Source organism: Homo sapiens, chromosome 1 (assembly GCF_000001405.40).
Source record: "Homo sapiens chromosome 1, GRCh38.p14 Primary Assembly".
NCBI classification, from domain to species: domain Eukaryota; kingdom Metazoa; phylum Chordata; class Mammalia; order Primates; family Hominidae; genus Homo; species Homo sapiens.
The window spans coordinates 174,099,581-175,253,013 of record NC_000001.11 but is presented as its reverse complement, the minus strand read 5'-3'; the positions used below and the strand labels follow the sequence as shown (position 1 = coordinate 175,253,013).

At 39.2% G+C, this 1,153,433-nt stretch overlaps 6 protein-coding genes, 3 long non-coding RNA genes, 1 other non-coding gene and 6 pseudogenes across 52 annotated transcripts, besides 47 other annotated features; 11 read left to right on the top strand and 5 right to left on the bottom strand.

Annotated features, from left to right (window-relative positions):
- Positions 27,214-27,263: an enhancer, noted in NCBI's record as "active region_2134". NCBI's record gives its function as "activates an Ori minimal core promoter by ATAC-STARR-seq in GM12878 lymphoblastoid cells {active_cell/tissue: GM12878}" and the evidence as "EXISTENCE:reporter gene assay evidence [ECO:0000049][PMID:35858748]".
- Positions 27,474-27,553: an enhancer, noted in NCBI's record as "active region_2133". NCBI's record gives its function as "activates an Ori minimal core promoter by ATAC-STARR-seq in GM12878 lymphoblastoid cells {active_cell/tissue: GM12878}" and the evidence as "EXISTENCE:reporter gene assay evidence [ECO:0000049][PMID:35858748]".
- Positions 51,587-51,881: a silencer, noted in NCBI's record as "tiled region #6447; HepG2 Repressive non-DNase unmatched - State 24:Quies". NCBI's record gives its function as "represses a minimal TATA promoter and a strong SV40 promoter by Sharpr-MPRA in HepG2 cells {active_cell/tissue: HepG2}" and the evidence as "EXISTENCE:reporter gene assay evidence [ECO:0000049][PMID:27701403]".
- Positions 59,576-59,685: an enhancer, noted in NCBI's record as "active region_2132". NCBI's record gives its function as "activates an Ori minimal core promoter by ATAC-STARR-seq in GM12878 lymphoblastoid cells {active_cell/tissue: GM12878}" and the evidence as "EXISTENCE:reporter gene assay evidence [ECO:0000049][PMID:35858748]".
- On the top strand, positions 60,027-96,028 carry KIAA0040. Of its 9 annotated transcripts, none has more exons than NM_001162893.2 (5): positions 60,027-60,154; positions 60,298-60,374; positions 75,330-75,403; positions 86,277-86,452; positions 91,868-96,028. In NM_001162893.2, the coding sequence occupies exon 5, from the start codon at positions 92,001-92,003 to the stop codon at positions 92,298-92,300; it is 300 nt and encodes a 99-aa protein (NP_001156365.1). In that variant the 5' UTR covers positions 60,027-60,154; positions 60,298-60,374; positions 75,330-75,403; positions 86,277-86,452; positions 91,868-92,000; the 3' UTR covers positions 92,301-96,028. The 9 variants fall into 7 exon arrangements, with proteins under 9 accessions (NP_001156365.1, NP_001156366.1, XP_047291067.1 ...); NM_001319231.2 differs by lacking the exon at positions 60,027-60,154 and adding an exon at positions 76,540-76,614 and having other exon boundaries at positions 60,238-60,374; NM_001162894.2 differs by lacking the exon at positions 60,298-60,374.
- Positions 60,406-60,555: an enhancer, noted in NCBI's record as "active region_2131". NCBI's record gives its function as "activates an Ori minimal core promoter by ATAC-STARR-seq in GM12878 lymphoblastoid cells {active_cell/tissue: GM12878}" and the evidence as "EXISTENCE:reporter gene assay evidence [ECO:0000049][PMID:35858748]".
- Positions 60,796-60,845: an enhancer, noted in NCBI's record as "active region_2130". NCBI's record gives its function as "activates an Ori minimal core promoter by ATAC-STARR-seq in GM12878 lymphoblastoid cells {active_cell/tissue: GM12878}" and the evidence as "EXISTENCE:reporter gene assay evidence [ECO:0000049][PMID:35858748]".
- Positions 60,986-61,035: an enhancer, noted in NCBI's record as "active region_2129". NCBI's record gives its function as "activates an Ori minimal core promoter by ATAC-STARR-seq in GM12878 lymphoblastoid cells {active_cell/tissue: GM12878}" and the evidence as "EXISTENCE:reporter gene assay evidence [ECO:0000049][PMID:35858748]".
- Positions 98,568-99,067: an enhancer, noted in NCBI's record as "H3K27ac hESC enhancer chr1:175123083-175123582 (GRCh37/hg19 assembly coordinates)". NCBI's record gives its function as "activates a minimal SCP1, AML or CMV promoter by ChIP-STARR-seq in naive H9 embryonic stem cells {active_cell/tissue: H9 hESC(naive)}" and the evidence as "EXISTENCE:reporter gene assay evidence [ECO:0000049][PMID:30033119]".
- Positions 100,667-100,961: a silencer, noted in NCBI's record as "tiled region #15603; K562 Repressive DNase unmatched - State 12:CtcfO". NCBI's record gives its function as "represses a minimal TATA promoter and a strong SV40 promoter by Sharpr-MPRA in K562 cells {active_cell/tissue: K562}" and the evidence as "EXISTENCE:reporter gene assay evidence [ECO:0000049][PMID:27701403]".
- On the bottom strand, positions 104,939-185,181 carry TNN (tenascin N). Of its 3 annotated transcripts, none has more exons than NM_022093.2 (19): positions 185,079-185,181; positions 175,187-175,630; positions 173,307-173,681; positions 172,588-172,851; positions 169,079-169,264; positions 167,520-167,609; positions 158,761-159,024; positions 155,331-155,597; positions 154,419-154,682; positions 135,809-136,075; positions 134,190-134,453; positions 129,351-129,614; positions 125,929-126,059; positions 124,850-124,982; positions 124,268-124,419; positions 117,073-117,169; positions 116,026-116,193; positions 108,464-108,627; positions 104,939-106,083 (listed from the first exon to the last, which is right to left on the bottom strand). In NM_022093.2, the coding sequence occupies exons 2-19, from the start codon at positions 175,593-175,595 to the stop codon at positions 105,943-105,945; spliced, it is 3,900 nt and encodes a 1,299-aa protein (NP_071376.1). In that variant the 5' UTR covers positions 175,596-175,630; positions 185,079-185,181; the 3' UTR covers positions 104,939-105,942. The 3 variants fall into 3 exon arrangements, with proteins under 3 accessions (NP_071376.1, XP_016857537.1, XP_016857538.1); XM_017002048.2 differs by lacking the exon at positions 185,079-185,181 and adding an exon at positions 179,894-180,499; XM_017002049.2 differs by lacking the exons at positions 134,190-134,453; positions 185,079-185,181 and adding an exon at positions 179,894-179,977.
- Positions 121,923-122,829: an enhancer, noted in NCBI's record as "OCT4-NANOG-H3K27ac-H3K4me1 hESC enhancer chr1:175099321-175100227 (GRCh37/hg19 assembly coordinates)". NCBI's record gives its function as "activates a minimal SCP1, AML or CMV promoter by ChIP-STARR-seq in naive and primed H9 embryonic stem cells {active_cell/tissue: H9 hESC(naive and primed)}" and the evidence as "EXISTENCE:reporter gene assay evidence [ECO:0000049][PMID:30033119]".
- Positions 122,830-123,738: an enhancer, noted in NCBI's record as "OCT4-NANOG-H3K27ac-H3K4me1 hESC enhancer chr1:175098412-175099320 (GRCh37/hg19 assembly coordinates)". NCBI's record gives its function as "activates a minimal SCP1, AML or CMV promoter by ChIP-STARR-seq in naive H9 embryonic stem cells {active_cell/tissue: H9 hESC(naive)}" and the evidence as "EXISTENCE:reporter gene assay evidence [ECO:0000049][PMID:30033119]".
- Positions 152,835-153,035: a silencer, noted in NCBI's record as "peak471 fragment used in MPRA reporter construct". NCBI's record gives its function as "represses an SCP1 promoter by STARR-seq MPRAs in K562 erythroleukemia cells {active_cell/tissue: K562}" and the evidence as "EXISTENCE:reporter gene assay evidence [ECO:0000049][PMID:32103011]".
- Positions 184,661-185,860: an enhancer, noted in NCBI's record as "BRD4-independent group 4 enhancer chr1:175036290-175037489 (GRCh37/hg19 assembly coordinates)". NCBI's record gives its function as "activates an origin of replication core promoter dependent on BRD2, P300/CBP, MED14 and CDK7 cofactors, and independent of BRD4, by STARR-seq in HCT116 cells {active_cell/tissue: HCT116}" and the evidence as "EXISTENCE:reporter gene assay evidence [ECO:0000049][PMID:35650434]".
- Positions 197,355-198,554: an enhancer, noted in NCBI's record as "P300/CBP strongly-dependent group 1 enhancer chr1:175023596-175024795 (GRCh37/hg19 assembly coordinates)". NCBI's record gives its function as "activates an origin of replication core promoter dependent on BRD2, BRD4, P300/CBP, MED14 and CDK7 cofactors, with strong dependence on P300/CBP, by STARR-seq in HCT116 cells {active_cell/tissue: HCT116}" and the evidence as "EXISTENCE:reporter gene assay evidence [ECO:0000049][PMID:35650434]".
- ENTR1P2 (ENTR1 pseudogene 2) lies at positions 207,166-208,585 on the top strand (annotated as a pseudogene).
- Positions 208,384-208,919: an enhancer, noted in NCBI's record as "H3K27ac-H3K4me1 hESC enhancer chr1:175013231-175013766 (GRCh37/hg19 assembly coordinates)". NCBI's record gives its function as "activates a minimal SCP1, AML or CMV promoter by ChIP-STARR-seq in primed H9 embryonic stem cells {active_cell/tissue: H9 hESC(primed)}" and the evidence as "EXISTENCE:reporter gene assay evidence [ECO:0000049][PMID:30033119]".
- Positions 208,920-209,455: an enhancer, noted in NCBI's record as "H3K27ac-H3K4me1 hESC enhancer chr1:175012695-175013230 (GRCh37/hg19 assembly coordinates)". NCBI's record gives its function as "activates a minimal SCP1, AML or CMV promoter by ChIP-STARR-seq in primed H9 embryonic stem cells {active_cell/tissue: H9 hESC(primed)}" and the evidence as "EXISTENCE:reporter gene assay evidence [ECO:0000049][PMID:30033119]".
- Positions 229,589-240,056, top strand: MRPS14 (mitochondrial ribosomal protein S14). 2 transcript variants are annotated; one of them, NR_037606.2, is made up of 3 exons: positions 229,589-229,742; positions 234,438-234,596; positions 238,163-240,056. NR_037606.2 is itself a non-coding variant. In NM_022100.3 (3 exons), exons 1-3 carry the CDS (start codon positions 229,606-229,608, stop codon positions 238,343-238,345), a joined length of 387 nt encoding a protein of 128 aa, NP_071383.1. In that variant the 5' UTR covers positions 229,589-229,605; the 3' UTR covers positions 238,346-240,056. The 2 variants fall into 2 exon arrangements, 1 of the variants encoding a protein (NP_071383.1); NM_022100.3 differs by having other exon boundaries at positions 229,589-229,650.
- Positions 229,609-229,858: an enhancer, noted in NCBI's record as "active region_2128". NCBI's record gives its function as "activates an Ori minimal core promoter by ATAC-STARR-seq in GM12878 lymphoblastoid cells {active_cell/tissue: GM12878}" and the evidence as "EXISTENCE:reporter gene assay evidence [ECO:0000049][PMID:35858748]".
- Positions 240,155-240,355: a silencer, noted in NCBI's record as "peak469 fragment used in MPRA reporter construct". NCBI's record gives its function as "represses an SCP1 promoter by STARR-seq MPRAs in K562 erythroleukemia cells {active_cell/tissue: K562}" and the evidence as "EXISTENCE:reporter gene assay evidence [ECO:0000049][PMID:32103011]".
- CACYBP (calcyclin binding protein) lies at positions 240,987-253,579 on the bottom strand. 2 transcript variants are annotated; one of them, NM_001007214.1, is made up of 6 exons: positions 253,325-253,579; positions 248,181-248,400; positions 246,173-246,269; positions 245,817-245,916; positions 244,308-244,405; positions 240,987-243,091 (listed from the first exon to the last, which is right to left on the bottom strand). In NM_001007214.1, exons 2-6 carry the CDS (start codon positions 248,284-248,286, stop codon positions 242,935-242,937), a joined length of 558 nt encoding a protein of 185 aa, NP_001007215.1. In that variant the 5' UTR covers positions 248,287-248,400; positions 253,325-253,579; the 3' UTR covers positions 240,987-242,934. The 2 variants fall into 2 exon arrangements, with proteins under 2 accessions (NP_001007215.1, NP_055227.1); NM_014412.3 differs by lacking the exon at positions 253,325-253,579 and adding an exon at positions 252,819-253,067.
- Positions 253,047-253,166: a silencer, noted in NCBI's record as "silent region_1566". NCBI's record gives its function as "represses an Ori minimal core promoter by ATAC-STARR-seq in GM12878 lymphoblastoid cells {active_cell/tissue: GM12878}" and the evidence as "EXISTENCE:reporter gene assay evidence [ECO:0000049][PMID:35858748]".
- Positions 253,197-253,706: an enhancer, noted in NCBI's record as "active region_2127". NCBI's record gives its function as "activates an Ori minimal core promoter by ATAC-STARR-seq in GM12878 lymphoblastoid cells {active_cell/tissue: GM12878}" and the evidence as "EXISTENCE:reporter gene assay evidence [ECO:0000049][PMID:35858748]".
- Positions 253,197-253,946: a biological region, named in NCBI's record as "H3K27ac hESC enhancer GRCh37_chr1:174968357-174968892".
- Positions 253,258-253,794: an enhancer, noted in NCBI's record as "H3K27ac hESC enhancer chr1:174968357-174968892 (GRCh37/hg19 assembly coordinates)". NCBI's record gives its function as "activates a minimal SCP1, AML or CMV promoter by ChIP-STARR-seq in primed H9 embryonic stem cells {active_cell/tissue: H9 hESC(primed)}" and the evidence as "EXISTENCE:reporter gene assay evidence [ECO:0000049][PMID:30033119]".
- Positions 253,368-255,535, top strand: LOC105371622 (uncharacterized). 2 transcript variants are annotated; one of them, NR_188647.1, is made up of 2 exons: positions 253,368-253,419; positions 255,281-255,535. It is a non-coding gene; the product is annotated as an uncharacterized LOC105371622 (long non-coding RNA). The 2 variants fall into 2 exon arrangements; NR_188648.1 differs by lacking the exon at positions 253,368-253,419 and adding an exon at positions 253,712-254,369.
- Positions 253,737-253,946: an enhancer, noted in NCBI's record as "active region_2126". NCBI's record gives its function as "activates an Ori minimal core promoter by ATAC-STARR-seq in GM12878 lymphoblastoid cells {active_cell/tissue: GM12878}" and the evidence as "EXISTENCE:reporter gene assay evidence [ECO:0000049][PMID:35858748]".
- On the bottom strand, positions 256,385-256,490 carry RNU6-307P (RNA, U6 small nuclear 307, pseudogene; annotated as a pseudogene).
- Positions 257,706-1,093,494, bottom strand: RABGAP1L (RAB GTPase activating protein 1 like). 30 transcript variants are annotated; one of them, NR_158982.1, is made up of 27 exons: positions 1,093,357-1,093,494; positions 1,033,719-1,033,889; positions 1,031,850-1,032,042; positions 1,021,659-1,021,869; positions 1,011,357-1,011,531; positions 1,002,382-1,002,539; positions 1,000,424-1,000,534; positions 980,534-980,600; positions 977,079-977,181; positions 974,235-974,401; positions 947,887-948,028; positions 881,942-882,035; positions 858,869-859,019; positions 615,526-615,639; positions 569,418-569,492; positions 553,364-553,489; positions 550,758-550,901; positions 500,660-500,701; positions 441,054-441,182; positions 375,409-375,622; positions 295,465-295,557; positions 283,627-283,737; positions 276,832-276,936; positions 274,124-274,207; positions 270,109-270,180; positions 264,176-264,373; positions 257,706-263,165 (listed from the first exon to the last, which is right to left on the bottom strand). NR_158982.1 is itself a non-coding variant. In XM_011510223.3 (27 exons), exons 3-27 carry the CDS (start codon positions 1,033,854-1,033,856, stop codon positions 263,013-263,015), a joined length of 3,156 nt encoding a protein of 1,051 aa, XP_011508525.1. In that variant the 5' UTR covers positions 1,033,857-1,033,889; positions 1,059,330-1,059,416; positions 1,093,357-1,093,494; the 3' UTR covers positions 257,706-263,012. The 30 variants fall into 30 exon arrangements, 28 of the variants coding, with proteins under 28 accessions (XP_011508525.1, XP_047291984.1, NP_001353375.1 ...); XM_011510223.3 differs by lacking the exon at positions 375,409-375,622 and adding an exon at positions 1,059,330-1,059,416; XM_047436028.1 differs by lacking the exon at positions 375,409-375,622 and adding an exon at positions 1,059,330-1,059,416 and having other exon boundaries at positions 1,033,830-1,033,889.
- Positions 298,753-318,067, top strand: RABGAP1L-AS1 (RABGAP1L antisense RNA 1). Its single transcript, NR_121196.1, has 6 exons — positions 298,753-298,857; positions 304,138-304,291; positions 307,120-307,190; positions 314,490-314,567; positions 317,508-317,615; positions 317,914-318,067. It is a non-coding gene; the product is annotated as an RABGAP1L antisense RNA 1 (long non-coding RNA).
- Positions 330,580-330,913, top strand: RPS26P12 (ribosomal protein S26 pseudogene 12; annotated as a pseudogene).
- Positions 336,136-336,215: an enhancer, noted in NCBI's record as "active region_2125". NCBI's record gives its function as "activates an Ori minimal core promoter by ATAC-STARR-seq in GM12878 lymphoblastoid cells {active_cell/tissue: GM12878}" and the evidence as "EXISTENCE:reporter gene assay evidence [ECO:0000049][PMID:35858748]".
- Positions 350,617-351,118: an enhancer, noted in NCBI's record as "H3K27ac hESC enhancer chr1:174871033-174871534 (GRCh37/hg19 assembly coordinates)". NCBI's record gives its function as "activates a minimal SCP1, AML or CMV promoter by ChIP-STARR-seq in naive and primed H9 embryonic stem cells {active_cell/tissue: H9 hESC(naive and primed)}" and the evidence as "EXISTENCE:reporter gene assay evidence [ECO:0000049][PMID:30033119]".
- Positions 402,773-403,540, top strand: NDUFAF4P4 (NADH:ubiquinone oxidoreductase complex assembly factor 4 pseudogene 4; annotated as a pseudogene).
- Positions 403,065-404,264: an enhancer, noted in NCBI's record as "MED14-independent group 3 enhancer chr1:174817888-174819087 (GRCh37/hg19 assembly coordinates)". NCBI's record gives its function as "activates an origin of replication core promoter dependent on BRD2, BRD4, P300/CBP and CDK7 cofactors, and independent of MED14, by STARR-seq in HCT116 cells {active_cell/tissue: HCT116}" and the evidence as "EXISTENCE:reporter gene assay evidence [ECO:0000049][PMID:35650434]".
- Positions 403,065-404,576: a biological region, named in NCBI's record as "MED14-independent group 3 enhancer GRCh37_chr1:174817888-174819087".
- Positions 403,395-403,985: an enhancer, noted in NCBI's record as "NANOG-H3K27ac-H3K4me1 hESC enhancer chr1:174818167-174818757 (GRCh37/hg19 assembly coordinates)". NCBI's record gives its function as "activates a minimal SCP1, AML or CMV promoter by ChIP-STARR-seq in naive and primed H9 embryonic stem cells {active_cell/tissue: H9 hESC(naive and primed)}" and the evidence as "EXISTENCE:reporter gene assay evidence [ECO:0000049][PMID:30033119]".
- Positions 403,986-404,576: an enhancer, noted in NCBI's record as "NANOG-H3K27ac-H3K4me1 hESC enhancer chr1:174817576-174818166 (GRCh37/hg19 assembly coordinates)". NCBI's record gives its function as "activates a minimal SCP1, AML or CMV promoter by ChIP-STARR-seq in primed H9 embryonic stem cells {active_cell/tissue: H9 hESC(primed)}" and the evidence as "EXISTENCE:reporter gene assay evidence [ECO:0000049][PMID:30033119]".
- Positions 463,460-463,519: an enhancer, noted in NCBI's record as "active region_2124". NCBI's record gives its function as "activates an Ori minimal core promoter by ATAC-STARR-seq in GM12878 lymphoblastoid cells {active_cell/tissue: GM12878}" and the evidence as "EXISTENCE:reporter gene assay evidence [ECO:0000049][PMID:35858748]".
- Positions 465,895-465,954: a silencer, noted in NCBI's record as "silent region_1565". NCBI's record gives its function as "represses an Ori minimal core promoter by ATAC-STARR-seq in GM12878 lymphoblastoid cells {active_cell/tissue: GM12878}" and the evidence as "EXISTENCE:reporter gene assay evidence [ECO:0000049][PMID:35858748]".
- BANF1P4 (BANF1 pseudogene 4) lies at positions 495,811-496,536 on the top strand (annotated as a pseudogene).
- Positions 540,509-540,618: an enhancer, noted in NCBI's record as "active region_2123". NCBI's record gives its function as "activates an Ori minimal core promoter by ATAC-STARR-seq in GM12878 lymphoblastoid cells {active_cell/tissue: GM12878}" and the evidence as "EXISTENCE:reporter gene assay evidence [ECO:0000049][PMID:35858748]".
- Positions 563,129-563,423: an enhancer, noted in NCBI's record as "tiled region #10542; HepG2 Activating DNase matched - State 5:Enh". NCBI's record gives its function as "activates a minimal TATA promoter and a strong SV40 promoter by Sharpr-MPRA in HepG2 cells {active_cell/tissue: HepG2}" and the evidence as "EXISTENCE:reporter gene assay evidence [ECO:0000049][PMID:27701403]".
- Positions 656,930-657,531: an enhancer, noted in NCBI's record as "NANOG-H3K27ac-H3K4me1 hESC enhancer chr1:174564621-174565222 (GRCh37/hg19 assembly coordinates)". NCBI's record gives its function as "activates a minimal SCP1, AML or CMV promoter by ChIP-STARR-seq in primed H9 embryonic stem cells {active_cell/tissue: H9 hESC(primed)}" and the evidence as "EXISTENCE:reporter gene assay evidence [ECO:0000049][PMID:30033119]".
- Positions 749,275-749,464: a silencer, noted in NCBI's record as "fragment chr1:174472688-174472877 (GRCh37/hg19 assembly coordinates)". NCBI's record gives its function as "represses an EF-1alpha promoter that drives an FKBP-Casp9 reporter gene in an ReSE screen in K562 erythroleukemia cells {active_cell/tissue: K562}" and the evidence as "EXISTENCE:reporter gene assay evidence [ECO:0000049][PMID:32094911]".
- On the bottom strand, positions 803,469-805,050 carry GPR52 (G protein-coupled receptor 52). The gene has a single exon (NM_005684.5). It carries the CDS (start codon positions 804,900-804,902, stop codon positions 803,817-803,819), a length of 1,086 nt encoding a protein of 361 aa, NP_005675.3. The 5' UTR covers positions 804,903-805,050; the 3' UTR covers positions 803,469-803,816.
- Positions 869,500-870,064: an enhancer, noted in NCBI's record as "NANOG-H3K27ac-H3K4me1 hESC enhancer chr1:174352088-174352652 (GRCh37/hg19 assembly coordinates)". NCBI's record gives its function as "activates a minimal SCP1, AML or CMV promoter by ChIP-STARR-seq in primed H9 embryonic stem cells {active_cell/tissue: H9 hESC(primed)}" and the evidence as "EXISTENCE:reporter gene assay evidence [ECO:0000049][PMID:30033119]".
- Positions 885,049-892,537, top strand: LOC100302291 (forty-two-three domain containing 1 pseudogene; annotated as a pseudogene).
- Positions 950,417-950,617: a silencer, noted in NCBI's record as "peak467 fragment used in MPRA reporter construct". NCBI's record gives its function as "represses an SCP1 promoter by STARR-seq MPRAs in K562 erythroleukemia cells {active_cell/tissue: K562}" and the evidence as "EXISTENCE:reporter gene assay evidence [ECO:0000049][PMID:32103011]".
- Positions 1,013,995-1,014,624: an enhancer, noted in NCBI's record as "NANOG-H3K27ac-H3K4me1 hESC enhancer chr1:174207528-174208157 (GRCh37/hg19 assembly coordinates)". NCBI's record gives its function as "activates a minimal SCP1, AML or CMV promoter by ChIP-STARR-seq in naive H9 embryonic stem cells {active_cell/tissue: H9 hESC(naive)}" and the evidence as "EXISTENCE:reporter gene assay evidence [ECO:0000049][PMID:30033119]".
- Positions 1,026,970-1,027,109: a silencer, noted in NCBI's record as "silent region_1564". NCBI's record gives its function as "represses an Ori minimal core promoter by ATAC-STARR-seq in GM12878 lymphoblastoid cells {active_cell/tissue: GM12878}" and the evidence as "EXISTENCE:reporter gene assay evidence [ECO:0000049][PMID:35858748]".
- Positions 1,032,410-1,032,529: a silencer, noted in NCBI's record as "silent region_1563". NCBI's record gives its function as "represses an Ori minimal core promoter by ATAC-STARR-seq in GM12878 lymphoblastoid cells {active_cell/tissue: GM12878}" and the evidence as "EXISTENCE:reporter gene assay evidence [ECO:0000049][PMID:35858748]".
- Positions 1,043,335-1,043,474: an enhancer, noted in NCBI's record as "active region_2122". NCBI's record gives its function as "activates an Ori minimal core promoter by ATAC-STARR-seq in GM12878 lymphoblastoid cells {active_cell/tissue: GM12878}" and the evidence as "EXISTENCE:reporter gene assay evidence [ECO:0000049][PMID:35858748]".
- Positions 1,048,027-1,048,076: an enhancer, noted in NCBI's record as "active region_2121". NCBI's record gives its function as "activates an Ori minimal core promoter by ATAC-STARR-seq in GM12878 lymphoblastoid cells {active_cell/tissue: GM12878}" and the evidence as "EXISTENCE:reporter gene assay evidence [ECO:0000049][PMID:35858748]".
- LOC124904825 (small nucleolar RNA U13) lies at positions 1,052,784-1,052,885 on the top strand. The gene has a single exon (XR_007067421.1). It is a non-coding gene; the product is annotated as a small nucleolar RNA U13 (small nucleolar RNA).
- Positions 1,093,089-1,093,268: a silencer, noted in NCBI's record as "silent region_1562". NCBI's record gives its function as "represses an Ori minimal core promoter by ATAC-STARR-seq in GM12878 lymphoblastoid cells {active_cell/tissue: GM12878}" and the evidence as "EXISTENCE:reporter gene assay evidence [ECO:0000049][PMID:35858748]".
- Positions 1,093,389-1,093,788: a silencer, noted in NCBI's record as "silent region_1561". NCBI's record gives its function as "represses an Ori minimal core promoter by ATAC-STARR-seq in GM12878 lymphoblastoid cells {active_cell/tissue: GM12878}" and the evidence as "EXISTENCE:reporter gene assay evidence [ECO:0000049][PMID:35858748]".
- RABGAP1L-DT (RABGAP1L divergent transcript) lies at positions 1,093,727-1,131,376 on the top strand. Its single transcript, NR_121197.1, has 4 exons — positions 1,093,727-1,093,850; positions 1,094,024-1,094,127; positions 1,097,317-1,097,387; positions 1,131,228-1,131,376. It is a non-coding gene; the product is annotated as an RABGAP1L divergent transcript (long non-coding RNA).
- Positions 1,099,149-1,099,258: an enhancer, noted in NCBI's record as "active region_2120". NCBI's record gives its function as "activates an Ori minimal core promoter by ATAC-STARR-seq in GM12878 lymphoblastoid cells {active_cell/tissue: GM12878}" and the evidence as "EXISTENCE:reporter gene assay evidence [ECO:0000049][PMID:35858748]".
- Positions 1,121,429-1,121,723: a silencer, noted in NCBI's record as "tiled region #797; K562 Repressive non-DNase unmatched - State 20:ReprD". NCBI's record gives its function as "represses a minimal TATA promoter and a strong SV40 promoter by Sharpr-MPRA in K562 cells {active_cell/tissue: K562}" and the evidence as "EXISTENCE:reporter gene assay evidence [ECO:0000049][PMID:27701403]".
- Positions 1,137,999-1,138,058: a silencer, noted in NCBI's record as "silent region_1560". NCBI's record gives its function as "represses an Ori minimal core promoter by ATAC-STARR-seq in GM12878 lymphoblastoid cells {active_cell/tissue: GM12878}" and the evidence as "EXISTENCE:reporter gene assay evidence [ECO:0000049][PMID:35858748]".

Here is a 1,153,433-nt window from a genome sequence, read left to right as displayed (position 1 = left end):
GAAGAGCAGTCCTGCATTTGGTTGATTCGGTGCCTCAGTAACATCATCAAGAACCCAGGTCCTTTCCCTTTTTCTTCTCTACTATTCACATTGTATTAAATATATTCTCATGGTTCCAAGTTCCAGGCATCACCTGTAGTAGGCAAAGTCCAGAGGAAGAAAAGGGAATATCTCTGTAATGTGTGCCTTTTTGAAAGCATAAGCAACCTCCTTTCATGACTGATTGGCCACAGTTTCACCATATGCTCTCAGTTCAACAGTCATTTGGCAAGTGAAACTATATTAACTAGCTTAGATCAATTAAGATTCAGTGCCCTAAGGCTAAGAAGATCTCAGCCCCTGCTGAAGAAAGCAGATTCTCAGAGGAAGACAAATAAAATGTGTCAGCGAAGAAGAAAGAGTAAATGTTCTGGGATTGACAACCAACAACGACTGTCACTCCCACCAATATGGGAAACCATTTACTTGTTACAACATTTTGCTATCAAATAATGAAACAAAGCATCTTGTAAATGTATAATCATAATGAATACAAAAGGTTAGTGGAGTATTTGAGAAAAGTCAAAGTCCAATATATTTAAATACATGTGGTGCTAGGTACATAACACTGTAGAGGGAGCCCCACTGATGGGATGAAGAGACATGAGATCTCTTCCAACACTAGCTGGCTGAGTTCTACCTCCAACACTAACTAGCTGGATGGTCTCAACCTGCCTAATATTGATTTCTTCCTTTTTTACATTGAATCACAATGCTGCCTTTATAAACCCCATAGAATTTTTACTTAATATCCAATGATTACTAAATATTATTGCCATGAACCTGAAGTCAATGTTTCAATGAATAAATGCAATAGGGAAGATTTCTGGTTTTGAAGGCATTTAGAGTGTTTATCTTTCTGTGTCCTCCTCACGTTTTTCTTCCCCTCCCAGGTTCTCAGACAAGCCTGAGACCTGTGTTGTGGATCCTCTACTCCTGGTGCCTGGCCTTAAACCAAAGACTAGGATGTCTATAAGTCAACATCTGAATGGCTTTTCAGAACGCTCTATAATGGGTTTACAAATGAACTCCTTTTCTGTCTTTGCATTTTAGAGAAACTAAGTGACTAAGGAGGAATGTCAAGGATCATAGTGACAATATGTTCTTCAAACGAAGCTAGGAGACTGAGAGGGAACTGATGGAGGGCTGACAGGGCTCTGACTCCTTCTGTTCCTTTGTAGTATAAGGGATGCTTCATTAAGGACTTTCAGTCACACAGGATTCCTAAGTAATCCATTGATCTTCCCTCTCTCTGGTCACATTCTTTGGACTGAGATTCTTTCCCTGATTTTAACTTGGCTCTGCTTCTCTTACTCACTGAGTCACTGAGTCAAACTTAACTGCTAGGTCCATCCTATTGAGAGCCCGCATCTCTTGATTTTTTTCTTATTTAGTACAGTAGTTCTTCTCATTATTTTACCTTCGTTCTTATAATACAAAGTTTTTAGCTGATTGCTTGCGAAAGACTATGTTATAAAGCCATGTTTAATTGAACTGGAAGAGACATGGAGATCATCTAGATCCTTACTATTCAGAGTGTGGTCCACAGAACAGTAGCACTGGCCTCACCTCATTAGAATCTCAGACCAGTCCCAGACCCTACTGAGCCAAAATCCACATTTTTAACAAAAATCTTCAGATGACTCATATGCATATTAAAGTTTGGGAAGTGCTGAACTAGAATAGCCACCCCATTTCACAGAGAAGCTAAGTGACTTCTCCATGGTCCCAAAGCAAATAGGCTGTCCCCAAGTCTCCTGATTATTTAAACTGCATTCACTACCTCTTAAATACCATTGATTGATTTTTATACTTAGCTAGTTTATCCAACTTTATTTCCAAATAAGGTATTGGGCACTGACATAAGGTATGCTAGTATTTGGCATTCAAATTGACTTATCTGACCCACTGTCACCTATTATTCTAATAACATAGCTTGATAGTTGTCTGCAACCTTCTTCTCTTTCATTTCTTGATTTAATTATCTCACCAGGGCATGCTCCGGTCCAAACAATTGAGTAGAGCTTGTCTTTAATGTCTTTTTACTCACCTCTTTATTCCCACCTCTTTTTTGATTTCCTTACCTGATTATAAAGTGGCCCTCCATCTGCTAATATTTTATTTACAATCCCTATACCTCTATCTATAAAAGAAAATAATCTAAAGTTTTCTTTTTATTTTAGTTCTTGGTTAAAACCTGAGGTTAAAATTACGGTTGCTTCATAAAATGGATAGGGGAGTTCGATCATTGATTTTAAAACCTACAGACCTTCTCAGTGAGGGATTAATTTTGTGGGTCATAATCCGTGACTTATCTATATTGTTAACACTTTTACAAGATTATCACGGTTACAGAATCGCAACTTCCGAAAATCAAAGCAGAATGTTTTCTTAGACAAAATATGCTGCCATGTTTGCACCATTGAGATTTCTGGTACCTCTTAAGAAGATTTTGTCAAGAAAGGGTGCAGAAGGGGAAATATGCCCCTCAGATCTCCAACTCTACCTCTCCCTCACTGCCCCAGTCCTGAAGAATACAGCCCCACGTATCTGTAACTCTGTTCCTCTAACCACAGCCTGCATATACAATGCCTCCATTGGCATTCTTCTAATCCCTTTTATTTAACACCAAACAGCTAAGTACACCAGGATTAGGAGCCCTAGAACCCACTGCAATGCATTCTTGGGATTTTCCATCTCAATGCTCTAAAAGTAGGGAAAGAACATTTAGACAGCTCACAGACACACTCAGGACATCTGACAGGGCACATCTGGGAGCATCTTGGGGTGACTCTGAGGCCTTCCCTGATCTGGAAAGGTTTGGTCATGACTCATGTTTCTGCAGCAAATGACAAGAGGAAGAATAGAGTCTGCCACTTATTGGCAAGTATCCTTGCTGTTCTTGTCCTCACAAACTGTCTTTCCTAGTTTAGAATTGTTTCTTAACCTCAGGAACAGCCTGTGTGTGTAAGTACTTGCATAACAAAAAAAAAAAATCTGTAATTTTATCAATACCACCCCAGCCCCTCAGTTTGCTTTAAGAAGTCTTTGTAATTGGAAGAAGTTAAGGAATTTACAGGAAGTCTTAAGAATCTTAAAACTTATTGGCCAAAGATAAATGTTACCCTATTCTGATTAACAGGTCAAATAGGCAATGGCCTCTGTAATGTGGCCTGAAGACATGAATCAACAAAAGGCCTGCCTACCCCATATATTTCCATCTCTCTGGCCTGAAGTTCTGCCTCTGATTCACTGATGAAGGTCCCTTCTTTTCTCTCTGTGTTGCAGGGAGGAAAGGGACATGAGACAGTGCATTTAAATCCACGTATTCCACAGTGTGCCCAGGGCTAACCTTCTTCTACATTTTTCATATATGGCCAGCTGAGTACAGAGGCTTCCAGGTGGGTATTTGGGAAACAGCATTTCCCAGATGGATGGTGGAGGGAGAGTAGCATTCACGGAGAAAGGAGCATTTCTAAACTGGAAAAGACTTTTATGCAGTAGGCTATAAAATCCAGGAAGAGGAAAAGTTCTCAGGGACCACTGCTTTGTTTCTCAGCCTCCTCCAGCTCTAAGATTTTCCTTCTTTTGACAGGGGATCTCTTCATCCAGCAGTTCTGAGGTTATGAGAGTGGGAGAATAAGGAGGAGAAGGAAAAAAAAGAATTAGAAAACAACATCCTCTATGGTAGCTTGAAAATGGACCAAACAGTTTATTTATGCATATGTTCGTTTTATACAAATAATCCCAGAATCATAAGTTGTTTTTACTATTTCTTGCATGTGGACCCATAGAGAAATCTTTCTACATTCCAACACCAGAACAGTGACAAAACAATCTAAGAATTACAATAGGATGGGATATATGGGAACTATGACAAGGTAATCTCAGAGGTATCTGTAGGCACAGTTCTTAGTTCACTCTACAGGCTCTGAGTTGAAGGAACAGAGAGGCCCAATCTATAGTCAAATCCAGGAAACTGAACCCCCTAGAGGATATATTTATTCATCCATTTATTCATTCAACAAATATGGAATCCCTGCTCTGGGCTAATCACTGGCAACCCAGATAGTAATAAGACTCCTCTCAAATGACAGAGTCCTGTGATAGGATTGTAAAATGGCATCCAACTTAGAGAATGAGATAGGCAAAGTGGTGTGTGTGTGTGTGTGTGTGTGTGTGTGTGTGTGTGTTCATGTTTTGTGAAATAATACGTTATTCATGGCATATTAGTCAGGGTTCCCTAGAGGGACAGGACTAATAGGATATATATATATCAGATATATATATATACCAGATTAAGGATGGGTCTGCCTTCCCCACCCCACTGACTCAAATGTTAATCTCCTTTGGCAACACCCTCACAGAAACACCCAGGGTCAATACTTTGCATCCTTCAATCCAATCAAGTTGACACTCTGTATTAACCATCACAAGTTCACCCCTTGTCAACTTGAACCCATACACATCTCCTGAGATCATACATAATCTTCAAATAAAGACAATAAGAAGGTCATAATTATGCCTAACATAATAAAACTATCCTATGTACAACCTGAAATGCACCAATCCCCAACCCAAATACTATTACATAAAGTTAACAATACTTAAACGCTGATATTAAGTCAATAAATCTTATGTCACATGATAAAGGAAGAGGAAATAGAATGAAGATATTTTCTTAGTACAAGTGTATACATGCACTTTTGTTTTTAGCAAAAGAAGGAGGAAATACTCATGACAGTTACAGTCCTCGTGTCTGCAGCTCTTCACGTGGTCATAGCTGGTATTGATGACTACCTTCTTCTACTACCCATTCTGAATTCCCTTTGCCTTCAGCAAGCACCTCAGCAAGTCATGGTTTTTTCCTGGTGGAGTGACCCAAACCTTCATTCCTGAGGGGTCTAGACCATTTATAGTTCTGCCTGGATTGGGCTGTTGTAGTATCCCACTGACCTTAATCACAGGGCACGGTAATACTAAGAGATGTGCTAATGGATCTCCTGTATTCCATGCATACTCTTCCTTACCTCTGTTATGGAGTAGTAGACTGATTTCATCTTGATAGTCTGGGTCAATCACCCCAGCCAACACTGTAACTCCCTTCTTAGCTTGTTGACTTAAAAGTAGCAGGAGCCCAAAGTGTCCAGTTGGCAACCTTAACTTCCAGTTTAATGGAATCATTGTCATGTCTCCTGGTGGCAGGGTTCCTTCCTCTGGAACTAAGACCTCTAGGCCAGCAGAACGTAATGTCATGGGAACAGGAAGCAAAAATTTTGCTAATGGATCACTAGGGGTGACGGTGAGTGGTGCCACTTCCACCCCTTGATTCCTGGACCTGTGAATCCTGGCTATGGGAGAAAGAGTACCATATATTGGATGCTGATTCAGAGCATGCACAGCTTTCTGGAGAACTTTGTCCCAGGCTGGCAAAGTATTGTCACCTAGTTGGCATTGTAATTGTGACTTCAAAAAGCCATTCCACCATTCTATCAATCCAACTGCTTCAGGATGACAGGGAACATGGTTAAGACCCAGTGAATTCCATGAGCATGAGCCCACTGCCACACTGCTTTAGCCGTAAAGTGAGTGCCTTAGTCAGAGGCAATGTTGTGTGAAATACCATGACGGTGGATAAGGCATTTTGTGAGTTCACAGATGGTAGTCTTGGCAATAGCATTATGTGCAGGATAGGCAAACCCATATCCGGAGTAAGTGTCTATTCCAGTGAGAACAAAACTCTGCCCTTTCCATGATGGAAGATATCCAATATAATCAACTTGCCACCAGGTAGCTGGCTGACCACCCCAAGGAACGGTGCCATATGGAGGGCTCAGTGTTGGTCTCCGCTGCTGGCAAATTGGGCACTCAGCAGTGGCCATAGCCAGGTCAGCCTTGGTGAGTAGAAGTCCATGTTGCTAAGTCCATGTGTAACCTCCATTCCTGTCACCATGGCCACTTTGTTCACGGGCCCATTGGGCCATGACAGGGGCGGCTGGGGAAAGAGGCTGAGTGGTGACTGCAAAACAGGTCATCCTATCCACTTCATTATTAAAATCCTCCTCTGCTGAGGTCACCCATTGGTGAGCACTCACAGGGTATAAAAATATCTTCACAGTTTTTGACCACTCAGAGAGGTCCATCCATATACCTCTTCCCCACATTTCTTTGTCACCAATTTTCCAATCATGCTTCTTCCAAGTCCCTGAACATGCAGCCAAACCATTGGCTACAGCCCATGACTCAGTATATAATCACACATCTGGCCATTTCTCCTTCCATGCAAAGTGCACAACGAGGTGCACTGCTCGAAGTTCTGTCCACTGGGAAGATTTCCCTTCATTGCTGTCCTTCAGGGATGTCCTAGAAAGGGTTTGTAGTGCTGCAGCTGTCCACTTTCAGGTGGTGCCTGCATATCGTGCAGATCCATCTGTGAACCAGGTCCTAATCTTCTCTTCCTGTGTCAACTGATCCTAGGGAACTCCCCATGAGTGCAGGCTGGGAAAGAGAAGGCAGGGTGGCAGGAATGAAGACCATGGGCATTTGAGCCACTTCCTCATGTAACTGACTTGTGCCTTCAGGACCTGCTTGAACGCGATCACATATATACCACTTCCATTTGATGATGGAATGCTACTGTACATGACCCACTTTACGGCTAGACGGGTCAGAAAGCACCCAGTTCATGATAGGCTGTTCAGGTCACATGGTGACTTTCAGTTTCCACCAAAGCCCAGTAACAGGCCAAGAGCTGTCTCTCAAAAGGAGAGTAGTTATCTACAGATGACAGGGCCTTGCTCCAAAATCCTAGAGGCCTCCACCGTGAATCACCTATGGGAGTCTACCAAAGGCTCCAAACAGCATCCCTATCTGCCACTGATACCTCAAGAACCATTGGATCTGCTGGGTCATATCGCTCAAGTGGCACAGCAGCTTGCACAGCAGCCTGCGCCTGTTGCAGAGCCTTCTCTTGTTCTGGACCACACTCTAAACTGGCAGCCTTTCAGGTCACTCGACAAATGCGCCGGAGTAACACACCCAAATGAGGAATGCACTGCCTTCGAAATCCAAATAGGGATGCCTTTTTCTTGGTTGTAGGAGGGAACAAATGCAGTAACTTATCCTTCATCTTAGAAGGAATATCTTGACAGGCCCCACACCACTGGACCCGTAGAAATTTTACTGAGGTAGAAGCTTCCTGAATTTCAGTCAGATTTATTTCCCATCCTTTGGCACACAAACGTCTCACCAGTAAGTCCAGTGTGTATGCTAATTCTTGCTCACTGGATCCAATCAGCATAATGTCATCAATGTAATGGACCAGTGTGATATTTTGCAGAAGCAAAGAGATCAGGGTCTCTCGGAATAAGATTATAACACAAAGACAGAGAGTTGATATATCCCTGAGGTAGGCCTGTAAAGGTATATTGCTGGCCTTGCCAGCTGAAGGCAAATTGCTTCTGTGGGCCTTATAAACAGAAATGGAGAAAAAGGCATTTGCCAAGTCAATGGTTGCATAGCAAGTACCAGGAGACATGTTAATTTGCTCAGCAATGAAACCACATTTTGTACAGCAGCTGCAATTGGAGTTACCCCTTGTTAAGCTTATGATAATTCACTGTCATTCCCCAAGATCCATCTGTCTTCTGCACAGCCCAAGTGGAAGAGTTGAACTGGGGTGTGGTGGGAATCATTACCCCTGTCCTTGATGGTGGCACTAATCTCTGCAATCCCTCCAGGGATGCAATATTGTTTTTGATTTACTGTTTTTCTAGGTAGAGTAAGCTCTAATGGCTTCTGTTTGGCCTTTTCCACCATAATAGCACTCACCCTACCAGTCAGGGAGCCAATGTGAGGGTTCTGCCAGCTGCTAAGTATGTCTATGCCAATTATGCATTCTGGCACTGGGAAAAGGACCACAGGATGAGTCTGGGGACCCACTGTAAGTCAGATCTGAGCTAAAACTCCACTAATTACCTGACCTCTATAAGCCCCTACTTTAACTGGAGGACCACAATGACGTTTTGGGTCCCCTGGAATCAATGTCAGCTCAGAGAGCCAGTGTCCAGTAGTTCCTGAAATGTCTGATCATTTCCTTTTCCCCAATGCAGTTACCCGGGTACAAGGCTGGAGGTCTCCTCGGGGAAGGACGGGAGAAAGATTCACTGCATAAATTGTCAGTAATGTAGTGGGGTCCTTCCTCAAGGGGACCTGGTCTCCCCTTCATTCAAGGGGTTCTGGGTCTGTTAACTGACTCAAGTCTGGAAATTGATTGAGGGGCTGTGATTCTCTGTTTTTATAATTCAAATTAGTCTTTTGTCTATTTGACCTAGAATTTTTCTGTTTGTATAATTTAAGTAGGAATGCAGTATGTTTCCTATCAATTTCACTTCTAGGAACCCTGTGATTAATTAACCAATGCCAGAGCTCTACATGAGTCATACTATTCTGATTTCCACTTTGCCTCTGTTGTCCATTACATAGCTATGCCCACCTTACCTTTGACAGTTGAGTGCTGCCACTTGGCCCATGCCACCTCAGGATCCAATTATTCCCATTGTACGTACATTTTGTAGTTGAGTGACTGCTGTTCCCACCATTAGATCTGACATACAGAGAAGAGCAATTATAGGGCTCTTCAAAGATGCAGGTGCTGCCCTCAAAAATCCACTTCACAAGGCATTGGTCAAGAGTATATATTCTGGATCCTCCCAGCTGGAATGAGTAGTTTTAAAGTGACTAATCTACTCCACCATCCCAATCTCCCTAAGCCTTCAGATACCTTCCTCTACATTAAACTAAGGGAGATCAGGTATTTCCAGCTTGCTCACAGTGGGCCATTTTTTAATCCATATTTCAGCTAACCAACCAAATAAATTATTAGAACTTTTTTAATTCCCCTAACTGCAACATTAAATGCAGAGTTCCTACTTAGTGGGCCCAAATCAATAAATTCACCCTGATCCAACTATATGTTCTTTCCCCCATTATCCCATACCCTTAATATCCATTCCCATGCATGTTCTCCAGATTTCTGTTTATGTAAATTAGAGAACTCAAGCACTTCTTTTCCAGTGTAGTGCACTTCCTCATGAATCACACTATCAACCTCACCTCTAGATGCCCACCAGGACTTTAGTCTAGTTATAGGTCTAGAAGCAAACAGGGGTGTTGGGGGTGGCTCCTGAGGAGAATCAACATTATTTTGCCTGGCAACTGCCTCAGGTGAGGCTATCACTGTTGTCTCAAGCAGCACTGGGTTTATCTCCTCAGACAAAGGTAGAAAGGCTAATGGCAGCATGGATCAGGGAGAGGGTGTTGCCACTACTGAGGATGGGGAAGCTGTTCTTTGTGGCAAAAAAGTTTCATCAGAGTTTAAAAACTCAGTGTCCCCAGCTTCATCAGGGCCCTCCCACACATCCCCATTCTAAGTTGCAGGGTCCCATTTTTTTCCGATCAATGCCCTCACTTTAACAGTAGACATCTGGAGAGGCTGTGCATGCACCTTTCATTATAGATCAGCCACTCACATGATAAGAGCTTGTGTCTGCTTTTCAACAATTTCAGCTCTTTCTCTACAGGAGATAAGACTCTCACTCAGGGCAATCTTAGCAGATTTGAGGCTCAGTATCTGCTTCTGAAGCTTGGAGAAAGAATCCCTGAGTTCATCATTTTCTTTCATCACTTTGTCCACTGAACTTAGGAGCAACCAACCAGCTTCATTATGTTCCTTGATTCTCCACATATGGTCAAAGGTATTATGTATAGAATAGCTAAACTTCTTGCCTCTCATGAGCAGTGAATCAAGAGTGTCAAATGCATTTATTTTGCATATCTCTCACAGTTTATGCCAAGGACTATCAATGTTCTCCATACTATTAAAAGTAGAATCCTTAGCATTTTGGGGTCTAATCATATTAAGCAATCCGCTCCAGAAACTCCCAAATCAACAAAAGAACCCCATTGTTAATATTCTGTTCCTCTAGAACCACTCCTGGTACCAAAATCTATATTAGTCAGGGTTCCCTAGAGGGACAGAACTAATAGGAGATATATATATATGTGTGTGTGTGTGTATATATACATACATATATATGTATAAATATGTAGATATATATATATCTACCCTTTATATGTATATAGTTTATATATATCTACATATATGTAGGTATATATAAACTAACCTTTATATGTATGTGTGTGTATATATATCTCTCTACATATATATGTGTATATATATCTACATATATACACATACATATGTAGAGAGATATATATATACATATACCTATATATGTAGATATATATATATGCACACACATACATATAAAGCATAGTTTATTGTTTATTAAGTATTAACTTACACAATCACAAGATCCCACAATAGGATCTCTGCAAGCTTGAGGAGCAAAGAGAGCCAATCTGAGTCTCAAAACTAAAGAATTTGCAGTCAGATATTTGAGGGCAGGAAGCATCCAGCATGGGAGAAAGATGTAGGCTGGGGGGCTAGGCCAGTCTCTCCTCTTCACATTTTTTTGCCTGCTTTATATTCATTGGCAGCTGATTAGATTGTGCCCACCAGATTAAGGGTGGGTCTGCTTTCCCCAGCCCACTGGCTCAACTGTTAATCTCCTTTGGCAACACCCTCACAGACACACCCAGGGTCAATACTTTGCATCCTTCAATCCAATCAAGTTGACACTCAGTATTAACCATCACACATAGGGAGCAAAAGAAACTTCTGGTTGCTAAAGAATAAGTTGTGAGGCAAGATGCCAGGAAATAAACCTGGGAAAGCAAGCAGAGGTTGCTCATAAAAAAATTTGTATGCCATATTAATGCAAGTTCACTTCACTTCACTCTATATATAATAACTGAGAAGCCATGGACAGAATTCAATCAAGGGTATATCATAGTCAAACTTGATTGTGAAGATGTAACTTTCTGCTGGCTGTATGGAGAATGAGTTGGAGAAGGTAAAGAGCATCATTGTGGTTAGGAGGGAGGTGATGGGAGCCTGAACCGGAGGAGTGGCTGTGGGAATGAAGTGGCAGGAACAAAACTGAGAGCTCCATGGGGGGCAAAACTACCTTTGGTAGTACATTGAATGAGGAGAGGGGAATAAAAGGAAATGTTCAGGGTAGCCCTCAAGTGTCTTACACAGATTAGTAGATGGTGGGGCCACAAACATAGCTGGAGAATACAGGGTGGTGGAAGTTTTGAGGGGAAGATGATGAGTTCAGCCTAGCCACATTAGGTTGAAGGGGCTGAGTGGCAGTCCGGTGCAGATTTTTAGCAAATCGTTTAACAGAAGGATCCGAACATCAGGCAAAAGATTTGAGATTTGGAAGTCATCAGCAGCAAGGTGGGGACAATTTAAACCATAAAAGTGGATGCACTGATCCAGAAGGAATAAGTGGAATGAGAAGAAAGAATGGCATAACCATGAGGAATACCAAAATATAAGAGGCAAGAGGAGAGAGACATGTCTATATACAAGAGACCTAAAGAAGTGTTATAGAGCTAGGACAGTGGCTCCATGGAAGCCAAAATAGTAAAGAAATTCAACAGCTTGCATCAAAGGCAGCAGAGGTACAGCAAAACATAAAATCTTAAATCATGGTGGTTAAGAAATCATTAATAACTTTTTTTTGGGGGGGGAAGGAAGATCATCTTTATTTTATTTTTTTTAGAATGCTGGGGAGGTTTTTTGTTTGTTTGTTTGTTTCCATAAGTTATTGGGATACAGGTGGTATCTGGTTACATGAGTAAGTTCTTTAGTGGTGACTTGTGAGATCCTGGTGCACCCATCACCCAAGCAGTATACGCTGCACCATATTTGCTGTCTTTTATCCCTCGGCCCCCTTTCCACTCTTTCTCTCAAGTCCCCACAGTCTACTGTCTTGCTCTGTTGCCCAGGCTGGAGTGCAGTGGCGTGATCTCGGCTCACTGCACCCTCTGTCTCCTGGGTTCAAGCGATTCTTCTGCCTCAGCCTCCTAAGTAGCTGGGACCACAGGCATGTACCACCACCTCTTGGCTAATTTTTTGTGTTTTTAGTAGAGACGCGGTTTCTCCATGTTAGCCAGGATGGTCTCGATCTCCTGACCTTGTGATCTGCCCACCTTGGCCTCCCAAAGTGCTAGGATTATGGGCATGAACCACCGCGCCTGGCCTACTGTATCATTCTTATGCCTTTGCGTCCTCATAGCTTAGCTCCCACATGTCAGAGAGAAAATACAATGTTTGGTTTTCCATTCCTGAGTTACTTCACTTAGAAGAATAGTCTCTAATCGCATCCAGGTCATTGAAAATACTGTTAATTCATTCCTTTTTATGACTGAGTAGTATTTCATTGTATATACCATATATATGAGATATATGGTATATATATATATACATATATGAGATATATATGGTGTATATATATATACCATATATATGAGATATATATGGTATATATATATACACCATATATATGAGATATATATGGTATATATATATACCATATATATCTCATATATATATACCATATATATGAGATATATATGGTGTATATATATATACACACACACACCAGAGTTTCTCATATATATATATATATATATATACACGTTTTCCATCATATATACATATATATGATATAAATGGGGCATGTGTGTGTGTGTGTGTGTGTGTGTGTATACTATATACATATAGAGTATATATATACACCACAGTTTCTCTGCTTGTTGATTGATGGGCATTTGGGTTGGTTCCACTATTTTGCTATTGGGAATTGTGCTGCTATAAACATGCATGTGCCAGTATCTTTTTTGAATAATGACTTCTTTTCCTCTGGTTAGATACCCAGTACTGAGATTGCTGGATTAGATGGTAGTTCTACTTTTAGTTCTTTAAGAAATCTCCACACTGTTTTCCACAGTGGCTATACCAGTTTATATTCCCACCAGCAGTGTAGAAGTGTTCCCTGATCACTGCATCCACGCCAGCATCTACTGTTTTTTGATTGTTTTATTATGGCCATTCTTACAGGAGTAAGGTGGTATCACATTGTGGTTTTGATTTGCGTTTTCCTGATCATTAGTGATTTTTGAGCATTTTTCCATGTTTGTTGGCCATTTGTATATCTTCTTTTGAGAATTGTCTATTCATGTCTTTAGCCCATTTTTGATTGGATTAATTGGTTTTTTTCTTACTTATTTGAGTTTGTTGTAGATTCTGGATATTAGTCCTTTGTCAGATGTATAGATTATGAAGATTTTCTCCCACTCTGTGGATTGTCTGTTTACTCTGCTAACTGTTCCTTTTGCCATGCAAAAGCTCTTCAGTTTAATTAGGTCCCAGCTATTTATCTTTGTTTTTATTGCAATTACTTTTGGGTTTTTGGTCATGAAATCCTTGCCTAAGGCCATGTCTAGAAGGGTTTTTCTAATGTTATCTTCTAGAATTTTTATAGTTTCAGATCTTAGGTTTAAGTCCTTTATCCACCTTGAGTTGATTTTTGTATTAGGTGAGAGATGAGGATTCAGTTTCATTCTCCTACACGTGGCTTTCCAATTATCCTAGCACCATTTGTTGAAAAGGGTGTGCTTTCCCCACTTTATATTTTTGTTTGCTTTGTTGAAGATTGGTTGTCTGTAAATATTTGGGTTTATTTCTGGTTTCTCTATTCTGTTCCATTGGTCTAGGTGCCTATTTTTATACCAGTACCACACTGTTTTGGTGACTATGGCCTTATAGTATAGTTTGAAATCAGGTAGTGTGATGCCTCCAGATTTATTCTTTTTGCTTAGTTTTGCTTTGGCTATGCAGGCTCTTTTTTGGTTCCATATGATTTTTAGAATTGTTTTTTCCAACTCTGTGAAGAATGATGGTGGATTTTGATGGGGATTGTGTGAATTTGTAGATTGCTTTTGGCAGTATGATCATTTTCACAATATTGATTCTACCCATCCATGAGCATGGGATGTGTTTCCATTTGTTTGTGTCATCTATGATTTCTTTCAGCAGTGTGTTGTAGTTTTCTTTGTAGAGGTCTTTCAGCTTCTTTGTTAGGTATATTCCTAAGTATTTTATTTATTTATTTATTTTTGTGGCTATTGTAAAAGGGATTGAGTTCTTGATTTGATTCTCTGCTTGGTCACTGTTGGTGTATAGAAGAAGTACTGATTTGTGTACATTAATCTTGTATCCAGAAACTTTGCTGAATTCTTTTATCAGTTCTAGGAGGTTTCTGGGGGATTCCTTAGGGTTTTCAAGGTAAATGATCATATCGTCAGCAAACAGGGACAGTTTGACTTCCTCTACCAATTTGAATGCCCTTTATTTCTTTCTCTTGTCTGATTGCTCTGGCTAAGACTTCCAGTACTATGTTGAAAAGGAGTGGTGAGAGTGGGCATCCTTATCTTGTTCCCGTTCTCAGGGAATGCTTTCAACTTTTCCCCATTCAATATTATGTTGGCTGTGGGTTTGTCATAGAAGGCTTTTATTAAATTAAGGCATGACCCTTCTATGCCAGTTTTGCTGAGGATTTTAATCATAAAACATTGCTGGATTTTGTTGAATACTTTTGCTGCATCTATTGAGATGGTCATGTAATTTTTGTTTTTAATTCTATTTATGTGGTGAATCACATTTATTAACTTGCATATGTTGAACCATCCCTGCATCCCTGGTATGAAACCCACTTGATCATGGTGGATTATCTTTTTGACATATTGTTGGATTTGGTTAGCTAGTATTTTGTTAAGGATTTTAGCATCTATGTTCATCAAGGTTATCAGTCTGTAGTTTTCTTTTCTGGTTGTGTCCTTTCCTGGTTTTGGTATTAGGGTGATATTGGCTTCATAGAATGAATTAGGGAAGGTTCCTTCTTTCTCTATCTTGTGTAATAATGTCAAAAGGATTGGTACCAATTCTTCTTTGAATGTCTTGTAGAATTCTGCCGTGAATTCATCTGGTCCTGGACTTTTTTGTTGTTGGTAATTTTTTAATTTAATTTTTAAATTTTTTTAATAAAAAATTAATTTAATTTTTAGTTTCAATCTCATTGCTTGTTATTGGTTTATTCAGGGTATCTAATTCTTCCTGATTTAAGCTAGGAGGGTTGTATTTTTCCAGGAATTTATCCATCTCTTCTAGGTTTTCTAGTTTATGTGCATAAAGGTGTTCATAGTAGCCTTGGACGATCTTTTGTATTTCAGTGATGTCCATTGTAATATCTCCTGTTTCATTCCTCAATGGGGTTATTTGGATTTTCTCTCTTCTTTTCTTGGTTAATCTTGCTAATGGTCTTTCAATTTTATTTATCTTTTCAAAGAACCAGGTTTTTGTTTCATTTCTCTTTTGTACTGTTTTTTGTTTGCTTGTTTCAATTTCATTTAGTTCTGCTCTGATCTTAGTTATTTCTTCTTTTGCTGGGTTTCAGTTTCTTGTTTCTCTAGTTACTTGAGGTGCTTAGATTGTCTGTTTGTGCTCTTTCAGACTTTTTGATATAGGTATTTAGGGCTATGAACTTTCCTCTTAGCAGCACCTTAGTTAACCCAGAGGTTTTGATAGGTTTTGTCATTATTGTCATTTAGTTTGAAGAATTTTTAAATTTCATCTTAATTTCGTTATTGGCCCAATGCTCATTCAAGAGCAGGTTATTTAATTTCCATGTATTTGCAAGGTTTTGGTGTTCCTTTTGGAGTTGATTTCCAGTTTTATTCCACTGTGGTCTGAGAGAGTGCTTGATATAATTTCAATTTTCTGAACTGTATTGAGACTCATTTTACGGCCTATCATGTGGTCTATCTTGGAGAAAGTTTCATGCACTGTTAAATAGAATATATATTCAGCAGTTGTCGGATGAAATGTTCTGTATATATCTGTTAAGTCCATTTGTTCCAAGGTATAGTTTAAATCCATTGTTTCTTTTTTGACTTTCTGTCTTCATGACCTGTCTAGTGCTGTCAGTAGAGTAATGAAGTCCCCCACTATTATTGTGTTGCTGTCTATCTCATTTCTTAGATCTATTAGCAATTGTTTAATAAATTTGGGAGCTCCAGTGTTAGGTGCATATATGTTTAGGATTGTGATATTTTCCTGTTGTACAAGGCCTTTTACCATTATATAATGTCCTTCTTTGTCTCTTTTAACCACTGTTGCATTAAAGTTTGTTTTGTCTGATATAAGAATAGATACCCCTGCTTGCTTTTGATGTGCATTTGCATGAAATGCCTCTTTCCACCCCTATACTTTAAGTTTATGTGAGTCCTTATGTGTTAGGTGAGTCTCCTGAAGGCAGCAGATAAGTTGGTTGGTGAGTTCTCATCAATTCTGCAGTTTTGTATATTTTAAATGGAATATTTAGGCCATTTACGTTCAATGCTAGTATTGAAATGTGAGGTACTTTTGCATTCATCATGCTCTTTGTTGCCTGCATCCTTCGAGTTATTTGTTTTTTGTTTTTGATTTTTAACCTGTATTTTTGTTTTATAGGTCCTGTATGCTTTAAAGAGATTCTGTTTTGATGTGTTTCCAGGATTTGTTTCAAGATTTAGAGCTCCTCTTATTGGTTCCTGTAGTGATGGCTTGGTAATGGCGAATTCTCTCACCATTTGTTTGTCTGAAAATGATTGTATCTTCCTTCATGTATGATGCTTAGTTTCACTTGATACAAAATTCTTGGCTGATGATTGTTTTGCTTTGTTTTGCTTGAGGAGGTTGAAGATAGGGCCCCAATCCCTTCTAACTTGTAGGGCTTCTTCTGAGAAGTCTGCTGTTAATATGATAGGTTTTCCTTTGTAGGTTACCTGGTGCTTCTGTCTCACAACTCAAGATTCTTTCCTTCACCTTAACTTTGGATAACCTGAAAACAATGTGCCTAGGCAAAGATCTTTTTGCAAGGAATCTCCCAGGTATTCTTTGTGCTTCTTGTATTTGCATGTCTAGGACTCCAGCAAGGCTGGGAAAGTTTTCCTCGATTATTCCCCCAAATATGTTTTCCAAGCTTTTAGAATTGTCTTCTTCCTCAGGAACACTGATTATTCTTAGGTTTGGTAGTTTAACATAATCCCAGAATTCTTGGAGGCTTTGTTCCTATTTTCTTAATCTTTTTTCTTTGTTTCTGTTGGATTTGGTTAGTTCAAAGACCTTGTCTTGGAGCTCTGAATTTCTTTCTTCTACTTGTTCAATTCTATTGCTGAGACTTTCCAGAGCATTTCACATTTCTAAAAGTGTGTTCAAAGTTTCCTGAATTTTTTTATTGTTTTTTCTTTAAGCTATCTATTCCCTTGAATATTTCTCCCTTCAATTCTTGTATCATTTTTTGGGTTTCCTTGCTTTGGGCTTCACCTTTCTCTGGTCTCTCCCTGATTAGCTTAATAACTAAACTCCTGAATTCTTTTTCAGGTAAATCAGGTATTTCTTCTTGGTTTGGATTCATTGCTGGTGAAGTAGTGTGATTTGAGGGGCATGTTGATGAGCCTTGTTTTGTCATATTACCAGGATTGGTTTTCTGGTTCCTTCCCATTTGGGTAGACTGTGTCAGAAGGAAGGTCTAGGGCTGAAGGCTGTTGTTCAGATTTTTTTGTCCCACGAGGTGCTCTCTTGAAGTAGTACTCTCCCCCTTTTCCTGCAGTTGTGGCTTCCTGTGAGCCAAACTGCAGTGATTGTTGCCTCTCTTCTGGGTCTAGCCACCCGGCAAGTCTACCCAGCTCCAGGCTGGTACTGGGGATTTCTGCACAGAGCCCTGTGATGTGAACCATCTATGGGTCTCTCAGCTGTGGATACCAGTGCCTGTTCCAGTGGAGGTGGCAGAGGGTGTTAGTGGACTCTGTGAAGGTTCTTAGCTTTGGTGGTTTAATGCTCTATTTTTGTGCTGGTTGGCCTTCTGTCAGGAGGTGGCATTTTGCAGAGGGCATCAGCTGTAGTAGTGTGGAGAGGGACTGGCAGTAGGCGGGGCCCAAGAACTCCCAAGATTATAGGTCCTTTGTCTTCCTCTACCAGGATAGGTAGGGAAGGACCATCAGGTGCGTGCAGGGGTAGGTGTGTCTGATCTCAGACTCTTCTAGGACAGGCCTTGCTGCAGCTACTGTGGGGGATGGAATGAGATTCCCAGGTCACTAGAGTTTTGTACCTAGGAGGATTATTGCTGCCTCTGCTGAGTCATGCAGGTTTTCATGGAAGTGGGGGAAGGCCAGCAGTCACAGGCCTCACCCAGCTCCCACACAAACCAAAGGGCTGGTCTCACTCCCAACATGCCCCCCACCACAGCCTCGAATCTGTTTCCAGGCAGAGGGCACACTTGAAAACTTGCCCCAGACTTTCTGCCTCCCATTTGTGAAAGAAAAGGGCTTTAGTTCTTCCTCAGTCTGTGAAGTCTGCAAGCAGGATTTGCACCCTCCCCCAAGTTCTGGCCAGATTGTTACAAAGTTCAGCTAGGGAAGTCCTTCTCCTTGTGAGGTTTTACCCCCTGCCCTTCTGGCCTCCCTCCTGATGGATCCCTGTAGTGTCAGGCAGGAATGGGCTGCTTGGGGATTCAGTGAGCTCTCAGGGCCTCCCTGCTGCCTCCTCCACCCCTGTATTTTGCTAGGCTCAGCTCTCTAACTTGACTCAGTTCCAAGTAAAGTCAGGGACATCTCCTGCAAACAGACCTTCAAATTCTCCAGTGGGTGTGTGTGTGTTTGGGAGAGGAGGGTCTCCCTTTCCCACTTCTGCAGTTGGGGCACTCACAGTATTTGGGGTCTCTCCCAAGTCCTGCAGTAGCAGTCCGCTTCCTTCAGAGGGTCTGTGGGTCCTCTCAGGATTGCTGGTTTGTTCTTGCAGTCGATCTGGAGCTAAAATGTACAATGCAAGCCTCCGCATGCTGCTGTCTCCGGAGCTGCAATCTAGTCCTACCTCCCGTCTGCCATGATCTTCTCAAGTCCTCATTAATAACTATAACTTGACCATTTTGATGGAATGATGGAACCAGAAGCCAAATTCAGTGAATTGAGAAGAAATGGGAAGTGAAGAAGTAGAGATGAGAATTACAATGGACTCCAAAAAATTTGTATGACAAGGGGAGAAGAGAGGTTTGTTGAGAACTAGAAGATGTGATTCAAGGGAAGCTTTTAACATTGGAGAACATAAGTAAGTCAACAGACTTAGAGAAGGAAAGGTAGAAGATACAGGATGGAAGGGGGATGAATGATGTAAAAAGTCCTTTTAAAAAACAATAAGCAACAGGATTAAGAGCACAGGTGAAGAGATTGACCTTTAAAAGAGGAGAGTGACTTTAGGGACTGGAAAAAAGGGGCAGTGTAATATTTAGAATGATTTTGCTTGCAAGCAATAGAAAATCCAACCAACCACATAAAGTTTAAAGAATAAGACAACTTTATTATTTTATTTATCAAAAAGTCAAAGAGTGGGAGGGTTACAGGTAGGGTTGGCTAATTTGATGGCTTAACAATATCATCAAGGACTCAGTTTCTTTCCTTGTTTCTATCCAGCACTCTCAACACATCAGCTACTCCCGTCATGGTAAACAGACCACTGCAGTAGCTCCAGTCTACATTCAGAACAAAACAGGGATAAAGAGCTCTTTTTTGGGCTCCATTTTTTGAGAGAGAAAAACACTCCCAGCATCCCTCAACAGACTTCCATTCAATGGCCAGAATTTTTTCACATGTCTAAACCAAGTGCTGGCAAGGGAAATGAAGTAATCATAGTTTTGGGCTAGGCTAATTATGATCAATCCACTGGGGCTAGGCAAGAGACTGGTCTCCCTGAAGAACATGAGTACCAGATACCTAAACCAAATCAAGGTTCTGTTATCAAGGAAAAAGGGTGGGCATAACTATGGGTAAATATCTATCACAGTTGAGGTAAATGTGGAAAAGTTTATATTCAGGGGTAGAAATTATGCTTAATTTCATTGATTTTTCTTGATTTTCTGCTGAGAGTGAAGAAATAGGGGTTGAGTATGAGGATTGAAAAAATGAAGATATGAAAGTCATTGAAGGAAATGAGAGAAAGTGTTAATTAAAGATGAAAGATTGAGAGGCAGGGCTAAGGGACAAGCTAAAATGGGAGACCATGAAATTTTTAGCACATCAACGCCAACCCGTACGACTACACAATTATTTTTCCAGTATATTCCTCTCTCTCTTCACAGGTACAGAACAAAGGAGACAGGGAGTAATAGTACTATTGATTCTAGTTTGGAATTTTACTAGGTGGTATAACAGAAGCAAAAGGATGAAAAAGAATCAAAGATGCTTGCAGAAGAGTGATTCAGATATCTGTATAACCCATGGGATCTAGGTTGCATACAGAAAAAAAGTAGTCAGAAAGGTGTTAATAAAATGTGAGGAAAATGGAGTGATCAAGGGACAGGAAGTGCATATGAGGTCAAAGTGTAATGGAAGAATATTTTAAGGACTGGACATTGGGATCAGACGGCAGGATCCTGGAGTACTGCCCAAGCAGACGTTGGTTGATGAGGAAAGAAATATAATACACTTGAGTCAACAATGTCTAGCAGTTTGGAGACTGGGTTGTTGGATTGTCTGACAAATGTTAAAATATCCTGGGACTGTGTCCAAAATAAATGGGGACAATGACTGACAGACATCCCAAAATCATCAATTAAGGAAGGGAACTGTGATAGTTAATACTGAGTGTGAACTTGATTGGACTGAAGGATACAAAGTATTGATCCTGGGTGTGTCTGTGAGGGTGTTGCCAAAAGATATTAACATTCATGTCAGTGGGCTACGGAAGGCAGACCCACCCTTAATCTGGTGGGCCCAATCTAATCAGCTGCCAGCAAATATAAAGTAGACAGAAAAACGTGAAAAGGAGAGACAGGCCTAGCCTCCCAGCCTACATCTTTCTCTGTGCTGGATGCTTCCTGCCCTCGAACATTGGACTCCAGGTTCTTCAGTTTTGGGACTTGGACTGGCTCTCCTTGCTCCTCAGCTTACAGACGGCCTATTGTGGGTCCTTGTTCCTCAGCTTGCAGACAGCCTATTGTGGGACCTTGTGATCGTGTAAGTTAATACTTAATAAACTCCCATATATGTATATAGATGTACATGTACATGTGTATGTATATGTGTGTATGTGTATATATATACACATATATGTATATATACATATGTGTGTATATACACACATGTATATATACATATATGTGTATATATACACATATGTATATATACACATACATGTATATATACATGTGTGTGTATATATACACATACATGTATATATACATGTGTGTATATATACACATACATGTGTATATACATGTGTGTATATACACATACATGTGTATATATACATGTGTGTATATACACATACATGTATATATACATGTGTGTATATACACATACATATATACGTGTGTATATATACACATACATATATATACATGTGTGTATATATACATGTGTGTATATATACATACATGTATATATGTGTATATACATACATATATGTGTATATATACATACATATATGTATATACATACATACATATATGTATACATACATATATGTGTATATACATACATATATGTGTATATATACACGCATATATGTGTATGTACATACATATATGTGTGTATACATACATACATATATGTGTATACATACATACATGTGTGTATACATATATGTGTATACATACATACATGTGTGTATACATACATATATGTGTATACATACATATGTGTGTATACATACATATGTGTGTATACATACATATGTGTGTATACATACATATATGTGTATATATACACAAACACACACACATATACATACACATGTATATGTGTGTGTGTATATATATGTGTGTGAATATGTGTGTTTATATAGGGAAGTTCATTATATATACTCTATTATACATATATGTGTGTGTGTATATATATATAAAGGGGAGTTTATTAAGTATATATATATATATATATATATATATATATATATATATATATGTCCTATTAGTTCTGTCCCTCTAAAAAAACCCTGACTAATACAGGAACTAACCAGGACATAGGCTGATGTCAGTGACCAGGAGGAAAGAACACGATATGAGTGAGTGATAAGACTTAGAAGAAAAAAAAGCTTCCATCAGAAGATTAATGAGTGCTGATCTGGAGGTGGAGGTGTGAGTTAGGAAAACAGCAACTTTTTCAGGGGTGGAGGATGCATGGAATGTACAATGAGTAGCCTCTATTGGTGGAGGCTGCAGAGGAAGTCGGGTCTTCAAGAAGATCTAGGTCTCAATTAAGAAAAAGGGGTTGTGAAACCCTGTCTCTACTAAAAATACAAAAATTAGCCAGGCTTGATGGTGCGTGCCTGTAATCCCAGCTACTCCAGAGGCTGAGGCAGGAGAATCGTTTGAACCCAGGGGACGGAGGTTGCAGTGAGCCGAGATTGCGCCACCTCACTCCACCCTGGCTAAAGATGAAACTCCATCTCAAAAATTAAAAAAAAGAAAAAAGGGTTGAAGAGTCTCACTTTTGGGGGACATAGAGGAGAGTATTTTAACAATGGAAGGAGGGCTAAAGGTCACCAACACCACTGAAGAATTCTCAGGTCCTTGGTAGGGGTAAATGACAGTCTGACTCAAACTCAGTATATTTTTCAATAAAAATAAGAATCCTCCATCTACCGAAGGAGGATTTCAATGTGACCATGACCTCTACACCCTATAAAACATTAACAGTATCAATACTAATGCAAGGAAAGCTTTTTATGCCAGGATAAATAAAAATAAATGTGTGAGTTTACGTAGGAGACAATGTGGCTCTCAGCAGGAATTTGTAAGTTTCATCTAAACTTGCTCCGGCTCACTCACACTCTTTGTCTCCTTTCATTTGCGTTTCTGGTTGCTTTTCTCATTATCAAAACTATTTACTTGACAGATGATAGAACCCCAGCTGAAGGTGGAGTACAATTAGCATATAAACAAGATTTTTAAAGTGCTGGAACAGAGATGGACTTTAGGGCCTTATGCTCTCTGGAGACTTGACCCCAAAATAATCAAGAGAGATTGTGCTTGGGCGATCCCCAGCCAGTTCTAAAAATGCCCCTGCCTTGCCTTAGGTGATGTAGGGTGCATCATCATATAACTTGGCTGCAAGTTGCCACTAGGTCTTTCATTTGGCTTTAATACTCTAAATAAAGACTTAGTACCAAGTACATAGTCCTTGAAATAAATGTGGTAGAGTGGAAAAAATGAAGATATTAAGACTCAGATAAGCCTGGTTCTGAATGCCAATTGCCATGCCAAACTTTACTTCCCTTGGCAAGTTATTTCAACTCTGAATAATAATAGCAGAAGTCACCATGTAAGATAAGTCAGTAATGGGCCAAGTATTTTATGTGCAAAATCAGAATATCCGCTACTCTACTAATATCCTGGGGTCAGCCTCCCCTAAAAAAATAGCCTGAGCCCCTAGGTAACATGCTATGTCAGAGAAGTCTAATATTTTCTCCAGTGTTTCTAATATGGGTTCAAATGTTCTTCAAATTCCTATTGTCAGCTCACCTCTTACCTCCTCTCTCCCTCTTCCTCCTGAGATGTTGTCCTCTCTCCTCTCCTCTTTCATTGAAGGTTAGATATGGCTCCTTCTCCTTAGGCCTCCACATAATACCAACACAAAGTTTTCCTGATAGTTTGGTGATAATGGAAGCAATTACAGAAAAGGAAACAGGCTGGAGTTTAATATCACAGTCTCACCAACCCCCCCTCTTCTAGAGCCTAGGCCTAAGGCTGCCATGTACCTGGGATCTCAACCTCCCACTGCGAGCTTTCTCTCATTCTCTCTTTTCTCTCGGCTCCAGGGCTAGAAAATAGAAATTTTCTGTTACTTTGTTAAGCAGGGCACTTTTAGATCCCCTTAGTCTTACTTCATGCCCCTGGGCTTTGCCTTCAATAACCACGAACGACCCTTTAATGTGAGTTTTCTAGGCTGAATGATATGAAGCTTTGAAATAGCAATTTTCTTGCACTTCTGGTCAGAAACCCCTCTCTTATCAATAGTTCTTGTAAGTGGAAAGGAAGTGAATAGAAAAGTAATTCTCACCCTGTCCCTACCATAGGCGTCATGAAGTTCTAGGATTCCATTCTCCTCTTATACAGATATCACTTTAAACCTATGAGGAAGTTTAAGCCTAGAGAATTGAAATAATTTTTCCAGTGTCATAAAGCTAGTAGGTAATATTTTAGAACTCAGTGCGTGGACTGCTGCTCCCTCTTGGAAGTCAGTTGCTATGTAAAAAGTCCAACCACCTTGAGACCACCATGATGTAACAAAGCCCAGTTAGCCATATGGAGAAAAAAAGGCCTTGTAGAGAGCATCAAGGAACCAGACATATGAATGAAGCCTTCTTGGATCTCCCAGCCCATGTTAGGCACCAGCTGAATGCAGATGAATGAATGACAACAGCCAGTGTCACATGAAACAGAACTATCTGGCCAAACCCTATCCAAATTGCTAACTATTCCTGTTTATAAACCCAAAAGATTAAAGAAACAATAGATTAAAGACTATTTGATTTGATAAACAATCTCATTCCTTCATTTATTCATGTACAACACATTCATTAAGCATCTACTATGTGCAGGGCACTGCTCTAGGACCATTGGACTCCACCACGGAAAGGGTAAACATGGCCTTTTCTCAAGGAACTTCAATTCTAATGCTAGGAAGACAGACAACACATAAAGAAACAAATCAATAAAGTATAAAATGTGGGGGGATAGGCCGGGCACAGTGGCTAACACCTGTAATCCCAGCACTTGGGGAGGCCAAGTGGGCGGATCATGAGGTCAGGAGATCGAGACCATCCTGGCTAACATGGTGAAACCCCATCTCTACTAAAAATACAAAAAAAATTAGCTAGGCATGGTTGCAGGCGCCTGTAGTCCCAGCTACTCGGGAGGCTGAGGCAGGAGAATGGCGTGAACCCAGGAGGCAGAGCTTGCAGTGAGCCAAGATCACGCCACTGCACTCCAGCCTGGGCGACTGAGCAAGACTCTGTCTCAAAAAAAAAAAAAATGTGGGGGGTAATGGTAAAAATTATGAAGAAAAATAGTGTGATCCAGGGATACAGGTGGGAGCAGGGAAGGACGTTGGTCAGGAAGCAGTGTCTATTTTTAAAGTCCTCTCTGAAAAAGTGACTTTTGAGCAGCTTTGAATGAATCAAGAAGGTGAACTATGTGAAGGAATGAAGGAAGCACATTCTATGAAAAAGGAAAAACAAATAAAAGCCCTAGGGAAGAAACAGGCTTGGTTACTCAAGGAAGAGCAAGAAGGGCAGTGTGGCTGGAGTGACAAGAGAAAGGGGTAAGATTGGAGAGACTCACAGGGGTCACACACTGGAGGGTCCACATGCCTCAGTGGGGAGTGTGGATTTTATTCTAGTGTGCTCTCGGAAGGCACTGGAGGTCCTTGAGCCATCTATCCTGGCTGCTGTGTGAAGCACAGACAACAGAGGGGAAAGCATGTAAGCAGAAAAACTGGTAGGTTATTGTAATTGTCCAGATGAGTGATGATAGTGGCATGAACCTGGGCGGTAAGAAGTGATAAGACGTGGGATTTAGTCTGAACAGAGTACCTCAATTTCACATAAAATTATTATTCAGAGTGAATCCTCAGCTCTGAGGTTTGGAAGCATTTCCATTTTTTTAAACTGATGATTGAAAGAGCTGAGCTGAGTATTTCATCAATGCCCTGGGAGGCAATGTTTGGCATTCCAAGCCTGCCCATTGAGTGCAGAGAGGCCCAAATCACCAGGACAGCACTCAGGTGGGCAGAGCAGTAGATTTTATTGGATCCAAAGGGAAAGCCCTATGTAAGCATGCATCAAAGCGGCCCCTGCTTCTCTTCCTAGGTGAGAGATCAGCTAACTTTTCAGTCAGTCATACAACTATCTATTGTGGCTATCCTCTCTGACACCTTAGAGGAGATCTTAGTTGTTTGGCACATTCCTTGGAGAACAATGGAATTAAATCTTTTGTAGCCTAACAAATATTCCTCAACATGCAGAGCTGATTTCTGGGGAAAAGAAGGACCAATTGGCATATGGCATTCGGAATCTTTTGGAAAGGAAGTAACCTAGACTCCTACACCTTTCTATCCAAGATTTAAAATTACAGAAGCAGGAGTGGCCTGACCATGTTTTGTTGGCAGGAGAGGATCCTAAAGGCCCCAAAGACAAGAGGAGTGAAGGGATGCCATGCTGGGGACTCAGACTTATCACTGGGGCCTGAGGCTTATGGGTATGAATCAACTCTGGGAGAGTGTGTGGCTGAGGCAGAAAGAGGCTCATAGTGCAGCCATCAGAACTCATGGTAGTCCTTTGGGAGCAATGTTTGAGAGTGACAGTGTGAACTTAGGGAGCTGTACCCTTGCAGCCTAAGTGTGGGTTCAACAGTACTGACAATAGCCTAGAACTTTGAAGATGCCATGGGATTGGCAAATAGTTTTCAACAGGGATACCATGTGGCAGCAGGAAAAATAAGCTGCATTGGATCAGACCCTGCTTTGTCACCTACTGTGTTTGAGCCAAAAGTCTGGCTCACTTTGGATTGAGTGACCCCCTGGTGTTCAGAACAATGGAAGAGAAAAGGGCTTCTCATGAGATCCTGGACTTCCTACAAATAAGGATAAAAGTGCACCCTGGTGATTAACTGAAAAAATGAAAAGCACCATCTACTTGGAAGTGGCCATATATGCAGTATGGTATATGGTACGCCATATATATGACAAATAATATATATACCTGATATGTATGGAAAAGACATGCTGCTTTACAATCATGAAAATTTGGCTAAAGCTGTCTTTTCTGGGAGGACAATGGGTGTTTTTATTTATCTTTTTAATTGTATGGACTTTCAAATACTCTAAAAATTTTCTACATGCATTACTTTTTCTAAAAAAAGTAAATCAAATATAAAAGAAGAGAATGTTTAGCCCTCATCCTGCCAGACAGATGCCCCTGCAGGTGACCCCGGGAACTTATCACCAATGATAACTTCCACATCCTTTTGTGGCTCCTGTGATGTCCATAGGTGGTGATTCCTAGGCCAGTGAGTGGCCAGGACCTGTGCTCCCCTCAAGCAGGAATCCTGGCCCACCTGTCTTCCCCAGCCCAGAATAGGATGAATAGGAGGACCTTCCTGGCCTCCTGTTACTGATCAGGCTCCCTCCCTCTACCATTCTGGGGATGCTAATGAGGTGACCGCTCATGGGTGTCAAGAAGGGATTTCCCACACAGGCTCCTCTGTACCACACGTGTGCTTTGCAGATTTTCACTTCAGGTGCCAGGTGGCACGCCCACACAGAGACAAACAGACCCTCTCCCATGTGATTTGCATGCCCCGGCCTATCCTCCTGGGGTCACTTCATCGTTACTAACATTTATATATGGCACTCACCTGGCCAGAGCTCTGTGCTGAAGGCTGAGGGGCACGCAAAGATGAAAGCTCTGACTGTCTTTAACGAACCTTCAATCTAGATGGGACCTGGGGGACATAGAAGAAAGAGTCGCTTCAAAGTAGAACATGCTGAGTGTTAAAATAGGGATAATCTCCTGATTGACTTCCTCCCATGCCAACCAAAATTACTCCTATCTGTTATCAGGTTCTGCCTTCCAAACCTCTCCAATGAGTGCCCTTGTATCCATTCCCACTGCCTCTGCAATGGTTCAGTCCTCATCCAGCTGTTACCAAGGCTCTTATACTGGCCTCTGACCACCATTCTTCCTTCATGCATTTGCATTGCCGGAAGGCAATCCTTCATTGCTGTGTTAGTCAGCATTCTTCAGGGAAACCGAACCAATGGGCTATATAGGGTGAGTGTGTGTGTGTGTGTGTGTGTGTGTGTGTGTGTGTGTGTCCTGTCCTAAAAACAGTGAATAGCCCCCCATTACCTTCAGAAGGAAGTCTTAACTCCTTAGCACAACACTCAACGCCTTTCCCAATGTAACTGTAACCTATCTTTTCCACCTGAGCTCTGTCTTTAAATTTTTTCTTCTCACACTCCAGCCCCAAGAAGAAGGCCCCTATAGCCATCCACCTCCCCACTTTATTCCCCACAAATACAGCACTTTGGGAAACCAAGGCAGGTGGATCACCTGAGGTCAGGAGTTTGAGACCAGCCTGGCCAACATGGCAAAATCTCATCTCTCCTAAAATACAAAAATTAGCCAGGTGTGGTGGTGGGCTCCTGTAATCCTAGTTACTCGGGAGGCTGAGGCATGAGAATTGCTTGAACCCAGGAGGCGGAGGTTGCAGTGAGCCGAGATCGCGCCACTGCACTCCAGTCTTGGTGACAGAGCGAGACTCTGTCTTGAAAACAAACAACAACAACAACAACAAAAATACTCTAATAAGACCAGATTTATCAACATTCCTCAAATTCGACACAGCCTGGAATATCCTTTTCTTTAACTTCTGCTTTTCTTTTTTCTTTTTCTGTTTTCTTTTTTGCGATGGAGTCTCATTCTGTTGCCCAGGCTGGAGTGCAGTGGTGTGATCTCAGCTCGCTATAACCTCTGCCTCCTGAGTTCAAGCAATTCTCCTTCCTTAGCCTTCCGAGTAGCTGGAATTACAGGCACACGCCACCACACTCAGCTGATTTTTGAATATTTAGTAGAGACGGGGTTTCACCATGTTTACAGGCTGGTCTCGAACTCCTGACCTCAAGCGATCTGCCCTCCTCAGCCTCCCAAAGTGCTAGGATTACAGGCTGAGCCACCATACTCGGCCTAAATTCTGCTTTTCAAAATTCTGTTCACTCTTCAGGCTACAATTTAAATGTTTTCTTTTCCACAGAGCCTTTTTCAGACTCCAGCTGGGAATTAATCCCACCTCAGACCACAACACTTGGCTTATATCTTCTTAAACGCACTCATTATGTTATGCTTTGCCATCATCAACTTAACCTTGAGTTCCCAGAAAACAAATACCATATATCATTCCCCTTTGTGTCCTCTACAACACAGGGCACATAGCAGACACTTCTCCTCCTCATTGAATCAAGTAGCAAGTTATTCTTATCTTGTTTTCAATACAAAAAAATATTTAAGAAGCCCCATGACTCAGGGCATGGTCCACAGATGCCAGATGACTGAGAGGTACCAATTGATCCAAGGATGGATATCAATCTTCATAATTTAATTTTGTTCAGTGAATTTGCTTATATTGGTGTCTCTTTCCCTCCCCAATACTCCCCCTCTCTCTGTACACACACACACACACACACACACACTCACACACACATCTCCTATATATCCCATTGGTTCTGTTTCCCTGGAGAATCCTAATATGGCTGTGAACACTTAATGGGCCAAAAAACTAAGCCACTCCTGCCAGTATAGAGGGTCTGGCCCCAACAGAAGTTGCATGTCAATACAATACAGTTGTTCATATAGGAACATGTTTTCCCTAGCTCTGACGTTTCTCCCACGTGGAGGGACGTCCATTCATTGACATTCCTGGCCCTTCCCACCCTTCACCTGTTGATGAGTTGGAGGGAAGCACCAGAAAGAGTCATCCAGCCCCTTCCTCTATTTCTTCTTATTCCCTTCTGCCTTCTTATGTTCAAAGTCTTACCTGGAAAAATGTCCCCTGCTGGGACAGGGTAGGCAGGTCTGCCCAATCCTGTGCTTAAATAGCAGGGTCATTTTTTTCTCACTGTAAGTTGCTTCTTCCCACTTAGGCTCTAGCATTAATAAAGATAATATTTTTTCTCCCTCTTTAGTGTTGTGTCTCCTGTTCAGAACCCCAGGCAGGGAGGAGGCCCCCAGGCAATGCATGTGTCTTGACTTCACAGCTGCTAAAGTGTGCCTACTTAATGAATAGCCCAAGGTGGGCCCTTGGACAATGCCCAAGAACCGTGGAGTGATGGAGCTGAAGTGGTCTCAAAGGTGTCGAGTCCAGCCCCGCTTGGTACTGAGGAAGATTATTACACTTGCTTCTACTACATGGGAGGTCATGAGGAGCAAATAAGAACATATATGTGAAAATTTCTGTAAAGCCCATTCTGGTATAAAATGCAAGGCGGAATTACTATTGTGGCTGCCGTAATCCTGTTGATGTGAGATCCCAGATACCCACCCCACCAAGCTCCACCCGAGTTGTTCCAGGAGTCCTCAGAACTGACCTGCATGTGCCCTCCACCATTTAGATCAGTGATGATTTGGCTCCCACAAAGACTTCCCATAATAGCCTCATCACCCACCAGATACTAGCTATCTATGGCACCATATGGAGGAGAATGCCTCCCTCCACATGTGCAGTTAGGAAGTGTTTCAGGACTACCAAAGCAGAGATGCTCCTGCCCCACGTCTTGGGAGTTTACACTCGCAGCTAGTTCTCTCTCTCGCTAGGGCATGGAGCCAGGACTGGGACAGGCGTGCCTGACAGACACTGGGCTCACACCGTCACTCCTCCCCTCAGAAGTCTAAGGCCCTGTTATGTGGCTGAGATCGTGGTGCTTGGTTTCTGCCCCCATAGGATGAGGAGTCTTCCAGTAGATTCCTGAGTCCCTGCCTGTCTCACTGGACCAATTCGCCAGAGATGCCCAGACATGTCTGAATTCCAGTGGTGGCTACAGCACACCCTGCATTATAAATGGTGATTGACATGAGCAGGCCTCAAGTCCCCCTAAGGCCATTACATTCATGCCCTCAATAAAGACAGTTTTCCCAATCTTATACTCGGTTCCTGGCCAAACCACTTTCAAACCTGACTTTGTGGCTTCCCTCCCTCTCCTTCCTTCTCCTCTCTTCCATCACCTCCCTCTCCTTCCTTCCCTCCTTCACTTATCCAGGACAAGGAGGTGGGGTTAGAGGGGTGAGATGTGGAGAAAGGCAAAAGCATGACTCAACCTGAGGATATTTTTCCTCCACTGCTCAAGCAGATAAGTATTTTATAGTTTGCCAGTCCTCAGAGAAAGTTGGGAGCTTTTTGGTTTTATCCCATACTTGTGTGCACTCACCTCCTTTGGGGAAAAGGAAAACATTCTAGCAGCACAAAGCAGTCCCGCCCCCACGGAAAGTCCTGCAGACTTAATTCACAAGCCCTTGGAATTCCTGTAGGTGGGGCCAGGAGACTGGTGAGTCTGCAAAAGGAACGGTGCACCTTGCTGCTGCCCGCTTAAGCTCTCTGCCGGAGAGCAACTCTGCTTCCGAGATGGCAGCAGCAATCCCATCTCTAGCTTCCAGCTCCCATTTGGTGGAAAACTCTCTGCACAAAAATCTCACCCTGAGCCAGCTGGTTTCCTTCTTTCCAGGTCGTTCTCTAGAGAGAGGGGTGAGGGAAGAGGACCGAGGAGGAGACGGGTATTTAGAACATGAAAAGGGTCAAGAAGGGTTTTGTTTTCTTCCCAGAAGGACTGAGCTCGCAGAGCCTAGGAATTCCTCTTTACAAGCTGGGAGGATTGAGGCCACAGCCGACCAAGGGATGCTATGCATTTGGCACTGATCATCCCTCATCTGGACCATAAGAGGCCTGTGATGCCTCAACCTCACCCCTGTTGCCGGAACATATGTGGCAAATGCTGTGACTGCAAATTCCTAAGGAACAGGGCGTTGGAGCAAGTGAGGCCTTACTCTGGGTGGGAGTTCAAACCAGGAGACACATCCGGGAGGACACGGTCCAAGGGTGATCTGGAAGGTGCCCAAGGGAGTTCAAGAGGACCCTGGGACTAGGAGCCTGTGTTGGGGCACAGTTTGATGTTATACTTTCTCCCTTCCCAGCTGTCTTCCCCACTTTGACAGAAACAAAATATGAAGCACTGTGAATGAGTATTAGTCCACAAACTTGGTTGTACAAGAAATGTCCTACAGCTTTATTTACTTTCATTTTAATGTGCCTCTGAGTCCCATTCCCTCCAGTCTGGTGGGAAATCCAGTCCGGTCATTACTGCAGCCCCCACCTACCCACTAGGGTTATGCAAGGGGCCCGGGGATGCTTAGGCTACCCAAAATATTTGGCAGGTCCCCGCCTGCCTTATAACTGGTGACTGCATTGTGCCCGCCTCGTGATCCCTTGGAATTTGACCTCCCCACCACTTTCATGTAAACCTAGAGAGGGACTGTGAGCCCCAATCCTCCTGGGGCCTACGGTCCTGCCCCCTTCTGAAATCTCACCACCTCCCCAAAGACATTGTCAGGGAGAAGAGCAGGGGTCCCCACTCTTTGTGGGACCCTCTGATCATTGAGAAAAGGAGTCTTCCCCTGTCTCCTCTCTTACCTCTTTCCCCTAAAAATTCCCAACCTCTCTCTCTCCTCCCTCCAAAATACTTAGCATAGTATCTGCAATGAATTTAGGGCAATGACTCCAAACCAGAAGCTGGCAGGACAAATAATCCTGCAGATGTGATTTATTTGACTAACACAGTATTTGAACAATTTTAAATAAATTGCCACATCAGGAGAGAATACCTAACATATGAATTTCTGGCTTTTCTTGAAAAATAAGAAAATATGAAAAACTAGGTACTTTTGATGAGGTCTGAGTTTTCCGTTCATTCAGCAAATATTTATTGAGCACCTATTTTATGTGCCATGTGACAATCTTCTAGGCCCTGGAGCTATCACAGTGAACAAGACAGATGAGATTCTAGTTTTCACGGAGTTTACATTCCATTTTATGTTGGAGCGACAGAAGCAGGGGTGTGTGTGTGTGTGTGTGTGTGTGTGTGTGTGTGTGTGTGTAGCATCTTGAAGGATAATTAGAACTAGATGGATGAGCAAAATTTAGATCACATTTGGGAGACTAGAATTGAATCTCTAAATGAAAGACAAAATCCTTCTTCCAAAAACTTCCTTTGCTGAGTTATCACAAAGCCATGATAATTAAGTTCCTAAAAACATTTCCCAGAGTGACATTGTGTCCCCTCTTCTACTTGGTTGCATTGCTTTTCCTGCAGGCTCCACAGGAAGGAAGTTCCTCATGCAGCCAAGCTTGCTTAGAGAACCTGAAAGATCTTCCCTGATACAGTTGCTAAGGGTGAGATTCAAGAAAAGGGCAGGAGAGCTGAACTCAAGTAAAGCCCTGAAAAGGCCTGACCTAGAAAGGGGAGGGGCAGGATGACTTCCCGAAACCCCCACTATAGTCTATTAATTCATTCAACAGACGCTCTTCTAGGTGCAGGGGATGCATCAGCAATGCCTGCTTTCATGAAGCTCATATTCTAGCAGGTGATGACAGAAAATAAATAATAAAGCATAATAAATCAACTGGATGGTATGGTAGAAGGAGATAAATGCTTTAGAAAGAAAATATAGAACAAAATAAGAGAGATCAGCAGTATTGGCAAGAGAACCAGTCACACTTTTAATAGGGAGATCAGACAGTTGAGTAAACACCGAAAGAGCTGAGGGAGATGAACAACCTAGACAGAGGTAACAGTCAGTGCAAAGACCCTGAAGTGGGAGTGTGCCTGGGTGTTCTAAGAACAGCAAAGAGGCCAGTGTGTCTGGGGCTGTCAGAGGGAACACAGGATAAAGTAGGGGGAGTTGGAGTGGATAAGTAACAGGATCCAAGTCAGATAGGGTCTTGTAAGCCTTTGTCCAAATTTGTAATCCACCACCTGGAATAGGAATTGCCATAAGTTCCACTTTCATTTCTGCATCCCCAACCCCTGGCATATTACCTGTCCCCAGTAAATACTTGTCAAGTGGATCATTGCAGGTGAAATGCACTTATGATGTCCTAGTGTATGCATCAGTGCTGAGTCATCACTGCCAACCAACAAGGGATGCCCTTTCCCCTCCCCAACACTTCCATGTCCCCCTCCAGCCCTGCAAGCATCCCTGATGCAATATAAGACTTAGTATTGTCACAGCTCGTGTCCCCACCCACTCTGAAGGGGAACACCCCAGGTCTCCAGAAACCATTTTATATTAGACTCTTGTAGAAAAGGGCTGAGAATGCAGGTCATGTGACCAAAGAAACAGGCCAGCGTTCTTAATTATCGTAAGTTAACTTATCTTCAGGCCCTGCACTTGCACCTTTTATGGCTCTGCATCAGCGTCCCCCTTCCTCCCTCCCTCTTCCAGAGAACGTTCAAAGAGCACTAAAGGTTTCCCCAGGAAGGAATTCCTGTGCAGAGTCAGAGCATGTATAAGGCACACTAATAAGCAAGGGAGATGAGGTGTACTTATTCTATTTTCACTTGAGACAGCACAAGTCAGCATACCAAATTTGTCCTAGGGCCTAGCCCTGTCAGTCAACAATTGAAAGAAGAAAGGAATTATCATGGCCCACCCCACTTCTACTTTACCTCACAACCTGACAAGACCTTGCTTCTTGCCCCACAAAAGTCAGGGCTCTACATTTCTGGGAGAGACCAGGGGTCAGATCAGGTCAGCATATTCTTACAGGACATTTCCTTCCAGAAAAAAACTAAAGTGGCACCTCTGGGCGCCAGGGCTGTCACACCTGGAAATTAGATATGATAAAACTAGGCACCTTTTAATAAAGTTTTGAAATGCTTTTAAAATTTTCAGGTCCCACCAACGTTTTTATTTGACTCTAAGAGCAGCATTAATCTCTTCTCTCCCTACACGTTCTAAAAGCGCTCTTGCATTCTCTCTCAGTCACTGCTTCCTGGGGCAGGTGCCACCTCACAAGACTAAGAAGGCAGGCCCCTGCCAGGGCTGCTGCCTGTGCAGACAAAGGAGAACAACGGGAATGAGTATAAAGGTGCTCTAGAACGGTAAAAGCTTTAGACAAATGTTACTCAGAGGTCAGTGCAGGTCTCTAGGCTCTTTAAAATACACATCTGTTTGGCTCAAACCCCCATATTATGTCCGAGGGAAAAATCTAATGCCTCCCTTGAGATTTCTGCAAATTGCAAGGGAGCTTATACTATCCTCTCACCTCTGGCCCCAATTTTCTGCCCTTGCAGAATTCTTATTCTCTGTTCTCCATAATTCTGCACCTTCTTCACCCAACCTTATCCTCTCACCTAAAAGCAATCATTTTTACAAGCGTTGCACGTTAGCAGAATTTTTATTGATGGTTTGTAGGTCATGAGGGTTGGGTTACATTTTCTCACCACACAGCAAACAACCTAACATCTGATACTAGATGTCCCATTTCTTGAACATTCTCCGGGGATTTCTCACTGGCCGTGCCTTAATGTGCAACACCACAGCTCCTCTCTCCCTCTCTCCCCTGAGAATTCTTGCTACTTCTGACTGAGAGCATGGTAGCTCTCTCCCCTGCTTTGCATGTTTGAAGCCCATCTAGGTGTGCAATGGAACCAAAATCCTTTGGCTCCTTTAGAAGCATCAGCTTGCAAAGACAGCTGCTTTCAATGTTGATCCTTTTTCTTCATTTTGCCAATATAATGACGACTTTAATTCTAATTCATTAGAAAACAGAGGAGTCTTTCATTTCATTTATAAGCCCACTCTCTGATTTGTAGCATTCTCTGCCCTACTATCCATTAGGCACTGAGCCTCTAATTACATTCATGGCTAATAAAATGAACTTTCTACCTCAATTTACCTGCCAAACAGCATCAGCAAGCTGCATCTTGTAAGTAATCCAAGACATTACTATGTTATAACTGCTGCAAATGCTTCTGCCACCAAGTGGTCTTAACCTGGGGTCATGGAAACCCTAAGGAAGATAGGCACAACTTCAGGATGTCTGTGACTCTCCTAAAACTGTAGGCATTTAAATGCATTTTTTTAAGGACAGGGCTTGTAATTTTAATAAGATATTTACAAGTATCTCCAACCTAATAAGATATTTATAGGCATCTCCAACCCCCTCTCCACCCTAAAAAGGCTTTATCCACTATCGATAGCCAGTGAGCAGGACCATGTCGAGCTCTGCATGAACATTACAGCCTAAGGTGGTAACGTAGCCTTAAACCAGGTTGTTATTTAATTGGCGATCTGGGAAAAAAGAAGTCATTATGAAAAGATCTAAATTTTCAAAAATATCTGCTATGGAAGTTGTGAAAAATCAACAGGAGTTAAAAGCAGGGAAAATAAAAATATTAAAAAAAATTTTAAGACAGAGCTTTTAAGAAATGTAATTCAATAAGCTAATGCCCAAGAGCTAATGCCTTTTCTCAGACATCAACAGAGTAATTCTGGAATGCAGAGACTTACTCCTGTATTTCACATTCTGAAGACTCTGGTTTTATAACTTAAAAATATTAACCATAAAAACAAAGATTAACCAGATACAAAGGTTTATTGTATCCATTGGAGATGGGCTTAGCTCATGTAAAACAATCGACACAAAGGTAAGGATAGATGGAAGCCTAGAGCCAATTAGAACTAAATGGGAAGGACATTTAAGTCTGAAAATTGGAGATAAGGGCTGGCAATTATCCTGTCATCTAGCCAAACACACAACTGCTACTATTCTGGGTGAGTTGATGTATTTTTAATTATCATATCATGCATTTGAATCTAGTTTTTAAAAATTGACTGTTAAAAAATATTAAGCTCTTTTCCCAGTCAATCGGGGGGAGAAATATTCCTCTCTGTCCACATGGTTTCTCTACACAGAGACACAGTGGTGCAGTGCCATTAAAACTGTATCATAAATTACAGAAAAAGAACTCTCACCATCTCCTGATCTGTGTTTACCTAATATTAACTCTTGGTTCAATGTGGAAATGGTTAGTTTTGCCTCATTTACCCTATTAATAGTCTTACACCAGATTACAAGAAAATAGATGAGAAAGAAGGCCCTTAAAATAATGTGAGTAGCTTAAAAGTCTTAACCAAACTTGCCCAGTGGGATACAGCACTACCTTTATGTTCTGGGCAAGAGGGTCCCTGTCCCAGGCCTACGTGTTAGAGGGTCTCCCATTTCTCATATTATACACACATACACTTATTGAAGATAATATGAACACCTCTGTCACTTGGGGTCTGGTGCTTGGCTCTGATGCAGAGCAACCCACAACCCCAAACATTCAGTCTTGTTTCTAGGACTCTTTGGGCCTCAGGGAAACATTTCCCATCTCTTGCCCATATCCTTGAAACAGAAGGCAGCTACATCTGAATGCCATGAAGGTTTGTGGGGTTTGTCCTGCAGTGAACCATGGGGACAGTTTGAGCAGCAGGAGCATGTAGATGTAAGAGAAAAGACAGATTAACTTGTCAAATTCTTCCTTTCAGCTTAAATGCAATACTTCTTGCATGCCGAATAATTGTTTCCTAATAGTGCCATATGTCTATTTTCTTCCTTCTCTTTGTATTCTAATTTGAGGTTCCAGAAATATTCACAAATTAACACAGTATTTGCAACAGATGCAGGTAGCAGCTGAGGTGTATTTTGCAATATTAAACAAATCATATTGCCCTTAAATTTGTATGTAGGAGTGACCTATATGCTACCAATATTTTTATTGTCAACTAAACAGATTTTGAATACTAAAACTATAAATTGCTTTATTTCTATAAAAGCACTTAAAATGTATAATTAAATTGTTTAAAGTTAAGTTAAAATTCAGCTTTATACAAAATTTGTATTTAAAGTATTTGCATTCAATACTTCTACTTCCAGGAAGATGGAATAGACATACATAGACATATCTATTTCTCCCATTAAGTACAACTAAAAACCTTGGATATTATGTATAAAATGAAGATAAGAAGATACTGAAAAGTACAGTGAGGAAAGCAGACTGGCTAAAGACTCCAAAGCCCAAGGAATAACAGAGCAGTGAGTTCTCTGGATTTTCTTTTTGCCTCATATATCTCAGATTTGGAGCTAAACAAAGCAACAATCCAGAAACATCAAAAGGCACAGACCAAAAAAAATCCCACAAAAGGAGCAGCGTAGCATGACAGGAAAATTCTACACAATAACCATTCCTCTCTCACCAAACACCACAGAAAACAAACAAATAAACAAACAAAAGCCTGTGGCCCACTCCTACCCATGACAGCAAAGTCCAAGTAGGAGCCATTTCTCTACCTTTGAGAGACTGTAATGAGGTGTCTAACACATCTGCTGGAGTGATGTCGGAGAACGTCACTTAGGGAGCTGAGACTTCCATCTCTACTGGCCAGTAACAAGCTTCCCAACCCATCTCTCACCATGGTGTCTGTGGTGACAACATTGGAAGCCTGAACTTCTACCCCCTCATCCAGCAGTTACCAGGAAGCTCTTTTCCTCTCCTCTGGGGTGGTGCTGGTGGAGGCCACATAAAGAGTCCAAACTTTCATGACTACCCAGCAGTAAAAAAAGCACCTTTACTGCAGAGTCAATGGAGATGACATGCGGAGACAGAACTCCAATTCTCACCTCACAGTAATGAGAAGCAGCCCCCTCAGGTGTCAGTTGTCAACAGAGGACAAAGTAAAGAACATGGTTTTTACCTTCACTTTGCAATAATAAGGTGGTGACCCCCACCCCTGTCCCCTGCCACAGTAGTACCAAAAAGGCCAACAAAACCAGAAAGTTTAAATGAAATAAAGTCTCAGACCATGATATGAAAATATTCAGGTTTCTATTGAAAATCATTCCTCATACCAAGAGCCAGGAATATCTCATACTGACTGAAGAAAGACAATCAATAAATGCCAATGCTGAGATGAAAGAGATATTAGAATGGTCCTACAAAGATTTTAGAGCAGCTACCCAAATTGAAAAGGAAGAAATTAAATTATCCTTGTTTGCAGACGATAAGATCTTATATTTGGAAAAACCTAGACTCCACAAGAAAACTATTATAACTGATAAACAAATTCAGTTTACAAAACCAGGATACAAAATCAACATATACAAATCAGTAGCATTTCTATATGCCAACAGTGAACAATGTGAAAAATAAATTTAAAAAGTAATCCCATTTATAATATCCACACATAAAATTAAATACCTAGGGATTAACCAAACAAGCGAAAGATCTCTATAACGAAAACTATAAAACACTGATGAAAGAAATTGAACAAGACACCAAAAAGAGAAAGATATTCCATGTTCATGAATTGGAAGAATTGATATTGTTAAAATGTTCATACTACCCAAAGCAATCTACAGATTCAATGCAATCCCTATCAAAATACCAATGACAGTCTACACAGAAATAGAAAAAACAATCTGAAAATTTATATGGAACCAGAAAAGACCCAGAATAGCCAAAATTATACCAAGAAAAAAAAAAAAACTTGTAGAAACCGCATTACCTGACTTAAAATTATGGTACAGAACTATAGTAACCAAAACAGTATGGCACTGGCATAAAAATCAACACATAGACCAATGGAACAGAATAGAGAACCCAGAAACAAATCCACACACCCACAATGAACTAATTTTCAACAAAGGAGCCAAGAATATACGCTGGGGAAAAGACAGTCTCTTCAATAAATGGTGCTGGGAAAACTGGATATCCATATGCAGAAGTTGAAACTAGACCCCTATCTCTCACCATATACAAAAATCAAATCAAAATGGATTAAAGACTTAAGTTGATGACCTCAAACTATGAAACTACTACGAGAAAACATTGAGGAAAATCTCCAGGATGTTGATCTGGGCAAAAATCTCTTGAGCAATACTCCATAAACATAGGCAACTAAAGCAAAAATAAACAAATGGGATTGCACCAAGTTAAAAAGCTTCTGCTCAGAAAAGGATACAATCAACAAAGTAAAGAGACAACCCACAGAATTGGAGAAAATATTTGTAAACTACACATCTGACAAGGGACTAATAACCAGAATACATAAGGAGCTCAAACGACCCTGTAGGAAAAAAAATCTAATAATTAGATTTACAAATGGGGAAAAGATTTGAATAGACATATATCAAAAGAAGACATACAGATGGCAGACAGGCATATAAAAAGGTGCTCAACATCATTGATCATCAGAGAACTGGAAATTAAAAACTACAATGAGATATCATCTCACCCCAGTTAAAATGACTTATATCCAAAAGACAGGCAACAACAAATGCCAGTGAGGATGTGGAGAAAAGGGAACTCTTGTACGTGGTTGGTGGGAATGTAAGTTAGTACAACCACTATGGATAAAGGTTTGGAGGTTCCTCAATAAACTAAAAATTGAGCTACCATTTGATCCAGCAATCTCACTACTGGGTATATACTCAAAAGAAAGGAAATCAGTATATACAAGAGATATCTCCACTCATGTTTGTTGTAGCATTGTTCACAATACCTAAGATTCAGAAGCAACCTAAATGACCATCAACATAATTTGTATGTATTTTCAAATTTTAATATAGAATTGTAAATGCTTTAGAAGAAAACTTTTCAATAATATACCTAAAATATAATGTAAACTCTGTCCTGTAACCTGTACATTGATCTTGGTACCTAACAGTTGCTTCTGTGTCTTTCTTCCTCTTCAAATCTGCAAATGACTTAGGGGTTATTATTCATCTGTGTATTATCCATCTTTGCATTGCCAGTACTTTAAATATTGCCTGGCACGTATTAGGTAGTTAATAAATATTTGTGGAATGGCTGAATATCCAGCTTAAATGATTCTTCCAGTCTGTTGATTTCCTTGGTCTCCCCTTTTCTCATCCTTCCTCCTATATAACTTCTTACTCTCCTGAAGTCCCTTAGACTTTGTTCACAGAACTAATATGGAATTAATATAACATCTTGCAGTCAGCTCTGTGCATACTTGCCTAAGAGTTCCTCAAAGGTGAGTAGTGTGCATTTTTCAGGCACTTTCTAGACACATCAAAGGGCTCAAAATTGATTGACAAATGAATTAACAAATGAATGAATGACCATGCAATACCTTATATATTATACAGTATTGATAATTTTTTTGCTTTATTCCAGGAACTTTTATATATGCACACACATACAAAGAGAGACACAGTAAGACAAATAAAAACCACATAACCCACAAGGAAGAGCCGTGTCTAAGCAAGAGCACAAACAAAAAAGAATGAATATACAGTTGGAATCATTGCACAGCTTTTGAGTTTGGGGTTAGTTCCTGCAGATTATTCTTTGGGACTGATGGAAGGAGGGAGGGTGTGAAATCTTCACATCATTTCTAGCTGCTTAGAGAGAAATCCCAGTATGAGTCCTATTTTTCACATACCAGGAAAAAAAGAGACACAAACATATGTTAAAATCACCAAATGACACATTTTAGTTTTATTCACAGTCTCAGTCTTGACAAATTTACAATCTACTTTCAGCTGTAATCATTCCAAACATTTGCCTTTAATAAAATTTGGCTAGTTTAATGTAATAAGAAAATAATACATGGGAAAGAGTGTGAGCTTTGCTTCAGATGGGCCTGAATTCAAGCCCCGGGTGATCCTTTCTAGTTAGTTATAGGAATCTGCCATCTCTGAATCTGTTTTCTTAGCTGTAAAATGTAATATTAGAGCATCAACCTGTGGGATGGGTGTGAGAATTAAATAAGATAATGTATGTAAATTGTGAAGCATAATGCCTGGCACATAGTAGGCCAATAAATTATAACTGTCCCTTTCCCTGTCAAAGGCACCAATCTCTGGATTATGAATTCCAAAACACCTTCACATGAAATATTTTTCTCATTTAAACCATATTAGAAACCAAAGTTATAACACCAGGAAAATACTTAAGAAAAGTATAATATGCTTTAAAAATGTTATCTTAGATACCCCATAGGGCTCTCAGTAAATACTTGTTGACTGACAAATGTGTAGTCGGAGCATAAAATCACATAGATAGAAAGAGATAACAACATAAAGAAATTTGGAATCTGCACAGGATAATGATTATACTTCAACAAGTATTTGATTTTTTTAAAGCAAAAGTAAAGGAAATGGAAAATCATTTTTTTAAAAATCAGGTTTTCTTTTATAGCCACAAGTTTATATAAACACCTATAGGCACAGTACCGAAAATACTGGCACCTTATTGGAAAAAAACTGCTGCATTGGAAGCAAAAGTGTTCCAAATATAGAGGGACATGTGTATTCATGACATGTGACCACCTCTTTCCAAACGATCCTGGAAGCACCATCCTATGCACCCATGACTAAAGAGTCTGCTAGAACATTTCCTAGAACATCATTGCCCTGAAGACAGGGTTTACCTAACAAATAGTTGTTAAGATTCCAGGTACCATGCTAGGCTCTGGAACACCATGATGGACAGATCATGATCCCTGTCCTCAGAGAGATAGTCCTACAAACAAATAATTGACAACAGAGTGTGATTAGCTGTTCTGAAGGCATGTATGACGACACATGGCGGCACAAAGAAAAGAGTGGCCTGTTTTACCTGAAGGATTAAGAAATATTTCTCAAACATAGTAACAATTGAGCTGGACCTTCTTAAAAGATAAGAAGCTTGCCATGCCAATAGAAGGAAAGGGCAGTTCATGCAGGGAGAATCTCTTGGAAAAGGCTGAAATTATGGGGTAAAATCGGGGAACTGTGGATAGCTCCATAAAAATTGGGACATTTATAAGGCATACATTATGTATGTGTATATAGTGTCTAACATGTATAGTATAAACATATCTCAATATACTTGTGCACTCAACAGCAAATAATTATTCCCATTTTGTTGATGCATGCAACATACCCTTTCCCTCCCTATTCTGTGATTCACCTAATCACTCATCAGATTCACCTTATAATGTCAATTTTAACACCTGAAATGTAACCATTTATAGATCATTAAATGGTCCTCAGTCATCGATACCTTGCTTTTCATAGGTTCTTAAATTCTTATGGGACAGATCACCCACAATTATGATGACCATGGGAAGGGATGGGAAGGAAGGGAGCTGAAAGATAAAGGGATACAACTTCCCAGTTTGTGCATCTCCATGGCCCAAGAAAGCAACCCAACATCCTAAAAGAATACAGATTTTGGAATTGTTAGTAATATGATAGAGCTATGAGTAGTACATAAATCAGCTATGTACAAAGTGAAACCTAAGACATAGGTTGTTTATTCCACAAAACAAAAATGGAAAAATTTCCTCTAAGATTAAAAATAAAGACAGTATATGACAATTTGTGGGGAGAGCCAAAACACCCTAGGGTTTTGTGCTACTATGGATTATCTGGCTTATGCTGCAGGAACAGCCAATGTGTTACACATGGGCCTCCACTGTGGAAGACATCACTAGATGATCTCAGTTGTTTCCCCACTGAACCTGAGAGAAGGGGATAAGCAAGATCAAAGAAGAGTGAAACTATTCATTGTGCTCTTAAAAATAGTGCTTTTTAGGTGTCAACCTAGGCCCTGTGGTTGTGTTTAAATTACCACTTCAAAATATCATCTACTCAATTTTATGTCCCACACCTACCACAAAGTGGCTGTGTGACCTTTCCCAAGGTCACATAATTTATCTGGGCTTCTAATCCCTCTTCTGCAAAAGGAAGAAATGAACCAGATAACCTTGAAAGTCAGCTCCCTTTTTGACAGTTTGCCATTCTTTCCTCTTTTCCTTTATATCTAGTTATCTCAAGCCTCCGTCTGTATTAAGAATCAATTGTCTTGGGCAACAGAAACCCAACTCTATGTGAGTGGATTTTTGGCCCAAACTGTATAGTTCAGCTGAAGTGCCCCATGAGCCTAGATGGTCCGTGCCTTTGCCCCCGACCTTGGGCAAACGTGTGCTGGATGTACAGCTGCCAAAATACTGACTGCTGCCCCAAAGTGGTAACTTGAAAATCAATACCTCACTTGTACTCTGTGGTTTCATTTCCTGCCCGGAAATGCAGCTCAGTGTTGCAGATGGGGCCTTAGATGATAAAAACTTCTAAGATAGGTTCTGCATTCAGCATGGTTTCCTTTGCTGGGAGATATTGGTAAACGTTCACAGAGCCTCTTTTTTTCATGGGGTCAGGCAGAAAGTACAATTTCAGTGACTCTCACCTTGGATTCCCTACTTCTGGATGAATGAAATGAATGTGAAACACACCCTGGAATGTGAAGAGCACCCTGGTGTTGTGGTGTTGGCTGGGGATCCCTCAACAGTGGTTTCAGGATCTGGATGGGGAAAAGAGCCCTTTAAGTGTTCCAGCCAGCAGGCAACAGGTGCAAGGAGCACAGCTGCACTGAGTGCCCCTCCAGGAGGACCACAGGGTTGCCCTGGGCAGAGAACTTCCCAGCTCAGCAGCACCGGGGCATGGCCTTCCAGGGCAGTGAACTCTGCAAGTTTGTAAGAACATATACAGCAGTGTTTAAAAGCATGAATTATAAAGCCAGAGACCTGAATGCAAGTCCTGCCACTTACAACCTCTAAGATTTGAGCTTTCCAAGCCTCAGTTTCCTCATCCACTAATAGTAGAATCTAATCACAAGAATCATTGTGAGGATTAAATAAGACAATGAACATAAACCAGCAAGGTATAGTCTCCAGCACACAGTGCTATGCTGAGCCTTACTGGACCCTGAGACAAAAGGAAAAATCCATAATAATGATCAAATCTTTCTTTAAGATTTTGATATTTAGTTCAGCATGAAATTTTTGCATTAATTTTTATTTTTTAAAATATTGCATTAAAATGTTACTTACCTTGATTACTGAGGGGGTTTTTTACACTCCTTAAATTTTGCACACTTGCCTAAGCAAGTAAGGTAGTAAATGTCAGTTGTTACCATTCTACGATCACCACACAATAATTACATGACACAGTTTAGCATTTAATTATCTAATGTCTTGTGTTAGCTATTGTTCCAAATTCTTAGGTCTTGTTTTCCCAACTAATTTGTACACTGATTAATGGCAGAAATTATGACACATGTCTTTTATCCCTAAAACTGCTGAGCACGTAAGAGGCTCAAGTGAGTACTTATCCAGTGATTGCTTATAGCACATGGTGGACAATTTAAGACTCTACTGTTCTCTAATTGCTTCATGTGTTTGAAGGTTTTGGATTATGATCCTTGAGGGCGGGAATGACATCTGATCTGGCATTTTTCCTGTGCCATGTTTGACACAAAGCTGGGGGCACAGAATCAAAGAACTGGCAGGGACCTTTTTGTTCATCTAATCCCACCAACTCATTTTACAGATAAATCATCTAATGCTTAAAGAGGTTGCATCATGTGGCCAAACCAATCAGTGAATGAGCTGGAATGAGAAATTAGCTCTCCCAGGATCTTTCTCTTTCAGTATTTTGTTAATTTTCTTGATTTCTCTATACTCTTGAGTACCAAGCACAGGGTTCTGCATGTAGAAAAAGTTTTTTTAATGACGTAGATTATTGATTTCTGGAACTTAAGTAATCTTTGCATAAAAGGGGTATAGGGAGTCATTGCTTGGAAAAGTGTATGTATATTTACCAACTATCCATATATCCTGGTTCAGTGACAAGGTGGTTAAGAGAATACTGGGTTTGGAGTTGTTAGAGGGCTCTATGTTCAAGTCCTGGCTTCCCTATTTCCTATTTATCTGACCTTGGATGAAATTAAGTTTTTAATTTAATTTTCCTCATCCAAAGCATGAACATAATAATGGTACCTACCACACAGAGTTATGAAAAAGTGTGCAAAATAAAAACGTGTAAATAATATAGTAGACCACCTAACACATAGTAAAATCTCAACAAACATTAGCAAGTATCACTATTCTAAAAGTAAGCCCTAAGAGTTAGGTGGACTACAAGGCAGATGGATAGATTTATACGTATGGTTCTACAATATGTCCACATTTTGGCATTATTATGTACGGTTCTATAATATGCTCACACCTTTTGATAATGGTTGGGAGTGGAGAGTTAAATTATCAGTCAAGCAAGCACTTTCGAATTATGCTATATCTATTTCTTGAAGTCTCATAAATAACTCTTATTAGAGTTATTCTGTGGGATCTCAGTTCCTCATAACTGGGGACCTCCAGCCACCTAGCTCCTGAAATTTTTCAGATTTCCAAAAGCACCAAGAGTCCAGGTCAGTAGAATATAAAGAGGGACCTGCCATAGACTCAAGAATATCTAACAATAATTTCATTTTTAAATCCCTCTCAAGAGAATATAAACTATGTTAGCAAGAATGCCTACTGAATAAGCAGAAGCCCAGACAAATATAATAAGACATTTCATGACCTGGAATATTGCCAGTGCAAAGCCAGGGCTATGAACAATGGATTGGGTAACTCAGAGAAACCAATTGCACAAATGAGATCACCCAACACCTCACCTGCTTTAATTCTTTTTTGGCCTCAGCACAAAGCAAGAGTCCTAGCCTAAACTTATATGACTCCACAGGAAGATGTAAGGAGGAAGTCTGTGTGAAAAGTATCCTGTTGTTTAAGACTTGGAACTTGAGGAGAAGAAATAGACCTGGATATACCAAATTTCCAAAGACCACAATATTTTGCACCTTTGCAGCATCTTGATTCCAAAGTCTTCAAATCACTTCAATCTTGTCTGGTGTTAACATGTCAATGAAGCAGCTAAGAGCCCATTGGGGTCACAAAACTTTAAAAAGCACTTAATATTCAAAGCTCTTTGGTAAAGAAAACAAGAGAATATTATAAATAAAACCCGTTTTTCATCCTGAGTCAAACCCTCCAGTGGCAATCTGAATGTTCTCTTAAAATGCAAACTGTCCCAAAAGCAATGTGGTATCCTAAATTGGATCCTAAAACATTGAAAAAGGATATAAATGGATAAATTGATTAAATCTAAAAAACAACCACGTTTAGATCATAGTTTAGTTAAGTGTTATACCATGCTAATTTCTTAGTTTTGACAAAAGCACCATTGGCTACATTGGATGGTAATATTAGGGGAAGCTGAATGAAAGGTAGACAGGATCTCTGCACCCATCTTTGCAACTTTTCTATAAATCTACAATTATTCCAAAGTTTAATTGTTTATTTTTAAAATCACACAAAAATAGTAAGTTGAGGTTTCTTTGCTGAAGAACTTTTATTTGATGAGTGGGAGGGATGGGAATTATAATTCTTTCTCCATAGAGAAAAGTGTATTAAAAGGACAACTAGTTCCAGCTTTTTACCAGATGTTAAAAAAAAGATGGTGGCCAACTTCTTTTCCCATCCAGATACTATGTTGAGAATGTAAACAGAATTGAGAATTGGGCTCCCCAGTCTGTAAAATGGGGATAGTAATACCTCTCACCAGCGCTACTGTAGAGAATCAAGGAGAGAGTGAACACAGAGCACTCCACACATCTGGAGCTAGGTAAGAGGCCTTTCCCTTTGCTCCTTCTCAGGCCAACCCCACAGGTCCTCCTGCCAGCCTCTCAAAGGAGTTCTATAACTCAAAAATAAAATTATATACCCCCCAGTCATCTGAACAGACCCCTCCTCTCAGCCAAGGGTATTCCAAAGTTAATCTGAAAAACTAGTTCAGGCCTTAATGGGAAGGAGGAGCTGGACATACCTCATTATACCCTCCTCCCTTTTGAAATTACTGATAGAACGAACTCTTTAATTCCAATAAGAAACATTTATAATTTATTCTCTCTGAAGCCTGCTACCTGGAGGCTTCATCTGCATGATAAAACTTCGGTCTCCACAACCCCGTATCATAACCCAGATATCCCTTTCTATTGATAATAACTTTCTTTTTTTGTTTTTGAGAAGGAGTTTCGCTCTTGTTGCCCAGGCTGGAGTGCAGTGGTGCAATCTCGGCTCACTACAACCTCCATCTCCCAGGTTCAAGCGATTCTCCTGCTTCAGTCTCCTGAGTAGCTGGGCATGTACCACCATGCCTGGCTAATTTTTTGTATTTAGTAGAGATAAGGTTTCACCATGTTGGTCAGGCTGGTCTCGAACTCCTGACCTCAGGTGATCCACCCTCCTCAGTCTCCCAAAGTGCTGGGATTACAGGCTTGAACTACCGTGCTTGGGCAATAATAACTCTTTCAACCAATTGCCAATCAGAAAATCTCTGAATCTGCCTATGACCTGGAAGCCTACTTTCCCCACCCCCATTTCCAGTTGTCCCATCTTTCCAGATCAAACCAAATGTACATCTTATGTGTATTAAGTGATGTCTTATGTCTCCATAAAATGTATAAAACCAAGTTGTGGCCCAACCACCTTGGATGCATGTTCTCAGGATCTCCTGAGGGCTGTGTCACAGACCATTGGTAAATCATATTTGGCTTGGGATAAATCTCTTCAAATGTTTTACAGAGTTTGACTCTTTTCATTGACAGCTCTCATAGGTAGGCCCTCTGGGCGCAGCAACTGCTCCTCTGTCTCATCAGGCAGTGTCCCCTGTGTTCCTGACCTCCTGAGGAGCTGCTGGATGGCTTAGCCCCTTGACAGTGAGTAGTGGCCTCTCAACTCCACTTCTAGGGAGCAGCTTGCACTCTGCTGGCTCCTGCCAAGCCTACTGGCAGCAGCCCTGTCCTTGCACCACTTTTTAAAGAACAGCCCACCCACCATTCTGTTGAGAAAGGGAGACAGAAAAACCTACCACATACTTGCTCATTTACTTTTCAGTTGAAAGTGAGAAGGAAAGCAATGAGCCATGAGCTGAGGCTAGGGCCCAGCCCCTGCTCACTGAGTGTTACTTTCTCTACAATACTACACAGTGGCTCATTTCCAGAACAACACTTGCTCCCCTTGGCTCGGCACAACGTTAAGTGCCTCCACATTGACTCACTGTCCTTTGCTTCAAGGAAACTCTTAAATTAATTAGGCCTTGTCATTCTGTGACAGTGTAGAGCTCATCTGCTCTTCTTGGCTTTGTCTGGTCTTGTGGATAGAGAATGTTTAGTGAAAGTGCCAAGTTTCTTTGTCCTACCTCCATACGGTGTGAATTTTCTTGAATAATCTCTATTCCAAATATTCTTCCTTATTGTTACTAGAAACAATCCAAATGTCCCCAAAATTAAAAATATTTCAGCATGTAAAGTATGGTCTCCCAGACAGTCTCATCTACCTAATGGTGGCCACGTATTCTATACTAGCCCACAGGCATTTTCAAAAATGCTCAAGATATCCATTGGGTCCGTGGGTTCTGTCGAGAACGTTTGTCATGCTTTTGGCCACTTGGCATCTGAACCCCCTTCCTATGTCTGGGGAGTCCCTCTCCCTGTTAGACAGAGCTGATCTCCCTCTATGGAGGCTAGCAATCACAGATATTTGTTTCACCACCTTCTCTTGCAGCTGGAGGGCTGACCATGAGCTAGGCACCACCAATCAAATGCACATAATCAAGACTTTAAATTGGAAACTAGTGATACATCAAAGCAGAAGTCACTCGCAATGGGAACAACTCCATCCAGCTTGCTGATGCATCAGTGGCAGCAGATTCAAGGGTGGTTTCCAGCATCTACTGTCAGTGTGGCATGAGGACAAGCTTCAGTATCTGCACCCAGCAGGAGCAGCACTGGATTTTCACCAGGCCAGTTCTCCAGCACAATTTGCATATTGTTCCTGGCTTCGTAGCCCCTGAGCCTGGCCCCTGGACCTTTCTGGAAATTCTGTGAGCCAGGGCCAGCTTCATAGCTATGCAACCTGTGCCATCACACAGGACCCCAGGTTCAGCACGGCCCTGTGCTTGGTTTAATGCTCTGCTGTTGCCATCTTGCAATTCTTACAGTTCTTTTAACAAGAGGCCTCACCTTTCCATTTTGCTTGGATCTTGAAAATTATGTAACCAATCCTGCTACGAGCTAGCTAATATGCTTTAGGTCAGGGAGTTCTTAACCTCTTATGCTCATGAGCCCTTGGTAGTCTGGTGAAACCTATAAAGCTTAGGAGGAATGTTTTTAAATGAAATGCACAAAATGAAATACATAGGAAACCAATTATATTAAAATATAGTTTAAAATTTAAAAAAACAAATATAGCATCATGTGTGTGCTTTTTGTGTTAATGCTTTAAAGAAATCTAATGGCAGATTTAACAACTTCTGTTACTGAAAAGTAGTAATGAGCATAAACAATATTGGGAATGTCTGCAACAAGTGAAATATGACTTGAAAATATCTGTGATTTACAAAGATGACAAAGTCACAGGTACCTGGTTTGTTGTATACATTCATAACTTAAGGAAATGTTAAATACAGTGAAAGACTATTGAGACAAAAAAAAGGGATCCATCCAAGTCACAGAGACCCTACATTTTAAGCAAGAAAAGCAAGAGCCCTGATTCAAATAAATTTCTTTTCCATTTATATCATCCAAAGCTGTTATTTTGTGACTTACAATCAAGAACCCTGTCGGATACAGGGCACCAGGCACCAGGACCAGCCTAGATATGGCCTGATTCTCCATGCAAACACAATAGTGATAGGGGGCTCCAGGTGACTTAAAGACATAGCCAACACAGCCCTGCCCTCAGCTGTTAGGATCTTAGAGGGGAAAGTAAGTGTCAATGATGGCACTCCAAGATGATGTCTGGAAAACATGTCATAGGCACTACATGTGTGGTATGAACCAAGTGATCTAGAAGGCTGAGCAAATGGAAGTCCCTTCTGGCTGGGAAAATCAACTATTAATAATGGCTGTACACAATGAGGTGGGAAATAAGACACACAGCAATATAACTGTTACTCCAAAGCCCACAGCAAGCTAACAGAATGTTGAATATTTCCCCTGCTGTCATCCAGGATCATTTATTAAAGCCTTGATCACCTCTCAGGTATTTCTCTTTTCTGGGGGGAGGCTTGCTTTTTTTGTTTTTTTGGGTTTTTTTTTTTTTAAGATACAGAGTCTCGCTCTGTTGCTCAGGCTGGAGTGCAGTGGCCCGATCTTGGCTCACTATAACTTCCTTCTCCTGGGCTCAAGCAATTCTCCTGCCTCAGCCTCTCGAGTAGCTGGGATTACAGGTGTGCACCACCACACCCAGCCAATTTTTGTATTTTTAGTAGAGATGGGGTTTTGCCATGTTGCCTGGCTGGTCTCAAATTCCTGACCTCAAATGATCCACCTGCCTTGGCCTCCCAAAGTGCTGGGATTATAGGCATGAGCCACTGTGCCCGACCACCTCTCAGGTGTTTCAACATGAGTTTGTTTCTAGCATATTTCATAGGAAATATCAAAATATGCTCCCCCAGGTACTATTTTCTTCTCCCCCTTCTACTCCTCCTTTTGGGAGAGAGGGAGTGAAGAGCCCTCTGGGGCAAAGGAAATATCTATCTTTTGGACACACTTGAGAAACTCGGGTTTAGTAAAACTAGACAATAATCCATCTATTGATATCTTGAACATCTCAAAGTTGTTTCATATCCATTATCACACTTGTGTTCTAGGCATATGTTGTTATCTCTATTTTATAGATGAGGAAACTGAGGTTCGAAGAAGTTGTGACTTGCTCAAGGTCACAAAGCCAGGTAACAAAACTGGACGAAAAACTGAGGCTTCTTGCCTGTTAGCTCAGTGCTGCTTCCTCTGGCTATGCCTCCCCTGTGAATACATCATAAGTAAAGGGAAGGTCGCATCTGAAAGGGAAGTATATCCAAGCAGATCCTCTAAAAACCAAGAAACACACACCCGGCTTTCTGGACAGCAGGTATCAGCTAGGAAAGGACAGGTTCAAAAAAGAAACAGATCACCAAATCCCCTGACCCCTAATGGCTCTATTAGATCCCTCAACATAGGATAGAACTCACTTGGCCGGAGACCAGTGCAGTCAATCCCCTTCCTGCCTGGGAGTTACACTCATAACAACAGCAACAGCAGGAAAAGGGCTTCATGAACATAAAATAAATAAACTTTCTATTTTTAGCAGAGCGTGCAGCTGGGAGAGCTTCATTCTTTGCTCTTTAGCTGCAGCATTCTAAGGGAGGCAAGGGTTGAGGGGTTGGGGGATGAGGAAAAGTAGGGGCAGTCACGCTGGGAGCCACATTTTCCATTGCCAAACTAATTACATGCAGGCCACAGAAACCAATGTCCAGCCTGGAAGTCTCTGGAGTCTGCAGGTCTGGAAAAACTGGACAGCGTCAACCAGGAAGGCAGCCCCGTGATTGGGCTATTTTCTGGCCATATATAGGAATAAATAACCTTTTGCCCACATGGTTTTTAGAACCACTGAAAACTGTGTTGCCTAATGACTCTGTTGGAGTGGTGGAAAATAAGCTTGTAGATTTTTTCCCCTCTTCACTTAGGCTGTAGTTGGAACCTGTGTGATTCTCACAGGAACTCAGATCCAGCATCTTTCAGACTTACATTCTGTGTCCAGAATTCCTGATGAGCCTGCAGCAATTTTTCCCTGCCCAGCCCTTGTCAACAGCTGGCAACATCAGGAGCCCGAGAAAGAACACTGTAATGCTGGAAGTGGGGAATAATAGCAGCTGCAGTGTGTTCTTTCTGTTGGTCTGGAACAGGATTGGATGTTTCGAGAAGGGAGTTCCAAGGCAAAGGAGTAGCAGAGAGGTTCTTTCCTAGAACTGGCACAGTGGCTTTAGGAAAAGTGTGCACCTGATCTGGTTTCAGAAGGGCCTCTTAGCCTTGCCCTTGCCATACTCTGAGCCCATGTCACCTTTTATTATGTACTTTCCCCTCTCATGATTTTTTTTCATGCATAATTCCAGTTATACTTTCTGTCTTTCATGAGGACACAGAACTGCAGACCCCAGAGCCATACTGAGGAAGGAAAGAACCCAATGCTTTGGGCACTCACAAGGAGGTAAGTGCACAAGGAAGAGCATCATGCTCATCCCTGCTCAGAGAAAGCTTCTAAAGCTCCCAGATCTGGCCTTGTGGCCGAGGGTCTTCATTCACTAACAAATGTTGACCAACAACTTACCATTTGCCAGACACTTCCTGCTCACAAGAGCTCACAGTGCAGTGTGGGAGACAGAGAAACAGGTAATTTCATTACTGCGGGGCAGGCTTCATGCTGGGTCAGCATGGAGTCCTGTGAGAATACAAAGGAGAGGCTTCTACCTCCGTCTTGGGGAGTCAAGGAGGTGGTGACTGAGCTGGGACCCAGGCAGGTAGAGATTGGGTAGAGGTAAGAGTTTCTCCTTAAATGTTTCCCATGTAAAGGCAGCTCCCAAATAATAACACAGCAGTGCTAAAATCCATATGAGCTTAACCCAAGCCCCTCAAAGTTAGTTGATTTCTTGTGCCCAATAACATTTACTATGTTACCCAATAATATGCACTAAGCAAAGCAATTGCTGTCAAAACATAAGAAATAGGAGAGAACTCATAATTTATTTGAATGTGAAATTTCCACAGCTAACAATGTAAGCCCTGGAATCTTGGGATTGAAAGAGGTCATATGGACTACTAAATCCTCTCTCCAGGTATGGCAGTCCCCTCCACAGCACCCCTCCAGGTGGTCATCCAGTCTCTGTGTGAATTGCTTCAGTGATGGAGAAACTCATCATTGATCAAGGCAACTAGTGAGTTAGCTAGTTAGTTTTAAAGGCAGGAGCTAGAGTATATGGTGGCCTTTTACTAGGTTGGAGTTTCTGACTTCAGTCTCCCAGTCTCTCCCCACTCTAATAAATCCTGCAAAAGTCCACCAGATTAACTGTCTTTCAGATTGGTCAGCCCACTGTTCAAAATCTGCAGTGGCCACAATTACCTACATACAAACTCTATTTCTAAAAGACAAAAATAGCCCATACCAAAATGTTACATTTTGGTTACCAGAATTATGGATATTTTGTTTTTCTCCATTGTTTTGAGTCTTTCCCTAGTTTTCTGCATTGACAAGAAAGAGGTGGGTGGAGGGGAGAGAGATAGAGAGAGAGAGAGAAAGAATCATCAAATAATTAACATTACTTACCAAAAAAGTCCTACCATGTTTATCCCTTCTCCACACCTTTGTTCAGACTGTGGACAACTAGAAACCATTCTGTCTTTCCCTATCTTCAAATGCTTCTGCACCTCCCACATTCTGGTCAACCCACCTCCATCAGGAAGGTTTCCATGAGTGCTCCAGCCCTCACTGCCCTCAAATCCAAATTACAAAATTTAGCACTTCATTATAAGTAGTTTCTACTACTGCTAATCATTTCAATGGTCAGTTCCGCATTAGAGTGTAAATTCCTCGGGAGCTTCTATATGCTATCATATCATATCATAGTGCCTACCCAGCACAGTGCCGAGGTTATGGCAGGTTCTTCATAAAAATTTTTCAGTGGATGGATGGATGGATGGATGGATGGATGGATGGATGGATGGATGGAAGAAATTCTATTGCTGTATTTATTAGTTCAGTTGGTTAGGGCACAGTTCTAATGCAGTTTCATAGGTCATCTGATACTATGCTTCTCAAACTGTGGTGCATACATCCGCAAAGGTGTATGAAAATGTGTGTCAAGTGTATGTGAAGCCACAAGATATTAAATAATGTCTTCCTAAAGCAACAATTTCCTATCTTTTAGAGATACTTCAGTGCAGAAATTTGAAGCACTTTTATAGCCATTTTATAGCTTTCCCAAGTGCAAGAATTCCCTCCAAGGCTGATATCCATATTCTGCATGAGTTCATCAGTCTGGGCTTTGATTCCAGTTACTTCCTGATGACCACTTCAGTATGCTACCAAGAGATATTCCTGGAATGTGTCTCTCCAGATACATTCTTGCATTCTGCAAGTAGAGATTTTTGGACTACAAGCCAGACCCCCTGGTTTTAGTCCAGTCATGCAACTACCATGGGCAGCAGCCTCTTCAGTCCCCAGCTCCTCATTGAGCTTGCTCCCTTAACAAAGGTTGGATCAAAGTAAATAATCTACATGAAACATCACTGAAAACTTACAAAGCTCCAGGTTTTATTATTGTCATCATAATAATATGTCATTATTATTGTTATCATCCCAGAATCAGTAATTTAATTCTGCCCCACGGATATCCCACACCTGTCCAGCTGATTAAGGTGAGTAGCAATCGGGCTCTGAATTCAGAAAATTCTGGGTTGAAACTTTAGTTTCACTAGACCAGAGTCTCATTCATTTTTGCAAATCTAATATTTTGCATGACGCTGGGAACATATCTGTGCTGAATAAAAGTATTTCTCACTACTATTTATTGAAATCTCTGTCTGCCACTTACTGATCTTTAACAAATTTTTAAATTTTCCAAATCTTAGTTTCCACACCTATTAGATTGGTATTATAACAGTACCTCACAGTGTTGTTAGAAATTTAAAGGCAATATGTATAAGCAGTTTAGCACAGTGCCTGGCACAGAGAAAGTCAATAGTAATTAAAACACAGTGAGTGAGTGTACTTTTGCAACTTGATAAATGAAGGCTATCCCATTGTTCTGTGATGTTTTTGTCAGCCCTTCCTTTTACCTGTTATGAATGAGCCAGCCTTGGGAGAGGAAGTTTGTTTGTGGCAACATTGATGTTCTGAGTCACTGAACTAGTTAAGGAAGTAAATTTCAAAGCCATATTACTTTGTGGGCCCTCAGGGCAAGAGGAATGAACAATTTCAGCCTTGACAGAAACATCTGCCAGAATGAATGCACTGGGCAGGGCAAGCTGGGGTTTCCCAGGAATCTCTCTGACAAAGTGACAAGAAGTGTTCTACCCAGACCATGTAAATGCTACTTCATGAAACCCACACGATGGGCTCGCTCAATAAATTGATATGTAAACCCATCCCCAAGGGAAGAACAGATGACAAGGGAAACCACAAAGAGAGGCAAAATGAGAACTCTGTGGGGCTCTCTCCCCACACCGAGACCCCTGCCACAAAATGGAATTCAGAGGCCTGTTTTTTACATCTGAACAAAGCCAATGCTGAATCCCAGCAAAGGGTCTGAAGAATAGCCCTGGCCAGTTTATGACTGCCAGTGATAGTGCTGTAAAAATAGCTTTCAAGACACAACTCAGGGTGGGGGGCTGTGAGCCAGAAACAGAAAATGGAAACTGAGCCCTTTTGTGCCCCAGAAGTATAAACAAAGGGCTTTCTAAGCCACCAGCCCACCTTGACCTCCATACTGGAAGAGGTGGGGCATGATGTACTATCTCTAGAACTTACAGGAGTACTCAAGAAAGCACAAAGTGGGCTGGGCGCGGTGGCTCAAGCCTGTAATCCCAGCACTTTGGGAGGCCGAGGCGGGCGGATCACGAGGTCAGGAGATCGAGACCATCCTGGCTAGTACGCTGAAATCCAGTCTCTATTAAATATACAAAAAAGTTAGCTAGGTGTGGTGGCGGGCACCTGTAGTCCCAGCTGTTCAGGAGGCTGAGGCATGAGAATGGCATGAACCCGGGAGGCGGAGCTTGCAGTGAGCCGAGATCGCACCACTGCACTCCAGCCTGGGCGACAGAGCAAGACTCCATCTAAAAAAAAAAAAAAGGCACAAAGTGCATGGAGCAGAGGGGCATGTGTGTGGTGGGAGACAGGTAGATTATTAGAGGAGACATCCAAGAGCTTCCTAAACCTCCTCCAGGGCCAAGATTTGGAGCTATAGCTGTAAAAGCAACATTTTGCCAGGCATCCTGGATGTAGCAATGAAGACATTTTGGATGCCGCATTAAAAAAAAAGCTCCCAAGGAAAGTATATTGTTAACTCCTGTTTTTTGTTTTTTGTTTTTTTAAAAAGCTTTCATAATTAGAGTAACTTATGTCAGAATTAGATAATTTAGGAGGAAGACCTGAACAGAAATCTAATTGCAAGAGCTAAATATGGTAACCAGTATGGAAGCAGACACTCAAATCTGTTCAGAAGTCGAAAGTCAAAATAAAGAAGCAATGCATTTTAAATGGGCTGTAAGTCTCAGGTAAAAAGAACATGGTTTTGCTGCCTTCATAAAGCAAAGGCCACAGAGGCTGAAGAATTAGGGAGGTAGTGTTGGTGCTGCCAGTCAGCTCCAATCCAAGCCCTATGGAGGCCAGGACTCTTTGACCACAAAGACCCCCAGGTACACACTGTGTAAGGCCTCATTGGGCCACCCTGAACTCCCCACCACATGGAGTATATCTCTGCTTCCTGCAGCTCTCTTTATGCCTCTGCCATTCACTCTTCTGGAATCCATTTATGTTGCCAGTTTGTACCACCTCTGGGAGATAATTCATTCCATAAATTTATTACCTGCTGCATGAAGTAGTATTTCCGCTGACTTGTCCTGAACTTGCCCCACTCGTGGTTCCAAAGCACTGCTATATTTCAGGATCTGATGAACAAGTCTGTGCTCATCATATCCACACCATTTATAGTCTGATCATTTCCTCCTAACAGCCTTCTCCTTGTCAGCAGCCCTGTGACTTCTACTCAGTTCCTCAGAACATCCATGTTGCTATTTGGGGACTTTCCCTATCCCCGTTTTAACCTTCTAGACCCTCTCACAGTGTTGCAGGCAAGAATACACCACAGTTATTGGTAAGAGTAAAATGATGTTCTCAATTTAAAATTTCCCACACCTGAAAAATGTGTCCAATTTTGTGCAGCACTGTCCTGGATGCAACCACATTATAAAAGACACAGCTTCTAGACTCTGGGTTTGCAAACTCATGGGAAACTGTCTCCAGGCAGCACGGGTGGATCAGTACTGGCCAATACTGCAAGTTAACCTGTCTGAAATAGGGCATTGCCAAGAAAGAAATCCAAGTGTAGTCAGTCTTAGCTTCAAAGCAGACTAAGTTCAATACTTAGCACTCCACTGATTTTTACAGTATCTGAGAGGGAGGCAACCCCTGTTTTCTGCAACATACTGATGTGAAACCAGAGATCAGCAGGTGCTAAAGCTAGTGAGGAGTGGTCAAAAAGGGGTTCCAATTTCCAGTCTCAGTGCACAAATCTGCTTTATTTTGGCTTCTTTTTTTAAAAAAAAAAAAAGTTAATATTTTGTTCTACTCCATTTAGTGCCCACTAAGCTCTTGACCAACTTCAAATATCCTTACTGAAAACAAGAAAAATAATAAGGATTAAGCAAAACGTAGTAGCCCTGTTGCTGCCTGGGGCTGTTCATGAGTTCATAGGAGTTAGGATTTTACTGCCAAGGAATAAAATAGTAGGTGGGTGTTCCAACCTGCTTTTTCATAAGGAACACATCATTCATCCAGGGTGAAAACATCCTTGCCAGATGCCCACTTCTTTTCTTCTGCATAATTGCATCTTCTAGTAGTGTCAATACAGCAACAGACTTTGCAGCCTTGGCAGTCTAGTGTGAGTAAATCCACCATCCAGCCCACCTATAAGTCCCTGATTTCTCTGCCACAGAATTTTCTGGTTTTCAGCATTAGACTTTTCTCCTTATGAATTGAGATAGCTAGAGATACCATCTTATGGATGGCCCTGGTTTCCTTTCTACGATCAGACAACCATGTCCATGAAGCCCTGAGCTCAATTCGATTGCCCCTGTTTTTCTCATTTAGTTTCTTCCTCTTTTCTCTTAAAAGCAACCCTACATACCCATCACCCTGGCCAGAACCAATCTGTAATGTTGCTCCAGACTTTCAGGAAAGTATTTTCTATGGCCTCCCCGCAATAGGCGTCATTCAAGACCTGTACATGATCCCTGCTCAAGTGTGGAATTCCTTCACAGAAGGCAAGTTCCTCCTCTACTAGATGATATGGTGGTAAAAGGATGCACTGGGTCAGGGGGAGCGGCGGTTGGAAACACTTGGATTCAAACCTGGCTCTACCATTTATTAGCTATGTGACCTTGAGGAACTTCCTTAGCTTCCTCTCAACCACAATTTCCTCACCTGTACAATGAGGATAATACTACCTCTCATAAATGTGTTGTGAAAGGTTGAATGATACACTGTGTGTAAACCTCCAGGCAGGAGATCCCCATTCCCAAATTTTCAGGCCAGCATTCAAGGCCTTACTATCATCCATCCCAGGCCTGTCTTCCTCATGGCCCTGTTAGACTCTATACTCTGGCCTTAGGCTCCAGGAGTTTTAGAGGAACCTACATAGGTACATAGGTACATTGTACATAGGTAGACAACTGCAGGCTCAAAGTGTCATTACAGATTTGAGCTTCTCCCGGCTTGTGAATCTAGTCTTCCTCTGTAAAAAATAAATAAATAAATAAATAAATAACTTATTTTCCTCTTTTTCTAGCCATTTTTGGCGTTTCAGGCTGGATGGTGGGTTTTCTCTTTGGCCTTTCAACTCAGAGCCACGTGGTTTCTCCTGAATAAACAGAAAGGAATCTCTTGAATCTCAGTTGTGACAGTTGGTTGCAGCAGTCATTTTAATGCCCACTTGGAGAAGCCAAAGGACACCCATACTCAGGCACAGTCGATGGAGGGCAAGTCCTGGTTCAGCACCTGGCACCTGGTACCTGTGTACCTGGCAAATACAGTCGAGGGAACAGCATTTCAGGCCCTTGTCAGGGAGGACCTCCCAGGATGACACTGAGGAGGCCCCTGAAATGATCCACAGCCAGGTCCTGGCATCCCCCTCTTTTCCCACCCACAGTATCCCTGGAGGCACTGAACAAGCTCTGAATCATCAGAGCTTTGTGTCTGGAGTCCCCTATTCAAAGGGGCGCAGGTCTTTTCATTTCCTAGCATCCCATGTGCTCGGAACTAGAGCCAAGAGATCTGAATAGAAAGTAGATGGAGAGCAGCTGAGGATGAGAGGGAAGAACCCCTGAGAACTTTTTGAAGTCAGCTTTCCCCTCCGTCATTTGCTTGTGACAGACAGCTCCTGGGGCGCAGTTTTCCTTAGCGCCTCCAGGCAGCAGAGACAAAGACTCTTCTGAGATGTCACCTGCACCCCTTGGAGCAACCGGCGTTGGCTAGAGGGGACTGTCATGCTCATTTGTCCCGATAAGACATCGGAGCCTTCACCCAACCTGCCGCATGGTATCCCTCTCCAACGCCTCCCACCCCTTCCAGGAAGGCCCTCTATTTAGGCAGCTGTTTTCCCTGAAGCCGGGTTTGCCCGGAGTTCTGTGTCCCATTCCTGGAACACTGGTGCGTCTGTGAGAGACACCGGGGCTGGCTCCGCAGCCGCTGTGTCCTGAAGGAGGCGTGTTCCGGGACTGAGGGGGCAAGGACACGTAATGGCGGGGGGCGGGGAGTGGGGAGCCACCGGCGGGAAGACGGGGAGGGAGGGCGCGTCTGGGGCGTGTGCGCCCAAGGCCAGAGGCACCCGAGGTGGGCTGGCCCAGGGTGGAAAGCCTGGGCCGAGCCCCTGGAGCGGGCGGAACGGCGAGCCAGATTCAGGAAGTTGTGCCTGTGACATCAGGGGCAGGACAGAGTTGGAGCGAAACCTCAACTATGCCAGGCGTCGGCCCGTAGGAAGGCAGGGAACACAGAGGGCGCTGCCCTCGGCGGCAGCGGCAGGTACGCGCGGGGGTGGAGCGGGGCGGGGCGGGGCGGGGCGGGCGGCTCCCACGACCTTGGCCGGCGCCGGGGCCCTACACGCCAGACCTGGCTCGGGGTGGGAGTGCAGAGGCAACCAAAAAGGAACCCACACCTCCCTCCAGGGCCCGGGGCGCTGTCAGACGGGGCAGCAACCAGGAGATTCCCTGGGCCTGCAGGAAGCCCTTCCGCGGACCGAAAGGTGAGTTTCAGGACTTTCTGTTATGTTTTTTAAAAATACATTTTTAAGCGCCCTCTGTTTGGAAGAAGACGCCCAGTCACTCCTGTCTTTAGAAGGATGAGACCTGCCCCAGAGATACAAGGAATTATTCCTAAGTAGCCTCTTGCGCCTTCACAACTTTAGTTCTGGTGTGTTTCCCTCCTTCGCGAGGACTCTCAGGAGTCTTCCTCTCTGCGCCTGGGCTGAGTCCACATGAACTCCTCGGAGGTCGGCGGTGGAGTTACCTTACTCCAGCTGCCGGTAGGAGCGCTTTGAAGGGGACACATGGAAATTCTGTTTTTTACTGAGAAAGCTAAGGCCTGAGACCCTCCGGAAAGCATCGCGGGCTTAGGTGTTTCTAAACCATTCTAGGTGAAGCCAGATTTTCTCTGGAGCTAAGGAACTAGCCAAAACGAAAATATGGCGTGGAGCCAGGGGCGGAGAGGAAACCTGTTTGCTATTCTGAGAGTTTCCAGGGAGCTTGCTGTGACACAGATTACTTCCTAACTTCTTTGACTCTCAGTGGTCCCACCCCCAGACCCCCCATCCCACCCATGAAGGTAGAGTGGGGGACATAATAGGACCTGTTTCCCTAACATTCTGAAGAGCTTTACGGGATTCATCATATGATAATAGAGTTAAGTAAACTATAGATGATAGCTAGTGGGAAGACCAGTCCTGCCTAACCGAAAGGGAAACTGAAGCACAGACAAGCACTCACCCTAATTTAACAGAACACCGGCAGCCAGCATGCCATGCTACTTAGCGGGATTGTGCCACCGATTGCGTTATACGAGGAAGGGAAGGAAAAGACCACTGGAGCATCTTGGAAGCTCCTCCCTTCTAAAGCAGTTGCATTTCATTTGCTCAGCTACAGCTCATAAGGACCTGAAGCTAATTTTAAGGAACCCTCATTCTGAAGTTCTGTTAGATAATGGGAGAGCCTTGAGTTACAAAGAGCAGGACTTAAACATAGCATTGATGCAACCTGTTCCTAACCCTTTTGCAAATGGTTTGCAAGTTCTATCTAAAGACTTCTGCAAGCGTCTTACCAGCCTTTAAACTGGTTCAGTTGCATCAACCACTTAGTCTGATGTGCCTGCCCTTCACCCAGTGCTGGGCTGGAGAGGCAGCTGTACAGGAAAATCTGACCAAGTCTTTCCTTTTGTCTGAAATTCTGCCTCTCTGTCCCCATCCCAGATACAATTTTAGGAAAGAGATGCGTTGTAAAACAAAAGTTTCTTTGGCCTCCATGCATTGTCAATATTTGGCCTGTGAAATGAGTATGACTTCTGTCCTCTTCCCTAAAGACTAAACCCAAGAGAATAATAAACACTCAACAAACTAAGTTATTGATTTCACCAAAGAGGGAGATGCATCCATTCCATACATTCATTCAACATTTGCCAAACCTACCGTGTGCAGGCCAGTATACCAGGGCCTTGGAGTCCAAAGATAATGAGATGGTTTCTGTTTTTGAGGAGCTTCAGTCTGGTAAGTGAGACAGATACAGAAATAAACTGCAGTTCAGGATAATATACATTGTAATAGCAGTAGCTACAGGGCACTGACTAATCCAGGGGAGAGGGCAGGAGATCCTTCCCCAGAATTATCTGTGAAGTCCACACCACAGAAGTGATGGATGAGCAGGGTCTTGGAAATGACTAGGAGTTCCTAGGGAAAGTGTGTTTTGAACAAAGGAAAGAGGGTATGCAAAGTCAATGGCAGGTAGGGAATAGCGTGTAATAGGAATTACACTGCTAGACTGAGAAGGGTGAACTCCCTCCTATAGGAAGCCATTTTTGAGTTTTTAAGCAGAGGAAGGATCCGGTCAGATTTGTGTTTGGAAAAAGAATTATTGGCCAGATGGGGGCTGGCTTAGAGAGATGGGAAGCAGAGATAATTAAGACCTCAGCTAAGACAATGGCAGTGGGAACTGAGGAAAAGGAATGGATTTTAGGAAGTAGAATCAGAAGTACTTGGTGACCAAGTGAATGTGGTAAAGGAGGAATGAGTGAATAGAGAGTGATTATAAGGTGTTGAGTGGGATAGGCAGGGGAAGGTACCTTGTAGAGCCATTAATAAAAATCATGTAAGCTAGAGAAGGAGTGGGCTTGGGAAGCAGATTGTGGAGAAGGCAGTGATGAACACTTTAGGCATATTAAAGTTGAATATGCCCAGGAAATGTCCAGATGGAGATAAGCAGTTGGGTATACAGGTCTGGAACATAGGTGGAGGTGGAAGGCAGCTAAAGAGGCCTGTGGTAGCACCACATTGGTGCTGAAGAGTCTTGTATTTGTCAATAGTGGCCTATAGATATTTTCATATCATATGTTGACTTCCAGATGACTTTCTCCGAACGCTCAAGGCTTTCTCAGGATACCTTGGAGGATAATTCCTAAAATAAAGAAGAGAATTCTGGGTTCATGGCACATAGATAGTAAAGATGCATTTAATTATCACTCCTCCATGTGAAAAATTAATACTTAGTTCAGTTGTAAGATCTGTGAAGACCTTTCCAGAACTCACACTCCAAGTCTTTAGTTACCTACCCCTGTGTGGGAGAGTCCTGACTTCATAAAAACAAGAAGGATGACCTACTCTGACTAATTTCAGACCCCTACAGAGTAGTTATTTAGGTCTGGCTGCCAGTGCTCGGCTCAGGATCTTGTGTGACCTGCATGGAAGAAAAAACCTTGAGCTTGGAGCTAGAGATACATGGGTTCAGTTCCTGGCTTAACTGCTTATTAGCTGACCTTGAACAAGTTCTTGAAAGCTTCATTTCCCTTATATTTAAAATGGGGATAATTATTACTCACCAGGGCAATGGTTAGAATCAGAATCAAATTGAAAAGGAAAGTACATTTAATGTGCTACATAAATTGTAAGACTCTATAAAAATGTAAGGGGTTTTATTGTTATTTCTAATCTTGCCTCTTGAAACTACCAAAATTAGACGGACTGTGTAGGTGTAAGCTCTGGGCAGCATCTTCAGCCCAGACTTGCAGCTTTCCTATTGTATGACATATTTTAAGGCAGTAATGATAAGTCTCCTTCCATGATATCAATCACATGCATCTACTCTGGCCTCTTTTGTCCTCCTTAGCTAAAATGGTCAGAGCCCAAAGAAGTCAATGCTCTGCTATTGCTTGTGCAGGTTGTGTACTGCACAAGGACTCCTGGGAGTCTTTGGAGCTGAAAGCACCAATATTCCACCTGCTAGGCCTTAGACCCACCCCACTTGCAGCTGAGTCCACATGGAGGGGATGCTTTTTTCTAATTCTCACCAAGGTGCTGGTTTAACCCATTTAATCCAATGGCCCTGAATCTGAGCATTAGTCAATGACTTGGGTATATTTGTGATTTTTCCCTGTCCCAACCAGGGAATCCTGACTTATTCCAACCCCATGAAGTTGGAATGTTATGCCAACGTCAAAAACCTTCAAGTAAACAGAGTTCTAATAGAGGCTAAGCTGTTGATGAAAAAGAGGAAGTAACCACAGATTCAGAGACTTCAAATGGAAAAACACTTCCGAGAAGAGCCAGCCCCACCCCTTCACTTCACAGATGAGCAAACTACAGTTCAGGGAGGGGAAGTGTGGGCCCAGTCACAGAGCTGGTTAATGGAGGGACCAGAATCCAAGTTCCATCTGCCTCTGCCCAGGAATACCCAATACTATCCAGGGTCTCTATCACCTTTTGTATCTCACACACAAGGACACAGCTAGGCATTCAAATGCCTGTGGAAAGGTGAAATGAAAATTGTACCTCAAGTTCCAATCCTCCCCAAGTGGCCTCCAGGACAAACTAGGGGCAGACCCTCAAGGGATGCAGGTAGTTCTCAACTTTTAAGGCAACCTCCATACCACCCTCGTCTCTTCTGTTTCCTCAGTTTCAATCCTTAAAGTTTTCTCAGGAGTTCCCAAAGACCCCTCAAGAAGAGAAACAACATTGGGTGCCTTAATTAACTAAAATCCTTTTAGTGTTTCCTCAAACTTGTCAGGAAGAGTGTTTCACCTCAGAGATAAGAATGAGCTAGAGACCAGTGGATTAGTTGAAATTACATATCCAATATCGATATGTAACTTACCATTCAGTGAGAAGGGTTCCAGGTGAATAATGGGCTTTCAGGAGACTCGTCACAGACACAGTAAGGGAGATAAAGACAGTAGCATGATAGACTTTTTCCCTCCCTGGACAGCAAAAGGAAAATCGAGTGCAAATTCTTTGAAAGACAATCCCCAGGGCCAGAGCCCAGGCCAGGTTTCTAGCTTTTCCGCCACATCAGTCTGAGCCATCTGAACAGAGCATCATCTGGGGACATGAGTGGACATTTAATGGAGACCAGGAAAGGGCAGCTAAGTTCCAAAACGAACCTCACACAAACACAAAATTTCTTTCTCAGAGGCAACTCCCAAGGGACATGGCGGCATCCAAACCCAATCCCCACCCCTGGGAAGAGACTTGCTCCCACGATTGTGAGCAAGCCGCTCCATGGAGTTTGTCACTAAGAAATAAAACAAAACCTAACCATTGCTGTAGTTCTTGGTCAAAATTGAAGAGATGATTGTATTTAGAAGCCACTGCAGACATGCCCTTGCTCTTGACTATAGCTTTCTCCCGATGGGATGTTTTTCAGTTACATTTTATTCTCCTCAAATACAACCCTAATTTCAAGCTGGATAGTCTTCAGAAAAGCCCATCAGCATTTTTTTTTTAGTTTCCCAGGCAAGTCATAAAAAGAAAATTGGCAGAAGAGAGGAAAATAACATACAAATAATAACAATAAGGATAGTCGCATGTGATAGTATGTTTAGTCTTCACATTGTCCTGACAGGGAAAAGAGCTGTGGGCCACAGGTTCAGAGGTGGTGTAGGGGCAGGGAAAGAGGGTCAAGGGCAGGGGAAGGGAAAAAGGCCGTGGGAACAGGGAAGACCCATGAGCTTAGTGTTATGGGAACAGAATAGTATAGTGGATATGCTGTGTATTAACTTAAATGACATGTGACAGTGGCCACCATAAATAAGAGAAAAGAATGCTGCACTCTGAGTCAAGAGCTTCTTGTTCCTCCCCAACTCAAGTAAGATATTAAATGTGCATCCATCTGCTCATGGTTTCTAACCTGTGATTCCTCTGCAGCCCCATGGGCCAAAGTGCCAGCTTTCAAAAGCCCCTCTGCATGTGATTATCATGTACCAAAGCCCTGGCTGTAGCCTGCAAGTTCCAGACAGCCACTCATGCACACTGGCCTGAAACCACCCAGAAACTAATGCTGGGGTCAAAGTGACCTTCCGAGTGATTTGGAACCCACAGTAAACAAACGTCCATCCAAACTTTCTTGGCTCCCACAGATTTTCAGTGTGCATGCTAGGCTCTCAGTAACCGCTTGTTGAATGGTGGTGCTAAGAATTTAAGGCATACAATCCTGCCCACCCCTACCAGAAACATATGTAGTTTCTTCAACATTATGTTAGGGAGATGTGTCAATAACAAAAGAGAATAAGTTACTCTTAAGGCCAGTCCTGCAGACTTAGCTTATCTATGAAACCCCTTTCTTGTAAATGACTGATGGCTTCCACCCTCCTTTCTCTCTCCCTACCTTCCACTCCTGACCTGAAACTTCCCTCCTGCCCAAGGCCCACAATCTGCTGAGTAGCAGTTGCCAGCACAGCATAACAGTGGCCTAGATAAAAGCTTCCCATCTCATTACATGGGTGACCCACATCATTCCATAATGAAACTCCACTGGGAAAGGGGAACACACTTGCATACCACCCCACCAGATGCAGCCTGCTCAGAGCTTTCCTAGTTTCCAAATTAGAAACTCAGATCTTGCCCTGCAAGACACTTGGACCAAAGCCTTCACAAGTACAGGAAGAAAGCAGTACTTTACTGGGTGCCTTGCCGATTTCCAAAGACTGTGCTTTTCTTGGTTTTGCATAAGGACATCATTGACCTCTTTGAGGAAAGAGCTGGGTTTTGACTATTTTCAGTGGGTGGATAGCACAGCTTCCCAAAGCTGGCCATGGAAAGAACACCTCATTTCCAGACAGAGGCACTGCAGTCCTCCACACTGTCTGGAACAAGGGAGGAGACACAGTCACAGAGCATGTGCCACAGAGGAAGAAGTTCGGATGCTCCTGACTGACATTTTCCAGGAATAAGATTTTGGTGGTTTATAAAATATTATTCCTTCAAGGTAGGGCCTGAGGGTAAAAGGGGAAAAGTACTTAAACTACTGGGCATGTGGTCATTCAACACTTGGCATTGGAATTAATGAATAAATACACAGTAAAGAGATCACAGACAACATTTTATATTTCTCAAACAATTAATAAGGGAAACTCTGCCATTCTTTTCCATGTGACATCTATTAGTTTTCAAGAAATTTTGTTATTTCCTCTTGCATTTTTTTAATTGAGGTGAAATTTATGTTACATAAAATTAACCATTTTAAAGTGAATAGCTTAGTGGCATTTAGTACATTCAGAATATTGTGCAATCACCCCTCCATCTAGTTTCAAAACATTTTCATCACCCCAAAATAAAAACCCATAACCATTAAGCAATTTCTTCTTCTTGTTCCCTCTTCCCGGTCCCCAGCAACCACCAATCTGCATCCTACCTCTATGGAGTTGCTTATTCTAGATATTTCATATTAATGGAATTATACAATATGTGACCTTTTGCTACTGGCCTTTTCCACTTAATGTGTTTTCAGGGTTGATGTATGTTGTAGCATGTATTGGTACTTCATTCCTTTTTATGGCTGAATCATATTCCATTGTGTGCATATACCATAAGAGTTTATCTGTTTATTCGTTGACCGACATCTGTGTTGTTTCCACCTTGTGGCTATTGTGAATAGTGTGCTGTGAACAAGGATTTGTTTGAATACCTGTTTTCAGTTCTTTTGGGCATAAACCTAGGAATGGAATTGCTGGATCATATGGTAATTCTACCTTTACCTTTTTTGAGGAGTTGCCAAACTGCTTTCCTTTCCCCTCATTTTTATCAACATACTTATAAAGTCATTTTCCTTTCTTGAAGATAATACACATATTAAGTGGCATACCTTTTCCTGTCTGGTCTCTTATTTGATGCATTTGATCTTATGCTTTTATAAAAGATATTAAATACTACCTCTCGTTGCCCTAGAGATTCGGGATTATTTGGATGCTTGAGATAGAAAATATTTGGGGGTAAACTAAAGCCCCTTCTTGGTATAACTGAGTAGGAAGCAACAGCTAACAACAGCAACATTTATGGTGCTCTATCTGTGCTGGGGATAACATTAAGCACTTTACCTATTTTCCCTTACCTAACCCTCATGTCAACTGAACAAAATAGGTACTACTACAGGTTGAGTATTTCTTATCCAAAATACTTGGGATTAGACATGTTTTGGATTTCAGATTTTTTTTTTCAGATTTTAGAATATTTTTATTATACTGGAATTACCAGTTCAGCATCCCTAATTTAAAATCCAATGTGCATTTCAGTGTCCTATCAGCACTCAAAAACTTTTAGATTTTGGAGCATTTGGGTTTTGGATTTTCAGATTAGGGATATTCAACCTGTAACATCCCTATTTTATAGAAGAAGAAATTGAGGTCTCCACGAAGAGCTAAGTGCTCTTCACCAGCTCCTGCAAAGGAAATCTGCAGCTGCCACCACTGATGAATAAGAAGCCATTCTGTTTCTCAGGGGATTGCAGTCATTTTGGCAGACAGATAGGTCAAGAGGCAGTTATAACACAGTGTTATAAAAGCTATGATAGGTGTCATGACAGGGACACAGAGATAGAGCACTTATCCTGGCCCTAGGCTGTAGACTTTTCAAAGGAGATGAAATCTAAGTCTCTTATTTTCTTGATAACCCTGTGGGGCCCTTGGTAATGTTTGACCCTCCCCAGGCACTCTTTGACTTCACTATTCCATCATTGCATTTCCAGTGCACAGTGTCTGGCACACAGTTGCCACTTATTAAACATAGGTTCATAAACATGTGTGCTTCTGTAGAAGGAATGCCCAGCCCTGTCACACTGACATGGAACTCCTATGCCTGGGTCCTATGTTTCAACTCATAGACTTTCTCAAAACAGTTGTGCCCTGGGATGGGGAAAGGAGATGAGAAAAGGCCTCCAATGGCTTTGGCTGTCCTCTGTCTCTGAACAGACACTGTGTATGTGAGAAGAAGACAAGGGAAGAGGGAGAAGAAGGGTAGGGAGTGGGGCAGGAGGCCTTCCAGTGGCACCGTGTGAGGTCGGCCAATGCCCAGGGAGGAGACCCTGTAATGTGACGTGAGACCCCAGAGAAGAAATGAACTGGGAAATCTCTTTCCTAAACTCTGATTTCTCATTTCAGTTAAGGTTTGTTATTGCTTCAAAGACTCCTAGCGTATGGCTATACAGTATCTTTGCCAATTCATCTCAGTTGGCAGGTACAAGAAGCAGTAGCTTCATGGAAGGTCTAGACTCTCTCCAGTTGGTAATTCTCACTCCTGTCTCCCAGGCACTGTCAGGGTGTATCACTTACTTTCGGTCAGTCATCTGCAACTCCTCTTTGCATAAAGAGAATTTTGAGGACTCCTAGGAGGCCTGGCGGCTTTGCTTTACATGGCAGAAGCTGCCCGGACATGACTCTGGCTGCTTCCATTTTTTTCCATACACAGTTCTCAAGCTCTTCTATGTGTACCTGACACTACACTAGAGGCTTTGGGGAATTTTCCAAAAACAAAACAATATGCAGGCACAGATTCCACCCTCAAGGACCTACCACCTACCACCCAGGAGCCTGCAAGCACCTAGCTGCAAGCCCCGCCCCTCTCATTGAGAGCTGTGAGAAAAGCCCATTCCTGGGATTAGTCTGTGCTGGGATCTCTGCTCGCTAGTGCGGCCATCTCTTCACCCACTGCTCAGGCTGTGGCTGTGCCATTCTGGAATCCCTGAGTCCTGCTTCACCCTTGTTCGGCTGGCTCCCCAGATGTCCGACCAACTTACCTGAGCCATAAGCTGCTGCTTTGAGCTGCAACCCCAATTGTGAAAGCTCAGCCCATTGCAAGGCCTTCCTGCTCTGCCCAGGCCCGGGTCCTGGTCCCCTCACCCTGCTGGAGACCTACCCTGCTATCCCAACCCATCACCTGGCTCTGCAGGGGCCTACAAGAAGCTTGCATAAGTATGAGAGCTTGGGGTGCCAGAAGTGAATGTGGGCTTCCTGGCCCATGGACATAGCATAGCCCTCACAGAGATACTCTTCACTCTGGTTCTTTCTCATCTCCCCAGATCATAACCAGTCAATTACTTAATCAAAAAGCATTTATTGTACATCTAATATGTGCCAGCACTGAACCAGACCCTGGGGATACCCAGAGGAGAAAGCTCTGTAATAGCTTAATGTCAAGTGGGAAAGCAGACAGGAGCAGCCTCTGTACTATCAGTGAGCAAGCATTGTCAGGGAGGTGAGGTGGTAGAGAAGGAAAGAAATTTTCAACTATGATATCTCCGCGCTACAGATGATTCCAGAAAATGGCCCCTGGGCTAACAAATCCTCCTTTTCCCACCTATTTAGAGGGCGCTTTGCGTCAGTTTTACAGGCCTGAGCATTCCTCACTTGCTCTGAAATAATGGAACAGTGGCGTCTTTCCATCATGCACACAGGATTCATCACTGTCTTCCCTTTTGCATACTCGAGCTCCTCAGCATTGGGCCCCAGCAGAGGTCACAAGCTCAGATGCCTACAGGGTGCCTGACAGGTGAAGCCAACATGCACTGAAGATGTGCTCTGTGCCAGGCACTGTTTCACCCACATCACACAGAGTATTTAACTCATCTGGTTCCCACAATAATCCTACGACAGAGGTTCTATTCTTATCCCCCTTTTATAGTTGAGGAAACTAAGGCACAGAGAGGGAAGGGGACTTTCCATATTCAGAAGCCAGTGTGTGGTGGGACCAGGCTTTGACCCAGGCTGGTCCATCTGAGAGGGTCACACAAGCTGGGTGAGAGCGTAGACTGAAAGCTGCAGATCAAACACAATCCACTCTCTGGTGGCAGCTGCCTCCTGGGCTTCCACTGTGCAGCCTCTGACCACGGACCGATCTAGGCTTGACTCTTAGGATAGAATGTCATTTGGTTTCCACAAACTTTGTGCTAAATGTTGGCAGGCTGATTGTGGGTGAGGGGGCAGGGAAAGAGGGATCCCTTTGAACGTGAGCCAGGTGGAACTGGCTTTGGTTACCCAGGGCCTTGTGACACCCAGTTTGAAGTCAGAATTATCATCAAATGTAAGGATATGCTGCACAAAGAGATAAAATGTAGTTGGGGTGAGGGTGAGGGACAGGGAGGAGGCAGAAAATTCACTATACACTCAAGTTCCCTTAACACAGTAATCTGCCTTCATAGTCAAATGTGAAAACAATTTGAAATTGTAGCCCCCAATGTCCTTAAGCCCAATATGTCATCAGTCACTCCTGCCTATGGCCCTATCCCCGGACACTCAAGTCATAACATGTTATGATGTATGGAGGGAGAGAACATCAGGAGCAGCCTCCTCCTACGGCCAGAACCTTGAAAAATCCCCATCAGGGGCTGGAGTGGTCCCTGGAATGCCATGGCAATTAAAGCAGTGGCTGCAAGAAGGCCCTGGGAGAGGGGGTCGGGTGGAGCAAGCTGTTTTAGTGTTGAAGCCTTAACATCGGGAGGTTGGAGGCCTCTAGAGCTGAGTTGGAGCACGGGCCACTTTGACTGGATTCTTTCTCTGAGCCAGCTGGGTTTCTTGAGCAGCCTGGAATCACCTTTCTTTCCCGTCCCTGCTGCCTTTAAACATTCTATGCACCTTGCAGGTGCCAACTCAAATCACACCCTCATCGAAGTCTGCCCTGGATTCCTCACTGGAATTAACGTCTCCCTCCTTGCTACTTCCATAAGCATTTGTTTGAATTTCCCTTGGGACACTGAACTAATCATGCCTTATGGTACTTCGCCTGTGCTTGTCCAGTTCCCCAACAACAAAAAAGTAAATTCCTTGACTTTATTCCTAAAGTGTCTATCAAAAGAAGAAAAGTTCAATTTTGATTTCCTTACCCAGATAGCTGGCAAGTTTTCTACTTCTCACTAGGCAGCATTATCTGGGAAAGCGTTAGAAGAGAGAGAAGTTCTTCATGCACATAGTAGGTACTCAACAAATGTGAGTTGAATTGAATAATTTGCTGCTGTACAGCAGAGAATGGAAATGGAAGTTCCTGGCTTCCTTGGCCACAATGGTGTCAACAACCCAGAATCAGTGAAGGAAGAAAAAGCCAGCAAAGGAAGTTCCTCCCTCCAGAAAAAAGCAGGGAGGTCTTTTTACAGTAATAGCAGTGAGGTAGTGAGCCAGCCCCCCGCCCCCCACAAATACACACATACTCTACTCAGTTGACTTTGCAGGCAGAAGTTACCAAATAAAATCATATCAATTGAAGAGCACAAAGAGGCCAAGCACAGTGTCTCATGCCTGTACTCTCAGCACTTTGGGAAGCTGAGGCAGGAGGATAACTTCAGGCCAGGAGTTCAAGACCAGCCTGGGCAACATAGGAAGACCCTGTCTCTACTAAAGTAATAATAATAATAAATTAGGCAGATGTGGTGGTGCATGCCTGTAGTCCCAGCTATTTGGGAAGCTGAGGCAGGAGGATTGCCTGCGCCCAAGAAATCAAGGTTACAGTGATTGTGCCACTGCACACTAGCCTGGGTGACAGAGTGAGACCCTGTATATTTTTTAAAAATTAAAAATCAAGAACACCAAGAAGTCAGAAACACAGCCAATCAGGGCTTTCCAACAAGGGTAGTCTCACTTCCAAGTGATGTAATCTTGATATTCAACATGGCACCCCATGAAAACAAAGCTTGATGTCCATTTGAGACTGGTGTTCCTTGGAAGTCGAGCCTCAGCTGCTCTCATCTCTGTTTCTTAGTCCTGACAGCCTCACTGGAGATTAAAAAGTAGCCAGTCTCCAAAAGAGATCTACTCAGGAGCACCCAAGAATACCTGGTATTTGAGCATACTGCCCAAGCTGAAAGAGCTCTCCAAACCCAAAATATTGACATTTCAACTGGCAGACTTTATTTTCCTGGATATCTCTTTCCAGCTGACCAACATGATCTGTGTGAACCTAAAGTAGTGTGGCAGAGCAGAAGGAAAACTGGCTATTTAGAGATAGAGGAATTGGCACATGATCTTTTATTAGGTATGAGACCTTAGATGAGTCATTTAATTTCAGTGAGCCTCAGAGCTTCTTCATCTATAAACATGTTCATTTGTTAATTCAGCACATATTTCCCAAGGGCAAAATATGTCCCAGATGCAGAGGATGCCATGATGGGAATAGATTCCATCTAGAAAGGAAGAACAATGATTAAACAATTACCCTACTGCAGATTATGGGTTGTGGTGACAATGTAGGTATGGTGAAGGGCACAGAGCAGGGGCTCTGACCTGTAATGAGGTCAAGGAAGGTTTCCCCAGGGCAACAATGTTGAATAGAGGCCAGGAGATGGGGTAGGGAGCAGTGGATGGGGGTGGGGTGAGAGAGAGCTACAGTTGTATAAGGATCCAAAGCTGGAGGGGAACCCCATACCTCACAGAGTTTGAGAAATGGGAGGCTTTGTAAACTGCGAAGGGGATTGGTTGCCACTGCTTGCTGCCCTCATTGTTGCATTTTAGGAGTAACTTTAGCGCAGAAAGCATCTCACTGGGGAAGTGGAAAACTAGAGCCCTGTGTGCCATTGGCCACTAACCAGCTTTACAATTTTGAACAAATTTGGAACAAACTTTTACTATGAAAAGATTATTCATCTGTGAAATAGGGCAAGAAATCCCTCCCCTCTACAAATTACAGTAGATTGAAGGAAGAAATGTTTTCAGAAGCCTTTAAAAAACTAAACTGAGTTGTAAGTGTAGGATATTCATTGGACTTTCACCAATCATAAATAAACCCAAGCCCATCTGGGTGCCAGTTCGAAGGAGGGAGAACTGATTGCATCCTGTTTTTATCCCTCACCCCCTATTCCCAAGGGATCAAGAGATAAATAGCCATTTCTTTCTGATTGGTTTGGTGATATTTCATTTCAGTTTATAATTAGATTTTTGTCTAAGGGAGAACGGATGCTATTAATAAAAGTTTTTTTAATTGTGGTATCTGTGATTGCTCTGCCTGACCGGTTGGGGCAGATTACCAGTGAGCCCATGGGTGGGAGCTTAATCCTGCGTAATCCCGAGCTCTGGTAGGGTGTACTTTCCATCACAAGCAAGATCAGGTAAAAGAATGTGGCCACTGAAAGAGTGAGGCTGTCAGGTCTCCTCTGCTCACAACTTTCAGGGCCTCCTTGAGGCTGTTACACCAACCCCATGTTAGGCTTTCAAAGCCCCCTGTGATCTCACTAATCTTTCCTGTGCCACCTCAGTTCCCACTCTTCCTTAGAAGCCTTCTTCGCTGCCATACCCATCTCGAACTCTGTACCTGTTGGCCTCTGTACCTCTGCTCTGGCTTTTCCAACCTATGTAGCTCACCCCAACTTGCCCTTTTCCCCACCAGAATGTCCAGCCCTCCATGTAATCACACACAGCCCAGGAGCTGGCACAGCCTCTATCTCCTCCATGATATCCCCCCCCCCGCCCCGTCCCCCACTCTGATAAAACATAACCAGCATTGATCTCTCTCCTTTCTAATAGTACCTGCATTTTGTCACTTTCTGGTTTTCAGTTTAGCATTTAATTACTATTATTTTTGAAAATTCAACTTTGCAGGACATTTTCAGTTTACAAAGAACTCTCATATATATTAGTATTTGACTTTCACAACCACACTGAATGGTGAGGGCAGTTGATGTTATCATCATTGTCTTCCCGTCTTAGAGACCAGGATCCTGAGGCTCATGAAGCTCTGTGACTTGCCCTGCCACTTGGCTAAGCAGAGCAGGACTTCAGTGCTCTAAGGTTCGTGAAGAAACTCTTTTAGGATAAGAACCAGTTGGTACACTTCTTTTTCCCCTCCAGCACTATGTCGGTTACATAGTAAATACTTAACTAATGCTTCTTGACATGAAATCCACATGCAACTACAGGAAAAATCCTTCAAATGGCATATTTTATTGATGCAAACAATTGTTATTAGTGCTATTGGCCTCTTCATGTATAAAGAACAATATGTTTGCAGCATTATTTTTATTATAGGGACTCAGTAAACAACTAAGGGAGACTCACACACATTTTATACAAAGCTCTTCCCAGCCCCAGAGGCCAAGAAAAGGCAGCCACAAATGTAGGTACCATTCCTTCTGCTCACACTGAAGGTGCTGCCCCCCTGCCTCCTGGCAGTGGATGGAATGTGCTTGTCAGAACTTGCTCAGCAGAGTGGACATGGCCCGCTAGCCCTTGGAAACCTGGGGTCATTTGTACACATGGAGGATTCAAGTTACCCAGCAGCAGCCTCAGCTCCACTACACAAGTAGGTGAAGGGGCTGGCCTGGTTGTAGAGGGGATTTAGGAGTGGTCTCCATCCAGCCATTCTGGGTTGGAGGCAGGAAGACCTCCCAACATTGGAGCAAATTTCCCAAGAATTTCAGGCCACTTTGACTACCAGGCAGAATTGAGGAGTGACTTTTGTTTTTTGCCACATCCCTGCAACTGCTGGGAATAATACCAATTATGACTCTAAATATTTGTACAGTTCCTAACAGCCCAGACACACATTACATTCACTATGTGCTTTTACCTAAGGACCCTGTGAGCAGGTACTCACTTCCAGTTGTTGGTTTAATTTAGAAAGTGTATGCATGTGATCAGTCATTCAGAATGGTACCAAAGGAATGAGAGAAAAGCCAGTCTCCCTTCCTGCACTGCCCCCAATTTCCCTCCAAAGGGGCAGTACATGCTATCATTTTCTTGTGTATTCTTCTAGATTGTTCCCCATTTTGGAGATGAAGAAACTGAGACTCAAAGCAGCTGAGTGACCTTCCCAAGGACACACACTGAGTGAGTTGTAACTTCTTCTCATTCCTCAATCTATTAGCTTCCTCTGCACTCAAACTACCCTTTAGCCAAGAATTTGGCTCCTAGGGCAAGTTATGAGAATGTAAATAAGTAAAATCAGGTAAAAGTCAAAGCCAGAACAGGGGGCCTAGGCCCCACAGATTCTTGAGAAGAATCTGCCTACCCCTATTAGGCACTTCAAGGACATCTACTTTCTTCTCTGGCTGCTCTAGGCCAACTGCCATCCCTATGGCATCTTCTGCCTTCTAACTGTCATGGGCAGGGTCTAACATTCAGAATGTCTTGCTCTATCAAAGCATTCCCACCTAATGTGTTATTTCTTCAAGACCCTGATACTTTGAGGGTTGGTCTGATAAAAAATGTATCTGGGCTGCTAATGGGAGATAAAGCCTAAAGTCTGGTGGTCGGCCTGCAGACAGCTCAGCCCTGAGGCCACATCATGGAGAGCCCAGAGACAAGGGCTGAGTTCCCTGGCCTCTCCCACCATCCCCCCTACCTCCCAGTGGCCTTAAGTGCTTTCCAGAGGGTCTCCCACAAAGCCTTGAGGTCTCCAGGCATGGATGGAGCAGAGGTGGTGGATGGGAAAGAATGAGGGGATGAGGCTAAGGGAACCCTGTGTCGAGGGGGGTGAATATGGGATACCCCCCTGCAATCCCCAGCTTAAGCAGTTTCTTCCATACATACTCCCGATTCAGGAATTTGCAATACTTGCCATCTCTTTTGGGAAGGGCATTTCAAGGATGGGGAGGAAAATGTTTGGGCATGCTGAGGGCATCAGGGAAGAGATGACGGCTATTCCTAGGGACAAGAATATCTGCATGGAGGCAACTAAAACTGCACATGATGAGGCTAAGCATATGTCATCTATATCAAAGAAAGAAGGTGCTGAAGCAAAAAAAAAAAAAAAAAAAAAAAAAAAAAAAGCATGCTACTTAACCTGACACTGGATGTGTACTCAATAAGTATTTTAGCTCACTCATATATGTTCTCTGCATTCATCAACCATTATTTATCAAAACCATAAAAAAACACTCCCTGCAACATTAGGAATGCAGATTTAAGCCCATGCAGAAAGGAAGTAAAGGTTTATCCTCAGACATATGAACTCCTCTGCACAGACTGCCCTCTGGGGTGGAAGCTGCCATCCAAAGCCTGGCAAATCTGAAGTCCACCACACTGAACATTCCACAGAGGTGAGTTATTATTGGAATGAGAATATTTATGCTCACTCCCTCTATGATTTGATCTTTGCATTTTAAGACTTAATATTGCAGTAAGGTAGCTTTTGGCTTTTAATTGCCCCGAAATTTTGTTAACATTAAATGAAAGGACAAAATGGAAAGGAAAATAGAACCATATCTGTATCACTTTTGAGTTGCATAATTTACATTTTTGCCACTTCATTAGTTTTCAGCTATTCCAGCCTGTAAATGTCTCCCCCACCACCACTAACAAAAAGAAATATGTCAGTCATTCTGTTATTGCCCCAAAGTTTGCAGAACTCTTAAGTTCCTGTCTCTAGTATTAAAGAGAATTATGCAAGTTTTATTTTTTTATTTTTATTTTTTATTATACTTTAAGTTCTAGGGTACATGTGCACAACGTGCAGGTTTGTTACATATGTATACATGTGCCATGTTGATGTGCTGCACCCATTAACTCGTCATTACATTAAGTATATCTCCTAATGCTATCCCTTCCCCCTCCCCTGACCCCACGATGGGCCCCAGTGTGTGATGTTCCCCTTCCTGTGTCCAAGTGTTCTCATTGTTCAATTCCCACCTATGAGTGAGAACATGAGGTGTTTGGTTTTTTGTCCTTGCAATAGTCTGCTGAGAATGATGGTTTCCAGCTTCATCCATGTCCCTGTAAAGGACATGAACTCATCCTTTTTTATGGCTGCATAGTATTCCATGGTATATATGTGCCACATTTTCTTAATCTAGTCTATCATTGATGGACATTTGGGTTAGTTCCAAGTCTTTGCTATTGTGAATAGTGCCACAATGAACATACATGTGCATGTGTCTTTATAGCAGCATGATTTATAATCCTTTCGGTATATACCCAGTAATGGGATGGCTGGGTCAAATGGTATTTCTAGTTCTAGATCCCTGAGGAATCGCCACACTGACTTCCACAATGGTTGAACTAGTTTACAGTCCCACCAACAGTGTAAAAGTGTTCCTATTTCTCCACATCCTCTCCAGCACCTGTTGTTTCCTGACTTTTTAATGATTGCCATTCTAACTGGTGTGAGATGGTATCTCATTGTGGTTTTGATTTGCATTTCTCTGATGGCCAGTGATGATGAGCATTTTTTCATGTGTCTGTTGGCTGCATAGAATTATGCAACTTTTAATTACTACCTGTGTGGGAGACCCTGAATGACACAAGTGTTTGGTCGTTCTCATGCTTTTTCAAAAAACATTTTTTCCCTCCAAGAGGATATGACATTTGAACACTTAAGCATCAGTTATTGGAGTCGGCCAGAAGCAGAGGTTTCCCTTTATTTGTGGAACAGAAAAGGCAACGCCCCACTCAACCGCTCCTAACTCACAGATGACCTCAGAGCCTCGGCTTCTGGCTCTCCAAAAACAAAACTTCACCTAAACACTTTACCACACCCACAAACATTGGCTCCAAAATCCTTTACCAAACTATTTTGAAAAGTGAAAATGAGAACTATATAACCAAGATAGTTCACTGTAACCATGGCTACAGGTTTTATTAGCACTAATACCAGGATGTGGTCAGATCATGTATGTATGTGTATATATATATATATATGTATATACAGATGACGAATAGAAGTGTAAGTGGTATTAGAGTTCCCCTATGAATTCTCCACTTTGGAAATGTAGCTCCTAATAACCACAGACTAGGGGAAAGGCGGGGGATAGGAGGGTGGAGGACTGCATCAGTAAGAGAAGCTCAGTGTTCTACTTTGAGCTTTAATTCAGCCTTTTAATATAATCCCCTAAAATACCACTACTTTGCATTGAGATTGCAATTTTCCCTGCTCAGTGTTCTTCCACATGTCTTGTCTGTTCTTCACAGTAATCTTGAGAGATATCCAGGATGAGTAATAACCTCATTTCTCAGATGAGGAAAGGGCTCAGAAAGCTTAACTGATTTTGCCCAAGGTCAAAGGCCTGGAGGACAACTGAACTGGGACTAGGAGAGGGTCCTCTGACTCCTTGCTTAATTGCACCCTTGGGCCAGCTGTTTGTATTGTGCCCAGGGGCATTTTGATATGCATTAATTCCTCTTGCAAACATCCCTCATCCTTATCATTTGTCTGATTAACCACAGATCAGGATCAGTCCATCAAACTGGAGGTTAAAGCTGCTATGTGAGGCTTGCCTTTTGTCCTCATTTATATTTTTTAAGCCCCCTGCATGGCTCTTCTCTACATAGATGACAGCACAGAGAACATGTACCATAGTTCCTACTCCTGAGTGAGTTTATAATCCAGGGGAGGTGAGCTTAAAATGCTTCCAGGGACCAGGTGGGTGAACAGGACTGGGTGAAGCAGGCAGGATGGGGACTGGGGTGTGGGGTCGGGGAATGGGGAGAACACAGGCCCTTTTAAAGCTCCAGCAGATTGTGGCCATGTGGGAGGTTAGTGTGGCCAAATCTTAGGACTAGCTGAAGATTGAGAATTTGATACGAAACCAAAGGAAGCAGAAAAATAATACAAAGTAAAAGTGCCTGTGGGTTGGACATAGCTCCCAGACTGCCAGTGAGTTTCATGCCTTGGGGCCCCAGCATATATGGAGTTATACATGTTATCAGTGATGCTGTATTGCACTTCTCTTCAACGTGTTTGGTCCTATTAAAACATGAGCTCCTTGAGGTCACAGAAGGCATCGTAATCAAGAGTGCACCCACAGGGTGTGACGCACGTGGCAGGCTTTTACATGTTGATAGATGAATAGTTGGATGAACACCCCATCATCTTAGAAGATCCAGAAATTAAAGTCCTCAGCATTCTGAGAATGGTGGTTACAGTAGGATCTCTGGACTCAGAGAGGACTAGAGTCAAACGTCTTTCTGCGCTTGAGTAGCTCCATGTCTTTGGGCGAATCACTTAAATCTCTCATAGCCTCAGTTTCCTCATCTGTAGGATGGGCATAGAAAAAAAGCCTATCTCTTGAGTTGTTGAATGAGACCATGTCTGTAAACCCTTGATTCCACACACAGAGTTGCACACTTAGTAAGAACTCAGCAAATGATGGCTTTTTGATTCAACAGATCATTCCTTGTTCCTGTGAAAGGTGATAAGACTTTTGCCAACCCTCTGTTTTGAGATTTTGGCCTCCTGAAGTATCTAAATCAAAAGAGGACTGTCAAAAGAAAACAAATGAGCATTCTAGCTGAAGTGAAGAGGAGAAAATTGATAGTGATGGACAACACAAGGCTCCCCTAAGAAATGCGATCCTGGAGGTCAGGAGGGCCGAGAGAGGGAGAAGCACCTGGGAGTGAATGGAAATAAAGTTAGCAGGAAGGCAGGGGAGAGGCTAAGGTGGCTGCCCTGATTCACTAGGGGCTGGTTAACTCACTTTCTACACCAATTCAGTGAAAAGCTGATCAAACTCTAATTAGAGCAAAATAATTATTTCACAAATGGATGTTTTCACCTTTCACACAATGTGAATAGTATAATAATAAATATAGTGCTTTACAGTTGGCAAGGCAATTTTAAGGCACCCACTGTGTGAAATATACTTACACAACATGCTTCACACACATTATCTCATTTACTCTGCCCAGCGATGCATTAATTCATTCATCCATTCAGCAAGTACTTACTGCCAGTCCACTTTCTACCAGGCCCTGTGCCAGATACTGAGAGTAAAATGATGTAACGCAGTGAATAAAACACCTAGCCCTCTGAGAAAGATGGCAATATCTTTGTTTACAGAAGAATAAATGGAAAAAGCACTTAAGTGAATGTTCCCCAAACCCCACACCATGTTAGTGGTGGAGACAGGTTTTTTTGTTTGTTTTTTATTTTAGAGACAAAGTCTCACCCTGTCACCTGGACTGGAGTGCAGTGGTGCAGTCACTGTAACCTCAAACTCCCGGGCTCAAGCAATCCTCCTGCCTCAGCCTCCTGAGTAGCTGGAACTACAGGCATGTGCTACCACACTTGGCTAATTTTTTTAATTTTTATTTTTGTAGAGATAGGATCTTGCTATGTTGCCCAGGCTGGCAAAATTCTTGGCTACAAGTTTTCTGGCATATAAGAAGAAAAATTAGGAAATTTCCTTGACCTTGAGGAGGTAAATATGAGGAAGTTGACTTGCTAACAGACTGGAGAAATTGTATTCACTCACATTTAGTACAGCTGGAATTTTCAGGGAATCAGACATAATTTCTCATGATTAATCCTGAGGGTAACATGAGGAGAACTAACTATTCTTAGAGTGTATAGTCTGGACCCTCTGGAGAAAAGATAATTAGGGATGAAAAGAGAGAAAAGGAAGGAAAGAAGAAAGGGAAAAGAGTAAAGAAGAATAAAGGAACTGGAGATTCCAGACCTTCCATAATAGAAAATCAAAGAAAGTCCACATGAAGGCTTTTTAAAATTCTTTTCATTGTTCTTAAATCATTCTCTAATTATTTCCCTGGTATCATCCTTGAGACAAGAGAGGATGTCTTTTACCTCCCCCATATTTCCTAGCACGTCTTAATTAATACTTGATTGACTGAAAGATTGACTCATTTGAACCCACAGTGAAATGGAGCTTTTTAATTTTCTTTTCTGCTGAACCTGAAATAGAGCATATAGTAATTAGGAAAGAATCCCTTGTTATCAGAAAGTCCCAGCTACAATGGGCTCTTTGTAACTGAGCAAAAGGAAGGTAGGTGATTATTTAGGAGCTGATAAAACACTCACCCCTGCCCCCACTTTCTATTGCTCTCAGTGATAGGCGGTTTTCTTGATCATTATTTCTCCCTCCAGTGAGTTTTCGTGGCTGGAAGATCTGGCTGGAGAGTGCAGTCTGCGGGTGGATAATTATCATTAAAGTCCAGCCACAGTGTGACTGATGGTCACTTTTCTATGCCCTTTGGTTCTTCTACTCTTTCTCCCCAGTGACCTGGTTTGCCTGACAGATGATTATTCAAGATCTCATTTTTTTAGAACCCTTGAATTAACTTCACTCATTCATTCATTCATTCAGCTACATGCCAGACTCTGGGCATCCAAACAGAATAGGACAGGCAGGGCCCTGCTCTCATGGAGCTTATGTTCTAATGGAGGAAGACAGGCAGTAAAGGTGGAAACCAGCGTGACAGCAGCATTGTAAGTGACTGAGAAATTTCAAAGTGAGGAGTATCACCAAGCCAGTAGGGCAGGATGGTGAGATAGGGGTTGGCTGGGGGTTGGGCGACATTAGATAACCATACTCCATTAGAAAAAGGCCTCCTGATAAGGTAACACGGGAGGAAATTTGTATGAAAATGTATTTGAGCTGACGCAAATGTTGTGAAGCAATCACGCCAAGATCTGAGGAAAACCATACCAGGCAAAGGGACAAATAGGGTCCTGAGCGAGTGGACGGTCCAGTAGTAGGCGCGGCTAGGCCACAGTGAATGGGAGAGAAGAGAGTACCAGACAAGGTCCAGAAGGAGGCAGGGGCCAGACGATGGCAGGGCCTGGGGATGTAAGAAAGAGTTTAGATGTCATACTTCTAGTTTAGATGTCATACTTCTAGTGACGGGAAGCCATGAGGCGTGAGCAGGGCCTGGGGGTGATATGATCTGGCTCTGGTGGGGAGAACAGGCCGGAGGGAGGGAGGAGCAGAACCAGAGAGATTGGTTAGGAAGCTGCTGCAGTAACCCAGGTGAGAGACAGCAAAGGCCTGGCCATGGAAATGGTGGGAAGTGGATGGAGTCAGGACATAGTCAGAGAGAGAGCAGGTAGGACCAGCTGATGAGGTAGGGGTGGGGAGGTAAAGCCCAGGAGAGAAGCTTAGTCCGAGTGTTGAAGGAATTCATTTATTTGTCCCATATTTATTAGCACCTATTATGTGATAAACAGCTAGGGCGGTGGGGGTGGTGGAGGAAGGTGAGGCTGGGGTAATAGGAGAGTTGGATTACCAGCCAGTCCTCCTTGCTAAGGAGGTGTGATCATACAGGTGGTGAGCAGCCAAGCGAGGGTTGCGCAGGGAGTGCGCGTTACATTCAGATTTTAGAAAGACGAATTGAAAGAAGGAAAAACTAGAGGCCATTTGAAGGCCTGGACAAATGAGGTAACAATGGGGATAAAGGGGAAGGCACCTTTCTGTGCCTTTCCATACCCACAGGGCCCAAGTGCCCCTAGCTCAAGCCCTGCTTTACTTACGATGCTCACCACGGTCCAGCCACACTTGGCTGCCCTCTCTCATGGATGTGCCATGCGCTTTCCCACTTCAGAGCCCTCACCCTTAATGTTGCTGCTACCGGAGGTCCTGCCCTTAGCGCTGTGCACGCTTGGTCCTTAGCACCCCGAGATCTCAGTTCAGAGTCACCTTTTCAGAGGCCACTCCAATTATTTCCTTTATTGCACTAACATGTATACTTTCTACCTGGAGAAGAGAGATAATAAGTGCACAAACAAAATGTCTGTCTTATGCATGACTATACCCATGGTGCCAGGACCGGAACTGACACATCCTAGGAGCTCATTAAATACATTGAGGGAGGGAAAAAAGGGAAAGTAGGAAAAGACAAAAGGGCAGTTTGTCGTCGGGGTGAGGAAGGAAGGAGGCTTCTATGTCCTACTCCACACAATCTTGGGAGAGCCCTGCAGAGAGGGGAAGGAAGTGTATCTAAACCCTTATGATTCAGCTCCTGAGTGGTGCTTATCCATATTTTCATTCTGAAATGGTCGCTTTGAAAGAGAATGATGAATGAACTAATTTAGTCTACCACAGGAAAACTAGAGAAAAGAGAAAATGCCTTGTAAAGGAGACCTACATAATCAAAGTCATGACTCCAGAACCATCTCACATTTGAAAAAGACAAACAAAACCATCATTAGCTAAGGAGTCAAGGGCTGTTTACTTTGGCCAGCCTATTTGTTTGGGATCAAACAATCAGGACTAACTTTTATTGCTAGGCAAGGCTCTGAGGCACTCTACTTCTACTGACTCATTTCATTCTCACATCCTGTTATTATCCATGCCATTCTACAAATGAGAAAACAGAGCGCCAGAGAGAGAGGTTAACCTGCCCAATGTGATACAGCTAGTGAGTGGGAGAGCCAGAATTCAGACCCAGGATATCTGGTTCCCGAACCACTGCTCAAAAGCACTAAGGTAAACCCCTCTTTGGCCAAAGCTGCCCTATAGGAGAGTTGTTGAACACATTGCACATTTGTTATAAGCAAATCATTCTAGGGATTATATATGCAATGGTAATTAATAATCATTACCAACATTAGCTTTTTTGTCACTTGTATTAGGCAGGATAGGCTAACTGCTGTAGCAGAAAATCCCCAAATCTCAGTGGCTTCACCCAACAAAAGTTTATTCTAACTCATTTCATTTTTCACTGTGGTCAGCAGGGGTGCTCTGCTCCACACAGTCATTCAGGAACACCTCCCATCTCTGCCATCCCCAGGGCTCTTGGAGTCCTCCCCTGGATGCTCTGCATCTGGCCAGCCAATGAGCAAGCAGAGAGAGAACAGGGAGGGCCCGGGAGAAGATTTCAGGAGCCACGTTTCCTTGGCTGGAACTCAGTCACATAGCCCCACAGAGACGTAAGGGGCTGAGAAGTATGGTCTCACTCGTGCTCAGAAAGAGAATATGGTGGGCATCTTGCAAAGCACTGTGGAAGAGTTTGTGGAAGAGACCTGGCAGGAGGGTAACCTGGGCCTCAGAAGACATTGGTTCTGGCCCTGGCTCTATTAGTCACCAGCTGGGTGATCTCCCGCAAGATGCAGTCTCTTTGGTCCCAGATTTCCCATCAATAAAGTAAGGTAATCAACCAGATGGCCCATTTCAGGAGTCTTCTAATCCAGAATGTTTACATGATAAAGCATCATTTTATTAAATAACCATGGTGCCTTAATCATTTTTCTATTGATGCTCTATTTGTGCTTTTGTTCAAAATTGCAACCATAATTATAACATCAATTCTGGGGGAAAATACTATCTATTTTCCTTTAATACTGAATATCTAGTTATGCATCATATATACTCTGGGGGGAAAAGAGAGCTTCCGACTTTGTATTAGGACTAGTTATTTGAAGCAATTCATTAAATTGGGGAAAATGTAGATACCTATTTCAGAATGCCTAGAGCTGGGTCTAAGTAATAAATGTAATGTTCTACAAGCAGATCATTTACTGTGATCAGACCATTTTTGTACAAAACAGTACTTACCTCTATTAGAGGGCACCTGAGCATGCCAGGTTAGCAAGGTGAGAACCATCAAGAAAATATATATCCAGAATAGCCAAGTTAATAACTACTGACTGAGGTTCCACTCTGTGCCCTCGCTGCCAGAGAGCCTTGGTTTCTGAAGTGTGTGATATTATCGTAACCACAGGGATTTTGTAAGGCAGTGTGGTTTGAGAGCTGGGGCAAGGTTTGGACAGGCAGGGTGGAGAGGCCTGGGGTTGAATAAGGTGTTTTAACCCCCCAAGAGAGATGGTGAGGAGTCAGGTAGAGACTGATGATTTTCCTGTTTTGGAAAGGAAAAAAAAAAAGAATATACATATACATTCCAGACTGAGAGCCCTCATAGGAGACTAGGGTTAGAAGAAGGAAAGTTGGGCACACCCAGGGACACCTCCTCTCATGTCCCTCTGCCTGAGAGTTCTCCCACCCATATCTGCTGGAAAACACCTGAGCCACGCCATCATCCCGCCCTTTCCGACCACCATCACCCTTGGCCCAGCTGCCACTTTCTGGACAACTGTGATCATTTCCTCCCCCTACACCCTCTCCCATCTGTCCTCTCACACGTCAGAGAGAGTGTTCTTTATGAAATCCACATCAATTATGTCCCCTCCTTGCTTAAAACCCCGTGGCTCTCACAGCAAACTCTAGCCCTCCACGTGGCTTACAAGGTCCTGTGGTGTGGGGCTGCCATTCATGGGCCCTGCCATCCACCCTCACCCCACCACTGCTGCTGTCAGCTACCCTGTCCCTTCAGGTCCTTTTCAGGGACAGCAATGGGTCTAATTTGTTCATCTAATAAAAAGCACAATACAGGTATTGTTTGCCTATGTTTCCAGACTTTGGGGGGACACTTTACAGTGTATTAACAATTGAACTCATTCTTTAAATGTAGAGAACTTCACCTGAAAAGGTCTTGGAGGGTTGAAGAAAAGCCTATCAAGCATATTACTTGGAAATGCTTTAAAATAAGTTTATTTTGTGTTTCAAAACTTTTCAGACACCCTAGCCATGTGTTTGCTGTTTTTGTCATTCAGATCTTCTCTCAGTCATCCCTCATCAGAGCCTTCCTAACCTCCCTGTTTCCCCTTTCATAGCATCGTGGGGTCTTGTTCGTGGCACTCACCATAATTACACTTTCACACCTGCCTATATGGTTCTTTGATGAATGTTTGGTTTGGTTCCCACACTAGACTTGGAGCACAGAAAGGACAGGGATCTGGTTTGCTTGTCCTGGGTACAAAGTTCCCAGCAGGAGTAGGTTCTCTGTAATTAGTCACTGCACGATGCCTGCTCAGACACCAGTCATGATGGTCGTTTCTTTTCATTGCCTTCCCTCAACCTTCTCCAGGCAGGACCGCTGGCTGCTTCTGCCATGCTGCTCCCATGTCCCCCAACACAGAACTTGACCACAGAACTCATCACACTATACTTCTATTTTTATTTCTCCCCCTTGCTAGACTGGGCGGTGATCAGGATCTGAATGCACAGGGCGGGTGTTCAGCGATTGTTTACTACGTTGAACGTGACCTCCAGGAAAGCAGTTCTGGCCGAGATCCCCTGACAACGCAAAGCAAGAAGTAACGTGGAAGGAGGCTCCCCAAGCTGGCTGGCCATTTTGCTGCTGTGTGTGGAGGTAAACTTCATCCCCCGTCTCCTCACCCATGATTCTTCCCCTCATTTAGCACATGGCTCCTGTGCTCATAAATGAAGGTCGGCTGCTCAGCTTGCTTATTCAATTATTCCCAAACCTGACAATTGTCCAGAAACACTCTGGCTGCTTGCTACAAACATAAATTCCTGGGCCCATCCTAGACCCGACTGAATCAGAGTCTCCAGGAGCAGGCTGCAGGAATCTGTATTTTTAACTCCTTAAATGACTCTTCGTAGCCAACAGTCCATCCTGCTGTCACCTGGGATCCTGGGCAGAGGAGCTAAAGCAAGCACAGTGATCAGCGCACCCAAGGTAGAAAGCTCAATGGAGCTGTTTGAGCAAAGGCCCAAGGGGAGGTCTTTGCTCCCAACTGTCAGTTATAAAATGGCCCCCCACACAAATCCAGGAGTCAGCAGTCGCAGAAGAGGGGTCTCTTAAGGTTCTCATAGAGAACTGAACCTCCCACCTCCCCCTACAAGAAGGGTGGTGATTTGTACCATTTGGAGGTCACTCTGGAGTTGGTCTCAGGGATTCTAATTGGGTGCCATTGTGATCCTTATTATTAACCTTTCCAGAAAGTATTTACTGTCTCACAGACACTGTTCTAGAGCTTTACATTTATTATTTTGTCTAAAAAACAAGAACAATGAGAGGCTGATGCAGAATAGAACGCCCTGCTCCCTTCTTGGAGAGCACCGGAAGGAACAGCAGTGTCAGGGCCAGCCCTGGACACAGCCTGCAGTAGCTTTTGGCTCTCAGAGATTGAAGCAGACCTCCCTGTGGAATGACCCACCCCTGTAACACTTCCAAGGGTCCCAAAGCCTGGGAGGGAGGCTGGGGCCTGTAGATGGCTAGCTGCTCTCCTCCACCTCACCTATGAACTCAGCAATCCTCCAGGCACCTTCAGATGTTCCCCAAGCGACCGCTCTCCATCTGATTTCTGGATGCCAGAGTCTAGAGCAACAGCCACAGACCTACAGACCAACCATATTAGGGAGATTATTTCTGAAGACCTTTTCATTTCAATGCGGTGGGGACCCATGGTTCTTTGGCAATAGGGATTGGCTTGGAGGTGAGGAAGGAGGAAGAAAAGCCCAGCACTGGAATTAGTCCATTGTTATTTCAAGATAACTCACTATTTTATGGATTATATTTGTGTAAGTATTTTACAGTTACAGAATGCATTAAATATATTGAATCATTTTGATCCCCACAATGTCATTATGAGGGAAGATCATTAGCTTCATTTTGTAGCTGAGGTCTGGTTAACTTGCCAAGGTCATGCAGGTTGACCCAAGGCTCAAAACCAGGCCTTCTGGCTCTGGGATCACTGTTTCCCATCGTCACCTCATACATGGGTGGATAGAAGTTTGCGACAGAAAGAGTGAATGAATGATTCTGTCTCCCTAGCTAGATACTACAGAGGATATGGAGGTAAATAATATTTGGTTTCAAAAAAATTGAAAGAAAGTTTTCCCCTCTTCTCTGTCCTCTCGTCCACCCCCACAGCCACAATCAGACAGATGAGGTTGGTTGGCACCTATTGTTGGTCTTACAAAAATAGATGAATTACTTTTCAAGCATTGTCAGTGCTATTCAAAAGCTAACAAAAGGCTAGAGTGTACTTCCAGGGGCCGAAGTGTGTCTTCTTTTGCATTCCATGGAAGTTCTCACTTTTAATTCATGCCACTAAGGAGATATTTGATTGTTTTCTGGAAATGCTAATAATGCAAGACTCATAAATACTAATGAAACACTATAGATTAGCAGAGCTCAGCAAGTAACCTGGGGGGTGCCTAGAAAAGAATTCTTAGATTAAAAAATATAAAGAATACCTTTTAATCGAATTTTCCCCAGACTGGCTTCCCAAATGTTAATGAATACTCTTTGGCTGTATGGGGAGCAGCCTCAAATAAGTCCCTTTAGGAATCCAGAAGAGAATTATTGACTTAGCTTTAGCTTGAAAAGAAATCTATTTATTCAAAGGCCATTTTAGGTGCCAAGGGATGGATGAGTTTAAGACAAAGGTTGGGAGGGGTGGGAGGGCCCTAGATGTTGAGATAAACATATAATTCAAATGCATGCTTCTACTTCAGCCAACTAAGCAATCTAGTTTGGAATTTGCTTATTGTACTTGGCTTTTATGACTTGATCTATCAATAGTAATAACTCCCCTGGAATGGACGAGGCTTCCCGATGTCAGAAACCATATCTTTGTCATTCACTATTGAATTCTCAACACCCAACAGTGCATGAAACATATTAGGTGCTCAGTGAATGTTTGATAAACGGATAAGGAGATTTAAAGAACTTTCTTAACACATTTTCCAGAGTTCTTCAGATCTTGTTATCTTTTCCTGAAAGGCAGCTCTGATCACAACATTCTCCTGTTGTAAAGCCTCCAAATAAACGCAAACCCTATGACGGCCCCTCTACCATGGCCATGCCTACCTCCTAGTGTCCCTTCTCATCCTCTCTTCTCCCACCCTGAGCTCCAGGCTCACCAGAAGACCCCCTGTTCTCCTGCTCATGTTCTAGAAGTTTCTCTGCCTGGAATGTTTGAACATCCTTTTCACCTATATTTCTCTGTCAAAATACTACGCATCTTCAAGGTCGTCCCCCAGGTGGCTCCACCTTCATGAAAACTGACCTGATCTCCATGAGCTCGCCCTCCTTCCTTGCTGGCTGAACCCAGAGGGGCCCCTGTTACCCATCTGCTCCCTGTAGGAACAGCATAACCCCTGGCACAAAATAGTTGGTGAACATTTGTGGTGGTGGTGTTATCTAACGTGAATCAGGAAAGCTGTGAGTAGAATCAAATTAAAGAAAAGCACCCAAAGCCTTTCCACAACAGAGCAGAAAGATCCCAACAGACAGGGGCACAGACCCACTCAAGACTGAGGTAAAAGCAAAGGTCATTGCAGAGGGAGAAGGAAAATCCAGAAGAGAGATGAGTGGCCTGAGATACAGCATCACCGGGGCTTAGAAGCATGCCAAAGGCTGCTTTTCTCTACAGAGAGCCTGGCAGCTTGATGGTGTGTGGGCAGATCCATGGCATGGGCTGTTCCCAGGCCTCAGAGGGGCTTGAGCAGAGCCTTGGATGAGAGGACATGACTCCTCAGGATACTTTTCTTTGTTGCATGTTGAGTTTAAGTTCAGGCAGCCATATGCTTTCTATAAACCTGCACTTGGGCAGAACTTTGTTTTTATTTTATGTATCTTCATGCATTTGGGAAGGATCTAACAATGAGAAATAAATCTCTTTGCAGTCTTTCCTACAATAGACTGGGATAAGCATTTAAGTTAATCTGGGGAATAGCCAAATATTGTAAGATTCTGTAAATCCTGGGCTGCTTGCCAAAAATGGGTTAATTCCACACAAAGGAATAGGAGGCCACAGAGCAACGCCTGTGAACAGATCACTCCTTGCGGATCTGGAGCCAAACTCTCCAGAATGAGTGAGACCGGCTCTGGCACTCACTCACCGTGTGGCCTGAGCCTCCATCTCTTCAGCTGCAGGATGGGGGAACCACAGTACCTACTTCATAAGGGTGTCATGAAGATGAATGAGTTAATAGAGTGCCTAGAAAAGTGCCTGGTATATAATTACTGCTTACTAAAAGTTGGCTACAATTATTATTGTCATCCTATAACATTTCTTTGGGCTCCATGGACCAAAAGGCTCAGTAGTAGGTGCCAATTTGTACGCTTGCAAAATCTATGTAAATAATGCCATGAGAGGGTGGGATTACATGCCAGCAGACTAGGACTGAGGACAGCTGGGGCTTAGATAGGCACATGGGCACTGGGATCATGAGACATTGATAGAGCATGCTATCCAAGGAATTAGACTTCTGAGGACAATTGCTGGGGCATCATGTAGAAAACATCACCCAGGAGGGCTGCACATGTATGCAATGAAGCCTGAGCTGATCTTGAATTCCAGGCCCAGGTCCCCAGTGTTCCCATCCGTAGACACAGCTCACTCAAAAGATTAAATGCAGATGAAAATGATTAGAAAAGTATGAAGTGAAATGCAAGTATAAAGTGACATCATTGTCATCCTTAGTTCCTCTGCTTGCCTGGCAGCCTGCGGAGAGTGCTGAACCCATTGTCCAGAGGTCTGGGTGGGTCTGGGTGGGCCTGTGTGGCCTGGGTGGGTCTCTATGGCCTCAGACATGTCACCTCACTGCTCTGGACCCCAGATTCTTTATCCTTAAGTGAGAGAGTTCATTGGGATGATCTCTGGAGTGTCCATCCTGAAAATCAACCACTCCTTAATATTTGGGTCCTGGAGAATGTCTTACACCAACAGGCCTCTTAAATTTCCTTGAATCATGCCTGTCCTTGAAGTCTTGTTTGTACACAAGAACCTGTAATTCCAGAATGGAAGGCAGCCTCTAAGACCTTATACTTGAGAGCTGAGCTTTAAGATATATGTGGAGGGGTGACCAGGGAAGAGGGGCAGCTCTGTACAAGCAACCAGGAGAATGGCCCCAGCTGTATGCTGAGTTCAGAACAGGAACAGGGAGGCACCCAGGAACCTCACTCTGGTTTCCAAGCACCATCACTAAGCAGCCTGCAAGGACTCCTCTCCCATAGAGAAGAAAGAGAGCAGGAGACTTTGGAGTATTTGGTCAAGGAATAGAAAACATAGAGAAGGGTAATGAGGAAGAGGAAGGTAGAAGGTAGAAAGTGGAAAGCCAGCAAATGGTCACCCCTGGTTCTCTCAGCCTTGGGAGGAGAGGACTTCTCAGGCACAGGAATGTGATATAAGGAGGGGAGGAGACATGGAGCAGGGAAGAGATCATGAGGGGACAGCACGGAAAGCAGGCATGGGGCAGGATGAGGACTGATGACCTCTTAGCCCAGAGGAGACCCAGGTTCCCTACTACAGACAGCAAGAAGTAGACATCTCACTTTGTGCTTAAGCTTCAATAAGCTTTGAAAATGGCAAGTTATGTTAATAAAAGGTTACATACAGACCTGTCCTGTGGGGAGTGTGTGTTCAACATCTGTCAGGTGAGCTACAGTGGAAAAAAGATTGAGAACTGCTGTTGCAGAAGGGTCCAGGGAAGCAACCCCTTATCAGAACACTGAACACACACATTGATTCATTTATCCAACAACTACTGAGAACTTCCTACGTGCCAGACCTGATATACTATTCATTTTTATATCCTAAGCCCAATATAATGTGTGTACATAGCAAGAATTAGTTGATGCTTATTGATTACATGCATGCATTTATCTTGTTTATTGAGTCAATACAAGTTTACTGAACCCTGGAAATCTTCAATTCCTTCCCCTTTCCTAAGCCTAAAATCTATGACACTATTAAAATTGTAGACCAGTCCCCCTGCATTTCTCTTCAGTTGTCTGTTTTAATCTCTTCAGGTGCTGCCAGTGGCATGCCCAAACCCAAAGCTGGAAGAGGAATAAATTACAAGTGGTCAAGGTTGCATCCTTTTGAGCCCAGGACCTGCTTGTAAGCCGAGAGGGTTCTCTGGCCCTAATCTAGCCAAGCACCATGGAGAGAATCAGTGCCTTCTTCAGCTCTATCTGGGACACCATCTTGACCAAACACCAAGAAGGCATCTACAACACCATCTGCCTGGGAGTCCTCCTGGGCCTGCCACTCTTGGTGATCATCACACTCCTCTTCATCTGTTGCCATTGCTGCTGGAGCCCACCAGGCAAGAGGGGCCAGCAGCCAGAGAAGAACAAGAAGAAGAAGAAGAAGAAGAAGAAGAAGGATGAAGAAGACCTCTGGATCTCTGCTCAACCCAAGCTTCTCCAGATGGAGAAGAGACCATCACTGCCTGTTTAGTTAGGCAGGAAGCAGAGGTGTTTCCTTTCTGGGGCTAAGCCTCCTTCTGACCACACACAGACATTTCAGGAACCCCTGAAATAATGCACTATGTCCATGTCCACAGAGTAACTACTCAACCAAGGAACAAACCTCAGACTAAGTGTCCCAGTGGAGGGCAGTCCCAGGGACCACGTGGACAATTCTTGGATACTGTCTTGGCAGCTATGTGTCCAATAGCAATGCTCCTTACTGCAGACCCAGGCATGCCTCCCACCTGTCTCTGGCATACCCCACATGCAAAGCACAAAGAACATTTATCCATACATCTCAATATGGTTCCCAAGTGTGTGCACATGCACGTAACACACACACACACAAATTCAGGTAGCAGGTACGTGGGCAAGTATATTCTGCTCATCAAATGGTCATTGGCTATGTACTTTGTGCAGGGAAGTACATTATCTACAGTCACAAAAATGTCTCATGGGAAAGCCTTGCCAGATTCAGACACATATATACAATTTCCTAACCAGCAAGGCCCCCATACACCATCTATTCCATAAACCACTCAGGTTACAGATGCATGCTTTCCTATTTCTAACTCTACACATAAACTTTTACTGGAAGTACTCATAATTGGACATTCCAGCAACCTGCTACAGTCCCCACCCTTGTGTGTCTTGATACAGACACACCAAGTTTCTGTGCCTCTGACCCCTCACCTGTGCCAAGATGTTTAAAGTGTGATGGTTCAAAATTCATTGAAAGCTCTTTTCTTGTAACTCATGACAAAGTCCGTCCTCATTGCCACTGAGAGGTGTTTAATGTGATCCAAGACCTCTCTGTGAAACATTACCCCCGCAAACCACTCAGCAAAGTGCCTTTCTCCAAGCAAGAACAAAGAGCTCTTGGTGGTGACTGCTAGAAAATTATGGAAGCCCACTCATTTATGTCAGTGGACTGCAACTGTGTACCTGTGCAATGTTTACAGATGGAAAGGGTGAGGAGATGCTACACCTGAGCTAGGTATCTCCTATATAACCAAAGTTTCCAGCAGGGAAGGAACTAGACAATCATCAGTGCAGTCTCACAGAAGGCAACACTGGAAGTGATGTCATAAGGTTGTGATGTGTGCACGGTATGGCACAGGTGGGATGCAGAGGTAACAGAGTTTAAATGAAAGTAGGATGAAGCTATAAAGAGGTTTATTTATATTTATATTGAAGCTCAGGCAAGTGCCTTGCACACAGTAGGTACTTATAACTAACTGTGGTTACTGTTGGATATGTGATGTTGTTAAGGGTAAGCTTGTAATACCTCACCAGTTCTCCCCGAGTGATCTTCTCTTCTAAGTGAGCCCACTAATTGCTGCAATGGATGAAATTGGGTGTTTAATGCTGGAGAGCACATGTAGGTGACACATGTGCCTTGAGGTATGTGAGGACATGTAAATTAGATCCACAGTGAGCTGAGGAGGGCTTTCCCCGCCAGAGTGAGGTTGGGAAGCAGAGTTAATCCACTTATAGGATGAACTGCTTGGTATTTTTATTGTATTGTGACTGTATTACAAAGATGGACAATTCACTCCTTGGGAGCAAGTTATGCTCTAGAAGTTTATTTACAAATATGCTGGGCAGCTCTCTTGAAATATTTTCCCAAGGAAGCTATTCTACACAGTGGCAAAATTGCTATCTAATTAATAATGTAGCTAAACTATGATATTTATAGTAGCAAAAAACTAAATTCTATAAGATTGCATTAAAGGAAAGATATATTCTATTTGCTCACTTGGGCTGCTTGGTACTCACCTGCCCTCCAGGTGTACTTTAGGCCTGTGGAGGGTGGGCATTTAGTGGTGACCCTTGCACCAGGGTTTTCTAACAGATGACCCTGTGAATCATAATTTAAACCTGCATATATTTTATAGCCAGTCACATTTGCCCTCTCACCCTATATGGCCATAAACTGCCTAAGCACTCAGGCCTCCCACTCATCAACCCCTTTGACCAGAGAAAGAAGCACTCTGGTTCTCTATCCCCTTGTCACATAGAGAGTTTGTCATGGGGCCTCTGGCTGTGCCCTTCACATAACAGAATGACTTGCCATCTGCCTGCACCAAACCCAGGGATGTGGAAGACATCTCCCCACAACTGCCACTGCTCACCAGGACAAGCTGCCCTTCCTGTCTCCACCTCTCAGTCCCCCTAGAATGGATGGCTGGGGAGAGGTGGAGGCTGACAGCTGAGACGTAGTGTCAGATATGATCTAGGAGGGCGGATCACCGGGATCCGGGACCATACAAGTAACATGGTTTCCATGGCAACTGCTTGCTCCTTTGAATTAAGACAGCAGTCAGTTGTCATTGCCATGACAAGGCCTCTATCTCCAGGCACAATGTCCCTGCTGTCTCCTAATCCAATGGACTTGCTCTCACCCCAGGGATGAAACACCCAGAAACTCACTTCTCAGTCACTTCCACAGCCGATGACTCAGAAGAGCCAAACCCAGAATGGGGCCTCTCTTTTCCCCATCACAGACTCCCCTGACAACCTTTCCTGGCGTAACTAGAGGAGTCCCAGTGCAGGATAGGCCCTAAACGTTTTGTTAAATAAACAGGTGCATGAAAGGAGCCTAAGGCCATTGTTGATATCCACTCTCTTCTTTCCACTTCCTTCTCATCTTTTTCTCCATGTTTTATGCTTCTCTGATTCCCTCTTCTGCCTGCACCAGACCAGCCCCAGCCCTTTATTCCTCTCCATTTTCACTCCTTCCAGCCTCTGTCCCTGAACTGCCACTGGCAACCCATGGGACCTCAGGACCAGAGACTGCTTGACTCATCTGGGGAGGGTAAGTTCACGGGGGACAAAAAAATGATTCCTAAAGAAGAGGCTTCCTAGACCAGCACAGGCTCGAGAAAGACATCCCCTAGGCCTGGACTTCTGAGCAGCTTTAGCCAGGCTCCGGACGGCAGCCAGAGGAGGCCTTTCCCCATTGCTCCTTTCCCCATTGCTCAATGGATTCCATGTTTCTTTTTCTTGGGGGGAGCAGGGAGGGAGAAAGGTAGAAAAATGGCAGCCACCTTTCCAAGAAAAATATAAAGGGTCCAAGCTGTATAGTATTTGTCAGTATTTTTTTCTGTAAAATTCAAACACACACAAAAGAAAAATTTATTTAAATAAAATACTTTGAAAATGAAAAGTCTTGATGTAGTCAGATGGTTACTCTCTTAACATTAGGTATTACCCCCACTCAGACATCACTCAGAAATGATCAATGCAGGGACTCTTTCTGTGACACAAATGTCCCAGCCCTCCCTGGTCACCGCCTTCGCCATGGTAGAGTCATAGGTCTGAGGATGAGGAATGTGGCTGTCTCACCCTTGCTTGCAAAACAGATGGCCTTGGAGACCAGACTCCCTCAAAGGTGCCAGCTACAGGAAAAATATACTGATGTTCCTTGGCAACACTTACAGAACTTTCCATCAATGAGGTCCATCAATGGCTTCTTAAAGGAAAAGGGGGGAAATAGCAAAAACCTAAGGAAGAATGGACCTTTGAGTTAAATCCAGTGTTTGTTGGGAAAGGAGGGATCAAAAACCTCTATAGTAGCCACTAGGGCAAAAACTGTGTGTATGTGTGTGTGTAAGTGTGTGTACACTGTTCAATATGGTTCAATATGGTACCAATAGCCACATGTGACTATTTAAATTCATTGCAATGAAATAAAATTAAAGGTATACTAGCTCAGCTATGTCTGCCATATTTCTTTTTTCTTTTTTTTTTTTTTTTTTTTTTGAGATGGAGTCTTGCTCTGTCATCCAGGCTGGAATACAGTGGTATGATCTTGGCTCACTGCAACTTACACCTCCCGAGTTCAAGTAATTCTCATGCTTCAGCCACCTGAGTAGCTGGGATGACAGGCATGTGCCACCATGCCCAGCTAATTTTTTTTATATTTTAGTAAAGATGGGGTTTCACCATACTGGCCAGGCTGGTCTTGAACTCCTGGCCTCAAGTGACCCGCCAGCTTCCCAAAGTGCTGGGATTATAGGCATGGGCAACTGCGCTTGGCCATGCCAGCCACGATTCAAGTGCTCAGTAGCTACACGTGGCTAGCGGCTGCCATCCTGGACAGCATAGGTCTATGATCTTGGGGGCAGGGTCAGACACCTGGGAAAAACAGCCATGCTGACTGGATTTCAAGGAGGGCTTAAGAAGGAAGGCCTAGAGCACAGGTGGACTCTTTGCCTTATCTCGCCCAAGGCAGGTTATGTCTGTAGTTCAGATGAGTTCATTCCTGGGCTCCCTTCCCCATCACCACACACTCATGACAACCAGAGAACAGAGACTCTTCATTCAGCTCCTTGTTCATCCACCCAGGACATTGCTAAACATTCTGGTGCAGAGGAGGAACTGATGCTCAGAAACCATCTGGGAGGGGAGCAGCTGCTGCACCCCTGAGGGGATGCCAGTGCTCAATGCCTGCAGCCGCACCTGCCCCGGCTCCATCCTGGCCTTGGGGTATAATATGGATTTGGACAATGAATGCCATCACGTCCTTAGCATTCTCAGTTTATCACAGCACTCTGCACTGGCCCCTTGCCCGTTGACCTTAGTAGTATTTCCCAATTCAAAGTCACAGGTTTACTGGACTGGAAAAAAATCCCTTCAACCCGCTTTCTGTCTTAGACTCAAAGGGTTGTTTTCAAACACCTGTGTGGGCAATGTCACACTATATTTCTTCAGGAATGGCTGTGACTGTGTACCTCCAGCCCTCTTTTGAGGCTGTTCATCCCATTAACATTTCTGACTGTTTACTATATGCCAAGCACGCTAGGTGCCAGTGATACTAAGTTGTCCTAGAGGGGCTCAGAACCTGGTAGGGGGGCACAGACAAGCAAACCATGACAAGACAGTGTGGCCATTGCTTCCTTAGAGGGAAGCTCCCAGGCTGGCTTCAGGACAGGCCGGGGGAGATCGCCTAGGAGGTGTCTAGAGACTTGCACAGGAAGAAACTGAGAAAGGAGGGCCCCAGCTGCACAGTCTACAAAGGCAAGTGCACCCTGGAGTAGTGATGCAGGCAGACAGGATGATGGGGACGATTCAGAAACCATCAGGGCTCTCTGGAAGCCATAAGTGCAGTGAGCTAGGACTCATGACTAGGGTTGTCCCAACCCTGATGCTAACTCCGACTCTCACTAGTTATGTAATTTGGACCCATGGCTTAATCTCTCTGTAAGACTTACCTGCTAAATAAAGCTAATGAGAGTAGCTACCTCATAGGGAGCATTAAATGATCGTGTGTACAAAGCATTTAGCACAGGACGTGGCTTATATTAAGTGCCCAATAAATGTTACTTATTATTATTAAGGGTTGAAGGAAAACCGTGAGAGAGCTGTGTCCTAGGAACCAAAGGAAAAGAAATTTCCAAGAAGAAAGTGATGGTCCATAGAGTCAAATGATGCAGGCAAATCGAATGAGATAGGGATTGAAAATAATTAGCATTTTCTATTCCCCATGGTGTGATGTGTTCCCTAATTTCACCACATACTGCACTATCTACAGGATTACCAATACTCCATGGATTAAGGTCTGCAGATTTGCAGATTAGGCAAGGCTGCCTAATTATCTGTCCCGCCTCTGCCCACAACGAAGTCGCCCCAGCTTGTCAGTGCCACCTGGTGGCCAGATCAGGAGAAAGCGTGAGTCAACATCTTTTTCACCTTAGAAGTGTTTCCTGGAGAACATCCATCTAGCTAGTTCACCTGTTCTCAAATTAAATGTGCAAAAGAGTCACCGGGTTTTATGTGAAATTCACAAATCTGTCAGGGTCCGGAATGCCGTGCTCATGTGACATATGGGGGATTTCCATAAATCATAGGTCTCAACTGTTGTTACAAACATATTTTGGTGAAGTGTTCTATATATAGCCTCACTACAGTAAAGCTTCCCTAACCACACAAGTCTTGCCCATTGCAGTAAGACTAGACCACATTGCAATTGTGTGTTGCTTCTATTCCCAGCACCCCACCCCTATTTTGACCCCCATTAGAATTAGCTTTATGAGATTAGAATTAGAACTGTCTTATTCACTAGTATATCTTCAACACCTAGCATGGAGCCTGGCACATACTATATGCTAAATAAATGTGTTGATTGGGGGAAATAAACACTGAGGTGTTTCTTAAAAATGCAAATTCCCTGTCTCTCCCTGCCCTTCTGGCTGATTATTAAGTCTAGGGTGATGCCAGACAACCTGCTCTAATAAACACCAGGTCAATGCAGGTGGTCCCTGAACCACACCTTGAGAAATACTATCAAAACAACAAAAGAACTGTGTACGGTCAAATAAGTTTGCAAACACTGCATAGTATAACTTTCCCACTTCACCCCCTTGGGATCTGCAACGCATTTATCACATTAAAGTTTCTAGCAGGTGCTGTAATAAAGAATTTGGTTTAACTCCCCTTAAAATTTTCCCAAATTTATTTAACCACAAGCCTCTTTTTCTTTTAGCACATCTGGAGGAACAAAGATTCAGGGGCCACCATTTGGGAAATGCTGCCATGGAGGGCTAGTACGCACTCCACACATCCTTTGCTCCTGACTTCCATGGAGGGCTGGTGCGCACTCCACGCATCCTCTGCTCCCGTCTTCCATGAAGGGCTAGTGCGCACTCCGGCGTCCTCTGCGCCTGTCTTCCATGGAGGGCTAGTGCGCACTGCGGCGTCCTCTGCTCCCGACTTCCAAGGAGGGCTAGTGCGCACTCCACGCGTCCTCTGCTCCCATCTTCTATGGAGGGCTAGTGCACACTCCTGGCATTCTCTCCTCCCATCTACCATGGAGGGCTAGTACACACTCCAGGCATTCTCTGCTCCTGTCTACCACGGAGGACTGGTGCGCACTCCACCGTCCTCTGCTCCCGTCTTCCATGGAGGGCTAGTGCGCACTTCGACGTCCTCTGCTCCTGTCTTCTATGGAGGGCTAGTGCGCCCTCCAGGCATTCTCTGCTCCTGACTTCCATGGACTGCTAGTGCGCACTCCGATGTCCTCTGCTCCCGTCTTCCACGGAGGGCTAGTGCGCACTCCGGCGTCCTCTGCTCCTGTCTTCTATGGAAGGATAGTGCGCATTCCAGGCATTCTCTGCTCCTGACTTCCATGGAGGACTAGTGCACGCTCCACGCGTCCCCTGCTCCCGTCTTCCATAGAGAGCTAGTGCGCACTCCACGCTTCCTCTGCTCCTGACTTCCACTACAGACTCAGTCAATGTCATCTCCAGAGGAAACTGTTTCTGCAGTGTATACAGATTCTCACTAACCTTTATGAACCTTTCTCTTTTACTCTTCCCTTTCTCTTTTACTCTTCCCTTTCTCTTTCTTCCATTTGCAACCCATAATAATCCTGTTGGTGGCTATTCATAGCAAATATGTTTTAGAGCTGCTAAAGAGACATCTCTATCAAAAGAAAAAAAAGAAAAAAAGAAAAAGTTTTAAATGAAAATATGAAGACTGAAGATCCAAGCCCACTATTTTACCATTCCAGAGTGCCTTCGTACATAAAAACCACTTTCATTATTTCACTTGATTCTCACTTTATAAATGAAGAAAATGAGGCCCAGAGAAGGTAAGCCAGTTTACCCAAAACTGGAATAGAAACCCAAGTCTTCAGACTCCTACCCCAGTGTTCCTTCTGCACACCAGGCATCGAGATCCAGGCCAATCTGATCTTGGCTCCTCAAAGACTGTTGAACTTGTAGACGCCCCTCCCTTGAGTTGGAAACTTACAGAACACAATCAAGGGTCTTCCCATAAGCCTTTAAAGTGCCCAAATGCCTCCTTTATATGTCCCACAGCAAGCCTCATCTGCCTCCTTCTCCTTCTCTAATTCAACCTAATTTTCTTCACTTACCAAAATAAAGAACTGTTTCCATTCCATTTTGTTTCTTTCTTTTATTTAAATTACAGTACCGCAATACTGTTGTTTCCTATTTTTCATTATACATACACTGCAACTCATCTATATTGTAGAGTAAACAGAGTTTTATGGGCTAACCTGAGAACCTACCTTCTTTATATAACATTATAATTGGAACTCAAATAATTTCACCCACAGAAACAGCCAACTGACAGAAGGAATTGGAGAAGTGAATTCATTTGCAAATTAGGAGCTGCCTGAAATCTCTCCCAGGGGTGCCCCCCTTCACCTTTCATCAGGCTGACAACCTCTATCCGCCTTTCCTCCCCAGCAGCCCAGTGCGCCGGGTCTGGGGATAGAGTCCAATCTCACCAAGCAATCTCCTCAAGGTTGTTCCCAGTTATTTTTTGCGCATTTGTCCAGCAAGAACGCTGCCTAAGAAACCACCAAGTGCAGGCCCAATGTTAAGCTGGGCCTCACCGACTGACTCTCCAGATAGCATCACCCAGGAAAAGAGAAAAGTGGGGACCTAGCCCCCAGAACTCCCCTTTATAGAAGAGAGAAGTGGCGCTGAAATGAGAGGCTCCCGACAGGACAACACTGCCATCTCCTGGCCAGGCTGAATATAGCAAACCTCTTGCACTAAGCTGCGGTCCCAACCGTATTGATCAGCTCCGTATTGACATGAACTCCCTCCTGATCCCCTCCACCACCCTAGCGAAGCGCTTGAGGTAATGACTTGGAATTTCTTTTTTTTTTTTTTTTTTTTTGAGACGGAGCTTCGCTCTTGTTGCCCAGGCTGGAGTGCAATGGCTCAATCTCGGCTCACTGCAACCTCTGCCTCCTGGGTTCAAGCATTCTCCTGCCTCAGCCTCCGGCGTAGCTGGGATTAGTGGAGGGCCTTTTCCATCAACTGGCTAAATTTCACCAAGAGTTTCTCGCTGTTATACTTGTTTTTCCTTCTGCCATGCCATCCCTTCATCTGCATGTCCCCTGTCCACATCTCCTCACACACCACACCTGGCCTTTTTCCTTCCTCAATCACAATTTCTGGAGGCATTTTCTATCTTTCTCCTCAGCTCCTTCAGCATTTCCTGGCTTTAATCATCTTTAAATCCCTGAGAATTCAAATTTTAAACGCAGAGCTTTTGATCTCATTTGACAAACATAAACTCTGGGACCCTATTCCCAGAGGAAGCCACTGTCAGGAACAACCAGCTCTAAGCTCTGACATGAAACGACCCATCTCTTGCCTGTACCACCCATCCTCCTCAAAGCCCACCATTCCTTCTTCCTGGATATCTCACTAATCTAGACCCTCCTCCCCTTCTCCACCATTTCTGCCACAGGCCAAGGAAGTTATGACCGCTTGCCTGAACTATCACAATAGCACTCAACTTGCCTGTGAGTCCCTATCCTTCCTCCAAAACTTCCCTCAACACCCCCAGCCCTGTTGTCTATCCTATCACCAGACTGATATTTCCGAAATATACATCTGACCTTGTCACTCTCAGGTTTAAAAACCTGTGTGTTCCCCACTTTCCACATGCTTTCATCTGAGCAGTGGCTCTCAAGCGTGGTCTATGTTGGAATCCTTGGGGGCACTTTAGGAAGCTCAGGTGCACAGAACTCACCTGATACCCACTGGAGCAGAGCCCGTTGAGGGGAGTGGAGCTTCTGTACCCATGGAGGCCCCCTGCCGCCGCCGACAGGTAGTGAGCGCTGAGAACCTCAGTACTGGCCTGGCAAAGGAAGAATCCCCACTCATCTCACCAGCCTGGCTCCCCACCAAGCTCTCCTCACCCCAGTAAGAAACCACTTTGCCCCCCTCAGACATGCCACACTCCACACTTTCTCTTCCTTGCTGCCAAGTCTCCTGTACCCGATGGGCCCCACCCCTCTTGGGCCTCTTTTTTCTCCCCCCAGAACTCATCCTTCCAGACTTAAAGCCGACATCACATCCCCGTGAAGCTCTCTCCCTTGGCACCCCTGGCAGGATGAGTCACCCTGACTCTGCCCACAGTGTTCAGTCCACCTCCCTGTGGACTCACTCTCCCCAGTTTGTTTCCATGGCTGCCTCTGCCACCACTCCAAGAGCTGCTGGAAGGCCACATTTGTGTTCTGTTTATCACTGTCTTGCTCATGTCCTGCATAAAAGGCAACACTTTGGAAACTTTACCAAGACTTCTGTCTTTGCATCTACCCTAGTGCCTGGCTTGCAGCCTGTGCCTTCTATGAGAGCTTTTGTTTGCTTTAGTTTGTTCTAAAGGGTAGAAATCGTCCCTGTAAGCTTCAAAACCTTGATGGCTCATAACCTGGTTCTAAGAAAATTGACTCTCTCTAAAAAGCAGGTCTATCCAGAAACCCATTCCACGGGCCCATATTCAGCTACCAGATTGGAAGTTGTGAGCACTGGTCACGTTAAAATGAGGTTAGGCATGGAAGTTTCAAGTTGGAATGTTTTCCTCAGTCAGACAGAGGCCCTTTGAAAATGAGTTTCTCTCAACTTCCTTCCTGGTCCCCAGTAGAACCTTTGAAGGGTCAGCTGAGGTTTTCTTCACCCGCTCCTTTGTGCACCATGGGTCCTACAGGCAAAATAATGTAAGAAATAGCTCCTGTTTCCCAAAAGTCCTCCTCTTGCCCAGTGGTGGAGAAACCCTGGGGTCAATGAACACAGGGGTGTGTGTTTTGTAATTTGCTACCATCACAGGCTCCTCCAGAGCAAAAAGACCACCGGCGGCTCCCCCACACCACAGCTACTCAGAGTGGACACCACTCCAGCAGCAGCCCTCGGCCCAGACCTACTTAACTAGAGCGTCTGGGGAAGGGACCCCGTGATCTCTGTGTTAACAAGCATGTTCAAAGTTGAGAAGCATTGCCAACAATCACCATCCTTGGCTCGAAGTCAATTTCTGGGATTTAATCCATTTTGCAAAGGAGGCACTTTTCTAAAAACCCTGGATCACTGTGATGAGCCCAAAGCTTCATAATTACGAAGCTGAGTACCCCACATGCAAACGGGGTCACGGAGCAGCAGAAGGGAATTCCAGCCAGGTGCGGCGGCTAGCACCCGTAGTCCCATCTACTTCCCGAGTCAAGGCTGGAGGATCATTTGAAGCCAGGAGTTCAAGACCAGCCTGAGCAATATAGCAAGAGCCTGCTATATATCTATAGATATAGACATAGATATAGATATAGATGATATACATATAGATACAGATATAGATATAGATGATATAGATATAGATAAAGATATAGATATAGATGTATAGTTGGGCATGGTGGCACTCGCCTGCAGTCCCAGCTACTCAGGAGGCTGAGACGGGAGGATTGCTGAGTCCAGGAATTCAAGGCTACAATGAGCTGTGGTCACACATTGCACTCGCCTTTTTTTATTCCCTATATTCTTCCTCACAACACCAGAAATTAAAAGGGAGAGATTTACACTGTTTTCCTCACACAGCCTGGGTGACAATAAGACTCCATTTCTATTAAATAAAACAATTAAAAAACTACAAAAATGTTTTTAAAAGAAGAGAATTTGAGGAGAAGACTTGGAACTGGGAAGTTGTGCAGACAGACCTTTAAGACAGATGAGACCAGCCTGGGTAAGATAGCAAGACTCCATCTCTACAAAAAAGTAAAAAATTAGCTGGGCACAGTAGCATGTGCCTGTAGTCCCAGCTACTCAGGAGGCTGAGGCGGAAGGATTGCTGGAGCCCAGGAGTTCAAGGCTGGAGTTCAAGTCTGCAGTGAGCCTTGATCATGTGAATATACAGCAGCCTGCAAGACAGAGAGAGACCCCATTCAAAAAAAAAAAAAAAGGCAGACAAAGAAATTAGCTCAGGCTCAGGCCCTGATAAAGTTAGATCAAGACTAGGAGAAATTTGGTCAATTTCTGTAAACATCTCCTCCTCAGAGAGGCTTCATAGTCCAACACCATGCAACACCTTCATCTTCTCATCCTACCTTTTCTTCCACGGCATTTCCCACTTCTTGTAACCACACATTTATTTGTTGCTTAATGTCAGCCTCCACCATGAGAATATTAGCACAAGGACAGGAATATGATGTTATGTCCTTGATTAACACCAATGCTTAGAATGGAACTTGGCACATAATAGGGCTTCATCTCTATTCGTTGAATGAGTGAATGTAAACGAATGAATGAATGACAGCACACAAGCTCCATCAATACAAGGATAGTGTCTATCTTGCTCACCTTTGTTTCCCCAGTGCCCAGCACACTGCTTGATACAAAGCAAACAACAAACTCTTGTTGAATCAATTAATAACATGCAAGCACATTTTTTCATCGTCAGCATCAACACTAAAACTGTATTTCACTGAGACCACTCATTATCAGAGCGAGCAGTTACCATGGCATTGCTCAATGTGTGTGTCTGGGGAAGGAAGGCACCAGAGGGGGATGCTGAAGACTTTAAAGGTTGACAGAAACGGTTTCAGGGGTATGGTTTGACATTCACCCAGAGGTTAAAACCTGGAGACATCTAGGCAATAGACTACACCCTCGTCCTGGAGGGGTACGGCAGCTTTTGGAGCATTCGCCTTACTTCCCATTCACTCACTTCTGCATTCTAAATACCATTATTTCCCATCATGCAAATCAGAGTCCACAGCCAACCAAATTCCATTACAATGCACGAATTGTACCTTCACTTGCATGTAGGTTAAATTTAGAATTCAAGTGCACTTACGTGGAGGAAAATAACACATGGCAATTTTTTTTTAAATCAAGTGGTTTATTATTTTTTTTCTTCAATAGGAATTTAAGTTACTTCATTGGTCACTGATTTTGCTACAGAAAACCCTCCAAAGTGATAGAAAATAAGCAAAAAGGATCTGATCTTGCTAACTGTCCGATCAAACAGTAAGACTCACGGTGCTGAGCACTCCCACAAAACCCAGGGCTCCAATAGTGCAGGGCGGGGAAAAGAGGGAGTCTGAGGCCTGGTGGGCATGAATGGGAGTTGCAGAAGAGTCTTTGGGAGGAACCAATTATCAAGACAGTCAAATTATTCAAAGTTGAAATGAGTGAGAATTTATTCACAACATATGCAGCTCTATGGACGCAATTATGCAAATGACTGAAAAGAGGGCACTTAAAAATAGCAGTAAGGCGGCAGCTTTGGTCTCCAGCATGCTGGATACAAGTCAGAACTTAGCTAAACATGAGTCCATCTTAGCCCCTTTTATCCCCTTTATTCTTCCTCATAACACCAGAAATTAAAAGGGGGAGGTTCACACTGTTTTCCTAAAAACCCAATGGGAAAGGAGGTGACAAACGTCCGGTTGTCTCAGCCCTAACCCCTGGGTCATCAGAACTCCTCCTCTGTGCTTCTTTCCAGAGAAAAGATTTGCATTAGCAGAACTTTAAATACATAGATGTAAATTTCCAGAGATTTCCAACTGGTGAAGTGCTGGGTGATTCCTTCTCTTGCCCTAATCCAGTATATATGTTGCTGAAGATAAGCTGAGAAACCTTGCCGTTCCAGTACTGTCTTTCCTACACATACTGTGCAACTACTATTTTGATTTTCAAGACCCTCATAAAGACGGGCAAAAATGCAGGTGAGAGGGAAGGAACCTCCATGGCTTGAAGCTTGGTGACATGATTTGTTCTGCGGGCTATCTGAGCACTCCCAGACCGCAGTGACCACTACCCACCCCGCCCCAAGCTGCCACAGCTGGTGGTGTCTCCTGCGAGGACTGCTCACACGGGCCATCAGAACGTTCGCAGCCTTCCTCTCAGCGTCCGCTTCTTTCTGCCCAGGACAGGCTCCCTGCTGTAGCCATGAGGGCGGATTTTCAACTCCACGTAAGGAATGGAGAATTCATGTCCTTTCCAAGGCTCCCAGTTCACCCCCTACCAAAAAAAAAAAAAAAGCCACATCAAGAAGAGGCTCTTAGGAGGAGGGCAGGGTGGGTTATGGTACAAAGGAATTAATTAATTAATTAATTACCAGTGAAACCACTCCCTCTCTGCTCAGGAGAGAGAAAGAGACGGGGTGATGAGAAGGGAGGGGAGGGCAGGATCCGGACACACGCGCCCTCTGCTGGGCAGCTGGGGTTAGACGGGCTGAGAGGACTTGGACGATTTGGAAGCTGGCGGTCTCTATGGTGGGAGCAAGGGGGTGTGAGCCCGGGAGCTGGGTGAGGCCAGAGCAGCCACAGAGACAACACAGGGGTCAACCGGGCCGGCAATGGGCAAATTATCTTTCCTTCACTCTTTTCCTTTCCAAAAAATTAAAGGCAAAAATAAACATATTAATTGGCCAGTTGTGTAAAATCATTTTCAATTTAGACTGTTTAGATATTAGCTCTGGGGTAACAAATAGCCTGCTGAAAACTAAATTTCATTTTATTTCTTTTGACTGGTGAGCGCAATAATATTTAATTCACTTAATAACCCTGCAACCTGGCCAATAAAAAGCCCAAGTGACCAATTTTATGTATTTTAATTTGTGAGGTAAATAATAAACAAGAAGCTAAATGCCTTGCAGACTGTGAAAAGCGCATTAAACAGATGAATGTCTTTTATTAGCAAATATGGGATGGTTCAGGGCATCCTGGCTGCTCGTTTCCAATATTTGATCTCCTATCCCTGGCTTCCCTGAGTCAGCCCACACGCTGCCACCATGATTCATGGGCCCACCCTCCCCAGCTTCCCTGGGGGCAAATTTCTTCTTCCCTTTGAAAAATCACATAAAGATTGGGAGTCCCGAAGACTGGTCAGGGCCAAAGTAATCAAAATGTACCTGGACTTCGGATGTGCTAATATTTACAGTAATATTGGTACAAGGTGAGTTCTGAAGAGGTGGCTTCCTGGAGGCTTAGGATCAGGGCTGCAGATGGGAAATTAGAAACCTAGGATGGGGACTCAGCGTTTGTGGAGGGGAGAGGATTAATGACGAGCAGAGACAAAGATGCAATTTTCAAGAAACTGTGAGGGAGCAGGTGGGAAGTGCCCCGCAGCTGTCAAAGAGTCAGGATGATGCACTGGGGCAGAGGAGGCTTGAGAAATAGCGGGTGGGACAGTTTCAGGGCAATGTGGGAAGAGGAGCCCTCCTGGACCCCTGGGCCCTGGGCGCACACTCCCAATGTGGAGAGACTGGTCTAGCTCAATGTTCTGGGAAGGTTTTGGGTGAAGTGGATCCAAGAGTAGGTCTGACCTAAGGCACAAAAGACTGTTTTCCTGGTGATCAAAGGACTTGAGACAGCTTTTTTTTTTTTTTTTTTTTTTTGAGACAGGGTCTTGCTCTGCCACCCAGGCTGGAGTGCAGTGGCTTGATCATGGCTCACTGCAGTCTCAACCTCCCAGGCTCAAGTGATCTTCCTGCCTCAGCTTCCCTAGAGGCAGGGACTACAAGTGCACGCCATAATGCCCAGCTAATTTTTGTATCTTTTGTAGAGACAGGGTTTCACGATGTTACCCAGGCTGGTCTCAAATTCCTGGGCACGAGCAATCAGCTCACCTCAGCCTCCCAGAGTGCTGGGATTACAGGCATGAACCACCATGCTCAGCCTAAAGAAATAGCTCTTGTTCAACTAGGAGAACAACTAGAAAGTAGGCAGTGTTTGTTATAAACTGAATGTTTGTGTCTCTTCAAAATTCATGTAGTAAAGCCCTAACCACCCCCCACCAACATGATGGTATGTAGAGGGGGCCTCTGGAAGGTAATTAGGTTTACATGAGACCATGAGGTGGAGCCCTCATGATGGGACATATGCCCCTATATGAAGAAGAGATCAGAGCTCCTTTCTGTCCGCCATGTGAGGACGCACAGCCACAAGCCAGCAAGGTCCACCACCAAGAACCAAATCTGCCAGCAGTCTGATCTTGGACTTCCCAGCCTCCAGAACTGTGAGAAATAAATGTCTGTTGTTTGAGCCACCTGGTCTGTGTTATTTTGTTACAGCAGCTAGAGCTGACAGTGTGTGAACTAGTAAAATGAGACAGCGTGCAGAGCACATCATCTGTCATTACATGGCAGTGGGCAGCCCAAGCTTTTCCCGCACCTTCCCCTAGGCAAGTGTGCAGCTCTGGGAATGCAAAACAAGCAGGGCCATGGCCATCAGGAAGGGAGGCCACGACCTCAAGGCCATGGAGCCTGGAGGAGAAGCTCTACTGCTTTGACTGGAAGCTTCAGAAGGAGAGGGGCTGCCAGACTGGCCTGGAGGGTGTCCATTTGGAAGCTGAATATGGACATACCCTGGGACAGAAAAGACATTCACCTGTCACCTACCTCACTGTGCTTGGTCTCCCCATATCTGCCATTAGGGTTGGCCAAGTGGCAGTTCTTATACCACCAGCCACCATGATGTGTCAGGGCACAGTTGCTGAGTGCGATATCATTGTCTCTGTCAAAAGTTGTAAACTTCCATCCATTGTGGTAAGTAAGAGCATCCCCTGCAGGAGAGAAGAGACGGAGGCGAGAGCCCAGGGTTAGCCACCGAGGAGATGATCAAAAGAGGACCCAGCAGGAAGATCTCTAGGCATGAAAATGCCAAAGATGCAGCCAGTCATGTCACAGGTAGTCACCGCTCTCTCAAAACAGCCCAAATGGGAACATGACACATGGGAACAAGCTGTCTTTCCTGGCCTGTACCCCAACTTCAGGCCTGTTTCTCCAACAGTTCTCATAGCATTTTCACTTGGAAGCTCCACAGTCAGATCAAATATCCAAACATAACAACTCTCCCCAAGTCCCTGACCACACCACACACAAGAGCACCACTCTCCACTCTACCCACTCTGCCTTGGGTCCACCCTTCTCCACACCACCCAGACCTGGAACCTGGAGCCATGTTTGGAAATCCCTTCATACCTCTTCTCAAGCCCTCCCTCTGCAGGTCACTCACATACACCCCTATGTCTCTGCTCCCATGACAGCCACCCTCGGCCTTCTCTCATCCTGGGTCTGTGTTAACAAAACAGCCTTCTCTCTGGCTTCTTGCCTGCCAGCCCCTCTGGAGTTTAGACGTCCATTTTCATCATCTCAGGCCTAACAGTCTACTTCATACCACGTGGAGGTGAATTCCTCTTCCATGCCTTGCAGGCCTGTAGGTTGGTTGTGCCCTATGCACAGTCTTGCATCCCACCATCTCCACCACACACCCTCCACTGTGGACCAGCCCACCTTCCAGGAGATTTCTCTCTGCCCTCATCTGTCCAAATCCCAACCATCCCTTCAAAGCCTAGCTCAAGGCCACTTCTAAAGAAGATTCTCTTTATTGGTCTTCCCATGCACCCTCCTAACACACACACACACACACACCTACACACAAACACTCCTGAACTTCCAGAGCCCTTCTGGAGACACATGTAAAATTCAGTCCTTCATTACATCCCATCTGGAAAACTGCTTTAATTATTTTGCTTATGTATCTCCTGTTTCCCTATCATATTTTTCATCCTTTTACAAGCTTTCTTTTTCTGCTCATAAAAGGCAATAAGGGCCCATATCAATCACAAGCTTCATCAAGCTCTGTTCCTGCAATAAAGATTCTTACATTTATATCTCAGCTCTAAGTTTAGCGATCTTCTTCGCATGTGCATTCTCATCTCACTCTCACAGCAACCCTGTGAAGTGAGCAGGGCAGCTCTTAGTCCCGTGGGGAAACAAATTCAAAAAGGTTAGACTCTAGGAACTTCTTAAGGTCCCACCGTCCACAAACAGCAGAGCTGGGACTCAAATCTCTGTCCTGAGATTCCAAGTCCAGGGTTCTTTCTGAGACACCAATCCACCTATGCCTTCCTTGTTTCAATGGGGGGCTTCTTGCACGCTAGCAAGAGAGAGCTATCTATCAATGGCTCTTCAAGTGGGGTTCCCAGACCAGCAGCATCCACATCCCCTGAGAACTTGTTAGAAATGCAAATGGGCCAGGCACGGTGGCTCACACCTGTAATCCCAGCACTTTGAGAGGCCGAGGCAGGCAGATCATGAGGTCAGGAGTTCAAGACCAGCCTGGCCAATATGGTGAAACGCCGTCTCTACTGAAAATACAAAAATTGGCCTGGCATGGTGGTGCACACCTGTAGTCCCAGCTACTCTGGAGGCTGAGGCAGAAGAATTGCTTGAATCCGGGAGGTGGAGGTTGCAGTGAGCCAAGATCGTGCCACTGCACTCCAGCCTGGGTGACAGAGTGAGTCTCCATCTCAAAAAAAAAAAGAAAAGAAAAAAGAAATGCAAATTATTTGGCCCCAGCCCAGACCTACAGAACCGGAAACTACAGGTTGGGCCCCGGCAACCTATGCCTTGACAAGCCCTTCCGATGATCTGACGCAGGCTACAGTGTGAGAACCTCTGGTCTACAACTTCACTTGTTTTTTAGGGAACATTTACTGAATACCTGCTGTGGAGCAGCACATGCTTGGCTCTGTGAACACAAAAATAAGAAGGTCCTTGCTCTCAAAAACGTTTTTGGAGTGGGTGGGGTGAATATGCAGAGTTGGTAGCATATGTTAAAAGGGAAGGTCCTAATTTGCCCCCTCCAAGTCTGCAATCTCACCAGCAGCTCGTTTATGCCTCACCCAGAAAAAGCAGGAGGATTCTGGGGCCACGGAGGCCACTTCCACGCAAACACAGCAGACAGGTCTGTCTCCAGTAGTTTTCTCCAATCCAAGAAAGGTATATTGTCATGCTAGTCATACACATTTCCGCCTCCCTCTAGACTTTGTACAGAAAGTTAACCACAGCTTGAAATAACGTGCAGTGTCTCCCTTAGTAACCTTCTTTAAATGAGCACAGCTTAGCTAATTTACATAGAAGGTTCCCAGGGCTGCTTTCTAAGAATCTGTGCAGAGGCTCTCTTAAAGACATGTTTGTGATGATCTAAACCTGGGCACTGGGATAAAGAAAGGTAAAGCAGGTTTTCACCCAAATGTGGGAGGTCTTTTTCTGCAGAAGGATTTTCTACCTTCTAGAAACTGAAGCCATCCTAATGTTCAGAGTGTAGAGAGTGAGAATGAGGACTGGAGGGGTTCATGGCAGGCCCATGAAAGGTCTGTGCCCAAACTCAGAGGGGATCAAGTTGGTCACCATCCATCTCATCAAAATGTCCCTCTGAGGCCCACTCTCCCCCTCTAGGATTCACCAGGTTGGGAAAGATGGCCCAGGCAGCTGAACCTTCAAAGATCAGGAGAAGCCATTAACATCGCATCCCCTGTCAGTCACACACAGACACAGTAGTGTGTGTCAGAACCTTGAATGTCTTTTATTTCAGGATTAGGAATGGATGATTACAAATGATTTGTGCCATTTCTAGCTCTCCCTTTCATCCAGGTACCCATTAATTTTTTTTTTCTTTTTCAGGTGCCAGCATTTAAAAATCCATCCCTGGTCCCAACCCACTAAATGCTTCCAGAGCTCCCCAGTCACATTTCCAAATGCCCCCAGGTTGGGATCCATCCCTGGTTGTGTCCCCACTGTGGCCCATGCAGGTGGGACTCGAAATCAGCTGTAAATCATTGGTTAGCCCTAGAATTCATTCTGCACCATTCTGAATGCCTAGCTCTTTATGTTTGCATTATGATCTCTAAATAGATGAATAACATCTTAATGGTGGAGCTCATAAGATAGCCTCCCTGCCCCCACTAGAAGACTCAGAATCAGAAACTAAATTTACACATCATTACCTTGCTGGAATTTGCTTCATGAAGGGAAAATGGACTTTCTGATATAACTTGAGTGGAAGTCAAAAGTTGAGGGCCCACCTGGACAGTCTGAGTGGGGAGCAAGCCTTAAGCCACACATTCCTGCCAGGCTGCATGCATGCCAGTTCTAATCAGAGCTAAAATGAAGATAGAGGCTGGGGAGAGCTGGTGCGTGCAGGGAGGTATCAAAATATTCACCTTCCATTTGAATGCCGTGTCCTCTAAACAGTGCCTCAGCATTCAAGACATGAGTAGCCAGGAGCTTTCTAAATTCTGAAACCCTCCTCATGGACAAATCAGTGTACATAAGGAACGCTAAAACTCCACTAACCCTACCATTGTAATTCAGAATTTAAAAGCGGGAATGATAGTACACATGGGAAGACTAGATCGCTGCCTAAATGCTGTGTGAAAGTCTCCTATTAAAAAATAATTCTATTAAAAAATACATCCTCTACTTGCTGGCACTGTTGGCCTGAACAACCTTAGAACAGGAATTATCCCCTCATTGCAGTTAACATGCAAACAGAGTACCTGGGAGGAGAATTAAATAATTCACCAAACATGTTGACTCCCTTTCAGTCTCTTTCCCATTGGCATCAGTTCATTTGCTGGATCACTTTAACACAGGCTTCAGAAAAGGCAAATGGTAATGGCCAAGGGAAAGGAAATGTGCAGCCCGGGAGGACAGGCCTGAGTGAGGTTCCTGACCAGGAGGCCAGGGAGGGCACTGGGTTTCAGGGAGAGATGTGGGGCACACGGGCCAAAGAAAAACACCCACTTCATATTGTGTCCAGGGAGGGTCCCACGCATGGAGCTTATGTAGACTTCTTTAACCTGAGAAGGAAAGGCTGAGGCTAACCGATGGCCATGATCAAGAGCAGACAACAGGGTACTGGAAACCAAAGAAATGATCAGATGGACTCCATGTGGACTGAAGAGGCCCAAGGGCTCTGGGACAGACTGGAATGTGTGTACTGTATTATACCAAAGGGTTGGAAGAACCTGGAATAAGCTGTCAGGAACATAGTCTGATCTCATTTAGAGATGGGGTGGGAGGATATGGACAGTGTGCTTAGTCACACAAAATAGCATCTTTAAATCCCCTCTTATTCAGTTAATATCCTCATAATCATATGAATGTCCATCTATGTTTCCCAACTGTATTATAACTGCCTTTTTCTATATCTGACTTTCATGTTTTATACAGTCATGCCCTGCATAAGAACATTTCAGTTAACAAGGGACTGCATATACGACAGTGGTCTCATAAGATCACAATAAACCTGAAAATTACCTAGTGACATCACAGCTGTCGTAAGGTTGCAGACCAATGCATCACTCATGTGTTTGTGGTGATTTGGTGTAAACAAACCTACCAGTTATACAAAAGTCTTGCACATACAATTACATACAGTAAATAATACTTGATAATGATAATAAATAATTATGTTACTGGTTTGTGTGAATAATACTATGCTTTTTATTGCTATTTTAGAGTGTATGAGTACTTTACAAAAAAAAATCCTGTAAAACAGCCTCAGGCAGGTCCTTTGGGACGTATTCAAGAAGAAGGCATTGTTATCACAGGAGATGACAGCTCCATGTGTGCTATTGCTCCTGAAGACCTTCCAGCGGGACAAGATGCGGAGGTGGAAGACAGTGATATTGATGATCCTGACCCTGTGCAGGCCTAGGCTAATGTGTGTATTTGTGTCTTAGTTTTTAACACAAAGGTTTAAAAAGTAAAAAATAAAAATAAAAAATGTTTAAATAGAAAAAAAAACTTACAGAATATGGATATAAAGAAAGAAAATATGTTTGTACAGCTGCACAATGTGCTTATGTTTTAAGCGAAGTGTTACTCCAAAGGAGTCAAAAAAATTGAAAAAGATGTTAAAGTTTATAAAGTAAAACAGTTACAATAAGATAAGGTTAATTTTTATTAACGAAGAAAGAACATTTTTAAATAAATTTAGTGTGGCCGAAGGGCAGTGTGCCTAAAGTCTACAGGAGTGCACAGTCCTGTCCTGGGCCTTCACATTCGCTCACCACTCACTGACTCACCCAGAGCAACTTCCAGTCCTGCAAGCTCCATTCATAGTAAGTACCCTTACAGATTGGCCATTTTTTATCTTTTATACCATATTCTCACTGTGCCTTTTCTATGTTTACATATATTTAGATCCATAAGTACTTACCATGGTGTTACAATTGCCTACAATATTTAGTAACATGCCATACAGGTTTGTAGCCTAGTAGCAATAGGCTACACCATATACCTTGGTCTATAGCAGGCTCTGCCATCTAGATTTGTGTAAGTGCATTCTATGATGTTTGCACAATGATGAAATGCTTAACAATGCAGTTCTCAGAATGTATCCCTGTCGTTAAGCAATGCATGACTATGTTATACTTCAAGTACATGTAGCACAGCCTGTCTTCAGCCCGTGGAGACCCAGGACTACTTAGGAAAGAAGTGACAGTATCCAAAGGCAGTGAGGATCTTCTAGCTGCAATGCTTTTTTTTCAAGGATTGTCTTTTCCCTGAAATAATTCTTTGCATACTTTTTCTCACCCAACTCCTACTCAGAATCCTGGAACAGTTTCCCCGTGTCTGTAGCCCAAATGCCTCATACTCTGGTAGGTGCCTACCCCTCCCTCTTTGTCCCCTCCCATGTCACCATGTCACCAAACTCACCTTTCATTCACCCCTATGGAACTTATTTGGGTCTCAGGGACTATAATGTAAGATACTAAACATCCCTAAGATTATGTATATAGAAAAGTCCTGCTAGCAATTTCATTTTTTAAACTCTCCTACTCTGTACCAGGCTCTGAGATAGGCACTGGGAAACAAGAACAAATGCAAAATTCATGTGACTATTTTTTAAATGAAATTATAAGATCTCAAAGAAGGTTTGCATTCATAGTTGGCCACCCAGATCATGGCCCCAGACACTCAGAAGTTCTGTTCACAGTCTTCTGCCATCAGGGGTCCTTGAGTACATGATCTTGAGAAGTCCAGCAAGGCTGTGAGATAAACTCCAGCATTCTTGCCTCTGCTCAGTCCCTACTCACCCTAAAGCCCCCAGGCCTGGAGAGCCCTCTATTTCCTCCCACTTGAGTTTGCCCCTTTTTGCAGATCCAGCTCCCTCCAGTTGCTTCGTACTCCATGTGCCCACCTTCTCCACACTCCTGTAACTGTTTATGTTTCTCACCCCTTATTTGACTCTCTGCAAAAGTTACCTTCTATTTGTATTCACCTATTTACATTTAAGTCTAAGGAGAGAGACCGCCATGTCTTATACAGTCGGTCAGTCTGGCTGGTAACACATTCCTGTGTAAATACACCAAAGTCAAAAACGCAAATGTCAAAACACAGGCAAATGTCAAAACACTTGTTATGGTTTAAAAACCATAAATACCGCTTTTAAAATATTGGTATTAAAACAATGACCACACCTCCCCCTCTTACATAATGTATTTAATTTACTGGTATCATTCCAGCATTTCAGTCATGTTGCTTAATTTTGCTCTTTTCCCTCACAACCAAACACACCAGCAACTGGCTTAGCTCCAATGAGCAGCTACTAGAGGCTAAAGGTTCCTTCACTTTCCACTGAACTGCTCATTTCTGTGTTGTCACAGTTGAATTAAATTAATGAGACCTATACTTCTTATTATTTGAATCAGCACTTTCCTTATTCTGTTTTTATAGCAAAGTGCCACCAAAAGCTCAAATAATCACACACACACACACACACACACACACACTACTGTGCAGACAAAGATGACAGCCACACTGCTAAAGCCGAATGAAAGACTGACAAGCATCAAGAAATTGTTCAGAATATGGGCTCATCAGCTAATGTACAACAGCCTGAATAAGAGGAGTACAAGGGGAGGGTTTTTATTGGGGTGGGGGGATGACATATAACATACAAAATTCCAATTTTATGGTGGTCAAGGATTGCTTCAACTATTTGTTCACTCCTGACCCCCTGCAGAGAGTAGGACCTCCACTGTCAATGAGAACAATTCACCTCCACAGAATAATATTCCATCCCCCAGATCAGTGGCACACGGCAAACCAATCCTTACACAACAGACAGCAAGAGACCTTCGCAGTAAGAAAACATTTTTTCTCACCTGCCGTGCCTCTGTATTTCCCAACTGTCAGCTTATACCGCTCCTTGCTGGAGGCCACTTGGAAGAAATCATATATAGCATAGGCAGATTCATTGGCAGTCTGTAAATCCACTCTCACCTCATACCGCGCTGGAGTGCCGGTGGTGAGGTTGTGTAGCTTGTCAAGTCCTAAAAATAAAAAACGGAATTCCAATAATCAATCAACCCATGTGTGCGAGTAAGCACTCAACATGTGTGTCTGAGGCTTTCAGAACCTAAAGTCACTTTAGTCTTTACCTTCTCTGCTAATAAGGGGCAGTCTCAGCACTTTCTCTTTTGGGGGCTCATAGTCACACTAAGGAGTGCGAAGACCACATTCTATGGAAGGGAGCAGTGAAGGGGGCAGGGTAACCCCAGAAGGAATCTGCCTCCATTGGCTCCATCCTTCTAAAACAGAAGCAGTTGTATTTATCATCCATTTATCTCACCAAGTAGGAGAGCAGGTCAACGACTCATCCTAAGATCCCCAAAGAGATTTTACACTGAGCAAACCACAAATATCATCTACTTTATTAGACACTGGGTATCTGAACTATGACTTTTTAATTCTTCATTTCCCAATTCATGCTTTTGGCTATTTCACTGTCTGTGAACATCTGCTCCAGAGGAGAGCAGAGGGAAAAGGGGGAAAAAATTGCTCATAATGCCTGGCATCACGAACAGAATTTTAGAGACTGCTAGAGTGACCTCCCAGTAATGGACCAGCATCCCAATCACTGAACTTTTTTTCTACTACTGTGGCTTCTAAGATCTTCAGGCTGCAGGCAGATCCTGCAGAGCTTAAATCAGCATAAAACCCCTGTGACCACCCTACCTTTCAACAAGTTCAGAGTGCAAGACAGCCTTCCCATCAACATGCCCACCAACACCCTGCTCGGCACAGTCCTCTGTCTCCCTGCCACTGGGGCCTCTCTGTGAAGGTGGTGAGCTTCCCTAAGCCTCCTAGCTAGCTTGTCCTGGGAGAAATCACCCCCCACAGCCCCAGCCTCCTGGATTCTGAGATCATACCAAGCCAGAACTCCTTCATGGGGTCCCCAAAGCCTTCCACATAGCTCCTCCATCGCTTGAAGAAATCCAGCTGCCCAGTGTTCCGCCTCTGGAAGACCTGAGAAGGAAGATGAATACTTCACTCTGACCCTCCAAACAGACATAGGTGCTGGGAGACAAGAGAAGACCAAGAGCTTGCTCATACACTGCCTTCCTCCAGCTAGCAAGCCTTTCATTCTAGAGAGGCTTTTTATTTATATGTCAGTAGATTCACTATATTAATAAGCATTCTTTATATGTACCGTAGTATGCCAGGTACTAAGACATGTAGAGCAAAAGCAGAGAAGGTTCCTGCCCTCAAGAAATTTCAATTCTTTCCATTAGTTGTGTGATTCAGTTGCTAGTGTGGGTTGTCTAGGGCAAGATATTCCAGACCTCTGCTAACTCTCACATGTAACTTTCAACACCCATTCAACTCAATTGGGGCACATCATGTTTATGGCATCTTTTTTCCCCTTTTCTGAAATAGTTTGAGGGTAGGAATTATTTTTTAATTCACCTGATTCTTAATATAGCGATTATTTAATACTTATGGAGAAAAAAGTTCACACAACAAATATTTACTGAGCATCTACTATGTACTAGGCAATATGCAAGATAGTGTGCAAAGTGAATAAATCAGAAATAGTCCCTGCCCTCCTGGAACTAATAGTTCAGTAAATAAAATTACTAAATTAAATAATTTTTAAATGCAGTTAAAACTGTGATAAGGGCTATGAGGGAAAGATGCAACAGAACTGTAAGAGCATAAAACAGGAGGACCTGACCAAGGAGCCAAGAAACCACCCCCAGGACATGGCTGAGCTGCAGGATGAGTAGGAGTGGTCAGGCAAGAGCACGGGGGTGAATGTTGGGGCTTCTGGGGGCTGAGGAAGGGATGGAAAGGGAGGCTGAGAAGATGGCAAGAGTCAGTCCTGGTGAGCCTTTAAAAGGGATTGTTGAAGACGTTGGTCCAGGTAAGAGCGCTGGAAATTATTGCAGAGTTTTAAGCAGGAAATGAGATCCAATCAGATTCGTCTCTAGCTTGTAGTGTATGGAATGGACTGGTCAGGGGCAAGAGTGGAAGTGAGATGACCAATTAGGAGACCACTGTAGAGTGCAGATGAAGGGGGACAGTAGCTTGGATGAGGAATGCCCTGAGAATAGATGGAAGTGCATAGAAGGTAAAGTTGACAGAGGTGGTGACAGAATGTGGAACTGAAAGAGGAGGAAGTCAAGGTAAGATAAGTTTCTTATAGTATGGGCTTGCAGATGACTCTTCTCTCAGCTATTCACTGAGATGGGGGATTCAGAGAGGACAGGTGGTAGTTTATTGTTATTTATTTATTTTTGTTGTTGTTGTTGTTTGTTTGTTTTTTGAGATGGAGTCTCACTCTGTTGCCCAGGCTGGAGTGCAGTGGTGTGATCTTGGCTTACTGCAACCTCCGCCTCCCGGGTTCAAGCGACTCTCCTGCCTCAGCCTCCCAAGTAGCTGGGATTACAGGCACACACCACCATGCCCGGCTAATTTTTGTATTTTCAGTAGAGACGGGGTTTCACCATATTGGCCAGACTGGTCTTGAACTCCTGACTTCGTGATCCACCCACCTCAGCCTCCCAAAGTGCAGGTGTGAGCCACTGCGCCTGGCCAAGTACAGGTTTTATGAATGGGTCATGAGCTCATTTGGGGATGTGGTTAAGTGTGAGTTATTTCTGAGGTGTGCTAGTGAATGAAAATACCACAGAGCAATTGGATGTAAGGGCTGGAGTTCTAAAGAGAGGTCTATGCTAGACTTATTAAGGTAGAGTGTGTCTCAGGCAATGCTAGGAGTTCACTGAGTCTCAGTTCACTTTCCTCTTCCCAGGAACACAGGAGGAGGATGTCCATTTACAGCTTCCCTTGCATTTAAGTTGGAGCCATGTGACTGTTTGCAGCCAAAAGGCTGTAGGTGGGAGCCTTTTGTGTGTGGGTGGGTTCTCCACACTCTCTCTTCTACTGCCATGCACCATGGGGCCATGGGAAAGGCCACACACTGAAACAGCAGAACTACAAGCTGGAAACAGCCTGAATCCCTGAGTCACACTTATATCTGGCTGCCAAACCTGCACAACACATTGCACATATAAGAAAAATACACTGTGTTTGTTCAGTCGCTGGAATTTGGAGCCCATTCTATCCTAATTAGTACAGAGAAGCATGGGACCCAGAGGAGGGTAAAATGAAGTCATGGGAAAAGCTGAGATCACGTAGGAAGAAAATGGGAACTGAAAAGATAAAGTGGCCTAGAATCAAGCCTTGAGGACATCCAATATGTATAATGAAGAAGGACGAATCCATTAAGGAGAGAGAAGGGGCAACAGAAGTGGAGAAAAAGAAACTAGAAAAATATGGAATCACAAAAGCCACAAAGAGAAAGGTGTGGTCAATAGTGTCAAGTACTGATGAGAGCTCAAGGAACAGGAGGCCAAAACCATCCCTAGAATTTAGTGGCACAGAAATCACTGGTGATTTTAGCAAGGGCTGTGTCAGTGTGAGATATGGACAGAAGCCAAACTGGAACGGGCCAAAGAATGAGTGAGAAGCAAGAAAATGGAGGCAGAGTTGGGTGCCATTCACCAAAGTGTGGACTGCCTTCTTTTCAAAAATTCCACTGTTTGGAGAAGGAAGGCAGTTCCAGTCACAGTAAATTGGATTCTTTTATAGGAAGTAAATCTGAAAAGTACCCACACACACCTGTATACACTATTGGAATTGATAATACATCTAATTCCACATGACCTTGAGAGCCAAGCTGAATGCCATCCTAGCTAACCTCAGGAATGATTCCCACTAACCAAAGGCTAGAATTGCATTTCTCTCTCTGCCTATTTTTCTTTGCATTCATTCAGATGCAGAAGCCCCAACACAAAATCTAATCTCCCTCCTTTCCACTAGACTTCACAGCATGTGCCTTGAAGTAAAACACATTATCTTGAATTTATAAGGTAAACCACCTGATATTTGTGCCTTCTTTATATTTTTCTCCGGGAAGAGAGAGTAGGTTACCCTGCAGCAATGCTGAAAGCTCCACATGGGAGTGCATATTTAACTCCTTCCAAAGCACCCATTCATGTCTGCTGGCCAAGGAGTGGGGCACCATGGATGCAGAAGGCTCCAGACTCCAAGTCAGACCACAGCCACTTCCTGGGCAGGGGATGGGTGGGGATTGCTGAGGCAGCCTCTTCTATTGCTGACCCTCAGCCAGCTCATGGTAAAACAGGAATGGAAGGGAAGAGAAGAGCCTACTTCATAAGACTTCTGGGAGGACTAAATGAGACACCACATAAAAATGTTCTATAAATAGGCAAGAGCTACTGAACAGAATGTAGGAAATATCACGGCAAACAGCTAACACCACATTAACATTGTTGTTCTCTTTCCCCTTTGCTCAAGTATCCATCTTTTAAAAATGCCCTATTTCCTTCTTGGCTTCCCTCACTTTTCTTCACTCATTTATTCACTTAGACGACAATCATTTCGTGAGTGCTGGCCCTGGAGCAAGTATTTATGATGCCATTTGACAGATGTGAAAGTCCAGAAAAGCGAGTATCCAGAGTCCTACAGCTAATCACTGATACAAAGACCACGCATAAATCTTATCTTTCTGTCAGAAAGTTTGAAAATACCAGCCCTACTGAATCTGTTTCCCAAATCGAATTTTCAAAGACTCTGAGAACTTGCTAATTTCCTAGCAAGGTGCCTGGTCCAACCCCTTCCTTGGGACTCTTGTTGTACCAAGGACAGTGGAATTTTAGGATACATGTAGCACCGATGTATGGCTCCACATACATCGTGTCAAATCACGTTCCCACCACAAGGTCAGGCTCAAATCCAACCCTGCCCCCCTAGAATGCATTACAAAGGTATTTGGTCTCTATCTCCTATCAGTGAACCCAGTGCCCAAGCTTGATAGGAGCTTTCCAGCGATGTGTGTGTGTGTGTGTGTGTGTGTGTGTGTGTGTGTGTAATAATACTTCATCTGGGCCAGGGAAGCTTCCAAAAATGATTCTGGTGCTCTTTGCATCACTGTTTTGAACCAGAACCAGTTCTATACTTACTAGTTGTGTCTTTGGGCAACCTTGACAAGCCTCACTTTTCTAAACTGTTAGATTAAGATGTTAACAGCCTCTCCGTCACGATCTTAAATCAAGGCTTCGGCAAGATCATTAATCATAGTAAATCATAAAGTAGTTAAGCCAGACCCTGGCATATATAGATATAATAAGTTATTATGATCTCTCAATAAATGTTAGTTTGCATTTTATTATATCAGTTTCCAAATGAACTGACCCACAGGGATCATTTATACATCTTGATCAGGCAGCCTTAATTGACTCACTCAGAGTCTAATCCACTCCCATTCTATGAGATGAAAACACCCTATAATGAACTATTTGGGTATCACAAAACCCCCTTACCAAATAAGTTTCAAAGGGAGAAAAACAAACAAACAAAAGAAACCTCTTTGTGTCTGGTTCTATACTAGAGTTGTCATTGCATTCTAGAACTTACTCAATGCCCTGAATGACTAAATACAGAGAAAAAAAGTCAAACTTGCATTGAAATGTCTGTGGAAAGAGCCTCTAATGCATTAAGACTTTCAAGATGGAAAACAAAGATGGAAATATTTGAAACATTAAGTGTTCCCTGATGTTCTTTCCAGCCTCCCACCAGCGGCAGAGTTTACCTCAGGGCACAGTTCTTCTGGCCTATTCTTCAGATTGAGTTCCTGTTGCTTGGGATGGAAGAATTACCATAAAAGGATTTTGAAAGCTCAATAAAACAGAGAAACAGACCATGGGTCATCCTTCAGTGACAAAGGACTCTTGAACCCCCCCAAAAAAACTGTAACAACTGTCAGTAAAATGTTTTGTGGGGAAGTTTTCAGGACTCCATGTTTTCTGGAGCATGGTGGCTTTAAGTAAAACCCTGCAGAACCTCAGTTCATGCATGACCCCCAGGAGTCTGGCTCAGAAAACAAGACTTGGGGTGGGGTTGGGGCTGGGGAGGGTGAGAATGCACAGTGGTTTTATTATTTTTGGAACCGATCTCTGTGTTTGAGGAGGGGTCATTTGCATGAGCAGGATGTAAATGGCAAGCTCCTTGGGGGCAGGGATTTCTGTTGGTTTGGTTCACTGCTGGATCTTGAGTACATGAAGCAGTGCCGACACATAGTAGGCACTCAATAAATATATGTGCAATAAGTCATGACTATTCCAGGGCAGACAGACTGACAGATCTCTTTCTAAATGTTGCCCCAGATAACTCCTTCTGTGTGGGAGCTTGGCTTACAAAAAGGCCACACTAGACAATACAAACGTCCTGCCAAAAGTCAATTACAGGCACAAAGGCAGGAAATTGGGCTGCAGGCCTGAAGGGACAGAATGCTTAGCCTTACAATGGTGCTGATGAAAAGCAGCAGGTACAGCCCTATGGGTCTGGTCAGGTGGAAGACCTCCCATGTTACATTCTGCTCTGTTGTTTTTATAAATCAATCGGGAATTTCCCCCAGCCAATCCAATTACTGCCTTTCAACCGTCAGATGTCGCTGTGCAGATAATAAGTTTTCTTCATTGCTGCTCATCAGATGGTATCTTTTTATTCATGGCTGCTCAAGTGTCTTTGGTTTCCCAGGCCCCTGAGTGAATGTGTAAATGAATAAGGTTTGAGCACTATGAGATCATGCTCTCTCTTTCCCACAGTGAGTTGCGGATGCACAGCAGGTTAAGGCTGCATGCTGGCTTGGAGCAGTGAGAGTCTTTATCATTCAGGCACAGGGAGAAAAGGGGCAAGGGGAGATGGAAGGATCAGATTGCAACCCTCAAAAACAGCTTATCATATAATTGGATCAGGCTGATGCAATCAAAGAAGCTGCCATGTGGTTTAGGCAGACAATGGCCCAAGAGAATAAAACATCTACACAGAAGAGGGACAATTAGAGCATTGCCCAAGTTTCCGTCTTTCAGACTTTAGTCTTTCCAATCAAAACCTCAAAGGCCTTGTTGCTGTACTGTGGAGACAGGGTACAGAACTTGGACAATGGACTCCAGTTCAGAGGTCTGAACTCCCCAGTCAGGCTATGCATTCGCATCTTGGATGACCTGAGATGAACTCACTGAGAAGACCAATGATTAGGAGGCTGGAGTTTTGAAATCTGGTCCCAGCTTTGTCATTCTTGTATGACTTAGGCCAGGCACTTCTTTCTGTGGGACTCACTGTCCCTATCTGTAAAATAAGAAAAACAATCCTCTCTCACTTACTCTAAAGCTGTTGTGTGAGGGTCATGTGTACAGAAGTGCTTTGAAGAAGGTAAAATATAGGTAATACATACATATAAGGCATTACTAGATGATGATCAACTCACAAGCCTTCATAGTCATCAGCCTTAGTCTAACCAAGCCTGTTCTAGGACAGTGGTTAAGTACTAGGCTCTATCCTTACAGTTGATTGGTGTCAGAGGCATTTGAACCAGAGCCATCTTGAGTGAGTGCTAAGACAATGAGGCTGGGACTTGCTGGGCTGCATTCCCAGAAAGTTAGGTATTCCTAGCCTCCAGATGTTTATGGTTAAGGGAACAGATTGACAGTGTTTACTAAACAGACCCAGACTTAGGAATGTCCTGATATCTTGAGAACAGAAGCACTCCTAATGTTGCTTTAAATATAATAATATTGATTCTCGCAAAATATAGTAATTAAGAAAATTAATCCTTTATCACGAACCATTGTAATAGAGCACATCCCCTCATGATCTTTTTTTATCCTATATATAAACAAGTCTTGTACATAGGGTGCATGCATTCCTCCTTACTTTCAGAAACGCCCTACTCTGTCTATGGAGTAGCTGTACTTTCACCACTTTACTTTCTTAATAAACTTGCTTTTGCTTTGCATTGTGGACTCACCCTGAATTCTTTCTTACATGAGATCCAAGAACCTTCTCTTGGGATCTGGATGGGGACCCCTTTCCTGTAACATTGGGATCTCTCTAAAAACAGCTACAAGCCACCAAAACTCCTCTCTTCCATGGGTGGAGAAGAAATAGGGCTCCAAACACTCTATGGAGCATCCATGACCGGCATCCTGGGCTGAGAAGGAAGGCCCTACACAGAGCTCCCCAGGGTTCTGCGTGACTCACAATCCAGCCACCTCCGTCCGTTTCCATGTCACAGTACACCTGCAGGGGCCGGCTGGCATCGCCATGCAGGTAGATGGTGTACAGACCACTGGCGGCATTGCTGTTCTGCTGAACCTGACTGCAGTCCGAAGGGTGTGGGAAACGGGCACCAACTGGGAGCCAAGCAGAGAGAGTGTTGTTAGGACAAGGGCAAGGAGGAAAGAGGTGGAGTTTCTTCCTATTTTAAGGCAATTTATTTTGTTTGGAAATTATTTCATAACTTCCTACTTCAGCTTCTTCCAACTCTTCACTCATATCTTATTTTTCTCATCAACTCCCCAAATGCACCAGGAAAAGGTCAAGTTCACATCACTTCCTCCCCCAACTCAGCTCCCTCACAAAGTAACACTCTATTTCACTCCTCTCTTTAGCCTCCCCACTGTGGGGTGGATTTCTTTTGAACACACAACCCCATTTCCACTTCCCCATGCCTAGAGAAATCAATAGTTCTGCATCCACTTGCTCCTCCCTGGACTCCTTTGCTAGGCTTTCCGGTGCTGGTTCTCATTGCACGGTCGTTCAGAGTACAGGATTCCATATTACCTGTGGAGAGGGTGGTGGATACATTTCTGCTCCGGCGACCACCCTTAAAGGCAACAAGGGAGACAGGGTAGGTGGCGCCTTGCTCAAGGCCTTGCAACGCAAACCTCTGGTCTTCCCGTCCCAGCTGCATCTCCTACCAAACAAGGGAGAGATTAGACAGCCAGTGACTCAGTTTATCACCCACTAGCACCCTAGGTGTCAACAGCGTTCCCTGGTGCTAATGACAGAAGCTCTCTGAGAGCACAGTGTTTTGTCTCTCCGAAGCCTCAGTGGCAGCCCAGAATCGCAGTGGGTCCCAGCCACTTCTCTGGAGAGCCATGCCATGGAGAGTCAGCACTACTGGGAGCATCAGCTGAGAACCAGCACCCAGGACTGCAGCTTCAGGATCACCGGCCAAGTTTCTGGGAGACTTTGGCCTTCAGATACACACAGGGGCTCTAACTATAGTGGCTACATTGCCAGCAGGAACAGGCTGGCAATGCCGCGCTAAGGAGAAATTAATAGGGGAGGTGAAACTGGCCACTGATATCTGAGACAAGGAGATAGTTGATATTTCAATAAACTTCCTTCTGAACCAGTCTTACTTCCTCTATAAACATAGGGCTAACCTTCCTAGCTGTGCTGTCATAAGCACTAATTAAGGTAACACATAAACCTAAGTGTCCTTCCTGTTTTTATTTCCTCCCTTCTTTCTTCATTGGCAAGGAGGGAGAATAATAATTTTCCATTGGGACAGGTTTTGAAAATTTGCTGGCCTTCAGATTCTAAGGGGAGGTATAACCCTTGAAATAAGGGTTAATCAATTTGTTCAATAAATATATATCGAACACCTACCATGTGCTAAGCACTGTCCTATGCACTTTAGATATGGTGATAAATGAAACAGACAAACATAGAGCTTACATTTATTGGGGAAGACTAACAATAAACAAAATAACCCGGGGCAGATGTACAACCAGCAATGTGATCAGTAAAGATCAGCAAGTTGCCGTGAGGCCAGCAAATGAGCTGATTGGCCCAAGTTAGTTGCTTCACACAGAAGAGAAGGCACCAGGAGAAAAGACAAGGAATCCCCGTACCTTAACTGTGCCATCTGGGAACTGGTAAGTCAGAATGTAGCCGTGGATCTGAGCAGAGGGGGGCGTCCAGGTCAATATGCCACCAGACTGCGTTACAGCAGATGGACGAAGGTTTCTGGGAGGGTCGAGTTCTGTACGTAGAAAGTCAGGTAATTGTTATTACTAAGATACAACTGAGGCAAGGTAATTTTTGAGACATCAGTTTATATTTTCCCCTTTTCAAACCCTCCCATTTCTCCTCCTTCTTTCAAGCAGTTTGCAGGCTCTCTTCCTCCCTGCCACAGGGCCTTTCTGACCTTTGTTTCTACAAGTACAGACCCATTAGAGACAAGAAGAACAGGGCGTTGGGTGGGTCCCAGAGGAAAGGAATCTGGGCCCCCATTTCCCAGGCAGGTTCCCACAAAGTGGTGGATATTAACAGCCTAGATTGGCAGATAGATCCTCAGAGATGGCAGGGCTCCCAAAAGGATGTGGAAAGATAAGAGGGCCACAGATCTGAAAGGGCCATGCACAAAGAAACCAGGGTGACTTGGCCCGCCTGGAAAGTTGCCTGAAATGCTGGATGGGCCCCAATGCCTGTCACTGGGAAACTACCCAAGACTTACATACAGCCCTGAGGAAGGAGCTTACCCTAAGTAGAATATGGGCTTATGATTGAAATTAAGTTGGCATAGAAACAAAAAGTTGGCCAGGCACGGTGGCTCATGCCTGTAATCCCAGCACTTCGGGAGGCCAAGGCAGGCGGATCACAAGGTCAAGAGTTCGACACCAGCCTGGCCAATATGATGAAATCCTATCTCTACCAAACATACAAAAATTAGCCGGGTATGGTGGTGGTCGCCTGTCATCCCAGCTACTCGGGAGGCTGAGGCAGGAGAATTGCTTGAACTCGGGAGGCGGAGGTTGCAGTAAGCCAAGATCACGTCACTGCACTCCAGCCTGGGTGACAGAGCAAGACTCTGTCTTAAAAAAAAAAAAAAAGAAAGAAACAAAAAGTTATGTTTCTTACATACTGTTACATATTGAAGTGTGTGGCCTTAGATGCATACCCAGTAGAGAAAGAAGAGAAGGAGAAGGCAAGGGAACAGGTGCTTGTATAGAGGAGAGAGAGAGAGAGAGAGAAGGAAAGAAAGAAAGGGAGAGAAGCGAGAGAAAGAAAGAAAGAGAAGAGAGAGAGAGCGGGAGAGAGAAAGAAAGAAAAAAAGAAAAGAAAGAAAGAAAAAGAAAAAAGAAAGAAAGAAAAAGAAAAAAGAAAGAAAGAAAGGAGGGAGGGAGGGAAGGAAGGAAGGAGAGAGAGAAAAGAAGAGAGAAAGGGAGGGAGAGAGAGAGAAAGAAAGAAAGAAAGAAAGAAAGAAAGAAAGAAAGAAAGAAAGAAAGAAAGAGAGAAAAAAGAGAGAAAGAAAGGAGGGAGGGAGGGAGAGAAGGAAGGAAGGAAGGAGAGAGAGAAAAGAAGAGAGAAAGGGAGAGAGAGAGAGAAAGAAAGAAAGAGAAAGAAAGAGGGAGAGAGAGAGAAGGAAGGAAAAGAGAAGAAAGGAAGAGGTGGGGGAGGGAAGAGGGAAAGAGAAGGGATATAGGAAAAGCAGAGCTCTTCTTCTATGTACTTCCTCACCCAAACACTAGAGGGAACGCGTGGGTAAGCAAGTGTGCACTGTAGACCAGGAAAACAGAAGCTCAGCAAAAATACTGGTCAACATCACTGGTCAGAAGGCTCTTTTTTTTTTTAACCAAAGAAGATATGAATGGAAATTTCTCTTTTGAAAAAGCATTATCATAGAAGGTTATTTTAATTTATAACTTCCCAAAAAGACGTCTCCAGGCTATTTTCTACCCAGTAGCATTTCAGCTGAGAGCTGAATTGCAGTATTTTAATAGAAATCAGACAGCTGTTGTTTTGAATTAGGATGTTTTGACAAATTTTGAGTTTCTGTAATATCAACTTGGTTTGATTTTCTAAAGCATAACATCTGGCATGGATTTTATTCTATTCGTCTCACAGAAAAACTGAATTTCCTGATTTCACAATCAAGGCAAAACTGTGGCTATTTTAACATCTTAAGCAATCTCCTGCCACCTCTTTGACTGCCCACCACTCCCTGGTTATGGACTTGAGATGTCTGTCTTAGTTACTTTCACATTTCTATGAAGCAGGAAAATGAGAATCTTTTTATTGCTGTCTTCAAAAATGGAGAAGGTGAACCCAAGAGAAGATAAACAAGGAAGAGGAGAAGAAAGGAATAAGAGAGAAAGGAACAGAGAAAGGAAGGGGAGAAGGAGGTAGGAAGTGGGAAAGAGGGAAGAAGGGAGAACTGGCTACTGGTTGCATCTGGAGAGCAACCCTGCATACTAGGGAGTCCAGGACAGAGAGAGGAGTTTGTTTGTTTGTTTGTTTGTTTGTTTGCTTTTGAGATGGAGTCTCGCTCTTTGTTGCCCAGGCTGGAGTGCAATGGCGCAATCTTGGCTCACTGCAACCTCCTCCTCCTGGGTTCAAGCAATTCTCCTGTCTCAGCCTCCCAAGTAGCTGGGATTACAGGCACCTGCCACCACACCCAGCTAATTTTTGTATTTTTAGTAGAGACGGGGTTTCTCCATGTTGGTCAGGCTGGTCTCAAACTCCTGACCTCAGGTGATCCACCAGCCTTGACCTCCCAAAGGGCTGGGATTACAGGCATGAGCCACCGCGCCTGGCCGTTTTTGTTTTGTTTTGTTTTGTTTTAACACGTCTCTATTTAGTTTGAAAATATTTACTATAAGCATATATTACTTTTTAGATTAAAAATGCAAGCTAATTTTAACTAATAAAAACCATAGAGAAATTCAAGCCATCTCTAGGTCCCGTGGCAACACTTGGTGCGCTCAGCCATGGATGGAATGGACAGACCTTGCCCGTACTGCCAGAAGAGGCTCATAGACCTCAGGGTGGGCACAGTGCTCTCTTCCAAGTGCCTCTGGGTTCTGACCTCAGTGATGCTCTGCCAAGATCAGAGGCCCCATCACACACACAAAATACATGCAATTCAGGCACCTTTCATCATCAACTGAGGATGGAATGGAGAAAGATGCATCCCCATTGCCTCCATTCTGGAAGATGGAAACAGAAGAGGCTCCTGCCTCTGTCTTCTCCCAACTGCAGCTGAGGCCCAACCATTTTCTCCATAGCAAGTGTGGAGATTCTGAGCGCTGGGCCGGGTGGAGGGGTGAGGGAGGCCACCTTTGACACCAGCACTCACTCCCTCTATACTCTCTCATCTTATCTGAGCTGTTGTGTCAACTTAATTAGCTCAAAGACGTAAAAAAGGAACCACTTTGAAGAATGTCCTCGGGTAAAGCAACCACCCTCCTGCTCCCCTCCCCAGCCCACTGATGGAGGAAGGTTCTCTCCTGATAAGTGTGAGGTGTTCCCCTGGCCTGGTCCCTCTCAGTACCTGTCTGGGCCTTGGTGTCAGCCTTCTTGCTCTCCTGGGCCCCCTTCTGGGCCCACACGTGCACCATGTACTCCATGCCTGGTCTCAGGCCCGTCAGGACAGTGCTGCTGTGCTCCTTCCCCACCGGAACCTCCCTGGTCTCTCCGTCAGCAGAGGTGTAGCGCACCATGTACTTGTCAATGGTGGCCTGAACCGGGTCCCAGGAGACAGTGGCCATATTCTCCGTCACCCAGTCAGTCACTAGGTTTTTGGGGCCGTCAATTTCTTTTTAAAAAGATTTAGAAAAGGCTGAACTTTAGAACAAAGGAAGACATCGCATCTTACCACCTCATCACCAGGAGCTCTCCATCATGTTATCATTAATAATGGTAGAATTCCACTTAAAACACGAGTCAAAGGCCCCTGGTCTCCATTTCCAAGGAAACAAACCACTGGATATAAAACTGGAAGGAATCAGATCATCTCCCACTTTTTAATATAAAAAATTTCTGTCCTTGTAATTCTCATCAAAATAACAATAAAACTTCCTGAGCAACAAGATAAGCCACCAAAACTGCTGTGGATATAACCTCTTTTCTGATCTCCCTGGTATCTAGTTATTTTGTTTCACAGAATTTGAGAGCCAAGAAGTCATATCCTCCAACCTTTCCGACTTATAAAAGGGGAGGAGAATGGAGGCCCAGGGAAATGGAAGGTCTAGGCCAAGTTCCTGTTGACATCTTATGTTAAAGCCAAGACTCTTCGCTCTGAATTTTAGGCCTTCCCACCCTCTCAAGGACTTTGCTGCAGATCTGCCCTTTCTCTCCTGTGTCATCAATCTCTTCTTCTCTGTCATCAGTCCCAGACAAGCAAGGTCTAGAATCCCCCATCCTCTCCCGTATCATTCCATTTCTCTGCAACCTTAAACTGACAGATTGTCTCAAGAGAAATGTCTACATACCTTAACTTCACTGCTCACTCTCCAATCAATCCTGTTTGCATCTTTCTATGCCACACAACTAAATCTGCTAGTCTAAGTCACCAACAACATCCGTGTTGCCACATCTAATGCATACTTGCCATTCTCAACTTTACACTGCTTCTGGGTGGCATTTGGCAGAGCTGATCCACTCCTTCCTTCTTGAAACACTCTCAACCCTTGGCTTCCATGACTACATACTCCCTTGATTTTCCTAACTCACTGGCTCTTCTTCAGTCCTTTGTTAGCAACCTTCAAACACTGGAGCACCCAAAGCTCCCTTTCTCTGTTATTTGTTGTGTTTTGTTTTGTTTTGTTGATACAGAGTCTCGGTCTTTCACCCAAGCTGGAGAGCAGTGGTGCCATCATAGGTCACTGCAGCCTTGACCTCCCAGGCTCAAGCAATCCTCCCACCTCAGCCTCCAGAGTAGCTGGGAATACAGGTGCATGCCACCACACTCAGCCAATTTTTGTATTTTTTTTTTTTGTAAAGACAGGATTTCACCAGGCTGGTCTTGAACTCCTGAGCTCAAGCAATTCACCTACCTCAGCCTCCAAAAGTTCTGGGATTACAGGTGAGAGTCACTGCACCTGTCCCAAAGCTCCCTCTTTTCCTCTCTGTACTTTTCCACCTAGGTGATCTCACTCATGCCCATGGCTTTAAATACCAACTGGATGCTAATCGCTCCACAATATCTATTAATTCTGAGCCCCTGACTAGTTTATACAACTGCATCTCCACCACGGTGCCTGGCCTGTATTAGACACTCAATAAATATTTATGTAATCAATAAATGAATCACTCAATTAACCAAGGAATCTCACAAGTATCTTGAACTTAAATATTTAAAAGTCTTGATGCTTCTCCCCAAACTTTTTATTTCTCAGTCTCCCCTCTCAAGAAATGGTAGTCCAATCTCCCATGTTGCTCAAATAAAAAACACAGGTCATACTTGAGTCCTCATTTTCTTCCTACCCCACATCTATCAACAGGTATTATCATCCATACCTCAAAAATATATTCCAGACATCCCCTCTTCTCTGTCCCTTTTGCCATCATGCTTACCTAGACAAGCAGCATTTTGCACCCAGACTTTTCTAGCAGCTTCCCTACGAACCTCCCAACTTCTATCCTTGTCATTTTCTCCATTTATTCTCCTCACTGTGGCCTGGAAAATGTTTTTTAAATGAACACTGCATCATATCACTCTTCTAGTATTAATAAGTATAGCCCATTTTGTCCTCTAAGTACCACATGGTCCTGGCTGATCTGCCCCTGCTCCTCCCGCCTCATCTCAGGCCACTTGCTCTTCCACCCTCTATGCTCCAGCAAAACTGGCCTCTTTTCATTCTCCAACCATCCCAGGTACTATTCCAGCTGGGGGACATCACACATACTCTTCCGTTTGCCAGAAATGGCTAGTTTTTGCCAAAATCCATTCTCCCCCTTCTTCTGTAAGCACACTTACTGTCCAACAGATCTCTCTGCAATGATGAAAGTATTCTATAATCGGCACAGTCCGATACCGTAGCCATTAGTCACATGTGGCTACTGACCATTTGAAATGTGGCTAATCCAAATGAGAAAATATTTTTATTTTATTTTTAATTAATTAAAATTTAGGCTGGGCATAGTGACCCATGCCTGTAATCCCAGCACTTTGGGAAGCCGAGGCAGGAGGATCACTTGAGCCCAGGAGTTCAACACAGTGAGACCCCATCTCTAAAAGAAATAAAAAATTACAGGTTTAGTGGCACGTGCCTATGGTCCCAGCTACTTGGGAAGCTAAGGTGGGAGGATGGCTTGAGCCCGGGAGGTCAAGCCTGCAGTGAACTGTGATCATACCACTGTACTCCAGCCTAGCTAACAGAATGAGACCCTGTCTCTGAAAATAAAATAAAAATAAAAATAATTTTAATAGCTACATGTAGCTAGCAGCTGCTGTGTTGGTCAGGACAGCATAACCAAAGTAAAGCTGGGCACAGGGCCATCCAGCTAAAGACCTCATTTCCTAGCCTTTTTTGCAGTGAGGTCTGTCTGGGACCTGGCAATGGAACATGAGAAGGGCTGATATGTGCAATGTCCCAGTGATGCCCTGACTTTCATCATGCCTCTTCCCACTGGCTACAATGCAGACAGGGTGGTGACCAGGTAAAGGAGGGCAAATTGCTAGGGATGACTAAGCAACAATCACAGAAGAAGCCTGGGTCTCCTGGACGAGGAGCTACCGTATCAGCCCTGGACATTCTACAGAGAGGAATACACTCCATTCCTGCTGATGCAACTGTTATTTGAGTGTTTCTGTCTATGTATATCCTATTACTACTCACCCTTCCCATCTGCAAGACATCCTTACCCTGTAATTCTCTATACCTACACCATGTTCATCTCCTTCACAGAATTTAGCATAATTTACGGTTTTAAATGTGTTTTCTTATTTATTGTCTATCTTCACTCTAGACTTCAAGAGAGTAGAGATATTTGTTTTGTTCACCACTGTGTTCCCCAGGCCTGGCACTTAGATGATGCTCATTAAAAGTCAGCTGCCTACTGCAAGGAAACAGGGCTCCAGCCACCCAGGTGAATACTTGCTCCTTTCTATCACACAGCGTCTATTCGGTCAAACCTATACAAAATAGCTTGCCACAAAACAGGTTTTTAATCAGTGGTTTTAAGAATTTTATATTGGTTTTACATTATTTCCTATAGCTGAGAGACACAATGATTAAAAACACAGGCTTTGGAAAGAGTTTTAAGACATTCATGGGCCCAGGCGCAGTGGCTCATGCCTGTAATCCCAGCACTTTGGGAGGCCATGGTAGGCGGATCACGAGGTCAGGAGATTGAGACCATCCTGGCTAACACGGTGAAACCCCGTCTCTACTAAAAATACAAAAACAAAATTAGCCGGGCATGGTGGCGGGCGCTTGTAATCCCAGCTACTTGGGAGGCTGAGGCAGGAGAATGGCATGAACCCGGGAGGCGGAGCTTGCAGTGAGCCGAGATAGCGCCACTGCACTCCAGCCTGGGCGACAGGGCAAGACTGTCTCAAAAAAAAAAAAAAAAGAAAAAAAAGGCATTCATGGGACTGCTCCCACTGGGTCCATTACTATAGTTTTGTCAGACATGCTTGAACCAGAGAAACTCCATCTTGAATAGGAACTGGGTCAAATAAGGGTGAAACCTACTGGGCTGCATTCCCAGATGGTTAAGGCATTCTAAGTCACAGGATAAGATAGGAGGTCAGCACAAGATACAGGTCATAAAGACCGTGCTGTTAAAACAGCCTGCAGTAAAGAAGCCGGCCAAGACCCACCAAAACGAAGATGGCAATGAGAGTGACCTCTGGTCATCCTCACTACTACACTCCCACCAGTGCCATGACAGTTTACAAATGCCAAGGCAATGTCAGGAAGTCACCCTATATGGTCTAAAAAGGGGAGGTATGAATAATCCACCTCTTGTTTAGCATATCTTCAAGAAATAACCATAAAAATGGACAACCACAAGCCCTCAGGGCTGCTCTGCCCATGGCTAGTAGCCATTCTTTTATTCCTTTACTTTCCTAATAAACTTGCTTTCACTTTACTCTATGGGCTCACCCTGAACTCTTTCTTGCACAAGATCCAAGAACCCTTTCTAAGGGTCTGGATCGGGACGCCTTTCCTATAACACGTTGTTCTTTCTTTGGGTGAATGAAAGTTTTTTGTTTCTTTGTTTGTTTTTTGTTTTTGTTTTGTTTTGTTTTTACAGCAAACTCTCCTAAAACAGTCTGCAGCCCTGAGGTTACAGATGCCAAAAGCAGCTGCATCATCACTCAGCTGCAATAGATCAACCTGCAGCTACTACCCGGGTTTGCTCTTCTCTTCACTTCTATTACCTGTCTGGGCCTTGGTGTCAGCCTTCTTGCTCTCCTGGTTCCCCTTCTGGGCCCACACGTGCACCGTGTACTCCATGCCCGGCCTCAGGCCCGTCAGGACAGTGCTGCTCTGCTCCTTCCCCACTGGAACCTCCCTGGTCTCTCCGTTGGCAGACGTGTAGTGCACCACATACCTGTCAATGGTGGCCTGCACCGGGTCCCAGGAGACAGTGGCTGTATTCTCTGTCACCCAGTCAGTGACCAGGTTTTGGGGGCTGTCAATGTCTGAAAAAAAAAATGCTGACCAATATGCACTATGAACAGGTGCCAGAGTGCAGAAACTGGTGGTCATTTTGCGTGGGGTGAAACCCTTTCATGTTGTGTGGGGTTTCCGCCTCATATGCTCTTGTTTCATTTTTAGCTGTTTCATGGACATCATCTTCTCCCCCAAGATATACCTGGCTCCTCAAGTAGAAAGCACAATAGATCAGAACCTGAGAATCCAGGCTGTTACCTCTACCAAGTCTTTAGCAAAACAAATCTTTTATTCATCTAGTAAGGGTATATCAAGCCCCAACTCTGTCCATGAAATGTTCTAGACAGTGTGCAGAATCCAGAATTGGAAAAGACATGGTCTCTGCTCACCAGGAACTAACAATTTTGTGTCTCACATCATGTCAGTAAAGACCTCCCATTTCATACTAGAAGATTCTAAAAGCCACTTCTAAATGTAAGCCCCTGGAGGAAGAGGGCAGCATCCTATTCTCCTGTGTTCCCAGTGCCTAGTAGTGGGCAGGGCACGTGGAAAATGCTCACTATATATTACTAAAGGAATCCGCAAAAAGTAAAACCCTGGTTGAATATTCTCTAGCATATCATAGATTCACTCATCATGCTGGTTTGCTGATTAAATCACTGTACAAAATATGGTTAGATATCGCTTCCACTAAAATAAGAATATAACGTAGGAGCTATCCTTATCCTCAAAACTCTGGCCAACGTACACTCTGCTATTCAACAAGAGGAATACGCTCCTTTCTTGTTTAAGCAACTGTTATTTGGTTGTTTTGGCCATGTGTATCCTATTACTATTTCCCCTTCCTATCTGAGAAACATCACTACTTCATTATTCTCTATACCTACACCATGTCATCTCCTTCATAGAACTTATCATAATTTCTAGTTATAAATATGTTTTATAGTTATAATGTGATTCATTTGTCATAAAGCAAATGATATACATCTCCTTGCTATGGCAGATGTGACATCTACGTTCTTAAAGTCAAATTTTCAATATACTATTATTATTAACAAAATTTGATTTTCATTTTCTGTTCCCACTCACAAACTCACTAAGAGACCCTCGATACTGTCTACAGCAAAAGATCCATGCAATCAGAAGAGGAGTTGATGGACATGACCATGTAATCATAGCTTGGAGACTGCCTTGTGGCCCTGACTTGCAAGGAAACTAGTTAAAGGAAAATGAGGGATGGTGTGTGCAATCTGTTATGAAGGGATGCCATCCCACTCTTCCATTAATCATTGACTTCTGCCAATGTCAGAGAAGGAAAACAAAACTTGTCATCCACTGACTTAGCATGAAAGCTCTTATATTCCCAAAGAACAATGCTCCTTACCTGTCTGGGCCTTGGTGTCAGCCTTCTTGCTCTCCTGGGCCCCCTTCTGGGCCCACACGTGCACCGTGTACTCCACACCCGGCCTCAGGCCCGTCAGGACAGTGCTACTCTGCTCCTTCCCCACCGGAACCTCCCTGGTCTCTCCGTCCTTGGCAGAGGTGTAGCGCACCACATACCTGTCAATGGTGGCCCGCACCGGGTCCCAGGAGACAGTGGCCATATTCTCTGTCACCCGGTCGGTCACCAGGTTTTGGGGGCTGTCAATGTCTGAAAAAAAAAATTGCTGATCAATGAACACTATGAACTGGTACCAAAGAGTGAGATCTGGGCATTTTACTTGTGGTAAGGCAGTTTCCTGTTCTTATGGTTTCTCCATATCATATGCTGGTTTTCAGTTGTTTCATGGATATAGACCTTATCCCCACAGCTGGATTCTTGGATTTTCAACAAGGCAGCACAGGAGAGTGGTATGAGAACTAAATCCAAAGTCAGAAGCACTGGGTTCTAGTTCCAGCCCAGAGAGGCAGAGCAGAGGTGCAGGTTGGAGCCAGGTTACTAGCAATCTAATCCCAGCTCTGCCATCTGCCAGTTGTGGCTCCGGACAGTTCAGCTGTTCCTGGCTGGGCCTCAGCTTCTTCATCTGTAAAATCTGAGGTTTGGGTTAGATAAACTTTTAAGGTTCATTCAAGCATGAATATTCCATGCATGTAACTAATTTCATAACTTACTAACTTGTTTTTGTGACTTGGGGCAAGTTGCTTTACTTCTGTATTTGTAACAAGGGGTTGTTAATGATTATTGCACTTATCACTCTGAGTAGCTCTGTAAACCAAGAGAAAAAAATGATATGTAGCAAAGGGGCTTTGAAAATGTTAAAGTATTACAGTGTTTACCACTCTGAAGCCACAGAATATTTACTCTATAATTTAAAATATAATTAAGGGCAAACCTACCTCTCTGCCTCAATTTTCTCCACAAGAAAAAAAAGGCAGGGAAAAATAATATTAGTACATATTCTACAGAGTTATTGTGAATATTATATGAGCTAATAACATGTCTCCTAGTGTGACATCAGCAAGATGGCCAGTTAGAAATCCCTGACACTCATCTTCTGCACAAAAACAACTAAAAGAATAAACAACGACATTTAAAAAAAAAATAACTAAAGGAGAGTGCAGAATTCTGTCAAAGGAGAAACAGAAACTCTGGTGAGCACAGAAACTCAGGATGGCCACATAGAGAACAGAAGGAAACACTGGGACCCCACCACCCCATTGCCCAGGTAAGAGCAGCTGGAAACCAGGAAGAACTTCTCCCTACAGCAAAACGTAAGCAAGAAGATCCCAGTAGCCCCTATCAGCACCTTGTACACCTACAGTCCTCACCACTGGGATCTCCTACAGCTCTCAGAGGCACTAAGCCCAGCTGAGGGAGCTGCCTACAGGTACACAACTGTGCTCCCTCAGAAATGGAGCCAACACTGTGCCCCACCCCCTGTGGCCTGCATGGCTATTGTACTACACCGTCTTGGTGTCTTGGAACTGGAGCTACTGTTGGAATGTGTCTTGCTCTCGGGGTGAGTAGCCATTCACCCCTTCATCCCTAAGGGTAAACTGCTGCTGAGACACCACCACCCAGTGACCTGACATCTCCAAGCGGAGCTGTGAGCAACTGTTACACCTTTCCCCATGGGGCCAAGCAGCAGTGGAACGACTCCACATCCCCCTCCCCTACCCACTCATTCCAGAGCTGAAACTGCACGCTCTTTCGTGGAGAATCATTACTTTGGTAAAACAGCTCCATCCACTTCTGTCACACTAGGCAGCACTCTACTCGTAGGGGCCTGAGCTGAAACTGCACTAGTTTCAGCTCCTCAGGGAAGCTCCCCAGGGAACAATGCTTTTGGCAGAGCCCTATATCCCAGGAAAATGGTGTTGAGGCCATCCAGCATAGTCACATCCCTCAGGACTGAGCTGGAGTGGCACATTGCCCACTGGGGAATCAGTGCCTCAACCAAGCTGAGCAGCTGCACGTCCTAGGGCTGTGCTGACATAGTACCCTAGGTCCCAGGGAAATACAGCAGTGGTTGGCTAAGACACCCCACCCTACTGGCCAGACAACTCTAGTATTATTCTTCCCTAGAGCTGGACTAGGCCCCCTGAGTCTGAGCTCCTGAGACACTCTTCTCCCAGGGAGTAGAGTCATTGTTGTGCTGCTCCCTGCCCTGGTACAGCCCAAAAAACAGTGTGCTTGATTATTTTGGGATGCTTGCTGCTGCTGCATCTGGCCTTACAGAGACTGGGATACTGCCAAGTCCCACCATTGTAGAGTTTAGAATCCCCACTACACAATTCCTCACCCCTAGGGATCCAAGTTGCCACTGAGCTCTATTGGTGCAGGTTTCCAAATTACAGCAATTACAGCCATATCCTGCAACCTGGTCTCACACTTCCAGAGCACTTCTTCTTCCTCCAAGTTAAACCACGGCTGCACCCTGCCCATCAGGGGTAGAATTACAGTTACAAACTGACCCCCTGAAGCCAAGCTGCTAGGCACTATAGGCATCCTATATCCAGCCCTGACACAGAGATCACTCTGCATCCCAAGACTCAAGTGCCACTATAGGTTCACAAGACCTTGAGCCTAAGTAAGACCTTGCCCCACAGTTGCTTTGAGCACCTGTACTTGAAACCCAGTGTCATGGCAACTGCTTCTATGCCATGTCAGACCTGACCCCAAGAGGGAGACTTTCAGCTAAGTCTTCCCATTATGGAGAAAATAAGAATAGAATAGCCCTTGCTACCAAGGACATTAACAACCTATACTGCCACCACCACTACCACAAACTTCTGTAGTCTAGGCCACTGATATGCCCATAGTTATTGCTGATGTCAAACACAGCCAAAGAAGCTGCACAAAGACTATACCACCGAACCTACGTGAACCACCCTTCCCAACTGGCACATTAAAATTCAACTGAGGTAAAAGTATTTCTCTAAGAAAGCCACTCTAGAAAGTTTAGAAGAGGCAATTGTTCCACCAGATACACAGACCTCAATGCAAGGACACAAGGAACATGAAGAAAGCAAGAAAACATGACACCACCAAAGGAACATAATAACTCTCTAGAAACAGACCCCAATTAAAAAGAAATCGATACATTGTCAGAAAAGGAATTCAAAATAATGATCTTAAGGAAACTTAATGAAATTCAAAAAATACAGATAGACTATTTGATGAAATCAGAAAAATAATACATGATATGAATGAGAAATTCAGTGAAGAGATAGATATCACAAAAAAGAAACACAGCTAATGAATTCAATGAATGGAATTTAAAAATATAATGAAGAGCTTCCACAGCAGACTTGATCAAGCAGAAAAAAGGATCTCTGAACTTGAAGATAAATTGTTTGACATTACCCAGTGAGAGAAAGAAAAGAAATAAAAATGAAAAAGAGTAAAGAAAGCCTACAAAACCTAAGGGATACTATTAAGTGAATAAATATTCATATTACAGGAGTTCCAGAAAGAAAAGAGATGTAAAAAGGTATAGAAAACCTACTTAATGAAATAATAGCTGAAAATGTCCCAAGTCTGGGGAGAGATATGAATATTCAGATCTAGGAAGCTCAAGTCCCTAAATAGATTCAACCCCAAAAAGGTCCTTCCTGAAGTATATTATAGTCAAGTTGTCAATAGTCAAAGACAAAGAGAAAATTCTAAAAACAGTAAAAGAAAAGTGTTAGGTCACATATAAGGGAATCCCATTAGACAAACAGCAAAATTCTCAGCAGAAATCTTACAGGCCAGGAGAGAAAGGGATGATATAGCCCAAGATCTGAAAGGGGTGGAAAAAAAGCTGTCAACTGAGAATACCACACCCAGCAAGTCTATTCTTCAGAAATGAGGGAGAAACAAAGTCTTTCCCAGAAAAGGAAAAACTGAGGGAATCCATCACCACTAAACTGGCTCTACAAGAAATGCTCAAGGGAGTCCTACGTTTGGAAGCAAAAAGATGATAATCACAATCATGAGAACATAGAAAAGTATAAACTCACTGGCAGAGCAGATACACAAAGGAGAAAGAAAAGGATCAAGCCTCAGTACTACAAAAACCTACCAAATCACAATAAGAAACAATAATAGAAGAAGAAATTAACAAAGGATATACAAAATAATCTAGAAAACAATTTACAAATGACAGGAGTCACTCCTCTCCTATCAATAATAACCTTGGATGTAAATGGATTAAATTCCCCACTTAAAAGATAGACTTGCTGAGGCCGGGCATAGGGCTCATGCCTGTAATCCCAGCACTTTGGGAGGTCGAGGCAGGCAGATCACTTGAAGGTCAGGAGTTTGAGACCAGCCTAGCCAACATGGTGAAACCCTGTCTCTACTAAAAATACAAAAAAAAATTAGCCAGACATGGTGGCACATGCCTATAGTCCCAGCTACTTGGAGGGTTGAGGTGGGAGAATCACTTGAACCTGAGAAGCAGAGGTTGCAGTGAGCCGAGATTACACCACTGCATTCCAGCCTGGACAACAGAGTGAGGCTTTGCCTCAAAAAAAAAAAAAAAAAAAAAAAAAAAAAAAAAAAAAGATCGGCCGGCTGAATGGATCTTTAAAAAAATGACCCACTTATGTGCTACCTACAAGAATCTTCCTTCACCTGTGGAAACACATATAGATGCAAAGTGAAAGGATGGAAAAAGATATTCCATGTAAACAGAAACCAAAAGCAAACAGGAGTAGCTATGCTTATATGAGATTAAACAGATTTTTTAAGTCAAAAGTATAAAAAGAGGCAAAGGAGGTTATTATGTAAAGAAAAAGAGATCAATTCAGCAAGAGGATACAAGTGAGATTTATCACAGGGATGCAAGAATAGTTAACATACACAAATCAATAAATGTGACACATCACATAAACACAATGAAGAATAAAAAAAAATATCATCTCAATAGATGCAAAAAGCATTTGATAACATTCAACAACGTTTCATGATAAAAACCCTAAACAAGCTAGATATAAAAAAAGCATACCTCAACACTCTAAAGGCCATATAAGACAAACCCATATTTAACAATACACTGATTGGGGAAAAACTGAAAGCTTTTCTCTAAGAACCAGAACAAGACAAGGATGACCACTCTTACCACTCTTATTCAACATAGTACTGGAAGTCCTAGCCAGAGCAATTAGGCAACAGAAAGGAATAAAGAGCATCCAAATTGAAAAAGAGGAAGCCAAATTGTCCCTGTTTGCAGATAACATGATCTCATATATAGAAAACCCTAACAAGCTCCACCAAGACACTCTTAGAGCTGATAAATTCAATAAAGTTTCACGATACAAAATTAGCATATAAAAATCAGTAGTGTTTCTATATACCAGCAATGAACTAGCATAAAAAAAAAAATCAAGGAAGCAATCCCTTTTACAATAGCTACTTTTAAAAACACACCCATAAATAAATTTAACCAAAGAGGTGAAAGATCGCTGCAAGGAAAAACCATAAAACACTGATGAAAGAAATTGAAGATGTCACCAAAAAATGGAAATATATCCTATGTCTATGAATGGGAAGAATATTGTAAAAAAAATTGTACTCCCAAAAGCAATCTATAGATTCAATGCAATCTGTATCAAAATATCAATGACATTCTTTAGAAAAACAATTCTTTTTTTTTTTTTTTTTTTTTTTTTTTTTTGAGACAGAGTCTCGCTCTGTTTCCCAGGCTGGAGTGCAGTGGCATGATCTCAGCTCACTGCGACCTCCATCTCCTGGGTTCAAGTGATTCTCCTGCCTCAGCCTCCCCAGTAGCTGGGATTACAGGCGTGCACCATCATGCCCAGCTAATTATTTTTGCTTTTGTTTTGAGACGGAGTTTCACTCTTGTTGCCCAGGCTGGAGTGCAATGGTGTGATCTTGGCTCACTGCAACCTCTGCCTCCCAGGTTCAAGCGATTCTCCTGCCTCAGCCTCCCAAGTAACTGGGATTACAGGCACCTGCCACCACATTCAGCTAATTTTTGTATTTATAGTAGAGACGGAGTTTCACCGTGTTGGCCAGGCTGGTCTCGAACTTCTGTCCTCAGGTGATCCACCTGCCTTGGCCTCCCAAAGTACTGGGATTACAGGCGTGAGCTACCGCACCCAGCCCTTTTTTTTTTTCTTGTATTTTTAGTAGAAACAGGGTTTCACCATGTTGGCCAGGCTGGTCTTGAACTCCTGACCTCAAATGATCCACCCGCCTTGACCTCCCAAAGTGCTGGGATTACAGGCATGAGCCACTGCACCCAGCCTAGAAAAAAAAATTCTAAAATTCATATGGAACCACAGAAGACCCCAAATAGCCAAAGAAATCCTGAGCAAAAATAACAAAGCTGGAGGCATCACATGAGCTGACTCTAATATGTACTACAAAGCTACAGTAACCAAAACAGCTTGGACCTGGCATAAAAACGGACACATAGGCACAATGGAACAGAATAGAGAACCCAGAAATAAATCCACATATTTACTGCCAACTGATTTTTGACAAGTAACCAAGAACATTCAATGGGGAAAGAACAGGCTCATCAATAAATAGTTCTAGGAAAATTGAATATCCATATGCAGAAGAATAAAACTAGACCTCTATTTCTCACCGTATTCAAAAATTAAATTAAAGTGGATTAAAGAATTAAATGTAAGACCTGAAACTATGAAACTACAGAAGAAAACATTGGTGAAACACTTTAGAACATTGGTCTAGGCAGATATTTTGGGTAAGACTGCAAAAGCACAGGCAACAAAAGCAAAAATAGACAAATGGAAATACATCAAGCTGAAAAGCTTTTGCACAGCAAAGGAAATAATCGACAGAATGCAGAGACAACCTACATAATGGGAGAAACTATTTGCAAGCTGTCTATGTGATAAAGTATTAATAAACAGAATACATAAGGAGTTCAAACTCAATAGCAAAATAATAATAACAATCATCATCATCATCTTATTTTAAAATGGGCAAATGATCTAAATAGACATTTCTCAAAAGAAGACATACAAATGACCAACAAACATTTACGAAAAAATGTTCAACATCACTAATCATCAGGGAAATGCAAATCAAAATCACATTGAGATATCATCTCATCCCTGTTAAAACTGCTATTATCAAAAAGACAAACAATAACAGGTACTGGTGAGGATGTGGAGAAAGGGGAATACTAGTTCACTGCTGGTGGGAATGGCAATTAGTACAGCCACTATGAGTAAAAGCATGGAGTTTCCTCAAAAAACTAAAAATAGATGTACCATATGATCCAGCAACCTCACTGCTGAGTATACATCCAAAAAAAAGGAAATCAGTATATCAAAGAGATAGCTGCATGCCCATGTTTACTGCAGCACTATTCATAATAACCAAAATACTGAATTAACCTAACTGTCCACTAGTGGATGGATAAGGAAATTTTGATATATATATATGTATGTGTGTATATATATAATACATATGTATGTGTATATATATATATAATATATATATACACATATACATACACAACAGAATACCATTCAGCCATAAAAAGGAATAAAATCCTTTCCTTTGCAGCAACACAGATCAAACTGGAGGTTATTATGTTAAGTGAAATAAGCCAGGCACAGAAACACAAACATTGCATGTTCTTACTCATATGTGGGAGCTAAAAAAATTGATCTCCTGGAAGTTGCGAATAAAATGATGGTTGCCAGAGGCTAGGAAGTGTAGGAGTAAGGGGAATGAACACAGGTTGGCTTAAGGGTTTAAAAATACAGTTAGATAGGCCGGGCCCGGTGGCTCACGCCTGTAATCCCAGCACTTTGGGAGGCCGAGGCGGGTGCATCATGAGGTCAGGAGATCGAGACCATCCTGGCTAACAAGGTGAAACCCCGTCTCTACTAAAAATACAAAAAATTAGCCGGGCGCGGTGGCGGGCGCCTGTAGTCCCAGCTACTCGGGAGGCTGAGGCAGGAGAATGGCGTGAACCCGGGAAGCGGAGCTTGCAGTGAGCCGAGATTGCGCCACTGCAGTCCGCAGTCCGGCCTGGGCGACAGAGCGAGACTCCGTCTCAAAAAAAAAAAAAAAAAAAAAAAAAAATACAGTTAGATAGAAGAAATACATTCTAGTGTTTGATAGCACAGTAGGATTAAGAGGTGACAGCGTGCTGGCAGTCCTCAGAGCCCTCACTTGCTCTTGGCACCTCCTCTGCCTGGGCTCCCACTTTGGCAGCATTTGAGGAGCCCTTCAGCCCACCACTACACTGTGGGAGCCCCTTTCTGGGCTGGCCAAGGCTGGAGCCCACTCCCTCAGCTTGCGGGGAGGTGTGGAGGGAGAGGCGTGAGCGGGAACCAGGGCTGCACATGGTGCTTGCGGGCCAGCTGGAGTTCTAGGTGGGCATGGGCTTGGAGGGCCCCGCACTCAGAGCAGCCGGCCAGCCCTGCTGGCCCCGGGCAGTGAGGGGCTTAGCACCCGGGCCAGCAGCTGCGGAGGGTGTACTGGGTCCCCCAGCAGTGCCAGCCCACCGGCGCTACGCTCGATTTCTCGCTGAGCCTTAGCTGCCTTCCCACGGGGCAGGGCTCGAGACCTGCAGCCCGCCATGCCTAAGCCTTCCCCTGCCTCCGTGGGTTCCTGTGCAGCCCGAGCCTCCCCAACGAATACCATCCCCTGCTCCACGGCGCCCAGTCCCATCGACCACCCAAGGGCTGACGAGTACGAGCTCATGGCATGGGACTGGCAGGCAGCTCCACCTGCAGCCCCAGTGCGGGATCCACTCGGTGAAGCCAGCTGGGCTCCTGGTCTGGTGGGGACGTGGAGAGTCTTTATATCTAGCTCAGAGATTGTAAACACACCAATCAGCACCCTGTGTCTAGCTCAAGGTTTGTGAGTGCACCAATCAACACTCTGTATCTAGCTGCTCTGGTGGGGCCTTGGAGAACCTTTATGTCTAGCTCAGGGATTGTAAATACCCCAACCAGCACCCTGTGTTTAGCTCAAGGTTTGTGAGTGCACCAATCAACACTCCGTATCTAGCTGCTCTGGTGAGGATGTGGAGAACCTTTATGTCTAGCTCAAGGATTGTAAATACACCAATCGGCACTCTGTATCTAGCTCAAGGTTTGTAAATACACCAATCAGCACCCTCTGTTTAGCTCAAGGTTTGTGAGTGCACCAATCGACACTGTGTATCTAGCTGCTCTGGCGGGGCCTTGGTGAACCTTTATGTCTAGCTCAGGGATTGTAAATACCCCAATCAGCACCCTGTGTTTAGCTCAAGGTTTGTGAGTGCACCAATCGACACTCTGTATCTAGCTGCTCTGGTGGGGCCCTGGAGAACCTGTGTGTAGAAACTCTGTATCTAACTAATCTGATGGGGACGTGGAGAACCTTTGTATCTAGCTCAGGGATTGTAAACGCACCAATCAGCGCCCTGACAAAACAGGCCACTCGGCTCTACCAATCAGCAGGATGTGGGTGGGGCCAGAAAAGACAATAAAAGCAGGCTGCCCGAGCCAGCATTGGCAACCTTCTCGGGTCCCCTTCCACACTGTGGAAGCTTTGTTCTTTCGCTCTTTGCAATAAATCTTGCTACTGCTCACTCTTTGGGTCCACGCTGCTTTTATGAGCTGTAACACTCACCGCGAAGATCTGCAGCTTCACTCCTGAGCCCAGCAAGACCATGAGCCCACTGGGAGGAACGAACAACTCCAGACGTGCTGCCTTAAGAGCTGTAACACTCACCACGAAGGTCTGCAGCTTCACTCCTGAGCCAGCGAGACCACGAACCCACCAGAAGGAAGAAACTCCGAACACATCAGAACATCAGAAGGGACAGACTCCAGATGCGCCACCTTAAGAGCTGTAACACTCACCACGAAGGTCTGCAGCTTCACTCCTGAGCCAGCAAGACCACGAACCCACCAGAAGGAAGAAACTCCAAACACATCTGAACATCAGAAGGGACAGACTCCAGATGCGCCACCTTAAGAGCTGTAACACTCACCACGAGGGTTTGCGGCTTCATCCTTGAAGTCAGTGAGACCAAGAACCCACCAATTCCGGACACATTTTGGCGACCACGAAGGGACTTTCGCATATCGCCAAGCGGTGAGACAATAGCCGAGCGGTGAGACCTTTCCCAATCGCCAAGCAGTGAGTACCATCGGACCCCTTTCACTTGCTATTCTGTCCTATCTTTCTTTAGAATTCGGGGGCTAAATACCGGGCATCTGTCAGCCATTTAAAAGTGACTAGCGGGCCGCCGGACTAAAGACACGGGTGTCAAGCTTTCTGGGAAAGGGCTCTCTAACAACCCCCAACTCTTTGGAGTTGGGACCGTTGGTTTGCCTAGAACCAGCTTCCGCTTTTCCTGTACTTCTGGGCTGAGCCGTGGGTTGACAGTGAGGAAAGCCATGCATCTCCGGGGTCCCGACAACATGTTGGTTGACCCTGCGGCCATGAGTGGAACTCTCAAAAGCATGTCGCCCAAGCGACACTCGCCTATCTATCCTATCTATCCTGACCCTTGCCCTCTGGGTCCTAATGCCTGCCAGACAAACTTCCTCTCGCCTCTCTTCTCTGAGGCTAGACCCGCTTCTAAAAATTGCTACCTGTCTCTGGTGCTTTTCTAGTTTCTCCTATAAGAATGATTTCTAGTATAAACTCCAGGACTCTGTTACCTTCTTTAGGCACCCGGGCTCACCAATCAGAAAGACACAGTTTTTGCCCAAGGCCCCATCGTAGTGGGGACTACCTGGAATTTTAGGATCCCTCCTCAGACTAACAGGCCTAACAAAAGTTATTCCTGAAGCTAGGATATGGGGAGCCTCAGAAATTGTATCCTTCCTATTCATATAAGTGAGAACAAAAGGTGTCACTCTTCCAACCCTGAAGATCCCCTCCCTCCCTCAGGGTATGGCCCTCCATTTCATTTTTGTGGCATAACATCTTTATAGGATGGGGTAAAGTCCCAATACTAACAGGAGAATGCTTAGGACTCTAACAGGTTTTTGAGAATGCGTCAGTAAGGGCCACTAAATCTGATTTTTCTCAGTCGGTCCTCCTTGTGGTCTAGGAGGACAGGCAAGGGTGCAGGTTTTCGAGAATGCGTCAGTAAGGACCACTAAATCCGACCTTCCTCGGTCCTCCATGTGGTCTGGGAGGAAAACTAGTGTTTCTGCTGCTGCGTCGGTGAGCGCAACTATTCAAGTCAGCAGGGTCCAGGGACCGTTGCAGGTTCTTGGGCAGGGGTTGTTTCTGCTGCTGCATTGGTGAATGCAACTATTCTGATCAGCAGGGTCCCAGGACCATTGCAGGTCCTTGGGCAGGGAGAGAAACAAAACAAACCAAAACTGTGGGCGGTTTTGTCTTTCATATGGGAAACACTCAGGCATCAACAGGTTCACCCTTGAAATGCATCCTAAGCCATTGGGACCAATTTGACCCACAAACCCTGAAAAAGAGGAGGCTCATTTTTTCCTGCACTACGGCTTGGCCCCAATATTCTCTTTCTGATGGGGAAAAATGGCCACCTGAGGGAAGCACAAATTACAATACTATCCTGCAGCTTGATCTTTTCTGTAAGAGGGAAGGCAAATGGAGTGAAATACCTTATGTCCAAGCTTTCTTTTCATTGAGGGAGAATACACAACTATGCAAAGCTTGCAATTTACATCCCACAGGAGGACCCCTCAGCTTACCCCCATATCCTAGCCTCCCTATAGCTTCCCTTCCTATTGATGATACTCCTCCTCTAATCTCCCCTGCCCAGAAGGAAATAAGCAAAGAAATCTCCAAAGGTCCACAAAAACCCCCGGGCTATCGGTTATGTCCCCTTCAAGCTGTAGGGGGAGGGGAATTTGGCCCAACCCGGGTGCATGTCCCCTTCTCCCTCTCTGATTTAAAGCAGATCAAGGCAGACCTGGGGAAGTTTTCAGATGATCCTGATAGGTACATAGATGTCCTACAGGGTCTAGGGCAAACCTTTGACCTCACTTGGAGAGACGTCATGCTACTGTTAGATCAAACCCTGGCCTTTAATGAAAAGAATGCGGCTTTAGCTGCAGCCTGAGAGTTTGGAGATACCTGGTATCCTAGTCAAGTAAATGAAAGAATGACAGCCGAAGAAAGGGACAACTTCCCTACTGGTCAGCAAGCCATCCCCAGTATGGATCCCCACTGGGACTTTGACTCAGATCATGGGGACTGGAGTCGTAAACATCTGTTGATCTGTGTTCTGGAAGGACTAAGGAGAATTGGGAAAAAGCCCATGAATTATTCAATGATATCCACCATAACCCAGGGAAAGGAAGAAAATCCTTCTGCCTTCCTCGAGCGGCTACAAGAGGCCTTAAGAAAATATACTCCCCTGTCACCCGAATCACTCGAGGGTCAATTGATTCTAAAAGATAAGTTTATTACCCAATCAGCCACAGATATCAGGAGAAAGCTCCAAAAGCAAGCCCTGAGCCCTGAACAAAATCTAGAGACATTATTAAACCTGGCAACCTTGGTGTTCTATAATAGGGACCAAGAGGAACAGGCCCAAAAGGAAAAGCGAGATCAGAGAAAGGCCGCAGCCTTAGTCATGGCCCTCAGACAAACAAACCTTGGTGGTTCAGAGAGGTCAGAAAATGGAGCAGGCCAATCACCTGGTACGGCTTGTTATCAGTGCGGTTTACTAGGACACTTTAAAAAAGATTGTCCAATAAGAAACAAGCTGCCCCCTCATCCGTGTCCACTATGCCGAGGCAATCACTGGAAGGTGCACTGCCCCAGAGGATGAAGGTTCCCTGGGTTAGAAGCCCCCAACCAGATGATCCAACAACAGGACTGAGGGTGCCCGGGGCAAGCACCAGCTCATGTCATCACCCTCACTGAGCCCTGGGTATGTTTAACTATTGAGGGCCAGGAAATTGACTTCCTCCTGGATACTGGCGCGGCCTTCTCAGTGTTAATCTCCTGTCCTAGACAACTGTCCTCAAGGTCTGTTACCATCCGAGGAATCCTGGGACAGCCTGTAATCAGGTATTTCTCCCACCTCCTCAGTTGTAATTGGGAGACTTTGCTCTTTTCACATGGCTTTCTTGTTATGTCTGAAAGTCCCACACCCTTATTAGGGAGGGATATATTAGCCAAGGCTGGAGCTATTATCTACATAAATATGGGGAACAAGTTACCCATTTGTTGTCCCCTACTTGAGGAGGGAATCAACACTGAAGTCTGGGCATTGGAAGGACAATTTAGAAGGGCAAAAAAATGCCCGCACAGTCACGTAATGCAAAAAAACACAAAGAGGTAGGAATCTTACACTGACAAAGCCATCAAAATGGGAAGGAGAGAGGAGAACAGCAGCATAAGCGGCTGGCAGAGGTAGGGAAAGACCAGCAAGAAGAAAAGAGAGAAAGAGAAAGTCAGAGAAAGAGACAGAGAGAGGAAGAGACAAAGAGACAGAAAGTCAAAGAGGTAGTCAGAAACAGAGACAAAAAAAAGGAGTCAGAAAGAGGGACAGACACAGAAAGTCAAAAAAAAAGTTAAGAAGAAAGGAAAAGACAAAGAAGAAGTCGAAGAGAGAAAGAGAGAGATAGAAGTAGTAAAGAAAAAAACAGCATATCCCATTCCTTTAAAAGCCAGGGTAAATTTCTATCTACCCAGCCAAGGCATATTCTACTTATGTGGATCTTCAACCCATATCTGCCTCTCAGACAGTTTGCAAGAAATAATGAAATCTATCCTTACTTTACAATCCCAAATAGACTCTTTGGCAGCAGTGACTCTCCAAAACTGCAGAGGCCTAGACCTCCTCACTGCTGAAAAAGGAGGACACTACACCTTCTTAGGGGAAGAATGTTGTTTTTACACTAACCAGTCGGGGATAGTATGAGATGCTGCCCGGAGTTTACAGGAAAAGGCTTCTGAAATCAGACAACGCCTTTCAAATTCTTATACCAACTTCTGGAGTTAGGCAACATGGCTTCTCCCCTTTCTAGGTCCTGTGGCAGCCATCTTGCTGTTACTCGCCTTTGGGCCCTGTATTTTTAACCTTCTTGTCAAATTTGTTTCCTCTAGAATCGAGGCCATCAAGCTACAGATGGTCTTACAAATGGAACCCCAAAAGAGTTCAACTAACAACTTCTACCGAGGACCCCTGGATCAACCCACTGGCACTTCCCCTGGCCTAGAGAGTTCCCCTCTGAAGGACACCGCAACTGCAGGGCCCCTTCTTTGCCCCATCCAGCAGGAAGTAGCTAGAGTGGTCATCGGCCAAATTGCCAACAGCAGTTGGGGTGTCCTGTTTAGAGGGGGGATTGAGAGGTGACAGCATGCTGGCAGTCCTCAGAGCCCTCACTTGCTCTTGGCACCTCCTCTGCCTGGGCTCCCACTTTGGCAGCATTTGAGGAGCCCTTCAGTCCACCACTACACTGTGGGAGCCCCTTTCTGGGCTGGCCAAGGCTGGAGCCCACTCCCTCAGCTTGCGGGGAGGTGTGGAGGGAGAGGCGCGAGTGGGAACCAGGGCTGCGCATGGTGCTTGCGGGCCAGCTGGAGTTCTAGGTGGGCATGGGCTTGGAGGGCCCCGCACTCAGAGCAGCCGGCCAGCCCTGCTGGCCCCGGGCAGTGAGGGGCTTAGCACCCGGGCCAGCAGCTGCGGAGGGTGTACTGGGTCCCCCAGCAGTGCCAGCCCACCGGCACTGCGCTCGATTTCTCGCCGAGCCTTAGCTGCCTTCCCGCCGGGCAGGACTCGGGACCTGCAGCCCGCCATGCCTAAGCCTTCCCCAACCTCTGTGGGTTCCTGTGCAGCCCGAGCCTCCCCGACGAATACCATCCCCTGCTCCATGGCACCCAGTCCCGTCGACTACCCAAGGGCTGAGGAGTACAAGTTCATGGCGCGGGACTGGCAGACAGCTCCACCTGCAGCCCCAGTGCGGGATCCACTGGGTGAAGCCAGCTGGGCTCCTGAGTCTGGTGGGGACGTGGAGAGTCTTTATATCTAGCTCAGGGATTGTAAACACACCAATCAGCACCCTGTGTCTAGCTCAAGGTTTGTGAGTGCACCAATCAACACTCTGTATCTAGCTGCTCTGGTGGGGCCTTGGAGAACTTTTATGTCTAGCTCAGGGATTGTAAATACCCCAACCAGCACCCTGTGTTTAGCTCAAGGTTTGTGAGTGCACCAATCGACACTCTGTATCTAGCTGCTCTGATGAGGACGTGGAGGACCTTTATGTCTAGCTCAAGGATTGTTAATACATCAATCGGCACTCTGTATCTAGCTCAAGGTTTGTAAATACACCAATCAGCACCCTCTGTTTAGCTCAAGGTTTGTGAGTGCACCAATCGACACTGTGTATCTAGCTGCTCTGGTGGGGCCTTGGTGAACCTTTATGTCTAGCTCAGGGATTGTAAATACCCCAATCAGCACCCTGTGTTTAGCTCAAGGTTTGTGAGTGCACCAATCGACACTCTGTATCTAGCTGCTCTGGTGGGGCCCTGGAGAACCTGTGTGTAGAAACTCTGTATCTAACTAATCTGATGGGGACGTGGAGAACCTTTGTATCTAGCTCAGGGATTGTAAACGCACCAATCAGCGCCCTGACAAAACAGGCCACTCGGCTCTACCAATCAGCAGGATGTGGGTGGGGCCAGAAAAGACAATAAAAGCAGGCTGCCCGAGCCAGCATTGGCAACCTTCTCGGGTCCCCTTCCACACTGTGGAAGCTTTGTTCTTTCGCTCTTTGCAATAAATCTTGCTACTGCTCACTCTTTGGGTCCACGCTGCTTTTATGAGCTGTAACACCGCGAAGATCTGCAGCTTCACTCCTGAGCCCAGCGAGACCACGAGCCCACCGGGAGGAACCAACAACTCCAGACGCGCTGCCTTAAGAGCTGTAACACTCACCGCGAAGGTCTGCAGCTTCACTCCTGATCCAGCGAGACCAGAGACCACGAACCCACCAGAAGGAAGAAACTCCGAACACATCTGAACATCACAAGGGACAGACTCCAGATGCGCCACCTTAAGAGCTGTAACACTCACCGCGAGGGTCCGCAGCTTCATTCTTGAAGTCAGTGAGACCAAGAACCCACCAATTCCGGACACAGGATGACTACAGTTAACAATGATTTATTGTACATTTCAAAATAGCTAGAAGAGAAGATTTGACATGTTTCTAACTCAAAGAAATGCCAAATGTTGAGCTGATGGATATCCTGATTACCCTGATTTGATCATCACACATTGCATGCATGTATTAGAACATCACATGTACCTATAAATATGTATATTATTATGTATCAATTTTTTTAAAAAAGAAACAAATGTCTATTATGAGTTCTTAGCACTGAGTAGATGCCCAATGACCATAAGCTATCATTATTAACACCAGTTTGTTGATACATTATAAATACAAGAAATTATGTTCCTCCATACCACATACATAGAAGATACTTAAAAATACATTCACCAAAAAAAAAAACTAGCATTTCTTTGTCCTAAATAATTCATTGCAAAAGCCGTTTTCCCAAAGTCACTTGCTCATACGTCCTATTACACATGTTGCTTTAGGCTGTAACCCCAAGAAAATGGATATCTACATTCCAACCTGAGGAACCACAGTCAAGGCAAGATCAACAACAGTTTTGTGACCCTTGGCTGACCAATCATTTTCGCCCTATAAAAGACATTGGAGAAGCCAGTGAGGTGGGACTTGAAGAAGGGATTTATTTGGAAAAAGATACACTGTGAGTCCCATGGGTGAGGCCCAAGCCTTGAATAAGCAGTTTTCAATGGAATCCCTTACAGACTTTGTTTTGCATACCCTAGAGCAGCAGTTCTCAACCAGGGGCAGTCAGCAATGTCTGGAGACACTTTTGGTTGTCACAACTCAGTGTGGGATAGGGGGAGACATCAGGGATGCTGCTAAACATCTTACAATGCACAAGATAGACCTCTGCAGCAAAGAATTATCCACCCCAAGATAGCAATAGTGCCAAGGGTGAGAAAGCCCAAAGCTTGGGGAATCATACGGGCTGGTGTCTGACATATGCTAAAATATCTAAGAGATAAGAAAATAGCTGGTTGCTCTGACACAGAGCAAAGACAGGCTGTAGCATTGCAAAAGAGCTGTGCATCTGGTTGAATGGACAAAGGATGCATGCAGGTTCTCCATGGACCAGACTTGGGCCTAGCACAGCAAGGTAGGCCTGGGAAGCTGTCCAAGAGGACCACCTAGAGGGGCAAGGCAACCCCACCAGAGAGGCGCTGGGGGAACCCCTGATGTATTGGCAGAGGAAGGGGAGTAAGAGACCAGTGGAAGACAGGCATTTGCCTACAGTGAGAGACCCAAGTAGAAGAGGAGCACAGAAGTGCTTCATGACCGAGTCAGCTTTAGCACTCGTCAGGCTCCAGGGCAGGCCCAAACACCTGTTACAGTCAAGCATGACTTTCCACGACCCCCAGCTCCCTCCTCCCTAACCCCTGGGCTCTATTCTCTCTTGACCCTTCACTTCGCTTCCTCCTGACCCCTCACCTCTCCTCCTCCTGACCCCTCACCTCTCCTCCTCCTGACCCCTCACCTCTCCTCCTCCTGAGCCCTCATCTCTCCTCTTCCAGGACCCTTACCTCTCCTCTTACTGACGCCTCACCTCTCCTCTTCCCAACCCCTCACTTGTCCTCCTCCTGATGCCTCATCTCTCCTCTTCCTGACCCCTCACCTTTCCTCCTTACTGACCCCTCACTTCTCCTCCTCTGACCCCTTACCTCTTCTCCTCCTGACCCCTCACCTCTCCTTCCCCTTGACCCTTCACCTCTCCTCCTTCCTGACCCTTCACTTCTGCCCGTCCTCACCCCTCACCTCTCATCAGTTTACCTCTCCCAGCAACGCCAAAGATAAATGGGTGAGAAACTGCATACAGCAAGCTAGAAGAGCAGTGCTTGAGGTACACAGCAGAAAATACAAGAGAAATTGTGCATGTCCCCTGCCTGGAGCAGGCAGCTGGCCCACAGGTGGCCCAAGTCGAGAGAGAGGAGAAGATTTCATGTAGGGAAGTAGGGACTATTACATGAAAATAGACATAATTACATCTGGGGGACTAAAAATGACTAGATATTTTATTTTTAGCTAATGGAAACACTGTTATTATTTCTGCCTAAAACATTCATTCAGATGGCAGGAACAAAAACAAACAAGCTTGCAAAGGGTTTAAACAGGTGAGGAATTTTTTTTAAGGGATTGATCACAATCCCTAAGTCTGGCTCCCTCAGCATGATAGTTACTTCTTAATATTTACTCCTTGTCAAGGAGAAGCAGTTAGTGTGTTAATGACAAAGGTACTCAGGCAAAGAAAGAACAAAGAACTATGTGCAGTGATCAGCCATCTTTAAAGACCAGAGTTTGGAGACCACCACTTAGGCATTCTAAGAGAGGCCAGTAAAAGGAAGTGAGGGGGACACAATGTATTATGGGAGGATACCAACCTGCTCTTCCATAAAGTCCCCCTTTATGCCAAGGTCAGAGAAGAAAACCCCATGTAGACAGACCCTGAGCATGGCATCGGCACAGCAATAATGCACACTCCTTACCTGTCTGGGCCTTGGTGTCGGCCTTCTTGCTCTCCTGGTCCCCCTTCTGGGCCCACACGTGCACCATGTACTCCATACCCGGTCTCAGGCCTGTCAGGACTGTGCTGCTCTGCTCCTTCCCCACCGGAACCTCCCTGGTCTCTCCACCAGCAGAGGTGTAGCGCACCACGTACTTGTCAATGGCGGCCTGCACCGGGTCCCAGGAGACCGTGGCCATATTCTCTGTCACCCGGTCAGTCACCAGGTTTTTGGGGCTGTCAATATCTGGAAGGAAAATGTTTGGAAAGGTTTAAGCTCTGAAGCCATGGAAGACATATCCTTACCCCCATCTTCATCATTTTCATCTTCCAGAGCTCTTTTAGAACAAGGCAATGGCATTCTCATCCTGAGTCTCCGCTGGGAGTCTAAGGAGAAAGTAGCCCTTGGTTCTGAACTTCAAAGGAGGAATCATTATAAATGAGGCATTCTTTCTTGGCTTTCAGTTCCCTAAAATGTTGGAGGAACGATGTCTTCTCAGCAGCATATGGCACATCACAACCTCCAATTAAACAGCTGCCATGACATTTAGGGTTCCTAACATAACATTTTATCAAGGGCTACTTCACTGATGAGCACTCTAAAAATATTATCACAAGCACTGCAATGACCAGATCCTGTACCCATCTTCTGCTAAAAGCATTGTTACTATAAGACTTTACTTCTCTCTTTCAGTGGGCCAAGTGGTCTCATGAACAGCTCATCACTGTCAGGAAAGAGCAGCCCACCGCCATCACCACGAGAGCTCAGTCTTTCTTTCATCTTTAAGACTTCTAATTGCAAAGTCTTTCTGCTCAGGCCACATCCTTTGATACCATACCTATTCAAATCCACAAGCTAAAACTCAATTCCAATTGACCATCTCTCTTTTGTTACCTGTCGGGGCGTTGGTGTCAGCCTTCTTGCTCTCTCGGTCCCCCTTCTGGGCCCAGACATGCACTGTGTACTCCACACCTGGCCTCAGGCCTGTCAGGACAGTGCTGCTCTGCTCCTTCCCCACCAGAACCTCTCTGGTCTCTTGGTCGTCAGCAGAGGTGTAGCGCACCACGTACTTGTCAATGGTGGCCTGTACCGGGTCCCAGGAGATGGTGGCGGTATTCTCAGTCACCCGGTCAGTCACCAGGTTTGCTGGGCTGTCAATTTCTTTAAGAGAGAGATGAAAGAAGAATGTAGCCTTTACCACCCTCTAATTCCATAAAGACAGCACGAACACAGTCAAAGTGATAACCTCAACAAATGTCAGAGTCTCTAATATGTCAATGATTGAGTTAATGTAAAGGTCTAATTAAGCAAATGGTCTGAAATTCCAGTAATAAGCTAATAACATTTAATAAGAAGTGGAGTTTTCAGACAAAGCCAGCATCTTTATCAACTCTATAAACTTTTCCCGGAAGTCGCTTTGGGATAAAAATAATTGGTCTTCACATTCAAATTTCTCCTTTACCCTGGATTTATATAACATATTCTTCTAGTTCCTGACTCCTTGTACTAGAAAGCAATTATACTGAATAAACCTCTGCATCTGCTCTAATATGTTCTTTGAGAAGAAAAATATCCTAGAAGTAGTAGCCATCAGTTCTTTCCATATAAAACATTACATCTGTGGCCAGGGAACCAGGAGACTTTTTAATTGATAGTATCTGAGGTCTGGTCTAATAAAAAGAATCAAACTTGTAGAATCTGTCTGGGTTTCTCTGTGATTAAAGTGGGTTAGAACCTGGGCTCCATCTCTTCCTGGTGGCTAACTTTGGACAAGCCGTGTAATTTAAGTGTCTGTCTCCTCAACTCTATGAAGAAAGAAATACCACTACCTACCTCATAGGTTATGGTGATAGTAAATGAGATATTGCATAGCAAATGCTTAAATATAAGTTGTTATTATTAATGGCATTTGAGGCATGAAATACCACTTTCTCCTCAAAATGTACATCCTTAGGGAGTCAAAAATCCAAGCAATTGTGTGTATGGTTAGCATGACTTTATTATCCTCTTTTAGAAACTACCTCCTCAAAAAAGGCTGTACTTTTTGTGACAGCACCTGCATTTCATACCTGCACAGGACCACTTGCCAAGGGGGACAGGCCAGCATGGTGGAATGCACAGCCACATGCAGTGACTCACCCTAGGGAGCAAAGTTCAGCATGCACCACAGACATCTGACATGAGGACAAATGATTTAGCACCCAGGATTCTGAGCTGGCTTATCCTTCACTAGTGCACCAAACACACAGACCGGCCCTCCATTAAAACCCCTTGAGATGACCTAACCTGTCATATTCTCACAACTTAGCCTCTGCATATGCTGCCTCCACTGCTAACTCCCACCCGTCCTTCCAGGCTTTGTTCAGGTGTCACCTCCTCCCACAGCCTGCATGACCCCTATCCTGTCCTAGTCTGTGGTAGGTCCCCTTTCTTCAGTTTCCCATAGCTCCAGGGACATTTGTTTGCTCTAGAACATAACTCACTGTCCTTTATCTTTTTAACTTGTCTTCTCTACCCAGAGGATTGTGAATGCCATACAGGCGTGAATCACTTCCTTCATGTTTGTGCCCCCAGAGCTCAGCTCTGGTCTGACCCCTTCCCAGTGGCAATGCCACCCTCCAGAGGCTCCCTGCTGCTCACACCACCACCGCCTAAGAAAAGGGAAGGTTCTTCTCTATTCCAACTTCCTTTGTTTTAAAAATGGGCCGGGCGTGGTGGCTCACGCCTGTATTTCCCAGCACTTTGGGAGGCCGAGGAGGGTGGATTGCTTGAGCTCAGGAGTTCGAGACCAGCCTGGGGAACACAGTGAAAACCCGTCTCTATTAAAAATACAAAAATTAGCTGGGCGTGGTGGCGGGTGCCTGAAATCCCAGCTACTTGGGAGGCTGAGGCAGGAGAATCGCTTGAACCCGGGAGATGGAGGTTGCAGTGAGCCCAGATTGCGCCATTGCACTCCAGCCTGGGCAAGAGAGCGAGACTCTGTCTCAAACAAAACAAAACAAACAAACAAACAAAAATGCTGACCCAAATGCTCTTTCTTTTCACGACACTCAAAATCCTAGTAAACAGAGAGTCACGTGTAATGTAAACCAGGAGGGGCAATCTACAACCCACAGGCCAAATCTGATCCACTGTCAATCTTTATCAATAAAGTCTTATCGGAACACAGTCACACCAGTCCATTTACACATCATTGTCTGTGGCTGTTTTCATGCTCCAATGGCAGAGTTAAGTAATTGCAATAGAAACTGTTGGACCCCCAAAGCCAAAAATATTTACTATCTGGTCCTTTACAGAAATTTGCTGACTTTGACTTTAAACAGATTTAGATATCACCATCCTTACTGTCAATGTCTTCTCTGCTCCCCTGAAGAAGAGGTCAACTATTGAGGCCCACATGGATCTAGGAGGCTGTGCACCACGAAATCTTTCAAGAGCCAAATACTGATTAACATTCTAAAAAATCATTGCTCTCACTTGTGCCATAAGAAACAGGAACGGAAGTAAAGTAACTTGCTCAAAGCCACTCAGCTAGTCAATGGCAGAGCTGGGGTTAAAACCTGGACAGTCAATTTTCTGAAACCATATTCCTAACCATCTCTCTGCTTCTCTGAGAGTCTCTATACTCAGTAACTGTCCAGAATAGAATGCAAACAATAAGCGAAGCCTTTCCCTCTGATTTCCTGCCAGGTGTTTTGGAACCTCATGCGGGCACCAGGATCAGGCTGCTCTAAATTCAGAGAAGCACCAGGAGAGGATTTAAGCAGAAAGAATGGCTGGGCTATGTCCCAGTATAGTCCCAGGACCCCTGCAGGCGCAAACTGAGCAGAATGACTGGGTGAAGTATGAGAACCCTCATGGCTTCTGAAAGCTTAAAGGAAGAATTGGTCCATTTAGTAAATGTTGACTTAGGATGCAAACTATTTCCACGGTCTAAAAGAGAGCTCCAGATTATATGCAAAGTGCCTGCACAGCCACTGCAAACTGAGATAAGCATTCAAATTCACTGTCAGCCCAATGTTTTGAGTTTTCACATCTAAAAAATGAAAATTAGGAAGTGTTACTCTATTCTGAGGGGGTTGCATACGGAATTCCAACTCAAATAAGTATGACCTTCTGCATCAAGTGAAAAAGCTGATCTCTTTTGTTTGATGTTAAAAAGGAAAAATATATATAATTATGAAAATCAAAATTGGTTTTGCAACCTCCTCCCCACTCCTGCAAACAAAAGAGCTGATGCCAGGTGAGCAATGACCTCCTGATTCAAAAATCAACCTTCTCCCTGCCATGAGGAAACCTATTTATGCTCCCGTCCTTCTGTTACCTGTGAGGGCATTGGTGTCAGCTTTCTTGCTCCCCTGGTTGCCCCTTTCAGCCCACACGTAGACCTTGTATGCCTCTCCTGGCTTCAGGCCCGTCAGGACAGTGCTGCTCTCATCCTTGTGCACTGCCATTTCCTTGGTGTCCCCATCAGCAGAAGTGTAGCGCACTACATACTTGTCTATGACAGCCTGCACTGGGTCCCAGGAGACAGTTGCTGTGTCTTCAGTCACTCGATCAGTGACAACATTGGTTGGACTGTCAATTTCTTCATAAAAACACATGAGAAAGAAAAATCAGAGAAACCAGTTGGTTAGTCAAGATCATAGATTGTTAAAGATCTAGTTCACCTGGGTGACCTAGTTCAATAGTTTATGCAATACAAGGGGGTCTCTCCATCATCAGTGACAAGTGGACAACTGGCTTCTGCTTGAACCCTAAACTAAGAAAGGACTCTCCAATAGACAACACAATCCATTCCATTTTCCATTTGCAGACTACTGAACATATTAGAGAAAACTCCTTCAAATGTAACTCCTTCTAATTGTCTACCCTAGGTAGACAGAGAGAATACATCTAATTCCCCTTCCAGAAGACCAACCAGCAAGTATTCAAGAAGAGTCATCATTCCCCTCCCTAGTTCTCCTCAAATCAAAACAACATCACCTCCCCTGTTCATTGCTTCCAAATCACAGTTTCCAGGCCTGGCACTTTTATCTACACATGCTCTTCTCTCTCTTTTCAAATACAAATCTCCAAAACTCACTTCATTCATTCAACAGCACTTCACTGAACATCCATTATGTGTCAGGGAATGTAATGACATTTAAGAGTTATCAATGAGCAAAACAGTCAAAAATCCCCACCAATGTGGAGCTTATATTCAAAAAGAACTAACCCAGAACAATATGCCAGCTGTGTCCTAGAGACTGTGCTTCCCAAGAACATATCCTGAGCCCATGACCTTAGAAAATCTCTCATTTTTTCTTTGACACATGTCCCTGCTAACCCAAGGTCCTGCTTCATGTGTTCAAGCAACAGCAAGGAGGCCAGTGCATCTAGACAGAGTTAAGTCAAGCGGCTGGAGGGGAGGCCAGGGAAGTGAGAGGGACAGTGGACTATGGATGGCCTTGAAGGCCATTGTAATGACATTGTCTTTTACACTAAGTAACAAGAGAAGTCTCTGGGGGCTTTGAAAAGAGGAATGACCTGATCTGACTTGGGCTATCAAAGGATCCCTCTGGCTTCTGAGGAGAATACTCACTCTAGTGAACCAAGAGTGAAGGTCACACAGGAGGCTGCTTCAGTGGTGTATATGCAAGATGGTGGGGGTGCAGGCCACTGCAGCAGTAATGAGGGTCATGGGGAAGGCTGGCTTTGGAGCTTTCAAAGGTAAGGCTGTCATAATCTGCTGATGGATTCAACATGGGATACAATGAATGATTTGTTGGCTTGGGGCCCAAGTAATTTGCAAAATGGAGTGGCCATTTATAGAGACAGGGATATCTGAGGGAGGGAAGCATTTGCAGTAGGGAGTGGGGAGAGGAAGAGGACCAAGCGTTTGCTTTTGGATACATTAAGTGGTAGAGCCAAGATTTGAACTCATTCTTATCTAACAAAGACTATACATTTCCACTTTATATGTCTATGTCCTAAGCAGCACTATCAATAGCATTTTCCTTTGCAACTAATAATAATAATAAATTATAAATAAAGTAAAGTGTGAACTGAAAGGTTACTGTGACATGAAATCCAGCAGCAGTAATAGACAGTAACTAGAGAGAGAAACTCGTTCTTGAACTATTGCCTTGTGAGACAATAGTCTCACTGTGACTGGCACTGTGAGCTCAGAGCCAATAGTCTGCCACTTGTGGGCCTCCAGGAATGACAGAGTGGACAATTAGGATGCAGGCACCCACTGTCTGACCCCATGGCCAGGGCCTCTGGAGGCTCCAGCAGGCTGTAAGAGGACAGTCAAGGAAAAGAGTGCAACGATAGAGAGAACTCTCTCCCCATCCTGTAACAACTTTCTGTGCAAGACATGATCCTGCATGTCATAGGGAAGAGATGACAAGAGCCATCCAAAACCAATATCTCAATCTGGGGAAATTAGTGACAAAGTGGAAATGGAAAACTAAGGAGGCAGGAAGAAGCGAGCAAGAACACCCTAGCAGTCCTGCTCGTGAAGTTCATGGCCCTCACCTTCTCAAAAGCATCCACATCTGTACAACCCCAGGTCCCAGCAGTGCCTCCCACCCCATCTCCCTGCCCCAGATTGGTGCTTGCTACCATTGCTTCCAGGACCCACAGCAGAGGCCTGTGGCTTTGTGGGGTTGGTGCTGCCTGTGTGTATTGAAAAATATATCATAGCCAGGCACAACAGCTCATACCTGTAATTCCAGCACTTTGGGAGGTGAAGCTGGGTGGATCACTTGAGGCCAGGAGTTCGAGACTAGCCTGGCCAACATGGCAAAACCGTGTCTCTACTAAAAACACAAAAAATTAGCCGGGCAGGGTGGTACATGCCTGTAATCCCAGCTACTCGGGAGGCTGAGGCACGAGAATGGCTTGAACCTGGAAGGCAGAGGTTGCAGTAAGCTGAGATCATGCACCACACTCCAGCCTAGGTGACATAGCAAGACTCAGTCTCAAAATAAATAAATAAATAAATAAATAAATAAATAAATAAATAAATAAAAATAATAAATAAAAGTAAATAAATAAAGGAAAGATCCATCATGTCCACATGGGTGGAAAGAGGAAGCAGCAGCCAGCTCTGTAGCTCCTTTCTCTCCCACCAGTCCCAGAGCACTCAAGGGATGGAGAAGAGCCAGGAAACAGCATCTTGGGTATGAAGAGTAGGAAGGTAAAACTGAATCATATTATGCCCAGGGTTATAGGAGACCTGGAGGTTTAAAGAAGTTTAAGAGAGGAGATGTGACTTCTCCAAGCTCACAGTGCCAGTCACAGCTCTTGGCCCCCTGCCTTCCCTTTTCTCTCAGTTCTCTAACCACAGCAACTCAACTCAGAAGGGGCTCTTCACAGAGCTTGCTCTCCTTGACCATTCCCCCGATGGGGATCAGGTGCTGAGACACAGGAATGGGAGGAAGGCCTCAGAGATGGGACCTCCATGATAGGCCACATTGCTGGAAGAGGCCAGCTTTGCAGGACTGAAACCTCTTTCTACCAAAAAGGGATCTGGAGATTATGAAATAGTTTTTCCATGCAAGGAAGCCTTTCAGCAGCTGCAGCAGCTGGCTAAATCACAGATTAGCCACAGCTGTAGCCTCTACTACAAGACAGGCTCTCCCCACCCTGGCCCCAACATCCTCCCCAGGCTGGAACTTCCCAACTGCTGGACACTAGCAGCCCTGGTGGGACCTTTCTTAGGGACATTCAAGGTCAATGAGATGTAAAGTAAGGTTTGTAAAACTGGATAGGTGGGACTCGCCTGTGAGTACATACGTTAGTTAGAATAAAGGTGCACTTCACTTCAAAGAGATCTAATTTGCAAAACCTGAACACAGTATATGGAGGAGGTTAATTAGAAGCTCTGTTCACATCAGGAAAGCTTATTCCACTTTATAACAAGATTTGCCACAGAGTTGGGTAGGGAACATCTGTCTTCACACTAGGCTGTAACATCCGAAAGCTCCTGTCCACACTTGAGCACATAGTCACAGGCATTAGGAACAGGTTTCTCCACTCACAATTTCCACCTGTGAATCTCCCAGTTGGTGCAGTAGAAGATGGCACTGACGGGATGAAAAATCTATGAGAAATGATCTTGGGGGAGGAAGACACGGGGGGCAGGACCTGTGTCATTGATTTGAAGGTGGGTTCCTGGAAGAGGTGCCTTGAGACCACAATACCTACACGTTCTGTACTCTTGTTTTCACAGACCTCCTCTAATGTCTTTCAATTGTGGCAACAAAATTATCCAAAAGGCATCGTTTGTAGAAAATGCACTCAGAGAGGTCAGCCCTTCTTCCTGTTGTCCTCCAGCTTTGCTTCTAAAAAGGTTATTGACTTTGATTTCAAGCGAACCTAAGTTGTACCAGCTAGCTGTTCACTAGCTCACCCTGAGTCTCCTAAACTTTGTAGGCCTCAGTGTTCTCATATGTAAAATGGAAATAATAATGCTTACAATCCTATTGATATTATAAGGACCAGAGATAATATTTACAAAGTCTCACAATATACAGAAGCCCACTAGAATACAGTGATCGCGCAAATGATAGAGATTGTTGCTGTTGTCCAGATGCTAAATGTGTGTGTTGGTGGCTGTGTATGAGACAGGAGTTCTCAATGGTGACAGGAGCTCAGCCTAGGACATGAAGGAGTTTCCAAAGTTTTAGGGGCTAAGCCATTTCAAATGGAACATTGTGTTTGGAAATCAGTAAAAAGTGAAAAAGATATTAAGAAAAGCAAAACTGCTATTTCACAGCATAGTCTAAGGAGGAAAGTTCTGAGAAAATTGATGACAAGTGAATATTCTAGGCTATAACCTTTGCTGTGCATGGGAGCTTGTGAAATTATAACAAAGCAAGCATGCTTTGTTTTATACACACCAGGGAAAAGCATGAAGCTATTAACAGAATACCATCATCATAAGAAAAGAGAAAGGACTTTAAACTCATTTAGTCCAACTCTTCATTTTATAGATAGAGGACAAAAGAATGACATCACCTCTCAGTTAGTAGCCTCCCTTTCTTTTCATTGAATGGGAAGCATAGCTGTCAGGGTATGATGCAGAAGTCCAGGGACATTCCCCTCGCCAATCCCCCAGAGACACTGGCCTGGCGTATGCTTGCTGCTCCTTAAGCTGACCTGCTTCTGAGGCTGGCCTTTCTGGAAGGTGTTCCAGCGCACTTTGAGCATGTTGGGTAACAGGGTGAGGAATTTCAGTCAACCATTTCCCTGTCATGGTGTTAGTTACACTGGGTGCCTCGTTACATGAAAAATCCCTGAACGGTGTCATTTCCTCGTTTCCTCCTGCACATGCTTAGGCTGTTCTTAAGTTCCAGCATCCTTTTCCACCTGGTGGGATGCAAAACGTTTGGAGAAAACAGAGATTCTTCTTTTCCCTTAAATTAATTAACAGTCTAGCCAGGTTTAAGAGTGTTTCCTGACCCTATAAATTACAGTGTCTTTTTCTTTTTGATGCTGGTAAAACACATGACACAAATTTATTTGCAATCCAATAAAATATTCTATCCTGGTTTTAGGATATAATTGACAATAAAAACACTTTTGAGTAACAACATTCCAGTATAGGTGGAAGGCTAACTAGCAATTCAAGGCCATATGTGATTAAATGCTCTCAGACCTCAGAAACAAATCTGGCTGACATTTAATGCGGTCATAGAAGGCTGCAGTGGAGAAACTGTTTGAGCACAGCCTGGAAGGATACGTCACATTATTGCTGTGATCCCCTGAAGGAAAAGGACCATGGCTTATCAGCTCTGGAAATTTCTAAAGGGACCAGGTCTCTTTGGCCCAGATACATCCTGCAATAAATGTTTGTTGAATTAAATTAATTTGTGGCTAGAAATAATGGCAAGGGTTTTCCAGGCTAAGTAACAACAGAAACCCACTTGCAGAGATAAGCTTTCTGTTAGGAAACCCCACAAACAGTCTGGCTACAGGAAGGCTTTCCCTGGGGAAGTAATGAGAATAACAGTGGCCCAGGCTGGGTGGGCCACGGAGGCCAAGATAAAAGCATTATGCTTCCTCCTCAGTCAGTGAGGAATCATAGAAAATTTTTCAGTTAGGAAGCAAACAGTATGAAAATTAACCAGAAATAATGGGCAAGAAGGAGGGGAGGTGTGATGTTATGATTTATAACAAGAAACACATGTTTGGTTTTGGGTCCCTGATTCCTGGCACACAGCTCCTAAAACCCTTGGAATCTCCAAAGTGAGGTGTCTTCTGTATGTTAATGAGATGACTGCTGTAAGGGGTTGAGGGGTGCTCCTGGGTAGCCTCAGAAAGGGGGTGGTTTCCAGGGAACCAACATTGTGATTAGAGGATTGGAACTACCAGCCCCACCTACCCACCCCCCTAACAAGGGGAAGGAGAGAGGCGCTCACAGTTGCTAAAGGTTGAGTTAATCACCAGTGGCCAATGATGTAATCAATCATTCCTATATAATGAGGTCTCCATGAGAACCCAAAAGGACTGGGTTCAGAGTGCTTCCTGGTTGCTGAACAAGTGGAGGTTTGGGGAGGGTGGCACACCCACAGAGGCCATGGAAGCACGTACCTTGACCTATGCATCTCTTCCATCTGGTTCTTCACCTGGATCTTTGTAATATTCTTTATTATACTAAATAGGTAAACGTAAGTAAAGTGTTTCCCTGCGTTCTGTGAGCTGCTCTAGCAAATTAATGGAACTCAAGGAGGGGAGTCATAAGAACCCCCAATTTCTAGCTGATTGGTCAGAAGTACAGGTCCTAACCTGGGGACTGTGACAGGCATCTGAAGTGAGGAAAGTCTTGTGGGACTGGGCCTTTAACTTGTGGGATCTGAGGCTATTTCCAGGGAGACAATGTCAGATATGAATTGAATTATAGAACATCCAGTTTGTGTCCGATGGAAAACTCCCTGGTGTATGGGGAAAAATCACTTCCAGAGGTGAAATGTTCTGTGTTGTGTTGACTGTGTAAGAGAAGAAAAAGTGTTTATCTCTTACAGGAAGGTAAAAGTGGGAAGCACTTTAGCTTTGTAGTTTGAAATGAAAATAAAAAACTCGGGACCCCAATTCACTCTGCCAAAAGGAAAAAATAAAGCTGAAAGCTGAGTTATGCAAGAAGCTGCCTTTCCTTTTGTTCCTACGCCGGATAAAAGGTTAAATATCTCCACAGGTAGCTACTCCACGTTCACCTTATCCTGAGAAAAGTGCAAATGTACTCAACACGTAATTGACTATCCCGCTACCTGCTCCTTTCTCTTCCAACATGGGAATTATACCCTCCCTATTTCCTCTTCAGCCCACTTTTCCCATTTAAATATTGAAGTCCTCAAAATCATCTTTGGAGAAAGGTACAGACCACAGATTGTTTCTGTGATTCCATGTTTCTTTCTCCCAGGCATGTCCTTAACCTTGGAAAAATAAACTTCTAAGTTGATTAAGGCCTATCTCAGATACTTTTTGGTTTGCAGTAGCTAAGCCCAAAGGTTTAGACTTGGGTATCCTGGGTTCAAATCCCAGCTCTGTCCTTTCCTGGCTGGGCAATCTTGAGCTTAACTTCTCCAGTTTTCTTATATGTGGCAGAGAAATAATAATAGTATCTACTTCATTGGATTGCTGTGAGAACTAAATGAGATATTCATAAAAAGTGCTTAGTGATTATAATGCCTGGCACTCAGTAAGCTCTCAATTAATTCACAGCTACAGGGAATGCCACTGGAAGCACAGAAGTACTTACCATTTTCTAACCCATTAAAACAGTTCCCTAGTCCACTATTCAGGCAGACTGTACAGTCTACCTTGTCTAGTTTGTAAATTAAGTTATATGTTCTCCATTATAAATGCCCAACTATAACTGTTTCATACTGCAGATAAGCAATCTGTTAGGCAGCTGAAATAGTGAATTCAATTCTCACAACATCTCACCTCTTATTCTCACCACCATAACCAGCTATTTCCAGGACTGAATTGGAAAGAACTAAAAAACTTTTCAACGAAGACTCAAAACTCAAAGACTCCTTCTTTACCAGCTCCAAGGATTAGTCTCCCCGAATGGCACTATGTTCTAGATCACAGGTTTCCAGCATGGGGAAGGCAGGAGCACAGAGTTAATGAGGAAGTTCACAATTCAATATGGGCTCAAGCATGGTTTAAAAACTAAAAGTTACCTAGGATGTCTCGTATGTATGCCTACCATGTTTTCCAATTCTGTTCTGATTAATAAATTACAAACTTATTGTCAAATATGACTGATTTGTAACCTTTTATCATTATATATTTTCTCAATACACAGATGACAACATACCACTACTCCCATGTGAGGGTTTTTAATATCTTTTGACATTTTAGAGGAGTCTACTGAATGTGGGCATCAGGAAAAAACACAGGTGTGGCAAGAAGAAAATTATAGATCACTTGTCTTTAGGGAATAAGGAGCTATGTGCCTATGTCCTAGATAATAAATGCCTTAAAAACAACGCGGTGATAGAAGCTATTAAAATAAGCAGAACGGTGTCAGACAGTCTTGTCCCTTGACTCCAAGACCCTGGGAGAGATTTTCAATGGCAAGAAAAATTTGAAATAGGAAAAGTTTGCTTCCCTTTCCCTGCCCAAAAATAGACATCAGTACATAAAGGGATAGACTCTCTCTACATGTAAATCCCAGAATTCTCTTTTTTTTTTTTTTTTTTTTGAGATGGAGTTTCACTCTTGTTGCCCAGGCTGGAGTGCAATGGCACGATCTCGGCTCACCACAACCTCCACCTCCCGGGCTCAAGCAATTCTCTTGCCTCAGTCTCCCGAGTAGCTGGGATTACAGGCATGCGCCACCACGCCCAGCTTATTTTGTATTTTTAGTAGAGACAGGGTTTCTCCATGTTGGTCAGGCTGGTCTCGAACTCCCGACATCAGGTGATCCGCCTGCCTTGGCCTCCCAAAGTGCTGGGATTACAGGCGTGAGCCACCCCGTCTGTCTGCAAATCCCAGAATTCTTATCCAGAGAGGAGTCAGCCAAGAAAAATATGAGAATGCAAACATGATTAAATGCCCATAGTGCCTCCAAGTAGCTCTCACCTGTCCTGCCATTCAGGAGGATCGGCTTGCCCTCCAGCTCTCCTCTCATGGGCACCACCGTGATCTTATACTCAGTCCCCGGGTGCAGACCTGGAAACAAGCAGGCAGCGCAGGATGTGAGTGCAGGCTCCAGACCCCTCTCCCCAGCACTACTCCTCCCTGGGATTTCTCCCGTGAGGGAAGATGAGAGGTGATGCTTCCTCCTCCAAAGATGAATCTGTATTTGCAGGCAAATAAAGCCCCGCAGGTGCAATAGAACATGAGGTGTCACTGAGGGGGCTTATAGGCTGGGGATGGGAGTAGGGCATCACAGCAAATGAGATGACAGCAATTGAAATGCATTTCAAATGTTCTCTGGTTCTTCACTGGGCCACCTAGCACTTATTTCCCAATTTTATTTATAGACCCAAATGTGTTTCTGCTCCCAGCAACCCTTTTCCTTCCAAAGCATCTCTCCTTCTCATTGTGACATTTAGCCTAATTTTTTCCTATTTATTTTATTAGAGACAGGATCTCACTGTGTCACTCAGGCTAGAGTGCAGTGGTGCAATCACGGCTCATGGTAGCCTCAACCTCCTGGGCTCAAGGGATCCTCCCGCCTCAGCCTCTTAAGTAGCTGGGACCACAGGCATGAGCCATTATGCCCAGCCCTTTTTTTAAAAAAAAGTTATTTCTCTGTAGAAGCAACTAGAATTATTTTTCCTTGGGCACAAATATTCAGACTGTGGTGGTAAAATGCAGACAAACAGAAGCTTGTGTGAGGCACACACCCTCATTCTGCACTCCACAAACACTAAGAACCCCAAAATGTCCTGTCAAGACAGAACTCAAGGAGTGGACAGCAGAACAAGGCTCCAGGAGGGAATTTACCATGAAGCTAATAAGCCCCACACTTTCACGGGCCCATTCCAAGGCCTTGTACCTGATTGGGTATTCATGATTGCGTATTACTTTTCTTAAAAAAGAGCCCTGGAATTGTACAGACTTCAAGCACTGCCAAACTTGATCCATCCCTGCAGCCTTGTTTCCTTAGCAGCCATTTGAGCTCTAGCTCTTGGCAGCATTAGCTCAGAAATCAGAGACAGAGAGCCACCCCTGCTCACTGCACCCTGCCCCCCTCCACATCCCCCAACACAACCCCTTCCATGCATCATGCTCAACAAACCAATCTCAATCTCTCTCTCTCTCTTTCTGTTCCCTCCTGTCCCCAACACCCAAATACTAAAGTTCCTCCAAAAGGAATATCTATACACCATCAAATCCATTCTGAGACACAGACAGGGTCTTCAAGAGAGTTTGCTGACTTGGAGAACATCTCACAAATATAATCTGTTAACAAGGTGCCCTGGGATCGAGCTCTGGAATGCTGGGGCAGAGTCTACAGGCCTCCCAGGTGGGCTTATGTCTGGCAGATTCAAGGGTCAGATTCAAGTGTGATTCCTAAGGCCCCTGGGCTGTCTGTGCACACTTGAGCAGTGCAGATGCCAGTGCCCTCTGCACACACTATCCCCACCTCTGCATCCACAGCATACATCTCACATTCCAGTGATGGCTCTTACCAGTGATGTCATATCGGCTCTTGGGGTCACTGCTCTTGGGCACAGTGACCTCAGCTACCTCCTGTCCTGTCATGGGGCCATATCGCAGCTTGTAGTAGTCCACCTCAGTTGAGGGGTTTTCCCACTCCACGTCAAGGGAGTTCTCAGTCTCATCTGTCACCCAGGCAGTGCCAAGCACAGCAAGGTCTAGGGCAGGGGTGACGGAGGCAAGAGAAAGTGGTGAAGAGCAGAGGTTCCAAGGTTCTGTGACAGGCTGTTGGTTATCAGGTCAGCTCCCTTTCTTGACATCTCAAGAGCTGGCTTCAGCCCCAGGACACAGTTCTTAGCAGGTGTCTTTGAGCTACCAAAGTAGCAACTAAGCTGCTGGTTTTCACATATTCCATGGGCAGACTGTCTTTTGGGAAAGCCTCCACTTCCCCATCCCATCAGAGGCCATGTGGTCTTCCCTGTCCACACTGACTTTGGCCAAGCCCAAACTGTACCTCTCAGGTTGGCCACCCAAACCACTCAGTCCAGAGCTCTGACAGCTACAGCCCTGAACTAAAGGCCCACTCTTCAGCTGCAGAGCCCCTGCCCTCTAAGACGACCTCAGGATAAGCAGCTCAGGCACTTCCACGGAAAGTGGAGAGAATCTATTTCAAACTTTCTCAAGGACAACATTGGTAATCCAACAAGCTCCTTCCTCCATCTCCCAAATTGCAGCCCTTGCCTCTCAAATTCTCCTCTAAGGATGAACCCTAGGCAAAACTATAAAGTAGGTGAATTTTAACTTGGTCCATCTGAGTGTACTTCCTGCTATTTTTACCAATTTTAGCACTTCCATCTGGTACCTGGTATTCTCATGCTGCCCAATCTGTCTGTCCTGTGAAGGAAGAGAGTTATTGTATACATTTATTCATAGTAAAGTATTAACGGCTAAATGTTTACTCTTCTACTCAGAAAAAAAAAAAAACATGAAGTTACAGTGATTAATACAAAGGAATGGATCATTGCTACAGCTCTAAGGGGAGAACTTTTCTAGGGATGGGAGGACTAGGGTCTTTGAGAAGCACTTCAAATTCCAACAGCCATATCCCAGGCTGAGGGAGCCTGGCCTTCTAAGTTTTTGACAGGAAAGCCAAGGCCCTCCAATTCTCAGGCTTCCCCTCTTCATCAGTCACGCCCCCACCTTCACCTCCCTGGAGGTGTCTCCACCCAGGCCTACTGACCACTGACGGATGATGAAGGATCGAGAATTAGTGTCAGGCCAGGTGTGAACTCAGTGATCTCAAGGTCCCTGGGCTCTGAACGTCCCCGATTCAATCAGTTATGGATAAAGAGCCTCACAGAGCCTTTTCTCTGAAGCTTTTCCTCTCACCCACTGGCTTCCATCTGCCAGGTGCTGTTTTTAGACTCCCATTAAAGATGGAATTCCCTGAAGGCCAGGTCAAGAGGTGAGTAATAAATGTGACTTGAGGCTTATATAAGAGTTCCTACATGGTGTAAAAGAATTGGGAGGGAATCACAAATGAAAAAGCAAGGACTTAATGAGAATGTTCACGATTATGGTGGGGATGAGTACCTCTTGTCTTAGGCTCCCCTGAGGAGCAAATAAGAATGTGTTTAACCTGAATCAGATTAGAAAGAAAGAGAAACTTCACACTTGCAGAATTTTACAAATCCCGAGAGCAAGATGGATGAGGGGTTGCTAGGACTTTCAGAATAGGCATCTCTGTGCTGCACTGGGAGGCTTTGGACACAGTGCTAGCTGTACCAGAGGCAGCCACAGACAAAATGGGGAAAAAGAGAAAAGCAGACTCTGCCAGCCAGAATGGGCCTGGCTCCCACAGTGAGGACTTGGTGTCTCCTATTGAACATAAACCATTTCACAGGACATCAATGTCAGGTCACTCTGTGACCGCATAGATCAAGACAAAAACAAGACACTTCCATGATCAACTCTGAACACAGACAAAAACATGACCATTGTCCAAACCACACAAATAGCTGAACACCCACTCTCCTGACTACTATGAGTGATGGCCACTTCTGTTACAATCACCAACTTCAGCCTCTCAGAGGGGAGAGGCTCTCCCCACTTCTTGACAGCACCCAATCCCTGCTTCCTTACACCTTCCCCCAAATTACCTAACACAGGCCCAGATTCTCTAACCAGTCCTTTCTAACGCTGTCTTACTGAGATACCTCTATGGTCCCCCATAGTGTGCAGTCACCCATGCTAGAACAATCAAGACACCCAAGTTGTTCAACTACAGGGGTGCTCCTGGGGGTCTTTAGCTTGAGGGCACTGACAAAGGTAATCACATATGGTGACCTCATGATGGCCAAGTCTCTCACAGCCCTTTCCAACACTGACCCATCCCCACCTCCACCCTAGTCCCACCACCATAAAGGACAGGCAGCTTGATGTCTCTGCAAAGACAACTGCATGCCAAAGTTCCATCCATCTGTATCTTCCTAGATCTTTCCCTAGAAGTTTAGGGCAGGATGGAGGCAGTGCATTTTTAGCACCGAGAACAGTGCCTGACAAATGGTAAGTGCTCAATAAAAATGTACTGTGTGAAGGAATGAGTTAGTCATTCAACCAACTACGTTTCTCCAAATCCTTGAAGATCTAAGCTGCTTTAAGAATGTTCACGAGGAGACAAGAATGTTTAAAGAGTAAGCAGTGATGCTAATCCTTCTAAACATTTTGGTGGCATTTGCTGGTGCACAGGAGATTCTGTTTCTCCAGATCAAGCCTCCACCATCCTCCATCTTGTTCTGTACCCCAGGCTGTGATCTCTGTGAATTGAGTCTGCCTGTTTACCTGACCCTTTGGCTTCCAGGTTCAGCTAGCAGGAATCACCAGCAGATCAGAGGGCAGGAGACAGAATTCTTTGGAGACACGGTGGACTGCCTGCATCCCTCTACCAAAACAACCCTACCAGGCAGCTCTTTTCTACAGCTCTCTCTGGGTCCAAGTACCAACATCTATCCCTTGCCCCTTCAGGCAGGAGAGTATCCTTATTGATGCAGGTCTTAGTGTGTCACCATCCAACCCCTACCCACACCTTTGTGAACAATCTGTTAGTTAAACTTTGAAATTTCATTTACCCCATTTGTGTCCTGTCTTTCCCACGAAGATGAATCTAACTGATACAGGTGGCTTCAGCAGCCTCTCACCCATACCTATCTGAACTTTCTGAATGGCTTTGGGGGTTCAGTAAGAGACTGGGGATTCATGTCTACACTTTGACTGCTTATGAGAAGGTGCAGACCCAAATAATCTCAGGGACAGAGAAGACCCCATGAGCCCCCATCTAGCAGGTCTTCATGGGCTTGGAGAACCCAGTAATCAGGGAGCAAGGAAAGAAGAGAGAGAACTGGGACTCTTCAGAACCTAGGATTGTGGCAGGTGTGTTTTTCAAACCCCTAATCAAGGCAACTGCCTACAGGTGTTTAATGAAAGAAACCATTTAGAATGGGGCCTCTCCTGGGAACCCTGGGGCATCAGGTGGCTTCCTCACCTGTGGTGGCAAGTAGATGCTGTGGGCTGCTAGAAACTTCATTCTTGACGTTACGCAGGGTGACTATGTACTTGGTTCCAGGCAGCAAACCAAGAATCTCATAGCTGTGCTGCTCCTTGGGCACTTGGATCTGCTTCCCAGAGAGCTCCTTCCCCAGGGGGTAGTAGCTGAGGAGGTAGTGATCCACCTGGCTGGAGGGCTCCCAGCTCACCAGCAGAGAATCCTCCGTGTTCTTGAGCAGCTGCAGGCCCTGTGGGGTGACCACTGCAGGCAGAACAGGAACAGGGCAGAGAGGGTGAGCAAGGGAGGCGATCCAGACCCAGTGAGTATTCCCTGAGCACTATAAGGGTGGGTGTGCAGGATGCAGACCTGTGTAAGGCGCCATTCCCGACCCCTAGAAGTTATTATCCGAACGACAGGTAATTAATACTGACCCCCTCACCACACACACACACACACTCACACACAGCCATTAGATCACAAGACCAGTGGTCCTCAAGGTTAGGGCCTCTAACCAGCAGCATCAGCATCACCTGGGAACTTGTTAGAAATGCAAATTCTTAGGCCCCATCGCAGAATCAGAAACTCTGGGGTTGGGACTCAGCAATCTGGCGTAGGCTAAAGGAAGAGACCCCCAAAGATGACAACGTGTAATTGAGGGTTAAATGGTGCATTGGAAAGAAGAGTCCGGCGGCCCGAGGGCACATCTCCGCTCTCACCCTGGGCACAGTCCAGGCCTGTGAAGCCCTCCTCGCAGTAGCACTCGCCCGTGTCACAGAAGCCGTGGCCGCTGCAGTCGCCGGGACAGCGCTTCTCGCTGCAGTCCTCCGACATGAAGTCTTCGTGGCACTGGCACACGCCGCGCACGCACTCGCCGTGTCCGCTGCAGTTCTCAGGGCAGGCCGGGTAGCCGCAGTCGGCACCCACGTAGGGCTCATGGCACAGGCAGCGCCCGTCCACGCAACGCCCGTGGCCGCTGCACGCCCCGGGGCAGGCCAGCCGCTCGCAGGCGGGGCCCTCCCTGCCCTCTTCGCAGTGGCAGCTGCAGGTCTCCAGGGAGAAGGTCCCGTGGCCGCTGCAGTGGCGGCTTAGATCTGGGAGGGAGAGGAGAAACAGTAGGTTGGGTTGAAGGGTTGTGCGTGGGGATCTCCTTCCTCTGAGATCAGCCATGCAAGACCCAGAAATCATTAGCCCCACTCTTAAGGGTCTGGTGATTTCTGGGTCTTGCACGGCTATTTTTTGGAGGATGGTGGAGCTCCACAAGGGAGAAAAGGTGTTGGCCCTTTCCAGCCTGGGCCAGGCTTTCTAATCTGTGACATCTGCAAACGTCTCCTTCTTTCTCTGCCTGAAAAGGCTGCAGGACCCACCCTTCTTTCCTTTCCCTTCCCGTGTGAATTCCCCGGTTCCTTCCTCTCTACCTGGTGGTCATTATTTAGTGCCTTCCTATGGAGGGGCCTTAAATGCTCCACCCTGGCCAGCTGACACTGCAGGGCAGGACTCCTGGGGGGAAAGTGAGATCCAGGGAGGTTGGAGTTTGCTGGAACTAGCAAGGCTGGGACCTTGTGAAATGAGCCCAGATTGAAGTCTGGAAAAAACGGAACTGCAGAAGCTACAAAATAGCCTACTCTCAACTATGGGTACAGTGGAGAAGGGATTTAACCAGGCTCCCCTCTCTGACCCTACACAGCAAGAGGCAGCTGGAGGGCAGACTGGTTAGTGCAGTCTCCTCTGTGGCCCAGCTTCTGCTTTTCAGAACACCTTCTTTCCTTCCTAAAAACGCTTCCAAAGTGGGAGCTCCTCAGAAGCAAGTCCATGCTGGTTATTCATGGCAGTGTCCCTGGTGCCGAGTTCTGTATCTGGATCTGATGGTTAAGGTGCTCTTTACCATAGCAATTCCTTCAGGCATGAAATCCTATGCCAAAGTACTGTTCATTATCATTGGATCAGCCTGGGCAGTTTATGTTTAAAAGTGACGGGGTTGCGTTGGGGGAGAACCTTCATTATTTGTAAAATTAAATTGTAATTATTTTACAATTATAATTGTAATTTTTACTAATAAAATAATTATAATTTACTGATTTGTAAATTCCTCTAAGGGCCAGGAATCTTCTACACATCATCTCTAGTTCTCAGAACTATACTAGCTGATAGAATCATCCCTGTTGGACAGTTGAGGAAACATAAGGGATTTACCCAAAGTCACACAGCTAAAAAGTGGTAGAACTGGGATTTGTAACCTGTCTTGTCTAGCTCCAAGGCCCTATCTTTCCTGTGTATCCCATTGCTTCCTCTCTGAGTAGCGCTTTGATTCACAGGTATGACGGCTCCTGGAAGCATTCCCATCTGGAAGCAATAGGCCAGGAGTCTAGACTCTCTGCAAGAGCTGCTGGTCCCTCCCTGCTCAGCTTCCAGATGCCCCCTGGAGCTAGTACCAGTGAATAAATGAATAAATAGCAGGGATGGGCCCCCTAGAGAAAACCCAGAATGAGAAGTAGGAGCACACCAGAGTCACAAAGTGCTCATGAGGCTAGTGGAAACCCTGGCACATAATAGGTGCTCATCAAATGTTTGTTGAATGAATACCAGGTGGTGAGCTCACCAGTGACTCCCTGGCAGCAGCGCTGGGCACTACACTGTTCCTTCATCTCCACCATCTCTTCCTCCAGCTTCTTCACCCGGGCCAGGAGGTCCTGGACACTGCCTGCCAACTCGCAGTCCTTCTGTGGCGTCTGAAGGCGGATGTTGTGCCTGAAGATGATGTTCTGTTCCTCCCTGGCCTCCCCCAGGGCCAAGAGCGAAGCCCCATCGTCACTGAGGGGCTGAGGGTCAGCGTCAACCTGAACCAAGGCAGACTTGGGCACATCGATCTTGTAGGTGTGGCTGACAGTGACCTGTTGCTCCTTGTTGCTGCAGCCGGGAGGCTCCAGAGTGGCTGGGGCCGAAGCCACCAGGAGCACAGAGCCAAGCAGGAGCCCCATAGGGAAGCGGAACATCTCCTGGAGACTCATCCTTGGAAAGACAGGGAGCAGACCCTCCAGGATGCCTGTATTCAGAAACATTGCAAAAGAAAGCCACGGAGATGTGCTGAGGGAAGCTGGCTTTTTTTTTACCAGATTCTAAGAGCCCAAGGAAGCTGGGAAACCAGCAGAAAGAACTCATTCTATTTCTCCCAAGGATCCGAACCAAATTACTTTCTGTTCCTGCCTCACAGATTGCATATTCCTGCCTCCTCTCTTTGCTTACTGTTCACACTGCCCAGGATGCCCTTCTCTTCACCTCTCATTCTAGGCTCACCTGCACTTATTAATAATAAGAAGAGCAGCTCTCTTGTGTTGACAGCCTATTGTGTGCCACGCTTTGATCCCCCTAATTCTGGATCTTTACAGCAACGCTAATATTATCCTCCCTTTTAACAACATCAACAATATGAGCTGCACATAGAGCACTTGCTATGTGACAGGCACTATTCTAAATGTTCTAAGTGTTTCACATTTATTAACTCATTCCATTCTCACAATTGTTTGTTGGAATATACTATGATGACCCCCATCTTATAGATATGGAAACTGAAGCACTACTACTTTAAATGACTTGCCAACCAGCACCCAGCTCAGAGTGGCAGGATTTGAACCCAGGCAATCTGACCCCAGAGTCCATGCTCATCCCCACAATGCCATGCTGCTTTGCACAGATGAGAAAGCTGAGCAAGTTGTCCTGAGTCCCACGGCCAGGAAGAGCAGAACCTGTACTCAGACCCAAGTCCACTGACTGCAGGGCCAGCATCCTGCTCACGAAACTCACTTGTGAACCAGTAAAACATAAGAATTTCTAATAAAATTACCTGCTCCACAAAGTCTTCTCTCCTGTCCCCCTGCCTTACCCAGCTGGAGACTAGCTTCACTTCTGCTAAGCATTCAGAGAAATGGACCTGTCCCTCACTGCTGGTCTCTTGAGCGTTGACCTGGTGTTACAGTTACTCTTGTATGCAGCTTGTCTTAGGCCGTGAGCCTGTTAAGGACAGGACTGGGCTGATTCATCTTGGGGCCCTCCTGTGGCAGGAGCACTGTCACACATGCGGAGAGGTTTGGTCACTGTTTCTCAAATCCATCCGTGCATGGGTGGCCTGGTTTGTCAGTCAAGCCAGGCGACCTGAGATGGGGCAGGTGGTTAGGTTTTTCCTCCTCCTTCACCAGGAGGTGGTGTCTTCACCACTGTCAATGAGCAGAATTACTCTCTCCAGCCATTTCCCCTTGTGCCCCCAACCCCCATCTAGGACGGCCCATTCTTTGCACACTAACAAGCTGAGGCAGGACAGACCACAAGAGACCCAGCTTTCACCTCACATTTTGCTCACAGGAACCTCAGTCACAAGATACATCCCAGTTGGGCTTGCATAGCAGCAGTTATCTAGAAAGTGATCTGCAGAGCTGTCTCTTGACAATGGGTTTCTGTAACTAACCCAAGACCTGCAATTATTTATGCCAAAATTTGAAGTCAGGAAACACAGTCCTCTCCTGTGGTCTGTGTTTTGCTTGAGCACAGGCTCTCCCTGCCCGTGGTGAGAGGCAGTTGGGATATGGTGGAAAGGCACCTCAGACAGGCTGTAGGATGTGCATCCCTAAAAATGCTCCTCATCCTGAGCCTCCGCCTCCTTGTCTGTAACGTGGGAATGACAGCGCGTCACCCCTCTTAGATGTGAACAGCAGTGAGCACTATGTCTGGTATGTGAGCAAGGATTAGTCAAAATTTTGAGGTTTATTTTATTTTCAATCGATTTACTGAATGTGACTTCCTTTTCTTCCTCATCTGTTCTGCTATAAAGAATAATGCTGGCCGGGCACGGTGGCTCACATCTGTAATCCCAACACTTTGGGAGGCCATGGCAGGAGGATCACTTGAGGCCAGGAGTTCGAGACCAGTCTGGCCAACATGGTGAAACCTTTCTCTACTAAAAGCACAAAAATTAGCCAGGTGTGGCGGTGCACTCCTCTAATCCCAGCTTCTTGGGAGGCTGAGATAGAGAACTGCTGGAACCCGGGAGGCGGAGGCTGCAGTGAGCCGAGACCATGCCACTGCACTCCAGCCTGGGCGACAGAGCAAGACTCGATCTCAAATAATAATAATAACGCCTAGGTTGAAAGGCATCTTTCAACTATATTGATTATAAAAGGAAGAAATATTTCTAGCCACTAAGCCAAATTCTAGTAATATGTAAAATGTTTAATTTTAATAGTCATCATTCATTTAGTATCAGGAAGTTGAGGAAACAGGGGGTGAAGAGCCCTGGAAGAATAAAAGAAGAAGAAGAATCACAATAGCATGAAATGCTAAATGTTATTTACTGAGTTGCTGCTACGCACTAGGCATTGGCTGGGTGCATTATTCCTCGTAATTAATCCCCAGAGCTGCCATGTAAGGTCAGTGTTCCTCTCCTCACTCAAAAGGTAAGGAAACCAGATCTGAGAGGTAAAGTCATTTGCCAGGGTTGCCCAACAACGAAGTGGCAGAGCCAGGATTCAAACGCAGACCCATCTGATTGCAAGCCTATGCTTGCTCTGTGCCAATATGACATTCTGATACAAATGACAAATGAGCGCAGTTAGATACATGTCCCTATGCAATGCTTTCATCCATTATACATGTTGTACCCAAGGGATGTGACACCACTGTGAATTAAGCAGAATGGTACCTATGAAGGGTTTTTCTTTGTGTTACCCCTTTGCCCTCCCACTCCTTCATGGCTCTTCCTATCACCAAAAGCATGTATTGTTGATAATAATAAAAGCTCACTTCTTCTGAGAACTGACTGCATTTCAGGCACTGGACTCAACACCCGGCAGATGGAATGGAATAGTCAATGGGACACTTCTTGTTGTCTTGTGACTTGGACCATGGGTAATAAGTGCCTGCACACTTCTTTTTTTTTTTTTTTTTTTTTTTTTCAGACAGGATCCCATTCTGTCGCCCAGGCTGGAGTGCATTGGCACAATCACGGCTCACTGCAATGTCCACCTCCTGGGCTCCAGTGATCCTCCCACCTCAGCCTCCTGAGTAGCCGGGACTACAGGTATATGTCACAGTGCCTGGCTAATTTTTGTATTTTTTTTGTGGAGATGGGGTTTCACCATCTTGCCCAACCTGGTCTCGAATTCCTGGGTTCAAGCAGCCTGTCCACCTCAGCTCCCCAAAGTGCTAGGATTACAGCCATGAGCCACTACACCTGGCCGTGCCCACACATTTCAAAGACAGTGTGCCACTGGAGGTTTGGGGGTTGGGGGTGGGGTCACGGTGAATTAGTGGGGGTGGCAGGCAAAGAGACTGGTGCCTGATTCTGGCCCGGAGGAATTCACAGGTGGAAGCTTGGCTGGAACAGGCTGCATGGCAGAGAGAGGAAGGGGGCTGCAGTGTGAGAGGACTGAAACTCAGACTTTGGCGAGGCCAAGTTGATGTCACAGAAATGAGGCATGTTAGAGCTACCAAGAGGGCAGTTCAGGGCCCGAGCTGAGGTGCAGGTCCACCGTTCAGCAGGAGTGTGCCACCCCAAGGGGGCGACTGCAGCAGGACATGCCCAGTGGGTGGGAAGGGGAATATCTAAAGATCCCACAGAAGCTCCCCACAAAGGAGGGGTGGCCCAGCACTGGAAGCATTCACCATAACAAGGGCATCCAACAGAGGGAACCACAACAGCCCCAGTAAAGTAAAAGTGCCCTCTCCCTTCTTTTCTAACCCTCACCTCGCCCCAGGCAGCAGCAAACTGGTGAAGCCAGAAGCAGCCATGCATGTTAAGGAGAGAGAAGTGGAGGGAGGAAAGCCCCAAGCCCCTTCCCTCCAGCTTCTCTGCAGGTTCCAGCATCAGGTCTGAGCTGAGAAAGAAGAAAAGATGTGGCCTGGATGAGAGACTGAGGCTCAATACTGAAATGGACTTGCTTTCACAAAAGCAATTCTCTTCTAAGACCAAAAGCCACCAGAAAAGCTCTGGAATCTGCTTGAGATTTTTGTCAGAAGATGGGGGGAGTGGGAAGCCAGGAAAATGAGTTGGAAGGCAGGTGTAGGATAAAAATAATGATATTTCACAACGGCCATCCTTAGACGTTCATCACAAAGATAAAAGCCACACGCTATTCTCCACTTGATCCCCAGGATAGGAACTGAGGCTCAGTGGCATTGAGCAACTGATTATGCAATTGATGAGCACACGGCCACAGATGCAATCCCAGATGCACAGTGTCCAGCAATGGAGCCACTAATCCCTATACACTTCTGCCGTTCACCAGTAACAACGCATATTGATCTCTAAAGCACCTACTGTGTTCATGGCAGCACATGAGTTTCCACTGTCCAAAAATCTTCTTCCTGGGCAAAAATAGGGCTGAAAAAGCAGACTTCTCTGCCCGTGCTTTCCATCCGACCCCCCACCCCCAGCCTGAGACATAAATGAAGTGCAGATGGTTTTCTGAAGAAGTTCTCAACGAAAGCAAAAAAAAAAAAAAAAAAAAAAAAGCCGTGGACTCTTGCCATCAACCACAGTAAGGCTGCCCAGAGCCCAGGTCTACAGCATTTGTTTTTGTAGCCTGGAATATGAGAACTCCCACAAGTCCCTGTTGGAGCCCTTGGTGTTGCCTGTCCTTCTGATTTGTAACAAGATGTCCTCATTAATTACTGCCTCTCAGATTCCACAAGTTGCGCTCAGATTTTCCTGGGTAGGTTGATTGTTCGAAAGAAGATGAGAGCAAGGGAAATCCTCAACCTAACATTCTGTCAAGTGTAATGAGCAAGAAGAGAAGCCTGCTGGCTCTCACTCCAACACGTGGCAGGAAAGAGACTCCTTGTTTAACAGCAGAAGGGAAGGATGACTTCATCGACTCTTTCAGTATGCACAGCAAACCACAGGCTGAGCTCCGCGAGGGTGGGGAGGGGGCAGACAGGGCAGAAGATTTTTCTGAGCAAAACGCAGGATGATACATTTCCAAATAGGGAGGATTATTCTGCTGAGGGGTATTTTCCCATGGAAAGTTGGGTAAATTCTGCAGGGATGCATGAAGCGAAGGGCATTTACATGCAGGAAATGTGTATGCAGGAACCACAGGAAACCAGTTGTCCCCAAGAATCATTGTCTTACAGAGGCTGGTCATGTCTTTAATTCTGACTGCAGAAGGGGTGTTGGGTGGTGTGGGAAGGTGGGAGGGAGGGATACATTAGACTCAGGAACAAATGCTGCCTTGTGTTGCTTTTACCAGAAAGGCTCTTTGAGGAGTACACGACTGACCATGGGCTGCATGGATGGTCCCCCTACTTCTGCCTTCAGATGTTGCAGGGCTCTATGCTTCTGCTGTGTTCTCTCTTGGTATCTGCATCTACCCCTGTGGCTTTAATTTCCAGCCAAATGTTGACAGTTGCCAAATCTGTATGCGTGTTTCTAGCCCAGGTATCCTTGTGAGCTCAGAGATGACAGAGAGGGCCATGACTGTGTTGATCCCCTCTGTATCACCAGCCTCATAGCACAGTCCTGCCAAAGTAATATTTTGTGAAGTAAGTAGTAATAGCCACTGGATTTGTGTGTGTCTGTGTATGTGTGCTTATTAGATAATGGACATTGTGCCAAACGCTATAAAAATTATCCTCATTTAATCCTCAAAGTCCTGGGAGTCAGTTGATATCATTCTTTGTGACAGGTCCTCAGAGAAGTTAAGTAATTTGCCAAAGGACACACAGCTAAAAAGCAGCAGAGCTGGGATCACACACCAGGTCTGTCCACTGCCTGCGTCTGTGTTCTTCATCTGTCTGTTATATGTCCTGTATATACAAAACAAAAACAAAAACAAAAAAAACACCAGATGTCCTCCGTTCTGCCATGTGTTTTTAAGAGAGGGTTACTTCCTCTGAGTGGTGCCAAGGATGATCCACTGGGGACATGAATTGCATTTCCCTCACATAGAGGTTAAGTCCCAGTCAATTCTCATGAGAAGCTGGAGAATTCCCTTCCTAGGAAACACCAAAGTGCACAGATACTTCTGTCTGCAGGGGCAGATGGCATCCAAGCCTTGGCCAAGGGAGGAGGATGGCCCCTGAATCCTGATGGTCCTCTTGGACCCCAGGGGTGGATGGTTTCTGTGTCACCTCATTTTCCCCAAAGAAGGACACACACCCTGGGTCAGGAAAAAAAAAATACTACTTACGCCAAAGAAGAGAGGTAGCCAATTTCTAGCCACTGTTACAGACCTTTATACTTAAATTCAGGGCTTTCTCTGGTTCCCTTATTATCTCATCCTGCCTTGACAGTTAACCACAGGAAAATGAAAGCACTGCTTTGGGTTTTAGAAAAAGTGTATCATCATGGATTTCCAACAGAGTCACTTAAGAAGATATTCTGTCCCCAAATGACAGGGTGGATATCATTAAACTATGAAGGAAAATGAGGGAGATGAGTGGCTAGGGATGCATCAATGTCACAAATGTCACTGGCAAACTTGTCACTCCTTCCTTAACTCTCTTTGGCATATATTGCTAATGATCTGCAGCTTGGGCCCTGGGTGACTCAGGGGCCTTCCCTGTACTTCCCAAGTAACCTGGTCCAGGACAGCAAGTTCTCAGCTGGCTGAGGAATCTACCCTGGCTCAACTCACCTTGAACTAGAGGCTTAGGGGACCGATTTCACCTCTGTATCTCTTTCTCCTTCAGATCCAAGAAAATGGATATACAAGGGAGGTCTGTCTCTCCTAGGTTAAACTCCAGTAGAAGCAAGTACATACAAACATTTTTATTTCTAGTCTCTGTGATGTTGAATATAGGATTGCATATAGGATACAAGACAGCTAAGTATGGAAGAGAATGGAAATTTGGTTTTATGTGATAGGGCTTAGTATGGTCACATTCTGGGTATCACTCTGTCCCCCCATTCTCCTAGTTCTGTGGGATACCCAGGGAGTGTCCAGGAAGTCCTTGGAGATGACTCTCACACCACCGTGCTAGAACCCTTTTCCTGGAGAGCCATCCCATCAAGTCTGCCCACCCGCCTGAGGCTTGAAAAGATCAAGGATGGTGTCCTGACCCAGCCTCAGCACTCAATCACTTTTTCAGGGGTGACCACAGGCTCATTTTGTTTTGTTTTGACAACTGACTCTTAATCTGCCTTGCAAAGGCTCAAATGAGTGATGATAATGGTAGCTACCATTTTCTATGCATTTATTACATGCCAGGCTCTGTGCAAAGCACTTTAAAATCTCCTCTTGGACATCAGGCAAAGATGTTCATTTACCCCCAGAGAATGAATCACTTTCTCACAGCAAGAACTTCCTTTAGCTTTTGTGGGACCAAGCTCATGCACAATAACAAGATAAAATAGACACGGGACCTAAATTCAGGAACCTTCCTCTCCCTTATTCAACCAAACAGCCAGTCCCCAGAATGACTAAATATTACTTTGTATACAATTAGCCCTAATATCCATGGGTGTGAGGGGCGTCAGATTAAAACAAAACAAAACAAAAAACTCTGCAATTTCTTTCTTTAGCTAACGTGTTGTTTTCCACATATTGAAGTAACTTTAAAGTTCCAGTCTTCTAGCAAGGAGGAGAGCGTTTGCTAATTTCCAAGCATTTGCACTGTTCCACTCACACTCGCTGGGTACAGATTCAAATGGTGGCTGGGCAGCATTAGCAGTGAGTCCACTGTGGCAGAAGCAGCAAAGTCCCTGTCCATCCAGAGATCAGGCCTGAGATCTTAGCAACTTCTGCTCACAGACTGGTGGCTCCAGATGTGGCTACAGGACCTAAACCATGATCTCATGTCTGTATCCAGATCCTATAGGAGCCAAGGCTCTGGAATGAGCAGTGAATGGACAAAAGTTTCCACTGGGCCTGGGCACAATTTCCTCAGGCATCTTCTCAGAAAGAGAGCTCTGCCCACCCTACATTTCAAACCACAGAGCAGCACTGGACTGGAAAACCAGAAGCCACGGGATGATTTGAAATCATTTGTTCTATTTTCCCTCCTTCGGGAGTCAGCTGCAGCCTATAAACTGGGGACAAAGCAGTACTTAGAGTTGTATGAAAGAATGCCAGGTGCCTTCTTCCCTTCTCTCCTGGAAAAATGATACCAGTATTGATACTCTATTTTTTCCTGTGTCTGACACTGTCACCTTGATTCTGAGTCTGCAACAAATGTCTGAATGTCAAGAGGCCAGCTGCCAATACGTAGCCCTGACCGAGCAAGGTATCATCTGATGCCTTGGTGACACCTCAGCTTTTCCAAGAACCAGTGGATTTTAGGCACTGTGGCTAACCTGTGTCCCAATGTGGGCAGTTTGTTACTTTTATGTTGGAACTTGTTCTTTTTTTTAATGCTTATATAAGCAACACAGGTTTCATGCTTTTAAGTGAAGCCCTGCCTGTTCTCATTCATTCTTTCTCCATCCTTCCCCCAGATCTCTCCCAAGCACAAAAATTAATAAATAAGTAAAAAGTAAGACCTCCAAAAACTAGTTTTTTTTGTTTGTTTGCTTTGTTTTGTTTTTGTTTTTTAGATGGAGTTTTGCTCTTGTTGCCCAGGCTGGAGTGCAATGGTTCAATCTCGGCTCACCGCAACCTCCACCTCCCAGGTTCAAGCAATTCTCCTGCCTCAGCCTCCCAAGTAGCTGGGATTATAGGCATGCGCCACCACGCCCGGCTAATTTTTTGTATTTTTAGTAGAGACGGAGTTTCTCCATGTTGGTCAGGCTGGTCTCGAACTCTCGACCTCAGGTGATCCACCTGCCTCAGCCTCTCAAAGTGCTGGGATTACAGGCATGAGCCACCATGCCCGGCCAACCACATCATTTTTTTAGATGTCTTGAAATGTTTTCTTTGAGGTATTGTGAGGGTAATAGTATGGGGATTTCGAGAGAAGTTGTCGTCTTAACAAATAATAATTAAAACCTGTAAAATTAAATGTCTGGAGATACTTCAAAGCTGTTCAAATGTGTTTGCAAACATCCCCTTAACTGATTCACACAAAATCCAGACAAAGGGAAAGTTATCATAGCTTCCTAATCATAACTAAAATAACAATTCTGTTTTAGGATTTAAAAGAATAATGAAATACAACAATACTAAATTATCCAAAAAAAGACAGAGAGAGAGAAAGCTTTGACATTGTAAGTAAGTTAAAAAGAAAAAAAAATGAGAAGGAACATCTTAAAGGAAACATTTTATACAAAAATGTGTTACGCCAGGTAGAAGCTGATACAACACAGACGCATCTGTGTTGCAGGAAAGAGGATAACTATGCTTAGCCCTGTCTGAGACTGGAGTATAATACTAAGGATGCAGTACACGGGTCCTGAGAGGTACTTCCCAATTCATTTTAACTCTTCATGGAGGTGATAGGAGACTAATTACACTGCCCGGATTTTCAGGCTCGGGAACGGAGGCACCTGAGCCACCACTTTTGAGCTCATCTGCATTGGCCACCTCCCTCCCTCCAGTAAGTAAAGCTTGGGCAACTGGCACTCTTACCTGGGAGGCTGCTGGGTGCCTCTTCCAATGCTGCTGCTCCTGTGAGCCGGTCTCCTCCTGCCGCAGACCTTGGTACTTGCTGGTCGTCCCTGGTTCTCGTCTCTCCTTGGCTTCCCTTCCTGGGTTTAAATCCTGTCTAGGCCAGAGGAGGAGCAAATGGAGACTCCTGGTGTTTTCCTCCCTTCCTAGCAGGGACTCTGCTAAAAGATAATGAGCAATTCCTTCTCTTATTCTAACTAGGAAAGAAAAATATATACATTTCCTTCTTCTTTTTCACTTTGATTACACAGCAGCTAAAAATACTGGAGGCTGTTTCCATTTAAGTGAATCCAGAATAAGGATATTAAAAGAGTTTGCCTGTCTCCTGGCCAGGAGCTGGGTCTCGGGGTTCAAAAGTGCATTTATAAAGTTTCTTTCTCTTTTTCCTGTTTCAGGCATTCTGGGACTTCCTGCCTACTGCTTTTAAAATGGGAAAAAGCCTTTAGCACAGAAAGAAATGAGCAGAGACCCTCAGGGACAGAAGCTCTTCTGACTTCCCTCCTCCTTCATCCATCGTCTCACACTTGTGAGTGGCAGGACTCTGAAGTGGGGGCAGGAATAACAGACTGGGGACATTCGGTCCCACAAGCCCACTCTGACCCTCACCCCATCCCAAATGCCTCCCACACGCCAACAGTACAAGAGCTCCAAAATCAGGAAAGAATAGTCGTGCCCCTTTCTGGCTGCCCTTCCTCTTTTGCCCTCAGATGGACAGGCCTTCATCCTTCCTATGAACCAGAGTCATTTCAATAGGGCATGGGCTGACACCTGCCACCCTTCCTTACACCCCATCCCTCTCCTGCTCTGTGGGAAGTAGATTCTGGAGTGCAGATCCACAACAAAATGAAGGAGACCATATGTTTCCAGTTCACCTATGTCAGCATCAAATGCTGCTGGAGGGAAAGGAGAAGGAGAGACGGGGGACCAAAAAGTGGCCCCCAGAAATTGGAGGGGGGTTCCCAGAGGCAGCTTGCCTGGATCTGAAGCTTGTGTCTGCTACTTGCAAATGACCTTTGACAACTTCTTTGTGGCTCAGCTTACTCGTCTGTAAAATAGGAATAGTGTCTTATGGTTATTGTGAGGTTCAAATGAGTAGATGGGGTAAAGAACTTAGACTAGTCCCAAGACACAATGAGGACTTGGTAAAGATTACCTGCTACCATGATTATTATAACTTTTTAATTCTCCTTATGTATCCCACTAAATCATATTTGATCCTCTCCACCTCAGTCCAGGTAGGTTCATAGTTCTCTGCCCTTCACTTACAACCACAAATAATCCTGCTATCTGGCCCTGGAATCTGGGCCAGCCATATACAGAGGTGACCAGTGCAGTAGGAACCAGGGTCACCAGAAAATTTCCCAACTCCCAAACATCTCTTTTCTCCCTTGGACTATTTTCTCTGCTTCTTAAAAGGGAAAATCTCTCCCAGAGGATCCTAAGACTCTATTGCGCCCTCAAGTTGCTCTCCTATTCTTAATTTCCTTTCACTAACTCTCCCCAAATGAGTGGTCTTCACCAACTCTCTCCGTGACCCCATTTTCCATGCCCTCAATAGGAATAACTAAACCAGTGCACCAGGCTCCTAAGAAGCCACCTTCCTCCAATCTCTCCTTATTACAGCTGGTATTAGTTAGTTGCAGGACATGGAGCTGTAGCAAAGAGACCCTCCAATGCAGTGACTTAACAACATAGATGATTTCTCCCCAAACAGTAGAAGACAGTGGCCCAGGGCTGGTAGGGCAGTGCCACCATCCACAGCACACACCCACCACTCTCTAGGGTCATCATCTCCCAGCCAACAGGAAGGGTAAAGGGATGAGGGCAGATGGAAGTGCGTGCTCATTCCTTACAAACACAAAAACAAAAACTTTTTATTTTATAATTATTTCAGACTTGCAGAAAAATTGCAAAAATATTAAAAGAATCCCTGTATACCCTTCACTCATATTCTCCAAGTGTTAACATTTTGTCATATTTGCCAATCATTCATTCTCTCTTAATAGTTTTCCCTGAAAACATTTGAGAGCAAATTAAAGACATGATTTATCTCTTTACCCATTTATGTCTAAAAACTTTAGTATAGGGTGTTTCCCAACAACAAGGGCATACTCTCTCATAACCTCAATACAATGATCAAAATCAGAAATTGACATTGACATAATACTATTGTCTAATTTACAGACGATATTCAAATTCCATTGATTGTTTCTCTAATGTCTTTTATAGCAAAAGAAAAATAATTTACAGACCCAGGATTCAATTCAGGATAATTAATTGCATTTAGTTGTCCTGTCTTTAAAATTTCCTTAAGTTGGAATAGTTCTTCAATCTTTATCTTTCATGACCTTAACATTTTTGAAGAGAAAACGTCAGTTATTTTAAAGAATGTCCTCAGTTTGCATTTGTGTGGTATTTTTTCATGCCTAGATTTAGGCCATACGTTTTTGGCAGGCAGCGGCAGAAGCGGCGTGTCTTTGGTCCATCACATCAGGAGACACTTGATGGCAGTCTGTCCCAGTGTTGGTGATGTTACCTTGGACCACTTGGTTAGGGTGATATCTGCCAGGTTTCTCCACAGTAAATATTTGCCCTTTTTTATTTAACAGGTATATTGTGGGATGATGTTTTTAAACCATGTAAATATTCTGCTTCTTTTTATATTTTCACTCACTAGTTTTAACACCCATTGTTGATTCTTGCCTGGAACAATTACTACTATGCTGGCTGCCAAATGGCGATTTTCCTAATTTCATCTTTCTTTTTATGTTTACTAGATAGAATTCTATTATAAAAAGTAATTTTTCTTCCCCCACCTTTATTTTATTAATCACCTTATATTCAAAGTGACTCATATTCTTTTTTTCATTCTATGGGTTATATTCCTGTACTATCATTATTTTGTTGCTCAAATTGCCCCAGATTTGGCCAGGGTGAACCCTTCAGGCTGGTTACTGTGTGCTTTTAACACACTTCCATCATTCTTTGAGTGTTTCCTTACTTTTGGCACAGCAAGATATTCCAGACTGATCTTGCACTTCTCCTACCCAGTCCTTTAGAAGCAGCCATTTCTCCAAATATCTTTATTTCTTTCTATTGGAGAATGATGCACATTTTGGATAACGCTAGAAAAGGAACACATCACTTCTTCTGCATCCCATTGGCCAGAATTTAGCCAATGTGCACATACAGCTGCCGGAGAGGCTGGCACAGTGGTTGTGTTCAACTAAACCTCAGGAGCTCTGTGAGTAAAGAAAGGAAGAAAGAATAGGGGTTGATGGGCAGCTTGAAGTCTGCCACAGAGCCTACCCAATCACTACCGGTATAGTGTTCTCCCTGAATTCTAAAATCTAATCATATCTTTTCCCTGCCCCAAATCCTCCAGAAACTCTCATTACTTACAGGATTACGCTTCTAAAGTTCTCTGTAATGCCCCATCATGCCCCTTCCTATGCACCTCCATATCCAAATTATTCCCCTGCTATTTATAAATACAAACCATCAGGTTTTTTTTATTTTTTACTTATTTTTTGAGACAGAGTCTCACTCTGTTGCCCAGGCTGGAGTGCAGTGGTGAGATCTCGGCTCACTGCAACCTCCAACTCCGGGGTTCAAGTGATTCTCCTGTCTCAGCCTCCCGAGTAGCTGGGATTACAGGCACCCACCACCACGGCCGGCTAATTTTTATTTTTTTAGTAGAGGCAGGGTTTCCTCACGTTGCCCAGGCTGGCCTCAAACTCCTGACCTCAGGTGATCCACCTGCCTCAGCCTTCCAAAGTGCTAGGAGTACAGGCGTGAGCCACCACACCCGGCCCAAACCATCAGTTTCAACCAACTCAGCCTCCTCTCAGTCCCTGGTAAACATGATGCTCCTCCTTGTCTCCAGACACTGGTGATGCAGCCCCCACTTCTTGAAGTCAATCCCATCTCCACATCCAAGAGATCTGCTCAGATTTCCCTACTATAATAGCCTGAATCAATGTGAAATGTTTTTTTAACACCTGGCTTCAGAGTTTTTCTTAGAGAGATAACTCTCTTTGTTCAGGAAAATACTTAGGATCCTTAGGACAAGTTTGCAATGAAACAAAGAAACAAACAAACCAAAAAAAAAAAAATGCAAAACTGCTCTGCATGAAATAAATAGGAACTGGCAGTAGGAAAACAGAAAAGATTGTTAAGATTATGAAGGTCATGAGGCTAAGGCCTGGGGAGGAGTGGGGCAGGTGAAATAGGAAAATCACTTTTAAGAGCAAGAATGTCTACTCTATATTACATTGTTTGCTTTGCCTTTTTTTTTTTTTTTTTTTTGAGACAGTCTCACTTTGTGGCCTAGGCTGGAGTGCAGTGACACAATCTTGGCTCACTGCAACTTCTGCCTCCCAGGTTCAAGTGATACTCCTGCCTCAGCCTTCCAAGTAGCTGGGACCACAAGTGCCCACCACCACGCCTGACAAATTTTTGTACATTTAGTAGAGATGGGTTTCACCATGTTGGCCAGGCTGGTCTCAAACTCCTGGCCTCAAGTGATTCACCCTCCTTGGCCTCTCAAAGTGTCGGGATTATAGGTGTGAGCCACCAACCCTGGCTTGTTTGCTTTGTTTTCTATAAATCCCTCTTCCTGGTCCCAAACCTTAAGTTAAGTCTTCCACCCACACAAATGCTTTTTTTTAACTCATGTGATGGGGAAAGATAAACCAAAAGACAGGAGCTACATCACACATCTGGGTCAGCACTGCACAAGGAAATGTCTGTAAGATGTGAGGCATAGTGCAACAGACTTCAGAGGAAGCAGAAATTCGGGTCCAGGCATGACCCCTGGGATGTAAGCCCTTCACACTGCCCAGGACAGAATCCAGAGGAGTTGGTCATGGATGTGGGAATGGGGAGATCTCAGATTTCTCACAAGATGTAGGATCGAGATTGGAGCCAATTTTATTTAACTCCCTAAGAAAGCTGATCTTGGCTGACACCTGAGCTATAGGATTTCTTCTCAGAATTCTTCATTTAGAGACTTTCAGTAGTGGCTAGCTGTTAGTTGTGTCCACGAAGAGGCTCCTTAACTTCAGTATGAGCTCATGGAGAATGAGGACTGTTTTCTTTTATTGCCTTCACTACCTATGGTATTGTAAAGTAAATAATAAGCTATCTGAAATTCCATCATGACAGATTTATGCCTTAAGATGCCCAAGAACAAGGCAAATTCCCCAAACATATGAGGCCTACACCGTGGTAGCAGGCCCTATTTTGCCTGCCTCCCTGAGAGCCTTGCCCTTCTTCTTCACCAAGAACCCTAATTTTATTTTGATGTCTACTCACCACCTCCTGATCTTGGTTGGGCTCAGGGAAGGGCTCTGACTGATCTAAGCCAACCAGGGTAATTTCATCACCCTTGCCAGTGACTAATTTAGGCAAGAACATGCAGTGAATTTGAGGGTGGGTGAGACATAAAGGAGAGGACACAGATGGAGATTCAAGGAAAGGTTCCTTCACTCAAAAAAAAAAAAAAAAAAAAAAAAAGACCAGGTGTGGTGGCTCACACCTACCATCCCAGCACTTTGGGAGGCCAAGGCAGGCAGATTGCTTGAGCCCATGATTTTGAGACCAGCCTGGGCAACATGACGAGGCCCTGTCTTAAAAAAAAAAAAAACAACAATGAAAAAAAAAAACCCACAGCAACAAACACAAAACACATACACAAAAATTAGCTGGGCATAGTGGTGTGAACCTGTAGTCGCAGCTACTCTCAAGGCTGAAGTAGGAAGATCACCTGAGTTCAGGAGGTCAAGGCTGCAGGGTGCTGTGATCATGCCCTTGGACTCCAGCCTGGGCAACAGAGTGAGACCCTGTCTCAAAACAAAACAAAACAAAACAAATTCAAAAGAATTGGATATTGTCACATCTACAAAGAACACCTAGAACTGTGGCAGACACCTTACAACCAACCATAAGGGGTGCTAGCCAAAGACAAAGAAAACACACCAAGGATGTCGGAACAGAAAATGGAAGAAATCCTGTGTTTTTATGATGTTGCTATCCTGCTGAATTAACCACCTCTCAAGTTTTCCTACTTCAGAACTTTCTTGAATCAGGAGTTTGTTTCTTAGAGCTGCTAGCATTCTAAGGGATTCAGTTTTTTTTTTCTTAGTAACATGTAAATGGAAAAATGATACAAGAGCCTATATTCAAACTAGGGGAATAGTTTAATATGAAACTAATTTCAACTCATTTTGTCCAAATAGTATAACCCATTCCAGAACAACCCGGAAAAAAGTCACTGATTCAAATGATGGTTCAACCAACATGTTATTATGTCTTATTTTATTTGAGAAAAATGTAGGAGAAAGCATTCCAACGTCAGTCATCTGTGGTCGTCTCTAATTGTATTCATCCTAAGAAATCTCCCAAAACCCAGTAGGCCAATGTGCTGGCTCTAAGGGAGCCTGAATCAGTTGTCTAGTTTGGAGACCTAGAGCTGCTCTCAGCTGGTTTTGATCTGTTTGAGCTGGCTGGAAGATATGTCTTCATATCTTTAATTAGGATTCTGCTGAATCTAAAAGAACTGAAACCAAAGCTGAACAGACCTCTAGGGTCAATATCTTGTGTTGGCGCTCTCTCTCTCTGTGTGTGTGTGTGTGTGTGTGTGTGTGTGTGTGTGTGTGTGTGCGCGCGCGCGCACGCTGTCACGCTCCATAAATTATATTTATTCTGTACCCATTTTCTTCTTATTCATCCCTTGTAATAGTTACTGAGTTCAAGTCTCTAATAGTGCTTACAGAGATGCACCATCTTTGACATTAGATGTGTGTGCCTATAAAAACAGAGAAGAGAATGTGGGATTCAGCTAAGAAGGTTTATTACTCCCTTCAAGGCAATGAAAGACCTTGATTCTTTTCCCATCAATATTTCCTTCTCTTGAGTCAATATGTTTTGATATCCATCTCAGTAGAAGTCAGTATCTTCTCATTAACCTCTTTTAGCAATAGCAGTTGCTATGAGCCAATGACCTGGTGTGTGAAATTAGAAATCTGCATTTGCAGCTAGGGACCCAGAACCTAGGGGCTGACAGTTCGATCCTTAGAAGGCTCTTGATGCATTACTTGACCATAGGTTGCTATTTTGTAAATATCATTATTTTCATGACAAAAGTAACTTATTATTGTAGACTAACTAGAAAATGTATAAAAATATAAAAAAGAAAATTAACATTTTCTGTAATTTTCACAACCAGAAATAACCAGTAATTTTTTTCTACGAATGTTTTCATATGTAGAGAGACATATAATATCTGTGCATATACATAAAAACAAGATTAAACAATTAAGATTATATTATATAGGGAATTTTTTCTGTTTGCTCCTTATATAGTAACTTTTTTCTCCATTTTCTTACATTTATTTAAAAAGACATGCTTTTTAATGTTGCACAGCATTCTAGTATGTACATCAAATATACGGGGGAAGGGATTGGTTGCAGAGGGACACAAAGTAATTTAGGGGAGTACTGGAAATGTTGTATATCTTGATGGTGGTGGTTGTCAAATACTTTGCCAAAACTCATTGAACTGTACATTTTACAAGTATAAATTTTAATATATATATATATTATATCTCAATAAACCTGACTTAAGAAGAGAAAAATGAAAAGACTTGCTGAAGGATCCCCACATAATCTGACTCAGTGTTGCCCAGGTCTTGGTCTACCCTATAATTCTCTCAGTCTTGGCAGCACATGGTAATCGCTTGGGAAGTTTTAATAAAAGAAATTGGCAGTGTTGGGGTGGGGAAGAGAACCAGAGACTCTGATTTAATTGGCCATGGGTCAAACCCAAGAACTGTATTTTGTAAACGTTCCCCTGGTGGTTCTAAAATGTGCAAGTGTGTAGCCAGAGTTGAGAACTACTGATCTACACTGTAAGTCATTTAGATCAGGGAGGCAGGAGGATAAAAAATGGAGTAAGTAAATTTCACAACCATAATATCATTTTATATAATAAATGTCATAAACTAAACATTTATTAGTACACTGATTTTCTTTGTCTTATTTTCCCCAAAGCCCTGAGATAGTCATATATATATATATGCGCATATATATATGTGTATATATATATGTGTATATATATGCGCATATATATATGTGTATATATATGCGCATATATATATATACATATATATATATATATATGTGTGTATATATATATATATATATATATTTGAGACAGAGTTTTGCTCTTGGCTCTTGTTTCCCAAGTTTGAGTACAATGGCGCAATCTTGGCTCCCTGCAACCTCCGCCTCCCATGTTCAAGCGATTCTCCTGCCTCAGCCTCCCAAGTAGCTGGGGTTACAGGCACATGCCACCACGCCCGGCTAATTTTTTGTACTTTTAGTAGAAACGGGGTTTCACCATGTTAGCCAGGCTGATCTCGAACTCCTGACCTCAAGTGATCCATCCACCTCGGCCTCTCAAAGTGCTGGGATTACAGGCATGAGCCACTGTGCCCGGCCATTATATATTTTTTGAGATTTAATTCACATACCATAAAAGTATGCTTTTAATATTTTGATCTAATGGTTCTTAGTGTGCTCACAAGGTTGAACAGCCATCACCATTATCTAATTTGCGAACATTTTTATCAACTCAAAAAGAAACCCCACACCTATTAGCAGTCACTTCCCACTTCCCCCTCCCCCAGTCCATGACAACCACTCATCTACTTTCTGTCTCTATGGATTTGTCTGTTCTGGACATTTCATATAAACTGAATCATGCAATATGTGGCCTTTTGTGTCTGGCTTCTCTCACTGAGCATAATGTTTTCAAGATTTATACATGCTGTAGCATATCTAAGAATTTCATTCCTTTTTATGGCTAAATAATATTTTATCATATGGATATACCACATTTTGTTTATCTATTCATCAGTTGATGAAGATTTGAGTTGTTTCAACTTTTTGGCTTTTATGAATAATGCTGCTAAGAACATTTGTGTCCAAGTTTTTATGCAGATAAATGCTTTTGTCTTTGATATTTGGATATTTGACTAGGAGTGCAGTTAATTTCCGGGGCATATGGTCTCTCTATATTTAATTTTTTGAGGAACTGCCAAATGGTTTTCCAAAGTGGCTGCACCATTTTATATTCCCACCAACAATGTATAAAAATTCCAATTTTTCTGTGTCCCCACTTGTTATTATTTGTCTTTTTTTATAGCAGGTCTGAAATGCTATGTTACAGTTTTTATTTTCCTTTCTCTAATGATTAATGATGTTGAACATCTTTTCATGTGCTTATTGAACATTTGTATATCTTCTTTGGACAATTCTTTGCCCATTGTTTCATTTGTTTTTTTTTTGGTTTTTATTGTTGAGTTGTAAGAGTTCTTTATATATTCAGGATACTAGACCTTTAATAGATAGATGGTTTGCAAACATTTTCTCCCCTTCTTGGATTATCTTTTCACTTTCTTGATAATGTCTTTTGAAGCACCATAATTTTTAATTTAATAAGGTCAAAATTTTTTTCCTTTGTTTCTTGTGCTTTAGGTGTCATATATAAGAAACCATTGACTAATCCAGGGTTATGAGATTTACAAGTTTGTTATAGTTTTAGCTTTAACACTTAAGCCAGTGATCCACTTTGAGTTAATTTTTGCATATGACATGAGACAAGAATCCAACTCTATCCTTTTGCATGTGGATATCCAATTGTCCCAGGAGCATTTTTGGGGAGGACTCTTCTTTCCACATTAAATTGTCCTGGCATTCTTTCCTGTTGAAAATCATAGTCACATGCACTTTTTTAAGTATTTAATTTACACTCCCATCAATAGTGTAAAAGCATCCCTATTTCTCTACATCCTCTCCAGTATCTGCTGTTTCCTGACTTTTTAATGATAGCCATTCTAACTGGCATGAGATGGTATCTCATTGTGGTTTCGATTTGCATTTCTCTGATGACCAGTGATGATAAGCTTTTTTCATATGTTTTTTGGCCACATAAATGTCTTCTTTTGAGAAGTACCTGTTCATATCCTTCACCCACTTTTTGATGGGGTTGTTTGTTTTTTCTTGTAAATTTGTTTAAGTTCCTTGTAGATTCTGGATATTAATACTTTGTCAGATGGATGGATTGCAAAATTTTTCTCCCATTCTGTAGGTTGCCTGTTCACTATGATGCTAGTTTCTTTTGCTCTGCAGAAGCTCTTTAGTTTAATAACATCCCATTTGTTAGTTTTGGCTTTTGTAGCAATTGCTTTTGGTGTTTTAGTCATGAAGTCTTTGCCCATGCCTATGTCCTGAATGGTATTGCCTAGGTTTTCTTCTAGGGATTTTATGGTTTTAGGTCTTACATTTAAGTCTTCAATCCATCTTGAGTTAATTTTTGTATAAGGTGTAAGGAACAGGTTCAGTTTCAGTTTTCTGAATATAGCTATCCAGTTTTCCCAACACCATTTATTAAATAGGGAATTCTTTCCCCATTGCTTGCTTTTGTCAGGTTTGTCAGAGATCAGATGGTTGTAGATGTGTGGTGTTATTTCTGAGGCCTATGTTCTGTTCCATTGGTCTATATATCTGTTTTGGTACCAGTACCATGCTATTTTGGTTACTGTGGCCTTGTAGTATAGTTTGAAGTCAGGTAGCATGATGCCTCCAGCTTTGTTCTTTTTGCTAAGATAGTGTGGTGATTCCTCAAGGATCTAGAACTAGAAATACCATTTGACCCAGCAATCCCATTACTGGGTATATACCCAAAGGATTATAAATCATTCTACTATAAAGACACAAGCACACATATGTTTATTGCAGCACTATTCACAATAGCAAAGACTTGGAACCAAGCCAAATGCCCATCAACAATAGACAGGATAAAGAAAATGTGGCACATACACACCATGGAATACTATGCAGCCATAAAAAAGAATGAGTTCATGTCCTTTGCATGGATATGGATGAAGCTGGAAACCATCATTCTCAGCAAACTAACACAGGAAGAGAAAACCAAACACCGTATGTTCTCACTCATAAGTGGGAGTTTAACAATGAGAATATATGGACACAGGGAAGGGAACATCACACACCAGGGCCTGTCAGCAGGTGGGGGGCAAGGGAACGGATAGCATTAGAAGAAATACCTAATGTAGATGACGGGTTGACGGGTGCAGCAAACCACCATGGCACGTGTATACCTATGTAACAAACCTGCACGTTCTGCACATATATCTCAGAACTTAAAGTATAATAAAAAATAAAAATAAAAAAATTAAACTATTTACCTCTACTCACCTGGAAGAAATGTTAATGTATTCTGTCTGTTGATTAGGAGCTCTAAGTCCAATTATTTATGTCTACATACCGGTGGGCCTGGTGCCTACTAGTTGTGGCTTCTGAGTGCCAAGTTCCCATAGCTCCTGAATAAGTGCTTTTTAAATAAATTGATCTTGAGGTTAATCAATTTAGTAAACATAGCATAATTTATTTCTGATCATGTTGATTATTCTGATTCAAGTGGATCTCTATAATCAGCCAAAAGGACCAAACCAACTTGTCAAGTTGACAGCCTTAGAGTTGAAATAGTGGAAGAATTCTTGGGAGGACAGTTGCCTACCAAGCATGACCACAATTTTGTCTGGTTGTTTACACCTCTTCCATGTGACTCGTATTAAATCCTGATCTATTCTAAGACAATCATAGTAATTCTAGTCTCCCTGACATTGTTTCATGTAGAAAAGAATGTTTGACCCAATTCTGTCAAATGAGGCTTCTGGAACAGTTTTCCAATATAGTAAGAGTTGGTCCTTCTCCTTCCAATGGTGGTTGTCACCCTTGCCTGGAATATGGCAGCCATTTTACTACTATGAGGGGAGCTGAACATGACAAAGGATGACAGAGAAGAAATATGGGAGGAATCTGGGTCCTCAATGACATTCTTGATCCCCTAAGTTAATCAATCTTGGTGCTTTCTTACCTTGGGATTTTTCATTCTCTGAGTATTTATTTCTTCATCATTTAAGCAAATTGGGTAAGGGTGCTGTCTTACTTGTGCTCAAATCATTCTAACCAACATAGACCCCCTAAGTTTTCACAGAAAATGCCCTTCAGACTGCAAAACTTCAAGAGGATGGTAAAACTGGACACAGTACATGGAAATTTGAAATTCTCCAAGAGTAGAGTTTCCAAACTAAGCCCCAGATGAAGCTTCCCTGAGATCTGCAAACAGTCCTGCCTTCTAGGCTGGGGATGATGGGAGAAGTATCATACATAGGTTGAATTTTTTGCACTGAGAAGGAGCTGAGAGAGTCCATAGATATAGGGGTCTCCTCCCTGACAGTGACCATCCTCCCTGAGGCTGCGACCTCCAGCTGGAGTGCTCACCATCCTGTAATGAAGGAAACTCCAGCAGTATGTTGCAGCCAGCATGTATGGCTTTCCAAAGATGATTATGCTCCGTGACATCACATTGGTAGCTTAAAAATCGGCCATTGTGGGAGTATTCATGCCATGGAAATCAGCAAATGGATTTTCCCCCTGGAAAGCCGGCTGTTAAATGTTACCAACACACCACTGGAAATTCCCTCTACATCGCTTCTGGGGATCAGAGGTTTCCTTATACAACCAAGGCATCCTAACATCTCCCAAATTTCATGGGTGTAAATCAAAAAGATGAAAGACCCCACTGTCCCTCCCTGAAGATGACTAACTGCTTAAAAATGATGGGAAAATCCACTTACTTTCCTTTCCTACTGAGTGGTAGTGGTACTGTCCTGTCTCAGATTTTCCTCCTAAGGCCATGCTGTTCAGGCTTTAAAAAACAAAACAAAACACAAGTTTGATTCCCCCTAATAGCCTAACTGCCAATGTTTGGGCTTTATTTTTCAGTCTTCTTAATTGTTTTCTCAGAGGATGGTATTACAGCAAGTCTGCTGTGTGGGCGATTGTTCCATTCCATGCAAGGGCAAAGCCACGGGTAATGACGAGGTCCTCTTGTGGAAGTGCTGAGGTCACCCATTTAAGGCCATCTGGTCCCTGAAAAATGAGTGTATAGGCAGCTTAGAGTGACTGGGGAACAGGATTCCCACAGGCACCTCTGCAGACCACCATCCCTCTGCCTCCTGCCTTCCCATCTCCCTCCAGCTCTACTCCCCTGTGGCCATTCCTAGCTTGGCCTCACAGGCTCTTCTTCTTCCCATGCTCTTGCCAAGTACAGGGCTGGAAAATGTTGGGAAGGGGGCAAAATTCATTATCAACACAGCATCATCCCCACTGGAGCTTAAAGCTCGAGACAGACATTTTTTTAAATTATGGAATATTTCAGGCAAACAAAAAGATATACGGAAGAGTGTTATAAACCCTCTTGTATCTTGTAAGCTGGGTAGGGTCCCAGCTTAGGAAAGAAAAGACATTACAAACACTTCCTGTGTATGTATCTCTGATACTTCCCTCTCTCCAAGAAAGAAACACTTTCCTGAAATTGGGATTATCATTCCAGTACATATCTTTATATTTTTATCACGTATGTCTATAGGTAGGTTTAAACAGTATATAGAATTGGTCCAAGTGTTTTTAAGCTTTATGTAAATAGTATCATTGTATGTCTCTTGATGCAACTTGCTTTATTTCTGTCAATATTATAGAGTTTTTTGTTTTGTTTTGGTTTGGTTTTTGGTTTTGTGTTTTTGTTTTTTGTTGTTGTCTGTTTGTTTGTTTGTTTGTTTGAGACAAAGTCTCACTCTTTTGCCCAGGCTAGAGTGCCGTGTTGTGATCATGGCTACTGCATCCTCAACCTCCCTTGCTCAAGCGATTCTCTCACCTCATCCTCCTGAGTAACTGAGACCACAGGCATGCACCACCATACCCAGCTAATTTTTTTAAGTTTTTTTGTACAGACGGGTCTCCCCGTGTTACCCAGGCTGGTCTCAAACTCTTGGCCTCAAGTGATCCTCCTGCCTTGGCCTCCCAAAGTGTTGGGATTACAGGCATGAACCATTGCACCTGGCCCAATATTATGTTTTTATCCATGTTTGTGTTTATTTCTTATTGCTGCATAACAAACTGCTACAAATGTGGTGGCTGAAAACAACACATATTTATTGTTTCACAGTTTGTGTGGCTCAGAAGCCCAGGTGTGGCTTAGCTGGGTCCCCTGCTCAGGATCTCACAGTTGCAGTCAAGGTGCTGCCTGGGCTCCAATCTCATCTAGAGAAGCTGGCTGGAGAAGAACTCACTTCCAAGCCCTTCAAGGTTTTGGCATAACTCATTTCCTTGATTCTATGTGGCCGAGGGTCTCAGCTTCTAAAAGTTGCTCACAGTTCCTTGCCATGTGGCCCTCTTTCTGGGCAGTTCATGTCACAGCAGCATGCTTTTTCAAGGCCATAAGAAGTCTCTCGCTCTAGTCTGCTACAACGGAGTCTTACATAGTATAAAGACCTATCCCATCACTTTTGTCATATTCTATGGATTAGCATCAAGTTACAGGTTCTTCCCATGCTCAAAGGGAGGGGATTACAAAAAGGATGGACACCAGCAGGTAGGAGTCATTGGGATCTGTCTATCTGCCTGGATCTGTCTGTCTGCCTAAGATCTGTCTGCCATACTATTGATACATGTGACTCAAGTCCATTTATTCCTGTTGCTATGTTCTAAGCATGGAGGAAAGACCAGGTGAGGACAAAGAAAGCAGCTGGCCATCTACATGCCAAAGAGTAAGCCTTCCAAGGGAATCAACCCTACTGACACCTTTATCTCAGACTTCCAGCCTCCAGAAGTGCAAGAAAATAAATTTCTGTTGTTTAAGCCACACAACCTCTGGTACTTTGTTATGGCCACTCATGCAAACAAATATAGGAAACACTGGTGTACCAGTCAGAACATTAAGTTTTCTTATCTGCAAATGTGGGCTATCTCTCCATTTATTCTTCATTATCTCTCCATTTAATATTATTGGTTTATTTTCTACTGGCAAGGTTCTATAGGTTTCTCCATAAGCATCTTAATATATCTTTTGTTAGATTTATTCTAAGTTACTTTATATTTTTGGTTTTATTCCCTTACTAATTCTAATAACTTTTTCGTAGATTTTCACAAGTTTCTCTAAAAAATATCATGTGAAAATGACAGTTTGATTCCCTTCCTTTCTATTCTTATATTTTTGCACAAAATTGAATAGGAGTACTGAAAGCTGCTATCCTTGTTTTAATCTTGATCTTCAAGGGTATACTTCTAAAGTTTCAAGGTCACATGTTTTTCTGAAGGGACTTTTGCCCCCTAACATCCTGCAGCAGATGCTGAGTAAATCAACCCCTATTGCTCCCTTTCTCTTACCCCTTCTCTCTCCTTGCCCTCCATTACAATCTATCTGTTCTGAGCTACACATCTTGAAAATAAAGTGAATTGATGCGGCAATTCACACTAAGATGCTTCTGGCTGATCAATGATCAAATGACACATACCCATTTGCGGGGGGGATGTCTAGACCCAAGAGATAACTGTGACTGCTGGGGCCTGAGTATAAACATCTCAGATCACAGCAGTCATGGAAAACACCCACAGGCCCACTTTACAACTACCTCTTAAAATTATCATTTCTTTGGCACTTGCTCTCTGGGTAGCCAGATCAGACTAGCTCAGATGAACCAAGAGAAATTCCAGAAGATGGAAACTTAATTTCTCCCCTAATTTTGATCAAACTACCCAGACTCACACTTCAGTCCCACCATTTATTGATGTGGCCTTGGGCAAGGTTCTTCTCTCCTGCCCCAGTAGCCTGACCTGTCAAATGGGGATCATAGTAGCACATTCCTACCCACAGGTTTTGTGAGGATTAAATGAATATTAATATAACTCACTTGGAACAGTGCTGGGCACACAGTAAACCCTCAGTAAACGTTAGCTAAACCCATGGGATGGCCACCACTGCACCTCTTCAGTTACTTAGTAGATTTTATATTTCTTTCCTTTTTCCTTAAAATCTCAAAATACAGTATTTAAATGTTATTCTATCCCCTATATGTTCTACCCTGCAGCCTGGCATAGAATACTGCTCTAGTCTGTTTGTAAAAGTTCATCCAACCCCACCTTTCAACAGTCACATTACCACTCTCCTTTTCTTTTTTTTTCCCTAATATTTAAGGTCAGATGCCATGAGCTTCTAGGCCAGGTTTCTGCAGTAAATGAAGTGCTGAGCAAGAAGAAAGCAATCCTGAAAGGACCATGCTGACCTTGACAATAGTCAAGGAGGCTATAAATGCTGGCATGCTGGAGAGAACCCCAGACAGGGCCTGGTTCACAGCCCTGTCTTCTAGAAACTCTAGGGGCCTCAGTAGACATGGTGACTTCGATGATATCTGGGCCAGGGTCACAGAGAGTAACGGTGGAATGGGGAATGTCCAGCCTTACTTCTTTTCAGTAAGACCCATCAGGCATTGAACTTACTAGGCTGTAACCTCTTGGAGGGCAGAGAGCTGCCATGCTCATTGACCACATTATCTCAACATCTAGCACCATGCGTGGTACCTACTAGGCACTAGCAGATGGACACAAGTTTATAGTAATTTCCCCCGGCATCCAACCCCATCAAAGCCTAATGCAGTTCTAGCTACACAATAGATGGTTAATAAATACTGGTGAATTCTTCAAGTGGTGGTTGGTTGTGCTGCAAAATTAGTGTTATCACTTCGGTGAGCTGAGTTACTGGTAGGTATTCACCTGTCTTGCAACATTCTTCTGTTATATTACACAAGTACACACATCCTCAGTAAACCACTGTAGAGGAGAAGGTTAAGTCACTAGAAAGATACAGCTCTGTCCACTAAGATAGGCATTTTTTCAACAGTAATGAAGTATTGGATGTTACTGTCTTTCTCAGCAGCAGCAGATATGTATTGAGGAACTAAGCCAGGCAAAGCACTGTGCCACATAAGGAGATACAAAGAGGCATAGGACATAGCTCTAGCCCATGAGGGAGTTCAGGTGAGGCATCAAGAGAAAGAAGCACTAACACAGAATGAGCTAGAAAGGAACAAAGGCACAATGGTCAGAACTCAAGTTTGCCTCTTTTAGAAAATCCAGAGCTTCTGGAACTGCAGAAAGCCACCATTGATAATTCCAGCTGCCGACAACAGCAAAGCAGGAAAATTTCAGAGGAAACCTCTGCCACACATGTGCCTCCTCAACCAGAAGAGCGACGAAATGCTTCTGCTGCCTTTCTTACTCCAGATCTCAGGTGAATGCCTCTCATTGGTGGAATCTAACTGGGAACACTGCCAGCAAAGTATTCAGGGACATGTGGTTCTCCGGCTTTCAACCCCTGAGATGAGGGTGGAGTGCAGAAGGAATGGCATGATGTTGTCCACAGACAATTAAGCACAAAAGATTTCTAAGTGTAACTATAGAAAAATAAATTCTAAGGCAGTTAACCTTTGCTGAGGACCTCAAGAGCAATACAATCTGTGCTTAAAGATAGGTGTTATCATGAGAGCTGGGGCCTTTGAAGAAGGCTTTGGGTAGAGTCAGAACCTAAGACAAGGCTTTGTTGAGTAGGGAAGGAAAAAGAAGAAGAGTGCATGGAGATGAATACTCAAGCATTTATTCTGTTGCTCACTCATGCAATTAGCCTTACATTCAGCAAACATTTATTGCTAAGCATTAGGCTAGGTAACTGGAATCCTAGACAGTGAGAAGCCACTGAGGCTTTTTAAGAAAGGAAATAATTTGATGAGATTTTTAGTGTAGAAAGATCATTTCGAAAACATATATGGGCTTAGACAAAGCTGAAAGGACGTGCACCTCAATGTTACAATGCTTGTCTCTGAATGGGAAAAACGTGATTAAATGTTACTTTCTTTCCTGCATGTCTCATATTTTTTAAATATCATACAATGAGTATGGATTACTTTCTAACAGAAAAAAATTTTTCAAGTAAGAAGATAGAAATATCAAACTTTTCACAGCGTGGAGGAGGCTCATCACACATTTTGTCATCCGACGGTTCCAAAGACTAGGATACCCTACACTTCCCCTCACCTTCTCCTTCTCCTAATTGCCTCTTACTCATTCCCCAGTTTTCAACTGAAACTTTGCTTCACTGAAAAGCTTTGCTTGACACCTAAGGCTAAGTTAGCTCTCCAAGTTTTTACACTCTTGTTCCCTAGGGTTCTCGCACCATTTGTGATACTTAGAAGTATGGAATGTCTGTCTTTCCCACCAGAACATAAGCCCCATGAGGGCAGGATCACAGATGTTTCCCAAGCACAGTGGTCCCTCCATTAAATATCATTGGAATTAATCAATATGGCTTTACAGGGTATAAGACTGGAGACAGACAGACCAGTAGGAAGGCAGTTATGGTCATCTTGACAAGGGACGGAGAGTACCTATACTGAATAAAGGGCAGAGCAATGGAGGGGAGGAAGAGCTATGGAGATGTTACAGAAAAGAATCTGCAGAACCTAGTGACTACTTGGATTCATTCAACAAGAAACAGAGGCTTGGGGAAAATTTTGGAGATAGAACCGATAGGACTTGCTGAAGGATTAGATACTGGAATGATGGAAAGAGAGAGAGAGATCAGGGAGACTTCAAGAGTTTTGTCTTGAGCAGCTGGATGTATGGTGATAAAATTTTCTGAGATGGAGATGGCAATTGTTAGAGGGAGGGATAAGAGTTGCAATTTCAGATGAGAAGTAAGGAGTGGGAAGAAACGCAGGGTGAATCCCAGATTTTGGCTTGTGGGTCATTCTTTTAGACTAAAAATACAGTAAGTGAACTAAGCTCAAGGAAAAAAACTGAATTTGGTTTTGGACAAGTTGAGTTTGAAGTGCCCATTGAGACATCAAAAATATATGCAATTATCCAGGTCTAGAATTCAGGAGAGATTTCTAGATGTAGACAAACATATGGACTTGGTGATTATAGTAAAGCCATCCAGGTAAATAAGAACGTACATAAGATGAAAAGGGCAGAAAAAGACCAACATCAAAACTTTTGGGAAACTGATATTTATGAGGAAAAGGTGCCCTAAAAGGAAATTGAAAAGGAATTGTCAGAAAGGTGAGAATATCAGGAAATTATATGAAACAAGGAGCATCATTTTAATCAAGGCAAGAGTTATAAGAAGTGAGCAATACATTGAGTGACAAGTAGGAGCCAGATGCTGGAGATCCTTAAATGCCAGGGAACACACATCCACTGAAAATAAAGGGATGAAAAAAGATATTCCATGCCAATGGAAACAAAAAAAAAAAGAGCAGGAGTTGCTATACTTCTATCAGACAAAATAGATTTCAAAAAAAAAAACAACTATAAGAAGAGACAAACAAGGTCACTATACAATGATTAAGGGGTCTTAGGAGGTGGAGTTTGCAATCAGCTGAGATTGCACCACTGCACTCCAGCCTGGGCAACAGAATGAGACTCCGCTCAAAAAAAAAATGATAAATAAGTCAATTCAGCAAGAGGAGATAACAATTTTGAATAAATGTGCACCCAACACTGGAGCACCCAGATATATAAAGTAAATATTGTTAGAGCTAAAGAGAGAGATAGGCCCTGATACAATAATAGCTGGAGACTTCAACACCTCACTTTCAGCATTGGACAGATCTTCCAGACAGAAAATAAACAAAGAAACAAACATTAATCGGCACTATAGACCAAATGGTTCTCATAGATATTTACAGAATACTTCATCCAACGGCTGCAGGATACATATTCTCCTCAGCACGTGGATCATTCTCAAGGATAGATCACATGTTAGGTCACAAAACAAGTCTTAAAACATTAAAAAAATTGAAATAATATCAAGCATCTTCTCTGACCACAATGGAATAAAACTAGAAATCAATAACAAGAATAATTTTGGAAACTATACAAATACATGCAAATTAAACAATATGCTCCTGAATGACCAGTCAATGAAGAAATTAAGAAGGAATTTGAAAATTTCTTGAAACAAATGATAATGAAAACACAACATACCAAAACTATGGGATATAGTAAAAGCACTACTAAGAGGGAATTTTATAGTTAAAAGTGCCTACATTGAAAAAGAAGAAAAACTTCAAATAAACAACCTAACAATGCATCTTAAAGAACTAGAAAAGCAAGAGCAAAACAAACCCAAAATTAGTAGCAGAAATGAAATAATAAAGATCAGAGAAGAAATAAATAAAATTAAAATGAAGAAAACAATACAAAAGATAAAAGAAACAAAAAGTTGGTTTTTTAAAAAGTTAAACAAAATAGAGGCTGGGTGTGGTGGCTCATGCCTGTAATCCCAGCACTTTGGGAGCCCAGGGCAGGAGGATCACTTGAGGTCAGGAGTTTGAGGCAAGCTTGGGCAACATGGTGAAACCCTGTCTCTATAAAATATACAAAAATCAGCTGGGCGGGGTGTCCATGCCTGTAATCCCAGCTACTTGGGAGGCTAAGGCAAGAGATTCACTTGAACCTGGGAGGCAGAGGTTGTAGCAAGCCGAGATCATGCCACTGCACTTCAGCCTGGGTGACAGAACAAGACTCTGTCTCAAAAAAAAAAAAAAAAAAAAAAAAAAAAAAAAAAAAAAAAAAAAGACAAACCTTTAGCCAGATTAAGAAAAAGAAGATAAACAAACAAATAAAATCAGAAATGAAAAAGGAGGCATTACAACTGATACCACAGAAATTCAACAGATTATTAGTGGCTACTATGAACAACCATATGCCAATAAATTGGAAAATCTAGAAGAAATGGACAAATTCCTAGACACATAAAACCTCCCCAGGTTGAACCATGAAGAAATCCAAAACCTGAACAGATCAATAACAAGCAACAAGATCGAAACCATAATAAAAAGTCTCCCAGTAATGAAAAGCGCAGGACTTAACTTCACTGTTGAATTCTATCAAACATTTAAAGAAGAAATAATACCAATCCTATTCAAACTATTCCAAAAATAGACGAGTAGGGAATACTTACAAACTCATTCTGAGGTTAGCATGATACCAAAACCAAACAAAGACACATCAAAAAAAAAAGAAAACTACATGCCAATATCTGATTAATATTGGTGCAATAATCCTCAACAAACTACTACCATACCAAATTCAACAATACATTAAAAAGATCATTCATCAGGTGGGCGTGGTGGCTCACGCCTGTAATCCCAGCACTTTGGGAGGCCAAGGCGGGCGAATCACGAGGTCAGGAGATCAAGACCATCCTGGCTAACACGGTGAAACCCCGTCTCTACTAATAATACACAAAATTAGCCGGGTGTGGTCGCAGGCACCTGTAGTCTCAGCCACTCGGGAGGCTGAGGCAGGAGAATGGCGTGAACCCGGGAGGCGGAGCTTACAGTGAGCCGAGATCGCGCCACTACACTCCAGCCTGGGTGACAGAGAGAGACTCCGTCTCAAAAAAAAAAAAAAAAATCATTTATCATGACCAAGTGGAATTTATCCCTGGGATGCAAGAATAGTTCAACATACACACATCAATCAGTGTGATACATCATATCAACAGAATGAAGGACAAAAATGATATGATCATTTTAATTGATGCTGAAAAAGCATTTGATAAAATTCGACGTCCCTTCATGATAAAAACCCTCAAAAAACCAGATATAGAAGGAACATACCTCAACATAATAAAAGCCATGTATGACAGACCCACAGCTAGTATCATACTGAATGGGGAAAAACAAAAAGCCTTTCCTGTAAGACCTGGAGAATGACATGGATGCCCACTGTCATCACTGTTATTCAACATAGTACTGGAAGTCCTAGCTACAGCAATCAGACAAGAGAAAGAAATAAAAGGCATCCAAATTGGAAAGGAAGAAGTCAAATTACCTTTGCTTGCAGATGATATGATCTCACATTTGGAAAAACCTGAAAACTTCACCAAAAAACTATTAGAACTGATAAATTCAGTAAAGCTGCAGAACAGAAAATCAATATACAAAAATTAGCATTTTTAGTAGCATTTCTATATGCCAACAGTGAAATCTGAGAAAGAAATTTAAAAAGTAATCCCATCTAATAATAGCTACAAATAAAATCAAATACCTAAGAAATGGAGAGGCTCGGAGGAGCGGGGGCGGCCGAGCAGTGGGCGACTGGGGCGGCTACACTGGCCGCGGCACTGGCGGAGCCCGGGCCATGGAGCCGCCGCTGCCGGGCTAGGCAGGTCCTGCCCCGCCGGGCCCGCGGCGATGTCGGGCTACCCGCGCCGCCCGGGCGCCACCCCGCTGTCCCGAGCCCGGAGCCTCGCCATTCCCGACGATGACAAATTTGAAGATCTTGAAGAGGCAAATCCATTCTTCTTTAAAGAGTTTCTGAAGACCAAGAACCTCCGCCTGTCAAAAGAGGACCCAGCCAGCAGAATTTATGCAAAGGAAGCCTCGAGGCATTCACTGGGACTTGACCACAACTCCTCACCCTCCCAAACCGGGGAGTATGGCCTAGAGTATCAGCAGCCATTTTTCGAGGACCCGACAGGGGCCAGTGACCTCCTGGATAAGGAGGAGGATGAGGACACCAGATGGAGTGGGGCCTACCTGCCGTCCGCCATCAAGCAGACTCACCCCGAGAGGGTCCCTGCCGCCACGTTGCCCTGCAGCACATACCTTTCCTTTTTCTCCACCCCGTCGGAGCTGGCAGGGCTTCAGTCTCTGCCCCCGTGGGCGTTGAGTGGCACTGATTCTCGTGCCTCCGGCCTCTCCGGCAGGGAGTCCTAGCGCAGACTTTGCGGCTCATGGAGAGTCTCTGGGAGACAGGCACCTGCGGACGCTGCAGATAAGTTATGAAGCATTGAAAGATGAAAATTCTAAGCTGAGGAGAAAGCTGAATGAGGTTCAGAGCTTCTCTGAAGCTCAAACAGAAATGGTGAGGACACTTGAGCGGAAATTAGAAGCAAAAATGATCAAGGAGGAAAGCGACTACCACGACTTGGAGTCGGTGGTTCAGCAGGTGGAGCAGAACCTGGAGCTGATGACCAAACGGGCTGTAAAGGCAGAAAACCACGTCGTGAAACTGAAACAGGAAATCAATTTGCTCCAGGCGCAGGTCTCCAACTTCCAGCGAGAGAATGACGCCCTGCAGTGCGGCCAGGGCGCCAGCCTGACAGTGGTGAAGCAGAACGCCGACGTGGCCTTGCAGAACCTCCGGGTGGTCATGAACAGCGCACAGGCTTCCATTAAGCAACTGGTTTCCGGAGCTGAGACAGTGAATCTGGTTGCTGAAATCCTTAAATCTATAAACAGAATTTCTGAAATTAAAGACGAGGAGGAAGACTCTTGAGGACCCCTGGGTGTTCTCAGCATGAAGCTCCTTGTATGCCCTGAAATCACCACCGCTTGATCTAAATGTGCAGTTGCGTCCTTAAATATGCAGTCTTTACCCAGAGTAAAGTGTTTATCGCAAGGGTCCAGTGTCGTGACCTCAGCCAGTTCTTGGCCACTGCAATGGGAGCAGCCCTGGCCGAGTTGCCTCTGTGGTTTCTATGCAGCCCTTCTTGGCGAAATTCCTGCGATCTTACAGATTCTAATGAGGAAGACACTGTCATAAAAGCCAAAGATTTTAAGAAAAAGAGCGGTTCTGGAATCAGTGTTTTCCAGTCCCATCCCAGAACATCAGTTGTAAGATAAGTACAATTGATTGTCCTTGATTTCATAAGTAGAACAAACACTAAATGTGCCTCTGAGACGGCGATCCTGGGCAGGGACCTGTGCCTTACGCCGACACTCAGGGCTCCCTCTGGCTCCCAGGTCACTCCTGTGGCCCCAGAGGGCGGTCCGTGCGGTCATGGCCCGAGTGCGCAGGGGCCACCGCGTGGCTGCTGCTGTCCTCCCCCAGGACCCACGGGGACCAAGGTCACACATTCTGTGCTGTGAAGCTGTCCAGATGCGCGTCTTTGGCTGGGGGTTCTGGTGGACGTTTCAAGTGGCATTTTGTACAATGCAGTTTAGAATTCAGGAATTTCAAGTATGTGCAGAGCCCACCCGGGTCTGTGAGGTCCCAGCTGCCTTTCTGACGGCCTCCCGCAGAGGGAAGGCCACGAGTACTAAATGCCTTTTTTCCTATAGATTTTTTTTTAAACTTTTTTTCCCTCCTGTTCCAATTGATAGCCTTCTTATTTAATAAATTCTGTAGTTCACAAAAAAAACCTAGGAATTAACCAAAGAAGTGAAAGACATCCATAATAAAAACTATAAAACACCGATTAAAGAAATTGAAGAAGACACCAAAAAATGGAAAGATATTCCATGTTCATTAATGGGAAAAATCAACGTTGTTAAAATGTCCATACTACCCAAAGCAATCTACAGATTCAATACAATCCCTATCAAAAAACCAGAGACATTCATCACAGAAATAGAAAAAACAATCGCACAATTTATAAGCAACCACAAAAGACCCAGAATAGCGAAACTATCCAAAATAAAAGGAACAAATCTGGAGGAATCACATTACCCGACTAAAAATTATACTACAAAGCTAAAGTAACAAAAACAACATGGTATTGGCATAAAAACAGACACATAGACGAATGGAGCAGAATAGAGAACCCAGAAACAGATTGATGCACCCACAGTGAACTTATTTTTTACAAAGGTGCAAAGAACACACTGGGGAAAAGACAGCCTCTTCAATAAATGGTGCTGGGAAAACTGGATATCTATATACAGAAGAATGAAACTAGACCTCTATCTCTTGCCATACACAAAAATCAATTCCAAATAGTTTAAAGACTTAAATCTAAGACCTCAAACTATGAAACTACTAAAAAAAACATTGGGGAAAATGTCCAGGACATTGGTCTGGGAAAAGACTTCTTGAGTAATATCCCACAAGCACAGACAATCAAAGCAAACATGGACAAATGGGATCACATCAAGTTAAAAAGCTTCTGTGCAGCAAAGGAAGCAATCCATAAAGTAAAGAGACAACCCAACAAATGGGAGAAAACATTTGCAAACGACCCATCTGACAAGGGATTAATACCTGGAATATATAAGGAGCTCAGACAACTCTATAGGAAAAGATCTAATAATCCAATTTTTAAAAGGGCAAAAAGCTGAATAGACATTTCTCAGAAGAAGACATAAAAACGGCAAACAGACATATGAAAAGGTGCTCAACATCATTGATCATCAGAGAAATGCGAATCAAGACTATAATGAAATATCATCTCACCCCAGTTAAAATGGCTAATATCCAAAAGACAGGCAATAACAAATGCTGGCAAGGATATAGAAAGAAGAGAACCCTTGTACATGGTTGGTGAGAATGTAATTTAGTACAACCACTATGGATAACAGTTTGGAGTTTTCTCAAAAAACTAAAAATAGAGCTACCATATGATCCAGCAATCCCACTGCTGGGTAGATGCCCTAAAGAAAGGAAATCAGTATTTCAAAAAGGCATCTGCACTCCTATATTTACTACAGCACTGTTGACAATACCTAAGATTAGGAAGCAACCTAAGTGTCCGTCAACAGAATGAATAAAGAAAATATGGTACATATATGGAGTACTTCAGCCATAATAAAAGAATGAAATTCTGTTATCTGCAACAACGTGGATGGAACTGGAGGTCATTATATTAAGAGAAGTAAGCCAGGTACAGAAAAACAGACATTGCATGTTCTCACTTATTTCTGGGATCTAAAAATCAGAGGATGATTAATGGGTACAAAAAAGTTAGAAAGAATGAATAAAGTTGAGTGCAGTGGCTCATGCCTGTAATTCCAGCACTTTGGGAGGCCGAGGTGGGCAGATCACTTGAGGCCAGGAGTTCGAGACCAGCTTAGCCAACATGGCGAAACCCCGTCTCTACTAAAAATACAAAAATTAGCCAAAGGTAGTGGTACACACCTATAATCCCAACTACTATGGAGGCTGAAACACGAGAATTGCTTGAACCCAGGAGGCAGAGGTTGCAGTGAGCCAAAATCACACCACGGCACTCCAGCCTGGGCGACAGAGAAAAAAAAAAAGAATAAGACCTAGTATTCAATAGCACAACAGGGTGACTACAGTCAATAACAATTTAATTGTACATTTTAATATAACTGAAAGAGTATAATTGGATTGTTTGTAACACAAAGGATAAATGCATGAGGGGATGGATGCCCCATTTTTCATGATGTGACTATTATGTATTGTATGCCTGTATCAAAATATTTTATGTACCCTATAAATATATATGCCTACTAAAACCCACAAAAAGTAAAATAAAAATATTTTTAAAATAAAAAAATAAAATAAAATAAATCCCAGGGAAGAGGTTGACTCTTTACCCAGCTCCTCCATGATGAGTAGTGATGATGGGTGTATTGGATGTGCTGGCTATTGCCGGCTGAGCCTCCCAGCCCTGCAGGGGAATTAAAAAACAATGTGGGCCAAGGGTCCAGAATCTGAGATTTGGAGGAAGGAAGTAGAGAATGACTTTTTAAGAATATATTTCTCGTCAAAAAATATGTCATATAAACCAAATCACCACTGACTTGGATAAGCTGAAAAGTAAAACCCAGAATTTCAAGAGCTGTCATTATTTTGCTTGGTTCTTCTAATCAGACCTTCAGCAATGACAGAGGACAAAAAAACATCCCCCAGGAATCCTGCTGGTCTAGCCAAGTCCAAAACTAACCACGGCTCATCCAATAGCCTCTACCATGAGCCTCTGTTGTAGAGCTCTGGCGCCACATGGACCATGGAACTTTTTGTTTATGTTCCAGAAGGAGCCGTCAGGCAAGTGCAGAAAAAGATCCGTGCACCTTTCCATTACAATGTTCCATAAGAAGAAGATGGCCTGAGGCAAGGGGAAAGCAGACATCATGACTCTTTTAAACTTTGGCAGCCTTACCTTCTACCATGCCACTGTGGTTTTGGGAGAGGTTTAAAACTAAGCTTCAAAAACAATTACAAAGGAAGGATCTGGATAAACATAACCACACAGGGAGACAGAGATGAGGCGGGTCTGTGCAGAAGACATTGGGGTGCATGGAGAGTGTGTGAGCATGAACGTGGGGGAAGGCACCTCAGCTGACGTCTTAGTGGATAGCGTGTATTAGGGAATCTGTATGTCACCAGAGTATGTGCCTCTCTGTTTGAACTGGAAAAGCAAATAGCAATTCAGACTGACAGAAAGATGGTTAGTAACTGGCAGCGTGTTTATGAACATCTGCATGAAACTGTGCTTGGCATAAACACGTTGCAGACACACAATGTGTGGTTGCTTTCAAATAGTCCCAAAGTTCTGAACACTGACAGAAGCCAGAAGCTGCAGAGACTCAACTGAGGGATGAACTAGATCCATCTGCTGCCCCAGGAATGGCTGGCCTGAGAACTCTGTGCTTGAGAACCTGGCTGGGGAGACAGAGAACAAAGAGCAAGGTAAACACAGCTGATGGGGAAGCTCTTTGATCAAAGCTTTGGCCAACCTTCCCCCTAGCCCCCAGTTTCACTCCACACTGGGTTCCTCTTCCCAGTGGAAGGTGAGTGAATAGGCAGAGAAATCTTAAAGAGAGAGACCACCTCCAGGGATGCAAAAGCCAGAGCCTGCACAGCCTTGATCTCCTGAAGCTCAAGAAGCTGTGGGTGAGCTGAGCCCTCTACACTTCCTTCCCAGTGAGAGAAGACAGGCCCTTTCTTTCTCTTGGCTTTGTGGTGAGGCCTAGTGTCTCCAGTGGGATCAAAGAGGCAAAGAAAGAAGCTCACAGGTGAAGAGGAACCAAGAAGGGGTCAAGGATAACAATTAGTCCTAAAAGTAAGGTAGGTCTAAGGCTAAAGTTATGGCACCAAAGCCAATGGAAGAAGAGGAAGATCTACACCAAAGAGACAACCTCTACCAGCTCTGTCCAGTCCTGCCCTGTCCAGCGAACTACTTCTGGGTGCTACAAAAGCCAAGAAGACATGATTTGTAAGCTCCTGAAGCTCACTGGTTTCTAGACAGCAGGCGATTACAAAGCCCAATAATACATGAGTGCCGGAGGTGAGTGCAGGGTGCTAGGAGCAAACAGAGGAGCAATCCTAACCTTGCTTGGAGTCCCGAGGAAAGCCTCCTGGAGGAGACGGGTATAGGTTCTTTGAGGGCAGGAACAATACTGTGTACATGCATGCACACGCATGTACACGTGTGTGATATGCACCCTCCACATCCCTGCACAATATTTTGCATATGGTAGATACTTAATAAAGGTGAATCCTAATTCTTGAGTGAATTCAAGAATTAATTATTTTTTCTACTATGTCTGTGAACACTCCTCTGCTTTCTTCCTAAATCTTCTTCCTCTTCTTTTCCTTTGCTGGAAATATCCAAAGAGCTTCATTTGGGGGTAAAATCCAGCAATCTGAATGTCAATAAGTTATAGAAACGGCCATTTTATGACATTAGACAAAATGAGAGAAAAGTATACTTGTAGCCCCAGTTAGAATGAGAAATCACCATCGTTATGCTCATCATAGAGCATTTGTTCAATACTCACTGTGTGCTAGTTGCTATTTTAAGTGCTTTAAGTATGAATTTTGCTAAATCCTTTAATCCCCACAGCAGCCCAGTGAGGTGAGGAGTATTGCAGGTTTAGACTCTTACACACAGAGGGGTCGTGTAACTTGCTCAAGGTCCCAGGGCAAGCAGATGGTCGAGCCAACACAGTCTGGCTCCAGAGTCTGTAACTCATACTACATCCCACCCTCAGGACTGAAAACTTGAAAATTCAAGCATCTGGAATTTACACTGTAATGTATAGACCAGAGATCGCTCATTATTTAAAAACCTTTTGAGGCTGCATAATCTCCACCGGTTCATTTTTCTCTGACACCCTCTGTTTCCCTGTAGGGACTGACAAGTACTAAATTCAAAGAGCTTTATAGTTGGTATCTTTTGCCCAGGCTTTTATTCCAGTGATAATAAATGTACAGCATAAAAAAAAGATACTGTTAGAACCATGGGACTCATCCTTTTCTCCATCAGATAGTAGGGACAAGTCAAAATCCTACTGCATTCTGGCAATACGAGGTCAAGAAGGCCTGGGCACCAGGATAAAAGACCATAATAGCAGAACAGGCTTTCTTGGCCCCAGGTAAGTGTTTGTGCTTTGGTCTCACCATCTGAAAAATGGAGCTGATGATCTTTCAGCCTCATTAGTGCACTGCAAGGTTAACAAACCCATGTCTATATCTGAGAGGTCTATATGTTCTCAGAGGAAACAAAGATGACTAAGATGTAGTAACCCAAAAAACATCATTAACAGTGACTAGTGTCAATCTTCTTTGATTCTTTCTAAGTATTAAAATCAACATGGGCCAGGCACAGTGGCTCACACCTGCAATCCCAGCACTTTGGGAGGCTGAGGTGGGCAGATGACTTGAGCCCAGGTGTTCGAGACCAGCCTGGGCAACATGGAGAAATCCTGTCTCTACAAAAAAATACAAAAGTTAGCCAGGCATGTCCCAGCCACTTGGGAGACTGAGGTGGGAGGATCACCTGAGCCTAGGGAGGTTGAGGCTGCAGTGAGCCATGATCATGCCATTGCACTTTAGCCTGGGTGACACCGTGAGACTCTGTCAATAAATAAAATCAACATGAATCAAAACTCAAACTATTACTATAGAGGGGTAAAGAATAACCAAGTGAGGCAAAGGGGAGAAAGAGGACACTGTGAACGGCCTCTGTGGTAGCTATGGACATCCACATACACAAATGTATTCAGTAGGGAAGTATCCACGTGTGGGTCTGTTCCCTCATCTCCATTACATCAGCTTTTCCTATGGGTCACCATTTCCCTTCATTACTGAAACACTTCTTCTCTTCCAGAAGCAGACCCTGTGGTTACCTAAAGCATGGGGCTGAGGTTTTGTACAGAATCCCAACTCAAACCCAAGTGGGAGTCACAGCCTGATGTCAAACCCCAAGGACAGATTTCAGACATATGAGATGAGTCTAATTTCTACTTTGCTGATTACCATAATCTGTAAGATTATACCACACATAACATAAATCCTATTCAGTCTTTCCACAAATATTTATTGTGTGTGCATACCATTGTGCTAGGGATTGTTCTATGAACTGGGGATACAGAATTGAACAAAATAGCATAGACTCTTCATCATCGTCCCTGCCCTTATGGAGTTTACATTTCTAGAGGGAGAGAAAAATTAGCACTCCCTGTAATAGAACGTAATATGGTTTGGCTGCATCCCCACCCAAATCTCATTTTGAACTGTAGTTCCCATAATCCTCATGTGTCATGAGAGTGACCCGGTGGGAGGTAATTGAATCACGGGGGTGATTACCCTCATGCTGTTTTCGTGATAGTGAGTGAGTTCTCATGAGATCTGATGATTTTATTAGGGGCTTTTCCCCCTTTTGCTCGGCACTTCTCCTTCTTGCCATCATGTGAAGGAGGATGTGTTTGCTTCCCCTTCCACCATGATTCTAAGTTTCCTGAGGCCTCCCCAGCCCTGCAGTACTACGAGTCAATTAAAGCTCTTTCCTTTATAATTACCCAGTCTCGGGCAGTCCTTTATAGCAGCGTGAGAATGGACTAATACAGAAGGAAGTCAATATTAACAAAGTATTGATCTGTAGTCCTATGAGAGGAGTAAATGCATTCATGATAGTTTCTTCTTCATGTATCATTTAAGAAATTAACACTAGATTTCTCAGTGCTGTACAGGATTCTAATGAACATTAAAACATGACCCCGCAGCTTGTGTCGTATGGAAATTGAGTGATTTAGGTAGTTACCATCATATTTTTTTTCTCTCTTCTTCTCCTCATATAGAACAGAGATACCAAGGGTATCAATTCACTATGAATTATATCCAAGGGAGAGGAAAAAAAAAACCCAAATGGAATACCGAAAGCAGAGGTCCAGCAAGTAGAACTCAATCCTGTAAACCATTTGATCAAAAAGGGGTTTACTGAATGCTGAATGCCTACGATGTGCCTCAGGCTTGTGCTGTGTGCTGTGAGAAACCCCAGAAAGTATTATGGCATGAATTCCACCCTCAGAGACAAAACAGGAAACAATTAGTGAATAACACAGAAAAATTATTTTAGCTCTTTATTGACAACACAAAGCAAAGGATACAAAAATGCATCTAGAGATAGTTTTCATTTTCTTTTCTAAAGTAAATCGGGACAAAATGCTAATTCACCTGATTTGACTGACAAGTGATACTCCCAGCAGGAGACGAGGCACATTCAGGGACATTTTTCTTACTCTAGCAGCAGTTAGCCTGAAGGCAAGGGATGGGTGGAACTTAAGGATCTCTGGGTTTTCTAGATCAGGCCCTGGGAGAAAGCTGTGGAGAGGGTCTTTTTGGCAAACATGGAATGTAAAGGGAACATGCTGTCTCTGGCTCCTTCCCAGGCCCCAGCATGGACTACAGACATAATAACATGATACATACTTCTACTGCTCTAGGGCTGCCGGGTGACCTGCAGGCTCACCTGTACTGTGTATCTTCTGCAGAAAAGGGACATCAGCTTTGTGCTGGTATCATCAGGATGTGCCCTGTAGCTTTGCAGAAGTTTTCTACTCTTGAATCCTATTAACTTATGGCTCTTTGATATTTTTGTCCCCATGGCTACTAAAAGCAATGCACTTAAGCTAAATTGCTATTAGTAACATTTTCCCTTTTCATTAGATGGCGTTGGAATTTAGAAAAACCAGGAAGACGAAAAAGAAAAGAGAATAAGGAGAAATGATGTGAAAGAAAAGGCTGCTTTCCTATCTACTCTTTATTTCCCGCAAATGAAAATTTGTTAAGGATATTGCAAAGAAAATGGGTGTGACCTCATCCCTGAAACCACATGAAACATTGTGTTTCAGCCTGGGCCACAGGCAGCTGGGAGGGAGTGCCTTGAAGGTCACTGAGAGAGATTCAAAACCTCAAAGTGTAGGCTTTCCTTGGGCAAGGGATGAGAGAGGCACCCACACAATGGTAAGTGAGCAACAGAATCAGCTGGACACTCAAAAAGACCATCATCTTGAGCACCGAGGCAGCAGGAAAAGAGAGCGCTGCTGGGGCTCTCCTGGAGCTCGGCTGATGCAGGAGGTCTGGAATCCACAAAGGCCAGGTAGCTCCGGAGGTCCTCATCTATTCAGGTAGCAGGCAAGGGCTCTCTTGGGCCTTCCAGAGGACTGCAGAGTGACCATGTCTGCTTGGCTTTCAGCCCGCTGTTGAAGATGTTGGTGAACATCACCTTATTGACATCATCCAAAGTTTGCTGGGTGTTGGTCCTGGGCAGGGCAGCATCCTTGATGTTAGAAACACAGAGGTCGGGCTTCACCTCTGGCCTCTGGACTTGGCTTTCTTATTAGAGGGACAAGACATATGCTTTACAACTGTGTTTTATTGACTTTTATTTATTTATTTTTTTGAGACAGAGTCTCACTCTGTCGCCCAGGCTGGAGTGCAGTGGCGCAATCTCGGCTCACTGCAACCTCTGCCTCCTGGGTTCAAGCGATTCTCCTGCCTCAGCCTCTCCAGTAGCCGGGACTACAGGTGTGTGCCACAACACCCGGCTAAATTTTTTTTTGTATTTTTAGTAGAGACAGAGTTTCACCATGTTGGCCAAGCTGGTCTTGTACTCCTGACCTCAAGTGATCCACCTGCCTCGGTCTCCCATAGTGCTGGGATTACAGGCATAAGCCGTCGCGCCCAGCCACAACTGTGTTTTAGAGAGGCTCATGAAAGCCCTTCATGCCCCCTATTGTCCTCTTGAGGATACTTTTGCTCCTCTCCTCTGAAAGACAGAAAAAGTTATCCCCATCATCACTCTAAGTGTGGTCTTTGCTATGCTGGAGAAAAGTGAGATCAAAGTGCATTTTCTTCTACAATACTAGACTAGCAGGTTGTATCCATAGAGGCTGGACTTGAGGGGCAAGTCCATGAGCAACGAAGAGAGAATTTTGTGCCTGTCCAGTCCTTTCCCATTTAGTTTGGCAATGTTTGGTTAGGACACGGCCAAAGGTAAGAAGTTGACTCATCTCATTCTAATTTATGAGCACCTACTACATACCAGACACTCTGCTAGGAACTTGCATATTAAGTTGAAAACCACACATTTCCTTAGGGAACTTTCAAATGGGTTGAGGAAATTAATACAAATATAATACTAAAAGAATTGTATATGAATAGATCAGTCCCTCCTTTCCTGACTCTGACTTCCCTCTGATTCTATATGAAATTCTAATAAATATGTGCTTACCTTTGTACATCTCTTCAGAAATGCAGAATTGTCAAATCTTGTGCACACAAATTATAAGTCATTCTTAAAGGGGTAAATGAGGAAAAAAGGAATGGGGAGTTGAAAATAGGAAAAGGAGGTAAAACAGGGGGTATAAGAAGTAGATGTGTTTGCATTGAAGTCTTGACAAAGATAAAGTAGATGAGTATGGTGGAGTGAATGACGTCCACTCCAAAGTCATGTCACTCACAGCCTTAGAATGTGACCCTATTTGAAAGTCAGGTCATTAAAACATGATGAGGGTAAAGATTGAAATACAATCATGCTGGATTAGGATGGGCCCTAAATGAGAAGGTTCTATTCAGAGACAGAAAAGAACACAGAGTCACACACAGGAAAGCAGGCTGGGTGAGGACAGAAGCACAGATTGGATGCTGCTGCCACAAGCAAAGGAACATCAGCAGTCACCAGAGGCTGGAGGAGGAAGAGGCAAGACAGCGTTCTCCCCTAGAGCCTTTGGAGGGAGCGCAGCCCTGCTGCCAGCCTGGCTTTGGACTTCTGACCTCCAGAAATGTGAGAGGATAATGTTTCGTGACAATTTGTTATTGTAGCTGCTGGAAACACAAGGAGGAAGGGTAACCAGGTTCTTAGCACTGGGAATTGGCCTGAGAGGAAGGAGGTTGCTAAGATGGGAAAGAGGAGTTGACAGGTGTGCTTCTGCACACAGATACCAGGGCCATGCCTGAGGCGATAAACCCCAGGAGCTGGGTAGAAGGGCTGACAATTACCCACTGAGCTGGGCCTCATTGGTTAAATAAGATTGTCCTAAACCTTTCTATCTCAAGCACCAACTTACTTAACATCTCTGAATCATGACAGAATTATAAAAATGTAATGCAGCCACAAGCCAGGGAGCCCAACCTGGCAAACCTCATGGGCTGAGAGTCAGGCCCATGTGCCCCCTGGGCCAGTCACAGTCCTATGATCCCAACCTGCACACTGTAGCCAGTGGCCCGGCAGGCAGAACTAGAGGGGTGGAAAATCAACAATCCTAAGTCTGCAAGGCAAGAAGACATTGAATATGTGGATGGAAAATGAGACTCAGAAAAGGAAAACCTCTCTGCATGCATATTATCTGCAACAAATCAAAACAAATAAGCAAGCATCTCGAGATTGCAGGAAAGAAAATTTAACACTTCTTTTTTTGAAGTCAGGAATAGTAAGTGAAAATTGAGTGCTATATCCACTACTACTAATTTAAAATGTGCAAAATGTCAATCGCATTGTCTTTATTTAGACATCAGCTTTGATAATTAATGTAAAGATGACTTTCCATAAATTTACCCCCCCTCAGAGCCATATTTTTCCACGTGATCTCAAGTTCTGCAAAAGAAAAATGTCCTTTCTCCTTACCAAAACCCCTGCAGTGATTCCAGCCTGACGAAAAAGCGCACTCAGGTCCCTAAACTCAGGCAAGCTAACTAAAACATTTACATGGGACTGTGTTGACATGTGACATATTCTGCAACACTACCTCCCCTATCTTGTCACCTGCTCCTCACCTCCTTGGGTGACAGGAACTGGTATGTGCCTGTGTTCAATTAAGCATTTGATGAACTAAAGGGGACTGAATGGAAAGGCTGGCAGAAAGAAAGGCTTCGAGAGGAAGAACCACTGAAGGGGAAACAGATGAACAATCCAAGGTGGTCAGAGGTGTTTATGGGGAGAGATGGAAAATCACGGTGCTGCAGGCATTGACAGCAATCATAACATCATGTTAAGGGGTTTAAACTTTATTTTGTAGGTGATAAGTAGCTACCAGAAATGAGTAGTTGTAGTCCTAGAAACTTCACTTTGGCAGCAGAAAAGGATGAATGCTTTTGTGGGAGAGATGATGGGTTAAGTTTAAAAAAAAAGAAAAGGGAGAGGCAAAACAGCAGGTAAGAGTCCAGTTGGTCCTAGTACAGAGAAGAGATGAAGAGGGTCTGAACTAGGGGAGTGGGAGCAGGAATGGGAAAAATTAAATAAACAATTTGAAGTAGAATCAACAAGATTTGGATGATCGGTGGGAAGGGATATTTTTTATCTGAGCCTGAATTCTTCCCACCACCCACAAAAGAAGAATCGCACGGTGGCTCACGCCTGTAATCCCAGCACTTTGGGAGGCCAAGGCGGGCAGATCACGAGGTCAGGAGATCGAGACCATCCTGGCTAACACGGTGAAACCCCATCTCTACTATAAATACGAAAAATTAGCCGGGCGTGGTGGCGGGCGCCTGCAGTCCCAGCTACTCGGGAGGCTGAGGCAGGAGAATGGTATGAACCCAGGAGGCGGAGCTTGCAGTGAGCCAAGATCGTGCCACTGCACTCCAGCCTGGACGACACAGCGAGACTCCATCTCAGAAAATAAATAAATAAATAAAATAAAATAAGAAGAATCCAGGACAGAGGTGTGTGTGCCATTTGTTTATTTGGGAGCAAGAGTGAGGGATCAGGGCAGTGGAACAAGAACGAATGAAAAAGAGAAACAAGGACGCCACTAAGTGACTACTAAGTTAGCAACTGCTGCGGCTGACTGGAGCTTGATGTCTCGCTAAGGCCTTCCAAGGAGCCTTATGAAATGTGTTATCCCTTGGCTTCCATCTCCATTGGTTTAGGGTGTCCCCATGGGCATCACTCCCCCTGCACTTGAAGCTATGCATACATGACAGCTGAGCAGGCTCCTGGCTCCTCAGGTGTCCATACCAACACCAAAGAAGCCCCAGGGCAAGGCATGAGAGGTTCCTGATGTGAACCCAAGGTGAGTGTCACTGCAGCTGGACTAAGCTGGTAGCAGCCTGCTTGGAAGTGGTCAGCCAGGCAGTAGCTGGAGCAAGAGGTCTGGCTAAAGACATGAGAGAAAAGGAGCCAAAGGTGACTCCTATTCCCAGTGAGGCCATTCGTCAAGACATAAGGCCTTTAGAACAAAGGAGGCAATCTGGAGGAGACAGTTTTTACTGAAGTTTATGTGGGAACGCAAGGCCTTACATGGGCTCCCCCTGTGCCCCCAGTGTTCTCACCTCACCTACCTTCTTCCTCTCACTCACTTGGCTCCAGCTGCTGCCTCCCTGTTCCCCCTCAGACACACCATGCACACACCCCACTCAGCCTCCACAGCTGCCATTCCTTTTGCCTGGATGTCCTTCCCCCAGAGCCTCCTAGCTCACTCCCTCACACCCTTAAGGTCTCTGTTCAAATGCTGGCTCATCAGAGAGCCCTTCTCTGACCACATTAGGTAACAGTATCTCCTACCATAATGCTCTTTTTACTCTGCTTTTCTCTTCATAGCATGTCTCCATTTGACACATAATTATTGATTTGTGAATGGCTCTTCCCCTTTCTCCACTACAGTGTAAGCTCCATGAGGGCAGGGACTGTGTATCCTGCTGTATCCCCAGCTCCTAGAACAGTATCTGACATGTAACAGGAACGTTCAATAAATGTTTGCTGAAGGAATGGATGCTTACTAGCTCAGATTGGTACACGTGGAGTTGAAGGAGCTCTGGCACCTGGGCGAAAAGGCTCATTGGAGATATAAGTGTGGACTGGGAAAATGCAAGTGGCTGAGATCATGAGAGCCTGTGACCTGGGCTGGCTTTGCAGGTATGTCACTCATGTGTCACACAGCCCCTGCCGTTCTTGTGTGTTTGTGTGTGTCTGTGCATGTATCCCCATGCCTTCAGGAGAGCCCTGTGCTTGGTTTAATGTTCTACTGTCACTATCTTGAAATTCTGAATCATTATGTTTTTGAATTTGTGTCTTGTAAGTGAGGTCCAGTGGGACAATGGAACATCTGCATGAGCAGAGGGGACACATGTGCCCATCGTTCCTTGCTGCTCCCTTTGTATGATGCCCCATCCACATGGAATTCTGGTGGCCCCATGATGTATGGGAGATTAATGGGACTCAAAGCGAGTCCAAGGTAAGAGTACTATGTCTATGACTGAGTCAGCTGGGGCACTGGCAACCCCAAGAGGCCACTAGAACTTGCTTCCTATACATGAAGGTGTTGACATTCTAAAAGGACAATAGTTCCTTTTCCTTTCAGTCCTCTCTTACTCATGAGTAAGCCAAAGTCAGAAGGTGCTGGTAGAATGCACGTGGATCAAGAAGTAAAATAAAAGCAACTGAGTTAGTTTTATGCAATATTTTCACTGTTCTGGTAAGAACAAAACACAAAGGCATATACAAGCAACAAAATAAAAATTGTATAATTTCACTGATTCTGCCTATGAGTTAAATGCTCTTACATTTGCACGGTGAACTGGCATTCCCCAATATGACGATGAGTGGTAAAATTGATGCTAATGATTTAAAAGTACATTTAATGATTTTGTTTTTCTTTACTTAGAACATTAATAGAAAATTTAAAAATCCCATAACAAGTCCAGAGTCCAGGAAAGAAAGGAAGAGGCTTCATATTTTACTACCTTTAGCAGCACTTTTTTCCCTGCTTTTTGAACAAGAGGCCCTACATTTTCCTTTTGCACTGGGCCCTACAAATCACATAGCCTGTCCTGCCTTTGACTCCCACGGAGGCGGCAAACTCAGTCTCAAACACAGGTCCCACTTGACGATAGGCGAAGTGTCATTATTTTATTTGGGGGACAGCTGTGTGTGTGTGTGTGTGTGTGGTGTGTGTGTGGTGTGTGTGTGTGTGGTGTGTGTGTGGTGTGTGTGTGTTCAGTTTGCATCAGGCCCTGTGTGTGGGAACCGAGGATGGCTGTGTGTTGGAACGCAGATGTAGTAATACTGCCATCTCGTGTTCAGCGTGGTGCACAGCACATAGCTCCAGGGAAGGCTCACAGGCATGGGACCTGTGGCTGCTTCCGGAAGTGCTAAGGCCATCCACACTCTAAGGCCAAACCGGTAAACCAATAGGATTGCTATTCCGCTGGTAGCCTTTAATGAAGGCAGATGTGTAATGAGAACAGAGGTTTCACCCACTATCCATCACACCATTTCAGAGCCACGGTTGAAATGCGTGTGTGTGTGTGTGTGTGTGTGTGTGTGTGTGTGTGTGTGTGTGGTGCATGTGTCCCCGTGCCTTTCGCTCTCCTTCCACAGGTTCTTTTCCTTTATTATCGCTTTCTTCCTCTTTGTAGTTCCCTCTCATAGCCCAAGAAATCTGGTTCTTTTGAGCCATATCCAGCTCTCACGTGGAAGGCCCATGATGAAGCACCAGGGGAGTGCATTGGGGCAGGTGTTCAGGCCCAAGGTTGCTGGTGACTCAGCTGAGGCCAGCTAAGAACAAGCACACACCAAGTAAACATTCTTACTGTGTGGCACCAGAAGCTGCAGTCAAGTTAGTTTTGTAACTTGCCAGTTATAAAATAATGAAAAGGAATAATTAATTAGTCCTCTCAGAAAACAGAGAAGTTAAGGAAATGATCATTCCTGTATTAGGTAAAGATTAGACACCAAAAGGACAGTTTACTTGATGGCATACACAGAAGCCAGAGAAATGAAGACGAAGGGAAGAGTGAATGGCTTGGTACTAAATATGAACGAAGCAAGCATCCCTGAATTCTTAATTTCTTGCTGCTTTGGTCAGGGTTCGGCCTGTGCCTGTCCCCAAGAATAAGCCAAGGATATTGATGGGGACCAGGAATGACCCCTTCCTATATGCACCTTGAAAAACAGATTTTTCAAATACTTTGGGTGAAATAATATAAATATAAAAAGACAAGAACAGGTTAATATTTTTAAATCAACTTCAACACATATGTGAATCTAATAGTATAAATTATAGAGAAATTGGAAAATTTTAAAGACCATAAGAATAACCAGTAATCTGCTCACTCATCTCTACTCTTAATATTTAAGAGTAGCCTTTTTTAATCTGTCTATTCTATACCTACACCTGTATCTGTAAATATATATATATATATTTTAAATTAGAAACCCATCAGATTTTTAAATTTAGGATTATAACTTGATTTCTTCATTTAACCCTCCACTTACTGTTAAGTTATTTATTTGTTGTTATAGATAAGACAATGATAAATGTCCTTTTATATAAAATTTAGAGTTTCTCAGTATTTCCTTGGAATAAATTCCTCAAAGTGGCATAATTGGATCAATAGTTACAAACTTTGAAAAGACTTGCCAAATTGCTTTGCAGACAAGTTATGCCAATTTATATTCTTATCACTCGACTATGAAATTACCTATTTCCTCACACCTCTGACAATGCCGAATTTTTTTTAACCTTTGCTAATCTGCTAGCTTAAATAGATCTCATTATTTTAATTTGCATTTCCTTGGAAACTAGTGAGGTTGAACACATCTAATGTTATTAGACAGTCTGAAAATTGTCTACTAAGATTTAAAAGTGTAAAAAATATATTCAGCTAGGCATGGTGACTCACATCTGTAATCCCAGCACTTTGGGAGGCCAAGGCAGGTGAAATGCTTGAGCTCAGGAGTTCAAGACCAGCCTGGGCAACACGGTGAAACCCCGTCACTACAAAAAATACAAAAATTACCCAGGTGTGGTAGCCCACACCTGTAGTCCTAGCTACTTAGGAGGCTGAGGTGGAATCACCTGGAGCCCATGAAGCAGACTGAGGTGAGCTGAGATCGCACCACTGTACTCCACCATGGGTGACAGAGTGAGACCCCATCTCAAAAAATAAAAATAAAATAAAACAATAAAAATTAAAAATATATTCATTTTTATTTTCTTCTGTTTTTTAAGCCTTTGTTAGTATTTACCTTTTTATCTAAAATTTGATATGTGGTAAGAGATGAAGATATAATTTTTCCCAAATCTTTACCCAGTTGTTCTAGCACTAGTTGTTTAACAATTTTTATGCTTCCTTTAATACATAACCAAATTCTAATTGCACTGGAGTTTCTATCAGGCCTATCTATTCTATTTCACGTAACTGTCTGTTGATTTTGGCGCCAGTACCACATAAGCTCAATAACTACGGCTCTATAATGTATGGTATATTAATATCTGGTAGGGTAAGACTATTCAGTACTTTTTTGTTTTCAAAAATGTCATGGGGTGTGGTGGGTCACACCTGTAATCCCAGCAATTTGGGAGGCCGAGGCAGGAGGATCTCTTGAGCTCAAGGAGTTTAAGACCAGCCTGAGCAATATGGCAAGATGAGACCCCATCTCTACAAAAAAAATACAAAAAATTAGCTGGGTGTGGTGGCGCCAACCTGTAGTCCCAGCTACTCTGGAGGCTGAGATGGGAGGATTGCTTGCACCTGGGAGGTTGAGGGTGCAGTGAGCTGTGAACCAGCCATTAAATTCAGCCTCGGTGACAGAGCCAGACCCTGTCTCAAAAAATAAAATAAAATTCATGGTTTTCTATAAGGGAGTTTCTACCTCTCTTCCATCCACTCATCTTATATATATTTAATAAATATATAAATATTCAATATAAATATATATTAAATATATAAATATTCAATATAAATATATATTAAATATATATTCAATATATATAGAATATATATATTCAATATATATATTAAATATAAATATTCAATATATATTCAATATAAATATTCAATATATATTAAATATATAAATATTCAATATAAAGATATATTAAATATATAAATAATGTGAATATATAATATATAAATATCTAATATGAATATATAATAAATATTTAAATATCTAATATGAATATATAATAAATATATAAATATCTAATATGAATATATAATAAATATATAAATATCTAATATGTATATAATATATAAATATCTAATATGAATATACAATAAATATATATTTAATATGAATATATAATATATAAATATTTAATATGAATATATAATATATAAGTATTTAATACAAATATATAATAAATATATAAATATTTAATATGAATATATAATAAATACATAAATATTGAATACGAATATATAATAAATATATAAATATTGAATATGAATATATAATAAATATATAGATATTGAATGTGAATATATAATATATATTTAATATGAATATATAATAAATATATAAGAATATATATAGATTAAAATAGATATATATTTATCTATTTCAGTATTTCCTTGGAAAAATTCCTCAAAGTGGCACAACTGGGTAAATATATATCCTTATTAAATATAGATAAGGATATACATTTAATATATATTTATGAATATAATATATACATATATTTATATAGATATATTAATAGATTATATGTAATAAATATATTTAATATATAGTATATTTAGAGTAACATATATTATATACTATATATTTATAAAATGTTTATTAATATATATTAATATATTATATAAACACATATTTCTATATTACAGTATATATTATGTATTTATATATTTATATATTTATAAATACATAATATATATTTATATTTAACCTATATAACCTAAATATATACATTTATTATAAATATATATTTATATAATATATAGGAGTATTATATATATTGAAGTATTGACTAAAATGGCATGAAATCCATACATTAATCAATTGATACATTTTATAAGTAAGAATTCTGTGACAACAGTCAGGCCTTTATCCTGAGCCATCGCTCCTCCAGAGGACAACATGGAGAGAGGATTAAGAGCATCTGCCTTAATATAGACCAAGGCAGGCAGATCACGAGGTCAGGAGATCAAGACCATCCTGGCTAAAATGGTGAAACCCCGTCTCTACTAAAAACTACAAAAAAATTAGCTGGGCATGGTGGCGGGCGCCTGTAGTCCCAGTTACTCAGGAGGCTGAGGCAGGAGAATGGCGTGAACCCGGGAGGCCGAGCTTGCAGTGAGCCGAGATTGCACCACTGCATTCCAGCCTGGGCAACAGAGCCAGACTCCATCTCAAAAAAAAAAAAAAAAAAAAAAAGCATCTGTCTTAACGTTCTTAGCTCAGCTGGCTTGGCCTCTCTATGCCTCAATTTCATTATCTATACAATGATTCTTATAATTTAATCAGGCCCAGAATAAATATAGCAACATAACCATCTCTCACAATCAAATTTAAAAATAATTAACTCTTAAATTTTATTTTATCCACCCAAAAAGTATTTTTAAGCCTTCAAAGGAAAGAATATAAGGAAAAAGCAAAGGTAATATAACCATCCTTGGTAGATAGCTCCACTTCTGTCTAAATCTATAATCCCCAGTGGAATTACAAGTATCAGAAGGGCTGGGATTTTTTTTCAGTCTCCGATCTGACACATACTTACACATTCATATATAACAGGCATTTAGTAAATATTTTCTGAATGATTAAATGAATTATGATGGTTCTCCTGATTCTAATATTCCAGGACAGTAAAGACAACAGCCTTTCCCACATTCTGTTAAGTAGCCAGAGAATTAGAGACTCCTTGGGAAAATTCAAGGTAAACCGAGACTTCTTTAGGCCCTGCCAAGTGGCCCACACACTAAGGGGGGAGTGCACACTGGGGGTCTGGGGGGAAATCTTAGGCTGTTTTAAAAAACCAATACAATTAATTAAAGAAGACCCTGGAGTCTTGTCTCAGTACTTCAGAGTTTCCTGCCTCACTCACACCATTAGGTTGCTTTACTCTCTTCTTAAAGCAAAAAATGGCCTAACAAGATCCTAATGCTGTTTAAGATATTTGTACACACATGTTCATAGCATTATTCACAACAGCTAAAAGGTGTAAGCAAAGCAAGTGTTAATGACAGATAAATAGAGAAACAAAATGTAGTGTAGCCAAACAATGGAATATTACTGAGCCATAAAAAAGAACGAAGTGCTGAGACATGGTGCAGCATGGATAAACCCTGAGGATGTTATAAGTGAAAGAAGCCAGTCACAAAGACAAAACACTGCATGATTCCACTTAGATGAGCTACGTAGAGTAGTTGAATTCATAGGGACAAAAAGTAGAATGGTGGTTGCCAGGAGCTGAAAGGAAGGGGGAATGGGGACTTATTGTTTAATGGTAGAGTATTTTAGTTTTGGAAGACACAAAGTTCTGGAGATGGGCAATGATGACAGTTGCACAGCAGTGTAAAGGTACTTAATGCCCCTGAACTGTACACTTAAAATGGTGAGGATGGGAAAATTTATGTTATGTATATTGTATCACAATTTTTAGAAAAAAGTTACTAATGCTGTTTAAAGATGCTTTCACAAGTTGCCAGATAGCTGAATATGTGGAGGTTTCTGGAAGATGGCCCCACCAGGAAAGGGCATGGAAGCTCCAAGCCCCATCCACCGTGCCTTGTCCCACACATCTCTTCCAACCGACTGTTCATCTGTATCCTTTTCAGTATCTTTTTTTTTTTGTCTTGCTGTGTTGCCAAGGCTGGAGTGCAGGGATGCAATCTCGGCTCACTACAACCTCTACCTCCTGGGTTCAAGAAATTCTCCTGCCTCAGCCTCCCGAGTACGTGGGATTACAGGCACCTGCCACCGCACCTGGCTGATTTTTGTATTTTCAGTAGAGACTGGGTTTCACCCATATTGGTCAGGCTGGTCTTGAACTCCTGACCTCAAGTGATCCACCTGCCTCAGCCTCCCAAAGTGCTGGAATTACAGGTGTGAGCCACCATGCCCAGCCTTTTTTTAATATCCTTCATAAAATCAGTAAAAAGCCAGCAGGGCTGCACTAGCAGCTTCCAGGGTATGAACATCTCCACCACCCATAAGAGTTCTGGATCCTGGGCTACCTCTTCATCCAACAGTATTTTGCCATCTTTGAAAGGGCAAACGATCAGCTTGGCCTAACTCCCGTGGCTTAAGTCTAAGTCTTTCTGACCACTTTCCAGGAAGATCTGGCCTAAGTCCTGTGCCCGCTGTAGATGTATATAATTCTCCTGACTGTTCTTCCTATGGGATTGTAGAGGTGGACTCTTGCCCTGTTCCTGGTCACACCAATAAGGTAGAATTAAATCATAACCTACAACAGCAACAAAAAAGATGCTTTCAGAACTAGTTTTCCAGAAAGGAAGAAAAGAGTGCACAGAGCTAGCTCGCCTATTTCATGACCCGCTTATAGAAGATGACCCCAACTGTGGGTAGGGAGAGAAGGGTATTACACGGGCTGCAACACACGGGGCGGGTCTGGCTGCGCCATCAGCATCAACGCGGCGCCTTCAGATTTGTCATTTGCCCAAGTTCCGTGAAATATCGCGAGAGCTCCGATCCCAAAACTAACCCCGCTTTCCTGTAGGCCACATTCCCACCCACCTCCCAGCTCCGCCCCAGGCGGCCCAGGCCCCGCCCCTCGTGTCCTGCGCTATTCGGCAGTGTCAATAAAGTTTCAGCGGTTTGTAGTTTGTAGCGGACAACATGGCGGCCTTCATGCTGGGCTCGCTGCTGCGGACGTTCAAGCAGGTCAGGCCTCTACTTTTATCCACACCGCTACCCCTCACCGCTGAATCTCATAACCCACGGGTCCCCCACGGCTCTGCCACCTGTAGTGCTCGGTGAGGACCAGTCCAGGGGTTCTCCTTCCGCCCTCTTCCGCGCTTGGGCTTGGTTCAGGGGAGGTCCGAGCTGCAGATGTCAATTTGGTTTTCGTAAGCATATGACTAACTGGTATTGGAAGATGTGAGATTGACTCCGATTTGTAAGGGAGTAAGCAGATAGGAGACGAGTTCCGAGGATTGAGCTCTCAGAGACTTGTAACGTTAAGAGATGAGAACCGTGCAAGGGAGACTGAAAGGAGTTGTCAGCTAGGGAGATGGAAAACTAGGAGAGTGGGATGGCCGGGAAGCAAAGGATGACAGAATTTCAAAGTGTGAGGAGTGGGCAACTCTGCTCAAAGTTGATAAATCAATTAAAAAGAAGTGCTGAGAATTGAAGAGTTTAGCAGTGTGAAGGTTGTTGGGACCTTAATCACAGCTGTTCTGATGGTGTTATGGGGACGAAAGCGTTCAAGAGAATAGGAGGAAATAAAGTGGAGTATAGATAAGCCTTTAAAGGAGCTTTGCTGTAAAGGAGAGCAAAAAAAATGGGTCAATAACGGGGGCGGGGAGGGGGGTTGTTTTCTTTTAACATGGCAGGGAAAACAGCATGTTTGTGTATGAAAGGGAAAGATCCTGTAGTAAAAATTGATGATGTAGAAGAGGGAAGAATTGCTAGAGCTGTACCTTTATGTAGGCAAGAGGCAATGGAGGCTGGTTCGAGTGCAGTGGTGTTTACAACTAATTGATCACAACCAGTTACAGATTTATTTGTTCCTTCTCCACTCCCACTTTTTCACTTGACTAGCCCTAAAAAAACCAAAAACATTTAAAAAAAAAAAAAAAAAAGAGAGAGAGGCTATGGGGTCTTGTGCATGAAGTTTGGTCTTAGGAACCTGGACAGTTAATCTGTAGCAGTGTTGTTCATAGAAATATAATGTGAACCACATGTGTAATTTAAAATTTTTCTAGTAGCCACATTTAAAAAATAAGAAATAGATGAAATTAAGTTTAATATAATATTTTATTTAACCAGGTATATCCAAAATACTGTGGTTTTAACATAGAATCAATATAACAATGACTTATGAAATAGTTACATTCTTTTTTTTCATACTAGATTTTCAAACACTTAAAGCATATCTCAGTTTGGGTGCTAAATTTCCCATCATTAAAATGGGAAATATAGTTCTACCAAAATAATAAAGTTGTTTAATGTTTACAATGCTTTGGTTTTGAATTTTAATTAAAATAAAGAATTACATTCCCCAGTTGCACTAGTTATATTACAAATGTTTAATACCCCTATGTGGTTAGTGGTTACTCTGTTGGACAGAGTGGATCTCTGATAACAGGAGGGAATGTAGAACATATGATACAGATGCTAGTAAGTGAGCCACTATGTTGGTGAGCATTTATAGAAATGCTCTTTTGATTTCTTCTAATTTTATAATTAAGGAGAAAGTGAAGTCATCAGCTGAGTGTGAGGATGTGGGAGCAAGTGTCAGAGATTTAAGGGGAGAAAGACCCTGTAAGAGAGTTGGAAATGGACAGAAGGAATGGTCAGGAGAATTGGAGTAAGTACAGAGAAGTGAGAGAGGGGCCAGAGAGTTGATGGTGTATTCAAGAGAACGTTGTATTTATAGAACAATGGAATTCAGGCTAGGTGAGAGAGGAAGACAGTAAATCAAAAGCTGAGTGAAAAAAGTGAAAAATGGTAGGATCAATGGATTGAAAGTCCCAGAAGGATTGTTATTGGGGTGTTAGAAGGAGCAAGCTAGAAAGAAGTGATAATGAGTTGAGATATACAAAGTGAGATAATAGCTTGCACTTATTAATAATAAAATACCCACAACATGGGCATGGAATTGAATAGTTAAACAAGAGTGGAGGACAAAAGTCATTGAAGGAGAGGTGTTAAGAAATCAGAGTGATCAGGGTGTAATTTCATGTATATTGAAATAACCAGGAATTAAGATAGGAACAATATTGGAGAGAGTGACAATAAGCCAGGATCCAAAATCGTGGAAAAATGAAAGGGAGTGGCAGGGGCTTTGGTAGATGACTGCAACAATGAGAGGGAGTGGAAGGTAGTAAGCCCAATGGCATGAGTCAAAGCCAGGAGCTTTCAGGAAGGAAGGAGAACTCGAAGCTGCAATGAAGAGCAAGGAAGACACTTACCTATCCCACCTCTAGGCCCAGTTATGGAAGAAAAAGGAGCTACAGGAAAAGCTGTGAGGAGGGATTTAAAATTCGGCCAGAGCAAAAGGTGAAGGAGATGTCAAGAGAAATTGAGAATTTAAAAGATTTTGATGATAGACCATGGATTGAGAGGGCCCAGTGGAAAGGTTTTAGGAGCTGAAGAGGGGTGAGAGATGGGGGCAGGATAAGATGTGTACAGAGCAGAATAGAGTGTGGCCTTAATCTATAAAGCACCATTATAAGCTGGTAAGGAAATACACCACAGTAGAAATGCAGACAAAGCACATAAAAATGTTCACAGAAGAAATAATATAATAGGCCAATAAATATTTTATTTTAAAAGTGTATTACTTTGGGATTTCAAGACCAGCCTGACCAACATGGAGAAACCACATCTCTACTAAAAATAACAAAATTAGCCGGGTGTTGTGGCACATGCCTGTAATCCCAGCTACTCGGGAGGCTGAGGCAGGAGAATCGCTTGAACCTGGGAGGCAAAGGTTGCGGTGAGCCACGATCGCGTCATTGCACTCCAGCCTGGGCAACAAGAGCAAAACTCCGTCTCAAAAAAAGGGGGAAAAAATGGATATTACTTTTCTAGTAAGAAAAAAAGGTATGCAAAATAGAGTGAAAGACTATTTTTAAAAACTAATAGAAGTCTTCTAGGAGAATTTGATTAGGAATACTTTGAAAAAGAATTCAAAGAAGAAATGCTTAATCTTGTTTTCTAAATCTCCTGTACCCTCAATTTCACAGGTAAAAGCAAACCTCACATTGCCCCTCAATGTGAACGGTTTCTTTGATTTCTCCTTGATCTTATGAATATATCTTGTTCTTTTCCATGTTTTGTTTGGACAGACTACCTTTTCTCCCCTCCCCTGTCCCCACTTTAGTCAAAATTCTGTCAGCATTTCAATGTTGAATTGCTGTCAAGATTTCAAAGCCCCTCTTTCTGTGACAAGCATGTCCATCCATGGTTACCAAGGCATTCACTGGACTCAGTCATATGCCACATCAATATTTAAATTCTATTCCTGCTTATCTTTTTTTCAAAAGGTGATTGCAGAATTGTTATATTTCCCCAAGGAACTTTTGTTTAGTAATGTGAGCACTGAAGATGTTCAGTTTATCTTTTGTTAATAGATTGAAAAAATGGTGGCTTTCTATTTATAGTATTCTTATTTTCAATTTTATATTCTGCTATACATATATTTCATTTATAAACATCAGTTATCAGAAGCCATCATTTTTCTATAGGGGCAGCTTAATTAACATGTAATATTTCCTCTGGTTTGAGAGAGACTTATCGTTTCTTGTGATCTATACTCCCTTTGCCTGTCCTGTCAGTCAGAACTGTAAATTATCACCGTGAAAATGTGAGACAACAAGGAATATACTGTCTTATTACTGGACAACTAGTGCTGAGAAGTCTTAGGTCAGTGATAGTTTTAAAGTACCCTTTGACCTAGCAGTTTTGCTCCCAATAATCTATCCTCATCAGGCACAGTGGCTCATGCCTATAATCTCAGCACTTTGGGAGGCCAAGACGGATGGATCACTTGAGGTCAGGAGTTCAAGACCAGCGTGGCCAACATGGTGAAACCCCATCTCTACTAAAAATACAAAAAACAAAACAAAAAAAACAGCCAGGTGTGGTGGCGGGCACCTGTAGTCTGAGCTACTCAGGAGGCTGAGGCATGAGAATTGCTTGAACCCGGGAGGTATAGGTTGCAGTGAGCCAAGATTGCGCCACTGCACTCCACCCTGGGTGACAGAGCTAGATTCCATCTCAAAAAAGTAAAATAAATAAATAATAATATATCTTCAAGATATATAGGAATACATATGAAATGATTTCCAAGACATTATTCACTGCAGCATTGTTTATAATAATAAATAGTGAGATCTGTCCAGCAATACGTGGCAGGTTAAATTATGATGCTTCTATATAGCAGATTATGCAATATGAAGAAAATGGGGAAGCTTTTTACATTCAGTTATTGAAAGATCTCTAAGGTATATTGTAAACTGAAAAGAGGGAACGAAAAATGGGAGGGGAGTGTATACAGACAAAAATCTCTGAAGGATATACAAGAAACTAGAAACAGTGGATACCTGTGGGGCAAGGGAGTCATTGGGCAGGTGAGGAATGAGGTGGGGGGAGACTTTTCACTGTGTGTCTTCTTATACCTTTTTGATTTTTGAACCATGTGACTATTGGCCTAAGTACAGGTCAAACAGAATAATAAAAATTTCTGAAAATCTGTCTTTCACCTTCCAATACATATGTTATTGCATTATATTATTATGATTTTGACTTAATATACATCCATAAAAGTTATTTATTCTGAATAAATTAGGAAGTCTATTATCTTAAACTATTAAACTGATCTAAAACAACTCTTAAAAGAATACTAAATGATAAATAGTGGCAGAAAGAGAATTGCAGGGTTGAGGAACACTCAGAATGTTGTCCTGGCTATCCTTCACTTGTCCCTTGTCTCTGTCTTTCAGATGGTTCCTTCATCAGCTTCAGGCCAAGTTCGAAGTCACTATGTAGACTGGAGAATGTGGCGCGATGTGAAGAGACGAAAAATGGCCTATGAATACGCAGATGAGAGGCTACGTATTAATTCACTCAGGAAGAATACCATTTTGCCAAAAATTCTTCAGGTTAGCTAATTAAGATGAGTCCCTTTGTACCACAAGATCATTAACTCAACATCAGATCACTTTTGATACTGTTTGTTGTGACTTGGTATCAATATAATTTCTGGAGAATAAGATCCACATCAATATAAACAAATAGTCTTGAAACTGATTTTGTTGAGTTTCAAATTAAAGACTATTCACTCCTAACTAGCCTTACAACTGTTTCATTATGCCAGCCTTAGAAAGTACTGGTAAATTGGGTGGTTATTTTCACCTAAGGTCTCTCCCTGACTTCATCCCAATTTTTTTTTTTTTGAGATGGAGTCTCGCTCTGTTCCCCAGGCTGGAGTGCAATGGCTCAGTCTCGGCTCACCACAACCTCCGCCTCCCAGGTTAAAGCAATTCTCCTGCCTCAGTCTCCTGAGTAACTGGGATTACAGGCACATGCCACCATGCCTGGCTAATTTTTGTATTTTTAGTAGAGACAGGGTTTCACCATGTTGGCTGGGCTGGTCTCGAACTCCTGATCTTGTGATCCACCCATCTGGGCCTCCCAAAGTGCTGGGATTACAGGTGTGAGCCACTGTGTCCAGCCGCATCCCAATCTTTTAACTGGCAAGGCATTGGGAGGCATTGCTGATGTTGAAGTCTGTGTGCCTGGTACGCGGCCTAAACTGTTCCTTACCTAGCACCATTCTGAGCCTGTCTTCCTGAACTCCCTTGCCCACCCTCTGTGTGCTGAAGTGCCTTTCCATTAAGGCTTACTTCCTTGTCACCCTGCTTGGCTTTCTGAAGCATAAAGTCCTGCACCTAAGTGGTGATGTAGCATATCTGCGTTCAAAAGGCTCATCAGGGAGATATAAATTAAACTCAAGGCCTCTCAAGTTATTGAGAACTCAGATTTTTAAAAAACTACATTTAGAGAAGTTGGCAGAATGATATACATCCTATTTATTACTATGGTTTCTTTTTAGTCTTGTCTGGATTAAGCCAGATGAGCAGAAAACTGAGAGCCTTGGACCACTGGGTTATGGCTTACACTAAAGTGGCATTAAGCTACTTTCCTACATTTAGGGAGTAATAAGAAGTGGCAGGCCAGGCACAGTGGCTCACGCCTGTAATCCCAGCACTTTGGGAGGCCGAGGCAGGCAGATCACCTGAGGTCAGGAGTTCAAGACCAACCTGGCCAAACCCCATCTCTACTAAAAATACAAAACTTAGATGGGTGCAAGTGGCACACCCTGTAATCCCAGCTACTCGGGAGGCTGAGGCAGGAGAATTGCTTGAACTCGGGAGGCAGAGGTTACAGTGAACCGAGATCACGCCAGTACGCTCCAGCCTAGGTGACAGAGCAAGACTGTGTCTCAAAACAAAAAAAAAAGGGCAGGGGGCCCCCAAGAAACTGAGCTCAAGACATTGATCATAGAGGCAGGGAAGCAGGATGATGGTTGCTTGGAGCTAGGAGGACTAGGGGGTATGGCGGGCAGGGGGAAATCAGGAGATACTGGTCAAAGGGTATACTTCCTGTTGTAAGATGAATAAATTCTGTGGAGCTAACGCACAACACCGTAACTATAGTCAATAGTACTGTATTGTGTACTTGAAATTGGTAAGAGAGTAGATCTGAAGTGTTCTTACCACACATACACAAACGGTAATTTTGTGAGGTGAAGGATGCATTCATTAACTTCATTGTGGTAATCATTTCACAATGTATATGTTTAGCAAATCATGACATTGTATGCCTTAAATATATGCAATTTTTATTTGTCAACTATACATTAATACAGCTGGGGGTGTGTTGTTTGAGTACCTTTATGAAGATACCCAGAAGACATGTCTCTGGTATGACTAGCAGCAATAACTGTGCAGAGTCTGTGAATCATGTAAACTGATCATGGTTCTCTGCTGCCTGCCAAGTAGCTTACAAGTCAAATTTATGTCCCAGTTCTAATTTCACAGCATGCACTTTTGTGTCCTGAGGCTTTTATCTTTCCTACTCTCATTTCTCTTTGCCCCAGTTTCCTCATTTGTAAACTGCCTTAAATCTTTCGGGGAACAAGAAGGAAGGGGTATGTATCAATCAATCAATCCATAATTTCTAGCCATTCTTTAAGGTCCACCTCCATGAAACTTGGCTTCAATCTTCTTGCCCAGTCATTTCTCCTCTCCAGTTCCTTGTATAGCATTTATTGTTTACTACTCAATGGCTCAATCATGGTTTTTTTTTGTTTTTTTTTTTTTGAGATGGGGTTTTGCTCTTGTTGCCCAGGCTGGAGTGCAGTGGCACAATCTGGGCTCACCACATCTGCCTCCTGGGTTCAAGCGATTCTGCTGCCTTAGCCTCCCGGCCAGATGGGATTACAGGCATGTGCCACCACACCCAGCTAATTTTGTATTTTTAGTAGAGATGGGGTTTCCCTATGTTGGTCAGGCTGGTCGCGAACTCTTGACCTCAGATGATCCGCCTGCCTCGGCGTCCCAAAGTGCTGGGATTATAGGCGTGAGCCACTGTGCCTGGCAATCATGTTGTTTTATGTAATTCTGTTAGTTCATAATGGTAACACATGCATAAGCTTTTGTTAATTTTTGGCTTTTATATACTTTCATTTAATTTGTGTTATTTTAATGTGTTATTTTGCTTGCACCGCAGTCTAGCACAGGGTCCATCTACTTGTTAGCACACTTATCAGATTAAAGTGAATATTATGAACACTCACACTCTTGAACACATACATAAGAAGAAATCTCTACTGACAAAACCTGAGCCCTAGCTACTGCTGTAATCCCTACTTTTCTCCCCTCAACCACTTTGCCCTTACCTGATTCATCCTCTACCTTGCAAATGATTTTTTTTAAATATAAACCTCATCTGATCTCTCCCCTTTACTTCTCTAGCTGTCAGAATCTTTACCATAGACATCAGGGCTCCATGTGATACTCTCCTTCCTCCTTCTCTAGTCTTATCTCAAGCCACATTCCCTCCTATTTGATCATCATTCCAGAGGTTTCACTTTCGTGATTCAAAAAACATGAGGCGGCAACAGAAATACATTCACATACTTTACAAATGAGTTAAACAAGAGTATGTAGCTGCACTATTTATATTCGCCCAAATCGTAAGATGACCATCAAATGTAGGATGGATAAATGAATTATGGTACTCATGCAATGAACATTACCTGCCAGTGGCCAGGCGCTGTGGCTCACACCTGTAATCCTAGCACTTTGGGAGGCAGAGATGGGCGGATTGCCAGAGCTCAGGAGTTTGAGACCAGCCTGGGCAACGTGGTGAAACCCCGTTTCTACTAATAATACAAAAAATTAGCTGAGTGTGGTAGTGCACACCTGTAATCTCAGCTACTCGGGAGGCTGAGGCAGGAGAATCACTTGAACCCAGGAGGCGGAGGTTGCAGTGAGCTGAGATTGTGACATTGCACAATCTAACACCCACAGCCTGGGTGACAGAGCGAGACTCTGTCTCAAAAAAAAAAAAAAAAGAAAAGAAAATTACCTGCAAGTGAGAAGGAGCAAAATACATGTGCAACAATGTAATGTGATCTGTGTAATAATGTGATTTCCCTTAGGATGTGGCTGATGAAGAAATTGCTGCCCTCCCCCGGGATAGCTGTCCTGTTAGAATCAGAAATCGGTGTGTTATGACGTCCCGTCCGCGTGGTGTGAAGCGGCGCTGGAGGCTTAGTCGTATAGTCTTCCGTCACTTAGCTGACCATGGGCAACTTTCTGGGATCCAGCGAGCGACATGGTAAATGAGCTCCAGAACCTATTGAGCTTGCAGGGAAGCCAAGCTTGCAGTTCCAGCAAGCAAAGATTTTTTTTAATAGACCAAACCCTAATCTCTACAGGGGCCCAGTACAGTTGTTTGGCCTACCTGATGCTATCTCTAAACTACTTTTAAAATGAAGACATTTGGGTGTTTCATGTCAGTGAATTATCTTTTCTCTTGGACTTAACAAACATACTGTTCCCATACATAGTACAAAGAGTAGCATAATAAATATTTTCTGTGAATGTTTTTTATACCCTCCTTTTAAGTTTAATCTTTTAGTAACATATAGGGGTTTTTGTATTAAGAGCATTATTTCATAAAATGCTATCTTATACATAATCCAACTAATTGACATGTAGCTCATGTATGGCAGTTTGTAATCCTGGACTAGCTTTGCTGACCTGCAGAGCTCCCCTTAACTATTATTGTTAGATAAACAGATTGGATAGCAAGGCTGCTGTTCTGGATTATCTAATGCTCCACTTCTTCTTGTGATGGCTGAACAAAAGAACCACTAAGTGTTTTCTTGTCCATCCTTAAGGGACTTTAAAACAAATTATGCCTCTTTAAGTCCTTGAAAGTCTCCATCTAAAGAGGAAAAGTTTGTTGGAACAGTATATATTCCCTATTTTTATGTTTATTTAATCCATAACAGAAATGAGTAAGGGTAGCACAAAGTTCTCATTCAGTAACTCAACAGTGTGATCATCAGCCCAGTGATAAAAATATACATACTGAATGGAAGTACCTACTTAACATCAGGAAAATATTCCTGGAGAACTTAATAAATCAGGAGGTGAGGGGTGAGATTTTTTTCTGCACACAGAGGGAACAAAAGCACAAAGAAGCAAAGGCACTCTGTAGCATCAGAGAACCACAGTCACTTCAGTAGATCAGAAATATGAAGCACAAGACAAGGCCCGTATTGTGGAGGATCTCACAAATCATGTGAAGGAATTAAGACTGACATACCAGGTATTACAGAGTTTTAAGCACAGGAATGACATCATCAGTTTGTAATACAGGTAAGTGACAGCTGTGTGGCAGATGGCCATGAGAGGAAAAAGCTACAGGCAAGACAACCAGTTAGGAGGATGTCTTAGTTGTTGAGGAAGATGAAGGCCTGAACTAACATTGTGGTATTAGTAGAGGAGAGAGGACAGATTTTTAAAGTTTTAGGAAAGAAAATTGGGCAAGACTTACAAGACTGATTATATCTAAGAGGTAAAGATGGTTCTCTGGGTTCCTGATAAAAGTGTCTAGATAGATGGTAGAGGGCAATTCCAAGAGGGCAACTCCAAGATAGAAAATTTGGAAAAAGAACAAATTTAGGGGAAACAGAAGATAAGCGAGTTCAGGTTCCAGTCATGCGGTGTTGGAGATGCCTGTGTCATCTGATGAAGACTAGTACGCAGCTGGATAGCAGAGTCCGAAACTCAGGTGGAGGTGAAGTTATGAGGGAATTATCACAATCTAGTTTGGATTCATATTTCTTAAATATGTATGACAACTTACCAACTGGAATGTTCTAGCTAATATCTCAACTTAGAATCCATCTCACTACCAATGGGCAAACACTTGTGTTCTAAAGTTACTTGCAAGTAGTTTATACTGCCAACTTGATATATATACATGCTATAGTTTGAACATTTTGTGTACTTCCAAAATTCACATTAAAATCTAATCCACAATGCGTTGGTATTATTAAGAGGTGGGGCCCTTAGGGGTGATTAGGCCAGGAGGGCTCCACACTCATGGATGGGATCAGTGCCTTTCTAAGAGGGCTTGAGGGAGAGAGTTTGTCCCTTTTACCCTTCTGATACTGCGAGAAGGCACCGTACTGGAAGCAGAAAGCAAGCCCTTACCAAACACCAATCTGCTGGTGCCAAATCTTAGACTTCTCCAGCCTCCAGAAGTGCAAGAAGTAAATATTATTTATAAATTCTTAGTCTATGGCATTTTGTTACAGCAGCAGGAATAGACTAAGACAATGTGTTGATAGGTTTAGGGTCATGTTTTACTTTTTCAGTCATGTTAAATTTTAGATGGTTCTAAAGTCAAAACTCTAGAAAAAGTTAAATTCACAGAATAGCTTCCATCCTCATCTCCTTCCTTCCCCTGCTAACAATTTTTATTAGCTTTGGGTTTACTCGTTTCTTTTTGAAACATAAGCAAATACACCTATGTGCATACATTCACATTTCTCACCCTTTCTTACACAAATGTAGTGGGTATACCATAAATGTTCTGCACTTTGCTTTTCCACTTACTCTATCCTGGAGACCATTTTACGTTATATAGAACTCTTCATTGTTTTGTGACTTAAGTACTCCCTCATGTGGATGCACCATAATACATTCCTGTTAAATAGACACGAGTATTTTTAATCTTTTGCATATAGCATTCCAAATTTTTCTAAATGTACCTTTCAGAGCCCAGAAAGAAGTTAAAATTCTGGGTCAAAGGATAAATGAATATGTCATTCTGATGGTTATTACCAAATACTCTTTCTGAGACAAGAGTCTTACTCTGTCACCCAGGCTGGAGTGCAGTGGCACAATCTCAGCTCACTGCAACCTCTGCCTCCCGGGTTCCAGTGATTCTCGTCCCTCGGCTTCCCAGGTTCAAGTGATTCTTGTCCTTCAGTCTCCCGAGTAGCTGGAGTTACAGGCATCTGCCACCATGCCCAGCTAGTTTTTTTTATTTTCAGTAGAGACAGGGTTTCACCATGTTGGCCAGATGGTCTTGAACTCCTGACCTCAAGTGATCCGCCCACCTTGGCCTCCCAAGGTGTTGGGATTACAGGTGTGAGCCACTGCACCTGCCCAAATATTCTTGTTAACCAAAGTTTAACTTTTGCATTCCATTCCCATATATGTGTCCTTATTTCTCCACAGCCTCAACTCAATACAGTTGTTTTTATACTTCTTTTTCAAGTGAAAGGTAAAAACACTGGTTTATTCTCTTCTGAACAAGGTGAGCATCTTTACATGTTAAAGGTCATTTACATTTCTTTTTGTATGAAGTATTCTTAATTATTGGAATCCTGTCAATACATTGTTTGCCTTGGGTTATGGTGGGGTTTTTCTTGTCCTATAAACATTTTTATGTAGTTAAAATTGATCAATAGTTTTATTTATTTCTTCTAGGTTTTAAGTCACATATAATGTCGTTTTCCTCCATTTTCTTCTAGTATTTGTATGCTTTACTTTTTACAATTAGATCGTCAGGCGGCTTGGAATATATCTATATGCCTATTTTCAGTTATCTTAGTATCATTAAAAACCCATCTTTACCCCACTTTTACCATATTCTGTAACTTTCATATGCATTGTGTCTGCTATTCTGTTCATGTGTCAACCCCAATTACAGAGGCATAATGTGTTTCAGTATTTACTTATAGCTATCCTATACATAAACTGTTTCTGTATTTTAAATCCTACCACTTCTTCCAAATTCCCATATTAATTGTAGCTTTAGTTTAGTTTACCCTTCTGGATTTTTCCTGTGTGTCTAACGGCTTTTTTTTTTTTTTTTTTTTTAATGAGACAGGTTCTCAATCTGTTACCCAAGCTGCAGTACAGTGGCATCATCATAGCTCACTGCAGCCTTAAACTCCTGGGCTGAAGTGATCCTCCAGCCTTAGTAGCTGGGATTACGGGCGCCAGCCTTCATGCCTGGCTTCAATTGCTTTCTCTGATCTAACTGTGTTGGCTAATACCTCCAGGAAAATAAAGTAATGGAGATCACAGGCACTGGTCCTGACTTCAGGGGGAATAGGAGTAATTCCTACTAAAAGCCTGATTTTTCTGACATACTCCTAGACAAATAAATCATAAAACTGTTCTAATGAAGAAAAACTTAACTTTATTGAGCATAGGAATAGACGGGCTTTCAAATTATTTTTTGCTTTATGGTTATTACTTTTATAAACCATCTGATCCACGGCAAAACTAACTGGTACCATACAAAGATATGTCTATTATTGTCATGTTTAGATTTTCTATTCCACATTCATTGACAAATATATTTAAATCTAGATAGAAACACCTGTGATTGAATTAGTGCATGGTAATGCATGGCATATACATTGCTTAAGGTGGTAATAAGGGGTCAGATGCTCTACAGCAACCTTCAAGCACAGGCACCGATTTGCATTTTATGCAAAACTTCAGGTTTTACTCAATTTTTACACTGGTGGAAGCTGATGTCAGTAACTTAAAAGGCAAGCAAATACTTTTCCAATTCTTAGCTGAACAAAAAATACACACAATGTAGCGTTTTTATTGGGCAAGACTTGCTTTTTATATTTCACGTGAGAATGCAATATAACCCTTCCTTGAACAAAATGACCAGGGTACTAATAAAACCATCTTTGCAGGAGTGTTTAATAAGCATATTTTATTTAAATAAATCCTCCAGTAGGAAATGGAGAATTCATTGCCTTTACTTAGAAGGCTATGTAAATAGCTATCTGTCAAATTTATATATGCAGCTCACCAATATTCCCTTACTGGAAACATCAGTATTTCCACATCACATCACAGTTCCCAAAACGACTTTAAAGTCTCAAAATTCCGTGTCTCCTTTGGCTTGCTTCTCTCTTGATTCCACCCAGGCTTTATTAATGGTTCGCTTCATATCATCGTCTCCATCTTCATAAATTTTCTTTAGAACATTCATCAATCCCTCACTAGGATCTGTTTCAGTGTCATAGGAGGGCTTCCTTTAAAAAGAAAACATATACAACAATGGGGAAACGAAAGCACCGGAAGATACTATCATTCAGGTTGTTAACACTGGCAGGAAGTAGAGGGATAAGAAGGAAGACAGAGTACCCAAAGATATTTACAATCAAAACGGCACGCACAAATTCATCTTAATGAAAACAACACACACGTATCAAGCATGCACACACTTGGTGCACGAAAGAGGTCATCAAAATAGTTAGGGGCTATTTTTAGGCACAGGGATTTCCCATGATTTTTTTTTTTTTTTTTTTTTTGAGACAGTCCTGCTCTGTTGCCCAGGCTGGAGTGCAGTGGCGCATCTCGGTTCACTGCAACCTCCGCCTCCCAGGTTCAAACAATTCTGTCTGCCTCAGCCTCCCGAGTAGCTGGGATTACAGGCACATGCCACCATGCCCGGCTAATTTTTGTATTTTTAGTAGAGACAGAGTTTCACCATGTTGGCCAGGCTGGTCTCAAACTCCTGACCTCAGGTGATCCGCCCGCCTCAGCCTCCCAAAGTGCTAGGATTACAGGCGTGAGCCACCCCACCTGGCCTCCTGTGATTTTTGACAGGTAAAATAAGAATTTGATTTTCTAACTTGTTTTCATTTTTTAAAAGCATGTTTCCTCATAATTTGAAAAAAAACACTTGAGGGAAAATCATAAACATTACACATGGATGTACCCTGAAGCTCATGTATTTTTTAATTAGAAAAACTCTCCTCTTAAGCCTGAGATACACAGATCTGGGCCTGGGTCTTGAATTAATTTAGTCAGTACCTTTAGAAGATGAACTGACCTAGAACGCAAGTATCATTGAATACACATTTTTAAAAGGTCATTATTAAGAAGGATAAAAATATTTTATCTTTTTCACTATAAACCAGTGACAATGAAAACTACGCATCAGAAGCATCTGAGAAATTTAAAACATACAGGGGTACCTAAGCCCCTCTCAAACTACCGAAACAGAGTATCTGGGAATGGGCACAGTTATTTGTATAGAAGCACAACTGCGCCTAGGGTTAAGAACCACACTAAAGAGCCAACCCTTAACTACAAAGACCTTAAAAAGCAACTTGCTGGACGTGCCCTCTTCAGGTAGTTTGACAGTTGAAAGCAGAAATACATTATCCATAAAGACAAACTATTAAAAATCCATGATCTCAAACAATACACTAAAATTCTTTAAAAAAATGGAAGTAGACTCACTCTTTTTCTTTGCACTCCTTTTCAACCTGGGTCAGGTAATCCCACCTTGTGTTTTCCACTTTCTTTCTACACAATATAAGAACTGTATCAGTCTTGACCTGGAAGAAAAGCAGGAAAACAAATACAGCTTAGAAGACATGGAGATAAGCATGAATATTTATAAAACAATTATCTATTCAATTGATCAAGTCCCTAGTATGTATAGACTTATTTTGGGTGCCAGTAATACTTGTATGAATAGGCCAAAATCTGAACATTCATGGTGTGAAAAGACCATAAATAAGTAAAACTTGAATACCCTGATATCCTGGAAAGTGCTATCAAGACAAAGCGGGTGTTAATGGGGGGTGGGGGCAGGAACTTCATTAGGAAGGCCTCTCTGAGGCAAATCTGAGCCGAAGCCTAAGGTCAGGAGAAGGCAGTTGGCAGAGCATGCAGAATGGCTCCAAGATGGGATCATCTTGGTGTGTTTGAGGAGCAGGAGGAGTGGCTGGATTTTAGTGACTGAAAAAGACAGTAATATAATAAGAGGGGTCGGGGATAGGCAAGAAACCAAGTCGTATAAGGCAGTATGGGGCAAGGTGAGGCATTTGAAAGTGAGAAAGAAGGGCAATGTACAGGTCTTTTAAACAATGATCAATACTAGGGATCTTTTGGTACTCTACCTATGGGACTAGCGGATGCAGAAGGGTGCAGTAAGACAGCGAATCCAACTATATTTGAGTATCACCTGTAAGCTGTTAAGTAATTATGTATTATAAAAACAGATGGCAGAATGTCATGTCTATATACCTAACGCATTAAACTTCATTTATTCACATTAGGCAGAAAACAGGGACTATCTGATTTAGTAAAAATTACAAAGAGTAGTTTTTAAAAGACAGTTTCCTTATTTTTATAGCTGCTTCTAACTCCAAGGAGGCTAAGTGCTTAAGACCTCCTTTTATGTATACGAGTATTATGCACAATGCTAACACTAGCATTAATTTAAGCACTTTACATAATGGTATTGCACTTCAGTGTATCATTTCAACTTTGTGAAATAAATTATTACTATCGCATAAATGCAGAAACTGAGGCACAGAGTGATTAAGCTGCCAAAGGTCACAAACAATAAGCTGTAAACCTGGCATAAAACTCAAGTCTCACTCTTAACTACCTTCAAACGTTTACTTCCTCCCTGATTTTAATGGAATATTCTTACAATAGCCTATTCTACAAAAGGAGTTGGCAAATGTTCTCTGTCGAGGGCCGCATAGTAAATATTTTAGGTTTCATTTAGGGCCATATGGTCTGCTGTAGCCACTTAACTCTGCCATTGTAGCACAAAAGCATCCACAAACAACACATGAACAAATAAGCCTGGCTATGTCCCAATAAAACATTCACAAAACAGGCGGTGGTCCCTGTTACAGAGGACAAATTCATTCCAGTTCATCTCAGTTCTAAATCAGCCAGGTTCAATTTGGTAAGGTTTCACAATATTACAATCAAAAAAAGCACACTCACTTTTTTTGAACTGCCTTCCACAGAGATGGGTTTCAAGAGATTGTTCACAATCATGGAGTAACTCTTCCCATTTAGATTCTTTACCAAAAGATCAAATGACCTGCAACACAATGGTGAATACATCATCTTTCTAGTTCTATGAAAGGTACCCTTACTCCATAGTTCTTGTGGGAAAAAAGCTGCTGGCTTTATTTCAGGGTGTGCATTTGGCCAGTTAACGCTCACCTCTTCAAAGTAGTTGTAAAGGATAATTAATTCTAAATTTAAGAATTTTAAAAACTGCAAAGAAGAGAGTCTCAAGATAAGGCAATGTTGACTGTTAATTCACTGTCTTTCCCATTATAATGAGAACTCACCTCTCTGTGAAATGCACCTGCACATTCTCAGTGGGAACTTGATGAACTCCAGTTAAGGTAATGTAGATTTTCACAAACTTATCTGACTGATCCCATCCTGGCAACGACAACAAAAGATGGGACGTAAGTAAGCCTCTGAAACTATCTTTAGAACAGCAAATGCACATGGCTCATAAGTCAGGAAAGTAAAATTATGAAAATCCAGTCATATAAACATGAAAAAATTTGAAATATAAGAAATTTTCTAGGTTGAGAAATGGAGCCTCAAAGCAGTTAAGTACTCTACCCAAAGCTAGGCATCTAACAAGTGGTAGAATTCAGATTCAAATCCAGGTTTCTGAATACAAAACCTATGCTCTTTTTATCCCTCAGAATAAAAATATGATCACTAAATACATTCTTTAAGATTAGTTCATTTACAGCTTTTATGGAAACAATTTTGTCCGACATCTAAATATTGGTAGTTCTCCACTAAGCTGGATGGCTAAGTATCAATACTAATTCCATAACCATTTCTACTTCTGTAAGTAGTCAAACAAATGGAATCCTAGCTCTCTTAATTCCTTTCCAGGGCAAAGTAGAATGTAAAAGACTCCAATTCTTCATCCAAATCTGACAAACCTACTGGTATCTGTTAAATGCCATTTCAGTATGTATTATCAAACTACCAGCACGTCTCTGACCTAGAAGAACTCTGTCAACATAAAAGACATATATATAAATACTTCACAAAATACCATCACATTTGTAGAAAATAAAAAACTTCACAAAAAAGCATCTTCTGTTTATCAAGAATATATACATACATATCCCTGACTATTGCTCACTTAGTCCTATAGAATAGAAACATGCCCCATCCTCCATGACGTTTTTCACATTGCATGCCTATATCAAACATCTCATGTACCCCATAAATATATACACCTACTATGTACCCTCGAAAATTAAAAAGAAACAGTGTTGATGAAAAAATGCCCTAGTGGGGTCCAGAGAACTTCATTTATTAATAGTTTCTTCCCATTCAGTCAGTCCATCCTCCGGATTGACAAGTTTCTCCCTCAACACAAATCTATGTTCCTGGTTAAAATACCATAATCCTCAACACCTTCAGACCAGTTTCCTATACTCAACTGAGTACACGGTGCAATTTCCTATATTACTATATAGTACATCTCTTAAGCACGACATACACATGCTTTTCACTATTAACAATATTCAAAATAGATCATGCCTTCCAACTCTCTATTCACATTCTCTGCTCATGCTGTTCCCCTCCTTTTTGACTTGCTGAATGTACGACTCACCCTTCACACTCAAATCTCTCTAATTCTCCCTGTTCCTCACCTCCAGAATTATTTCTTCAGCTATGTTACCTATTATGTGCTAGACATTATTAGCACAAAGAAAAACAAGACTGTCCTTGCTCCAATGAGAGCTCATCATTCATATTCAAGTTGCGCTGCCGCCAAAACAAAAAACTGTATACACCATTGAAGGAAAACAGTATTACTACATTGTTATACTACGAGTTATACGTCAATGTCCCAACCACAACATGAGCAAGGACTGGGTCTTAGTCACTGTTGTGTATCCGTAAGTCAAAGCACAATAGTGATACACATTAGGTGCTCAAAAATATTTCCTGAATTTAACTGGATTCCTCTCCTCAGTTAATTGTGGTGGTTGGCAGAGTGAAACATAAAACATGATTAAAAACCACCACCACCACCACCACCACCAAAGCTGTGTCTTATACTGAACAATTTCAGAATAAGTTCCTTCCTTGTTGTTACATTTTGTAGTGAATCACCTTACTCTTGTTAACAGCTTCTAGAACGCATCCTTTCCTATTTATATCTTAAAAAAGTTTTATTAAATAAAAACTGATGGGTCTTGCTCCAAACCACCAAAAACACAGACTCAAAACTCATTGGGGATGAATTTGTTAGACCACTATGAGGAATAGGTTGCTCGGAGGCAGAACTGGCTATAGGGAAGCAAGTCATACCATAATTACTGATTTTCACCGTATAGCCCGTTGTAATGGGAGCAACCACAGCAGCTGGTTTTTCATTATCAAGAAGTTCTGCTTTCTTCTGTGATTTCTGTTGCATCTTGTTCTTGATTTCTGTCTCAATCTTGGATTTTTCAGCTGTAAGGGCATCACGTACTCTTTTCCTAGTAGCCTTTTCCAGCAACACCTTTACCTCTTCTAGATCTTTCTGTAGCTGTGTTAAGACAAAAAATAAGTTAGCTATGATAAATAAGGAAATGGCTTGATATTGTGCGTATCACTCATTTCAACTTACTGAAATAAGCACTAAGAATTAAGAAGTTCATCTAAATTTTCTAGGATTGAGTTGCAACTTCAATTCTTCCATCTGGCTTATTAACTGTAATTAACTCAAGCTTCCTTTTTTTCAAAAGGAAAACTTTGAACAATCTTGAACAAACAATAAATAGGTCTTCAAACCTAAATTTTCCAGTTTATGTTTTAAAATATTTACAAGAAACGTCTGCGACCTAAAAAGTAAAACAAAGAACTTTTTTTTGACAAAGGATTCATAGATTTCCTTGTAACATCTAATCCGAGTGTCATTAGATGTTAGACACTTTTAAAATATTTAAGAGATGAGAGAACATGCAGTGACCATGGTAAAATGCTTTTATAGCAAACTTAACTGAGGTAATGAATGCTCCACTTTCTGTCACTGATTGGTCTTCATTATCTTCCCACCTCAAATACCTCACATAAAAAAAGTCTTAATTTTTAAGACAAAAGATAAAAAAAAAAATTTCTGCTTTTGAGGAAAAGTCTTGCTCTGAAGCTGGGTCAGTCTTACACTCAGAAGTGTAGGAGTTGGTTGCACAGAAGGTGACAAAAGACCGAAAATGCAACATACTCTTGGAAATTATCTTTTGAAAAAGCCACCACGTTCTCATTTTCTTCTCTTGCCAATCCATCATCTATTAAAGTCTACTACTTTCTACTTTCTAGAGATAGAGGCAACATTTTATGAAATTCAAGAGTTAAAGACAATGTTAGAAAATTATTGAGCCTAAGTTTTTTTTCCCCCAATTACCCTCTGACATACTGCAAATACACAAGATCTTTCCAAACAGCTGTTTCACTTTTCTTACAATAACTTTACACTCTGGCTTGACACTACCAACTTGACCAAAAAAATCTTGTGTCACAGCTTGATATCAAAAGCTCAATTTAAAAAAGTCTTTTAGTGCTTTATAACTCAGAATATCAGACGCACAACAGAGTTTGAAAGCCTGTTTCTTAATAGTCTTATAAAATGCAATAACAGAACTAATTCTTTTCTTTTACTACAAGTCTTTTGTTATCTCATTTAACTCAGATGCCCTAGTTTTGCCTATCTATAACAGATGACATGGTATAAAAAGTTCAACTCTGGCCAGGTGCAGTGGCTCACACCTGTAATCCCAGTACTTTGGGAGGCCAAAGCGGGTGGATCACTTGAGGTTAGGGGTTCGAGACCAACATGACCAACACGGCGAAAGCCCGTCTCTACTTAAAATTCAAAAATTTGCCGGGTGTGGTGGCACGTGCCTGTAATCCCAGCTACTCGGGAAGCTGAGGCAGAAGAATCGCTTGAACCCGGGAGGCAAAGGTTGCAGTGACCCGAGATCGCGCCATTGCACTCCAGCCCGGGCAACAAGAGCAAAACTCGGTCTCCCAAAAAAAAAAAAAAATCAACTCTGCCCAACCCTCTTGTCCACACTCTCGACCCTTCCAAGAACAGCTCATATTACTATGACAAAAAATCTTGCAAACTCATCTTTTGAGCATAGAACCAAAATGTTTCAGTTCAAAGTAATATTTTTATTGTAATGGTTTCAAAAAAACGCTGATTCTACAACTCCTAATTCATAATAAAAATATTGAAATGTAAAATGAAATATATTAAGTCTAAGCAAGAGGTTTTGCTTTTTGACTGAAATAGGAATACTTTATCTAGCAGAATGAGAAAGGTACTTCGAATTAGGCAAGGGATTCCCCCAATGGCTGAATTCCCAAGCCCTCTTTATTGCCAGTTTTGACTCTAAAGTACTCTTTTTATTATGAAGTATCCACTGAAAAAACTTAAAACTGAGACAGTTCCTCAGTTCTGTTATTGGCAGACTTGAAACCAACAAAGGTGATTCCTTTGATGCTTTTTCTGCACAAATACTTTAAGATGTCCTAGTTTCCTATCTAATTTATCATGTAATTTTCCTTGCCTTCTTGGCATGTGTTTGTTTTACGTATATAAAAATTTTATTTCTCTTTTATCCCTACCCATAAGGCATTCAAGCTTTATCTTCCTATTTCCTAATTTTTCACTAGGAGGCATTAACACCAATGTGCCTCAAAAATGGGCAAAGGAATTCAACACACATTTCTCCAAAGACACAGAAATGGACACCAAGAACATTAAAGATGCTCAACATCTTCATCATTGGGTAAACGCATATCAAATTCCCAAGATGCCACTTCACACCCAGTAGGATGGTATCATAAACCGAAAAAGAAAAATAAAACACCCCAGAAAATAACAAATGTTGATAATGATGTGGAGAAACTTTCAGAAGCTTCAAACATTTCTTACAGGAATATGATGCAACCACTCTGGAAACAGTCTAACAGTTTCTCAGAAAGTTACCATATGAACCAGTAATTCCACTCCTAGGTATATACCCCAGAGAACTGAAAACACATCCACACAAAAAACTTGGATACAGTACTCGCAGCAGCATTATTTATGCTAGTCACGAAGTGGAAATAAGGCCAGGCGCCATGGCTCACACCTGTAATCCCAGCACTTTCAGAGGCCGAGGCGGGCGGGCGGATCACTTGAGATCAGGAGTTCGAGACCAGCCTGGCCAACGTGGTGAAACCCCGTCGCTACTAAAAATACAAAAATTAGCCGGGCATGGTGGCGCGCGCCTGTAATCCCAGCTTCTCAGGAGGCTAAGGCAGGAGAATCCTTTGAACCCGGGAGACGGAGATTGCAGTGAGCCGAGATTGCGCCATTGCACTCCAGCCTGGGCGACAGAGCGAGACTCCGTCTCAAACAAAGAAGTGGAAATAAATGTCCATAAACGGATGAAAGGATAAACACAATGTGCCACATGCATATAATAGAATATTATTTAGCCATAAAGAGCATGTGTACTGATACACGCTACACCATGGATGAACTTGAAAATGTTAGTGCTAAGTTGAAGGAGCCAAAAAACAAAAGGCCACATACAGCGTGACTCCATTTATATGAAATGCCTACAATAGGCAAATTCACAGAAAGTACAAGATGAGTAGTTGTCAGGGGCTGAGGGAGGAATGGGAAGCAATTGTTTAAAACACACTACATGGTTTCTTTCTGGAGTGATGAAAATGTCCTGAAACTAGACAGTGGTGATGGCTGCACTACACTGTGAATATATTTAAACAAAAAACAAATACCTGAATTGTACACTTTAAAATGGTTAAAAACTTGAATTTTATCTCAAACAAAACAAAAATCAAGTGCCCTCAAATGTATATTTCTAAGTGCCTAAACTGAGAACGATCTCTACTTTCAAGAGGACTAACACTGAGCTATCCACCTGCAAGACTGTGAAGTTATCTCCTAGGGGCACATAGTACCCAAGACCTACCTTAAAAGACTTGTCACAAGATACCCAGATTAATACTGGAACACACAAACCTCATAGTTTTTCTTCATTTAAAGAAAAGATTTTGAGTTTAAAAAACAAAAACAAAACAAAACAAAAGCTTGGGACTCCCCAGTACTTGTTTTCATAAAGCAAATCTAGTTAATACACACCCAACACTTAACTGTGAATAACTGTCCCGTCTTCACCTCCCACTTACGCCAGGAAATGAGCAATACAAGTACTATCATTCCCATTTTCTAACTGAGCAAACTAAGTCTCCACAAAATTTAATTCTCCAACGTTCAGAGTTTACAGAGCTTTAACACAGGCCATTCGCTTTCTTACTATTAATTACAACTAACTTTCCAAGTTATTTATTTTAAAAATCACATACAGCAGATTGCTGTTTGCCAATCACTGACTTAAACACCTAGAAATCATATTTTTTAACAACCCTATGAAATGGATGCTACTGCGACACAGAGAAGCTAAACAACTTGCCCAGAGTAACACAGCTCCTCGTGTGTAGAGAAAACCTGACTAGGAGAATTCAAGTGCTAGCACTGAGAACTCACCTTCCAACCGCCCTCTACCAAGAACGACACTCATGTTTGCACCCAGCTTTGCTTGAATGAAGCTTCCTGTCCACTGGCTGGGAAACCAGGGCAGAAAGGGCCTGAGGAACACGCGCAAAGGGCCGCTCTCCCAGACCCACTCCCCGCACCGCCTGCACGGATAATCGCCGCACACCCCCGCTCGAGCCCAGCAGGCGAGTGGGGTGCGAGGTCGAGTGGAAGCGCTGGGGAGCCGACGGCGCAGCAAGGGGCGAGTGAGGTGTCCCCCGGGAAGGCGGCGCACTGACTGGCGCGGGACCGGGTGGCCGCAGGGCGGCTCAGCCCACGGAAACGGCGGTAGGGCGGGAGGCTGGCGCTGCAGCTCCAGCCGGGGGGCATAAGGAATATGGGGCCGGACCACTTACCTCTTCTGAAGCCATGGGGGCTGGGTCAGGCCGAAGTCCCGAGCTGCAGCCGCGCAGAAGGAGGAACAGGAAACCCCGCGCCGAGCCCTCAAACCGAGCGCAGACGCCTACCCGCACGAGTCGCGGCGCTGCAGCCTGCGCCCACACCGACCCTGCGCAAGATCGCGGCCCGCCTCCCGCACGCGACGGATCTCGAACCTTCGCGAGGCAGCCGCCGCCACCGCCCACCGCGAGCACGCACAGCCCGCCAAGCCTGGCTCCACCCACCCTTCCTCGCCTCGCCGAGCCTAGCCCCACCCCTCCCCGCCCCGCCGAGTCTGGCTCCGCCCGCCTGCCGAATCTCCTAGCAACGCTCAAGTCTCGCGAGCGAACCGGCAATCCGAGAAGAGTAATGTCTTGCTCTCCGCCCTGACAACTTTTATGTATTATAATTTGACCGCGCTGGGCCACGCTGCGCAGTCGCAGCTCGGAACCGCTGCGTTAACCCAGCCCCGGAAATAACGTACCGATCTTCGGAGTCCAAGTCGGAAGTTGACTAGAGAGTCACCTGCTTTCGTCCGCTCTAGGACACCAGACACACCAGGCCGCCATGTTGTGTAAGGTTAGTCTCTCAGCCTCCGCGAGAAGAAGGCGAAAAATGGGGAGGAGCAGCCTGGTTACTTTCAAACGAGAAAGAACGGATATGTTAAGCGTGGAGGGCTCCTAATGGTAGCGGTTTGATTTTCAGTGAGTTTGGCGCGGTGGAGACGTCACCGCGGTCTAACAGTTCCGACGTGGTGGCGTCATCACTGGCCGCCGTAGGAGGTGGAGCTACGTTGGCCTCGTGACCGGGCCCTGTAGCGGAAGCCCAGGTCAAGGCCCTAACAAAAGGGCCCGCCTATGGCCACAGTTTCAGGCCCTCCTTTCAGTCATGGACTGTTGAAGCACGATTTCCTGGTGCTTTCGCCCCTTTCACCGACCATTTCAAGAGTCCGTAGTTCTCGCCTGGGTTTGGATTCGGTATAAGTGAGCCTGTTTACCATCAAAGAAAATGGTGAAATGTCTTCTGGAGACGATGTTCTCTTCTGGTTCTAACCCTGTCACTCAGTGAGACCCCCAGAGAAGCCTAGTTTTCAGATTATTCTAGTCCTTGGCAGGCTCAAGATGTCAACAACACGGTTGGAAACAACCCCTGAGAGGTCACATAGCGCGCACTCAGCTTTACAGATCGTCCAAGGCAGCGACCCCTGAGAGGTCACATAGCGCGCACTCAGCTTTATAGATCGTCCAAGGCAGCAATTAGAATCAGCAACTCGGAGAGGAAAAAAAGCTGTTAGCGGAATGGAGGCTGACCATTATCTGTAGTAAAGAATCGGAAGTACAGTACAAAAATAAATTACCGAAACGCAACATGCGTGAATTTCACACAAAAAAATGAAGTTGAGGGAAAGAAGCCAGACATGGAAGAGTTCATATTGCGTGGTTCCATTTAAAAACTAGCCCATGGTGTTAATGAGCATAGTGGGGAGGACAATGACATGAAAGAGCCACCAGGGGGCTTTTGAGGTTCAGGTAATGTTTCTTGATTTGGACACTGATTATAGATAGGTGGGTTCACTTTAGAAATCTCATTGAGTTGTAAACGTATATTTATGTACGTAGTTTTTTCTGTAGATTATGCTTAAGGCCCGGCGAAGGGGAATTTGCCCAGGTAATGGAAATATTACACCGATACATAGAATTGTCAAAGTTCATGGGATGAACTCCTAAGAGCTGTGTATTTTATCGTATAAATTTTTTTAAGTGTCCAACCAATAGCCTGGAATTATTAAGTACATAATTAAATAAAAACAAATATCCCATGGACCTAATGCAGTGAACAGTTACCTCGTTCTCTTAATTGCTCAGGCTAAGGACTCATACCTGAGTCTTCTATCTCAGGCCTTACATCTTATATAACAAGCCTTACTGGCTTAATCTTCAAAATATGTAGCGAATTTAACGAGTTCTCACAACCTCTGCTTCTACCACCTGACGGGGTTTGGGACATGCTACCCAAAAATATGGCACCTAGACATATTGAATACTTTGAACTGAAGGAATTTGAGAAAGAACATATGCAGGAATGTCTCTAACTTTCTTGCACCTTTCTGCTCTGAAGCAGGACGTAATACCCTCATGTGAGAATTGCCCTGTCTATACCTGGAATAAAAGTAACATCTTTATCTCTGAAAACACAGGGACGTAGAGACGAATATGAACATCAGGCCTTGCTAAGTTTCCCCCAGTTTATTACCCTTAGATCACAGTCTTTTAGCCCCATCACATTTTCCCACAATTCTCCATTCTTCTTCAAACCTACTCTAAACAACACTAAGGTTAACTATTTATTCGGGTCTTCATTTCTTTATGAAGTTTCCATGTTATGTAAAACTAACATTAATATTTATGCTTTTCTCTTGTTAATTTGTCTTTTGTTACAGGATCCCCAGCCAGTGAGCCTAAAATGGGTAGAAGGAAAAGATATTTCTTACCCTACGCACCCAGGTCCAAGTCATCATTATTTTGTCTGAAATTTATCTTCCTAACTGATTTCTCTGCTTCCCCATTGTGCCTTAAGAGTTAGTTTTCCACAGAGCAGCTCGAGATATCTTTTCAGATCATTATATCCCTTTGCTTAAAAACCTCTAACAGCTTCCTATTAGGCTTAGAATAAAGTACAAACTCCTTAATGTGAACTTGAGTGTTTTACGTATCTTATCTCACCTTTATGAGCTTCATGTCAGAACCCATCTCTCACCACTCTTCCTTCCCCGCTCCCTGATTTAAACAGTCTGGCACTTTACTTATTCATTGAACCCACTGGGTTTGCTCTTGCCTCCAAGTCTGTACCCAGCTTTCTCTCTACCTGTAATCCTCTTCCTCTAGGTCATCACACAGATCGTTTCTTCACTCTATTTAGGTCTTTCAGAAGTAACACTAAGGGAGGCTTTTCCAGACAATATTATGCAAATATAAATGGACATGTGACAAATACTTTATTCGACTTATTAGTTACTGAGAGTGTATTTGAGTAGCCAGGTATTTATAGGCAATTTAACAATGTAATGTTAGTATAAGGTGGCAAGGTTAGATATAAACCTGTTAATGTCTCACAGGGTAATAAACTATAACTTTTGGTGTTATCTGTTCCACTGGAAAGGAAGTAGGGATTTGCATTCTTACTGGACAAAAATCTACAAGTTAATGTATAGATTCAGTATAGGACTTTTAAATCAATAGTGAACGATGAAATGAACAAAGTACAATCCCCTAGTCCTTGGTTTGACACTGAAAGGACATGCCACTCACCTTTTTGCCTTGTTTCCAAAGTTTGGAATAATTTTCCTTTCAAAATGAAATTATTTCTCATTCAGTTGTCCTATTGCAGGCAGCCTTTACTGCTTCCCCCAGTTAATGTACCTGTCAAGCTTACTCATGATTTCCTAACTGCCAAATTCAATGGATATTTTTAATTTTTTTTTTGCTATGACTCATACTGTTCCCTTCGGGCTTGTCAGCAGATAAATGACCTTCTGGGGACTGTGCAAAATATGGAATGCTTAATGAATTTGTGTGTTATTCTTGTGCAGGGGACACAACAGTCTTCTCTGTAGATTACAGTTTTAGTGTATGTGCTGTTGAAGTGAGCACTTCTGAGTAATTTTGATTGTTTTACTTTTTATGTAAAATTTCACATTGTTTAAAACACCAGATGGGGGCCAGGCATGGTGGCTCATGCCTGCAATCCCAGCACTTTGGGAGGCTGAGGCGAGTGGATTGCTTGGGCTCAGGAGTTTGAGACCAGCCTTGCCATGTGGCAAAACCTTGTCTCTATAAAAAATAGAAATATCAGCCAGGCATGGTGGTGTATGCCTGTAGTCCCAGCTACTTGGGAGGCTGAGGTGGGAGGCACTTGAGCCTGGGAGGTGGAGGTTGAAGTGAGCTGAGATCACGCCACTGCACTCCAGCCTGGGTGACAGAGCAAGACCATCTCAGAAAACAAACAAACAAAAAATACCACATGGCCAAATGAAAGATGTCTGTGGTCTGAATTTGGGCCAAAAGCTGTAATCTTACAGTCTTTGATTATTTTTTAATACATGCTGAATTCCAAGAGGAGCTGACAAATCTCTTGAGATTTCACTTGGGTTCCATGGATTCCCAGCACAAAATGCAAATGCAAATGAGATATGATTGGGATTCTCTGCACACTATCTCCACTTTCATAAGTGCCTCTGAAGTTTAGTTTGAATTTTATAGTATCTCCTACCTTGCTGTACCTTAAAGGACTAACAGCAGCTACCTGACCCAGGATTAGCCAGTCATATTTTTTCCAGAATTTGTAATTGGAACAATTGAGATGGTAGTCTTCTGCTGGTAGTTTGAAGAGAGGATATGTAAACTTGGTAGCTGTGTACTTAGAAGCAGAGAAAGCCTGTTTTCAGAGAGAAGAATGAAGCAGGTAAGTCATCTGGAAGGACAAGCAGAAGCACAATTTTGGGAACAGTTGCTTTCAGAGTCCTGATGGCATTCCAGCCCCTTGTCCTAGTGCCAGTTCAGGCCCAAGTGTTTGGCCTTTGGGACCTATGATACAGATATCCTATTTCCTTTTAATTAATTGCCTCTTAAAATTACTATTATTAAGCTAGCTTGCAAGGGTTTCTGTTACGTGGAATCAAGGAACCTCAGTAGAGAGGAAAATGAAGCACTTTGTGGTGGTGCTGCACAGGGTATCATTTTGCAGGGTATATACTGTGTGTTTTCTACGTTGACTGGAGTCTGGGGTCAGGTGTAAGAAGTGTTACATAAACATTGGGTTCAAATGAGTCAGAATAAAGTCAACTAAAAAAATAAAAAAGACATACATGGACTTCAGAACAAATGTTTATTACTGCTTAATGGGGCCAAAGGGGCAACACAAAGCATTGAAAACATCACTGGCTCACAAAAACAGTCACCTTGTTACCTTCTCAGTTGCATTTGTTTATTTCACAAGGCTTCATTCACACATAAAAACAAGATACTAATCCAATTCAAGTTCATAACGATTATAAAAGTAAACATTTGTTGGGACAATGTACAATAAATTGCACTTTTTAGACAAGCATTACATTTACATTTATAGAGTGTACTATACATAATACATGGAATTACGGAAACGTCTAATTGGTCATTGTTTATAGAGGAAGAGGCTGATCACTAACGTTTATTTTGTAGTTAATTAGTACTGTTCAGACTAATCAACTCCTTTATTCTAGAACCTGTTTTCATTAGAGATGCCATGGACAAAATAATGGAATTCATAAAAATAGACAATTCCAGAATCTCTACTACCTCCTCTGCAAGGGAAAGGTAGGAGTTAGAAAGAAAGGAAGTGGGGCTGACTGAGAAACTTTGTCCCTCATTTGAACTAAGGATCCATGCATTATGCAAAATACCAAAAATAGAGAAACTGATACAAAAGGCTTTTGGGACATCTTGGATCTGGGACCATCTCCAGCCTTATTCTTGTGCTTTCATGACACCAGAGTCTTTCGATGCATTTATATTCTCACAATTCAGTCCATATATTTTATCCCATATATAATATATAGTTATTAAAAGTTATACAGTTTAATGGAAAAGATTTTACATGTTAACTAATTGCCAATGAAAAAGGAAAATAACTTAAAATGTTCACTTTCTACTCAATGATTCTTTTTTCTTAAGCTTTTCAGAATACCACTAATGACAAACCAGAGATGGAGGTAGGAAGAATGGGATATATTAATGAAATGTTTTTATAGCAGGCAGCAAATTCAGGTGGAGATAAGCTTGACATATGTAGTCTTTTAGATGCAAACTGAGAAAGGAATGCCAGACAGCTGACTGCAGTCACTAAAATCTCCTATATGCCCACTTTTCTCATTACAACTCAAGATCAGCATCTCCTATTGAGGTGCAGCCAAGGTTGAAGTCCTCATTTTGGTCACTTTTGAAAGATAAAGAATTTGCTAAGGTAAAGGGCTTTGCCTGTATTAAATGGAAGCCATTATGAGAGAGGAAGAATGTGTTGGGACAGTTCTAGTTCAGTGTGACTATCAGCATGGCGACGAGAAAGAGTTTTATATCTGGTTGTAGGAAACAGGCTGCAGAGCTGTGGTCTGGCCTTCTGGCTTTCATCATCATTTCTTGAAATCTCAATGTGTATTTGGTTGTGTGGTACCCAGGTAAACAAAAGCAGCAGAGATACTCTATATAAAATTCTTCCAATTAAACACACATACAAACCTAATAGTGTTCAAATCATACAACAGAATTTCTTCACACTCATTTGTAATTGGAGAAAAGGAGTCAGTATTTTGGAGTGTTTTTAAGGGCAAGTTATATAATATAATCATCTTGCTAATCAAGTAAAAGTGTTCTTTCCCAGAAGATAAAACAAAACCAAGGCATTTAATTTTTTAAAAGTTTTTTCCCTTAAAGGGGCCCCCCTAATCAGGCAGGTACCTAAGTGTTTGATGCAAAGGTTGGTGGGAGAGTTAGTAGACAGATTTTAGTGAAAGTATGAAGACTTAAACCCCTACATCAGTTACACATGTGATTCTCCTGGGTGACTGGCTCACTCCTTTAAAGATGTAACTCTATCTCCTCTGCCCAAATCTGTATTGTTTTCCGTTGGTTTTCTCACTTCAGCTAGGAAATAAAGCAACTAGTTATTAACTGGAAAATATTTTAAGAAAATGGAGCAGGGGTTGGAGAAAAATAAATATTAATACATCATAGGAAAAAAATGAAACAAGATACATACTATTAAATATCCCCACATCCATACAAAGGTTGCTTTTCTACTTTACTCAGGACATTTCAGAAAGCCAATGAAGAAGTACTAATTTAACAGCTGGGAGAGGGGCAGAAGACACTGGTTGAATGGCATTCCTATTAGTGTTCCTGATAGGCACTCATAAATAAACAGAACATTAAGTAACAGAATTTCTTTGCATTAAATTATATGTAACTAAATAAAACCAAATTTTGACATGGTTCAGGATGTGGGAAGCTAGCAAACATATGCACTGCAAAATCCAGCTTGGTTTCTTTCAGATTTAAAGACGTGTTTAGATTCTCAAGATACAAAAGCTGATGAACTGAATTATGAAGTTGAATTTCATTCATTTAATTTTTTCCACAGAATTTAATGAAAATAGAAATGATCAATTCTTAGATACTGCAAATATTAGATTTTCAGAGGAATGTTTTGTACAGAGTGCATCCTAGCAAAGGATGAAAAACACTAGAATGTTTTGAAACTTTCCTGGATATTTGGCTGGTTAATCTCTTCTAAGTGAAATTCAAGAGAAGAGATGCAATTCTCAAATATATCTCAAAATAACTAAAATTAAAACTAGGAGTTACTTCATGCTGGGATGCATGAGTTTTCCAACAATAGACAGTGAAGGACATATTGTTTGGAATATTGCTATTATAACATATTGTATGAACAATCATATCACATACCAAATTCTGAATTTTCTTTGTTTCTAGTCTTTACTATTGCTACTGACTCAAAGGCATTGCAGTGAAGGAGAGTTTAGGCTTATGGTACCAACAGGCATACCCAAGTATGATATGGGGCTGGAGAATAAAAAAAAAAAAAATATGTATTGCCCTCGTAATCTTTTGAAAGAGCTAAAAGAAAACTCAAAAGATGGACTTATCAAACTTGAGAGGTATGTACCTGGTGATTTTTCGAGACGGAATTTTGCTCTTGTCGCCCAGGCTGGATGGAATGTAATGCCGTAATCTTGGCCCACTGCAACCTCTGCCTCCTGGGTTCAAGTGATTCTCCTGCCTCAACCTCCCGAGTAGCTGGGATTACAGGCACCCGCCACCAAGCCCGGCTAATTTTTGTATTTTGCAGTAGAGATAGGGTTTCACCATGTTGGCCAGGCTGGTCTCAAACTCCTGACCTTAGGTGATCCACCCACCTCAGCCTCCCAAAGTGCTGGGATTACAGATGTGAGCCACCATGCCTGGCCAGGGGGGATTTTTCTCTTCTCCTCTTTAAAAGGAAAGGGACTATGAAGTTGAACAAGGTCTTTAGATAAGGGATTGACCTAGAGCCATTATGTTTCTCCCTCACCTACTATTATTTAAAGAAAATTACACACTTTAGGCATTCTGTGGAATGTACTTATTTTTGTAAATTGAAACAAGCTCTGTACAGAACTATGAAATTCACAACACAAAAGAGCATCTTTAATTTAGCTGGCCATTTGATAAGGCAACTGCACAAGGCTTCTTGGAATCAAAGCGTAAAGTACCAGTAAAGCTAACAGCCTATACTAAATGATTTACAAAAACAAGCGCCAAGATAACATTTTCTAGCTATTACATTTTACAAAAAAAAAAAAAAAAAAATTAGCTTATCTAGACCACCATGTAGAGAATGTTAAAGCCAACACAGACACTTGGAATGCTGGGTTATGTTCCTTTTTGTTAAGAAAATAAATTTTGTAATGAAAGATGTCAGAACAACAATGAAAGATTTATGTAAGAAAAGTATTATCTGATGAGTATAACATAACAATCACATCAGTTTTATGGGCTGTAGAGAATATAAACACAGATAAAGGGGATTTCACTTTTTAGAACATAAAAGATCATTTTAGAGGAAAAGATCCACTGTGAGCAACTTGGTGCATCCTCCTGGGATGTAGATGGCTCTTATTTGATTCTTCTAAGGGTGTGTTACTTTTAATTGCAAAATATGGCACAGATGAGAATCATTCTGGCACTACAGAGTTTAAGATTCTTTGCAAATAATATGTTCAACAATGAGGCCAATGATTAATATCAACAAATGTTATTGTACATATCTAATAGTAGTTTGGTTGGTTTGAAAGGATCAGAGGCCTCCAAAATAGTTTATAAAATAAAAATAGTTTTGCTCTTATCAAATAATTTCCTGCAAGGACTATTTTTATAGGCATGTTAAATATAATTGAAAAAATATTTCCACTAATTTTTAAACAATAGCTTTACCTTTCCATGAGATAAGTATTTCTGTAAAGGTTTTATATTCAATCAAAAATGTTACAAATGCATTTGTATCTCTTTATGGGTACGAAGGACACATTTTCAGGGAACTACAGAAATCAGAAAAAGTTGCCCAGCATTAAACTAAGATGATGTGAGCCTGACCTCTATTTCCCATTTCAATACTATGTCCTTTAACAAAGTTACAGTATTGTTAGTGTTTCCTTAGCAAGTATATATCAACGTTAAATGAAATACTCTGTCCCTGGTTCTATATTCCACTCTATTCAGCACAATGGCTGAACCTGGGGCTTTTTAGGCGTCTCTGGTAAAGGCTCCCTAAGTCTGTAAGGTGCAATATCCACCTTTAACTTTATAATTGCCAGAAGTCACATCTGTGTCCATACTTTGGTGTACTTAGGAACTCACAAGTCCTATGTGGCATTCTTAAAAGGATCTGTTAGAATACCACAGCCCAAATGATCCTGACCTACACTTATTAAAATTTCAGTTCCTTTTACCTAGCGTATAATCTGAACAGCCCGTCTATTCCTGGCACTTCATTTCCAGATGTACCGAACAGAAAATGAAAGTAAACCAATGATCGCTGATTGGTTCTTTCCTTTGGACAGGATTAACACTTCCCTGGGAATCAGGCTCAGGAGGAAACCTGAGAGTGGTCATGCCTGGCCCCACAGTGTGCTTTATCTGAATAAATCCTGAAAACTTAAGATGTTTAGGTTTCAATTTTTTTTTTCCTGTGACAAAGATCTTCTTATCACTTCAACCTTGGAATAACAGATGTCTCCATTTTTATGTAAGATAAAAATAATTATGAATAATTCTAAATAAAAAAGCATTTAGTTCTGAATTACTTATTTCCAACTAAACATCAGGCAAACAAAATAATGTGTAATACTATGATGGATCTGAACATGGCCTTCCAGAAGCTGGAAAATAGGTATTCAACATAGAACAGGTCAGTTTAAATAGCATCCCTTTGAAAAGTGTCATACAAGAAAGAGTGAGAGCTACTGAAAAATTCTGGCTTGTTTTCTGGCCTCCTTGACTTTCCTTCAAAGGGACACCAGGAAGAATCCTCCCAGATTTCCATTGGTTTGAACATTGTGCTCTTGTGCTTGGGTAAGGCTGGAACTATGTGCTCTCCTTGGGTGGCTGGGTGACCGGTGCTGGCTGCAATGGCTGGGTGCCCGTGGCCGTTTTGATAGAGTTCAGGGTTTTGCTAAACCAAGAGTTTTTCGCAGCTTGGATTTCATTCATAAGGGCTCCTCTCTGATGTTCAAGTTCCTAATTAAAGCAAGAAAATCATCTGAGTTAAATAAATGTTTTCTCTTTGCCAATAAATAAATAAAAGTGTGCAGCTTTTTGGAGTCTCAAGGTATGTGCTGCCAATTTTCCTCCCACAAAACCCAGGAGAGATTGAATTGGCTTCTTAGTACAAGGATAAAGTTAAGAGCTAAAAGACTTATCAAAAATCTAGAATCTGTGCTTTCTTTAAACAGTGAAAGAAAAGCTCATTTTATTCTTTTTTTCCCTGCAAGTTAGGTCCAAATTTAGGTTTAGGTTGCAATCCGATATAACAGGTTTAAAAACCACAAATAAATGTAAACATATGGATGAATTTTTACTGATAGTAGAAGCATGAATGAATTCCAGTTCCAAAGAAATAGGCTTTGCCCTAAGAATGTCCAAGGTCAGAGCAGACACATGGTGGAAGCTGGCTGGTGTGGTGGAGGCTGGTGACATGGCAGCCATGGTGCTGGTAGGGATCACTGGGAAAATGAAATGAAGAAGAGTCCATCAGAAGCCAGGACTATTTCTAATTATATTATGCGCCAATATGGAGAAAGATAATGGGGAAAGAGGTTTGACAAAATGAGCTAAAGATAAAAAGAAGCTCTAAAGGAAAGAACGGGTGTCAGCCAATGTGTGACTCTCAGGGTAGACACAGCAGAGGGGGTTTGGTTTTTCATTTTCAGGATCAGCCACTGAAGTGACCACATTCTGTGAGAAAGGATGTAAGCAAAAAATCTCAGGGTAAAAAAAACAAGCATATGCTTAATTAAATTCCCATAAGATATAATTTTAATTATTAAAATTTCATTTAAAATTATATATTTGTTTATATCAGCGTTAAGAATACATGATATAAAATGTGATTATGCAGGACACATTAGCAGACAGAAAATGTATTCATCATACAATTCTGACCTAGATAGGTGTATTCTGAAGTACTAGAGTATCCTGGACCATTAATTGTTTATTCTTTCTTCTTGTTCTTTTATCAAATCACCAACCTGAATTTTACACTTGGCCTCCACCAACTGCAGTTTGGTTTGTGCCAGTTCCAGTTCCATCTCTCTCAGCTGCTTCTTAAGTGAGTCCTTCTCATCATCTGTTTCAATTCCCTGGTCCTCTCTGCCTGTGGCTGCTAGTTTCAAAGCACCCTCCTTGCTGAAAATGTCACTGCAGTGTTTGCATGCCATCATCTTACCCTAAAGTATCCAAAAGAGATAACCAACATCAAACTATTCCATAGGCTAAATCACCTTCTGAAACAATTTATGACTTTTTTAGATGCTGCTTATTGTCATAGATGCAGGCCCATTTCTGAAGGTTAATTATTTTTCTTGTGCTGCAATCAAAATCATTAGCCCGAACCCAACTATCCAAGACGGGTGCTCCTTTTTCCTGAAGTATCTCTAGAAATACCCTAGAAATAGAAGGTATTGTAGCATCTCTTTGAAATCTGTTCTAGAAATTTTATGCTATCATTATTCTTACTAGATGCCAAGCCCCACACCAAATGCTTTACTTGTAGTATTTCACTTAATCCTAGAGCAACTGTATAAGTAAGCACTATCATCATCCTCATTTCATAAAGAAACTCAGAGTTTAAAGAACTTGCCTGTAGTAGACTGAGGAAGGTCATCATGACTAACCTAAATCTACCCTTGCAACAAAGCACATGTCCTGTTGTTGAATTTTAAGCAAAGAGGACCCCTGTTGCTTAATAAAAGTAACTCCGGCCGGGCCTGGTGGCTCACGCCTGTAATCCCAGCACTTTGGGAGTCCAAGGCAGGCAGATCACAAGGTCAGGAGATTGAGACCAGCCTGGCTAACACGGTGAAACCTCGTCTCTACTAAAAATACAAAAAATTAGCCAGGCATGGTGGCACACGCCTATAGTCCCAGCTACTCGGGAGGCTGAGGCAGGAGAATCGCTTGAACCCGGGAGGCGGAGCTTGCAGTGAGCCGAGATCGCGCCACTGCACTCCAGCCTGGGCGAGAGAATGAGACTCCATCTCAAAAAATAAAAATAAAATAAAATAACTCTACCACATGCCCGCATTGCCAATCGGGCACACAGCACTAAACAACAGCAACTGTTTTCCAGACAATAGTACTGTTGTTTACTTATTTTCAAAAATAATTCAATAGAGATAAAAGATATTACATGCTATTTCTACTTTGATGCCCTACTGCTACAAGCTCAATGTGTCCATCACCGTGCCCATCCTCCTCTCTTCACACACACAAAAAGCAACTCTCCACCACACTTTTGTGCCACTGGGCATGTCTCCACCATTTGGGCCTGACGACTTTGGATCATCTTTTCATTAGCTCCTCTTTCATCCCATGTCCAGCTGACCATTAATTTCTTCCTCTTGGGCCAGGTGCAGTGGCTCATGCCTGTAATACCACAACTTTGGGAGGCTAAGGTGGGTGGATCACGAGGTCAAGAGAGCGAGACCATCCTGGCCAACATGGTGAAACCCCGTCTCTAGTAAAAATACAAAAATTAGCTGGGCATGGTGGCGGGCACCTATAGTCCCAGCTACTCAGGCGGCTGAGGCAGAAGAATGGCGTGAACCCGGGAGGCGGAGCTTGCAGTGTGCCGAGATCGCGCCACTGCACTCCAGCCTGGCGACAGAGCAAGACTCCGTCTCAAAAAAAAAAAAATTTCTTCCTCTGACATGTCTGAGCTCTTGCCATTCCAGGCCAAATCCCTAGGGGTCACCTTCTCAGTACTCACTGGCTTCCTTCTCATCCCATCCATAAACCACTCTTCGTATTCCTTTTCATTAATATTAATTAGACATGTAAAAACAAAACTTGTCACTCTCTTAAGAACCTCTGAGAATAATTAGCCCAGTATAGGCATATTGTAAATATTTGTTGTGTATTTACTGTTGACTAAAAATGTTAAAGAAATAGTTTTGATCTGAGTCTTAAATGATTAAAAGTTTACCAAGCTGGCTAAGTAATTTTATTAGGTTGAACCACCTGAAGAAATAGATTGATCACTTAAGAGGGAGGATGACATTTCAGCAAAGAGAACACCACCATGTGCAAAGACATAGCACCTTCAGATAACTTCAAAGAATTTAAAATGGCTTAAGCAGAAAGCGATTCAACAATGAGCGAGATGAGAGATCCCTGTGGCCAGGTCATAAAGGTCCTTAAATACCATGTTGCTGAATTCTGATTTTATCCTACAGAAAATGTATTCATTTACTCTACCGAGCCTCGTGCTACATGTCAAAGATAGAGCAATAAGTTTGACAGAGCTGCAGTCTGGCAGACCTGCTAAAATGTGGTGGATACTGCTGATTCTCACCCAATATCCATTTCTCCTTCTTCCTTACTAACAGACCCTGAGTTTATTTCAGCTGGCAGTGTGTCTAGATAAAAGGTGACACTCCCTAAATTCCCTCAAAGCTGCTATGTAAGCAGAAGTTTAGAGGGGAGCTTCTAAAAAGGCTGCTTAGAAAGAGCTCACCCAGGAGAATGAGGCCTTTATATCCTGCATCTCCTTTTGGACTAAAATTCTGCCATAGAGTATGGGTGTGATGGTGGGAGCTCTAGTTGAAAGGATTGGTTTTGTGCTGGGCACGGCGGCTCATGCCCGTTAATCCCAGCACTTTGGGAGGCCGAGGTGGGTAGAACATGAGGTCAGGAGTTCGAGACCAGCCTGGCCAACATGGTGAAACCATGTATTTTGTATTTTTCTACTAAAAATACAAAAATTAGCCGGGTGTGGAGGCGCGTGACTGTAATCCCATGTACTTGGGAGGCTGAGGCAGGAGAATAGCTTGAATTTGGGAGGCAGAAGTTGCAGTGAGCCAAGATTGTGCCATTGCACTCCAGCCTGGGCGACAGGGCGAGACCCCGTCTCAAAAAAAAAAGAAAAAAAGAAAGGAAGGATTGGTTTTTAGGTGACCTTGAGGATAGAAGTCCACATGACGATGTAGGTCACTAATGACTGATTAGCTTGGGTTACTAATGACACCAAAGATATACCTTTCTAGTCCTAGGCTGCTTTTATGTAAAATAATCAACACCTTTTATGTTTAAGCCAATGCTATTTTGGGTTCCCTATATGTGGCCAATCTAATTCTGCATTGATACACAGAGTGATAGTCAAATATCACTTTATATTTGGGAACACTCATTCTGATTATAGTGTAAAGGATGAACTGGGGGGTGATCATGACAAAAGAAGGTTATTACAGGAAACTGAAAAAACCAAAAGCTATTTATCATACCAAATGAGATAGGAGGAAGCACTAGAGAAAGGGGAGGTAGTATAGTCTAACAGCTAATGTTATTGACTTTAGAGTCTGACTTCCAGGCTTAAATCCTGGTTCTACTAGCTGTGTAACCTTGATCAAATGAATTACCTGTTTGCGACCTTATCATCAATAAAAAAGAAGCTTTACTGTCTTTTTCTTTTTTAATTTTGTACCAGGCTCTTACTGTCACCCAGGCTGGAGTGCCATGGCATGCTCACAGTTCACTGCAGCTTCAGCCTCCTGGGCTCAAGCGATCCTCCCACTTCAGCCTCCTGAGGAGCTGGGACTACAGGTGCATGCCACCACATCCGGCTAATTTTTGTATTTTTTGTAGAGACAGGGTTTCACCAAGTTTCCCAGTCCAGGAGTTTCACCAAGTTGAACTCCTGGACTCAAGTGATCCGCCCACCTCAGCCTCCCCAAAGTGTTGGAATGACAGGCGTGAGCCTAGTTGTTCTTCTTTATTCTGGCTAAGACAAGTTTACATTCCTCTTCCTGAATGTCATGGCCTTTCATTAGGTAGTCTCACCTACTTAGCCAATATTTTCCTCTGTTCCTTAATACATATTCTAATCACATCAGTCTCTGTAATGAGACACTGAAATACTCATTCCTGTGTTTGCGTCTTCACTCACATCATTTCTTCTATAATGTTCTGTTTAAACACTTCTCTCTAACTAATTTCTATCCACCCTGCTTTAGTCCAATCTCCATAAAGCCTTTTTTGGTCTATAGTTCTCATGATTTTGTTTTCTCTACAATGCTGATTGTCATTGTGATCCAACTTAGCACTTTTTTTGTTTGTTTTTTGTTTTTTTGAGATGGAATCTCACTCTGCTGCTCAGGCTGGAGTACAGTGGCACAATGTCGGCTCACTGCAACCTCTGCCTCCTGGGTTCAAGTGATTCTTGTGCCTCAGCCTCCAGAGTAGCTGAGATTACAGGTGTGAGCCACTATGCCTGGCTAATTTTTGTTATTTTTAGCAGAGACAGGGTTTCACCATGATGGCCAGGCTGGTCTTGAACGCCTGACCTCAGGTGATCTGCCCACCTCAGCCTCCCAAAGTGTTGGGATTACAGGCGTGAGCCACCACACCTGGCCCAACTTAGCTCCCTTGAACTGCTTCCGAAGTTCTTAATTTGCATGTATACATAACTTGTCCTACAGGAAAATTTTAAGCTCCTTTTCATGTGTAATTTCTATAACAAAATGGCAGTCTAATAGCTATGCACATAGTATATGCTCAATAAAACCTTTGCTGAATAATCAATATAAATTCTCATTTTGTTATTTCCATAAAGATTTCAGTTTAGCACTGAGAACACATGGACACAGAAGAGGGGAACAACACTCACCAGGGCCTGTTGTTGGGGGTGGGGACTGAGGGGAGGGAACTTAGAGGATGGGTTAACAGGCACAGCAAACCACCATGGCACACGTATACCTATGTAACAAACCTGCACCTTCTGCACATGTATCCCTTTTTTTTTTTTTTTTTTTTTGTTAGAAGAAATACAAAAAAAATTCACTTCAGGAGAGTTAACCCCTTTATGCCATTCAACTTCATCAACTGAATCTTGGTCAGTATGCCTATAATGTACAAAGAGTGGTAAGTGCTAACTAGAAAGAAGTGCAAAAGTAGACCAGAAAGGGAAGATACAAACATCAAATTTTAGCACATCAGAGAGGGAGAACACCAAACCTTATACTCACTAAATCTCTCATTGACATTTTGTAACATGAGTAAGAAGAAAATACTTTTGGAATACAAGGTCTTGTATGTCAGGTACTAATATAAGCACTTTATATACACTATGTACTTTATATTCATTATCTTATTTAACATTCAGAATGATTTTTTGAGGCAGGTAATGTTATCTCCATTTTATAGAACACAAAATGAAGCTTAAAAAGGTTAAATCACTTTTCAAGATTGCTAAATTACTTACTACACATTTATTTACTAGTATGAAACCTGAACATATTCAAATAAGATGATGTCAGGTTTCTGTAACACTGGTCCCAAAAGTTGACTATGACAATATTGCCTCTTAAGAATACCAATCCATTGGTTTACTGTTGTTTCTATGGAATAAGCAATCTGTTTTTTTCAAATAGAGCATCAACATAATGCATTTTACCACCAGGGGGCAGCAAGTAAACAAATGCCACAGGTTTTCTTTAAAAATAAACCTCTAAAAACTTAGTGCAAGAATCAGTTACCCAACACATGTTTTTCCAGCTAAGTTCTATATTGCCCATGGTGTTTACTTATAAAGAGAGTGATGGGATGATCCTACTGAGTCCCATACTGAAGCCACATCAATGCAGGCTCAGTCAGATGTGGGCTGCTGAGGGTTCTCAGGTTCATACCACTCTCATCTCAAGCTCTGGGGCTTCTTGTGACAATGTCAAATCCTACTTCCTTTCATGTTAGCTGCCTCTGACAGTCCATATGATTTATGGGAGCATCATAACCTTTCACCTGGTAGGGAAGACAATCACACCTGGTCAGAAGAGAGGTATCCTAGTCTCCATAATTCCTATTAATAAATCCTTTAATACAAAATGGTGGTGTTTGGGGTTCTTTCAGGTACTTACAAGCCTGTGTGACTTTGAAATAAATTTTATCACAGCACGATTTCACTCCTTACCTTTACCACTTCCAGCTCCTCCTTGCTGGCTGCTTGCTGTTTCTCCAGCCTGGTACTCAACTGCGAACAGATCTAAGGATGAGAAAAGAGTCTTTTACTAGAAAACAGAACAACTCTTGCAGCATGTACACATAACTACTTATCAATTCATGTGTTATGCTAGCACATCTGATCCTAGAAGGAATTTTACAAATGAATAGCACTGCAAATGCCAGTCATTTCGGAAATGAGCAGCAGAAAGCTGGAGCGTTCCATATGTAAAGCACACTCTACCTTAATTAGTAGAAACATACGGAGAGTAGATTTGGTTTCTTTCTGTCACTAGCCTTCTGTGACTGGTTCAAGTGAATTCCTGGCCTCACTTTTGGAATTAACCTATAGAATCTTTGCTGAGTATTCACTTTGTACAAGTTAGTATGCTGAGAAAATCTTGATGAAAAGAATTCTAGACAGAAATATCTCCTTTCTACTGTCACAGAAAGAACCTGTTTTCAATCACAAAAGTTTCCTTAAGAAGTGGCAGAGTGATGTTCTCACTCATAAGTGGGAATTGAACAATGAGAACACATGGTCATAGGGAGGGGAACATCACACACCGCGGCCTGGTGGAGGGGTAGGGGACTAGGGGAGGCATAACATTAGGAGAAATACCTAATGTAGGTGACGGGTTGATGGGTTCAGCAAACCACCACGGCACGTGTATACCTATGTAACAAAACTGCATGTTCTGCATGTGTACCCCAGAATTTAAGGTATTAAAAAAAGGTGGCAGAGTGGATAAAACAAAGTTAAAATGACCAGAAAATAATACAGACTAAAACTCTTATTAAGTAGGTTTGGCAACATAGCATAGAAATTAAAAACTTAGCTGCTGGAGTTAAATGTGAGTTTAAGGCAGGCCAGCTCCATTTCTTTATAGCTTTGTGAGCTTGGGCAAAGTCATTAATCTTTCTAAGACTCAGTTTCCTCATGATTGAAAAGTGCTGTGCTATAGCAATCAAGTGGAAAAAAAAGTATGCAAAGGGGTTAGCATAGCACTTGGCCAATAGTAAGTGTACATTAAATAAAATATATTCTTCTTATTGATTCTGAAATAAGGTGCTAACAAGTATTAGAAATGGTAGAAATAGGTGCTTTCAAAGGAAAAAATCTAGATAAATAAGTATTGGATGTTCAAATCCATTGTCTGAAATAAGAATCTTTTATTTTAGAAAAGTGGATGAAAGGTGGGAGGATCGCTTGAGCCCAGGAGGTCAAGGCTGCAGTGAGCTGTGTTCAGACCACTGCATTCCAGCCTGGGTGACAGAGCAAGACCTTGCCTCACAAAAAAAAAAAAAAAAAAAAAAAAAAAAAAAGATGGAAAAACAGGGGATGTGAAATTTTAAAGTATAATTTTGGATAAAAACATATATGGTCTACCTCTATTATCAAAACAGACATTTAAAAAATCCCACCCAGTCTACTCAAAAATAGCTCTGGTGATGAGGGCTTGCTTGCTGAGTTTAGTTTGTTGAGTTTCATTCCAATTTCTCCAGATCCAAGCCTGAGGAACCATTAGTAGGACGGTATTGACTGATGTTAAAAAGAAGAGATCACCATGGTAGATTCTGCAAACCTTAAACCCTTTTAAATAAGCCAAAACATTATGCATAGAGCCAGTAATAGCCAATTCCAACTATAGAATGCATTTAGATTGTGTCTTATATCCTTATCTTCAAACAGATGGGTCTGTTGCCTTTTGCATTATTTCAAGGGCTTGCCAGATAATATTCAAGAATAGTCCCCAGGATTACTATTTGAAGAGTGCTGCATTTGGTGGCCACCCATGGCATAATCTGGCAATGAAAAACATGCATTTGTAGCAATGGGAAATTCCACAGCACATAGTCTTTAATGTTCCTTGTATTGGTTAATGTCTACCACCTCTTCTCCTAGATGCCCACATTCGGCATCTCAGATCACCTTCAAGGTTTTCTCGTCTAGCAAAAAAAAAAAACAAAAAAAACTGTCTTTTGTGTCTCCCTTTTCTCTATTTTCGTTAGTTATTTAGTTCAGGGACCTGGTTCTTCTTACAGTTGGACTCTGGTATTCGCGGTCTGTCTCCTTGGTTCCACATTTCTTACTGGGACAGATTAGTGCCAATAATATGTCTTTGATTATGCCACTTTCCTGCTCAAAAAGATCCTACCACAAACAAAATAAAATCCAAGGTCCCAAGCCTAGCCCTGAAGACTTTCCTTGATCTGGACCCTAACGTCCCTTTGCTTCTCTTTTGTACCGGAATCTCTTACCAAATGAATTATTTTTCTCTTCACTAATCTACTTCCATGCCTTTGCACATCCTGTTCTCTCTTTTCTACCATTTCCATCCTCTTCTTTATCTTCTTTATCTCTACAGATCCAAGTCTTACATCGCCTTTGAAGCACAGCTCAAAAGGTTTCATTTCCCACATGTAATAAGTTTCCTTTCCTCTTATTTCTACGTAGGTATTACCTCCACATTATATGATAAGCTTCTAGAGAAGAAAACTTGAATTCATTCATCTTTTTGTCTGTCAAAGTATTAAGCCTCACAGAGAGCAGGCATTAAATAAACATATGTTGATTATCATAGAAGAGTAAAATAGCTCTAAAGTTTTATTTATCAATCGTCCGTGAATATGCGGATTCCTTATGGAAAGATGTTCATAATGTATTAGTGAACTAAAGCTAGTTACAAAAAAAAAGGATAAACAATACAATTCATCCTGTTTATATATATTTTAAATTTATTTATAAAGCATTTGTATAGCAACAATGCATATTCAATATATTACAATGATTAGCTAGAAAGACTGAGGGAGATTTGTTTTCTTTGTGCTTCTCTGCACTATTCTAATTTTCCACAAGAACACAAATTTAATTTATAAGCAAAAAAACACATTTTTTTAAAAAGTAAGTATCAGACTTCAGAGTCCTATGTGAAGTAGAAGACCCCAGGGAAATCTTTAGATCAAAAGATGGCATATGGTACTTTAATTAATTCTAGAAACCTGGAATTTGAACAGATAACTCAGGGTCTCAGCAATGAGAGGAGTCCTTGCCATGTCCAGCCAACAGGAAGGACAGGAAGATACCAGTAGATACCAGGAAAGAGGGCTTTCTGAGACCACTATGGTGATGGGGCCAGAAACATCCTCAAGAAGATGAGCCCTTTGTTAAAAGCATTTTAAGGTTCACAATAGAAAGCTTCCTGCTAGCATTGGCCTGCAGAGGGGAAGGCCACATAGCCATGTAGGAAAAAGAGTGCCTACCACATTCTGTACCATGGTAGCAAAGGGCACACTGATCCCCTAGCTACTGCCATTTAATACAATAACTAAACTTCACAAAGAGGCAAATGTTCCAAGTGTGATCTACTGGAAATTAGCTTCTGACTAAGGCAGAAACAGGATCTCAGTAGTCATCAAAAGGTTTTTCTATTCCTCTAAATCTACCCAACACTGTAAACAACCAATAGATTGTTTTGGTCAGTTAGACCTCCCAAGTTATCAGTTATAAGTAATAAGCTATAAGTAATAAGTTATAAGTATGTCCAACCAGTGTCTGCTTCAAAGGAGACAGTGAGTCACCAAATTTAATAAATCTGGAAAACTATTCTGGAAACTTTAAAAACAAAAATATTTCTTCCCCCAAAGAAAAACAACAACAAAATAATTACTTTTTTATTTTTATTTTTTTAGAGACAGGGTCTTGCTCTGTTGCCCAGGCTGGAGTACAGTGGTGCAATCATAGTTCACTGCAGCCTCAAACTCCTGGGTACAACTGATCCTCCTGCCTCAGCCTCCCGGGTAGCTGGGACTACCGGCACATGCCACTGTGCCTGGCTAACTAAAAAATTTTTTTTCCTTGTAGATATGGGGTCCTGCTATGTTGCTCAGGCTAGTCTCAAACTCCTGGCCTCAAGCAAAAAAAAAAAAATTACTTTTATAGCAGCAAACTATAACTAGCTCTATGTGCCACAGAAGTACATTACCTGTTTATACTCAGCAATGATAGCTGTAGTCTTCTTTATTTCATATTCTGCCTTCTCTAGCTGTTTCCTGAAGACTTCTTTTAGCTAGAAAGAATAGAATGAGAAATATCAGGATTTAGCCAAAATCTTAAATTTTCACAAACATCTATATTCAAGTCTGTCTGATTCATAGTCAGTAACAATGGTAACAATGTTAACTATATAAATTATCTTCATGGAAGCTGCATCTTGATAATCTGAAAAAGTCAATCATCTCCAGAGATGCAGAAACCTTACTTTCTTTTCTGTAAAATATGAGACATATGAACAACACCATTATAAAATTGCTTATGCTTGCTACTTCTAAACATATTGCTAAATAAGTATCCATTCAGAAGCTATCTTTATCCTTATAAGAGTCTAAAACAAAACATCAAGGCAATACTGCATGCTAAATTTGTTACTCTTGATGTTATAAATTACTGAAAAAAATCATTGTAGGCCTCCTTATTTATAGTCTACCTTTACTGCTGTTACCTCTCTGGAGGCAGAAACAAGAGGCTTTGGGGACTAGAGTTAGAAAAGACGGGGGAAGATAAGAGTTTTGAGAAGGACAGGAGATTCAGGGACTAAAGAAACTGACTTTAGAAGGAGCTAAAGTGACACATAATGGCAGGTACCTGTTACAGTCACTGAAATGTTAAATTATGAATGCTATAGTTATAACCACAGTTATTTTTGTGGCCCAGCAGCTCTAGAATTCTAGGTATAGGGGAAAATTAAGGTGATGGAAAAGCTCAGGTGCTACCAGATACAAAGGAAAGAATTAAATTCTGCAAGTTGTTGAACAAACAAGTAATGAAACAAACAAAAAACAACTCTGCTTAAACTTTAAGTACATAATCAGAATAAAGAGATGCGTTCTGCACTAAAGCATCCCAAATTATTAATGGCGTATACTCTGTAATTGCTAGTTCATAAATTATTGCAATTTATAATAGCACTCATTAGATTTCTGAATTTCTTCATATCTGTTAGATTCTAAAATTCTAAAAGCAATTGGTAAGTTATAGTGATCTACACTCAGTTGTTTATATTGATCTTTATTCTCTATCTGACATAATTTAAGGACATAAACAATAACCTTCTCGCCTTCCACGATAAGGCCCCATAGATGTTAGGACAGACTTGGCTGGCTGAGAGTCTTTGAGCAAGGGTCACTAAATTTATCTAAGCCATAGTTTCCTCATCTGAAAATGAGAATAATCCCTATTTTACAAGGGTACCATAATGATTAAAACAGTTACACACACACAGATGCACATGGAGGGGAGGAAGGGTGCAAAGCATCTTGCATTGTTCTTGCAACATACTAGGTGAGTATTCAAGTGTCATATTCCTTCCCATTTTAGGTATCAATTGCTTACAGGCTAGTATATATGTCTATGGAACCACGGAGCAGGTAGAACCTGGGTTAAATTTACTTGCCAAGAGCCTTATGCCTCATCTAGAGTAGCTTAAGTGGCCCAAAGATGGCAGGAAGTAAAGAAAAAACAAAACCCATTAAGGAGCCTAAATAATCTAAAACTGGGTAATCAGCCCCTGAAAATTTTTGAGTAGGTAAGAAATATATATCCTGGGCCGCTGTAAATGCCAAAGACTCATTAAATCAGATTCCAAGGAAAAAGAAACCATGGAACACTTTTTATAAAGTCTGGAAGGTGCTAAATGACACATTCCTCCACATGTAACTTTAGTGGAACTTTTTTTCTGGTTGCTTGGATGTAGATCCTTGAAATGCTTTATGCTGTGCTTTAAGTTTAGTATTACTGATGTCTCAGAATGAAACTCATTAAAATAAGCTAATCACGATTTGAGATGCTTCCTCACTTTATAAGTTAGCTACATTAGTAAAATTCAAACACACTCTTGGCAGAAGACTTCAATTGTTTGTGATGAAACTCTGACTCATAATCTAATCTGTGTCAGGCCCCTGGCTGGGACTGACAGGGGTAGAAAACACTGATGAAGCAGCATGTTCTTCCTTGGGGAAGCGGAAAGCTCCAATTCCTTGGGCCCATAGGCCTCTCTGCCCCTATCCTATACTGCTTTGCACTGGTGGCATTTTCTGGCTAATTAGCCTTACAGCTCCCATGAAGAGTGTAGGGTGCTAACTTCAAGGCTGGTTCCCAAAATGTTTCTTTATATTCCCCCAGGAAATAGGTTTGAAAGCTTAGCCAGGAATACTGATGCTGCTTAAGGTGTGAATCAGGAAAATGAAGTGTGACTGATTGCGGCAGGGGCTGTGTGGCAACTCCCAGCAGAGATCTCTGTAGGCTTTCGGTTTAACAATGCTCATAAACTACTTCAGAGAAGTCAATTATCTTGGAGATACAACACAAAATTTGCAGATTTGTCAAAGCTCTTGGATCATAATTCCAAGTTACTAAACTTAGAGAAAACTCAACACTCTTGCTAAATATCTCAGTAAAGGCAAATTCCTAAAAGCTGTTCAAGGGTAGAAATACTGCCTCCTCTTTTAACACCCTTCAAAAAAAAAATGTCAGAAATGTTGAACAAAAATGTTGAGTAAGTACACTCAACTACTTACATTACTGCTTTAACATCACCTTTGATTTAGAAGAAATTTAATTTTCCTTCTTTTTTATAGTGTTAATTCCCTACCAACATACCTTTGTAAAGAAAAGCCTACATATTATTCCTTTTACCTGGGCAGTCTCTTCCTCTTGCTTCCTCTTCTCCTCTTCAGTCTCCACCAGCCTCTGTTTGGTCAAAAGGAGCTCTTTATTCAACACATCTGCCTTGTCTTCTGCCTGCAAATCATGGTGCATCACAGTCATACATCACAGTCATACAGAGGGTAAAGAAAGTGTGTGGAAATCTTCTCCAAACCCAATCTTCAGTTGCTGTTCCAAAATTATTGCAAGTCATTATTTTCCCTCCTAGCTCAACCAAGCGATGGCTGCTTTCACTGAATGCCAACTATGTGCCATCTAGTTGGCACACATTATTTCTAATCCACACACCAACAATAATTTTACAGATTATGACAGTGAGGTTTGGAAAGATCCAACAAACTGTCTGGGGTCACACATCTAATAGAGTCATGATCTGAATTCAGATTTGAATAACATCAAAGTCCATCCTCCTTCTAAATGCTTCTTACAGATTTTTAGATGTTACAGCAGCACTCACTCTGTGTAGATGGATCTGATGAAGGGGTAGAGCCTCACACAGAAACTTCCAACTGGTGGAGAATGGGGGTTGACTCAGAGAGGGGAGCAGACAGGGTGGTCTGAGGACAACAGTTAGGTGGCAAATTCAAAGACTAGCTGAGGTAAACCTGCCCACATGGCCACTCACACAGGGCAGTGAGTCTAGTAAGGAGAAATCAAGACCAAAAACCCATGATAGAGAGAGCCATGAAGAAAATGGAAATATGGACCAGGAACCCAGGAAGAAAAGATCATATTTCTAGAATGATGATGTCTATTTAACACGTCAGGCTCTCACCTTTTAGGCCTCGGCTTCAAGTTCACATGGCAATGAAGCATGCCCTCAGCCCTGGCCCACTCACCCTCATCTAAGTTAGCTCCCCTATCTAAATCTCTCATATTTCCCTTAATAGGACTGTAATGACAACTTACACATGGGATTTATTTGTCTTGCCCACTAGGCTTTAAGCTCCAGGAGACAAGAACTATATCTCTTTTGCTCATCACTCTATCCCAAGCACCAAGCCCAATGCCAAGTACAGAATAGGTGCTCCCTAAGTACTTGGTGAATGAAGAGGTGTGGCTAAATCATTGCAGATGCAGACTGCATGCAGTGGAGATGGCAGAAGGCCACAGGATGAGTTCAGCAGAGAGAACCCAGACACAGAGGAGAGGTGATTATGTGAAGAAGCTATCCCTGGCTGACAGCAGCAAAATGTTATCCAAATAATGGTGAAAACTGGCCAGGTGGCCTTCTGTCCGTCTTCTGCCATATCTCCCACATGTCCAGATGGGCCAGGCCAGCCCAGTCTGCTGAGGACTGGCCAAGCGGCCTTCTGTCTGTTTTCTGCCATATCTCCTGCATGTCCAGATGGCCAGGCCAGCACAGTCTGCTGGTGACTGTAGAGAAACTGCATTCCAGCTGCTCTGCTTGCCCTGTCTTCTGGCTCCTGATGGCTCATAGCCCAGTGGTTAGAGCTTTGTTTGCAGATCATTTGAAACCGTTGGGTAGTTAAGGCGAAAAAGTCCCTTAAAAGTCTTTAAGACTCTAAAAATTGCTCTGATGCATTAGATTTTAGGGGGGAAAATCTAACAGCAAATTAACAACTAAAATGAGAGGTAGACCTTGAGAATGCAATATGAACACTGCAAGTCAAGTTTTCATAAGTTGTAAGTCACCTGATGTACATCATGAAAGGATGTGGCATAAAGTACGGCATTTTAAAAGAAAACAAAAAGAGAAAAATAAATAAACCATGGAAGCACAAAGCTTCCATTCTAGAGCCCCAAGCCAGATGACTGACTGAGGTTACTCACAAAGCAGGGAGACCCTCCCCAAAGTCTCTGACAGATAGGCACAGAGTGGCACTTTGAGAGCAGCTGTACAGCCGGGTGCGGTGGCTCACATCTGTAATCCCAGCACCCTGGGAGGCCGAGGCAGGCTGATCACGAGGTCAGGAGATCGAGGCCATCCTGGCTAACACGGTGAAACCCTGTCTCTACTAAAAATACAAAAAAAATTAGCCGGGCATGGTGGCAGGTGCCTGTAGTCCCAGCTACTCAGGAGGCTGAGGCAGGAGAATGGCGTGAAACCAGGAGGCGGAGCTTGCAGTGAGCCGAGATCTTGCCACTGCATTCCAGCCTGGGCGACAGAGCGAGACTCCGTCTCAAAAAAAAAAAAAAAAAAAAAAAAAAACAAAAAACAATTGTACTGCTCATTTCAGTGTTCTTAAAAACTGAACCAACTCTCTCCCTGTAACTGCAGCCCACTGGTTCAAGTTCTACCCCAGAATGTTTGAGCCCTGCTAATAAAGAAGACTGCAACTAAGCCTTCCTCTTACAGGACCCACAGCAATTTCCACTTTGTGAACAGACTGATCCTTTCATAATGTTCATCATGATACTGAAATAAATGTTTTTTTTTCAGTTTGGTCTCTTGGAGAGCCATCTAAAATTTTAACATTTTATGAAAATGTTTTAAAGTAAATGCTGGCCAGGCGCGGTGGCTCACGCCTGTAATCCCAGCACTTTGGGAGGCTGAGGTGGGTGGGTCACCTGAAGCCAGGAGTTCGGGATCAGCCTGGCCAACATGGTGAAACCCCGTCTCTATTAAAAATACAAAAATCAGCCAGGCATGGTTTTGGGCACCTGTAATTCCAGCTACTCAGGAGACAGAGGCAGGAGAATTGCTCGAAACCAGGAGATAGAGGTTGCAGTGAGCCAAGATCGCACTATTGCACTCCAGCCTGGACTACAGGGCTAGACTGTCTCAAAGAAAAAAAAAAAAAAAAGAAATGAAAGAAAAAGAAAAGAAAAGGGGGAAAAACACTTCCCCGAGGAATTTTTTTCAAAAACACCTAAATGTTTATGCTAAGAAGACCTATTATTTTTATTTGCACATTTTCTGCTGAACAGTCTTCATTAGGTCAAGATTAAGGCAACTTCACTTATTTCTACTGTTACCATATACAACATCTGCAGCAATTGTTGTGGGTCCTATAGGGAAGAGTCCAGTTTTCCAGGAAGCTTAATTCACAGTTTCTCCTCTTATGTTAAACAGAAAAGTAGGAGCAATTGTTCTGTTCATCAAAGTAGGGCCAGATCTGAAATAACTTGAGTATCCCTCTAACAGTGGTCTTTTGAATTTTTGTACAGCCAACCACTATACCTCACTTAAGTAGGAATTAATTTTAATGTTAATGAATGAAATGCTAAACACAAATTCTACCTTTGAGCCCAAATTATAAAGCCTTTCAAATTCTACCTTTGAGCCCAAATTATAAAGCCTTCACCATAATTTTTTTTTTTTTTTTTTTTTTTTTGAGACAGAGTCTCGCTCTGTCACCCAGGCTGGAGTACAATGGTGCGATCTTGGCTCACTGCAACCTCCACCTCCCAGGTTCAAGAGATTCTCCTGTCTCAGCCTCCCTAGTAGCTGGGATTACGGGCGCATGCCGCCACACCTGGCTAATTTTTTGTATTTTTAATAGAGACTCGGTTTCACCGTGTTCCCCAGGCTGGTCTCGAACTCCTAAGCTCAGGCAATCCACCTGCCTCGGCCTCCCAAAGTGCTAGGATTACAGGCGTGAGCCACTGCACCAGACAGCCTTCACCATAATTTGATAAGATTGAAACACTGTCATTATCAAGTCTAAATACTTAACAATATCTTATAATGTCTCATTGATACTGAAAGTTCTAATTGCAATCTAAGGCTTCTGCTATATATGTATGAGAGAAACAAGCATTGCAATGTGTGATTTAATCATGAATCAACCAATAACCTCAGAAAAGACTCAGCCCTAATATCAGAAATGAGGATCTCTGATAAATGATTTCTGAAAGAACTAACCAGGCCAGTTGTTCAACTTAAAATAAAACAAAATAATTTTCCACTTAGTCCATGTAGCTTCTGGTCTAACAGAACTTGCTATGGTGAGAGGGAACCTAGACCCCTGGTCCTCAGCAGGACAGTACTAATCATGTCTCTTCTCTTTTGTTCCTTGCAAATAGGGAAGGACAGGAAAGGCCTGAAAGCAGATAGCAAACAGAAACTGAAATGGAGATGTTGCACCTTTTTTTCACTTCTAATCACTGAGAAATCTTTATTTAAGGAATCCGAGAGAGGGCGAGTTCTCAAGAGAGGAAGGCTCTGCCAGAGGGAAAAGCTGAAGAGCCTTTGGTGCCCAGGAAGCCTGAAATTAGCACTAAAATGGTCAGAGTAAGAAATGATTTATTTTTGCAAAGAACCTAATTTCCTAATTAGTGTTTGTTTGCTTACATATTGTCTTAAATACAATCTACTTTTATATTTGTTTAAAGTTTGCCAGTGTTTTGCTATTTTAATTAAGAGATCTGATTTTCATGAACTGGGAATGGGAAAGTACTGGGCAAACTAGGTGAAGGCCTGCAAAGCCAGTACTTTTCACTCTCAGGCTAGGGCCCTTCCTAGAAGACTGGTGGGGCAGGTCACTTCAACTGCAGGGACAGCTTTTTGGTAAGCAAATAAACCCCAATGAGGAGGAAACTGCAAAATCAGAAGTTAGGAGGAAATATGCATGAAACAGCAGTTTTTATTCTTTCATCTAGATTCTTTCATCTAGATAAAAAGCTCCCAAAGGGAGGGTCCAGGTCATATTTACTTTTCTTAAAAGAGAGGGAAAGAGAGTCAAGGAGGGAAGAGAGAAGGCAGAGGAAGAATGAAGGTCTGATGGAACCTTTTCTTCAGGGGCTGTTCTAGCACTCACATCATGAGCTACCCTGGTACTCAATAATCAATTACTTCAGGAATACCTATAATGGCAGTCACTCCAGACTGACTCACATAAAGGGTTCTCTTGGTGAAGAAATGATTTTTAAGATAATAATTTTTTTCTGATTATTAAAGTTATATATATTATTTAGTATTATATTCATATATAATATGCATATTATAATGTTCATTATTTTTCTGATTTTTAAAAGTTCCAATGCTCATTTTTAGTTAACCTATGGTGGTTAAGTAATTTAGGGTCTTTCTATAAATTCTAAATGGGAAAAAACTATAAAGATGAATATAAAAATTATATTTAATCTTATCACCCAGAGATACCTAGCAGTAACATTTTGATGTATTTCCTTGTGGGCTTCTTCCCTATCTAGGTATACTATGGTCCCCTTCCCTATAGGATGACCCAATGCCAGCCAGTAGCCCTTGAAATTTAGATGCAAACATTATAAATGTTTACTGTTTACAGAAAAAAAAAAGTATTTTTTAAAAAAATACTTTATCATTATTTTCCCATTAACAAAAATTATTCCAGAAAGACATTTTACAGTCAAACTGTCATTCTCCCCTACTAGTGAACATAGATAAAATAATATTTCTATTTTTCATTCTTATAAGTAACACTGCAGTAAACAACCTTGTATATACATTTTTTTTAAACAGATCTTTTTTTTTTAGGATAGCTTTACAAGTCAGAGGATCTCTAGTTTCCTCATCTATATAGTTTCCTCATTCATGAAATGGAGGATTAAAATAATAACTGCTTCCTGGAGTCATTAGGGAGATTAAATGAGATGATGTTTATAAATTGCTTTATTTAGTGCTTGGCACATAGTGGGTACATAGTAAAATTTAATTTTATTATTGCTTAAACCTTTTAACGTCTTAACACATATTACCAACTACATTTGCCAAACAACTTTGAAACTCTCCTTAGCTCATTTCACTGCATCCCCACTGAATCCAACTGTTTAAAAATTGTTTCATTTAGTCAGCCATCATAAGAAAATTATTAATGGATAAAAGATTCAAAATGGCAGAATCAAGTGTGAATCAAGACCATTTGGAAAGTTAACATAGAACCAAGACTTTCATTATAGCACTGACTTATCTCAACAGTCTCATGAATACAAAAATATGACCACTGAGGTAAGGCTGAATTGACCCTGATTGAATGGAGATCCGGCTACCTTCTTTGGTTCTGACTCTCCTAGTCACATATTTCTCATACCACTTCTCACAGCTTCCAAATGGGTGGGCTGAATGAGGTTTGTGGTTAACAGGGCCACAACTTTTTAAAAAACCATTCTCTGGGCAGCTTTTTCTACCTTCCATATCCTGTGTCCCAAACAACACAGTTTTTGTTTTTGTTTTTGAATTCCCTTTAGTGCCAGCTCTCTCAGCTACATCTAACATTTAATGAACACATACTATCGAAGTGTTTTACTTATTTAATTGTTATATCATCTCTATGAGATAGACACCTTTTTATACCTATAGACAGCTTAAGAACTGTCCAGGGTCATATGGTTCACAGTGGTGGTGCCAGCATTCACAATCAGGCAGTCTGGCTCTCAGCCACTCAGATGCCTATCAATCTAACAATCCAACTCTTAATGTAGGTACTTCATGTAAAAGTTCACATTTATTATGGAGAATAATTCTTACTGGAACAAAAAGTAAGGCATCTACTGTTAGAGTGGCATTAGTACAGGCATATTCTTGGTGACTGATGTTCTCAGATAATTATGCTGACAGCCATTGGTTCAGGAAAGGTATCAACAAAGACATAACAGAGTTTAGAGGTATAAAGAAAGTATGTCACACATGCTATTTAGAAATGACCCAAACCTTTCTCAAAGGCTTATGTTTTCCATGGTCTCCAATTAACAGACTGTCCCTGCCACTTGTCCATTCCTCAAGAACAAAGTCAAGAACAAAGCAAGTTTGTGGGGGCGGTGATGAGGGCAAATCGGTCTTTGCCCTGAGGAAGTCATCACAGTCTCATTTCTAAGGATTACCTGATCCAAGTCATTCCGTAGAGCAATTTTGCTTGTTACTAGTTCATGGGCAAGGTCATCATTCTCTTGTTCCAACCTCATGCTGGCCTCCTGTAATCTTCGGTTCTCCCTCTGCAGAAGAACAATAGCCAGAGGTGGGCATTAGTGTCTGGACATACAGAAACGAACAGAACTGGTGAGGAAAAACAAGCAACAAAGTGAACTTTCAAAGGTGTAAAAAGGAGAAGGCGCAAGTGGCACAGGAAGGCAGGATTGCTGTCTGGGAAACAACAGTGAGTTTAGCTAGCAATGCAGATGCGGTTCTCTACCCGGTGAAACTGGTCCCTTAAACTCTCAAGATGGAACTTCATTATAAAAAATGTGCCACAAAGAACAAACTTTCTGAGCATATCCCCCCCAATCCTGTGAGGTTTTTACATAGATCTAGAACACAGACACAAACAATTCTTTATTTGAAACATGCACGGTAGTCTCACCCTTGACCTCAAGAGAAACCACAAGACACAGTAGGAATGAAACAGGGGAAAACCACCAGACATTTCTTCAAATTGTTTTTCTAAGACAGGGTTCATATTGAGTATATTTAAGAGCTCTAAATCAAGAATCATGACACATGGGTTCATGACTTTGCTAACAGCTGACATTTTTATTCTTTGAGTAAGAATATATTTACTTTTCTGAACACCTATTTTTGTGTGAGAGCAACAGTCATAAGATATCTAGTTTTTTTGTTTTTTAAAAAATTTCAGATTAAAACATTCTGGGTAAAATAAATTACTGAGGATTTCTGCTCCCAACCTTGAAAAATCTGAAACAAAGTTACATGATAAAAAAACAAACAAAAAAACGAAACAAACAAACAAACAAAAAGAAAGAAAAAAAAAAAACCAAGTCACTAATTCTTATGAAGCAAGGCCTTTCCTTAACTAAACACTATGAACTTGGTATGTTCACAACTATTTTCAGAATAGCTATTTCATGTCTTCCATTCCAAAGTATCAAAATTGCTTTCTTTGCTACTGTTAACAGTTATAGGAGATTCAAAAGAGAGCTGACAGGAAAGACTAATGTCATGAGACCTTCCTGTTTTTCAGATTTACACGTCTAACAGTGTTTTCTGCAAAGGTGGCAAAAACTCAGACAAAGCAGTGACAAAAAACTAGAAGACAAATATATGTTTTGGAAGATAGTTTATCATAGCATACCAGGTAATGTGAAGTTAATTGTATCTTCTATATAACAACCTGGTGTTTGTTATATTGAAAGAGAAGACAATTTCTTTCTTTTTCCTGTTTTTTAAAACAAGGGCTAAGAAACACATGGTAAGGGCAAAGTCTGAGGCTTTCACAGAGGCAGAGGATCCATAAACAGGGAAGGCTGTCAGAGAAGTTAAAGGACAAAACCGCACCTTGATTATACCAGCCACCAGGGCCCATTTCTGTCTTTTTTTTTTTTTTTGGAAAAAAATAAGAATAGTTGGAGAATGTTAAAACATTATTGAAAAACATATCGACTAAAAAAGATAAAAACAATCCCAAATCACTTTAATACTTTAAATAAATTCACAATAGAATTCTACTCAGTGTTAAAATACTGGAGAAGGCTGGGTGCAGTGGCTCATGACTGTAATCTCAATACTTTGGGAGCCTGAGACCGGAGGATTGCTTGAGCCCAGGAATTCAAGACCAGCCTCAGCAACATGGCAATACCCCATCTCTACAAAAAAATTTTTAAAAATTAGCTGGGTACAGCTGGGCACAGTGGCTCATGTCTGTAATCCCAGCACTTTGGGTGGCTGAGGTGGGTGGACCACTTGAGGTCAGTTCAAGACCAGCCTGGCCAACATGGTGAAACCTCATCTCCACTAAAACAAAACACAAAAATTAGATGGGTGTGGTGATACACACCTGTAATCTCAGCTACTCGGGAGGCTGAGGCAGGAGAATTGCTTGAACCTGAAAGGCAGAGCTTGCAGTGAGCCAGAATTGCACCACTGCACTTCAGCCTAGGTGACAGAGTTAGTGAGACTCCATCTCAAAAAAAAAAAAAAAAAAAAATTAGCTGGGTGGTGTGGTGTGCACACATGATCCCAGCTACTGGGGAGGCTGAGGTTGGAGAATCACTTGAACCCAGGAAGTCAAGGCTGCAGTGAACTATGATCATGCCACTGCACTCTAGCCTGGGTGACAGAGTGAGAACCTGTGTCAAAAAAAAAAAAAAGAAAGAAAGAAAATATAATAACAGGAAATGCTTACGCTGCCTTCCTTGTAGGGGGGAAAAAAACCCCAATAAATAATTGGAGAATCTCATTGTAACAATATAAACAACCAATATTAACTGTAGGTAGTGAATTTTCTTTATTGTTGTCCTTGTTCTTTTAAAAATGTTTTCAAGTTTTCTACAATGAATATATATTTGTAATAGGATTTAAAAAATAGTTTTATTAAGAAAAAAAGGAATTCAGAATTTTAATTCCATTGGAAGGGATAAGATGCCAAAATGAGAAAAAAAAATTTAAGTCCACTTCTGTTAGAAGGTCATATTCTACACAAAACCATATTGGATCCTCCTTTTTGACCAAGATATAATGTAACCCCTCAGAAGTGGTGCCTTGTGAGGAACTCTTTCCCTAGATGTTCCTGAGAAGACTGTGAATGCTCTTGTAGAGGCAACTTGTACTCATCAGATTCTGTCTGTTCCCCTCAATCTACAGAAGTTACACCCTCCCACAGAAGCATAATAAATGTGGAGACTAAAAAACAAATTTCTAAAAAGCCAGAGCTTCTACAATGAAATCTTTGAATCTTTGCCTAAGCAACACAATTTCTAGCAGGGGCTGGAGAGTTAGCCTTTATTTCTGATATATCTATTACTCCTTTTCATGGAAAAAAAACATATAGGAAACTTAGATTAAAAAAAAAGATTTGAGAAGCTTTTTCAATAAATTTCCTCCCAGCCAGGAAAGAGTAACAATACCAGCACAATTTCAACATGACATATTTCACAATGCAGGCTGCTTAGCCAGGGAAGAGATTTTTCTCATTTCTTGATAAATATCTTCAAGAAACTAAGATAAGACTACTTCAATAGGTATTCCTGAGTTAAGTATCCTATTGCTATTGAAATTGTACTTGTATAACCCCAAAGTACAAAAAGCTCCCTCGACTATTATGTACATTACATTCATTTGGCACAAGTGAAAATGTTGCCACTACCAGTTTTTCAGGTTACAATTACATGCTTAGAATTGAGTTAAAGTAACCTCCAAGTAAAGTCATAGGATGTTCATGGAAAAGTACTTTGTTCAAGTATTTAGAAATCATACCAGGTAGCTACTTCACTGTTGATTAGAGATAAATGTCTGATGGATTATCTGTTATATAAGAAAGAGGTGTGAGTTCAGCTGAAATTCTGACTAGTAACTTCTCATTACAATGACTGTTGCAACTGAAACCCTTCCTTACAGACACACAGCTAAAGGGGCAAGGGCAAGGGTGGGAAAAGATTTGGGAGAAACTGAGTGTCTCAGAGTCCCTGCAAAGCAAAATAGCCTAGAGGGCACGCCTACTGGCTTTTGCTTTAGCAAGAAGCTTCAATTTAGTGTCTGCAAAGCAAGCAGCACAGTGGGAAGTGTCAGACTCCTGCTCTGCACTCACAGACAAGTGGGAAAGCAAGCTACGGGGCCAAAAATGCAGTATCATCCTCCAAAGTATGAACCCAGGGTGAGTGCTACTGAGCACTACAGTGAGACCCTGCTACTGAGATGGAGATTTTCTACAAAGAACTTGCCCACACTTACCTACTGAGGGCTAAACAGAGCTTATATTAACGTGGCTGTCTTTTACAGTTCTTCTCAAGGAGCCAAAACTGTTTTCAATACTGACCAATTCTAGAAAAAGTTTGCCTGTATACTAGAATGGAGAAGAGAGTTTGGTTTTGATGGTCTTGGAAAAGGCAGTAACCCTGCTTGGTTCATTTTGAAATGTTGACAAGGGTTGCCCATGGAAGACAGACTTAAAGTCAGCCCCAATAACCTCAGTCAGCCCAGAGAAATTCACATGCTGTAAGTTTGCACAAGCAGATGTGCTAAATGCTCAAAGCCTGTAAACAAAACAGGCAAACTGGCTCCCTCTTGCCTTTCAGAAAAGATTACAGGAGACACTGCTTACATAACTCTTAAAACTCACATCACACTGTCTGAAACATATACTCCCCATCTCACACAACTGACACCGTTTGAACAAAAAGCAGATAACAACTGTCCTCATAGTTTCACCCCTTATGGATAGGAGATGTACAGCTGGGAAAGTTTGGTTAGTAACTTTTGGGAGGAGGATACTGCATTTTTCAAAGAGACAGACACTGATGTTACAGACATACATAGATTAAAAAAAAAACTTACCTCCTCAAAAGTCATAGACCAACTACTGTTTTCAATCATAGGTACAAAGACAATTAAAAAAAAAGAATATCCAATGAAATTGAACACCTACTAAAATATTTATGAAATGGCAATAACAAAAACAGACACTTCTTAATGCTCTTTTGCTTTTCCTTTGAGTGTCATATAACTCTAAGTTCTCTCTGTGACCGCAAACATTCAATGGAACAAAGATACTTGAGGTAGCCAGTGGGCAAGTCTCAACTCAGGAAGACTCATATCTTCAAACTCCTCCCTCTCCACATTGCTGTTTACAGTTTGCATGAATGACTAAAATGCTGTATGTGGGACTATTAAGGAACTACGGTGTGAGGTGTTGATACTGTGTTGTTAAAGCTGGGTGGAAGGAACTTCCTTATATGACAAGGTCAGAAATCTTGCAAAATAGTTCATCTTCAGACAAAAGAATGAAATTGCTGGGCAGGGCAATGCAAAAGAAAAATGGATCCTGGATCTCATGTGTACCTGGGGGCTGAAGTCTGGGTGAAGCGGTTCAAGGGATTGTGAACGTCATTTATTTCAAGATGAGAAACCAGAGAAATGTGAACTGTTAATTAAAAGTAAAGAAACTAAGCTTTAAAGGAAAAAATGACGAGGAGGGAGGCGGCTTTATAAACCCTAGCTCAATATTTTGGGTGTTGTCTGCTGCTATGATGAATTCTTGGCACATGCTTTTAAAGACTTTTAAGGGTCAGGAGAAAATGTTTTCCTAAAAGACTCAGTGCAAATTTATTAGCAACAACACACTCAACTCTCACATATTTTCTTTTGGATACCTCTTTTAAAAGAGTTGACAGCTATCATATTCAAGTTTTCAAATGCCTACAGATAAAATGTTTAAATATCTATGTTGTCCATAATGAAGATCTGAGAAAGAAAATATGGATATTTGAAGGTTTTGTGCTTCCCTCCTTTACTCATCACATCCAATTTTATCTTTGTAGTGGAAAATTTCAAATTTTTAAATGTCAAACTAAAAACAAAATCTTGTCAGTGATAAATGACAGCTGGCCAAACAGACTGCATTTCTTTCAGCGCTTAAAAAACTATCTTAGGTTATACTCTTGCACAGGGGTCAGCAAACTTCTAGTGTAAATTGCCAGAAAGTAACTATATTAGGCTTTGCAGGTCGCATGGTCTATGTTGAAATTTCTCAACTCTACAAATGTCATACAAAACCAGCCATACACTATAAATAAATAAACAGGTGTGGTTGTGTTCCAATAAAACTTGGTTTACAAAAACTGGCAGTGAGCCAGATTTGGCCTATAAACCACAGTCTGCAGATCCTTGCTCTACTCTAGTACACAAATCAAATTTTCAAAAAGCAGATGCATTCTAGATGATATAGAAACATATTAGTGTCAGGTAATTTTCTCAGTAATACTTAAACAGAAAAGAAAACTTTCTAAAAATTAATGAAAGTTTCTTGAAAACTCTGAAGATCACCAGTAAACATACTAGAAATTCTTAGTGTTCCTAAAGCATATTCTTCCCCCAAGGGTTAAGTATAAGGGACTCTAGCAGACCAGCATTGTTAGAAATCGCCCACTCCTTATTAGCTATATTGCTTGAGAAGCCAAAAGGATTTAGTTTTGCATCTTCACCATCCTATAACAATGAACTCTCTGGATTATCCAAGCTCAAAGAGAAAGTGGAAGACTTCTGAAGTTTATCATTAAGTTATCATAGGCATATATAAACCATCCTTGTGTCTATTACTATTCCTTAAAAGCACATTATTTCATAACATACTATTTCCAAAAGCCAACACAGTTTTTGGGATATGAAAAAATAATAAAATGTAAGTTTATTTGCTATGGCAGAAAAAAAATTTTTTTTTTTTTTGAGACGGAGTCTTGCTCTGTCACCCAGGCAGGAGTCCAGTGGCACGATCTCTGCCCACTGCAACCTCTGCCTCCCAGGTTCAAGAGGTTCTCCTGCCTCAGCCTACTGAGTAGCTGGGACTACAGGTTATGTGCCACCACACCCAGCTAATTTTTGTATTTTTAGTAGAGACAGGGTTTTACCATGTTGGCCAGGTTGGTCTTGAACTCCTGACCTCAAGTGATCCACCTGCCTTGGCCTCCCAAAGTGCTGGGATTACAGGTGTGAGCCACCACACCCAGCCAGAAAAACATTTTTCAAAGATGGATTCACTTATCTTGACTCCCCTGAGTAAGAAAGGGTCCAACAGTTTTTTTAAAAAGTCTACTCCCTCTTTTTTATAGGTAAGAAATGTATACTAATTTAAACTTTTATTTGTCAAGTTTAAAAGAAATGTGAAAATTACTCTAAACTATTGCATTAGATATTTAAGGATGGCAAAAAAGTACAATTAAGCTTTATTTCAAATATTTCATTTGTATTATTTTTACTATGCATAATAGCTTAATTTGAAATTACATGTAGGAGCAATTGCTCTACAAAAACCAGTATGTGCAAGAAAAAACTCTGTGGAAACATAGAGGAATCATTTTCTTTGTTTAAATTACATTTTGATTTTAAAAATTACTTTGTTTAATCTCAAGAATGAGGTTAAACATTCTAAATTTAATTGTACTGAACATGGATAAGACACTTCAATTAGAAATTATGTATTTATAATAATGTCTGTGTCCCAAACCCAAGAGAGTTTAAGCATTCCAGATTCTTTTAGTATTTTCCCATCTAGAACAGGTAACCTTTATTATGCTTTGGGAGATTCACTGAATTTAATTAACTAGCTGTGTGTGTGTGTGGGGGGGGGGTGTATTTTTATTTTTATTTTTTGAGACGGAGTCTCACTCTGTCGCCCAGGCTGGAGCGCAGTGGCGTGATCCTGGCTCACTGTAAACTCCGCCTCTTGGGTTCACACCATTCTCCTGCCTCAGCCTCCCAAGTAGCTGGGACTACAGGTGCCCACCACCACGCCTGGCTAATTTTTTTTTATATTTTTATTTATTTATTTTTTAGTAGAGATGGGGTTTCACCATGTTAGCCAGGATGGTCTCGATTCTCCTGACCTTGTGATCTGCCCACCTCTGCCTCCCAAAGTGCTGGGATTACAGGCGTGAGCTGCTGCACCTGGTCGTTTCTTTTTTTTTTTTTTTTTTTTTTTTGAGACAGAGTCTGGCTCTATTGCCCACGCTGGAGTGCAGTGGCATGATCTTGGCTCACTGCAACCTCCCCCTCCCAGGCTCAAGCGATTCTCATGCCTCAGCCTCTCGAGTAGCTGGGACTACAGGTGCTTGCCAGCACACCCAGCTAATTTTTATATTTTTTAGTAGAAGCAGCATTTCACCATGTTGGCCAGGCTGGTCTGGAACTCCTGACCTCAAGTGATCCACCCACCTCGGCCTCCCAAAGTGCTGGGATTACAGGCAAGAGCCACCATGCCCGGCCAATTAGCTGTGTTTTTAAGCCTTAACTCACATTTGTGCAAATAGTTATTTAATTAAACCAGAAAAGCATATCGTTCTCCAAAGGTAGATGAAGGCTACAGATCTCCAAAAAGTACCAGCAACTGATACCATCACTAGAAAACTTTCCTCACAACAGAAACAATTCATCTCTTTAAGATAGAAAGTATTTTAATTTCTGAAATTGGTAACTTTGCTTATTAAGGGCTTAGTTACTAGTTTCTAAAATATACTAAAACAGCTACACATATTGATAAATGTGTGTCTTCTGGGAACCTGTATAAAAATGAAAACATGCTTATTCTACAGTCAAATCTTTATCCTAATTTCACTTCATTAGAAATCAATCACTAAATTTACAAACCAAAATGTTAGAGTAGACAAAGAATTTTACACAAACCTGGTCAGGTGCAAGTTAAGAAAGAGGATAAAAGAGATTTGAAATAAACATTCTACATTGTTCTTTCAAAAAAGTTTCCTTTCTGTCTCTTGGAATCTAGTCATGAAGAAAAACAGAAAGAGTAAAGGCTATAAAGCAGTCATTATGGTGTTCACTGAGTTTAAAATATAAACTGATGCCAAGACCAGGTAGCACAGGCAGTGCATATATGTGTGTGTATTACCTACTTATATATGTTTATATGTGTGTATACATATAATGTACAACATATGTTCTACCTGGAAATTAATGGGCATCACTAAAAATTAATGTACCACCCACTGTGTTGGCTTTTATTCTGCAAATATGGACACATATAAGATCAATAGTCACTAATTAGCTCTAATTTCAACAGGAAGCTCTCCCTCCTGCTTCTAAACAGGTACCTCTGGTGTGATTTAGGGTTCATGAAAGGAAAAGGGTAGGCTAAATGACAATCCTCCTGGAATATTCTGCTTTTTTTTTTCTTTGGAGATGTAATTCACATACCATAAAATTCATGTTTTTAAAATGTGCAATGTAATGATTTTAGTATATTCACAAAGTTGTGCAATCATCACTACTTCCTAATTCCAGAAGATTTTCAAGATATGTCGAGTTTTAAAATTTAAATTTATACTAACATTATTTCATCTCTTTGTGGTTGAGATTTAAGTGTTGAATAAAGGTGACTACAGCGATATAACCTAACCATGAAGATATCTGCATATGTCATAAAAATAGACATAAAACACATGTTTACATAGATGTAGCAAGAAGTATGACTGTTGAGAGCTACCTCACATTGCTGGATCTGTATTCCCACCTCTAGGTTCCCTGTGATAGCCCTTTTACATATGCCACCATGTCCAAAAGAAATAGCACTGAACTGAAATACCTCTTAAAATATCTTATTATATAACATATGTGGGCTTTAAAAAATAAATTTCCCACAACCTTCTAACTCTCTTGTCATATGGCAAGCTAGGGTGTGGAAATGACTTTTTAAGCAATATAGATTCTAATGTTGAGGAGGGGTTGTTACTGAACTGGTGCAAGTTCTCACTCAATGCCCTCAAAGATCTTCCCAAGTCAGTCTTTTAAGAGTTTACATTAACTGGGTTCCCAGTCCAAGATCTATGAATTACAAAGTGCTCATTCCCAGGACAGAGATCTTATTCTTCATAGGATTAAATTTAGAAGATGTAAAAGGTATTTTCTAACTTTGCTACTTTAATTAAGATAATTATAATATGGCTTCTTAAACTGCATATTGATCATCTTACAAACCAAATATGTTGATGGTTAGAAACTTATGTTGTTGACTGCCACCTTGAAGATGTAATTATAATCTAAGAACTATAAATTCACCAAGTGTATTACCAGGACAAATGCCTAGACATTATTAAGAGTATAGAGACATTAGATGAATGTACTGACAAGTTATCACAATAATCTAAAAGAAATAGCAATAGAGGGTATCCGATATGTGTAAATAAGAATCAACAATACTTGAACTTAAAAAGTAATGCCTGCTTTCAAAACAAGAAGTTTAATCCTACTTTGATCTCTCAATAAAAACTATACATATTGATAATCTTACATGTTATAAGTACTTTAAAAATAATGTACATCTTACTATTAATGTATACATACCTGCTTTGGCACAAAAAAGGATTTAAGACACAATAACAAGTTCAATTCCAGCCTGATTTTAAATGTACAAGTTTGGTCTTCCATTTCTCTCTTATTTTAAAGCACTCTTCACAGAATTTATTCATAATAATTGTAGTAATAAGAAAATCTGAATGATATTAGCAAAAGGAGACCTTCATTTTGGATGCTTAATAATAGTTTATAATTACTACCTTCAAGCCTTTCTAAAGCAGCATGCTATGTGATTTACATTAAAAGCTGGTTTTATTGAGGGGATGTTGGTGGTGAAAATTAGCTTCAAACATTATCTGTTAATAGTTATCTGCTATAGAAGTATGTGGGATTTTATAATCAGATCTTGAACCACTTCTATAAGCAAGGGGAGATTATTGGTTGGCAATACTTGAGAGAAATAAGAACAATCAATAAGGGACTAGAGGGGAAGACCCACATAAGGTGGCATTATTCTAGTAATAATTGCATAATCTGTAGTAGTAGGCTTCATAAAATAACAGCCATTTATTGAACACAACTATGAGCTGAGTCCTTAACATACAGCATCCCTCATCCTTGTAACAATCCATCAAGGAATCAGAAACACTATATCTTTTATAGATGAGGAAGAGGTTCAATAACTAGTCGAAGATGCTGAATGGTGGCATGGGGATTAAAACCCTCAATTTGGAGTCCAAATCCTGTGCTCTAAAAAATGAGCAAGATTTGAGTTCAGGTCTGTCTGACTACAAAACCTACATACTCCCACCATGTTCCTCTGCACACATCCCATGCTATTCAATTCAGCAACAGAGATAAGATGTTCTGTGTGACTATGCTGCCTATGTCCAGCTCTGACCACATAAAGATAACTCTAGTTACAAAAGTGGAAGTCATCCCAATGTGGGTGATTTAATTAATAATGCCACACAGTCCATTTCTTGGCAGGAGATTTTGGCACTGCTGCTCAGTGCTGAAAATACAGTATTCTTTTATCTTAGTGTATTGATATGGAGGGAGAAGGAGCTGTTACGTATCTGTGTGAGTCTGAAAAGTTAAAGCATGTTGAAGAGAGATAATATTTTACTTGGAAAAAAATAAGTTGGAAATAAGTGTTTCCCAACTTTGCATCCTGGGAACAGTGTTGCTAATTACCATTGAAGAGATTCACAATTAACGAACGTATTAAAATGAAATTATTTTGATTCTGAAACTTCATACTTTAACTCAAATATCACTGTTGTTCATAAATTCATTTGTGGAAATAAATGTTGCAACAAACACCACTACTGTGCTCAATATACCTTTGTGATTTTTATTTTTCCTTCCAAGTGAGTTGGTATTTTTAACATTTTCTACAGACAGAGGCAAGTTTGAAACATCCTTGTGTCAGTCTTGGAACAGTTCACCTGCTAAAAGTCTTTGTGGATATGACATGCACAGCTAAAACAGTACTTTGCCATTTTTCCTTTTTGTTTCATTTTTGAAAGTAGAAAGCCACTTTCTTTTTCCCCTCTCTTTCTCTCAGCTTCTTATGAAGATTCCCAGTATAAATGCAACAGCTGGAGTTACCTACAAATATACAAACTGAAAGAAAAGAAATATTATGGTTGGCTATTTGGGAGTCTCCTGAAATGAAAACATACCTGGACAGTTAGCATGATCAGAGAGCATCTAAATCAATCAAGGAAGAACAGAGGGAATTGAACTTGCCACAACTGCTGCTTTAAGAAAAAAAAAAAAAAAAAAAAAAAGGTACTTTGCTGGGAATGGTGGCTCGTGCCTGTAATCCCAGCTACTTGGGAGACTGGAGTGGGAGGATTGCTTGAGGCCAGGTGTTCAAGACCAGCCTGGGCAACACGGCAAGACTCAGTCTCATTTAAAACAAAAAAGAAGGTACTTTGATAGGTGCAACATATTTCTCATACCTTGTATCTATCCATTGGGTCTTCCTGTTGCAGCTGACTCTCTCGCATTGTCTGATATTCTTTCTCATATTTCTTCAGCTTCTTGGTTGGTACCTGCAGGGATTTGAGGAAAACCATGTTAGACAAGGACACCATTTATGAAAAAAAATTCAGGTGTGTTTGCTAGTTAAATTTCTGGCATTCTAAGGGAACATGCTCAACTCAAAGTTAGGAGAAAAATAGAGATTCCAGAGTAGAGGTTGGCAAACTTTTCCTGTAAAGGTCCAGACAGTATATATTTTAGGCCTTGTGGGCCATATAGTCTAAGTTGCAAAGATTCAACTCTGTCATTATTATACAAAACCTGCCATGGGTGATACCTAAACAAATGAGCCTGGCTGTGTTCCAAGAAAACTTAATTTACAGAAACAGGCTACAGTTTGTCCACCTCTGTTATAAATAATATTGCTGATGTCACAACCTTCTCTTGTTAATGTATTTAATAGTGCTATTAATTTTAACTTTCTTAAATATAATTCACTCATATCCTTCTATTATGTTGAAAATGAAAATTATTATTTTATATAAGTAAAAAATTGAGCTACAAGAAATATTCTAAAATGGCCTGGGCGTGGTGGCTCATGCCTGTAATCCCAGCACTTTGGGAGGCTGAGGTGGGCGGATCACTTGAGGTCAGGAGTTCGAGACCAGCCTGGCCAACATGGTGAAACCCGGTCTCTACTAAAATTACAAAAATTAGCGGGGCATGGTGGTGGGCATCTGTAATCCCAGCTACTCTGGAGGCTGAGGCATGAGCCTGGCTTGAACCTGGGAAGCTGAGGTTGCGGTGAACCAAGATTGTACCACTGCACTCCAGCCTGGGTGATAGAGCGAGACTCAGTCTCAAAAAAAAAAAAAAAGAAGAGAAGAGAAAAATATTCTAAAATGGAGTTAGTACACTGAAAACAAAGGAGGTTTTAGTGTTTGACAATGAAAACTCAAATATAGAATCATTATGCTGTATGAGATAATAGAAAGTCATCTAAACAACCCATTTATTTCTTGCTAAAATTATGTCATCCACAAAAGACAGTAGTTTACTATTTTCTGAAAAAAGACTAGATTCCTATGGACTCTTAGAATTTTAAAAATAAACAAATAAGCACAGCGTAGTATAAAAGCCCTCAGTAAACAGATATTTAACCTCTCTTAGGGGACAGTGGTGCACATCTATAGTCCCAGCTACTTGGAGGTTGAGACAGAAGAATTGCTTGAGCGCACAAGTTCCAGGCTGCAGTGCACTATGACGGCCACTTACTCCAGCCTGGGCAACAGAATGAGACCCTGTCTTTTAAAACAAACAAACAAAAAAACTCTCTTAGCCTCAGTTTCTTCATCTATAAAATAGCAGGTAAACAAAATTTCTACCTCATAATGGTGTCAGGAGAATTAAATGAGTTAACAGAGAGGTATCTAAAACAATGCCTGGTTTATGGACATTTTTAAAATTTTTTTTAAAATAAGTATTCAATCAAAATTAACGTATTAGAACTTATTCTGTTCCATAATACATATTAAATCTACTTTTAGCCTTTCTTTGGACAATCAAAGTTATAGAATTCCCTTACTTATATTATTTTATTTTAACTTTTGTAGAGATGGGGTCTGGCTATGTTGCCTAGGCTGGTCTCAAACTCCTGGGCTGAAGCGATCCTCCTTCCTCAGCCTCCCAAAGCATTGGGATTACAGGCCTGAGCCACTGTGCCTAGCCTATGATTCCTTTACACAGCAACACCTTTCCTTAATGTTTTTGTTTGGTTTAAGATTACAAACGTGCTATGTTGCAAACTTCTTGCGTACTCTGAGAAGGCAAGGATGATGTGTTGCCCTCAGTATCTGCCATAATACCTAGCAGTATTTGGCTCATACTAGGCCCTCAACAGATTGTTCCTTGTTGAGTTTAAAATATGGTATTTAGAAAACATATACATATGAGTGAGAGAGCAAAAGAGAATGGAAAGCATCTAGCATGAATATAAAATTATCTCACAATTTCCTTATTTTCATTAAAATGAGGACAGTACTAATTCTCTGGCATCTGGCCAGATAATTTGTTACATAAAAAACAAAGACTCCAGGTGTCATTCCCCATCTTATTCTAATTACTTTGTTCTTCTTATCCAGGAACACTATGAAGTACTAGAATTATCTGCTTCTCACCACAATTGGGAAGTTTCACAAACTCAGTCCAAACCTGATAGATGATAGAAACCAGTCAACAACCACATTATGAGAATATTCATCTGGCTGATGGGGGAATGTCTCCCCAGCCAAACAAGGAGTGAGGACATTTTCCAGGGTGTAACTGAATTGCAAAGCCACTGCTGAATATTGTTATGAGAAACACGAATCCTTTATTACTCCATCTCCAGAGACCTCTAACAAGTATACTGTGACCAACTAGAGTGCAATAGAAAGGAAAGCACCACCTGCCAACTGTGTAGCCTCACAGATCATTAGATAAACAAGGGAAATATACACAATCATGTGTTAACAAAACGACAACATTATTTTTCTTGGCTTTGATAGCAGTCTCAATTTCTTTTATTTTCTCTATATACATTAATCATACACTGAGAAAACCAAAAATAGACTCTGAAGATGAAGTTGCAAATCACTAGCACTAAAATAGCCCTGGAGCTATAGAAAAAGGGGAAGCTTCAGGGTTTTAAGCAGTAACAAGGTGTCTCCAATGTTTCCCTAGGAGCAGAAACAAGGGCCAAGGGGAGCAGCTAAAGGTATTGTGAGGAGAGAGCCTACTCCAGGAGCCATTTTCCCACCAGATCGGAAGTATTTCAGTATTTTTACAGCAGGAATACCATACCACTGGACACCAGGCTGAGAATTAGTTCCATGTGGAAGTATTTTCTACATGGTTCTAAAATGGATCCACTCACCAGTGACTGAATTACATACTGGAAGCTTGTGCCTAGAGAATTCTGAAACCATATTTTTAAACTTCAAACTATTATCAATTTTTTTTTACATGTAAGAGAAAAAAATGTCCTTTTAAAGGGATATTTTTACATGTCCTTTTAAAAGTCACTTTTGCTACTTATATTAAGAGGTTCATTTCAAAGTGAAACATTTTTTTAAAAAAGGCAATAACACTCTCAATAAGCTAATCCTTTCCCATCTGGCTGAGATTCTAGGATATTTGGCTTCATCTTGTTCAGGGAAACAGAGCAGGTTCCCAGAACAATATGTTGCTAGGAAACCTTCCAAGCTTATTTATCTTGTGCTGTGGGGTGATACTGAGCATCCACCTGTGTGATTGGCACAATGTGAAAGAGGGGAAAAGAGTGGAGGAGGAAGAGACAGGAGAGCTGATATGAAACTCTTGTTATTTATGAGGTAATCAAAGAAAATAGATTTTCAGTTTTTAAACCATCTTTCAGGACAAACTTGATTTTATTTTAGAGAATACTGAATGGGATTCAGACGCTTGAAATTTTTCTTTCTGGAGAAAGAAATTTAAAAACCTCTTAGGTAATTAACATTTATTGTTCCCCTTTCAGGGGGACCGTCCCCACGGATGATCAAAGGTCAGTTCCTGGTCAACATAAGTAAACAAGTTTGTTTAAGATAAATTCCCCTACACTGCCTTGTACCTACTCCTTGCCCAATGCCTCAGGGTTACAGAACAGCTGCCTTCAGCTATTCTCCCCTGGGGCTCTGCAGAACCTTCTGACCTTTCAGAAGGTTTGCGTCCTTTCCCTATAGTTTTTCCCCACCGCTCTGACCGATCTCCCACAGTGTCTGCTGATACTTTCTATTACGTTTCATCGTATTCCACAGTGATTTCACAGACCCTCTAAAATGATTTCATAACCAGCAGTTTGAAGGACACTGCACAAAATGAAATGGGCTTTTTCATCTATTCCCCTGATGATAATACTCAGAGCGTTATAATTCTAAATCACTGGAGAAGCTTTATTAACTCTACTTATCATCAATACCCTCACCTGTCATTACAGATGAGAGTGGGTCCTTGTCAGCTGTTATCAGGAAATACAAAGAATACAGCTTAATGAATTTAAGGCAAAGGGGAGTGGTTAGGGGAATGGCGAGGGAGTGTTAAACAGTGACCTTCAATAACAGTAAAAGACAGAGCACAATAATTACTCATTTGCCTTACTCTTTCTCAATATTAGCCATGCTGGCCTCAGACGGAGATATGGGAGGGGAAGACTGAAAAGAATACACCCAACTTTCTTCATTCTCCATGTTTTCTCTCTTCTTCTCATTTGAGGTGTTTATTTCATATTTGTATATATGACTCTTTCAGACTGAATATATATTAATCATGTTGTATAACAATAATTATCGGAAGAATTTGCCTTAATAATGTTCATCTCACTAATCATATCAACCAGTGATATCACCCTATTTTGTATTCTTACTTTCATATCTTATTTTGAATACTTACTAATATTTGAATTTCACATGCATTAGTTCTTTTTTTTTTTTTTTTTGCATGCCACCCATGCCTAGCTAATTTTTGTATTTTATTTGAGATGGAGTTTCCCCATGTTGGCCAGGCTGCTCTTGAACTCCTAACCTCAAGTGATCTGCCCTCCTCAGCCTCCCAAAGTGAGTTATTTCTAATAAAACTTATTTTGGCCAGGTGTGGTGGCTCATGCCTATAATCCCAGCCCTGTGGGAAGTCAAGGTGGGTGGATCACTTGAGTTCAGGAGTTCAAGACCAGCCTGGACAAAATGGTGAAAACCTGTGTTTACAAAACATACAAAAATTAGCTGAGCATCGTGGCACATGCCTGTAGACCCAGCTACTTGGGAGGCTGAGGTGGGAGGATCACCTGAGCCTGGGAGGCTGGGTTGCAATGAGGTAAAATCATGCCACTGCACTCCAGCCTAGGTGACAGAGTGAGACCCTGTCTCAAAATAAAACAAACAAATAAAAACATATTTATTTGCTTACATATAAGATTTGGTTAAGTTTCCTGATTATCAAACTCAATCATCATTTTTTTTTTTAAGAGACAGGGTCTTGTTCTGTTGCTCAGGCTGGAGTGCAGTGGCGCAATCACAGCACACTGCAGCCCCAAATTCCTGGACTCAGGTGATCCTCCCACCTTAGCTTCCTGAGTAGCTGGGACTATAGGGGCACACCACCATGCCTAGCTTTTTTTTTTTTTTTTTTTTTTTTTGGTAGAGCCAGGGTCTCACTATGTTGCCCAGGCTGGTCTCAAAATCCAAGGCTCAAGCAATCTTCCCACCTCAGCCTCCCAAAGTGCTGGGATTACAGGTGTGAGCCACCAGGCCTGGCCCAAACAAGATCTTTGTACATTTAGGAGTTCAAGGGCTTTGTTTATTTAGGAGTTCAAGGGCTTTGTATATTTAGGAGTGCTTTTCAACACCGCAGATCTTAAACTTCGGATCATAATGAACAGAATAATAGAACTCTTAAATAACAAATTTGAAACTCACTGTAGTAACTTGAAAAGAACTTACACACAGAAAAGAGAAATAACAGAATACATACGTAAAGATTTTTCAAGTTGATCTATGCTCTGTAATATATATGGCATGATCTTTGGCATATTCTGACTTTATGAAATAGTATATTAATTTTGTGAAAAGTTGGTTTTGCATTTTAGTAGAGAAAAGACCCTGGGCACTACCAGTGTTTCTCAAGGTAAGATATTATTGGCATTTTGGGTGGAATAATTTTTGGTGTAGACTCCGCTCTCCATTTCTGAGCCCATGGCATCCCTGGGCCCATTTATGATTTCACCTATTAAATGTCAGTAGCGGCTGCCTGTCACTGTGACAAACAGGATGCCTACAAACCTTTCTAAACCAGGTGTGGATGTTGGGGGCTGGTAGGTTTGAGGGGTACATGCTTGAGAAGATGTGGGATTCATACTAAAAGCCTCTGAGCTAAACTATCAATAAAGACAAGAAGAGAGGCCTGGACCAGTGTGCAAGGTTTTTAGCACTGCATTGATGTATTCAGATGTCCACTTCCCTCTGCTTTGTTATTGGTTAGCAGTAATTGCCACTAAGTATGTAATTCCTTCAAGTCAAAAAATTTCCTAACAGTTTTAAGCCTATTAATTTAGAAAAATCTATATTTAATCCTGCCAGCAACTCCATGAGGGAAGTATTATTTGGATTTTACAAATAAGTTGAGGATAGGTAACTTGCCCAAGATCATACAGAAATGAAATCCAGTTGGCCTCCAGAGCCTGCCCTCTTTAACCACTTTGCTCTACTGCCTGGGACCAGATGATTAAAGTAAAGCTGCTCAAGAAGCTGACAGTCTAGACGTAGTGCCAAATATGTGTCTAGTTATCATCTAGTTTCATAAGCGCAATAACAGATATTTATAAAAGGTACAAAGATGATCAAGAAGAAATTTGTGGGACAGAGGGTTGGAGAGGGAGAAGCACCTCAGTGAGGAGGATTTTCATGATGACTGGTTTATGCAAGCTTCCTTGCCCAGTTAAAACACAGAGCATTTCTCCTGTGCTCAGTTTTAACATTGGGCCAGTCACTTGTAAGAGCTATCATTCAGGGTTTGATGAATCTGCTTCTGTAATTCAGAAATGAAAGATACAAAAATATTAATTTATGGATGCAAATACTGGTAAAGTACATCACTGTGTTTTTCTTTTTTAAAGGCTGATATGACCCAAGTTAACATTTTCAGAAGTGAAGATTCCTGGTGCTCAGTTCAGGTGCCTAGAAAATTAATAGGCCAAAGGTGCTAGCCATTATGTGCTACTCTTGCTCACTTCAGACAGTTTCTTAGGATGAATATAAATTATCTCATTTAATATATTAATCAATGGACAGAGAAAAAATAGAAATGTAATATAGTATCACTTTCCTTGGAAATTTGGGGGTTACTGAGAGTTTCCAAGTCAGAGTCACAGTTATTTTTGCAAGGACTTATCAAGATCTGGACATAAAGTGGATCAGTGGCAACCAAAATTCTAACAGTTTGCAGTAGTATAATGCACTCGAGAAGAAACAGATGAAAAGGAATCAGGAGAAGGCATCCATCAAGAGGAGGAACACGCCCTATAGGCTTCACTTAATCCTCTTCATAGTGGTCAGCAAAAGAAGTCACTTTGACTCCTTTTAAGCTTTTAGCACTAGGAGGAGAGGGAACATATTAAACAATGATATTTTGCCCCATGTGTCTTGGGTGCAGGAGGAAACCTTCAGAGAATGTTAGAGCCTGTAAATGATTATTAGTTGTATTCTAATACTTAAGGAACATAATGGTTTAAGGGGGTGGGGACAAAGGACATACTTCTCTCTTGCAACTCTAACATAATTTCCAAGGCTTCTTACAGACATCAAATTCCCAGGCATTCTCCTCCTGAATTCATACTAACATACAATCTATGGTGCTGTACTTGTTTTAATCTCATCTGACATGTCTAGCTTTCCCAATTACTCAATCCTAGTGGTGTGCACACTTGTGACATGTACCTGGACCTTTATTCATGAATACTTATATGACATGAGCCACTTTCCAATGTTTGTGGCTTACTCCAGAATGTAGCATGCTCATCAAAGTATCTTTGAGAGCTTCTGAAATACTGATTTGTACTTTATTTGCCACATTCTAGTATAAGCTGTGGTCCCAATGCTGTAGCAATTTTGGGAGACTTGCATTTTATAGAATCTGCTTACCTGTTCATTTTTAATTCCTCATCTTCAGTCCTGTAAGTCTAATCTTGTATAATATTTTTGTGGAACTCCTTGGCACTTCTGCTTTAGATATTTCCTATCAATAAATAATATCTGGAGGTAGAGGAATTTCTGTACTATGTGTTGACAACTCCTAAATTTATAGTTTTCTGCCCAGAACTTCTACTAAGCTTAGCCTGCATATCCAATTGTGAACTTCCTATCATCATTTGGATGGTTAACATTCAAGATATTTAAACCTGGACTAATACCCCACCTTCTACCCCCAATTTGTTCTTCTCCCACTGTTCATCTTCCATCCAGAAGCTCAAGCCAGAAACCCACAAGTCACCATTGTCTGCTCCCCCAACCAATGCTCAGGCAATCCATCACTAGATTCTATACTGTACGCCTCAAAAATATCTATCTTGTTTTTCTTTTAAACTTCACTGGCAATGCCCAATTCAAGGCATAATCACCTTTCATCAGAACTAGTGCCATAAATTCCAAAGTGGACTCCCCATGTTCATAGTTGCTGTACTAAATCTTTTTGCTATTGGGCAGCCAAAGTAATTTTTTCCAGGATGCAAATCTGACATCATTTTCCTTCCTAACATTTTCCAATTGCTTCCTATTGCACTTAGGATAGAGAAATACTTGGCTCTGCTGGTCCTACAGAATCTAGTCTCTATCTACCTTCCCTTCACTCTCTTTGCCTATATTTTGCAAAAGTGTGGTTTGTCCATCCCAGAAAGTACATAAAACTATCCAAATAGGTACAGAAAGCAAAAGGTGATTATTAGAATTTCATGTTCTGTTTTTAGAATATGAAAATAGTCAGGAAGGACTATTTTTATTTCATCTTTTAAAAAATATTTGTGCTTATTGTAGTACAGGTGGCTAATTTATTTAAAAATGAATATACATATATTGGTGGTATCGGCTCATATGACTTTCATTCACAAGGATCACAATCAAGAGTTTAAAGACAACCGGTCTCTGCTCCAGCCACACAGGACTTCTTCTAGTACCTTTACTACATCATGCCTCCCCTGCCTCAGGCTTCTGCTGGGATGGATCGAGCACATTCACCCTAAAATTCTGATTCAGAAGATCTGAGGTATGATCAGTCACCTTTATCTTTTTTTTAATCTTAATATTTGTGGATACATAGTAATTTAATCTATATATGGGGTACAAGAGATAGTTTGAAACTGGCATGTAATGTGTCATAATCAAATCAGGTAAAATGGGGTAGCGATCCCCTCAAGCATTGATCCTTTGTGTTACAAAGAATCCAGTTACACTCCTTTTTTTTTTTTTTTTTTTTTTTGAGGCAGGGTCTCGCTCTGTGGCTGCGGCTGAAGTGCAGTGCCGCTCACTGTAGCCTCGACCTCCTGGGCTCAAGTGATAGTCCCACCTCTTAGCCTGTAGCTGGGACTACAAGCACCCGCCACCATACCTGGCTAATTTTTTGTATTTTTTGTAAAGACAGGGTCTCGCTATGTTGACCAGGCTGGTCTTGAAACCCTGGGCTCAAGTGATCTGACCTCCTCAGCCTCCCAAAGTGCTGGGATTACAGATGTGAGCCACTGCACCCAGCCCAATTATACTCTTTTAGTTATTTTTAAATGTACAATTAATTATTATTGACTATAGTCATCCTGCTGCGCTATCATACACGAGGTCTTACTCATTCTTTCTCATTTTTTTTTTGTTCAAGTACCTTTATCTTTACAAAGCTACTCAGGCAGTTTTGATATACTGTCCATCTGAAAACCACTGAACTAAACATTAAGCACTAGAAAGGGAGAAGAGACAGGCTAGAGAAGCTTTTATGAATTGGCCTGAGAACACAACCACCACTTCCTAAGGGAATATCCATTCTGAGTTTCAAACAACCAATTTATACATAAATTTTAGGAGAGAAGAAATTTGTAAGATCAGGAAGGACTATTTTAGTGTCCCAAAATATTTCAAGAATCTATTTATATAAGCAGCTTGGATATAAGAATAAAATCAAGTTTTAAAGAAGAGAAAAACCATATTCTTCGAGCACAATTATTTGAACAGCAGTTTCTCTTTGATACTTTATTTGAGGTGGTTTAGAAATTAAACAGGCTGGCTGGGTGCGGTGGCTTACACCTGTAATCCCAGCACTTTGGGAAGCTGAGGCAAGTAGGTCACCTGAGGTCGGGAGTTTGAGACCAGCCTGGCCAACATGGTGGAACCCCATCTCTACTAAAAATACAAAAACATTAGCCAGGCACAGTGGCTCATGCCTATAATCCCAGCTACTCGGGAGGCTGAGGCAGGAGAATCGCTTGAACCCAGGAGGCTGAGGCTGCAGTGAGCCAAGATCGCGGCATTGTACTCCAGCCTGGGTGACAGGAGCGAAACTCCATCTCAACAAAAAAACGAAAGAAAGAAAGAAATTAAACAGGCTTGGCTGGGCATGGTAGCTCACGCCTGTAATCCCATAATCCCAGCACTTTGGGAGGCTGAGGCAGGTGGATCACCTGAGGTCAGGAGTTTGAGAGTTTGAGACCAGCCTGATCAACATGGTGAAACCCTGTCTCTACTAAAAATACAAAAATTAGCTCAGTGAAACTGTCTGAAAAAAAAAAAAAGAAAAAAATTAAACACGCTTGCATTTGAAAACTTTCTCTGCCAAATACTAGCTATATAATTTTATGAGCAATTTACTTAAACCTCTTACTCAGAACTTGAATTGTTTATGTTTTGTAATAGGGTAACACAAACAACTACGATGACCATCTCCTTTAATTGAGCACAAAATGCATGCTGCAGCACTGACCTAAGCACTGAACACATACATACATATATATATACATATATATACACACACACACACACACACACACACACACACACACACACATATATATATATATATATATATATTTTTTTTTTTTTTTTTTGAGATGGAGTCTCGCTCTTTTGCCCAGGCTGGAGTGAAGTGGCATGATCTCGGCTCACTGCAACCTCTGCCCACTGAGTTCAAGCGATTCTCCTGCCTCAGCCTCCCGAGTAACTGGGATTACAAGCGCCTGCCACCACACTTGGCTAATTTTTGTATTTTTAGTAGAGATGGGGTTTTACCATGTTGGCTAGGCTGGTCTCAAACTCCTGACCTCAGGTGATCCACCTGCCTCGGCCTCTCAAAGTGCTAGGATGACAGGCGTGAGCCACAGTGCCCAGCCATCATTTAGCATTTTTTATATTTCTTAAGCCTCACAAAGAAACTGGGTGTTACTATATCCGTTTTATAAATTGAGTAAACCAAGAAAGACTAAGTAACACACACAGGCCCTATAATAATGACAGACCCTATAGGCTTTTGTTTTAAGAGATTGGGTCTCACTATGTTGCCAGGCTGGCTATGAACTCCTGGGCTCAAGAAGTCCTCCTGACTCAACCTCCCAAGTAGCTGGGACTACAGGAACATGCCCCTGCACCCAGCTACCCAAAAGGTCTTTTTGACACCAAAGTTAAAGCCTTAGTCATACACTATGTTACATGACTATCATCTACATTGCCTGTCATCTAGCCAACATGCATAGCTCTCAAACCTAGGACCTTTGATAAGCCTCGTCAGTAGCCTGCAGCAGTTAACTGAGCTAATCAGCTCAAGGATGGAGGTGCTGTTAATGCATAACTGAGAGGTAATGAACCTAAGATATCTGCCACATTACCAGGCATAACGTAGGAGATTAAAAAGAAAAAAGAAAAAGAAAGAATACCTTTACTTTAATCTTTCTGGGCAAGCTAGGAAAAAAAAAAAAGAGAGAGAGAGAGAGACAGATAGCCAAATAGACTCTGGGGTGGTTGAATCAGGAATTTAACTCTAGGAGAAGCCTGCTTAAAATTCCATAAAGTCTTAAGAGGGGGCAGACTGAAAATAATATATTTTTCCTCCTCTCACAGCCTTCTGAAAAAAAAGCATTGAGAGCATAAACCACTCAGAAGATTTATAGCTTAAAGCAGATCACCTTAAGGTACTGGAATCAGTCAGTGCTTAGATGGAACATTTTTTGAGGCCTACATCTTCACTGAGTGCCCTTCTTCTCTATTTCCTATACTTCCTTGTTTCTTTCTGTTCCCACTGCATCCCTTATGGATTTGTACAAATAATGCTGGGTTCTTTTCTTCACCCACATGCAGCAGTTGCTGCTGGATCATAACCATTCCTTCTATTGGTTTTAAAATCTGTTTTTCTCAGATTCCTTACACTTGAAGGAAAAAAAAAAAGGACATTTAGCCTGTTTTTCTTTTAAGCAATAAAAATTCTTCTCTCACTGTATTGATTATTCTCAATGTGGGGCTAAATTATGCAAATTCTGATTCTTTTCCTCTTTGCAAAAATTAAGAAGCAATAATATCAAGTTAGTATACCATGTTGGATGTTTTTTATTTCTTTTGGGGGAGGTGCTCAAAATCCATTGTAAATCTCAAGTAGAAATCCATTTGTAAATAAGTTTTTGGTTAGAAATTTATCACTTAAAAATTTTAGTACAGTATTTGGAGAGTAATGGAATGACTACCAAGCACTAAAAATTGAGACAGTAAGATGGCAAGCATTAAATCTGGTTACATGTTGAATTGTATTGGTGTGATTCCAGGGAGTAGAATAAACAGATATAGTTCCAAAATTGGACCACAGAAAGCTGATACAGCTGTGCATTCAGAGTGAGTTAATTAAACTATTTGAACACAGACAATAAGAGAGGAGAGAAAGAATGATGGGAAAACCAAGTAGGACACTGTTCTCTATTATTATCAAGTGTTAACTTCATTATCATAGTACTGGCCTTTCCACCATAAAATGCTAAGAAACCTGAAGCATTACTTTTATGTCAATTGTCGCTGGCAATTAGATCAAAAGTAAATACATGTCGCTTGCTAAAAATACAAGAGACAGAAGGCTGTAGACATTTATGCTCTAAGAAATTTAATTTGAAACTAATGTATAAGACAACCTGAGTAAATCTGACTTTAGAGAGATTCAACTTTACTATACCAGATTATATGAGAAGAACAAACAGTGGAAAAGAAAAATGGGGAATTTTACTGTATTCATCCATCTATAAAGACAGTAAGTAGAACTGGTTAAAAGTCATCACTAGCAATATTAAATTGCATGAAGATTGCACTGACTTTTTTTTTTTTTTTTTTTTAATTTTTTGAGACAGGGTCTCACTCTGTTGCTCAGGCTGGAGTGCAGTGGTGCAATCACAGCTCACTTCAGCCTTGACTTTCCAGGCTCAAGAAATCCTCTCACCTCAGCCTCCTGAGTAGTTGGGACCACAGGTGTAAGTCACCAAGCCTGGCTGATTTCTTTGTAGAGGTGGGGTTTCACTGTGTTGCCCCAGCTGGTCTTGAACTCCTGGGCTCAAGTGATCTGTACACTTTGGCCTCCCAAAGTGCTGGCATTACAGGTGTAAGCCACTACACCTGGCCTTGAATTGCTATTTTTATACATCAACTTTTTAGCTTGGGAAGAAAAGCTTATCCATACAACTTTGCTTTTTTTTTTTTTTTTTTTTTGAGACAGTCTTGTTCTGTTGCCCAGGCTGGAATGCAGTGGAGTAATCTTGGCTCACTGCAAGCTCCACCTCCTGGGTTCAAGCGATTCTCCGGCCTCAGCCTCCCGAGTAAGTAGCTAGGATTACAGGTGCACACCACCACACCTGGCTAATTTTTTTATACTTTTAGTAGAGACAGGGTTTCGCCATGTTGGCCAGGCTGGTCTTGAACTCTTGACCCCAAGTGATCCGCCCACCTAAGCCTTCCATAGTGCTGGGATTATAGGCGTGAGCCATTGCATCTGGCCACAACTTGGCATTTCTAAAAATGATTTATTCATTCACTCACTCAACAAATATTTATTTACTATTTACTATGTAGCAGGTAAAGCCGTCCTGGAACAAAGGCACAGTCTATCCCCTGGAGGAGTTTACAGTCTGGTGGGGAGAAAGTCTTTTTTTTTGAGATGGAGTCTCGCACTGTCGCGCCGGCTGGAGTGCAGTGGCGTGATCTCGGCTCACTGCAACCTCCACCTCCTGGGTTCAAGGGTTTCTCCTGTCTCAGCCTCCTGAGCAGCTGGGATTACAGGTGCCCGCCACCACATCTGGCTAATTTTGTATTTTTAGTAGAGACCAGGTTTCACCATGTTGGCCAGGCTGGTCTCGAACTCCTGACCTCGTGATCCGCCTACCTCAGCCTCCCAAAGTGCTGGGATTACAGGCATGAGCCACCGCACCCAGCCTGGGATAAAGTCTTAAAAGAAATAATCACAATATAAATAAATACTGTATTTACAAAGTAAGTTAAGTGCTCTGAGGGAGAAGAAAATGTGGAGGGATACTAATACATGGCTCTAATTTTTATTGCTTCTCTGAGGAATGACAATGAAGCTGAGCCTTGAAGAGTAGGTTAGCCAGTGAGGATTAGGGAGAAAGGGTGTTCCAGGCACAGGGAACAATGAGCACAGGATGACCAAGAGCAAGACCGGCTACATAATTTGCAGGCTCAGTGCAAGATAAAAATTGAACACAAAAACTAAGAATTTCAAGCTAGTGATAGAGCATTCAACCAAGTATGAGGACCTATGTGACTGCACAGGTCACACACACATCAAGCCAGTTTTGGAAAAGGATGCATGTTTAAGGGACTTAAGGCCAGTTGCTGGAGCACAGTGAGGAGAGGGATTGCTAGCTGAAGAGTACGAGAGGTACACAGGAACCAGTCCAAGGTGCAGGGCCTCCAGGGACCAACCTCACAGAGGTTCATAGTTTCCCCAAATAGTTAGCAAAGAGCTATTGTGTAAGCAAGGCTGTTATGTAATCATTCTGCTGGGTGCTGAGAGGAAGACAAAGAAGATAGTTTCTGCTTTTAAGGAGCTTACAAATAATTATATAATTTAGGGTAGAATGTGACAGGTTCCACAAGAAAGGTATAAGCACCAATATTTGGGGGCTTCAAGGCATTAAGATTACTCAGTTGGAGGCGGAGAACTGCAAAGCACACAGACAGAAGGACTGCACACTGACTGAAATTAGCATACTTCTGCCTTTGGAGCTATGATTTAACCATATCACTGCAGGAACAGCAAACACATCCAGCACTTCCTATGTGCCAGGCACTGAGTGCTATATGCTTTACATGTATGAATTCATTTTAGCCTCACATCTCTGAAGTAGGTGCTGTTCTATCATCTTCATTTTACAGAAGAAGAACAAAGGCACAGAAAGGTTAAATAGCTTGCCCAAGGCCACACAGCTAGTAAAGTGGGGATTAATTTGAACCCAGGCAGTCTGGGTTTAATATCCTTGCTTTGAACTATTATACTATACTATCATCTTACTAACATTAAATGTTTTATTTTGCTTTGTTTTTTAAATCTGTGTGCTATAATTGCACCTCCTTTACTTTTCTCCTGGTGTACTTGGTTAGTTATATATACTGCTTCAAATTGGCTAGGAAATATAGAACAAGAGAAATAACTGCCCTAAATATTTGTCCTTCTTTATTATCTAGAGCCAGATTTGGCCGAACAGCAGTATGAAATACATTTAGGTATGAGTTTCTGAAAGAAGACAACATAGACAGCACTACTTTCCTCTGCTGTTGACATCAGTCCCAGTGTGTCTTTGCACTAATGGCTAACTAGAGCCATGTAGTTATGGACAATTACTCCTGACTCCCTTAGAACTATGAACAGTGAATTAATGGAACTCTAAGAACTCACACATTGGCTCCCAGTGTCCCTATGACCCAAAGCTGGATCTGTTCCTTACAGAATTGGTAAGTACATGCATGTGCTCATTATAATAAATATCTACTGTGTACAAGACACTATGCCACATGCTATGTGGGATACAAAGAAAGTTATGACACAGTCCTTTCATCAAGAAACTTACAATAAATTTTAAAATTTTATTAATGCCATAACAGAAATATAAGCCTCATTCTATGATGGTGTAGAGGAGAATGAGTTCACAAATCCATCAGGAAATTTAGGATAGACTTTAAGGAAGAGATAGCATGTAAGCATCGTCCTGGAGGGAGGTTTTGCTATTGACCATTCCGAAGTGTCAGGGTTTTGTTTTGTTTTGTTTTGTTTTGTTTTGTTTCGTTTTGGTGGGGGAGGAGGAGGGTATATATCAGTGCCTCCAAAGACTGAAGACAGGCATGGCCATAGGTCTCCTCACTACCTTTCTACCAGGTAGGAAGCATCTTCTGTTAGGTGATAGTCAACAGGCCCGAACAGTGCTCTGCCTCGGGTGACACTGTGCAGGCATTAGGCTACCTGGCTTGCCAGAATCTTATGAGCAATTCATGTGCCAGAGGAACCTGTATGGTATTTCTAATCAATCCAATTTGAAATTATTTCTGACATCCTTTATGCTAACTAGAAAACTCTCTGGTGTAGATTTAAAGATAAGCAGGTTAAATTTACAGTAGTTATCTCCTCATTAGGGTATTTCCAATGCCAAACAACTACCCTTACACTATGTATTCCCTTATCAGTGTTTCAAATGTTAATCACTCACATCCAAGGTGTAGACTAACTAACACGCTGTGTAGACTGGGGTGTTTTAATGTAAATTACAGATTGTATTACAGTAGGATAGGGCTATGAGAGGGGTATAGGGAGGGACAAGAAGTTCCAGATGGAAGGAACAACTTGTTATTGCTTCTATCTTTCCTCATACCTAAAGGAAACTTCTGTAAGCAAAGGCATGGAGCTACAAAATGTGGGCCTACTGAATGTGCTAAGCAGTTCTGTTTGGGTGAGGAGCTAGATGACCTGGCATAAGGTACCTGCAGAGCAGGCCGGAAGGAATACACTGAAGCCAGAATGAAGACTGTCTAGGTTGCTGCCAATCGCTGAAAGCATGAACCTATTTTGGTAGTTGCTAGCTCAGTGACCATATTTTCTGAAATAAAAACCAGGCAGATGGTCTTAACAGATGTTTGCATCCATTCTGGATATGAGAAGCAATTTGGAATATGAAAGAACCTAAAATAATAAAAGTTTTTGGATTGTTTTGGTAGCCAGGCTTATGAGGCAGAATATCTGACGTTAGAACTGTCTTTTAAAAGAAAAATCTTGTCACAATGATGTGAAGAGATCACTGAGGTTTTAAAATAGTAAAAGGATCAAGACTGGTTTTACAAATATGAATCTGGAAATCATGTATATGCTAAAGTAGAAGGGAAGATAAAGAAAAGAAGAAAGGGTTAGGTGCAGTGGCTCACGCTTGTGATTCTAGTATTTTGGGAGGCTGAGATGAAAGGATCACTTGAGCTCAAGAGTTCAAGACCAGCCTGGGCAACAAAGCGAGACCCCATCTCTACAAAAAATTTTAAAAAAAAATTAGCCAGGCATGGTCAGTGGTATGTGCCTGTAGTCCCAGCTACTCCAGAGGCTGAGGCAGAAGAATCCCTTAAGCCCATAAGTTTGAGGTTGCAGTGAGCTATGATTGATCGTGCAACTGCATTCCAGCCTGGGTGACAGAGCAGGATCCTGTCTCAGAAAAAAAAAAAAAAGAAACAAACAAACAAACAAAAGGAGAAAGGTAGCAATTGAAAGGACATTTAGGAAGTTATGAAAATAAATCAGGAGAAAGGGACTTTGTGAAAAAGGTGACAGTAGAAAGGGAAAGGAAACAAGTTTTCCTAGTCATGGGAATCAGTCTATGTCACTCATGTAATAATCACATATGGCTGTTATGAGCTATTCCTGGGGTATGAATTTTCCAAACTCCATTGGGATGCCTTAAGGAAAAAATTCTGCCTTACTTACAGTTGGTATCTACTGCAACCTAACATAAAGCTGAATACTTAGTAGATGCCTAAAGCAGATTTACTCAATTACACATATTCTTACTGTCTCATGATTCAAATGGAATTTGTTAATTAGTTAAATGTTGGAATAAAAGAAACAGATAAAGACTATGCCCATACATTTTCCTCAAGTACGGGTGTTACAGGAAATATGTGATGACACAGAGCTGATAAGTGGAAAAACATAGAAATGCATTTAACATAGGATATTCTTGTTACCTAAATGAGAAAATTGTGATAACCAATTAAATTTGGAAGTTTTCTCTGATATGTTTGACAGAGCCAATAATTACCTCTGTTCTGTGGGGCAATTTCTAAAATAATGCATAAGAATAAGACTATTTGAGAAGACCTTTTATACTATGCAATTGGAGCATTCCCTAAATCAAAACTCATTTCTTTTTTTCTTTTTTTTTTTTTTTGTGAGACAGAGTCTCGCTGTATCACCCAGGCTGGCGCAATCTCAGCTTACTGCAACCTCCGCTTCTTGGGTTCAAGCAATTCTTCTGCCTCAGCCTCCCAAGTAGATGGTAACAGGCACGCACCACCACACCCAGCTAATTTTTGTACTTTTTTAGTAGAGACGGGGTTTCGCCATGTTGGCCAGGCTGGTCTCAAATTCCTCATCTGAAGTGATTTGCCTGCCTCAGTCTCCCAAAGTGCTGGGATTACAGGCATGAGCCACTACACCTGGCCCAAAATTCATTTCTTTAATCTTGGATAGAACAAACATGAGAGGAAAGTTAGAACACCAAGCTTGCTAGATTTTTAACACATAAACAACAGATATATACCTATCAATCAAAGTATGTTCAAGATAATTCTCATTTCAGAAAAAAAGGTAATATCAAACTTTCTAAAAATTGATTTAAAAAAATCGAATCATTTTTTAAGTACAGAGTAAATCAAATGAGAATCTATCTGAAATTAGGCTTGGCCAAACACAAGTAAAGGAAAGACCCTAAGATTAGCTTATTTTGTGTGCCTCTTTAAGGTCCATCTACTGCAGTTTACACATAAACGATTGCTCTTCAAAGTCTGGGGTGGGGTGTTATTTATGTTCCCATTTCTATGGAAACTGTGGGGAGGCATGAAAAATATGGTATGGGAAAATGTGTATTTCAACCCTCACTTCCCTTCTATGCGTCCAGCCCAGCCCTCCTCATTTCCAGGGGAACAGGAGTTGAAAGACCTCTGGCAGCTGAAAGTAAAAGCTCACTAACAGATTGCAGCTGTTTGACTGTCAGCTGAGAACTGCAAATGACAGTTTATCACGGCCGTTAAAATTTTTAAATGATGTTTTCCCTAATAAATCCCCCACTGTAATAATTTACAAGGGGGAAACTGACTATATAACTAGCGCAAGGAAAAACACTCAATGGGATCTTCTGAAGCCGAGTCTGTTGCTGTCTTTCATAATTCCAATGTCTTTGATCATTTTTCAGAGAATGACTGCAATAGGAAACACAGTGAAATCAAAAGTACCCTCATCAACTCACTCTGTCACAAACTTCCTCCAAATGGTGGGTGTGGAAAAAGTACTGGGTAACTAATTAAACTGAGGATGGATGGAGAAAGGGAAAGAGAGGGAGGAAGAATCTAATTTAACATTTAAACACTATTTAATTATATTTTATTACAAGAAACTATGTGAAGATGTCAGCTACCCACAGGGTGGGAACACTAAGCCTGGTGAATGTGGTAAAATCTAGACATAAGCCTTAGCAGAGAAATCTACAGACATACAGTATTGCTATCCAAATCACCTGAATTCAAGTAGTGAGGTATACCTGTATTTCTTTAGTAATTGAAAAGGACAGGCTGGAATTTGCTAAATATTACCCATTTCCCCTCTACATCCAAGGGCTTTGGAATACATATGTAAAATTATTTATAGATGGAAATCTGTGTTATATGCTTTTAGCTCAAGGGAAATATACTCATTAATAACCTGAAATGTGACAGGCACGGTGGCTCATGCCTGTAATCCTAGCACTTTGGGAGGCTGAGGCGGGCAGATCACGAGGTCAGGAGTTTGAGACCAGCCTGACCAACATGATGAAACCCCATCTCTACTAAAATACAAAAAAAAGAAAGAAAAAAAAATTAGCTGGGCTTGGTGGCGGGCGCCTGTAATCCCAGCTACTTGGGAGGCTGAGGCAGGAGAATCACTTGAACCCGGGAGGTGAAGGTTGCAGGGAGCTGAGATCGTGCCACTGCACTCCAGCCTGGGTGATAAAGCAAGACTCCATCTCAAACAAACAAACAAACAACAAAACAAAACAAACCAGCACCAAGCACTGTAATACATTTATGACAGTTTCTAACTGCAAGATATATATATATATATTTAATGAAGTATTGCTATTTAAAAATTAATCTTGGGCTGGATGCGGTGGCTCATGCCTGTAATCCCAGCACTTTGGGAGGCCGAGGCAGGTGGATCGCCTGAGGTTAGGAGTTTGAGACCAGCCTGGCCAACATGGTGAAACCCCATCTCTACTAAAAATGAAAAAAATCAGCGGGGTGTGGTGGCGGGCACCTATTATCCCAGCTACTTGTGAGGCTGAGGCAAGGAAATTGCCTGAACCAGGGAGGCAGAGGTTGCAGTGAGTCGAGATCACACCATTGCACTCCAGCCTGGGCAACAAGAGCAAAACTCTGTCTCAAAAAGAAAAAAAAATTAATCTTGGCTGGGCTTGGTAGCTCACGCCTGTAATCCCAGCACTTTGGGAGGCCGAAGCGGGTAGATCACCTGAGGTCAGGAGTTTGAGGCCAGCCTGGCCAACACGGTGAAACCCTATCTCTACTAAAAATACAAAAATTACCCGGGCGTGGTGGCAGGAGCCTGTAGTCACAGCTGCTCAGGAGGCTGAGGCAGAAGAATCGCTTGAACTCAGAGGTGGAGGTTGCAGTGAGCCGAGATCATACCACTGCACTCCAGCCTGGGCAACAGAGCAAGGCTCCATCTCACAAAAAAAAAAAAAAAAAAAAAAAATTAATCTTATAAAAATTATGGTCCTTCCTCATTCTCACTACAGACCTTGATGTATATGACAGTTGTCCTAAGACAATTTTTTCAAATGTCACTTATAGTGTAACATGTAATTATATAATTGAAGCTATAAAATGCAAATTAATAATTAAAAAAAGAAAGTGATTTATATAAACATGGGATCAAAGTAATAAGCTCTGCTACTTTCTAATTCTTAGTAAAGTTTCATCTTTTCATAAGCAAATATTTACTGGCTAACATCTTGATTAAGTTAGTGTTAGGGAGCACTTTGTTGTCTCTATAAGGTGTCCAGTCATTTAGGTTCAAAACATATATCTGCCAATTCAAAGAATGCTTCAATGTATTTATTTATTTTTTGAGAAAGGGTCTTGCTCTGTTGCCCAGGCTGGAGTGCTACAGTGACATGCTCATGGCTCACTGCAGCCTTGACCTCCCAGGCTCAGGTGATCCTCCCACCACAGGAGCTGGGACTACAGACATGTGCCACCATACCAAGCTAATTTTTGTATTTTTTGTGGAGACAGGGTTTCGCCATGTTGCCCAGGCTGGTCTTGAATTCCTGGGCTCAAGCAATCTGCCTGCCTCAGCCTTCTGTGTAGCTGGCACCACAGGTCTATGCCAGCACTCCCAGCTAATTTTCTTATTTTTAGTAGAGACCAGGTCTTGCCACATTGCCCAGGCTGGTCTCGAACTACTAAGAGAATCAAGTGATTCTCTTACCTCAGCCTTTCAAAGTTGTGAGATTACCAGCGTGAGCTACTACACCCAGCAGAAGCTGCTCTTTCCTTGGTAAATATCATCATGTCCTTGGACTTTGTGTTCTCATCAATTCTAATATCAGCACTAGTGGTTGGCTTTTTTTCTGGATATATTTTCTACCCAGAAACAAAGTTAAATTTAAATCTACATACTGCAAAAACAAGTGTGCTTATCAAGACTTACTCTTTTTTTTTTTTTTTTTTTTTTTTTGGTGAGATGGAGGTTTACTCTTGTTGTCCAGGCTGGAGTGCAATGGTGCAATCTTGGCTCACCACCTCCTCTGCCTTCCAGGTTCAAGCGATTCTCCTGCCTCAGCCTTCTGAGTAGCTGGGATTACAGGCATGTGCCACCACGCTCAGCTAATTTTTTATTTTTAGTAGAGACGGGGTTTCACTGTGTTGCCCAGGCTGATCTCGAACTCCTGATCTCAGGTGATCCGCCCGCCTCGGCCTCCCAAAGTGCTGGGATTACAGGCGTGAGCCACTGTGCCTGGCCAAGATTTATTCTTTACCAACCCTCACTGGGCATATATTGACAATCAGGACTTTTACAAAATTACAAAGTGTTACAGTGTCATGGCTCTTAAGGTAATCCCACAAAAATGTTGAAATCACAAATGATAATAAATTAAAAAGTCTACTATGTTATAATTTTCAGAATTCTAAGTCTTTCATATTTCCTTTTTCAGTGTTAATGATTTTCTGAGACACATTTTCAAAGGATTATTTATAAGAACGAGACAAAATTAAGCCAAAGTCCATATTACGTGAAACTTCATCTCCTAGGCTTTGTAAATGTGAGTGGGTATATGTTTATATGTCTTGTTTCTTGTCTGGAAAAAGTCAGAAGTACTATATCTAGATATTCTCAAAACCTTAATCACATAAACTCAGAAAAAACAGAACTCAAAGATATTTACAAAAATTTTGCAGTAAGACAATAAAAGTCTCCTTGAGAACAAAGACAATGAAAAATCATAAATATCAATCACCTTTAAGAAGGGAATCAGCTTTAATTCAAGGGAATCTTTAATTTAAACTGAAACCATTTTAAAATTCAGGTTCTGTGTCCTAATTATCCCTTTTTGCTGACAGAAAAGCTAAAGGATACAGGACACATCTGACCCAGGAATCTAAGCAAGTAACATACTACCTGGCTAATCCAGTTGAGGTGAAGGTCACAATACTGAATTTGAATATGCTGTGTTCTCTACTGTAAATAAAGTATTTTGTTTATCTTTTCATGCCACTCAAGAAAAAGAGATAAAACTTTCTTATTCTCAAATTGCTTTATACGGAGCCTATCTTATTTACCTGAAATGTAAGCCTCTATGTCTATATATAAGTAAAATTTGTGAAGCATATATATGTGTATACACACACATACACACACACATATATGAATGAGATAGGGTATCACTCTGGTGCCTAGGCTGGCGTGCAGTGGTATTATCTCAGTTTACTGAAGGCATGACCTCCTGGGCTCAAGCCATTCTACCATCTTACCCTCCTGAGTAGCTGGGACCACAGGTGCATGCCACCACTAGCAGCTATTTTTTGTATTTTTTTGGGGAGATGAGGTTTTGCTGTGCTGCCCAACTGGTCTCAAACTCCTGGGCTCAAGCAACTGATCCACCTGCCTCAGCCTCCCAAAGTGCTGGGATTACACACGCGAGCCACCATGCCTGGCCTTGAAGTATATTTTTGATACTGTAGAAAACACAGCCAGTACGGGAGAGTAACAGTTCATTAACTGTACATTCTTACATCAGATGTGAGCTTAAAATAAGTAAAAACTGTACAACTTTCGGCCGGGCGTGGTGGCTCATGCCTGTAATCCCAGCACCTGGGAGGCCGAGGCAGGTGGATCACCTGAGGTCAGGAGTTCGAGACCAGCCTGACCTACATGGTGAAACCCCGTCTCTACTAAAAATACAAAATTAGCTGGGTGTGGTGGTGCATGCCTGTAACCCCAGCTACTTGGGAGGCTGAGGCAGGAGAATTGCTTGAACCCAGGAGGTGGAGGTTGCAGTGAGCTGAGATTGTGCCATTGTACTCCAGCCTGGGCAACAGAGTGAGACTCCATCTCAAAATAACAACAACAACAACAAAAAAACAAAAATGAAAACTGCAAAACTTTTATTTCTTTGATACTAATTTCTGGTCCTTCCTTTAAATATTTATTAACTGTAAGGCTTTAATTAAAATGTTTCTATACCAAAAAGACAAAGCACAGTTTAATTCGAGTATAATTCCTTGATTTTCCCTAGAGGATTGGGTTTTCCACGGATGGTGGGTTGAACTGGATAATTATTCCAGTCTTGATCCATATGGGAGGACTTCATTTCTAGGATGGCTCCAAAGCCCTAAAAAATTGTACCAAGACCTTGACAACCAGGGAGTCTTCATTATGCCAGAGATAACCTAGATGCAGGATAGAATACTAAGTTGAGACTCTATCTCTCCTTTGGATAGAGGGTCTCAAACACTAGTATGTGCCAGAATTCCCTAGAAAGCTTGTTAAAGCACAAATTGCTGGGCCCCATAACCAGAGTTTCTGATTCAGATCTGAGATGGAGCCTAAGAATCTGCATTTCCAAGAAGTTCCCAGGGGGTGCTGATGTTCTGAGTCTAGAGATCACATTTGGAGAACTTCTGCTCTAGTTTCCTCCCTTTAAGGTAAACTCTTCAGTACTTTTCAGTCATTCAATTTTCTTTGGTATCCAAACCCACGAAAACAGTGCAGTTTTTCATGTGCTTGGGGAGACCTGGCCCAAGCATCGTAATAAGGGCATTTATGAAGAGTGGCAGCCTGACACAGATGTGTTGGAGCCCAAGCAGAATGTCAGAAAGGCATCCATGGAAGGGTGCAATCTGGCATGCAGCATTTTAACAGGGTGAAGAGGGTAACCACACAATTAAAGAGGTGGCTACTTGGCAAATACTGGGGGATTTATCAGGAAGTTCAGGATCCAGAAAGATGAAAAACTAGAATGAGCTCTGTGGGGTTGAAGAAATACAGGTGCAAATGCATATAAATGTATGTATGTTTGTATGTATGTATGTATGTATGTATAAATGTATGTATGTATGTATGTATGCATGTATGTATGTAAGTGTGTGTGTGTTTAGTCCCTAGTTCTGTCTGCTGAGAAGATATAGAAGCAACAATACATATCCAGAAACAATGAGCAAATCTACTGCACAGATCTTGGTTGCTATATATCAGTGTCTACCAAAAAGAACCAGGGCTACTTGGAGAAATACCTGATTCTAGGGCTAGTGCCAGCAAAGTACAAAAAGAGCCTGGAATATCTTGCTTTTCCAAAAGCAAGTTACGCTTGAAGAATAATGGAAACATGTCAAAAGGACACAAAAGCCATCCTGAAGGAGCTCCCAGTGGCCAAGTAGGGGATAATTTCAGCATTAAAATAAATAATGGTAGAATAAGATATAATACTGAATAAACAGGAAATCATGATTCTATATATAAATGAAATAAATTGAAAGTTTTATTAGGAATTGGATATTTATATAATTTCAAAGTACTTCGCCACAAAATTCTTATTTGTCAGGAAGGGGAATAGAGCAACTTTACATAAAGAACCTTGCAGAAATCACCTTGGTCAAATGATCAGAGTAAGCATCACCAGCCAATGAGACAAATTAAAATCATACTCCATCTGATAGAATGAATGGGATGAGAAAAACAGCATCACTTCTATAATATTCTTGCTCATGATACATATCCTAAATCTAATCTTAAGGAACCACCAGACAAACTCAAATGGAGAAACATTCTACTAAATAACTAGCTTGTCATCTTCAAAAGTATCAACATTATAAAAGTCAAAGACTGAGAAACTATTCCAGGCTGAGGGTGACTAAGGAGAGAGTTAAACACAGCATCAGGCTCAGCATTCTTCTTTTAAAAAAAAAAAAACAAAGAAGTATTAAATAAATGAATAAACATCCCTCTTTGAAAACCTTAGAGAAAAGGATCACTTCCTGGAGCGGTTTCCTTCATCCTATATGAAGGAAAAGTACCAGATGATTCCTCTGGGTCCTTTCTAATTTACCAATTCTACTCTGTTTACTATCTAACTGCTTATCTATCATTCAGAGCTCAAGGTATAGTCAGTGTTTTGAGCAAGTATAGCTCAAAACTTCACTGGACAGGCAAAAAAAAAAAAAAAAAAAAAAAACCAAAAAAGCAGTCTAAAGAAATTTTATAATTTAAATCTTATTTTAATGGTAAGCAGGCAAGCCTCAAAAATCTACCCCTAGGTACAAAATGGAAGGCAAACAATGTCTTCTACCAGAGAAGCCAACATGTACAATCTTTCACATGGTATTTCTCCACTTGATTGTAGGTTCAAACAGGAAGTAATAAAAGGCAATATATTTAATTTTTTTAGGTGAAATATTAACAAAGACCTCTGGTATAAAATATAAGTCATCTTTTGCTTTCTTTAGTGCACAGAAGACCGATGGCAAGTGGTAAATGCACATCTAAAGTACCATCAGTTTATTTTATAACTGAACTTGAGATGGCTACAGCTTACAAATTAATTAAAATTTTTAATACCTTTAGGCAAAGAGCAAAATAGAACTACGTGGCTGAGATGACTAATATAGCCTAGTAAAACATATGACAATAACTGTTTCTTCCCTAGTCTCTTTTTAAAAAAACATGCAAGTCTTTCCAGGGCTGAAGCAAGGTTTAATTTGGCTCAGAAGTACTGGCTTCTATTTAGCTTGAAAAGCCTCACAAAGAAAATCCCTGAAAGAGGATCAGTGAAACAAAGCATTATCTATTGGAAGTCATAAGGAATGACTTCCCTTATTCAAAGCATTCAAAGCTAGGCTTAGAACTAGGGTATTAGAATATCAGTCTCACCATTAGCAGCAGGGATTCTGATTTTTATTTTCAGAATATAATGCAAAGAATATCCCATCAGCTTTGCCTTTTAAATAAAATGGGAAATATTCATCATATAAGAAAATATCAAGTTTTGCTGGACACATATTCATTCCCATCACCCACAGTATATTGTAAAATACCCTGAAAATAAAATTATAAATTAAGAGCATTCACTCTGCTTACTTTGTTACTCTGTTTTAAAAGAGGGGACAATGATGGGATGATTTTTAAATGTTTCTGGCTAAAATAACAAAAAAAAATCCCACTACATTTGGGGTTAAAAGCCAAACTATCCCCTACTTGGTAAATTAGAACATGGTATAAGTTCCTTTACTTGGACTCTGGTTGTTTCATATTCATTTGAATTTTAAAAATGCACCCACTATTAGAATATTAATTTCAGTGGGTCTGATATCAATATTATGGTTATGATTTTAAAGTCCTTATGTGTTAAGATATATACTTAAATATTTATGAGTAAAATGATATGTCTGAAATTTTTACCTAATACTCTTGCAAAAAAAGATGGGGGAGATATAAAACAAGAAAAGCATGAGGCTGAAGGTTACTGAAGCTGGGTGATGACTACGTGGATGTTCACGGTGCTCTTCTCTCTACTTTTGTGTATGTTTGACAACTTAAAAATGGGTTCGTATGCTGGGCGCAGTGGCTCATGCCTATAATCCCAGCACTTTGGAAGGCCAAGGTGGGAGGATTGCTGGAGTCCAGGAGTTTAATACCAGCCTGGAGAACACAGTGAAACCCTATCTCTACAAAAAATAAAAAATTAGCCAGGCATGGTGGCATGTGACTGCAGGCACAGCTACCAGAGAGACTGAGGTAGGAGGACTGCTTGAGCCCAGGAAGCCAAGATCCTGCCATCTGACACTGTACTCCAGCCTGGGTAACACAGCAAGATCCTGTCTCAAAAAAAAAAAAAAGAAGTTTGATCTAGGTGTGGTGGTATATACACTTGTAATCCCAGCTACTTGAGAGGCTGAGGCAGGAGGATTGCTAGAGGCCAGGAGTTCAAGGCCAGTCTGGTCAACAAACTGAGTCCCCATCTCATAAGTAAATACATAAAATAAAAATTTTTAAAGGAGTTAAAGAAATTACTTTTAGCAGCCAGCCATGGTAGTTCACACCTGTAATCCCAACACTTTGGGAGCACAAGGTGAGTGGATTGCATGAGCCCAGGAGTTTGAGACCAGCCAGAGCAACATGGCAAAACTCTGTCTTTACAAAAAAAAAAAAAAAATCTGGCATGGTGGCACTTGTCTGTAGTCCCAGGTACTCAGGAGGCTGAGGTGGGAGGATCACTTGAGCCCAGGAGGCTGAGGCTGCAGTGAGCTGAGATTGCATCACTGCACTCCAGCCTGGGAGACAGAGCAAGACCCTATCTCAAAAAAAAAAAAAAAAAAAATTAAATTTTGCTTTAAAATCAGTAGAGATGAATATACTTCCTAAATTTCTTATTTATTTATTTATTTATTTATTTATTTATTTATTTATTTATTTTTTGTAGAGACAGTGTCTCCCTCTGTCACCCAGGCTGGAATATAGCGCAGTGATATGATCATAGCTCACTGTAGCCTCGACCTCTTGGGCTCAAGCCATAATCCTGCCTCAGCTGCCTCGTAGTTGGGACTACAGGCGCATGCCACTACACCTGGCTGATTTTTAAAATTTGCTTCTGGAGATAGGATCTCGTTATGTTGCCCAGGCTGGTCTCAAACTCTGGCCTCAAGTGATCCTCCCAGCTTGGCCTCCCAAAGTGCTGGGATTACAGGCATGAGCCACTGTGTCTGGCCCCTAAATTTCTAATTTCTAACTAATTAAAGCAGATAAATTGGTCATATTTTTTACCTAACTGAGGAATACAATCCTTCAATGCTGACAGTTGAAAGTGAGGAAGACAGTAGTAAATAAACCAGGAGAGTGGCATCTCAGACAATTTCCTTCCAGCATCCTATTCTCAGTTACTTCCAGTTATTCTTTTGTTTGCCAAATACAACTGTTAAAACCCCAATAAACAGCCAATCTTCTTTTTTATTATTATTGTATTTTAAGTTCTAGGGTACATGTGCACAGTGTTCAGGTTTGTTACATATGTATACATTTGCCATGTTGGTGTGCTGCACCCATTAACTCGTCATTTACATTAGGTATATCTCCTAATGCTATCCCTCCCCCCAGCCCCACCCCACGACAGGCCCCAGTGTGTGATGTTCCCCTTCCTGTGTCCAAGTGTTATCATTGTTCAATTCCCACCTATGAGTGAGAACATAACAGCCAATCTTCTTTACAAGGTGGGTTTCATGGTGGAAAAACATGACAAGACAATTAGGAAAGATATTTGAAAATCACTGCTATATTTGTTTGTTTACATGTTTGTACCCCAGCCAGCCAGAGAGATACTCCAGGGTAGAGACAGGCTCTATCTAACTAGTTCCCAGCACTAGCACTGAGCCTGGTATATAGCAAGTAATCAATAAATATTAACTGACTAAATGAATTCAAAAGAAAGAAAATCCCCAAAGAGAGGAAAATAGAAAAAGCTTCTTCATAAAGAGAGAAAAAAAGGCAACAAATTTGCAAAAGATTGCAGGTCAGGGAATCTTTTCCCTCAATCAGTAGACAATCATTAGAATCATTTCCCGAGTTCCCTAAGGCTCCACCCAGGACTCAATGTAGATAATGAAATTAACAGTTAACAAGGCTTTTGCTTTCATTATTTTCCTTTTGGAATAATCCCTTTCTCTTTTATCTCAATCATTGCCTGTCTGCTTGTTCTTTTGTTTATTCATCATTATACGTGAACTGAATACCTTCACTGTGTTAGGAATACAATGGTGAATAAAATAGTCACAAACTTCAAGATACTAGATACAAGTCTAGTAGATGAAATAAATACATAAATGAATAAAGACCATACACAATTTCAAAAGATTAAGGTTTGTATGGCATAGGAGGATGTACAAAGATTCAACGGTCTACTCTATCTGGAAGTTAGGACATATATTATGGAGGTAGATAAGGCTTGGCTGGGCCTGGAAAAATGAGTAACTGCTAGACAGCTAGACAAAGAGAGGAATGCTAAATAAAGGCCCCAAGGAATGACTGATTTGCTGGCGAATCAGTGGGAAGTAGAGTGCAACAAGAAGGGCCTGCAAGGCTGGAGAAGGAAGGGCCAGATCTTGAAGGGCCTTATAGGGCACAGTAAGGAGTTCAAATTTGTGAAGGCTACAGATTAGGGAATCACTGAAAGATTTTAATCAAAGGAATTTTCTGCTCTTGCAGGTACATGGAGAATAATTAGGCAACAAAGAAAGAATAGAGAGGCAACGACAATATTGAAAATGACAGGATCTGGTCACCAAGCAGCTGTGAGCAATGCCTAGATTAGCTCCTAAGATTTTAGGCTGAATGGTACTGTTCTTTGAAACAGGGAAGTGAAATGAAAGAGTAGCTTTAGAGGGGTTCAAATTTACATTTCAGATTTTTTAACAGCTTCATTTTTACTATTTAAAATATTATTTTAAAAGAAGAAACATCATCCAGCTGTGGTGGTGTGCACCTATAGTCCTAGCTACTCGGGATGCCAAGGCAGGAAAATCGCTTGAACCTAGGATTTCAGTGCTATAGTGCACTATGATCACACCTGTGACTAGCCATTGCACTCCAGTCTGATCAACATAGCAAAACCATGTCTCTAAAACGTCTTTAAAAAGAGAGGAAATATGGCTTGGTGTGTTGTCTCATTCCTGTAATCACAGCACTTTGGGAGACCAAGGCAGGAGGACTGCATGAGCTCAGGAGTTCGAGACCAGCCTGGGCAATGCAGCGAGACCCTATCTCTAATTTAAAAAAAGAAGAAGAAATATTACTATAATTCACATATTACAGGATAAAAATCACAAATTCATCAACAGATATACAAACAACACTTAATAAAATTAAATACCTATTAATACTAGGTTGGTGCAAAAGTAATTGCAGTTTTAATAATTAAAAATCTTGGCAAATTAGAATTTGAACAGAATAGAATAGACTATTAACTATTAACCCAACATAAATGATCAATCTGAACCTAAAGCACACAAAATCTTTAACAGTGAAATCTTAAAAATGTTCCCTTTAAAATCAGGAACAACATAAGGATGCTTATTGTCATGGCCCCCCCACTTTTTTTTTTTTTTGAGACGGAGTCTTATTCTGTCACCCAGGCTGGAGTGCAGTGGTGCAATCTCAGCTCACTGCAACCTCTGCCTCCTGGGTTCAAGCAATTCTTCTGCCTCAGCCTCTGGAGTAACTGGAATTACAGGTGTGTGCCACCACGCCTGGCTAATTTTTGTATTTTTAGTAGAGACAGGGTTTCACCATATTGGCCAGGCTGGTCTCAAACTCCTGACCTTGTGATCCACCTGCCTAGGCCTCCCAAAGTGCTGGGATTACAGGTGTGAGCCACCATGTCCAGCTGTCATGGCCCTTTTAACAGAGAAGTTACTGTTGATGCCGTAAGATGATGTAATAAATATAAAGTTAAAAATTAGAAAAGGCAAAAATCTTCATTTTTTACAGACGATTGTAGTCATTTAATTAGAAAAATCTAAAACAACATATTGATAAAACAATAAAACCACTTAGAAAGACATTAACAAGTTTGTTACATACGAGATTAATTTACAAAGTTAATAGTATGTCTATACACTAGCAACAACCAATTTAAAATGTAATAAAAACAGAGCCCATTCATTCTTACTACAAAAACTTAAGGTCTTTGGAAATAAATCTAATGATAAAACCTCTATGCAGAATTTTCTAAAAACTTTTGTTAACATAAAAGAGGGTTTAAATAAAACGGATGGGGAGACTGAACTATATGAAGATATCAATTCTTCCATAATCAATTCATAAATGTAACACACTTCTATTCAATATCTCAAAGGATTTTTAAAATATGAGCCTTGACAAAGTGATCAAAAAATTCTTACTGAAGAGAAAAGGACCAAGAATAGTGAAACAATAATAAAGGAAAAGGCATTTGCTCTACTAGACATCAAAGATTTATAATAAGTTTTACTAATTGAAACTGTGACATACTAGCTCAGGAACAGATCAACAAATCAGTATTAAAGAGCCCAGACACAAAATTAAGGCAGTATTATTACAAATAGGTGGGGAAAAGATAAGTTATTTAATAAATGTTGGTCAGACAACTGGCGATCAAAATGAGAAAAATAGGCAGGGTATGGTGGCGCACACCTGTAGACCCAGCTACTTGGGAGGCTGAGGCATGAGAATCACTTGAACCTGGGAGGAGAGGTTGCAGTCAGCCAAGATCACACCACTGCAGCCTGGTATCAAAAAAAAAAAAAAAAACACAAAAAAAAAACAAAAACAAAAAAAAAACCAACAACAAACCCAAAAAACCAAAATAACAAAATGAGAAAAATCAGGTTCTCTATCTCACATTATATTTTTTTAATTGCACAAAAAACTAAAAACTGAAAAAAGAAAAACAAATATTCAAAAAAATTTACATATAGAACATTTTCATCTTTATGAAAATCTATAAATTCCGTTTTTAAAAAGAGGATAATTAACAATTCTTCTTTTCCTCCTCTAAGTCCTCATCATCTATGATTCATAAGGAAGAAATCAAGACCAAAAGCACAAATCATAAAAGAATTACAGACCAAATGCCTTGCCATGGCCTACAAAGCCCTCCCCTACCTGGCTCGCTTTCTCCCCGGCTATTCTACGTCTGGTCTCCTCCACTCTCCTCTTATCTCATCATGCTCTAGCCTCCTTGTGGTTCCTCCGGTACACCAGACATGCTCCTGCCAAGGTTTTTTCACCAGCTGTTTTTTTTGTTGTTGTTTTTTGCTGTTTTTTTTTTTTTTTTTTTTTTTTTGAGACGGAGTCTCGAGTCTCGCTCTGTCTCCCAGGCTGGAGTGCAGTGGCGTGATCTCGGCTCACTGCAAGCTCCGCCTCCTGGGTTCACGCCATTCTCCTGCCTCAACCTCCAGGCGCCCGCCACCACGCCCGGCTAATTTTTTGTATTTTTAGTAGAGACGGGGTTTCACCGTGTTAGCCAGGATGGTCTCAATCTACTGACCTTGTGATACGCCCGCCTCAGCCTCCCAAAGTGCTGGGATTACAGGCATGAGCCACCAGGCCCGGCCCACCCGCTGTCTTTTCTCTTTTGAAAATTCTTCCCTCTATCTAGCCATGTGGATGGATCACTCCCTTGCTTCAGTCAAGTCCTTGCGCAAATGTACCTTTTCAGTGAAATCTACCCTTACTACCCTATTTAACACTGCACTCTTCCAGCACTACTGATCTTCCTGACCTTGTCCTATTTTTTCCACATTAGTTATCTTCTAATATACAGTACTATGGATTTTTACTTAGGTATTGTGTTTATTGCCTGTCTCTACTTAAACTTAAGCTCTACTAAGTAGGGAATTCTCGGGGTCTGTAATAGTGACTGATTTTTCTTAATTCGAGAGTTAACATGTTCCAGGCTTAAGGAAGGTCATCATAAGTTGCCACCATCGTGCCCGTTGAGATTATCCTTCCATGCAAGGCTCTGAGGAAGATGGGAAGGACCAGATCTAAAGCAAGGTTGAATAGATTAATGTTGAATAGCAGGGGGACAAAATCTTTTCTGGGCCTGGGGAAAAGTAATACATCTGAGCAGAATCCAATTACCCTAAATGCTCTGCGAAGTAGGAAGCAAAGTCATCCTTTAGAGTTCTCCATAAATGCCATTTATTTCATGAAGTCCTCCCTTCTGATTCTGCAGTAAGAGATGCTCTTTCCCCTTTTCTAGATTTCAGTAGTACTTTGTATCTCTCTCTTTTTTTTTTTTTTTTTTTTTGAGACAGAGTCTTGCTCTGTCACCACATTGGAGTGCAGTGGCGCAATCTCGGCTCACTTCAACCTCTGCCTCCCGGGTTCAAGAGATTCTCCTGCCTCAGCCTCCCAAGTAGCTGGGACTACAGGCATACACTATCATGCCCGGCTGATTTTTGTATTTTTAGTAAAGATGTGGTTTCACCATGTTGGCCAGGATAGTCTCAATCTCTCGACCTCGTGATCCACACACCTTGCCCTCCCAAAGTGCTGGGATTACAGGTGTGAGCCACTGTGCCCAGTCAGTACTTTGTATCTTTCTTATGAAGCTTTCTAGACTGTCCAGTAGTTTGAAAGTGAATGCTTACAAGCCCTGAACCAGGTGTAATAGCTTAGTCATATTTGCATCTCCTAATGAAACTACTCAGCAGTGTAAGTTTTGACTAAATACTTTCCTGATTAAATCTTAGAGGTGACAAAAGCTACAATTAAACAAACCGACTTTTTCTTTTTTCTTTTTTTTTTTTTTTTTGAGACAGTCTCGCTCAGTCGCCCAGGCTGGAATGCAGTGGCACAATCTCAGCTCACTGCAACCTCCACCTCCCAGGTTGACGCGATTCTCCTGCCTCAGCCTCCCAAGTAGCTGGGATTACAGGCACGTGCCACCACACTCAGCTAATTTTTGTATTTTTAGTAGAGATGGGGTTTCAACATGTTGGCCAGGCTGTCTCAAACTCCTGACCTCAAGTGATCCACCCGCCTGGGCTCCCAAAGTGCTGGGATTACAGGCATAAGCCTCCGTACTTGGTCAGCAAACTGACTTCTAAATGTTTGTTTATATACAATATCCTCAAATAATTAACATTATTATATAATTTGGCTATGTGTCACTCATCCAGACAGGGCACTAGGGTAAGGCTTTGAGCTCCAGTTCATTGAGGAGGTGCTGAAATAAACTGTTTAAAACCTTTCATTGTTTTTGAAAAATGGTAATCTATTCAATAAAGCCTCCATATACACTTGACATGTCTTTATTACCCAATAAACATTCACTGAATACTTACTGTGCTTTACACAAATCAGTCTTAAGGTCGATTTCAGTTTTCTCCAATATCTGGATAGCCAATAAATAATGGTAATGATAATAATGACTAACATTTACTGAAGATTTCCTATGTCCCATGTGCTATTATAAGCATATAACACACCTTACCTTATTTATTTCTACAACTCTATAGATATGCTCTACTTTTTTTTTTTTTTCTGAGATAGGGTCTTGTTCTGTCACACAATCTGGAGTACAGTGATGTGTCCGTAGTTCTGCAGCCTCAATCTCCTTGACCCCCCAAGTAGCTGGGACCACAGGCATGTGCCACCATACTTGGCTGTTTGATATTTCTGTAGAGACAAGGTCTCCCTCTGTTGCCCGGGCTGGTCTCAAATTCCTGGGCTCAAGTGATCCTTCTACCTGGGCCTCCCAAAGTGCTGGGATTCTAGGCATGAGCCACTGTGCCTGGCCTATCCTCTATAATTGGCTACATTTTATAGAACAGGAAATCAAGGTTCAACAAGATTAAGTTGATTTGCCTAAAATCACACAGCTGGTAGTTGGCACAGAAGGGATTTGAACTAAGACAGAGCCCACACTTTTAACCACTACATTGAATTTCTTCACCAGAAAATGAAAAGTTTTAGTATACTTGAGATGTGAATATGCATGAGTTCCAGTTTTGGAAATAATGTTATCATTGCTCTTTCAGATAGAGGAGACCATGAATATCTCACAAAATGATCAAAGGCCTGGTCCTTATTCAGAAACATTTCTCTTCCAATACATTGATAGGTTATGTTCTTAAGCCCCAGGGTGAGAAAACAGTGCTGCGAGAGAGAGCCACTGTCTAAGGAACATGTCAGGAAAGAAGACTGTGGTTTTAAAAATTGAAAGGCAGCTCTTCAGTCCTTGCTTCCAAGATGACAAATAAAGAAGGAACAATGGTCATGCCAAAAAGAGCTGCAGCCACATGCTGTCTATTTGCTGCATAAACTGCGCCTGATGCGTGCCCAAGGACAAGGCCATTTTAAGAAGTTCATCATTTGAAACATAGTAGAGGCTACAGCTGTCAGGGATTATTTCTGGAGTGTCTTTGATGTCTATGCGCTTCCCAAGATGTATGTAAAACTGCGTTACTGTGTGAGTGGTGCCACCCATAGCAAGGTAGACAGGAATTGTTCTTATGAAGCTGGGAATGACTAAACACCCATTTTTAGGCCTCCGGGTGCTGCCCTACAACCACTACCAAGCCTGTGTAAGAAGCTGAGTTTTTAAGGACTGAAGAAAAGCTATCTTCTGGAGAAAAATAAAATGGAAATTATACTTAAAAAAATTGAAGGGCAGAGTGAATGTATCAAAACAGCATCCCCCATATTGATTTCAATAGTGTTTCAAAAGTGGAGTTTAGAGGGAAACTGTACACAAAATACCTAAATCTGAAAATTACAATTCAGTTTAATAGCATTTAGTGCTCACCTACAAATGCATTCATTACATTTTACTAACTAAAGAGGATTCAAAAATGTGCATCTTTAGGAAGCTCATTATTAGGGAGGCAAGATTTATATATATAACACAAGACAAAAAATTCAAACATGACAGACCATAATAAATAAATACATGGTTCAGAAGGTAAATGCTACATGATAAAGTTCAATTTTTGGCATATTTAGACAGTTCGTTAGCAGCTGATAACTAGCTTTATAAAACCAGAGATTTCCACATTGATTTCCGGATTACTTTGAAACAATTGTAATTAATCTTGATCTTTGCAGAAAATAAACTCCTTAGGGGCTATTAATTGATGCTCACATCTCAAAAGAGGGAAGAACTCTAATTTTATCCTATAGGAAAGAGTATGCCCATGTGGAGGTATTTTTACCTTGAAGAATTGTACACCTTTATTATATGTCTCAGCATGTGATAATGGTAAGAAAGTTTGTAGGTCTATAAAAAACAAATGTATCTGTCCACAATATCTTTGTAAGAGAGAGGGCAATGGGAAGGACAGCACTAAAGTAGGCTGATTAAAACAGGTTTAAAAAAACAAAACAAAACCCAGGTATGCACATTAGTAATGTGCTATTAGTGACGTTATTAGTTCGCTAGGGCTGCCATAACAAAGTACCACAGACTGGGCCGGGCGCAGTGGCTCATGCCTGTAATCCCAGCACACTGGGAGGCCGCGGCAGGTGGATCACAAGGTCAGGAGTTTGAGACCAGCCTGGCCAACATGGTAAAACCCCGTTTCTACTAAAAAAATACAAAAATTAGCTGGGCATGGTGGCATGTGCCTGTAATCCCAGCCACTTAGGAAGCTGAGGCAGGAGAATTGCTTGAACCCGGGAGGCGGAGGCTGCAGTGAGCCAAGATCGCTCCACTGTACTCCAGCCTGGGCGACAGAGCAAGACTCCGTCTCAAACAACAACAAAAAAACAAAGTACCACAGACTGAAGGGCTTAACCAATAGAAATTTCTTTCCTAACAGTTTTGGAGGCTAGAAATCCAAGATAAAGGTTGTTGGCAATGGTTGTATCTTCTGAGGGCTCAATTCGTGGCTTGTAGATGGCCATCTTCTCCCTGTATCCTCACATGATCTTTCCTTTGTGTGTGTCTGTGTCCAAATTTCCTCTTCTTACAAGGACACTAATCATATTGGATTAGAACCTTCCCCAATGACCTCCTTTTACCTTAATTACCACTTTAAAGACCCTACCTCTAAATATAGTCATATTCTGAGATGCTGACTATACTCCAAATATAGTCATATTCAACATATGAATTAGGGATGCGGTAAAGACAATTCAACTCGTAACAGTAGTTGATATGGTTTGGCTGCATCCCCATCCAAGTCTCATCTTCAGTTGTAACTCCCACTTGAATTGTAATTCCCATGTGTTGTGAGAGGAACCTGGTCAGAGGTGACTGAATTATGGAGGTGAATCTTTCCTGCACTGTTCTCCTGATAGTGAATGAGTCTTACAAGTTCTAATGGTTTTAAAAATGGGAGTTTCCCTGCACCAGCTCTCTCTTTGCCTGCTGCCATCCATGTAAGACATGACTTGCTCCTCCTTGCCTTCTGCCACGATTGTGAGGCTTCCCCAGCCAGGTAGAACTGTGACTTCTCCATTAAACCTCTTGCCTTTGCAAACTGCCCAGTCTCAGGTATGTCTTTATTAGCATGTGAAAATGGACTAATACAGTAGTTAGGCCACTAACATTGGAGTTAGATCTGTTTTGAGTCACAGTTCAGCCACTTAGCATTATGACCTGGACAAGATGCTTAACTTCTCTAAGCCTTGGTTTCTGCATAAGGCTGTTGTGAAGAATAAATCACATTATAATCCACAAAAGTGCTTATGGTCCAATGCCAAGCATATAGTATACACCCAATAAATGCCAGTTTTAAGTTCCTGGTGACCCCAAATAAACTTTTATAACTCTACTTACCTAATACTTAACACTTTTCATCAATTTGGTTTGAATAATTCTTTTTTTGTTTTGTTTTGAGACAAGGTCTATGTTGTCCAGGCTGGAGTGCAGTGGCATGATCATAGCTCACTGCAGCCTGAAACTCCTGGGCTCAAGTGATCCTCCTGCCTCAACCTCCCAAGTAGCTGGGACTACAGGCATAACCACTGTGCCCAGATAATTTTTTAATTTTTTTTTGTAGAAACACTGTGTTGCTTTGTTTCTCAGGCTGGTCTTGAATTCCTGGATTCAAGCAATCCTCCCACCTTGGCCTCCCAAAGTACTGAGATTACAGGAGTGAGCCACCATGCCTGGCTTAAAAATAATTCTTAATTTTTTTATTACACTAAAATATTTTTAATTATTTTATAAGACAAAAACTTTCCCTTGGAGAACACCAGTTCTGAGAACCCTGAGCTGCCATGTAAGACATTCAGGGCACTATGCTGTGAAGAAGCTCAAGACATACGGAGAAGCCGAAGTAGGTGTTTCAGTTAATGGTCCCAGCTGAGCCCTGTCTTTGAAACATCCCACTTCAGGTGGCTGACACAAGAGTAAAGAACCACGGATTGGCCAGGCGCAGTGGCTCACGCCTGTAATCCCAGCACTTTGGGAGGTCAAGGCGGGCGGATCGCCTGAGGTCGGGAGTTCGAGACCAGCCTGACCAACATGGAGAAACCCCGTCTCTACTAAAAATACAAAATTAGCTGGACATGGCGGCGCATGTCTGTAATCCCAGCTACTCGGAAGGCTGAGGCGGGAGAATCACTTGAACCTGGGAGGCGGAGGTTGCAGTGAGCCGAGATCGTGCCATTGCACCCCAGCCTGGGTGAAAGAGCAAGACTCTGTCTCAAAAAAAAAAAAAAAAAGAAAAAAGACAAGGTCTTGCTCTGTCGCTTAGGCAGATGCAGTGGCACGATCAGAGCTCACTGCAGCCTCTAACTCCTAGGCTTAAGCAATTCTCCCACCTCAAGCCTCCTGAATAGCCGAGACTACAAGCACATGCCACTGTACGAGACAAATTTTTAAATTTTAATTTTGAATTTTGTGTAGAGATCGGGGGGGTGGGTCTCACTTTGTTGCCCAGGCTCTGAATTCTTTTCTTCTTTTTTGAAAAAAGATCTTGCTCTGTCTCCCAGGATGAAGCGCAGTGGCACAATTTTGGCTCACTATAGCCATGACCTCCTGGGCTCAAGCAACCTCAGCCTCCCAGGTAGCTGGGACTACAGGTGCACAGCAGTATGCCTGGCTAATTTTTAAACTTTTTTTCTAGAGACGAGGTTTCACTATGTTGCCCAGGCTGATCTCTAACTCCTGAGCTCAAGCAATTCTCCTACTTTGGCCACCCAAAATGCTGGGATTGCAGGCGTGAGCCACCATGCCTGGCCCTGTGTGAATTCTTGCTCCGCAGATTCTGTGAGCATAACTGCCATTGTTTTATGACACTGTTTTGAGGTGGTTTGCAATAAATACTCTAGGACTACAGATTAAAGATAACTGGAGCTATGGAATCATAGAAATGTACAGATTATAGATAATAAAGTATATTTCACATAAATATATACATTATAGATAATTAGAGCTACAGAATCATAGAAACAAAGGAGACTGTAGAAACTAAAATATATAATAAACTCCTTCAATTTAAACCTGAGGAAACAGGTCAGCCCACAGTTGCCCGATGAGTGACAGAACTGGGACATACACTTAAGTCTCTTTGCATCCAGTCCTGGGATTTTTCCAAAACATAATTACTTCATAATAGTTCTAAATTATAAAGGCCTCTTATATTATTATTAAAACTGCAATATTTCAGGATGAGAAGACTCTGCTTTCTGTTTGAGGCCAAACATAATTGTATTTCTGGTTACAGACAACTTACCCCTGTATCCCTGACACATGACAGGCACTCAATACACGTATACATGTTTTTTGGGCTTTTTTTTTTTTTTTTTTAAGACAGAGTCTCACTCTGTCACCCAGGCTGGAGTGCTAGTGGCACGATCTCAGCACACTGCAACTCTGCCTCCCAGGTTCCAGCAATTCTCCTGCCTCAGCCTCCTGCATAGCTGGGATCACGGGTAATCGCCAGCATGCCTGGCTACTTTTTGTATTTTTAGTAGAGATGGGGTTTTGTCATGTTGGCCAGGCTGGTCTTGAACTCCTGACCTCAGGTGATCAACCCACCTCAGCCTCCCAAAGTGCTGGGGTTACAGGCGTGAGCCACCACGCCCAGCCTCAATACATATTTTTTGAAGTGAAGAATTACTATATCAAGGTAGCTACAAAAACTGTAAATAGTGCAGCTTAGATCTGCAGTGATTGTGTTTGGAAAATTAAAATGGCATTTTCAGTTTAGAAATAACATTTATAAAGTTATAACACTATAACTGCCTCCCCTTCCACCAGCTGTTAAATTCTGGAAATCTCACTAAAGGCAGTCTTTGCAATCGCCATAACAGTGTCTCCAATGTAAGTCCTCAATGTTTGTCTTCTGATGTATACATAATATCAACACATACATACATTATATATTCTGATGTATACATAATATCAACACATATTTATAAATCTGTAATACTGATGTAATTGGAAGCATAACCTGCCAATTTCCTCTAAGTGTGCATTTTCCCTGATATGAACCGAATGTTTATGTCCTCCCCAACCCACTCCCACACTGAGATACTGAAGCCCTAACAGCCAATGTGATGGCATTTGGAGGTGCAGCCTTTGAGAGGTAACTAGGTTTTGATAAAGTCATGAGGGTGGAGCCCCCATGATTATTAGTGTCCTTACAAGAAGAGGAAGAGAAACCAAAACTCTCCCTCTCTGCCATGTGAGAATACAACAAAAAGGTGGCTATCTGCAAGCCAGGAAAAGAGTTCTCACCAGGAACCAAATCTACTGGAACACTGATCTTGTATTTCCCAGCCTCCAAAACTGCAGACATAAATATTCATTGTTTAAGTGATATTGTATACGGTGTTTGGTTATGGCAGTCCGAGTTGACTAAGACACCTGCTTGTTATTTAGTAATGTAAGTCTTAGTTGGGCACACGGCCTTCAGCTAAAGATTATGCTTCCAAGTGCTGTTTGCATCTAGGTATGGCCAGTGACAAGTTTTCACCAATGGAATGAATAAAATTAATGTGTGAAACTTCCTTCAAAGGACGAGATATGCTCTCCTTTGAGATAGTAGAGCGAGTCTGATTTCCTGACTTCAACGCAGCCACCACATCAAATTTGGATTGTGTATACTGAAACTGACACTAAAAGACAAAAATGAAGATCTTTCTTGTTTAAGCAACTATCTGGTTAGATCTCTTCGTTAACCTGTATTTTAATACAAAAAAACTTCATATTTGTGACTATCATATTTTCCCTTTTGGCCCTTTTCCCCTCTGGGTTGACATGCTTCTTATCTTGTATTTATTTATCTGGCTTATGAATATAAAACTTTGTTCAGCTTCTGGATCACTCTTTTCAGCGATATTTAAGTGTTGTGAGGTCATTTCAGGTCCCATCATTGACAAGATTGCATGTAAAAGCAAGAAGGTGAATTCAGAAACATTACTGTGAAAGTCTTAAAAATCTAGCCAGGTAAAGAGAGACATATAGATTAACAGAACAGAATTGAGAGTTCAGACATAAACCCTTATGGTCATCTGACTTTCAACAAAGTTGCCAGGGAAATTCAATAGGGGAAAGAATAATCTTTTCAACAAATAGTGCTGGGATAATTGGATAGCCCTATACAAAAAAAAAATGTACATAGACCCTTACCTCATACCATACCAAAAAAAAAAAAAAAACTAAAGAAAAATTTATTATAGACTTAAATATAACAGTGAAAACTATAAAACATTTAGAAGAAAACATAAGAGAAAGTCTTTGCAGTCTTGGATTAGGCCAAGATTTATTAGATGACACCAAAAGCATAATCCATAAAAGAAAAAAATGGCTAAGTTATTAAAACCTTTGCTTTTCAAAACACACCATTAATTTTTAAAAAGCCACAGATTGGGAAAAAATATTTATAAATCATATATGTCATAAAGGACTTATTTCTATAATATATAAAGAACTCTCATGACTCAATAGGAAGACAAATAACCCAATTTAAAAATGGGCAAAGGCTGGGAGTGGTGGCTCACGCCTATAATCCCAGCACTTTGGGAGGCCGAGGTGGGCGGATCATGAGGTCGAGAGATTGAGATGATCCTGGCCAACATGGTGAAACCCCATCTCTACTAAAAATACAAAAATTAGCTGGACGTGGTGGCGTGTGCCTGCAGTCCTAGCTACTCGGGAGGCTGAGGCAGGAGAATCGCTTGAACCTGCGAGGCAGAGGTTGCAGTGAGCTGAGATCACGCCACTGCATTCCAGCCTGGTGACAGAGCAAGACTGTCTAAAAAACAAAAGAAAAAAGGGCAAAAACTCTGAACAGACATTTTACCAAAGAAAATATATAAAGGGCATGAAAAGGGGCTCAACACCATTAGAAAATATAAATAAAAACCTCAAATGAGATACTACTACAAAAATGATTGACATCAAGTGTTGTTGAGGATATGGAGAAACTGGAATCCTTATACATAACTGGTGGGAATATAAAATGTTATAGCCACTTTGGAAAATAGTATGGCAATTTCTTAAAAGTTAAACATAAACTTACTATACTCAGCAATTTCACTCCTAGGCATCAACCCAAGAGAAATGAAAACACATGTTCACAGAAAAACTTGTGGGGAACATTCATAGGAGCATTATTCATAGTAGCCAAAAACTAGAAACAAGCAAAAAGTCCATCAACTGGTAAATGGATAAACAAAATGTGGGCTATCCATACAATGCACTATGCAACGAAAAGGAACAAGCTACTATTATGCAACAAAAAAGAAGAAATAACTGTTATTTACTATAGCAGAGATTAACCTCAAAATCATTATGCCAAGTAAAAGAAGCCAAGTACAAAAGACTAAATACTGTATGGTTCCATTTATACATACATTCCATTTATATAAAAGCAGATTAGGGGTGAATGGATCTGGGGGGTAGGATGAGGGCTGACTGCAAATGAGCATGAAGGAATTTTAGGGAGGTGTTCAAAATACTCTGAAACTGGATGTGATGATGGATGCATAACTCTGTGAACTCTCTGCTAAATTGCACAAACAGGTGAATTTTATACTATATAACTTATACCTTTATAAGGCTGTTGAAAAAGTTTAAAAAAAAAATCTAGCCAGAATCTTTCTGCAGACAGTAAAGAAAGGGAAACCACTATATATTAATATAAAGCTTCACCAGTCCTTTGTAGGACTGTTCCTACAGACTCATATGTATGCATTTAGAGGTATTACTGTGGCAGAGACTACTAAAGTTGTACTTCAGTATCCACTCTGCTTCTTCCTTTAGTAATAATCCTTCCTGTCAATTGGGCTTGTGGTTATCTATCTAAAGATGATCATTCCCAGCCATCCCTGCAGCTTGGTATGGCCATATGATTAGGTCTGGTTGGTAAATAAAAGTGATATATGTCATTTGATACTTGTGCCCCTAAAACGGAAGGGATGTATTCTCTCTTCCTTTCCCCTGTTGGCAGGGAGATGGTAAAAGCTCTAACAAATCCCTGAACCCATCAATGGAAGCAGCTTGAGAGGAGGCAGAGGCACCCTACTGGCCTTGGACCTCTCAATCCTAGACTGTATGTGAGAAAAACCACTGGATTTTAGGATAATGCAATCACAGTTTAGAAAATAAAGAATGGAGTTCATCCCTTAACTCTAAGTATGATAGGCAGCAACTATCTTTACGGACTGTTTGCAGACCAGCCATAAAAATGTTCTTATCTAATTGCAGAAAAATTTATGCAACAACTTCTGTTAGTTTTCAATATTTAAGATCTGTTGTAGATAAATATGCTGGGAAATCTATCCTGGACAATAGTATGTATCTAAAGTCTAGGTATTTAAAGAGTGTTCCTCAAAGTTATTAAAGTTTTAGAATTTGTTTCTTTTGAGTGTTAAGATCTATTTTCTGAAACAATGAGTGGCCAGTCATTTTTATTGCATACAAACACTGGCATTAACACAGCACTAAGTAAAAATCTGTTCTTTTTCTTTTCCTATAATTACTCCATTGAAACTTTACAACAGTCATATAGTACAAAGAAACCCTTTGCAGACAGCTCATTTATAGAGAGAAGCTAAGTATTTATTTACTTGCTACTCAATTTAAAATACGACCATGGCAGGCAACCAACCAGGAGAAGAGCTAAAAGTTTGAAAGCACTGCCCTTTTCTCTACTATAGAAGTTACAGGGTCAAGCCTTGGAAAATTTCCACAAAATAAGGCTTTGCTAAACATATTTACCTTATCAGAAAGATTGTATCTCAAAAAAGTTACGTTTTTCTTCAGGCAAGACAAGAAAAACTGCCTGTCCTAATCGACAGTACACAGGGACAAACTTCTATCTCTAGAAACACAAGGTTTAGTGCTGCTACCCTTCTCACACAGCAATGATAAGCAAGGCAAAGGCTCTGGAGGAAACCATCAAAATCTGTATAGTTATATTGTTTTATTATATAGCTCTTAGAAATAAGCATGTAGAGGTCGGGCGCAGTGGCTCACACCTGTAATCCTAGCACTTTGGGAGGCCAAGGTGGGCAGATCACTTGAGGTCAGGAGTTCGAGACCAGTCTGGCCAATGTGGTGAAACCCTGTCTCTACTAAAAATACAAAAATTAGCCAGGCGTGGTGGCATACACTTGTAATCCCAGCTACTCGGGAGGCAGAGGTGGAAGAATTGCTTGAACCTTGGAGGCGGAGGCTGCAGTGAGCTGAGATTGTGCCATTGCACTCTAACCTGGGCGACAGAGTGAGACTTCATCTCAAAAAAAAAAAAAGCTAAAGAAATAAGCATGTAGACAGTAAACTATGCTGGATATCCCTACTTACAACCAAGAGTACTGTCTGTGCCATATATGATAAAGAGACAAAAGCTTTCACACAGTGCTACACAATAATTAAACTCTGGTTACTGGTGCTGCTTAATGAGGAGTATATCACATGATGATGGAATAAAAGCAATCAGAAGCTGATACTATTAAAATGGCACATATTTCAATAATTTTCAGGGTTTAAAAAGTTTAAAAACATATGACTACATATATCTGGATTAAATTTTACTGTTAAATGAATCCCTTTCTGACAATCTAAAAGAGACCAGAATTCAGTTATTTTCAACAAATTAGCCTCATCTAAGATTGACACACATTTTCCATATGAAATAAACTTATCAGATTAGACACAGCTGGCACTCTACCAGATTCACTTTGTGCCCTATTAATATGCACATGGTTATACTTTGCTTTTTAAGTCATAAGACATTTCTAGATATGAGTATGTTCTTTTCTGAGAATACTGAAACTTTGTGAAATTGGCTGGGTGCAGTGGCTCATCTGGCCTGCAATCCCAGCACTTTAGGAGGCCAAGGTGAGAGGATCACATGAGGCCAGGAGTTCAAGAACAGCCTGAGCAACAAAGTGAGGCCCCATTTCTACAAAAAAATGAAAAAGTTAGCTGGGCATGGTGGCATGCACTGGTAGTCCCAGCTACTCAGAAGGCTGAGGCAGGAGGATTGCTTCAGCCAAGAGTTCAAGGCTGCAGTGAGATATGTTAGCACCACCACTGCACTCCAGCCTGGGTGACAGAGAGAGACCCTGTGTCCAAAAATAAACAAACAAACAAACAAACAAAGGAATTTAATGAAATCAAAGACTATATATTTTTTTTCTGCTATTTCTTGTGATAAGGCATGATACATCCTAGCCACTTATAGACAGTTCCAGCTTATCCAATGATGAAACAAGTATCCAATTCTTTGGGCATATCTTTGAGTTACTTTAACAGGGCAATAGATGTGAGCTGATCTGTCCAGATTCTCTTGCTTGGTTCCTATTGCGTGACAAATGTGAGAGGCTACTGGCAGAGAAAAGTAGTAAAATCTACAGAACAGAACACAGTCATCTGTTTCATTTGGATATGGAGCATATCCAAAACTCTGAGAAGAGTTTAGAAATCACTGTTTCCACAGTCATCTTTATGGCCATTCTACGCCATCAAGGCAAGCATAGTGCAACTCTGGAAGCAATAAGCACCTCCTACTGCTCAGTCATGTGTCTCTATGTTCAGCAGCTTAGAAGAATCATAGGTTCAGCAAGGGAGCTTTAACTTCTATAACAATAATAATTAGATTACATATACGAGTATTTGAATGGGCTATATTTAACACCTTGAAATTTAATAAGATGGTGTCATTACTAACTAGATAATAGGCTCACAAAATTTATCTCCAGTCTCCTAAGCACATTCTCAGATTTTATAAGTTTTAGTGAAAAATCCCAAAATATCCTTTATAGGTGAATGGGACCCTATTTCATAGAAAGATAAAGCTTAGAAAATGTAACAAAGTTATTCAATTCACACAAATTTGCATTAAATTTAGCTATTATTTCTGTAAGTGTCAACAAAGCCGTTTGCACTCATTATTACATAAAGGTTTGCTTTCTTTAAAAAAAGCAAAAATAGTGAGACTTCAAGCAAGTTTAAAACTTTTTTAACAAAAACACTTTCTTGAAAGTGAAAAGACAACCTGCAAAACGGAAGAAAATATCTGTGTCATATAGCTGATAAGGATTTGCTGTCCATAATATATAAAAAAGTTTACTTGACAATAAAAATAAAAAAATTTAAAAATAGGTAAAAAATCTGAATAGATATTTCTCCAAAGAAGATATACAAATGGCTAATAAGCACGAGAAAAGATACTCAACATAATTAGTCATTAAGGAAATGCAATCAGAATCACAATGAGATGCCACTTTACACAAACTAGGATGGCTAGAATCAAAAAATGGAAAATAACATATGTTAGTGAAGAGTGGAGAAATTAGAACCTTCTGCATTGCTGGTGATAATGTAAAATGGTTGAGCTGCTGTGAAAACAGTATGGTGGTTCCTTAATAGTTAAATATAGAATTATGATTTAAGCAAGCAATTCCACTCCTAGGTATATACCCAAAATAACTGAAAACAGGGACTCAAACAGATACTTGCACAGATCGTCTCTGACTTACAATTATGATTTTTGTATGTTGATTTTGTATGCTGCAAGTTTACTGAATTTGTTTATCAGTTCTATCAGTTTTGTGGTGGTGTCTTTAGGTTTTTCTATGAGTAAGATCATGTCATCTACAAACAAGGCTAATTTGACTTCTTCCTTTCCAATTTGGATGTCCTTTATTTCTTTCCTTTGCCTAATTGCTGTGGCCAGGACTTCCACTGTTACGTTGAAAAAAAGTGGTATAAGTGGGCATCCTTGTCTTGTTCTGGTCCTAGGAGGAAAGGCTTCAACTTTTCCCAGTCAGTACAATGTTACCTGTGGGTTTGTCATTTATGGTCTTTATTATTGAGGTATAATAATTCCATTATTATTAAGGTACATAATCATTTCTTCTACTTCCATTTTGATGAGGGGCTTTATCATAAAGGGATGCTGAATTTTACCAAATGCTTTTTTGGCATCTATTGAAATAATCAAATGGTTCTTGTTATTGGTTCTGTCCATGTGATGTACCACACTTATTTATTTGCATATACTGAGCCCTCCTTGCATCTCCATCTCTTTGATGGGAGACTTTAAACTACAGCTTTGATCTCATTACTTGTTTGTTTGTGTTTTTTTTTGAGACAGACTCTCACTCTGTCACCCAGGTTGGAGTGCAGTCGCGAAATCTCAGCTCACTGCAAGCTCCGCATCCCAGGTTTACGCCATTCTCCTGCCTCAGCCTCCCAAGTAGCTGGGACTACAGACACCCGCCACCATGCCCAGCTAATATTTTGTATTTTTAGTACAGACGGGGTTTCACCGTGTTAGCTAGGATGGTTTCGATCTCCTGACCTCGTGATCTGCCCACCTCAGCCTCCCAAAGTGCTGGGATTACAGGCATGAGCCACCACACCCGGCTGATCTCACTACTTGTTATTGGTTTGTTGAAGTTTTCTATTTCTTATGGTTCAGTCTTGGTAGGTTGTATGTGTTCAGGAATTCCTCCACTTCTAGGTTTTCCAGGTTGTTCATAACAGTCTCTAACGATGCTTTGTATTTCTGAGGTTTCAATTGTTATATTTCCTTTTTTGTTTCTGATTTTATTGGGTCTTCTCTATTTTTTTCTCAGTCTAGCTAAAGTTTCGATTTTAACTTTCCATAAAAACCACTTTCACTTTGTTGATCTTTTCTATTGTTCTCATAGTTTTAATTTATTTTATTCCATTTCCATTTGTTTCAAAAAATTTTTAGGATGGGCACAGTGGCTCATGCCTATAATCCTAGCATTTTGGGAAGCCAAAGTGAGAGGATAGCTTGAGCTCAGCAGTTCAAGACCATCCTGAGCAACACAGTGATACTTCATCTCCACAAATATTTAAAAAAATCAGTCAGGTGTATGGTGGCACATACCTATAGTCCCAGCTACTTGGGAGGCTGAAGTGGGAGGATCACTTGAGCCTGGGAGGTAGAGCTTGCAGTGAGCTGAGATCATGACACTGCACTCAAGCCTGGGTGACAGAGTAAGACCTTCTCTCAAAAACAAACAAAAAAAAACCTTTTAAAAAATTTCCTTTTTAGTACTTTTTTTTTTTTTTTTTGAGATAGAGTCTCACTCTGTTGCCCAGGTTGGAGTAGAGTGGCGCGATCTTGGCTCACTGCAACCTCTGCTTCCTGGGTTTAAGAGATTCTCCTGCCTCAGCCTCCCAATTAGCTGGGACTACAGGCGCATACCACCATACCTGGTTAATGGTTTTTTTTTGTATTTTTAGTAGAGATGGGGTTTCACCATGTTAGCCAGGATGGTCTCGATCTCCTGACCTCGTGATCTGCCCGCCTCGGCCTCCCAAAGTGCTGGGATTACAGGTGTGAGCCACTGTGCCCGGCCCCTTTTTAGTACTTTCATTGACCCATTGGTTGTTCAAGAATATCTCGTGGCCAGGCGCAGTGGCTGACGTCTGTAATCCCAGCACTTGGGGAGGCCGAGGTGGGCAGATCACCTGAGGTTCGGGAGTTTGAGACCAGCCTGACCAACATGGTGAAACCCCATCTCTACAAAAAATACAAAAATTAGCCGGGTGTAGTGGTGGGCACCTGTAATCCCAGCCACTCAGGAGGCTGAGGCAGGAGAATTGCTTGAACCCAGGAGGCAGAGGTTGCAGTGAGCCAAGATCGCACCATTGTACTCCAGCCTGGGCAACAAAGTGAGACTCCCTCTCAAAAAAAAAAAAAAAAAAAAAAAGAATATGTTGTTTAACTTACTTATTTAATGTGTTTGTGTATTTTTGATGTTACAGATTTCTAGTTTTATTCCATTGTGGTTGGAAAAGATACTTGATATGATTTCTTTTTTAAAAAATATGTTCAGATTTGTTTTGTGGTCTAAGATATGGTCTATTCTGGGGAATATTCCATGTGCTGATGAAGAGAATGTGTATTCTGCAGCAGTTGGGTGAAATGTACTATAAATGTCAGGTAGGTCTATTAGATTTAGTGTGTAGTTTAACTCTACTGTTTCTTTGCTAATTTTCTGTCTGGATCATCTGTTACTGAGAGTGGGGCTTAAAATCCCCTACTATTACTGTATTGCAGTTTACCTCTCCTTTTAGATTTAACATCTGCTTTACATACTTGGGAACTCTGGTGCTGAGTGCAAAAATATACAATTGTTATATTCTCTTGCTTAATTGACCCTTTTATCATTATATAGTGACCTTGTCTCTTTTTACATTCTTTGATTAGTGTACTATTTTATCTGATATAATTGTAGCTATTCCTGCTCATTTCCAGTTGCATAGAATATATTTTCCCAACCCCTTCACATTAAGTCTATGTGTGTCTTGATAGGTGAAATGGGTTTCTTGAAGGCAGCATATAGCTGGGTCTTGTTTCTTTACCCATTCAGCCACTGTATGGCTTTTAATTGGAGAACTGAGACCATTTATACTCAGTGTTATTATTGATAAGTAAGGATTTACTAATGCCACTTGTTGCCTGTCTTGTGGTTGTTTTGAGACTCCTTTCTTTCTTCCTACCTAATAGGTAGTAAATTTGTTGCTTTTATTTTTAGTGAATCTATTATAGGTTTTTTGCACTGTGCTTATCATGAGAAAAAAAAGCATCTTATAGATATAACAAATTATTTTTAAAAGATGACAACATAGGGGCCAGGTGTTGTGGCTCATGTCTGTAATCCCAGCACTTTGGGAGGCCGAGGTGGGTGGATCATTTGAGTCCAGGAGTTTGTGACCAGCCTGGGCAACATGGCAAAACCATGTCTCTACAAAAAATACAAAAAAATGAGCCAGGTGTGGTGGCACACACCTGCAGTCCCAGCTACTTGGGAGGCTGAGGTGGGAGGATAACCTGAGCCCAGAAGGTCAAGGCTGCAGTGAACCATAATCATGCCACTGCAGTCCAGTCTGGGTGACAGATGAGACCCAATCTTAAAAAAAAATTAAAAAGACAACTTATCTTGGATCACAAATAAAAGAACAGAAACAGGCAAAATAAAAAAACATGACAAAATTCTACTCTGCCTCCCCCTTTTGACTTTCAGTTGTCTGATTTTATATATTTTTCATTATCTATCTCTTAACAGGCTGCTGTAGCTATTGTTACATGACAGTAACAGAGTATTTTGGGTTTATCCGTATACTTAATTTTACAAGTGGGTTTTATATCTTGAAAACTTTTTTTTTTTAACCCATTAGTGCTTTCTTCTTTCAAATGGGAAAGCTCCCTTTATTTCTTGTAAGATAAGCCCGGTGGTGGTGAATGATTCAGTTTTTACTTGTCTGGTAAAGATTTTATATCTCCTTCATATGTGAAGGATAGTTTTTCTGGGTACAGTATTCTTGAATGCAAGTTTTTTTTTTTCTTTGAGCACTTTGAAAATGTCACTTCATCCCCTCATGGCCTATATGGTTTTCCATTCAGAAGTCTATTGCCAGCCAAACTGGAGATCTTTCATATGTTATTTACTTCTTTTCTCTTGCTGCTTTTCAAATCCTCTCCTTATCTTTGATCTTTGAGAGTTTACTATATCCCTTGGGATATCTTATTTGGGTTGAATCTGTTTAGTGATCTCAGGCTTTCTTGTACCTGGAAAGTTTTCTATTACTATTATTATTATATTAATTTTTATTTTTTGAGATGGAATCTCATTCTGTCACCCAGGCTAGAGTGCAGTGGCGCCATCTCAGCTCACTGCAACCTCTGCCTCCCAGATTCCAGCAATTTTCCTGCCTCACCCTCCCCAGTAGCTGGGATTATAGGCATCTGCCACCACACCCCGCTAATTTTTGTATTTTTAGTAGAGATGGGGTTTCACCTTGTTGGTCAGGCTAGTCTCGAACTCCTGACCTCATGTGATCCGCCTGCCTTGGTCTCCCAAAATGCTGGGATTACAGGCATGAGCCAATGCACCCAGCCTATTATTATTTTTTGAATAAGCTTTCTAGGCTAGGCATGGTGGACACACCTATATTCCCAGCCCTTTGGGAGGTTGAATTGGGTGGATCACTTGAAGTCAGGAGTTCGAGACCAGCCTGGCTAACATGGTGAAACCCCGTCTCTACCAAAAAATAAAAAAATTAGCCAGGCGAGTTGGCACATGCCTACAGTCCTAGCTACTTAGGAGGCTGAGGTGGAAGAATGGCTCAAACCTGGGAGGCAGAGGTTGCAGTGAGTGGAGATGGGGCCACTGCACTCCGACCTGGGTGATAGAGTGAGATCCTGTCTCAAAGGAAATGAATAAGCTTTCTTCCCCTTCCTTGTTCTGCTTAGCTCCCTCTTGAACACCAGTAATTCTAAGATTTGGTCTTTTGAGGCAATTTTCTATATATTGTAGGCTATCTTTATTCCTTTTCATTCTTTTTCTTTATTCTCCTCCATGTATTTTCTTTTTTCTTTTTCTTTTTCTTTTTTTAGACAGAGTCTCACTCTGTTACCCAGGCTAGAGTACAGTGGCGCGATCTCAGCTCACTACAACCTCCACCTTGTGGGGTCAAGTGATTCTCCTGCCTCAGCCTCCTGAGTAGCTGGGATTTCAGGCACCCGGCACCATGTCCAGCTAATTTTGGTATTTTTAGTAGAGATGAGGTTTCATCACGTTGGCCACGCTGGTCTCGAACTCCTGACCTCAAGTGATCCACCCACCTTGGCCTCCTAAAGTGCTGGGATTACAGGCATGAGCCACCACACCCAGACTTCTCTGTGTATTTTCAGACAGTCTTTGAACTCACTGATTTTTTTTTTCCTCTGTTTAGTCCATTCTACTGTTGAGAGCCTTTAATGAAGTCTTCTGTTCAGGAAAGGTATTCTTTAGTTCTAAAATTTCCATTTAATTTTTTGTTATTTCAATCTTTGCTAAACTTCTCTGATAAATTTCTGAATTGCTCTTCTTTGTTATGATGGTGATCACTGAGTTTCCTTAAAATTGCCATTTTGAATGCTAGGTCACAGATCTTACAAATCATCACTTAAGGCTAGTGACTGAATTGTTGCTCTGTCTCTTTGGAAAGGTCATGGTTTTTGCACTGAAGGATTAGTTATTTATTCTAGTATTTGCATTGAAGAATTAGTTATTTATTTCAGTATTTTCTGTCTGGCTTGTTTTGTTTTTTATTAGATATAGTTCCTTAGCAAATCTTTACTACTAGGTCACTTCCTCCTTTTTGGCTCTTGTGGCACCTTAAAGCCCAGGTTCACCTTGACGCTAGTGCATGATTGGAGTGCTGCCTGTCCCAAACTAGGGAGTTCCCAAAGAGATTATCCCAGCAGTGTGAGAAGGCTGGCTAGAGGTTCCTGTCCAAGGAACCTATGAAATATACCACTCTCTTCTCATGCCTGTCATCCCAGCAAGTTGAGAGGCTGAGGTAGGAGGATACCTTGTGCCCAGGAGTTTGAGACCAGCCTTGGCAACATGGTGAGACCCCCGTCTCTACAAACAAATTTTAAAAATTAGCTGGGCATGGTGGCACCCACCTGTAGTCCCAATACTCAGGAGGCTGAGGTAGGAGGACTGCTTGAACCCAGGGAGTTGAGGCTGCAGTGAGCTGTGTTCACGCCACTGCATTCCAGCCTGGGTGACAGAGGAAGACACCCCTCCTCCCTAAAAAAAAAGAAAAGAAAAAAAGAAAGAAAGAAATGTACCTCCTATAGAATAGAGCTACTGAACAGCCACTTTTATGTGGCATCTCCTTTGGCCTAGTTACAAAGCAGAGTTTTCAGAGCTAGGGATGATAGTCCCATTTCTCCCCTTTGTCTGCCTGTCCTTGGGGGAATATTCCTCCCTTTAGGCAGTCATGATGCTTCCTGTGGGTTAAGGCAAGAACAGGTCTCCTGCCAGGTAACCCAGTATGGTGCGAAAAGATGGTTGATGGTCTCAATCTCTCTTTTTGTTTTAGAGACATAGTCTTGTTCAGTCACCCAGGCTGGAGTGCAGTGGTACAACCATAGTTCACTGGAACCTTGAACCCCCAGGCTCAAGTGATCCTCTCACCTTAGCCACCAAAGTACAGGGATTATAGGCATGAGCCACCACACCTGGCCTCAATCTCAGTTTTTCTAGTGTAGAAACTCTAAGTTGGGGAAAGATTTTCCTCAAGCTTATTGCCAGGCAGAATGGGGGAGAGAGCAGAACCTTGGATATGGAAGTTCAGTTCTCCTACTGACTGCTCAGAGTTGTTGCTAGCAAAAATCTTGGCGCTATATATTTGTTTTTGGTTTTCTGTGGGGGGAGGGGAGAGTGGAGGCAGCTTGCTTCCATGTCACCATTTTAAAATCAGAAATCTCCCTAGGAATTTTTTTTTTTTTTTTTTCTTTTGAGACAGAGTTTCGCTCTTGTTGCCCAGGCTGGAGTGCAATGGCGCGATCTCAGCTCACCAAAACCTCCACCTCACGGCTTCAAGCGATTCTCCTGCCTCAGCCTCCCAAGTAGCTGGGATTACAAGCATGCGCTACCATGTCCAGCTAATTTTGTATTTTTAGTAGGGATGATGTTTCTCCATGTTGGTCAGGCTGGTCTCAAATTCCCGACCTCAGGTGATCCACCCGCCTCAGCCTCCCAAAGTGCTGGGATTACAGGCGTTAGTACCGCACTCAGCCATGAAATTTTTTTATCCACTTCTTAACCACCTATATCCAGTGTTATATGGCTTTATATGATTTTATATTCAAATCCTAATGCTATACTGCTTTATATTATAATTCCAATTCATTTGCTGAGAATTCTCTTTCCCCATACCCCACATGAACATTTTATTTTCCCATATGCACTGTCATACATTACAAAGTCCATTGTCAAATACCCAAATAGAACAGCAGAATTTGTGGAAGGTCTGTGATAAAGAAAAATGCATTATCTGTATTAAAAGAAGTTTCTCTTTATATTATCACATTCCACTCATAATCTGAAGACAAAGGCTCATGTATTTCACCAGATGCACATTTCATAAACCCAGAGTTGTAATGGGACAACTCCAGCTACAGAATGATCTGTATTTCTATGGCATATCTGGGCATTGAAGCTTTAGGCACCCAGGTGAAGGCAAATGGCTTTGGAAGGATATTTACACTTATGGTACTTGTGTGTCTTGGAATTCTAGGAAGTTTCCCAAACTCTCCAGGAAACAAGAATTGGTCTGTTGCCTCTATATCTCTAATATACAGGATTATTTATTTTAGAAGATGCACACAATGGAAAAAAAATTACAGCTGCTGAATTTGAAATATAAATCCCAGCTTTGTCACTGAGTCCTGATGTCTTAGCCAGTTTCCTTAACTTCCCATAACCTTAGTTTCCTCACCTTTTAGATTAGCTTCAGAGATCAATCCAAGATGGCCGATTAGAAACAGCTGTGGTCCATTACACTCATGGAGACGAATGAAAAAGGAAGAGTGAATTCAGCACCGAAATATCCAGGTGGTTACACTGGGACTGACTAGGCAAACCACCTGACCCAGAGAGAACAAAGAAAAGTAGTGTGGGGCAGGCAGGGCAGTGACAGCCCACCCAGGAGTGGCATAGAGCCAAAAGAAACTCCACCCCCAGCCAAGGGAAACAGTGATTGTGCAACCCCACCTGGGAAACCACACTTCTCCCACAGATCTTTGCAACTCACCTATCAGGAGAGTCCCCTCATGAGACCATGCCAACAGGGCCTTGGGTCTGATACACAGAGCTATGTGGAGTCACGGCAGAGTAGCCACTTAGGTACATGCAGAGACCCAGGAGTTTTAAATACACCAGCCCCAGGATTCCCAGAAAGGTGGGAAATCCATCTGTATATATCCCTAGGAAGGGAGCTGAATCCAGGGAGTCAAGCAGCGACGTTCTGTGGGCCCCACTTCCACAGCACCTCACAAGTTAAGACCGACTGGCGTGGAATCCCAGCCAGCCAATGGCAGTGGATTAGAGTCCATCAGAGACAACTCTGAGTTCCTGGGGGGGAGAGGCAGCCACCACCTCTATGGTTCAGTCAAGTCAGCTGCTCTAGTCTGCCAGCTATGGAGAATATAGGTGGTCCAAACAAGGAAGGGACCTCCTCCAACACAGCATACCTGCTCTACCAAAAAGCAGCCAGACTGCTTCTTTGGGTGGGTCCCTCATCCCGTTCCTCCTGACTGGGTGACAATTCCCAATGTGGGTCTTCAGCCACCTCCTACAGGTGTGTGTGGGCTGGCAAAAGGTCAGTATCCCCCTAGGATGGAGCTTCCAGTGGAAGGAGCTAGCTGCCACCTTTGCTTTTTCTCAGCCTACACTGGTGATACCTCCAGGTACAGGAAAAACTGAGGCAACTGGGGTCTGGATTGGACCCCCAGCAAACCACAGCAGTCCTACGATAGATAGAGTGGCCTGATTGTTAAAAAGAAAAACAAACAGAAAACTACAACAATATCAACAAAAAAGACCCCACAAAAACCTCACTCAAAGGTCAGCAACCTCAAAAATCAAAGGTAGATAAGCCCACAAAGATGAGAAACGATCAATGCAAAAATGCTAAAACCTCAAAAAAGCCAGAGAGTCTGTTCTCTTCCAAATGACCGTTAACACTTCTCCAGCAAGAACACAGAACTAGGTTGAGGCTGAGATGGCTGAAATGACAGAAGTAGGCTTCAGAAGGTGGGTGGTAATGAACTTCACTAAGCTAAAGGAGCATGTTGTAACCTGATATGGTTTGGCTGTGTCCCCACCCAAATCTCATCTTGAATTGTAGTTCTCATAATCCCCAGGTGTCATGGGAGGGCTCAGGTGGAGATAACTGAATCATGGGGGTAGTTTCCCTCATCCTGTTCTCATGACAGACAGTTCTCATGAGATCTGATGGTTTTATAAGGGGGGCTTCTCCCTTTACCGGGCACTCATTCTCTCTCCTACCACCATGTGAAGAAGAACGTGTCTGCTTCCCCTTCTGCCATTATTGTAAGTTTCCTGAGGCCTCCCCAGCCATTCTGAACTGTGAGTCAATTAAACTTCTTTCCTTTATCAATTCTCTAGTCTCGAGTATGTCTTTATTAGCAGTGTGAGAACGAATTAATACATAACCCAATGCAACAAAGCTAAGAATCATGATAAAACAATACAGGAGCTGATAGCCAGAATAGCCAGGTTAGAGAGGAACATAACTAACTAATGGAGCTGTAAAACACAACATGAGAACTTCACAATGCAATCACAAGTATAAATAGCAGAATAGACCAAAGAGGGGAAAGAATTTCAGAGCTTGAAGACTATCTTTCGGAAATAAGACAGGCAAACAAGAATAGAGAAAAAAGAATAAAAAGGAATGAACAAAACCTCCGAGAAATATGGGATTATGTAAAGAGAACAAACCTATGACTGACTGGGGTACCTGAAAGAGATGGGGAGAAAATAACCAGGTTGGAAAACATCCTTCAGGATATCATCCAGGAGAACTTCGTCAACCTAGCAAGACAGGTCAACATTCAAATTCAGCCTGGGCACAGTGGCTCACACCTGTAACCCCAGCACTTTGGGAGGCCAATGCAGGTGGATCACTTGAGGCAAGGAGTACAAGACTAGCCTGGCCAACATGGTGAAACCCTGTCTCTACTAAAAATAGAAAAATTAGCTGGGTGTAGTGGCTCACACCTGTAATCCCAGCTACTCAGGAGGCTGAGGCAGGAGAATAGGGCCTGGAGGCAGGGAACACAAGCCCGATCCACACTAATGTCCTAAAATTATATCAAGTGAAAGCACTTCAGTAATGACAGGAATGTGAATGGCTTTGCAACTCCACTTCATCCTCTCCACAACATTTACACTTTGTAACTTCACATTCATCCTCTCCATTTACATAGACCACACACACCAAGCAACATCCTCTCCATTTAAAATAGGGCGCAGTCTGAGTAAATGACTCTGTGACTTCATTCTCTTCATTTACATAGAATATACGCCAAGTAACCAATGGGAAACCTCTACAGTATTGAAACTCCAGAAAATTCTGTAAGCGGGGCTCTTATGATCAGGCCCGCTCCCACACTGTGGAGTGTACTTTTGTTTTCAGTAAATCCGTGCTTTGGTTTCCTCACGTTGTGTGTGCATTTTGTCTAATTCTTTGTTCGAGATGCCAAGAACCTGAACACCTTCTACTGGCAACCTTGAAGTACATGTAGTAATTTACTAGAATACCTATGGGCATTCAGAGGAATTCACTAATTTTCTGGTGGACAGTTGCAATTGCTAGTTTTGTTTTTCCCAAATTGAGTTAAAATCTGTATCTCTAGTAGCTTCTACTCATTAACCATAATTCTGTCTTCTATTCCAACTTCTGCACTATAGTCCTTCAGGAATCTGAAGATTATTCTACCCCCCCAAACATTCCCCTCTCCCAGTAATCACTCTCTCCTCTCATGGGATTTGCTTTACCAGCCTGACTTCCATTCTAGTTATATCCCAAGGGTTTCAGTAGCATGACATCCATGATTATGATTGCTTTCTTCTTCATTTTCTATGCTTAAAAAATTTTCTATATTACCTTTATAATGACAAAATGAATTTTATTTCAAAAAAATAGACATAGGAGTCATTAGAATGCCTTCTCCAAAATACTGACTAAAATACGCCTCATGAGAAAATTGATATTGAAATCTGAAAGGAAAAGGAAAAGAACAGAGAGCAGGATGGATGAGGATACTCTGTTACTTCTTTCTAGACATGATCCTCTCAGGGTGCATAAACTCACATTAGGGATCTTTGATCTGAAAGGGCTAATCCAAGTCCCCTACTCTAAAAATGAGAAAATTTAGAACTAGGAAGATCAAATGAATTGCCCAAGTTTAAATAATTGGCCTAATGTTTTTGATAGAGCCACAAAATTAATGACTGCCCTGCTTAAAATCTTTTGAACAGTTTTCCACTGCCCTTTGCATAAAGCCCAATTCCTTATCATAAATAGCAGGGTTCTTTATAATTTAGTTCCTAACGTCTTCTCCAGCCTAATTTTAAGCCCCTCCTGAGCTCCTGAGCTCTCCTCACCTTGCACTCTACGATCCATTTATTTAATTTCTTTAAGCATTTTTTTTGTCTGCTCGGTTTTTTTGTTTGTTTGTTTTCTCCCGAAAGTCTCTGCAGTTTAAGTTCTTTTTTGCACATCTCTGAGGCTGAATATATTTCTCCTCTTCCTAGAACACGCTTCCCCATAGCCTCATTCTCTTCAGCTGACTAAATCCTACTCATTCTTCACATCTTCTCTGACCCCTAACTTGGATTAGTTCTTGCTATAGATTCCCAGAGAACCTAGGGTTTCAAATTTAGATGAGATCAGAGGATGTTCCCAGAGGATTTAGCACTACCTCTCTTTAAAAAACTCATACCCTTTTTTTGAATATGTGTTTAATATCAATCTTGCCTGCTAGACTGTAAGCACTCTGAAGGCAGGAATGGCATTTGCTTTGCTCTTTTAGTCTTAGCACTAACACATTACTAGGCACAAAGTAAATAATAAATATTCCATTTTAAAAAGGCTTAAGTTAGCTCATAATTGCTAAAAATATTTATTAAAACATTGTTAACATGCTATACAGTCACTGTTTAGTATCCTTGCAATAGACCAAGGCCCTCTTTCCATGTATAAAGCACAAAGCCCAACAGAGAACTGCTGTTATTCAGGCAAGCATCATTACTTTATTATCCAAATAGTTAAAAGAAAGTAAATAAAAATCTGATAAGAATGTCAATCATCGTTAATCATTCACTTTCAAAATCCATGCTCCAAAAGTAAAAGAAACTCTAATTATAGATTTGTCGTCTAACTTATCACCTTCCTAAGAAACTGTTACAGTTTAGAAAAGTTCAGATTCTGATCATCAAAGGGATATATAAACAAAAGAATATTGTATGTAACATCTAATAAGGGAGTACAAAGCACAAACGCCATGCATTTGGAATAATTATTAAGAGCACAGCCCTAGAGCCAGAAAGCCTGTGCTCAAATCCTGACTTTACCATTTTCCAGCACTGTGACCTTGAACAAGTAACTTAATCTGTGCTTCAGATTTACCACCTGTAAGACAGGCCTGAAAAACTGTACTTACCTCATCAAACTATCATTTTATTTTGTGTCTGTATTAGTGCTATTAAGATGAAACCTAGGCTACCATACTGCAAGATTTATGGACTCTGCTTTTTATGTTCTTCTTATGTCAGTTCTGTTTCGTCTCAACTTGTTCGTATACTAATTTTCTTTTCCTATTCTAAATCTCCTCATTGAAGTCAGTGAGAATGAAGAAATGAAATTAATTATCTCCCTTTTCTTTTTTTTTTTTTTTTTTGAGATGGAGTCTCACTCTGTCATCCAGGCTGGAGTCCAGTGATGTGATCTCAGCTCACGGCAACCTCAACTTCCCGGGTTCGAGATTCTCCTGCCTCAGCCTCCCGAGTAGCTGGGATTACAGGCACCTGCAACCAAACTGGCTAATTTTTACTAGAGACAGGGTTTCACTATGTTGTCCAGGCTGGTCTCAAACTTCTTACCTCAGGTGATCTGCCTGCCTCGGCCTCCCAAAGTGCTGGGATTACAGGTGTGAGCCACCATGCCAGGCCAATTCTCTCCCTTTGAAGAATATCAAACATACTAACAGGCAAGTACATTTTAGTGTTATATGGGAAAGTCTCTAAAAGCAGAGTAAGACTGAATCTACAGAAGCAGATGTGCCATGGAGACACTTACAGCAATGTGGTCAGTACAATGTCAGCAACACTGTTGCCACAGTCATCATGGCTTTTATCTTAGCATAGGTGGGTCCAGGCTCCTGAGGTCAGAAACAGGCTGAAACCTATTAGCTTGGCTTAAATAGATCAGAGGTAAGTGAATATTTCAGTATGAATTAACAATGATTTCATACGATTTTCACACGTTTAATATATAAGCAACTACTACATAGATTAAAGAATTAGAGTAGGCTCGTCTTAGCCCAAAATCTCCTCAAGCTAATAAGCAACTTCAGCAAAGTCTCAGGATACAAAATCAATATGCAAAAATCACAAGCATTCTTATACACCAATAACAGACAAACAGAGAGCCAAATCATGAGTGAACTCCCATTCACAATTGCTTCAAAGAGAATAAAATACCTAGGAATCCAACTTACAAGGGATGTGAAGGACCTCTTCAAGAACTACAAATCACTGCTCAACAAAATAAAAGAGGACACAAACAAATGGAAGAACATTCCATGCTCATGGATAGGAAGAATCAATATCATGAAAATGGCCATACTGCCCAAGGTAATTTACAGATTCAATGCCATCCCCATCAAGCTACCAATGACTTTCTTCACAGAATTGGAAAAAACTATTTTAAAGTTCATACAGAACCAAAAAAGAGCTTGCATCGCCAAGTCAATCCTAAGCCAAAAGAACAAAGCTGGAGGCATCATGCTACCTGACTTCAAACTATACTACAAGGCTACAGTAACCAAAACAGCACGGTACTGGTACCAAAACAGAGATATAGACCAATGGAACAGAACAGAGCCCTCAGAAATAATACCACACATCTACAACCATCTGATCTTTGACAAACCTGACAAAAACAAGAAATGGGGAAAGGATTCCCTATTTAATAAGTGGTGCTGGGAAAACTGGCTAGCCATACATAGAAAGCTAAAACTGGATCCCTTCCTTATACCTTATACAAAAATTAATTCAAGATGGATTAAAGACTTAAATGTTAGACATAAAACCATAAAAACCCTAGAAGAAAACCTAGGCAATACCATTCAGGACATAGGCATGGGCAACGACTTCATGTCTAAAACACCAAAAGCAATGGCAACAAAAGCCAAAATTGACAAATGGGATCTAATTAAACTAAAGAGCTTCTGCACAGCAGAAGAAACTATCATCAGAGTGAATAGGCAACCCACAGAATGGGAGAAAATTTTTACAATCTACTCATCTGACAAAGGACTAATATCCAGAATCTACAAAGAACTCAAACAAATTTACAAGAAAAAAACAACCCCATCAAAAAGTGGGTGAAGGATATGAACAGACACTTCTCAAAAGAAGACATTTATGCAGCCAACAGACACATGAAAAAATGCTCATCATCACTGGCCATCAGAGAAATGCAAACCAAAACCACAATGAGATACCATCTCACACCAGTTAGAATGGCGATCATTAAAAAGTCAGGAAACAACAGGTGCTAGAGAGGATGTGGAGAAATAGGAACACTTTTACATTGTTGGTGGGACTGGAAACTAGTTCACCCACTGTGGAAGACAATGAGGCGATTCCTCAAGGATCTAGAACTAGAAATACCATTTGACCCAGACATCCCATTACTGGGTATATACCCAAAGGATTAGAAATTATGCTGCTATCAAGACACATGCACACATATGTTTACTGTGGCACTATTCACAATAGCAAAGACCTGGAACCAACCCAAATGTCCAGCAATGAAAGACTGGATTAAGAAAATGTGGCACATATATACCATGGAATACTATGCAGCCACAAAAAAGGATGAGTTCATGTCCTTTATAGGGACATGGATGAAGCTGGAAACCATCATTCTCAGCAAACTATCACAAGGACAAAAAACCAAACACCGCATGTTCTCACTCATAGGTGGGAACTGAACAATGAGAACACTTGGACCCAGGAAGGGGAACATCACATACTGGGGCCCGTCATGGGGTGGGGGGAGTGGGGAGGGATAGCATTAGGAGATATACCTAATGTAAACGACAAGTTAATGGTTGCAGCACATCAACATGGCACATGTATACATATGTAACAAACCTGCACGTTGTGCACATGTACCCTAGAACTTAAAGTATAATAATAAAAAAAAACTTCCAAAAGCAAAAAAAAAAAAAAAGAATTAGAATAGGCTGAATGCCATTTCACCCTGGGTGGAATTATTACTTTTGTCTTAAATTATTTTTATTTGTTTGCCCCTTCTAGATTATCTAGGGGAATGTAACAAGTGGCACTTAATAGTGGGATACTAATAGCACTTCAAATTTGTACAGCCTATAAATATTTTAAACACTTTATTCTCAAGTTGAATGGTTTCCATTATTTTCTCCAAACAAACTTGAAAGAATGAATAATTTTCATTCATTTATTTCATTTACTTATTTGACCAATTTTAGTAGAATATCTACCATGTTTTGACCTGATAAGGGTTCAGAGGAAGTCCTCGTCTTTTGGCAGGTGTCTGTTAACAAACAACTTGGGGCCAGGCACGGTGGCTCACGCCTGTAATCCCAGCACTTTAAGAGGCCGAGGTGGGCAGATCACTTGAGGTCAGGAGTTTGAGACCAGCGTGGCCAACATGGTGAAATCTCGTCTCTACTAAAAATACAAAAATTATCTGGGCATGGTGGTGAGCACCTGTAATCTCAGCTACTCGGGAGGCTGAGGCAGGAGAATGGCTTGAACCTGGGAGGCGGAGGTTGCAGTGAGTCAAGATCGTGTCACTGCACTACAGCCAGGGCGACAGAGCAACTGTCTCAAAAACACACACACAAAACAAAACAAAACAAAACAAACAAACAAAAACAACAAAAAACCCAACTTGGTTCTAGTCTCGACAGTCCTCTCCTGCACCAAATGTAGTGCTCCAAGCTCCATTTCGATCCATAATCAGGAAATGTGAGCACACATTGTAACATAATAGGTGAAAGTCTTTCCTAAGAGAAAAATGAAATTGAAAGCTTAGCCAACTCAGTCATGCCCTCTTAGATAAAATATATTTATTTTCCAGCCTTCTCTTTCCTTTTTGCACCCTTCCCAACACTACAAAAGGTAGTCATTGAAAACATTTAATTCTTGTGTAACAATCTTGAGTGCTAAAGTTAAACCTTGTTTCTCAAATCTTTGAAGAGTTCAAGTCAATAACAAATTGGACTACACATTTATAGATGCCATTAACACTTTAAATGGAAGATATATTTCCTGTCTCTTTAGTAAGAAGGAAGCTGAGCAGCCTACACCCAAGCAATTTGTACCTTTCAGGCAGCAGCAATAAAAATGATTCTTTTACATGAAGGAATAAATTAATGTGTGACTGTTAGGTTGGAGAGCACTGTAGAGCTTCTGGTTAAATGTTAACTATTTAGAGGAATTATCCTCATTCTAGCATTTATCAGGTATTGTGTAGTTTTAACACTGCCTTGCAGATATGGAATCCGAAATTATCAAAATTGTGGTCACAATCTACTAGCTTGGTGGACTTTGACAGATAGCTCAGTAAATGCACCTGGGACCTTCCCTCCACCCCAGCCCACCCTCCAGTGTAATTTTTAGGATGTAATTACAGAGGAAAAAAGGTTTTGAAGGTACCTTAATGCACTTCCCTAGCAGCAGGATGCATGTGCTCAGAGTATCAGTGACTTGGAGATATTAATTTGTATACTCAAAGAACAGTCTGGGAAGGATTTGTCACAAACTGTTCCAACAGGCCCTACAAGTGGAAGACTTGCTATTAATAATATTAGGATTCTTCCAGAAGAGAGCTTTTGAGTATGAAAAGTTAACCTCCTTCCAAGTATTCTATGTGGCTGATAGTTGTCAAGATCCTGATTAGGAAGTACCTGCTAGCGAAGTGTTGCAAAGAGGGAAAGTAGAACATGTTATCTGGATCTATCTAAAAGGCTTGTAGTGAGGCCCTCAAAGAAAATAAAACAGTTCTTTCTGTCTTTAAAAGACATTCGTATATTTAAAGAGAAGATATTTGTTGTACAGCTCTACATTAACAATTATGCTGTAATTTATGCAGGTATATGCATCACTTTTGTTTTTTTCTTTCTTCCTAGGAGGAATCACAAGAATCTCTTAACAAGTGATTGTCTTTGGAAACCACTTTGTATTTTCTATTTTATTTTATTTTATTTTAAAGGCATAAAAGTCCAAAGAGAAAATAATAGTCACCCCACATAATTAAACATTCAGCTTGCCAATCCACGCACAGCCAGGCTAAGCCTGTGATTTCAGTGGCCAAGAGAACTGAAGCAGTTTTTAAAACATTTATAATTATTTATATCGTGATTCCAAATGGGTGGTCTGGAGAGATGTTTCGATATATCTGATTCTTGAAGAAATTATGCCAAATTAAACTTCTTATTCACTAATATCAGTATAAAGCAGTATGCACACAGGGCCGCACAATGATGTATTATAAAAAATTTGTCACCAATCACTTTCCAATACAAAATGATAATGGACAAATCAGAAATGAGGTAGCCTGGCTGGGCGTGGTGGCTCATGCCTGTAACCCCAGCACTTTGGGAGGCTGAGGCTGGCAGACCACATGAGGTCAAGAGTTCGGGGCCAGGACAATATGGTGAAACCCTGTCTCTACTAAAAATACAAAAAAAAAAAAAAAAAAAAAAAAATTAGCTGGGTGAGGTGGCGGGCGCCTGTAATCCCAGCTACTCGAGAGGTTGAGGCAGGAGAATCGCTTGAACCTGGGAGGCGGAGGTTGCAGTGAGTCAAGATCATGCCATTGCACTCCAGCCTGGGCGACAAGAGCAAAACTCCATCACAAAAAAAAAAAAAAGAAAGAAAACAAAGAAATGAGGTAGCCTGAAGCAATAGCAATATTCACGTTTGCAAGTGATGGACCATCCCAAAGTGGATCAGCTTTAGCAGCCTCATCAAATAAGAAAATGTACAGGCCAAGAACACCAACCACCAAAGAATGGCATGTAAATACCACCCTTGAGTTCCATTCAATCTTCTTTTCAAAGCTAAGACTATTGAAACTTGGAGAAACTTTTGTGAAAACCAGTAACTTACAAAGTAGAAAAGAAGCTGGAAGGTGAAAAAGCTGGCACAAATAACGCTGATGAACAATTTCGTGTTGATATTCATATTTCTTCAACCAGGGATTATAGTGGTGGAGCTGGAAATAGAAACTAATTTCTCCCTCTGACTCTCCAGTTGGTTCCTTCCCACTAGACTTTTCAGCAATGGCTGAAATAGCAAGTGGCTAAAAATGGGACCCACTTGATAAGTGTGCTGTGTCCCGGGCTGAGTTCGCTCACGGGTGGCGGCTGAGCCCAGGCGGGAGAGGGCAGCTGGTAGCTACAGGCCTCTGGTCATCCGGCCCAACCCGAGTGCTGGAGCTGGCCAGAGCCACCACGCGAGATGCTTGCAGGAGCCAGGGAAGCCACGGGCTCCAGGCCGGTTGGAGGTGTAGTCGCAGAGGCTCCAGCTACCGCTGCGGCCACCATGCCCACCCGGACTGTGGCCCACTTTGTATTTTCTAACCCACCTAATACATATATTGATTTTCTTTTATTGTTTTATAGACAACAGGAATTATTTGGATAGGGAGATTACCTCAGAGTAGTAAACTTATGAGTAACTTCTGTATTTTCTTTCTGTGTTTCAGTTTTTATTTCTATGTGTTTTCAAAATTTTCTATAGTCAACATATTATTTGAATCCTTAGTAAAAAGAAAACCTCATTTAAATCCAAGAAAAGGCTGAGTGTGGTGGCTCACACCTATAATCCCAGCACTTTGGGAGGCTGAGGCTGGAGGATTGCTTGAAGCCAGGCGTTCAAGACCAGCCTGAGCAACATAGCGAGACCCTATCTCTACAAAAAATGTTTTAAAAATTAGCCAGGCATGGTGGCATGTGCCTGTAGTACCAGCTACTTGGGAGGGTGAGGTGGGAGGATCAAACCTGGAATTTCAAGGCTGCAGTGAGCTATGATCTGATCACCACTGCACACGAGCCTGGGCAACAGAGTAAGACCCTGTCTCCAAATAAACAAACAAAAAAAGCAAGAAAAATCTTTAGGGACTACACCTTTTTGGCAAACTTCAATTTAAATAAATACACACAAATAGCTATTCTTTTAATAAAATACATTAATCAACCTTATTATATCATTTCCCTACTCAAAACCTTCATTTATAGAATTTAAAATATCAGTTACTCAGCATTACATACACAACCTATCATGATCAACTCCCACTCTCTATTTCCTGGCCTACCCCCTACATTTTAGCCAGATGGAATAAGTTAAAAATCCTCTTGTGCCATCTTTCTATCCCGTGCCTCTCAAAGTGCTATTCCTTCTGCCTGGAACATCTTTCCCGTCCCCTGACAATCTGATAAATTCCTATTTTTTCTTAGATTCCTGTTCAAAAGTTTCCACCTTTAAATAGGCACAGATATACACTGCTGGTAGTTATATTAACTAATATAACCTTTAAGGAAAACAATTTGGCCTTATCTATCAAAATTACAAATGAATGTATCCTTCAACCCAGCAGTTCCACTCCTAGGAATTTAATCTACAGATATACTCACACACTTTTGTGAAATGTTATATAAGATTACTCACTGCAGTATTGTAGGAGCAAAATATTGAAAACAACCTACACACTCACAGAGTGGGAGGGAGTTGGTTACACATATTATAGAAATCTATACAGTGAAATACTATGTAGCTTTCAAATGAACAAGGACACCCTTCATGAACTGACATAGAAAAATCAACACATACTGTTAAGTGAGAAAAGCAAAGTACAGAACATAAAAGGGCCACCAAGAGCTCTGAAAAAAGAGAACACATATAAATTTGTTTGCATGTATAAAAATATTTATAGAAGGATACTTCTAAAAAAAACTACTAAAACTGCTGGGAAAACAGGAATGGGTAGGTAACTTCACTGGATATCATTTCATATTTGTTGAAATTCTGATACTGTGTGCATGTATTATTTATAAAGTAAAATTGTAAGAGCTTAAAAATCAAAACCTGTACTTTAAAAAGTGTCTACATCTTTATGAAAATATCTCTAATTATCTCCACCATTCCTTTATTCAATAATTAGAACCTTACTGGCTGCTGACACTATGTGCCAGGTACTATGGTAGGGAGAGAGAGAAGAAATAAAACAACCCACAAGGAAAATGAACTTCAGTGTACAACTCAGAAAAGCAGATAGAATATCCCATTTCAGTTAGTTCACAGGGTGCAAGGTGTGACAGGAGCATATAGGACAAACAGCACCTACACATTTCTAACAGTGCTCACATCACTGACTCATACACGGCTGTTTACATGGCTGTCTCCCAAACTGGACTGTTATCTCTTTGACGATGTCTCAAAGCTTAACACAGTGCTATGCACGTAGGAGGTATACATGTTAAATGAACCACTAAATAAAAGTATAACAGAAATAATCACTGCATTTTTTTGTTCGTTTGTTTGATTTTTGAAACAGTTAAGAGCTAATTAAGGCTGGGAGTGGTGGCTCACACCTGTAATCTTTGGGAAGTCAAGGCAGGAGGATCACTTGAGCCCAGCAGTTCAAAACCAGCCAAAGCAACATAGTGAGGCTCCCTCTCTACAAAAAGAAAAAGAAAAGGAAAAAATTAGCTGGGCATGGTGGTATGTGCCTGCAGTCCTAGCTACTTGGGAGCCTGAGGAGGGAGAATCACTTGGACTCAAGCATTTGAGGCCGCAGTGAGCCGTGATTGCACCACTGTACTCCAGCCTGGGTGACAGAGTAAGAGACACTATCTCAAAAAAGAATAGAAAGGCTGGTCACAGTGGTTCATGCCTGCAACCCCAGCACTATGAGAGGCTGAGGTGGGAGGATTGCTTGAAGCCAGAAGTTCAAGACCAACCTAAGCAACAATGTGAGACACCCCCATCTCTACAAAAAAAAACAAACAAAAAAATTAGCCAGGTATGGTGACATGCACCTATAATCCCAACTACTTGAGAGGTTGAAGCAGGAGGATCATTTGAGCCCAGGAGTTCGAGGCTGCAGTGAGCCATTATCACGCCACTGCACTCCAGACTGGGTAACAGAGAGAGAACCTGTCTCAAATAAAAATAAAACAGGGCCGGACGCGGTGGCTCACGCCTGTAATCCCAGCACTTTGGGAGGCTGAGGCGGGCGGACCACAAGGTCAACAGTTCGAGACCAGCCTGCCCAATATGGTGAAACCCTGTCTCTACTAAACATACAAAAATTAGCCTGGTGTGGTGGCAGGCATCTGTAGTCCCAGCTACCCAGGAGGCTGAGGCAGAAGAATGGCTTGAACCCCGGAGGCGGAGGTTGAAGTGAGCCGAGATCATGCTACTGCCCTCCAGCCTGGGTGACAGAGCGAGACTCCATCTCAAAAAAAAAAAAAGTTAAAATTAAAATTAAAAAATAAAACAAAAATTCAAAAAAAGAAAACAAAAGAGCTAATTAAGTACTCAGCTAGACTCTAACCTGATTCCACAATCATAAGAACTTAGTATATGGGTCTAAGGATAAAAAGATTTAAAAATAAATTCCATATCTTATGCATACACACACACATGAATGTATTTAATTGTCACAAACATATTGAAGATTATGATTGTAACTATGTGGGATTTCATCTTCCCCCAATATATTCATTAAATATGTACAGAGTGTGTATAATTCCCCCAGGCACAATGCTGGGCTGGAAATACAATGGTAAAAACAGAAATAGCTGGCCGGGCATGGTGGCTCACGTCTGTAATCCCAGCACTTTGGGAGGCAAGGTGGGTGGATCACTTGAGGTCAGGAGTTTGAGACCAGTCTGGCCAACATGGGGAAACCTCATCTCTACTAAAAAAATACAAAAATTAGCTGGGCGTGGTGGTGCACACCTGTAATCCCAGCTACTTGGGAGGCTGAGGCATGAGAATCACTTGAACTCCAGCCTGGGCGACACAGTGAGATTCTGTTTCCAAAATAAAAAAAGCTGACATAGGGAAGTTATAGGTTAATGAGAGATTCATTAAATAATCACACAAGTAATTTTCTATACCATTAAGAGGAAGAGAGAAAGTGGAAGGCATGATCAAGATTTCTCCTAGCCCACTGTAAGGAAAGAAAAGACTTGTAAAAATCTTTGTGTCTCAGACAGTATCAGATAAAGGTTATATTAGGGGTATGTGGAGGGAGTTCATTGAATTGAACTTAGATGGAAAAAAACTATTTTCCTGAACCTCTAACTGAAATTTATCAATTCCTTCCATTATAAATGTAGCCAATAATCCACTGTGTTATTTGTGATTTTGCCACCTATAGATACCACAGATATTTTCATTCACATTATATGTATTACATATATCTCAAAATTATTTTGCATTTATAGTAGCCTCACTACCATTTCTTGCTATTTAATGTGTTTAATAAAGAAGTACTTATTACCATATCATAAATCTGATTTCTGTCTATTTTTGTAATCGTATTTTTTTTTTCTTTTGATATGAAGTCTCGCTCTGTCCCCCAGGCTGGAGTGCAGTGGCGTGATCTCAGCTCACTGCAACCTCTGCCTCCCAGGTTCAAGCAATTCTCTTGCCTCAGCCTCCCGAGTAGCTGGAATTACAGGCGCATGCCACCACACCCAGCTAATTTTTGTATTTTTTTGGTAGAGATTGGGTTTTGCTATGTTGGCCAGGCTGGTCTTGAACCCCTGACTTCAAGTGATCAGCCCACCTCAGCCTTCCAAAGTGCTGGGATTACAGTGTGAGCCTCCGCACCTGGCCTATTTTAGTAATTGTATTTAAATACAATTGATTTCCTTTGTAGTCTTATCTATTTTATGTTACACATTTAAAAACATTTTTTTCTGATAAGGGGTCCATGGACTTAACTACACTGCCAAAGGAATCCATGACCCCCCCCCCAAGTTTTTGCAAATCCCTGGGCTATAAATATGGATCAGGTTGAGATAACAATGTTGGCATACCCTAGAAACATTGGCAAGAGATTTCTGTTTCTTAATTACCTTTGGAAGGGATGGGGAAAAAAGAGTGCCAATTCACTTTAAAGTTTCCAGTAAAATGAATAATGGTAAAAGACTGGTAAGTCTGAATTTTCAATTTTATCTCATTTTTCAATGAGTATATGTCATTTTTTGATGATGAATCTGTGCATGTGCAATTTTTGTGAATATTATATAAGTGTACTATTGAGAAACACAGTGCTTATATATTTTACACAGCTAACCTAACCATGGTGATCATATGAAGGGTCAGTTAGGTCAATTATATATGTGGTAGACTATTGTTCAGCAAATACTCACTTTCCCCTCCCACAACTCCTATTGTGGAGTACCCTTTTCTTCTCCAGGATGTTGGAAGTGGCCTTTTGATTTGTTTGGTCAATGGAACATGGACAAAAGCCAAAGCGTGAGGCCAGGCGTGGTGGCTCGCGCCTATAATCCCAGCACTTTGGGAGGCCAAGGTGGGCAGATCACTTGAGGTCAGGAGTTTGAAACCAGCTTGGCCAATGGTGAAATCCCATCTCTACTAAAAATACAAAAATTAGCTGGGCGTGGTGGCACATGCCTGAAATCCCAGCTAATCAGGAGGCTGAGGCAAGAGGATTGCTTGAACCTGGAAGGCGAAGGTTACAGTAAGCCGAGATTGCGCCATTGCACGCCAGACAGAATGAGACCCTGTCTCAAAAAAAAAGAAAAAAAAAAGAATTAAATGGTGGCAATGCTGCCATAAAAAATGTAAAGAAAAAAGTTATGAAAATCTCTATCAAATTTGCCCTTAGACTGCTTGACACATTTATTAATTTACTGCCCCTCTTAAGGAAACTGAAACTAGAAGGCATATGGATTTCAGAATTCCGAAGCAAACAAAGAGCATTAAAGGCCTTAAAGCAAAATTGATAATGGAAGTTTTAAGTAAAAACAAATGTTTAAGTTAGTATGTAGCAATTTTTATCCTTCTTCTCCTGAACCAACTTTTTCTATAAACCAACTACAGCCCTGACTGTGTCGGATAAGAGGGCTTCTGTATTTCAGCCTGCCAGAAATCCTATTGTGGGCATTACAATTACAGGGCTACACTGTTTTGTTTGCTGTAAATCCTGTTTGTAAATAAGCTTGAAGTCCTTGCAATGAGTTTGAGTACTACAATTTGATTACACGTTCAGCTTGCGCACTGTGGTGAGTTTTGATGTAATATTGGTTTCTCGCCAGGCGCGGTGGCTTACGCCTGTAATCTGAGCACTTTGGGAGGTCAAGGCGGGAAGACCACCTAAGATCGGGAGGTCGAGACCAGCCTGACCAACAGGGAGAAACCCTCTCTCTACTAAAATTTCAAAATTACCCAGGCGTGGTGGTGCATGCCTGTAATCCCAGCTACCCATAGGCTGAGGTAGGAGAACTGCTTGAACCTGGGAGGCACAGGTTGCAGTGAGCTGAGGTCATGCCATTGTACTCCAGCGTGGGCAACAAGAGCAAAACTCTGTCTCAAAAAAAAAAAAAAAAAATTGGTTTCTCTAATAATTTAATCATCGTTTTGTTTTTATTTTTTTTGAGATGGAGTCCTGCTCTGTCGCCCAGGCTGGAGTGCAGTGGTGCGATCTCGGCTCACTGCAAGCTCCGCCTCCCAGGTTCACGCCATTCTCCTGCCTCAGCCTCCCGAGTAGCTGGGACTACAGGCGCCCGCCACCATGCCCGGCTAATTTTTTGTATTTTTAGTGGAGACGGGGTTTCACTGTGTTAGCCAAGATGGTCTCGATCTCCTGACCTCGTGATCCACTCGCCTCAGCCTCCCAAAGTGCTGGGATTACAGGCGTGAGCAACTACGCCTGGTCTTAATCATCATTTTAAATTTCTGTTAACCAGGCCAGGTGTGGTAGCTCACGCTTGTAATCTCAGCACTTTGGGAGGCCGAGGGGGGAGGATCACTTGAGCTCAGGAGTTCCAGATTAGCCTGGTCAACACAGTGAAACCCCATCTCTACAAAAATAAAAAATTAGCCAGGCACGGTGACATGCACCTGTACACCTAGCTACTTGGAAGGCTAAGGAGAGAGGATCACCTGATCCTAGGAGGTTGAGGCAGCAGTGAGCGACAGACCTTGTCTCATTCATTCATAAATAATAAAAGAATCAATTTGGAATAATAACTAACATACACATGCCACTTTCTATGTGCTAGGTATCCAGTGCTTTACATATATTGACAATTAATTTTCTTAAGTGCTTTACATATATTACTGATTTAATTTAAATTTAAACTTAATTTTGATTTAATCTTACAGGTACTACTAACATGATTCTGTAAGAGTTAAAGAAAGAGGAAAGAAACACGAAACACAGCTTGGCAGTTAAAGATAGGTTTACTTTAGATATAACATGAGAGGGACTTCTGGCCGATTTCAGTCCGGACTACTTTCTCTTGCAGACTCCAATTTTACAGATGAGAAAAATGAGGTTTGAGATTAAGTAATCTGCCCAAAGTCATAGAGCTAATTGCAAGTGAGGTAGGATTGGACCCAGGCAGTTTAGTTTGAGTGTGTGCTCAGGGGCTCTGCTCTATACTATCACAAAACTCACCTAACATTACTCGGTCAGATTCTCACCAAAGAAATATGGAGTTGTGATTCAGATGGTAGAACTATAAATCTGGATGCTGTGTAGCAGCAATATTCTGCCATAGAAATAAAGAAGCCAAGAAGTTGGAGACAGAGAAATAAAGTAGATGTCAAGAGAGAAGTTTTAATTAGATGGCAAGAGATAGGGAGAATGGTTGCCAGCATCAGTCCAGTACCAGCTCTGTTGCCTAGATGAACTGCCCTTGCATTTAAAGGAACACACTTTGCTGTCCACGTGATAAAATCCCTTTCTTATTTAAGATAGCACAAGATTTTATTACTTGCAACTATAAGAACCTTAACTCATTAGAACTGATCAACCAAATGATTGGTTGGATGCTTGAACTGAACTGAAATTGATATAGTGCCAAAATGTGCACTTGCTATGTAACAATGAGAATAAAAAATATTCAGATAACATTTTTAAAAAATATGGATGAATCTTAATTGTTATGTTTATTCTAATCAATATTTGAAATGTATATCTAGTAAAGATTTAGAAATAACAGTATTGATTTTATTGTTTTCTCCATCTCTGACATATGGAATTGCTCTGAATTTTGTTTTTTAATTTGGCATGCTTGATGAAATCTGTGCCAATCCGATAAGGAGGAAGTAATTACAGAATGCTTACCCTCGTCTCCCATTTATAGAAAGAGAAACTGTAGCTCCAAGAAAGAGCTCCCTTCCTTTGCTGGCACAGTGCTGCTATTTTGGTTTCTGTCAGTGAAGAATATCTATCCAGTGCCAATATAGTATAGCCATGTGTTAGTCTGATTAAATGGCTTTTGTTAAAGGGCAGTGTTCTAACCACTGGACAATCAATTCTCTTACCGTGATACTGTGACCTTGAATTTCTAGATGTGGAACATGGTAAAGCCAGAATGGGTCATTTTTCCTCCATTCTATTCTTGATAACCTAACTTTCCCATTCCCAAAGACTTTTGACACTATAGCAATCTCCACTTTTGTATGGCTGGAAGCTTAATTTTCAACTTATCTCAATCATTTACTCTTCTCATAACATCAGTTGCTGCTTCTTCCTAAATAATATTAATGTATATTCCCTTTGTGAGAACTAACCAACATGTGTAGACTAATCTCTATTTACACTCCCACTGTCAAGTGTCTAAGTCCAGACACTTGTCATCTCTTTTTACTTGCATTGCTCTAATGTCCTTTACAATTTTTTTCCTTGGTCAATGTGGGCCCTGCCAGTTCATTACTGCAAGATTCCTGCTGCAGTAATTTGATCTCATCTACTCATCAGAAGGTTTGGCCTATATATACTCCCTTCTATTGGTTCTACATTGCCTTCCCACCCTTCTGAGCTCAAACCTAAGATCTTCAGCACCATCTTCAGGGCAGAAGGCTTCAAGTTTCCTGTAGGACTGGTATCCTGATAGTGATTCCCTAATCAAGCAAAGTAATTCTCCAGGGTAACCCAACTAGTTCATTTTCTCCTTTTGTCCTCCCAACTCCTCCTGCGTCTCCAGGGTGCCTTATCTATTCATCCCACTTCTTCCTTTAGACCTTCTTCAAATAGTCTGATTAGTTCCTCCCTTATTAGAAAAGGAGACAATTAGTTACAGCTTTCACTGTGCTAAATACTTTACAAGTGCTCTCAAATAACCTCATGGTATTCCAATGAGGTAATACTATTATGTCTCTCAGTTTTCAGATGAGAAAACCAAGGCTTAGAGAAGTTACTTAGCTCACTGGTAAGTAGCGAATCTAAAACTTGAACTGAGAACTGTGTAACTTTAAAACCCCCAGTAGAGGCCAGGCGTGGTGGCTCACACCTGTAATCCCAACACTTTGGGAGGCCGAGGCAGGTGGATCACCTGAGGTCAGGAGTTCAAGACCAGCTTGGCCAACATGGTGAAAGCCCCATCTCTACTAAAGATACAAAAATTAGCCAGGCATGGTGGTGTGTGCCTGTAGTCCCAGTTACTCAAAAGGACGAGGCAGAATTGTTTGAACCTGGGAGGCGGAGGTTGCAGTGAGCAGAGATCAAGCCACTGCACTCCAGCCTGGGTGGCAGAGCCACACTCTGTCTCCAAAAAAAAAAAAGCTCTTATGTTCTGCTAGTAGTGACTAGGCTTTTGTTTAGGTTATCACAGTAAACAATATTGGTCTAGGTAATTTCTTAGTTTGCTCATGTGTGTATGATATGGAAGACATAAGAAGTTATGCTTGGCTTCCTTATTGTTTTTTCTTATCTGTAATTTATGTAAAGGGGTCTGTGATTTTCTTGCATCAACATTTACTTTTAAGGACTCAATAGGATATAATCATATTTTCCAAAGTGTGGATAGAGAGATTTCTGAATTCAATTTAGTGGGTCATAAACAATTAAAGCCTTTAAACGATTGAATAAAACAGAAAAATCCCCTTCATACATAACATGTGGCAACAGCAGGTATTGTTTAGTCAAATTTTCTTTCAGTTTTGTGTATGTAACAGCTTGCAAGGTATATTTTACTACAGATTCCTACCAAAAACATAAGAAAGACACAGGGTTACTTATGAATAAGAAAAAAATGCAGTATCCACACCTGAGAACCACTGTATTTAATCGGATTTTTACCATTCAAGGAATCAAAACACCTCCCATTATGCAACAAAGTCCAATTACAGAAAGATATTTAATTAAGCCTGTACTAAGAAAGTTTCTAAATACCCTTAATAATGAACCCAAACCTAAGGAGGATTTTATAAGTTAGCAAGAGTGTAATTTGCTTCACAGTGCAGTTATCAGATTGATGTAATCTCAGCACTCTGGGAGGCCGAGGTGGGCAGATCAACTGAAGTCAGGAGTTCGAGACCAGCCTGACCAACATGGAGAAACCCCGTCTCTATTAAAAATACAAAATTAGCCAGGCATGGTGGCGCATGCCTATAATCCCAGATACTCAGGAGGCTGAGGCAAGAGAATCTCTTGGACCCGGGAGGCAGAGATAGCGGTGAGCTGAGATCATGCCATTGCACTCCAGCCTGGGCAACAAGTGCGAAACTGCATCTCAAAACAAAAAAACAAAATGTTTGATGAAAAAATGTTCATCTCAAAGCAAAAAATTCAACATGGAATTAAAAGCAAATGAGGCCAGGTATGGTGGCTCACACCTATAATCCCAGCACTTTGGGGGGCTGAGGCGGGCGGGTCACTTGAGGTCAGAAGTTCAAGACCAGCCTGGCCAACATAGTGAAATCCTGTCTCCACTAAAAATACAAAAATTAGCTGGGCATGGTGGCTAGCACCTGCAATCCTAGCTATTGGGGAGGCTTAAGCAGAAGAATTGCTTGAACCCAGGAGGCGAAGGTTGCAATGATCCCAAATCGTGCCACTGTACTCCAGCCTAGGTGACAGAGCGAGACTCCATATTTAAAAAAAAAAAAAAAAAAAAAAAAGCAAATGATATATATTTTTATCTTGCACAATTTTAGAATAACTTTTCCAGATGAACCAAACCCAAATATTACCTCCAAAAGACGATTTTAAATTTCAAATCTGATAAAACTAAATATCTTCAGAAAGTTTTATAATACCCCAAGATCTGCATTATTTAAAAGTTTGATATATAAAACAATATTATGTGTTTCTATCAGAACTCCAAGGCTTTTCCATATTAGTCAACAAATTCTATTTAAAAATGAGCTACAGGGTTAGGAGTGGGAATTCCCTTTGGTGCAGCTAGGGTTGCATTGAGCCATAATATACACACAATCTACAAATGGAAGAGTGTTTCCTGATAAGCACATTTATATTAATTCATTCATTTTTTTCTCCCTCCCAGTCTCTTATGTGCCTGCGTCCATACACATACAAACACACAACGTCCTATACTTATTGAGCATAGGATGTTCCCTATGACTTGGTCACTGTCCACCTCTTCAGCCATCACTGTCCTCTATACTCTGCTGCTTCACATCTCTGTATTTGTTTCTTTTCTCCTTTGGCCTAGAAAACTCCTGTTAGTTTTTGAAGACTCAGCTCAGACCTCTTAAGAGGCTCTTGGCTGGGTGTGATGGTTCATACATGTAATCCCACCACTCTGGGAGGCTGAGGTGGGAGGATTGCTGGAGCCCAAGAGTTCAAAACCAGCTTGGGCAACATAGCAAGACCCTACCTCTTTAAAAAAAAATTAGCCGGGGGCAGTGATGTGCACTTGTAGTCCCAGCTACTCAGGAGAGGCTGAGGTGGGAAGACTGCTTGAGCCCAGGACTTTGAGGCTGCAGTGAGCTATGATCACACCACTGCACTCAGGCCTTGGTGACATGGTGAGACCTTGTCTCAAAAAAGGAAGAGAGGCAGGGAGGAAGGAAGAGAGGGAGGGAGGGAGGGAGAAAGAAGGAAAGAAAGAAAAGAAAAAAAAAGAGAATTCTGTTTATTTATGATGGTCCTCTCAAGATCCTCTTTTTTTTTTCTGTAGAGATGAGGTCTCTCTATGTTGCCTACGCTGGTCTTGAATTCCTGGGTTCAAGGAATCCTCTTCCTCTTGCATTGGCCTCCCAAAGTGTTGAGATTACAGGCATGAGTCACAGCACGTGGCCATATTCTGAATTCTCTGGATAAGCTTTCATGTTGGAATATTGTAAAATCAATGACTAAAATAAAATTTAAAGATTATCTACAACCGTGGATTATCCTATCCTGATTCAGTTATAGTGTATATTGTAGTTAACTAGGGGGTTGGCAATAATCTTCATATAATATATGTAATTATAAAAACATAAATTATGTATATTATACAAGGAAAGCATGCAACAGGTCAGATGTTTCTCTATTAACACTTCCAGAAAGATATTATGGTGTTTTTTTTTCCTTTTTTTTTTTTTGAGACAGAGTCTTGCTCTGTCTCAGCTCACCGTGACATCCACCTCCTGGGTTCAAGCATTTCTCATGCCTCAGTCTCCTGAGTAGCTGAGATTATGGGCATGCGCCACTATGCCTGGCTGATCTTTGTTATTTTTAGTAGAGACAAGGTTTCACCATGTTGGCCAGGTTGGTCTTGAACTCCTGGCCTCAAGTGATCTGCCTGCTTCAGCCTCCCGAAGTGCTGGGACTACAGGAGTGGTCCACCACACCTGGCTGAGTATATTACAGTTTTATTGATTATATTACAGTTTTATATCTGTTTTGCTTTTTGCAAATCTTTTTGCTTTTTTTTGTCTTCCAGCTGATTCTTTTAAACTGCATCTCTACAAAAGTGGAGAGAATATAATGAATCACTATGTATTAATACTTATCACCCAGTTTCAATAATTATCAACACATAATCTACTGGTTCATTTTGAATCTCTGCAGACATTTCATCCAAAACTATTCAATATATATCTCTAAATGACCATTTAAAAAAATCATAGTATCAGCCGGGTGCAGTGGCTCACACCTGCAATCCCAGCACTTTGGGAGGCCAAGGTGGGTGGATCATGAGGTCAGAAGTTTGAGACCATCCTGGCCAACATGATGAAATACCGTCTCTACTAAAAATACAAAAAAAAAGGCTGTGCACCGTGACTCACGCCTGTAATCCCAGCACTTTGGGAGGCCGAGGCGGGTAGATCACAAGATCAAGAGCTTGAGCCCACCCTGGCCAACATGGTGAAACCCTGTCTCTACTAAAATACAAAAATTAGCTGGGCATGGTGGTGTGCACCTGTAGTCCCAGCTACTTGGGAGGCTGAAGCAGGAGAATCACTTGAACATGGGAGGCGGAGGTTGCAGTGATCTGAGATCGTGCCATTGCACTCCAGCCTGGGAAACAGAGCGAGACTCCATCTTAAAAAAAAAAAAAAAAAACAGCCAGGCGTGTTGGCAGGTGCCTGTAGTCCCAGCTACTCAGGAGGCTGAGGCAGGAGAATCACTTGAACCTGAGAAGGCGGAGGTTGCAGTGAGCTGAAATCGTGTCACTGTACTCCAGCTTGGGCAACAAGAGGGAGACTCCATGTCAAAAAAAAAAAAAAAAAAAAAAAAACAATGCACAAAAAATTACATAATTCTCTTAATATCATTATTAAATACCTAATGAGTGGTCAAATTCAAATTTTTCTCAATTATCTTACAGTTCTTTTTATACTTTGTTCAAATTAGCATTTAAACAACGTTGATTTATTGCATCTGGTTGATATAACCCTTAAGTCTTTTAAAATCAATCTATAGCTTTCTCCTTTATTTTTTTATTTTTATTTTTTGTAATTTGTTGTTTCAAGAAATAGCCATGTTTTTAAGGTTCCTGTGCCTTAAAATAGAGAAGTAGGTCTTCATATTAGTTAGGTTTAAATGTTATGATATACTCTTTCATTCTGTTGTTTGTGATGAGTCATATTAAATATAATAAGAAGTTACTACAATTGTAGTTAAAAAGTTGATTTTGGGGGCCGGGCGTGGTGGCTTATGCCTGTAATCCCAGCACTTTGGGAGGTGAGGCAGGCGGATCACCTGAGGTCAGGAGTTTGAGACCAGCCTGACCAACATGGAGAAACCCCATCTCTACTAAAAATACAAAATTAGCCAGGCATGGTGGCGCATGCCTGTAATCCCAGCTACTAGGGAGGCTGAGACAGGAGAGTTGCTTGAACCCAGGAGGCAACGGCTGCGGTGAGCCAAGAACATGCCATTGCACTCCAACCTGGGCAATAGGAGCGAAACTCCATCTCAAAAAAAAGTTGGTTTCAGAGGTATAGATCGTTGATATCTTAAACTCAATAGCCATTATAATGATGACATCTAAGAGAAGAAACAATAAACACTTGCAAGAACTTCCGTTTTTGATTATGCCAGGACATGCACACACACTAAGATCCTGAGAGAATGGCAAATTTTTTTTACAAATATTAAAGCCAAACTAAAATTGTACTGTTATTTTCCTAATAGTTCTTCTTAGTAATAATTTAAGACCCTGAAAGTTACCTGATGTTTAGGTAGCTCAATTCTCAGATGATGTTATTACTCACTGGTAGAAACGTTACACTTCTATGAGCCTCAATTGTATGCTATGTAAATATAACTAGCCCCTACCTGATAATTATATACATATTTACAAGGCAGAAACTTAAGACAAAGTGATATTTGGCACTCTAAAATTCCTCTCAACCTCATTATATATGAAAGCATCAGCCTAACATTTTAAGTGTGCTACTGTTATATGAGTGTTTAATTATGTAAATAAATCTTTGAAAACCTGTAGACATAACACAAAGCCAACAGCAAGTTATGCCTCAGTTGCTACAGGAGTATAGATATCATGTTAGAAAAGAAAATACAGAACCAGAGTAGTGTGCAAGGCACCACCTACCATAGACCTGGGCTTGCTGATGGCCACCAGACTAGTGAGGAAGTCTTCATCGTGCAGCTGGCTGAAAACATGGGCGTCATAGGCTACCATAATGGAGATTTCTTCCATCATCTTGCCAGCTGGCCTTTCCACAGCAGCAGCTGCTGTCCCAGCTCCAGACCAGACTATCCAAGGAAAAATCCTACTGCAGCTCAGTGCCAGTGTACACACCCACCTGAGTTCGAGGGGGTGGAGTGTCAAAAATCCAGAAAGAAAGAAAGAGAAAGAAAAAAAAAGCGGCTGCTATCACAGGCTTGGCTAGCAATTCACCCCCAGTAGGAAACTAAAAGAGGTTTCTTATCTATGCAGGAAGTATACACTATAAACACCTTCTGCATTTATAACAGAGAAGCTGGAAAATTCAATTTTTGGAAACCTTTAAACTTCAAAAAAGAAATAAAGTTTCCTAACTAGAAATATCCTATAGCAATAACAACAACAAAAAAAACTGATTTGTGTTATGTTCTTGGTAATTAAAAATTTTCATAATAGCTCATCTTCTTACTGCAGTATTATTACATGAAGATTGTTCTTGGAGAAGAAGTAAATTTTCTTAGTGTTCTTAACGCTTATTTTTTCGTAATCTTAGAAAATAAACAGATGAAAACCATTTTAATTTCTCAGAATTTAAAGAATTCATAGTACAAGTGATCTCCTGAAGTCTGAAAAAAAAAATTTTCCCCTCTGAGTATTTCTGTTAAAGAAAAAAATGCCAAAACATAAAAATGAAACAGGGACAGCGATATCAATTAATAATCATTACTCCCTTTTCCTACTAAAAAAAATAAGTATTTTAAGCATAGTTTTGTGTTGTTATTCAGAAAGCAATACAAGAGTCTCATTTATAAACTGGTTGTTTTGCTCCCATAGATAAAAGTTCTCTTCATCTTTTATCTTTAAGGCTAGGGGTTTCTTTTAATTATTCAAATCAGTAGATAGCCATTAACTGTTGGTAGCTTAACCACCAGTAGTGCTTTTTAAATTACAGCTGGAGACCATAAATGAACTGCCATATTTCCAGATGAAAAGTTTGAAAGTTGCCCATAATCACCATTACAAAGTTGCTTGATCAGGAAATATAATGTATACTAATTTCATGGAAAAAGGATTAAGCAAATAAAAATAAGGGGAAGACAGATAAGGCTTCTCTGAAGTTGTTTTTCAATATTCCTAATTAAGCTAGTATCTTCCCTGCTTTTTCTAGATCATGACACTGCAGTACTTACTATGAGAAATATTCTTTGTTAGAACTAGAAATTAATTTGGCAAGTTCGTCTAAAATCAAAAGAAATAAGTTGAAATAAAACATTTCAACCAGTTGAAATGTTTAGTCTTCATTACCAATAGCAGGATTATGTTACCTAAATTTGTTTGCTTTTCAGAAAACAAAACTCAGAATGAGATCTATAGTGTTATTTTCCCATGTTTTCCAAAAGTATTTTTTTCATCTACATTAACATGATTACTTGTATAACACCTTGTCCCATTTAAATGTAATTAGTAGAGTTTTACAACTGCTATAGCATTCTAGCTTATAAGAGCGAGCACAAGGAAGGAGGGAAAAGCACCTGATTGCTAGGAAACAAGCAAATCTAATAAGCTTATTTAAACAAAAAAATGCAATATTTTAAATAAATCCACAAGATTAAAACAGCTTCAAACTGTGTTTGACCCTTGTTGGAGTCAGTAAAGCATTTTTACTTCATTTTTGTTCTACAGTGCTGCTTTGTCTGTTAAGCATTATTTTCGTTAACATTTTTTTCCTGCACATTTATCCTGACTCTGACTAACCAGGTAAAAATTAAATGATAATCAGGAGACAAGGCATTATAAGGTGTCCAGGCAGTTCATACCTTTTAAACTCCTTATCTTTTCAGAAGTACTTTAAAAGATACTGTGAACCTCTTCATGCATTCACCAGCACCAGAAGATTTCAGATTATCTTGCAACATTTTCTAGATGTGAAAGCAATTCCTCTTGCTTTCATATTTTTCTTTGCTATTCAGTGACTCAGAGCTTCCACACATGGATATCTGAATAAGGTGCACTGACAAAGACACCTGTTGTGGAAGGTAAAGAAAGTACTTCCCACAATGCCTTACTCCCTGCTGGCAACCACCCAGGGGCAAACAAGAGTTATAACCGCAGTTCAGCAGCGCCTATGCACCCTGGGAGAGTGCATTCAGCGTAACCATAGGTAATCTTCTTGGTTACGAAGAACCCTTATAACCCAAAAGAAAAGGACCAGAAAAAACAATTTTAAATAGCACCTAGAGGTGCTGTACATTAAACTCATAAAACATTTACGGCATCAGGCTATAAGCATGCAAAAACATTTTTAGAAAAATAATCAAAGGCTTTAAAAATAGTTTAAGTTTACATACACAGAAACTAATAACTTCAAATAATTCAGTCCTTTTAGAATTCTACACAGGTTCTTAGATAAATGTTTTAAAAAGCTTCTATAATTTATAACCTTCAACAGATTGTTCTAATTAGCCACAGTGACTAGAATTATTAATAACATGTCATTTCTAAACCCAAGTGGTCCTCTATTGTAGCTGCAGTGCACAGATTTTCTTGAGCAGGGACACTCTAAGTTTGATTTGCAATCTTCACCTTTTGTCACCCTTAAAATGTTCCTTAAAGTTTACTTTACTTTTCAGAGTCTGGGAAGGAAAAATTCAAGGTTTCGTTTCCCCTTATTAAGTGTACTATATTTGTGGTTCCAACGAAAAACATACTCTTTGAAAACTGATGATTAGAGAAACTGTCACTCTACCGTCATTTTCTCCGGTCTCAGAAATAACAGCTACACCAATACCCTCCAAAACTTCAGAAGCTATTGTACACAGTCCTGTCTACGAACTCCTGTTTTACCATCCCCCCAACCCATTGATTCCCTGGGTTGTTTACACCTGAGTGTCTGCAGTTATCGCCTTCACACCACGCAACTGCATTGGAAAAAAAAAAAAAAAAAAAAAAAAAGGCAGTGGTGTGGAGAATTACCTGAGATCAAGGGCTGTGGTGTGGACAATACCATTTGAAGCTAAAACTTACCAGGAGAAGAGTATCAAAACAGGCAACAGAAACCAGCCACACTCCCGGTAACCAAATAGATGGTCCTCAGTTCAAGCAGGAACTAGCTAGCTGTCCGTCCCCGGGCAAGTCATTTAACTTCGCTAGGTTTCAGTTTCCTCATGGTCATGTAAATTGAGAGGGAGAGAATAGATTCCTGGTTTCCACATGGGTATAGAAAGTCAAAAGCAATGTGTCCTATTCCTATTTCCTCCTATCAAATAGGTTTATTTGATAGAAGATATCAAATAGGTTTATTTGATAGAAATAGGTTTATTTGATAGAACCTATCGAATAGGTTTATTAGGTTTATAAACCCTTTCTGGATCTTATTAAGAAAATGTTTATGAATAAAATATCTCCAATGATTTTTAAATGTTGTTCTGAGATTTTACACTGAAAGAGTATTCCATACTAGTAGCTAATTTTGTCCCAACAGTCATCCTCCTAGAACTGTTCTTTTTAACAAAAGCATACCTGGGTCATACTATGAGTCAAATAAACCATCTATTCTCAAGTGTCAAATTTAGAGACAGCCGAAACAAAAATCAAGAAAAGCTTGAATAAGAAGTGGCTATTTTTCTATTGTGTTCTCTCCAATGCAGCAAAGTAGTTGCATTATGGGAGTAGCATTTTTTTATACATCAGTCAAAGCAGCAAGTATAAAAATTATCTCACCTCACCGGGCGCAGTGGCTCACACCTGTAATCCCAGCACTTTAGGAGGACGAGGTGCGTGGATCACAAGGTCAGGAGTTCGAGACCAGCCTGGCCAATATGGTGAAACCCCACCTCTACTAAAAATACAAAAATTAGCCAGGCGTGGTGGCGCGCGCCTGTAGACCCAGCTACTCAGGAGGCTGAAGCAGAATCACTTGAACCCGGGAGGCAGGGGTTGCAGTGAGCCAAGATTGTGCCACTGCACTCCAGCCTGGGCGACAGAGGGAGAATTCCATCTCGGAAAAAAAAAAAAAAAAAATTATCTCAACTCAGGAGAGTAGCAGTCAAGACCTTTTTCCTATATCTCATATTCTACTTGTTGAATATTCTCATCACGTCACCCATAAAATCAAGATCAGACAGAAAGAAAGACAAAACAACTACAAGAGAAATATGGCTTAGGCCAGGCACGGTGGCTCATGCCTGTAATCCCAGCACTTTTGGAGGCCGAGGCGGGTGGATCACGAGGTCAGGAGTTGGAGACCAGCCTGGCCAACATGGTGAAACCCCGTCTCTAATAAAAATACAAAAAAATTAGCCGGGCATGGTGGTGTGTGCCTGTAGTCCCAGCTACCCTGGAGGCTGAGGCAGGAGAATCGCTTGAACCCAGGAGGCAGAGGTTGCAGTGAGCCGAGATTGCACCACTGCACTCCAGCCTGGGCGACAGAGCAAAACTCTGTCTCAAAGAAATAAAAAAAGGAAATATGGTTTAGAGGGCAGAAAGGTCTTCTGCAACCCCCATATAGATGGGTAGCACCCTGGAGAAACTGTTCCTCCTGCATGACTGGCCCTCCTCTAATCTTTCATGAACATTCTTCCAGATGTTCCTAGGTAACTCTATGCAAACATTCACAAAGTATACATGACTCAATGTTAAGGATCTCCAAAATGACAAAATGTTCACAGTGTTCACAGTGAGATAAATAACTATAAGAAAGGCTGGTTGTGGTGGCTCACACTCATAATCCCGGGAGGCTGAGGGAGGAGGACTGCTTGAGCCCAGTATTATAAAACCAGCCTGGGCAACATAGTGAGACTACATCTTTACAAAAAATTGAAAAATCAGCCAGGCATGGTAGCAAGTTCCTGTAGTCTCAGCTATTTGCGGGGAACCCAGGAGGTTCAGGCTACAGTGAACTGCAATTGTGCCACTACACTCCAGCCTGGGTGACAGAATAAGATGCTGCCTCTTAAAAAAAAAAAAAATAGAACTATAAGAAAGATAAAATTCTATAAATACATTCTTAATTACAGAAAATCAATATTCCAAGCAGGTTTCTATCTACTCTTAGCAGTGTACATTACAAAGCCCATGTGCTCTAAGTGAGGTAACAAAAGAGAAAATATGAATGAGAAACCATAGAAATATCAGAAGAAAGCTTTTCAGAATTTGTATTTCAGAATAGTCTAGTAACACCTACTGAGTTTTTACAATGGGAAAAGAACAAGTAAAAGATAAGTAAACTTGTTCTCTTTAAAATTATGCAAAGGTAAATAAAGAACACCATTATTCTTGTGTTGAATACCAGCCATTCAGCTCATTATCCTTCCTATCTCTCCTAGCAGTTGCTAGGAAAATTCAAAACCTCAGAAAACAGATTGTTCAAAAAAAGAAAAAAAAAACCTAGCATTAAACTAAAAAAAGAAAAACCAGTGGGACATAAATACTTGCTTAACAGGTATGCTGGGTATCTTGCTGCCTCATTTGCAACTCACCACAAAGAATGAGGGTGAGGTAGATTCCAGACTATGAAAGAATAGATGCAACTCTTTAACAATTCAGCTTTTTACCTCATTTGAAACTAAAATCCACCGCCATCACATTCACATTAAATTTTACCTAACCAAAAGTAAATGTTTCAAGTGCTTGTAAGCATTCACCGATATTTGTTATCACTCAAAATGAAGAGTTTCATACTTACCTGAAAACATGAGTAATGCTTCACTTTGTCTCATTTTGAGCAGAGTGCACAACTGAATTCTAATTACAAATAACGATACATTAATTTCTAAAGCATTCAAATAATTATTTAAAACATTTCACTAACAATCAAATGAAATGAAATCATTTCACATGATATTCGTTTTTTCATAAGATCAGAGGGTAGGTTTAGGGAACAGCAATAGGATTTCATGCAAGTGCCCATTTCTCTCAAGTTTTTCTCCCAGCCTGGATAACTCCCTTTCCAATGGGACCTCACATGCCTGCATTATGTTATATACTGGCAGTTTACAGCAGGGCACTTGGTTAAATCCTGCAGTTAAAACCTGCAGTTAAAACTTGACAAGTTTGATGGTATGTGAATTAAATCTTTATTTATTTTAAAAAAGCAACTCAGGCCAGGTGTGGTGGCTCATGCCTGTAATCTCAGCACTTTGGGAGGCCAAGGCAGGCAGATCACGCTGTCAGGAGTTCGAGACCAGCTTGGCCAACGTGGTGAAACCCCGTCCCTACTAAAAGTATAAAAATTATCTAGGCGTGGTGGCATATGCCTGTAATCCCAGCTACTCAGCAGCCTGAGGCAGGAGAATCAGCTGAGATCGCGCCACTGCACTCCAGCCTAGGTGACACAGCAAGACTCTGTTTCAAAACAAAAAACAAACAAACAAACAAACAAAAAACTCAACATTTACTAAATGCTTATAATGTGCATAAGGGGGATTACAGATTTTGTAATCTAGTAATACAAATAATCTATAACAATGAATATTTACTAAAAATGTTATAATAGGCCGGGCGTGGTGGCTCATGCCTGTAATCCCAGCACTTTGGGAGGCCGAGGTGGGTGGATCACGAGGTCAGGAGATCGAGACCATCCTGGCTAACACGGTGAAACCCCATCTCTACTAAAAATATAAAAAAAATTAGCCGGGTGTTGTGGCAGGCGCCTGTAGTCCCAGCTACTCAGGAGGCTGAGGCAGGAGAATGGCGTGAGCCTGGAAGGTGGAGCTTGCAGTAAGCTAAGATCGCACCACTGCACTCCAGCCTGGGCAACAGAGCGAGACTCCATCTCAAAAAAAAAAAAAAAGAAGTTATAATAGTGGCAGCTAATATTTAATAAGTATTCACTATGTCCTAAACACAAAATCTCATTTCATCTTCACTGTAAATCAATAAACTAGATACCATAATTATTCCTTTTTTGTAGATAATTAAAATATGGAGAAGTTTTGTGATTTGACTCGATACCTACAGCTAGAAATAGAGCTGCTAGGATTAAAAAACAGGTGTGTCTGTTTCTAGTGTGCAAGCTAAAGGATAAGGAAGTAGGCAAACATATACCAGAATTAGCCATGTGCCAAACACTGCTGTTTCTCAAACACTGATGTCTCCTTCACACACATACATAGGTTACAGACTATAAAAAAAGCTATGTCTGTCATGTAATACAATAATTAGTGATATAGGACTGTAATAGAATGAAGTCCCTCTGCAGATGGGGAAGCCTTCATGGAAAAGATGGATTGAATTTAGATAGGCAAAGTGAAATAATTTTTTACAGGGAAAAAATAATTTAGAATGACCAGAGTGGTAAACTGATACTGGACACAGCAGAAGTTACAAAGGCAGATTTAAATTAGCCTATGGTAATTTGCAAATATCAGGTCAACAAATTAGGCCAAAGCCAGTCATTGAAGATTACTAAATTCCTGCCTTTCTAGCTTCCATTTATGCCATTAGAGAAAGGAAGTGTGGGCTCCAGAATTTAGAATAACCTGGTTTGATACTGGGCTCCACCACTCACTGGCTATGTGACTGTCTTAGTCTGTTTGGGCTGCTACTAGAATAAAATACCATAGACTGGATAACTTATACACAACAGAAATTTATTTATCACATTTCTGGAGTGTGGAAGATGAAGGTGCTGGCAGATTTGGTGTCTGGTGGGAGCGTGTTTTCTAGTCACAGGCAGAGGTCTTCTCTCTGTGTCCTTACATGGTAGAATGAGGAAGGGGTCTCCTTGGAGTTTTTTTTATAAGGGCACTAATCTCATTCAAGAGAACTTAACCCGCATGATCTAATCACCAGTCAAAGATCCCGTCTCTTAATATCGTCACATTTGGGTATTTCAACATGTGAATTTTGGGGGGACACAAACATTCAGTCTATAGCAGTGACAATGAGCAAATTACATAAGTTGTCTCACTCCTTGGTTTTCTCATCTGTATTAGTCCGTTTTCACACTGCTACGAAGAAAAACCCCAAGACTGGGTAATTCATAAAGGAAAGAGTTTTAATTGACTCACAGTTCTACATGGCTGGAGAGGCCTTGGGAAACTTACAATCATGGCGGAAGGTGAAGGGGAAGCAAGGACCTTCTTCACATGGCGGCAGGAGAGAGAAGGGAAAGCAGGGGAAATGCCAGATGCTTATAAAACCATCAGATCTTGTGAGAACTCACTCAGGATCACAAGAACAGCATGGTGGATGCTGTTCCACTCACCTCCCATGATCCACTCCCCCATGATCCACTCACCTCCCTCCCTGGACATGTGGGGATTACAATTTGAGATGATATTTGGGCAGGGACACAGAGCCAAACCATGTCATCATCCACAAAACGAGAAAATAGTAACAATGCAGTGAGGTACCTGACTCTGGAAAGCATTTGATTGATGTTGGTTGTTATTATCAATATTAATAAAAATGATGTACAGGGGGCAAAACTATTTGATGAAAACTAAAGAGAAGATGGAATTGTAACCTTTAGAAATGGGGCAGGGAGTGAGGTTCTCAGTATACGAGAACACAACCAATGCCTCCATTTTTTTTTTTCGTATTTCCTTGTCCAGGAGAGATGAATAACAGTGTCATACAATTTCAATCCTCTACCAATTTTCCATAAACAACTAAATCTTTCTGGACACTGATTTATTTGGGAGTAATTTGGTAATTTACATGAGTCCTTCTGTTAGAAATGACTGAGACAGGTTAGTGGAGGTGAAGTCTTGATAGGGAGGCCTGGGTGGGGCGTTGGGGCACAATCTCCTACAGTTTGCTGCCCTCTCCGGTTTCCTGACTACAATGCAAACAGAATTTAATCAATTACCTCTCATTAAATTGAACAACTATGAAAAGAACAGGGAAAAAAGAGCATTTGTTATATAATGATATTAATCTATTGTAACCTGATCAACAAAACACCATTACTATGGGCTATCATGTGAAAATAAATAATCCTTCTTCATAACTATATTATAATAAGGTTTTCCACAGTTCATTTTTATCTTGAGTCAAAAGAAATACCCTGTGCAATGGCTTAGAGTAGCAGCTAACTCAGAAACTAAGAACTGACCAACAAACCACTTCACTTCAAAGATGTCAACTAAGTTTCCATCAGAGGTAAATGGGGAAGGGGGAGAGAAATAACACATATTTAAAACCTACTGTGCTAGGGAGGAGCCATAATTTCATTATCTCTTTTAGTTCTTACACAATACTTTGTAGCAGATTTAATTATCCCAATTTTACAGAAGAGATACTTGCTCTAAGAGTTTAAGCAATTTAGGCTGGGTGCCATGGAAATCATGCCTGTAATCCCAGCACTTTGGCAGGCTAAGGTGGGTGAATCGCCTGAGGTCAGGAGTTCGAGACCAGCCTGGCCAACATGGTGAAACCTCATCTCTAATAAAAATACAAAAAAAAATTAGCTGGTCATGGTGGTGGGTGCCTACAGTTCTAGCTACTCGGGAGGCTGAGGCTTAACCCCAGGCGGCGGAGGCTGCGGTGAGCAGAGATCGTGCCACTGCACTCCACCCTGGGCGACGGAGCAAGACTCCATCAAAAAAAAAAGAGTTTAAGCAATTTAAAGTCACACTACTTTGGCTGGGCTCAGTGGCTCATGCCTGTAATCCCAGCACTTTGGGAGGCCGAGATGGGAGGATCACCTGAGATCAGGAGTTTGAGACCAGCCTGAACAACATGGTGAAACCCCATCTCTACTAAAAATACAAAAATTAGTCAGCCTGGTGGCATGCACCTGTAATCCCAGCTACTTGGGAGGCTAAGGCAGGAGAATTGCTTGAACTCAGGAGGTGGAGGTTGCAGTGAGCTGAGATCACGTCACTGCAGTCCAGCCTGGGTGACAGAGCAAGACTCTGTCTCAGATAAATAAATAAGTCACACTACTACTAAATGAGAGTTATGATTAAACCCAAACATGTGATTACAAAGGCTCAGGTTTTTTCCCACCTACATCAGGTTTGTCACAAATGAAAGCAAGAGAAAAGACAGGAGATTCAATTCACTTTTGAATAGCCCATTTAGAAATCCTGAAATAGAAGTTTTAAAATTTCTAATGGTAGACTCTATATTTCTCTTATCTTAGTATTTTGCTCTTAATGTTGTATCCTTATATAACGAAAATATGGGCTGAAAACTTATATTGCATCCAACAGTATCTATCTATCTATCTATCTTTTTTTTTTGGCGCGATCTCGGCCCACTGCAACCTCCACCTCCCGGGTTCAAGCATTTCTCCTGCCTCATCTTCCCAAGCAGCTGGGACTATAAGCGCACACCACCACACCCGGCTAATTTTTGTATTTTTAGTAAAAACAAGGTTTCACCATGTTGGCCAGGCTGATCTTGAACTCCTGACCTCGTGATCCGGCCGCCTCAGCCTCCCAACATGCTGGGATTACAGGCGTGAGCCACCATGGCTGGCTATCTATCATTTTTGAGACAGGGTTTCTCTCTGTTGCCCAGGCTGGAGTGCAGTGATGCATTTACAGCTCACTGCAGCCTCAACCTCCTGGGTTCAAGTGATCCTCCCACCTCAGTTTCCACAGTAATTGGGACTACAAGCGCCACCACTCCCAGCTAATTTTTAAATTTAAAAAAAAAAATTTTTTTTTTGAGACAGGGTCTCACTATTGTCCAGGGTGGAGTGCAGTGGCACGATCACAGCTCACTGTGGCCTCAACCTTCCAGGCTCAGGTAATCCTCCTCTCTCAGTCTCCCAAGTAGCTGGAACTACAGGCATGCACTACCAAGCCTGGCTCATTTTTTATATTTTTAGTAGAGAAGGGGTTTCACCATGTTGCCCAGGCTGGTCTCGAACTCACAAACTCAAGCCATTCACCCACCTCAGCTTCCCAAAGTGCTGGGATTACAGGTGTGAGCCACCATGCCTGGCCTGTAGTAGTATTTATTATATAAGGCATTCGCAAATATGAGGAGAAAGAAGACTGAAGGCAATTTATCAATTCCTCCTCAAGTTACTGATGAATGCAATACACATTAACAGACTGCTATAATAGAAAATATCATGTGAATTGAGGCAACATTCTTGTCAGCGATGGCTTCCATGATGTTAAAAATTGGCTTTATGTATGCTTTAAGAGCAATAGTAAATTGCTTAATGGTCTAAAATAAAATAATAAAAAGATTTTCATAATTCTAAAACAGCTGTCATAGTGGTGGCAGTGGCAATGCCCAGAACATTCTAATTTCATTCATTTGAATGACAGTTAATTTTTTATGTTAAATCTAAAATATGTTTTTATATTTCTATAGATAGATATAGAGGGAAAGATGAGAGAAGGAGAAAAAATAAACGTTATGGTTGAAGTTTAAACTCTTTGAATATTGGCAGGCTGGCATCTCTCTCTCTCTCTCTCTCTCTCTCTCTCTCTCTCTCTCTCTCTCTCTCTCTCCCCCTCCCTCCCTCTCCCCTCCTCTCCTTCACTCTCTCTCAAAGATACATATCTCTTAAAAATCATTTTTGTCCTAAACTATTTGGCAGATATTGTCTTTGTATCAGATAACTTACTAAGTATGAATCTTTAAACTTCACTCTAGTTATCCTACATTGTTCTCTTTGTACAGTGGTTGACAATGCAAATGAGATATGAGCACAGTTGAGATGTGAACATGATACATACAGTCTTACAGATTGCAGTTTATAAATAAGCTCTATATTAGTCAATTGTAGATGAAATGTTCTATTATTTATAGTTACTATAGCTACTAATAATCTAATATTTCCTTTTTTAAAAAGTTACAGGTTCTTGCTATGTTGCCCAGGCCAGACTTGAATTCCTGGGCTAAGCAATCTTCTCACCGCAGCTCCCGAGTGGGTGGGACCACAGGCACAAGTTACTGTGCCTGGCAATATTGCTTTAAATACACTTTATTTTATGATAGGGTAATGTCTTACTGAAGATACTCCATTAAAACAAAAAAAAATCTCTGATATCTATAGAGGATAATTAATCATTACACAAAATGATATCTTAGGAGTTCTTGCCTGTGAAAGAAAATATGCTATAAATTTGCCCAAAGCCTCTCTGCAAGATAGAATTCTAAAGCAGCCATTTTGTAAAGGAGCTTCATTCTGAGACAAAAGTAACTCTTTGAAAGCACAGTTTCTCTTTAATGTAGACTCGCTTAACACTATTAATATAAGTTGCCTGTGTTCTTTTTTGAGAGGGAGTCTTGTTCTGTCACCCACGCTGGAATGCAGTGGCACCATCTCGGCTCACTGCAACCTCCACCTCCTGGGTTCAAATAATCCCCTGCCTCAGCCTCCCAAGTAGCTGGGATTACAGGCATGTGCCATCATGCCCAACTATGTGTTCTTTTTACTGCTAATATATTTGTGCAAGTGGCACGTGGTCTTCTTTTATTTATTTATTTACTTTTTTTGAGACAGGGTCTCACTCTGTCACCCAGGCTGGAGTGCAGTGGCGCAATCTCTTGGCTTACGGCAGCCTCAAACTTCCCGGGCTTCGGTGATCCTCCCACCTCAGCCTCCCAAGTAGCTGGGACCACAGGTGTGTGCCACCACATCCAGCTAATTTTTGTAGGTTTTGTAGAGACAGGGTTTGGCAATGTTGTCCGGGCTGGTCTCAAACCCTTGAGCTCTGGGTGATCCTCTCCCCAGGCTTCCCAAAGTGCTGAGATTACAGGAGTGAGCCACCACACTAGCCTGATGCAAATGGTCTTTAATGTCTCAACACCACAGAATGCAAAGGGTGCAGTAAGAAAATTTGCTGGTATTTTGTTTTTACTTCAGGGCAGTTGAACAGAAACACAGTTGATATGGTTTGGCTGTGTCCCCAGACAAAGTCTCATATTGAATTGTAATCCAAATTGTAATTCCCATATGTTGGGGGAGGGACCTCATGGGAGGTGACCAGATCATGGGGGTGGTTCCCCCATGCTGTTCTTGTGATAGTGAGTGAATTCTCATGAGATCTGATGGTTTTAGAAGGGGCTTTTCCCCATTTTGCTCGCATTCTTCTCCTTCCTGCCACCATGTGAAGAAGAACATGTTTGCTTCCCCTTCTGCAGTAACTGTAAGTTTCCTGAGGCCTCCCCAGCCATGCTGAACTGTGAGTCAATTAAACAACTTTCCTTTATAAATTAACCAGTCTCTGGTATGTCTTTATTAGCAGCGTGAGAATGAACTAATATAAGAGTGAAGAAAATAGGTCTGAGATTTGGATAATAATACAGCTTTATATGTCATAGTGGGGAGACTTAACCTCAGACAAGTAAACACACCAAGGCTAAATTAAGTATAACAGGACATTGCAAAATGACAGCACCACTCATACCCTCAAACCTTAGAAAACCCTTAGCTCAGATGAGCTTCTGAGATACTTCTGGGTCAAACAACCAAAAGTAAAACCATCATGTATAGGTAATAGCAACGACTTCAATTTAATTTCTAAATTCCTTCTCCTAAAACCTTAATGTATTTCCTCTAAAATAATTAGCTTACCATTAAAAAGAAATATTATAGAATTCTGTATCCAGTGAATTAGAAAACTTTTTTTTTCTGTGACAGAGTCTTGCTTTGTTGCCAAGGCTGGAGTGCAGTGGCACGATCTTGGCTCACTGCAACCTCTGCCTCCTGGGTTCAAGCAATTCTCCTGCCTCAGCCTCCCGAGTAGCTAGGATTATAGGCACACACCACCACTCCCGGCTAATTTTTGTATTCTTAGTAGCAACAGGGTTTCACCATGTTGGCCAGGCTGGTCTCGAACTCTTGACCTCATGATCTGCCTGCCTTGGCCTCCTAAAGTGCTGGGATTACAGGTGTGAGCCACTGTGCCTGGCCAGAAAACATTCCTTTTTTTTTTTTTTTAAGACGGAGTCTCGCTCTGTCACCCAGACTGGAGTGCAGTGGCATGATCTCGGCTCACTGCAAGCTCCGCCTCCCGGGTTCACACCATTCTCCTGCCTCAGCCTCCCGAGTAGCTGGGACTACAGGCGTCCGCCACCATGCCCGGCTAATTTTTTGTCTTTTTAGTAGAGACGGGGTTTCACCATGTTAGCCAGGATGGTCTCGATCTCCTGACCTCGTGATCCACCCGCCTCGGCCTCCAAAAGTGCTGGGATTACAGGCATGAGCCACTGCGCCCGGCCCAGAAAACATTTCTTAACTCAGCAAATATCATTGATAGGGTATTCTGTTAGAAAAGATTAACTAAAGTAAATGACAAATACAGCAATGTTACTAAGAGGTTGAAGGGAGAAAAAAGAAGTTCCCATTAAATATACTGTTTTTCTTTTTTTTTTTTTTTGCTACAAACAACTCATGTACAAATTAATTATAAAAATGCAGGCCAGGCACAGTGGCTCACCCCTGTAATCCCAGCACTTTGGGACGCCGAGGTGGGTGGAACATTTGAGGTCAGGAATTCGAGATCAGCCTGGCCAAGATGGTGAAACCCCGTCTCTACTAAAAATACAAAAATTTGCCAGGCATGGTAGGTGCGCCTGTAGTCCCAGCTACCTGGGAGGCTGAGGCAGGAGAATCACTTGAATCCAGGTGGCAGAGGTTGCAGTGAGCCAAGATCGAGCTACTGCACTCCAACCTGGGCGACACAGCAAGACTCCATTTAAAAAAAAAAGAAAAGAATTAATCATAAAAATGCAGAAATCCGAAGAAATACCAAAGTGAAACAACTTCCTCTTGGATTTGATGGTTAATACACAAATATATAAATTTAAAATAAGTAAATCCTTCAAGCCTTTACTAGATACCTAGGTCTATTAGTTATTTAGGCAGTTGCTAAGCAACGTCCTCTTCCGTAGGGCTAAAGTGCATGAAATTAGCAGGTTTTCAGGAAAAGATAAATTGAATGAAAAATTAGGGAACAGCCAAAAGGAAAAAGCATTAACTTGCTAATTAGGCTGTAAGAGAGGTTTAGTGACTTTTAGCAATAGTTTTTATGCATTTCGTTTTCTACTAGCACCAAATGAGATGGGTACTTTAACACATTAATATTTTAATTTTATCAAAACAGTGATCATTACACCCACTTCTACACTTAAAAACTTAATTATATAATTAAGGTATTGGATCAGGATAACTGGGGTATCCTGATCCAATGCCCCAATTACTACTACTAACAATGATCTCCATAGATCCCTTTCTCTAACAGTACTGTTTTTCAAATCACCAGTTTCAGGGTATGTCACACCCCTGGGTTTGTGCTTAAAAAAATTTTGTTGTAACATGAAATCAGTAAAGATACAGCTTCATGATGCTGCTTAGAAACTACTAGATCTCTCTTTGACAAGGGCACCAAGGAGAATACACAATGGGGAAAGGATAGTCCCTCCAATAAACGGTGCTGGAAAAACTGGATCTCCACATGCAAGAGAATGAAACTGGACCCTTATCTTATACCATAACAAACATTAACGTGAAATATTTAAAGACTTAAATTTAAGACCTGAAATCACAAAACTCCTAGAAGAAAACTTAAGGGAAAAACTCCTTTACACTCATTTTGGCAATGATTTTTTGACACAAGCACAGGCAATAAAAGCAAAAATAAACACGTAGGACTACATCAAACTAAAAAGCTCTGCACAGCAAAGGAAACAGTCAACAAAATGGAAATGCAACCTAGAAAATGGAAGAAAATATTTCCAAACTATATATCTCATGAGGGATTAATATCCAAAATATTTAAAGAATTCATATAACTCAACAGCAAAACACCAAATAACCCAATTTAAAAATGGCCAAAGGACCTGAATAGATATTTTCCCAAAGAAGTCATAAATACAGCCAGCAAGTATATGAAAAGGTGCTCAACATCATTAATCATTAGGGAAATACAAATCAAAACCATGAAATATTACCTCATACCTGTTAGGATGGCCATTATTTAAAAAAAAAGAGATAACAATTGTTAGTGAGGATATGGAGAAAAGAGAACTTTTATACACTTTTGGTGGAAATGTAAATTGGCCCAGTTACTATGAAGAATAGTACAGAGGATCTTCAAATATAAAAAATGGAACTACTGCAGCAATCCAACTTCTGGATATGTAACCAAAGGTAATGAAATCAGCATAGTATCTCGAAGAGATATTTGCACTCCTACATTCGCTGCAGAATTATTCATAATGACCAAGATATAGAAATAACCTAAGCATCTGTTGATGGATGAATGGATACAAAAAAGGTGGTATATATATTTACATTTATAGATATACATAATAGAATATTATTCAGTCATAAAAAAGAAGGAAATCTTGCCCTTCATGACAACATGGATGAAGCTGGAAGACATTATGCTAAGTGAAATAAGCCAGACACAGAAAGACAAATATTATATGACTTCAGTTACAGATGGAATCTAAAAATGTCAAACTCACAGAAGCAGAGAGTAGAATGGTGGTTGCTCCTTGTCGGGGGATAAGATAGAGAGATGTTGCTCAAAGGGCCCAAATTTCAGTTATAAGATGACAAAGTTCTGAGGATCTAATATACAGTATGGTGACTACAAGTTCATGATACTCTACTGTATATTGAAGTTTGGTAAGGGAGATGTAGATTTGCTAGATCATAAGTGTTCCCACCACACACATACACACACACACACACATTAACTATATGGGGTATTGGATGTGTTAATTAGCTTGACTGTGGTAATTATTTCACAATGTATGCATCATGTTATACACCTTAAATATAAATAATTTTTATTTGTCATTTATATCTCAATAAGGTTGGGAAGGAAAGAAACTATTAGATCCCTAAAAACTTTGTTCTTTACTATAAGCATTTTGGAATAACTTTTTTTTGCAGATCTTACTATATCAATTCAATAAGTAAAGAAGAATGTTGTTTAATCTACTGGGTATAACAATGGAAACCATTAAAAAGGAAATAGGCAAATAACCGAAGGGAAAATTACTGTGGAATTTCAAATGTTGTGAAGGAAGGAGATAAAAAGTGGAATATACAGTTTTATTATTTTGAGGATTCAAGGGAAAATTCCCCACCCTACCTCTCTACTTGTCCTTTTCTTCATTTTTAAAAAATCACTTGATTTTTAATTTTTTTTTAAACAGGGTCTTGCTCTGTTATCCAGATTGGAGTGTAGTGGCATGATCACAGCTCACTGCAACCTCAACTTATCTTGCCTCAGCCTCCCAAGTACCTGGGACAGTAGGTGTGTACCACTGGGCATGGCTAAGATTTATATAAATAAAATATCCTTCCACCTCCGTCTCCCTAGTCATTTTTTAATATTGTGTTGCGAGTTGTGTAAATGGTGCCAGGATACAATTTCTAATCCCCTTACTCACTAAATCATCTCCTTCCTGATTTTCGTAAAGTCCACACTGAGCAAACCTTGATGCAAAAGCTAGTGAGGGCCATATAAGAACCACATAAAGAACCTACATTTGTGATGAATTTTGTCATGAAGGAGGTGACTTGTGTCTGGATTGTGATCATGTAATCATGCCTCCTTGTATTAATCCTGCAACCAATATACCATGTGAGCTTAGATAGTGAGGCTCTTACTTTATTTGGAAAAAAAAAAAAAAAAAAAAAAAGCATTGGACTAAATGATTGGTCAAGTCTACTGAAGTTTAACAGTCCATGACATCATTTTAAAGCATACTGCTATATAAAAATTGTTATTTCTAATTTTTTTTTAACTTTTAAGTTCAGGGGTACATGTGTAGGATGTGCAGGTTTGTTACACAGGCAAACGTGTGCCATGGGGTTTTTTTGTACAGATTATTTCATCACCCAGGTATTAAGCTTAGTATCCATTAGTTATTTTTCCTGATCCTCTCCCTCCTACCCTCTGCCCTCTGGTAGTCCCCGGTGTGTGTTGCTCCCCTCTGTGTGACCATCATTTAGCACCCACTTGTAAGTGAGAACACACAGTATTCGGTGTTAGTTTGTTAAGGATAATGGCCTCCAGCTCCATCCATGTCCCTGCAAAGGACACAATCTCATTCTTTTTTATGGCTGTATAGCATTCCATGGTATATATGTACCACATTTTCTTTTTTTTTGAGATGGAGTCTCGCTCTGTCTCCCAGGCTGGAGTGCAGTAGCACAATCTCCGCTCACTGCAACCTCTGCCTCCTGGGTTCATGCCATTCTCCTGCCTCAGCCTCCCGAGTAGCTGGGACTACAGGCACCCGCCACCACGCCTGGCTAATTTTTTTTGTATTTTTAGTAGAGATGGCGTTTCACCATGTTAGGCAAGATGGTCTCGATCTCCTGACCTCATGATCCACCCGTCTTGGCCTCCCAAAGTGCTGGGATTAAAGGCGTGAGCCACCACGCTCGGCCTCACATTTTCTTTAAACAGTCTATCACTGATGGGCATTTAAGTTGATTCCATGTCTTTGCTATTGTGAATAGTGTTGCAATGAATATACGCATGCATGTGTCTTTATAACAGAATGATTTATATTCCTTTTGTTATATAACCACTAAAGGGATTGCTGGGTCAAATGGTATTTCTGTCATTAGGTCTTTGAGGAATCGCCACACTATCTTTTCCACAATGGTTGAACTAATTTACACTCCCATCAACAGTGTAAAATATTCCTTTTTCTCAACAACCTCACCAGCATCTGTTATTTTTTGACTTTTTAATAATAGCCAGAATTGTTATTTTTCAAAGATTATTTGATCTTTAAACCTGCTCAGATGAGACATTTATTACCAGATAGTAGGATCTTTTGCTTTCTTTTTTGTTTTCCTGTAGTAATAATAAGTGTCTCAGGCCAGACTTAAGAATCCATTGTGAAGGTCTAATAGTCTAGGTAAGGATAAAAGGCCAAGAGTCAGCAAGCAGTTGGTAATGGTACACATGGCTGAACTATGACATTATAATGACCTTCATTTTATTTTCACAACCTCTAGAATTAAATATGAAAAGACTCTCCAAATCATAGAACTCAGTTGAGTCACACAGTCACATACGGAAGAGTTTTTCAATCTTGGCACTATTAGTGTTTTGGAATGGCTGACTCTTTGTTGTGGGGAGCTATCCTGTGCATTTAAAGATGCTTTGCACAATCATTGGCCTCTGCACACCAGATACCAGTAGCATCTCACAACCCAAGGTTATGGCAACCAAAATATCTTCCAGACATTGCTAAATGTCCCCTCAAGGCAAAATCACTCCCTGTTGAGGACCATGGATATACAGTATATTAAAATTACTGGTCTAGTGTGTGGCTTATGCCTGTAATTCCAATACTTTGAGAAGCCAAGGGCAGGAGGATCACTTGAGCCCAGGAGTTCAAGACCAGTATAAGTAACGTAGTGAGACCCCATCTCTACAAAAAAGTTTTAAAAAAATTAGCCAGGCATGGTGGCACATGCCTGTAATCCCAACTACTTGGGAAGCTGAGGTAGGAGGATCATCTGAGCCTGGGAGGTCAAGACTGCAATGAGTGCCACTGCATCCCAGCCTGGGTTACAAAGTGAGACCCTGCCTAAAAATACACAATAAAATAATTAAACAATAAAACAATAAAATAAAATACAATTATAGAGAGGAGTTGTTTTTCACCCCAAATTAACTTTTAACTATTAGACTCTTAAAAATATTTTTTATAATTTCAGACCAATCTGATATTGTTTCTGACCCTACTGAAAATTGTCAGTAAATGAGTCACTGAATTAGTATCTGTGAAAAACTTTCTTTTATTTTGAGAAGGTTCTTGCTCTCATAGATTACAACAAGAATACACACACTCTTAAAATTAGGAAATCACAAATCAGTTACTGACAAGTCACCTGTGGGTGTCTCATTGTTATCAATATTATTAATACATATCATTATTAATTATATGTTGGTGTAGATATTATTGAAATTCATCAATCAGTTCTATATAGCAGTATCTGTGAATTTCAGAGATAGGAGGGTTATAAAGGGTTTTCAGATTCTTATGTATTCCAATCCATGGTTTATTGATGAATTTATTATCAAAAAGATGATAACTATATTTACTCATAAATATAAGATACAATGACTTCACAGAGTATTGGAATTGGCTTTAGAGATTATTATCTAATGCCTGATTTACAGCTGGGGAAATGAAAGCCTAAGTCTTAGACAAATGAAAAAGCAAAAATAAATTTCATTTTTAAAAATTAGGAAAATAGGAAATGGAGAGGGTAGCAACAGAAGGAAGCAGATACAAAGCCAAGAGAGAAAAATGTCTCTAATGGTGTGTGCAGGGTGTGACAAACCAAAGCGTCATAAATGGCGGCTCTCAGGCCCTGGGACTCATATAGAACAAGAACAAGGGAGGTTCTGGGTATAATTTTACAGCTCTGAACAAAGTCAGTACTTCCTATCAAGGGAAGTTGTTTCTAGTGTAGACCTGTAAAAGCAGACGACAGTGGGCAGACAGAACTTCCCTGGGGCAGTGGTAGAATTCTAGGTTGACATTTTATACCACTTGATTTAACTTGAGATGTTGTTGTTTGGTTGGGTGGGAAGAAGGATGTACTGAGCATATTTTACACTTGTAAATTTTGAAAGTTTTTTTCATGTGTTTATCCTGGGGCTTTTAAACCCAAAGGTCTAACTTTTTTTTTTTTTGGAGACGGAGTCTTGCTCTGTCTCCCAGGCTGGAATGCAGTGGGGTGATCTTGACTCACTGCAACCTCCGCCTCCCAGGTTCAAGTGATTCTCCTGCTTCAGCCTCCTGAGTAGCTGGGATTACAGGTGCGCACCAGCACGCCCGGCTAATTTTAGTATTTTTAGTACAGATGGGTTTTCTCCATGTTGGCCAGTCTGGTTTCAAACTCCTGTCCTCAGGTGATCTGCCCACCTCAGCCTCCCAAAGTGCTGGGATTACAGGTGTGAGCCACTGCACCTGGCCTCAAAGGTCTAACTTTAATATAAAATACATAAAATAGCAAAGTAAAAGGTATGTCCAGTAAAACAGTGGTTGACCTTTGGATGCTTCTGTTCAGTTTTAGTTGTATTTTAAAACTGTCCAGGTATTCCAATGTGTAATTGGTTAGTCTAATCTGAGAATATTTGTATGGGGCTAGAAGTATATAATATTTTAAAAATAAGAGCACAAGTTGTCTTACTTTCTTTTCTTTTCTTTTTTTTTTTTTTTTATTGAGAGGGAGTCTTGTTCTGTCACCCAGGCTGGAGTGCAGTGGCACGATCTTGGTTCACTGCAACTTCCGCCTCCTGTGTTCAAGCAATTCTCTGCCTCAGCCTCCCGAGTAGCTGGGACTACAGGTGCCCGCCACCACACCCGGCTAATTTTTTGTAGTTTTAGTAGAGATGGGGTTTCACCATCTTGGCCAGGCTGGTCTTGAACTCCTGACCTTGTGATCCACTCGCCTTGGCCTCCCAAAGTGCTGGGATTACAGGCGTGAGCCACTGCGTCCAGCTTGTCTTTCCATTTTAACTGGCCAACTGAAAAAGCTACGCTCTGCCAGTACAAACAAAAATAAGTCATTGCATGAACACCAAGCCATCATTAAAAATAGGCTTAAAGAAACTTCAAATACTAAAAAGTAGTTTATATAACTTTACCTTTTCAAGTGGGACTTCAGTTAAATTCAAGAGAACACACAAGTTGCTAAGTGCTTTCTATGTACAAAGCAGAGTGCTACACATCTGGGGTAGCAGAATGAAAAACTCAAGAACTCATATTTCTGTAAATAGTCTATAGTAACAAACTGAAATTTCTATACATAATAAAAATAAGTGAGTTAATCCCACATTCTCCACACACACAAAAATACCTTTTAATCTAAATCCATTTCAAAATTTCTTTGACTTGAGACTTTCTTTTCAAAAACCTGCTTTAAACAGGCTCTCAAGAGCCATGTCTTTGTTTAATAGGGGCAGAAAATGAGGCCCATAGAAGTGGAATGCTTACTTAAGGATCCTATGAAATCACAGGTGGAATTTAGACTTATGTAAGAGCTGGACAGGCCCTCTGGAGTCCTCTAACTTAACTGCTTATGTCAAAGGCCTGGTATCACATAGCTATTCAGTGGCAAAATTAAGATGTGTAGCAGCCCTTCTGACTCTTAAGCAAAGGCCCTCATGGAAACTAAAACCATGTCTTGCCCTTGGTTTATGTCTAGGATACAGTTATTCCTAGTGTTCCACAGAGCACAACTGAACTCTTGGAGCTAAATAAGGTGGGAAGAAGCTTCCTCCAGTGTCTTTCAGACTGGGGAAGCTCTAAGCTTGAATGGGGCCATCAGAGTGGTGGTCTACCTGGCTGCCTGGTTCAGATTTGCTATGACCCTCCAGAACAAGGCAGAAAATAGATTGGTCTCTACTACTAGAATATATGACCTACGCTCAATGGTAATTTGACTTCCTACACTTAATATAAAATCAGGTTCCTGATTTTATGTAATTTGTTCTTTATTGAGAATATCATAGGGAAAATCTAACTTGAAAAGGGTTTACATAGGAAAGAAAGAGGGAGCACTAAAAAAGGCATTTATGGGCTGGGTGTGGTGGCTCACTCCTGTAATCCCAGCACTTTGGGAAGCCGAGGCGGGTGGATCACTTGAGGTCAGGAGTTCGAGACCAGCCTGGCCAACATGGCGAAACCCTGTCTCTACTAAAAATACAAAAACTAGCCAGATGCGGTGGTACGTGCCTGTAATCCCAGCTACTCAGGAGGCTGAGGCAAGAGAATCACTTGAATCCTGGGGGCAGAGGTTACAGTGAGCCAAGATCACTGCGCTCCAGCCTGGGTGACAGAGTGAGACAACGTCTCAAAAAAAAAAAAAAAAAAAAAAAAAAAAAAAAAAAAAAAAAAAAAGCATTTATATTGAGTCTATTGCAGTTATAATTTAAAAGGTAAAAGTTTTTTTTTCAAATTCACTGGTGGAATCTATAAATCTATCACTCATTTCCTGCTTGCTTAGGCCCTTAAGGGTCTAATTGATTTCCTGAGCTGAAACTAGGTAATGGAAAATACTTAGAATAATAATCATCCAGTGAGATGGGCATTTGGCATCTATGAACCCAAAATATATTCTTGCTCATAATTCCCTTCAGTAATTTATATGGTTTCTAAAGGAATAATCTCACCTTTACAATGAAAGGTCTTCGCTTAATAAAACACAGTAAGGCATTTCCCCTAGTGTTTTATGAATAAGGGCACGCCTCTGTGACATTCTCTAGCCTCAACACCTATGTAATATAAGGCCTGGAAGTGTATTACCTGCTTTCCTGCCAAACTATTCATTCATGAAGTCAATGAACAAAAAATAAAAACAAAAACATGAGGTCAATATTATTACTGTGACAAATCTGAGATTTTCATATTTAAGTGATGGAAATCTGTTATTTAAGCTTATTATACCACCTATTTGCAATACTGTCCCAAAGCTGCAGAGGCCCAAATTAGTTAAGGCAAACTACAGTGTGCTGATGCTGGATGTACTATGGGCAGCCTGCAATCTGACATTCATTATACTTCTCAAAGTCTCATTCCCACCAATTTCTTTATCACTGTGGACTGTACATCATTATTGACCATAAGCATTCCTCTGTCACATCTGTTGTAAGATGCAGGGTCCAAACTGTATTTAGCCTAGGAGAAGCATTATTCAGAATATAAACATGCCAGAGGAAAACTCCAAATGCAGAGAGAGCCAAACATGACTTTGAGGTGATCTGTACCATACTTCCCTTTCCTTTAGCAAAGCTCATCAAGAGATAGCTTAGAAAATAGTCTACCAGAGCCAGGTTTGGGCTTTGGAACAAAGCTAGCCTTTTTGTTTTTTTTGTTTTTTTGAGATGGAGTGGAGTCTCGCTCTGTCGCCCAGGCTGGAGTGCAGTGGCGCCATCTCGGCTCACCGCAACCTCCACCTCCCAGGTTCAAGCAATTCTCCTGTCTCAGCCTCCCGAGTAGCTGGGACTACAGGTGTGCGCCACCATGCCTGGCTAATTTTTTGTATTTTTAGTAGAGACAGGGTTTCACCGTGTTAGCCAGGATAGTCTTGATCTCCTGACCTTGTGATCCACCTGCCTCAGCCTCCCAAAGTGCTGGGATTACAGGCGTGAGCCACTGCAACCAGCCCAAAGCTAGCCTTTGAAATGAGACCTAGGTTTAAGGAACTCAGCTCACACAGCTCACTTATGAGTTATATATAACTCTGAAACCTAAGCCCAGAAGATTTCAATTTCTTTTAAAATAATATCTGTAAAATATGGTTTATACAGAAAATAAAGCTCAGTATAATATATAATTTGACTAGATGATGTCAATCATGTTTTACTGGATGTTAAAAAAAAAAAAAACAACCCAGCCTCCTTTCTTTCAAGTGGCATTCTTATCATATTATGCAAATTATTACCTTTTTATAATTGAGACACCAATCAGTGATAAAGCCATTTTATGTGTTTTGGCACAGAGCATTAATATAATTTTTGCTACTCTAAATGCCTCAATCCACAACAGAATCAGCAATAATGCAGTTTCATTCCTTTTAGAAACATTAAAAACAAAACAAAGCAAAATATTTAATTTCATTTCCTAAAGATAAATAACAAACTTCTGCTAAAAATGATCAATATTATCTTTAAAGAAACTTGATTATCCTAACAATATAGAAACATTTTTCTACTAGTGATACTCCTTTACAGTCATTAAAATCAGTTGTTTAAATTTTTCTTCATGGGTTCTACTTTTTTTTGTTTTTATTTTTTTTTTTGAGACCAAATCTTGCTCTGTCACCCAGGCTGGAGTGCAGTGGCATGATCTCAGCTCACTGCAGCCTCTGTCTCCTGGGTTCAAGTGATTCTCTTGCCTCAGCCTCCTGAGTAGCTGGGATTACAGGCCCATGCCAACACGCCCAGCTAATTTTTTTGTATTTTTAGTAGCGATGGGGTTTCACTATGTTGGCCAGGCTGGTCTCGAACTCCTGGCCTCAAGTGATCAGCCCGCCTCAGCCTCCCAAATTGCTGGGATTACAGGTGTGAGCCACCATGCCCAGCCGAGTTCCACTTTTATCACAGATAAATCTTTTTATAATACACTGCACATAAGGCAGAAGCATTCCTTGACCTCAGCAGGCTTACAACAAGTCCCTGAAGTCATCTAAGAAAGAAAAAACTGGACCATGTAACTTACTGGCAAAAAGAAAAAGCATCACAACTCAGTAACAGAGAGTCACAGTCTTATTGCACTTGATGATGGATGCTATGGACTCCTGATGCTGACTTGCAGCATTTCTGTTGTGTGCTTTTCTACTCAGAATGTGAAGTGATGGGAATCACAGAAGCAATTCCCCACACTCTTGAATCCTCCGACACTCTTCAGAAACCTTAACCAATATGTTTCTTCTCTGTGGTTCTCAAAGTTACTTTTTTCAGGTAAAAGTTTACAAAAGTACTATCAATTAAATAAAAAGTAAATAATAGCTTTCCACACTGTTAAATTAAAAGAATTAATTGAAAGGTAAGTTCTAGTGTATAGCAACTTAAAAGGTAAACTACCTTTATTCAGTCTTGGATAAAACTGCCAATGGAACAAAATTGGGTTAATTTAAGTGAAACTCTAGAAAAACTAAGGTAGTCAAAGAATTCCAGTGTTACTTGATTGCACTATCATATCAGAAATTTCTCTCATGACCATTTAAATCCAGGTCACATAAACCCAGGAATTTTTAGAAAGGTAGGAGTTAATTTCCTAAGACATCCAAAGAAAAGGCCAGGTGTTGTGGCACACATTGTAATCCCAACACTTTGGGAAGCTGAGGTGGGAGGACTGCTAGAGCCCAGGAGTTCGAGACCAGCCTGGGCAACCACAGAGAGACTCTGTCTCTATCAAAAAAAATTAAAAAAAAAAAAAGCTGTGCATGGTGGTGCGTGTCTGTAGCCAAGCTACTCAGGAGACTGAGATGGGAAGATTGCTTGAGCCTGGAAGGTCAAGGTTGCAGTAAGTGGTGATTGTACTCCAGCATGGGCGACAGAGCAAGGCCCTGTCTCAAAAAAAAAGAAAGAAATGGCAACTTCTTCATTGAAAATACAAGATTATTTAAAACAGAAATGCTAAAAAATTGCTTCTAAAGACTGAGACAGATATAAAAAATTCATTCTCTGCACAATTGGAGAAAGTAATGAAAAGACAGCAGAGCATATTCTACTTATGGCACCAATGGAAACGATGCAGCCTCTGGCTGACACATGACACTGTTCCACCGGCTCTGCAGCTTCTTTGGCACTACCCATCACACCCAGACTGGAGGGAATATGGCTCCCATCTCTAAAGCCTCTGAAAGCCCACATGTATTAAAGTTTTAGAACATAATTTTGCTCTATTAGTTTCTACTCCTATATAACATATTTAGCAGCTGAAAACAATATCCATTTATTATCTCACATCCCCATAGGTCAGGAGTCCCAAGTGGGCTCTGCTCAGGGTATCACAAAGCTGAAATCAAGATGCCTGTTGGGCTGGACTCTCATCTGGAGACTGGGGAAGAATCCACTCTCAACCTCTTTCAGGTTTTTGACAGAGCTAGTAGTTCCTTGAGGTTGCAAGGATTTGGCCAGTTCCCTTGCTAGCTGTCAGCTGGGAGCTGCCCTCAGCTCCTCAAAACTACTTGCCTTCTTTCTCAAGTGGTCTCCTCCACTTTCAAAGCAGCTATTGCACACTGAGTCCTTCTCATACTTCCAATCTCTTTGACTTTCCTTCCTGCCATTAGCCAAAGAAAGCTCTCTGCTTTCAAGGCTCATATGATTCGATTAGGCCCACTCAGATAATGTAGGCTTGAATTTCCTATTTTAATGTCAACTGTGCCATATGGCAAAACATAATCACAGAATCAGTAATAGAGCATCATATTCATCATGATTCCAGGAATTACGGTGGGACATCTTTGGGGAAGGGAGGTATTTAAGAAATTATGCCTACTACATTTACTGAAAACGTAAGGTAAACATAATAACAAAAGCCAAACAGTGTTGTCAACTTGTTCAAATGTAAAACAAAGATGTTCTAAATTCCTCATACTTGGATGAGTACCATATGCAAATGGTACAAAACACAAAAGGTATAAAAGATATACAGGAAAAAGCAAGACTTCTTTCTAATAATGTCCCTCAGTCCCAGTTCTGTTCCCTGGGAATAATAACTGTTTACTAGTTTCTCATGTGTCCTTCCAGAGATATCCACATTTATTAAAGCATATGTATTTGGGAAGACTGAGTTGATTTATTCCTGAAAGGTTTGGTAGAATTCTCCTGTTAAATCACCAAGGCCTCAGTAGAAGAAAGTTATTCTAGGGTACCCCGGAGGTTTCCTGCACTGGTGTTCCCACGTGTGGCGTAAACCTGAGGGCATCATGTTATGAGGAGATGGGGGCTGCAGTGACTCGCAGGATCAGGAATTTCAACCTAGAGAACTGAGAGGAATGGGAAATCAACAAGATGAAGCCCCCTCCCAATCCCAGACACCCCTCTACCAACAGCCTCCTGCAAGAGCAGATTAGTTTCTATCCAGAAATTAAGGGAGAGATTGCTCATAAAGATGACAAGCTGCTGTCATTTCTAAAAGATGTGTATGTTGATTCCAAAGATCCTGTGTCTTCCATGCAGGTAAAAGCTGCTGAAAGATGTCAAGAGCTGAAAGAATTCAGATTGCCTTTTGGCCATCACTTTAATATGATAAATATTAAGATCATTCCCAAAGGCAAAATTTCCATTGTAGAAGCATTGACACTTCTCAATAATCATAAACTTTATCCAGAAACATGAACTGCTGAGAAAATAGCCCAAGAATACCATTTAGAACAGAAAGATGCGAATTCAGAAGTCGAAATCTCCTGAAGACAAGAAAGCAATACAATCAAAATGAAGAAAATCACAACAAATTCCTAAGTGTACTTCTCATCCTGTATATTTTCTCATTTTTCACATATTAAATTGTGTTAATTACCATGTGTTTAATGCTAATTGTGAGAGCATACTCTTAATATTTATTGACCTCCCTGACTTTTCAGGATTGCCATAGAATGTATTTTGTTTTCTTTTAATTTGGCATAGGCATATTTTATATGTACATGTCAGCATGACTAATCACTACATCTGTACCTTTATTATAAGTAAAAGAGCGTGTTATTTTAGGCACATCATACCAACTTTTAAATTCGTCATATGGCCCCTTGGGAAATATCCTGAATCCCTCATTTAAGTTTTACTGTCCAGTTTAGGTGTTTAGTTCATTCTTCATATGTGATAGTGAAAGTAAAAGCTTTCCTGACTCTTAAGACTGTGACATTTTCAAGATGGCCGAATAGGAACAGCTCCGGTCTACAGCTCCCAGCGTGAGCCACGCAGAAGACGGGTGATTTCTGCATTTCCATCTGAGGTACCGGGTTCATCTCACTAGGGAGTGCCAGACAGTGGGCGCAGGCCAGTGGGTGCACGCACCGTGCGCGAGCCGAAGCAGGGCGAGGCATTGCCTCACCTGGGAAGCGCAAGGGGTCAGGGAGTTCCCTTTCTGAGTCAAAGAAAGCGGTGACGGACGCACCTGGAAAATCGGGTCACTCCCACCCGAATATTGCGCTTTTCAGACCGGCTTAAAAAACGGCGCACCACGAGACTATATCCCACACCTGGCTCGGAGGGTCCTACGCCCACGGAATCTCGCTGATTGCTAGCACAGCAGTCTGAGATCAAACTGCAAGGCGGCAGCGAAGCTGGGGGAGGGGCGCCCGCCATTGCCCAGGCTTGCTTAGGTAAACAAAGCAGCCGGGAAGCTCGAACTGGGTGGAGCCCACCACAGCTCAAGGAGGCCTGCCTGCCTCTGTAGGCTCCACCTCTGGGGGCAGGGCACAGACAAACAAAAAGACAGCAGTAACCTCTGCAGACTTAAATGTCCCTGTCTGACAGCTTTGAAGAGAGCAGTGGTTCTCCCAGCAAGCAGCTGGAGATCTGAGAACGGGCAGACTGCCTCCTCAAGTGGGTCCCTGACCCCTGACCCCCGAGCAGCCTAACTGGGAGGCACCCCCCAGCAGGGGCAAACTGACACCTCACACTGCAGGGTATTCCAACAGACCTGCAGCTGAGGGTCCTGTCTGTTAGAAGGAAAACTAACAAACAGAAAGGACATCCACACCAAAAACCCATCTGTACATCACCATCATCAAAGACCAAAAGTAGATAAAACCACAAAGATGGGGAAAAAACAGAACAGAAAAACTGGAAACTCTAAAACGCAGAGCGCCTCTCCTCCTCCAAAGGAACGCAGTTCCTCACCAGCAACGGAACAAAGCTGGATGGAGAATGATTTTGACGAGCTGAGAGAAGAAGTCTTCAGACGATCAAATTACTCTGAGCTACGGGAGGACATTCAAACCAAAGGCAAAGAAGTTGAAAACTTTGAAAAAAATTTAGAAGAATGTATAACTAGAATAACCAATACAGAGAAGTGCTTAAAGGAGCTGATGGAGCTGAAAACCAAGGCTCGAGAACTACGTGAAGAATGCAGAAGCCTCAGGAGCCGATGCGATCAACTGGAAGAAAGGGTATCAGCAATGGAAGATGAAATGAATGAAATGAAGCGAGAAGGGAAGTTTAGAGAAAAAAGAATAAAAAGAAATGAGCAAAGCCTCCAAGAAATATGGGACTATGTGAAAAGACCAAATCTACGTCTGATTGGTGTACCTCAAAGTGATGTGGAGAATGGAACCAAGTTGGAAAACACTCTGCAGGATATTACCCAGGAGAACTTCCCCAATCTAGCAAGGCAGGCCAACGTTCAGACTCAGGAAATACAGAGAACGCCACAAAGATAATCCTCGAGAAGAGCAACTCCAAGACACATAATTGTCAGATTCACCAAAGTTGAAATGAAGGAAAAAATGTTAAGGGCAGCCAGAGAGAAAGGTCGGGTTACCCTCAAAGGGAAGCCCATCAGACTAACAGCAGATCTCTCGGCAGAAACCCTACAAGCCAGAAGAGAGTGGGGGCCAATATTCAACATTCTTAAAGAAAAGAATTTTCAACCCAGAATTTCATATCCAGCCAAACTAAGCTTCAAAAGTGAAGGAGAAATAAAATACTTTACAGACAAGCAAATGCTGAGAGATTTTGTCACCACCAGGCCTGCCCTAAAAGAGCTCCTGAAGGAAGCACTAAACATGGAAAGGAACAACCGGTACCAGCCGCTGCAAAATCATGCCAAAATGTAAAGACCATCTATGCTGAGAAGAAACTGCATCAACTAACGAGCAAAATCACCAGCTAACATCATAATGACAGGATCAAATTCACACATAACAATATTAACTTTAAATGTAAATGGACTCAATTCTCCAATTAAAAGACACAGACTGGCAAGTTGGATAAAGAGTCAAGACCCAACAGTGTGCTGTATTCAGGAAACCCATCTCACGTGCAGAGACACACATAGGCTCAAAATAAAAGGATGGAGGAAGATCTACCAAGCAAATGGAAAACAAAAAAAGGCAGGGGTTGCAATCCTAGTCTCTGATAAAACAGACTTTAAACCAACAAAGATCAAAAGAGACAAAGAAGGCCATTACATAATGGTAAAGGGATCAATTCAACAAGAGGAACTAACTATCCTAAATATATATGCACCCAATACAGGAGCACCCAGATTCATAAAGCAAGTCCTGAGTGACCTACAAAGAGACTTAGACTCCCACACATTAATAATGGGAGACTTTAACACCCCACTGTCAACATTAGACAGATCAATGAGACAGAAAGTCAACAAGGATACCCAGGAATTGAACTCAGCTCTGCACCAAGCGGACCTAACAGACATCTACAGAACTCTCCACCCCAAATCAACAGAATATACATTTTTTTCAGCACCACACCACACCTATTCCAAAATTGACCACATAGTTGGAAGTAAAACTCTCCTCAGCAAATGTAAAAGAACAGAAATTATAACAAACTATCTCTCAGACCACAGTGCAATCAAACTAGAACTCAGGATTAAGAATCTCACTCAAAGCCACTCAACTACATGGAAACTGAACAACCTGCTCCTGAATGACTACTGGGTACGTAACGAAATGAAGGCAGAAATAAAGATGTTCTTTGAAACCAACGAGAACAAAGACACAACATACCAGAATCTCTGGGAGGCATTCAAAGCAGTGTGTAGAGGGAAATTTATAGCACTAAATGCCCACAAGAGAAAGCGGGAAAGATCCAAAATTGACACCCTAACATCACAATTAAAAGAACTAGAAAAGCAAGAGCAAACACATTCAAAAGCTAGCAGAAGGCAAGAAATAACTAAAATCAGAGCAGAACTGAAGGAAATAGAGACACAAAAAACCCTTCAAAAAATCAATGAATCCAGGAGCTGGTTTTTTGAAAGGATCAACAAAATTGATAGACCGCTAGCAAGACTAATAAAGAAGAAAAGAGAGAAGAATCAAATAGACACAATAAAAAATAATAAAGGGGATATCACCACCGATCCCACAGAAATACAAACTACCATCAGAGAATACTACAAACACCTCTACACAAATAAACTAGAAAATCTAGAAGAAATGGATACATTCCTCGACACATACACTCTCCCAAGACTAAACCAGGAAGAAGTTGAATCTCTGAATAGACCAATAACAGGAGCTGAAATTGTGGCAATAATCAGTAGTTTACCAACCAAAAAGAGTCCAGGACCAGATGGATTCACAGCTGAATTCTACCAGAGGTACAAGGAGGAACTGGTACCATTCCTTCTGAAACTATTCCAATCAATAGAAAAAGAGGGAATCCTCCCTAACTCATTTTATGAGGCCAGCATCATTCTGATACCAAAGCCGGGCAGAGACACAACCAAAAAAGAGAATTTTAGACCAATATCCTTGATGAACATTGATGCAAAAATCCTCAATAAAATACTGGCAAACCGAATCCAGCAGCACATCAAAAAGCTTATCCACCATGATCAAGTGGGCTTCATCCCTGGGATGCAAGGCTGGTTCAATATACGCAAATCAATAAATGTAATCCAGCATATAAACAGAGCCAAAGACAAAAACCACATGATTATCTCAATAGATGCAGAAAAAGCCTTTGACAAAATTCAACAACCCTTCATGCTAAAAACTCTCAATAAATTAGGTATTGATGGGATGTATTTCAAAATAATAAGAGCTATCTATGACAAACCCACAGCCAATATCATACTGAATGGGCAAAAACTGGAAGCACTCCCTTTGAAAACTGGCACAAGACAGGGATGCCCTCTCTCACCGCTCCTATTCAACATAGTGTTGGAAGTTCTGGCCAGGGCAATCAGGCAGGAGAAGGAAATAAAAGGTATTCAATTAGGAAAAGAGGAAGTCAAATTGTCCCTGTTTGCAGACGACATGATTGTTTATCTAGAAAACTCCATCATCTCAGCCCAAAATCTCCTTAAGCTGATAAGCAACTTCAGCAAAGTCTCAGGATACAAAATCAATGTACAAAAATCACAAGCATTCTTATACACCAATAACAGACAAACAGAGAGCCAAATCATGAGTGATCTCCCATTCACAATTGCTTCAAAGAGAATAAAATACCTAGGAATCCAACTTACAAGGGATGTGAAGGACCTCTTCAAGGAGAACTACAAACCACTGCTCAAGGAAATAAAAGAGGATACAAACAAATGGAAGAACATTCCATGCTCATGGGTAGGAAGAATCAATATCGTGAAAATGGCCATACTGCCCAAGGTAATTTACAGATTCAATGCCATCCCCATCAAGCTACCAATGACTTTCTTCACAGAATTGGAAAAAACTACTTTAAAGTTCATATGGAACCAAAAAAGAGCCCGCATCGCCAAGTCAATCCTAAGCCAAAAGAACAAAGCTGGAGGCATCACGCTACCTGACTTCAAACTATACTTCAAGGCTACAGTAACCAAAACAGCATGGTACTGGTACCAAAACAGAGATATAGATCAATGGAACAGAACAGAGCCCTCAGAAATAACGCCGCATACCTACAACTATCTGATCTTTGACAAACCTGAGAAAAACAAGCAATGGGGAAAGGATTCCCTATTTAATAAATGGTGCTGGGAAAACTGGCTAGCCATATGTAGAAAGCTGAAACTGGATCCCTTCCTTACACCTTATACAAAAATCAATTCAAGATGGATTAAAGATTTAAACGTTAGACCTAAAACCATAAAAACCCTAGAAGAAAACCTAGGCATTACCATTCAGGACATAGGTGTGGGCAAGGACTTCATGTCCAAAACACCAAAAGCAATGGCAACAAAAGCCAAAATTGACAAATGGGATCTAATTAAACTAAAGAGCTTCTGCACAGCAAAAGAAACTACCATCAGAGTGAACAGGCAACCTACAACATGGGAGAAAATTTTCGCAACCTACTCATCTGACAAAGGGCTAATATCCAGAATCTACAATGAACTCGAACAAATTTACAAGAAAAAAACAACCCCATCAAAAAGTGGGCGAAGGACATGAACAGACACTTCTCAAAAGAAGACATTTATGCAGCCAAAAAACACATGAAAAAATGCTCATCATCACTGGCCATCAGAGAAATGCAAATCAAAACCACTATGAGATATCATCTCACACCAGTTAGAATGGCGATCATTAAAAAGTCAGGAAACAACAGGTGCTGGAGAGGATGTGGAGAAATAGGAACACTTTTACACTGTTGGTGGGACTGTAAACCAGTTCAACCATTGTGGAAGTCAGTGTGGCGATTCCTCAGGGATCTAGAACTAGAAATACCATTTGACCCAGCCATCCCATTACTGGGTATATACCCAAATGACTATAAATCATGCTGCTATAAAGACACATGCACACGTATGTTTATTGCGGCATTATTCACAATAGCAAAGACTTGGAACCAACCCAAATGTCCAACAATGATAGACTGGATTAAGAAAATGTGGCACATATACACCATGGAATACTATGCAGCCATAAAAAATGATGAGTTCATGTCCTTTGTAGGGACATGGATGAAACTGGAAACCATCATTCTCAGTAAACTATCGCAAGAACAAAAAACCAAACACCGCATATTCTCCCTCATAGGTGGGAATTGAACAATGAGATCACATGGACACAGGAAGGGGAATATCACACTCTGGGGACTGTTGTGGGGTGGGGGGAGAGGGGAGGGATAGCATTGGGAGATATACCTAATGCTAGATGACGAGTTAGTGGGTGCAGCACACCAGCATGGCACATGTATACATATGTAACTAACCTGCACAATGTGCACATGTACCCTAAAACTTAAAGTATAAAAAAAAAAAAAAAAAAGACTGTGACATTTTCTTGTTAGGGAAAGAGACTTGATAGTGAGGTAGACTAACAGTATTTCCCAAATAAAGGCACAGAGGAAAAAATTACGAATCAGTAGAATCTAATTAAAATTACTACTCCAGGGAGTAAGAAGTATCGAGGATTTATTTTATTTTGAATTGGTTTTAAGTATGGAATAATTGTTTTTACAGTTATAAAAAGTAATTAGTGGTGTTTACAAAATGTTGGGAATTTTTGCTTTGACAAACAAATAGGTAAGTCCCATGGCCTTCAGAGAGGCAGGCAGCAGTAGAAACTTTCGAAAAAGTAACATTTCTCTGGATTTAACATGGAAATAGAAAAATTTAAAGAATAATTAAATAAGAAAATGATGGTAAATGAAATTTAGTGATTATATATAGTTTTGGATGTTAATGCTAGTTGAGAGACGAGAGAAAAAACATCAAGTGGAAGCAGAGAACAGGATCACTGAAAGGGACCTGAGAAACTGCTGCTTCATCCATTTTAGCAAACTTATGAGCATACCATGTACCAGCACTAGGATCTTGAGTAAGATTGTGTGAGTTTAGCTCTGCCTAATATATTACTATTGTGGGATCTTTGGGAGACTGTGTATCCTCTTTGAGACTGAATTTCTTCTATAAAATGAGCATACTGCTACCTTACTTAAATTTAAGGGTTATCATGAAGATAAATGAAACAGTAAAGGACTACAAAGGGCCAAGCAAATATGAATTATTTATGCAGTGGAGAAACAGGCTCCTGGGGAGAATATATGATCTATGGTTCTGTAGTTTATGACCTAACCAGGCCCAGAATTTAGGTTTTCAAATCCTAGTAATGAGTTTTTTCTGTTGTGCCAAAAAGTAGCACACCTCAGGAGAGGGAAAATGTGTGTACTGTGGGTATATTGGGGTTATCAGTGCTTCTGAAGGAAGACAGGCATCACTACTTCCCAGAGATGCCCCTGGAAATGATATAGAAGATGCTGAAGAATTCAACATGATGACGGAAGGAGGCATTTGTAGTAATGCTAAGAACAGAAAAATGGACTAAGTGGAAAATTTGTAAGCATGTCTTTGAATGTAGATTTGTTATATGAACAAACTATATACCTAGTTTATTTTTGGTTTAACATAATAATTCTTTTGAGAAAACATGAAATAACTACTCAATATAAAACGCATTTTAAAACTGCTATAAATCAGTCAAAACTTTATTCCTTTTATCATAATGGTCACTATTTGAGTCACTAGTGCTATTTCTGAGCCATCTCCTATTGGCATCTACATTGTGGTTAGGCAGCTGTTATATGGTTTCACATGACAAAATAAAGGACTTCCTATATCAAAAAAAAAAAAGAAAGTTATTCTGTGCTAATAGTTTAGATTTTCTAGTTATCTAAAGTTAGTATTTATTTTTTCAATTTTCCTAGAAAATCATCCATTTCTTCTAGGTTCTCAAATTAATTTGCACAGGATTGAACAAAATATTTTCTTAGGATTCTCTTCTTTTCTATTTTTATCATTTCCCCATTATTTCTTGGTTTATGCCCTTTCCTGTCTACTTTTTGATTTTATAAACTTAATATCATATTTTTAAAAAATCAGCTCTTTTATTTAGCTGATCAATTTTTGTCTAATTTATAACTTTTATTCCCTTCTTCTGCTTTTTTATGTTTATTGATAATTTTTCTAACTTTGAGTTAGATATTTAATGGAGTTATTTTCTTTCTTCATTAAGATAAGTGCCTCTGAACTCTATTTTAGCTCCATCTCACAAGTTCTGATATGTATTGTTTTCATTATGCTTTTGTTTTAGATTTTCTATAACTTGTTTGGTTTCTTCTGATCTAAGAATTATTTTAGTAGGAAATTTAAAATGTCCAGGTGATGATATTCTTTTTCCTAAGTTCTACTTTTATTGCAATGAGATCACAGAATGCTGTATATATTTACTTTGCCTTTTGAAATTCTTTGAAATTTTCTTTATGGTCTATTTTTGTGAATGTTTTATTTGACATTCTTAGTTTTCAGGATACAAAGCTTGACAATCTCAAATATTGACTTCATTATTTTATTTGGGTTTTCTTTCTCTTAGTTGTTGTCCACTTGATCTCTTATGAACTAAGAGAAGTGAATAAACATTCTTATCACTACTATGTAACTATTATTCTTTATATTTTCTGTAGTTTCTGCTTTATGGATGTTTAATGCTATACTGTTGCTTTGAATTATTCCTCATTGCCTTATTTAAAACTTTTCCACTAAATTCAATCTTGTCTGACAGTAAAGATATAATCTCTACTTTTTTCTTTGTGTTTCCCATGTTTTCCATCTTGTCTGTGTGATTCCTCATTGAGTCTATTACCCTTCTTCTTCTTTTTTTTTTTTTATTTTTTTTTTTGAGACAGATTCTCACTCTGTCACCCAGGCTGGAATGCAATGGCTCAATCTCAGCTCACTGCAACCTCCACCTCCCAGGTTCAAGCAATTCTCCTGCCTCAGTCTCCCAAGTAGCTGGGATTACAGGTGCCTGCCACCACGCCCAGCTAAATTTTTTTCTTTTTTTTTGTTTTTTTTTTTTTGTATTTTTAGTAGAGACAGGGTTTTGAGCTCCTGACCTCAGGTGATCCGCACGCCTCAGCCTCCCAAAGTGCTGGGATTACAGGCGTGAGTCACCGTGCCCAGCACCCCCGCTTTCTTCTTTATACCCTAGGAAGGCCAAGAAAGCTCCTGCTGCTAGTACACAAATCCTATCCCATAAACTGGGCATTATTGGTTTTGCCCCCTAGAAAGTTCTGCCAGCTTTGTGTGAGATCTGCAGCTGTGGGCATTTTTAACTGCATTTATCATTCTTCATCACATTTTGTAGTCTGGAGTTGTGCATATATCTTTCTTTGAAGATAGGGTTCATGTTTCTACCATGTTGCTCTCCCAGTGCAGTTGGATAATTTGTAAGGGAGAAGGAAAATAATGCTGTAATCTTTGTTCTGTCATTTTAAAAATCAGAATCTAGAATTTATTTTTTGCCAATTCTCCTCCTCTATCCCATACTCTATGTCATGCTTTCTGGCCAAATGCTATGCTGTTCTGTGCTCTGCAGATGTTCTGATGTTCTAGATAACAGTATGTTCTGGTCCTTAGTCCCCTAAATGTGAATGGCCTATCTAATATAGTATAATAGTTCAGCTTTCCTTAGTTCTGATGACCAACATTATGCATATATTATCTGGTTCCTTGAAATTCCTCCCATAGTTTCTTGGCTGTTCTACACTGTCTATATCTATCTCTCCCAGAAATTTCTGGAAATCCGACTCTTGTCTCTAACTTGTATCTCTCTCTTCAGTTCAGTTTAGTCTGCCTGAAAAAATATTTTTACCAGGCAGTTCAAAGCTGCTGCTAAACCTTAAGACAGAACCATAGCTGGGCCACATTATGTACTCAATAGTGTTTCACCTATTATATACAGAGCCCTCTCCTGGGAATTGGTGAGGCACACCAAGATGAGTGCTTCAGGAACTCAAAATCTAATAGGGGAGAAAGAAAAAATATTGTTCTGAAGCTATTTTGCTAAATGCACATTTCCACGTAGTCTCCTCAATGCCAACATGTGCTATTAGTGTTAGCCATCTTTCTCTGAGCCCTCCCTGTAATGCATCACCTCTCTTAAACAATTAGGATTATATACGTTACTTTTTCCTATTCAAGGTCAATATATTCTTGGGTGGCCACAAAACTGCTATTGTTCATCAGTCCTTGCCTTGGTTACAGAGCTAAAATAATAAACACTGAACTCATAGAACAGCTGTATAAATTAGGATCCTTTGACCACAAAGAATAGAGACTCAGTAAAGTTGTCTCAAGTATCTGTGTGTGGATGTGCATGTGAGAGGGGTAACTGGGAACAGCTATTGTAAGGTTTCACATGAAAATAAGGAACAAAGGTATGTTTTGTGGCTAGGCCTTATGGGAACTCATGGAAAGTAGTTTAACCAGGTCTCATGAAAAGTATAGGAACACAGATGGAGAATTTCAAGTTGTTCAGAATCCAATAGATAAGTAATGATGTAATTAGTTCTTTATCCCCTTGGCAGCAATTTGTTGACCATCCTCTTCCCCCACAGATACAATTTAAATATATGTATCTACCCCCACCCCTACCAACACACACACACACACACACACACACACGTAAAAAAGTTCATGACTTAGCTCATACTTACTTGTCACTCTTGCTTATTCATGGCTTCTACTGACTCATGTCATTTTTTTTTTTTTTTTTTTTTTTTTTTTTTTTTTTTTGAGACGGAGTCTCGCTTTGTCGCCCAGGCTGGAGTGCAGTGGTGCGATCTCGGCTCACTACAAGCTCCGCCTCCCGGGTTCACGCCATTCTCCCGCCTCAGCCTCTCCGAGTAGCTGGGACTACAGGCGCCCGCCAGCAAGCCCGGCTAATTTTTTGTATTTTTAGTAGAGACGGGGTTTCACTGTGGTCTCGATCCCCTGACCTCGTGATCCGCCCGCCTCGGCCTCCCAAAGTGCTGGGATTACAAGCGTGAGCCACAGCGCCCGGCCCATGTCATTTTTGTCTGCCTCTTTTTCTGGTTAAGCAGTTGGTGTTTGCTCCTATCAAATAATACTCTCTATTTCAAATTAAAAATTTCCTAAGAAAGAACATCTGATCAGTCCACTATGTCACTATCATCAGTTAGATAAAACACTTGTACTAGGTCGTTAAATCTGTCAGCCTTCAAGCTACCTGAATGCTTTAGGTCAAATGTTCTGAGATGTGGTCAAGATGGTAAAGTCATGCAATATAGAACATGGCCATCTATATGTATCTAGCTAGAGTTGGTATCCTTAGCAAGAGGCTACAGGTAGGACCCCTTAGGAAAGGACTCTGGGTATACAGAAACTCCTAGATTTCACCTATCCAATATAGTATAATTGTTAAGCTTTCCTCAGTTCCAATGATCAACATTATGCATTTTATCCTAGGTTCTCTATGATTAGCAAGAAACATTAGTCTTGTGAAACAGATATGCTCATTTTATTGCATTTTAAGTATTTCTTTTATACTTACACGTAATCACTGCCAAGATAAATGTCCATATGCTATACCACCAAAGGCATGAGAACTTAGCCTGGCCAGCTAGAAACTTTTTGGAAAGAGGTATATCAAATAGCTACTACTACTAGTTTTCAAGGGGTTAAAGGGATTAATATATCTACTTCTATAAAGAGACTATCCATTCACTAGGGTCAAGCACTAGTATACCTAGCAGAAATTAGGGCTTACTTATAATTACATTTCTGCCACCTAAGACCACACAGACAAAAGATTTTTTTATTTCACTTTTGACAAATCAGCACTGAATTTAGGTCTGCTCATAACAATTCCTATGAGAATAGCTTTTATTATCATCATATAAAATGGGAAAGAAAATAATTCTAGATGCTAACAATGCCATCATTCTAGATTAGGGGTACACTAGATTAAAAGAATAAACTCCTTTTGTTTTAGAATTTCAACCAGGACACAGCTGTAAACTTCAGCCTGGCCTGGCATCTGAACTGAGGCAATAAATGCCATATTTGGCATAGCATTTGTTTGCCCAAATCTAACCATATGCCACTGGAATTGAAGAGGAGGCAATTCTCCACAGGGCCAGAATGTATTCCTTTAAAGCTCTCATGGGGGCATGCTCTTCCACCTGTCCCTGTGTGTGAGATTTGCCCAATTCTTGCAAAACTATAAACTCTACCAATCATAAAAATAATCTGATAATTTTTTAGAGTACACAAGTAGAAGATACATTCATCAAACAAAGGTGATAACAACTTAAGATCCTTACACAATAAACATCATAATGAGAAGTTTCTCATAAAAATATTTTCAATTTCCAGGTAATGACCTATATCTTATAGACATATTATTGATGTGGTTAAAAATAAATTCTTTATAGTGAATAATACAGAAAATTCATTCTACAAGGAACATTTTTTTTTTTTTTTGAGACCGAGTTTTGCTCTTGTTGCCCAGGCAGGAGTGCAATGGCACGATCTCGGCTCAGTGCAACCTCTCCCTCCCGGGTTCAAGTGATTCTCCCACCTCAGCCCCCCAAGTAACTGGAATTACAGGCATGCGCCACCACGCCCAGCTAATTTTTGTATTTTCAGTAGAGATGGGGTTTCATCATGTTGGCCAGGCTGGTCTTGAACTCCTGACCTCAGGTGATTTGCCCACCTTGGCCTCCCAAAGTGCTGGGATTACAGGCATGAGCCACTGCGCCCCGCCTGGAACATATTTTTATTAGTCAGATACATACCACACTACTTTCAGCATTCATTTGGTTTTCATCCAAGGAGTTACAAAGCACTTATAATATCATTTTGCCAGGAATCATGCTGGGTGTTCAGCATAGGGAACTGAATTTACCTCATACCTTCCCTCAAGAGAAGGAGCGATGAAGCCAACAATGCAAAAAGACTGATAAGTAAATATAACAGAGAACAATGTCAGAGTATGTCTAGCTGGCTAATCCATTGGCCAAAGATACAGAGGGCACATTCTGGCTTCAGCAAGTCCTATCAGAGATATGTCACACTTTGCATACTCTCAAAAGCGTTTACCTCAAGAGATACTATGAAATCTACTATCAGATGTACAAAGGAAGAAAACATATTTCTCAACTTTGATTTATGATTATTTTGTATCCCAGTGTAAAAACTTGATTATTAAACTGGGCAAGAAGAGAGAGATCAAGATTGTCATCAAGTCTCTGTTTTACAATGAGGGTGCTATTAGCAGGTGGAAAGAAATAGCTACAGAAGAATACATCTTTGAAATGAATTACTGGGTCAGACAGAGGGAGAGAGAAAAACAGATTATCTGATATGGAGCATAGAAAGAAAGTATATCCTTCAACTCCTCTCTCATACCTCAAACATCTTAGCTTCCCTCACTCCCTGTACAAACCTCCTAACATCCTAATCTACTCAATTTGCCTGGTCATGTATGACAGAAAATACATGTTGAAAAAAAAGAGAAAAGAAATGAATGGGAATAAAATTATGTTCTTGATACCACCTTGAAATCAAATTAACATCTTTTAATATATGCTAGCTGCTGAAGCAGTTGAATTACAGAATCTCAATGATTTAAAATAATAGTTTATTTTTTTGTTTATGCAAAGTTCAGATGGCAGAAAAGTAGGCATGGGGATTCTGAACCATGCAGTCATTTTAGGAATTTCAACTGAAGGTGGTTCTTTCACCCTCAATGTGTGGCTTCCGAGGTCACTTTGGGTGCCAATATCCAGTTGACACAAGGGATAGACAGCATGAAAGCTGCATAAGGAATTTTTTTTTTACATAACCAGACCAAAGGAAGAAATATACATCACTTTTATTCCCATTCCTTGGCCCAGTCTCAGTCACATGCCTATACTAATAAAAATGAATTTTTATTTCACGTTTGACAATTCAGAACTGATTTTAGTTTGCTCATCACAATCCCTATGAGAACAGAGTTTTATTATCATCTTATAAAACAGAAAAGAAAATAATTTTAGAAGCCAGAGGAGGCTGGGAAATATAGTCCAGCTGTGTCAGCAGAAAGAAAAGAAAATAGATTTGGTGAACAGTTAGCCAATCTCTGCCACAGCGTCTCTCTCCGAATATTTTACTTTATCTGCAAATTCATCCAGCTCTTCTGTCCCAGGAATGTGAATTTAAATGAATGGTGTATTTATTGCATTGAAATTCTACTTTAAAAAATTTGCCTCTCAGTGAAATTTACTATAAATTGAATTGCCTATAAAAGGTAAATTTTCATTATCATTACATCCTGACTTGTTCGATTACGAGTTCAACTAACTAAGAATATTTTAAAAACCTCTTTAGTTTTATTATATCAGTGGTACCATCTCCATTAGCATTCTTTATTTATCAAACTTAATATTTCTAAAACTGAACTCTTGATCATTCCCCCCTCCAAATTTCCTCCTGACTTCCTCAGCTCAGAAAAAAAGACTTTTGGACAAGCAGTTTTTCAAGTCAGGTGCTTAGGAATAACCCTTTATATTTTACTCACTCTCAAGTCTTTCATCTAATTTATCAGCAGGTTAGACACATTTTACCTTCAAAATGTATCTTTAATCCATTCATTTCTTCCAGTTTCCTCTAATCCAAGTCATATCTCCCTCTCACCTGGAATACTGCTACAGTTTCCTCTCTCCTTCCATCTTTAGAGAGGAACCCTTCAAAAGATTTGCAGGATACAATTCAAACTCTTAACCAAGGCCTTCAAGGACCTGCATGAATCTGGTCCCTGGCTTCATCTCCAACCTCATTTTCCAGCACTTATTTTGTTCTATGTGTACCAGCCTTTTACTTTTTTGAAAAAGGCTAAATACCTTTCTTACTGAGGGCCTTGCAATATAGTATTGCTTGTCTAGAGAGTTTTATGCTTTTCTTTTTATGATGAAATGTATTTGCATATAAAAATATAATTGATATATATGACTCCCACCCATTCAAGCACTAAGGTTAAGACAGGCAATTATCCCAACAGCATGTCTGTGGGAAGAACAGGTTAATGGGGGGCGGCGGGGGGGGCGGGGATGGGCTTTTTCTCCTAGTTCACTTACTGAGAGAGAAGTCTTTGAGAGTCCTGGCTTTGCCTTTTGTCTCCTGCACAAGATCTATTAAAGCCCATGGTTTTGGCCACGAGGGATTGGCAAATGCCCAGAGAAAAAAAACACAGGTTTAGAATTTACTTTTTTTTTTTTTTTTCAGACGGAGTTTCACTCTTGTTGCCCAGGCTGGAGTGCAATGGTGCCATCTTGGCTCACTGCAACCTCCGCCTCCCAGGTTCAAGCGATTCTCCTGCCTCAGCCTCCCAAGTAGCTGGGATTACATGCGTGTGCCACCACACCCTGCTAATTTTGTATTTTTAGTAGAGAGAGGGTTTCCCCATGTTGGTCAGGCTGGTCTTGAACTCCCAACCTCAGGTGATCTTCCCGCCTTGGCCTCCCAAAGTGCAGGGATTACAGGTGTGAGCCACCGTGCCTGGCCTAGAATTTACTTCTATATCAGGATTCAGACTTTCTCATAATTCCTGGCTTCTAAAAATGCTCCTTATTTTCCTACTAAGCCACACATTAAAAATTTTTAATTATTTTAGGCAGAACTTATATTGACATCTAGTCTACTATTTTTCCAGAAATACAAGCTCCTCTAAAAGCATACTTAATTATTCCTCTTTAGCTGGTTAGCTCCTATTGGTCTGTTAGGGCCTCAACTTACAATGTCACTTCCTCAGAAAAGTTCTCCTTGATCATCATTCCTCAATCTAAGTTAGCTTCCTACTATTTTCTGTCTTAAAACAACTTTCTGTTTCCTTTTGTAACATTTATCACAACTTGCGATTTTATATTATTTTTGTGTTATCTGTCCCTTCCATTATCCTGAAAGCTTCAGGAGGATAGGAATATTTTCTGTTATGATCATAACTGAATGGAGTGCCTACTGCAGTACTAGGACCTAGTGGGTACATAATAAGTGGTAAAGATTAAGTGAAAGAATGAGTGGATGCCATGTAAATGATCATACTGCACTAGAGTAGTCTTAAATTCTGTTACTGGGCTGGGTGTGATGGCTCATGCCTGTAATCCTAGCACTTTGGGAGGCTGATGCAGGTGGATCACTTGAGCCCAGGAGTTTGGGCAACATGACAGAACCCTGTCTCTACTATATATATATATATATATCTCTACACACACACACATATATATATACACACACACACATACACACATACACACACACACACACACACACACACACACACAAATTAGCTGGTTGTGGTGGCATGCGCCTGTAGTCCCAGCTACTCCAGTAGCTGTGATGAGAGGATCTCTTGAACCTAGGAGGTTGAAGCTGCAGTGAGCTGTGATCACACCACTACACTCTAGCCTAGGTGATGGAGTGACACCCTGTCTCAGAAAATAAAAATAAATACATTATGCGACTGATAAATACTGGCAGTAATAATCAACTTTTAAATTTTGACTGCCTTCAGAAAATATGTAGTAAAGTGTAAGATTAGTACAAAAATAGTGAGTAAAAGAGGTAGTAAAGCAAAGACTCTGAAACCATACTGCCTGGATTCAAAATTTGGCTTTGTCATTTATTAGCCAAGTAGCCTTCATTAGGGACTTACACATTCTAGGCCTGTTTTCTGATCTATAGAATTGGGTCAATAAGAGTATTTACTTCATGGTGTTGTGATGATTAAATGATAAACATGCCAGGCATACAAGGAAGCAGGACATTATTGCTATGGTGGTTGCTATCACTACAAAGTTATTGTTAACCAATGCACTGCTTTCAAACAAAAATGGCAAACAGCATAGAATCATAAGGGAAAAATATGTAGGAGTGGCAAGCTGGAGAAAGGGACCTGGGGCTACAGATGTGCCAGCAAAAGTCATGAACACACAGAGACAGCCAGGAGGAAGGTAGCCAGTAGTGGCTGTGGGTGTGCCCACTGTCAGCACATGGATGTAACTGACATAGAGGTCATGGGAGAAGGGGCTGCTGGAGGGAGCCTGAACTGGGTCTGTGATCTCCTTTTGCAACATGCTCATAGCACTTAGTTCCTAAGATCCATCACCAACTCTCTGTGGGGAAGGATATCTTTGGATCTGTTTTTGGGCGCAGTTCATCTAGAATAGTGGGGAACATCAGCCAAAGAGGCAAAATTAAGTTGTGCACCTTTTGACAGCAGCAAGTATCTCCAGGCATTAAAGGCAAGTTTTGTCTAATGTAGTAGTTTTCCTGACAAATGCAGTACTCTACTCATGGACCTCTTTTTTCTTTTCCTTTTCTTTTTCTTTTTTCTTTTTCTTTTTCTTTTTTCTTTTTTGAGATAGAGTCTTGCTCTATCGCCCAGGCTGGAATGTAGTGGCACGATCTCGGCTCACTGCAACCTCCACCTCCCGGGTTCAAGCGATTCTCCTGCCTCAGCCTCCTGAGTAGCTGGGATTACAGGTGCCTGACACCACACCTGGCTAATTTTTGCATTTTTTGTAGAGACAGGGTTTCACTATGATGGCCAGGCTAGTCTCGAACTCCTGGCCTCAGGTGATCCGTCTGCCTTGGCCTCCCAAAGTGCTAGGATTATAGGCATGAACCACCGCACCTAGCCTGGATCTTATTTTTCAAAAGACAAAATACTAGATCTTTTGAATTTTCTTTTGTATTCTTTCTTGTTTCCACCGCATTGTTCTCCAAATACTGAGAATGTATTACATGATCTCCTCTCCTTTGCTTACCCCCAACTCCACTCTCCTACCTTAGGTGTTAGATCAATCTAAAGTTAAGTCACTAGAATTTGGATCTTGTGATATTTCACTGACTATACAGGTCTGATTATTTTATAAGGAACAAAGTTGTAGCGTTTTATCTAGACATAAAGCTAGTTTTTTTTTAGTCACCTAGAGGTTCTACCCATGAACCTCCATGAAAAATTTACATTAAGATGAGTCTAAATATATTATCCATAGAAAGAATCTAAGGTTATATCTGTTGGGATAAAATGACTAATGCTGAACCTTGAGATGAATTAAAACAAGAACAGATTAACTAGGGCCAATCAAAGAGTCTGTCTATAGCAAAACACTGAATAGTTAGGTTGATATTATATGGAAAGCTTTTGTTTGGTTCTCTCATATTTTCAATTGGTCAGTGTCAGAGAAAGAATTGCCAGTTGTCCTTTCTTTAAGACAAGGTGGACTCATCCTCAGGAAAAAAGGGCAACATTTACCCTGAAAAACCAATTGTAATATTCAACTTTAACTTCCTATTTAAATTGGAATATATGAATTTAAAGGTCAGCTGCTGCTGTATCTTGGCTAAGAATGTAGGTACTTTGGGAGACTCGGAGTACTCTCTTAGTCTTTAATTGCAATATTCTCAAGTGCTATTTTCTTAAGAAAGTGTTCATGTTAATTTTGGCAAATGTATTCTCTTCCTCCATTGATTTATGTTGTCTAAAACGTTCTTTTTAGAGTTAGCATTGTTCAACAGAACAATGAACCAGCACAACCAAAAGATACCAAAGTATTGTCAAATTAAAATAAAATTAAATAAACAAAATTGAAAATTTCCCTCAAATCTCCTATAAATTATTAATAACCATGAGGTAGACAACTGAAACAATTCTGAGCCTCCTCCGAACTCTGGAAACCCACCTTTCTGATGTATGATAGAATCAGTATCATAGGTTAGATGCTCCTTGTAATCAGAGTATCTCTACTCAAATGTTATTACCAATTCATAATCATCTACTGTTTCTGCTATCAGAGACCCTAAACTGATGCCAGGTTCACTCATTCATTGGTTTTGTGAAGTATTTTTGTTTTGTTTGAAAAATAACAGCTCACCAGGTGCGGTAGCTCATGCCTGTAATCCCAGCACTTTGGGATGCCGAGGTGGGCAGATCACCTGAGGTCAGGAGTTCGAGACCAGCCTGGCCAACATGATGAAACCTTGTCTCTACTAAAAATACAAAAATTGGCCAGGCATGGTGGCACATGCCTGTAGTCCCAGCTAGTTGGGAGGCTAAGGAAGGAGAATCGCTTGAACCTGGGAGGCAGAGGTTGCAGTGAGCCGACATCGTGCCACTGCACTCCAGCCTGGGAGATAGAGTGAGACTCTGCCTCAAAAGAAAAAAAAGAAAAATAACACCTCATGGCAAAAAAAAACCAAATTATATAAAAGGAAATTATTAAATCACATTATAAATAAAAATAAATAGATTAAATTAAACAAAAAGTATTAACGAGTAAAAGCAAATTTTATTGAATGGGAAGGAAGTCTCCTTTCCACACCAGACTTTCAGCTCTCTCCTCAGAAACTAAGCTAGTTTTTTTTTTTGTACTGAAACACAAATTTTCCATGCATGAATGTGGCAGATTGTTACAGGAATGGCTTCTAATCAGTCATGACTCCTGGTATCCCTTTCCCTTGTGGTATGTTTGAAACAGCTTGATAAAGTGTTTGTGCACTGGATCTTGCCTTCTTGAGAACATGGATCACAGTATTGTGAAGATGCTGAGCATGAGTAAGCATGGGGAAAGAGGGGCCCTGTTCTAAGCTGTTCCAACAGTTGAATGCTACCACATGAGTGAATCCAGGAGATACCAACAGAAGAACCACCTAGCCAACTCACAGAATCACGAAAAATATTGTTGTTTTAAACCTGTAAGTTTTGGGATGGTTTGTTATACAGCAATAGATAATTGATACAATGGGCAACCATAAATATGCAGATATACTCATGACAGTCTTTGAATTTATGAAGAAAATAAATGGATAATTATGAAATGCATAAAAAATTGTACATCAAAATATAAAATGTGATTATAACTTCATACATAAAGATGGAAATAACTAGTCTATCATTTGTGATCTATTAGTAATTATATTACATTAGTAATTACATTAGCAATCTTTTGACTATAAACTCTTTTAATCTGACATTCTACTCTGTTTTAAAGTCTGTGGCATATACATCTTAGCCTCAATTCTTTCAACACAGTTATTTTGATCACACACGACTAAGAAACTTATGCAAATGAAACTTGAAAAAACTTTTAGTATCCTAAAATCACTGTATAATAATCCAAAAAAATCTAATAGGGATGAGGGAGGGCATCTGGTTATCCACAACATCAAGGAAGAATGATGACCTTCTATCTAAGTCTTAACGGTCTGGAATGGTGGAAAATTCACAAATTTATATTGCATGAGCCCTCTAAGCTACACAGTATAATAAACACCACTCTTAAAAGCAAAATTCAGACAGATTTCACTTTTTATTTCATTTTTCTATAGGAATAAACCTGGAATACCACTCAGTGTAACATTTGAGGATTTTCCTGTTTATTACCAGAAGTATTTTCAGGGAAAATGCAAAGCCCAATATTCTTCATCTTTTATAAACAGGGTTTGTTACCTCAATAAATATAAATAAATAGTAGATGGACTCCTTGATTCATCTACTATGCTAGGTGTTGGTTCAGGCATCTAGGGAGGGGCAAGGAAGAGTCACAGCCTTGAGGACCTCACAATGAGAGAAACTAGAGTCATAATGACTATCTTGGTTGTACACTAATTATGGACTACATTGTGCCAAGTTTCTTATTTATATTATCCTATTTATAATCTTGATAGCAATCCTATTTCATAGAAAATAGGATCTCCATTTTACAGAAGAGATAACTGAGGTACAATAAGTAACTTGCCAGAGATCAAACAGCTACTAATTAAATGGAAAAGGCTAAATTTAAACTCCAACAATGTGGCTTCAGAAAACCACGTTCTTAACGCCAACAGTGGTGCTCTAGTGTAGGAATTGCCAGAGTCAGAATAAATAACAGCCTAGGTTTCCAGAGCAGGTGATGTTTGACCTGCAACCTAAAGGGTAAATAGGAGTTTGCTTGACTACATAGCTACAACAAGGAATTAATTTAGCCAATGCTTCACACATGTGTTTAATTTAATTAATTCTTACAACATCTCTGTGCAGTAGGTATTAGCCTTGTTTCACGATGAGGAAACTCATACTCGAAGGAGATCAAGTAACTTTCTCAGGATCACTCAGTAAGAACTGGAGCCAGAATTCAAACCTAGACTTGTCCACTCCCAAAGCCTCTGCCTTCTCCAGGCACTCCACAGACAGAAAGCAACCTAGGCAGCAGAAACAGGATGTGACAAGGCCATGGCATATTGGTATGAGTGAAAGGGAAGTGTGCCAACCTGAGGTGTGTGGGATTGTCTTGCAGGTAACAGGGAGCTTCAGTGTCCTCTGAGGAGTGATAAACTGAGGTTAGTTTTCCAGACAGACAACTCAAATGGTCGCATGCAGAGGAAACTAGAGGGGACAGAAACCAAAGCCGGAGAGACCAGTTATGAGACAGTTATAGCACTCCAGACAAGCAATGTCAGGAACCTGAAACTGCAAATTCTGATGGCTCTAAGAAGATCCTACTATGTCAGACAATCTTCAAAATGTTTCCTTCACAGAAGCAATGTCTGCCATCTGGCTTCTTAAATAATGGCCATCCTAAAATTGGGTCAAAATTTAGGGACAAAAGTTTTTATGTAAATAATTCTAGAAAGTAAACTAAGTACCTGTGTCCTATATAGTATTCAACATATGTTGTTGCTTAAAATACTCTATTATAATACAATATAGACTTTCTTCTACCACTGGACATTGTGCAAAGATACAACTTACTTGCACAATTCACTGCCTCTCTTTCAGGAAAAGAGAGGAATAAGGCAGGTTATGGTCTGCATAACATAGGATACAATATAAAAGCAGGATTATAAGAAAGTTAATGCAACAAGACCATACTAGAACAGGGTATGTAAGGTAAATTAGAACTTCTAACAAGCTATCATGCATGCCAGAGAAAATTCCTTGCCAACCAAGTGGGCTGATAGAAGTGGAGGGTGGAGCTGTAAAAAAAAATAGGATCTTTTAGATCATCTGAGAGTTTAGGAGAAAATGGGTGATGTTGGGTATGCTGACAAAAATAGGAAACTGTCACGTGTTATAAGATATTGGAGGTATAGCTCAGAGCTGCCAAGCAAGATTCACGTTCAGAAGAGAATGTTTTCAGAGAAATTGAGAAGAAATGCGCACTCAGTTACTATGAGAACAACACTGTTATGGGGTGAATTGTGCCCCCCCAATTAATATGTTGAAATCCTAACTCCCAGTACCTCCAGTATCTGTATTGGGAGATAAGGCCTTTAAAGAGACAATTAAGTTAAAATGGGTCCTTAGGGTGGGCTCTAATCCAATATGACTGGTGTCCTTATAAAAAGAGATTAGAGCTGGGCACAGTGGCACATGCCTATAGTCCTTGCTACTCAGTAGGAGGCTAAGCCATGAGGATCGTTTGAGCCCAGTAGTTCAAGATTGCAGTGAGCTATAATCACACCTGTGACTAGCCACTGCACACCAGTCTGGGCAACATGGTGAGACACCATCTCTTAAAAAAAAACAAAGACAGAGAGAGATTAGGACACAGATAATATAGACAGAGGAATAATCATGTGAGGATACAATGAGATGGTGACCATCCCATGTGGAAACCAAGAAGAGAGGCCTCAAAAGAAATCAACCCTGCCAACATCTTGATCTTGGACTTCTAACCTTCAGAACTGTGAGAAAGCAAATTTCTGTTGTTTAAGCCTCCCAGTCTATGCATCCAACCAGCCTAAACACATATGAAGAAATGCTCATCATCACTAATCATCAGAGAAATGCAAATCAAAACCACAATGAGATACCATGTCACACCAGTCAGAATGGCTTTTGTTAAAATGTCAAAAAATAAGATGTTGGCGAGGCCGCAGAGAAAAGGGAATGCTTATACATTGTTGGTGGGAATGTAAATTACTCTAGCCACTGCGGTGAACAGATTAGAGATTTATCAAAGAAATGTTGAATTACTATTTGAACCAGCAATCCCATTACTGGGTATACACGCAGAGGAAAATAAATTGTTCTACCAAAAAGACACATGTACCTGTATGTTCACCACAAAGCTATTCATAACAGCAAAGACTTAGAATCAAGCAGGTGCCTATCAACGGTGGACTGGATAAAGAAAATGTGGTGGCCGGGCGTGGTGGCTCACGCTTGTAATCTCAGCACTTTCAGAGGCCGAGGCAGGTGGATTACCTGAGGTCAGGAGTTCAAGAGCAGCCTGGCCAACATGGTGAAACCCCATCTCTACTAATAATACAAAAATTAGCTGAGGATGGTGGCACACACCTGTATTCCCAGCTATTCAGGAGGCTGAGGCAGGAGAATCACTTGAACCCGAGAGGCGTGAGGGAAGATCGCACCATTGCACTCCAGCCTGGGCAATGAGAGTGAAACTCTGTCTCCAAAAAAAGAAAAAAAGAAAACTGAAATCACCTTTTCTGCAGCAACGTGGATGCAACTGGAGGTCATTATCCTAAGCAAACTAATGCACAAACAGAAAACCAAATACTGCATGTTTTACTTATAAGTGGGAGCTAAACATTGAGTACACCTGGACATAGAGATGGGAACAACAGATACTCAGGACTATTTGAGGGAGGCAGGAAGTAGCCAAGAGCTGAAAAACCACCTGTTGCGCACCAAGCTCACTATCTGGGTGAGAGATTCCTTTGTACTCCAAGCCTCAGCATCTCGCAATATATTCATGTGACAAACCTGCACCTGTACCCTTGATTCTTTTTTTGTTTGTTTGTTTGTTTTGAGACAGAGTTTTGCTCTGTCGCCCAGGCTGGAGAGCAGCGGCACCATCTCCAGTCACTGTAACCTCTGCCTCCTGGGTTCAAGCGATTCTCCTGCCTCAGCCTCCCGAGTTGGGATTACAGCTGGGATTACAGGCATGCGCCACCACACCCAGCTAATTTTGTATCTTTAGTAGAGATGGGGTTTTGCCATTTTGGCCAGGCTGGTCTCAAACTCCTGGCCTCAAGTGATCCACCACCTTGGCCTCCCAAAGTGCTGGGATTACAGGTGTGAGCCACCATGCCTGGCCACACCCTCGATTCTAAAATAAAAGTTGAGTAAAGAATCCTTCCAGTGTGTATTTATTTTGTTAGGGCATCCCTAGAAAATGAATGCAGATGTAAAACAGCAGACATGAGAAACAGAAACAAAAGTATGACCTCTTCAGGAACCAATTTTGTAAGAAACTTCAGCTAAAACTTTTCAGGATAAAAGTAGCAAGAGTTAGTAGAAAGTATGGTGACTCTACGGGTTAGGGATAACAGAATAAGGCAGTGCCTGGAAAGGCTAACACACTGATAAATCTGTTGAACTTGTGCCACAATGAGAACGTGACGCTTCTCCTAGCCTAAACTACTATCAGAACACTGTTTTACCACCTCTTTATGTCGTTTGTACTCCAAGATTCCTTCACATTATAAAAATCAAAAAAGCAAAACCAATAATGAGTATTTAAAAGAGACTATATTAACTACATATACAGTAATGATTTGGGTAGGAAGTGCCTCAGGCTAAGAAAAAAGGCAAAAGGTAGATGTTCTAGATGAAAGCAATAGCTCTGTTCCTCTCACAGGTTGAAGTAACAAAATCCCCAAGTCAGAGGGTTTGGCAATGAGAAAAGAATGCCCATTTGATCACAACTATTAACTACAGCAAGGAATATAATTTTCTCCTCAGTAGTTTGTTGTCTTTAAGTGGAACTTCAGAAGGCTTGACAAACAACAGTTGGAGATATGTGAACAACATTTAAAATATTTCGCTTTTTTTGGTTGCTATGGTCATTTACATGTTGCTGCCACCATTTCAAAAAAAAAATTTTTTTTTAGGAACAGTAGGGGAGAGAGGAGGAGAGAAAAAGGCCCAAGAGTGAAATAAGCAATTTCTCCAGAATATTAATTAGATTTAGTTATTTGCAAGGTAAATGGATCTGAGTTGGAGAAATGAAAATATGAAAAATTACTCAGTAAATCTAATATAATTATATTTTATATTCCCCAGAGTACAGGCATTGGTATCTAAAACAGTTGTGCTTTAAGTGTTTAGAACACTAAACCCTCAGGATCCAATGGCCCAACCTTCCTAATGTAACTTATCTGAAACACCTAAGTTTCATTTAAGTTTATTTCTTATTTATTTAGAGACAGAGTCTTGCTCTGTCGCCCAGGCCAGAGTGCAGTGGCACGATCTCAGCTCACTGAAACCTCCCCCTCCTGGGTTCAAGTGACTCTCCTGCCTCAGCCTCCCAAGTAGCTGGGACTATAGGCGTGTGTCACCATGCCCAGCTAATTTTTGTACTAATATATATATAGATATGTATATATCTATATCTATATATTTTTTTTGAGATGGAGTTTTACTCTTTCGCCCAGGCTGGAGGGAAGTGGAGCGAACTCAGCTCACTGCAACCTCTGCCTTCCTGGTTCAAGAGACTCTCTTGCCCCAGCCTCCCTAGTAGCTGGGATTACAGGCACGTGTCACCACACCTGGCTAAGTTTTGTATTTTTAGTAGAGACGGGGTTTCACCCTGTTGGCCAAGCTGGTCTCGAACTCCTGACCTTAGGTGATCCACCCACCTTGGCTTCCCGAAGTGCTATGATTACAGGTGTGAGCCACTGCGCCTGGCCTAAATTTTGTATTTTTAGTAGAGACAGGATTTCACCATGTTGGTAAAGCTGGTTTCAAATTCCTGACCTCAAGTGATCGGCAAAGTATCCCAAAGTATTGGGAGGCAAAGGCAAGTATTACAGGCATGAGCCACTTACCCAGCCAATTTCTAATTTATTTTTACTGATACATAATAATTGTACATATTTATGGAGAACATGCGATATTTTGCTCCCTGAATGCTATGTGTAATGATTACATCAGAGTACTAGGATATCGATCACCTCAAACATGTGTCAATTCTTTTTGTTGGGAACCTTTTGAATCTTCTATTTTGAAGTACACAATAAATTATTAACTATAGTCACCCTGATGTGCTACTGAATACTATAACTTATTCCTTCTATCAAAGTGTATGCTTGTGTGCTCATTAACCAACCTCTCTTCATTTATTTTTATTGTTGCCTAACATAATGAAATTATTTCCAGTGAGAAGCAACAAGGGTTCAGAGGAATGTTTTCTTTTCTTCTGTAAATCGGATCCCCAAATACAAATCATGAAGCACACTTTAAACATAATGTTAATATGAATTCAAGTGATAATAAATAAATAAAATAATTCAAAGAAATGTAGAATCACGGTAAATGGTTGCGGGAAAATTATTGATTACTGCTGTTCCCAATAGTGAAGACAAGTTCTAACGTTATGGCAACTCTGATAGATATAAATCACAACTACTGGATAAAAGGTAATTGGCAAAACACTTCAGAAAGGTAAACAAAATATGGAAACTCTTATTTAAGAGCATAATCATTAGGTTTTGATCCATTATAAGACTGCTGGGCGTGAATTAGGTGCAGGGAAAAAAAGAAAACTTAAAGTTTTTGAAGAAAAATAAACTACTAGGTGAGATAGCAATTCTGATGTTCTTTTTGTTGTTAATTATGCATGGAATGCACATAGTTCCAATTTTGGAACGTCTATAAAGGCATAATGCTCTATTCCTATGGTTTACTATTTGTTTTTCTAAGAAAAGAGTTGCCCAAATATAAATCAATTTTTATATCCATTAGTTTACCCATCAGGTTAATTTTAAAATGTATGTATGGCTTTCTTTTTAATGAACTGCCAGAAAATGACTGGCAGAAGTAGGTACAGGGTAGAAACAAAATGGCAGAAGCAAATAAAGAAGACAAATGTGTTCTAGCTCAGGGGTCCCTACCACCAGGCAGCGGACCAGTACCGGTCATTAGGAACCGGGCCACACAGAAAGAGGTGCCTCGTGGGAGAGCAAGCATTATGGCCTGAGCTCTGCCTCCTGTCTGATCAGCAGTAGCATTAGATTTTCATAGGAGCGTGAACCCTATTGTGAACTGCACATGCAAGGGATCTAGACTGCTCTGTCTATGAGAATCTAATGCCCTCCCCCTCCACCATGGAAAAATTGTCTTCCATGAAAATGATCCCTGGTAGGAGACCACTGTTCTAGCTGATTAGGAAGGGCCACAAAAGCTGAGTTTTTTAAATGTGGAAGGTGCCTGATGCCTAAGCATCTGGAGCTCTGACCTGTTTCCTCTGCCTGTTATCAACTGTTTCAGAACATGTCCAACATTAACATGTTCCCTGCTCACTGGGAATAAAACAAAACAATACCCCAATCTAAGGTGCACTGAAGACTATGAGTGTTAATAGAAGTCTCAAAGGCAAACAGTGGCAAATGCTTTGATATAGAAACTACTTCATTATCAATTTTTTTTGTTTGTTTGAGACACAGTCTTGTTCCATTGCCCAGGCTTGCAGTGCAGCGGTGCAATCTCCGCTCACCACAACTTCCGCCTCCCAGGTTCAAGTGATTCTCCTGCCTCAGCCTCTCGAGTAGCTGGGACTACAGGCGTGCGCCACCATGCCCGGCTAATTTTTGTATTTTTAGTAGAGACAGGGTTTCACTGTGTTGGCCAGGTTGGTCTCCAACTCCTGACCTCGTGATCCACCCGCCTCGGCCTCCCAAAGGGCTGGGATTACAGGCGTGAGCCACCGCACCCAGCTTTATTATCAATGTGTTAATTATCACATCTGTATCCTATAACATGATAACATTTCTCCAGCAGAAGATTATGACACTAAACCTAACAACTCAAATGTGGTTGTCAACATATAGAGGTCTTTATAGAAAAGGAACACAAGATGTGTTTTAATCAAAAGTGAATCTTTTCAATGGTGTACATAAAAGCACACATTTTAGATCCATGAAGTTGACAAAAACTTCTGTAGGACCTCAGTGCTAATTCAAAGAAAGCCTCTATTTCAGAGAGTACATTCTTGTTCACGTACAGCAACAACAGCCAGGAATAAATAGCAAACAGCATGAAGAAATTAGAGGTAAATTGCTTTTAATGCAATTGTTCTTTACAGTTTTGCTCTACTGTGAAAGTTATTTTCAAAAACATTCAAATCCAGTTATGAATATGGAGGTCTTCGGAGAAAAAAAATTAAATTCTAGATAAAGGAATCTACCACTGTCTCATTAAAAACATGATTTGTGAGGGGTAAGATCAAATTGTATTTGCAACTTTGGGAGAGTAGAAAATAGTCCAGCACAATATATAGGTAATTGAGCTGGAGCAGAGCTTAGAATTTTCTGAGGCAAGTAGGTGATAAGTAACATCTTATCATTGGTAGCTACCTCTTTAGCACGGGGTAGGAAGACAATTTTGGTGTGTGAGAAGATGCTGGGTCAGGATTCTGTTTTTAACCATGAGTGCCCTTCCTCATTCCCTCATTCCCGCTACCTGCACTGCCTCTGCCATCTTTGTCTATTCCTCCCACAATGCATTTCCAACTCTTAATCATGTGATCAGAGTAAAATGGTAGTGATGGTGGCAGAATTATTAGGACAAAGAGAAGTAAATCATAGGAGGTGGCCATGAATGCCAAAATAGTAATTGGCATGGTTTTGCTGCGATCACTGGAAATTATGAGCACAGGGCAGTTTTTTTTTTTTTTTCTTTTTGAGATGGAGTCTCACTCTGTCGCCCAGGCTGGAGTGCAGTGGTGCAATGTCAGTTCACTGCAACCTCCACCTCCCGGACTCCAGCAATTCCCACGCCTCAGCCTCCTGAGTAGCTAGGATTATAGGCACGTGCCACCATGCCTAGGGAAATTTTTGTATTTTAGTAGATACGGGTTTTCACCATGTTGGCCAGGCTCATCTTGAAGCCCTGAGCTCAGGCGATCTGCCCGCCTCAGCCTCCCAAGGTGCTAAGATTACAGGGGCGAGCCCAGGGCAATATTACTTTCTAGTATCAGAAAGTTCTCTTTAAAATATATGAATTTTTGAGAAAAAGATGCTTTTTATCTTGGGTAACCCCCAATAAGGGAATTAATCTCCTCTTCCGCCATTCTTCCTGAGTCCAATAATTCTTTGTTCCCTTCTCCCAGGCCCTTTTCTTGTAGTCTTTCAGTCCCATCTATCTTCACTCTCTTTTCTATTAATTAGACTCCATTTCCCATCATGTCAACCACTCTCCTGCTATTAGCCTCATCTCCTCAACCCTGTGGTGTACCAGTGTCAGAAACTACCAGCTCAAAAGTGGCTCTTAATATTCAGAAATTGAGTGGGGCGGTTAAGTCATTGGTAGCTTGAAATTTGGCCATGGTGGGAGTATTCATACCATGGAAATGGGCAAACGCTACAAATCAGGGATACCTCTTTCTCTACTCCCTCTTACTCCCCAACCCAATATACAGTTTATTAGCACAACTGCCCTGGCCCCATGTCCTTCCTTTGCCTCATATTGGCAAACCTCAACTGTGGTTAAAATAACCTTCTGTCTTCTTCATATATACATTTGGACTACTAAATGTTTCTAAAGAAAATTACAAAACACTGTAGATTTTTGCCACTATGAACTCATAGTCTACAACAATATAGACTAGCTGTTCTTTTGAGTTTTTCCAGTCTAAAAGCTCTTCCATGTTTCTCAAAGCTGTCACTTTACTGCATTCCCTTCATCCTAGATCCTGTTTAACAGAAACAATAGAAAACTTCAAATGAAATATCCTCAATTTCTTCCTCACCAAACTACACATTCACCATTTTCCCCATCCTTCCCTTGCCTATTCCCTCCAGCTTGTAATGAAAGGTCCATTCTTTTGAGGTTAATCCCTTACCTCCTCAGAGTCCTTTTCCTGTTAATATATTTCCCTTTCTTTATTTAATCTTTAACTTTTCTCTTTCTGTGGGCTTTTCCTTCTTATTGGTAGATGAAGTGGTTTGGTCCCTGGATATCAACTGTCATCATTCTCTGAAGTACAGTCAAACTGGCCTTCTCCTAGTTTCTACAACTTACTATATTCTCTCCCTCTTCACAGGCTTTGCATATGCTGCTTTTCAGTCTGGAATACCTTGTAATCTCAGTTCAAGAATGCTTTCTCTAGATCATTGAGTCAAGGTCAGGTTCCTTTGCTCTTTGCTCTCATATATCTTTATTATATCTCTTCTGAACATTTATCTCACTCTGTAAGTATACATTTATTAAGGTGATTAAATTAACACTGTGAATTCCATGAGCTCTGAGAGCATATGTGCTTTTGCTCAATCTCATATTCCCTGGGTCTATCTGGTACAATGCCTGGCATATAGTAGGTGCTCAAAGAAGAAATTAAGAGTCATTGGAAATTTTTTTAGCATTAAAGACTCATCTTTCCCATCCTCCAAAAATCCATCTTAGTCTCAACATCCTCTTATCTCTCTCTCTTGTACTTACTCATCTCTCTCTCTCCCATACTTACTCTCAGGCTTGCTGACTATCTCTTTTTTTTTTTTTTTTTTTTTTTTTTAGAGACAGGCAGAGTCTTGCTCTGTCACCTGGGCTGGAATGCAATGACACAGTCATAGCTCACTGCAGCCTCCAACTCCTGGGCTCAAGCCAACCTTCCACTTCAGCCAATCAAGTAGCTAGGACTCCCGGCATGTGCCACCATGCCCAGATAATTTTTGGAGTTTTTTTGAGACAGGGTCTCACTCTTGTCACCCAGGCTGGAGTGCAGTGGCATGATCTTAGCTCACTGCAACCCATGCCTCCCAAGCTCAAAAAATCCTCCCATCTCAGCCTCCTGAGTAGCTGAAACTACAGACACATGTCACCATGCCTGGCTAATTTTTTTTTTTCTTTTTTACTGGTAGAGACGGGGTTTCACCATGTTGCCCAGGCTGGTCTTAAACTCCTGGGCTCAAGTGATCCACCTGTCTCAGCCTCCCAAAGTGCTGGGATTACAGGTGTGAGCCATCACACCCAGCCTTTTCAAATATTTTGTAGAGATGGGGTCTCACTTCGTTGCCCAGGCTGCTCTCAAACTCCTGACTTCAGGTGATCCTCCTACCTCCGCCTCCCAAAGTGTTGGGATTACAGGTGTGAGCCACCATGCTCAGTCCAATTACCGGCTATCTCTTCCATTTTCCATCCTCTCCCCATACTAACCTTCTTAGAAAAACAGTCTCATCTTCATTTCTCTATTTACTCACCTGCTATTTATTCCTTGAATCATTGGCTTTTATTTGTCATAACTTAACTGAAACTACTTTCATTAAGACCATTAAGGATGTCTTTTCGTTAAATATTGCACAATAGCTACTTTCCACTTCTCAGTACCTTATACATGACCTCTAGGTACCACTGACACTTGTTCAACTCCTTCCTTCTTGAAAACAAACACCTTTTCCCTTAGTGTTCACAGTCATACTCTTCTGGGTTTCTTCCTGCCTTCTAGTCTCACCAGCTTCTATTCCCTCATCTGTATTTTACATGTGAATGCATCTATCCTCCACCCTTCTCTCTGCTCATTGTATATACTCCGCTATAAGAATTCACCCACTCCCATGGTTTCAATGCTGATGACTCCCAAATGTCTACTTTTAGCTCAGATCTCACTTCAGTATCCACCTGCCTATTGGATATTTATATCTACTTGGATATGAGTTGTGGATATGTACCACGAACAACATATTCAAAAGTTAACTCATTATCTTTAGTGCTTATAATTTGTTCTCTTGTTTGTTTCCTTTCTCAGTGTGATTTCCACCAAGTTGCTTAAGTAAGAATCCTAAGTGCTATCGCTGGCTCTCTTTATCTGCCCTGAGGCTCACATGTAATCACTAAAATCTGTTAATTTTATGTCTTGAATGTCTCTGGAATTCATCCATAATTTCTTCAGCCTATTACAAAAACTCTGGTCTCTTCTCACCTAGATGACTGCAACAGCTCCTGAAATGGTCTGTCACCAATACCGAATCTTAACCCTTTCAATCCATTCCCACACAGCAACCAGAATGACCTTCCTAACAATAACCTGATAATTTATGTCTCCTATTTTAAATCCTTCAGTGCTTATCACTCCCCTCAGGATAAAATCCAAATTGCTTACCGTGGTTTACAAGGCTCTGCACAAGCTGGCTGGCTCCTGCTTACCTCTCTAGTCTTTTCTCTATCTACTCCCCTAACTGCCTCTCCCTCCTTGCAACCTACTCTCCAGTCATGACCTACATTCAGGTCTTGGGCAACTCCATATTTTTTTTACCTATGGGCTTCTGCATATTGTCTGCATGAAACATCCTTCTCCCTGCCTTGATACACTCCTTAACTCCTAATAATCTTTCAGATTTCATTTTAACTCTTACTTCCTCTGAAAAGTCCTCTTGGCATAGTTCCTGGGACACAACAGGCACTCAATAAATAACTTTTCTTTCCTAATTTTCTTCCTTTAGGTTAATGTCAGATTTTGCCTTTTAATTTTGCTCAAATTATTTTACTAATGAAATACAAGTGAAATAAACTAACATATTTTAAAAAGCTCTATTATAAAGCTCTACCAACAGAAAATTTTGGATGATTGTGCTTATGAACTTTGCTACTACTGAAGTCCATCGTAAATATGGTACTTGGAACATTATTCCAAATAAAAATCAACTTAAAAACAAAACAAAACAAAAAAAAAGGACTGACCGAGTGCAGTGGCTCACGCCTGTAATCCCAGTACTTTGGGAAGCCAAGGTGGGTGGATCATGAGATCAGGAGATCGAGACTATCCTGGCCAACATGGTGAAACCCTGAATCTACTAAAACACAAAAAATTAGCCAGGCATGGTGGCGCACGCCTGTAGTCCCAGCTACTCGGAAGGCTGGGCAGGGGAACTGCTTGAACCAGGGAGGCGAAGGTTGCAGGAGGCAGGGATCGCGCCATTGCATTCCAGCCTGGTGACAGAGCAAGACTCCATCTCAAAAAAAAAAAAAAAAGACTTGTTTCTTAGCCTTTGGAGAATAATTCTCAGGAAAAGTTTACATGGCCATAGAGCTAAGCTACATATGCACCTATTTGAGCTGTAAGGAGGCATAAAATACTGAATCATAAATCATAAACCAATCAAATACCTGACAGTTTCTGACCAACAGGAATGGTAATTTCATCAATTCAACCTGATACAATATAAATGGTATTGAATAAAAATATGTAGAAAAACAGGTAATCAGATCAAGAATTATAAAGATTATGTGTATATGCACTTAATAAAGCTATATATTACGAGGCCTGGTGTGGTGGCTCACGCCTGTAATCCTAACACTTTGGGTGGCCAAGGGGGGTGGATAACCTGAGGTCGGGAGTATGAGACTAGCCTGATGGAGAAACCCCATCTCTACTAAAAATAGAACATTATCTGGGCGTGGTGGTGCATGCCTATAATCCCAGCTACTCGGGAGGCTGAAGCAGGAGAATTGCTTGAATCCGGGAGGCGGAGGTTGCAGTGAGCTGAGATGGCACCATTGCACTCCAGCCTGGGCAACAAGAGCAAAACTCTATCTCAAAAAAAAAAAAAAAAAAAAAAGCTATGTATTATGTTACTAAGAAAAACAAAATGCTCATATGTTCATACAAAGAAATTCAAATTTCTGGTAATTCAGAGTCTCTGAAGCCAAAATCCAAGTTTAAGAAGCTCTGCAATGGCAGCATTTTTAACTATAAGGCAAAAATCAAAGTATGATATTTAATAAAAACTGACTCCCTGGGAAAATACAGGATATTCATATTAGGCACTTTAAACATCTTTTATTTAGGTCTTGATTTCAATATTAAAAGTAACCAAATGACTGTTCAAAGTAAAGCCTGATGGGTCAATATGTTTTCTGATTTTGGCCTAGTTGAAACCATAGGAACAGAAGGGTATTAGAATAACTTGGAGTCACATTAGTTAAATTACCAGTTTAGAAGCTATTGAAAATGTTCCTGATATTTAATGTCATACAAGTTTTGGAAAAATAAAATTATTTATCCAATCTAATGTGCTTTATTAACAAATCTTGTTGGTACACTCACAGAAATAAACCACATACAGAGCTAACAAGTTATTTTTTGCTTGCAACTGCTGCATCTATTTTAAAGCCAGTTTCAGTTTCACTGAAATCACTGGTTACAGTTCCTTAAAATTAAAGGAAAGTGATTATTTTGGGGGGTAATTAAATGGGAACATGTCCATTCAAAAAAGACACAACTATATACAACACCAACTTTGAAAATAATTTAAAAATGTTTAAAACTTGATTACTTTTGGCAGAAATTCTATCTTTAATCTTAAATAGGCTATGGATAAGGAGTTAAACTTTCTTGCCTATTCCATGCCTGCAGTCACCTTTGTCCATGAATGCTTTGTCTAACACATAAGTCTCAGTCTATAAGTCCATCATCTCCTAAAATTTCCAACTGCCAGCACAAGCTGCTGTAATGATGGCATGATGACTCACATCCTTACCTACACATGCACTTCCATTATTCATTGTAACACCTCGTCATCTACAGCCTCTCATGGGTTGTGGCAGATCAGAGTGGGGAACGGGGAGGTGGTAGGAACAGTGGGATAGGTCTTAGTGTTTTTTCAAAACTACAAGCTATTGTAAAATCGATTTAGTGGGTTGTGGTCAGCCTTTTGGTTTGGGGATTTTCTTGGGATCCGGGGAGAAGTTTAAAATACAATACAATACAATACAATAGGTTGGGCAATGGTGGCTCACACCTGTAATCCCAGCACTTTGGGAAGCTGAGACGGACGGATTACTTGGGGTCAGGAGTTCGAGACCAGCCTGGCCAACATGGTGAAACCCTGTCTCTACTAAAAATACAAAAATAGCCAGGCGTGGTGGCACATGACTGTAGTCCCAGCTACTCAGGAGGCTGAGGCAGGAGAATTGCTTGAACCTGGGAGGTTGCAGTGAGCAGAGATTGTGCCACTGCACTCCAGCCTGGGCAACAGAATGAGACTCCATTTCAAAAAAAAAAAAGGAAATACAATACAATAGAACAAAAAACATCAGAGTGCCTCAGTGTAAGGGTAAGTATCTCTTCAGTTATGTGTATGTAAGTACGTACATATAGTCATGGTCTTGACATAAAAGCAACCAAAATATAGGTCTTGGTTTAAAAACAATTTTAGACCTTTGGATTGGAGACCTACATTCTAGTCCCAGCACAATCCCAGCCCAATACTGGATGACTTATGTCTTCCTTCTTTCAGTTTCACCTCACATCTGCCTCACAATCATTCACTCTACAATTATATGTTATAAATGAAATGGTGTCCCGTGGATACCGTCTTAAATATCCAAGAAAAAGGCATTCTCCTTAGATAATGCAAAGAAAACCCCACAAAAAACTATTAAAACTTTACAAATTATTAAATTATTAAAAATTTTAAATTATTGAAATCTTATTAAAAGCTTTAAAAATATTCATATTTACCTATTCATGTCCAAAAAATTTATTCTGGTTGTACCCAGCACTTCCCTTCCAGGAGCAGTCCATTTGGATTATATTTTGAACTTGTTTTCTAACATTTTACGCTTCTCCATCTCTCAGATCCCATGTTTCTGGATTGATAATAACTAGCCACCTCCAGGAACTTCATAAATTATATTGGAGAAAAAAATTTTCCCTATACATTTCATGTTTTTCAATTGTTTTCCTGGGTTTCTTTTGTCCTCAGTGACTTGGCAATCCTCTGAGATTTCCCTTGAAAACCTTTAACTTTTCACCTTACCTGTACCTCTTATTTCTCTACTCTTTTATTCTTAGAAATAAATATTTTATTTTAAAGGATGCCTACAACATTGACCCAATTTACAATACTTCTCTCTGGCATCTCCGAAACAATCAGTTGGCTGAAGCCTACCTTTCAAACTCACCACCCACAAAATTCAGTCAAAGGCATCATGCCCACTAGAGTATACTTTCAAAGTTACAAATAAATGTGGCTTACACTTTGGCCAAATAAAACAATCAGTCGTGAAGGCTTTAAAGAGTTTGCATTTCAGAATGAAAACTTCAGAAATCCATCTTTCTTATGATAGCTTTGGAAAATGATCTCTTTGAATATAAAGCTCACTTGAAAGACAAAATAATTTTTTTCTGCCCAGTTACTTACTTTCAGTGTACTTTTTAACTGTACTTTTTAACATTTATAATTTGATTTAAATTTAAAAAGATTGTGTTATACCAAAAAATGTTACAGTGGCTCTGGTGCCTAAAAGAAGTCTGTGTCAAAGTACCTTTTAAGTAATATGCTTAATAAGTTGATGGTGACTCTTATCTCCTAGTTGCGTAGTTCAAAATCAGTGCAATCATTTTAACTCTTCTTTTCTCCTCACACTCACATTTAATATATCAGGAAATCTTATTGGTTCTCTTTCAAAAATACTCAGGTTCCAACCATCTCCATCTCCACTCCATCTCTATCTCCACTGTTAACACCCTGGTTCAGTCTATCATCATCTCTCAAGAGGATTACTCCAAAATCTCCTGTTTGATGTCCCTACTTCTCTTACCTTCCTATGGTTGTTTTTAACAAAATAGCCATTGTGATCCTTTAAAAACCTCAGACAGATCATATCATTGCTCCACTAAAAACCCTGCAAGAGCTCCCTGCTTCACTCAAAGTAAAGCCTAAATGCTTACAATGGCCTACATTTTCTGGCTCTTTGTGAGCATTCCTACTACTCCCATTTCATTCACTTCACTCCAGCTGCACTGGCCTTCCTGTTTCTCAAGCCCACCCAGGCATGAGGCAGTCTCTGGACCTTTGAACTGGCTATTGACTCTGCCTAGAAAGCTTTTCCCCAGGACATCTCCATGACTAATCTCTCATCTCCTTCATTGACTCAGTGAGGTCCACATTGACTATCTAATAACAATCATAACCTTTGCTCCCCCACTAATCCAACCTCCCTTTATCTTCCCCTACTCTCTTTTTTTTCACAGCTATTTATCACTTTCTAACATGTTAAATAAATAATGTATTTATTATGTTGCTTATTGTCTGTTTCCTTCTGCAAGAATGTAAAGTCCCTAAGACCAGGATCTCTGTTTGTTTAGGAAAACAATTTATATTTACGTTATGGTTAGGTAAAAAGATACCCTGGTATATTGTAGAGGTATAAGAATTAACATCAGTAAATTGGTTCCAAATATTTTAAGAGTGCTCTCTCACCTTAATACTACAACTTTCTGGAAAGAGTTTTCAATTTCAAATTGATTTATAAAATGTGTTTAGCTTTATCAGACATGTGACATGGACCAATGTATCCACAGATATTTGGCAGGTGTGGGATGGGAATGGGCAGATCAAGACTCAAACTTTCCAAGTCACTTAGAGAAATGAAAGCATTGCCTAAGCAAGCTTTTCTTGCTTTGTCCTAAATAATCTTAAAACAGATGGCAAAAGCTAAATACTAAGTCTGCTTCCATGGAAACCACTATCACAGCAGCCCACTCTAGAGCCCCACCTATGAGATAAATGTTTATCTTCCTATTGTTATAATCTGAGCCTGCCAACTTTAAGTCCTACTAGAAGGTACAGCTACTATACACACATTAGCCTGACAAACACATCTGGGAGAAATCAGTTCATACACAATCTAATCTTAAACATAATCAAACCTTGCAACATATAAAAAAATTTTTACATAATTTGTCATATTATTCTGCACTCATATTTTACCTTTATTATATAAAAACTCATGTTCTTACTTTAATATTGCAAGCCTGCTCCATCAGTCTTCTTGCATTTTCCTCTGCCCTGTATCTCTTTGGAAGCTGAACTCTAAAGAACTTTAAAGCACCTTCAAAATCAGCCTGCAGAAGGTCTTCCTTTGAGGTCTGCAAAATAATCATCAAGAATCGTCATTACATTTCAGCCTGCTTTGAGGACAAATATATTTCAAAAAGAATTTATATTTTCTTGAATATACTTTTATAGCTAAGATCTAAGTTAGTTCCAAACATTTTAAGAAGATATTTCTAACATTTCAATATTTAGATGATGTTACTATAAGCTGAAATAAATCACCATAAATCACAGAAGCAATCTAAGAGTTAATGAACAAACTAACATACTGAATTCATATTACCTGAAAATTAGAATGATGGTTCCTGGCAAAGCTTACCAAGTTACAGCTCTGAGAAAAGAATAAGGCTAAAAAAGGAAAAGAAACTGGACTCTAGGACTAATCTGTGACTTCAGCTCAATGAACATTTTAAGGATATTATTAAAAAGCTGGCTGAAGACATAGAAAATGCAACCAAAATACATCAGTTACACAATAAACACCTAATGGGAAGATGGCTTTTCAACTAATGACAGCAGCAGTTCAAGTGAAAAGAATAGGAAATTGATCCCATACCTTGAAGAATGCTATGAAAAAGTAAATGAAACAAACCACCTAACTACTGATCTCTTCTGAAAACTATTGTTTACCAAATTTACTTCTTCAAAAACTAAAAAACCATTTGGAAATAAATATATCTGTGCACAGAAAAAAGACTAAAAAGAAAACAAAATGTTTATCTGTATAGTGGAATCATGGGTTATACCACTTATTTTTACTTTTTTTGAGACAAGGTCTCCTGTTGCCCAGGCGGGAGTGCATAGTGCAATCATGGCTCCCTGCAACCTCAACCTCCCAGGCTCAAGTGATCCTCCCGCCTCAGCCTCCTGAGTAGATGGAACTACAGGCACACACCACCACACCCAGCTACTTATAATTTTTTTTTTTTTAAATAGAGATGGGAGTCTCACTCTGTTGCCCAAGCTGATAACTCCTGGGCTCAGGGTATCTTCCCACCTCAGCCTCCCAAAGTGCTGGGATTACAGGCATGGGTCACTGTAACCTGAAGGTTATTTTTTTCATTACATTTTGTTATACTTTCTGTATAACGCTTTTATAATAAGAAAGACAATAAATATTTTAATAAACAGCTATAAACAACTTTGGCAAACACTGTGATACATATTATAGATTTAGGAAGATGAGTACACAGAAGCCAAAAACAAATTAGATGTTTTACAGTCAGTACTTAATAGTCAAAAACTTCAACAATTAAAAAAGCACCCAGAAATCACATAACTACATGCTGTGTCAAAATATTACTTTATTTAAATTAAAATGTAAAGCTGATTAAAGACTGCACTGAAAAAGTAGGCAGGAAGCCAGAGAAATTCCTGCTTGTAACAGGGTCTCAGTTTTCGTCATCACCACCCTGGTCCAAGTCATTATCATGACTAGCAAGACATGTAGTCCAATCCTAGCAACATCTTGTAATCTAGATTTTAGCTCAATATAAGATCTGAGTGAGACCTTCTCTGAGCACTTAAATTCTTCCTCCTAGCCCATTCCCCACCAATTCACTTTCCAGTTTTATATCTGCTCCCCTTCTTCCCCTCTTTGTCTGTCTTTCACACTGCTACATCCACAGCAACAAGAACAATGCCCAGAATATAGGAGGCACTCAAATTTCTAACAGAATAAATGAATGAAATCTACTTTCATCTCTCTTTTGCTAGAGTTTGCTTCCCTTTTCCCCTGCCCTTTAAACAGAAATGTGAAAGAAAAGAACATATTCATACCAGGCAGTTTCACAAAGGTCCACAAATTAGTAATCAAAAAATGGAGCTAGGCTAACAGTGGTAATGAAAAAACAAAAAACTCCAGTACATCTCAGATTTCTCTTTCCTCATAAACATACAGATGCAATAGCAACAAGTGGTGGAGAATGCTTAGCATGCTCTCAACTCACCTTAACTTAGCTGGAAAAGGCAGTTACTGGAAACAACTTCAGTCTGAGAGAGAGCCTCTCTAACTAAAATATCAACGGCTGAATTATGGGGGAAAGCATCCAGCTACCAATTCTACCAGATGTACCACACATCCCTAGGCTTCGTTTTTCACATGTAATACCAGTTCTGATGATTAGCTCTCTGGTAGTGGTTTGGACAATTCCAGACAAACTGCTTCCAGGGTTTGTGGAGAAACAGGATTAACCCTTTCCTCACTACCGAAAGTCCTCTGAAGGCACCTCTTCTATTTTCAATGCAATTAACCTCTAGTTACCTGGAAACAGATGCCCCAAAATGGTGATGGGCGATCTCTTCTCTGCAGACAGTAGCATAGTTATCTAATTTTCTAATATTGCCAAGGCCTAATTTCAAATCCAGCCTTTTAGCACATACAAAAGCAGATAGATTGGTATCAAGAATGAGGAATCCTACATTCTCACACACCGGACCTCTAGTCAAGCAGGGATGGCCATGTAGGCAGAGATGCTGCTTAAGAGAGGCTAATAGCCTCAGGGAGGGTACAGCAATGGGGTTCCCACCAGGGTGGGGCTGAAGCCTAACTCAGGTTAAGTCTCTGGACACGAGAAGCCAGAGTTCCCTGTGGCTGTCCTTTCCTAGACATTGTTGGTGTTGATATTGCTGCAAATCACATGGATTGCCCAGCTCAGTTAAGCTCAAGAAGAGAAGAGATCTGGCAACCATGGGGCAGGGAGGCTCAAGTATACAAAGGTGTGAAAACTGCATCTTATTCAATTTGCTAACCTCAGCCTCTGGAGTACTTGACACATTAAAGGTACTCAGGGTTGCAAAGGATGTAATAAATTCATTTTAACTTCAACTTTGGCAAACTTGTAGTGCTATGTAAGTTTTCCCATTTAAAAAATGGGAATATCTTTAATCACAAGTATTTGAGAATGAGGCCGTGCTTGGTGGCTCATACCTGTATTCCCAGTACTTTGGGAGGCCGAGGCGGGTGGATCACTTGAGGTCAGGGGTTCCAGATCAGCCTGACCAACACGGTGAAACTCCATCTCTACTAAAAATATAAAAAAAATTAGCCAGGCGTGGTGGCGCATGCCTGTAATCCCAGCTACTTGGGAGGCTGAGGCAGGAGAATCGCTTGAATCCAGGAGGTGGAGGTTGCAGAGAGCCGAGACTGCACCATTGCACTCCAGCCTGGGCAACAAGAGTGAAACTCTGTCTCAAAAAAAAAAAAGAAAGAAAGAAAAACCAACACACACACACACCAAAAAAACAAGTATTTGAGAATGAAATAATTTAAGGTATAAGAGTGCATTTTTTGAATTCCAAAAGAAATATAAGGGGTGATAGCATCTGTGTTGCTCAAATATGCTCAAAAATAGATATCTTAGTGGCTAAAAGCAGTACCTTGCTCTCACTGAATTTTTTGTTTGTTTTTTGAGACAGGGCCTCAATTTGTTGCCCAGGCTGGAGTACGATGGTGCAATCATAGCTCACTGCAGCCTCGAACTCCTGGGCTCAAGAAACCTTCCCATCTTAGGCTCCCGAGTAGCCAGGACTACATGCGTGTGCCACCATGCCAGCTACGTTTTAAGAATTCTTTTTTGGCTGGGCACGGTAGCTCATGCCTGTAATCCCAGTACTTTGGGAGGCTGAGACGGGCAGATCACGAGATCAGGAGATTGAGACCATCCTGGCTAACACGGTGAAACCCCATCTCTACTAAAAATACAAAAAAAATTTTAGCCGGGCATGGTGATGGGTGCCTGTAGTCCCAGCTACTGGGGAGGCTGAGGCAGGAGAATGGCATGAACCCAGGAGGCGGAGCTTGCAGTGGGCCGAGATCGCGCCACTGCACTGCACTCCAGCCTGGGCAATACAGTGAGACTCCATCTCAAAAAAAAAAAAAAAAAAGAATTTGTTGTTGTTGTTGTTGTTGTTGTTTTGTTTTGTTTTTGGTAGAGATGGGGGTCTCGCTACGTTGCACAGGCTGGTCTCAAACTCCTGGCCTTAAGCAGTCCTCCCACCCAGGCCTCCCAAAGTGTTGGGATTACAGATGTGAACCACTGTGCCTGGCCTCACTGATATTTTTAATTCCATAAAGTGGGCAGTCTAAGTTGGAAGAACTTATATTTTTCTTATGGGCTGCAATACAGCTAATTTCATTGTGAACGAAAACAAAAATGCCAGTAAGCACAAAACACATAAAACAAAAACCTTGCTGCCAGTATTCTAGAAGACAACCTGTAGTTAGTCCTACTTTGATTCTGATGGGTTTTTTCCTCCAATTTTCTATCTTCGAGAGACTTCCATAATCATTAAGTATTACCTCAAATGCCTTTGTAATGCCATAAGCAGATTATAAGCTTACAGAGATAACTCTTCATTTGCTGACAACTGTATCTAAGAGGTTTTTCCCTCTACAATCAAGGGATAGACACTTCTTGCTCGGCAAAGATTGGATGTTTTCTTGTTCTGCAAAGATTTGGATGTTTCACTAAGAATTTATCAAAAGTTGTTTGGCTTTTTTTTTAAAAGAATACTTTTTCAATCATAATTCGTACATATGTATGTGTATTGTCTACATGGTGGGGTCATAAACTTTTTCTTGATTACATATTCATGGCCCAAAATAAAAAATTTTTTAAAAGCCTAATATAAGGTCTGACTACAGAGATAAACATAATTAATATTTTATTACATTATTTATAGTCCTTTACCCCATCATTACATACATATCTTACACATATTTAACAAAATTTGAATCACCTATACATATTATTTTGTTAAATATATATGCTTTACAGGCCAGGCATGGTGGCTTACACCTGTAATCTCAGCATTTTGGGAGGCCAAGGTGGGCGGATCACTTTGAGGTCAGGAGTTCGAGACCAGCCTGGTCAACATGGTGAAACCCTGTATCTACTAAAAATACAAAAATTAGCCGGGCGTAGTGGCACACGCCTGTAATCCCAGATATTCTGGAGGCTGAGGCAGGAGAATTGCTTGAACCTGGGACATGGAGGCTGCAGTGAGCTGATATTGCACCACTGTACTCCAGCCTAGGTGACAGAGTGAGACCTTGTCTCAAAATAAATAAATAAATAAGCTTTATGAATGTCAAGCATTAATGTAATGTAATTAGTCTAAAATACAAGTAGTAGTGCTGTTTATGAAAATAAAACATGGTGTCAACCAGGGCTCCAGAACCAGTTCTCACCATCCTAGTGCTACTATCTCACCATCCTAGCACTAATTATTGTTATTATTGTTGTTACTTTTTTAGAGGCAGGGTCTTGCTCTGTCATCCAGTCTGAAGTGCGGTAGCACAATCATAGCTCACTAGAGCCTCAAACTCCTGGGCTTAAGCAATCCTCCTGTCTCAGCCTTCCTAGTAGCTTGGACTACAGGCATGCACCACCACACCTGGCAAATTTGTTTTTTTGTTTGTTTCTTTTACAGATGGGGTTTTGCTATGTTGCCCAGATTGGTTTTTAACTCCTGGCCTCAAGCCATTCTCCTGCCTCAGTCTTCCTAGTAGCTAAGATTACAGGAGTGAGCTACCATGCCTGCACACATACTAATTATTAATGAGCTGGCTCTGCAGATAATTAGTGCTCATAATTGAGTTTATAATTGTATGAATACTAAACCCTTACCCTGACAATGAAGAGGCTTAACGAATGATCTTGCGATCATAAGATCTATGCTTTAAAAATGTACCCCTAAAAGGCAGACTAACACTTCAAAAACCAAACCAAGTACCCAAAATAGGTTGTGCTGGCTTCTGGTTTACAATTATACATCTGTGCTCACTGAACAAAATCCCTTCAGGCTAGAAAAACTGATTTAAACTGGAAAGGCTGTTCTTCAACTGGGAAATTGTTAGAGCTTTTCTATATTGCTTTCAGAACAATGGCGAGGGAAGAGTAAAATAATGAAAATGCAACTCCTTTCCCAACATTAGTTAAGTAATGTTAGCCAGAAGATAATACGAATAAGATTTCGACAATTTCAATAAGCAGAGGCATGTTTCCTTCCCTTGGAAAATAAAGAAAATAACTCTACCAGCTTTTAAATAAGAACTAATAGGCCGGGCGCAGTGGCTTACACCTGTAATCCCAGCACTTTGGGAAGCCGAGGAGAGTGAATCACTTGAGGTCAGGTGTTCAAAACCAGCCTAACCAACATGGCAAAACCCCATCTCTACTAAAAATACAAAAATTAGCTGGGCGTGGTGGCACGCACCTGTAGTCTCAGCTACTTGGGAGGCTGAGGCAGGAGAATTGCAAGAACCCAGGAGATGGAGGTTGCAGTGAACCGAGATCATGCCACTGCACTCCAGCCTGGGCAACAGAACGAGACTTTGTCTCCAAAAATAAAATAAAATAAGAACTAATAAAGGATAACTTTTTGAAATTAGTGGCTCTACTACACAACCGTCTTTTGCTCCCTGAGCTTTCTGACAAATCCTTTTAAATAATATGAACCATGTTTACCAATTACATTTCAAAGGTGACATTACTTCTTTCTTCATTTGCATAGAACTATATAAAAAGATAAAAGTAAAGTCATTTAAACAAGTCCTACTTCTTTTCCCTTTCAAGTAGGTAGGAAGAAATATCCAGAGGGAAAGGTAAGTAGAATGTTAATGTAAGTATCCTTTGCACTTACCCCAGTGATATGAATTAAGCAAATTGCCTGACACATAATAGATATCGACATAAATTTGTTCCATGAATTTATTAAGGCTCCACTTCAAGCATATCCAATATTCAAAAGTTAAGATGTATACAATGGAAATTATGGAGTGTATTTAGGACTTATTTTCATATAAAAATTGATTTTTAGATTTTTTGGGGGGTATCAGAAGTATACATGGCAACTTCTGCATTTGGGTTTTTAACTTCTGTTATAAGTTGTAACCTCTCTTTAAAGAGCAATCCTTGCAGCTGTTAACAACAGAGGTAAAAAGGGAAGACATATTCTCCTCTGCTCTTTCATCCTTCCTTAAACTTAATGTTTAAGAAAGTCTACAAAGTTAAAAACAAACAAGATTAGGATGCAATTTATCAGCATAAGTACTTTGACCAAAATGAAACCTTAAAATGGCTACGAAAAGGGACAGCTAGATCATTTGTGTATGTATAATCAACCCTCCTTCGATTCACTGTGGAAAATGAGTAGCTGTATTCAAACTCCAGATAACACTAATTTTAACATAAAATGATCTGATAACTTCTTATGGCATATAGTAGCAAAATTAAAAATCCCGAGGGAGGCCGGGCACGGTGGTTCACACCTGTAATCCCAACACTTTGGAAGGCCAAGCTGGAGAGATCGCTTGAGCTCAGGAGTTTTAGACCAGCGTTGGCAAGAATTTCCCAGGTGAAGAACAGCCTTTCCAGTTTTGTAGAGATGAGATGAAACCTCAGTTCTACAAAAAATACAAAAATAAGCCAGGCATGGTGGTGGGCGCCTGTAGTCCCAGCTGCTCAGGAGGATGAGGTGGGAGGATTGCCTGAGCCTGGGAGGCGGAGGTTGCAGTGAGCCAAAATCACACCACTGCACTCCAGCCTGGGTAACTGAAACCCTATCTCAAAAAAAAAAACAAAAAACAAAACAAAACAAAACAAACAAAAAAAAAACATCCGCAGGGAAAAGGGGAGATTTTGAATATAAGCAAAGTCAAAGTTTCTCCTCCTTCTCCAAATATCACACACTTACAGAGTATGGACTCTGGCCACATGCCACCACTGATACCATTTTCAATGTGTTTTTCCCACTGAAAAATTCAGTGCAAGAGTATCATATTTTAAGGTGAATTTTTTTTTTTTTAGACGGAATCTCATTCTGTCACCTAGGCTGGAGTGCAGTGGTGCATCCCACCTTCTGGGTTCAAGTGATTCTCCTGCCTCAGCCTCCCAGAGTAGCTGGGATTACAGGCGCCCACCCCCACACCTGACTAATTTTTGTATTTTTAGGAGAGATGGGATTTTGCCATGTGGGCCAGGCTGGTCTTGAACTCCTGACCTCAGGTGATCCGCCTGCCTCAGCCTCCCAACATGCTGGGATTACAGGCGTGAGCCACTGCGCTTGGCCTGATTTTTTTTTTGAAAGAGGTAGGGTGGGTGGAAATATTTCCACTGTTTGAGTATTAGCTCCAGATGCTTCTATTCCAAACTTCTCACTATTCTTGAATAAATATTTCTTTAAGGGCCTCTAATAAGCAGCAGATTCTATGTTTGATTCTTTTAGGGGACTATTTGAAAAAAAAAAAATCTAAATGTGATTCTCTTTCTTATCTTCACTATTTTTATCCTAAATGGCTTCTTTTTCCTTTAGTTATGGTATCTAACAGAATTTTTATTCAGCTAAAAATTTCTGGAGGTCTGAGAATCATTTGAAAGCACAGGCTTTAGAAAAGGGAAATACCAGTTAGCTGATGTCTAGGATGTTTGCATCTCCTGTTTCAGTATTTTAATTTCACAAAAGAAAAACATGTTTGGTGAATGTACACATAGAATTTAGGCCTTGTGGTAATATCTAAAATGACATGCTTGCACCTGATTTATTAAAGGAAAATTGTCCTTAACTGGGTGTACCTTTGAAGGGTAACAAGCAAAAATTCCAAATGTGCATCCTCTATTATATCAGTAACCTCCTTCCAACTGAAGGTTAAAGAAACCTAGAGTTCTAGTAGTTTGACGATCCCTCTGTGAATCAGGGAACAATAAGTAATAAGGCTCAGAGACCAAATCCACAACACTATCTTGGTAAATCTTCATTTATTTGATTTTTTTGAAAAATGACTGGTTTTATGATGAAAAAAAAATAATGGGATCTTAAAAGTAAAATAAAGTACTTGTATGTGCTTAACCCACAAGCATTCATGTTTGAAACATGACTAAAAAGGTAAAGAGATGTTTTACACTTTAGTACTTCCTCTTGACTAGAAATGAAAAGATTGCAATACTGCATGTGGCAGGATTCCTCTTAGGAGTGTCCTGTGCAGATTAGCCATTGATCCCACATCATTAGCCAGTTCAATAACACAAGGCTGAACAATTTCCCCCTGGTACACATGCTAAACTTTGAGCAGTAACTTACTGAATAGCAGAGCCCAACTAACAGCCATATTGCTAATTAAAGAACTTGTAATTTCCCAAAATGTAGAGTACCCTCGTATTACCAATAATTTTTCAAGTGCAACTGTGTAAAACAAAGCCAGAGATTTTCAAGTGGCCCCCAAGATAAATCAGCGTATGCTTTTCTTTTTCTTTTTGAGATGGAGTTTAGCTCTTATTGCCCAGGCTGGAGTGCAATGGCACGATCTCAGCTCACCGCAATCTCTGCCTCCCGGATTCAAGCAATTCTCCTGTCTCAGCCTCCCAAATAACTGGGATTAAAGGCACGTGCCACCACGCCCGGCTAATTTTGTATTTTTAGTAGAGATGGGGTTTCTCCATTGTTGGTCAGGCTGGTCTCAAACTCCCAACCTCAGGTGATCTGCCCGCCTCAGCCTCCCAAAGTGCTGGGTATACAGGCTTGAGCCACTGCATCTGGCCTAGCATATGCTTTTCACACATAATGCAGGTGGCATTATTACTTAGGCTCTAACTGATAGAGCCTAAGTAAGGTCTCAAGACCACCTGAGAGATGCACTACTTCAGATGCCTAATTTGGCAACCAACCAGAGTTGGTACAATTGCAATACACAGATATACATGACCTCCAAAGAGCTCAAGCTTGAGAACCCAACTCCCTGTGGATTTTATTGCTAATTAATTTTTTCAGACTAGAGGCAGTTTAAATTCATCCCTAATGCAGAGTTGAGTATGCAAAATATTCTTAATTACCAATTTATGTTTTCCTTCAAAACACTGAAAATGTAAATGCCAAAGAGAGGTGGCACCAAATTACTGGAAAGTTACCATTGGAAGCCTTTGAGTCACAAAGTTGAGTAGTCTTTAGGATGCAGAAATATATTAGACCAAGCCTGATTCCTCAGAGATGTAGAGAATTTGTTGAAATATAGTTTAGCACTTCACAATATCAAAACTCCTGAAATAAAATGCTTCTCATTTCACTTACAAAACAAAACAAAACAAAACAAAACTCCTTTCTAAATAGAATCATGAATCCTTAGTTTTCTCCTTTAAGAAAAAGATGAGGTTCAGGGAAGTAATGACTTCACCTGGACATTAAAACACATGTCTTCAGCTCTTTTTATTTCTTCTTTAAATGACAAAGGAACTACATTTCTCAAAAATATCCCCCCTATAATTGTATGCTAGTCACTGCATCAAACTTTGTTTTGGAATGACAAATAGACTTTCCTTAGGATGGGAAATTTCTTATTTACATGGCTATCTAACATGTCTGTTATGATTGTACAGAAGAGATTATATTTGCATGTAAATACATACATAAAGACTGAACTAGTAATTGTAAAGATAAGTATAAATAGAGATGAATTATAGTGAAGGGAGATATAGGAGAGAAAAGAGTTAAATTCAGTCATGTAAATACTGTACTGAAAAGACTCTAATATGAGAGAACCATAGTGAGGAAATAGTCTAAAATGGTATTAAACTCCATTCTATAAAACAGACAAGGCTAAATTATTCTTATTCCATTACCACATAATGGTATAGGACTACTGTAAACCAATTACCTTATAGAATAGTTGCTAGGTATAGTTCTCAAGCCTGCAACAGCGATTGTGGGTATTTAATTTTAACCCTTGGTAGGAAATGAGGAAGGGTGATTTTTCTCTTATTCAGGAAATCAAATAACAAGCAAGTCAGACTTCCCAGATTCACAGCACAGAAGCCAGCAGCTTTAAGCTGTTTCACAGATAAACAGTTCAATCATTCTAGGAGAGAAACCTAAAATTTCCTACCAAAGTATTTTTAGGTGGTAAAATTCTCTATCAAAAAACAAAACAAAACAACAATCAAATTGGCAATCTAATGGGGAGGTTAGAAAGCAAACCACACACAGTCTAGATAAGTTGCTATGTCTGTTGTAAAATTTAACCCTTTGGAGATATACATAACAGAATGCCTACATCAAGCACTTGGGTATTCTGCTTTATTGCTGAGCCTAGCCAGGCAGAAAACCATTTTTTTGCTGCCACAGAGATAATGCCACTAATGTGACCCTGGGCTCTGAGAAAAGAGCCATGATCTCCTCTAACCAATTAAGGGGTGGTGTGGACCAGGCTCCAAATGAGCTGCACAACAGTGGCCACTCAGCATTTCCTTCTCGGCAGAATGGGGAGAAGGAGAAGAAAACCAGAGACAACAAGCCTCTTTCAGAGATACAAGGAATTTTCACAGAGGATAGCAGATTCCCTACAAATGAAGTTCAATGAAAAACAATCTCACCGCCAGAAGCCGAGGCACAAACAGACGATGCCCCATCCCCAGAAGTTCCAGCACTCGACACGCATACTCATTCACCAGCTTGCTCCTCTCGTCGTGCATGTCCTGGGACTTTTTGACAGGAGGTGTGAGCTTAGCAGCTGGGGCTGGGCAGGGCACCCCTTCTTCCATGAGCACTAAGTAGGTATCCAGAATGAGAAAGATGGATCTCTTATCCACAATATTAAGAACTGCGGTGGGAGGGGAGCCAGGTTTAGGTCTCCCTGGGAGGACGTACAAGCCAGTCTGTGGTGGGAATTGTCAGCTAATGTCTCCACAAGAAAAACATTTTGGCTAAATTATCCACTGCGAGAACCCCAAAGTAGACTGGAAAATGAAAATGAAATCAAGTACTGATCTAAATAAAAAACGGCAAAAGCAATCGAATGCGAGAAAATGGCCAAGAGTGATGCAGGAGAGTTCAGATACATGTGTAAAAACGGACAAGCTGCTTAGAAGGGTCTAGCATGTGAGAATGTGTGAGAGTGTGTGTGTGTGTGTGTGTGTGTGTGTGTGTGTGTGTGTGTGTGTGTGCGAGAAAGGGTGTGTGTGCGTGTCTATGTGTGAGAAGACAGCAGCAGCAGTAGCCAGGAAGCCAGGGCAGTTGTGAAGCTGCAAGGAGAAAACGATGAGCTCATTGCAATCCTCGATTCGTGACAAGCAGCGCTGTTGTTGCTGCTGCTGCTGCTACTGCTGCTGCTGCTGCCTCTCGCTGTGAATCAGTAATGAAGGGGTAGGGAAGGAAGGGGAGGGAAGAGGAGGAGGTAGGTGAATGAGCATGCAGAGTGTGTCTCAGGGGAGAATGCTGTAATAAGAAGCCAATGGCGAGCCATTGGACAGATGCGCTTCCCCCTCCCAGTCTACCTTCAATCAGTGTTAGTCTGACAGCTTATGCTGTTGAATCCTAAGCCACAGAGAGATGAACTAGCTTTTCCTAACATGTGACGCTCACAGAAAAAAATCAGACAGCCAGTCATCTGAACAGCTGACCTTTATTCACTCTTGCTTTCTAACAACGAGAATAGATCTTATACTTGGATTTAAAGTGGGATGTTCCAATCCTTATTAGATGACTGAAACCGCTACAGAAGAGAGGTATTAGGGTAAAATGATAGAGTATGGACAGAAGAGCCAAAGACCAAGCAACCAAGAAATGACACACCCTCAAGTTGAAGTGTTTATGCAATAATAATGACTCTTTGCAATGCAAATACAAGAAGCATTTCAGGATTCTGGGAAGGCTGGCCATGATTAAAAGGAAGATTTTTGTAAACAAGCAATATGATAAATAATAAAAACCTAACACGTATTAAGAGTATACATTTAAAGAACTATTAGAATTGAAATTCTCAAAGCAAAAATAACTTTTGTATGCCACAGACCTTGATAAACACTCAGCTAATAGTTGAAAACATTGTTCTGATAAATCTCTGGTCAAATTAATCCTTCCCCAGTAATATAAAAATTATCCATAGTTCAAAATTTTACAATCTTAGTGCTAATGTGTTATATTAGTTTACTTGTTGTGAATAAATAATCAGTTGTAGCCAAATGAAGGCAAAATGACCAAATCACCATAGGGACAGTCTCTTAACTTTATCCTAACAATTAACTAATCCATATTCAGCATCTTGATTCTGTGGTTCTGTAGTTGCTCTCTTAAGTACCAGGCTGGTTTCTCCATACAAATTATAGCATGGTACAAAGAGAAACAAGGCTAAGAGAGCCAGAGCATGTATTTTGTGAGTCTTAGTTTTCTACTCTGACAAATAAGAGTTACATATCTACAAATAACCAAATAGAAACATATTTATTGATGTATGTCTGTAGGCCTAAATAAATAGATTAATTATGAAAATGAGCTTAAAGAAATAGGAAGGGAGATTCTGCCTCCCTTAACAATATATTATTTGGTTTTGTTTTTCCAAAATCTCAGAAAAACAAGAATTTTAAGAAATTTAACATTTAAGTATTATTTAACAAGTTATTTTAAATGAAATATTTATATATTGCTGTCAAGCCTTTTATCTCTTCCAAAAATGATTTCTTTTTTTTTTTGTTTGAAACGGATTGTCGCTCTGTCACCCAGGCTGGAGTGCAGTGGCAGCATCTCAGCTGCAAGCTCTGCCTCCCGGGTTCACATCATTCTCCTGTCTCAGCCTCCCGAGTAGCTGGGACTACAAGCGCCCGCCACCACACCCAGCTATTTTTTTTTTTTTTTTTTGTATTTTTAGTAGAGATGGGGTTTCACCGTGTTAGCCAGGATGGTCTCGATCTCCTGACCTTGTGATCCGCCTGCCTCGGCCTCCCAAAGTGCTAAAATGATTTCTTAACAAACTAAATAAAGTAGAGCTAGGAACAGTAGTGTGTGCCTGTATTCCCAGCTACTCCAGAGGCTGAGGTGGGAGGATCCTTTGAGCTCAGGAGTTCCAGGCTCTAATGTGCTACGTTCCTGCCTGTGAACAGCCACTACACTCTAACCTGGGCAACATAGTGGAACCCCATCTCTAAAAACAAAAACAAAAAACTATGCAAAGTAAAGATCTTAATGTAAAATGATCATAAGCATAGAATATTACGTATATACAAATAAATTTCAGGTCCTAAAGTTCTGGAGTAAATGTTTGATGTACTGCCTAGGATGAGGATAGGTTCAGCTGGAAGAGGGAGGCCATAAGAAGGAAAAGGTTCTGGGCCTTTCATACTGTATCCCTAAACACACACACACACCCACACCCACACACCACACACCACACCCCACACACACACACACATCCCCCCACACCTCCCCATACCCCACACCACACACACACTCCCCACACACCCCCCCACACACCCACACTCCCACTCCACACTACACGCCCACACACCACCACATACACCCCCACACATCACACCCCCCACACCCTCCTGCACACACCCACAGACACACCACACACACACCCCCTACACACACATCCCACACACCACACACACACACCCCCCCAACACCACGCACATTTAGACACACACACACTCCCCTCAGCTCCATTTTTACCTTGTATATATACTGGTGTTCTGCATTAAATTTTGTTTGATAGGACTGTGCTACTGCTATGTACAGCACTGCCATAGACATTTCACATTTAAGAACAAGGGAACATCCTGAATTGCTCTTAAATGTGAATGAAGAATTCAGTGACTTCTTAGGTTATAGGATTTTTTTCTAGTTGACTTTTTAAAGGGTAGGGAAGATGTTTCCACTCAACTAACTTGGTCTTGAAAAGTACTAGCTGAAGCATTTTTTCTTACATAAACCAGAAACAGGACTTGCCCAAAAAGATTCCAGTAAAAATAAGTAAAAATTAATCAAAATGATTTTGGAACTGTATGGTTTGGCTCTGATGCTCACAAAAAGAAGTTAAAATCATATATACTATGTATTAAATGTAATAATTAAAATATGATTTTTTTTTTTTGAGACAGAGTCTCGCTCTGTTGCCCAGGCTGGAATGCAGTGGCGTGATCTCAGCTCATTGCAACCTCCGCCTCCCAGGTTCAAGCCATTCTGCTGCCTCAGCCCCACGAGTAGCTGGAATTACAAGCATGTGCCACCATGCCCGGCTAACTTTTGTATTTTGAGTAGAGATGGGGTTTCACCATGTTGGCCAGGCTGGTCTTCAACTCCTGACCTCATGATCTACCCGTCTCGGCCTCCCAAAGTGCTGGGATTACAGGTGTGAGCCACCGTGCCCAGCAAAATATGTTATCTTAATGAGCAAACCAAGTTTCACTTAAAACAGTTAGGTATGTTTAACAAAATGCTGTGTACAAGGCACTACAACAAGTGGTCATGTACTTCAGTTTCCCCATCAAAAATCCCTCATGTTTCCTTCATGCTTCCCCTCAAAAATCCTTGCATTCAAAATTTCCATCATTTCTGCCCTGGTCCTTTTTTCAGGATATTCTTTCAGAATAGAATGTTCATCAATATCAGGTAAAATGATTCTTCTAGAACACTACTTGGTGAAATGAAAAAAGAGATTCTAGGGATTTTTGAAGCCCTAAAAGCATCACTCATTTCAGTGAGCTTTTCCTCCTCTTCCTCCCCAAATCCCAAATACTTTTTTTATTGTTGTTGCGATTCAGTAATAAATCACAGAACAATCACAGAACATTCTTCTTTTGAAATGGCGTCTTGCTGTGTTACCCAGGCTGATCTTGAACTCCTGGGCTCAAGGGATCTCCTACCTCAGCCTACTGAGTAGCTGGGATTATAAGCATGTACCCAACAGAACACTTCACAGAAAACATTTCTGAGTTATAAAGTAGTCCATAAAATGGAATAAGAGAAAAGAAACTCTTCCGATTTAACTAGTTAATAATGCATGATTTCTCACATTTCTTTTGGATGAATCACCCATAGAGAAGAAAAACTTATTCCCTCTATCCTCCTAGGTTCTCTGCCTGGGGCCCTGCAAATAAGTCTGAGACAATACAGGTTAGCAAGATAAACATAAACAGAACTTTATTAACACATGTAGTATGCACACACATGGGAGAAACTCAGTAATGACTAACTCAAAGGAGTGGTTAGTACTTGGGGCTGAGGCCAGGCACAGTAGCTCACACCTATAATCCCAGGACTTTGGGACGCCAAGGCAGGCAGATGGCTTGAGCCCAGGAGTTCAAGACCAGCCTGAGCAACATGGCAAAAACCTTGTCTCTATAAATAATTATAATAATAACAACAATAATTAATCATGGTGGCACACACCTGTAGTCTGAGCTAACCAGGAGGCTGAAGTGGGAGGATCACTTGAGCCTGGAAAGCCAAGGCTGCAATGAGCCACTATTGTGCCACTACACTCCAGCCTTGGTGAGAAAGTGAGACCCTGTCTCAGAAAAACAAAAACTTGGGACTTGGGGTTTATTAGCATGTTAATAAGGAACAATACTTCTGTAGAGAAGTGATAAAACAAAGGAAAAGGACTTTGAGCTCCTAGGGTGACAAATTGTAGGAAGGCAAATATATGGGGAAACTTATGACAGATAAAGACTAGTTAATAAGGTTTGTTTGTATAGACTCTTTCTTGGTGCCATCTCCTCTCCATTTATAAGGTTGCTATCCCTTTGCTGGTATGGAAAGTGAGTGGCGAGGCACCTTCACAAGAGGAATTTATGCTTGACTTTCAGGCATACGGGGGATGGCAGAGAGCTTGTCCTATGTCTGCTTTTCCTTAATCGCCTTTACCTCAAAATAATCCTTATGCCACAGTGATATACTGGGGGGGAGGGGTGACATATTCTGAATCCTTTCATACCCAATAAGAGAGAGTAAGAGAAAAAACCAGGCAATGGTCCCAAAGCCATGGTCTAATGACTAGAAGTGTCATTCTCTGGAGTACTGGAAGCAGGTGGTCAGTGCTGCAATCCCAGTTAGAGCCTTGCACTTGAGAATGCTCTTCCTGAACCACTCCACTGTGTCATGGTTATCAGACATATTCAGGACACATATAGATTTCCATTGTAAAATGAAAAGCACATTTGACTTAATTCATGGACCTATAATTAAGAAAACTGAATGTAACAAAACATGCTAGGTAGTTATTTCAGTAGTTACAAAAATGAAAAAGGAAACACCTTCTGACCTGCAGGAGCTTAAAATCAGGGAGGTATCCAAATACAAAGATAAAGTAGGGTGTGATGGACACTATAAAAGGGGTGACACACTGTGTGCTATGAGGTAGGTATGTCTTTGTTGTCCACAGTAGATGCAGACAAAAGTGGGTTTATACTACTGGGATGGGCCTAGACAAAAATCCAAGAGTAATGATAATTAAATATATCTCTAAGACCAAAACAGGGCATTGCTTATTACATCATCTTTTAGTCACATTTACTAGCTGTATGACATGAATAAGTTACTTAGCCCTCTGAGCTTCTGTATGGCAACATCACCTAGCTGGCAAAGCTGCTCTGAAAATTTAATAAATTAATGCATATAAAGGAACCTCTCGTAGAGCCTAGCACATGGTAGGTGCTCAACAACTAGTAGTTTTTTTCATTCTTTCCAGGAAATCACATAGAAGAAAAGAAAATGTGTAAAAATACATTGCGTTTATCTGGGTTAGGGTTTAGAAAGACAAAAAGAACTTTGGATATATTCACAATAGAAAGAGAGTTAGTCAAACACTGAAAAGACATTCCTGTCAGATCACCTGCCTCTTCGGTTCACTAAGACACAGACACATCAATAAGTAGCAAAGGATCCATGCCCTTCTTGACTAGGAGAGCAAAACCTAATTCTCTAGCTATTCTTTGCCTGATTGACAATTTTTAAAAAGATGAACCTTCAATGATTTTGCAAGTTCCTAAGATCCAGCAAACAGGTCAAAATACAGATGACACAGTGAGTAGTGGTGCCATCGTGGTAGTGTAAAATCCTGCACAAATCACACTCTTTCTTTCATTCAAGTCTTGATTCTGGGCCGGGCATGGTGGCTCACACCTGTAATCGCAGCACTTTGGGAGGCCGAGGTGGGCGGATCGCTTGAGGTCAGGAGTTTGAGACCAACCTGGCCAACATATCATAAACCTGTCTCTACTAAAAATACAAAAATTAGCTGGGTGTGGTGGTTGCATACCTGTAATCCCAGCTACTGGAGAGGCTGAAGCAGGAGAATCACTTGAACCTGGGAGGCAGAGGTTGCAGTGAGCCAAGATCATGACACTGCACTCCAGCCTGGGTGACACAGTGAAAATCCATCTCAAAAAAAAAAAAGTCTTGATTTTGCTCAACACTGTACTATATGCTTCTGGATATAGAAAGACAGATCAGATGCTGCTTTCTAACTTTAAGGATTATTCAAGCTACTTAAAAGCTAAAATGAAATGTAATGAGACTGAGCTTACAAGTTGTATCACAGGGAAATGAGTCTCATTATTTTATAGTTGGAACTCAAACATCGAAGAATTAGAGTACAATATAGAAGATACTGTGCAGTTACCTGACATTTTGGTAGGTGGTTGAGGTCACATGTTTATAGCATCTCTGTAAAATATTGTAGACTTACCTAGCTTTTTAGGAATGCTCTAACCTTGTAAAATTTAAGGCATAACTGTTAAAGAAGGTTTTTTGTTTTTAAATAGAAAGGAGAACTTTCCCCTACCAAAAGCAATTTAATAACATTCTGAATAGTCTTGGTAGCATCACTAATACCTATTGCCAATCCTTGTGATCAGATTCTACTGTAATGCCTTTATTAATGTAAGAATGTCTTATGGTCTGTAGAGAGTCATTTTGTTTCTACTTGGTTTTTCTTTATCTTTTTCTTTTTTTCTTTTTTTTTGGAGATGGAGTTTCGCTCTTGTTAACCAGGCTGGAGTGCAGTGGCATAATCTTGGCTCACTGCAACCTCTGCCTCCTGAGTTCAAGTGATTCTCCTGCCTCAGCCTCCCAAGTAGCCGGGATTACAGGTGCTCGCCACCACACCCTGCTAATTTTGTATTTTCAGTAGAGACGGGGTTTCACCATGTTGGTCAGGCTGGTCTCGAACTCCTGACCTCAGATGATCCACCCGCCTTGGCTTCCCAAAGTGCTAGGATTATAGGCGTGAGCCACCGCACTGGCCTGTTTCTACTTCTGTGTCATTATTGACATGTAGCTCAATAGGCTGCTTATCTTATTACTGGACATTTAGGAAAGGGCTATACTGTACATAGTAAGCCAGACATCTGAAACTTCTAGTAACTAGGCTCAGTTATATATAGTTTTAGTTGCTTTATTGAGTATGGCTGACATACAGAAAGTTGTAGATATTTTATATGTATAATTTGATGTACTTTGCCATAAGTATACACTTGTGAAACCATTATCACTATCAGTGCCGTAAACTTATCCATCATCTCTAAAAATTTCCTCCTGTTCCCTTTGTTTTGTTTTTCCTTTTGTGGTTAGAGCACTTCCTATAAGAGTCACCTCAATTAAATATTTTACAGCAACACAGACTAAGTCTACTTCTTTTTTTCCACGTGACGTTAATTAAAATATTCAAAGACAGTCTTAATTTTCTTTTCTCTAAGCTAATCATCCCTGCTGCAAACTGGGTCTCCTATGAGGTGGTTTCTGGACCATTCTAGACTATTCACAATCATGCTTGCTACTTCAAGAACACACTTTGGACAGTATCTCTCATAGGGCTGCCCAAACTGAAACAGATACTCTAGATATAACAGAATAATAAAGTAATGAAACCTTGTTGGACCCTAGAAAACACCAAGGTCTAACATGTTTATCCTGTTGAAAAGACTGAGGCAGTAGATAAGTGACTGCTCATCATCATAAAACTTGTCAGAGGCAGAGTCAGGAAGCCAAGATATTCAGAGCACAGATGCACGGCAGGGAACCTAGCATTTCCTGCACTGTAATCTGGTCTTTCAAGTAATGTATCCCATAAAGAACCTATCTTATTAGAAAGATTATGCTTCACCACTTTATTCCACGTGGAACTGGTCAGGAACCTGAGCCTGCCATCTGGTAAGAAAGAATCTAAGATTCTTAGGTTGAGTTGAGAAGGGGTATCCACAAGTCTGCCCTGAGAACTGTCACTTCTAAACACACAGTTGTTATAATAAAGCACATCTGCCTTCTCAATTTTTAACTGATAAGCACTTTCTTTTCCAGATGAACAGTTCAAGGAGCTACATCCTTGGCAGCTCAGCCACAGCGTCTCTGTAAGAGCTGCTTTCTTGAAGCCATGTTAGTGGCACAGGCTTGAAAATGGAATGCTATCTCAGTTCGTTCATCCCCTTTCCTGGACAGTGTGGATAAAGCTCATATTTATTTTCAAGCTTAAGCAGAAGGTATAAACATATGTTAGCAGAAGCCTGTTTTTAAATTTTGAATTGATCAGATTAAAATTATCGTGTATAGAATCTAGACTATTCCCTGATCCTCTCAAGCTAGACCAGCATTTTTTTATCTTTATGTGTGTGTATTGTCATTGCTGTTAAAAAATAATGAGGTGTTGTACTCATCCTAGTAAGTTGTGAATTGTCTCTACCTTCTTCCTATGGTCCATCTCCAATTCCCTATTAAATTTGCAATCTCTAACATCTTCATCTTCATATTACATAGAATGTTAGGTATATGTTTAACAGCTGTCACTGTAAAAAATAATATTTTCAATGGAGGAGTTATATGGGCCAACCCATGTATTAGCAAGTGAATTTATTTCTACAAAATTAATATGTCAAGATAGGGACATTCATTTTTTTTTCTTTTTTTTTTTTTGAGATGGAGTCTCTCTTCTTCACCCAGGCTGGAGTGCAATGGCACGATCTTGGCTCACTGCAACCTCTGCCTCCTGGGTTCAAGCAATTCTCCTGTCTCAGCCTCCCAAGTAGCTGAGATTACAGGCACGTGCCAGCACGCCAGGCTAATTTTTGTATTTTTAGTAGAGACGGGGTTTCACCATGTTGGCCAGGCTGGTCTCGAACTCCTGACCTCAAGTGATCCACCCACCTCAGCCTCCCAAAGTGCTGGGATTACAGGTGTAAGCCACCACGCTCAGCCTCATTTTTTTTTTCTTGAAATGGACAAGTCCATGTTGTGAAACAAAGGTGGTAATAGATTGCACAGCCTCCTCCCACTCTAGCTCTCCCACCATACATAAACACATACCCCCCGCCCCCTGCCCACACACACACACACACACTCATGGCTTCAAATAGATGCAGCAGAATTTCAGAAGGGCCTCTGCACCGTTTTTGCCGCCAATCTTCATATGGCTAGCTCTACTGCATCATTCAATTCCAATGTCATTTTGCTCACAGAGGCTTTCTCTTTTCTTTTTTTTTTTCACTTTTGTCGCCCAGGCTAGAGTGCAATAGCGCAATCTTGGCTCACTGCAACCTCTGCCTCCTGGGTTCAAGCGATTCTCCTGACTCCGCCTACTGAGTAGCTAGGATTACTGGCATTCAAAAATAGCCAGCCATCATGCCTGGCTAATTTTGTATTTTTAGTAGAGACGGGGTTTCACCATGTTGGTCAGGCTGGTCTCGAACTCCTGACCTCAGGTGATCTACCCACCTTGGCCTCCCAAAGTGCTAGGATTACAGGCATTAGCCACCGTGCCCGGCCCAGAGGCCTTCTCTCTTACTATCTTTATCTAATGAAGGGCAGTAAAAAATTTGTATTATTTCTTTTATGACATTTATCACCACTTGAAATTGTTTTCTTACTTCTTTGTTACGTATTCTCTTTTTTTTTTTTGAGACAAAGTCTTGCTCTGTCTCCCAGACTGGAATGCAGTGGCATGATCTCGGCTCACTGCAACCTCTGCTTCCCAGGTTTCAGTTATCCTCGTGTCTCAGCCTCCTGTGCAGCTGGAACCACAGGTGTGAGCCACCACAGCCAGCTAATTTTTTTGTATTTTTAGTAGAGATGGGGTTTCACTATGTTGGCCAGGCTGGTCTTGAACTCCTGGCCTCCAGTGCTCTGCACACCTCAGCCTCCCAAAGTGCCAAGATTACTGTCATGAGCCACCACACCTGGCCAGTTATGTATTATCTCTGTATCCAATTAGAAAATATCAGGGCAGGCTTACAGTGGAGAAGAGCAAGAGATTCAAAAAATGTTAATTGGCAAGGGTATTGAGAGGAAAACAAACACAAAATAAGATCCTTGTCTCAGCTTCTTCTATTAATTCATTCATTTTCACTTTGAAATATTATAATTTTACAGGGCCTTAGAACCTCTGTTTCCTTTAGCAACCAAGAGTCAACCACAGTGACCCCTTGACACATTTACAGATTTAACATTTATTGTTTCTGTTCTCCCCAGGAGACCCCACAGAGACACAACACAGTAACTTGTGGGTTTGCTGAGCAATGAACTGAGTCACTCCCATGTAGCAGATGCTGAGTAAATTTAGCTTACAGTCTTTGCCCTTCTCAGTTATTATACATTCTTATGACAAGGCAGTTATTTTATATCAATTTCATAAGTAAAGAAACTCTGTAAAAAAAAATCGTAGCAGTATTGAAAAATCAGGGAATGTAAGAGCATCTGAAAATATATTCTTCATGAATGTTGAGTTGTTTTAATCCCCTGAACCCATGTTTTTACATACTAAAAAAACAGACCACGGTCCAACTAAATTGGTCTACCTGGTTAATTGCAGTGATTCCTTAAGAATGCCATGATTAATACATAATATTATGCTTCCAAAAAGGCTATTACTGATCTATAACCATCATAAAGACTAGCCACAGAAAAATGCAGAGACCATTTTAGACATGCAAGTAGCTGAGTCACTGTGGTTTTTGGTAAGAGGAGAAAGGTTTCTATATTTAAAAATAAGGATATCATAATATTGGTATTTAGAGTATCCTGTGAACTTTGGATAATACATGTTATGTAACAGTCAACTACTTCAGGAAAGAGAAGAAACTTAAAAGCATAAAACAGGCTGACTGCAGTGGCTCACACCTGAACCCCCAGCACTTTGGGTGGCTGAAGAGAGAGGATGGCCTGAGCTCAGGAGTTCGAGAACAGCCTAGGCAACATGGTGAAACCCTATCTCTACTAAAAATACAAAAAAATTAGCCAGTTGTGGTGGTGCACGCCTGTGATTCCAGCTACACAGGAGGCTGAGGCACGAGGATCACTGGAACCTGGGAGATGGAGGTTCCAGTAAGCCGAGATCATGCCATTGCACTCCAGCCTGGGCAACAGAACAAGACTTCATCCCAATGTGTCCAATAGGTACATTTGAGGCCAGTAAGTACATCTGAGGCCAAATTATGATGAAAATGGAATTCCAAAAAGATGGGTACTGGACAACAAGTAGGTGAGGAATGCTACGAAGATTACCTTTTAGAAAGATTAATCTAATAGCAGAGGGCAGGACAGCTTAAGAGAGGAAGAGACTGAAGGTAGACAAGTCAGAAAGCTCTTGTAGTCAATCGAATGTGAGAAAATGAGAGCCTGGACTGGTGTGCTACGGAAATAGAGCCAAGCTTGAATATAAGAAGTACCACAAAGAAGAAATACCTCTTCAGTGTTTCTGTGTTAACTTTCTAAAGTACAGGTGGTTTGCTATGACCTCCTTTGTATAACTCACTAATACAAAACTGCCAGAGAGACAATATTCTTTACCAAGTCAGGGAATGGCACACCACAGAGGAAGCAGAATGCCTCCTGATAAATGAACACAGTGGCTCTCTCAAAGTTCCAGGTGCTGAGGCACAAAGTTGATTATAAGATCACTTGAACTGGTTACTTTCGTCGCAAGTCTAATTATTAATGAAGTTCAAACAATAATACATTAAAGCTGTACCATGCAGAAGCTGGTCTGGTATCACTATTCAATTGCTTAGGGACACCCTGGTTATCACTAAATGCCATAAGTGAGAACATGTAAGGTCTAGTAAGCTTCTTTCTCTATAAAGCACACATTTTAGCAGCTCTTTTCCTTAAAATTAAAGAGAGACCAGGACAGGGAAGTTTTTAAAAGGAAGATAAAAGAAAAGTGGAGGATAGTAATGACTCACTATTCGTTGTCTCACATATCCAACTGTACCCAAGTTCCCTACAGTACCTGGGAAATGCTGCTCAGTTTGCCCCTCTACACCCCTATTGTTGCAGCCTTGGTTAAAGAAGCCTTCATTATTTCTCCCCCAGACTATTCTAATAGTATCCTAACTATTCTCCATATGTATTACCAGTACCTTCACATTTCAGTCTTTTCGCCTCCAAATTATCTTCCTAAAACAAAACATTTGATCATGCAATTGTCTGAAAGTATCCATATCCTCTGGTCCACAGGTTCAAAGCACAAGACATCCTTCAGACAAGCTAGATCTATCCTACCTTTCCAATTGCATCTGTCACCTTGACCCCTCATGCCCAATGTCCTCATGAAACTTCTCATTATTTCCCAAATATGCTTTTTAAAAATTATGCTTTTCTTATCTACATATATTGTTCTTGTTGCCTAAAACATCATTCCTTGTTTTGTCTTGCTAATCTTTCAAGAGTCAGATGTCACTTTCTCTTATTTTTTTTTTTTTTTTTTTGACACAGAGTCTTGCTCTGTCACCCAGGCCAGAGTGCAATGGTGCAATGTCAGCTCACTGCAATCTCCACCTCCCAGGTTCAAGCGATTCTCCTGCCTCAGCCTCCCAAGTAGCTGGGATTACAGGCACACACCACCACGCCCGGTTCATTTTTGTTTTTTTAGTAGAGACAGGGTTTCACCATGTTGGCCAGGCTGGTCTGGAACTCCTGACCTCAGGTGATCCACCCACCTCGGCCTCCCAAAGTGCTGGGATTACAGGTGTGAGCCACTATGTCCAGCCTCACTTTCTCTTTCAAGTCATCCCTGTCATTACTTCCCTCCTCTGCCTTTGCATCCTGTCCCATTTATGACCCTACAATAACAACTCTTCTACGACAATTATTTGTAGGCACGTCTGTCTCCCCTACTTCCCAGTGAAACTCTGAGATTAACCACACAACATATTCATTTTCGCACCTCTAGTACCCAACAGTTTTTAGTCACTGTGGTCAGAGATCATTTAAATACATATTGAGTAAATGAACAAATGAATAAATGATGCTCACGTGAAGAAATAAAATTAAAATATCAGCTTAACTTTTTAAAATATATATATTAAACTAGGGGATAATAAGCATATATGTCTCTTTTATTTAATGTCTAAATTAGTAAGAAGAAAGTTCAAAATGAAAGCAAGTGCAATGTTTATGGATTTCTAAAAGAAGGGAGGGATACTGACACATAGTAAAGCAGCATAAAATCCATAAGAAAATAAATAAAGGTCAACGTTATTTAGCAAAGTACTCATTACCATTTGGTGTTCCTTCAAGAACATGTAAATTTGATTTGGGGAATGTGGGGGTTCTCATGATGATGACCTAGTTCTCTGGAAGTGAATCAGTGAACAAACCCATATGCTTTACAGGATGGACACAATTAGAGTTCAGAAGTTATTGGCTTCCGTTTGGATTTTACTGTGTACAATATAATAAGGAGGAGAGTGTCAAATAAAACAATATTTTTCATTTCACAAAGAAACAGAGTATGGGTGTTGATGGAAGTAGTAACATAGTTGGCTATAACTAATAAAGTGTTATAAAATCCAATCATTAAAGTTCCCAAAGCTTTTTAAACAATGTCCACATGAACCTAAACTAATATTAACAAAAAATATCCCCTTTAGAAAATATCTGATTGACAAGTTTATTTGCTCAAAAGGGCAGATACTTAGAATTTACCAGTCACAAGACTGAAATCAAACTCAAGAAAATGACACAGAAATCACTTTGGTAAATGGAAGACTCTTCCACACTCCTCCTCTACAAGTTATTATATTTAGAGAAGATAAAAACTACAAGTAAATGCATAAGGTGTTTGAAATGGAGTTAGCCAGATGGTATACACACATTAGTCAAATAACTGAGTTCAAATTTCCATTTATGTTTACATTTACATATTTACATACTTTTTTTTACTATTTCTTTCCTATCAGTGATACTCCAGGTTATAATGCTCTGATCATGGGATGTTACAACATTTAAATGAAAGTTGAAATATCTAGCCAAAATTCAAGAACTAAAAGTCTAATATATAAGCATTCTACTGTATTTAAGGCAAAGGGGCCTAAAAGCAGCTGTCACCACTGTAGGGCTTATGGTCTGCACATAACGGTGGAGAAGCAGCGTGGGTTATAGACATGAGAGTGAGCAGTTGAATACGCATGCTCAAAAGCTCCTACAGGGCTCGAATGGTCCCGTTCTTAAAAGAAGTTTCACTCCTTTAGCTCTCCAAATACCAGAGTCAGCTTTGCTGTCTTTGCTCTGAAATGAGAACGCATTATTTTCCAACAAGAATGCCTAAGCAGCAAGTGTGCTAAGCAAGAGCTTTTGATTTCTTCTCTTTACTCTAAAATTGCCTAACCATAGCATAATATACCAAGCCAAGATAACTACAATTATCGTTCCTTTACTGGAATTATTTATTTTACTGAAACAGTAGCTGAACGATAAGCTAACCTTAATCTCAGAACAAGACAATTCTCTATTTTAAAATCACTCAGGGTGAGTGCAGTGGCTCACGCCTGTAATCCCAGCACTTTGGGAGGCTGAAATGGGTGGATCATCTGAGGTCAGGAGTTTGAGACCAGCCTGGCCAACACAGTGAAACCCTGTCTCTACTAAAAATACAAAATTAGTTGTGATTGGCGGCGCATGCCTGTAATCCCAGCTACTCAGGAGGCTGAGGCAGGAGAATTGCTTGAACCCGGCAGGCAGAGGTTGCAGTGAGCCGAGATTGCGCCATTGTACTCCAGCCTGGGCAACAAGAGTGAAACTCTGTCTCAAAAATAAAAACAAAAATAAAAAAATAAAATAAAATCACTCATATGGAAATATTGTATTGTGAAATACTGTAGTATATTCTCACCCCCAAAACATACCTTTTCATTTAAATGCTACTGAGAATACAATGGGTCCTATTTAAAATATGCCATCTTTCATTACTTTTTATTTAAGGAGGAGTTGCTTATGATTTAATAATCAAGAAGAAACTGACTGGTGGCTTCTGCTCCAATACTGATTCTTCAAAATGGAGCTTCCTCAACCATGCAAGGGCTTGTAGAACATGTAAAAGCCTAGTACCAGGTAAACACCCACGTTGCTCTCCACACACTACCCTTACCCCCATTTCTAGGCTGCCTTCCTTTACACTCATTTTGATTTTGCTTTTGCTTTCCTGCAGTTTGGTCTATTCTTGGCTTTGAACTCCGATTCCTGACATGCCCCTCAGGCCAGTCTTGCTTGATGGCCCACACTTGTCTCAATTACCTCCTTCAGTTCATCTACTCAACTCAACCTTTACAAAATAAAACATTACCATGTCTGGGTAGAAGATGTTTCCACTACCAGTCCCACGCTTGCTGGGGTAAACCTCTCCCACCTCCCACCACAATATAGGAGGGATTGCACACTGGTCATATAAAAGAAAGAAAAGAAATCTGAGATAAGATAAATATAATAAATTGACAACAGAGCACTAAAGAGAAGGAAGAATAGAGAATAAGTAGGTAAATCTATAGTTATCCAAATAAAAGAAGAAAAACTGAGTCCAGGCGCGGTGGCTCAAGCCTGTAATCCCAGCACTTTCGGGAGCCGAGGTGGGCGGATCACGAGGTCAGAAGATCAAGACCATCCTGGCTAACACGGTGAAACTCCGTCACTACTAAAAATACAAAAAATTGGCCGGGCGTGATGGCGGGTGCCTGTAGTCCCAGCTACTCGGGAGGCTGAGGCGGGAGAATGGCCTGAACCCGGGAGGCGGAGCTTGTAGCGAGCCGAGATCGCACCACTGCACTCCAGCCTGGGTGACAAGCCAGACTCTGTCTCAAAAAAAAAAAAAAAAAAAAAAAAAAAGAAGAAGAAGAAGAAAAACTCACGGCCTGTAATCTCAGCACTCTAGGAGGGCGAGGCGGGAGGATCATGAGGTCATGAGATGGAGACCATCCTGGCCAATATGGTGAAACCCCTTCTCTAGTAAAGATAAAAAAAATTAGCTAGGCATGGTGGCATGCGCCTGTAGTCCCAGCCACTAGGGAGACTGAGGCAGGAGAATCACTTGAACTCGGGAGGTGGAGGTTGCAGTGACCTGGGATCACGCCACTGCACTCCAGCCTGGCGGCAGAGTGAGGCTCCATCTCAAAAAAAAAAAAAAAAAAAAGAAGAAGAAGAAGAAAACATATCAAAGATGCAAAGATGTTCAGTAACCTCTCAATTATCAACAGAGAATGGCAGTACTAATTTCAAATTGAAGATGAATACAGATTTGAGTAAGTTGTCGCAATTCTATTTGAATATCTCTTAGGTATTAGGCATTAACTTGAATAATGAAGTCATTACAAAAAAGAACTAGCTCAGGAAGACCTAGGAATGTATTTAGATTTCTTATCTGGTACTCCCTCATACTGTTACGGGCGGCGGGGGCAGGGTGGGTCTTTGTTCTTAGAGCTCCCAAGATGGTGACGGCTGCTCCCAACATGGTAGGAAGCCTTTTGTTCTCCGGCCTGGGGTTCTTGGCCTCACAGATTCCAAGGAATGGAACCTTGGGCCATGCGGTGTTATAGCTCTATTAGAAGCCGTGAGTCACGGAATAGAACCGTTGAACCCAGCGACTAGTGTTTGGCTAGAATAGGACAAACCTGGGCATTTAGCCACGCAGGAACAATGGCGAGCCTTTAGCCCCATCAGGAGGGGCAATGGGCGCCTCACTAGATCAGGAGTGCAGCGGACACCCTGCAGGATCCAGAGGGCTGGAAGTCAACGGTGGGTCTGCGATGGTAGCATTCAGCAGTGATGAACGGTGAGCAAAAGCTCAGCTCCAGCCAGAACAAACATGGACCAAAAGAGTGTGCAGTTGCAAGATTTAATAGAGTGAAAACAGAGCTCCCATACAATGGGAGGGGACCCAAAGGGGGTTGCCCGATCCCAGCTCCGGAATGCCTGGGGTTTATATCCCAATCATTGTCCCTCACCCTGTGCTCTCAGATGATAGATGATTTGACTACTTCTTTGCCTCCTGTTTTTAGCCTAATTTGCATTTTAGTGAGCCCTCTTTACTACCTGATTGGTCAGGTGTGAGCTGAGTTACAAGCCCCGTGTTTAAAGGTGGGTGTGGTCACCGTCCACAGCTAGGTTTAGGAATTCTTAGTCGGCCTAGGAAATCCAGCTTAGTCCTGTCTCTCAATACCACTAGCTCAATCCACGGTACCCACAAAATGTCCATTCTCTACTGTGATGCAAACTGACATCCCATGCGGAAATGCAGAGCTCCTCCAGAGAAGAGTAACAAATGAAGAAAAATTTCAAAGAGCTTCCACCAAATTCTTTACACAGCATTTAAGTAAAGCAGGTCCCTGTTTGCAGATGACATGACTGTATATCTAGAAAACCCCATCGTCTCAGCCCAAAATCTCCTTAAGCTGATAAGCAACTTCAGCAAAGTCTCAGGATACAAAATCAATGTACAAAAATCACAAGTATTCTTATACACCAATAACAGACAAACAGAGAGCCAAATCATGAGTGAATTCCCATTCACAATTGCTTCAAAGAGAATAAAATACCTAGGAATCCAACTTACAAGGGATGTGAAGGACCTCTTCAAGGAGAACTGCAAACCACTGCTCAATGAAATAAAAGAGGGCACAAACGAATGGAGGAACATTCCATGCTCAGGGATAGGAAGAATCAATATCATGAAAATGGCCATACTGCCCAAGGTAATTTATAGATTCAGTGCCATCCCCATCAAGCTACCAATGACTTTCTTCACAGAATTGGAAAAAACTACTTTAAAGTTCATATGCAACCAAAAAAGAGCCCGCATCGCCAAGTCAATCCTAAGCCAAAAGAACAAAGCTGGAGGCATCACGCTACCTTACTTCAAATTATATTACAAGGCTACAGTAACCAAAACAGCATGGTACTGGTACCAAAACAGAGATACAGACCAATGGAACAGAACAGAGCCCTTAGAAATAAGACCACACATCTACAACCATCTGATCTTTGACAAACCTGAGAAAAACAAGAAATGGGGAAAGGATTCCCATTTAACAAATGGTGCTGGGAAAACTGGCTAGCCATATGTAGAAACCTGAAACTGGATCCCTTCCTTATACCTTATACAAAAATTAATTCAAGATGGATTAAAGACTTAAATATTAGACCTAAAACCATAAAAACCATAGAAGAAAACCTAGCCAATACCATTCAGGACATAAGCATGGGCAAGGACTTCATGTCTAAAACACCAAAAGCAATGGCAACAAAAGCCAAAATTGACAGATGGGATCTAATTAAACTAAAGAGCTTCTGCACAGCAAAAGAAACCACCATCAGAGTGAACAGGCAACCTACAGAATGGGAGAAAATTTTTGCAATCTACTCATCTGACACAGGACTAATATCCAGAATCTACAAAGAACTCAAACAAATTTACAAGAAAAAAACAGCCCCATCAAAAAGTGGGTGAAGGATATGAAGAGACACTTCTCAAAAGAAGACATTTATGTAGCCAACAGACACATGAAAAAATGCTCATCATCACTGGCCATCAGAGAAATACAAATCAAAACCACAATGAGATATCATCTCACACCAGTTAGAATGGCGATCATTAAAAAGTCAGGAAACAACAGGTGCTGGAGAGGATGTGGAGAAATAGGAACATTTTTACAGTGTTGGTGGGACTGTAAACTAGTTCAACCATTGTGGAAGTCAGTGTGGCGATTCCTCAGGGATCTAGAACTAGAAATACCATTTGACCCAGCCATCCCATTACTGGGTATATACCCAAAGGAATATAAATCATGCTGCTATAAGGATACATGCACATGTATGTTTATTGCGGTACTACTCACAATAGCAAAGACTTGGAACCAACCCAAATGTCCAACAATGATAGACTGCATTAAGAAAATGTGGCACATATACACCATGGAATACTATGCAGCCATAAAAAGGATGAGTTCATGTCCTTTGTAGGGACATGGATGAAATTGGAAACCATCATTCTCAGCAAACTGTCGCAAGAACAAAAAACCAAACACCGCATGTTCTCACTCACAGGTGGGAATTGAACAATGAGAACACTTGGACACAAGAAGGGGAACATCACACACCGGGGACTGTTGTGGGGTGGGGGGGTGGGGGGGAGGGATAGCATTAGGAGATATACCTAATGTAAATGACGAGTTAATGGGTGCAGCACACCAACATGGCACATGTATACATATGTAACAAACCTGCACGTTGTGCACATGTACCCTAGAACTTAAAGTATAATAAAAATATATATATATATCAAAAGCATGTACTTTAGCAAGTAAACTATAATACAACAGTATTCCCTGTGAGTTATCTCTATTTAGGATGATAATGTAAAAATAGAGGAAGGTAACTGATGATCAGGGGTTAGATAGGAGCTAGACTTGAAAAACATGAGATTTAGGAAGGCTGGAGGAAGCCTATTCCCAGACAGAAAGCAGGCAAGCGTAAGGTATGTGTGGCTAATCTTGAGTCCACTTCCAGTTTAGGTAGAGCAGAGATCCATGGTGAGGTTGGAATCATCCATCTGAGCAGAGTATGGAGGGAGGATTTCGAGGAATAAACTATGTATTTGAACTCAATTTTCAATATTCAGGAGTCAGTGAGGGCCTATTAAATATGGGAAAAGCAGGATGGAAACAATGTGAGGCCATACCCAACACTGGTAATACTGAGGGAAATTTTAATTAGGGCTTATTTAATTTATTTATTTATTTATTTATTTATTTATTTATTTATTTATTTATTTATTGTAAGATGGAGTTTCACTCTTGTTTCCCAGGCTGGAATGCAGTGGCACTATCTCGGCTCACTGCAATCTCCCCCTCCTGGGCTCAAGCAATTCTCCTGCCTCAGCCTCCCAAGTAGCTGGTTTTACAGGTGCCTCCCACCACACCAAGCTAATTTTTGTATTTTTAGTAGAGATGGAGTTTCACCATGTTGGTCAGGCTGGTCTCAAACTCCTGACCTCAGGTGATCCAGGATATGATTGTTTAAATAAAAACTAAATTTGGGAAATATGGGGCTTTTGTATTCAAAAGAAAGGAGTTCAGTATACATAATCTATGTGAAGAGACCTGTATTTACCATATAAACAATTAACAAATATTAATCAAATGAAGTAAGGGTTAGTATGATTTCTTTCTAATACAAAACTTCAAAACCAAGCAGAAATCAAATCTTTAGGGAAAAGTCCAAACTACTTCAAACCTTGTTTTAGATGGGGTGTAGTTTGCTTAAATAGAACAACTGGAAAAAACATAAGGTTAATAATCCTTTGGCCTTTTGCTACTTTATGCATCAATTCTGGGATTAGGGATGCTTGCTGAACATGCAGAACTTCACTTGCTCTCCTAGGGGATAAACAGCCTCACACTGTCTTTAAAAAATAAACAGTTTAATTGAAGAATTCAAGACAAGACATACACATACAAAACATCTAAATAACAACAAGATGGCATTTTGGTGTCATAATGAATGACACATGGTATAATCACAGTAGATGTTCATTTTGGGCAGAAAGAGTTTAGAATCATCCTTTAAAGAAGGTGGGGTTTAAGCCACAACATAAGGGCTAGGAAGGCTCAGTATTATACAAAGAAAAGGGGAGATGATATATGAGATAAAGATGTTTTTAGGAAACAGTACTCAAGTTCAACTCAAATACTTTTGATGGGAGAGTGAAAAGGTGAATGCAGTGTTATAATCAGAAACATGATGTACAGATGTGCAATCATAGTCTATGGGAATGGTATCCCTGAAGTTGTGCTGTACACAAGTTGCCTGGCCCACTGAAGATTTTATATAGAATCACTACAGTTATTAAATTGGAAGTTGGGTTAGGACAAAAATTAGAAATTACTTTTTTTGAAAAGTGTATTTACGACTTCTCCAAAGGCAATAATGCAATATAAAAATGCAGAAGGTGGCCGGGTGCAGTGGCTCACTCCTGTAATCCCAGCACTTTGGGAGGCTAAGGTGGGTGGATCACAAGGTCAGGAGTTTGAGACAAGCCTGGCCAACATAGTGAAACCCCATCTCTACTAAAAATACAAAAAATTAGCCGGGCATGGTGGCAGGCACCTGTAATTCCAGCTACTCGGGAGGCTGAGGCAGGAGAATCGCTTGAACCCAGGAGGTGGAGATTGCAGTGAGCTGAGATCACGCCATTACACTCCAGCCTCGGTGACAGTGTGAGACTCTGACTTAAAAAAAAAATGCAGAAGGTTCAAGGACTTATTGTTGAAAGCTACAGAGGAAGAGAAACCCACCAAAGTGATAAGCAAAGAAAGGACCTGAAGAATACAGAATTGTACTCTTATTACATTTTTACCCACATAGGTACCATTTGCCACGCTCCCCAATTCTTTTGCATAGAGCAGATTCATATTTCTGTGAAGTATTATTTTGCTTCTTCCTTAGGACTTCCTTTAACATTTTCAGTAATCCAGATCTCCTAGTGATGAATTCTTTTAGCTTTTGTATGTCTATAAAAGCATTTCATCTTAGTTTTTGAGAGACATTTTTGCATTTGTTTTGTTTTGCTTAGTATTTTTAACATGTGGTCCCACTGTCTTATTGCTGGCACTGTTTCTAAGGAGAAATCTGCTGATATACTTTTCTTTGTTTCTTTACACATATTATCTTTTTTCCTTTGGATGCTTTTTAAGATTTTACCTTTATCACTGGTTTTGAGCAATTTCATCATAACACGCCTTGATGTAGTTTTCTTCATATTTCTTTTGCTTGGAATTCACTAAACTTCTTGGGTCTATAATTTTCATCAAATTTGGAAAAATTTTCATCAAATTTGGAAAAATATCAGCCATTATTTCTTCAAGTGCTTTTTGCCCACCATTCACTCCCATCCTTTCCTTCAGGTCCTCCAATTACACATTCATTAGGCCTTTTGAAGGATTTCACAGCTCACTGATGCTCCTTTCTGCCTTTTTTTAAATTTGCTTTTTCTTTGTATTGAATTTTGAATAGTTTCAATTGCTATGTTTTCAAGTTCACTAATCTTTTCTTCTGCAATGTCCCATCTGCCCTTCATCCTATTCAATGTATTTCTTAGTTCTATCAGACATTGTAATTTTTATCTCTTAAAGTTTAATTTGGTTCTTTTTAAATATCTTGCATTTCTTTACTTATTTTTTTGAACATATGGAATAAAGTTACAGTATTAATGTTTTTGTCTGCCAATTATAAAATCTAGAGTGATTTCGAATGATTGATTTTTCTCTTCATTATGGATCAAAATCTGCTTTGATCATGCAGATGACGATGAGATCCTAGGCAACTATAAAGCAATGATGCTCAACCAGGGGTGATTTTGCCCCCAGGGGAACACTGGGCAATGTCTGCAGATGTTGTTTGTCTCAACTGAGCATGTCCTATGGGCATCCTGTAGAGATGAGGGGTACTGTTGAACATCCTGTAATGCACATGACAGCCACCTATAACAAAGAATTAACTGCCCCAAAATGCCAATAGTTCTGAGCATGAGAAATACTGCTGCAGAACAACAGGATGAAAAGAACACAAGTCTGTGAATGATCTCATGGAGCTGAGATGCATAAAGGTCTGGACCATGTGCTATCTCCACATACCATCACATAAAAAGAAAAAAAATTCTTATTTAAGGTATTATATTTTGGGATAGGTAACCAGAATTGATTTACTGCCAAAATAAAAACTTAAAACGTCAAATATGTTTCTTGGCTTTGTGGCTGAGTAAAGATCAAGGTGAAAAAACCAATATTGCAGTCTGGAAAACTAATGATCCTTTTTATGTCATGTCACAATATTTAGTAAAACTACTGCCTTTGATAACTTGGAAGGCAGACTGTGTGCCTATAATACCTGTCACTTCAGAGAACATGGTCTACAATCTAAACTGATTAAGTACAGTAATTTAAGGATACAGGATTAGAAAATCAAACTACTTGTCCCCAAACAGAAGGATTTAAAAGGCTCTACATTTTTCCTAAGTACCTCTCATTAAGACTTCTCAGCCAAAACATACAGCCAGCTAACAGGCAAAGATCAAATTAATGGTATTGCCTTCTGACTCCAGTTTGTGATTTTAGCTAGCCTCAGGGTAACCACCATTAAAATGGAGGGAAAAAGGATGGGCCATTAAATGCAAACAGGTAAACAAATAAATGAGAAGATTTAGGAACTATGTCTAGAAGAAATCTTTAGACCTGTTTACTCAGAAGGAACTGAATGCAAGCAAAAAGACCACAAGTCGACAAAAGTATTCAGAGAATTATTTCCCAAAAGAAATCAAAATTGGCCTAAAAAAGAGTCATTTGTTTGATCACTAACACAACTCTTGGGCTTCCAAATCTCCACAAGTAGCAAGTTTTTGAAAGTGTGCAGCTCCCTAGGAGGATGTACTATTCTCTAATACCAACTTTATTATTATTTTTTTTTTATTTTTTGAGATGAAGTCTCATTGTTTTGTCCAGGCTGGAGTGCAGTGGTGTAATCTCAGCCCACTGCAACCTCCACCCACCGGGGTTCAAGCAATTCTCCTGCCTCAGCCTCCCGAGTAGCTGGGATTACAGGCACCTGCCACCACACCCAGCTAATTTTTTTTTATACTTTTAGTAGAGAAGGGGTTTCACCATGTTGGCCAGGCTGATCTTGAACTCCTGATCTCAAGTTATCTGCCTGCCTTGGCCTCCCAAAGTGCTGGGATTACAGGTGTGAGCCACCACGCCTGGCCTCTAACACCAACTTTAGATATGGCCATGGAGGACAATGGAAAATGGTGTAGTTCTTAGAAATTAGAACCAGGGGACAGCTACACAGGCTAACCAAGAAATCTCCTCTACTGAAATAGCAAGAATCTTGGAAATTCCTACGGACTGACTGTGACATGTTTCCCATTCTTCCATCTTCTGAATGACAGCTTTTATTGCAGTTATATTTTTCCTACCACTTTTGTATACTGGATGTGAGATGAACAGAAAACACATTAGTGAACTGTGAGGGACCATCACAGACCTGAAAATCAGGAATGTGCACCATCCGGGTATTCTTGACTTTGAGCAGATGAACTAATCCAAGGGAGCCTTGGAATGTCTCCCTTGGGAGAGAGGGAGTGTCTATGTGTGAGAATATAGGTAATCACAGACACTGAAAGGTCAGTAGGGTAGACTATATAGACTGCTGATTGTTTTCTTAAAAAGTTTTCTCCCGGCCAGGCACAGTGGCTCACGTCTGTAATCCCAGCACTTTAGGAGGCCAAGGTGGGCGGATCTCCTGAGGTCGGGAGTTCGAGACCAGCCTGACCAACATGGTGAAACCCTGTCTCTACTAAAAACACAAAATTAGCCAGGCGTGGTGGAGTCTGCCTGTAATCCCAGCTACTCGGGAGGCTGAGGCAGGAGAATCTCTTGAACCTGGGAGGTGGAGGTTGTAGTGAACTGAGATCACACCATTGCACTCCAGCCTGGGCAACAAGAACGAAACTCAGTCTCAAAAAAAAAAAAAAAAGTTTTCTCCTGGTTCCATAAATATAATAATTTTAACACGGCACATGGCTGCTGAGTTTCAGACAATTATTTCCTAGTTCCCTTGCAGCTAAGTGTGGCCATGGACAAAATTTTTGTCAATGGAATGTGAATAAAAGTGATGTATGCAACTTCCTCACTATTTGCTTAAAAGGAAATTGCCTTCCCTCCACTTTTGCTTGAAATTTCCCTCTTCCTCCGAATTGAAAGATGTGTCTGACTTTAACCATGTACATGAGGACAACATCCTAAGAGATAATTGAACAAATTCATTATAGAACCTGAGTCCTTGAGTGATCTTATGTAACTGAGCTATCTGCCTTTTGGGGCCAGTCATTTTCTCTCTAGATTAATATCTGTGGGAGAAATACACCATCTTTTTCAAGCCATTATACTTTTTATGGTTTCTTTCTTTTTCTGAGACAGGGTCTTGCTCTGTTGCCCATACTGGAGTGCAGTGCACAATCATGGCTCACTGCAGCCTCAACCCCTCAGGCCCAAGTGATCCTCCCATCTCAGCCTCCCAAATAACTGAGACTACAGGCACGTGCCATCGTGCCTGGCTAATTTTTGTATTTTTTGGAGAGATGAGGTCTCTCTATGTTGCCCAGGCTTCTCTCAAACTCCTAGACTCAAGCGATCCGCTTGCCTTGCCCTGCCAAAGTGCTGAGATTACAGGCATGAGGTACTGTCCCTGCCTATGGTTTCTCTTTTATGCACTCTCTTTCTAAATAGAAAAAAAAAAAATCTTCCTTTGTTTTTTTGAGACAGGATCTCACTCTGTCACCCAGGGCTGGAGTGCAATGGTGTGATCACCGGAGTGCAATGCCAGGCCACTATGCCTTGCTATTTTTTTTATTTTTATTTTTTGTAGAGACAAGATCTCACTATGTTGCCCAGGCTGGTTTTGAACTCCAAGACTCATGTGATCCTCCTGCCTCAGCTTCTCAAAGTGCTGGGATTACAGGCATGAGCCATGGCTCTTGGCCATAAAAACCTTCTTAATCAAGCTTACGTATGACACAAATAAATGACTTTATTCTAAATTCATTTAGCTTTACCAAAACCAAATTCTCTTAGTCAAGGAAAAGCAATAAAAGATAAAAAAGATCAAGGCTATGGGCGTTTTAGTTATTACATTTCTAGCAAAAGGAGCATATTTCAGCCTTTTCTCAACCTGCATAAACAATATATTAAATAAAACTGTATATGCTTCAGTTACATTTCCTCTACTGGTTATATTATTCTGATAAGATCAATTGATTCCCACAGTGAGTTATCAAACTATCAACACTGTAATGGACAAAATTAGTCTATTTCATTCTAAAAAGCAATACCAGCAACTCTTACAGATAAAAAGGGTCATAAAAACATATTGGGCAGTGAATCCTCTGACAAGTCTCTTGATAATAGCTCCTTATGATCAGCTCACATACTCTGATTGGTCAGAGTGAAATGGAGTTTAACCAGAGCATTAAACAGTATTCAGGGATGACTTCATATATCTCAAAGATTATGACAGAATAAGTGGAAAGGCAGAACTCAGGAATCAAATATTATTCCAGCCAGTCAAGAGCAGAGAATATTTTAATTTCATGATGATTTTTGACAGTGAGTTCATTTTCATTAGCCTAAATTCAATTATTTGTTCATATAGCAATGGCTCTTGGTTGCTCTGGCTCTGCTTCTATCCTATTCAACCAAGGACATTTTTAAATTGGGACAACTATCTTTGAACATACAATAGAATATGCTTAATTCAAACAACTTGAATTAAAAAACCTGTTTTCACTCATAGTATGATGTCAACATAGATTTGTGGAATGGAGACTGATTTCACTATAATTTAAGGGTCTCCTGCTGTATAACGTAAAAAGGCATGGAATTTTTAGTGAGAGCCACCTGGCTTTTATTTATTTATTTGTTTATTACTTTTTAGATAACGGGTCTCACTATGTTGTTCAGATTAGTCTTGCACTCATGGGCTCAAGTGATCTTTCCACCTTAGCCTTCCAAGTAGCTAGGATTACAGGCATATGTCGCCATGCCTGGGATTTGAGTATCAAGTAGGATATAATCTCTTGTTCACAGAGCAATTGTAAGGTTTAAAATAAACACACACACACACACACACCCCATAGCTTAGAAGTTAAGAACACTGCCTCTGTAGTAAGACAGGCCTAGTTGTGATTGTGGTATGTCATTTGCCTAACTGAATGACTTTAACCAAGTTTTTTAACTTTTTATAAGTCTTAGTTTCCTAATCTGTAAAATGAGCATATTGATTCATACCAACAAGTCAATACAGTATTAACAGTAATAGAATCACTGATAAAATAGTAATACAATATTAACAGTAATAGAATTATTGTTAAAATTAGGATTTCTTTTAATTAATGTCAGTAAAAAAATTAAGGGTCATACACTATGCTAAGTGAAATATGCCAGAGATAAGACAAATACGATATAATTCCACTTACATGAGGTACCTAGAGTAGCCAAATTCATAGAGACAGAAAGCAGAATGGTGACTGCCAGGGGCTAAGGGGAGAAAGGAATGGGGAGTTACTATTTAACAGGTGCAAGAGTTTCAGTTTTGCAAGATGAAAAAAAGATCTGGAGATGGATGGTGGTGATAGTTGCACAACAATGTCAATTTACCTAATGTCACTGAACTGTGTACTTAGGAATGGTTAAAACTGTACTTTTTTTTTTTTTTTTTTTTTTTTTGAGATGGAGTCTTGCTCTGTTGCCCAGGCTGGAGTGCAGTGGTGCGATCTCAGCTCACCACAAGCTCCGCCTCCCGGGTTCAAGCGATTCTCCCATCTCAGTCTCCTGAGTAGCCAGGCACACGCCACAACACCCGCTAATTTTGTATTTTTAGTAGAAATGGGGTTTCTCCATGTTGGCCAGGGTGATCTCGAACTCCTGACCTCAGGTGATCCACCCACCTTGGCCTCCCAAAGTGCTGGGATTACAGGCCTGAGCCACTGCCCTGACCAAAATTGTACATTTTATGTTACGTATATTATACTACAATAAACAAAATTAAAGGTAGTGAAGATTAGTTATTTTTTTTTGTTTTGTTTTTTGTTTTTTTTTGAGACAGTCTGACTCTGTCGTCCAGGCTGTAGTGCAGTGGCGTGATCTCAGCTCACTGCAACCTCTGCCTCCCGGCTTCAAGCAATTCTTTGCCTCAGCCTCTCGAGTAGCTGGGATTACAGGCACCCACCACCAGGCCCGGCTAATTTTTTGTATTTTTAGTAGAGATGGGGTTTCACCATCTTGGCCAGGCTGGTCTTGAACTTCTGACCTCGTGATCCACCTGCCTCGGCCTTCCAAAGTGCTGGGATTATAGGCGTGGGCCAATGTGCCCGGCCGTGAAGATTAGTTTTAAAGTGCTTAGCACAGCATCAGATACATTTTAAGTGCTCAATAAATGATAGGTGTCTTACTATTAATTTTATTTATTAAACATTTAAAAAATGCATTTGAGAGCTCATTACAAACTGTTTAAATGCTACACAATTATATTGTTATTGATGGTAGCTGTCAGATTTTTTTTACATAGATCCAACACATTGCTTGGATATCTAGAAATACCTGATAGAATGATCACAGTGCAGAGGTGTGAGTGCTAGAAAATACACACACTAACATTTCACTAATGTAGAACAAATGGGTTGTTTATATTCAAGTATGGTTATAAAGAGATTTTTAAGTTGAAATGAAAACATTTTGGTGGTATTCATCTTGAAGTATAACAAATAAAATATTCCTTTGCTCCTAATTTTATTATATTGTTCTGTAAACACTTTTTTTTTTGTAAAAGAGGCAAAGATAAATTTAGCCAAGCACTTAAACAACAAACATGCAAATTATACAAAGATTCTTATCTACTCATTAAAGGACTGAAATGGTTATATAAGACATACAAACATACACACATATACACACACCTATAGCACAGATTGACACAGCTGGCATGACATAAATTTAGAGCATGCTTCCCTGTCTCTTTATTTTATAAGTTAGGAAATTAAGTGTTAAAAGGTTAGATGATTTGATTAAAATTCCACAATAAATTGATGGCAGAAATGTAATTAAAGCCCCTCAGAATCGTATCCTGCGCATCCCCCTCAAATGTGCCATGGCAAAGGACTTGCCTCAGCCATTCTTCCTCATTCCTCTTCTACATGCTGTTCACTCTCACCCTCATGTCCTATTCTCAGGTTAGATGCCACCTTTGGAAAATGTTTACTAGTTTCCCAGAATGAATTTGGCATTCTGCCTTTAGGCTCCCAAAGATCCCTTTTAAACCCCAGGATCAAACACACTGAATTCTTATGTCTGTGTGCCTCCCCTATTAGATGTGACAACTTCAGGACACAGAATGTCATCTCTGTATCCCCTGACATCTAACCCAGGGACTGTCAATAGTGAATATCTGTTGAATAAGTGAACTAACTAACCATCACAGGCTTCTCCAAAGAGAGACAGGAAAGATGGGATCAAGGACATAGTGAGGAAGTTAGCCTTGGAATGGGGGCAGAACAGACCTTCATTAAAGACAAGAGCAAAGCAGAAGAGGATGAAGACAGAGAGGGATTTTTAAGTAAAAGGGATGGAAGCTTAAATGAGTACTTATTTTGCTCACAAAAATAGAACAAGGAGGAAACTGGATTTTTTTGTTCTGTTTGTTCTCTGTCAAGGGAGCTTGTATTTCTTAGGGTACATTAAGTTCAATTTAATCACTGACTACTTGGAAATGGTGTGTTTATTCAACTGTCTTCCCTTCTTGATATTTTGGATTGTTTCATGAGAAATAAGTAATGAGAAATTGCTTCAACAAATTTAAGGTATTATATAATATGTGCATGGTACTGTGATGATATACATTTTTTCCTGATACAGATCCCTGTTTCATAAAATGTATTATTTCTGAAACTTTAAAACTTTAAAATTCCTTGAGTATCCTAATTAGAAGCCCAGTATTTGTGTTTGTTGGTTTGTTTTAGCATTTACTAGATAGCATCTTGAAACTAACCTATCATCAAACTGAAGATGCACTAGAGAAAGTTAAAAACAAACAAATGAAATATTCAAGTAACAAATGATCCAGGAGTGGTGTTTTACTGCCACCAACAGGACAATAGGCATTCCTTCATGAAAGTTACAAAACTAATGGAATGTACAAAATCATTGCAAATCCAAAAAAAAAGTTTATGAGTTGTTTCATTCTTTTTTTCAGGTGTTTAGACTTCTATTTTTGTAACATGAATATTAACTACAGAAACTACATTCCCAACTTCAGTTCTTCCTTAAGTCACTATCTTCAAACACAGAAACAAGAACTTTTAACCCAAGTTGGTACATCAAAGACTAGGGAGAACTGAAATCCATTTTCCAGTTTCAAGGTCTTTTGCTTTTCTTTCTTTTTTTTTTGAGACGGAGTCTTGCTCTGTCGCCCAGGCTGGAGTGCAGTGGCGTGATCTCGGCTCACTGCAAGCTCTGCCTCCTGGGTTCACACCATTCTCCTGGCTCAGCCTCTGGAGTCGCTGGGACTACAGGCGCCCACCACCATGCCCGGCTAACTTCTTGATCTCATCTAGCCAACTCCCCTCCTGGCTTTAGCCTTCAAGCTGCCATTCATTATTCCTGGGCTTAAGCCAAGCTAACTTTGGGAAACATTTAGTTTATAGTTTAAATGATAATAGCCTTTCCCCAAAACTCAACCGACCTTGTAAAGCTAATGAGAGACCACCAGGCTAGGGGGATAGAGGAGCTTGAATTCTTCTATGGTGTGGACGTGATTGTCAGCCATTATTCTGGAGGTCACAAGATATGCAACTTTCCCAATTACTCCTGTAGATAACATCACTATTATAGAACCTAAGAATGGCCTTTTGGGATATCTTTTCAGGTTTTTTGCATGACACCAATGGCTCCACCTGGACCCACCAACTGCTCCTGTGGCCCCACCCAGAAGCAACTCAGCGCACAAGATGACCGTTTTCCACACCCCTATGATTGTGCCCCCAACCAATCAGCAGCAAGTATCCATTGTCTAGCCACCTCCACCCCTTCTTCCAAACTACCTTGGGAAAATCCCTAACCTTCAATGAGACTGATTTGAGTAATAATTCCATCACCTGCAAAGTGTGGCTGTCTTCATATCAATTAACCTCTTTCTTTACTGCAATGCTCCATGAATTGATTTTGTTTGTGCAGTGGGCAGGAAGCACCTGTCAGGTGGTTACAGTGACAATGGTGGTGACAGTAGTAATCCAGAAATGAAGTTCTAAGGAAAAAAAAAACTTTTCTGATAGAGGGTAAAAGAGATCAGGAACAAGACAAAGATAATTACTCTTGCCACTTCCATTCAACATTGTACTGTTAGCAGTGAATCTGTACAGGTCTGCAGCAACTCGAGATTCTTGCCTCCTCAATAAAAAGAATTTGTCCAAGAGGGCATAAGGCAGAGTGAGAGATTAAGGCAAGTTTTTGAGCAGGAGTGAGAATTTATTAAAAACTTTTAGAGCAGGAATGAAAGGAAGTAAAGTATTCTTGGAAGTGAGCCAAGCAGGCAACTTGAGAGATTCAAGTATACTGTCTGACCCTTGACTTAGGGTTTTATACATTGGCATGATTCCAGGGTTTGTGTTTCTTCTCCCCTGATTCTTCCCTTGGGGTGGGCTGTCCACATGCACAGTGGCCTGCTAGCCCTGGGGTGGGGCCGCATGTACAGTGTGTTTACTGAAGTTGTGTGCATGTTCATTTGAGGTATTTTTCCCTTACCAGTTGACTAGTGTTCCCAGAGGAGGGTCATATACCTGTTAAACTCCACCAGTTTGCCTCCTGGTGGGCATGCTTGAGCCTACTCGCAAAATCCTGAGATCTTATTAAGAAGCTGCTGATCACCAGCTTCAGGTGGTTTCTATCTATTGGGAGACAGCCTTTCCCTGGCGCAAGCTACAACCATTATGTTAGATAGTTTAACAACTGCATGACCATTACCTGATGGTCACCTGACATTCCTGGGGAGGAGGGCCCTCTCCTGTCCTGTTCATGTCTGCCTAGTTACCTATTCTGCCAGTACTGGAGGTTTTAGTCAGAGGAATTAGGCAAGAAAAAGAAAGAAAATGCATCCAAATCAGAAAGGAAGAAGTAAAAATATGTCTACAAGATGACTGATACAATTTGGCTTTGTGTCCCCACCCAAATCTCATCTTGAATTGTACTCGCATAATTCCCATGTGTTGTGGGAGGGACCAGGTGGAGATAACCGAATCATGGGGGTGGTTTCCTCCATACTGTTCTTGTGGTAGTGAATAAGTCTCACGAAATCTGATGTTTTAATAAGGGGAAACTTGTTTCACTTTGCTCTCATTCTCTCTCTTGCCACAGCCGCGTGAGATGTGCCTTTCACCTTCAGGCATGATTGTGAGGCCTCCCCAGCCACATGGAACTGTAAGTCCAATAAACCCCTTTTTTTTGTAAATTGCCCAGTCTCGGGTATGTCTTTATCAGCTGCATGAAAACATACTAATACAATGACATCTTGTATTTCAAAAATCTTGGGAAACACACAATACACATACATGAATATTAAAGCTGAAAATGAGTTCAACAAGGTTGCAGGTTATAAGATCAATATAGATAAGTTGGTTCTATTTAACCTGGGAGGCGGAGCTTGCAGTGAGCCGAGATTGCGCCACTGCACTACAGCCTGGGTGACAGGGTGAGACTCCGTCTCAAAAAAAAAAAAAAGGAAAGTCAGTTGTATTTTTGGATACCAGTAATGAGGACGCAGTGAAAATGAAATTAACAAACAATTCAATTCACAATAGCATCAAGCAGAATAAAAGTTAGAATTAAATTTTTTCAAGTGCTTTAAGACTTTTGTATGCTAAAAACCACAAAGTATCATCAAAAAAAATTAAATAAGACCTAAATAAATGTGAAAAAACCTCATGTTCATGGATCAAAAGTCTCAATATTGTTAATGTCGATGAAGAGTCAAGCTCTGTAAAATATTTGAAGAGGTTTATGCTGAGCCAAATATAAATGACCAATGGCCCATGACACAGCCCTCAGATCATGAAAACATGTGCCCAAGGTGGTCGGAGAACAGCTTAGTTTTATACATTTTAGGAAGACATGAGACATCAATCAAATCCATGGAAGATGTACATTGGTTTGGTCCAGAAAGGTGAAACAACGGGGAAGTGGGAGCTTCCGGGTCACAGGTAGATTCAAAGATTTTCTTATTGGCAATTGGTTGAAAAAGTTAAGTTGTTGTCTAAACACTTAGGAATGTCTGGGTTAAGATAAGGGGTTGTGGATACCATGGTTTTATCATGCAGGTGAAGCCTCCAGATAGCAGGCTTGGAGAGAATAGATTGTAAATGTTTAACAGACTTAACAAGTCTGTTCTATTGGTGATTCCAAAAGGGAAGATGGCATAATGAGGCATGTCAGACTCCCACCTTCCCCCATCATGGGCTGAATTTGTTTTTTCAGGTTACCTCTGAGATGCCCTTGTCAAGGGACTGAGGTAAAAGAATGGTCAGGGGGCTTAGGATTTCATTTTTGGTTTACATTCAGATGGCATTACTCCTCAATGGATACAGAGATTCAAAGCAATCCCTATTAAAATCCTATTGCCTTTTTGGCAGAAACTGACAAACTGATCCTAAAATTCATATGAAAATGCAAGGGACCTGGAATAGCCAAAACAATCTTGAAAGAGAAGAACAAAACTGGAGAATGCACACTTCCTTATCTCAAAACTTATTACAAAGCTAGAGTAATCAAGACTGTGGTACTGGTGTAAGAACAGACACACAGATAAGGGAATAGAGACTCCAGAAATAAAACTGTCCATGGTCAACTGATTTTTGACAAGGATGCCAAGACCATCCAAAGGAGAAAGAAGAGTCTTTTCAACAAATGGTATGGGGACAAGTAGATAGCCATGTGCTAAAGGATGAAGGTGTACCCCTAGTGTATGGTATGCTAGGGCTGTCATAAAAAGGAATCAGACTGGGTGGCTTAACAACAGTGATTTATTTTCTCACAGTTCTGGAGGCTAGAAGTCTAAGATCAAGGTGTCAGCAGGGTTTGTTTCTTCTCACACTTTGGCTTGTAGATGGCTGTCTTCTCCCTGTGACTTTGCATGATCTTCTCTCCATACATGTCTGTGTCCCAATGTCCTCTTAAGGATACTAGTTATATTGGACTAGGGCCCACCCTAATGAGCTCATTTTAACTTAATTACCTCTTTAAAGATTCTATTTCCAAATACTGTCACAGTCTGAGTAACTAGGGGTTACGACTTCAACATATGAATTTTGGGGGTAGGGGGGAAACACGATTCAGCCATAATGCCCTGCCTTACATCATATACAAAAATTAACTCAAAATGCATCAAAGTCCTAAATGTAAAAGCTACAATTATAAAACCCTTAGAAGAAGAAATTTTCGTGACCTTAGATATGACACCAAATGCACAAACAACTAAAGAAAAAATAAATTGGACTTCCTTAAAATTAAAAATGTTTGTGTTTCAAAGGACATTATCTAGAAAATGAAAAGACAGTCCACAGAATGGGAGGCAATACCCAGCACATATAAAGAACTGTTATAGCTCAGCCTGGGCAACATAGTAAGACCCTGTCTCTAAAAAAAAAAAAAAATTTGCTGGACATGGTGGCACACACGTAGTCACAGCTACTTGGGAGTCTGATGTAGGAGGATCCTTTGAGCCCAGGAGTCTGAAACTGCAGTGAGCCATGATTATGCCACTGCATTCCAGCCTGGGCAACAGAATGAGACCCTGACTCAAAAAATATATATCTGTTACAACTCAACAATAAAAGTGCAGGAAACCCAATTAGAAAGTGGGCAAAGGATCTGAACAGCCATTTCTCCAAAAAAGATATACAAACGGCCAATAAGCACATGAAAATATGTTCAGATGAGATCGGGCGCATTCAGGGTGGTATGGCTGTAGACTAGAAAAGATGTCCCACATCAGGAGAATGCAAATCAAAACATAACAAGATGTCACTTCATGTCCACTAAGGTGGCTATAATAAAAAATAAAGTAGACAATAACAAGTGTTAGCAAGGATGTAGAAGAATCAAACCCTCATTGTTTCGATTGTCTCCTATTCACCCTGCTAATACGGGAGGAATTCCTGCCCTACGGTTGCAGCCATGGTCAAACACGGACAGATGAGATTGACACGGACAGATGAGATTGACAGTAGTTTACCTGACACGGACAGATGAGATTGACAGTAGTTTATTAGTAACAGGTATTCACATCCCCAAGGGAGGAAAACATCATGGAAGGGCTGGATTAAAACACAGTGAACAATCAGGGGCTGTGGGAGGCAGCTTTATGGTATCAAGAGAGTGGGGTGCCCCCTAGCTCCCCTGGGATGATGTGATTGGCTTGTCTGAATAATGACACAGGCTGGCAAGGAACTGAAGTTTGCTACTCTAAGAAAGAACAATGCCACTGGGTATAGTGGCTCACGCCTACAGTCTCAGCTACTTTGGAGGCTGAGGCAGAAGGATTGAGTCTAGGAATTGGAGGTTGCAATGAGCTATGATTGTGCCACTGCACTCCAACCTGGGCAACAGAGTGAGACCCCAGCCCTAAAAAAACAAAATCAAAGAAAAGAACAGCGCCTCACCCTTTGGCTAAGGAGGGTTGTTTGGCTAGGAAACCTTATCCACAGGAGCAAAATAAGGAGGAGACCTTGCACTTAGGTGACTGGAGGCCTTCCTGATTTCTGCCAGATGTTGAGGCAGCACATCATATTGGGCTTTAATTTTAGGCCTTACAACATACTTATACGTTGCCACGGGGGATGTAATGGTGCAGCTGCTTTGGAAAACTGTTTGGCAGCTCCTTAAAAAGTTAAACACATAATTACCATATGATCCAAGAATTCTGTTCCTAGGCATATAACCAAGAGAACTGAAAGCATATGTTCACAAAACCTTGTACACAAATGTTCACAGTAGTATTATTCATAACAATCAAAATGGAAACAACTGAAATGTTTATTAACTGATTAATGGATAAATAAAATGTGGTACATTTGAACAATGGAATATTATCTAGCAATAAAAAGGAATTAAGAACTGATATATGCTACGACATGGATAAACGTTGAAAACATTATGCTAAGGAAAAAAAGCCAGTCACAAAAGACCACTTATCATATGATCCCATTTATATGAAATGTTCAGAATAGGTAAATCTACAGAGATAGAAAACAGATTAGAAGTTGTCAGGTGGTGATAGGATGGGGAAATGGGAAGTGGCTACTATGCTTATGGGGTGATAAGAATGTTCTAGAATTAGATAAAGGTGATGGGTGCACAAGTTTGTGACAACCCTACAAACCACTAATTGTACTTTTTTTTTTTTTTTTTTTTTTTGAGACGGAGTCTTGCTCTGTTGCCCAGGCTGGAGTGCAGTGGCACGATCTCGGCTCACTGCAAGCTCCGCCTCCCGGGTTCACGCCATTCTCTTGCCTCAGCCTCCTGCATAGCTGGGACTACAGGCACCTGCCACCACGCCTGGCTAATTTTTTTTTTTTTTTTTTTTTTTTTTTTTTTTTTTTTTGAGACGGAGTCTCGCTCTGTCGCCCAGGCTGGAGTGCAGTGGCGCGATCTTGGCTCACTGCAAGCTCCGCCTCCCAGGTTCACGCCATTCTCCTGCCTCAGCCTCCCGAGTAGCTGGGACTACAGGCGCCCGCTACCACGCCCGGCTAATTTTTTTGTATTTTTAGTAGAGACGGGGTTTCACCGTGTTAGCCAGGATGGTCTCGATCTCCTGACCTCGTGATCCGCCCGCCTCGGCCTCCCAAAGTGCTGGGATTACAGGCGTGAGCCACCGCGCCCGGCCAATTTTTTGTTTTTTAGTAGAGACGGGGTTTCACCGTGTTAGCCAGGATGGTCTCGATCTCCTGACCTCTGATCCACCCACCTCAGCCTCCCAAAGTGCTGGGATTACAGGCATGAGCCACCACACCCAGCCACTAATTGTACATTTTTAAAGGGAATTTTATGACACATAAATTATATCTCAATAATGAAAATGAGAGAAGCTAAATACTGGGGACAAGAGCAATTAATTTCAAGGTTTTTAAAAGCAAAGGAGGCCAGGCACGGTGGCTCATGCCTGTAATCCTAGCGCTTTGGGAGGCCAAGGCGGGTGGATCACTTTAGGCCAGGAGTTTGAGACCAGCCTGGCCCACATGGTGAAAGCCTGCCTCTACCAAAAATACAAAAATTAGCCAGGTGTGGCGGCGCATGCCTGTAGTCCCAGCTATTCCAGAGGCTGAGGCACGAGAACCTCTTAAACCTGGGAGGTGGAGGTTCCAGTGAGCTGAGATAGAGCCACTGCACTCCAGCCTGAGCAACAGAGCTAGAATCTATCTTAAAAAAAAAAAAAAAAAAAAAAAAAGCAAAGGAGACCTGGGTTGAAAAAGCTGCTATCCTGGCAGAATTCTTATTCATATACACATAGGAGGAAGTGAGGGAAAAGAAAACCTATGCTTTCTCAATTTGACTCTAAGTCAGTAGTCAATAAATATTTAAGTGCCTACTATGTGCCAGCAACTCCAATACAAAGGCAAACTAGTGGGCAGACCCCACATAGAGATTAACTACAATGAGGAAGACAACAACCAACCAACCATTTAATCAGGTATCAGTCCCAAGTATGCAAAGGACTGTCAAATAGATGTCCTAGAAGACAAAGGGAACCTGTGTTTTCACTGTCTAACCTAAGTTTGCAGAAGGCACAGAAAGTTCCTAACGTAGTAAAGCTAAATGGAAATTAGCTTATTGAAGAGAGGGAGACAGAGCATTCCTGGCAGAGGAAACCAGTATATGTGATGACTCTTAAGTGAAAGACAGATTGGTCTATTGGGAAAACCTGAAAGAAGTTCATTATGGCTTGATTGAGACAGTGCAAATGAGAGGGAGGGAAGGGGCAGTTGAGGATGGAGAGGTAAGTTGTGCCAGATCATAAAAACTATGTGGACTGTGTCAAAATTGTGAACTTTATCCTAAGAGCAATGGAGGCCTTTAAAGGACTTTAAGCAAGAAAAAATTTACTTCTCTGACCTCATCTCCTACCGCCCTTCCCTCACTCTCTTGTTGCAGTCTCGCTGGCTTCCATCTGTCCCTCAACACTCAGTCACACTCCCAGCACAGAGCATCCCCTCACTACCTGCAGTCTTTGTCCAAATCTCACCCTCTAGTTGGGGCCTATCCTGACTACCCTATTTAACATTGCAACCTACCCATAACTCCCATCACCCTGCGGTACTTTTCCTTTTCCCCATAATACTATAACTTCTAATATACTATATTTATATATTTATTATGTTTATTGTTGATATGGTTTGGCTGTGTCCCCACCCAAACCTCATCTTGAATTCTAACTCCCACAATTCCCATGTGTTGTGGGAGGAACTTGGTGGAATGTAATTGAATCATGGTGGTGGGTCTTTCCCATGCTGTTCTCCTGGTAGTGAATAGTCTCATGAGATCTGATGTTTTAAAAACGGGAGTTTCCACCGTCTGGGAAGTGAGGAATGCCTCTGTTCGGCCCTTGTCCGGCCCCCACACTGTCTCCGTCTGGGAAGTGAGGAGTGCCTCTGCCTGGCGGCCGCACCGTCTGAAAAATGAGGAGCGCCTCTGCTAGGCGGCCCCACCATCTGGGAAGTGAGGAGAGCCTCTGCTGGGAAGTGAGCAGCGCCTCTCCCCGGCCCCTGCATTGTCTGGGAAGTGAGGAGCACCTCTGCCTGGCGGCTGCACCGTCTGAAAACTGAGGAGCGCCTCTGCCTGGCCGTGCCACCCTCTGGGAAGTGAGGAGTGCCTCTCCCTGGCCCCCGCACTGTCTGGCAAGTGAGGAGCGCCTCTGCCGGACTGCTGTGCAACCATCCAAGTGTGAAGTGGCAGTCTTGTGTGTGATCTTTCTGGCCTCCTCAAGTTTGCATTTTTGACATTAAAGTTTACTTTTAAATTAAAAAATAAATAAATAAATAAAAACAAGAGTTTCCCTACACAAGCCCTCTCTCTTTGTCTGCTGCCATCCATGTTGGATGTGACTTGCTCCTCCTTGCCGTCCTTCATGATTGTGAGGCCTGGCCCAGCCACGTGGAACTGTAAGTCCATTAAACCTCTTTCTTTTATAAATTGCCCAGTCTTGTGTATGTCTTTATCAGCAGTGTGAAAATGAACTAATACAATTATCAACTGTCTCTTGCTAGAAAATAATTTCCACAGAGGCAAGTAGCTTTGTTACTTTAGTTCACTCATTTCTATTCAAGCACATAGAACAGTATCTGTCTCTAAATAGGTGTTTACTAAATATTGTTGAATAATGACTAAAATCTGCTTTAATAGTATTAAAAAGCCAAAAAACAACAGATGCTGGGTGAGGGTGAAGAGTAAAGAGAATGCTTATACACTGTTGGTGGGAATACAAATTAGTTCAGCCACCATGGAAAGCAGTTTGGCAATTTCTCAAAGAACTTACAACAGAATTACCATTTGATCCAGCCATCCCATTACTTTGTATATGCCCAAAGGAATATAAACTGTTCTACCATAAAGACACATGCACATGCATGTTCATCGCAGCACTATTCACAATAGCAAAGACATGGAATCAACCTAGATGCCCATCAACAGTACCCTGGTTAAATAAAATGTGGTAAACACTATAGAATACTATGCATCCATAAGGAGAATGAGATCATGTCCTTTGCAGCAGCATGGATGCAGCTGGAGGCCATCATCCGAAGCAAACTAACACAGAACAGAAAACCAAATACCACGTGCTCTCACTTGTAAGTGGGAGCTAAACATTGAGTACACGTGGACACAAAGAAGGGAACAATAGACATGGGGCCTACTTGAGGGTGGAGGAGGGTGAGGATCCAAAAACCACCTATTGGGTACTATGCTTATCACCTGGGTGAAGAAATAATCTGTATACCAAACCCCCATGACACACAATTTATCTATATAACAGACCTACACAAGTACCCCTGAAATTCAAAGTAAAAAAAAAAAAATCTGCTTTAAAAAGACTACTGGCAGTGTGGCAACGGACTCAACAATGGTCAAGAGTATATGGGGAAAGTGCAGTCACCCACTTCTGTCAGTTCCACTGCTAACACTCAAATCCAAGCCACCATCTTCTCAAACCTACCTCTTTCATAAACCTCAGCATGATCTAAACTAATCATATTGATATGGTTTGGATGTTTGTCCCCTCCAAATCTCATGTTGAAGTGTAGTCCCCTCCAAATCTCATGTTGAAGTGTAATCCCCAATGTTGAAGGTAGGGCCGAGTGGGAGGTGTTTGGGTCATGGGAGTGTAGATCCCTCATGAATGGCTTATTGCCATCCCCTTGCTAATGAGCTAGTTCTCACTCAGTGAGTTCACGTGAGATCTGGCTGTTGTAAAAGAGTCTGGGACCTCCCCCTTCTGTATCTTGCTTCTCCTCTTGTCATGTGATATACAGCTCCCCTTGCTTTCTGCCATGATTGTAAGCTTCCTGAGGCCCTCACCAGAAGCAGATATCAGTACTATGTTTCGTATATAACCTGTTGAACTGTAAGCCAAAATAAAACCATTTTTTTTCTTTTTTTTTTTTTGGAGACAGAGTCTCACTCTGTTGCCCAGGCTGGAGTGCAGTGGTGCAATTTTGGCTCACTGCAACCTCTGCCTCCCAGGTTCAAGAGATTCTCCTGCCTCAGCCTCCCAAGTAGCTGGGACTACAGGCACACGCCACCATGCCTGGCTAATTTTTATATTTTTAGTAGAGACAGGGTTTCACTATGTTGGCCAGGCTGGTCTCTAACTCCTGACCTCCAGTGATCCGCCCACCTTGGCCTCCCAAAGTGCTGGGATTACAGGCATGAGCCAATGTACCTGGCTGAAACTTCTTTTTTTTTTTTTTTTTTTTTAAATAAATTACCCAGCCTCGAATGTTTCTTTATAGCAATGCAAGAATGAACTAACATATATATTCATTTATTTGTTTAATTACTATCTTTCTCTCATTGGAATGCAAGTTCCATGAAAGCAGGGTCTTTCCTGGTTACTACTTTATCTCCAATGTCTAGAACAGTACCTGGCACTTCATAGGTATCCAATATTTATTATTACAGGAGGTCCTGCAATAATCCAGGAGGGCATCATCTTCCTGGAAAATTTGGTGGCCTAAAAGCTACCTAAGTAAGAATAGGAGAAAAGTGGGAAGATTCTAAAAATTTTCAAGAAGTAGAATCCACAGGACTTGGTGACTGAACTGATATGGGATATTGAGAAGAGAGTTAAGGATAACTTCTAGGTTTCTGGTTTGAGCAGCTGGGTAGAGTCCTTACTGAAGTGGAGGTTACTAGATGAAAAGTACATTTGGGAGGGCACATTATTTCAGTTTTGACTTTTGATGTGCCTGTGAAACATCCAAGCCGACATGTTCAGTCCACAGCCAAATATGTGGGTTTGGATTAAATATAAATGAGAGTAAACATCAACCTAAGTGCCCATCACCTGAGGAGTAGATGAGAAAATGTGATATATTAATATATACACCATGGAATACTACTCAGCCATAAAAAAGAATGAAATAATGTCTTTTGTAGAAACTTGAAAGAGGAGGCCATTATCCTAAGTGAAGTAACTCAGGAATGGAAAACCAAATACCAAATGTTCTCACTAAGTGAGAGCTAAGCTATGGGTATGCAAAAGCATACAAAGTAGAAAATGGACATTGGAGACTCAGAAGGGGAAAGGGTGGGAGGGCGGTGAGGGATTAAAAAAAATAAAAATAAATGAGAGTAAACATTTATAGATGAAACCAGGGGAATGAATAAGATCAACAAGGGAGAAGCAATAAGCAAATTCCTAGAGGCTGGAGATCTGTAGAACTCCAAGCTAATGGCTAGGGGGAAAAAGGAGTGAGGAAAAAAAAAGACAGAAGTAGCAGAGGGGGAGATAAAAGAAAGGACAGAAACCAAGGGAAGATGTTTCCAAAACATAAAAAAAGAAGGGGAAAAAAAAGGAAGCGTTGTGTATGTCATTATGCTGTTTTGACAACTGTTGAAGGATCAAGTAAGATACTAAAAAAGCTTCAATGGAATGGTAAGGAAAAACCATACTGGAAAGGGCTGAAAAGCCAAAAACATCAAAGATACACTTCAGAACTCTTTTTTTTTTTTTTTTGAGATGGAGTCTCGCTCTGTCACTCAGGCTGGAGTGCAATGGTGCAATCTTGGCTCACTGCAAACTCTGCCTCCCGGGTTCAAGCGATTCTTGTGCCTCAGCCTCCCAAGTAGCTGGGATTACAGGTGCCCACCACCACGCCTGGCGTTTTTTGTATTTTTAGTAGAGACGGGGTTTCGTCATGTTGGCCAGGCTGGTCTCGAACCCTTGACCTAATTCACCCACCTTGGCCCCCTAAAGTGTCAGAACTTTTATATAAGCCCCTCCAAACTAAGAGAAGGTCCAGTCTTCTAGAATTTAGCCATGATCCACTGCTTCCCTAAAGAAACTGGATATTCTCCCCAAAAAAGAAAATACTGGAGTCTTCAAAGCTGGCTGAAGAGCTTTATTTATATGATTTAGTAATAAAAAATTACTAAATCATTACTTTTAAATTGCTTTGTTTTACATTTATATTTATTATATTTATGTATAAATAAATTTATATATTTATATATTATATTTATATTTATAACTTGCTTTTGATTTCCATAAAGGTGCTTAATGTTTAGAAATTTTTGAAGAGTATGGGAAAATGTACTCTCACATTGCTAGCAGAGAAGAATTTTGTAATATGTATCCAAAATTAAAATTTGGTTACAGTTTGACCTAGCAATTCCATCTCTAGAAATTTACCCCAGAGATATCAGATAAGTATGCAAAGATGCAAGTTTAAGGATATTTGTTACGGTTTTATTTAACAGGAAATTCTGGAAACAAATGTCCATAAAAACTAAATATAAAATTGGTTAAATAAATTGTGGTACAGGGGAAAGTTCTAGTGGCTTGAGGTATAGGCAGGAGCAGCCAGGTGGCAGGAGGAACCATTATGGGAACTGAAGCTGACAATTAAACCTGAACAAGATTACAACCTCCCAAAAGCACCGAGACTTTGTGGCAGAGTCCGTGGGGGAAAAGCCAGTAGGGAGCCTGGCCGGGATTGGTGAAGTTATGGACAAGAAGCTGGAGGAAGGGTGCTTTGACAAGGCCTATGTTGTCCTTGGCCAGTTTCTGGTGCTAAAGAAAGATGAAGACCTCTTCTGAGAATGGCTGAGGGACACTGGTGGTGCCAATGCCAAGCAGTCCCAGGACTGCTTCAGATGCCTTCGAGAGTGGTGTGACACCTTCTTGTGATGCTTTCTGGGAAGCCCTCAATCCCCAGCCCTCATCCGGAGTTTGCAACCGAGTAGGGACTCCTCCCCTGTCCTCAACAAAGGAAAAGACTGCTATTGTCCTACTCACCTCCAATGTACTCCAGGGTCTTTTGGGAGTTTTCTCTCCTAATCATTTTAACTTTTTTGGATTCTCACTCTTGCATGCCTCCGCCTTCCTTTTTCCCCTGCTACTTCCCTGGGGACAGTCACCAGCTTTCCTGAATGGATTCCTGGCCCCATCCCTCACCCCCACCCTCAATTTCAGTCCGTTTGATACCATTTGGCTCCTTTTTTGGCAGAAAAGTCACTGTCCTTGTAAAGTTTTTTAGATCAATAAAGTCAGTGGCTTTCAAAAAAAAATATATATATATATGGTACAGGGCAGGGTGCGGTGGCTCATGCCTGTAATCCCAACACTTTGGGAGGCTGAGGCAGGTGGATCACCTGAGGTTAGGAGTTCGAGACCAGCCTGGCCAACATGGTGAAACCCCGTCTCTACTAAAAATACAAAATTTAGCAGGGCTTGGTGGCTTGCACTTGTAATCCCAGCCACTCAGGAGGCTGAGGCAGGAGAATCACTTGCACCCCAGGAGGCGGAGGTTGCAGTGAGCCAAGATTGTGCCACCGCTCTGCAGCCTGGGCAACAGAACCAGACTCTGCCTCAAAATAAATTATGGCACATACAGTAGGATAAAAACCAGTCAAAAGAGAAATTCTGTCTCTAACAATAGCACCTCAGTACACTGTAGTACTGAGTTCTAGGCATCAATCATATATTAACTCATTAAACTCTGACAACAATCTTATGAGACTGGTATTACTAATATTCCCCCATTTAAAAAATGGAGAAATTGTAATTTACCTAAGACCATTGGATAAATTGTTTTGAATGAATCTGAATTTAAGTAGTCTGACTCCAATGTCCACATGCTTTTAACCCTTACATGTGTTTAGTGACATGGAAAGATATTCACGATATACTGAATGAAAAAGAGTATTGTTCAACAGCATTTTTTGAAAGAAAATAAATTTATGTGCATCCTTTCACACTGTTCTTCTGGATTTCCTCCCACTTTCCCATCTTATCTCAAACTCAGATTAAAAATATACATACATACATATATACATATGTGTATAGGTAGGTAATGCATACTTATATAACCATAGGCCAAAGCATGGGATAAAGGTTTTATACCAAGTTTTTATTATGGTCATCCCTGGGAACAGGATTATGATTGGGCTTTCTTTATCTCTGTAGTGTCTGCATACACATGTAGGACACGAAATAAGCATATAATACTTTGGGAAGGCCAGAGAAAAACACTCTGTCATTTGCTTTTAACCACGGACAGCAAACAAAAAACCTATTCTGACTGAAAAATTTCTGTGCCCAACATGAAGTGCTAAGAACAATTCTGACTGATCATCTCCAGTCTATTAAATCTATTGAATGTATTCTATGACTACCTAATGTTTCATATAAGTAAATAAATTACATTTGGAGGAATATATCTGACCTACCTACTGGACACAAAATGATTTCATGATGCTGCCTAGTATTGTGAATCATTCTTTTAGGTCCATAGCTTTTTAGCTACCTGATAGGCTATTACTAACCAAAAAGAAGTTGGTCCCGTTCAGAAAGTAGGTGTCTTTAAAACCTAACTGAGCAACACAGAATTCATCCTATATCTATCCCATTCAAAAAAATTATAAATCCAACTTTCCCACTACTGAGACAAAAGTCTTAAGGTGATCTTGAGCTTTGATCTCTCAATTATCAACTAGGGGCTGGGGGAAGAATTAGATGTTTTCTCTGGCTAATACCATTACTATTCTACAAATAAATCCTAGACATTTAATGTATGTTAATGAGATAATCTGTTAGTACTTAACACAGAGTATAAATGTTCAAGAAATGTTAGTTCTGTCCCCTCATCACAAGAAATGCTTATAATACAGAGAAATCTGAAGTCTCTCTGTAGCTATACTGAAAATTCCTTAGGCTCAATTCATAAGCACTTTGAAGGCCAGGCTCATTGGCTCACACCTATAATCCCAGTGCTTTGGGAGGCCAAGGCAGGAGGACTGCTTGAGTCCAGGAGTTTGAGACCAGCCTGAGCAACATAGTGAGACCCCTGTCTCTACAATATTTTTAAAATTAGCTGGGCATGGTGGCATCTACCTGTAATTCTAGCTCCTCAAGAGGCTGAGGAGGGAGGATCACTTGAGCCCAGGAATTTGAGGCTGCAGTAAGCTATCACCACGCCACTATACTCCAGCCTAGGCAACAGAGTGAGCAGAATAAGACCCTGTCTCAAAAAGCAAAAAACAAAACAAAACAAAAGAAAAAAAAACCCAGCAATTTGAACTTCTCCAAAGTTTTTAATTTTGATATAAACAAATACATATTATTTTATCTGGTATACTACACTAGAAGCTGAAAGTCAGTGACTGTCATATATGTTTGCGTATTCTTTTTTTCCAAGTGGTGGCAATAGATCATTAAAGTACACTTCAGTTTAGTCCCATATATACTCTGTCTATTGGGGGGGTCAGCTTCAGGATTCATATAAGGAAGTTACATAAATATAGGGCACTAGTGGTGAGAAGGCTCTTTTTATCTTCTCTAACTAGTAAAATTCTCTAAGATGATGCTACAAGAGTGCCCATGTATTGCTAAAGAAGACAGACAAAGCCTTCCTGCCCAGTGGCCAGAGTATGTCCTCTGTAGAGGCCTTGTCTGTGTTAACATGGACAAAATAAATGAAAATAATATGAACAAGTCAACATGTCAATCAAGAAGATAATTTACTAATGTATATAGTATTAAGTTGACACAGGGTATAGGTCTGATATCCAGAGAGGTAGTCCTGGGTTACTCAAAAGACAGATTAAGCATTCAGTGAAAGCACTAGTAAAGATAAGTCACCAAAAAAATGAGGAAAGGCATTTTAGGAAAGACATAATATCTGAGAGTTTAAAACATTAGATATAATATGAGAAATCAGAACTTTCTTGGACCTCCTTATACTTACTTTATGTTTTAATATTTTTTTAGTCTGTATTACATATACTTTCAATGCTTAGGCATTCTAAAAGTCTTATTCCAGCCCTGTTGAGAGGACATGTTGGAAAGTTTCAGCTTGGATTTGTTTTAATGAAAGAAAAAAATTAGAGGTCAAAACCCATGACTTCATTAAGGGACACAGCAAATATGTTTGTGTTATTTTATTTAAAATATTTTTCTATTTTCTAAATAGCTTTGGCATAAAAAATATATAAACACAATCGATTTAATTTTAAAAAGTGTATCTTATGAACTTCACAAAGAGCAAATGTGTAAAGGAATAAGAGATGAGGAATAGAAATCCACTTACTGAGTTGCAGAGGGCCTGTACTATTTCATGCCTTTGTTTAGAATCAAGGTTATGTTAATGGTTAGGTATGGTTAAGGCTCTCCTAACGTATCAAGAGGTCCTCCTATGATACCACATCATTATCTTTTGAGAGATTCAGAAGAATGATAAGGGATCTAAGAACACATTCTGAGTCACCTTGTAAAGAACAATAATAATGACAGCTAACTTTACTAGGCAGTAAAATGTTCTAGATACTATACTAAGGACTTCTTTGATCATCTCAATTCTTTTAACAATCCCATAAATTAATTCCTATTATTATCTCAAAACCCAGACTTTGAGCACTTAGAAAAATTTGCCTAAGGTCATATGGTAGGGCTGAAATTAGAAGCAAATCTGTCTGAGTCCAGGTCTGCCATTTTAACCACCATGTTATACTGAGGAAAGGGTAAGCCTGTGCCTTTGAGGCAATTATTGCCTTTAATATCAGAATGTCTTCTCTGACTGAAGGACAAAAACCAGCTGGGTTATCTTCATCAACTCTGCAGCAAATGCCTTGCAGTTACCACATTATTAAAGCTGTATGATATGTTGACATAAAATCCAACAAGGTAATTACAATAGAATTCTAAAGTGTTTTATAAATTTCTAACTATCATGGAAAGAACTGCAAATTGAAATGTAGCAGTTTCTTTTTTAGTCAGTATATTATAAAAACTTTTTAATAATTCAATTATATGTTTAGGTACCTCCAGAGATGTTATAGTAAAAAGTGTTTTAAGAAAAAAGCAGGCATCATTTTGACAGAAAACAATTTTTAACCTTTTCTCTTATATCATCCAATTCATATGATAAAAAGATATTTTATGTTACTGGAAAGAGCTCTATGATAGTACCATTAAATAAATGGATTATAAGAAAAAAAAGACTCCAAATAAACAACAACAGAAAAAGATGAGAGGAGGGAAGAGGATCAGAGTTTCTCAGAGAAGTCATCTATTTTTGTGTGTCTGAGAAACTGAAATGAGTCAAAGACTGTAAATTGAATTATTCCAGTTCCAAGGGCAAAGAGGTAAGAGAATGTGGTAACTTAAGATTAAAAAAAAGACTTACCTTTAGGAGAGCCAAAGCTACATGAAAGATTATGTTCAAACCCTGAAATAGAAAAAGAAAGTGAAGATTAGTACTGCCACATGTATCACTATTTTATTATTTCCCCAAGACTTCCACATATATTTAATAAAATTCCTAATTGCTTTCATCTTCACAAACAATAATTAAACCATGAGTTTTTTTTTAAAGGTATTTTCTTTCCCTGAGTGGCTTGTTATAAATTTTAGGTGCTATTTAATCAATGTTCACATAAAATTGTTTTTACAATAAGTTATTTCCCTTCAGTCAATTTCTGGATTATTTGCATGTGCCTAAGTCTTGTGAAAGTCAAGTTCCTTGCTCAAGCTGGCATAATGATGCAGAAGTCTAAAATTATTAATTGAAATTCCTAACCCTAATCTGGACATCTCGGTGTTACAGTTAAACTGCAAGTGGCAGACAGAATAAAATAAAAAAAAACAAGGCAGTGTTGCTGATAAGTGGGACAGATTGTGTACTGGAGGCTTTAAGTATCACACTGCATTTCCACTACAGTTCTTATTGTTTTCTTATTTGTTTTAGCAATTGCTTTCAAGTATTATTTGTATAACTAGAGGTGGTCATTAGGGGCTATCTGCCAGACTTCCTTTCCTTTTCTGAAAACCATAGCAATATTTCTTTAGAAATAAACAAATTAAATTGTTCCTTAAGAAGCTATTCTAGAACTGAATTTTGAACTCTGGGTTCTGCCCAATTGCTCTGAAGAGACATTGAGTTATTAAATTCAAAAGATAGAGAATCTTATATGATAAAGGTAACAATCAGAAATGTTTGCTACAAAATGTGCTGTTTCCTTGCCATGCAAGTCATCATACATAAGAAAAAAGATATTTCAAGTATGAGTTGGCATAAGTCCCATAAGTCCAGGGTCTATTTGATGTGCCCTCTTCATCTTGGTCACTGATACATTCTGGCTGGCTTTTGGATATGGAGCTATACCAAATGTGCTATCCAAAAAACTTATAATAAACCATGCTTCTTCTGTCTCTGAAATAACTCCAGAAGCAAGGATTAGGCCCAGATATTTAGAGTGTATTCCTGTTATGATTTGCTAACATAAACTTTCACATTCAGGTACCAGAAATATAACATAATGATGGAAGGAATGAATGATAAACACAAATATTCAGTTGGTTAAAATATAAACCAAATATTTTTGGTTTGGGGTTTACTCAGCTGATTATTTAAGAAACCAAAAGCAATAGGAAATAAGTATAATCAGGCCAGGAGATAAAAACAAATGAACACAGTTCATTACCATACTAAGCAATTATCCTGGACTGGTTTTGACCACAATTTACCAATTAGAAAAAAAAGACTATTACAGATTTTAAAATGTGGGTTACAATTAAGCAAAATTTGCTTTCTGAATCAAAATTTGACTTCTCACCCACTAGCTGCTGCCCACCTGCCAAAACTTAAAGGCCAATATAAAAAAGACCTACTGCCCTGTTCTCCAACTCTGTCCACCACCACATCACAACCACTAGGCAACAGTGAATTCTCACAACCTGAGTGTTTATCAGCTTGCCATCAGAACCTGATCCACTATTTCTCTGGTTCTTGTTTTTCCAGTCACTGCTCAAAATGCAAATCCCTCTCATGTCTAGTTTTCTCATCTTCATAATGCTCTGGTCCTTTATCCTAAGCTAGTTTGCTACTCCTCCTTTCCTTTCCAAATCCTTTCATGGTAGCCTTTGGAAACTCCACTCCATGTTCAGCTACCTTGGCTGTATTCTTAACCTCCCTGTCAAACATTCCCCCCAAATTCCTTACATTCACAGGAATTGTGAAATTTCATTGATTGTTATAACAACCTATACAATGATTCTCATTTCTTAGAGTATGAATGTGACTAGCCCAATATTATACCTGTGAAAACCAAAAAGACAATTCTAAGCCCTCCAACTGACTAAGCTGGGACCAAAGGGACCCAGCTAAACCTGAAAAAAATAGTTCAGATCACGACAGGAAGGGGCAATCAGGCATGCCTCATTATACTCTCCTCCCTTTGGAGTTCAGGCACACAACTGACCAGCATTAACATTAAAAGAGAGATCCTAAGACAGACAGCAAACACCCTGTAGCAATAAGATACCAAATTCCAACGTGATTCTAAGTATAGCATCACATAGCAGATAGCAGGGCCCTGAAAGAAACCAAACTATTTTATCCCAAAAGCACTTTGGGAGACCGAGGCAGGCGGATCACGAGGTCAGGAGATCGAGACCATCCTGGCTAACATGGTGAAACCCAGTCTCTACTAAAAATACAAAAAATTAGCCGGGCGTGGTGGCAGGCGCCTGTAGTCCCAGCTACTTGGGAGGCCGAAGCAGGAGAATGGTGTGAACCCAGGAGGCGGAGCTTGCAATGAGCCGAGATCGCACTCCAGCCTGGGTGACAGAGCGAGACTCCATCTCAAAAAAAATAAAATAAAATAAAGATTCCTTGAACATATTTTGAAATGGTCCTACAAAGTTGTCTCTTGTGGGGAAAATTTACTTTCTATAGAGGATTCCCTTCTCTTTCCAGGTCACTTTCTGATCCTGAAGAGATTGGCTGAGAGTCTAGAACCTTTTTAGGATGTCTAAAGGAAACATTTGCCATTTATTGCCTCTGGGAGTGGTTACCCATAAGACTTCATATACATAATAAGAACTCTAGTCTTTACAAGCCCTTATCTTAACCCAGACACTCCTTTCTGTTGATTCCAGGTTTTTAGATAATAACAACTCTTTCAACCAATTGCCAATCAGGAAATCTTTGCCAACCTGGGCAACAAAGTGAGACCCCATCTCTACAAGAAAGTAAAAAAAAAATTAGCCAGGTGTGGTGGTACACACCTGTGGTCCCAGCTTCATGGGAGGCTGAGGCAGGAGGAGTGCTTGAACTGAGGAGGTTGAGCTGCAGTAAGCCAAGATCACACCATTGCACTCCAGCCTAGATGACACAGCGAGACCCTGTCTCAAAAAACAAACAAAAAGAAAGAAAGAAAAGAACAGAAAAAAAAAAAGATAACATTTTTGAATCCACCTATGACCTGGAAGCCCCATCTCTGAATTATTGCTGCACTGAATGAATGTATGCTTCACATCACATGTATTGACTGATGTCTTTTCTTTTTTCTTTTTTTTTTTTTTGAGACAGAGTCTTGCTCTGTCGCCCAGGCTAGAGTGCAGTGGTGCAATCTTGGCTCACTGCAACCTCCACTTCCTGGGTTCAGGCGATTCTTGTGCCTCAGCCTCCCATGTAGCTGGGGCTACAGGCTCTGCCACCACACCTGGCTAACTTTTGTATTTTTAGTAGAGGCGGGGTTTCACCATTTTGGCCAGGCTAGTCTCAAACTTTTGACCTCAAGTGATCTGCCCGTCTTGGCCTCCCAAAGTGCCGGGATTACATGTGTGAGCCAGCGCACCCGGACTGATGTCTTTTTTTTTTTTAAGAACAGAGTCTCGTTCTGTCACCCAGACTGGAGTGCAGTGGCACCATCAGAGCTCACTGCAGCCTTGACCTTTTGAACTCAAGCAATCTTTCCACATCAGCCTCCCAAGTAGCTGGAACTACAGGCATATGCCACCACGCCCAGATAATTTTTTTTTCTTTTTTTTTGGTAGAGAGGGTTTCACTATATTGCCCAAGCTATTCTTGAACTCCTGGCCTCAAGCAACCCTCCTGCCTCAGCCTCCCAAAGTGCTAAGATTAAGGGCATGAGCCACTGTGCTCGGCCATGGATTAATGTCTTATGTTTCCCTAAAACATATAAAACCAATCTGAAACCCAATCACCTTGGGCACATGTTCTCAGGACCTCCTGAGGCTGTGTCATGGATCATGGTCTGTAACTTGGCAAAATAAACCTCTAAATTGATTGAAACCCATCTCAGATGTTTTTGGTTTACATATGTGTTTAGTAACAGGCTAGAATCACCCCCTCAAGCCTCCTGTGTGAGATATTCTCACACAGTGCTGGTATAATGTGCATAGTAAATGCTTATTTGAAGACTGAATGATTAAACTACACTAGCTTTCCCAAATTTTCGGGGGTTGATTATTTCCCTGTGGACCCAACTAGACCAATTTACAGAATTATCATCAAATTACAGTAAGAACCCCTTTCTTCAATTATCTCAAAATCAAACAATTAGACAACCAAGCTGTCCAAGACACAAAGAACTTACAAGTAAAAATTAAGTAAATAAAGATCTCTAAATAGCCAAAATAGCTCTCACAAACACCAAGAGGAAACTTTGCTAAACTTTTTATTCTATACATACTTCCAGTTAGTTTGGTGATATGATTTTGAAGCTTATAGATATTACAAGTAGCAAACTACAAGATAAAGTATGTGCCAGATGGGGTCAGGGATAGATAGCTTATAGAGACAGTTGTCAGAATTAAAATATTAGATCTCACAGAAATGAAGACATATATTAAAAAAAAAAAAAGATAAAATGCATAGCTCTCTGGGTCCACTTGGGGGAGCCAATAATCTTCAATAGTTAATTATTAACTACTGTTAATTGTCATTATTAATAATGATAATCCAGCAGGATTGATGAATGCTTATATCATGTTATAATACTGTGCTTAAGAAGGGAGGTGAGTGTGTGTTTTAAATAAAAAGTAGATAATGATGTTTTGAAGTTTGGGAAGCTAAAGAGGAAACTTTCAGTTACCAGAAAAATTTATGTATGTAAATTCTTTAAACAAGTTCAGAAAAATAAGGTATTACTATATCTGCTTATATGAAGCTCTAGACATTACCCATAAAAATAAAGACTTCATAAGCCTTGAACTAAAGTAGAACAGAGTGGCTAGACGATGCAAACAAATACACTTTAAGACATTTGAGTTGATGGAATTCAGAAAAGAACTTGTTATTCTATCAGGTTTTTTTTTTTTTTTTTTTTTTTTAGAGATAGAATTTCACTCTGTCACACAAGCTGGAGTGCAGTGGTGTGATCACCACTCACTGCAGCCTCAACCTCCCAGGCTCAAGCAATCCTCTCAACTCAGCTTCCAAGTAGCTGGGACTACATGTGTGTGCCACCATATCTGGCTAATTTTTAATTTTTTCGTAGAGATGAGGTATCCCTATGTTGCCCAAGCTGGTCTCCAATTCCTGGGCTCAAGTGATCCTTCTGCCTTGGCCTCACAACATGCTGGGATTACAGGCATGAGACAATACACTCAGCCTTGAAATGTATTTTTAAAAGCAAAATATCTCATACATTTTCAAGATGCCTCCCATTTTTAGGAATATGTAATCCCCAGCAATTTGTTTGTTCTTAAGGGGAAAACATGTACGTAGTAGGAGTCAAAGGTTTGGAGAATTATTAAGAGTAAAAAATAAGTAAACATATTATGGCCACTTATCATTTATAGTACAAGGTCTAACTCCAAATGCAAAATAATAACCAACATCTACTGAGTATTTTGTATGTGCCAAGATATGAATTAATTACATTAAAGGCATGTCCCTATTTCATCCCACAACCACCTAAAATTCCATTTTATACACAAGGAAATCAAGATTTAGAGAAATCAAAGTAACTTTCCTAAGTCCAATAGCTAATAAGTGCAGATCTAGGATTTTAACCTAATTCCAAAAGTGATACTCTAAACAATTAAGTTAGAGAAGATGATTCAATGAATATGTGAATGAATGAATAAATCTCTTATTTGGATATTATTTAATGTGTCCTCTACTTCCTAAAGGATTAAAGTGATTCTTTCCATTTAAAGGCAAGTAAATTTTGAGAGCAGAGAGTAAAAAGATAACAAATAAGTGACTTCTACCAGAACTAAATTCTATTATTTGTTTCCATATTGAAAACACTCAAAAAAAGTAGCTGACTGCTTGCAGTATATGAGGCAACAAAAACCCAACTTGCTGTGGGAAGAAAGGGTCACCACCTTCCTCTAATGACAACAGATTGAGATCAGCCTTGCATGCATGACGAAGTAGCTTTTTAACTGATTTGGATACTGCTATTTCAAAATTCAATTACATTCTGGCATCATCTTTGCTTTAAAGAACACCTACAAGTAATTGCCCCAAATTGAATAATTGCTCCAAAGTGCAGATCATGATGTTCTTGGGTAGGCCAAGGATTAAGCACCCACAATCTTGCATAAAATAACAGCTGACAGTAGAGCACTCACTGAAACAAAGACACTGAACATTCTGGCTCTGATAAGCAGGCAATCGTGGGTTCAGAGAGAGCTGACAGATTGTGTGAGAAGCTGTCAAAAACTTAAGCTGACAGCACTGAGAACAAATGCTGAAAAGGTAGTGTCAAAAAGTACCAAGTGTGCATCAGCACCTGGGTTCTTAGGAATCAAAATAAAAGGGAAATAATGGAAATCCTAACAACAAGTCAATAAACCAAATTACCAAATTATCAAACCAAAAATGGCCAAAGTAAATGGAGCAGGTTCACAGACAAAGCTAGAGGAAATGGGGTTCTGTCCTTTCTGACCCATACAAAAGAAAACATACCACCCTAGGAAGAGATAATGACTAAATGAGATAGCATACATCAAGTGAACTGAGTATTTGGTAAATATTCGATAAACACTAGCAATTATTATTATTAGGTTCATGTATTTATTGCCCATTATATCCAGTATTTTATATTTTTCACTTAATCCTCTCAACAGCTCTATGGCATATGTATTATTGCCACCATTTTAGAGATGGCTAAACTGAAGCTCAGAGACAGAACACTGTTAGTAAATGGTAAAGCCAGGCTATAACTCAGGTCTATCAGACTAAAGCAAATCCAGGCTTTTTTCCACTAATTCCATCTTGAGTGCCAACTCAGTGAGACTTTTGTTAGATATCTGTGATGGATTAAAGAGTCACAATTATTTGATGCTTCTCCATTGAGAGTTAAGGTCTCTGTTCTCTCATTTCAACCTGGGCAGACTATGGTACTGCTTTTACCAGTAGAATATGGTGGAAGTGATGCCATGCTAGTTTATGTGCCCAGGCCTTCAGATATTGACAGCTTTCATGTTCAGTCCCTTGGAGCACTCACTTTTCGAAGCCAGCTACCATATAAGAAGTGCAATTATACTTATACTCCCATGCTCTCTAAGGAACCAAGCAATCAAAAGAAGGCCTGGAGAACCAGATTTCATCAGTAAAGAAGAAAGACCAAGAATCACCAAAGTGGTAGATATGTGAGTAAAGAAGTCATCTGGAAGTGAATCAGGTGGTCCAGCTGATGCCAAGTGGATCAGAGATGAACCACACAGTTGAATTCCAAAATTTCTGACTCATGAGATTGTAAGAAAATAAATGATTGGTTTTAATTACTTTTTTTCACTTGGAAATAATTTCGGATTTAGAAAAACTTTGCAAAAACAGTACCAAGAAGTCCTACATATCCTTCACTCAGTTTTACCCAAACATTAACATCTTACATAACCATAGTATAATGATCAAAACCAAGAAACTATTATTTTTATCAAATGCTCCACTAATGCCCTTTTTCTGGTCCAGGATGCAATTCTGGATTATATATTGAATTTGGTTGTCATGTCTCCTTAGTCTCCTTTCATATGGGACCGTTTTCAGTGTTTATTTTTCATGACCTTGATGCTTTGGAAGAGTATTGGCCAGTTATTTTATAAAATGTCCCTCAACTCGATATGTCTACTGGTTCCTTATGATTAAATTCAGAATATGTATTTTGGGCACAAATACCACAGAAGTGATGCTGTGCCCTTCTCAGTGCATTCTATCAGGAGGTTACATAACATCACTATATGTCTCACTATAAAAATCATTGTCCTTTTAAAGCCACTCAGTTTTCGTATAGCTTGTTATATATTACAGGTAATCAAAAGAAAATCCATTTGGCTTCTCTGATAAATTTCTTGCTGCTATGATCTATAAAGCAATGCATTGTTTCAAAGAAAGTAGTGAAAGTGACAGATAATTAACACGCAAAAAGAAATAAGTTAATACTAGCTGCTCTTAAATACAGGTTCTACAGCAAGAATATTTAGAATATTAGCCAAAAATTCTTTTACTTTATTCTGCTTCTCATGTTTTAATCTCTTTGAAAGTTTAATATTTTAGGTTGGCTAATGGTGCTTGATGGAGTAACTAAATAAAAGAATGTGATGTTTGGGTTTTGTTCTGAATGTCCACTAGAGGTCAGGATTGCAGCACTGAAAATCAATCGCTTTTTTTTTTTTTTTTTTTTTTTTTTTACGTATTTCACAGACCAACATAGTAGCCTTGTATACAAATTGAGACATGCTGTTTTAAAACCCTTATGGCTAAGTCCTCCCTTATTTTTACTATTAATTTACTAACATATACCAAAAAAAAAGGATGACTCCCACCCTTCCTTTCCTCTAGCTTAATTATATATTTTCCATTTTATTATAGTTATTTGTTATACAGTTTTTTCATAAATGACTAGTGAATGAGAAAGAGTTCAAGAATGGGTAGGGATGAGAGATAAGTTTAACATGAATGCATCTGTTTAGTCATGAGTAATTTTAAAATATTTTCTTGGTTTACACTTGTTTGTACAGATTAAGTAGTAAAATATCTACAAAATCTAGAAGTCTTTATCATAGGTGACTCTGAGAAGAATTTTTTTTAAAAAAACATAGTTTTGCTATTATTTATTTATTTATTCATTTATTTTAAACTTTTATTTTAGGTTCAAAGGTATATGTTCAGGTTTGTTATGCAGGTAAACTTGTGACATAGGGGGTTTGTTGAACAAGGAAAGAAATTTTTAGAGGTTTGTGACATCTGAATTAGATAAAACTTTCAGAAACAAGGCAGGCAAAATGAGATAAGGAAATCAAATTAGAGGTTTTAACATGTGTTTCAAACTGACCCAATAGTTCAATAGATAGTTTTTTGGATAAACATAGAAATTGACGTTTTTGGTCTTGAAGCTTGAACCTTAACATTTGTTTTATCGGATTCCTTACTCAACAAAGGACCTTCAGGTCTCTCAAAAAAAAGTATGGAAGAACTGGAACTCACCAGATCACCATATCCAGATAATGAGATGAGGGCCCCTCATTCACCATAATTGCTTCCTTACCCCTCTCTAGTTCCTGTTTCTTACATATTGCTATATCTCTTCCCTGCTATATAAGTCCCTAGTTTCAGTTTGTCAGGGAGATGGATTTGAGACTGAGCTCCCATCTCATCTCGTCTGCTGCAGCCCCCAATTAAAGCCTTCTTCCTTGGCAATAATCATCATCTTAGTCATTGGCTTTCTGTGCTGTGAGCAGCAGGACCTAGACTGAACCCCTGGTGTTGTGGTAACATATTCATCATATGTCAAGCATTTTGAGGACATTTACAAAGATGGATAAGTCATCCCTACACTCAGAGGACTCCCAGATTAGGATAGCAGATAAAAATATAAACAGATAACACACCACCTAGGGAATGATAGGGAGGTATGACCTGAACATTAGAGCACTGAAGTATTGCTATAAAGTCCCTAAACACATGTTCCATTGGCCATTGAATACTGGCATTCACCTTTCTGTTCTTCTCAAATTCTCTTAAGTCATGATACACATCGGATTATATTGTTTTACAGTTATAGTTATCAGTCAACCATCCCAGGCTGCAGGGGTGCTTTTGATACTCTTCATAATGATACAGGACTTCTTATCAGCTACTATTAGCTGATCTTGACCTTCTCCTTCCTCCAGGCTTCTGCCAGTTTTCCATTAACCCAATCCATCCAGAAATCTTTTGTTAGAGTTCTTGTGCTCATACCACTTTTCTTTCTTCCTTTTTCTTTGAAATGAAGTCTTGCTCTGTCGCTTAGGCTGGAGTGCAGTGGCGCGATCTCAGCTCACTGCAACCTCCGCCTCCTGGGCTTAAGCAAATCTCCTGCCTCAGCCTCCCGAGTAGCTGGGATTACAGGTGTGCGCCACTACACTCAACTAATTTTTGTATTTTTAGTAGAGATGGGTTTCACCACATTAGTTAGGCTGGTCTCGAACTCCTGACCTCAAGTGATCCACCTGCCTTGGCCTCCTAAAGTGCTGGGATTACAAGCTGAGCCACCGCATCTGGCCCCCTTTTCTTTCTTCTTCTTCTTTCCTCCTCCTCCCCCTCCCCCTCCTCCTCTTCTTCTTCTTTCCTCCTCCTCCCCCTCCCTCTCCTCTTCCTCTTCTTCTTTCTTCCTCCTCCCCCTCCCCCTCCTCCTCTTCTTCTTCTTTCCTCCTCCTCCCCCCTCCCCCTCCTCTTCCTCTTCTTCTTCTTCTTTTTTTTTTGAGACAGGGTCTTGCTCTGTCACCCAGGCTGGAGCATAGTAGTGCTATCATGGCTCACCACAGCCTCAACCTTCCAGGCTCAAGCAATCCTCCCACCTCAGCCTCCCAAGTAGCTGGGTCTATAGGCGCATGCCACCATGCCTGGCTAATTTTTCTACTTTTTTTTTTTTTTTTTTTTTTTTTGTAGAAATAGGCTTTTGCCATGTTGCCCAGGCTGGTCTCAAACTCCCCACTTAAAAAAAAAATCCTTAAAAATGCCACAACATGGTATAAAAGTAGCCACATAGACCAGTAGAACAAAACAGAGAACTCAGAAATAAAGACACATAGTTACAGCCAACTGATCTTCAACAAAGCCAACAAGAATTTATACTGGGGGCCGGGTACAGTGGCTCACACCTGTAATCCCAACACTTTGGAAGGCTGAGGCAGGAGGATTGCTTGAACCCAGGAGTTCAAAACCAGCCTAGGCAACAGAGTGAGACCCCATCTCTACAAAAAATAAAACACCAGTCAGGTGTGGCAGCAAATGCCTGTAGTCTGAGCTACTTGGGAGGGTGAGGCAGGGGGATCATCTGGGCCCATGAGGTTGAGGCCACAGTGAGCAGTGATCATGCCACTGCACTCCAGCCTGGGTGACAAGGCAAGACTCTGTCTCAAAAAAACACAAAAACAAACAACAAAAACTTACACTGGGGAAAGGACAATCTCTTCAATAAACGGTGCTGGGAAAATTGTATAGCCATGCAGAAGAATGTAACTGGACCATTATCTCACCATATACAAAAATGAACTCAAAGTAGATTAAAGACTTAAAAGTAAAACCTGATACTATAGAAATATTAGAAGAAAAAATCTAGGGAACCCTCTCCTGGTTGTTGGTTTAGGCAAAGAATTTGTTACAAAGGCCTCAAAAGATCAGGCAACAAAACCAAAAATAAGTGATTGGGAATTAATTAAACTAAAAAGCTCCCACACACAAAAAAAAAAAAACAAAACAAAAAAATCAACAGAGTGAAGAGACAACCTGCAGAATGGGATAAAATATTTGCAAATTATTTATCCAACAGGAACTAATATATAGAACAGATAAGGAACTCAACTCAACAGGAAAAAAACAAATAATCCCATTCATACTTGGGCAAAGTATATGAATAGCCATTTCTCAAAAAAATAAATACAAACAGCCAACAGGTATATGAAAAAATGTTCAACCTCATGAATCATCAGAGAAATGCAAATCAAAACCACAATGAGATAGCATACCTCAGCCAGAATCCCTATTATTAAAAAAGACAGATGTTGACAAGAAAGTGGAGAAAAGGGAACTCATATACACTGTTGGTGGGAATGTAAACTAGTACAGCCACTATGGAAAACAGTATGGAGATTTCTCAAAAAAATAAAAATATAATTACCATTTGATCCAGCAATGCCACTACTGGGAATCGACTCAAAGAAAAAGAAGTCAATATATCAAAGAACTCACATATATACAGTTAGGAGGCTTTAAAACACTCAAGAAGTGGTATGTAATTTTGCCTGGAAACAGCTGATGAATTGAGCAAGAGGCTGTACCGAGACTGACACACCAGGAAATGCTATGCATAGTAAACTTTCATCCCTCCAAGGGGTGAAGTCCTAGGTTTATATCATGTTGGGAAACCAGTAATGAGTGTATTCATCTTTGGGGACCCTTTCTCTTCTGTCCTCATCCATTTATATATAGGTAAATGTTAGTGAAGCTTAAACACTAGGGAAAGCAGAGACAGAAGTGATTTAAGAGAATAACATTGAAAAAGAGTACACAAGAGAGGGTTTGTAAAGTTATATAAACGACTCCACTGCTACCAACCATGTCTCTATGAAGATGTAAGAAGGATGTTACTAATTATAGGAACTCACAATTTTAAAAAATCACCAGCAGGAGCAACTCCACCCTTTCCTCTACCTTTTCCCCCTATCACCTAGAGACACTAGCAGCCTGGTACACATAAAAATACAGAGTGAACTTTAAGAATCATAATAATATACCCTGAGGATCGCTAAGGAGCCTAAGTTTCTTTCTGCCACAGGGGATCTAGCATCTTTCTGCCAAGAAGTACAAAAGACTAAACATACCACTTCACAGTAGTATATTGCGTAGTAAATCTTAATTGCTATGCCACCATCTGTATAACACTTTACTGCAAAGCACTTTTGAGTATATAGTTTCATTCAACTGTAAAAATATTAATCCGGCATATAGGCCATTATTAATTACCTCCATTTTACAATGCAAGCTTAAATATGTTAGATGATTTACCTGAGTTCACAGAATTAAGACTGGAATGACAAGTTTCCTGATTATAATTCAGTTCTCTTTCCATTAGACCATTGGCTCTCAACCATGGCTGCTTATTAAAATCACCTGGGGAGCTTTCATAACACACAGAGGCAGGAGATCCATCTTAGGTCAAATAAATAGAAATTTCTCAGGAGTAGAATGTGGTCACTTGTATTTTTAAGAACTTCCAGGAGTTTCTAGTATGAAACCAGACTGAGAACTGAGCATTACCAAGTTTTCAAGCAATCATGATAATTTAAGAGCATAGTTTTCCTATTTGCACTTATCCATCTATACATCAGGGATATGTAAAATCTACAACTTCTAACCAGTGAATCATAATTATCAACTTTTTTAGAAAGCACAAATAAGCTTCTAGTATATTTTCAGTTAAGTAATTTATCTAGCAAACCATTTTCTATTAGTAATTAGCTTTTATGGAACAAAATATCCACAACTTTGGGTACTAAAAGTATATCTAGTCATATTTAACTGTAAAATTTATTTAAACCGTAAAATGGATGAGAGTGCTTGTTCCTTTATTAGGAGCCAAGCAAGAGAAAGGTACCTATCTAATGGAGGCAGATAATTAAATCACTCATGCTGAAAGTTCTTTCCCAAGTAACCCTGTCCTCACATCAAGCAGTTATACTAGAAATCACAGATCTTCCTGCCATAGTGAGGAGGAGATGTCTCCATTTAAAAAAAGATGGAAGAATTAGTTTAGTTAATTGCTCTGAGATCTACTAAATGACAAAACAAAAACAATTTAAAAGTGAGAGCTACAAGGCAAAGAGACCTAATTAGCAAAGAAAATTGTAGCAACAGTAATATAGCGGTTGCTGCAAAAATTTTACAATTATGGGGAAAGGCTCTATAAGCCCTGTGAAATTCATTCCCATTTAAACATAGTATATTGAACCTAATATTAAACGGTCTGCAAGTTCACAATAGAAGTTCATTAATACTATACTATAAATCAAAAGCTTTAGAGCAGGAGTTAGAAGATCCATATCACAGTTTCATTTCTGCCACCAACTAGCTTAGTTAAGTGTCTCAACCTCCCCCATGTGTAAGATTCCTAAACAGTAAATTGAGGAGTACCAGTTAAGAATAACAAAAGAGATTTGTTAAAAGTTCAGATTCCTGGATCCCACCCTGGATAATTCTGATTCATTAAGTCTAAGACGGGTATTAACATCTACTGTATTTTAGTGCCACCCACCCCACTCTGCAGACCCTAGAAACCACTGATTTCTATATATTTTACAAGGTAAGAGAAGTCAAATAAGAAAAATGTAGAAATACTGGTATAGGTCAACTGAGGAGGGCCTTATACAAGTAGGCCTGAATTCCAATTCCTTATTCCACCATTCCTGCTTCTACCCCTGAAATTCATCGCAGCAAAACTGCTGGGGGGAAATAACCAGTGAAGTGTCTTTCTGATTACTTCCTGAGTGTCTTCCTATTTCTCTAACTGGGATTTAATTTCCCAGGCGCCTTGTGGCAGGGACCCCATTTCTTTCTCTCAGATGGCCAACTGACCAGGACAGCTCAGTTCAAGGTAATCTCCTCCTTGAAACATCTCCTAACTTCCAATCCCATTAAAGAGATGTATTAATGTCAGCCCATGATGCCACCAAACATGGTGGGGATTTCTGTCCCTTCCAAATCTTATGTCAAAATGTTATCCCCAACATTGAAGGGGGGACCTGGTGGGAGGTGTCTGGATCATGGAGGTGGTTCCCTCATGAATGCCTTAGCACCTTCCCCTTGGTGATGAGTGAATTCTGGCTCTGGTAGTTCACACAAGATCTGGTTGTTTAAAAGTGTGTGGCACATCCCCCATCTCTCTCTTGGTCCCGCTCTTTCCATGTGATATGCTGGTTCTCCTTCACCTTCTGCCATGATTGTAAGCTTCCTGAGGTTCTCACCAGGAGTTGAACAGATGTTGGTGCCATGCCTGTACAGCTTGCAGAAACATGGGCCAAATTAAACCCCTTTCTTTGAAAATTACACAAAGTCTCAGGTGTTTCTTTACAGATGTGCAAAAATGGTGTAACATAAAAATTGGTACCAAGGAGTGAGGGGTTGCTATTAATACCTGAAGATGTGGGAAGCAGCTTTGGAATTGGGTAACAGGTAGAGGTTGGAAGAGTTTGGAGGGCTCAGAGAAAGAAAGGAAGATGTGGGAAAGTTTGGAACTTCTTAGAGACTTGTTAGGTGATTGTGGCCACAATGCTGATAGAAATATGGACAGTGAAGGCCAGGCTGAGGATGTCTCAGATGAAAATGAGGAATTTATTAGGAACTGGAGCAAAGGTCACCCTTGTTATTCCCTACCAAATAACTTGGCTGCATCGTGTCTGAGTCCTAGGGATTTGTGGAAGTTTGAACTTAATGATAACAGGGTATCTGGTGGAAAAATTTTCTAAGCAGCAAAGTGTTCTAGAGGTAGTATGGCTGCTTCTAACAACCTACAATCAAATATGGGAGTAAGGAAATGACTTAAAACTGGAACCTATATTTAAAAGGGAAGCAGAACAAAGAAGTTTGGAAAGTTTGCAGTCTAATCATGTGGCAGAGCATGAAAAAGCATTTACAGGAGAGGAATTCAAGCAGGCTATGGAGCAACTACTTGCTAAAGAGAGTAGCATAACTAAAAGGGAGCCAAGTGCTAATATCCACGACAATGGGCAAAAGGCCTTGAAGGTATTTCAGAGATCTTGGAGACAGCCCCTCCCATCATAGGAAGAGAGGCCTAGGAAGAAAGAATGGCTTCAGGGGCCAGGCCCGGGGCCCCATTGTCCTGGTCAGTCTCAGAACATTGCTTCCCACATCCCAGCTGTTCTGGCTCCAGTCATGGCTCAAAGTGCCCAGGTACAGTTCAGGCTGCTGCTCCAGAGGGTGCAAGCCATAAGCCTTGGCAGCTTCCATGTCATGTTAAGTCTGCAGGTACACAGAATGCAAGCATGAAGGATGCTTGGCAGATTTCCCCTAGATTTCAGGACATGTATGAAAAAGCCTCAGTGCCCAGGCAGAAGACTGCCACAGGGGCAGCGCCTGCACAGAGAACCTCTACTAGGGCAGTGTGGAGGAAAAATGTGGGGCTGGAGCCCCCACACAGAGTCCTCCACCAGGGCACTGCCTAGTGAAGCTGCAGGAAAGAGGCTGTTTCCCTTCAGACCACAGTATGGTAGCGCCATGGGCAGCTTGAATCCTCAGCCTGGAAAAGCCACAGGCATTCCATCTAGTGAGAGCAGTCATGTGGGCTGTACCCTGCAAAGCCACAGGGGCAGAGCTGCCCAAGGCCTTGGGAGCCTACCACTTGCACCAGTGTGCCCAGGGTGTGGGACATGGAAACAAGGATTATTTAGGAGCTTTAAGGTTTAATGTCTGCCCTGCTGGGTTTCAGAACTGCATGGGGCCTGTTACCCTTTTCTTTTGGCCAATTTCTTCCTTTTGGAATGGGAATGTTTACCCAGTGCCTGTACCACCATTGTAACTGGGAATGGTTAACTTGTATTTAACCTCATAGACTTACAGGTAGAAGGATCTCATCTCCAGATGAGGCTTTGGACTTGGGACTTTTGAGTTAATGTTGGAATAAGACTTGAGGCAACTATTGAGAAGGGCCGGTTGGATTTTACAGTGTGAGAAGGACATGAGATTTGAGGGTTTGAGAGGCCAGGGGTAGAATGACATGGGCTGGATATTCATCCTCGCCAAATCTCATGTTGAAGTGTAATCCCCAATGTTGGAGGTGAAGCCTGGTGGAAGGTGTTTGGATCATGGAGGTGTATCCCTCATGAATGGGCTTAGCTCCATCCCCTTGGTGATGAGTGAATTCTGGCTCTGGTGGTTCACATGAGATCTTGTTGCTTAAAAGAGTGTGGTATCTCCCCATTCCCTTGCCATATAATATGCTGCTCCTCTTCACCTTCCACTATGATTGAAACTTTCCTGTGGCCCTCACCAGAAGCAGATGCTGGAGTCATGCTTGTACAGCCTGTAGAATCACAAGCCAATCAAAACTCTTTTCTTTATAAATTATCCAGTCTCAGGTATTTCTTTTTTTTTTTTTTTTTTTTTTTTTTTTTGAGATGGAGTTTTGCTCTTGTTGCCCAGGCCGGAGTGCAATGGCGTGATCTCAGCTCACTGCAACCTCTGCCTCCCAGGTTCAAGTGATTCTCCTGCCTTGGGCTCCAAAAGTGCTGGGATTACAGGTGTGAGCCACCACGCCCAGCCCCGGTCTCAGGTATTTCTTTACAGCAATGCAAAGACCACGATTTCCTGTTTATACATCTTTAAGAATTAATTTAATTGAGTTGACCCTATTATCTAGGTGACTGGAAACTGGGAAGCTTTCTATTCAAGGGAGAAGCTTCCAGCCTTTCAGTTTCTTAAGGAATGAGAAGGATTATAAAAAAATAAGATGGCTGGGCATGGTGGCTCACGCCTGTAATCCCAGCACTTTGGGAGGCTGAGGCAGAAGGACTGATTGAACTCAGATTTCGAGACCAGTCTGGGCAAGATGGCAAGACCCTGTCTCTACCAAAAAACAAACAAACATGTTTTTAAAATTAGTTTGGTGTGGTGGTGCATGCCTATAGTCCTAGCTACTTGAGAGGCTGAGGCAGGAGGATTGCTGGAGCCCAGGAATTTGAGGCGGCAGTAAGCTATGATTGTGCCACTGTACTCCAGCCTGGGCAACAAAGTGAGACCCCATATCTTAAAAAAAAAAAAAAAAAAAAAAAAGAGAGAGATCCTAATTTCCCAAATTAAATGAGCATACTTCCCACTTAAAAAAAAGACTAAATAAGCATAAGTGTGACTCAATGCAATCTGAAGAATTAGTAGGAAAGGTGCAAGAATTTTAGGCATATAAATAAGCAAAAATTATTTGTATTTTAAATAATTCTATTTCTATTGGACATGATGAACGAAGGTCAACCCATGATATGCCTCCAGCTCTGGTTGACTCATGGCATAAAGAATGATCTGGCACATGGTCCCAGTGGAAAAGTAAAGAGTTCTACAATCCAACATTCAAGGTGCTGAACATCAATATATGTTTGATTAGATCCTATCTCTGATCTTGTGCCTCATTTATAATAAATGGCATCTGACTTTCTCCTAAGACCAAGTTTCTGTCTCCTAATTGAGTTCTGGTTCTGGATTCTTACCTTCTTCTAGTTGCTGTCCTGAGAACTTGCTCAAATCTCCAGGCCTGTTTAGAACAGGCATCTCATTTCACTCTTTTCAGTTCCTTTTTATTTTTATTTTTTTAATGAGGTCCTGACTCTAAATTCTATCCCTTTGGCTGGGGCTTTGAAAGCTTTACTGAACTACCTTTTGCTCTGAATACTACCATCTCCCGAGTTCCCTATGGTCATACCTGGTCGTCAGCTAGCTTTCTAGGTGACCCCATCAAGTCTTGTGGCTTTAAATACATAGCATACACTAATAACTCCCAAATCAACGTTTTAGCCTCACTATCTCCTCTGAACTCCAGAATCATATATTCAACTATCTTAAGATCTCTACTTGGATGTCCTAATAGGAATCAAAAACATGTAAAAATCTGAATTCCTTATTTTCCCCATAAACCTGTTCTTCCTCCAATCTCTTCTTCAATGGTAAGTGCATTCCTCTAGTTGCATAAGCAAAAAATCATAGAATTATCCTTTCTTTCTCTCACAACGAACAGTTAAACCATCAGCAAATCTTTTTGGATCTACTTGGTAAACATATCCCAAATTCAACTACTTCCTACCATTCCCACTGCTCCCACCCTTACCTAAGCCATCATCACCTCCTGATCTGGATTAACACAACAGTTTCCTGGTCTCCTCACTCCTGCTCTTGACCCCCCACAGCCTATTCTCCAGAGTGACTCCTTTTCTCTAGAGTGACAGTAGCCGGAGTGATCCCTTTAAGGGAGACATCAAATCCTATCATTTCTCTTCCAAATCTTGCTTTTCTTCCCCACTTAGATATTATGTTTTATTAGGTCAGAAATTTGGACTGACTGATTTCCTCAGTGTCCAGAATAGTGCTTGGCACATAGTAATGCTAAATAAATAGTTGTCAAATGAGTGATGAAAGTACAAAAAAAGGAGGGATATTTAGGGGACAGGGGGAGCCCAAAGGTAGAAAGATCAGTACTTCTTGGGTAAACTTGGAAATGTTTCACAATGCAGTAGATGCTTACAAAGCAGTTTTGCCTGAAAGAGGTAGAGAAATAAATACAAATTGGTCAAGTTAAAGTATTGGGAGGAAAGCAGTGCAAACCAAAAGCATAGCATCTGTAAAGGCAGAGAGAAACGAAGCAGGCAGAACTGCCTGTGATCTGGGAGGGATGGGACCACGAAAGTGCATGTGAGGGATGAAGCTGGAGAGGGAGGCAGATGTTTCACTGCTTGCTGGCTCTCCTTGACCCCTGCAGCCTGCCATATCTTGGTCCCAGCTGTTATCGGATCTAGAGATATCTAGGTAAAATAAAAGAAATTTTATTTCCCTTGAAGTCTGACCGCTTCCTCCTTTTATTCTTTTTTGGAGAGGCAATAAAGCATGGTGGTTATGAGACAGACTCGGAGCCAGCCTTCCTAGGTCTGAATCAACTTTGCATCTCCTCCTAACTATATGACTTAGAGTTATTTTAACTCTCTCTACCTCGATTTCCTTATAGATACCTCAGAGGGTTTTTTTTTCAGAATTAAATGAGTTACTATATAAAAAAACACTTAGAAAAGTGTCTGACACACAGTTAAGCACTATATGCCCTGACAATTATCATGTTAAAGTCCCCCAAACAGTTTATTAAATAGACCATGAAATATCACTAAACAGGACAGAGTCTTGGGAAGTGCATCCATTCGTGCCTTTGGATGCTAAATCCCAACCACAGTAAACAGATATTGATAATAAGCAGAGAATTTGAGGAAAATAACCAGGAAGGCAAATATCCCTCCTGTTCTAGTGTTCACCAGCTTCATTGTGTGGATTTGCCTCACACCTAACTGCTGCTGTTCTTTTTACTATATTATGCCTTTACTTCCTTTGTACTATCCTAAAAAAAAATAGAGTAGAGAACACTTGGTTGAATTTTTCATGTTACTGAAGATGCCTTTGAAGGTATCCTTTTTAAGGAAATATTCTTAATTCCTTTGATGTGTTCTCATGCGTACTAATTTTAAATTCGTTTGTTCACCTATAAACTATCTTCAAGACTCTTATAAATCATCTAAAAAATAAAACTAGACAGAATTCTGTAGCATAGGTCCAAATACCACAGTCTACTATTAAAGAATTACCTAATCTACTTAGAGTATTAACTTTAAGCCCTAATGCTAAGCTAAACTATCTGCTCCGGCTTTAAGCTTGAGATCAGTCATGGTTCTTACAACTTTTACTGTCATACTTAAGTTCTCTTCTTTTAAATAAGGGGTATTGGCTTAAACTACCTGTAGAGTTACTTTCAAGTCTAACAATCCATGTTTTTTTTTTTTGGGGGGGATGGGGTCTCACTCTGTCGCCAGGCTGGAATGCAGTGGCGCAATCTCGGCTCACTGCAACCTCCACCTTCCAGGTCCAAGTGATTCTCCTGCCTCAGCCTCCCAAGCTGGGACTACAGGCACGCGCCACAACACCCAGCTAATTTTTTGTACTTTTAATAGACACAGGGTTTCACCATGTTGGCCAGGATGGTCTCAATCTCTTGACCTTGTGATCCATCTGCCTTGGCCTCCCAAAGTGCTGGGATTACAGGTGTGAACCACCACGCCCAGCCCATAATTCTTTATGATTTGAATATAGTAGAAACATAGTCCCTTGTTTTTTCTGATTTTAAAATAAGAACAGATTGAATAAGTGTACAGAGACATGGAAGTCCTTAAGTTCTAGTTCTCAGAAGATGTAGCAAGGAAGGCAACAGCATTACCATGACACAGTCTGAAAACCAAGAAGCATTTACAGAATATGCCTATAGAATCTAGCCTTTTAGGACTGGAATAATTGCCAGAGATCTTGCAAAGTTAAAGAGAGGGTGAGTCTACGAATGACTGTGAAGATGGAAGCCAGGAATGGCAAGGAAAAGAAAATTCTCAAGTTGGAGTTCCAGGGTATAACAGGGTTTTTTTGTTTGTTTCTTTTGTTGGTTGATTTTGCATTCAGATTATCCACTAGAAAAAAAATACCTCAAAAGTATTATAATGATCTATTTTTCACAGATGTAAAAGCAAAAGAATTAAAAATCAAGAAAAAGTTATCAAAGTACACTGGGTAAGTTCCTTTTCTAGAAATCTTAAACATGACAAGTATCCAGACAGGATGATAGTGCAACCTGTCCATACAAATCCTAGTAGCTTTCATGACATTTGTGTAGTCTTACAGCAATGCTTGTGAATGCACTGGGCTACACCAGATAAAATCAAGATACTGGCTGGGTGCGGTGGCTCACGCTTGTATTCCCAGCACTTTGGGAGGCCGAGGCGGGTAGATCTCTTGAGGTCAGAGTTCGAGACCAGCCTGGCCAACATGGTGAAACCCCTTCTCTAATAAAAATACAAAACAGGTGGGCATGCTGGTGTGTACCTGTAATACCAGCTACTGGGGAAGCTGAGGCAGGAGAATAGCTTGAACCCAGGAGGCAGAGGTTGCAGTGAGCAGAGATCACACCACTGTACTCCAGCCTGGGCAACAGAGCGAGATGCTCTTTCAAAAAATAAAAATAAAATAGCAAGATACTCCTTACCATCACTTCAGGGGAGGTAGGAAGAAAGGGTAGTATTGTCCTTATACATAAGATTTCATTTGGAAAAAACTTTCTACTCATTAAGTTTTTTTTCTAGGCCACAATTTTTACTTTTTAGTCAATCTATACATTTCTGAGAAGTCATTTTATGCCTCTTTTAATTTCCTTTAGGACCTTGAACTTGTGTAACTAAGCTGGATGATTCCTCAGGTGTGAACAACTCTATGACTCTCTGGCTAAAACTAAAGGATTCCTTCTCAGAGAATACTGTGGATAGACACTTTATCCTGTTGAACCCACACTGGGGCACTGGACTTAAGGGTATTCAGTTTTAAACATAATTAACCAGTTTCGGGGAAAATCCAAACATCAAGAGAATAGCATTGTATATCCAACTCACCAAAAAAAGGTCTTATTGGAGTCAAGTAATTACTCTAGAATTTACAGAGAGTTATTGGGGCTAATTTGTTTGGGGTTTTTTCCGACTTTTATTTTAGATTCAGGGGATACATATGCAGGTCGGTTACATGGCTATATTGCATAATGCTGAAGTTTGGGGTATGAATGATCCCATCACCCAGGTACTGAGCATAGTATCCAACAGTTAGCTTGTCAACCCTTGTTCCCACCCTTTTCCTCCCCTCCTCTATTAGTCTAGAGTTGTTCCAGTGTCTATTGTTGCTATCTTTATGTCCCTGAGTAGTCAATGTTTAGCACCCACTTACAAGTGCAAATATGAGGCATTGGGCTTTCTGTTCTCGTATTAATTCACTTAGGATAATGGCCTCCAGCTGCATCCATGTTGCTTTAAGCGACATGATTTTGTTCTTTTTTGTGGCTGCAAAGTATCCTGTGGTATATGTGTACCATATTTTCTTTATCCAATTCACCACTGATAGGCACCTGGATTGATTCCATGTTTTTGCAAATAGTGCTGCAATTAACATGTAAGTGTATGTCTTTTTATTTGTTTTCTTTTAAATATACATCCAGTAATGGGATTGCTGGGTCAAATGGTAGTTCTGTTTTAAGTTCTTTGAGAAATCGCCAAGCTCTTTCCATAGTGGCTGAACTGAATTTACATTCCCACCAACAGTGTATAAGTGTTTCCTTTTCTCCACAGCATCACCAGCATCTGTTATTTATTTTTACTTTTTAATAATAGCCATGTTGATGGGTGTGAGATGGTCTCATTGTGGTTTTGATTTGAATTTCTCTGATGATTAGTGATATGGAGCATTTTTTCATGTCTTTTGGCTGCTTGTATGTCTTCTTTTGAGAAGTGTCTGTTCGTGTCCTTTGTCCATTTTTTAAATGGGGTTATTTGTTTTTTGCTTGTTCAACTGTTTAAGTTCCTTATAGATTCTATGTATTAGACTTTTGTCAGATGCATGCTTTGCAAATATCATCTCCCATTCTGTAGGTTGTCTGCTCTGTTGATAATTTCTTTTGCTGTGCAGAGGCTCTTTAATTAGGTTCCACTTGTCAATTTTTTGTTTTTGTTGCAATTGCTTTTGAGGACTTAGTCATAAATTCTTTCCCAAGGCTGATGTCCAGAATGGTGTTTCCTAGATTTTCTTCTAGGATTCTTATAGTTTGTGATGTCACATTTAAATCTTTAATCCTTCTTGAGTTAATTTTTGTATATGGTGACAGGTAGGGGTCCAGTTTCATTCTTTTGCATATGGCTCGCCAACTATCCCAGCATCATTTATTGAATAGGGAGTCCTTTCTCCATTGCTGAATTTTGTCGACTTTGTCAAAGATCAGATAGTTGTAAGTGTGCATCTTTATTTCTGGGTTCTCTATTCTGTTCCTTTGGTCTATGTGTCTATTTTTGTACCAGTACCACGTTGTTTTGATTACTATATAGCCTTACAGTATATTTGAAGACAGGTAATGTGACGCCTCCAGCTTTGTTCTTTTTGCTTTGGATTGCTTTGGCTATTTGGGCTCTTTTGGGTCCATACGAATTTTTTGAATAGTTTTATTTAGTTCTGTCAAAAATGACACTGGTGGCCAGGCACGGTGGCTCACTCCTGTAATCCCAGTATTTTGGGAGGCTGAGGAGGGTGGATCACCTGAGGTCAGGAGCTCGAGACCAACCTGGCCAATGTGGTGAAACCCTGTCTCTACTAAAAATAAAAAATCAACTGGGCATGGTGGCTTGCGCCTGTAGTCCCAGCTACTCAGGAAGCTGAGTCAGGAGAATCTCTTGAACCTGGGAGGCAGAGGTTGCAGTGAGCCGAGATCGTACCACTGCACTCCAGCCTGGGAGGGTGCAGTAAGCTGAGATCACACCACCGCACTCCAGCCTGGGCAACACAGTGAGACTCCATCTCAAAAAAAAAAAAAAAAAAAAAGACACTGGTAGTTTGATAGGAATAGCATTGTATCTGTAGGTTACTTTGCACAGTATGGCCATATTAATGATACCGATTCTTCCAATCCATGAACAAGAAATGTTTTTTCATTTGTTTGTGTCATCTGTGATTTCTTTTAGCAGCATTTTGTGGTTCTCCTTGTAGAGATCTTTCACTTCCTTGGTTAGATGTATTCCTAGGCATTTTGTGTGTGTGGCTATTGTAAAGGGGACTGCATTCTTTATTTGGCTCCGAGCTTGAACATTACTGGTGTATACAAATGTTACTGATTATTGTACATTGATTTTGTAACCTGAAACGTTACTGAAGTTGCTAATTTGTTTAGCTTTTCATTTTTTAATGCTGTAAAAATTTAAAGCAATTTAAAGAGTAAAGAACAAGGCAACAAGTTACAAATAGAAATAAAAGTTGTAGTTGAATTTTAAATGGATACCAATTAAATATTTGTAGGTCATAATGCTTGGACAATAAATAACTGGGTTTTGAATATAATTCTCTTTAATAATTTCTCTCAGCAATGTTACTGCTGTATAACATTGGTAGAAATGACAAAATGTAACTGCTGACTAATAAAATTTAGTGCTGAGAGTAAAGAATAAGAAATTAGTCTGGAATGTCTTCTGGAGACAGACTCTGGATTCCTTTCCTCTTCTACAAAGAAATACAGTTCTGATGACTGGCACATGAGATTACCCAAAAAAGAAAATCAGATTTTGGTGGATTATTTTTCTTTTGTTTTTTAAAAAAATTTATTTTAAGTAACACATAATAATTGTGCATATTATTGCTTACAATGTGATGTTTCAAAACATATACATTGTGTAATGTTAAAATCAGGCTAATCAGCATATCCATCACCTGAAACATTTGTCATTTTTTTGTGGTGTGAAGACACAGAACCTTTTATTCTTGTCATTTTAAGATATACAATAACTTATTGTTGACTATAGTCACCCTACCATGCAATAGAATACCAGAACTTGTTCTTTCTTTCTAATTGTAATTTTATACCTTTCAGTCATCCTCTTCCCATCCATCTCCATCTTTACTAGTTGTTTTTCTGTTTGTTGTTTTCCAAAGCTTTGCTACAGAAAAGGCATTCTGTGGGGGCAGTATCAGCAATGCTTAAGTAAAAGTTAGATGTGCAGACTATGAGGTTCCATATCCTATAACCACCAATAAAATCCGAATCAGCATTTAAATAGGATCACCATATGATTCAAATGCATGCTAACATTTTGAGGCCCACTTACTGAAGTTCCTTCTGGCTCAAAGAGTTTATGATCCTATAGCAATGAAATCTGATTCTTAACAAAGGTGTCTTTGAAATAAGGTAAAAGGGAAACTCACTGAACCTGGAAACAACATTTTAGCGAAAGGAAAGGATTGTGCTATGCATATGACAAGTGTTATCTCATTTAATCCTCAGAAAAACCTTAAGAAATTGATATTATTATCTTCTTCTTATGGAGAAGGAAACAGAGGTGCTAAGGGCTGAAATTATTTGCCTAAGGTTGCATAGACTGTAAGCAGAAGCTTACAAGAAAGGTGCCTGAGGAGTCACAAAAAACAAACCAAATGAGTCAACTAACAAATGTTTACCGATTACTTCTATTCTGAGCAAAAACAAAATTAAGACAGAACACGATGAGTACCAAAATCTTGTGATTCATGTAAGTACTAAAAATAATCAGATATAAAAATAATTTTTACATAAAAAGAAACAAGCCACAGGCCACAAAGTTTCAAACGGGCCACACTACTGCTTTTTTCATTTCATGTATTTTGACATTTTTCTTTTAGACACTGTATTTCTATTATGTGTAGTGCTTCAAAATATAAAATACTTCCCACAAACAGCAGATGGCACCATACATAAGAGAAGGAATGACAAAAAGTCAGAAAAATCAAGCTAACAAAATTTCTATCTCTTAGAAAATGACTTAAATTTTCTAACTAGCCTTATAATAGTAATAGATAAATTAAAAGACCTCATTTTGATAATTCAGTAATGATGAAGTTATTTTTTTCCCTCTCTTTATCCTAGCAATTAGACCACCAGGAAAGGAAGTTACTTTTGATTCAACCTTGCTGATAACAAAAACAAAATTATGTGAAAAATAAAAAAAAAAGATGTACCCTAATTTATAAAAAGTCTTCCAAGGCTGGGCATGGTGGCATACACCTGTAATCCCAGTGAGTCACTTGGGAGGCTGTGGAGAGAGGATTGCATAAACCCAGGACTTTGAGACTGGACTGGGCAATATAGAAAAAAAAAATCTGCTGAAAATTAACTAATAAGAAGAGCTAGAGAGATGTTAGCCCAAAAGTCACAATATGAAAACTCCAACCCCGCAAAGATTTCTGGAAGAATAAAAATTCAAAGAGAAAATTCAAAGTGCTAAATTATTAAGCAAACACAAATCTAATACAAAAGGACCATAAAATAATTACTATACCCTCAGAATTTATTTCACTCAATAAAGATAATTCATGGTATTGAATTATCATGGGAATTTTATTTTTGTGTCACTCAAACTCACTGCAATTCTTTTGTTTGTTTGTTTTAAATATATTTATTTTTAATTTTATTATTATTATACTTTAAGTTTCAGGGTACATGCGCACAATGTGCAGGTTTGTTACATATGTATACATGTGCCATGTTGGTGTGTTGCACCCATTAACTCGTCATTTAGCATTAGGTATATCTCCCAGTGCTATCCCTCCCCCATCCCCCCAACTCATTGCAATTCTTTTCTTTAACTTCCAATGTCATAAACACTGTCCCAGAACACAATAAAAACCTCAGAGGCATGCTAAATAAAAACACTGTTACAGTATAAACGAGCCCTTCCTTTTCTTTGACCCAGCAAGCCAGCAAGCTAGCAAGCAAACAGATAGTACTTCAGAGGCTATTTCATTCTTGGACACATAAGGCACCTGCACTCTTTTTTTCAAAGACAAGAAAGTTATAGAAGGAAAAAAATGAAAGATTAAAAATGAAAATAAAAAGTAAAGTGAGGCAAAAGTTATACATGAATTCTTTCAGTTTATAATTCCACTAAATCTCTTTTCCCAAATAGAAAACTTATGGGGGAGAAAAATGGAAACCATATTTTGGAAGTAAACAACAACAACAAATAAACCTCACCAAAAGTTTCCCTGCAATATATTCCTCTTTCTCAACCTTCACACTACGTATTTAGTCTTTTGGGGATGATGTTTCCTATTTTCTTAGACAGGTATTTTTCTTGGGAGACACACCACCAATAATATTCTTAAGAGTTTAATTTAAAGTTAGCTTTGACCTTCAATTGCAAGTTCATTGCTGATACATTCAACTAACCACCATCAACTCTTACCCGAGCAGTAGCTCCTAACTGGTTTCCCTGGTCTCCTTATCCCCTTCAATGCATTCACAACAGCCATAGTCATCTCTGAAACACTTAAGTCACTCCATCCAATTCCATGCTTAAAGATCTTCAATGGCTTTTTCCTGCAGTTAGAATGAAATCCCATGTCCTCCTCAATATGGCCACCAAGCTCTGGTATAATTTGGGTCCTACCTACCTCTTGGCCAACTGCTCTTGTGTTCTAGAAAGTCTGGCTTTCTTTTAGAACCTGCCACCCAAGAGCCTCAAGCATGCACTTCCCCTACTCATCACCGTGATTTCTCCTACTCGTCTCTTAGATCTCAGCTTTAAATGTCACTTACTCAGAGAGACCATTCTTGAAACCCTAATCTAAAATAGATTTCCTTGTTACCAAATCTTGAAGTAACTTGTAGTTTCCCTTCATAACATTTATTATAATATATAGTCATATATATTTTTTGTATTTATTATCTGCCCATTAGTGTATTAGCACTATAGATGCAAAGACAACGTCTGTTCTATTAACCATATGTTATGTTAGGACTATTTCAGTGTCAGCACATTAAAGTGTTCAATATTTAATAAATGAATGAATAATTGAATGAATAAAAAGCATTCCTTTCAGTGAATATCTCTGGTCCTCTAGATGTTAAGTTGATGAGATATTATCTATTTTTCTAGAGAAAAGACAAAGCCTCACTTCAAAACAATTTGGAAGCATATGCTGCTCCCTTTTTGGCTTCTCTGGCATCCTCCAAACTGCTATAAGTACTAGTCTGTCTCATATTCATGTCTGGAATTAGATAGTCACCCACTTTTTCACTCCTTTCAATGCCTTTAAAAGTAATTACTCATGAGTCTTTTTAGATTTCCATATAAGCCTTTAATAACTTAACCTTTAGAAATCTAGTTATCTGCTGACATCATGTAACACATTAATGTATTCTATGAATTCTTTTGTCCTCCAAATATAAAAAGCCACATCATGTAAATGGCTATAAAAGAAAATCTAATATAAAATTTTAACTATATATGATCCCTCCCCCAAGATTCCACAAAAATGTAGCACTGTTAGACAATTTGGTGGTATACCATTTACTCTTAAAATGCATACTTAATACAAAAGATAAAAAGCACAAGTGCTAGAGGACAAACTTATGAAAGCAACAAATAATCCACAATGTCAGCATTTATTCTTAATGTTCAATTTTTAATGCACATATGCCAGTTGCTATCACAACACAACTATTTTGACTCTCTCAGAATTACTTTTCTCAAACATCAATTTCACCATGGCATTACCTTGATTTAAACTTTCAGTGGCCTCCTATTTATATAACAATGCATCCCAAATTATGGTATGACAAACCCCTGAGGTACAAAGAGCTGTGTGTAAGAAAAGGGAAAAACAAGGCAAATATGCTATATCTCTTTGGACAAGTTTTACTTAAACATGTGAAAAAAATATTTGTACTAAGACAACTATGGCTCTATTGTGCAGCAAACTGCAAATTTTACATGTATTTTAAATATATGATATGCAACTTCAAAGAAGCTTTGAGATTGGGAGACTACTAGATACATAATACACACTGAATACATGTGTCGAAAAGACATCACAGAAGACTTCACTCATTTATTATATAAACAGTGACTACTATGGCCCAATAGTGGGATTGAACAGTAGTTATTCTCCCAGTTTAGATTAGGTATTACCTGTTCTTACGACCTTATCTCCAACATATCACTACTCTCAGTATAATATTAGGATGCACCACAGGAAACTGCCAATATTCAAAAAATTTTGACTTACAAAAATTTTGGACGGGCACAGTGGCTCATGCCTGTAATCCCAGCACTTTGGGAGGCTGAGGTGGGTGGATCACCTGAAGTCAGGAGTTCGAGACCAGCCTGGCCAACATGGTGAAACCCTGTTTCTACTAAAAATACAAAAATGAGCCAGGCGTGGTGGTGGACACCTGTAATCCCAGCTACTTGGGAGGCTGAGGCAGGAGAATCACTGGAACCCAGGAGGTGGAGATTGCAGTGGGCTGAGATTGCACCATTGCACTCCAGCCTGGGCAACAAGAGCGAAAACTCCTTCTCAAAAACAAACAAAAAAACCCAGCAAATTCCTATGGGTCAACATAATGCAAGAGTCTGTCTATCTTATTTGTATTGAATCACTCCAGCATGCCTCCTTTTGAAAATGTTCATCAGTTCTGTGTCTCCATCATGTACTGTGACTTGCCTAATATAGAGCACAACATATTGGCTGAGGCCAAAATAGAGCCAAAATATTGGCTGAGGGTGCAGCCTCGGGCAAATACCTGAAGTTCTATATTTTGGAAGAAAGAAGATTGGTAATGGAACCCATCTCCTTCAGGCTAAGGCATAGAAGATTCTTGCTAGCCATTTATCACTACTGGTAGAAGCTTGAGATAAAGGCCAGGTGCAGTGGCTCACACCTGTAATCCCAGTACTTTGGGAGGCTGAGGCAGGTAGATCACCTGAGGTCAGGAGCTCACGACCAGCCTGGACAACATGATGAAACCCCATCTCTACTAAAAATATAAAAAATTAGCCAGACGTGGTGGTGGGCGCCTGTAATCCCAGCCACTTGGGAGGCTGAGGCAGGGGAATCGCTTGAACCCAGGAGACAGAGGTTGCAGTGAGCCGAGATTGCACCACTGCACTCCAGCCTGGGCAACAAGAGTGAAACTCCGTCTCAAAAAAAAAAAGAAGCTTGCGATAAAAAAGGAAAAATGGGAAAAGCTAGTCATATTCATGTTCCGAGACCCTAATTAAACAAAGTACTTTTCGTACATCTTACATATAACAAAACAATATAATATACCATTCGTGTAAGTGTAGAATCTTTTAAGCTTCATCATCTATTTTTATCGTTAAAGAAACAGGATTAGCCAAAGTAAGTGTGACTGGCATCAACCATAAAAAAATTGAGTATCGGCCAGGCGCGGTGGCTCACACCTATAATCACAGCACTTTGTGGGTGGGGCGGGTGGATCATAAGGTCAGGAGATGGGGACCATCCTGGCCAACATGGTGAAACCCCATCTCTACTAAAAATACAAAAATTAGCTGGGCATGGTGGCGCATGCCTGTAATCCCAACTACTAGGGAGGCTGTGGCAGAAGAATCGCTTGAACCAGGGATTCAGAGGGTGCAGTGGGCTGAGATGGCGCCATTGCACTCCAGCCTGGACACAGAGCAAGACTCCGTCTCAACAACAACAAAAAAATTGAGTATCAAATCCTACTTTCTCTTTAAATAAAAAAGGTATTTGTGAATTTGATGTTTTAAAACCTTTGATAATTTAGAAAAAGGAGTAATTTTAGATTTTCAAAAGAGACTTACAGTTTAATATTTATAGGATACTACTGATGATCATATACCATTTATCAACTCAGTGCAAGTAAAACTCTGAATAAGCCCCCAAATACTTTGTACTGGGAAATTGCAGATCTACCTTCATTCCCCTATTTGGTAACTGCTAACTCTAAAAAGTTCCATCTTGTTCTTCCCCTAAATCTTCATGAAATAAAATACCTGCCTATTTTTAATTATAATTTATCCTGCTGCAACACTGCTGTGAAACCAATCTGATCCAGATACTATTGCTGAGGAAGTTTAGTTATTAAAATATGCATCTGTTCTCTGTCAACTTGGCTTTGTTGAAAGGCCCACAGTAACACATGACCAAGAAAGCCTTGAGAAAAATCAACACACCAAGGTTTTCATCCCCAAAATAAACACTAAAAACAAAGCAACCACAGAAATATTGCTGGATATTTCCCTTAAGTTTTGTGCTTCTCTGAATTCATTACGTTGAATTATTATCTTTCTTCCCAGAATTTGCCAAAGTAACAAATTCAAAGAAATGAAAAAGTACACCATTTCATGCTTCTATGTATGGCCGTCTTCTTGTTCCTCCAGAGAAAGCATCACACCTTTATCATCTGATAACTCTCATATGGGACAGAAAGTAATACCACATAACTCTTTGCTGCTGATGATTAAAATGATCAAAAAGCACATGTCCTTTAGCCTAAACACATTTCAATGTACAAGTATACACAACTGTTAAATCAGTATTTCCTAGTCATTAGGAAATAAACCTGAGTATATTTGTTAAACTTGTAGATTTCTAGAGCCATATTCTCAAAGAAGCTTGAGTCTAAGATGACCTCTAGAATTTTTATCTTTAATGAGCAATCTCTCCTGCTTCAAGTTATTTTGTTACATTGAGATGTAATTCAAACACCATAAAATTTGTTCTTCAAAAATGTACAGTTCAGTTGGTTTTTAGTATATTTGCAAGGCTGTACAACCATCATCACTACCTAATTCCTGAACATTGCATCATCTCCAAAAGAAAACTTTTTCCTGTAAGCACTCACTCGTCAATCCCTCCTCTCTTCAACTCTAGGAAACTAATCTACTTTCTATCTCTATGGATTTGCCATAGAGGTAGGGGTACAACTTCATTCTTTTATATGGAGAGAGGGGTGTGAAGTAGGGGTGCAACTTCATTCTTTTATAAGTCAATATCCAGTTACCAGCCGGGACCGGTGGCTCAAGCCTGTAATCCTAGTACTCTGGGAGGCTGAGGTGGGCGGATTACTTGAGCTCAGGAGTTTGAGACCAGCCTGGGCAACATGGCAAAACCCTGTCTCTACAAAAAATTAAAAAATTAGCCAGGCCCATAGTGGCATGCACCTGTAGTCCCAGCCACTCAGGAAGCTGAGGTGGGAGGAGTGCTTGAGCTCTGGAGGCAGAGGTAGGCAGAGGTTGCAGTGAGCTGAGATCGTGCCACTGCACTCCAGCCTGGGCAACAGAGCCAGACCCTGTCTCAAAAAAAAAAAAACCAACTATCTGTCTGTCTATCTATCTATCTATCTATCTATCTATCTATCTATCTATCTACATCTAGCTAGCTAGCTATCTCCAGTTACCTCAGCAACATTTGTTGAAAAGGCCATTCATTCCTTACTAAATTGTCTTGGCATCCTTGTTGAAAATCAAATGCCCACAAATACGTGAGTGTATTTCCATTCTGTTAATCTATAGATTTACACCTATGCCATTACCATGCAGTTTTGATTACTATAGCTTTGTAGTAAGTTTTGAAATAGTCCCTCTCCCACCCCTCCCAAATTATTCTAGTGAAAGTTGCTATGAACTACACTTTGAGAAATACTGTCTTATGCTTCTAGGCATAATTATACTTACTCTTTTATCAATATATATTATAGCCATCATAAATACAAGTCTTGCAATATGGGCTTCTAAAGTACATATATATTAATTTATTATGATTTGGAGTCACTCCTACCACCTCCAAAAATCCCAACCAAATAATATTTCATCTTGCTATCTAAATCAGAGGTCACAAACTGCAGCCTTTGGCTGAATTTGGACTGATGATACACTCTATTTGGCCTCAGCTTTTTATAAAAATTGAATTTGAGTTCCTTTACGTGAATATGTACTCTGCAGTTCATCCCAGTCCTCAATACTCCATCTTGTCTTATACCTAGCACATTTCACTCATTTTTGTGCATTTGAGTTGGCCATATCTGACCTAAATAAATCTTTAAGTAGCCCCATTAAGGAAAAGTAGAAAAAGTGTAACCAACAACCAATTTTTTCAAGGGTTTTATCCAAATGCTAGATTAAATTAAAGGATCTTTTCTTGAACTTAGAGAGATTTAATAGATGCTTGTTGACTGATTGGTTCTACACTTGAAAGGTTGTGAAACTCTACTGGGTTCAAAGTACTATTTGATATCGAGTCTATTATAGATTTGAAGGTTGAAGATAGGAAGACAGTTAATATATTACGTAACATGTAATTCAGGTTTATCAGTACTTTTCAAATAAAATCCAATTTTATCTTTAATTATTAAAGATATCTTTTAAAGTGGCTAATAATTCTTGGAGAAAAATAGATAAAAAATCTTAATTCTGGCACAATTTTAAAAATTCATTTTTAATACTGGTATAAAGAAGGCCTCAGAAAACCTACCATACTATAGGCCGGGTGCGGTGGCTCACGCCTGTAATCCCAGCACTTTGGGAAGCTGAGGCGGGAGGATAACCTGAGGTTAGAAGTTTGAGACCAGCCTGACCAACATGGAGAAACCCCATCTCTACTAAAAATACAGAAATATCCAGGCATAGTAGCACATGCCTGTAATCCCAGCTACTCGGGAGGCTGAGGAAGGAGAATAGCTTGAAGCTGGGAAGCAGAGGTTGTGGTGAGCCGAGATGGCACCATTGCACTCCAGCCTGGGCAACAAGAGCGAAACTCTGTCTCAAAAAAAAAAAAAAAAAAAGGAAAAGAAAAGAAAACCTACCACACTATAAAGGAGTTCCCCCATCTGAGGGAACACTGGTACTTCAGTCCACCATTCTGGCTGTGGCTGTAGTTTCATCCTGAATTTCTCTCCTCTCCTTCCCATGGAGGGTTTCATGTAAACTGCTTTGGGTCTCCACCATCCTTACACTCAGCCTGATACAGCTGGAGGAACGTTTTATTGCCATTAAAATAGTACACGATGACAAATGATGCCAAGGGCCTCAAAAATAAATGGGCTTATTAAACATTAAGAATTGGGTAATATCCAACTGAGACATCAGACGAGCCAGGACAGGATTTTTCTTCCTCTATCATCCTTTCTTGGGGCACAGCACATCCCTTCTTTTCCTTTTGAGCTTGTGCACTTATTGACCCAGGATAATAGAAGGGGGTCTTTTATAATACAACTCTAAGCAGAGAAGTGAGGTAGAGATTCTTAGGAACAAAGTTATGCCAACAGATGAGCATTCTGGCAGAGGAGAATGTCTGTTTGGCTTATATACGGTAGATCCTGAGGGACTAGTGCTAAGTGGTTTTCTTTCCCTTTCTTCTTCAACCTGATTGGATCTCAAAAATTTTCCCAGGTGAAATTAGGTGAGATTGAATAACCAAAACTCAAACCAAAAACCTAAAAGGAAGGAAGACCACAGGGCAAAAGAATAAAATAAGAAGACAACAGAAGAATGAAAGAAGAAGACAACAGAGTCTGGAGGAATAAGTAAGGAGAAAGAAAGCTTCACAGAGGTTTCCTGAGGTACTGAGAAAGGTGGCTAAGAAGACTCAGGTGTTACTGTTGAGGAGCAACTGGGACAGGAAGCAGCAGACAGAGGAAGCCCACCCCATCTGCCTCCCTACCCAAGATTAGTTCCGTGTGAACTATAACAGTTTGAAGTTTGGAGAAAAGAATTACTTGATATGTTCTTCAAGATTCACTGGTATAATCAACTAACGTACTTCCTTTTTCTTTTAGTATTGGACTGTTACCATGCTCTTCTGATAGTAAGAAAAAGACTCTCATAGAACCAGCAGTACTTGTAAAGTTATCATGCGGTTCACCACCAGACAAACAGAAAGCAACTATACTGATTTTGGAAAAAAATGTAAGGTCTAAGACAAGAATTAGATAATACATCTAGATTGGTGAATAGGCAAAGTAATACCTGGCATCTAAAGGTGACCTGTTTTTTGTAAAAATTTTGCATGTTTTAAGGTTGACTCATATTAGCTTCAACCTTAGTCACTTATTTTAAGCTGTTTTTCAGGCTGAAAGCTTATACATTATTAGATAAAATGTGCTTTGATTCTATTTAACGGGAACAAAAAAGGGCACTTAAACGAGAGGTTTAATCAGTACTATTGGATATTTATCTTTCATTCTTTTACAGTCATACATTTGTTTGTTTTTGAGACAGGAATCTCGTTCTGTTGCCCAGGCTGGAGTACAGTGGCGCTATCATAGCTCACTGTAGCCTCAAACTCCTGGGCTCAAGCGATCCTCTGCCTCAGCCTCCTGAGTAACTGGGAGTACAGTTGTGCCCAGCATGCCTACCTAAATTTTTTAACTTTTGATAGACACAGGGTCTCGCCACGTTGATCAGGCTGGTCTCAGCCTCCTGATTTCAAATGATCATCCCACCTCAGCCTCCCAAAATGCTGGAATTACAGGCCTGAGCCACTGCACCTGGCCTAAAATTCATATGTTAATATTAACGAGGGATCTTTTATGTATATTTGCAAGGTAACAGAGATGATAAACACTAAGAATGCACTAATTCTTCTCTGTATTAAGGATTCTTATGGATAAAATGGATTCTTGCCTGCCAATGAGCATAACCAAGAATCTTTAGAGTCTACAAAGTAGGGTGTACCTACTTCATTGGGATGTTAGGAGAACAACTACACGAAGTAAGTAAGTAAACAAACTACCAGGTGCTTTAAGTGCCTTAAGAAATAATTACCAGACATGATGTGGTCCAAGCTGAAATCCAATAGGTCAATGAGCCAGAGGACCAGCAGGAAATTGTTTTATTCAATTATGAAAAATTTTCTGGCATATTCCTAAGAAGAGCAAAATGGGCTATACTACTAGGATGAGGACAAGAAGCAAAATGTCAAGTGGACTTCTAAAAAATAACAGCTTTCATACCAAAGGTATCGAAAGAAAAAAATAAAAAATAAGAGCCTCTGAAAGTCCCGGTGAGACAACCCAAAAAGTAGGAGACCAGAAGGTCCTATTATGCCTCTTTTTTAACAAATGCAAACAACAGTTCTAGTACTGGTAGCTAAATATTGTATGTTTAGATATGGTTAAGAAGCCCTGGATAAATAAGAAAAAGGTTAAACTACTCTTTGGTTAAAAATGCCAAACAGCTGGGTACAGTGGCGCATACCTGCAGTCCCAGCTACTTGGGAGACTGAGGTAGGAGGCTCACCTGAGCCCAGGATTTCAAGGCTGTAGTGCGCCACTATGATGATAATGTCTGTGAATAGCCACTGCACTCTACTCTCGGCAACACAACAAGACCCTGTCTCTAAAAATACTACTACTACTAAATGCCAAACAATGGATGCAGATAATTAAGTTCAGTTGCCCTCCCTATCGGTGGATTCTGCATATGTGGATTCAAACAACAGATGGAAAACTGCAGATGGAAAAATCTTTAAAATAAAAATAATAACAATAAAAATAACGTAAACTTAAAAACAAATAACAACTATTCACATACCATTTACAATGTATTATGTATTATAAGTTATCTAGAGATGATGTAAAGCATATGGAAGGATGTGTTAGGTTATATGCAAATATTATGCCATTTTATACAGGGAACTTGAGCATCCTCAGATTTTGGTATCTGTGGGGGATGAGGGGAACTTTAAACCCTGTGGATACCAATGGAAAACTGTGCCTGAAAAGTGCAGCTGGAAAAGAATACCAGGAGCATCAGGTGAAGGAATTTAACATGGAGAAGTCTTGCCAGACCATAGGAGGACCTGGGATATGAGATCAACAGAGTCAAGTCTTGGACTGAAAGACCCAAAATGATATTGGGAATTGATTACTATTTCTGTCTTAAAATGAGAGTAGGTAATGAGGATTTCTTAAAAGAGACAAAGACCATCTGTTATTTACTAAGGGACATGAAGGACAAGGATAATCACAGCGTCTGCCCATGTGAATTGAAAAAAGTTGAAAAACCTATTTCTAAATTGGGCAACTGTATGAGGGGTGTGAAGGGCTGCAGTCTGTTTGGAGAAGGTAAGAATAGTGTGACAAGGTATGTAAATCTTTTAGTACAGTGTGTGGCCCAGAAATACTCTCCAGTAAAGCCTGCCAGTATTCTGTCCTCAAATATTTGAGACTTAAACAGTAAGTCTGAAAGTTTATCAGCTAAAATTGGATATTTATGAAACAAGGTGGTAAAGGGAAATAACTACTCTTCAATGAAAGGTCTCATTTTTAATCCACTTCCACTGATACTGCATGAGTTCCTTCTCTTTTGTACAATATAGATAATTTATAAATTGAAAGAATGTTGTTACTAATAATTACAATGGAGGTCTTTCAACACTTATTACTTAGAAGATGCTTTCCCAATACAGTTTCTAGACAATGGGAAGCATTCAAATATTTCATATACTTTTGCCAATAATCATTAAAATTATTTATATGGGTCAAAATTGCACACTGCTTTTACTTATAACCTCACCTGCAAATGTATACTATGAAAATGATTTGGATCCAGCTACCACTTCAACCCTGAGGACCAAATTATAATTTTAAAGATTACGCCCTATATTAAAACTATGCTATGCTCCACTCTAATTAAATTCCTATGCCAAGCTAATATATAGCTTGTCTTGAGATGCATCAGAATTTTACTTAATATTACATTTATCAAATGTCTACTTTCAATGCAGTCAACATTAAGAATTTTAGTCTTAAATTACACACACACTAGAAATACTTAGAGATCTTTTAGGCCCTGTAAAAAAAACAAAGCTACAAAGAGGTAGGTCAGGAAAGAGGGGAGAAAATCTGATTCATAGAGATTGATAGAGAATAATACAGACGAGTGTCTAGGTTAACTTTGGTGCCTGTCCTTCCTGAAGTCTACTTGCTCAACTTCTCCTGGATTTCCTCTATCTTTACAATAAACCCCCACTGTACTGGAGCTACTATGTCTAGGTTTCTGTTTCTTAAAATATCTAAACTAAAACAACTTATTTTTTCCTCTTAAAACTCAAGAGCAAAGTTATTTTTCAGCCTGTAGAATTTAAATGAAGATGATAAAAATAATTATGTCCGTTACTTCTTCATTCCTATTTTCCTTCAACAGATACTTTGAGTATGTCTACCATATGTAAAGTTAGATACTAGGTATTCAGCTGCACACAAAAAAGACATAGCTCTTCCTTTCAGAAATTTATAATCTGGTGGGGGAAATAGGCATTTTAAAAGCAATACAAAGTAAGTCAATAAATAAAACACCAACCACAGGGTGCTAAGAGAGAAAGGAAAAGGATGTATCCATTTAAGAATGGGTGATCAGGGAAAATTTCTTAGAGGAAGTAGCTAGCAAGGTAGAGTGAGTAGTTCATTCCAAGCACAAAGAGGAAAAAATGTTTTTCTTTTTTTTTTTAAATTAACATCCCTGCTGTCCTAAAAAATATACAAATGTTTTCAATGTTCCAGAAACTAAAAGAAGACCAGTGTTCCACTACAAAGAGCAGGAAAAAGGCTGACCTTTGGATACCACTGGGGAGGAAGGAAGGGAATAACTGCAGGCCAAATGAAACAATGTGAGTTTTATTTAGTGGGAAACCACAGAAGGGTTTTCAGTAGAGGAGTGTAATCGGTTATGTGTTTTACAAAATCCTCTCTGGATGCTATGGAGAATAATGGGAAAAAAATGACAGGAAGACAAGTGGGAAGAACAGATAGGAAGTTACTGAATAGGAGATAATGCTGACTTGGAGAAAGAATAAAGGTTCAAGACCTATTTTGGAGGTAGACTTGATAAACTAGTGAGTGTGTGTTAGTCTGGTTCATGCTTTGCTATAAAGGAACACCTGAAGCTGGGTAATTTATAAACAAAAGAGGTTTTATTTTGGCTTACAGTTCTTCAGGCTGTACACAAAGCATAGTGCCAGCATCTGCTGCTGGTGAGGGCCTCAGGAAGCTTACTATCACAGTGGAAGGACAAGGGCGAGCCAGCACATCATACAGTGAGAGAGTAAACGAGAGCAGGGTTTGAGGGAAAGGTGCCACAGTCTTCTAAACAACCATATCTCCCATGAACTCAGAATAAGAACTCACTCATTGCCAAGGGGATGGTGCTAAACCATTCATGAAAGATCTGCCCCCATCATCCAATACCTCCCACAAGGCCTCACCTCCAGCAATGGAGATTACACTTCAACATGAGATCTGGAAGGGACAAATATCAAAACCATATCAGACTGCAATAATATTTTTCAAATATTCTCAATTATAAATTGTCCAGAGATACATACATATGTAGTAAAAAAAACAGACATGCATGGGAATGATTAACACTAAATTCTTCATAATGGTTCTCCTGAGGAAGACCAAAGAAGATGTAGTCAGGAAGAGGTATATATAAAGCTTCTAATCTCATTGACATTGTTTTACTTCTAGAAGTGAGATACATAGCACTTCAATGTATGTCTTAATGATATAGTATGGGGGCAAGGAAGTGCTGGGAGCAGAAGGGTGGGGCTCCTGGTGAGGGCTCCACCTCTGGGCCTGTGCCATTGGACCTAAATCAGGAGAGGCATTTCTGTTTTCGTCCCCAAATATTGCATTTCCCAAGACCACCCTGGTCCGCCATGCCCCCATCTTGTGTCTATAAAATCCCCAAGACCCTGGGGGCACAGACACAAGCGGCTGGACGTTGGGAGGAACACACACCAGCAGAAGAGCACACCAGCAAGCACTGGCAGACACCAGCAGGCCACTGACTGATGGAATGACGCAAAGTTTGGCTGGGGAGGTTGGAGGAGTAAGTAAGTAAGTCAATAAATAAACACCAACCACGGGGTGCTAAGAGAGAAAGGAAAAGGATATATCCATTTAAGAACGGGTGATCAGGGAAAACTTCTTAGAGAAAGTAGCTACTGCTGGGCAGCCTGACTGCAGGGGAAAACCACTGTGTCCGGAATTGGTGGGTTCTTGGTCTCGCTGACTTCAAGAATGAAGCCGCAGACTCTCACAGTGAGTGTTACAGTTCTTAAAGATGGTGTGTCCACAGTTTGCTCCTTCAGATGTTCAGATGTGTCTGGAGTTTCTTCCTTATGGTGGGTTCGTGGTCTCGCTGGCTTCAGAAGTGAAGCTGCAGACCTTCGCGGTGAGTGTTACAGTTCTTAAAGGTGGCGCGTCTGGAGTTGTTCGTCCCTCCCAGTGGGTTCGTGGTCTCACTAGCTTCAGGAGTGAAGCTGCAGACCTTCGCAGTGAGTCTTACAGCTCATAAAGGCAGTGCGGACCCAAAGACTGAGCAGCAACAAAATTTACTGCAAAGAGCAAAAGAACAAAGCTTCCACAGTCCGGAAGGTGACTGCTCGGGCAGCCTGCTTTTATTCTCTTATCTGGCCCCACCCACATCCTGCTGATTGGTCTGTTTTACAGAGAGCTGATTGGTCCGTTTTACAGACAGCTGATTGGTCCATTTTACAGAGAGCCGATTGGTCCGTTTTGACAGGGTGCTGACTGGCGTGTTTACAAACCTTGAGCTAGACACAAAGTGCTGACTGGTGCATATACAATCCTTTAGCTAGACACAAAAGTTCTCCAAGTCCCCACTAGATTATCTAGACACAGAGCACTGATTGGTGTGTTTACAAACCTTGAGCTAGACACAGTGCTGACTGGTGCATTTACAATCCTCTAGCTAAACATAAAAGTTCTCCAAGTTCCCACCCGACTCAGAAGCTCAGCTGGCTTCGCCTAGTGGATCCTGTGCCAGGGCCATGGGTGGAGGTACCCACCAGTCCCATGCCATGTGCCCACACTCCTCAGCCCTTGGGCGGTTGGTGTGACCAGGCCCCCGGAGTAGGGGGCAGTGCCAGTCAGGGAGGCTCGGGCGTGCGGGAGCCCGTGGAGGGCAGGAGTGCCAGGGGGCACTCGGGCACGGCAGGCTGCAGGTCCCGAACCCTGCCCTATGGGGAGGCAGCTAAGGCCTGGCGAGAATTCGAGCGTGGTGCGGGTGGGCCAGCAGTGCTGGGGGACTGGTGCACCCTCCACAGCTGCTGGCCCGGGTGCGAAGCACCTCACTGCCCAGGGCCAGCAGCGCAGGCCAGCCGCTCCGAGTGCGGGGTCCGCCAAGCCCGCGCCCACCTGGAACTCGTTCTGGCCCGCAAGCACTGTGCGCAGCCTCGGTTCCCACCCACGCCTCTCCCTCTGAGAGGTGACAGCGTGCCGGCAGCCCTCACTCACTCTCAGTGCCTCCTCTGCCTGGGCTCCCACTTTGGCGGCACTTGAGGAGCCCTTCAGCCCACCGCTGCACTGTGGGAGCCCCTTCCTGGGCTGGCCAAGGCTGGAGCTGGCTCCCTCAGCTTGCAGGGAGGTGTGGAGGGAGAGGCGCAGGTGGGAACCGGGGCTGTACATGGCACTTGCGGGCCAGCGTGAGTTCCGGGTGGGCGTGGGCTCGGCAGGCCCCGCACTCACAGCGGCCAGCTGGCCCTGCCGGCCCCAGACAGTGAGGGGCTTAGCACTGCTAAGCTGTGTTTGGGCCAGCAGCTGCTGTGCTCGACTTCTCGCCGGGCTTTAGCTGCCTCCCTGTGGGGCAGGGCTTGGGACCTGCAGCCCGCCATGCCTGAGCCTCCCCGCCACCGTGGGCTCCTGCGCAGCCTGAGCCTCCCCGATGAGCACCGCCCCCTGCTCCACAGCACACCAATGGGTCTTGACTCTTTATCCAATTTGCCAGTCTGTCTTTTAATTGGGGTATTTAGCCTATTTACATTTAAGGTTAATTTTGTTATGTGTGAATTTGATACTGTCATATGATGCTAGCTGGTTATTTTGTCCATTAGTTGATGCAGTATCTTCATAGTGTTGATGGTCTTTACAATTTGTTTTGTTTTTGCAGTGGCTGGTACTGGTCTTTCCATATTTAGTGCTTCCTTCAAGAGCTCTTGTAAGGCAGGCCTGGTGGTGACAAAATCCCTCAGCATTTGCTTGTCTGTAAAGGATTTTATTTCTCCTTCACTTATGAAGCTTAGTTTGGCTGGATATGAAATTCTGGTTGAAAATTATTTTCTTTAAGAATGTTAAAAATTGGCCCCCACTCTCTTCTAGCTTGCAGGGTTTCTGCAGAGAGATCCACTGTTAGTCTGATGGGCTTCCCTTTGTGAGTAACCCGACCTTTCTCTCTGGCTTCCCTTAACATTTTTTCCTTCATTTCAACATTGGTGAATCTGATGATTATCTGTCTTGTGGTTGTTCTTTGTGGGGTTCCACAAAGGAATAGTATCTCTGTGGTGTTCTCTGTATTTCCTGAATTTGAATATTGGCCTGTCTTGCTAGGTTGGAGAAGTTCTCCTGGATAATATCCTGAAGTGTGTTTTCCAACTTGGTTCCATTCTCCCCATCACTTTCAGGTACACCAGTCAAACGTAGGTTTGGTCTTTTCCCAGTCCCATATTTCTTGGAGGCTTTGTTTCTTCCTTTTCATTCTTTGTTCTCTAATCTTGTCTTCCTGTTTTATTTCATTAAGTTGATCTTCAATCGCTGATATCCTTTCTTCCACTTGATCAATTTGGCTATTGATACTTGTGTATGCTTCACGAAGTTCTCGTGCTGTGTTTTTCAGCTCCATCAGGTCATTTATGTTCTTCTCTAAACTAGTTATTCTAGTTAGCAGTTTCTGTAACCTTTTATCAAGGTTTTTGGCTCCCTTGCACTGTGTCTTTAGCTCAGAGGAGTTTGTTATTACCAATCTTCTGAAGCCTACTTATGTCAATTCGACAAACTCATTCTCCATCCAGTTCTATTCTCTTGCTGGCAAGGAGCTGTGATCCTTTGGAGAAGAGGCATTCTGGTTTTTGGAATTTTCAGCCTTTTTGCGCTGGCTTTTCCTCATCTTCATGGATTTATCTATCTTTGGTCTTTGATGTTGGTGACCTTCAGATGGGATTTTTGCATGGGTGTCCTTTTTGTTGATGTTGATACTATTGCTTTCTGTTTGCTAGTTTTCCTTCTAATAGTCAGGGCCCTTTTTGCAGGTCTGCTGGAGTTTGCTGGAGGTCCACTGCAGAACCTGTTTGCCTGGGTATATCACCAGCAGAGGCTTCAAAACAGCAAAGATCGCTGTCTGTTCCTTCCTCTGGAAGCTTCATCAGAGAGGGGCACCTGCCAGATGCCAGCCAGAGCTCTTCTGTATGAGTTATCTGTCAACCCCTCTTCAGAGGTGTCTCCCAGTCAGGTGGCATAGGTATCAGGGATCCACTTGAGGAGGCTGTCTGTCCCTTAGCAGAGCTCGAGCACTGTACTGGGAGATCCACTGTTCTCTTCAGAGCTGGCAGGCTGGAATGTTTAAGTCTGCTGAAGCTGCGCCCACAGCCACCCCTTCCCCCAGGTGCTCTGTCCCAGGGAGATGGGAGTTTTATCTATAAGCCTCTGACTGGGGCTGCTGCCTTTCTTTCAGAGATGCCCTGCCCAGAGAGCATGAATCTAGAGAGGTGCTATGGCTACAGCAGCTTTGCTGCACTGCGGTGGGTTCCACAACTAGTTCGAATTTCCTGGAGGCTTTGTTTACACTGTGAGGGGAAAACTGCGTACTCAAGCCTCAGTAATGGCAGCACCTCTCCCCACACCAAGCTCAAGCATCCCAGCTTGACTTCAGAATGCTGTGCTGGCAGTGAGAATTTCAAGCCAGTGAATCTTAGCTTGTTGGATGCCATGGGGGTAGGTTCTGCTGAGACAGACCACTCAACTCCCTGGCTTCAGCCCCCTTTCCAGGGGAGTGAACAGTTCTGTCTCACTGGCATTCCAGGCACCACTGGGGTAAAAACAAAACAAAACAAAACAAAACAAACAAACAAAAACTCCTGCAGCTAGCTTGGTGTCTGCCCAAACGACTGCCCAGTTTTATGCTTGAAACTCAGGGCCCTGGTGGTGCAGGCACCCGAGGGAATCTCCTGGTCTGTAGGTTGCGAAGACCATGGGAAAAGTGTAGTATCTGGGCTGGATAGCACTGTCCCTCATGGCAGAGTACTTTACAGCTTCCCTCAGCTAGGGGAGGGAGTTCCTTGACCCCTTGTGCTTCCCAGGTGAGGTGATGCCCCACCCTGCTTCTGTTAATCCTTCATGGGCTGCACCCACTGTCTAACCAGTCCCAGTGAGATGAACCGGGTACCTCAGTTGAAAATGCAGAAATCACCCACCCTCTGCATTGGTCTCATTGGGAGCTGCAGACCAGAGCTCTTCCTATTTGGCCATCTTGCCAGCTCCCCTATGTCAGAGTCTTAATCTTGCTTGTATTAAGCTCATTCTGATGAGTTTTTTGTGGGGGAGAATGGGGATAAGGAGGGAGAATATTGTGTAATAAATAATGAATCTACTCTTCAGATAACAACTTCTGAAAACTGCTTTGAGAGAATTATACCTGGTGATATTTAATCAAATAATGTAGTACTGTCATTTTTTCAACATCCTGAGAAGAGAAGAGAAGCAGAAGATACATTCTAATTTGAAGGGTCAACGATTTCCTTAAATTTCATGAAAATACCAAGTTACTATATAAAGCTGAACATATTTGGTACTCTAAAAATTGAACTATCTGGGAAGAGTCAACTTCAAACACCGGCTGTCAGTTATTCTGTGAAGACTAAAAGAAATACCAGTATTTTCCTTATGTCTTCTGAAAGAATGTGGAGGAGAAGCAAAAAACACTTTTAGAGCAGTATTTGAATCACTACTGAAAAAGGAAATAGAATTAAGCTTCCATTAAGGTCACTCACTTAAAATTTTGCTTTTACCAAAGAAGCATCTCAACCACTGGGTGATGGAGGGGAAGGTGATTAGAAACCTAGATAATTGAAGAAATTAAGAAGCAACTAAATGGGCTATACAGATGGATGGAGCAGACTGCAGGGCAATGTTATTATTAATTGAATACTGTATAGTAGGCAGAGTACTTAAGTACTTGATATCATAATCTCATCTAATTCTTACACTAAACCTGAGAGACAGGTATTGTTAGTCTCATTACACAAACAAAGAAAATGAGATTTACATAGGTCAAGTAACTTGAACAAGGCTGTCTAGGAAAGGTTGACTAAAAAGTCCAATATCCTAACTCAAATGTCATACCGTCTCTACATTGCTCTTTGTAAGACTGAAAATACTTTGCTGGATTTTCCCCATCATAGTAACTTCTCTCATAAAAGCACTAAAGGGACTCTGCTTTTAGGTCCAGTTCTTAGCTTTCAATCTGCCTGTATGCAACTTCAGAGATCAGGTCAATCATTCCAATCACCAAATGAGTTTCATTTTGTTGCGTATTCATGGACTCTTATCTGACCCATTATCTGCGACCTAAAAACAAAACAAAACAAAACAAAACAAAACAAAACAGAACAAAACCTTGCCCTTGATCACAAGAAAGATCTTTATTGAATAAAAACAACTCAAAGTTAATGCTCATGCTACCTTGGAAGGCTGTTTGGCAGTATCCATTAAAGCTGAATGTATGTGCATCCTAACACAACAATTCTACTCCTTGATGTGTACTCACAGAAGTGCATAGGTACGTTAACTAAAAGACAAGTTCAAGAAAGTTCAAAAGATTCACACGGAGCACTATTCATAATGGCCTTCTGGAAACTAGAAACAACTCAAATAACCGTCAACAATAGAATGGGAGAATGGAAAACTAAACTATGCCTAAATGCAATGATACGGATGAATCTCACAAACATAATGATGACTAAAAAAAGTTAGACAGAAAAGAGTTCGTATTGTATGATTCCACATACATAAAGTTCCAAAACAAGCAAAGCTAAACTATGGCATTAAAAGTCAGGAAAGTGATTACTTTTCAGAGTGTAGTTACTGGAAAAGGGCAGTGAAGGGGAAGAGGGTTTCTGAAATGCAGATAATGTTCCTTTTTGTTCTTTTTTAAATCTGGGTGCTGGTTACTTCGTTATGTCCATTTTTTGAAAAATCATTAAGTTCTACATTAATATTTGCAAATTTTCTTTTATCTGTTATTATACTTCAATAAAAAGTTATTTTAAAGACTGCAATGTTTTATTATCGATAGGTTAATAGCATAATATTTACACTATAAATGTTAATACATTTAGACTTGCTAAACAGATAAAGGCAGATAATAAGATATAGGTTTGTTTTTTTAAAAATGATTTTCATTTCAGTTACTGACTAAAAGACAATCAAAACAGATTTTCACTCATCTTAACATAAGAAAATGTATTTTTAAACTCCAGTTTCAAATCCCATTGCTATCCATCATTCTGGAATTAACTAACCCATGTTATCATATATTCAGATTTAAGCAAATACTTTAAATAAAACTATTAATAATTAGCAGTTGTTCAGTCAGGCTGCATTGTCAAGGTCTATAAAATTCTTCTCTTTTCTGCTAAATTAACTTTATTGGCTTAACCTCAGAATGAATGAAGAAATCTTTAAAATAATATAGCTTAGGAAAGCATGTCATGATACGTCTTCTAAGCATAAAGTTTCAAACTCAGTGTCTTTCTTTTTCACTTTGCAATGGGATCTTTGAGTAAACATGTTGCACATGTTAAAAATCAGAATGTAAAACTTTGAAAAGTCAATACTTTTCTACCTGAGAGCTTCCTATCCTTCCATTTTTAAGTAAACATTGAGTCGTAACCTCAAAATTTAAATTGTTTTCTTAAAAACAGAGAATATGACAAAAACAAATACCTATGGATAATCTATTTAAGACTGTGTTTACCAATTCTTAGAATATGTCATCACATATGAAATAATAGCTTTTGATATAAATATTTTATTAACTACAAGAAGGAAAGGGGCAAAAAGAAAACACAGACATGCAGGAAGTAAAAGTTTATTCAAAAATTTCCTTTGTAAAATAATTCTTGACAAAGATGAGTTAGTGGAAAGAATAAATATCCTGAGGCACACTACAATATTGTTTCCAATAGATTATTCTGAAAAGCAATTTTAATGGTAAAGGATGTTACCATTTACTTCCCCGAACATCATGATGCTATGATTACAATCTATGTTTTGAAAAGTTTTCCAACTTCCTTAAACAGCTATAGAGTACAGGTTTAAGGGGAGGAAAGGTAATATCTATGATGTTCTTATTAATATTAATGAACATTATGACCTTTCAAACACTGATTGTAAGTCACAGTTGACAAGTGACGGGAAGGCTAATAAATTTATTTATCTTTTCTGTAGCACAAATGTTGCTAGTTTTCTTAACTGACATTAGAAATTCATGTATCTTCAAGATAAAATTTGAATCTAGGTTCCAGAAAACCCATGGACAATGTTCCGATGCCACGGGTGCCAACATTCGGGCAGACACTTTAGAAAGTCACCATCCCAGTGAACTGAAGGGCAGAGATACCACTCTAGGAAAAGTGATTGAGAAATCACATTTAGTTGGTTATGATTAAGCACATTAATTTTATTCCCTTTTCTACAATGAACACTATAGAACCAATCTAGTATGAAATTAATCTCTTTCTGCAAAAATTGTGAAGCAATAACAAATATTTGCAAGCTCATACTATATATAACTCAAAAACTGTTAAAATGTCATACCCCCACTTTCCTATTTTTATGAAATACCATGAAATACTAAACTCAGCTCAGTATATAAAAGTCTATGAATATTTATCAAAACTTTTAGCATTCACTTATTTTAATATTCTAGAACTTGAAGATGTGAATTTGGTTTATACTTTCAAAGAGTATTGCCCTATAAAATAGCGGAGTTGGAACTGTTCACTACACCAATTTGGATAATCAGGTAGAGTTTTTGGTACAAATAACCACATATGCTTTGTGAATATTGTGATTACAACATGGTGACTTTGAATAAAGTTTTAGCTCCTAATTCTGAATTCTTCCTTTAAGATACATTTAGAAAGGCATTTTACAAACTAATTTGTAAGTAAAACAAGTCGGAGAATTAACATATTATAAATCAGATTCTCTAGCTGTTATATTCAGGATTTGGAAACCTATTCTGCAAGCCTGGCAAGTCACTGAACCCTTCTTTATCAAAGTACAGTACAAATGATTAAAACTCTTACATGCTTACAAATGCCCTGTGACCTTCAGGTATTAGGCAAGTACTAACTAAAGCCACTGAAGAGCAAAAGACCAGCCTTGCCTGCATATATAATTGTTACTGTTTTAGTAGGCTGAGAAATAACATTTTTATGCTTTATATAGTTTACACATTGCATCTTTTAAATCTTATTTTTACATTTAAACTTCTAATTCCTAGTGTGATTAAAATCATTAGACTTTCCTTTTAAGAAAGAGGAATCTGGCTGGAAGCAGTGGCTCATGCCTCTAATCCCAGCACTTTGGGAGACCGAGTTTGAGACCAGCCTGGCCAGCATGGTGAAACCCCATCTCTACTAAAAATACAAAAAATTAGCTGGGCATGGTGTTGTGTGTCTGTAGTTCCAGCTACCTGGGAGGCCGAGGCAGGAGAATTGCTTGAACCCGGCAGGTGGAGGTTGCAGTGAGCTGAGATCATGCCACTGCACTCCAGCCTAGGTGACAGAGTGAGACTACATCTCAAAAAGAGAAAGAAAAGAGAATAGAAAAGGAAACGAAAAGAAAGAGAAATCTTTAAACAACTCAATGACAACAGAAAAACCAACTAGCCCCATTAAAAAGCGGGCAAAGGACATAAACAGACATTTTTCAAAAGAAGATATACAAATGGCCAATGAGCATATGAAAAAATGTTCAACATTACTAATTATCAAAGAAATGCAAATTAAAATCATAACATGATATTATCTTATGACAGTCAGAATGGCTATTATTAAAAAGTCAAAAAATAACAGATGTTAGTGAGGATGTAGAGAAAAGAGTCCACACTGCTGGTGAGAATGTAAATTAGTATAACCTCTATGGAAAACAGTATGGAAATTTCTCAAAGAATTAAAAATAGAACTACCATTCAATCCAGCAATCCCACTATTGGGTACCTATCCAAAGGAAAAGAAATCAGTGTATAAAAAAAGATTCGTGCACTTATATGCTTATCGCAGCACTATTTATAATAGCAAAGATGCAAAATCAGCGTTAAGTGTCCATCAGTGGATGACTGGATAAAGAAAATGTGGTATGTACATACAATGTAGCATTATTCAGCCAAAAAAAAGAGTAAAATCATGTCATTAGCAGCAACATGGATGGAACTGGAGGCCATTATGTTAAGTAAAACAACTCAGAAAGTCAAATACTGCCAAATAATGTGTATACATGGACACAGAATTTGTAATAATAGACATTGGAGACTCACATGGGACAGTGAGAGGGGGGTAGGGGATAAGAAATTATTCAACAGGTACAATGTGCATTATTCAAGTGATGGTTACACTAAAAGCCCAGACTTAACCACTACACAATATATCCACGTAGCAAAACATCACTTGTACCCCTTAAATTTATACAAAAAAAATTTTTTTTAAAGGATGTTTACCTTAAGAAGCATAGTAATACAAAACTGTCTAGATTATATATTAAGCTTATAATCACATAGATAAGCTTATACTTTTGATTAGTCCTGCTTTTTAAGATAGCTATATTTTATATACATTTATACTGCCATTGAAAATATACACTTCTTATCTAGCAAATTCCCTATTACTGCTAAGATAGTCAAACATTTTGATGACCAATATAAGCCATATATATGCATAATACTGTTTATTTCTTTAAAAGAGTAAATAAATATAGCCATCTAAGGAACTAAAAACAATAAAATACACAAATATAAACACCTAAGAAATTTTACAAACTAATTTTTGAAATATTCTACTATATAAAAATATAATTATATGACATAATAGCTTTAGTTTATCATTTGTCTCATCATTTCGCAGCAGTCCCAAACATGATAAACAGAAAGATATCTGATGAACTGAGAAATTAGTTATTATAAAAATCTCATTTATATTCACTCTTGCAGTATAACTGCATTAATATTAAAAAACACCCAATTCTAAATTCATTTATTTAACCTTAAAGGCATTTTATACTGGTAAAACATTATTATACAGATATAGGCTTATTATGAATTTAATTATGCAAATTTAATCACCCATTTTACTTTGTAGGAATTATATATGCCTTAACATTTTCATTCCTCAGAAATAATAAAATTACAATTAAAATAGTTTTTACTGAAAATTCAAATACAGCTTTTTGGTCAGTGAGTATTTATGGCTTAATGTCACAGGCAAAAACAAAAGGAAGAAAACTGTAACCATTTTTAGTAGAAACTACTTTCTATTTTGGCTTAGTGAAAGATGGGAGTCACTCTACCTCACAAAGCAGTAAGTCAATGATGTGGAACACCATGCAGAGTGGGAACTTGGCAGTAAAAAGAGTGAGAAACCACTGGGATGCATACATATGAGCTTCCAGGTTCAGATCAGAAAAATGGCTATGCAGGTCCGGTAGCTGTTCCTAAAAGTCAAAGTGGAAAATTTAGGAGCAATGAGAAGCTTGCAGCAGAACAATGAAGTTCCTGCCACAACTGCAACTTACAAACAGCTTTCTATGATCGCTGTAACTCTATTCTAGTATTGGTTGTCTTGTATAACTGCACAGAAGTGATGACAGCAGATGAGAATTAGGGATATGACAGATAATTGAGGAAAATAAAAACAGACTTATTATAAACAACTAAGAAAGACCATCTCTTGCTCACTTGACTGTTCTTGATTCTTGCAAAATTCTCATTCTACCAGAGCATCTGTAGTGTAATGAGTATCTTGACTCCAGGGTCAAGTCATAGCATCCCCATTCAGGGTTAAATTTTTTTTTTTTTTTTTTGAGATAAGAGTCTTGCTCTGTCATCCAGGCTGGAGTACAGTGGCATGATCCTGGCTCACTGCAACCTCCGCCTCCCAGGTTCAAGCCATTTTCCTGCCTCAGCCTTCCAAGTAGCTGAGATTATAGGCACCCTCCACCAGGCCCGATTATTTTTTGTATTTTTTACTAGAGACAGTGTTTCACCATATTAGCCTGGCTGGTCTCGAACTCCTGACCTCAAGTGATCTGCCCGACTTGGCCTCCCAAAGTGCTGGGATTACAGGTGTGAGCCACTGTACCCAGCCCAGGGTTCAATTCTTAACTAGCTAGAAAAGAAATGTATCTTCTCTTTGGAAATCATCTAATCTGGGGTCTATGATGTTTCAGTATATTTTTTGAACACTTAGAAAATTCTAAGCCACGACAAACTATTTAGAAATCTGTCTTCAGCATATTAAAAATGGCAAAGCAAAGAAATTATGCAAAGGTATAATATATAAAATTGGATATCTTCTAAAAATGCCTTTATGGTAACTTTATTTTTTTCTCCCAATTTAAACAAGCAAATGGTTTTCAAAAGCATGAACAGCAAGGTACAAAGTATTAGCATAGCTATTACCATAACTGAAAGACAAAGGCCACCTTCATTTTGTTTTCCTAAATAGACCACAAAAAGAAGAATAAAAAACAAAATAAGCCATTTCTTGAACTACATGCTCTCTTTGAAAAATAGCCAAATGTGCCCATTAGGTACTTCAAATGGAACGTCCAAATGCTCATTCAGTTAACTGAAAAAAAACTGCTAACAGAAAAATGTGGTTGAGGTTCTTCATAGTACCACACATCTGTTATTTATTAGGTATATTTACTTGATTCTCAAAGCCCTTAGGAATACTGACCTTTGAAAATATATGAATTTTTTGGTAAATAAAAGGCAAAAAGCGAGTAATCCCAAATATTTACTTGGTAGAATTAAATCGTTAAAAAGGAGCTTATTGCTGTTAATATCCATATTTACCAGATTCTTCTACATAGTCTTTTTCCTCCTTAATGCCCATTTGTCATTGTACTTATGGCTCGTTTTACATCCCTGCCTCCTTTTATTTCTTTTCAATTTTAAAGTCTTCTACCCTCCTACATTCCCTTCTCCCAATAAATTGTTCCTTTAACCTCACTGCAAATTCATCCTCTACTGCCCTGTTCTTCTAATCTCTCAGTCTCCTACTGGCTTCACTTCCCTCTTTAGACACCTACGGATCCCCTGGCAGTTCATATCAATGAGCTCCTACTAGCATCTTCTGCTCTCACATTCCACGAACCTCCTTCCTCAACCATTTTACCCTTCCCCAATATGGAATCAATCCATCCATGTATCTCCTTCACATTTCTCTTGGATTCCCAAAACCCCTTTTAAACAAAGTCACATAAACATGCCACAAAAACCCATTATAAATTTAAGATTATCAACTTCAGGTAGAACTCCAAAGCTAGTTAAAAATTCCTTTTGTCAGCTCTGGTCAATCACTTTGCCTGTGGTCACAATCTTTTTTACTGTGTAATATTTGGTATATATAAAAGGATGCATGTTTCTCACACACATTTATAAATACGCATTGTAAAGCACAACAACAACATTGAGATTAGGAATTATATTTAAAAATTTTTAAATGTATCCCTACAGTATTTTAGTATGTTTTATTCTCTTATGAATATCTTTCTGGCTTTTCCAAGTGTTCTACGTGGACTCAAATAAGGAAGTGGTGCTAATTAGTATGCAGAAAGCTCTTAGGTATTTCAATTTTTACTCTGTAAATATCTCCATTCCTCTACAAACAATACTTGGCAATCTCTTAATGATTAAACTCATTAGATTCTCACTTCAAAGTATATTTAACTTGAACATTTAAAATGTGAGATATTTTTAAAATAGTAAAATGGCTAAATAAACATATTATGATAGACCAATGTAGATATTGGTCTGAAACTAAATCCATGTACATTTTCTATAATATTCCATTAAACTTCTATAATTCATTATTGCTTACCAACTCTATTAGGCTTTTTCTATGACTCAACAAATCCCTGAGTGATAAAAGTTCCTAATTTTTATTTACCTGCATTAGTCTCTCCAACTGGTAGAATTTGCAATGAAGATCTTCGAAGTTGTTTCTGTAGAGGTCTCTCAAACCATAGTCGTACATGATTTTCACCAAAACACAGAATGCTTGTTCCTCTGGCATCTACAGAAAAATATATACATATACAATATAAATAAGTGGCATTTTGCCAGAATGTCAAAAAAGTTCCTTCATGTTATTAGTCCTCTGCATAAGTAGCTGAAGGCCTGGAGCAAATGAAGTCCTTCAGAGCCAGTCTTTGGCAGAGTGACATGACCTCCTTACTTGAGATGAATTATCTTCTTTTGTTAATTTTAATCATGTTGTCATTCATTCATTAGGCTACCTTTAAAAACAGGCAATACACTCATGATTAAAAAACCAAAGCACACTTTGGGAGGCCAAGGCAGCCAGATCACTTAAGCCCAGGAGTTCGAGACCAGCCTGACCAACATGGCAAAACCCTGTCTCTACAAAGAATAAAAAAATTAGCCGAGTGTGGCAACATGAGTGTGTAGTCCAGCTACTTGGGAGGATGAGGTGGAAGGATCGCTTGAGCCTGGGAGGTGGAGGTTGCAGTGAGCAAAATCACGTCACTGCATTACAGCATGGGTGACAGAGCGAGACCCCGTCTAAAAAAAAAATAAAATAAAATAAAATAAAAACAATGTAAAAAGATCTAAAGGTAAAAGTCTCGCTCCTCCCTATCATTATATATAAACTAATCCCCGGTACCTACACCCCCCAACCTCTTTTGCATAGCCTCATATCTACTCTAAATAATTTCTCCTGTATTCTGCCACTGATTATCTATGCAAATAAAATAATTACATTTTTAATTTTATTTTGTCCCATCCCACATAAAAGATAATATTCTATATACATTGTTATACATCTTGATTTTTTTCCTTAACAATATATGTTGGAAATCTTTCTATCTCAGTATATAAAGAGTTGTCTCTTTATTTTTTTAAAAGCAATTACATAGTATTCCATTATATAAAAGTACTATAGCTCATTTAACAAGTTTCCTATTGATACTTGAGATGTTCCTAATTTTTTAATCATATAAAGCTTCAATAAACCTTGCATATGTATCATTTTGTACATATGCAAAAATGGGGTGGGGTAGAGCACATTCCCAAAAGGGGGAATGCTGGGTGAAAAAATAAATGCATTTTAAATTTTGGTAAATAGCGTGAGACTATCCTCCCTGCGTTTTCTTGATGTTGCTACTTTCTGTAAAATACAGTTTTCAGGGAAATGGCCAGTAAACTCTAACATACTAGCTTTCTCAGAGGTATTTTTATCTGAACAGGGAATAAAGTCTGAAGTCAAAGGAACAAACCTCTAAACAGTGGTATCAACAGGTGAAAGAATATGGAAAGGGACATATCTAATATTCTAGAAATTACACCAAGCATACAGAAAAAGTTGTACTTATTCAATGTCCTAGGATGTAACTATTATACAAACATCTACTTTAAATATTACTTCCTTGAAAATTTACATTTGGTTGATTATGGTATTTCATACATTTGTTAGACTAACTTCATACTTCAGCAAGTGAATCAAGTAGAGTTCCATTTATCCACTTAGAAATGCAGTTGTACAAGATTTCATACAAATCAGCCACTTCTATTTTCTAATTATAAACCACAAAATACCCAAATTTGTTAAATAACATCTCCTGAAGTTAAATAAATACATTATAGTGTTTTCATTTTGATTCTTTAAATATTTGCTTATTTTCTTTTTATCTATGAGTTGTTTGAGACCTTTTCAAAATTTCTGGCCACTGACCTCAGCTATTCAAGTTAGCAACTATTTTTCAGCTTCCGTTTGGTTATTTAGGATACAATTACACTGTATTCTTTACTCCTTTGTCATCAAAGCCTCAAGTGACACTAACTTGAACATATATGGCCAAGAATACTTCTCTTACCAAGGTGTAAGCCTCTTCATCTTCCTCTCAGATCTCTACTCAAATGGCTATACAAAATAGCTGCATGTAAGATAACTGTAGCCAGGCCGGGCGCGGTGGCTCACGCCTGTAATCCCAGCACTTTGGGATGCCAAGGTGGGTGGATTACCTGAGGTCAGGAGTTCGAGACTAGCCTGGCCAACATGACGAAACCCCGTCTCTACTAAAAATACAAAATAGCTGGGCATGTTGGTGTGTACATGTAATCCTAGATACTGGGGAAGCTGAGGCAGGAGAACTGCTTGACCTGGGAGGTGGAGGTTGCAGTGAGCTGAGATCGCACCACTGCACTCCAGCCTGGAGTTTTGAGATTCTATCTCAAAAGAGAGAGAGAAAAAAAAAAGATAACTGAACTGTAGCCAGTCCTAGAGATACTAATTCACTTAAGTCTCTCTCTTTCTAAGTAAATGTCTTACCATCTGATGTCTTATAAAGGGAATATGTTTTTATTTCTTTGAATGTGGTAAAATCATTAGGGCAAATAAAAGGTTTATGTGCCTTTTGGCATTCATACATATAGTCACTGAACAGATGAGGTGCAGGCCCTGTTCTAGGCTTTAGGGATACAGAGATAAAGGTATAGTGCCTCCCTAGGGGAAGAGTAAACAGGCAACTCTACTTGAGTTTCATAAGGATGCAGAAGTCCTAGACTAGGGAATGTTGGGTGTTGGAAGTAAAGGTAAACATCAGAGACAATTTTGGAGGAGGCAGAGCTAGATGGCCAAATAGCAATCATCCTTCAGCAATCATCCTCCCTCAAGAACACCAAATTGAACAACTATCCACGCAAGAAACACCTTCATAAAAACAAAAAATCAGGTGAGCAATCACAGTACCTGGTTTTAACATGATATCAAGGAAGAAGGCATGGAAGAGGATAGAAAAAACAGTCTTACATCGTCTACACCACACCTATCCTATCCCCCCAGCACTGTGTAGAGAAAGAATCCATGCACTTGGGAAAGGGAGAGAGCAGGGATTGTGGGACTTTGCACTGGTACTCAGTGCTGCCCTGTCACAGCAGAACACAACACAGGGCAGAATTTAGCAGGCACACAACAAGGAAGGATTCAGACTGGCCCCAGACAGAAGGGAAGCCCCCTGGTAGACTAAAGTGCCCTGGTGTCCTGAACAAATTTGAAAAGCAGTCTAGGCCACGAGTATTACAATCTTCCGGCAAGTCCTGGTGCTGTGCTGGGCTTGAAGCCAGTGGACTTGGGGTACATACAATCCAGTGAAACACCAGCTGGGGTAGCCAAGGGATCAAATAGAAACAACAACAAAAAAGTAAGAGTGGCTATACTTACACCCCTTCCCCAACTCCAGGCAGGGCAGCTTGGGAGATACTCCTTTTCTGCTTGTGGAAAAGAGAGGAAACAGTAAAGAGGACTTTGTCCTGCAACTTGAGTACCGGCTCAGCCACAGTAACATGAAGCAGAGTCCTGAATCCCCTGAGTCCAGACCCTAGCTCCTGAAAAGCATTTCTAGATCCATCCTGGGCCAGAAGGAAACCTGCTACCCTGAATGGAAAGACCCTGGGGCCTTGAATAAACACCAGCAGCAGCCAGGCAGTAGTCGTCAGGTACCATGCTGGCTTCAGGTGTGACCAAGTGCAGTTGCAGCCATAGTAGCCAGTCCCAGCTGTGGTGGCTAGTGCTTGTGTCACCCTGCTCCTCAACTCCAGGAAGCCCAGCATGAGGAGAAAAAAACACTATTTATTCAGGGGAAAGTGAGAGAAGAGAAAAAGAGATTTTAGGAATTCTCTCAGATCTTACCCAAGCCCACCAAGGCTATATCTCTGCGAGTCTGCAAAAATTGCAGCATTATTTGGCTTGGGGCATCCCCTAAAGCAGATATGGCTTCAGTGACTAAAGACTTAGATCACAACACTTAATTCCCTTTGGAAAGCCTTCTCAAGAAGGACGGGTAAAAATAAGTTCAGACTATGAAGACTGGAATAAATACTTAACTTTTCAATGCCCAGATATCAATAAACATCCACAAGCATCAAGAATACCCAGGAAAACATGACCTCATCAAATGAACTAAACAAGGTACCAGGGACCAATCCTGGAGTGAGAGATATGTGACATTTAAGAGAATTCAGAATAGCTACTTTGAGGAAGCTCAATGACTTCAAGACAATACAGAGAAAAAATTCAGAATCCTATCAGATAAAGTTAACAAAAAGACTGAAATAATAAAAAATAATTAAGCAGAAATTCTGAAGCTAAAAAATTCAACTGACAAACTTAAAAATGTATCAGTCTCTCAACAGTAGATGATCAAGCAGAAGAATCAGTGAGCTTGAAGACAGGCTATATGAAAATACATAGTCAGAGGAGAAACAACAACAACAAAAAGAATAAAAAGACATTAGGCATGCCTGCAAGATCTAGAAAATAGCCTCAAAAGGGCAAATCCATGAATTATTGAGCGTAAAGAGGAGGTAGGGGAAGAGATCAGAGTAGAATATTAGAAAATAAATGGACTGGAGTTGAAAAGTGATGCATAAACCTACAAAATGGGAGAAAATTTTCGCAACCTACTCATCTGACAAAGGGCTAATATCCAGAATCTACAATGAACTCAAACAAATTTACAAGAAAAAACAAACAACCCCATCAAAAAGTGGGTGAAGGATATGAAGAGACACTTCTCAAAAGAAGACATTTATGCAGCCAAAAAACACATGAAAAAATGCTCACCATCACTGGCCATCAGAGAAATGCAAATCAAAACCACAATGAGATACCATCTCACACCAGTTAGAATGGCAATCATTAAAAAGTCAGGAAACAACAGGTGCTGGAGAGGATGTGGAGAAATAGGAACACTTTTACACTGTCGGTGGGACTGTAAACTAGTTCAACCATTGTGGAAGTCAGTGTGGCGATTCCTCAGGGATCTAGAACTAGAAATACCATTTGACCCAGCCATCCCATTACTCGGTATATACCCAAAGGACTATAAATCATGCTGCTATAAAGACACATACACACGTATGTTTATTGCGGCATTATTCACAATAGCAAAGACTTGGAACCAACCCAAATGTCCAACAATGATAGACTGGATTAAGAAAATGTGGCACATGTACACCATGGAATACTATGCAGCCATAAAAAATGATGAGTTCATGTCCTTTGTAGGGACATGGATGAAATTGGAAATCATCATTCTCAGTAAACTATCGCAAGAACAAAAAACCAAACACCGCATATTCTCCCTCATAGGTGGGAACTGAACAATGAGAACACATGGACACAGGAAGGGGAACATCACACTCTGGGGACTGTTGTGGGTTGGGGGGAGGGGGGAGGGTTAGCATTGGGAGATATACCTAATGCTAGATGACGAGTTAGTGGGTGCAGCGCACCAGCATGGCACATGTATACATATGTAACTAACCTGCACATTGTGCACATGTACCCTAAAACTTAAAGTATAATAATAATAAATAAAAAATAAAAAAAGAAAAAAAATGGCATAGTACAGTATTTGCAGGTAACCATATATGTTATATTTGCATATAACATTACTGAAGTAGATGATTTTAGTAATCTACTTTAAATCATCTCTTTATAATACTTAATACAATGTAAATGCTATGTAAATCGTCATTACAATGTATTTTTATTTATATTTTTACTTGTTACACTGTTATTAATGTTTCCAAATATTTTTCATCCACGATTGGTTGAACCTGCAGACATGAAGGGCAGACTGAATATATGTATCTCATTTGCCATTTGCTCTGAAAATTTTCTTGAACCCTGATATTATATCATGTACTTAATAGCACCTACTTGTTTCCTTTAACTGTACTTTTAAAATAATTTACTTATAGATGCATTTGTGCAGTTGTTTGATTAGTATCACTCACTGCTCCACTGAGCTTTGGACTCCATAACAAAAGACACCATGTTTATTTTTTTCACTACTGTATCTATTGTATTTGCCTGGTGCCATCCATATAGTCAGCTCTCAGCTTATATATTTTAAGGAATGATTAAATAAGCAATTGAATGAATGAGTAAATAAACAAATTGCATAAAATAAAATATCATTTGCAAAAAAAAAGAAAAGTGATGCATAACAGTAGAGCTGCAGCATACCATCATATACCATTTTTATCATACAGATAAAACAATGTAAATAGTTCAAGAGCACAGACAACAGTAAAAAGTGGTAACATAACCAGAAAGTGATGAATTTTGAGTACTTATTACTTTTGTTTTTAACATGAGTTATTTAACTGTAAGTTTTTATCATTTAATTTGTAACAATGGCTGTGCTTAACAACTGGTTCACAGAATTCCTGAAAATTTAACAATTGGCCGTCAAAAGCTGGTATGACCTGGCTGTAGCACAGCACTGATATGACCATGATAAAGAGTTAGGAATGTATTCTAAGTGCAGTGGGAAATCAGTGAAGAGTTTACAGCAGCGGATCTGATTTTTATTTTTAGTAAGGTCACGCAGCTGCTACCAATTCCTCATTAGTTCCCAATACTGAGGGACAACTATATTTTGGTTTACTAAGAATCTATCACTTTTCTTTTGTATAAAGGTATAATCTACAAGAACCTATATTCAATCATTCCTCTCAAAACTTTGCCCAGAAACAGATCATGAATATACAAAAGGCGCTGCAGGAGAAATACATGATTTTGGAATTATACCAATAGATGTAATTTCAGGTAAGGTTTTAATTACTCGCTGGGTGATTTTGAGCAGGCAACCTCTTTTAATGCCTAAGATTTTTTTTACTTCTAAAAAATTAGAAATAATAATACCTATGTCATAGGGATGCTACAAGTATTAAGTGAAATATATTTAAGAGACAACATATACATATTGTTGGCAATCACTAAATGTAAATTTCTCTTATCTTTCCTTCCTTAAAGACAGAGACTCTGTCTTATACATTGACAATTACCAAAGTGCTTTATACAAGGATACTCAAAAGAATAAACAGATGCATAGGTAAAATTTTTACTCTAAGATCTTTCTGTTAAAATGATTTGCTGGAATTTAAGTTGATAACATGAAGCAGCAAAAATATGCTGCTTTTCATATAAGTGACAGCATTTCTTGTGTATCACTAGGAAGAATGTCCCCCTCCTCCTCCCCATGCTTTTTATGACTCAGACAAACTGCAGTTTCAAGGTTCTCCACATGGTTTTGTATACAAGCTCAGAGGGAATAACTGGGTTGGGATATACTCTATAGCACAGCTCTGCCTTTAAAATATTACTGATCTTTTAAAACTGATCATAAGTGGCACTTTGTTATTTCTCTTTAACGTGAGGAGACCCCTGCTTTCTCTGAATCCCAAAACTCTTTGTTGTATACCATTACAGTTATTTGTGCACTTCTAACCACCACTTTAATGTTGTACCCCCCGCTCCACAACTCTTGGCATAGAACCTTCAATAAATATCAAGTGTTAAATATTTCTTTAAGATAAACTAGCAAAATTCTGCATATATCTGCCTTTTTAATGAAGTCATACCACACAAGTAGGGCAATCTGTTGGTAACTGCCAACAAAAATGTAGAAGGAAAGTATTGGTGTGAAGGCTAGAAGCAAGGGGCAGCCAAATGCAACTATATTAGCACTTGATTTCCTGTAATTCTATTCCAAATGCTAAATATAAAAAGCTTTTATATTATCTATATTTTGTGTTGACTATTCAGCTTATCCCTCAATCGGCATAAAGAAAATCAACCAAGATGTGAGATGCAATGCTAGGTTGTACTGTCAAACTTCACCTTAGTACGTGCAATTCCTCCACGAGGTAGTACGGTGGTACCTACCTACTTAAAAAAAAAGCACTAAAATGACTATTTAACTTATTACAATGATTAATGCTTCATAGAATAAGATAATCCAATTTATCCAATTTATGCAATTGGTCTAAAGTTACAATAAAAATACATAATTGAACAACACATCTTTAAATAAAATATTAAGGTGTTGGAATATGGTGGGTCTCTAAGACTGAATGTCCATTTTTGCTGTGTACAGAAACTTTATCACCAGTGTTATTTCATTAAGGAAAAGAGGGGATAAACATTAAAATATTATAATTTAAGATATCAAAATATCATCCATGGCTTTATGAAATACAAAACAAAAATACCTGCCTCACATGCATAATTGAGAATTGAGTGATGTAATCACCGTTTGGTAATAAATGTTGATAATGATCTGCCATCTGTACTAATTGTGATGATCACTGAATGGAGACAATCTCCAAGCCCTCACTACTTCTCTCCACAAGAAACTATAAAACAAAGCAGTGCTAAGTATTTCAAGTCTTTAAGATGCACCTGAAATCATTTACATCAAGGTATTTTTTGAAGTAAAACTACATTTTGATAATTTAAAGTAATCCCCATAGTTAGTGTAAAACTAAATTTCCTGCTTCACATGATGTGTTTCACATCTTTTTGGAATGATCTACCTTTCTCTATGAAGGAGATGAACACTCTACTGATATTCCCAATTTTCTTCAACAAAAATGAATGGGCCCGGCATGGTGGCTCATGCCTGCAGTCCCAGCACTTTGGGAGGCTGTGTGTGATCACTTGAGGTCAGGAGTTCGAGACCAGGCTGGCCCACATGGTGAAACATCATCTCTACTAAAAATACAAAAATTAGCCAGGCATGGTGGCATGTGCCTGTAATCCCAGCTACTCGGCAGGCTGAAGCAGAAAAATTCCTTGAACCCAGGAGAAGAGGCTACAGTGAGCCAACATCTTGCCACTGTACTCCAGCCTGGGTCATAGAGCGAGACCATGTCTCAAAAAAAAAAAAAAAAAAAAAGATGAATGCTGGTGAACCTTCAAACTCAAGGTTATTTATCATGTCTTCATTTTTTGTTTACATATTAAAAAGCAAATAGAATGAAAACTTCTAGTCATTTGTCTATTCTCCCTTTAAATCAAATAGCTTAATACATTTAAATTGAATGTCAATGTATAAGCCATAAAATTCTATCACTGTATGATATATTAGTCTCCTATGTGTAATCCATTCAAATTAGTTGGACCAGGGACCAAAAGAAAACTGGCTGGGCAAATAATTATTAATGTAAAAGCAAATAATTATTAATTTAAAAAATAACAGCAACAGTTACCATTATTAGACATATTCATTCATGACCCCATTTGATATTCACAAAAATCCTGCAAGGTAGGCATTATTTTTACATTATAAATATAATACTAGTGAAGTTCAAAGAAGTTAAATGACTTGCCAGTAACTATAGGTCTATTAAGTAAAGCCTGGTTTTAATCTCATAACTGCATTATTTTTGTGCTAGGTACAAAATATGTAAGACTCTTTACACTCATCATAAGGTACTCAATACTCATAATAAGCCTAGAAGGATGATAACAAGAAACTAAAGCTCAGTTGAAGAAACTTGCCCAAAGCCATATAACTTGAAAGGTATTAAACCACAATCCAAATTCACAGTTGTACTTTTCAGTATCCTTTGAAAGAGTTCAGCTTCAAAAAGGCAGAGAGACATAAGATAGTAGTTAAATATTTTTTAAATAGGTAAAATGTTTGTGTGTATTAGGACACAGGGAGATGTTGGAAAATGGCTCAAAAGCACTTCATAAGAATTAACTTGGAATAGGAAAATGAATGCTTCTTTCTCTTGAACTAGAAGGAAAAGTGATTTGGAAGTATAGGACTTACTTTTTAAATACACTAAAAATCTTGTAGTAAGTATATCACTCAAGATGATGTGATGTACCTGTTTAGCATCCTACTGTCCCATCATCTGATATCAAAACCCCTCTTCCTATAGGAAGACCATTCCATTGTTTAGGAGGGGCTGATGGTGTTCACTGATCTTGACTAAAGACCTGGGCTGTGACAATTAGAATGCCCTACCCAACCAGGCCAAAGTCCAACAGGAAGAAAAACAGAGGGAGTTGTTGGTGGTGTTGTTGTGTGTCACTTTAAATAAATGCAGGAGCTATAGCAAAAGACAGTCCCTTTTAAACGAGGTAGCAAAAAATAGTCCCTTTTAAATGAAGTTGTCCTGATCATATGAATCCAGGCCAGCCAACAGTCATTTTGCCCCACTTTTTTGTCTACTAACATAATTAAGACAATAAAATTCAAGAAAAGCAGAGATACAGATTCTTGATGACAAAATATGAACTCTGCAGTCCAATCATGTGAAAAATCATCTCTGACCCTAGATTTCCCAGTTATATGAGTCAATTCTGTCACATGCAGCAGAAAGAGTCTTGAATAATATAATGCCACAAATACTTAACATATATATATGTTATAAATATATATATATACGATAGAGACTTCAAAATGAAGCCTTTATCTTGTCACCTTGGACTCTGGAATCTGTAATAGGTAGTTCTGCTTCTTATTTACTTCCATTGGTTAAATCTTATCCCAAACCTGTCTTTTTGGTGAGAAATATTTTAAAATTTATAATTTTTAATTTTATTTTACTCTGAAATACAACAAACAGAAAAATGTATAAAAGTTAAATGTACACTTTAATTAATACTTGATTATAAACTAAAAAAACTTACAAAGGATGCATGTAACCACTATCTAGGTTAAGAAAGAGAATACTGTCGATAGCCCTGAAAATCCCTGTCTCTTTTCAGTCATGATTCCCAGTTTCTCCCTAGAGAAATCACTTTCGTAACTTTAACAGTTACCACTTCATTGGTGTTCTTTATAGTTTTTTCCATCTATCTAGCATCCTAAAAATAGAATTTAGTTTTGCTTGTTATTGAACTTTATGCAGAATGGAATCATACCAAATGTAATGTTGTACTTTGCTTTTTTTAAACTAAATCTTATGTTTATATGATTCATTTATATGAATCAATGTAGTGTGAAACATTCATTTCCATTGCTGTATGGCATTCATACTCTAAGAATATCATAATTTAGCCATCTTACTGTCTAATTACAATTCTAATATTGGACATTTTAGTAGTGGACATTTGAGTTGCTTCAGTGTTTTGACTGTTATAAACACTATTAATTAGGACAAAAGTAATACATGTATTTTGATGTACAAGTGCGTAAATTTGACTAAGGTACGTCTAGGAGCAAAACTTCTGGGTGTGCATATCTTTATCAGACAAAGCCAAATTGGTTTCGAAAGGAATTGTACCTAGTCATAGTTTTTTTAAAAAAATTCAATAGTTTTAAACATGCTAGATTATTCAAACATAATCCTTCTTGCAGTTGGAAAGCTTCTATAAATGCCAATATTAGTATACATACAGTAATTTAACCTTAAAAATGAACATAAACTTCTGAATGTCTAAAAAGGTACATGTTCAATTAAAAAATTTAAAACTTGTAACAATAAATATTGTAGAAAAATTATTGGGTTACAAATTATCTAAAATATTTTATATAATTTTTAGAGTAAGTGAAATATAATCAGGTCATAATTTATTAAGACTAAGAGATAAAGACTAATATCATGATTATGAAATTAGAAATTATTATTGTATATTTCATTACAAAGGCAGTTGAACATTATAATGGTTGCAGGCAATCTGTACTATAACATTCTCCAACTGTAAATGACAAATTTCTTGTAATTTCATAAATGGATGTAAGAGTCTACTGTGATAAACATTTAATTCTTCCATTGTCTAAACTACTACATGTTACAAAGCTATTGTCAAAGCATCTAGAAATTTCCAAGTACAAGGAGAGGCTAATTATTTATTTAGACTACTTAGACACGAAAAAATCCTAAAAATTCAAAACTGTTTTTGAACATACTTTCATTTTTGGTCTTACTTTCTTCTCAGGCAATGAATGTGAAATATAAATGACTATGGGTGAGGAAAGGACAGAACCCAAAAGGAAGCAGGCTCTCACAGTGATTAATATGGAGCTTCCAAAGATGTCTGGCAGCAAAAAGAAGCAATAGCTTATGTAACTGATAACAAATTAGTCAGTAAGACCCTAATAATGTATCTCCCTGGAACCTGAGATAGTGTGTTTGATGAATTGTTTAAACCAGTCCGTATTCTTCTATTTGTTTAAACCAGGGAGACAAAAATATAGTAAAAAATAAATTACAGTTAACTTCTGTTATTCAAATTGGTTGAATGGATGGGTTGGTCAGTTAATGGAATATGCTAATTAACAGAATTATCAAACATACTGCCAATTAAAAATTAGAATATGTTTTTCATTAACAGAATGCTGAATATCAGTTCATTGTTCCTTAAGGATTCTAAAAGGATTTCTATATTTCAAGTTATTTTTATAAAAGCCATGACAACACTGAATAATTCTATTAATGTAGAAAGTGTGAGAGACTAGACTGAATTTCTGTCTCTCTTGTAACATACACTGGAAGCTATCTTGTTGGAGTTCACAAAGGCTGACTCACTACGTGGCCCTTATAATAGTAGAGTACCTAATGTAGAAAAAAAATTCTGGGTATTTGAGCTCTCGTTATTTGAATCTCTCTCTTTCTCTCTTTGCGGACGGGGTGGGGAGGGTGTTTCCAAATAATTATGAACTTATAATTGACCCAAACTTCTGTCAAATCCAAAACAGATTTCTCAGAGAGATATTCTTCTCACTGAACATTAATAAATATATTATAATATGTTAAACAGGGCTACAGGTAAAAAATGCTAAACTACGGTATGTTCAAAGATCACTTTGTGGCCAGGCGTGGTGGCTCACGCCTGTAATCCCAGCACTTTGGGAGGCTAAGGTGGGAGGATCACCAGGTCAGGAGATCAAGACCAGCCTGGCTAACATGGTGAAACTCTGTCTCTACTGAAAAAAAAACTAAAATTAGCTGGGCATGGTGATACGTGTGCCTGTAGTCCCACTACTCTGGAGGCTGGGGCAGGAGAATCGCTTGAACCCAGGAGGCGGAGGTTTCATTGAGCTGAGATTGCACCACTGCACTCCAGCCTGGCAACTGAGCGAGACTCCATCTCAAAAAAAAAAAAAAAAAAAAAAAAAAAGATTGCTTTGTTCAAACCAAAGCTTCACCACCCATGTCTTGAACTTCAGCTTCTCATCCAAGTAATTATAAAGGCTTCCTTTAGAAGAAAGATGGCTCTGAGCCTTGAAGAAAACATCCATGTCACTGGGTATGGTCTCCAGCCTCTTAGGGAAGGGACCTGACTATTCTAGATTCTAGTGGGTTTAGAAGGGGAACAAGGGCCCCTGAGAATTTGTGACTATAAAGTAACTGGTCATCACAGGAAGTCCCAAAAAGGTGAGATGTAGAGAAATCAAAGAAAGAAGGATAACAAGAAGACAGAAACTGTCATAAACAGATAATAATGTAACAGAGGGAAAAAAACCATCAACCTCAAAGTGAAACAAAGTGAAAATCATAATAGAACTATTATAATTAAAATCAGGTTTTCAGAATTAGGACCATGAATCTACTATAATTGCTCTTCACTTCCAGAATGCTAAACCTCAAAAAAACAATGCTGTCCTTTTAAACTTGTTTGGCCTCTCGTTACATTTGACACTATTCATTGCTTCCTCCCTACTGAGAATCCGAACTTCTTTAAGGATTTTACTTCCGCATCAGCCCTTCAAATGTTTGCTGTTCCTGGGATTTAATCTTCTTACTCTATTCATTCTTCTAGATGATCTGATGTACTCTCATGACTTCAGCTTTCATTTCTCCTCCAGCATTAATCTCCAGTATGCAACTGGCTGCTGAACATATATCTCCACCTAGATGTCCCAAGAATATCCTGAACTCAAATAATTAGAAACAAAACTTATCATCAGACGGGCACAGCGGCTCCTGCCTACAATCCCAGCACTTTAGGAGGCCAAGGCAGACGGCACACTTGAGGTCAGGAGTTTGAGACCAGCCTGGCTAACATGGTGAAACCCCATCTACTAAAATACAAAAATTAGCCCGGTGTGGTGGCGCATGCCTGTAATCTCAGCTACTTGGGAGGCTGAGGCAGGAGAATCACTTGAACCCAGGAGGTGGAGGTTGCAGAGAGCTGAGATCATGCCACTGCACTCCAGCCTGAAAGACAGAGGTAGACTTCATCTAAATAAATAAATAAATAAATAAATAAATAAAGGCCGGCGCGGTGGCTCACGCCTGTAATCCCAGCACTTTGGGAGGCTGAGGCAGGTGGATCACGAGGTCAGAAGATCAAGACCATCCTGGCTAACATGGTGAAACCCCATCTCTACTAAAATATACAAAAAGTTAGCCGGGCATGGTGGCAGGAGCCTGTAGTCCCAGCTACTGGGAAGGCTGAGGCAGGAGAATGGAGTGAACAGGGGAGGCGGAGCTTGCAGTGAGCCGAGATTGTGCCACTGCATTCCAGCCTGGGCGACAGAGTGAGACTCTGTCTCTAAAGAAAGAAAGAGAGAAAGAAAGAACTCATCATCATCAACTCCTAAACTTTTTCCTTCATTCAATCTCCATAGATATATTTGCTATCTGAACTCAAAATACAACATTCATCCAGTCTCCAAAGCCAGGAAACTAGATATGTCACCTTTGACTGCTCCTTTGCCAATCCATCCACAAAACCTAACAATTTTGCTCCCTGAATGTTTCTTAATTCTGCTTTTCTCTGGGTTCTCAACATCTCTCATTTAAACTGACATTTTCTTTTCCTTTTTATTATTATTATTTTTTTGAGACAGGGTCTCCTTCTATTGCCCAAGCTGGACTGCAGTGGTGCAATCAAGGCTTACTGCAGCCTTGACCTCCCAGGCTCAAGTGGTCCTCCCACTTCAGCCTCCCAGGTAGCTCACCACCACTACAGGTGCTCACCAACACACCCAGATACCTTTTGTGTGTGTGGTAGTGATGGTGTCTCATTATATTGCCTAGGCTGGTTTCAAATTCCTGGGCTCAAGTGATCCTCCTGCCTCAACCTCCCAAAGTGTTGGGATTACAGGTGTGAGCCACTGTGCCTGGCCATATTGATGTTTTCTACCTGGTCTCTCTGCTGCTGTCTGTTTCCTTTAATTCTGCCCTTTACACAGGTATGAAAAGATTTATCTAAAATGATCATATGACTGTATTATTCCCTTGCTCCAAAGTGATCAATGGTTCCTCATTAGCTCTAGAATAAAGCCTGCATTTTTGACACATTACAAAGTCTTCACAATTTCCCATCTTACCATTTTTACGTCATACCACTCCCCGTGTACAATTGCTATAGTAAACTGTGATTTCATATTGTTCCCTTTGTATGCTGTGCCCTATCATACTTCCATACATTTTCTCATATTGTGACTTTTGTCAATAATTCTTTACCCCCTCCCTTTCCCCTCTCACCTTCTCCAATCTCATTTCTGTCTTGACAAAGCTGCCACCTCCTCCAGAAAGTCTTTTCTGAAAGTTCTGGCAGAGCTTGGTTGGGTAATTCTCCTCTCTATTCTCTTAACCTGTGTATCACTTTCACTTAGCATACTGTAAGTTATTTAATGAGTATGTATTATTTTTGTCATCAGAAAAATAAAGACACATAAAAGAGAACAAAAATTATAAGTTCATGCCTACATTATCTGTGCCCCATCCTGGACTATGAAGTCTTTGAGAACACAAATTATAAATGATTCATCTTTATAACCCCACTTCCTAGCCCAGTACCTGAAAATTGATGCTCAATAAATGATCTGTCAAATGAAGGTAACTGACAGGAAAGAGGATATATAAAAATACATCACAGAAATGATAAAGGACTTCCTTGTCACAGTATAGTGGGTCTTAATGGTCCAGGTCCTGATATTTGGGCAGTTATACCGACTTCTTTAATTCCAGAGGATTCTAGTTAAAAATAACTCCAAATAAGCAATTTATCCTTTTCTAGCCAACAAAACTAATTCCATTGAGAAACTGTCGTATTTTTGACATCATATCTCTTACTTTATCACCTAACGTACATTTTAAAAAAGATATGCCATATGTAATCTCCATCAGATAAATGGGAAATAAGAAGGAAGAACAAAGCCAGTAGAAAGTAAAATAAACTTGGCAGCACTGTGCTATTTATCACACGGACCATTACTTACATGCAGCAGTAATACAGCAGCAAGAAAAGACTGCCCTTGACAGTACCCAATGTCTTCATCATACACAGAGTAGGCCTAGAGAAAAGATGAAAAGAAAGAAATATCGTAAATAGTCACAGATTTTAACTTAAATGTTAGCTCATACCAGGCTCCTGCTTGTTCCTGTCCCTGGGCTGTCAACCACAATTCCACTGGTCTTTCAACTTGAATCTGTATACCACTAGCACAGTGAGATCCCCAAAGAGGCTGTGTATTTCCTAAAGCAGCTCTATGTCCCTTTATCCCAGGTTCATCTTTAAAATTTTGAAATAAAGAGATGCTCAGAGGACCTAAGTTAATATTAAAAGATCTATTATGGTTTGAGATCAGCTGTATGAGGCCACAGGAGGCAGAGGCAAAGGGTGGGAGAGAGTAAGAAGATTCTAAGGTTGAAGTGTGGGTTCAAATGCACTAAAAGGGGGAAATCTTGATATTGCTGAGACAGAAGTGCAAATCCGCTATTCTGACAACCCCATGCCAAAAAAAAAAAAAAAAAAAACCCCTTTAGAACCTCCAAAACTTCTCAAAGACCTTTTAAACTACCCTGCCATTTTCCATGAAGGCTGAAGAGTAAAAATGGTTCTCCAATCTATACCACTGGGGCAAACCAGAAATATTTAGCATTGTCCCATGCTTTTTGCAAAATGGCTGACAGCCTCATGCTACATACATAACTGATATTTCAAGTGCTTTGGCTATTCCACAGCTTTAACGTCATTCTAACCAGGCCATCTGGAGTACAGCCAAAGAGGCCAATTCGTAAGAAATACAGCATTCCTTGGAAAGTAGCTATCATATCATTCAACTTAACATTCCCTCTTAGTTTTCAGAGCAAAGGAAATAAGGCCATAGGCTTAGTGTATACTAATTAGTACTTCAAACATCTAGGATTCTCTAATGCAAACAAAAAGACAACATGTTAGTTTTTGAGGCTGAATCAGTTACAGTAGGTAGAGTGTGCAGATCAAAGGGTAAAGAATAGGAGTTAGAAAGCTTTTTCTGTAAAAGTTTGGATAGTAAATATTGTAGACTTTGAGGAACACTTATAGTACTGGTTGCTTGTTTTTTCTTAAGGGACAGGACTTTTTTTTTTTTTTTAAACAACTTTTTAAAATGTAAAACCATTCTTACATTGGGGCAGTACAAAAATAGGCTTCATGGTCCAGTCACTGAACCCTGAATTAGAATTTTTTTAAAAATTTAGTTGTTGTGATGTATGTGTGTGTGTGTGTGTGTGTGTATATATATATATGTATGTATAGAGAGAGAGAGAGAGAGAGAGAGAGTTTTGCTTTGTCTCCCAGGCTGGAGTGCAATGGCACGATCTCAGCTCACTGCAACCTCCACCTCCCAGGTTCAAGCTATTTTCCTGCCTCAGCCCCCTGAGTAGCTGCAATTACAAGGGCCCACCACCACACCCAGCTAATTTTCATAGTTTTAGTAGAGACAGGGTTTCACCATGTTGGCCAGGCTGGTCTTGAACTGCTGACCTCAGGTGTTCCTCTCACCTCAGCCTCCCAAAGTGCTAGGATTACAGACATAATCCACCATGCCCGGCCTGCCAAATATATTTTTAAAAGACTCTCAAAGAATACTACTGAAATCCAGGATATGTATCTCATCCCATGTATTCCATCTATGTGTTGTACTTCATTTTAGTGAGGAGATTTCCATTTAATTTAATAGAATGTATTTTGATTTTGTCAGTATAAAAATTGTCTCTGTCTAGGACAAGGCTTATCAAAGATAACTAGGAAGGCTTAACCTATGGAGAGTAAGTGTAGTATTCCCCATGTGCCAAAGTTGTCAGAGCACAGAGTCTGGAACTCCCTTTTACTCAAAAACATAAACTTTATTGATGTATGGTTTATACTCAGTGAAAGGCATACATTTTAATTGTACAGTTCCTTGAGCTGGGGCATTTATGTAGCCCTGCCATTATAAATATTTCCATCACTCCAGAATGTTCCCCCATGCCTCTCTTTGGTCAAACACCTCCACTCCAGGCAACCACAGATCTGAATTTTATCACAATATATTAGTTTTTCATTTAAAAAAATTTCATATAGATGGAATCATACAATAATGTACTCATATAATACGTAGTCTTTTGTGTCTAGCTTCTTTTACTCAGCATAACGTTCCTGAGATTCTTTCATGTTGTTGTGTGCATCGGTAGTTCATTCCTTTTCATTGCTGAGTAGCATGAATATATACTGTATGAATATACCATGATCTGTTTATTCATTCCTCTGTTTCCAGCTTTCAGCTAGTATGAATAGAGCTGTAAATATATACACAGCGTTTGTGGATACAGATTTTCATTTTCCTTGAATAAATACCTAGGAATGGAGGTTCAAACTTCAAATGTTAAATGTAAGTTTATCTTTATAAGAAATTGCCAAATTGTTTCCCAAAGTGGTTATACAATTATTACACCCCTAGCAGCAACATATGAGAGCACCCCTTGCTTCACTTCCTTGTCAATACTTGATACTGTCAGTCTTTTTCCTTTTAATTAATTCCTGTAGTTTTGACTTTCATTTCCCTGGTGGCTAATGGTATAGAAAATGTTTTCATGTACTTTTAGACAATTGATACATATTCTTTTGTGATTGTTCAAGTTCCTGCCCAATTATGTGTTGCTGATTTTTGTTTTTTGTTTTTTTTGGAGGCAGGGTCTGGCTCTGACACCCAGGCTGGTGTGCGGTGGCATGATCACTACAGCCTCTGCCTCCCAGGCTGAAGCGATCGACCCACCTCAGCCTCCTGAGTAGCTGGGACTACAGGCTGCCCCACCACACCCAGCTAAGTTTTTTTCTATTTTTAGTAGGGATGGGGTTTTGCCATGTTGCCCAGGTCTGGAGCTCCTAGGCTCAAGTGATCCGCCCACCTCAGCCTTCCAAAGTGCTGGGATTACAGCCTGCCCAATTGTTTAATTGAGTTGTTCATCTCATTATTGTTGGTTCCTACGAGTTCTTCATTCTGTATATGCTCTGTATACAACTCTGTCTGAGTCCATTCTGGATGCTATAACCAGAATACCACAGACTAATTAGCTTATAAACAAAAGAAGTTTAGTTCTCACAGTTTTGGAGGCTACAAAATCCAAGATCAAGGCACCAACCAATTCAGTCTGATGAGGGTCGGTTTCCTGGTTCACAGAAATTGTGCCTTTTCATTGTCTCCTCACATAGTGGAAGGGGCAAACAAGATCCTTCCGGCCTCTTTTATTAAAGCACTAATCCAATTCATGAGGGCTCCGCCCTCATGATGCAATCACCTACCAAAGGCTCCATCTCTTAATAGTATCACCTTGGTGGTTAGCATTTCAACATATGAATTTTGAGGGGACACAAACAATGGGACCATTGCCAAGTCCACTGTCAGACATGCATATTACAAATATGTTTTCCCAGTCTATGGCTTGCATTTTCATTTTCTTAATGCTGTTTTTCAAAGAGCAAGTTTCAATTTTGAAAAAGTTCAGTTTAATAGTTTTTGTCTTTTATGGTTCATATTTGTGTTTGTACATGCCCTGTTTTTGTGTCATGAATATTTTTTCCCATGTTTTCTTTAGAAGTTTTTTTGTTTTGGCATTTACATTTAGGTCTGTAATCCACTTTGAAATAAGAAGTTTTAAAAACCTGGTAAGTCTATGTTCTACAACTTAGATCTTTTGCAAAAGAGTTTATTCTAGATTCCTTGCATTTCCATATAAATTTAGGAATTAATTTACTGTCTTCCCAGAAATGCCTACCGTGATTTTGACTGGGATTGTGTTGAATCTATAAGTAAATTTGGAGAATGGTATCTTCACAATATAGAGTCTAACAGTCATGAACCTGATATATCTCTCTCCATTTATTATTTCTTAGGATTTTCTACATGCATAACCATGTTGTTTGTGAATGTTAGTTTTACTTCCTTTGGCCATATGCCTTCTTTTCTTGCCCTACTGCACTGACTCCAGTACTATATTACACTGTATTCCAATACAATGGTGAATATAAGTGCTCAAAGAGGAAGGACATCTTTGTCTTCTTCCAGATCTTAGAAGTCAAACATTGTCTTTCACCATGAAGTATAATGTTAGCTACAGATTTTCCATAGATATCCTTCATTAGGTTTAGAAGTTTCTCTCTATTCTTACGTTGCTGAGCATGTTTTATCTTCTATGGGTACTGAATTTATAAAATGCCTTTCATGCGTCTATTGCAATTGAGAGACAGTGCTAGCTGGATTTCCTAGGCTGACTAAGAATCCCTAAGCCTAGCTGGGAAGGTGACTGCATCCACCTTTAAACACGGGGCTTGCAGCTTAGCTCACACCCGCACACCCGACCAATCAGGTAGTAAAGAGAGCTCACTAAAATGCTAATTAGGCAAAAACAGGAGGTAAAGAAATAGCCAATCATCTATCGCCTGAGAGAACAGGAGGAGGGACAATGATCGGGATATAAACCCAGGCATTTGAGCAGGCAATGGAAAGCCCCTTTGGGTCCCCTCCCACTTCATGGGAGCTCTGTTTTCACTCTCTTAAATCTTGCAACTGCACACTCTTCTGGTCTGTGTTTGTTAGGGCTCAAGCTGAGCTTTCGCTTGCCATCCACCACTGCTGTTTGCCACTGTCGCACACCCACTGCTGACTTCCATCCCTCCGGATAGGGCAGGTGTCTGCTGTGCTCCTGATCCAGTGAGGTGGCGCCCACTGCCGCTCCCAATTGGGCTAGAGGCTCGCCATTGTTCCTGTGCAGGCTAAGTGCCTGGGGTTCATTCTAATGGAGCTGAATAGAGCTATAACAATCACCACATGGCCCAAAATTCCATTTCTTGGAAGCCGTGAGGCCAAGAACCCCAGGTCAGAGAACAAGAGGCTTGCCACCATCTTGGAAGCAGCCCGCCACCATCTTGGGAACTCTAAGAACAAATACCCACCAGTAACATAATGATCATATTACTTTCTCTTTATTCGGTTAATGTGGTTAAAATATATCGATTTTCAAATGCTGGACCAACCTTGTATATATGGGTCAAGAGTTATTATCCTTTATATTACCGTATTAAGTTTGTTACTCTTTTTTTTTTGTTTTGTTTTGTGGGGGTTTTTTGAGAATATTTTATGAGGAATACTGGTCTGTAACTTCTTTGGTAATGCCTGACACATTTTGGTATAGGGTTATGCTGGCCTTATAAAACAAGTGTGTCAGTGTTCTCTGTCACTCTGCTTCTGAAAGAGTTTTGCGTAAGACTGGTATTAATTCTTCTTTAACCATCTGGGCCTAGAGTATTCTCCTTGGAAAGGTTTTTATTATGAATTAAATTTCTTTAGTGGAAATAGAGCTATCCGTATTTTCATTTTCTTTTTGTTTCAATTTAAATAATTTGTGTTTTTCAAAAAATGCTCTTTTGTATGTAAATTGTTAAGGTTACTGACATAAATTCGTTCATAATAGTCCCTAATTGACTTTTTAATATCTGTATATGATTTATCCTCTTTCATACATAAAAGTTTAAACTTATATTTTCTCTTTTCCTTGATTAGTCTTGGTAAGGATTTATTAATTTTATTAATCTTTTCAAAGATCTGGCTTTTGGTTTTATCTTTTTCTTTTTTAAATACATTTTCTATTTCATTTATTTCTGTTCTTTATTATTTATTTCCATCTATTTATCTAGGTTTTAATTTGCTCTTCATTTTCTAGCTTGTTAAGATAGAAACTTAGATCTATCTTCTTTTCTAATATAGGCATTTAAAGCTATAAACTTGCCAGTAATTTCTTGATACCTTTTAAAGATACTGATAATGGTGCCAATCCTTGCCAACTGTCATCATCCCCAAATATGATAGGTGAGTGGGGTGGTATATACCCAGCTCTCTGTCAACCCAATAGAGTTCAGCACAATAGTTTCTGTGAAGATCTAGGCAATTCCAACTCCAAGGCTATAGCCTCAGAAAAATTTGGGGTTATGCTACCAAGGCAAAGGTTCGAAACTAGGACCACTGTGGAACAACCTTAGCCATAAGAAATGAAGTGGGGTACATGGCAAAAGCAGGTCTACCCCAGCTTCCTTTTTAGGTCTCTTTCTTCAGATGAAATTAACTAGATAATTCACAAATGCCTCCAGTAATTTGTAACAGAGGTGTTATGCTATACATACACTCAAATGTTAGGCCTAATTAATCCTTGAGTTGTTATCAATGGTTTATTATAAGTTCTAAAAGCAAATGAATATGTATCTTCCCTGATTCTTGTTTGTTTGTTTTGAGACAGGTCTCCCTCTGTCGGCTCACTGAAGCCTCCACCTCCCAGGCTCAAAAGATTCTCCCACCTTAGCCTCCCAAATAGCTGGGGCTACAGGCACATGCCACCATGCACGGATAATTTTTTTTTTTTTGGTAGAGATGGGGTCTCACTATGTTGCCTAGACTGGTCTCAAATTCCTGAATTCAAGTGTTCCTTCTGCCTCAGCCATCCAGAGTGCTTGGATTACACGCATGAGCCACCCCATCTGGCCACTTCCCTGATACTTATGCCGTAAGTGGGACAAATGTGGAAACAAATATTAAAATCTTGATGTTCTATCCATTTGTCCAACTTTAACATAAACCATCTACAGATGACTCCTTTAGAAAATGATATCCCTGGGGTTTAAGCTATCATAAATTTTTTGAATCCAGTATCTGTTCAAATTATGAGAGGAAAGAGGAAGGAAGGAAGGAAAAATTCTATTTTATGTAACATAAAAAAGAAAATCAGATTAGTATAGATACCACCATATCTATTAATCTATTACACCAGTTCAATTAATCAAACCATATGATGGCTGAAGCTAACAGTATCCAAAGATGTTGGAATACTACTGACCATGCTATCACTTCAGTAGAAGCAGTCACCAAAATATAAACTTTCATTGGAAAATAGATACATTTCTTCATTCATACACAAAGTACGTGCTTCTCAAATAATCCTTTTATATTTTAAAATCAGGAATCTTTTCACTTAGAAGTTGAAACTCCAAACGTTAAAATATTTGATCGGCTGCTTCAATCCAGGGAAAACTTCAGTTTGCTTTGTTTTTGCTTTGTCACAAAAACTATTTAAAATCTCTATGGAAGAACATTTTCTAATACTCACAAACTGAATCAGTAACCTAGTGAATTCTACAGTAACAGTTTCATCTGACATTTTACTACCAGGAGAAGCCTCTCAAAATCTGTAATGAAAAAACTGAAACAGTAAATCTAGTATGAATTCCCTAATATTTAAAAGGGCCATCTTCATCAACTACACTCAGCAAATCTATTCAAAAGCCTTCTTAGAATAATATATGTAGTCTCAACAATATACAGGTCTATAGAAGCTTCTGTTTTGTCAACTAAAATCAGAACTTCCACAGGATAACTAAAATATTTTATGGATAAGGTCATCAGTTAATACCCCATGCCCTAAATTACTTTTCAGGCTGCAGTCACTACTCCCAGGCCATCCATTACAGATATGTGGTAAATCAAGGTAGTATTTGTGTAAGTACCTGCTTCAAAGCTGCTTTTTCTTTCTTTTACTTCAAAAAAAAAACCCTCAGTTTTACTTGCAGGTACCTCTGTTATCACCACTGTGCTAGCAAGGTTTTTGTTACATATGAATAAGAATACAAATCTGGCTATTAAAATTTCACAAAAGGATAATGACAATATGCTTCTTTCAAAAACGTTTCTTGTTTCAGCCAAAAGCTTCTATTAGGAGAAGCATGAGAGCTACAGGGGCTTTTAAGTACCACTATGTTTGGGTTATAATTCAGCACGTGGCCTGAATCACATAGATTCCATGACATCTAAGAACCAGGTAATGGCAATGCAGTCTTTCAGCTATTAAAAACCCAAGGTAATTTATAGATTCAATGCCATCCCCATCAAGCTACCAATGACTTTCTTCACAGAATTGGAAAAAACTACTTTAAAGTTCATATGGAACCAAAAAAGAGCCCGCATCGCCAAGTCAATCCTAAGCCAAAAGAACAAAGCTGGAGGCATCACGCTACCTGACTTCAAACTATACTACAAGGCTACAGTAACCAAAACAGCATGGTACTGGTACCAAAACAGAGATATAGATCAATGGAACAGAACAGAGCCCTCAGAAATAACGCCACATATCTACAACTATCTGATCTTTGACAAATCTGAGAAAAACAAGCAATGGGGAAAGGATTCCCTATTTAATAAATGGTGCTGGGAAAACTGGCTAGCCATATGCAGAAAGCTGAAACTGGATCCCTTCCTTACACCTTATACAAAAATTAATTCAAGATGGATTAAAGACTTAAATGTTAGACCTAAAACCATAAAAACCCTAGAAGAAAACCTAGGCATTACCATTCAGGTCATAGGCATGGGCAAAGACTTCATGTCTAAAACACCAAAAGCAATGGCAACAAAAGCCAAAATTGACAAATGGGATCTAATTAAACTAAAGAGCTTCTGCACAGCAAAAGAAACTACCATCAGAGTGAACAGGCAACCTACAAAATGGGAGAAAATTTTTGCAACCTACTCATCTGACAAAGGGCTAATATCCAGAATCTACAATGAACTCAAACAAATTTACAAGTAAAAAACAAACAACCCCATCAAAAAGTGGGTGAAGGACATGAACAGACACTTCTCAAAAGAAGACATTTATGCAGCCAACAGACACATGAAAACATGCTCATCATCACTGGCCATCAGAGAAATGCAAATCAAAACCACAATGAGATACCATCTCAAACCAGTTAGAATGGCGATCATTAAAAAGTTAGGAAACAACAGGTGCTGGAGAGGATGTGGAGAAATAGGAACACTTTTACACTGTTGGTGGGACTGTAAACTAGTTCAACCATTGTGGAAGTCAGTGTGGCGATTCCTCAGGGATCTAGAACTAGAAATACCATTTGACCCAGCCATCCCATTACTGGGTATATACCCAAATGACTATAAATCATGCTGCTATAAAGACACGTGCACACGTATGTTTATTGCGGCACTATTCACAATAGCAAAGACTTGGAACCAACCCAAATGTCCAATAATGATAGACTGGATTAAGAAAATGTGGCACATATACACCATGGAATACTATGCAGCCATAAAAAATGATGAGTTCATGCCCTTTGTAGGGACATGGATGAAATTGGAAATCATCATTCTCAGTAAACTATCGCAAGGACAAAAAACCAAACACCACATGTTCCACTCATAGATGGGAATTGAACAATGAGAACACATGGACACAGGAAGGGGAACATCACACTCTGGGGACTGTTGTGGGGTGGGGGGAGGGGGGAAGGATAGCATTAGGAGATACACCTAATGCTAAATGACGAGTTAATGGGTGCAGCACACCAGCATGGCACATGTATACATATGTAACTAACCTGTACATTGTGCACATGTACCCTAAAACTTAAAGTATAATAATAATTTTAAAAAAAGAAAAAAAAAAGAAAAAAAAAAACTCTGAACACTCAAAAACAATTTATTTTATTACAAATCATGTTTATGGAGGTATAATTTATATGCAGTAAAAGTCATCCTTTGCTCATTTTCCTTGAGGAAGACATACTATGGGATTTATTGATGACAAATACTTCTACATTCTTTAAATATTATCTCTGTGTGAAGCTAAATAATGAGGTAGCAAAGTACCATATTCCACAGAACTATCTTTATTGAGTTAGCATTTGACATTACATATTCAGCCTTTCAGACTTCAGCATGCTCAACTCTAGAACCCCAGTCCATATAAGAATTTTGATTTAGGTACCACATATGCATCTTTTATAAAAGCACAATGAAGTCACTGTCTACAATATTACTCCAAATTCCCATACCTAGTATAACCATGTATCTCTGGTTATGTTTTTCCAATTCTATGCCTGAAAAATAAAAAAAATTGTGACCTTATTTTTTAAAAAGAATGCATTAAGAAGAGAAATATGTAATTTAGCATTTTCTTTTTGCTTTCATTAGCAGAAATTAATAATCAAATTCGTTACTCAACTGTAGAAAATAGCTCATCTCAGGTACCTGATAGCATCTTGGTCACTGCGTTTATCTATTTTTACATGTGTTTTAATTTTGTAAACTCTTTCAGATCTTTTAGTAAATAGAAAGGCAATCACTCAGTCTAAAAAAAAATCATATTATGGTCCATTGTTCTCCTTTAACTTTTTCTGCTAATGATATTATCACTCTCTGTTCAAATGAGAGAAAAATTAGATCATGGGAATCGTTATCTAATGAATGTGAAATGACCTTTTCTTCATTATCATCAGTTTCCAGACCTCTGCCTAATCTTGAAAGATCAATTAGTATCCTTTTACTTATTTAATTTTATTTAATTTATATAGTTATATTTGATTGCTTAATTTGTACTTTTATCTAGAGCTATGGGTGTATGTGAGCTCATGGATGTGGAGGAAAGGGAACCCTCATACACTCTTATGTGTGTATGTATTAGGGGTTGGAAGTAGGATAAAGAGAGAATACAGAAAGAAAAAAGGAAAGAAATTATGGAAAAGTTCGAATCCTATCCCTATTTGGAATATTCCTGAATACAGTAGCCTGTATGTTCCTTTTCCATGAACTAGGAACTCTGAGATTTGTTCATGACAAAGCATGTTACATGAATGATAAGTATATTCTCAAGGCTTCCCCTTTCCCATGAAAGATGTCTAAGTGCAGGATTCCTTAAAACTGTAAATCTCCAACCGTAGTATAAAACTAGAAATCAGTAACAGGAGGAACGTTTAAAAATTCACATGTACATGGAAATTAAACAGCATGCTCCTGAACAATCAATAAGTCAATGAAAAAATTATAAATAAAATTTAAAATTTTTTTGAGAAAAATGAAAATGAAAATACAACATACCAAAACCTATGGGATGCAGCAAAAGCAGTTTGAGAGGGAAAATTACAGCAATAAATGCCTACAAAGAAGACAGGTTGCAAATAAAAAACCTAATCTTGGATCTCAAAGAATTAGAAAAACAAAGACAAACTCAGCCCAAAATTAGCAGAAGAAAGAAAATAAAGATCAGACCAAAAATAAATGGAATGGAAAGTAAAAACAAAACAAAACAAACAAAAACCTGTAATCCCAGCTACTCAGGAGGCTGAGGCAGGAGAATCGCTTGAACCCGGGAGGCAGAGGTTGCAGTGAGCAGAGATTGAGCCACTGCACTCCAGCCTGGGTGACAAAGGGAGACTCCATATCAAAAAAAAAAAAAAAAAGAAAGGAAAAAAAAAATCAATGAAATGAGTTGTTCATTTGAAAACATAAAATAAACACCTAGACTAAGAAAAAGTGAGAGAAGACTCAAAATCAGAGATAAAAAAGGAGACATTACAACTGATACTACAGAAATTAAAGGATCATAAGAAATTATTATGAACAATTATATGCCAACGAATTAGATAACTTAGAATGGATAAATCTGTGTACATATGCAACTGATCAAGGATGAAATATTACTGATTCAGTCTCCTTACTCATCTATTTCTTCATGTAGATGAGTAAGGAGACGACTGAATCAGTAATAAAAAGTCTCCTATCAACAAAAAGCCAGATAGTTAAAAAACTACCAAATATTTAAAAATATAGCTGAATTCTACCAAATATTTAAAACACTAACACCAATTCTTCTCAAACTCTTCCAAATAATTGAAGAGGAAGAATTACTTCCAAACTCATTCTGCTAGACCAGCATTACTCTGATACCAAAACCAGACAAAGGTACAACAAAAAAAGAAAACTACAGGCCAACATCTATGATGAACATACATGCAAATATCCTCAACAAAATACTAATAAGCCAAATAGAACACCACATCGAAAAGATCATCAACCACAATCAAGTAATTAATCCCAGGGATGCAAGGATGATTCACTATATGTAAATCAATAAATGTGATACATCACATTAGAAGAAGAAATGATAAAAGTCAAAGTCATTTCAATAAATGCATTAAAATCATTTGACAAAATTCCACATCACTTCATGATTTAAAACTCTCAAATTAGATGTAAAAGAAATGTACCTCAAAACAGTAATGGCCATATATGACAAACCCATAGCTAACATCATGCTGAATGAGGAAAAGCTGAACTGGAACAAGATATGGATGTCCATTCTCACTTCTATTCAACACAGTACTGGAAGTCTTAGCCAGAGAAATTTGGCAAAAGAAAGAAATAAAAGGCATCCAAATTGGAAAGGAAGAAACCGAATTGTCCCTGTCTGCAGTTGACATCATTTTATATATGGAAAACCCTAAAGACTGTACCAAAAATCTTAGAACTAATAAATGAATTTAGTAAAGTTGCAGAATACAAAATCAACTTATAAAAGTGTGTTAGTAGCATTTCTATGCACTAACGGTGAACTATTTGAAAAAAGAATCATGAAAACAATTCCATTTAAAACATCTACAGGTTTATATCTGAAAGACAGGCAATAACAAATGCTGGCAAGAATGTGGAGAAAAGGGTACCTTTATACACTGTTGGTGGGAACGTAAATTAGTACAACCACTATGGAGAACTGTTTGGAGGCTCCTCAAAACACTAAAAATGGAACTACCATATGATCCAGCAATCCCATTGCTAGGTATAACCAAAAGAAAGGAAATGAGTATATTGAAGAGATATCTGCACTACCATGTTTGTTATAGCACTGTTCATATTAGCCAAGACTTGGAAGCAACACAGAGTCCATCAACAGATGAATGGAAAAAGAATATGTGGTACACATAAACAATGGAGTACTATTCAGCCTTAAAAAATATCCTATCAATTGCAACAACATGGATGGAACTGGAGATCATTATGTTAAGTGAAATAAGCCAGGCACAGAAAGACAAACATCACATTTTCTCACTTATTTGTGATATCTAAAAATCAAAACAACTGAATTCATGGACATACAGAATAGAAGGATGGTTACCAGAGGCTGAAAAGGGTAGTTGTTGGGAGAATGCAGAGAAAAGGTGGGGATGATTAATCGGAAAAAAAGAAGAAAGAATGAGTAAGACCTACTATTTGATAGCATAACAGGGTGACTATAGTTAATAATAACTTAACTGTACATTTTAAAATAACTAAAAGGGTGTAATTGGATTGTTTACAACACAAAGTATAAATGCTTCTGAGCATGAATACCCCATTCTCCATGATGTGATTATTTCATATTGCATGCCCACATCAAAACATCTCATGTATCCCATAAATATATACACCCACTATGTACCCACAAAATTTAAAAATAAAAAATAAAAAATAAAGTAGCTATAAAAACATTTAGGAATAAATTTAACCAAGGAAGTGAAAGATCTGTATATTAAAAACTGTAATATATTGATGAAATAAATTGAAGACACAAATAAATGGAAAGATATCCCATGTTCATGGACTGAAAAAATTAATATTGTTAAAATGCCCATATAGTCCAAAGTGACCCATGTATTCAATGGAATCCCCATAAAAATACCAATGACATTATTTACAAAAATAGAAAAATAAATCTTTAAGATTTATATTGAACCACAAAAGACCTTGAATAGCCAAAACAATCTTCAGCAAAAAGAACAAAGCTGGAAGCATCACATGACTTGGCTTCAAAATACACTACAAAGCTATAGTAACCCAAACAGCATGGGATTGGCATAAAAACAGAAAGCTAGACCCAAGAAACAGAATAGAGGGCCTGGAAATAAATTCACACATTTACAGCCAACTGATTTTCAACAAAGGTACTAAGAACATACAATGTGGAAAGAACAGTCTCTTCAATACATGGTTCTGAGAAGACTGCATATCCACATGCAGAATAATAAAGCTAGACCCTTATCTCTCACCATTTGCAAAAATAAACTCTAAATGGATTAAAGATGTTAAGACTTGAAACTATGAAACTACCAGAAGAAAATAAAGAGAAAACGCTCAAGGACATTGGTCTGGGCAATGATTTTTTGGATATGACTTCAAAGGCACAGACAACAAAAGTAAAAATAGACAAATGTGATTGCATCAAACTAAAAAGCTTCTGCATAGCAAAGAAAACAACCAACAGAGTGAAGAGACAACCTACAAAATGGGATAAATTATTTGCAAACTATACATCTAATATGATTTGGCTGTGTCCCCACCTAAAATCTCATCTTGAATTGCAATCCCCAAAATCCCCACGTGCCAAGGGAGAGACCAGGTGAAGGTAACTGAATCAGGGAAGCGGTTTCCCCCATGCTTTTCTCATGATAGTGAGTGAGTTCTCATGAGAACTGATAGTTTTATAAGTGTTTGGTAGTTCCTCCTGCATTCATTCTCCTTCTTGCCGCCCTGTGAAGAAGGTGCCTTGCTTCCCCTTTGCCTTCCACCATGACTGTAAATTTCCTGACACCTCCCCACCATGCTGAACTGTGAGTCAATTAAACCTCTTTCCTTTATAAATTACCCAGTCTCAGGCAGTTCTTTATAGCAGTGTGAAAACGAACTAATAAAACATCTGATGAGGGGTTAACAATGAAAATTATATGAGGAACTCAAATCAATAGCAAGAAAACAAACAACCCAATTTAAAATGAGCAAAAGATGTGAATAGACATGCCTTAAAAGAAGACGTACAAATGGCCAACAGGAATATGAAAAAATGTGTCACTAATTGTCCTGGAAATGCAAATCAAAACCACAATGAGATATCACCTAACTCCTGTTAGAATAGCTATTATCAAAAGACAAAAGATAACAACTGTTGGCAAGAATGTGGAGAAAAAGAAACCCTTGCACGTTGTTGGTGGGAACGTAAATTAGTAAAACCATATTCAAAACAGTATGAATGTTCCTCAAAAAATTAAAATTCGAACTACCATATGATCCAACAATCCCACTACTGGGTATATATACAAAAGAAATTAAATCAATATACTAAAGAGAGAGCTGCACTCCCATGTTTATTATAACACTATTCCCAATAGCCAAGATACAGAATCAACCTAAGAGTCTAACAGCAGATCAATGGATAAAGAAAATGTGGTGTATATATATACAATGGAATACTACTCAGCCATAAAAAAGACAATCCTGTCATTTTCAACAACATGGATGAAACTAAAAGATATTACATTAAGGGAAGTATGCCAGGCATAGAAAAACAAATACCACATGATCTTACTCATATGCAGACCCTAAAAAAAAGTTGACCTCATTGAATTAGAAAGTAGAATGGTGGTCACCAGAGGCTGTGGTGGTCAGGAGGAAGGGAGTGCTGAGATGTTGGTCAAAGGATACATAATTATAGTTAGATAGGTGGAATAAGCTAACAGGTCTACTGTACAGCATGATGCCTACAATTAATGGCAATATAGTATATTCTCACAAAATGCTAATTCTAGAATCTAGGTGGCAGGTTTTTGGATGTTTACCTTGTAATTCTTTCAATTATTTTGTATATTTGAAAATTTTCATAATAACAGTTTTGGGGAAAAAAATCTTTGGTTGTACCCAGTCCCTCCTCCTGCTCTGGACTACAGACTACTTTTCTGCCTGTGCTCCCAAGAGTAATATACCTTCACTCAGCAATTGAGTATTTACTGAGCACCTATCGTATATCAAACACTGTGCTTAGTAAGGCATATACAAAGTTGAAAAGACATAGTCCATGCTCCCCAGCATTTAGCCCTGTGGAGGAGGTCAACATGTACAATGAAATAGTGCACAGTGAGAGATATATAGAAGATACATGGAAGCTCAGAGAGAAAGAGTAAATAACCAGGTCATAGCACAGGAAATAGAGTTAAAGGCAAGGAAGGCATCACAGACAAGGTGATGTTGTCTTAATTTCATAGAAGATGGCATGACCAGAAGTGCTGCAAACTTGACCACCTGTTTTTGAAGGAAGACTATAGAAATTATTCAGGCATGCTGCAGAAAAAAGGGCATGTACAAAGGCATGAAAGAACTTGACATATTTATTATGTGCCAGATGGAATGCTAAGTTCTTTTCTATGTTCTCATTTAATCTCACAAGTCCTATGAGATGCAAATAGGTTTAGGGAAGGTACCTAACTTGGGCAAGGTCATATAGCTAATAAATGGTAGAATCACCATTTGAACCCAAGTCTGTTCCAACATAAAGCCCATACCCTTATTACCTTCATTATATCACTTAGATTCTCTCTCTGTTGAATTATGCTTCTTAGATATTTGTGTTTGTGTCCATGGAGATGGGGGTACCTATGTTCTGATTTGCCTTGGGTTTCAATAGAGATGGAGGATATCCTATCCTCAAAAGGAAAAATAACAATCTGATCAAGGGAGGCTTAATCCTTTTCATTTTCTGTCTTCTGGGCTTAGAAAGGAGGACTTTTAATTTCATTATGTAACATATTAATTATCATGCTGACCACAGGATAAAACTTAGGAAACACAGAGAGTTGATAGGCTTAATATTTCTGGTGCTAACATTTATACATAATGTAAGTTCTCCTTAATAAAATAAATATGGAAAATACTTGACTTTTTTTTTTTTTTTTTGCCTTGTAACTGTTATCCATTGATAGGAATGCTAACATTGAAAATAAATTTTCACAGGGCAGTAGGAGTTTCTTGGTTAACCTGAAATACACAATGACTACTACTGCTCTTGACCTACCTTAAAATTATTAAAGAAAGTTTTTAGTTTTCCAACTAGATTATACCCATTTATTTACAATTCTCTTTTCTCCAAAATGCTCCCTCACACACAAACCTTACCTGGGTTGCTATAAGAAATACAGGATGGTATTTCTCTTTTGTCCCAGGAATGGGCAACATGCAGTACTATTTGATAAGATAAGCACATTTATAGGTAAAAAGGAAAGCTCAGACTCACAGAAAGAATGAAAAGGGAAATCAAAGGATGTTCTCTAACAAGATAAAGAGGCTGCCATGTGAGAGTGCAACAATGGGTCAAACTTCTAAAATATTCCCATTTAGCTTCTTGGTACTGCTAACATACTGACATATTTGCCAGTTTACTTGCTATTGATAAACAGTGGCAAAGTTCATCAGTTTTAACTCTGACACATGTTTCTCCAATTTCTAATGTAAATATTGAACTGTCACGATTTTTTCAGTACAGATTGAATAGCAACGCTGAGAAGAGACAACACTAACACAGACCTCCTTTTTACTTAAACAGGAGCTTGATATTTACGTAATAGCAATTTGCCATTTATTAGACAAACTGTTTCATCTATAACCTACAAAGAACTTCTACCAACATGAGGCTAAAACACATAAATTAGCCTTTGGATTATCATTTTTGGCAGCAGTAGCCCTTAAATGAGTATGTCAGGGGAACAACCAAGTAAAAAATATGTGGAATAAATTTATTTGCAAACTAAGAAGAGATCTGTTCTCACATAAGCTGGGAGACACAAAGAGATACCAAGGAAAGCCTAATTTTCAGTAGTCCCACAATTAGCTGAATAAAAAGAGGTCACAGAGTGACAAAAATCATGATACTAGTTGTTTAAAAGAAATTACAGAAACATTTAAAGAAAGATTACTTAATATAGTACGCAAGAATACAAGTGGCTTTCAAAGAATTCTTTGCATTAATTTCTCTACCTGTTAAATAACTAACATTTATTTATTAGTTACTACTACTCTACTGTTCCATTTATTTACATATATTAATTTATTTAATAATTGTAACACCCCTCTGGGAGTAAGTACTCTTATTATCCTCAATTTTATAGATAAAGAAGCTAAGGCTGGGCACAGTGGCTCACGCCAGTAATCCCAGCACTTTGGGAGGCCAAGGCAGGCGGATCACCTGAGGTCAGGAGTTCAAGACCAGCCTGGCCAAACATGGCCAACATGGTAAAACTCCGTCTCTACTAAAAATACAAAATTAGCTGGGCACAGTGGTGCACGCCTATAATCCCAGCTACTTGGGAGGCTAAGGCAGGAGAATTGCTTGAATCCAGGAGGCAGAGGTTACGGTGAGCTGAGATCATGCCACTGCACTCCAGCATGGGCAACAGAGCAAGAGGAAAGAAAGGAAAGGAAAGAGGCAAGGCGAGGCGGGGCGGGGCGGGGCGGGGCGAGGCGAGGCAGACAAGAAAGGAAAAGAAAAGAAAGAAAGAAAGGAAAGGAAAAGAAAAGGAAGAAGGAAAGGAAAAGAAGGAAGGAAGGAAGGCAGGCAGGCAGGCAGGCAGACTAAGGCACTAAAAAATTAAATAATTTATTCAAGGTAGGTTAAATAATTTGTTCCAGTTAGAATGCAGCAGAGCTAGAATTCAAACTCTGGCAGTCCAGCTCCAGAGCCCAGGCACTTAGCCACTGTCACTATTTGGTCTCTGGATCTCATGACATTCAGGTGAGTGACTATAAAACCTAACTATAAAATGCCAATTCTTCTTTTTAATCTGCATTTCATGACTATTCATAAACCAATCAGAAAAATGACTTTAAAGAATGTAGAGAAATAACCATCGTCGGCTGGGCAGTGGCTCATGCCTGTAATCCCAGCACTTTGGGAAGCTGAGGCGAACGGATCACCTGAGGTCGGGAGGTTGAGACCAGCCTGACCAACATGGAGAAACCCTGTCTCTACTAAAAATACAAAATTAGCCAGGTGTGGTGGCACATGCCTGTAATCCCAGCTACTTGGGAGGCTGAGGCAGGAGAAACGCTTGAACCCGGGAGGCAGAGGTTGCGGTGAGCCAAGATCACACCATTGCACTCCAGCCTGGGCAACAAGAGTGAAAACTCTGTCAAAAAAAAAAAAAAAAAAAAAGAAAGCAGAAAGAAAGAAAGAAAGAGAGAGAGAGAGAAAGAACCATAATCACAAAATTCACTAGAGTGTTTTACTCTGGTAGGGAAAGACTAGATCTAAGAGGAGCACCTGGAAGGTATTAAAAAATATTGGTAATATTTCCTAAGTTGTAGGTTCAAGGATGTTACTTCTGTTACTTTTTCAAATAATACATTATTTTTATTCATTTGAATGTATATTACACAATTTAAAAAATTAGTTAAAATATTTTGAAAATTACTCACTAGTAATCATCCATTCAATGGTTTGTGTTAAGATTTCAATTTGGGTGATTTCTCCAGAATATAAATATATTGAAGACACATCTCAAGGCTTCATTGGAGGTTAATGTAAGATTCAAATAGTGAAGTAGTTAACAAATGACAACTATTCTTCTTGGGGATAATTGTACAAAGTACACAAATTGTGCAAACTGTGTACAAATATATATAGTCAATTGTCATCATTCTTAATACTTATGTTCTATAAAGGTGCCCCAACACTGAATAAGCAAACACTGAATTACTACACCTAGGGGATAATAGACGGCTAGGCTCCTGAGAACCCCTGGTCACAACATTTTCAGCAACTAATCAATACACAAAGTTGTTTTAAGTGTATTTCTGTTTAAAGATACCTTATTTAATATATATTGTTGTTTCATTAATATTGAACTCATGGCCAACATTACTGTAATTCATGCCTCAATGAAGCTTACGTAATGTGTATTTTTTTTGCAAGGCACATCACAGCCTCTGAGTCCCTAGAAACACTAGACAGCATTTCAGCACTGCACCTAGGGAACATTTCAAACAGAAAAATCATCAAGAAGCACAAAAATGCAAAACACATGACAATAAGTATATAGCAGGAGAATACTTGTTTACAGTATGAGAGATGAAATAAGAAGGCAGAGCATCAACTTGTTCCACCTGAACTTGAAATGTGTGCATCAGGTGACTCAAATTTTTTGACACTGCATATTCACATATCAGTGAATAACCATAAAAGTATTGAGAATATTGATTTTGTGGTTACAAATAAATTTAAGCAAGTAGGTGAATTTGCAAATACAGAATCTGTAAATAATGAGGATCAACCACGTGTGTGTATGTGAGTATATATACATATATGCACAGGCATTCCCCTTCCTTAACGACAGGAATACGTTCTAAGAAACATGTCATTAGGCAATTTTGTTGTTGTGCAAACATCATAGAGAGTACTTACATAAACTCAGGTGATACAGCTTATTACACATGTAGGCTATATGGTATAGCTCGTTGCTTCTCAGCTACAAACTTGTACAGCATGTTACAGTATATACTATTTAGTCTTATGGACTGAATAGTAGGCAATTCTTTACTGGGCTGCTACAAGAAACCATGTATGTGCTATAGTTTTATACAACAGTATGATAATTATTTGAGTGTCTAAACATAGAAACGGTACAGTAAAAATGTGGTATGAAAGATTAAAAATGGCACACCTGTATAGGGCACTTACTGAGAATGCAGCTGGCAGGACTGGAAGTTGCTCTGGGTGAGTCAGTGAGTGAGAGGTGGGTGAATGTGAAGGTCTGGAACATTACTGTACACTAATGCAGCCTTTATAAATACTGTACGCTTAGGCTACAATAAATTTATTTTAAAATATTTTTCTTCAATGACAAAATCTTAGCTTACTGTAACTTTATTTTTAATTTTTAAAACCTGTTAACTTTTGTAATAATACTTTGCTTAAAACTACATTGTACAGCTATACAGAAATATTTTAATATTTTCTTTCTTTATATCCTTGTTCTATAACATTTTTCTACTTAAAATTTTTTCATTTATTTGTTTTTACTTTTTAAGCTGTTTTATTTAAAATGAAGACACAAACACCCACATTAGGCTAGGCCTATACAGGGTCGGAATCATCAATATCACCATCTTCCACCTTCACATCTTGTCCCACTGAAGGTCTTCAGGGACAAAAATATGCATGGAGATGTTATCTCCAGTGGTAAAAATGCCTTCTTGGCCGGGCACAGTGGCTAATGCCTGTAATCCCAGCACTTTGGGAGGCCAAGGCAGGCAGATCATTTGAGGTCAGGAGTTCGAGACCAGCCTGGCCAACATGGTGAAACCCCATCTCTACTAAAAATACAAAAATTAGCCAGGTGTGGTGGTGGGAGGCTGAGGCAAGATAATCACTTGAGCCTGGGAGGTGGAGTTTTGCAGTGAGCCGAGATTGCGCCACTGCACTCCAGCCTGGGCGACAGAGTGCGACTCTGTTTCAAAAACAAACAAACAAACAAACAAACAACCAGGCCAGGCGCGGTGGCTCACGCCTGTAATCCCAGCATTTTGGGAGGCCAAGGCGGATGGATCACTTGAGGTCAGGAGTTCAAGATCAGCCTGACTAACATGGTGAAACCCCGTCTCTACTACAAATACAAAAATTAGTTGGGCGTGGTGGTACACATCTGTAATCCCAGCTACTTGGGAGGTTGAGGCAGGAAAATTGCATGAACCCAGGAGGCGGAGGTTGCAGTGAGCAGAGACTGCGACATTGCACTACAGCCTGGGCGACAGAGCCAGACTCCAACTCAAAAAAAAAAAAAAAAAAAGAAAAGAAAAGCCTTCTTCTGGATACCTCCTGAACGACCTACCTCAGGCTGTTTTATGGTTATTTTATAAGTAGAAGAAATACATCCTAAAATAATAATTAAAAAGCACAGTATAGTAAACACATAAACTAGTAATATAGTTGTTTACTATCCTTATCAAGTGTTATTTACTGTACATAATTGTATATGCTATATACCTTTATACACCTGGCAGCACAGTAGGTTTTATACCAGCATCAACACAAATAGGTGAGTAATGTGTTGCGCTATAATGTTATGATGCTATGATGTCACTGGGTGATAGGAGTTTTTCAGCTCCATTATAATCTTATGGGACCACCATTGTAAATGCAGTCCATTGTTGACTGAAATGTCGTTACAGGATGCATAATGGTATATCTTACTAGACACACACACACAGCCATATCCAAAACTAAACCAAAAGAGTTTATTGCTGCATTAGCCTATAAAAATCATAACAAAATATTTTTAATTAATAAAACTGAAATTGCTATTGATTATAATAATGAATTATTAGTTTTAGGAAGGCCCACAAGCATTGGAAAAATTAAGTCAGTAAAATATTAATGTAGGTATATTCCCAGACTACAATTTTACATTTAAAAAATTGACTCTAAATAAATATTTTTATTAAAATTTTTCAGTACCCAATATTCCTCATGTTCTTTTTTCCTCAAGCGTTTAGAATCATTATCAACTACATGTTTTCTTACTCCTTTAGTATTCAGTACAAGTAGTCCACAGTGATGAACAGATCATTTTCTAAAAGTTCTTTACTAGTTTTTCTTTCAAACTCAGCATGTATTTTCCTATAAAATCAATATGGTTATGAGGTTCTTAGATTAGCCTAGATCACAAAATTGGCCCCTTAATATACAGCCCAGAACAGTAACTAGTTGATAGTACTTTAAAATCACTGTTTGTTAAAAAATTTACTTAAAAGTTTTCTAATAGTAGTTCTGAATGCCAAACATCTCAAATTCCAGCTCTGCCATTTACTAGAATCACTTAACTTCCCTAAACTTTCATTTCTTTCCCTGAGGCAACACATATTTATTATCTATCATGTGGAAGACTAGGGTAAGCAATGAATAAAATGGACAAAAAATTGCTCTCATATAGCTTATTTTCTAGTGGAAGATGATAGACAATGGCCATAATAAATAAATAATGTATATAGTATCTTTGAAGGCAATAAGTGCAACGGTGACAAAGCAGAGAAAAGGGCTGAGGAATGCTGAGCTAAGAAGAGGTTCCAATTTAAAAGAGTGGTTAAGGCAGGCCATATTAAGAAAGTAACACTTGAGCAAGGGATTCAGAGAGGTTAAAAAACAAGCCATGTAGATTTCTTGGATAAGTGTTCCAGGCAGAGAGAACAGCCAGGGCAAGGGCTCTGAAGTGTGAGCAAGGCTGGCAGTGTGGCTGGGACAGAATGCATGATAGAGAGAATAGTCATATGTGGAGTTTACAGCCTGGTAAATCACCGTAAGAATGTAGGCTTTAATACTAAATGAAAAAGAAACCCACTGGAAGCAAGGTGACCAGGTAGGAGATATGTTAGTTTAGACCAGGGTAGTTACAGTGAAGTGGCAAGAAATAATAAGATTCTGGCTATGTTTTGAAGGTGGAGTCAGTAAGATTTCCTAAAAAACTGGTTGTGTGGTGCTGGGCAAGGGAATCGTGTGCAACCTGTTGACCATTCCATGGTTGCAAAAGAATATGCCTTGGGCCTGGAATAGTTTCTTACATGAAGAACAGGAGCCCTCACAGTCTGTGCTGGGCTTATTATTACCTTGTTTAGGAATTTCTTTCCCTCTTCTGAGTTTGATTTATACTTCTTTGTTCTGCTTAAGTGTGTGTCATATGGCGCCTGGCTTACCCCACTGCTATTTCTGTCCCTGGTGGAGAGCGAACAAGGTCCTTCACTTGCAGCACAAAAGGGGTGTATACAGATCATTCCCTGCCATGGCTGTGAGACAAGATCCACTGACACTTATTACTGATACTGTTGTTCTGTCTCTTCTGTATGTGAGTACAGTGTTGTTCCATCCAGTGCCTCTGTGAGTCATGTTTTTCTTGGCAACCCTAATACCTGCAAACCGTGTTGTGGGTTAATATCCTGGGATTGCTGTTCTGGTGGTAGACAACAGGTATTACCTACTCAACATGTAGTGTAAGAGGAAGAAACTAGCAGCAAGGATGATTCAATGTTTGTAGACTGAAGAATTGAAAGAATGGAGTTACTGTTAGCTGAGATGGGAAAAAAAAACTACGGGTGAGCAGCTTTTGTGAGAAAGATCAAACATTCTGTTTTACATAGGCTGTATTTGAGATATCTGTTAGAGCTCTAGAGGAGAAATCAAATAGGCAATTGAATATATAAGTTTGAAGTACAAGGAATTGGTTGGGGTCAGATATATAAATTTGGAAATTATCAATGAATGCATGGTATTTAAAGCCATGAGACTGAATGAGGCTACCAATGCAATAAATGTAGATAGAAAACAGATGTCCAAAGACTGAAATGAAGAAGTTGAGAAAAAGAGAAAGCATGAGCAAAAGTGACTGCAAGAAAAAAAGTAGTAGAAGCCAAGTGAAGAAAGTGCTTGAAGAACAAGGGAGTGATCAACAGTGCACGATGGTGCTGACAGGTCTGGAGGAAGAAGACTGAGATTTAATAATTAGAGTTATGATATGGAATACATTTGTGTTCTGACCACACCATTTTCAGAAAAGTGGTATAGGTGAAATCCTAAATGAAAAGGGTTTAATAAAAAGTAAGAAGAGAGGAATCAGTAACAGCAACTATAGATCAATCTTTTGAGGATTTTTTTTTTTTTTTTTTGGTAAAGTAAAGCAGGTATCTTCATCGGTAACACACAGGTAAAAATAGAAACCACCATACAAACTTAAGGATTAAACACAATGCCTAGCACACAGGGATGTGCTGACTAAATGGCAGTAATGACTGGCTGATGTCAAGGAAAATTACTATGTCTTTCTTTCAAATAACCCATTTGATTTATCGTCAGGAATGAATATGGAGCTGCCTGGATAGGGTCTTACTCATTGCTAAAATTCTTATGGATTCTTAGATTCACTTCCTTCTTGAAAATAATCAGTTTTTCTTTACAGGTGCCTAAAACAAAAATCAATTTGTTTACCAGTTTTGTGTACCTTCCTTCCATTCTTGAAGCCAGAGATACTGATTTAGGTCTAACATATCTTTGCAAACTCTCATAAGTAAAACTCATGAAGAACGGAAAGGGTAATAAAATTCATCTTTAAAAAGTAATTAAGCTTCCTGTTCCCTTCCTGAAACCATTAGGCAGAGCAAGATAGAACATTCACACAGGGGTGGCCTGGTGTGGAGTGTCAGACCCTAAAAAAAATGACAAGCCCACCCAGGTGGGGATGTGGGTGGCCAAGAATGGAGAATCAATGTATGACAAGATAAGGAGGAGTTCACCTAGGGTGACATCCTGGCACAGGGTGTTAGAGCTTACTATGGTAAGGAGGGTATTTGCACACAAGAGAACTGGCAGCAGTAATGAGAGATTGGATATATAGAGAGATACTGCTCAAAAAGATAAATATATTAAGGATAATGGGAGCTACATTTCTCCCTGTCAGAGAAGTTAGTTACAAATATAGGAAGGGAGAACACTAGATTAATCTTCTGCTGTTGGATTGGAATTGGAAATACTGCTATGAATCCCTAGTTTTCAACACAAATGGTTATATATAGAAAAAAATATGGGCAGTGACATCAGCAAAAAGGCAGAGCAAGAATCACCAAAAATTAGCTCCTCCACAATAGCAGGAAATATCACAAAAATAATCAGAATCAACTTTTTCAGAACTCTAGAAATTGACCAAATACCTGCAGCTGCCTGGAGGGTAATTATTCCAGAAAAATAACTGAATCTTGGTAAGAACAGGGAGCTTTGTGGCGTTTTTAACTTGCTTTGGTCCCATCTCCCACCCTCCAGCTCCATGATAACCTTGAAAACTAACAGCTTGCATTTGCAATGACAAGCAGTCTGGCAGACATCAGAGACAGTGAAATGCAAAGCCTTATTCCCAGAGAATTATCATTATTTGACCTGAATGGTGGTTCCCTGGAACACTCCACTTGCAAGACTCACCCAATATGAAAAGCCTTTTTCCTGGGGGCATTTGTCAAAAGCAGTTACAGGCAACTGTTTAATTTTGTGGCTGTCTGAGAAGGTAGATACAAATTGGGGCAAACGACTACACAAGCAGTATGGAGTTTCCTAAAAAAACTACAAATAGAACTACCATATGATCCAGCAATCCCACTACTGGGAATTTATCCAAAGAAAAGGAAATCAAGATGTTGAAGGGATATCTGCACTCCTTTATTCACTGCAGCATTTACAATAGCCAAGATAAGAAATCAACCCAAGTGTCCAACAACAGATGAATGGATAAAGAAAATGTGGTATATATACCAAATGGAATACTTTAAGCCACAAAAAAGAATGAAATCCTGTCATTTATGGCAACATGAAAAAGGAGGACATTATGTTAAATAAAATAAGCCAGGAACAGAAAGTTAAATACTGCATGTTCTCATTCATATGCAGAAGCTAAAAAAGTTGATCTCATAGAAGAAAGAAGTAGAATAGAGGATACTAGAAGCTTGGAAGGGTAGAGAGAAGGGGGTGGAGAGAAAGATTTGTTAAAGTGTACAAAATTACAGCTAAATGGGAGAAATAAGTTCTAGTGTTCTATAGCACTGTAGGATGACTATAGCTAACAATAATAGTTTCAAATAGCTGGAAGGAAGATATTGAATATTCTCAACACAAAGAAATGATAAATATTTCAGATGGAAATGCTAATTACCTTGATCTGAGTATTTTACATTGTATGTATCAAAATACCACTATGTAACCCTAACTATACACAATAAAAAATTGTGGCAAATACACTAATCAAAAAGCTTAAAAGGAAATGCTGGGGAATGAGACATCCATAAAGGCTTTGAAAGACTCAGATATATTTCTGAGAACTTAGAGAGCAATGCTCATGTGCAGGGCTATGTACATGCTCAAGGCTTTGTGCATTAGGAAAGTCCTGAGAAGGCTCTACACTCTTGCCTTTGGCTGACTTTGAAGTTCTATACAAGCAGGAGGTGAAAGCAAGACAGAGTTTTCAAATGAATGGTTGAGTAATACAAACGCATGTTCAAACACACACAGAACTCCTTGGCAAAGACTGGTAGACTTACTGGTTCCAGAAATTTAAGGACATGTCTATTCAATCATTAGCTGACCACCAAGCAGAGATTTCAGTGGACAGACATGACAAAGAATACAAACTCTACAGAATTAGTTCACAAAAGTCAGTAACCAATCAAACAACTGCCACAACAAACAATAATATCACCAGACAAATCCATAAAAACAGAATATAGGTTAATGATTGCCAAGGGCTGAGGGCAGGGGTAATAAAGGGTGATTGATTTCTAATGGGTATAAGGTTTCTTTTTGGACTGATGGAAATGTTCTGAAATTAAACAGTAGTAATGGTTGCACAACTCTGTAAATTCTAAAACTCAATGAATTGTACATTTATTCTATTCTATTCTATTTATTGAGAAGGAGTCTCACTCTGTTGCCCAGGCTGGAGGGCAGTGGCATGATCTCGGCTCTCTGCAACCTCTGCCTCCCAGGTTTAAGTGATTCTCCTGCCTCAGCCTTCCAAATAGCTGGGATTACAGGCACCCACCACTATGCCTGGATAATTTTTGTATTTTTAGTAGAGACGGAGTTTCACCATGTTGGAACAGGCTGGTCTCGAACTCCTGACCTCAGGTCATCCACCCGCCGTGGCCTCCCAAAGTGCTGGGATTACAGGCGTAAGCCACTATGCCCAGCCTGAATTGTACACTTTAAAGGGGTGAATGTTATGTGAATTATGTATTAATAAAAAAAAATGGGCATAAATACATGTTTGTATGCACACACACATGCATATATGTATATACATATAGATTCCTTAGTTCTATACAATGAGATGACTTGTAAGCAATGACAACTCTATAACAATAAACATATTTACCAAGCAGATCTTGGTTTCTTAATATTTTGACTAAAGGAAACAAGGCTCTTTGGAGAAAGATCTAATTCTAGAGCTGGGACAGAGACATAAGCCTGGAACATCTTTCTGAACCATAAAGAAAGGCAAGGCTCAAAGGATGATGGAATATATTAAAAGGACACAGAAACCAGCTTGAAGTCTTCCCACTGGACAATATGGGGACAATTTGAACACCAAAACAAATAATGATAGCAAGGAAATACAATCCATTGAATAAAATGAGAATTCATGAGTCCATATTGATATAACATATAAATAAACTAATAAATTGAAAGTCTGATGAGAAATGGGGCAATTAAATAGTTATGAAGTATCTCTACACAAAATACCTATTAATTACAATGGGGAAAAGAGTAATTTCATCGTGGAGTAGCCTGGTAGACACACCTTATTAATGTGATCACACTAATCATCACCAATAATGGGAAAAAATGAAACTGCATACATATTACCTGAGTGGAAGAAATAAGAACAGATTATTCTTTCCGTGTTGTTCCTGCCAAAGATGTATAACCTGAATCTAACCATGACAAAACATTAGACATGCCCAAATTGAGGGATATTCAAAAAAATGGCCTGTAATCTTCGAAAGCATCAAGGTCAAGAAAGTGAATGAAAGAGTAAGAAATGGTTCCAGGTTGAAGGGAATTACAGACATGACAACTTAATGAAATAAGAGATTCTGAACTGGATCCTTTTTCTAATCTATCAAGAACATTTGGATGATTAGTAAAAACTGAATGATGTCTATAGATTAGGTAGTACTGATTTGGATGTTGCATTATGATTATGTAGAAGAATACCCTTGTTTATAAGAAAAACATCCTAAAGGGGTGATGAGGCATTATGTTAGCAAATCACTCTCAAACAGTTTAGGAAAACAAAATTCTGAACTTGTAGCTTTTATGAGTTTGAGGTTGTTAAAAATACACAGAAATCTGGAAATATATGTATATATAAATTTAACAGTATCATTTTCTCTGTTGAATCTAATCATAAAAAATGAGTTTAAAAAAGGTTATTACATTTGTCCTATATGCTGGGGAAAAAGGAGAGTATCAACATAAGCTCTAAAAATAGATTCAGTGATGTGAAATAAACACTGGAGACAATAAATGTAGAAAACTAGATGTACTCACAAATATACACTCACAAAGCAATTTTCTTATCTAACATAGCTGGCAAAATTCCTATATGTAAGTTTCCTTTTATGTAACATTGCAAAGAAAAAAAGCCCTTTGGCAACAATTTAAAAGTGAATTCACATACTTTTTTTAAAGACACAGAAATGTAAAACAACTAGAACACCATATTTTTTTTAAAAAAATTGTAATGTCCTCATTACAAGTAAACTACTAACTGAATATGGTAAATTACTCAGAGTGTTTAGTTTACATTCTTGGACTTTTGATTTTTAAATAGGGTCTAATACAGGACACCACTCATGAACTATACAAAATGAAGAAAAGCTATAGCCTTGCCCTAAGGAATGTAGCCTGAAAAGTTTTTATGAATAAAAGTACTTCACAGAAGAAGTAAGTGATAGAAATAGAATGCTCTTTTAGGGTTTATATGCATTAAATTTTCATCTAAAATATCTGTATTCTGGCCATAAAAATACACATTAGGTCTCCAACAGAAGAGGCTGTAATTGAACGAGGGCCCAACTGACTGCTATGCTGTAAAATCATTCCTGCGTTTGTACCAAGGCCATAGTTCCCATGAGGTTCCCAGGAGCTGTGACTGAGCACAGCAGGAATATTAAGGTGGGCCAGCTTCTGAGGAAATGGGACCTAATTAGTAACTTTGGCTGACGACTCACCATTGGTCTTTTCAAATGTTCCTTAGAAACAAACTACATCTACAATATTTGCACCTAACTTTCCTTTCTTCTTCCCTTGGAGTCAGACTTGGGTTGTGATCCAATGGCTCTCCGAGACTCTCCCAGCTCCTTCCCTATTTTCTCTTACAACCATTTCCCATAATACATTTCTTACACACTTAATCCTGTCTTGGTGACAGGCTTCTCAGAGGATCTGAACTAACATACTCATTTTCATCAAGTCAAATTCACAGAGCTAATTATATTGACACAATGTTACTAGTACTACACTTGGCTCTCTAGGACAAAGAAAATATGAGATAGCTTCTTCCCTCAAACACTGAACACAATGCAGAAAACATTTAAATGAAAGTAATCAGATATTGTTCAAAATATGATACATAGGGCTGGCAAGATGAACAAATAGAAACAGCTCCAGTCTGCAGCTCCCAGCTAGATCAACGCAGAAGGCGGGTGATTTCTGCGTTTCCAACACAGGTACCAGCTCATCTCATTGAGACTGGTTAGACAGTGGGTACGGGGGCAACCTGAAGCAGGGTGGGGTGTCACCTCACAAGGGAAGTGAAGGGGTCAGGGAACTCCCTCCCCTAGCCAAGGGAAGCCATGAGGAACAATGCAATCTGGCCCAGATATGACACTTTTCCCATGGTCTTTGCAACCCACAGACCAGGACATTCCCTCGGATGCCTACACCACCAAGGCCCTGGGTTTCAAGCACAAAACTGGGTGGCCATTTGAGCAGACACCAAGCTAGCTGCAGGAGTTTTTTTTAATACCCCAGTGGCACCTGGAATGCCAGAACCATACACTCCCCTGGAAAGGGGGCTGAAGCCAGGGAGCCAAGTGGTCTAGCTCAGCAGATCCCACCCCCATGGAGCCCAGCAAGCTAAGATCTGCTGTCTTGAAATTCTCACTGCCAGCATAGCAGTCTGAAGTTGCCCTGGGTTACTCCAGCTTGGTTGGGGGAGGGGCGTCCACCATTACTGAGGCTGGAGTAGGCGGTTTTCCCCTCACAGTGTAAACAAAGCCTCTGGGAAGTTCGAACTGGGCAGAGCCCACCCCAGCTCAGAAAAGATACTGTAGCCAGACAGCCTCTCTAGATTCCTCCTCTCTAGGCAGGGCTTCTCTGAAAGAAAGGCAGCAGCCCCAGTCAGGACCTTAGAGATAAAACTCCCATCTCCCTGGGACAGAGCACCTGGGGGAAGGGGAGGCTGTGGGCACACCTTCAGCAGACTTAAACACTCCTGCCTGCCGGCTGTAAAGAGAGCAGCAGATCTCTCATCACTGTGCTTGAGTTCTGCTAAGGGACAGACTGCCACCTCAAGTGGGTTCCAGACCCCTGTGCCTCCTGACTGGGGACACCTCCCAGCAGGGGTCGACAGACATCTCATATAGGAGAGCTCCGGCTGGCATCTGGCGAGTGCCTCTCTAGGACAAAGCCTCCAGAGGAAGGAACAGGAAGCAATCTTGCTGTTCTGAAGCCTATGCTGGTGATACGCAGGCAAACAAGGTCTGGAATGGACCTCCAGCAAACTCCAGCAGACCTGTAGCAGAGGGGCCTGTTAGAGGAAAACTAACAAACAGAAAGGAACAGCATCAACATCAACAAAAAGGACATCCACGCAAAAACGCCATCCAAAGGTTACCAACATCAAAGACCACAGATAGATAAATCCATGAAGATGAGGAAAAACCAGCGGAAAAAGGCTGAAAATTCCAAAAACCAGAACACCTCTTCTCCTCCAAAGGATCACAACTCCTTGCCAGCAAGGGAACAAAACTGGATGGAGCTCCAAGACACATAATTGTCAGAATGACCACAGTGGAAATGAAGGAAAAAATGTTAAGGGCAGCCAGAGAGAAAGGTAGGGATACCCACAAAGGGAAGCCCAACAGACTAACAGTGGATCTCTCGGCAGAAAGTCTACAAGCTAGAAGAGAGTGGGGGCCGATATTCAACATTCTTAAAGAAAAGAATTTTTAACCCAGAATTTCATATCCAGCCAAACTAAGCTTCATACGTGAAGGAGAAATAAAATACTTTACAGACAAACAAATGCTGAGAGATTTTGTCACCACCAGGCCTGCCTTAAAAGAGCTCCTGAAGGAAGCGCTAAACATGGAAAGGAACAACCGGTACCAGCCACTGCAAAACCATGCCAAATTGTAAAGACCATCGAGTCTAGGAAAAAACTGCATCAACTAACGAGCAAAATAACCACCTAACATCATAATGACAGGATCAAATTCACACATAACAATATTAACTTTAAATGTAAATGGAATAAATGCTCCAATTAAAAGACACAGACTTGCAAATTGGATAAAGAGTCAAGACCTATCAGTGTGCTGTATTCAAGAAACGCATCTCACCTGCAGAGACACACATAGGCTCAAAACAGAAGGATGGAGGAAGATCTACCAAGCAAATGGAAAACAAAAAAAGGCAGGGGTTGCAATCCTAGTCTCTGATAAAACAGACTTTAAACCAACAAAGATCAAAAGAGACAAAGAAGGCCATTACATAATGGTAAAGGGATCAATTCAACAGGAAGAGCTAACTATCCTAAATATATATGCACCCAATACAGGAGCACCCAGATTCATAAAGCAAGTCCTGAGTGACCTACCAAGAGACTTAGACTCCCACACAATAATAATGGGAGACTTTAACACCCCACTGTCAACATTAGACAGATCAACGAGACAGAAAGTTAACAAGGATACCTGGGAATTGAACTGAGCTCTGCACCAAGCAGACCTAATAGACATCAACAGAACTCTTCACCCCAAATCAACAGAATATACATTCTTTTCAGCACCACACCACACCTATTCCAAAATTGACCACATAGTTGGAAGTAAAGCTCTCCTCAGCAAATGTAAAAGAACAGAAATTATAACAAACTGTCTCTCAGACCACAGTGCAATCAAACTAGAACTCAGGATTAAGAAACTCACTCAAAATCACTCAACTACATGGAAACTGAAAAACCTGCTCCTGAATGACTGCTGGGTACATAACGAAATGAAGGCAGAAATAAAGATGTTCTTTGAAACCAACGAGAACAAAGACACAACATACCAGAATCTCCGGGACACATTCAAAGCAGTGTGTAGAGGGAAATTTATAGCACTAAATGCCCACAAGAGAAAGCAGGAAAGATCCAAAATTGACACCCTAACATCACAATTAAAAGAACTAGAAAAGCAAGAGCAAACACATTCAAAAGCTAGCAGAAGGCAAGAAATAACTAAAATCAGAGCACAACTGAAGGAAATAGAGACACAAAAAACCCTTCAAAAAATTAATGAATCCAGGAGCTGGTTTTTTGAAAGGATCAACAAAATTGATAGACCGCTAGCAAGACTAATAAAGAAGAAAAGAGAGAAGAATCAAATAGACGCAATAAAAAATGATAAAGGGGATATCACCACCGATCCCACAGAAATACAAACTACCATCAGAGAATACTACAAATACCTCTACACAAATAAACTAGAAAATCTAGAAGAAATGGATAAATTCCTCGACACGTACACCCTCCCAAGACTAAACCAGGAAGAAGTTGAATCTCTGAATAGACCAATAACAGGCTCTGAAATTGTGGCAATAATCAATAGCTTACCAATCAAAAAGAGTCCAGGACCAGATGGATTCACAGCTGAATTCTACCAGAGGTACAAGGAGGAACTGGTACCGTTCCTTCTGAAACTATTCCAATCAATAGAAAAAGACGGAATCCTCCCTAACTCATTTTATGAGGCCAGCATCATCCTGATACCAAAGCCGGGCAGAGACACAACCAAAAAAGAGAATTTTAGACCAATATCCTTGGTGAACACTGATGCAAAAATCCTGAATAAAATACTGGCAAACCGAATCAAGTGGCACATCAAAAAGCTTATCCACCATGATCAAGTGGGCTCCATCCCTGGGATGCAAGGCTGGTTCAATATACGTAAATCAATAAATGTAATCCAGCATATAAACAGAACCAAAGATAAAAACCACATGATTATCTCAATAGATGCAGAAAAGGCCTTTGACAAAATTCAACAACACTTCATGCTAAAAACTCTCAATAAATTAGGTATTGATGGGACGTATCTCAAAATGATAAGAGCTATCTATGACACACCCACAGCCAATATCATACTGAATGGGCAAAAACTGGAAGCATTCCCTTTGAAAACTGGCACAAGACAGGGATGCCCTCTCTCACCACTCCTATTCAACATAGTGTTGGAAGTTCTGGCCAGGGCAATCAGGCAGGAGAAGGAAATAAAGGGTATTCAGTTAGGAAAAGAGGAAGTCAAATTGTCCGTTTGCAGATGACATCATTGCATATCTAGAAAAACCCATTGTCTCAGCCCAAAATCTCATTAAGCTAATAAGCACCTTCAGCAAAGTCTCAGGATACAAAATCAATGTGCAAAAATCACAAGCATTCTTATACACCAATAACAGACAAACAGAGAGCCAAATCATGAGTGAAAGGTCGGGTTACCCACAAAGGGAAGCACATCAGACTAACAGCGGATCTCTCTGAGGAAACCCTACAAGCCAGAAGAGAGTGGGGGCCAATATTCAACATTCTTAAAGAAAAGAATTTTCAACCAGAATTTCATATCCAGCCAAACTAAGATTTATAAGCAAAGGAGAAATAAAATCCTTTACAGACAAGCCATCGCCGAGGGATTTTGTCACCACCAGACCTGCCCTAAAAGAGCTCCTGAAGGAAGCACTAAATATGGAGAGGAAAAACTGGTACCAGCCACTGCAAAAACATACCAAATTGTAAAGACCATCAACACTATGAAAATGCTGCATTAACTAATGGGCAAAAGAACCAGCTAGCATCATAACGACAGGATCAAATTCACACGTAACAATATTAACCTTAAATGTAAACAGGCTAAATGCCCGAATTAAAAGACACAGACTGGCAAATTGGATAAAGAGTCAAGACCTATCAGTGTACTATATTCAGAAGACCCATCTCATGTGCAAAGACACAGACAGGCTCAAAATAAAGAGATGGGGGAATATTTACCAAGCAAATGGAAAGCAAAAAAAAGCAGGGGTGGCAATCCTAGTCTCTGATAAAACAGACTTTAAACCAACAAAGATCAAAAAAGTCAAAGATGGGCATTACATAATGGTAAAGGGATCAATTCAACAAGAAGAGCTAACTATCCTAAATATATATGCACCCAACATAGGAGCACCCAGATTCATAACACAAGTTCTTAGAGACCTACAAAGAGACTTAGACTCCCATACAATAATAGTGGGAGACTTTAACACCCCACTGTCAATATCAGACAGATCAACAAGACAGAAAATTAACAAGGATATTCAGGACTTGAACTCAGCTCTAGACCAAGCGGACCTAATAGATATCTACAGAATTCTCCACCCCAAATCAACAGAATATACATTTTTCTGAGCACCACATCGCACTTATTCTAAAATTGACCACAAAATTGGAAGTAAAACACTCCTCAGCAAATGCAAAAGAATGGAAATCATAACAGTCTGTCAGACGACACTGTCATCAAATTAGAACTCAGGATTAAGAAACTCACTCAAAATTGCACAACTACATGGAAACTGAATAACTTCATGTGGAATGTTTACTGGGTAAATAACAAAATTAAGGTGGAAATAAATAAGTTCTTTGAAACCAATGAGAACAAAGACACAATGTATCAGAATCTCTGGGACACAGTTAAAGCGTGTTTAGAGAAAAATTTATAGCACTAAACCCCCACATCAGAAAATGAGAAAGATCAATAATTGACACCCTAACATCACAATTAAAAGAACTAGGGAAGCAAGAGCAAACACATTCAAAAACTAGCAGAAGACAAGAAATAACTAATATCAGAGCAGAACTGAAGGAGATAGACATGAAAAACCCTTCAAAAAAAACTCAATGAATCCAGGAGGTGGTTTTTTGAAAAGATTTACAAAATAGATAGAACATTACCCAGATTAATAAAAAAGAAAAGAGAGAAGAATCAAATAGACACAATAAAAAATGATAAAGGGGATATCACCACTGATTCCACAGAAATACAAACTATCAGAGAATACTATAAACACCTTTACACAAATAAACTAGAAAATCTAGAAGAAATGGATGAATTCCTGAATACATACACCCTCCCAAGACTAAACCAGGAAGAAGTCGAGTCCCTGAATAGACCAATAACAAGTTCTGAAACTAAGGCAGTAATTAATAGCCTACCAACCAAATAAAGCCCAGGACCAGATGGAGTCACAGTTGAATTCTACCAGAGGTACAAAGAGGAGCTAGTACCATTCCTTCTGAAACTATTTCAAAAATAGAAAAAGAGGGACTCCTCCCTAACTCATTTTATGAGGCCAGCACCATCCTGATCCCAAAACCTGGCAGAGACACAACAAAAAAAGAAAATTTCAGGCCAATACCCCCGATGAACATCAATGCGAAAATCCTCAATAAAATATTGGCAAACTGAACCCAGTAGCAAATGAAAAAGCTTATCCACCAAGATCAACTCGGCTTCTTCCCTGGGATGCAAGGCTTGTTCAACATATGCAAATCAATCAATGTAATCCAACACATAAACAGAACCAATGACAAAAACCACATGATTATCTCAATAGATGCGGAAAGGGCTTCGATAAAATTCAACACTCCTTCATGCTAAAAACTCTCAATAAACTAGGTATTGGTGGAGCATATCTCAAAATAATAAGAGCTATTTATGACAGACCCACAGCCAATATCATACTGAATGGGCAAAAGCTGGAAGCACTCCCTTTGAAAACCGGCACAAGACAAGGATGCCCTCTCTCACCACTCCTATTCAACACAATATTGGAAGTTCTGGCCAGGGAAATCAGGCAAGAGAAAGAAATAAAGGGTATTCAAATAGGAAAAGAGGAAGTCAAATTTTCTCTGTTTGCAGATGACATGATTATATATTTAGAAAACCCCACTGTCTCAGCCCAAAGTCTCCTTAAGCTGCTAAGCACCTTCAGCAAAGTCTCAGGATACAAAATCAATGTGCAAAAATCACAAGCATTCCTATACACCAATAATAGACAAACAGCCAAATCATGAGTAAACTCCCATTCACAATTGCTACAAAGAGAATAAAATACCTAGGAATACAATTTACAAGGGATGTGGAGGCCCTTTTCAAGGAGAACTACAAACCACTGCTCAAGGAAATAAGAGAGGACACAAACAAATGGAAAAACATTCCATGCTCATGGATAGAAAGAATTAATATTGCAAAAATGGTCATACTGCCCAAAGCAATCTTTAGATTCAATGCTATCCCCATCAAGCTACCACTGACACTCTTCACAGAATTAGAAAAAACTACTTTAAATTTCTCATGTGGAACCAAGAAAGCCTGTATAGCCAAGACAATCCTAAGCAAATAGAACAAATCTGGAGGCATCATGCTACTTGATTTCAAACTATAATACAAGGCTACAGTAACGAAAACAGCATGGTACTGGTATCAAAACAGATATATAGACCAATGGAACAGAACAGAGGCCTCAGAAATAACACCACACATCTACAAACATCTGATATTTGACAAACCTGACAAAAACTAGCAATGGGGAAAGTATTCCTATTTAATAAATGGTGTTGGGAAAACTGGCTAGCCATATGCAGAAAACTGAAACTAGACCCCTTACTTAAATCTTATACAAAAATTAACTCAAGATGGATTAAAGACTTAAACATAAGACCTAAAACCATAAAAATCCTAGAAGAAAACCTAGGCAATACCATTCAGGACATAGGCATGGGCAAATACTTCATAACTAAAACACCAAAAGCAATAGCAACAAAAGCTAAAATTGATGAATGGGATCTAATTAAATGAAAGAGCTTCTGCACAGCAAAAGAAACTTATCATCAGTGAACAGGTAACCTACAGAATGGGAGAAAATTTTTGCAATCTATCCATCTGACCAAGGGCTAATATCCAGAATCTACAATGAACTTAATTAAACAAATTTACAAGAAAAAAACAAACAACCCCATCAAAAAGTGGGCAAAGGATATGAACAGACACTTCTTAAAGGAAGATATGTATGTGGCCAACAAACATATGAAAAAAAGCTCATTATAATTGGTCACTAGAGAAATGCATATCAAAACCACAATGAGATACCATCTCACACCAGTTAGAATGGCGATCATTAAAAAGTCAGGAAACAACAGATGCTGGAGAGGATGTGGAGAAACAGGAACACTTTTACACTGTTGGTGAGAGTGTAAATTAGTTCAACCATTGTGGAAGATTCCTCAAGGATCTAGAACTAGAAATACCATTTGACCCAGCCACCCCATTACTGGATATGTACCCAAAGGATTATAAATCATTCTACTATAAAGACACATGCATACATATGTTTATTGCAGCACTATTCACAATAGCAAAAACTTGGACCAACCCAAATGCCCATCAATGATAGACTGGATAAAGAAAATGTGGCACATATACACCATGGAATACTATGCAGCCATAAAAAAGAATGAGTTCATGTCCTTTGCAGGGACATGGATGAAGCTGGAAACCATCATTCTCTGCAAACCAAACACCACATGTTCTCATTCATAAGTGGGAGTTGCACAATGAGAACATATGGGCACAGGGAGGGGAACATCACACACTGGGGCCTGTTGGGGGGTGGGGGGCTAGGGGAGGGATAGCATTAGGAGAAATACCTAATGTAGATGACACGTTGATTGGGTGCTACAAACAACCATGGCACATCTATACCTATGAAACAAACCTGCATGCTCTGCACACATATCCCAGAACTTAAAGTATAATTGAAAAGATATATATAATACATAATCTAAATTTTATAAAATATTTTAAAAATAAATTTTATTGTGTATATTTGTGGTTTACAACACAACGTTATGTGATATATATTTATAGTAAAATGGTTACTACAGTGAAGCAGAGTAACATATCTATCATCTCACGTACTTTTTTTTGTTTGTGTAACAAGAGCATCTAAAATCTTCTTATTTAACAAAAATCCCTAAAACAATACAATTTTATTAACTATAGTGCTCATGTTATACATTTGATCTCCAGATTTGTTTTAATCTATAAATCACTGTGGGTATAGTGCGTAGGACTACCTTTATAAGGGAGATGGACAACTAAGATTTGGACAGATGGGAAGGAGGAGTAGGGCAATTCAGATTCACATTATTTCTAGGGAGAAAGGACGAAGGGTTCTGATTAAAGAAGAGGCTTTAAAGGTGCGGGAAGAGGAGGCTTCACTTATAAAAATATTGTCAACTGCATAACAATTAGTAACCAGGAGATAAATCCTCATAATTCTGTAACATAAAATAATCCATTCAAGAACAACTACAAGTTTTTGTCTAGGATATTTAAGCCATTTGAATATAGTATAGAAATAGATCTCAAATATGAAAAAAAATCATAATTCAGGAGGCACCATAAAGAGCATTTTATTTGAAGGTTCCCTGTGTTTCATCTTTGCAGGTTAGTTTTTTTTTTCTTTTGTATTTTAGATAGTAATCTTACTTTCCTTTTCCTCCTGAAAGAGTAGTGTTTTTTAAAAAGAGTGACTATAATCAAACCCTTAGGCGTCACACCAATCCCTTTATTCTAAGTTTATCCATTTTTATCATCCTCAAAATCCCACCCTTTCTCTTCTGTATCCTAGTAAGAGTGTGATGGCTTCAATCAGGCTTTCAGTTGAAAGACTACAGGCTTCACAGAAACTAAAAAGCTATTTCAAGGAAAGCTCTTAGGGACTAAGACCATGAAGAAATTTAAAAATCTCTTTAGGCACTCTGAAGAGTATTATAAATCACTCATTCTCTTTCCAGGACTCTAGCTTCACAAACCCTGACCTTTCACAGTCTCAGAAGAAAAATCTATATTTTAAAATCACATTATATCTTCTCAGTTGAGCTGTGACTCATAAAGTCTATCCTACTAATACGTATATTAAAGAGGACCAAAAAAACCCCCAAAATAACCCTTTTGTATGACTATAATGATACTAACAAATACAATAAATGATTTTGAAATCTTGTGAGTAAAGGGTAAGTATGAAATTAACCCCAAACATACATACATACATACATACATACACACACACACACACACACACACACCCCTATATAAGTGAAGTTTTTCAACTTTGGGTTGCTAAGATTTATTTATATGTGTGTGCATATATTTAGTGTTCTAAATAGATATAAACATAATTGTTCTTGGCAATAAAGCAGAATTGGACAATTCATCTAAAATGAATAATATGAAAAGATTTAAAAAGGAAAAAAACTAAATCAAACTCTGACTCTAAGAGATTAATATTTATCAGTATGCAAATTTGGTACCTTCTTTATTCTAATGGAGTAACTGTGGGGATCAAATAACGACATGCAAAAAATGCTTTCAAAACCACAGGGCTTTACAAATTTTTACTATTACTGTTATGATTATGTTGATCCACAGTAGGATGGTTCTCCAAGTCTTTCTTATAAGACCTGAAAGAATTCACTGTTCCGTAAGGAAGTTAATTTGCTTGGAGAATATGCTGCTGTCTCTAAGTGTCTGTTAAAATCACTTATTTCACTGCTCATTAGAATGTGCTGGCAAAGCAGGTGGCCCCAGGGGTTCAAAGGATTTCTTGGCAGCCCATATTTGGATCTGCATTAGAAGGTTGCCATAATTCAAAGCAGCTTACTAGGAAATCAAGGGAGAGATAGGAGATACACAGAGAATAGAAAAATCTGCTTGATTGTCCAAGTGCTTCCTGATTCCTCAAAAGCACTGCTCCAAACTAAATCCTTTTGGATCCATCTGATCCAGGAACACCTATCATCACACAACAAATGGCTCCTACTCTGGAATCCATCCGATTCCAAAGATATGAGTGGAAGGAGTTCCACAGAAGTAGGAGGAGCGCTTAGTCAGTGCTATGTAAAGAATATGGGGCTGAGCAGCTGGGCACAGTGGCTCACGCCTGTAATCCCAACACTCTGAGAGACCGAGGCAGGCGAATTGTCCGAATTCAGGGATTCAAGAGCAGCCTGATTGACATAGTGAAACCCTGTCTCTACTAAAAAGACCAAAATTAGCCCAGAGTGGTGGTGCGTGCCTGTAATCCCAGCTACTTGGAAGGGTGAGGTGGGAGGATTGCTTGAGCCTGGGATGCTGAAGTTGCAATGAACCAAGATTGCACCACTGCACCCCAGCCTGGGCAACAGAACAAGACCCCGAAGAGAAGAGGAGAGAAGAGGAGAGGAGAGGGGGAGAGGGAGAGAGGGGAAGAAGGGGAGAGGGGGAGAGGGGGAGAGGAGAGAGAGAGAGAGAAAAAGAAAAGAGAGAGAGACAGAGAAAGGAGAGGAGAGGAGAGGAGGGGAGAGGGTGGGGAGAGGAGAGGAGAGAGGACTATAATTTGTTCAGTAAATGCTGACATTTCAACTAGGGCTCATTCAGACACATCAAGAAAGAGTTGAATTAAAAGTAGTCAAATGGCTAGAAAATTGTATTGAAAATAATATCAACTAAGTGAAAAATAATTCATCCTCATAATCACAAATACCCCCTATGTCTAGAAAGCAATATAAATAATGTATGATTACATGTCATTTTAAGAGTCAGTGATTATTTGCATTCTCCAAAATTATGCAGCAGATAACTCATCATTAGTATCAAAACAATACTTTAACTGCTCTAGTTTTTATAATAAATCCAATCTTTTTGATAAAAATATTTGGTAAAATAAGGGTTAAGTTTATTTTTGTCCTCCTATAAACCATTATGCTATCAAATTATTAATCCAGATAAACAAAGGTATTAATCTCTGTATAATATATTCAATCTCTCCCATTAAGTTAATAGCAGTATCCTCTTTTTTCAGAGAGCATTTACACCAAACAAAAAATGAGAAAAAGCAATATGCACAAATTAAATTGTACATCAAATATCACTTTAAATCATATTGTTCTGAATAATATTTTACCTGATTACTATGACTAACTGGTCTTAGGTCTTATAAAGAGATGTATATCTAAAACTAAACTACTAATGCACTCCATTTGATGTAACAAACCGAACACTGTAACAGAAGGCCAGGTAAAATCTTCAGATTTAAGGAGAAGACCCTTTTACATCTTTAGTATTGAGAGCCAGAGCTAATAACTGACGCAGGATTTAACTGCTAAATTCTGCATTTATGTGTTATATGTCAGGAAAAAAAATTTGAACAACACTGAGAATCACAGAACATTGGAACCGGAACAATCTTATGACACCACACCCTTACAAATTTCCCTCATTCTTAGATCTACTTAGTGAAAGAATCAAAACCAGAACCAGATTTCCTGATGCCCAGTGCTTTAAACTATACCAACCTGTCTCCCAACTTATAGCAGATTTTTACATCTCATGTTAAATAATAAAAATGCAAAATATATTTGGGGTGGTAGTATATTCTTCCCTGTCTCATGGACATTCTTTTAAAATATGTTATTGACCTAACCAATAGGAAAGACAGGGAGAGAAAGAGGGAAGAACCAAATTTTCAGAAACTTTCATTTGCAGAAATCTATTAATTTGCAAACCTCTTCATCTGCAGAAACCTATGAATTCTACTAATACTTTCAGCTCAACTTCCCCCATACAAATTAATGACAACAGAAGAAGCTTTGAATCATTTCGATTTCCTCCTACTCTGAAGAAAGATATTAAGAGGCAAAACTGGAATTGACAGGGCCATTAAAACATGACAATGAGTTTTTAACAGTCTTCCCTCTAATGTGACAGTTCAAATCATTTCTCCTTTCACCAGAGCCACAGAAAACTTTTCAACTACAAAGTCAGATTGTTGTATCCTTGAAAACAGAGTTGATTTCTAAACTTATTGTCACTGAAATTCTCTTAATTTCTGCTCAATTTAAGAGCACAGCATATTATATCTCCAGTGTAGGCTCCATTGATGAGGAATTGTCAAAAATAAATGAGGTAATATATGTCAAAGTACTCTGCAAATGTAAAATTATTTTAATTAATTATATTTAATTAATATAATCTAAAATTATATTTAATTAATATAATTAAATATAATATATTATATTATATTTAATATAGAAAACACTATTTTAAAAAAAAAGGCCTACAATTGTGTTGCTGATGTGAAGAAGATGCAGCTTTCTTAGTGGTTAATCATTAGATGCATTTCCTTTCAAATCAGGAGCAAGAAAAGGATGTTTGCTATGATAGCTTTATTTGAACGCTATACTAAAGGTGTGGTCAGTGCAATAAGACAAGAGACAAATAGAAAAAGAATAAGGATTGGTAAAGGAAAAGCAAAACTGTCCTTATTTACATATAGCAAAGCAGCTGAGATAAGATCAAGGTGTTATTAATGTTTATTCAGTTCTGCGCGGGGTGTCCAGAATAGAAACTCAGAGGTGGACGGCTGAGTGTGAGGTATAATGCTAGTTATTATTCTAGAACCAATGTTTCTAGAAACAATGTTAGAACAGTTAGACTACACAGTTAGACTACCTTTAAGCCTTAGACTACCTTTAAATGGTTAGACTACCTTTAAGCCTTAAAGGTTACACACAGGCAGCTTTTGGGAATATGGGATGGGGGTCATAAAATAAAAGACTGTGGTTCAAATTGGATACAAAAAGCAAAGAAAAGTGGATGTGGAAGCTTGAGAATAATATTCCATTCTAAATTACTCATAAGTATGCTATACTAAATTACTCATAGATATGCTATCCTATTTGTGAGCTATCATCAAACTTAAGGTTTCCTGGCATGAGATACTAAATAACAGTAAATCAAGATGGGAAGGAACCGGGTCAATCACAAACCAAGCGGTCTACAGGGTAGGATGTATACATCTCTGCTCATATCCATTACCAAAGACTGTTGTGAAATTATTTTTATGTATATACAGCTCAGTACAGCATTAAAATCCTTAAAAACTTTTATTGCTTTTATTTAATACTATGTCTAATGTAATTTTGTTTTCTACATCTTCACAAAATTTAGTGTGATTTAAGCTACTTTTCGATAATAAAGTATCTCAGATATACATTTTACAATATTCTTCATTCAGAAAGAGTTTTAAAATGGTTTAGTCATGTTGTAAAATGTATACTGATAATCTAAAATGGCCACATGAGCTCTGGGAATGTACTGATGAGTATTTTCAAATGAATTCAAGGTTGCATTATTATTTGCAACACCAAATCAAAGTGTATCAACTATTTAAAAGTGCCAATCGTTCAACTTTTATTTTTGTGTTTGGTAATGTTTCAGATTATTTCCCCTCTAAATATTACATAACAAGGCAAATACTATTTTTACTACAATGGAGCAAAATGTTAAGTCAGAAGCTGCAAGCACATTAGAACCATCTGTTTTAGTTATGTGAAGAAAGTATCTAGTATCAATCAGAGAAAAGCTGAAGGGAAAGTCACTGACTGGCTGAAAATATACTATATGCTAGGGGAAAAAAATGTTGCATATGCCATAAACCAGACCCTCTTAAATAAACTTGGAAATGATATAAATTTTCCTAACCTCTTTACAAAAGCCAGTGTTAATCAGCTTGCAGAATTTCAAAGTAGTAGAAAAATGTTTTAAATAATTACTTTTGTCTTTCACAAGCATATAATGAACATATACCTTTTTTTGTGGCATCCAATGGTCTTTGGTACTTTTCAAAGTAGATGATATATCACTTTCTAAAGATCAGTATACTCTCAGATTATAAGTTATATATTTCTAGCTCTGAATGACACATTCATATAAAAATAGATTTCTAATCAGCATATATTTATAATCCTCCAAAATGGTTAGATAAAAAAATATGAGAGAGAGAAAAAGTAAGAAAAAAAGAGACAGGAGTGTGAAGAGGCCAAAACCACCAACATGCAAGGACTTTAATGAAAGTCGTGCCATTTGCAGAATTAAACATTAATCCTACTTGGTTAGAATATGTAGGTGAGTGCTTTTTTTTTTTTTTATTACACTTTAAGTTTTAGGGTACATGTGCACATTGTGCAGGTTAGATACATATGTATACATGTGCCATGCTGGTGCGCTGCACCCACTAACTCGTCATCTAGCATTAGGTATATCTCCCAATGCTATCCCTCCCCCCTCCCCCAACCCCACCACAGTCCCCAGAGTGTGATATTCCCCTTCCTGTGTCCATGTGATCTCATTGTTCAATTCCCACCTATGAGGGAGAATATGCGGTGTTTGCTTTTTTGTTCTTGCGATAGTTTACTGAGAATGATGGTTTCCAATTTCATCCATGTCCCTACAAAGGACATGAACTCATCATTTTTTATGGCTGCATAGTATTCCATGGTGTATATGTGCCACATTTTCTTAATCCAGTCTATCATTGTTGGACATTTGGGTTGGTTCCAAGTCTTTGCTATTGTGAATAATGCCGCAATAAACATACGTGTGCATGTGTCTTTACAGCAGCATGATTTATAGTCATTTGGGTATATACCAAGTAATGGGATGGCTGGGTCAAATGGTATTTCTAGTTCTAGATCCCTGAGGAATCGCCACACTGACTTCCACAATGGTTGAACTAGTTTACAGTCCCACCAACAGTGTAAAAGTGTTCCTATTTCTCCACATCCTCTTAAATGCTGGAGAAGTGAGTGCTTTTATAAGTGCTGTTTTTAAAAAACAGTAAATATAAAATGAAACAGATTTGTGAATATACTTCTTAATTCCACACTGGCTAATATTTGCTACTCATTACAAAGGCTAAATTGGATTATTCAGGAACTGATTACCTAACTTACAAATTAGCCATGATGTTTGCCTTTTTCTCCATATTATTACCAAATTTTTGTGCAGTTCATTATTCATTAACCATCTCTTTAGAATGTTAGATATCAACAATGTGAGTATACCCACCACACTTCATTCTGCATTTCTGATAAAATTAATAACTTGATGGCTATTCTATACTGACAGAGACAGAATCTTCTGTATCCAAGCAGAGCACATTTACTGAAAATCAGGAAACAGGTTTTTTCCAGGCCTACTTATAATGAGGGAGAAAAAAGATTTCAAAATGGGATATAAAAACCGTACAAAAATATATGATGTGACGTAACTCAGAATATATCAACAACATCCAATAATTTGCCAGTATTCAACAATAAGCACACTGATTCTTACACTTGCCTGTTGTCAGAAAAATGGAGACAATTGCTGCATGATCTTGTCAGAAGGACAGAGTCATCTAGGACTCTTTTGAGCTTTTATAGCATAGCCTCAGAGGACCTTTTGTTCCTTTCCTGTTAGCAGGAGAGCCAAACTGAGGCTATGCTGCGCCTCCTCCCTCATGAGGAGGCACGAAACATGCAACCGAAAAGTCACCTTCTGGGATCAGTACTGAGGATCTCATAGCGTGTGTGCAAAGCAGAAAACATGGCATAGTGCAAATAAGAAATGAAGACAGAGTAAAAAAATCCTTAAATGGGTTTCTAAAATATAGCTCTGTAAAATAATTTAGAAAAAGTGAGGAAGAGAGTCCTACCTTGCAGATCTTATAGAGCGATTCTTGACCATCTCCTCCAGTATCTTTAAAGTAATCATGTGCGGGAAATGTACGATGAATATCTCGAGTAATAACACTCTCCTGGGCTGAGTCCTAAAAAAGAAAGAAAATAGACCTGGTTATTAAATTTTTTCCCAGTTATGAAATATAATATATACACATGGTAAAAAACTCAAACAGCAAGAAAAGTAAACAACAGAAAAACATAAAAACTTCCCTTCTATCCCAGACCCATAGTCCTATACCCAAGATAAGTGCTACCAACAGCTCCTTTGTATCTTTTCACCCATCTATCTATACATATTTGTGTGTGTATGTATGTTTATATGGGGAGAAGGGGCAGGGATGGAGGGAAGTTGTATACATACATCTCCATTGAAGCAAACTAGACTGTTTCTTTCACTTAATGGGATAACATAGAGTGTTCCTTATCAAGACATGTACATATAGTTTATTCTCTGTAGGAGTGGTTACTTTTTAAAAATAAGGTATATCTGGATATAGATATATCATAATTTACTGAACATTCTCCTATTAATGACCATCTTCTTTGCATTTTTTTCTATTTATATAACAAACAATATCATAAGGAATATTTTATACATGGCTTATGCACGTGTTCAAGGATAAATTCCTTGAGGTTTAATTGCTAAGGCAAAAGTTACATGCATTTCCAATTTTGATGAATGTACTCTCTCTCTCCAGAACTGTCATTCCAATACATACTCCAAACAATAGTAGAGTATGTATTTCTCATCTGTCTAATACCACAAATTATCTAATTTTTAAATCTGACAATCTGATAAAAACTCAGACCATGGTCATTTAAAAAGTAAAAATACTGTCAATCTTTCCCAGGTTAATTACCCAACAAACTGATTCCACAAAACAGGAAGCTACAGGCTACTATATTAAGATGATCTCTTTTTTTTTTTTTTTTGAAGTAGAGTCTCACACTGTTGCCCGGGCTGGAGTACAATGGCACGATCTTGGCTCACCGCAACCTCCGCCTCCCGGGTTCAAGCGATTCTCCTGCCTCAGCCTCCCAAGTAGCTGGGATTACAGGTGCCCGCCACCACGCCCAGCTATTTTTTTTGTGTGTGTGTATTTTTAGTAGAGATGGGGTTTCACTGTGTTGGAACAGGCTGGTCTCAAACTCCTGACCTCGTGATTCACCCACTTCGACCTCCCAAAGTGCTGGGATTACAGGTGTGAAGGATGATATCTTCTTTAAAGATAAGCCTAGATATTTGTTGAAGACAAATTTAGAAACCAAAACCCCAAATTGAGTGAAATTCTAGCCTTATAAAAATGATTAAACATTCTCTTGATTTTATTTTATTCCTAGAAATGTTTATCTTTTTAAATGTCAAGAAAATAGTATGGGGCTACTTATAGCAACACTGATGGTGAAAATATTTTGTACAATTCACATCAGACTACTAATTGCAAATTAAAAGAATTGCTTAATGTCTTATTTCCATAAAGATTTGAAGAAACTTTCTCTTCAGTCTCAAATCAAGAAAGAAAAAAAGTTTAATATATGTTATTTTAATGAATGCCATTTTTCTTTCTCTTGATAGCTGCGAAGTATACAAGAAGGGGGTGGTTGATTAGCTCTAAGGTAAGCCACTACCCTTTCTTGCTGCCTTCATTTCAGTTGCTATTTCATGCTGGGTGGTAATTAGATCTTATATACAGAAAGAGAGGAAGCAAACCAAAAACTTCCAAATTTCCTAGCAAACATTGAACATATTACAAATCGATCCAGAGGAAATTCTGATGGCTTACAGGAATGAAATGCTAAACCTGAATTAAAATAGAGCCTTAAAAAATCACCATAACTTCAGTAAAAGGATACAGAGAAAATTTATATTTGCCAAGGTAAATGTAGTTTCTAATGATAAAGAAAACTGCAGGGTGGGGTGGGGGTATAGAATAAGGTAAGTATAAAGGTATTATATAAAGTGATATATTATGAAACATTTCTTTTATCTTGTCTGGAGTCTTGAGTACAAAAATCTGGTAACCAGGCAAACCAAAGTTTTCACTGCCAGGTTTTCTCCAACAGAAGAGCTCTCTTCCGATAAGTTAATAGTTTCCACTTATAAACTACCTGAAAGATGAGGAATAAAAATGTTACTACTGCCATTGCTGAAATATTTCAGGGGTAAATATGTGCCTATTGGCCCGCAGGATAACTCTTTTTGTACTTTTCAGGACATTAAGAGAGAGAAATCGTTGGACTGTATTCCCTAGGAACTGATTATGCATTTAGCATTATGCTGTGTTTAAATGGTTCCAATAGTCTGATTCAGGAAAAGAAAAATTGGTAAAAAGAAAAAAATCTAGAGAGTAAATTTGCCTAACACTGAGTAATTTTTTTCTTTTTTTTCTTTTTTTATTTTTTTATTTTATTATTATTTTATTTTTTATTATACTTTAAGTTTTAGGGTACATGTGCACATTGTGCAGGTTAGATACATATGTATACATGTGCCATGCTGGTGCGCTGCACCCACTAACTCGTCATCTAGCATTAGGTATATCTCCCAATGCTATCCCTCCCCCCTCCCCCCACCCCACCACAGTCCCCAGAGTGTGATATTCCCCTTCCTGTGTCCATGTGATCTCATTGTTCAATTCCCACCTATGAGGGAGAATATGCGGTGTTTGCTTTTTTGTTCTTGCAATAGTTTACTGAGAATGATGGTTTCCAATTTCATCCATGTCCCTACAAAGGACATGAACTCATCATTTTTTATGGCTGCATAGTATTCCATGGTGTATATGTGCCACATTTTCTTAATCCAGTCTATCATTGTTGGACATTTGGGTTGGTTCCAAGTCTTTGCTATTGTGAATAATGCCGCAATAAACATACGTGTGCATGTGTCTTTATAGCAGCATGATTTATAGTCATTTGGGTATATACCCAGTAAGGGATGGCTGGGTCAAATGGTATTTCTAGTTCTAGATCCCTGAGGAATCGCCACACTGACTTCCACAATGGTTGAACTAGTTTACAGTCCCACCAACAGTGTAAAAGTGTTCCTATTTCTCCACATCCTCTCCAGCACCTGTTGTTTCCTGACTTTTTAATGATTGCCATTCTAACTGGTGTGAGATGATATCTCATAGTGGTTTTGATTTGCATTTCTCTGATGGCCAGTGATGATGAGCATTTTTTCATGTGTTTTTTGGCTGCATAAATGTCTTCTTTTGAGAAGTGTCTGTTCATGTCCTTCGCCCACTTTTTGATGGGTTGTTTGTTTTTTTCTTGTAAATTTGTTTGAGTTCATTGTAGATTCTGGATATTAGCCCTTTGTCAGATGAGTAGGTTGCGAAAATTTTCTCCCATTCTGTAGGTTGCCTGTTCACTCTGATGGTAGTTTCTTTTGCTGTGCAGAAGCTCTTTAGTTTAATTAGATCCCATTTGTCAATTTTGTCTTTTGTTGCCATTGCTTTTGGTGTTTTGGACATGAAGTCCTTGCCCACGCCTATGTCCTGAATGGTAATGCCTAGGTTTTCTTCTAGGGTTTTTATGGTTTTAGGTCTAACGTTTAAATCTTTAATCCATCTTGAATTGATTTTTGTATAAGGTGTAAGGAAGGGATCCAGTTTCAGCTTTCTACATATGGCTAGCCAGTTTTCCCAGCACCATTTATTAAATAGGGAATCCTTTCCCCACTGCTTGTTTTTCTCAGGTTTGTCAAAGATCAGATAGTTGTAGGTATGCAGCGTTATTTCTGAGGGCTCTGTTCTGTTCCATTGATCTATATCTCTGTTTTGGTACCACTACCATGCTGTTTTGGTTACTGTAGCCTTGTAGTATAGTTTGAAGTCAGGTAGTGTGCTGCCTCCAGCTTTGTTCTTTTGGCTTAGGATTGACTTGGTGATGCAGGCTCTTTTTTGGTTCCATATGAACTTTAAAGTAGTTTTTTCCAATTCTGTGAAGAAAGTCATTGGTAGCTTGATGGGGATGGCACTGAATCTATAAATTACCTTGGGCAGTATGGCCATTTTCACGATATTGATTCTTCCTACTCATGAGCATGGAATGTTCTTCCATTTGTTTGTATCCTCTTTTATTTCCTTGAGCAGTGGTTTGTAGTTCTCCTTGAAGAGGTCCTTCACATCCCTTGTAAGTTGGATTCCTAGGTATTTTATTCTCTTTGAAGCAATTGTGAATGGGAGTTCACTCATGATTTGGCTCTCTGTTTGTCTGTTGTTGGTGTATAAGAATGCTTGTGATTTTTGTACATTGATTTTGTATCCTGAGACTTTGCTGAAGTTGCTTATCAGCTTAAGGAGATTTTGGGCTGAGACGATGGGGTTTTCTAGATAAACAATCATATCATCTGCAAACAGGGACAATTTGACTTCCTCTTTTCCTAATTGAATACCCTTTATTTCCTTCTCCTGCCTGACTGCCCTGGCCAGAACTTCCAAAGATGGGGAAAAAACAGAACAGAAAAACTGGAAACTCTAAAACGCAGAGCGCCTCTCCTCCTCCAAAGGAACGCAGTTCCTCACCAGCAACGGAACAAAGCCGGATGGAGAATGATTTTGACGAGCTGAGAGAAGAAGGCTTCAGACGATCAAATTACTCTGAGCTACGGGAGGACATTCAAACCAAAGGCAAAGAAGTTGAAAACTTTGAAAAAAATTTAGAAGAATGTATAACTAGAATAACCAATACAGAGAAGTGCTTAAAGGAGCTGATGGAGCTGAAAACCAAGGCTCGAGAACTACGTGAAGAATGCAGAAGCCTCAGGAGCCGATGCGATCAACTGGAAGAAAGGGTATCAGTGATGGAAGATGAAATGAATGAAATGAAGCGAGAAGGGAAGTTTAGAGAAAAAAGAATAAAAAGAAATGAGCAAAGCCTCCAAGAAATATGCGACTATGTGAAAAGACCAAATCTACGTCTGATTGGTGTACCTCAAAGTGATGCAGAGAATGGAACCAAGTTGGAAAACACTCTGCAGGATATTATCCAGGAGAACTTCCCCAATCTAGCAAGGCAGGCCAACATTCAGATTCAGGAAATACAGAGAATGCCACAAAGATACTCCTCGAGAAGAGCAACTCCAAGACACATAATTCTCAGATTCACCAAAGTTGAAATGAAGGAAAAAATGTTAAGGCAGCCAGAGAGAAAGGTCGGGTTACCCTCAAAGGGAAGCCCATCAGACTAACAGCGGATCTCTCGGCAGAAACCCTACAAGCCAGAAGAGAGTGGGGGCCAATATTCAACATTCTTAAAGAAAAGAATTTTCAACCCAGAATTTCATATCCAGCCAAACTAAGCTTCATAAGTGAAGGAGAAATAAAATACTTTACAGACAAGCAAATGCTGACAGATTTTGTCACCACCAGGCCTGCCCTAAAAGAGCTCCTGAAGGAAGCGCTAAACATGGAAAGGAACAACCGGTACCAGCCGCTGCAAAATCATGCCAAAATGTAAAGACCATCGAGACTAGGAAGAAACTGCATCAACTAACGAGCAAAATCACCAGCTAACATCATAATGACAGGATCAAATTCACACATAACAATATTAACTTTAAATGTAAATGGACTAAATTCTCCAATTAAAAGACACAGACTGGCAAATTGGATAAAGAGTCAGGACCCATCAGTGTGCTGTATTCAGGAAACCCATCTCACGTGCAGAGACATACATAGGCTCAAAATAAAAGGATGGAGGAAGATCTACCAAGCAAATGGAAAACAAAAAAAGGCAGGGGTTGCAATCCTAGTCTCTGATAAAACAGACTTTAAACCAACAAAGATCAAAAGAGACAAAGAAGGCCATTACATAATGGTAAAGGGATCAATTCAACAAGAGGAGCTAACTATCCTAAATATATATGCACCCAATACAGGAGCACCCAGATTCATAAAGCAAGTCCTGAGTGACCTACAAAGAGACTTAGACTCCCACACATTAATAATGGGAGACTTTAACACCCCACTGTCAACATTAGACAGATCAATGAGACAGAAAGTCAACAAGGATACCCAGGAATTGAACTCAGCTCTGCACCAAGCAGACCTAATAGACATCTACAGAACTCTCCACCCCAATTCAACAGAATATACATTTTTTTCAGCACCACACCACACCTATTCCATAATTGACCACATAGTTGGAAGTAAAGCTCTCCTCAGCAAATGTAAAAGAACAGAAATTATAACAAACTATCTCTCAGACCACAGTGCAATCAAACTAGAACTCAGGATTAAGAATCTCACTCAAAGCCGCTCAACTACATGGAAACTGAACAACCTGCTCCTGAATGACTACTGGGTACATAACGAAATGAAGGCAGAAATAAAGATGTTCTTTGAAACCAACGAGAACAAAGACACAACATACCAGAATCTCTGGGACACATTCAAAGCACTGTGTAGAGGGAAATTTATAGCACTAAATGCCCACAAGAGAAAGCAGGAAAGATCCAAAATTGACACCCTAACATCACAATTAAAAGAACTAGAAAAGCAAGAGCAAACACATTCAAAAGCTAGCAGAAGGCAAGAAATAACTAAAATCAGAGCACAACTGAAGGAAATAGAGACACAAAAAACCCTTCAAAAAATCAATGAATCCAGGAGCTGGTTTTTTGAAAGGATCAACAAAATTGATAGACCACTAGCAAGACTAATAAAGAAAAAAAGAGAGAAGAATCAAATAGATGCAATAAAAAATGATAAAGGGGATATCACCACCGATCCCACAGAAATACAAACTACCATCAGAGAATACTACAAACACCTCTACACAAATAAACTAGAAAATCTAGAAGAAATGGATACATTCCTCGACACATACACTCTCCCAAGACTAAACCAGGAAGAAGTTGAATCTCTGAATAGACCAATAACAGGAGCTGAAATTGTGGCAATAATCAATAGTTTACCAACCAAAAAGAGTCCAGGACCAGATGGATTCACAGCTGAATTCTACCAGAGGTACAAGGAGGAACTGGTACCATTCCTTCTGAAACTATTCCAATCAATAGAAAAAGAGGGAATCCTCCCTAACTCATTTTATGAGGCCAGCATCATTCTGATACCAAAGCCAGGCAGAGACACAACCAAAAAAGAGAATTTTAGACCAATATCCTTGATGAACATTGATGCAAAAATCCTCAATAAAATACTGGCAAACCGAATCCAGCAGCACATCAAAAAGCTTATCCACCATGATCAAGTGGGCTTCATCCCTGGGATGCAAGGCTGGTTCAATATACGCAAATCAATAAATGTAATCCAGCATATAAACAGAGCCAAAGACAAAAACCACGATTATCTCAATAGATGCCGAAAAAGCCTTTGACAAAATTCAACAACCCTTCATGCTAAAAACTCTCAATAAATTAGGTATTGATGGGACGTATTTCAAAATAATAAGAGCTATCTATGACAAACCCACAGCCAATATCATACTGAATGGGCAAAAACTGGAAGCATTCCCTTTGAAAACTGGCACAAGACAGGGATGCCCTCTCTCACCGCTCCTATTCAATACTGAGTAATTTTTTTCTATGCACACTTGACCTTCCATATTTAAGAAATAAAGGACAAAATCAAATGAAAATAAAATCACCTTGTCCTTACTTAATAAAATTTCCTGGCCAGGCGCGATGGCTCACGCCTGTAATCCCAGCACTTTGGGAGGCTGAGGCGGGCGGATTGCCTGAGCTCAGGACTTCGAGACCAGCCTGGCAACACGGTGAAACCCAGTCTCTACTAAAAAATACAAAAAATTAGCCCGGCATGGTAGCACATGCCTGTAATCCCAGCTACTCAGGAGGCTGAGGCAGGAGAATCGCTTGAACCTGGGAAGTGGAGGTTGCAGTGAGCCGAGATCGTGCCACTGGGCGACAGAGCGAGACTCCGTCTCAAAAAAAAAATTAATTAAAATAAAATTCCCCTTCCTAGGATTACTTTTAAATGTTTAATACATATGTGTTCCTAGAGTTTTCTTCTTATACAGTGCTCTCATTTGGCTAAGGGAATAATTTCTAGAACTTCACTTTATAGACTAAATAAGGTATTTTGCTACATTAGTCACTGATCCATCTCATATAAGTAAAGGTCAACAGATAGAACAGATTCTCGTAAACAGCCTAATAGGAATGAAATTGTGTACTGAACTTGTGAAAATCAAAAGAAAATAATTGTGTTTTTGAAGCAAAAGCTAATGTCAACCCACCTTCCAATTACCCATAACAGTTGAGAGTAGAAAGAGTTTATGTTTCAGGAATGCACATCTAATCATCCAAATTCACTCACTCACTCATTCAACAAATATTTGAGTCAAGAAAGTTACAAAACCTAACATTCTGCAAAAGGAAAACAAAACAATTTTTCTCCTCAATATTAATTCCTTTCTTTTTAGACTTATTCTGATTGTAGTGGTCAATTTTTACAAGAAATATAATGAAGAAAGAGGAAGGACAAAAAGAGGCTCAATAATTCATCATCTAAATATCTGGAGCTAAGGGCTTTCTTATGATATTTTATTTTTATATGGCTGAAAACATTTTATAGCACAACCAAAACTGATATGAATTCATTTTCTGAGAAGATTCCCATATATGCACGGGCTCCCTAAGTCCTGCCAGTTTTCTCCAGAATGAGAAGAGGGAACAAGTCATTCCTTTAGGGCAGCCACTTCACTAATATCTAGACGCATAAATTGCTCCACAACTTACTTCTCAGCAGGTGTATCTCCCATTTTGTACCTCAGAGTCCAATACGATATTATAATGGCCTTGAAGCCAGATAAACTCATTGATTCTATTTCCACTTTCCTCACTTAATTCCTATAGGATCTCAGACAAGTTATTTAATCTTGCTAAACTACAGTTTCCTCATGTGTAAAATGGGATGATAATATCAAATGCATAATGTTACTTAAAATAACATTATTTAGAATGTATGTGAAGTACTTAGCATATTGCCTAGTATAAACTGAGTACTTGTTAAATAAATAAAATTATTAATTAATGACAAGAAATATTTTTCCCATTTCCATAAGAACCATTATTCAACTGTTTAAAATTTTCGGTGAATATACATTTTAGACATCCTTCTGTATCTGTATACCTAAATAAACAACTGTTTTCTGTTACATTATGATTATGAAACCAATTCCTTTAGAGATTTACAACACAATGATGGATTAATGCACACACACTCTGTTTAATTTCCAATCATGTATTTTATGTGTCCTAAATTACCCTTTTTTCTATGAATCCATTCATAAAAGCAACAGTGAACAACTATTCAGATAAAGTACTGCTTTTATCAACTAATACACACTCTGGCCCCAGCTTTGCATGTAACCCACACAATAAAGAAAGATGTACACAAATATGTCCAGAAGAAGGATAGGAAGGACAGGGTACAGTAGAATCTAAATTTGCCAGAGCAGTCACCATTTCCATCATTACTTTAGAATTTAGCTTTTAAAGATAAAAAATAGTTGAAGTCATGTATGGAAAGGACAAAAACCACTATCACAAGTATATGCCTCCTTTCTGGACCATCACCACCAAGAATGTAACTCATAGGCAAAGTTCTTGAGAGTATCCTTTCTCCTGCCTCTGTCAGGTTGGTCTATAAACAAAAGCTGACTCAGATCACAAAGTAGAAAGAAGTTTGTCATAAAGTCTGAAAAACTGAGTTACATCTCCCATACCCCATGCCCTTGACATTATCATCACAGAGAAACTAAATCTGCCTTTCAAGGGTTCTCTTTAATTTCCAAACCATTAGGTAGTAAGACTAAACTTATTCTCAAAAAAAGACATTGATCTCTACTGGATAAAATCATAGTCCAGCAGAGAATACAATTTAGCTTGTTGAAGATCAGCTTAAAATCAACTCTATGAGATATAAGCAGCTTGCTTAACTTTTGATCAATTTAAAGTAGGTTCAATTTAGTGCCTGTTATCAAGAGTATTACATGAACTGTTCTCCCAGTATAACGTATATACACTGACATGTTTGCAATTCTCTTAATTCTTTTTCAAAGAGAATCATCACTTACTTGCTCATTGTGAGAAAGAAATGAATGCAGCATTGAAGTGTCAACAAGCATTAGGAAGACAGCTTTGTATGACCACAGCCTATTATTTTTTATGACCAATTTCTGGGCTGTCAACAACTAGAAAGGTATTTTAGTGAGGAAGACTGTTTTCAAATGTAACCTTAGCAGCGGCTGAAGTGTAAAAGTAATATCCTGTCAAATGAACACTGTGTACCTTGATTTGCCACATTTTAAAAACTGTGACAGCATCTTTTTTTATTAATCCCTATTATCAAATCCAAAGTATAAGCTGTATTTTCACTTTAAATCTACCACAAAATCATTTCAACTTTATAAGTATTATACCGTACCAATCTGTTAGTGCCATTAAAAATGCCAGTATAGACTGTCCCTAGCACAATCAGTAGGCAGATAAATAATTCAAAGCTGAAAAACTCTTTGACCTCAGACTTTGCCTTCTATTCTTACTCCACAGGGAGCCTCCTTTAGTTCTATGTTGGATGATAAAACATCACAAATTGGTCTGCTAACATGTTCCTGAAAGCAGATGGGTTTGCAGTGGTCGGTCTGATTTATTCACCTTGATGTTTGCCAAAAATCCATAGAGGCAGAGATGAAAAGAGAAAATATAAAAGTGTACTCTAGTTGCAAACATGCTACTAAAATCATGAACTAGAGACAATAATACAAAAGGGCTGGATCATTGCCAGCCTTTGTTCCTTGAATATGGGGTGGGGGGAGTCTTAAGTGTGGAAATACAGAAGCAAAGGAAAAAACCTCAATAAAATCATATTGTGAACAAACTGCTTCCCAGTCACTGCACACAAATGCTGCCAAACACTTCAGAATCAAAGCCAGACACAATGGTCAAAAATATAAGCCATATTCTAGCTTCAGGTAGAAATAAATCTCTTCAGGGAAAGAAGCTACAATGAGAACTAAAGGGAGGCGTGTAGAGAGGAGAGGACGAAGCGTATTTCGAGAGCAGTCAATATTCATGATGTGTACCTTGTTCTTGAAGGAAGTGCTGGGATTCCAGTGGAAAATACTTGAATAGAACAAAGCATTCTTTAAAGACTATAAGACTAGGAGGCACTGAGGCCTATGGGCATAGCCTGGATTTCCCACAGATTCTAAGTAATCTAGGTCAGAGTTCCAGATGACTGTCTACCACAAACATGTGGGGTTAGACTCCAGTTACACCTACCCAATACTCCTGTGGTCACATTTGGATATGCCTTCGTTCTCAGGGTTGCTGACTGTTCATTGTCCCAACTGGGGAACTTGACATTTTTGGAATTAATATCAACAGGCAATAATGAAACCTGCAACTCCTTTTAGGATAAAGCACCATAGCTGAAATCCATGCTGTTACTTTCCGAAGTTATAAATATTTCTCATTTTGCATTATCTTTAAAATTGTGATTTTTATCAAAACAGCTCTTTGAACTCTTTTGAAATACATACAAATTTTAAGAAAGAGCTCCATGTTTATTATCCACTGTATAAAAATAATATTCCTTTACTTCTCTGAAAAACTTTTAAAGAGTGCTTCGATAAAACTAGGGTTTGAGAAACATGCCTATTTTAACCTAATTATTACAGTTTATAATTTTATAACTTTGACCATGTGTGCATCCATATATGGCCAAAGTTAATAATTATTTTTATAAGCTGAATAATTTTTAGTAATTTTAGAAAACATTCTACCACTTCCTCAATCACTTTAGATGCTTCTCTTTGAAATTCTTCAAGCTCAATTATGTTTTCATAAATTGAATAATACAAAAAGTGACTGTAAGGCCAGATGCATTGGCTCACACCTGTAATCCCAGCACCTTGGTAGGCTGAGATGGGAGGATCACTTGAGCCCAGGAGGCGAGGCTCCAGTGATCTGAGATCATGCCACTGCACTCCAGCCTGGGCAACAGAGTAAGGCCCACTCTGAAAACAAACAAACACACACACACTACCCCACAAAAAGTGAACGTATATAAAAATTAAGCTTTCTGTTTGCTGAATAGTACAAACTCATTCATGTATTCAACAAAAACTTTTCTTAGCACTTACTAAGAATCAGGCACTATTCTAGATGTAGAAGATATAACTGTTAGCAAGAATAAGTCTCTGACTCTACGGAGCCTATAATCTGGTAGTAGGGAAGAAAGACATTAAGCATATAATGTTGATTGGTTAGTAAAAAGTAATATAAAAATAAAGCAAGATAGGCCAGGCACAGTTGCTCATGCCTGTAATCCCAGCACTTTGGGAGGCAGAGGTGGGTGGATCATGAGATCAGGAGTTGAAGACCAGCCTGGCCAAGATGGTGAAACCCCGTCTCTACTAAAAAAATACAAAAATTAGCCAGGTGTGGTGTCAGGTGCCTGTAATCCCAACTACTTGGGAGGCTGAGGCAGGAGAATCGCTTGAACTCAGGGGGGCGGAGGTTGCAGTGAACCAAGACTGCGCCACTGCACTCCAGCCTGGGTGACAGAGTAAGACTCCATCCAAAAAAAAAAAAAAAAGGCAAGATAAAGAGATAGTGAGGAAAGGGCTGACCTATTAGGTAGGGTGGTTTTGCCTCTCTGAGTGAGATTATTTAGAGAAATATTTAGAGAAAGAGTGTTACAGTCAGAGGGGAAAGCAATGTGAAAGGCCCTGAAGTGGAAGTGGAATGGCAATACTTCTCTTACCATTTTCCATCATTTTTCTGACCTTTATGTTTCCAGTGTCTTCAATGAATTGCCAAAAATGATTCCAATATTTTTCTGGATTAACTTACCTCAGAAATTTATAAGTATAATTTACATCATTTTTACAAGATGATTTAATTCATATATTTGAATAATATACTCCTACTTGCAAGTCTATATGAAAACTTCCCATTCAAATATTTATTTAACATTTGTTATGTGCAAGACATTGTAATAGGATCTGGGGGCTCAAAAAAACACAGGGCATAGTCCATTATTTCCTTAAATTGCAAAAGGCTTAAGATCAACTTGTAAAGACAAGATATAGGTATACATATCAATGGAAAGAAATATATGCTAACAGCCAAAAAAAACTATATGGGCAATGTTAGCTATGGGAAATCAGTGGAGAATGTCTGCAAAAGTGGTAAAGTGGTGAAAGTGGCCTTCCACAGGAGATGGGGCCTGGGCTGGGCTCAACAAAACCTACAGATCATGAGTGAATATATTAACAGCGAGTGTGGTATAAACAAACCCTCCAAAGCAGGAAAGCACTTGGCATGCCCAGTAGATGTGACTCTAATTGACTGCAGAAGGGAATTCATAAAAGAACAAGTTGAGAGAGAACCAGGATACAGAAAGGTGATTTTCAATGCAAACACTTTAACTTAATCCTGTGGACAATATGGAGCCATTTCATCTGTCATAGTCTCTGAAGTCTCAGTTTTGTTAAGCCATTGGTTCCAGTTTGGTTTCATCTGCTTTTACTATCTGAATGACATAGAGTGTAGTGAAAAATTAACCTTACTCAAAGAGAAGTTTGGCCTTTGCCACTGGCTAGTAATAGGTGACTTCTAGCCCATGGAACATCATGCCTGATGAGGGGGGTCCAAGGCATGGGGGCCTTGGACACTGAATAGTCTAACAATGTTATTTATGACTAAGACTTTGGACCATGCCATACAAGTTTTACCTACAGAGAGGCCGGAGAATAAAGGTCAGCCACATAGGTAATATGTGACAGAGCCTCAACAAAAAATCTGGGCAACAAGGATTGGGTGAGCTTCCCTAGCTGGCAGTACTCCACGTGTATTATCAAACACTGATGCCAGAAAAGTAACATCCATTACTCATGGGGAGAGGACAAAGGAAGCTCCATATTTGGTGCTTCTCCTGGACTCAACCCTTTGTGTTTCTTCCCTTGGCTGGCTTTAATCTCTATTCTATAGTTGTAATACACTGTAACTATGAGTATAACAGCTTTCTGTCAGCTTCCATGAGCATGTTTAATTAATTATGAACTTAAGGGTGGTTTTGGTAACTCCCTGAATTTACAACTGGTGTCAGAACTGAGGGCAGTGTGGATTGTGTTCTCCCTAACTTGCTGTTGGTTAGACTCCACAAATTGGCCATCAAAAAATTTGAAGATCTCACTGTGGTATTCTCACGAGTAAATTTTCTCTATTTAGATATACGTATCATTGTTCAACTTTTCCTCTGACATTAACAAAATATTATTCATAATAAAATAGTTCCTCAAGACTGTGTTAATTATGAAAACTTTCTAAAAATAACCTTTAATGTAGAACCTCCAAAGCTAAATATATTAGAACCACTGTTGACCATTTTACCACTTGTTCACTGAGGTTGTGAAAAATCTGTATCAGATCAGTGCAAGGAAGAATATTAAGTGAAAAGTTGATCACATAACTATTAAAATGATCTTGGAAATTCCTTTTCATAAAGTACCACCTGAAACTTCAAAGAAAAGTGAATGCATTCCAGTCGCTAATTCATTTCAAAAAAATTGAATAATAACTACATACCTACAAAAATTTCGGTATTTTTTAAAATATACTTTAAGTTTTAGGGTACATGTGCACAACGTGCAGGTTAGTTACATATGTATACATGTGCCATGCTGGTGTGCTGCACCCATTAACTCGTCATTTAGCATTAGGTATATTTCCTAATGCTATCCCTCCTGCCTTCCCTCACTCCACAACAGACCCCGGAGTGTGATGTTCCCCTTCCTGTGTCCATGTGTTCTCATTGTTCAATTCCCACCTATGAGTGAGAACATGCGGTGTTTGGTTTTCTGTCCTTGTGACAGTTTGCTGAGAATGATGGTTTCCAACTTCATCCATGTCCCTACAAAGGACATGAACTCATCATATTTTATGGCTGCATAGTATTCCATGGTGTATATGTGCCACATTTTCTTAATCCAGTCTATCATTGTTGGACATTTGGGTTGGTTCCAAGTCTTTGCTATTGTGAATAGTGCCGCAATAAACATACGTGTGCATGTGTCTTTACACCATCATGATTTATAGTCCTTTGGGTATATACCCAGTAATGGGATGGCTGGGTCAAATGGTATTCCTAGTTCTAGATCCTTGAGGAATCACCACACTGACTTCCACAATGGTTGAACTAGTTTACAGTCCCACCAACACTGTAAAAGTGTTCCTATTTCTCCACATCCTCTCCAGCACCTGTTCTTTCCTGACTTTTTAATGATCACCATTCTAACCGGTGTGAGATGGTATCTCATTGTGGTTTTGATTTGCATTTCTCTGATGGCCAGTGATGATGAGCATTTTTTCATGTGTCTCTTGGCTGCATAAATGTCTTCTTTTGAGAACTGTCTATTCATATCCTTCGCCCACTCTTTGATGGGGTTGTTTGCTTTTTGTTTGTAGATTTGTTAGAGTTCATTGTAGATTCTGGATATTAGCCCTTTGTCAGATGAGTAGATGGCAAAAATTTTCTCCCATTTTGTAGGTTGCCTGTTCACTCTGATGGTAGTTTCTTTTGCTGTGCAGAAGCTCTTTAGTTTAATTAGATCCCATTTGTCAATTCTGGCTTTTGTTGCCATTACTTTTTGTGTTTTAGACATGAAGTCCTTGCCCATGCCTATGTCCTCAATGGTATTGCCTAGGTTTTCTTCTAGGGTTTTTATGGTTTTAGGTCTAACGTTTAAGTCTTTAATCCATCTTGAATTAATTTTTGTATAAGGTGTAAGGAAGGGATCCAGTTTCAGCTTTCTACATATGGCTAGCCAGTTTTCCCAACACCATTTATTAAATAGGGAATCCTTTCCCCATTGCTTGTTTTTCTCAGGTTTGTCAAAGATCAGATGGTTTAGATATGCCGTGTTACTTCTGAGGGCTCTGTTCTGTTCCATTGGTCTATATCTCTGTTTTGCTACCAGTACCATGCTGTTTTGGTTACTGTAGCCTTGTAGTATAGTTTGAAGTCAGGTAGCTTGATGCCTCCAGCTTTGTTCTTTTGGCTTAGGATTGAATTGGCAGTGCAGGTTCATTTTTGGTTCCATATGAACTTTAAAGTAGTTTTCTCCAGTTCTGTGAAGAAAGTCATTGGTAGCTTGATGGGGATGGCATTGAATCTATAAATTACCTTGGGGAGTATGGCCATTTTCACGATATTGATTCTTCCTACCCATGAGCATGGAATGTTCTTCCATTTGTTTGTATCCTCTTTTATTTCCTTGAGCAGTGGTTTGTAGTTCTCCTTGAAGAGGTCCTTCATGTCCCTTGTAAGTTGGATTCCTAGGTATTTTATTCTCTTTGAAGCAATTATGAATGGGAGTTCTTCCTGGTTTAGTCTTGGGAGGGTGTATGTGTCGAGGAATTTATCCATTTCTTCTAGATTTTCTAGTTTATTTGTGTAGAGGTATTTGTAGTATTCTCTGATGGTAGTTTGTATTTCTGTGGGATCGGTGGTGATATCCCCTTTATCATTTTTTATTGCGTCTATTTGATTCTTCTCTCTTTTCTTCTTTATTAGTCTTGCTAGTGGTCTATCAATTTTGTTGATCCTTTCAAAAAACCAGCTCCTGTATTCATTGATTTTTTGAAGGGTTTTTTGTGTCTCTATTTCCTTCATTTCTGCTCTGATCTTAGTTATATTTTGCCTTCCGCTAGCTTTTGAATGTGTTTCATCTTGCTTCTCTAGTTCTTTTAATTGTGATGTTAGGGTGTCAATTTTAGATCTTTCCTGCTTTCTCTTGTGGGTATTTAGTGCCATAAATTTCCCTCTATACACTGCTTTGAATGTGTCCCAGAGATTCTGGTACGTTGTGTCTTTGTTCTCGTTGGTTTCAAAGAACATCTTTATTTCTGCCTTCATTTCGTTATGTACCTGGCAGTCATTCAGGAGCAGGTTGTTCAGTTTCCATGTAGTTGAGTGATTTTGAGTGAGTGTCTTAATCCTGAGTTCTAGTTTGATTGCACTGTGGTCTGAGAGACAGTTTGTTATAATTTCTGTTCTTTTACATTTGCTGAGGAGTGCTTTACTTCCAACTATGTGGTCAATTATGGACTAGGTGTGGTGTGGTGCTGAAAAGAATGTATATTCTGTTGATTTGGGGTGAAGAGTTCTGCAGATGGCTGTTAGGTCTGCTTGGTGCAGAGCTGAGTTCAATTCCTGGATATCCTTGTTAACTTTCTGTCTCATTGATCTGTCTAATGTGGACAGTGGGGTGTTAAAGTCTCCCATTATTATTGTGTGGGAGTCTAAGTCTCTTGCAGGTCTCTAACGGCTTCCATTATGAATCTGGGTGCTCCTGTATTGGGTGCATATATATTTAGGATAGTTATTCTTGTTGAATTGATCCCTTTACCATTATGTAATGGCCTTCTTTGTCTCTTTTGATCTTTGTTGGTGTAAAGTCTGTTTTATCAGAGACTAGGATTGCAACCCGTACCTTTTTTTGTTTTCCATTTCCTTGGTAGATCTTCCTCCGTCCCTTATTGTGAGCCTATGTGTGTCTCTGCACGTGAGATGGGTTTCCTGAATACAGCACACTGATGGGTCCTGACTCTTTATCCAATTTGCCAGTCTGTGTCTTTTAATTGGAGCATTTATTCCATTTACATGTAAAGTTAATATTGTTATCTGTGAATTTGATCCTGTCATTATGATGTTAGGTGGTTATTTTGCTTGTTAGTTGATGCAGTTTCTTCCTAGCCTCGATGGTCTTTACAATTTGGCATGATTTTGCAGTGGCTGGTACTGTTTGTTCCTTTCCATGTTTAGCGCTTCCTTCAGGAGCTCTTTTAGGGCAGGCCTGGTGGTGACAAAATCTCTCAGCATTTGCTTGTCTGTAAAGGAGTTTATTTCTCCTTCACTTATGAAGCTTAGTTTGGCTGGATATGAAATTCTGGGCTGAAAATTCTTTTCTTTAAGAATGTTGAATATTGGCCCCCACTCTCTTCTGGCTTGTAGACTTTCTGCCGAGAGATCTGCTGTTAGTCTGATGGGCTTCCCTTTGTGGGTAACCCAACCTTCCTCTCTGGCTGCCCTTAACATTTTTTCCTTCATTTCCACTGTGGTGAATCTGACAATTATGTGTCTTAGAGTTGCTCTTCTCGAGGAGTATCTTTGTGGCATTCTCTATATTTCCTGAATCTGAATGTTGCCTGCCTTGCTAGATTGGGGAAGTTCTCCTGGATAATATCCTGCAGAGTGTTTTCCAACTTGGTTCCATTCTCCCCGTCGCTTTCAGGTACACCTGTCACACGTAGATTTGGTCGTTTCACATAGTCCCATATTTCTTGGAGGCTTTGTTCATTTCTTTTTATTCTTTTTTCTCTAAACTTCTCTTCTCGCTTCATTTCATTCATTTGATTTTCCATCACTGATACCCTTTCTTCCAGTTGATCAAATCGGCTACTGAGGCTTGTGCATTCGTCACGTAGTTCTCATGTCTTCGTTTTCAGCTCCATCAGCTCCTTTAAGCACTTCTCTGTATTGGTTATTCTAGTTATACATTCGTCTAAATTTTTTTCAAAGTTTTTAACTTCTTTGCCTTTGGTTTGAATTTCGTCCTGTAGCTTGGAGTAGCTTGATCGTCTGAAGCCTTCTTCTCTCAACTCGTCAAAGTCATTCTCCATCCAGCTTAGTTCCATTGCTGCTGAGGAGCTGCGTTTTTGGAGGAGGAGAGGCACTCTGACTTTTAGAGTTTCCATTTTTTCTGCTCTGTTTTTTCCCCATCTTTGTGGTTTTATCTACCTTTGGTCTTTGATGATGGTGACGTATAGATGGGGTTTTGGTGTGGATGTCCTTTCTGTTTGTTAGTTTTTCTTCTAACAGTCAGGACCCTCAGCTGCAGGTCTATTGGAGTTTGTGGGAGTTCCACTCCAGTCCCTGTTTGCCTGGGTATCAGCAGTGGTGGCTGCAGAACAGCAGATATTGGTGAACAGCAAATGTTGCTGCCTGATCATTCCTCTGGAAGTTTTGTCTCAGAGGAGTACTCGGCCGTGTGAGATGTCAGTCTGCCCCTACTGCAGGGTGCCTCCCAGTTAGGCTACGCGTGGGTCAGAGACCCACTTGAGGAGGCAGTCTGTCCATTCTCAGATCTCCAGCTGCGTGCTGGGAGAACCATTACTCTCTTCAAAGCGGTCAGACAGGGACATTTAAGTCTGCTGAGGAATCTGCTGCCTTTTGTTTGGCTATGCTGTGCCCCCAGAGGTGGAGTCTACAGAGGTAAGCAGGCCTCCTTAAGCTGCGGTGGGCTCCACTCAGTTCGAGCTTCCCAGCCGCTTTGTTTACCTACTCAAGCCTCAGCAATGGCGGGCGCCCCTCCCACAGCCTCGCTGCTGCCTTGCAGTTTGATCTGAGACTCCTGTGCTAGCAATGAGTGAGGCTCCGTGGGCATAGGACCCTCCAAGCCAGGCGCGGGCTATAATCTAAAGGTGTGCCATTTGCTAAGACCATTGGAAAAGTGCAGTATTCGGGTGGGAGTGACCCGATTTTCCAGGTGCCATATGTCACCCCTTTCTTTGACTAGCTGCACCCACTGTCCTGCACCCATTTTCTGACACTCTCCAGTGAGATGAACCCAGTGCTTCTGTTGGAAATGCGAAATCACCCGTCTTCTGCGTCGCTCACGCTGGGAGATGTAGACTGGAGCTGTTCCTATTTGGCCTCTTGGCTGCACCCCCTGGTAATGTATATGTTTTAAAAATCCTTCAGGATCAACAGGTATTCTATCTGGGGATGTGGATTTTGAAAAAGACAATTAATTTTTATGCCAATTCAGGTTATATAATTGCCATTGTATGCCCTTTTATAACAGCACATTTCCATTAACATAAGGTTTTAGTTACCTAAAAGTAGAAGATGCATGGATCACAACAACATCAATACAAAAGAATAGGAATGGCTAAGAACAGAAGGATTTGTTCCTGAGAGACTATAACAGTTCTAGTTCTCAATTATAAAGGTCACTTCAGTAAATTAAATATCCTCATTCCATCCAGTAACTGTATGATGGAGCATTTTTTGTTTTACAAAGCCTGGTTAATATTACAACTTTCTTTCCTGATACTCTACTTTCTTCATTTTTCACTATTCGAGAGGGTCAGTTGCTGTTTCTGCTACAGATTTTGTGATTATACTTCCTCCAGAAGTAGGCATAATATTTGGAGATAGGGCAAAGCTGAAACTTGATTAATCCCTTTTAGAATAAAGCCAAATCATAAATAGCAGTCTAGAGATTTTTCTTCTACATTTTTTCTCTATATATCAATTCAGAAATGAGGATTACCATTCTAAGAACTGGAAGACTCAGGTAAATATACATCCTAGCTGCTGGACACAGTATATTCCTTTTTAGTTCCTTTGCTGGCTCCTTCTCTACTTACTTCTTGTCTTCTGCTTTGCTTACTCTCCACACTTTCAAGGGAAATCTTATCCATTCCTGTGACTTCAACTACCATTTATTTTATCTCTCCTGGATCTTTATTAAAGTAGGTGTCATACCTTACTAATTATAAGAATCACGTGAGATGCTTTTTCAGAACATAGTACCTCCAGGCAGTCTGCATTTTTAACAAGTGTCTATGTAGCCACCAGCAAAAGGCCACAAACTGTTACTTGAGAATTACTGGTCTAACAGAACTTTCATTCCACATTTAAAACTGAAGTATAAAACTCAATTCAGAATTATCCACATAGTCAAGTATCCTTTTTATTCTCAACCGCAATGGAGTGAACTTCCACTCCCATCACTAAGCTGACATACAAATAATTATTTTGGAAGTCTTGTCTCCCTTTTCCTCACTTAATCAATTCGTCCTCTAGGCTTTCACTCTGCTATTTTAATTAACTAGTGTCCATGTCTGAATACCCCCATTTGATTGCCACCTCTAGGTCGACCATGACCAATTCTTATTTACTTTGTTTCCCTGGTGCCTGAGACTTTAGTAGGCACTAGGTAAATGAGTACTGAATAAATCAGAATTAGAGAAGCAGGCAGGGTAACCATCTATTCCCCAAGATGGAGACAGACTCAAGTTTTAAAATGTTTGCTTTGAAGTTTAAATTCTCTCCCAACATCATTTAGACAACAGGAGTAGCAAAAGCTAATAATTTGTACCATAACCAAAGATAATGACAAGGATTCACAGACTTCCAAACCAAAATTTCACAGCAAACCGCATACCAACGGGGGGCACCCAAAATGGCCGAATAGGAACAGCTCTGTCTACAGCTCCTAGCATGAGCGACGCAGAAGACAGGTGATTTCTGCATTTCCATCTGAGGTACCAGGTTCATGCACTAGGGAGTGCCAGACAGTGGGCACAGGACAGTGGGTGCAGCGCACTGTGTGCGAGCCAAAGCAGGGCAAGACATTGCCTCACTCAGGAAGTGCAAGGGGTCAGGGAGTTCCCTTTGCTAGCCAAAGAAAGGGGTGACAGACGGCACCTGGAAAATCGGGTAACTCCCACCCGAATACTGCACTTTTCCAACGGGCTTAAAAAACGGCGCACCAGGAGATTATATCCTGCACCTGGCTCGGAGGGTCCTACACCCACGGAGTCTCGCTGATTGCTAGCACAACAGTCGGAGATCAAACTGCAAGGCGGCAGCGAGGCTGGGGGAGGGGCGCCCACCATTGCCCAGGCTTGCTTAGGTAAACAAAGCAGCCGGGAAGCTCGAACTGGATGGAGCCCACCACAGCTCAAGGAGGCCTGCCTGCCTCTGTAGGCTCCACCTCTGGGGGCAGGGCACACACAAACAACAAGACAGCAGTAACCTCCACAGACTTAAATGTCCCTGTCTGACAGCTTTGAAGACAGCAGTGGTTCTCTCAGCACACAGCTGGAGATCTGAGAATGGACAGAATGCCTCCTCAATTGGGTCCCTGACCCCTGACCCCTGAGAAGCCTAACTGGGAGGCACCCCCAAGTAGGGGCAGACCGACACCTGACATGGCAGGGTACTCCTCTGAGACAAAACTTCCAGAGTAACGATCAGACAGCAGCATTTGTGGTTCACGAAAATCCGCAGTTCTGCAGCCACTGCTGCTGATACCCAGGCAAATAGGGTCTGGAGTGGACATCCAGCAAACCCCAAAAGACCTGCAGCTGAGGGTCCTGTCTGTTAGAAGGAAAACTAACAAAACAGGACATCCACACCAAAAACCCATCTGTACATAACCATCATCAAAGACCAAAAGTAGATAAAACCACAAAGATGGGGAAAAAACAGAGCAGAAAAACTGGAAACTGTAAAAAGCAGAGCACCTCTTCTCCTCCAAAGGAACGCAGTTCCTCACCAGCAACGAAACAAAGCAGGATGGAGAATGACTTTGACGAGTTGAGAGAAGAAGGCTTCAGACGATCAAACTACTCCGAGCTACAGGATGAAATTCAAACCAAAGGCAAAGAAGTTAATAACTTTGAAAAAAATTTAGACAAATGTATAACTAGAATAACCAATATAGAGAAGTGCTTAAAGGAGCTGATGGAGCTGAAAGCCAAGGCTCGAGAACTACGTGAAGAATGCAGAAGCCTCAGGAGCCGATACGATCAACTGGAAGAAAGGGTATCAGTGATGGAAGATCAAATGAATGAAATGAAGCAAGAAGGGAAGTTTAGAGAAAAAAGAATAAAAAGAAATGAGCAAAGCCTCCAAGAAATATGGGACTATGTGAAAAGACCAAATCTACGTCTGATTGGTGTACCTGAAAGTGACGGGGAGAATGGAACCAAGTTGGAAAACACTCTGCAGGATGTTATTCAGGAGAACTTCCCCAATCTAGCAAGGCAGGCCAACATTCAGATTCAGGAAATACAGAGAATGCCACAAAGATACTCCTCAAGAAGAGCAACTCCAAGCCACATAAATGTCAGATTCACCAAAGCTGAAATGAAGGAAAAAATGTTAAGGGCAGCCAGAGAGGAAGGTTGGGTTACCCACAAAGGGAAGCCCATCAGTCTAACAGCAGATCTCTCGGCAGAAAGTCTACAAGCCAGAAGAGAGTGGGGGAAGCCAGAAGAGAGTGGGGGCCAATATTCAACATTCTTAAAGAAAAGAATTTTCAACCCAGAATTTCATATCCAGCCAAACTAAGTTTCATAAGTGAAGGAGAAATAAACTCCTTTACAGACAAGCAAATGCTGAGAGATTTTGTCACCACCAGGCCTGCCCTAAAAGAGCTCCTGAAGGAAGCGCTAAACATGGAAAGGAACAACCGGTACCAGCCACTGCAAAATCATGCCAAATTGTAAAGACCATCGAGGCTAGGAAGAAACTGCATCAACTAACAAGCAAAATCACCAGCTAACATCATAATGACAGGATCAAATTCACACATAACAATATTAACTTTACATGTAAATGGAATAAATGCTCCAATTAAAAGACACAGACTGGCAAATTGGATAAAGAGTCAAGACCCATCAGTGTGCTGTATTCAGGAAACCCATCTCATGTGCAGAGACACACATAGGCTCAAAATAAAGGGATGGAGGAAGATCTACCAAGCAAATGGAAAACAAAAAAAGGCAGGGGTTGCAATCCTAGTCTCTGATAAAACAGACTTTACACCAACAAAGATCAAAAGAGACAAAGAAGGCCATTACATAATGGTAAAGGGATCAATTCAACAGGAAGAGCTAACTATCCTAAATATATATGCACCCAATACAGGAGCACCCAGATTCATAATGCAAGTCCTGAGTAACCTACAAAGAGACTTAGACTCCCACACAATAATAATGGGAGACTTTAACACCCCACTGTCAACATTAGACAGATCAATGAGACAGAAAGTTAACAAGGATATCCAGGAATTGAACTCAGCTCTGCACCAAGCAGACCTAACAGCCATCTGCAGAACTCTCCACCCCAAATCAACAGAATATACATTCTTTTCAGCACCAAACCACACCTATTCCAAAATTGACCACATAGTTGGAAGTAAAGCTCTCCTCAGCAAATGTAAAAGAACAGAAATTAAAACAAACTGTCTCTCAGACCACAGTGCAATCAAACTAGAACTCAGGATTAAGAAACTCACTCAAAATCACTCAACTACATGGAAACTGAACAACCTGCTCCTGAATGACTACTGGGTACATAACAAAATGAAGGCAGAAATAAAGATGTACTTTGAAACCAACGAGAACAAAGACACAACATACCAGAATCTCTGGGACACATTCAAAGCACTGTGTAGAGGGAAATTTATAGCACTAAATGCCCACAAGAGAAAGCAGGAAAGATCCAAAATTGACACCCTAACATCACAATTAAAAGAACTAGAAAAGCAAGAGCAAACACATTCAAAAGCTAGCAGAAGGCAAGAAATAACTAAAATCAGAGCAGAACTGAAGGAAATAGAGACACAAAAAACCCTTCAAAAAATTAATGAATCTAGGACCTGGTTTTTTGAAAGGATCAACAAAATTGATAGACCACTAGCAAGACTAATAAAGAAGAAAAGAGAGAAGAATCAAATAGACGCAATAAAAAATGATAAAGGGGATATCACCACCGATCCCACAGAAATACAAACTACCATCAGAGAATACTACAAATACCTCTACGCAAATAAACTAGAAAATCTAGAAGAAATGGATACATTCCTTGACACGTACACTCTCCCAAGACTAAACCAGGAAGAAGTTGAATCTCTGAATAGACCAATAACAGGCTCTGAAATTGTGGCAATAATCAATAGCTTACCAATCAAAAAGAGTCCAGGACCAGATGGATTCACAGCCGAATTCTACCAGAGGTACAAGGAGTAACTGGTACCATTCCTTCTGAAACTATTCCAATCAATAGAAAAAGAGGGAATCCTCCCTAACTCATTTTATGAGGCCAGCATCATCCTGATACCAAAGCCGGGCAGAGACACAACCAAAAAAGAGAATTTTAGACCAATATCCTTGGTGAACATTGATGCAAAAATCCTGAATAAAATACTGGCAAACCGAATCCAGCAGCACATCAAAAAGCTTATCCACCATGATCAAGTGGGCTTCATCCCTGGGATGCAAGGCTGGTTCAATATACACAAATCAATAAATGTAATCCAGCATATAAACAGAACCAAAGATAAAAATCACATGATTATCTCATTAGATGCAGAAAAGGCCTTTGACAAAATTCAACAATGCTTCATGCTAAAAACTCTCAATAAATTAGGTATTGATGGGACATATCTCAAAATAATAAGAGCTATCTATGACAGACCCACAGCCAATATCATACTGAATGGGCAAAAACTGGAAGCATTCCCTTTGAAAACAGGTGCAAGACAGGGATGCCCTCTCTCACCACTCCTATTCAACATAGTGTTAGAAGTTCTGGCCAGGGCAATTAGGCAGGAGAAGGAAATAAAGGGTATTCAATTAGGAAAAGAGGAAATCAAATTGTCCCTGTTTGCAGATGACATGATTGTATATCTAGAAACCCCAATGTCTCAGCCCAAAATCTCCTTAAGCTGATAAGCAACTTCAGCAAAGTCTCAGGAAACAAAATCAATGTGCAAAAATCACAAGCATTCTTAAACACCAATAACAGACAAACAGAGAGCCAAATCATGAGTGAACTCCCATTCACAATTGCTTCAAGGAGAATAAAATACCTGGGAATCCAACTTAAAAGGGACGTGAAGGACCTCTTCAAGGAGAACTACAAACCACTGCTCAAGGAAATAAAAGAGGATACAAACAAATGGAAGAACATTCCATGCTCATGGGTAGGAAGAATCAATATCGTGAAAATGGCCATACTGCCCAAGGTAATTTATAGATTCAATGCCATCCCCATCAAGCTACCAATGACTTTCTTCACAGAATTGGAAAAAACTACTTTAAAGTTCATATGGAACCAAAAAAGAGCCCGCATCGCCAAGTCAATCCTAAGCCAAAAGAACAAAGCTGGAGGCATCATGCTACCTGACTTCAAACTATACTACAAGGCTACAGTAACCAAAACAGCATGGTAGTGGTACCAAAAGAGAGATATAGACCAATGGAACAGAACAGAGCCCTCAGAAGTAACACCACATATCTACAACTATCTGATTTTTGACAAACCTGAGAAAAACAAGCAATGGGGAAAGGATTCCCTATTTAATAAATGGTGCTGGGAAAACTGGCTAGCCATGTGTAGAAAGCTGAAACTGGATCCCTTCCTTACACCTTATACAAAAATTAATTCAAGATGGATAAAAGACTTAAATGTTAGACCTAAAACCATAAAAACCCTAGAAGAAAACCTAGGCAATACCATTCAGGACATAGGCATGGGCAAGGACTTCATGTCTAAAACACAAAAAGTAATGGCAACAAAAGCCAAAATTGACAAATGGGATCTAATTAAACTAAAGAGCTTCTGCACAGCAAAAGAAACTACCATCAGAGTGAACAGGCAACCTACAGAATGGGAGAAAATTTTCGCAACCTACTCATCTGACAAAGGGCTAATATCCAGAATCTACAATGAACTCAAACAAATTTACAAGAAAAAAACAAACAACCCCATCAAAAAATAGGCAAAGGACATGAACAGACACTTCTCAAAAGAAGACATTTATGCAGCCAAAAAACACATGAAAAAATGCTCATCATCACTGGCCATCAGAGAAATGCAAATCAAAACCACAATGAGATACTATCTCACACCAGTTAGAATGGTGATCATTAAAAAGTCAGGAAAGAACAGGTGCTGGAGAGGATGTGGAGAAATAGGAATACTTTTACACTGTTGGTGGGACTGTAATCTAGTTCAACCATTGTGGAAGTCAGTGTGGCGATTCCTCAGGGATCTAGAACTAGAAATACCATTTGACCCAGCCATCCCATTACTGGGTATATACCCAAAGGACTATAAATCATGCTGCTATAAAGACACGTGCACACGTATGTTTATTGTCCACTATTCACAATAGCAAAGACTTGGAACCAACCCAAATGTCCAACAATGATAGACTGGATTAAGAAAATGTGGCACATATACACCATGGAATACTATGCAGCCATAAAAAATGATGAGTTCATGTCCTTTGTAGGGACATGGATGAAATTGGAAATCATCATTCTCAGTAAACTATCACAAGGACAAAAAACCAAACACTGCATGTTCTCACTCATAGGTGGGAATTGAACTATGAGAACACATGGACACAGGAAGGGGAACATCACACTCTGGGGACTGTTGTGGGGTGGGGGGAGGGGGAAGGGATAGCATTAGGAGATATACCTAATGCTAAATGACGAGTTAATGGGTGCAGCACACCAGCATGGCACATGTATACATATGTAACTAACCTGCACATTGTCCACATGTACCCTAAAACTTAAAATATAATAATAATAAAATAAATTTAAAAAAAGAAAAAAAAAACGCATACCAAAATGTCTTTTCTAATATCAAAGATGATATATAAAAATAATTTTACATATTATATAAACTATGAACAAAACAAAATGGATCTCTATCTTAAAACAGAAATGGAAAATCCTACTATTATTTGATTCATCCAAAATAATTTAAAAAACTGTTTGGGGTTTGCTCATTGAGCTTTACTTCATTTTATATGAAAAGAAGTACAAAAGATAAAGATACATTCAATCCCTGCATTATTTTAAAATCACTCTTATTAAAGTGACAGATGAATTACATAATTAAGGTGTATAAAACACTGTTAGAAGCAAATTACAATAGATTTTGTTTTTAAATCTCAGGTATCTGTCTTAGTTTACATGTTAACTTTTTCACAGAAAAATAGCTTGAAGTAGTAGATTGACATGAAGGTTAGGTAAGGATCAGAAAATTCCCATTCAGTGTACCTCTGGATTATAGTGCTTAACAGGCTCAGGTTCTTTGCTGTTCTTAATACCATATGAGACAGAAACAGTTTATGGTTACAGTCCTCCTCTCGTTTGAAATTCCCTTCTACCCCTTTAATCAATATACATTTTTGCTTTTGATATGTATGTCATGAGGAACAATGATTTTTATGTAACTTTTTCCTAATTGACTCTCATGCAGCTAAGAGAACAATTTTAAAGTCTGAATTTGTAATAAAAAGAAAGAAAATGCAACTGCTGTTAAGAAACTGTAAAAGTAACTTCACTTATTCCTTAAGTATTAAGTTGCCATTTGTGGAAGGTATTTTGACTTGATTCAGTGGCTCTAGGGCTAAGAGAAGGTTTCTTTCCAGGTATTTGTCTGGCCTTGCCTTTTTATTTAGAACCAGTTCTACAAATAAAAACTCTTTCATTTTTCCAAAGTTTTAAGTGGTTGATAACAAATTACATATACAAGACTGTTCTTACTTTGCATAGTGATTAGTTATAAGTGTTAAGGTAATTAGGCATAAGTGTTAAGTAGTTCACAATATGAAAATATTATTAGTGTTGAGGTAATTCGGTATAAGTGTTAAGTAGTTCACAATATGAAAATATTATGAAAAATAGAGAATATTATTCAATATATTGTCTAAGTAGACAAACTAACCATTGTTTGGGCCAGCTAAACCATGTGTTCTTTTTTGGCACTACCATCTTTTAATAGGTCAGGATATTATCACTTTATGCCTAAACTATTTCAAATAATCAATTTCCTAAACTTTCTGCCCTTCAATCAGTCTGTACAGTACTTTTAGGTTAATCTACCTGAAGCACTATTTTGTTCCCATATACCATTCAAATCCATCTGTAATATTGTCCCGTTACCCTCAAATAGAAAAAAAGGACTTATTCCATTCCATCTGAATCACATTCCATTCTGCAAAGTTGTGCTTTTCTTTAAGCTTCAAGGCTTTTGTGTAATTTCCTCTGTCTGAATGATCCTCCATCCCACATTTTCCCCTACTGAAATCTTGCTCATCTATACAGATCATCAGATTCCTTCCATAGTGCTTTCATAATGTAAAACACCCAGGTAAAAACACCTTTTTCCCTTATGTTACTTACTGTAATACCAAGTTGTATATACTTATATAATACTTTTTTACATATTGCCTTGGGCTAAGACATATCTTACTTCCACTAACTGAAAGATAAGCTCCTGGCCACTACAGGCAGCACCTTATAGTAACACATCTAGTACCCTAAATGTAGTAGGGGCTGAACAAATATTTGTTGAATAATTATTATTATAAACGATCCATATGATAGAAAGAAGAAAATGGTGAACCAAGGCAGAAAGGCAGAGTATGAAGAAAAAGGTTATATTGCTGCTTAAGTGGAAGGTGAGTCATGCCTCACACTTAGGCACATATGAAAGCTAGGATGGGGCAAATTTTTCTTTGTTGGGCACTCACATCTGCCCTGCGAAATGCTTTGAGCTGTCTCCCTAGGAAGAGAGTTTATAAAATCCATTGTAAGGCAGAATGTTATCCAATGGAACTACTCCCATAATCAATGCCATGATTCACGACATTTGTACCCACATGAAACAAATTATCTCATTGTTCAAAATCACACTTTCGTAAGGGTTGCTTGGAGGTAACCCTAGAGCAAGTCATCACACTGTAGTTCTCAATACTATCTTCCTGATGTATAGGAAAGAATAACCAAAGAAGCTTTTACACAGGTTTCTAAAACACACATTTTGCTTAAATCTTTATTCAACTCAGCCTAGGCTAAAATGCTTTATGAAGAGGATGTTATGCTCCAATTATCCAAATAGCCACTGGAAATAACACTCTTCCAAGTTAGTATTTCCTGAAAATCATGGCTGTGATATTGTATTCAATCTCCTAATGTAAGTGATACAGCCCTGAAATAAAACTGGAATAGTGTAAACCAGATAATTTTTCACAAATGCAGCAAATTTGAGAGCCACAGAGAGCACAAAGGAGTGGTGGCTGATTTTGAGTCTTTAAACAACAAAGATGCAGCATTGTGATCCTGGGTATCAGCCCAGAGGACACCTCTGCTTTTGCCACCAGAGGAATGTCTGTAACCCAACAGTTAGGGAGAGATGGAGATGAGACTGGGCTAAGTGGGGCAAAAGAGTGGTCTGGCCCTACCCTCTGAGAGCAGGTATTGCAACACCACAGGACCACTGCCCGTAGAGACTGAAGGCAACTTTGGCAAAGTGATGGGGGAAAAAGATTACATAAGTGGAGGGCATGATAATATTTCATGAAAAGAATTCATAACTTGTTAGCTCTTTGTTTCTATTTTACTGAAGGATTTCAGTAGGGCAACTACTACAAGAATCAATGCCCCTATGAAGAAAATTTAGGGGTGACAGTTAAAATATAAAATGCCCAGTGAAACCACATGGAATTTAATACTGCATTGAACATACTGATATTAAAAATTAGTCCTTAATTATATGAAACAAAAATGTAAGTGGGTGTCTTGTATTTTTATTTGCTACATCTGGCAGTCCTACCCAGATTACTAATATCATAGTGTTGGGAAAAGCAATTCCCAAGTATCTTCATAAATACTTGGGTTTTATTCTTGATTAAACAGGTTTTAATATTTATTTATGAAAGTTACCATATTTAATATAAACTAGTCACATTTTACTTCAGACGCTAGCTGTGTTACATTTATTTAATTAAGAGGCAAAAATACTAGTTAAAAGCTACAGATACTGCTATGAATAGAATCAGAAAAATCTGATCTCAGCTGTAAGACAGAGGAAAATGAGGACTTTGAGATAACAATGGATAGACATCATCATTAGTGAGAATACTAAGCCTGTGAGGCACAGAAAAACTGAATTTTGGCTTGGAAAACAAGATCAAATTAAGATATACCAGACTGGTCTGAGGTTACCAAAGACATGAAGGCAGAGAACAGATAAAGATTCCCGCTAGTGAATAAATGACAAAGATACTGAAAATGTCTGCTTTGTCAACACTGTCTCTCCTCTGATCAAATGCCAAATAAAGACCAACCAATTAACGTCTTAAAAAATGTTCTGGTCACAGAAGAAAGTAGCTTTAAAATTGGCATAATGAAATAAACCCGTGGTATGCCTTATCAATGGACAATTTATTTCTCTAGTATTGTCATTGCAAATAATGATGTGAAGGAGTATCAGGGCACAATCTGAAAGACAGTGGGTGTGGCAGGCTAGGGACAAGCACCTTTATATACAGCTATGAATTCAGGAAAAATCAAAATTTATGAGTTGCATATTTTAAACAATTAACATCTACACTTAGCCATTTGTAATTATTTTTCTGAAGGTTTTAAATTTTTATTGAAATTTCATAAACTAGTAGATACTATATGAGGAGTCTTCAAAATGTTGATGGATAGTGTACATTATTAAAAGCTATGCATGAATGTCAAAAAAATTTGCACCAAAATAAATTCTCCCTAACTTGTTATAACATGTCTAAATAGGATCTAGTCTGAGGCACTAAGAAGAATAAAACATAAATTTGAAAAGAGCCCCTTTCAGTGCAACATTAATTCCACCAAAATTGAAGCAAGAACAAACATCAAATTCAGGGTGAAGACTGAGTGTAAGAATGGTGAAATCAATCATGCTTTATGAAAAGTTTATGAGGACAATGCCCCCAAATAAATCATCAATTTACAAATAGAAAATTCGCTTTAAGAAGGAATGAGATGATGTTAAAGATGAAGCCTGCAGTGGCAGTCCATCCATATCAATTTGCAAGAACAAAATTATCTTGTTTGTGCTCTAATTGAAAGGGCCCAACAATTAATTGCAGAAACAAAAGCCAACACCACAGACATCTCAATTGGTTCAGCTTATATAGATCTGACTAAAAATTAAAGTTGAGTAAATATTCCATGTGATGGGTGCCAAAACTTTTGTGACCAGATCCGCTTCAGACAACAACAGAGATTTCAATTAAATTTTGAACAAGTGGAATCAAAATCTGAAGCATTTCTTCGAAGAATTGTAATAGGAGATTAAAAAAAAAAGGCTTTACAAGTATAATCCTGAAGACAAAGCATAATCAAAGCAATAGCTACCAGGAGGAGGAAGTGGTCCAGTAAAAGCAAAAGTAAACCAGTCAAGAGCAAAGATCATGGCAACAGGTGTTTGAGATGCTCAAGCCATTTTGCTTGTTGACTTTCTGGGAGAGATAAAGAATAACATCTGCTTATGATAGCATTTTGAGACACTTAGTCAAAGATTTAGCAGAAAAATGCCTAGGAAAGCTTCATCAGAGGGTCCCTCCTCACCATGACAAGTGTTCCTGCTCATTCCTCCCATCAAACAAGGTCAGTTTTACAGGAGGAGTTTCGTTTGTTTGTTTGTTTGTTTGTTTGTTTTGGTTTGGTTTTGAGACAGGGTCTCACTCTGTTGCCCATGCTGGAGTGCAATGGTGTGATCTCAGCTCACTGCAACCTCTGCCTCCCAGGCTCAAACAATTCTCCTGCCTCAGCAACCTGAGAAGCTAGGATTACAGGTATGTGCCACCACGCCCAGCAAATTTTTGTATTTTTGGTAGAGAGTGGGTTTCACAATGTTGGCCAGGCTGGTGAAATCCTGACCTCAAGTGATATGCCTGCCTCAGCCTCCCGAAGTGTTAGGATTACAGTTGTGAGCCACTGTACCCAGCCTAATTTTACAAGAGTTTTGATGAAACATTATTAAGCATCCACCTTACAGTCCTGATGTGGCTACTTCTGACTTCTTTTTGTTTTCTACTCTTAAAGTAAAGAGCACCCATTTTTCTTAGGTAATAATCTTACAAAGATGGCATTGACATGGTAAATTCCCAGAATCCTCAGTTTTTTAGGGATGGACTAAATGACTGGTATCATCACTTACAAAAGTGTCTGGAGAGAAGGTGGTGGAGCAAGATGGCTGAATAGAATCCTCTAATGATTATCCCCTCCACAGGAATACCAAATCGAACAACTATCCACATAATGAAGCACCTTCATGAGAATCAAAAATCAGGTACACAATCACAGTGCCTGGTTTTAACATCATATCAAGGAAAAAGGCACTGAAGAGGGTAGAAAAGACAGTCTTGAATTGCCAACAACATCACCTCTATCCCCTAGCATTAGCTGCATGGCACAGAGAGACAGTATGTGTGATAGGCAGAGGGAGAGGACAGTGATTGTGGGACTTTGCTTTGGAACTCAGTGCTATCTGTCACAGCAAAAGAAACACATGGCAGAATTCAGCCAGTGCCAATGGAGGGAGCATTTAGACCAGTCACAGCCAGAGGGGAATCATCCTTCCCAGTGGTTGGTATCTGAGTTCCAGCTAGGCCGACTGTGAACTAAAGTGCTTTGGGGTCCTAAATAAACATGAAAGGCAGTCTAGGCCACAAGGACTGCAATTCCTGGTCAAGTCTTGGTGCTGTGCTGGACCCTGAGCCAGAGGACATGGGGTACACACAAGCTATAAGACACCAGCTAGGCCAGCCCAGGAGTACTTGTGTCAGCTCTTCGCCAACACAAGGCAGCACAGCTCACAGCTCCAGAAGAAACTCCTTCCTTCTGCTTGAGGAGAGGAGAGGGGAGAGTAAAAAGGACTTTGTCTTGCAATTAGCACACCAGCTTAGCCACAGTAGAATAGGGCACCAAGCAGTGTCCTGAGGCCCACATCCCAGGATCTAGCTCGGGATGACATTTCTAGACACATCCTGGGCCAGAAGGGAACCTGCTGCCTTGTAGGGGAGAACCCAGTTCTGGCGGCATTCATCATCTGCATGGGCCTTGAATAAACATCAGTTGTAACCAGGCGGTAGTTGCTGTGGGCTTTGGGTGAGAACTAGTGCTGTGCTGGCTTCAGATGTGACCCAGCACAATACCAGCTGTGGTGGCCATTACAACAGGCTCTTTATACTTGAGGAAAGAAGAGAAAAGAGTGGGAAAGACTTTGTCTTGTGGTGGGGGTGCCAGCTTAGGTGGAGTAGAATAGAGCAGGAGGTAGAATCCTAAGGTTCCTGATTCCTGGCCCTGGTTCCCGAATGGCAGTTCTGGCCTTGAATGAAGATTGGCAATTACCAGGCAGTGGTCGCCTCCGGATTTGGACAAGACCCAGTACTGTGCTGGATTCGGGTCTGACTCACCACAGTCCAAGTGATGGTAGCCACCAGGTGCTTGTGTCACCCCTTTGCCAATACCAGGCAGCTCAGGATGGAGACGGAGACTCTGTCTGCTTTGGAGAAAGTAAAGAAAGAGAACAAGAGTCTTTGCCTCTTGTTCCAGAAAATTATCTTGGATCTTATCAAAGAACATCAAGGTGATCTTGACAAGTCTGCAAGAGTCATAGTGTTACTGGTTTGAGATGCCCCCTAATGCAGATATAGCTGTAGTGATCAAAGACTTAGGCCACAATACTCAATTCCTTCAGAATGCTTGGAAAATCTTCTCCAAAAAGACAGGAACAAACAAGCCCAGGCTGCAAACAATAAAACAAATACCTAACTCTTCAATGTCCAGACTCTAACAAACATCTATAAGCATCAACACCATCCAGGAAAACATGACCTCAAAAATGAACTAAGTAAGGCACCAAGGACCAATCCTGGAGAAACAGAGATAGTGGCTTTTCAGACAAGAGAATTCAAAATACCTATTTTGAAGAAGCACAACAAACTTCAAGACAACACAGAAAAAGAATTCAGAATCCTATCAGAGAAATTTAACAAAGAGATTACAATAAGTTTTAAATATCAAGCAGAAATTCTGGAGCTGAAAAATTCAATGGACACACTGAAGAATGTATCAGTCTCTCAATAGTCGAACTGATCAAGAAGAAGAAAGAATTAGAGAGCTTGAAGACATGTATCTGAAAATAAATAGTCAGAAAAGGCAAAAAATAATAATAAAAAACAATGGAGCATGCCTACAAGATCTAAATAATAGGCTCAAAAAGGCAAATCTATGAGTTACTGGCCTGATATAGTCTGACTGTGTCCCCATTCAAATCTCAACTTGAATTGCATCTCCCAGAATTTCCACGTGTTGTGGGAGGAACCCAGGTGGAGGTAATTGAATCATGGGGGTGTGGTCTTTCCTCTGCTATTCTTGCAGAGTGAATAAGTCTCACGAGTTTCCCCTGCTATTCTGGTGTAGTGAATAAGTCTCACGAGATCTAACGGGTTTATCAGGGGTTTCCGCTTTTGCTTCATTCTCATTTTCTCTTGCTGCTGCCACTTAAGAGGTGCCTTTAGCCTCCCAGCGATTCTGAGGCCTTCTCAGCAATGTGGAACTGTAAGTCCAATTAAACCTCTTTTTCTTCCAAGTCTCAGGTATGTCTTTATTAGCAGCATAAAAACAGACTAATAGAGTAAATTGGTACCCATAGAGTGGGGCGTTGACGAAAAGATACCCGAAAATATGGAAGTGACTTTGGAACTGGGTAACAGGTAGAGGTTGGAACAGTTTGGTGGGCTCAGAAGAAGATGGGAAAATGTGGGAAAGTTTGGAACTTCCCAGAGACTTGTTGAATAGCTTTGACCAAAAGCCTGAGAGTGATATGGACAATAAGGTCCAGGCTTACGTGGTCTCAGGTAGAGATGAGGAACTTGTTGGGAAATGGGGCAAAGGTGACTCTTATTATGTTTCAGCAAAAAAACTGGTGGCATTTCGTCCCTGCCCTAGAGATTTGTGGAACTTTGAACTTGAGATAGATGATTTAGGGTATCTAGCAGAAGAAATTTCTAAGCAGCAAAGCATTCAAAACGTGACTTGGGTGCTTTTAAAAGCATTCTGTTTTAAAAGGGAAACAGAGCATAAAAGTTCAGAAAATTTGCAGCCTAATGCAGTAGAAAAGAAAAACCCATTTTTCTTATTTATTTATTTTATTTTTAAATTATACTTTAAGTTCTAGGGTACATGCGCACAATGTGCAGGTTTGTTACATAGGTGTACATATGCCATGTTGGTTTGCTGCACCCATTAACTCGTCATTTACATTAGGTATTTCTCCTAATGCTATCCCTCCCCCTGCCCCCAACCCCACGACAGGCCCCGGGGTGTGATGTTCCCCACCCTATGTCCAAGTGTTTTCATTGTTCAATTCCCACCTATGAGTGAGAACATGCAGTGTTTGGAAAAACCCATTTTTCTGGGGAGAAATTCAAGCTGGCTACAGAAATTTGCATAAGTAGCAAGGAGCCTAATGTTAATTCCCAAGACCATGGGGAAAATGTCTCCAGGCCATGTCAGAGACCTTCGCAGCAGCCCCTCCCATCACAGGCCTGGAGGCCCCGGAGGAAAAAGTAGTTTTGTGGGCTGGGCCCAGGGTTACCTGTGCTGCGTGCGGCCTAGGGACTTGGTTCCCTGTGTCCCAGCCACTCCAGCCCTGGCTGAAAGGGGCCAATGTACAGCTCAGGCTGTGGCTTCAGAGGGTGGAAGCTCCAAACCTTGGCAGCTTCCATGTGGTGTTGAGCCTGCGGGTGCACCAAAGTCAAGAATTGAGGTTTGGGAACCTCCACCTAGATTTCAGAAGATGTATGGAAATGCCTGGATGCCCAGACAAAAGTTTGCTTCAGGGTGGGGCCCTCATGGGGAACCTCTGATAGGGCAGTGCGGAAGGGAAATGTGGAGTCAAAGTCCCAACACAGGCAGTGCCCACAGGGGGACTGCCTAGTGGAGTTGTGAGAATAGGGCCACCATACTCCAGACCCCAGAATGGTAGATCCACGGACAGTTTGCACCATGTGCCTGGAAAAGCTGCAGACACTAAACACCAGCCTGTGAAGGCAGCCAGAAGGGAGGCTGTACTCTGCAAAGCCACAGGGGTGGAGCTACCCAAGATGATGGGAACCCACCTCTTGCATCAGTGTGACCTGGATAAGAGACGTGGAGTCAAAGGAGATCATTTTGGAGCCTTAAAATTTGACTGCCTCACTGGATTTTGGACTTGCATGGGCCCTGTAACTCCTTTTTTTTGGCCAATTTCTCCCATTTGGAAAGGATGTATTTACCTAATACCTGTACCCCATTGTATCTAGGAAGTAACTAGCTTGCTTTTGATTTTACAGACTCATAGGTGGAAGGCACTTGCCTTGTCTCAGATGAGACTTTGGACTGTGGACTTTTGGGTTAATGATGAAATAAGTTAAGACTTTGCGGGACTGTTGGGAAGGCATGATTGGTACTGAAATGTGAGGACATGAAATTTGGAAGGGCCAGGGGCAGAAAGATATGGTTTGGCTGTCTCCCCATTCAAATCTCAACTTGAATTGTATCTCCCAGAATTCCCACGTTATTGTGGGAGGGACCCAGGTGGAGGTGATTGAATCATGGGGGATGGTCTTTCCCGTGCTATTCTTGTATAGTGAATAAGTCTCACAAGATCTGCTGGGTTTATCAGGGGTTTCTGCTTTTGCTTCTTTCTCATTTTCTCTTGCTGCTGCCATATAAGAAGTGCCTTTCGTCTCCCACCATGATTCTGAGGCCTCCTCAGCCATGTCGAACTGTAAGTCCAATTAAACCTCTTTTTCTTCCCAGTCTTGGGTATGTCTTTATCAGCAGCATGAAAACAGACTAATACATGGGGCCTTAAAGAGGAGGTAGTGAGAGGTAGACCAGGGTAGACAGCATTATTCAAAGAGATAATAACAGAAAACATTCCAAACCTAGAGAAAGATATCAATATTCAAGTACAAGAAGGTTATAAAACACCAAGCAGATTTAACCCAAAGAAGACTACCTCAGGGCATTCAATAATCAAACTCCCAAAGGTCAAAGATAAAGAAACAATCCTAAAAGCAACAAAAGAAAAGAAACAAATAACATACAATGGAGCTCCACTAAGTTTGGCTGCAGACTTCTCAGTGGAAACCCTACAAAACAGGAGAGTGGCATGACATATTTTAAGTGCTGAAGGAAAAAAAAACTTTTATCCAGTGAAAATATACTTCAAATATGCAGAAGAAATAAAGACTTTCCCAGACAAACAAAAACTGAGGGATTTCATTAATTGCTGACCTATCCTACAAGAAAAGCTAAATGATGTACTTCAATCAGAAAGGGAATGATGTTAATGGGCAAAAAGAAATCATCTGGAGGTCCAAAACTCACTGCTAATAGGAAGTACATAGACAAATACAGAATATGATAACACTGTAACAGTGGTCTGTAAACTACTTATATCTTCCATATAAAGATCAAAAGATAAAACTATCAAAAATAACTACAACAGTGTTTTAAGAGATAGTGTAATAAGATTTAAATAGAAACAACAAGAAGTTAAAAAGTGGGAGAGATGAATAAAAGTGTGAATTTTTATTAGTTTTCCTTCTGCTTTTTCGTTTGGTTTTACAAGCAGTGTTAAGTTGTCATTAGTTTTAAATGATTGGTTACAAAATGTTATTTGCAAGCCTTGTGGTAACCCTGAAATACCTACAACAGATACAAACACACAAAAATGGCAAGAAATTAAAACACCATCAGAGAGGAGAACCTTCACAAAAACAACAGAACGGGAAAAGGAAGGAAGGGAAGGAGAGAGAAAGGGAGGGAGGGAGGGAGAAAGATCATAAGGCAACCAGAAAACAAACAGCAAAATAGCAGGAGTAGGTCCTTAGTTTATCAATAACAATATTGAATGTAAGTGAACTAAAGTCTCCAATCAAAAGAAATGGAGTGGCTGAATGGATTAAAAAAATAAAAAAAAGACCCAATGATCTTTTGGCTACAAGAAATATTTCATCAATAAAGACACACATAGACTAAAAATAAAGGAATGGGAAAAGATATTCCATGCAAATGAAAACCAAAAAAAGGAGTAGCTACACTTATATCAGATAAAATAGAATTCAATATTAAAAACTATGAAAAGAGACCAAAAGGTCATTATATAATGATAAAGGGGTCAATTCGACAAAAGGATAAATAGTTATAAATTTATATGCATCAACACTGAAGCACCCAGATATATAAAGCAAATATTATTATAGCTAAGAAAGAGATAGACCCCAATACAGTAATAGTTGGAGACTTCAACATACCACTTTCAGCACTGGACAGATCATCCAGACTGAAAAATCAACAAAAAAATTGGACTTAGCACTATAAACCAAATGGACCTAATAGATATTTCATCCAGCAGCTGCAGAATACATATGCTTCTCCTCAGTGCATAGATCTCAAAGACAGACCATTTTTTTTTTTTTTTTTTTTTGAGACAGAGTCTCACTCTGCTGCCAGGCTGGAGTGCAGTGATGCGATCTCGGCTCACTGCAACCTCCGCCTCCCGGGTTCAAGGGATTCCCCTGCCTCAGCCTCCCAAGTAGCTGGGACTACAGGCATGCACCAACATGCCCAGCTAATTTTTGTATTTTAGTAGAGATGGGGTTTTCCCATGTTGGCCAGGATAGCCTTGATCTCCTGACCTCGTGATCTGCCCCCATCGGCCTCTCAAAGTTCTGGGATTACAGCCGTGAGCCACCACACCTGGCCTAAAATGTTTTTAAAACCTGAAATCATATCAATTATCTTCTCAGACCACAATGGAATAAAACTAGAAATCAACAACAAGAGGAATGTTGGAAACTATACAAACACATAGAAATTAAACACTATGCTGCTGAATGACCAGTGAGTCAATGAAGAAATTAAGAAGGAAATTCAAAAATTCCTTAAAACAAATTAAAATGGAAACCCAACACACCAATATCTCTGGAATACAGTGAAAGCAATACTGAGAGCAAAGTTTATACCAGTAAGTGCCTACATTAAAATGTAGAACAAAGAAATAACTAAGATGAAAGCAGAAATAAATGAAATTGGAAAGAGAAAAAGAACAATACACAAGATTAACAAAAGGTTAGTTTTTTGAAAAATTTTTCGAAAAGTTCGAAAAGTTTTTTGAAAACAAAATCAACAAACCTGTAGGAAGATTAAGAAAAAAAGAGAGAAGACAAATAAATAAAATCAGAGATTAAAAAAAAATTACAACTGATTCCACAGAAATTCAAAGATCATTAGAAGCTACTATCAACAACCATATGCCAATAAATCAGAAAACCTAGAAGAAATGGACAAATTCCTAGACACATATAACCTACCAAGATTGAACCAGGAAAAAATTAAAAACTCGAATAGACCCTTAACAAGTAATGAGACTGAGATGTAATAAAAAGTCTCCTATCAAGAAAAGTCCCAGAAAATGATGGCTTCACTGCAGAATTTTACAAAACATTTGAAGAACTAATATCAATCCTATTCAAACTATTCCAAAAAATAATGGAGGAGTGAATACTTCCAAACTCATTCTATGAGGGCAGTATTACCCTGATAACAAAACCAGACAAAGACACATCAAAAAAAGAAAATTCCAGGCCAACATTTCTGACGAACATTGATACAAAAAATCCTCAACAAAATACTAGCAAACCAAATTCAACAACACATTAAAAACATCATTCATCATGATCAACTGAGATTTATCCCCAGGATGTAAGGATGGTTCAACATATGCAAATCAATCAATATAAACATCATATAAAAAGAATGAAGGACGTAGACCATATGATCATTTCAATTGATACAAAAAAACCATTCAATAAAATTCACCATCTCTTCATGATTAAATTTAAAAAAACCTAAAAAAACTGGATAGAGAAGAAACATACTTCAACACACAATAAAAGCCATATAGAAAAGAACCACATCTACATATGCGTAAAACCTGAAAATCTTTCCTCCAAGATCTGGAACAAGACAAAGATGCCCACTTTCACCACCGTTATTCAACATAGTCCTGGAAATCCTAGCTAAAGGAATCAGATAAGATAAAGAAATAAAGGTCATCCAAACTGAAATGGAAGAAGTCAAATTATCCTTCTTTGCAGATGATATAATCTTATATTTAGAAAAACCTAAAGACTTAATCAAGAAATTATTAGAACTGAGAAGTAAATTACATAAAATTACAGGATATAAAATCAATATATGAAAATCAATAGCATTTAAATATGCCAACAATGAACAATCTGAAAAAGAAATTTAAAATTTAAGAATCCAATTTGCAACAGCTACAAATAAATTATCTAGGAATAACTTAACCAAAGAAGTGAAAGATCTGTACAATAAGAACTACAAAACACTGATGAAAGAAACTGAAGAGGAGGGAGGAACCAAGATGGCCGAATAGGAACAGCTCCGGTCTACAGCTCCCAGCGTGAGCCACGCAGAAGACGGGTGATTTCTGCATTTCCATCTGAGGTACCGGGTTCATCTCACTAGGGAGTGCCAGACAGTGGGCGCAGGCCAGTGTGTGTGCACCGTGCGCGAGCCGAAGCAGGGCGAGGCATTGCCTCACCTGGGAAGCGCAAGGGGTCAGGGAGTTCCCTTTCCGAGTCAAAGAAAGGGGTGACGGACGCACCTGGAAAATCGGGTCACTCCCACCCGAATATTGCGCTTTTCAGACCGGCTTAAGAAACGGCGCACCACGAGACTATATCCCACACCTGGCTCAGAGGGTCCTACGCCCACGGAATCTCGCTGATTGCTAGCACAGCAGTCTGAGATCAAACTGCAAGGCGGCAACGAGGCTGGGGGAGGGGCGCCCGCCATTGCCAAGGCTTGCTTAGGTAAACAAAGCAGCAGGGAAGCTCGAACTGGGTGGAGCCCACCACAGCTCAAGGAGGCCTGCCTGCCTCTGTAGGCTCCACCTCTGGGGGCAGGGCACAGACAAACAAAAAGACAGCAGTAACCTCTGCAGACTTAAGTGTCCCTGTCTGACAGCTTTGAAGAGAGCAGTGGTTCTCCCAGCACGCAGCTGGAGATCTGAGAACGGGCAGACTGCCTCCTCAAGTGGGTCCCTGACCCCTGACCCCCGAGCAGCCTAACTGGGAGGCAGCCCCCAGCAGGGGCACACTGACACCTCACATCGCAGGGTATTCCAACAGACCTGCAGCTGAGGGTCCTGTCTGTTAGAAGGAAAACTAACAACCAGAAAGGACATCTACACCGAAAACCCATCTGTACATCACCATCATCAAAGACCAAAAGTAGATAAAACCACAAAGATGGGGAAAAAACAGAACAGAAAAACTGGAAACTCTAAAACGCAGAGCGCCTCTCCTCCTCCAAAGGAACGCAGTTCCTCACCAGCAACAGAACAAAGCTGGATGGAGAATGATTTTGACGAGCTGAGAGAAGAAGGCTTCAGACGATCAAATTACTCTGAGCTACGGGAGGACATTCAAACCAAAGGCAAAGAAGTTGAAAACTTTGAAAAAAATTTAGAAGAATGTATAACTAGAATAACCAATACAGAGAAGTGCTTAAAGGAGCTGATGGAGCTGAAAACCAAGGCTCGAGAACTACGTGAAGAATGCAGAAGCCTCAGGAGCCGATGCGATCAACTGGAAGAAAGGGTATCAGCAATGGAAGATGAAATGAATGAAATGAAGCGAGAAGGGAAGTTTAGAGAAAAAAGAATAAAAAGAAATGAGCAAAGCCTCCAAGAAATATGGGACTATGTGAAAAGACCAAATCTACGTCTGATTGGTGTACCTCAAAGTGATGTGGAGAATGGAACCAAGTTGGAAAACACTCTGCAGGATATTATCCAGGAGAACTTCCCCAATCTAGCAAGGCAGGCCAACGTTCAGATTCAGGAAATACAGAGAACGCCACAAAGATACTCCTCGAGAAGAGCAACTCCAAGACACATAATTGTCAGATTCACCAAAGTTGAAATGAAGGAAAAAATGTTAAGGGCAGCCAGAGAGAAAGGTCGGGTTACCCTCAAAGGAAAGCCCATCAGACTAACAGCGGATCTCTCGGCAGAAACCCTACAAGCCAGAAGAGAGTGGGGGCCAATATTCAACATTCTTAAAGAAAAGAATTTTCAACCCAGAATTTCATATCCAGCCAAACTAAGCTTCATAAGTGAAGGAGAAATAAAATACTTTATAGACAAGCAAATGCTGAGAGATTTTGTCACCACCAGGCCTGCCCTAAAAGAGCTCCTGAAGGAAGCGCTAAACATGGAAAGGAACAACCGGTACCAGCCGCTGCAAAATCATGCCAAAATGTAAAGACCATCGAGACTAGGAAGAAACTGCATCAACTAATGAGCAAAATCACCAGCTAACATCATAATGACAGGATCAAATTCACACATAACAATATTAACTTTAAATATAAATGGACTAAATTCTGCAATTAAAAGACACAGACTGGCAAGTTGGATAAAGAGTCAAGACCCATCAGTGTGCTGTATTCAGGAAACCCATCTCACGTGCAGAGACACACATAGGCTCAAAATAAAAGGATGGAGGAAGATCTACCAAGCAAATGGAAAACAAAAAAAGACAGGGGTTGCAATCCTAGTCTCTGATAAAACAGACTTTAAACCAACAAAGATCAAAAGAGACAAAGAAGGCCATTACATAATGGTAAAGGGATCAATTCAACAAGAGGAGCTAACTATCCTAAATATTTATGCACCCAATACAGGAGCACCCAGATTCATAAAGCAAGTCCTGAGTGACCTACAAAGAGACTTAGACTCCCACACATTAATAATGGGAGACTTTAACACCCCACTGTCAACATTAGACAGATCAACGAGACAGAAAGTCAACAAGGATACCCAGGAATTGAACTCAGCTCTGCACCAAGCGGACCTAATAGACATCTACAGAACTCTCCACCCCAAATCAACAGAATATACATTTTTTTCAGCACCACATCACACCTATTCCAAAATTGACCACATAGTTGGAAGTAAAGCTCTCCTCAGCAAATGTAAAAGAACAGAAATTATAACAAACTATCTCTCAGACCACAGTGCAATCAAACTAGAACTCAGGATTAAGAATCTCACTCAAAGCCGCTCAACTACATGGAAACTGAACAACCTGCTCCTGAATGACTACTGGGTACATAACGAAATGAAGGCAGAAATAAAGATGTTCTTTGAAACCAACGAGAACAAAGACACCACATACCAGAATCTCTGGGACGCATTCAAAGCAGTGTGTAGAGGGAAATTTATAGCACTAAATGCCTACAAGAGAAAGCAGGAAAGATCCAAAATTGACACCCTAACATCACAATTAAAAGAACTAGAAAAGCAAGAGCAAACACATTCAAAAGCTAGCAGAAGGCAAGAAATAACTAAAATCAGAGCAGAACTGAAGGAAATAGAGACACAAAAAACCCTTCAAAAAATCAATGAATCCAGGAGCTGGTTTTTTGAAAGGATCAACAAAATTGATAGACCGCTAGCAAGACTAATAAAGAAAAAAAGAGAGAAGAATCAAATAGACACAATAAAAAATGATAAAGGGGATATCACCACAGATCCCACAGAAATACAAACTACCATCAGAGAATACTACAAACACCTCTACGCAAATAAACTAGAAAATCTAGAAGAAATGGATACATTCCTCGACACATACACTCTCCCAAGACTAAACCAGGAAGAAGTTGAATCTCTGAATAGACCAATAACAGGCTCTGAAATTGTGGCAATAATCAATAGTTTACCAACCAAAAAGAGTCCAGGACCAGATGGATTCACAGCCGAATTCTACCAGAGGTACAAGGAGGAACTGGTACCATTCATTCTGAAACTATTCCAATCAATAGAAAAAGAGGGAATCCTCCCTAACTCATTTTATGAGGCCAGCATCATTCTGATACCAAAGCCGGGCAGAGACACAACCCAAAAAGAGAATTTTAGACCAATATCCTTGATGAACATTGATGCAAAAATCCTCAATAAAATACTGGCAAACCGAATCCAGCAGCACATCAAAAAGCTTATCCACCATGATCAAGTGGGCTTCATCCCTGGGATGCAAGGCTGGTTCAATATACGCAAATCAATAAATGTAATCCAGCATATAAACAGAGCCAAAGACAAAAACCACATGATTATCTCAATAGATGCAGAAAAAGCCTTTGACAAAATTCAACAACCCTTCATGCTAAAAACTCTCAATAAATTAGGTATTGATGGGACGTATTTCAAAATAATAAGAGCTATCTATGACAAACCCACAGCCAATATCATACTGAATGGGCAAAAACTGGAAGCATTCCCTTTGAAAACTGGCACAAGACAGGGATGCCCTCTCTCACCGCTCCTATTCAACATAGTGTTGGAAGTTCTGGCCAGGGCAATCAGGCAGGAGAAGGAAATAAAGGGTATTCAATTAGGAAAAGAGGAAGTCAAATTGTCCCTGTTTGCAGACGACATGATTGTTTATCTAGAAAACCCCATCATCTCAGCCCAAAATCTCCTTAAGCTGATAAGCAACTTCAGCAAAGTCTCAGGATACAAAATCAATGTACAAAAATCACAAGCATTCTTATACACCAACAACAGACAAACAGAGAGCCAAATCATGAGTCAACTCCCATTCACAATTGCTTCAAAGAGAATAAAATACCTAGGAATCCAACTTACAAGGGATGTGAAGGACCTCTTCAAGGAGAACTACAAACCACTGCTCAAGGAAATAAAAGAGGACACAAACAAATGGAAGAACATTCCATGCTCATGGGTAGGAAGAATCAATATCGTGAAAATGGCCATACTGCCCAAGGTAATTTACAGATTCAATGCCATCCCCATCAAGCTACCAATGACTTTCTTCACAGAATTGGAAAAAACTACTTTAAAGTTCATATGGAACCAAAAAAGAGCCCGCATCGCCAAGTCAATCCTAAGCCAAAAGAACAAAGCTGGAGGCATCACACTACCTGACTTCAAACTATACTACAAGGCTACAGTAACCAAAACAGCATGGTACTGGTACCAAAAGAGAGATATAGATCAATGGAACAGAACAGAGCCCTCAGAAATAATGCCACATATCTACAACTATCTGATCTTTGACAAACCTGAGAAAAACAAGCAATGGGGAAAGGATTCCCTATTTAATAAATGGTGCTGGGATAACTGGCTAGCCATATGTAGAAAGATGAAACTGGATCCCTTCCTTACACCTTATACAAAAATCAATTCAAGATGGATTAAAGATTTAAACGTTAGACCTAAAACCATAAAAACCCTAGAAGAAAACCTAGGCATTACCATTCAGGACATAGGCGTGGGCAAGGACTTCATGTCCAAAACACCAAAAGCAATGGCAACAAAAGACAAAATTGACAAATGGGATCTAATTAAACTAAAGAGCTTCTGCACAGCAAAAGAAACTACCATCAGAGTGAACAGGCAACCTACAACATGGGAGAAAATTTTCGCAACCTACTCATCTGACAAAGGGCTAATATCCAGAATCTACAATGAACTCAAACAAATTTACAAGAAAAAAACAAACAACCCCATCAAAAAGTGGGCGAAGGACATGAACAGACACTTCTCAAAAGAAGACATTTATGCAGCCAAAAAACACATGAAGAAATGCTCATCATCACTGGCCATGAGAGAAATGCAAATCAAAACCACTATGAGATATCATCTCACACCAGTTAGAATGGCGATCATTAAAAAGTCAGGAAACAACAGGTGCTGGAGAGGATGTGGAGAAATAGGAACACTTTTACACTGTTGGTGGGACTGTAAACTAGTTCAACCATTGTGGAAGTCAGTGTGGCGATTCCTCAGGGATCTAGAACTAGAAATACCATTTGACCCAGCCATCCCATTACTGGGTATATACCCAAAGGACTATAAATCATGCTGCTATAAAGACACATGCACACGTATGTTTATTGCGGCACTATTCACAATAGCAAAGACTTGGAACCAACCCAAATGTCCAACAATGATAGACTGGATTAAGAAAATGTGGCACATATACACCATGGAATACTATGCAGCCATAAAAAATGATGAGTTCATGTCCTTTGTAGGGACATGGATGAAATTGGAAACCATCATTCTCAGTAAACTATCGCAAGAACAAAAAACCAAACACCGCATATTCTCACTCATAGGTGGGAATTGAACAATGAGATCACTTGGACACAGGAAGGGGAATAGCACACTCTGGGGACTGTGGTGGGGTCGGGGGAGGGGGGAGGGATAGCATTGGGAGATATACCTAATGCTAGATGACACGTTAGTGGGTGCAGCGCACCAGCATGGCACATGTATACATATGTAACTAACCTGCACAATGTGCACATGTACCCTAAAACTTAGAGTATAATAAAAAAAAAATAAATAAAAAAAAAAAGAAAAAAAAACAATACAGCATCTAAAACAAAGGAGGTATTAAAAAATAACTTTACAGTCTCATATTCATTTATTTAACCAAAAGTTGTTAGAGCATTAACTTTGTGTATTAGTCCATTTTAAATTGCTGTAAAGGAACACCTGAGACATGGTAATTTATAAATAAAAGAAGTTTATTTGGCTCACAAAAAAAAAAAAAAAAAAAAAAAAAAAAGAAACTGAAGAGGTCACAAAAAATGGAAAGATATTCCATGTTCATGGATTAGAAGAATCAATATTGTTAAAATGTCCAAAGCAATGTGCAGATTCAGTGTAATCCGAATCAAAGTATCAATCTCATTCTTCACAGAAATATAAATAAATAATCGTAAATTTTGATGGAACCCATGAAAGACCTGGAATAGCCTAAGCCATCCTAAACAAAAAGAACAAAACTGGAGAACTCACATTACCTGACTTCAAATTATACTACAGAGCTACTGCAACCAAAACAGCACGGGACTGGCATAAAAAGAAACACATAGACCAATGGAACAGAATAAAGAATCCAGAAGTAAATCCATACATCTACATTGAACTCATTTTTGACAACATGCCAAGAACATACATTGTTGAAAGGAGAGTCTCTTCAATAAATGGTGCTGGGAAGACTGAATAATCCATATGCAGAAGAATGAAACTAGACCCCTTTCTCTCGACATATATAAAAATCAAGTAAAAGTGGACTAAAGGCTTAAATCTAAGTCCTCAAACTATGAAACTAACACAAGAAAACATTAAGGAAACTCTCAAAGACATCAAGCTGGGCAAAAATTTCTTCAGTAATACCCCACGAGCACAAGCAACCAAAGAAAAAATGGACAAATGAGATCATATCAAGTTAACAAGTTAAAAAGCTTCTTCACAGCAAAGGAAATGATCAACGAAGTGAAGAGATAATCTACAAAATGGAAGACAACATTTGCAAACTTCATCTGACAAATGATGAACAACCGGAATATATAAGGAGCTCCAACAACTCAATAGAAAAAAAATCTAATAATCCAATTTAAAAATGGGCAAAAGATTTGAATAAACATTTCTCAAAAGAAGAAATACAAGTATCAAACAGGTATATAAAAAAGTGCTCAACATCATCAATCACTGGAGAAATGGAAATTAAAACTACAATGAGATATCATCTCACCCAAGTTTTAATGGCTTTTATCCAAAAAATAGGCAATAACAAATGCTGACAAGGATGTGGAGAAAAGGGAACTCTTGTACACTGTTAGTGGGAATGTAAATTAGTGCAACCACTATGAAGAACAGTATAGAAGTTCTGCAAAAAATTAAAAACAGAACCACCATATGATCCAGCAATCCCACTGCTAGGTATATTCACAAAAGAATGGAGGTCACTATGTTGAAGAGATATCTGCACTCCTATGTTTACTGTGGTACTATTTGCAATAGCCAAGATTTGGAGGCAACCTAAGTGTTCATCAACAGATGAATGGATAAAGAAAATGTGGTACATGTACACAATGGAGTACTATTCAGCCATAAAAAAGAATGAGATTCTGTCATTTGCAACAACATAGATAGAACTAAAAGACATTATGTTAAATGAAATAAAACAGGCAGAAAAAGACAATCTTCTCACTCATTTGTGGGAGCTAAAAAAACAAAACAATTAATTCATGGAGATGGAGAATATAATGATAGTTACCATAGGTTGAGAAGGGTAGCGGGAGTAGTGGGGGCAAAGTGGAGATGTTTAATGGGTACAAAAATATAGTTAGATAGAATGAATAAGATCTATTATTTGACAGGAAAACAAAGTGACTACAGTCAACAATAATTTATTGTACATTTAAAAATAACTAGGCCGGGCCAGGCGTGGTGGCTCATGCCTATAATCCTAACATTTTGAGAGGCTGAGCCAAGCGGATCACCTGAGGTCAGGAGTTCGAGACTAGCCTGGCCAACATGATGAAACCCCCATCTCTACTAAAAATACAAAATTTAGCCAGGCATGGTGGTGCATGCCTGTAATCTTGGCTACTCAGGAGGCTGAGGCAGGAGAATTACTTGAACCCCAGAGGCGGAGGCTGCAGTGAGCCAAGATCATGCCACTACATTCCAGCCTGGGTGACAGAGCAAGACTGTCTCTAAATAAATAAATAAATAGGCCAGGCATGGTGGCTCATGCCTGTAATCCCAGCACTTTTGGAAGCCGAGGCGGGTGGATCACTTGAGGTCAGAAGTTCGAGACCAGCCGGGCCAACATTGCAAAAATCTGTCCCTACTAAAAATACAAAAAACTTAGCCAAGCCTGGTTGTGCACGCCTGTAGTCCCAACTACTCGGGAGGCTGAGGCAGAAGAATCACTTGAACACAGGAGGCGGAGGTTGCAGTGAGTCGAGATTGTGCCACTGCACTCCAGTCTGGGTGACAAAGTGACACTCTGTTTCAAAAAATAATAAATAAATAAATAAATCTAAAGAGTATAATTGGAATGTTTATAACACAAAGAAATAAATGCTTGAGATGGTGAATACCTCATTTCCCCTGATGTTATTGTCATGCATTGCATGCCTGTATCAAAATATCTCAAGTACCCCATAAATATATATACCTACTATGTACTCATTACTTTTTATTTGGAAAGTGTCTTGACCCTGATGGAGCTTATGTTGGGAAGAAAAGTTCACATTATTTTATTCTTTTAATTGCATTTTCCCACAAACTTTTGGAATCCCTTTATAGTGTCTGATTATAATGGTACACAGTTGAACAAATTCTTGCTCTCTCTTTGATTAACTGTATATTATTTAATTGGAAGACGTGATTTTTCTTCTCATATTGTACTTTTATATTTTATTTTATTTTATTTTATTTTATTTATTATTATTATACTTTAAGTTTTAGGGTACATGTGCACAATGTGCAGGTTAGTTACATATGTATACATGTGCCATGCTGGTGCACTGCACCCACTAACTCGTCATCTAACATTAAGTATATCTCCCAATGCTATCCCTCCCCCCTCCCCCCACCCCACAACAGTTTGACCCAGCCATCCCATTACTGGGTATATACCCAAAGGACCATAAATCATGCTGCTATAAAGACACATGCACACATATGTTTATTGCGGCATTATTCACAATAGCAAAGACTTGGAACCAACCCAAATGTCCAACAATGATAGACTGGATTAAGAAAATGTGGCACATATACACCATGGAATACTATGCAGCCATAAAAAATGATGAGTTCATGTCCTTTGTAGGGACATGGATGAAATTGGAAACCATCATTCTCAGTAAACTATCGCAAGAACAAAAAACCAAACACCGCATATTCTCACTCATAGGTGGGAATTGAACAATGAGAACACATGGACACAGGAAGGGGAACATCACACTCATATTGTACTTTTTAAAACAGATCATTTGGCCAGGCACAGTGGCTCACACCTGTAATCCCAGCACTTTGGGGGGCCAAAGCAGATGGATCACCTGAGGCCAAGAGTTCGAGATCAGACTGACCAACACGGTGAAACCCTGTCTGTACTAAAAATACAAAATTAGCTGGGTGTGGTGTGCATGCCTATAATACCAGCTACTTGGGAGGCTGAGGCAGGAGAATTGCTTGAACTCGGGAGGTGGAGGTTGCAGTGAGCCAAGATCGTGCCATTGCACTCCAGCCTGGGCAATGAGAGTAAAACTCTATCTCAATAAATAATACATACATACATACATATATACATACGGAGAATTTTTAAAAATAATTTCATTTTTTTTTCTTAAGTTCTGGGGTACATGTGCAGGATGTGCAGGTTTGTTACATAGGTAAACGTGTGTCATGGTGGTTTGCTGCACTTAACAACCCATCACCTAGGTATTAAGCTCAGCATGTGTTAGCTCTTTTCCCTAATGCTCTCCCCTACCCACCCTCCCCTGACAGGTCCCAGTGTGTATTGTTGCCCTCCCTGTGTCCATGTGTTCTCATTGTTCAGCTCCTACTTACAACACGAGGTGTTTGGTTTTCTGTTCACGAGGTGTTTGGTTTTCTGTTCCTGCGTTAGTTTGCTGAGGATAATGGCTTCCAGCTTCATCCATGTCCCTGCAAAGGACATGATCTCATTCCTTTTTATGGCTGCATAGTATTCAATGGTGTATATGTATCACATTTTCTTTACCCAGTCTATCATTGATGGGCATTTGGATTGATTCCATGTCTTTGTTATTGTGAATAGTGCTGCAATGAACATACGCATGCATGTATCTTTTTAATAGAATGATTTATATTCCTTTGGGTATACATCCAGTAATGGGATTGCTGGGTTAAATGGAATTTCCATTTCTAAATCTTCAAGGAATCACCACACTGTCTTCCACAATGGTTAAAATAGAGAATTTTAAAGTAGAAATAATTTAAGCAGAATCTTCTTTAATAAATACACACACATAGACATGCACACATGATACACTACTTCCTTTGAAACAATTTTCATTGGCAACTTCTATCTTTTTGCCTGCAATCAGTCAACCAACCACTGAAGGAGTATAGCTCCCAAGGCTCAGGTATTGACAACTTGCCATGCCACCACTCCAGGGTGGACTTATCAAGGGCTTGGTCTTTGGAAGTATATCACACAGACTAAGCACATGCTTAGCGCATCAGGGAAACAGTGCCCTGAAAAGGAGCAAAACTGTCTTGGAAGAATTTGATATTTCAAACAAAAACAAAACCACTGAAGTACTCATAATGGGAAAAATGTGAACTTTCCTATACTTTCTTCAAGTTGCTTTACAGAATATCCTCAGCAAATCTACTGGATCTGGGCCCTACCAGTCTGGTGTCCCACCCCATCCAAGACCATCTGTTCTCACTTCCAATTGGGGAAAACTTGATTTATTTTTATGTGCCTTACCTGTCCAGTAAAGCACTATATACTCTTTCAAGCTGAGGTAGCAGGTGGACAGGAAGAAAAGGCTGGGCAAAATTTAGCCCTCTTTGGGTGGGGGGTCCTAAAATTAGATAATGAGCTGTATTCCAAAGCATGGCTGGGTAGAGTAGCTGCAGTATTGCCCTAGAATCAATACTGTCAAAAAGAAATACAATACAACCACAAATGCAAGACAAATATATAATTTAAAATTTTACTGTAGCCACATTTTAAAAAGTAAAAAGCAACAGGAGAAATTTTAATGACATTTAATTCAATGAATGTGAAATATTATCTTAACATGTAATCTATATTAAAAACTATTAATATTTTACATTCTCTTTTTAATACTAAGTCTTTCAAATATAGTATGAAATATTTTATACTTACAACACTTGTCAATTCTGACTTTTCACATTTTAAGTGCTTGATAATACATGTGGCTAGTGGTTATTACATTGGACAGGGCAGGACTAGATTTTAACGGAGAAGCTACATCCTATACCTTAGCTCCCTTTGCCACAAGCTTTTCTCTCTGTAGGAGGGATTAAAAAAAAAAACACATACACATACATCTTTTGAGTAGGGGAGTAAAAACAGGGAAGAAGAAAATGATAGAAAAGAAGTTCTTAAAACCTGCCTCCAAGAGTGTTAAGTTTATTGGCCTCACAACTAAACATTACAGAGAAAAATGCTCACGGTTTTGCTTCTTCTATCTATCATCTGAGATACCAAGGTTTCTTACAAAGTGGCCAAGCCCATCACCAAGAATGATATATATATTTTTTGACACAGAAGCTCACTCTGTCACCTAGCTAATTTTTAAATGTCACTGTTGAGATGGAGTCTTGCTATGTTGCCCAGGCTAGTCTTAAACTCCTGAAGTCAAGCAATCCTCCTGCCTTGGCCTCCCAAAGCACCAGGATTGCAGGCATGAGACACTGTGCCTGACCCAAGAATGATATTTCTTAGCCATGTTTCCCTATCAGTTATAATTAACAAGGACTGATCCTATCACTCCAGGCTAATAGAGAAACACCAGTAAAAAGCACAAACAGGGGCATGGTCTTAAACATTCTTTATAGACTTTGGCTTAAATGAACTCCACATATGATTGTACAGATCTCAGAGATAATTTTTACCCACAGACTGCCAAAAAATATGAGAGCAATTTTATTTAATCCTGTATTGAGATGGCAGTGATCTGATTATGTTGACATTGCCAGAGTTCTCCATTTAAGCAGTGAGAATGCATAAAGGCTTAGGCTATCCAAGATGATTTTGGGACTTCCCCGCCCCACCCCATGTTTCTCAATCTTCTTTAGGCACAATAGGGACAAGCACTGAGGCTGACCCTTCATAATGGAATGCCTGTTTCAGAAAGCTTATGGAAGTGAAAAAAACTCGGGTTTTAAAGCCACCTACACACTGTATACTCTTAGACAAGTTACTCAATGTCGCCAAGCTTTGTTTTCTTCATTTCCCCTACTAACCCACCACAATTGTGATGCTAATTCTAATTTTCAAAATTGTTTTAAGATTAGATATTATCTATACCAATCATAGCACCTGACACATAGTAAACATAGTAAGGTATTATTAAGCCTAAAATTCTTTTGCTCTTTCTCTACAGCACAAGGGCAATAAGTCTAGTATCTGGAAACTGGGCAACTCCTAGAGCATTCTGATGTTACCAGGAAGCCAGATCACACCTAAAACTTCTAAGATGAATTCACGGTGAACAAATTAGGGTTTAGCAAATACATGGCCATTCCTGGGACTCCTCTATGAGCTATGGGAACTTTTAGTCTCCATTGGTGAATCATGATTATGACCTACTACTCAGCATGTTAGCTCATAACAGAATGAAAAGGAAAAAAGAGATAGTGAATACCATAGCATCTCATAGAATAATTACTGAAAACTTTTGCATCTGACTCACAGGCAAACATACATATATGTATGGGGAGGGTAAAAAAAGTTTGATCACCACTATCTTAGAACACACTAGAATTTCAAGGAGCCCCAAAACTCACTTCCTAGGAGATGCAGATGGGCAGGAAAGAAGAGAGCCTTTGACTCCCTTGAAATGGAATTTTTAGGGCAATCATGAGAGATCTGTAAAAGATGGGCTCTGACATATGGACATAGAATAAGGATATAATGATCGTAATTTTGGTCAATATGTCTGTGTTAAGTCCAACTACCTTCAAATGACTCTAAGACAAAGTATAGTTTGCTAACTAGATGACATGAAATCTTCACTGAATAAAACAGTCATTTTTTCCTTAATGACTGTTTCTTCATAAAAGCACTTGGGAAATATAAGAGTTAAGGCTCTGGAAAAAGGAATTTTTCTGACTTCATAAATAGAATCTGATATAAATCCTTTTTGTGTGTTAATTTAGAGATTTACATAATTTGAAATCCCTAATAAAGTGTATAATACATACGCCATAGTTTGCATTGCTATTTTTGGTTAAGAAAAGAAAAACCAACCTGAATTATTAAAGCACATGTGATTTCTAAACAATGAAGCACCATGGTTTGGAAATGCTTGGATTAAAGGAAAAAGTCCTAGTAGTAAGGCATAAAAGGATTAGGGAAAACAAGTTTGTCTTTTATAAACCTAACAATATCCTATCTTTAAAGAAATCCTCCTTTGAACCCTTCTAGATTATACCCTCAACACTCCACTGAAACTGCTCATTAAGGTTACCTCTGAATTGCCACGCACAAAGGATATTTTTCAGTACTCATATTGTATGAAGTGGACAGCGACTGACAAAGCTAAACATTCCCTCCATCTCTCTCTCTTTTTAAAGAGATGGGGTCTTGCTGTGTTGCCCAGACTAGCCTCAAACTCCAGGGCTCAAGTAATTTCTCTCGCCTCAGCCTCCTCAGTAGCTGGGACTACAGGCACGCACCACTGCCAGGTTCCACTCCATTCTTCTTGAACCTCTTCCTTCATGGGCTCCAGAATACCTCTTGCCTGATTTTCATCTCATCTCTTTGCAGCTTTTCATACACAAAGCCTCAACTTCAAGATGTTCACTAATGATTTTTTTTCAAAGCATGTCTCTAGGCTTCAGATCTACATTTTTTATTTTTATTTTTCTAAGTCTTACTCTGTTGCCCAGGCTGGAGTGCAGCGTGCCACCACACTCAGCTAATATTTTGTATTTTTTTGTACAGATGGGTTTTTTGCCATGTTGCCCAGACTGGTATCAAACTCCTGGGCTCAAACAATCCACCTGCCTTGGCCTCCCAAAGGGCTAGGAATACAGGTGTGAGCTACCTCACCTAGTCTGGGACCTACATGTTAAATTGCCTACTGAGCACCTCCACCTGGTTGTCCGACAGCTAAGTCAAAGTCAGCCTACTTAAAACAATAACTCATCATCTTTTCCCCAAACCATTCTTTCCTTTCCATATTCCTACCCCACTGTGGTAATGGCACCATTCTCTATCTAGCCCTGCTAGCCAGAAATCTAGGAATTACCATATATGCATTCTCCTTCCTTTTAGTGTCAAAGCAATTTAAAACATTTTACCTGTTGTTTCTTATTATTGACCCTCAAATCCATCATCATTGCTCCACTTCTATTGCTCCTACCTTATTTCAGGACCTGAGCTTTGTCTCCCAGAAATATTATAAATAATCTTTTTGTTTAAAAAATAAATTTATTAAGATAAAATTCACATACGAAAAAATTTACCCGTTTAAAGCGTACAATTCCATGACTTTTGGCATATTCAGAGTTGTATATTTGTCACAAGTCGAGGTTTAAAACATTTTCATACCTCCAAAATAAACATCGTATCTTTTTGTCATCACCCTCCAATAATTCTGATTCTCCTACTGAAAGCAGAGGCCATTGGTAGCCTCTACTTTCAGTATCTCAAATAAATTTGCCTATTCTCAACATCTCATATATGCAGAATCATATAAAATGTAGTGTTTGTGACTCATTTCATTCGCTTAGCATCTTTCCAAGGTACATCCACGTTGTAGCATACATCAATGCTTCATTCCTTTTTACTGCTCAGTAATATTCCTCATATGACTATAACGTTTTGGATGTGCTATGAATGGATGAGTTATTTCTTCAGCACTTTATGAACATTTTGGTTGTTTCCACTTTTTTGGCTATTATGAACAATGTTGCTAAATAGATTTGTGTAGAAGTTTTTGTGTTGCTTTGCTTTCAATTCTCTTGGCTATTTACCTATAAATAGAATTGCTGGGTCATATGGTAACTATATATCTAATCTTTTGAGGAAGTGTCAGCTGTTTTCCAAGGCAGCTACAGCATTTTGACATTCCAACCAGCAGTGTATAAGGGTCCCAATTTCTCTACATCCTTGCCAACACTCGACTTTTTGATTACAGCCATATTAGTGGGTGTGAAGTGGTATCTCATCGTGGTTTTCATTTGAATTTCCCTGATGACTAATGGTGTTAAGCATCTTTTCATGTGCTAGCTGGCCATTTGTATGTCTTCTTTGGAGAAATATTCTCTTTGGAGAAATATTGATTCTAATTTTTCAGTTGGGTTACATTTTTATTGAGTTATAAAAATTATTGATATATTCCGAATACTCAATCTTTTTTTTTACTATACTTTAAGTTTTAGGGTATATGTGCACAACATGCAGGTTAGTTACATATGTATACATGTGCCATGTTGGTGCGCTGCACCCATTAACTCGTCACTTAACATCAGGTATATCTCCTAATGCTATCCCTCCCCCCTCCTCCCACCCCACAGCAGGCCCCGGTGTGTGATGTTCCCCTTCCTGTGTCCATGTGTTCTCATTGTTCGATTCCCACCTATGAGTGAGAACATGCAGTGTTTAGATTTTGTCCTTGTGATAGTTTGCTGAGAATGATGGTTTCCAGCTTAATCCATGTCCCTAAGAAGGACATGAACTTATCATTTTTTATGGCTGCATAGTATTCCATGGTGTATATGTGCCACATTTTCTTAATCCAGTCTATCATTGTTGGACATCTGGGTTGCTTCCAAGTCTTTGCTATTGTGAATAGTGCCGCAATAAACATATGTGTGCATGTGTCTTTATAACAGCACGATTTATAATCCTTTGGGCATATACCCAGTAATGGGATTGCTGGGTCAAATGGCTGAATACTCAATCTTTATCAGAGATATGATTTGCAAATTTCCTCTTCTCTAGATTGCCTTTTCATTTTCCTGATGATGTCGTTTAATACAACAAGTCTTAAGTTTTAAGGAAGTCCAGTTTATGTTTTATATTTTGCTGCTTGTACTTTTGGTTTCATATATAATAAACCACTATTAAATACAAAGTCATGGCTGGCCACGGTGTCTCATGCCTGTAATCCCAGCACTTTGGGAGGCCGAGGCAAGGCAGATCACCTGAGGTCAGGAGTTCAAGACCAGCCTGGCCAACATGGTGAAACCCTGTCTCTACCAAAAATAGAAAAATTAGTTGGGCGTGGTGGCACACACTGTAATCCCAGCTACTCAGGAGACTGAGGCAGGAGAATTGCTTGAACCTGGGAGGCAGAGATTGCAGTGAGCTGAGATAGTGCCTTGCACTCCAGCTTGGGCAACAGAGTGAGATTCCATCTCAAAACAAAACAAAACAAATCCAAAGTCATGAAGATTTACCCCTTTGTGTTCTTCGAAGAGCATCACAGTCTTAGCTCTTAAAGTTCATTTTTGTATATGATGTGAGATAGTGACCTGTGGTCTTGCTGCCAAAATGATCTTTCTTAAAAAGCAAACAACCAACAATTCTTACTCCATCATCACATAATTAGAATCTCTAATAGGATGTGTCATATCTACTGCAGTGATTCTTAACTTTGTGGAATTACAGAATCTAATGAAAACTACAAACCCTTTCCACAGCACGTGTGTTCAGTGGATGCGGACGTACAAGTGCATATGCATACTAACACACATACACATACGTAATTTAAAGAGATTCACAATGGACTAAAGCCCATTCAAGGACCCTCAGACAAAAGAATAAAATATAAACTCTTGTGGACTCCCCTTTGCCATTCAATGTCCAACAGGAACTGCCCTAACCCATCATTTTAGCCTACTAGTCATCTGGTCTCCAACTCCCTTCCCACTGATTAGCATTAAAAACTCTCTGACCCTATCCAACGTGCCATGCTCATTATAATCAAATCCCTTTGTACCTACATGTTATTCCTTCTGCTTGAAACACATATCTCCAGTTTACAACATTGTACTCAACATTAAATATAACTATGCAAATGTGTATGGCATATAGAAGGCATAATGTTTGCTAAATCTGAAAAAGGACATAGCAAATATATTTGGGAAAGCAGGTCTCCATATTTTATTTCTAGAAATTTGAGCGACTTAAATGACTGTGTTCTATATGTATTTTTTCCATTCAATAGCTATTATTGGAAAGTCTCATATGTATGAAAACTATACAGCACAAATAAAACAATTTCAAAGAAATAATAAGCCTAAGGGAGACCTAACTGTTCACAAAACTATCTTCTCTATGTTCTTATAAATTTAAGAAAATCATATTGACTGCAGTATCCATTTTAATAAAGTAATAATATAACATAGAAGAATTTATCTTAGAAAATACAATGTTTATTTCTTCAAAAAATTCAATTAGAAAGGTCATTAAATTTTCACCTATATATGTATTTCCATTCCACTACATAAACTATCTTTTCTAGGTAACACTTTACAGTGGATCAGTTTATTTATATTTTGTTAAAATTAACCTCTTCACAAATGTGTTGCCTCTACTTGTAATGTTCTGTGTGGAAGAAAATAAAGTGATACTACAAAGTCATATTGTAAGTAATGGTCTTTCTGAACATGAAACATCCTATGTTTCTTATGCTTATTTTCCAATTAAAAAAAAAACAACTTCTGCCTAGGCTTGGTAACTCACACCTGTAATCCCAGCACTTTGAGAGGCCAAGGTGGGAAAATTGCTTTTGAAACCAGCCAGGGCAAAATAGTGAGATCTCCTCTCTATAAAAAAATCAAAAAATTAGCAGGGCATAGTACTGTGCACCTGTTGTCCCAGCTACTCAGGAAGCTGAGGCAGGAGGACTGCTTGAGCCTGGGAGGTCAAGGCTGCAATGAGTCCTGATCACACCACTGCACTCCTCCCTGGGTGTCAGAGTGAGACTGTCTCAATAAAGAAAAAAGAAAAAAACCTAGTTTCACAATGTAATTTTTTTACAGTTTAATTTTTTTAAAAGTATAGTGGACAAATGAAAATATTCAAACAGGCACATATGCACTACTTTTTAAAATTTATTTCATTTTACCACTATACTTATTTCAACATATAAAAGAATGGTGTTCCCAGTACTTAAGCTATTTCCAATTAGACAATGTTTTATTCAACATTTATCCAAGTGTTGGCAATTGAAAAAAGAGAAGATCAGTGTGATTGGTTAATTAAGATTTCAAAGAAACTGCTGTTCCCTAGAGGGGTGGTTAATTTCTCATTTATAAGCCCATTTGTAACTCCAGCTCTGAGGAATGGTCCTAATAAAATTCACAGTTAAGTAGGCCTTCAAATGCATACCAGCCATCAACATTTGGGCTACCTGCTGCTAGCAAAATATTAATATTTGATGCCACAGCATTTTCATTTTATAAATCTCTTTCAGAGTCTTATGAAACAGCTTTCTTCATGTGTTAAACAGATTACGCTCAGGTTTAATGGTTGGTTTTAGAATGACTTCAAAATAGCCTATAGCTACTAGGAAACTATATATTTTAGATTACTGGCCATATTATTTCCAATGACTGCAAGAGGATATACTATTTTTAGGACAAAGACAACTTATCATAGAATCCTCTGCTGGATCCTCAGTGGTGTTGGTGGCAGTAACAGTAAACACTTAACATAGCACTTACAAGGTTGCCAGGTACTGTTCTAAGCACTTTATAGGTGTTTTTTAATATTTTTAATAACCCAGTGAAGTTGTACACTTAGGGACCAAAAATGTATGGAAATTCTTCCATTGACTATATGTACATATTTATATTGACTATATATATATATAAATATATTTATATTGACTAAATTCTTCCATTGACTATACATATCACTGACTCTCAATGTGTGTGTGTGTGTGTGTGTGTGTGTGTGTGTGTGTGTGTGTGTGTGTGTGTGTATTTTTTCCCCCTAACAGACAGGGTCTCACTCTGTCACCCAGGCTGGAATGTAATGGTGCTATCATGGAGCTATCATAGCTCATTGTAACCTCTAACTCCTGGGCTTAAGGGGTCCTCCTTACCTCAGACTTCTAAAGTAGCTAGGACTATAGGTGCATGCCACAATGCCCAGCTAGTTTTTTGTTTTTTGTTTTATGTAAGATGTGGTTATGTTGCCCAAGCTAGTCTGGAACTCCAGGCATCAGGCAATCCTCCCACCTCAGCCTCCTAAAACACTGGGATTACAGGCATGAGCCACTGCACCCAGCCAATAATATTCTTTACCAGTTTTCATTCCTGAAGATAGCTCCGTTATTTAGCAACTAGATTTTTCTGCATAACCTTTACAGATCCATGAGAAGACATTTTCAACATCAGTGGTTAGAATTAATTTACACAGTCAGTGAATCATAGGATGTTAAATCTGGAGAAAGCTTTAGAGATCTAGCTCAGTTTCAGCAGTGTGATATATCAGGTGAGCTCTCAGGGAACCATACTTAAACATAAACAGCATAAATAAATAGGGAAAAAGTTATAAATATATGTAGGGAGACCCCCTGAAACTACTGCTATGGAATAAAAGATGAAATGCTTCTGATTATTGTAAATATAAAATTGCATGCAGGATTGTGTAAAGACAATGCCAGGTTGGACTGCCAGAATGAGCCAACAGCGTGTGATTTGCTTCCCCCTGCAGAGAGCCTATGAATGGATGTGCAGTCAGGGAGGTTTCACATCACCAAGATTCCTATCCCAGAAAAGCAGATGTTCATAGCTCTGGGAATGGAATGTGACCCTTGTGGAGAGCCTATAAACGGACGCATGAGGGAATGTGACCCTTGTGGAGAGCCTATAAACGGACGCATGAGGGGCGCCTGTTCATGTGGATAAGATAGGGCTATAAATGCCCTCATCTTGCCATGGCTCTTCTAGGCCTCTTTAGGGTTAAGGCATACTCCCTTCTGAGTATTTCTGGTCTAACCAGTTGTCTAGCCTCACATCCTGTTTCTATGGATTGTTTGTAACCAGCTTTTGCTGCAACTGTTACTGCTGATTAATATCTTGCTGATCATAGGTTACGGAAAGACTGTGTTTCTGTTTTAAGGCTCTGTTAGAAATTACTGATGCACACACTATACTGTAAATTCTTTTCTCTGTATACTGTACTTCTGCATACAGATGTTATGTTAAAGAATTACTTCATCCCCACGTGACCATCTCACCTTATAATCAAACAACCCTAAATCCCTCACTAACCTACCCCTGCCCTCACTAAACTTAATAATAAATGCTGGTATATCCAGTGCATTGGCAGCATTGCAGGACCAGAAGGCGGTGACCCTCCTGGACCCAGCTTTCACTATCTTGTGTGTGTCTATTATTTATCGACCTGCCGATCTGCCTGGGAAAAGAAAGAGAGCCCCGCTGCATTGCGGGCTGCTGGCCAGATCCCACAATAAATACAATAAACCATTTATAATTACTTTGGTGCTCAAATAAAATGTCTTTTAAGTATAGATGTCTCTATACATCACAAACAAGGGAGCAATGCAATTGTTATCCTTGGTTGTCAATGACAAAAATACCAGTAATATCTCTCAGTTGCATTTTCTTTTTTCAACAGTTTTCCCATCTATAAAATTTATATACAAGACCTTGCTTAAAATTTCCACATTTCACAACTGATGATGGGTCTTTCAGATAAACAAATCTGGGGATGGAATGAGGTTCCTTCTGGCTTACTTCCTGCCTTCCATGAATAGGCAAAACTCAAGACTTCCCCCAGTAGTCTCCATGGATAGAGCTGCTAAATAATTAGAAGGGTCAAAACAACAACCGAAATGATATAAACACTTTGGAAAATGGTATGTTTTTTACCAAATATATTATCCAGGTAAAAAGTTATCCCATCTGGAAAAAACTACAAAAACTTTTAAAAGAGGCCAGGCATGATGGCTCATGCCTGTAATCCCAGCACTTTGGGAGGCCGAGGTGGGTGGATCACCTGAGGTCGGGAGTTCGCGACCAGCCTGACTAACATGGAGAAACCCCGTGTCTACTAAAAATACAAAATTAGCCAGGTGTGGTGGCGCATGCCTGTAATCCCAGCTACTCGGAAGGCTGAGGCAGGAGAATCGCTTGAACCTGGGAGGCGGAGGTTGCAGTGAGCCGAGATTGTGCCATTGCACTCCAGTCTGGGCAACAAGAGTGAGACTCTGTCTCAAAAACAAACAAACAAACAAACTTTTCAAAGAAAAAGGCAGACAGATCTAAGAGAAAATCCAGTCTACTCTTCCTTCCACCTGATGAAAAGCTTCACTGATTTCTTAGGTACAATGAAGTCTGAGCCTTACACTATTTTCATGTCTGTTTGTGCCATTTAGGTATTAGGAAAAGTGAAATATGACCAAAATTAAATGGCCAATCAGTTGTTTGGTAATGATATCTAAGAAGAATACTCTAACAGTTGAGAAAAAGTGCCACATCAACGTGCATAATAATAACTACATAATACTCTTTTTAAGTTAAAAAAACATGCCATTTTAATATCTGATTGTTGTACTCACAGAAAAACAAAACTTGTACAATTTAAATATGGGCATATTCTTTGAAAAAATGGTACTGGTATCTCCCTTCTGTTTAAAGCTTCAATCTTTTCATCAATAGGAGAGACAAATTTCTATCTGTTTCATCGAAGAATAAAAAGACTAGACCTAAGACCTAAGAATACTATGTTGACTTTCATTGAGAACAAGATCGATATGAGCCTTCAGACGTAAATCGATTAAAAAAAACTAAAAGGGATTTTAAAGTTTCTCATCAAAATGAGTGTGGAAAAACTAAAAAGGATGATGCTTTCTAATAGGGTCACCATCTTTCTTTTACACATATCAGTATCTATTTTGTATTATATATCAGGAAATGTGTGGATATTTGCTAAAAATCAATTGTTTAATAAGGGCAGTTCCATGAGAAAATGGCTTAAATCTGTGGAATTTCTAATTATAGAATAATTGTAAAGAAAAGCAAATTTATTACTTTCAAGTTCTACCCAGTAACAGAAAGGTCCTGGGGGACCTGCTGTAATGACCCGATAAGGCTGCCCGTAATTAGCATGCCTCTTATGTGTATGTTAATCAGCATTCTCAACTACTGAAGGCTGGCTGCTCAGAGACATTTTGTTCTTTTAACTATTGAAAACATTCCCTTTCTAATCTTGTTCACATTATTATTTTGCATAGGCAATTAAATAGAATTCTGGATCCAAAACTAAATTTCAGTTCAAGTACTGTTCACAATCCTTCTTTAATAGAGTTTAAATTAATGAGGTCTTTACTGGGTTTGGTTTTACTTTTTTCTAAATATTTCTGTTAAGCACTTACTACTCTCAGCAACTTTATTTTTTTTTTTGCATTCAATAGTTTATTATGATAATTGAAGATAAAACAAGTTTGACACCAAGAATGGCCATTTCTTATGATTTCTACACATATCTACCACATTTCAGAAGCAGAAAGAAAAAAATCATAATCACTATAAGGCAAAAATATACCATAACATAGTAATAGATCAAATCTCTCAAGGATAAGATTTTCAAAAGAAAAATCCCAGTGCCTTGAAAAATACCTAACATAAAAATTGGTGGGCAGTAATCATTAATATTTTTAAATCACAAAATATTTCTGTGTAAACCAAGAGCAAGGACCTTCTCTTATATAATCGCAATACAAATATCAAAACCAGAAAACACTTAATGACTTTTGATGGTAACATTTTTTGAAGCCAGATTTAATTTCAAATGGTCTCTTGACACTGGAAAATAACATTAAAAGTTATATATATACACACACACACAAATTATATATATATATACACACATACATATAAACATATATAGTGTGTATATATGTCACACATATATACACACATACATATAAACATATATAGTGTGTATATATGTCACACATATATACACACACATATAGTGTATATACACACTAAAGCCAATGATTTTAAAAATATACACACATAAATAGTGTATACATATATATACACACTAAAGTCAATGATTTTAAAAATACTAGCTAAGTGAAATAGCCACTAGCTTGGAATTCAAGAGGTTCTGCCTTTTCTACAGTTAACTAGATAAATGACTTTGGCAAAGTCGATTAATCCCTGGATCTGAGTGCACTTAACCACAAAATGAAGGAATTGGCTTAATTAACTGCCAACATTTCTCCCAAGAGAGATGAGATGATTCTGCTATGATTCTGCACAGGGCTGCTAAATGAGAAAAATCACTGTTTGTTTTTAAACTCAAAGGTATAAGATCTTTAACTTACTTTTCTGCCTTAAGTGTGGCTGCCAAAGTAGTAGAGCAAGTTTCAACTTAGTGCATCCTTTTTCTTGAGTTTCTAATATTTGACTGGAGAAATAAAGGCTTTTAAAACCATATGCTGTAACTTTAACGTATTTAAAAACACAACGTTGGCTGGGCAGGGTGGCTCACGCCTGCAGTCTCAGCACTTTGGGAGGCAGAGGAGGGCAGATCACGAGGTCAGGAGTTCGAGACCAGCCTGGCCAATACAGTGAAACCCCGTCTCTACTAAAAATACAAAAATTAGCTGGGCGTGGTGGTGCATGCCTGTAGTCCTAGCTACTCAGGAGGCTGAGATAGAATTGCTTGAACCCTAAAGGCAGAGGTTGCAGTGAGCCAAGATTGTACCACTGCACTCCAGCCTGGGGTGACTGAGCAAGACTCCGTCAAAACAAACAAACAAACAAAAACAACATTTAGAGGCTTTAAAGAAAATTTCAAGATATAAGATGTTAACAAGAAAACAGGTCAAGCGTAATAACATTTAACATTTCTTCCTTAAGGAACTTTCACATTACTTCATTTAGTCTTCTCAACAAGATGGTGAGCTGTTATGTTTCCAATTTTACAAAAAAAGGTCAAGTTCCAAGATGGTAGAAGGACTGGTCTTACTCCGTAGTCCATGTGAAACTTCTTACTTGACAGTCCATGCTCTATTACACCAAACGATCTCAAATGTCCATGTAAATCCCCTGCATTTCAGTTTGATTTAGCAGGGAATGTTTTTGAAAATGTTTCATTGTAAGCTGTCACTGTCCCATTAGATTAGGGAAGCAGAGCAAAACTTTGCCAAGAGTACAATATCAAAATTTCTTATATTTTATTTGTGAGGCGTTCCTAAAGAAAGATTTAGGATAACTTAAACTTGAGTATTTGGGACTAATCCTGAAAAAAATGATAAGAATTTCTGTTTGCAGCTAAAATGGAGCCACCGTGTTGAAGCAGTGTAAACATACTTTATAATTCATTTGGTTCCCAGCACGGAAACTACATAATTCGTAATGAATTTGGAGTTAATCACATTATTTCAAAATTTTATTGCCCTTTTGAGATTCTGCACAAATTCAGACTGTATAAGAAGCTCTTGTCTGAAGAGCTTTGGTATAGTATGTGACTTAGAAAGACCATATGATCTTGAAATCCTCTAGGAACAAGCATTTATATTGCATGCATACACCACTGATTATGAAATATAATTTATTTTAAAAATTTTTTTATTTTTAATTTCGTGGGTACACAGTAGGTGTATATATTTATGGGGTAATTGAGATGTTTTGGTACAGGCATGCAATGAGTAATAATTACATCATGGAAAACTGGGTATCCATCCCCCTCAAGCATTTATCCTTTCTGTTACAAACAATCCAATTATACTATTTTAGTTATTTTAAAGTGTACAATTAAATTATTATTGACTATAGTGTCTGTGGTGCTCTCAAATACTAGGTCTTACTCATTCTTTCTAATTATTTTTTTTGCCCATCCCTCCTCCCCTGCAACCCTGCCTCCCAAAACTACCCTTCCCAGCCTCTGGTAACTATCCTTCTATTCTCTCTCTATGAGTTCAATTGTTTTGATTTTTAGATCTCAAAAATAAGTGAGAACCTGTGATGTTTGTCTTTCTGTGTCTGGCTTGTTTCACTTAACATAATGATCTCCAGTTCCATCTATGTTGTTGCAAATGACTGGATCTCCTTCTTTTTATGTCTGGCTAGTACTCCATTGTGGAAATGTACAACATTTTCTTTCTCCATTCATCTGCTCATGCACACTTAGGTTGCTTCTAAATCTTAGCTATTGTAAACAGTATTGCAACAAACATGGAAGTGCAGGTATCTCTTCCATATACTCATTTCCTTTCTTTTGGGTATATACCCAGCAGTGGAATTGGTGCATCATATGGCAACTAAATTTTTAGTTTTTTGAGGAATCTCTAAACTGTTCTCCATGGTGGTTGTACTAATTTTATACACCAACAGTGTACAAGGGTTCTCTTTTCTCCACATCCTTGCTAGCATTGGGTATTGCCTGACTTTTTTATAAAAGCCATTTTAACTGGGATGAGATGATATCTCACTATAGTTTTTTTGTCTTTTTATTTATTTTTTATAATTTCAACTTTTATTTTAGATTCAGAGGGGACATGTGTAGGTTTGTTACATGAGTATATTGCACAATGCTGAGATTGGGGGTATGATTAATCCCATCCTCTAGGTAGTAAGCATAGTACCTAACAGTTCATTTTCAATCTTTACTCTCCTCCCCTCTTCCCCTCTCCAGCAGTCCCCAGTGTCTATTGTTGCCATATTTATGTTCGTGTGTATCAAATGTTTAGCTCCGACTTATAAGTGAAAACACACAGTGGTAGGTTTTCTGTTCCTGTGCTAATTCACTTAGGATAATGCAAATGCAATCTCTTTAACCACTAGTCACTAAGATATAAAGCTCTGTGGTCACTCAACCTGTCCAGTATAGAGGCAAAATAAAAACCTAGTCTATCTGAAAACCACCCTGCATCACCGTTATACCTCTATGCATAGTGATGATGACAGAACTGTTTGCTTTAGAAAGTACTTCAAGTTGAGAATATCTATGAATATGTAATGCTGGTAACCTCTTATCAGTTCCAGCCAATACTTTAGGATTGCCTGTCAGCAACTGGTCAACTGGTATAATTTCAACATCTTTTTGTTATTGCTCAAAATAAAAATCATAGAATAACATGCAGCATCTAAAAGCACACTTACCTTATATCAATGGTTTTACAGAATTCACTTCATTCCATAATAACTACACAGGTTCTTAACTTAAAGTTAGATATCATTTTTTCCCAAAAGCCATTTATACATCATTGCTCTTGATAATTAAACAAACTACCCTTCAACTTCTTTCCTTATCTGCTAAGGTTACTTTTCTCAAAATTAGAGATATTTATGCAAAGTAAAAAGAAATGCAAACAACCTTGTCTAGCAGAAGGAAGAAGCAGCAGAGCTTTCAAACTTCTCTACTTCGTTAATTTTTACTCAAGAAAGCTGAGAAAATACACCACTGAATTCTTGAATCCATCTCTGGACATGGGCCTAACTTCAGTAAATTTGGCTTTCTGAGCTATACAATACAAGAGTTAGATCTTTACAATTCCTTATAAAAACTGTTGGGCATCTGAGAGTAGCCAAGGTAAAGAGTATACACTGTGGATGAGAGTGCCCTCTGATCTTTGTTAGTAAGGATTCGTGTCAGGTGAAAAAGTAAGAGGAAACCCCAGAGAGCAGCTTATTTTTCTTTCTAATGTAAATGCCCAAAGGTTGGCAGTACAGGATTGGTGTGGATGCTCTGTTTTCCAAGTTCCATAGGGATCCAGCTCCCTCCCTGCTTTACGCTCTACCATTCTACCGTGCAGCCCTGGCCTTCATGATCTAAGATGAGCTATGACTGTCACATGTCTGTAACAGGAGGAAGGCAGAATAAGGAAGGGAAGAAGGTCAGATGGTACAAGCCAACTCTCAAAGTTCTCCAAAATTATTCACAACTCTTTTTTTGAGGGCTGGGTGGGGTGCACAACACAGTCATACTTCACTACAAAGGAGATTAAGAAATGTGGTTTTTCACTTGGAGTCATCACATGCCCAGATGAAAATGTTGTTAGTATGGGGAAAAGGTGAGAAAGGATTTGGGGACACTAGCTGTCTCTGCCACACTATCTGTGTGACCGTAACCACTTTATGTCCTTGATTTCTCATCTATAAAATGGAGACAATAATAGAATCTTCCATTATAAGGTTACTGTGAACATGAAATGGTAGTAATCAACATAGAGAGGTTAGCAAAGTGCCTGGCATACAATTAAATACCCAACACATGTAAACATTTTTCTTCAGATTTTTTTCTCTTACTAATTTCCTTCTAACTGTTAAAAATTGTATAAGCAATTTTGTTCCCTTTTGTTTATCTATTCTTTTCCAAATCCCAAATTATCTGCATAGTGTAAACAGATCTTTACAAATCACTGCTTTCAGCAAGGCCCCTCTTCTTATTAATGTTCCTGCCAAAATACACAAACATGTACACACACTTACACAAACACACAAATACACACACACACTCAGTCTTTCTCTCAAATAAAACTTTAGTGGCATCCCACTGCCTAAATTCAAGTGCACACTCCTATTTTAAAGGTATGCCATAATCACTTACAACTCCTCTTTCTTTATTTCCCTAATACCTTTCCAAAGGTGTCACCCACTATGAGCCAATGTGGATAATGCTAACAATGATAAAAAATGGTAACCACCAAAAGTATTAAATTAATAGAGGCTATCACTGTTTGAAAGTTTTTTGTCATTGCCAGGTAACATGCCAAGTGTCTTACTCATTTTAATCCTCATAATAATACTTTGATGTTATCATTATTATCCTGATACGGTTTATATGTTTGTTCCCTCCAAATCTCATGTTAAAATATAATCTCCAGTGTTGGGGTGGGGCCTAGTGGGAGGTACTGGGTCATGGGGGGCAGACCCTCATAAATGGCTTAGCACCATCCCTTTGGTGATCAGTGATTTCTCACTCATCTAGGTTCACAGATCTGGCTGTGTGAAAGAGTGTGGTGCCTCTCCACCCTGCTTGCTCTCTTTCATCATGTGATGCGCTGGCTCCCCTTCACCTTCTGCCATGACTGAAAGCTTCCTGGGGTCCTCACCAGAAGCAGATGATGGTGCTATGCTTCATGTACAGCCTCCCGGATCATGTGACAAAATAAACGTACTTTCTTTATAAATTACCCAGTTTCAGGTATTCCTTTATATCAATGCAAGAATGAATTAACACATATCCACATATTATAGATTACAATTAAAGCTTAGAAAGATTATATTCCAAGTCACACAGTAAATATACGGCAATGCTGAGACTGGAGCACAGGTCTGTTGGTCTCAAAAACTATGTGTTTAACCAGTGTGACATCTTTCTTATTGTAAAAACATGCCATCTGCTTTCTCTCTACATTTACCTTAAAATTCCTTTTCTAATCAAATCCTGCAGAGTTGCATTAAGGTCTGCCTCATTTGTGATCTCTACTACGAAGCTCTCATCAACTAATAACAATGATAGCAAACAGCCAAATAGCACTTATACTGTTATAATACTACATTGTTGTTAAGACACATATACTAACTCTTTAATCCTCAAAACAACCCCTATAACTTAGACCATAATTATCCTCATTTAAAACTGCTAAGCCATATTACTACTCATTCATCTTCCATAATTCATTTCCCCTCTAACAAAATATACTCTTCCTTTATCCTTTATTTAGATATTAAATCACAGCCTTTTATTATGAAACCATTTTATAAATTAAAATATAAGGCATGAGATAAATGGCTAACCCAAATGTGACCTACACATATAACAGAATAATATTCAGTCATAAAAAGAAATTAAATTTTGACATATGCCACAACATGGATGGACCTGGAAAACATTATGCTTAGTGAAATAAGGCAGATATAGAAGGAAAATAATGTATAATTGTACCTATATGAAGTACTTAGAATAGGCAAATTCATAAAGACAAAGTAGAGTAGGTTACCAGGGGCTGTGGGGAGAGGTAGAAGGGTGGGAGTTATTGTTTAATGGGCATAGTTTTTGTTGGGGATAATGATAAAGTGTTGGATATAGATAGTGGTAATGGTTATACAACACTGTTAACATATTTAGTGTCACTGAATTATACACTTATCAGTGTAATTATACACTTATCAGTATACAATATGTATACACAGAGTATAATGATAAATATTATGTTTTACCACAATAAAAAATATCAGGCACATTACATTATAGTCATACTTCATAGACTCTTGAAGGCTGATGAAGCTTTTCTGGGACTGGGAGATGCTAGAAAATTTTCTACATAGTTGTTTCATACTCTTTTCAAACCTGTGGCCAATAGCAAATGAAAACTATCATAACTGTAAAACACCTAAACAATAAATCCACTAACCAGGCCTTGCTTTCCCAACATGATCAATAGTGCCATCAGGAAAAAACTCTTGCACATAAATACAAAAGACTCTTAGTACGGTCTTGTTTAATTAAACTCTACGTTCAAGGCCTCGCAAAGACTCAAATACATATGGAATTTTTGCAATTACTTCAATAGGTATTCAAGGACAAGTCTATAATCTCCATTTTATAAATGAAGAATATAAGGCATAAAGAGAAGAAGTGATACTGTCTCAGTCACTCTGTAAGTATACACTGAAAGCTATGGTTCCTTGCCTAACAGGGAATCATAAGTTGCTGGATTATGCAGTCTTAAAAAATGCCACAAAACATCAACCATGACACTAATTCTATCAGAGACTAAAGCAGAGCAGGGTGAATAACAATTACCACCAGAAGTTCTCCTCCACCTTTCCTCCCTATAGCATCCAACAAGCTCCCCAAATTAAAAGAAAAAACGAAATTAAAACAAACAAACAAAAAAACTCTTTGTAGGTGAAACTACAGCTCTCCAGCCAGATCTTTCTCCGTCTCCCACCCCTCACTTCCTCTCCAGTTACTGACAAACAGCAAATTGGAATTTCTTCTCTTGCTCTCTGCTTAACTTCTATTGGTGATACAAATAGCTAACAACAATGAAATTACCAAAAGCTTGACACCACAGAAAAAAGACTCAATAAAAAGTAAAGTATTAGCCTGGGCAACGTGGTAAAACCTAATTTCTACAAAAATTAGCTGGATGTGGTGGCATGTATGTGCCTGTGGTCCCAGCTACTTGAGGAACTGAGGTGGGAATATCACTTGAGGCCGGGAGGTCAAGGCTGCAGTGAGCAAGGTATTGCCACTGCACTCCAGACTGGGTAACAGAACCAGAACCTGTCTCAAAAAAAAAAAAAAAAAAATGTAAAGGATTCACCAACTGTAAGTATCACTGAGATATCTTTGTATTTTTTGGAATGAATTGTAAAGAAATTTAACCTAATCAGGAATGAGAAATTATTAATACAATGTTATACAACAAATCAACAATTACCTGTCTGAAAACATTTATTGCATTTTGCATTTATTTAAAATGCTGGTGTTTAAGCTATACAAACCAGCACAACTTTGTTTGGTATTTAAAATTTAACTTCAGATGTGCTAGGAAAATTCCAAACTGCGTCAAGTCCAGACAGTGAAAACCTTATAAATATTATGACAATCAGCTTAATATTAACATACGTAAAGGAATTCAGGGGAGAACATAAGAGAAAGTAGAAGCCAAGATAAGCTACAGACAGGGGTCATAAATGAAGAAGAAAGTAACTAGTCAAACAAAAAACAAGTGGGGCAATTAGCTGGAAACCAAGAAAGCAGAGAATACTGCAATGAAGTTATTGATAATTAAAATCTAAGGAAGCAAAACCCCTCTATTAGGAATAGATGATATAGTATGTCAATGTACAGCCACGTATATTAATTAAGTGGAGTGAAAGTAGGGAGATATGGGGAAAGCCACGTTTCATTACACAGGTGTCTTAAGAGTAGAAGACATCTGTTAGATTAGAATAAAATTGATTCCAGCCCCAGCTCTTTTATGTTCTCATGCATAAAACACCTAATGACTTTAGAAAACTCACATATTCCACCAAACCCATCCCATCTAATAATCCCTTCTTCCAATCTATTAAACCACGAATCCCTCACTAAATGTGACCTCTATCTTCAAAGCATACTGCCTGCATACTCAATAACAAATGCTCTCTGTCCTTTTAAAAAGAATTATTAAAGTTATGGCAAATATTTGATATTCTAGGAGAAAATGATCACAATACTCAAGAAGATACATAGCATGATATTATAAAATAACTTTTTTCGGGCAGGGGGGAGTTGTATTGTATTTGGGAACTAGAAGACAGCTAATCCTTGGTATGTGTTCAGGGTGGCCCACCTTATTCAGGTATACTACTTTTAAAACAATTTTCCTATCCATAGGATCTAGAGAATTCTAAAAATATTAAATAAGTTTTTTTCTCCTCTAATTTTACATATATTTCACATCTCTGAAGTTGACATCTCTAAGCCAGGAAAATGCTTTCCAAGGCACTTGGGCTGCCTGAAATCCAACCAGAGTCCCTGAATTACATCTATCTACTCTGCCCAGGGGATCTGAGGTGTTTCAAACAAGTAGGAAAAAGAGTACAGGAAGCAGAATAAGAGTCATTGAAAATATCAGAATCAGACACAGTCAAGTTTAACCCTGGCAGCCTACTTTGCCAGATGTGTGAGCTGAAAAAGTTACTTGTCTTCTCTGTGTTTCACTATACACAACTGTAAAATGGTGATAATAATAGTTGTATCTTATGGGTTGCTGTGAGGATTAAACAAAGCAACACATGCAAAGCACCTGGTAGAGTAGCTGATATCCTAAATGGTAAATATTAACTGCATACAAAGGAGTTCAATAATTAGTTGCAAGCTGATCAATCATAATATATGTGACAGATCTAACAGAACCAGTATGTCTCAGGGGAAAAAAATGGGAATAAAAATTTTATCTTGAGATTTACCAATCTTGTTTGTGGTTTTCCAAAAAGAAAAATAAGGAAACGATAACTGTTAGATATGATATGAGATTAAAAAGATTTATAATCATCTTTGTGTTTTGGGAACAATGATATACCATAAATAGAAAATTATACTAAAATGTGCATTTCTAAGAAGCAAGAAGAGGAGACTTGCTGGGGCACACAAACTCTGATGGATACCCCTTATTACTACAAGGCAGAGCTTTGCAGGAGCTGGAGTAACCATCCCAGGGAAGGCATTGAAAGTAATAAATATTTTGAAAAAGGCATAATTTTTTTTAGAGGTCATGTTTTCTACTAGTGGCAAGACCTGGGGTAACAACATTTTTTTCTGTGACTTTAATCTCTGGCTGGAGTTAAATGTGTAGCCTGGGTAGATGCCAATTCAACAGCTTTCCCCCCATTCATTCATTTCTGTACAATTTTGCGGACCAGAACAGAAAAGGTATATTCTGTGCCACTGGAGATGCTAGCATTAGGGAAAGAAACAAATTAAGTGAAATCATTTTCCCCCATTTTACTCTGAAAACAACTATTACACATTCACACCTTTGTACTTCATTGCTATGTAATGAATTAAAGAGGCCAAAAATTGAGTTGATTTTGGAACCCTTCGGTTATCACAGTAATAATTAGTGTTTATTACATGGAAAACATTTTCTACATGCTTTGCATACGCTAATTTATTTAGTCCTTGCAAGTTTTAATATTATCCTCATTTTATGGTTAAGAGAACTGGGGCACACAAAGGATAAGTGACTTGCCTTAGATGACAGAAAAGTAGAGCCAGGATTTGAACCAAAGCAGTCTGGCTCCAAAGTTTCTGCTCTTTTAATTAATGTACTATATTGTATATCCATATGGCAGCCAGCACAAATATATGCAATAACTGTTAATTTCATATCTAATTAACATACTTGTGCAAATTGAAATCTTTTTTCATCAAAGCTTTCACATAAAACCAAACATAAATTTTAAGTTTAAGCACTCACTACAGCTCACGACTCAGTGCATAGCAAAGGATGCACTGTCAAACTCTAAAACACTCTAATATGTTGAAAAACTTTTGTGGTAAAGAGCCAGATAGTAAATATTTCAAGCTTGGTGGCCAGTACTTATGTCTACAGGAATTACTCATCTCTGACTCTGTAGCACAAAAGTAACTACAGATGATATGTAAATGATAATATCAAACTTCATTTTTATTTCTTTTTTTATTATACTTTAAGTTCTGGAGTACATGTGCAGAACGTGCAGTTTTGTTACATAGGTATACACGTGCCATAGTGGTTTGCTGCACCCAACAACCCACCATCTACATTAGGTATTTCTCCTAATGTTATCCCTCTCCTAGCCCCCCAGCCCCTCACAGATCCCAGTGTATGATGTTCTCCTCCCTGTGTCCCTGTGTTCTCACTGTTCAACTCCCACTTACGAGTGAGAACATGCGGTGTTTGGTTTTCTGTTCTTGTGTTAGTTTGCTGAGAATGATGGTTTCCACCTTCATCCATGTACTTGCAAAGGACATGAACTCATCCTTTTTTATGGCTAAATAGTATTCCGTGGTGTATACGTGCCACATTTCTTTATCCAGTCTATCACTGATGGACATTTGGGTTGGTTCCAAGTCTTTGCTATTGCGAATAGTGCCGCAATAAACATACGTGAGCATGTGTCTTTATAGCAGAATGACTGATAATCCTTTGGGTATATACTGAGTAATGGGATTGCTGGATCAAATGGTATTTCTAGTTCTAGATCCTTGAGGAATCACCACACTGTCTTCCACAATGGTTGAACTAATTTATACCCCCACCAACAGTGCAAAAGCTTTCCTGTTTCTCTACATCCTCTCCAGCATCTGTTGTTTCCTGACCTTTTAATGATCGCCATTCTAAATGGTGTGAGATTGTTATCTCATTGTGGTTTTGATTTGCATTTCTCTAATGACCAGTGATGATGAGCATTTTTTTCATATGTTTGTTGGCTGCATAAATGTCTTTCTTTTGAGAAGTGTCTGTTCATATGCTTTGCCCACTTTTTGATGGGATTGTTTGTTTCTTGTAAATCTGTTTAAGTTCTTTGTAGATTCTGGATATTAGCCCTTTGTCAGATGGATAGATTGCAAAAATTTTCTCCAATTCTGTAGATTTCCTGTTCCTTCTGATGATACTGTCTCTTTCTGTGCAGAAGCTCTTTAGTTTAATTAGATCCCATGTGTCAATTTTGGCTTTTGTTGCCATTGCTTTCAGTGTTTTGGACATGAAGTCTTTGCCCACCCCTATTTCCTGAATGTTATTTCCTAGGTTTTCTTCTAGGATTTTTATGGTTTTAGGTCTTATGTTTAAGTCTTTAATCCATCATGAGTTAATTTTTGTATAAGGTGTAAGGAAGGGGTTCAGTTTCAGTTTTCTGCTTATGGCTAGCCAGTTTTCCCAACACCATTTATTAAATACGGAATCTTTCCCCCATTGCTTTTGTCAGGTTTGTCAAAGATCAGATGTTTGTAGATGTGTGGTGTTATTTCTGAGGCCTCTGTTCTGTTCCATTGGTCTATGTATCTGTTTTGGTACCAGTACCATGCTGTTTTCGTTACTGTAGCCTTGTAGTATAGTTTGAAGTAAGGTAGCATGATGCCTCCAGCTTTGTTCTCTTTGCTTAGGATTGTCTTGGCTATGTGGGCTCTTTTTTGGTTCCATATGAAGTTTAAAGTAATTTTTTCCAATTCTGTGAAGAAAGGCAATGGTAGCTTGATGGGGATAACATTGAATCTATAAATTACTTTAGGCAGTATGGCCATTTTCACGATACTGATTCTTCCTATCCATGAGCATGGAATGTCTTTCCATTTGTTTGTGTCCTCTCTTATTTCCTTGAGCAGTGGTTTCTAGTTCTCCTTGAAGAGGTCCTTCACATCCCTGTAAGTTTTATTCCTAGGTATTTTATTCTCTTTATAGCAATTGTGAATGGGAGTTCACTCATGATTTGGCTCTCTGTTTTTGGTGCATAGGAATGCTTGTGATTTTTGCACATTGATTTTGTATCCTGAGACTTTGCTGAAGTTGCTTATCAGCTTAAGGAGATTTTGGGCTGAGACAATGGGTTTTTCTAAATATACGATCATGTCATCTGCAAACAGAGACAAACTTTATTACAAAACACAAGGCAGGCCAGATTTGACCTCAGGGCCTTGTTTGTTCACCCTGGCTCTAAATTTTATTTACACACATAAGTAACTCCACTGTGGCAAAATAAGACTAATTGCATTACAAGAAGTATGTTTCCGTAAATAATTTATGTGATTTAAAGCAGTGGTTCTCTGAAATCATGTCCTTTTGAAGCAACATGGATGCAGCTAGAGGCCATTATCCTAAGCAAATTAACACGGGAACAGAAAACCAAATACCACATGTTCTCACTTATAATCAGGAGCTAAACACTGAGTACACATGGGCATAAAGATGGGAACAACAGACACTAAGGACTACTAGAAGGGGGAGGGTGCGAAGGGGAGGATGGCCAAAAAACTACTTATTGGGTACTATGTTCACTACCTGGGTGATGAGACCATTTGTACATTACACCTCAGCATTGCACAATTTACTCATGTAACAATCTGCACATGTATCCCTTGAAGCTAAAATAAAAGCTGAAAAAAGTAAATAAATAAAGTAGTGGTTCTCCATCAGCAGCAATTCTGCCTCCCAGAATCATCACAATTAACACGACTTACAAAGTAGATTCCCCTGCCCCTATTCTCAGCTTACTTATTTACTGTGTCACCCACCAGTCGCAATATTCTTTTCTATTCACAGTTCTTAAATTCTTAACTCATAGGATGGGGCACCCACCAGTTGCATAACTTTGATGTGACTGAAAAAAGAACTGATATATGGGACTACCATGAATACTACACTTGGGTATATTCTGAGGGGGTGAAGGTGGAGACACAGTTTAGTGCAGTCTGCAGGATGAGGAAACGTGGTAGAAAAAAAAGTCTTCTTGACACAGAAACCCAAAAGGGAACTGCAATTGTCAATACTGAAATACAGCTTTCATAAAAGGAAACTTTTTTTTTTTTTTTCTGAGACAGAGTCTCGCCCTGTTGCCCAGGCTAGAGTGCAGTGGCGTGGTCTCAGCTCACTGCAACCTCTGCCTCCCGGGCTGAAGCAATTGCCTGCCTCAGCCCCCCAAGTAGCTGGGATTACAGGCATGTGCCAACACGCCTGGCTAATTTTTTCTATTTTTAGTAGACACAGGGTTTCACCATGTTGGCCAGGCTGGTCTCGAACTCCTGACCTCATGATCTGCCCTCCTAGGCCTCCCAAAGTGCTGAGATTACAGGCGTGAGCCACCACACTCGGCCAAAAGGGAACTTTTTTGGATACATGTGCCTGCTCTATTCTCACAGTGCCAGGGCCACTGGTAGGTGGACTTCTGGCAGAATCAATAACCCATTATTGTTCCCAGGTCATGCTTTTGGCTTTACTAACCCTGTTTCTCATCATGAGGACTTCAATAGAACCAGAACCAAAAGAACTGACCATTTAGGAAAGACGTGAAATGGAATGGCTCAAATGAAATTATTTCTTCCACTCAATTCTCTAGTCTTATTTTCAATCTCACTCAACAGTACAAGAAAATGGACTTCTACCGTCTTGAAATTTAAAATATTTTAAAAAGGTAATATTTCCATTGAGAGAATGTTTTAAGCATATTCTTAATATGTTACCAGTCCAGCACAGTTTGGTGTCTAGAACATAAAAAGGTTATTTTAAGATACTCTATCCTAAATTATCAAAGATGCGGATAAGTCCCTTCACAATACAGTGATCTGAAGTCCCTATGCACTCTTCTTTTTGATAAAGTAAATGTTCTGTATGTGTATATACATATTTTTATGTGTGTGTCAATGCTTGGTTTTCTACAGTCTGGGCAGACCAAAGTTGAAATTTTTATTACCTTGAATAGATAAAGTTCTAAGACTTATGATAATATGAGCAATAGAAAATATAGTACCTATTTCAAAAACATATTAGTAAAATGATACTTTCAGAGTATAAAAAATGATAAAACACATGGTATTTACATTTCAGTGAATACTTAAGTAACAAAAGCATAGCTTGGAAAGGATGACTGACTAGATGCCCCTTTTCTGGAAAGGATGCCTAGGTGACCCATTCTTGACATTTTGGCAGAATCATTCATTTTAACTTACTCTGACAATAAAACTATACTGAACAGATTATTTCCAGATAGGTAATTCCTTCTTTCTCTGTCAACAGAGAGCTACCTTCAGGTTTCTTCCATTCTTTACTCTGAGAGAAATACATCTACATTTGTCTAGAATGCAAGATTCATAATGACTGAGAAAAAAACTAAAGAAAGTATCTGCCTGAACCATAAGTCTATAGATTTGTCATGTCTTTGTTTTCTTCTAGCCTCATATAATGCCCACGGGAATGAACCTCCCAACACCATGGTACTAGTAACTTTTCATTATCAGGAATGAGATATATAAGGTATTAATTAGCATGTTATGGGTAAGCAGCAGCATTTGTTTAAGAGACACAGTATGGTTAAAAAATATTCAAGAGTATCATCTCCAAATGTAACTTGAAAGCTTTTATTTGGAGTAGAGGTCCAGATACTTCTACCTTTAACCATTAATTGGTCTTCCTTTGTTTAGAAAGATCAGCCAAATCAACTATGAAGGTCAACAGAATGATAGAAGACACAGAAAGAATATTTGTCTCTCTAGGGTAACTCTTGGCAAACTTTGAAAATGAGACAAGATTAAACTGGGTAAAGCAGCAAACTTATTAAGCTATATATATTGATTCAATGGCAATTATAACTTACTCTGGCAGTAAAGCTATAAAACAGCACAAAGAATTTCCTTAGGCTGAGAGAAAACATCATGGCTTTTACAGAAAGCACCAAGTTGGCTGGCATGCAGCCCCAGGCTGGACCTTTTGAATGAAAAAGGTCAATACAACTGAACTGTGGGAAAATTAACACAGATTTTAATTGAGATATATCCGTGCCTCAAAGAGTAATACGGATGAACTGCCCTTGCCTTTATCTGATGACTTAAAATTTTTCTCTCTTCAATTTTCAAGGGAAACTCTTCAGGGAAAGGAGAATGTTTTCCTTATCCCATTCCCCTTCAGGGGATAAGGAAGCGGCTGCAAAAGGCTGCAGTGTAACTCTTTAAATTGGGAATAGTTAAAATACAAGGATTAAGCTGGAGTGCTTTCTTTTTCTTCTGAAGAAGAGTGCTCAGGTGGTAGCACTGGAACTGCCTGCCCTCTGATAACCCTGACCCCAAGTTGATGTGGTCCATGTGCTTTCCATGGCCGCATCATCTTTCTCAATCAAAAAGCAGCAGCCCTCCTGGCAGAGCAATTGTTCTTTTCCAATGTATATCCTGAAGGATGTAAAACTCTAACTCCTAAGAATGAGTCTGTATTCCTATAAGGATTTAGACAGGCAGTTTAGTCTCCAGAGGCTTAGAATTCTTGGGCAACATCTCTAGTTCATTCAAGCTTGGTATAAAGCTAAAGAAACCACTGGGATCCTAGCTTGGGCTGGCTGCCCCCATATCTGGCCATGAGAACAACAGGATGATATAATTCAGGTACAGTCTCTGATATGATCTAAGTGGAAATATTCAATGGGGTGCTAGCACCTGCTCTTACATCAAGGTTATGGTGGAGCCACAGTTCCCCAAAGTAGTAGAAGTAGAATGACGGGGATGGGGTAGGGTCACAGAAGTAAGGAGAAGAATTTCTGGAGGATACTCTGGTGGTATATAGCCTATCACTGGTTCAGGCCAGAAATGCTACCTAAGCAAGAGATACACATGGCCATCGGAATGACAGAAGTGATATTTGTATCCAGCAGATACACACTGGTATCACTCAGCCTCAATCAAGGCATCAGCAAGGCAGTTGATAATGTCCAAATTGAAGATATTAGACCTGCCATAGTCCTGAAGAGTTCATGGGGAATCTCAGGCTTGATCTTGAGTGGAACCTCCAAGCTACACTTAGGAAAATCATGGGAAATTCACAGCATTATCAAACAAGGGCAATGGCAAAGGTTGCTGCACAAGCCAGTCGGGCTGACCTTTCCAGCCACAGAAATTTGCATGCGAATGCGAGTTAGTCCCTTTGCACTAGTCATAAATGTGCCAGTTCATGTCATTCAAGAGTATATATAGATGAGATAAGATCCTTTGCAGACATATGGCATTAAAGGATGTAACAACCTACAGCTTACTGTTAGCCAGAAAGATTCCGTGACATGCTCAATTTTGGGATGGTTGAAGAATTCAGAGATGTGAATCTCCCTCTACAAAAATGCCACTAACTCATTAGTACAAATCTCCAGATTCCTCCTTCTCACCACCAATAATGTTCCCATAAGTTTGTACTCGGAGAAATGTGCACTTATCAAACTGCATAAAGCCATCACCAAAGTTGAACTTACTTCATCCATCTACAAATATTTCCAAATTTCTTGAGCCCTCACTAAAGAACTTCCTCAAGACCCAGGAAAGAAAAGTAATGTGTAATGTCTATTATTTCAACTGTGTAACCTGATCCCAGAGTTACTATTCAGGCTGCATCCTTCTTTTGGCTCTGACTCCTCAAATTTCAAGCTTTTGCCACCAGTACAACCATTTGATAAAAGAGAAGAGTACAGGATGGGGAAGAGGGAAAGAAGACTACCAAAACAGCCTCCTAACTGGCCTCCCACCTTCAGTCATCCTTTTATTTCATCCATCCTGGATAACACCAAATAAGCATTTCTAAAAACTTTGATTTTGTGTTATTATTTTCTACTTTTTCTTCATCAGTATATTCTAATCTTTCTAAAATGAACATATGTAATGAAATAATTTTTCAAAGTCAAAAGAGGCCAGGAGTGGTGGCTCACGCCTGTAATCCCAGCACTTTGTGGAGCCAAAGTGGGCAGATCATGAGGTCAGGAGTTCGAGAACAACCTGGCCAAGATGGTGAAACCCCATTTCTACTAAAAATACAAAAATTAGCCGGGCACAGTGGCGGGCACCTTTAATCCCAGCTACTCAGGAGGCTGAGGCAGGAGAATCGCTTGAACCTAGGAGGTGAAGGTTGCAGTGAGCCAAGATCGCGCCACTGCACTCTAGCCTTGGTGACAGAGCAAGATTCCATCTTAAAAAAAAAAAAAAAAAAAAAAGGCAAACGAACTCAGCTTTTATATTTCATTCCCACTATATGATCCAAACATAGTCCTACAATATCCAGTCCCTAATACCTTTCTTTTCTAACCATTCATTCATCTACTGTGATGAACTTTGCACTCCAAACAAACTGACATAGTCACTTCTCCTGAAAAAGAATAGGAGACATATTCTTTCCCATTCCTATAATTTCACTCTCGGTTCTCTACCATAATGTAGTCCCTAAATCCTTCCTTTATCAAAATCATCTTTACACAGAGATTCCATCACCTTTGAGACTATCAATATCCACTGCAAACCAAAAGTGATCTTTTTTCTCTTCAAAACTCTTCCCCAAATTGAGAGTCAACACTGATAATTTCCTTCCATGAATTATTAGTCTTTCTATGTATATCTATATCTTCACTATTCACAGTAAACATTAAAGAAAGGGAACATACATTTTTTTTGGGGGGGGGACATACATTTTTCTTGTTACATAATAAATGCTCGACAAATGTTTGTTGAATGAATCCTGAGACATACTTACAACACTACATATAATTAGACCAGGTGATCAATAAATTTTTGATGCTTACGTGATTAAGGGAAATAAATGATTGCAAGGGCTTTTGCCATAAAGCTAATGATGGGTATTCTGTCTATATTAAAAACACATTAGAGAATGTTTTAAAGCTTAAAGAATGTTGTTATTACTCAAGAGTAGGTTAAGCAGTGATGAGTAACAGCTGAAATTGAGTATGAAAGATAATTTGTACCTTGGCATACATGTAATCCTTTTTAAATGGCCCTAAATTTATAGTCTATTCCATTTATTTAATTTGTGTTATTACTTTTCAATATACTTCTCTAAAAATAAGAATTCTCATTTATACAGAAAATATAAAATTGTGAAAGTATGCTTGCTGTTTTCTTTATCTGCATTAACCATAACTAAGGGAACTCTATCAGGACACACTGCAATGTCAGATGAGCCATCCTTTTGCTTATTCTAACTGTTGGAAACCTAATTAAAGAGCAATTCCTTACATGTTGGCCTTGGAAACTCCAAGTGTAAGCTTAATTACAACAATGCAAAAAAGATTAGGAAATTATCATTGTTTATTATTACCTCAAGTGTTATTAAGTATCAAAAAGTAAACATGCTTTCTGCTTATGTCACCAACTAAATTTAAAAATGACTTTCATTTTCTTCCTTTAAAACAAGTATGATCTGTGATATGTGATAAGACTCACCCCCCACAAACATTTTATTTTCACAGAAAATTAACTCCTTAATTTAGACAGAAAATGTTAATTTTAAACTTCTAGGAATGTGCTTTGCCTAAAATTGAGATATTATTTTAAAATATGTCTTTTCAAAGAAGGTGATACAACACGTAATTATAGTGTATAAATAAAAAACAAACACTTCATCCTATAAAACATATTATGGCATATTTTACTTTGAAATAAAAGTACTGATGTTTTAAAACATACCAATACAAAATTTCAAGGAACTCATTTACAAATGCCAAGGGGACACAGACACACTAAGATTATTTTAACTCACAGTGATTTCAGTTCTACAGCCACCAGGTTATCAAGAGGAAAATTTAACCTAATTATGAACACATTGCCAGAAACACTTCTAGACACTTCCTTTAAAAGGGAGGTAAACTTCAGATTAAGTAGGTTCAACACTCTAAAAAATAGAAAATCAAAGAAAAGGGAAATAGCCTTTCTCAAAATAGGCAAATGATAGAAGGCCCAAGTTTTTAAATTGCACCAAGAATTTGGTCCAATTTGCAAAAGTACTTATATTTGAAAAACACTGATGACAAATGAAACTGTAAAAACCTACTGAATTTGCCTTAAATCAATTCATTTTCAGACTATAGGAGGAGTAACTAAAACAGCACAGAATTGAGGTTGCCATTAAAGTTGCAATCTTTATTAATCTTGAAGAGGAGGAATATTGATTGTAATTCCTTCTAATTCTATGCTTCTTTATTTTTTTGAGACAAGGTCTCACTCTGTCACCCTGGCTGCAGTGCAAGTGGCATGATCTCAGCTCACTGCAGATTCGACCTCCCCGGCCCAAATTCTATCACCTCAGCCCTGCCAAGGAGCTGGGACTACAGGTGTGTGCCACCACGTCCAGCTAATTTTTGCAGAGATGGGATTTCGCCATATTGCCCAGGCTGGTTTCAAACTCCTGGGCTCAAGAAATCTGCCTGCCTCTGCCTTCCTAAGTGTTGGAATTACAGGCATCAGCCACTGCGCCTGACCCTAATTCTATGATTCTTGTTGAGGATTTCTGCATTATGATTCTTACTGAAAATGTTTACATGTACATTTGTGAGAAATAATGGTCTATAGTTTTATTTTTCTGTACAATCTGTCTGTTTTAGAGTAATAACATTAGCTTCATAAAATCAGTCAGGAAGTGTTCCCTCCTCTTCTCTTTTCTGGAAGAGATTTTGTGAACTTGAAGTTAATTTCTCCTAAAATGTGTGGTAAAATTCACTAGTGAAATATCTTGGCTGGGATAACTGGCTAGCCATATGCACAAGATTGATACTGGATGCCTTCCTTATACCACATACAAAAATCAACTCAAGATGGATTAAAGACTTAAATGCAAAACGTAAAACTGCAAAAACCCTGGAAGATAACCTAGGCAATACCATTTGCGGTGTAGGCACAGGTAAATATTTCATGACAAAGATGCCAAAAACAATTGCAAGAAAAGCAAAAATCAACAAATGGGATCTAATTAAACTAAAGAGCTTCTGCCCGGCAAAACAAACTATCAGCAGATTAAATAGACAACCTATAGAATGGGAGAAAATTTGTGCAAACTATGCATCTGACAAACGTCTAATATCCAGCATCTATAAAGAACTTAAACAAATTTATAAGAAAAAAACAACCTCATTAAAAAGTGGGCAAAGAACATGAACAGTTACTTCCCAGAAGAAGACATATATGTGGCCAAAAATAATATGGAAAAAAGCTAAACATCACTGATCATTACATTAGAGATATGCAAATTGAAACCACAATGAGATACCATCTCACACCAGTCAGAATGGCTGTTATTAAAAAGTCAAAAAATAACAGATGCTGGTGAGGTTATGGAGACAAACGAACGCTTATACACTGTTGATGGGAGTGTAAATTAGTTCCACCATTGTAGAAGATAGTGTGGTGAATCCTCAAAGACCTAAAGACAGAAATACCATTTGACTCAGCAAACCCATTACTGAGTATATACCCGGAGGAATATAAATCATTCTGTTATAAAGACGCATGCACGCATATGTTCACTGCAGCACTATTCACAAAAGCAAACACATGGAATGAACCTAAATGCCCATCAGTGATAGACTGGATAAAGAGTATTGGTATTTCATGGTGTATAGGATCTCATTCTTTTTTATCTCATTCTTTCCATGGTGTACATATACACCATGGAATACTATACAGTCATAAAAAAGAATGAGATTATGTCCTTTGCAGGGACATGGATGGAGCAGGAGGCCATTATCCTTACTAAACTAACACAAGAACAGAAAACCAAATACCACATGTTCTCACTTATAAGTGGGAGCTAAATGATGAGAGCACAAGGACACATAGAGGGAAACAACATACTGGGGCCTTTTGGAGGGTGGAGGCGGAGGGTGGAAGGAGGGAGATAATCAAGAAAGACAACTAATGAATACTAGGCTTAATACCTGGGTGATGAAATAATCTATACAAAAACCCCCACCACACAAGTTTACCTACGTAACAAACTTGCACTTGTACCCTTGAACTTAAATTAAAAAATCATTTATCACATAAAATATAAATCCAGATGAAGATCATGTGCCATGCCAAAATGGAAAGGATAAAATGAATGTTGTTAAACATGTATTAATATCTTTTTTAAAAAAGAAGAAATATCTTGACACGGTGATTTCTTTTTCAGGAGCTTTTAATTTCTTCAATGGTTAAATAGCTATTCAGATTGTCTATTTCACCTTGGTTGAATTTTGGTAGTCTGTGGTTTTCAAAGAATTGAGATTCATTTCTTCTAAATTATGGGTATCAAGTTGTTTATAGTGTTTTCTTGTTAACTTTTTAATGGCTGCAGGATCTGTACTGATATCCACTATTCCATTTCTGATATTGGTGATTCAGGCCTTCCCTTCTTAGATTTTTCAGTCTTGTCAAAGGTTTACCAATTTTATTAATTTTTTTTTCCAAAAATAGCTTTTGTTTCATGGTTTTTCTCTGTTGTTTTTGTATTTTCAATTTCTTCGATTTCTGTTTTTGTCTTCATTATTTATTTATTTATGCTTACTTCGGGTTTATTTTCTCTTCTTTTTCTAGTCTCTTACATAGAAACTTAGTAGTTCCTTGAGAAAGAAACTTACACTATTGATCTGAGAACCTTCCTCATTTCAAAAGTGAGCACTTACTGCTGTACACTTCCCTGTCAGCACACATGTGGGAGGTTTAACTACCTCCCACATATTTTGATATATATTATTTTCATTCAGTTGTATGTATTTTTAAATTTCCTTTGAGACTTCCTCTTTGACCCATGGATCATTTTTCCCCTGTTGTCTGTTACTGATTTCTACTTTGAATCTACTGTGGTCAGACAACATACTCTATATGATTTCAATTCTTTTAAATATGTTGAGGCTTGTTTAATGGCCCAGGATGGGATCTACCTTGGTGATGTTCCACTCATATTCTACTCTTGTTGGGTAGAGTGGTTTTTGTTTTGTTTCTTTTGTTTTTTTGAGATGGAGTCTTGCTCTGTCGCCCAGGCTGGAGTGCAGTGGTGCGATCTCAGCTCACTGCAACCTCAGCCTCCCAGGTTCAAGCAATTCTCCTCCCTCAGCCTCCCGAGTAGCTGCGACTACATGCGTGTGCCACCATGCCAGGCTAATTTTTTGTGTGTATATATATATGTGTGTGTGTGTATGTATATATATATATATATATATATGTGTATATATATATATGTATATATACATGTATATATATGTGTATATATATGTGTGTATATATATGTGTATATATATATGTGTGTGTGTGTATATGTGTGTGTGTATATATATATATATATATATATATATATATATATATATTTAGCAGAGACGGGGTTTCACCGTGTTAGCCAGGATGATTTCAATCTCCAGACCTTGTGATCCACCTGCCTTGGCCTCCCAAAGTGCTGGGATTACAGGTGTGAGCCACCGCGCCCAGCTTGGTAGCGGGTTTTATAAATGCCAGTTAGATTCTGTAGGTTGGTTGTGTTACTCAGATCTTTTATATCCTTGCTGACTTTCTATCTAAAAGTTCTATCAGATGCTAACTAGGAATCTTGGGTCCATTTAGATCCTGGCCTCTAAAGCAGCCACATCAGACATACTTTGTTCTTTTGTCCATTGAATTTTTAATGACAAATAATGAGTCAGTATGCAGAACATACAAGAGTAGTCGCTGGCTGACTTTCAGAAGCCTAGGACTATCGTTGATTTGCTAATTTGCAGAAGATAGTTACTGGAGTAAGGCTGTTGTTGACTCGATGATTTTCAGAAGCATGGCCACTGGAGTGAGGCTGTCACTGATTGGCTGATTTTCACATCATGTGTACTGATCAAAAGTGATTTCTAATTACTGGTGATTACTTATTCATGACTTGGGACTTTGTTCAAAGAATAGTCCTTTCCTTTCTTGAATGTAAAAATTAACTACTTTTAATTACCAATCCTCCTTTTGGTTTTCCTCAGAAAAATCTGCTAGAGACAACATAATGGATTATCTAGATATATATTTGTGGAGGTATAATTCTCAACTAGTGTTACCATTTTAAGTGACTGAGGTACCAATTACTGTAGTAGAAAAATAATTCTAAATGTGAAATTTTAATAATTTATTTTAAAATGTTATTATTATTGTTAGAGATGGGGTTTCACTATGATGCCCAAGCTGAAGTGTAGTAGCTATTTACAGTATGATCACAGTGCACTGCAGCCTTCAACTCATGGGCTCAAGCAATGCTCCCACCTCAGCCCCCCAAGTAGCTGGATCTACAGGGAATGCCACTGCACCTGGCTTACTCTCAGCTGTCATAAGATTATTTCCAAAACCTTGGGTGAGGCTGAAGGAAGGGATTATAAACTGTCTTGTCTTCTGCAGCTTGTCTTCTAGCTAGTTTTAATCTCAAGGGTTTCAGACTGGTATAGTGCTCAACCCCTATTTAATGGTAATGTTAATTCTTCTATACTATTTGTAGGAAAAAAATTAAGCTTCTGAAATTATTCTTGGTTTAGGGAATTCAGCAACAAGTTGGCTTGGCTTTTCAATAGTTTTACTTCTTCAGCTTGTTCCATTTCTTGAGATCTCAAGAGCTATTACTAAAAGTCTCAGATTTTTACTTCATCTCTACATACTTCTAAAATTTAGCCTGGAATGGTGGCCAACTTTGTAGAGACTTGCAGTGGCTTTTCTCTTTACAAGAATGCTATGTTACAATATCTAAATAGGATTGCATTCCAATGTTTAAAATCCAGTCTCCCCCTTTAATGCTTTCTTATGTTATCTTTCAAGTACCTACAGCCACCACTTTCCCATCCTCTGAAAGAAAATTTTGTTGAGTTTACTTTCTATAATTTACATTAAGAAAAAATTGAAATAGTCAAAACAATACTCTACCCTGGAGAAATAACCCTGCTTCTTCTATCTCCTTTTGAGATCTACTAGTATACTGAAAAAATGTAATCTGTTTAAGAAGTATAGGGTACAGGATACCAATAAGAGTCAGCAGAAATGGCTAACATAGTAGCCTTTGGCTTTCCTGTCATTTTTGAGTAGGATATAACCTATCAGATGAATCTGAGGAAATTAAACTAGTTTTCAGTATCCACTTTGCACTCACACAGGACCCAAGTTCATGGTTTTAGATACACTGAAAATAACATATGCTGTATCCTATCTACCTATACAATTTCAAGTATCGGCCACTAAATTTTTAAATCTTCATGGGATAAGCACAATAGTAAAACATTTTCATAATTGAAAAATCATTAAAAACTTTAGATCACTATTGTAGTTTTAAATTATTTTCTAAGCCCTTTTTGGTACTTCTAACTAAGCTTGTAAATATGCTACCTAGAGATTCAGGTATACTTTTAGTGTTACTTAAACCTATGCAGCTAAAATAAACATCAAATAATTACTGAATGTTAAACTTAAAAATCAGGAAAGTGGTAAGGATATAGAATCTGAAGTTTCAGTGGCAGTTAAACTTTCCAACCAAAATGAATAATTAAGCAAAATGAGGGGAACCTAGCCAAATACTGAAATATTGGAAGATGGGTGGTATGCAGAAGCCCTCTGCAAATTTCTGTGGGTATGAAAAAAGTACATCTCACAAAAAGATGAAAAATAGTGATTTTACTGTTTTGAAAAACTTACAGAATAATTTCATTTGTACACTGCCATGAGAAAATCAGGTTATAAAATTTATCTCCAATCTTAGGCATATAATATGATATATCCATATATAAGCAAAAGCAAGTTCAGAGTTTCTTCATTATTTCCACTTATAGTTTTAAATATATGGTAGACAGGACTTTTAAAGTAAGGGTAATAGAGCACTTTAAAAACAAAAACTATCATTTTACAAATGGATAAATTAAGAGGGTAAACAACTTAACTAATGTTATATAGCAAAGAGTTTAAAAACAGAATCTTAGATTACTTGGCTTCAATTCTGTAGATTATGCTTTCTCTTAATTACCTTCACCCTGAGAGATTATGCACACAGGTTGTAAAATGAACATATGTAACATCAACCTGGGAAATGATCCATAAAGTTGCTTCTAAACTGCAACCTCCCATGCAAAGAAAGCACTCATGCTAAGCTGCCAAGAGCACTGACGCATTTAACAGGCATTAAGCCTCTTAATAAGTTGGTGTTTTAGGACATATTTGTACAATTCAGGCTCAGGAAAGGAACTAAAACAAAAAGTATAAGTAATCAGAACATCAAGTCTAATGTCAAATTGCAGCTGGTTACAGGGTGTCATGGAGACCTTCATAGACCCTTCATATTTAACTAGGTGAATAGTCTGTCTCGGTGTAAGACTAAATTTCATCTGTTGCTAAAAGACAAAATAAATATGATTATTTTCAAATACTATGTAATAGGTAATAAACTGATGCATCTAACGTCAATTTAAATACAAATACAATGACTCCATATCCAAACTTTGCAGATAAATTCCCCATGTCTAAAAGAACACAGAATTACTTTCAATTTACACACATTTAAAGAAAGTTAAGCCCTATGGTATAAGATATATTTCTTTTCTTCTTTTCTTTTAGACAGTGTTTCACTCTGTTGCCTAGGATGAAGTACAGTAGCACAATCACAGCTCACTGCTTCCTCAACTTCCTGTGCTCAGGTGATTTTCCCACCTCAGCCACCTAAGTACCTGGGCATACAGGCACACACTATCACATCCAGCTAATTTTTTATTTTTTTGCAGAGATGAGGTCTCGCTACATTGCCTAGGCTGGTCTCAAACTCGTAGGCTCAAGTGATCCTCCTGCCTCGGCCTTCCAAAGTACCAGGATTACAGGTGTGAGTCACTGCACCCAGGCTTACTTGCTCTTTTCATCAGCTCTCTACCACCTTAAAAATAATCAACGCTCACATTCACTGAGAACTGGTCTGCTAAATGCCAGGTGGTAGCAGGAAAAGGCTACTATAATTATACCCCTAACTTTTTACACACAAAGAAACATCACAGCTAGCAAGATCAAGAATGAAGATTTGAATACAGGTCTGTTTAATTTTAAATCTCTATGTCAAAACTCAGTTTTAAAAAGGAAATTTAATAAAATCCCTATTGGCCTTGTGTTAATTTAACTGCTTTATCTTTTTTTTTTTTTTTTTTTTTTTTTTTGAGACAGAGTCTCGCTCTTTCGCCCAGGCTGGAGTGCAGTGGCGCGATCTCTGCTCACTGCAAGCTCCGCCTCCCGGGTTCACGCCATTCTCCTGCCTCAGCCTCCCAAGTAGCTGGGATTACAGGTGCCCGCCACCACGCCCGGCTAATTTTTTGTATTTTCAGTAGAGACGGGGTTTCACCGTGTTAGCCAGGATGGTCTCGATCTCCTGACCTCGTGATCCGCCTGCCTTGGCCTCCCAAAGTGCTGGGATTACAGGCGTGAGCCACCGCGCCCGGCCAACTGCTTTATCTTAATGCAAAGGATGCAATTTACTAAAAACAAATAGCTAAACAAATAATCTTTTCCTCAATTTTTGTAAAGCAATTCTAATGGTTCTAATTCCCTTACCTAGCAAGGACTGAAAGAGGCATCTTTAAAAGCACCTTCTATGGAAAAGGATTCAGAGAAAAGTTCCTATTCCCCCTTATCACAAATGGCACATTACAGGAAAGCAAAGAGCTGATAAATGTACAGAACTGGGTGTTATCTAAAATATATGAACAACAAATATCTAAACTTTGTTTATACTAAAACTTTGGCTTAATACAGCCATTCTCTAGAGCAGTGGTTTAATAGTCTATTTTTTAAAAATAAAACTGAGTCACTATCTCAATATATTTATACCTAATAGGCTACCTACATACACTACTATCAACCTGTACTTTAAAATTTTTTAGATAAAATATATGTAAGTAGGTGGTCTAATATGTTCTCTCACCCACTTGGTTATAGTATACTCTTCACTTTGGACATCATTGATCTAAAGATGTGAAATTTTTCCAGTTTCTACTTTTTCTAGTATTGCTTCCAGACCCAACTTTAGAGCAGCTTAAAGGACTTTTTTTCCTAATACTCGGAAGAGCTACCAGAATATCAAATTCAAGAGTCTAAAGGAGTTTACAGGCTAGATCTAAAAAAGCCTTATTTTCTTTAAATTTCCACTTAGATTTATCTTCTTAAGATTCTTTTTTTCTTTATGACAGAACCTTTCTACTTAAAACTTTCTACTTTAATGCTAAAATAGATGCCATATAGATTGCAAGCAACATGTGTGAAAAAGAGAAATAACAGAACATTGCAAGTATAACCAAAGCTAATATTTATTAAATAATACCATGCACAAAGCAATACATTAAGCATTCAAAATGTACTATGTCATTCAGTTCTCAAAAAATCCAACAGAAGCTTGGAAGCAATTAGGTAACTTCTACAAAATTACATAGGCAGCAACAGGAAGAGTGAGTATTACAACTCAGGTTTGAACCGAGGTTCCAAGATGGCCAAAAAGGAACAGCTCCAGTCTACAGCTCCCAGCGTGAGCGACGCAGAAGACAGGTGATTTCTGCATTTCCAACAGAGGTACCGGGTTCATCTCACTGGGGCTTGTCACACAGTGGGTGCAGCCCAAGGAGCAGCGTGGGGCATTGCTCACCTGGGAAGTGCAAGGGGTTGGGGAATTCCCTTTCCTAGCCAAGGGAAGCCATGACAGATAGTACCTGGAAAATCGGGACCCTCCCACCCTAATACTGCGCTTTTCCAATGGTCTTAGCAAACGGAACACCAGGAGATTATATCCCGCACCTGGCTCGGAGAGTCCCACACCCACGGAGCCTCACTCACTGCTAACACAGCAGTCTGAGATCAAGCCGCAAGTGTCAGCAAGGCTGAGGGAGGGGCATCCGCCATTGCTGAAGCTTGAGTAGGTAAACAAAGCAGCCGGGAAGACTGAACTGGGTGGAGCCCACCAAAGCTCAAGGAGGCCTGCCTGCCTTCCTGGACTCCAGTACTGGGGGCAGGGCATAGTTGAACAAACGGCAGCAGAAACTTCTGCAGACTTAAATGTCCCTGTCTGACAGCTTTGAAGAGAGTAGTGGTTCTCCCAGCATGTAGTTTGGGACCTGAGAATGGACAGACTGCCTCCTCAAGTGGGTCCCTGACACCTGAGTAGTCTAATTGGGAGACACCTCCCAGGAGGGGCCAACCGACACCTCATACAGCCAGGTGCCCTTCTGAGATGAAGCTTCCAGAGGAAGGATCAGGCAGCAACATTTGCCATTCTGCAATATTTGCTGTTCTGCAGCTTCCACTGGTGATACCCAGGCAAACAGGGTCTGGAGTGGACCTCCAGCAAACTCCAACAGACCTGCAACAGAGGGTCGTGACTGTTAGAAGGAAAACTAACAAACAGAAAGGACATCCACACCAAAACCCCATCTGTAAGTCACCATCATCAAAGACCAAAGGTAGATAAAACCACAAAGACGGGGAGAAACCAGAGCAGAAAAGCTAAAAATTCTAAAAATCAGAGGGCCTCTTCTCCTCCAAAGTATCGCAGCTCCTCGCCAGCAATAGAACAAAGCTGGATAGAGAATGACTTTGACAAGTTGAGAGAAGAAGACTTCAGATGATCAGTAATAACGAACTTATCCGAGCTAAAGGACGATGTTTGAACCCATTGCAAAGAAGCTAAAAACCATGAAGAAAGATTAGACGAATGGCTAACTAGAATAAAGAGCATAGACAAGACCTTAAATGACCTGATGGAGCTGAAAACCATGGCAAGAGAACTACATGATGCACGCACAAGCTTCAGCAGCTGATTAAATCAAGTGGAAGAAAGGGTATCAGTGATTGAAGATCAAATGAATGAAATGAAGCAAGAAGAGAAGTTTAGAGAAAAAAAGAGTAAAAAGAAATGAACAAAGCCTCCAAGAAATATGGGACTATGTGAAAAAAACAAATCTACACCTGACTGGTGTACCTGAAAGTGACAAGGAGAATGGAACCAAGTTGGAAAACACTCTGCAGGATATTACCCAGGAGAACTTACCCAACCTAGCAAGGCAGGCCAACATTCAAATTCAGGAAATACAGAGAACGCCACAAAGATACTCCTCGAGAAGAGCAACTCCAAGACACATAACTGTCAGATTCACCAAAGTTGAAATAAAGGAAAAAATGTTAAGGGCAGCCAGAGAGAAAGGTCGAGTTACCCACAAAGGGAAGCCTATCAGACTAACAGCGGATCTCTCGGCAGAAAGTTTACAAGCCAGAAGACAGTGGGGGACAATATTCAACATTCTTAAAGAAAAGAATTTTCAACCCAGAATTTCATATTCAGCCAAACTAAGCTTCATAAGTGAAGGAGAAATAAAATCCTTTACAGACAAGCAAATGCTGAGAGATTTTGTCACCACCAGGCCTGCCTTACAAGAGCTCCTGAAGGAAGCACTAAACATGGAAAGGAACAACTGGTACCAGCCACTGCAAAAACATGCCAAATGGTAAAGACCATCGAGGCTAGGAAGAAACTGCATCAACTAACGAGCAAAATAACCAGCTAACATCATAATGACAGGCTCAAATTCACACATAACCATATTAACTATAAATGTAAATGGGCTAAATGTTTCAATTAAAAGACACAGACTGTTAAATTGGATAAAGAGTCAAGAACCATCAGTGTGCTGTATTCAGGAAACCCATCTCACAGGCAGGGAAACACATAGGCTCAAAATAAAGAGATGAAGGAAGATCTGCCAAGCAAATGGAAAACAAAAAAAAGCAGGGGTTGCAATCCTAGTCTCTGATAAAACAGACTTTAAACCAACAAAGATCAAAAGAGACAAAGAAGGCCATTACATAATGGTGAAGGGATCAATTCAACAAGAAGAACTAACTATCCTAAATATATATGCACCCAATACAGAAGCATCCAGATTCATAAAGCAAGTCCTGAGTGACCTACAAAGAGACTTAGACTCCCACACAATAATAATGGGAGACTTTAACACCCCACTGTCAACATTAGACAGATCAATGAGACAGAAAGTTAACAAGGATATCCAGGAATTGAACTCAGCTCTGCACCAACCAGATCTAATAGACACCTACAGAACTCTCCACCCCAAATCAACAGAATATACATTCTTCTCAGCACCACATCACCCTTATTCCATAATTGACCACATAGTTGGAAGCAAAGCACTCCTCTGCAAATGTTAAAGAACAGAAATTATAACAAACTGTCTCCCAGACCACAGTGCAATCAAACTAGAACTCAGGATTAAGAAACTCACTCAAAGCTGCTCAACTACATGGAAACTGAACAACCTTGTCCTGAATGACTACCAGGTACATAACGAAATGAAGGCAGAAATAAAGATGTACTTTGAAACCAATGAGAACAAAGACACAACATACCAGAATCTCTGGGACACATTTAAAGCAATGTGTAGAGGGAAATTTATAGCACTAAATGCCCACAAGAGTAAACAGGAAAGATCTAAAATTGACACCCTAACATCACAATTAAAAGAACTAGAGAAGCAAGAGCAAACACATTCAAAAGCCAGCAGAAGGCAAGAAATAACTAAGATCAGAGCAGAAATGAAGGAGATAGAGACACAAAAAACCCTTCAAAAAATCAATGAATCCAGGAGCTGGTTTTTTGAAAAGATCAACAAAATTGGTAGACCACTAGCAAGACTAATAAAGAAAAAAAGAGAGAAGAATCAAATAGATGCAATAAAAAATGATAAAGGGGATATCACCACAGATCCCACAGAAATACAAACTACCATCAGAGAATACTATAAACACTTTTACGCAAATAAACTAGAAAATCTAGAAGAAATGGATAAATTCCTCGACACATACACCCTCCGAAGACTAAACCAGGAAGAAGTTGAATCCCTGAATAGTCCAATAAAAGGCTCTGAAATTGAGGCAATAATCAATAGCTTACCAACCAAAAAAAGTCCAGGACCAGATGGATTCACAGCTGAATTCTACCAGAGGTACAAGGAGGAACTGGTACCATTCCTTCTGAAACTATTCCAATCAACAGAAAAAGAGGGAATCCTCCCTAACTCATTTTATGAGGCCAGCATCATCCTGATACCAATGCCTGGCAGAGACACAACAAAAAAAGAGAATTTTAGACCAATATCCCTGATGAACATTGATGCAAAGATCCTCAATAAAATACTGGCAAACCAAATCCAGCAGCACATCAAAAAGCTTATCCACCACGATCAAGTTGGCTTTATCCCTGGGATGCAAGGCTAGTTCAACATACGCAAATCAATAAACATAATCCATCATATAAACAGAACCAAAGACAAAAAACAGATGATTATCTCAAAAGATGCAGAAAAGGCCTTTGACAAAATTCAACAGCCCTTCACGCTAAAAACTTTTTTTTTTTTTGAGACGGAGTCTCGTGCTGTCACCCAGGCTGGAGTGCAGTGGCATGATCTCGGCTCACTACAAGCTCCGCCTCCCGGGTTCATGCCATTCTCCTGCCTCAGCCTCCAGAGTAGCAGGGACTACAGGTGCCCGCCACCCTGCCTGGCTAATTTTTTGTATTTTTAGTAGATACAGAGTTTCACTGTGTTAGCCAGGATGGTCTCGATCTCCTGACCTCGTGATATGCCTGCCTTGGCCTCCAAAAGTGCTGGGATTACAGGTGGTGAGCCACCGCACCCGGCCTAAAAACTCTTAATAAACTAGGTATTGATGGGACATATCTCAAAATAATAAGAGCTATTTATGACAAACCCACAGCCAATATCATACTGAATGGGCCAAAACCAGAAGCACTCCCTTTGAAAACTGGCACAAGACAGGGATGCCCTCTCTCACCACTCCTATTCAACATAGTGTTGGAAGTTCTGGCCAGGGCAGTCAGGCAGGAGAAAGAAATAAAGGATATTCAATTAGGAAAAGGGGAAGTCAAATTGTCCCTGTTTACAGATGACATGATTGTATATTTAGAAAACCCCATCATCTCAGCCCAAAATCTCCCTAAGCTGATAAGCAACTTCAGCAAAGTCCTAGAATACAAAATCAATGTGCAAAAATCACAAGCATTCCTCTACATCAATAACAGACAAACAGCCAAATCATGAGTGAACTCCCATACACAATTGCTACAAAGACAATAAAATACCTAGGAATCCAACTTACAAGGGATGTGAAGGACCTCTTCAAGGAGAACTACAAACCACTGCTCAATAAAATAAAAGAGGACACAAACAAATGGAAGAACATCCCATGCTCGTGGATAGGAATAATCAATATTTTGAAAATGTCCATATTGCCCAAGGTAATTTATAGATTCAATGCCATCCCCATCAAGCTACCAGTGACTTTCTTCACAGAATTGGAAAAAACTACTTTAAAGTTCATATGCAACCAAAAAAGAACCCACATTGCCAAGACAATCCTAAACAAAAAGAACAAAGCTGGAGGCATCACGCTACCTGACTTCAAACTATACTACAAGACTACAGTAACCAAAACAGCATGGTACTGGTACCAAAACAGAGATATAGACCAATGGAACAGAACAGAGCCCTCAGAAATAACACCACACATCTACAACCATCTGATCTCTGACAAACCTGACAAAAACAAGAAATGGGGAAAGGATTCCCTATTTAATAAATGGTGCTGGGAAAACTGGCTAGCCATACGTAGAAAGCTGAAACTGGATCCCTTCCGTATACCTTATACAAAAATTAATTCAACATGGATTAAAGACTTAAATGTTAGACCTAAAACCATAAAAACCCTAGGGGAAAACCTAAGCAATACCATTTAGGACATTGGCATGGGCAAGGACTTCATGACTAAAACACCAAAAACAATGGCAACAAAAGCCAAAATAGATAAATGGGATTTAATTAAACTAAAGAGCTTCTGCACAACAAAAGGAACTACCCTCAGAGTGAACAGGCAACCTACAGAATGGGAGAAAATTTTTACAATCTACCCATCTGACAAAGGGCTAATATCCAGAATCTACAAAGAACTTAAACAAATTTACAAGAAAAAATCAAACTACCCCATCAAAAAGTGGGCAAAGGATATGAACAGACACTTCTCAAAAGAAGACATTTATGCAGCCAAAAGACACATGAAAAAATGCTTATCATCACTGGCAATCAGAGAAATGCAAATCAAAACCACAATGAGATACCATTTCATACCAGTTAGAATGGCGATCATTAAAAAGTCAGGAAACAATAGGTGCTGGAGAGGATGTGGAGAAATAGGAAAACTTTTATACTGTTGGTGGGACTATAAACTAGTTCAACCCTTGTGGAAGACAGTGTGGCGATTCCTCAATGATCTAGAACTAGAAATACCATTTGACCCAGACATCCCATTACTGGGTATAAACCCGAAGGATTATAAATCATGCTGTTATAAAGACACATGCATACGTATGTTTATTGTGGCACTATTCACAATAGCACAGACTTGGAACCAACCCAAATGTCCATCAATGATAGACTGGATTAAGAAAATGTGGCACATATACACCATGGAATAGTATGCAGCCATAAAAAGGGATGAGTTCATGTCCTTTGTGGGTACATGGATGAAGCTGGAAACCATCATTCTGAGCAAACTATCACAAGGATTTTAAACCAAACACCGCATGTTCTCACTCATAGGTGGGAATTGAACAATGAGAACACTTGGGCACAGGGTGGGGAACATCACACACCAGGGCCTGTTGTGGGGTGTGGGGACAGGGAAGGGATAGCATTAGGAGATATACCTAATGTAAATGACAAGTTAATGGGTACAGCACACCCACGTGGCACATGTATACATATGTAACAAACCTGCATGTTGTGCACATGTACCCTAGAACTTAACGTATAATAAAGAAAATAATAAAAAAAAGAAAAAAAAGAAATGAAAAAAATAAATCAAAAATAAAACCCCGGTTTACCTGATGCTAAGTTCTTTACCACTAAGTTTAACCTCCAACTAAGCCTATGTATGATTTATCTATGAAAATATAATAAAAATAATAAATATGTATTTACTATGGGCCAGTATTAGGTAATTTATTCTTGAAAACTATACTGTAAATAGGAGCTCTTATTATTCTGAATGATAAATGAGGAAACTTAAGTTCAAATCACCCTTTAGTCTTTTGTGTGACCCCGGGCAACTTATTTAACTTTTTAATGAACGTAGGCAGTCTATCTCTAGTGCCTAGACTCTCAACACTACACTAATATGTTTTTCTGTAAGAATTTTGGCCTCCTAAAAAATTTTAAGACAAATTTACCATAGCCTACTATCACACTACAAAATGAGGTTATAAACATGAACGATTACATATACATAAACATGTATACCTATGTGGTATTACGGGACTTATAGCTCCAGGTTACTTGGCATTTAAACAAAATTATCTCTAAGTTGTGCCATATGTCAGAGGTGAAATTCTATAATGGGTTTCATATATTTGACCATTTGTCTCCCAGGGAATTCAAAGTAGTTCTTTGAAAGATAACATAACAATTTTATAGTGCACAGTGAAATATCATTATAACCACCTTGTGGGTTAAAAAAAACTAAGTCATAGAAAAATTAAATGTCAAGATGCAGTTCAAAGAGTACATGGTAGCATTGAAAGAGTATACAAACGTCCCTAGATTAGTGGTATGTCTATAGGGTTATACTTCAAAGTTTAAGTTCAATTCAGTAGACATTTACAGGGCACAAACTATACAGGATACAGAGTAGACAATGTTGGGTTTGGAAACATGTAAAAGATTATTCTTACGTAGTTTATATTCTGGCAGAGAACAAAAAGATGTGTAAAGAACTATAAGGGAAGGGTTAAATACTAATAAAATTTAGAAGAGATTTACAAAGAAACCAAAAAAGAGAAAAATTACTACTCCTAGGTTGAAAAGCAGGAGAAAGCCTAAGAGGGACTAGGCATTTGATCTGGACTTTGGAAATAGTTCAAATGTTCACAGCAAAGAGAAATGGAAGTACCAACATAAGCAAAGAAATGGTTTTCCCAAAGCAGGGTTCAGAGATTGTTGTACCACAGCACGTATGACGAGAGAAATGAGGTCTAAGATTGGAAAGGGAGGTTCAGGGCAGATTGTAGAGAGCATTACCAGGTAAGCTAAGGAGTTCTGAATTTGTTTCTAAAGAAAATAAGGAAATTACATAACAATGTAAGCTTCAAGGAGATTCATCTGGCAGCATTTTTAAAAGGTGGACTAAGGAAGAGAGTAACTAACTGGGTGAGCCCTTATTGAACAATACTCTTGCATAGGGTATGTGAAGCCACTTGATACTCATGGAAGATCTTCCTTAAAAGTTAGTTTCACTGGAAGATTTTAGAGTTGAAAAAAATTATAACTTTTTTGTGTTCTTTAAAAGATCTTGATACATGCATCAGAATCATACTTTTCCACAATGACCACAAACAATGCAGAAAAATATGGAAAATTCACACGATGGCAGATCATTAGTGTTATGCTCTCAGGTAGCACCACTCTACACCTCTCTCCATAGTAGTACAGGTGCCCGCCACCCTGCCTGGCTAAACTTTCTTTCAGGAACAGGAGGAGCAAGAATTGGATGATGGTGTATAGCATTTATTAAGCACCTCTTCTGAGATTACCTGTAGAGGATGGGAAAATACAGACCAGACTTGATATTCCCAAGACCTTTTACCAATATCCACAAGTGGGAAAGTGGGGTGTTCCTTAGGAAAATAGGTTCTTAGTAGCAGTAGGATAAGGGTTACAGGCTTCACTGATTTCTCCAGTAAAACTTTTGTACCCTGAGAGAAAGGCATGTTCCTTTATACGCAGCATAGGTTAAAGAAGGGTAATCATTAGTACTGATATAGCTCTATGTTTCTCAAATTCTGTTAAGCTACTTTGCATTTGGTTCAACCTCATAATATGAACTGTCATAGCAACTCATTCAACTGCCACCCACATATAAGTTTATAGTCTATTTTTAATTGAAACTTCATCTAAGTCAGAAAAATTAGCAAAACCCAAAAGCTCAACTAAAAAGAGGTTTATGAAATTATCTTTATAGTTTGGTGTGGGAGAGAAAAAAGGCAACCAACTACTTCAAAGAAACCAATAAATGAGATTGTTGGCCTTTTAAGTCAAATAACTAACTTCAGATGTAGCAAGAAAAATTGTCAGTATCTACTTATGCTCTACAAATTCAAAATTTCCTTGGTTTTACAAGAACTTTCACCCTATTTTTTCCCCAAAGAAAATTGTTTTAAAATGTAAAATAAACATCCAATATCTAAATGTGTCCTTTTCTCTATTAAAAGGAAAAAAGTAATTATTTAAAAGGTCTAAGGTAAAAATGTATTTGTCATTAATGCCGGTACTCTACCTTCTGCTGAAAAGAATTAACAATATTTCCCTTCCTAATGTTAGAAAATTTCCTTGAAATGACTAAGAAAAATTTTTATTTTAACATGATACACAAAAGATGATTTCCAAAAGATATTTTCCAAAGATGGGTTTTCCCTTCTAATCAGTGACTTAGGCTATTATCTAAAAGCAGTTATCAGCTTGATCTAAAAATTTTTATGTATTTGTTAAAGCTATTATTGCTTGTTTTCATAAAAATCAATTTCTTTAAAGGAAAAAAAGCATAATTCTTCCCACATAAAATAAGAATGCTTATTTTTCTTTTTACTTAATTTATCATTCTCAGTTATCCTGGAAATGTGTCAAAATTTCATAGAAAGCACATTTCTCTCCTCTCTCTCCCTCTCTCAATCTCCCAACCCTCCCTTCTTCTATCTTTCCTTTTTTCCATCTTTTTTCACACACGCAAACAAACATACACAGTTTCAGAAAGTTAAAATTGCTTTTACTTTGGAGTATTTCACTTTCAAACTGTCCTTTGGAAAAAAAAGTGATATATACACTTAAAAAAAGCCATACATTAAATTTCCAGAGGTTTTTTTTTTTCCCCTGACACTGGAATTATTCATTTTGAATGAATGTTCCAAGTGCACACCTTATCAATAATTAAAATACCAATCAAAAGATATTTGCAAAGAGGAAAAAAATGTTATGGTAAAAACCTGAGGTGAGATAAGGACAAGATTTCCTACAGAAACCACAAATATACATTAATTCAGCAATGATGAATTCCAATAACATTATGCTATCACATTCATTTCACAAATCTTCACCAAGTGCCTACTAATGTGCAGGCACTGTCCTGTAACAGAATAAAACTGAAGAAAAAAATTTTCAAGGTCAAACCTTTTTTGTTCTTATAAAATTATACATATTTAATTTTTAAATATGCTCAATTTTTCTATAAAACTCATGAGACATTTTGAGTTTTCTATTTTAATGAAAAACTAAGAAGCAATTCTGAAAGCTGATAGCCTGTTGTCAGTGCATTTTTCATAACTACAATTAATATATTTTCCTTTGGAATTATTAATCTTTTAGGAACTGAATGTTTTATAAAACTAATTATTTCCCCTAAACTATGAAAGCATGACTTCCAGGAAGGAAAAAGGTTGAAGAAATTGGGAAATGAAGGGCTGTAAATTTGTAAATATAGAGGATCTAAGATGTCTCCACTGAACTGAACACTTCAGTTCTTTCAAAAGTATTCCGAACACCTAGCAGGCAAAAAGTGCAGCTTCTAGGATCCTCTCTTAATAGTAACTACCCAGGCTGAAAATAGACTTCCCCTGGCAAATCACTCACTGACTAATTGGGCATCTTTGCTTGCTGGCTATAACGTAGTTCTTGCAGTTTAAGCCACCAGCAATCAGTGCTGATTGAGTACCTATAATATGCAGAGCATGCAGTTCTCAGAGATCCTCACAGTCTAGACCTACAGAGTTTCAGGCCTCCTAGACCATCATGAAATTCTGAGATACAAAGAGATTTTCATTAAAAAAATAAATAGAGACAAATTCTTTATTTTTTATTTCCCACAGTTCAATTTTGACTCATGACATTTCAAAAGAGAAAATTTTACAGCTATACCTAAAAGATGCATGCAAATTGTCTTAACTGCAACAGATCAAGAAAACAAAACAATACTTAACCTTATGGTGTCAAGTTGAACAGTGGCATTCAAAAACTTTTATTTTTTCCTGAGAACAAGGAGATATAAACCATTCCACTTTCATCTTTTGACCATGATGTGAGCATAACCTCAATGAATCAAACCACACTGTATACACTAATTGTTAGTCACCTTCTGGGTTACCATTCAACTGTCATCAGATCAACTATTACAATATCACAGTGCTATGTTCAAGTAACCCTTATTTTCCCTAATAATTGCTCCAAAGTACAATGTACAAGATTAGTGATACTGGCATACTATTCTAATTATTTTTTTTTTTTTTTTTTTTTTTTTTTTTGGAGACAGAGTTTCGCTCTGTCATCCAAGCTGGAGTGCAGTGGCATGAACTCGGCTCACTGCAACCTCTGCTTCCCAGGGTCAAGCAATTCTCCTGCCTCAGCCTCCCGAGTAGATGCGATTATAGGTACATGACACCATGCCCGGCTAATTTTTGTATTTAGTAGAGACGGGGTTTCACCATGTTGGCCAGGCCAGTCTCGAACTCCTAACCTCCAGTGATCCGCCCACCTCAGCCTCCCAAAGAGCTGGGATTACAGGCGTGAGTCACCTTGCCTGGCCTGCTCTAGTTATTCTATTTTATTATTAGTTATTGTTTTTAATCTCCCGTGCAAACATTATAAATTAAACCATCATAGGTACATATGTATAGGAAAATGTATACAGGATTTAGTACTAATCTAGTTTTAGACATCCACTGGGGGTCGTGAAATGTAATCCTCATGAATAACGGCAGGGGGATTACTGCAGCTTTTTGTTTTGTTTTGTTTTTAAACTATTGAGCTGTAAAAGCAAACTGTAGACGATCATATTTAATATACACCATTGATATAAAGTTTAAAAACAGTCAACTTGCTAAATATTGTTTAGGGACACACACACACACACACACACACACACACACACACACACACACACACACAGAGTTGACCTCTGAACAATGCAGGAGTTGGGGCACTGGCCCTATGCACAGTCAAAAATCCATGTATAACTTTTGACTCCCCAAAAACTCAACTACTAGTAGCCTACTGCTAGCCAGAAGCCTTGGTGATAACATAAACAGTTGATTAACACATATTTTGTGGGCTGGGCGCGGTAGCTCATGCCTGTAATCCCAGCACTTTGGGAGGCCGAGGCGAGTGGATCACCTGAGGTCAGGAGTTTGAGACCAGCCTGGCCACCATAATGAAACCTCATCTCTAATAAAAATACAAAAAATTTGCTGGGTGTGGTGGCGGGCACCTGTAATCCCAGCTACTTGGGAGGCTGAGGCAGGAGAATCGCTTGAACTCAGGAGGCGGAGGTTGCAATGAGCTGAGATCATACCATTGCACTCCAGCCTAGGCAACAAGAGCGAAACTCCATCTCAAAAAACAAAAACAAAAACAAAAACACGTATTTCGTATGTTATATGTATTATATACTACATTGTCACACAAAGTAAGCTAGAGAAAAGAAACTCTAAGAAAATCATAAGGAAGAGAAAATATATTTACTATTTATTAAATAGAAGTGGATCATCATGAAAGTCTTCATCGTCATCGTCTTCACACTGAGTAGGCTGAGGAGGAGGAGGAAGAGGAGGGATTGTTCTTGTTGTCTCAGGGGTGGCAGAGGTAAAAGAAAATCTGCATGTAAGCAGACCTGCACAGTGCAAGCCCATGTTGTTCAAGAGTCAACTGTATGTAGTATAAAGACGTATGCAGAAATGACAAGTATGAACTTTAAAACAGTGGTTACCTTCAGACAAAGACGAAGAGCGATGGTACCAGAGGGGAGCGCATGGAAGGATTCCATTATATTTGTTTGCTTATTTATTTTTGAGACGGAGTCTCACTCTGTCACCCAGGCTGGAGTGCAGTGGCGCGATCTTGGCTCACTGCAACCTCTGCCTCCCGGGTTCAAGCGATTCTCCTGCCTCAGTCTCCCGACTAGGTGGGATTACAAGAGTGCCCCACCACGCCTGGCTAATTTTTTGTATTTTTAGTAGAGACAGGGTTTCACTGTGTTAGCCAGGATGGCCTTGATCTCCCGACCTCGTGACCCACCCACCTCGGCCTCCCAAAGTGCTGGGATTACAGGCGTAAGCCACTGTGCCCGGCTATAGTGTTTATTTCTCAAGCTTAGTTGTGGATACATGGATATTTATCATGTTATATTCTATAGTTTTTTATCAGTTTTTAGAAATACAACAAAACTTGTTATAAGTGGTATTAGTGGCAACTTGTTTTTCTTACTCCCCATTTTTTTTTATATATCTGTGATTAACTCCTCTTTGCTGCTTTATAGTATTCCGTTATATGTAATACACTATCTGGATGAGATATTTCTATTAATAGAGTCATGTAGTTACATAATCCATTCATGACTGGATAATATAGTATTGTCTTTCCATTCCATTTCTCAGTTTCCTCCACAGTTCATACCTATCTTGTTTTTTGTTTGCTGTTTTCTATGTACTCAAAACAGTCCCCCAGTTTTATGAATCTTCCCTGAATGTGTTTAAATACTCTCAATATTTATCAATTTCATCTTCTTGAAAAACATCTGGCTGAGCGCAGTGGCTCATGCCTGTAATCCCAGCACTTTGGAAGGCCGAGGCGGGTGGATCATGAGGTCAGGAGTTCAAGACCAGCCTGGCCAACATGGTGAAACCCTGTCTCTACTAAAAATACAAAAATTAGCCAGGTGTGGTGGTGCGCACCTGTAGTCCCAGATACTCAGGAGGCTGAGGCAGGAGACTTGCTCGAACCCGGGAGGCAAAGGCTGCGGTGAGCTGAGACTGTGCCACTGCACTCCAGCCTGGGTGACAGAGCAAGACTGTGTCCCAAAAAAAAAAACAAAAAAACAAAAAACAAAAAACTCCTGTGATCCTTCTGACTTCTGATCTAAACTGCTTTCTCAATAGGCCCTCTAATCAGCTGTCGAGTTGGAATTTTCCTTTCCCTCTTCCCAAGGGTTCCTTTCACCTCTCTTACTCATACTAGATTTTCTAATTTCTATATCTTATGTCTTCCTTTCTACTTGTTTTCTTATTTTTGGCAGCAAACATACTACAGTAGCTTCTTGAGAAAAGCTGAATGGAGATGTTCATAATTGGTAATTTTGCTAGGTATAAAATTCTAGGTTGGAAATAATTTTTTCTCAGATATTGAAGATGATGTTCCATTGTCTCCTTTCTTCCAGTATTTCTATTGAACAGCAAAACCTATATTTTTCTCATTTGGAAGTTTGTAAGATCTTTTATTTATTCCTAGGGTTCCACAATTACTCAATAATATGTTTTGGTATATCTTCCCCCCCCCCACCCCCGAGACAGTATCTCACCATATTTCCTGGACTGTAGTGCAGTGGCTAATCAGAGGTGTGATTAAAGCACACTACAGCCTCAAATTCCTAGCTTAAAGCAATTCTTCCACCTTGGCCCCCCAAGTAGCTTGAACTAAAGATGCAACCAGCTGCCCCTGGCTGGTGTCTAAGCCACACAGTCATTTTTATTGAATTTTATCCAATATGCTGGATAACTAGTGTGCCCTTTCATTTTGAATACTTGTCCTCAATACCAGAAAACATCCTTGATGTATTTCTTTTTTTCTGCCCTATATTTTTCCTATTTTTATCTAAATCTGAAATTCTTATTGCTGAAGTGTTGTGCATCTTAGACTGCTTCTCTGATTTTTTCCTCCTCTATTATTTCAATTGTGTTTATAATACACAATAAGCAAAACTTAAGTATATAGCACAAATAATTTTTCCATGTATATATACTTGGTGAACTACAATTTATCTTCCTGTATTATACCATCTCTGATAGGTATATGAATCAACCCATCTTCCTGTGTTATAACTAACCTGTATTATAGCCATCTTTAATAGGTAGCCACTATTATGACCATGAACGTAGTGTTATCTATTCTTATACTTCACATAAATGAAAGCGTCTACTATATACTCCCTTGTGAATGGTTTCTTTCACTCAATAACTGTGTATTCAGATTCACCCATGGGGTTATGTGTAGCAAGTCTGTTCTTTTTACTGCTATGAGTTCTCTAATTTTATTGTCTATCCTATTTCCTATCTCTCTGTACTGTTTTCTAGAGATATGCTCAACTTCATTTTCTAACCCTTTATTAGATTCAATTAAAATTTTTTTCTGGTTAAAAAAAAATTCCACAAGCTGATTTTAATACCCTGCATGTTCCCTACACAAACGTACGTATGTATGTATGTATGTATGTATGTATGTATGTATGTATGTATGTATAAAAATCTTGGTTTTGATTGTCTTACTTGCTTCCTCCACTAAGAAGAACCAAAATAGTGAGTGAATAACCATACTTCAAATAGATCATCCAAGAGAGAACACTGGGATTTAACAGAAAGTGACAGGAAATACCTAAAGCAAGGAGAAAGGAAGGGAGGCAGACTGCTTGGCTGGGATCAGCAGGGAGCTGAGAGCTACTCCCCAATGTGGGGAAAAGGTAATTGAAAGATCCTCAGTAGATCACATTCCCACCATGGACTCCTGAAATCCTAGCTTTGGGAGAACCCCTCAGTCCTTACAGGCTCTGAAACTAACAGAGGGTAACACCATGAGATTGTGCAACAGCACTGCTCTAAGGAGGGGAAAGAGCTCATGCTGGGTCCTACACACTCCCTGAGACCTAAACAGCTACAGCAAGGTACCATTTTTGAGTGCTGTCTACAACAGATTATGTACTGTCCTGGAACCCAACAGTGCCAGGGCTGAAGCTCAAGAGAAGCATGGCAGCTGCCTATGTGGCTTAGACATGAGCAAACATGGGCTACTGCACAGGAGACTGAGGCACAAGCACCACTGGGACTGAGGTGCAAGTAGTACACCCAGTGACAAGGCAGTTGTGCTGCTGCCTTGCCACTGGAGAGGCCTAGGCTGCCTGCCACTGAAGGCAGTCCCGCCCTTCCCAGTGTCAAGGCAGCAGCACAACTGCTTCCTCCCACCAGCTGAGCATCCTGACGGTAGCATGCGCATTGACCCACTCCTGCGTAACATGGCTGGTACCTGCACTCACTATCAGAGGACCTAAGGACAAGCCTACCTGGCCAAGCTTTGCCTTCTCCATGCCAGAGCAGAGTCTGGGGGTCAGGGGAGTACCCAGCCCAGTCCACCATTGTTGGCATCTGAACACTACTCCCATGGGCCTGAGGGTGGGCCTTTCCATCCAACTAATACCACTACAACTAACATCTACAAGCACATGCTGCCTGAGGGCTTGGAGACTGGCCTGTTCATCCCATTGCAGCAACCCAATATGAAAGCAAACTGCTCAGGAACCAGAGGGTTGTCCCGCCATTGTCACTGTCATTGCCCATGCCACACTAGCTGCCCAGAGGCCTAAGAACCTGCCCACTTGCTGGAACCAAGGCTTCAACACCTGGGTAAGTCACCTGGAGGCCCAAGTATTGGCCCACCTAGACGTGCCAACATCAGTGCTGGTGTATGCAACTCTGAGGCCCAGGAACAGGCACACCAAACCTACCACTGCCACCACTAGGCCCCAAATACTGAACTATTTGGTATCCAAATCCCCATAAAAACTCCAGCACAACCTCCACTAATAACTACACCCTAAGCCACTAAGGAAATCACAGACACCACTGGTGTTGTTTACAATTAAAGAAATCATGCAAAGATTATACTACTAGCCTGCACCCAGAATCAAAGCCAAAGTGTCCTAAAAAACCAACATCATAGATGCATTTTCAGGAAAAGTCCTCCTCTATAAAAGCCAGAAATTCAAAAAACTGAAAGAAGCGACTGTTATATGAGATGTATAGATATTAATGTAATAACACAGAAAACATGGAAAAGCAAGGAAATATTAATACCTCCAAAGAAACACAATAATTCCCCAGAAACATCCCAATCAAAAAGAAATTCATGAAATCCCAGAAAATGAAAATTATCAATTCTAAAGAAGCTCAGGGAGATATAAGAGAATTCTGAAAACAAAAAACAAAAGATAATTCAGGACATGAATGAGAAATATACCAAAGAGATAGATATCATTAAAAAAAAAAAGAACCAGACAAAAGTTCTGGAACTACAGCTTCAACAAAAGAGTAGAACAAGCAGAAGAAAGGTCTTTAGAAATAACACAGACCAAAAATAAAAAAGAATAAAAAAGAATGAGTGAAACATTTGTGATATGTGAGACATCATAAAATGACCAAAATCTGAATTACCAGGGTCCCAGATGGCGAAGGGAGAATGAAAGGGTTAGAAAACCAATTTAATGAAATAACAGACAAGTATGGCAAGATATTTAGAAATCCAGATACAGGAGACTCTCAGATCCCCAAGCAGATACAACATAAAAAGGTCTTCATAGCACATTATAGTCAAATTGTCTAAAGTCAAAGACAAAGAAATACTTCTAAAAACAAAAAGAGAAAAGTGTTTCGGCACCTATAATTAAAAAAAAAAAAAACCATCAGACTAACAATGAGTTTCTTTGCAGAAACCTTACTGACCAGGAGAAAATGGGATGACGTATTCCAAGCGCTGAAATAAAAAAAAAAGGCCAGTCAAGGATACCATAGCAAACAAAATTATCCTTAAAAAATGAAGAAAAAGTAGTCTTTCCCAGACAAAGAAAAGCTGAGGGAATTCATCACCACCAGACCAGACCTACAAGAAATGCTCAAGGGAGTCCTAAACCTGGAAGCAAACTGACAACCATCTACCATCATGAAAATACGCAAATGTTTAAAACTTAAGCACAAATGAGGAGGAGAAAGGTACAACTACAGAAAACCACCAAAACACAATGACAAACAAGAAAAGAGAAAGGAGCAAAAAATATAGAAAAGAACCAAAAACAATTGACTATATGACAGCAACAAAATGTTATATATTAATAACCACCTAGAATATAAATGAATTAAACTCTTCACTTAATAGATATAGACTCACTGAATGAATTAAAAAAATGACTTAACTATTTGCTGTCTACAAGAAATGTACTTTACCTGTAAAGACACATATAGAATGAAAGTAAAGGGAATGGAAAAAGTCTACTCAAATGGAAACTAAAAGGAAGCAAGAGTAGCTGTGCTTACATCAGATAAAACAGACATTGAGTCAAAATAAGGTAAAAAAAAAAAAAAAAAAGACAAGTATATAATGATAAAGTAATTATTCCAGGAGGAGGATAAGAGGATATAATGGTTCTAAATATATTAATATATGCACCTAACACTAGAGCACCCACATTCATAAATAAAATATTATTAGACCTAAGGAGACAGAGGCTCCAACACGATAGTGGGAGACTTCAACACTCCACTCTCAGCATTAGGTAAATAATCTAGACAGAAAATCAGTAAAGAAACATTGGATTTAAACTGGACTTCAGACCTAATGGACCTAACAGACATTTACAGAGATTGTTATCCAAAAATTGCAGAATAGACATTATTTTCATCAGCACATGGAACATTATCCATGATGGGCCATAGGTTAGGGCACAAAACAAGTCTCAATAAATTTGTAAAAACAGAAATCATAGGCCAGGCATGGTAGCTCACGCCTGTAATCCCAGCACTTTGGGAGGCCGAGGCAGCGGATCACCTGAGGTCAGGAGTTCAAGACCAGCTTGCCTGGCCAACATGGTGAAACCCAGTCCCTACTCAAAACACAAAAATTCACGGGGCATGGTGGCAGGTGCCTGTAATCCCAGCTACTCGGGAGGCTGAGGCAAAGAATCGCTTGAATCAGGGAGGCAAAGGTTGAAGTGAGCCAAGATCGTGCCACTGAACTTCATTCCGGGAGACAGAGTGAGATTCTGTCTCAAAAAAAAAAAAAAAAACAAAATAAAAATCATATGTTTTCTCAGACCACAATGAAATACAACTAGAAGTTTTAACCAAGAGGAATGTTGAAAGCCATAGATTCAGGGATGTTGAACAAAATGCTCCTGAACAAACACTGGGTCAATAAAAACATTCAGATGGAAATACAAATATTTCTTGCAAGAAATGAAAATGGAAAAACAACATACCAAGATGTGTGGGATATAGCAAAAGCAGTAGTAAGTGAGATATATAAAACAATAAATGCCTACATTTAAAAAGTAAAAAGATTCTAAATAAACAATCTGACAATATGCCTCAAGGAACTAGAAGAGCAAGAACAAACCAAACCACAAATTGGTAGAAAGGAAGAAATAATAAAGATAAGAGCAGAGCTAAACAAAATAGATACTAAAAAAGCAATATAAAGCATCAATGAAATGAAAAATTGGTTCTTTGAAAAGAAAAAATTGATAAACCACTAGAGCTAGACTAACCAGGAAAAGAAATGACCCAAATTTTTAAAAAATGAAAAAGGAGACTTTATAATTGATACCACAAAACTACAAAAGATCATAATAGACTATTATAAATAACGATACACTAACAAACTGGAAAACTTAAGAGAAAATGGATAAATTCCTAGAAACATACAACCTACCAAGATTGAATCAGGAAGAAACAGAAAACCTGAAAAGACCAGTAACGAGAACTTGAAGCAATAATTAAAATGTCTCCCAACAAAGAAAAGCCGGGACTGGAGAGATTCACTGCTGAGTTCTACCGAACACACAAAGAACTAATACCAATCCTCCTCAAACTATTCCAAGAAATTGAAGAGGAGCAAATTTTCCCTAACTCATATCATGAATCCAGCATTACCATGATACCAAAACCAGACAAGGACATAATAACAACAACAACAACAAAAAACTATAGGTCAATATCTTTGAAGAACACAGATGTAAAATCCTCAACAAAATACTAGCAAACCGTAATTCAACAGCACAACAGACAATATTTGCAAACTATTCATCCAACAAAGGACTAATACCCAGAATATGCAAGAAACTCAGTCGACAATAGAAAAACAAATAATCCCATTAAAACATGGGCAAAGGACATGAATAGACAATTCTCAAAAGAAGACATACAAATGACCAATGGGTATATGAAAAAATGTTCAACATCACTAATCATCAGGGAAACGAAAATCAAATAATACATCATGATCAAGTGGAGTTTATACCAGAGATCCAAAGATGATTTAATATATGCAAATCAATCAGTGTGATACATCACATCAACAGAATGATAGACAAAAACCATACGATCATTTCAACTGATGCAGAAAAAAGTGTGACAAAATTCAATGTCCCTTCATGATAAAAACTGTCAACAAACTAGGCATAGAAGGAATATACCTCAAAATAATAAAGACCATAAATGACAAACCCATAGCTAACATATACTGAACCGAAAAAAGTTGAAAGCCTTTCCTCTACAAAATGAAACAAGAATGCCCACTTTCACCACTCCTATTCAACACAGTACTGGAAGTTCCAGCCACAGCAATCAGTCAAGAGATAAATAAAAGACATACAAATTGGAAGTGAGGAAGTCAAATTGTCCCTCTCTGCAGATGACATGATCTTATGTTTAGAAAAACTAAAAGAGTCCAACAAAAAATCTCTTAGAGTTGATAAGCAGATTCAGTAAAGTTGCAGAATACAAAATCAACAAACAAAAATCGGAAGCATTTCTAGACACCAATAATGAAATAGCCAAAAAAGCATCAAGGAAATCCAATTTACAATAGCTAAAAAGTAAAATAAAATACTTAGGAATACATTTGACCAAGAAGGTGAAAAATCTCTACCAAAAAAAGCTATAAAACACTGATGGAAAATATTGAAAAGGGTATAAACAAATGGAAAGACAACCCATGCTCATGGATCAGAATAATTAGTATTGTTAAAATGACCATACTGCCCAAAGCAATCTAAAATTTAATTCGATCCCTATAAAATTACAATGTAATTTTTCACAGAGTTAGTAAAAAGAATTCTAAAATGTTTATGGAACCAAAAAAGAGCCAGGATGGCCAAAGCAATCCTGAGCAAAAAGAACAAAGCTGGAGGTAGCACACTACCTGACATCACATTATATTACAAGACCATAGTAACCAAAACAGCATGGGAATAGCACAACAACAGACAAAAAGACGAATGGAACAAAATAGAAAAGACAGAAATAAATCCACCTATTTACAACTAACTGATTTTTGACAAAGGCACCAAGAACATATGCTGGGAAAAGGACACACTCTTCAATAAATGGTGCTGGGAAAATCGGATATCCATATGCCAAAGAATGAAACTGGACCATTATCTCTCATCACATACAAAAATCAATTCAAGATGGGTTAAAGACTTAAAAGTAAGACCCAAAACTATGAAACTAATAGAAGACAACATAGTGAAATTACTTCAGAACACTGGTCCAGGCAAAGATTTTACAGCTAAGACCTTAAAAGCACAAAAAACTAAAACAAAAATAAACAAGGGGACTATATTAAACTAATAAGCTTCTGCACAGCAAAGGAAATAATCAACATAGTGAAGAGACAACTTGTTGAACAGGAGAAAATATCTGCAAACTATTCATTCAACAAGGGATTAATATTCAGAATATCCAAGGAACTCAAGAATGAAAAAACAAATATCCCATTAAAAAGTGGGCAAATGACACAAATAGACAATTCTCAACAGAAGACATACAAATGACGAACAGGTATATAAAAAAATGTTCAACATCACTAATCATTAGGGAAATGCAAATCGAAACCAGAAAGAGTTCTCATCTTACCCCAGGTAGAATGGCTATTATTAAAAAAACAAAAGATAACAGATGCTGCCAAAGATCTGGAGAAAAGGAAACTCTTATACGCTGTTGGTAGGAATATAAATCAGTACAACCACTATGGAAAACGGTATAGAGATTTCTTAAAAAAACAACAACAACAACAACAACAACAATAGAACTACCATATGATTCAGCAATCCAACTACTGGTTATCTGTCCAAAGGAAAAGAAGTCAGTATATCAAAGGGATACCTGTACTTGCATGTTATCACAGAACTGTTCATAGTAGCTAAGATATGGAATCAACCTAACTGTCCATTGACAGATGAATGGATAAAGAAAATGTTGTACATATATACAATGGAAGACTACTCAGCCATAAAAGGAAGTCAATCTTGTCATTGCAGCAATGTGATTGTAACAGGAGGTCATTATGGTATGTGAAATAACCCAGGTAGAGAAAGATAAATACCATATGTTCTCACTCATATGTGAAAGCTACAAAACTTGATCTCACACAAATTGAGAATAGAATGAGGTACCAGGGGCAGGGAAGAGCGTGATGGTGGGAGGTGGAAATGAAGAGAGGTCAATGAATGGGTACAAACCTACAGCTAGATAGAAGAAATAAGTTCTAACACTAGATATTAGACTACACTGACTATAGTTAACAACAGTATTATCATATATTTCAAAACCACTAGAAGAGGGGACTTAAAATGTTACCAAAACATAGAAATGATAAATTGTCAAGGTGATGATACCCTAAATATCCTGACTTGATCATTACACATTTTATGCATGTAAAAATACTTACATGTACCCCATAAATACATAACATATTATGAATCAATAAAAGAAATGTTTAAAAATCTTCATTTTGTTTCATTTTCTATCATCTCCCCAGATATTAATTTTAGTTTAGCTTCTTTTTATGTTTGTTTTTTTCCCTCTTCCCTGCATAGTCTTATTCAAGTTGTTTTTATTTTTTTGTTTTGGTCTCTAAAAAAAAGTCAAATGCTGTCTTCCAATGCCTAATGATATTTGGCTGTATGCTCATATTTAAGAATAGGGCTAAGTGGAAGCTAAGTGGAAGGCCAGTAGAACGGACAGGGCTTGTTGACAGTTGTGTTCATTGAAGGATGATGTGACTGAGCTATATCCCTGGGGAACTCCCAGGGAATTTGTAAGTCTTTCTTTCTTGGACTTCTTAAATTTGGCATAGAAAACTCTTCTGGTCTCTTGCCTTGATTATATATACTTGATTACCAATATGCTGAGGGCTAACAGAAGACTGAAGTCTCAACACTCAACAGGCAAAAATTCCATGTACTATCTCTGATTCAATCTACTATTCACCAGCTAATATCGTCTGGATGTGTATCCTGGCCCAAATCTCATGTTGAAAAGTAATCCTCAGTGTTGGAGGTGAGGCTTAGGTGGGAGGTGATGGAATCATGGGAGCAGATTTCTCATGAATGATTTAGCACCATCCTCTTCATGCTATCCTCACAATAGTGAGTTCTCATAAGATCTGATCCTTTAAAAATGTATGGCATTTCCCACCTCTCTCTCTTGTTCCTGCTCTGGCCATGTGACATGCTTGCTCCCCTTTCACCTCAGCCATGATTGTAGGTTTCCTGAGGCTTCCCCAGAAGCTAAGCAGATGCCAGCATCATGCTTCCTGTTCAGCCTGCAGAACTGTAAGCCAATTAAAGCTCTTTTCTTTATAAATTACACAGCCTCAGGTATTTTTCTTCTCTTTTCTTTTTTCTTTTTTTTCCCTTCCCTCGTCTCCCTCCCCTCACCTCCTTCCCCCTCTTCTTTTTTCTTTTCTTTTCTAGACAAGGTCTCAACCTCCCGGGCTCAAGTGAATTTCCCAGCTAAGCTTTCCTGAGTATCTGGGACTACAGGCACATGCCACCATGCCCAGCTAAGTTTTTGTAGAGATGGGGTTTCGCCATATAGCCTAGGCTAGTCTCGAACACCTGAGCTCACATGATCACCTGCCTAGGCTTCCCAAAGTGTTAGGATTACAGGTTTGAGTCACTGTGTCTGGACTCAAGTATTTCTTTATAGCAATGCAAGAATGGCCTTATACACCTGCCCTCTGCCTTCTGCTGTTCTGCAATATCCACAGTCCTGGCAACTATATTTTACCCTCTACAGAATATATGCCTTTAGTCTTCTGCCAAGTAGGAGAGGCTTTACTGTATGACGGCCTAGCTGTATGAGGAGGATGGGATCTTGAAAACCAACTACTACTTTTTTTTTTTTTGAGACAGAGTCTCGCTCTGTTGTCCAAGCTGTAGTGCAGTGGCACCATCTCAGCTAACTGCAACCTCCGCCTCCTGGGTTCAAGGGATTCTCCTGCTTCAGCCTCCTGAGTAGCTGAGATTACAGGTGCGCACCACCACATCTGGCTAATTTTTGTATTTTTAGTAGAGATGGGGTTTCACTATGTTGGTCAGGCTGGTCTCGAACTTCTGACCTCCTGATCCGCCCGCCTCAACCTCCCAAAGTACTGGGATTACATGTGTGAGCCACCGCACCCAGCCACCACTTTAACTCCTACTTCCAAAAGGCCCTAGTGTTTCCAATTTCTGAGTTGTATAAGATGCTGATATATACATCAGATTTTTGTCAGTTTTCCCCACTACAAACTTATAATTGAGATTCCTCAGGTCTAAATTAGTTAGCACTCATCCACCTGCCTTCCAGCTTCCAAATTTTATTACTTATCTCCACGCTAATTTTCTTTGCCCTTGCAATTTTATTTATTTAAAAACTTCTTTACTTTTGGAGGGTCATTGGGAAAGACCTAAGCTATCTGCATATCTTTGTATCTAACCAGAAGTCCTTTTTGCTTTTTTGCTATATTTTGAAAAGGAACATAAAATTCATGAAGCAAAAAATCTGATTCTAAATTTAGATTGTAGCTGTACCTTTCCAAAACTAGTTTTCTATAAGCTTCTTCTATCAAAGTATAAGCCATTGAAAAAATGAAAATTTCCAATCAACTAATCATTTCATTTAAATAAAATCAATAAACTCACATGACAGATTTTACCATGATTTAAAATGAACAGATGCTTTGCAATAATTTAGAATATTACTAAATAATCTGCTACATTCCAATACATCCAATCAAAATATTTTTCTTTAATTACTATGATTGAATCAAATTAATTTCTTTAGCCTATAATTAAGGTTTTTATTTTCTGTGGAATATAAATTTTATTAGCCACTATCATAACTCACTGCTATATTTCAGATTACATGAACCACCTGGGTTCTTCAATACGGTGTTTTAGTTATCACCACAATATGTTCTTGAAACTAAAACACTGTTTTTTTGCAACAGAGTCTCGCTATGTCGCCACGCTGGAGTGCAGTGGTGCAATCTCAGCTCACGGCAAACTGCGCCTCCTGGGTTCAAGCGATTCTCCTGCCTCAGCCTCCCAAGTAGCTGGGACTATAGGCATGCACCACCATGCCCAGCTAATTTTTATATTTTTAGTAGAGACGGGGTTTCACCATGTTGGCCAGCCTGGTCTCAATCTCCTGACCTCATGATCTCCCTGCCTCAGCCTCCCAAAGTGCTGGGATTACAGACCTGAGCCTCCATGCCCAGCCGAGACTAAAACACTTTTTAAATCAGATGTCTAGAGGATAAGAAAGCTAGATTATTCACACGCCATTTTAATTTTGAACACAATGTTTATCTCAACATACTAATTGATATTCTAAAATATTTACTGGAGTTTCAAACAATGAATTTTTTAAAACAATATAAAGAATCAAATGTGAAGTAGAGTTATGTTGTGCTGTTTCTATAGCAGTCAAGAAATGATTAGTGAGAAAGTAAAAACAATTCAGTTTATATATTTGATGTTGTTAAATAGTTTTTATCATAAGCCTATTTTGATCTTAATAATTAAAATTCACTCTGCATCAGTTGCTATGGCAGCACAACTTCACTGAACAATGAATTCCTCAAGTTCTGCTGTGAAGTCACTGCTGGCCTGAAGTCTTTACTTTGAGACTAGAGAGTTAAATATATAATTTTCTAGTTCATAAATATCTAGTCAATACTTGGAATTGCTTTGCAATCTATAGCAAGAGTTTTGCTCTCAGAGTCCTGAGGACTGAGGCTTTTTATTTGGCTTTCATTTCCTATCCCTTTAATAAATGAAAACATTCTTGATAAGAACCATTTCGGCAGGGCTCACCTCAGGCAGATTGGCTACAACTATAAATAGTAAAATCTGCCATCTGCCTTTCTATTCTTGTGCTGAATGCAGTGCTGGCATTGTGTTCATACTTCGCTGGTGCCAGGCCTGATGCTGTATAGCCAGCAGCAACAAAAAATAATAGTGCAAGACAGAGATAATGAAATGAAGAACAGAAATGGTACTACTATAATTAACTGCTGTTTTGATATTCACCACAGTAAAGAATACACAATGGGGCTGAGAGACTAAAGCCACATTTTTGCCTTAGCCTCTTTAATGGGTTTGAAATCAAACTGTTGTTAAAGGCCAGTGATTTTTACATCACTGATAATTAATTAAAATGTAAAGAACCTACGCACAGTTAGCAATGTATGTTTGTCATGTTAGCAAGAGACTCAATAGATGTACCATGTATTCTTTATTCTAATAGCATTTAATGAGGCATCTCTTTTTATAATCATGGATATTTTCCTGTTCTATTTTAGAAAGATAAATGTTATGGTTAATAATGAGTGTGAACATGACTGGATTGAAGGATGCAAAGTATTGATCCTGGGTGTGTCTGTGAGGGTGTTGCCAAAGGAGATTAACATTGGAGTCAGTGGGCTGGGGAAGGCAGACCCACCCTTAATCTGGTGGGCACAATCTAAGCAGCTGCCAGCGAATATAAAGCAGGCAGAAAAACATAAAACGGTGAGACTGGCCTAGCCGCCCAGCCTACATCTTTCTCCCATGCTGGATGCTTCCTGCCCTCAAACATCGGACTCCAAGTTCTTCTGTTTTTAGACTTGGACTGACTCTCCTTGCTCCTCAAGCTTGCAGACAGCCTGTTGTGGGAACTTGTGATCATGTAAGTTAATAAACTCATATACATAAATATATATATATGTGTGTGTGTGTGTATATATATATGTATGTGTGTGTATATATATATATTTACACATGGGAGTTTATACAAAAATACAAACAAAAAGTATATACATATATATTATATATAACGTGTGTGTGTGTGTATGTGTGTGTGTGTGTGTATATATATATTAGTTCTGTCTTTCTAGGGAACCCTGCCTAATGCAATCAGCTTTCCATAATACTTCCATAAACAGCAATGATGAAAAAATTATACTGAACCATTTCCCATGCTCTTAGTTCTGAAACCTCAAGCAAATTTTAATTTCATACACAGCTCCCATCATTCCTGTTGGGAACTTTGAAATCCTCAGCTACTGTAAAATACAAACTTTTTCTGGTCTTGCTGTTATATACATCTGACCAGTTTTAAATAGAGAGTGACTGTCAAGGCAATCATTTGTACGCCGGAAGTGAAGAAGGCTACTGCCATAATGCATATTCCTCTAACAGCAATTACTGAAGCCATTAGCTTATTTATACAACTAGCAGCCAACTTCCAGAAGGCACCATTCATTCCTGAAGGAAGTGCCATTCATATAGAACACAATGTGAACAGCATCTCCTTGAACTGTACAACATGGCTGTACTAAATGTATATTTAACACCCAAGAGGAGATGAACACAGAATATAATCTACCCTCCAATCCATAGGTTCTGCATCTGCAAATTCAATCAACCAGTGATTGAAAATATTCAGGAAAAAAATAACAATACAGCAATAAAAATACAAACAAAAATACACTTAATAGCTATTTAAATAGCATTTACAATGTATTAGGTATTATAGGCAATCTGGAGATAATTTAAAGTATACAGGAGGATGTGTGTAGATTACATGTTAATACTACACCATTTAATATAAGAGACTTGAGCATCCTGGAGGTTGGCGTCTGTGGGCGTCCTGAAACCAATCCCCCCTAGATACTGAGGGAGGCTTTATACGGATAGTTCAATCCTGTGACTGTCAAACCTGGTCACATATCAGAAACACCTGGGCAGTAATTTAAACATACTCTTGCCTGGACCTTGTCCCAGACAACTTAAATCAGAATCTCAGATGACCAGAATCTCAGGTCCTGGCATTGTTTTCTGGTTTTCATTTTTTAATGCGCATTTTTGTTTGCTTTTAACTTCCCTTAGGCGATTTTAATGTACGACCATGGTTGAAAACCACTGATATAATGATATCAATTCTGATTAAGTCTTTCAAGACAAAGACAAATGATTTAACCTTCTGTATCCATTGACACCAGAAAATATTTTTCCTAAAACTCTTAACTAGCTTTAAAAACATTAAAAAGAAACTTAGTAATATGCTTAACTGCCAAATGTTAACAAGCATATATAAAGAACGATGTCACTGAAAATATAAAGAACTATGTCAATGCAAAATAACAACCAAAACAATATCAACTGTGTAAAGGTATAAAATAATAAGAAGGAATTTCAATGTGATACATTAAAGACAAACATTCTTCAGGAGTGGAACACATTGCTTAGTGAAAGAAACAGATGTACTGAGTAGAATGGGGTACATCTGGAAGAGTCTACTATAATCAAATAGCATTTACATTCAATAGCTATAGTTGATTTTTTTACCTCATAATAAGGAAGGGAGAAGTTTAACAGGTACTTCTACAGTGTATTTCTACAGAATCTACTTCTATGGATACAGGCATTTTTTAAACTTCCCTTTCTAGAAATTATATCAATAGCCCCCCTAGAACTGCAGTGATATAATTTGTTCACTCCAGATCTATAATGTTTTATCACTGGTCTAGTCACTTTCCAGGAGAGAATCTCTAGCTCTCTTAAAGATGGAGTCTTTTAACAAAAAATTTTCAGGGATATAAAAATATTGCAAAAGGTATGTTTCTCTCAAATTATGTCCTCAAAATGATTTAACCAAATCCTTTTAAATTTCTCCCTACAAAACATATGAAATAAATACTTCCCATGAATGTATAACTCATCAATGTAATAAAAACACTTTTAATAACATATGGTTAAGTTACATTGCATCCCCATAATATCTCATTCATGCTAATAATCTTATATCTTAGTGAAATATTATTCACGTCTGTATCTGAGCTTTTCCCCTTAGTGAAATTTTAGGGACTTTATAACAAGTTTCTCTTTGGAATAATTGATGAGCTCCACATTTTAAAATAATTGTGTGCTAACACTTGAATACAGGACTATATTAACAACATACGTTTCAAAGCATCAATAATTTATTTTATTTATTTATTTATTTATTTATTTATTTATTTATTTATTTTTGAGACAGAGTCTCGCTCTGTCACCCAGGCTGGAGTACAGTGGCACGATCTCAACTCACTGCAACCTCTGCCTCCTGGGTTCAAGCGATTCTCCTGCCTCAGCCTCCCAACATCAATAATTTCTTAAAAATCACCGTTCAAATTCTTGGGTTCAACTCTCAGCTCTGCCACTTAACTAGGAATAGTTATTAAACCTTGCTAAGCCCTAATTATAACACACTTGTTTTGAGGATTAAATGTGAAAATGCATACAGTATGTATCACAGTGCTTGGCACACAGTGTGTACTCAGTAAATATTATCTACTGTAATTATCTATTGAGTCTTGATAAACTCTAAATTTGGCCTTTATATTCAAGTAATAGTCATTGATTCAAGGATGTTCTTCAAATTAATATTGAAAAAGACAGGGCCAGACATGGTGGCTCACACCTGTAATACCAGCACATTGGGAGGCCAAGGAGAGAGGATCACTTGAAGCCATGAGTTCAAGACCAGCCTAGACAACATAGGAAGACCCCCATCTCTACAAAAAATTCAAAAATTAGTCGCATTTTTGTATTTTTTGGTGAGAATTGTAGTAAAGGGATAACTCTGGAAATTACATGTATAGATGTATTTGGCATATGCCTATAGTCCCAGCTACTCAGGAAGCTGAGGGAGGAGGATCACTTGAGCCCAGGAGGTCGAGGCCGCAGTGAGCTGTGATTGTGCCACTCTGCACTCTAGTCTGGGTGACAGAGCGAGACCCTATCTCAAAGCGTGTGTGTGTGTGTGTGTGTGTGTGTGTGTGTGTGTGTGTGTGTGTAGAGCTTCAGTTTTCATCCCTTGACTTTCATAATAATCTATATTGTTAATAAAAGTTCTTAAGTTTATTTTGCAGTTGAATATTTGCAAGTGATTTTCCAGGAACTATCATTATTACTGTTTTTTACACACTTCTATTAGAAGCTTGGCTCCTATTTTGATTAACAAATAATTAGCCGGTACCTAAGAAATGTCTCCAAGTGATCTAAGTTACAAATATCATAGTAGGACCCAACTTAAGATAGAGTGCTCATTCTATCATTTTTATTTTAAAAATAAAAATAATTTCCAGAGTTATGCCTTTACCACCATTATCGGCAATAAGGCGGACTATTTCTATTTATAGTAACCCTTATCTACCAACTATGGGTCAGTAAATATGCAGAGAGCACTTCAATACCATATACCTAGTCATGGTGGGCTACTCCTGATTTTTAAAATACCATCACTGTTCTTAAGGAACTTGTAATTCAATGAAACACGTAAGTATGGTTGTAGCAATAACAAACATTTAGAAAGTAACTAACACAGGTAGGTGTATTAAGGTCTGTATGTGGAAACCAACCAATTTGCAAATGTAACAAATCAGTCTTCAAACTACAGTATAATACTTAAGATCTCCCAAAACTTGTTAGACTTATTACCTCAAACTGCAGATAAGCTAGAAAATCAACACTCCTGCCAAGTGGGAACAAGCCCTGTTTCTGAATAAATTATACTTCAGTGTGTGTGCATGCACAAACACAGGGACACACATTTTCAAAGCTGTAATAGCTCAAGTACTATCTAATTGATTTTAAGATTTTATCTAATTTTATTACAAGAGCAGATAATTTTACTTCCCAAAAGTGGTGGATATTTTGAATGAATGAGAGTTGTTCTTAATATTTGTCAATTTTCCTGATTATCTGTAATTATAGTAACTACTTCATAGGATACAAAATTTCAGTTGGAGTAAATTCAAGAGATCTGTTGTACAAAACCATGACTATAGTAAATAACAACGCATTGAAAATTGCTAAGAGAATTTTTTTAATTGGAAAAAATATACACTCTTCTTCAATTATTTGATACTGGAAAATAGTAACTTTTTCAGAAAAATGTTATATTAATATATAATGGGATGAATAATGTTATTTTAAATAAAGAACATTTTTAAAATTTCTTAGGTTTGACTTCTAATATGGAAAATGTCAAAAGACAAAACCTACAAAAACAAAAATTATCAGGGCCCTCAATAATTTTTAAGCATATAAAGCAGTTCTAAGACTAAAATGATTGAGAAGTACTGCAACAGACTGAATTAGATTCTCAGGGCCCAGCCTGCAAATTTGGATCCAATCAAAAACCCATCAGAAAGAATTGTGATTAAAAAGAGTGTGGTGCAATTGAATATGCTGTGTGAAAACAAAGAAGGAAAATCATCTTGATCTAGAAACCAAGGTTAGCTAAGAAAAAAGGACAAGCAAAAGCAAACATTTGCTGAGGGAAAACTCCACAGTGAAACTGAGGCTCCTGGGACTGTAATTTTGGCCTCAATGTTCTTATGCATCTACTTAGCAAATGGTAAATGGCAGTGCAACGTTTAAACAAGTACATATTTTTAATTCATGATAAAAATCAGCAAACTGTGTAAGTTATAACTTACAGCAGATTACCCTCCTCTATCTCATGGTCTTTAACTGATACATAACTCTTTCAGGTCAAGCTTCTTGAGGAACTAGTCTATGGCTGCTGTTCTACTTCCTTTCCATTTCTTGTCTCCTTAAAGTCTGGCTTCTATCCCACTTTCCTTACCTAAATTTTTAAAGGTGGAAAACGAATCCTACCAACACGAAGATCCCTCCCCAGTTTTTTTTTTTTTTTTTTTTTTTGGCTTAAAATATAACACATGCTTCATGATTTAAAAATCCAGTATCACAAAACAGCCCATGATTCCATTGTTGTCATGAGTCCTCTTTCCAGAAGCAACTTCTTATCTAATAGTAATAATTATTCCTAAATAGCCATATGCTTATATTGCTATTTCTTGATTTATTAATTTCAGATTTTGCCCTTAGGTTCCTGCTCTGATAGCTGAACCTTCATCTTTAAAAGAACAGCAGCATTCAGTGCTATCACTTTTCAGTCTTCATGATACTCTCCTCTTGACTTTCATGACACTGTGTCATCCCAAAGTAATCACGATTTTGTTAGTTTGGCTTTACAATTTCTCATATGGAGTGTGCTTCAAATTTATTGCCTCTTAGTTACAGATCTAACAAAGATGTTATTTGTACTATACATTTTAAAGAAATTTATCTAAATAAAACTATTTTTAGATGTTACTATAACATTAAGAGAAATTCCATATCAAAATAAGCTGTGAAAAATGTTAAGCTGGAAAAGCATTTGTTACATTAATCAAAACATGTCAGTAATATGGTATAGCTTATAATAATGATTTAGTCTAGAAAAGTGGCAAATGACAACAACTACTAGGCTCAAATTTTATTTATTTATTTTTGGGGGTATAATGTCTTGCTCTGTTGCCTAGGCTGTAGTGCAGTGGTGTGATCATGGCTCACTGCAGCCTCAACCTCTTGGGCTCAAGTGATCTTTCTACCTCAGCCTCTGGAGTAACTGGACTACAGGCATGTATCACCAAGCCTGGCTATTTTTTTTTATTTTAATTTTTGTAGAGACAGGGTGTCACTATGTTGCCCCAGCTGGTCTCAATCTCCTAGCCTCAAGCGTTCCTCCTGCCTCAGCAATTTTATTCTCCCAAAGTGCTAAAATTACAGGCGTGAGCTACTGCATCTGGCCTCAAAGTTTATTTTTTCAGGTAGTAAATAATCCATTAAGTGGCAGACATTATATTTCAAACCAAATACAAGTAAATAATACTTAAAATTATATTAATATTGAGTGATGCTATAGAATCAACATTTTAAAAGCACGGGAAAATATAAACGAAAGTACTTACTAGGTGCTATTTGTGCCTTTTATGAATGATTAAATTGGAATAAAAGCATCATTTGGCTATAATATTAACAACTGTCATAAAGTATTTCCTTCAGGCATATGTGGGACCCTCTAGCATAATGGTACTATAACAGAAACTTATTCTCAGGGAGAACTGCAGTTACCAGAGAGGCTTAATTTCATTGCATTACAGCACTATAGATGAAAAATGTAAGCAAGAGCTAGAAAATTTGTATGTATATCTCTTTATTTAAAACATATATTGAACAGCATATATAATTTTGTATGTGTACATGTGTAAATAATTATTCTTCTCTGAGAAGAATTACCTAGGCTAAAGCAATGTCTTCAGCATTTTGGGCTCCAGAAAAGTACACATTTAACATGCTTGTCATAGAGGCCTCCCCCAGTGCACCCAGTGAGGCATACAAATCCAGATAATGAAAATTCTGATTTACCTGGCTACACTATTCTGAATGTCTGACCTGTTACCCATGTGCAAATTTAAAGAAGATTAGAGAAAGAGTGAAGGCTTACAGTGTGGTCATTATGCTTTGAAACATGCCTTTTTATACATGGCAAGATGATACATTTCAGTTGTCCCCTTTACTTCGAAGAAGGTGTTGTGCTAAAGTATAACATGTAAATTTTAGTATGGGCTTAAACACTCACTTCTTATGTATATGTTTATCTTCCTTACGTTCCTATTTTGAAGTAAAACAGGCTAAAACACCTACCACCATACATTTCAGACATTATGTAAGTGTTAATTGGAAAATATATAACAAGAACATGTTTGCTGGAAGGCAGTGACTAGAGTAGGGGCTATAATAGTGGCAATACTACCACTGCTACTGTCCCTGAGAATAGTGTCAGTTATTAGCTATCACCATGAATAGAATACTAGGGTAGAAATGTTGTGTCCCAGATGGTAAGTGTTATCTTCTCATAAGTACCCTTGTGTTGTGCATAAATATAATGAAGAATTCTTTGTTTTTCCTAACTAGTTAGAAATAAGATCAGTTTATTATTCATTAAAAATCATCTAGTTTGAGACAATGGATATGTTAATTACCCTGATCACTATACATTATGTGGATCAAACTATCATTATGTACCCCCATGAATATGTACAATTATACTTTATCAAGCAAAATATTAAATAAATAAAGGATTGGAAAAAATCATCTAAAACACTTCACAATATGTAAGAAAATTACATGCTATTGAAAAGGACACAGCCGGGCACAGTGGCTTATGCTTGTAATCCCAGCACTTTGGGAGGCCGAGGTGGGTGGATCACCTGAGGTCAGGAGTTCGTGACCAGCCTCAACATGGAGAAACCCCGTCTCTACTAAAAATACAAAATCAGCTGGGTGTGGTGGTGCATGCCTGTAATCCCAGCTACTTGGGAGGCTGAGGCAGGAGAATTGCTTGAACCTGGGAGGCGGAGGTTGTGGTGAGCCAAGATCACGCCATTGCGCTCCAGCCTGGGCAACAAGAGTGAAACTCCATCTCAAAAAAAAAAAAACAAAAGAAAGAAAAGAAAAGCCCACTAGGAGAGAATTAGTTTTAACCAGGGCATAGATTGATAGAGTCAAAATTAAATCAAATGAAAGAAGCATGCTCAGTATACCTACAATTACTCCAGTAGTCATGAAAAAAAGCATGAACTTTTAATTTCTCTTAGGCAGAAATTATGGCTTAATTTATTTTAGTTTCTTGTGTTCTAAATTCATGCTTCTTAGAGTAAGCTTACTTAATTATAAACATTCAGCAATACCTATGAGCCTTAGAATCTTTTATAACCAAAGAAAATTGCATATTTATCAGCACCTATGTTTCACTGAAAACATATATCTCTGCATAAGTGTTTGGTTGGTAAAGAAACAGGTCTCATCCTTCTTAATCTGTAGCCTTATGTACCTTATAGACACATTTATTTCTTGACTTTGTTTTTAAAATCTAAGCTGTCCTTTATCTATCACATTCTTCCACATAACTGAAGCTATGTAGTTGGCTTTTAAAGGTGTTTCAAACATCTATTCAAACCTGAAAATACTTTATCAGGTTATGAATCTGGAGTCCCCCATCTCAGGTCTTGATTCCTTAAGAAACATAACTAGTAGTTAAAACTTCAAAGTTTTGACATCACATTTTCATCATGATTCTGCTTTTGCTTCTTGCCTAAAGTTTTGGTCATTTATTAAGAAAATGAATGTGGATACAAAATATTGGGGATAGTTTTATTGTGGCCTGAAAAACAACCAAATTAGTTTGCCTTGAAAATCAACTAATTAGTATATAAATTAGTATCTTAGGATAAATATGTCTGTAATTAATACATGACTCTCTTATTAAATTTCTTTGTTACATGCAGCCAAAAACATAGTATTGTTGTTCCATTTAAAGCAGGATGTTTCTTCCTTCAGTACATGTTTGGGTTGTGGGATATCTGACCTTTGAGTGGGGTTTTGTTCATTTATACTATGTAAATGACAAAGCAAAGCTGAGAGAAACCTTTTCAAAATGAAACAGGTCTCTAAACCAAGTCCCTCTATCCAAGTTGCCATTCTAACTTTTTTATGCTGTCTCAGTAAAGTATCATTAGATTAGAAGTAATATAATTCACTTAAGTTAGCATAAACAAAGAAAACTTACTGAGAAGATACAGGACTCTTGCTCAGAACCCAAAGTCAGAAAGGAATAGGTGAGTCTCATGAAATGTATCTTCCAATTCTTCTTCTATCCATTTACTTACCTATTCATTCAGCAAATATTTACTGAGTACCTGCTACGTGTGACATATAGGTTTTACTTGCTACGGATAAAACAGTAAACAAAACAGATTAAAAGAAAATCATTGCCCTCATGAAGGTTACGTATTATGAAAAGACATATGGATGGAAAATAACATAACGTATCTGAGGGGGAAAAATCCATTCCATTTTTCTAGAGTATGGCATATATGCAAAAGGAGGCTAAAGAGCTAAACTGGGACAGGCCTTGCAAATGAAGCTAAAAATTCTGGTCTTAGATTAAGAGGCAGCGAAGGTCCAGTGGAAGTTTTTAGAGTAATGGCATTACCAGTCCAGTTCTTAAGAAAGCACATCTATGAACTGTGGGTAGAATGGACTGGTGAAGCAGCACGTGAAGATCAAGAGCAACTGCTATACTCCTGGCAAGAGGACATGTGGGCCTCAACCTCAGCAAGGGCAATGAGAACAGAATGAAGGAGATGAATTTGATGATGTTACATAAGTAGAACGGACATGACTTTAGTTGGATGTGTAAAATGCGGCAAGTTGTTCAAAAGTGACTGATGGTGTCATGAACTGAGGTAGTGAAGGCTGTGTGAAGAGGAGGTGGGATGATTAGATGGACTAGAGAATGATTCTTGACTTTGAAGTCATTTAGTTTAAGATGTCATTACATTTCAAATATAGAAATCCAGGCAACAGCTGGAAATACAATTTTGGAGTCCAAGAGACTTGACCAGGAATATATGTTTGGGAATCACTGCATAAAGTGTTGTGGTAGGAATAAAGGTTTACCAAGGCATGGATTACAGGGGGAAAAAATGGGACTGAGACAACTCATTGAAAGATGCCTATATTTAAGATTTGGGGGGAAAAAGGGCAAGCAAGCTCTCTTTGTCAGAGAGCTAAGAACATAAAAAAAATCCAGCAATCTCGATTTTGGTTACTATAATGTATTATTGTACATTACCTGAGGAAGAAGGAAGAAAGAAGAGGAGGTAGGAGTTAGGTGATTATGTATATAAATATACAAAAAGTTGATATAAGACAAAAGAGAAGAAAAATGAATGTTTTTAATTTATAAGCTGTTATGTTTCTAGATAACATGCATTTCCCTTTTGCAAGGATATAGAATAGGTATTACAATTTATCTCACTCAGTAGTACTTAATGGGCTAGTTTGATTACACAGATTTTATTTGAATGTACGGCATTGAACTTAAATGAAGAAAGGGTATCTGAGCAAAAGGTTTTCATCATTATTCTTCAGGACTTAATTACCTTACTCCAACATTGAGACTAGCTATTTTTACTCAGAGATATTCTAGCCAAAGATGCTCTAATTACCTTGCCATGAATAGACTCTTCTCATTCCTATTTATATAGTGCACTGCACATTTAAAATTTGCCAGTAGTTTTTAAAAGACGGTATAATACTACACCACCATAAATTAATTAAATGCAAAATGCAGGTGTGCTGGGTTTTTTTTCATTTCTAGCTAAATGAACACAACAGGACTTGCTTATTATACAGAAACAATAAAATAGGCATTGTTTGTATATCAGAGTCATAGATCACTAGTCACACAATGTTTTTAATATCATTATTTCCAGGATGAGAAGAAAATAAGTTTACAAATAAAAACATGTGGCACTTGTTCAGAAAGGACAATCATTTCCATGAGATATCCCTGGTCTAGATGTGTCTCACGGATACATTACTATGAATAATTTTTCTAAGGAATTATGCTATAACAATTTCTCTAGCACTTCCAGGAGAAAACACCTCTCTCAAATAGGGAACTGGGTAGAATACACAATTGCAAATGACATACCAATTCATCAAATGTCATCAGATCTTAGCCACTTTTTCTCTGGCTGTGGTACCATTTAGCTAAAAAGCAATCAACAGTCTTCCAAAAAGAACATGGCAGAAATGATTGAAAACTACAGGGTTGATAAATAAGAAAATAATCCTGACATTTAATAACAAAGGAAATTGCATAACTGTATTGTTCAGAGAAAAAACAGAAGACAAACAAAAGTACTTAACAGATTTACTAAACCCATATCTGAGACACACTGAAGACTGTATAAAACCACATTAAAAAGATGTTCTCTCACAGGATGGTGGAAAATAGAAAAAATAACAATGAGTCGATAACAGGTCTCAGGGCTTGTTTTACAGCAACAACAACCTGAAATTGTTTGTAGAGAAGATAAGGGTTTCTCTTCCAAGAGTGAAAAACGGAAGGGTCTTTATTATCACTTAGCACAAATCATACACATTATGCGAAATCAGGGAAAAGAAATGCTTCCATTTGTTTGAACACTCATAATACTCATATAATTTTTTATTCACTTACAAATTTAAGACTCTTTTGAAAATCAACCAGAACAAGCTACTCAGTAGTGAAAATCCATTCATATTAAAGCATGCCTTTACTGGGCACCTACTGAGTCCAAACACTACCCTGTAGAGAATACAAAACGAAATAAACCATGGTTTTTACATTTAAAAATCTTGCATTATATGAAAAGATAACTCTGTTTGGTGAATATAAAACACAGTACATTAAAGATACTTAATAGTAAATCAAAATTCAGCAATATTTTATTATCTACCATCAGGTTTTAGGGTTCATTGACCCTCAGAAGTACTTGTCTGATTCACTTTGAGCCAATTCACTACTCCTTTAATTTTTTTCTCCTCTGGTTTATTACCATCACCAAAAGAGTGTGACAAGATAGTAAATCAATTTTCTTTGGTTTGATTTTTTTTCTTTTTTGCTTCTCATTAGCAGCTATGGTAAAAAGAAGTTGCTATATGAAGTTTTGAAACCACTAATAATACTAAAATAAGAGATGGAGGTTATTTGCATCAATTACCTATTACAGTTATATCAAAAAGCATATAATAAAAAATTGATACTATAGGGAATAGGGTGTTTGAAGGTACTGGTATTTTTTTAACATATGTTTATTTTTCCATGGTATCTCTGATACTTTATTTTTAAATACAGTATTTGGTGAATTATGCATCAGTGTAACATGGCAACCCTACACCAACAAGCCTAATTCTAACAGCTACCTTTTCTTAATTTTCTAAATTTAATTTTTAAAAATTGTATTAAAGCAATACATGTATATGGTTTTAAAACAGTACTATACTATTAGGCTTAAATGAAAAGCAGCAGTATTCTGTCCCATTCCTCTGCACTTCAGACTCTTACTCATTTTAGGTGAACATTGTCAATTTATTAAGCTATTTCTTCTCATATTTTCAAACATTGTTCCTTAAATTCTTTTTAAATTGACAAGTAAAAATTAAAATTATGGTGTATAAGGTAAGTTTCCGCCTCCCAGGCTCAAGGGATCCTCCCGCCTCAGCCCCCCAAGTAGCTGGGACCACAGGCACGCGCCTCCACATCCAGCTAATTTTTGTATTTTTTTTGTAGAGATGAGGTTTCGCCATGTTGCCCAGGGTGGACTCGAACTTCTGAGCTCAAGCAATCCAACCACATTGGCCTTTCAAAGTGCTAGGATTACAGGTGTGAGTTTTTTTTATTACTATTATTTCAATAGTTTTTGGGGAACAGGTGGTTTTTGGTTATATGAATTAAGTTCTTTAGCAGTGATTTCAGAGATTTTGGTGCACCCATAACCCAAGCAGTGTACACTTTACCCAATGCGTAGACAACATGATGTTTTGATATATGCATACACTGTAAGGTGGATAAATCAAGCTATTTAACACACGCATTACCTAATATACTTATCATTTTTTTGTTGTATAGAGATCTTTCACTTCCTTGCTTAAATTTATTCCTATTTTTTGTAGCTATTGTAAATGGAATCGTTTTCTTCATTTCTTGTCAAACAGTTCCTTGTTACTGCACAGAAACACAACTGATTTTTGTATTTACATATATATTTCTAAATGACGTACTGCCATTTCCTGATTTTTTAAATTTGTTTTAATTATTGTGTATCACAAGGTTGTTTTCTGTAAAGGGCCAGACAGTAAATATCTTAGGCTTTGTGGGCCGTATAACCTCTTTCTGACTATTTATCTCTGCCATGGTAGCACCAGAGTGGCTATAGACAATATGTAAATATCAAATATACACTTAGCAATGTTCAAGTATACAATATATTATCATTAAGTATAATTACCATGATATACAATAGATCTCTTGAACTTATTCCTCCTATAAAAGTGAAATTTTTGTGTCCCTTGACCAACATCTTCCCAATCCTCCAGCCTCCAGCCTCTGGTAGTTAGCATTTTACTTTGTTTCTATGAGTTCAACTTTTTTAGATTGCACGTAAGAGATCATGTGGTATTTGACTTTCTGTGCCTAGTTTATTTCACAGAATATAACATCTTCCAGGTTCATTCATGTTTATGTATATGACAGAATTTCTAACTTTTTAAAGGCTGGATGGTATTCCATTATGTATTCACATTTTCTTTTTCCATTCATCCACTGATGGACTCAGGTTGATGACATATCCTGGCTATTGTGATTAATACTGCAATGAACATGGGAATGAAAATATCTCTTTGACATACTGATTACATTTCCTTTGGATATATACCCATTATTGGGATTACTGGATCCTATGGTGGTTCTATTTTTAATTTTTTTAGGAACATCCATGCTGTTTTCCATAATGGTTGTACCAATTTATATTCCCACCAACAGCGTGCAAGGGTTCCCTTTTCTCCACATCCTCATTGACACTTATCTTTTGTCTTTTTGCTAACAGTCATTCTAACAGGTGTGAAGTGACATTTTGGTTTTGATTTGCATTTTCCTGATGATTAGTGATGTTCAGCATTTTTTAGTATACAACTTCCTGTGTTTATTTCAAGTATTTTTCAGTACAAGCAAAAATTCAGAACACATTTTGTACAAAAAAAAAAAAGGTCTTCACAAATGCCCATGTGTTTGCTAGATTTTAAAATATGTACCGATATAATGTTTTGGGAATAAAGTTTGGGCCAAAATGTGAAAAAGAACTGGCTAGAGTAAACGAAATATTCTTGACTACCCTGATTCTAGGAAAATAAAATAAAACCTGACACTGTCTGCTGTTACCAAAAATCACAATCTAACAGCAAATGCCAGATGGATTTTAAATCATATTATAGCTTTTCTCAATCTGAAAGGTAAGGCTCCTCAAGGAGTCAAAGGAGAATTCTGCTTGTAGAGCTTTCCCAGACTTTTGCTTTGATCACTGCCAAATCTGTAAAGATATGCAAATTCCTCTTATAGCACTGAACATTTTTTTATATACCTGCTGGCCATTTTTATGTCTTCTTTTGAGAAGTGTCTATTCAGGTATTTTGCCCATTTTTAAATCAGGTTGTTTTCTTACAATTGAATTGATTCCTTATATATTTTGGATATTAACCCCTTATCAGATGTATGGTTGGCAAATATTTGCACCCATTCTGTAGGATGACTCCTCACCCTGTTGTTTCTTTTGCTGTGCAGAAGCTTTTTCATTTGATTCAATTCTATTTGTCTACCTTTGCTTCTGTTGCTTGTGCTTTTGGAATTATATCTAAAACATCATTGCCCAGACCAATGTCATGGAGCTTTTCCCCTACACTGTCTTCTAGTAGTTTTACAGTTTCAGGTTTTACATTTAAGTCTTCATTTTGACTTGAATTTTTGTATATGGTATGAAATGAGGCTCTAATTTCATTATTCTGCACATGGATATCCAGTTTTCCTAGGACCATTTATTGAAGAGACTGTCTTTTCCATCTTGTGTGTTCTTGGCATAGTTGTCAAAAATCAATTGACTATAAATGTATTTACTTCTGGGCCCTCTCTTCTGTTTTATTGGTCTATGGTTCTGTTTTTGTGCCAGTACCATGCCGTTTTGGTTATTATACCTGTGTATTGTATTTTGAAGTCAGGTTGTGTTATGCTTCCAGCTTTGTTTTTATTTGTTTGGTTTTTTTTTTTTCCCTCAAGTTTGCTTTGGCTATTCAGGGTCTAAACAGGATTTAAACAAATAAGATTTAAACAATCCTAAAACAAGTTTTAGGGTTATTTTTTCTATTTCTGTGAAAAAAGTTATTGGAATTTTGATAAAGGGTGTTGAGTCTGGCCAGGCGTGCTGGCTCATGCCTGTAATCCTAGCACTTTGGGAGGCCAAGGTGGGCACATCACTTGAGCTCAAGAGTTGGAGACAAGCCTGGGCAACATGGCGAAACCCTAACTCTACAAAAAACACAAAAATTAGCCAGGCATGGTGGCTGATACCTGTAGTCCCAGCTACTCAGGAGGCTAAGTTGAGAGGATGGCTTGAGCTCTGAAGGCGGCGTTTGTGGTGAGCCGAGATTACACCACTGCACTCCAGCCTAAGTAACAGAGCCAGACCTTGTCACAAAAAAAAAAAGAAAAGAAAAAAAAAAGAGTCTATTGAATCTGTAGATTGTTTTAGGTAGTATGGACATTTTAACAATATTAATTCTTCTAATCTATGAACACAGGATATATTCCCATTTGTTTGTGTCCTCTTCAATTTATTTCATCAATACTTTATAGTTTTCAGTGTAGAGGTCTTTCATCTCCTTGGTAAAATTTATTCCTGAGTAATTTTTTTGTAGCTATTGTAAATGGAATTGTTTTCTTCATTTCTTGTTTAGATAGTTCCTTATTACTGCATAGAACACAACTGATTTTTTTTGTATTTACATTTCTTTTTTTTTTTTTTTTTGACGGAGTCTCGCTCTGTTGCCCAGGCTGGAGTGCAGTGGTGCAATCTCGGCTCAGAGCAACCTCCGCCTCCCGAGTTCAGGCAATTCTCCTGCCTCAGCCTCCCCAGTAGCTGGGACTACAGGAGCCCATCACCACATCTGGCTAATTTTTTGTATTTTTAGTAGAGATGGGGTTTCACTGTGTTAGCCAAGATGGTCTTGATCTCCTCACCTCATGGTCCACCCACCTTGACCTCCCAAAGTGCTGGGATTACAGGCATGAGCCATCATGCTGGGCCTTACATGTATATTTCTAAATGATGAACTGCTATTTCCTGATTTTTAAAATTTGTTTTAATTATTGTGTAGCCAGATAGTAAATATCTTAGGCTTTGTGGGCCATATGGATTCTTTCTTGACAATTCATCTCTGCCATAGTGGCACCAGAGCAGCTGTAGACAATATGTAAATAAACAGGAGTAGCTGTGTTCCAATGAAACTTTATTTTGAAGTAACAGTGGGCAGCTGGATTTGGACTCCAGGTCATAGTTTGCAAACCCCTTATCTACTGACTTCGCAACATGGAAGATGAGAATACAGCACTTACCCACCCACCAACACATATGCCCATGGTCATGTCTGCACTCACATATGTATGTATGCACAAGCACATGAATGAACACACATACACACACTCTCTTCTACTACATCTATTACCCTAATATCATTATATCTCCAATTTAGGTTAATCACTATTTATTGTCTTATAACCACATATCTGTTATTCACAGTTAGGCCATATAATGTTCTATAATTATGTATTCTTGTTCAAGCTTGGTTTTTCCTAGAGTTAGTAACTGTGTCATTTTTGCATTTGAAAAGTTTCACTAATTCATCTCATATTCTCTGAAAGAATTTCTGGAATATTCTGGAATATAAATATATATATGTGTGTGTGTGTATATATATGCACATATATGTATATATACACACACATATATGTATATATACACACACACATATATATGTACATATATATACACACATATATATGTACATATATATACACACATATATGTACATATATATATATATATATATACCGTGTACTTTCTTCTGCATTATCTCTGTTTCTCTTGAGTTGTTTCCTGAGTTTCCTTTTTTTCTGTTTTGTGTTATTTGGTTTTCATTCACAATAAAGGTATTCCTTGAAAATCTAGTAATTCTAGACTATTTTATATATTAAATACTAAAGAACTAAAAGAACTAAAAATGTGATCAGAAGCTCTGTGGACTTCAGTGGGGTTTGTTCAAGGGTGTGCCTCATTGTCAGTGGAGTAGTGACCTGGCCAGCTCTTTGGGATTCTTTTCCTTTGGAATAGTCAGTTTCTCCAGAGACGAATCTGTCAATTATTGCCTATGTAATATAAATTTGGTTGCTAATATTCTGCCTGGCATTCTAGCTGCTTATAATAATTAATGAACTTTTTGCATACTTGTTGCTTATAAAAAGTTCACTATGTTAGCAAATTTATTTTTATATACATTTCAGTAACTATAAAGAGCACCAAATTCTGATGCATATTATAATTAATATAATTTTCTATTTATAATTTTCATGGTTTCTGCCTAATATTATATATTTTTCTTTCTTTTAATTAAGAGTTTCCAAAGATAATAGTAGTTCTAGTAAAACAGCAGAATTTTAGAAATGAAAGAAACCCGTAAACCTAGGTCAGCTCTATTTATAAAACTGAAAGTCAAAAAAAAAAACAGGTATCCTAAGAATCCCAGAAGGATATTTTCCCCTAGAAAGAGAGCATATATGCCATATCAAATATTCTCTAAATGGGTATTTTTTTCCCCACTGAAAACCTATTTGGAACCAAGAGCAATCAAGTGTTTTAGAAACACTAACACCTACTAAGTTATGGATTTTTAAAAAAATGTTAATAAAAAGATACTATCTCTTTAAAAAAACAAAAAGTAAAGTGTTATGCAATGGACTGTTAGTACATGGCAGCTCTTCCAAAAATTATTTTTTAAGCCAGCAATAAAAATGACAACTTACTACTGTCACTGAACAACTAAATCTTCTCACAATGCCTTAAATGCCCATCAGTGATGCAACTAAGAGATTTTACGAAGGCATAGCAGGAGAAAAGCAAGTAATAAAAGTAAACAAAGTGAGGCCAGGCACGGTGGCTCATGCCTGTAATCCCAGCACTTTGGGAGGCCGAGGCACATGGATCACTTTAGGTCAGGAGTGCAAGACCAGCCTGGCCAACATGGTGAAACCCCCTCTCTGCTTAAGGAGGTCGCCTGTAGTCCCAGCTACTCAGGAGACTGAGGCAGCAGAATCGCTTGAACCCGGGAGGCAGAGGTTGCAGTGAGCCGTGATGGCCCCAGTGCACTCTAGCCTGGGCGATAGAGTGAGACTCCATCTCAAAAAAAAAAAAAAAGAGTAAACAAAGTGAGAAAATCAAGTTAAGTTTAGAAAATGTAGGGTCTCAGAGGGCATGGAAGATTCTGTGTCTTTCCCAAGCTTTTGGCCTTGCCCTAGATTTTTGACTCCAGAAATACTAAGAGAACTGAGAGAAGTACATTTACAACAGGAAATGCTTATTCCTCAGTTTAGATCACTAAGGTTATTCTCTTAAGAAATTAGAAAATGTTTAGTTTCTTCTACTCAATTAAGGCAATGAATTTGTAAAAAACAAATGACAAAAAAAGCAACTTGGTCTTTAATGTCAGCGGCAGGTAAAAAGACAGTCTCAATGATTCATCACTCCCATTTAATTATCAACCAATATCTACCAAATCTTTTATAGAAGGCCCATGTCCTCATGAGCACTGAGTTTTTTACTGGAACTCAGGGATACCATGCCTCCTTCCTTCCTTCTCAATCAGGAGCTGAGCTTTGCTATGAAATAAGAAATTATGGATAATAATATCTATATCAGAAGGTTATGGCATTAAATGAGTGTATGGGAGTTACTTGTCATATAGACACTTAATAAACTACGGTTCCTATCCCTTTGTTTTCGTTTAACTGTATTTACTATACCCTACTTCTATAATACTTATCACACTACTGTGATTGTCAATCAGTTCCTTTCACTATGAATATCTGCAGGGTAGGAACTTTATAGTTCTCATTTCATGCACAGTACCCAGTGCATAACAGGGTCTCAAGTGAACAAATCAAACTAACAGAGCCTCACACTTTAAATGAATGATACATTGAGGGGGCCAGTATGTGGTACAATGAACAGCGTTCCACTTATAAGAAACCCACCGGCTGAGCTCAGTGGCTCACACCTGTAATGCCAGCACTTTGGGAGGCCGAGAAGGGTGGATTACCTGAGGTCAGAAGTTTGAGACCACCCTGGCCAATGTGGTAAAACCCTGTCTCTACTAAAAATACAAAAATTAGCTGGGCGTAGTGGTGTGCGCCTGTAATCTCAGCTACTCTGAAAGCTGAGGCAGGAGAATCGCTTGAACCCGGGAGGCGGAGGTTGCAGTGAGTTGAGATCGCATCATTGCAGTCTAGCCTGGGCTACAAGAGCAAAACTCCATCTCAAAAAAAAAAAAAAAAGAAGAAGCCTGCCACAAGTAATTTATACTGGGTAAATCACTTCACTACTCCAAACATAATTTTCTTTCTTGTAAAATAAGAGGTTTGGACTAAATGATCCCCAAATTCCCTTCAGCTCTAAAAGTTTATGATTACATAACTATGACTCTAAACAGTTTAGAAGTTATTAGGGTCTAAAATTAATAACATTATAATATATGAACTTAAAAGAGAGTCCCAGGAACAGAAATTGAAAACAGAGAGAGAAAGCTATGAAAGTGATGTGATATATGTTTCAGATTTGATTTTATTTTCTCACACTATACAACACTAGAACTGTTGTCATTGCTACAATTAGCAACAACTACCATTTACCAACCCTCAATAAGTGCCAGGCACTGCGCTAAACATCTTATCATTTCATCTTCACAATAATTCGTTGAGATAATTGCCATCACTCCCATTTCATAACCAAGGAAACTGAGGCTCGGAATGGTAGCCCAAGGTAACATTGCTTGAAATGGATGAAGCTCTGACTCAGGCCAATGTGTGTTTGATGCCAAAACCCACCACTAAGAATCCATGTTTCTAGGTATCCAAGCTTTCCAATACTATATAAAATAACCTCAATACTTGTAAACATCAAATTGAAATCCAACAAAAAAGTAAAAACAATAATCCACATTTTGTTATTTTCTATGCCAAAATATACCTGTAGTTTTCCTAAATGTTCTAAGTCATATGAACGGTATACACTAATTTGAAAATCTTTGAAGATTACAATCATCTTTCTACTATGCTATTAATTTTAAAATTAATCCACATAAAATAACTTAAATTTTTTTAATTTAAGTGTTTTTAACTTAAATTTCTAAGTTCTGTAAAAGATTTAATCAAGAATATATAAACTATAAGAATATATGAACTGTAAGCCACTCCCCATATCATAATGCATTATATGTGGTAGCAATTTTGCATAAAGAAACTCATTTTTAATTTTCCCCCCAGTTCTACTGGATATGTTCATTGTGATATTTTGGCCTTTTGTAAGATTGAAAAAAAATGAGGGGGTAAATAATTACAACTTACTAATAATTAGAAAACCTACTCTACTTATTAAAATAATTCCTAATGTTATCCAAAAGGAATTTAAACTATAAACAAAAATTCTCTACAGAAATCAAAGAAAATAATATCAAATTTATTTCACTAGATAACATATCAAAGAGTCAATTCTTGGCTTTTTGAGGAGAAAGTAATGCTAAAAAGTCACAATTAAAATTTTGTTTCAGGCCAGGCGCGGTGGCTCACACCTGTAATCCTAGCACTTTGGGAGGCCGAGGTTGGTAGGTCACTTGAGGTCGCGAGTTCAAGACCAGCCTGGCCAATAGGGTGAAACCCCATCTTTACTAAAAATACAAAAAAAAAAAAAAAAAATTTAGCCGGGCGTGGTGGCATGCGCCTGTAATCCCACCTACTCAGGAAGCTGAGGCAGGAGAATTATCTGAACCCAGGAGGCAGAGGTTTCAGTGAGCCGAGATCGCATACCACTGCACTCCAGCCTGGGCAACAAAGCAAAACTCTCTCAAAAAAATAAAAAATAAAAAATAAAAATAAAATAACGTTTTGTTTCAGTTTAAATATATGTATTTCCCATATCCATAAGTTCAATAGACCTGGTTTTTCAAAGTCGCACAGTAATAATAACAAATCATTAAAATGAAGCTTGTAAAACCAATTTGAATTCAACAAGACCTTTTAATTAATTAGCATTCCTAAGCAATATGTGAATATTACAAACATAATCACGTATGGTTAATATTTATGGAAGCATATGCATATTTCTATAAATATATGTAGTTAGGTTTACATATACATTCATATATTACTTCACTCTTCTTTTGTTGAATATACTCTTCTCAATTATCATATTTCAAATCTAAATGAAAAATACATATCAGTGAATTCAAAGCTAAAAAAAACTTAAAGGCCTAAATGATATTATCTTTTCCAAGCATAATTTGGAACTTTAAAAATGTGAAATAAAAAAATAAAACTTGTTTTAAAATAAGCCTCTAAGGTAATGCACTTTCAGGGATTTTATCTTTCCTTTTGGGAGGTATTATAGTGATCACTCTATAGATAAGAACTCTGAGATAAAATCAGTCAGTAAAATTAATTTGAAGACAGTCACTGTCAGAGCTACTAATACTGTAACATGTAACTCCCTGACATTAATAGAGATACTCAACAACAGATGAAGTAGCTAATCAGTTTCTTCAGTTAAGCAAATCAATAACCAACCTACACAGGGTTCTTGGAATCTTTTGTTCAAATGACAAGGTCACTGCTCTTTATAAGCAGTCTTTGTTGGACTGAGAGAGAGAAAATAAAAACAGCAAGGGAATCTGTAAGAAGCTGCCAATGACAAAAGGGCAAAGAGTGGGAGGGAAAGAGGAGCATAAGAACAGGCTCAGAGAATCAGTGTGCCAGAAAGACCTCAGGCAATAAAAGGAGGGAAATAGAATTCATGCAACAGAGAAGGACCAGAAAACCAAATGGGACAAGGGAGTGGGGGAGAAGGAACATGGGAAGACAGAATTTACACAAACACAGTAAGGTTTTGAAGGACAGGGCTGAAAACAAAAATGCAAGGCAGTGGAAGGCAATATAGCTTCCTTATTTAAGAGAATGAACTTCAAAGTATACATGGAAGTTCCTTAACTTGCAGTTTCCTCATATACAGCACATTGATCCTTGCAAAGTATTACATATGGGCACAGTGCTGGATACATAATAAACACTCACTAATGTTAGCTATTACTATACTTGATAAAAGGAAAAGAGATCCTATTTAAGTTAATGTGATATGGTGAAGATATGATGGAATATTTCAGTAAAGATAGCTACAGGCAACCAGAAGTTGCTATATACTCACACAAAATTCTATTAATATTAAAGCTAATAGAAAAAATATAGAAACTTGTGTATGTTGCCATATGATTTACCCTTGGGTATGCCTTACATGTGGTAGAAGAACCTAGAGAGATACTCCCCAGTAGTGTGTGCACATGTGTGTGTATGCTGGAGAAGGGTGATAAAATTTATACACAATGACTGAGACATTCAAGAAATATATAATTTCATTTCTACATTTTATATCATTTTTCTCTGCAGCATCGATTTTCTCTAATAGTGATGGGTGTGGGTAGGATGGGCAGTTGTCACAAATTTACCAACTAAACATAACTTGGTCTCCTAGTTTAAAGCAGTCTCTTTCAGGCAAACAATCTTTCCATAAAAAGTCCAACTTCTTTAAGGAATCTCTCTACTCTCTCTTCATTCCTGGGATGGCAACTAGGTACAAGGAGGAAGCTGAGTTGTTTCATGGTCATGGTGGAGAGGACACGCGTGCTAGTTCACTTGCTGTAGGTCAGGCAATTGGTTGCCTTCAATTGAGATATTTATCACTTGACCTGGTCACTAAATATCCTGTGCTTGTTGTGTTCACTGAGATTTGGCTGGTCTTCTTGGCAACCACTACTGATGCCCTCAAATTTTGCTGTATCTTCTGGTTTTAAGGTCCAAGTATTCTGCAGCCTCCATGCTCTGTTTATAGGCTTTGGCCAGTCTACCAGTGCTCTTAGAAGTTCTCTATCCCTTAGAGGGTCGTCTTTCTCAGACAATCTTGCTGTTCTCAGATTCTCTCCAGAACCTAACTGACTGTTTTCACTATTACTATCACTATCACTGTCAATACCTCCCTGTTTCCTACTTTTGAAGTTCAGCTCCTGAAAAGGTATACAGGGGAATAAAGACACTGACCTACGGCTCTTCTTCTCAACACTGGAAAGGATTTTCCTTCTAATGTGGCAAAAATTGTCCATGTATCATCTTCAGTCCTTTCTACACCATAGAGTATAGTGGAATTATGTACAGATTTTCAAATTTTGTTAATACATATTGTGAAATTTCTAGAATTTAGAAAATCTTCATTTGTTTCAGGAAAAAACCCTAAACTTTCATGTCTACAGTTTGACATAGAAAAAAAAATTTAAACTCAAAGTTAAAAATATTAGTCTTGGCTGGATGTGGTGGCTTACATCTGTAATCCCAGCACACTGGCAGGCTGAGGCAGGAGAAATGCTTGTGTCCAGGGTTCGAGAGCAACCTGGGTAACACAGCAAGATCTCATCTCTAAAAAATAAAATAAGTCTTTGACCTAGTAATTCTACTCCTGGGAATTTATCCTATCGATAAACTCATATGTGTGCAAAATGATGTGTGGCTAGGGATTTTCACCGCAGCATCATTTGTGAAAGCATAAGATGAGGAACTGAAGTAATATCTACCAGTAAGATATGATTACTATAACTAATTAAAAAGAATGAGGTAGTTTAATATGTACCAATCTAGAACTATAGCAAAGGTATTACTTGAAAAAAGCAAGGTGTACAAGAGTGTAAACTATGTACTGTTTGTGTATACAGAACTGAATGACAAAGAGAAAGAATGCTGGTGGGTTGGGGAGAAAGAAGGAGGAGATTTATGTACAATTAGATCCTTTTGGATCTTTTGAATTTTGTTCCTGAAGAAGTATTTTACATTAAGATAAGAATTTATTTTTATAAAATGTAAGTCTCAGAGCTGAGCAATTACTCCTACATTTTAGACTGTATCTACCTCTCTCCTGAAATAATGAATGCAGATGATTCCATAGGTGAATGGGGGAAGAGCTAGAAAAAGAGGAGCAAGGGAAAACTTGGGGGGAAAAAAAGTATATTGTTTTAATAATCCCTAAAGATTACTCACATCCCCATAGAAACTAAGCTAAATTTCACTCTCTGACTTTCACTCCATGAATTTGTGAGACTAGAAGTTACACTGAAACAATGAGAGTTCATGATATATATCTTCCAGAGGGAGGCAGTTTCCATCAGACACACCACTTATGGTAAAAAGAATCCCCAGACTAGGGCAAACACTCATTATAAGCCTTACAACCCAGGCTGCAGAGTACTACATGCTTTGGGGAAGTTAGAAGCTAACCACAGGCAATTCAATTCTTCTAAAGGAGGATAAGGGATTGATAAGGGGGTCAATGCTAGAAGGTAAATTATTTTCTTACCAAAGGTGTCTTCCCTGCCCTGTAGAAACTGAGCATCCCTCAGTAGGCAGGACTTGGCAAAGACTTATCGACTTGATGCACTCAAGTCTCCCCAACTTTGACTTGTTTGTGTATATTCCAACACCCTCTCCCCTTTTTCCTGGCTATGAAAGAATGGGTACTAGTATTCCCTGCACCAGGTACTTCCTGCAGCCCCTAGTAACCTAGGTTCCAGGGTAAATGAAACCCACAGTGAAAGGTAGAGTCGGAGCAAATATGTATAAGAAGATGAGAGAAAAGTGGTTTAAAATGACATTCTAAAAGACCAGAGATTTTGGCTGTTAGGAATTCTTTCTACTGGCCACCTAAAAATTTTACGTTAGTAATGAAAACAGAGAAAATAAATTAGCTTTAACTTTAATCATCTAAATAGGAGGCAAAACAATTAATGATTAAGACTCTGAAACCAGATATTCATAGGCCCAAATCTCCAGAAATAATTTCATTTCACATGGAAAACCAAGAAAACTTTGTAAATTATAATTACTTTGTAGGAATTATCTCCAAGGAAAACTTTTCCCTAATAAAACAACAACAATAATTCAACGGAGGATGAGATGAATAGAGTGTCAAAGTCTACTGAGCAGGTCTGTGGTGCTTTAAATAGCAGCAAAACAGAACAAATTTCCTTTCCTATCATATTTTTACAAGGAACAGCACCTATTGTCCCAAGGGAAAAACAGAACATCAACACAAAAGCAGCATGGCTGAAGATGTCTGTGGCTTTATCTGCAGGAGCCCATCAACAGACATAAACCCATTTACCTCTACATAAACCTTTCCAAACCACCAACAGAGTATTATTTTCAAAAGAAATAGATCAATGCCATTTTCTTTCTTAAAAAACTATACACGATGTTCTAAATATATACTCCCAAAATTACTAGGCTCCAAAGAAGGAAAGTCAGAAAAAATAAAATTATTTGTTTGAAAAATACCATCTAACTGAAAAATGGCAACTGCCAAAAAGTATTTAAGTTCAAATATAAATGTGAAACAATGTCAAGATGTCAACTTTGAACTCTGGATAAACCTCAAATACCTTACTTAAAAGTAGATTTTGCTGTTACAGGAGGTTACATTCTGCCTATACTTTTTTTTTTTTTTTTTTTTCAGACAGGGTCTCACTCCCATTTCCCAGGCTGAAGTGCACTGACATGATCTCGGCTCACTGCAGCCTCAACCTCACGGAGTCAGGTGATTCTCCCACCTCAGCCTCCCAAGTAGCTGAAACTACAGGTGCACACCACCATGCCAGGCTGATTTTTCGTATTTTCAGTAGAGACAAAGTTTTGCCATGTTGCCCAGGCTGGTCTTGAACTCCTGGACTCAAGCAATCCACCCACCTCAGCCTCCCAAAGTGCTAGGATTACACGCATGAACCACCACATCTGGCCAAGCCTATAAAATTATCATCAACTTTAATATTGGGTAGGGCTATGAACTTCAACAAATGAGCTAATAAACAACCTAAAAACAATATTCATATCTACCTAGACTGAGAGTATTATTTTGGACACATCTGAGATTACTAGTAAATTTCATGAGTGTTATTCTAGATATAAATTTTCTTATATATTTTTCTCTGCTCTGTTGCCCAGGCTGAAGTACAGTAGTGTGATTCTAGCTCACTGCAGCCTCAAACTCCTAAGCTCAAGCACCTCCCCACCTCAGTCTCCCAAGTAGCTAGGACTACAGGCATGTACCAACACACCTGGCTAAAATTTTGTTTAACTTTTTGCAGTGACAGGATCTAGTATGTTACCTAGACTGGTCTCAAACTCTTGGGCTAAGGCAAGCCTCCTGCCTCAGCCTCCAAAGTGCGAGATTACAGGTGTGAGTCACTGTGCCTGGTCTAAATATTTATTAAAATATACATTATGCCAAGCCTGGGAATGCAACAATGATGAAAAAGAGACATAGTCCCTAACCTCATGGAGCTTAAAGCCTAATGAAAAAGATAATTAAATGGACAATAATGCTGCAATGTATTAAGGCTACGGTGGAAGTACAAGGTGCTATGGAAACAAAAAGTGAGTATACCTGCTTATACATATGGAAGAGGGGAAGGAAAGGCAGTGAGTGATGAAGGAAGAAACCCTTCACAAAAGGCTTAAGATTTAAATCAAAATTTTTAAAATCCGTAGGACTTATTCAAAGGGAAGGAGAACAAAGCCTTCATGTAATGGAAGTATTATTTGTGTAAGAGAGGAGGAATAGGGACAGTACAGTTGAGGCAGGGTGGGTGGAGATAAGAATACAGTGCATTTGAAGAATTAAAAGTAGACCAGGCACGGTGGCTCATGCCTGTAATCCTAGCACTTTGGGAGGCTGAGGCAGGCGGATCGCCTGAGGTCAGGAGTTCGAGACCAGCCTGGCTAACACAGTGAAACCCCGTCTCTACTAAAATTACAAAAGAACTAGCCGAGAGTGGTGGCATGTGCCTGTAAACCTAGCTACTCAGGAGGCTTAGATGGAGAATCGCTTGAATCTGCGAGGCAGAGGTTGCAGTGAGCCAAGATCGTGCCACTGCACTCCAGCCTGGGCGACAAGAGCGAGACTCCATCTCAAAAAAAAAAAAAAAAAATTAGTCAGGCGTGGTGGCATGCACCTGTAATCCCAGCTACTCGGGAGGTTGAGGCAGGAGAATCACTTGAACCTGGGAGGCGGAGGTTGCAGTGAGCCAAGGTTATGCCACTGTACTCCAGTCTGAGCAATAAGAGTGAAATTTTGTCTCAAAAAAAAAAAAAAAAAAAAAGTAATTCGACATAGAGGGTGGAGCAAGATGGCGGAATAGAAAGCTACACTGATTGTCTTCCCAAGAGGAATACCAAATTTATTAACTACACCAAAAAAGCACCTTCTAAGAACCAAAAATCAGGTAAGCATTCACACTACCTGGTTTTAACTGAATATTACAGAAAGAGGCATTGAATAGGGCAGGAAAAAGTCTTGAACTGCCAACACAATCATTCCCTCATCCCCCAGCAGTGGCTGCATGGCAAGAAGAATCTGTGCATCTGGGGAGAAAGAATGCAGTGATTGTGACACGCTGCACTTAATTCAGTGCTGTCCTGTCATAGCAAAAGCAGAACCAGGCTGTACTTAGCTGACAGCCACTCATGGAAGGAGCATATGGACTGGCTCTAGCCAGATGGGAATCACCCATCTGAGCAGTCAAAATCTGAGTTCCAGCAAGCCTTGCCACTGCAGGATGGAGTGCTCTGGGCACCTAAATAAACTTGAAAGGCAATCTAGGCCATAAGGACTCTAAGTCGTAGGTGAGTCCTTGTGCTGGGCTGGTGTCAGAGCCAGTGGACTGGGGGGACATGTAACTTACTGAGACACCAGACACAATGGTTAATACAGTGCTTGCACCACCCTCCTCCAGCTCCAGGCTGCAAAAGAGACCCCTTGTGGCTCCAAAAGGGACCCCTTGCTTCTGCTTGAGGAGAGGAAAGGGAAGAGTAAAGAGGATTTTAACTTGCATCTTGGATACCAGCTCAGCCACAGTAGGATAGGGTACCAGACAATGTTGTGAGACCCCCATTTCAGGCCTTAGCTCCCAGAAAGTATTTTGAGAAACTCCCTCAGCCAGAAGGGAACGCATTGACTTGAAAGGAAGTACCCAGTCATGGCAGATCCCATCACCTGTGGACTAAAGAACCCTTTGGCCCTGAATAACCAATGCAATACTCATGGAGTATGCCATGGGTTTTGGGTGAGACTCTGAGACATGTTGGCTTCAGGTGAGACACAGCACTTTCCCAGCTGTGGTAGCTATGATGACAGACTCCATCTACTCGAAGAAAGCAGAGGAAAAAGTAAACAGGACTTTGTCTTGCATCTTAGGTACCAGCTAGGCCACAGGGAGATAGAGCATGAGGCAGGTTCTTGGGGTCCCCGATTCCAGGCCTTGGCTTTTAGATGGCATTTCTGAGTCTGCCATGGGCCAGAGGGGAGCCCACCACCCTGAAGGGTGAGTCCTAGGTCAGGCAACATTCACCATAAGCTGACTAAAGAGCACTTGGGCTTTAAATGAACATTGGTGGAAGCCTGGCAGTACTCCCCATGGGCCTGTGTTGGTGATGGCCGTGGGCTGAGGCTCCTCTGCTTGTGGAAAGAGGAGGGAAGAACGGGAAAAACCGTGACTCGTGGCTTAGGCTCAGGCACAGTACAATGGAACATCAGGTAGATTTAGAAGGTTTTCATTCTAGTCCCTAGCACCTGGACAGCTACTCTAGACCCATTTGGGCCTAAGGGAACTCACTACCCTGAAAGGAAAAACACAAGACTTTCTGGCATTGCTACCTGCTGATTGTAGAGCCCTAGGGCCTTCAGAGAACATAGGCGATAACCTGGTAGTGGTTATACTGGGCCTTGAGTGAGACAAAATGCTATGCTGGCTCCAGGTCTGACCCAGTGCAATCCCAGTGGTGGTAACCACAGGGGCACTTGTATCAACCCACAGCTCCAGGCAGCTCAACATAGAGAGAACTCTGTTGGTTTGGAAGAAAGCAAGGGAAGAGAACAAGTGTCTCTGCCTGGTAATCCACAGAACTCTTCCAGATCTTATCTAAGACCACGAAGGCGGCATCTTATGAGTCTGTAAGAACCACAGTGTTACCGGGCTTGGGGTGCCCCTTCATGCAGGCAGTGCTTAGATCACAACACCCAAGTACTTGAGAATTCCTGGAAAGCCTTCCCAAGAAAGACCGTTACAAATAAGCCCAGAATGAGAAGACTACAATAAATACCTAACCCTTCAATGTCCAGACACCAAAGAATATCTACAACCATCAACATAATCCAGGAAAGCATGACCTCACCAAACAAACTAAATAGGGCACCAGGGACCACTCTTGGAGAAAGAGACACATGGTACCTTTCAGACAGAGAATTCAAAATACCTGTTTTGAGAAAACACAAAGAAATTCAAGATAACTCAGAGAAGGAATTCAAAATTCTATCACATGAACTGAACAAAGAGATTGAAATAATTAAAAAGAATAAAGCAGAAATTCTGGATTTGAAAAATACAGTTGATCAAGCAGAAGAAAGAATTAGTGACCTTTAAGATAAACTATTTGTATAGTACTCCATAGTGTAAATATGTCACATTTTTCTTAGTCCAGTCTATCATTGATGGACATTTGGGTTGGTTCCAAGTCTTTGCTATTGTGAATAGTGGCGCAATAAACATACGTGTGCACGTGTCTTGATAGCAGCATGATTTATAATCCTTTGGGTATATACCCAGTAATGGGATGGCTGGGTCAAATGCTATTTCTAGTTCTAGATCCTTGAGGAATCGCCACACTGTCTTCCACAATGGTTGAACTAGTTTACAGTCCCACCAACCATATAAAAGTGTTCCTATTTCTCCACATCCTCTCCAGCACCTGTTGTTTCCTGACTTTTTAATGATCGCCATTCTAACTGGTGTGAGATGGTATCTCATTGTGGTTTTGATTTGCATTTCTCTGATGGCCAGTGATGATGAGCATTTTTTCATATGTCTGTTGGCTGCATAAATGTCTTCTTTTGAGAAGTGTCTGTTCATATCCTTCGTCCACTTTTTGATGGGGTTGTTTGATTTTTTCTTGTAAATTTGTTTAAGTTCTTTGTAGATTCTGGATATTAGCCCTTTGTCAGATGGGTAGATTGCAAAAATTTTCTCCCATTCTGTAGGTTGCCTGTTCACTCTGATGGTAGCTTCTTTTATTGTGCAGAAGCTCTTTAGTTTAATTAGATCCCATTTGTCTATTTTGGCTTTTGTTGCCATTGTTTTTGGTGTTTTAGTCATGAAGTCCTTGCCCATGCCTATGTCCTGAATGGAATCATGTCCTTTGTAGCGACATGGATGAAGCTAGAAACCATCATTCTGAGCAAACTATTGCAAGGACAGAAAACCAAACACCGCATGTTCTCACTCATAGGTGGGAAGTGAACAATGAGAACACTTGGCAACACAGGGTGGGGAACATCACACACTGGGACCTGTTGTGGGGTGGGGGGAGGGGGGAGGGATAGCATTAGGAGAAATACCTAATGTAAATGATGAGTTAATGGGTGCAGCACATTAACATGGCACATGTATACATATGTAACTAACCTGCATGTTGTGCACATGTACCCTAGAACTTAAAATATAATAATAAAAATAGACAAAAAAGACAAACTATTTGAAAATACACACTCAGAGGACATAATAGAAAAAAAAATGAAGCACACCTAGAAGATTTACAGAGTAGCCTCAAAAAAGCAAAGCTAAGAGTTATTGGCCTTAAAAAAATGTAGAGAATGAGATAAGGTTAGAAAGTTTATCCAAAGAGATAATAGCAAAGAATTTCACAAACCTAGAGAATGCTATCAAAATCCAAGTACAAGAAGCTAATAGAACACCAAGCAGATTTAACCCAAAGAGGACTACTTCAAAACATTTAATAGTTAAACTCCCAAAGGTTAAGGATAAAAAAAGTATCCTAAAAGCAGCAAGAGAAGAGAAACAAATAACATACAATGGAGCTCTAAGTCAGACAGTAAGCTAAGTGGAAACCTTATGGGCCAGGAGACAGTGGCATGACATATGTAAACTGCTAAAGAAAAAAAAAAAACTTTTATCCTGGAATAGTATACCTGGTGAAAATATCCTTCAAACATGAGGGAGAAATACAGACTTTCTCAAAGAAACAAAAGCCAAAGGCCTTAAACACTAGATCTGTTCTACAAGAAGTGCTAAAGAGAGTAGTTCAATCAGAAAGAAAAGGACATTAATGAGCAATAAGAAATAAACTGAAAGTACAAACTCACTAGTAACAGTAAATACACAGAAAAAAACCCCACAGAATATTATAAAACTGTAACTGTGGTATATAAACTTCTCTTATATTAAATAGAAAGATTAAAATATGAGCCAACAGAAAATAGTAACTACTACAATTTTTGAAATCAGGCAGTATAATAAGATATAAATAGAAGCAACAAAAGATTAACTATCTGGGGGATGAAGTTAACATGTAGAGTTTTCACTCAGTTTTCTTTTTGCTTGTTTATACAAACAGTGTGAAGTTGTTATAGCTTAAAATAATGGGTTATAAGATATTACTTGCAAGTCTCACGGTAACCTCAAATCAGAAAACATACAACAGATACACAAAAAAATAAAAAGCAAGAAATTAAATCATACCAACAGAGAAAATCACCTTAACCAAAAGGAAGACAGGAAGGAAGGAAAGAGGGATAAGAAGACCACGAAACAACCAAAACCAAATAGGCAGTAGTAAGTCTTTAATTACCAATAATAACATTGAATGTAAATGAACTAAACTCTACAATAAAAAGACACAAAGTGGCTGAATGGATAAAGAAACAAGACTCAATGATCTGTTGCCTACAAGAAAAACACTTTACCTAAAAAGACATATGTAGACTAAAACCAAAGGAATGGAAAAAGATATTCCATCCCAATGGAAACCAAAAAAGTAGGAGTAGTTATAGTTCTAATAGACAAAATAGATTTCAAGACAAAACTATAAGAAGAGACAAAGAAGGTCACTATATAATGATAAAAGGGTCAGTTCTGCAAAAGGATATAACAATTTTAAGTATCTATGGACCCAACACTGGAAAACTCAGATATATAAAGCAAATATTATTAGAGCTAAAGAGTAGCTCTAATAAACCCCAATAGAGTAACAGCTGGAGACTTCAACACCCCACTTTCAGCATTACACAGATCTTCCAGACAGAAAATCAACAAGGAAACATCAGTTAAATCTGCACTATAGAACAAATGAACCTACTAGATATTTACAGAACATTTCATTCAACAGTTGAAGAATACACCTTCTTTTCCTCAGCACATGGATCAATTTCAAGGACAGATCATATGTTAAGTCACAAAATAAGTCTTAAAACATTAAAAAGAACTGAAAAAATATCAAGTGTCTAACCACAATGGAATAAAACTAGAAATTAGTAACAAGGAATTTTGAATACTATATAAATACATGAAATTAAACAATATGTTTCTGAATGATGAGTGAGTCAATAAGGAAATCAAGAAGGAAATTGAAAAATATCTTGTAAAAAAGATAATAAAAATATAACATACCAAAACCTACAGGATACAGCACTGAGAGGAAAGTTTATAGACATAAGAGCTTACATCAAAAAAGAAGAAAAACTTCATATAAACAACCTAACACTGTATCTTAAAGAACTAGAAAACCAAGAGTAAACCAAACTCAAAATTAGAAGAAAAGATGTAATAAAGATCAGAGCAGAGGCCGGGCGCGGTAGCTCATGTCTGTAATCCCAGCACTTTGGGAGGCCGAGGCGGGCAGATCACGAGGTCAGGGGATCGAGACCATCCTGGTGAACACAGTGAAACCGTGTCTCTACTAAAAATACGAAAAATTAGCTGGGTGTGGTGGCGGGTGCATGTAGTCCCAGCTACTCGGGAGGCTGAGGCAGGAGAATGGCACGAACCCAGGAGGTGGAACTTGCAGTGAGCCGAGATCACGCCACTGCACTCCAGCCTGGGCAACAGAGTGAGACTCCGTCTAAAAAAAAAAAAAAGATCAGAGCAGAAATAAATGAAACTGAAATGAAGAAAACAGAATAAAAGATCAATGAAACAAAAAATTGTTTTTTTAAAAGTTAAACAAAATTGACAAACATTTAGCCAGACAAAAAAAAAAAAAAAAGAAAAAAGAACCAAATAAATAGAATCAGAGGTGAAAAAGGAGATATTACAACTGATGCTGTAGATGTTCAAGGGATCAACAGTGGCTACTATGAGCAAACATAATTTCAATAAATTAGGAAATCTGGAAGAAATGTATAAATTCCTAGATATAGCCAACCTACCAAGAGTGAACAAGGAAGAAACCAAAAACCTGAACAGACCAATAACAAACAACAATACCAAAGCTGTAATGTTTCCCAGCAAAGAAAAGTCCAGGACCTGATGGCTTCGCTGCTGATTTCTACCAAACATTTAAAGAAGAAATAATATCAATCTGAATCAAACTATTTAGAAAAATAAAGGAGGAAGGAATCCTTACAAACTCACTCTACAAGGCCAGTATTACCCTTATACCAAAATCAGACAAAGACACATCAAAAAAGGAAATTACAGGCCAATATCATTGATGAATATTGATGCAAAAATCCTCAGCAAAGCACTAGCAGACCAAATTCAACAACACATTAGAAAGATCATTCATCATGGCCAAGTAGGATTTATCCCTGGAATGCAAGGATGATTCAACATATGCAAATCAATAAATGTGATACATCACATCAACAGAATAAAGGACACAAACCATATAATCATTTCCATTGAAGCTGAAAAAGCATTTCACAAAATTCCACATCCCTTCATGGTAAAAACCCTCCAAAAACTGGGGATAGAGGGAACATACCTCAACATAATAAAAACCACATACAACAGACCAACAACTAGTATTATACTGAACTGGGAAAAACTGAAAGCCTTTCCTCTAAGATCTAGAACATGACAAGAATGTCCACTGTCACCACTGTTATTCAACATAGTACTGAAAGTTCTAGCTAGAGCAGTCAGAAAAGAGAAGGATATAAAGAGCATCAAATCGGAAAGGAAGCAGTCAAATTATCCTTGTTTGCAAATGATATAATCTTACATTTGAAAAAACTAAAGACTCCACCAAAAAACTATTAGAACTGATAAACAAATTCAATAAAGTTGTAGCACACAAAATCAACATACAAAAACCATTTTTATAACAGTAAACAATCTGAAAAAGAAATTTAAAAAGTAATCCTATTTACAATAGCTGCAAATAAAATTAAATACCTAGGAATTAATCAAAGAAGTAAATGATCTCTACAATGAAAACTATGAAACACTTTTGAAAGAAATTAAAGAGCACACACACACACAAATGGATAGATATTTCATGTCCGTGTATCGGAAGACTCAATCTTGTTAAAATGTCCATATTACACAAAGCAATCAACAGATTCAGTGCAATCCCTATCAAAATACCAAAGATATTCTTCACAGAAATAGGGAAAACAATCCTGAAATTTACATGACAGCACAGAAACTCAGAATAGCCAAAGTTATCCTAAGCAAAAAGAACAGAACTGGAAGAATCACATTACTGACTTCAAATTATATGACAGAGCTACATAACCAAAACGGCACAGAATAGAGAACCTAGAAATAAACCCACACATCTACAATGAATTCATTTTTGACAAAGTTGCTCAGAAAATACATTGGGGAAAGGACAGTCTCTTCAATAAATGTTGTTGGGAAAACTGATTATCCATATGCAGAAGAACCCTATCTCTCACCATATACAAATATCAAATCAAAATGGATTAAAGACTTAAATCTAAGGTCTCATATTATAAAACCACTACAAGAAAATATTGGGGAAACTTTTAAGGACATTAGCCTGGGCAAAAATTTCTTGAGTAATACCACACAAGCACAGGCAACCAAAGCAAACATGGACAAATGGGATCACATCAAGGTAAAAATCTTCTGCATAGCAAAGGAAACAATGTACAAAGTCAAGCAACAACCCACAGAATGGGAGAAAATATCTGCAAACGACCCATCTGACAAGGGATTAATAACCAGAATCTATAAGGTTCTCAAACAACTCTATAGAAGAAAAATCTAACAATCTTATTAAAAAATGGGAAAACATCTGAATAAACATTTCTCCAAAGATGACATACGAATGACACACAGGTATATGTAAAGGTAATCAATATCACTGATCATCAGAGAAATGCAAATCAAAACTACGAGATATCTTTTCACCCCAGTTAAAATGGCTTTTATCCATGACAGGCAATAACAGATGCTGGCGAGGATGTGGAGAAAAGGGAACCTTCCTACACTGCTGGTGGAAATATAAATTAGTACAACCACTATGGAGAACAGTTTGGAGGCTCCTCAAAAAACTAAAAATAGAGCTACCATATGATCCAGCAATTCCACTATTGAGTATATAAACAAAAGAAAGGACATCAGAATATCAAAGAGATATCTGCACTCAAATGTTTATTGCAGCATTATTTACAATAACCAAGATTTTTTTTTTTTTTGAGATGGAGTTGTCACTCAGGCTGGTGTGCAGTGGTGCAATCATGGCTCAGTAGAACCTCCACCTTATGAATTCCAGTGATTCTCCTGCCTCAGTCTCCTGACTAGCTGGGATTACAGGCACCTGCCACAATGCCTGGCTAATTTTTGTATTTTTAGTAGAGACGAGGTTTCACCATGTTGGCCAGGCTGTTCTCAAACTTCTGACCACCTCAGCCTCCCAAAGTGCTGGGATTACAGGAGTAAAATAGCCAAGATTTGAAAGCAACTTAAGTGTCCATCGACAGATGAATGAATAAATAAAATGTGGTACATATCCACAATGAAGTACTATTCAGCCATAAAAAATAATGAGATACTGTCATTTGCAACAACATGGATGAAACGTGAAGTCACTATGTTAAGTGAAATAAGCCAGGCACAGAAAGACAGACATCGCATGTTCTCACTTAACTGTGGGAGCTAAAAATTAAAACAATTGACTCAGGGAGATAGAGAGTAGAAGGATGGTTACCAGAGGTTGAGAGGGGAAGTTGTGGCAGGGGGTGGGAGAGAAGTGGGGATGGTTAATGGGTACAAAAATAGAAAGTATGAGTAAAACCTAGTATTTGCTAGCATAACAGGGTAACTATAGTAAAACAAAAATAAATTCTACATTTTAAAACAACTAAAAAGGATATAATTATATTGTTTGAAATATAAAGGATAAATGCTTGAGGTGATGGATACCTCCACTTTCCCTGATGTGATTATTACATATTGCATGCATATATCAAAATATCTCATGTAATCCATAAATATAGACCTACCATGTACCCACAAAAATTAAAAATTAAAAAAATGCTAAAGGGTAATTTGTTTCTTAGAATGAATAAAGACATTTTCTCTTTATTTATCAATTCTATTTTTTCATTCATTCAATACTTATTGAGCTTCTACTATGTAGCAGCCCCACTGAACAACAGAGGTATCTTTTTCAAATTATGAAGCTCAAATAAAAAGAAATCAGAAAGCTGTGTATATGTACCAACCAATTTCTTTTTGTGTGAGGGCATGGTGGCTCACCCCTGTAATCCTGGCACTTTGAGAGTCCAAGGAGGGAGGATTGCTTGAGCCCAGCAGTTCGAGACCGGCCTGGGCAACATGATGAAACCCCATCTCTATAAAAATACAAAAATTACGTGGCACACTTGTAATTCCCAGCTATTAGAGGCTAAGGCAGGAGCATTTCTTGAGCCAGGAGGTAGAGGCTGCAGTGAGCCCAGATTGTGCCACTGCACTCCAGTCTGGGCAACAGAGCAAGACTCTGTTTTACAACATACAAAAAGAAAGAAGAATAAATCAATATATCTTATCTGGGCTCCTTCTTCACTGGGATAACTATATTATATAGAATTCCTTTGTAAAACAACCAAAAAACAGTGTAATAATGAACAAATTACCTCTAAAGGGAATTAAGCAAGTCTTGGAATAATGAGTTTTATTTTCCTATTTTACTTATCCCTTTGTCTCTGAATTTTTAGTATTTATTTTACAATTTGGTAAGTCGTAAGTCTGACATGGGTCTCACTAGACTAAAATCAACACATCAGCTGCATTCCTTTTGGAGGCTCTGGGGGGAAATCTATTTTCTTGCCTTTTATTTGCCTTTCCTAGTTTTTAAAGGTTTCCCACATTCCTTGCTCATGGTTCTTTTCTTCCATCTTTAAAGCAAGGGATGAGATCTCACATGGTATCACTCTGACTCTCTCTTCTGACTCCCTCTTTTATTTCTAAAGATGTTTGTGATTACAATAGGCCCACTAGCATAATCCAGATTAATCTCCACATTTTAAGATCAACTGATTAACAGGTTTAATTCCAACTTAATTTGACTTTGCCCTGTAACCTAACATATTCAGTGGTTTCTTTTTTTTTTCTTTTTTTTTCTTTTTTTTTTTATTTTTTATTATACTTTAAGTTTTAGGGTACATGTGCACATTGTGCAGGTTAGTTACATATGTATACATGTGCCATGCTGGTGCGCTGCACCCACTAACTCAAAGAATAAGACATGGGGATCTTTGGGGTGCCATTATTCTCCCTACCACAGTATATTAAGAAAAATATTTAAAGATTTCTAATAATGCACAGCATTGCAGAAGCTACAGTGATGATTTCTCTCCTTTTTTTATTTTTTTAACATCTGCTAGAGTAGTTAAGAAATGTGTACAAAATCATACTATCAAGGCAACAGTCATCCTAAAAGTGCTCCAAGTAAAAATTAGATTAAAAACTACAGAACTGAGAAAACATTTTAGCTCAAAGATTTAAAGGGAAGATGGCCTATGAACCAGGCCTTAGAGCATAGGTAGGATCTGTTAAATAGGCAGAGACGAGTATAGAGGGTGGGGGCTTTGTGCGACTAAATGGAGGGAAAGTAGAAAAGGAAAACATTTAACAAGTACCACTGAGGTAGCATGAGAAGCACTCAACAGAAAGCAGCATGAGCTGAGAACTTCAAGCAAAAAGTGGTCAATGATTCAACTGTGGCATAGATGAAGGAACACAAAGCCAGATAAGTCACTGGAGTTTTAATTAGTGTATCACTGATGATCTTCAAATAAGCATAGTCAAGTGCTGGTAGCAGAAGCTAGACAGCAGCTGTTTCGGAGTGGGCTGGCGTCAAGTGTAAATGACTGTTTTGATAAATTGGTAGTTAAATAAAGTAAAATTTAAAAAAGTTTGAGAGGACAGAAGGTTAAAGCTTTGGTAGTATACAAAGGTAACTGGACAGATAAAGAAAGGTGAGAGTAAAAAATCAGGTCAAAGACACAGGCAGTGCAAATTGTTTAGGTCTACTTTAAAAATTAGTAGAGTCTTTTTCCTCCCCAATCCTAAGTACCTTGGTTTTGAGAGGTATGAATACTATGGACTATAAGGCACAGTTCTTGGGTTATTAATAAACTAGAAAATTCACAACAGAAAGGCACCCCAAAAAGGTCATTTGGTCCAGTATTCTCACCCGTGGAAGGGTTATATGTTAATTGCCCCGATGGCATGTTTGTCATCTTCTCCCCTTTCCCTTCAGACAGAACTAATCTCTCTGTGACCATAAAGCATTTTGTGTGATAGATATCCTTCTCACATAGCACTAACTACATTTGGTCATGATGATCTTCAAATCTATTTCTGATACAAAACTTTAAATCTCCAAGGGCAAGAGAGACCTCATAGCATAGGGGTTGGAACAAAACCATCCAGGGATAGCATAAAGAAGCTTGCTCTTAAAGGCGGAGGAGCAGAAAAGGAGTGATGTAATCACAGCTCACTAATCCCAGGCTTCTGTCCAGAGCTGGCCTTGATTGCACTGCAGTTTGCTTTAATTCAATTTATCCTGTAATCCATTTTTGGGTATATCACTGTTTGCTTAAAATTTCTGAATTGCAAAGTCATATGCAAATTAGTGAATAAATGAGATAATAAATTTAAGCAGATGATGGATTAATCCTAAATAAAGCTTTTAAATCACTTTGGCTGACATTAAACAGTTTGCTGAACCAAGTATTCTAAATGGCACTGTTTCTGACAAGATTATCTAATAACTATAACCTCTATATAACCCTTTTGTTTAAAATACTTTTTATAGAATCAATTAGGAATTATATAAATACCACCCACATCCTTAAAACAGAGACATGAATAGATGAAGAATCAATCTTAAAGTTATTAAAAGATATAATTTTTAAAAATTCACTGAGTGACATACTTTTAGAATTTAACTTCTGTCTTAAATGAAAATGACAAACAACTCACTAGTTATCCGAATTCCCTTCAACAAAAAACATGAGAACCAACTCTGTATTTTATATGTGGAACAGGCTATTCTTGTGACAGTTAGTAAATACAATAGCAAGTAATATTAAAGATATAGATGTTTCTGAGAGAGAGAGAGTAAATATCCTAGTCAGAATCCAAGAGTAGAATCAATACTGACCATCCATTCAACATTTAATATACCTACTCATCTACTATTTCTAACCAATTATCCAATTAAGACTCCTCTAGGGTTAATTAGGGAGTGAATGAGCTATGGTCTTCACCATTGGTATATTACAATAAATTAATACACCTAGTAAATTATATTGCCTGAAGCAACGGAATAGAAAAGAAAAGCATGCAAATTTATACTACTGCTTCCCCATTAACCAAATACTACACTGGCATTCAAAGCAATCTCCTTTCAGATGGGCTTTTCACTGTATCCTTGCTTGGCTTTAACAAGCTGTCATTCCAGAAGGGACCATGAATTTCTATAGCAATTCCAAACTTTAAAGTATCAGTTTCTCAAATTGTGGTGTTAGTCCATATGCATCAAAATCTGAGGAGTTTTCAAAAGTGCAAATTCCTGGGTCCCAAAGTCCCACCAAAATAGACTCTGATGAGTGGAGCCCAAGCGTGTAAATTTAGAGCCAACATTCTCCCAAGTGATTCTCATGCATGCTAAAGTTTGAGAACCACTGCCTAAGAACAAGTTAGACCTGTAACACTGGGCAAATGCATTAGGAAGCACTAGACATATAGATGTAACCCATACTTTCTCCTTAAGGTATGGTACCTAGACCAGGAGCAGTGGCATCACAAGGGAGCTTGTTAGAAATGCAGGACCTCAGGCCCATGCCAACCCTGCTTAATCAGAACTTACATTTTAGCAAGATCCCCAAGTGATTGGTATTTGCATTAAAGCCTTAGACACATTGTTCAACAGCAGTTATTCTTGGATGCAGGTGTTTCTGGAGTATGATTTTACATCGGTCAAACAGCAAAGCATATTTAAGGATATTGTGGCAAACATGTGAAACACACTTTATAGTAAAATAAGCAATCGAAGCCAAGGCCCTGTTGAAATGCAGACAGAAGATTCCAAATATCTTTTGGAAACTTAAAAACACTCAGGCCAGTATCATTTCCATTCTACTCTTTCCAGTATTATATTAATGATAATGATGGAAGATGGAAGTTACTCAGAATACAATTGAGAAGACACAAAAGTTGAAAAAGGTTTCATAGGTAGCAACGGTTTGTAAGTTGTATTGGTCTCTAATTTAAGAAGGACTTAAGATATAAATAATAACAAAGAACTTATTCATTTATAAATTCAACACATTCAAAAAGTTACATTTTCCCCATGTATGAATGCATTTGAGGTTGGGATATAGTTTCGTATTTAATAAAAAGACTTCCTGAAAAGAATTTGAAAACCAAGGCTGAATGTGGTGCCTGGTTTTTAAATAATCCCAGCACTCTGGGAGGCCAAGCCAGAGGATCAGTTGAGGCCAGGAGTTCAAGATTAGCCTGGGCAACACAGTGAGACACCATCTCTTAAAAAAAAATTTTTTTTTTAATTAGCCAGGCATAGCAGTGTGCACCTATAGTACTAGCTACTAAGGAGACTAAGGCAGGAAGATTGCTTGAGCCCAGGAGTTCAAGGTTACAGTGAGCTATGACTGCACTACTGCACTCTAGCCTGGGCAACAGACTGAGATCCTGTCTCAACCACACACACACACCTCCGAAAAACAAATAACAACAACAACAAAAACAGGAAAAAAAAGTTAAGAGATAGTCCCCTTGAATTTCTTTGAAATAAGGTGGGGTAAAAATCAATCACAGAGGGGACTAAAGTTCAAAAAGATATACTTGAAAACTAGACGGGGAAAATAGAAGGTAATATGCATATACTAGATAAATATTATTCTTTGACAAAATATGCTGCCTCATAAATACTTTATGTACATAGTACAAACTTATTTTTTAACCACAGAATCATATTAAAGTAATTATAAAACTTATTACTAGTTTATGACATTATTACCACTCACCTATGAGAATCCTATCTATATTAGCAGCCTATTTATAAAATATACCATGCAGGTTTTATATAAATACTTGAAAAAAATCTCTAAATGACTGATCTCTAAATGCTAATTTAAGCACTAATTGATCTCAAAGCACTTACTGGAGATCTTCTTAATGTAGATACAGTAAAAACTTATTTTGTATAGAGTCAAATACAAAATAAATGTCAATATCCTCTTAAATAAATATAATTTTACCATTTCACACATTATATAAGGGTTCCTATTGCACACTACAATGTTGTCTGATTACATTAGTTTTAAACATAAAATAGTTATCACAGCTTATGACAATGCTGTCAGAAAAAAGATGTCCAGATGTCCAGTACTTCTCCCCCATGAGAACCTTGACTTTGAAAACAATGCTATAGAAAGCAAATACCAGAAAATTATGTGAAATAGCCATCATCTATTTGTTGACTTTGAATCAACACTAAATTGAAAATTTTCTCTACTTCCTTTCCTACTTTCTACACTAGAAATAAGATAAAAATTCAATGCTTACTTGATTGCTCAGAAGTCCTAAATGTTAAACATTGATGATTACTATATATGAACATCATAACAGTAGCCACAACCAAGAAGAGAACAACTCCAAGATGCTAAGAAGCACAGTGAAGGTTATTTGCTTATGAAAAGCATAATTTTAGCTTGCAATGCTATTTGTTCACATACTTTAGTTGTCTGGCTGCCATTTAAACATATAGATTAGCTAAGGAGATTTATGACAGCAGCCTATCCAGTATTAACTTTCAGCATTTTATCTGGTACCCAAATAATATTTAATTATAATAACCTGGCTGAGATTACATGCATAACTTTGATATCTCAGCACACCCAGTTCTGCTCCTGGGACTATGGTACACAAGCAGTATCACCCTTAGGTCTAAGAAAGAGGGGACCCTGCCACAAACCCTATGTTTCAGAGGGCCCCAGCTGTCACAAATAACCCAAATTAAATTTAATGAAGAACACATGAACGTCTTCTGCCACTAGGATCTGGCCCTCAGACTGACACTGTATGATCTGTAACCTTGAACATCTACTCTCACAAATAACATCTTCAAGCCCCAAGGAAATGCTTCTGCACATCTCTTGCCCTATGTCCTCAAAATAAAAGGGGATCATGTGTCAGAATTCTCTCAAGGTTTGGTTTGTGCTGCTGCTGAAGACAGAGATAGATACCGCTTTGGAACTTCTGGAGGATTTGAGTGATGAAATCACTTAGGTAAGAGAAAAGACTAATTAACTTGTCAAATCCTTCCTCTCAAATATCAAGTATGCAATAAAGCACTGCTTAACCAAGTATCATTTCCCAATAGTGCCAAATGTCCATTTCCTTACTTCATGTTTTAATTTGTTGTTGTGGAGGTACTCACAAATTAACATAGTATTTGAAAGAGTTACATATAGTGGCTGAATAACATAATATTAAAGAATTCATAAATCTCTTGTGTTTTGTCTTTTACTTTAATAGATAATTTTGCATAAATTAGGAAAAAAACTGAAATTATAGTGTAAAAGTTTTTACAATTGCTTTACTTATATTTTTGTAAAAACATATTCAAATTTGAATGAAATATCTTAGATATTCAGCTGGCCAGTAAATTGCTCCAAAACTTACTATTAAAATCTTATTAACAAAATTAATACAATTAAAATAAAAATAGCATAGGCAACATTAATTTTTCAGAGCATTTGATAGTTTTACATTTAAACTCAGAATGCTAAAGGTTAGAAAATTGTCATAGGTAAGATCTTCTCTTACATAGAGGACTGAGAACTTTGTTGAAAAGTTATTTTTATAAAGTATCATGAATGCATGGAAAAAGTAAGAATTAACTCTCACCTTTCCAAGGTCACTCCGCTAACCTTTGTTGGAGCCAAACCCAGAATTCACATCTCCTGACTCCCACCCTATTGTTCTTTCAACTTCAACTTAGAAAGATTTACAATCTTTCTAAATAATAAGTTATAATGTTATATACTGGTATAATGTTAATTATACATATATAATGTTCTAATAAGTTATAATGTTCATCTAACATTGCGAATTTAGGTTTATACTTTCAATTACTGGCCTGTAGATAATTATACAGCAGAAGCAAATGGCCAAAGATCTGACCTTTTTTTTTTTTTTTTTTTTTTTTTTAAGACACGGGGTCTCAGTCTGTCACTCAGGCTGGAATGCAGTAGCACAATCATAACTCACTGCAGCCTTGAACTTCTGGGCTCAAGTGATCTTCCCACCTCAGCCTCCCAGAGCTGGGATTGTATGTGTGAACCACCATTCCTGGCTTGATCTGCCTTAATATGCCATAAATCCTTGCTTGGCATCCTTTCAAATTCAATAAACCTATTTACCTACAAAAGTAGATAAGATCATCATGTCTACCTTAATTGTTTGCCCCTAATATTTGGATATACAGCACTACAAAATATTTTTAAAAATATTGTGTCCCTGGCATTGTAACAAAAAAGTTTTCAAAACAAAGCACTGGATGAGTCCACAATATTATTGTTAACTACCTTAAAAACAGTCACAATATCTGAGAAGATATAAAATAACTGCCAAAGACAGTCCAACCAATCATTCAACGTATGTTAAAAGAAAAAAAAGCATAACAAGGGAATCTTGAATACTCCAGTGCCTGCTACACCAAGTGTGCTCTGTAGACTACAGCATCAGCAGCACCTAGGAGTTTATCAGAAATGAAGAACTGCAGGTCCTAACTCAGACCTACTAAACCCGAAAGTGCAATTGAACAGGCTCCCAAGGTGATCTTTACTCATGTTAAAATTTAAACACCACTAGTAGGTTCATCACACCTGCTTGTATATGACATCAGCTATCATTTAAATATTTATTAATAAATGATATTTATTAATATTTAAATATTTATTGTAACATACATTACATTTAATACAATCATACATTAAAACACATAATATGTCATTTCTTTATTTATCATAAGGCAGATATTACTTTCCCTGCTTTATAGATGACAGAAATAAGAATCAGAAGGCCAGGCGCAGTGGCTCACGCCTGTAATCCCACCACTTTAGGAGGCAGAGGCGGGTGGATCACAGGGTCAAGAGATCGAGACCATCCTGGCCAACATGGTAAAACCCTGTCTCTACTAAAAATACAAAAATTAGCTGGGCGTGGTGACGCACGCCTGTAGTCCCAGCTACTCGGGAGGCTGAGGCAGGAGAATCACTGGAACCCAGGAGGAGGAGGTTGCAGTGAGCTAAAATCGTGCCACTGCACTCCAGCCTGGCGACAGAGCAAGACTCCATCTCACAATAATAATAATAATAATAATAATCATCATCATCATCAGAGAGGTTCGATATTATGACCATGGTCAACAGGTAATAAGTGGTAGATCCTGGAGACAAATTCACATTATTTCAGTTATACACTGCTTCTTTACATACTGGCCTCATAAAAGAAAGAGCAGAGCACTCTTACTAGCTGACATCAGGAACATTTTGAGAGGTAGTAAGAAGGAAGTAAAGCTACAGTTATCATGACATTTTCTATGGAATTCTCTTTGGTTAACCAAAATACTCCTATTATTCTGGGTTTTATGTTGGGGAGTAGGCAATAAAGATTTTTAAAAAGCTGACAATGTAGTTGAAGAAATAAACAATCTCAGAAATTAACAGAGAACCATTCGAAATTAAGACATCAAGAATGCAAAATGATACTACAAATTGAATAAATAATTTCCATGGAAAGTATTGAATAAATTTATTCATTTTAATGCAGTATTTATTAACTACCTACTATATACTAGGATTACATTAAGCACTGAGGATCTAAAATTAATTTTAAAAAATAGACTGAGGTTAGGGACTCTGAGGGAGACAACACAAACATTTATGTATAAAACAAAATGATAAGCACTATGTTTATATAAAACGTTACAGGAACAGCTACAGGAGAAAATGGGGTTAGTCAAAGAAGTTCTAGAAAAGGGTTTGTAAGGACTTGAAAGAACTAACTGATATAGATTAATTTCCTGATCATTCATTTTCTCATCTCTACTACAACGGAGTTAGAGGGGAGAAGCAATCTCCAAGAACTTTTAAGATTCTCTGCAGGAGCTTTAGGGGCGAATGATTGCAGGACTCCTCAGCCTGCTTCAGCTCAACCTGCTCAGCAGCTCAGCTTTTACATGTTTTACATATGTGGATTCTAAACAAGATGTGGTTGGCATTAAAATAAAGTTTGAGAACTTTTAAAGTTTAACATAATGTAATTATATGTGTCAAATTATGCTTACCTCAAACCATACCTAGGAATTTGTGGTCTGCCCCCAAAACTATCTTTCTATTAACTAGCAAGAGAAACCTCTAAGGTAACATCCTAAGGAAAGAAAGGGCCACACGTGGTACAGGAAAGGAAAACACTGTCAGGGCATCCTGTTTTCTGGAAGCTCCTGAACCTATGCTATTTCTGCTTCCCACTTCCAACTGAGACTCATCTAGTGCTCTGGGCAGTAGATGCTATACCAAAATCAAGAAAATAAGATGCTTTAAAAATCTCTTTGAACCTGAAGTACAAAGTAGGAAAGCTTTGGGATTGTGCACCTGACACATGAGGAATTCTGCACACCAGCAAGGTTTACAGAGATCCTATGTCATCAAGAGATGGTGCCTTCAGCAAAGGCATCTTACCTCTTTGAGCTCTCTAGGTATTTATTACTAAAGATACTGTGTATATAACTCTTACTCTACAGGAGAATATAACCTAAAATTATGTTCCATGGCTGACTTTAAACGCATGGCAACATTTCACTGTATTCAGAGTTGTTTTTCTCTTCCTAACACTTCTCAAAAATATCCTTTTGTGTGGCCAACTGAAGACAATAATTAGGGTTAAAATTTGTTTCTATTATGCACAAACTTCAGTAAGAAAAACAGAGTGACATATATTTAATGTTCCCTTTCTAGTTTAAAATATTACTGTGCAAAAAACAGTTAATACTGCAGGTCTGAGACTGCTATTCTTAGAATGAAATGCTTGAAAGGCTGGCCCTTTGCTGGCAACTGGAAACTTGAATTTCAGCAGTTGCCATTATTCCCTGATAAATGTGGTTTATTGTACCTAAACTGTTATATGAACAATGTGATGCATGTTAAACTCCTTCTGAGAGTCTGAAATTTGGGTATATTCTAGGCAAAGGGTGCCTATGTGATGGGCTCTTGATAAAAACCCTGAACTCCTAGGCTCAGGCAAGCTTCTCTGGCACATAACACTTTACCATACTTTCACAACTTGATACTTGAGTAATTAAGCTCATCCTGTGCAACTTAACTGGGAGAAGATTCGGAAGTATGTGCCTGGTTTCCTCCAGACTTTGCCCCATGTGCCTTTTCCCTTTACTGATTTTGCTTTGTATCTTTTCACCGTAATAAATATAGCAATGAGGACTATATGCTGAGTCCTGTTAGTCCTAGCAAATCACCAAACCTGGGGGCCTGGAAGGCAGAACCCTCAACAAAATTGGACTTAAAAAATTTTCCCCACTTTGGGAAATACAGATAATATACATCATCCTTTGTCCCCACATGCTGTCAGCCACTAGGTCCCATGGACCCTTCTCTTATACCACTTTCTTTCCTTTCCCACCATACCTGTCTCATTGCTGTCTTTCCTGATGCCACACTCCTTACCACCTCAAGCTTAGATTATGACAGTGTTCTCTGTCTCTGTCTCAGTCTCAGTCTGCCCTGGCTGCAAGAAAAACATACAGCTGGGTGTCTTAAACAACAGAAATTTACTTCTCACAGTTTTAGAAGCTGGAAAGTCCAAGATCAAGGTGCTGGCTGATTCCATTCCTGGTGAGGACTCTTCCTGGCTTGCAGACGGCCACTTTCTCTAGCATGGTGGCTTATACACAGCATGCATTACACACTTCTCCATTGTGTCTTCACATTGTAGAGAGAGCTCTGATGTCTCTTCCTCTTCGTATAATGGAATCAGCCCTATCCAATTAGGGCCCCACACTTATGACCCCATCTAACCTTTATCACCTCCTCACAGACCCTGTTTTCAAATATAGTCATATTGGGGATTATGGGTTCAATATATGAACGCCAGGAGAGGGGGACACACATGCATTCAGTCCATAACAGTCTCCTATCTGGTCTGACTCCTGAAATAAATTCTGCACGCTGCAGCCAGATTAAGTAAGATTCCTAAGAGAATGCAATCATTATGAGTTTCTACTGTTTCAAAATCCACCAAGGAGGGGCCTCCAACACCTATAGTATATAGAACAACTACTTCAGAGCCAATAGCTAACACCTGAATGTGGTTTGCTTGAAGGTGAAAAAATTAGAGCTATTTGTGACAGTATTTAGCTCCGATTTGGATATGTTCAATTCCTTTGAAAAAGATTTCCTAATATTAAATTCTGATAAATACTGACTTTTCTAAGATTTTGCTTAATGTGGCAAAATTTCTAATATATGAAGAGACTATTACCTTCCTAAATAAATTACTAACAGGTATACTGGGTATTCAAAAGCAAGTTGAACAGTTTTACTTTCCCTGTTGAAGGGGATGAACATTGTCTTAATACCATCATTGTATCACCAGCCTGAGTCACATCATAGGCTTGAATTAGAAAGAAATATTAATTCTTCAAAACAACTAATATACCACCAATGCAATAATCACATTCGATCAAAAGGGAGGTTCAATAAGAAGATGGGTAAGTAATAAGTATGACTGAACTCAAACACAAAAACATACACGAATATAGAAATAGAAATCATAGTAAATCCTTCCCAAAGAAGTCCATGCAAAGTAGCTGAACTGCCCTTGTATTGAAACATAATCAATATCAGTAAATCAAAGTGTGTTTTTTTTTCCTAAATACCTGCTATGTATAAGCCACCATGCTAGTTAGTTACCCCAGGGGATACAAAAAAGCTTAATATGTAATGTCAGTACTCTTAATTCTTGACTGAGAAAATGAAACAAACACAGAGGCAAAATCCAACTTCTGAGGCTAGTTAATTTGGCTAGGGCAAAATGCCAGGCAAGTCATGGATTTAATTTATGTAAAAATTAATTGGTATGGTCTGTTCTCTAACTAAACACTGTATTTTAGTTTTTATTTTGATTTTTTTTTTCCAGTCAGACAAAGTCTTGCTCTGTCCACCCAGGCTGGAGTGCAATGCCGCCATCTTGGCTCACTGTAACCTCCATCTCCCAGGTTCAAGCTATTCTCCTGCCTCAGCCTCCCAAGTAGCTGGGACTACAGGCATCCACCACTACATCCAGCTAATTTTTGTACTTTTAGTAGAGACGGGGTTTCACCATGTTGGCCAGGCTGGTCTCGAACTCCTGACCTCAGGTGATCCACCTGTCTCAGCTTTCCAAAGTGCTAGGATTACAGGCCTGAGCCACTATGCCAGGCCAAAACACTGCATTTTAGAATGCCCCTGAATTCAAGGAAGGCCAGAGATTACAACATGGATGCATGAATAAAAACTCATCATTACTTCTGGAAATTTAATTCAGTATCATCACCTTTGTATACAAAAGGTAGCATTACCACTTCTCTGATACAAACAAATTTACATAGAATGTACATATGTAAAATTACATTTTTTCTAAACTGGCTTTTGAGGGGCTAGAAAGTAAGAGTTCCTGATTTAAACCCTGAAATTCAAAATCAGTTTATAGCTAATGATAGAGAAGTGAGAAAAAGATGGATCAATACATGGAATGATATCTATTCTGCGAGATGGGGAGATGCATTTGGAACCCTGCAAAATGCAGTAGTAGCCCTGTGCAAGTGGTAAAATAATTCAAGATGGGTCATGGCTGTAGAGAGGATTTGATCATATGGTCAAGATCTCATATACAAGGAATTTTTAGGCTGAAATTCTCATAGTACCAGAGAAAGCTCTGCTCTTGTAGACCTGAAAAAAGTAGAACTTTTTTTTTTTCCTCCAGTCAGCTCAGCTCTACAGTGCCTAGTTCCCCACGAGGCTTTAAAGGGTAAAGCATTTTTGGCAGTGACAATCCCCAGTGAAGGCAGCTGAGACATTTCCTGGGATGTTGTCAGGAACTGGAACTGAGTGCCATTTTGTCTGCTTTCAATATTGGTCTAGTGAGCAATTTTGATGTTCTTGTTTTGTTCCAGTCCAACAGCTTTTGGAAATAATGCACCTTTGGTTGTAATTCAAACTGACACAATCAGTGTCTTAAGACTGACTACTCTGGAACTTAAATGGGCAGAGAGCTTATAGTGAGGGATTTTTTTCTGTAGAGCTTCCAGGATGGAACCCCTCCTAAGGGCAAAGACACTTCCAGGAAAGTTTCATACTATGATTCTCAAACTTCTGATTGCAGAGAAATCATCTGCAGAGCTTGTCACAAATTCAGAGACTCACATTGTAGATATTCTGATTTAGGAGGACTAAGGTAGTTGCTGAAAATCTGTAATTTTAATAAGCATTACCAGTGAATCTGATGTAAACTGTCCACGTTTATACTTCTGAGAAATGTTGGATTAGTGGCTTAAAGGATTAATTAACATCAGAGAAAATACCTGATTTACTAGAAAGTAGTGGCCTTGTTATCAGAAAGATACAGACAATAATATGAAACTTTCTGATATTTGATAACCAAAATAATTTCCCTTGTCAGCAATATATTCATATACAATTATATATAAGCACAAAGATTTAAACTTATTACCTGGGACTACAAATCAAAGCAACACTTACCTAACCCTTAGCAATTGATAAGACAAAATACAGTAACAGCTGCACTTTTCTATTAATAGATAAAAAGACATGAACATAAATACACATAAGCATATACTTAACACAAATATAAACGTTCTGTTCTTAACTTTTGTATAAAACATTTTGCTAATGGCATCTAGAAATTCAGAGCAGGAAAAACATAAACCCCCAGAAATATTCAAGCAAAACTCTGAAATGATTAGCAGTGTAATCTACTCAAAAGCAAAAATATTCCCCTCATTTTTAGTATAACACTTATCTGCAAAGCCAACACAGTCTGCCCCCAAATATTTACTGAACATCTACCACGTATGGCATCCTGCACTAGGTGGTAGAAACACAGTGGGGAAAGTGACAAAGTCCCTGCCCCATGGAACTTACTGTTCTAAGCAGAAGAAACTGGAATGATTTTACAGAGAGAGAGAGAGAGAAAGAGGTAGATATAGATGTAGTGTCTATGATTTCTTCTCTGGGTTTAAACTTTTTTATCTTTAGGGATATAATGCTCAATATTAGTTTAAGAAATTAACTACTATTTGAAATTCACTGTTTCATACTACACAAAAATATCTGCCCACGCTGTCATATGGAAAGTGTTTAATTTTACTTATCAATAACATTTAAATTTGAAGTGCATAATAACTATAATTTATACTACAACACCAGCACAATCACAAAACCAAGGTAGAATGTGAATCCATTATTGAACAATGATCAGGATGAATTATTATAATAAAGCAGAATTACTTAATATGAAATCAGCCTATGTGTATACACGTCTTGCAAGCAAAACTCTCTTCTAGTATTTCAGTATAAGCCATAACAATCCCTCTATTATAAATTAGAGTACTAGGGCATCACTTACATGTGGAAGAATTCTGAAATCTCTATTTGTTTATCCTAATGGTTACACACAAATGTTTGTGTAACCATTAGACTATACAATATAAAAGAAACTGTTAAAATACAGTGGTATAAAGAAGTAAATAAGGTAAATAAATAAGTAAACAAAAGCAATAATTTATCTTAAGTCTCAAAATATTACAGATACAGCAATAATAAAATTAATTCTTTATAATATAATCCCATATATAATTGCTATGTGACCAGAAAACAAAACTTATAATCAAGAAGGTTTCTTTCAACCCTAAGATTTCACGATTTTATAATATTTCTAAAATGCTAACGTTTTCCTATTGAGGGAAATTTGCCAAGTTTACTCATGGATCCTCATCAATTCTCTGACTCTAGAAATATCTTCTATAGCAAAAAAGCCTTTATTAGCTTCTCTTTATATAGTTTCAGTTTAATATACATGTCAGTATAACGTTAACTGCCAAATAGTAGGGGAGGTAGCATATATTAGGTAGAAAGGATATGGTTTTGGTGTCAGACAAAGCTGGATTCAAATTCTATAGATTCCGCCACTTAGTAGAAGTGTGATAACCAAGATACTTAAATACTGATGCTCAATTTTCTCACCTATGAAAAGGAGTTGCTAAAAGGATTAAACATATTATATAACATGAATATATATTTACAGTACTTGTCATACAGTAGCTCTGTTATTTAGTATTTATTAGTGGTTACTTTTACATTTATTTAGTAGAAACGTTATTTCTCTTCCCTGGTATAGATAATTTTACTCTTTGTCTAACAAAGACCTGAGAATCATGGCTAAGTGAAATACCCAGGCAATTCTCAACTTTATTTTCAGCCTCTCATACCCATGTCTTTTTTTTTTTTAACTAGGCTCAAACAAAGAAATATCAAAGTAGCTACTAGAAGATCTGGTAGTATTATTAATCTTTGAGAAACTGTAGACCCCTGAAAAGATGATAAATGACTACAGAGAAGACAAATTTTAAGCTTTCAATAAGAACATATGGATTTCAGAGATGGTAACATTGATGCTTCATCTAGTAAAATTCTAGACAGATGGCATATAAGATGTAAAAAATAAAGATGTTTTTACTGTGTCCATCCCTAAGAATAAATGGCAGAAAACTAGCTGTGTATATATTTGTGTGTGTGCACATGCATTTAAAGGGTTTTTAGATCTGGAAAGCCCAAAATAGACTATATTTAATTTCTGTGGGCCAGGAACAACAATGACTACAGCTGCTACTGCTAACATTTATTGGACTTTTCTATATGCCAGACATTGTGAGGGATGATTTATATATCATTATTTCACATATCCCTATAAAGCCAATACAATTATTAGGAAACCAACGGTCAGAGGGGTTAGGTAACATGCCCAGTATTACACAGGTAACAAGTGATGAATAAAAAATTTCAGTTTGACTCTAGAGGGCAGGCTAAACCATTATGCTTCACTCTCTCTTTTTTCGGGGGCGGGGATAAAGTCTCGCTCTCTCGCCCAGACTAGAGTGCAGTGGCGTGATCTTGGCTCATTGTAGCCTCCGCCTTCCAGATTAAAGCAATTCTCCTACCTCAGCCTCCTGAGTAGCTGGGATTACAAGGGTGTGCCACCACGCCTGGCTAGTTTTTGTATTTTTAGTAGAGACAGGGTTTCACCATGTTGCCCAGGCTGGTCTCAAACTCCTGACCTCAAGTGATCCACCCGCCTCAGCCTCCCAAAGTGCTGGGATTACAGGCGTGAGCCACCATGCCCAGCCTATGCTTCACTGTCTTTAGCAAACATTTTATAAAATATTTGAAACAAAAGGGGAAAAAATGGGAACTAGATATTAACAGGTTCAGGTACAGTTTGAGGTAGACCTATGGCCTTACTCAAAATGTGCTAATTAAATAAAGAAAAATCAATTTAGAAGAAAGCTTTTTACTAAGTTTTGCCTAGGTACTCTTCTGTATACATCATTTTTGCTAACTTTAAAGACAACAAGGAACATAAGCTTTCTAAATCTATTAAAAACATTAGAAAAAGATCACATTAAAGTAGAAGGAAGTGCTGAGTAAGTAAGGAATAACTGCAAAGCCCTGCAACTATGTTCAATAAACTGATTTTCCAAGTTCCAAACAGGTGAGATCTAGACCTAAATAAGTTCACTACAAAGCTAAGGTGACCTGTTGTTGGAACAGCTGATTACATGTGGAGCTGCACTAAGGGAAGCACATTGTCCAAATATGGCAACTACTCATCCCACTGTAAGAAGAGCACACTGAGCAAGAGAATACTGCGGCTAACGATAACTGCAAAAGGTCTAAATTTTTGTGTCTCCTTCTTTAATAGTTCCCTCACTGATGTAGTTCAGACAGCTTCATCTCCCACATAACTAAGAAGCTCCATACTTCCCTATGTACACAGAGGACATTAGCAGATCAGAAGTCTTTCACCATAAGATCATATGTTAAAAGTGCCAAGTCCATGCATGTTGTTGTGGTGGAAGGCAACCAAAATGATGAGATATTTGTAAACCAAAGTTCATGGAGAAGCTGCCTCCCATCTCTATCACTTCTCCATCCTGATGTCCTGTTCTATTCTTTTCATGGCATTAATCATAATCTGAAATTATCTTATTTTTTTTTACTTGCTGGCATCTTAATATAGAATACTTTTTATCTCTATTTGGATGTAAGCTCTATGAGAAAAGAGTTTATCATTCCTGTTCACCAGATTCCAAATACCTAAACAATGACTTGCACACAAAAGACGCTCAATAGGCCGGGCATGGTGGCTCATGCCTGTAATCCCAGCACTTTGGGAGGCCGAAGTGGGTGGATCGCCTGAGGTCAGCAGTTCGAAACCAGCCTGGCCAATGTGGTGAAACCCAGAGCCTACTAAAAGTACAAAAATTAGCCGGGCATGGTGGCACACACCAGTAGTCCCAGCTACTCTGGAGGCTGAGGCAGGAGAATTGCTCAAACCCGGGAGGCGGAGGTCACAGTGAGCTGAGATCACACCATTGCACTCCAGCCTGGGTGACAGAGCGAGACTCCGCCTCAAAAAAAATGCTCAATAAATATTCGCTGAATGAATGAATTAGCAATGTGTTAAAGAAATAAAGATGTTTAATCTGAGAAGAGAAGGCAGATATAACAGTAGTTTTCATGTGCCAGAAAAGCTACATCATAAAGGGAGACTTATTTCTGTGTTTCCACAGAGATATGACATGGGATCAAATGGTGGACATTTGATCCTATGTCAATAGGATCAATAGGAAGATTTTGGGGCTCATTAATTAGGAAGTATTTTCTAAGTCACAGAACTTTATAATAATTGAAGAGACTACCTTGCTAGTTATGAAAGGAATTTTAGCCATGGTAGGAGGCTGTATCCATAAGTTATCAGTTAACCTAAAGTTCCTATCATTCAAAGCACATAGAGAATATAATAAAACTATACATAAAGATTCAAAAAAAGAAGGTAATCTTTCTATGGAAGAAGCAAAAAAAAAAGTGATCTGGTTACCCAGAGAAAGAATCTTAAAAGACAGTGAAGAATGAAGTGTATAAACTGGATTCTAAATGAAAGAGTGATTAAGGTAGAAGAAAAAAAATCCAGGTAGTCTTTTTTTCAATTAACATTTATTAAACAGACAGGGCTATAAAGTGGAAATATAAGAAGGCAGTGGTACTAATGACATTAACAAAACAACAACAAAAAAAGAGATGAGCAGTGTAAGGAATAAGAAATGGTAATAATGATTTTCCTTTGAAATTGTTCAGGTTTCAATTTTTATGAAAACCCCAGAATAAGAAGGCTCATTGAAGGCAGCATAGTATATGCTCCTGGAGAAAAGGTACAAGGCCAGATTTGAAGAGTTCTATTTTGGAATACTTGGCAAAAGGATGATAGTTTAATTCCTGAGAGTAGATGGGCTTTCTGTGAAAGTAGTTAAAGAGAACAATTAATTAAGGATGGGGAAAGCATCACAAATTATAACTTTGTAAGGATTACTTTGAAAAGTCATCCATTCATTCATTTGTCCTTGGGCAGAACTGCAATAAACCCCAAAGGTTTACTATCTTTCATTTCACAAATCTCCACTAAAAGGCATTCTTGAAAATCTCTCTGCAAGATATGTCCCAAATGCTAAAGGTATCTGTATTAAAATATTTCCATATTTTAAGTGTAGTTATGGAACACAAATGGTAACATTTCTCATAGTAAATGCTATCAAATAATCATATATTAAATTATACTTTGGTTCCTAAATGGGTAAACAGAAAGCCTTTAAAAAATTTGTAATCCAATATGTAGTATAAGCTTAGAAAATAAATTATTCTCATCTGAAAAATCCAAATATCTGGATTATATCAAATTAGATGTTATAAAATAAGCACTTACAGTATATAAGTGTTCCCTTTTCTCTGCAACCTCACCAACATCTGTTATTATTATTATTTTTTTTACTTTTTAGTAATAGCCACTCTGACTGGTGTGAGATGGTATCTCATTGTGGTTTTGATTTGCACTTCTCTAATGCTAAGTGATGTTGAGTTATTTTTTTCATATCTTTGTTGGCCACACATATGTCTTCTTTTTTATTTTATTATTATTATACTTTAAGTTTTAGGGTACATGTGCACAATGTACAGGTTAGTTACATATGTATACATGTGCCATGTTGGTGTGCTGCACCCATTAACTCGTCATTTAGCATTAGGTATATCTCCTAATGCTATCCCTTCCCCCTCCCCCACCCCACAACAGTCCCCAGAGTGTGATGTTCCCCTTCCTGTGTCCATGTGATCTCATTGTTCGATTCCCACCTATGAGTGAGAACATGCGGTGTTTGGTTTTTTGTTTTTGCGATAGTTTACTGAGAATGATGATTTCCAATTTCATCCATGTCCCTATAAAGGACATGAACTCATCATTTTTTATGGCTGCATAGTATTCCATGGTGTATATGTGCCACATTTTCTTAATCCAGTCTATCATTGTTGGACATTTGGGTTAGTTCCAAGTCTTTGCTATTGTGAATAGTGCCGCAATAAACATACGTGTGCACGTGTCTTTATAGCAGCATGATTTATAGTCCTTTGGGTATATACCCAGTAATGGGATGGCTGGGTCAAATGGTATTTCTAGTTCTAGATCCCTGAGGAATCGCCACACTGACTTCCACAATGGTTGAACTAGTTTACAGTCCCACCAACAGTGTAAAAGTGTTCCTGTTTCTCCATATCCTCTCCAGCACCTATTGTTTCCTGACTTTTTAATGATTGCCATTCTAACTGGTGTGAGATGGTATCTCATTGTGGTTTTGATTTGCATTTCTCTGATGGCCAGTGATGGTGAGTATTTTTTCATGTGTTTTTTGGCTGCACAAATGTCTTCTTTTGAGAATTTTTGAGAAGCATCTGTTCCTGTTCTCAGATGTAGGTAGAGGCCATTATCCTAAGCAAATTAACTCAGGAGCAGAAAACCAAACATCACATGTTTTCACTTATAAGAGAGAGCTAAACATTGGTACATGTGAATATAAAGATTGGAACAACAGACACTGGGGACCACTAGAGGAAGGAGGGAAGGGGATGAGGGTTGAAAAACTACCTATTGGGTACTATGCTCACTACCTCGGTGATGAGATCATTCCTACCCCAAAGCTCAGTGTCTTGAAATTTCCCCAAGTAATAAACTTGCACATATAGCCCCTGAACCTACAATAAAAGTTGAAAAAAAATGTATATCACATTTGCAGAAGTCAAAAGTTTAATGACTGTATTAGAAATGGAACAAAGGTTTCAGAAATGCTGGAAAAACTGAGCCAACTCTAACAAGATGAAGTTGAAGGGAGATAACAATGTAAAATTTGTTTAAAAAAACCATTGTACATATATGGAGAAGGAATATAAATTAAGCAGGTGTAAAACAGATGTATAGATTTATTGAAAACAAACTTGATATATTAAAGGATAAACTATAACTACCAAAATATGTAATTTATTTCTGGCCTGAATAAATAGCAGAATAGTTTATAAACCAAGGGAAAATGATAGTCTCGCTCTCATCTGTTACTAGTCATATCACACACGTAACATTTTATTCAGCCCTGAGCACCATTAAAAGAAGTATTATTAGAGCATAGTCAGGGAAAAGTTGGTGATGAGCTTCAAAACCATATTTTACAAGAATGGTTCAAGACCAAGAGAAGCCTGGACAGAAACAATGCTTTTACTAAGGTATACAGAAGGTTCTTGGGTAAAACAAAAATTCTCATTCTTCCTATATAATCACAATGGGAATAAGCCAAAAATATATTCATTTCAGCTGAATATAAATAAACATTATGGAAAAAACCTGAGCTACCCCAAAGTGTATTCACCCCCCTTTAAGACGCATATTCAAAAAGAGCCTATAAGTCCACTGAATGTCAATTTTGGAAGGAAAAATTCAATTAAAGTGGGAAGCTATATTAAATGATAGGTATATTAAATCATCGTTCAACTCTCCTAAAATATTCTTTTCCACAGCTTCCCCAGTTGGTAACAGCAAGGCACTGGGGAAAATAATCTTGAAGTAATCTTCAGTCCAACCATACCCTCAAGTGAGCTGGAGGTGAAAGAACTACTGGAAGAGACCCAAGAACTACTGTTAACTCTGACAATTAAATTCAATTCGGCTCAAGAAATAGATGACTTACTATACAGAGAGCACTCTGTACTTGGCTCAACAAATAATTGAGTAGCCACTATATACAAAGCACTCTGAGGAACCAGAGAGATGTAAAAGACATAAAGAAGAGAAACAGTACAGACCTGCAAGCATGCTTGCTTGTTAGACAATCACACCAGGTGTGACTTTTCTAACGTAAAAGCTGATTTGCTTACCACAGCTCTACCACTATGGATACTATTCCCATGGTTCTGCAGGTTAGGGAAATCCTAAGTATCAATACCAGGCCTGGGGTCAGTGCTTAACTACTGAAATCTTGATGTTCACAAACTCTTCAAGGACACAGGCCTCAAAATTTTCTGCTTAGGAACATATCCTCCCCTACCTTGAAAGGCCAGTAGAGATTATCACTGCAACAAAGGCAGAAGAATACAATAGAAAAAAATTTCGAAACCTTTCTCAAACGCAATATCTAGGTGGCTGTGTGGCACACACAAGATACAATGAAACAGACAATGCTGAAGATAGCAGTAATAATGGGAGAACAGCACTGACAGAATTCAGTGTTCTTAAACAACAAAGCAGCAGTAGCACAGAGTAAATTGTGAGATAACAATAGTGAGAAGATTATCTGAGCTTAAAGACTTCTGAAATAAAGAATTTGAGACAATTTGGTTTAAATGAGGCTCAGCAGATCCATCCTAATTCATCCATCCATCCATCCATCCATCTGCCTACCTACCCACCTACCTACCTATCTATCTATCTGTTTTAGTGTAGGGAAGAAAAAAAATTGCAAAGAACTAAACAAATTCCCTATAGGGGCTAGGAAGAAATAAGTAAAAAATCAAATTCCTTTAATTTATTTATTAATGTAGAATTGATGCTAGCAAGTTTGCAATGAATCATCATAGTTTGATACATTATTAGTGTGAAGATAAACTGGATCACTCCTTTGGGAAACCAATTTGGCAATATACATAAATAATCTTAAAATACCTTCACACTGTTTGCTTCAGTATTTCTTCCTTAAAAATTGTAAGAAAATAATACTAAATGTGGAAAAGCCTTATTTATAAAAATGTTCATAAACAATATGCAATAATATGGAAAAATGTTTAAGTTATAAATACCCATATTTAAAAATCCTTTAGAAAAAGCCCTAATCCATAGGGGGGAAATGGAAGAAAAGAAAACCAAAATCAACAGTCATTATCATCACACCTAATTATATTTGGGTAGAGAACTATGCGTAATTTAGTCTCTTTTTTATCATTTTAAACATTTCCTAAATTTCCTTTATGAGCAACTATTTCTTTGACAATTAAAAATAAAAATAACTAAATGAATGAGGAGGAAAAAAAGGAAGTTAATTATGTGAAAGGGATGAGAATTAGAAACATTTGAGATAAGTTAATAATGATTTGCTATAACTCATCCTTTTACAACATTGTCAGAAATTAAAAGGTGCCAATTATGGAAGGGCAAGCTGGTGGGTATATAAAAACGTGGAAACAATATACCTTGTCACTCAAATTATCTCTATAAGAAATCCCTGAGGTCTTTTCTTAAGACCCTTCAGTCCGTTGACTGGTCTGAAAAAGGCAGAAGGACCTAATGATTCTCTGAAATCTTTCTCTCAAAATCAAACTAATGGAAACCTGACCATTTACAATCTTTTAATACACAATTTTACATAAAATTTTTCTATTCATTTGTTTGGGAAAACATACAATAAACATTATTAAGGTATTCACTCTGACTATATGGGTTCTAATGATGGCTCTACTATCTCAGTGACTTTAAACAGTACTGAAAGCATAAAAGCATATACAGTCAGTCCTCCATATTCATAGGGTTCACATCCATCGATTCAACCAACCACTGCTTGAAAATATTCAGGGGAAAAAAATGGATGGTCGCATCTGTGTTCAACACATACAGACTTGTACATGTACTTGAAATGTATTTGTACATTTCTTGTCACTATTCCCTAAACAATACAACTAATTATATTGCATTTACATTGTATTAGATATTGTAAGTAACTCAGAGATAATTTAAAGTATATGGAAGGGTGTGTGTAGGTTATTGTATGTGATTATATAAAAGGGACTTAAGCATCTGTGGATTTTGGTATCCTTGGGGCATCCCGGAACCAATCCCACACAGATAATGAGGGACAACTGTGTAAGTGTTTCCTTTTATTCTAACAGACTCCGTGAACTGTATTTTCAAGAAAAACATCAAGATCATTTATTCATTTTCTTACTGATTTACTAAACTTGAAGAAAACCAAAACTTCCCAATGGATTATTAATAGTTTAAAACAATAGTACTGCCAAAGCAAATATTATTAAATAATGTATCAAATACCTCTGATTAACTGAATCATCAAGATTTTTAAAATGGCTTAATTTTGTGTAAATATAAATTGTGGCTCTTTAAAATTGCTTTGTATTTTCATTCATTAGTTGACAATGACAAAAAACATAAAACTCCTAGCACTGCAATACATCTTAGCTAAGTGTACGACTATAACCATTTATTTTCTAACTTATATATTACCAAGAGCCTATTAATAATGTCATACATTGGTGTTGAATTATAAATTCTCTTAAGTCATATATGTTTTAGAGTTGCATGTAAATTTAACTCTTATACAGCTATATCTTCTGTTTTTTAGTTTTTTGTTTTACGGCCTATTGGAGTACTACAAAAGAGGCATGCTTACTTATAAGTAAATTAACTCTTTTAGACTATGAGATTATCATTTATTGATGAGAAGTTTAATAAATGCTTCTGAAGTTTGAAGACTACATCCAATGTTAATTATTACTGACTCCATGCTTAAAGGTAAAATACGATTATGTTATATTAGTAGTTAAATAAAGAAACTAGACACTAAGTTTGATATGCAAAGAACTTTACCTGAGTAGGAAAAATCTAAATATAAGTAATGTAGATTAGCTATATAATAGTAAGAACTAATTAGAAAAAGTAGATCTGTGTTTCATTTACAGACAGGTATATAGCTGAAAAACCACTGGAATCATACAGGGGAATCAATATCTAGGTTTTTATTCATATGCTAGAAATTTTCCTGATGCCTGACTGAATCAGGTTGAAATCACTCCTTCGTATGAGATCCTTTAGCAAACATAAAAGCACAACATTCTACTGTGAGTAGCATACAAAGGGCATTATAATGTCTCATACCAGGCATCAGCAAATTTTTTTCTGTACAGAAAAAAATTTTTTTTCTGTAAATTTTTTTCTGAAAAATTTTTTTCTGTAAAGTAAATATTTAGGCTTTGTAGAACATAACATTTCCATGACAACTACTCTCTACCATTGTAGCACAAAAGCACCCATGGGTAATATATAAATGAATGAGTGCTGCTATGGTCCAGTAAAATTGTATCTACAATAGTCAGCGGACTGTAATTTGTCAGCTCCTATCTTGCCCTATAGTTATCCATATAAAGTCCATATAGCCCCTTGTAGTCTAAGTGCTCTTGGAGAACTGAAAATCTGTTTTACTTAGAAATCTCCTTATCTTACACAGAATTAAGAATAGTCCCTGGCACACAATAGCAACCTGATAAATACTTAAATGAAAGAATGAGTGATTCTATTATTCAAAATATTAGGCCTACATCATATGATTAACTTGATTGACAGAGAAGTTAAAACCTGCCTGTCATAATAACCTGCATATAGTGACATTCACTTGTAATCACAAGACAAATATTAGGAAAACAACTCTAGAAAAAGTGGTCTAAGAAGATGCCTAAAGCCAGGCATGGTGGCTCACACCTGTAGTCCCATCACTGGAAGACCAGGGCAGGTGGATCACTTGAGTTCAGGAGTTTGAGACCAGCCTGGCCAACATGGTCAAACCCTGTCTCTACTACAAATACAAAAATTAGCTAGGCGTGGTGGCACACACCTGTAGTCCCAGCTACTTGGGAGGCTGAGGCAGGAGAATCACTTGAACCTGGGAGGAGGACATTGCAGTGAGCCAAGATCACTCCACTGCCTGGGTGACACTGGTGATCACTCTCCAGCCTGGGTGACAAAGCAAGACTCCATCTCAAAAAAAAAAAAAAAAAAAAAAGATGATGCCTGAGTTGGTAGAACATGTCCTATGTGCAATCCCTCAAGCTACTTCTACCCATGTTAATATTATTGTCCTAATCTCAAAGCTTATAATTTATACCTAAAATGATGATTTTACTCTAATCAGATATAATCCACATAAAGAATATTTTCTTTTACTTACACTGCATTCCAAAGTTATTGTGTATTCTCCCCACAACACTTTTGTACTAATCTGAACATTGAACATTTTCTCTCCTTTCACTTCAAAAACTTCTCAAATATCCTGTGGTATCCTTTAGAACTATAGCATCCAAACACATGGCTAAATATTGAAGCCAATTCATATTCTAAAATGCGTTAATCCCTCTAACGCTACAATGTATTGCATAGTTCCTATGACTTTTCTGCAATCTCTCCCTCAAATTCTAGAAATTAATTTTCCTGCTTATTGGATTCACACAATTCAATGAGTTACTCTTAAGAGTCCAGGACTATTATAGAACCACAATTTATGCCCTTAACATAGCATAGTCAATAAATATTTATTGACCTAATTTATAGATTTGAAATGCAAAAATATCTGGTTAATTCAGATTAAATCCAAATTTGGACTTTGCAATGATTCATCCTACAAACTGTTTAAATAAGTAGCATAAATTGTTATGGAAATTTTACATATTTAAGAGAATAAACTTTTCAAATAACTCAGTGGAACTCATTTTTATTCAACTGATACAGACACTAGAAACGACTTAAAGAAAGATTTCCTCTAAGGACACTTACAAGGCAATTTTGTGTTTGCCTAATTTGAGTTCCTTTAATTTTTCTGTAACTATATTTATTTCATTGAAATAAAACTGAATTACTTATTTAAAAGGTTTTATTTATCACTAATTCAAACTAATCACTGATTCCCTGACTGATAATTTATAGATTACAAACATACAAAAGCACTATAGCCTGAAACATCAAAATCTTGTCCATCATAATGACTGAGAAAAATCCAACCGATGATGACTCAACAACATTGCAAATCTATTACAAAAAAAAATTCAAAACATAAAGTATATGACTATAAAATTAGTACTTTCCAAAAGTAGGTACTTGAATATAACGTGATTTTGATGTCTTCATCATTAAGGTTATAGTGTTTAGAATACACAGCAAACACTGTTTCAATTTATTCTACATATCTCAATATATTCAGTAGATGACTGCTGTGTTTTCAAAAGGAGAGGTAAATTTTTTATTACCCTCTATGGATAAAAAACTGTTAAAAGAAATATTAAAACACTGATCAAGCCTGATAATACATCTGATTAAAAATTTCTATGATCTCAAAAATCACACCTCCAACATAAAGTTAATTTTAAAATAATTTTTCCTATGTCACAAATTAAAAGAAAAAAATTCACATAGAATTTCTTCTATATCAAATAACTAAGTCTTCATTTTCTTCTCAAGAAAGAAATATCAGGTCACTCTATTACCAGCCATCTATAAATACATTATTCAAGAACTTTATCACAGGCAATATTATTGTCACACAAGACACGTCGTCAGTAGTATCTTTGTCAAACGACATGATCTTGTTAGGGTCACTTAAAAATCTTATCTCAGATTCCTATATGTGAAATGAGATAGTGTTTACTCACAGAAGCTTTTAGAATAGACCTCGTTTATAATGTCAAGAGCATTATATATGTTCAAAAGCGTTATAAGTGTTTCCAAATTTCAACTTGCAGTGTTTTCCAATAATTTCTTACCAATTTAGCATTTTTAATTATAAAATTCCTGAAAAAGTAAATGAATAATTGTGAAGATGTTATTTCTATAAAAATACGCCATCTACTAATAATTATATTAAACTTAGAACTCTATTAAGAACATAAGTAAACATCTTAAAGCTATACTTTACAGAGTATGTACATAAACATTCTTTGTGTCATGTATAATCTCAGACAAAATTACTGCACATCTCTTGCTACAGTCCACATTTTATTCAAAAATAAATTTAAAAATTTAAAGAACAGGTCATACAACTCTGTACCTTGTTTGTGCCTTGCAATTAAAATAATTGAATTTATAATATATATTTTGCCATTTTTAACTGGCATCAACCTTATTTACAATTGCTTAAGTAGAAAATAAAATAAAACTGGGGTCAAATGTTTAAGTCAATGATAGGTATTTCTTTTGTATAAAATATCCTTTTTGGAAGTTTTCAAATTTTTGCAAATTATTTTCATTCATGAATTCTACTATTATGTACTACGTTTCTTGATATTTATCACCTTAAACCTTAGAATTTTAGAATCTCAAAAACTAATTTGGCTCCATTTACTATAATGAAGGTGGTGATATGTGCCTTTCATGTTAAATATTTATCAGACATAACAGACTCCTGCTAAATTTATTACTGTTATTTTCTTCACCTTTGGAGAAAGTCATATATAAAAGCAGAATAAAAGTTACCATTAAAAAATTATAAATATGTTCTTTGGAGAATTCTGCCTATGTAGGAAATGCAGGTAATGTACCAGCTGGAGCCTATTTCCTAACGCAGAGCCATCTTTTTGTTGTTTAAAGGTGTGAAAAATGCAGAAAGGTGCCATGAATGATGCATTTAAAAATCCTACAGTGGGCCGGGGCGGTCGCTCATGCCTGTCATCCCAGCACTTTGGAGGGCTGAGGCGGGTAGAACACGAGGAGGTCAGGAGATCGAGACCATCCTGACTAACAAGGTGGAACCCAGTCTCTACTAAAAACACAAAAAATTAGCTGGGAGTGCTGGTGGGCGCCTGTAGTCTCAGCTACTCGGGAGGCTGAGACAGGAGAATGGCGTGAACCCGGGAGGCGAGCTTGCAGTGAGCAGAGATAGCGCCACTGCCCTCCAGCCTGGGCAACAGAGCGAGACTCTGTCTAAAAAAAAAAAAAAAAAATCCTACAGTGATTGAGATCCATTTCAGATTCATCAAGTAATACCTCAAACTGTTTACATTAAAGCAAAAATAAGTCAAGAACATCTACTATTGCAAGTAGAAGGTTGTCAAGTTTATTGTAAAAATCTACCTGAAATAAAAATTACAGAACTCAGAAAAACTATATAACCTATCTTTATAAGACAATATTGAGACATTATTGGATAGTGTTATTTGTACTATCAACATAAGCTGTTTTGTGAAATGTTAAAATATTTTTTAAATATTCCGCATTCTTCTTCTTTTTTTTTGAAATGGAGCCTCACTCTGTTGCCAGGCTGGAGTGCAGTGGTGCGATCTCGGCTCACTGCAACCTCCGCCTCCCGGGTTCAAGCAATTCTCCTGCCTCAGCCTCCCGAGTGGCTGGGACTACAGGTGCATGTCACCATACCCAGCTAATTTTTGTATTTTTAGTAGAGATGGGATTTCACCATTTTGGCCGGGATGGCTTTGATCTCCTGACTTCGTGATCTGCCCGCCTCGGCCTCCCAAAGTGCTGGGATTACGGGTGTGAGCCACCGCGCCCAGCCTTCAGCATTCTTTTTAACCAAATATTAATTTTTCTGATTATAAAAGAAATTTTTACCAATGCTCATTGTAAAAAATTAAAACAAAATAGTCATGAAGAAAAACCTTAATGACATCATGTTAATATTTTAAAAAAACACTTTTACTATTGAAAAAAGTTATGAATATTTTAAAATACAGAGCAAGACTAGCACTGAATCAAACTTCCATTTATGAGAAATCATAAAATAGGAACTGTTTTCTCTACTCTAGCAATTTTGTTTTCCTCAATATCTATGTATTTGGTTACAGGATTACCACTTTCTACATATCACTCAATCTAAAATAAAGTTAATTTCTGCTCAAGGAAAAGAGCATCTTTTGGAACCTACACGTCAGAGTACAGCACTGACTGAGTAACACATACATGCTCCTATGCACCAAAATGGCCCTACCTACACATACATGATGCTATCTATGCTCAGAATGTTATACCAGCAGATTTCTCACATCTAAATCTTTTTTATCTACTTATTATGTAATTGTATCTTTTTCACATCTAATGATTACCTTCTAGCGTGGGGAGAAAAAGAGGAAAGGTCCTTTAAGGCAACTTCATTTATCTTTAAATTCACATAATTTATGTTATCTATGGAGCAAATCAGCTTATTAATCATTGTTTCTCCCAAGAAATAGATATATGACAAAATACTTCAAATCCCATTTTAATAAATGAGGAAAATTAAAGTGCAAAGACAAATGACAAGACATCCCTGGACAATCCTTCCTATTATTACTTCCCTAACGAGAATAAAATGTTTAAGCATATTTAGTGTAATAAAGTAAGAGGTAGGTTAACCTCAGAATCATGCCTGTCTCATCACAACATCCGCTTGCTGGATATCTTTAATCTCAAACGATGTCTTCATGAATAACTATTCCTGGGAAACGAGCTTTCAGAAATATACTTGAAATATCTGAGTTTAACCCCAAAATTTGAATTTAAATAGATTTGCAAAAAGAAATGCTATCTTAGAAAACCCTAATGCTCAATGGTTTATTCCTGTTTGAATTGGGATTAGTGACCTTTAAGTTGTGATGTTAATAAATATGGCACCCACAAAGATAACAAAACAGCAGCTACCGGCTGGGTGCAGTGGCTCACACCTGTAATCCCAGCACTTCAGGAGGCCAAGGCAGGCAGATCACGAGGTCAGGAGATCAAGACCATCCTGACTAACGCCGCGAAACCCCGGCTCTACTAAAAATACAAAAAATTAGCTGGGCGTGGTGGCAGCTGCCTGTAGTCCCAGCTACTTGGGAGGCTGAGGCAGGAGAATGACATGAACCCAGGATGTGGAGCTTGCAGTGAGCCGAGATAGTGCCACTGCACTCCAGCCTGGGCAACAGAGCAAGACTCCACTTCAAAACAAACAAACAAACAAAAAACAAAACAAAAACAGCAGCTACCATATTCTGAACACTTTTTATGTGCCAGGAGCTATGCTGGGCACACAGACTACAAAATTTCATTTAGTCCTCAAATTCAGCTAAACAGAGAGCTACAAGTCTCTGACTTAAGATTTTTTAATCAATGCCAAAACTAAGGTTTTGGAGCATTTGGTATCTTACCCAAGGCCAAGCAGTTTATGAGGGCCTGGATCTCAGCCCAAGTTTCATATACTAATAGTGTCAATTATGAAGCTTTCCAACACTCTATAACTCTAGAAACAACTATGCAAATAATAGAACCCTTAGGAAAAAGAATACAGAATGCATTGTTTTTTGGCTGTCTTTTATAGCCAAACTGGATAATTACCACAAAATACAATATAATGATGAGAAAAATGGTTATGCTTCCTATTCTTAAAACACATTACCTAAAAAGAGAGGTTTCAAAATAAGGATTAGCTTATTATACAAACACATTAAAATATGATAAAAGGAAGTTAAGTGGTTTGTCCTAGAGTTGTATATAAAATACTATAGTAAATAAATAAACTCAGAATTTGCCTCATTCAGCCTCTTTCAGCCTATGATAAAGCCTTTCTTTTCACTCTTCCTCTTCAAAACAATTTTTTTCCAAAAAGAAATTGATAGAGATTTCAAAAAGGTATTCAAGGGAAATAACAAAAGTAAACCAAAGTAATATCAACAATTTCAGTTTGATTATAGACTAAACTGGTAAGTTTGAGCTTATCAGATTGCTGTTTTAATAAAAGAAACTTTTAAGATCAAAGAAAAAGATATCACAAGACAAGAAAAGAACTCAAGCAAAAGACTTACGATGAGAAAAAAATAAATAAAACTCAGAGAAATATTGTAGGGAAAAGGTACAGACAGAGGTACAAAAATTTAAAGGCTTTTGAAATGAAAGCAGCGCAGCCTACCGGTGAAGCAGGCAGGCTTTGGCCCAGGCCTACTGGATGGGCGGGAACCTCTGCCATTGACTAGTTAACTGACGAATAATCATTTTTCTTTCGTTTCCTTATCTCTGGAGTGGAAATAATAACTATTATCTCAAAAGGCTGTAGTGAGGATTTAAGGTATAACACATGTAAAAGTGAACAGTGAGCCTGGCATATAATTGTTATTAATTACTATGGGGAAAAGCCAGAAGGGGAAAATGCAGTAAGCATGGCCTCAGGCTTTCTGTACACAGAATCCACTGGGTCCTTTCTAACTATATTTATACCTTAAAGAAATAAAAATACGATTCCCAAATAATATGTATAATTTAGAAGTCTTATATGTGATATCTGAAATGTTAGCAGTACACTTCCTTGAACTTTGTTTTCCTTGAACTGGTCTGAATTTAAAAGGCACATTTAAACCAAGATGCCACTGGCAAACAGGGGACAAGAATAAATATAAACCCAAGCTACAGAAGTATAAAACAATCAGATTTTGATTCCCAAAAAAGTAAACTCTTGTCCTAAGTGTTTTATTAAACTGAGGCAAAGTCTCATTTTGATATATAGAATATTATTTTATTCTTTATTTTAAATCTTTCTTACATGTTTAAAAATATACAGGGGTTCAGAACAACCTCAATAAAATGACAACATTTCTACTAAAAGACCTTTGAAGCCAAACCACCAGGGTGCAAACATGGTTGGCTTCTAATTTGAAGAGTCATAGGCACATTTTATTAAATGCATTTCATAAAACAAAGAAATCAAAAATGCTGAGAAGAAAAATACTCAGTAGTTTGATATAAATTTTAAAATATCTTTCAGGCAAGAAACTTATGGTAAAAAAGTAATACTTAGATGTTTTACTGCTCATACTTGCTTCGCTAATTCCCCAAATGCTACTTTGCTACATCTAAACCCCTGACAATTTATCACACAACCCCATGTAGCAGGCAAAAAAATAAGTTAATCTCTGCATTTGAAAACAGATCATTACAAAAGAAAATACTGTCAGCTCTTACCTGTATTTGATAATTAAGTATATTATATTCTCAGCGGCACTAAAAATGCAGCTTTGTCTAATATAAATATCTAAATAACAATTACACAAAAGTATTTTTCTCTTAAAATAGGTTTTTGTATATACTTTTTCCAATGTTGACAACTTAAACAACATTGATCTATATATTTTGCTAAGAAAACGTTAGGCACAGATAACATAATTTACATTTTCTTTGCTGTGAAAAACATAGTATGTGCAAACGCATATCACACAAATGACTGACTAGTGGACACAACAGTAAGCTATCGTAGACCTAACACAAAAAAGATTCATGTTTTATTTTATTTATTTATTTTTAAAAAGGGCATTCTAAGTACCCTTAAGAGTAATACCTCACTGCTGGGTGAGTATCCTGCATCTGCATTACAATTACTAGTGGGTTTTCTTAAAGAAAAACAAAGCTTTACTATAGCAAAAAAAAGACATCACTTTTAAGCACATGAACTAATTTAAAAGGAACCAGATAAAAATGTTTCCAAAAGCCATTAAAAATATTTAATAAGCTACCAGATTGCTTTGCTGGAAGAAATACATTATTTAACATCATGGATGCTCTATACAGTAGATTCTTTCAATAGCTAAGACACTTCTAAAGTAAGGTACCAATGGATGCAGATCAAGAAAAAGAGAGAAAAAAAACAGGAGACTGTTAGGAAACCAGGGAAAAGCAAATGTCATTTTACCCAGAAGAAACAAAAATACTGTTTCTATTTGTTTATAGCAGAAAAACTGTGCTGCAGAGAACATTATAAAAACACAAGCAAAGGGGTTGTTTGGCAAATAATAAAATGCAATGCTTACTGTGCATCCTCCATGAAGAGATCACTTATGGATTATAGATTAGTGTGATTAAAGGTACACTTTGATGCAAAAGATTATACTTTACCACATATATAATATGTAGCACTTTTCTACAAAGGGCAGTTTATGTAAGTAATAACTTCCACAAAGAGTGAGAGAAACATAGACAAAATGAGAAAGACAGAGGCAGGGTACAGTCAGACAGAAAGACAGAAATGCTGAGCCAAGGGGCTTGCTCATGTCCTGCAGAAGATTTGAGATATTCTTTTTCATCTCAGTGCTTAATTTTTCCTATTACTGCACACTAATACTCACATGCTATAATTATTTCATGAGCTAACCCTCTATACATCCTTCCCTTTAGTTTCTTCCATGAAAAAGAAAAAAAAAGAGAGAAACCTTTAGTCTCATACTTCATTTTACAGTCAACTATTCAAGTAAATATTTCTCTGATGGCAAATTTCCAGATGAATCTAGAATATGATCCAAAACCACTGTCAGATTACATTTGATTTACTATGTAGCTCTCTTCAAATGGAGCAAGAATTAGCCCGTTTCCTAGGTTTGGGTTCTTGTGCTTCCTGATCCTTCACACACATACAGGATGTGCACATTGTCTCAGACAGTCTTCGGAGGCCTAGCCGGAAAACGCTGTTGGAGAGGCTGTATATTACACAGTTACAAAAACTATTACTTATTGCAAGCCAGGTTGTTAAGAAGGACAGAGTTGGATTGTCCAAGACCCGGGAGCTTTCTAGAAGAAAGTAAATTATATAGGGGAGCCACAGCATATAAAATACACTGGTTATCCTAAACAAAACCATGGCGTAGCGACGGTCAGGGCTGTGTCCAGTCTCTCTGGAAGAATCTACCTCATGACTAGGGAATCGGGCTCTTCGGTCATTTATCTCTTTGGTGTGCTGACGGCAAATTTTGAAAATGTGGAAGTAAGTGAAGCAGACAACAAAGGCAGCAGGAGCATAAAGTAAACAAACAATAAAGCCAGTAAAATAGGCACTGGTGAGCCAAGACGTGGCACACCATTCAAAAATGTCACCATGGTAACCAGGTTTCCCCCAGCCAAAAAAGGAAGGCAAGAAAATTAGGCAGGAGTAGATCCAGATCAAAATAATGCAAATTCTCAAGCGACAAGGGGTGACCAGTTGATTGTAGGAAAGAGGCTTGGTTATTGCAAGATAACGATCCACACTGATGCAAGCAAGACATGCCATAGAAACACTTTTTAGAACTGAGATGATATATCCAAAAACCTGGCAAGTCAATGACTCGTGGACACCTGTGGAGTAGTGGAGAAGTGACAGAGTAGGAACCAAGCAGCTAACTCCAACGAAAAGATCAGCATATGCCATCGTCTGAATGAAATAGCTGGTAGTATAATGATGTAACAGTGGAGCACAATGAAAGACAAAGATAACTGTTAGATTCCCAGCAATGATCAGAAATGTCAGCAACACAATAACCACTGTCTCGAAGATGCAGACATCCACCACACTGTAGTGGCCAAATCCAAGTGGGCAGGAGTGACGCTCGGACACATTCACAATGCCACTGCTCATGTTCAGGATCCTCCATTCAGTCCACCTGGATTCATTCATGGCTTGGAAATTTAAAGACACCTGCAGACTTGGCTACAGCAAGCAGATGCCCTGCCCAGCATCTGTTAAACACCGCACATGAGTGTTTCAGAACCTGCTTCAGTAGACAGTGTCAGTGCTTCTGTCACAGCTGAGAGTCCCAGAGAGTGCTCAAGTCTCTTCACCAGCCTCAGTTCAGCAGTGACACACCTCAGCTTTCGGGCGGGGGGGTGGGGGGGGGGCGGTAAGGGGTGGAGAGAAGGGGATAAGCTAGAAAGGAGGTGAAAAGAGGTCACTAATTAGTTTCCTCTGGTGCCCTCAAAGAACTTTTTGCAGACATAAGGCACTTCTAGAGAAAATAGACTTCTTATTATCTTGCACTATGAAAAATTAAATCTGTAAAAAGAAAAAAAATGAATTGCCAAAGGAAGAAAAGCTTCTGTGGGCTGTTCTCCTAAGAGAGGCAGTTTCTTAGGGAGCAACTGGAAAGAATGAGAAAAGAAAAACTCTGAAACTGTCTCAGGCTTCCTGCTTTATCTATGATGAAAAATGCATTCATATTTTAGATTTTAAATAATTTAAGATCTCAAATTTGGTTGAAAAGCTAAGAAAAAGTTCATTGTGGCAAAGAGTGTCTTTGGGCTTAGTTCAGGGATTGATGTTGGGGGGTCAAATTTATAACCTATTTCTCATTTTTCTAAAATCTAAGAAAAACAACTCTATCAAAGTTAATTTGAAAAGATTCATCTCTACATGGGCAGAATAGAGGTAACAAACAGACTCCAGATTGCCCTATAACTCTCATGAGAAAAAAGTATTTTCCAATAGAAAAGAGAATATACAATGAATTAATGAATTAACACCTGGCAAAATGTAATAAACTTCTGAAGTTTTAATTCTGCATGCATTTTTAAAGCATTTAGATGAAAGCAGTTTTAATCCATTACAGTTACTGGTGGTACTAACAGCAACGTAACTTATACCTCTTCCTTTTCAAAATGAATTATTTTTGCTATTAATTTGGCATCTATAACTTAAAATAACATTTGTTATTTCATATACCACCTTCCTTATAATGGAGCATGATAATAAAATATGTAGCTCACAGTTATTTCTCACCTTTGCAACTGTATACCCATATCTCACATATATATGTAAATATAAAGTTAGACAATAAAACTTTCCAATATACTCCGAGCTTATTTGACCAGAAATGCTGCCATTATTTATTACTTAGGTATTTCTAATAGGCTTCATGTTCTATGTTGCTATACCTTTTCTATTTTCAGTAGATGATTTAACACATTAAATCATTACTTCAACTATATCTTCTGAAAGTGGAAAATTACCTTGTTTATTACATTTGCAGTTATGTAGCAGCCATATGTTAAAAAATGCCTCTTCTATTTTTCTGTACTCTATTTTGAGCAAGTGCTCAATTAACACAGGGGCCATTAGGTAGGTTGCAAGATAGTCTTATTTTAAAATACCTCTAAAGTATCAAGATGAACTTTAAATCCTAGAGTTTGAAACATTGCAAGGCTGCCAGGATAGAATCCATCCAAAATGCTTCCAAGGTCATTTTGATATCAGGTTAACATTTGCCAAAGTATTTTTTAAAAGTGAAGTCATTTCAGAGAGTCTCCTGTCATTCTTTGTTATCCTATCTTTTGAAGAAATAACATGCATTAGAAATAACATTTCCTCCAGGAACAATGCAGCAGCTTAACAGAAAGCATTCTTCTGAAAGTTATTTTCTGGTGCACCACCAAGTCATTCAGGCAAGTCCTTCTTCTTTTATAATAGCCATAGGATATTTCTTCTTCTACATTCCTAGTTTCACTTATCACAAAACAGTTCTCTTGTTACAGGAATAAGGTAATGCTTCTCACCTACATTCACTCTTATCAGCTGCTAGGCTGGGCTGCTTGATTCAGAAGTCCGATTTACTGTGATGCAGCTACAAGGATGCTGTCAGTATATTCTTCACAATCTCTCAGCATCAATGACTCCACCTGAGCCCAAGCCCTACTCCTCCTCCTCATCCTGGGCTGATGCAGAAAAACTCACCATCAGAAAGGTGACTCGGCCCTCCTGCCCCAATCAACAGCACAGCCAATGGCTACTGCAGCTGAAACTGTCACTAGGTAACAGTTGCCAGGCACATGCAGGCTTATAGACTTACTCGGCAAGCTCCGATCAAGACTGACAAAAGAAGACAATGGAACTGACCGATCTTTATAATATATTAAGGCATTTATGAACTTCTCAAGGTATTCTCCTTATAGCATTTGTAAAGATTATTTCGTATGGACAAGACAGAAAAAATAAACTGCCATACTCCTGTAAACCCTGTAAAGAAACTACCACAAGGTACTATGACACTAAAAAGTCAGCAGTAATCTAATGCTCATTGGCAGAAAAAACTTATTAATTATTAAAAATTTGCCAAGTCTTCATGAACTAAAGTGATATGACTACTAACTTCTCTCTAAAATATATAGTTACATTTTAATTAACAGAACTTAGAAATCATTTACTAATCTCTCCAATCCCCATCACCCCCACAAAAAATTGCTGAGTTTGATGTATTTAACTGTACAAACAAAGCAATAGAACTAACACTACTGTACCAAAATCTATTCAGAGCAATACTGAAGGTCAAATATGATCTCAAAAGAGCATAGAAATTAGAATAAATAAAAACATTGCTTATCCACTTTTTATCCTAATATGAAAAAAAAGGTCAAATGGTCAAAGAAATTTGTTCTAAGTGCTTGAGCTACACATACCTAAATTAGAACAATGCAAATTAATTTAATCAAATATTTGATGGACATTAAAACATTTCTGATTATTTTGACTTACTACAGACAAACATTCACTATTTTAAACTTCTTAGGGGATCAGCATTTTTCTTAAAAGTGACTTAGAACTAATTTACAAATTATGTCAGAATTAAAATACACCAGGAAAATTAAGATAAAAATGGAAGATAACTAACATTTGTTGAGTATTTTCTATATGCCAAGCATTGTGCTGTGTGCATTATATACTTTTCCTTTATAAAAATCTTAAAACTCTATGAAGTAGGTATCATCATTATCATTTTCCAAATGAAGAAAGCAGATAGTAGAGATAGTAAGTATAACTTGCCTATAATCACAGACTTGTGAAAATGGGACCGAAATAGGTTATTATTATTCTTAAAAGTCCTAAAAAACATAAAAAGATCAACAAAACAAAAACTTGATTTTTTGAAAAGATAAACAAAATCAACAAACCCTTAGCTAGACTAAGCAAAAAAGAAAGAAGACTCAAATAAATAAAATCAAAGATGAAAAGACATTACAATTGACTCCACAGAAATACAAAGGATCATTGGAGACTTGTGAAAAATATATATGCCAACAAACTGGAAAACCTAGAAAAAATGGCTAAATTCCTGGACACATACAATCTACCAAGATTGAACCATGAAGAAATAGAAAATCTGAACAGACTAATAATGAGTAAAGAGATTGAAGCAATAATAAAAAGTCTCCCATCAAAGACATGCCCAGAACTTGATGGCTTCACTGCTGAATTCTACCAAACACTTAAAGAAGAACTAATACCAACTCCACTCAAACTATTCTTAAAAAGTTAAGAGGAGAGAATACTTCCAAACTCATTCTGTGAGGCCAGCACTATCTTGATACCAAAAGCAGACATGGACACATACAACAAAAAAAATTATAGGAGGCCAATATCCCTGAGAAACATAGATGCAAAAATCCTTAACAAAATACTAGCAAACCAAACAACACATTAAAAAGATATGCCATGTTCATGGATTGGAAGAATTAATATTGTTAAAAGGACAATATCACCCAAAGCAACATACAGATTTAATGTAATCCCTTTCAAAATACCAATGACATTCAAATAAATAGAAAAAAAAAACCTAAAATTTGTATGGAACTACAAAAGACCCTGAATAGCTAAGGCAATCCTAAGAAAAAAGAACAAAGCTAGAGGCATCACTCTACCTGACTCCAAATACACTACAAAGTTATAGTAACCAAAACAGCATGATATTGGCATAAAAACACATAGACCAATGGAATAGAACAGAGAAACCAGAAATAAATCTACACATTTATAGTCAACCTAAATTCAGGAAAGGCACCAAGAAAATACACTGTTGAAAAGACAGTGTCTTCCATCAATGCTGCTGGAAAAACTGGATATCCATATGCAGAAAAATAAAACTAGACTCCTATCTCTCACCATATACAAAAATCAAGTCAAAGTTGATTAAAAACTTAAAGGTAAGACCTGAAACTATGCAGCTAATACAAGAAAACACTGGGAAATGCTTCAGGACATTGGTTTTGGCAAAGACTACTTGAGTAAGACCTCAAAAGCACAGGCAACAAAACAAAAATAGACAAACAGGATGATATTAAGCTAAAAAGCTTCTGCACAGCAAAGAAAATAATCAACACGGTGAACAGGCAACCTAAAAAATGGGAAAATATTTGCAAACTATCCATCTGACAAGTGATTAATAATCAGAAAAAAACTATTAAAAAGTCAGCAAAAGATCTGAATAGACATTTCTCACAGGAGGACATAGAAATTGCCAAGAGTTATATGAAAAATTACTCATTTTGCCTCTGGCAAATGCAAATCAAAACTATAAAACTATAATGAGATATAATCTCACCTAGTTAATATGGCTATTACCAAAAAGACAAAAAGTAACAAACGCTGGTGAGGATGCAGAGAAAACAGAACACTCATACACTATTGGGGGAATGTAAAACTAAAATAGCCATTATGGAAAACAGTATGGAAGTTCCTCAAAAATTTAAAAATAGAACTATCATATGATCCAGCAATCCCACTGCTGGGTATATATCCAAAAGAAAGGAAATCAGCAATATCAAACAGATAAATGCACTACCATGTTATTACAACACTATTCACAATAACCAAGATACGGAATCAACCTAAGTGTCCATCAAGACATGAACAGGTGGGGAAAAAAAGCAATATGTATATACAATAAAATATTATTCAACTATAAAAAAGAATGAAATTCTTACATTTGCAGCAACATGATTGGAACTGGAGGACATTATGTTCAGTGAAATAAACCAGGCACAGAAAGACAAATGTTGCATACTCTCACTCATATGTGGGAGATAAAAAAGTTGATCTTATTGAAGTAGTGAGTAAAATGGCAGTTGCCAGAGGCTGGGAAGGGTAGGGAAAAAGGAATGAAAAGAAGTTGGATAATGGTTACAAAAATGCAGTCAAATAGAAGGAATACGTTCTAGTGGTTGTAGTGGGGAGATTATAGTTAACAATTTATTGTATATTACAAAATAACTGGAAGAGAAGTTAGAATGTTACCAATACAATAAGTCATAAACATTTGAGATGACAGATGTCCCAATTTCCCTGATTTGATCATTACACATTGTATGCATGTATCAAAATATCACATGTACCCCATATATAACTATTATGTATTATTAATTGTAAAAATGATTTCTACTCCCTGATTCTAAAATAAAAGTTGGAAAAAAATTATTCCTAAAGAGTAGAAGGTCCTATTCTTTCCTCCATGTTGAACTTCCTTTCAGAGAAAACCATGTTACTGCCAAAATCTTTGGAGGTTTAGGTGAATATAGAACAGAAAGTGTATTTCTCATTACCAGAAATGAGACGTTTGTAAGATACATTAGAATAACGATTTTCAAGTGAATACTATGTTTAAGGATGAAAAGGCAATATTTAAATTTTATACAAAAGGCTAGAAAGTCCTATTTTATAGGGAAATATTTTGACTTTCAGAGATAATAGTATTAAAATCAAACAAAATCAGATATTCTCTAGTACAAGAAAAATAAATATTTAAAATAAAATTATATTTGATAAATATTCGTGAATGTAGATAGGTCCCACATTCCTTGTAAAGAAAAGTTAAATGCTAAGCTTTACTACCAAACCATTGAAAAAGTATAGCCATTACACATATTTGAAGCAGTTTTGAATCATAATATTTATAAAATTAGGAAAATGGCAAAAAATATCATTCAGAAAATTTCACATACTAAATCCCTTTAGTTTGTTTCCAAAAATAATCACTGGTAGCTATTTGAATCTACAAATACTATAAATAATTGATAATTGCACATGCTTCTAAAGGGAGATGAAAACATGAGATGAAGAGTTTCAGAAGCAGTGCCTTTGACCCACTAAGCCTCCCTCTTTCTTTCCACCAACTTTAAAAAAAAAAAAAAAGCTTCAGCAGCTCAAAGTAGTTTTTTCTTTTTAGCAACTGACTGTACTAGCTACTTCATTTTTTTGTTCGTTTTTTATTTGTTTGTTTGTTTGTTTGTTTTGAGACAGAGTTTCGATCTTGTTGACCAGGCAGGAGTGCAATAGCATGATCTCGGCTCACTGCAACCTTCACCTCCCAGGTTCAAGCAATTCTCCTGCTTCAGCCTCCCAAGTGGCTGGGATTACAGGCATGCACCACCACGCCTGACTAATTTTGTATTTTTAGTAGAGACAGGGTTTCACCATGTTGGTCAGGCTGGTCTCAAACTCCTGACTTCAAGTAATCCACCCCCCTCAGCCTCCCAAAGTGCTGGGATTACAGACGTGAGACACCACACCTGGCTGACTGTGCTAGCTTCCTTACTTTTCTTTCTTACCATACTTTTTTCCGATAGGATTATAATATGAACACATTTATAATGTGAAGCCTTACTGACAAAAGAGTACTAATATATATTTACATAGTTTCCTATATAAAGCATTCTTTGTTTTTAAATTAGGCATAATTCGCTTCATTTTCGGGGTCATTAGGTATCTTATTATTGCCATTTTTTTTTACAATCATCAGCTGCCTCCTTCTGCTTTCAACTGATGAATGCTAATCAGAAAATATCTAGGAGGAATCATTATATGGAATTACTTGAAACAGCCCAAACTGTATAACTTTATTACATGATACATCACAGGCATTTAATTTTTTATTTATATATTGGATATGTTTTATTCTTTATATATATATATAATACTTTTATTCTTTTATATTTATCAATATTTCATTATTAAAACATCCAGTCAATTCAAACTACTCCTCAATAGAACTTAAACAGCAAAGCCAGAAAGGACCATTAGCCATCAATGGCAAATAGGATAAACAGTAGGCAATGCCTATCAAAGAGAACTATACAAGCAATATAGTATCAAAGAAGGTAAACAAATAGAGACCAGTCAGGGTAGCTCACACCTGTAATCCCAGGACTTTGGAAGGCCCAGGCGGGCAGATCAACTTGAGGTCAGGAGTTCAAGACCAGCCTGGCCAATATGGTGAAGCCCTGCCTCTACTAAAAATACAAAAAATTAGCCAGGCATGGTGGTGCACGCCTGTAATCCCAGCTACTCAGGAGGCTGAGGCATGAGAATTGCTTACAGTGAGCAGAGATCACGCCACCGTGCACTCCAGCCTGAGCAACAGAGTGAGACTGTCTCAAAAAATAAAAATAAAAAAATAAACAAATAGAGACTAAAGTAAACCTGTTGTCCTTCAATAAATTTAAAAATGTACCAAAAGGCTTACGCATTCAGAATTTACCTATTTCCTCAACTACTTCTCCTACCTGGTAACTTTTCTCCATCTTCACTATCATTACCCTAGCAAACCAGCATCATCTTGTGCTTAGACACCTGTAGTGGCTTCCAATGTGGCCTTGAGTTGTTTGTAGTCTCTCTTCAATCCATTATTCACAAAAGAGACAAAATATTTTTTTCCACAATGCAAACCAGATCGCGTTGCTTCTGTTTTAAAATACTTCACTGGTTTTACATTGCCCTTATGATAAGATCTTAATAGGTGCTACAAAAACTGGTCTCTATGCATCCATCCAGTCTCACTTCTCTTCTATGTTGTTTAGGATTAGCTAAACTACCTCTACCTCCCCACCAACTCATATCCCTCACCCACCAGTCACAAATATATTTGCTATGTTCCCTACGGCCTCAGGATATTTATAACTGCTTACTAGGCCATCACACTTCTTTTTATTTAATTCAGATGCAATCTTTAGGTCTCAGTTTTAACACCACTTCCTCTGGGAAATCTTCCTTGAGTTCTCACAGGGAACCAGACCAGATTCTACACATATTATAGTTTATAATTATTTACTTCATTCACCTTTGTCTTCTTGACTAGATTACAAGTCCCATGAGGAGAGCAACATCTGCTTTCTTTGCCATTGCATTTCAAGTGCCTACACTGCGGTGCTAGACACAGAATAGGTGTCGAACAAATAAGTGTTTAACATAATTTTAATATAAAGCACATAAAATAGCTAAAAGAGTCTATCAAAGGACTGAAAAACACTAACACCCAGTCTATGTGAAGCTCAGAATACACAAACTTCACAAGAAAAAGCTAGAAAATGCATTTCCCAATTGTGGGAGGGGGAATTAACCTCCTAATATATTCAAATGAAGGGCAGTATTAGTCATCTATAAATCTCCCTAAACTAAACTGAGTATTTCACTAGTGCTTTGAAAAGTCCTATCTAGCAATTGACAATGATTATTTAATTACTTATCATCTAAAAAATGCCAAATGCTGCAAAATACAGTACCAATGCACTTTAAATGTACTATCAACTGTAGTATTAAAGCAACTTGGTCTAAGTGCCAAGAATCAAATAAACCCTCTGAAGTGAAACATATCACAATCTACTGATTTAGTGACCGCTCAAGAGCAGAAAACAATTTCATGTTGTCAATTTCATTTCATTATGAGACAAATTATTAGCAACTAAGAATATTTAAGAAAAGTTAATTTAGTGGCACTACAAAAGAAAACTTCCTCAACCTGATAAAGACACTTTATGGGAAAACCTACATCTAGCATAATATTTAATGGTGAAATATTTAATGGTGAAATATTAAATGCTTTCTTCCCGAGACTGGGAAAAAAGGAAGGATATCTGCTCTTACACATCTATACACATTGTACTAGAGGTCCCAGCCAGTTTAACAGGCAAGAAAAAAAAAAGCCATACAAGAAAAGGAAGATATAATTGTGCACATAAGAAATACTAAAATGTCTTCCCAAGAGCCCACTAGAATTAATGAATAAATTTTGTCGGAACACAGGTCAATATATAAAAATCATTGCATTTCGATATACTTGTAAGAAACAGTAGGAAACAAAATTTAAAAACAATAAATCATTTAAAGTAGCCTTGAAAAACAGAAAGTAGGTGAAAATGTATAAAACCTCTACTCTGAAAACTATAAAATGTCATTTGAGAAAAATTAAAAAGTCATATATATATATATATATATATATATATATATACACACACACACTTTTTTTGGGTTTTTTTTGACAGAGTCTTGCTGTGTCTCCCAGGCTGGAGTGCAGTGGCGTGATCTCGGCTCACTGCAAACTCCGCCTCCTGGGTTCAAGTGATTCTCCTGCCTCAGCCTCCCAAGTAGCTGGGATTACAGGTGCCCACCACCATGCCTGGCTAATTTTTATATTTTTAGTACAGATGGGGTTTCACTATGTTGACCAGGCTGGCCTCAAACTCCTGAACTCAAGTGATCACCTGCCTCAGCCTCCCAAAGTGCTGGGATTACAGACGTGAGCCACTGCGCCCAGCCTACTAGCTTTATGCAATGGGAGAATCAATATTGTTAAGAACGTCAATTTTTCTCAAATTGATCTTCAGATTCATTGCTATTGCAATTCAAATCCAAGCAGCTTTTTGTAGAACTGACAAGCTACTAATTCTAAAATCTATATGTAAACACAAAGGATCTAAGAGAGCTAAAACGATCTTGGGAAAGAGAAAAAACAAAAAACAAAGTTGAAAGACTGGCACAACCTGATTTCAAGACATACTATAAAGCCTTAAGAGTTAAGATCTTGCTCGTTAGTTGATGCAGTTTCTTCCTAGCCTCGATGGTCTTTACAATTTGGCATGTTTTTGCAGTGGCTGGTACCGGTTGTTCCTTTCCATGTTTAGTGCTTCCTTCAGGAGCTCTTTTAGGGCAGGTCTGGTGGTGACAAAATCTCTCAGCATTTGCTTGTCTGTAAAGGAGTTTATTTCTCCTTCACTTATGAAGCTTAGTTTGGCTGGATATGAAATTCTGGGTTGAAAATTCTTTTCTTTAAGAATGTTGAATATTGGCCCCCACTCTCTTCTGGCTTGTAGGGTTTCTGCCGAGAGATCAGCTGTTAGTCTGATGGGCTTCCCTTTGTGGGTAACCCGACCTTTCTCTCTGGCTGCCCTTAACATTTTTTCCTTCATTTCCACTGTGGTAAATCTGACAATTATGTGTCTTGGAGTTGCTCTTCTCGAGGAGTATCTTTGTGGTTTTCTCTGTATTTCCTGAATTTGAATGTTGGTCTGCCTTGCTAGATTGGGGAAGTTCTCCTGGATAATATCCTGCAGAGTGTTTTCCAACTTGGTTCCATTCTCCCCGTCACTTTCAGGTACACCAATTACACGTAGGTTTGGTCTTCTCACATAGTCCCATATTTCTTGGAGGCTTTGTTCATTTCTTTTTATTCTTTTTTCTCTAAACTTCTCTTCACGCTTCATTTTATTCATTTCGTCTTCCATCGCTGATACCCTTTCTTCCAGTTGATCGAATCGGTTACTGAGGCTCGTGCATTCGTCACATAGCTCTCGTGCCATGGTTTTCAGCTCCATCAGGTCCTTTAAGGACTTCCCTGCATTGGTTATTCTAGTTATCCATTCATCTAATTTTTTTTCAAAGTTTTTAACTTCTTTGCCATTGGTTCGAACTTCCTCCTTTAGCTCGGAGTAGTTTGATCTTCTGAAGCCTTCCTCTCTCAACTCATCAAAGTCATTCTCTGTCCAGTTTTGTTCCGTTGCTGGTGAGGAGCTGCGTTCCTTTGGAGGAGGAGAGGCACTCTGATTTTTAGAGTTTCCGGTTTTTCTGCTCTGTTTTCTCCCCATCTTTGTGGTTTTATCTACCTTTGGTCTTTGATGATGGTGACGTACAGATGGGTTTTTGGTGTGGATGTCCTTTCTGTTTGTTAGTTTTCCTTCTAACAGTCAGGACCCTCAGCTGCAGGTCTGTTGGAGTTTCCTGGAGGTCCACTCCAGACCCTGTTTGCCTGGGTATCAGCAGCGGTGGCTGCAGAACAGCAGATATTGTTGAACCGCAAATGCTGCTGCCTGATCGTTCCTCTGGAAGTTTTGTCTCAGAGGAGTACCTGGCTGTGTGAGGTTTCAGTCTGCCCCTACTGGGGGGTTGCCTCCCAATTAGGCTACTCAGGGGTCAGGGACCCACTTGAGGAGGCAGTCTGCCCATTCTGAGATCTCAAGCATAGGCATGGACAAGGACTTCATGTCTAAAACACCAAAAGCAATGGCAACAAAAGCCAAAATTGACAAACGGGATCTAATTAAACTAAAGAGCTTCTGCACAGCAAAAGAAACTACCATCAGAGTGAACAGGCAACCTACAAAATGGGAGAAAATTTTTGCAGCCTACTCATCTGACAAAGGGCTAATATCTAGAATCTACAATGAACTCAAACAAATTTACAAGAAAAAAACAAACAACCCCATCAAAAAGTGGGTGAAGGATATGAACAGACACTTCTCAAAAGAAGACATTTATGCAGCCAAAAAACACATGAAAAAATGCTCATCATGACTGGCCATCAGAGAAATGCAAATCAAAACCACAATGAGATACCATCTCACACCAGTTAGAATGGCGATCATTAAAAAGTCAGGAAACAACAGGTGCTGGAGAGGATGTGGAGAAACAGGACACTTTTACACTGTTGGTGGGACTATAAACTAGTTCAACCATTGTGGAAGTCAGTGTGGCAATTCCTCAGGGATGTAGAACTAGAAATACCATTTGACCCAGCCATCCCATTACTGGGTATATACCCAAAGGATTATAAATCATGCTGCTATAAAGACACATGCACATGTATGGTTATTGTGGCACTATTCAAAATAGCAAAGACTTGGAACCAACCCAAATGTCCAACAATGATAGACTAGATTAAGAAAATGTGGCACATATACACCATGGAATACTATGCAGCCATAAAAAATGATGAGTTCATGTCCTTTGTAGGGACACGGATGAAGCTGGAAACCATCATTCTCAGAAAACTGTAGCAAGGACAAAAAATCAAACACTGCATGTTTTCACTCATAGGTGGGAATCGAACAATGAGAACACATGGACACAGGAAGGGGAACATCACACACCGGGGACGGTTGTGGTGTCGGGGGAGAGGGGAGGGATAGCATTAGGAGATGTACCTAATGCTAAATGACGAGTTAATGGGTGCAGCACACCAACATGGCACATGTATACATATGTAACAAACCTGCACGTTGTGTACATGTACCCTAAAACTTAAAGTATAATAATAATAAAAAAAAGAGTTAAGATCTTGCATAAAGAATATACAAAATGATCAGTGAGAAGAAGAAAGTCTAAAAATAAACCCACACTTATATGGTCAACTGAATTTCAATTAAAAATTCTAAAACAAATCAAGGAAAAAGGAAAATTTTCTCAGTAAATGGTATTAGAAAAATTTGAATAATCTTCTGGGGAAAAATTAACTTAGACCATGTCCTCACAATATATAGAAAAATTTAAATGATATGGATCATAGATCTAAACAAAAAAAAATTGAAACTGCAAATATATAGCTTCTAAAGGAAAACATTCTAGAAGAAGAATGTCTTCATAACTTAAGGATAGACAAAGATGAACAGGTGCAGTGGCTCACACTTATAATCCCAGCACTTTGGGAGGCCTAACGAGGAGGATCACTTGAGCCCAGGAGTTCAAGACAAGCCTGGGCAACATAGCAAGACCTTGTTCGTACCAAAAACAAAATTTAGCTGGGTGTGGTGGTGCACACCTGTAGTCTCAGCTACCTGCAAGCTGAGGCAGGAGGACTGCTTCAGTCCAGAGTTCTAAGCTACAGTGAGCTATGGTCATGCCAACACACTCCAGCCTAGGTGACAGAGCAAGACTGTGTCTCTTAAAAAATAGACAAAGACTTATTAGGATACTGGAAGCAATAACTATAAAAAAGTTTAATAAAATATACTTAAAATAAATGTTCTGCTTAGCAAAAGACATCATTAAGAAAATCAGCAAGCCAAAGACAGTATTAGCAAAACATATGTCTAACAAAGGAGTTGCATCCAAAATATATAACTGACTCCTACAATTTGTTAATATGAATACAAATAATCCAATTAAAATGGTGAAAAAACTGGAAGACACTTCACAAAAGAAGATATACAAATAACCATTAAGAAAATGAAAAAATGCTCAGCACCCACAGTCATCAGGAAAAGGCAAAATAGATGAGATACCAATATACACCCACAATGAGATACCAATATATACCCACTAGAATGGCTAAAACTAAAAGACTGACAGTACAATGTTGGTAGGGATATAGAACAACTGAAACCATACACTGCTGGTAGTAGTGTAAAATGGCTCAACTTTGAAAACTTTGACAAACAGTTTGGAATTTTCTTATGACATTAAAAGAAAATCTACCCTATCTCTCCCATCAATTCCTTCCAATAGAAAGGAAAACATATTGTCCACAAAAGACTTGCATAAAAATCTTCATAGCAGTATGTATAAAAATGAAATAGCCAAAACCAGAAACAGCCCACGCACATCCATCAACAGGGGAATGAATAAACAAACCGTGATATTTCCATACAATGAAATATAGCAATGAAAAGGAACAACACTAAAGACACACATAACATGGATGAATCTTAAAACTAAAGGAAAGAAGCCATACATTGAAGAATACACATTGCATGATTTTATATGAAGTTCTGAAATGGGAAAAACTAATTTTTGCTGAAAGAAATCAGAACCCTAGTTGCCCCAGGCAGGGTGTGTGTGTGTGTGTGTGTGTGTGTGTGTGTGTGTGTGTGTGTATGTGTACACGCATGCGCTCATGTGCACACATGTACCAGTCAAGACTGGCAAGAGGTATGAGGGAACTTTCAGGGAAGAGGGAAACATTCTGTATCTTGATACATGTGGTTACACACATGCATGCATGTCAAAGCTCATTAAAATGTATCATTTAAGACCTGTGTAAGTTATAGCTGAAGAGACTGAAAAGGCTGAGATGGCATTTGCATGTAATCAAGTGTTCGAGTTCTGTGTAAAGCCACGAAATGAGAGCCCTAAATTATTTGAGTGAATTTTAAGGCATTGCCAGGAAATTATATAGTATAATGATATTTAAAAAGAAACATACCAGAATCCTTTGTAGCAATGTGCCATAAAGAATGAGAGCTACTAAAATGTCTAAAAGAACAGATACTGGTGGATGGAGTAAGTATATCCAGCCTGCACATACTTTCACACTCAATCAGTATATCTGACTCATGGCTCAGTGTTTGTACTCAAGACACAACAGCCCAGCTGCAAGTGAGACACTGAGAAAAGACATATCAAATGCCAGTTATACAACACTTTGAGACTGCCCTAGCTAGCTGAGATCTAAGACAATGGGCCAAGTAAGCAAAAACTTTGAGAGGTTCCACTATGTTTCTCGATCATAAAGAAAAATGGAGACAAAAATACTAATTTACGTGTATATTTACCACCTTCTTAGTGGGAGAAAGTCTCAAACACAAAATATGTGTTTAAAACAAAATTAATAGGTCAAAACAGTATGCAGAGCAATAAAATAAAACCATACACAGTATGACCTTTCTTCTCATATTTTCCTCTAGGTATGTTATTACCTTTAATAAACATTTATTAAGTTTGAAGACAAGGAGATACTATGACTTAGAGGAAAGAATGTAGGCTTTATAGTCAGACAGATTTGGGTTGGCATGATGGCTGCACCACTCATTAACTATGAGGCCTTGGGTATATCTTTCTCTCCATGTATCTCAGCTTCTATCTTTAAAATGGAGATAATAATACTTACCTTTAAAAGTTGGTTATGAAAACTAAAACTTAAAGCATGTAAAGCATACAGTGGCTATTCATTCAAAGCTCACTGATAGTAAGATAAGCATATTATTTTACCATCAGTAAGATTTCTATCTAATCGTTTTTCCTTCAGAAACTGCAACCACAGGTAACATGCTGAGTTTTGGAAATTAATAATAACACTTTCTCTTTTCTATTGAATTGCCAACTCCCTCACCATTCCTTTTTTAAAGTACATTAAAGAAAAGAAATATCAGCCAGGCACAGTGGCTCACGCCTGTAATACTAGCACTTTCAGAGGCCGAGGCAGGTGGATCACGAGGTCAAGAGATCAAGACCATCCTGGCCAACATGGTGAAACCCTGTCCCTACTGAAAATACAAAAATTAGCTGGGCATGGAGGCGCACGCTTGTAGTCCCAGCTACTCAGGAGGCTGAGGCAGGAGAATTGCCTGAACCCAGGAGGCAGAGGTTGCAGTCAGCTGAGATCATGCCATTGCACTCCAGCCTGGTGACAGTGAGAGACTCCTTCTCAAAAAGAAAAAAAGAAAGAAAAGAAAAGAAATATCATTGTCTGAACCTGACCATGTTTTTTAGGAAAATCCTGTGATTAGCAATAAAGTAACATAAAAATTACCAAGGCTTAGTCTACGAAAACCTAAGGTACGTGGATCTTACATTTCCCAGATAAATGGGGGGCTTTTTAAAATTGATTTTTAATATTATGTTTTATGCTAGCAGACTGGACAAAGAAATGTGGTACACAGACAACATGCGATACTACACAGCCATAAAAAATTAAATCATATCTTTTGCAGGAGAATGGATGCGACCAGAGGCTATTATCCTAAGCAAATTAATGCAAGAATAGAAAACCAAAAACCCATGTTCTCACTTGTAAGTAGGAAGTAAATATTGGGTACTCATGGACATAAAGATAGCAACAATAGATGCTGGGAACTAATAGAGTTAGGAAGGAGAGAGGAAAGTAAGGCTTAAAAAACTATGGGTACTATGCTCACTACCTGGGTGAAGGGATCAACCATACCCCAAACCTCAGCATCATGCAATATTCTGATGTGACAAACCTGCATGTGTATCCCTGAATCTTAAATAAAAGTTGAAACTATTTCTTTAAAAAAGAAAAAGAAAAATGATCCCAAGTTTTTAAAAAAAAATTGTTTTACTCTATTACATTAGGCATCTAAATTCTTAAAAGATGTATTATCTATTCCTCTGTCTTCTTAAACCAAGAATTCTGACATAATTTAATATTTGGTAGCCTAGGATCATCACTATTAACATCAATTCGAATACTGTCTTCTGATACAATCATACCTTTGTAGCTGCTGGATTTGTTTGATTTCCATAAGAATTAGGTACCTTAAAAATAATACATAACTCTATATTTTATGAATCTATGTGCATAGCAAACACAGCATAGCCCCTCCTTCCTGTTCTAATTTGCTGTCCTTATTTTCTAGAGGCTTCTGTATCAGAAACTAAGCTTATAAGAATTTTTTCTCAAAGAGCAAATAAAGGTAACTGCTCTATGAGTAAAGTGCCATAGCTCAGGCTTAAGCTGTCAGTTATTTCCAGATAAGTGAGGAGGTACCTGTTTTAGTATGGCAACAGGTATGAAAATACACTTAAAAATAACACAGGAGAAAAGGAAATTTCAACGTTTCTTACATTTCCCATGGCTTACAACTATCCATTAATCACGATCTTTTCCTGCTTTATAAACTAACAAATCTGGAAATTAAATTTTTTATATCATTTCATTTTTATATCAATGAAATCCCATAAAAATTAGAATTATCTCATAGAAAGGGTTCAAAACAGCTGTATCCCTTCAACTTTTGTACAGTAAAAACAGAGAGAGAAAAGTTGAACCTTAAGATATTTCCTACAAAAGTCTGCTAAAATTGTATGAAAACAGAAGAGCACAGACCCATTTTAAATAATGGGTTCACATTATAGGTAAGAAGTGTTGGTTCACATTCATTTTTAATTAAAAGAAAATTTTCTCTTATAAAAGAAAATTGCTATTTTTTAGGATATCTTATTGTTATGGCAACTGAAGTGCTAAAAATAATAAAGAAATATCAAAGTTGTTATAGCAACTAGAATTTTAAAAAGCCATGAAGTATAGAATGATCAAACCTTGGCTTGAAATGCAACATCTATGACTCAGTTTTCAAAAGAAAACTTGAAATACTCATGCTCTTGTCTTTATGAGATGTCTCTGCAGTCCAAGTTAAAAAACAAAAAACAAAATCTTAATCATGAGTTTAATTATTTTTTATATCACTTATATCTTTCATCATTCTACACATATTCAACAATGTGGCTTTAGACAACCCTACATATTACTGACTTCCAAGAACAGTGGGAAATGTTGAGCACTGAATAAATGTCTGTTAAACTGAACTCTAACTATTAGGTTTGTGTGAAATTTGGATTTTTCTGCTCTTCTAACTTGCTTTCATACTTCCAGTCTTGAATGCTCTGCCCTAGAATACACTAAAAATGGAAAAGATTTACTTACTGCCAACATGTTGTGCCCAGATTCATGCAATTAGCGTTCAATTAAATTAAAATGTTAATGAAGGTCTATTGCATGCTAGGTATTGTTTGAGGTCTGGAACCCTATTCTCACAGAAAAAACAAAATCATGAGGGTGCTATAAGAAGTGGTAAGGCCTTTGAAAAAAAATTTTTTTTTTTTTTTCAGACAGAGTCTGGCTCTGTCATCTAGGCTGGAGTGCAGTGGTGCGATCTTGCCTCCTCCGGGCTCAAGCAATCCTCCCACCTGAGCCTCTGGGACTACAGGCATGTACCACCACACCCGGCTAATTTCTGTATTTTTTGTAGAGATGGAGTTTCAACATGTTGCCCAGGCTGGTCTCATCCTGAGCTCAAGCAAACTGCCCGCCTCGGCCTCCCAAAGTGCTGGAATAACAAGGGTGAGCCACTGCACGCAGCCCTGTGAAGGGTTTAAGCTAAGAAGTAGCCCAAATTAATTCATTTTCCCCAGAGATGCCTTATTGGGAAATACAATTTTAAATTTACATGCTTTGTATCAAAAAATCAAGAAGCATCTTTAGTTTCATATGTTCCTTGCTAATAACTAGTGACCAAAATTCAGTAACAAATGTAGTAATATATGTTGCTAACATGACACATTTCCCCAGTATTTATAGACTAACTTGGCTGGAAATGGCTGGAAACAGACCCCTATGCATGTCTCTCCATACCTTTCTGCTTTATTTATACCCTCTATGTGTCTCCTTTGTTTCCCCCTAAATCCACTGGTTTATCTTTATTTTTATTTTTATTTTTTTTTTTTGAGATGGAGTCTTGCTCTTGTCACCCCGGCTGGAGTGCAATGGCACAATCTCGGCTCACTGCAACTTCCGCCTCCCGGGTTGAGGCGATTCTCCTGCCTCAGCCTCCTGAGTAGCTGGGATTACAGGTGCCCACCACCATGTCTGGCTAATTTTTGTATTCTTAGTAGAGACGGGGTTTCACCATGTTGCCAGGCTGGGCTCGAGCTCCTGACCTCGTGATCCACCCGCCTCAGCCTCCAAAAGTGCTGGAATTACAGGCATCAGCCACCGTGCCCGGCCCTCCATTGGTTTATCTTATGAGCTAGTAAAGAAGACTTGAGAAGCTGGGCTTGGTGGGAAAGAGTGCCATGGATTTTCCTTAGACCTAGAAAGGGGCTTGTTGGTTAGGGAAAGCCTGTTATATATATTATAGATCCTCATAACTCTGTAGAAATATAATGCCTTCAAAAAACACAAATGCCCTTCCTTTAACTATCTTATCCAGTGAAGAAGACGACTAGTGATGGCCACTATTATTTTAAAGCTAGCCTAATATAATTCTATTGCCTTTCATTAAAATAAATATTACTATCCTTTAGATTAATGATTTACAATACCCTGCTTTATTCTACTCCATGCTTACCAGCATCACACAATAAAATCTTAATTGTCCTAGTTTTTAAAAAAGGAATTGCAAGCACTGAAAAAGCACCAGAAAAAGAACCTAATTTAATTTTACATAGCTGTAATAGTGCTTTTTAAAAGAAAGCTCAAAAAAAAATCTGTGTTGTAGCTCTCAGTATCATATTCACACTGTCAGCAGTAATTTATTTTCTGGAAGACAACCTAATTTATAACATTAGATTAATATGGCAAATATACATTTTTATTGATTTTATAGTTTGCTTCTAATAGATTATGGTCATGAGAGTTAAGAGTATAGTTTGCATTTAATTGTATATCTCCATGTATTTAGATAACACTGGATAAAATACACACACCCAACACTGGATAAAATACACACACTCAACACTGGTGAAAAGAGGGTCTTTGAGGACTTTTTTTTTCCCGATGAAATGGTTTGGCATATTTTTCAAAGTTGAAAACCCTGACACAAATAGTAGAATTTTTAAAAAATATCTCTTAATAACGATTAAGTACTCTGGCAATGCAAGTGAAAGTGAAGGCAAAGCTAAAGAACACTATTTAAATAAGTTGATAATAAACTAACTTAATTTTTGAGTTTACAGTGCCCACTGAGGTTTGGAAAATCTCCAACTACAAATCATTATGAAGAGATAAAGGGTTAGAGAGAATAAAGTTAATAATAAGATTCTCATTTAAACATACATTTGCTTTGTACAAGAAAGCACTAAAGAAATGTCTTAACTGTTATGCCCTCCTCTACACTTCCCCCATACCTCGTTTCCATCCAATACACTGCATTGTCAGCTCCTAGACCTAGATAATTGTCTCGCTTATCTCTGTATCACTCAGGGAGCCTAACACATAGTGCTTCAATCATACGTACTCAGTGCATGTTTGTTGAAAGGATAATGTTTCTGTTGACTCAGCATTTCTGTCCCAAAGATCTCATAATATGTTGTAACAGACATTACTAACTTTATAAAAATGATGTATGGCTTACTCAAGATTATACTGTATTAAATATATGATGAAAGATGAAATGCCAGCAGAAAGAAATGGTATGAAAACCTTCTAACTCTCAGACCAGGGATGTATTCACTAGAAGATCAAAAAGACCGTACTGCAGGGACCCGAAATAATTTACTAAGCAATTCCATTGACTAACCAACACAGGTCTGAGTGTGCTTGATCATCTTCTTCACTAGGCAGTGGAGCTCCTCTGATAACATATTTCATTGCTGTTATCCTCAGTGGCAAGTACAGTGCCTGGCACACAGTAGAAGGTAATAATATTTGCTAAATAAATCAGGTGGACTGATTAGTGTCCCTTTCCTGTTGAACATCAACATAAAATATTATTTTATATAGTAGGTGTCTTATCTAGAATAAACACCAGGATTCTTTTAAAATATCAGAAATTGGGGTGGCTTAAAACCACCCAGAATATAAAGCTGTTTAAAAGAAAGCTAAAAATACTAAACTTTCTCATCATTCTATCTAGGGGAATAAGAAAAATGAGAAATCAAAGGAACTGACCTACATATGCCAGTACAACTTCCTTTTTCATCAGGCAGTTTCAAAGCTAAGTGGCTAAAGTGATTAGGTAGCATAGGGAACAACTCAGAACACTGAACCTTTGACAGAAATCCCTTTTTAAGAGACAGAAATTGGGAAAGGAAAGAATAAATACATTAGGCTGTTTCTAAGACATGCTTAAGAGAGAAATGAAGTTGCTAAACTGGCAGAAGCCCGGTAAGAAATATCTCTATTGAGAAGGAGTCAAAATCAAAAAAAGAAAATTTGATTAAAAACTGAATTAGAAGATCGAAGTTGGGATCAGCAATCATCTTGGGTAATTTTTGGCCCACTAAGCAGCACAATGCAATAATGTTTATAAACTACAGACTTCAGAAATAAAATCAATGTTCACACACACACACACACACACACACACACACACACACACATAAACATGCGGAGGTTTATGTTAAACAGAGGTTTCATAGAGGTTTATATCACAGAGGTTAAATGTTACTGTTAATCTAACACTAACATCTCCACCATGCCAGCTTCAAACCAGCTATGCTCTAGATTTTTTCAGTGATGACCACAACACAGGCTAAAGCTTTGATAAGTGTGGCTCTGCAACATGGACCCATATTACATATTGTTATGATTGACTGATCTTCCCATTCACTTTCTGTTACGTATCTCTACTTTCAGATGCTGAAATAACTAGGTACACACGCAGCATAAAATAGACTCACAGCAACACTTATTCAAATAGTAAAGCTTTTTTAGAATAAATATAATTTTTTCAGAGAAAAATATGACTTTGGCTAAAAGTACATTCTCATAGGATCTAAATGTACTAATAAGATGGTAAATTGGGTATTTAAAAATCAGAACACTAACACCAAGTAACTTACAGTCAACATTTACTCTAGGAAAAAAGTGCTCATAAAATGTTATTCACTATCCAATATTCTGATGTTGCTTATAAGATAAATCGACTTCTAGTTCTTTTCTTCTTTCATTATATATAAAGTATTTCCAGTCTATGCTTTTTGAATAATATCAAGATCTTGGGGTCTCAACTCCCCAATATTTTATCAGTTTTCATAGGGCAAAGACATATATTAAGACGTATTTGTAATAGAAAAGTTTTGGAAAATTTTAGGAAACCATTTATCTAATATCTATATTATGTTTTTATACTTGTTGACTTGATAGCCTTAATAGTTTAAATGCTTACATATGCAAATATTATCGGGCTACCAAAAGACAGCTTCAGAAATGTGAGAGAATCTAGTTATAGTAATGGGTTGAATTACATTTTCCTTAATAACTACTTTTATAAATGTACCGCCCAAGCTGAATGTCATTATGGGACTATTTATAATTTAAATCTTGCTGTCAAGATAATTTTATGTCCTGACATGGCACTGAGTAGGCTGGAAACAGCTGTATGCCCTGAAGGGAAACAAAATTGTTGGTGGTGTTCAAGTGTAAAGGTATTAAATAGGCAGTATTTCCTACAGAACTTTATGAGAACAATGATTGATTGTAAAATAGCAAAACTGTATCACTCAAGTAATTACAACGATATTCAACAAATAACTTTTCTTCCCTCTAAATAGAAGAAACTTATTTATAAATATAGTTCAAATCCTTTGAACTTGCTAATAAACTAGACGTATGGCAGTTACAACTAACATTTGTTTATATGTGTACGAAATGGGTGTTTAAAAAGTTTTGGAAATTTTCAGAAGAACCATTTACCCAATATCCCTGGAATGTCTTTATATCTGTAAATTTTAACTTCACATAAAAAATGGTTTTAACCAACATGAACAGAGTTAAAAGAAACTTCAATTATTAAGTAACACAGGCATACACTGTATTAATGGAAAATATGTCTAAACCGCATCATTAATAAAATATAACAGACAAGACAGTGAGACTAAGGTGTTTGTTTCTGTTTTGTTTTACTTATCCGATTTTATAAAACTCTGTTAGTATAAAGACCATTAAGTTATGTCTAATTTGTTCCTCACATTTTGGGGGATTTCATGAGAATCTAAGTTTGTGACAAATTCTAAATTCACTTGTTGCAAATATTCTTCATATCTTTGCCAAACACTACTGGAAATAACAGAGGAAAGTTCTAGTCCACTTATTCACTGGATGACAGAGAGAAATTCACAGCTTCTCCCAGTCCTAAATGGCTATCTGTCTTATTTTTTAAAGTGACATGCTTACCACCTGAAGCATGCAATAGCAAGATTAGATGTCTTTAAGTTCTTGAGAGCTCTGAAATGTTTACATTCAAAAAGGTGCCTGTTAAGATGTGCAGATATTATAAATGTGGGCTGAGACACAAAGACTGTACACATAATAGTTACAGAAAACTACTGGTAAAGGATAACATCCTACACTATCTATTGGTTATACAGGTCAAATCCAGTTACAGCAAATGCTACAACAAATTCCAATGAAAAACCTCGGCATGACCAAAAGATTCCCAATGCTATAGTTTATGATATACACATCTCAAATAGTATTTTGTATATAATAATGTTCTATACCAACCAAAACCAGCAACAAAATAAAATGTAAAACATCCTATTATTTGCTTGTTCTGACCAATAATGACAGTTTAACCCATTCTGTTCTAAATGCTTAAAGATAATCCTATTGTTGGCTTATTTTAATTCCACAAAAAATTTGGATCCAATTGTATCTTACAATTTTATAATAGTAATAATTCCAATAAAGTGTTAATCATGTGCACAAATAAAATATAAATTGTGTCATGAATGATGTGATATACAAGTCAATAAAATGTGTTAAATTCAGCTTCAATTTTTCTCTGGAAAAAAAGAATAAATGTATTAATGACTAAAATTTATTCCTGTTTTTCATAGTAGCAATAAGACAATTGAGAAAGTGTGTGATTTCCAGGTGATTACTACATTGCATGTGGTTAAAATTACTCAGCACCTTCTTCTAGCACCTTTTCAATTTCTATAAAGAAAACAAAAAGCCAACTGCTGCCAAACTTTGTTTTAAAACATGGTTGTTGTTAGAGGTCCTAATTAAAGTTTGAAATATATATGACGAAAATGTTCCTAAAAGCCAATGCAGTGTATATTTTTTCATATTATCAAAAAGCATTTAATAACTACAGAAACAGAAATGACTTACATTTGAGGAAAGAAATAAAAGTCTGCATTTCACTAATTTTGAACATCACACTGAGAACAGAAAAGTAGCAAGACTTACAGCTATTAGCCAATATCTCTACTTAAGCTAAAGGCACAAAGTCTGAAAATAAGGCACATAAAGGTTGGTATTGTCATACCACAGTACATCTTATTTTAGGTCAACACGACTGAAGACAGGAATTTTATAACTCTTCTTTGGTAGTGGGTCGGAAAAAAAGAAGATATATCCTATATGCTAGGTAGGCCATAAAAACCATAGACACATATTTTCCTTCATCATTCAGTAAACTTCTTTCTTGAAAGTCTACTATATGCTATGCTTTCTTTGTGATCTCCTTTGGTCTTGGTCAACTTCTTGGCCTTTATACCACTCTTATAAACTGTGGCAATTTTTCCTTTAGAAACAAGGGGGCTAACTTGTCAGATCATTTGCCTCTGGCCTACATATCCCAAAATATTTTTTTTCTCTGTTTCTAAAAACAGAGAAAGTTTGGTTCCAAACAGATGTCATATATAAATCAAAAGTAAAATGAACATTAAATCTATCTTCTGTACTTAAATTACCTACAGAAGTTGTTCCAAAATTAGATTTGAGGGTTTGGCAGAAGATAGAATATAGCTTTTACAGAATAGCATTCCCTATAAGAAAGGGAGGAAAAAAGGGAGGGAGAAAGCGAACTAGGAAGGAGCAAACAAAGAAATCTTCAAAAGACCTCCAAAAGGGTTTAGAGAAAATTGGTTAAATATAAATATTTATAATGTGTTTTCATCCCAAGGCATATTACTTAGCATGTAAATAGCCCTTTTGGCCCAGAAGTCTTTTAAATTTTTTTATCAGTTGACTCATAATTCAAAATGCAGGTATACGGCATTTTGGAAATATTATGCAGTTCATTTGAGATTAGAGAAAAAGCAGTTTTATTCATAGTACATTTTCCAGAACAGAATAAAGAAGCAAAAGTCCAAAGGACATCAGATGCTGCCAAAAGATATTTTTTACATTCATTATTTGTTGATTCAATAAAGTGTTGAGTGCTTCCTACGACATCAGATGCAGTCTAAAGACACAAAGTAAAAATATTGGTGAGCTAATAATAAATGTATATTGTATATTGTTGAATTCATCTCTAAACAACAAAAGATAGTGCAATATTAAAAAAATGGACACAATTTAGAGTTAGAGATTTGGGTGACAGCTTTAGATCCTACATTACTTATGTAACCCATACAAATAATTTTTTGTACCTTTAGATCTTTTTCATTTCAAAAAAGGGAAATACACTGATAATGAATACTGCTTATATCAGATGGCTAGCTGAAAGGTTAAATGAAATTATATTTATGAAACATTTTGGGAAAAAAGTGTGCTAAAAAATGTCACTATTCACTATTTTTAGCTATAATGGTTCAAAAAAAATTTTTTTTTTTTTTTTTTTTTTGGACAGAATCTCACTCTATCACCCAGGCTAAAGTGCAGTGGCATGATCTCGGCTCACTGCAACCTCCACCTCCGGGGTTCAAGCGATTCTCGTGCCTCAGCTTCCCAAGTATCTGGGATTACAGATGTGTGCTATCACACCAGCTAATTTTTGTATTTTTAGTAGAGACAGAGTTTCACCATGTTGGCCAAGCTGGTCTCAAACTCCAGACCTCAGGTGATCCGCCTGCCTTGGCCTCCCAAAGTGCTGGGATTACAGGCCACCGTGCTCAGCTAGAGAAAAAAAATCTTAAACTAGATTTTAATCAGAGAAGAATGGTTACCTGACTGATTTAAGATTAATTCATATAACTTCTCTTGGGCCTGTATTTGCATATCAATAAAAGGGGATAGAATTATTACTGGCCTAACTCATAGGGCTTTTATAAGGATAAAATTAGAAAGTATATGGAAATAACCTTATAAACTATGAATGTCTGTGAAATATGAATGAGTATTCTTATTATTATAAATTTTATTTTCTATTCCTAAAAACTGTTTTTGGAAGTTGGTCGAATGTTTAAAAAAAAATCTACTTAAATCTTGATGATCCTTATTATCTAGCACAGGCAGCCTAGATACAAGACAATTCTTACCCAATAGGCAGAGAAGATTTTCTGGTTTGTTTCATGTATAATATATATAAAATAGAAGAAACCACAGAATCAGTGCAAAATGAAAATACAGGGCCCTTGTTCAAAAGCCATTAAGCGTATCAAGATAGCAATAGTAGAACATTTAATGAAACACAGGATCTTTCTAAGTACGGGTACCTATGCAACAACATAGGTCACATGCCTATGAAACCAATCCTGGAATGATGATAAACTTTCATCAGAGGCTGGGCGTGTTGGCTCACACCTGTAATCCCAGCACTTTGAGAAGCTGAGGCAGGCAGATCACCTGAGGTCAGGAGTTCAAGACCAGCCTGGCCAATATAGCGAAACCCTGTCTCTACTAAAAATACAAAAATTAGCCAGGCATGGTGGCACATGCCTGTAATCCCAGCTACTCAGGAGGATAAGGCAGGAGAATCACTTGAACCCAGTATGCAGAGTTTGCAGTGAGCCGAGATCGTGCCACTGTACTCCAGCCTGGGCAACAGAGTGAGACTCCGTCTCAAAAACAAAAACACACAAAACAAACAAACAACAACAAAAAACACAAACTTTCATCAGGCAGTATGAAGACCAGAGGGCAGTGGAACATTTTCAAAATGCTGAAAGCAAAAACTGTCAACTCAGTAGTCCAGTGAAAACACCCTGCAAGAATAAAGAATAAAGGCAAAATAGAGAATGTTCAAATAAAGGAAATCTAAGAGAAGTTTTCACCAACAGACCTGAACCATAAGAAGTGCTAAAAAAATTATTTCAGGCTCAAGAGAAATGACAGCAGAGAGAAACTTAGATTTTGGGAATGAATGAAGAACACTGAAAATAGTTTAAAAATTCTGGATTTTATTCTATATCCTGAATATGTCACTGAAACATTTTTAAAAAGGGTTCTTCAGCTGCACTGTAGAGAACAGGCTATAGGGAAGGAGTGTGTAAAAAAACAAAGATGGAAATGTGAATACCATTTTGAAAGCTGTTGTTGCCTAGGAAAAAGATGTACGTAAGACTCTAACGGTAGCAAAGAAGATGGAGAAGGCCCATTTTTGAATCCCAGTTGTAACATAAGCCTATGCTCTTTCCAAATATAGTGGACTACCCTTCAAGATAAAAAAAAATATGAAGTGTCATCTCAGTTTGTGATAGTAGCAGAAGATGAAGCTTAGCTTGTCTTCATTCTGTCCCAGAAGGGTCCCTAGAAACACATTCACATCATTATATACTTTTGTAAAATTTGCACCCACACCCACAATGGGATCTTGTCCTTAAAGAGCTGTTGCCTCCAAATTATATAAGCTTCATGCCCTATAAAACCTGAATCCAGCCAGGCGCGGTGGCTCACACCTGTAATCCCAGCACTTTGGGAGGCCAAGGAGGGCAGATCATGAAGTCAGGAGATCGAGACCATCCTGGCGAACACGGTGAAACCCCATCTCTACTAAAAATACAAAAAAATTAGCCGGGCGTGGTGGCGGGCGCCTGTAGTCCCAGCTACTCGGGAGGCTGAGACAGGAGAATGGCGTGAACCCAGGAGGTGGAGCTTGCAGTGAGCCGAGCTTACGCCACTGCACTCCAGCCTGGGTGACAGAGCAAGACTCCGTCTCAAAAAAAAAAAAAAACAAAACACCCAGAATCCACACTGGATACTCAAACAAAACTAAGCAGCATAAAAGGCATATCAGGAATGAAATTAAAAGCTAGTTTATAAATCCTCTTGATAATTTAGAATAATACTAGAGATGTCTTAAATGATGAATGTCATTTAAAAAGCAACCCAACATATTAAATTAGTTAACATTCAACCTAATGTTCTCTCAGTCAACAATCTAGATTAGTAAATTGTATGTTCAAGATTCATATCATTATCTCTATGTCAGTAATCAACTATATCATGAATAACATCTTAACTCTTTTTCTTCTTGGGAATGATTACTAAAAGGTAGTGAAAATAAAGAGGCTGAGTTAATGCTTTTAGTATGTGCCACTACATTTCCACAGCAAAAACACTGGCCAGGTTTTCCCAGAGAGCTGTTTGTCACAATACCTTTCTAGCTTTCTGGCTACATCTCTATCCATTTAAAAAAAAAAAAAAAAAAAGGAGGTTGGGCCTCCAAGAACCTTAAACTCTGTGTTAAACTACTAGCTCCATGATAGAACATTTTAAATTAATGTGGTTGGCTTTTTCATTAAAGCCCTCTTCTCTCAGTATATAACCCGAGAGAAGGAATGGGAAACAAAACTTTTCTTCCTGGGAAGTAAAATGTATTATGGTTTTAACTGTGTTGAATATTAATAGTATAAGAATGAAGATTCATGGAAGTAAAATCTAATTCTTGTTTCTTGGGCTCAAATGGAAAATTTAAATGCCTCTATACATGTGAAAAAAGTTAAAGAAGCAGCCGGAATCAAAAATGAAAGCGGACAGCCAAAACCCAAGAGAAAAAAACATTCAAAAGAATCATCTTCTGCTTCTTTGATTCTCTGACTTTTCTTCCTACTTTCACATCAAATAAAAGACAAATGTCAGATGATTTAGTTGTTACATAAAGCATAAATTAAGAAAAAATAACTTAAACCTTATAAGGCAAGTAACTTTAGCTCACTTTCATAGTTCATTTTATATTTATTTACATAATATTCTTTTGATAGTGAACTGTAACTATTTTAAGTTTTAAATTATACTATGTGTCCATCTTTTTACAATAACAAATTAAGCTATGAACTCTCTATTACAATGAAAGCAAACCACAGTTACAGAAAATTTTAAAAACTGTTTTAAAGAAAATAGTAAGATATAGTGTACATTTTTAGCATATTTATTTTCTTAAAACTAAAGTGAGCCAGAAATAATCTCATGAATTCACTGAGCTAATAATAATCCAAAAAATATTTCAGAAACATTCTAGAGTTTACAGTCTATGATCTAGACCCTTGGTTCAAAGTGAGATCCCTAACTAGTAGTAGTGTTGACATTGCCTGATAGCTTGTTCGAAATGAGAATCCCAAGCTCTATCCCAGATCTACTGAATTTGCATTTTAACAAGATCCGCAGGTGGTTTGAATGCACATTAAACTTTGAGATCTGTCCTAGGTAATGTTTCTGACAAATAACAGGCAGCAGTAAAATTAAAACTGAATGTAAATAAACCAAGAATAGATTATCAAAAACTAAGTACTCTAACCATTAAATCAAGACTTGAATGAAGAGAGGTATGGAATTGGTACCTTATATTGTATTCTTAATTAATTTATTTATTTAGAGATGGAGTCTCACTCTGTTGCCCAGGCTGGAGTGAAGTGGCACAATCTCAGCTCACTGCAACCTCCACCTCCTAGGTTCAAGCGATTCTCCTGCCTCAGCCTCCTGAGCAGCTGGGATTACAGGTGCACACTACCACACCTGGCTAATTTTTGCATTTTCGTAGAGACAGGGTTTCATCATGTTGCCCAGGCTGGTCTTGAACTCCTGACCTCAAGTAATCCACCTGCCTCAGCCTCCCAAAGTGCTGGGATTATAGGCATGAGCCACCGCACCCAGACTGTATTCTAAAATTTAGACACTACACAGGATTAAAATGATGAAATGTTGGTGTATAATTTTCCTGCCATATTTTCATGAGACTAAGGACTCATTAAAAATTGCTTGGAGTGCCCCTGAAGCATCATAGTGCCCCTGAAGCATCATAGAATCCTTAAAGAACCATTAAGATTACTAAGGTAAGACATGTGTTTCCCTCATATTTCAAGGACACTCCACTGCTACAGGCATTCTTATAGACTATCTCTATCCAGGATAAAAAGACATCATCATGATTTAATTATAACCATTCTCTCAAAGCATTAATGTGCCATCACAGGGACCTTACATTCAATAATTATCCAGTGACTTAAGACACCATTGTACTGGTCCAAACTGGATAGAATTTAGCAACAAGATAATTTTTCCTCTTATATGGTAAAAAATCATTCTACATTGAGTTCCATAAACAATATCTGTGGAAATAATATCTACTACCTCATTGAAACTGAACAAGACGTGTTATCTTAGGAAAGAAGGTAATTCAAGTGTCAAACTAGAATCAGTTCAGCATCATTTTGGAGTGATGTACAGCTTTCATCCATTGCCTCACATACACCAAGGAAGACAGGCACTAAGCACCGGTAAGCAACACAACCAACAAGCAAAACAAGTTCTGCATATGTGCAGCCATGCCTCAGCATTTGAAATTTCACCTCTGGAGAGCCAATAAGTTGCCTCTTAGTGTTTAGTCTGTGGAAGTACTATTTATTAATGGAAACTTTGATAAGCAATTTTATCACAATATAAAAAAATTCTCTATGATATTATGCTCCAAGTAATGTTCAGTGGAAAACATCAAAAAGAGAGTTAGAAATCACAGACACATTATTAGTAACTCCCGTTTCTATTTCCAGTTCTAAAACACATTTTCTATTTGACTTGGGCTGGGTAACTCAGCTTTTAGACTTCTATGTTAACTGTAATATTATTATTTGAAATCAATATAGTCCACTAATGAGTCACAAAAGTAAATTAATATGTGATTCTTAAAACGACTGTGTTAAATACACACACAACAATACTTCCAGTAAGGTGAATATTTGAGTAAGTTATAGCAATTAATACAAATCCATATACCCAAAGTTTAAAACAAACTATTAAAAATATAAGCCCAGAGATACAAAACTTGAATAAAACCCATGGCTCTAGGCTTTATCACTGTTCTTGTTCAAGATACTGTCTTGTTTCCATTAGATGCATCACATATAAGTTGGGCATTTAATAAGTTTCTTCCTTTGTTTAAACAAACAAGCCAGTAGAACTGCATCTACCTATTAAAAGGCAATTACCCCCAACATTCGCAAGATTGTTTTCCCTGGCTAAGCGTGCCATGAAGTTTGTAAACATTAGACTGTAATGCAGCATCATTTGTATAAGATTTAGCACCTTGAACTATAACTGATTTGAAATACTACAATAGCACAGAATAAATTAATCCCCAATGGGCCACAATTCAAATTGGCTTCATAAAAATATGCTCAGAGTATACGTATTATGTGTCCATTAATAAATGGTGGTTGGGGACAGAAGGGTGGGAAGGATATAAGAAGAATAAGTTAAAATTCCAGTCTTCACTGAGAGTAGCTTTCCAGTTCTTACTAGGCTGGTGCAAAAGTAATTGCGGTTTTTGCCATTGAAAGTAATGCCAAAAACCTTCCTAATTCATCCAACTACTTGCTTATTTTAGAAACTAATAAACTTGTGATGGTGTATACGTATTAGGACAAACATCAAAAAAAGAAGAGGTAAAATTAACAAAAACAACATCAAGAACAATTATAAAATTCTCATTAGTTTATAATCAATTCCCGTTTGGTAAATTAAGAAACACCTCAAATCCTAGATATAATAATCATCTTACAAACACAAAGCAGCCTGGGAAACAACACATATAACACATACGTAATGCACATACTCTTGTTAAGTTAAAATACTCTCTTATATAGTAATTCTCTAAGACTTTAGTTAAGCCAAATAAACTAGTAAGTCAACAGAAATGTCAATATGATATACTTAATTCAGTAATGGTTAGATTTTTAAATTTTCATCTTGCATGACAAACACGTTTGTTTATATATATTTACATACACACTCAAATGCTGTCTACTAGGATTATATGTAAGCAGCATGGCTTGTTCCAGGATTTAAAATGTGGTAAGATTAGAAGTTAAGAAGCCTTCCAGATTGACCAAAATATTCTAACCCAATATTATTGTTTTTATGTTAATTTATACTCAACAAGTCCATTAATATTAATTTAATATTAAAGTTTATCACTACCAAATAAGGTCTGCTAAAAATCCTTAAATTACCTCTTTTAACTGGGACATAAGCAGTTAAAGAATGATGCTACAAGATGGAGTCCAAGTAGCCAGGTCTACAGTTTCTTTCTGTGGAATAGCCCAAGCAGGCAGCTGATGAGCAGTTTCCTTTTTAATAATAGTTGTTTCCTGATTAATTAGTCCCAGAACACTTAATGCAAGACTACAGTCTGCCACTGGGATGAACAATTATTCTCTTCATAGTAATAGTTAAGCATAATCTTTTTCCTAGTATTAAGCTCAATCTATTTTTTGTCCAAATGGGATATGGTCTGTCACAGCAGAAGTGAGTTGGAAAAACTGCAGCTCACAGCAAGAGACATATCATCAGGCCAAACAGGAAAAAAAAAATGTGTGTGTATATATATATATATATGTAAATTTTCTAGGGAAATTCCTTAAGTACTTAATTTAAGGTTCTGGTATAGTTTATGCAGAAAGTCTTGATTTTAAATAGTATAAAATAAAGATCAATAAGCATTTTGAATCCCAGGTCAAATTTATAAGACTGAATGAGTCAAAAATTATGTGAACATACCAGAATCACCCCTGCAAATACTTGAGCTTTGAAAATAAGATCTGAGGTCCCTGGAAAGTAAAGAAAGAAAGCTACAGTAACATCGATTAAAGAATCTCTATGAAGAAATGGAGCCTTACTTAGAATATCTAAATGCCAACTAGACAGATGGGTAGAAAAATTAAGATAAGCTTTCAATCCAAAATTGCCATTCTACTTCACACCAGAACTGAAGATATAAAGAGCAAAATGAAAATTGCTCCTTTTCACATCATTTTTGCAGGTATCAAGGTAGAAGCGTCATGATGCTGTCTTCAAAAAATTTGTCACCTATTAAAAGATTAAGCAGTTTTCATAAACATGTCAGAGATCAGCTTCTCAAAGTGCAAAAGTGACTGAATTTTCCTGACTTTAGTAACAATTAAAGCTCTCTCCTATGGAAAAAAAAAGTATGCATATCCATGATATTCCAATCCAGCAATACAAACATTCTTAGCAACTTTTACTGAGCCTGTTCATCACTTATTAGGAATAAAAATGTTTGTATGTAGAAAATTGAAGTCTATTATGTGCTTAATGGAAGTATTACTGATAAAATAAATTGTTAATCTAGAAAATGTAAAGATTTAATACAGGGAAAAAGGAACTGAATAAAGAATCCTAATAAAATGGTATAGTTATTATTTTAACATTGCAACATATTGAATTAATTGAAATACTTTGAAACAATCTAACGAATAATGTTAAAAGAACAATATATTAATTAAATCACAAGCCAGTTTATGGAATAAAGCTTTAAAGTCTAAAAAGATTTTACAGTATCAATAATATCCCCAATATGGTATTTACATAGAATATTTTTGAAGAAGCTCAAGAAATTTCACAGAGGAACTGAATTTTTCCAAGGCCAACAATAATCTTAAATTCACTCAATGGCTTTCCATTAAATGGTTTTTCCATTTTTTTTTCTATTTGATAGAAAAAGGCAGTAAAAACTAGGAAACTAGTTTTCAATAGATGTATGATAGGTCATATTTTGAGGTGTGCATATTAGCAACTACACTTCTATTTCATAAGTAGTAATTATAGTGAAAAAAACTAGTTTGTATCTGGTCCCCAGGATCTACTCATTAAATGTGGTGAAAAAAAGTAAGACTTCAATTAATCAGCTATGGTATATAACTTAAAGTTTTCTACCAAAATTTGTAACTTTAAATCAAATTCTCCAATTACAGTGCCACAGACAATTCACTTCTCCTTTAAAAAAAAATCATGGAGCACTAAGTTTAATTCATAGAGTCATTCAATGCTTATTTATTAAGGGCTAGTACCAGGCCCTGGGCATATAAAGTACAATGAAAGAACACAGTTTCTCTCATTAGTATAGTAGGATCCTATATAGTAGGACAGTATCCTAGATAGTAGGACAGCCTACTATCCTGTCAATTTAAAAATCAACTAAAAGTCATACAACCGAAAAGCAGACTAATCTGAGAAACTGAAAGGGAAAGTAAAACAGCAAATAAAAAACAACACATAATGAATATCACTTTTCAGAACTACAGCTGACCCTTGAACAACATGAGTTTGAAATAAATGGGTCCAATTATATGTGGATTTTTTTTAAAAACTGTATTGGAAAATTTTTTGAAGATCTGTGATAACATGAAAAACATGCCAACCATGTGGCCTAGAAATATCAAAAAAATTAAGAAAAAATTATATCATGAATGCACGAAATATATGTAGCTACTAGTCTGTTATAATTTACTGCCATAAAATATATACAAATCTGTCATTAAAAATTATAATTTATAAAAACTTACATATACAAACACTTACAGACCATACATGGTGCCATTCACAGTTGAGAGAAATTTAAGTGCCTGCCATCAGGGGACGTGTGGGCAGATGTGCTGGTCTATCCCTGCCTTCATGGCCTCTGTCCTATGGTAGTTAAGCAGGGAGCTCGACCACTGTGCATTCAAAGAATCAGTACACTGCCTGACACAACAGAGAGCTTCCGAAAATAAACAAGAATCAAGTATATACCCAACTGCATTGGCTGCCTAGCGTCATCTACTGGCTTGTACATTAAATTGCACAGCCCAATATAAAACTTGCCCAAAGAAGTGCATAGGGCTATAGAAGCAAAGCCAAAAGACCCTAACCAGAATTCTCTGCAGTCTCACCCATAGAGAAAGGGGGGGAGGAGGGTACAGAAAAAATAAAATAACACTATAGGGAAATGAAGAAAGAAAAACAATCATACCTGCGAGAAAATAATGACAAAAATTAGAAGTACCAGTGTCTTCAGATGAGAAGGAACCAGTACAAGAATTCTGGCACCATGAAAAATCTCAATGTAGTGACACTACCAAGGGATGGCCTTAGAGCTGTCAAGCAATGGTCCCCAACTAAAATGGAAACTCATAAATGACAGAAAGAATTCAAAGCATGGATTGCAAGGAAGCTCAATGAGATTCAAGACAAGGTTGAAAATCGACACAAACGTCTAAAGCAAGCCAGGAAATAAGAGAGAAATATCTTTAAAAATAAATCAATGACAGCTTCAGTCATTAAAAAATTCACTTAAGGAATTTCAAAATACAATTGAATGTGTTAGCAACAGAAGAGACCATGTTGAGGAAAGAATCTCAGAGCCTGAAGACCAGTGTTTTGAACTAATACAGTCAACAAAAATAAAGAAAAAAGAATTTTTAAAAATGAACAAAGTCTTTGATAAAAATAGGATTATGTAAAATGACCAAATCTATGAATTACTGGCATTCCTGAGAAAGGAGAAAAAGTAAACAATCTGAAAAACATATTTGAGTGAATAATTCAAGAAAACTTCCCTAATCTTGCTAGAGAGGTAGACATCCAGATACAAGAATAGAGAATATCTGTGAGATACTACACAAAATGAACATCACCAGGATATATAGTCACAAGACTGTCCAAGCTCAATGCTAAAGAAAAAAATTTTAAAGACAGCTAGAGAAAAAGGTCAGATCATGTACAAAGGGAACCCCATCAGGCTAACAGTGGACTTTTCATCAGAAACATTACAAGCCAGGAGAGACTGGGGGCCTTTTTTAAGCATTCTTAAAGAAAAAAAATTCCAACTAAGAATTTCATATTCTGCCAAACTAAGCTTCATAAGCAAAAGAGAAATAAAACCTTTTTCAGACGAGCAAGTGCTAAGGGAATTCATTACCACTAAACCAGTTTTACAAGGGATCCTTAAGATATTTCTATACATGGAAATGAAGGAAAGATACCTCCTCTACCCAAAAACACACTTAAGTACATAGCCCACAGACCCTATCAGGAAACAACACAATAGAAACTACAAAGCAACCAACTAACAACTTTATGATAGCATCAAAATCTCACATTATCAATATTAATGTTGAATGTAAATGGTCAAAACACCCCACTTAAAAGGCACAGAATCACAAGTTGGATAAAAAGATTCATACATCTGCTGTCTTCAAGAGACCCATCTCACACATAATAACACCCAAAGCCTCAATATAAAGGGATGGAGGAAGATCTACCATGCAAATGGAAAACATAAATGGGCAAGGGTGGCTGTTCTTATATTAGATAAAACACACTTTAAGCCAACAAAAGTAAAAGTGAACAAATAAAGGTATTACATAATGATAAAGAGTTCAATTCAACAAGAAGACTTAACTATCTTAAATATATACACGCCCAAGTTTGGGGTATAAACAAGTATGTCTATACCTATGAAAAGACTTAGCCACACAGTAATAGTGGGGAACTTCAACACCCCACTGACAGCATTAGACACATCATCAAAGCAGAAAACTAACAAAGAAATCCTGAACTTAAACTTGACACTTGTCCAGTTGGACTTAATAAACATCTACGGGATACTCTACCCATCAACCACAGAATATATATCTTTCTCATCTGCACCCAGAACATACTCCAAGATCAATCACATGCTCAGCCACAATGCAAGTCTCAATAAATTTTTTAAAAAGTCACACAAACCATACTCTTGGACCACAGTGGAATACAAATAGAAATCAGTATCAAAAAGCTCTCTCAAAACCACACAGTTACATAGAAATTAAATGACCTGCTCCTGAATGACTTTTGGGTAAACAATGAAATTAAGGCAGAAATCAAAAATTACTTTGAAGTAAATAAAATCAGAGTCAGCATCAATCTGATACCAAAACCTGGCAAAGACACAACAGAAACAGAAAACTTAGCCCAATATCCCTAGTGAACATAGATGGAAAAATCCCCAACAAAATACTAACAAACCAAACTCAACAGTGTATCAAAAATTTAATAAATTTGATTGAACACATAAACAGAATCAAAAACAAAAACAAAAGCCATGTGATCATCTCAATAAATGTGAAAAAAGCTTTTGATAAAATCCAACATCCCTTCATGATAAAAATACTCAAGAAACCAGGAATCAAAGCAACATACCTCAAAATAACAGGAACCATTCATGACAAACCCACAGCAAACATCATACTGAACAGGTAAAAACTGAAAGCATTCCCCTTGAGAATGAACAAGACAAGGATGCCCACTCTCATCACTCCTATTCAACATAGTAATGGAAGTCCTACCCAGAGCAATCAGGCAAGAGAAAGAAAGGCATCCAAATTGGAAAAGAAGAAGTCAAATGATCTCTCTTCACTGATGATGTGATCCTATACTAGAAAACCCTAAAGACTCTGCCAGAAGGTTCCTGGAACTGATAAATGACTTCAGAAAAGTTTTAAGATAAAAAATCAGCACACAAAAATCAGTAGCATTTCTATATAGCAATATCGTTCAAGCTGAGAGCCAAATCAAGAACACAATCCCACAATTAGCCACATACACAAAAAAATATACCTAGGAATACATCTAACCAAGGAGGTAAAAGATTTCTACAAGGAGAACTACAAAACATTGCTCAAATAAATCTGAAATGACAGAAACAATTTTTAAAAAATTCCACGATCATGGATTGGAAGAATCAATTTCATTAAAGTGGCCATACTGCCCAAAGAAAGCAAGAGATTGAATGCTATTTCTATTCAACTACCAACATTAGTTTTCACAGAACTAGAAAAAAACTATTCTAAAATTCATATGGAACCAAAAAATGGCCCAAATAGCCAAAGCATTCTAAGCAAAAAGAACAAAGCTGGAGGCATCACATTACCTGAATTCATACTATATATAAGGCTACAGTAACCAAAACAGCATGATAATTGGTACAAAAACAGATACATAAACCAACAAAATAAAGAACGCAGAAATAAAGCCACACACCTACAGCCATCTGATCCTCAACAAAGTCAACAAAAATAAGCAATAGGGAAAGGGCTCCTTATTCAATAAATGGTGAAAAGACTTAGCCACACATTATCCCTGCTATTACGGGATAGTTGGCTAGCCATATGCAGAAGAAAGAAACTGGACCCTTATCTGTCACCATACACAAAAATTAACTCCAGATGAATTAAAATTTTTAAATGTAAGACCTCAAACTCTAAAAATCTAGAAGAAAACCTAGGGAACACCATTCTGGACATCAGCCTTGGGAAATAATTTATCGGGGGAACCCACCCCCAATATTTCAACGTAAGTCCTATTTTCCCTAAGTGTCGGCCAGTCTGAGAAATAAAGAGAAAGAGTACAAAGAGAGGAATTTTACTGGGCCTCCAGGGGTGACACAGCATATCTGTAGGACCGTGATGCCCACCTGGGCCACAAAACCAGTAGGTTTTTATTAAGGACTTCAAAAGGGGAGGGGGTGTACAAACAGGGAGTAGGTCACAAAGATCACATGCTTCAAAGGGCAAAAAGGATAACAAAGATCACATGCTTCTGAGGCCAATAAAGATCACAGGGCAAAGGGCAAAGCAAAGATCACAAGGCAAAGGGCAAAATCAAAAACTCCTGATAAGGGTCTATGTTCAGCTGTGCACGTATTGTCTTGATAAACATCTTAAACAACAGAAAACAGGGTTCGAGAGCAGAGAACCAGTCTGACCTCAAATTTACCAGGGTGGGGTTTCCCAATCCTAGTAAGCCTGAGGGTACGGCAGGAGACCAGGGTGAATTTCAGTCCTTATCTCAACTGCATAAGACAGATACTTCCAGAGTGGCCGTTTATAGACCCCTCCCCAGGAATGCATTCCTTTCCCAGGGTCTTAATTATTAATATTCCTTGCTAGGAAAAGAATTCAGCGATATCTTCCCTACTTGCACATCCATTTATAGGCTCTCTGCAAGAAGAAAAATATGGCTCTATTCTGCCCGACCCCGCAGGCAGTCAGACATTATGGTTGTCTTCCCTTGTTTCCTGAAAATCGTGTTATTCTGTTCTTTTTCAAGGTGCACTGATTTCATATTGTTCAAACACACGTTTTACAATCAATTTGTACAGTTACATACAATTATAGTGCTCCCGAAGTGATGTACATCCTCAGCTTACGAAGATAACAGGATTAAGAGATTAAAGTAAGACAGGTGTAAGAAATTATAAGAGTATTATTTGGGGACTGATAAATGTCCATGAAATCTTCACAATTTATGTTCAGAGATTGCAGTAAAGACAGGCATAAGAAATTATAAAAGTATTAATTTTGGGAACTGACATATGTCCATATTAAAATGAAATCTCCACAATTTATGTTCTTCTGCCGCAGCTCCAGCTGGTCCCTCCGTTCGGGGTCCCTGACTTCCTGTAACAATAATTTATGACTAAACCCTCAAAAACAATTGCAAGAAAACATAAATTAACAAGTAGGACCTAATTAAACTGAAGAGCTTCTGCACAGGAAAAGAAACTATCAATAGAGTAAACAGAAAACCTACAGAATAGGAGAACATACTCAGAAACTACGTATCTGACAAAGGTCTAACATTAGAATCTATAAGGAACTTAAAAAATTCAACAAGCACAAAACAAATAACACCATTAAAAAGCAGGCAAAAGATATGAATAGACACTTCTCAAAAGAAGACAAACAAGCAGCCAACAAACATGAAAAAATGCTCAACATCACTAATCTGAGAAAGGCAAATCAAAATCACAATGAGAAACCATGTCATACTAGCCAAAATGGCTATTACTAAAAAGTCAAAAAAAAACAACAGATGCTCACAAGGCTACAGAGAAAGGGGAATTAACACGTAGACACTGTTGGTGGGAATGTAAATTATTACAGCCACTGTGGAATGCTTTAGAGATTTCTCAAATAACTACCATTCTACCCAGTTCAACCCAGCAATCCTACTATTGGGTATATATCCAAAAGAAAACAAATATTTCTATCGAAAAGACACACGTTTGCATGTTCACTGCAGCACTATTCACAATAACAAAGACATGGAGTCAACACAAGTGCCCATCAACAGTGGGTTGGAAAAAGAAAATGTGGTATATATACACCATACAATACTATGCAGCCACAGAAAAGAATGAAATCATGTCCTATGCAGCAATGTGGATGCAGCTGGAGGCCATTATCCTAACCAAATTAACAAAAAAACAGAAAACCAAGTACCACATGTTCTCACTTATGAGTGGGAGATAAACATTGGGTAGTCATGGACATAAAGATGGCAACAACAGACAATGGAGGCTAACAGAAGGCTGAAGGAGACAAGGGCTGAAAAACTAAGTACTGGGGTACTATGCTCATTACCCAAGTGATAGGATCATTCACACCCAAAACTTCAGCATCATGCAATACATTCAGGTAACAAACCTGCATATGTACCCCCTGAATCTAAAATAAAATTTGAAAAACACAAAACAAACATAAAGATGCAGTATTACATCAAAACTATATAAAGTTAAATGTAGTACATACTATGCAACTGTAAAATTTTCAACCCCATCTCGGGTTGCTATTGTGGTGAGTGTATCTGCTTGAAATGCCGTGTAATGCTAATCATCTCCATGTGAGCAGTTCATCTCTCCAGTACATTTTATCATTGTAAAAAGTGATCATGGTTCTCACATATTTCTCATTGTTTAGTGCAATACCATAAAACTTGAGTAACACCATGTGACCCATATGAAGTGCCACTAGTGAAGCTAAAAGTGCTTTCAAGAAGCACAGAAAAGTCACATTACAAGAAAAAGCTGAATTCTGAATAAGTACCACACACTGAAGTCTGCAGCTGCGGATGTCCACTACTTTGAGATAAATGAATCCAGCAAAAGGACAACAGTAAAAAATAATGATAATAATAATAATTAAAGAGGAAATTCATGAAGCTGTCAATGCAGCTACATCAGCACATGCAAAATCCTTGGACTTTTTGCATAATACAAGATACATGTTAACTGACTGCCTATGTTATTGGTAAGGCTTCCACTCAACAATAGGCTATTAATAGTTAGATCTGGGGGGAGTAAAAGGTTATACACAATTTTTCAACTGCCTTGAGATGGAAGCCAGCCACTAACCCCTGCATTCTTTAAGAGTCAACTCTAGATTTTGGACAATTAAGAAAGGGAGGCAGGTAAAAAAGAAAATTAAAGATATAATGGAGAGACAAAAAAAAAAACATAAAGAGACACAAAAATGAAAGAAGATACTGAGAAACAGATTCATGAAGCAATCAAATAAGAGGCTGCAAAATGGAACTGTGACCAAAACATGTGCAGAAATGTATAACATGTTGGGGCAGGAGGTAGGTGCCTCATGGGTATCAGCTGCCTATCCCTTTTTTCACCTCAGCCGTAATCAATAGTAAACACATCTAAACATAAATTTCATAAATTTAAATGGAAAAGTAAATCAAAGACAAAGCAAAATCCCTAGAGAGAACTCACCACACCATATTACCCAATGAAACATAAATTAAATATGTTCTAGAAATATGTGCTAATGTCAATAAAGTTATTATGAAATTGGAATACAGGAGTGTAATCCCAGGCTCTTGAAAATATGAGACTAGGTTGATGCAAAAGTAATTGTGGGTTTTGTCATTAAAATGGCAAATGGCACAATCACAGCTCACTGCAGCCTCCTAGGCTCAAGTGATCCTCCCACTTCAGCCTCCCGAGTGGCTGTAACCATAGGCATGTGGCACCACACCCAGCTAATTTTTGTATTTTTTGTAGAGACAGCGTCTTTAACTCCTGGACTCGAGATCTTCCTGCCTTGGCTTTCCAAAGTATTGAGATTAAAGCATGAGCCACCATGCCCAGGCAAGTACTGATTTTATTACTGATTAAAGCCTACAAAACTACACAAGGTGATGACAAAGAACAAGGCAGTCGTATAATTAAGCAATCCTCTGACTCTCAGTGAAATCTAGTATTGTTATTTGACTAACACTGCCTTAAGTTTTTAAAAAGTAAACCATGTAAGCCATGAAATGATCTATGCTCAACAATAACCTCTAACATCTTTCTTCAAAACAGTATACTCCTACTCTAATTCCATAATATGAAAATGAAGGTAATATTAAAAAGTTATATCTTCCTTAATTTACCTCAAAACTATTAAACACATTTGAAGGATAACAAAAACTATATTTGTTACTAATAATAGAATATATCACTTAAGTACATGAAAATACTTAGAGTATATTTTAAATTTTATACACAGTGTTGGAGAGTTGAGAAGAAAACTGTTACTTCTCAAATTCACATATAATTACAGTTTTTATATATGTAGATATCACTATAGACAGACAGTAAATGAAAGATCTCAAAGGATGGGGATCAAGAAAATTTGATTTAAATTATTCTGTAAAAAAATTAACCATAAGCAAATATATAATTATGCAAGAAAAGAGAAAATAAATTGTATATTTTCTTAAAGAACCTCTTTCATTAATTCTTAGTTTCTCTTTCTTTTTTCTTTTTTTCTTTTATTTTTTTGATACAGGGTCTCACTCTGTCACCCAGGCTGGAGTGCAGTGGCGTGATCTTGGCTCACTGCAACCTCTGCCTCCCGGGCTCAAGTGATCCTCCCACCCCAGCCTCCCAAGTAGCTGGGACTACAAGCATGTGTCGCCACACCCAGTTAATTTTTGTATTTTTTGTAGAGACAGGGTTTCACCATGTGGCCCAGGCTGGTCTCGAACTCCTAGGCTCAAGCAATCAGCCCACCTCAGCCTCCCAAACTGCTGGGATTATAGGTGTGAGCCACCGCACCCAGCCAATTCTTAGTTCATTTTAATAAAGACTTTCCAGTACCTACATATTCAAGGCATTTACATTACAACACAATGAGTACTCTTTATTCTCCTTGCCTGCCTCATTGTTGTGGTTAGTAAATTTTTAGTAACTATACATTTTCTGATGAGATCTTTGTAAATTTTGTATTTATATCAGTAATGTGGTTTTTATACAACAGCCTGTGGTTTTTATAAATACCAATGGTACAGACACAGCTGGAATAACCTCATTCTATCAAAAAGCTCAAAGCCTACACCTAGACAAGGTGATGACAGAGAACAGAGCAGCCATATAATTAAGCGATGCTCTGACTCTCAATAAAATCTAGTATTGAGTGTTATTTTACTAGGATAAACTGCCTTAATGTTTAAAAAGTAAACCATGTAAAGAAAAAGCAAATATTTACTTGGCTACATGACTCATCTACATGATTTAATTTAGTTTTGAAACTTAACAAATAAAAAACGATGTAGCAGATACTATAATTTGACTTTTCAATTATTCACCAAACATTATTCAATCAAAAGAAAAATACCAAATTAAACATCTCCTCTTGAGAATTTCCAATATTATCATTATAATACATTCCACCAACCCAGAGTAAAAATTCTTCTTTAGCTAAATGTTTTATTAAAAGCCATCTGCTACAATTATACACTGGAGAACAGAAAGAAGACAGGCTTTACTCTGAGCAGTACCAGTAATCTGATGTGAATAAATGCAGGGAAAATTTTTCTGTCCATATAATGCTCAAGAAAGCAGAGAATTTTCAGAATCTTAAAATGGGCCACTCTTGCAGTTGTTTTTTATTATTTCAAAAAGAATTTTTGCCAGCAACTACCAAATTAATATTTGCAACTATTGCCCTTTTTGCTGTCTGATACAGGTTTAAACAAATGCTCTCTGGAGTTTATAAAACAGTGCTGCCTCTTTGCAAGTTTATATTGTTTTACTTTAGTCAATCGATATTTTTTCAGTTAATTAATTTAAAAAATTAATATGTATTATTATCCTAGCACAGTACCTGACACACAATAGGTACTTAAAGATGAACTGAATAGATGCTTTAATAGGTTAAAACCTTATTACATCAACCCTAGATGACCAATTAAATATTCTTTTGTGCTATCATTTTGACATGACATATATTTCCCGAGGCTTACCATGATATGTATTTGTTCTAACAAGAATAAACTTACATTAAGTTTCTATTTAACGCATTGATGCATAAATAGATGAAGCTGGCCAACTAGGATGAGAGTAGGGGAAGGAAGGAACATACTGATTTAACTCTCAAAGGCTTTCTGGATAACCCAAGCTAACTCATTAAATGGAAGCTGAAAAACTACATAAGCCACTCCCTATACTACATGCCCTCTCCTATCCTGCTCAGAAATATTCTTCAAGTCCCACCTCAGATATTCTCTCCTCTGTGAAGTCTTCCCTGGCTCACTCAAGCAGAGCTGTCACGATCTCTTCTGTATTCTACACATTTGATTAAGACAGTTATTATAACTTGTATCATAATAAAGTTATCTATCAGTGCATAAGCCTGGCTTTCCCTAGGCTGGACTCCTCAAGGGTGTGAAGTCTTTTGATCTACATAGCCCTAGAAACAATAGAGAGCCTAGCCCATAAAAGTTGATCAATCAAGAGTTGGTGAATAAGTGAATTAATAAGTGAATGAGAGTAATACCTGCCTTCTAGTCTTGATTATATAACACAGTATTTAGGAGTGATTTTTAGAGAATATAATTTGACTTTACTATATAGTTGAATTTGCATAATCACTAAAATAATTCATATAACCAATACAAAGTCAAATTTTAGAATGCAAATACTCCATGATATTCACCAACCAAAAAAAAAAAAATCCCAAACCAGAAAAATACAAATCTGACACTTCGTATTTCAGTATAATCAGCTATTATACACATCATGTGCTCTTATAAAAACTTTGTAACTGGAAGTTACCTAACACATGTATTAAATTAGAAACATGCCCTGACACCAATATCCATTATTAATATTAACATTGCTATTACTGTTGTTCATGATGTAATATCATATTGATAAAGATAGCAGAAGCTAATCATGAGTACTTACTATACGCCAAGCACTTCATCATTTTATGTAATTTACACAAAAATCCCGGTAGATACTACTATTAAGCCTGCTTTAAAAATGATGAAACTGAGGCTTAGAATGTTGGGACAATGTTCCAAGATCACAAATTAATACATGGGAGAGGTGAATCTTAAATCCAGGTCTATCAAACACTAGCACTTAAATCCTTTTAAAAGAATGAACTGCAGTGCACTATGATCACACCTGTGAAGAGCCACCACTCCAGTTTGAGCAACATGGTGAGACCCTGTCTCTTAAAAAAAAAAAAGAGAGAAGAAAAGAAATGGTATACACATATATATACACACACACACACACACACACACACACACACACACACACTCTCATATATAACCACATACACTTTCGAAAGAAAAGATTCATTTGGGAGAAAAACAGGAATTCAAGTGGTAGAGAGAAACACCTCATGGCATTATTATTTCTAAAAGCTTATCAATTAAAAGCATCTTTTGATTTTAACAAAGTATACAGTACACACGTTACATACAAGATCATTTTTACAAAAGACCACACAACTACAATCTAATATTTCCTATGTTATATAAACCAGCAGATATGATAGGCAAACTATACCATATATGTCATACAATTACTGAAAGTACACACACAGTTCTGTCATGCTACATAAAATTTGACTTGCCCTAAAACATACACAATCTCCATTTCAAATGGCTAAGAATATGTGAAAATGTGATCATTGCTTAGTGGGTCCTCAAGCCAACAATTAAGAAGTACTCATTTCAGAAGCTCTAAATACTGTTTGCTTGTTTCTACACAGGAACAAGGTCATGATCCTTCTATTGTCGTTTCAGATCACCTCAAACGTTATGAAAAATGCAGCTTAACAGGAATAATAAAAACATCTCAATGATAAACAATAAAGGACATAGGATTTCAGAAATATGTGGTAAAAGTCTTCCAGTGATTCATCAGCAGCAGTAGTACCCTACAACTCAGTGGCAGGAATCATGTAACAACAGACAATGGTTGAAGGCTCAAGACTCATCTTAAAAGAGATGACTTGAAGTTAGGCGCTTTAGAACTTCTTTCTTACTCACTGACTTCTAAGGTTTATATGTGTTTCCTGATAGAATAGTTTCTGAATTATAAATTTTCATTTCCATACAATGAACAGTATATAGAAATGAGATAGTGCTTTTATTTCTTCAACCTTTTCTTTATTACTCTTAATAACTGATGATCAGAAAAATATAGAGTTTTTCTAAAGGATCTTTACAAGACCAAAAGTAGGGATGAGTTGTCCCTTTCATTCTAGTTTTGGGTTTTTGAGTTCACGGATTCTACTATTTAGTAACCATGTGACAGTTTTCTTGATGGTAAAAATGGGAATCATATTACAGAAGCTGTGAGGCTTACATGGAAAGGATATATGAAAGCACTAGACATAATGTCTCCCACATACCCCATTAAATCCTTCAGGAAGCGTTTAGCATCTACTGAGGGGCAGTCCTAGCATTGAGTACTAAGGTTAGAGCAGTGAGCAAAACCCAGATACCATCTTTGCTCACTTAGACTGTAGAGTCTAGAGTACTCCCATGGGTCATACTGAACTTCTTACAGCCCCTGACCATGGCAGGACCTTTCACAACTCTGTGTGTTTATGTATGGCATTGCCTCAGCCTAAACACATACTCCCATTCTCTGTTCCTAGGCAGAAATGGCTGTATCCAGTCTTTGTCCTCACTTGTCACTTTGCTCATACCTGTGTCACAGTGCTTAACCATGTTATCGCTGCTTCTTTGCCTTTTTGACTATCTTCCCCCACTGGGCTGTAAACTCCTCAAGGATAGGGTATAGGTATTAGTCTTCTTTACATGTCTAGTGCTTAGCATAGCCTCTGATACAGAAGAGATACTGTTTGATAAATAATGAATGAATTAGCGGTACAAGTAGATAACAGGGTGCTACACACTTCCTGTTTTCTTTCTCCCCATTTCTCAGATGAATGTCTTGAAACCTGCACGGACCTCAAGAGCCCACAGTAATCTCCATATTTCCTATAGTACTTTCTGATGATGTTAATTCCGAAAGCTTACTTCAAACTTCATTTATGCATATATTGCTTTATAATTTTCCTCATTCCCCATCACGGGTGAGTGCTTATCATGTATTAGGCATGCATTGAGTGCTTTATATAAATTATCTTACTAAATTCTCACAACAATCCTGTAAGATACATATTATTATGCCTATTTTACCAAAAAAGGAAGTGAGACTGAAGATAGTTAAGGAGCTTGCCCAAGGTCACCAACCAGTAAGTAGCAGAATTTGAGATTCGAACCCAGGGTCTTCCTGCATAGTGAGCACTAAAATCTCCTCCTAAAGCGAAGCTACCACTGTTACCAAGGCAAGGTGTGCCTGAAAGCTCCTTCTGAAGTGGAGAGTGATTCAACACGGATTTACATATAACAGCTCTTCTGACTGGTCCTGCTTGGTCCTTGGTTCCAGATTGAGGTTATCAGTTGGTCTACAGCTCCTAACCTGCTTCATTTTCACTTGAATCTCATCCAGAGATTTTCACCCTTTTTTAAACTTTGGTCCCTAGAGTCATTTACTACCAGTCAAAATGATATGAAGAACTTTATTTTCTATAGATTATAAAACCAACAAGACCATATAAAGTATAATTGTTCCACATTGTAATCCCGGCCCTATTCTATGTTCAATATTACTGTCTATCCTACCATGGCAGGCCAATCATTGACCTACCATGATTCAAGGTGACTCAATCTACATGACCCACTACCATTGCAAAATTCTCTAGGGTACTAATTCTTAATGGCTGCCACCTCCTCCCTGGCAAAAAGAGAAGAGGTTAGTTCACCAGGAACAGCTGCTCAAATTAATCCATTGCTTATAGCTCTCCCCAACAAGATGAATAGGTTTCCTACAAAAAAGACATTGCTTCATACTTAAAAGCTTTATCCAGGACCTAACACAATATAAGGCTATAGTTGATGGAAAAGAAAAACAGAATAAATAACTATACAAATAAGTCAACTATGACCTTATGCTCCTCTTAGGAGGGAAAAAATTTTATTTATCATCTAGAATGTGTCAGGCAGGCCCTATGCCAGGCATAGGCTATTTCATAAGGAGCAATACAGTTGTGGTCTTTGCTCCTGTGGATTTTAAAGTCTGCTGGGGAAGCAGACATTAATCAATTGCAAGCACACTGTGATAGCCCCCTCCTCTGAAGCAAGCAATGGCTGCTGACATAGTATTATAATGGAGTCACAAAATCGAATATATTTGAGGACCAAACAGGCATTAAAAGGTATAAAAGATAGAGAGTAAGTAATAGAGTAATACGCCCATGGCAAAAGAAAGTATAAATTTAATCCCTAAGTGTATACCATTCTTTGATGTATTGATAGCCATACAAAGCATATTTGTAGGCTCCACCTAGCCTGCTGGCTGTATATTTGCCACCCCTGAAAGAATGCTTCAGAATGTGATTTGTGGGTTCAAATTCTAAACCAGTACATTCCTACTATAGATTTAAATGGTAGACTACTTTTTCATGGAAGCCAAACCTTAAGTAAATTTTCTGAAATATGATATGGTTTGGCTGTGTCCCTACCCAAATCTCATTTGAATTGTAGTTCCCATAATCCTCATGTGTCGTGGGAGGGACCAGGTGGAGATAACCGAATCATGGGGGCGGTTTACCCCACAGTGTTCTCGTGATAATGAGTTCCCACGAGATCTGATGGTTTTATAAGCATCTGGCATTTCCCCTGCTCATTCTTCTCCTTTCTGCCACCATGAGAAGAAGGATGTGTTAGCTTCCCTTTCCGCCACGATTGTAAATTTGCTGAGGCCTCCCAGCCCTGTGAAACTGTGAGTCAATTAAACCTCTTTCCTTTATAAATTGCCCAGTCTCAGGTAGGTCCTTATAGCAGTGTGAGAACAGACAAATATAAAATACTTCATATTCCTTCTTCCCTGTGTAATCTGAGGCCTCTGGTAGGGTTTTTATAAAGCAATTTTTTATAAAGCAATTGTTTGTTCAAGCTGAACCATTTCATTAACTAACCTTGAAATCTTGCCATTCCCTTAATAAGACAGGAAAAATTAACTGGACCAAAAGAAAGGACGAACAGCTGCTGAACCATGACCAACAAGTGCCAAATATGCAGGCACTTCTTACAGAAAATACTCTTGAGTGTTCATGCCCTTTCCACTTAGTGACTATAAGCTCAGATGTATTCACCACCAAAGTACCCACATACACTCTTGGCTACAGGCACTTGTCATCTCATTGCTACCCCAAGGACAGTGAAAGGAAAAAATCATTTTTAGAAAAAATGACATTATTCATTTTACTATAATGCAAGGAAGACAATGAAATTAAATATACCACTGTACTTTATGTCAAAGAAGTCTTATGATTTGAGACCCTGAATAAACGCACATGATTAGAGCCACACATTTCTATATTGTTTGTATGAAAATGTTTTTGATAACTGTATTAACAATAGAAATAACATTAAAAACTTAAAGTTGTCATAGATTTATAAGCTGAATGTGAAAATATTTATTATACTAACTGAATTACACATTGCTAATCAATCTCAAGTGGCAATTAGTAAATATTTACAGTTCTAAAATAAATTAAGTTTACATATATTTTTAGAATAATTCATTCCATAATAGATCTCAACTAGTGTCACTATTAAGAGGCAGTTGGGGAACAGAAAGGTAGTTTTCTACTCAATACCTATTTTCTCTTTCCTGTTTACAAAAAGCCTAGATTTTCGGGGGTGGAGGGATAAATCAATGTGTCTATCTTTTAAAAAACATTTCTAGTTTTCCATGAAGATAGTAGCCAGAATTCTGGTCAAGAATATATAGATGGAGTTGTTGTTTGGTGCTTAAGAAAAAGTCTTTAAAAGGGTGATAGACTGGGTTCAGAAATGCCAAAGAGAGGTCTAGCCTTTTTTCCAGCCCATGGACAGTAACCTTTTAACCCTTGAAATTTCCTGAATAACAGGATTGTTATTTGTGGTGGGCCCCTCTAACCACATCTGATAGTTTATGTTAATCAGATGATTCATGGTAAGCCCCCAGATAGTTTACACTAAGAAGAAGACTCATGACGTAGGCTGGCCAAGCCACAAAGACCGACCATGTGATTACAGCACTGGGGTTTTGAGCCACGCAACAGCCCCAATACAATATGGTTTGGCTGTGTCCCTACCTTCTTTTCCTCTGGGGAGGAAAGAAGGGGAGCGTAGAGATTGAGTTCTACCAGATAGGTAATGATCCAATCAATCATGCCTATGTAATAAAACTCCAATAAAAACTCTGGACACCAAAACTAGGTGAGCTTCCTGATTGGCAATATTCCAAGTGTATATTGCTACATATTGATGCTAGGCAGGTAATGAGCCCTTGAGGATAATACCAGGAGGGTAACATATCCGTGAGAATGATGGAAGCTTCAAATTTGGAATTCTCCTAGTCCCACATTCTGCCCTATACATGTCTTCCTTTGGCTGGTTCAGATTTGTATCTTTTTGCTACTAAAAAAACAAACAAACAAAAACACTAAACTACAATTGTTTAAGTATAGCACTTTACTGAGTTCTGTGAGTTATTCTCGCAAATTATCAAACCTGAGGAAGTCTGTGAGGATCTACAAGTTTGAAGCTAGTTGGTCTGAAGTCAGGGTGGCACTAAGAACCCCCAAATTGTGGCTGATGTCAGAAGTCTTGAACAAAGCTGGCAGTCTGGAGGACTGGGCTCTTAGCCTCAAGTCTGGCTACCTTGAGTAGACTTTGTTTTTCTTTTCTTCTTTTCTAAATGTAATGCTGGGTGTAGAAAAGCCATCTTGTGAAAACAAGGAGAAAAATACATGCCAAGTGTATCAGACAGGGTTTAATCAGGTAAACTATTTCAAAAAAGATGTAATGCAGGAATGAAGGTCCTTAAACACTGAAAGAGCTGAAAGGGCAAAAGACTGAAGACTGAACATCCTGCTGTAGCAGTCTTTTGCCCTTCCAGCTCTTTAGGTGTGTCACCACAGCTACAGTCCAGAGAATCAGAAGGCTGCTGTGGCCACTCAGGATAGGAAACCACAGGAAACAGTAACCCCAGAGTGAAGGCAAGTGATTGAGAATGAAATGCCCAGAGGCAGATGCAAAAACCTCACAACTGGTGAAGCCCAGGTATCTGCCAACCACACTGCCAGAGAAAATATGGCTTTTGCCTCCCCGCAATCTTCACTGGCAGAAAGTAAATCACAGCTAGAACTCCAGAGGGAAGAAATCTAAAAAATGTAATTTATCAGCCTCCAAGTATCTTCCATATATTTTATTCAATGAAAATGATTTTTGCCATTCTGTTTTTTGTGGTTTGAGACTGGGTCTCACTCTGTCACCCCAGCTGAACTGAAGTTTGATGGCACAATCACAGCCCACTGCAGCCTCGATCTCCTGGGCTCAAGCAATCCTCCCATCTCAGCCTCTCAAACAGCTGGGACTACAGGTATGTGCAACCATGCCCAGCTAATTTTTTTTTTTTTTTTTGTAGAGACAGCGTCTCACTATGTAGCCTAGGCTGGTCTTGAAATCGTGGGCTCAAGCCATCCTCCCACCTCCACCTTCCAAACTGTTGGAATTACAGGCATGAACCACTGAGCCCAGCCCTATCTCTTGATCTTAAAGTATTTTTTGCAAGTTGTATAGTTAAAACTACCATGGTGTTTGGTATAAATGATAAAAATTTTCTCACTATATGAACATACACTGTTTATCAAGAATTCATAAATAATATCAGGGGATGGTATTCTTTACATTTTTCCCTTAAAATTTTTAAAGGTATGAATTATGAAAGCCTCTTAGTGAAAAAAGGGGTATGGCAGTTACCTCCTACCCCATGGCAGCCAATAAAAGTATATAATTTAGTTTATTATTTACAAGAAAAAGTAATTTGATACCCAGAGTTATGATCTCTGAAAATTTCAATCAGATACTCCATCGATAAAAACTTCTAGGCATAAATATCTAACATATATATATTTATCATGTACAAGTGCTATTATACTAATATATTATAGATATTATAAAGCACAGAAATTTAGATAGGATGTAAAAAAGATAATTAAAAATGCTATAAAATACTATTCAATATTGAATATGGATCTTTTTTTGTGTGTGTGAAATTTTTCTATTGTGTTAAACATAACATAAAATTCACCATTTAGAAGTGTACAATTCAGTGGTTTTTAGTATATTCATAATCTTGAGCAACTGTCACCACCGTCTAATTCCAGAATATTTCCATCATCTAAAAACAAACTCCATATATCTGTTAGCAGTGACCCCCAATTCCTTTTTCCTCCAACCCCTGGCAACTATTAGTCTACTTTCTGTCTCTATAGGTTTGCCTATTCTAAACATTTTATATAAAAATAATCATAAAATATGGGTCACTATTTTTAATATGTTTGTTATAGCAGTTTATAAAACAACAATGAAAACTTGTTTCTGCATCAGTTTTTTGATTCATGGTTTTGTTATCATATCTAAAAAAGACTTACAAAGATCCACAGACCCAAGTAGACGTACATCATTTTTTCAGTCCCACTCATCAATCATTTTGTTGAAATTTGGCTAGGAAATATCTACTTTCTCTAGGTATTCTTTCTTTTTTTTTTTTTTTTTAGAGACAGGGTCTTGCTATGTTGCCCAAGCCAAAGTGTAGTGGCTAGTCACAGGTGCAAGTTCCTGGCCTCAGGCAGTCCTCCCACTTCAGCCTCTCAATAGCTGAGACTCCAGGCATATGCCACCACACCAGCTTCTAGATATTCATATGAACAAATCAGAAGGTGTTGTGTTTATATGCTTTTAACAATCAGTTCCAAATTCTCTGCAACTACTTGTATAAGTTTTAAACATATTTAAAGTTTCTGATTCCAGGTTTTTAAGTGTGAAGATGTAAGAGTTTTTTATAGTGATGCATGTTATTTCAATGAAAAAAATCACAGAGGTGTTTAAACCGCCATATGTTTCAAAATGTCCATCTTTGTTACATGAGTTTGTTTCCAAAAGTAGTTGCTTTGTCATTATCATAATATTAATTCTTCCCTGAAGGAACATATTAAATTAAAAAAAAAACTTGACATGCAGCATCCTGTGATAGTAATCTTTTTAAGCCAATCACACATTTTATGAGGATTAAGTTACATCTAGATAACCTGTAAATCCACTTAATCTAACACATGCAAACTGCAAGAAACCTATAATATTTTGGAAGTTAATATACGAGTGTGAGCCCCACAATTATTCCTCCAAAGTGTGTAAGTTCCATTCTTCCCTAAGGTCACTCCTGAACCATGTGGGACCAGTGGCCACTGGACCCAAGGACCTCATAAAGCCTCAGTACTATGGCACACCAAATATTAGTACAGCTTAGTATCCTTTGGTGTACTTATTTAAAAGAAATACAAATGGAACTTTGGACATTTTTTCCCACACACCAATGGATCATCTTGCATATTCCAATGCAGAGGCCATCAATTTAAAAAAAAAAAGTTAAATTAAAAAAAAAAAACTGAATTCAGCAGTGATAATTATACTAGGCACTCAGAAAATATTTATGGAAGGGAAGGAGGCAAAGAGGAAAGAAAAGTAAAAAGAAATTACAGCAGATAAAAAGTTCTAAAAGTTCATATAGTCTGAGGAACAAAGTCTTGATTATAAAAATCTCATTTATGAGGAGAGGTTCCTTTAAATTAAAAAATAAAATTTTACTATTATTTTAAAATACAGTACTTAGAGTAGATTAAGTAATTAGGTGGTAAGACCTAGGGTGGTGAGTCCAGGGTCAAGGCCAACACCTACCTTTACTTATGCTCTAAAACCAGGTATTTAGACATAAGCAAAGGAATTTACAGTGGAACCAAGGGCCCCTGACAGAAAAAGGGCAAGTATCTACATTATTTAAATGTAAGGTGACATAAGCACAGAAGAATTTTTAATTTCATTTTAATGTTATTGTAAAATTATACAAGAGTAACTATGTATGATTATAACTATATAAATCTCATACAATTAAAAAAGGTTAATTGAAAAGTTAGAAAACACTTGAAATATAAATATATTCCAATTTGGTAAATAGCTATTATAAAATCACTTGAATGAAAAGATAAAAACCAAGGCATACAATGTTCATAGATGACTAAGTGCATTGTTTACCACTACAAGTGTTCAGAACAAAAGGTAGAAGTACTGACTTCACGACCTCAATATATTCATGAAGAAGTTCAAAGCATTTATGACTTATGGGAGCTATGAAAACTAGGATTTATTTAATAGGTCATCCAATGAAAATAATATGAAAAGAACTTCTTCCTACCTTTGTGATAAGAATTCGGTATCTATCCAGCATTGCCTGGTTGTCATGGCAGCCTGCCAATAACTGCCATACCTCTGCCCTCAATGCTTCAGGGACACCACTCTTCACCAGAGTAGACAGCCCTTTCGGTCGTGCACCAAGGTTACTGTGCCTGAGAAGACAAGAAAATAATCCATTCACACTTCCTTTACAACTCCTGAACTGCTGTTGCCATGAAAAGTATACTAGTTTATATAAAAGTGTAAGCTTGGGTCAAGAGAAAACAGTTTGTGGGGGGGCATTAAACAATAGTACTGCTTAAGCTCAGTTATATCTTCAATTTTTTTATTGATCTCATCTTCTTATTGGTGAACCAGGTAATTCTACCTCCAGGAAAAGCTTGTTCTTCTTCTCACTTACTTTTAAAAATCATCCTATGGACTTACTCATAATAATTAACGTGTTAGTTATATATTGCTAGGCAACATTTCAAGGCATAAAAAGAACCATCTGGATTCCCTGAAATGAATGTACAGCAAGCTGGACAATGATGTGTGGTAGGAAATAGGGTTCAGGAAATGATGTTGAAAACGGATCATAGGCCTATCACACCTTGACTATACCCACTTCTCTGAGGCCAAGCTGAGCTGGGCCAAGTGCCAAAGACAGACTCCACAGTATAGGAGGCATAAGGCATACATATTATAGTCAAGTTTTACCTGGCGGCCACATCCTGACTCCCAGGTCCTCCAGGAAGCCCTATCTCTTGATGACCTAACTTGGAATTCTTTGTTCAAGCATAAACTTAGATATCAATGAACCTCCAAGTTAAAACAACCTAAGATAGGTTTTCTAGTAAGAAGAGTTCATTATTGTTTACATGTCTGAATTTGTCTCCCTGACTTGTTACAACAGCAAGTGCTCATTAAAGGAAGGACCTAACCCTTTCCTACAATCACCAGAACCTACACAACAACTCCAACTTGCTGGGGAAGCAACACATACTTATCAGGCTTTACCACATCCCAAAGGTGTGCAGCGTCAGAACAAAGGCAAAGATCTCTCCTCCTAAAATCAATGATCACAACATAGTAAATATGCTACTATGCCCATCTGACCAAGAAACTGAATTGCATATCTCAATATTGTGAATGCAATTTCATTTGTCATCTTTTTCCTGGTGCCTAGCTTGAATCTGGAACTATATTCTATGCCTTTTTGCTCAGACTTTACTTGTATTTGTTGCTCATTTTTTATCTATTAGAGCTGACTCTGGTGCAACCACTGGGACTCCAAACCTTGACAATGTACTCTGGTTTGATCTAACACCCCAGGCTCTGGTTTCAAGTTTTGAGCCTCGAAAGTCATAGAATCCACATGTCTATTTTCTAAAAGTGGCCTCCCACCTGCTTCACTAGATTATACACACTCTTCTACCTCTAGCTCAAACCCCAGTATTGGCATACCTTCCTCTGAAAATATATTCCTTGCTTTCCCCATACTGTCATATTTGGGCTATCTCAGAAAAAAACTAAAACTTCCACAACTGAAACAAGTTCAAGTAAACTCATCCCATTAATAATTTTAGTAAACCATCAGATTTAATGGTTTCTTTTAGCCTTTTCTAGCTAAGCTTTTGTATTGTTGGGTTAGAGAAACTAAGCTGATAATACTGATGGGCTTGAAGCAAAAATAAACTAGAGAAAGGCAGAGTTTATATGACTTAACGTGCTACCATACCTTAAAATAACAGTTATGCTGCCAAGTGACAAAAGCAAGTTTCAAATTAGTAAATAGGTGTTAGTTTAAATACACCTCCATAACCGCTATTTTGAAACCTGCTTTTAGACATGCATAGAAAAATAATATGGAAGAACATACTCCAAAATATCTGTGTAATAGAATTAAAAGGGAAAGTAGCCCTTTTATTTTCCTATGCTGTCTGAAATATTTATAATGATTTTAAATTCTTTTATAATCATAAAACACAAGAAGTCATTTCAATTCTTTAAACTTCTCTCGTGGCTTTAAATTAAAACATAATTTTAGTTAATTTGGAAAAACATCATAGATAATTATGCTTCACAAAATATGTCAAGTAGAGGAAGAGTATTAATTATTCTTCAGAAGACTTCCACCTGAATAAACTATTTGACAAGGAATATTATGCCACAAGAGAGCCAGGATTAGTCATAAAAGGATCTTTTTGTAATTTAATGTTTGGCTGTGATTATACTGTTGAATAGGAAAAACATATGGGTTAAGGGTATTAGTATAGAAAACTGGGTTAATTAAAAGCAATGATGTACAAAGAGCAAAGGTCATTTCCTCTCAAATTAAATGCAAAATATTCTAAATTATGAGTCCAATAATTTATAATATCATGTAAGGGAAATCCAAAGTAGTTAAATATAGTATATGTTACATGTTATATAGAGATCAGCAAGTCATCACTGTGTCTCTACAGCTATTAAAACTCCAATAAATTAAATTAATTAAAACTGCATGTGAAAGAATCCTTTCTTGGCTGGGCACAGTGGCTCATATCCATAATCCCAGCACTTTGGGAGGCCAAAGCAGGCGGATCGTTTGAGCCCAGGCGTTCAGACCAGTTCCAGACCAGTTCCAGACTGGGCAACATGGCAAAACCTCATCTCTAGAAAAAAAACAAAATACAAAAAACTTAGCCGGCCATGGTGGCATGTGCCTGTAGTTCCAGCTACTTGGGAGGCTGAGGTGGGAGAATCACCTGAGCCTCAGAGGTTGAGACCAAATGAGCTAAGGTCACACCAGGCAGGGCATCAGAGTGAAACTCTGTCTCAAAATTTAAAAATTAAGAACATTGAAAAAAATCCTTTCTTCAATGCCATGCGCAATTCTCCATCACACTCTTACCCTGTGCAACAAATTTCAAGAGTTGGTATGGAAGCACTATCTCTATTTCTTCCCCTCCAACTCCTACCTCAATTCAGTTCAACATGGCTTCTGCATCTCTCCTTGAAAAGTTTTCACTTAAATGATCTATGACTTCTCTCCATGCCCCACTGGATTCAAGACATATTTTCACTCCTTTCACTGTGGACCAATCTGTTTCCCTTGGCTTCAGTGACAAAGCACTACTTCTTTATCCACCTTCACAAACTCCATTGTTGATTGCTTCTCCTCTATTAACCTCTTAAGGGCTTGAAGTTATCTCTCTTTACTCTTGCCCTTTTCTTTCATTCTCTTGTCTCTAGGCATTATCACCTATAAACATGTATCCCAAGTTCTAGAAGCTCAAAGGCACCTCAAAGTCAGTATGCCCAAGTCTGAACTCAGTTTCTTCTCCCTAACCTGGTCGTTTTCCAGGGTATTCCACCTCAGAAATTGTTACCACACTCCATCCAAACTGGAAACCTAGGAATTATTTTTGCCCCATCATCTATTACTAATCCACCACCAAGTCTAATACATCTTATTTTCTCAACCTCTACAAAGTTCATGCACTTCCATCTCAACTGCAACCAACTTTATCCTCCCCAGACTTCTGCAATAGCCTCCTAACATTCACTGGACCTACTATAACATATTTCCAACATTGTAGGCAGAATGAAAGTAACAAGCAGCTTGATTAAATACTCGGTTGGCCCAGATTATTTTGCATAATGATTTAACTGTAATATTTTATATAATGATATATAATAACATAATGATTTAACTATATTTTAAAGTTTGAATATCTCTTCCTACACATGCATACACACGTACATAAACATACTCCTTAAGATTAATAGTCAACAGTCCCCAATGAATACTTTACCATAATATAATCTAACTCAATTGACATTCAGTTTCTAGCTGACCCTCAGCCACTTGTTTGGCCAGGCATAATGAAAATGTCTTTTCTCCTCTCTTAAAAATCAAAGCACTATTTATCTTTAGAGACAGGCATTTAAAAAGAACTGGGTCACTCATAACACTGCTTGATTAACAGCCTTATTTTACTGGTTATCCCAAGTAACAGTACAGCAATTATACTGCATACAGCACCCTATCACTTGAGAAGTACTAATAAATATTAAGCTAGATGCTGCTAGTATATATCTATGATCAGAGAAGATCCAAATAAATAAAAGAGAAATTTATAAAAATAATCATTGCTTTCAATATTTCTGATTAAAATGTAATTACACATTGCCATTGCTTTGATACATTAACTGCAGTTATCAGGAACTTGAAAATAGGCAACTAGTTATGATACATGCTGAACTCTACCCTAGAAACAAGACGGATACCTAATACAATTATTTTTAAAGTCATACATAAATCAAATATCTATTAATCATACAGTAATTGGCTAGGTTTTAATGCATGAATAGAAACTCCACAATGGCAAGAATCTTTGTCTTCTTTACTTATATATCTTAAGCACCTAGAAACAGTGCCCCACATATAAAAGGCATTTAATACATTTTTGGTAAGTGAATGAATATAATTATGAAATGAAATTAATATGTCAATTACTAAAGCTAAACAAAAAAGAATGCTTTTTTAGAAGCAAACATTCTCACTGAATTTAATAGGATCAAAAAAATGTCATGGACTCATCTAGTGGATTTCCTTTGCTTTCAAAGAGGATTTTCTTGAAACTACTTAGGCATATAAGAACTCTACTTTTAAAGATGTCTATTGGGAGATAAAATTTCAAAGGGAAAGAGTTATTTCTAACAAAAACAGCAGAAAAAGCAAGAGATGAGGGGGATAAAAGTCATTGAATGTGACCACTGAAAAGTCACCAATGGAATTAGAGAAATTTTGATAGGAGGTGGAAGTAGGTGGCTATGAGATATGAGAATATGACACCAGCAGCATGACCTATTTGAAAAAGTTCTCTCTAGAAAGGAAAAGACTATAACTGAAATTAAAAGATGAGGTGGCATCAAGAAAGGTCGGAGATTTCTCCATCCCGCAATAATGAGAAGAACTAGATACGGAGAAGTTATACGACCTACATTAAGAAATGTTTCAAGAAAAAGGATAGATTAAAGGTCATTATGAAGATGAAAAGCATATTAATTCAGAATACATTTTCCCACTCTGCTGATAAGTAATGAATAGCCATGAAAATACAATTAAAATGCCTACTAAATATGTATCAATTTTCTCTTATTCAATAAAAACAGCAGAAAAAGCAAGAGATGAGGGGGATAAAAGTCATTGAATGTGACCACTGAAAAGTCACCAATGGAATTACAGAAATTTTGATAGGAGGTGGAAGTAGGTGGCTATGTACCAATTTTCTCTTACTCAATAAAAAAGAATGACCGATTTGAAGGTGACTTTACTTGATGTAATAATCCAATACCCAATTATTTTCCTCCAATGTTCACTTAGTCTTTTTGGTTAGAAAATCTTCCTGCATATTCTTCCTGCTAAAAGTTGACTTACTAAGTATTCACAGTAAGCACTACCTTTATTTTTGTCTTTAAACTTTTTTAAGTTTTCCATGCATCTCAAAACCTGAAGCAGTTATCCAGATATTATTCTGCCTAATCCTTTAAATTATTTAAATAATAGTTAAATCATCAGCATTACCATTCTGAATATATTCAACATATAAAAGAAATCTTGCTACCACGTTTAGTTTTGTTTTTACAAGTTCTCCTATCCCAAATGTTTTCTCTCTCTCTCTCTCAACCTTTCTTTCTTTAGCTTATGTGCTTTTTTCATGTAGTTATTTCAATACACCTGTATCTCCAATCTGTTATAAAGACCTCCAGTACTGAACTTTTTATACAGTCTGTTCTTAGTTTTCTATATTATTTTTATTTTTTCTAATGATTTCAAATTAGTATTGAAATATTTTTCCTTTACATCTTTCTGATAGTGTATTTAATTATAAGAATTCTGACTTTATTCATGTTTTGCTTTTTTAAAAGAATGATCTAGCTATTTAAGAGTAAGTTCAAAATCTTTTCAAACACGTTTAAAATTTCACTGAGCATATATACTGTATCCTCACTTTAAAAAATATTTCCCCAAAGCACAAAGTGTAGGACTCCACATGACAGGTGCTTTACCTACATAAATCACAAAAATGTCTATATGTAAATGCCTACCTATTTTTCCCGACACTTAGGAAATTTCTAAATCGAATGTTTCAAAAAGAAATTTGAGCACAATTAAAAATATTTGACAATCCTCGTATAAAAGACATAGTAGTTTATACTTCTGTAGTTTACACAAATGTTACCCTTTTCATATCATGACATAATTATAATAATGGCCCAAATAAAAAAAATTTGAATTGTAAAAAATCCAACAAGTTTTCTAAAGGTCTAAGAATCAATTATGTTAGTTTTTTAAAACAGTTCCCTCAGATCTTTAAATAATTTCCTAAAGTCCATTAATAAAAATATTATTAGAAATATTTTATTTCTGAAAAAAATGTACACTGAATTTCAGCTGAGCAACCCTGTCATTTCTACCTCAGAAGTCTTTTCCCATTTGGAGCCTCATCTCTGTACATAGGGTCAGTGAGTCTGGTATAAATATCATCAACCCATGCAATTACTTCCCAATTTGTTTCTCTGTTAATCAATGTTCTTCCTACTCCAATATTACCTTCCAAAAAAAAAAAAGAAAAACCCAATGGGAGTCTCAGCTTAAAGAAATTTGTTAGATATTGTCTTTATTGAAGTTGGGCAGTGGGCACATGAGACTTCATTGTATTATTTTATTTCTGTGTACATTCAAAAATTTCCATTAGGTCTACAATGCTTACAGAAGGATTTATTGATAATATCACAATTTTCTGTTTAAAGGTCTGCATGCCTCTATAACATGGTAAACCTTGAGGGTAGAAACTATCCTTACTCATCTTTAAATCAGCAGTGTCTGTTAAAGTCCCCAAGAAAGAATAGATGATTAAGACTTAAAAGTTGAATGAATGAATGAATGAAGTGACTTGTTTTACAGGAAAAAAAGTGGTCAAGAAATGTGAAACAGCCTCAGTGTTTCAGTTACTTTGTTAAATAATCTCTTATGAGTATGCATTCCCACCTACATTGATTATAAACCTCAAAGGTAGAAACTATGTTGTTTTCTATGTAACTCTAAGAGTCTAAGATGATGCCTCATAAATTTATATTGAAGCAAGTAATAAATCTTGCATTTTAGAAACTGAGTGGAGATCTCTATTTGACTGTTTATTTAGTCATCAAAATATTTTGTTTTCTTACCCACCATACTGCCATTCTCATAATCTCTCTTTAAAATCATGACTAGAAGCTTCAAGTACTGCCTGGGCCAGGGTTATCGATTTTCCTAGTTTATTCACTTACTCACTAGAACTTCTACATGCTCTTATAAAAACTAATCTAGGCCGGTGCGGTGGCTCACACCTGTAATCCCAGCACTTTGGGAGGCCAAGGCAGGCAGATCATGAGGTCAGGAGTTCAAGACCAGCCCGGCCAACATGGTGAAACTCCGTCTCTACTAAAGATACAAAAAATTAGCCAGGCGTGGTGGCCCATACCTGTAATCCCAGCTACCCAGGAGGCTGAGGCAGGAGAATCACTTGAACCCAGGAGGTGGAGGTTGCAGTGAGCCGAGATCGCCCCATTGCACTCCAGCCTGGGCAACAAGAGTGAAACTCCATCTCAAAAAAAAAAAAGAAAACACAAACACACACAAACACACACACACACACACCCTGTTCTGGCTCTAAAACCAGAGTGGTTTAGATTCAGAAACTGGCTCTGTCATTTACTTGATATGATCATGGGCAAATTACTTATTGGCTGTGAGATCTTGAGCAAGTTACTTAGTTGCTGCCATTTTGTTTTCTGTATTTTTACACTAGCTACCTAATATAGCTATGCCTCAGTTCTCTCACCTCTAAAATGAAGATATAATAATACCTACCTCAGAGAGCTGCTGCAACAATTAAATTAACACATGGAGAGTGCTTAGAACAGAACCTGGCACATAGTAAGTACACTGAACTGTCAGTTATTACCTCTGTAGCCATGCCTCACCTTTCCTTCCGTTACAATGAGCTATCTCTGCTCCCAAATTCAACCCCTCCACTAGTCAACATATACATCTTTTCTTGCCTATTCATCAAATTATCCTACAATTATGTCCTCTTTCTCTGACACTATCAAATTTTCTGTTACATCCTTTCTAACAACATACAAACATGCTATATTGCCCATTTTAATAAAAAACTCTCAACCCACATCCACTTACTAATGTGTCCTCGTTTCCTATCATCCTTTTATAGCAAAACTATTTTTAAGAGCTATCTATATCTGCTGATTTCCAATCCAGCTGGGCTTTCATTCCTGCCTCTCCATTGAAACTGTTCTTAAGATCACCAGTGACACCTAAATTGTTGAATCCAGTGGAATTCTAGGCTTCATCAGACTTCACCTATCAGCACTTGACTACTGTGTCATTCTTGATAGACTTAGTTTACTGGATTTCTATCTTGATTCTCCTCCCACCTCACTGGTTGTACTTTCTTGGGCTCCTTTGCCTGATCCTCCTCATACGTCCAACTCCCAAACACTGGAGTGGTCGAGGGTGCAGTCTTTGGATGATGTCTTCGGATGATGTCTTCATCTAAACTCACTCCGTAAGTAATCTCGCCCATTTCATTCTAACAGCTTTAAAAACCATCTATATACTGATGACTCCCAAACTCATATTTCCTTCCCTATCTTTTCCTTGAACTCAATGTTACATGAAATTGATTAATGGACATAGTCACTTGGATGTCTTAAATGCATCTCAACATCTCCAAAATCTTGATTTTATCCTCCAAATCTCTCTTCTATATTTGAGTAAACAGCAAGTCTTCTAGTAGCTCAAGCCAAAAACTCTGACATCAGTGGCCAGTTATTTATTTTTCTCAGGCCACACAGAAAAGAGAAGCAAATACAGTCAGTACTCTCTTAAAATATATCCAGAATCCGATCACATGTCACCCTCTGCTACCAGCCTAGTGCAACATGTAATTATCTCTCCCCTGGATTATTTACAATAGCATTCTCCTAATCTGCCTGCTTCCACCTTTGTTCCCTTATAATCCATTTTTCACTGGGCAGTCAGAATGATGTTTTTAAAATGGCTAAATCAAAATATCTCACCATGACATGATCAAGACACAAATTAGTCAAGTAACATTCCCAGGGTTCAAGATGAAGCCAGATATAAGATAAATAAATCTATGTATAACCTAATAGAGAATATTACAACTTAGATTTCTTAAAACACTATATAAGACAAGATAATTAATTACCAAATATAGATATATAAAATGTTCATAAAATTGGACAGAAATCTGTAGTGGTAAGAGATATTTCATCAAAAAATTCAGTCAATAAATATGAATTGAGCACCTACTATACTCTAGAAACTGCAGGAGATGTCTCTAAAACAACAGTGACTTTAAGGAGGTCATGTGCACTTGACATAACTTTGCAGGATAAGAAGAGAGAAGTTAGTTAAGACAGAGTTACCTATAATAAATATTACAAAATAAAGAGAGAAAAATGGATATGCAAGGTATAATGAAGGCACTGTTCTGACAAGAGAAAAGAACACACTTCAAATAGCCATCTATGTATAAGACATAAATTTCTTTTTTTTTTTCCTTTTTTTCCTTTTTTTTGGTTTAGTGACACTATTCTTGCTTCAGCACCTACTGCAGTTAAAACTCAGGGCTTTTTTTTCTTTTTTGTCATTTATTTAAGGCACAATTTATACAGAGTAAAATTCACATTTTTAGTATACAATTCTGTGAGATTTGACAAATGCACATAGGTTTGTGAGCACTACCATAACCAAGATACAGGATAGTTCCCTCATTCCCCCCATACCCAAATTCCCTGGACCCTCTTGTAGTCAATACCACCAGTCCTTAACAACTACTGACATGCTTCCTATGATGATAGTTTTGACTTTTCCAGAATTTCATACAAATGGAATAACATAGTATTAAGTCACTTGACTTTGGCATAGGTCACTTAACATGATGCACTTGAGATCCATCAGTTGTAATGTATATCAGTTCATTCTTTTAATTGCTCAGTAGCATTCCATACAATGAATATACCACAGTTGGTTGATCCATTTACTTTTGACGGACATTTGGGTTGTTTGCAGTTTGGGGTGATTATGAGCAAGGCTATCATAAACATTCACATACAGGTTTTAATTTCACTTTGGTAAACACACAGCAGTGGGACTGGAATTGCTGGGGTGGTATAAGAAGGGTCTTCAATTTTATAAAATACCATGCTATTTTCCAAAATGGCTACACCATTTTGTATTTCCACCAGCAACATATGAGAGTTGCAGTTGCGAGGAGGAGCCAAGATGGCCGAATAGGAACAGCTCCGGTCTACAGCTCCCAGCATGAGCGACGCAGAAGACGGGTGATTTCTGCATTTCCATCTGAGGTACCGGGTTCATCTCACTAGGGAGTGCCAGACAGTGGGTGCAGGCCAGTGGGTGCGCGCACCGTGCGCGAGCCGAAGCAGGGCGAGGCATTGCCTCACTTGGGAAGCGCAAGGGGTCAGGGAGTTCCCTTTCCCAGTCAAAGAAAGCGGTGACGGACGCACCTGGAAAATCGGGTCACTCCCACCCGAATATTGCCCTTTCCAGACCGGCTTAAAAAACGGCGCACCACGAGATTATATCCCACACCTGGCTCAGAGGGTCCTACGCCAACGGAATCTCGCTGATTGCTAGCACAGCAGTCTGAGATCAAACTGCAAGGCGGCAGTGAGGCTGGGGGAGGGGCGCCCGCCATTGCCCAGGCTTGCTTAGGTAAACAAAGCAGCCAGGAAGCTCGAACTGGGTGGAGCCCACCACAGCTCAAGGAGGCCTGCCTGCCTCTGTAGGCTCCACCTCTGAGGGCAGGGCACAGACAAACAAAAAGACAGCAGTAACCTCTGCAGACTTAAATGTCCCTGTCTGACAGCTTTGAAGAGAGCAGTGGTTCTCCCAGCACGCAGCTGGAGATCTGAGAACGGGCAGACTGCCTCCTCAAGTGGGTCCCTGACCCCTGACCCCCGAGCAGCCTAACTGGGAGGCACCCCCCAGCAGGGGCACACTGACACCTCACATCGCAGGGTATTCCAACAGACCTGCAGCTGAGGGTCCTGTCTGTTAGAAGGAAAACTAACAAACAGAAAGGACATCCACACCGAAAACCCATCTGTACATCACCATCATCAAAGACCAAAAGTACATAAAACCACAAAGATGGGGAAAAAACAGAACAGAAAAACTGGAAACTCTAAAACGCAGAGTGTCTCTCCTCCTCCAAAGGAACGCAGTTCCTCACCAGCAACGGAACAAAGCTGGATGGAGAATGACTTTGACAAGCTGAGAGAAGAAGGCTTCAGACGATCAAATTACTCTGAGCTACGGGAGGACATTCAAACCAAAGGCAAAGAAGTTGAAAACTTTGAAAAAAATTTAGAAGAATGTATAACTAGAATAACCAATACAGAGAAGTGCTTAAAGGAGCTGATGGAGCTGAAAACCAAGGCTCGAGAACTACGTGAAGAATGCAGAAGCCTCAGGAGCCGATGCGATCAACTGGAAGAAAGGGTATCAGCAATGGAAGATGAAATGAATGAAATGAAGCGAGAAGGGAAGTTTAGAGAAAAAAGAATAAAAAGAAATGAGCAAAGCCTCCAAGAAATATGGGACTATGTGAAAAGACCAAATCTACGTCTGATTGGTGTACCTGAAAGTGATGGGGACAATGGAACCAAGTTGGAAAACACTCTGCAGGATATTATCCAGGAGAACTTCCCCAATCTAGCAAGGCAGGCCAACGTTCAGATTCAGGAAATACAGAGAACGCCACAAAGATACTCCTCGAGAAGAGCAACTCCAAGACACATAATTGTCAGATTCACCAAAGTTGAAATGAAGGAAAAAATGTTAAGGGCAGCCAGAGAGAAAGGTCGGGTTACCCTCAAAGGGAAGCCCATCAGACTAACAGCGGATCTCTCGGCAGAAACCCTACAAGCCAGAAGAGAGTGGGGGCCAATATTCAACATTCTTAAAGAAAAGAATTTTCAACCCAGAATTTCATATCCAGCCAAACTAAGCTTCATAAGTGAAGGAGAAATAAAATACTTTACAGACAAGCAAATGCTGACAGATTTTGTCACCACCAGGCCTGCCCTAAAAGAGCTCCTGAAGGAAGCGCTAAACATGGAAAGGAACAACCGGTACCAGCCGCTGCAAAATCATGCCAAAATGTAAAGACCATCGAGACTAGGAAGAAACTGCATCAACTAATGAGCAAAATCACCAGCTAACATCATAATGACAGGATCAAATTCACACATAACAATATTAACTTTAAATGTAAATGGACTAAATGCTCCAATTAAAAGACACAGACTGGCAAATTGGATAAAGAGTCAAGACCCATCAGTGTGCTGTATTCAGGAAACCCATCTCACGTGCAGAGACATACATAGGCTCAAAATAAAAGGATGGAGGAAGATCTACCAAGCAAATGGAAAACAAAAAAAGGCAGGGGTTGCAATCCTAGTCTCTGATAAAACAGACTTTACACCAACAAAGATCAAAAGAGACAAAGAAGGCCATTACATAATGGTAAAGGGATCAATTCAACAAGAAGAGCTAACTATCCTAAATATATATGCACCCAATACAGGAGCACCCAGATTCATAAAGCAAGTCCTGAGTGACCTACAAAGAGACTTAGACTCCCACACATTAATAATGGGAGACTTTAACACCCCACTGTCAACATTAGACAGATCAAAGAGACAGAAAGTCAACAAGGATACCCAGGAATTGAACTCAGCTCTGCACCAAGTGGACCTAATAGACATCTACAGAACTCTCCACCCCAAATCAACAGAATATACATTTTTTTCAGCACCACACCACACCTATTCCAAAATTGACCACAGAGTTGGAAGTAAAGCTCTCCTCAGCAAATGTAAAAGAACAGAAATTATAACAAACTATCTCTCAGACCACAGTGCAATCAAACTAGAACTCAGGATTAAGAATCTCACTCAAAGCCACTCAACTACATGGAAACTGAACAACCTGCTCCTGAATGACTACTGGGTACATAACGAAATGAAGGCAGAAATAAAGATGTTCTTTGAAACCAACGAGAACAAAGACACCACATACCAGAATCTCTGGGACGCATTCAAAGCAGTGTGTAGAGGGAAATTTATAGCACTAAATGCCCACAAGAGAAAGCAGGAGAGATCCAAAATTGACACCCTAACATCACAATTAAAAGAACTAGAAAAGCAAGAGCAAACACATTCAAAAGCTAGCAGAAGGCAAGAAATAACTAAAATCAGAGCAGAACTGAAGGAAATAGAGACACAAAAAACCCTTCAAAAAATCAATGAATCCAGGAGCTGGTTTTTTGAAAGGATCAACAAAATTGATAGACCGCTAGCAAGACTAATAAAGAAAAAAAGAGAGAAGAATCAAATAGACACAATAAAAAATGATAAAGGGGATATCATCACAGATCCCACAGAAATACAAACTACCATCAGAGAATACTACAAACACCTCTACGCAAATAAACTAGAAAATCTAGAAGAAATGGATATATTCCTTGACACATACACTCTCCCAAGACTAAACCAGGAAGAAGTTGAATCTCTGAATAGACCAATAACAGGAGCTGAAATTGTGGCAATAATCAATAGTTTACCAACCAAAAAGAGTCCAGGACCAGATGGATTCACAGCCGAATTCTACCAGAGGTACAAGGAGGAACCGGTACCATTCCTTCTGAAACTATTCCAATCAATAGAAAAAGAGGGAATCCTCCCTAACTCATTTTATAAGGCCAGCATCATTCTGATACCAAAGCCAGGCAGAGACACAACCAAAAAAGAGAATTTTAGACCAATATACTTGATGAACATTGATGCAAAAATCCTCAATAAAATACTGGCAAAACGAATCCAGCAGCACATCAAAAAGCTTATCCACCATGATCAAGTGGGCTTCAACCCTGGGATGCAAGGCTGGTTCAATATACGCAAATCAATAAATGTAATCCAGCATATAAACAGAGCCAAAGACAAAAACCACATGATTATCTCAATAGATGCAGAAAAAGCCTTTGACAAAATTCAACAACCCTTCATGCTAAAAACTCTCAATAAATTAGGTATTGATGGGACGTATTTCAAAATAATAAGAGCTATCTATGACAAACCCACAGCCAATATCATACTGAATGGGCAAAAACTGGAAGCATTCCCTTTGAAAACTGGCACAAGACAGGGATGCCCTCTCTCACCACTCCTATTCAACTTAGTGTTGGAAGTTCTGGCCAGGGCAATTAGGCAGGAGAAGGAAATAAAGGGTATTCAATTAGGAAAAGAGGAAGTCAAATTGTCCCTGTTTGCAGACGACATGATTGTATATCTAGAAAACCCCATTGTCTCAGCCCAAAATCTCCTTAAGCTGATAAGCAACTTCAGCAAAGTCTCAGGATACAAAATCAATGTACAAAAATCACAAGCATTCTTATACACCAATAACAGACAAACAGAGAGCCAAATCATGAGTGAACTCCCATTCACAATTGCTTCAAAGAGAATAAAATACCTAGGAATCCAACTTACAAGGGATGTGAAGGACCTCTTCAAGGAGAACTACAAACCACTGCTCAAGGAAATAAAAGAGGATACATACAAATGGAAGAACATGCCATGCTCATGGGTAGGAAGAATCAATATCGTGAAAATGGCCATACTGCCCAAGGTAATTTACAGATTCAATGCCATCCCCATCAAGCTACCAATGACTTTCTTCACAGAATTGGAAAAAACTACTTTAAAGTTCATATGGAACCAAAAAACAGCCCGCATCGCCAAGTCAATCCTAAGCCAAAAGAACAAAGCTGGAGGCATCACACTACCTGACTTCAAACTATACTACAAGGCTACAGTACCCAAAACAGCATGGTACTGGTACCAAAACAGAGATATAGATCAATGGAACAGAACAGAGCCCTCAGAAATAACGCCGCATATCTACAACTATCTGATCTTTGACAAACCTGAGAAAAACAAGCAATGGGGAAAGGGTTCCCTATTTAATAAATGGTGCTGGGAAAACTCGCTAGCCATATGTAGAAAGCTGAAACTGGATCCCTTCCTTACACCTTATACAAAAATCAATTCAAGATGGATTAAAGATTTAAACGTTAGACCTAAAACCATAAAAACCCTAGAAGAAAACCTAGGCATTACCATTCAGGACATAGGCATGGGCAAGGACTTCATGTCCAAAACACCAAAAGCAATGGCAACAAAAGCCAAAATTGACAAATGGGATCTAATTAAACTAAAGAGCTTCTGCACAGCAAAAGAAACTACCATCAGAGTGAACAGGCAACCTACAAAATGGGAGAAAATTTTCGCAACCTACTCATCTGACAAAGGACTGATATCCAGAATCTACAATGAACTCAAACAAATTTACAAGAAAAAAACAAACAATCCCATCAAAAAGTGGGCGAAGGACATGAACAGACACTTCTCAAGAGAAGACATTTATGCAGCCAAAAAACACATGAAAAAATGCTCATCATCACTGGCCATCAGAGAAATGCAAATCAAAACCACAATGAGATACCATCTCACACCAGTCAGAATGGCAATCATTAAAAAGTCAGGAAACAACAGGTGCTGGAGAGGATGTGGAGAAATAGGAACACTTTTACACTGTTGGTGGGACTGTAAACTAGTTCAACCATTGTGGAAGTCAGTGTGGCGATTCCTCAGGGATCTAGAACTAGAAATACCATTTGACCCAGCCATCCCATTACTCGGTATATACCCAAAGGACTATAAATCATGCTGCTATAAAGACACATACACACGTATGTTTATTGCGGCATTATTCACAATAGCAAAGACTTGGAACCAACCCAAATGTCCAACAATGATAGACTGGATTAAGAAAATGTGGCACATATACACCATGGAATACTATGCAGCCGTAAAAAATGATGAGTTCATGTCCTTTGTAGGGACATGGATGAAATTGGAAATCATCATTCTCAGTAAACTATCGCAAGAACAAAAAACCAAACACCGCATATTCTCACTCATAGGTGAGAATTGAACAATGAGATCACATGGACACAGGAAGGGGAATATCACACTCTGGGGACTGTTGTGGGGTGGGGGGAGGGGGGAGGGATAGCATTGGGAGATATACCTAATGCTAGATGATGAGTTAGTGGGTGCAGCGCACCAGCATGGCACATGTATACATATGTAACTAACCTGCACAATGTGCACATGTACCCTAAAACTTAAAGTATAATAAAAAATAATAATAATAAAATCTTAAAAAAAAAAAAAAGAGTTGCAGTTGCTATGCTACGCTTTCAATGTCTCCACATTCTTGCCAACACTTGTTATTATCTGTCTTTGTAATGATTGACATCGTAGTGGGTATGAAGTGGTATCTCACTGTAGCTTTGATTGGCATTTCCCTGATGGTTAATGATATTGAGCATCTTTTTATGTGCTACTTGGCCATTTGTATGTCTTCTTTAGAAAATGTCTGTTTAGATTGCGTGGCTCTATTTCTGAACTCTCTTTTCTATGCCACTAATCTCAGTGTCTATCCTTGTATCAATACTCTTTTGACTACTGTAGTGCTACAGTAAACCTAGAAATCAGGTAATATGCCTTTCCATTGTGTTCTTCACTTTCAAAATTGTTTTGGCTATTCTAGTTACTCTGCTTCCTATATAAATTTTAAAATCAGCTTGTTGGTTGCTACCAAAAAATCTGCTGAGATTTTTATTGGAAATGCACTAATTTTAAGATTAGTTTGGGAATGACTGAAATCTTAATAATATTGAGATTTTTTCATTCCATGAACATAGCATATATCTTCATTTATTTCTGTCTTCTTTGATGTCTTTGATTACTGTTTTCTAGTATGTCAAAGTATATATTTAGCTCACAATTTGTTCGATTTCTATATATTTCATGGTTTTCCTTTATGGTGCTTTTTTGTTTCAAAATTTCTATTTCCAATTTTTCACTGCCAGTGTATAGAAATGAAACTGATGTGCACATATTGATCTTGTATCTTTTAACATTGTAAAACTCATTTATTAGATCTAGGAGTTTTGTTTGTTTGTTTTGTAGATTCCTTGGGGTTTTCTACACAGACAATCACATCTCTGCAAATAGAGACAGTGTTATATTTTTCTTTCCAATCTTGTTTGCCTTTTATTTCTTTTTCTTGCCTGTTACACTTGCTAAGACCTCTAGTACTAAGTTGAGTAAGAGTCATGAGAGTAGATATCCCTACCTTATTCCCAGTTTTGGGATCTGTCATTCTTAAGTTAGATGTTAGCTGCAGGTTTTTCATAGGTACCTTTTATCAGGTTAAGAAAGGTCCCTTGTATTCCTAGCTTGCTCAGAGGTTTTTTTGTTTTTTGGTTTTTTTAAATCAAGAATGAATGCTGAATTGGGTCAAATGCTTTTTCTGCATCTATTGAAATGATTATATGGTTTTTCTTCTTTAGCCTATTGATATAAGTGAATAACACTGATTTATTTTCAAATGTCAAAGCAGCCTTGCATTCCCAAAATACGTCCCACGTAGTCATGCAACATTATCCTTTCAAATTTATATATTGTTGGATTTGATATGCTAGGACTTGTTGAGGCTTTTTTAGTCTATATCCATGAGGGACACTCGTCTGCAATTTTCTTTTCTGTAATATTTTCATCCGGTTTTGATATCATGGTAAGCAAATGACATAAATTAGCTGGAAAGTATTGCCTTCACTTATATATTCTGGAAAGTTTATGTAGAATTTATATATTTTTTCCTTCCTTCCTTCTTTCCCTTCCTTCCTTCCTTCTTTCCTTTCCTTCCTTCCTTCTCTTTCTTTCTTCCTTTCTTTCCTTCACTTTCTTTCCTTCTTTCTTTTTCTTTCTCTCTCTCCTTCCTTCTCTCTTTCTCTATCTCTCTCTGTCTTTCTCTCCTTCCTTCTTTCCTTTTCTTTACTTTACTTTACTCTACTTTATTTTCTGACAGAGTCTTGCTCTGTCACTGGCTGGAGTGCAGTGGTACAATCTGAGCTCACTGCAACCTCTGCCTCCTAGGCTCAGGCAATTCTTGTGCCTCAGCCTCCCGGGTAGCTGAGATTACAGGTGCACACCACCATGCCTGGCTAATTTTTTTGATATTTTTAGTAGAGATAGGGTTTCATTATGTTGGCTAGGCTGGTCTCAAACTCATTACCTCAAGTGATCGGCTCGCCTCAGCCTCCTGAAGTGCTGGGATTACAGGCATGAGCCACTGTGCCCAGTCTTATTATTTTTTTCTTAAATATTTGGTAGAATTTGCCATTTTGGCCTCAAATTTTCTCTATTGAAAACTTTTAAACTATGAATTCAATTTTGTCAACTAATACAGGAGTATTCAGGTTATTTATTTCAAGTAAGCTTTGGCAATTTATGACTTTCAAGTGTTTGTCGATTTCACCTAAGCTTCTAAATTTATAGACAGTGAGTTGCTTATAATATTATTTTATATCCTTGTAATGTCTGTAGTGATTTGTAATGATGTAGCCTCTTTGATTCTTGTATCTGTGTTCTCTCTCTCCCTTGTTTTTCTTGGTCAGTCTAGTTAGATGGTTATCTTTATCAAACATATTAATCTTTATAAAAATCAGCTTCAGTTTGACTGATTTTCTGAAGTGTTCTTCTCAATTCCATTTATTTCTGTTCTTATTTCCTTGCTTCTGCTTGCTTTGGGTTTTTCTCTTTTTTCCTAGTATCTAAAGATAGAAGCTTAGATCATTGACAGACTTGTTTTCTAGTATAATATGCCATGAATTTTAAATCTATTTTGAAATAAGAGCATGCAAAGGCAAAAAAGAAAAGCATAATATTTTTTCTATATTAAATTTTGTTTATAGTTTTAGAATATTAACTGCCATGTAGAAAATGTAATGAATAAATAATTTAAAATCAAAAGAAACTTGACTGACAAAAATCCAATGTCTGTCTCTACTTCCTTTCCCAAACATTCTCACCTTGCCATATCTCCCAATAAGCATGTCGACTTTTAACTAAATTTCATCTAAGAATCAAGAAAGTGAGATGTTTGTACATATTCTCTTAAATGAAACAGCCCAGACTGTTATTGTAAATTCCTCAAGAATGGTGATATAATCCCAAACCATAAAAAGACAATAAAAATTAAGGTATTTTCTCAATCTAAGGGCTAGGAAAAAGAAAAACAAAACACACAAAAAAACTTTGCAAACATTATTCCACTTCTGAAAGACAAAGCATGCATACATGAGCAGGTTTATAAAAGCTTCACTGGAAAAATGGAACCTAAAAATGTTAAATAACTTGTGCAAGCTACCTATCAAGTTAGCACTACAACTGGAAGTCTAATTCAGTTCTGAGTTTAAGCGTAATGTATTTTTCCCATTAAATTATATTCCCCTCCGATAGATCTTATCAAGTTGAAATTATTTTGCCTTTGGGAGTAAATTACGGACAAGAAGAAACACCTTATCCAAAGAAAATTAGTTTCTACAATACCTATATATTGATATCTAGGAGCTGTTTTGCTGATTAATTTCAATTGGAGTATAAGGTATTAGTTTTAGGTGTTGTGTATTTTGCTATACTAGAAAGAATGTGTTGGGCCCGTAAAAAGTAAGCACCCAATTCTCAGTAATGTGAGAGCCAGTAAGAAGGGAGTCCTTGTTTTATGAAGTGGCCACAACGGAAGACTATGCCCCTGTTCTTCACCAGAGAATCAGGGACAAATAAACTCTGTCCAGAGAGTAGAGCTGCCGCAGGAGACACGTTGCTTATTTCTATGATGCATGGAGGTCCATGTAAATTCCTAAGCCTTCCCCCAGCAAATAACTTGAAGTGGGAAAGGAAGAAACCACGTAACAGTAGCAGCCAAGCTGTGGTATCAATGCATACGCTACCATTACATCCAATACTATCAATCACATCCACATGGTTGGACCATAAAAGTACACTTTCAGACCAAAGATGAAGAAGATTAGGACAAGTTGTTGGTGCTGTTTTTTTTCTTATCAGTGCTCCTAATAAATAAATCTCTATCTAAAAACATTGGGTATCAGGAAAGCCTAATTCAATTGGACCAGATAAATGGGTAAATGAGAATTAGGCCCAGCTTTTACCCTTTTGTAGTCATTTACCCACTGCCTATCAGCTACAAGTCCACCCTTCTGTATTCTGCTCAAAGATGTAAGGGCTGAGAATCTGCAGACTACATATCCCAAACTCCCTTGCCCACTGGCTTTCAGGTTAGGTTCTGCCCATGAGTAATAGTGATGTACAGTTGGAAGGCAGAAGAATGGAAGAAGGAATTCCATTGCCAGCACCAGCTATATCGTTAACTCCTGAAAAATACTAATACTAGCCAGGCTAACAAGTACCAGCACCAATGATGTGGTCCTCCCCACCTGCTCCAAGATCTGGGTATCTCTTCAGAAGTGTGGAACTAAACAGTTGTCCCCTGCCCTGACAGTTCTTTCTAAACACTAGCTGCTATGAGGATCCTCATAATTCTAAGCAACCAGGATGCAGCCCTCTTCAGAGATCCCTGCATCAGCTCCTCAGACCTCCTCTGAGTTCCTAGACTCTGGTAACAATACTTCTTTCATTTTATTTCTCCAGTCCCATAGGCCATAGCTGTTTCCTACTACTTGGGTTACTCCAATCATAATATCTCCTTTCTGCTCTCTCAACCTTCTAACACATTGTAAGCCAATTATCTGCATTAAAATGCTTCTGTTTAAAAAGTTTAGCATGCTTCCTGTTTCCCAGCCTGGTCTGAGACTGAAAAAGTCATCTGCCTCTAACTAGAACACACTCTCCCATCTCACTTCCTGCCGCTCTCCATCCCACATTGAAACTGTCCTAACTCAGGACCATCTAAAAAGAGAACTGTTCATCTTAAAGGAAGAGAGTAACCCTAAATAAAACAGATAAAAACATATGAGGTACATTTAGGTGGACAATGCTTGCAAATGAGTAAGTTAGATTCTGGATATAATGTGGGGTAAAATTGTGTAAGATTTTTGAAATGGACAAAATGATAACTGAACATCATTTCAATAGAATGGCTGGAACATCTGGGAATTGGGTGACAACATAGAAGTGTGTGCCTTTGTCTTTGACTAGGCTAGTTTACAACTCTCAACATATATAACATAATGGCAATGCAAAGTTTACTGTCCATAGCTATGCAAATGACTCCCATTCATGGTAGTGCAAATGAATTGCCAGGTAAAGAAAATAAATCTCTAAATCAAATCCTTATTTTGATTGGCTCTAATACCTTATTGGTGCTCCATGTGAAAATAAAACCTAAAAGCTGTTGGAATAAAAAAAAACAACAACACTTTAAGTCTTGAGAGAGACGTGACTGTTATCTGAGTCACATATGGTTACAACTTCTGTTCTTGGATTATACATTAAATCACATTTTTCTTGTTTTGTACGATAACTAGAGAGAATTAAATGATGTCAAGGACCAAAACCTCCTGCCTTCTTCATTAATGACCCTTGTTATAGGTTAACATCCCTTTTGTCATTCTGCTTCACTTAGACCAGATAACAGAAAACCTACGATTATTGTACCCTCTATAAAAAAAGTTAAAAAAAATTTTTAACATCCCCCCGCCGAAAAAAGCACTGCCTATAACCAACCAAACTGCTGTAACTATGCACCAGCCCTGTATGAATAATGTCATAATCCTGCTAAAAACTCCTGTGCCTCTGCCTATATAAATGAAATCTTAACTTCCCTACTTTGGACCACTGACTGCATTCCTTTAGAGGTGGTGTTTCTGGGTGGTCCATGCTCATATTTTGCTATTGAATAAATTACCTTTAAATTAGATTCTGACCCTTTTGATTATTTTATGTTGACATTCATTAATGAGTTAAATAAGTTCTCTGAAATGTGTTCATTTTATGTGATATGTGTAAGGATACATAAAATGAAATTTTCTTTGCTTAAAAAGGAGAAGCAGCTGGCCATTCAGGGTTTATCTCCTTAAAAACAATAACAGGCCCAATACTTTGGTCCAAATTTGATAAACCTAATCTCCAGATTTTACAATGAAAAATCATCAGTATTCCAACCGTTGGAACTGTAAATACATATTTCCTAAATTACAACTAAGGAAACTCTCAAGATGCATACAGACTATCATAAGGAGCATCCACTTTTCTCTTGAAAGGATAAAAGAGGTTTAAATTATTCTTTCTTCTACTGAACTGTGAAATTCCGCCCAGACTTTGTAGTCTCCCCTGGACTACCCGCATGCATGTAATCTGAGTGCATATTCAACAATAAATTGAATTTCTATGTCTATACTAATATGGGGAAGTATTTTGTTGGCAGGATTTTTTCATTACACCAACATATGATAGTCATAATTACCATTTTAAAAAATGTATCATAAATATAAAAAGTACTTAATATAATAAATATAAACAGAGTACTTTTTTTGTAATTCCACATAAAATACGCCAAAATTTAAAGTAATACTTTTAGTCAGAAAGAATGAAACAAGCTGTGTCAGTTAACAATCAGCGTAAAATGAGAAATTCTAAACTATACAGCCCATTTTAGTGGTAATAGACTTGGTTTTAAAAAAACATAACCCTTTAACAGTAGACATTTAAATGCATTGGCAATATAGCATAAAATTGACTGTGCTAAATGATGTGAAATAATAAGACAAATAATACGGTCTGAGTGAAATAATAAGACAAAGACATCTTCTAAAAGCAAGTTAAATAAAACCATACTTGGGGGGAAGACCTAGCCAAACATAAAGAGTATCTATAAATTATATTTTAATTTTTAAGTTTTTAAACAATATTAAGATATTAAGATAGATTTTAATATTAATCCTTTAAAACCTATTTTAACACACAGATTTTAATACAACAAATTAACATCAACTATGTAAATATAGAATTTTCAGTATGAAAAATAAAATTTTACCATTTTCCTAGCAACTCTCCCCAAGAATACAGGATCTTCTCAGGACAATCCTTAGACACATCACCTGTTCCACTTGAGAGTTCATTATCACTCTCTGCAGAAGAAACGCAAAAACCAACAAACATTATTTTATATATTACAGTAGATACTTTATATATCATACAATAAACATGACTCCATGTCTAATAAAACCAGCTTCTCTTCATATTATTACATGCATTGCAAAAATAACAGTAAGAATTTCATTAATTTATCTTCAGTGCCTAGATATTTTAAAAGAACAAACTTTTATGAAAATCTCATATACAGTTTACATAACATGAAATTGAAAATATAAATAAATAGCTGTATCCAAAGACTAATGTTTAAAGGCTAATGGTAGCACAACTGGAAATTCCCATATGGTGTTCTACTCACCAGATATTCTCAAATTTTATTAATGGGACCAACAAACATAAAAATTAAGGGCCAAACATATATACCTAAATATAACACTGAGAAACATACATATTATGATATAAACACACAAACAACCGGAAATGTAAAAAAAAAAAAAAAAAGTTAGGTTTCTTAAGATGTATTTGTAAAAAAAAAAAAAAAAAAAAAAAAGGTATTTTTAACTAAAGGAAAATTGAAACTGGCCTTTTTATATGGCAATTTTACAAACACCTCAAAATGTAAAATAATAGTTTAAGAAACAATATGGGTTGATTTACAGTTTATAATCGGTGGTGAAAACGACCAATACTAAACTCTATAAACCTTTTAAGCAGTAGCAGAGGTAGTAGAGAAAGGAAAGAAAGAACAATAGACACAATGTACCTATTATAAAATAGTCTTTGACACAGTACTACATAAGAAAAGGCTGGAGAAGTACTATCGGAATAAAATAAGATAGCTGAAAATCTATCTGGCAGATAACAAGTACCAAAGTTTTATCAACACTGTGACAGTATAAGAGGGATTGGCATTTAGTGGCTCCCACGGGGATCTGTGTTAAGAACAGTAGTATTACTTAGCATACCACAAAATCCAATGATCCAAGTATATGCAACATCAGAAAACATTAATGTAATAAGTAATGGTTTATTTGGCCAGGTTAAAACATTAGGTCACAGCCATACAAAAAAGATTTGATGACACATTTAGTAAAATATAACCAAAATATGTCCACATACAGAGACAAATGTTTCATCATCTTTAAAGCAATACTAGGTAAATAAGAATTATAAGGGACATTTAATGCAAAAAGTGAACATCATTCTGTTAATTAAAATGAAGGCAAAGAGAGTACACACTAGCATGACTGTTCTAGAAATACCTCACATAAGCAACTGTATGAAGCTTGTAATAAGTTCATCATGAAAATAACAGATATTTTAAAAGTTAAAGCAAATGAAATATTACTACTATAGAAGTAATGTAAATAGAAACAACTGAATGATATAAATAGAAACAACTAAAGCTTTAGTGTTACAATACCCTGAGGAACTATCCCATGTAAACAACTATCTTTTATAACATTTATAATTTTTTATTTAAACTGAGGCACTTTTTATAGTGAAAGAGGACTATTAAAAATTATTCTTGGTCAAGTGCAGTGGCTCAGGCCTGTAATCCCAGCACTTTGGGAGGCCAAGGAGGGCCTGAGCTCAGGGGTTTGAGACCAGCCTGGGCAACATGGTAAAACCCTGTTTCTATCAAAATTACAAAAAATTAGCTGGGCATGGTGGCGTACTCCTATAGTCCCAGCTACTCAGGAGGCTGAGATGGGAGGATCACTTGAGCCTGGGAGGCCACAGTTGCAGTGAGCCAAGATTGTGCCACTGCACTCCAGCCTGAGTGACAGAGTGAGACCTCATCTCAAAAAAAAAAATTATTCTGGAAGACAGGTTAAACTTAGACTATGTCACGCAAACAAGGACTGATAGTTGGCCCACTTATAAATTGGTACCAAGTATAGGTACTTATAAATTGGTATTCAATTAAGCAGGATCCAAGATCATCCCATCTAATACTCTATTCTGATCCACAGTAACTAATAATGTGCCAAGGTTTCAGGCTATTTGATTATGTTGTACATGCCAAATTAGAGACCAAAATCTAGGAACACAATGAAAACAAAAAAGAGAAAAGGAAATAAACATTCCTAGATATTATAAATCTTGATTATAATAAAAATTAGACAATAATACTGATGACAGAAAATCTTTCAAATTCATAATACTCTTGTAGGGAAAGGAATTCCTAAGCATAAGAACAAAATCAAGTTACCATTAAAAAGATTTAAAAATCTGACTACCTATAATTTTAAAAAATCTATGACGGTATAGAGTATGTATATTTTTTAAAAGCAAAAAAATTTCCAACATTTGACAAATGGCTATTTTCACTAATATACCACAATCTTACTAATCAATAGAATAAAGAAAAATCCAATAGAAAACTGAGCTAAGGATATCGACACAGTACAGGTCACAATATGTAAAACATGACTAAAATAAAAATGTTATAGAAAACCCCATTTCATGAATCTTTTAAATGCAAATTAAAACAATGAAACGTATCTACCAATTACATTGACAGAGAGTATAAAAATTGATAATACCTAGTTTTCCTAAAAGCATAAGGAAACAGGTAAGAAGGCTGATGTTTAAATAAGAACAATCTTTTTGAATTTATTAAGATGCTAAGTTAATATATCATTTGATCAAATTTATTCTCCAGAAACACATACTCGAAAGACATATTTGTAACAGGATTCTTAGTGTATCACTGCTTGTAATAGTAAGAAACTGAACTATCAGCAATCCATCAATATGTTTTACTAACTAAATTATGGTATATTCAAGAGTATTCCAGAGAACACTATCAAGTAATTTAAAGGAATGGGATAAATTGGTCTATGCTGGCAACCACGGGTGGGAGGACAAGGATGCTGCCCGGCAGTCTGCTTGCGTGTGTGCATGAGAGATGGCAGGCCTCCAACTCTGGCCTTCCGCACTGACTGTTCTAGCACCACATTTCCAGCCATGAACCAGTTTGGTACCCAGTTGGTAGAAGCCACAGTGACCTTGTCACAGCTGCTGAAAGCTCGCAGCAACAAACACCTTGACAAAATTGGTATGTCTTTGGCTGGTGTCATCAAACTGAATTGAAAGAAAGGAAAAAAGCAGAATTTTCCAAAACTAAACAGAAGACTCCAGCAATTTAGGATGAGAATACAATGGGTACTCCAACAGAATTCTGGTTTTGGTAAAACCAGTCTAAGCTGCAGAGGAAGAGTAATGCCTGGAAAGAGACATCCTTATGGATAATCACTGGACTTGCAGTTAGAAAATCATCTGGAATTGGAAAAGGAATTAGTCCTATGTATGTATTGTCCACGTCTAAGTGACAAGAATACAGAACACTATTTTCCAGTGTTAAAAAGAAAGGCAAGCCTTCTGAAACAAAATGAAGTGCATAGGAAACCAGTTGCAGTTCTCAAGAGACCTAACCAGCTAAACAGAAAAAATAACATTATGTCCAGTTTTACCAGGAGAGGAAATAAATTAAGCCATCAGAAAGACACTTCACAGGTAACTTTTCTTTTCGGAAGAGGCCTGAAGAAGGTTCAGGCCCAGTTGAACACGGAACAACTGCTAGATGTAGTAGCAAAGAGAACTAGTCAATGCCAGACATCTATCACAAACGCAGGAATCTGACTGTATCTATTGATAACCCTGGAGCAGTACAATGCCCAGCAACTGAGAAACCATGATTAATTCATACTGCTATACCTTCATTCTTTAAAACACGGCAGCAAGAGAATGTAAAGAAAGTTCCAACGGGTGTTCCCCTACAATTTGACATAAATAGTGTTGGAAAACAGACAGAGATGGCTTTGAATGAGCACTTTGGGATCCTGAGAAAACAAACAGCCACTCTCACATATAACAAAGGAGGAAGTCACTTTTTAACTGTGGAATAAATCCCATGTTACAGGGACTATTGTGTGACGACTGTGTTTGAAAAGCTGAATTGCTTGAAGAGTTCTTCACAGAAATTCAGAAACTTTACTTCAAAATTTTATAAGGCTAAGTAACACCTATTTTTCAAGGTTTAAAAAAAAGGATAAAATAATGCCCTGAAAGAATAACAGGGAGTATACGTAACTGTTCTTAGACTTCACAAATGGCTCAGGCAGAACCATTATCTGTTTGACTTCTTTAGTTCCTTGAGCAGAAGAAAATGGCAGAAAGATACTGTTAGTGCTAAACTTCTTTTTTTTTTTTTTTTTTTTTTTTTTTTTCCTGGAGACGGAGTCTGGCTCTGTCACCCAGGCTGGAGTGCAGTGGCACCATCTCGGCTCACTGCAACCTTCACCTTCTGGGTTCAAGTGATTCTCCTGTCTCAGCCTCCGAAGTAGCTGGGACTACAGGGGCCCGCCACCAAACCCGGCTAATTTTTTTTTTATATTTTTAGTAGAGATGAGGTTTCACCATTTTGGCCAGGTGGGTCTCAAACTCCTGACCTCAAGTGATCTGTCCACCTCAGCCTCCCAAAGTGCTGGGATTACAGGCATGAGCCACCGTGCCCAGCCTAGTGCTGAACTTTTAACAAGAAATGTGGTTGCAGGAATTAGTCTCAGTTTAAAATGTTGGTGTTTAAAGGCTGTAAATGCATATTTACAAAGTTGTCCCATAGGGCCTTGGAGGAGAAGGTCCAATGTAAAAATCTGAAAATTTGGTTAGTAAAAGAAAGCATAAGAGGAAGTAGTAACTTGAAGGACAGATAACTGAGATGAAAAACTCAAAACTCAGGTCCTAGGTATACTGTTTGGATTTAGTGTAGTCTTGAGTCTAGTGTCCACAAATAATTCTTCAAATGATGTTTAGAAGAATTATAATTATTAAAATGAATTCAGTAACCTGGATATTTTGATAGTAAAATTAATAGCCATAAAGTGCTAGACTTCTTGAGAAGTTAAATTTTATAAGCTTTAGAGTTTGCTAAATTAAATAATTTATAGATCCAAAGACAAAAATATACTGGTATTTGTCACCAAAAAAAAATCAAAATTTATAATAGAGTTACATTGTAACCTTGTTGTTTACCTTCACTCTGATTTCTGGTATGGTATAAATTAAAGTTCAGAGGGCAGAGTAAGATGGCAGAATAGAAGCCTACACCAATCACACCCCCACACTCCCTGGAACACCAAATTTTAACAACCATCTGCACAAAGAAAAACACTGTCATAAGAACCAAACATCAGGTGAGCAATCACAGCGCATGGTTTTAACTTTGTATTACCAAAAGAGGCATTGAGGAAGGATGGAGAGACAGTCATGAGTTGCTGATACCACCCCACCCACATCCCTCAGCAGCCACCGTGTGGTGCAGAAAGGCAATTTGTACACTTTGGGGATAAGGAACACAGCAACTGGGGGACTTCACATTGAATTCACTGCTGCCCTGTCACAGCGGAGGATAGAGCCATCCTAGGTTCAGCTAGCTCCCACACACAGAGGGAGCATTTGGACCAGCCCTAGCCAGCAGGGAAACATCCATCGCAGCAGATGGAACTTGAGTTGCTCAGCAAGCCTCAACACTGCGGGCTGAAATGCTCTGGGATCCTAGGTAAACTTGAAAGGCATCTAGAATGCAAAGACTGCAATTCCTAGGCAACTCCTAGCACTAGCCTTGGCTTAGAGCTAGTGAAATAGGGTGGCAGGTGCCCAGCAACTGAGAAACCATGATTAATTCATACTGCTGTACCTTCATTCTTTAAAACACGGCAGCAAGAGAATGTAAAGAAAGTTCCAACGGGTGTTCTCCTACAATTTGACATAAACAGTGTTGGAAAACAGACAGAGATGGCTTTGAATGAGCACTTTGGGATCCTGAGAAAACAAAGAGTCACTCTCACATATAACAAAGGACGAAGTCACCAGCTAGCATGGTTAAGGGAGTGCTTGCGTCACCACTCCCCCAACTCCAGGCAGTGAAGCTCCCAGCATGAAAGTGTCTCCTTCTTTCTGCTTAAGGAGAGGACAGCAAAGAGTAAAGAGGACTCTGTCTTGCATCTTGGACACCAGGTCACTCACAGTAGAATAAGGTAATGGGCAGAGTCGTGAGGCCTCAATTCCAGGCCCCAGCTCCTGGATAACATTTCTAGACACACCCTGGGCCGAAAAGGATCCCACTGCCTTGAGGGAAGAACCCAGTCCTGGAAGCATTTATCATCTGCCAACTAAAGAACTCTTGGGCCCTGAACAACCACCACTGATACCCATGGAGTACACCATTGACCTTGGGCTCTGAGACATGCTCGTTTCAGGGGTGACCCAGCACAATCCAAAATAAATAAAATTGGAGATAAAAAAGAGACATTACAATGGATACTGAAGAAATTCAAAGGATCATTTGTGGCTACTATGAGCAACCATATGCCAATAAATGGAAAAATCTAGAAGAAATTAATAAATTCCTAGACATATACAACCTACCAACATTGAACCATGAAGAAATCCAGGCCGGGCGCGGTGGCTCACGCCTGTAATCCCAGCACTTTGGGAGGCCGAGGCGGGTGGATCACGAGGTCAGGAGATCGAGACCATCCCGGCTAAAACGGTGAAACCCCGTCTCTACTAAAAATACAAAAAATTAGCCGGGCGTAGTGGCGGGCGCCTGTAGTCCCAGCTACTTGGGAGGCTGAGGCAGGAGAATGGCGTGAACCCGGGAGGCGGAGCTTGCAGTGAGCCGAGATCCCGCCACTGCACTCCAGCCTGGGCGACAGAGCGAGACTCCGTCTCAAAAAAAAAAAAAAAAAAAAAAAAAAAAAGGAAATCCAAAAGCTGAACAGAACAATAATAAGTAACAAGATCGAAGTCGTAATAAAGCCTCTAAGTAAAGAATAACTTGAGACTTGATGGCTTCACTGTTGAACTCTATCAAATATTTAAAGAACTAATACCAATCCTACTCAAACTATTCTGAAAAACAGAGGAAGAGGGAATACTTCCAGACTTACTCTAGAAGGTCAGTATTACCCTGATACCAAAAGACATATCAAAAAAGGGAAACTGTAGGCCAATATCAGTGATGTACACTGATCCAAAATTGGCAACAAAATACAAGCAAACATGAATTCAACAATACATTAAAAGAATCATTCATCATGACCAAATGGGATTTATCCCTGGGATGTAAGAATGGTTTGACATATGCAAATAAATCAATGTGATCCATCATATCAACAGAATGAAGTACAAAAACCATATGAGCATTTCAATTAATGCTGAAAAAGCACTCAATAAACTTCATCATTCCTTCATAATAAAAACCCTCAAAAAATGGGGATAGAAGAAATATACCTCAATATAACAAAAGCCAAATATGACAGACCCACAGCTAGTATCATACTGAATGGGGAAAAACTGAAAGTCTTTCCTCTAAGATCTAGAACAAAACAAGGATGCCCACTGTCACCACTGTTAACCAACAAAGTACTGAAAGTTCTAGCTAAAGCAGTCATACAAGAGAAAGAAATAAAGGACATTCAACCTAGGAATACAGCTAACTAGGGAAATGAAAGATCTCTACAAGGAGAACTACAAACCACTGCTCAAAGAAATCAGAGATGAAAAAACAAATGAAAAACATTCCATGCTCATATACAGGAAGAAGCAATATTGTGAAAATGGCCAAACTGCCCAGTGCAATTTACATATTCAATGCTATTTCTATTAAACTACCATTGACATTCTTCAAAGAACTACAAAAAAACTATTTTAAAATTCATATGGAACCCCAGAAAAGCTTGAATAGCCAAGGCAATCCTAAGCAAAAAGAAACAAAGCTGGAGACATCATGCTACATTACTTCAAACTATACTACAGGGCTATGGTAACCAAGACAGCATGGCACTGATATAAGAACAGACACATAGACCAATGGAACAGAATAGAGAACCCAAGAATAAGACCACACATCTACAACTATCTGCAACAAACCTGACAAAAACAAGCAATGGGGAAACGATTCCCTATTCAATAAATGGCACTGGGATAACTGGCTAGCCATATGCAGAAGATTAAAACTGGACCCCTTCCTTACACCATGCACAAAAATCAACTCAAGATAGATTATTGACTTAAATGTAAAACCCAAAACTATAAAAATCCTTGAAAACAACCTCAGCAATACCATTCGAGACATCGGCACAAATATTTCATGATGAAGATGCCAAAAGCAACTGCAACAGAAGCAAAAATTGATAAATGGTATCTAATTAAACTAAAGAGCTTCTGGCACAGCAAAAACAACAACAACAAAACACTATCAACAGAGTAAACAGACAATTTACAGAATGGGAGAACATTTTTGCAATTTATGCATCTGACAAAAGTCTAATATCCAGCATCTATAAGGAACTTAAATAAATTTACAAGAGAAAAACAACCCCATTAAAAAGTGGGCAAAGGACATGAACGAACATCTCTCAAAAAAAGACATACATGGGGCCAAGAATCAATGAAAGAAACCTCAACAACACTGATCATTAGAGAAATGCAAATCAAAACCACAATGAGATACCATTTCACACCAGTCAGAATGGCTATTATTAAAAAGTCAAAAATAACACATGCTGGCAAGGTTGTGGAGAAAAAGAAATGCTTATACACTGTTGGTGGGAGTGTAAGTTAGTTCTGCCTTTGTGGAAGACAGTGTGGCGATTCCTCAAAGACCTAAAGACAGAAATACCATTTGACCCAGCAATCCCATTACTGGGTATACCCAAAGAAATATAAATTGTTCTATTATAAAGACACATGCACACGGATGTTCACTGCAAAACGATTCACAATAGCAAAGACATGAAATCAACCTAAATGCCCATCAATGATAGACTGGATAAAGAAAATGTGGCACATACACACAATGGAATAATATGTAGCCATAAAAAAAATGAGATCATGTCCTTTGCAGGGACATGGATGGAGATGGAGACCATCATCCTTAGCAAACTAACGCAGGAACAGAAAACTGAATAGTGCATGTTCTCACTTGTAAGTGGGAGCTGAATGGTGAGAACACATGGGCACACAGAGGGGAACAATACACACTAGGGTCTATCGGATGGCTGAGGGTGAGAGGAGGCAGAGGATCAGGAAAAGTAATTAAAGGGTACTAGACTTAATACCTGGATGATTAAATAATCTGTACAACAAACCCCCATGACACACATTTACCTATGTAACAATCTGCACATGTACCACAGAACTTAGAATAAAAGTATTTTTTAAAAAAGTAAAAATAAAGGGCATTCATACTGAAAAGGAAGAAGTCACATTAAACTTGCTTGCAGATGATACGATCTTATGCTTGGAAAAAACTGAAGTCTCCACTAAAAAAACCACTAGAACTGATAAATTCAATAAAGTTTCAGGATACAAAATAAACATACAAAAATCAGTAGCATTTCTATATGCCAACAGTGAACAATTTAAAAAGGAAATCAAAAAAGTAATCCCATTTATAATAGCTACAAATAAAATTAAATACATACAAATTAACTTAACCAAAGAAGTGAAAGATCTCTATAATAAAAACTATAAAATGCCAATGAAAAAACTGAAAAGGATGCCAAAAAATACAAATATATTTCATGTTCATGGATTGGAAGAATCAATATCATTTAAATGTCCAGACTACCCAAAGCAATCTACAGATTCAATGTAATCCCTACCAAAATACCAATGACATTCTTCACAGAAATAGAAAAAACATGTTAAAATTTATATGAAATCACAATAGACTCAGAATAGTCAAAGCCATTCTGAGCAAAAAAAAAAAAAAACAAAACTGGAGCAATCACATTACTGACTTCAAATTATACCACAGAGCTACAGTAACCAAAACAGCATGGGACTTGCATGAAAAAAGACACAGAGACCAATGTGTGCAATGGTGCCATCTCGGCTCACTGCAAGCTCTGCCTCCCGGGTTCATGCCATTCTCCTGCCTCAGCCTCCCGAGTAGCTGGGACTACAAGCACTCACCACCATGCCCAGCTAATTTTTTGTATTTTTTAGTAGAGACGGCGTTTCACCGTGTTAGCCAGGATGGCCTCAATCTCCTGACCTTGTGATCCACCTGCCTTGGCCTCCCAAAGTGCTGGGATTACAGGCGTGAGCCACCACATCTGGCCAAAACATTTTTAAAAAATAAATTAAATGAATAAAAAAGGTAAATATCAAAGTCCAATATTAAGAGAGGAGATGAAAACTAGAAAAACTAGTTAATTAATTAATTAAAAATCAAGAATTTATGGGGAGAAAAGAGTTCCTCCCTCCACCTCTGATGGGATGGGAGGAGTCAGTCTGTTGTGCCAAGATACTGCTAAAAGTCCTCAGATGTTGTATACTGTAAATTACAGTATAATGCCAAATGCACCAAAATATCCCAGCTACAAGTTATATGTTGGGTCATTTTGAAGCTCGGCATATTAGTTTACTATAATGTTAAAAACATCTAAGTAAGCGTTAGTTTCTCTAGAGCATATTATTAGTGTTGACTTTTCCTGCAAAACAAAACATTATCATTCTTATTTTCATAAATAACATAACTTTTATGACTATACAGATCTTTTTAAAAAAACTGTAAGAAATAATGCCAAACTATTAATAGCAATTATGTTTCAGTACCTCCAACAGTATCTTATCACATAGCAAGCACTAAATACTTAGAGAATACTTCTTTTATTTCTGAGTTTTATATTTCTGAAATATTCTAATCTCTTATAAGTATGCATAATGATAAGCATGGCAAAAAAAAATTTTAACTTTTGAACAATCCCTATTGCTATATGAAACAAAAACCTATTACTATAAACCCCAACGATGTGCCATAAAATCTCACTGTTAACAACAATTATTGTCTTCCTGTCAATCTCCCAAATTATTTTCCACTACAAAAGGATATTAGAACTATAAAAACCTAGATTAGCAGAGGAGAACCACAGGAAAATAAAAGATAATAAGCACAATTTGAAGTAAAACCAGATCCCTGATGAACAAGTAAGGGAGAGGTAAAAGCAAATCAGGGGCCAAACAGTTGGATGGAAAAACAGTACTTGGCCAAAGAGGCTGGGAACCCCAGGCACTTATGAAATGTCTTCCTTTTTTATCTATATTCCACTCACTGTTCTCAATTTTAAAGGCATTAATCTATTTAATCCTCTAAAAACCTAATGAGGTAGTCACTATTAGTTTGCCCATTTTAAAAATGAGAAAATTGAGGCAGAGAGAGGTTAAGTAACTTGCCCAAGGTTACCGTGCTAATAAATGATAAAAGGTTAGAATTCAACCTGTGTTTGAATCCAGAGTCAAATACTACCTTCCCTCATAATTTTTCCCATCATGTTTTGTAAAGAAGGCTATATCTGGCATTCAGCAGACACCAGTCTGTGTGCCAAGTGCCAATATCCAGTAAATGTTGGGCACTCATGCCAAAAATAGAAAAGCTAGGCGCATTAAAGGAACATGCCCAAGAAACAGTAAATTGGGGGCAAGATTTAATTGAGAGACTTCAAGGGGTAAAATTCCCCTTGATGCCCAGAAAGAACAAAAATGAAATGAATATCCCAGTGACATCAAGCGTATGACCCAGATCTATCTTCCTCTCTGAAGAAACCAATAATCATGAGTGTTTTAAACACTTGGCAGCCTGCCAGAGAGGAAGAAAGGAGCTGAAGAAAAGTAAATTAAATTTCCTACTGTAGCAGATAAGACAAGTTTCTAGATAGGATGAATAAACTAAAAAGGAAATAAGAATGAAAAAGACACTGGAGACCAAAGTACAGTAAAAGACACACCGAGAAGGCTTGCAAGTAGAACATGACAAAGAAGATAACAGAAGGAACAATGCAACCGTGCAGATACGTAAAGGGGTAATTGAAGGTTTTGAAAAAGCAACTGTATCCCATTATACATAGAAAAAAATAGGGAGGACAAATAATAGAAAGAGGCTTAGCTAAATCCTACTTTTCCATCATAATTCAGGTTAGGGGTTACCCTCTTCTGGCTGGGTTAAATACTGCCCCCCTAGGCCCATACCATCATAGCACTTAGCACGTCATATTATAATTATAATTTTCCTCTACATTTTCTCCCATCATACTATGAGCTTCGTGATAGTAGTGGCCACTTTTATTTCTGTATTTCCAATGCTAGATTAGTACTTGGCCATAAGAGTATTCAAAATTTCCTGAATGAGTGAAGGGAGAGGACAAAGGAAAATCCATTAAAACTAGGAAAAATGTATGCCTTGGAAATAAATGAACTTTAGTATATAAGCATTTGTGTGCAGACATGGGTAAAAGGCAACTAGGTTCATTCAGTCTGTTAAAGTATACCCCTATCCAACAGACAAAATGGACTCCCTGTGGCTGAGATGCTCAAAGTAAAACAGAACCAGGAGGCCATCCTGGGTGAAGAAGCAGTCACGTACTCTGTGTTCTCAGAAAGATGTGAAAGTGTCACAGGCCCTCCCTTTCTACAATCAAGCCAAACCAGTTCCTGATGTCTGTGCCAAGATAAATAAACCAAAAACCCTACACCACCCGCCAGCCATTTGAAAGAAACATCTGACAGAGATCTCTGGTTTAGAGCTTGGAAATCAACCAATCAGGACTCACCTGCCACAGCCAATGAGGGCTCAGTTGTAGCAACGACTCAGAACTCCACTGTGCCAACTATTTGGAACTACATGAATTTAAATCTTTCATTTGCATAAATGGACCTGATTGGGAATTTGGGAAGCATATTTTTCTATAAAATCCAAACCTTCTCTTTGTTCTCTGAAATGCATTCTTCATTTTACACCGAAGGCTATGTTTCCCTGGTTTGCAAACTGTTCACTGGAAAAAAAAAAAAGTCTCTTTTCCTCGAATTCCTTTTTAGAGAATTTTGTTCGCCAGTCACTCATAATGCATAGGTCCCAAAGCCAAACGGCCTAGATTTGAAGCCCAGTTCCAACAGTTATTAGTTGTGATACTGGTCAAGGTATTTAACCTCTCTGTGCTTCAGTTGTCTGTATCTAACATGGGGACGATAACAGTACTTATCTTAGAGAGTGGCTGTAAGAAATAAGCAAGTTACTATATGTGAAACATGTTATTAGGGTGCCTGGCAAAGGGCAAGAGCTCTATAAATGTTAGCTATCATAAGCCATTATCATTTAACAAACTTGAATGCCTACTGGCACAGGTTTGAGGAATACATGAGAGGAAAGTGGAGACATTAAATGTATACTTTTCTTTACCCAACTCAGGAAATATAGAAAGATGAGAGACAGGTTAATATAGCTAAAGAGAATTGCAGAGTCAATTCAAGCCTTATGCTCCCTTTATCAACCTCCATTTCCTGGAAAACTGGCCAGTCCTTCCTTTTTGCTCCTATGTAGACTTCTACTATAATACATATAAAACTTTAATGAAAACATGTTTGGTTTTATTTACTTGTGTGTTTAATATCTACAACATTCATGTTTACATGTCTTTTCTCTTTCCTAGAAGCCAGGCTCTTTGAGTGCTGGGACTATATCTTATTTGTCTTTATATAGTAGCTTCTAGTACATGACACTCGAATGTGAAATAAATAAAAGAATTTTTTTATTAGTGCTTTATTTTTGGAATATGTTCACACGCTTAGGGTGAGGAAAAACAATAGAGAGACAAAGACAAAGAATTGTGTACATTCCTTAAGAATATGAAAGTGCCCAGATTTGGGGATGTGACTGATCAAGAGGACACTTTATCTTTTGACTGAGACTTTGGGAAAGTATGAAGATGTTAAGAATGGAAGTTAAAACATTCTTAACTAGCAGTCCCAACTTCCTCTATAAATTTTAACATTAGAAGAGATCTCTGAGAGACTACGCTTAACTTAGGGAGCAGAATTTGGTGAAGTCTCCTTTAATATGCCTAACTTCAACTCCCTTTCATGAACATTTTCCTCATCTACTGCAGTTTACTGTTATCCTTCAAAAACCAGTACTACACAGAGTATACAAGATGTCATCAGACCCATACAGTAGGACTACCACTTTCTTCAATCTAAACATGTGCTCAATGGAAATAATACTCTCAATTACATAGTGTTGTAAAAATTAAATGAAAATATATATGAAGTACTAAACATAGTAACTGACACACAGTAGTACCAAGTGTTAGCTGTCATTCTTTGAATTACTATTATTGTTATTGAGTCTTCTGTTTTATGCCTATCACTTCAAAGGTAACTAAAAACACATTCCCAGTTTGTTTTATCTCTTATTATCCACTGATTTTTAACATGCAGAGATCAGTAGCTAATTGTGCAACACCAAAATAGGATACAATAGATGTAAATTTTTAGATCAAACAAAATAAATATGTATGATACTTCAATCAAAATAATTTCAGGGCTGTTTCTCTCAACTTTGGTCACTCTCTGCTTTGAAAAAAAAAATTGTGTTTCTATTAGCAATGTTTTTCATCCTAATAATAAAAGGAAATTTTCAGAATCAGTATTAATTGACATTATAAAAGAAATATCTATACACACAATTCTTTTTTGTTTTCAAATAAAGTTAAAAATAAATCACAAAATTGGGGTGAAAACACACAAAATCTCATTTTTTTTCTTTTTTTAACCAGAGAATTACTTTAAAAGCTACCAAGTAGAACACAAATAAAATGTTGTGATTGAAGGTATTCAGAGATTTTTCTCTTAATTTTACTGTTTTTAGTAAACAAATCCTTGCTTAAAATAATATAGGCAACAATAGGTTCTATAAACTTTCCTCTAACCACACCAGGGGAAAAAAACCCAAAACCTTATTAATCATGCAAACCTGTAGGAAGAAGCACAGATCTGAAAAGGTAATAATGATACTTGTCTAACTAGAATAATATAAAAGTGATCTATTTTCATTACCTCCATGTAAATTAGGTCATCCTGAACTGTGAAAGACCAAAACCACATGTGTATGACCTTAAATGCAATATAATCTCTCGTTTCTCAAATGACAGAATCAGAATACTATACTTGTTCTACAGAAAAGCTGACATACAAATGTAAACCATTAAAGCTAACACAAATCATCTTTAATTTCTTAAATATTATAACATTTCCCACTGTCAAAAGCAGGGTGATTTATTACAGAGAGAAGATTCAAGGTAGAAAAGACCACAACTCAAATGATTTCTTTCCCAACTTAAGCATCATCACTGTCATTCTGAATCTAATAACAAGTTTTTAATTAAAAAATCCCTGCAGTTGCTAAGCATAAGTGATTAATAAAAACGTATCATTAATCATTGAAACCCGTCAAAAATACTCGAGACCTAGGGCAGTCAAACATCTTATCTGAAGAACAGCTAACAATATTAAGGAAAATGCTTTCTTTTTTTTTTAAATTTTATTATTATTATACTTTTAAGTTTTAGGGTACATGTGCACAATGTGCAGGTTAGTTACATATGTATACATGTGCCATGTTGGTGTGCTGCACCCATTAATTCGTCATTTAGCATTAGGTATATCTCCTAATGCTATCCCTCCCCACTCCCCCCACCCCACAACAGTCCCCAGAGTGTGATGTTCCCCTTCCTGTGTCCACGTGTTCTCATTGTTCAATTCCCACCTATGAGTGAGAACATGCAGTGTTTGGTTTTTTGTCCTTGCGATAGTTTGCTGAGAATGATGGTTTCCAGTTTCATCCATGTCCCTACAAAGGACATGAACTCATCATTTTTTATGGCTGCATAGTATTCCATGGTGTATATGTGCCACATTTTCTTAATCCAGTCTATAGCGGTTGGACATTTGGGTTGGTTCCAAGTCTTTGCTATTGTGAATAGTGCCGCAATAAACATACATGTGCATGTGTCTTTATAGCAGTATGATTTATAATCCTCTGGGTATATACCCAGTAATGGGATGGCTGGGTCAAATGGTATTTCTAGTTCTAGATCCCTGAGGAATCACCACACTGACTTCCACAATGGTTGAACTAGTTTACAGTCCCACCAACAGTGTAAAAGTGTTCCTATTTCTCCACATCCTTATCTACAACCATCTGATCTTTGACAAACCTGACAAAAAGAAGAAATGAGGAAAGGAGTCCCTATTTAATAAATGGTGCTGGGAAAACTGGCTAGCCATATGTAGAAAGTTGAAACTGGATCCCTTCCTTACACCTTATACAAAATTTAATTCAAGATGGATTAAAGACTTACATGTTAGACCTAAAACCATAAAAACCCTAGAAGAAAACCTAGGCAATACCATTCAGGACATAGGCATGGGCAAGGACTTCATGTCTAAAACACCAAAAGCAATGGCAACAAAAGCCAAAATTGACAAATGGGATCTAATTAAACTAAAGAGCTTCTGCACAGCAAAAGAAACTACCATCAGAGTGAACAGGCAACCTACAAAATGGGAGGAAAATGCTTTCTTAATCATAAGGGTAGCATATGGCTATCATTCAGTAACTTAGGAATATCTATTTGAATTTATTATCTATGACTCTTTTTTTAAAGTAAATTGTGAAGTGGCAAAGGAGAGAAGCACTTTGCAGATGATAGGAAAGAACATACATAAATAGCTACAGAAAGAATTAGTTTTAAACATATTATTCAAAGAACAGCTTCTTATAAGGCAGCCAATCAATTAGAATAAAAAAATTAAGCAAGTGTTGGAGGTGACTAGAAGCAAAGCTTCCTTTGAGCTGGAGCTGCAAGGTAAAAATTAATTAATTAATAAAATTAATAAAAATTAAATTGAATTTAAAAAAAAAAGAAGCAAAGTGGTGGAAGAGAAGAAAGAACCCATCAAGATAGCTCAAACGTAACTAATGGATGAAAAAGAAGCTTGTTAACATCTGTTAGATGTTAGATGTTAGAGCCCATCTCTAACTGGGCAGATCACTGTCTTCAACCAAGCATGGAATTCTAAAAGGAAGAATACAAAGCAATAATAAAAGAGAAATGCCCACAATACTAGCCAAAACAACAACATGAAATCAGATAGTCAAGGAAGTAACAGTGAGACCACATTCATATCTCCATTCAGATTTTTGTATAATCCCCTCCTAAAGTCTATTTGTACTGCTGAAAAGAACCAAAATGAGTTACTGAGCAAATTCGAATACCAGACATGGTAAAGAAAGAGTAGCTATCAAAGAAAGAGGCACTGCAGTGAGGAAAAAAGATGGTCTTGAACTGCCTACACCATCACTCCCTCATCCCTGGATAGTGCCTGTGTGTTGCAGAGACAGAATCCATGTACTTGGGGAAGACAGAGCACAGTGACTGTGAAACTTTGCATTGGAACTCACTGCTGCCCTATTACAGCAGAAAGTAACACAGGACAAAATTCAGCCCATGCCAAAGGAGGGAGCATTTAGACCAGCCCTAGCAAGAGGAAATCCCAGCAGTCAGTGAGTTCCAGGTAGACCCACCACCACGGGCTAAAGCACTCTGGGTCCTTATAAACTTGAAACTTTATTAGGGGTCCTAAATAAACTTGAAAAGCAGTCTAGGCCACAAGGACTGTAATCCCTGGGGAAGTCCTGGTGCTATGCTGGGCTTGGAGCAAGGAGACATGAGGTGCAAGTGATCTAGATAGACACTAGGTAGGGCAGCCAAGGGAGTGCTTATGTCACCATTCCTGTAATTCTAGGCAGCACAGCTTGCAGCTTTGGTGGATACTCCTTCCAATTTGAGGAAATAAGAGGGGAGAGTAAAGAGGACTTTGTCCTGGAACTTAAATACCAGCTGAGCAATAGTAAAATAAAGCACCAAGCAGAGTCCTGAAGCCCCCATTCCAGGCCCTCGCTCTCAGATAACATTTCACGACACACTCTAGGTCAAAAGGGAAAAGGGAATCCACTCTTGGTAGGATTCATCACCTGCTGAATGAAGAGCACTTGGGCCTAAAATAAACATCAGCAGTAGCCAGGCAATAGAGCCACAGGCCATGGATGAGATCCTGTGCTATGCTGGCTTCAGGTCTGATAAAGAACAGTCCCAAAGGTGGTGGCCACAGAAATGGTTGTGTCACCCCTCCCCAAACACCAGGTAGCTCAGCACACAGAGAGAGAATCTCTTTGGAGAAGAGTAAAGGAAGAGAACAAGAGTCTCTGCCTGCTAATACAAAGAATTTTCCTGGATCTTACCGAAGACCACCAAAGAGGTACCTCTAAAATTCCACAAGGATCATTACATGGCTTGGGGTGCCCTCTAACGCAGATATACCTGCAGTGACCAAAGACTTAACTCACAACACTCAATTCCCATTGAATACATGGAAAGCCTTCCCAGGAAGAACTGGTACAAATAAATCCAAACTTGAAGACTACAATAAATACCTAACTCTTCAATGTTCAGACACCCAACAAACATCCACAAGAATTAAGATCATCCAGGAAATCATCAACTCCCAAATGAACTAAATGAAGCACTAGCAATCAATCCAAAAGTAACAGAGATATGTGACCTTTCAAATAGAGAATTCGAAATAGCTGCTCTGAGAAAGTTCAAAGAAATTCAAGATAACAAAGAGAAAGAATTCAGAATCATATCATATAAATTTAACAAAGAGACTGAAATTATTTTTTTAAAATCAAGCAAAAATTCTGGAGCTGAAAAATTCAACTGACATACTGAAGAATGAATCATAGTCTTTCAACACCAGAATTGATCAAGCAGAAGAAAGAATTAGTCACCTTGAAGACAGCCTATTTGAAAACACACAATTAGAAGAGATAAAAGAAAAAAAGAATAAAAAAGAATGCACCATAACTACAAGGTCTAGAAAATAGCTTCAAAAGGGCAAATTTAAGAGTAATTATCCTTAAAGAGGAGGCAGAGAGAGAGAGAGATCAGTTGCAGAATGTGTATTCAAAGGGATAATAACAGAGTACTTCCCGGCCGGGCGTGGTGGCTCACGCCTGTAATCCCAGCACTTTGGGAGTCCGAGGCAGGCGGATCATGAGGTCAGGAGATTGAGACCATCCTGGCTAACACAGTGAAACCCTGTCTCTACTAAAAATACAAAAGCAAAAAAATTAGCCAGGTGTGGTGGCCGGCGCCTGTAATCCCAGCTACCTGGGAGGCTGAGGCAAGAGAATGGCATGAACCCGGGAGGTGGAGCTTGCAGTGAGCCGAGATGGCACCACTGCACTCCAGCCTGGGCCACAGAGCAAGACTCCATCTCAAACAAAACAAAACAAAACAAAACAAAAAAAACACACAGAGAACTTCCCAAACGTAGAGAAAGATAAAAATATTCAAGTATAAAAAGGTTATAGAACACCAAGCAGATTTAACTCAAAGAAGACAACCTTAAGGTTGTCTAACACCCAAAGGTCAAAACACCCAAAGGTCAAGGTTGTATAACACCCAGAGGTCAATCTAACACCCAAAGGTCAAGAATAAAGAAAGGATCCTAAATGCAGCAGGAATAAAGAAACAACATACAATGGAGCTGCAATATGTCTGGCAAGCAGACTTCTCAGTGGAAACCTTACAGGACAGGAGAGAGTGCCATGACATTTTAAAGTGCTGGAGGAAAAAAAAAATCTTAGGATAGTATATTCAGTGAAAATAGCCTTCCAACATGAAGCAGAAATAAAGTCTTGCACAGATCAACAAAAACAGAGAGATTTTATCAACACCAGACCTGTCCGACAAGAAATGCTAAAGGGAGTTCTTCAATCTGAAGGAAAAGGACATTAATGAACAATAAGAAATTATCTGAGGATACAAAACTCACTAGTAATAGTAAGTACACAAACACAGAAAATGATAACACTATAATTGTGCTTTGTAAACTAGTAAACTACTCACATTTTGGGTAGAAAGATGAACCTGTTAAAAATAACTACAACTTTTCAAGAGTTAGACAAGATAATAAGATATAAATAGAAACAACCCCTCCCCCTCCCCCTCCCCCTCCCCCTCCCCCCACGGTCTCCCTCTCATGCGGAGCCGAAGCTGGACTGTACTGCTGCCATCTCGGCTCACTGCAACCTCCCTGCCTGATTCTCCTGCCTCAGTCTGCCGAATGCCTGCGATTGCAGGCACGCGCCGCCACGCCTGACTGGTTTTGGTGGAGACGGGGTTTCGCTGTGTTGGCCGGGCCGGTCTCCAGCCCCTAACCGCGAGTGATCCGCCAACCTCGGCCTCCCGAGGTGCCGGGATTGCAGACGGAGTCTCGTTCACTCAGTGCTCAATGGTGCCCAGGCTGGAGTGCAGTGGCGTGATCTCGGCTCACTACAACCTACACCTCCCAGCCGCCTGCCTTGGCCTCCCAAAGTGCCGAGATTGCAGCCTCTGCCCGGCCGCCACCCCGTCTGGGAAGTGAGGAGTGTCTCTGCCTGGCCGCCCATCGTCTGGGATGTGAGGAGCCCCTCTGCCTGGCTGCCCAGTCTGGAAAGTGAGGAGCGTCTCTGCCCGGCCGCCATCCCATCTAGGAAGTGAGGAGCGCCTCTTCCCAGCCGCCATCACATCTAGGAAGTGAGGAGCGTCTCTGCCCGGCAGCCCATCGTCTGAGATGTGGGGAGCGCCTCTGCCCCGCCGCCCCATCTGGGATGTGAGGAGCGCCTCTGCCCGGCCGAGACCCCGTCTGGGAGGTGAGGAGCGTCTCTGCCCGGCCGCCCCGTCTGAGAAGTGAGGAGACCCTCTGCCTGGCAACCACCCCGTCTGAGAAGTGAGGAGCCCCTCCGCCCGGCAGCTGCCCCGTCTGAGAAGTGAGGAGCCTCTCCGCCCGGCAGCCACCCCATCTGGGAAGTGAGGAGCGTCTCCGCCCGGCAGCCACCCCGTCCGGGAGGGAGGTGGGGGGGGGGTCAGCCCCCCGCCCGGCCAGCCGCCCCATCCGGGAGGGAGGTGGGGGGTCAGCCCCCCCACCCGGCCAGCCGTGCCGTCCGGGAGGGAGGTGGGGGGGTCAGCCCCCCGCCCAGCCAGCCGCCCCGTCCGGGAGGTGAGGGGCGCCTCTGCCCGGCCGCCCCTACTGGGAAGTGAGGAGCCCCTCAGCCCGGCCAGCCACCCCGTCCGGGAGGGAGATGGGGGGGTCAGCCCCCCCACCCGGCCAGCCGCCCCGTCCGGGAGGGAGGTGGGGGGGGGTCAGCCCCCCACCTGGCCAGCCGCCCCATCCAGGAGGGAGGTGGGGGGGTCAGCGCCCCGCCCGGCCAGCCGCCCCGTCTGGGAGGTGAGGGGCGCCTCTGCCCGGCCGCCCCTACTGGGAAGTGAGGAGCCCCTCTGCCCGGCCAGCCGCCCCGTCTGGGAGGGAGGTGGGGGGGTCAGCCCCCCGCCCGGCCAGCCGCCCTGTCCGGGAGGGAGGTGGGGGTGTCAGCCCCACGCCCGGCCAGCCGCCTCGTCCGGGAGGGAGGTGGGGGGGTCAGCCCCCCACCCGGCCAGCCGCCCCATCCGGGAGGGAGGTGGGGGGGGTCAGCCCCCCTGCCCGGCCAGTGGCCCCGTCCGGGAGGTGAGGGGCGCCTCTGCCCGGCCGCCCCTACTGGGAAGTGAGGAGCCCCTCTGCCCGGCCAGCCGCCCTGTCTGGGAGGGAGGTGGGGGGGTCAGCCCCACGCCCGGCCAGCCGCCTCGTCCGGGAGGGAGGTGGGGGGGTCAGCCCCCCACCCGGCCAGCCGCCCCGTCCGGGAGGGAGGTGGGGGGGGTCAGCCCCCCTGCCCGGCCAGTGGCCCCATCCGGGAGGTGAGGGGCGCCTCTGCCCGGCCGCCCCTACTGGGAAGTGAGGAGCCCCTCTGCCCGGCCAGCCGCCCCGTCCGGGAGGGAGGTGGGAGGGGTCAGCCCCCCCGCCCGGCCAGCCGCCCCGTCCGGGAGGTGAGGGGCGCCTCTGCCCGGCCGCCCCTACTGGGAAGTGAGGAGCCCCTCTGCCCGGCCAGCCGCCCCGTCCGGGAGGTGGGGGTGTCAGCCCCCCGCCCGGCCAGCCGCCCCGTCTTGGAGGGAGGTGGGGGGGGTCAGCCCCCCCCCCGCCCGGCCAGCCGCCCTGTCCGGGAGGTGAGGGGCGCCTCTGCCCGGCCACCACCCCGTCTGGGAGGTGTGCCCAACAGCTCATTGAGAACGGGCCAGGATGACAATGGCGGCTTTGTGGAATAGAAAGGCGGGAAAGGCGGGGAAAGGATTGGGAAATCGGATGGTTGCCGTGTCTGTGTAGAAAGAGGTAGACATGGGAGACTTTTCATTTTGTTCTGCACTAAGAAAAATTCCTCTGTCTTGGGATCCTGTTGATCTGTGACCTTACCCCCAACCCTGTGCTCTCTGAAACATGTGCTGTGTCCACTCAGGGTTAAATGGATTAAGGGCGGTGCAAGATGTGCTTTGTTAAACAGATGCTTGAAGGCAGCATGCTCGTTAAGAGTCATCACCAATCCCTAATCTCAAGTAATCAGGGACACAAACACTGCGGAAGGCCGCAGGGTCCTCTGCCTAGGAAAACCAGAGACCTTTGTTCACTTGTTTATCTGCTGACCTTCCCTCCACTATTGTCCCATGACCCTGCCAAATCCCCCTCTGTGAGAAACACCCAAGAATTATCAATAAAAAAATAAATTAAAAAAAATAAATAAATAAATAAAAAATAAATAGAAACAACAAAAAGTTTAGAAGTGGGGCAAATGAAGGTAAAGTGTGGATTTTTTATTAGTTTTCTTTTTGCTTGTTTGTTACTAGGTTGGTGCAAAAGTAATCACAGTTTTTGCTATTGAAAGTAATGGCAAAAACTGCGATTACTTTTGCACCAACCTAATAGTATGTTTGTTGTTGCAATCAGTGTTAAGCTGTCATCAGTTTAAAATAGTGGGTTATAAGATATTATTTACAAGCTTCAGGGTAACTCAAGTCAAAAAACATACAAAAGATCACAAAAAATAAAAAGCAAAAACTCAAAGCACACCACCAAAAAAAATAACCTTCACAGAAAGGAAGATAGGAAGAAAGAGAATACTACAAAACAACAAGAAAACAAATAACAAAATGTCAGGAATAAGTCCTCATTTATCAATAATAATACAGAATGTAAATGGACTAAACTCTCCAATAAAAACACATAGAGTGGCTAAATGGATTTAAAAAATAAGACCCAATGATCTGTTGCCTACAAGAAATAAACATCACCTGTAAAAACACAAAACAGACTGAAAATAAAGGGATAGAAAAGATATCCCATGCAAATGGAAGCCACAAAGAACAGGAGGAGCTATAATTAGACAAAACAGATTTCAAGAGAAAAACTGTATGGCTCACGCCTGTAATCCTAGCACTCTGGGAGGCCGAGGCGGGCAGATCATGAGGTCAGGAGATCGAGACCATCCTGGCTAACACGGTGAAACCGCATCTCCACTAAAAAATACAAAAAAATTAGCCAGGTGTGGAGGCGGGTGCCTGTAGTCCCAGCTACTCAGGAGGCAGAGGCAGGAGAATGGTGTGAACCCGGCAGGTGGAGCTTGCAGTGAGCCAAGATCGCACCACTGCACTCCAGTCTGGGTGACAGAGCAAGACTCAGTCTCAAAGAAAAAAACACACACACACACACACACACACACACAAAGAGGGGTCACTATGTAATGATAAAGGGGTCAATTCAGCAACAGAATATAATGATTGTAAATATATATGCACCCAACATTGGAGCACCCAGATATATAAACCAAATATTAGAACTAAAGAAAGAGATCAGCCCCAATGCAATAGCTAGAGACTTCAACACTCCACTTTCAGCAATGAACAGATCATCCACACAGAAAGTAAATAAAGAAACATGGAACTTAATCTGCACCACAGTCCAAATAGACCTAACAGACATTTGTAGAACATTTGATCCAGTGGCTACAGAATATACATTCTTCTCCTCAGCTCATGGATCATTCACAAGGATAGGTCATCAGTTAGGCCAAAAAAAAGTATTAAATTTATTTTAAAAACTGAAATTATATCAAGTGTCTTCTCTGCCCACAACTAAATAAAACTAAAAATCAAGAGGAACTTTGGGAACTATACAAACACATGGAAATTAGACAACTTCCTCCTGAATGACCAGTGAGTCAATGAAGAAATTAAGAAGGAAATTTTAAAATTTATTGAAACAAATGAAAATGAAAACAGAACATACTAAAACCTATGGGATACAGCAAATGCAGTACTAAAAGGAAAGTTTATAGCTATAAGCACCTACATCAAAAAAGTAGAAAAAACATCAAACAACCTAACGATGCAACTTAAAGAACTAGAAAAGCAAGAACAAATCAAACCTAAAATTAGGAGAAAAAAAAGAAATAATAAATATCACACCAGAAATAAATGAAAAAAATGCAAAAGATCAACAAAATGACAAGTTATTTTTTAAAAGATAAACAAAATTGATAGAACTTTATACAGACTAAGAAAAAAAAAGAGAAGCCCCAAATAAATGAAATCAGAGATAAAAAGAAGACATTACAACCAATACTGCAGATATTTGAAGAATTATTAGAGACTTCTATGAGCAGCTACGTGTCAATACATTGTAAAACTTAGAATAAATGGATAAATTCCCAGACACAGACAACTTACCAAGATAGAACCATGAAGAAATCCAAAACCTGAATAGACCAATAAGAAGTAATGAGATCAAAGTCGTAATTAAAAAGTCTTCAGCAAAGAAAAGTCCAGGATCTGATGGCTTCATCACTGAACTTTACCCAACATTTAAAGAAGAATTAATATCAATCCCATTGGAACTATTTCAAAAAAAGGAGGAGAAAGGAATACTTCCAAACTCATTCTACAAGGCCAGTATTGTCCTGATGCCAAAACCAAAAACACATTTAAAAAAGAAAATTATAGGCCAATATTCCTGTTGAACAATTATGCAAAAATCCTCAACAAAATGCTAGGCAAACCAAACTCAGCAACACATTAAAAAGATCATTCATCATGACCAATTGGGATTTATCCTCGAGATAAAAGTATGATTCAACATACACAAATCAATCAATCTGATACATTATCAACAGAATGAAGGACAAAGACCATATGAGCATTTCAATTGATGCTTAAAAAATTTTGATAAACTTCAAAATCCCTTCATGATAAAACCCCTCAAAAAAAAACTGGATACAGAAGCAACATATCTCAACACAATAAAATCCATATACAAAAGACCCACAGCTAGTATCACTGTGAATGGGTGAAAACTGAAAGTCTTTCCTCTAAGATAGTGGAACACAACAAGGAAGCCCAACTTTACCACAGTTATTCGACATAGTACTGAAAGTCCTAGCCAGAGCAATTACACAAAAGAAAGGTATAAAGGGCACTCAAATTGAAAAGGAAGAAGCCAATTATCTTTCTTTGGAGATGATACGATCTTATATTTGGAAAAACTAAAGACTCTACCAAAAAAACTATTCAAACTGATAAATTCAGTAAAATGCAGAATGCAAAAATCAACATAAAAAATCAGTAGCATTTCTGTAAGTCAAGAGCAAACAATCTAAAAAATAATTAAATACCTATGAATTAACTTAACCAAACAAGCGAAAGACCTCTATAATGAAAACTATAAAATACTGATGAAAGAAATCAAAGAGGACACCAAAAAATAAAAAGATATTCCACGTTCACGCACTGGAAGAATCAATATTGTTAAAATGTCCATATTACCCAAAGCACTCTACAGATTTAATGTAATCCCTTTTAAAATACCAATGACATACTTCACAGAAATAGAAAAAACAATCCTAAAATTTATATGGAATCACAAAAGACTCAGACTAGCCATGGCCATCCTAAGCAAAAAGAACAAAACTGGAAGAATCACATTACCTGACTTCAAATTATACTAAAGAGCTATAGCAACCAAAACAGCATGGGGTTGGCATTAAATAAAAGACATGTAGACCAATGGAACAGAAGAGAGGACACAGAAATAAATCCATATGTCTATAGTGAACTCTTTTTTGACAAAGGTGCCAAGAACATACATTGAAGAAAGGACAGTCTCTTCAATAAATGGTGCTGGGAAAATTGAATATCCATATGCAGAGGGATGAAACTAGGCACCTCTCACCATATACAAAAGTCAAATCAAAATGGATTAAAGATTTAAATCTAAGACCAAAACCTATGAAGCTACAATAAGAAAACATTGGGGAAACTCTCGAGGACATTGGTCTGGGCAACAATTTATTGAGTAATACCCCCAGAAGCACAGGCAACCAAGGCAAAAATGGACAAAAGGGATCACATCAAGTTAAAAAGCTTCTGGTAAGTGGATAATTCACAAAGTGTTTCATACATATTTTCCTTATTATTAATAACTAGAAAGTGGAATTAATTCCATTGTGAATCAGTCACTCAGCCTGTTTCCACAGTGGCCAGTGCACTCACAAGGTATTATAGGGATTCTATTTCAGAAAAAGGGAAGCAGTAGATGACTCTATCTCTTCTAATTCAAAGATTCACTGAAAATATGCAGCTGTATCACTATCACCATGATGTGTGAATGATCACACCAAGGTAATCACTAAATCATTTTTTTAGTCTGAATCCTAATCACTAAATAGGCAGCAAAAGAGGGTAAAATGGCTATACAAGCACTCCTAGACACAAGGTCCCTAAAGAAGTAGACTTTGTGTAGCCGCAGACCTTCTACAACTACTTATGAGAACGAAAGTCCAAAGGCCAGAAAGTACTTCCTCACACTATGCAGAACAGATGTAAAATGCTGACAGTAATCCCAGGCAGGTGTAAATGCTCAATAAAAGCTAACTCCTATTGTTGTTATTATCATTACAGAGAGCATTCTCCAGAGATCACCACGAAAATAAGTTTCAAGTACTATATGCTTTTAGACACCCTATATACCTTAACATTCCTGACAAACTATAAGGTCTCCAGCTCTCACTAGAGATCATCCTCCAGAACATTTAAATTTCTTAGGTCAGTTGAAACATGATTAAGATGTCTTACTCTAATGGCACTACATTTTGATTTGATTTATTGCCACCACACCAAGTAAAGCTGCTGTCAGTCAGGGATGAAACAGGCCTAAATGGCCAGCAGCTACACAGCTACAGTGCTGGCAGAGAAGACACTCAATAAACATCTAAGAGAAAGGAAGAGACTTCTAGGGGAAAGCACAAATCCCCTCCCCTCAAACAGGATGGATTATTTCTGGTTTTCCTAGTAATTTTGATCTGTAAATCTATAATGTGCTGAGAGCCCAAAACAATATAGACTGCTTAACAGATAAAAATCCAAAAGGAGTACCCACTCCTTTTGAAGGGAAAGAAGGAATGATTTTTCATGGCTCTTCCCCTACTTTTCTGACTTTCTTTTAGACTAATATGCAGGCAGACTAATGAACCCAATCAGATTTTTAAAATTTGACTATAGGTATTGTCAAATTAAATCTCTGACAGAAAGAGCAGTTCTTAATGAGGTTTTACAGCATATAGGCTACCTAAAAAATCAAATGTATTAGCCCGATAAATATTTAAAACTTGCTAAGCCTCACTTGTAATCAGGGAAATGTAAACAAAATGAGATATTTATTGTGAACTAGAGTGGTAAAAATTGAAAAGACATAATATCTACTGTTGGCAAATTTATGAGACAAAGGGTACTCAGATACACAATAGGAAAGGGCATATATTTGCAATCTTTCTGGACAGAAATTTGGTACTACCTATACAAAAACAGATCTCCATACCACAACAATTTCAATTCCAGATATGTGTTTGTGTTTCAGAGTACATACTATTTGTATATTTGTAATAGCAGGAAATAAAAAGGGAAAATGATTATAGGACCCTCAAAAGAGAAATGGAAAAATAAAATTATGCTATATCCACACCACAGAATACTGTGCAATTAAAGAGGGAGAAATCGTTTAATGTAGTGTTCATAACATTGTTTGAGGTGAAAAACAAGTTGCCAAGCAGGATATAAAGAATATTCCTCTTGGAAAACAATACATAAACTGTTAAAAAAAATTTCTGGCTAGGTGCAGTGGCTCATGCCTGTAATCCCAGCACTTTGGGAGGCCAAGGCAGGCAGATCACCTGAGGTCAAAAGATCAAGACCATCCTGGCCAACATGGTGAAACCCTGTCTCTACTAAAAATACAAAAATTAGCTGGGCATGGTGGCACGTGCCTGTAGTCCCAGCTACTCAGGAGGCTGAGGAAGGAGAATCACTTGAACCCAGGAGTCGGAAGTTGCAGTGAGCCGAGAGGGCACTACTGCACTCCAGCCTGGGCAACAAGCAAGACTCCATCTCAAAAAAAAAAAAAAAAATTCTTCTGAGAATTAGAATTGGTGGGCAGGGAAGAGGAATGGTCCATTTTACATCTGTTGATTTAAATTTTTATTTTATCTACCCATCTGCACACTGATGTTGATTTAAATTTTTAAACAATAAAAAAGAAAAAACAGAAATTCTACATATTTTTCTTTGTTTTCTAAGTAATACAAAGCTGCTTATCTTCCCAAATCATAAATCAGTGACTAGCTTTACAAAGATGATTTTTACAGTTTTGTTAATTTATTTAAATATCTCAAAGATTTGGTTAAGTACATGATATTCTCAGTCAAAAACTAAGATTAGTACAGAGAATCACGTTAGCTAATTCATGTGCTTGGGAAAAACGAACTGACAACCATCAACAATACTTACTAGGGAAAAATAGAAAATGCTATTATATTATCAGTTTATCTCAGAGAAAATCCACTTGGGGATTTTCTATTGCATTTGGTTTATCATTAGTCAACAACAATAAGAACTCTATCCTGTTTCTGACCAATCCCCTCTCTTTATTAGGCTACCATTTAAAATGTTATTGATTAAAATGTTAAAATGTTAATGTTTAATATGTATTAAACATATTAACATATTAAACTGTAGCCATAATGAATAAACATTCTTACCTCCCTCTTTTAGCATGCTGCATCTAGACAATCTTTTAAAACACACGCTTTACTGAACCACCTAGGAAAATATACTTACACATAAATTGAAAGATTTTAAAAATTAAGTCAAATTTCTATGAAAAACTGTAACATTTAGCCAGCTCCACTGACCCTTCAAGTACAGAGTTCAGTTATCCATCATTTAAAGGCTGGTTGTACTTATCAAGAAAGATACTTAAATTAAGCCTTCCAACCTTCAGATAAGTATCAGTGTGTAACTTTTTTCAGAATACGACTACTTTGCATGTAGATATGTAAGATTTCTCTCCTTTTGAAACACATTTCATTAAGCAAAACAAATCTTCAGGTCATAAGATAATTATTTGCCTTGAAAAACAAAGATAAGAATGAAATTTTTTAATAGCTTAAAACTTTAGAAATCAAAGATTTTCACCCAATTCCCAATTATTCTATGAATTACATTAAGTAGAAAAAAGGATTTTAATGGACAGGAAAAGTTCCATTTCAGTTCAAACTTCAGGGATTTTAAATAAAACATCTGTGCAAAACATGTACTCTGAACAATGTCAATAAAATACATGAGTAAGCGGTCAAGTTTTCATCCAAGTTGTTAAACTGAACTTCCCTCCTACTTCTAATATTCTCTCCTATCCAATGCCATCCTATTCTACAACACTTACAGAAGTGTTGATAAAGAAATCATACAACCAGCATGGTGCCAATGTCTCTAAGATAAATTATAAATTAATTTTAATCTTCATCTTTCAAGCAACATTTTGTAACACGAAGCATGGCAAAGATGCATCATATTAGCATTCAGAATTTGGGGAGTTGCGAAGTGAGGCACTTATCACACTGAAGTTAGAAAAATGATGGACAGTTGTATACACATTATCATCACATGAAAATAACATGAATTAAGAAAGAACTATCTATCCATCTGACAACAATCTAATATCCAGAGTCTACCAGGAACTTAAAGAAATTTACAAGAACAAAACCCCACTAAAAAGTGGCAAGGGACATGAACAGACACTTCTCAAAAGAAGACATTCATGCAGCCAACTAACATGAAAAAAAAAATCAACATCACTGATCATTAGAGAAATGCAAATCAAAACCACAATGAGATATCATCTCACGTCACTCAGAATGGTGATTATTTAAAAGTCAAGAAACAACAGATGCTGGCAAGGTCGTGAAGGAAAAGAGACGCTTTTACACTGTTGAGAAATTATTTCAACCATTGTGGAAGACAATGTGGCAATTCCCGAAAGATCTAGAAGAAGAAATACCATGTGACTCAGCAATCCCATTACTGGGTATATACCCAAAAGAATATAAATCATTCTATTATAAAGATACATGCACTGTATGTTCATTGTACCACTATTCACAATTAGCAAAGACATGGAATCAACCCAAATGCCCATCAAGATAGACTAAATAAATAAAATGTGGTATATATACATCATGGAATACTATGCAGCCATAAAAAGGAACAAGATCATGTCCTTTGTAGGAACATGGATGGAGCTGGAAGCCATTATCCTCAGCAAAGTAATGCAGGAACAGAAAAGCAAACACTGCATATTCTCATAAGTGGAAGCTGAACGATGAGAATACATGGACACATGGCAGGGAAAAACACACACTGGGGCCTGTCTGGGGAGTGGGGAAGGGGGAGTATCAGGAAGAATAGCTAATGGATGCTGGGCTTCATATCCAGGTGACAGACTGATCTTTTCAGCAAATCATGTGCACATGTACCCCAGAACTTAAAAGTTGAAGAAAAAAAGAAAAGGAAGAACTAAGGATAACATTCCATGGGGTACTGGCTAATTCAGAACTAATTTCTTAACTTCTCAAAGGAAGAGTTTTAAACAAATTAGAAAGAAATAAAGAGAAACATGTTCACTTAATTCTTGGCAATGTCTCTTTACATTAATAATGTTTCATATCATGTAAATAGTATATCTACAAAGTACTAAGTGAACTAAATTTGACATTAGTGTGCAAACACCAAAAGAAAAAAGAGGTCACCAAGAAAAACTAAACCTAAAAAATTTAATAACCAAATAGAAGTATTTAAAAATAAAACTTATTAACTCTTTTCTAAAAGCATACAATACAAAAAGTCATAGTCACAACTCATATTTACTATAAAGTTGAAACTTAAGCTTCATAAAATATTTTTACATTCAAGGGTGCGGTGGCTCACACCTGTAATTCCAGCACTTTGGGAGGCTGAGGTGGGTGGATCACTTGAGGTCAGGAGTACGAGATCAGCATAGCCAACATAGCAAAACCCCATCTCTACTAAAAATACAAAAATTAGCCAGGCATGGTGGTGCACGTCTGTAATCCCAACTACTCGGGAGGCTGAGGCAGGAGAATCAATTGAACCTGGGAAGCAGAGGTTGCAGTGAGCTGAGATCACGCCACTGCACTCCAGCCTGGGCAATAGAGTGAGACTCCGTCTCAAAAAAAAAAAATTAGATAAAATTGCCTTCAAACAGTATTAACAACACTGAAGACTAATCCTTCCTCAACTAACTTATAAGCAATATAAAAAAATATTCTTATGATTTTAAGATGTACTTTATTAGACTGTCCACTTATGATAGCCTGAATTAGACATTCGGGACTTGCCATAATACCCAACTGTACAGTTATAGCCCTGAATACTGACAACTTGTTTAGGCTCACTTAAATGACCAAATGAGAAAACTGGGTGCCTGCCATCACACCTGTATAATGAAATACTAGCTTCACCATGCTTTTCTTTTTCTCTTGCTACTTCACAAATTTCCTTTCATAGAGATTTTCTGTTAAGAACAAAGTCAATCTATGAAATTTGAGTTTTTGCGCTGCATGTTTCAAAATGCAAAAAAAAACTTTAATTTTTTAAAGATATTTTCTACTAGAAATACGCTAAAACTTCATTATAAATACTATCCATGTAAAAAGTTGTATAAGAACTGTTTATTTTGAAGCACTAATCCAAAGAAAATCTATTATATAATAAAATGTACCAAAGTAACATGATATGTACACAAGAAAAGTATAGTCATACAGTACATTTCACAGACTTTCAGGAATTACATAAAACATACTTAAATCTATTCACAAATATGCTGTGACTACTGGGGTCAGCCAGCTTTCCTGTAAAGAACCAAATAGTAAATATTTTCAGCTCTGTAACACACTTTTCTTCTTTTTTTATTACAACCTTTTAAAAGTGCAAAACCCATTCTTAGCTCAGGAGTCCTAATTTGACAACCTGAGGCTCCTTTCAGAGTACCAATTCATATTTTATTTGCTTCAAAAATGTTAAATATGAAAGAATTTTTAAGTGTACAATATTACACTTTTCCAAAGGAACAATTTCATTAAAAATGAGAGTATATTTATAGCAATAAATAAATATTATTAATCATAATAAAATACCAGACTATATACCTTACAATTTAATATAATAGAAATCATTCCCACATACACTAAATAGGTTAAAATCAAATTTCAATCCACCAAATTCAAGAATAGTACCACTTAAAAAAAAAAAACACTACATTTCAGTAAATTTTCCACCAGTTAAAAACAGGATAATAAACTCTCCAGTGACAAAAACATTGCTACAGGAGGTGATTAAAATATATTCTTTGTCAAAGGTCAATTACTCCTTAAAACTGCATGAGGATTTTTACTGGTAAAAGATATACAACCCAGACACCTGAAAATTTAAGATACTTTCGTTGAATGCTGTCAATTGCCACTCTTAAGAAACTGTTGTTGTATTTTTAAAATACATAATGATTACATATGATTGAGGCTAGAATAAGATTAAACCTTAACAGACTATAATCATAAATTTAACATTGCTATTTTGTATTTCAGAGCTTTAAATCAAATACAAATCACAGGGGAGAAAATTCACATTAAATGCTTGAGTCTAGTTGATATGAGACCCTATCATACTCAAGCATGGTTAAATTGTTTTTTGAAATACCACTGGTTATCTGTAGAGAAAAAGGTCAAGAGCCCAAATAATACCCTTAATTAGTCCCACAGCACTTAGGATCTAAGCCACACATTTGGCATGTACTATATTTGAGTCAAACGCAACTCAAACTGCAATGTTTCACAGTATTCCTTAACTTCTGTAATGATTTAAACTGTTTATTCCTATTTAAAATATAAGCAATCTTAAAGGAACTTTTTGTCATCTCAGAATCAAACATAATGCTAAAAATATAGCAGGTACACAAATATTTTTTAAATTAATAAAATTAATTAATACACAAATATAGCCTCTTCCAGGGCAAGCTAACCCAGAACTCAGTCCTTGAATATGGCAATTAAAGAGAGGTCTGACTCAGACACCTTTTCATGTCAATAATTTTCTTAAAATCAGTCATTTTCTATTTCTAGGGCCAGTACCCTAGTTCAGGCTTTTATCCCCTCAAATGAGACTTACATATCACAGGTTCTTCTCTGTTAACATTTTACAAAGCTTACTTCCAGCTTAATCTTCCTCACGAAAATCTTTGCTCATGCTATGTCCTAGCTCAAATCCCTCCAGTGATTTTCCACTGCTTTATACAATTAAAGTCCATAATGTTCTATGTTTCTGTGGAGGCTCTTCATGGCCTGCTTTCAGTCTGCCTCTCCAACCTCAAACACTGCCTCATAACCATACTTCATATTCTGCTTGCACATGTAATTCTTGTTTTCACAAATGTCAAAATGTTATCCTTTCTACTTTCTACTCTTCCCTGAGATTTTCTGCTGACCTTGAATATGCAAGCTACCGTGGGTTCTAAAGCCGCAACGAAATGAATTCTGCCAAAATCATGTGAGCTTTGAAGAGCACCCCAAGCCTCAAAGAGACTACAGCCCTAAACAAAACTGATTACAGTCATCTGAACTCTGAACAGAGGACTCAACTAAGACATGTCCAGACTTCTGACCCATGGAAACTGTGATCTAGTAAATGTGTGATGATTTAAGATGCTAAATTTTTTTTGGTAATCTGTTATGCAGCAATAGAAAACAAATACAAATACACTCTCTCCCTCCACTTTTTCTCAAATATTCTTCCTTATCAGATATATTTTTAATCATTTTAATTTGTCAGAATACATAATGTAAAAATGCAATAATACAACAATACTTTAAAGTCCTTCCTCCTCCATTCTTTCTCTCTCTTTCTCTCTCTCTCTCACACACACACACACACACACACACACACACATTTATAAACACTGAAATTATCTGGTAAAGAAACAGCATCTATCATGCCAAGATTATTGCATGGAAACATATTTCTTCATTTGTAAAATGGATATAATAATTGTACCTACCATATAGAGTTGATAAGAGGATTAAATGAGCTAATATAGGTAGGCAATTTAAACTCTTGTTTCTCAAACCATGGTGTAACCAGGAGCAGTGGTATCCAGACATTTTTTAGGAAAGCAGACCAGGCCCTACCCCTGACCTATAAAATAAAGCTTCGTTTTAACAAGATCTCCAGGTAATGCATGTGCACATTTAAAGTTTAAAAAGCATTTCCTTAACCAGTGCCTGCCACACATAAGCACTATATGATTATCTTTTCTTTAAAAGTTCATTTCTTTTCTATATCCTCTAGTTCCTTTTCATCCAAGTATAAACAATTTTCAGCCAGGGATGGTGGCTCACACCTGCAATCCCAGCACATTGGAAAGCCAAGGCAGGAGGACCACTTGAGCCCAGGAGTTCCAGACCAGCTTGGGCAACACAAGAAGATCTCAACTATACAAAAAATTTAAAAATTAGCCTGGGGTAGTGGCACATGCCTGTGGTCCTAACTACTCAGGAGGCTGAAGCAGGAGGTTCAATGAGAGGTTCACTTGAACCCAGGAGTTCAAGGCTACAGTGAGCCATGATCACACCACTGCATTCCAGCCTAGGCAAAAGAGTAAGACCCTGTCTCAAAAAAGAATCTTCATTTGCAAACTTGTTTCTATAGTAAAAGCTATGACAACTCAGGGGGAAAATTTTTTTAAGATAGCATTTTAGCCAATACAAACACAAAAACAACAACAAAAAATGCAGATTTTACTAAACCTAAAAGGTACAACAAAGTGTTAAGCTTACCTAATGTTACCATGAACCTGGACACTTAAAATTACTTGGGCATATGTCTTTTAAGCAACAGAAATAGAATTATTTTGTCATCTCTCAGAATCAAGCATAGTGCTAAAAATACAGCAGGTACACAAATATTTGTTACATGAATCAAATTAATACACAAATATGCCCTCTTCCAGGGCACACTAACCCAGAACTGAGCCTTTAGGATAGCACAATGTATTAGACATTTGTTCTCTTCAAATAGTTTCTTCCTGCAGTTTACTATCCATGTTACAAGTATAAATGCAAGTATGAGACCAACAAACAGAAAGCCAGTTTAAAATTCAGATGAAGCAAAACCAAGTAGCTCTCTAACTTCAACAGAGGCAATCCAGAACATGTGGGAGTATATACAGGTGACAAATTAATTTTAAAATAATCCTCATAAAACAGTATTGGTGGACTTAACTTTCTGCTAAGATTATTGGTATTCAAATTAATGCCCTTTAACACACTTCATTTTTTGAACAGCATTTGAAAGATAGGCAAAGATACCTTAATTCATTTTACTTTAGATCTCTCCCAGAAAATTAAAAGCAACTTTAAATCTGTATCCCTTTTTAGTTAAATTACAGGCTAAGGCAAGACAATTTAGAATGACTTGAACTTCCACTTTTGCTTTGACAGGCAAATTGTTGAAAATAATTAAATAAAAGAATACTCTAATTCCCCACAGCAGGAAAGCATTTTTATGCCACCTCCAGCTCTAACTTTTGATGTTTGCGTTGACAAAATGTCAATTACAGAACTAATAATAAAGTGTATTGAAAATGTATGAAACACCTGATCTATAAAAGAAAAGAAACTATTACTTCCTACTCTGTAATTTTCGTAGCTTTTTTTTATATAGGTGATGGCTAATACATATTTCAAAAGACAAGGTGACATATCAAATAGTGAAAAACTGTTAAGAATAGAAGTGAAAAAATTTTAAGAGAAAAACAAAAATTCAGTGACTTGCTCCTGTTTGGACCATATATAAGAATAATTAATTGAAAATTGTATTTTATGTTTTTGATGTTTTAAAGTGCAATTCCAGAAATGTTATCTCTGCTTTTCTAGTCTTTCTCATTATTGAATAATTTTAAGGTATTTTAAAAGAAAAACATTCATTGACATTACTATCCCTTTATTGCTATTCATTCATTCATTTATTATTATTCATACTATTTACTGAGCTGGCAAGATTTCACTAAGAAGATAGCATTCACAGAAAGACTGGAAAAAGGGGAGAGAAAGAACCATGTGCCTATTTGGTGGAAAAAAAGAGCTCCAGGTAGAGAGGGAAGAGCAAGTGCAATAGCCCAGAGGCAGCAGTTCATCTGGTTTGTTTGTTGGAAGAACAGCAAAAGGACAAGTGTATAATTTATGAGGCTGAGAGTGGTAGAACATTAGGTCAGAAAAGTAAAACTCAGACAGCAAGATTATGTATGGTTTTGTGAATCATGGTAAACAGAACTTTGGCTAAGTAAAATGAGAAGCCACCAAAGGATTTTCAGAAGAGGAATAATGTCATCTGACACATTTCAAAAGGATGAATATGGCTGGTGTGTGGAACACAGACTCCAGGGGAGGGGACAAGGCTGGAAGGCAGGAAGACCAGTTTGAGGTATCACAATAATCCAGTACAGAAAACATAGGGTCAGACAGAGGTTGGATTATAAATTCCTATACTTGGAGCCTAAAAGCCGCCACTTACTGACAAGAAAAGACTGTAGATTTTGTGGGAGAATCGGGTATCCGTCATTTCCTGGAGCACAGATTCCCTTCATACAACAGAAAAGAAAGAAGCGAAAGTATTTAGGGACAGAATTCTGGAAACATGTCTGCATTGTACATGTGCAAGGTCTCAACATGGACATATGACCAGTTAGGCAGGCCCTCTCTGGTTTCTCCTGAGTGTGTGCAGAGCCTTGCACATAATAGAGAGCCTTCCAGATGACCAGTGATAATTGTAGGATCTCCACTAATTCCTCAGATCTCCATGTTAAAATCCTGGCCAATCTGTAGCTTTCCCCAACCAGGATTATAATCTCATGCTACTTGCAAGACTGAGCTTCCCACTCCTTTGCTACAAAAATCACTACTGTTTCTAACAATACTGTGGAAACATAGGGTTGTTCCACGCTCTGCTCCAGATCAAGTGAGCCTTCCCTAGCATCAACAGCAAAGCTACTGGTTTCCACAGGTTGCCCTACCCTAATAAAAACTACCATGATAGTAAGTCAGTGGTGAAAATGGGCGTAGTGGGAGCAGCCTCAGGGGCTAAAATATGATAGACATAAGGTTCAGTAGTTTTTCGTGAATAATTGCTTCTCAATCTGTTGTATAATTTTAGTCGCTTTCCAAAGTCCTGAAATGGCTGTTTTTGACAGTTTAATCCACTTTAATCGTCACTTTGGAATAAGTGGACTTGCTGAGCTCTTCACTCAGCCACTCTGCATTAAACGCATTTTTATTTTACTTATTTTTGTTGACATGTAATAATTATACATATTTATGGAGTACAATGTGATGTTTTAATGTATGTATACATTGTGTAATGATCATATTACGGTAATTAGCATATGATCACCTTAAACATTTATCATTTCTTTGTTGGGAAAGCATTCAAAATCCTCTGTTCTAGCTATGTGAAATATCCGATGCGTTACAGTTAGCTACAGTCACCCCACTGTAAAACGGAGTAGCAGAATTTATTCCTCTTACCTAACTGTAACACTGTACCCACTGACCAGCCTCTCCCCATCTACCCTCTCCTCATTCTCCCCAACCTCTGGTAACCACTATTGTACTCACAACTTCTAGGAGATCAATTTTTTGGATTCCACACATGAGTGAGATCATGCAGTATTTGTGTCTCTCTGCCTGGCTTATTACACTTTGCATAATGCCCTCCAGGCTCATCCATATTGTCCCAAATAACAGGATTTCATCCTTTTTATGACTGAATAGTATTTTATTGTGTATGTATAATACATTTTCTTTATCCATTCATCCACTGATGGACATTTAGGTGGACTCCATATCTTGGCTATTATAAATAAACATGGAAGTCCAGCTGTCTCTTTGACATACTGATTTCATTTCCTTTGGATAAATACTCCAGTAGTGAGACTGCCGGATCAGTTTTTTTTTAACTTTTATAATTTTCTGGGGAACCTCCACACTGTTTTCCACAACAGCTGTACTAACTTACCTTCTCACCAATAGCATATAAGAGTTCCTGTTTCTCAGCCGGGCGCGGTGGCTCATGCCTGTAATCCCAACACTTTGGAAGGCCGAGGAGGGTGAATCACTTGAGGTCAAGAGTACGAGACCAGCCTGGCCAAAATGGGAAAACCCCATCTCTACTAAAAATACAAAAATTAGCCAGGCGTGGTGGTGCACATCTGTAATCACAGCTACTCGGGAGGCTGAGGCAGGGGAATCGCTTGAACCCAGACGTAGAGGTTGCAGTCAGCCAAGATCATGCTGCTGCACTCCAGCCTTGGCAACACAGTGAGACTCCGTCTCAAAAAATAAATAAATAAATAAATAAATAAATAAAAATTTAGATAAAATTGCCTTCAAAGAGTATAAACAACACTGAAGACCAATCCTTCCTCAACTAACTTATAAGCAATATAAAAAACATTCTTATGATCTTAAGATGTACTTTATTAGATTGTCCACTTATGACAGCCTGAATTACACATTTGGGACTTGCCAAAATACCCAACTGTACAATTATAGCCTTGAATACTGACAACTTGTTTAGGCTCACTTAAATAACCAAATGAGAAAACTGGGTGCCAGCTGTCACACCTATATAATGAAATACTAACTTTACCATGCTTTCCTTTTTCTCTTGCTACTTCACAAATTTCCTCTCAAACAGATTTTCTACTAAGAACAAAGTCAATCCATGAAATTTGAGTTTTTGGCACCACTGCACTCCAGCCTGGGAGACAGAGCGAGACTCCATCATTCTCAGCAAACTATAGCAAGGACAAAAAACCAAACACCGCATGTTCTCACTCATAGGTGGAAACTGAACAATGAGAACACATGGACACAGGAAGGGGAACATCACACACCAGGGACGGTTGTGGGGTGGGGGGAGGGGGAGGGATAGCATTAGGAGATATACCTAATGCTAAATGACCAGTTAATGGGTACAGCACACCAACATGGCACATGTATACATATGTAACAAACCTGCACGTTGTGCACGTGTACCCTAAAACTTAAAGTATAACAATAATAAAATAAAAAGAAAAAAAAGAGAGTTCTTCTTTCTCCACATCCTCACTAACATTTTTTGTGTGTTTTTGATAATAGACATTTTAACCACAGTAAGGCAATACCTCATTATGGTTTTGATTTGCATTTCCCTGATAGTGATGTTGAGCGTTTTATCATAAACCTGTTGACTATTTGTATGTCATCTTTGGAGAAATATCTATTCAGATCTTTTGCCCATTTTTAAATCAGACTATTTGGGGTTTTTTGCTATTGAATGCATAATGTGCAAATATTTTCTAATGTCATAGGCTGTCTCTTCATTGTTGATTTTTTCCTTGCTGTGCAGGAGCTTTTTAGTGTGATGTAGATCCATTTATGTTTGCTTTTGTTGCTCTTATTTTTGAGGTCTTGTCTAAAATAAATCTTTGTCCAGACCAATCACTTACAGTGTTTCTCCTGTGTTTTCTTCTAGCAATTTCATAGTTTCAAGTCTCACATTTAAGTATTTAATCCTTTTGAATTGACTTACATACAGAGAGAGAGAGGGGCCTAGTTTCATTCTTTTACATGTAGCTATCCAGTTTTCCCAGTTCCATTTACTGAAAAAACTGTTCTTTCCCCATTGTGTGTTCTTGGCACCTTTCATAAACATCAGTTGGCTGTAAATGCCTGAATTTATTTCGGGACTCTCTATTTTGTTCCATAGGTCTATGCGTCTATTTTTTATGCCAATGCCATACTGTTTTGGCTAATATACCTTTGTAGTAGATTTTGAATCAGGTAGCATGATGTCTCCAGCTTTGTTCTTTTTGCTCAAGATTGCTTGGCCTATTTAGGGTCTTTTGTGGCTCCATATGAATTTAAATTTTTTTTTCTATTTCTGTGAAGAATGTCATTGGAATTTTGATAGAAATTGCACTGAATCTGTAGATTGCTTTGGGTAGTATAGACATTTTAAAAATATTAATTCTTACCATCCATGAACATGATATATCTTTCAATTCATTTATATTGTCTTCAATTTCTTTCACCAATGTTTTATAATTTTCAATGAAGAGATCTTTCACTTCCTTAAGTATATTCCTAGGTAGGTGTTTTGTTTGTTTGTTTGTTTGTTTAAAGACAGAGTCTCACTCTGTCATTCAGGGTGGAGTGCAGTGGCACAATAACAATTCACTCCAGTGCCAAACTCCTGGGCCCAAGCAATCCTCCTCCCTCAGTCTCCTGAGTAGCTGGGACTACAGGTGGGTGCCACTGTGCCCTATTAATTTTTTTATTTTTATTTTGGTAGAGACAACGTCTCCCAATGTTGCCCAGCCTAGTCTCAAACTCTTGCCTTCAAGAGATCCTCCTGCCTCAGCCTCCGAAAGTGTTGGAATTACAGGCATGAGCCACTGCATCTGACTTATAAATAGGATTTCTTTCTTGATTTTTCAAATAGTTTCCTATTGGTGTATAGAAATGCTACTGATTTTTGCATTTTGCTTTTTGTATTCTGCAACTTTACTGAATTTGTTTATTAGTTCTAAGAGTTTTTGGTGGAGTCTTTAGGGTTTTCTGTATAGATAATCATATTGTCTGCAAACAGGGACAACTTGATTTCGTCCTTGTTAATTTGGGTGCCTTTTATTTCTTTCTCTTGCTTAACTGCTCTGGCTAGAATTTCCAGGACTATATTGAATAGCAGTGGTAAAAGTAAGCATCCACATCTTGTTCCAGAAATCAGAGAAAAAGTTTTCAATTTTTTTTTTTTTGCAGGAGACCAAAGCTTTATTATTATTCAAATCAGTCTTTTTTTAAAAAAAAATTATTATTATGAAATTTTCCTTGTTTAATATGATGTTAGCTGTGGTTTTATCATATCTAGCCTTGTTTATGTTGAGGTATACTCCTTCTGAACATAATTTGCTGGAAGCTTTATCACAAAAAGATGAAGTCTGTCACATGCTCTCTCTGTATCAATTGAAATGACCACATAGTTTTATCCTTCAATCTGTTAATGTGATGTATCACATTTACTGATTTGCTTATGTTAAACCATCTTTACATTCCTGGGTTGAATCCTTCTAGATAATGGTGAATTACCTTTTTAATGGGCTTTTGAATCTTTATTGCTAGTATTTTATTTTTTTTACAACTATACTCATCAGGAAAACCAGTCTGTAGTTTTCTCTTTTGTTGTGTCTTTGATTGGTTTTCAAATCAAGACAATGCTGGTCTCATAAAATGGGTTTGAAAGAGTTCCTTCATTTTCAGTTTCTTAGAATATTTTGTGAATAATTTGTATTAGTTCTTCAAATGTTTTCTAGAATTCAGCAGTGAAACCATCAGGTCCTTGAATTTTCTTTGATGGGAGGCTTTATTACTGCTTCAATCTTGCTACTCAACATCAGTCTGTTCAGATTTTCTATTTCTTCTTGACTCAAGCTTGGTAGGTTGTATGCGTTCAAAAATTTATCCATTTCTCCTAGGTTATCCAACTTGTTGGCATATAATTGTTCATAGCAGTTTCTTATGATCCACTGCATTTCTAGGGTATCAGTTGTAATGATTCCTTTTTCATTTCTAATTTTATTTAGTCTCTTTTATTTTCTTAGTCTGCATAAAGGTTTGTCAATTTTATCTTTTCAAAAATAAACTTTTGTTTCCTGGGTTTTTTTTTTTGTATTTTTAAGTCTTTATTTCATTTATATTTGCTCTGATCCTTATTATTTCTTTCCTTCCCTCAATTTTGTTTTCCTAGTTCCTTGAGACGTGTTAGTTTTCCTAGTTCCTTGAGGTAGACAGTTAGGTTGTTTATTTGAGATCTTTCTTCTTTTTTAATGATGGCATTTATTACTGTATACTTCCCTCTAAGGACTGCTTTTGCTATTTTGGTATACTGCATTTCCATTATCATTTGTCTTAAGAAACTTTTATTTATATATTTATTTAGAGATGGAGTCTTGCTCTGTCGCCCAGGCTGGAGTGCAGTGGCATGATCTCGGCTCACTGCAACTTCCGCCTCCTCAGTTCAAGTGATTCTCCTGCCTCAGCCTCCCAAGTAGCTGGGACTACAGGTGCTTGCCACTACACCCAGCTAATTTTTATACTTTTAGTAGAGACGGGATTTCACTGTGTTGGCCAGACTGATCTTGAACTCCTGACCTCAAATGATTCACCTGCCTTGGCCTCCCAAAGTGCTAGGATTACAGGCATGAGACAACGTGCCCGGCCAAGAAATTTTTTAAATTCCCTTTTAATTTCTTCATTGGCTCATTGGTTGTTCAGGAGTATATTGTTTAATTTCTATGCATCTGTACAGTTTCTAAACTTCCTCCTGTTGTTGATTTCAACTTCTATTACAGTCAGAAAAAACGCTTGATATAATTTCACTTTTTTTGAATTTGTTAAGCCTTATTTTGTAGCCTAAGATATGATCTATTCTGGAGAATGTTTCATATGCAGTTGAGAAGAATGTGAATTCTGAAGCTGTTGGACAGAATGTTCTATAAATGTCTGTTAGGTCCATTGGGTATAGAGTACAGTTTAAATTCAGTTTTTCTATGTTAATTTTCTGTCTGGATGATCTGTCCATTGTTGAAAGTGAGGTGAAATTCCCTACTATTACTGTATTCCAATATATTCCATTAGCTCTATTAATGTTTGCTTTATATATTTAAGTGCTCTGATGTTGGGTATATATATATATATATATATATATATATATATATATATGTGTGTGTATATATATATATATATATATATTTACAACTGTTATATCCTTTTGCTCTACTGTCCCCTTTAACATTACATAATGGCCCTGTTTGCCTCTTTTTCTAATTTTTTACTTGTATTCCATTTATCAGATAGAAATATAGGAATTTCTGCTTTCTTTTAGTTTATATTTGCGTGGAATACCTTTTCCCATCCATCATTTTCAGTCTACACATGTTCTTAAGGGTGAAGTGAGTCTCTTGGGGGCAGCATATAGTTAGGTCTTATTTTTCTATCCATTAGCCACTCTGCGTCTTTTCAAAGAAGAATTTAATCAATTTACACTCAAGTTAATTATTAATAGGTAAAGACTTGATGCTGCCATATTATCAACTTGTTCTCTGCTTGTTTTGCAGAACCTTTGTTCCTCTCTTCTTACTGTCTTCCTTTCCAGGTAGGAGGTTTTCTCTATCAGTATGTTTTGATTTCTTACTTTTTATTTGTATTGTATTTATTAAAGGTTTTGCTTTGTAGTTACCATGAGACTTACAAAAAACATCTTACAGTTATATTATTTTAAGCTGACAATTTTGTTCAAAAAAAACACTAACTCCATTGCTCTCCCATATTTCATATTTTGATATCATAATTTACATCTTTTTATATACATCTTTTTATACCTTATTATATTATTATACCTTATTATATACATAATTTACATCTTTTTATACCTTAGCAAATTATTGTAGTTGCTATTATTTTTGTTTTGTCTTTTAACCCTTCCTAACAACGAAGGTTAAACCATAAGTGGTTTATGTCCCACAATCACTGCATTAGAGTATGTTGAATTTGCCTGGACACTTACTTTTTCCTGTGGGTTTTATATCTTCAGATTTTTTTCATGTTACCCAGTAGCATCCTTTTCTCTCAGTATGACAAACTCTCTTCACCTTTTTTTGCAAGGCAGATCTGGTTACAGGGAATTCCCTCAGCTTTTGTTTGAGAATGCCTTCAGATTTCCTTCATTTAAAAAAAATAGCTTTACTGTGTACAGTATTCTTGGTTGACAGGTTTCTCGTTTGTTTGATTGTTTCCCTTCAGCACTTTGAATATATCATTCTACTCATTCTCATCTGTCAGGTTTCTGCTGAGAAGCCTGCTTCCAGGAGTATGGAAATTCCCTTATTTGTTATTTGCTTTTCTCTTTCTGCTTTCAATATCCACTCTTTGTCTTTGGCAGTTTGTTTCTAATATATCTTATAGTTGTTTTATTTGGGTTAAACCTGATTGGTAAATCTAGTCTTGTTATACCTGGATATTTGTATATTTCTCCAGTTTTCAAAAATTTTCTTTTATTGCTTCTTTGAAAAAGCTTTCTATCCCCTTCCCCTACTCCAGTCCCTCTCGAACATCAATGATACACAGATTTGCTCTTCTGATGGTGCCCCATAAATCCTAACAGTTTTCTTCATACCTTCTAATTCCACTTTTCATTTTTCTCCTCCAACTATATAGTTTTGAAGAGCCTGTCTTCGAGCTGATTTTTCGTCTGCTTGATGAATTCTGCTGGTGATGCCCTCTATTGCATTTTTCATTTTGTTTATTATATCCTTCAACTCCAGGATTTCTATTTGATTTTTTATATGATTCCCAATTTCTCTGTTGGATTTCTCTGATAAATTTCTGAATTGTTTCTGTTTTCTAGAAGTTCACTGAGTTTTACTCAAAGAACTATTTTGAATTCTTTGTCCACCAGATCATTCATCTACATGGTTTAGGATCAGTTGTTAGGACCTTGCTTTGTCCTTTTGGTGAGGCCATTTTTCCTAGTATATTCCTATTATTTGTGGACATGCATCTCTGTCTACTCATTAACAAATTAGATATTTATTCTAGTCTTTGTAGTCTAGGTTTGTTTGTGATCAGTCTATTTTAGTGGGCTTGTTTAGGAATCTGAGCTGACTGCTGTATTCTATTTCAGTGCTAGAAGGCACCCTAAGCCCAGGTTAGACACGAGTCTCACAATGGCTCTGTCACTGATGCAAAGGATAGACCCACGGAAGGTCCCTGAAGGGCCCCTAGGCCATGTGGGAGAGCCAGTCAGGCCCTCAAGTCCAGAGGATCTGTGGAATGTGCTTCTTGCAGCATGATGCCCATAAACGGCCCCTTTAGTGCAGCTCCTATGGCAGGTATCATGAGCCACTTCCAAGTTCCACACACCGGCTGCTGCTAGTCCCACATCTTCTGTTTGTTCCTAGCTGGCCTCAGATGGTTGGGCCCCATCAGGACTTGTGTTGCTCCCAATGGGCCAGTGCAGAAGTGAGCCTCCTGTGAAGGGACCCAGGATTGTGGGGAAGCCAAATGTGCAGCTCCAACTCATTTTTTCCAATATAGAAACCATGAGTCCAGGAGAAACTTCCACGTGTGGTACTGTAATGGCTTGTAGAAAGAGGCATCTTAGTCACAGAGAACCAATAATCTTATCTTCCAACTACAGTTTATTCATCTTTGCAGTTCATGGGGGCTTTACAGCCTTGGTTGCATGTTCAGGTTCCCTTAGCTTTTATGAAGGTACTTTCATATGTGGATAGTTGTGCAAAATGATGTTTTTGTGGGGGTACTATCAGTGAAGAAAGAAACTCTGCCATCTTGTTCCAACCACATTGCATTTTAAATATAATTTGCCAAAGTAACCTACTAAAAAGGTCATAGAAAATATTTTGAAAGATGTCTGAGAAACTGCCACGATGCTAAAATTACTTTCTTTCCCCCACTATTAACATGCCTTTGTTGAAAAAACTCTAAGCAGAGTAAATAGCATTTGCTAAGACACAGAAGCATGTCAGGAAACTGTATGGTTAAGTGCAGGATGGGTGAACTTCTCTCTATTTTTAGTTCTTCCTTTCTAACCACATAGAAGCTCAAGTCTTTTACACCCTAAAATTGTCCTCTCTTGGCCAGAAATAATTCAGTATTCTCAATCTAATCTCTTTCCTCTTCTTATATTTCTTAAAAGAGTTACTTAAACACTGTTCTCTCCTTCCTTATCTTTAGTCAATCCTCAATGCACTACAATGAGGTTTCTTTCCCAGTTTTATTAAAATCACCCTTGTAGAGGTTCCATAATCCCCCCAAACTAATGAACTTGTAAGAACAGATTTTGGTCTTTATCTTATTAAACCTCCTTGTTTATTTGACAACACCGAATATCACTTCTTCTTTGACAATCTCCATCCCTTATTCTATCCCTGTCTTGGCTCTCATATTGTCATCATTTTTCTGCAGATCCTTTAGCTAGGGCTTTCTCTTCCTGGACCTACCCCTTAAATGTTAGTGATGTCCTAACATCTACTTTTAACCCACCTCTCCCACATTTTCCTCAAAGATAATTTCAGCCATTCTCATTGCTTCATACTGATGACTCTGAAGACTTTATCTCCAGTTGTAAAGTTTTTCTCACAGTTTAAGACTATTTCTAATAACTGAAAAATAGTTCCATTTCAGTGTTCCACAGTGAACTCAAACTCATCAATATTTAAAACTGAATACATTTTCCTCCCACCTCCAAACCCACACTTCCTCCCCCCTGTGTTTCCTATCTCATTTGCTGGCATCAAGATCATCCAGTTACCTAAACCAAAAATTGCATTATAACCTTTGAGTCTTTCTCCTCTCTTTCTTCTGCCATCTATAGTATCCAATTCATTTATAAGCCTCACTAATTTTATCTCCAGAATATCTCTAATCTATCTCTTCTGCACCCCTCATTTCTTACATTTTGAGGTAGTCATTTCAGTATAACTGTTTCAAGACAACTGTCAAAATGGCCATGAGAAAAAATGAATATTGATCTAATTTAGCTCTTTACTAAGACTAAAAAAAAATGACTTTCCAATGATTCGCCTACATGATTTTAAGATCCTAGCAGTTGATGTTTCTGGATAATTTGCAGGTTAATAACACGCCAAAACTGTGGGGTCATTTGGCTTGCCATTTACTTCTTAGTTTATCAGTTTACTAGTAATGTTGTTTTTCATAAGTAAATGACTCTTCCATTATAGAGCATATCCACACAACTTTCAGATTTCTTCACCACTAAAGTAATTATCACTGGATCATAAAATACCTTTTCAAGCCTTTAATAACATTGAGTAATTTATCATAAAAAATGCATGGTGAATAAACTAAAGGTGTATTTGTTGTCTAAAAGACATTTTGAAGAGAATATTTTGGTTTCCAGTTGTAGATTTTTCTACAACTGATCCTTTAAAGAAGTATATGTGGCTACTGGATGACATAATTTAAAATAATCTATACCTAGAGTTCATTGATAACATACTAGTTTATTTGCATGCTTGAAACCACTTTGCAAAAATGCTTCCAAATATGATGAAAGCTCCCTAAACAATAGTGGAAGATACAGTTTCATGTTCTATTTTCATATTATATTCAATTATATCTTTCTATCAGAAGTCTGCAATTTCAGACAGATCCAGAATATTAAGAATATATAAGATCTAGAATGTCTCATCTGGAAAGGGAACATTAAAAATACTATCTTTTAAGCAATTAAGAGTGTAGTTATATAGATTCAGTGATTTAAAGGAGAGTATCTTTATTTTGTTTATCATGAAAAATCATGGGCTTTCAGGTGAGATTTACATAGATTTGAATTTTGTTTATTATCCCTATGATCTCAAATGATTTACTTAAATTTTTTTGAATCTTCTTCCTTATATATAATATACAGATGATAATAGTTATTTCTCAGGGCTAAAATGAGTAAAATATAAATCTACGTATACTAAATATCTAATATATATGCCACAAAACAGATTCTTAAACCAAATCAGTTATCTTTCTTCAAACATAGTAGGACAGACGTGAAAACTGTTTTTCACTAAATTAGAGCAAAAGGCCAAATGATGTGACACTGAAGTGTATAATATATTCTTATGGAGTAGCACCTGTCATTTTACCAATTTTATTCTCTCTCAGTTCTAGTTACACGTATTTTTCATTTCTAAAAAAAATGGCATTTTTGGATGACATTACCTGAAATCTTGTTTTCAAGTAACTTTCTGTTAGATGCTTCTCACACCTATTTATTCTTCTCCTTGAGCACACAGCTCAATTACATTCCCCAACTGCCCCTGTGGTTCTTGCTTAGCAGAAAATAATGTGCACAGCTTCTAGATCTGCCCCCAAAATCTCCTGCATGTGATCTCTTCTCTTTATCCATTCATGTCAGCTGAGATAGAGATGACCCCATCACTGTTCTTGGAAGTCTTCTATAGAATACAGTAGAATCACACAATGTAAATAAGGGCTTAACTCTGTGACTTACAGAATACTGTGTAAGTAATACTGTATGACTCTAAGGCTAGGAAATATAAGGCACTGAAACTTTCACCTTGGTCTCTTGGGTTGCTCTCTCTGGCAAAAGCTAGACATTATATCATAAGGACAACCAAGCAGCCTCTCTAAAGAAACTTATGTGAAGAGAAACTGATGTTACTTTCCAACAACAGCATCATTTTGACTGCTATATGAGTGAGCGCTTTTGGAGATTCTTGCCCCACCCAGTCAAGTGTTCAGGTGACTACATGCCCAGACAGTATCTGATTCTTCATGAGAAAGTCTTAGCCAGAACTGCCCAGACAAGCCACTCCTTAATTCCTAACCTGCAGAAACCATAAAATAAATGTTTTCTGTTTTTTAAGCCAAAAAACAGGAACTTTAACCTCTACCTGCAATTATAGATAAAAACAAATAGATAACAGACCTATATGTAAAATCTAAACTATAAAACATCTAAAGGAGCAAAGGAAAAAAATCTTTGTGACATTGAGTTAGGCAAGGATTTATTACGACACAAAAGATATAAATCATAAAGGAAAAGAATTGCCAAATTAGACTTCATAAAATTAAACTTTTACTCTTCAAAAGACATTTTTCAGAAAATGAAAACAAATTACAGAATGAAAGAAATATGTGCAAAACACATCTGATAAAAAAATTGTCTAATATATATAAAGAACTCTAATAAATCAGTAAGACAAGTAACAGAATTTACAAATGAGCAACATATTCAAATAGACACTTGACCAAGAAGATATACAAATGGTAAATAATCACATGAAAAGATACACAAAAACATTAGTCATTAGGGAAATGCAAATTAATACTGCAATATACCACAACACACACACACTAGAATAGCTAAATTTTTTTAAACTAGTAAGGCCAAATGCTAACAAGGGTATAGAGCAACTGATTCATCTATTGCTGGTAGGGATGGAAAAGTAGCTTGGTAATTTCAACCCAGCGAACCTATTCGTAGGTATTTTTCCAAGTGAAATGGGAGCATATATTTGCCAAAAAAATTGTAATCAAATTCATTATTCATTATCAGAGGAACCACCCCCAATATTTCAATGTAGGTTCTTTTCTATTTCCCTACGTGTTGGCCGGTCTGAGAAATAAAGGGAAAGAGTACAAAAGAGAGATATTTAAAAGCTGGGAGTCCGGGGCAGACATCACATGTCGGCAGTTTCCATGATGCCCCCCAAGCCACAAAACCAGCAAGTTTTTATTAGCAATTTTCAAAGGGGAGGGAGTGTACGAATAGGGTGTGGGTACAGAGATCACATGCTTCAAGGGGAACAAAATATCACAAGCCAAATGGGGGCAGAGCGAGATCACAGGACCAGGGCGAAATTAAAATTGCTAATGAAGTTTCATGCCCCACTGGGCACACATTGTCATTGATAACATCTTATCAGGAGACAGAGTTTGAAGGCAGACAATCAGTCTGACTAAAATTTACTAGGCAGGAATTTCCTCATCCTAATAGGCCTGGGAGTGCTACAGGAGACTGGGGCTTATTTTATCCCTTATCAACAACCATATAATTCAGACATTCCTAGAGCAGCCATTTTAGAGACCTCCCCCTAGGAACGCATTCTCTTTCACAGGGCTGTTCCTTGCTGAGAAAAAGAGTTCAGCAATATTTCTCCTATTCACTTTTGTAAGAAGAGAAACATGGCTCTGTTCCACCCGACTCCCAGGCAGTCAGACCTAATGGTTATCTCCCTTGTTCCCTGAACATCACTGTTACCCTGTTCTTGTTTCAAGGCGCCCAGATTTCATATTGTTTAAACACACATGCTTTACGAACAGTTTGTGCAGTTAACACAATCATCACAGGGTCCTGAGGCGACATACACCCTCAGCTTACGAAGATGATGGGATTAAGAGATTAAAGACAGGCATAGGAAATCCCAAGAGTATTGACTGGGGAAGTGATAAATGTCCATGAAATCTTCACAATTTATGTTCAGAGACTGCAGTAAAGACAGGCATAAGAAATTATAAAAGTATTAATTTGGGGAACTAATGTATGTCCATGAAATCTTCACAATTTATGTTCTTCTGCCATGGCTTCAGCTGGTCCCTCCATTCAGGGTCCCTGACTTCCCGCAACAATTCACGATAGCCAGTAGCTAGAAATAACCCAAACATCCATTAACTCATGACTAAACTGCAGCATATCTATACAACAGATTGCTACTCAGCAATAAAAAAGAACCAACTGCTAACATGATGTACATAAATCTAAAAGGCATTATGCTACGTAAAGAAGCCAGATACAAAAGACTATGTACTAAGTGATTCCATGTATATGAAACTGAAGAAAAGGTAAAACTATAATGACAGAAAATAGATCACTGGTTGCCAGGAACCACAAGTGAGGGGAAACGATGAGTTATAAAGGGCATAAGAGAAAGTTTCTGGGGTGATGAAAATGTTTCATATCATAATTCTGGTGGTGATTATGTGGATGTATAACACTTTTCAAACCTGGTGAACTACCACTCAAAATACGTTCATTCTGTTGTATATAATTTATGCCTTCATACCGTTTATTTTCAATGGTTCTGTATCAAAACCCACATCAAAATTTTTAGACAAAAATCAGTCAAATGTCCTGTTTTTGAAGAGTGAGCAAGCTGAAGGCAGGGACTTCAACTGGTGGTTCATATATTAAAGATGCAAAAACATAGTGATCGAAGATTTTTATTAGGGAATAGATGAAGCAAAATGGCAAGGCACGAGAAAGTAAAGAGTGCTAACTAAATAACCGCAGAGGAACATTCAAAAATCAATTAATTACTCTATCACATCAACAGCTAAAGAAGAAAAATCCTAAGATCGTATCAATAAAAGCAATTAACAAAATCCAATACTTATTCATGATAAAAACTCCCAGCAGACTAAGAATAGAAAAGAACTTCCTCACCTTGATAAAGAACACCTACAAAGACCTACAACTAACATCTTCATGTTAATAGTAAGAAACTAGATGCTTTTTTGCTAAGATCAGGAAGAGAACAAGAATGTCCCTTCTCACCATTCCTATTGAGCATTGTACAGAAAGTCCTAGTAAATGCAATAAGACACTTAGAAAATAAAATGAAAGCTATGCAGATTGAGAAGGAAGAAATAAAACTGTCTTTATTTTCAGGTGACATAATGACATATGCAGAAATTTCCAAAGATTTGATAAAACAAACAAAAGCTTCTTAGAATTAATAACCAAGAATAGTAAGGTTACCTGTATACAAAGTCAATATACAAGACGTCAACTGCTTTTCTACATACCACAAATAAGCCATTGAAATTTTAAATTTAAAACTCAGTATCATTCATATTAATAACAAGAAGTACTTAAAATTAATCCAATAAAATATGTACATGATCTATGAGGAAAATTATAAAACTGATGGAAAAAAATCAAAGAATATCATGTCACCAGATCTGTCTTACAAGAAATGCTAAAGAGTTCTTCAACCTGAAAGAAAAGAATGTTAATTAGTAAGAAAAACATTTGAAAGTATAAAACATACTGATCTGAAAGTATAAAAGTTACTGAAAAAAGTAAGTACAAATATGCAAATATGTAAAATATACAAAATATGCAATACTGTAATGGCAGTATGTAAATCACTTACATCTTCAGTATGAAGGTTAAAAGACAAAACTATTAAAAACAATAATAGGTATAATAATTTTTAAAAGAATACACAGGTTAAAAAGATATAAACTGTAGTATCAAAAATTGTAAATATGGGAGAAGGAGATGAAGTGTAAAGTTTTTTTTAATGCAGTTAGTTAAGCTGTTGGCAGGTTAAAACAGCCTTTATAAGATGTTTTTCATAAGCCTCATGGTAATCACAATGCAAAAGTATAGCAAATACATAAAAGATAAAAAGTAAGGAAATAAAGTATGCCATTATAAAATATTATTAATCACAAAGGAAGATTAAAAGAGAGTAAGACAGGAACAAAAAGTCTACAAAAAAGAAAGAAAAAGAAAGAAAGAAAGAAAGAAAGAAAGAAAGAAAGAAAGAAAGAAAGAAAGAAAACAATCACCAAATGGCAGTAAAAAGTCTTTATCTAAAGATAAATATCTCGAATATAAATGGATTGAGTATTTCAATCAAAAGACATAGAGTGGCTGAATGGAAGAAAAACAAAACAAAACAAAACAAAAACACAACGCCCCAATTATAGCTCCCTACAAGAGACTCACTTTACCAGTAAGGAGAAAAGTTTACCTGAAACTCACCTGAGACTCACTTTACCTAAAAATGTAGTGAAGAGAAAAGTTATCCCATGCAAATAAAAACCAAAGCAGAGCAGGAGTAGCTATTTTTATATCAGACAACACAGACTTTAAGTTCAAAAGTGTAAAAAGAGACAAGGGGAGAGGTAGGTGGAGGAAGATAGGGAATAGAAAGCTTCACCAATTGTCCCCTGTGCAAGAACATCAATTTAACAACTATCTACACAGAAAAAGAAAACCTTTGTAAGAACCAAAAATCAAGCGAACACTCATAGTCCTGGTTTTAACTTCTTATTGCTGAAAGAGGCACTGAAGAGATAGAAAAAAAAAAAAACAGTCCTGAACTGCCAATACCACCCCTCTATAACCCCTGGCATCAGTGACATGGTGGGGTAAGCATCACTGGGCACAGGGGGAGGGAGAACACAGCAACTGTGGGGCACTGAACTTAGTGCTGTCCTGTTAGAGGAGATAGCAAAACCTGACCCAACTCCTGCTGATGCCCGCCCATGGAGGGAGCATTTAAACCAGCCCTGGCCAAAGGGAAATCCCTGACCCCAGCGGTACAAATTTGAGTTCCTGCAGACCTTGCCACCAAGGGCTACAGTGCTATGTACAAGTAAATGTGAAAGGCAGTCTAGACCATAAGGACTGCAACTCTTAGGCAAGTCATAGTGATGAACTAGGCCCAGAGACAGTGGACTGGGGGGAAACATGACATACTGAGACATCAGCTGGGGCAGCCAGGGGTGTGCTAGTATCACCCCTCCCCTAACCCCAGTCTGCATAGCTCACAGCTCCAAAAGACACCCTTCCTTCCACTGGAGGAGAGGAGAGGAAGAGTAGGGAAGACTTTGTCTTACATCTTGGATACCAGCTCTGCCAAAGCAAGATAGGGCACCATCAGAATCATGAGGTCCCCATTCCAGGCCATAGCTCCTAGACATTTCTAGATACAACCTGAGCCAAAAGGGAACCCACTGCCTTGAAGGAAAAAACCCAATCCCAGCAGCGTTCATCACCTGCTATCTGAAGAGCCTTGGACATGAAATAACCAGCAGTGATACCCAGGTACTACATCAAGGGCCTTGGGTGAGCCCCTGAGACTTGCTGGCTTCCGATGAAACTCAGCACATTACTAGCTGTAGTGGCTATGGGAAAAAACTCCTTCTGCTTGAGAAAAACAGAGAAAAAAGTAAAGGGGACTTTGTCTTGCACCTTAGGTTCTAGCATGTCCACAGGGAAGTAGAGCACTAAGTGGGCTCTTATAGTCCCTGATTCCAGAACTTGACTCTTGGACAGCACTTCTAAACCTGCCCTGGCCAAATGGGGAGCCCACTGCCCTGAAGCCTGAGTCCCAGGCCAGGAAGCATTCATCACAAGCTGACTTCAGAGCCCTTGGACCTTAAAGGAATATTATGGTAGTCTGGCAGTACTCCTCGTAGCCTGGGTGGGTGGTAGTTATGGGGTGAGGTTCCTCTGCCTTTGGAAAGTGGAGAGAACAGTGGGAAGAACTGTGTCTTGTGGTTCAACTGCCAGCTCAGGGGCAGTATGACAGAACAACAGGTAGAATTCTAAGGTCCCTGACTCCTGGATGGCACCTCTGAACCTCCAACCCTGGGGTCTGAGGGACCTCCCCACCCTAAAGGGAAGGACACAGGCATGGCTGGCTTTGCCACCTGCTGATGGTACAGCTCCAGAGCCTGAGTGAACATAGGCAGTAGCCAGGGAGTGGTGACAGAGAGAGACTGTTTGTTTAGGAGAAACTCAGGACAGAGAGAGAGAGAATGTTTGTTTGGGAGAAAGTAAGAAAAGAGAACAAGAGTCTCTGCATGGTAATCCAGAGAATTCTCCCAGATCTTATCCAAGACCATCAAGGCAGTACCTCTATGAGTCTGCAAGAACCACAGCATTACTGGGCTTGAGGAGCTTGCCCCTAAAGTAGATACAGCTTAGATTAACACCCAAGTCCTTTCAAATATCTGAAAAGCATTCCCAAAAAGGACAGGTACTAATAAGCCCAGACAGTGAAAACTACAGTAAATACCTAACTCTTTGATGCTCAGACACCGAAAAACATCTACTAGCATCAACACCATCCAGGAAAATATGACCTCACCAAATGAACTCAATAAGACACCAGGGACCATTCCTGAAGAAACAGAGATATGTGAAACTTCAGAAAGAGAATTCAAAATAACTGTGTTCAGAAAAATCAAAGAAATTCAAGATAACACAAAGAAGGAATTCACAAATCTATCATAGAAATATAACAGAGATTGAAATAATTTTTTCAGATTAAGCAGAAACGCTGGAGCTGAAAAATGCAATTGGAGCTAAGGAACAGATCAGAGTCCTTTAATAGCAAAATTGATGAGGCAGAAGAAAGAATTAGTGAGCCTAAAGGCAGGTTATATGAAAATACAGTCAGAGAAGCCAAAAAGAAAAAGAATAAGAAACAATGAAGCATGCCTACAGGATCTTTAAAAAGGCTCAAAGGTGCGAATCTAAGCATTATTGGCCTTAAAGAGGAGGTAGAGAAAGAGATAGGGTAGAAAATGTATTGAAATGGATTCCCAAACCTAGAGAAAGATACCAATATTCAAGTACAAGAAGGTTATAGAACACCAAGCACATTTAACCCAAAGAAGACTATGTCAAGGCATTTGATAATCAAACTCCCAAAGGCTAAGGATAAAGAAAAGATCCTACAGCATGGGCAACATGGCAAAACCATGTCTCAAAAAAAAAAAAAAAGGCAAGAAATGAAATCATAGCAACAGAGAAAATCATCTTCACTATAGAAAGACAGGAAGGGAAGAAAGAAGATCAGAAAACAAATTACAAAATGGCAGAAGTACATCCTCACTTAGAAATGATAACAATGAATGTAAATGGACTAAACTCTCCAATCAAAAGACACAGACTGGCTAAATGAATGAAAAAGCAAAACCCATTGATCTGTTGCCTACAAGAAACAAACTTCACCTACACGGACACATATAGACGGAGAATAAAGAGATGGAAAAAGATATTCCATGCCAACTGAAACAAGAAAACAAACAAAAAAGAGCAGGAATAGCTATACTTATAGTGGAAAAATAGACTTCAAGACAGAAAACTCTGAGAGACAAAGAAAGTCACCATATAATGATAAAGGGATCAATTCGGCAAAAAGATACAACAATTTTAAATATATCTGCCCTCAACACTGGAACATCAAGATATACAAAGCAAATATTATTAGAGCTAAAGAGAAAGATAAACCCCAACACAATAATACCTTCAAACCCCCACTGTGAGCACTGGACAGACCTTCTAGACAAAAAAATCAACAAAGAAACATCAGACTTAATCTGCATCATAGACCTAATGGACCTCATAGATATTTACAGAATATTTCATCCAATGGCTGCAGAATACATATTCTTTTCCTCAGAACACAGATGATTCTCAAGGACAGACCATATTTTAGGTCACAAAATAAGTTTTAAAACATTCCAAAAAAACTGAAATAATATCAAGCATCTTCTCGACCACAGTGGAATAAAACTAGAAATTGTTAAAAAGAGGAATTTTGGAAACTATACAAATACAGAGAAATTAAACAATACGCTCCTGAACGACCAGTGGGTCAATGAAGAAATTGAGAAGGAAATTGAAAAATTTCGTGAAATAAATGATTAAGGAAACACAACATACCGAAACCCAGCAAAAGCAGTACAAAGAGGGAAGTTTATAGCTATAACTGTCTACATCAAAAAAAGGAAGAACTTCAAATAAACCTTCTAATGATGCATCTTAAAAAAATGAGAAAAGCAGAAGCAAACCAAACCCAAAATTAGTTGAAGGAAAGAGCTAATAAAGATCAGAGAACAAATAAATTGAAACTTTAAAAAATGAACAATCAATGAAACAAACCACTGGTTTCTTGAAAAGTTCAACAAAATTGACAAACCTTTAGCCAGACTAAGAAAAAAAGCAAAAAGATACAGATAAATAAGATCAGAAAGGAAAACAGAGACATTATCACTGAGATGGCAGAAATTCAAAGGATCATCAGTGGTTACTATGCGCAACTGTATGCCAATGAATTGGAAAATCTAGAAGAATAGAACACATTCCTAGACACATACAACCTACCAAGATTGAACCATGAAGAAATCCAAGACCTGAATAGACTAATAACAAGTACTGAGATTGAAGCAATAATAAGAAGTCTCCCACTAAAGAAAAGCCCAGGAACCGATGACTTCACTGTTGAATTCTATCAAACATTTAAAGAACTAACACCAATCCAAATCGAACTACTGCAAAACAGAGGACGAGGGAACTCTTCCAAATGTCCAGACTCATTCTACAAGGCCAGTATTACCCTGATACCAAAACCAGACAAACGCATATCAAAAAAAAGAAAAGTATAGGCCAATATCTCTGATAAATACTCACGCAAAAATCATCAACAAAATACCAGCAAACAGAATTCAACAATACATTATAGAAAGATCATTCATGATGACCAATTGAGATTTATCCCTGGGATGCAGGGATGGTTCAAATCTATCAATGTGATACATCGTATCAACAGAATGAAGGAAAAAAACTATGATCATTTGAATTGATACTGAAAAAGCATTTGATAAAATTCCACATCCCTTCATGATTAAAAACCCTCAAAAAAGCTTGAGATAGAAGGAACATACCTCAACATAATAAAAGCCATATATGACAGACCAACAGCTAGTACCATACTGAATGGAGAAAAACTGAAAGCCTTTCCTCTAAGATCTGGAACACAACCAGGATGCCCACTATCACCACTGTTATTCAATATAGCACCAGAAGTCCTAGCTAGAGCACTGTTACCACTGTTAATCAACACAGTACTGCAAGTCCTAGCTAGAGCAATGAGACAGGACAAAGATATAAAGGGCATCCAAATTGGAAAGAAAGAAGTCAAATTATCCTTTTTTGCAGATGACATAATCTTATATTTGGAAAACCCTAAAGGCTCCACCACAAAACTATTAAAACTCATCAACAAATTCAATAAAGTTACAGGATACCAAATTACAATACAAAAATTGGTAGCATTTACATATGCCAATTGTCAACAACGTGGAAAAGAATTTTTAAAAAATAATCCCATTTATGGCCAGGTGTGGTGGTGGCTCATGCCTGTAATCCCAGCACTTTGGGAGGCCGAGGCGGGCAGATCACAAGGTCAGATCAAGACCATCCTGCCTAGCACGGTGAAACCTCGTCTCTACTAAAACTACAAAAAATTAGCCAGGCGTGGTGGTGGGCACCTGTAGTCCCAGCTACTCGGGAGGCTGAGGCAGTTCAAGAATCACAACTGACTTCAAACTATACTACAGAGCTATAGTAACCAAAACAGCATGGGACTGGCATAAAAACAGACACATAGACCAATGGAACTGAAGAGAGAACCCAGAAATAAATCCATACGTCTACAGTGAAATATTTTTTGACAAAGGTGCCAAAAACAGACATTGGAGAAAGAACAGTCTCTTCAATAAATGGTTCTGGGAAAACTGAATATCCATATCCAGAAGGATGAAACTAATCCCCTCTCACCATATACAAAAATCAAAACAAAACGGATTAAAGACTCAAGTATAAGACCTCAAACTATAAAACTACTATAAGAAACACTGGGGAAAATCTCCAGGACATTGGTCTAGGCAAAAATTTCATGGGTAATACCCTACAAACACAGGCACCCAAAGCAAACATGAACAAATGAGACCGTATCAAGTTAGAAAGCTTCTGCACAGCAAAGGATGCAATTAACAAAGTGAAGAGATAACTCACAGGATGGGAGAAAATATTTGTAAACTACCTATCTGACAAGGGATTAATAACCAGAAAATATAAGGAACAGCTCAAACATCTCTGTAGGAAAAAAATCGAATAATCTGATTAACACACGGGCAAAAGATTTGAATAGACATTTCTCAAGAAAAAAAAAGACATACAAATGGCAAACAGGCATATGAAAAGATGCTCAACATCTTTGATCATCAGGGAAATGCAAATCAAAACTACAATGAGATATCATCTCACCCCAGTTAAAATAGCTTACATCCAAAAGGCAGGCAATCACAAATGCTAGTGATGTAGAGATAAAAGAACCCTTGTACACTGTTGGTGGAAATGTAAATTAGTACAACCACTATATAGAACAGTTTGGAGGTTCCTCAAAAAACTAAAAATTAAGCTACCATATGATCCAGCAATCCCACTGCTGGGTATATTTCCAACAAGAAAGGAAATCAGTGTAGCAAAAAGATATGTGTACTCCTGTGTTTGTTGCAACACTGTTTACAATCACTAAGATTTGGAAGCAACCCAAGTGTCCATCAACAGATAAATGGATAAAGAAAATGTGATACTTACATGCAACGGAGGACTATTCAATCATAAAAAAGAATAAGATCCAGTCATCTGTCAGCTGGGCATGGTGGCTCATGCCTGTAATCCCAGCACTTTGAGAGGCCAAGGTGGGTGGATCACCTGAGGTCAGGAGTTTGAGACAAGCCTGGCCAACACGGCGAAACCCTGTCTCTACTAAAATACAAAAAATTAGCCAGGCATGGTGCTGGACACCCATAATCCCAGCTACTCAGAAGGCTGAGGCAAGAGAATCGCTTGAACCCAAGAGGCGGAGGTTGCAGTGAGCTGAGATCGCACCACTGCACTCCAGCCTGGGCAACAAGAGTGAAACTCCATCTCAAAAAAATAAAAATAAAGATCCAGTCATTTGCAACAACATGGATTGAACTGGAGATCATTATGTTAAGTGAAATAAGCCAGGCACAGAAAGACAAACATTGTATGTTCTCACTTATTTGTGGAATCTAAAAATCAAAACAATTGAAGTCATGGACACAGAGAGTAGAAGGATGATGATACGGTTAGGCTTTGCATCCCCCACCCAAATCTCATCTTGAATTGTAGTCCCCAGTTGTTGAGGGACAGACCTAGTAGAAGGTGACTGGATCATGGGGGCAGTTTCCCCCATACTATTCTCATGATAGTGAATGAATTCTCATGACATCTGATGGTTTTATAAGGGGGCTCTTCCCTTTTCTCTCTCTCACTCTCTCTCCTGCCGCCTTGTGAAGAAAGTACCTGCTTCCCTTTCCGCCATGATTGTAAATTTCCTGAGGCCTCCCCAGCCATGCAAAACTGTGAGTCAATTAAACCTCCTTTGTTTATAAATTACCCAATCTTGGGTAGTACCCTTACAGCAGTGTGAGAACAGACTAATACAGATGGTTACCAGGGGCTGGGAATAGTAGTGATGGGTTGCAGGGGGAGGCGGGGATGGTTAATAGGTACAAAAAAAATTGAAAGAATGAATAAGACCTAGTATTTGACAGCACACAGGATGACTATAGTCAATAATAACTTAATTGTACAATTTAAAATAACTTAAAAATATAACTGGATTGTGTGTAACTCAAAGAGTTATATGAGAGAATGAGTATGAGAGAATATGAGTATGAGAGAATACTCTCAAAGAGTATGAGAGAATAAATACTCCATTCTCCATGATGTGCTTATTTCACACTGCATTCTTTACCAAAATACCTCATGTACCCCATAAATATATACACCTACTATGTGTCCACAAAAAATAAAATTAAAAAAATTCAGAGACAAAGAAGGTGATTATATAATAAAAAGGTCAATTCAGCAAGAGACTATAACAATTGTAAATATATGCACTCAACATCAAAGTACCTATATATAAAGCAGACATTAATAGATCTGAAGAGATATTCTGCAATACAAAAAACAGTAAGAGATTTCAACAACCCACTTTCAGCAATGGACAGATCATCCAGACAGAATATCAATAAAGGAACATCAGACTTAATGTACACTCTAGACTAAATAATATATAAGACATTCCATCTAACAACTGCACAATATACATTCTCCTCAACTGTGTATGAAACATTCTCTAGAACAGATCATATGTTAGGCCACAAAACAAGTCTTAACAAATTTAAGAAGACTGAAATAGTATCAAGTATCTTTTTCAACCACAATAGTATAAAACAACAAATTAATAACAGAAAAAGCTTCGGAAAATTCACAAATACATGGAAATTAAACAATATGCTCCTGAACACCAAGGAGACATTTCAACTGATACAACAGAAATACAAAGAATCATAAAATACTGTTATAGACCGTTATATTCAAACAGTTAAACAACCTAGAAGACATGAATAATTCCTTGACACATACAACCTACCAAGATTGAATTATCAAGAAATAGAAAATCTGAACAAACCAATAATGAGTAATAACACTGGATCAGTAATAAACAGTCTCCCAGCAAAAAAAGGAAGCTCAGGACCTGATGGCTCCATCGCTGAATTCTAACAAAGACTGAAAGATGAATTAATACCAACTGTTCTCAAACTTTTCCAAAAATTTCAAGAGAACAGAGTAATTCCAATCTCATTTTATGAGGCCAGCATTACACTAATATCAAAGCCAGACACAGACAAGGATACTACAAAAAATGAAAACTACAGGCCAATATTTCTGAAGAACACAGATGCAAAAAACCTCAACAGAACACTAGAATACCAAACACAACAGCACATTAAAAAGATTATTCATCATGATCAAGTGGGATTCATCCAGGAGATGCAAGAATGAGTTAACATATGCAAATCTGTAAATGTAATGCATCACATGAACAGAATGAAGGATAAAAATCACATGATAATTTCAACTAATACAGAAGAAGCATTTGACACAATTCAACATCCTTTCATGTGAAAAACTCTCAACATATTAAGTATAGAAGGGATATACCTGGATAAAATAAGGCCATATATGTCAAACCCATAGCTAACATTATACTGAATGGGGAAAGGCTAAAAGCTTTTCCTCTAAGATTCAGAACAAGACAAGGATGCCTATTCTTGCCACTTCTATTCAAAATAGTAATGAGTCCTGGCCAAAGCAATTAGGCAAGAGAAAGAAATAAAAGGTATACAAATTGGAGAAGAAATCAAATTGTCCTGGTTTGCAGATGACATTATCTTATTTATAGCAAACCCTAAACACTCCATCGAAAAACTGTTAGAATTAATACATAAATTCAGTAAAGTTGCAGGATACAAAAATCAGTAGAATTCCTACAGAGTAACAGCAAACTATCTGAAAACTAATTTTTTAAACCCCATTTAAATCCCATTAGCTACAAAAGATAAATACTTAGAAATAAATTTAACCCATGAGGTGAAAGATCTCTCCACTGAAAACTATAAGACATTGATGACAGAAATTTAAGAAGATACAAATAAGTGGAGTGATATACTGTGTACATGGATTGGAAGAATTAATATGTTTAAATGTCTATACTACTCAAAGAAATCTACAGATCACAACACAATCCCTAACAAAATTCCAATGACATTCTTCACAGTAATAGAAAAAAAAATCCTAAGATTCATATAGAGCCACAAAGGATCCCAAATAGGTGAAGCAATCTTGAGCAAAAAGATCAAAGCTGGAAGCATTACACTATCTGACTTCAAAATCTAGTGCAATGCTAAAGTAACCAAAACAACATGAGATCAGCATAAAAACAGACATATAGACCAATGGGATAAACAGAACAGAAATAATTCCATGTATTTAGAGCCAACTGGCATTCAACAAAGGTGCCAAGAACATACAATGGGGAAAGAACAGTCTCTTCAAATAAATGGTTTTGGAAAAACTGGATATCCACAACATGCAGAAGAATGAAATTAGAGATTAGACTTTTATCTCACACCACCATACATAAAAATAAACTAAAAATGGATTAAAGACTTAAATTAAACTACTAGAAGAAAACAAAGGGGAGCAGCTCCATGACACTGGTTTGGGCAATGATTTTTTGGATAAAACCCCAAAAGCAAAAGGAACAAAAGCAAAAATAGATAAATGGGATTACATCAAACTAAAAAACATCTGCAAAACAAAGGAAACAATCAACAGTATGAAAGGGCAACCTACAGAATGAGAGAAAGTATTTCGCAAATCACACATCTCATAACATATATGCATATATGTATATGTGTGTGTATATATACAGATATGTATACAGCCTGTATACATATACACATACATATGTAAATACACATATATATGTGAATTTTGCACAACTCAATAGCAAAAAGAAAAAAAAATTTAAATGGACAGGGGACCTAAATAGACATTTCTCAAAAGAAGACATGCAAATGACTAACAGGTATATGCAAAGGTACTCAACATCACTAATCATAAGGGAAATGGAAATCACAACTACAATGAGATATCATCTCACACCCATTAAAACGGCTATTACCAAAAAGCAAAAGTAAGTGTTTCCAAGGATGTGGAGAAAAGGGAACCCTTGAACACTATTGGTAGATATACAAATTGGTACAACCACTATGAAAAACACTATGGTGGTTCCTCAAAAAATTAAAAATAGAACTACCATATAATCTAGCAATCCTACTACTGCATATATATCCAAAGGAAATGAACCAGTATGTCAAAGGGACAGCTGCACTCCCATGTGTACTGCAGCATTATTCACAATAGCCAAAATATGGAACCAACCAGTGTCCACTGAAAGATGAATGGATAAACAAAATGTGCTTTATCTAAACAATTATTATTCAGTCATAAAATGGAATGAAATACTGACACCTGCTATATCATGTATCAATGTAGATGAAACAATATGCTCAGAAAACACTGTGCTAAGTGAAAGAAGCCAGACACAAAAAGTCACATTTTGTATGATTCCATTTATATGAATTATGCAAAATAGGTAAAGCCATAGAGATAGAAAGCAGATTAGTGGCTGCCAGGGGGAAGGGAAAGGGGAGAACAGAGAGTGACTGCTTAATAGGTATAATATTTCCTCTTGGATGACGAAAATGTTTAAGAACTAGATAGAGGTGATGGTTGCCCAAAATTGTGAATGTACTAAAATGCCACTGAGTTGTACATGTTTAAGTTTTCATGTTATTTTCATGTTATGTGAATTTTACCTTAGTTTTAAAAGTGAGCTGTTCTCATGTTTTAGTCAACTGACTAACTTGACCGAATAATGTCATAGTTACAAGTACAAATCTTAAAGTCAGATAGCCTGGACTCAGATCTCAGCTTTGTCACTTTAAGCTGAGTGAGCTTAGCAAGTGATGATGCTCTCTGTGTCTCAGTTTCTCATCCTTAAAACCAAGTTAATAAGAGTATTCATGGGATTGTAAGACTCAAATAAGTTAACATATTTGAAATACTTGGAATGTTCTTAGCATATAGTAAGCACTAAATAAATATTAGCTAAAAATAATTATTATGTTTATGGCAATCATAGAAAAAAACAGTTTCATACAGAAGCAAGACTGAGAATTCTAAGATGCTTTTTTCAAAGATAATAAAAATTAAGAAATTTACTATTAATAAACCATACCCTAGAAGCACATGATACAAGGTCTTAAAAGTAAACATCTGTCATTTAGCTCTAGTTTGTATAAAAAGAGTATTGAGCACAGAGCCATATGATATGTGCTTTTTGTGAGGTCAGTTATTGCTCAGCAGCAACCATGTAGTAAATAGAGCAGATACCCCACTATTTCCAAAAAAAAGCAGTGGTAAGGGGTACAGCAACAAAAAAAAACAAGAATTGAATGATGTCAAATGAGAAACAGGACATGACGTAACAATCATGAAAATTCTAAAGTCACAGGAGATCATTTGAAACTTCTCATAAGATACTTCAAGAAGATATTTCTGCAGCCAACAGACACATGAAAAAATGCTCATCATCACTGGCCATCAGAGAAATGCAAATCAAAACCACAATGAGATACCATCTCACACCAGTTAGAATGGCGATCGTTAAAAAGTCAGGAAACAACAGGTGCTGGAGAGGATGTGGAGAAATAGGAACACTTTTACACTGTTGGTGGCACTGTAAACTAGTTCAACCATTGTGGAAGACAGTGTGGTGATTCCTCAAGGATCTAGAACTAGAAATACCATTTGACCCAGCCATCCAATTACTGGGTATATACCCAAAGGATTATAAATCATGCTGCTATAAAGACACGTGCACACGTACGTTTATTGCAGCACTACTCACAATAGCAAAGACTTGGAACCAACCCAAATGTCCAACAATGATAGACTGGATTACGAAAATGTGGCACATATACACCACGGAATACTATGCAGCCATAAAAAATGATGAGTTCATGTCCTTTGTAGGGACATGGATGAAGCTGGAAACCATCATTCTCAGCAAACTATTGCAAGGGCAAAAAACCAAACACCGCATGTTCTCACTCATAGGTGAGAAGTGAACAATGAGAACACTTGGACACAGGAAGGGAACATCACACACTGCGGCCTGTTATAGGGTGGGAGGAGGGGGGAGGGATAGCATTAGGAGAGATACCTAATATAAATGACGAGTTAATGGGTGCAGCACACCAACATGGCACATGTATACATATGTAACAAACCTGCACGTTGTGCACATGTACCCTAGAACTTAAAGTATTAAAAATATATATATATATGCAAAGAATAAAATAGAAAAAATAAAATAGAAAAAAAAGGCTATAATTACAACTAAAAAATTTAAAAAATTAATTGAGGGCAGGTGCAGTGGCTCACGCCTGTAATCCCAGCACTTTGGTAGGCTGAGGCGGGCAGATTACTTGAGGTCAGGAGTTTGAGACAAGCCTGGCCAACATGGCGAAACCCCATCTCTACTAAAAATACAAAAAAAAGTAGCCAAGCATGGTGGCGCACACCTGTATCTGGCTACTCAGGAGGCTGAGGCAGGAGAATTGTTTGAACCCGGGAGGCAGAGGTTGCAGGGAGCCGAGATTTTCCACTGCACTCCAACCTGGGTGACAGGGGAGACTCTATCTCAAGAAAATAAAAAATAAAAATAATTGAAATAAAATAGAAAACAACAGCAGCCAAGTGATGCTGTCAAATTTAAATAGTTGCAAAAGTGGCACTGGAGACTATGCAACTTAGGAACCAAATGAACCAAATTCTTTTCTGCACCTTGTAGAATTTGGCCTAATGGTAACAGAGGTTAGGAATAACCACCACTTCTACCCACAACACACACACCTCCTCTGAAGATTGTAAGTAAAGCAGCTATACAGACAGAATAAACTGAGTAAGTCCAACTTCTTACCCTCTTCTGCTTCATCATCCTGGGGTGACATTGGACCCCCTCCACTAGTAGGAGTGACTGGTTCCTCCTTGTCAGACTCTCGCTGTAGACTCACCACCTCATATATTGCATCTCCAGCATTGGTATGGCCTTTTCCCTCAGACTGAGAAAAATATAACAGTATATTTAAGTATTAGAAATCTGAAGGAAACATTGAAAGATAGTATTTAAATAATGCATTCAAAAGAGCTGCAATGAAGAATGGCGTGTTGTGTTTGATCTACAGCATGTCTGAGGTTCTGAAAACTTTTAAGGTGCACTGTCCTTCACAGGATATTCTAAATTTATGTTCCTCTAGTATTATTTTTAACTAATATGATGAAACCTACTAATTATTTTTGGAGAACTCAATTTCTTTTCATCAGAAAAACCTGAGACACCAGAGGTTCTAGGACAGACAGATAAGCAAGTGATGCTAGACTCTTAACTGACTACCTTACACGAACCTAAAGTATATAGCTCAAAGAATTTTTACAACTGTATACAGTTGGGGAACCACATGCATACCAATATGCCTTCCTATATTATACCCATCCCTGATAGGTAGCCACAGATATAGTTGTTATATTTTTTGTTAAAGATATATTTGCTATATGTATAAAAATATATATGTGGGTTACATATATAAATATATATGGATTTAATTTGCTAATCAAATTATAAATTATATATATTAGCAAATCGAATCATTTTATACATATACATAAAACAATTTCAAATAAATATATATTCAAATATATTTCAAATCAAATATATATAAACCAAATTACAAATTTTATACATATACACATACAAAATACATCACAACCAATAGGATTTAGTTGGGGAATGCCAAGCTGGTTCAACATTGGAAAAATCAATCAGCATAATCCACTATATTAATAGACTAAAGAAGAAAGACCTTATGTTCATATCAATTAATGTCATAATCAAAATAAAGGGCATTTGAGAAAATTCAGCATTCATTCATGTTAAAAATGCTCAGTAAACAAGTAATACAAGCACGTTTCCTCAACCTGATAAAGAGTATCTAAGAAAAATCTACAAGTAACACTATGTTTAAAGGTAAAAGGCTGAATAATTTCCCCCTGAGATGGAGAAAGAAGGAAGAAAGTCCACTGTCACCACTCTCATTCAACATCCCATGGAAGCCCTGTCCAGTGCATTACGGCAAGAAAAAGTATACAGATTGGAAATAAAACTGTTCTTATTTACAAACAATATAACTGTCTTTCTCAGAAGTTGACAAATGTTTTGTATAAACAACTCAACTCTGATGTTGTAGTACAAAATTGTACAATAGTGGTAAAATATTTCATCTGCACTTAGTTTCCTATACAAGCAGAATCTGAACTACTTTGATCTCATATAGAATCTAAATATTGCACCTAAAAACTGAGTTTCAAATAAGTGTATTTTTATTAAAATACACTACTTGTTCCCAATATTCACATATTTTAGATAACTAAAAAATCAATCTGTATTTGTAAAGAAAATTGCCTGGTTCATATTAGCATTCATTACAGCTTAGCAACATGTAAACAGGAGCTCAATAAATGTGCGTTGGCTAAGTCACATTACAAAGATTCATCACATTTATGCAAATAAATTCTAAAACCTTTTTCAATATGGCATGCCATCATCAAATATTAAATACAAAGTACAATATGCTGATATCTCTATAAATTCTCTAAAGTTACAAGTCTCAACAGTGGCTATAAATGAGGAAACCAGACCTGAGGCTTTTTATATTTTAAACACTAATGCCTAATCCTTAGGGCAGGATTTAGGAATCTGGATTTTTTTTTTTAAGGTTCACAAGTTAATCTGATGCAAAGCTGAATTGAGAACCATTGCCTACAAGACCTGTTATTTTCAACAAGAATGTCTATATAAAACATGTAACAGAATCAAATATTCTCACTAAGCTACAGATACATTAAATCACATGAAAAAAAATACATGTCCAAGCAGCTTCTATTTACCTCTGCAGAGGTGACACTAAAGAACGCCAATGCTAATCAGAAGCACTAAGTTAAAAAAAAAAAGAAAATGCCCCCAACAGATATTTTCTCACAACTTTATAAGTACTCCACAACCTTGTTAATTTTCATCTTTCTGCAGTTAGAATAGTTATTCTTATTATTTGGTTACTTTTGGTTATTTACTGACTGATCATACTTTGATTTAAGTAGGTTTAAACCAACATGCATCTTCAAATAGGAATTTTCCTTTTATGCTTTTTAACTTTAATAGTTGATTAAAAGTTTTGTCTCCAACTTAAAGGAATGTCAAGGCACTCAAAAGCAAAGAAGATATTTGGAGGAGAGGGCAAGAAAACATTTGATATTTTAATATCAAACCTACACTTAGCACAGATCAAAAAAGTAGCTTACTTCCCTGTATCGAAAGTCAAGTCATAGAAACTTCTGAGAACAGCTAACTCCTGTCCTGACCTGAAGCCTATCCTTTTCTTATGGGCAAGCCTCTTCTCTCCAAACTATCTCTTGCCTGAAAATAAAAAACAGGAAGTTGGCATGTGGAAAACAGATTTATCAAGAGAAAAGTTTCTGCTCCTCCTTAACTCTTCACCTGAAGTACCATTTCATGTCTTTTTACCATTATGGCTCCTCTCAATTCATTCTAACTTTCCTTCCTCTCTTGTTTCTTGAGACCTCTCTCTTTTCTGAATCCAAATTCTGTCCCAAGCCAGACACAAAAAGCAAGTAAAGTATTTAGAAAAATGCTCAGTACACAGTAATAACAAGTGTTATTTCTTGTTATCATTTTGTGCTGTTGATGTAACACTATGAGGCATGAGAGAGTCTAACCTATAGTACAATATGCAAGTAATGTTCAGGAATAATGAAGCAGCAAAAGTGGCTTCTGTGTCCTAATCTACCACTACTCTGGAAATCCTGAAAAAATAATTACTATGGTAATAACAATAAGGATAGCAAGAATTCAATCCTAACAACAATCCAAGCTTGTCCGTATCTTAGAACTTTTACATTAGCTGATCCTTTGAAAAGTCTTTCCCTGGATCTTTATATTGACAGTGGCAGGAGGCAGACAAATCCTAGGCAGACAGGGGCAGGTCCCCAGTGAAACCCCACCTTCAAGCCAAAAGGCAGTTTAAAGCCTGAAAGACAAGTTACAAGTCAAATCCACCAACCGGACTGAGAATCTGTCTTCCCATTTGGCACACTTTCCTCTGATTGATCCCCAGCCTTCGCCTATTTTACATATACCTCCCCTTCCCTAATTAACATTTTACACTGTCATGCCCAACTTTGAGTGTTGCCTTTGTTTTAATCTTTTTGCATACTCACAAACCAATCAGCATACACTCCCCAATCTGAGCCCATAAAAGCCCTGGACCCAGCCACAATGGGAGAGAGGCCACCTGACTTTGGGTAGGGGACCACCCTTGTGTCCCCTCTCTGCTGAGATCTGTTTCATTGCTCAATTAAATTCTCCACCTTCCTCACTCTTCAATTCTCAGCGTGATCCTATTCTTCTTGGTCATGGGACAAGAACTCAGGACCCACTGAAACTGGGTACACAGAAGGCTGTAACATTGTGGCCCTCTGCCCTCTGCTGGCAGAGGGCAGCTGCCCCACACAACAGAAAGCAGCAATGGGGCTGAGCCAGGCCTGCAGCCACAGGCCAAACTGGGGCAAGGGGCTGAAAGAGTGGTTAACACACCGCCATCCATTCCAGATGGCGGTGTGTTAACAGCTCTTTCAGCCCCTTGAGCTAATTAGCATGCTGTAACACCCCCTCAGGGGCTTCGGAGTCACAGCACCCCTGCCTGGGTGCTGTGTCCTCTATCTGGACATCAGAGACCATCACAGGAGTGGGCTTGAGACATGCCTAGTCCAGCAACAAGCACTGCACAAAGCCTGCTTCTGTGTCAGCACTTGGAACAACTGGCCAGACCCCACACTTGCTTGCTCACACCCCACCTCCAACCAGAGGTTGAATACACAGTCACAGTGGCCGTGGGATCCATGACAAACTGCAGACCGGGCATGAACTGGCAGGCCAAGTGTGGGGCATCTCCTGTGATGAACCCAGGCCCAGCAAAACCCGGACAGGGGTGTTACCAACCAGAGGTCTCCGACTGGCAAAGTGACCAAGAAAAATCCTGTGTCACTATGGTGAGTTCCTTCTTGTCATTCAGTTCTCAGACATTGATTCATTCATTCATTCATTCATTTGAGATAGAGTCTCACTCTGTCACCCAGGCTGGAGTGCAGTGGCGCCACCTTGGCTCACTGAAACCTCTTCCTCCCAGGTTGAAGCAATTCTCTGCCTCAGCCTCCCAAGTAGCTATGATTACAGGCACCCACCACCATGCCTAGCTAATTTTTGTATTTTTAGTAGAGATGGGGTTTCACCCACCTTGGCCTCCCAAAGTGCTAGGAATACAGGCATAAGCCACCAGGCCTGGCTTCAAGTATTTTAAACCTTGAACATTTAACAGCCTTCCCAAAATCAAACTTCAGTTTCAAAACCGTGTTCCCTGGCACCTCACTTTTTTTTTTTTTTTTTTTGAGATGGAGTTTCACTCTTGTTACCCAGGGTGGAGTGCAATGGCACATTCTCGGCTCACTGCAACCTCCACCCCACCACCGAGTTCAAGGGATTCTCCTGCCTCAGCCTCCCAAGTAGCTGGGATTACAGGCATGCGCCACCACAACCTGCTAATTTTGTATTTTTAGTAGAGATGGAGTTTCTCCACGTTGGCCAGGCTGGTCTCAAACTCCCGACCTCAGGAGATTCACCAGCCTCGGCCTCCCAAAGTGCTGGGATTACAGGCATGAGCCACCACTCCCAGCCAGCACCTGGCTTTTCAAATACTTCAGGGGACCCTGAAGTGTCCAGAAAAAGAGAGGTAAACAGGATTATTTGACATGTTTAGGTATATGGGATTGCCAAAATGATGTTCTGTCTTCTTTAGGTTATATTTTTGTGAATAATGATAATATATGTTCAAAAATCATACGGGATTTCTAAAATTCTAATGTCTAAGTATATGCTGTCAACCATAATCAATGTTAAGTTATCATAAACCACAGAAATAACCACACTTATTTGTCAATTGTGTTTCTAACTGTAACCACCCTGGGTATTTTGCTACTCACAGACAATTGTTGTCTTATTTTAATCCTTTTCAAAAGATGGTTTATAATAAGCTATAGAACTTTAACAGTCGCTCTCAAACACAGACTTCTGATAACTTTGGAGACTGTAACATTTTAATAAAGGAAAATGTACAGGACTCATGAAGAGCTGAAATATTCATGAATATCAAGCAAAACAAGAGTTAACTAAATGCACTGAACTCAGAAAGCCAAAGCAACCTTTTTGACTTTTACTTGGAATACTGCTGATCCTTGCTTTGTTTTTCAGAGTCAAGGAAACTTATTTTGAACTATTTATGGCCTTTAATAATTGAGTAAGGTATATTCCTATGATCAAGATTTGGAGCATGTTTGTTTCTCTCTGCCTGGTTCCGCCAGAATTTGAAAACTATCTGTGAGCCTTCTTATGGCAATATAGCTGTTTGCATCAGTGCAGTAAGAATTCATTTTTCTTTTGCAACAGAGCACAATTGGAGAAAGTGGTTATTTTACTGAGGCTGAGTCAATCTCAAATTGCAGAGCCCATAAAAGCCCAGTGAGAAACTGGCCACCTACCCTTGTCTACACAGTCCCTGTACAGAGTTCCTGACCTGTGGTCAGTAAAGAATGTCACTTGCTAACAGGTCCAGGAGCTCCAAGTTTATCTTGGGACCCTAAGAGGAGAGAATCACCCAACTCACAAGTGTTTGAGGATACAAACCCATGATTAGGCTCAGACTTAAAAGGTCTTATCTGAGATTCCTTATGGAACAAACTTCCATCAAAACCAATCCAAAAGGCCTATGTAGAAATAATTATTCTTGCTGCACTTTATGCAAATAATCAGGCCAAGTATAAAACTAAAGTCTATTTTGCAAACCACTCAGTCCTATGACGATTTGTTTTTTAACATGAGGACTAGACAGAGAGAAATCACGTTTCAAAACTTATATTTGCCATTAAATTCTAAACTGATTCGTTGTTTTTAAGTTTTCACCTACATTTTAGACTAACCCTGCTTGTTCCTGTGAACTAACCAGCAATTTCTGGCTGCAGCTCAGAAAGAACAAAAGGGATGGGTAATGTACAAGTCTGGATCAATATTCTAGTTCTGAGCAATTATCCTGCAAATCCTGCCAGATGATGGGAATAAATAGGATGATCATCACTCAGAGGTTTCCTTTTGGGAAAGTAAGACCAAGGGAGGTAAACAAAGCCAGGCACCATGTACCCAGATCTTAGCACCAGTTATCTGGGTGTGTCACAAGACATCCTTTCCTCTCCCTTGTTGGAGGAGGACTCAGTTCCACAGTTTCACCTTAGCATTTGGCTTATGATAAGGAGTCCATTCAACCCCCTTAAGACACATTTCTGCCCCAGACTCAATTCCAAATTTTGGGTCAAAGCCATAGGAAAGAAAATTGGATCTGAAGGATCCAAAGGCAGACAATAAGGGAAGTTAAAAGGCACAGCGCAGGTGAGTGTGGCTGATTCCTTCCTATTAAGCCAAGCCCAAGCTTCCTATTTGGATAAAGGCCACATCAGTATCCATGGCATAAATCAGGTCTAGGGAACTCCAAGGCTACTGACAGTAGGTGAGAAAGAGACATAGGTGAGAGCAGATAATTCCAATTCTCAGGTCCCCCTGCTTCATGAGTGCAAGCAGCTTTGGTACTCATGGTGGCACCTGCCAAGGTCACCAGAACTCGGGGATGCAAGGACAGAAGACGGAAAGAGGACGCTCTTCCCTCTCTCCCTCAGGTACCCTGGGTATCTGCTAGGAAGAGAAGGGAACCAGGGACGCCTGCTCCCCTCTTTCTAGATGGGTAGCCATTTATCTTCAGTCTGTTCCCCTTTAAAATACACCCTGGACCCCTAGGAGTCCTTTAAAAGGCACCCTCTTTTTTCCTTTTTTCTCCTCTGTCCTCTCTTCACTGATAGGTGACTGTGTCTCTGTACTATGGGACACGTCCCTCGGATGCATCCTCCAAACTGGAAAGAGTTAATTTCCCAGCCCTTACACTGGTTGGCTTAGGATTGGCCTCAGGGAAAGGGAACCCAAAAACCCAACATGCCAGCAAAAGGGTAAAGTGTTTTTGCCAGTCAGGCTTTTGCCCTCCGGCCTTGGGATTTTTGAGCTGCCCTTACCTGTGCCCTTGTTTCATTTTTATATATGTCTTCTAATAACCCGGTTTGTCTATTCTTGCCTTCAGGCCATCAAACTCCAAACAATCATGCAACCAGAGCCTCTGACGATGGCCCCTTCTGCTGGAAACCCTTAGATAGGTCTCTGAGGGAGCTCTGCCATTTCCCCCAAAACAGCACCCCCTATCAGCAGGAAGCAGTTAAGATCGGTCTTAGTCCTTATCCTTAATCTAACAGCAGTTAGATATACTTCTTTAGAGAGGGGAATGAGACAGCCAGGTGCAAGGGCCGCCCCAGAAAAACTCCAACCGTAATGCTCATTGGAGTGGAACTCGAGAAGTTCGCCCTGTTTGCAGCAGGAGGAACCTGGCCCTTCCTCTTCCTGTGTGGAACCTGGAATTTGAAGAGCCGGCGGGAGGCGCTCTAGCACTCTGGCCTAGCGAGAGTCCCTGCTTCCCCCTTTTCTTCCTTTTCACCCAATAAAATCCTGCTTTACTCACCCTTCAAACCATCTGCAAGCCGAAATTTCTGTGGCGTGGGACAGACAAGGACCCCGTCTTTAGCTGAACTAAAGAAAACCTGCAACACTATGTCATGTAAAACTTAAATAAATTTCTATGTTTTTCTCTTGTTATTCTGTCTTTTGTTATAGGGAGTCTTAGCCATAAACCTAAGACACTAAGAAATGTTTTCTCCCTTACAACTCACTTCAATACAATATAGTACATACTCAGAAATAAGTAGTAGCACCTAAATGTGCCTGGTGTCTTATCATTGTTTTGCCTAAACATCACCAGCAGAATACAGAATTATTCCATAATTCAAAAAATTATGCAAGGTAAAACAAAGCAAACCAAAACAAAACAAATACTTAAAAAGGTACTTGTTTTTTATTTGTATTATAATCAGTTCCCTATCAAAGAATCCTGTCACTAAACACCTTATGGATAAAGATGCATGACATTTATTTCCAGTAACAGGAGAAGAAATAATAGCCCATTAAATCATTTCTTAAGCAATTTATCAGAGTAGCAACAGCTGGTATCAACATAAAGTTATGAGTATTTCCAATATGAATTCTATATTGGGGTCCTTAAAAACTCATTAAAAAAACTTTGAATTGACATGTTAAGCACATAAAACTGAAAGCAAGGGAACTTTCCGAAATTCTCATTTTTCTTTCAGCTGTCTTCAAATACCTTCAATAAATTACAAAAAAAGAAAATACCAAGTGATGCATAATTTCTGAATTACACCAAATCTGCCGAAGAAATTAACTTCTAAAATATCTGTTACGCAATTCCTATAAATGTTGGCGACAAGCAGTTTTTACACTTGAGTCCATATTTTAATGGAATGTTCATTCAGTAGTATCACTAGCAGAAGAGTTTGGCTTCCAAACTCAGGAAAAGTACAAGAAGAGAGTAAATTACATAAAATAAAGTAAAATCTATCCTAATACTTTGGATTTGTACCCAGCATCTCTTTTGTCTCCAGATGCACAGAGGGCTGGGAGTTAAATCAACTAACGCTAAATCAACTGCAATCTGACTTCTGTCCCACTATTCCTCAGAAATTGTCCAAGTCTTAAGAGTTTAAGAACACTGTCTCTTATTTACCAATTAAATCCCTAAATAAGCTCCTTGCAGTAACTGATACTTTAGGCATTCTCTCCTGCTGGAAACTATTTCCTCTCTTGCCTTTCCTGACATCATGTTCTTATGATTTTACCCCCAGATCTGTGTTATCCTTCTATATTTATTTGGCTCAATCCTCCTCCTCTCCAATTTTTTAAACGTCTGTGTTTCCCAAGGCTTAGCCTTCACTCCTCATTCAATACTTAGGCTCTGGGTGATTTCATCTACTGCTTTTCATCATTCTCAACACTGACCACTTTTTAAATCTTTATTTCCCAAGCTTAGGTTACAAATATCCAACTGCTTGCTAAACATCTCTACCTGGGAGTCACACAGGAACAATAAATTCAACATTATCAGGCCACTTGTGGTAGCTCACACCTATAGTCCCAGGACTTTGAGAGGCCAAGGTGGGAGGATCACTTGAGCTCAGGTGTTTGAGACTAGACTGGACAACATAGTGAGACCCCACTGCTACCAAAAAAAAAAAAAAAGGCTGGCTGCGGTGGCTCATGCCTGTAATCCCAGCACTTTGGGAGGCCGAGGCAGGTGCATCACAATGTCAGGAGTTTGAGACCAGCCTGGCCAACATAGTGAAACCCCGTCTCTACTAAAAATACAAAAAAAATTAGCCAGGCCTGGTGGTGGCCACCTGTAGTCCCAGCTGCTGGGAGGCTGAGGCAAGAGAATCGCTTGAACCCATGAGGAGGAGGTTGCGGTGAGCTGAGATGGCGCCACTGCACTCTGACCTGGGTGACAGAGTGAGACTCCATTTCAAAAAAAAGAAAGAAAGAAAAACTAGCCAGGTGTGGTGGCACACACCTGTAGTCCCAGCAACTTGGGAAGCTAGGCAGAAGGACTGCTTGAGACCAGGAGTTCAAGGCTGCAGTTAGCTATGACTGCGCCACACCACTCCAGCATGTACAACAGTGAGACTTTGTCTCCAAAAAAAAAAAAAAAAGTCCGGGCGCAGTGGCTCATGCCTGCAATCCCAGCATTTTGGGAGGCCAAGGTGGGCGGATCATGAGGTCAGGACATCGAGCCCATCTTGGCTAACACGGTGAAACCCCATCTCTACTAAAAATACAAAAATTAGCCGGGCATGGTGGCACGCACCTGTAGTCCCAGCTACCCAGGAGGCTGAGGCAGGAGAATCACCTGAACCTGGGAAACAGAGGTTGCAGTGAGCCAAGAGCACACTACTGCACTGCAGCCTGGGCTACAGAGGGAGACTCTGTCTCAAGAAAAAAAAAAAAATTCAATGTATCAAAAACTTCACTACCTTTCATCACCTCAAAACTTTTCTTTCAGGAACTCTATCTCAATCAAGAGCATCAACAACCACCCAGTCACCTGAAAATAATCACACCTTTCTTCCTTTCCCTCAACCTCACATGAAATCAGACACCAAATCTTGTTTATCTTTACTTCCCTAACATCTCTCAAATTTGTCTTTTCCACCATCCTCACTGCCACTGCCTTTCTTGAGGCTATCATCATTTCTTATCTTGGCCACAATAGCCTTCTTACTTTTTATTTACCAGTCTCGATATCCTTTTCACTGTAGTAACAGTGACCTTTCTCAATTAAAAATCTAGAGTCATTCAGAAGTTAAAACCCTTCAGTGGTTCCTCCGTACCTGAGGATAGTCTCTAAATTCCTGACATGGTAATGACCTATCTATCTGTTCAGAGTAATTGCCCACCCAAGTCCACTGATGCTCCATCAATATCTGATTTCCCACAAATCCTGAATATACAATGTTGGATCAGAGATTTATGAAGTTAACCAACTATTGTCTCTGACTGAAATCCCCTTCTTTGCTTTGTCACACTTCAAACACCTGACCTATCCACCAGAATTAGTTCTTCAATTCATTGATTCATTAATTCATTTATGTTAGGCTGACTACACAAAGGACTCTGCCCAAAAGGAATACAGACTAGATAGAAGACAAACAGGTAGTCAATTAATAATACTAACAACAATAATAACTCATATTTGTTGTTTATCAGGTAGCAAGCATTGTTCTAAGGGTCTTAAATGAATTAGTATTTATTCACTATGACAATCTTTTGGGGTGGCATAATTATAATCCCCATTTCAGAGACTACTAATATCTTGCCTAAGGTTATACAGCTGTGAAACATACACCAGAGTAAACTGGATACAAACCTAGGATGTCTAACTGAACTCCAATAAGGGTGATAAGGGTGATGAGTGAGTGCTGCTTCTGAACTATGTATATACTTCTATTGTTCCATTATCATCTAGTATTGTAACATTTTTACCAGTATATTGTTTACTGTTTTAGAACAGAGAATAGATAATACTCATTCAAATATCCCCAACATAGCATAATGCCTATCACATAATGCATAATGCCTACCACACTGTAGGCACTCAATAAGTGTTTAATAAACTAAACTAAACATTGAAAATCATTTCTAAAATGAATACCGGCATCTCAGTGAAATTGTAAGTGATACAGGACTTTGGCCTTTCCTGCTCAATATAGTGACACTTCAAGTAGAAATGCCCTCTTCATTTCTTTACCTTGACCCCTAATAAAACCTAGACTAAAGGAAAGAATCTTATTAAAGTCACTACCAATAAGGACAATACAACTAGTAAAAGTTATTATGACCTATTTCCTGGAGATGTTGACATTTTAACAACCAGTAAAGCTTTAAGCCAGTGGAGTTAGCATGTAACAAGAAAATACCAAATGTTCATTCATTTAGAAAGGCTTTTAGAGCAGAAATCTTTTTGGCAAACAGTTTTCAAATAACCCCATATGAGCAGAGTGCTCTTCATGGATCAGGATCATAAATCACTGAATTTTACCAGCCAAGAGCCTATTTTGTTAAAGGAGTAAGGGCAAGTACACTGTCAATGTTTCCAATGTTACAAGTCCTTAGATTTTCTTTACAAACTCTTCATATAACTAATTTAAATAGTGATACCAGCATCAAGATGGTGCAAGTAAGGAAAAACCAAATTGAAGAAGAATATAACCAAAAAAAACTACTGTTCATGAAAAAAAGTTTTCAGGAAAAAAAAAAATCCTAATTTTAGTGTTAGATTATCATAATTTTCCACTTTCCATAAACATTTTATGTGTAAGTTTTAGGGTCAAACTGCTTAGATTCAATTCCTGGTCCACCACCTAATAACCTACCTGTGCCTAAGTACAAATCCAGAGAATGGAGGTAATAATGGCACTTACACCTCAATAGAGATTACTGAAGATTACACAAATTAATCCATGTAAAGTGCTTAGAAGAGGGTATGGTATGTAGTAAACTAATTAAAAAATAATTAGTAGTGGCTATTACTACTGTTGCTTACAGTAATAGTCATAGAAATTGTTGATCTACTGAGTAAAGATCACAGGAAAATCTTATTATAGAACTTGACATAATGGACATTTATAGGATACTCCACTCAACAACTGCAGAGCACACATCCCTTACAAGTACTCTTGAAAAATTCACAGTAGACCATATGCTGAGTCATAAAATAAGTCTGAACAGTTTAAAAGAATTCAAATCATATAGAGTATACTCTGTGACCAAAATGAAACTAAATCAGAAGTCAATAGCAAAAAAAAGGAAAATCTAAAAATATTGGAAAATCAAACAATATGCTTCTGAATGACCCATAGGACACAAAAGAAATAACAAGGGAAATTAGAAAATATTTCAAATATAATTAAAATGAACACACAATATATTAAGGTTCATGGAATGCAGCTAAAGCAGTGGTTAGAGGGAAGGTTTAAACCTTAGAAATACAAAAGTATTAGGAAAAAAGCAGTAAAAAAAAAAAAAAAAAAAAAAAAAAAAGATTAGGTAGGTGCAATGGCCCACACCTGTAATCCTAGCACTTTGGGAGGCCAAGGCAGGAGAACTGCTTGAGCAATTTGAGACCAGCCTGAGCAACATAGCAACACCCCATCCATACAAAAATAAAAAGCCAAGCATGATGGATGTACCTGTAGTCCTAGCTACTCAGGAGGCAGAGATGGGAGACTCGCTTGAGCCCAGGAGTTCAACACTACAGTGAACTATGGTCGTGCCACTGCACTCCAGCCTGGGTGACAGAGCAAGACCCTGTCAATAATAATAATAATAATAATAATAATAATAATAATAAATGATCTAATCTTCACATGAAGCCAGAAAAAGAAACACAAGTGAAACCCAAAGCAGGAAAAATAATGAAACAACAAAGGGAATAAACTGAAGAGAAAACAGAAAAAAAAATAAGAAAATCAAACCACCCGAAATCTGGCTCTTTGGAGGGAAAATGTCAATAAGTTACAGACTTCTACCTAGACTGATTAAAACAAAGGGAGAAAACAAATAAATTAACCAATGTCAGGAATAAAGGAAGATCCTACAAACCCTATAGATGTTTAAAAAAAATAGGTCAATATTTTGTGCAATAGACCAAATAAAATTGAAACATTCCTTGAAAGACAAATCACCAACATTTCAAGAAATTTAAAAAATAATAAGTGGAATAAATCCAATATTTACTAAAGAAATTAAATTCGTGATTTAAAAGGCTTCCCATAAAGTAAACTATAGGCCCAGATGGTTTCACTGGTGAACTCTATCCAACAATTAAGGAAGAAATAATACAAATCTTATAAAAATTCTCCCAGCAAATATAGGAAGAAACAATTTCCAACTCATTTTTTGAGGTACCATACTACATGAACACTAAAATCCAACAAAGACATTATAAGAAAACTATAAACCAATGTCTCATAAAAATAGACATAAAAATTATTTTTAAAATGTATTACTGGGTCAATAAAGTGATATATAAAAAGAATACCATCATCACCAAGGGTGACTTTTCCTAAGGAATGCAAGGTTGGCTTAATGTTTAAAAAAAATCAATGTAATTCAATATATTGATAAGAAAAAAAGGGGGAAAAACCACAAAGATGCAGAAAAATATTTGATAGAGTTTCAACACTGTTCACAGGGGGAAGAAAAAAACTAAGCAAGAGAAGAAAAAGAATTTATAGGCATTCAGATAGAAAACTACCTTTATTGGCAGACAACATGATAATATATAGAGAAAGCATTAAGAATCTAAAAGAGCTGGGCACAGTGGCTCATGCCTGTAATCCCAGCATTTTAAAAGGCTGCAGTGGGAGGCTTGCTTGAGTCCAAGAGTTCAAGACCAGCCTGGGCAACATAGCAAGAGCCATCTCTACAAAAAATTAAAACTTAGCCAGGTGTGGTGGCACATGCTTGTAGTCCCAGCTACTCGGGAGGCTGATGCAGGAGAATCACTTGAAACCAGGAGGCAGAGGCTGCAGTGAGCCGAGATCTCGCCATTGCACTTCAGCCTGGGCAACAGGAGCGAAACTCAGTCTCAAAAAAAAAAAAAACCAAGAAAAAGAAAACAAGTTAATTTAGCAAAGTTGCGGGAAATATGGCTAATATACAAAAATCAAGTCTTTATGTATTCTAAAAATAAACAATAAAAAATTAAAATTTAAAGAATACAATTTATAGTAATATCAAAAACATGTGTGTTCTGAGGAATGACATCAGCAAGATGGCAGAATAGGAGGTCCCAAGCTCTAGTCCCCATCACAGAAATACCAACTAGCAACTATCTACATACAAGAACATCTTTGCAAAAATTCCAGAAGCACAAAACTTAGAAAAGTTGTATTGGAAGTATAAGTGGAGCAATTTCAATTTGATGATGTTGCCACTACCCCAGGCCAAAACAGCCTCATGCCAAGAGAGATTTGCTGAGTCTATGGTTTCACCAGCAGCACAAGGTGAACATCTAGCTTTCCCAATATTCCAGCATGCTTCCCAAAAGGCCAAATTATATCTCTTCTCCTACAGAATATTGAGAATTGTCAGGACTAGACCACATGCAACAAGCACATGTATCTTGGCAATGGCACCACACATCCCTGCTGACAGCTTCACCTGACAAGGAGCCCAGGCAGCAGCTCCTCCCACCTGCAAAGCAATCCTGGCACCCAGTCTGGCCAGGGAGTATGGTTGGCAGTACTGGGTGTCTAGGTTTCCCAGTCAGCAATCCAGCCCAGCTGCAAAGCACAGATGGCAACCATGCCCAGGCAGGGAACCAAGCCAGCAGCCCAGAGTATAACCTGCAATCCCACCCAACCAGGGAGCCTAGCCAATGACTACATCAAACAGTGGGGCACAGCTTCCAGCCCCAACCAATCAGGGAGTCCAATCAGTATCCCTACCTGACTGTAATGCCATCCAGCTGTAGAGCCCAGCCAGCAACCCCGCCTAACTTTGGGGCACAGCCTGCAGCCTCACCCAACCAGAGGCAATTACAAAGCCCAACCAACAGTCCCACTTGACCTCAGATACCAGTCAGGGGGCCTGCCCAACAAGAGAGCTCCACCCAACCTTAGAGCAACGGCAGCAGCCCCACCAGATCAGAGACCCCAGCCTCACTTACCTGCATATGCTACCAGCTGGCCCAACCAGAAGCCCAGGCTTGGCAGACTAGTAAAGATCTTTCCTTGCCAAAGTGAACATGTAAAGGCTAGAAGAGGTGATCACTTCCTAAATTGTGCAGACACTAATACAATGATATGAGGATCACAAAGAATCAGGGAAACATGATACCACTAATGGAAACTAATAAAGCTGTAATAACTGACCCTAAACAAATGAAGATATGTAACTAACAAAGAATTTAGAATAATACTCTTAAAAATCAGTGAACTACAAGAAAACACAGACAACTAATCAGAAAAACAATACATTAACAAAATAAGTTCAACAAAGTAATAAAAACCATTTTTAAAATCCAGCTAGGCACAGTGGCTTATGCCTATAATCCTACCACTTTGGGAGGCCAGGCGAGAAGATCTCTTGAGACCAGGAATTCAAGACAAGCCTAAGCAAAACAGCAAGACCCTGTCTCTACAAAAGTTATTTTTAAAAAATTAGGTGGGTGTGGTGGCCCATGCCTGTTTTTCTAGCTATTTGGGAGGCTAAGGTGGGATCATCACTTGAGCCCTGGAGTTCGAAGTTACAGTGAACTATGATTGTGCCACTGCATTCCAGGCTGGGTGACACAGTGAGACCCTGCACCCTCTTTACAAAAAATCATAAAGCTGAAGAATACAATGACTGAATTTAAAAATTTAATAGCATGCTTCAACAGCAGACTTGGCCAAGCAGAAGAATAAAAAATCAGTGAACTCAAAGATGAGTCACTTAAAATTATCCAGTTAGAGAAGCAAAAACAAACAAACAAAGAGTGAAGAAAGTCTACAGGATACCTGGAACACCATCGAGCAAAACAACATAAGCATTCCAGAAGTATCCGAAGGAAAAGAGACAGATAAAGAGACTGAAAAATCTATATAAAGAAATAATGGCTGAAAAGATCCCAAATTTAGGAAAAGAAGAGGACAGTCAAAGTTATGAGACCCATAGATTTCCAAACAGGCTGAAAAGTCTACACCAGGACATAGTATAATTAAATTGTCAAAAGTCAAAGACAAAGAGAGAATTATGAAAATGGCAGGAGAAAAGCACCTTGTCACATACAAAAGAGCCCTTGTAAGACTGTAAGTGGATTCCTCAGCAGATACCTTGCAGGAGAGGAAACAGTGGAATAATATATTCAATATATTGAAAGAGAAAAGAAATCCTCAACCAAGAATACTATACCTGGCAAAGCTGTACAGCAGAAATGAAAGAGAGAAAGACTTTCCCCAACAAACAAAAACTAAAGGAGTTCATCATCACAAAGATCTGCCTTATAAGAAATGCCAAAGTTCTTCAAGTTGAAATGAAAGGATACTAATTAACAATGTAAAAACATATAAATGTATAAAACTCACTGGTAAAAGCAAATAGATAGTCAAAATCAGAATTCTCTAATATTCTTGTGGTGGTATGTATATCACTTTCAACTCTAGTATAAAAGTTAAAAACAAACATATTAAAAATAATTATAGCTAAAATAATTTTAATGGGCACACAATATTAAAAGCTGTAACATCAATAACCTAAAATATGAGAGATGGGGGAGTAAAAGTGTAGAATTTTTGTATGCAAACACAGTTGAGTTGTTACTGGCTTAAAATAACATGTAATAATTATATTTTATGTAAGCCTCATGGTAATTACAAAGCAAAATCCTGCAGTAGATACACAAAAGATTAATAGAAAGAAATAAAAGCCTGCCATCACAAAAAGTCACCAAATTATAAAGAAAGACAGCAAAAGAGAAAGAAAGGAACAAAGGACTACAAACCATTTTAAAAATTAATAAAATGACAATAATAAGTCCTTACCTACCAATAATTAAATGTAAAAGGATTATTCAATCAAAAGATATAGAGTAGGCTGGGTGCTATGGCTCACACCTGTAATCTCAGCACTTTGGGAGGCTGAGGCGGGCAGATTACTTGAGGTCAGGAGTTCAAGACCAGTCTGGCCAACACAGTGAAACCCTGTCTGTAATAAAAAAGCAAAAATCAGCTAAGTGTGGTGGTGCACACCTGTAATCCCAGCTACTCGGGGGGCTGAGGTTGGAGAATCACTTGAACCCAGGAGATGGTGGTTGCAATGAGCCAAGATCAAGTCACCAGTGTACTCCAATCTGGGCAACAAAGTAAGACTCCTTCTCAAAACAAAAACAAAGATATAGAGTGACTGAATGGATATAAAATTAAGATCCAAGAATATGCTACCTACAAGAGACTCACTTTAGCTTTGAGAACACACAGGCTGAAAATGAAGGGATGGAAAAAGATATTCCATGCAAATGTTAACCAAAAGAGAACAGAGTGGCTATATTTATATCAGACAAAGTAGACTTTAAGTCAAAAACTGTCAGAAGAGACAAAGAAGATCATTATATAATGACAGAGGGGTCAATTCATCAAGAAGATTTAACTATTGTAAATAGTAATACATCTAACATCAGGGTACCTCATTATAAAACAAGTATTAAGAGAACTGCAAGGAGAAATAAATGACAATATAATAATAAAGGGGACTTTATTATGCCACTCTTGACAGTAGATAGATCATGCAGGCAGAAAATCATAAGGAATCAACAGATTTGAACAACACTATAGAAAAAATGGACCTAATAGACATATAAAGAACATCCTATCCAACAGCAGCAAAATACACATTCTTGTCACACACACACAGAACATTCTTTAGAATAAATATGTTAAGACACACAAAAAAAGTCTTAAATTCAAGAAAATTAAAATCATATCATGTATCTTTTCTGACCACAATGGTATAAAACTAGAAATAAAAACAGAGGGAAAAATGGAAAATTCAGATATATAGAAACTAAAGAACACATTCCTGAGCAATCAATGGGTCAAAAGGAAATTTAAAATACATCTAAGACAAAACAAAATGGAAATACAACATACCAAAACTTATGGGATAAAGCAAAAGAAGTTCTAAGTGGGAAAGTTTATATTGATAAATGTCTAAATTATGGGGAAAAAAAAGACCTCAAACAACTTAACTTTACATCTCAGCAAACTAGGGGAAAAAAAACTGGACCCAAATTAGCATATGGAAAAAATAGTAAAGACTGGAGCAGAAATAAATGAAATAGAGAAGAGTAAAACAACAGAAAAGATGGACAAAACTAAAACCTGGTTTTTTGGAAAGATAAACAAAACTTTAACTAGAATAGCCAAGAAAAAAAGAGAGAGGACTCAAATAAATAAAATTACAAATGAAAGAAGAGGCATTATAACTGATACCACAGAAATACAACAGATCATAAGAGACTATTATGAACAACTATATGGCAACAAAATGGATAACCTAGAATAATAAATAAATTCCTGGAAACATATGACCTACCAAGATAAAATAATGAAGAAACAGAAAATCTGAACAGACCAATAAAGAATAATAAGACTGAATCAGCAATAAAAAGTCTCCCAGCAAAGCAAAGCCCAGGACCTGATGGTTTCACCACTGAATTCCACCAAACATTTAATGCCAATCCTTCACAAATTCCTCCAAAAAAAATTGAGGAGGAGGAAATACTTGCAAACTCATTTCATGGGGCCAGCATTACCCTGATACCAAAGCCAGACGAAGACATCACAAGAAAACTATAGGCCAGTAATCCAAATGAACACAGATGCAAAAGTTCTCAACAAAACACTAGCAAGCTGAAATCAACAGCAGAGTAAAAAGATCATACACATGATCAAATGGTATTCATCCCTGGGGTGCAAGATGATTCACCGTACACAAATCAATAAATGTGATAAACCACATTAATAAAACATAAAAATCATATGATCTTCTCAATAGATTCAGAAAAAGACAAAATTCAACATCCTTTCATGATAAAAATGCCCAATAAATTGGGTATAGAAGGAATGTACCCCAAAAAATAAGAAAGACCATATATGACAAGCCCACAGCTAACATCATTCTCAAAGGTGAATAGTAACAAGGGTGCCCACTCTCACCACATCTATTCAACATAGTACTGAAAGTCCTAGCAGGAGCAACTGGGCAAGATAAGGCATCCAAATTGGAAATGAAAAAGTTAAATTGTTTGTAGATGGCATGATCTTATTACATAGAAAATTCTGATGACTCCACCAAAAAAAAAAAAACGGTTAGAACAAATTCAGTAAAGTTACAGGGTACAAACTTAACATTCAAAATTTGCTTGTATTTCTATACGAAATCGACAAACTATCTGAAAAATAAATGTAAAAAAAATCCCATTTACAGTAGCATACCAAACAAAAAAATCCCTTACAAATAAATTTAACCAAGGCAGTGAAAGATCCATACACTAAAAACTGTAAGACATTGGCTGGGCATGGTGGCTCATGCCGGTAATCCTAGCACTTTGGGAGGCCAAGGCAGGCAGATCACCTGAAGTCAGGAGTTCGAGACCAGCCTGGCCAACATGGCAAAACCCCATCTCTACTAAAAGTACAAAAATTAGCCGGGCGTGGTGGCAAGCACCTGTAATCCCAGCTACTCAGGAGGCTGAAGCAGGAGAATAGCTTGAACCCGGGAGGCAGAGGTTGCAGTGAGCCAAGATCATACCACTGCACTCCAGCCTGGGCAACAAGAGCAACACTCCATCACAAAACAACAAAAAACAAAACTGTAAGACATTGATGAAGGAAACTGAAAATGACACAAATAGATGGAAAGTTATCTCATGTTCATGGATTGGAAAAATATTGTTGAAATGTCCATACTATCCAAAGAAATCTATAGATTCAATGTGATCCCTATCGAAATCCCAATGGCATTTTTCACAATCCTAAAATTCATATAGAACCCGAATATCCATAGCAATCTTGGGGGAAAAAAAAGCTGGAGACCAGCCTGGGCAACATAATGAGACCCCATCACAAAAAAAAAAAAAAAAAAAAAAAAAAGACAAGAAATAACAAATGTTGGTGAGAACAGAACCCTTGCACACTGATGGTAGGAATGTAAACTGGTATAGCCAGTATGAAAAACAGTACAAAGAGTACTCAAAAAATTAAAAATAGAGCTACCACATGATCTAGCTATCACACTGCTGGGTATATATCTGAAGGAAACAAAATCAGTATCTTGACATATCTGCACTCCATGTTCATTGCAACATTATTCACTAGACATGGAAACATGTCTGTCAATGAATGAATGAATATATACACACATACTTGCACATAATGGAATATGACTCAGCCATAAAGAAGAAGAAAATTCTGCCATTTGCAGTAACATGGGTAAAGGTGGAGAGCATTATGCTAAGTAAAAAAAGCTAGACTAGAAAGACAAATACTGTATGATCTCATTTTTAACTAGTCTAAAAAAGTTAAACTCATAGAAACAGAGTAGAATGGTGGTTGCCAGGAGATGGGGTTTGGGGGAAAAAGTGAGATGCTGATCAAAGGGTAAAAACTTTCAGTTATAAGATGAATATGTTCCATGGTGACTATAGTTAACAATATTGTATTGTGTACTTGAAATTTGCTAAGACAGTAGTAGATCTTAAGTGTTCTACACACACACAAAAAGGTAACTTACGTGAGGTGACAGATGTGTTAACTAACTTGATTTCGGTAATCATTTCACAATATATATGTATCAAATCATCACATTGTACACCTTAAGTCTATTCCGTTTTTTCAATTATACCCTGAGATGAAAAATTCATGAACTAGGTAGAGATAAATTAAAGTATGTGTAAAACCTGTATACTAAAAGTGACATAACTGCTGAGATAAATTAAAGAAGAGCTAAATAAATGAAGTGATACTCCATGAGACAGGCCATGTTTATTGAAGACTCACTCTTAAGACAGCAACTCCTAAAGGACAGGTGCAGTGGCTCACGCCTATAATCCCAACACTTTGGGAGGCCGAGGAGGGTGGATCACTTGAGGTCAGGAATTCAAGACCAGCTTGGCCAACATGCCAAAACCTCGTCTCTACTAAAAATACAAAAATTAGACAGGCGTGGTGGTGGGTACCTGTAGTCCCAGCTACTCGGGAGGCTGAGGCAGGAGAATCACTGGAACCTGGGAGGCAGAGGTTGCAGTGAGCTGGGATGGTGCCACTGCACTCCAGCCTGGGCAACAAGTTGAGACTCCGTCTCAAAAAAACAAACAAACAAACAAAAAAAACAGCAACTCTTCCCAAAATCATTTACATATTCAGGCATTCTCAGTCAAAATCTGGGAATGCATTTTTCTTTTTTTTATTATTATTTTTTAGAGATGGGGTGTCACTCTGTGGCCCAGGCTGGAGTGCAAGTGGCATGATCACGGCTCACTGAAGCCTCAACCTCCTGGGCTCAAGCAATCCTCCCACCTCAGCCTCCTGAGAAGCTGGGACCACAGGTGCACACCACCACGCTTGGGTAATTTTATTTTACTTTTTTTTACAAACTGAGTCTTGCTATGTTGCCTAGGCTGGTCTCAAACTCCTGGCCTCAAGTGATCCTCCTGCCTCAACCTCCCAAAGTACTGGGACTACCAGTGTGAGCCACTGCGTCCAGCCTGGGCATGCATTTTTCTACAAACTGACAAACTAATCCTAAAATTCAGATGGAAATGCAAAGAACTCGCAACAAATAAAACTAAGAATGAGAAAGGTTGGGAAGCTTACAACACAGACTTTAATACATAATATAAAGTTATAATGAGCAAGACTGTGTGGTACTCACATAGAGTTCAATGGAAGAGAAATAGTGTCCCAGAAACAGACTTATACATCTACAGTCAATTAATTTTAGACAAACTAATTCTATAGATAAAAGAGTCTTTTCAACAAATGATGCTGGAACAACTGTATACCCACATGAGAGAGGTGTGGGAAGATGACCTCAAGCCTTCATGCCATACATACAAATTAACAGAAAATAGGTAATAGGCCTGAAACTATAAAGTCTTTACAGGAAAACATAAAGAACATCTTCACAACCTTGAGGTAGGCAAAATTTCCTTAGATAGGACACAAAAAAAGCAAAAACAATAAAATAAAATATTAATATGACTTCATCGAAATGTAAAACTTCAGTTCTTCAAGAGACATTATGAAAATAAAAAGGCAAGCCACTGTCAGGAAGAAACTATTTGAAATATGTGTATCTGACAAAAGAAAATATATTCAGAAAATATAAACAACTCTTGCAACTCAGTAAGACAAACAAAAAGTGGACAAAAATTTTAGACATTTTATAAAGAAGATATATGAATGATTAATAACCATAAGAAAAAAATGCTCAAAATCATTACTCAATGTGAAATGTAAATTGACATTGCAATGAGATACATCTACACACCCCTAAGAATAGCTACAATTTAAAAGACTGACGATACTAAGTGCTGGCAAGGATGAGGAGAAATTGGGACACACATATACTGCTGGAGGGAAAATAAAGTGGTCAAGCACTGTAGAAAACAGTTTGGCAGTTTCTACTTACCATACCACACAGCAATTCCATTTCTTGGTATCAACCCAAAAGAAATGAAAATCTATGTCCACAGAAAGATACAGCAGCTTTAATTAACCACATGAACCAAAAATGGAAACAACTCAAATTGCCAACATATGATCTAATAAATTATGGTACAGCTATACAAAGGAATAACATTCAACAATAAAAAGATTAACAACTGACATACAACATGGATGGATCTCAAAGGCATTGTTACATGAAGAAAGCTTTTACATAAAAGAAGCATATGATTCCAGTTACTGTAATGACAGCACATCAGTCATTGCCTGAGGCTGAAGGTGAGAAAGATTAGCTGGCATGGACACTATAGAACTTTTAAGAGTGAGGGATCTTAATTTTGGTGGTAATTATTCATGTGTATAAATTTGTCAAAACTCATCAAAATGTACTATTAAATGGGTGCATATTACTGTATGCTAACTACCTCAATAAAGTTGATTTAGAAAAGAACTCTGAACGTGGACTCCAAAGTTTCACATGGCCAGGGGCCTACTTGCCTTTCATCATCAGCTACTGTGCTTCCCAGTCTTTCTAGTTCTCTGGGCATTTATACTTGGTGTTTCCCACTTACACCTAATTAATGTCTACTCCCCTTAGACTCAGGTCAAGGTGAGAGGCGAATCCGGCTGGGCTTCTGGGTCGGGTGGGACTTGGAGAACTTTTCTGTCCAGCTAAAGGAGCGTAAACGCACCAATCAGCACTCTGTCTAGCTAAAGGTTTGTAAACACACCAATCAGCACTCTGTAAAAACGCACCAGTCAGTGCTCTGTGTCTAGCTAATGGTTTGTAAACACACCAAACAGCACTCTGTAAAAACAGGCCAATCAGCACTCTGTAAAATGGACCAATCAGCGCTCTGTAAAATGGACCAATCAGTGCTCTGTAAAATGGACCAATCAGCAGGGCGCAGGCTGGGCCAAATAAGGGAATAAAAGCTGGCCACCTAAGCCAGCAGCAGCAACCCGCTCGGGTCCTCTTCCACTCTGTGGAAGCTTTGTTCTTTTGCTCTTCACAGTAAATCTTGCTGTTGCTCACTCTTTGGGTCCGCACTACCTTTATGAGCTGTAACACTCACCGCGAAGGTCTGCAGCTTCACTCCTGAAGCCAGCAAGATCACGAACCCACCGGGAGGATCAAACAACTCCAGACACGCCACCTTTAAGAGCTGTAACACTCACTGCAAAGGTCTGCGGCTTCACTCTTGAAGTCAGTGAGACCATTAACCCACCAGAAGGAAGAAACTCCAGACACATCTGTACATCTGAAGGAACAAACTCTGGACACACCATCTTTAAGAACTGTAACACTCACCGCAAGGGTCCGCGGCTTCATTCTTGAAGTCAGCAAGACCAAGAACCCACTGAAAGGAACCAATTCCGGACACAAAAGGACTTTCTCTAGTTTACTTTCCCAGCCTCTAGTTTACTTTCCCAGACTCTAGTTTCCATCCTCTTGTTAAGTGCTCTCCTTGCTCCCAGTAAATGGACAATGAATGAAATGAAATGCCATTTGGCCCTGAGTGGACAGTAAACAGGAACAAAGCAGACTTTCATACATCCCCACTGCCCACACATAAAGTTCTGCTATATTTGAGAGAAGAAAGTTGCCAAGAAAAAATAGTTTGGGAACAGGGCATCTCATGTACTTTGGTGTTGCCCCCAGGAGTCTGGTCTAATCCTGTCTGGGTACAGGACAAGTTCTGGTTTCATTCAATAAGTTCAACACTCTCAGAATGAAAGAAAAAGTTCTAGGTGTCTAAATCACTTAGAACTGAAATCAATGCATTCTCTCTTTATTTCTTTAAAGTAGTAATGGCCTGGACCCAGATTTTCAAAGGTTACTTTGAATTGCATTAGGTAATCACCTAATTCATTCTTTCTACCAATGTTGTATAGTGTAGACCAACATCTCCAGATTACCATCAACCACCCCAAACCAACCCACCTTTTGGAGGTGTAGAAAGAAGCTAGTCTGGCCTTACAGCAGCATATTCTGGCTTAAGGTAAGGAGTTATAGTCTCAGGTCTTGCAATAATTACTTACATGAATTTTAACAATTACTTTAATGTCTCTCTCTCTCTCTCTCTCTCTCTCTCTCTCTCTCTCTCTCTCCAGGCAGACAGACAGTCAAAAGTACTAGAACTGGGAAAAACCTAACATTTTCTCAGATCTCTAGGAGGTATAATTTACATTATAATTTATCATCATTAGAAGAATGACAACTTTCTATACAGCTCCAGCTCCTTTATTCACGATTATGCAACTATGAATAATTCTTTGGCTCAAAATGAAGAATTATTGGATAGTCATAACTAAGCTATTTTTTTAAAAAAGAAGGATGGGGAGGAAGGAAGACAGGAAAAAAGTCTCATAATAAAATATTAAAAGATGCTCAGGAGACTGAAGTTTGAATATTGCTCACATAACCTTCATTAGAATATGCTATAAAAGCAGTTCACACAGTAATAAAAACTGAGTCAAATAACAGCCATAATAATTTTATGAAAGATTTTTTTAAAACCACAATAATTTCCAAGTACATAGTATATAAAGCCGAGATGCGCCATGGCAGTTTTTTTAATATGAAAATGGGTAAGAGGCTTCTATATTTGTTTCCTGTACTGGTGCCTGCTTTTATCACACAGCAGTCCACATATTATAGTATATGAAGCAGCAAGCATTTTAAAACTTGGGAGAATGAAAGTACTAACAAAAACAGCATATAAAAGATGTTCATTATTCTAATAGAGCATTTTTATCCTGATTTTTTAAAAACTCACACAATTAGCATTCAAGTTATTTTTCATTATTATCTGCTTCCTTTGCTATAATACAAAAGTTACATATTTTATCTACTAATACTGCCTAATTTGAGGATATCATAGAAACCATAATTTTGTTCATTTAATATTAAAATAATTTTATAACCTCACTGATGAGTCAAACAAGATGTTCATATAATATTGTCTATCTAATATTACAGGCAGAAATAACTATAGAAATTAGGTATTTCTTAGAAACATTTTCATTAAAATTTTATAAGCATATGATATTTCTGTGCACTGCCTTTTTGGTTTTAAGTAATTGTTTATAAAAGGCAGAAACGTTGTTTTATATGCAGTCAATATTTCTGTTAAGAAGGTTCATACATTACAGGTTTCTAGGGAAAAAGTATGTAATTATTAAACTTGCTGGGTTTTTTTAGCTAATATTACCTAGATGTGACTTTTTCAAACACTCTATTGGTTGACTTCAAATATCATTTGATTTCTTTGAGGAATTGTATTGTTTTGCAACTTCAGGAATTATCTTGGCATTAAAAAAGAAGTGTGGAAAGAAAAATGTTTGTTACTATATATGAAGAGAACAAAAAGGTCCTACCTGTTTCAATCTCATGAAGAAAGTCTCTGTGAAAGTCTTTCTGCTGAAATACCAAAATCGCTCATTTGCAGGGTACACACGGACTACTGTCTCCAGGAGAAAGCGAACAGGCTCCACCACCTCTGTGACTACCATATCCACTGCCACAGTCATGTATACTTGCTTATCTGTAGTAGAAATTTTCTGGGTTTTATGCGAGCTTTATTATTCCTTGTCTACTTTAAACAAAGTTTCCTCACTTATGAAAGAATTAAAGTTCTTTACAATTGTAATACCTTCTATGTTTATTTTTAACTGTTCTATTCACATTTTGATTAAATAAGTATGCAAGTACTCCAAGCATGTTTCTTAGGAACTAATAATCCTAAGTGTTTGTTGTTTTGAGACAGAGTCTCACCCAGGCTGGAGTACAATGGAGCGATCTTGGCTCACTGCAACCTCCGCCTCCAGGGCTCAAGCAATTCTCCTGCCTCAGCCTCCCAAGTAGCTGGGATTACAGGTGCCCGCCACAACACCCAGCTGATTTTTAAAATATTTTTACTACAGACGGGGTTTCACCATGTTGGCCAGGCTGGTCTCAAACTCCTGACCTCTGGTGATCCACCCCCATCAGCCTCCCAAAGTGCTGGGATTACAAGCGTGAGCCACCACACCTGGCCTCATTGAGGTTTTTGAATCTATGGCCTGGTCATTCCATACCATTTTGTAATTTCCTCATTCCTTTTTAAATATTTTTTAAAATTTATTTTCTTTACAATTTTTAGTTCTCTGTTAAAGGAAAGTCCAAATAACCAAGGCCACCACTAGAAGAAACCCTCAATAGTGTTTTTAAATATTATATAACATTCAGATTCATCAACTACTTCTCAAATTCAATAACAATTTTATTACATTCTTACTAAATACAGTCTTACTAAATACACCTGCCAATTCAAGAGAAACTAAAATTTGTTAGACATTATACTTGACCTGGAGGACCTTAGAGAAAGGAGTAAGGAGTAATAACACAAGACAGAATATAACATTCAACTGGATCTTAGTGCAGTGGAAAGATCCAAGACTTTTCATCTCTCAGGTTCTAAACTTCTTCCATAAAAATCAAACTTTATTTGATCACACATTCTCTGAGTAATGTGTAATTTCAAGGACATAATTTAGAAATTTTAAAAATCAGGGCAACATTTTTGTGTGGCATATGAGATAATGTTAAATTTAAAATGTATACTTTGAATCAGAATATTATAATATACTATTATATAGTTTAATAGAATAAATTATAAATAAATTTTCTTTTGTGGACCAAATATATATTTTATTGCAAAATAAAACTAAACTAGGTGTTACATTAAAAACATAAAAACTATTTTTATAACTTGATATGCAAAATTCTTATATTTTGTTCTTCAAAACTGTCAACTGGCTTATTTTTATCATTTTTGTGGCTTCCTTCTGAACAAGTATAAGAAAGAAGTTACAGGTATTTGCAAGCCTGTCTCCAGAAATAACAAATTGTGGGTCTAAAAATTATTTACTGCTAATAAATGAAAAGTTAAATTTTATATAATCTTTTTTTCTGTTTAGCCTTTATTTTTAGACAGCTTAATATGTGATCAATGTATGTGATTTATATAAATGGTGAATACTCTCTTTAAGGAAATGAAAGAATAATTATCATTTTAATGCCCTTCATTAACATATTATATTTTCATATCAGTATTCACGAATGCTTCCTGTCAGTAACCAAAAGTCTACTGTGGGTATAAACTAAATAATATAAAAATTAATGATAAAACAAACTGATCCATTATATTCTAAATATGAATTAATGGTTTAATGACAGTAAAGCACTTAGGGTAGGCATATAACTCGGCAGGTAAAACTTTAAATTTAGTTTAAAAGTAGATAATGAAGGGGCAAAAAACAGGCAATTAACAGCTATCTGGATGAAGTAGGAATGAAAAAACACAATGGAACAACGAAAAATGTGACTATTCAACATTTATACATTCTGTTCAATACTAGACATGATAAATAATATGAAAAGTTAAAAAACTAAGAAAAAACTATTTGCTACAACTGAAATATTTAATATATATTACAAGCATCCCGAAGGCCAAAAGACTGGAGCCAATAATTAATAAATGAAAAACTATAAGTAAACTATAATGCAAAAATAGTTAATAATTTAAAAATATTCAAAATTCTAAAATATTTCCTTTTCATCATTTTCTTTAATATTTCTCCATCACTAGTCTCCACAAATGAAATAACTCTATAGTGGTATATGAAAAACAAAGCCCAAATGCTTTCTCTATAATCTAATAAAATTAATTCAGGCCAGGTGCAGTGGCTCACATCTGTAATCCCAGTGCTTTGGAAGGCAAGAAGATCAGTTGAGGTCAAAGGTTCAAGACAAGCCTGGGCAACAAAGCATGACCCCATCGCTACAAAAATAAAATTTAAAAATTAGCCATGCATGGCAGCACACACCTGTAGTTCTATTTAATAGCTACTCAGGAGGCTGAGGTGGGAGGATTGCTTGAGCATGACAGTTTGAGGTTACAGTGAGCTATAATGCCCCTATACTCTACCCTGGGCAACAGAGTGAGACCCTGTCTCTTAAAATAATAACAATAATAATAATTCACATATCTTTTGGGGAGGATTTTTTTAAATAGTGGAGATTTCCCCCATAGAAGCATAAAGAATAAAAATGAACCTCAAATTCTCAATGAAAGAATAAGTCCACTTTGAGTTCCAAATTTTTTTTAAAACATGACAAGCAACATTGTTCATAATATAAAATGTAAAGCAAACAATAAGGGATCTTTTAAGAAAAGTCACCTTTTGGGGTTTCCTCGTTAAGTGCCAGAAATACTGGTGCATTGGGGTTCCACATGCCAGTGATGACATAAGCTCTCCCATCATAGCTCTTTCCCATGGATTCCTATAAAAATTCAAACAGTAATTACTGATAAAAGACATCAAAAAAATCACTACTTTAAATTACATCTTACTTTAAGCAATACAAATTATTAAAATTTAGATTAACAGTCAAGCAGGAGCTTTATATTCACTGTAAATTCTTTTCATCCTACAAAAGCATTTATTTAAATATTAAATTCTTCTACAGCTTTCTTCAAGCACAGTTTCTATTTAAAGACATGTACCCTTGGATAAAAGGAGGCATATACTTACATGCTGAATCAAAAAAACATAATATTGTTACAAAGTTGTATTTAACTTGATCTTGACACCAATTGTCCAAATCTCATATACACATAAGAATGTATATGGTTTCTATTAAAACAATAATATAGAATTAGCTGAAGACAGTTAAACTGAACTAGTAGCTAATCACAGTAGGGAAAGTTAATATTTTTCTTCTAATATTCTAATTTTTAATGAATTCTTAAAATATTAATTTAGTTTGTAGCAATTAATACCTTTAAAATTAACACTTGTCTATTTTCTATATGTCAGATATTTATATACTTTCTTACAATCATAAATTAGTATTAGGAGACTAATTTTTGGTTTGTAAGCAGCATCCAAGTGTATTAACTCTCTCCCTCTACTGTTACACTTACTCCCTCTTTCTTCCCTTCTCTCCTTCCTCCTCTTCTCCATTCTTTAAGACTTTACCAAGCCAGCTCTTGACTCTCACTAAAAAAGCCAGCAACTCCTATGGCGAAAGCTAGGCTACTTATAGCTTGTGTATATGTGTGTGGAGAGAGGAGGGGTAGAGTTTGTCCCATGAAAGAACAACACACAGCATACAAGTATTTCCATATGCAAATGAACAGTATCTACAATATTTCAGTTTTTGTAGCGATTTCCTCACATTATGAATAGAGACTGTTAAAAGGGTCAGACTAAAACAAAGAGAAAAACTTTTCTTTTTTCATTATTACCCATTCACAGATGTTTCTCTGAACCCCCTATAAAATTGTGTCAGTCATTTGGTAATTACTATGTATATTTTTCTAGTGTATTAGTAATACTTCACTAATCAGATTGTGTAGCTTGAGCGCAGGGACCATGCATTCCAGAGATGAAATACACTCAAGGTCACTTGTAAACGAAACCCTCTCAGCAGCCCCAACACACTCATATGATAATGGTCTCTTTCTCTCCTCTACACACACACACACACACACACACACACACACAGAGTCACCTGTTGCTTAATGATAGGGTTATGTTCTAAGTTATGTGTCATTAAGTGATTTCTTTATGCAAATAGAATACACCGTACTTATAAAAACCTAGATGGTATAGGGGCTACACAACTAGGCTGTTGCTCCAAGGCTACAAACTTGTACAGCACGTTACTGTACCAAATACTATAGCAACTATAACAATACCATTTGTGTACCTAAACACAGAAAAGGTACAGTAAAAATACATTATAATCTTACGGGACGACCTTAAAGTATGGGTCCATCATTCACGGAAATTTTCTTACTCAGCATATGACTGTTATATATAAGTAATCTGGCTATTTCACTGAAAAATATATCTTCATTTATAAATAGGACTTTCCTGTCATGAGGATCACATGATATTTGGGAGTGTCATAGAAGGAGTAAAAGTATTAATATCTTGTTCTAGAGTGCAGAATTAAGACTAATTAGGCCAAGTTACAAGAACTATGATTTCAGGTGATTATAAAAAAATAACTTTGTAATAACCAGAACTGTCCCTTAGACTTTAACATAAGGTAATGAGTTTCTCTTCATTAGAAGTAGTCTAGCTGAGGTTCAATGTCCACTATGAAGATTAACAACACTGGGTAATAACAAATCACAACTGCTAATCATTGCAAATACAAGCCTCTCATTTGCCCAACTATTTGTTGCAAGTAAGCCCCTTCTCTGTCTGAGAGCATGAATGCTCACAACTCTTTTGATTTAGATATGGACTCAAAGGTGGGGAGGACTGTTCTGAAAGTTAGAGAGACATAGTGAAGGGGCCTCAGAAGTTTATACCAGTTCTATAATTCTGTAATCTGAATTTAGGTTTTATGGACAAATCTCTGCAGTAATTCATCTTAGTCTTTTAAACTCTGAAAGACCATGATTAATTAGGACCTAGGATCTTAAAAGTTTTCATTACCTCAATCCTCCTAATTTACTTCCTCATGGAATTTTCAGGGCTCCAAAATGCTAATGGCTTGCCTTAGGTAAAACCACTTTCATTACTGATATGTGGTCAAGAAAAAAAAAAAAGATGTAAGAGACATAGATCAATAGCTAATTTATGTTTTAATAATCAATTTAACTGGTTTTCCTTACCTGACCTATTCAGGCAGTGCTTCCTCTATATTTCTGTGGCTTGAAGTACCACCAGATACTAAAAAGTTTGTTTCCCACAAGACCATGAACCCACAGATGGTAAGAGCTATATTTTACTCATATGCATAACCTCATCACTTCACACAACACTTAGCAGACAAACAGGTACCCAAAAGCCTGAATAAACCATTCCTGTACTGCTATAAAATCAGTATTGATATTACCATGAAATTACTCAAAAAAAAGTTGACCTAATTAGTAATGTTTAACTGATATTTGCAAAACACAGCTAAAAAGAAGAAAGCATATAGTGCTTATTATCACTAAATATAAGAATTTCAGTTCACTAAGAAACTTTATACTTACTCTAAGATGATTATTTTCCTATAACGTCTCCAAATCACAAATTAAATGTTTTCACTAACTGCAATATTAGAAGGTATTTCTATTTGAAAGTTAAAATAGCTTGCTACTTTTACACTAAATATCAACTGTTGAATATATATTAACCTTTAAGGACATTCCTTAAATAAATATTACTCCTAGTATAAGTGTACTTTGCTAAGGACAGGTAATCAAGAAGAAATTCAGAAAGGGAAACGCTTTAAAGAAAACAAAAGTACCCATCACAAACTCAAATTAATAGCAGTGCATTAAAATAAATGAAAGGCACCATATTCACTCTGGAGATGCTTGTTATAATCATGTACTTGTTACTACAGGTTCAAAGAAAAGATATCTTTCTAAGAAGCCAAAAAAATAAATGGACATTATCATAACACAATCCTTTTATTTGTTGCATATGACTGTTTTGGTGGAAATTGTCCTGAATTCCTCTTTCACAAGTAATTTTAAGTTTGCGTTTCCAAATTTAATTATTACTATCACACAGCTGCAAGAAATAATTTTGACAATATGACAAAATTTGTAAATAGAAAATACTTGTCAAATATAAAATAACTATCATCTATACTTGGTTAAGGTGCTTAAGATTATCATTACCATATCCAGTAAATGCATGTCACTGTTCTTCACGTTTCGACCTGGGCTTAATAACATTCCAAAACATCTGAAAATATTGGGGGAAAAAAAGGAGAAATAAGGTATCAAGAATATATAGAAGCCCAGTGAGCATAAAGCCTTTTTACAATAACTATACAATCTGAGCTCTGTATTTATAAGCTTTAGTTTTTTTTCTAAAAACACCAGAAATAAGTATTTATGAAGATAGATAATAAAATCACACAGAAATAAGTCATCTAAATTTCCAGATCTTTATTTGCATGTAAAATATTACCAATAAGAAACTACCATAAAAGTGGCCATAAGTTGTTAATTGAAAGAAAATATGGTACTGAGATACAAATTAGTTTCTAGGGAGATAAGAGATTTTATTTGCCTTAGACTTATTCCAAACATATAGGTCAAAATCCATTAACCCAGTTAAACCAAAAACGAGGTTTTTAAAAATAAGAAGATGACACTATGCTCTCTTTGCATCAAACCAGATTAAAAAGAAAGCAAACTGTTGTTACCCTGGCCCTCCACAGTCATGTTCACTAAGTAGCATGTTAATACTATATCCTCAGTTTTAAAAAAAAAAAGTTATGCAAACTTTATTACTAAATGGGCTATTAGTGAAGATATTATATCCAACATATTATTAATTTACTGTTAACTATTTAATATTGTTCTGTGCTTCCTGATGCCAGAGAAGCTTTAGGAATCCCATCAACACTGCCACTTTATTTGTAAAGGATTTGCATAAGCTCTAAAATTCAGCTAACTCGAAGATTTTTATGTTTGTTAGGCTATTATTAACTCCACTTTACATGTAAGCAAAGTAAAGTCCAGAGAAGTTAAGCAATTTACCCAAATTCATACTGCTATATTATAGGTCTCGTAACTTGAGAAGCAATGTAATCTGTCCACAGGGTCCCTCTGCCAACAACACATACCCACACACAAGAATGTTTTTATTGTAGTTTCCCAAAACTTCAAGATATGCTATGTAACAATTTATAGAAAGGGTAAAGAATATAACTATATTAAACATAAGATTTTTTCAATTTCAAAATAGTGGCAGCTAACCACTCAACCGTTATTCTCATCCTTGTTGTTTTTCAAAGGTTTACTCTCCTAGTATCATGGCTAATGCTGACATGAGCAAGATCACTGGTCCTGTCCAAATGTAAGCTTAGTAAGGAGTAAATGTATACTTCCTATAAGTTCTTGAGGATCACTTGTTCAAGGCTTCCTTCTGGCACCCAAAAATGATCACGTACATAGCAAAGCTAAAGTTGGTAAGCTCTGAGGATAACTTTTCAAATACAGAGAACAAAATATAATCTACAAGAGAAATAATTATACTCTAGTATTCATAATTTCACCTATATACTGCTATGATCTCTCTCCTATGAATTCTTGTAATAAACACTGTCTACACAAATTAAATAATAATCAATCATGCAATTCACTGTACTATTTCTTATACTACTGCCCTAAATTCTTGCTAAGGAAGAATAAAAGATTTAATTCTTTTTTAGAAATAAAATTTGACTCTCTAAAAAATTAGGTCAATGAGAACAGATTTATCTCACACATCCCTACATACTTTGCTTCAGCTTGCATCTCTAATGGTTTTTTGTTTTAAGAACAATGTTCTATATTATAGGGTTTAAATTACAAACCCATTATATAGTCACCATAATAAGTTAACAAATACCAAAGTATGTAAAGAAAAAATAATTTCTCCCTTCTGTCAGCCTCCTTAGGAAATAATGCTAACAGTTTGGAAAGTATACTCTCTTTCTTTTTGTTCTTTTTGAAAATTTAAAGGATTTTTTTATTTTTTAAGGCAGAAAAAGATTTTTTTTAATTTTTATTTTTATAGGCATAAGGATTACAAGTGCAGATTTCTTACATGTATGCATTATGTAGAGATAAAGTCTGTCTGGGCTTTTAGAGTACCCATCAACCAAAGACTGAACATTGTAACCAATAGGTAATCTTTCAACCTTCACCCCGCTCTCCCACCCTCCTACCTTTTGTAATCTCTGATGGCTATAATAAAAGTTAAAGTTTAATGTCATTTGTTTCTCAAGCACTTCCAGGTGAATGATAAAATAGATGAAATTTCACATTTTCTCAGCATAATATTTCTATATTACATTGTACTGCAAAAGGAGCCTTAGAGGTTTGGATTTTTCTTAAGTAGCAATACTCATCACCTTATTTTGATAATCTTTAATGCACTAATCTTTTCCTGGCCTGGAAAAAAAAAAAAAGCCCTGCCACCAACCAGCATGACCTTAGAGAAAGCACCTAACCCCCTGGGACTCTGCTCCCTCTTCTAGCAAACAGGAAAGGTATAATACATGAACTTTAAGCACTTAAATTACATAATTATTTTCTGTCAAGCTGTATTAGTCATTTTCAAAATTACACTTCATTAAAGCACACCAGGATTCCTATGGAGGCCAGCAAGATCTATTAGGAATAATGTGTCAGAAATTAGATAGATATTATTAGTAACATTAACACCTAATAGGAGTATTCAGTGTTTCACTGGGGAGTTCAAAGCATTCAACAGTCTCTTATTAACTCTATAGATAAGGTAAAAAGCAAATTGCTATCCCACCTATTTTCTCAAGGAGTTTACAGTATAGTGGGGGGGAAAATAAGTAAACAGGCAATTAGAATCTGATATCATTCGTTCTAAAATACCTGTAAGTACATAATATCAACAAAGTATAGAAGAGACATCCAACATAATTTATAATATAGTGAATAGCTGACTTCACTGAAAAATTGAAATCAACCTCCTGAGAATGAGCTGATGATGCTATTATATCAATTATTATCATAATAATAGATATTGTTTATTGAATGTCTTAACTTTAAGCCAGGCTCTACTATACTGTTACATTTAAATTTCAAAGCAACCTTCATACAACAAACGATAAAACTGATTTTCAAAAACAATGGTTTTGCCCAAAGCCACATAGCTACTAAGTTACACGACCGGGATTCATGCCCATGTCTATCACTACAAAACTATATGGTCTTTTACATTACAGCCTGCCAAGGACTGTCAGTAAAAGACTATAAGCTCCCTGAGAGACCCTGGGCAAATCACAAACCTCAAAGTCTCACTTTCCACATTTCTGAAGTACAAATACTTGCTTTCATGTTCATTACGTCAACGTAAACTCGACATGAAAAAACTCCTGGCCGGGCGCGGTGGCGCAGTGGCTCACGCCTGTAAATCCCAGCACTTTGGGAGGCCGAGGTGGGCGGATCACGAGGTCGGGAGATTGAGACCATCCTGGCTAACAAGATGAAACCCCGTCTCTACTAAAAATACAAAAAAATTAGCCGGGCCTGGTGGCGGGCGCATGTAGTCCCAGCTACTCGGGAGGCTTAGACGAGAGAATGGCGTGAACCGGGGAGGCAGAGCTTGTGTGAGCCGAAGCTTGTGTGAGCCGAGACTGCGCCACTGCACTCCAGCGTGGGCAACAGAGCAAGACTCCGTCTCAGAAAAAAAAGAAAAAGAAAAGAAAAAACTCATGATGAAAGGGCACTGTAAACTATAAAACAGTTGATAATTATAAATTATTATAATTACCATTACCATTAAGAAGAGAAAGCTCTCCCTTTCATAGTAATACTTAGTGTTTACTCAAAATAGAACTTTAAGCAGCTTTTAACACCAAGTTAACCTCTAGAACAAATACCAAAAACTCTGTATCACTAATACGGCTTTAGACTTAACTGCAGGAAAAAGTGAGAAAAACAGATGTTGTATTAATGTCCTGCAATATGAAACTAATTTTTTAAAAACTTTTACCTTTAGTCTATCAAATCATTAGGAATTACATATATCTCCATGAAGATAAAAATGGAAGGTAGGGAAGGAGAGAGAGGAAAAGAACACGCTCTCTTGCTGTACTAAACTTTTATTATTAAAAATGAAAAAGTGGCTGGGCGCAGTGGCTCACGCTTGTAATCCCAACACTTTGGGAGGCCGAGGTGGGCAGATCACAAGGTCAGGAGATCGAGACCATCCTGGCTAACATGGTGAAACCTCCGTCTCTACTAAAAAATACAAAAAAAATTAGCCGGGCGTAGTGGCGGGCACCTGTAATCCCAGCTACCGAGGAGGCTGAGGCAGGAGAATGGCGTGAACCCGGGAGGCAGAGCTTACAGTGAGCCGAGATTGCACCAGTGCACTCCAGCCTGGGCAACAGAGCAAGACTCCGTCTCAAAAAAAAAAAAAAATGAAAAAGTGACAGCATAATAGAAAGGGAAAAACAGAACTGCAAATAAGAAAATCTATAATGCAATCACAGTTTTTCAAAACTTTATGCAAAACACTAAAACTAAATAATTTCATAAAAGTTGGAATCTCAGTCAGTCTCCCCAAAGGGGCTAAAGCAAAAAGATAATTGGGCAAATCTTCTATTGTGTCAATGAGACTGTTATTTCCCTTACTAAAAAGACTGAAGTAGAGAAAGATACACAGGCATTTGTCACTATGTACAGTGGTGTGGAACCACAAAAATAACCATATAAGCAAAACTGCATATAAAATGATATTTTTCAAAAGGAAAAATTATGATTCTTCAGTAACCTTTAAAAATTTTTGTCCAAACTTCAAAAACTCTCTTACTTTCAGTTATAAATATATAGGACAATTGTTAAAAAGTAAAACTATTGTTTATTTAGCACTTCGTTGTTTGAAGCACAAAAATTAAAGTATTTTAATTATTTAAAAAAACTTATCAAGAATATATTGAACAGTGCTTGCTGCCTTCTCATATAATTTACAATACAAAGTATTTTTTCTATCTTGGCAAACTGTCATATTCCTTTCTAAGTTTGGATTAACTTCCAAACTTTATCCTTTGCATGTTCAATGTTGTGAAGTATCTCCAAGAGTTCCTTTAATGTGAAAAATTTGCCAGAGTCATTTCCCCTGGAACATTCATGCTTTTCATCACAACCACTTTCCTTATTTACACTGATAAGTTCATCTTCACAAAGTTCATCTGGCTGCATATCTAGAGTCCACTGAATAGCAACAGTGTCAACACTCCCACAGACAGCTATTTATTCTACATCTCCATAAGTGTCCTATTCATATCCTTCAAAGTTACTTCTATAGCGAAGTAAAAGTTTGCTATACTACAGACATAATATTCATTGTTGCTCCCTGAAATGATGTCTTCAACTGCATGCTTTATGTCATATTTCTCCCAAAATTGAGATAAAGAAATTGCATAATCTCCAGTCTCCTTATAATTACTATTTCCTTTTGATGTGGCATCTAACTTCAGTATTTTGGCTGACATGCTAGCAAAACTGATTGGAATTTTTGTTTATTACAGTCTTAATCCAAAGCAGAAGTATATGCTCCAGTTAAACCATAAGCAGCTTTCTGTTCCTAGTGAAACTTAAACTAAAGGATGTTGGAGTGATTTTATCATTTTTTTAAATTTATCATACTTTTTCAATATGGTTCATATCACAACTTTATACAGGCCTAGGTCTCATTCTGTCTTCATTTTGCTGTTGCCATTTTAAAATCTTCTAAGACTGTGCATCTTCTAAAATTACATGCAATTTCACTTTCAGCATTATGACTTTTCATTTCTTTGTAGCACTGTTAGCTTTGTTGGCCAATTTCCTCTTTGGATTATCCATTTTTGTAAAATGTCAAATGGATTTATTACCAGAGACAAAGAGGCAACACAACCACATACTTTGCTATCTGTAAGTAAAGTGAATAACAGATACACAGTGACCAATCACCAACAGACTTTGGAAGAAGCGACATGATTGGTCACTAATCATGTATGTATATAGTGACTTGTGGACTGAACAGCAGAGTTTGTTTTGCAATTACTCTGTTAATATACTATGGTAACAGAAATTTGAACCATGTGTTTGGGAGACTAGTGTTGTAACTGAACCACGGTAAGAGAAAATAATGTATACCATAACTACAAAGCAAGGACTGCCTGTATATACACACATAGGTTCTAAAGAACTCTAGCCAAGATTTTGCCTTCCAGTGGTAGCAGTCTACTCAGATTTTGCAGGTTACTTACTTCTGATTATCACTCAAAAAAGACCAATAGTCTTAAAATCTTAACTGTGGTTGTTGTAATAGTACCACTAATAGTAATAATAGCATGCATTTATTAAGCATTATTGTGAACACTTTACAGTTACTAGCTAATCTTCTCCCCACAATCTTAAGAGGTAAGTTTTATTCACAATTTACAAATTGCAAACTGAAGCACAGAGAAGTTAAATAACTTGACCAAGATCACTGTAAAGCCAAGATTCAAACCCAGATGAGGGTACTCTATAGCTATTTATCCTAAAAATTTCACTCTAGTAACTTCAGTGATATCAGTAATAGGAAGAAGGAGTCTCTCCAGATTTAAAAATTGGTTACTCTTTTCATTCATCAGGTAGGAAATCGTTTTATCTATCTATCTGTCTATGTAACTAACTATCTATCTTAGATTTCCTAGAACACTAGGAAAAATCACCAAGAAAAAAATAACCTAAATAGATCTTAGGACTGCCATAGAGCTGCTACCAGTACAGAGAATTTAACATGCAGATAGGCTATAAAAGAAGAATATCTTAGGTCCACTTTTTTTAAATTTTCAACCAACAAATTTCAAAAACAAAAAAAAATACCAGTACAGAGAAAATAACATACAGAAAGAAGAATATTTTTAGGTCAATGTTCTTAAAATTTTTCATTGAATAAATTTCAAAAATAAAAACAAAAAAACCCTCCATACCATCCTTAGCAATAATGTTCCCATTAATTCTCACATTAATAAAGGGTCAAAATTTAAAATGCAGAATAACTCAAATATGAGTGCTTTCCTTCTTCACTTTTTTTTTTTTTTTTTTCAAGACAGGCTCCAGCTCTGTCACCCAGGCTGGAGTGCAGTGGCACAATCTCAGCTCTGCAACCTCCACTTCCTGATTCAAGCCATCCTCCCACCAAATATGAGTACTTTTACTAACTCCCTTCAAATACAAAATGAGAACTTAGCTACAGTCAGATTTTAAAATATATTAAAAATGATTATAACAAGAAAACCAATAAATTTCAAAGTCTGACATGGTTTAATCCCTGCTTAAAACATTTAAAATCAATTATTTTGCTTTTCCATTCAGTAAGACTAATACAGGACATTCAGATAGTGATACATTATTTGGGCTTTTGCAGATACTAGCTATATGCATCAAAATAAACGGGTGCTAATTTACAAGTATTTTTACAATTGAATGTATTTGTAAACACAATTCAAAAACATCTAAAAGCATAAAGAAAAGGAATATCTTCCCCTGTACAGCTACAGCTGATTAACAAAAGTCCATTTTTCTCCTTCATAAAGGCTCATTTTGCAGGCTACTGATTCCTGATTATCACTCATAAAACACATGTAGATAGGGTTGAACAAAACATGGGCAAAAAATGATGAATTCAATTTTATGAGAAAATTTATAGCAAAAGTACCTACATTAACTTTTGATAAAATAAGAAAACTAGTGATTAGACTTGGAGTTCCTATTTCTTTTTCTCTCGATTGTCATTTCTTTTGTTTTTTTTTCTAATTTTTTTCTTTTATCTACAGTCTATATTTTTTCCCATTTCTATTCGTATTTTTTCTTTAATCCCTTTCCTCTAGGGTTTTTCTTTCTTTACATAGTTGGAAGTAGAACTAATATGATTTAATGAAGAATTAGATGTAGAGTGAGAGAAAATGGAGTTGAAAATGCCAAGTTTTTCATCTACAATAATTGGAAAGATCAAGTTACAAATTAAAAAGACTGTGAGAAATTACAGGAGGAACAAGTTTGGGACAGTGTCAAACTTGATTTTTTAGTTTGATTTTTGAACATATTAACTTTGAGATGCCAGATGAAGATCTGAAGTTGTTGAATATATAAGTTTGGAGACCTCAGGTCAGAGAAAAACATTTGGAATCATCCAGTCATAGATATATTTAAAGTCATGAGACTGGATGGGCTAATCTAACAAGCAAGTGTGGTAGAAGAAAGACTGCTTAAACAATGTCTTTGAGATGTCAAAATGGAATAAAATAGAGTATACAAGTAGAAAATTAGCCTTAAAAGCAGGGACATTTCATATTATAAAAGAATTAAGTTTCTTGTAGTACAGTGGAATAATGAAATAATTCACCTAAATATATAAAACTTCAAAATTTAAAAAATACCAGGGAAATAAAAAGAATGAGTAAATTTATTAAAATATGCTGAAAATTTTAAAAATCAAATATTTAAAGCACAAATACAAAATTTCACCTATAAGACATATTTAACTTTTAATTAATTGCTTAAAGTCCTACTAAAAAAAAAATAACATTTTTAAGTCTTCCTCCCTCTTCCCTTCAAATGATCCAAAGATCTTGAAAAGGGAATAAAACAACTATGCTACTATTACAAATACGGATAAAATATTAGTAACTAAACAATATTTACTAAAGAAATAAAATAATCATATCCTATTTATAGGTACTTAATACTGACCCCTGTAAACATCCCCCGGCCCCCCAAAAAAGAAAGAAAGTCATACAGAAGAGTCAAATGAAAAGGCTTTAGGAAGAATAGCAAGATGGTCTTGATTCAAATACTTGTGTTGCCAATTATAAGCTAGATCTCATAGCAAGGCAAAATAAAATGCTTTAGCTCCCTACTCCCCGTTAAAAAAAAAAAAGTAAATAAAAGATAATCTACTTTGCAGGGTTTCTTGCTTTAGTAAGAAAAAGGCTGTGCGTGGAATGGAAATAAACATACGGTAGAAATAATAGTTGTTTTTTCCTTGCCATTACTGTGACAGTAAAAAGATTATCTAAAATAACCACTTTTTTGTTTTGTTTTTCCTGGAAAAATATCAGAAACTTTATGGACTGCTTAATATCATTAGATATTAATTCAATTAGATACTGTAAGTCAGCATTTGATTAGGACAGAAAACACAGTAATTTAAACAGGGAAAATTTACTATAAAGAATTATTAACTGTCATAGTAGAGTAACTACAAAGAGAATTTAACCCTAAAGCTAAGGGAGAGTACCACAAGAAGAACTAACGTGGAAGTTGGGTCCTTTCACCAAAGGTGGTATTCAGACCTCACTGGAGAAGGCAGGATTACAGCCCAATGAATAGCAAAGAAGTTTGTTGGACTGCCCAGGCAAAGCTAGACCACAGGCACGCAGGAAACCCTCTGGGCTGCAGCCAGCAAAGGCTGGCAGGCAGGTGGGCAAAGGAAATCAGGGCTTCCAGAGTCAGCTCACTGGCAGGGTGGTACGAGGCCTGGGGCACACAGTGTCTGTGTCAGGAAGGCTGTAGGAGGGCCTCACTGAGACAGAACCAAAGCTATGAGCTCACGGAGGGACTGCATGTGAGTGCACAGCTGGGTTGAACCAAACATCAGCAAAAGCACAGCATCACTGGATGTCCCTGGATCTTACAATAAGCAAGAGCAAGAAAACAATAAATGTAACACATCAGAAACAAAAGAAACCCCATCTTCCTGCAGTGTCCCTGCAACACCCTCTACTGGCATAATTTAATATTGTGCTTGCTGCAAAGAAGAAATGTTTAAAGCTCCATTAATGCAGATCAGCTAAGAGGACAGATTTGGAGCCAAGGGGCAATAACCTGGTAACTGGATAGGATATGGTTAAAATACCCAATCTCTTCTAATTAGCAGCCAGGCTACATATCCAAATTTCTTAAACCAATAAATTAAATGTTTATATTATAGAAGTATACTGTGATTTATAAAAGGATTCAAAAAGAGCTGCAATAGAGGTCTGCAAATTGTACCAATGCCAGTTTCCTAGCTGTGATACTGTACTATGGTTATGTAAGATGTTACCATAGGGGGAAATGGGGAAGCACACATAGAGCATCTCTATACTATTATTGCAATTTCCTGTGCATCTACAATTACTTCAAACTGGAATTTTTTTTAATGAGCTCCAAAACATCTAGAATCAATCAACTTATGAGAACACATTACAGACAACAATATATGTTTTCATTGCTCATATTTTAAAAGTATTTCTTAAAATACAATGCTAAAAACGTAATAGTACTACATCCACATTTAATACTTAAACCATGATGCCGCCTCTCCCCACTGGGTGCCAACAGAAGCCAGCAATGAAAAGATGCTGAAAATTCTGTCCTGATTACAAGTTTCAGTTCAAAGGCTGAGAGTCAGATAGAAGCTTCCAGTTATCCACTCCCCAAATTATTCACCTGAAAATGCCAATAGCTTTCTATCAATTGTCACATGAAATCATTAACAGAGAATAATGAAAGTACTTTTGTATAAGTAAGTAATACCTGTTTTCCTATGGAAAAAGAGAGTTATCCTTCTACTGCCTTAAAAGAAAACACAAAAAGGACAAGTGAGTAAGCTCACAGGGTAGCTTTTAAAATGTTATGCAGAATATGGGTCATCCCACTAATCTATTCCCATTTTCAGGAAAGGGAGGAATGATATCCTCTAAGAGAAATTATTATAACATCTAAAATTCTTTATTTTGCTGTAAAAGTTCATAAACGTACTAATTCACATAAGAGAATAAAACATCCAAATCAGACTGACATCTAGGCAACTTCAAGATAGTAACTTGAGTTTTTACCTAAATAAAACTGTAACAACTTGCTAAGGCAAAAGTAAAAATAAGTACTAAGTAAATCCAGCAAAAGACCCTCAGAATGGTCTAACATCAAGTTAGAGCAGTCAAAAAATAATAAACAATTCAAATTCTACTGTCCATCAAATTTAGTGATGTCAACTCACACTAAAAAACTGTTTCATGAGAAGAAGAGAGTCCCTGGGTGATTTTTTCAGTACTCCTTGTCTAGGATATCTTTTCCTCAAGAAAATAACACAAGGAAAGGTACTATCAATCACCCATGCTACACAGTATGGTTCTTATCACTTCAGTTTCTCATTATATAGTTTGTGCTGCAAGCCGGCAAGCACAAATTGAAAACTGAAGCAAAATTGCTACCAAAAGAGGCACATCACTGAACTCTCCAAATGATCAAACTACATGATCTGATATGATCACTGTCATTTAGAAGTGATGTTTTTCTAATGTATATATAATGATTGTATCCCCCCAAATCAATGTGAGATAGAAGTGGCTCATGGAAATCCTTATTTTCCAACAGTGTTGGCCCATGTTACTCACTGCAAATTGAGTTGTGTGCTTATAACAACTCTAATCATTATATTCTGCTTGCTGTATCACTACTTCATTCTGGTTAGCACAAGTATTAATATGAGGGCAGACCCCTGAGAAGAGTGATAGGACAGACATAAAACCTGGTGCCAAAAATCGCTTCCTGATTACCCTTCCCCAAGGCCTGAAACTACCATTATTGGAACCTCTTCATGTTAAGGAATAATAAAGAGGCCCATTTTCTAAATGTATATGGTATTATTTGTCTTGAATCATTTTATCATGAAATAAGAAGTAATACTTGGCAAAAAAAAAAATCAACTAGACAGAGCACTAATGGCAAAGACTGAAAAAATTTCCCCTTCTCTCACCTTTGGAATATTGAGCATAGCAAACTATTCAAAGCATCCAAGTAGGTGCTAAGTAATAGTGCTAGTAATAGTGCATTTAGGTAACAGTGCTAGTAATAGTGTATTTTAAACACTATCAAGGCTTTAAAAATACATATCAATGTGTTAGTATGCAAGAAATCTTTTGCAATATTTCTGTATGTGGTGATACCAAAACCCATAATAATGGCAGCTAGTCAGAGAGAGAAATGATCACCATTTCTGCTTTGGGAACACCAGAAGAGCCTGACCTCATGTACACACACTTTAACATCTCAGCTGGAGACCCTCAATAAGTAAGCTTTGCCCTACCACTCCTCACACATTTCATATACAATGATCTTGCTTTCTCCTCTTAGTTGTTAATGTCAGCTTTCTCTTCTACAAATTGGCTTTTCTCCCAAGGCACTGAGGGTTTGAAATTTCTGAGCAATCACTTGAATGCCCTAACATCTAAGTTCGCACTTTTAAATTCTGCTGAAAAGATACCAAAGAATACCAATTCATTTATCTTCAAACTGGCTTAATTTTAAACCTAGTATATAATCAAGAATTAATTGGGTTTAGCCTTTAAGAGTACACAGTCAGAAATCAGATGACCCTGGTTTAAATCCTGGCTCTACCAGTTTCTGGCCAAGTAACCAAAGTTACTTAACCTGATTAAACCTCTGTTTCATCATCTATAAAATGGAGTAATAGGCCAGGCGTGGTGGCTTACACCTGTAATCCCAGCACTTTGGGAGGCTGAGGCGGGCAGATCACGAGGTCAGGAGTTCAAGACCAGCCTGACCAATATGGTGAAACCCCATCTTTACTAAACATACAAAAATTAGCCGGGTGTAGTGGCGCATGCCTATAGTCCCAGCTACTCAGGAGGCTGAGGCAGAAGAATTGCTTGAACCCGGGAGGCAGAGGTTGCAGTGAGCCAAGATCACACCACTGCACTCCAGCCTGGGTGACAGAGTGAGACTCTGTCTCAAAAAAAAAAAAAAATGCAGTAATAATAACAGTACCTTCCTCATATGTTAAGAAAAGTTGTTCAATGGCCACCAAATAGTAAGTGTTCATTAAATGTTGGCCATTATTATTGCTCTTTTATATCCAGTTATTAAATAAAGCTTAATATGTGATATCCAACATGGGTAATCAAGAAAAGGAAAAGAATATTAAAAGTTTTCATGACTTGAGAACAGTTTTCATACATTCTTTAAAATACATAGGATTTTATTGGTGCAATGTGCAGTTATTAATTCCATATTACAACAAATTTAGCCAATGCTCTAACTTTATAAACTTTTATATACTTTTTATTGATTTAGTCAAGTATTTAAAAAGAAGCAGTAGAGAGTAAGAATATGTGTTCTAGTACTAGATGTACTTAGTTAAAAAGTAATTTTATAGCCTTGGTCAAGTTATGTAACTTTTGTACCTCAGTTTCCTCAACTGAAAAATGAAGATAATAGTACCTATACCTCAGAAATACCACCTAGAACAGTGCCTGGCACTGAGAAAGTGCTAAGTAAGGAGTAAGTAGCTAAGTATAAAGCTCTGTATTCCAAGCACTATAGTAGATGCTGGGGATTCTGGGATAAACAACATAGTGCTTGTTATCAAAAGGGTCAAGACAGACAACTGCAGTATAATTTGCAAAATATCTAGATATAAACAACCCTTAAACCCTTGGATGCACACAGAAATGGCTTCTTTCATAATATATTTTTCAAAAAAAAAAACAGAATATTGGCCAGGCATGGTGGCTCACACTTGTAATCCCAGCACTTTGGGAGGCTGAGGCAAGAAGATCACTTGAAGCCAGGAGTTTGGGACCAGCCCAGACAACTAAGCGAGACCCCGTCTCTATGAAAGATAAATAAGACAACATAAAATTAGCCCAGAGTAGTGGTGGACACCTGTAGTCCCAGCTACTTGGGAGGCTGAGGCAGGAGGATAGCCTGACCCCAGGAGTTCAAGGCTGCAGTGAGCTATGATCACATCACTGCACTCCAGTCTGGGCAACACAGCGAGGTCCTGTCACCAAAAACAAACAAAAAAAAACCCAGAATGTTGATAATTTTACATAATTTAAATAATGATTTTAAAAATTTTTTAATGATAAATTTTATTTTCTCGTTCAGAAGATAAAAATTATGTAATTTGAAGGATTTTCTTTCACACCAATGCTTTTATATTACAAATTAACTTTGTCAGCAGCAGTTATTAAAGATTTGGGTCAGGCACAGTGGCTCACGCCTATAATCCCAGCACTTTGGGAAGCCAAGCACTTTAGGAAGCCAAGTCAAGATCACTTGAACTCAGGAGTTCAAGACCAGCCTGGGCAGCATAGGGAGACCCCCATCTCTCCAAAAAAAAGATGTTTAATTAGCTAAGAATGATGGCATGTGCCTGTAGTCTCAGCTCCTCAGGAGGCTGAGATGGGAGGATCGCTTGAGCCTAGGCAATGAAAGATGTAGTAAGCCATGATCACACCACTGCACTCCAGGCTGGGTGACAGAGTGAGACCCAGTCTAACAAAAAAGATTCAGAGGTGTTAAGAATTTTCTTGGTAAGGCTGCCACCTGCTGGACTACCTTAAATTCCACTGTTTACAGTCTGATTTAAACATATTAAATACCACATTTAATCCAATGAAATGCAAATGTTTCTTTTACCAATATAGAAAAATCCAAGAATTTACTAAATCTTCTGTATCACAGGTAATTTGGTCTGTTATGCTGAACAAAGTATTGTTTAGGGAAGAGTCATTCACCTGAAGAAATCTTAGTCAATTAACATTTGGATGTTTACAGAGATTATCTGACAGAATCAGTGGAAAAGGAAGCAATGAAATTTAACATGGATTCAGTAATTACTGTTGGATATATGAGTCCAAGGTTGCAAGTGTTAGATATTAGCATCAGCAAAATAGTTGTTAAAATAAAAACAATGTAATTTAGCCATTCCACAAGTATACATATCTCAAAACATGTACACAATAATACAACTCTTCTGTGTCAATTAACAAAGAAATAAAACCAATATAGCATTTATGTATTCAAAGTAACTTTAAAAACAATTGTCCTAATGTGTACAAATGTGTACTCGTGTTTTTGGTAAAATATCCAATGTTAGTAGCATATACTGATTCAAAAGGCATTTTCTCTCAACTCAGGCAGAAGTTGACATAATGTGCTCTGGAAAAAATGCCTTAAAATTATTCAAAAAGTAGTTTTAAGGATGATGAAGATATCAATATTAAAGATTATGAGAGTCTGATAAAATTGTTGTATGAATATAAGGGTGGGCAAAAAGTAACATTTCTAAGTTATTGTTTTGTGTAATATATTTAAATGTGTGTGCAAATGTTCTACCCAGTTAGCAAAGAACATATATATAATTAGGCATTCAACTATTTCACCTATATTTGTCTAGGTTTCTATATTCAAGTTGATCAAACATGGAACTTACTGAGAAAAGGAAGGATTGCATTCCTTTACATTTAGGCACAGTTCAGGCATAATATACCACTTAATCATAAAAGTCCAAGATTTTAAAATAACGCTTATTCAAAGTTAAATTAACTCAATACCTAGTACTTCTTTGTCTGTGTTGCTACAGACTTTTTAAATTGAAAGATGCTTTGTTATGCTAAAAAGGAAGTGCTCAAAAAAATGATGCAGGCATGTCATAAAGATAGGGTTCGAAGGGGCTCCAACTGGTTGATTCTAGGGCAATTTGAACACCAAAATAATCAGGTACTTCAGTCAATTATATAGTACTGGGGGGAGGAGGTGGGGTTAAATTTAGGAATCTATATCAATAACAAGTAGTTAAATGGAAGAAAAGGGAAAGCTCTGGTTTACATCAGAATGCCAAGGACTGAATACAAAATGTAGAGAGAAGGCAAGAGTTGAGAAATTAATCATTTTGCAATCATCATAGTACAGACTAGATCCAACAAGAATCATACAAGAATGTTAAATTAAGGAGGATATTTTGATGAGGAGCAGGATATATTTTCGTGGTTGGTTGTTTTGTTTTGTTTTGTTTTGTTGAGACGGAGTCTCCCTCTGTCACAAGGCTGGAGTGCAATGGCGTGATCTTGGCTCACTGCGACCACCACTTCCCGGGTTCAAGGGATTCTCCTGCCTCAGCCTCCCAAGTAGCTGGGACCACTGGCACCCGCCACCACGCCCAGCTAATTTTTATATTTTTAGTAGAGACGGGGTTTCACCATGTTGGTCAGGATGGTCTCGATCTCTTGACCTCGTGATCTGCCCGCCTCGGCCTCCCAATCTGCTGGGATTACAGGCGTGAGCCACCGCGCCCAGCATATTTTCATGGTCTTAATGTGTTTCCTCACAGACTGCTTACTGGTTGCAAGGAAGAAAAAAAGTAATCATAGTGGGAAGAAATCAGACATCTTAACTATGTAATCAGAATTAACATCATCATCATCAAGGGACAGATGGCTATCTCTGTGATAGCCATCTGCCTCCAGATGTGATACTCTGTGAAGGACATATAAACTATGCAGCAATATATAATCTGAATTTAGTCACAAATATTAAACAAAGCCAAAAATGGGCAATGTTATATTAAAAAGAGGAAAAATGGATGTATTCTCCAAAAACGTCCAAGTCTTAAGAGACAGAGGAAGGCTGTGGAAATGTTCCAGGTTAAAGAAAGCTAAAGACATATGGTAACTAAATGCAATATCTAATCCTGGAATGAATTCTGAACTGGAGTGGGGGAAAGGATATTATTAGGTTAACTGGCAAAATAGGAAGGCAAATGGCAGGTTAGATTAAAAGTTGTGTATGAATGCTAAATTCACGTATGTTGATAAGTATACTGTGGTGATGTAAGCGATATCCCTATTCTTGGAAAACATACACTAAAGCACTTGGAGGAAAGGGCCACGATGTATTTAACTCACTCTTAAAAGTGTTCAGGAAAACAACTGTGTGTGTATAGCGAGTAGCAGGGAGAAGAGAAAGAGAGTGCAAGCTGGGCACAGTGGCTTATGCCTGTAATCCCAGCACTTTGGGAGGCTGAGGCAGGCAGATCATTTGAGGTCAGGAGTTCAAGGCCAGCCTGACCAACATGGTGAAACCCCATCACTACTAAAAATATACAAAATTAGCCAGGCGTTGTAGGGCACACCTGTAATCTCAGCTACACAGAAGGCTGAGGCAGGAGAATAGCTGGAACCTAGGAGGTGGAGGTTGCAGTGAGCCAAGATCAGGCCATGGCACTCCAGCCTGGCTGACAGAGCGAGACTTTGTCTCAAAAAAAGAAAGAGAATGCAAAGCAAATTAGGTAAAATGTCATCAATATCTGAGATTTTGGTAACACTGGTAACACTGAGATATTGGTAACAATCTTGGTAAAGAGTATACAGGTCTTCTCTCTACTAGTTGTATTGTTTTTAACTCTTCTGTAAGTTTGAAATTACTTCCAAATAAAAAGTTTAAAACACTGCTATATATAATGCTTACCCCTAAAAACTAAAAGGTTCCTGTATGCAAAATATAATCATATTCTTTTGGAACTGTAATATTCAACATCAAAAATACGATATCTTCAGCTCTTTTTCATCAATTTTAAGAAAGCCATCAATTTTAAGACTCACCATTATTTTTTGTATCTCATGAAAAAAAGGTGACAACTATAATTATAAGATGCCTCTCAAAAGAAGACATTTATGCGGCCAACAAACATATGAAAAAAAGCTCATCATCACTGGTCATCAGAGAAATGCAAATCAAAACTACAATGAGATACCATCTCACACCAGTTAGAATGGCAATCATTAAAAAGTCAAGAAACAACAGATGCTGGAGAGAATGTGGAGAAATAGGAACACTTTTACACTGCTGGCAGGAGTGCAAATTAGTTCAACCATTGTGGAAGACAGTGTGGTGATTCCTCAAAGATCTGGAACCAGAAATACCATTTGACCCAGCAATCCCATTACTGCGTATATACCTGAAGGATTATAAATCATTCTACTATAAAGACCCATGTACACGTATGTTTACTGCAGCACTATTCACAATAGCAAAGACTTGGAACCAACCCAAATGTCCATCAATGACAGACTGGATAAAGAAAATGTGGCACATATACACCACGGAATACTATGCAGCCATAAAAAAGAATGAGTTCATGTCCTTTGCAGGGACATAGATGAAGCTGGAAACCATCATTCTCAGCAAACTAACACAGGAACAAAAAACCAAACACTGCATGTTCTCACTCATAAGTGGGAGCTGAACGATGAGAACACATGGACACAAGGAGGGTAACATCATACACCGGGGCCTGTCAGGGTTCGGGGGCAAGGGAAGGGAGAGCATTAGGACAAATAGGTAATGCATGTGTGGCTTAAAACCTAGATGATGGGCTGATGGGTACAGTAAACCACCATGGCACAGGTATACCTACGTAACAAACCTGCATGTTCTGCACATGTATCCCAGAACTTAAAGTATTTAAAAAATGCCATCAATTATAAGACAAACTACAATTTCAGAGATGTTCAATATGAAAACACATGCATCTTAAAATTTATAAAAGATGGTTTTTACATATGGCCAAACTTTGCAAGCAATTAAAAACACATGCATGCATCACTGTACCAAGATGCTGAATAAAACTTTTCCTGTTGCCTGGCAGGATTCAAAGATGGGAACAAAGTGGAGCTAGATAGCCTACCTTCTAAAAAAAAAAACAGCAGATAACTGGGGGCCAGATACCTTCTCCTATATTTAAGAGGAACAGAAGTGGCCATGATGCCATCAGCCAGCGCCTCAATTGCCTCCCACCCTCATCCCAGTCTAGAGACTGGAGGGAAGACAGAGGGAATCTATTTATTATTGGAATTTTATTTCCAATAGCACAGATTCCCTAGAATAAGACATAGTATACAGCAGTCTTGATGAAGAGGCTTTTATTTCTCTTGAGCATCACCAACTTCCCTTGCTCCTTGAAGCCAAATAGGCATCTGTATTTCCAGTTTTTGCCACTAAAAATAATACTTCAAAGTTAAATTAATAAACATCCTTTGTTGTTTGACTGAAGTACTGATTGACTTCAGTACTGACTGATAATTGACTGAAGTACCTAATTATTTTGTTGTTCAGATTGCCCAAGAAGTAACCAGTTGAAGCCCCTTCAAACCCTATCTTTAGCATATGCCCCCATCATTTTTTTGAGCACTTCCTTTTTGGCATAACAAAGCAACTTTCAATTTAACAAATATGTAGCAACAAAGACAAAGAAGTACTAGGTATTGAATTAACTTTGAATTAAGTTTATTAATAAACATCCTTACAAATGTCCTTAAATAGTGATACTTTTATTTTGAATAGCACAGATTCCCTAGAATAAGACTTATGTGTCCAATTATAGGTATTAAAATCTTTATATATGTTGCCTAATTGGTTTTCAAAAAGGACATACGTACATTTTACATTTCCATTAACAGTATGAGAATTCCCTTTGCCCCATACCCCCACCATCACTACATATTTTTGCAATCTGATATCTTAAGGTTACTATAATTCGCATTTCCCTGTCTTTTTGTGAATCAGGACCTCTTTACATATGTTTCTTAGCCATCCAGTAGCTTTCCTCTGATCTGTTTATACTCTGACCTGTTTTTCTCCTCTGCTTTCTGCCAATTGTTAAGAAATTTATGTATATTGTAGACATTACCTTTTCCTGTCATCTACATTACGAATATTTTTTCCAGAACTATCATTTCTTGTTGACTTTATTTATATCTTTTGTCCTACCATTCCTTTGTTTTCTGAATAGTTTTCCTGTGAATTGACACACAAGTATATGTGTATGTATTTATATATTTTAAAAATATGTATCTATCTTTTAAAGTTTCTGAAATTCCAGCAGCTAAGTGGAAGAGTAATCGAAAGTGATTGAAAAGTTAAAAGTATTTATGCTGTATGTAAATAAGGAACAAGAAAAAAAGATGTGAACAAACCCAGTTGTAGCAGTTATGACTGAAAAACTAAAACCATTTCATGTTTACTTACCCCAGCAATTGATTTTCAATGAAACCAGTTACATCTAAGTTAAAGTAGAGAAAGTATTATTAATTATCCTCATTTTTAATTGGAGAAAATGAAGTATAGTGAAAAGCCACACTGAGCAATGCATCTGAGACAGTAACAATGTCAATACAAGTTTTTGGTAGCATTTAGGAGCAAGCTGCTTACCTTTCAATAGCTAATTCTTTGTTAGAAAGTTGCTGCACTGTAATCACAACCTTCTTCTCTATTCCTTGCTTTAATTTGAAATAAAATTTATCTCTATCCTTAGGCACAGGGCTGAAATATTCAAAAGGAATAGGAATTACCAATAATCTAATAAAATGATAAAATAACCTATTCCAAGGTTAGAACAAAACAACAAAGTATTTAAGCAACAACACCCTTATTCTTAAGATATACTAAACTCTCACCTTGCCACAGGCAGCAAACTATTAATTTTATTTGACTATAAACTTTATAGTCAGCAACACAGTCATTATTAATTTCTAAATTGAGTTTACAAGAGCCTTATATTTTGTCTGCTAACCAAAGTTAAAAGCAAGATCTTAAAAAAGACAACATGGCCAAGCACGGTGGCTTACGCCTGTAATCCCAGCACTTTGGGAGGCCAAGGCAGGCTGATCACTTGAGATCAAGAGTTTGAGGCCAGCCTGGCCAACATGGTAAAACCCCATCTCTACTAAAAATACAAAAATTAGCTGAGTGGTGGTGCATGCTTGTAGTCCCAGCTACTGGGGAGGCTGAGGCAGGAGAATTGGTTGAACCCAGGAGGCAGAGGTTGCAGTGAGCCAAGATTGCACTGCTGCAATCTTGCCTGGGCGACAGAGCAAGACTCTATCTCCAAAAAAAAAAAAAAAATGACAACATGATAAATTTCAGTTTTAAAACAAATTTAGGAATAATGTTTACTTGAAGTTCTTAAGACTGTCACATGTCTGGTTTAGCTGGTTGGGTGGTCATAAGTGCCTGTAAAACAGTGAAATCCAAAGCAAAGGAAGTGAGAAGAGCATACTTTTAGACACATAGAATTTGAGATGACTGTGATGTATCCATGAATATATAAACAAAAGATGGACAAAGAGATACATAACAGGGACAAGTTAATCAAATTCTAGCCTAGGCTAGACTATTCTTACAAATTAATTCATTAAAATAATCAATGTATAAAATATGGCTTGTCTTATCTAAAAAGAAAAAATATCTTGAGCAACTTTTACATGACCTCAATTTCAATGTCTGTAAAACTACAGATAAAATACCTAGCTAGCAACTACTCTTAGAATTAAAGGCACAGCTAAGGAACAAAGTTGAGCATTAAATAATATAACTGTTTCCTATTAACTGTCTATATCTGAACTGGAGGAAAACATTCTAAATGTACAAAAAAAAAAGAAATGGTTAATTAAGTGGTGGTCAAACCATATATTATCAGTTACTGTTAAAAACAATTTTGATTAGAACACTTAACATAAAGAAAAAAAAAAGGTATATATATACAATTGTGTAAAAATTCCCCTAGAAATAAACAAAGGGAAGAGACCAAATGTTAAAAGTGACTGTGGCTGACAAGATCGTAGTTTTTATTCTACTTTTATTATTTTACTAAATTTTCTACAGTATCAGTATTTTTTAAATCATTAAGAAAATAAGTATCTGACCAAGCGCGGTGGCTCACACTTATAATCCCAGCACTTTGGGAGGCCAAGGAAGGCAGATCACCTGAGGTCAGGAGTTCGAGACAAGCCTGGCCAACGGGGTGAAACCCCGTCTCTCCTAAAAATACAAAAATGAGCCAGGCATGGTGGCAGGCGCCTGTAATCCCAGCTACTTAGGAGGCCGAGGCAGGAGAATCACTGGAACCCAGGAGGCAGAGATGGCAGTGAGTCGAGATCGTGCCATTGCACATGCACACTCCAGCCTGGGTGACAAGAGCGAAACTCCATCTCAAAAAAAAAAGGAAAGAAATATCTGACAAGCACAAGAATAAAAAATATTAATTCACCAGCCAAATATTTATCAGTTTGAGGCTTTATGCCAACACTGTATAGTTTCTTGAAACTTTATATGCGCCTATATTATACTCCAGATACAATGCGAATTTTTAATCTTTCCAAATGCCTCACCTAAAGTTTCCTTTTCCATCGTCTTCTTTTACCTCCAAGGAGACACTGAAGGTAAACACATCACTGTCGGGGGTAGGAATAACTGAGTCTTTAACATCAGACACTTGTCTGGAAGAACGTTTGAATGCTGTACAGAAACTGTACAAAATTCTGCTTACCTAAAAGAATAAAAAAGGAAATACCATTAGGCAAAGGTTTTAATTGCATTCTGATATCCTTCTCTCCTAACTCTTGAATCTACAATTTTCCATGACAATTTTCTTTGGCAGAATATATATTTTTATATATAGTCTAAGTATTTATCATTGTTTAGATATTACATGACAACATTTTCATCACTTGTGCATTAAAAAAAGAGGGAGTAAACAACTGTAGATGGTAAATGTAGACCATCCAAACTCTAAATTATTACAACCTAAAAACTATCATCAATGTGAAGTCCAAGAAGGGAAATATTGAAGAAATATCGCTTAAGAAGTAAATTAACAGAATTTTTTACTTTGAAATTAATAATGGGGTACATTTCACTTCATGGAAACTTAAGTTCAAATCTGAGGAGGGTTTTCAAATATATACAGATAAAGTTCAACACTAAGCACCACCAGCATACATACTGGAGACCAGAAGAGAACTATGATTTAGGAGCTGCAACTAGGATCTGAGCATCTTAAGAATGAAGAAGGGCAAGAGGGCCGGGCACAGTGGCTCCATGCCTGTAATCCCAGCACTTTGGGAGGCCAAGGCAGGCAGATCACAAGGTCAGGAGTTCAAGACCAGACTGGCCAGCATGGTGAAACCCCATCTCTACTAAAAATACAAAAAATTAGCAGGGCATGGTGGTGCACACCTGTAATCCTAGCTACTCGGGAGGCTGAAGCAGGAGAATTGCTTGAACCTGGCAGGTGGAGGTTGCAGTGAGCCATTGCACCACCGCACTCCAGCCTGGGTGACAGAGCAAGACTCTGTCTCCAAAAAAAAAAAAGAAAGAAAGAAAGAAAGAAGGAATTCCTTTTACTTTAAAAAAAAAAAAAGCTATCTTTCAAATATTTGCTTCTCACAACTCTGACATTTAAACATGGTGATAAAGATATTGAACTAATTTAAGTTCACAAAATAAACTGTATTTATTTATAGATATTTCTAGGCTTCAAAATATACAAGAAATTGAATGTATCCTAAGATAATTTACTAAAATGATATTGGTATCTGAATCTTCCCAACACACTCTCACAAACAAGGTTTTGGCCAAGTCTCCAAGTTCTCTCTTCACTTCCCTCAGCCTCAGGGGCTAGATACAGAACCATAGAATAAGGCAAATACTGGCTTTAGCAATACAGTCAGTAACATAAAGAGCTACCAGTATTTTTACTCAATGTTGTTGTGCTATAAGTGTTGGGTTCCCAGAATGAATGCTGAAATGGTCTTATTCTTATCTATTCTATTGGTATTAGGCCACTCTAGTGACTACTTTTATACATACATATATACATATATATGTATATACATATGTGTGTGTATTTGTGTGTATAGCTCATATTCTTTCCTTAAAGTGAAGAAGTACTCTAAATCCAACACTTCTCCAGAAGTTATTCTACTTCTTGGTTCCAAAAGAAGCATCAGATCATCACAAACTTGTGAGCTTGAAGCACCAAAGATTCTCCAAATCTCTCAGCCCACGCATAGGTTGACAAAGAAAACAAGGTGAAATGTGAAGGGTTAAAAAAATATTTTCAATGTGTCACATTGGGAAGTACAGATAAGAAGAATGCTGTGAACATTAATAAATCCCTCACTTTAGATAAAGTGAATTCAAAGTACTTCTTGAACTGTATTAGTCTAGGAATACAATATTTGTAACTTGCTTGAAACAGGAATACTCCCTATAACAGAAGAGTCTGTTAAAGTATGAGGTCTTCTGTTTTCCTTTGTTTTATTCACATATTCTGCCACTTTTTCTTGTACAAGCACACACAGTCTAACACATTCAAAAACTTCCGAATGCCACATTTATACCCATTAACCAATGATTACCCTAAAGTGCCTTCTCAATGCCAAATTAACAGTTTTAACTTTTAACAACTATACAGAAATCCTACCTGCCAGTCTAAAGTTCAACTTCTGCAGTAGCACCATATTTATATCATAATGTTCCCAAAATTTCTTCATTATTTTACCATGCTATCCCCATTTTAATCTTATATGAGTAAAAATTAAAAAAGCAGCAAAAGATTGATGCTAATAAGAACTGTAGGCCTCAAAACTTATATAATTAAGACAATAAACTCATTCATTCAACAAATATTATTTGAGCACCTTCTGCATACCAAGTATTAGTCTAGGTGCCAGAAATACAAGAGAGAACATACAGCCTGTACTCCAGCAAATATTAAGTTGAATGTGCTTGGGGATGGATGAGAGGGAATCATTAGATAAGCTAAAAACAGAAAGGTTCAGCCTCAGCTGGATAGTTACTGGATTTAGCCCAATAATTCAAGTGTTTATAGAGGAAAACAGAACCAAAGAATATGCTAGAAATATGTCATTGAAGACTATGCCTACAAGGTCAAGTGTAAATAGAGACTTTAAACTACTTTTAGTTCTCTGGGTATTCTCCACTTCCTACTCCTAAATGAAATATAAAGTCTACTGTCTGATTTTTATACATTTAACTTCAGTGTATATTTAGTTTTGTTTTAAGGAGCAGGGAGTTTAATAGGCAAGAAACAAGGGCAAAAAAAAAGCGGCTCCCCATACAGAGACAGAGGGAGAGGGGCTCCAAAGCCAAGAGACAGAACACCACCTGCCATGCATACTAACCAGGTATATATGCAGAGGCTGGAGGACGTGATGTCTGATTTGCATAGGGCTCATGGGATGGGTTTGACTAGGCATGCAATTCACGTAGCAGGTGGAAAAAGCTGGCCCTCCCACCCTAGCTTTTCATATGCAAATGCAGGGCACCATGATGCTCTCCACACGCAAGGATATGTGTGGGCAGCCATGTTGCCAGGAACATGTGGGGCAAGGGCAAGAAGGCCCTGGGAATTGCCATGTTGGGTGGACCCGGTTTCTAATGGCTACCATTTGTATATTATAGGTTGCTGGCCTGGCTCTAAGAGCTGGGGCTTTACAAGAAACTTTTCCAGAGATGCTTTAAAAAATGAAAATTTCCCAAGGATCCCTTTTCATCTCTATATGCCTAAAATAATTTCTTAATAACTCCTACAACATTCCCCACTGTGGAGATGCCACACTAACTGCTGTTAGGGGGTTTTGGGCCATGACTCTTTCTGGCTACTCCCGGACTTAAGCGTATTTTTAAGAAAGCACTGTATGTGAAAACAGGAGAACACCTGTATGTAATTTTGCATACATTGGTAGTTAAACCCCAGCCATATTTATTCTTTTTTCCCCTTTCTCATCTCTTCTTTTTCACATTCTTTATGTCAGATCAGCCAGCTTGTCACATCAGAAGGCCATATCAAAAAAAGTCAAAGAACTTGGCAAATTCTAAAGCATCTGGCAAGGCTTCAAAAAATTCTTTATAGAAAGGTTAAGCGTATGGAGCTGAGCCAGAGTGATACAGAATGATGGAGAAAAAAAAATAAGATTCCATCTATCTCTCTTTTGGAGAAAGAACACGACAGTACATTAATTTCATTAACAGCAATCAAATTGCATTTAATACTATGTCTTACAAGCTGCCATTTCTACCAAAAGAGTTAAAATATATTGTGAATTCTAGAGTCTGTGAATAAGCTGAAACAGTAATCCAAGAATTAACAAGATAAACTTCAGAAACAATGACTATCAGTATCTTATAACAAACTGGATAACCAATTACAGTTGTCCTTTGGTACCCATGGGGAATTGTTTCTAGGACCCCCCAAAACTCCCAGATACCAAAATGCATAGATGTTTAAGTCCCTTATATAAAACTGTGTAATATTCCATATAGCCTACACACATCTTTCCATATACTTTAATCTCTAAATTACTTATAATACCTAATAGAATATAAATGCTATGTGAATGGTTTTTATACTGTATCTTTTAGGGACTAATGACAAGGAAAAAAGGCTATAGATATTCAGTACAGATGAAACCATACATTTTTATCAAATATTTTAAAGCCATGGTTAGTTGACTCCATGGATGTAGAATCCACAAATATAGTGGGCTAACTGTACATCAAGAAAGGAAATTAAAAACACATACCATGGCAAACACTTCAATACATGTCACACTTATTAAAACACATACACACAAATAGTCTTGAATGGGCATTTCTTTGCAGAAGGAAAAGGTTTATTGATAAATAATACAATCTTTCTCCAGAAAACAGTATCTATAGAAAATACTAAACACAAAACTGTATATCTGTTTGAGTTTGTTGCTGTTGTTTTTGAAGAGGCAGGGAGGAGAGCACATGTAGATATCTGGAATGGAGATACACCAAAATCTTAACTGCGGCGGAATTTTAAGCACCTTTTATTTTCTTTTTTATTTCAATATTTTCCAAATTCTCAAATATGTATTACATCTTAAAAGTCCAAACACTGTTATTAAGTAACAAAGGTATTTATTTAAAATAAATAACATAGCTAGTTTCTCCAAGATGAAGTCTTTTCATTAATACTGGTGAAAGATAACTCACTCTTTTGGAAACACCATATATCAAGAAAATGTTCACCCAAGGCCAGGCATGGTGGCTCACACCTGTAATCCCAGCACTTTGGGAGGCTGAGGCAGGTGGATCATTTGAGGTCAAGAGTTCAAGACCAGCCTGGCCAACATGGTGAAACCCCGTCTCTATTAAAAACGCAAAAATTAGCCAGGCGTGGTGGCATGTGCCTGTAATCCCAGCTACTCAGGAGGCTGAGGCAGAAGAATCGTTTGAACCCAGGAGGTGGAGATCATAGTGAGCCGAGATCACGCCACTGCACTCCAGCCTGGGAGACAGTGAGACTCTGCCTCAAAAAAAAAAATAAAAAGTTCACCCAAGAAATAAATGTGAAAAATCATTCTATGAAAGGCACCTTGAAAGGTATGTATTAAAATTTTTAAAACAGCTAGCTCAAATACATTATTCATGGGAAGGAGCTAAAATAAGAGGCACACTACCAGGAAACTTTTTTAAAATCATAAAAATCAATTGATTTAAGGAAAACACTAACAAGATAACTTCGAATTATCTTCCAAAATGAGGCATTTAGCTAACATAACAATTAAATAAATACTTGTTTAGAAATGATATTCTCCACTGGGTGTGGTGGCTCACGCCTGTAATCCCAGCACTTTGGGAAGCCCAGGCAGGTGGATCACCTGAGGTCAGGAGTTTGAGAGCAGCCTGACCAACATGGTGCAACCCTGTCTCTACTAAAAATACAAAATTATCCAGGTGTGGTGATGCATGCTTGTAATCCCAACTACTTGGGAAGCTGAGGCTGGAGAATCACTTGAACCCAAGAGGTGTAGGTTGCAGTAAGCCGAGATCACGCCATTGCACTCCAGCCTTGACAACAAGAGTGAAACTCCATCTCAAAGAAAAAGAAATTTTCCCATGCAAGGAACACGTTTTCTTTTATACAGTGTCATATCTGCAACCCCAAGAAAAAACAATGCAATAAGAATAAGTATCTTCCCAATGATGCCCTTGATATTTATCAAGAAGTATCTCTGAATGCCTTTAACACCAGATGACAAAAAACATGCTTCCATAATGTAACAGAGTTTCTAATACTGAATAGTATCCTAAAACACACAAATATCATCAAAATCTGCTTTGCATAGAATGGTTACACTGGCTAGTAGAAATAAAATCTTAGAAAGACTCAATTAACACTTTAAAAGTATCTTTTGAAAGTTTTATATAATATATCCAAAAAGATGTGACAAGAACAGGTGCCTCCTTGTATTTTTTTCACTACACTTTCTGATACCTTGCTTGGTCTGCAATTCTTCAGCAGAAGCCTAGCATATCATTCTCCTTATACAAAGATCATTGACCTCAAGATACTTCTGGTTGGATTGTCCAACTCTTTTGCCATAGATTATTGAAATCTACTAAAGCACAGTCCTGCAGAAGCACATCCAAGTGTTGCAAGTCAAATGTGTCCTAACCCTTCTGTGGGACCTCCCAATCCTTGTGTCACAGGTGTTCAAGAGGGCCATCACCCTCACTGGGATTCCCTTCTACCATTGTTGATGCCTGCAGTTTGAGGGATTTTATAGTGAAATAAGCATCACAGTGACAGTAGTGGCAGCCATGCTGCTACTCCTGCTTCAGAAATCTTCCTTTAACGACAAACCTCTTCAGCTCTCATCCACGAACTCTGCGAAAATAAAAATAAAAAATAAATTTGTGGCATTGCTGCACAGTACATACTTAAGCAGTAAGAATGTTTGTCAGCTGGTTCCTGAACTATCTGCCAACTGTTTGTGCCCATCAAGAGGCACTCAAATACTAACGACTAAAGGTGTTTATCAAAGAACAGAAAACTTCTGGGAACCAGACAACCGGATGACCAGTAAATGTAACTAGAAGACTTCAGATTAATTACAACCATAATTATTTTGTAGGGCAGAGAGGAAGATGTTGGACATCTTCTGCAAAAGGGCCAGGTAAAATACAAAACGTAAATGGAATGCAAGCTATGTTACCAATAAATCCCTTTATAAAACATAACTAAAATACAAAAATCCACATTTGTGTTTTATAATATGTAAGCAACAGGAAAGTTGTTACTGAAAACTGTATGGCTCTTCAAAGTCAAAGACTTCAACTTAAAACCCAGCTCTATCACCCAGTCTCTTAGCCACAGGATAAACAAAGGGTAACCAAACAATTTATCATCCAAACCACAACACTTTTGAGAATAAAAATGAGGGTATTAGTAAAAACCTGGACAATAAGCATAAAATAGAACTGCTCCAGGCAAAGAGAAACATAAAGTCACTTGTCTAATAAGTCCAACCTGGTCACGGGCTGTTATGAGTATCAAATGAACGCTTAGCACAGTGCCTGGCATAAGCTCTCTATTTATATTGGGTTATTCCTCATTTAGAACTGATGTGTCATTCATTACCTGGAGGAGGATTTTTAAAATTTTTTTTAAAAAGAAATAATGTCTCATAATAAGGTTTAATGACCACTGTCATGTATTTCTCCTTCAAACAATATATTTTACCACTAATGCCCCCATAATGTAATACTTTCTAAAATGCACTCAAAAAATTAAATAATAGATGGAGATAACTTTCTTACAACGTGCAATGGAAAAAATATGCTCTATAGAAACAGCATTTATTTAATACTATATCCAAAATGGTCTGGCCAAGAACTTCCCAGGGTTTCTTCCACTACTTACCTACCATGATAAGCTCTCAAAAATAAACACTTCCCCTACTCTAAACCCAAGTGAATGCTACAATCCAAAAGACAGTTTCATACCATTAGTTATGGAAACTTCTTGCAGCAATTCAGTATCCTTCTGCAGCAGCATTTCTCTCTCTCCAAGCAGCAGATTTTCCAGGTCTTCAAAGCTCATTTCCTTGCTGTTGAGCTCCAGTGATTCGGAAATCACACAGGTGGGTTAAATGATGGCTGCCAACATGAAATGCCAGGATTCTACCATCTGCTTCCCCACCTCTGTAGTGGAGTTCGTAAGGATCAGAAATAGCCCCCCTCATTCACAGAAACATACATATTCCTTCAGCATATTTATATTCACTGTCTACTATATGCTAGGCACACTAGCAGCATACTTATACTCATTCACTCTCCTGTCTATCAGACCATTTTGAACAAGAAGTCAGTATACACATAGATATGTAAGTGCTGGGAAAAAAATAGATAAAGCCTTATCTAAAAAACAAAACACAAAACTTCAACTTCTTTCAGAAGGCATGGGTTCTGATAGAGAATTTCTACAGTTACAATCTAAATTATATGTGTCTGTGCATGTTCAGTTTAGTGTAAAGCAAACTGATCACCAGGGCACAAGAACTGACATAGCCATCATGCTTTGTATCAAACTCACAGAAATCCATATTTCCATTAATTCCCATTTTGTCGCCAGAAATAAACTCAAAACTCCTGTTAATAGAATGATTTATTCATGTTTCATGATAGAGGCTAGAATAACTATTGCTTTCAGCATTTTCTGCTGATAATTTATTTTGTCACAAGCAAACATACCTGAGACATTGCCATCCACACCCATTTATGAATGCCTTTGAAATGGTTTTAAGTACTAAGTGTCTAACAGTGCAACATTTTAAAATTGGGGATAATTCAATAGATGTAGAAAAGATTTCCCTATGTAATTAACTGCATTTAATCTAAACCATTTCTCCTAACAATAATCTACCAATTAGTAATTTCTATAAAAAAACTTACTAGCATTTTCAAAGGACTACAAGTTGTTATACCTGCTTTAAGTGAGCATTTGTAATTTTATTTAAGCCAGTTCTCTGGAGCAAAATATAGCCTCTGAGCAAGAAAGCACAAAACAAATAATCATCAATGAAAACCACAGAGATTGATAAAATAATCTTAATGCAATATCTAAATGAAAGCAATATGCAACTATCAAGCCCATCAGAGAAACAGGTATCGTTATAGGCACTTTTTAAAATCACATGGACCAATCTACTAGGGCAAAATAATAAGAGAGCTGCAAAAATAGTCTCCCTTCTGAGCATAAGCAATTTACTACCATGGTAAGGTGGAAAGGCAACTCATCCAGTTGTATTTTTCTACGACAACTGCTAAGCTGTGAGAGTGCCCTACCTATGCAGATATACCAGACTTGGCTTTCCACATTCAGTTCTATGTCATTACAAATATTAATTTTGTCTTTAGAAACATACTCCAAATTTATGTAACATATTTATACAACAGTGAAATTAGAGCTCAAAAATATTACCCTAATTCATCTCTATAGCAAATTGCTATACTATATTATACTTACTGCCTCTTTAATTTCACAGGAGAAAACATGTATCTGAAATTCTTCCGAACCATGGGAACTCTCTGTAAATGCAAAGCAATTGCTCTCTGTTGTTCCGTCATGTCCACGTGCACAGAATAACACCTTATAGATTGGAAAAGATGCTATCTCCACATTGCTGGATTGGTCTATAATTCTGTAGAACAGTAATGAAAAGTTAGATAAAATATTAATTCTCGAAGAACAAAGACATATTTCCAGTTAGGTTTTTTTTTTTAAAAAAAAAGAACAAATAGTTTTACTATGACAATATATGATATATAAAATAACTATCTTTTTTGTTTTGTTTTGTTTTGTTTGAAACAGAGTTTTGCTCTTTCCCCCAGGCTGGAGTGAAGTGGCCCCATCTTGGCTCATTGCAACCTCCACCTCCCGAGTTCAAGCGATTCTCCTGCTTCAGCCTCCCAAGTACCTGGGATAACAGGTGCCTGCCATCACACCCGGCTAATTTTTGTATTTCTTGTAGAGACAGGGTTTTGCCATGTTAGCCAGGCTAGCCTTGAACTCCTGACCACAGGTGACCCCCCGCGTTGGCCTCCCAAAGTGCTAGGATTACAGGCGTGAGCCCCCGCATCTGGCCAAACATAACTATCTTAAAAATCACAAAAATAAACTGGAACTAACAATGCAAGAGAGAACAACTTGTCTTCATATTCACAACACACACACACACACACACAAACACACACATACACATAAATTCTTTATTATCTTCTCACAATTTCTTCATTCTTGTGTTTCCTATGAACCAACTCATTTACTCCAAAGCTAAGTATACGTGCCTGGTAACATCTCTATCACCCATCCCTAAATCTAGTCTTTTTCAATTATGGCAAAAGGAATGCCAATCTAGAATAGTATAGACTATTCCTGGAGAGCCCACTTCTATACAGAGCAGCACCTATTAGTTTATCTAAGCCCTAATTCATTGTTCAACTGAGGCCCTTTCTACCACAGAAAAGGTCAGGTGGTTCCAAAGATGAATTCAACAACGGAATACAAAAGCTGAAAGGAGTCTGGGATTTGGAAGCAAATAATTATCTGACTTTCCCTACACAAATCCTAAGTCCTGGTTGGGCGCAGTGGCTCACGCCTGTAATCCCAACACTTTAGGAGGTCGAGATGGGTGGATCACTTGAGGTCAGGAGTTCAAGACCAGTCTGACCAACACGGTGAAATCCCATCTCTTCTGATAAATACAAAAATCAGCCAGGCATGGCGGTGGGAACCGGTATTCCCAGCTATTCAGGAGGCCGAGGTATGAGAATCGCTTGAACCCAGGAGGCAGATGTTTCAGTGCACCAAGATCGTGCCACTGCACTCCAGCCTGGGGAACAGAGTGAAACTGTGTCTCAAAAACAAAAACAAACACAAAAACAAAAACAAAACAAAACAAAACAAATCCTAAGTCCTGGACTGATCTACACATTCAAGACCCCTTCAAGATCTCAAATTTAGAAACTGAGGGTAAGGGGACAACCCCAGGAATAAAGAGGCAAGTCAAAACACTAAATCTCTGTCAAGGTGTGTTTGGCAAATTGAAGCTAAACAGATAGCATAGAAGACACTTTGAAAACAATTTTTCTTTAAAAAGACATTTTGACATTTTTAGACGATAACATATAAACAATATACATGCAAACCCTTTCCTGAAAAATTCAAAGCATTTTTACCAAAATTTTCTAAATTTATATTGCCAATATTTTGGTACTTGGAATTTAGCAAAAGTTTTCCCACATTCTAAACTTTAGAGAATGAGGCAAATCAGAAAGGGTTTTTAAAAGATTAAAGCAACTTTCAGAGAATATTCCAGGCTCCAGACAAATTCAACCTCATTTCCTTGACCTGGTCTGCTTATTTGTTCATTCAGCAAATATTTGCTAAAATCTTACAATGAATCACTTACTTCCCTAGCCACTGAAGCTACAGCAGGGAAAAATATAAAGAAACTATTCTCACAAGCTTATAATCTAGTGAGGAAGATATCCAATAAACCAATAAGCAAATAAATATAATATCAATTCAAAGAAAAGTGCTACGAAGGAAAAAAAAATGGCCCAGTATGAGGAAAGAGAGTTACATGATATAACCAAGGAAGGCTTCTTATGATAAAATGTTTACTAAGATGAAACAAAAAGCATTGGAAAATCAGGGAAAGATTTACTTAGGGAGTATAAAGATAATATGCCAAGGTCCTGGGGCGGGAAATATGACTGGTAAGTCCTATAAGAATGAATACAGAGGCTAGTATAACTGGAATGTAGTGAATGAAGACAGAGAAAGGGAGAGGAAAGTGGTACTAACAATGCAAGTAAACAAATTATCGAAGAGGAGCCAAGATGGCCGAATAGGAACAGCTCCGGTCTACAGCTCCCAGCGTGAGCGACGCAGAAGACGGGTGATTTCTGCATTTCCATCTGAGGTACCGGGTTCATCTCACTAGGGAGTGCCAGACAGTGGGCGCAGGCCAGTTGGTGCGCGCACGGTGCGCGAGCCGAAGCAGGGCGAGGCATTGCCTCACCTGGGAAGCGCAAGGGGGCAGGGAGTTCCCTATCTGAGTCAAAGAAAGGGGTGACGGACACACCTGGAAAATCGGGTCACTCCCACCCGAATATTGCGCTTTTCAGACCGGCTTAAAAAAGGGCGCACCACGAGACTATATCCCACACCTGGCTTGGAGGGTCCTACGCCAACGGAATCTCGCTGATTGCTAGCACAGCAGTCTGAGATCAAACTGCAAGGCGGCAGCAAGGCTGGGGGAGGGGCGCCCGCCATTGCCCAGGCTTGCTTAGGTAAACAAAGCAGCCGGGAAGCTCGAACTGGGTGGAGCCCACCACAGCTCAAGGAGGCCTGCCTGCCTCTGTAGGCTCCACCTCTGAGGGCAGGGCACAGACAAACAAAAAGACAGCAGTAACCTCTGCAGACTTAAATGTCCCTGTCTGACAGCTTTGAAGAGAGCAGTGGTTCTCCCAGCACGCAGCTGGAGATCTGAGAACGGGCAGACTGCCTCCTCAAGTGGGTCCCTGACCCCTGACCCCCGAGCAGCCTAACTGGGAGGCACCCCCCAGCAGAGGCACACTGACACCTCACACTGCAGGGTATTCCAACAGACCTGCAGCTGAGGGTCCTGTCTATTAGAAGGAAAACTAAAAACAGAAAGGACATCCACACCAAAAACCCATCTGTACATCACCATCATCAAAGACCAAAAGTAGATAAAACCACAAAGATGGGGAAAAAACAGAACAGAAAAACTGGAAACTCTAAAACGCAGAGCGTCTCTCCTCCTCCAAAGGAACGCAGTTCCTCACCGGCAACGGAACAAACCTGGATGGAGAATGACTGACGAGCTGAGAGAAGAAGGCTTCAGACGATCAAATTACTCTGAGCTACGGGAGGACATTCAAACCAAAGGCAAAGAAGTTGAAAACTTTGAAAAAAATTTAGAAGAATGTATAACTAGAATAACCAATACAGAGAAGTGCCTAAAGGAGCTGATGGAGCTGAAAACCAAGGCTCGAGAACTACGTGAATAATGCAGAAGCCTCAGGAGCCGATGCGATCAACTGGAAGAAAGGGTATCAGCAATGGAAGATGAAATGAATGAAATGAAGTGAGAAGGGAAGTTTAGAGAAAAAAGAATAAAAAGAAATGAGCAAAGCCTCCAAGAAATATGGGACTACGTGAAAAGACCAAATCTACGTCTGATTGGTGTACCTGAAAGTGATGGGGAGAATGGAACCAAGTTGGAAAACACTCTGCAGGATATTATCCAGGAGAATTTCCCCAATCTAGTAAGGCAGGCCAACGTTCAGATTCAGGAAATACAGAGAACGCCACAAAGATACTCCTCGAGAAGAGCAACTCCAAGACACATAATTGTCAGATTCACCAAAGTTGAAATGAAGGAAAAAATGTTAAGGGCAGCCAGAGAGAAAGGTCGGGTTACCCTCAAAGGGAAGCCCATCAGACTAACAGCGGATCTCTCGGCAGAAACCCTACAAGCCAGAAGAGAGTGGGGGCCAATATTCAACATTCTTAAAGAAAAGAATTTTCAACCCAGAATTTCATATCCAGCCAAACTAAGCTTCATAAGTGAAGGAGAAATAAAATACTTTACAGACAAGCAAATGCTGACAGATTTTGTCACCACCAGGCCTGCCCTAAAAGAGCTCCTGAAGGAAGCGCTAAACATGGAAAGGAACAACCGGTACCAGCCGCTGCAAAATCATGCCAAAATGTAAAGACCATCGAGACTAGGAAGAAACTGCATCAACTAATGAGCAAAATCACCAGCTAACATCATAATGACAGGATCAAATTCACACATAACAATATTAACTTTAAATGTAAATGGACTAAATGCTCCAATTAAAAGACACAGACTGGCAAATTGGATAAAGAGTCAAGACCCATCAGTGTGCTGTATTCAGGAAACCCATCTCACGTGCAGAGACACACATAGGCTCAAAAATAAAAGGATGGAGGAAGATCTACCAAGCAAATGGAAAACAAAAAAAGACAGGGGTTGCAATCCTAGTCTCTGATAAAACAGACTTTAAACCAACAAAGATCAAAAGAGACAAAGAAGGCCATTACATAATGGTAAAGGGATCAATTCAACAAGAAGAGCTAACTATCCTAAATATATATGCACCCAATACAGGAGCACCCAGATTCATAAAGCAAGTCCTGAGTGACCTACAAAGAGACTTAGACTCCCACACATTAATAATGGGAGACTTTAACACCCCACTGTCAACATTAGACAGATCAACGAGACAGAAAGTCAACAAGGATACCCAGGAATTGAACTCAGCTCTGCACCAAGCAGACCTAATAGACATCTACAGAACTCTCCACCCCAAATCAACAGAATATACATTTTTTTCAGCACCACACCACACCTATTCCAAAATTGACCACATAGTTGGAAGTAAAGCTCTCCTCAGCAAATGTAAAAGAACAGAAATTATAACAAACTGTCTCTCAGACCACAGTGCAATCAAACTAGAACTCAGGATTAAGAAACTCACTCAAAATCACTCAACTACATGGAAACTGAACAACCTGCTCCTGAATGACTACTGGGTACATAACGAAATGAAGGCAGAAATAAAGATGTTCTTTGAAACCAACGAGAACAAAGACACAACATACCAGAATCTCTGGGACACATTCAAAGCACTGTGTAGAGGGAAATTTATAGCACTAAATGCCCACAAGAGAAAGCAGGAAAGATCCAAAATTGACACCCTAACATCACAATTAAAAGAACTAGAAAAGCAAGAGCAAACACATTCAAAAGCTAGCAGAAGGCAAGAAATAACTAAAATCAGAGCAGAACTGAAGGAAATAGAGACACAAAAAACCCTTCAAAAAATCAATGAATCCAGGAGCTGGTTTTTTGAAAGGATCAACAAAATTGATAGACCGCTAGCAAGACTAATAAAGAAAAAAAGAGAGAAGAATCAAATAGACACAATAAAAAATGATAAAGGGGATATCACCACCGATCCCACAGAAATACAAACTACCATCAGAGAATACTACAAACACCTCTACTCAAATAAACTAGAAAATCTAGAAGAAATGGATACATTCCTCGACACATACACTCTCCCAAGACTAAACCAGGAAGAAGTTGAATCTCTGAATAGACCAATAACAGGAGCTGAAATTGTGGCAATAATCAATAGTTTACCAACCAAAAAGAGTCCAGGACCAGATGGATTCACAGCCAAATTCTACCAGAGGTACAAGGAGGAACTGGTACCATTCCTTCTGAAACTATTCCAATCAATAGAAAAAGAGGGAATCCTCCCTAACTCATTTTATGAGGCCAGCATCATTCTGATACCAAAGCTGGGCAGAGACACAACCAAAAAAGAGAATTTTAGACCAATATCCTTGATGAACATTGATGCAAAAATCCTCAATAAAATACTGGCAAACCGAATCCAGCAGCACATCAAAAAGCTTATCCACCATGATCAAGTGGGCTTCATCCCTGGGATGCAAGGCTGGTTCAATATACACAAATCAATAAATGTAATCCAGCATATAAACAGAGCCAAAGACAAAAACCACATGATTATCTCAATAGATGCAGAAAAAGCCTTTGACAAAATTCAACAACCCTTCATGCTAAAAACTCTCAATAAATTAGGTATTGATGGGACGTATTTCAAAATAATAAGAGCTATCTATGACAAACCCACAGCCAATATCATACTGAATGGGCAAAAACTGGAAGCATTCCCTTTGAAAACTGGCACAAGACAGGGGTGCCCTCTCTCACCACTCCTATTCAACATAGTGTTGGAAGTTCTGGCCAGGGCAATCAGGCAGGAGAAGGAAATAAAGGGTATTCAATTAGGAAAAGAGGAAGTCAAATTGTCCCTGTTTGCAGACAACATGATTGTATATCTAGAAAACCCCATTGTCTCAGCCCAAAATCTCCTTAAGCTGATAAGCAACTTCAGCAAAGTCTCAGGATACAAAATCAATGTACAAAAATCACAAGCATTCTTATACACCAACAACAAACAAACAGAGAGCCAAATCATGAGTGAACTCCCATTCACAATTGCTTCAAAGAGAATAAAATACCTAGGAATCCAACTTACAAGGGATGTGAAGGACCTCCTCAAGGAGAACTACAAACCACTGCTCAAGGAAATAAAAGAGGATACAAACAAATGGAAGAACATTCCATGCTCATGGGTAGGAAGAATCAATATCATGAAAATGGCCATACTGCCCAAGGTAATTTACAGATTCAATGCCATCCCCATCAAGCTACCAATGACTTTCTTCACAGAATTGGAAAAAACCACTTTAAAGTTCATATGGAACCAAAAAAGAGCCCGCATTGCCAAGTCAATCCTAAGCCAAAAGAGCAAAGCTGGAGGCATCACACTACCTGACTTCAAACTATACTACAAGGCTACAGTAACCAAAACAGCATGGCACTGGTACCAAAACAGAGATATAGATCAATGGAACAGAAAAGAGCCCTCAGAAATAATGCCGCATACCTACAACTATCTGATCTTTGACAAACCTGAGAAAAAGAAGCAATGGGGAAAGGATTCCCTATTTAATAAATGGTGCTGGGAAAACTGGATAGCCATATGTAGGAAGCTGAAACTGGATCCCTTCCTTACACCTTATACAAAAATCAATTCAAGATGGATTAAAGATTTAAACGTTAGACCTAAAACCATAAAAACCCTAGAAGAAAACCTAGGCATTACCATTCAGGACATAGGCGTGGGCAAGGACTTCATGTCCAAAACACCAAAAGCAATGGCAACAAAAGACAAAATTGACAAATGGGATCTAATTAAACTAAAGAGCTTCTGCACAGCAAAAGAAACTACCATCAGAGTGAACAGGCAACCTACAAAATGGAAGAAAATTTTCACAACCTACTCATCTGACAAAGGGCTAATATCCAGAATCTACAATGAACTCAAACAAATTTACAAGAAAAAAACAAACAATCCCATCAAAAAGTGGGCGAAGGACATGAACAGACACTTCTCAAAAGAAGACATTTATGCAGCCAAAAAACACATGAAAAAATGCTCATCATCACTGGCCATCAGAGAAATGCAAATCAAAACCACTATGAGATACCATCTCACACCAGTCAGAATGGCAATCATTAAAAAGTCAGGAAACAACAGGTGCTGGAGAGGATGTGGAGAAATAGGAACACTTTTACACTGTCGGTGGGACTGTAAACTAGTTCAACCATTGTGGAAGTCAGTGTGGCGATTCCTCAGGGATCTAGAACTAGAAATACCATTTGACCCAGCCATCCCATTACTCGGTATATACCCAAATGACTATAAATCATGCTGCTATAAAGACACATGCACACGTATGTTTATTGCAGCATTATTCACAATAGCAAAGACTTGGAACCAACCCAAATGTCCAACAATGATAGACTGGATTAAGAAAATGTGGCACATATACACCATGGAATACTATGCAGCCATAAAAAATGATGAGTTCATGTCCTTTGTAGGGGCATGGATGAAATTGGAAATCATCATTCTCAGTAAACTATCGCAAGAACAAAAAACCAAACACCGCATATTCTCACTCATAGGTGGGAAGTGAACAATGAGATCACATGGACACAGGAAGGGGAATATCACACTCTGGGGACTGTTGTGGGGTGGGGGGAGGGGGGAGGGATAGCATTGGGATATATACCTAATGCTAGATGACGAGTTAGTGGGTGCAGTGCACCAGCATGGCACATGTATACATATGTAACTAACCTGCACAATGTGCACATGTACCCTAAAACTTAAAGTATAATAAAAAAAAAAATTATCTTCATATTCTTGCACATCTTACACACATACACACAAATCTGCATCTTCTTTTGATGAATGAAGAGAGAGAAGGGAGGAGGGAGACAGAAGGACAGAAAGAGAGAGAGAAGGGAGTCCTCTTGAATAAGAGTAGTATCCTTATAAAAGAAACCCCAGAGAGCTCTTACACTCTCTTCCACCATGTAAGAACACATGAACCAGGAAGCAGGCCCTCACCAGACACCAAATATGCTGGAGCTTTGATCTAGGAACTCCCAACCACGAGAACTGTGAAAAATAATTATCTGTTGTATGTAAACCACCAGTCTATGGCAGTTTGTTACAGCAGCCCAAACAGGCTAAGAAGAAAAGAAGGAAGGACGAAGAGGGGAAGAACAAGTTGGAGCAGTAGGTCAACAGTGCCTAACCATGATAAGGATTTCAAATATAACCACAAGTGTGACTGAGGGAAAGGCCGAATGTAGGAGAATAACATTATCTGACTTATTTTTTTTTTTTTTTGAGATGGCGTCTTGCTCTGTCGCCCAGGCTGGAGCGCAGTGGCACGATCTCTTGGGTTCACACCATTCTCCTGCCTCAACCTCCCGAGTAGCTGGGACTACAGGCGCCCGCCACCATGCCCAGCTAATTTTTTGTATTTTTAGTAGAGACGGGGTTTCACCGTGTTAGCCAGGATGGTCTCGATCTCCTGACCTCGTGATCCACCCACCTCGGCCTTCCAAAGTGCTGGGATTACAGGCTTGAGCCACCGCGCCCGGCCACTTTTTTTTTTTTTTAATTGAGATGGGGGTCTCTGTCACCCAGACTGGAGTGCAGTGGCATGATCTCGGCTCACCGCAACCTCCATCTCCCGAGTTTGAGCGATTCTCCTGCCTCAGCCTCCCAAGCAGCTGGGATTACAGGCGTGTGCCACCACACGTGGCAAATTTTTGTATTATTTTGCCCAGGCTGGTTTCGAACTCCTGACCTCAAGTGATTCACCCACCTCAGCCTCCCAAAGTGCTGGGATTGCAGGTGTGAGCCACCACACCTGGCCCTGACTTACATTTAAAGAAACTAAAGGTTCAGCTGAGGTAATGTATTATTCCTAATTAAGCATAAGAGGAAAAAGCCATTTTGCTTCTTTCCAGTCTAATGTAAATAACTTAAAATCTATGGCTCACTCCAGTTTCTTTCAACCACTATTACTTCAGAAGCTGAAGGCAGATTTTTATGCTCATTCAGGATAGAGAAATAAATATTACAAGTATTTTTACCGTTTTATTTCTATTTATAATATTCTAAGCGTAATTGTTGATATGGGTTTGGATCTGCGGCTCCGTCTAAATCTCATGTCAAATTGTAATCTCCAATGTTGGAGGTGGGGCTGGTGAAAGGTGATTGGATCATGGGAACAATTTCTTATGAATGGTTTAGCACCATCCCCTCGGTGCTGTTCTCATGATAGCTGTTCTCATGAAACCTGGTTGTTTAAAAGCGTGTGGCACCTCCCCCTTCTCGCTCTTGCTCCTGCTCCTGCCACGTAAGACAATTCTGCTTCCCCTTGCCTTCTGCCATGATTTTAAGTTTCCTGAGGCCTCCCCTCCTGAGGCCTCCCTCCCAGAAGCTGAGCAGATGGCCAGCATCATGTTTCCTATACACCCTGCAGAACCAAGAGCCAGTTAAACCTCTTCTCTTTATCAATTATCCAATCTCAGATATTTCTTTATTGCAGTGCAAGAATAGACTAATACAATTGTTCAAATGCCCCTTTCAAACAATGAACACAGTCTAAGCCTAAACATGTTTACTCTGCATGTCTACAGTGTGAGTTCACAGTAAGTTCTACACCTGATGATGCTATAACATCTTCACCACCACCCAAAAGACTTAATATGTGTCTAAAGAAAAACAAATTAGAGCTTACCTCACAGAACCTTCTGGAACATTTGGTACATACAGGGTAACAGGAAAGGGGTATTGACTGGAAGATTTCATGGTTGCCATTGCCCGTAAAGCCTCTACTTCATTACGTGGGGAAGAAACCTTCATACATCCTAAGTAGGTCAGTTTATTAAATAAAACACTATCTTCTTCAGGTAGTCCACCTGGAGAAGATGGTCTGGGTGTAGAAATTTCTGAAGAAACAAAAAAAGAAACACTCAAAAGTCATTGCAAAACTCCACCATCATTATAATCTTGCCAATGCCCAAAAAGAAATGAAATATTTCAAACAAAATCTAGGTCTCTCTGTATTTTCACTCCTTTTATATTTTAAAATTTTAGGATTTAAAATCTAGGATTCTAGGATTTTATAATCCTAAATCTTATGTCAGAGTTCCAGAGCCAGCCATTTCATACTTTTGAATCTCTCAAAATATTATCTTACTTAGCTGTAAGTTCTTCAGATGAGAGAAAAAATTTAAGCTTTATATTAAAAAAAACTCAAAAAGATAGAGTACAAGTATGTAAAAGAACAACAGAACCTCTGGTCTCCAAACTGACTATGCCAAAGCAAAAGATAAGCTTGGGAACCGAGTCACACCATACTGCCTTCTTTTTGTTCCCAGATAGCTGTAAATTCACAACCCTGTGTCATAGCCTTATCCATATGCCAGGTTCCCACAACGATAGAAGGGCACATATCTCCCCAGATGGCTTCCCTCACAGATTACTCACAAGGAATTTCCGTGTGAGCCCCTAAATCATTTAAGATATGTATCCTCCCTATAAACTAGCTCTAAAGCTGAGTTCTGTCAAATCTCATCCTCACAATGTCAATTATCAGCTTATCTTCACAGACACAGGACAAGACCAGAAATCGTCCCTTCACCTACACTAAGACGAATGCATAATTGACTTCCTTTTTTTTTATTCTTTTTTTTACTATACTTTAAGTTTTAGGGTACAAGTGCACAACGTGCAGGTTTGTTACATACGTATATATGTGCCATGTTGGTGTGCTGCATCCATTAACTCATCATTTAACATTAGGTATATCTCCTAATGCTATCCCTCCCCCCTCCCCCCACCTCACAACATGCCCCGGTGTGTGATGTTTCCCTTCCTGTGTCCATGTGTTCTCATAGTTCAATTCCCACCTATGAGTGAGAACATGCGGTGTTTGGTTTTTTGTCCTTGCGATAGTTTGCTGAGAATGATGGTTTCCAGCTTCATCCATGTCCCTACAAAGGACATGAACTCATCATTTTTATGGCTGCATAGTATTCCATGGTGTATATGTGCCACATTTTCTTAATCCAGTCTATCATTGTTGGACATTTGGGTTGGTTCCACAATGAGATACCATCTCACACCAGTTAGAATGGTGATCATTAAAAAGTCAGGAAACAGCAGGTGCTGGAGAGGATGTGGAGAAATAGGAACACTTTTACACTGTTGGCGGGACTGTAAACTAGTTCAACCATTGTGGAAGTCAGTGTGGCGATTCCTCAGGGATCTAGAACTAGAAATACCATTTGACCCAGCCATCCCATTACTGGGTATATACCCAAAGTATTATAAATCATGCTGCTATAAAGACACATGCACATGTATGTTTATAGCGGCACTATTCACAATAGCAAAGACTTGGAACCAACCCAAATGACTTTTTCCTCTACTCCCTCTTTTCACATGTAAAGTGTAGATTTATTGAGGCTAGTCAGAGCCTCACAAGAATGCAACCATTTGCCTCACTGCCTACCTTTCCCTCTTTTTTAACCTGTGCTTGCCCTTTCCCCGTTTAAACACCGAAATTCCCAAAACCCCTCTAGAAAAGCACAGGTCACAACTGTTCCTGTGGCTTGTTTTTCCCAGGCACATACTAAACCCTTGACTAAGTAAACCTCTATGGATTGAGACCTGCCACTTTTTGGTTAACAAGTGATATAGAACAATAAGGAGGAAAAACTATACTAAAGATACTGTGAATTAGCCCCAAAATAATGAGGATTAAACAAAAGTAAATCAGCTAAAAGTTTATCTTGACTGTAAAGATCCTTCACTGCACCACATTTATTAAGCAGCCTAACTTCCTAAGCAAAAACAAGCAATGTTAAAATGTTACATCTCATACCAACAACAAGTGTCAAGCTCCTTATTTCCCTCATTCCTGGCTTGCTGGCTTCTATGAACTATAATGAACTATATAAGTATTCCAATGGAATTTTTTTCCTCAAAATAATTATTTTTGATGAATGAATCTACGATTGCTTCGCCCAATTCCATCCCCATCATAATGAATTTCTTTAAAAAAAAAAAACTGTTCATTTTATTCTAAGAACAGCAGGCAGCAAAGGTCCAATTGTGGTTAGAGAGCATCCATCTCCGTGTATCAGGTAGTATAACATTCTCCCTTCATGCCCCTACCTAAAATCCACATTCTGCTTGGCTTCCCCGCTGTTACCTACATTCATGCCGCACAAAATTAAGCATACATGTATCACTTGAACTAGGTCCTTGCAACATTTTCAGACTGCCATTACCAGGATTCCTCTTGTAGGATAGGATTTTAATAAATAATTCACAAAAGCCATTTCAAATTCCCCAACTGCAGCTCCTAAATATTATACTAAAATATGCAACTTCACCACTGACTTTTTTGTTAAGGAACTAAAGCCATTCAAAATGAACTACTTCATCTACCATGTTCTTCAACCACTGAAACATGTTTTTCTCCCTTTTTCAGTCAGTTCAATATAATGTATTTCAAAAGGGATAAATAAAAAACTACAAATACATTTTAATATGTTTAAATTACTTTGTATTATATTATTATATACATGTATGTTTTTACATACTTTTCTTAATGTAACAAGCACTTATGCAGCAACAATAAGACTGATGAGCCTGGGTGATTACGTAGTTCAAGTGGTCTAACATGTGTAACTAGAGTCTTAAAAACAGAAAAAATATAAGATGAATGTGAACCAGTGAGGAACAACAAAAAATAATATAAATAAAAAGAGAAAAGAGGAGGCCAAAAAGAAGTTGTTTGAAGAGGTATTTTATAAACCTGTGTAACCCAAGATTCATGACTCTACAGATTCCAAATATAAAACAGTACAGAAACTGATCCAAAAATAAGAAATGATAAAATAGGCAAAGAAGGCCTATACGACTATTATAAATATGATCAAGGATTTAAAGATAAACATCTAACAAAATAAGAAGAAAAATGAAAGACATAAAAAAGAACCAAAAGAAATTCTAGAGCTGAAAAAATACAAGATCTGCAGTAAAATATTCCCCAGGTGAATATAACAGCAGTTTCTAAATTGCAGAAGAGGAATGTTAAAGGAAGTTCCTTGGGCTACAGGAAAATGATAGAAAACTGAAGAGCACGAGAAGTTAAATATGAGAAAAAGACCTATTCCTTGCTCTTTAATTTCTTCAAAATATAACAGACTAAAGCAAAAAAAAAAAAAACCACAGTATTTTGTAGAACTTCTAACATATGTATTAGCAAAATGAATGAGAGCAGAAGCATAAAATCTAGAAGGTAACAAAAGATCCTTACAATGTACATAAAGTGTTATGACATTATTAGAATGTAAATGAGTTAAAGACTTGAGTTATAAACTCCAGAGCAAATACTAAAATAATAAGACAAAATTATATAGCTAATGTGCCAATAATGGAGATAAAATAGAACATTAAAAATAATCTAAAGGCAGGAAAGGAGGGGAAAAACAAGAACAGAAGAGACAGAGAAAAACAGCAAGAGAGTAAGTACACTTAGATCCAAATATATTTAAAATTACATCAAAGGTAAATGGTCAGCTGGGCGCAGTGACTCATGCCTGTAATCCCAGCACTTTGGTAGGCCCAGGCAGGCAGATCATGAGGTCAAGAGATGGAGACCATCCTGGCCAACAGGGTGAAACCCCATCTCTACTAAAAAAAAAAAAAAATTAGCTGGGCATGGTGGCATGCACCTGTAGTCCCAGCTACTCAGGAGGCTGAGGCAGGAGAATTGCTTGAACTCAGGAGGTGGAGGTTGCAGTGAGCTGAGATCGTGCCATTGCACTCCAGCCTAGGCAACAAGAGTGAAACTCCATCTCAAAAAAAAAAAAAAAAAAGTAAATGGTCAGCTTTTTCTGTAAAGGGTCATATGATAAATATTTTAGGTTTGGTGGGCCAAGAGACAAAATCTACAATATTATGCAAGTATTTATACAAGTGAGAAAAAAACCTTCCACAGATTTTTTGACAAAACTTAAAACTTAATTATGGATACTAAAATTTGAATTTCATATAAGCTTCATGTGTCACAATATTATTCTCCTTTTGATATGTTAGAGCCATTTAAAAATGTAAAAACCATTTTACTTTGCAAGCCACACCATAAACAAGTAGGAAGTGGAATTTGGCTCACAGATAGTAGTTTACTTATCCTAGTCTAAACCCAACTAAAAGACTGAGATTGTTAAACTGGATTTTAAAAAGGTATCTACAAGAAACACTCTTTAAAGATAAAAATAGATGAAAATTTTTTTTAAAAAAAAAGGAAAAAGAAAAATATATACCATGCAAATACTAATCATAAGAAACCAAAAGTGGCTATATTAATATAAGAAAAACTAGACTTCAGGACAAGGAATTTTAACAAAAAGAAAACGGATATTTCACAAGGCTAAAATGGTCAATTCATTAAGAAAACACAAAAATTCTAAGTGACTATGCCCTTAATAGCAGAACTTCAAAACAGCTGAAGCAAAAACAGACTCAAGATTATTGAACTGGACCAGTGAAATTGAAGTGATAAGCCTGTTACAATTTATCTCTCCTACTGTTATAAGTTATCTCTCCCACAGATTATACCTGAAAACTTTCGACAGAATATAAAAAGCAACGACCGGAGGACTCTTTCTTTCTTTTTTTATTGAGATTGGGTTTCGCTATGTTGCGCAGGCTGGTCTTGAACTCCTGAGCTCAAGTGATCCGCCCACTTTGGCTTCCCAAAGCGCTGGGATTACAGGCGTGAGCCACCACATCCAGCCTCCTTTTAAAAAGTAAATAGGAACAGCCAGAGTGGAGAGGAAAGTGAAAATCTGAACCTCTATTACAGTGGTGAGTTTTCCATTTTTCTCATCATCACCTCCCAGTTTTGACCTAAGGGTGGTCCGAGTTGCAGAATAGCAGTGAGCAACAAAACAAAGAAATCCAATCTTTCCAGCCAAATAACAGAAAAAGAAGTCCCTGCAAACTAGAGAGTATCTGAGAAATCATGACTTGTTTCTGTTTTGTTTTCTCTCCCAGTTCTACCACTAGCCCCGACCACAGAACTACCTGAAATGCTGGTAGTCGCGGTGGTACTGTAAGCATCTACAATCTGGAGGAAAAGAAATGTGTCTCAAAGGCTAAAATACCAAAGCAAAGAGGCCCCTATAACCCAAAAATGGAAAAGAAAAACTCTATTATTTTTCCCTCTCTTTTCTCTCACCACTTTGTCATAAAGTGCTCCAGACATATGATTCTGCAAAACAGCACAAAGCAGCAAAAACTCTAAGAAAGAAACCTGTCTTTCTAACACAGGGGTAGAAGGAAAATGGCCCAAGGAAGCCAGAGAGTGTGGGGAAATCTCAGAGAGGAGAGAGCTGAAGAAGATAATCCCCTAACTCTGCGTGTAAACTAGCAAACTGTGTATGCATGTGGAACAGACTGAAGAAGCACAGCAAAGGTTTTGAGAATTGAAAATACTTTGGAACCAGAAAGCAAGACAGATCTTGCAGTTTGGACACAACCAGGTGGAATGTCTGCTTTAAAAAAAAAAAAAAAAAAAAAGTCAACATTCTTCAGAGGATTTTAACAAGAAATAGTCTCAAAACATAAGATTCGAAAACTCTGGGAACAAGCCAATTACTCAACAAACATAAAAGGGTGATCTATTCTCAAGTGAAAAAATAATCCACAGACCAATCCCAAGATGTCCCAGTTGCTCCATAAATAATCCATAAAATAAACGTGAAAACACCTGTAATGAATAAAAATATCAAAACTATCCACAGAGAAACAAAAAAACTTTAAAAAACAATGTAAATTTAAAAACAGAAAAATACAATATCTAAAATTAAAAATTCATCAGACGATCTCAATAGCAGAATGGAGATTAACAAAGTAAAAAGTCAGTGAGCTTGAACACAGGGAAAACAATGAAAAGAGCCTAAGGAATTGTGAGAACGGTATGGAAATGTCTACCATTTTTGTCTACTGAGTCCCAGAAAAGAAAGAGATTAGTGTAGAAACAAAACAATTACCAAGAAATAATGGGTGAAAACTCCCAAATTTGGTTAAAGATATAAATTTACAGATTCAAGAATCTCAGTGATCCAAAAAAAAAAGATAAACTCAAAGAAAACCACACACAGATAATCAAACTGCTGAAAACAATGAAATAAAAGTACTGAAAGCAAAGAAAAATAACATATTACAAATAGGAGAACAATGATTCAAATCCCTTCAGATTTGTTATCAGAAACAATGGAGACAAGAAGACACTGGAAAAGCATTTTTAAAGTGCTCAAGGAAATATACGTATGGCTGTTGAAAGCAAAATTATTAGACTGGTAGGTTTTTCAATGTATGTATATGTAATACATGTCAATATCAGGAATGAGAGGATATTAATACACATCCTGCAGACATTAAAAGGATAATAAGAGAATATTACTCTATAACAGAGAAACAACTCTATCCCCATACTTAGGTGAAATTAACCAATTACTTGAAAGATGAAAACACCAAAGTACACTCAAGAAGAAATAGATAACCTAAATGGTCTTTTGCACTCAGATTTAAAATTTTTTTTTGAGATGGAGTCTCACTCTGCTGCCTAGGCTGGAGTGCAGTGGTGTAATCTTGGCTCACTGCAACCTCCGCCTCCTGGGTTCAAGCCATTCTCCTGCCCAGATTCTCAGCTGGGATTACAGGCATGAACCACCATGCCCGGCTAATTTTTGTATTTTAGTAGACACCGGGTGTCACCATGTTGGCCAGGCTGGTCTTGAACTCCTGACCTCAAGTAATCCACCCACCTTGGCCTCCCAAAGTGCTGGGATTACAGGTGTGAGCCACCATGCCCAGGCCAGACTTAAATTTTTCTATAATGATATGCAACTATCTTTTCCTTTTGTGATTTGGCTTTTCCTACCTTGACAATCACAAAAATATGCTCCATTGTTTTCTTCTTACAGGCTTATTTCTCACTTTAAATATCTGATTCACTAAAAATAATTTTTATGTACAACTAAGGAACCTAATTTTATTTTATTGCACTCAAAGATGCAACTGTCCCAACACTATTTACTGCATAGTTACCATTTCCCCCAGTGGTATGTGAAGCGAATTCTGTCATATACTGAAATCCTTTATATACATAGGTTTGTTTCTGGTACCCTGTTCTAGTGATTCACTTCTATAACAAGCCAATATCACATTGGTTTAATCACTGTAACTCTGTAGTCTATCTTAATACATAATATTCTTTTTAAAAATTTTCTTAGCTACCTGTGTACCTCTACTTGTCCAGATACATTTCAGAATGTTTATAAAAATAACTGAAAATTTGAAATTCCCACCCAAGTTACAGACTAATTTGGAGATAAGTTACATCTTTTCAAGGTTGACTCCTATCAATCAACATGGCATCTCTCCCCATTCATTCAGGTGTTCATTTCCTTCAATAACATTTTATAATTTTATTAAAATTTTACATAAATTTTTGTTTCTTCCTTGTTACCTATTATTTTTGTTGGTATTATGAATGGCAATTTTATTTTCTACTGTTGGTGCTAACCTTCCTAAAAGTCGTTAAATCTTTTTTTTTTTTTTTTTTTTGAGATGGAGTCTCACTCTGTTGCCCAGGTTGGAGTGCAGTGGCATGATCTCAGTTCATTGCAACCTCCACCTCCTGGGTTCAAGTGACTTTTCTGTCTCAGCCTCCTGAGCAGCTGGAATTTCAAGTGTTCACCACCCTGCCCAGCTAATTTTTTTTTTTTTTTTTTTTTTTTTTTTTAGACAGAGTCTCACTGTCACGCAGGCTGGAGTGCAATGGTGCAGTCTTGGCTCACTGCAACCTCTGCCTCCCAGGTTCAAGCGATTCTCTCGCCTCAGCCTCCTGAGTAGCTGGGACTACAGGCATGTGCTGCCACACCCAGTTAATTTTTGTATTTTTAGTAGAGACGGGGTTTCACTATATTAGCCAGGCTGGTCTGGAACTCCTGATCTCGTGACCTGCCCATCTTGGCCTCCCAAAGTGGTGGGATTACAGGCTTGAGCCACCCCGCCCAGCCATTTTTGTATTTTTAATAGAGACGGGGTTTTGCCATGTTGGCCAGGCTGGTCTCAAACTCCTGACTTCAAGTGATCTGCCCGCCTCACCCTCCCAAATTGCTGGGATTACAGGCATGAGCCACCATGCCTGGCAAAAAGTCTTTAAATCTAATAGCTTATCCATTCACTTTCTTAAATACTTTACCAATCATGAGAATTTTTTCACTTTTTTTCTAATCACACTTCATTTCTTTTTCCTGTCATCTTGCATTGGCTGGATTCTTTAGTACAACGTCAAAGAGCTATGGTGATAGCTATCATGCCCTAACTGCTCCTGTTTCAATATATCTTGATGGTAACGCATTTTAAATTTCAGCATAAAACATAAGACTTTGATAGATATTTGATTAAGCAAGTTTCCTTCTAAGTTTTCCAAGAACTTTACATGTGCATATACATGTAAAATTTTAAATTTTATCCAGTGCTTGTTCTTTATCTACTGATACTTTTTCACTCTTCACCACTTTATGTGGTAAACCACACTGAAAGATTTTTCTAATGCTTAATCATCCTTGCCATGGAAGGCACTGTGATTACATTCCCTACATAAATGCATCACAGCCCTATTGTGTAACAGTTTGGCTATACCTATACTTACCCTGTACCAAGGTTCATTTGGTTCAGAAATGAATCACGAGTTTCCTAAGCCAATTAGGATAATCCCATCCCCTCTGTCAGAGTGACTTATTTACAGGTTTGAATGTAACCCAGGCCTACAGCTATCAGTTCATGTCATTTCCCTCACTACTAGAAAATGGTTTCACTGGTCCAATCAGAGTAAAACTCAGAACTTTTATTTAATCCGTAAAACAGGCCAGGGATGGGTGCAATGGCTTGCACTGGTAAACCCGACACTTTGGGAGGCTGAGGTGGGCAGATCACCTGAAGCCAGGAATTCAAGACCGGCCTGGTCAACATGGCAAAACCCCATCACTACAAAAAAAAAAAAAAAATTAGCTAGGCATGGTGGTACACACCCAGCTACTCAGAAGGCTGAACAGCATCACTGCACTTCAGCCTGGATGACAGAATGAGATCGTGTCACCAAAGAAATTTTAAAAATCAGTAAAAGAATGAAGACTTTCTCTTTGCCACCAGGCACAAACAGGTCACCTTCCCTTACCTACCAGTTTCTGCTGGTAGCTACTTTGTAACCAGCTAAGGAGAAAGGTAACATAGACAAGATCAGAGCTGAGTAGTTACCAAAAAAACACCATCAGAGCCTAGATCAAATTATACCTGTGGTGTTTAAGCCAGCTGAAGTTGGAGCTGGTTTTGGTTTTATTTATTTTTGCACCCAAAAGCATCTTGACTTATAAGCTAGTATTCAAAGTACAAATCCTAATTATTCATAGATGTATTTATTATTTAATACACTGTTGGAATTGATATGTTTTACTTAGAGTTTTTACTAAATATAACTTTAAATAAGTGTAGTGAAACTGAGCAAAAAGGCACATCACATGAAAGACTATCTCCATTACACTATTCTGTGACACCCAAGTATTTACTCATTTGTTCAGTAAGTATCTGTTGAGGACCTACCATGCATGAAGTACTAGGGGTAAAATGAGGACCCAGACATAGTCTTTGTTCCCAAAGAACATTAAGACCTGATTTTTATAGGCAGAGATATAGGCAGAAACATAACACCGAAGTGGAAACTCTCAACAAGAACTGAAAGCTTGAGAAGAGCTAACAATTTTTTCTGATTTTCATCTTAAAATTTTCACTATTACTTTATCCCATTTCTTTAATAGTTTCTAAGAATTCAATACAGTACCTGTGTTAGACGGATCCAAAATTAACTGAAGAGATGGCTTATTTGTTTGGCTGGCTGGAATATCTCCAAACGAATGGTCTGAAATCTCACTGGAACTTTGACAATCAACAAGAAGACTGCTTGGCCTTTTCTCGGAATCTCTCAAAATCTCTTCCATGGCTTTTTCCAATTGTTCATCACCATTAGAAACTATCTACAGACACAGCAAGACAATTCTGTTTCAATTCTACCATAGTTCTGAAGCTAAATTTTATGAAAGTATTTCATTTCTAGAAGAAATTAAAACAATCTAAATATTTAAATATAGTTACTAAAATACTAAGAAGTTGTTTCACATATATAATACATTAAAATCCTGGTTATAAAACTAAATTAGAGGAAGATTATTAGTTTCACAAAAGGATTCTTTATAAAACACTTAAGACAGTTTCCAACTACATTTTATATAAGATCCTATTTACAGAGATGTATTTATCTTTTTTTCCCCTTTCTTTTTAAAGACAGAGTCTCACTCTGTCACCCAGGCTGGAATGCAGCGGTGCAATCTCAGCTTATTGCAAACTTCGCCTCCTGGGTTCAAGCGATTCTCATGCCTCAGCCTCTCAAGTAGATGGGACTACAGGCGTGCACGACCACACCCAGCTAATTTTTGTATTTTTTGTAGAGACGGGATTTCCCCACATTGGCCAGGCTGGTCTTGAGCTCCTTACCTCAAGCAATCTGCCCACCTTGGCCTCCCAAAGTGCTGGGAGTACAGGCTATGAGCCACCACGCCTGGCCCTTCTTTTTCTTTTTCTTTTTTAGGAACACACCCTAAAAATCAGATAACCTTAAATTTACATGTCTAAAGGAAAAAATAGGTAAATTTAAATCGGGTCTATTATGAATATCATTTAAAAGGTTATATTTCTTGTTAGCACAGCATAACCATATTTCTGATTTCTTTACAAATTGTTGGCTAGCTCCCAAGATGAATATTGCTAATTTCCTTACACTTAAGTTGACTCATAGTTTTCTCAAAGGCAGGTGAAACACAAAGCCTAAGCAAATAAGTGATGTCTTAAACACAATAATGCTAAAATACAGGTATCTAAAAATAAAGCCACTGATTATTTAAATAAAATTATAAAACAATATATTCTCAACATAAACATTTAGTAATCTCATTTTCAGAATATATTTTATTAGACTGATATATTAATACACTTTTGATGCCATAGTTAATACTAAATAAAAGTCATAAGTAATATATAGCACTTTTAACTACTTTTCCTATTCCTGTTTCTAGAAGACAGTTATACCATTTTCAAGCCTATATAACTGAGTTTACTTGCTTCCTTTTCTTTGACTTAGAAAGTGCAACACAGAAGTGAAAAAGGGACCATATCTAAATAAAAACTCAAATGCTAAAAATATAAGATATGCTTTAAAAACATTTAGACAAGTCGACTGTTAAATCACACAACGGAACGTTACCAGCTGATTTAAAACATAAAAATCATAAAGAAAAAAGTCTCTCAAGTGAAAGCAAAACATTTAATTAACTTCTAAAACCCAGCAGTAAGAGAAACAAAAACATCCAGATAAAGTAATGTAAAATTTAACCATTATGTCTAATTCACCAAAAAATCCTTTCTCTTCTTTTTCTTCTTTTATTCTTCCCCCTAAAATTCCAAATCAAAAGGTAAACAACCAAAAGCAAGAACTTTTTAAAATACACAAACCAAATAATTAGGGTCTGGATAAATCAAACATTGATTTTATTTTGAAAGTCAGCACTTGAGAAAAACCTTTGCATTTTACACATCTCCTAAGTTTCAAATAGTTTTTAATTAAAAATTATACCATATGTAGAAAAGAAAAAAATACCTTCAGTTGAGGTTTTTCTTCATGTTTTGTAGAATTATCATCTGCATACTGAGGAACCAAAACAAATTCTTCACTGTTCATTGTAGCCACAGAATCAGATGATCCACTAACCTTCTGTAATGAAGCTCTGACCTCCATTTCAGTTCTGCAAACTTCTCTTCCCACAACCACCTGGAAAAACAAAAGGGATTAAAAAAAAAAACCTACTGATTAAAAACATGAACTAATTAAAAACATGAACTAATAAAGCTTTAAAAATGGTTTATGTGAAGAAGAATCCTGCTGGCTAGATAATTATCTCAAAGTTAGGGAGGCTACCTTCTTGGACTGAGCCACTTAATGGAAATGTACTCTCTCTTCATCCTAAGTTTCCAGACTAATAGAGCCATATTGTTACCTAAAAATTTACACAAACCAGTCCATATCTCAACCAGATTTATCACTGTTTACCTGACACACTCACTCTCATTTCTCTTAGAAATACTGTTTTCTTTTTAATAGAGGAAATAATTAAATGATACTAGAAATACCTACAAATGCACACACAGACACAAAACCATATTCACTGACACTGCTATATTAATTAAATCTAAATGCTTCAAAAAAAAACTTATCTCCTCAAGACCGAATATTGTACCTGCAAATATTTTTTCTGAGTAACTAAAGTTGACTAATACAGAATTCAACATCCTAAGACATATAGCTTCTCTTTCCTGACACATTATCACTTATTAACACCAAAAAGAAAAAGAAAAAAGCTTCTATATTGCCTTCACGTAGCAAATAATGTTTCAGTAATCAAACACAGTGTAATTCTGTTTTCTGGATAGATCTCTACAGCATAGAAACAACACTCACTATCATATCCAGAAGTTCATGTACTCACACAACTAAGTTTAACTGCAGACATACACTATATAACAGACACAACTCAGCCCTGAGGTTACCTAAGTGAATAAGGAAAACAAGTAGCCTGCACTTCTGGGGCTTACATACTAGTAAGAAAACAAATAAAAAGGGAGCAAATGGTGATTCCAAGTCACTCTAAAGGCTATGCAAACAATAAACACGTTAATGTGACAAACAGTAGCTATGGGAAGTATACGGACAAATTAAGGTGGTAGGAAAAAGCTCTCTGAGAGGAAAATATCTGAGCCTAAACCTGAAAGACAAAAAAGAACCCTACTATTACACAATCTGCTCAGTGACCAAATGAGTAATGTGATAGAGGGGCAGGACAAGCAGGCTAGGGCTAAAGAACACGGGACCTTGTAAGCCATAGTAAGTCTACTGATCCATGCCTAAAATCCCCCCAGAAATGTTATTTTTCTTTCTAATTAGGTTACCTTTTCATTATAGCCTATAAGTATAGCTGCAATATTCCATTTTGCCATTAGGTGACACTAACACCATTACTCTTGGCAATAAAAAGAATGAGTCTAGCTTCAAGTTACATGTGTATCTTTTAAAAAGTAATTACTTTCCAACTTTATAAAAAATCAAAAATTTCAAGAATATCAAAATAAAGAATAACCATACTCCTGGACCAGTGTAATTAGCTAGCCATCATTTATTTCTGTTATGCATGTTAACACCCTTCCTTTTTAAAACCCAAGCGACATTCATCTGTCCTCTGAAGGTTTTTTTCTCACTTTGTATATTTTGTTTCTAAAAATGCAGAATGTGTTACAAGCCAGGTCTTTACTCTTCCAGACTGCACGATGAATCCTTAACTGCCAACACACCACATATTCCAGATGTCTTTCTGTGGTCAATCCTTCAAGTCCTTCTCAGGTTGCTGCTCCTCTACCTGATTTCTAAATGTTAGAAATTCCCTGAGTTCAGATCCTGACCTTTTCCCTTGTCACACACTCTAAGTAATGTCTGTCATTGTCATGGACGAAAATACCATCTGCAGGCTAACAGTCTTCCAAATTTCTATCCCAACTCAAATACCTTCTCTAAATTCCTGCCCTGAAATTCACCTCTCTACTTGATATTTCCATGTGGAAGTCTTATCGTATCTTAAATGAAACATGACCAAAATGGAATTCCTAATGTCTCCTCCAAACTTGTTTCCAGTCCCGATTTGCCATTTCAGTAAATAACACCACTATCTTCTACAAAGTTACTTGAACACGAAACCTGGATATCATCCTTGATTCACCTCCACTTCTTTACTCCTCACATCAGCAAGTCATGTCAGACCCACTTCCAAAATAAGACTCACATCTATCCATTTTTCTGTCTACTACTACTACCACTCTAGTCCAAACAATGCTCTTATCTACTGTAAAAGCCTCCTAACCCATCTTCTATTTCCAGTCTTCTTCCCTCAATCTACGTCATTGTTCACAAAGCTGCCAATTTATTTAATTTTTTTTCGGAAAATAAATTAGATTACATGAAAACTCCAGACCAAAACCTTTTCACTAAAATTTAAATAAAATTCAAACTGCTTCCCAAGACTTACAAGGCCCAATACACCCTTGCCCCCATCACTTTCTCATTATAATTCCTTAATCACACAAGTTCCAAAACAAGCAAAAACCAAGAAAAATCATTGCCAGCATATCTGGCTTGAAAGAAAGATTAAAAGTAGTTCTTCAGACAGAAAGAAAATTATATAGGTCAAAAATGTGGATCTATGTGATAAAAGGAAGAATAAATGTATTGGATGATTATACCACATGGACAAAAAAAAAAAACATGACAGCAATGGCAAAAAAAAAAAGGGGAGGGGGAGAGAGGGAGGAATTGGAAATATCCTGTTACAAGGTAATGGCACTACTTGTACATGGGTTACATGCAGTATAAAATTATTTAAAAAATTACTTTTTTACTCCTTTATTTTTAATTTTTGTGGGTACATGTGTATATATTAATGTGTTATGTGAGATACTTTTACATAGGCATGAAATGCATAATAATCACATCAGGGCAAATGGAGTATCCATCACCTCAAGCATTTATCCTTTGTGTTAGAAGCAATTCAATTATTCTCTTAGTTATTTTTAAATGTCCAATTAAATTGACTACATTCACCCTGCTGTGCTAGCAGATACTAGGTTTTATTCATTCTTTCTAATTATTTTTTCATACCTATTAACCATCCCCATGTCCCTTACCCATCCCACCTTCCCACTACCCTTTTCAGCTTCTGGTAATCATTGTTCTAATTCTCTATCTACATGAGTTCAATTATTCCAATTTTTAGCAATCAGAAATAAGTGAGAATGTGTGAACTTTGTCTTTCTGTGCCTGTTCACTTAACCTAATGACATCTGCTTTCATCCATGTTGCTGCAAAATGACAGGATCTCCTTCTTCTTTATGGCTGAATAGTACTCCACTGTATATGTATACATTTTCTTTATCTGTTGATGGACACTTAACGTTGCTTCCAAATCTTGGCTGCTGTGAGTAGTGCTGCAATAAACAAGGGAGTGCAGATATCTCTTCTTCGGAGTATATACCTAGCAGTGGGATTGGTGAATCATGTGAAACCTCAATTTTTAGATTTCTAAGGAACATATAAACTGTTCTTCATAGTGCTTGTACTAATGCATACTCCCACCAACAGTGTACCAGGGTTACCTTTTCTCCACATCCTCACTAGCATTTGTTAATGCTTGACTTTTGAATAAAAGCCAATTTACCTGGGGTGAGATAATATCTCATTGTAGTTTTGATTTGCATTTCTCTGATGATCAGTGTTGCTAAGCACCTTTTCATATGCCTTTTTGCCATTTGTATATCTTCTTTTGAGAAATGTCTATTCAAATCTATTGTCCATTTTTAAATTAGATTTTATTTTATTATTATTATTTTTTTTTTTTGAGATGGAGTTTCGCTCTTGTCGCCCAGGCTGGAATATAATGGCGCAACATTGGCTCACTGCAACCTCCACCTCCCTGGTTCAAGCAATTCTCCTGCCTCAGCCTCCCAAGTAGCTGGGATTACAGGTGTGCACCACCACACCCAGCTAATTTTTGTATTATTGGTAGAGACAGGGTTTCACTATGTTGGCCAGGCTGGGCTCGAACTCCTGACCCCAGGTGATCTACTCGCCCTGGCCTCCCAAAGTGCTGGGATTACAGGCGTGAGCCACTGCACCCAATCTAAATTAGATTTTTAATTAGATTAGACTTTTTCCTATAGAGTTGTTTGCGCTCCTTATATATTCTGGTTATTAATCCCTTGTCAGATAGGTAGTTTGAAAATATTTTCTCCCATTCTGTGGGTTGTCTCTTCACTTTGTTGATTGTTTTCTTTGTTGTGCAGATACCTTTTTAACTTGATGTGATACCATTTGTCCATTTTTGCTTTTTTTGCCCATGCTTTTAGGGTATCACTCAATAAATCTTTGCCCAGTCCAACGTCCTGGAGAGTTTCCCAATAATTTCTCTTAGTAGCTTCATAGTTTGAGGTCTTATATTTGAGTCTTCAATGTATTTTAATTTTGTTTTTGTACATGATGAGATACAGGGGTCCAGTTTCATCCTTCTGTATATGGATATCCATTCTTCCCAGCACCATTTATTGAACAGACTGTCCTTTCCCCAGTGTTATGTTCTTAGCAGCTTAGTCAAAACTGAGTTCACCATAGATGTACAGATTTATCTCTGGGTTCCCTATTATGTTCCACTGGTCTATGTGTTTCTTGCTAGTACTGGTTTTTGCTGTTTTGGTTACTATAGCTATGGAGCATAATTTAAAAGCAAATAATGTGATTGCTGCAGCTTTGTTCTTTTTGCTTAGGATAGTTTTGGCTATTCTGGGTCTTTTGTAGTTTCATATAAATTTTAGGACTTTTTTTTCTATTTCTGTGAAGAATGTCATTGTTATTTTGATATGGATTACATTTAATCTATAGATTGCTTTGGGTAAGTATGGACATTTTAACAATATTGGTTCCTCCAACCCATGAACATGGAATATCTTTCCAATGTTGTGTCTTCTCTGATTTCTTACATCAATGTTTTATGGTTTTCATTGTGGAGATCTTTCACTTCTTTGGTTTATTCCTAGGTATTTTATCTTATTTGTAGCTATTGTAAATGGGATTACTTTCTTGGTTTCAATTTCATATTTTTCACTGTTGGCATATAGAAATGCTACTGATTTTTATATGTTGATTTTTTATCCTGCAACTTTAATAAATCTGTTTATCAGTTCTAACAGTTTTTTGGTGGAGTCTTTAGGTTTTTCCAAATATAAGACCATATCATCTGCAAACAAGGATAATCTGACATTTTCCATTCCAATTTGTATGCCCTTTATTGCTTTCTCTTGTCTGATAGCTCTAGCTAGGACTTCCAGTATATGCTGAAAACAAAAGCAGTGAAAGTATGCATCCTTATTGTGTTATCAATCTCAGAGAAAAGGCTTTCAGCTTTTCCTTCTTCAGTATGATATTAGCAATGGGTCTCTCATACATGGCTTTTATTATGTTGAAGTATATTTCTTCCTTACCCAGTTCTTTAAGGGTTTTTATCACGAAGCGATGTTGAATGTTTTCAAATGCTTTTTTATCATCAACTGAAATCATCATCTGAAATCATCATATGGTTTTCATCCTTAATTCTGTTGATATGATGTATCACACCGATTGATATGTGTCTGTTGAACCATATTTGCATCCCTGGGATAAATCCCACTGATTGTGATCAATTTGATCTTTCTAATGTGTTCCTGTGTTTTGTTTGGTAACATTTTGTTGAGGATTTTTGCATCGATATTCATCAGAGATATTAGCCTACAGTTGTTTACTTGTTTGTTTTTGATGTGTCTTTGGTTGGGTATGAGGGTAATATTAGCCTCTTAGAATGACTTTGAAAGTATTCCCTTCTCCTCTATTTTTTGGAATAGTTTGAGTAAGTCTCACTCTGTCGCTCAGGCTGGAGTGCAGTGGCACAATCTCGGCTCACTGCAACCTCCACCTCCCAGGTTCAAGTGATTATCCTGCCTCAGCCTCCAGAGTAGCTAGGACTACAGGCATGCACCACCGTGCCCAGTTAATTTTTGTATTTTTAGTAGAGACAGGGTTTCACCATGTTGGCCAGGCTGGTCTTGAATTCCTGACCTCAGGTGATCCACCCACCTCAGCCTCCCAAAGTGCTGGGATTACAGGCATGAGCCACCATGCCCAGCTGGAATAGTTTGAATATATTTGATTAGTTCTCTAAATGTTTGGGAAAGTTCACCAGTGAAGCCATCAGGTCCCAGGCTTTTTTTGCTAGGACACTTTTCATTACAGCTTCAATCTCATTACTTGTTATTGGTCTGTTGAGGTTTTGGATTTCTTCACAGTTCAATCTTGATAGATTGTATGTGTCTAGGAATTTAGCCATTTCTTCTAGGTTTTCCCATTTATTGGCATATAGTTGCTCATAGTAACCACTAATGATCCTTTGAATTTCTGCAATATCAACTGTAATGCCTCCTTTTTCATCTCTGATTTTATTTTATTAATTTGGATCTCTCTTTTTCTCTTAGTCTGGCTAAGGGTTTGTCAATTTTCATTAACTTTTCAAACCACCAGCTTTTGGTTTTGTTGATCTATTATATTATTTTCTTCATGTCAAATTAATTTATTTCTGCCCTGATCTTTATTATTTCTTTTTTTCTACTAATTTTGGGTTTGGTTTGCTCTTGTTTTTCTAGTTCTTTAAGTATTGTTAGGTCGCTTACTTGAAGTTTTTCTTCTTTTTTGATGTAGGCACTTACAGTAATAAATTTCCCTCTTAGTACTGCTTTAGCTGTATCATATATGTTTTGGTATCTTCTGTTTCCATTATCATTTGTTTCAATGAATTTTTCAATTTCCTCCTTAATTTCTTCATTGATGCACTGGTCATTCAGGAGCATGTTGTTTAATTTCCATGTGTTTGTATAGTTTCTAAAATTCCTTTTGTTACTGATTTCTATTAGGTTGGTGCAAAAGTAATTGCCTTTTTAACGGCAAAGACCACAATTACTTTTGCACCAACCTAAGTTTCATTCTGTTGTCGTCAGAGACAATGCTTGATATTATTTCTTTTTTTGATGTTTTAAAACTTGTTTTGTGACCTAAGTACGGTCTATCCTTAAGAATAATCCATGTACTGAGGAAAAAAATATGTATTCTTCAGTCATTGGATTAAATGTTCTATAAACATCTATGAGGTCCATTTGGTCTATAAGGCACATTAAGTCTGATTACTCTTTGTTGATTTTTTGACTGGAAGATCTGTTCAATGTTGAAAGTGATGTGTTGAAGTTTCCAGCTGTTATCGTATTTGGGTCTATCCCTCTCTTTAGCTCTAATATCTGCTTTATATATCTGGGTGCTCTAGGGTTAGGTGCATATATATGTACAATCATTATATCCTCTTGCTGAATTGACCTTTTAGTCATTATACAGTGATCTTCTTTGTCTCTTCTAATAGTTTTTGTCTTAAAATCAATTTTGTCTGATAGAAGTATAGCTATTCCTGCTCCTTTTTGGTTTCCATTGACATGGAATATCTTTTTCCATCCTTTTATTTTCAGTCTATGTGTGTCTTTACAGGTAAAGTATGTTTCATGTAGGCAACAGATCAGTGGGTCTTGGTTTTTTATACATTCAGCCACTACTCTGTATCCTTTCATTGGAGAGTTTAATCCATTTACATTCACTGTTATTGCTGATAAGTAAGGACTTACTCCTATAACTGTTACTTGTTTTCTGGTATTTGCTTCCTTCTTTCCTTTCTGTCATCCTTTTAGTCAAGGTGATTTTCTATGATGGCATGATTTAATTTCTTGCTTCTCAATTTTTTTGTACTTATTGTATGTTTTTAGATTTAAGGTTACAATGAGTCTTGCAAATACTATCTTGTAACCCATTATTTTAAGCTGATAACAACACTTTGCATAAGCAAGCAAACAAGCAAGAAGAAAACTCATAAAGACACTACACCCTAACTTTATCCCCTGCTTAATCTTTTCTTGTTTCTATTTATATCTTTTTTGATTATCTATGTCTTGAAAAGTTGTTGCAGTTATTATTTTTTATTGGTTCATCATTTAGTCTTTCTACTTAGGACAAGAGTAGTTTACACACCACAGTTACTGTTACCATACTCTGTCTTTTTCTGTGAATTTACTATTACCAGTGAGTTTTGTACCTTCAGATAATTTCTTAATGCTCATTAACGTTCTTTTCTTTCTGGTTGAAGTACTCCCTTTAGCATTTCTTATAGGACAGGTCTGGTGTTCATGAAATCCCTCAGCTTTTGTCTGAGAAAGTCTTTACTTCTCCTTCATGTTTAAAGGATATTTTCACCAAACATATTATTCTAGAGTAAAAGTTTTTTCCTTCAGCACTTTAAACATGTCCTGCTGCTCTCTTCTGGTATATAAGGTTTCCACTGAAAAGTCTGACACAATGGAGCTCCATTATATGTTATTTGTTTCTTCTCTCTTGCTTCTTTTAGGATCCTTCCTTTATCCTTGACCTTTGGAAGTCTGATTATTAAATGTCTTGAGGCAGACATCATCTTCCTTTAAATCTGCTTGGTGTTCTATAACCTTCTTGTACTTGGATATTGATATCTTTCTGTAGATTTGGTAAGTTCTCTGTTATTACCCCTTTGAATAAACTTTCTACCCATATCTTTCTCTATCTCCTCTTTAAGGCCAATAACTTTTAGATTTGCCCTTCTGAGGCTATGTTCTAGATCCTGTAGGCATGCTTCATTGTTTTTGTTCTGTTTTGTTTTTCTTTTGTCTCCTCTGTGTATTTTCAAATGGCCTATCTTCAAGTTCACAAATTCTTCCTTCGGCTTGATCAATTCTGCTATTAAAAGACTTCAATACATTCTTCAGTGTGTCAACAGCATTTTTCAATTCCAAAATTTCTGCTTGATTCTTTTTAATTATTTAAATCTGTGTTCAATATATCTGATAGAATTCTGAATTCCTTCTCTGTGTTTTCTTGAATTTCTTTGAACTGCCTCAAAACAGCTATTTTGAATTTTCTGTCTCGCTTTCTCCAGAATTGGTCCCTGGTGCCTTATTTAGTTCCTTTGGTAAGGTCATGTTTTCCTGAATGGTCTTGATGCTTGTCGATGTTCATCTGCGTCTGGGCATTGAAGAGTTAGGTATCTACTGTAGTCTTCTCAGTCTGGGCTTGTTTGTACCCATCTTCTTGGGAAGGCTTTCCTAGCATTCAAAAGGACTTAGGTGTTGTGATCTAAGCTGTATCTGCATTAGGGGCACTCCATCCAAACCCAGTAACACTGTGGATCTTGCAGACTCACAAAGGTATCACCTTGACGGTCTTGCGTAAGAGATCTGGGAGAATTCTCTTGATTACCAGGCAGAGACTTTTATTCTCTTTACTTACTTTCTCTCAAACCAATGGAATCTCCCTCTCTGTTCTGTGCCACCTGGGGCTGAGGATAGAGTGACACAAGACTCCTGTTTCACCACCACTGAAACTGCACTGAGTCAAACCTAAAGTCAGGACAGCACTGTGTCTCACCAAAGGCCTGCTGTAAGCACTACCTGGCTACCGCCTATGGCAGCTCAAGGTCTTGATGCTGTATAATCAACAGGTAGCAAAGCCAGCCAGGTTTGTGTCCTTCCCCTCAGGGCAACAAGTTCCCCTGGGCCCCAGGTGGGTCAAGAAGTGTCATCTGGGAGCCAGGGACTGGAGTTTAAAAACCTAGAAGTCTACCTAATATTCTACTATGCTACAGATGAGCTGGCACTCAAACCACAAGACACAATTCTTCCACTCATCCCTGTCGTTTCCACAGGCAGAGGAGCCTTATCCTGTGGCCACCCACAACACAGGCCCATTTGGTATACTTCCAAGCTACTGCCGATGTTCCCTTAAGGCCCAAGGGCTCTTCAGTCAGTTTCTGGTGAATGCTGGCTGGCCTGGGACTCATTCCTCAGGGCAGAGGGCTCCCCTCTGGTCCAGGGCAGGTCCAGAAATACCATCTAAGAGCCAAGGCCTGGAAAAGGGGACCCAAAGACTCCACTTTGTGCTCTACCTCATCCCCAACCCCCAGGCCACAGACTGATACTGGTCCCAGGCCTGTTAGGAACAAGGCCACAGAGCAGGAGGTACGCAATGCATAAGCGAGTATTATTATTGCCTGAGCTCCACCTCACATCCAATCAGCAGTGGCATTAGATTCTCATAGGAGTGTGAACCCTACTGTGTACTGCACATGTGAGGGATCTAGGTTGAGTGCTCCTTACAAGAATCTAACTAATGCCTGATAATTTGAGGTAGAACAGTTTCATCCAGCCCCCATTCCGTGGACAACAACCATCTTCCATGAAACTGGTCCCCTGTGCCAAAAAGGTTGGGGACTGCTGTTCTACCCCACTATGGCCAAGCTGATAAACTGAATAGCCCTATATTTTTAAAGGAAGCACCAAAGATGACTTCACTGGTAAACTCCACCAAACATTTAAAGAAGAAATAATATCAATTTTCCACAATATCTTCCAGAATATAGAAGCAGAGGTAATACTTTCTAACTCATTCTGTGAGATCAGCACTGCTCTAATACCAAAACCAGATAACAAGAAAAATGAAAAACTATACATCCATATCTATAATGACATTAATACAAAAATTCTTAACAAAATATTAGAAAACCATATCCAACAATGTATTAAAAGAATTATATACCAGGTACGAAAGACTGGCTCAACATTCAAAAACCAATCAATGTCACCCTACATATCAATAGGCTAAAGAAAAATCATAATCATGTCAATTGAAATGCATTTGACAAAATCCAACATCCACTCATAAAACAAAACAAAACAAAAACTCTCAGTAAACTAGCAATTGAGGGGAATTTCCTCCAATAAATAAATTTACAAAACATCACACTTAATAATCACGAAGCAGACACTTTCCCCCTAAGATTGGAAGAAATAAAACGTATACAGATTGGAAAGGAAGAAATCAAACTGTCTTTATTTACAGATTACATGATTGTCAATGTGGAAAACCTAAAGATTCAAAAAGAGAAAAAAAAAACCCTCAGAACTAATAAGCAAGTACAGTAAGGTTGGAGGATACAAGGTCAATATACAAAAGTCACTATCCTCCCTACATACAATGGACAATAGGAATTTGAAAGTTAGAAAAGCAGTATCATTTACAATAGCAAGGGAAAAATTGAAATACTTAGGTATAAATCTAACAAAATATGCATAGGGTCTGTAAGCAGAAATCTAAAAAACACTGAGGAAGGAAATTAAATCAGATCTAATTAATGTAGAGATATTCAATGTTCATGGATTAGGAAATTCAAAGTTGTTAAATTGTCAATTCTTCCCAACTTGAGTACTTGATTCAAAAAATAACTTGTTGAGACTGATTGAGCACTGAACACCCAACTACAAGTTAGACTCTTTATCCACAAATTCGGCCACTTAGATGAAGGAGACCAGTTCCTTAAAAGACACAAAGTACCAAAATTCACACCAGGAGACACAGATAACTTGAATACCCCTATATTTTTCAAGAAACTGAATCAACAATAATTAATAGCCTTCTAAAAAAGACCTATCTGCACATGGGCAGGGACCAAGTCTATTTTTATTTTAGCCAACACATCCCCAGGACAGTATCTACACACACTATGCCTCAATAAATACTTCTTTAATAACCAAATGAATTATTTGGGATAGCAAGATGGATTCCAGCATCAGGTAGGAAGTTGGACTGCATGAGTTCTAAAGTCAAGTACTGACTTGACTCAAGATTCTCATGCTATGTGATTTCCAGAAGAATCCAGTCAGCTCCTGACCTACATTCCAAAACGTCCTTTCAAAATATAATTTACTAAGTCTACTATTATGCAGCAGTGTGCTATAACAAAATGTTAACTTTGTCTTTATGTATGGCAATCTGCTATTATTTCAAATCAAAAGAAATAACAGCTGGAATATTCTCAGAGGTCTTTTAAATAATATGAAGCTCACTGTTCTAGTGAACTTCAGACTAATACATCCATTTCAACGCAGCATGTACTACAGAGCAGTGTACAAATGCAAAACTGCTTTAAAATGCATTTAGTTAAGACTGCTCTGTTGCAATCTAAAAATCAGAATATAAAATCTGACAAAAGATTTTTATGTTTCTTCAGGTGCAAAAAATAATGGAAATATAGGCATAAATATTTTCACTTTCAGGGCATTTTAAAGATATACGGAAATAAGGAACAGAAGCTTATCAGCATTATAGAAAATCTGGTATGTATCAGTGTTTTGTTTCTTCTATCCATCCCCTTCTAAACTCAAAGGAGCTCAATAAATATTTAGATTAAATTAAATCACTTAAAGACACACTTCTCCCCCATACCTACAGCAATTCTACCAGTGAAATAGCTTATAATTCTTACTTTAATGCCACATCATTTTTGCTAAATGAGCAATAATGATATCTAAATTAATACCTCACTTGGATGCCTAAAACTACAATTTTCACATATACAAGAAATAGTACAACAATATTCAGCAATGTCTAACTGAAAGCTATTTTCTTCCCAAAATAACGTAACATATTCGAAAGTGTGCAATCACAGTGCACGTGATCTAATTTCCTTCAGTGCCAAATGTGGTTAGCCTCCTTCTTGCTTTTAGATCACGTGTTTGTGCCTACTCATTTTCAAGTGGCTCCTGAGCTAAAATAGAAACCTAAAAATATAAGGGTGAGTCAAGATTGGATAGGCTGCAAAGACTATCAGGCATTAGAATTAGAATGACTGTAGGAGATCCATAACAAAAGTAGAAAGGGAACTATTCTTAACTTACACTAAGAAAATGGACAAATACTTTATAGAACAACATTTGCCAACCAAAATTCTTCTGTGCTTTGAAAAACTGAGCCAATCCAGGAAAAAATTACCATGACTTTTGTTTACTAAACAGTCTATCCACTACTCTAGTTCCCAAGCAAGAACCAAACCAATATGTATGCATGTACACAAGTATGTCTCTAGCTCTGAAAAGGGGACAAAAGAACTTTATTAATTCACATTACTTTAATGGATACCTATTTTTATCTGTCCAACAATAATTCTCAAACATCTTATTCTGCGAATAAGCCTTCTCTCTACTTAAACCACATAGCTTTTATAAAAATGTCAACCCCACAGCCAAATAGATGAATCTAAGCTAGATCAATTAATCCAATTTCTAAGATTTTTGGACTAGTGACCAGCCATGTTTTTCCTCAATGAAGAATGACAGTGTGCAGTGAGAGAGAAAAGTAAACCCTAGACGGAGACAAGAAAAAGGGTCTTAACCAAGTCATATCCCTGAGTCATTCCTGAGGCCTAGCTCCAATTGTCCCCATCCTCAGTCTTAATAAATCTTCCATTTTTTATTTCCCTAAAATATTCCTTTCAACAAATTATTTTTGCACAAATTAGTTTAAATTGGGTTTCTAGAATTAGAGAAGCAAGAAGAAATCAACACCAAAGCTACCAGAAGAAAAGAAGTATTCAAAATCAGAGCTGAACTGAAGTAAATAGAGACAAGAAAAAACAATTAAAAGATGAATGAATCCAGGAGTTGGTTTTTTGAAAAACTTAGTAAGATACATAGGCCACTAGCTAGAGTAATAAAGAAAAGAGAGAACACAATTAGAAATAACAAAGGAAATGTTACCACTGACCCCACAGAAATAAAAAATAACCATCAGAAACTACTACAGACACCTCTATGCATACAAACTAGAAAGCCTAAAAGAGACATAAATTCCTGGACACATATGTCCTCCCAAGACTGAACCAGGAAGAAACTGATTCCCCACAGAGACCAATAACAAGCTCCAAAATTGAATCAGTAATAAAACGTCTACCAACCAAAAAAATCCCAGGACCTGATGGATTCACAGCTGAATTCTACCAGATCTACAGAGAAGAGCTGGTACCATTCCTACAGAAACTATTCCAAAAAACTGAGGAGGAGGGACTCCTCCCCAACTCATTCTATGAGGCCAGCACCATCCTGATAAACACAACAATAAAAGAAAACTGCAGGCTAATATCCTTGATGAACATCAACGCAAAAATCCTCAACAAAATACTTGAAAACCGAATCCGGCAACACATCAAAAAGCTAATCCACCACAATCAAGCAGCCTTCATCTCCAGGATGTGAAGTTGGTTAAACATACACAAATCAATAAATGTGACTCATCACAAAAACAGAACTAAAGACAAAAACCACGTGATTATCTCAAGAGAAGCAGAAAAGGCCTTTATTAGTCCATTCTCACATTGCTATAAAGAACTACCCATGACTGGGTAATTTATGAAGAAAGGAGATTTCACTGACTCACAGTTCCACAGGCTGTACAGAAAGCATGGCTGGTAGGCCTCAGAAAACTTAACAATCATAGCAGAAGGCGAAGGGCAAAGAAGCACATCTTACCATGGAGGAGCAGGAAAGAGAGAGAGAGTGAAGGGGGAAGTACTACACTCCACATCTCGTGAGAACAACCAGATCTTGTGAGAACTCACTCACTACCATGAGAACAGCAAGGGAGACATCCGCCCCCAGGATCCAATCACCTCCCACCAGGTCCCTCCCCTAACACTGGGGATTACAATTCAATATGAGATGTGGATGGGGACACAGAGCTAAACCATATCAAGGCCTCTGGTAAAATTCAACACCCCTTCATGTTAAAAATTCTCAGTAAACTATGTACTGAAGGAATAAAATAATAAGCCATCTATGACAAACCCACAGCCAACATTATACTCAACGGTCAAAAGCTAGAAGCATTCCCTGTAAAAACCGGCACAACACAAGGATGCCCTCTCTCACCACTCCTATTAAAAATAGTATTGGAAGTCCTAGCCAGAGCAATTAGGCAAGAGTAAGAAAGAGCATTCAAACAGAAAGAGTAGAAGTCAAACTATCTCTGTTTACAGATAACACGACTCTATATCTAGAAAGCCCCAGTCTCAGCCCAAAAGCTCCTTCAGCTGATAAACAACTTCAGCAAAGTTTCAGGATACAAAATCAATGTACAGGCCAGGCACAGTGGCTCACACGTATAATCCCAGCACTTTGGGAGGCTGAGGTGGGCAGATCACTTGAGGTCAGGAGTTTGAGACCAGCCTGGCCAACATGGTGAAATCCTGTCTCTACTAAAAATACAAAAATTAGCTGGGCATGGTGGCACATGCCTGAAATCCCAGCTATTCAGGAGGTTGACACACAAGAACACTTGAACCTGGGAAGTGGAGGTTGCAGTGAGCCGAGATTGTGCCACTGCACTCTAGTGCCACTGCACTCTGGGCAACAGAGAGATACACTATCTTTAAAAAAAAAAAAAAAAAAATCAATGTACAAAAATCACTAGCATTCCTATACACCAACAACAGCTAAGCCAAGAGCCAAATCAGAAAGGCAATCCCATTCCAAATTGCCACAAAAAGAACAAAATACCTGGGAATACAGCCAACCACGAGGTAGAACATCTCTACACTAAGAATTATAAAACACTGCTCAAGGAAATCAGAAACAACACAAATAAATGGAAAAACATCCCATGCTCATGGATAGAATGTCATTGAAATGGCCAAACTGCCTAAAGCAATTTACAGATTCAATGCTATTCCTATCAAACAACATTCTTCACAGAACTAGGAAAAACTATTTTAAAATTCATATGGAACCAAAAAAAGAACCTGAACAGCCAGAGAAATCCTAAGCAAAAATAACAAAGCTGAAGGCACCATGTTACCCAACTTCAAACTATACTACAGGGCTACAGTAACCAAAACAGCATGGTACGGGTACAAAAACAGGCACATAGACCAATGGAACAAAATAGAGAGCCCAGAAATAAGGCCACACACCTACAACCATCTGATCTTTGACAAAGCTGACAAAAACAATGGGGAAAAGACTCCCTGTTCAATAAATGGTGATGAGATAACTGGCTAGCCATATGCAGAACACTGAAGATGGACCATTTCCTTACATCATATACAAATGAGCAATGGGGAAAAGACTCCCTATTCAATAAATAGTGATGGGATAAACTGGCTAGCCACACACAGAACACTGAAGGTGGACCATTTCCTTACATCATAAACAAAAATTAACTCAAGATGGACTAAAGACTTAAGTGTAAAACCCAAAATTATAAAAATCCTGTAAGACAACCTAAAAAATACCACCCTGGACATAGGAACAGGCAAAGATTTCATGACGAAGACATCAAAGCAATCACAATAAAGGAAAAAAAGGACAAGTGGGATCTAATTAAATTCATGAGCTTCTGCACAGCAAAAGAAATAATACCACACATCTACAACCATCTGATCTTTGACAAACCTGACAAAAAGAAGCAATGGGGAAAGGATTCCCTATTTAATAAATGGTGCTGGGAAAACTGGCTAGCCATATGTAGAAAGCTGAAACTGGATCCCTTCCTTACACCTTATACAAAAATTAATTCAACATGGATTAAAGACTTAAATGTTAGACCTAAAACCATAAAAACCCTAGAAGAAAACCTAGGCAATACCATTCAGGACATAGGCATGGGCAAGGACTTCATGTCTAAAACACAGAAAGCAATGGCAACAAAAGCCAAAATTGACAAATGGGATCTAATTAAACTAAAGAGCTACTGCACAGCAAAAGAAACTACCATCAGAGTGAACAGGCAACCTACAAAATGGGAGAAAATTTTTGCAACCTACTCATCTGACAAAGGGCTAATATCCAGAATCTACAATGAACTCAAACAAATTTACAAGAAAAAAACAAACAACCCCATCAAAAAGTAGGCGAAGGATATGAACAGACACTTCTCAAAAGAAGGCATTTATGCAGCCAAAAACCACATTAAAAAATGCTCACCATCACTGGCCATCAGAGAAATGCAAATCAAAACCACAATGAGATACCATCTCACACCAGTTAGAATGGGAATCATTAAAAAGTCAGGAAACAACAGGTGCTGGAGAGGATGTGGAGAAATAGGAACACTTTTACACTGTTGGTGGGACTGTAAACTAGTTCAACCATTGTGGAAGTCAGTGTAGCGATTCCTCAGGGATCTAGAACTAGAAATACCATTTGACCCAGCCATCCCATTACTGGGTATATACCCAAAGGATTATAAATCATGCTGCTATAAAGACACATGCACACGTATGTTTATTGTGGCACTATTCACAATAGCAAAGACTTGGAACCAACCCAAATGTCCAACAATGATAGACTGGGTTAAGAAAATGTGGCACATATACACCATGGAATACTAGCAGCCATAAAAAATGATGAGTTCATGTCCTTTGTAGGGACATGGATGAAGCTGGAAACCATCATTCTCAGCAAACTGTCGCAAGGACAAAGAATCAAACACCGCATGTTCTCACTCGTAGGTGGGAATTGAACAATGAGAACACATGGACACAGGAAGGGGAACATTACACACCGGGGACTGTTGTGGGGTGGGGGGAGGGGGGAGGGATAGCATTAGGAGATATACCTAATGCTAAATGACGAGTTAATGGGTGCAGCACACCAACATGGCACATGTATACATATGTAACAAACCTGCACGTTGTGCACATGTACCCTAAAACTTAAAGTATAATTAAAAAAAAGAAAAAAAAAAGCCAAGCAATAATAGCATGAGAGGTAGTTTAACAAAAAAAAGAAAAATACAAGCACACATTCCCTTTAGACTCTAGCACACTGTGTAGCATCTACATAAAATAAATGATGATAGAATAAAGTACATATCACAGCTAAAGAATAGTTTCTAGGCCGGGTGCGGTGGCACCTGTAATCCCAGCCCCTTGGGAGGCCAAGGTGGGCGGATCACCTGAGCTCAGGAGTTCGAGACTAGACTAACCAACATGGTGAAACTCCATCTCTACTAAAACAAACAAAAATTAGCCGGGTGTGGTGGTGGGTGCCTGTAATCCCAGCTACTCGGGAGGCTGAGGCAGGAGAATCACTTGAGTAAGACTCCATCTCAAAAAAAAAAAAAAAAAATTTCTACACTGGGTGTGGTGGCTCACACCTGTAATTTCAACACTTTGGGAGCCTGCGACGGATTACTGCTTGAGGCCAAGAGTTCAAGACCAGCCTGAGCAACAGAGGGAGACTCTTGTCTCTGCAAAAAAAGAAAAATTAAAACTAAAATTAAAAAATAGTTTCTATAAACTACCATAATGATAGGAGCAGACTAAAACAAAAATTAACGACCAAAGTGAGCACCTCTTTCTGAATGAAAGAAAAGTGACATGTAAAACGACGGCCCTGGTGGTTGCTACTGAAGGGACAAGAAAAGAAACTTGTTTAAACAGGCAAAGCCACAGTGACTTCAGATGTGGATAACTGAAACCAAACGGGGACACATTGAAAAAGTTTTTCATCTTTTTTCAAAACAAAAGACACTGTACTTTATCCTATAAAGGTTATTTATATAAATGCAAAATACCAGCAGGGACAAGAGAACATAGCTAAAATTGTATGTATCAAATAATATTGCAGCATAATTATTAGAAAAACAAGGTTCAACGTGACTAGAAAACAAATATAGCAGGAAACAAACATGATCTCAATCCCAGAAATGTCAAGTAAACAAAAAAGCACAGAAAATTTAAACCTTAGAAGTATCAAAGTGGCATAAACTAAATATAACACAATTTGTAACCTTCAAAATATAACTTGTGCCACCTCTGGAAGCAGTTTCAACAATCTCCCCAACTGATTAAATCTACTCTAGTAAAATATGATTATTCTATAGGTTTATGGCAAAAACATCTGTATATACATGTTTTCTAGGAGCCATCCCTCTACCTCATATACAGATTTCTTTTTAATTTTTACTCATATTCAGGTAACTGTAGATAATAACCTAATGGACTAATCAAGTACAAAAAGGTATAGAATTTTCCTGTCAAGAATAGAAGCTGTTATGCCAGCTTACTTTGTTAATTTGCCAAAGAGTAAGATATATGTGTTTCACATTTTAGGAACACCAGATTGTTAGCTAACACCTACACAAGAACTCATATAGATCCTTTTGTAGTTCATAAGCATGATAACTGGGTTTTCACACACATATGAGATGTGCCTCCCTCAAACCTTGCTACAGCATTGGTACATTATCTGTCTAACATGGAAGAAAAAGACATCTCAGGTACCTATTTTAGCTTATTTGATTTTTACTTCCCTCTTACTCTAACTTGTTACGAAAATCTCAAATCTTAATGAAAACAATGAATATGACTTCTTTAACATTTATTTTCTCTTTAAAGAAATACCTGGATTTAAATCTATAAACCTCATATTTGTTTCCTATGAGTAATCATGACTAGAGAGAACCTAAGAAAGTATTTTTTAGAGCCAATAATTCTAAGAATAGCTATTACTTCCTTCATGGATTTTTCAGTTTTCCCTCAATCACCCTCACTGTTATTTCCCTGAAGCATTTTGCCAAACCACATTATGAGGGAGGGGAGACAAGAACCATCAACACTGATTTTTGACTCATGGAAACCCAGAATAAAATTTGCCCTATTTAAGATTTTCAAAAGACCGTTAGAGATATTGAATTGGCTCTCACAATCATGAAGGAATCCACTATTAAGGAAATAATGAACAAAACAACTGATCTTTTAAAACAGAATGTTTTAGAATTGAAAAACAATGTATGGGCCGGGCATGGTGGCTCACATCTGTAATCCCAGCACTTTGGGAAGCCAAAATGGGCGGATCACTTGCGGTCAGGAGTTCGAGACCAGCCTGGTCAAAATAGTGAAACCCCATCTCTACTAAAAATACAGAAATTGGCTGAGTGTGGTAGTATACGCCTGTAATCCTAGCTGCTCAGGAGGCTCAGGCAGGAGAATTGCTTGAATCCGGCAGGCAGAGGTTGCAGTGAGCCAAGACCACACCACTGCACTTCAGCCTGGGCAGTAGAGCGAGACCCTGTCTTAAAAAAGAAAAAAAACAATACATGAATAAAATTGCCTCCACTAAAATATATGACTCAAGATCTTACTGGTCGAGTGAGTAAAATAACATAAAATTCAGGTCTGATATGTCCATAATTTTCATATCCCATAACTTTAAGTGTTTATATTGAAGGCACTGAATTTTTTAATTTTCCTCAGTAATAAGAACTTTTTCTTTTGTCGAGATGGAGTTTTGCTCTTGTTGCCCAGGCTGGAGTGCAATGGCGCAATCTTGGCTCACTGCAACCTCCGCCTCCCAGGTTCAAGCGACTCTACTGCCTCAGCCTCCCGAGTAGCTGGGATTACAGGCATGCGCCACCACGCCCGGCTAATTTTGTATTTTTAGTACAGATGGGGTTTCTCCATGTTGGTGAGGCTGGTCTCGAACTCCCAACCTCAGGTGATCCACCCGCCTCAGCCTCCTAAAGTACTGGGATTATAGGCGTGAGCCACCATGCCCGGCCCTGGCCCTCATCTCTTTTCCCATTAATGCTGGAGGGGGCGCCTCACAAGCCAAGACACCTGCTAGTTGTTGGACTCACTCACTCTTGATGACCAAGGTGCCCGGCCAATAATATGAACTTTTAAATATTACTTTACCTCAATTCCCCAATACAGTGCAATGCATGCTGCTGCTGATCAGAAAATCTCATTTCCAATGCACCCTGTTGCTATCAGAAAATCCTCATTTGATTACTAAAAAGATTTTCATTTTGGAAAGACTTATTTTCATGTAACTTCAACAATCATCTTAAATCAAATAAATCTAAATACTAACTCAGAATCCAAAGAGCTTAAAAATTCAACTATTCTCATTAAGTCAATTCCTTGAATTTAGGGATTATTTACTGTGTGTCCTTCTCTCTCTAAAAGCCAAGAGTAATATCACAAATCTGCAAAGTCATTGTGAGGCTGGTTTAGTACAGTAAATAACTCCAAAATGAACTCAACAATAATGTATTTATTACTTCAAGAAACTCCTGAAGGCCTTTCTCTGTATATTATAAACAAGATCTAAACCATATACACTATGGATTTGGACATTTTTATCATTACAGCATGAATATTTAAAAATCAAGAAAAGTAACAATTATTTACCAAGAACTATTCAATCACTTTTATAGTCAGTGATTATTAGACTATAATAATCACTATATATTAGACTATAATTAGAACAGTGTTTCTAAGTCATAATAAGCATCTGTATTTCAAAAAAGGTTTCCAGTTGATCATGATACATATACCCAACTACTTTAAATATGCGCATTTTAGAGGAGTATGCTATGTAATCTCCTTATCTAATTTAATTCATACAACATTCACACAACCAATAATTATTGGGTCCATCTTCTGTAACAGGAACTATGGCTGATTCTGAAAACACATTCATATAAAATGGGTTTTTCTGCACTTCATGAAAAGGTGTCAGCTACATGCCCAGAACTCTAAGAATATCTACATAACACACACCATAACAGATTTTTTTTTTTTAGACGGAGTTTCGCTCTCGTTACCCAGGCTGGAGTGCAATGGTGCAATCTCAGCTCCCTGCAACCTCCGCCTCTTGAGTTCAAGTGATTCTCCTGCCTCAGCCACCCGAGTGGCTGAGATTACATGCGCCCGCAACCAATGCCCGGCTAATTTTTGTATTTTTAGTACAGACAGGGTTTCACCATGTTGTCCAGGCATAACAGATATTTTAAAAACAAGAGATCAGACGTATTGTGCTACGCTTAAGAAACAGAGAATCAAGCAGTGTGACAGAGGGGTTGTGAATGAGCAAAATTAAGGAAACAAATTCTATGGTTTTCCAAGTGTATTACGTGGAAACTCAGGGGCTCCTTTCACCAAGAGGGATCTAAACACATCTTCTACTGACCATCATGATTAAGATCGGGCAGTGTATCAGTCTGGAACCAAACCTACTTATAAGAGTTCAAGCCCTTTGGGATATTGACAAGAGGCCATTAAAACCTAACTATTTGACACTCAACTGCTGGAGTCAGACACTTGGGTTTAATCCTGGCTCTACTATTTATGAGCCTTATGACCTTAGGTGAGTAAATCTCTAAACTTCAACTTCATTAAGTTTACAGGAAAAACAGTATCTACCATAAAGTTGCTGAGAAAGAGAAAAGGATATAATTCATATGTAAAGCACTGGGCACAGTGCCTGGCACATTTTAAAAAGCTAAATAAATATTAATGTTTATCACTTATTGTTCTCTTTTATGATAATATGAATCCCAGATCAGTCATTCCTGGGGCTTCAAGAAATATTGCCACCTTTCATTTTTCTTAAATCAAAAATTTAATATGATCTATATCTACCTTTGTTATAAAACATCTCAAATTCCACCTTATGCTAAGACTAATACTAAGCTGGCAGAGACCTCCCACTTATAAAAATGAGCAGAAGACAAAGTTGATGTCCAAAAAAATACCATAATTCAAATTATGGATACTAGCCTAAACAATGAATGCACAATTTCTTCAGAAACAGATTTACTATAAGATACAGGAAAACATGTTTATAAAATTTCTAATTGATGTTCTCAGGACAATCCAAGAGAAGATTACAAACAAGAAACTAGAGCAGGAAGTTATGATGAGGAAACAATCTAAGATTTGGAGAAATTGCAGAGAAAAAATAATATGAAAACAACAGCAGAACTGGCCAGATTAGAACTTCAGTAAAGAGAAAAAAAAAAAAAAGAAAAAAGATTAAAAACTCAAAAAATTTTCCCAGAAAGAATAAAAGGATTAAGAAATATAAATGCTGCTCACGCCTGTAATCCCAGCACTTCGGGAGGCCGAGGCGGGTGGATCACAAGGTCAGGAGATCGAGACTATCCTGGCTAACACAGCGAAACCCCGTCTCTACCAAAAAATACAAAAAATTAGCCAGGCGTGGTGGCGGGCACCTGTAGTCCCAGCTGCTCGGAAGGCTGAGGCAGGAGAATGGCGTGAACCCAGGAGGCAGAGCTTGCAGTGAGCCAAGATCGTGCCACTGCACTCCAGCCTGGGCGACAGAGCAAGACTCAGTCTCAAAAAAAAAAAAAAGAAAGAAAGAAAGAAGTACAAATGCTGAGGAAAGAAAAATATGGAGATCATATCCAAAAGAGGCAATCTAAATAAAATAATTCCACAAGAAGAAAATAAAAAGAACTACAGCCCAGGCGTGGTGGCTCATGCTGGGAGGCCAAGGTGGGCGGATCACGAGGTCAGGAGACCCAGACCATCCTGGCTAAAACGGTGAAACCCTGTCTCTGCTAAAAATACAAAAAATTAGCCAGGCATGGTGGTGCATGCCTGTAATCCCAGCTACTCAGGAGGCTGAGGCAGGAGAATCACTTGAACCCAGGAGGTGGAAGTTGCAGTGAGCTGAGATCACGCCACTGCACTCCAGCCTGGACGATAGAGCAAGACTCTGTCTCAAAAAAAAAAAAAAGAAGAAGAAGGATAGAAAGAAAGAAGGATAGAAAGAAAGAAAGAAAGAAAGAAAAGAAAGAAAGGAAAGAGAGAAAGAGAGAAAGAGAGAAAGAAAGAAAGAAAGAAAAGAAAGAAAAGAAAGAAAAGAAAGAAGGAAAGAAGGAAAGAAGGAAAGAAGGAAAGAAGGAAAGGAAAGGAAAGGAAAGGAAGGAAGGAAGGAAGGAAGGAAGGAAGGAAGGAAGAAAGAAAGAAAGAAAGAAAGAAAGAAAGAAAGAAAGAAAGAATTGATTAAGAACCCTACCCAAAGTTACTAGTATCATAACAGGAATTGGAAACCAAACAATCTGGCTCCTCAGTCTGTGGTCTTAAACATATTACACTCTCAAAAAAATACGAGAAGGAAATTTTTCTAAACTGAAGAAAAATCTGAATCGGAACATGTACAGATTTTGAGTATATAGGGAAAAATTAATTAAAACATGCCAATATCTAAATACAGCCTAATAAAAACATTTTTCAATCCTACAGAAAAACAAGAAATCAAAAAAGATTATCTACAAAGAGGAAAAAAGGAGAAATGGATATTCGGAAGGGCCAAGAGGAATCAAGTTAATCTCAGACTTAGCCCTTTCCTCTGGAAAACTAAAAGCCAGATTATAATGGATCAACCCTTAAACTTTCCCAGGGAGAAACATAAAGATCAAAATCTGAGAATCCCATATCTGCACATGTACATAATCAAGTCCTTCTCAACTGAACAAGAACTCAGAAAAGAGATCACTCATATAATATACTCTTCCTGAAAATAATTATCCAAATATATATATTCCAGGTTATCAAGAAAGAGCCAAAATTTTAAAACAAACACTCAAGGAGGGGGAAATTAGTTTATAAAGAACTAAGAGTGAACAATAAAATCAATTCACACCATATTAGGGTGAAATCACTTGTGATTCAATGTAAAGACCTCCTGAAAAACCTGATTTTATAAACTGGAAAATAATAATTTGTGTCAATCTAATTTCAAAGCAAACCCTGTGCCCACCAGCAGTCACTACCCATTCTCTCCTTCCCCCACTCCTGGCAACCACCTATCTGTTGTCTGTCTCTTCCTGTTGCTTTTTCTTCTTATAACTTTTTAGACATTCCTGACTATTCAAGAGACTGTGGCTAAGGCGTGCCGGCCCACCAGATGTCAGGTAACTGATAACAATCTTAGCACTTTTCCTGGGGGCAATGCAGAGCCAACAGGTCACTTTCTCAGAACTGGTCTCTAAGATTTAAAATCCTACTGACAGTCCCAGGCTTTAGAATTAACTGAAGCCGGCCGGGCACGGTGGCTCATGCCTATAATCCCAGCACTTTGGGAGGCTGAGGTGAGCAGATCACGAGGTCAGGAGTTTGAGACCAGCATGGCCAACATGGTGAAACCCCATCTCTACTAAAGATACAAAAAATTAGCTGGGCGTGGTGGTGCACACCTGTAATCCCAGCTACTTAGGAGGCTGGGGCAGGAGAATCGCTTGAACCCAGGAGGCAGAGGTTTCAGTGACCTGAGATCATGCTATTGCCCTCCAGCCTGGGCGACAGGGCAAGACTCCGTCTCCAAAAAAAAAAAAAAAAGAATTAACTGAAGCCTAATCCCGTAGATTCTCCACCACCACCACCATTAATTACCACAAGGGAGAAGAGAATGGTTATGACTGACTGAGTGCTTAGTACGAATGCAATTAAAGAGGTACCAAAGCCAAGCAGGTCAGTGTTGACCCCATGCTGGGCACTAAGAATGCCTGGTTTTGAATCATGGCTTCTACATGGATCAGTTTAATGACCCTGAACACGTAACTTGGTCTCTCCGTGCCTTAATTTTTTTCAGATGGAGGATAAATATTCCCATCTCACAGGATTGTTGTTAACATAAAATGAGTTACCATAAGTGCTTAGAACAGCACACATAAAATTATTGCTCCTATTACTGTAGTAATCATTTAACTATGTATATGTATATCAAAATATCATGTTTTACACCTTAAATATATACTATTTTAAAAGCTCCTATTTCAAATGACAGGTATTCACTAATGTACAGTTGACCCCTATTAATACTCCCTTCCCCAAAACACATGAAGAATATTTCTGACATTTTATTTTGACAAGAAAATCAAAACCTCTACCTGGCATTCTGTTTAATGTTCCTATATATGGTCAAGTCTTCAATATAAGGGCATATCAGCATAAAGGCAATTGTAGTCTTTTGTTTCCTGAAATGAGTAGGTCAGAGAAACAATATTAGTTTAAGGAGACAGGTTTTCTATTTTGGGGATTTTTTCTGAGAGTCTTGCTCTGTCACCCAGGCTGGAGTGCAGTGGCAAGATCTCGACTCACTGCAACCTCCACCTCCCAGATTCAAGCGATTCTCATGCCTCAGCCTCCCGAGTAGCTGGGATTACAGGCATGCACCACCATGCCCAGCTAATTTTTGTATTTTTAGTAGAGACAGGGTTTTGTCATGTTGGCAAGGGTGGTCTTGAACTCCTGACCTCAGATGATCTGCCCGCCTGGGCATTCCAAAGTGCTGGGATTACAGGCGTGAGCCACCGCGCTCAGCCAAGTTGTCTACTTTTAACAGCACAATTTAAGAATGTAACAAATGTGGCAGTTAAAATTTTTAAAGATGTAAACATTCGAGGTTTGATTTGTTAAGAATAACTGTTAAGGATAACAGTTATCCTTTTATTACTACTATTTGCTAAACCAGAAACTACTACTATAAACCAGAAAGTTCTGGGCATTTTAGTCATGTTTATGTTCGCAGTCATCACTCAACTGTATTCCCACCTTACAAATGAAGGAATACGTTCAAAAGAGTTAATTTGTTTTATTTAATATAGCTAATTAAAATACATAATTCAGTCCAGATCTGAAGCAACCAAATCAATCTCACTTTGTGGTGGTCTGTCTCCTACAGTAACGACAGCATTGTCAGGTGCCCATCTGAAGCCCAATGGTGACATGCCTGCCTAGTTTCCTGCCCAAAGTGTTTATGTGAAGGGACTCTGGCAAAAAACCTATTCCTTTGTTCTCCTATTTTCATGTGGGGGCTTTCACTTTTTGCTAGGAGTGCAATACTGTAATATTCACCACATTTTCTAACTCACCTTTACCAGTAATGAAGCTCAATACTTTATTTTGATCCATGTTTGGCTTATTGTTTCTCTTCTCTGTTAAGAAATCAGAGGCTGGGTGCAGTGGCTCACGTGTGTAATCCCAGCACTTTGGGAGGCCGAGACAGGTGGATCACCTGAGGTTGGAAGTTCGAGACCAGTCTGGCAAGATGGTAAAACCCTGTCTCTAATAAAAATACAAAATTTAGCTGGGCATGGTGGCATGTGCCTATAATCCCAGCTACTTGGGAGGCTGAGGCACAAGAATCACTTGAACCTGGTAGGTGAAGGTGCAGTGAGCCAAGATCATGCCACTGCACTCCAGGCTGGGCAACAGAGTGACAGACTCCATCTCCAAAAAAAAAAAAAAAAAAAACACCTCAGACAGGTGGATAAGTGACTCAATTAGACTCTCTTGAACCTCCAACTGCCATGTGTTACGCAGTTAGAGAAATAATCAAGGTTTGAGATCAAGCAGATATAGTTAATGAAACACACTGACAACATAAAGAGAATTACAGGAATGAGTATTATCATTTACAGAATAAAACCACTAACATAAATGTTCTAAGTTCAATTATAACATTTCAGAGAAAGTCTATTTTTGAACATACCTTTACTTCCATCTATGAAATTTTTAGACCATTCAGTCTAATACTCTAACCACTTTGAAAAAAACTAAGTCAATATCACCTGCTTTTACTGCTGCACAGAAAGCAGACTCTAGTATAAATGCATTCAGTCCTACATTCTAATTCCAATTTTTAGTCTGGCCCATCTTTCCACTGATTAATGTAGATGTATTTCTAGACCTTTGCTTACTCTGATAAGCTAAATCCGAACATTTCCCTGTGCACTGACTGTTCCTGAGTCAGTGTGTCTCTATTATTCCAGGAATGTCTCAGCTTATGCCCCAAGCATCTTCTAGCATTATTCTCTACGCACTGGCTAATAAAAACCATCAGGGCAGTAAGCAAGCTGATTAAAGCATACCAAGCAGTTATAAGACCTGGGTTAAAGCCAAGAAGAAAGCAACAGGAATGTGGCAGGAAAAGGAGGAAGCAGCTAATAAATGTTTAATTAGCAGCTACTATATGATCCCCTCCCAAAAAAAGTATGGGTACACATTATTGGCCCAATTTATGAGGGTAGCAGACTCAAATTAAGTAATTTTCCCCAAGGCTATACTACACGTAAGAGGGAGAAAAGTAATGCAATGTTTCATGATCTGACTGGCCAATCTTTTTTTCTCAAACTGGTGACGTACATCTTCAGGCATAAACTGAAACATACCAGGGATACACTAAGAAAAAGAAAGTAAGTGCTAAACCAGGTATGTAGTGTCAGCTCTCTTCATTCACCCCAGTTTTCAAAAATCAACAGACAAACAGGAAATGATTTTTGTTTTTCCTTTTTCTGGCAGTAATTCAAATATTTCTATATTTTTATTAACAGTATGCAATGAAATGCAAAATTCACACACATTCCTGAGATAAAACACAGAATTTAAGAAATTTTCAAGCTATTATAAGGTACAGGCATACCTCATTTTATTGTGCTTCACTTTATTGTGCTTTTTCATTATTATTCTATCTGTTCTGGTGATCTGTGATCAGCGATCTTTGGTATTACTATTGCAATAGTTTACAGGTGCCACAAACCGCACCTATCTAAGACAGCGAACTTCAGAGTTTAAAGTCTCTGTGTGTTCTGCCTGCTCCACCAACTAGCCGTTCTTCCATCTCTTTCCCTCTCCTTGGGCCTCCCTATTCCTGAAACACAACAATATTGAAAATAGGCCAATTAATAATGCTACAATGGCTTCTAAGTGTTCAAATGAAAGGAAAAGTTGCAAGTCTCTCATTTTAAAGCAAAAGCTAGAAATGATTAAGCTTACTGAGGAAGGCAACATGTTGAATGCGGAGACAGGCCAAAAGCTGGGCCTCTTGTACCGGTCAGTGAAGTCTGAATGCAAAGATAAAGTTCTTTTAAAAAATTTAAAGTGCCAGTCCACTGAACACACAAATGGTAAGAAAGTGAAACAGCCTTTTGCTGCTGAGTAGAAAGTTTTAGTGCTTTGGATAGAATATCAAACCAACCAACCATTGTCTTAAGCCAAATCCCAATCCAGAGCTAGGCTCTAACTCTTCAATTCTAAGCAAGGATAAAAAGGGTAAGGAAGCCGCAGAAGAAAAGTATGAAACTAGCAGATGCTGATTCATGTCATTTATCTTAGTCTGCTTTCTATTGCTTATTAAAAAATACCTGAAACTTGGTAATTTATAAAAAAAAATGATTTCTTACAGTTATGGATGCTGAGAAGCCCAAGGTAAATGGGCAGCATCTGGTGAGAGCCTTCTTTCTTTCTTTCTTTCTTTTTTTTTTTTTTTTTTGCAACGGAGTCTCGCTCTGTCACCAGGGTGGAGTGCAGTGGTGTGATCTTGGCTCACCGCAACCTCTGCCTCCCGCGTTCAAGTGATTCTCCTGGCTCAGCCTCCCAAGTAGCTGGGACTACAGGTGCACGCCACCATGCCCAGCTAATTTTTGTATTTTTAGTAGAGACGGGGTTTCACCATGTTGGCCAGGATGGTCTTCATCCCCTGACCTCATGATCCACCCGCCTCGGCCTCCCAAAGTGCTGGGATTACAGGCGTTAGCCACTGCACCCAGCCAAGGGCCTTCTTTCAGGTGGGGACTCTCTGCAGAGTACTGAGCAGAACGGCAGAACAGGGAATCACATGGCAAAGAGGCTGAATATGCTAGCTCAGGTCTCTCTTCCTTTTTTCTTTTTGTTTGGAGACAGAGTCTCATTCTGTCACCCAGCCTGGGACTACAGGTGGCACTACAGGCACACACAACCACATCCAGCTAGTTATTTTTTTAGTTTTTGTAGAGACAGAGTCTCACTATGTTGCCCAGACTGGTCTCAAACTCCTGGGATCAAGCAATCCTCCTGCCTTGGCCTCCCAAAGTACAAGGATTACAGGCATGAGCTACTGCATCCAGCCCCTTTCTCTTCTTAAAAAGCAATGAGTCAGTCTCACTCCCATGATAATCCACTAACACATTAATCCATGAATGAATTCATGAGGGCAGAGCCCTCATGACCCAATCACCTCTGAAAAACCACACTTCTCAATATTGCCACAATGGAAATTAAGTATCAACAGAAGTTTTGGAGGGGAGAAATATTCAAACGATAAGCGAGGTTTAAAGAAAAGCCATCTCCATGACATGTAAGTATAAAGTGAAGCAGTAAGTACTAATACAGTAACAGAAGCTGCAGTAAGTTATCCAGAAGATCTGGCTAAGATAATTGATAAATGTGGCTTCATTAAACCACAGATTTTCAATGTAAACAAACAATCTTCTACTGAAAGAAATGCTATCTGCCGGGCGTCGTGGCTCACGCCTGTAATCCTAGTGCTTTGGGAGGCAGAGGTGGGTGGATCACAAAGTCAGGAGGTTGAGACCATCCTGGCTAACACAGTGAAACCCCGTCTCTACCAAAAACACAAAAAATTAGCCAGGTGTGGTGGCAGGCGCCTGTAGTCCCAGCTACTCGGGAGGCTGAGGCAGGAGAATGGCGTGAACCCAGGAGGCGGAGCTTGCAGTGACCCAAGATCACACCACTGCTCTCCAGCCTGGGCAACAGAGCAAGACTCCATCATAAACAAATAAATAAATAAATGCTATCTAAGACTTTCATAGCTAGAGAGAAGTCAATGACTGGCTTCAAAGCTTCAAAGGACATGCTGACTCTCGTTAGAGGCTAACACAACTGGTGACTTTAAGTTGTAGCCAATGTTCATATCCCATTCCAAAAATCATACGGCCCTTAAAAATTATGCAAAATCTACTCTGCCTGTGCTGTATAAATGGAACAACAAAGCCTAAATGACAGCACATCTGCTTAGAGCACTGTTTACTGAGTATTTTAAAACCATTGTTGAGACCCACTGCTCAGGAAAAAAGATTTCTTTCAAAATATTATTGCTCATTTACAATGCACCTGGTCACTCAAGAGTTCTAACGGCAAAGTACCAAGCTAAACAGGAAAAAGAGAAGACACAAAAGTGTTAAAAACCCTAATAATTAGATATGTCTGGATTAACAAATCCATAAAACTTTCTCCAACTCTCCCAAAGAATCAATCACTCCCTCTACAGTGCTTATACAACACTTGACATAATTTATATTCCTACTCTAGCATTTATCGTATCACATTATTTATATGTATCTCATCAATTACAATTATTTCCTCTAAGACAACCACCATGCTTTATTCATTTTTGTATTCCCAGAAAAGTATAAGAAACATACCAGCTGATAATACTTATTTTATGAACAGGTTAAATTTATACACTTCAAAGACCAAAATAATTTCTGTTAGAGAAATTTTGATCTTCCTAAGATCATTTCAGCACGAGAATTTTAAAAGATTTGAATTAAATTAGCCAACCAATACAAATACCAAATCCAAATCCACTTTACAGCTAATGGAATTTGAAAGGCTAATTTCCTCACCCATAATCAAGAAACCACACTCTATAGACCTAATATAAAGACAAACACTAAACACTTACTGCCCATAGTCTTTATATAAAGTATACCCTGCTATATCAGAGAATTTCTGGTCATGCAAAAACAAAAGTGGGATTAAAGAAGAAAACCTTTACAAATGATGCCTTCCTTTTTGTTTATCCCAGCACACCTTATTAAGGCCAACAAATCTTAAGACATAACAATCAGAATTATAGTATATTAGTTTAGTTTTAATTATCTATATTTCAGTTCTGTTTCTATACTTCAGGCCCATTTGGCTCTCCAGAGAGCAAATATCATTACGTTATGTAGGGTCACAAAGAAAACTCTAATTTAGAGGAAAACAATTCTATAATTATTAATAATAGTGCCTATGACCTTCCTAGTGTTTCTAAGTTTCCTACAAGATGATCAGAATTCTTAAGATAGTGAACGAAAAATAAATGACTATTTTTAAAAAGATAAGCAACATTGCCCCCATGTTTTAAAAAGGGTCCTAATTATTTTAGTAAATTTGCATTATTCTCTTCAGTATTAGCATCTGAAAACTTTTTTAAATGTCCCATATTTCATTAAATGCATACTTGGATGTACACACTTCCATTTTAAAATGTACTATAGGCTATCAATGAGATGACTAAGTGGCATTTTACTAAGTAATGCCCCCCACAGTGCCTGACACTTTATATATAAATAATAAACATTTGATTAAGTCTACAAATATTTAAGCTTCTTATTACATAGCAGACACTGCTCTAACCAAAGGCTATTACACTATGGTAAACCCAATATATATGGATGGCCCTTGCCTTCACAGAGGCTTCAGTCTTGTAAAAAGAAAATTACCCTGTTCACTTCCTTCACTCTACCTGCCACATTTGGCAGGTAGAGTGAAGGAAGAGAAAAGGGTGATATTAGTGGGCTTGTGGGGAGGTTGGGGTTATCCTACTTTATACTGGAATATTATCTAATATTTACGAAGCCTCTCTGAGGACAGAACATTTGAGAAGAGACCTCAAAAGATCTGGGCCAGCCAAGGATTTAAAGAAATTATCATTCCAGGTTATGGGAACAATATGTGGAAAGGCGCTGAGGCAAGTTTCGGAAACTGAAAAGTCAGTGAAACTTATCACAGAAAACCTAAGGATAAGTAGATTTCGAAGAAACTGGCAAAGAGCCACATAATGTACAGTCTTGTACCACATTTAAGGATTTAAAGTTTTAAGTACATTGAAAAATCTACAATGAAGCATTATAGGGGAAATGGATGAAAGAAAGACCAAGATATAGAATGCCAGAAGGCCTTGGCCCAACATCAAAATCTTGGTAAATAAATGTATACCTCGATTTCAAGTTAAAATAAAATGTTTAAAGTGTATGTATGTTATGTTTTTATGACTCCTAACTTTAAACAACTTCTTCAATTAACCCATCATTTACTAGATCTGATCACATTCTCTCCCTTTCCTTTACATGTCCATACTAGCAGATGTAGAACTGAGTAGTAACAGGTCAAATGTGGAGAATAAAAGTACACAGATAATAACAAACTGGGAAATCAGCCTCTGAATAACTGAGCTGACTAGTTTTTCTACAGGTTGGTGTAGAAGGGGAGCAGGGATCTATATAGTAGACAGATAGCATTCTGAACTCTTTAAATTTTAACCATATGCATTCTTTTTAAATCAAAGCATTGACTTTAATTATTTCTTACTAGAAAGCAGTTTAAAATAACTGCTTGCCAAAACATTGCCAAATCACCCAGAATTAGTGATTGTTAGCTATAACTTTGTGAGATTATCCTTGCATCTTCACCATCTGCCTGAAATTCAGCTACGTAGAGAATTTCCTTGGGAGTTTCTATGTCCAATATTCTATTTGGTAAACATCTTTCATCTTTATCAAAATAAGTGTGAGCATCAGCGCCCAAAAAGCACTAGAAGTCAACATAAAACTCTCTTAGAATTAAAAGAAAATTTTTAAGAAATTTTTTTTTTTTTTTTTTGAGATGGAATTTCGCTCTTGTTGCCCAGGCTGGAGTGCAATGGCGCAATCTCGGCTCACCGCAACCTCCGCCTCCCGGGTTCAAGCGATTCTCCTGCCTCACCCTTCCCAAGTAGCTGGGAATACAGGCATGCACCACCACTCCTGGCTAATTTTGTATTTTTAGTAAAGACGGGGTTTCTCCATGTTGGTCAGGCTGGTCGCGAACTCCCGACCTTAGGTGATCCGCCCACCTTGGCCTCCCAAAGTGCTGGGATTACAGGTGTGAGCCACCGCGCCCCGACTTTAAGCAAATTTTAAAGTAAATGTACACAATAATCCAGTGATCCATCTGCAAAATTCTGTCCCAGGAAAATACTTGCCAATATATCAAAGTACAATTACAAGGACACACATGTCAGCATTGCTTTCAAAGGGGGTGCAGGAAGGAGGGAATCTAAACATTTAACAATAAGGAGACAGTTAATTAAGTTATGTGGTATTATGCTGCCACAGAACAATATCCAAAATATACTCAGCCCATTATAAGGTCATTTTTTAAAAGGCATATGCTTATTAAACAATGTATAGGGAGAAGTAGAATTGCACTTTTTACTTGTATTCTTCTTTAAATGTGCTACAACTATCACATACTAACCAGCATTTTAAAATAAAGGAGAAAATTTCAAGAAATAATTATTTGAATGTATAATTTTATATTTATTCAAATAAAACCAAAAAAGCAATTTAATTATAAATAAAACCTTCTAAAAGAAGTAAAATTTAAAATTACCCTTCACTGTACTTTAGCTCTAAAATTCTCAAAGCAAGCTGCCTACACTTTTCTCCACCTCAGTTGGTATATTTACTTGCTTACTGAATGATCCCTAACCGGTAGATTTTGAAGTTATTAACGGCAATCATTTTTGCACCAACCTAATAGATCTAAAAGATTATAAGGCATCTTAAGGTGTCCCCATATTTTGCAGATACTGTCACTACAAACAAAAGGATAGCAGAGAGCACTGACAGATCTCTCCCAGGTTCCTCCTTTCCCTAGAAACACTTCATTGAAATCTATAACCCAAAGAGGTCAAGAATCATTGCCCTATAGAGCAAACAACAAGTTAGGCAGGGAAGGGTTGCCACCACAACTGTACCCCAACCTTGAGTGACCTTTAGAAACACCTCCCACACCACTTAGAGGTTGAGCATCTTCTTAAATAAAGTAGACATCGCTAGCATACACCTGCCAAAAGTAAAATCTAATTACCTTTGGCTACTAGGAATTGAAGAAATAAATAAAGAGACTAGTCTTAGTCTGGGAATATGAGTTTCTAAATCCATAGTTTACAAGGGATTAACACCATAAAATTTCACGAAACTTCTGTGTTAGCAGAGACTCTAGGCAAGAACAGCTACCACAGACTTCATTTTTTAGTTTTATATGGAAGATCCCAGGCAAAGATCAACCTGCAAATATTAATCTGCAAAGCCCCAATTTGTCTGGGATATTCTGAAAGTACTCTGGAGGTTACTTTCCTGAGCTTAAAAGTGTTTCGTTTTTGTTTTAATTTATTTTTTTAAAAATGCTGACAGATTTCGTTTTGGACATTTTAAGTGAATTTAAATTTATGATGTCATTTCATTCACTGCTAGTGGGGATGCAAAATAATACAGCTACTTTGGAAGATAGTCTGATGGTTTCTTACAAAACTAAACACAGTCTTACCATATGACCCCACAATTGCACTCCCTGGTATTTACCCAAATGAGTTGAAAACGTATTCATACAAAAACCTGCGCATGGATATTTACAGCAGCTTTATTCATAACTGTCAAACCTTGCAAGCAGCCAAAATGTCCTTCAGTAGATGAACAGACAGACTGTGGTACATCCAGACAAAATGTAATACTATTCCATGCTAAGAAATGAGTGACAAAGCCACGAAAACACAAAGGAACAGTAAATGCATTTTACTAGGTGAAAGAAGCCAATCTGCCGGGCACGGTGGCTCACACCTGTAATCCCAGCACTTTGGGAGGCCGAGGTGGGCAGATCACGAGGTCAGGAGATCAAGACTATCCTGGCTAACACGGTGAAACCCCGTCTCTACTAAAAAAAAACAAAAAATTAGCCGGGCATGGTGGTGGGTGCCTGTAGTCCCAGCTACTTGGGAGGCTGAGGCAGGAGAATGGCGTGAACCCAGGAGGCAGAGCTTGCAGTGAGCCGAGATCGCGCCACTGCACTCCAGCCTGGGCAACAGAGTGAGACTCCATCTCAAAAAAAAAAAAAAAAGCCAATCTGAAAGGGCTGTATATTCTGTGACTCAACTGTATCACATTCTGGAAAAGGCAAAAGTATTGAGGCAAGACAAACTAGGGTCCAGGGAGGGAGGAATAGGCTGAAGACAGGATTTTTAGAGCAGTGAAACCATTCCATATGATACTAATAATGGTGGACACACGTCACTATACATTTGTCAAAACCCATAGAATGTATAACATCAATAGTGAAATCTAATATAAACTACAGACTTAAGGTGAAGAAATGATGTGTCAAGTAGGTTCATCAGCTGTAACAAATTTACTACCCTGATGTATGAATGTCGATAGTGGGGAAGGCTGTGCACGTTGTGTAAGGGCAGGGGTATGCAGGAACTGTCTGTACTTTCTGCTCAGTTTTGCTGTGGGCCTAAAACTGCTTTAAAAAATAAAGTATATCTTTAGGCCGGTTACAGCGGCTCGCACAGTGGCTCACACCTGTAATCCCAAGACTTTGGGAGGCCAAGGCAGGAGTATCACTTAAGCCCAGAAGTTCGAGACCAACCTAGGCAACAAAGCAACACCCCAGTGAGCCGTGATCTTCACCACGGCAGGGCCTGGGCAAAAGAGTGAGTTGAATAATGTATCTGTTTTTATTGGCATCCATTTTAATAAAATTTGGAAGAAAATGCTAATAATAGATCAAGAAAATATACAAATTGTATCTACAACTCTCGCCTCATCTTTATGTGAAGTACATCAACTTTTCAAGGTATATAAAGATGAAAACAATAATATATGCCTTAAAGGGGCTCACAGTCTAATAGGAAAGAGATAATAAGGGAACTATTATAACTCAGTGTTATTATGCATGCTGTTATGAAACTACAGAATCACACAACTCTAAAACACATGCATATAAAGAAATAGCTTTAGAAAAATATTACAACATGTTCACAGAAGTTATTTCTGGTTTTCTATAATAAATATAAATAACTTAGTGGGAAAAAAATGTCTTAAGAAACTTTAAATAGCCATACTGAGAAAGGCAACATGAAAGAAAATCAAAATAGTTGATGTATTTGTCAGGGCAACACATATTTGCAGTTCTAATTTTTTACATTCTACACTGTTGTAGAGCTGTTTACGGGGGGAAGTAAAAGTCTTAAATGCTAACAAAGATTCACTCAAGTGGGGAGAGAGGATAGGATGGGAGGCAGGACCTTCAGGAGCTTGACTGTGGAAATATTCAGACTCAGAATTATGTCCCAACTCCAACAGCTTCAAAAATGGCTTAAACTATAATTTCACTGCTTAAACTATAATTTGTGATTTATGGGTCTTGCCTTTTCACTTCATCTTTTGACTAAAACCTACAGCTGGCCCTCTTCCCCTGAGATCCAGTGTTTAATAACCTCTACAGTCAGAAAGCTGTTCTTTACCTCTAACCAAAGTATTTTATGATAATCTCAATTTCGTCTTCTAGGAATTGAAGGGGTGGGAGAGACAAGAACCATTTCGACTTAGAAATTTTACAAGCTTGAAAACTATTAAGGTCACTTACTAACTTTCTCTCAACCAAAATACAGAGAAATTCCACTAATTCTGGTAATTAGCTTAGAAAGCCTATGCTTCATCTCCTTAATGCATATTTCATTTTTTTTTCCCCGAATCTCCTCAGTTTCTTCCCATAGCCCTGAAACTACACAGCTAAACCAAATTATTTAATATGAAGCCAATTAGGGTTAAGTAAAGCAAGTGGTTACTCAACAGTCCACGGAGGACACAGTTATATTAATTCAACCCAAAGTTGCTTTTTAACATGATCTGTATTACTTATCCATCTGCATCAGAACTTAGACTACCTAACCACTGTAACTGTCAAATCTCCATAGGATTTCTTCTATCCTGAAATTTATTACCATTTATATTTCTCCCTCATTTATGCTATTTTAAAATATCTTCTTAAATTAGGGAGGGAGTACAGTATAGTAGTAGTTAAAAGACACAAAGGTGCAGACACTCTTTGTTACCTATGTAAATAATCATTCCTACCCACCTCCCTTCTTTCTGTTGGCAGAGCCCTTAATTTGTTTAAGCTGTCTCCCTTACTGGCATATGCTCAGGAATAGTGACCTTACACACATACTCTCTCTTCACAGCCCTACTAATGGTGGTTACAGTCCCTTAGTATCTGTGGGGGCTTGATTCCAGGATCCCCCATGGATACCAAAATCCACAGATGATGCTCAAGACCCTTGTACAGGCTGGGCATGGTGGCTCACGCCTGTAATCCCAACACTTTGGGAGGCCGAGGTGGGCAGATCACGAGGTCATGAGATCGAGACCATCCTGGCTAACACGGTGAAACCCCATCTCTACTAAAAATACAAAAAATGAGCTGGGCGTGGTGGCAGGCACCTGTAGTCCCAGCTACTCGGGAGGCTGAGGCAGGAGAATGGCGTGAACCTGGGAGGCGGAGCTTGCAGTGGGCCGAGATCACGCCACTGCACTCCAGCCTGGGTGACAGAGCAAGACTCCGTCTCAAAAAAAAAAAAAAAGAAAAAAAGAAAGACCCTTGTATAAAATGATTAGTAGCTAGGCACAGTGGCACATGCACATAATTCCAGCTACTTGGGAGACCAAAGTGAGAGGATCACTTAAGCATAGGAATTCAAGACCAACCTGGACAATACAGCAAGACCTCATCTCTTTAAAAAAATCAAAATAAAATAATATGGCTTAGTACTGGCATATAACCTATATACATCCTAAGTTTAAGCTACTTTTCTGGTGTTAGTTGTAGCAAAAAAGAACCTAATAGAAAAGAGTTTACATCTCAGTTCTGCCACTTATAAACCATATCATATAGGACAAGTTACTCAATCTCCCTGTATCCTCTGTTTTCTCGTCTGTGAATTAAATGTAAGAGAAGTGCCCACTTCACATATTGATCTTAAATGAAATAATGCAGGTAAAGCATGAAACAAGTACCAGGCACAGAGTGTTTTAATAATTATTAAATTATCAAGAGTGAATATATGAACACAAATAAGCAAATTTTAAAACACAACAAGAAATATATATTATTCAGAGGCTACCAGGTACTATTTTCACAAAATAAAAGTAAAACTTGGCCAGATGCGGTGGCTCATGCCTGTAATCCTAGCACTTTGGGAGGCCAAGGCACGAGGATAACTGAAGCCCAGGAGTTCGAGACCAGCTTGGGCAACAAAGCGAGATCTTGTCTCTACAAAAAAATATAAAAAATTAGCCAGGCGTGGTGGCATATGCCTTCAGTCCCAGCCACTTGGGAGGCTAAGGCAGGAAGATCCCTTGAGCCCAGGAGTTCAAGGCTGCAGTGAGCTATGATCACACTATTGTACTCTAAGGTAGGTGACAGAGTGAGACCTTATCTCAAAAAAATGTACAACTTAAGCAAAGTTTATCAATTATGGCTTTCAAATTTTAGCTAATGGAGGAAATAGCAAGTTTCCAATTGTCATGATTACATGCATCACTATCATTGTATCATTATTCTAGTACTAATGAAAGACCTCAAGAACATATAAAGCGGCAGTAAAGAGTGCTAAGAAATGACAGTGTGGTCACACCAACTTGCCCAAGGTTACAACAGTGGAGTCAGGGTTCAAACCAGGTCTGTCTGGCTCTAGAACTACTAGTTCTCTGCCACTCCAAATCCTGTGTGTGTGTTTTCACTAAACTATTTTGTTGTTTATAGATCTGAATTGGAAGCTATTCTTATACAGGATCAGTACCCTGAACTTAGCAACTGATATAAAGGTATCCCTTATGGAAATCTCAACTAATTCTTTATTCCTTTTAGGAAGAAGAGTCTTAAGAATATGCATTATAAAACATGTTTCAATGAAGTTATTTAAAAAATGTTTGCTCCAGCATACTCTTGCTATCTCCAAGGAATATATTCTGAGACTTTAACAAATGTCCAAATTCTTGAATACTACTAACATATTATTTTCTACATTAAATGCATACATAAGATGAAAAAGTAACATTGAACAACAAATTGCTGGGCTTATACAGGGCTTGCTCTATTCCAGCTATTCCCAAAGTGTGGTCCATGGACCCCAGAAGTCCCCCAAGACCCTTTCAGAGAGTTCATAAGGTCAGAGCAATTTTCCTAATAATACTGAGACATTATTTGCTTTTTTCACTGTGCTAATGTGATGATGCAAAAGCAATGGTGGGTAAGATTGCTGGTGTCTTAACACAAATGAAACAGCAGCACCAAAGTATACTGGTAGTCACTGTACAACCATATATGCTCAGTTAAAAAGTGTGTGTGTGTGTGTGTGTGTGTGTGTGTGTGTGTGTGCACGTGCTAAGACTGTCTTTAATGAAACAGTAAAAATTATCTCCAACCTTTTGAGCACACATCTTTTTAACATTCTATGTGACAAAGTAGGAAATACACAAAGTATTTCTGCTGCACACCAAAGTATAATAGTTTTCAGAAGAAAATGCACTTGTGCAATTGTTTGAGTGGCAAGTTAAATTAACCATTTTCTTCACAGAGTACCATTTTTACTTTAAAGAACAACTAACTGACAAACTATAGTTGTAAGGACTTGGGTATTTGGAAGACATTTTCTCTCAATGGAACAAGCTAACACAGTCAATTCGAAGAAAACAACTGACAGTATTTGTTGCCAATGATAAAATTTTAGCTTCAAGCAAAAAAAAAAATCAGCTTAGGCTAAGGCAAGAGGATCGCTTGAGCCCAGGAGTTTGAGTACAGCCTGGGCAACACAGCAAGACCCTGTCTCTTGAAAAATAAAAAATAAAAAAAAACTAGCTTAACAGCCTCACACTACTTAAAAGACTTTTCTGGGATTGTTTTGTTTTGTTTTGTTTTTGTTTGTTTTACTTTCAGTTTTGGGATACATGTGCAGAATGTGCAGGCTTGTTACATAGGTATACATGTGCCATGGTGGTTTGCTGCACCTATCAACCCGTCACCTAGGTTTTAAGCCCTGCATGCATTACCTGTTTTTCCTAATGCTCTCCCTTCCCTTGCCTCCCAACCCCCAATAGGCCCCAGTATGTGATGTTCCCCTGCCTGGGTCCATGTGTTCTTACTGTTCAACTCCCACTTATGAGTGAGAACATTCGGTGTTTGGTTTTCTGTTCCTTTGTTAGTTTGTTGAGAATGATGGCTTCCAGCTTCATCCATGTCCCTGCCAAGGGCATGAACTCATTCTTTTTTATGGCTGCATAGTATTCCATGGTGTATATGTGCCACATTTTCTTTATCCAGTCTATCACTGATGGGCACCTGGGTTCATTCCAAGTCTTTGCTATTGTAAATAGTGCTGCAATAAACATACGTGTGCATCTGTCTTTATGGCAGAATGATTTATAATCCTTTGGGTATATACCCAGTAATGAGATTGCTGGGTCAAATGGTATTGCTGGTTCTTTATCCTTCAGGAATTGACACACTGTCTTCCACAATGGCTGAACTAATTTATACTGCCACCACCCATCTCAGCCCAAAAACTCCTTAAGCTGATAAGCAACTTCGGCAAAGTCTCAGGATACAAAATCAATGTGCAAAAATCACAAGCATTCCTATACACCAACAGACAAGCAGAGAGCCAAATCAGGCCATTCACAATTGCTACAAAGAGAATAAAATAACTAGGAATACAACTTATAAGGGACATGAAGGACCTCTTCAAGGAGAACTACAAACCACTGCTCAAGGAAATAAGGGAGGACACAAACAAATGGAAAAACAGTCCATACTCACGGATAGGAAGAATCAATGTCGTGAAAATGGCCATATGCCCAAAGTAATTTATAGATTCAATGCTATTCCCATCAAGCTACCATTGACTTTCTTTGCAGAATTAGAAAAAACTACTTTAAATTTCATATGGAACCAAAAAACAATCCATATAGCCAAGACAACCTTAAGCAAAAAGAACAAAGCTGGAGGCATCATGCTACCTGCCTTCAAACTATACTACAAGGCTACAGTAACCAAAACAGCATGGTACTGCTACCAAAACAGATATACAGACCAATGGAACAGAATAGAGACCTCGGAAATAACACCACACATCTACAACCAGCTGATCTTTGACAAACCTGACAAAAACAAGCAATGGGGAAAGAATTCCCTACTTAATAAATGGCGTTGGGAAAACTGGCTAGCCATATGCAGAAAACTGAAACTGGACCCCTTCCTTACACCTTATACAAAAATTAACTAAAGATGGATTAAAGACTTAAATGTAAAACCCAAAATCATAATAACCCTAGGAAAAAACCTAGGCAATGCCATTCAGGACATAGGCATGGGCAAAGACTTCATGACTAAAACGCCAAAAGCAATTTTAATAAAACCCAAAATTGACAAATGGGATCTAATTAAGCTAAAGAGCTTCTGCACAGCAAAAGAAACTATCATCAGAGTGAATAGGCAACCTACAGAACGGGAGAAAATTTTTGCAATCTACCCATCTAACTATGGTCTAATATCCAGAATCTACAAGAAACTTAAACAAATTTACAAGAAAAAAACAAACAATCCCATCAAAAGTAGGCGAAGGATATGAACAGACACTTCTCAAAAGAAGACATTTATGCGGCCAACAAACATAAGAAAAAAAGCTCATCATCACTGGTCATTAGAGAAACGCAAATCAAAACCAAAATGAGATACCATCTCACGCCAGTTAGAATGGTAATTATTAAAAAGTCAGGAACCAACAGATGCTGGCAAGGCTGTGGAGAAACAGGAACGTTTTACACTGTTGGTTTTGTTTTGTTTTGTTTTGAGAGAGGGTCTCACTCTGTCGCCCAGGCTGGAGTCCAGTGGTGTTATCTCAGTTCACTGCAACCTTGACCTCCTGGGTTCAAGCAATTGTCCTTCTTCAGCCTCCCGAGTAGCTGGGATTACAGGCGCCCACCACCATGCCCAGCTAATTTTTTTGTATTTTCAGTAAAGGTTTCACCATGTTGGTCAGACTGGTCCCAAACTTCTGACTCAAATGATCTGCCTGACTTAGCCTCTCAAAGTGCTGGGATTACACACGTGAGCCACCATGCCCAGCCCTTAGAAGACTTTTCTGATGACACTGATGGCAGTATTAACAAATGTTGACCTTTTTTTTTTTTTTTTTTTTTTTTTTTTTTTTTCTGAAAAAGGGTCTCCCTCTGTTGTCCATGCTGGAGTACAGTGGTGCCATGTCAGCTCACTGCAACCTCCGCCTCCTAGGCTCAAGTGATCCTCCCATCTTAGCCTCCCAAGTAGTTGGGACTACAGGCATGTGCCACCATGCCTGGCTAAGTTTTTTGTATTTTTGGTAGAGACAGCGTTTCACCATGTTGCCCAGGCTAATCTTGAACTCCTAAGCTCCAGCGATCCGCCCGCCTCGGCCTCCCAAAGTGCTAGGATTACAGGCGTGAGCCACCATGCCCAGCTTGACTTCTTTATATTGTATAATAAGATGTGCCAATATTATAAAGATCTGCATAAATCAGTGAACCAATGCCTTACAAATGACGAGTTATAAAATTACACATAGATAAAAGATCCATTCAAACTGCAAGACAGACCAGTGGATTTTAAATGTAACAGGTTACAAAAAGTTCATTAATGTGATGTAAGATTTTACATGGCAACTAACCATTAATATAAAACTACCAACTGTAGAATTCTGGTGTGATATGAAAGAAAAATATCAACATTACCTTAAAAGACTATTAAAATACTCCTCCCTTTACAAGCTACATATGAGGCCAGCTTTTCTTTGGATATTTCAACCCAAAAAGCATACTGCAATAGGGTGAATGCAGTGACAAATATGAGAATTTGTCTGTCTTCTACAAAGCCAGACATTACACAGGTTTGCAAAATCTAAAACAATGCTGTCTTCTCGCTAAACTGTTAGTAATACAGGACTATTATAAGAATTAAGTAATACTGGCTGGGCACGGTGGCTCATGTCTCTAATCCCAGCACTCTGAGAGGCCAAGGAGGGCAGATCACCTGAGGTCAGGCGTTCAAGACCAGCCTGGCCAACATGGTGAAACTCCATTTCTACAAAAATACAAAATGTAGCCAGGCATGATGGTGGGTGCCTGTAATCCCAGCTACTCAGGAGGCTGAGGCAGGAGAATCGCTTGATCCTGGGAGGCAGAGGTTGCAGTAAGCTGAGATCGCACCATTGCACTCCAGCCTGGGCAACTGAGCAAGACTCCGTCTCAAAAAAAAAAAAAAAAAAAAGTAGCCGGGCGTGGTGGCACGTGCCTGTAGTCCCTATTCAGGAGGTTGAGGTAGGAGAACTGCTTGAGCCCAGCAGGCAGAGGTTACAGTGAGCCAAGATAGCAAGACTCTGTCTCAAAAAAAAAAAAAAAGAAAAAAGAAAGCCTGTAGTCTAATGCAGAAACAGGCAAGTTGCAATACAATGTGATTAGTATGACAACAAAGAGGAAAACTGAATGCTTTAAAAGCACAAATGAGAGATTTCTAACAGAGACCACAGTCTCAAGAAAGGCTTTTTAAGATGATATCTATGCTCAGACCCCAACTTCATGCCATCCAGAACAAAAAGACGACATGGTTCATGCTCTCTAAAAATTCTTGGTACCCAAGTGGTTAAGAACCATAACTCTGGTATCTAAGTAATTTCTAACTACAGTTATATAATATTGTACTGAACAATGTCTAGCATTCCATAATCTACTGGTCTGTGTCATATACAAGAAAATTAAATCTATGGTTATTCAAAGCCTTTTAGAAATCAATCATGCTGAAAAAAACAATTTGATAACTGTACTAAGTTTACCCCCTGGTTTTCATCCTATTTCATATTTTAAAAATCTTAGTAATATAAATACTTTGACACCTTCATAAATTTACTGTGATAGCTAGTTTTAGTTGTCAACTTGACTAAACTAGGGGATACCCAGATAGCTAGTAAAAGCATTATTTCCGCATTTGCCTATGAGGGTGTTTCCCAAAGAGACTGCCATTTGAATCAATAGACTGAGTAAGAACGATCTACCCTTACCCAGTGTGGGCAGGCACCATCCAATCTGCTGGGGGATAAGATAAAACAAAAAGGCAGAGGAAGGGCAAATTCACTCACTCTCTGTTCTGGAGCTCAGACATTTGTCTTTCTTGCCCTCTGACCTCAGAACTTCAGGTTCTCCAGCCTTTGGACTCCAGGACTTGCATCAGCAGCCCCCTAGTTTTTCAGCCTTCAGCCTCGAATTGAGAGTTATTTTGCAAAAACCTCAATCACTTTTGCACCAACCTAATACAATGTTGGCTCTGCTGGTTCTCAGGCCTTTGGACTTGAAATGAGCTACTGGTTTCCCTAGTTCCCTAGTTTGCAGACGGCCTATCACGGGATTTCTCAGCCTCCATAATTGTGTAAGCCAATTCCAACAGATCTGTATCTACACATAGCTATCCTATTGGTTCTGTTTCTCTGAAGAATCCTAACTAATATATATACTATACAGGACATATATTTCATGTCTTCTTGGTAACAGAGAGCACAGCAAACTTTCATTATTATTCTATAGTATTACAAATACATTTGATACCCTTAAAGCTAATTTAGTTGTCCAAGGATGTTTTCCTTGTATTATCTATGACTTATTCAGTTGTGTGTGTGTGTGTGTGTGTGTGTGTGTGTGTGTGTGTATTTTTTTTCCAATTTCTTCATTGCTATCATGTTGTCAGAAATCTGTCTTGTTATCAGTATGTTTATTGCAGCATCTTGCTGCTTGTAAATTATTCCTCCTTAATCTACTACAACCTTAGAAACCTTAAGTATCATATATAAAGTAAAAATAAGCTCTCAGCGACAGCCTAAAGAGCTTTATTTATAAAGAATTTCTTATTAAACTGACAACTATTTGGGGGCTTTTGTAATGTTTCAGAGAGATGAGGTACTGCCACTGAGTCTAGATAGGTAAAGACTTACTATTTCAAAGTTTCATACCTATATCTAAAATATCCCTCTTGCTTTCTATAAACTCAACTCAGATATTCCAGACAGCCTTACTTGAAACCCAGATCAGTTTACATATCCTTCTGAAGACACACCTTGTGGTGCCCCTTCCTTGCCACTCTCTATTCATCTGTTTCCCCAATAAGACTGTCAGCTCTTCAACAATCTCTCATCTCTGCTTCTCCAGCACAAAACCCATATTCTACCTTATAAATAAATACTTGTTGAAAAAAAAACGACAGAGAATGAAACCAACTGTATAAAAAGCCATAAACTTACTACATAAAATTAAAATGACCTTTCATATATATAATGATATTAAGTTTCTTCTCAAAATGCACACTCAGGAAATCCAAATTTGAGAGGAAGTCATAAGAAATGCATTAAGAACCAAGTATGTAATAATGTAATAGTAAGCCACTTCACCCACCCCATCCTCTAAAAAATCTTTTTAACAGCCGGGTGCTGTGGCTCACGCCTGTAATCCCAGCACTTTGGGAGGCTGAGGTGGGCAGATTACCTGAGGTTGGGAGTTTGAGACCAGCCTGACCAACATGGAGAAACGCCATCTCTACTAAAAATACAAAACTAGCCGGGCATGGTGGTGCACGCCTGTAATCCCAGCTACTCGGGAGGCTGAGGCAGGAGAATCACTGGAACCTGGGAGGCAGAGGTTACGGTGAACCGAGACCATGCCATTGCACTCCAGCCTGGGCAACAAGAGTGAGACTCCATCTTAAAAAAAAAAAAAAAATCTTTTTAACTTGGAGGGGAAAAAGCAAAACACCATAGCTGCATCTTACTCAGATAATTATATATTTATATTCAATCTAAGTGCAACTGACATTTAAAGAATGTTTGCTAAAATAGCTTAAAGAAGTAAACACTAATATCTATAATAAAACCTTAAAACCCCTAGAAGAAAACACAAGGGAAAAGCTCCCTGATATTGTTCGGCCTTGGCAATGATATTGGTGGATACTACACCAAAAGCTCAAACAACAAAAGCAAAAATAAATAAGTAGGACTACATCAAACTAAAAAGCTTCTCCAAAACAAACAACAAAATGAAAAGGCAGCCTATGGACTGGGAGAAAATATTTGCAAACTATGTATCTGGTAAAGGGTTAATATCCAAAATACATAAGGAACTCTCACAACTCAACAGCAAAAAACAAAACAAAACGAAATAACCCAATTAAAAAATGGGCAAAGAACCTAAAGAGACATTTTTCCAAAGAAGACATACAAAGGGCCAACAGGTATATGAAAAAGCACTGAAAACATCACTAATTATCAGGGAAAAGCAAATCGAAACCACAATGAGCTATCACCTCACACCTGTTTGGATGGCTATTATCAAAAAGACAAAAGTGTTGGCCAAAGTGTGGAGAAAAGGAAACCCTTGTACACTGTTGTTGAAAATGTAAATTGCTACACAGACATTACGGAAAATGGTATAGAAGTTCCTCAAAACATTAAAAATAGAACTGCCTATGATCCAGCAATCCCTCTGCTGGGTATACACCCAAAGAAACTGAAATCAGCACCTCATAGAGATATATGCTTTCACATATTCATTGCAGCATTATTCACAATAGCCTAGATTATGGAAACAACCTAAGTGTCTGTCCTAAGATGAACAGATAAAGAATTTGTGGCATATATACACACACACACACACACACACACACACACACACACACACAAGGGAATATTATTCAGCCTTAAAAAAAAAAAAAGGAGATACTGTCATTTGAAACAACATAGATGAACCTGGAGGACACTATGTTAAATGAAATAAGCCAGACACAAAAAGAAAGACACTACATGATCTCATTTATATATGAAATCCTTTTTTTTACTTTTTATTTATTTATTTATTTAGATGGAGTCTCACTCTGTCGCCCAGGCTGGAGTGCAGTGGTGTAATCTCAGCTCACTGCAACCTCCGCCTCCCGGGTTAAAACGATTCTGCTGCCTCAGCCTCCTAAATAGCTGGGATTACAGGCACATGCCACCATGCCTGGCTAATTTTTGTATTTTTAGTAGAGACGGGTTTTCACCATTTTGGTCAGGCTGGTCTCGAACTCCTGACCTCGTGATCTGCCTGCCTCGGCCTCCCAAAGTGCTGGGATTACAGGCGTGAGCCACCACACCCAGCGAAATCCTTTTTTTTTTTTTTTTTTAAAGCTGAATACGCAGAAACAAGAGTATAGCCACAGTTACCAGGGGAAAGGAGGGGGACGAAATGGGAATAAGTAGGTCAAAGGGTACAAACTCGCAGTTATGTAGGATGAATAAGTCTAGAGAGCTAATGTATAGCGCGAAGTCTATAATTATTCATATTGTATAGTATATATAAAATTTGCTAAGACAGATTTTAGATGCTTATACCACAATTTTAAAAATTATAGAAGGAGATGGATAGGTTAATTTGCTTAACTGTAGTAATCATTTCATGATTTTGTATCTGTGTATCAAAACATAAAAATCATTTCATGATTTTGTATCTGTATATGTTTTGTATATGTATAGCAAAACATGCTGTATACCTTAAATATAAACAATTTTAGAAATGGACAAAGAAAGAATGGTGATTATTGATGATCTAAGCTAAAATAAAATTAAAAAGCTCTTTTGGGCATATCTCGCTAATTTGAGGATATTCTAACAGAAAATAAGTAACCCATAACAAAGACTCATAGATTATTGATGTTGGAAGGATCTTATAGGTCACCTGTTATTTACATATACTCCTCATTGCAGAAAGAATTCAGGCTGCTAGAGATCATCTGATCCACTTTTTATAATACATCCCTACATTTCTGCATTCCTCTACCTTTCACTCACAGATCCCTTGAACCCACACAAAATATGTCTTTATAGATAACTTTTCAAATATTCATCTGTTCAACTTATTTTATAGCATTACTGATTACAAACAAATATGTGTACAAGATTTCAAAGATTTCTTTGGTGTCTCAAATATTATCCAATAAAATGAATACACCAGAGACATCTGTGTGTTCTTTTGTACATCTTATCTTTTTTGATTCTCATAACTATCCTATGAAATGTGCAAAACAAGTACCATCCCATTTAAAGATTGTCAATACAGAGTAGTAGTAGAGAGTCACTGTGAGACAGATTTAGAAGCAAGAGATAACTGCCTCTCACAAGCTACGTGATTTTTTTTTTTTTTTTTTTTTTTGAAACAGCGTCTCACTCTGTCCAGGCTGGAGTGCAGTGGCGCAATCTCGGCTCACTGCAACCTCAGCCTCCCTGGTTCAAGCGATTCTCCTACCTCAGCCTCCCGAGCAGCTGGGATTACAGGCACATGCCACCACGCCTGGTTAATTTTTGTATTTTTAGTAGAGATGGGGTTTCACCATGTGGCCAGGATGGTCTCAATCTCCTGACCTCGTGATCTGCCCGCCTCGGACTTCCAAAGTGCTGGGATTACAGGCATGAGCCACGGCGCCTGGCTATGTGATCTTAGGTAAGTTACTGAAGTTCTCTAATCCTGCTTCCTCACCTGCAAACTGGAGATGATATTATAATCGTTCCTACCTCATATGGTTACTGTGAAGATTAGCGAGATAATGTACATTTTCTTATGTAATAACTACCCCATGTAAACACTCAATATTAGCTCATGGTTAATGTGCAAAGAGGAGAAAGAAGTTGTGTCTAAATTACTTATTCTCTCTGAATTTCACAGCAGCACTAGATCAAGAATTAAGGTTCTATGTTCTATCTACACTGTCTCCCACAAAACCAAAAATGTTTGTAGTTACTTGCATTTTAAGTATTTTTTTCCACCCTTGGATAACTGATAAAAATGTCTAAAAGCTACTATTATCCTCCTCTAAGTGAAATTCCCAAAAGTTGAAAAATTGTGCAGGGTTTAGTGGCTCACATCTGTAATTCCAATGCTTGGAAGGGCTGAGGCAGGAGGATTGCTTAAACCCAGGAGTCTGAGACCTGCCTGGGCAACATAGGGAGACTCCCATTTAAAAAATTAGCAGAGTGTGGTGGGTACAGTCCTATAGTCCCACCAGCTACTCCTGAGACGAAGGTTGGAGAATCGCTTTGAGACCAGAAGTTTGAGGCTGCAATGAGCTATGACCGTGCCACTGCACTCCAGCCTGGGCAACAGAGAGATACCCTGTCTCCAAAACATGAAAAAAAGGAAAAATTGTTAAAGGTCTGTCTTTAGAAAAGTAAATACTCAGTGGAACATAATGAAGTTACCATGCAACACAATGAAATTTATATTCAAAATAGGAAGTATTAGATTAACTGATAAACTGGTTTCTCTTTCCTACTATTACTAGATTATCTTTTAAAAAAACTTTATCTGGGCCAGGCACAGTCACTCACGCCTGTAATCCCAGCACTTTGGGAGGCCAAGGCTGGCAGATCACGAGTTCAGGAGTTTGAGACCAGCCTGGCCAACATAGTGAAAATACTACTAAAAATACAACAATTAACCAGACATGATGGCACGTGCCTGTGGTCCCAGCTACTCAGGAGGCTGAGGCAGGAGAATTGCTTGAACCTGGGAGGCAGAGGTCAGAGGCTGCAGTGAGCCAAGATCATGCCACTGCACTCCAGCCTGGGCGACAGAGCAAGACTCCGTGTCAAAAAAAAAAAACACCTTTATATTTTCAAATGGTAGGGATGGCTAATTTATTGTGTGTGATACCAACTGCAACAGGAGAAACCTGTTTCATCTATCAAAGCTATTGATAATGTTGACAAGAACTATAAAATGCATGTCAGAATGTTTTTTAACTTAAGAGGCCTACATTATCATATGTAAAATAACTCAGAAACAGAAAGTCAAATGCCGCATGTTCTCACTTATATGTGACAGCTAAACAATGGGTACACATGGACATACAGAATGGTGGATATTCAGGTGATGGGTATACTAAAAGCCCAGACTTCACCACATCTATACATGTAAGAATCTATACATGTAAGAAATCTGCACTTGTACCCCATAAATATTTTTTTAACTTTTAATTTTTTAAACTTAAGAGGCCTAGCCTCAGTGAAAATTTAAGCTGCATAATTCATGCTGAAAAATTTTCTATGTTCATTAGTGTTGGCAAAAAGGTCACCCTAGGATTTGAATAACAGTAATATTTAATTTCATTTCCCCATTAACTTTGCCAGGAATCTCACACTAGTGTTAAGGTAACTTCTAGAATACAGAAGGAAAAAAGGAATGGAGAGAAGAAGACATTAACTGAATTACCATTCAATACCAACTTGATCATGCAACTTGGTAATAGATCTTTGCGCAGACAACAGCAAATCAAAACATTAGTCCAAATATGACCACTGACTTCAGGGCAAATATGAGAGATTTAAAATGAAAGAATACAGTTCATGAGATTTAAAAAAAAATGGAAAAAAGCAATAATAAATGAATGAGGTCTGGTGATAAAACAGCTGCTCAATAACAAAATTATTCTAAAACAACTTCAGAAACCCTACTGTCTGCCAATATATATATAACCTCCCTTCAATGGTTGATTTTTCAATGGTCAATTTTTCACTAAAGTAGTATACTCTATTCAATTTTTTTTTTTTTTTTTTTTTTTTTTGAGACCGAGTCTCACTCTGTAGCTCAGGCTGGAGTGCAGTGGCACGATCTTGGCTCACTGCAACCTCCATCTCCCAGGTTCAAGGGATTCTTGTGCCTCAGCCTCCCAAGTAGCTGGGACTACAGGCACACACCACCACATTCGGCTAATTTTTGTATTTTTAGCAGAGGTGGGGTTTCACCATCTTGGCCAGGCTAGGCTCAAACTCCTAGCCTCAAGTGATCTGCCTGCCTTGGCCTCCTAAAGTGCTGGGATTACAGGTGTGGGCCACCACCCCCGGCCATCAATGTATGCAAGATAAATTGACTACAGAAAAATAAACTATTCAAAGAAACACCTAATAACCATTCTAACAACTATTCCTTTATACAATGCTCTCAGCAAAAGGCCTCACAATGACAATTACGACATCTTGAAGCACAGAAAACACTCCATGTAGTTTATAAAAAAAACTAGTGATATGTGTCTCTTAAACCTTCATAACTCAAAACCACAGGTTTGTATTTTTTCTAAAAATAATATTTATTTGCATCACTTGTAGTAGAAGTCTGATTCTTAAAGTCTTCTAATTTTGCTTACTGCTAATAATGAGAATGGTAAACGGGTGTATGTGTGGGGTAAAGGAGAAGTTGAGAAATTCCTCACTGGTATATGAATGAATTCCATACTTGCCTTTTAAAATGTGCTCCTTTCTTGAAATTGGGCATACAAAAACTCCCTTTGGGTTTGCATTACTTTCATATTTGTGAATACTCACATGGTAGTCTTCAAAGAGCTAGAACACTTGTTTTCAACCATTTGCCAGGTGGGTGTATTTTCACCACAAATTCCAAGAACTAATGATATGTAAATATATATGTATGTATGTCTACACATACATATATGCACACTATGTGTATGCGTGTATATCTTTACAAATGTTTACATAATTTAATTAAGGGCACCATCATTATACTTTTTACCACACACACAAAAAAAATGGTGGCAGAAAATCTGGAAAGATTCTAATAACCTCAATTCGTGAAAACTAACATGCCTCAAAAAAGAGGGGGAAAAAACTTTAACAGAAACACTGTGCTGACATGATTAGCTTTATCATTTAACTGGTGTGAGGCATCTGGGCCATGCCATATTTGAACTCTTATCGTGGTGTTTGGGGTGTGCTATATTGTGGAACAGGTCACATGAAACTGCTGACACCTTCTAAAATGGTAGGACAACATTTACATATTAGGAGCTTACATAACTGAAGAAAATCGTGTGGCAATGACACAATTCATATTTATTTTAGAACCACGGCTCATCTCAAAAACTCTTTATCAACTATCCAGAAGTAGCCCAGCTTTTTACCAACCAAGTAGTTATTTACTATAGCAACTTCTTTACCAACATTTCCAAAATTTTCCACACACTTCCATGATGAGCTATTAAGCAGTCTCTGTATGTGTTGTTACCTGGGCAACACTCTAAGAAGGCTTTTACCTTTACAGAACTGGTGGGTCAAAGAGAAGCAAGGCTTCTTCAAATCGACTACACACTATTTAATTAGAAGCAGTAAGTGTGAAATCATCAGCAGACAGAAAAGCTTGAGAACTGCCACCAGTACTTCAACTTGATTAACAGACACAACTTACTGGCATTTATACCTTCATTTCTAGCTACCCAATTCCCCTGTGAAACAAGGCAAGTTCCATCCAAGACTTCAAAACATCTTCAGTCATACAGGCTGTCAAAGACATAAATGCTGAAATCTAAGAAAATTCTTGGAATAAAGAAGCCATCAATTCCTTACAAGTGGATTTTGTATAAAATACCCTGCTTTGCTGCCCTAAATTCTAAAAGCTACTCAGCTTAGCTGCAGATCTGTATAAACTACCCTTCTGCCTGAACTAAACCTGCCTCCAAAAATTAAGATCCAGTCATTTAGAAATCACATTTTAGAAGGCCCTTGTAAAGACTTTCAAAACTGCTTCCTGTTCTACTACAGCCAATTTGACGCTAATGAAGAAAAACAAAAAACAAACAAAAAAAAAACACTGTCTCTCCTTACAAATAAAATATTTTTCACTTTCCAACACTTTTAGGATTGGTAAACTCAAGGTTGCTTCTCTAACACTAATAATTTTTCCCTTCAGCTTCTACTCTAAGGATACTTATGTGCTCTCTGGATCATATTTTAATCATAACATATAAATCCTGTTCAATGTTAAGAAGTACTAGATTACTCCAGAGTCAAAAATGAAAGATAAACTGAAAAGCAGAAAGGAAAACTGGCATTCTAGGCTCTTAACCATCTGGTGCTAACGGACTCTTTCTTGCCTAGCTCTTTCACTACTCATTTTTCCCTGTCTATGCTTGTATGCCTTTGATCACCCTGGCCCCTGGCCCAGAAAGGCCTTTCTCTCATACTAGTTGTCCTATTTCCACATGTCCAAATCCTACCCATTCTTCAAAGCATAGTTCAGGGGCCGGGCGTGGTGGCTCACAACTGTAATCCCAGCACTTTGGGAGGCCGAGGCAGGAGGACAGTTTCAGTCCAGAAGTTCAAGAACAGCCTGGGCAACATAATGAGACCCCGTCTCTACAAGTAATGAAAAATTAGCCAAGCATGTTGGTGTGTGCCTATATAGTCCCAGCCACTTGGGGGCTGAGGCAGAAGAACTGTTAGAGGCCAGGAAATCAAGGATGCAGTGAGCTGTGATGGCACCACAGCACTCAGTTTGAGTAACGGGAGTGAGATGCTGTCTCCAAATTAAAAAAAAAAAAAAAAGTAGTTCAAATGTCACCTCTTCTTTTATCCTTAAAACTAAAAGTAGACCGGGCACGGTGGCTCACGCCTGTAATCCCAGCACTTTGGGAGGCTGAGGCGGATGGATCACCTGAGGTCAGAAGTTCAAAACCAGCCGGGCCAACATGGCGAAACCCCGTCTGTACTAAAAATACAAAAATTAGCCTGGTGTGGCAGTTGGCGCCTGTAATCCCAGCTACTCAGGGAGGCTGACGCAGGAGAATCACTTGAACCTGGGAGGCAGAGGTTGCAGTGAGCCGAGATTGTACCACTGTACTCCAGCCTGGGTCAAAAACGAAAAACAAACAAACAAACAAAAATAAAAGTAATCTCTCCCTCCTCTCTAAACTCTTATAGTTCCTTATCTTTATCTTTTTACCACCCATTACTTTCTGCCTTTCATTATCACTGTTGTTTCCATATTTAATCCCCCACCTAAGCATAAAGTCCTCAGGGTCAAGGTCCATCTTTATTCAAACTGATTAACACAATCCCTTATACACACTAAGTGAGGTTAGGAAAGAAGCCCACCAGAAACAACTCCAGATTGAGTCCAGAGCCCTGGCTTTGCTAATAACTCACTATCTGACCTTGGCCTTGAGGCTCTTAGTATGTTCCTTCACTTACAAAGTTAAGAGGGTAGGCTAAACTAGTTGTATTTGTTGTTAAATGTAGGCTATAATCCATTAGCTGGGTGTAAAATTAATTTGGAAGTCAAAACCCAGCATTTTTAAAATGAAATGAAATAACAGAATATATCAATGTGTGTTATAAGCAGTGGGGTGCTATAAATGTTTAACAACTACCTATGAGGAGGGAAGCCCTAAGAATACCATTTGCTGAATTTCCTGGTGTAAATATTCCCACCATGACCAATTTTGAGCTACCAACATGATGTCACTGGACAAAGAGCTAGATAGGAAGAAATATGCACAACTGGTCTTGCAAGCCATTATAGCTAACTCAGTAGGGCCCTGAAAAGATAAATATTATTTCACCAAACTTTCAACTTTGTGTGTGTGTGCGCTTGCGGAATCAAGTAGTAAAATGTATTTTTTATTGTGGGTCACAGTCAAATGAGTTTAATAAATGTTCAGGTAAACAATCTCCTGGTGTCCTTCATGTATACTACATAATTTGATAAATCTTACTCTTGGTTACAGATGTCTCTTCACCACAATTCATATTTTTCTTCAAAAATGGGAGTAACAAACTGATATCACCAGAAGGCAAATTACACAGAGCAGGAATTTGGTTTATGGAATATCAGCCAAGTGCCAAGGTTTTTAGCATTTGTTCAGCCCTACATACCTGAAGGATATAACACACTCCTACTATCAATGGCTCACTTAGCAATGGGTTGGGGGGCAGGTAGGGGGTAAGAGGAGGAAATCCATAGTATAAAAAAAAAATCCAGATAATTCTAGTATTTGTGCTCATGTTCCCACCCCACTGAATACCCAGATACACAGAAAATTAGAGCAGTAAAAAGTAAATGTTCCATGCCTGATGTTTCCCAATCAAATTCCCTTGCATCCCTCAATGAGACTTCCATTACTAAGAATCACCTACTGGAACTAAGCTTTTACCATGGACTAGGGATGCATAGTTCTTGCTGAATTTAGAACAGGCAACAGGGAAAATAACACAGCAAACAGTTGTTAGGCTTCATATTCTGGGAAAATCAGCCTTTTATTAAAAAAAAAAACTGTCTTATTTTCCTCTTATTTAAGCTTACTAAACTGGGTGAGAATTTTCTTAAATATATTTTTGGCTGTACTATGTCTATCACAACACAGCCTGTAACCAGATTTTTCATGAGTATTTATAAAGAATTGTGTTGTTGTTGGGTTTTTTTTTTTTTTAAGCCCAACAGCACTGGCAAATGTTTTCTACTTTAAAAGCTATTTAGAAAATAAGAAGGCTCAGAATTTCAAGTATACTAATAATCTTAGCCCAAATCTAACTCTAAATCAACTGAATATATGCCTAGAACTTTCCCAGGAAAATCCCCAAAAAGTACACCAAAAAACACCAAAAGATAACAAAAAAGAGTTAGCATGCGCATAAACTTCGTATACCCAATTATGCCATCCCATCTGTTGAATAAGAGCAATATGGGAAGTAAACGAAGTATAAAAAGAAGATGTTCAGAGATGCAAGCTCTTCTTAATTCATTAACTCTTCCTTATTAGGGTCCACTGATGTTCACATACTTATACCCAATTCAAATACTGACTATAAAGTCAAAATTATTTCCCGTTCTGAAAGTCTAGGAGTCAAACAATGTCTTTCTCTATAATATCAGCATTAAAACTCTCCTTTAAAAATGAGTATGTTTTACCATAACTCAGGCTCAAGTCCGTACTTTCTCCGCCTCCACTGTTTGTAATGGCAAAATGCTCATCAGATCATCTCCACAAGAAACCCCTGAGCCATCTTTGAAATACCAGCACCTGGTGCGCTGCACCCACTAACTCATCATCTAGCATTAGGTATATCTCCCAATGCTATCCCTCCCCCCTCCCCCCTCCCCACCACAGTCCCCAGAGTGTGATATTCCCCTTCCTGTGTCCATGTGATCTCATTGTTCAATTCCCAGCATGGCACATGTATACATATGTAACTAACCTGCACAATGTGCACATGTACCCTAAAACTTAAAGTATAATTAAAAAAAAAAAAAAAAAAAAAAAAAACAGAAAGAGAAAAAAAAAAAAAAAGAAATACCAGCACCTGGAATAGCCTTGGGCTGCTGGTCATCCTCAGACTCAACGGCTGACCCATTTATATAAGTCAAGAGTTATAAAAATATAGAACTCATTAAAATTAAGACATAAGCAAGCTCTGTGCCTGGGAATCCCATAGGCTTACAGCAACAACTTCATTCTCCAAACCCCCTCTAACCAGTCATAATGATCCATACCCCACTTGAAGACAATGGTAGGTTGGAATGCAGGCCCACTTCTACACCTTCAATATAGGAAATTTTTGCTACTTAGCCACTACTCTCTTCAAAGTCAATCTCTTGAAGCCTAGCTATCTCCCACACATATTTTTACTTGGCACAACAGAATTCCTTCTTTTGATTACTCCAAAAGCATGGATAAAAGGACTTTCTGCTTCAATGCTGTATCATCTGAGAGTTCAAATAAATATACAATGGCTGAGCAAATTCAAGTTTGGGTTAAGGCAAAGAAAAAAATTCAAGTTTTTTAAAAGTCACAAATTTAGAACTGGAGAGCTGATCACATGAAAACTCCTGTTTCACATGCCTAATAAAATTCTTTCATTCAAAGGAAAAAAAAATCATAACTACCAGCGTAAAAAGAAAACATCTAAATCATGAAACAATTATCAAAGAAACAAAAATTCTCAGAACATCGCAACTGTAATATATAGAAATTCCCATCAAATAACTCAGGTGAAAAAAAAAAAAAATGGGACAAGCACCGTTGGCTCAGGCCTGTAATCCCAGCACTTCGAGAGGCTGAGGCGCAAGGACTGCCTGAGGCCAGGAGTTGGAGACTAGCCTGAGCAACATGGTGAGACCCTTGACTCTACAAAAATAAAACAAAAAATTAGCCAGGTTTGGTGGCATGTGCCTGTGGTCCCAGCTACTCAGGAGGCTGAGGTGGGAGGATCTCTTGAGACCAGAACTTCGTGGCTGCAGTGAGCTAGGACTGAGCCACTGCACTCCAGCCTGGGCGCCAGAGCGAGACCTTGTCTCTTTAAAAGAAACAAACAAACTTCATCTATTTACAGTCACACTTTTTTAGGTTGGTTTGTATATTCACCATATGCCCCAATAGTACTGAGACTTACTAACTTGTTTCCAGCTTTCTAGAGGACAATGTAGGTTATATAATATGTTCACATATAAGCTCTACCCTATTTCATCTACTTCTCCCCATATGACTTACTAGTACACATCAGAGGCCGGGCGCTGTGGCTAACGCCTGTAATCCCAGCACTTTGGGAGGCTGAGGCGGGCAGATCACCTGAGGTCAGCAGTTCCACCAGCCTGACCAACATGGAGAAACCCAGTCTGTACTAAAAATACAAAATTAGCCAGGCGTGGCGGCGCATGCCTGTAGTCCCAGCTACACAAAAAGCTGAGGCAGGAGAATCGCTTGAACCCGGGAGGCGGAGGTTGTGGTGAGCCGAGATCGCGCTGTTGCACTCCAGCCTGGGCATCAAGAGCGAAACTTCGTCTCAAAAATAATAATAATAATAATAATAATAATAATAATAATACACATCAGAGCAAATGTAGGCTACATAATATGTTAAAATATAAACTCTGCCCTGCTTTATCTACTTCTCTCCAAATGAATAATACATAATATCAGCGCATTTATTGAACTGATTTAGTATAGACACCAGTCTAACTCAAAGTCTAGAGCTAACCCCTCAGGCAGGTGTACATTTAATACAATTTGATGATAATGTATACATAAAGTTCAACTAGTCTTTCTCCTTAGAAATCTCATTGTCAATTTCATAAGGGACGCTCTACTGAGAAAATGAATCACAGGCCAGTTTTCTAGTACTAGGAGCTTGTGAACCAGTATTTTCCATGAACAAAATCCACTTCCAATGTGATCACAAAAAGCAAACTTCACATCCGTATCTTCTGACATCATAACTAATGGATATTCTACGGAAGATGCCAAATATAAACACTACTGTAAGAAAAGTCAGAAGGTTTTCATGAAACTGTGTTTTCAGAATTTTAACAAGCAACTACTTACCTCCCACTATGCACGAGGAAATTTAAATGTATTAAAAATCCCTAAACCCCTCCAGTGCCAAAAATAAAGGCCTTAAAATCATTTTCCAAACTGCGCTGAAATCTGTCAGGCAAGCAAAAGTTCTCCTTACCATTAGTGTAATAAGGCTGGCATTTCAGTTTACTTGCATGAAACCAATTTTGCAAGTGACCACCCAAGTTTTGGTACATATTCTAATATAACCCTATCTGAGAGATCCAAGGACCTGGACACACTGCCTAGTATCTGAAACCCGTCAGTTCAGCTCCCATGCACCCGGCCACCTCCCGCTAGCCGGTGGCCCCTTTCCACATGCTGACGCACTGCCCAGCCCTGTACCGTTGGCGACCAGTGCAAAGTACTAGCCCAGTCTCAGAAACTTTGACTCAGTTATCAGGACACTGAGCACTCACAAGGTGGGTGGGGGTTGGGGGGAGGTGTTTGTCATGGCTCAGGAGGTCAACTTTGAAGCGGGGCATTCCCTACAGGTAGGGATCTGCCCGGAACGCATCCCATCCCAAACTGCAAAACCACAAGCATCAACAGCAGGAGCCGAGCAAAGTGCTCGGCGGAGGAAGAGGAAGGGCGAGGGAGAGAAATGGTCGAGTACAGAAGCCTGCGTGTGGGTAAGAAAATACCCTAACCACTCGCCCACCGGACGCAGGGCGGCTGGGACTGCGAATCCAGCAGCAGCCACAGCGTAGCAGCGGGCGGCAGCCGCCGAGGCAGCAATGTCAGGAGGGCACAGCTGGAGGAGGCGGCCGCCAAAGCCACTACCCCACCCCCAGGTAAGGGCGCCGACCCCGCCCGCCCTATCCGCGAGGAGCGGCCACCTGGGAGAACTGCGGTGTCCGGGAGGCGGCCGACAGTCCTGAACCCGCCCCCTACCCTCCTTACCGCGGTCCTCCCGCATCCCAGTCCTCGGCTGGGGCCCCATCTCGACCCTCCCCAGGCTCAGCCCGACGCCAACACACCCAGGCAGCCTCGGCCCGCGGATCCGGGCCGCCGGGCCGCCCTCGTGTCCCTAGGAGGCCGTCCTCGCCTCACCTCTTCACGTCTCCGCGGGCGCTGCCGAGACAACAACTCCTTCAGGCGCCCGCGTTCCACCCTCCACCTCGCGCTCTGAAGCCGGGCCGGTCCCGTTCGCTCCGCCACCGCTGGAGCCCGAGGAGGGCGGAGGGAACTGAGAGGGGAGGGGAGAAGGGCCGCCTGGCAGGAAGAGGCGAGGGAGGGGGCGGGCCGAGAAGGAGGGGAGGAGGCGGTGGCGGCGGGTCGGAAGCGCGCTCGTCCAGGCCCCTCTGCGCGGCGTGCGCGCTCCTGATGTCGGAGGCGCCCACTCTGCCGGGCGGCGGCGGCGCACACGCGCGTGCACGTCGCTGCGTGGCCGCGGTTGCGCCGGGAGCGGAGGAGTGAGGTCCTGACAGAACCAGAGCTGTTAGAGCAGGGACGCGCGAAAGGCGGGAGTACGGGCGGCGCTGGAGAACCTCCGCGGCGGAGGGGCCTGGGGGTGGGACCGCGCCCGCGAGCCCGCCCTGACCGGGGTGCGTTCTACTGGCAGTTGCTGAGTTCGGAAGATTAACTCTGAATGTGGAGAGATTATTTTCTTGCTCGTAAACCTGGTTTACATATTTTCATTCTTAATGCTCAGTAATCTTAAGGAAAGTCACCTGAAAGAATACTTTTTCACCAAGTACTCTTCTGCGCCTGTTTGAAGGTGTCTGTGTGCTTGTGAAGCGCTCCCTTGTTAGTTCCTTCTGTGAGACTCGGGGGAGACTGAAGAGGGAAATCACCTGCGGGGAATGAACAGGAAAGCAATAAGTAAGCACCATTACGTATTATATGAAGAAAATGTGCCCTCATTTGCACCTTTTTATCCTTTGGGGTAAAAGATGTTGAGGTACAAACTAGGTAGAGGTAGAATAAACCAACGCTTTTTCGCTACGAAGATTGTACTGATCCTTGAATTGTGGACATCCTTCTTCTAGATCCTGCAACCAGAAATGACCTGTAAATTTTCCGAATCTCCTTAGCACTTTGTTCTGTAGTTTTGTGGCACCTAACATGTCAGGCTTATCCAGGTTGCCCTGTGCAGCATTTTATCCCACTAGACAACCGCTGTGAACCTGTATCATTCATTTGTATCTTACACTGTGCACCCTGCCTAACTCATAGGAAGCACTCAATGAATGTGATTGCATGGATAAGTGAATATAGTGTCCAGTGATTGCAGCCATAGAATGACTTTAGTTTAAATATCTCCCTTCTATCCCACTTCAATTCCCCTGCCCTCATTTTCCCACCCATATTTAAAAGCTACTCTGAGAAACGTGACATTTGTCCAAAGGGCCCTCCCTGACAAATTCCTTCCCCCCACACCCCCGCTTTTCCTGATGTTAATGTCTATAGATGCTGAGACATATCAAGAGTGTTGTAACTATTTTTTTGTTTCCCCTACCTTCTGGGCTGCTTCCCTTATTAACTTCTGTATCTCAGGAGCCTACCTAGCCCTGGGCCTGACAATAAATGCTGAAAGTTTTTATTATATTTAATAAAGTTAGGGTTAGAATAACATAAATCATCTGTTGATTTCCTGAGATGTACAGGAACTATTAATAAATCTGCCAACCAGTAAGTACTAAGCCTCTACTAAATAAAGTACTAGTAAATTTACACTGCGCGCCATGAGGAAATCAACAGTTGACAAAGCCGCAGTTTCTGCCTTCAGGTATCTTCTAACTGGAGTGAAGCTTTTTGACAAAAAAGGACAATGGATGTGGTAATTATGGGCATTCAATAGGTAACTTAGCTAAAAAAGAATTTAAAAAAAAAATGGCAAGTCCAAAACAAGTTTAGTGTTCCCCAAATTCAGTTCCATATGTCTTTGAAAGCAATAGTGGACACCACTGGCCACTGCGAGTTAATTCTTCTATTTAAGTGGAGCATGCTATCTTCATGTGCCAACTTGCTATAAGGAAAAGAAAAATCCTGTCCCATGGCCACATGTAACACCTCTCATCAACAGGGGTCATTCTTTAAAACTGAACTTTTCCTCACAGTACAACATAGATAAGAGACAAGTCATGAGAGAACCTAGATAAAAGACAATTAAGGTGATCTGATGCAAACTCATCCTTACCACCAGAAAAACAATTCTAAGCACATGCCAAAAAATTATTAACAGATCTTCAGGCTTTTAGTCGAGAAACTAAAAGGAATAAAAAATTAATAACAAAGCATTCTTCATGTGGTATGTGCTGCTCACTTCTCTTTCCACTGTGGCTTCATTTGCATTAAGCGTATCCTAGCAGCCCTGGTCCATGAAAGGACTGAAACTCTCACTTTGAGAGATGGTGTTATAAAATACTCCAGCATGATTCATAACATGACAAACTGGTGCCCCAGGTACAAATCAAACCCACAAACATGTTTTGTTTGGCATACATGGTGCTTAAAAAAACACATATCCAAAGTTAAAAACCAGAAGATTATACATGCATTTTGGGCTTCTCTTTAAAAAGTGGAAGATTTGGTAACAGTGAGCTTACATTATTACATGATAACGATCAGCTGCAGGACATGCATTCTCTCTTTTGCCAAAGTCTCTACATTCTCTATTGTATCTTACAGTGTTGTTTCTCTCATTTATGTCTGCAACTCCTAGTTTAAAATGTAATATCAAAAATTGGAAACAGACCAGGTGCAGTGGTTCATGCCTGTAATCCCAGCACTTTGAGAGGCCAAGGCAGAATTGCTTGAGCCCAGAAGTTCAAGATTAGCCTGGGCAACATAACAATACCCTGTCTCCACAAAAAAGAAAAAAAAAATTAGAAACAAGTTAAACATTGAACAATAATGTAAGAGTTTAAACTGGTATCTAATGGTACAGAATATCATATTGATTTTATAGTGAGCATTATATTGATTGATTCCCCAGAATATATTTCCACCCCTCTGCAATTGCAAGACAGCCAAGGATCTGATTAGGCCCATCTCCCGCTCCAGGTGTGGACAGTGATTGTGATAATCAGCCTAATCCCATTCTCACTTGACCTGTCAGTATTCACTGATAGGCACTGACATGAGTCTAAATTGGTGCCAGTCACATGGAAGGCCATATCTTGTGTTTGTTGGGAAATGAAAAGTGCTCTTTTTCTTACTCTGGCTAGTGTGATGGGTAGATGTGAGTCCAATAGTTACTGCAGCCACTTTGCTACCATGAGGAAGCCAGCCTGAGGATGAAGCTGACACATGATGGAAGCACTCAAACCCAGCTTGAAGCCTACCCCTTCCTCTGAGACAATAAATTTTCACAGCTTTTTTTTTTTTTTTTAAACAGTCTCACTCTGTTGCCCAGACTGGAGTGCAGTGGCGCAATCTCGGTTCACTACAACCCCTGCCTCCCGGGTTCAAGCGATTGTCCTGTCTCAGCCTCCTGAGAAGCTGGGATTACAGGTGCCCACCACCACGCCCAGCTAATTTTTGTATTTTTAGTAGAGATGGGGTTTCACCATATTGGCCGAGCTGGTCTCAAACTCCTGACCTCAGGTGATCCACCCGCCTCGGCCTCCCAAAGTGCTAGGATTACAGGCGTGAACCACCGTGCCCGGCCTGATTTTGACAGCTTTTTAAGAAGGTTCGAGTTTGGCTTTGTATTTCTTACAGATAAAGCTAAATCTTTCCATGCATACTATGGAACAAATAACTTTAGTTGCATTATATGACTCTTCCAAGGATACGTTTCCAATGATAGAAAGGTAACAAGCTGTCTGGCAAGATTTTACAGGGTCTTGAAAGGAATTTGACCACACCAAAAAATCCTTCCCTGACTGGGCTACCTGATGCCTGAAAGCCCATCGTTACACTTTTTTTTTTTTTCACTTTGACTTAAATCCTGTGCCCTATTTAAATCAACTTTGCCCAAGAAGAGCACTTCATGACTCGAATCACTAATCTTATATAAATGAGTTTATCACATGATTTTTTAGTCTTTTTTTTTTTTACTAACAGGAAGATTTGGAAAAGAGGCACTGGCTACTGGAGGAAGGGAGAAATCACCGAGAGAGCGAAAGATGTAACAGGTAAAACTGGAGATACAGAAGAAAACCTTTTTTATTTCACGGTTTTATGTAGGGCTGAAATTCAGAGTAATCTGGACAAGTCATAATGAGCTTATATGATAAACCAAACCTGTGTTGCAATCGCCCATTTAAGACTAAGAACACAATAAAATATGTATATAGGGAGCAGAAAATTTCCTCAGCAGTAGAAGAGGCAGGCAGAGATCTAAATGCCTGTTTTATTTTATTTTTTTGAGACAGAGTTTCACTCTTGCTGCCCAGGCTGGAGTGCAGTGGCGCAATCTCGGCTGACTGCAACCTCCGCCTCCCGGGTTCAAGCAATTCCCCTGCCTTAGCCTCCGGAGTAGCTGGGATTACAGGCACGCACCACCATGCCCAGCTAATTTTTGTATTTTTTTAGTAGAGACAGCGTTTCGCCACATTGGCCAGTCTGGTCTCGAACTCCTGACCTCAGGTGATCCACCCGCCTCAGCCTCCCAAAGTGCTGGGAGGGATTAAAGGCATGAGCCACTGCGCCTGGCCCTAAATGTCTCTTGAGGAAGAATAGCTAGCCTACTACTTTTATTTCTTTTATTTTTTATATTTTTTATTTTTTGAGACAGGGTCTCACTCTGTCACCCAGGCTGGAGTGCAGTGGTGCGATCTTGGCTCACTGCAACCTCCACCTCCCGGGTTCAAGTGACTCTCCTGCCTCAGCCTCCCAAGTAGCTGGGATTATAGGTGCCCACCACCACACCTGGCTAATTTTTGTATTTTTAGTACAGACGGGGTTTCACCGTGTTGGCCAGGCTGGTCTCAAACTCCTGACCTCAAGTGATCTGCCCACCGTGGCCTCCCAAAGTGCTGAGATTACAGGCATGAGCCACCATGCCCAGCCTCTACTACTTTTAGAATTTGATACTTAATGTAAAGGACACCTACCAAAAATGGTTTTTCCCATACATTATGGTAGGTGTCTGAAATTCATCTCACCATAGGAGTCCTTTTCTTTTATGTGGGGCAGTGATCCTCTGTAGTGTATAACAAAATCACCTTGGGAGTTTATAAAAATGCATATCTCTATGCTCAACCCCCAAGAAATTCAGTACCTCTAAGATAGGCCCCAGGACTTGTTTCAACTTTTTCTTATAAAAAATGTTTAAGCACATAAAAAGTAGAGAGAAGAGTATAATGAGCCTTCATGAGTCAGTCATTCAGCTTGAACAATTATCAATATGTGGCCAATCTCCTTCCCCACCCCTCACATGGATATCACCCATAAATACTTCATCATATAAAGCTCTAAAAGATAAGAATTCTTGACCAGGCATGGTGGCTCAGGCCTGTAATCCCAGCGTTTTGGGAGACCGAGGCAGGAGGATTGCTTGAGCCCAGGAGTTTGAGACCAGCCTGGGAAACATAGCTAGACCCCATCTCTACAAAAAATTTAAAAATTAGCCAGGGGTGATGGCACGCACCTGTGGTCCCAGCTACTTGGGAGGTTGAGGTAGGAAGACCGCTTGAACCTGGGAGGTCAAGGCTGCAGTGAGCCATAAGGGGGTGACAAAGCAATACCTGTCTCAAAAAAAAAAAAGATAAGGATTCCTTTTTGCAATCAATAAAATCCAGAATGTGGGAAACTCTATAGGACATACCACCAAGTTTCTTCAGCAAATAAATTGCATACATATAAGTGAGAAGAAGGATCTGTTGAACTTGCTTGGATGTTGATTTTGTTTGTCCTTTTTAACATCTTCATGAGATATAACAGACATACAATAAGCTATTCATATTTAAAGTGTACAATTTGACAAGTTTTGACATATGTACGCAACTGTGAAACCATCACCACAATCAAGAGTAAACATATCCATCATGCCCCTTTGTAATCTCTCCCTCCTACTCTGACTCATACCCCTCCATGTCCTCAGGCACTCACTGATGTTGCTAGAGATTTGTTTGCATTTTCTAGAATTTTCTATAAATGGAATCATATAGTATGTATTCTTTTTTTGTGTTGCTTTTTTTACTCAGTATAATCATTTCAGGATTCATCCATGTTTTTGCACTTGTCAATAATCTATTCCTTCTAAGTCTTTGAGTCTCACAACATGTATCAAGTTCCAGTACTCATGTGAGCCACTGGGCTTCAGTATATACTTGACTTCAGCTTCCTGTAATGCTCTGGTTTTTTGTTTTCCTTTTTCTAAAAGCTAGTGATTTCCTTTTCTTTTTTCTTTCTTTCTTTTTTTTTTTTTTTGTTATTGTTGTTGTTTCGATGGCTAAAAAAAAAATTTCTTTGAGACAGGGTTTTACTGTGTCGCCCAGGCCACAGTGGAAGTGGCATGATCACAGCTCACTGCAGCTTCAATCCCCTGGGCTCAAGTGATCCTTTCACCTCAGCCTCCCGAGTAGCTGGGACCTCAGGTGAACGCTGCCATGCCTGGATTTTTTTTTTTTATTTTTGATAGAAATGGGACATCTCTATGTTGCCCAGGCTGGTCTTAAACTTCTGGGCTCAAGTGAGCCTTCTGCCTCAGCCTCCCAAAGTGCTAGGATTGCAGCCACCATACCTAGCTGATTTCCCTTTCTTGCTTTCAAGCTTGACAAAATACATTTTTTCAATTTTTAAAGTTATTATCCCACATTTGTATATTTTTGTAAAGGTAGGGAGTCTTTCCTTGTCAGCCCAGCTAGCCATATTAGTCTGAATTATGTTAATTTTTTAATAATGTAAAGAAACTATACAAAGAGGGAGGCTGCTTTTCTACAGATGTGGTATCTTCCTTCCTGATGCTTTCCCTGCACAAGCGTTTCCAAACAGAGCTTTGGCAGTAAACTCCAAGTTCCTTTGAAGTACTTACCATAGGCCTACTAAATTGCAGGTTTTGAATATATAAGAAATATTCCTTAAATACATATGTTTTGTAGAAAAAGCTACTTCAAAAATTACAAATACTTTCATGGTAAAGGGAGGAAAATTACCACTTTCCTCTTCTGAGTCAAGGGAAGTTCACGCCCTCTCCACCACACCCTACCCCTCCCTCCAAGACATTTTTTTAGTCCTTTTCCCTTTGCCACATAAAAAATAAGCTGCAAATTTGAAAAAAGATTATGTCTAATTCTAAGAGACTCTCTAATACAAAAGTAAATGAGAATTATAAAATGACAAATGCCATTGCTTTAGAATATATTAAAATATTCCTAAAACTTTGTCTAACACTTTCAATTTCAGGAAAATTCTTACTATTTAATTCTCTGATTTGGTGACGGTGACAATAACAACCTCTTCGTGGAAGATTTTTAGTTTTTGACACACCTACATACATCATTACTAATAATTTCAAACTGCTAATAATTTCAAACTGCATATGAAAATCAGAATTGTATCTTGTAATTATATTCAAAATATCTTGTTTCATAGGCAGATGGTGCATAAATTGATAGCCATTGTGTTATTCTCTGTACCTTTTGATGTATTTTAAATTATGTAATCATTTTTAATTGAATTCCACCATCAATGTATGCCTTACTTTGGATGCATACCCTTTAATCTCATTTTTGTAGAATTGATATCTTGCTCTACTGTACCCCACAACACCAGATACATATATTTTTACTGCACCTATAACACTTTCATACATTTAAAATTTTTTATCACCATCTTTTTCTACCAGACTGAACACTTTGAATTCAAAAATTATGGGTTTTTTTTTCCTAGTACCTAGGCATTCAGTATGTTTATTGTATGAATGATTGAATGAATATATTTACAAATTTGTGTTAGAATTTGCTGAGATGCTTCTCTTAGTGAAACAGAGAGCTTAAATAATAGAACAAATCCCTGATTACTGACCATGAGTTAGTCTTTCTTTGGTTGCAAGTGACAGAAGTGTTCTCTACATAGAGAAAGCAAGCATTTAAAGAACACTGAATCTACAGTACAATTAAATATCTTTACCAATAATTCAAACTTATTAGTAATTAATGTCAGACCTAACCATCTTATTAAAAGAAATATATTTAAGTGTGTATGCCAGAGACTCCTAGCTGCTTGCCTCATCATCCATTTTCTCCTTCCATCTTAGTAAAAGAACCCCAAATTTATCCAATATTAAACTATACACAGATAAAAGACTATAATTCCTGTCTTCCTTTGCAGCCAATATTCTGGCAAATGAGAAAAGTAACTGTGAAATTTTCTTCAAAGAGAGAGACTGGCCTCTTCTTTTCCCTTTCTTCCCTCCTACTACCTGGAACATAGATGTGATGGTTGAATCTAGCAACCATCTTCAGCCGGAGGATGAGGACCACCCTAGGTATGGTGTAGTGACCAACCAGAAGGAGTTTATGTCCATGATGACTTTGTGGAACCTCCATCCCACCTGAAATCCCACCTAAAATGCCAATTTCCAAACTTATAGAGAATGAAACCTTGTGTGTTTAATCCATTATTTGCTATTTTTAGTTTTACTCACTTGCAACTGAACTTAATTCTAACTACTATTTTTACTCTTAAACCTTATCTTAGGGTCATATTCCTTCTTAATTGATTCACATGATTTCTGAAGAGATTATAATTTATAATTTATGGGATTATTAAAATAATTTCAGAAAAATATAATTCTAGCACTCTGGGAGGTCAAGGCGGGTGGATCACTAGAGCTCAGGAGTTCAAGACCAGCCTGGGCAACATGGCGAAATCCCATCTCTACAAAAAATACAAAAATTATCTGGGTGTGGTGGTGCCTGCCAGTAGTCCCAGCTGCTTGGGGGGCTGAAGTGGAAGGATTGCTTGAGCCAGAGAGGTGGAGGCTGCAGTGAGCAGAGATCCCGCCACTGTACTCCAGCCTAGGCAACAGAGTGAGACCCTATCTCAAAAAACAAATAAAAATTCCTAGCCAGGCATGGTGACTCATGCCTTGAATCCCAGCACTTTGGGAGGCCAAAGCAAGAGGATCACTTCAGGCCAGGAGTTTGAGACTAGCCTGGGCAACATAGCAAGACCCCATCTCTATAAAAAAAATGTTTTTAAATAGCCAGACATGGTGGCACACGCCTGTAGTCTCAGCTACTGTGGAGGCTACAGCAGGAGGATCACTTGAGCCCAGGAGTTTGAGGTTATAGTAAGCTATGATAGCACCACTGCAGTCCAGCCTGGGTGATAAAGGAAGACCGTGTCTCTAAAAATAATAATAACAATAATAATAATTCCTTTAAAATTGAAATTCTTCACTTGGATGCCTCATATCTAGAAGGATAGCTGATATAGGAAATTTAAATAAGAATTTCAGTAATTATTTCATCTTAATAACCATGGCTAAAGGGTTGTTGTTGTTTTTTAAGTCCTTTGTGGTTTGATAATCATTCTACTGAAAGTACACTGCATATTTCCCTGTCTTAGAAAGACTGAATTTTTTTTTTGAGATGGAGTCTCACTCTGTCACCCAGGCTGGAATGCGGTGGCGTGATCTCGGCTCACTGCAACCTCTGCCTCCGGGTTCAAGCGAGTCTCCAGCCTCAGCCTCCAGAGTAGCTGGGATTACAGGTGTGCGTCACCATGCCCAGCGAATTTTTGTATTTTTAGTAGAGATGGGGTTTCACAATGTTGGCCAGGCTGGTCTCAAACTCCTGACCTCAAGTGATCCGCCTGCCTCAGCCTCCCAAAGTGCTGGGATTATAGGCATGAGCCACCGCACCTGGCCAAAAGACTGAATTTTTTGTCATTCAAATTTTTAATTTATTTCCTTCATAAATTTTGAATATATACATTTTATTTGCTTCGGGACTTAGTGTAGTGATTGGTGAATGAAACTAATATAGGAATTGTAAAATTTTTTATTTTAAAAATTTGAGCTTGCAATGCTCTTTTCCTCTTAAGACATGTACCCGCAGGTTCTGAAAGGTTTCCACCAACTGTGTAGCAGAAAATCTGTATATTTATTGCATTGAACTAGTGTGACTTGTAAAATATAATCAAAACATAACTATTCTCTTAAAACTAACTCAGTGGGGTTAGCTTTTTCCCCTGCCACAAAGATGAAAATTCCAGCAAGTCTCATGACTTTCCTGCCCGCTTGCAGAAATCATAAGGTCTTAAATTTTTAAAATCACAAAATTCAGCCTCATTTGAAAGGGAGGATTCTGAGAAAAGAAACGTGTTCAGCTCTTCTCTCTTTCCTGTTCGTGTTCTCACCTACTCAATGGCTGTTGTCAGTGACTCTCTCATCCTTTTTTATGGCTGCGTAGTACTCCATGGTGTGTATGTGCCACATTTTCTTTATCCAGCCTATCATTGATGGGCATTTGGGTTGGTTCCAAGTCTTTGCATTGTGAATAGTGCTGCAATAAATATATGTGTGTGTATGTCTTTATAGTGGAATGATTTATAACCCTTTGGGTATATACCCAGTAATGGGATTGCTGGGCCAAATGGTATTTCTGGTTCTAGATCCTTGAGGAATTGCCACACTGTCATCCACAATGGTTGAACTAATGTACACTCCCACCAACACTGTAAATGCGTTCCTATTTCTCCACATCTTCTCCAGCATCTGTTGTTTCCTAACTTTTTAATGATCGCCATTCTAACTGCCATGAGATGGTATCTCATTGTGGTTTTGATTTGCATTTCTCTAATGACCAGTGATGATGAGCTTTTTTTTTCATATGTTTGTTGGCTGCATAAATGTCTTCTTTTGAGAAGTGTCTGTTCATATCCTTTGCCCACTTTTTGATGGGGTTGTTTTTTTCTTGTAAATTTGTTTAAGTTCCTTGTAGATTCTGGATATCAGCTCTTTGTCAGATAGATAGATTGCAAAAATTTTCTCCCATTCAAAAAAAAAAAAAAAAAAAAAAAGGCCGGGCGCGGTGGCTCACGCCTGTAATCCCAGCACTTTGGGAGGCCGAGGCGGGTGGATCACGAGGTCAGGAGATCGAGACCATCCTGGCTAACACGGTGAAACCCCGTCTCTACTAAAAATACAAAAAATTAGCCGGGCGTGGTAGCGGGCGCCTGTAGTCCCAGCTACTCGGGAGGCTGAGGCAGGAGAATGGCGTGAACCCGGGAGGCGGAGCTTGCAGTGAGCCGAGATTGCGCCACTGCACTCCAGCCTGGGCGACAGAGCGAGACTCCGTCTCAAAAAAAAAAAAAAAAAAAAAAAAAAATTTTCTCCCATTCTATAGGTTGCCTATTCACTCTGATGGTAGTTTCTTTTGCTGTGCAGAAGCTCTTTAGTTTAATTAGATCCCATTTGTCAATTTTGGCTTTTGTTGCCATTGCTTTTTGTGTTTTATTCATGAAGTCTTTGCCCATGCCTATATCCTGAATGGTACTGCCTAGGTTTTCTTTTAGGGTTTTTATGGTTTTAGGTCTAATGTTTAAGTCTTTAATCCATCTTGAGTTAATTTTTGTATAAGGTGTGAGGAAGGAGTCCAGTTTCAGTTTTTTGCATATGGCTAGCCAGTTTTCCCAATGCCATTTATTAAATAGGGAATCCTTTCCCCATTTCTTGTTTTTGTCAGGTTTGTCAAAAATCAGATGGTTGTAGATGTGTGGTGTTATTTCTGAGGCCTCTGTTCTGTTCCATTGGTCTATATATCTGTTTTGGTACCAGTACCATGCTGTTTTGGTTACTGTAGCCTTGTAGTATAGTTTGAAGTCAGGTAGCGTGATGCCTCCAGCTTTGTTCTTTTTGCTTAGGATTGTCTTGGCTATACAGGCTCTTTTTTGGTTCCATATGGAATTTAAAGTATTTTTTTTAATGCTGTGAAGAAAGTCAATGATAGCTTGATGGGAATAGCATTGAATCTATAAATTACTTTGGGCAGTATGGCCATTTTCACAATATTGATTCTTCCTATCCATGAGCATGGAATGTTTTTCCATTTGTTTGTGTCCTCTTTTATTTCTTTGAGCAGTGGTTTGTAGTTCTCCTTGAAGAGGTCCTTCACATCCCTTATAAGTTTTATTCCTAGGTATTTTATTCTCTTCGTAGCAATTGTGAATGAGAGTTCACTCATGATTTGGCTCTGTTTGTCTATTGTTGATGTATAGGAATGCTTGTGATTTTTGCAGGTTGATTTTGTATCCTGAGACTTTGCTGAAGTTGCTTATCAGCTTAAGGAAATTTTGGGCTGAGACAATGGGGTGTTCTAAATATAAAATGATGTCATCTGCAAACAGAGACAATTTGACTTCTTCCTTCCTATTTGAATACCCTTTATTTCTTTCTCTTGCGTGATTGCCCTGGCCAAAATTTCCAGTACTATGTTAAATAGGAGTGGTGAAAGAGGGCATCCTTGTCTTGTGCCAGTTTTCAAAGGAAATGCTTCCGGCTTTTGCCCATTCAGTATGTTATTGGCTGTGGGTTTGTCATAAATAGCTCTTATTTTTTTGACATACGTTCCATCAATACCTAGTTTATTGAGAGTTTTTTAGCATGAATGGGGTGTTGAATTTTATCGAAGGCCTTTTCTGCATCTGTTGAGATAATCGTGGTTTTTGTCATTGGTTCTGTTTATGTGATGGATTATGTTTATTGATTTGCATATGTTGAACCAGACTTGCATCCCAGGAATGAAGCCGACTTGACGGTGGTGGATGAGCTTTTTGATGTGCTGCTGGATTCGGCTTGCCAGTATTTTACTGAGGATTTTCGCATCTATGTTCATCAGGGATATTGGCCTGAAATTTTCTTTTTTTGTTGTGTCTCTGCCAGGTTTTGGTATCAGGATGATGCTGGCCTCATAACATTAATTAAGGAGGAGTTCCTGTTTTTCTATTTTTTGGAATAGTTTCAGAAGGAATGGTACCAGCTCCTCTTTGTACCTCTGGTAGAATTCAGCTGTGAATCCGTCTGGTCCTGGACTCTTTTTGGTTGAAAGGCGATTAATTACTGCCTCAATTTCAGAACTTGTTATTAGTCTATTCAGGGATTCGACTTCTTCCTGGTGTAGTCTTGGGAGGGTATATGTGTCCAGGAATTTATCCATTTCTTCTAGATTTTCTAGTTTATTTGCCTAGAGGTGTTTATAGTATTCTCTGATGGTAGTTTGTACTTTTATGCAATCAGTGGTGATATCCCCTTTATCATTTTTTATTGTGTCTGTTTGATTATTCTCTCTTTTCTTCTTTATTAGTCTCTCTAGCGGTATATTTCGTTAATCTTTTCAAAAAACCACCTCCTGGATTCATTCATTTTTTGAAGGCTTTTTTGTGTCTCTATCTCCTTCATTTCTGCTCTGATCTTAGTTATTTCTTGTCTTCTGCTAGCTTTTGAATTTGTTTGCTCTTGCTTCTCTAGTTCTTTTAAATGTGATGTTAGGGTGTTAATTTTAGATCTTTCCCACTTTCTCCTGTGGGATTTTAGTGCTATAAATTTCCCTCTAAACACTGCTTTAGCTGTGGCCCAGAGATTCTGGTACATTGTGTCTTTGTTCTCATTGGTTTCAAAGAACTTATTTATTTCTGCCTTAATTTTGGTAATTTTTCTCCATCCCTTTATTTTGAGCCCACGTGAGGTGGGTTTCCTGAATACAGCACACCGATGGGTCTTCACTTTTTATCCAATTTACCAGTCTGTGTCTTTCAATTGGGGCATTTAGCCCATTTACATTTAAGGTTAATATTGTTATGTGTGAATTTGATCCTTTCATTATGATGCTAGCTGGTTGTTTTGCCTGTTAGTTGAGGCAGTTCCTTTATAGTGTTGACAGTCTTTACAATTTGGTATGTTTTTGCAGTGGCTGGCACTAGTTTTTCCTTTCCATATTTAGTTCTTCCTGCAGGAGTCTTGTAAGGCAGGCCTGGTGGTGACAAAATCCCTCAGCATTTGCTTGTCTATAAGGGATTTTATTTCTTCTTCACTTATGAAGCTTAGTTTGGTTGGATATGAAATTCTGGGTTGAAAACTCTTTTCTTTAAGAATGTTGAATATTGGCCCCCACTCTCTTCTGGCTTGTAGGGTTTCTGTAGAGAGATCCACTGTTAGTCTGGTAGGCTGCCCTTTGTGGGTAACCCGACCTTTCTCTCCGGCTGCCCTTAACAATTTTTCCTTCACTTCAACCTTGGTGAATGTGACAATTATGTGTCTTGGGGTTGCTCTTCTCAAGGAGTATCTTAGTGGTGTTCTCTGTATTTCCTGAATTTGAATGTTGGCCTGTCTTGCTAGGTTGGGGAAGTTCTCCTGGATAATATCCTGAAGAGTGTTTTCCAACTTGGTTCCATTCTCCCCATCACTTTCAGGTACACCAATCAAACGTAGGTTTGGTCTTCTCACATAGTCCCATATTTCTTGGAGGATTTGTTCATTTCTTTTCATTCTTTTTTCTCAAATCTTGTCTTCTTGCTTTGTTTCATTAAGTTGATCTTCAGTCTCTGATATCTTTTCTTCCACTTGATGGATTTGGCTATTGATACTTGCGTATGCTTCACAAAGTTCTCATGCTGTGTTTTTCAGCTCCATCAGGTAATTCATGTTCTTTTCTAAACTGGTTATTCTAGTCAGCAATTCCTCTAACCTTTTATCAAGGTTCTTAGCTTCCTTGCATTGGGTTAGAACATGCTCCTTTAGCTCAGAGGAGTTTGTTATTACCCACTTTCTGAAGCCTTCTTCTGTCAATTCATCAAACTCATTCTCCATCCAGTTTTGTTCCCTTTCTGGTGAGGAGTTGTGATCCTTTGGAGGAGAAGAGGCGTTCTGGTTTTTGGAATTTTCAGCCTTTTTGCACTGTTTTTTTCTCATCTTCATGCATTTATCTACTTTTGGTCTTTGATGTTGGTGACCTTCAGATGGGGTTTCTGTGTGGATGTCCTTTTTGTTGATGTTGATACTATTCCTTTCTGTTTGTTAGTTTTCCTTCTAATGGTCAGGCCCCTCTGCTGCAGGTCTGCTGGAGTTTGCTGGAGGTCTAATCCAAACCCTGTTTGCCTGGGTATCATCAGTGGAGGCTGCAGAACAGCAAAGATTACTGCCTGTTCCTTCCTCTGGAAGCTTCATCCCACAGGGACACCCACCAGATGCCAGCCAGAACTCTCCTATATGAGGTGTCTGTCGACCCCTGCTGGGAAGTATCTCCCAGTCAGGAGGCACAGGGGACCCACTTGAGGAGGCAGTCTGTCCCTTAGCAGAGCTCGAGTGCTGTGCTGGGAGACCTACTGCTCTCTTCAGAGCTAGCCGGCAGGAATGTTTAAGTCTACTGAAGCTGTGCCCAAAGGAGCCCCTTCTTCCAGGTGCTCTGTCCCAGGGAAATGGGAGTTTTATCTATAAGCCCCTGACTGGGGCTGCTGCCTTTCTTTCAGAGATGCCCTGCCCAGAGAGGAGGAATCTAGATAGGCAGTCTGGCTACAGTGGCTTTGCCGCCCTGCAGTGGGCTCTACCCAGTTCAAACTTCCCGGCAGTTTTGTTTATACTGTGAGGGGAAAACCACCTACTTAAGCCTCGGTAATGACAGACGCCTCTCCCCACACCAAACTCAAAGTCCTAGGTCGACTTCAGACTGCTGTGCTGGCAGTGAGAATTTCAAGCCAGTGGATCTTAGCTTGCTGGGCTTTGTGGCGGTGTGATCCGCTGAGCTAGACCACTTGGCTCCCCGGCTTCAGCCCCCTTTCCAGGAGAGTGAACAGTTCTGTCTCGCTGGCAGTCCAGGCGCCACTGGGGTAAGAAAAAAAAAAAAAAAAAAAAAACTCCTGCAGCTAGCTCAGTGTCTGCCCAAACGGCCACCTAGTCTGTGCTTGAAACCCAGGGCCTTGGTGGTGTAGGCACCTGAGGGAATCTCCTGGTCTGTGGGTTGCGAAGACCATGGGAAAAGCATAGTATCTGGGCCAGAATTTACCATTCCTGATGGCTTCCCTTGGCTAGGGAAGGGAGTTCCCCAACCCCTTGTGCTTCCCAGGTGAGGTGACACCCCACCCTGCTTCAGCTTGCCCTCCATGGGCTGCACCCACTGTCTAACCAGTCCCAATGAGATGAGCTGGGTAACTCGGTTGGAAATGCAGAAATCACCCGCCTTCTGCATTGATCTCACTGGGAGCTGCAGACTGGAGCTGTTCCTATTCATCCATCTTGCCAGCCACCCTCAGTTTTACATTTTAAGTTTGACAGTGATTAGACATCCAAGCGAAGACTTTTTATTTTATTTTATTTTTTGAGACACAGTCTTGCTCTGTCACCCAGGCTGTAGTGCAGCAGCATGATCTCGATTCACTGCAACCCCTGGAAGGCCTCCCAGGTTCAAATGATTCTCCTGCCTCAGCCTCTGGAGTAGCTGGGATTACAGGCACCCACCACCACACCTGGCTATTTTTTGTATTTTTAGTAGAGATGGGCTTTCACCATGTTGGCCAGGCTGGTCTCAAACTCCTGACCTTAGATGATCCTCCTGCCTCAGCCTCCCAAAGTGCTGGGATTACAGGCATGAGCCACCATGCCCTGCCTATTTTATTTTTTGAGACAGGGCCTCCCTCTGTTGCCCAGGCTGGAATGCAGTGGTTCATGATAGCTCACTGCAACCTCAAACTCCTGGGCTCAAGTGATTCTCCTGCCTCAACTTCCAAAGTAGCTGAGACTACAGGTGTATGCCGCCATGCCTGGTTAATTTTTTTCTGTAGAGGTGGGGTCTTGCTATGTTGCCCAGTTTGGTGCAAGTGGCAATTTTGACTAGAAAATTAAATATATGATCTTGGGTTCAGATCCACGCCGGAGAGAGAAATTTGAAACTCATTAACATATAGTCTTCTTCCTTTTTAAAAAACAATGTCGAAAATTACATGAAAGATGCAAGGATAGCACAAACAACGTTTTTCCTCAGTCATTTGAGAATAATGACAAAAGCTGACCCAGTAATGACACAATGAGAATTCTGACACCATGCCCCATCACCCCGATACTTCAGTGTGTTCTTCCTATAAATAAGGACATTTTCCTGTATAAACACAATAAACCCATCAAAATCTAGAAATTAAGATTGCTATACTTACCTAACCCTCAGACCTTATCCAAATCATAATGTCCTTTATAATAAAAGGATTCAGTTCAGAATTTACCTATTATGTCTCTTTAGTCTCCTCCACTCAGGAATATTTCCTTGGGCTTTCGTTGATTTTCATGGCCTTGCTGCTTTTGAAGATTAACAGGCCAGTTATTTTGAAGTATATCCCTCAATTTTGAATTTATTTTATATTTCATCATGATTAGATTCAGATTATGCATCTCTCTATTAAGAATATAAATAAGCAATCCTATATTCTTATTGCATCCTATCAGGTGTTAGGGACACAACTGCAATTTGTCTCATTATTGATGGTGTTAATTTGAATCACTTGATTAAAGTAATATAAGCTTCTCCATTTTAAAGCTTTTTTTCCCTTTTGTACTTAATAAGTATTTTGTGGAAAAGTACTTTGAAGCTATGTAAATATCCTATTCTTTTTTGTTTTTGTTTTGAGACAGGGTATTGCTCTGTCTCCCAGGCTGGAGTGCAGTGCCAGGATCATAGCTCACTGTAGCCTCAACCTCCCAGGCTCAGGTGATGTTCCCACCTGAGCCTCCTGGGTAGCTGGGACTAGAGATGCACGCTAGTGGTTTTTTTTTTGTTTTTTTTGTTTTTTTTTTTTTTGGTAAAACAGGGTTTTACCATGTTGCTCAGGCTGCTCTTGAACTTCTGGGCTCGAGCAATCTACCTGCCTTGGCCTCTCAAAGTGCAGGGATTACAGGTGTGAGCCACCACGTCTGGCAAATAGCCTATTCTTCATCAAACTTTATTTATTTATTTATTTATTTATTTATTTACTTACTTACTTACTTATTTATTTATTGAGATGGAGTCTTGCTCTGCCGCCCAGGCTGGAGTGCAAATGGCATGATCTCAGCTCACTGCCCCCTCCGCCTCCTGGGTTCAAGCAATTTTCCTGCCTCAGCCTCTGGAGTAGCTGGGATTACAGGCACCCACCACCACACCTGGCTATTTTTTGTATTTTTAGTAGAGATGGGCTTTCACCATGTTGGCCAGGGTGGTCTCAAACTCCTGACCTCAGGTGAAACACCTGCCTCGGCTTCCCATAGTGCTGGGATTACAGGCATGAGACACTATGCCCGACCTTCAAACTTTCCATGTATTAAATTTATTAATTTATGTTTGTATTGACTCATTGTTTTTTAAATGAGTATAATCTGTTTCCATCATTAATTCTCAAATGATCTCATCCCATGATTTGAAGAAGTCTAAATAAATAAATATCCAATTGTCTCAGATTTGGTCAGTAGAAAGCCCAAGCTGGCTTCTCTCTTTTTGATATACCCCCATCATTCTTAGAGCACTTTTTTGTCTGGTTCAGCAGATGTTCCAGGGTTAATTTGTATTTTTGCTGCCCCAGTACTGGAATCAGCCATTTCTCAAAGAACCCTGGTTATTTTTGTGGAGAACGATACTTAGAAGTCAAAATCTGGGGCTAGATGTGCTCAGTTGCTACTGGGGTGTAGCTACTCCCAGGCTCTGTCAGTGGTCAGAAGTGAGGAATATAGAGATAAAAATAGAGATACATGAAAACATATACACTTTTACATCTATATTTATTTCTATAACTATATATCTCTATCAATCAATCTATTTAGATATACAACCATAAATTCACACAAATATCTCCTATTCTAATCAAACATCACAAGGTTTATTCTAGTATTCTTTTCCATCTGACAATGGGGAACCTGGCTCTAACTTTTTAATATATTTATTTATGTAATTAAGCCCCCTGTAATAACAGATCATTGATTGTCACCACCACTCTCTTCTATGCACAAATGTCCTCCTCACTCCACTCAGTCTCTAACACCCATACCTGACTACCCCTGCCATGTAAATGTCTTTCTCATTCTGCTTAGGCTTTGACTCCTCGTGCATGACCAGTTTTCTGTGTGGATACCCAGTAGCCCATACTATGCTGCCCCTCTCCATGGATGTCCTTCTCACTCTGCTCAGGCTATAACTATCCTTGCTACACAGTCCTCTTATGCAAGCATCCTCCTTTCCCAGATTGGGCTCCAAAATCCCAATTGGCCTCTGTGATTCTCTCCAACTCAGGCCCAATTCCAACCTTGCTTTTTCCACCTAATGGCTTTGGGATCAAATCATTTAAGAAGAGAAGGGAGAGAAAGGAAAGGGGAAGAGAAAGATATATATATATCCTATATCTATATCTATATCTATACCTAGATATCCTATATCTAAAACTATATACAAACTACATATACGTAACTATATATATACATATATATGTATGTAACTACATATATACACATATATATATGTGTGTATATATATAGTTTTTGAAGCCACAAGACTGATTGAAAGCTCCTAGGGAATGAAATGAGGGTAGATAGAGAAGAGGAGAACTGAGCTAGCTGTGGGGCACTCCAGTTTTGACATTTACTTGTCAATGTAATGAAGAGGAACCAGCAAAGTAGACTCCAAAGAAGCCAAAGAGATAAGGGAAAAACCAGGAGAGAGAGGTTTTTTTGGAAGCCAATACAGAATGTGTTCCAAGAAGATCAACTGTGCTGAATACTGCTAAGAGGTCAACCATGATATCATGAAGACTGATAATTCGGCATTGGGTTTAGTGATATGGAGGGCAATGGTATACTTGATGAAAGTATTGCCAGTGGAATAGTGAAGGCAAAAAGGCTTATTAGAGTGGATTCAAGATAGAATGAGAGATGACCGAGGGACAACAAATTTAGATAATTCCTTTGAGATTTTCTGCAAAAAGAAGTGGAGCTGTGGCTAATGAAGGATGTGAGATCAGGATAGAGTTTCTTTTATTAAGTGGGAGATATTCAAATATATATTATATGTTGATGTTAATGATTCTACAAAAAGAGAAAAGTTGATACAGGAAAGAGATGGAATAATTTTGGGAGCAAAAGAGGATAGGACCAAGGGCACAGGAGGGAGGGGTTAGACTCAGACAGAAACAGGAATATTTCAACCTTCATAGTAGAAGGGAAGGTAAGATGCAGGTAAGTGAGTAGAATTAGTGGTGAGAAGTTGTGAAGGTTCTCTTCTAGTTGCTTCTTTTTTTCAGTGAAGTGTTAACAGAAAGCAAGATCATCAGCTGAGAGGGAGGAGGAAGAAAGAGGCTTGAGGGGAACAGCTTCATCTGAAGAGTAGAACAGTCAAATGACTATGGAATTGTAAAGAATTGCTGGGCAACACTGAGAACCCAGTTGAGGCTTGATGTCATAATTTTAAAGTGAGTCCAATTAGCATGATAATTTGTTCTTCTCCAGTTGATTAGATGTAGACATGGAATAGGTGAGAAGTTGCATTTCATCAAGCTTGGAGTTTTGCCAGGCAAGTACCAAAGGAGAGAAGGGCAAGGGTGTTGAGAGTGTGAATTCTCTGTACAAACCATAGGTGGTTACCTCATGAAGTATTTTATGAAGCATTATATAATGCTTAAAATGCATTTTAATAAAAAATTAAAATAATTATGAAGTAGTTTCATCATAGTGATACATGTATATATGTGTATTTATATTGAAAAATATATAAATATGTAAATAAAATATTATTTTAACTATAATTGCCAATAAAATTTGGAGATAATATTGTTTACGTGTCCAGGAATGACAAATACTAAATAAATTCAGAAGGCAATTTTATCATCATCATCATCAATATTTTCACTATATGACTATGGACTCTATAATAAATGGCTGTTGTTCCTTATCTATGAAGTGAATGCAGTTTAGGAAATAATGAGCTAAACTTTTACCTTTGCATCTAGGGGGCTATTAACTTAAGTATTTCAATCCTCCTCACACCTCTGTTTTGTCCTGAGGCACCAACAGCTTAACTATTAGTTCAGTAATTTCATTATCTCTTTCTAAGATACTATAACTAAGCCAATAGGTGAATACATTAGTTGATATCCAGATGTTCCTTAGGCCTTAATCCCTTTTAGAACTGTGTGGGCCAAGGCCTTCATGTGTTCATTCATTCACTCACAATTACTCAAACAACCGCCATATATTTGCTCAGTGGGGGAATAGAAAAACTAATACACTAAATTTTCTACCCTCAAGAGGTTTTCCCAACAGTAGGCCGGATGAGACATGCACACAAATAATTCTATAAAGCAATATGTAATGAGCGTTAGTTATATTGTTATACAAACTAAATGCTATAGTTATATAGATTGATTGTTAATTCCAGGTGTAATGACAAAGTAGCTATTAAGGAAGACATGGTATTTGAACTGGGACTTGAAAGATGGCAGAGTTTTGAATGATAGAGAATAGAATAAGAAAGCATTCTAGAGGCTGGGTGCACTGGCTCAAGCCTGTAATCCTAGCACTTTGAGAGGCCAAGGTGGGAAGATTGCTTAAGGCCAGGAGTTCAGGATCAGCTTGTGAAACATAGTGAGATCCGATCTCTACAAAAAATTAAAAAATAAAAAGTAAATAGAAAAAAGCAAGGTAAGCAGAAGGGTTAAAAAGAGCATCTGTACTGTAAGAAAATACTTGAGTTGTTGCCAGGTGCAGTGGCTAACACCTGTAATCCTAGCACTTTGGGAGGCCAAGGCAGGTGGATCACTTGAGGCCAGGAGTTTGAGACCAGCCTGGCCAGCAAGGCAAAATCCTGTCTCTGCTAAAAATACAAAAATTAGCCAACTGCAGTGGTGCAAGCCTGTAGTCTCAGCTACTTGGGTGGCTGAGGCATGAGAATTGCTTGAGCCTGGAAGGTGGAGGTTGCAGTGAGGTGAGAGCATGCCACTGCACTCCAGCCTAGGTGACAGAGTGAGACTCTGTCTCAAAAAAAAAAAAAAATTACTTGAGCTGGAATAAGAAGACCTGAGCTTGACTCTCAAATCTGACATGCATTACCTGTGTGATTTTCTTTGGTAATGGTTACTCTCTGTATATGTTTTTGCCTCATCTTTACAGCACTGTTAGTGATACTATTAATAATACAGGACTATTATAAGAATTAAGCAATATTGGCTGGGCACAATGGCTCATGCCTCTAAGCCCAGCACTTTTAGAGGCGAGTTGGGCAGATCACTTGAGGTCAGGAGTTTGGGACCAGCCTGGCCAACATGGTGAAACCCTGTCTCTACTAAAAATACAAAAATTAGCCGAGCATGGTAGCGGGTGCCTGTAATCCCAGCTACTCAGGAGGCTGAGGCATGAGAATTGCTTGAACCTGGGAGGCAGAGTTTGCAGTGAGCTGAGATTGCACCACTGCACTGTAGCCTGGGTGACAGAGTGAGACTCTATCTCAAAAAAAAAAAAAAAGAATTAAGCAATATTTATTATGAATACTTATATTTCATACTTATTATGAAAAATTCTTGAAAATTATAAAGCCTTATATAAAGCCCCAGGATTAAGGGAAAAGAAAGTAGTCCAGATTTGATAATTCAGATTTTTAAAAAATATAGTAGACTGCATGATGGATTAGAGCAAAGAACATGGAGTCACTCTTCTTTGCTCTAATCCATCATGCATTCTACTATATTTTAAAAAAAATATAGAGATATATTAGGAAGCCATACAAATAGTCAGTGAGGGTGTGGTACCAGCTTGTAGCAGGGGTAAGAGACAAGATATGCAATAGTATCAGTAATAATAAAATCAGGAGATATTAGTATTAGAAGTAAGATATTGATAGAATTAGATAAGGAAGTGGATATGAAAGTAATTTTGAAACTGTATGCAATATGAGCCATCCCACGCAGATTCATTTCTTTTTTGGGTAATTCTTCAGATGCTGAATAAATCTATGAAAAAGAGAGAAAATGACACTTCATTCAAGAATACCCTTCTGGAACCCAGGAGGGGTTCAAGGGTATTCAAGAATAGCCTTCTGGAACCCAGGAGTGGAAAAATAATTGGGCTTCTTGCATATGAAAGTCTTCTGAAGGAAAGAAGACAGAAAAATGTTAAAATAGTACTTTTGAAACAGAATTAGCCTCTTGGGAGAAGACAAATTCGTTTGTGAGAAGTACAGTAGATGGCCAAGTATGATATTGACTGGCATAAAAAGACTAACTTGCCTAACACTGTATTCCCCAGTAGTCATGCTACAATGGTCAATGTTTACTGTTTTGAATTTTGAAATACTGAAGGTTTCTGTTATACATATATATATATATAAAAAAACAGAAAGTTATATATATAACAGAAAGTTATAAATATATATAAAACAAAGATATATATAACAGTAAGTTATATATATATATAACAGAAAATTATATATATAACAGAAAGTTACATATATATATAACAGAAAGTTATATATATATAACAGAAAGTTATATATATATATAACAGAAAGTTATATATATATATAACAGAAAGTTATATATATATAACAGAAAGTTATATATATATATAACAGAAAGTTATATATATATAACAGAAAGTTATATATATATATAACAGAAAGTTATATATATATAACAGAAAGTTATATATATATATAACAGAAAGTTTTATATATATATAACAGAAAGTTTTATATATATATAATTTTGGAATAATTCATCAAGGAAATGAATGGAGCTTGCTATAAAATGCCAGCAGAGGAACCCACTAGTAGAGAGGGAGCTTTTAAGGGCACAAAGCTTGTTGAAAAGGTATGACCTTAAAAGTAATTAATGTATCATTTATTTTTACCTAAAATGATGAGAAGAAAAAGCAATATAGGACAGGAGAATTTTGCTGAAGAGGCAGGGGACCATGAATGGTCTCATACTGGCATTGACAACATCTGGCATTGTTATACTGTGACAGTCTCCCACCCTTCATTCCTGGTTGCTATGTGTAATATGAGGCAGAATAATGGGCAATACCTTAGGAGAATTGCTCCCTAAATATTAGGTCCTTCTAGCAGTGCATGGAACTAGAAAGAGGAATTGTCATATACTGAGATAGGGAAAATTTTAGGAGGAGCAACTTCAAGGTGGAAGAAGGGCAGACTCTGGAGTTAAACTTTAGATGCATAAAGGTTTAGATGCCTATTAAGTATCCCAATAGAGACGTCAAATCAGCAGTTAGATTATAAAGTTGGATTTATAAGACCGGAGTTCAGGAGAGAGGTCTGAGCTAGAGACAAAAATTTGAGATTGCCAGTAATAGGGAAGTTATTTAAAGCCATGAAACTGAATGACATCACCAAGGGAAAGAATGGAAATGAAGAGAAAAGGGCAAAGGGCTGAGCCCTAGATCACTTCAACATTTATAGGCTGAGATGAGGATGAACTCTCAAAAGAGACTGTGGCTGATGAAGCAGACAGGAAATCAGCAAAGTATGCTATATAGGAGCCAAATAAGTATAGTGTTTCAAGGAGAAAGGAATGAGCAGCTGGTATTGAATGGTTAAGAAGGAAAGAAGTGAGAATTCCAATATCAGTCCTGGATTTCAAGGAAATGAAGATAACAAAGATTTTTTGTTTATTTGCTAGCTTCCTTTTAAAAATCACAGCTAGGCCGGGCGCGGTGGCTCATGCCTGTAATCCCAGCACTTTGGGAGGCCAAGGCAGGCGGATCACGAGGTCAGGAGATTGAGACCATCCTGGCTAGCATGGTGAAACCCTGTCTCTACTAAAAATACAAAAAATTAGCCGGGCGTGGTGGCGGGTGCCTGTAGTCCCAGCTGCTCAGGAGGCTGAGGCAAGAGAATGGCGTGAACCCAGGAGGTGGAGCTTGCAGTGAGCCGAGATTGCGCCACTGCACTCCAGCCTGGGCGACAGAACGAGACTCCGTCTCAAAAAAAAAAAAAAAAAAAAATCACAGCTAGAGAGGTAATGATTCTTACTGCCTTTAAGATAGACATATCTTTATGAAGATGTGAACTATCTTTATAAAGATTATAATCAGATTATTCATTGAAATTACTACACTTCCAAAATAGTCATATTTACTTATTGAGTTCCTTTCATGAAGAAGACTCTGTGCTAGTTGCAGGAGAAAAAAAGATAAGTAAAATATGGGCCCTATCTCAAAAAATAATTATTGCTACCATATTCTGTTACCTACTATATACTCGGCATTGTGCTAGGCACTTTACAAATATTACCTCAAATATATAAACAAATATATAATTACCTCAATATATAATTATATATAGCAAATATATAATTACCTCAATATATAATTATATATAACAAATATATAATTACCTCAATTATAAATAACTATATATAATTATATAACAAATATATAATTACCTCAAATATATAAACAAATATAGGTATTTTTATAATCACTTTAAAGATAAGAAAATTGAGGTACTGACAGGTTAAATGACTTGACCAAGTCATTTGTGTACTAGTAATAAGAGGAGGAACCATGTGTGTATGTGTGTGTGAAAGAAAGAGACCATTTATTTAACTCAGCAGTTTTATGGTTCAGTAATTTGGGCTGGACTTTGATGGGCAGCTTTTCTGGTCTCAGTTGAACTGGTTTATGCATCTGCAGTCAATTTCCAGGAACCTAAGAGGTTCTGCTTTTAGAGTTTAGCAAAAAGCAGCCAGGAGATGGGGATGACTGCACTATATGTCTCTCATCCTGCATCAGGCTAGTACCAGCTTATTCACATGGACTAGCAGGTTTCCAAGCAGAAGTACGCAAGTCTCGTAAGGCCTGGACTCAGAACTGGCACACAATATTACTTCTTCCACATTGTATTGGTCAAAGCAAGTCACAAGGACCCCATACAAGGTGTGGGGAAACTGCCCAATAAATACGCCCACAACATCTTGCACTTAGTAGATGCTCTGTAAGTGCTTATTGAACAAATGATGACTTCAGTCTTTTTTTTTCTTTTTTTTTTTTCCTTTTTGAGACGGAGTCTTGCTCTGTCACCCAGGCTGGTGTGCAGTGGCACAATCTCGGCTCATTGCAACCTCTGCCTCCCAGGTTCAAGCAATTCTCATGGCTCAGCCTCCTGAGTAGCTGGGATTACAGGCGCGCCACCACACCCAGATAATTTTTCATATTTTTAGTAGAGATGGGGTTTCACCATGTTGTCCAGGGTGGTCTCTAACTCCTGATCTCAGGTGATCCGCCCGCCTCGGCCTCTCAAAGTACTGGGATTACAGACATGAGCCACCACACCCAGCCCACTCCTATTTTTCGTTTCAGAATAGCAAATGATAAGTGCAAGAAATGGGGGCAAGAGGCGGCCCCAATGAGGATCTCAGTGAACAAGCTTAGCTGGCCCCAAAAAAAGCTCCTCTAAAGAGATCCAGGGCATCCTCAGAAACCTAGTATTTGGCCCAAGCCTGGCCACCTGAATTAGAAGCTACATGCCCTTTGTTATGGGTAGAGAAAAACTTCTAGACTTTTGTCAGGGCATGGAGACAGTCTCCTTTGATTCCCCCACCCCCCAAATTTAACAACTTTATTAAGACATAAATGATGCAGAAAAAATTGCACATATTTAAAACGTGCAAAAAATTTTTTGAGGCAGGGTCTCATTCTGTCATCCAAGCTGTAGTGCAGTGGCGTGATCATGGCTCACTGCAGGCTCAATTTCCCAAGTGCAAGCCATCTTTTGCCTCAGCCTCCCAAGTAGCTGGAACTACAGGTGTGAGCCACCATGCCCAGCTAATTTTTGAAAAAGTTCTTGTAGAGATGAGGTCTCACTATGTTGCCCAAGCTGGCCTCAAACTCCCGAGCTCAAACCATCTACCTGCCTTGGCCTGCCAAAATACTGGAATTACAGGCATGAGCCACTATGCCTGGCCTAAAGTGTGCAATTTGATACCTCTTGACATATATAAACACCTGTGAAACTATCACCACCACCAAGATAATTATATCTATCACCCCAAATTTTCTCATGCCCCTTTCCCTCATGCCTCTCTCTGTCTATTCCTTCCCAGGAAACCACTAATTTGCTTTCTGTCACTGTAGGTTAGTTTGCATTTTCTAGAATTTTATTTAAGTAAAATCACACACACTTTTTTGTCCAGCTTCTTTCGTTCAGCATAATTATTTTGAGATTCACCCATGTTGTGTGTATCAATACTTCTTCCTTTTTATTGCTGACTAATATTTCTCTGTATAGTTACTCTTCAATTACAGTCATCCCTCAGTTTTCTTGGGGACTGGTTTCAGGATTCCCACGTTTACCAAAATCTGCACACGTTCAAGTCCCACAGTCAGCCCTGCAGAAAGAACCCTTGTATAAAAGAGAAGTTGCCCTGTTGTATACATGGGTTTTGCATCTCTTGAATACTGTATTTTCAATCTGCATTTGGTTGAAAAAAATTCATAAATAAGTTCACCTGCATAGGTCAAACCCATGTTGTTCAAGAGTGAAATGTTTTTATCTGTGTACTTGCTGATGTACTTTTTGGGTTGTGGTAGCCAATTTTTTGTTGTTGTTCAATTAACTTATTAATTTATTTTTTTGAAGGAGTGTATCAGTTCGTTTTCACTCTGCTATGAAGAAATACCTGAAACTGAGTAATTTATAAGAAAAGAGGTTTAATTGGCTCATAGTTCTGCAGGCTGTACAGGAAGCATAGCAGCTGGCATCTGCTGAATTTCTGGAGAGGCCTCAGAAAACTTAAAATCATGGCAGAAGGCAAAGGAGGGGTGAAGGCCTCACATGGCCAGAGCAGGAGAAAGTCGGGGAGGTGCTACACACTTTTAAACAACCAGATCTTGTGAGAACAAAATCACTATACAGTACAAAGAGGGGACACTGCTAAACCATTAGAAACTGCCCCCATCAGGGCCAAGGTGGCCGACTAGAAGCAGTGGTGATTGGAGGCTCCCATCAAAAAGGACCATAATAAGCATGTGAATCCTTCACCAGCAACCAAGGTATTCAGGTTCTCATCAGAATGGACTAGGGGACTGGCGTGACCCACGGAGAGGAAAGAAGAGCAGTGTAGTGAGGTGGCCCACCTGAGAGCCACACAGGGCAGTGGAGTCCCCAGCCCACAGCCAAGGGAGGTGGTGAGTGGGCATGGTAGCCAGCTGGGGAAACAGTGCTTTTTCCACAGAACTGGGCGGCCCACAGATCAGAAGATCCCACTCGCAAACCCATGCCACTAGGGCCTAGTGTCCCAACCCCAGAGCCGTACATATTCTCAATAGCCTCTCAGCTAGAATCTGCTTAAGCCTACCAAGCTCCTGGGGGGAAGGGGCAACCAGCACCACGGTTGCAGCTGCCTGCTGTCTAAGCCATTTGAGCTCCTTGGGGGAGGGGCAGCAGCCAGCACTGGGACTCACAACTGCCTAACACACTGAGCTCCCTGGGCAGGGGAAGGATGGCAGCCATCTCTATGGCTCCAGGCCACACTTTTCCCCTGCTGGGGCCAGGAAGGCTGGACGGCTTGGTCCCAAGATGTGTCCCCCACAGCCCAACACACTGGCTGTGACATACTGTGTCCAGAGTGCCTCTTCAAGCCTGACCCTGACTCATCCTTCCTCACTGGGCAGGGCTTCCCTGCAGGGACTCCAGTAACTCCAGCCAGAGGCTCAGGGACAGAACCCGGATCTCCTGGGCCTGAGCCCCTAGGGGGAGGAGTTGCCACAGTCTCTGGACCAGCAGACTTAGCCTTTCCTCCTGGTAGTTCTGAGGAATCCAGGCAGCCCAGAGGAGTGGGTTTCCCACCCAGCAAAGCACACCCCTCCACCAAGGGACAAAGTACTTCATTAAACAGGTCCTGTTCCCTATGCCACCCAACTGGGTGAGACCCTCCAACAGGTGTTGTCAGACACCCTATACAGGAGTGATCCTACTGGCATCAGTTTGGTGCCCCTTGAGGTCAGAGGTCCCAGAAGAAGGAGCAGGCACTCATCTTTGCTGTTCTCCTCCTTGAGTGACATCTCCAGGCACAAGAACGAACCAGATGAATAGGGCCTGAAGTGGAACCCCCCAGCAAATCGCAGTATCCCTACAGAAGAGGGATCTGACCATTGAAAGAAAAACAAACAAACAAACAGTAACAACACAGCAAAAAGCCCCCACAAAAACCCCATCCAAGGATCAGCAGCCTCAAAGATCGAAACTACACAAACTCATGAAGATCAGAAAGAATCAACAAAAAAATGCTGAAAACCCAAAAGGCCAGAGTGCCTCTTCCCCTCCAAATGATTGCATTGTCTCTCCAGAAAGGGCGCAGAACTGGACGGAGGATGAGATGGGTGAATTGACAGAAGTAGGCTTCAGAAGATGGATAATAAAAAACTATGCTGAGCTAAAGGAGCATGTTCTAATTCAATATGAAGAAGCTAAGAACCTTGATAAAAGGTTAGAGGAGCTGCCAGCTAGAATAACCAGCTTAGAGAGGAACATAAGTGATCTGATGGAGCTGAAAAACACAGCACGAGAACTTTGTGAAGCATACACATTATCAATAGCTGAATCGACCAGGCAGAAGAAAGGATATCAGAGTTTGAAGACCACCTTGCTGAAATAAGGCATGCAAACAAGGCTAGAGAAAAAAGAATGAAAAGGAATGAACAAAGCCTCCAAGAAATATGGGACTTCGTAAAAAGACAGAACCTATGATTGATTGGAGTACCTGAAGGAGATGGGGAGAATGGAAACAAGCTGGAAAACACACTTCAGGCTATTCAGGAGAACTTCCCCAACCTAGCAAGAAAGGCCAACATGCAAATTCACAAAATACAGAGAGCACCACCAAGATACTCCATGAGACGATCAACCCCAAGACACATAATCATCAGATTCTCCAAGGTTGAAATGAAGGAAAAAAATGTTAAGGACAGCCAGAGAGAAAAACCAGGTCACCTACAAAGGGAAGTCCATCAGACTAACAGTGGAGCTCTCAGCAGAAACTCTACAAGGCAGAAGAGATGGGGGGGCCAATATTCAACATTCTCAAAGAAAATAATTTTCAACCCAGAATTTCATATCCAGCCAAACTAAGCTTCATAGTGAAGCAGAAATAAAACCCTTTCCAGACAAGCAAATGCTGAGGGATTTCATTATCACAAGGCCTGCCTTGTAAGAGCTCCTGAAAGAAGCACTAAATATGGAAAGGAAAACTGCTACCAGCCACTGCAAAAACACATCAAAATATAAAGACCAATGACACTATGAAGAAACTGCATCAACTAGTGTGCAAAATAACCAGACAGCATCATGACAGAATCAAATTTACACATAATAATACTAACTTTAAATGTAAAAGGGCTAAATGCCCCAGTTAAAAGACACAGACTGGCAAATTGGATAAAGAGTCAAGACCCATCAGTGTGCTGTATTCAGGAGACCCATCTCATGTGCAAAGACACACATAGGCTCAAAATAAAGGGATGGAAGAAAATTTACCAAGCAAATGTAAGGCAAAAAAAAAAAAGCAAGGGTTGCAATCCTAGTCTCTGACAAAACAGACTTTAAATCAACAAAGATTAAAAAAAGACAAACAAGGGCATTACCTAATGGTAAAGGGAACGATTCAACAAGAAGAGCTAACTGTTCTAAATATATATGCACCCAATACAGGAGCACCCAGATTCATAGAGCAAGTTCTTAGAGACCTACAAGGAGACTTAGACTCCCACACAATAATAGTGGGAGACTTTAACACCCCACTGTCAATATTAGATCAATGAGACAGAAAATAAACAAAGATATTCAGGACTTGAACTCAGCTCTGGATCAAGTGGAACTAATAGACATCTACAGAACTCTCCACCCCAAGTCAACAGAATATACATTCTTCTCAGTGCTACATGGCACTTATTCTAAAATCAACCACAGAATTGGAATTAAAGGACTCCTTAGCAAATGCAAAAGAATTGAAATCATAACAAACAGTCTCTCAGACCACAGTGCAATCAAATTAGAACTCAGAATAAAGAAACTCACTCAAAACCACACAATTACATGGAAATTGAACAACCTGCTCCTGATTGACTACTGGGTAAATAATGAAATTAAGGCAAAATCAAAAAGTTATTTGAAACCAATGAGAACAAAGAGACAATATACCAGAATCTCTAGGCTACAGCTAGTTAAGCAGTGTTAAGAGGGAAATTTATAGCACTAAATACCCACATTGGAAAACTAGAAAGATCTCAAATTGACACCCTAACATCACAATTAAAAGAGCTAGAGAGGCAAGAGCAAACTAATCCAAAAGCTAGCAGAAGACAAGAAATAACTAAAATCAAAGCAGAATTAAAGGAGATAGAGACATGAAAAACCCTCCAAAAAATCAATGAATCCAGGGGCGGATTTTTTTAAAAAATTAACAAAATAGACTGCTAGCTCAATTAATAAAGAAGAAAAGAGAGAAGCATCAAATAGGCACAATAAAAAATGATAAAGGGGATATCACCACTGACCCCATGGAAATACAAACTACCATCAGAGAATGCCATAAACACCTCTACACAAATAAACTAGAAAATCTAGAAGAAATGGATAAATTCCTGGACACATACACCCTCCCAAGACTCAACTAGGAGAAGTCCAATCCCTGAGTAGACCAATAACAAGTTCTGAAATTGAGGCAGTAATTAATAGCCTACCAACCAAAAAAATTAAAAAGCCCAGGACCAGATGGATTCACAGCCAAATTCTACCAGAGTTACAAAGAGGAGCTGGTACCATTCCTTCTGAAATTATTCCAAATAATTGAAAAGGAGGGACTCCTCCCTAACTCATTTTATGAAGCCAGCATCATCCTGATACCAAAACCAGGAACAGACCCAAGAAAAGAAAGAAAACTTCAGGCCAATATCCCTGATGAACATCAATGTGAAAATCCTCAATAAAATACTGGCAAACCAAATCCAGCAGCACATCAAAAAGCTTATCCATCATTTTCAAGTTGGCTTCATCCCTGGGATACAAGGCTAGTTCAACATATGCAAATCAATAAACATAATCCATCACATAAACAGAACCAATGACAAAAACCACGTGATTATCTCAATAGATGCAGAAAAGGCCTTCAATAAAATTCAACATCCCTTCATGTTAAAAGCTCTTAATAAACTAGATATTGATGGAACGTATGTCAAAATAATAAGAGCTATTTTTGGCAAACCCACAGCCAATATCATATTGAATGGGCAAAAGCTGGAAGCATTCTCTTTGAAAACCAGTACAAGACAAGAATGCCCGCTCTCACAACTCCTATTCAACATAGTATTGAAAGTTCTGGCCAGGGCAATCAGGCAAGAGAAAGAAATAAAAGTGTATTCAAATAGGAAGAGAGGAAGTCAGATTGTTTCTGTATGCAGATGACATGATTGTATATTTAGAAAACCCCATCATCTCAGCCCAAAACTTCCTTAAACTGATAAGCAAATTCAGCAAAGCCTCAACATACAAAATCAATGTGCAAAAATCACAAGCCTTCCTTTACACCAATAATAGACAAGCAGAGAGCCAAATCATGAGTGAATTCCTATTCACAATCACTACAAAGAGAATAAAATACCTAGGAATACAGCTAACAAGGGATGTGAAGGACCTTTTCAAGGAGAACTACAAACCACTGCTCAAGGAAATAAGAGAGGACACAAACAATTGGAAAAACATTCCAACCTCATGGATAGGAAGAGTCCATATCTTGAAAATGGCCATACTGCCCAAAGTAGTTTATAGATTCAATGCTATCCCCATCAAATTACCACTGACATTCTTCACAGAATTAGATAAAACTACTTTAAATTTCATATGGAATCAATGAAGTCCCTGTATAGCCAAGACAATCCTAAGCAAAAAGAACAAAGGTGGAGGCATCGCGCTACCTGACTTCAAACTATACTACAAGGCTACAGTAACCAAAACAGCATGGTACTGGTACCAAAACAGACATATAGACCAATGGAACAGAACAGAGACCTCAGAAATAATGTCATACATCTACAACCATCTGATCTTCAACAAACCTGACAAAAACAAGCAATGGGGAAAGGATCTCCTATTCAATAAATGGTGCTGGGAAAACTGGCTACCCATATGCAGATAATTGAAACTGGATCCCTTCCTTTCGCCTTATACAAAAATTAACTCAAGATGGATTAAAGACTTAAATGTAAAACCCAAAACCATAAAAACCCTTGAAGGAAACGTAGGCAGTACCATTTAGGACATAGGCATGGGCAAAACTTCATGACAAAAATGCCAAAAGCAATTGCAACAAAAGCCAAAATTGACAAATGGGATATAATAAAACTAAAGAGCTTCTGCACAGCAAAATAAACTATCATCAGTGTAAACAGGCAACCTACAGAATGGGAGAAAATTTTTGCAATTTACCCATCTGACAAAGGTCTGATATCCAGAATTTACAAGGAACTTAAACAAATTTACAAGAAAAAAAAAACCCTATCAAAAAGTGGGCAAGGGTTATGAACAGACACTTCTCAAAAGAAGATTTTTATGCATCCAACAAACATATGAAAAAAAGCTCAACATCAATGATCATTAGAGAAATGCAAAACAAAACAACAATGAGATACCATCTCATGACAGTCAGAATGGTGATTATTAAAAAGGCAAGAAATAATAGTGGTTGGCAAGGTTGTGGAGAAATAGGAATGCTTTTACACTGTTGATGGGAATGTAAATTAGTTCAACCATTGTGGAAGACAGTATGGCGATTCCTGAAGGATCTAGAACCAGAAATACCATTTGACCCAGCAATTCCATTACTCGGTAAATACCCAAAGGAATATAAATCATTCTGCTATAAAAACATATGCACATGTATGTTTGTTGCAGCACTATTTATAATAGCAAAGTCATGGAACCAACCCAAATGCCCATCAATGATAGACTGGATAAAGAAAATGTGGTACATATATACTATGGAATACTATGCAGCCATTAAAAGGAATGAGATCATGTCCTTTGAGGGGACATGGATGAAGCTGGAAGCCATCATCCTCAGCAAACTAACACAGGAATAGAAAACCAAACACCGCATGTTCTTATGCATAAGTGGGAGTTGGTCAGTGAGAACACATGGACACAGGGAGAGGAACAACACACACCAGAGCCTGTTGGGGGCATGGGGCGAGGGGAGGGAACTTAGAGGATGGATCAATAGGTGCAGCAAACCACCATGGCACATGTATACCTATGTAACATACCTGCATGTATTCTGCACTTGTATCCTGGAACTTAATGTAAAAGAAAAAATTTTAAGAAAAAGAAACTGCCCCCATGGGCCAATCACCTCCCACCAGGCCCCACCTTCACCACTGGGGATTACAATTTGACATGAGATTTGGGTGGGGACACAGATCCAAACCATATCATTCTTCCTTTGGCCCTTTCAAATCTCATGTCCATCTTACATTGCAAAATACAATCATCCCTTCTCAACCATCCCCCAAAGCCTTAACCCATTTCAGCATTAACTCAAAAGTCCAAAGTCTCATCTGAGACAAGCCAAGTCCCTTCCACCTATGAGCCTGTAAAATCAAAAACAAGTTAGTTACTCCCAAGATACAATGGGAGTACACGCATTGGGTAAATACTCCCATTCCAAAAGAGAGAAATCAGCCAAAAGAAAGGGGCTACAGGCCTCATGCAAGTCCAAAACCCAGCAGGAAAGTCATTAAATCTTAAAGTTCCAAAATAATCTCTTTTTACTCTGTGTCCCACATCCAGGGCACACTGGTATGAGGGGTGGACTCCCAAAGTCCTGGGCAGCTTCACCCCTGTGGCTTTGCAGGGTTCAACCCACACAGCTGTTCTCAGGGGCTGATGTTGAGTGCCTCTGCCTTTTCCAGACACAGGGTGCAAGCTGCCAATGGATCTACCATTCTGGGATCTGGAGGACAATGGCCCTCTTCTTCTCACAGCTCCACTAGGCAGTGTCCCAGTGGAGACTAAATATGGGGGTTCCAACCCCACATTTCCCCTCTCCACTGTCCTAGTAGAGGTTCTCTGTGAGGGCTCTACCCCTGCAACAAGCTTCTGTCTGAATATACAGGCTTTTCCATACATCCTCCATACATACATAGGCAGAGGCTCCCAAGCCTCAACTCTTGCATTCTGTACACCCACAGGCTTAACACCACATGAAAGCCACCAAAGCTATGGATTGCACATTTTGAAGCAGCTGCCTGAGCTGTACCTAGGCCCCTTTGAGCCGAGGCTGGACCTGGAGCAGCTGGGACACAGGGAGCAGTGTCCCAAGGCTGTGCAGAATGGTGGGGCCCTGAACCTGGCCCAAAAACCATTCTTCTTTCCTAGGTCTCTGGGCCTGTGGTAGGAAGGGCTGCCACAAAGATCTATGAAATGCCTTCCAGCCCTTTTCCCCATTGTCTTGGCTATCAGCGTTTGCTTTCCTTTTACTTTTGCAAATTTCTGCAGCCTGCTTGAATTCCTCCCCAGAAAATAGGCTCTTCTTTTCTACCACATGGCCAGTCTGCAAATTTTCCCAACTTTTACATTCTGCTTCCCTTTTAAACATAAGTTCCAGTTTTATGTCATTTCTTTGCTCATGCATATGAGCATAGGCTGTTAGATGCAGCCAGGCCAAATCTAGAATGCTTTGCTGCTTAGAAATGTCTTCCTCCAGATACCCTGGATATCATCACTCTCAAGTTCAAAGTTTCATAGATCTCTAGGGAAGGGCCACAATGCCTCCAAGTTCTTTGCTAAAGTATAACAAAAGTGACCTTTGCTCCAGTTCCCAATAAATTCCTCATTTCTATCTGGAGACTTCCTCAGCCTGGCCTTCACTGTCTAGCATTTTGATCACAACCATTGATCACTACCAGCATTTTGACCACAACCATTCAAGTTTAGGAATTTTTAAACTTTTCCTCATCTTCCTGTCTTCTTCTGAGCCTTGCAAACTGTTCCAGCCTCTGCCTGTTACCCAGTTCCAAAGCTGCTTCACATTTTCAGGTATCTTTATAGCAATCCCCGACTCCTGGTAAGAACTTTCTATATTAGTCTGTTATCACTGCTCTAAATAAATACCTGAGACAGGGTAATTTATAAAGAAAAGAGGTTTAATTTGCTCACAGTTCTGCAGGCTGTATGGGAAGCATAGTGGCTGGCATCTGCTTGTCTTCTGGGGAGGCCTTAGAAAACTTACAATCATGGCAGAAGGCATGAGGTGACTGAGCACCTCACATCACCAGAGCAGGAGGAAGGTGGGGGAAGGTGCTACACATTTTTAAACAACTAGATCTTGTGAGAACTCACTGTACAGTACCGAAGGCAGATGGTGCTAAACCATTAGAAACTGTTCCCATGATCCAATCACCTCCCACCAGGCCCCAACTCCAACACTGGGGACTACGTTTCAATATGAGATTTGGATGGGGACACAGATCCAAACCATATCAGGGAATATCCACCACCTCAAGTGTTTATCCTTTGTATTACAAACAATCCAATTATACTCTTTTAGTTATTTTAAAATGTAGAATTAAATTATCAACTCAGGTCACCCCATTGTGCTATCACATACTAGATCTTATTCATTGTTTCTGATATGGTTTGGCCCAAATCTCATGTCAAATTGTAATCCCCATTGTTGGAGGTGGGGCCTGGTGGGAGGTGACTGGATCATGGGGGCAGTTTCTCATAAATGGTTTAGCACCATCGCCCTAGTGCTGTTCCCATGATAGAGTTCTCATGAGATCTGGTTGTTTAAAAGTGTGTAGTACCTCTGCCCCTCTCTCTCTTCCTCCTGCTCTGGCCATGTAAGACATGCTTGCTTCATTTTCACCTTCTGCCATGACTGTAAGTTTCCAGAGGCCTCCCCAGAAGCCAAAGAGAAGCCACTATGACTCCTATACAGCCTACAGAACTATGAGCCAATTAAACCTCTTTTCTTTATAAATTACCCAGTCTCAGGTATTTATAGTAGTGTGAGAACTGCCTAATATAGTTTCTAACTATTTTTTGTATCCATTAACCATCTCTACTTCCCCCACATTCCCCCACAACCCTTCCCAGCTTCTGGTAACTATCATTCTACTCTCTATCTCCATGAGTTCAGTTGTTTTAATTTTTAGCTCCCACTAATAAGTGAGAATATGTGAAGTTTGTCTTTCTGTCCCTGGCTTATTTCACTTAACATAATGACCTCCAGTTTCATCCATGTTGTTGCAAATGACAGGATCTCATTCTTTTTCATGAGTGAATAGTACTTCACTGTGTATAAGGACCATATTTTCTTTATCTGTTCATCTGTTGATGGGCACTTAGATTGCTTTCAAATCTTAGCTATTATGAATAGTGCTGCAGTAAACATAGGAGTGCAGATATCTCTTTGATGTACTGATTTTCTTTCTTTTGAGTACGTATATGCCTAGCAGTGGGATTGTAGGATCATATGGTAGCTCTATTTTTAGTTTTTTGAGGATCCTCCAAACTGCTCTCCATAGTGGTTTACACTAATTTACATTCCCGCTGACAGTGTACAAGGCTTCTATTTTCTCCACATTCTCACCAGAATTTGTTTTGTTTTTTAGAAACAGGCTCTTGTTCTGTCACCCATACTTGGAGTGCAGTGGTACAATGATAGCTCACTGCAGCCTCAAACTCCTGGTCTCAAGCAATCCTCTCACCTCAGCCTCCCAGGTAGCTAAGTTTTTAAATCCAGTTTTGCTTGACTTGAATGTCTATGACTTTATCAACTGTGGAATACAGTTTGTTATGGGCTGAATTGTGTCTCCCCCACCCCAATTCATATGTTGAAGCCTTAACCCCCAATGTGACTGTATTTTGAGATACGGTCTTTAGGGAGGTAATTAAGGTTAAATGAGTTCCTAAGGGTGGGTTCCTAATCCAACAGGACTGGTGTCATTACAAGAGGAAGAAACCCCACAGTGCATGCTTATGCACACCTCTCTCTCCCTCTCTCTCACCCGCACACAGAAAAAAAAGGCCTTATGAAGACATTGCAAAAGGACAACTATCTGCAAACCAGGAAGACAGACCTCACCAGAAATCAACCCTGCTGGTGGTACCTTGATCTTAGACTTCCAGCCTCCAGAAGTATGAGAAAATAAATATCTGTAATTTAAGTCACCTAGTCTATGGTATTTTGTTATGGCAACCCTAGCACACTAATGCACACTTCAATTGAAAGAATTAGTGATATCTCAAATTCAACAAGTGCAAAATGAACCCAAGATCTTCCCCACCAGAACTTGGTCCTCTATTAGCATGCTTGATCTCTCTGAATGACACCACTATTTAACCTGTTATGGTAGCCCAAAACCTAGACATTACTCTTCACATTTTCCTTTCTCTCTCTCACCTGTTCTCTCATTTTTCAGTTTATCTCTCAGTTCTGTCAATTCATTTCTTGACTATTCCTTAAACCCAGACATTTCTGTTTTCCTCCACTGCCATCTCTCTACTTCAAGTACCATTCTCTCTTACCTGGACTAGCCATAGTGTCCTAATTGATCTCTTTTTATTCATTCTTGCTCCCCTATAACTCATTCTTCACATGATAGCCAGAGTGTTATAGTAAAAACCAAAGCCAGGGCCAGGCAAGGTGGCTCACACCTGTAATCCCAGCACTTTGGGAGGCCAAGGCAGGCAGATCACCTGAGGTCAGGAGTTCAAGACCAGCCTGGCCAACATGGCGAAACCCCATCTCTACTAAAAATACAAAATTAGCTGGGCATGGTGGTGCATGCCTGTAGTCCCAGCTACTCATGAGGCTGAGGCAGGAGAACAGCCTGAACCCAGGAGGCAGAAGTTGCAGTAAGCTGAGATCGCACCATTGCACTCCAGCCTGGGCGACAAGAGGGAAACTCCATCTCAAAAAAAAAAAACCCAAAGCCCGATATCAACCTTCTACCAAGAACAGTGCCCAGTACTATTAGAATTAAGACCAAATTTCCTAACATGATCTACAAGGCACTTTATAAGCTGACCCCTGCCTCTCTCTCCAATCTGTTTCACTAGTTCCCCTTATTCTCTGTACTTCAGCCACACTGGCCTTTCCATTCCCTAAATGTGCTTACTTCTCCCAGTCACAGGGCTTTTGAACATGCAGTTTCCTCTGTCTGGACTCTCTCTGTCCTTCTGGCTGACTCTACCTCAATCGTTCTTTCACTAGAGAAACTTTCTGGGACCTCTCTGCCTAAAGTAACTCAACCTATTATGGATCTAACATTACAATGGTAATTTTACATTTGTCTGTATGATTCTTTAATTAATGTCTGTTTTCCCAGTGCCTAGCACAAATATAAATATGATAGGAATTATTGTAAAATGCAGAAATCTTCTAGAAAGGTGTGTGTATGCCCTGAAACTATGTAAAATTCTTTGTACATTGACTGGGTATATCTTTTCTTGCAGAGAAGGGCCACAGTTTATATCATACTTTCATTTATTAGGGGGAAATTAGGGTCAGCAATTGGCCTATTTTTAAATTTTTAGTTGGCCTGGACTTCCCTATTTAAAAGCAAAAGAAGGCCGGGCATGATGGCTCATGCCTGTAAGCCCAGCACTTTGGGAGGGTGAAGTGGGCAGATCACTTGAGGTCAGGAGTTTGAGACCAGCCTGGCCAACATGGCAAAACCCCATCTCTACTAAAAATACAAAAAGTAGCCTGACATGGTAGTGCAACATAATCCCAGCTACTAGGGAGGCTGAGGCAGAATTGCTTGAAGCTGGGGGGCGGAAGTTGCAGTGAGCCGAGATCACACCACTGCGCTCCAGCCTGGGTGACAGATGGAGAGTCCATCTCAAAAAACTAAATTAAATAAATAAATAAATATATATATATATATAATATAAAAGCAAAAGAGGAGAGGGGGAAAATGAGTTAAAGGCCTAATGCTGTTCACATTATAAGGTATAGCTCTAACTTCATTGCATACCAGGGCTGTGTTATACAGAATAGTTAGGAAAATGTTTATTTTCCTCCTTATTGATACAGCACTAAAAATTGATGTCTGTCCTTGGGAGATCAATGTGTATATATGTGCCTGATCCAATAATTGTCTCCCAGATCCTTAGACTGCCAAAACTCTTCCCTAGGCTCTAAACTATGCAACTGGACTTAAGAGTGTAAAGCCCACCAGGAACCCCATCCCTTCCCTATGGTATTATTCTAGACTAAAATGTGCAAGGTGAGGCAATGTGCTACTAAAGATACTCAGATCCATAGACTACCAGGAGATGGGAGGAAGATGTAGCAAACCATTTCTACCATTGAGGGAAATGGCTCAAACCATCTGCAGCAGAAAAATGAAGAGTATCCTCTAACTGGGCAGAGAAGCCTTCTTGAGCAGCAGAGTGCAGGTGGGTAAACCCATAACAGATGTGGAGCAACCCCTTTCACCTTCACTTTTCCCAACCCTACCAAGGAAGGCAATCCTAATCGGTGAGAGTATCATCTAGGGAGGAGGACTGTGAAGGAGGGCTTCCCAAGGGAAAAGACATCTGAGCTACATTTTAAGCTAATAAAAAATTTTCATAAACTATTATGTAAAACTAATAAAAATCTTCATGAGCAGAGTTCAAGGAACTGAAGCATAAGTAGGTAAATATATTTCCCCAAAGAAAATATGAAGCATATGGCTTGGCAGCTGATTTGGCAACAAGACAGAATATTTGAAATTGAGACTCTCTAGAAAATAGAGAGCATATGGTCACTCACAGCATAGGGTGTAGCTTGGGAAAAGGTTCTAAGGTGTGAGAGGAATGAGCCAAGGAAAGAGTACACTGAGATTAAGCAAATGTCTAATGGCATCAGTGTTGATTGCAGGGAGTTAAAAATAGAGCTAAGATATGGAAGCCAACAAGAACCCCTGAAGAGTTTCTCTCTTTACTCTGGTGTGATTGATATTAGCAGCCTCCAGCAATGCCCAGTGGGTAGGCTTTAGAAGAGGGTGATGATGGATTTTGAGGTAATATTGGACATGAAGGTCAGCAAAAAACAGCAAAGCAGTTAGAAAACAGGCAGCAAATACTGCAGCAAAGATACTGATTGCACTTCCTCTAAACTCCCACCTTGTGACAAATGCCAGCATCATAAGTATTTTTATTTAATAGTTTATATGTTCTTTAAATAGAAGAAAAGCTGGGCACAGTAGCTTGCACCTGTAGTCCCAGCACTTTGTCAGGCTGAGGTGGGAGGATCACTTGAGCCCAGGAGTTTGAGACCAGTCTGGGCAACAAAGTGAGACCCCATCTCTAAGTAAATAAGATAAATAAACAAATAAATTAAAAAGACAAAAGATGTAATTTTTTTTCTTTTTGAAAGGGAGAAAATATTTTTAACCTAAAGAAAAAACAGATTGATTAGATAAATTGCATTTTTGTACCACCTACTTAATTCCTTCCTATACAAGGTATACATTTCCAAGCACCCATATTTAAAATAGATAATTCACTCTGAGTATGATACTTTTAGGATTAAAATAAAATAAATTTTGAAAATCTAAACACTTCTTGAGAATGAAATAAAAGAATGAAAAATCAACTAGAAAGCTATTTCAGGGAGGAAATAATTTGTAAAAACCAAGTGGCTAGATGATGATGACAAACCAAATAATGTCAATTAATGAAGGGGATGATAATTACTTTCAGAATGTGAGTTTGCTTCTCCGCATTTCAAGATGGAATTAAGTGGTTAATCTCATATATCTACAATGAAGAAAAACAAACACTTGATAGGAGCAGATAATTCACAAAAGAAGAAATACAAGGCCAAAAGATACATTAAAATGTTAGCCTCACTTGTAATCAATAAAACAATGAGATACCTCTTGGTTTATCCAATTAATGATGATTAAAAAGAATGATAATACTCAGTGTTGTTGAGGGTGGAAGTAGTCTCATAGCTGACTGGTAAGAGCATAAAAAAGGCACAACTTTTCTGGGAGGCAATTTGTCAAGATATAAGAAAACCCTCAAGACTGGTTTTCTTGCAGAGTTACCAAGACTGGTATCTCTGGTGTAAAAATTCAATATCTAATATTTATTTTTGAGAAATAATCAGAAAAACGTTGAAGGATAAATACACAATTTTGGCAGTATTATTTATAAAGACTAACAATGTTTAACAAAATTCAATGATAGCCTGGGAGTGGTGGCTCACGCATGTAATCCCAGCACTTTGGGAAGCCAAGGCAGGAGGATTGTTTGAGTTCAGGAGTTCAAGACCATCCTGGGCAACATAACAAGACTTCCTTTTTACTAAAAATCACAAACATTAGCTGGGCCTGGTGGTGTGCCTGTAGTCCCAGCTACTCAGGAGGCTGAGGCTGGAGGATCGCTTAGCCCAGGAGATTGAGGCTGCAGTGAGATATGATTACACCACTACACTCCAGCCTAAAAAACTCAATGATGTGCTAGGTGTGGTAGCTCACGCCTGTAATCCCAGCACTTTGGGAGGTCGAGGCGGGCAGATCATGAGGTCAGAAGTTCGAGACCAGCCTGGCCAACATGGTGAAACCCCATCTCTACTAAAAATACAAAAAATTAGCTGGGCATGGTGGCACGTGCCTGTAATCCCAGCTACTCAGGAGGCTGAGGCAGGAGGATTGCTTGAACCCAGGAGGCGGAGGTTGTGGTTAGCGGAGATCCCGCCATTGCACTCCAGCCTGGGTGACAGAGCAAGATTCCATCTCAAAAAAAAAAGAAAAAAAAAACTAAATGATGACATGTTATGATACTTCTATACATTGTAAAAGTGTGCAATCATTTGAAATTATATCTATCCAGAAAGAAATCCACAATTCTACCAATAAAGCAGGTTCTGAAATAGTATGCATCATTTGATCCCCCACATTTTAAAAAATTGTATAATTAAAGATATGAGTGTTTACAGAAAAGAATATCGAAATGTTAGTAGTGGCAGAATTATGGATGCTTGTTTCTATTTCTCTTCCAGTATTTTTATTTTATTTAATAAAGATGTATTGCTTATGCAATAGCATTGTAATAACCATTTTAATGAGCAGGAGTATTTTTATTGAAGGTTTCCCCTCCAAAGGATGGAAAATCAAAGTGCAGGAATATGAGGATGTTAGGAAGGTGAAGCTGGTGAGAGATGGGTGTGTTCAGGAGAGATGCCTGTCAGCAAAAACAACAAAGAACTTTTATATATGGTCCAAAGATGAATAGTTAAATGGGTTTTTAGGTTACCACTTTCTTCTATTCCCTTGACCTTAAAAATTCTTCATCTTGATAATTAAGCATTCATAAATTTGGAGGTTATGGAATGGGATGGAGAAAATCTAAGATTTTCTGTCAGCAACTTTATTTTTAAGTGATTTTACATTCTGTCAATGTTTGTCTCATCACCAGGGAAAAAATGGTTCATGGTAGTCTCAACCATCAGAAATATCTCAGGATTTCAAAAATACAATAAGAACACTCATTACTGATGCTTTTTCAGAACTTTCGACATGCTAAAAAGTTCACTAACATCAAAGAGGGTCTGTAATAACTATACAAGCTGAATTAAGCCAATATGACTCATAGGGTCATTGTGAAATATAGAAGGTTACCAAACTGCTTATACACAAAGGTGTCTGTTTCAGTCAAAGTTCTTGGTAAGAATAATTGAGACCAATTCTCTTTGATTTAAGCAGAGCAGTAGTTGATTAAAAGGGTATTGTCTTAGTTATTTGGGTTTCTATTACAAAATACCATTGACTGAGTACCTTACAAACACAAAAATTTATTTCTCACAGTTCTGGAGGCTGAGAAGTCCAAAATCAAGGGACTAGCATATTTGGTGTCTAAGGAAGGCCCCTTACTTCAGTCGTGGATGGCACCTTCTTGTATCCTCACATGGTGTAAGAGGCATTCTTTACAAAGAGACTCAGCTTTCTTGGGGCCTCTTTTATAAGGGCACTAATTTCATTCATAGTGGCTCTGTTCTTATGACCTGATCACCTCCTAAAGGCCCCACCTCCTAACACCATCACATTGGTGATTAGGTTTCAACGTAAGAATTTGGGAGGATACAGACTTTCAGACCATAGCAGATACTGAGTTATACTTCCATTAATTTTTTTTTTTTTTTTTTTTTTTGCCAGATGCAGTGACTCATGCCTATAATCCCAGTACTTTGGAAGGTCAAGGCACAAGGATCCATTGAGGCCAGGAGTCCAAGACCAGCCTGCACAATGTAGCAAGACTCCTTCTCTACAAAAAAATAAATAAAAATTAGCCAGGCATGGTGGTGCACTCCTGTAGTCCCAGCTACTCAAGAGGCTGATGTAGAGAATCGCATTATCCCAGAGGTCAAGGCTGCAGTGAGCCGTGATCATGCCTCTGCACTCCAGCCTGGACGATAGAGCAAGACTTTATCTCAAAAAACAAAAATTTAAAAAGATATCAGGTAGCTCATAGAATTGTTGAGAGGGCTGTAAAACCAGGCTTGAACTTAAACAGCAACGATAAACCACCCACAGAACGGACATGATGAAGAAGTTGGCAAATGTTACCAACTGTCCTGGTTTTTTTGGTGACTGTAGTTTCCAAGGATTCAGATCCTTCCATGCCAAAATCTGAAAAATGCTGGGCAAAGTATGACTGACAATGTGGTAATCTTACAGCTAGCACTAGAGACATCAAGCACTAGACAACACAATTTGCCCTTTGGCCACTTATACAATGGGAACTCACGCTTGCAGTAACCTCTATTGCCACTAGGAGAGAGAAACACAGAAGGAGGAAGGGAGAAGGGAGAGAGAGGAAAAAAACTGTTGCTTGTCTCCTTAGCTGTGAGTCAAAGGTCTAACACAGATGTCTGGCTGAAAAGCCTAGGTCACATGCCTGCACCCCAGAGAAAGTATGTGACATCTTCTGCTTCCATTATGGGAAACAGCCTTTGCTTGTCACGAAGATTTACATGGTGAGACATATCCTAAATATAGGGAAGCTGTTGAAGTGGCCCAAATAATGACCAATTTCTACTAATTTGTACTAATATCCAAATTACTTTTAATTATCTAATATTACTTAGATACAGTGAGGCAACCATTCGTTGGATATATAATGGTTTCTTTGATTTCAAAAATCTTTTTTTATGTAATATATGTCTGAAGACCATCAAAATAAATTCTTAAAGTCAGATTAATAGGATGTTACTTATAATATTATTGTAATTATTTGACCACATAATAGTTTATGCCCATTATATACTATGTAATTGTATGATGGAAATAATGCTGTACTTTGTTTGTAAAAGTTTAATTATCCTGACCTTTGTTCATCATAAAGAATTGCTCCATTTCTATTATTTATCGAGGAAAAAAGTTTCTCTCTTTTTGTTTTTAATATGTCATTAGGAGAAGAGTAGTTACACGTAGGCTAGAGTGTTTGCCAAGAAGAAATTGATTTTAATGGGAACCTTTTATCTAAGACAAACTTTAAGAAGAGCAGTAATGGACAATGTGTTCTGTGCAACTCTTCAGCCTTCAGTCTCACATTCATTGTGGTCAAGTATTTTCAGCAAAGAATAACAAGTCAGAGTTTGTGTATATTTTTCATAGCTGTTCATTCTCTTACAGAGTAACCTTGAACAAACCTCTTAAGATTTGTGTTTTATCTTCATATACTGAAATACAAAATGGGAATGCCTATATTTAATCAAAGATATAATTTTTACTGATAGATAGTAAAGAACAAAACACTGGAACAAGAATTCCTGTCCTGCCTTTCACAATGTGGTTTTGAGGCCTTGGCCATGTCACTTAAATTCTCATATCTGTTTTCTCAATCTATAAATGATCATAATACCTGCACTATCTGTCTCAAATTGCATATGTGAAAGCATCTTAAAGGTACAAAACAATAAATACAAAGCATTATTATTAAATTATTACACCTTCCAGCATTTAATGCTAAAAATGCCAAATGCGTCCTTTGGTTATATGTAGGAAATATGTCTCAGAAAAATCAATTTAAAATTATAGAAGCTAACAGGTAAGTCATTTTAAGTGTGTGGTTATCTTCTGCATGGCAGATTTTTAAATGGTAATTATTAATGAAGTTTTCCTATACTTACTGTTTCCAAGACTCCATTCTTTCCAAAGTTTTCTGAGTTATGCTTATCATCCCTTAAGTCTTAGGGATGCTCTTCTGAGCTTTTGGGGTTTGTTTAATTGATATGTCATAGTTGTACATATTTTAGGAGTTCTTGTGATATTTTGATACATGTATATAATGAGTAATGATAAAATCAGAGTAATTGGGATATCCATCACTTCCAACATTTGTCTTTGTGTTGGGAACATTAAAATTCTTCTCTTCTAGTTATTTTGACATATGCAGTGAATTATTATTAACTATAATTTCCCTACAGTACTATCAGATACTAAGACTTATTTCTTCCATCTAGCTATATTTTTGTACCCATTAACCAACCTCCCTTCCTTCCCTCCCCAGTCTCTGGTAATCACTATTCTACTCTCTACTGAGATTTTTTTAAACCTAAGATATCAAAAATAAGCTTCCATACAGGAGACAACAATTAACACAGCAAATAGAAAGTAGAATTGTTCTATGTAAAATAATTACACCCTCTTAGAGGCATAGAATATGACTCTATTTATAAGAGGGAACAAATGAAGAGGAGAAGAATGTGTTGAAAGAGATTTCCTTGACAAATACATCGTATCTACTTTGTGAAATTACCAAGTGCCTAAGGACTAGTAAAGTACTCAAATAGCCCCTATAAAGAGGCTTCTTTGTTTCTTTGATCTCTGGCCCTTTAAATAGTGTCTGGATAATCTCATATTAACTCCTGAGAGCTGTGAATTTATAGATTTAAAACTACTGATGCAGGACAGCTATGCAATTAATCGAGACACCAAAAATACAAGCAGGCAGACAAGATGCTTATTCTGCCAGCTCCACAATTTGGACTCTTCAGTAGGAAAAAATATCTCAAGCCTACTCCTTTAAAAAAGTTCTGTTTCTCAACTTTCACTGTCTAAACCTAAATAGAATTCCTTTCTATTTTTAATCCCCTTTCAACAAAGCGAAAGCTGAATTTACACACCAGTTTTTGTCTTTTATCCATCAACACTTTAGTTGAAGACAAACTACACTGCTCGTTAATCTCAAGTGGGATAAACCTTTCTGACTTTTTTCTCACACCTACTCAGTGTGTATTTTTCACAAAAGTTTAGTTTAGGGTAAATAATCTGAAGAGGTGGTATGCCTGATTCTCCGGGTGACCTTGGCAATCTCTCAGATTCTTTTCCTAGAGAATGTAATATAGTTAATAGATAGAGTAATCCAGTTATTAAAGAACTATATGTACTGCTGGGTGCAGTGGTTCATGCCTATAATCCCAGTACTTTGGAAGGCCAAGGCGGGTGGATCGCTTGAGCTTAGGAGTTCGAGATCAGCCTGGGCAACATGGTGAAACCCTGTCTCCACAAAAAATACAAAAATTAGCCAGGCATGGTGGCGTACTCCTGTAATCTCAGCTACTTGGTGGGCTGAGGCTGGAGGATTGCTTGAACCTGGTAAGCAGAGGTTGCAGTGATCCGAGATTGTGTCACCACTCCAGCCTGGATGACAGAGTGAGACCCTGTCTCGAAAAAAACAAAAACAACTATTATGTACTATAATTGATTTTTAAAACTATGTTATCTGTCTTGTCCAAGATAAGTACTCCAAAAAAACTGTTGATTTATCTTCATCCATTTATGCTACTATTACAGATACCACAGACTAGGTTATTTATTTATTTATTTATTTATTTTTTCAAGACAGAGTCTTGCTCTGTCTCCCAGGCTGGAGTGCAGTGGGGTGATCTCGGCTCACTGCAACCTCTACTTCCCGGGTTCAAGTGATTCTCCTGCCTTAGCCTCCCAAGTAGCTGGGATTACAGGTGCAAGCCTTCATGCCCGGCTAATTTTTGTATTTTTAGTAGAGACGGGGTTTCACCATGTTGGCCATGCTGGTCTCAAACTCCTGACCTCAGAAGACCCACCTGCCCCGGCCTCTCAAAGTACTGGGATTACAGGCGTGAGCCACAGCGCCCGGCCAGACTAGGTAATTTATGAACAATAGAAATTTATTTCTCACAGTTCTGGAGGCTGGGAAATCTAAGATCAAGGCAATGGCAGATTTGTTGTCTGGTGAGGGTCCAGTCTCTACTTCCAAGATGGTGCCTTGTTGCTGCATCCTCTGGAGGGGAGGAACACTGTGTCCTCACATGGTGGAAAGCAGAAGGGCAAAGGGACAACTGCCTCCATCAAGCCTTTTTACAAGAGCATCCAATCACAGGGGAGAAGCCCTCATGGCCCAATCACTTCTTAAAGGCACCACATTGACAATACCTGAATTTTGGAGGGCATATATTCAAACCACTACATTGTTGATTTCTTGATTGGGAGGTAATGTTTTGACTCATAGCAAGGGAAAAAGCAGATCTCATTTGTAAAGTGAAATATTCCACTCAGGATTGTTTATACATTAACTGAGACTAAAAAGCAATTTGATTTGGTTCTTCTTAAGTCTTATACACACAATATCCTACATATTAATAAAAATACAATGCAAATAATGCCACATTGTGTCCTGAAGTATAAGAAAGAAGTATAAGAAATAATCCCTGATCTCAATTTTACAGAGTGGTAATGGCTTATAACTTCTGACACATTTAAAAGGATTCCATTCAAAAAACAATTAAGTGTCTTTACCATGTACAAGGCATGGTAAACAAAATAACTATTTCGGTGTCCTAAGTAATGCCTCTGAAATATTGTGATTATAAATTAACTTTGTGTCTTTATTTTTAAAAGTCAACAAATTTTATGAGATATGTTAAAATAAAGAACAGCTCTCAATTGTTCTTCCACCCATCATTTCCCTGTGTCCAAAGACAACTACATTTACCTCTAAATGATTCTCTTCATATGTACCTCCATACTCTAGATAACATGTTTGTCTTGCTATGTCATATTCTTTTAGTTGTAGGCATTCCCTATGGTCTTTCCTCTCCACACCACAATTAAACACAGACATACAAAGCAGTTATCATTCTTATCACAATATAGTGATATAATTTTGGTTAGATAAATATATAGTGTTTCTATTATTATGACTATATATGCTTTCAGAATGGAGCAATATAGTCAACTATAATCATTTTCCTTTCCTAGAAAATATTTTGCTTTCCCTACAGCTAATAATTTTTGTGTGTGTTTAACTTCCTAATTTCTAATTCAATCAAACTCTCTTACAGTTGTTTAAATTCACATATTCTATCAATTTATTTATTTCATCTTCCTAAATATTTCTGTCCCAGGGTTTATGAAGTGCCTTAACCTTGACTTGTCACATAGCTGTCATCCTAGGGTCTCCCTTGATAAACATCTTGGAAAATCCTTTCACTTCTCTCCTAGGACAGGGCTCCTGTTTTGATGATGCACACCTTTGGTAACTTCCTCAGAGAGAATGTATGGGAAATAAATTTTTTGCATACTTGCATGTCTGAAAATGTCTCCTTCCTCTTTTTAAAAAACATACGTACTTGGTGTAGAATTCAAAGTTGGAAATAATTCTGCTTCAGAATTTTGAGGCCATTTCTCCTTGTCTTAGTCTGGTATATAAGCTATGCCACAGACTGGATAACTTACAAACAACAGAAATTGATTTCTTACAGTTCTGGAGGCTGGAAAGTCCAAGATCAAGATGCCAGCAGATTCCAAGTCTGGTGAGGGCTGCTTTCTGTTTCATAGGTGGTACCTTTTTGCTGTGTCCTCACCTGCTAAAAGGGGCAACACAGCTCTCTAGCATCTCTTTTACAAGGCCACTAATCTCAATCATGAAGCCTCTGCCCTCATGACTTAATCACCATTTAAAGGCCCCACATCTTAGTACTATCACATTGGTGATTAGCTTTCAACATATAAATTTTTGGGAGGACACAAACATTGAGACTACAGCAATATGTTATCTCTCAGTTTCACTGTGAGATGATGTATTAGTCTGTTTTCACACTGCTGATAAAGATATACCTGAGACTAGGCAATTTACCAAAGAAAGAAGTTTAATTGGACTTACAGTTCCACATGGCTGGGGATGCCTCAGAATCATGGTGGAAGGAAAGGAGGAGCAAGTCACATTTTATGTGGAATGCCAGCAGGCAAAGAGAGAGAGCTTGTGTAGGGGAACTCCTCTTTTTAAAACCATCAGATCTCATGAGACTTATTCACTATCACAAGAACAGCAGGGGAAAGACTTGCACCCATGATCCTATTACCTCCCACCGGGTCCCTCCCACAACATGTGGGAATTCAAGATGAGATTTCTGGGGGGACACAGCCAAACCATATCAGATGATATGCCTGGATCATTTGCTGAGGAATCCCTGAAGTTTTATCTATAACTTTCCTTTTGGGTGGATCTGATCCCTAGAAAAGTTTCGTCAAACTTCCTGCCCAACAGGTCTAGGCTTGGCTGCCAGTGTCTTGGAGCTTTCTTTGCTACTGATCCTGTATTCTCTCTACCTTTAGCCATCTATTTCTTATCTAGTGTGTTACTGTCCTTCATTCCTGAAAAAGTTGTACCTTTGGTGATGCTGCCTATATAGGTTGCTGTAGTCTTCCATTACCTTTTACCTCTGAATATACCAATAACAGAAGGGGCTCCTAATAATCACCTGGAGTTCAGCTACACTACTCCTCCCCCTATCTTATAGCAGCAGTCCTATTTCCCCTGATACCTGAAATATATTACCACAGCCAATCCCACAATCCTCTTTCTTACCAGTTGTATTGGTGGTTAAGAAGAACCTGAAGTGACCATTGAATTTCAACTTCAATAGAATTGCTGTTGTATTCCCTGGTAGAAGTATTCTTCTCTTGCTTTCTCAGACCACCAAATAATGAGAGCTCAGAGCTGCAGGGACAGGAAGAAAAAACATTTGAGGAAATCATTATGTATTAATTTATAAAATATTTATTGACAAATAGCATGTACCCTTAAAACTATCAGTGTTATAAAATAAAAACAAAGAAGCTGGGGCACTGTTCTAAATTTCAAAACCTTAAGAGACATGGCATTTAAGTGAAATGCGTAATTCCTGATTGAGTCCTTTATTAATTTTTAAAAAACAGCTATAAAATACATTATTGGAACAACTGAGGAAATTTGAATACAGGCTGTGTGTGTGTAAATATGTATGTGCATGTATATATATATAATTGTTAATTATCCTGAATGATATTTGCATTGTGGTTATGTATGTTATATATCATAGCTAATGCATGCTAAATTATTTGGAAGTGAAGGGTCACCATGTCTAAAACTTACTTTCAAATGAAGTCAGCAAAAAAAGTGTGTGTGTGTGTGTGTGTGTGTAGTGCAACTGAAAGAGAAATAAAGCAAATGTGACAAAATGTTAACAATGAGTGAATCTAGGTGAAGGGGATATGGATATCCATTGTATTTGTTGTTACATTTTCTGTAGGTTTTTTGTTTGTTTTTTGAGACAGGGTCTCGCTCTGTCACCCAGGGTGGAGTGCAGTGGTGAGATCATAGCTCCCTGCAACCTCCAACTCCTGGGCTTATGTGATCCTCCCACCTCAGCCTCCAAAGTAGCTGAAATTATAGGTGTGTGCCACCACACCTGGCTAATTTTCAAAATTTTTTTGTAGAGATAGAGCCTCCCTATATTGCCCAGGCTGGTCTCAAACTCCTGGGCTCAAGCAGTCCTCCCACCTTGGCTTCCCAAAGTGCTGCAATTGCAGGCATGAGCCACCACACCTGGTCTCTTTAGGTTTGAACATTTTCAAAACAAAAAAGTTGGAAGAGGCCAGGCACAGTGGCTCCCGCCTGTAATCCCAGCACTTTGGGGGGCCAAGGTGGACGGATCACCCGAGATCAAGAGTTCAAGACCAGCCTGGCCAACATGGCAAAATCCCGTCTCTACTAAAAAATACAAAAATTGGCCCAGCATGGTGACGCACACCTGTAATCCCAGCTACGTGGAACGCTGAGACATGCAAATCACTTGAACCCGGGAGGCGGAGATTGCAGTGGGCCGAGATTGCGCCACTGCGCTCCAGCCTGGGTGATAGAGTGAGACTCTGTCTCAAAAAAAAAAAAACAAAGAAAAAAAAAAGAAAAATTGGAGGATAGAGAGAAAGAAAAATATCTGTTGAGTGTGTTTTAGGCACCGCATTGAAAAGACAATAAATGGCTGCTTTCTTGGTAGGTAGAGGGAGCAGACAATAAACAAAATAAAACACATAGTACAATTATAAGTGTCATGAAGAAAAAACAGACAAAGGAAATAAGAAATACAGAGGGAATGATGGTTGCAGTTTTAAATAGGGTTTTTGTGTAAGCCCTCACTTAGAAAGTGACATCTGTACAAAGACTTTAAGCAAATAAAATAACAAAATATAGTGATATTTGGAGGTATGGTTGGGATGAGGGGAAATGTTCCAAGTCCAGGGAATAGGATGTGCAAATACCCTTCTGTGGGGACAAGCTTGGCACATGCTAGGAACCCTAAGGAGATCAATGGGGCTGAAACAAAGTGAAGACTTTGGCTTTTACTTTGAATGAGATGAGAGTCACTGGAAAGCTTTAAGTACAGAGTGACTTGACCTGAGTATGGAGAATAGACTATTGGTGAGCAAGAGCCAAAGCAGGAAAATCCACTAAAAGGCTATTGCAGTAATCCAGAGACTATGGTGTTTCGATCCAAGGTGGTAGTGGCAGTGGCAAGTGATCAAATTTGGGGTTAATTTTGGAGCTATGTCAAAAGGATTTGCTGATGGATTAGATGTGTAGTTTGAAAGAAGAGAGTCAGGCCAGGCACAGTGGCTCACACCTGTAATCCCAGCAATTTGGGAGGCCGAGGTGGGCGGATCACTTGAGGTCAGGAGTTTGAGACCAGCCTGGCCAACATGGTGAAACCCCAGAAGTGGTGGTGCATGCTTGCAATCCCAGCTACTCAGGAGGGTGAGGCAGGAGAATCACTTGAACCCAGGAAGTGGAGGTTACAGTGAGCCGAGATTGTGCCACTGCACTCCAGCCTGGGCGACTGAGTAAGACTCTGTCTCAAAAAAATAAGAAATAAAAAATAAAGAAACAAAGAGGAGAGTCAATACTGGCTCCAAGATTTTTGATCTAAACAATTGGAAAGTTGAAGTTGCAATCAATTCAGAAAGGGAAGACTGCAGGAAGAACAGCCTTAGAGGACAGATCTGGGGCTCAGTTTCTGACCAATTAAATGTAAAATGTACACGCAGGTGGAAATGTATTCCGTTGGATACTTGGGACTAGATTTTAGAACCAGGCTGAAAATTTAAATGTGACTTGTTAGCAAATTTATGTTACTTAAAGACATAAGACTTGAAGGGATCACCTAGGAAAGGAAAGTACGTAGAGAAGAAAAGAAGTCTAAAGATTGAGCTTTGGCTGAGCACAGTGGCTCACACCTGTAATCCCAGCACTTTGGGAGGCCAAGGAGGATGGATTACCTGAGGTCAGGAGTTTGAGACCAGCCTGACCAACATGGCGGAACTCCGTCTCTACTAAAAATGCAAAAATTAGCCAGGCGTGGTGGTGGGCACCTGTAATCCCAACTACTTGGGAGGCTGAAGCAGAAGAATCGCTTGAACCTGGGAGGCGGAGGTTGTAGGGAGCCAAGATCACACCATTGCACTCCAGCCTGGGCAACAGAGCAAGACTCCATCTCAAAAAAAAAAAAAAAAAAATAGAGCTCTGGGACACCCCAACATAAGAGGTCAGGGAAATGAGAAGGAACTAGCAAAGATATTCTGAGAAGAAATGATTAAAGAAGGAAAATCAAGGAGGAGTGGCACTTGGCCTCCAAGGTGTCTGCTTGGCTCTCTTCCAAGTGTACTTTCCTTTCTTTCCTGCTCTAAAGTTTGTTTGTTTTTTGTTCTGTTTTTGTTTTTTTGTTTGTTTGTTTTTTTGAGACAGAGTTTTGTTCTGTCACCCAGGCTGGAGTGCAATGGCACAATCTCGGCTCACTGCAACCTCTGTCTCCCAGGCTCAAGCAATTCTCCTGCCTCGTCCCCCCGAGTATCTGGGATTACAGGCGTGTGCCACCACGCCCGGCTAATTTTTTTTATTTTTGGTAGAGACGGGGTTTCACCATGTTGGCCAGGCTGGTCTTGACCTCCTAACCTCAGGTAATCCGCCCACCTCAGCCTCCCAAAGGGCTGGGATTACAGGCGTGAGCCACTGCGCCTGGCCTCTAAAGCTTTTTTAATCAACCTCAACTCCTGCTCTGAAACTTGCCTCAGTCTCTTTTTCTGCCTTATGCCCCTCAGTTGAATTCTTTCTTCTGAGGAGGCAATAATTGAGGTTGCTGCAGACCCATACAGATTCACCACCAGTAACTCATATTCACCACTGCAAACATATTTTGGTGCCGTGTAACTCAGACACATTCCCTAGTGATAAGAGATCTCTACGCCTCGCCTTCTTCGGCTGGAGGCATTTGACCCCTGTGCACGATTTTCTTCTCCCCTTTCTCTCTCCTGCTTACTAGCGAACCCCCAGAACAATGCCTCTTGGCCATAGGTGACCCTGCTCCCCACGGCCGATTTCTTAGCTCACCCTGACAGGTGGCTCATGGGGGTGGAAGGGACCTTAGGGTCCGCACCGAGTAGATCTGAGGCACTAGTGGTTCTCCTGGACAGGAGACTTGCAAGAGTGTAAGGCCAAAGCCTAAACCATGCAACGTCTGGAGTTTCCTCTGCTTTTTCAACTTAAAAAAAAAGGAGGGGTGCCTTAGAAGCCATTGAAGAATGTGTTTCAAGGAGGAAAGAGAGATGAACTGTGCCAAATGCTCCTGATAGGTCAAATAAGATGTGCATTGAGATTTTTTTCATGCAGTATCACGTCAGGGGCTTAGGGCTTGTTGTTGCTGCTAGAAAATGGGGCACTCAGCAGAGGCAGCCGCCATAGTGGCCTTAGTGAGAGGACATGCATGTCGTTGACCCGACTCATAGCCATCATCTGCTACAATGGCCATTTTATGAGCTCACTGAGCAAGCACTGGGATGCAGAAAGATGTTGAGTGACATCTATAGTATCAATCATTTTATCCACTTCATTATTGAGATGGTCCTCTAAAGTGGGCATCTTTTGTGGTCACTCTCATGGGACTCAAATATTCTAACATTCTGGACCCATTCTGAGAGATCTAGCCTTATACCACATTTCAAAAACTCCTTGTCAGCAGCTCTTCAGTCCATTTACTCCCAAGACCCTGACCATTCAGTGAAACCTTTCGTTATTTTCCAGGAATCATTGTACTTATTTATCTAATGTCATTTCTCCTTTTAGATAAAGTGGACAATGAGAAGTCTTCATTAAAGTGTGATTAACTGGGGGATTTCTTTTTTCCACTACTTTTCAGGATCACATCTGAATTAAGCTATCATCAAGTCCTCTTCCTTGAAATTCACATTCATATATTCAGCTAAAGACATCTCCACTTGGATTAATAATACATATCTTAAACTTCATTCAAAATTAAGCCCCTGGCCTGCTTTTCCAGCTGAATGAAACTGTAAGCTTTTCATTTGGTACCAATGAAACCTAATTCTCTGTAACCAAGCTGGATTTTTTTTTCCTCCCCATGATCATAGAGAATTCTACACAAAGCCCTTAGGTATGGGCTGAGGAAGAAGCAACAGAAAAAATGCTGTAAATATGAGACATCTTCACATGACACTTACTTGTATCTTGCTTGTTTCTGGTCCTACGTATACACTGCTTTCACTTGATGGAATGCTGCTGGCAACATCAGACTGTATGGCTAGGTAGATCATACAACACTTGTTTCATGGAACGTTCCTCAAAATCCATGGCTCCTTGGTACCTTATGGTCAGGTGCTCAGTTTCTATCAGAAACCAGTATCAAAACAAGAGTTGCTTATCAAAAATAGAATAGTCACTTGCCAAAAAGGGCATAGTTCTCTCCCAAACTATCAGGTACCTCCATTTTGACTCCCTTACTAGAACTTGCCATCATCTCCATGCAGCTCCCTGATCCACCTTTATCAGCTAGAGAAACTTTTTTTGCTCTGCGGCCCTCTCAAAGCTGAGATCTTTTGTGTTAACCTGAAAATGGATCAGAGCAACATACTCAAATGTGGTGTATGCTGCCTCCAAAATCCAAGGAAGCTCACAAACCATTGTGTCTCTTCCTGAATGGTAGGGAGAGTAGAAAAACATGATCATCATTTTAGAGGGAATATCCTAACTCATCCAGGCTGAAGTGCGAGTGGTGCTCAAAGACTGATCAATTATGCCTTATAGAGAATGTGACAAGTTTTGTTAGGCGAATCACAGCAGGGCTTTGAAGCACTTAGAGGCACTTGAACACTTAGAGGCCATTGTAGGGTTATTAACTGACCTAATTTCAATTTTGTTGTATCTTAGGAAATAGAAGAGTATGAGGAAAGGAAGAAAGATGAGAGAACGAGTTGCCTATGAAGTACTCAGAACACACATTTTTTACATGAAGTTCACCATCTTTTTTTTTTTTTTTTTTTTTTGAGATGGAGTTTCGCTCTTGTTGCCCAGGCTGGAGTGCAATGGCGCACTCAGCTCATTGCAACCTCCGCCTCCGAGGTTCAAGCAATTCTCCGGCCTCAGCCTCTGGAGTAGCTGGGATTACAGGCGCTCACCACCATGCCTGGCTAATTTTTGTATTTTTAGTAGAGACGGTGTTTCTCCATGTTGATCAGGCTGGTCTTGACCTCCTAACCTCAGGTGATCTGCCCGCCTCAGTCTCTCAAAGTGCTGGGATTACAGGCGTGAACCACCGCGCCCGGCTAAAGTTCACCATCTTATATGAGCGTGGTTGGTGGTGCCCCAAAACAATTACAATAGTAACACCAAAGATCACTGAGCACAGATGACCATCACAAATGCAGATCACTTGCATTTGTTAGGAGAATCACAGCAGGGCTCTATACTCACTTATAAAAATTTATATAATTTAGGCCAAGTGTGGTGGCTCATGTCTGTAATCCTAGCACTTTGGGAGGCCAAGCGGGGAAGACCCCTCTTTTGTTTTTTTCCTTTTTGAGACAGGCTCTCACTCTGTTTCTCAGGCTGGAGTACATTGGCATGATCTTGGCTCACTGCAGCCTTGACCTCCTAGGCTCAAGCGATCCTCCCACCTCAACCTCCCAAGTACCTAGGACTACTGTCATGCACCACCATGGCTGGCTAATTTTGTTTATTTTTTATTATTTGTAGAGACAAGGTCTCACTATGTTGCCCAGGCTGGTCTCAAACTCCTAGACTCAAGCTACCCTCCTGCCTCTGCCTCCCAAAGTGCTGGGATTATATGCGTGAGCCACTGTGCCTGGCCAGGGAAGATCTCTTGAGGCCAGGAGTTCAAGATCAGCCTGGGCAACAAAGCGAGACCTCGTCTGTACAAAAATAAAACATAAAAAAATTTAGCTAGTTCTGGTGGCACATGCCTGTAGTCCCGGCTACTTGAAAGGCTAAGGCAAGGGTACAGTGAGTTATGATTGCATCATTATATTCCAGCATAAGCAACGAAGTGAGACACTGTCTTAAAAAAAAAAATTACAGGTTTGGCACAGTGACTCATGCCTGTAATCCCAGCACTTTGGGAGGCTGAGGCAGATGGATCACCTGAGCTCAGGAGTTCGAGACCAGCCTAGGCAACATGGCGAAACCCGGTCGCTACCAAAAATACAAAAAATTAGCCAGGCATGGTGATGCCCCTGGGGTCCCAGCTACGAGGGAGGCTGAGGTGGGAGGATCGCTTGAGCATGGGAGACAGCCATTGCAATGAGCCAAGATGATGCCACTGCACTCCAACTTGGATGACAGAGTGAGGCCTCATCTCAAAAAAAAAAAATTAAACATATAAAAATGAAAGAAAAAAATATATAACATAATATACAATAAAATACAATCTATAATGAAGAATTATATATATATTTTTTAAAAACACCCTGTAGGGTCGGGTGTGGTGGCTCACATCTGTAATCCCAGCATTTTGGGAGGCTGAGGCGAGTGGGTTACTTGAGCCCAGGAGTTTGAGACCAGTGTGGGCAACATGGTGAAACGCTGTCTCTACAAAAAATACAAAAATTAGCCAGGTGTGGTGGCTTGTGCCTGTAGTCCCAGCTACATGGGAGGCTGAGGTGGGAGGATCGCCTGAGCCTGGGGAGGGTAAAAATGCAGTCAGTCGTGATCATGACACTGCACTCCAGCCTGTGCAACAGAGGTGAGATCCTATCCCAACAACAACAAGAACAAAACAAAAAACAAACAAACAAGAGCTGGGCATGGTGGCTCATGCCTGTAATCCCAGCACTTTCGGAGGCTGAGGTGGGCAGATCATGAGGTCAAGAGAATGAGCCCATCCTAGCCAACATGGTGAAACCCTGTCTCTACTAAAAATACAAAAATTAGCTGGGCATGGTGGCGCACACCTGTAGTTCCAGCTACTCAGGAGGCTGAGGCAGAAGAATTGCTTAAGCCAGGAGGCAGAGGTTGCAGTGAGCCAAGATTGCGCCACTGCACCTCCAGCCTGGCAACAGAGTGAGACTGTCTCAAAACAAACAAACAAACAAGAAACAGCCTGTGGCTTGCTTGCTATAATCCCTGATAGACACTGAGTGAATGCCCATGAAATACCTGGTACCAATCATTAACCTGATATTATCTAACCAGACATAAAATCAAGCATCAGTACAGGTATACTTCATTTTATTGTGATTCACTTTATTGTGTTCATAGATACTGCGTTTTTTTTTTTACAAATTGAAGACTGGTGACAACCCTGCATGGAGCAAGTCTATTGGCACCGTTTTTCCAACAGCATGTGCTCACTTCATGTTTCTGTATTACATTTAGGTAATTCTCATAATATTTCAAACATTTTCATTATTATTATATCTGTTATTGTGATCTGTAATTAGTGATCTTTAATGTTACTATTGTAATTGTTTTGGGGCACCACAAACCATGACTATGTAAGATGGTGAACTTCATGGATAAATGTTGTGTGTGTTCTGATTACTCCATAGACAACTCATTCTCCCATCTTTCTCCCTCTCCTCACATGTCCCTGTTCCCTAAGACACAACAATATTGACATTAGACCAATTAATAGCCCTACAATGGCCTGCTAAGTGTTCAAGAGAAAGGAAGAGTCACACATCTCTCAATTTAAATCAAAAGCTAGAAATGATTAGACTTACTAAGAAATGCACATCAAAAGCTGAGATAAGCCAAAAGCCAGGCCTCTTGAACCAAATAGTTAGCCAAGTTGTGAATGCAAAGGAAATGTACTTGAAGGGAATTAAAAGTGCTACTCCAGGGAACACACAAATGATAGATAAAAAGTAAAACAGCTTTATTGCTGATATGGAGAAAGTTTTAGTGGACTGGATGGAAGACCAAATCAGCCAAACATCTTAAACCAAAGGCTAATCCAGAGCGAGGCCCTATCTCTTCAATTCTATGAAGGCTAAGAGGGGTAAGGAAGCTGCAGAAGAAAAGTTTGAATCTAGCAGAGATTCGTTCATGAGGTCAAAGAAAAGAAGCCATTTCCATAACATAAAAGTGCAAAGAGAAACCGCAAGTGTTGATACAAAAGCTGCAGCAAGTTAGCAAGAAGATTTAGCTAAGACAATTAATGAATGTGGCTACACTAAACAACATATTTTCGGTGTAGATGAAATAGCTGTCTCTTGGAAGAAGAAGCCATCTGGGACTTTCATAGCTAGAAAGAAGAAATCAGTGCCTGGCTTCAAAGCTTCCAAGGACAGGCAGACTCTCTTGTTAGGGGCTGAGGCAACTGTTGACTTTAAGTTGAAGCCATTGCTCATTTCCCACCCCCAAATTCCTAGGGCCCTGAAGAATTATGCTAAATTTACTCTACCCGTGCTCTACAAATGGAACAACAAAGCCTGAATGACAGCACATTTGTTTACAGCATGGTTTAGTGGATATTTTAAGCCCAGTATTGAGACCTCCTGCTCAGGGAAAAAAAAAAAAAAATTCCTGAAAAAAATGTTACTGCTCATTGACAATGGACCTAGTCAATCAAGAGCTCTGATGGAGGTGTACAAGGAGATTAATGTTTTTTTCATG

Bases quoted from the DNA above. Each gene is read 5' to 3' on its own strand.
- KIAA0040 (XM_047435111.1), top strand. From the start codon at position 92,384: ATGCACTATGTCCATGTCCACAGAGTAACTACTCAACCAAGGAACAAA.
- TNN (XM_017002048.2), bottom strand. The intron at 172,852-173,306 runs GTGAGAGCGGAG...TTCTGCCTGCAG, and splicing joins AGGCCTGGACTGTGCCCAGG to TGGTCACCCCACAGGGCCTG. The intron at 106,084-108,463 runs GTAGGTGACAGG...TTTTTTTGGTAG, and splicing joins GGGAGACCAAGCACAGTGAG to GGGGTGAACTGGGAGCCTTG.
- MRPS14 (NM_022100.3), top strand. From the start codon at position 229,606: ATGGCGGCCTTCATGCTGGGCTCGCTGCTGCGGACGTTCAAGCAG. The intron at 229,651-234,437 runs GTCAGGCCTCTA...TCTGTCTTTCAG, and splicing joins TGCTGCGGACGTTCAAGCAG to ATGGTTCCTTCATCAGCTTC. The intron at 234,597-238,162 runs GTTAGCTAATTA...GATTTCCCTTAG, and splicing joins TTTTGCCAAAAATTCTTCAG to GATGTGGCTGATGAAGAAAT.
- CACYBP (NM_014412.3), bottom strand. The intron at 245,917-246,172 runs GTGAGTTCTCAT...ATTGTGTTGCAG, and splicing joins CAGGTGCATTTCACAGAGAG to GTCATTTGATCTTTTGGTAA. The intron at 243,092-244,307 runs GTGAGTCTACTT...TTCTTTTTAAAG, and splicing joins AAGGAGTGCAAAGAAAAAGA to GAAGCCCTCCTATGACACTG.
- GPR52 (NM_005684.5), bottom strand. From the start codon at position 804,902: ATGAATGAATCCAGGTGGACTGAATGGAGGATCCTGAACATGAGCAGT.
- RABGAP1L (XM_011510223.3), bottom strand. From the start codon at position 1,033,856: ATGGAGGTCAGAGCTTCATTACAGAAGGTTAGTGGATCATCTGATTCT. The intron at 974,402-977,078 runs GTGACTTTTCTT...TTTCTACTACAG, and splicing joins TAACGAGGAAACCCCAAAAG to ATAAGCAAGTATACATGACT. The intron at 500,702-550,757 runs GTAGAGTGACTC...TTTCTATTTCAG, and splicing joins TTGACTTACTGCTTTGTGAG to GGTTTGAACATAATCTTTCA.